Below are 815,677 nucleotides of genomic sequence, written 5' to 3' on the forward strand. Positions count from 1 at the left end.
TGCATCAGAGGAAGGATGTACATCGTATGTATCTGCTGCATATCAAGGTGACATGCAGGCAAAAGCGAAAAGATACTTACATGTACATAATGTATGCAGGTTGCAAGTCCAGAAAGCCAACCGCGCAAACGTTGCGCCATTACCCACTTGAACTCCACATGGCGTTCTCTAGCGCCTTCTATGGAGTATCGGCGGGAAGTACATATGTACATGTGGATGACTGGAAAAAGAGAACTTATAAAGAATATCTAGGAGCAAATGGGACGGTAGTATAAGATGCTCTATTACATGTTGATCCTGACGAAGCTACTTCGTCAGTTCTGTTGCCAAACGATGAAGGTACATTCGAGTGCAACGAATGGTGTTGTGTTCCATTGCCTTCTTGTGTTTGGAATCCTACCTCCGAGTTGGGTATATGAACAATACCCGTATATTGCGTGTTGTTAGTCGATGAAACGGAGAACACCAAAGCTGGCGGTCTTAGATAGGCACAGATGTGTCCGGAGTACATTCAACTCAGTCAAAAGCCCAGCCACAGCGCAGATGACAACGGATCGCATCCATCTGAGGCGACAGATCATAGATGGCGCCGATGAGAGAGGCTCCCTGGGATTCGAGACCATTCTAAGTCGGGACCATACCCTTTGCATATCCAATTCCCGAGGCCCGTTGGAACTGCTGGTAATGAGGGTGTTCCTCGTCACACTTGACTCGACGGCCTTGACAAGCCCAACTTCGAGTGAAAGTCTTGGTACAAAAGTTCAGATCTGGTTACTGACTGAAGATATATTGCAAATTGCCAAGGGTCTAAAGGAAGATGAAAGATCTGATGCGGGCGACCAAATTTCTTCCCCGTATTTTGTCGGGAACGGCCGGTCCCTGATGACGCCACATGAGCGCGGAACTTGGCTGTGAAGTCTATGAATGTTAAACAGGGTAGGCCTATCAAATCGGGTCAGTAAATGCGGGTCAATGACCGCGGTTGAATAATAGGAGCATGTAGAGAGGCGGACAAGGCTTGACATAAAATTGTTATTCTTATTGTCTATGTATCTCAGGTCATCTCAAACCCTTTCGCTCTCTTTTCTTTCGCGGAAAATGTGATCCTCTGCATCATTCATCTTCAGATACTGAAATACTGCAGCGTTCAAGAACGACGAGTGAGCATTGCTGTCTACCTACATTGTTTCGGAAATAGCGTACCGGTCTATGTAGTCTGTGATATGGTAATTAAAGAGTGATTACCCTGCCTAGAAGGGCAGCTAGTATGAGATAACCGAAACAAACCCCCAGGTATAGGAGACCATGGAGACTTTCTTAGGTAGGTAGCTTGCCAGGTAATACATCACACTTATCGAGCCACCTGGGCATCCCGTTCACCTTACCACAGTCTGGCTCTAGATATAGCGCCACTCTACCTGTTAGACAAGTCTGCTGCCAGCATGATTGGCATGCTTGGACTCGGTGGCAGTCATATTTCTTTGAGGACTGTTATATGAATTAGTGCAACATAGCTCCATATCGGAACCCACATACATACGCATGTTGTTGAGGCTAGGAGTCGACGGAGGATGTGATTGGACAACAGAGAAAGGCTGCATCCATCCGTGGATGTTTATGGTGCCTGTCTACCCAGGTACATACCTTATGTAGGTATGTATCCTTTAGTCCGGAAATCGCCCAGTTCTTCGCTTCCAAGTTTCGGCATTGACATGGGCCGCTTGAGCTCACCAAACATCGCTTTGAATCGCAGCCAACATATCACATGTAAATCTTAATCATTGAGATGGGCCAAGACATATAAGAACTTGTCTATTGGAGTCACTAGCAGCATTAAAATACGTTTCTGACAAGACACTTGTGGAAGCGCCACAGTCTATCAATCGCAGGTATGCAAGAGACTTTTCTATGTACACGGAAGAAATACAAAGTACAAACCCAGTTGCACATCCCATTCCCAACCCACGCATAAATGCGAAAAATGATGCTTAGAGCGCCGGAGTGAAGAGATCCGCAGGCGGAATAAATAAAAAATAGTTGTAATACATCGCAAGTGAAAAGACAGGGCAAGGCGGCTAATCGTCAACCGCCAATGTCGTTGAAGGATGGCGTAGAGGGTATGGAGAATCGGATAACCGAGGATCGGAGTAGGATGAGACCGGCCATGCTAGCAATCTAGAAGAAGGCCTTTCGCGTAACCTGTAAAATCGGAATTAGCAAATGACACATGGCACATCACCGCGATATACATACAGCCCAGCCGCCGGCAATTGAAGCGACAATGCCACCAGAGATCATCATGGGCTTAATTCCACGTGTGCTCTTGAAGAGCATACCACTCAATGCGCCAGCCACGATACTGTTAGAAGCATCATGTTTGCCGCGCGCATATCCAAGGGCCGAATTGAAACCGTTGTAAACCATAGCCACAACACCAGCCGAGTTTCCGAGGAACGGACCGCGACGGGTCACTGAGTTGAGTACACTGTTCAGACGAATCTTGGGTGCTGCTGTGGGGGGTGTCTTCTTTAATCCTTCTACAAGACCCCATGCGCCTCCAGTAGCGAGTGCAACAAGATAGGTAGTGCCGGCACCATAACAAAGGTCGTCTGACCATCCACGGGATGGCAACACTGATCGGGAGCCCGGGAGTTCGTCAAGGGCGGAGTCTTCGAGGGAGAGGTAGTCGAGAGTATCCTGGTTCAAACCAGCCAAAGGATGAAGACGAGAGGGATCGGGAATAGCGACCTCGGAGAGGAAGGATGTGGCATCTTGCGTGGTTGAAGGGTCGAAGGCATCGGGGCCCTGCTTTTGTTTGCGACCGCTGAGGGAATCCCAGATGGACATTGTGAAAAGTGATATGAAATAGTAGAAGATAAGAAATAAAACTACAAGAACCCAAGGAGAAAGGCAGGGGCGGATGACTGGAGAAGAAGTGATGACCCTGTGTTCGCAGCTCCACTGGCATCGGAACAGCAAAAACTTCGGTCCCGTGACTCTCGGCGATCCGGCGGAAGATGGTTTGGCCGACGACAGCGCACTAAGCCTGATTTGGAATCCCACTTTTTATCTCTTGGCAGCCTGAGGCATCGCGGGGAGCATAAAAATTAATCATCGGGGAGATCTTCCAAGGTTGCGCGCAGACCGTTATCCGAGATATACTGACGTGTGTAATTGGGGCTTTGGCAATTGATGATCTACGCCAGGCGCAACGTGCCCTATCATCCAAAATGGAAGAACTTGCGCAGAGCGTACAATTGCTCTCGGAGAAAACCCTCCGAGATATCGCCAAAGGCCCATTGGTAAAATTCACACTGACATGCCAAGACATTGAGTAAGTGAGGAATATCTTCAAATTCACCATGAATATATGATCTAATATTGTTTTACAAAAGCCAAGTGAGCCGGGTATGGCAGTCGTTAGTTCTGACGCTATCGACAGCATCTATCTCGCCACCCCATTCTGCTGAGGCATGTAATGCCGCTACTGCTTTTATTGATGCTGCCGTCAAGTCACAATGCGATACCACCAAAGAGTTAATTCTTTCTCAAGAGGCGTGGCTGTCAATATTTGACATCTGTTTGAATCGATATGAAGATGCTAAGCCAAAGCCTATCAAGAAACTCCTGGCGTCAATCACTGCCATTCTAGCCAAAAACCACCAGGGCGCAACAAGGACAGCTCTGCAAACCGCGATTCTTGATGCCATACTTCCCAGCATTGTGCTTGGCGAGCCCCAGTCGAGATTAAAGGGTTCTATGGTATTCTTGGAGACTTTGATCAGAAGGGATGCTATATTGCCCAACGAGTTTATCCCATTGACCCGTCAATGGCTGTCGAGGAACACAGCAAGTTGGGTAACCACTATTGCCAATGACCATGAAGCTTTGTCTCTTGGTGGTTCAAGCCCCGCCTTTGATATGGCATCTGGCAATCTATCCGATGACTTAGCAGTTCGGATCTTTGTTCTTGGGATCCTGGTCCAAATTAACAATAGGACCATGGCTGTGGCAGCCGGAAATGTACTATCAATTTTGATTCAGAAGATGAAGCCTGAGACTTCCCCGAGAAAGTCTCGGCGATGTGGGTAACCCCCGTGAGACGCATGGTCTTACAAAATGTGGAAACCTTGGAAGACCTATCCAACACGCTCTTGCAACCTCTGTTCGCCATTGATACGAATGGCTTCAAACTGTTCCTCGACACACTCCCAGTCGAGAGCCTTCTCAGAGGAGATATGACCGATGCGCCAGAAGCAGAGTATATGGTTCTTTTCGCTGCACTACAAATCGGCAAAAAAATCAACCTGGTCCATGAAGATTGTGAGTTGCTTTGACAATCTGATGAGATTGGTAATTTGCTAACAAGCTCAGATATCTTCAATTCCGGCAAAGCGAAGCTGGACGAAAATGTGTTGGTCATGAAAAGCGACGTGATTGGCAAATTCCTTTTGCATCGCGAAGCCAATATCCGTATAGCGGCTTTGTCATTGCTAATCACGGCATTTTCCACAATCAAGCCCTTCACGGTTAGGGCAACAAATGCTATCCTTCGAGGATTGCCCTCCATGCATGCCGAGTCCGATGCCTATACTCGAGGAGAAATCCTGAGTCTGACACGGAAATTCATTGTGCGCCTCAAGGGTGGAGTCGTAAAGGATGAAGATGCTGTTTCAAAATCAGAGCAGACAGCAAACAAGACAGGCGAGGCCAAAAATGAGACCGAGACCAAAGAGTTTTTGAGGGCATACTTACAATTATTGGGTCGTGATTTGCGGCTTGGTGCCTCATACTCACGCCATATCACAGCCCTCAAAGCTCTGAAGCTCCTGCTAGACTCCGGTCTCGATCCACGCATAGAAGCCAATCTTCAAAAATCAGAGATGGAAAATCTTTGGAAGGTTCAGGTTGAAGTATTTGATGCTCAACTCTTGCGTTTATTGATTGATCTTCTGCTGGATCCGTTTGAGGAAGTTCGACAAACCTCTCTTTCGATCCTGAGCCTGTGTCCCCGGGAGATTCTTCTCAGTGGTTTGCAAAATACGACAGACCAACAGTCCTCCGTAGGAATGCGGTTGACAGATGCAATTGCCCGGGCGGAAAACCTGGCAAGCAACACAAGTCGAGCCGATCATGCTGACACCGTTGCTCGTCTCTACCACATTATTTTCTGCGCGGCGTTACCAGCCAACTCGGCTCAACCGACTTCTGGTTGGTGGGCGACTAAGGCTTCTGTAGTTGACACAATTTTGACTAAGCTCGAGGAGCGTCTCTTGGATTCTCAGAGCCTCTTCACCTCGGTCATGCGTGAGGCGCCACTCCATGGGTATACTTCTGGTCTTAGGTATGTTGGTCTTGGTTCTTGATCAAAACAATACATGATATACTGATCCCAAGTGCAGATATATCGTTCTTATGCCCAACTTCTATACCTTGATCTCTGATGGGTCAGGATCCGCCGCTTGGCGATCTGTCCATGACCGCATTGTCGCCATTTGCGATAGGATCTGGCTAGAAGCGAAGACTTTACTGTGTATTGACTCACCCGAAGGTCACTCAGACGAGCCTACCGAAGATCTGAATGTAGGACCCAAGGACGCTCTTTCATATTCCTGGAGATCCCTTCGCGAATCAAGGTATGTTCATGTATTATTATCCATCAGTCATACATCATCGCTGACCAAAGAAGCCTTTTGCTCCATGCCACCCTAGTGAACACCAGCTATGGACCAAGTGGGAGTGACGGACTCAATCGAGCGGACTTTGCAAATATTGGTGGAGCCAGCTTCACACAACTGGCTGAGCTTCGTCATCGAGGTGCATTCTCAAATGTTTCCCAGACATTTGCGACATGTTGCCAGCGATGCAGCTCCGCAAAAGATCCATCGATCCGAGAACTTCCTAAGACTTGGTACCAGGAGGCTAAATCAACTATCTTTGACTCGGCCTCTAAGCTCACTCGTCGCTCTGCTGGCTTGCCCGCATTGGTGACAGGTATTGTTGGCTCGGATCCAGGAACGAAATTTTTCAATGATGCATTGAATGAGCTCCACGAAATCTCATACCTTCCCGTGCAGTACGACAAAGAAAGACAGTACTTGGAACTTCCCCAGGTTCATGCAATGAACTGTCTGAAGGATATCTTCACCAATGCAAAGCTTGGCCCTCATACAGAGCCATTCATCATGAAGGCCCTGACGCTGTCTGCCGAACGCTTGGGGTCGCCGATCTGGGCTCTTCGCAATTCAGGATTGATGCTGTTCCGTGCTCTGCTCACAAAAATGTGTCGAGTCATTCCTGGCGCTGGACCGGGCTTCGGAGGCAACTCGGGGTCAGAGCCAGGAGCCAGAATCACATTCCCCAAATATCCCGGTCTGCTTGAATTGCTTTCTGGTCTTCTCGCAACGACGCAGGGCGAAGCGGCGGAGGGCACTGAGATTATCACCGAGCGGGTATTCCCTGCACTCGAACTTGTTGGTGACAAAGTTCCCAGCCTGGATGATCCTACTGATGAGATGCTACGTGGGTTGGTTCTTGAGCATTTAAGCAGCCCTGTCTGGGGTGTCAGAGAACATGCGGCCCGTGTATATGCGTCTTTGCTCACCCGACACAACATTCCTGAAGCTTTGCGTGCCCTTGTTATCCTTCCCCGAACGATCACCGAGAATTATGTTCATGGTGTTGCGTTATGTGTGCGGTATGCTCTTCGCCGATACTCATGCACTACCGATGAATTTTGGACATGTGAGTGTAAATCCCACTATCTTGAGTTGGAATCGAGCTAATCATTTAGCAGCAAACCTTGACGAACTTTTTATGACTCTGCGGACTGTGTTAGAGGTCCTATTCCGTGTTGGAAAATCGCCAACTGTGGCGACCGAGCTTGTCGAGATTCTAAATGGCACCTTGGAACGGGCTGTTCAAGCACGTATTGAAGGTCAGTGCGCATTTTGTGGGCCAGAGACATGCACTAAAGATTTTATAGGCAGGATTATCACCTTCATCAATGAGATGTTCGAAATTCATGATCTTGATGAGATTTTGGAATTTGTTTTCGACGCTTCTCAAGAGGCATGGAATCTATCAAGCATCAGCCGAGCATCTGCCCTTCTCAGAAGAGCGCTTGCATGGTGCAAGGTGTTGAAAATGCTTGCTTCTCAGCAGTGGGAGCAGCTCGCAACATTCTATCTTGGAGTGTCACAATTCGATGCAGATGTTGCTCGTTGGATCGCCGAGAAACTCCATGAGACGGTTGGCCAAAACGAGAGTTACATGCAACCCTTGGCTAACTTGTATTCATCTGTGATTTTGGGAGATAGTCGACCTGACGTAAGAACAATGGCTGCGTCAAACCTGGCCTCTATTCTAGAGGCACTATTGCCATCACACCTCGATACTATCTCAAGCCTTGGTCTCCCTTGGGACGCTATCGCCAACGGCTTCCGCCCTGAGACAGATATCACTGCCTGGAACCGAGAAGCAACCGATGCTGAGCTCCGACTTCGAGGCTGTTTGCTGGCAATCCGCCTTTCTTCTGACCAAAAAGCTTTATCTTCATTGGAAGACGATGTGCACAGCTGGACTATCAAGCTGCGCTCAGCCTTGAGCGAAGAGACCGTGAGTTCACCAAGACGTGTGATCAATAGTTTGGTCAATGGCTAACAAGGCTTCTGATTTTAGGAATTTACTACTCGTTTTGCTGCCGTCACATCTGTTAACAGCTTCTCACGGGCTCTTCGACTATCCGGTGACCAGACACGCGTAGATGCAGTGCTACTGGATGTATATTTGGTTCTATATGACATGCTTAATGACGATGACGACGAAATCCGTGATATGGCTGCATCTGCGGCCTCTTGGATACTGTCACACTCATCCGTATCACCGGATACCGATGTGACTTTGGCACCTCTAAATGCAAGTGCTCTTCTTGTCGACTTTATCATTGATAATTACTCGAATTCTGCGCTTCTTGGACAGCGAGTTCTCCGATATCTGACCGGCCAAGAGCCAAGGATCAGTGGATATGACGCACGCAGCTGCCTCACTGCTGTGTCTGATCAGATCGCAGAGTATCGCCAGGAGAGCACCGTCCTCTTCGAGGAGGAAAAACAGAATTTGTTTGTCGACGAGGTACGCGAGGTTGAACTCTGGTCCCGGGCCTTGTTGAGGTTAAGTCGCTCGGCGTACGAGGAGCTCTCTGTGAGTCAGATATCCTCTTGGGCCTTCGACGGCTTGACATATATTTGTTCTTTGGTCGGCTCTGGCGCCGAGCCAGATGGACTTCTTGGCTGGGTTTCGAAACCTGAGATCTTTACCCTCGGGTTCCGCGTCATTGTCGTCTCGTCTGCGCTGGGCTCGTCAGACTTCTCGGCACCAGAGAACTTATCCACGGAATCAGGTGCCTTCCAGAAATCACTTGATTCCCTCTTATGTGCAGGCAAAGCGTCGTACGTTCATGAGGATTGGTTGTCAAGAATACAGGCCGCACGGGAAATATGAGCCCAAAGACCCCACGGCAAACAAAACAATCACAAGTCAAAATAAGATATCTAGAGGCATGTCTGTAGATCACAATTGAAGTTTTTATTTGGCAGGTTCGCCATTCTCAACGCTCCTTCCTCCATATTATCCCCGTCGTCCTTTTTTGTCTCCTGCTTCTGTCCTTTCTTTCCTTTACCAAATCGCTCGTTGCTCGTCGCCATTCAGCATATCTCTGAGATCTTTGATTTGATCCCGGCACTCGTCATTTAAGGCCTGTACCGCTCTGTTATTATTCAATGTATGTCACGAAAACCTTCACATCCATTAGTGCTCAATCAGCTCACAGCACAATGAGGATATAGTATCTCGGGCCACTCGCTTCATCATCGTGCACCATGAAGAACAATATTTTAATCGCGGTATTGCTGTTGGTCGGATTACTCACTCCAATCTGCGGCTGGTTCTGCTTCATTTGGTATCGCTCGCGTCTGAGAAGACAACAACAGGAAGGTCAGATCTTTGGCAGAATAAACATGGATCGTGCGCAGGCCAACTATGAGCCTGAGAATGGAGCCCAAGCCCCCCGATATGGACCCTATTTCACCCCTCGTGGATGGGTTCGCCCAAAGATCGCGGACACATCCTACATGCTCCGTAAGTATGTTCACTCTCGGCAGCCCGTGACTAATGAGAACCTGAATATTGACCAAGAGTCCCAAGGCCCGAAACAAGCTTCGTGATCAATCGTAGCCCTCGGGCGCTCAATCAGGGAATGAGATCTCCGGGGAATCAAGTGTTTCCCCGAAACTTCGATGCTCCAAGCCAGACGAACGCGCATAACTCTCACACACCAGACCAGCAGCCGAATCCACTCTCGAAGCGACAGCAAAGGAAACAACGTGCGTTACAGAACAAACAAAGGCAACATGAGCAAAATCAGAACCAGCAAGGGAACAATCAGAATCAGCAGAGCCAACAGAACCAAAAAAGGCAGAAGAATAAAAACAAGAATAAAAATAAAAACAAGCAAGGCCAGGATCATCGGACAACAACCCAACGGGAGCAGGACAGACAAGATCATGAGTTCGGCATTGCAGAAGTACAATATGACCAGCATAGCAACCAAGATGAGAGGAATGGTCATGGAGATACAGAGAACCGAAATGATCAAAGGAGCAGCAGAGATGCAAGAAATAGTTGGGAACAACACGATACCGGATGGGGAAACAACGATGGATATGAGCAGCATCAAAATGAAAGGGTCAACTCGCGCCATGCCTCCCCAGAGCAATATTCACGAAACCCATCGCGTACCCGCACTGGCTGGCATGACGATGCTGACAAGGGGAGTCACCACAACATAAACACAAGAAACGACTATGCCTTCTCAGACACAGGTTCGAGGGGTCGAGTAAGCCCCCGCAGGATCAACTCTTGGGAGCCCGAAGCCGAACACCATGGCGCTGGTAGCAGGACCTCTAGCCAGAAAGGCAATGTGCATCGACACAAGAAGGAAAGAAAGGAGCGCTGGCAGATCGAATTAGAAAACAATGAGAAGCGAGATCGAGACAATTATCAAAGTCCGACACGTAGCTACCATGAACAAAGCTCACGACATGGTCGAAGTCCACCGCGGGAAGGCTCAGGTGCAGATTGGGATAGGAAGAGTGTTAGGTCGGTTTGGGGAGAAGGTCGGAGATGGTGAGGCCAAGGATTTTGCGCAGGTCTTTCTACCTGTTCTTCCGAATTTGCATTCATCCGTGGTAATTTAGTATATCAAATTTATCCCCACCTATGCTTTACTCGCTACAACGTTTATTCGTAGGAAATATGGATTCTCTCAGTATTTACTTGCAATCTTCTGCAGTATACCACCTGCCCGTATGTTGAAGAGTAGAGAAAACAATGTGTTGTGCACCGGGTATACCAGCGGGGATTAGAGCACTTGAATATCCATGGATGTCAATGAGTATGAATTATATTGAATGTAGAAACCCACCACTGAGTTGGCAGCCTGGATTCCTTAGGAGCCTCTAAATTGGCGAACGAAATTATGAATGTGATATAAAAACAGCATTGTAGACGGAAGGTGTGATGTGCTTCATCAAGACCTGAACCTATGGGATAGTTTCGCTCTGAAGCTCCTCCACTTTTTCTCCAAGGGAGTTTGTTCGCTTTGAATGATCTCTTGACCGGATGTTTCACGAATTTCACGACTTTCACACTGCAACGACCGTATTCGAGTAGACAGCTGGGCATATCTTGCACTATTTCGCCCAAAAACAGTCTCAGTGCCAGCTCGCGCTCGCTGATAATACAGTATTGCATTATCAATATCTCCCTGCTTCTCACATAGAATGCCGAGGTTCTCAATTGTGTCCAAGGCAGGGATGTAAGTCAAAATCGAGGTCCCCGACGCCTTCTCGTAGCCTTCCAGGGCTCGTTTATACATCGCCTCTGCATGTTGGAATCGACCTTGATGTACACATAGAAGACCGATGTTGTTGATGGTAGCTAGGGTTGATGTATGCTCCAGCCCCAACGTAACCTCTTTACCTTCGAGTGCTCGCGTGTACATTGCTTCTGCTTCTTGGAGTCGGCCCTGTTCCATGTAAAGGAGACCGAGATTATTGACACTTTCTAACGTCGATGTATGCTCTCGTCCCCAAGCCTTTTCCCTTCCTTCTAGCGCTCGCTCGTGCATCGCCTCTGCCTCTTGAAGCCGACCTTGAGTTGTATACAAATTACCCAAGTTGTTAACGGCGACTAGTGTTGATGTGTGCTCTCGTCCACAGGCCTTCTCGTAGCCTTCCAGGGCTTGTTGGTACATCGCCTCTGCGTCTTGGAATCGACCTTGGCTCGCATAAAGTGTTCCGAGGTTATTAACAGTATCTAATATTGATGTATCGTCTTGTTCCCAGGCCTTGTGATTGCCCTGCAGGGCGCGCTCGTACATTTCCTCGGCTTCCTGAAGCAGGCCTTGGTTTGTGTAAAGCACCCCGAGGTTATTGACAATATCAAGTACGAGTGGAGAGTCTCCTCCCCACACCTTCTCGTAACCTTCCAGGGCGCGTTTGTACATTGATTCTGCCTCTTGGGGCCTTCCCTGATTTTCATAAATGTTGCCGAGGTTGTTCACGAGACTCAACGTCCATATGTCGTCTGGTCCCCACAGGTTCTCGTCACCTGCCAGTGCTCGTTTGCATATCGCTTCTGCCTCCCGGAGGCGGCCTTGGTACAAGTAGAGCAGGCTGAAAGAATACAGAGCTCTCGCGATTTCACCTCCAACTTCGGTCTCGCCGAATGTCTTCAGGCATCTATCTGCATGTGCAATAAGCCGCCGCTGAATGATCCAATATTCGCGTTTGCTTCGCTCCGGCACCCGCGCTGCCACACATTTAATTGCTGTCCAAGCCATACCATTATCCACCCCTTGATTCAGCACATAAAGCATCCATGAATGGACACATGCGTGCACGCTATACCCTCCTGACTCCGTAGTATGCGATCTCATGGGTGGATTTGCTTCCACGAGTCCATGGCTGCACAAAAGCCTCATAGTTGCATGGAATGTGAGCTTGTCCTTCATGAGTTCTCTTAGCCACTCCGGCTTTTGCGGTCCAGCACCCTCAAGTAGCTCATACCATAGATCTTCTTTGGCGAAGTAGGCCCATTGGTGGAGAAGCATAGCTGCGACTGAACTCTGCTGCCGAATATACTGGTACGAGACGTCCCACGTTGAGAATAGCGTCTGATCGTACGTCGGAAGTTGCGGCGTTGCTTCGTGCAATTGCCGCCATGATTCACGGTACAACTGGAGATACTCAGTGTAGCTTATCGACACTTGCTCTAAGTATGCACCGGCAGTAGCAAGAGCTAGGGGAAGCCCATCGAGCTCCTTTGCAAGATCAATGGCAGCTGGGTCTATGTATTCTTGATGTCAGTATTTCGTCGTCAATCATATCGACCAGTAATTACCTTGGTTTAAACCACCGCGACTAGAAACAGACTCCAGAAGTTTAAGACTATCGTTGATATCTTGCAGCTTGCTTAGGCGGACAGTTTGACCTAGCTTCACCATAGATGAACGTGTGGTCACAATGATAGCACCATGGTCAGTTTCAGGTAGAAATGTGCGAAGATCAAAAGCCTTCGCAAGGTCTTCGCTTTCATCGCCACATGAAGTTGCTTCGATATAGGACGCATGGCTAGGGGTTTTCCTCTTAAAGTTGCGCAACAGTGGATTATCATAATTGTCATAGACAACTAACCAGCGGTCATTCATCGGTTCATTCAACCATCGTTTGACTGCTTTCACCGTCTCGTCTAGGTCCTGACTTTCCAAGGCTCCTGCCATGTACGTGATGGACGGACAATGGGATTGAATCCACTCGGCTGTCTGAGCAAAGCTTTGCTTTAACGTAATTTCGTCGCTCGCGTTCATCCATATTGCCGCCGAGTAGCCAGAGCGATGTCGCTTGATATGTGCAAGCACGAGCTGCGTCTTGCCAATACCGCCCAGTCCCTGGACTACAGCAGTACGGCGCCCGACAGGCCCCGTCAGAACTTCTTGCAATTTTGCGAGTTCGTCCTCTCTTGCAACGAATTGATTTACTGCGGACGTTGCAGACAAGTTGAAAGGAAGCTCGAAAGTGATAAGCGCTGGATTAGGATTTCTAAAAAGATGCATCAGCAAGTTATGTACGTAACCCTGTTTCCACTGAACATTATAACATTGAGAAACCCACAATTGTGGCTCTTCGATAGACATGTGAAAGAAGAGCTCTCTTGCATAGGCGGCTGCTACTGCCGCTGCATAGCCATGCCACACATCGTTCTTATGAGAATCGCAATAGTCGGAGATGCCTCGTATAACCATGAACGGGAAATCAGTCAGGACCCCAACTGCCTCCATTTCGAAGCATAGCACCCCATGCTGCTTTGCCAGTTTGTCTCTCTTCCTAGCATCTTTAACCACCATTTCGCCCGAGGCAACTGTACCTCTATGTACAACGACAACGGGATTGTATTCTTCGCTAACCAGCCGTTTAATCCGATAGTTCCCGTTGCATCCACCATCTTCACACGACACCCCTTCTTGCCGATGTTCATAGTCTGCCGTGTAGAGATGGTCATTTGCAGCGCCAGGAAACTTGAAGCGACGATGTATTTGACGATCAACCCGAATCCTTTCTAGATTCTTCCAAACGGGATCGTAATCCATCCGTTGACGTCGAACAGCCACCTCTCGCGCAGCATTGAGAAGGACAGTCGGCGGTGGTGGAAGGAAACCTTTACGCTCGAACTGGCCCATCTTCGCCTTTCCATGGTCGTATTGTATCGCTCCGGAGTGTGTACCTGTAGGTTCGCTGACCACCACATGTCCCAGACGAATCATCCCATGCTCTGTTTCAACCGGTACGCCGCCCCCGATACCTACTAGCAGGCCGTATTTGGTGTTTGGGAATGTCATCTTCATTTGAGTGACAACTGTGGCCGCGGAGCAGTTCCCTACCCGGGGAAGGCCGGCGATGACAACGTTATGGCCGTTGATGCTGCCGAGATTGTAAACGTTTGTGTCCCCACTCGGTTGCGGTAGAGGTTGATGCTCCTCGTCCAACATCTCCATTGCTGCGATTTGTTCAACCTCCAGGGGACAGATCCATCCCACGCGATAGGAATCGCGGCTCAAATTTCTGCAAGCCATGATGGGAGGTCTAGTTGCTCAACCTCATAAAATAGGAATGAGTCCCACGAGGCTAGGTGGGTTGAAGGTATGAAAACTGAAAAGAAGGCCCAGCAAGTTTACAAAATTACGAGTCCAAACAGCTAGCGGTTACCCCTCAGACCGAATAGGGCACATAAGTAAGCGCTAGCTCGCGCATTAGGCAATGAATCGACCTTAATGAATACGAGTTGCCATGGCATGACCAACTCCATCTATCTGCCATAACAGTTCACAACTCCCATTTATTATGACGATGAAGTTCATCTTTATTTCTGATCGATGATATTGTATTAATTCCTAGCCTGGCTGTCCAACTGGCTTCTTAATAGTGTTTCCGGCTGCCTTTCTACCAGTTGATTTGACTACCAGATCACCATATCTTCCCTGCCCTAAGACAATTTTACCTTCAAATTTCCGCTAAAACGCATGACGTTTTTCTCTCGGGGCCAGGTCACTAGTGTACATCGTGGAAGTAACCAATGACAATTGGTTATGATGTTAGCGCTTTTTTTGTGAGTATCTAACGAGTCCTTGGCTGCACGCCGATAGCTATACGACGTGTGGCGTGTTGAAAGCCGGCATAAGGTCCTAGGTAGGTTAGCGGGAGGAGTAGGAGGCGTTAGAGTGATTTTGGGGAAACTGTCAGATGTTTCACTCAGTCTATAGCTCTTAGCTTCCGGATATATCAATTTTCGTCATGCACATTAATGCGTCTCCCCACACACCTTCAAGGCTCCTGTTGTATGAGAAGAAAAACTCTAGCCTGTGGTGAACGGTCGCTGGCTGCTAGATAGCTATGGCTGTATATAAACAGATTACTTGCTAGAGCTACACTACTCTAGAGGAGGTGTGTAGAGTGGCATTTTGAGGAACATCCAGATTTATATAAAACATACTCACAGGGAAGGGACCCTGACCAGGCCTGTGGCATCTATTTTACACGGGCCAATAGTAAAGTGCCACAAAGTGACAGCCAGAGGAGGGAATCAATGAGGAAAAACTATGCTAATCCATAAAGTAGTAAAAATAAAAAAGACACAAGAATAAAACAAGAAAAGAGGGCGGTCGGCTCCTAGCAGTCCTTTCTCGGTAGACTGCGCGAATCGAATCTGGCGCCAGTCCGTTTTAGTGGACAGATCTTTTTGGGAAATGATATTTTAAGGAATTTTAGGATGTTGAAGCTAGGAAAATCACACAGCCACTGGTCAGATTCGTCGACAGGGAGGGAGTTGTCCTTTTACTTAAGGGAACAAGACAAACATACTTCCCAATCGGGAAGTCGGTCCATATCACGTGTTGATGCCTGAGCATGTGATTGCTGCCTGTGGATCAGGAGTACAAACAACACCGACAGGATAAAGCTACTTACGTACAATGAATCCAAAGGAAGATGGGAGACTCTGAATGGTATATTCAATACTTTAATGAGCCATTATACTAACGCCTACCAGATAATTCCTATATCAAGTGCTCTTGTTATAGAGTACAATGCTACGCTATTTGAGTACCTAGATAGTGGACCCCGACTCCCCGAGATTAGGGAGGCTGCCGTTGACAGACTGGGTATATTGGCAGATGAAATCACTATTTACAACAAAATGTCCCAAACGAAGTAGCAAGGTATACTCCCCAAGACCTGTACGCCGCCCAATGCAAAAATTGAACCACACTGGAGAATGCCCGTGAGTGGAATCACAAAACCAGGGTGAAAGGGAATCTATCAGCAAGAAACAGGGGAGCAAGTCGAGTATGTCGGTAGGCGAGAGCGCGTAAATAGGCAGGTTCGAGGGCCATTCTCAAAAGCAAAGGGATGGTTGCAGATCCAAAGGGTAGTGAGATGAGATCAGAGTTGGTTTCAAAGTCCGTGCGAACGGAGACAGTAATGACGTGGGGAGAAATTAATGACGTGGGCGGGTGAGATCAGGCCTGGACGACAGGCCATCCGTCGACATATTTGAGAGGATTAAATCCAAGTAAAGCATCCTATGGGCGTGTGTTAGATCAGATACTGATGACGTTTGTGCAAGGGGCAAGGAGGATCGACAGGATGTGCATAGATCACGATAATCGCGGTCCACAAGCCTGCCGAGGAAGTGGATGCTTACCTGGAACCCAATGCCAATCGTTCTGTTCACTGTGATGAGGTCAGTATTTGTTTTCGCATATGGTTGTTGATGCAGGGAAAACTTACAGTAGTGGTAGTAAAGCACATCGGTATCGCCATCGCGGATCACAGCTTGTCCGCCTGGAGCATAGGTGTCTCCGTTAGAGCCATAGACAAGTTCGCCGCCGCCTTTGACAAGGTCTGTACCAGCTTTGTCGGTGAATGGCCCACGGGGACTTTGCGATCGCCCAACACGGATCGAGTATCTAGGTTGTGTCAGTAGAGACCGACGGATTCGTTAATCATCGGCACTTACTCTTGCCCAGCGGGCGGGAGGTTATCTGCCTTCAGATCGCAGCAGAAACCATGGCTATACCAAAGATAGTACCAACCATCATTGTATGAGATAAAAGCACCTTCAATGGCGTGTGGACCGGTCGGGTCACCACAGATGGTGTTGGCCATGCGGTTCGGCGGGCCGAGCGATTTTGGCTCCCATGCCAGTTGACGGGCATCGGGCTCGGTAGTGCTAGCTGGCGAGAGAAGGTCTTTTCCCAGCGGGACTTGGAAAATCCCATTCCAATAGCTTCCAAAAGTCAAATAAGCGTCTCCTTCAGGGGTGATCAATGTGCTAGGGTCAATGGCATTTGACACGGTGTAAGGATAGATGTCTGATCCATTTCCCGTGCCAGTCTGGATAATAATGCCGTGGTCATGCCAGTTGCCAGGACCGGGCGAGCTCGAGGTAGCCACGCCGATAGCGCTGTCACGGCAGCCAGCTTTACTGACACTATAATAGCAATAGTATATACCATCCACAGCAATGACAGTAGGGGCCCAGGGCGCAGCACGGTCTCCCTTCGGGATCACACTCTTGGCATCCAACACGGTGCCAACACGTTTCCATGGGCCAGCCATACTAGACGCAGTGTGGATCAGGATGTGTTCACCGACATGGTAAAGATAATACTCGTCACCCACACGGATGATAGTGGGATCGTGGGTAAAATGCTGTGTCTGGCGTGAAGGAGGGAAATGGCTGACAGCCTGGTCATTGCCGAGGTCTTGCAGCCTCCGGCCATTCTCAAAGATTTGATCTCTTTGAGTTATACTCACGCCGAGACCGACGGAGAAGAAACACACCAAGCCAAGAAGAGGAAGCATCTTAATCCAGCGTCGGGGGAATTGTTGCCGAAAACCGCCAAAGGACCACCAATGTCGAGAATTATCATGACGACCTAAAGGCGGCGGCGCCTGCTGTGATAAATGGCCGGTCCTGACGATCATCCTTGCGATAATTCTAGGCACTCATCATTTTCAGTCGACGCACGGCGGTGCCACCCTCTGGTAGGGTGGAGTTGATGATGCGGGACACCCGCCGAGGGGTCAGAGTGATGCAGCACCACAGATTGTCACTTCTGAGAGGCTGACGATCGGACATGCCTGCAAGGCACGGAATGTTAGAAACTAGCTTGTCGTCTTGCAGGAATCACAGATGATGTGTTCGTCTTGGCGCGATGCAGAAGGACTCGTGTCAAGTCCTCCGTTCTACCGCAGTCAAGCTTTTGAGCATGTAAGCCCCGAGATAGTCGCACAAATGTACTATGTGAATTGCCAATTGAAACCTTCAGCTTCCTACGAAGGGATAGAAGGGAGATATTGACTGTTGTTCCTTCCAAGGCCGATCTGTTCCAGTGTTCCTGTCGATCGTCGTGCACACGGACCAACTGTGATTGATGGACCTGGCCAACACCCTGGAATGCGCCCTTTGCCCTTTACGTTTTTGAAACAATTCATTCTCTTGTCACTGCTCATGAGAACGGTGCCAATACACCCAGGCACTCTCGACCCCTGTGCAGACATTTGGTCAATATCGCCCCGAAGGAGTGCAAGCGCAAGGGGAAGATGTTGTCCTAGTGACTTGGCAGGACAGACTCGCTCCGAAGCTTCTACTTTTCATGCAACCAAAATGGCCGAGACTGGCGAGGATTTTTTTGAATATGCCAGATTTGTAGGCCCAGCTAGGTAGTGACAATATAAAAGCACAGTAAGAGATATCCGCCGATTAACGCCGGCGCCAACCTCAATTAGGCACAATCCTGTGCAAAGCATGAAGATGAAGTACAATCTAGCGAGCCACGATCTTGTCCACCTCATCCTTGGCTTCCGTCCATGTCTCGAGATTCTTTCGCGCCCAATCCAAATGGCATCGAGCATAGGCGACCTAAACAGTAAAGAAAAAACGTGAGATCAGCAGAACGTACTATGTGGGGATTCGTGCATACCATATAGCGTCGCAAATCTGCTTCTTTGTCTTTCTGGAAACGTTTGAGATCTTGCAACACGCCGGCACTGGCATCCTTGACATCCTTTTCGGATACCTCTAACGCTTGCTCCAACTGAGCATGCCTGTTAGTTCTGCATCAATCCCAAATCGCTCAAGTCCACATACCTGGATCAAACTTTCTTTCGTTTTGCCAATTTGGTCCCGGCGTGTTCGTTCGGGGTCCACATCCGCGAACCCGTGGATAGCATGGCTGATGCGACCGAAAATCTTGTTGGCCACAAAGGTCCCGCTTGCTGACTTCCGGTGGGATGGGGCCGCTGATGCTGATGAATCGGGCCTCTTGTATCCTCCAATTTGAGGTGCAGGCGGAGAGCTGATAGGGCTGTCATGTGTAGGAGGGAAACCCGAGTCAGCTGAAATATTAGGACCACTGCCTTCACTGCTAATAGCGGACGAGGTCGACATAGAACGGGGCTTTGTGCCTGCAGATTGGGGATTGGTGCGATTGAGATAATGCTCAATACGCTTAGCCTCAAGCTCGCTCCGTTCAAGGGAGTCCAGCAGGGTCTTCTTCTTTGCTAATTCATCACGAGTCATTTCTTGCTGCACTCGCTTGAGGACTCTGTATCGTAGAACACCTCGAACCACACTAGCGAATTGGGCACTTTCCCGCATGGGTTCGGCAAAGCTTGCGCTCAGAGCCGACGAAAGCTCTTCGGTTTCAATATAGGAAGTATCCGCGGCTTGGCCAATGCGCTCAATGGCAGCAGCCACCGTGGGCGATTGCTCTGAAAGAGAGAACCCGTTATAACGCGCACCCAATTCCATGAGGTCGGCCGAGAGAGAAGACAGATGCGAGAGAGTTCGTCGATTGACTTTCTCAATGTTCCCCTGCAAAAGTAGCTCTATCTCCCGAGTAGACGCTTCAAAGTTAATAAAGTATGGGTCCAATTCTTGTTCATTGAGTTTACGCGACTCGGGAGGGAACCGCCCAAGGACTTCAGGTCCTGGGAACGAGGGCGGCTCGGATTCACTTGGCGACGTGGGCGACACCGGAGCTCCAGTGGATGCGGCAGCCCCACTGTTGGGCTTGAGCTTTGCAGAGGCAGATGGAACTGGAAGCCAGCCATGGGCTGGTGTCGGGTTTGCAGGATCGAGAGGTGGTGCCTTCAAGTTATTTTTCGGAACAGACGATGCCGGATGGGAGCTCAAAACCTCACTCTAAACAAGCGTCAGTATCTAAACTCGTAACCAGGAACAATCAGATTGAACCCACCCAGCTGACGTTGGGATCGAGGAATCTCCACCACACCCCATCCTCGCGGACTTCCTTCATACGCCTGCATCGGTTAAGGAACACACTAAGCATCCGCTTGCGAAGATCAATGATGGCTGCATCATCTTTGGCCCTGGTAGGCTTGGCTGCATAGTCCGCCATGCTGTGTTTCTCGGGAATAGGCGGAATGATCAGAGTAGGATGCAAATTAACGAGGGTTTGTCGCAATGATGCAAATTCAGAGTATCGACGACGCACTTCCAGGTCCTATCATAACTTAGTACTGTACAGCTCTCCACCCGGGCGACATGCTCATACCGCAGTCCGAATAGTGTAAACAATGAAGCCGCCGCCGCCTTCATGATTCTTCCCGGCATCAGTAATCAAAACTGGCATATCCGGGTTTTCATAGAGGAGCTGCTCGATGCGGCTATCATAGACGCTTTTCCGGGGGTATTGTTGGCTAGAGGCACCATACTCGGACTCATCCTCGGGGTCGCTAAGGTCTTCGGGATGAGTGAGGTAATCCGGAGGTTCACTATTAGAATCGCGGCTGGAGGGAGGGGTTGAATCCTGTTCATAGAGAGCTGGCTGGTGTGAGGTACTGGTCCAAAGGCAGAAGCGTTAGAGTGGAAGTTGAGCGGACAGCTTACGAGGCGAGAGTGCGGCCGAATGTAGGGAGTCGGATAGCCCAGACTGATGTTGGTCAAAGGCCCCGTAGGGGTTATTGTCCTCGTCGTTCCACATGATATAGATGTGAAAACTTGATCAGGCCAACCAGCACCGGAAATTGAGTTGGAGAAGCTGTTCCTGGGGATCTGCGGGGGGAAGTCCTGGTGTGGCTAGTGCCGGGCGGTGTTTCCGATTACGTCATGAGTGAGGCTGTGGATGTCAATTTATAGAACAGAACCTAGATGCTCCAAACAATGGAGATATATCCAGAATCATTCCAGAAATACCGTAATGTCACAAATTGCCTGTTAGTATCATCATATAAGCCAGCGTCTGAGCTTCCTTGTCCATGACTAAACCAGTCACCCAGCGGCAATGCGGATGCAGTGCATATATAGCGAGTCCTATATGGCTACAAATTTGAGATCAGACATATTTTAGTTCATGAATGAAGCTGTTCTACCTAGATATCTAGCATAAGCCCCTTTGATGCTAATCGAGCAAAGCCCCTAGTTGTGTTTCACTATGGCACCTGTGTTTGTATCATGAATTGCACATGCCCAGGAGAGATATACATACATCGTACAAAGCAACTAGCCAGCTACATCATGTAGGTTATGTATTTTTTGTGGAAATGGTGCTCTAATTCCACCAAGAGTCCCCCTTTATACATGTATTTCTCGCTATAGGACAGACCTTGTCTTATCTTACCCCGTAGAATAAGTCATGTTTACAATGCGTGTATCTTTAAAAATAGAATCATCGTTAAGGAACTAATGATCAGATCATACATGCAAAACGTTGCTATGTATCTGAGAATTCCCGTCAGTTTCACTCCTTGCCCCAGTGCCAAATTAGATGCCTCAACCCGTTCCCCAGATCTCAATTCCTCGGATAGTACCCTGCCGTCGCTACCAGCCCATATCAGTACAGTCTGTCTCCCTTGGTTTGAAGGAAATTTGTATTGAGATCCTCAACCTTGTGCACTCTGCATCAGTCCTGATTGGGATACTGATATTCGATAGTGTCACTTGAATCCTCCCCTGGGTCATCCACGGCCGAAGGGTCCGGATCCATTCCTTCTTCCGAGTTCTGGGAGTGATGCACGGAAGGTTGGGATAGCTGGGAGGCTGCGTTAGAAGAATGCGAATTAGAGAGCGAGTCAGTACCGTTGCTGGCCCCATCAGAAGAATGATCAGAAATGGCAGCAGGGCTTTCAACAGGGCTTTCAGTGGAATCTCTAATTCTTAAACTCTGGGTTCTAGTGGCTGTTAATGCGCGGTTTCGCTCAGCACGTCGACCTCCCCGTGCACGGGATGAGACATTTGCCTGGTTTCGCTGAGCACTTCGAGCCGCACGTGAACGGGATGAGACGTTTGCCCGGGTTTGCTGAGCACTTCGTGTACGGGACGAGACGTCTGCCTGGGTTTGCTGGGCACTTCGAGCCCGACGTGTACGGGATGAGACGTTTGCCTGGTTTCGCTGAGCACTTCGAGCCCCACGTGCACGGGATGAGACATTTGCTCGGGTTCGCTGAACACGTCGAGCCCCACGTGCACGGGATGAGACGTTTGCCCGGGTTTGCTGAGCACTTCGACCCCGACGTGTACGGGACGAGACGTTTGCCTGGTTTCGCTGAGCACTTCGAGCCCCACGTGCACGGGATGAGACATTTGCTCGGGTTCGCTGAACACGTCGAGCCCCACGTGCACGGGATGAGACGTCTGCCCGGGTTTGCTGAGCACTTCGACCCCGACGTGTACGGGACGAGACGTTTGCCTGGTTTCGCTGAGCACGTCGAGCCCCACGTGAACGGGATGAGACATTTGCCCGGTTTCGGCGGCGGCGTCCACGTTGACTCGAAGAAGAATTGTCAGTCCCAGAATCTCCGGCTGGAACGGTACCATAGTCATCATCTTCCACCTCGAAGGGATCGTCACTTGGTATGTATGAACTCTCGCTGCCAGATCTTGATGCGTTGCTGGGAGCAGCGGAACGGACAGGTTCATCTCCGGCTGGAACGGTACCATAGTCATCATCTTCCACCTTGAAGGGATCGTCACTTGGTATGTATGAGCTCTCGCTGCCAGATCTTGATGCGTTGCTAGGAGCAGCGGAACGGACAGGTTCATCTCCGTTATTTCCATTTGTGGGAGTAGATTGGCGGGAGCTGGATTGGGAGGAAGTATCAGAAGAATGTAGGCTGGGACCAATATCGAGAACGCTGATATCGCTTTCACTACGGACGGTAGCTCTTGTGCGTACTAGGTTTGGGGCGGGAGGGCTAGGAGGGCCAGAGTCGCGGGAGGAGGTGGTGTCTGAGATGGTGTCATCACCGGAGCTCATGTTTTCCATACGATGTGGCCTATCTGGAGTATCTTGTGCGCGATCGGTGGAGAGCAAGAGTCTGAGACGAGTGGCCTCGAGCCGCACCAGCTGGAGTTGGTCACGGTTGCTTCTGAACACCAGATGTCTGGTCTCTTGGTTCGCTTGGAAATTTGCAAATATCGATTGGGCCATGGAAGAGCTGACATTAATCCTCTGTGGGCATATTTCAGACAGCTCAGGATTGAAACGAGGTGGACCGCTCGATGGAGGAGGAGGGCGATTGCGCCGCATCTTGAAGGAAGTGCGTGGCTTTACGAGCCTTGGGCGAGGAAATTGAAGTGAAAGTGGAAATACGAGATAAACAAAGGTGAGAGGGTCAATTCGCACGCACCCAGCCCTAAGACGGAAGGAGCGACTCTGGTGCTTTCCTCCCAAGGCAGCTTGCATTGGTTCCCTCACTTCAGCTCTACGCCCTCTCCATGGACCTCCATAGATACACCATATCTAGTTTCTACGCAGACTTATATGCAGATTCAATGCAAAGGTTAACTATCCGCTGTCGCTGATTGGGGTGGACTGCTAATCACAGGGTATACTAGCACAGTAATCGAGTCGAGACAGGATGTTCATTTCAACATATTTGAGGTAGGCCAATAAATACCTATAGAGGGAAGAACGCACCAGATTCCTTTGTGCTTTGGTTTTATTTGCTGCCAGGGGAATCCCTCCTATAGGACTCATCTAGCTTGTACAACCTGGATATGCAATTTCCCTTAACACCAAACACAGATTGTTTAGTCTGGCTGCTTCCATTCTCTATCGGGGTCACTGCATTGGGAGCGTCATACTTAAATGTTGGGGTCTATCACACATGTTGCCCCTGTCTTTGCACATCTTTCAGAGACTGCTATATGTTGCCATTTTGTCTTGGTGATACAATTAAGATCGGATGCATCTGTAGAGACTATATCTGTCTAAGTCTCCAATTCTCCCGCAACCAAAGACGTGAACTAGAGATAAAAGTTGAGATGTATGTGAAGTACGGAAACTGTAGCATTCTTGCTAGTAGTTAATGAAAGAATGCATCATCTAGCCACCAAGCCTGCTCTTTTGAATGTTGCTCATGATTTAGATGGAGAATTAGCGCTCACAAGATTGAACCCAAAGGAGATATATCTTGGAATTCAGGCTGACCGCAAAGATTGACGACCCCGGCTCTGACCACGAGGTTCTGATCACCACCATCATGGGGCGAAACCACAAGTCCCTGGACGAGTTATAGATCAGCGCATCGGAGACTGAGCTTCTAGCACTCGCCAAGCTTGTCGAAAATAATCCCAGGTACCTGTTAACTCTCGGGGACTGGGTCACCGCATGGTACCTTGACGAGTAAGCTAAGGTGTTCACCGAAATATTCGATAGCGCCAGCTACATCGTCGACCGGAGAGACCGAGGCGTGGAGAAACCTACAACCCAGCCCCGGTATTCATATTGCACAGGCCATGTATCGAGAAAGGATTTGACCGAATTCGTCCGTGGTCCCGATCCCGGAGTATATACGGAGTAGGTCGCGGGATCGCAGGGATTCCAATCTTGCGGACGATCATTCGAAGGTTCCAACTTTACAGATTATTACATTCAATTAGTGATATATGTATCTACATTGCTTACCCCTTAGGTGCTCAATCAACGTATCTCACGTCTATTTTGCATCTTCCAGTCTGTTCAAGTGCCAGAGCCTGTGTACATCAGCAGTACTCGACTCCGCCCTTTTTTCTTCTGACTTTTTGGTCGTTTTCTTTGCCAACTGTGACCCCTTAGAAGATGGCTGTAGACGCTGGGACCGCGGTGACAACACTCCCAGTTACCAGCATGACAGAGGACCTAGACGAAGGCAAGAGCCATAAGAATGATCTGGCCGCAGATATCTCGACCGCCGATGGGCAGAATCAGACATCTGGTGGCTATGAGACTAAGCCAACCACAACAAAAAGGTCCTTTGGATTCTATGCGATCATCTTGGCCCTCGCCCTGACCAGTTTCATGACCTCGCTATCGTCCCCTGCAGCACGCGGGTCTTGCGCTGATGATTATCGGGTTCGGTCTTCTGACCCTTCTCGACACCGAATCTAACATGGGAGAATGGGTGGGCTACCAGCTTCTTGGTGCGTTGGGAACGGGTCTCGCGCTGCCGGTTCTTCTCCCCGCGGTTCAAGCACTACTTACTGAGGAGGATACGGCGCGGTGCACCGCGATGTGGTCCTTCATACGCACGTATGGATTTATCTGGGGTGCAAGTATTGCCACGGCGGTGTTCAATAATCGGTTCGACGTTCTGGCGCCGCGCATCGCAGACGCTGCCATCGGTAGTCAGCTCACTAATGGGCGGGCGTATGAGTATGCCACTAAGATCTTTATCGACTCCATCGCGGATCCCTTCACGGTTGAGGAGGTCCGGTCCGCTTACGTGGATTCGCTTAATGTGGTTTGGTATGTGAGCTTGGCTTTCGCGGGTCTAGGATTCCTGCTGGTGTTCTTGGAGAAGGAAGTCCCTCCAAGAAAAGAGCTTGACACGAAGTTCGCCATGGAGGAGAGGGAAAAGAAGCATAAGACAAAGGTATGATTAGATAAATCATAGATAGAAGGACTTGATGTAGGACGATCCGCTAGCTACATCAGGGAATACGTTTGCAAAATTTATATCACTATTAATGACTCTGATTGGGTCAATGTTTAGCGGACCATAACTACGGACAATTGGAAAACGTTCTAGTGGTAAATTATCACTAGAAGCCGTTTAGGAGAGAATTCTGTAGACAGAAGAGGATCTACTAGGGAGCAAGCTCCAGAGCTGCCGTGTGTAGGTGAGCTCTGGTATATGCATGCTGGCTTGCATGTTCGCGGATTCCAGGCCTATATAAGATAATTATGAACGTCGATGGAGAATGTAATAATGAAGCGATGGGTTAGGATAGCACTAAGTCTTACTTTACTTTCTTGATTTGTTCAAATTAGCTTAAGGCTGGTTTTACTCTCAGGCTTCATTTACATTTCTATCGGGATGCAAATGACAAGTGAAACAAAAAGAACACCGTTTTATTTTGTTAGGGGCCTCGGCCCATCCCCCAGAGCCCCCTCTCCTCTCCTCCTCTCCTCCGCCCCTCCCTCTTTTTTTTTATTTTTTTATTTTTTGTTTTCTTGACATTATTCATGAGTCCGAGGACATGATGTCCTCGGACCCCACACGCAGCTCAACGACTGGAAGATCATCGGAGGAATCCTCCTCCCCCCCCAGAAGTGAGTCCAAACTGAAACGGCTGGTCAATGTCCATGGGGTCGCCCCATGGAACATGACCGTCCAGGTGGCCATCTTCGGTGGCAGAATTACCACTGGTAATCTGCGAATCGGCGTGAGCGTCGTCGAATGACCAGGAGGGTTCCGTGAGCTTGCTGAGGGATTCGACCTGCGATCCCCCGGTCTCGTGCTCGAAGTCGATTTTCTTACCTGAGCTGCCGCCGTCCTCCGAATCCGAAGTGCTTTCCTCTGCGGAAGAGTAGATATCGTTGCCGAGGGAGTCTTGTCCTTTGCACACTCGGGGTGCCACCTTTGCTCTGGCCAAGGGGGCTGGCCCGCCAAGCCGGCGACCACCGTCGTCTGGTGACTGGGAACCGTGAGCACTGCGGGAGGCAGAGGAACCTGCGGAGTCACTTGATGAGTTGTCCCGGTAAGATTCAACCAGCTCCTGCAGCTCTTGGTTGCCCAGTGCACGATCAGAGCGACGGCGGTAGAACAGAAGGTAAGCACCCGCTGAAATGATGGAGTCAAGGTCCGTGACTGTGCGGGCAGAGGTATCTGAGAGTGGGGTTAGTAAATTGGTTATCAGGCCAGATGGCAAAATGGAATCGAACCGTTGCAATAAACCCAAGCACCCGAGACAAAGTCCTTGATGTAGGCGGTGTAGTGGCCACCACCCAGTCCACCCATGTGGTTGTCGACGGCAATCAGATCGTACACAGCACTCTTTCCATCGGTGGGTCCTTGCACTCGGCTGCTCAAATCAAGACCCTCGAGAGGGAAGTCGATGACAGTGTTGATTTTGTTTCCATAGAGTCTTCCGCGGAATTGGCTGAATCGCTTGAGCTGAACAACCAGAATATCCGGGGTTCTCCACAGCTCAAACTTCTTCGTGGCTGAGACGTGGGTTTTGCACTGAGGGCAGTACCAGCTATCTGCCTGGGAAAGAATCTCCTCCTTGCTGAACTCATCCAGACATTCGTCAAGAGAATAAACCGATTTTTTCAGCTTTTTCGGAGTTGGTGCAAGATTGAAATCAAAGACACTCTTGATGTTCAAGTAAGAAGGCCGACCACGAAGCTCATTGGGGTCACGTGGCTTGCCACCGAAAAGGGCATCAGCGGCATCGGCAGTCCAGTCGATCAGAATAGCGTCACCTTGGCGAAGCAGTGGAAGCGGAGAAGTTGATTCTGTGTCTGATCCATCTGTATCGAAATAATCATCACTGTTGTCATCTGCGGAGGTCTTGGATGCAGCATCAAGTGTCTAGGAAATGTTAGCAGATTGTACCTGAATAGATCAAACACAACACACGTACCTTGGTGGAAACTGTGGGTGATGCAATGCGAGAGGAAAGGAGGGGATAATTTTTAGTGGAAGAAATATTGCGTCCATCGGGCACATGAGTGTTGGTGCTCATGACCTTCGCATCGAAAAGACTCAACAAATTGGCAGTAATTTTGCCTGCCAAAGGATGCTGAGGAGACCTGGTTGATCCAGAGTCAGAATCCGACTCCTCGGCGTCCTCTGCAGGTGTGGAATCATCGGTAGTTTGCATGGAAATGTCAACAATGCTGTCTTCTCCGTCAACAGAAGATGTCTTGATTCGGGAATCTGCTGATCGTGCATCATCCTCGTTTGTGACCACAGTGTCAGAGTCATCTGTTCGTTGCTCGTCGGCGCTGTTTTCCTCGGTACTCAAGATGTCGCGTGTAGTCATGTTATTGGCCTGCGCCAGAAGCTTGCGGTAAATGGCCTCAAGATCCTGAGCTTCTTCACTAGAAAGCCGGATGAAGGAGGGCATCCCGAAAAGGTCACGAGAGTCTTCCCGTTTCTTCTGCGGGGCAAGCTTGCGATGGAAAACCGGCACAATAATTCCATCATCGTTTGCAGAGATCGGCTGTGAAGATTTTGTAGATGTTGGAAGAGGACCCATGTCAACAAATACAATGGTATCATCTGGACGCGTGCGCAGACTGCCGAAACTATCATCGTCGGCCTCAAAGGTTTGCCAGAAAGAATGGTGTAGAGTTTCCGCAGCGAAGATACGTTCTCCTTCAATACCCATCTTCTGGGCGACGAAATTCTTCCAGAACTTCAAGGTTTCGTTTTCATCAAGTCGAACCCTCAAAGACACGGGTGGACCATCAAGGGGCAAGAAGATAATCGTTCGATTAACGAGGTTCGGACCCGATGGGATGGGCACAGTGACCATGGTGAAAGGATCCATGATAATGCTGGTCTTTTCACAAGTGGGACAAATCAATGTCGACTTGTACATTCCGGCAAACAGGTCAGTGATAACGGAGGCGTTGCGAGACTCGTAGAGATCCCAACATGTCTTTCCGAAAGCTTCAAGCGCCTTGCGATCGTTAATCATTTCATCAGTTGAGTCGGGGATGGTAGTGGCTGGCTTGCTGCCAACGATGCGGCTAAGATCTTCTGACAGCGCATCAAGGAGGAACATCACAAATTCTTGACTGTCATGTTGCTCAAAGCCAGCAAATTCTTCACGTTGCCGACCAGCGGCAGAGCGAAACCTTGAAGGGTTAACAGATCTCGGCTGGGGGTCTGATTTGTAGAGTTCCTGAAGCAAATTGGCCCATTGCTTAGCAATGACACCGCCGCATCCAAGCACATTAGTAGGATTCAGCTCTCGTTTGTACATTTCACCTGTAGATTGAGATTAGCATCGAGAGACCTCATTTTCCGTACTCACGATAAGTGGTACTCACTGAGGAAGTAGTAGGACAATTCTTCAATGCTGCGCACACATTGCAATGCTGAGTTCATGTAACAAGTGTTGCCGAGATTTTGCAAACCCACAACAAGCTGGCGACCTTTTCGGCCTCTAGTAATGAGGCCCCTGATCGGATCATTTGGCAGGGCAGGAGTGAGCTTTCCGCTGGACTGTGCGCTTTTGATCGCGGCTTTGGGGGCAGTGACTTTGGTGAGAGCATCCTTTTTCATCGTATCCACGGGGATCCCCAGGCTCTTGAGAGTTTTGGCCGAGACCTCGGATATCCATTCTCCACCCTTGGAGCCACCGACCTGTTCCTCGAGAATGACGCAGTTCGCTGTACCAAGACCAGCCATGTTCAAAGTCATACGACCGTTGTAGTTTGCATTTTGAGTTTGATCCTTGACATTTGCAAGCAGTACCCGGTGACTACCCTCCGAAAGTTCGAGGAAAGCGTTCAAATCGAAAAGGAGCTTATCGTTGGGGTTGGAGATGAGAGCCAGAGGGGGAGCCGGCGATTGGGTGCGGGAGGCAGCTGGAGTTGCCGAAGCCGATGCGTTGGTGCTGCGAGGTAGCTGAAGAATGTTCCAAACTCGAACCTTGGTCGCCATATCAATTCCAGCCTGCTCTTTTGCATCCCTGAGCCATTTCTGGTAGCTTGTGTAGCGGCTAGCCAGTACCTTCACCGACGGCTTGTTGGTCTCTCTCAAGGTGGCCGGTGTGGTACCCGCGGCCGGGTTGGCCAACTTGAAAACGGTGAAGATTGGAGGATAGTTCTCATATTCGATATTTTCAGTTTCGCCAGGTTGGTTGATGTTGTGAGCGTAGCGAATGATGACCGGCGACTGGTCAGCAAGACCATACCACTTCTGGATCAGTTGCCATCCGTGCTGTGGGATGACTGTGAAATCAAGGGCTTCGTGCAAGCCAGGGCGCATAGGCACAAACAATTCACCAGTTTCATCTTTGACGCTGGGCAAGGCCTGGTCGGTATCGAGCATGATGTTCAAATTGTTGACCGGACCAACGTCGGCTTCCAATGATTCTTTGTCGTTGTGGTCTGCATGGGCCGTAGTGCGTGCAAGCACTTTCTTCAGCCAGTTCATTGAAACCACATAACCCTTTTGTCCATCCTTCAATGGGGTTTGCATCAGCGCGTTAACCTCGGCCACTTGCTCGTCGACTGTAGGGATGCCCTTTGGGTCGGGCGAGCCCGGCGTGGACTTCTCGTCATCTGAGAGTGATGATCCGGCATTGCCGTTGCTCGAAGGGGTAGGATATATGTCGCTGGCGGCATCAGATGTGCGGGGAATATTCTCGTTGCGCGCGTTGCTAGCAAAGGCAGTCGTGCTCACACCTCCCTCGGGGTCGGAGTCTGTGATCTCGGAAGCGGGGCGCTTCTCGCCGGGAGAAGGGGAACGACCATTAGTGGGAGGTGTACCCTCTCGAGTATCGGAGGGCATATCGGAAATGTCGCTGTGGAGGGTGAGTCCGGCGGTCGCGGTCGCGGGGGTAAGCGAGCGGCCAGGCGGACTTCCGGTCTGGAACTGCAGATGCGCAGGCACGTATCGAGGCGGAGACAACGACGGACTCTGGCCGCGGCGAGAGGACGAAGATGTGTGGCGAGAGTGTGGAGGTTCGGAGCGGCCGTGACGTCGAGCCCGAAGGCCTGGACTGGTGCGAGGCTCTGGGGAAACTTTGCGGCGCTTTGGTGAAGACGTCGTGGCGATGAGCTGCGCACCTCGTGTCGCAGCTCGGGGCAACCAGGGAAAAAAAGAAGATAGGATCAAAGCAGCGCCCTTCCTTCCTTTTGGTGGAAGTAGAAGGGGATCCGGTTGTGAAGCGAATTTGGCTGGCAGAAAATGAGGTTTAGTAATTTTTTTTTCTCAGAGCGGAAACGAAACCCTATCCACATACAGGACGACCAGCGTTAGGCGATGAGAAGTCAAGACAATTGGCAGCAATTCAGAAGAAAGAACAAGAATTCAGATCAAGCACTATGAAGTGAAGATAGCAAGGGGCATGGAAACACAAGGAGAAGAAGAAGAAGAAGTTAGGAAAGTTAGTGTTGTGAAGGAAGCTCTTATGCTGGATGTTGATCTCTATTAGGATAGTTCGCATAATAGCAGAGACTCGTGAATGGGAGTGAATACTCGTCAATAGTTATTGTGCTTCCAACAATACTGTGAATAATAACCAGAGTTGTTTGTAGGATCCTATTGTCGCCCAAATTCATACCATCCCAATCATGGTTCTGGTCTGATTGTGATCCTATTGTGAAGACCATGTTAGTACTAGAGCGCATTAGACCATAAAAACCTCATTATCATGCGCGACATGTCAAACAATTAGATCACCTTAAAGAATGATAGGATTAATAGACGTCCATTGAAAAATTTCATTGAAAATTAATAAGAATAGAATATTTGGAATTTTCTCGATAGAACTAAGCGAGGTACTTTCGACGGCGAAGGCCTCCGTGAACTAGATACAGCAAACAAAGAATCATGAGTGTAAATTAATCCTCCATGTAGAAGTTGTAGATGGTGTTGTGTTCGGCTTTGGGGAGGAGGTAATCAACATCGGCTCGGAGGGGTGCAAGACGATCGCGACGGAATGCAACAACAGCATGGAGATTTCCCTTGAAATGGTTGGTAAGGTCATGGCAGTTTTTGCAAAGCATAAAACCGCATCCATAGGTTTCTTCGTCACAATCCACAATCGCGGCGTAGACATCGACTGGTTGAAGGGTTTGGCAAGAGAAGGATGCAGGCTCTTGACACAGGCTGCACCACTTGTGACTTGAGAGTGGGAAAGAAGAACCAGTTTTCCCAGTCAGTGGGTCAAGTAACACGTCTGCAGCCTGCTTCAGATTCGCAAAGGCAGCATCCCGCTGTGCTGCGTCGTGTGTAGACAGAGATGCAGGCAGTGGGACGAGACTGTTATGAGAGCATTGTAAGATCTTGACCCTATCGTAGGTGCATTCGAGGCACATCCTGCTTTGCTCTTTCTGCTCGTCAATATGGCCATCCCCAAGCTCAATCATGGTGCCATCGCCATATTCTAAGATCTCCGTGCAACGACCACCGAGCCCAACGATACCATATGCAAAGTTATGGCACCAATGGCAAGGGCGAGATCCGTCGAGAGGAACATTTGCGAGAAACTCCACTGGATGAGCAAGAAGAGTCCACAAGCGATATATTTTCTCGGTCTGTGGATTCTCGGTGGTTGGCAAAGAAGTTGAATCGGCAGGAGGAGAGTCGGATATGTAAATCGGTGTATTCTGGCCATTCGGAACGTCGTCGTCCGAATCTATTATGATCACATCAATTGGAGGAGGTTGTTTGACAACGGAGGGATCTTTGATGCCATTCTGTGTCCCAGGGTCTTGCAGAGCATTGGTTGGTGTCGTGTTGAGCGGTTGAGCTCCTTGACCATTTAAGAACTCTGTGATAGCATGAGATGGGGTGGAGATCTTTGGGAAATTGCTTGGTTTATTTGGATCAGATTTCTCGGCTGTGGAGAACGCTGCAGGGCCATGTGTTGATGTACATGCTGCTGGAGTACCACTCTTCTGGGGACTGCTTGCGTGTGATTGTTTTTGATCCTCAATGCTGGGGGATCTAAAAGCCTCATATGGGGATGCGGGATTGAGAAGAAAGTTGATGTCCAAAGGACTGCTTGTGTGAGGTTTCTTTTGGTCCTCAATGCTAGGGGATCTAAAAACGTCGTATGGAGATGCGGGATTGAGAAGAGAGTTGATGTCCAAAGGACTGCTTCGGTGAGATGACTTTTGATCCTGAGCAACGGTGGCCTCTGGGGTACTGTGTGATAGACCAGAGGTTGGTGGAGAGTCGACTTTGGTAGGACTTGATTCGCCGAGTTTGAAAGGTGCGGTTCTGGCTGGTCCGGCAACACAATCAAATCCGTGATTGATGCACACCTGGCAAGGCAGGGTATGGTCGTAATCTGCGTAACGATAAGAACAAATCCCTATCCGTTGATCCTTGCAACTCTCGCATGTTTGCTTCCATTTCGGTGCTGGACTGACAACGCAAGAAAGCTCATCCTGTCCACAGGCTGCGCAAGGATAGGCGAACTGATCAGGATCTGACAAAAGCGAGCATTCCAAGCCGAGGTCTTGACATGCAGAGCACTCTCTCAATGAGAATCCCTTGTCGGCAGGGAGAGCATCTCCAGGAAGCGCTGTTGCCAACGGCTCGACACTGGTGGCATCGTTTCCTTGCGGTAGGCCTGGAACTGTGTCGTTGTTGCGGCGTCGCAGGCTGTAACCTGAGTTTTGGTTGATTGTCTCAGGATTGACAGCCCAGTATCGATCCCAGCTGTCCGGCTCGCTGTGTTGGGAGGGCGATGAAGGAATCTCAGGAGCATACCCCTCTGTGTCTGAGTCCAACCGTGAACCAGATGGACGGGCTGGAGAAAGACTTCGAGATCTTTTGGTGGGTCGGGGGTCTTGATCAGCCTCATGGAAAATAGATGCCTTGCGCTTGCTCAGTGTTCGCTTTCCGGGAGGCTCATAGTCTTCATCTTCGTCGTTGTCATACCATGACCCAAGAACAACGGCACGTTTGGATGCACGCTCTCGCAGGTGATAAGGGCCAGCCAAATGCGGGCGCATGGAGAACTGATTCCTGCTGCGGTCAAAAAGCCGCTTGGCTTGCAGGAGTCTTTCCTCAGTGTATGCCATGGTGAACGGCTTTGGGCTGTAGAGGCTTTTATATGATTAACAAAGGTTGAACTTCTAACCTACTTGAGCAGTGAGTACTTACACTTTGCTTGGATTAAATCAAGTGACAATGATATGGCAAGCCTTCCCAATGCTTGGGTATGTAAAACGACCAGATGATCAAGAAGTGAGGACGAGATGAAGAGAGTATGAGCTGTAGTAGGACGTAATATATGAGGAACAGAAGAAGTGGGATACAAACTATTGACAATATGAATGAATTAGCAATAGAAGAGACTTGGACTTGAATGGCATTGACGTTGTTCAATGAAGCAATTGTAATAATACAAGACCATTCCCTACTAGAACAAACAATAGAATCTGGTCAAATCAATAGCGAGTTCAACCCACCAATTGTTCAATAACAGTGCTACAAGACAACTCCAATAGAATCCTTCAAGCTAACTCGTTATCCCTCATATCTATTGATTTGCAATTTTGGTCCCCCCCACTCCTATCTTTCATCTCTGCTATTCCCCTTCCTTATTTGGCTGTATGCGTAGATGGATCACGCAGAAGGTACCCCACAGTCTATGCAATTTGTCAATCAGACCAACTGTTAGTTATGCCTGGTCTGTTGTTTAACATGGGCTTGCAAGACAAGCTCGAGCTTCGAAAATTCTACCTCGGTTGATTTGTTCAAAGTGGCACCCATGTTTCACCTATACCTGGTGCCGTAGGTGTGAGTTGATTGGCATCGCTCGAGGGCATGGCCTCGGTCAAAAAGGTAGTTTTTGCAGTAGCTGTGGGAATGGAAACGGACACTGTAATATTGGGGTACCTCGTTGCGGTAGGTAGAATGCTCTTGGGGGATCCAGTCTCCAAGACCATGATTGCAGCATGTTGACGAGTTGCATCCGTACCATTAAGCATTTCGACTTTGAGCTTTGCCTGTCTCTCTTTTTCACGTCGAGGTTTGCTCGTCAGGTAGATTGCAGACCAAAAGCTCGCAATAGTTCCAAACGCAACGAAACCGCATAAAAGAATCAGACATCTCATGAGTCTAGGGAGAAGCTTCCAGTTAGACCAACAACCCCAGCAGTCTATCCGATGCTTTCGGGGCGATTTCTTTTGTTTAACGGCAGCAGCTGGCTGAACCTGTTCAGGGAGAGACGAATCACTACTGGTATTCGAGCAGTTAGGATTCGAGGAATGTTCAGTAGCTAGCGTTGCTGGTCTTTCTAATTGTTCTACGCCGCTTGGCCCTGCATTGTGTTAGGTTGGTTTCGCTAGCTTTAGCTTTATGCACTAACCACTCATTGAATGAGGCCCCATTGAACTGGACGTAATCCGGGTGTGGAGTTCCTCCATTTTAGTGGTCTTGGTTGTCGTGATTCTCGTGTGATGAATGGTTCGAAGGACGGTCGATGAAATTCTTTTCCCCTTGATGAGATGAGAAATACGAGAAGCAATAAAGTAGACGGCAAGTAGAGGAAAGAATGTTGCTAGAATTGGTTTATACCTCATGGCTGTTCGAAAAGCTTTTAGTCCTTTATAGTAGTTGATGATGCTAAATTAGGGATCGGAGTGTAAGGATTTATCTTCTTTTGCGACGGAGGGTGCGAAACTTTGTATAAGATCTCGGACTTACTGATCCGTGTGTTGTCCAGTTTATTTGATCACTGTGAAAATAACTGTGCACTTATTGAACCAGCCTTTCCTAACATTACCAATTCCAAGGTCCCTCTGCCCGAGGGTGGGGTGAGGAAAATAACTTCTCGATGCAGTAGTGCCACGACAAAAGGGACAAAATTTGAAGACTCGCCAGATCTAAAGATGACTGAGGAAGTAAAATTAAAAGCTAGAAAGCAAAAGAAAGCCTGGCCATCACCTTAACTACTTGAGATCATGCTTGCAAAGGAAGCAAACTTGTGGTCTTGGTACCTGCGTTTCAAGATATGGAGGTTTTCTAGTACCATCACGATGAGCCATGTATTAGGCTCACAGTCGTTTTCAATAGTGTCATTCCAGGATTTTGCCACCTGTTCAAGTCCTCAAGAGGATCCAGAAAAATCATGTCAAACCAGGCTATCTCAGCCATAGATCTTGGACCACGGGTAGTGCTAACCTTAGAATCCACATCCACCTTGCGCTATAAAACCTAATATTTCAAGACTAAGCCTATTGAGGAATAGATATATTGCTGAGGCGATTATCAAGGTGGCTAGATAGCATCTTTATAGAGCGGACGGAACTGTAGACTGTCATATCTTTGATTCAAGCAGGAATAGGCCACAACTCGCAAAGGTATTCCTATGGAGTCTTTCGCCGGTAGGTCGCGATGTCAAGACAAAGTTTAGGAGGGCCGCATGAAACGACAATATCTGAAACAGCCGAGCATGAAGTGCCTCCGGTGTCACATCAACGAACAAAGTGAATCAATTTGTCGTCGCGAATTAAGAATGACCTTCACTTACGGTAACCATTTAGAAATTAGATTTGGGGTGTGCGTTGTTCACTCGGTTTGCAAGCCTCAATGTTTTGAGTACTACATAGGCAGTCTTCCCAGAGTTTTGGGTAGCATTTCTTTTTTTTTACATTGACAAGCTTGCTCTTCGAGTTGCGTTGGTTTAGATTAAGTAGGAAAAGTGGTTGAAATGTTCATCAAAGGTTCATTAAAAGTCCTATGGAAACAGGGGAGGCACTTTATCAATATAAAAACAAATCCCTAGGTGGAGAAAAGAAAACGACAAAATAAAACCCAATAACGCCTGTGATGCAAATAGTGGCAAGCTGTTAGGTCAAGCCACTTTGTTGGAGATACAGCCACTGTTCTCGAATGCGCCAGGGTATCCATCCATCGACCGGATATGCAAAATATGAAAGGGAAAGGGAAAGGGAAAACGGAGGCATCGTACTCGATTGCCTCACTCCAAGACAAGGGAAAGCAAAGATCCTAACCAAAAAATGCGCTTTTGACGAGCACAGTAAAAACAACAACAATTGCCCAGTTTTCTAGGCCCGGAAATCATACATACGGACCTGGTAGTCGTCACCGCCTGTGATGAAGCGACTATCACTAAGGCCAATGCAGTTGACAGCAGCACTATGACCTTCGTAGGTATCTTGGCACGTGGGAACACGAGGATCCCAGATCTTGACCATGCGATCCATGCCAGCAGAGGCAATCCGTAGGGTATCGGCAGAAAGACCCCAGATCCCTTCCAGGTGTCCAAAGAAGGTACGAAGACATCTTCCAGTGCTCGTGTCCCACAAACGGATAGTAGCGTCCACACCACTGGTGATGATGTATCTTGGAGGTTCCATGCGGCCTTGCTCCTGGTCAAAGGAGGGGCCAAATGATGATGGCTGAAGAGAGAGAGACTTAGTCTCTAGAATAGGGGAAAGTGTGCCCAGAATGCTGTCGCCGTATTGAGAGGCGGTGCTGACATGGTCATTCTCGCAGTCGGCAAGGTGGTTTTCGAGTTCAATTTCTCGCGGCAAAGCCACTACTTGTTGGACGGCACCAATGTGATTATGGAAGACTCTGATGCAAGTCTTGGTATCCAGATCCCAAAGGCGCGCAGCGCCATCGTCGCAGGCGGTCAGAACCGTACGCGAAATAGAATCAATTTTGACAGCATTGACTCCCTGTGGATGGGGAAGGACGAAAGTTGACTTGTCCTTGAAGTTCCAGATTTTGACGGTGCAATCGACGGAAGCGGATGCAAGAAGCGTACAGTCAAAGTGCAAGGCGATGACGGCTTCGGCATGGCCATTGAACTTAGAGATACATTCGCCTGTGCGCCAGTTCCAGACTCTGATGCTGCGATCCAAACTACCTGTGATCAACTTCGTATCATCAAACTGGAGGCATCGTACTCCAGCAGCATGGCCTTTGAGGGTTCGTAATTCTTCGCCGGTATCAGTGTCCCAGATCTTAACGGTAGCATCGTAAGAACCAGTCATCAGGATATTGTCCTCGAACTGCAGACACATGACACTGTCCCTATGTCCTTTGAACACTTTGATAGAGCACCGCTTGTGCTTCCAGTTCATCCCGACAACAAATCGATCACGGTAGACGTCCTTCCAGGGACGGTAGCGAGTTTTGAAGTAGCTTTCATCCTCTTCGGGAGACTGGGGAGGCGATGCACAGTGACGTTTTGCAAGAGCGGATGTTTCATCCTCGGATGGCATCTTGCGTTTGCCGCTTGCTGAGGGCTTGGCAGCCGAGCAAGATTCAACCACAGTGGTTTCAGTAGGCCTAACGGCAGGCTCGGTATTTCCCCAGGTGGTAGCGCGCAACTCGATCTCACGCTTGGCTTCGCGCAGACGCTTGCGGTCCAGAAGAGGAAGACCCCACCCGCACTTGTTACATTTTCGGCGAATATGCTGCTCACACATCCGGTGCCACACCACATCGTCATCGGCGAGAGCTCTCCAGCGAGGAGAAACTTGTGCTGCTCGGCACAATGAGGCCGTATCGAGGTAACGGAGAATTTTGAAGGACAGCTCTGGAGGAAGGGCGGCCAGAAAATCGATTCGGATAAGTTCGCGAACACTGGCAGAGATGTAGGAAAGTTGAGGGAAGCAGCATTGCGCCAGAATTCCCTGGAGCATGAGAGTCCGTTGCTTCGCTGGAGCAGCAGAAAACAACGACCACACATGGGCGATGCCTTGTTGATCACTTTGGGGAAGCAGGTTGAGCTCAGACTGCAGCTGTGTCATCGATTGCTCGTCGGCTTGGCGCCTACCGCATTTTGAATCGGGTTTATGACGATAGCAATAGCTGGCGTTCACGAGGCGTTGCTCAGAGGGCGTGGAGACTTGCGAGCGCAAAGGCGCATATTGCCTTGGCTGGTATTTTGCAAGGAATGGAGCCATATTTTGCCTCGCTAGTTCTTCCAGGGTTTGTGTGGGAACTTCTGTGTCATTGCGCGGCAGAGAGCGGTTGGGGTCGGAGTTTGCACTGGCCCCCGCGTTCGAGACTACCAGGCTCTGATAGACGGTGGTTCTCTCGGGTGTTTCAGACATGGTGACTGATTTGGTGTCGAGCAAATCGAGGGGGAGGGGGGGGCCGCTCGGGCGAGTGACAATCACGCCTGCGATTGCACTGCGATAAGGACCAGTCGGTTTGCAGACGTCGCTATTTTCCTGAGTGGGGTTCTTGGAAGGAAGCAACACAGAAAAAAAAAAAGCTATAGGAAATATCACAACGAGGATTGTGCTAAATATACCGCGGAATGAGGAAATCGAGTTGGCGTCAAGAGGAGTGTTGAGGATTTCAACGTTCAAAGTTATCAATGTGGAGATCTGAGTACCCTTCGGGAAAGGTTGAAAATAGATCAAGCTCAAGAACTCGATCAAACGAGTAGAACGACTCTGAGAGGGAGAAAAAATGGGACAAAACAGAGTCGAGCGAGATTTTTAAGGAAGACAAGTCCAGTCCTGAAAAATTGCACAATCTGTATGTTTCTCGGATATCGCCATCGATAATTCCGGGGGAGATTGCGTGACGGGCAGAGCGGCGAATACGTGATCTGGGCGGTGAGGCCCCACGTGACTGGGATCCGCATGGCGCCATCGCCGCGGTGTCGCACATCACCCGAACACCTCCAGGGCTTCCAACAGGCTGCCGATTCGCCATCGCTGGGGTTGACTGGGTGTCTTATCGTCTGTTTGGCTGAAGTCCAGTTCGGCAGCATCTCACACCGACAATCTCACAGCCCCACCTGTCCCCAGCTTTTTTAAATTACAGTCTACTCCATACGGCTACTAAATCATTCATCTGAACCGTCTTGTCTGGAGAACCAGGTCTCGGCCGATCGCTGCCCCATAATCACTACACTGGTGAGCCTTTTCATGTTACTCTCCCCACTATACTCCGTACAGTCAAACCGAGCTAAAGCTCGTGCTCCGCTCGTGATCTGCCGTGTGGAGCGTAGCTCAAGCTACTTAGCTCCTCACAGCACCCAATTTCCAGCTTCATGGGATGTTCCATTCTGGCGTCCACTTTTGTTCAAGATTTCAATAGTCTGAATTGGTGAAACCAAAGCTCTGTACTGAAGTGTTCTAGTTGTTTTGCAAGGTGGAGGCGGTGCAATCACCCCCTTTTCCCTCGTAGCTGTCTCACTCGCCTCGACCCCCGAACCTGGTCTCTCTCTTCGTCAGCTCCAGGTCCCTCCTATCTTCCTTTGAATGCGTCATTCGCAGGCTTGATTGCATTTGAAAATGGCGTCATCCTATTCCTCATCGTCATCTGTGAGCCCTCAGGCGCTGGACCATGGGGACCAAAAGTCGCTGCCACCAGTCGATACCTTGATCTCATATTTGTTGGCGGCAAAACGCTCACTTTCCTCCATCAGTCATGTCTGGCGGGCCAATGAAATAGTCACGGCGTCACATTCAGCCCTGGAGAAGAGTGTTATCGTCTGCTCCCGAACAGGGTTCCTGCGCCGAGGCCTCAATGGCCAGTTGCGTCTGTTATATGACGTTCGTACCGAGGTCGAACAGATATCATACCGGTGTCGGGATGAATTTTCAGTAGCACTAAAAAATCTAGATGCTGCTGACGCCCGACTCAGAAGCACGTTAGATATTCTTCGAGAGACTATTGTTCACGCCTCCTTCCGACCTGGCGATGAAGAGCAAAAGAGCTTACATGACTTTGTTGACGAGCGCGGTGTTGAAGAGCTCCATGCCTCCTTAAAAGCCTCTATCGACCGCACTAACACAGCGAGAGCTGAATTAGACACGTCCAATCGTGAGTTCGATGACGAACTTCAAGCCACCCGACAGTCACTTCGTCACTACCATACTGCCACGAAATTGGCGTCATCCCGGGTATCGGTCACATCTTCCTCCTCCTCTTCCTCTGCTTCTTCCTCCGGTTCTGGCCTTCTCGCTTTGTCATCTATGCCAGGGCAGATCCAATTATTGGAGGCCCATGCTCAAGAAATGGCTGTCTTACTAGAAGCCTTGGTCCGGCATTTTGATATATGCGTTACTGCTGTGAAGCACACAGATGGTGGAGGGGCGGTGGCGCGATCCATCACCGGCGACATGCCTGCTGGTGTCAACGGCCGCAGTGATGGCGTGCTAAACATTGGGGCAGAAATTAATGCCAATTTGAATGCACCCCTTGATCCAATGACGGATGCCGAATATCAGGAAATGGTGGCCGTCTTGATCAAAGATGCCCCTGAAGCGGATGATGTGGTCATGGAAATCCAAGATCGCATCAATGATATGGAATCTATTTTTGAGCAGGTGCAAGCACAGCATGATGCGCTCCATACCATCTCTAAAGCCACCATAGAAGTTCACATCCACCTATCATCCCTTGCCTCATCACGCTTACCCCGTTATATCTCCCAGGCGCATAATTTCACGCGTGTGTGGCACGAGGAAAACGATCGTATCCAGTCTGGCCTTGCAGAACTCTCTGATCTACACTCTCTCTACGACGGGTTCCTCAATGCATATGATAGCTTAATGCTCGAAGTAGCACGTAGGCGTCATGTTCGCCAGCGTGTGGAAAAGGTACTCCGAGAAACCCGGCACAAACTGGACCAACTTCATGATGAAGATGCTACTGCGCGTGAGACTTTCCGTGTCGAACAAGGTGATTTCCTTCCGTCTGATATATGGCCTGGTGTTGGCCTAGCGCCAATGCAGGTGCAATTCGCCCGCCTCTCGGGCGGTCACCTAGATGGCGATACTGAAGATGCACCCAACGAAGCCAATGCGCATGATTACATGGATGCTGCCAACACGGGTGTATCGGAAGATAATGGCGAGGGAGAACATATTCCGGACCTACCAAAAGACCTTGTTGAGCAAGCTTACGCGAGGGTCAAAGCACGAACCAAGGCCGTGTCCCATTTGTACACTGCTTGATTCCCCCGAAAGGTCTGAGGATCTTGCATCTTTTCTTCCGCCAAATCCTTTTATTCGTCGCCTTTGTTTGAAACTTGCATCATTTTCCTTGGCATTCTTGTTCGGATCTTCGCCCCGAACTTATGCCACTTGTAGATATGATGAAACGAGGAGCTTCTTTCTGCTTTTTAAATGCAGATCCTACGCATCTACTTTACTTTATCGTGACCATGATATTCCAAGGATTGCAACCTAAATGATGAAAACCCAATAGGTCTGACCTTCTGTCATACTCACCTTACAAACCCTTGATCGGTGCTCGGCCTCCAGATGCATACTCTCATGCATTGACGGGATGTAAGCACTGTTGGCTGGCCCTTGTAAGGGATCTTGCTAGGTGAGGACGGATTGGGGTGATTTCCAAAGAGAGCTCTGATAGGTTGCACTTGAAATATCATTTCATCAAACCAATTGCGCATAGGCACATGCTCATGCTTTCCATCTCCTAATGATATATCTCAAAATGAAAATTCTCGGTTCACTTTTGGACGTGCAACTTGTATTGTGAATTTATATATTTTCCCATTTTTTTTTATCAAGACCAAGGTATCAAATGCCCAATGCTCCATCCATATATGCATTTCATCATCAAATCATGTCCAGCGGTAGATTGCCACAAGAGTGCAAGCATTCGCAACCCGTGCACATGCAAACAAAGATAAGGTCAGAAAGCTACGTGCGCCTATTTCTTCTTTCTGGAAGATGAAGAAACAAGTTTCTTCTTCATGTGTTTCGGCATTTTGTTCGCCCGCTGCTCACGCTTCTCCTCTTTCACCTTCGCCTTGTGGTCGCGCTTGATGTCTTTGTCTTCAAAGCGCTTACCACGTGGTGGCTTCGGTGCGAAGGGATCTTTCTCTTCATCATCTTCCAAATCAGACCCTGAAACGGAGACACCACCGCTTGCATCAGACTCGGCATCGTCCTCAACGATATCGTGGGCAGTAGTCTTCTTCTTGCCAGCAGCCAAAAGGTCTCCGTAAACCAGGTCAGCACCTTGGCCATCACGGATGCGTTCAGCGTCACGCTCAACATCATACACCTGCTCGAGTGTCTGAGGAATATATTGTTGACGGAACACAGCGGTGTCGACATCTTCGGCTTCTTGCTGGGCTTCGTCACCTTCCTCGCGGGCAACGAGGAGCTTTTCGATGGCATTGGTCATCTCCTCATTTCCAGCGGTCACATCAGTCGGGCCCTCAGGAGAAATAATGAATTGGTAGACAGTGCGTTCAGGAAGAGTCATGACATTCTTGCGGCGGAAGAAATCGCTGACGTTCTTGATATCCATGCGCAGGAATTCCAGACTGCGGGGATGGTCATGCTCAACACTTTGACTGACATCAATGATATAGAGGCGTTCCTTATGGTATAGAATGTTGTACTCGCTCAGATCAGCGTGCACCAGACGACAAGTCTGGTACATAATGCGCATATATCCCAATAATTCCATGTACAGTGAGCGCCAGCGAGTCTCGGGCTCGGGAATATTGAAGTCAACATCCTTAAGACGTGGTGCACCCAGACCCTTGGAGTTACCAATGAAGCCCATGACAAGGACGTGCAGACGAAGGTAGATTGGCTCAGGGCAGGGAATGCCGGCGGCGTGAATTCTTCGCAAGTTTCGCATCTCCTTCTCGGCCCAGAGTTTGACCATAGCACGGTTGTTGCTCTTGTTGTATCCCTGACGGAACCGGAATTCTCCGGTCACGTACTTATCGCGATCCTTGAAGACCAAGATACTGGTCTTGTAGACCTTGATCGCACGGTGTAGTGGGGCAGCATCTTCGTCTTCCTGCGAGATGGACATGGCATGGTAGACGTTGGCTTCCTTTCCGGTAGACAAACATCCGTGGATCTCCGAGACAAGACCTCGATTAATCATCTGAAGCAGGAGCATCCGTGTACGGGGATCCAGCACTTGTTCAGATGTGGCACGGTCTGCCTTGTCTCCGCCCTTGTCAGTCCGGCCTGAAATACCAGCCTGTTGATCATCCAGCTTGATCTTTGCGGCATGACGAGTAAGAGACTTGACCTGGTCATCGATGAACGCAGATGTATTCACGGTAGGCTTCTGGGTGTTCGTCTTAGGGTATGTCCATCTTGGGACATTGGAGTCGCCAGCGAGATCGTTGATTCTGCGTTGGCGGTTGTAGGCTTTGGTAAGATCGGCGTTATCGGATGACAGAATATCTTCGCGATCCAACTCCTCGTCGAAAATGTCGTCGTAGTACTCGTCCTCGTCTTCCTGCTCATCGGGCAGATCCTGCCCCGCCTCGGCGGAGTCTGCATTGTCGATGTTCACGTAGCCTTCGTTTGGCACATATGTGTGCGACGGCGCGAGGCCGTCGGCAATGCCAGTCACCTGGGCAGTATTCTCGTTTGAAGCCATTCTGGATCTTCAATGTCGAGAAAGTCGAGATGTGAATCTGTCCGCCGTCCCCAAGGTTTTTTTTTTCTGTGGCCCAAATTAGACCCACCGCCCGGCAGAACCCCGCGCCCAGCCAGACGCGCTGATTTCGTTCCTCGCGTACAATCTCCACGGTTTCGCAACACACCCACGATACCCCACGGTCTTTATTTGTGCATTGCCAGAGATATCTGCTGGCTCTAGTATTTGAGCCACATAATACCTTACTTCGAGTCTTGCGCCAGGCGCGTTGTGCCGCGGGTGCTTTAATTGATCCTCGCGTCGCGCGTGTCTTTTCAAGATGTATGTCAAGCAGATCATTATCCAAGGCTTCAAGAGGTAGGCTAGCCCCTTTTTTTCGTCCCTATGCCTGTATAAACATTCAACTGACTTCGCATCCAATTCAGCTACAAGGATCAAACGGTCATTGAGCCATTCTCCCCTAAACACAACGTCATTGTCGGCCGTAATGGTTCGGGCAAGAGTAACTTCTTCGCGGCCATTCGATTCGTCCTCAGCGATGCTTATACTCACCTTGGAAGAGAGGAGCGCCAAGCCCTCTTACATGTATGTATTTTGGCTCTCGTTAGATGACACATTGGCTGACCCCAAGCAGGAAGGTTCCGGCTCTGCTGTGATGTCTGCCTACGTCGAGATCATTTTCGATAACTCTGATGATCGATTCCCCACCGGAAAACCCGAGGTAGTCTTGCGTCGAACCATCGGTATCAAGAAGGACGAATACACCCTAGACCGCAAGAATGCCACCAAGAACGACGTTATGAATCTGCTCGAGTCGGCTGGTTTCTCTCGATCCAACCCTTACTATATTGTTCCCCAAGGCCGTGTAACTGCGTTGACCAACATGAAGGACTCTGAGCGCTTAGTTCTACTCAAGGAGGTTGCTGGCACTCAGGTCTATGAAGCTCGTCGCTCGGAGTCCTTGAAGATTATGAATGAAACCAACAGCAAACGAGCCAAAATCGACGAACTCTTGGATTACATTAACGAACGACTTGCTGAGCTTGAGGAGGAAAAAGACGAGCTTCGGAGCTATCAGGAGAAAGATAAAGAGCGCCGCTGCCTAGAGTACACGATTTACTCCCTCGAACAGCAAGAGATCGGCAGGGTTCTCAATGAAATCGAAGAGCGGAGACAGAATGGCGTCGAGGATGCGGACAACAACCGAGATCAATTTATCGAAGGTGAAAAGGCCATGGCTCAGATTGATGCCGAGATCGCAGAATGCCGACAGCAGATCGAGTTCCTAAAAGTTGATAAGGTCCAACTTGAGGATGAACGTCGTGAAGCTTCCAAATCATTAGCTCAAAATGAATTGCAGGCCAAATCTCTTTCTGATAACCAGGCTGCAGCCCAAGCATTGAAATCACGCTACGACGCCGCCCTTACCTCTGTTCAGACGGCTATTGCCGAACGTGAAGCCGAACACCAGGAGATTCTTCCTCGGTTCAATGCCTTGAAGGATCAGGAAGATACTGTCAAATCGCAATTAACGGACGCTGAGACGTCACGTCAGCGTTTGTACGCGAAGCAGGGCCGAAACTCACGATTTAAGAACAAGTCCGAACGTGACAAGTGGCTTAACATGGAAGTCCGCGAAAGCCAAAACTCTCTCAACGCTGTGCAAAGTGTGATCACGCAGACTCAAGAAGATATCCAAGACCTTGAAAACGAGATCGCTGCTCTGGAGCCGGAGACTGAACGCTTGCGTCAGCAAATCGATGGACGTGGTGACACAATGCATTCTGTAGATCAACAAGTCCAAGATGCCAAGGATGAAAGAGATCGTCTGATGGATCAGAGGAAGTAAGTCTACTTTAATCACTAAACTGGTCGATTTAGATATTAATTGTACCACAGGGAACTTTGGAGAGAGGAGGCGAAGCTTGACTCCGTGCTCTCTAACGCATCTCAGGAGGTGGACCGTGCCGAGCGCAATCTCTCCCACATGATGGATAACAACACCAGTCGCGGAATCGCCGCAGTGCGCCGAATCAAGCGCCAGCATAACCTTGAAGGAGTCTACGGTACTCTTGCCGAGCTTTTCGATGTCAGCGATAGATATCGTACCGCAGTCGAAGTTACCGCCGGGCAGAGTCTATTCCATTACGTTGTCGATACCGATGAAACTGCGACGACTGTTCTCGAGATTCTACAAAAGGAAAAGGCCGGCCGTGTGACGTTTATGCCTCTGAACCGACTTCGTTCTAGACCGATGAATATGCCCCGTGCTAGCGACACGATACCCATGATCGATAAGTTGCAGTATGACCCTGCATACGAACGAGCCTTCCAGCACGTTTTTGGAAAGACCATCATTTGCCCAAATTTGCAGGTTGCGTCGCAATATGCACGCAGCCACGGTGTTAATGCTATCACCCCTGAGGGTGATCGATCAGACAAGCGTGGTGCCTTGACTGGAGGATACCACGACTCCCGTCAGTCTCGACTAGAGGCTGTCAAAGGTCTAGGAAAGTGGCGAGATGAATACGAGACCAAGAAAAACCGCGGCACCGAAATTCGGAAAGAATTGGAGAAACTCGACCAGCTGATCACTAGAGCCGTGGGTGAACTACAGAAGCTCGAGCAACAAAGACATCAGGTCCAAAACAGCAGTGGACCTTTGCGACAAGAGTTGAGGGCCAAGCGTGATCTTCTTCAAAACAAGAACGACAACCTCGATGCTAAGCGACGCGCCCTTCGCAATGTTGAATCTAACCTTGCGGCACTGAATGATCAGGTCAATGCATTCCAGACAGAATTGTCGTCACCTTTCCAAAAGGCCCTCACCAGTGAAGAGGAGGCACGGCTGGAGACTTTGAGCAGCACGGTACAAGATCTGCGTCGTCAGTACCAGGAACTTTCAAGTCAACGCAGTGAGCTCGAGGCGCGAAAGTCGGTGCTGGAAGTTGAGCTTCGAGAGAACCTCAACCCTCGCCTTGACCAATTACTCAACAGAGATGTTGACATTGCCGACGAGGAAGTTCAGGGCAACTTGAAGGAGACACAGCGCGAAGTGAAGCGCATCAGTCAAGCATTGGACAAGCTTAATGCACGACTCCAGGAGGTTGACGCCTTGATTGAGGAAGGTAACACTCGTGTCGTGGACTTGCAACAGCGCAATGCAGAGACCCGACGCGAGATTGAAGAACTTGCCAGATCTATTGAGAAGCATCAACGCCGTATGGAAAAGAGCATGCAAAAGAAAGCAGCACTCACCAAGCAGGGTGCGGAATGTGCAGCTAATATCCGTTCCCTCGGTGTTCTTCCAGATGAAGCCTTCACCAAGTATCAACACACTGACTCCAACACTGTTGTTAAGAAGCTCCACAAGACCAATGAGGCCCTCAAAAAATATTCACACGTCAACAAGAAGGCGTTTGAACAGTATAACAGTTTCACTAAGCAGCGTGAGACTCTGACGAGTCGTCGTTCTGAGCTGGATGCATCGCAAAAGTCCATCGATGATCTCATTTCTGTTCTTGACCAGCGCAAAGACGAGGCCATTGAGCGAACCTTCAAGCAAGTCTCTCGTGAATTCCACAACGTGTTTGAGAAACTTGTTCCTGCCGGTCGCGGTCGTCTTATCATTCAAAGGAAGACCGACCGTGCTGCACAAGCCGACGACGATCTTGATTCTGATGACGAGCAAGTTCGGCAGAGTGTCGAGAACTATGTCGGTGTTGGTATTAGTGTTAGCTTCAATAGCAAGCACGACGACCAACAACGTATCCAACAGCTGAGTGGTGGACAGAAGAGTAAGCATTTTCTATTCCCAATTTTATCGTGTTATGGTCTCTAACTGTCTTGCTATAGGTCTTTGCGCTCTCGCACTGGTGTTCGCCATCCAGGCTTGCGACCCTGCACCATTCTATCTATTTGACGAGATCGATGCCAACCTGGATGCCCAGTATCGCACAGCTGTTGCACAGATGCTCAAATCCATCTCAGATTCGACCAACGGACAATTCATTTGTACTACCTTCCGGCCGGAAATGCTGCATGTGGCAGAGAAATGCTACGGTGTGAGCTTCCGGCAGAAGGCTAGTACGATTGATGTTGTTTCCAGGGAGGAGGCTCTGAAGTTCGTGGAAGAGCAGAAGACGTGATCGTTGCATTGTCCATTTGCTCAGGTATGCTCTTTGTATATTGTAATCAACGTTTGCTTCGATGAACTGGCTGGCTGGCTGGCGTATTTTGATACCGAATTCCATTTTCTTGTTACTCTTCTCTATCAATTCCCACTACGTACATGTAGTTGCTCTTCTTGGGGTACATGATATTTGGGTAAATAACATATGCACCTTTAACTTGTGCTGTATTCAAACTTTGCATGGATTGTTATAGTGTATATAGTCACAAATAGGCTTTAACGACCTGATCACCGAGATCAAGCTAGTTCACACTCGATCAAACTCTCCACGCCTCTCTGAGCAGTCCAAATTTTGACAATTTTCAGTCCAGCAGACTCCAATAGTGCGTGCCACTGGCGCTCAGTACGTTCGCCAGATCCAATCTCCATCATAATCAAGTCCAAACTGGTCGTTTCCCAGTATGCGCCTGTATCCGGAATCACATTCTCATTCACCAACACCTTGCTATATCCAGGTCGCATAGCCGCCACAATATTCGCGAGAATCTTGCGGCAAAGCTCATCGGGCCAATCATGGAGAACAGAGTGCATATAGTAGGCGCGAGCTCCTAGAAAGACGAAATGTTAGTATATTTCTTCTGTCGGCGGTCTCAAAATCGCAAATGCGCAAGAGGTGCTGCAAGTTCCGAAGTTCCCATACCTTTCACCGGTTGCTCCGTAAAGAAATCATGAGCGGTCACATCAATAGAGGCATGTAGATTCTTAGCAGAAACCACCACCTCGGGCAGATCTTGAAGAACCAGACGACCTGGCACATCAGGCCATTTCCGACGGAAGTCTGATAGATCGTGACCAAAGCTGCCTCCCACATCAACCATCAGGACATCGTCCTCGCCAATTGTGACCCCATCAATAAGCTGTTCTTGCACAGGGTAGAAACCAGGATCCATCCAGCGGACCCGGCCTTGCGCGTATACGGACATGTGATTGTTAAATTGCTTCGCGGTGAGCGGTTCCTGTTGCACGTGTCCGAAGAATCCCATGTCTGTTTCATAGCCCATTTGGAAGGCTGTGTCTGTCGGGCTGGTGGGGTTTTGGTATTTGTTTTTCTTAAGGAAGGCTGGTAGGGCCATGATGCCTTTAGTGAAACGACGAGTCCTGGATTTGTCAGTTGGAGTTTGCGGGGGTTGTGATATCAGACTATAGACTTACATGAGAGGGAAGGCGTCGCTATATCTCTCAATAGTGAGGACCTTTGAAAGGCCGGTGGCGCAGTATTCATTGTAACCAGTTTCGGTGATTGTTCCCATCGCGGCGAGATGCTTCATCAATCGCCCTGCAGTAGTTTGTCAGATATTTGCCTACACGACGAGGTGGGAGATGGAAAAAGTACTGACCGAGCAAGATCGGATCCACGCTGGTCGCCTCCGCAAGCTCAGTGACAGTCTTGGGCTTGTCATCTGTGCCCAGCGCAGAAAATAGGTTGATATCAACAGCGGTTTCCAGGGCTGCATAGCTCGTAGACTAGGCCGAGGAAGCAAATGTCAGTTGAAATGCTCCTGAACTTGTATTTGAAACTATCAAACGACAATTATGACGTACCTCAGACCAGCAGTGTCGAATGATTGCCTCGCGGGGGTTTCCAATGCATAGGTCAACGACCGGGTAGCTTCTAGCAACTTGGAGCGCGCTTCGGGGTCTTGCGCAAGTAGATCTTTGCCATGGGTGGCAACCAATTGAAGAAGCTCAGGCACACTATCTGGCAGGTTTGAGGAGAGAGCAAGGCCCTCTATATCTGTCGCATGCCTGCTGGCAGTGTCGTTCGAAGGTCCGTTGCTACTGGGGTTGGTCATGGTGGACTGCACAGTGCGAATGTCAACTGGATGAACCGGTGGGATGAAAAGAAGTCCCCGCGATTATGTAGCTTCGTGCTACGCTACAACATAAATGGTGCTCCATGGTATAAAATCTGCCGGTTAAGCCGGTTGATAAAAGCCCCTGAAAACATAGCATTGTCTCACACTATAGAGTAAGCGGCCCTATGTTGAATATAGTAAATGGTCCCATTGGTGCGGACCCCCGCATCATGACACCAGACACAGGCATTGTCTTGAAACTGGTTCGGTATTTGTGAATCCTGGTCTCTTGGGGGTCCACATGGTGTCGAGCGATCTGGCTGGATGGGGAATGATCCACAGCTGGAATAACATGATCGTTCGCACTGACCAAATCCACCCGTATTTGGCAGAAGGCAATCGGTATTACGTTCTGATTCTTGCTCTCCTAGCTGAAAAAAAAAGCAGATATAGATATGTACTCGGAGGACCTAGAGACTGATATCTCATATGTCAGTGGAGACGAACTAGGGCTACAACAGTGGTGTTGCGAGTTGGGGGCCAAAGTCAAAGGCGCGCTTGTCAGACTACCGTAACACATTTTTGGAATGCTGATAAGCGACTATGCAATTGTGAAGACCCAGTAATCTCGTGTTCTCCGCTATCCTTCTGCTTTGGGGTCTAGTCCGTCTTCACTAGGCAGAGAGAGTAGGATATCTTACCTATGAGTGGGCTCCTATCTCAAACCCCTGGCTAGTGCGTTAAAATTGCAGATGTTGCGTACAGAGTGCTTTTATTCCGTAGAACGATCGTTATTTGCTTCAATTATAATCGATGTCTCCCATTTCCAGGAATTATTTTCGAGTTGGATGATTCAAGAAAGCGATTATAGGGTTGCAATTCACCTACAGACAGACAGCAAATGCGCTCAACATGATGGATCCCACGAGCGCCGAATATGCACAGCAGACTAAGGGCCCTCGGATTCTAGGTGTTTTCTGGGCCTTCTTCAGTGTAAGTGTGGTCATGGTATCAGCGCGACTATATATCCGTGCTAGGATATTAAAGAACGCTGGCCTCGATGACTATATCATCGTGGCGGCCATGGTAAGTTCATCCCTAAGTTTCTTCGACGAATCCCACATGCTGATTCTGTAGGTCATGGTGACCAGTTATACAATCCTGACCACCGTAAATGTCGTTCGAGGCTACGGGAGCCATACCGCTGTATTGAGGGAACGAGGTGGCATGGACTTGGTCGAAAACATCCTGGTCGTGAATTATGCAGATTTCGCCCTAGGAATCATGTCGTTTACAACTCCGAAGCTCGCCATTGCCGCTCTATTGAATCGCATCATGAACCCCAGCCGGTTGCATAAAATAGTGTTGTGGGTGACGACGGCGTCGGTATTCGTGGCATCGACCATCTGCATCATCGTGCTGTTCACCATGTGTGACCCTCCCGAGGCTCTGTGGAAAGTTCATCTTTTGAGTGAAGGAGCGAAATGCCGTCCAACCAAATACTTGGTGGGCTATGCGATCTTTACTGGAGGTAGGTTCAAGCCTCTGTCTTGCGCGCACAACCCACTAAAGGGATTCCAGCTCTGTCCGCGGTTGTCGATCTATATCTTGCCATCTATCCGACCGTGATATTAATGAAACTTCAAATGTCCCTGAAGAAAAAAGTGGCGCTATGTGCAGCTCTGGGGCTAGGTGCTATGTAAGTGAGAAGGGAAATTGAGAGGAAGTAGCTAATGCTCATTCCCACAGCGCCTGCGCAATGGCTATTGTCAAGTGTCTCCAGCTACCAGGTCTATATAACACGGAAGACTCAACATGTAAGTGACTCTGCACAAAATGCGAAATCTATCGCTAACACAGCCTACAAAGACGCAACAGCAGATCTCGTTATCTGGACGAGGTATGTGACTCCCTTTCTGCGCATATTTCCACCCTATATCCTCACATGTCGCTTAATTCTCCTAGTGTCGAGTCAAACATCATCATAATGGCCTCTTGCATCCCAACATTGGGTCCGATATACGAAATGATCCGGGGAAAGCGCTCCTGGAGCTCCCATGAACGATACGACAACGGCAGGCTGCGCTCCTATACCACGGAGAGACCGACCAAGAAATCGACGATTGCCCGCGGGGACGAGGATGATATTCTTAATACCACCAATATTGAAACGACGAGGAGCGGCAGCCAGGAGAGCATTTTGAATTCGGATGAGCTTCAGAGGAATGCCTATGCCCTTGGCAAGATTCATCGTACTGATCAGGTTAAGATTGAGTATGGGACAAGAGAGCAATGGCCATGAGACTTAACTTTAAGGGTGCATATACGTATACATTACTAATTTTCTTTTGTATATATATACTTTTTTCTTGTTCGCAGGTTGTTATGTGATACCCCGGGGTGTCTGATCTATGTAAAACTGGGAGTACAATGCTTTGTTCGGCGCTATGCGTATAAGCCTTGTAAATCAGGCATCAAGTCTATCAGGAATCGCAGGTTTCAACGGGCTTGGGGGCCTGTTCATGAGCAACGTGACACCTTCTAAGCCTTCTCGCCCGACCATTCGAACAAGATATCCTCAGGGACATCGCGGACCAAGATATGGACATGTTCCAATTCCCGGACACTCTGTAGACCAACCCAGTTTTTAAACCACAGCACATGGGAGTCAGGGTCCGAGAAAGCCTGGGGATCTTTAGCCAAGCGATCAACAAAAGTCTTCCGCACGAAGCTGTTGATCAATTCACGCGATTCATCGGTCAAATGACCCTCACCAGATTGCACAGGAATGGGAGTGCGCAACCAGACAACGAGGTGTGAAATACCGGGGCCAAGCCCATAAGGCCAGTCATTGCGGAGAATCTTGTAGTCCTCCGGGTCGGCAAAGGGCTGGGGGTTCTTGAAGGCCCTCAGGGGCCCGCTTTGTTCGATAACTGCGGAGGCAGTGGCAGTTGCTATCGGCAAGTCCCACCGTAACCGCCGCTGGCAAATGTAGTTCATGATCGTACCATATTGGTCTTTGGTCTCCTGTGTCCAGGCCAGGTATCGGCGCAGATCGGAGGGCTTCCGCTTCAGGGCGCCGAGGTCATTTCGTGCTATTCTCCACGATGAGGGGGATTATTGTGGCGGGGGTTTTCGGAGACTCACCGATGATGCTTTTGAGGTCTTCCCAGTCGTGGTATACAAACTCCTCGTCGCTCATAGACAGGAGTTTGCGGTCTAGGTCCGTTAAATTAAAGGCAGGCACCTTGGGTACATCGGTTGCTTCTGGCATTTTGCGAGCAGGAAACAATAGATAGAAATAGGCAATTAATCCCCCAGTCGAAGGGAAAAAAAAGAGTCGGGGAAATCGTCGCCCCAAAAGGTGGAAAATTCCGTTGGGCGGAACATCCCAGCCCGTCCCCTCAATATTTTGTTTTTATCTTCCTTTTCTTCTTCTCTTCTTCTTTAACCTCGACCTTTTTGATTATTTGGCCATAGTTCTGTCATCATGAGGTGAGTCTCTTGTCCTCCCCCGGTGCCCCTGGTGCCCCCGATCTCGGCCAATGGCTAATTCTCCGCAAGTCTCGCCATCGGCACCGCTCTCGTGCCCTCGGCCCTGCTTGTTGCAGGTGTCTACGCCATTAAGCCTGAATTCCTTGCCTATGCGATCGCTCTGGCTGGAATGCTGGCTGGCTACTTGGTCTTCAGCAACAGTGCGTGAATTCGAATGTGTTGGGGAGAAGCTGAGGAACTGAACTGACTCAACGTTGATCGCAGAGCCTCGCAAGGTCCTGAATCCCACTGAATTCCAGAACTTCGTCCTCAAGGAGAAGAACGAGATCTCTCACAATGTCGCCATCTACCGTTTCGCCCTTCCCCGTCCCACCGATATCCTCGGCCTGCCCATCGGTCAGCACATCTCTCTCGCCGCTACCATCGCTGGTCAGCCCAAGGAGGTCGTCCGTTCTTACACCCCCATTTCCTCCGATAACGAGGCCGGTTACTTCGATCTGCTCGTCAAGGCTTACCCCCAGGGTAACATCTCCCAGTATCTTACCACTCTTAAGATCGGCGATAAACTGAAGGTCCGCGGCCCCAAGGGCGCCATGGTGTACACCCCCAACATGTGCCGTCACATCGGTATGATCGCCGGTGGCACTGGTATCACCCCCATGCTCCAGGTCATCAAGGCTATCATTCGCAACCGTCCTCGCAACGGTGGTAACGACACCACCAAGGTCGACTTGATCTTCGCCAACGTCAACCCCGAGGATATCTTGCTCAAGGACCAGCTCGAGCAGCTGGCGAAGGAGGATGACGGATTCCGCATCTACTATGTTCTCAACAACCCCTCCGAGGGTTGGACCGGCGGTGTTGGTTTCGTCACCCCCGATATGATCAAGGTATGTTTGTGTGCTGTATCCAGCTTTGCTACCTCGGTATTAATTACTTTCTGTTGTAGGAGCGTCTCCCTGCCCCCGCTGCCGATGTCAAGATCCTCCTCTGCGGTCCTCCTCCCATGGTCAGCGCCATGAAGAAGTCCACCGAGGCTCTTGGATACACCAAGGCGCGCCCTGTCAGCAAGCTCGAGGACCAGGTCTTCTGCTTCTAAGGGATTTACCGCGAAAGAAAAAGTGTTGCTTTCGGACTAGTTTCCGCTTCTTATTCATGTAAATCTGCTGTGGATAATTGGCTCGGTGTGGTTCGAGGCATTTGTTTGATGTATAACCCGGGGTCGGTTTAGTTAGATGTGTCCATAGACTCCAGCCTGTATTTGAGGATTAAAGTATGTCCTACGGGACTTTAATCCGTGGAAAGCCACCTATATCGTGGCATCAATGACCATATATCTTTTTTCACATACATTCTAGTATGCCACTTTTCTTCGTCATGTGGGTGTCCGCAATCTCCCAGCTAGAACAGCCCTCTCGGTGGAGTCCAAGGAGATGCAGGGACTATTTTCAATATAAATTACACTAGCAACATGGCCCCATCCAATCATGACGAAACGCCACCGAAATGATCTACTCCCTTGCCTGGTGGTATGGATCAGAGTCACAATAGTACGGAGTAGTAGTCGAAGGGTTGGTTTTGGACGTATAATTTGCATATCTGGTGGATGTAGTTCTGGGAATCATATCCGATGTGGGTATTAAGAGTGTAGGAAAAAAATATGACAAAATAAAAGACAAAATAATAAGCTGAATAGCGTTTATGTGCGCTTCTACTCCTTCAATGGACGCATTTCCACCCAGCCTCCTGGGTCCTCACTACATCCGAAAAGCGTATGTGGCATCTCAGGGTCAAGAGAGGCCAACCTGGTGGAATTGGCATGACGAGGACAATCCATTCTTCAAATTCGCCTCAGCGGAACAGAATGCCGACGCCATCTGTGGGGTTAGTGAACTTGGTACTTGGCAATAGAGGAATTGTTGACTCGCTTATAGGAAGGGTCATCGCTCATGATGAATTTGGCTGCCCACGTTCTCACAATTGCAGTGACGCAGGCAAAGACACCACATCCCATGGGAAGGCTTAGCTCCCATTTCTATTGCCGATCCATGCGCCAAGGTATGAACATGGTAATGGGAACCATCGCAATATAGAAATCGGAGAGCGCGGCCAGGGCGCTGATAAAATAGGTGTAGTATACAGATCTTGTGGGATCACACTGGTTTTGAGTCTTGACGGAGACGATCCCATGATCTATTGCCCGAGTGGGACTAAGGAAATTCCACCTCGGGCAATGCCACCACCAGCAGCAGCACTTTGGCCCCGATAGTGAGCACCTCAGAGGCTTCCACGCGGATGGAAACCACTTCTGACTGTAACAAGTACTACACTGTCCAAGGTATAATTCATTCTTCCCCCGACTCTTTCGTTTTTCAGATTTCGTCTATTGGTTGATCACTGCATCATAAGATGGCGACACTTGTGATAAAGCAGCGGCAGAGGAATACTCTCAGTTTCCAGCTGATCTACGAACAAAGCTACATCATGAAAATTGTAATATGATGATTGCAAGATCATATTCGTCTGGCCTCTATATTATCCGGGGGTCCAGTCCGTATCTATAATGCTCGGTCCCAGTATGATTTCTCCCTCCATGTGACGAGTACTTGGTTCCTTCACCTTCCACTGCAGCATAGTGAGCTGGAAAGCACGCCGCTGCTGCAAGCCAGGTGAGGCATCACAGCTCTGGTGCTTAGGAAACGGAGAGAGGCGAGATTTTGTAGTCCCCAATTTGACGTAGCGTTGAGCGTCCAAAAATGGGAGGTATTATTGACAATTAACAATAACTATATATACACTTACACTACGAAATTGTTCGATCTAAGTCATCAGTATCAGAAGCCTCCTCATCCTGGTTCTTATAGAGTTCTGGATACAGCATCCTTTCACAGACATTGCCTGTGCAGCAGTCCTTTCCTACATAGTAGGGCTTATAATCGAACAACAGGTCGAGATTGATAGAAGCGTTTCCCTCCAGAATCTGGGCTCTATACCATTGTACGAGTTGTTGGGCATCTGCAGCAGCCGTGTCTATGCTTTCATGCTCTCTGGAGATTGGGATTGAGATACACCATCTTCTTGTCCGGTCCCAGGGTTCATCGCTGATAACGAATTTTCGCTCACGAATGCGTTGAATCATATAGGTTATCAATGCCCCTTCAGTTCGAATAAGAAAATTTTCCCTGAATTTAAAGCGGATGTTGACCCATTTGCTCTCATGGTTTTCTTGCACGTAGCCACTGTGGACGGTAATATAGTATGACATGTTGGGCAGCTTCCGATGTTTTTTTTTTGATGATGCATGTTAGAGTTATTGCTTTCGATCATGAGCAGTTGATTATAAACCCTCAATCTAGTTGCGTTCCAATGGCTCCTTTCAAGAATGATCGACAGGAGAGTGGGGATTGAAACCCATTAAATACTTAAGAGTTACCATTATCGTGTTCTGTGGGACAGGGGGTTGGAACAAAGGCATTATGCTACAATTTGATTGTCAAGTTATTCATAGCTTTGAGCAAAATTACAAAGAGTCAAAGCAAGCTTCAAAGATCCGACAAGTCTTTCATCCATTCCACAATCTGATATCCCTTGGTAAAATCCCACTAGGCTCGGCAGAGTTGGCGCATGCTAGACAAAGGGAGAAAAGTAGAGAAGTGCAATAGCTACAATTCCCCCCTCTCCCATGCCTCCTTGTCTTGCTTGGCCTTTTCCCATCCTTCATTTGCCAACATCATTTGCTCGGGGTGGGTGAAGACACCAGACCGAGTATAGGGATCAAGCCGAGGACAGTTCAACACACAAAGTCGGAAAACTAGAGTTGGGCGAAAGCGCGGCATAGAATTGACGATTTGTTGGACCCATGGGTGGTCCATGTTAGGGCGCAAAGTCGCCCCAGGCATGCCAATATACTGACCAAGGCCAGTCCAGTGATCACCTATCCAGACAGTATGTGGACTGGGGATGTCTAGGGCCGCCTTTTCTATCTCCCTGCCCCATTTTTCCCAAATCCAGGCCACTACAAGATTCGAGCTCCATTTGTCGATGCTCTTCTTCAGCCCCTCGGTATCGATAGCCATGTCGCTGAACAGACGCACGTCCCTGTCTTGGGGATTGGACAATTCCAAGAACTTCTGCAGTCGCTCCGTGTCGTATGGATCCACGATCTGGATTGGGGAATCACCCAGAAGGCCAAAAAGCTGAGAATCAAGGGCATTCTTGAGATCCGTATGGATTGGCAAGACCTGCAGAGCAACAAGATACTCTGTGCGCTTTGATATGCCCTTGCTTGTGTCTACGGGTAAGAAAAGTCCTTGGGCACACTTATCTGCATCGGGTGACCATCTCAAGAAACGATCCGCCAAGATCAGTCCCTCTTGGCCTTGTCTAGCAAACCAATCATAGTATGCACTAGCATCCACAAAGGTATGCTCAAAACGCTCGAACATATTCACATAATCGAAGTAGGACGCCAGGATATCTGTCTTAGGGTCAAACCATGCCCTCCAACTAATTCCTTTGATAAGCCAGGTTGGAGGGTCCCGGTATTGGGCCAAGGTAACATAAGTCTCCAAAGCAACAGATCGGGACTCACGGCACACTCTCATAAGAACTGGCGGAATGGAGTTTTCTCGGGTGGTCCAGGTGTGCTGGCAATCGATGGCGATTGGGAGGTGGAAGTTGTTCTGAACTTCGACGACTCGGATTGGGAGGCAGGCTTTCCAGATCATCCGGCGTAATTCCGGAGGAAGAAAACTAAACTGATCAAATGATGCCATCTTGATGGATGGTCTTGGATGAAAGGTTCACGATAGAGATGGATCAGAAAGGGACGAGTCCACGAAGGAGGGAAGGAAGGAAAGAAGAAGAAGATTGCCAGGAAGCAAACGCAAAGAAAGCCAACGAAGTCATAGAGCTACCCTCGAGGCCCAGATATTGACACCACACAGAGCTTGACATGCGACAAGTGACCACAACGCCCGAGTAAGGTGCTGCCCTCTGGCATGTGTGCTGCCTCTTTTGGATTGGTAACCTTGCTGTCCTATGCCAGGATAGGGAGTACGTCAAAGTCTTTAAAGGGGTTTGTTCGCGTCTTCTCTATCAGGTATAGCAATTGAGGGTAGCGGTTGAGAATAGCGAATCTAGAGGGTTGTCCGCTTCAAGGAGCGCATATATTTTTGGCACCCGCATTTCGGAGAACCCGAAGTCTCTCAGTCACTATATAGAGCTAAAAAGAAAAAGGCATTGGGTAATTTACCTCTTGTTCCTCCTATCTTTTGTGCTCTTCCTCCGGTGGAAGAAAGACTGGTGCAGAAGATTCAGGATGGATGATGATAGAAGTCGGACGAGATTTCAATGTTAAAAGTAGCTATTGAGGGTTTGCCACTTATGAAACCATCCTTCTTCTCATGGATTTCTCTTTAGATTCACAGACGCAATAGATCTTGATCAAAAACATCTCCTTCCTTAGAAAATAGCCATCAGCATATCCTTAGACCTATCCTCCCTATGGCTACCCATCGTTGTCCTGGTGGTTGACTATCTGGACGTCGGAACCCTAGACAATGGCAGCCTGGAGATCGTACCGTTATCTCAAATGTTGTTGTTGTTGAGACTGGGACGCTCACCATAGGTGAGGCTATATTCGCGACTGGAAAGGGTAAAAGGTCAGCATAGTGTCTGAAAATGTTGGAGAAGAGGAGTGGATCTACTGACTACTTTTGCTGGGAACTGGAAATATGAAAGTCAGTATAGAACAGTACAACGAGCAAAGCTTGTTAAACATACGGACGCGACATCTTAACGGAGATACCCGGATACTTGATGATATCTTTCATCTGAATCAGGTAAGTAAAGCTTTATTAGTACAAACCTGCATTGCTTACCAGATGATATTGGCGTATGTGTCGACGAAGTTCCGAGGGTGCCTGTTGAACCTTTTTCTGCCGCTTGGGTGGTTGGTAGTTGCAATAAGGGCATCGCACTGCGCAATGGGGAATTTCCTAATAGAAGGCATGTTAATTGGATGGAAAAAAAGACTTGGACATCCCAGATCTTACAATAACAGCATATTCCGCCGGCCAATGGGTTGGATGGTGCTCTGGGCAGTCGCAAAGCTTGGCGTTGGGACTCATCTTTTCATTAGCCAGAACATGAGATGGATAAACAAGAGACAAGACTTACGCCCAGGCTGCGGGGGGATAGGACGCGAACTTGTCCAATTCTCCTCATGGGGCCACTCGGCCGCGTTGGGCAAAGCACCTCCGATACTAAACTCGGTTTCTAGGGGCTCTTCGGACGGAGAATCATGATTCAAAGGGCTATTTACAGGAATAGCACCTATCTGAGGATTATCTGGAGGCTGGAGAGTGGTGAGCAGCTGAGGATCAATTGGAATATCTCCTGTCTCCTCCTGTTCCTGGTCCGAGTGATCGGGCGGGAGATGTACCATTTTGGCCTGTGTGTGCTTCCTAGATGTCAATACTCAAGACAGAAAGACAGTGTGAAGCTCACAGGTAGATACTCACATCTGCGAAGGGTGAAGAGTGATGCATGTCAGAAGCGAGAATGCAGGATTGAAGATGAAAAACAGATGCGGTGTCAACATCAACTCTGCCTTGCATCGGTGCATCTCCATCGCTCTTTCCAAGTTGGTCTTTACTTGGTGCCTTCCAAGGTGATCGACTTGGGGGGAGTTGTCTCTTTCCCTTTGAGTGATCCATGCCATTCGGATATCTCTACATGTACATTGTCTACATTCCAAACTTTGGTGTTTCTCAAGACTGTGAGAGTTTATATGTCGATATGTATACATTTTAGGTATCCATATGTATCGGGGTATATCCCACGAGAACATAGGGGTGCATACATACATGTAACATATGTGTAGTCGGAGGTTATTAGCAGAGTCCCCAGCAGAAATAAACATGGCAAGGTAAGCGAGGGAGAAGGAAGCAAAGAGCGAAGACTAACACTAACCAGCAATCAACTTTGAATAGTTGCTGGGATTTCCATCAAATATTGACTTAATGCACTTCGATCATCTCCATAATCATACTCAGAAAGTTCTCCCGATATTCCCTTGCCGTTGTTGTAATAGTCATAGGTCCCTTTCTTCCCACAACATTGAAAGTTTGTACCAGGCCAGAAAGTGCCTGAGATTGGAGTTTGTGCCGAGCCCAGAAGAAGTCGAGTATGGCCGCACGATACTTCCACTTTCCATCAGCAGACGGCAGCCCTAGTCGCCAAGAACTTTGTCTGCCGCAAATAGGAGGTTGTGAAGATGCAGGCATTCGGACAAGGAATAGCGAATAGTCGACCACATTTGCATCCCGTAGAAACTTGGTATCATCCTGGATCATTCGCCAAAACACCTCATAGTCTGCACGCCGGAGATGCAGCTTGTCATTGAACCTATCTGCCAACTTATTGAGAGTCTCCTCACCCACTAATGCCTGGGGAACCAAATCTCTTTCGGGATAAAAGTAATCGATCGGTTTCAAGTCATATATTTCCCATTGTTGAGCGGCCGGATCATCGTCTCGGCCACAAAGTGTGTTCTCCATGACAATGTAATGAGCTGGTGTGAGCCCCAAAAGTGTACCAAGTGTAGGGTAGGGAGCCAGAAGGTAGTCTGTGATCCAAACTAAGAGTGAGTCTGGATGCCGAAACATGTAGTCAAGATATGGCTCCAGAAGATCGCGCTCGAAGAACGAATATTCAAAATGCCGTGGTAAGCTTTTGATCAGTAATCGACCATCGAAAGTTTCAAAAAATGTCTACTGGATATTTAGAAAGGGTTCGTTCGGTACTTTAAACTGCATTCCTCACTGAACCCGAGTAACCCAAGTCTCCCATTGGTTTCAACGGTGGCTGGCCCCTCGTTGTATGAAAACTCCCCTGGTACTCATGCGCGTTGAATTCCCAAACCTCCTCGCGAAGCGTTTTAAAGAGTTCCTTCTCGTGTCGGACGAGCTTCATGCGGCGCACTGAGAAAAAGGCCAGAAACTTCCCAAGGGCAGTCTTCTTGAAACGGTCCGGGTCGCGGATCAATGCAGACAGAATGGACTTGGTGAGAGCTGACTCCCGGCGAGATTTCCCCATGATAGATATGAATGAGAAAGGAAAATCAGGTTTCTGGAAAAACACAGAGGTATTCAAGGACTTTTGTGCTGGACATCAATTCAGGAATTAGAGATGCGATGATGTCAGGTTGACTTTTTGCGCTGCGTGATTGGCCAGATGATCAGTATATCCATGGATGGATCCCCACAACTAGGCCCAAATAAGAAGCACTCTTGTCATTCATAGGGAGTGCCTACATGGGTAGATAGCACTCATTTCTCGATGCTTACAAGTCCGATAGATTAAGAATAGTCCAGTCGTTGATATATTGGATAGAGATCATATTCGAGCACGAAGACAGAGGTATATATAGTATCCCATGCGCTACTCGGCACAGAAAATATAACTGAACTCGATGTTTCTCGTTTAAATGCAGCTACATGTTTTCTTGTGATTATGAGCAACCAGACTCGTTTGTCCATATTTCCAGGCTGCAACACTACCTCATCACTTGGGCTACATAGGATCAACAGTAAACCCCACATTAGCAAGATACAGAAACCCATCTGATATCGCGGCACGTGACTCACCGCCCCATTGAGTCATGCGGTCAAGTCCAAAGAAAAAAACGGAAAAAGAAAAGGCAAAAAAAAAAAAAAGAACCCCGAGAGATTCCCCCTCTTTATGGGTCATTGTCTAAGCGGGGCCCGGCGATTCACAGCCATTTTTTCTCCGTTGCGCTGCCCCTCTAAACCCTTGATATTTCTGCCTTTGATACCTCGCGCAACCTTAGGTACATCGCGGTCTGTATCATCTTCAATCATGGCGTCCGCAGATTCCCTCCCCGCCTCTGTTGAGGCTCTGTCCCTCCAGTCCACGGCGCAGACGTCTCAGTTCACCGGCTGCTTCCCAACACTGAACCCGATGGATATCTACCGCGAGCACATCGCGGAAGAGTTGAGCAAAGCTAGCGGCATCGATGCTCAGAAGATCTACGCGCGCATTGCGTGGACCAATACCTTGGACAAGGGTGATCTTTCATTGCCGGTACGTGGCGGCACATGCTGAGCTGGGCCTTGCATGTTCCTTATAATGACGGGGATCGAGACTAACAATATCTTGCTGGGTATAATCAGGTGGCCTCTCTCCAGATCAAGCAAAACCCCGTGGAGCTCGCCAAGGAGCTTGCATCCAAGTTCCCCGCCTCCGACCTCATCCACCCCCCAACTCAGCTTGGTCCTCATATTCAGTTCTTCTGCAAGCCTAAGCCATTGACCACCACTGTCCTTGGTCGCATTCTGAAAGAGAAGGCCGCCTTCGGAACCAATGGCAACCAGGGTCAGAAGGATCCATCTGACCCCTCCAAGGGCCAGAAGAAGATCATCATCGAGTTCTCGTCGCCCAACATCGCCAAGCCCTTCCACGCTGGTCATCTGCGCAGTACTATCATCGGTGGCTTCCTCGCCAACATCTACACTGTTATGGGATGGAACGTGATCAAAATGAACTACCTGGGTGACTGGGGTAAGCAGTACGGTCTGCTGGCCAACGGCTTCAAGTACTTCGGCAGTGAGGATGCTCTCATCAAGGATCCCATTAACCACTTGTTTGATGTCTACGTCAAGGTCAACCGTCTGGTCAGCGATCAAGATGGTCCGATCAAGGAACTGAAGGAGCAGATCAAGGCGAAGAAGGAGAAGAGCGAGGATGTTACTGAGCTGGAAGCAGAGCTTGCCAAGCTTGTTGATGTGAGCGAGGACGAGAAGGCCCGCCGCTACTTCAAGAGCATGGAGGACAGTGATCCCGAGGCCCTTGCCCTTTGGCGCAAGTTCCGTGATCTCAGCATTGAGAAGTACAAGCAGACCTATGCCCGCCTCAATATCGACTTCGACGTCTACTCCGGTGAATCCCAGATTAAGTCCGAGAGCATGACCAATGCCTACAAGCTCATGGAGAAGGCCGGTGTTTCTGAGGAGTCTGAGGGTGCTGTCATTGTGGACTTCACCAAGCAAGGTGCTAAGAAGTTGGGCAAGGCCATCATTGTTCGCAAGGATGGCACTCCTCTCTACCTGACTCGCGATATCGGTGCCATCACCGAGCGTGACGAGGAGTACCACTTCGACAAGATGATCTACGTTGTTGCTGCCCAGCAGGATCTCCACCTTGCTCAGCTCTTCAAGGTCACTGAACTCATGGGCCACAAGGACCTTGCCTCCCGCTGCCAGCACATTAACTTCGGTATGGTCCGTGGCATGAGCACCCGCAAGGGTACTGTCAAGTTCTTGGATGACATTCTGCGCGACGTTGGTGATAAAATGCACGAAGTCATGAAGAAGAATGAGGTGAAGTATTCGCAGGTCGAGGATCCTGTGAAGACTGCCGATATCCTGGGCATCACTTCCGTTATGGTGCAGGATATGACTGGAAAGCGGTATGTAGAGATTGTTTTCCCCTCGCCTTTTTATTTTACCTAGTTTGCTAATTGTCTGTCTCTTATCAGTGTCAACGGTTACGATTTCAACCTGGATGCTATGACATCCTTCGAGGGTGACACCGGCCCATACCTGCAGTACGCTCACGCCCGTCTGTGCTCGATGACCCGCAAGTCCGAGCTGGATGTCAATGAGTTGGTCAACGCCAACTTTGATCTGTTGACTGAGCAGCATGCTGTCGACCTTGTCCGTCTGTTGGCCCAGTGGCCCGACGTGCTCCTGAACACAGCCAAGACCCTTGAGCCTATCACTGTTCTCAGCTACCTGTTCCGCATGACACACATGTTGAGCTCTAGCTACGACGTGCTCAAGGTCATCGGCAGCGAGCCCGATGTCAAGCAGGCACGTATGGCACTGTATGCCTCAGCCCGCCAGGTTTTGCACAACGGCATGCGTGTTCTTGGTCTTAGCCCTGTTGAGCGGTTAGTATTCCCGGCCGTCGTGAGAAAAAGAAAAACAAAAGCACTTACTAATCTGTTGCGTCTAGTATGTAAATTCGGCTCATTTGCTCGACTTTGATCAACTTTCTGTGTGGTGTTTCAGCTCGGTTCTCTTCAAAGACAACATGTGTAGTGTCTCTGGTATACCTTGGTTTTATTTTAGTTGCATTGGGCGCCGAGAGCGGGGCAAATAAAAATGGCATGTTCATTTATCGGGATTATTCTCAGGTCTTCTTTTTTCTATACGTTCTCCGAAGAATGATGTGTTTCGATGAAAATCCAGAATATGCCCGAGAATGGGCTCGACGCGCCCGTATACAAGCCTCACGGGAACTAGGCGCAAGCGCCATCTGGTTATGCAATCATATTTAAGTAGGTCCAGCTGGGCCCATTGAGTAAGCATAACTTTTCTTGAAGCCCGTTGGCCACTGGAAGACCGGCGTCCCCGGGTTCGGGGACCATTAAATATCTTATGTCAGCCCGGATTCTGGAGCCCTAAGTTCTACAGCCTCATCGGGGACCTCGGGCTACTATCCCATGCTGAGGAATGTGATCCCCGCGAATGTACTCCGTAGTTTGGGTGTGATTAAAATTATAAAAAGCCTGTCAGCCTGGAAGTTGCTCGGCTAGATTCCAATTTCCTCATATCTATCGTCACTCGTTTACATTATCTTGCAGCATGGACATGCCTTCATCTTTGGACGAATCCAGTACCGCAGACCTGGAACGCAATGGCGGCGAAAACTTTTTGATGAACGAGACGGTTCGGAACTTCTCCTGGCATGGTTTAACGGTCACTGTCAAGGATCGTGAAACCAAGAAGGCACGCGATTTGATCAATGATATCAGCGGTGATGTGCAACGCGGTTAGTATCCCAGTCCATACTCTATACCAAGGCCATGTTATTGATATCGGGTGTATACAGGGGAGCTCGTTGCTCTGATGGGCCCTTCGGGTTGTGGCAAGACAACACTCCTCAATGTGCTTGCTCGACGTGCCGCGTCAGCTGGAGCGAAGGTTCTCGGAGACAACTATGTGAATGATTCGCAGATTGACTCGCGGGCCTTTCGGCAGGTGACCACGTATGTGGAACAAGAGGATGTGTTGATCGGTTCCCTGACTGTGCAGGAGACGTTGAAGTTTGCTGCCGATCTCTCATTGCCTAGGTATGTCATGTTGCAATATTTTCTGTCCAACCTACGTGCCCCAATGCTGACTACTTGCTTCGGACAGCTCTGTATCGAAACGCGAGCGCAAAGATCGAATCCGGACATTATTGGAAGCATTTGGAATTCAGAACCAAGCAAACACCCTCGTTGGCACCCCGATCCGGAAGGGCATCAGTGGTGGTCAGAAGCGGCGTGTGAGTGTGGCTAGTCAGCTCATCACTAACCCAAGGATTTTGTTTTTGGATGAGCCAACAAGCGGTCTGGACTCAACTGCCAGTTTTGAGGTGATTTCATATGCAAAGGAGCTCGCACAGGCCAATAATGTACGTTGGTGTTAGGAAGGGGTTATTGCTTCCGCTAATCATTTCCGTGATAGCTCATCATCATTGCAAGTATCCACCAGCCATCGACCACGACATTTCAGCTCTTCGATAAGCTGTTACTACTTTCAGCAGGCAAAACATGCTATTTCGGGCCAATCCCGGCCGTGGAGGGCTATTTCAATGGCATTGGCTATCCAATCCCCGCAAACACCAATCCTGCCGAGTTTCTGTTGGATATAGTCAGTTCTGATTTTGGAAACTCGAAGGATCCGGCGGAAGTGCGAGTCAAGGCCATTCAAAATGCCTGGGCAGAGTCGAACGAGGCCCACGCCATAACAAGACAATTGTCTGAGCGAGTCAGCGCGGCAGAGAAACTCGCCAACAATGACCTTGCGGGGGATACGACTCGAGCGGGTGTGATTTCGATCACAGCTGCTCTGCTGCATCGCTCATTTATCAAGTCTTACCGCGATGTCATTGCTTACGGAATTAGGGTCGCAATGTATCTTGGTACGTCCCAAAACCATCGTTGAGATGGGTATATGAGCTAATAAAATTCAGGTTTGGCTATCATGATGGGCACAGTGTGGCTGCGCCTACATCCTTCGCAAGATTACATCCAGCCATTCATCAACGCCATTGTGAGTCTTACACTACAAGTTTGAAGAGCGCCGGCACTAACAGGGATATAGTTCTTCGGCTCGGCGTTCATGTCGTTCATGGCCGTAGCATATGTCCCCGCGTTCCTTGAAGACCGGGCCACATTCACCAAAGAGCGAGCAAATGGACTCTATGGTGCCACGCCATTCATAGTCTCGAACTTTCTCATCGGGCTTCCCTTCTTGTGTATGTACTAATTGGTTCCTGTCACATGTGCGCTCTTTCCCTAACGAGTCTAGTTTTGATCTCCTTGCTCTTCTCCATCGTCTCATACTGGCTTTCCAATTTCCAACCCACAGCAGAAGCCTTTTTCACTTGGGTGATGTGGTTGTTCCTCGACCTCGTGGCCGCCGAATCCTTGGTCGTCTTGGTGACATCTTTGTTCCCAAACTTTGTAATCGCCTTGGCGCTTGTCGCATTTGCAAATGGGCTCTGGATGAGCGTCGGAGGGTTTCTGGTCACGCCAACTATTCTCAATCCGTTCTGGAAATATGTGTTCCACTACATCGATTACCAGGTATGCTGACCCACTGCTATCAAAGGTCCTTTTTTGTCAGTCCGATAACTAACTCGTTTGATACTTGACAGGCATATGTTTTCCAGGGTATGATGGTCAATGAGTTCGCTAATCGGAACTACTCTTGTGGTGCCGATTGTCGGTGCCTGTATGACACTGACTTGGCAGACCAATGTCTCATTCGAGGCACTGGGGTGTTGGAACTGTACGGGTATGGTAGTGGTCGGACAGGGAAGTGGGTTGGGATTCTTCTCGGAATCATCGCAGTTTATCGACTCTTTGGATGGATTGTCCTCCATCTGCGCAAGACTTAAGTGGTCTAGGGGCAGAAAGCAGCCCCCATGGATACTTCTCCGCAGGAGAGAATGACTGGTTACATATTTAGAGGGAGATTCTCACATACGATTAATTTGTATAGGTACAACATATTTAATAAAACTTCATTTCTTTTGCAAAAGACACCCACAATTGCTTCGGGAAGCTGTACCCTACCTGGGAGCCACCTACGTCCGACAGCCTGAAGACGCGCCACAATCCCAAATCCAGCAGATTACCGGGAGACTTCTAGCAGCTCAGTAGTACACTGGGCTGGAAGTGTAATTTTGGAAGCACCTGACTCACATCGCCATTGTTTGTCGTCCCACATCAAAAGATCCAAATCACCCATTGGGTCACGAAACCCAAATTGGGGCATACAGTGGTCTCTTGCGAAGAGAAAGGCTATCTGGAACTAGCAACGAGTGATTGGTAACTAGTGTAATGGGGCGAGACGATCCGCCATGCAAGTCATCTAAACGTACACCGAAGCACACGAAACTTCCATAATCTTTCTGACGCTTCTTCTCCCGTGTCCAAGTACAAAAGCCCTGAAAGAAGCCTCTAGGGTGGAAGATGTAATAGAGTTAAGCTAGTTTTCCCTTATTTTCTTTGTCCCCGCAGCATCACGCAGCATACACGAAAGAGCGGTGAAGATCTCAACTTCGAGGAGCTGATGCCGTCTTGCAGAACGACGCAAGGGGGGCCACTCCTTGATTTCGTTTCTTGCCGAGGGGAGGCCAATCATTCTATGAATTGACGGCGTCAATCTACAATATCAACAAGGAAGAAATAATTACTCCGTACTCCGGAGTACATAGGTTTGATATGCAAGTGAAGCTTATTAGTTGTTCTGCCATGTGATGTAAAGCCAAATATGTCCGGTACGCATGGCATGTTTCGAGTACTCGGTAACCCCCTCAGTCCCGATGCGAAGGCTATCGTGCCCGTCAAAGATGTGGCAAAGCGGGAAGTGGGAAGAAAATACTGGAGCCGCATGGAGATCCTTCGTTGTACATTGTATATTTTTGGAATGAAGCATTCTTGTTGGTTCGATTCGTGCCTCGTCGCTTACGAATATCCACATTGGCCCATTTCATCATACGGATTGGCTCGGCGTACTCAGGTTTCATAATGATCAGGTTGTTGTCAGCATTGCTGTCTACATAGCAATGATTCTTTATCAGGCCTCAGTTCTAATGATAGTTAATCGCGCACGTGCGGGGGGAGATATCCTCGAACTCTGGATCTCACGACGCAAGGGATGTGAAGGAGTCCACAGCGGTAATGATAGACTGTCCGTGCTGCATGTCATACCGATCTAGCCGGCTCTACTCCGTGAGAAGGAAGGTTCCGGCCATTTGTTTCATTACCGATACAACAGTATATTTGTCGATGTATATATACCTCCAAACTTGTATTGCTACGTCGCCCTCCAAATTGTATATTGTACTCGTGGGCTTCTCACCGATATGAGTCATTCATGAGAGATATGCTGCAGGCGGAGAAGAGATGAGGCCCAACATCAACCTGCCACATGGGCGAGGGGCCACTGACGACGAATGCCATGCAGTGCTCAGTCCCTCTTCTGCTTCTGCTGTTTGACGTCTGCGCTTCTTATGGGAAAAGCAGGCCCGACTCACTCCACAGTGGCAATTCTGTCAGGATTTGTTGCCGCTACATACAGGAATCTGCCTACATACGGTATGTAAATATGTCGGTATCTGCGTTGCTTTGAGTTGCAGTTAGGTTGCAGGATGTCATCCCCACCGACATTTCCCGTGTACCGGAAACATTGTCATTGTACCTGAGGCCCTGCATTGGCCAACGTATGGGGTGCGAAAATAAGGAAATGACCAAGCCGAGAAAAGGATAAAACAAAATTGCCCCCAGCAACCGAGCAATAACCGAGTCTTCCAGAAGAACAGTTCCTTTTTAACTGACAGGGAAGACCCTTCACAGTGGAGGCGATCATTGGGCCGCAAAAATGGTTGGGCGTTAGTCACTTAGGGTATTAGGGAGAAATAGGAATGCAACATAGTATCCAGCACGAAAATCCATCCAGACACGGGAACGAAAAAGGAAACGGTCCCAAAAAAAAGAAAAGGAGTCAAGCACTCCGTACTCCGTAATGGAAGTAAAGAAGAATAAGAGCACCGGGCCAACCATGGATCCCAGTAGCCAAACCAAGGGTTTCCCCTCCAGCGGGTCCCGAGCTTAAAAGATGTACCAAAGGAAATACATCCGTTGTATTATTCCAAGGCATTTTAATAATTATACCCAGAGAGATGAATAGATAAAACACTGATGACGCTGTCCCCCACTTCCTTCTTTTTTTTTCTCCTTTTTGTGTTGGGTACCGAGAGCTTCTTCGTGAAACTTTGACATTTTTCTTTTCGTTTTTTTTTTTTTTTTACCCTGTGCCTTCGGGTGTTTACTCTCTCTCTCTCCCTAGTTCTCTTTTTCTTTTCTCTATAATCCTCTCCTTTTGCTGTATATCTTCTCTCTCTCTCTCTTTCTCGTTAGATATCATATCTAGTAACCCCTCAGTTCTTTTTTTTTTTATCGCTGCCCAGCGACTCCACTCTCCCCACTGGGTTCTAAGACCGTCAGGCAGAGGATCCTAAATTCTCAACCCAACCTCTGCAGCTGCAGTGCGGTCCACCACTCATCGTGTGCCAGAGAGGTCGTTTTTTATTTTTTTCCCTCTTTCTTTGACCCAACGCTTCCGCCCGACTCTTAGCCTAACATTTCCGTCAATTTCGATGGAGACATTGCGATCTGAAAAGTACTATCTCGCTCTCTCCGCTTGACAGAACTGGTTGCCCGTTCGCCTGCCATCGCCCACTGCGATCGGCAGGTCCGCTTGCTTTTCTGAGTGGCCCGCTTGGGTTGGGCACTGGGAAGAAGAAAGGGTTTCGTCAGATCCAAGACGGGGTTGAGAGGGGGAAAACATCTATTCTGACTCATCGTCAAAGAGGAGTAGTGGCTTGCCGTAAGTCGAACATCTCTGGAGCCCTGTGGGAGCCACCCACGTCGCCCCTATCGGAACGGGACCAACCCTTTTTTTTAATTTTTTTTTCATTAGACAAGCGATCGCCTTGCAGCCCACATAATGGCCGGTAAGGGCCCCCGGCCAGCCTGCGTCGAGGATTACGACGAAGAACAACACGCCATCCTACCCGACACTAGACTTTCTGCCAATATTGTTGCCAATTCAGCTGCCAAATTATCCTCCAGGTTGGAAAAATTCCAGGAGCCGCCGATCGACGGCGCCAGTGACTCGGGTTATTCTAGTCGCACCGCCGCGACAGGAAACAGCACCCAATCTGCACCATCAGGCGGAAGAAGTCCCCCGCCCCCTCATAAGCTGGACACCCCCAAACGTTCCGAACTCAACAGAAAAATCTCGATCAGAGAACGTAGAGACAAGGATCGATCTCGGCCTCCGCGCGAAGAGACGATGGTTGGTGCCTATCCGGGCGCTGCCCATCATGCTCACGTGCCCCGGTCGTTGTCGAAGTCTCGTCGACGGGAATCTTCCCATGCGAGACAGTATCATCCAGACAGCTACTACGACTACGGCACTCAGTACCATCAATCGACCCCGGTCGATCATCGGCAGAGCGAATATCCATTTTACGTACAGTCACGGCCTCCTGTCCCGGAATACTCATCGTCGCCGCACACTGCTCGCTATGCTGGTGGTGCTATAGAGAACATCCACGTCAGTCACCCGGCTCGACCCAGCCGCTCCAACTCCTACCACACATACCACCCTCACGGACGTCCCATGAGTCTACACGGGCCACCACATGGAATGAGCTCGGGAATGGCATCTCCGATGTATCCCCAGGCATCTATGCATGGATATGATTCTCATGGCCCCCCACCGGCCAGCTCAGCATACATGCAACAATACTCTTCATCCCCATATGGACCACCTTCTCACTATGCCCCGTCAGCGGCGGACTATGCCCCATCGGATTACCCACGAGCCCGGTCCCCTTCCCGGGAGCCGTCTCGCCGTCGGGCTTCATCCAGCTATGGCCAGCCACCTCCTCCACCAATGGACTCCGGATCGTATTCACCATGGTATGATGACGAGCCACCTCTGGACCCTTATTCCTCGCGGGAGATTCATGACCGTCCTTCCACAAGACACCAGGAACAGGACGAGGATTATTATCGTATGCCACCCCCAAGGTCAAAGCCAAAATCCAGGGCTGCCCCGCAAGTCCACCAGTTACCGCAGGCAGAGCGGCCAGGACCCCCACGGAAGATGCATACCACTGCCGGTGTGGTCCCCTCTTCTCAGCGTCGCCCACCCAGAGGCATGGAGCGAGCCATGGAGCGAGCCATGGACAGGGATAGAGGAATGGACAGAGACCTAGACCGCATGGACATGTCCGAAATGGAAGCAGCCTTGCCGGCGATTCAGGATCGGGCACATCGCCGAATATCGAGGGATGCCTCTCTGCCAGAGAGAGCTCACAGCCTACGAGATCACCGTCGATCAACGTCTTACCAGGACGATCGACGGTCTGCTCATGTGGCCGTAGCGAGCTCTCGGCGGCGGAAGCCTACCGAGTATTACTATGATGAACCATCCAGCGCCAGTGGGGATCTCGAAGATCGCGAGCGCGAAGCTGAAAACTACCAGGCAGCCCGTTCAGGCCGGACATCAGCCGCCGCACTACCTCTCTCCCAGGAGACCTTGCTCTCTGACAAAGTGGCTCACCGCCCCGGGAGCGAGAGCGGCAGCCAAAACAGCCGGTCTAACAGCAGCCGTGGCAGTGTTACAACCTCGCGGAAGGAGGAAGACAAGAACATGACCCTCACATTGAATGGATTCCAAATCGGATTTACATCGGAAGCAGTTGCAGGCAAGTCTATCAACATTCGCGCTGGGGATACCGGGGCTGTTCGATTAAATATCGGCGGCCCACGGCAACCCAAGCAGAATGTGAGTAGTGCTGGCTCTGATTACACGGGCGGCTCCAGCCGCCGGGAAATTGAAGATGTGCGGCGTCCCCGGGACGATCGGCGAACCGAGCGATATGAGCGATCTAGTCGCCGAGCCAGCCAGTCGGTCTATGGAAGCCGCTACCATTGATCATGTTTTCCTACCGTGTTGGATGCGGTCCTTTTTTCGGTCCTTTTTCGTTTTTCATTTTGGTTCGGTATATTTGTTGTGATTCCATCTTGTGTCTGTGTAGCCGTTTCTGGCTGGCCTTATTCGTTTGTCAAAAGTTTCGATTGCTTTGCATATCTTGCGTTTCTTCGGGATTGGGTGCTTATGGCTGGAACAAAACAAAAAAAACCACTGGTAATTTTACCTGCAGCGGAGCCCCGTTGGGCAGCTTTGGAACAGACTAGACTTTGTCATGGAGTCTAGAGTTGCCGGTTGCCCAACGGTCTCGCTAAACTGGGAGGAATTTTGTGTGTGATTTCATTTGCAACTGCTGTCTCTATTTTCTTTCTATTTTTTACGTGCCTGGGCAAATTGGTCGGGCACGAAACCCCCCTTGATGTCTCTGTTATGGCGATATGATTGTACGATTCTGATGACCTGCAATGACAAGTCTGATGTGCTTTACTTTCTGATGTCTCTCCCCTTTTGTCAGCGTTTTATGTATAGCCTTTCTTGTCATTGGGCCTCTGTCTTTCTCCTGGTTACTTTCTTCGCGACTCCAGGTGGCGGAGAGAGATTATACCCATATCTGTTTACTTGCCATTTCTCAACGGGTCATCTTTTTCTTTGGCCATATCTACGATTTTACATGTGTGATGATGCTATTTGGTTGTCCTAATTGGACTGAGGCTCGTAGTCTGTTTTGGGCTTTGTATTGATTCGGTTTATCCTTTGCAATCTGCTTTCGTCCCTTGTCTGTTTTCTCATTCATTGGCCTTGATACTCCTCTGCTTTTGCTGATTAGTTGGTTGGTTTTGATACCCCGCAAGCTGCCTGCGTGTGATCACAGCTTTCGATCGTGGAGGAGCCTTTCTGAGATTTATTTCAAGCGGGAGAAAATTGCTTGACTTCATACCTCGGTATAATAGATACATTATTAAACTCCATTTCTTTACACGCCATGTTTCAGATTTAAATAGAGCCGTCCTAAACTCTTTTTATAGATCGACCCACGGGTGGACTTCAGGACTAAGGTTCGGATCCGTGGTCTGCCCATGTGATGTGGGGGAGTGATGTAAGCAGGTTGTCCATGACAACCCTCATGTAAACACCCATAGTCCCCAGCCTCTCCACCAACCTCCTCAATTCCAGGAAGGACGTTGGGCTAGATCATCATTGCGCCGGTCATTTCTCTCGTTCTTCCTTCTAGATTTTACTGACGTCTATTCAGGCACTGTACCTTCCTGTTATCCCACGTTTGATATCCACATTCTACGCCCACATTCCAGTGTGCCAGTAATCTACATCTAGATCTGGTGCTGATCACTTGCTTCAATGTATGTACATCGCCCTCAATCGCAATATTGCACGGTGTACTAACACTCTACAAGTGAGTCAAGTCTTGAGCCGTGTGCTCTTGACTACTCTAATCTCATTATGCCTCCATTCTGGCGGATCGAAGATTCCTCCGATATTCCGGTAGCAGACGTGGGTGGACTTTACGTTAGGGATGCCAACAATGATAACAGCCTCAATGCCTCACCTTCCATCAACCTTGAGACCCCCTCTATCTTCGGTCGTGATTCAAAAGACACAAAGCCAGCCTATGGAAAAGGCACGGTCGACCCACACAGCATCAAGATGCAGGGCCTGATGGCCTTGTTTGCCATCATCGGTCTGCTTTTTGTCTTGGCAACGATCTGGTTCTTTTTCTGGGCTAAGAACGGCGGGTTCGTCTGGCGCAAGGGCGACTGGGACGACTACAAGTCCACGGTTCTACGACGAAAGGGACCTAACGGAGAGACTCTAAGTAACGCCACTAAGAGTACTCGGCTCGGAGGCGGAAGCATTGTTGATAGGAATTACACCGACGATGGATATTCGTACACAGAAGGATCATACACCGAGACAGCGACGACCGTGACCGAAGAGAAGTCAAACCGCAGGAAGTTCAAGGAGAACGCTAAAGAAAAGCTTCTCCGACGCAACAAGCGCGACCAATGGGAAGGAGCAGAGGATGCTGACGTGCGCGCATACCGGGAAGAGAAACCGGCCCGCATTGGCGGCATGAATCGCGAAGCCGATGGAACCTACCATGGCAGTGATTATGACACCTCCGCCCCGCCAACCTCCTATCAACAGAGTGAGATGAGTCAATCTCGTGACTTTGCCTATGACCGGCCCCAGCCACGCCGCCAGACCCGTGAGCCTTCTGGCTTCTCTTTCACAGAAGGAAGCGAGGACGTGATCAGTCAAGCAACCGAGGAACGCCGTGTTCGTGACCCATCCACTCGCCGTCATAACCGTCGCCGTGATCGTCGCAGCGAGGTTGCGCCATCGGGTCCACCTCCCGCCCCGTCCTCTCGTACTAGCAGCCCTCGTAAGCACCGTGATCGTCGCTCTGCGGTTAAGGGCCACTACACTGAGCCCCTAGATTTCTCGTCCGCCGGGTCCCGTTCTGAATATCAATACTCCAATGTCGACACCGAAGACTCTGGAACTAAGAGTTACAAGCACCCCATCCCGGGCTTAACGAAGGGATATCGCCGGGATGGACGGAGTCGTCGTCGTGACAGCTTGAGTGACAGTGAGGGCGAGACACAATATTCTTGATTTATGACTGCATATTGGGGCACGTTTTGATGTGTCAGATACCCTGGTTGATGGGGTCTGATTTTGAATGTTCAATATTCTTTGGCTATGGGATCAGCGTCTTTTTTTTTTATCTCGGCATCTGCCGATTGACTTATGGATATGGATATGGGAAATTGTATGGGTCATGTACATAATGAACAGCATCACGATACGAATCGATTTGTGATTAGGAAATGCAGTGATTTCATTGCTCAAATAATCTAATAATTCTGGTTTATAATTGAATCATTGGAAGTTAGTTTCATGGAAGAGACAATCTGTTCCTCTCATAAACACACCTGGTTCAGCTCATCCAGAATATTCAGCAGACGATGAGGCATGGCCCTACCAAATCATACCTTGATAAATCCCAGCCCTTACCCTCCGGGACAGCTTTACATATACGGCAAACGATATCTCCGGTTATATCATGGCAATTACACTCTATAGGCTGTTGCATAGGATGAACAGGATTTTTTTTCAAATCAATACTTGGTTAAGATATCAAGGTCTTGGTTCGGTGGGATTTTGCTGCAACGGAGAGAGGAGAAACCAACTGCACTCGCTATGAGCGTTGAAACGATGATGCTATATAAACTACCCACCTGAATGACTTCTAACATGTTCCACAGTTGCCGCACCATCTTGAAACCAAAGCCTCATTGCCATTTTACTAATATTGTCTGATTCCCAGCCCTTGCTCCTCAGGTCCACTAGTTCAGGTGCAGACTTGAACCGCATGATCTCAAAACTTGAATGTCGCAATCGGTGAAGAAGCCATCGATCCACAAAGGAGCCCTTGTTGACAGGTTGGGCGTGTGCAGCAGCGAAAAAGGGCGATGGGTCGTCAAATTCCGAAGAGCGGAGCGGATCCTCGCACCGCTGGTCCTCTGGTTTCTCCGGTAGAAAGTACTGTATCATCTCGTCCTCTTCATCTTCATCTATATCGCCATCAACCTGGGCGAGATGATTTGAATGCTCGGGATGCGATTCGACTTTATGGCGGGCAAGTTCTAACTCGGATTCGATCTTCGCTTTTTCTCCCGTGTATCGAAGTATAAAATTGATCGAATAATTGTCTTGGGGAATCCCGAGTTTTGCGTGTTGTTCGCGTTGTTCACTCAGGATGAGGTATTCTGTCTCCATCTCCGAGAGCCGTTCCACTAGTATACGCGCCTCGCCGACCATGGAAAGGTATTCGGCCATTTGGGGTGACGGTTCATCTCCATAGTCCGAAGTATAGTCCGCTGAAGAAGAAGCGGTATCCGATTCCATAGCGTCACGATTTGCTAGAGAGTGGCCTTGATTCTCGAGGATTGCTTGCAGCCTCTCTAGGCGTTTGTTGTAATCATACTCCAGTTCTGCCAGTTCATTTTCCTGTCTATGATATTCATTTTCAAGGATGAAATATGATGCAGTGGCATCTTGGAGTTCATTGATCGTGTCATTGATAGCAGCAAGATCATCATGCACGTTTTCGGCAGTTATGAGATTCAACTTGCTCCGCAATGTAATCCGTACGTCGCCCTCCTCGTCCCGTTTCTGGCGCAGCATATGTCGCATCTCTCGGATCCGATGGCGCTTGGCTGAAACATCTTCATGTGCACTTAGCACTTCGTCTAGAAGATTCATCACCTTGGCCCGGGTTTCTTGAGCCGATTCAGGGGGCGGCTCAGGCATGTGATACCATTCGCTTGCTTCATTTGGTTCCGGGAGATATTGGAATCGGAAAGTTGGTACTGATGATGAAGATGTAGACTCGTAGTCGTCCCAGTTATGTAGAGTTTGGGGTAACCACCTCCTGCTCTTGATGGGTTCTTGGCTCTTCTCTCGGATTTCTTGTTCTGCTAAGCCGAATATCGGCGTGGTTGGTGTCGTTTTCTGAACTTCCTCGGAATGAAACGCAGACTGTGGCTGTTGAGTCTCCGATCCTGTGGAATTCCATATTCTATCATCCCCTTGTATCTCCTCCAGTTGTGGAATTGGAGGCTGCGGGGCAAATGAACAGTCGTCCAGGCAGGCTTCACTCCTGCTTTTGGCCCCGACATTTGCTATAGAAGACGGCTACGTGATATCATGATAAGTGTCTATTGTAATACAGGTCGACAGGGCCAACTAACCTGTGATGACCGATTCCATAAGGTGCCTGGCCAAGATGCCATTCTCTATGTGTTTGCACGGTAGTTCCCGATTACATCTCGCACATGACGGAAGTCAGACGCCAACACCTTCGAATATCGGCGATGGCCGTTCGAATGTGAAGAGTGAACGTTATTGAGATCCGAGTGACTGGACAAGTGAAAATGTGAGAGCCTCGCGAGTTACCTGCTTCAGGGGGGGTGAAAGAGTCACAGGCGCAGTGGCGCGTTGGTACCCGAACAGAAGACTCCAATGGCCGTTGCTCCGAGGGCTCCTGCACTGCATTAGCGCCCGGTTCTCAGCTGTCTTGCTGACATTCAGTTGGTCGAGAAAAATAAAATACAGGGGCGATTGAGGCCTATCAGCCACTCTTTTCCTCATAATCAACCTTCTGGATTTCTATTGGGGCAGAATGATCATGTGCTGGTTGCAGCGCCCTCTCTTCCGCGAGTGAGCGCTTGACAACAAATCAACTCGATTCATTGCATACGCGACATGCACATTATGTACAAAATGAATTTGCACTATGAAGACGGACCGAGCCGCATGATACGACAATGGGTACTTGAGGTGGAGTGAGATCCAAAACTGTCGCGATACACCCTCAAACGCCTTGATATGTTTACCTGGTCTTTCTCGATTTCGTGTATACCAGATAGGCAAACATCATGGCTGGAGACTGGATATTGAGTCATGAACACAGCCGATGGTATCGGCCCTACTATGATCATTCAGGTGGGCATTACTGCTATGTATATAGCGACTTACGTGGATCTAATCAAGACAGAAGGGAATATTTATTACGAATGGGACCAGCCAGGCGGCAGTCGAACTGCCGCACCCGCAAATCAAGATTCAAGGTTGGTTCATCCTTCGCGTGTGAAGATTCCTAGTCAATAATGTATTTGATAGAAGTGTTACCTCGCGCCAAAGCGCCTCCGGGGCCGCGCTTTCCAGGCCCGACGATGTATACCGACATCAGGTCCCGATTCCCAATTCAGGCCATCATGCGACTCGCCCAGATCCACAGCGGCCGGCTGCGCTCGATTACAGCCAAGGAGATGCCAATGATCGACCGGCCTTTGATCGCCGACCTTCGGACGCTGGATATTCGCGACCTGTCAGTCAGCGTCGGGTGGATAGTGGCGTATATATTGGTACAGGGGCAACCAACCATACCATTCAGTCTACATGGGGCCAGGAAACGCCTCATGGAACACACCGCGGTCCGGCCGGTCGCAAAACAGGGCGCGAGAGCATATCCAACCGGAACGAAGCCGCCTCATCGAAAAGTGATGCGTCCACTCCGCATGGCCTTGTTGAGGATCTACAAGGATTGAGTCTGGGGGATCACCCAACCTCGCATATAGTGCCCACATATGGCGAGAGCAGTCAGAGCCACCGCAATGACCCCATTTTGGGAGATGCCCAACGAAGATACGACAGTGATGTAGTAAGTACTATCATCCCCTATTTATGTTACTTGATTGGCTAATTTTGACCTATAGCAAAAATCATTTTTGGGGCCCTCATACTCAATCACAGGCCGCGATAGTGAGACATTGGATCGTCGTAAGCAATGGACTGGGCTGTTTCTCAATCGATATCTAGGGCCATGAACTGACGAAATATTTGTGTGGACCAGGCTATCAAAGGCAGAGAGAGGCTTGGAAATTTTTTCGAGTGGGCAAGGTATATTCACGCAAGCCAAATGGATCTGTATTTAAAGCCTGCTAATAATTGCCGTTGTATAGGTTTTTTCAATGCTCTATCATGAGAATGCAGGCTCACATGGGACTGTACTCAGTCAACAATTAAGCCCATTCACCACGGGCAAGTACGGAGAGTCTATATACAGTAGCATCCGCCGCATGGTGGTAGTTAGAGAGCGGAAGGGGTGCTGCTGGTGTATGTATGTGGAATTTCCAAGCTTCCAAGAGTTTTCAGCTGTGTGATAACATGCTGATCCACCATTTTAGTCCCATTGCTACCTACGGTGGACAAGGCGTAGCTAAGTCCGGGGTCGACGTGCCCAAGCATGCCGTCATCTATATGCGAGGTGATGAACCTCACTCTTCGCGAGCAGAGCCTCGTATGATTAAGGAGCCTCTAGAGGTCGAACCCGCCAAGGCTGATCAGAAGCTGGATCGTATGTCTCGGGTGAACTTTGGCAAGATCTACACTGTCGAGCACAATGTCAAAGTTCTTCCCGTAGGCAAAATCACGGAAGCATCCCAAGCGAAATTTCTAGAGTATGCAAACTACGAGTTTTTGAGATGATGATTAGGAGCGCCAAACACCCATGCATTTGGCCGATATGCGAGATGCTTCGTCATCAATCACTCTGGCAATTGGAAGGGTTCCTGCCAAAAACTGATCATCCTATGTAGTCAGTTGAGATCTTGCTATTCTGTTATACGACTTTCTGCCCTTTTTTACTCTCTCTCTCTTGGTATTCTTTCCTTTCTTTCTTCTTTCTTCCTATCCTTTATGTTCTGTCTTCTTATCATGTTAAGCACAGTAATACGTGAAGTGCCATACCATGTGGACGCCTATTGAATTTAATATCTAGTGAGCATGAGCATATCTGCTTCCTATTGTTATTTTGGAGTATTCATTTAGATTAGATCTTGAAAACAAAGCTTCGACCTCTATCGCTTGATCTATACATTGGGTATTCAATACTAAGATGGTATGCCTACTTACCGCTAGTATGATTTCTGATAATAGCACAAATTTCTAGTATATTTCTACACATTGTCTTAGATCCAAGATGAGCACTACGGAATAATTGAACTATCCAAGATATTTCAAGTTCGTCCCAACACTGTTCTATAGATATCATTTCTGCCTGAGGCATCACCAATTATGTCAACATGCTCCAGTGCCCAAATCTTCCAACTCACCGCCCGCGACAATCTCACCGCCCGACAAAATTTCCCAAAAAAGTTTCAACTTCCTCAGATTCCATCAAGCAAATGCCTAGCACAATCACAATGAAGCGCAAGCTGGACGCAAACGATGTCCCATCCCCCGAGGCCGCTGCGGCCGAGGACCAAGAACTCGACTTTGAAGCCCTGAACCTCGACCCTCGATTGCGCCAAGCTCTCATTAAGGAAAAGTTCACCAAACCTACACTTGTACAGTCCAAGGCGATTCCTCTTGCATTGGAAGGAAAGGATATCCTTGGTGAGTGGACCATCTCAAATTGACGTGTCAAAAGAGTTCCGCTGACAGAAATAGCCCGTGCGAAAACCGGCTCTGGCAAAACCGCCGCCTATGTCCTCCCGATCTTGCAAGCCATCCTCCAGCAGAAGACTGTTCGTAACCTCTTTTCCTCATCTGATTGTTGCAGAGGAATACAAAAAGTCTAACATTGATCGATCAGGCCGACCCCTCCTCCAAAGCCACAACTGCTCTCATCCTTGTCCCCACTCGCGAGCTTGCAGAACAGGTTCAAAAAGTGATTACATCTTTCGCTATTTTCTGCGGAAAGGATATCCGGTCAATCAACTTGACTCAGAAGGTGTCCGATGAAGTTCAGCGTTCATTGTTGGCCGATTTCCCGGATATCGTTGTTTCCACGCCTACCAGAGTTTACAGCAACGTCAACAACTCCGCTTTGTCGCTCGATAAAATCACGCATTTGGTCATCGATGAGGCAGATCTCGTTCTGTCTTACGGATATGACGAAGAAATCAATGCGCTTTCCAAGGCAATTCCGCGTGGGGCGCAGACATTCTTGATGAGTGCTACACTCACTTCAGAGGTCGATACATTGAAGGACTTGTACTGCCGAAACCCGGTGATTCTTAAGCTGGAGGAGAAGGAAGAGAAGGGTGCTGGTGTCAGCCAGTTTATCGTCCGGTAAGACAATGTGCTACATTTCATTTACAACATTCACTGATCAAATTCCAACAGATGCGCGGAAGATGAGAAGTTCCTTCTCACCTACGTCATTTTCAAACTGCAGCTTATCAAGGGCAAGGTCATCATTTTTGTGGCAGATGTGGACCGATGCTACCGTGTGAAGCTCTTCCTTGAACAGTTCGGCCTCAAGAGCTGTGTCCTCAACTCAGAACTCCCTATCAACTCCCGAATCCACGTTGTGGAAGAGTTCAACAAGGGTGTCTACGATATCATTGTTGCAGCCGATGAGCAAGAAGTAATGGGAGTGGCCAAATCTAAGAAGTCTCGCCAAGCCAAGGAGGCTGAAGAAGAGGAATCTAAAGAAGAGGAAGCCAAAGAAGAGATGGGAAGCAGCGAGGATGAAGAGGCAGTTGATGAGAGCGAAAAGGCCAAGAAGCCGCAAACACAGAAGCGCCGCAAGATGACTAGCAAGGAGAAGGATTACAGCATTGCTCGTGGCATTGATTTCCAAAATGTCGCCTGCGTCCTCAACTTCGACCTCCCTACCACCTCCAAATCTTACACCCACCGCATCGGACGTACCGGCCGCGCTGGCAAGGCAGGAATGGCCCTTTCATTCGTTGTTCCCACCGAGAAGCACGGCAAGCACAGACCCACCTCAATCCCCAGCACAAAGCACGACGAAGCCATGCTCGCCAAGATCATCAAGAGACAAACTAAGCTCGGCCATGAAGTCAAGCCCTACCACTTCGAGATGTCGCAAGTCGACGCCTTCCGATACCGTATGACCGATGCTCTCCGCGCTGTGACTAGACTGGCAGTGCAGGAAGCTCGAGGACGCGAGATCCGACAGGAACTAATCAAGAGTGAGAAGTTGAAGCGCCATTTCGAGGATAACCCCGATGAGCTGCGACAGCTGCGTCACGACGGCGAGCTCCGTGCTGCGCGTGTCCAGGCGCATCTTAAGCATGTCCCCGATTACCTGATGCCTGCTAAGGGCCGCAAGGGTCTTTCAAAGGAGAATGTTGGGTATGTTGGCTTCTCAAAGTCAAAGCAGAACCGCATCCGCAAGGCGAGAGACCGCAACCGTGCTCGTGGAAAGTCCGGTGGAAAGGTTGATCCTTTGAAGACATTTAATCGGTCGAAGAAATAGTTACATAGTTTAAAATCGGTGGGCGTTTGGTCCGGATACCATTGTACAGTCAGATATGAATAAAAAGAATTTCGATTTACACCTATGATACAAATGCGTATTTAGGCATTTCTTTTATTAAAAGCTGTGCGTTGTACATATTTTATGGTCCCCGTAGCAAGTCCTCACAAGTAGACTGAGAACTCATGCCCATTCGGCGGCCTGATTATCTCAGTGTCGATGTCTTCCAGTCCCAGTCCGAGCTCAATTTCAATCCATTTCCTCCCACTTCTCAACTGTCGAATGTGTCTCTGCACATCACGCGCGTTTTGAATGTGATATGCACAAAGGGAATCTGCTGAGAGCGTTTGCGAGGCAGTTTCAGGGAACGACAAATCCAAGGAACTGTTGGATTTCGCCAGATCCAGGAAGCCAGGGCCGATCCCAAGCCACTCGATATCTCTCCATGATCCATTCCACTCCGGACCAACATTATCAGGGCTGTATGGTATGCCGTTGGGATCGTCCCCGACCCAACTCAAGGCTGGCAGCCACTGGGCACAGCCCTCAAGATCCAACCATTTTAGACAGTAGGTTGAGCGCGAGAGCTGGCGAAGGACACTCGCAGCTTCTGCCCAGTGGTCCTCTAAGGCATCTGAAGCCGAAGACTTGATCATCGCTTCGCGAATACGTTCAGGGGCAGCACTTGGGTTGCGATGTGGTATTGGCCAGTGTGCAAGTGAGAGATGAGTTATGGTAGGCAGGTGTGCCATTAAATTGAGAAGAGCGGGCCAGCTTGCAGCACTAGGCTTCGGGTGTGCTAAAGACAATGCGCGAAGTTTGGGGAAGCGAAGAGTTTGGGTAATACTCATGGGGACGGATGGAGCCAGATCATCATCTGGTGTAGCTTTCCCTTTGCCTTCGTCGATTTCTTCGTCCCACGAAGATGGGACGGCCTCTATTGTGTCGCGACTTAGAGCCGGAGCTGGCGAGTGTATCATTTCGTGTGTGAGCTGCTTGAGAGTTATCCATCTTCCCAGAGCATTTCCCAAATCCAACTGCGCAATTTGAAAATCTCCGTTGACGCCCATTGACTCGCTGAAATCTGGATTGTCCTTGCTGAGTTGATCCTGGTCTTCCTGGGTCAAAAAGAGCGGTTTCAGCCCCTTCATATACCCGTCCAGAGACAAGCCTCTTGCATATACAGCAACATAACTCAATAGCAGTTCCTTGATATGATTTGGGAGTTGAGACAGAAATGGACCGTCGAATTCAATGTGCCAAGACCAGTTTAAAGCCATCGATTTTAGTAACAGATGTAGCAGACTTCTCCTATCAGGAAAGAGCGGCCTCTGGAGCCGATTTAGTCGGTGAATGTCCTGCTCCAAGGGCCCTGGGACTCGGCTCAGGAACCCTTGGTCTTTTTCTGCATCATCGTTCCGAGAGAGCCAACTCGCAGGCGGCGGAGGTCCCACAGTTCGCCGAGACGGACGAACACCGAACAGCGTGCGACGACCACCTGGGCGAGGTCGCGGCGGTAAGGTTTCGGGAAGCTCTAGCAGACCTCGAAGAGACGGGTGAACGGATCGCGGAGTGATAAAGGCACGTTGAGCACGTTGGGAGCTTGGAGGATCATCGGGGGATGGACTAGGGATCTGGGTGCGACGAAGGTGACTGATCAAATCGTTAACTGACGCCGTCGTTGACGAGCCCCGGACCCCAGACCCGCCATGCTGACGAGACTCAGATGGCGCGAGACTGGGGTGTGCTGAGCTGGCAGGTTTTGCGTGAAACCACTGGTGCTTTTTCGGCATCTGCGGTCGAATGCGGAGTTGACGGAGGCAATGATGCCCCGCGTCATATCGCTTATCGCCCCCAGTCCTGATCTATACAAGAGTTTACCGCCTTTGGGAAACAAATAGGACTAAAATGACGCTCATAGTTCATAGTTGCTCATAATCAAATCTATACAATACTGTACAGTCTATCTACAAGGGCTTAGATATCCCGAACCCAGGAATCGTCCTTCATGTGGCCCTCACGCTTGTGGCCCTCCGCTAGCCAGGTATCTACCAAGCCTTCCTTCGGATCCTCATCGGGCAATCCGCGTGATCGGCGGACATCCAAGACAAGGTTTCTGATCTTCAAGGTGACCTCTTTGCGCAGCTCCACGGCTTCCTTGTCATTCAGCAGCTCATCACTCAGCACACCAATAGGCAGATCACGAGATTCGGGGTAGCTCTTTTCGACTCTCGCTTTCAGCTTCTGCCAACGGGATCTCATGTCTCCGAACACAACCTCTGAGTCTACCTTTGAGCCAAAGGTGACACTGACCTGTTTGCCCGGCCGAGGAAGGAAACGTGGGAACTCCCGACTCTCATGCATGACATCGTCGAAGCCCTCAATCCACATGGGAACCACATCCGGGCATTCTTTGGGCTCTAGAATAAGCCGAGCAATTCCCCACTTGAAATAGCGCATGGTCTTCCGTGGTGACTGGTGAATCTTGCCTTCCGGGAAAATATGAACCCATGAATTCGAGTTGCAGGAATATGCTGAAGGTGCCAGGTGTGCATCGTGGCCATTGGTTGTGTAGGCGACTTCAAGGTCCGAGAAAGGATCAACGCAGACGCTTTCGCGGCTCCAACGCTGATATTCCGGTAGGGCGCGGTGGTGGTCGACGGGGAAAGGACCCTTCGATAAAAGGCGAACAGCCTCGGTCATAGCGGGTTGAGCTAGGCCACCGAATATGGAATGCGCAGAACGATGTGTTGGCAAGACTTGTCCCATGGTGAAGAATAGTGACAGCGGTCTACAGTCATCTCCAGTAAGCAAAATAATACATGGAAGCATCCGGATGATTCGTGAGATACCTTGTCTGATAGCAAATATCATGGCTTCCAAATGACCATCGCTTATTCCAAAACCGCATAGGCAAAATGCCCCAAATCAATGGGTCATCCATTCTGGTATCCCGGCGCAACGTCAGCCATTTTCACAATTGTGGTATGAGTTGCCTTGATTCAGGTGGTTGGAGACACGTACACGCTAATGTGATTCGATACTATTTCGAGACAAAAAAATTAGCAACTGCATTGATCTGATGCAGTGCGCTGTGACTTGACATACCTGTAATCAATCCTCGCGTTCGCTTGGAAATATCACGACGGGAGTCCAATAATTCCGTGAATTCCTCTTCCCCATAGCATTTTGCGTGACATAAAGCCGAGAGGAAACCACGACATAAGCCCGCAACTCCAAGCATCGCTGTATTGGAGAGTACCCTCCAGGGGAGGGACGGGGATTCCGCCGTTGCGCTCGAGTCCATGGTGGATAGTGTAAGAGTGCTATGCGCAATCCATGAACAGGGAAGATCTTCGGGCAAGCTAAAGAAGCCTGAATAGACCTTTCTCCAAAAGCAGGTGCGACTGAGTCGAGTGAAGTTTCAAAAAAAAAAAATATCGCGTCCCTCGGAGTTCGACATTCTGTCGAAATCACATGATTTTGGTTGGGGTAATCATTCACGGCAAATCACCAGTCCAGCATTACGATTCTATAATGATATGGCAGATGATAATTCAAAATCAGCAGTTAATCTCACTGATCCAATTGAAATATCGCAGATATCCTCGATATCTACTGTATCAATCCGTAAATTAGTGATTAGATCTGTTGCTTTTCTATACATCCTGCGCACGGACCAGCTACACTCCCGACTCCGAGCACGATTTTCTTCCGCCTACACCCTGACAACATCACCAAGCAACAATGTTCAAGTCAACCCAAGCACTATTTGGTGGTCTTCTCTGGTGCGTATTTAGATTCCGAGTCTGATTCACAACCACAAACGAGCCCAATCTAACAGTTCCTCCCGAATCACAGGAAGACCCCGTGGCGTCTCTCCTCTCCTCAGAAGGCACGTCAGCGCAAGCGCCTGCGCTCCGTGGATCGCGTCGTCGACACCGTCAGTGCCGCACTCGAGCGGAATGGTCAGACCTCCAAGGCTGTGACCCGGTGGTTCGCGGAGATGCCGCGCGAGGAGGAAATGCTGCCGAAGGACAAGTACACTCTTTTCGATAAGAAGGAGAAGAGTTACCGCAAGAGCATCCACAGTACGTCCTTGTTCCAATTCCGTTTGACCTGAATACACCAATTGTGGTTCAATGTTACCTTGAAGGGATGAGCTAACCACTTCATTTTCTTATAGAGCTGCCCAAGTGGACTCGTGTCAGCCAGCGTGTCAACCCTCCCGGTTTCTAAACGGATTCTTTTCCCCCCGCACATGTACTATACATCCGAAACTCGCCTCCGGCGGGGGGCTTGTCGGAGCGAAAAACAACATATGGACTACCGGAGTTTTGGCTTTTTGGAATTGCAGCGCGGCCACTCTGAACCGGATGGTGGCTTACGACTTTCCATTATTACCCCAGCGCTTAGATCAGGCTTTCAATTCAAATGCATTTTGAGAATATTTTTCTTTGGGTTCTGTGCCGGGGTCCCCGAGCTATACTAATGATAGCAATGCAGGGACAGAAAGGGTGGTACTGAGCGTATGACACCACAAGTAATAAATATGTCGGTTTTTTCAAATGAGTGTGAACAGATGATTGGATGATAGGTAGAGAACAACGAGTTGACCAAAGGACTGGTGCAAAAAGTGCCCAATTCGAGGACGAGTCATGACACAAGAAAGTTGGAAACCCTCGTTTGCCCCAGATCGTAACTTGGAATCAATTTTCCCGAGGCAGAACGACAGCACTTATGGACTTGAGCTGCCACTTCCTTCAGCCTATCCCGATTGACTCGGCCTTCGTGGATAGCTTTGTGTAAACGATATCCCCGGCGGACCTTTTGCCAGTCCTCAAGTTTCTCTTGCCAGCCAGCGCCTCCTTCATACCAGGCGTTTTTCTGCGCGGTGGACATCTCAAAGCCTTGAGGTGGTTTCGGCAAAACCCAGCAGCCGGGGTCAATATGACCATCTGGCGGTTCCTCGGCTGATTCTTCATACAGTGTGATGGTGCGAATCGTCTCTCGTATGCCATATATTTCCCTTTGCCTGTTCACTGCCGCTCGCCAAGAATTGATGCGAGGTGTCTGCACGCGTTTCCGTGAGGAAACCTGGTATTTTGGTCTCGGGCTCAGAACCGGCTGTGGATAGGGAACATTGAATCGAGGATCTCCCCACTCCCGGCGGGCATCGTTGGGAACCCTGGATATTGGATCATACACAAGCCATGTTTCTCTATTCAACCAGTGATTGGCGAGCAAGGCGAAATGATACGGCTTTTGGCCAGGAGTGAATTCATCAAAGAGCCATACGAGCTTCCGATCTAGCCTTTCCAGCATTCTGACCTCCCAGTCATTCAATGGATCAGCATTGCCCCCAGTTTTAAGCTGGATCTGGTCCGCAGAGCATCGAGCGGCGGGAAGTTTTCGTTGGCGATGGGACAGGACATGATTCTTAGGGTCACATATGGATCGCCATTCATTGTACAACTCTGGTCTCGCTTTTGAGGCTGCTGCTTCACCTTGAAGACGGCTTCTTGCCGGGGCCGAATACCATTGGATAGTCCTGGTGTATGTCTGACGCTCATTTGATGAAATAAGTTGATTTCCCATAAGCACTCTGGAAGCGAATGTTCTATCCTCAGAGATGCGCAATCTTCCTTCTGCGCTGGCTCTCTGCTGCTTGAGATGACCACGAAATGAAGAACTCGGGTCAGAGATATAGCTGGCCAACAATTCGGTTCTTGGTGTGCCAGGAGGACCAGATGAGTCGCCCATATTTTCATCCACAGCTTTTGGTCCCATCTGCATTCTCGCTGACCATCCACGGTGCCTGCGTGAATGACCCTGCGAATGAAGCTTTCGGCCCTCTTTTGTAGGGATCGAAACATTTGGCTCCACTGGGTTGTACTGAAACTCTGCACGTCGGGCGACGGATTGAATTTGGCAACGAATGGGCTGGGACTCCCCAGCACGCGACCATGGCATCGATTCTCCGCGCTGATAGGACCGGTTCTGGCGACATGGTAACGACTGAACATGTCGGAACGGCATTGGCGTGCGGGTATCTGGCCTCGGTGTGTTCTTGCAATAATTGAACAGGGGTTGATGATCAGAACTGCCATCATTTGGCTTCAGTGGGTCTCTGAAAAGCTCTTCTAAAATCGAACGAGTGATGACAGGCGGGTCCTTGATCAAAACAGATTGCTGGGGTAAGGTTGGTGCCGGCGTCTCTTGGGTTCGCGGCCACTGGATGGGTTCTGGTACTGGAGGACGATGAGGTATTGAGGAACTGTCCTTCAATGCCCCGTGACACTCAGGTCGTGCACAAGGATTCCATATCTCATCAGCAGTAGGAAAATCATCATAGCTCTTAAAGCAGTCCGGTAGCCAACGAAGTCCCTTCAGTTGTCGGCGGCGCTTTTGCCTCTTCACGTCGCCAGGATCCCACCATATCCAGCTATAGTCATCTCGGCTCGATTTCCACGCCAAAGAATCCCAAATCCACGCGAAGAAGTCATGGATTAACTTCTTGTTTCTCTCATGAGTCGATCGCGCGACCCAGCCATACCATGTGCGTGCGTAACGGGTGTGAGTGCTTTTGCCTGCTCTCAACACCTTGTCTCGGTTGAATCGTCTGACAAACTGTCCAATCTTCCAAAACAACACTGCAAGTATAAATATCACGACTGTTCCGGCTAAAAGCTCACCGAATACTTTGGGGTCAATTGACTTATCGACTTTGACTGGAGTGTTCGGTGGTCGCTTGGGAGGACGGGGTATACCTGGTCCAAGGGAGTGACTCTGTCGAGTACGCAAAGGCGCCATCTAGTGGAAGCCTGCATATACTCTCCATGTATTGGTAAGAATATACATAAAGTGGCGTCCAGACTGTATTCTTGTGATGGGCCAGAGACAAAAATGGAACTCATGAGGAAGCAACAAGTCGGGAACCGGACTTCCCTGACACGCGCAACTTCAGAGTCTACGTGTATGTAGGTATCCATACATATATATCAGGATTCGTCTCATTTAGAGAAGTCTATCTACCTATTCAGATCATGTTGGGATTTCAGGTGAAAAAGTGAGAACAAGAACTCCACTTGTGATTCCACGACGCTCGAGGTTCCGCGTCCACGGACAGCTAGGGTGTATCGTGGCTGTTTATGTATCACAACACTTGCACGGAAGAGTCACTGGCGAAAGCAAATGGAAAGGAAATTATTGCTTAGAACAGGCGCCAATATTCGGCATTTTTAGTGGCGCTATTAGTCTCCTGAACGAAGGGCTCGGACAGCAAGCTCGCGGATGAACCAGATTGGGAATAGTAGATCTCACCCTCCCCGCTTTCCTAAGGAACAGTCAAAAGCTCGAGGCAGTCATAGGTCAAGGTTAGTATAGGTCAAGGCTAATATATAAAGCCTTTTGTGCGTAAACCAATCTGCTTCCGGATCGCAGATATGCGTTAGCGCACAGTAGTCTTAGATCACTAGGCTAGCAGCAAATGCAGTCAGCTATACGAGTATTCAATGAGACCATAAGCACCTCCGCTTTTCCTCTGATCTGAGAGCCCATGTTGCCTGTTTTATTTTGCCTGCGTATGTTTGCAGCGGTGCTTCCAGTACTCCGTACTAAAAGAGCATTGGCGCCCAGACGTAAGTACGCTCATGTATGCATCACCTTCCAATTTCGTCCTCGGCTCTCTTTTCTCATGTCTCTCATCCGAGTCGCAGTGGTAGGCGCAGGCCCAGTCGGGCTCACACTTTCCCACCTATCGCTTAAGTTACCGAGCATCCAAGTAGTTGTGTTCGAAACAGACAAGCCCCCGCACGCTCGCGAACAAGGCGGAATCCTAGACTTGCATTCTGGTACGGGGACCGCCACGGTAAAGGATGCTAGCCCTTATAATGAATTATTAAGACTAACACGATTTGACAGAGCCTGTGATAATCTGTGATAAGAAGATCATACCATATATCGATGAATCTAGGACGAAGCAAGCTTCCTCCGGCGGATGTCCTGAGACCGATCGTCGCTCCCTCCGGGAAATGCTTCTCGAATCTCATCCCAAGAAACAATTCGATGGAGCCATCACTTGCGGTCAATTGATGAATACCTTAATCTAATTCTCGATGGAAGCACAGAGGGGTTGAGCTTTTTGCTGGCGCTGATGGAGCATGGAGTAAAATTCGAAACCTTTTGTCGGATCAAATGCCCACGTACTCTGGGATCGGTGGTGTCAGCTTCACCATTCCTAACGTAGAGCCCACAGCACCGAAATTCTATAAATTCACAAATCGCAGTCCGGTATTTGCATACTCAGATGGAAAGACAATCATTAGCCAGCAGCTCGGAGATGGGAGTCTGAATGTATTCAGCTGGTGCGTGCAGCTAGAAGTCTGGAGGGAGCAACTTACATACAAGAATGACATAGAAGCTGTGAAAGCGGTAACTCTTCAGCCTTACAAGCGTTGGGACTCGTGGCCGCTTGACCTTGTACGCCGGGAAGAGGATCCTTTCATCCGGCTATTCCCCATGCTTCCTGTGGGGTGGGAATGCACAAATCGCGCAGATGTGGCTTTGATTGGGGATGCAGCCCATGTGATGGCACCCTTTGCCGGTGAAGGTGTCAATCTGGGCCTGCAGGATGCGCTCATGTTGTCTCGTGCTATTGTCAACGCGTCGACTTCGCTGGACACAACCTCTATGCTCCCAGCTGGGGTCAAGTAATTGGAAGAGAATTCGTTTCGGCGTGCAGAGACTACTGCAGGTCTGACGTGGGACATGATGCAGTGACTGCCCTTCACTGAAGGATCTCTTCGTTCAGTCGTGGAGAAAGTTGGCATCCCAATGGCAACGTTTCATAACTCAGGATCTCTTGGCTATTCGATGGTTCCTTTGCTTTTGTCCGCTATCTATTCCTACTACTTCGTGTTCAGATGGTTCCACTGAGTGATAGACAACGATTGCAGTTAATGGCTCAACGTACATGCATGCAGATGTCATTGGGCAGTCAACTGCTCAGCCGTAAAGCATTGCTTTTTTTTACTGAGTTTGTCAGAAGTATAAACAGCTTATACATGCTTGGAGTGGCGAAATGTCTTGATAACAACATTGAGAAAACACCCCGAATTCTGATATCAAATTGACTTGTCAGACTCGCACTGCGTTCCCCATTCATCCACATGCTTACCTCGGGCACTAATCTAAGACTTCTCCCACAAATCGGAAAAATTGATCTTGGATCTATGAAATGATCGGCGATCCGAATGACCCGGGGAACCTTCCGTCCAAACTTGGCAGCCCAATTAGGAAACGACCATATCCACAGTCCCATCAGTCCAGCCTCTCCTTGCAGATCAGGAGCCACAAACTAGCCACGCACGAGCCACCTGCGGCTGGCATCGTGGCTGTGCAAATATTGGATTTCAAAACACACTCCATTTTGTTGGGCTTGGGGTTTTGCATGCTTCGTATTCGTTGAGAGATCCACCTTTGCTTTTGTTGCAACCTCTCATCCATGCTGTTGTCATGATGATCATGTTCTTCCAGCCAGGTTTGGCGCCGAAAACCTGTCTCGCAACCACGTCACTTCCTATCACTTGAAATCAACTTGGTTTTGCATGAGCTTGCATCGCAATAGTCTGCCCAACTTCGCAAGGAGGTTCCCGGGCCCCTCAATCCAAAGACCATTGCATTTCCCGGTTTTCTGGTTCATCGGTCGATGTGGCGGCGCATCGACTGATTCAAATTATTGATGAGATCGGCGAAACGATCGTTTAGCCTTGAGACAGGATGTAACAGGGTTGTAGGGAGTACAGGGATCTTCGTTGAAGCTTCTCCCGTGTGGAGTACAGCTCGAACTCGAACCGCCCGCTGGTCTAAACAAGAACATCCCGCACAAAGCATAGACGGGTCTCGACCCAGTGAGGCTGAAGATACACATCGTCGGAACTGTGACCAGCCCGCGCTCTACTCCACCAGTTTCTTCTATGATGATCTTTAGGTAACAATTTTTGAACATGAGAATATCAATAGATCTTGGAAGAGAAAGAAGAATCCTTGTATCACAAAAAGTGTCATCGGAGTACGCATTGGGACATGCCCGTGCTCCAGTGGTTCACATGGCGTCCAGCCGGCGGTTATGGCGCCACAGTTCACCGTTAGAGTGTGGCTTGCAGCTCCTGCGTGAAGGGACAGAGATCCTGCAAAATGAGATATTGCGGTCTGATGTTGTTTCTCCCTTGACCCGACTCGGAGATCATGTCTCCACTAGGTCTGATCGCAGCGGGAACCTCAGGTAACAACCCTTGGAAGTCATGGATCATGACTGTGATGAAATGATGGCACACTAGTAGGCCACATTCAGACCGAGATTCCCCATTCATGACATCTGCCATCTGGCTAATACCAGCTGCCAAATAGGGAGCCATCCAGAATTCGATAGTGACTGAGCAATATTGACCATGACCCCGCTGATTGATCCGTGCGCGGAACTATTGAAAGGATAACCTCCAAGTTCCCCCCATCCACTTGAGGTCCTATGCCTTAACTTACAAATTCCAATGCACATGAACGTCGCCCGTATATGCAAGGCCTTTTACCTGTCAGATTTGTCAGATATTCCCGGAGAGCCTCGGGGGTTGTTTCGATCGGCGCCAAACAGGATTAGATCAACAGCTGGATGTTGTACGAATTAGAGTGGAACCCCTGTCGTGAGAAACTTTGCGGTCGATCATGACACTAGCTTCAGATCTCTTGCAGTGCATATTCGATCTCACAGATCTCGTACCTGTTCCACCACTGATGTGCCGCCGGGACACGTACCCATCGAGCCGCCCAAACAGCAATGAACTATCCTTTTTTTTGCCCCACTGTTCGATTTCCCGTCGCCGGAACGTGCTGATGCAAGGATCTTGCAGTATGTTTGGAGAACATGCCTCTTACTCCGTATTGAGATCACAATTGTGGCTTTTGTGGTATAATGGCCGCCTTGGCTTTCCCGGCTACCTGGTCATCGACCATCACTAGGTCTAATCGCGCACTTCTAGACGGTGGCGATTTTTCCTCGGCCATCATTCTGGCGTACCACCTAATTGGGGTTATGGGTCAAACTATGGCTGAATTTGATTCTAGCCGCATGCCCTGAGGTATATGAAGCCCGGCCTACGCGCCATCTGGATTCTTGACACAATTCCCATTTCAGTATTCACAGAATCTTGACTTTGGCTCTCTACGTCCCGGTCCATTCCGTCGATCTCTCTCTCCATTGGTTTTGTCTCTCTTCGCCATAAATTATTTGATTGGTATATACTTCACGGTGATACTTCCAAGATCTATTCCGGTTCATTACTTCCCGATTGGATTGAAACAGACCCTCGATCCCTTAACCCCTTGTATCGAAACTTGATCCAAGGCGACTCCTCTATCCCAGAGCGTCAAATCGGCAGGGAATAAACAACATGGCAGGTCGTGAATTCACACTATCCTTCGATATTACACCCCCAGCGGCTGCCCGGCCTGGTCTCCCCTTCACGATGCCAGTAGTTCTTGCTGTGAAGCCCATCGGGACACCTGCTCAAAATGTGCAACATCTGGTTGTGAGCGCCTCGCTCCGGGATGAAGCCGGCACGGGAGCCGCTGTCGGCCTGAGCGGCAGTCTCACAGCAAGTGTGCGCAGTCGGACTGGCAATACCATGAGCGGATATGCAAAGCTCGGTCCGCTCACGATCTCTCAGCCAGGCAAGTTTCGACTGCGAGTGATGCTCAGCGCTGCCTCAGTGAACGGTGTCATAACGAAGGAGTATGTGGATTCGACTGTCATTCATGTGCACGCCGGCGCGGCTGCCCAACGTCCAAGTGGGTCAATCCCCTTTCCTGTTTCCTGTTAATGGCTCGTATTTGCTCATTGTTCCGTGTCTCCTTCGCAATTTGGTCTTCCCTGGTTCCCTTTCCCATTGCCCCTCTTTTCCCACGATGGTACTCCTCTTAGGACCGACGCTTCACCCCGCCGCTCTCCTTTTTAGGACTGCTGCTGACACTTCTAAACTCTAGCTCCCACTCAGGTCGCGCGGCTTCACCAGCTCACTGCTGAAAATTTGGACATCTCTCCCGCTGACATTGCTACTTGGCAGCGTGCATGACCGAGGGGTATCTTGCATTTGTCGCTTTTTTTTTTAATTTGGTCTTTCGCTCTCCTTTGGTTTCCTGGCGTTGAACTTGTTTTAGGCTTGGAATATCCTCGGTCTTTTGTTTATTCGGAGAATCTGGAAGAGCAGATAACGACATGTTTTTGAAATATGCAAATGATTGGGCCCTCTGCTCCGTTCAATATCCACTCTTTTTTTTTGCGCGGAGAATTTATCCATACTCTTTTGCATTTCAACCTTTTTAGCGTCGTTTATGTTCTACTCCGGATGAAACTTCCGCCTCTCTCAATCAATCCAATGACGAATTCGACTGCATGATCTTTTTTTACCTTAGCTGCAGAAATCTTCAAGATCCAAAACAGGCTATGATCATCTTCTCTCAGTCCACCCAAGTCGGGATTTGCCCCATTGTCATTTGCAGGATAGCTTCGTGGATCACGGAGATCCCGAGCCTGGAATCCCGAACTTGCACACATTCTGCTTGATGTCGCATCCCGGAGTCTGACTACGCAAGAATCCAACCCACTCTATGGACCCATCCCGCGGGGCCTGACAGCTCTCACCGTCTTGGATCGTCCGTCTAGAAAGTTCTGATTTCAAGTATATTCACTAGTCCATATCGGAGGATCTCTGGCTTGCATGAGACATCTACTCTATCAGGCACCTCCCCAAGTGGTATAAGTATATATTTCACCACTCTCTGGAAAAATCAGGTCTATCCGCCGTGTGGGAATTCAACAGATGGAGCCTGGTGGCGCAGCTGGCCGGCTGCAGACATTTCGCAGACGAATGTACAAGATACCAAAAGGAGCGGGGCAAATGCACCTTTAGATTAGGTCTCGTGTACTCGGGAATTTGTTCAGGAATTAATTTAAAAAGAACCCATCTCTTGCTGAACCTGAAAGATCGAAGATCAACGGGCAAACGGCACGACGCCCAATCACCTCTCTGCACCGCTCGAGTACTTTCCACACAGTACGCGTTCAGCCCACAGGTGCAGCTTGTTTTATACCCATTGCAACCCTTGGCACATCATCCCAAGCTGATAATGTGAGTGTACATATGAATTAATGCCGATCAGTTCATGCTTCATGTTTACCCTACGCCACCGCCATATCCACGGATGATTCCGTCGTTAAATCCCCGGTGTCAGTCGGCCTTTTGGGGCAGTGGGGTAGACGGGGGATTCGGTTGTTAATTCCTAGTCACCGGATATTGGGAATATATCTTTTCTACAGACGTGAAGATGATTTGTCCTCGGAAATTATCCCCGAGCAACTAATTACCCTAGGGAGTATCCGAATATCCACAATTTCCGGATCCTCCTGATAGGGTGTCTGCGGACCTATATACTATCTGCTCCGTAGTACGTGATTGAGAATCGAATATGGCCTAGTGACTACTGAGGACAGTCTGCACACCCGTTTCCCAGCTCTGAGACCCGTAAGTATCAGATACTTGTGTATAGACATACAACACCCCAAATACCAGGTACACAGTACTTAGCTGAGCCGTGTTTTGGTCGAACCCTACATAGCAGGATTTAGGTTAAAGCTCAAGACTTAGTCAAGCTATTTTAACGCGACTGTGTTTAAATTCCTTTGAGCGTTAATTGCAGATTCAGTGTCAAGTCAGACCGTGAATCATGGGACTGTCCTCTTGACTAGCTCAGGTTAGCTGGTCATTTCCCTCTCGGGATCGCCCGACACTCGACTTCCTAATTTCGTGAATCATTTGCCAAACGCGTCTTTGTAGGCATTTCGGCGTCTTCTTTCGGTCCTTTTTTGATTTCTTTTTTTCCTTGTTGCTCGCCTGAGTTTCCTGGCTGGTCTATCATTTTGAAAAACCTGAATTTGGCCCCTGGCATTCTCATTTATATGCACCTGGGTCATCTTCGCCCCTAGATGTCTTCACCCGGGCAGTCACCCGGGCAGACCTCTGATCAATGAACAGCTCGAAAGGTGTAAATGATGAGTTATGTCAAGACTGCTTTATAACCCTGTTTCCCGCCAGATAAATCTACACCCCTGTCCATTTTCCATAAACCCTCTTCCACAACGAACCACACTATCTCCAACGCCGACTATACATCATGGACAGATGATAAAACCCCCTACTCCATCAATTTTACTCAACTGCTTGATATTTCCTTCTCTACTCCCTAGTTCCCATCAATATGGCACATACCCGCTACCACAGAAGACATCACACGTGGCCCCACTGCGGCTCAGAGCTGTGCATGCGTGAGCCCGGAGGTGTAGAGATACACATCTCGAAGCCCGGCAACGGCCCCGCAAGCTATATCTCAGGATCCTTCCAGCAAGCAGTTCCCGCCTCATTCATGCCCGACGAGTTACTCTGCGATGATATGGGCATGCCAGAACTCACCCGCCAGCCAAGACGACCCCGGCTGTGGTTCCGATCGAACAAAGAACGAAACGAGCAGATATCGCTGTCAGGGTCACCGGGACAAACGAGGAATACTTATCGGAGTGTGTTACGTCGGTTGACACGTCGGCCGCCTCTGAACAAGTCTCGCTCGTTGTTTGTCGTGCCTTCGAATGTGGGAGCTGGTGATGCATACATAAGGCGTGGCTGGATACCACCTGGAGTTTTGGCTCAGCAGGCTGGTGTCTCGGGCTTCGATGGACGGAGGTTGGTTGGGTCTGGGGCTTATGTGGGTAGAGTTGCGGCTGAGAGACGGCATCGGAGGTGTCATTCTGAACAACCGCGCGCGTGGAGGAGACCGAGTGCTACACTGTGGACACTTCAGGAACACGAAGAATGAGTCGACCTTGTGGCACTTTTTGGGATTTATTGGCTTTTGAGACTTTATAGCTTTGCATTGCTGTTTTTGTTTTAAGGGCTTGTCTTGCCGGATGTTGATGACCCCTTGCAGGGGTCGACGGCGCGAAAAGAAGACTATTCCAGTTCGATACGAAGCAAAGGACCAAAAGTTCAATTGACTTCCTAACCGAGCTGTTTCGTCTTTCAGACTCACCGAAGAGCTATGGCATCTTGAATATCTATGTAGGCACATAGTACTGGGTATACAGATTCAAGTTCTTCTGACTTTCTACTTTGCCGACATCTTTCTTGACAAATGGAACCAAACTCGCATAAGGCTCGTCGCCACATTAATTTGTGATCGATGACCATTTCTTCGTCGTCGGTTCTTCATTTTGGTCAGCGCCTTCATAGCGAATGATTCCTTTGGTATCATTCCTGTCAATTGAAACTCCATTGCATGCTGTCTGGTAGATCGCGCGCATCTAATAGTTACCAACATCCTCATTCGCCTCGAATACAACATCATACCGTTGACCCGAAGCAAGAATCACGCCATCAGTCGTATACGGCACAATCAGAACCAAGTCCTCCGCAATGACTGTGCGTTTACGCCCATCAATCGAGATCTTCATCCACCCATCTGTCTGAGCATCGAGCAATCGGAGACGATACTTCTTGCCCTTCTGGATTATGGCCTCTGAGCTTTTCCCGGTCCCCAAGCAGGCTGAGTCATCTGATTCGTCGCAGAGAAATACTTTTGTGCCGTTAATCAACCTGTTCGGTGCATTTGCTCTTGGTCGCACGGGGAAGCCTCCATACATGGCACTTTCTGCCCAGACGATAAACGCACTTTTGTGGAACCAGTCCGTCAGGAAGACAGGTCCCAGGTTGATATCGTAGTCCGCAGTCGCGAGTCCGTGGATTATCAGCGGACCATACATGCCGTCGCTCAGTTGCAAACTCCAGTGGGAATGTTACTACGGCGTGCCATACTGAGCTGCGCGGAGTTTGTAGGTCATTGTGTGTCCTAGGGCAATAGGACATTAGGTCACTCCGGGGACTCCTATTTAATATCAGCCGCGGAGTTCGATAATCCAAGGTGGATATTATACCGTCATATTGATCCGATCCCTGCTATCTGATACCAGGCCAATGGATAGTAGTTCTAGAGGGATTAGACTTAAGGCGTTCAGTCGTTATAGAAGACTTCCTACCCATTGTCTGTGATATTATTGGTGACATATATGACCAACAGATCACTCCAGTTCGCCTCAATTAGAGGATCAGGGAATGTGCATGTCTTGCCTCTCTAGTAACACCGGTATCTGGAATAGCACTGGAGTAATCCGTTGAAGGACCTTGGAACTATACTCGCCCCAGCATTCTCGCGAGGTTGGCGCATTCTCGAAAAATTCAGCATTGACCAGGGCAGCCTAAATAAATAACACCAGTGCCAGCGTTATCATTAGCCCTGGGAATTCTATTTCGAGCCCTAGATATGTTTTTTCTACAAAAAAGGTAGCCATCCCAGATGATATTCAGCGGGGATGGCCAAAATGGTGATTCGTCGCTGTGGCCACCCCGCAGATCAAGCATCGCGGGAAGGAACAACCAGGGATCTCATTCCCTGTGCCTGCCAAGTACATACTAACTAGGTACATATAGAGTAGGGAATGGGGTATTCTTCAGATTCCAAAGCATAGTGGTCGCTTGGAGTTCAAAGTCGACTGTCCATGGAAGGAGGTGCTTTCACATTCGGTATATGTAGTTTGTAGCCCAATCATTCTGATTCTTCTGGCCGATCGGAGGGGCAAGGATATCACAACAAGATGATTTGGGCAATATGGATTGGATTTATCACTCATGCCATCAAGGAAATAGGCTTGAATAAAGGGGTCCACGATTCTAATGCGCATGGATACCAAAACAACGTCTTGTGTAAGCACTAGGAGGAATTAAAATTAGACGAAATCGACGTGGGAGTATAAATGTAGCGGATTGGTCGCTCCTGTAAGCAGCATGCGCCAAAGCCCCTACAACTTGAATGGCAGTGAGACAAGTTCACAGTTGGAGATTGAATCAGCCCATATTATCGGTGTAGAGCGCCTGACGAAAAATACATGATCAATCAATGCCGCAAAAAGGTAGATGAGAGTGCTATGTTGGCTGTTTATGCTGTTTATTAATTTAAAAGCGTTTGGGGGCCGCAGATTACCACTCGATTGTGCCCAGTCGAATGCTCGGTGCACAAAGCCAAGGGCTTCACAAATGACCTTGCGGGATCCCATAATTCTCGAGCCAGTCAAATCGGGACCGGCGTGTCGTGAGTACAATATGCCTTGATTCCAACCGTGTATGCATATCTTGGCTGACGGACTCCTGGGGCAAGTGACTCACTCAAACATTGGCGCCGAGTCCCTCGGTTAGCCCGTAATTCTAGAATGACGCTAGAAGCGGGATATGAACAGATTTGATTGGCGAGGAGTGTGAGCAGAGTGGGCGTACACGTAGGAGGGCTGGCCCCTCGAGGCTCTGTACATTTCGCATTCTTGTTCATCCCGACCCCGCGCGCTCGAGTGACCCACCCGTGCCAACAGAATCACGATCCTGAAAGGTTTTGAATATCGAGGACTGTGAAATGGGATGCCTTCGTATACGCGCATTCCGAAAAGTATATACAGACGCAGACGTGTCAAGTCGACAGTGGAAGTGGGGAGTATGGAGTAAGCACCTCGGAGTCGAGACGGTGAATGTGCGGGGTCCAAAGGGCGGGAAGAGGAGGCTCCAAGGCAAACTCATTTGCTGATTGGCCGATGCACGGGCGATAGGGCGCTGGGTTGCTCCAAACTTGCGAATCTCACCGACAACGCTCGACCATCACACTAAACCTTACCAGTGGACCTTCGGACTTGCCCTATGGTCTCCTGTGGGTTGCGACAGGGATCAGTCATGTGTGATGAACCTGATTGGGTGTGTCTCGCTTGGGGCGTCCCTTGGGCGTTCCTTTGTCCGGGTTTGAGTGCATCATAGCTACCCCCCCGGGCGTGCTGGTTGGCTTGCCCTATGGGACCCGACGATCACAAGGAAATTGCTGAAGCAGAATGTCTTGAACATAAATAAACCCATCTCGCACGCTTCTCTGTTTTCATTACTCACCTTTTACTTCATCTCAATCCTAGTAATGCAAGCTCAATCCAACATCTATCCTAAAAGATCATTGTCTCAAAGATCAACTGCCTCCACCTCCTCCCACACTAGCCAGTGCTCTCAGGAGAAGAAACAATCTAGACTATCGGGCTCTCTCTCTTCCAAGATCTTCCGGTCTAAGACTCCTGCTCCAATCGACATCCCCCAGAGCCACCAAGACTCGATGTCCCAGCCCCGAGATATCCCACGAAGCACAACAGAAACTTGTTACTTCCCAGACCAACAATATACCTCAACTAGCCCGACCCAGATGTCTCCCACTATGTCTTCACCCCAGTCCCCCAAGCCGGACTTCCTGAAGCGTGCTTCCACCCCGATGCGCAAGAACAGCGACGACTACAAGCGCTACAGTGGAACTGTTAACCACTATGGTCGCCATTCGAACGACTGGCTCTTCGGTGGCTTCAGTGTTCGCGGGACTGTCCGTGGAGGCATTGATAAGCTCCGCAAGGAAAGCTGAATGGTTCTTTCGCGATAATGCGTCCAACATTTGGAACTCCTCTCGAATCTCCTCTTGCTTTGTTTACCCTCTGGTTTACAACATTCATCTCATGATGATGCCCACTCCGACCTTCCGGCGAGAATCCCATCCTGATCCGCCGTCAGTTGAAGCTGCTTCACTTCGAGGTCCTGGTCTGCTCTAAACGGGCGTGACTTTGCGCAGTCATCCTTCCTGCTACAGCAATGCAGGCATTGGCCAATTGTCTTGGTGGTTTATTCATTTTCCACTGGACTTCCTATCCTCGATGTCTGCCCGTCGGATTTGGAATTTTACATGTCTCTTTTTGGGTCTCCTGTACCTAAATGTTGTTTACGATTCAATGTGGCCTGAGTTATGTTGAATTGCTCATTTCCGTTGTATGGACAACTTTGGGTTCTTTCCCATCATGGGTGAACGAAACAGACCCGGCCGCTAGCTTTCGTTTGAGTTTTATTGAATCAATTGTATTTCTTATAAAGCATACTCTTCAGTAAACGTAAATGTGTTTTTTGCTACACCTCGAGATATAAGATTGAGTTCATAGAGGTTTCCTCCTCCCTTTTGTATCAATCCATGGAAAGTGGGTTGCAATATGAGTATGAGTTATTGTAAAGCTCTATCATGTAGTGATAATCAGCTGCTTCTTCCATCAACCAGCCAAGTGGCCGAGCAGTAACTCAGCCATCACATCTTCCTTGGTCTAGTGGTGATGATTTCCGCTTGTCATTAACACCGATAAGCGCGGGAGACCGGGGTTCGATTCCCCGAGGGAGAGATTTCTTTTTGCATCTTGGCGATATTCCTGCCTTGTTCTTGAGATAGGTTGGGGCTGTATTCTTTTTCTTTTTTATTCCTTAGTTTGGTTTGTGGTTGCGTTGTTAGGAGGGTAAGGGCTTATACCCATTATGTTTCCAATCTGGTATTCATCCAGCGACAGGGATAACGGGGAACTGGCAAAAGAGACGAATGCACGTGACCTTATTGCTGACTCATGGTTGAGGCTGCTCCCGAGGTTGGCCTGAAACCATTCTGGCACGTACCGATCCTAATGAGGGCGATGCCTTGCGAAATAGGGGTCAAAGGAACAACGCTGGGTACGGAGTATATAATCCGTACATCGGGTGTATATAGTGCAGTATTAAACCCCGACCCAGGCAGAAATGCCCTAATTGGTCTAGTCCGAGACCAATGGCCAGGTACGGTTGGTAGCGTGGTCTGGTTGGCCACTGGAGCCTAGATGGGCTTGATAAAAGGAAGACCATGGGGGATTTAAGACATGGATTCGTCCACTTTGGTTCTTTTTATATACCATCACTCCTTTCCAAAAAAAAAAAATCCTAAAAAAAAACTAAGCACCATGGCCTTCTTATCTTCTCTCCGTGGTGCAATGCCTGGGTTATTCTCGGATGGTGAATTGGAGCCAGAATCGTCCCTTCCGTCGCTGCACTCAGCGATTGATGGGGAAGATGTGGACGAAGTACGCAAGCTGGCTGCGACTGCAGAGCCTGCTGATCTGGCTACAGCTCTATGTCGAGCTTGCCAACGTGGTAAATTAGGAGCTGTTCAGGCTCTCATCGAAACCGGGCAATGTGATGTTAACGCCCCTGTGGATGGAGATACGCCTATTTTCCTGGCTGCTGCACATGTTGAACTGGAAATAGTGAAATTCTTGCTCCAGCATGGGGCCGATGTCTCGATTAGATCCAAGAATAGGCAAATCGAGCCGACGTTGACACCACTCCACGGAGTGGTAGACAGGCTGCGGCACTATCAGGAATTAGAAGATCTGCCACGCTATGAAGAGCTGATGCAGTTACTGCTCGATGCCGGGTGTGACATCAACGCACAAGATGCCCACGGACATACTGCGCTGCTGCTCTCGGCACACCTGGAGGTGCCGCTCATTCCGTTCCTCTTACAACATGGAGCAGACCCAAATATCGCTGAGAATGGGGGGAGCACGTCTTTACATCTCCTCCATCGCCCTCTGGGCCACCCCGGGTGGTTCGAGAGCCTTATTGCACATGGAGCCCGCTTAGACATCGTTCGCCATCATGATGGTCATACCCCCCTACATGCTTTCGCGGCTAACTGGCAGCTGGGCGATCTCTCTCTGTTTCGACCCTTTGTATCAGACTGGTCAATTACCGATGGAAAAGGCAACACACTTCTTCACATCGCCGTCGCAAAGCATCAAGCTGGGAGCAAAACCGTTACTGAACTTCTGAAGCTCGGTCTTGACCCGAACCAGCGCAACAATGAAGGACAACAACCAATTCACATGGTGAAGGAGTGTCACCGGGAGGTGCTGGAGGAGATATTGGACATTCTCTGCGCAGCCGGGGCGGATCTTGAAGCTAGAGACTACCGCGGGTGCACACTTCTCATTCACACTGCACGCAACCTGTATGGGGATTTTCGCGGGATTCTTCCCTCCCTCATCAGCCGGGGAGCCAATGTCAATGCACAGGACTACAAAGGCAACGGACTACTTTCCCATCTGATCGAGCCTTACCATTTCCATTCCGAACACTTGGACTTTCTACTCTCCCTTGGAGGAGATCCGAAGTTGGCCAATTACAACGGGGATACCTTGTTGCATCAACTTGCAGCCAATTTCGCTACCATTGACCAAGACACGGCTCTTTTAGCCATGATAAAACTTATCAAAATGGGCGTTTCCCCAACCGTTCCCAATTTCGAAGGTCGGACGCCTCTGCACCTGCTGTGTAGACAGTCCTCGGATCATTTGTTTGCGGCATCCGGAGAGGGCGGAAAATGTGCGATTGATCTACTTTTAGATGAGGGCCTTCATGCCACCTTGAACACGGGCGATCACCAGGGAATTCGACCCATCCACCTTGCCGCCTCGGTTTCTGAGCTCTTGGTTGGTAAACTAATATCCCGTGGGGCTGATGTCACTGTCTGCACAAAGGATGGACGCAACCTGCTGCATATTGCATCAACCGCGCGCCAAAGCAACACTGTCGGTCTCTTATTAGACCACTGCGACTCCCAGAAGCTGAGCTCGATGGTCAATGCATGCTCCTCTGATGGGAGAACGCCCTTGCATGTGGCTTGTCGCTCTGGAAGGCTGGAGACAGTCAATCTCCTCCTCGCACACGGGGCAGACGTAAAGATTGAAGACAAAGTTAAGCGAACTCCTATAGATGCATGCTCTGAATCTATGGTGGAAGATCAGCTCTGGCAAGGGGCTGACGACCAAGAGAATATGATGAATACATACTCTGCGGGGGGAATTTTGGCAGATGACAACAGCCGGCCCATACAGCCCACATCCCACAACAAAAGGACGCGTGAGAATGCCAGACGTCTAGGGTGGAAAGGAGAAGTCACGTCCGAAAGTGCAACGGTGGGAATTGGACAGATCGTTCGAGCAATGGCATCTCATGGGGCTCTCTCATATGATAGAGGCTTTGCTAGCGGCCCTATGTACCACGCAGTTGCTGAGGACAACGAGGAAATGGCCGTGGAATTGGACAGAGTATCACGAGAAATGGGCATTAAACTCGAGAAGTTCAGCTCACTTTGCACCGAGCGTTGCTTGCTGCGCTCTCAGCATCTCCCAGTCCTACTTCGGGAACGATTGGAAGAGTACGTTTCTGAGACTGATGTGCTTCAGATGGTCCTGCTCGGTCATCACGAGGATCTAAAACAAGTTTTGGCAACGAACGCTGGTATTGTTGAGGGAAAATCTTCCATGTCAGCCATCATGACAACCTTTGCAAGATGGGGTTTCTCGGAGCTTTTTGCCTGGACCGGCAGTGCAATTCCTGGCGACTGGATCAATGAGAGCGATACCAACTTTCAGGGCCAAAAAGTAACTCCGTATCTTCTGACAGCCGGCCAACGTGACCTTCCCAACCTGGATGTCATCAAGGTCATGGTCGAAAGGTTCAACGCCGATGTTAACATCAGGTATGAAGAGGGTATGGTCGATAAACCTCGGGTCTACTACCAATCAAAGATGTCTTTGAGTCGGCATTACAAGGCGGGCGATACAATTCTCCATCGACTTGCGCAAGGCACACATTGGTGGTATGAACCAGCCATTCGGTACCTGTTGCAGCATGGGGCAGACCCCGACGCGCGAAACTGCCAAGGAAAGACGCCTCTGTGCAATGCAGTTTCACGAGGGGAGCTGGGCGGCCACCGCCAGCTCGCAATCACTCGGATTTTGCTAGAGGGCGGCGCCGATCCCAACATCACTGCAACATGCGGTTTTACCCCGCTGGCCATGTCAACGCATGATACGCAATTGTTCCAATTACTGATTGAACATGGAGCATATCCCTCGCAGGATCACCCCATGGAACTATTCAATGCGCTCTCTAGTTGGAATGTCGACGTGGTCTCAGCTCTCCTGGACATGGACCTGGACTGCAACACGACGGTTCTATCCGATGCGCAGGAACATTGGCACACTTCCCGTGTCCAAAAGATTGCGGTAGACCCCACTGCTGTCCTGCGTCCTCTTCATTTCATCTCGATGCTACCATTCAACGAATGCAACAGTCGCGACCACGCCTGTAAAATGATTCGGTTTTTGTTGGAACGTGGGGCCGACCCGTTCTTGCCTTGCCATAAGAACCAAACCATCCTCCACGAAATCTTTGCTAGCGGGGGAATCATTCAGCCCTGGCTGGATATGCCCGACCTGGACCTCGAACGACGCGATCCTAGCGGGAGAACCCTGCTGTTGGCAGCCGCGAGCTGTGCAATCGGAACTAAGTCTTATGCCTGTACGGTCACTTTATACTCAAACCGAGGTGGAAATATCAGACCGGCGTCCTGGAAGGAAGGCGATTGTACACGTGCTATGGCCTTATATGAACGTGGGGCGGATTTGAAGGCAGTTGATCACGAAAAGAACAACGTTTTGCACCACCTGGCAGACCTTAACCGTACCAATGATCCCTTTGCGTCGGCTGAAGTTCGGCGGACACTGTCGCTGTTCGCGGAAAAAGCCCCGGGGTTGGTACACCAGATCAACGTTCATGGACAGACGCCGTGGTCGATAGCGGCAGAGAAAAATTCCGTGGAGTCTATGGAGATCTTGAAGACAGAGAATGTGAGCGCAGAATAAATCAGTTGGCATTCCTTTCTTCATGACCTATCGACCGATTTGTACCTGTGGCTGTTATCGATTTGGAACTAAATGTCGATATTGTCAGCTGTGTAATGTGACTTGATGCAGGAACAGCATCATGCAGATTCTCTTCTGCTGTGGGCTTTTCAGGGCTCTTCTGTCACGGTCCGAGCATAATTTATGGATTTAGCATCCTTCACAAAAATAAATGCCGTAGGAAGTAATGGGGAGACATGGGCCGCACATCTGATACTCCCCCTGAGGCCAAGGCCCCAAAAATAGCCAAGGGATGACGTCAGTCCCCACCTTTCCGGACGGGGTTCGTGCCTGGGCCACGTCTACCAAGCTTCCTAGGCTCTCTCCCCAACACGGTTATACCGAAAATAACCACAGAGCATGAGCAATGGATCAGAATTACCGGGGGAGTTTAGAGATGAGAGCTACGAGATCACCCAGGTTCCTGAGGACATTGGTCATCTTCAGACGCTAAACCCGAAGCCTCCGCCAAACACCCAATGGAAGGCATCTTCGCGAACAGTAGAGGAGACTCTTGCCCAGGGTCTGTCCAATGAAGACCTGTGGATGCTGATCCGACGTTTTGACAAGGTCAGCCCGGTTACCCCATGTCAAGGAATAATCGCTGACATGTGACCAGCAAATCTACCATGTGAAAGCGGTTCAGGATACAGCTTCTCAGAAATTGGATCTCAATCGCACTGAAAATGAGCAGTTTCCGCCCGAGAAACTGCGCATCACGCTTGAGAGATTCTACACCTCGGTGGTTGTTGGAGTGGTTGAATTTATCCGCCATATTACGCGTCTACGATCATGGAAGGAACCAGTTCGGACGACAATCTTCTGCACGGTATGTGGACTTGAGGCTAGTTTCTATCGTTTATCATGTGTATTAAAGGTTTTCAGGGCTATTTTGTCGCCTGGGCTGTGGATCTCTTGGTTCCAGCCATTTTGGGTCTTGTCGTTGCCTTGATAATGGTTCCGCCCGTCCGGCTATTACTATTCCCTGGCCTGGCTAAGACGAAAGACTCACATGGAAGTAGCTCTGGGGGAGGCCAGGTTGAATCCGAGGATAGCCTCACTGGTGCTCCGGAAAGCCACAAGGGTGAAGCCGCTGAACAAGAGGCTAGAAACCTAGTGGATAACTTTGCTAATGTCGCGATGGAGAGCGCGGCAGCAAAGTATGGCCAGACTGTCACTGAAGAGTCGCCCGAAAGGGATGCAATTACTGACGGTTTAGAAGCTGCAGAGGCTGCAGCGGGAACCCCGACCGGTGATTCTCCTGAAGACAAAACTAAGAAGCCTATGAAGAAGAAGGTTGCGCACGCGACCGATAATGTCATGCGCGTTTTGAGCGATATTACTGATATCTATGAGAAATTTGCCAAGTGAGTGCATTCTGGGGGAGAAAGTAAACCATTACTAACGATATATCAGCATTCTTTCTCCTACACCACCGTTCTTTCTGGTTACATCTAGGCTACGCCTTGCAAGCATCTTTACATTGGTGTCTGTTGTTATGCCCTTTACATCTAGTTACTGGATTATCAAGCTCTTTGGATTTACACTTGGACTAGGCTTCTTCGGTGATCCAATCTTCACCTACACCCTGAATCTACTGAACAGCAAAGTACCGAACTGGAAAGATCAACTTGATTTACAGAAGTACGATAGTTCTGATCTATGATACGTTGTGCTTTTTTTTGGCTGACTTAAGGATCCAGGACGCTTTTGAAGGGCGTTCCTACAAATGCCCAGCTTACATTGACTCTACTCCGAATTGGCGAGATCAATTCTTCGCCATTGCCACCAGCCCCTCCCCGGATGATAATGAGCCGGTTTGGCCCATGCGCCGCAAGAAATCTCCAGCAGCGAGCTCCACAGATCTCACTAAACAGAGTTCATCTACAGACCTTACGGCCACGAACTCCACTACCTCCCTCCCTGAAACAAAGCCGCCGAAGAGAAAATTCGTGTTCAAACTCTTCAAGTTCCTCCGTCGTACAATTGCGACAGCAATCAAGGGCCATATCGCGTTTGACCGCGCTATGGCCATTGCAGGATCAGCACACACAAAGAACCTACTTGGAATGCTACAGAATCGCCACTTCGCCACGACACCTTTTGGGCCGCTGAAGTTCGACGCAAAGTTCGAACGCAAGAGAGGCGCAGCGGTTATTGATTCCTCCAAGGAGCCTCCTATCCTATATTTCACCACATATCAGTCCGCCGGATTGGATGATCTCCGGATTGAGAGTCGGAAGAAGGGATCTGTTTTATTCCAGATCCCTGTCACCGAGATCAAGGAGTTGAAGAAGACCGAGGGACTCGGCTGGAAGGGGAAGTTGATTGTTGAACTGACAGCTGGAAGTAAAGAAGCTGCGGGTGGACTGGTCATTAGTGGTGATGAGCTCGGCCAGTCTTACCATCTTACTGGGATGAGGTCGCGGAACCAGCTTTTCAATCGGCTGGTTGCTATTGACGCACAGTTCTGGGAAAGTCGTTGAACAAGGCTATTAACTCAGTGTTGGCAATTCGATTGAGAGAAGCAGCCAAGGATTAAGGGCTGATTAGGAAGGAGGAAAGTTTTGATATAGGGGACTCATATTGCCTCTTCGTTTGTTTGAATATTTCGAGACCAATGTACATACTATGCAGGGCTTTCTGCTCACCTCATGAATTGATTTATGTAAATGTCAAACACGGACTCGGAGTTTACTCTCTTCGGTTCTTTTTGCTCTATTTTGCGTGACGCCATATAGCTTGTCCCCGACATTCTTGACAGTATCTCATCACTTTCATAGTTAATAGCATAAAAACAGCTATGATATCAACAGGGCTGGTTGTATGCATTACGGAAGTGGATTAGCGCCCCGAGGTCAGGTGTCTCACATGTTATCGAGAACGCCTCGAATGCCTCCTCTCTAGAAAAAAAAGTCATCGAGACACCGAATTCCGCTCATCCGAATTCTTCGTCGTTTCCCGTGAAAGGACAATCTAAGACATTACCTATACTCATTGATGTCTGTCTCAGCACTTCCCACAGAGCTCATGCACGAGATCTGCAGCCATCTGGAGCTGTGCGACTGGTGTGGGTTTCGTATCACTTGCAAAGCCGTGTACATCAAGTCACTGGAAAGTTCTGCGGACCGGTATTTCAAGAGTATCGGACTCATGCTCACCCGCGAAAGCCTTTGTCGGTTGGAAGAGCTCGCCGCGCACGATACCTGTCGGACACGTGTTCAAGAGCTATGGATAAGGCCATCCTTATTCGAAGCTCGTTACGAGATGGACCTGGATTCCTTTAAGAACGCAATCGTTTCATTGAACAGCAAAAAATCGGCCCATAGGATCAAGACTGAGTATATTGCGTACCAAAGTCTAGTAGCAGAACATCTCAGTATCATCGAATCTGATACTCTTAGCAACGTTCTCAAGAAATGCGTTGCGCTCTTTGATAACCTAACGATCATCAGATTGCAACACGACACTGATGAATTTTTCTGGGATCGATCAATCAATGATCGATTCCGGTGCATCGGTTGGCGTGCTGCTGGACGCCAGCTTGGATTTGATCCTTTCGGTTTGGCGATTAAAAAGCCCATGCACAACCTTTTGAAGACCAGAGCTAAGGACCAAGCTGTAGCTTTCTCAGCTCTCCTGGACGCAGTGGTAAGCTCCAAGAGGAGAATCAAAAAGCTGGAAACATGCGGCCATGAGCATTGTGCTTTGCCATCTGCAGATGTTATACTCAACCAAACAAGCCAGTCTCTGATCTCGTCCCTGGAAGAATTAGAATCTTTACATCTCTGCACCAGCATCTGGGAGCCACAGCTTGATAATTCTACATTCAAGAGCCTTGTCAATCTCCCTATAATGGTTGCACCAAGTCTCAAGGTGCTAACATTCTCTCAATGGGACCTGAACGGCGCACTGGACCCTCAATATTTTGACAATCTCTCCCAGCGCATCAATTTTACCCGCATAGAAGAAATTAATCTTTGCTCAATTGAAATCACCCTTGAAACCTTGAAAGCCTTCTTACGCACAGCAAAGCCGACATTGAGGGCTCTATCCCTACAATCAGTAAACTTGAGAAGAGCTTTGCCCCCAACGGACAACCACACTGGCCATCACCGGGATGTTTTTCGGGACTATCCCGGGATGATTGAAGAGAGCAGATCTGCTTGGCAACAGGTTCTGAATTTCCTCGGGGACGAGTACTCACTAAGAGCGATTGCTTTGAAGAATGTAGGTTATCGAGGCTATCGTGTACTCATGGAAGATGATTTGAGCAAGCTGAGTGGCTCCCTGGAGCCAACTTTCGAGGCTTGGCGTATTTTCAATGCTGAGGGAGCTGGCGTTTCCTTCGAAGAATGGATTGCTCAGTTACGACCGAGCCTATCGCAGGGCCCGCTGGGTTATATTAATTCCCTGCCAGGGAAAGATTATAGTGAGTGGGTCACGCCGGCTCGTTTTTAGGCGTTCAAGGACATCGCTTTGGGATGTCGGATAGTGATATGTTCTGTATATCAACTGACAGATGATAGAAGAATAAGATAAATCATGATTCTTTGAGAGGTATGACTTTGATAGACCAGTCCATACCAGGCCTAGCGGTTTTCTCTTCTAGAGTCGCAGAGATAATTTCCTACTTCAATTGCGATAGCTAAAAGATCGAAGATAATTAGGTAGTGAAACTGATCGTCTGTCATTTGTTTGAACAACGCAAAACAAAAAGGCTACTATGAGAATTTCGGCAATTGCTGCCCTTGTAATACAGCCAAGAACTCTTCTCGGTCTATAATCCATTCAATTATCGATCAGCACCATACAGAGGATATAGAATCTAGTTTAAAGGTGAGATACTGACCTTGGCTTGTTTGGAAAGAAATCGAAATAGCCCCTTCTTTGCTTTTGGCATTGGGGTTCTTGGGGTTTCGAGCGAGAACATTCATCATGTCGAGTGTCATGCCACGCAAGTATGGAAGACGCGGAAGAGTGACGCGAGTATTCTCTTTCGAGGAATCTGTGAAGTCCGATGGAACACTTATAGTAAGCCACTTATCTGGTATCGAGTCGTCCCACCGTGCAGCCAGCTGGAAAGTCGTTCCCCGACGCCACAGTTGGATGTCGACGCTGCCCCTGCCGGATTTGTGAAACCCGAAGAGGGAATTGCTTTTCATCGATATTGACTGGATACGCCGGAGGTAGAGAAGGTCGTATAGAGGAGAAAGTGCGCTAAGGAACGAACGGGCTACAAGGTCGTCGCCGAACTCGATAGTTGTCTGCGTGGTCTTCTTGTCGCAATGAGAGAACGTAACAGGGGCTTCTGGATGGCAGAGTTGGTCAACGTGAGTTGAGATATAATCTGTGGAGTAGATTCGAGGGAACAGTATGCTCATTGAGGTGTGGTCGCATGTATAATCGGCGTCGCGGTAGATAAAGTATAATTCTGAACATCGCCATGAATCTCGATTTCGGAAGACTAACATGGCCTTGTATTGCTTGTGCTCTATCCCAGAGTCTACCACGTTGTAGACAAGGCCGGAAGTAGTGGGTTGGGACCAAGAAAAGTCCGGGCGGAGGCTCATTTCTAGGATGGCTTTCTCAAAGTCCTCTGCCCCTTGAGGCGTGCGGAATTGCAGACTAGTACCAAGATTTGGTGCACTGTCATCGTATATGTAGGAGTGCAAAGTGTTGTAGTTGCCGTCAGTCTTATCTGATCTCATCTGGCAAGTATCCGACCATTGTAGGAGCAGCTGGCGTGACATCTCCCCTCGGTTGACCTGTACTCTACTGAGAGGCATGAAGAGTTCCATGGTTGTCGGGGCCTTTTCAGCGACAGAGGAAGTAATTACTAGACGTCGAACAGACCGCCAAGCTTCTCCGAAAGATCGTTCTAGGATGCGCACCTCGGCGGATTTGACGAGCACGGGCGGATTCATTGATTTCATGCTCGGCGTGTTCACCTGCTCAAAGATATCCACGGAGCTCTTAAAAATGACACTCTCCGTAAATTCATTTGAATCGACTGGCTCTCTTTGCCATACGGCATCAAAATAATTCTTCGGGATGTGGATGAAATGCCCGAGGTCTCCTTCGAACTGGAATGAGATCAAAACACTCATGTTCTCGAATTTGAACGGAACAGGTTCTGAGATTCGAGCGCCAGGAAAACCAGTCAACAGGCCATTCGATAATTGGGCAAGAGGCGATATGTCGTCCAGTGTGACTATTTTTCATTAATTACATGGAAAGGTACTGGGGGGAAGCGTCACCTACAGTTTCGCTCGAGGCAGAGTGTGCCACTCTGATTGCAGAGAACAATCTTCGGCTCACTTTCCCCTTCTCGTGTTGCAAGAAGAAGCATGTATGGAGCGCTCTTGGTGCGCATGCGGAATTTCTTGCCTCCTATGCTAGCATTGACAAATGTGCGATAGAGAACCTTTTCCTGTTCGCTGCCGGCATCTTCTTGGTCCACGGCAATCCAACGCAAATTATCCAGGCCAAGTTCTAGGTCTGTTCCGTCATCTGAGGTTTCCTCTGGTTGTATTGGCTCCCAGATAGCAAGGTTTTGAGTATGTAGACTTGATGAGTCCGGGATGTCGATGGAAGTATATTGCGAAAGCTCTTCATTGATGCTCTAGATTGGATTAGCCACAGACACTGGCATATAGATGCAGAGCTACTCACTTCAGAAAGTTCGAGAATTGACTTCCGATCTTCATCCACCAGGAAGTCAGTCGAGGCATCGTCTCTCAGAACAATATTGTACAGGATATACGAGGCCTTGAGGAGATCAATATAGGCTTGATTGCTGGTCGATCTCGACTCCATGGACGGACTGAGACTGCCCCGGGCGCTGACATAAATGTGCCTGTTGCAATTTGCCAGGGTCGCGCGTGCCTGAAATAGATCGTCAGTACACATTTCACACAACTATACAGAAGGGCTTTACCTTTAATAACCACCAAGTCGCCACTCGAAGCCAGTCTTTGGTGATCAATCTCGTAATTTGCAACTCGTCGTGCACCGACGCGTCAAATTTTTCCAATGTCTCACCAGATGGTTTGTGCAACTGGTTCTGCGGCTCAAATCGGATGGGCCTTAAGGTATATTCCTGGTGCCGTACATCACGCAGATGTTTCATAGCGGATGATACCGCCTCGATAACGTTATTGTGTCGATAAACAGCATCGGAGTAAGACATATTGCGGTTGATGATCTGTTTCTCCTCTAGCTCTGGGTCATCCGTCCACATTCCATCATGAAGTGTCCGACCGTCAATCGAGCCACCAGAGAGGAGCTGTTCGCTGCGCACTCTGGAATGGCTGACACGACCCGTCGGGGGTAGAAACGGCGAAGTATTCAGGGACAACCAAGAAGTCGGCGAGGACCCATCCAAGAGCGACACATCGGATCCAGTTATTGCTGATTCGGAACATGTGGAAGTATGTCTGACCTTGCTGCTGCTCCCCACGGAGCTCCTGTTATTAGCCAGCTCTGACATTCTGGTACGAACTTCATGTATTATGTCCATTTCACACTCTTCTTCGTTGTTGGCTGGTAGTTCCACCATGCCCGGGCTCATTGGTGAGACAACAGAGTCCGTATCCCGAACAGGCGAAGCCGCAGTGCTGAGAATAATCTGCTCGTCCTCCTTCATTGCCAGAACCATTGTTCTCTCTATACGAGCAAGCGAGGCGCTAAAACGATGAGACCCCGAGCTTAGATCTGGGACAAGCTAAGAACACTCACTTTCCAATTGTGCTTATACATAGGCTCAGATTGCAAGTGTGCACCATAATCTTGGATCTGATATCCTCAATCTGAGTCCGTTGTGTTGCCCATTTGATCTTTTGCCAGAAGCCAATTCCATCGCCAGTTACAGAGCCTTTGAATCGGGTAAGAAGATCCTGCAATCTCTGCAGTGTTGCCAAACAAGCGCCAAGGGATCTTTGGAGCGCCCTTTTTCGGTCTTCGTCCATTTTCTCAAAAAAGGATATGTCGTCTCCAAAGGTTCTCAATGTCCCTTGCAACAAACCCAGTTCGGTCACTAGCTTCTTAAATCCATCCGGAGCATCCTTTGCCATAAGATGGCATTGGTTATGTAGATCCCATGTCAGCTTCGTGAGAACGGGAATATCGACAATGCCGAAATTCGAAGCCATGCTTTGAGATAGAGTGTATTATCGATAGAATCGAGTAGAGGACACCTTCAAAACTGGAGGAATGACAGTCTTCCTCACAGTCATGATCACCAGGGCTAGGTAGACAGAATGCCTTCCTTGCGACGCGGGCTGGGGTAGGCAGTAGAATATAACAAAGCATTGCTTGAAAAACAAAACCGACGATCAGTTGGCTATCATGGTCGAAACCATGAAAGAGATGCCCATTAAGGATCATCTGCCAAGCAATCCCAGCCAATATGAAGGCTAGGATTGATTCGACCATTCGATGGTTGCACCCAACTGCGTTAGGTCATTTTTCGAGTCGGCCATTCACACAGCAGTTGCACCGAGTGGCTGTAGGATTATTGGCCGGGGTATAGCTGCACTGTGAATGGGCACCAGTGGAGAATGCAAATAGCATTTCGAAAGCCCATCTTTCTTTGATAGCACGCCACTAAGCTGTGTTTGCTGCAGGCAAACAAAGAACCTTTGAAAAAACGCTTTTGGGGCTACCGACAAAAATACTGAGTTGGCAGCAAGTGGCGACCTCAGAAAAAGCTAGACTCCAGGAGATTTATGATATGAGGACTTGCCACACGTTGTACGGGGTAGTCTTGTGAGGTTGGACATGGTGAGATGGGACGCGTTGAAGCCATCCACACATTCCCCGTGTTCTGCTGTCAGAGTAACTCAAAATAGCTCAACTTGGAAACCCAAGAAGCATCCAAACGCAATTCATAGGGTTCCAAGGTTGTCTGCTACACTGCTTGTCTCAAGTGGCACAAAGAATAGCTCCTGGAATCAAATATAGCTATCTATGTAGGAGGTAGGTACCATCTTCAGCTCCTCAATATGTGACCCGCTTTCTGCCTCAGGCGCCGAATAATGTTGGTCGTCTCACCCCCCTAATTCCTTCGCTTTGCCAAACACCTCCCCCAGCTTCCAATTGGTGCTACAAGCCATGATACACGTATAAAAAGTGTTGGTTCAATCAGCCAGAGGCATCTCCAAGCTCGCCAGCCCTCATATACACCCCGCGCATCCTCCGAGCTCGACCTTTAACTAAACCAACGCCAACATGTCGTCCGCCGCGTCCTTCACCCTGGATGTCCCCACGGTCCTCTGTCTCGCGATTTCCCTTTCCTTGATGCCAATTGCCTACGTCCTGAGCAAAACCCTTATTCCAGCCAACAAGACCCGCAATCGCATCCTCTTCTTCTGGCACGCCTACGATGCCCTTACCCACATATTCATGGAGGGCTCCTTCCTTTATGAGTGTTTCTTCAGCTATACCACCGTCGCAGCCAGCATCGCCACCGCAGAGCCATATTTCCTCAATGACCCAACCCGCGTTTATGGGGCCGCATACGGAACTAGGCCTACCTCGCGCCTGTGGCAGGAATACGCGAAGGCCGACCACCGTTGGGCTGGCGCCGATCTGACCGTCGTCTCGCTGGAGTTGTTGACTGTCTTTCTCGGTGGTCCGGCAGCGATTTACATTTGTTATCTGCTGTGCCGTTCATCCAACGAGAAGATCAGTGCCAAGTCTCGTGGTGGTGCTAAGGCGACCCTGTGGTTTGTCGCCACTGCGCTCGCTACCGCAGAGTTGTACGGCGGGTTCATGACATTTGCGCCGGAGTGGTTGACGGGAAGCTCGCAGCTGGCTACTGAGGATCCAGTCTATCTTTGGTTATACTTGTTCTTTTTCAACACTCTCTGGGTCTTCGTTCCTCTGTGGGTGTTGTGGGAGGCAGCAAAAGAGCTGCGCGGTGCCTTTGTGGCAGCGGAGACCAGCAATGATCGCAAGAGCCAGTAAGCTTCTGCACAGCTCTTGGAACACGAAGTCATGTTGAATGCATTTTGAGAAATCTTACTTGTCTGATACCCCAAACGTACAATATTGGCTAGTGGGAAAGGTCCACTCGCCATGCAATTTGCATTCATGATTGCGGTAACACATTCATTGCTTCCTTAGCATTGTTCGATGTTGAAGCTAGTGGTAAATATGCACACAGGGGTATAACCTTTGGACGACCTTTGAATACATAGGATCACAAGCTGTACGGAGTAAAGGGTACAATGTATCCGCGTCGGTGTTTCTCATTCAAACTTTTTGCCCCCTAATTACGCGTTTTGGCCTTGGCGGGGACATTATCGATAGTGGGGGACTTGACATATACATGGCTGTATGGAGGCAATTGTTGATAGAAAAGGGCTTCTTGCTGTACTAAGAGAAATCTTGTGGGGCAAGGCCGTGATATCATAGCGGTTGATCATCTTGCATCGTTTATTGGGGGGAAAATCACTACAACGCTCATCGAAGTTGGCGCATTCTGCTTAGACCTTGGCAGCTCAGCACAGCCTCAGAAGGTTCCCCGGTCTCATATATAGGTCATTATGGTACCGCTGCAATCCCCCAGAAAATGGTGGTTCTATTGGTTCAAGAGTTTATAGGCATAGTGGCTCAAACGCTCTTCTTAGAGGCCTCATACGTTTTGATTCGTGGCGGAATCGAAGTCAGGTATCTAGGTAACGCGGTAATACCTGACTGAGCCCATGAATGGTTTAGCCCTACAGAGTATATAATGGTTAATACCTGATAACCTCCTTCCCAGATATTATGTAGAGCGATTCGTAGCGCTTCAAAAATGAGTCAGGATTTAATTTTCTTGGTATTCTCGGCCAGCGTTGGAGCAGGGATACCTAATTAAGATCTCGGTCTTGGAAACGGTGCGCGAATACCTAACAGACTCGACATCACCCCGATACCAAGGGAAAGTGGCAATTTAAAAAGGCTGGGTTTTGGTTAGCGCTTTCAAATAACCCAGTGGCCTCTAAGGATCTCAAAGGACATTAGCGAAATGTGTTGGGGTTCACACTGATAGGGGGGCTCAGAGCCGATGTGACCCTGCACATGTTTGGTTATATTTAGGCGATGCCTACTCCGTACTCCGTACAAACCTAAGTTACCTGATTTTTTTTAGGCATCTACTTCACTTTTTTTCGTTTTGGTTTTTTTTTATTTGTCTGAAGTCGTTTCGACTTCACTTTCCGCTCTTTTGGAGAGGAAATAGACCCACTGTTATTCATCATGTTTCAATATAGCAGCGCCTCGTTGGTCGCCTTGCTTTTGACTTCGCTATGCACAAACCCTGCTGAAGCGCGCGTCAACACGACCATGTCTCCTATTTACATTGACAACGACGAGTATTTTATGAACGGAAGCAACATTGGTTCAGTAGCTTTTTCGGATATCCAAGCGGCTTTCAAGAGTCCCAATCTGACCGACGAAGTGACTTTCAGCGGCTATGACTGGACGAAGCCCTTCCCAGGCTCAGCTATCTCCGGCTTCAAAACGCACTTGCGAGTCGCATACGACGTGCCAATTTCTGGGGATGTGGTTGAAGATGCCACCACAGCCTTGACATCATTGACATACAGCATCCCCGAATCCATGATGCAGAGTGATGGCACCCTTCCTAAGCCCGTAGACCCTTCGTGGTACATCTGCCGGCACATCTTTGTTGGCACGAAGCCAAAAATATCCGATAAAATCGACAGCGCCTGTGATTTCCTGGGCTCAGAGTGCATTACTGATTTGAAATCGAGCTTAACCAAGGACTGGATGAATGTTACCCCTGAAGTCCCTTGCTCTGGCTTGGGATTTGACCCTATCCCTTCGTCTTGCAGGAAGATTTTTGGATTCGCTCGAATGGATGTTCTCGGTCAGTACACTCTTCCTACCACATCTGAAGAGTCTTGTAGCTAATCCGGTAAATCTGAATACAGGCATTGATTCAAATGCCATGTCAGATGATGAGATCGCAAAAGTCGACGCTGTCGATGTGCAGCATCCCTGGAACTGGAGAATGGGAACTGGGTATCACAGTCCAGGCAATACTGCACCACGAGAAGCCGCAGCGGAACGAACTTACCTTCTGGTCGATGTCTGGGGTTACAGCCCATCCGCAGATGAAGACACTAGGCAGACCCCAAATGCCACCCTCACGTGTCTTCGACCTGAACCTGTGAAGCCAGATTCGAGCGACGAGGCTATTGAACCTAGTACTCGTACGACAGCTTCAACTAGCACGACTAGTTCGGCTGGCACTCCAACAGAAAATAGTGGCATCTTGGGCAAACACGCCGAGCCAGTTATAGGACTGGTTTTACTGGTTTCACTTGTGTTTATGGGTGTATAACAATCGAACATGGGTTTTCAGAGGGGAATAGATGAAGAAGCAGCTTGGGTCGAGATGCAACGAGGATTGAGATTGGGTTTAGCCCCGGGAACCAAGTCTACCTCGGTACTATCATACACTTCGGGAAAAGCCGATAATATCTAATGTACAACTACTTCAATTCGTACGAATCAATGGTTTGATAGAGCAACATATCGAGCATAAATTACTTCAATTATGATGTCTATATTGATCCCGTTGGTATCATTCTAGGATCTATAAGCCTGGGCTTTGGTTTGTGTATGGAAAGTATGTGGCCCAAGGTTGGGTGATTCCATCATTGATTTGGATTGATCGCCACAGATTGAATGAGAATCATGTTAATTGGCAATTCTAATAAATGAATTACTCGCCCTGTGTAGCCGTTGCTCTTATGGCGATGCATTTTGTCTGTTCATGGAGCGTTTAATGGTGCTTGCGTTTTTTTGGCGGGCTTTTTTCAACCCTCGTGGGCCTCGGTATATACTTAAATTAGTCTCCCTATGATGTGTTATTTGAGCATCTAACGCGCGCATCTCTTTATTTTCATACAAATATCCATAAGTATGAAGGGTTGGTGGTGGTTCTAGTCCGTCGAAGAACGGATTGTGTTCAGGATATATAGCCGCAATAATGTAATGGAAATTGAAAATACGTCGCATAGGCTGCTTGAATACTCAAATAGACCAACTATCTTTATGATATGATAGGTGTGAAGAAGTCTGGAAAATAGAAAATTGGTCGAAACGTATCAGAGCGTCAATCAGACCAAAGCCATAGTCAATTTGACAATTAACAAGTTCAATGAGGCTGTAAGAATTTCAAAATGGCTATCTGTACTTGTAGCATCAATTTGCTGACCTATCACAACAACAGCCCGGGTGGTCTAGTGGTATGATTCGCGCTTAGGGTATTCAAAACCTGAGCAATATTGCGCGAGGTCCCGCGTTCAATCCGCGGCTCGGGCCTGTTATTCTTTTTGCTTTGTTTTTTATTTTTGTCTCGGGGGAGGTTGATTGGCCAGAGGACTATAGAGGGTGGGGCTCTCCCTATCTGCGACAACAGCCCGGGTGGTCTAGTGGTATGATTCGCGCTTAGGGTATTCAAAACCTGAGCATTATTGCGCGAGGTCCCGCGTTCAATCCGCGGCTCGGGCCTGTTATCTTTTTAGTTTTTTTTGTTTTTGTTTCGAGGGAGGGTGATTGGCCAGAGGACTATCTATAGTGGGTGGGTGGTGGGTCTCTCTATATGTGTGGAAGAGAGAGCGAGATAACCCAAACTACGGAGCAAGTACATCCATGGATGTACGGGGAGTATTCAGACATGTGTGCTGTGCACAGGTAGGCAACCCAGGAAAGTCAAGCAGCTTAGCTCAAAGCTTTTGATCGTGACCTGATAAACAGATTTCTGATATGAAGTAGAGATAAAAAGATTGTATATAGGGAGGGGAAGCTAATTATGGACGTACCTCGTCCACTCTTCATACGCATAGAGATACAAAAAAGCCCAAAACCTTTGTGAAGCCTGACCGAGAACAAAAAGGAATATCCGATGGAATGCCGAGGTAAAGGAGATGAATCCCAAAGAATTATAAAAGAAACTGGCTGCCTTATGGCCTGATACACGGACCAGATACGCACAAGATCGGTATGACGTAATCTATCCTCATGCAGGTGGCAGCACCCTGGACCTCGGTCTTACTTTAAGAGATCACATTCGTAGTTTGTTGCGACATAATCCCACCATCTGTGTTTTTATCCACACCCAAATTTTGAATTTTTTTACTTCTGACCCGTAGGACGGGCGATACTCAGTCCAGGGGCTAAGGCATTTGATCCGGAGGATAACAACAATCAATTCCCAAGAACCAAACATCGAACCGAAGCACTGGATCTCGTTTCCTAACCGAGCGATGACTGACTACAAGCTATCCTATGAGTCCCAACTGGTGTGTTCATATATTCAATTCAATTTGTCTTATCCTCCCATCCTTGCGCATTCCTATACTCTACCTGGCCAGACTAACATGATCATGCAACAAGGACGTCTATCACCCCTCCTACCGCTACGAGACCCATGATCCGCGCGATTGGAAATCTGCCGCTCTGCGTGGCCCAGCACTTCCAGCTCTAGGAAATGCGACTGCCGGTGCTGTTGGTGCAGCCATCTCTAATGTCGTCGTCTACCCTCTCAATGTTATCGTCGCCCGTCTACAGACCCAGAAGCACAAAGCCAGCAAACCGAGTGAGAAAGAAGACAAAAATGAGAGCGAAGACGAGAAAGAAGAAGTATATACCAGTGTGGTAGATGCTGCGCGCAAGATATACGCCCAGCAAGGCATGTCTGGGTTCTACCCTGGTCTGGCGCAAGATACCTGGAAAACCGTCGCGGACTCCTTCCTTTTCTTCCTTGCATATAGTGTTATACGCCAGAGACGGATAGTTGCGCGTTTCGGTGCGGAGCGAGCCCGCAAAAGTAAAAACATTATGCTTCCCATACTTGACGAGCTGGCCGTTGGTATCTTGGCTGGCTCGTTTGCTAAACTGTTTACCACACCGCTGTCGAATATCGTGGCGCGAAAGCAGACATCCGCGACACAGAAGGGTGCAAATTTGACAAACTTGACAACCAGTGACATTGCTGCTCGGATCCGTGCCGAGAAGGGAATTTTGGGATTCTGGTCTGGATACTCGGCCACTTTGATACTTACCCTGAATCCATCTCTCACATTCTTCCTCAACGAAATCCTGAAACGAACCCTTCTCCCACGCTCAAAGCGCGACAAACCTCCGCCATTTTTGACTTTCCTCTTGGCGGCATTAAGCAAAGTTGCAGCATCGTCAATCACCTATCCCTTCTCGCTCGCAAAGACTCGAGCACAAGTAATGAGTTCGGACCCCAAATCTGGAACCCAAGAGAATAAACCCAAAAACTCCCTGCTCGCTTCTCTCACGCCCGAAATCCTCTCCACAGTTGCTACAATAGCCCGTACAGACGGTGTACCTGGGCTCTACGCCGGACTCCAAGGCGAGGTGCTTAAAGGCTTTTTCTCACATGGCTTCACAATGCTTGCAAAGGACGCCGTATACGCATCTATAGTCAAGGGCTACTACCTCATACTAATGCTGGGACACCGGTATCCCTCACCCGAGGAGCTCCTCCAGCGTGCACGCGAACAGGCAGAGGAATACACACAGATGGCACGTGAAGGAGCGCGTGACTTAGCAGAGAGAACAAAAGAGGGCGCCGAGGAGGCTCTCAATGTCGCCTCTGGCGGTGTTTCTGTTGATATGACGTCAAACTCGACCGTTGCTGCAGATACTGCAGGGAGTGCGAGCCATGCAATTGATGCTTCTTCGGGGCTGAAGGTTTCTACTACATCGATTCCCGACGAGTTCAACGAGACAGCGGAGCTGGTCGGTGACTATGTTGAAGACGAGGCGGCTGAATGGAAGTCCTTTTACCATTGGTTCTGGGAGAAGGATCGTGGGCATTATGATTAATTTTCGAGAAGTCTGGTTTATGTGGTGTTTATAAGCATTTTTGATACCGCCGTTTTTCTGGATTATTACTGAAATACATAATAGCATTCGACCTCGGGAGTCTATTTCATATGCGCAACTAATAGATTGCATCTCATTTGCAAGCAGCGGTTGGTACCAGGTCGTTAGGTAACTGTTAAATTCTGGGTCATCAGATCAGAATCCAAAGCATTCTGCAGTTCTCAGAACAGATTTCTTCTTCGACCATTCAGTGCATCTGTTACAGGCGATAACATGTCTTGACACTCGTCGTCCATATCGTATCCGTATGCTCCACGCTCGCAGATGAAGAGTTTCAAAGATTTGTACTGCCCCAGAAGGCCATCAAGAGTCTGTATGTCCAGCTCGCGCTCGCGAAGTTCTAAATGAGCCAAAGAAGGCGCGACTCAAGTTTCATGGCCACCTAGCATCCCACATCCTGCTTGTCCTATTTTCACTCAAAGAATGGGGAGGGGAGTTGAAGTAGAATGATGCACGATGGGCTCGAAACCCAGTCTTATTTTCCATGTGTCAATGTAGTGAATACATGAGTTGACTTGGGCTATAGTATCTCTCGGAAAAGAGCATGGATGTAGCTTTCCAAGCGATAATGTGTCGTTTGAATATCGAAACGTTTGATCCAAGGGAGAGATGCTATGGCATCTGAGTCCATAGACTCGTCAGGTGAAGGTATACTTTGTGCTTATTGGCAGATGATGAACAATCTTGAAGAGCGTTCCAAGATCCTGAGACTGTATCGTATGTTTTTGACTAATCGTGCGGTCGTGCTAGATGGATTCCAAGCACCAAGAGACGCACGTGGGTCGCAAGAAGCGAAACTTTTGAGGAAATCGAAGGCTATAGGCAACAAATATATACCCTTGTTCGTTTCTGTTTCATTTCGGAGGAACATGAATCGAAAGTTCTAACAATAGGCTAAATGAGTCAAGTATAGGCGAAAAAATCACCAAGAAATACATAGGGGCGAAATTAATTGATATACAATGCCAATATAAGCAGGCAGTGAAGCAAGCACACCACGGAGCAACCTAGCTATCTTTTATAGGTACAAGCCTAGAGATATTTCATTGTTTGCCTATTTGGCATATATATTCACCAAATTTACCTAAGTTTTTTCTATTCATCCGCCAAAGTTATCTAAAGATATGGGTATCTAGCTACTGCGTGCCACTATTACGCAGATATCTAGCGCTCAGGGGCCGGTTCAACTGAAATCGAATTTGTTGCCTTGGAATGCGTGATTTCAAGCTGGCAGACAACTGCGATACCTAAATTACTACAACAAGGCCTTAATAAGTACCTAGTCAAACCCATACCTAGGTCTAACCTTAGAAAGCAGGCCATCCAAATGGGGGATCCCAGATAGTCAGCCGCGCTTATGGGCTTGCAGTATTTTTCTCGTGATATTCTTCGTGCTCTTGCTTGTTTTGAATCGTCTTTTAGTGGCCTTGAAAGCCTCGTTAGAAGTCATTAGTATAGATATCTTCCAAGGTTCTTCCTTCACACACTACCTAGGTATTGATGTTTCAACTTTCAACTACATAGCATATTTTGCCTAGCCATATAAAATATTCTCTCCGACCACAAAGGCTGGGGATAGCGATACAAAGTGTAGCGTAGTAACTATGTACACAAATTGCATTGGCGTTTATTTTGGTGAACTGATCACTTACTTGGTGGCCTTTCGATTGAACTTTCTATATTCGGAATCGTCTTCACCCTAAATTATATACATGTTTAATTTCTCTATTTCAAGAACAAGTGTTACTAGATACCTGATAAGCACATCCGATGGTCTCGGTTAACAACCAACAAATATGAGTTTCAATCCTATTTCCCGACGTGCTCACAACACACAAAAAAGGCTTGACACTCGCAAGGTCACAGTGACTCCGGAGTAGAATTTGAAATATTGAGGCTACTATCTCAACTAGGAGCCCGAAATGGCGAAATGTGGGCTTAGTGCTTACACGTCGCCGGCCTACTTGCTCCCGAGGTCAGATGCAACATGGCGGGGAGCTAACTGGGTAATATTGGCCATTTAGTGACTCACCTCTCGTGTTTATAAAGAACCTTGTTATTTCCAAAGCGAGCAGACTTCCAAACTTCCGAATTTACCCTTCAAGATGGCAGGCAACGAAGTCCCCAAAGTGACCTTCAAGTCCAGTCGGCTTCTCTACAGAGCTGTAGAGAACTCCGAAGAGGACATAGCATTTTTTCAAAACAAAATCCATATGGACAGCAATGTCCAAACAATGAGTACCATGCGACTCATTCGTCCTGCAAACAAGGCCGATGCTGAACAGCATATGAAAATGATGCAAAATAACCTCCTTGGAGTCCTGATATGCCTTCCTCCCCAAGAATCCTCGGAAGAAATCGAATCCTCCAACCAATCCACGCAGAATTCTAAATCAGTCCCGATTGGATTCATCGCATTGTTCAATACTGCGCCGGAGAGGGCACATCATCGCAATGCGATGATTGCGATATCACTTGTGGATGGGTACCAGGGCAAAGGGTATGGCGGAGAAGCCATCAACTGGGTATTGGACTGGGGATTCCGACAAGCTGGACTGCACAGGATCGCAATCAGCACGTTTGAATTCAATCACAATGCTTTGAAGCTTTACAGGAAGCTTGGCTTTGTGGAAGAGGGTCGCGAACGAGAGGCCTTGTATCATTACCGCGCTTGGCACGATGTTATCAATTTATCCATGCTGGAGCATGAGTGGGAAGCTTTGAGGGGGGAATCCCCGAGCTAGACAGATTGTGAATTATCTGTTATGGAAAATGATAGCCAATAAGGACACAGGTTGTGTGCAGTTGGTAATGTCCATGTTGCTTTGGAGGGACCGATATATTAAATTGTCAACGCTGCACAAATGTCACCATTTCAATGTTAGCCAATGGCTTGGGAATAAGCTATGGGAATATATATGGGAATATATATGGGAAGCAAAGTGTCTCAGTTCTGAGAAGAAGTAGCGAGTTTTGCAATGTCCGTATATCTATTGAGCTTCAATGCCAAGATAGCATCGGCTCATGCTTGTTTATCCTATTAGACAACCAGGGACTACCAAGAATGCATAAATGAAGTAAATTCTCAAAAGGTATTCTGCATATAAAAACAATTGCTCAAGGAGGTTGAAGTGGAAGGTCTGGCATCCTCACAAAAACAAAACGATCATGATCTGATCCTGTGGAACCAGCCACGATCCGCCACGTAGTATACATAAGAAACATTGCCGTTGAAACGAGGTGCGTGTTATGGTGGCATTGCAACGCCAAGATGAGTGTCAACCAAGTCAAACCAAATACCCTCATATCCCGTTTCCTTCGATGACCTGACCAGTTTCACAAACTCCTGCAGCCGCAACGCACTTGCACTTTGCACCGTGAAATAAGACAGGCGCTCAAGTAAAACTTCTCCAGGTCCTTCAATCTCCAGCATAGCCATTGTCAGGGGAAACACTACAGGAAAAGCGCTTGCGTCATTAGTGACTGACTTGGCAAAAAATGACAATTCGGAAAATATGCCATTTGCCAGTTTATGTGCGGGCTCGTCCTCGACTCCTAGCGGAAAACGTAATCGGTGAAGGACCAATAAAGCCCCAAGACGATACATGTTCGCTTGGGTCACCATTGCTAGAACTGCATTTTGGCCGTAATTGTCAAATAACTGAGCTGGCGTTCGGGGATGCCATCGTCGGATTGTCTCCTCTATCTCGTCCAGTCGATCATGAATAGCCGAATGGGACGCAGATCCCGCAGCAGGCGGATTTCGCTTCAAGGCATTGGTACATTCGCAGATGTCATAGAGATGAGGAAGAAGAGTCGCACAGAGGCCGGCATAGCGATCGACGATGATACGACGCTGATGATCTAGCCGTATAATAGGAATTTCACGGTGCACTAAGCACTCGACTGTATCAATCAAAATCGGTGTCATAGTTATTCCGTCCAGGATAGGTATTTCGACCAGCCTCGGAAGCCATTGTTCAGTCGACATGAGCGCGCTCCGAACAATCGAGTGGGCCGTGTTGGAATATGGCGCCGTCAGTACATTGAACACGTACATAATCTGACCCAAAAAAAGAACACCTGCTGCATCGTAATCGTGTGTGATATTCACACTTCTCAAACGCTGCAGTCCTTTCGCAGCTTGACATATATCCGGCTCATCTCGGCGCATGACAGGGGACTTTTGATAGTTTGTCATCAGCCCCAGGAACGCCAGATACCCCTCGGTCAGGATCGGAGCAGAGAATTTCAAAATAGCATAGACTGTCTTTCGGGAATCAGGAATGAAGCGACTTCCCAGCATAAAAGGTGAATGGATGACCGAGAACTTTTCAAAGTCCATGACGATACGCAGCGCGTCAGATGCTGTCTGGAGGTTTGTTGGGGAGGCCAGTAATCTCTCTGGTGAAATGATCATAAAGTCGGTACTTTCTGGTGTCAAAGCGTCTCCGGCCGCGACCGGAGAGCTAAACTGACTGAGTGCGGATGATGAAGCATCGCTGTCGCTTCCCTCAGAGTCCCTAGGCTGCTGGCACTCAACTTTGGAACTCTCCCTATGTGGGAAGGGTTGGACCGCAGATCGATATTTCATGCGTTTATAACGACGAGACGTGGATTCTGAGATCTTCAGACGACTACATCTGGCACATGGCGGCGCATCACTGATGCCTTTCTCTTTAGTCCAGTTGCAGTGATCACAAGTCTTCGGCACCATGATCTCAAGCAGATGCACGAATAAAACGTGGGAGAGACCACGGCTCCGGAGTAGTCAACCGTCTGAGTAGTCGATCTGAGGGGTTGCCGGGGTTGAGGTATGAAGGCTCAGAGAGATGAGATCGGCCGATTTCCCCGCTTTGCCCCAGGATCCTTCTCATAGCCGAGGGCTGATCGGCGCATATGCTTCCTGCCCTGGATCTGTCACCCCGGTTATTTTTGTTAGGCTCGTTTTAGATGGGCGACCTTTGAGTCATACAGTACGGAGTATACGGAGTAGATGCAAGAAATATGTCTGCATGACAGGTGTTTATACGCCACAACCCAGTCCGTGACCACCGATTGATATTACAGCACCTATCGACGATACTATCATACCCCCAAAGCGAGTTTATTACCCAAGAGAAAGGACTGGCTGGGTCGCACAGTGAATCACTCCTCCAGCCAATGGAAGCCCCGTAACCAGCACTGGCTGAACCACGCGATCGGGGCACAGCCTCTGAAGCAGTTCCAGTGCTTCCCGATCTCGCTGCTGGTCCCCAAACTGGGGAAGGATAAGACCCCCGTTCACAAAATAAAAGTTGACGTAGTTCGTCGCCGGTTCCTCGTAGGACAAGTCCCCGAAAATTTTGGGATCTGGCTCGTCCACTATATGTACCTTGAATCGGCGACCCTTCGCATCGACTGATTGATGCAGGATATCTCTAATTTCCTCATGGACTTTCATCCACAGATGAGGTACGCTTGAATGTGGTCGCGAGAGGACAACAACTCCGGGCCGGACAAAGTTGACTTCAGCATCGACATGCACATCAGTGACATCCAGGTCCTTTCTACCTGGGAACCAGATGATCTTTTCAACGCCGAGCAAGCGGCGTAGTTCTGCCTCAATCGCAGCCTTGGAAAAACCTGGATTGCGATTTTCATTGATGATGCTGCTTTCAGTGGCGAAGAGTGTGCCTTCCCCGTCCACAACTAGCGCGCCGCCTTCCAAGCAAATCTCCGAGTCTACGATTGTGACCTGGGATGGAGAGACGTCAGACTTGATGACCCTTCGCGCAAAGCTCGCATTTTCTCCCAGCTGTTCAGGGGCCATCACCGGCCATTGCAGCCCATCGGAAGCCCGGTCATGGGCGCTGATATCGATCTTCTTGCCCCATTCGCTAAAGCGGAAGTTGATTGCAAAGCGTTGGTGAGTGCTTTCGCCAACTCCCCGTACGTAGACAGGGCCTGTATCGCGCACCCAGAGATGATTTGTGAGAAACGGGATGATGGAGATTTTCGAAGGGTCACTCGGATATCTTGTGATAGCCTCGTCAACCATGAACTTTGCTTTTGGTGCATCTTCGGGTCGCGTATAAAGCCGAACTGGCTCGTGAGCGGAAATGGCAGACGCTAAATTAGCAATGTCGACACATGCCCTTTCGTAGTATGCAGGGGCGAGGGAGACTTTGGATGGAAATCCAAGAATGGTGGCAACATGATGCGCCGTCTCGCGGGGGTAGACAAATCTTGCAGCTTTCTGCAACGCATGTGAAGTCATGTTTGTTATGACTGGGGATGTGACTGGGGGTGGCTTAGCACAGGATTGAAATGAACAATATCAATGGTCACTGTATTTTCCCGGGCGCATGTGCTGATTTCATATGACTTTAACGAGCCTCTTGGGATTGGCTTGTTAGATATAAGGGCAAATGCAAGATTTGATTGTCTTTGGAAATCGGCGCTGGCGGGCTTTTCTCCACGTGGAGAGCGGTGGGCTTGAGGGTTTACAGCAAATCTCCCAAATTGGCCTCCCTGTTTTACATGCGTTAGGGTGTAGATGTACAAACATAGCGCAAAATCAATCTTTCTGGAACACTCTAAAGTACGATCTTCCCTACCAAAATGTTGCACCTTGTGCGGAGCTCTGCTGTGGACTAAACCGGAACACCAGCCCAACAAAGCTTGGAAGCTTCCTGACCTAACCTTCGCATCGTCCATCTACAGCTTGATGTTGAGCCCATTACTGATAGCTCGGGCCCAGTGCCATGTGTATTCAGTGAACACCATAGCAACCTGCGGGTGACTCGAGATCTCTGAGGCCAAGTGTATACGGTATCTCTACTCCTAGTTGGCAGAATGAACGAGTGCCTAGGACCCTCCCTCTACGGACATGTTCGGCCAATGAAGGGCAGACACTAGGCGCCTATGAAGTCATCTGACAGTGAGATTGAGAATGCGCAGTCACCTGGGCATAATCGAGAAGCCTGTCATCTTTCTCTCCCCTAAAAAGGTACCACTGCATGCATCGTTAAGTATGGAAAATACCAAATTTGGCGAGGAAAACTCAGGTACTGAGGTGGTAACTAACAACTATTTACTCTTTATGGAGTATATGGAGATATATGAAGGTCTTCAAATTGACTCGCTAACGCCCCAGTTCGGCTTCAATATGCTACTGATCCTAGATTACGGCTGACATCTGAGAGGGAGGGTGCATTGCGAGTTCTATGTCTCCAAAACTGGTGCTTGACAGGTGAAAACACCCATTTGAGCAATAATCCGACAATCAATAGGCCATGAATGCCATAAATACGGAGTATTTGTATTCTTCTTGATAAGCGCCAACCCCCCAATGTCCGCAAATCGAGACTCAATGATTGGTGAATTGGAAGTACAGTGTGTGATAGGCCAAGAAGCAAATGCAGAAAGATTGACCGCGGGTACTATTATTATACGTCTTTTGATTGGGAAAACTCATAGTGCGCGCGCGTGTGTAGGTAGTTATTGGAGAAAATTAGAGAATATTCCGTCATTCATATCTGTATCCAACCCTAGAAACGCAACAAAAATATTTTCTGCTCAAGGAAATGATCTGGATACCCGCAATCTGACGCCGTATGATAAAGTCTAGTAAAGAGGAAATCTCAACACAAGTATGTACACTGGCAGAATAACCCGTATCGGTTACAAAAGTACGTCGTAATTTATCTCAATCGATCGCAGGGATCTGATGGCCATCTGAGTACGCCATACGGAGTACTTAATAGAAGCCAGCTTTTTAAAAGGGCAAAACTGGGTGATTCTGGATACAGGGAGGCGGAAAGTTTACCAAAATACCTTTGGTTCTCGGCGATGTCCTATAGAGACAGAAGGTCTATTTTGATCCGTCTTCGAATATTGTCGCTTGCTTGCTAGATATACCTCTAGGGCTGGTTGGTGTGTCTCATGTAGGCAAGTAAATATGGACTTGCGAAGCGGAGACCACTAATGCACGCGCTACGCGCTGGCATCGAGCTTCGGTTTCAAAAGTTTGACGTCTATTCCCCTTTTGTCTCTAGAGCGTGAAAGGAGATTCTGGCTTGCATTTCTAAAACATTCAGACTGGCAGTAAGAATGCCACGAAGCCAGGTAGGTCGATTGGACAACAAAGAGGGAGCGTCTAACATCTTGTATGATTGATATTAGGGTTGGCCTCCCCACTACGTCAGGTCCAACTTAGATCGACTTCATACTCCCACTGAACCTAATAACATATGTATGAATTCACATTATGATACGAATGTGCGAGTTGATTCTTTTTTCACTTCTGATTAACCCTTCATATTCCTTGTCCGTTGGTTCTCCGAATCCCGAACACGCGAACTGCGCTGCTATATTTTCGAGGAACGGTACCGAGCTGAAAGAATGTGGCTCACAAGGATGGATTGGTGAGCCCAATGGGAGAGGCACAGCGGCAATTATATGGAGCTGCTGCTTTACTATGTTTCTCTGTTCATGGTCAAGTTTGTGTCTCAACGTGCCAGGACCGGAGGACTCGCCATGGCAAATCTTCAGACGAAGAGTCTACTTGACTGCCCTAGCTCTTCTGGGACCTGAGTTTATTTTCCAAATTGCGCTGTCCCAATGGGAGTCTGCCCGTCAGTCGGTGGTGGATTTTCAAGACTTGGGAATCGAATGGTGGACGATAACGCACGCATTCTATGCAGATATGGGTGGATTTGTCCTGAAAGCCAAGGACTCGGTGCCTTTTCCAATTAATGCAAAACAACTGCATTATCTGGTCGTGAAGGGTTATGTGGAGCTACCAAGAGTCGACGAAAAGGTTATAGACGACAAGAACAAGGTAGACGGGATGCTACGACTCATCACTCTTTGTCAATGTCTTTGGTTTATTTTCAGTATCTGTGGACGTGCATCGCTGGATCTAGCTATTACCACGGGCGAACTCACGACCGCGGCATTTATTGTCTGCAGCGTTGCAACCACGATCTGCTGGTATCATAAGCCAGCCGATATTCGCACCTCGGAAGTCATCGAGACAGATACAACTATCGAGCGGATACTAGCCGACGCAGGAGTGGTGGCTAAAAGGCCGTGTCGCTATACGCCGCTTGACTTTGTCACTCGAAAAGAGTGGCCGTGGTCTTTGTACTGGTCCAACTGGGTTAATATACTTCGCAAGATGCGTATTGTGATCTACCAACAACGTCGGCCGGTTGATCGATTTCAAAACACCCTGATATCCGAGCCTTCGGCGTTTGGATATGGGATGTTCCTACTCTTGACAATCATCTACGCATCCATTTTTGTCTGTGGCTGGAATTATAGCTTCCCGACCATCGCCGAGCAGCGACTATGGAGAATATCATCCACAGCCGTCTTGGTCTGCGCGTTTCTTTTCTGGGCAATTGGGCATTTTGCCTTTTCGGTATATCCTACTCATATCCGGCCGCTGCTCGAAGTCCGAAGGTGCAGCAGAATTTCCGACGAAGAGGCATCGTCGCCAAGTTCTGCGTGGATCAGTTTCAAGCAACGGGCACAGCGCGTGTGCGACCGGGTCAGAAACAACTCGATTGAACGAGATCCAGAACTTACCGTTCCATTGAAGGCAATGTTGCCAATATACGTGATTGGCGTGGTATATTGCCATGCTCGAGCGTACATATTTCTTGAAGACATCCTTGAACTTCGATCACTCCCAGCGAGTGCGTATAGCACAGTTGAATGGGTTGACTTTTGGCCCCACGTATGACAATACATCTTTTGATCTTTAAAGTTGAAACAATTGACATTCTAACTAATATGTATTTCAAACATTTGTGTTGAGACAAAACATCTAGTCCAGGAGTTTGTACATGATCTCATGACAGAACAAAGTAGTATATCACATCACATTGGCAACAAGAAAGAAAGCAGGAAAACGCAAGTAACGTCGTGAAGTCATGTTGATAGACCATAAATATATCGCAAGTGGATATTCGGAAGAAAAGCTCCACCTATTGGACTTTCTTGGGCTCCAAAGGATGGTCATCTGCGGTCATCTGCTTTGTCGCCCGAACGGCCACATAACGGTGGATGTCGTAGTATCGATAGCCAACGATCGCAGCCACAGCATTGACAAAGTACTTTTCAAGGCCGAACAGCCTGATAAAAAGATAAGGAATATAGGCAATGACAAAGAACAAGCGTAGCATCGGTTTCACATTTTCCGACAGGTCGTTCATCTTTATGTCGGTAAAACCAGCTTCCTTCACCAGCGACAGTAGGGTATCTGCTTCGAACTCTGCATTCGCAGGCATAGCGGCATATTCATTTACTTGACCGAAAATCTTCGATACCTCGGGCGCATCCTTCGGGGTGATGTGTGCATATTCGTATAGCATGAGGGTACCGCCAGGCTTCAACACGCGGAAAAATCCGTCGAGAACCGACTTAGTGTCTGTTGCATGCACTAGTGTCTCCATGGTGTAGACTCCGTCTAGAGACGCGGTCGGGAATGCATCCAAATGGTGGTAGTCTCCCCTGCTCACGGTCACGGCCTTTTCCAGCCCAGCTGCGATGACGTTCTTTTGAGCTCTCGCCACGTGTCGTTCGGTCACGTCCACAGCCTTGATGTTGAGCTTGCGACGGGCCAGGTGCATTGCAACAAGGCCGTTACCGCAGCCAGCATCGAGAACAGCGGAACCTGGAGGTAAATTCAAGCTGTCGAAGAGATGATCCTCCATTCTGCGAAGCGCCTTGGTGATTGGGAAAGGCCACCAGCTGCCGGGCTCATAGTATCCGAAGTGTCGAGTGCCGCCTAAAATAATGCGATAGCCAATCCTGGATTCCAGGGAGGCATAGTAGGACTGTAGAGCGGGATTTTTATTTATCAGAGGCTCGGTTTCTGACGTCGCCATTTTGATGGAATTGAGGGGATTTGTATGTACGGCGCAGCAATTGGAGATATACCGGTCACAGAGTGTTGACTGTCAGAGCTCTCGAACGTGAATGTTCGTTGGCGCTAATAGCTACCGCCTTCGCCTTTTGCTTCTAACCAAAAGAAAGAGTAGCAAAGAAAGAAAAAGGGGCGGGGTGTGATGTGATTGTCTTGTGCAGGGAGCTAAGCGCCAAAAGGACCAAATGAGGGGGCTGGCGGCAACAGTTGACGGCCCGTCTAGAACATGTGTTCCGAGCCTCAGGTTGTTGATCGAGGGATTATTTGTATGAGACATGGGATCGTGTTCAAAAATAGAAACTCTTTCTAATGCACGGAGTATGGAGTATAAATCTGGATTTTATGTAGCGGACAATTCTCTACTGAGCCGAGGAAGATATGAATCTACACCTATACTCTACTAATAAACTGATAGCGCTATTCTCTTGCCTACACCCCACAAAATATACATTTCGAGTTCAATTGGATAATGCAGACATGCGGAGTATTTTTCAGTCAATAAGAACGCTAATCCAACCATTTTTAATAGATCGAATGCAATGCAGTTGAAAGTCCGACTATCTCCCGAAGTCCCTTGCATGTCTAGCACAGCACGTAATACATATGGAATACTCCTTACATATTCGAGGTATAGATTGACTGGACTGTCAGCTCTACATATGTACATAGTATGCTAGGAAAGATGCATGTAGTCAGTCTAATACCCCGCAGCTGGCTCCGTACACCCGATCAAGTGTGGAGTTCTATGCTTCGCATACACAGTGTTTATGATATATCTACTCCATACATAGTTGGACATTCTCCCACCTATCTCTATGCACGATATATCACACAAAAGGTAAAGTTTGCCATTGGGCGAGATAATGGTAAATGCATTCGTTGGAATCTAACAACAATAGTAAATGCCCCAAGTGCCTGTAGAGTTAACAATGCTATTATGTACAAATTAGCCTCTAACTTCCAACAAATCAAATCTAAGCAAGGTTATACTCCTTGACCAGCTTCTCCGCACAGGTTGCACCAGTCACATAGGCAACAGCCTGGACGTGGGCATTCACCAAAACTGGGACAACTGCCATATCCGCCACACGCAGGTTCTCAATACCCTTGAGTCTGAAATCCGGGTCGACGACCGCATCCGCATCGTCTGTCTTGCCCATCTTCACAGTTCCAGTCATGTGCCAGCTGGAAGAGATGTTCTGTTGCCAATACTCGAGCAGCTCCTCATCGGAGTCGCCCTTGGGCATGGCCAGCGCAGCCACGTTATCTTTGGTGTAAGAATCGTGCTTGATAATACGGAACGAATCACGCAAGGCTTCAATCGCAAGCTTGCGATCGAATGGGTGAGCCAGGAACTTGGGGTTGAAGGAGAGCGGAGAGTCGGGATCGGATGATTGCAGAGTAACTTCTCCCCGAGTCTGCGCATTGAACAGGAAAACAAGCAGACAGGAGTAGTTCAGCGCCTCGACTGGGAAATCCGGAATGAACCAGTGGATCGGGAAGTGGGTGAGCATCTCGTAGTGCGGGACGGTCTCCTGGAGAAGATACTTCTGTTCGTCGGCAGGGAGGGCCTTGAATTCAGGCGAGGAAGTGAGCTGCTCGGCCAGCTTGAACCAGCCGATGCCCAGCTCGCAGGCGAACTTTGACCAGGGGCCGGTGCCGTCTTCTTGCCATTGCTTCTGCGCGGCGTCCATGGCGGCTTTGTCGCCGTAGAAGGCTTTGCGGTCGGTGCTGGCTTCTGTGCGGGTGTTCACAATTGGCACGAAGCAGTGGTCGCGGAGGCCCTGGCCGATGGCGGGGACGTCTTGGACGACGGGAATATTATATTGCTCGAGTTGGGCGGCGGGCCCGATGCCGGAGTGCATCAGGATGCGGGGATCGTTCAGCGAGCCCGCAGAGAGGATGACTTCCTTTGTGGCGTAGTCTGTTCGTAGCAGTCAGTATCTAGATGGCGCGTAGCAGGGACAGATCGCGTCTTTACATTTGGTTCCATTTGACTCAACACCCACAGCCTTCTTTCCCTCCAGGAGAACGCGCTGCACAGGGGCGCCAGTGACGATGGTCAAGTTCACTTGTTTCTCCTTGACTAGATCCCCCGCTGTTGAGCGCAAACCATTGTGAGCAGAATTAATCAACACCGACATCCCGATCGGGTTTCCTGAATTATGATCTTGGTTCAATGGGAACCCAGCGTCTTCAAAGACATCCAAAAGTCCAGTTAAATCTCTCTCCCACTCCTGCGCGAAGCCGACATGCAACGGACCCGCGCTTCCATGGTCCTCCGACTTGGGATTCGCATATTTCTTATCCATACCCTCAGGAATTTCGCCATGGAAGGTCTCCAGATCCTTGAACCGTTGCTGGATCTTGCTCCAGGCGAAATCATCATCGCCAGCAATGCGCGCCCACTCCTCATAATCGTCGCGGGCACCGACGCTGTACACGCCGAAATTGATGGCGCTTGATCCGCCCATGCAGCGGCCGCGACTGTAGTCAATCTCGCGATTGGCGCAGTCTGGCTGCGGGGTTGTCTTAAAGCCCCAGTTCATGGACTGGTCCTGGAAGGTGATCCATCGCTGACCGTCGACACGCAGGTTGCGATCTTCGTTGTTTTCGCCTGCCTCCAGCAGAAGAACGCTGGGCTTGGCAGCCGAGTTAGCGAGGCCGGCGGCGAGGGTGCTACCGGCCGGGCCACCTATACGATGAGTCAGATCAATATTTAAGAATCGGAGAGTTTTGGTGGCGATGGATGTGGCGGGGAACAGGTCGAATTTTGAAAATCGGACTTCTCCATTTACAGAGATCAGAGCGGATTTGCAGCATCACTCACTTCCGACGATGACGAAGTCAAAGGTGGACATGTCGAATGCTCTATGCCGACAGGATGTCAGAGAAACCACGATAACGTGCAGGTAACGTGCAGTCTCAAAGAAGGAATAAAGAAACAGGGCCTATCGGAGAAAAAGAAAAGGGGCACTAGATCGGTCACTACTGACTTTATCAATGCGCTGTGCAAGGAACTAACTGCAGAATCCGATTTAGTAACCTCCTGAGCAAGACTACCAATGGCATGTTCGGGCTCATCACTGCTCCACCGGAAATGCAACGGCCTGAACGCAGAGCATGACAGGCCTGTCAGTGTCGACCACATGGATCCTCGGCCCCGCTACAGGGGGAATGTCCGTCTTCGCCCCTCTGGGTTGAGTGGGGAGACAAATTTTACGTGTAGATCCCCGGGCTGATCGTCCAGGGGGTTGATTCCGCACTATGATGTACATTGTACTCCGTTCGTAACCCCAATGGAGTATGGAGCTAGTATATTATCCTTTTTTTTCGTCGGAGTGTCTTGTGGGGTCTCAAAACATTCAAATGTTTCTTTTCAATGCCCTTGAATTCCCGTTTTCATCTCCTGTGTGATCGTTCCATTTTATTTTTTTTTCACTATTACACAGGGCTTGCAGGAATGTCCGGGGATAATGTTGAGGCGTGGACCTTGTTGTCCTTGGCTTTGATCACAATCATCCTGCGCTGTGGTGTACGATGGAAGCTCGTGGGACCGGCCAATTTCCAGCTCGATGATTATCTCATGCCATTGGCAGGAGTATGTTTGGTCCTGTCGGAGAAGATTGAAGAATAGAACTAACAGCATGTGCTTTGACAGGTATTCTTCACCCTCGAAACAGTAGCAGCCCACCTGGTCGGTGCCAAATATAAGGGATTGACCAACAGCTATATGACACCGGAGCAGCGCGCAGCTCTCGACCCTAATTCAGTGGAGTGGTCGAATCGTGTTGCTGGATCCAAGGTTCAAATCATTGGATGGTCATTATACGCAGCTATTCTTTGGCTTGTCAAGTTCAGTCTGGCGGTCTTCTACTCTCGTTTAACGTACGCCTCACCTGTGCTGTGTTGGATATAATGAATCGATCTGCTAACTGTATCGCAGAACTGGCCTCCAATCTCTCCCCCACTCGAGTTCGATTCGCATATCTCATTCTGGTTGTGTCATACATCGCAACGGCATTGAACATCCTGTTGTCCTGCCAGCCATTTCACAAGTACTGGCAAATTAACCCGGACCCGGGCAGTGAGTAACGAGCCCCATCGTTAACAACTGCCCAATCTTATTTTTTTTCTTAACAGATATATGCAATCCAAGTAACTCCCGCGTGTGGGTTCTCGTCACCGTCATCCTGAACATCCTTACGGATGTCTACCTGCTCTGCATCCCACTTCCCCTCCTTTGGACGGTCAACATCGACTTGAGGCGAAAGATCCCTCTCATGGCCCTCTTTTCCGGCGCTACATTCGTCATGATCGCCGGTATCATTCGCGCAGTTACGATCATGAGCAACAGTCCCAACGGCGCTTTGGAAGGCTCTAAATGGGCCTGTCGTGAAACCTTCGTCTCAATCATCGTCTCCAATCTACCCATCATCCAACCGATTATCCGAAAGGGTTGCAGAAAGATCGGTCTCTCGCACCTCTTCAGTTCCTCTGGCAAACAATCTCAATCGTACCCGCTCTCTAGTCGAGGTCTGAACACCCTGACCAACCGCGCTGAGCGCGACACCAAGAAGAGTAAAAACAACTCCGCTGCGCCATCACATCTGCAGGCTTCTGCCTGGGGCAGTGACGAGCATATCCTCTCTCACGAAGTGCCCGGCGCGAAGGGCATCACTGTCGTTTCGGAAACGGTCGTGCAGAGCGAGCCATGGGCTATGGAGGAGGGGACTGCATCAGGCCCCGGTCCTTCGACATCACCTCCAAAGGAATGGATGAGTCCAGTGCGTCGATGAGAGCTGCATATCTTATATCAGATTTCTTTTTCACTTTTTACGATATGGTGCCTTGGTGGATATACGGTTACATCGGAGGTATCCTCATGAATCCTCAGCGATCAATTGGGTGGCAATCCTTTTTTTATTTTTGTTCTTTTTTCATTTGTTTGTTTTTGCTTCTGAGGCGTCTGGTGTCCGATACCATAGAATATATCAAGTTTAGAACAGAACTAATATCTACCAACTAATATTAATTGTCGTGGTATAATCAGTTCGTCCATAGCCGTTACGAAAATCAAGGTTCTAACCGAACCCATTAAGCAGTTCTCTAGATTATTGCCAATTAATATACAGCAATTGTCACAAGGAACCTGTGGAGCTTGGATGATCTGCTCCACCGCAAATCGGCCTGGTCACGTTCACTGATCCCACTTTCCCTTTACAACACGGAGCCCATCGTAATTGAGCGATTTCATATAGTCATCGTCCTAGCGCAAAATCCTCTCTCTTAGTACGCTCAGAGACTCGGAGGTTTTGCGCCAATGGTAGCGTGTGTATTCCAAACAACCCGCATTCATGGCAGGGAAGTTCTTAGCGCCTTTATCCTTGTCTGCAACTGAAGATCAGACGAAGATCGCAGGGATCTGTAGCTGCGTTGCCGCTGATTTGTCCCCTAAACGCGCGACGGACAATCATGTACAATCCTTGTCCGGAGTTAAGGGGTTCTATCTTTGCGAAGTTTGCCCGCGGTGGAGTAAGAGTGGATAAGTGTGCTTACGGTCTGAGTGTGTTGTGAGTGGATGTCGTCTCGGGGACCATACTGTCCGGCCCTCACGTGGATCCCGCAACGCCTCTTGTCTCCATCGTTTCTCCTTCCGCCAGTTTCGCCAGTGGCATCAAAGCTTTCGATATAAAGACCGGAAAAGCTTTCGGAATCCATTCTCACATATTTATACCTGTTTCTAGTCTAACGGTTATTACAAGGATCAGAGCCTCTTCAGGCGCGAAATAAGGATCTGCACGCCAAGCTTAAGCGGTAGAGGATGAAACTATCCGGCCCCAACTAGCAGATAGGGCGTTTCTAGCCTGCTTTTTAGCTAGAATTTCGAGCATGTTAATCTTTCCTTTTTGGGTCCCGCGCGGTTCGTGCCCCTGTGTTTGTCCTCGAGAAGAAACTAACGGCTCCTGAGATTCCTGCGCCAAGAACATCGTCCCGAGTCTTAGATCTGCCTCTACGGAGTACTCACTGGCCATTTCCCCTTCTGAACGCCGAATTTTCCTGGGAAATCGCCACAGAGAAGCGAGTTGTTGAGGATTATGGATTCCATCCCACACGATCATAGTCTTCAGAGCGATCCCCTTGTCAAATATCCGTTCAAGCCATTCCGGCCTCTCTTGAAGATGGAGCTTGATCCGCTGATATCATCCCCAGGACTCGTGCCAGAACAGCTCGTGGTAAATTCCAGGGGCCTCCACTGTGCTTCTCCGCGTATCTGACCGACCCATACTCCGCGGTCCACTTGAAGTTTAACCTTACACGTACCTATTGCATCGTCGGGAATCTGGCGTTCAGATAAGGCCCGTGTTGTTCTAGCCCTAGGAACAGCGGCATTGCACGGATAAAAGGTACGAGCACAGTCCATCGAAAATGGATGCGATCTAGGCCAGCTCAAGCTCTTGCACGGTGTGCCCAGGTGTCTGCCATGATTCGGTCACTTCTGCGAACAACGCGTGATCAGGCCATCGCGTTTCACAGAGGAAGGCGTGTTTCAACATAGGCATTCGAGTTTCATCTTCGAGAGAGCAATTACCCAACAAACCTAGAGGCCCACTCTCGGAAAGGCTAAGGCTTTCCCAGGATCGTCTCGTATGACATATTCCAGCCGTTGAAAATCAAGTTTTTCAAGCTGTCAAAGGAAAACCTGCTGAAACTGGGATGCGGAGAACACGGAGGTGACTGGGGTGGATCAGTTTTCATTCAGGTGAGCTTATCGGTAGTCACCTGGTAATCCTCGTAACCTATTGAGTGAACGTTATGGATGCCATTAAGAAGATTGCCCGGGCTCAGATAGTATTGAGCCAGGTAAATACGTTGTGATCAGCTCTATGTCGAGGTTTAAATGACAATGAGTCCCGAGTTTCACATTGCCTAGAATCTCAGCATTCGGCCCAAAATCAAACTTGCCCGATGACACCGGTGTGAATTAGGATCTTGTTAAAATATAGGTCCAACAATATCAAATGCCCTGTCTTGCGTAGTTTCGGAGAAGATGGCACACCCGAGAAGTATTTAGGACGATATCCAAATAGTATATAGCCCGGAAGTCAGAAAACCACTGAAAGATGAAAAGTCCACGTCCAGCATTTCCATGACAGCCTGCCCAGCGAAATCTACACCTACGCCTACACCCCAGCAACAAAGATTTCCTACAAATCTCCAAAAACGAAAGATAACCAAAAAAAAGTTGCATTAAACCCAAAGGTCCAAACGAAGAGCAACTAGCTAAAATCCCATAAACCCCGAATCCCATAACAAATTCCCATAAACCCCATTCCCAGTTACAAAACCCATAACACATTAAATGACTCCCAGCCAACGAAGTGCCCGAACACATTCGCAAGCCTCGCCCGAGTACACCACTCTATCCACCGAAACCGTAGAGAGTACGGCCCTGGCGCTTCAGAGCGTAGACAACGTCAAGGGAAGTGACGGTCTTACGCTTGGCGTGCTCGGTGTAGGTGACAGCGTCACGGATGACAGACTCCAGGAAGGACTTGAGGACACCACGGGTCTCCTCGTAGATCATGGCGGAGATACGCTTGACACCGCCACGGCGTGCGAGACGGCGGATGGCGGGCTTGGTGATACCCTGGATGTTGTCGCGCAAGATCTTGCGGTGGCGCTTGGCGCCGCCTTTGCCGAGGCCTTTTCCACCCTTGCCGCCTGTGCACAGTTGTTAGTATTGGAAGATTGGAAGTGACGGTAAGGTGTGGGTGTCTAGATGTATATAAAGAATACAAAGGGAGTGTGGGGGGGGGGGAGAGGGTGGTTGGACGTTGTCTTAAGGTGGAGAGGGAGACGCCCTTTCCTGATTGGGAAAGGTGGGATGCAATTGGTGCCTGAGGCCTGAGTCACGTGTCGCCAGGGGTATCACCAATATTGATCACCTCACCACATGGACAACGACGCGGAGGTATATAGGGACAACAACACGTGGAATGATGGAAATACTTACGTCCAGACATATTTTCAGGTCCGAGAATGAGAAAATGTGAAGAAAGGTGATGATTCGACGTATGTGGCGTCGAAAATTGATGAGAAATACGCGTTTGATGGGTTGGTGTTGAGGATTAGAGAAAAGGAAAAAGAGGAAAATTAGCCTACGGAGGGGAAAAGGTGCTTTAAATAAGGAATGGGCCGACTACGCGTGATCCCGGTGGAAAGTTAGGTAAGCGAGAGGTTTTTCTTCCATTCTGCAATGCGGCGGTGATTGGCGGGCGGCGGGGAAGGAAAAAGGGCGTTATGAAGGGCCGGTTTCCAGCGCGTCTACCAGACATCGACCAACCCGCAATTTGCTACGGCGGGCGACATTGATACTGGGCACGTGGCGATAAGATAAAAAAGGGGCTAGTCCGATAAGATAAGGCACTAGCCCGATTGGGAACTATACCCCAGGACCCTCCACTCCGACGAATGCGATTTTCGTGTGCTCAATTCCTCATCTTTTCTTCCTTATTCATCTCAAATAGTCGATTCTTTATTAATATACGATAATCATTACAAAGCTACAAGGAAAAAGTAAATACCGTCGGTCGCGTGCATCATGTCTCGTGTCATTTCAAAACTACGTCTCAGTGCCTTATGGGCAGTCATGTATCAGGATCTTTGCATCTTTGCATCCCTGGTCCACGTCCAACCAGAAAGGTAGACCGTATCGTGGAACTGAAATTGAAAAGCAGAATAGAACAGAAAAGAAAAGAGATACCGCCGGAACACCATGCAATCAAAAAAAAACCCCCCATAAACTGCAATGCATCGAAATCGAGAGCAGCGGCGAACGGACTAAAAAACTTTTTGCGATGAAAAGAAGCCGTCCGGAACAGAACAGCGAAGAATCGAAAGTGCCTCGGAAGAAAAATCGTAACGTCATCATGCATGGCTAGGGCAACATGCAGAGGTGAATAGAGCAAAAAAATAACGTGAGAATGACCGCACCATGTACAAGTCGGGACGGTCGGGTCGATAAGTTGGGTCGACAGGTGGTGGTGAGCCGAACGGCGAATGTTGCGTCGAAACGTCTGCGGTTTATTATACATCGCAAAGGCGATCGCTCACACAGACGCTGCTGGCTAGAACCACGTAACGGATAAAGAAGATATTGTTGAGGGGGAGTCGAGATGGAAAAAAAGACAAGAATAGTGCCACCCATCAAAGTGCGCCGATACACGGTGGGAAAAAACAGGTTGAAACCGAGTCAACGGATCTCCCCAGTCCCACGCAAGGAAGACCAAATCCCCTTAACGAAAGTCGTCAACGGAATGTTCTCAAGCCTGATCGAAAGGATCATAGCCATCTTGAAGGCTGTTGTATGACGGTCTATGTTACTCACCCTCTAATGACAGTTGAAGAGTGAGGGTCATTCATAAAACCGCGGTGGAAAGAATAGTGGAAATCCATGGGGGAAGTGGATGGCCGCGGAGAGGTGCGGGGGCTAACAGAAGCACAGGCTGCTTGAGCCTCAGGTGCACTGAGAGGGGCAGGAGAGCGAGGGGACAGCGGAGGCGAAAGACAGACTGGGGCAGAGATGTGCTTTCGGGCCTCGCCCTCACGCCCGTTCGAGATCGATGGATGTGCCTTGAGGTTCGATCCTTGCGGAGACCCAAACTATGCGAAGTTAGTTAGCGACCAACGTGTGGTTTGCTGCATAGAAAACTTACAAAGCAGTATTTATCGACCAACTCCTGATACACGGAGGATTCGAGTTGCGGTTTGCTAGATACCAGAGAGGAAGGTTTCAGATCCCCCACACGGCCTCCAGTGCGGGACTTATCGCTCACTGCAGAACCATGGCCCTGCTCAAAGCCGAGTTTCTTGCTCGGCTTGGTTGTCTCCGGCTCTGCAATTTCCCCGAATCTCGCGCGGGCAGTCAGGGTGGTGCGATCTAGGGGGGCCTTCGAGCGCATAGCAGCTGATAGCGACGCTCCGAAATCGTATCGGTTCCCGAATGCCTGGCGGTTGTTGTTCTCGCGGCGCTTGGGCGGTGCGACCGTATCCATCTCCTCTGAAGGAGTACGAACCAGCGGCGCACCGTTCGCACCGCTAAGCTGTTTTGCTGTAGTACCGAAGTCAGGGAAATCATAAGTGGGCGGCATGGACTGCGGGCGCGGATTGTGAGAGCTGGTGAAGGATCGGCTGCGTGGAATAGCAGGGCGAGACCCTCCATTTGCAGGTTTGCTCGTGGTGGTCTTGGGAACCTTGTGGAAATCGATCTGGTAGTTCACCGAATCGTTGTTATCCCAATATTCCCGTCCATCCACGTTATAGCGGATGCACATGAACATGGTTTTGGTCTCCAGATTGGCCTGATCATTCAACTTGAGATCGAAAGAAAAGCGATCGTACCCGTCCGCAGCTTGTTGGCGCCGAACATCATGGCAATATGCCGCTCCGACTTCGGATGTAGTCCTCCAATAATCCAGAGTGAATCGCGCGGTCACATACTTTTGAAAAGCAAGGTTCGCGACTGCCACGGTGCCAATCAAAGTGCTCTTATCAGCTGATAAGAACAATCGCTCAAGGCGGACCGGGCGAGTTGCACGCGACGAATCATCTTTCGGCCAATTGGAGAGTTTGATGTCCCATTCCCACGAGGGACCCGCAGTACATCCAAACGGAAACTCGTCCTTGGAGGCATGGTCGTCAACTGGAGAAGTTTCCGTGCTGACTGCCAATGGACGGTCGAGCTGGAGGAAGTGACGGATATGCTCCAAATGTGAGTCGAAGTGTACCGCCTTGGAATAGACTGGAGTACCAGGCATGCTGGATGGCCGGCGCCGAGCTGAAGCAGGGCGAAGAGCAGGTCGCACAAGCTCACCCGACTTCTTCCGGACCATCGGAGGCTTGCACGACATCTCCACATCGCTGTCATCGGGTGAGCTAGTCAGTGCCTCTTCCCGAGACAATTCGATGGCACTTTCGGTGGACGACCGAGAATGACTGATCTTGCGCGCTTCTTTGGATAATGGTAGGTGGGGAAGCTTGGGTCGGTTGGGCTTGTTATCAGTGGTCGACGGCGCACTCGATGAGGGCTGAGCCGGTACTGCTGGTTGGTTTAATGGGGCCATCCTTTCCGGTGAACTCTCTCTCCTTAATCTGATTGACCGAACGGCAGCCTCCAGTTCGTCGAATTTCACACCCTCACCACTTTGGTACGGTGATTCCTCATCACTCGAGTTCGGTGCGGATTCAGGAGGCGAGATTACTGCCCCCGGAGGGATGATAGCATTATTCACCGGCGGTGGGGATTGACGGAGACTGGCATGTGGATCGATGGAGGGAGAGGCTCGCGCCGGGAAATCTGGAGTAGAATGCACTGTCGATTTGGTGTTCGAAGGGCTCCTCCGATGACGACGGGTGTAGGAGGTGGAGGAATATGAGCGGGAGTTCTGGGTGCGTCCCGATGCGGAGCGAACCAAACCGGGCCGATCACCGGGCTCTTCGGTTGGTTGGGAATGTTCAATGTGCTGCGCGGCGAGCAACGGCTTCAACGGCGCAGTGTATGGCATCCGGCCGACTTGCGTGTCTCAACACAAGAAGGGGAGGATGAAAAGTGGGAGAAAAGTCAGGTTCTAATTTTTCAATCACAATGAAGTGCCTGAAGTAGCATTCATCGTCAGCAAGGCTCCATTTAATTCCGAACGTTGTGGCAAGGAGAGCATGGGGGTGGCAAGAGGCGACGGACAAGCAGAGACACCATGTCATCGAATTCACGACCAGGGCAGAACGAAAGCAGAGAGATGCAGATGGTGGCACTTGAGGAAAGTGCAGACCGGGGGCAGTAACAATGTCGCAAAGTCTCACAGGTGATACCAGAAGGAGACGGGTTGGGAAGGGAATGGGAAGATCAATTGACCGGGAAAGGTAAGAGGGGGGAAAGGAGCTTATCAATACCGTGAAGTAGGAACATCGAGTGGCGAGATCAGTATCGGGAGGTTTAAAAAGAAAATAGCACCGAGAGGAGATGGTACTTCATACAAATAAAGAAAGAGAAACAGGTCCAGCTCCCAGTGGAGAGGCGATTAAGAGGTACTTGAGAGGTACTAAAAGATGGGGGCGAATCAAGAAGCCATGTCCGCTATGACCGTTGAGAAAAGATAAGCAAAAAGGAAATATCCAGAGACGAATGTGGTATTAAAGGGTTTTTGAAGAGAAATCCCGATCAGAAAATAAAGATTTGTCCATAAAAATTATTGTCCAGGTGCGTCCGCTTTACATCGACTCCGCTTCGATACCAAGGTCAGTGCGTCCCGTATAGGTGGGGATAACTGCCTGGGTTGTTTCTTTCTTTTTTTTTTTGGCTGTTTTTGCTGTTTTTGCTTTTTCTTTTTTGTCTTCTTTGGCTATTTTTGATTTTTATTTCAATTCTGGAATCAGATTAGGGGACTTCGATATCCAATTGTTCTATGATCACCTGAACGGCGGGATTTGACATGGGTACAAGAGCCATGTATGGAGTATGGAGCATCACATCCGTTGTACCCGGGCACATTGATTCTCTATTTCCACTTGCTTTTTCCTTCCAAAATCTCCGACATGTGGTCCATTTGCACGAGCACGTTGATCCTATACCTCACTATACTGCACTGATCTTCCCCCTTAGTGTCAGGGCTAGCGGACTACAGCGCTCCCTCAGCCCACAGGCGCTAACAGGTCCATGTACACTAACTTTGCTTCAACCTGTGTTCCCTGTTTTTCACTCTCTCTATTTCTGCTATTGACGTACATCAACTGTACAACCCGTCATTATCATTCCTCAAAATCACCGGAATGGGTTGAAGCCGAATTCTCCGATCTTTATCTTGGGAACGGCTTCCCCCCATGGGTGCTCGGTGTGTATACTCCTTACACGGATCTCTTATCAACAGCGCCTTTAGTAGAGGCGAGGCCCGTGGTCCAAAGACTCGCCAAGATTTATGGATCGTCCCAGCCAACCGAAAAACCGGTTTATTGAGATTCTCCCTCGATTTCGACTTCTTTTGTCTGGCGCACAGGTAACTAGGGATACATTCGCCATGCAAGTGCTAGAAGGCTAGTATCCACCCCCCCCCCTTCGGTGCGGGTCGATTACTATGTACACCGTGCTCCAGACATTGCGAGATTGACGCTGGGGGCTTCGTCTTGTACTCAGTCGAAGGGGCAGTGAAGCTACCCTGACGTTGTCCTACCAGTCGGAGCCCAAACAGGAAAATGAGAATGAAGAAAATGGGGGGAAGTCCTAATTCACCCCCGGGGTCGGTATACTACACTGTTATCAAGACTCGATTGCAATCATCGGAACCTTGGATCTTGAATCAGAAGGTTCACTACCCGGTGGACAGCCTTGCAGATGAAGCTGTCGTGGGACGCAACACAAATTGGCCGTCTTGCCGCTACACCATGGTTCAACTACGTCGATATCAAATATCAAACACAGACCAAGAAATTTCACCGGGACCCAATCGATGTATGAAATCCCACAGTGACGTGCATGGTGCATTACAATATAGTGGCCATCAAAGGGGGCACTGGTGCTGTACTCCGGAATCTGGTGGATCTACGAGGCATACCTAGGTAGTATGATACTTCCAGGATCCACCCGAGGGTATCGCGGACCTGGAGAATATCGCAGAGAATCAGAACCAGCCTTGGTCCTACCTGGCAAGATAGGGTTTGAAGATTGCTTAATCGGATGATTTTGAACCCGAAAATCACTTATCAAATTCTGATATTGCCGAATGCAGATCCGACATCACGATATCGAGTCGTGGTAATTCCACGCGGGAAAGTCCATGACGTCAAGGCGCAATTGACAGGTTCCTTGGTTTGGGTTCTTTTGGAGGTCTGGACCCCCGGTCGCTCGTGCAGCACTGATTTTCTTTTTTCTTTTCTTTTTTTTCTTTTTTTTCCCCTTTTTTTTTTTTTTTTTTTTGGTTCCTCCAGACCCTGGATGTCGATCGTGCCATTCATCAGACGTATGATGCATAAAAAGGCATCTTGCAATTGATCCATAGGTAATTCCACCGGAGTCTTCAGTCACCAAAGGGATAGTCAATTGAAAAGATTCAAAAGGATCTGTGGCATGTTCTCGAACAGACGGTTTAAGCTGCGTCGATCCCGTGCAGAGTCGTTTAGTTGCTGTGAAACTCTCCGATGTAGTGGCAGGGGCCATTGCTACATTGTACAAGGACCAAGTACGACTGTGTGCACTATTTCGTTATACACTCCCCGAGAGATGTCTGAATCATTTAGTTCTCCACTACGTTTCACGGTACTTTCAGCCCAGGTCTCATTTCTCTGTCTCACCAACGAGGTGGCTGTACTCCGTACAGGCTCAAGAGTAATATAGTTCTTTTTTTTGTTCTCCCCAGTGCAAGCCTTCCTGACCCCTGTACTTCCGTCCACGAAGCTCGTTAAACGCCCGGACCATCAACCCCTGTGTATTAGCGGTGCAGAGTTTTCCATTTTGCCACTGGAATCTCCCAACAAAATAAGTGGCTTCTATGGCGTTTGGCTGTGATTTCTATTCAATCACCTCCTCGGAAATGCTTACTGCTCACATGGAAAACTTCGAATGCGCATGGGGCAATGTAGGTATCAGAAGTCGGCTAGAGTCGAGACTCGCAAGCGCTTCGACAGGTTCAACCCCCTTCCGATCTGCACAAGGCTCCCATGTTGATCTTTGGTTGTTTTCCGGAGTACGGAGTACCCCTCCATATAGACACCGTCCCACAATTGCCAAGGTCTCCATCCAATATGGCTCTCCATAGACTACAGGCGTTGTCAACACACTATGCTCTCTAATACCTCTCGGTGAGCGGCAAGGTCGCGACATGCGCAGCTGCAGGGCGATAGCGCCCCTTCATACTCCGTACCGAGACCCCGGAAACCTGTGGTATTATTTGCTTTTTCGGCCTTTTCTTTTTTCTTTTTTTGTATGGCGTTTCTTTTTCGTTCGAATTTTGCTCCCGAAATCGCAACCAAAAAAAGGCCATCGGCCGGTTAGCCGGCCCACGGGAACCCCGAATCAGCTCACTACATACTTCTCGGCCGGCATGATTGTCAGTGCAACAAGGTACATCGCTATAATGGCATACTGAAAAAAAATTTAATGGGGTCGAAGCGGCGAAGCGGTCAGGTCAGGACCTATCAAAAGTATACATTCAGACCCGTGAACCTTGAGATCGCAGAGTTCAGCCTTGGGACCTGACTTGGTGACGAATTTGGAGCCTTGAAGCCCTATTTTTATTATTTTTGGATGATCGCCCAGATGCCCAGATGCGATCTGAGCTTGCCATATGCATGCGAAGGTGCAATTTGCAAAGTCGATCTAAATTAACTGCGATAACACCATATTCGATAGTCGGAGTGGCGTGCTCCACGAATTCCGCCTGGTTTTGCTGGCGACCATCCCAAACTGCAACTCCCCCCGAGGGCGTCACCGTGGCTGAACTCAGACCGGGTCTTCGACCAAGCCGGCCCCGTGTCCGAGTATCACCTTGCGAAACTCGAACATTGCGAACAATAAGCTCCTATTGCTTCACCCGATAGAACACAAAGGCTCCCCCGCACGCTTTGGGCAGCGGCCTCGCCAACCCGCGGTCGCTGCTTGCCAAGAGTAACTAGGAGGGAAATGAAGCAGAAGCAGCATGCATTGAGGAGAGCATTGAGTTGAGGGGCTGTAGGTTTTCCACAGAGCTCTGAGTATTCTGTCTACCCCGCGTAGACAGCGTTGGCGTCAACTCTTGCATTCATGATGCATGGTATTCGAATTTGGAATCCATGCGGACCCCGTGAATCTGGGGCAATGCTGATAATCGCAGCTTGCTTCCAGTTCGTTACCCCGCGGTCCCATACCCCAGGGTTCGCATTGAGTTGGCAATGATTACGCAGGCTACCTATCTACCAATGGGAGATGGAGGTTGGTCGTGCTGGGGTCGGGAATATGGAAATCACCTCGAATATCTCCCAACTCTCCCAAAATGAACCCAAATCTTCCAATTGAGATGCACGTTCTTTATTTCGAGTCGACATCCTGACCAGATCCAATCTGACCCACGAACCATCCCCTTTAATCATGTGTACCACAGCATGGTTGTTTCAAGCGGTTGCACTCTCGGACAGTTCCCATTTCTGAGACAAGATATGGAACTCCACGATGATTGGTCGTAGCTAGTGATAGCTCCAACATAAGAAAAGAAAATTCGCAAGCAGCGCATATGGGCTGACTATGCGATGTCGCACGTCACGCAAATCGCTGGGCGCCTCTTCTGCACTGCACCGAGCACCGCCTGACCTTCCAACATCCCTGCCCTCCATAGACGTTCTCCCCAAGGGCCATCTGTAGCCCGGACGTTATCACATCAACGTCGAGTGAATGAGTGGCACCACCTTACCCATCTTGGCATCAATCAGTGGCAAGACGGTTAGGCGATCAGGGACAGCCGCTTTAGTCCATGCCGTTATACCTAGATTGCTATACATGCGCACCAAGTAGCCCCAGCACGGCCCCCCGACATCAGTAGTAACTTCCGAGAAAAGTATACTGGGCCAACATATACTTCACCCCAGATAGCACCCCATGTCCCGAGCCCCTGTCGCCTATATCTTTTTGCGGCCCCACGCTTATGCAGAGCATAGCAAGGAAAGGCCAGCGCCAACGCAGCCCCGAGTTCGATCAACGGCTAGAACGGAGGCGCGGTAGTCAGTGCGCGTAATCCCGGGGCCACGACTCGATGGTACACCGGGCTGTGGGGGCGTGGATAGCTTGATTAGTCTGCGCGCCCGTGCATAGGGCATTACATTAGTGCGGCGAACTGACAATTTGGCCATGCATGGCCGGGGTCTGTGCATTTGTTATGAGCTGTTTGCGGGTGGTTTATCTCAGGGGTTTCAGGTTGACAGGTTGATAGAGCTAGTGAACTTTTTTTGTTTTGGCACCTTGGAACCTGGCTATAGTTGCGGACTCCGGGGAAAAAAGACGTGCTACTTGCAGTTACCCCGAGGTTGTGGGGCTTTATCTCCACACATGTACTCCGAGTTGCAGGTACAGGGGGTTCTGGTCAATGGGGGTGTTAAACTGCGAGGTGAAGGTCCTCGCGAAACCTTCAATTGATACTCCCCTCGGCTAAGTTGTCGTTATTTGTCTTATTTGTGGCGTGTTGCTCCACTCATCACTAGCTTTAGATGTACCTAGCGGGTTGTAGGTACGGAATGGAATATAGCCACTCAGAGGGAGTGACTCGGTGTGTAGCAGATAGATTACCTAAAGGCCAAGAGACAATTATAGCAATAGCATCCACTCGGCTGTCTAGAACCGCCATGTATTGCCCACGCTAGACGATGAGCCAATGCGGAGTGCGAGAGTGCTTGTTATCATTCCACTAACGGGAGAGGCGTTTTCCGTGTCAGCGCTATAGACAGACGCCCATTTTTGTATAACACGAGAAGGTTACGCTTACATTCCAAGCCCCCTAGGAGTCGGCACTGATTATCCGTCGACATGGCGACATGGCGACATTGGAAAATGGTCAGTGATAAGGACGCGGGGTAGGGAGATCCTTGTCCTGAGGGGATATCTCAAGGTTGATCTCCAGAGAATGGGCCTCTAGAATGATGAGGGGAAAGCAATACTCCCTTATTCGTGGGGGTTGACGACCAGTTGGAGCTGCAAACGTTGGCATTTTGAGCATCGGAGTAATGATCATCGCTATTAGGTTGATCATTTACCCTTTGCTAGGACACGAGGCTGCAATCCCTAAATTAAACCACCTGTTTCGCATATCGCGGGCTTTCTCCTCCGTATTGTGCACATAGACAACCTGAGGCACAGACCGATCAACTTCACTTCAACACACATTTACGACCGGGGACTGTGAGTGCTTTGGCTTGTAGCCCTGCGCCCCCAAATTGCGGGGTGCATCTGCCACCTCATCCTATCCGAGCGACCCGGGGACATGATCAGCTTACGAACATATGAAAGTCCCGTCGCCTGGGTCTTCCCAGGCTGATAATGCCGTATCACAAGACACGGCCAACAAAGCAAACCCCTCAATTGATCGCACTGCCAAATGGAAACCCCTGACGTTGCCAAACATCTCCGGAGCTATTTGTCTCCTACTCATATGCTCAAGCCACAACGGGAGCCAGTGACCGGGCCCGTGAAGCCGAGCTCTCTTCACAGTTCTTCCTCCACAATTCGACTGTCGTGCTTGCGCAGGTGATCACTGCAACTCGCGCCGAAAGATCCGTGAGGAAAACAGCGTTAGCGCCTATCTTCCACGCGAGGTCGTATGCATATCGACTCAGAAAAACACCTGAACACAGAGAAACACAGGTCCTTTCCCTTCACTCACATGATGCCCATTAACGGCAGGTATTCAGTTCCGACGCTCCGGCTTCACAACGTTGTGCTCAGACTCTACTCCGTACACAAAATGGCACTTTGAAAAAGTCAATTGTTCGCTTTGGGGCAGCCACCCCCTCACCGCTACCCATGAGGAATCATATCAGCCCACAGGATTGATGGAAACTGCCTTCCATCTGTACTGCCATACCCGCCACAACGGAGGCAAGGTCTAGAAAGACTTTGGCGTTTCTCCTTTTGCTTTCGTTGGGATGAGGAAGCCCGCCACCTTGTCCTTTAGGTGGGTCAGGGATGATACTAAAATGAAACTCTTTCTTCTCGGCCGGCCCGGTCTCTTCAGGGAATAGTGCTCGGACTTGTGTCGCATTGTCACTGGGAGGTACCTCCTTATCCGCCAATAGAGTGGGAGTGCTGTATTTTCATGGCGCTGGGGAACGTGTCCTGCATCTTTGCCGCCACCGCTGCATCGGCGAATAGGTGGTTTTTGTCGGGGACGTGATGGAGAATATGACAGATCCCTATAGTCGGGTTTAGAACACACTGGGTGGGTTGGAAGGGACAATCCTCAGGTGGCTTGAAGATGAATATTTTCACAGGTTGTTAATGTTCTGTTTTTATATATAGAACGTCTGGTATAGAGAGTCACCCACGATAGTGATTTGGATAGGAGCTTTGGAAACAATGTGTTTGTCTAACAGACACCCTGTGACCGAGGGCTGTTGTTGTGCGAGATTATGCAATGGAAGCGCTCTCCTTCGGACTTGGTGAGGGCCAAATATTGATGCAACTGTCCCAGCGTAGATGCTGATGTCAAGTAATTGCGTCCATTGTTATGCAAGTTGCTTTGACTCTGTTTGCTAATCTTGCATTCTAGTAAGTTTGAGTCTTTGAATATATTATTCTCTGAAATGGAAACTGGCCATATCCGAGCACAAGTGCATATCGAGCTTTGTAAAGGGCATGAAAGAATCATGTATTCTGAAACTGAGGTCTCAGCTGAGTTCTCAGGTTGGCCGCCTTCAGGCTCCCCACGATGGCCTGATCTGGAAAAACCTCGTTTCTTCCGCTCAACTGCCAGCGTCCAACTTATCCTCATCAAATGCGACATTGTGTTATCGGAACAGTACATGCGCAGACATCCTCTTTGTTTCAAGAAACAATTAAGACTACAACAGTGGGACAGAATTACTAAACTCCCAACGAACACAACGCAGTCCAGATTCAAAGCCCGAAAGAGACGAGGTTGAAGTTGAAAGTCAAGTTGAAGGTGAAGGTGAAGCTGTGAGCCCGGGGAGATCGTCGGGTGGAGTCAACTTCTCCCACACTCGGATCCCTGGTCACCGATTTGGTTCTGTTTACATTGTGGACTCCTCCACCCAAGTCTGCCCATGTCTCAAGTTCAAAGTTCCGGATTAGCAGATCTTGAGAAAGAGCTGGTATGCTCGGTATGTACTTGTCCATTTTGTCCCTTGCATTTCTAACGTTCCCCCAGATTTGTACCGAGCTTCTCTACCAACCCCTCACTCTTCTCGACTGCCTCCACACTTACTGCGGCTCCTGCGTGAAAGAATGGTTCTCCGCACAAGGATCGCGGCGTGCGCCCACCTCACCTCGATTTACCTGTCCATCTTGTCGCGCTGAAGTGCGCGACACGCGCCCGAATGCCACCGTGACCACCCTGCTGGACATGGTCCTAGGCGCGCACCCGGATCGTGCCAGATCGACCGATGAAAAGGTGGAAATCGCTACTCGATACACTCATGGCGAGTCAGTTTTTCCGGCATTACCTGCGGACGGGGAAAGTGTGGAGAGGGATCTTGAGGAGGATAATCGACTTTTGGACGATGTGCGCCAGCTGAGTATGCGTGAAAGTCGAGCTCGAGCACGTCGTGAGGCCCGTCGGACAGCGCATTCTTCGCGGACGCGCGACCGGAGCAATACCGAAAGAGCCGGGGAGGAAAGTCGCTCAAGCCGCCGAAGGGACGATGATACGATACGACAGCAACGTACACTACGGCCTGATGACTCGGACCGAACCCGGCGGGTCGAGCACCAATCTAGCTTACGGTCATTACTGAGTTTATCATCAGATGTGGAAACTATGGAGGAGGAGATCTTGCGACAAATTCTCGAGGACGGATTACTGGACGACATCAACCTCGATAACTTGGGGCCGAGGCAAGAAGAGGAACTCAGTGAACGCATAGCAGATGCTTATCGACGGAGGCATATGCAAAGATCACAACCAAATCAGCGACAAGAACAAAGACGAGAACAACGACAACAGCCTGAGGCAACGGCGCGCGCACATGCGAGATCAGAATCCGCCCCAAGAGCCTCGGAACCGACAACAGCTCCTCGGGAACAGCCTGACAACAGACCACCAATTTCCAGACCCCATTTATTCAATTCAACCCCCACGCGACCGAGCATTTTAGGCCATCGAAGGCGCAACTCGGAGCAAGGAGGTGAACGCCGACGAACCTCGCCTGTCCGCACAAACCAGGCATCTGTGTCAGATGAAGCCATCAGACCTGCTGCTCGATCCTCAAGCGATATGACCTCCGATCGGCGCATTTCCCAGGCCGGGCGGGTACGATCAGAATCCTCCTCAGCTCGGCCGCGACGTGCCACGGAATCAGAACAGAACGTTTCTAGCACGTGGATGGCTGGGGGACGAGAGCGAAGCTCTTCCAGAAATGTTACCAACCAGTCAGCCACCAATTCCTCTGCATCTGTTGCTACGGCCCCAATTTCATCCCGTCGTTCGACTCCCACGGACCAAATTACTTCGTCCTTGTCTTCGCCCCTTGTCCCTGGCCGGTCAGACAGACGAACAAGATCATCTTCGGCCCGATCGAATGTCCCTTCCTCTGCCGCTGTACATTATCCCGAACCGTCAATATCCTGTGATCGCTGCGGAAATAGTAACATCCAGTATGATCTACACAAAAATTGCGCGAGTTGCAAAGACGGAGACTTCCACTTGTGCCTCCGGTGTTACCGCCTGGGACGTGGCTGTCTCCGGTGGAATGGATTTGGCGTATCTGCACACGCGAGCTTCCAACGGATCATATCTTCCTCCAATCGCCGCCCTGCGCAAATCATTGACTCTGGTCATGTCTTGATGTGGCAGAAATACCAACGTCCCTCAGAAACTGCCCATCAAACGATGAGTGGGGAAAGACAAATGACTAGCGATAATCCTGTCCGCCGTTTAGAAAGCGGTCTTTTCTGCGATATGTGCCATTCACCTACAAACGATTGTTTTTGGAAATGCAACATGTGTAATGAGGGAGATTGGGGTTTCTGTAACTCCTGTGTTAACCAAGGACGGTGCTGCACCCACGCCTTATTACCCATTCGGCGCATCGTTCATACTCCACCTGCATCAGCATCATCTACCACACCAGCAATGGCTGAATCGCTTCCCGCACCCTCCGTTATCGAGAGCTTCAAAATCCTCTCATTCTCAACGAACTGCGACATCTGCACCTACCCAATCCCAGCCTCAAATACTCGCTACCACTGCTCCGAATGCAATAGCGGCGACTATGACGTCTGCACGAACTGTTATCTCAAACTCGTGGCAACCGGCAAAATTAGCAAAGAGAACGGTCACAACGGCTGGCGTCGCTGCGTTAATGGCCACCGCATGATAACAGTCGGCTTTGAAGATCACGAAGAAGGCCAGCGTCGCGTCATTGTCCGCGATCTTGTCGGCGGTCGCGCCTTGAAAGATGAGCACGTAGCCCAATCCCAGTACCCTACTTCCTCCCCAGCAACCGGCGGGCCAGTCGCCTCTCCAGAGCTAGGCACCGGCGACTGGAGCTGGAAGGATGGCCCCGAACGCCGGAAGAAAGCATCCCGTCTCCGCGGCGGTCCTATTCCCTTGAATAGTAACGGTGGAAGTATTGTCTGTGCTCCCGACCCTTCAAGTCCAGCTGTTTCCGGGGTCACCGCTAGTCAGATTCAGGGCAATCTGCCCTTCCGTCGCTTCCCGCCTGATGGGGGTGTCGGCCTTATTGTCCGCGCTCTATGGGCCTGGTACCCCGAAGAAGAGGTCGAGGACGAGCTAGTCTTTCCACGCGGCGCGCAGATCAACGAGGCAGAGAATATCAACGATGATTGGTTCTGGGGATGCTATGCTGGCCGGACGGGACTGTTCCCTGGTTCGCATGTCGAACTTGTAAGGGAGGTTGTTCATAGGTAAGGATGAGTTGGGCTCTGGTTTTTCTCCCCCCTTGTTTCTTTTTTTCACGTCCAATGAGACGCATGACAAGCATGATAGACCGACTAGCACACGTCTGGTTTCTTCCACGGCACTTCACCGCTTGTTTATGATAGTTACGACGCTCGGATTTATGAATTTGAATGCTGCATGATGATGTCCCGCTTATTAAATACATCTTTAACGTGCGGGTCGTACCTTTGTATTACCCATGAAATGCTCCAGTGAATATCATGTACCCGCCCTCTCCGGAGGCTCATTTCCCAACATACCGAATACATAGACCTACTATCAACCCAATGATACCGCCAACGAGTATACCTATGAGCATATGTACGACAAGGTATTTGATCACTCTGGCTTTGGAGCCGTATTTCCATTCGTCCACGTAGCTTTGGTTGGCTTTGAGATTCCGCTTCTTGGGCTGCTCGGCCAATTGTTCTACGTCGACATTCGCTCTCTCGGCGGGCGATAGGTGTGCGAGGGGTTGCGACTTTGCGGGTTCCATATTGTTTGATAGTTGCGCGCGACTGGTAGGTAGGATGTACTTGTTATGGAATGTTAACTCGTACTCGTAGAATGTTGAAGATTCCCAGAGTTTGAGCTCACCTAGACTTGGCTGTGTTTTGGTTCTTTATATAGTGTTAAGGAAAGCTTCCTTTAACGCTGCTTTGCGAAAGGAGACGACAAAACGGATGTGAACCAGTGCGTATCTGGAGGTTCTAATGGTTCCAGGCTGAGGAATCCTTATGGCCCTCAGTTCATACAGAGAAGAATGGAGGGTGATAGGGGTGTAATTGGCACAAAAGTATGCTGAACAGCAATTTACGAGAGAAAACTTTTACACGATAGACGTTCCCTATCTTATAAACGCTAAGATCAACAATAGTAGCCCCGTCAATCGCAAAGGGGCAGTGAATTGCCCTAAACCGCGGAAATAAGTGGATTGGGATGCTGGGCTGAGCGAGATTTATATTAACTCGAGAAGAATCCACTTTCACTCAGGTCTCTCAAGAAGAGGCTTTTCCTTAAAAAAGCAAGTAATCCACTTGATGACGATATAAAGTACACTCAGCATACATCTGCAAGTACGCACGACAACAAGGGAATTTGGCTCAGGAACAAGAGGGAAAAAAAAGAAAACAATGACGTACGCAATTTGACTACGCTGTATAGGGCGGACGATCTTTGGGGCCAAAAAGGGCCGGGGGCCGCAACTACACCGCGCCTATGAGTAACTGTAACATGGGAAAGGCGTCAATACTGTTCAATGATGGGACGAGCGGGCTAATATAGCTGTTTGCCTGACAGAGATTATCTGTAGCCCTCCTCTATGGAAGGCGTCTACTCCGTACCTTTTCGGCGGATCTATATCGCCATTGTGATCGGTGGTTTGACTCGTATAGATAGAATCACTGTTCGGGAAAACAAAAGAATCACTATACAATAGAAAATCAAGCGATAGTCACTTGAGTCATTCCAGCTTTGTGGCATTGCCCCCAACTCTGTCTTGCAGCGGAGGTAAATACTTTTTGTCTACGAGGTATATCCTATATCCCTACATATAGATAGACGTATACAAATGTTGGAGGGGCGCAGGAGCGGGGGCCGAGTCCGGGGTTGATTGGCCCTGAGATCCCCGGAGTGCCCAGTTAGGCCCCCCAAAGCTGACAGTGTTATTAGTTTGGAAAACACAGCAAATTACCAGCCCAAAACAAAAGCCAAGGTTCCTGTTTATAGCCTAGGGGGCCTATACTGCGCTGACAAAGGTCCTCCACCTCATCGACTTCCACCTTTCATCTCCTCGTTCAGGGGCTGATTTCTCTTTGTACGGTCTTTGGTTAAATTCGATACACTCAACCGCATATATATCTATATCCTCGAGGATATTGTGGCCGATCTACCCATCTGCATTTGACTCTTCTGGGTGACCTAGCTTCTTAAGATTGTATCTCATCTCTGAACATCTGCCATCCCCATTTTCCCAGTACCTTACCTACTTGTTCTGTGACTGAGAGCTTCATCAAGCCGCTACTGGCGGCTAGAAAATAAGATCCGTTCGAGCAAGCCAGTGCCGAGGTATTTCCTATTGACTGGGCTATATCTGTCGAGGTGAGACTTGTCAACGGTGGGAGTCCGTCCTTAGCATGCATTATCGACCTAACTTGTACTTAAACCTAGTACTTTCTTTTGTGACCTCGACCTGCCATCAAATTACACCTTCGTTACTGCCTAGGCGAGCTGACTATCGGTCGTCCATCGGGAAACTAGTCCAAATACCCAACGCAAACATACTTCCGACATCAATGAACTGGTTCAGAAATCTGTTGAGCAAGGTTTCAAAAACCTTGGAAGCACAGAAGAAACGTAAAGCCGCCAGGCGCCGGAGTAGAGAACGCAGTCGACGCATTCGACAGCGAGAAGATGAATTGAGACGACGACCCGGGCAAAAGGTGCCTTTCTTCTTTGGATCACCTTTCAAAACATATGAAGAGGACTATCGTGGACCTGCGGCGGGCCAATGAAGGACCTGAAAGATACCACTGTTTGGAGTCAGGTGACTCCTCCTTCCTCGCCGTGCTATAAGAAGCTCCTTCTTCTAGATAGTTTCCTTCCCTTCTTCTCTTCCGCAGACGAATACAGGATTTCCAGTCTCTCTCTCTCTTCGTAGCGTAGAGTCTGGTCCTATCTATCAGGTTATGAGCACCTTGCTTCGCACATCTTGTGATCTTACGGTCCGTGTGCACCCCTTCTGCTGGCTTCGTCTACCAGCAATTTTTTCAGTTGACAATAAGCTTTTCGCTAAGTCGGCATCTCTTTTCTACTGATAACAAGCTTTTCGCTAAGTCGGTATCTCTTTCTCGTTAATAACAAGCTCCTACTAAGTCGATATTTTTTACTCTCGACGATAAGCCTTTATACTAAGTCGATAGTCTTTACGTATTAATAGTAAGTTTTTCTACTAGGTTAACGACTTTATCTTCTTTCTATTGATTATATCGCCTTCCCCGTTATATAATCATTCTTTCATTATTAATAATAAGCCTCTTAGCTAAGTCGATAATATAGATCTCCTTAAGGCCACTTCTAATAAGGAAAAGGAGTTCCGCATTTCTAAAGTTATTATTAAGCTTAAGGGTAAGAGTAACTTCTCGGTATAGAAATTTAATATTCTTAAGGCTCTTAGGACTATTAACTCCGGTTATATTTTGTTTCTTAAAGGGTCTATTCCTAAACCTATAGCTCCCGATCTCCTTAACGCTTCTAAAACGGTAATTCGCTAAATACTTACGTTTAGTTCTAAGTTTAAACCGGAGGAGGTTCCTAGTAACTTAGTAAAGGAGAAGATTAGAGTAGTTAAACGTTCGAATACTCTAATACTATAGGAATATAATAAGGAGAAAGATATCTAGGATAGAACGAATTCTAGTATCTATCTATATATTAGATTAACCCTTAAATCTATTCTATTATCTTTAGTTTCGTATATTTTAGATACCTAAGAAATTATAGATATTTTAGATAAAAACTACTCTATTATCTCTTATTAAACTATCTTTATATAGTAGTAGAGGCTTACTTAACTTCGATACTAAGGGAATAATACGTAAGATTTTATACGACGTTTCCGGGAAGCCCTCTATAAACTAAAGGAATTTACGGGTAGTATTTATAAATAGTATAAGTTTTACTTCTTTCTTTCCGTAATCTCGGAGAACCCTTGTTATAGTGCTTTTATCTAGAATATAATTATCTCTAATAGCTCGATAGATCGGATTTATCGAGAGTTTATATAGTCTAAGAACACTATTAGGGCTTATAAGATTAGTATTAAGGCTTCCTACTCGGCTAATTCTACTTTAAAAGATAATAAGTCCTCGTCTAGTAATTCTAATAACGGTAAGAAGTAGGATAATAAGGCTAGTAATAAGGATAAGAATATATAGGGTTCTAGGAATAATAATAAGGGTAAGAAAAAGGACGGAAAATAGTAAGATTAATAATAATATAAGCGTGAGAATATTATTTATTATAAATATTATAATACTATAGGTGATTATTTTACTAGGAGATATCCTTTAAGACCTACCTCGTTAAATACTATATAAATATTGTTAAGGTAAGTGGGCCTGACACTACTATAAAACGTAGGAAGTAATGGTAAGATAGAGCGTTTACTAAAAGAGCTACTATAATGACTAACTGGTCGTTATATCAGGTTACTAACCTAAATACCCGATATATACTATAAGATATACGTACCGTATTCGTACTCTGTACGTTAGGTTATAATAAATATAATAACCTACGTAATTATAGTAAACTTAATAAGTTCCTATACCTATATCTAGTTAGATAATTAGTATAGTTAATAGTTAGGGTTAGATAGTTATAATTCCTCCTTAATAGTAGTAGAGACCTTAGGTAAATGCTATATTTATATAACCTAGACTTTTAGTACTACTTAGACCTTCTATACTATCTAGTAATCCTATTTTTAAGTATAATAACCTTTTTTCTAATACTATTAGTTTAACTATTTCTTAGGAAGGTTAATACGCTTCTAATAGAAATAATCCTACTCGTTAGATACTTAATTCTAGCACTTCTACTTATATAATACCTTATCGGTCTATATTTAATAGCTTTCGCGAATATATACTTCCTATACGAACTACGATTAGTAATATTTTTTACACTAAAGGCTATAGTAATATAATTATATAATTAAGTTCTATAAGTATAAATAAGCGTCTAGGCACTCTTCGTCTTAAAAAAGTGTAGCTTACTCTAGCTCTAAAGTCTAGCTTAATTTCTATCTCGGATCTCGATAAAAATAGTATTACTACTCTATTTAAAAAAGGGGTTATAAAACTACTAAGCTAAAGAATTAAGATTACGTATACTAGTATTAAAGGCGAGTATTATTAGCTAAATTATCTTAGTATAGAAAGGCTTAATACTATACTAGAAGTAAATCTAATTTAATATACTATTCTAGTATCTATATCTATAGCTTCTATTTCTCGTTATACGAAACCTATTACTATCGACTTAGCTTATCGCCGCGCCTATTATACCGGCGAGGCTAAGGTAAGAAAGATAGAAACCTCGGCTAAGGATATACGCCTAATTCTAGATATAGGAGTGATTTACCCTTATATACCGTATATTAAAGGAAAAGGATATACCCTCCCCTTTAGGAAAGAAAGGGCTATTCGTACTAAACCCGGAGATATACTCTATATTAATATTTAGGGTCTAATTTCTATTACTTTATATAGAGGAGAGCGCTATTTTATAACTTTTATAGATAATACGTCCCGCTTTATATAGACTTTCTTACTTAAGTCTCGTTTAGAGATTATAGAATACTATATATAGATCGAGACCTACCTACGGACTTAACTTAACTATATAGTTAAGAGAGTTTATAGTGATAATACGGCTAAGTATAAACTACTCGCCGAATACCTAGTAAACCGGGGGGTTATTTAGGATCCGACTCCTCCTTATACTAAGTAGCTAAATAGTATAGCTAAAATTAAGAATCGCTATCTTATTAAACCTCTTATTATAATTATAGCGGAATATTAGCTACCTAAATACCTATAGGGTCTACTACTAAAAGGTATTAACTATACGATAAACCGTCTATTTTATAGTAGGGTTTAGATAACTCCTTACGAAGCCTTTTTTAGTAGAAAGCCTAATCTTTTAAACCTATAAGCCTTAGGCTACTAATACTAGTTTCTAATTCCGAAAGAAAAACGTAATACTAAGCTCGATCCTTATATAGAGGAAGTAAGACTAGTAAGCTATAATAAGGGAGGATATTACGTTTTATATAATATACGCACTAAGAAGTTAGATAGATCTCGTAACGTTATTTTTAATAAGTCTCTATCTCCGACTATTTTACCTACTCCGGCTTATAAGCTAGATCTTACTTAATAGTATCGTAGTAATTAATATAAGGGATCTTATAATAACCCGTTATCTAAAAGGTTTATTCCTATTAATTTTTTATAGTTAGTATATAGATATAAGTCTATATCTAATCGTACTAATACTAGTTCTCCTTAATTCTATACTAAAGGCGTGCCTTTAGATCTAGCTTATCCTATTCCTATACTAATAGGCTCTATATTACCTCGTCCGGTATCTTATTAGTTCTCGTCCTTTCACTAACCCTCCTCTCCTCTCTCGCTAACTATAGAAGAAGTTATAGATAAAAGCTTTTTTCCGTCTAAAGATCCTCTAACTCGATCAATTCTTAAACCTATTAAAATAGAGGGTAGTTTTAGAAATAGTATAGAGGTATAAAGTAAGGAGGAATATAGTATTTATTTTAACGTAGATAAACTAAGGGTTCTTATAGAACCTTAGGTAGCTTCCCGGTAGCCTAGAGAATTAGATATATAATAATCGGATTAGACTAATTAATCTTAATTATACCGTTTAACTAGGATTAGGAAGCCTTCTCGCGCTTATCTAGAAAGCCTAGATTCTTATACTCTTTACGATATAGGTATTACTACGCTTCTTACTAAGAATATAGATATCCTAGAAACTCTTTACGTATACGCTATATCTAAAAAATAATAGTCTAATAAGTCTCCCTCCGAATCTAGATATATACCTAAAATATAGGAGTAAGCTATAAATTATAAGGATAAAGATAAATAGTTAGTTACTATATACTAGGAGATCTCTTAGTATATTATTAACGGTACCTAGAGAGTTATTAAAAGATCGAAAAAGCGTCGTAAACCTCTTACTCTTCGCTAGGTATAGACTATTAAATATAATAGTCGCTATAAGGCTCGCCTAGTAGTACGTAGTTTTCGATAAGTTAAGGGTTAAGATTTTTATAAGGTTTACGCTATTATTACGAAGCTAATATCTTTTAAAGTCTTTATTACTATTACTATATTAAAAGGCTAGCCGATATACTATCTCGATATTATTACTACCTTCTTTAATATAGAAATTAGAGAACCTATTAAAATAGAACTTCCCGAAATTATATAAGATAAGTATCCGGGAAAGTACGGTTTACTAATAAAAACGCTATATAGACTAAAGTAGAGCTCTTAAGAATAGTATATTTTACTACGAAATACCTTAATAGCTATAGGTTTTTAGAAACTTTAGGCTAATCACTCCGTTTTTATAAAAGATCGCTTATTTATACTAATCTATATAGATAATCTCTTAATTTTAAGCCCTTCCGAGGATCTAATTAGCTAATTTAAAAAGGATATTTCTATACGTTTTAATATTTTAGATAAAGGTCCTATAAATAGATATCTAGGAATTAATATTATATATAATCCTAATAGCTCTATCTCTCTCTCTTAGAAATATTATATTAAAAAGAACCTTATACGCTTCAGTATAATAGACTATAATCTTATTCTAACTCCCTTTTATAAGAAAGAAATTCTTATTCCTCGTACTAAAAATAAGGGTATTACGACTATAATTAAAATACGGTTCTATTAGATAAGGATCGGTACGTTAGTCTAGTTAATAATTTTAATACGTCCTAATATCGCCTTTATAACTATAAAGCTAGCTCGTTATATAAAAAATCTAGGTAGATAGTATAAGACTACTCTTAAGAGAATTTTCCGCTATCTTATAGGTACTAAGGATATAGTTATTATATATACTTTACGTTCTACTAATCCTAATTTTAGTCCTAATCTTAATATTAATCTTAGTTCTATAAAACTACTAGGTTTTTATAATACTAACTAAGCTAGCCTATATTCTAAAAAGGGACTATCTACCTCGGGTTTTATTTTTAAGCTCGCTAGGGGACTAATCTTATAGACCTCGAAAAAGTAAGCCTACGTTACCCTTTCTAATACTAAAAGTAAGTATATCGTAGAAGCTCTTACGGTTTAAGAAGTAATCTAGCTATTATAGCTTTTAACGGAACTAGGTATTAAGGGTCTTATTAAAAAGCCTATTCCTATATACGTAGATAACAATAGTATAATTACACTAGCTAGTAACCCGGAATTCTATACTAATACTAAGTATATCGGGGTAAGATATTATAAGCTCTGTAAGGAAGTTAATACGGGAAGAATTAATTTTAAGAAGATTCCTATAGTAAAGATAGCTATAGATAGTATAACGAAGCCTCTTACAAAGGTTATATTTTAACGCTGGATCAGTCAGCTAGGCTTAGCTAATAGGAAAAAGCTATTTGCATAAGCTAACCTAGGAGGTTCTTCATTACTACGTTTAAAAAGAAAAAGACTGGTTTTGATCCTAAGAGTTTATAGGGGGTTTCTTAGCTTATAGGGGGTTTTTTGGCTTCTTCGCATGGCTCATGGGGGGTGTTTGGAGTCAGGTGACTCCTCCTTCCTCGCCGTGCTATAAGAAGCTCCTTCTTCTAGATAGTTTCCTTCCCTTCTTCTCTTCCGCAGACGAATACAGGATTTCCAGTCTCTCTCTCTCTTCGTAGCGTAGAGTCTGGTCCTGTCTATCAACCACAACTGATAGAGAGGGATCGGCGCTTTACGAGGGTTATCTAATTGACGCCTTCTTCCCTCACTGTATCTCCAGGTCGACAATGGCACGAATGTCTCTGCTTGGAAGCTTCATTCATGGATTTGTACTTTACGTTCTTTTTTAGTATCTTCCTCTGTTTCCCCAAGTGGTCCACCTCGAAACACTGCTAAAATCGTCCATCGCGATCCTTCCATTCTGCTGTGTGGTCTTTGTCTTCACGGGGATTGCCACACTCTGCTTTGCCTCCTTCTCTCCTCTTCACAATATAACCATTGCTTGCTATTACGTTGCCCCTTCATAGCAACGTCCGTGAACCCAAATCTTCGGAAGTCTGGTGCGCTATCAAATGCTTTTCAAAGGCCAATCAGCAAGTTGCGATGACAGGGGCCATCTTGGCACTTGAGGGGTCCAATATAAGCTCTATGGCTCTTTTTGCCGCATGTCTTCACGTCAAATACTCGATGGATTCCAGCAAAGTCTGCAGTCTGCTCAATACTTCCATACCAGACAACTTCCCCGGCCTAAAATCCGACGATGTCCCCGGCATAGAAGGATTGTAATTCCACCCGGCCCCCAACGCTTCTAACCTCATTGAGGTGCATGCCAAGACAACTTGTTAGCGAGCCATGGGCGATTGGTCGCGGCTCCTCTGCCCTTATTTGTCTCTCCCTTCTAGCCGCCGGCATTGAAATCTGTCGAAAGTGATGCTTTACAATGAATCCGAACCAAAGAGCAACAAGAGCAACAGAAGATTCCGAGGAATCACCAGTGTCCCGGGTGCATTCAGATCAAAACGCTGCTCAAGCCACGAGCCAAGAGGCGCCCACGCCGTCCCAGTCCCCCAGGATCCTACCCGTTGAGCCTCATGCCGAACCAGCAAACGAACCTCTGGTATCCGACACGACAGATCGAGAAAAAACGAGTAAAACACAGCCATCGATATGGAAACTGATCTCAGATCTATTCATCTGGGAAGTACTCGCCATGGGACTATCCTCGGCGCTTCTGGTTGCCATCGTGGTGATCTTGGCGCAATATAATCATCAACCGCAGCCGACCTGGAGATTCGTGTCGCTGAACACGATAATCTCTTGGTTAAGCACTATCGCCAAAGGTTGTGTTTTGTTCACTGTCAGCGAGGGAATAGGCCAACTAAAATGGGTGTGGTTCACACGTAAGAGCCGCCCGTTGGGTGATCTAGGCACCTTCGATGGAGCTAGTCGAGGGATATATGGTTGTGCAGGCTTAGTCTGGAGACTTCGAGCGAAGTATGGAAATCCGTGGACTGCGGGCCTTTCTGTGAACAATTGCTGATTAAATTGGGTAGACACTTCGCAAGCCTAGGCAGCCTAGCAGTTATCCTCGCGATTGCGTTTGACCCTTTCGTGCAGAGTTTAATCAACTATTACTCTGGACTTATTGTCGACCCTTCAGGCACTGCGATACTGTCGAGTAACTCTGTATACAATGTTTTGGGCCCTCCGTTGTCTCGTGGTGAGAGGCGGAACTAAATGAATTTCATGTAATCCTCGCTAACAGTAGCGTGTAGGAACATACTATGTCGACCCAGCAATGAAAGCTAACATCTACAACTCTCTGTACAGCACCGACTCGTCAGATCCATGGTCTATTCCACGATACACTTGCAGCTCTGGAAACTGTACTTGGGATCCAATTACTACCCTGGAAATGAGAGCGACTTGCACGAACATAACAGACCGACTTCAAATGAAAACCCAAAATTCCACAGTGAAATACGTGCCTAGTATAACTGAAGAAAGGCTCTCTGTCTATCTCCAAAAAGATAAATGGAGTAATGTCTCCGCAGACGTCACGACCGACTCGCTCCGGGGTACCCCTGTCGTCCTAGGGACATGGTTGACCCCTTTTGTCTACGAAAACAATATCGGAATTCCCGTTGTCCAAATTATCGGCCCAGATGAGCTACCAGCCTCGGGCATGTACGGTGCTAAGTTCAACCACACAGTATGGCAAGCGGTAGAGTGCACCATTATCCCTATCGTGCACAGCTTTCGCGCAAAAGTAGTTGAAGGTGTCTATCACGAAGAAACCTTAGCCACCTGGACCAATGGATCTTTCCCAGACAACGTTATTGAGACTCGGAATTACACCTTGCAACCCCCCTGGGGACCGGAAATGGGCATTGAGCCGGGAAAGAATTACAAAATAGGGAAGAGGCAACTGGATTCGCTTTCAGTCTTCTTTCGTGATTTCTTTTCGGGCAAGGCAGAACTTGATTCCATCGGTTTCAGATTTTCTACCACAGGCAAGGACGTTTTGGAGGTTATTACCCTTTCGAATGTCACCAACTGCTCAGTTCGGACTGTGGAGAAGCTGCCTTGTATTATGGATAATGTGGCGAAAGCGATGTCCAAGGCCATTCGGGATACGGCATCATCTTCTGATCTCGCTACCACTCGCGGCCAAGCAATGGTGAATGCAACATTTGTTTCCATTCATTGGCAGTGGATCGCCCTTCCGGCGTTGGTGTGGTTATTAGGGCTGATTACACTATTGGGTACCATGTGGAAGACTCGAAGGGATATGGTTCCAGCTTGGAAGAACGATCTTATGCCTATTTTGTCGCTGTATGGGGGTGTTCAAAATGAAAAGCTACTGGGTACCCCAGTCGTCCGGGAGACCGAGAGGGTGAAGCTTTTCGAAAACGAAGGCAAAATGGTACTGTCTGGGTAGACTCATAGTTGACTATAATGAATATGCATGTAACTTTGTTGGCACAGGATCATCAGAAGTACGCCTGTATAATCAGCGCACACCCCTTGTTTATTTCATATGGCGAGGCTATTTCCCTTAGCGCGCGCAAGTGATTGCACATATTGGACTAACACCCTTCTCATAGTCCTCCACCCAGAGAAGACGACCCCCCTTACATACTGCGCCAAAGCTTTACGAGAGCCTCCCTATAAACAGTTTCAGATACTCCTTATTGTACGGTCCTTCCAGATGTATACTTTGGTTCCCTATGGAAAGTGCTATTGAAACGACACTACCTCTTTTCACTCCAACTGGCATTCGGAAGTAGTCGCACTTTAAGCCATTCACGCCGCAGCAGTTCTGCAGCCGATTTTCGACGTGTCGGGTTAGTTGTAAGCATACCTCGAAGGAAGTCGATGATAATAGGAATTTCAGCGTCGGGCATATCGTTGGGTTTGAGGAATGGCTTTTCAGCGCCATCTATGAGCCTTTCAACACTGGTTGGTTTGAGATCTGAAATTCGAAAAAGGCCGCCTGAGTAGAATTAGTGAAATTTGATACGAGCCCTGGCTATGATAGGTTTGACCCCCCTAGCTCTTAGCATCTCACTTTGCTTTGAAGATGCTGATGTTCTAGCTCATGAGCTGTATTTATCACAGTTTGCTAGGTGAAGTCTCTTCCGGTTATTGGTTGATGGAGCTAGCTAGCCAGCTATTGATGATAAACATTGTGAAGGCTGATATCAAAGTGAGAAAGCGGCGAGAGGACATATTGTTATACTTAAGGATAAATTGAGAGAATAGGAAGCGATAATTCATGAACAAGAAAACTGAAAATAGTGAGAAAAGTGAGAAAGGAATACCATTCTTAGGAACAAAGTTACGACACGCTTCCTATTATCGCTACAAATCTGTCGTCCATCACACCTCTACTTTACAACCATCCTCTCCATCTGACTTCTCCCTATCTTCCATCTTCCACCACCATCAGCACGGCATTCCCACATGGCTAGCGACACCGACGCCAGAATCGAAGAGTCGCAGGACATATGGGTCGATGGCCTAAGACAGTTGAGCCACACAAGCCAACGCCGAATCATTTCCGAGGCAAATGGAAATCTTCAGGGATATGCAGAAGCGAATCGAGCTATGACTTCGAGCACCAGGCCCAATGACGAGACAGGAACGGGCCAAATTCCTCGAGTGAGGATCGCACCCACGGTGGATTTCTCTAATGATCCCGACATCGTGATCATTACCCCATTCCTGCAACTTATTGGTAAGGTCGCTATCGTATCATCCAATATCTCAAACCTCATAGGAAGGCTCCATCTTCTGTTAAAGCCTCTTTCTAATCAAGCAAAGATTCCCTACAGGAATCTGCCGCTGCCCCAGATTTATACTGGTTTGTGGGAGGCTTACGGGCATACCAAGAAAATTTGGAAAGGCTTTGCCCCAGCAGAACCCAAATCGTCTTACTTGAAGTCTTCCAGGCCTGGCAGTCAATTACCCCATATCTTGAAGACGACGGGGAGCTCGATTCTGGCGAGGGGCTCATGCGTATTATGGCCACATTTCATGGAGAGCCCATGCATGAGGAAAAGCAGGGGATCTTCCAGCTTGGGTGTTGTGAGGATGGTCCTCAGAGGAAACGCCCTCGCATTTGATGGCAACTACCAGTGGATTCCCCTTGCAAGGCATCTTGGAAATGGATTAGCGACAGGGGAATGACAGAGTGGACAGAATGAGACATTCCAAGGGAGGTGCGACCTGGGTAAAGCTTGCCCTTCTTTAATACTGAAGTGCATCCCCGGGCCTGACATCGCGAGTTTTGTTAGCAATAATAATATCATTGCCGTGCATTGTTTCTGTATTGTTTCATTCTACGTCTCTTGCTATTCCCTTCGACCTTTACAGCGATATGGACAGTTTGTACAATTATAACTGTGACTTAATTTGACAATTCGACACATCCATTGACAATATCACGGGGCCACGTAAGCCAATCTCGATATTTCGCATCCAAGACAGATGAAACTTGCGTCATAAGCCGTGAGCTTATACCGTCCACCCACCACGTCCACTCAATCTGACGAATGCATATACACCAATAAGCGAATATAATAAGCGCAATGGGAGTTTCCTGGCGCAGGAGATTCAAATAATCATCGGAGACATTAAGAAGCCAGAGGAAAACATCTGCGCTTTCAAGTCTCCGCATGATGCCAGAGTTTATCGCTACGCCCAAGGTACGAGCTATTTCATTGATCGCCTCTTGATAAATGGCTCGAAGTGACGGATCAGTTGCACACTCCCTCCACATCATTTGCTCTAACTCCCAAACATGCGGCCTGCCCTGCTCAAGGGCCTGTGGTGAGTGGTGAGCAGCGGCAATGTGATTTCCGTTTGTGAAGATTGGCGCCAGCCTCCCAGTACGAAGAATTTCACCTCCGGTATGCATGACAGTGGTATTCCCTCGGAAAAGTCGAACCCATTCCGATAAAGCACCACGCTCAAAGAGGACTAGGAAGTCCCCTTCTTCTGATGGCTTGGCACAGGAGAACATGCAAGTTAAACTGGAGAAAATAAACAGTGCAGCACCATTCTCTTGTGCCAGAGGTGAGACGAGTGGAATAATTTCTCTCACAGCAGTGCTATGGTGCATCTTCGCGTGGGCTAGGCAACTTGCACGCCGGGATTCATCTGAGCGGGCTAGATGTAGCGCTGCAACGGCTAGCAAGTTGTGCAATACTGGGGGCGTAGCGAACCCAATTCGAGGTGCTTCATCACGCCAAACGGCCTGTACCGCTGGACTCCGCGATAGCGTATAACATGTTGACGTGGTCCAATGGTGCAACAGTTCCAGGTCAAACACAGCTAGTGTCGAGGGAAAAGGCCCCAGGGAAGATAGGCTTGGTAAGAGCTGTGGGATAACTGGTGCAGCAGGAGCTCTGCCTGATGCTATGCTTTCTGGCCCAGATAGGGAGACTGGCGACTCTGCAGAATCCGCTTTTTTGGTGGACAACACGGTTGAAAGGCTAGTGAAGGAACAAACAACACCATGTTTCTCACAATTACGGCAACATGGCTGGCTTTCGTCGCACTGTAATCGATATTTGAGTCCGGTTCGTCAGCAAGAATTATGTGGCTCTTACTTTGACCTTTCGTTTTTTGCATTGTAAGCATCCGGTCCGCGACTTTCGGTGTGAGCGTCGGCCCGGTGTAAATGTGGCCATGTCAACGACTCGAAATCAGGAGACCATGAGCTTATAGTGGACCCCAAGAGGCTTTGACATGAAACGAACCACTGAGAAGGAGTCCAGGAACCTATTCTGGAGATTTTGCGGAGGCGCAGTGGTCCAGGCCAAGGGGGTTGCGCTAGCCAGATCCGGTTAGCGCTATCACTCCCATGGCGGGGTGTTGAAGGCGAGATTCAGTCCTTACATGTAGCCCTGTGAGACAGGAATATAGAGAAACAGCTATCAATAACCGTATTTCTTCAATTCCTCTAGTTTCTCCCGCATGAAGACCATCTGTCAACTTCAAACTACAATATTGGGTGGAAAATCAGTATAGGATGCAGGTAACTATCGGGTCACTAATTCCATGGCAAGAATGAAGAGCAATTCACTCCAAACAGACTCCTTATATGAAGATAATAAAGAACATACACATGATGAATCGTAAATTCTGAAAATGCAAGGTTGTTGATAGCAAGTCTCTGGTTCTTAGCAATTTGTTGCAAGTACGGCTATGGGAACTATTCCATTACGTAGCCGTGCATGTTGGGTACATACAGCATAATGCTTCGCACCATGCACCTGTGTCCCGTTCCTTGTTATAAGTGCCTTGGTAAGCGATCTATGGATAAATCACCGTCCACAATCTCGAGGCCAAGCACAGCTCTCCACTCAAGCTGCATGTATGACATCGGACGCACTGGTGACTGCGCAGTATCCCGCCATGAACCCTCCCTGAGCTGACCGCTCTTCTTGATCCATTTCTTTTAAATAGATGAAAGAGCAGATACATTCACAATTCCAATCTTGATACCCGTGAATATCTGGAAGATACCTCGCACAGTGAGTTCCCAGAATGCCTCCTGTCTCTGAAAACCCCCGTCTCTATGAGAATTTCAGAAGCTAGGAGCTTACTTGCAACACGACTAACAGTCTCACGAAACAGATGCCCCAAGGAGCTGGAACCCTCACGAGCGATAAAGGACGTGTCCTCGGTCAATTCGAAGTTGAAGGAGCTCAGTATATTTTCGTGGGCAATCTGACCAGCTTCGGGCAGTCTTTCTCTATCCCTAATGCCGATGTTACCTATGACTCGGCAGATCAGCTTCAGAAACAATCTGAAAACTTTGAGGAGTTGCCTATAGAAAAGGACCAGATTCAACTCAGATTGAAGAATGGCGTGGCGATCACGGGCGGCTTTGATATGCCCTTCAGCGATGGCGAGGTAAAGAAAGGGTCCATCGTTGGCGGAGCAGGGAAATGGTTCAAGCTTTGATCGAGAGATGACAGGGATTTTGGTAATACACTGGATGATGAAGCTGGAAGTTCACAAGGTCCGTTTTGTACCTCTTAGGGTAAATACGAGAAAACCTTGAGATATTATACTTCGTATACAGCTGTGGAGCAAAGCCCCGCGCAAGTAATACGGAGATAGTCATCTTGAATTATAAACAAGTAATGCTGGAGCCTGGAAGACAAAGGAAATGAAAAAAATGGGCGTCAGTTCTCCAAAACCACAGGGCTGTGAGCGCCCCCACTCTACTGCGCCACACTCGAGCCGAGCAACCGATACATATAAACACCCCTCGCCCCCGGAAGTTCTCGAACACTTCCGTAAACGTGTCGCATTCTCGTTGCATACACCATGTCCTATCAACATCCGTCCCGTAAGTCGCATGTTATGCCATGACACATCTCCCGGGCTTAGCTGCATTAGCTAACATGGTTAACAGAGCCTCCATACGGGGGATACGCACCGCAATACGGACAGCAGGCCCCTCCTCCCCAGGGCTACCAGCAGCCCCCTTACCCACCCCAGCCTTACGGTGCCCCTCCACAAGGCCAATACCCTCCTCAGCAGGGCCATTACCCACCACCTCAACAAGGGCATTATCCTCCCCAACAAGGCCACTACGGTACCCCTCCTCCGCAGGGTGGTCATTATGGTGCACCACCCCCGCAACCTCACGGATATCACGCTCCGCCGGCACAGCCTCCATACGGCCAGCAGCAGCATGGCTATGCCCCTCCTCCGAACCAACCTCCCGTTGGATATGGTGCTCCACCATCCGGCGCCTTGCCTCCCCAAGGCCCTCCAGCAATGCCATCTCCCGGTTACGTCCCAGGCCAACTGGCACCAGGTGACTTCCGGCCCCAGGCAGATGCACTTCGCAAAGCGATGAAGGGCTTCGGCACCGATGAAAAGGCGCTGATTGCAGTTCTCGCACCACTCGATCCCCTCCAGATGGCCGCAGTCCGTGATACATACTCCAAGCACCTCGGTCGCGATTTGTACAAGGATGTCAAGTCCGAGACTGGCGGGTATTTCCGCGATGGCCTCCTTGCCGTCTTGGACGGGCCGCTTTTGCATGATGTCGAGTGCGCCCATGACGCAATCGACGGCGCTGGTACAAAGGAGTGGTTGCTTAACGATATCCTGCTCGGTCGGTCCAATGCCGATATGAATGCCATCCGGACAGCCTATGAGATGAAATACAAGCGTTCGCTTTCTAGTGATGTCGAAGGCGACCTCTCTTTCAAGACATCTCAACTCTTCGCCACCGTTATTCGTGCCGCGCGCCATGAAGAGTCTACCCCTGTCAACCCGCAGACCATTGAGACGGATGTTCGCCACCTACAAGGCGAGAAGAACGTCACTGAAGTGTGCGCAATCATCGCCAAGGCCTCCAATGCGGAGCTCCGCGCAATCAGCCAGGCCTTCCAGGCACGTTACCATGTCCCTCTTGAGAAGCATATCAAGGAGGAATTCTCGGGTCACATGGAAGATGCGCTGCTTTTGATGCTCCGCTCCGCTACGGACCCTGCTATGCGCGATGCTATCCTCCTCGAGGACTGTATGAGTGGCATGGGCACCAAGGACGAGCGCCTTGTCATCCGCACGGTTCGAGTCCACTGGGACCGCAACCACAAGGAGATGGTCAAGCGTGCTTACCAGCACATTTTCGGGCAGAGCTTGATTGACCGTGTCCGCGGTGAGACCTCTGGTGATTACGAGCGGTTGATGGTTGCTCTTCTCCAGTAAAGAGGAATCACATTTTCCCTCTTCTGTCCGTGTACAAATTTTGATGTTTTAATGATTTTGTGTTTATGATTGTTTATGTGTACCCTAAGATACCATGATCTGCAATGGGAAATGTGATCTACTCTGACCCAAGAGTGCCAAAGTAAGGGAAATCCAAACGATGATGATTCGCTTGAATATTTCGACAGTATCGTTCTCTGTATAAAGTACCGAGGTGTATTAATGGCGTAGACTATTAATGGACTCACAAGTTTGACGCTAGAGGTCAATCGCCCACTTCGTCCGCAGCTTCTCTCCCCAGATTTGGAACAGGATGGGTATAGGAGCCATTGCTAAAGCAAGGAACGCCAGTAAACTGTTGCCCCACCCAAGACCCATTTTTTCGTACATCTGCAATCCGCACAGAGGAAGAAGGGCACCAAGCAAGCTTCGCAGAACTGTGCATGCAGCCACGGCACTCGCTGCATGCGCAAGGAAAGCGTCTACCAGATATGTTTGAACACACATCAATATGATAATCATGCCAAAACCGATCACTGCATTTCCAATCTCAGGCACAATCCAATGGACTACTTTGTCCGTAGACCATCCATAGACGAAAAGACCCGCTGGGATAGCCAAGGACCCAGGTATGGTAAGATACATGGGAAGGCGGTCCTCGGGGACAGGAGTCTCCTTGCGTTCGAGCTTGAGCCGGATCTTGCGGTCACTCAATGTCCCCACGTAGGCAAGTCCAATCAACATGCCTACACCGCTTCCCAAGAATGATAGACCGCTTGCGCTGGCATTGAAGTTATACTGGCCCTCAAAGACGATCGTGAAAGTGGTGAAGAGAATGTAGAGGAAGCCGTAAAGAACAGCGATATAAGTGGACATCAGAGCCACTATCGGCGATAGGATAAGCATTTTGGACGGTCGAATGAGACTGCGAATGAAAAGCTGCTTTGGTGGGATTCCAGAATCCAGACGAGATTTGTACGCCGTATTTCCTGTTGACTTTCGTAGCCGGGCAGCCTTTCGTTCGAGGAGAACCGGAGCATATGTCTCAGGTACGGCAAAAAAGAACACGACGGTTACGACTCCGCTCTAGAATACGAGTTAGTAAACGAACCGTTTTATGCCCTTGTAACATCTGTCTTACCGCAATGGCCAGAACCCAAAACACCCATCGCCAATCTGTAGCTTCCACAAGGAATCCACCAGTGACAGGGCCAATAATTGGACCGAACAGAGGCCCCAGGGACCAGATGGCCATGGCTTGGCCTCGTTTCTCACTCGGCACAAGATCCGCAATTGTACCACTACCGCATGTGATGGCAGCGACGCCTGCGAACCCATCTAGGAACCGGAAGACAATCAACGACGCCATATTGGGAGCTAGCGCACTTGCGATGTTGAATATTACGAACAACACATTGCAAACATTGTAGACCCATGCGCGGCCACTATACTCGCTAACTGGCGCGACAACAAGAGGACCGAAGGCGAACCCTAGGACGTACACCGAGACGACAAACGTCGAAAGGACCTTAGATGTGGAGCCGAAATCTTCGAGGACCTGTCGGATACCTGGTGCAAACATCGAAGAGGCGAGGGGACTTATGTTGTTAGAGTTTCGGTCTTTGGCATATATTGAAGCACTCACGTCAAGAACGTGACGAACGAAACCATCCCGATGATGGTCCATTTTCGTCCACCACTCCAGTTCATCGGATTCTCGGGATCTTCATTGGCTGGCTTCTCCCAGAAGACATCATATTCGGAATCCTGTGTCGTGGGTTCTTCGCTGACTTTCTCATTTGCCTGTTTGACAGACTGGCCTTCAGGGTCATGCGTTTCCGAGTCCATTTCGAGTGTTATCAAAAGAAAACTTCACAGTCATGATGGGTTGATGAGGGCCGATGGGCTTTTTGAATGATTCGAATTTCTTCAGACGTATAGAATGCATAAATCCTACGGAATGGCTCATCTCCGCGCACCTATCAAAGGCGACAGTGACATGTTATGCATACTCAGACCATCCCTCCCCGTCCTTTTAGTCCGAGAGGTGGCTTCGTATTCGTAATTTGCATGAAGCTCATTGGTGCCCGAGGTTGAACAAATGGACTGACCCCCGATGTTTAGAAGGGGGTGGATCGACATCGTGTTCGGGTTCGGGTTCGGGTGAGAACATGTGCTTTTCTTCGTTCGACTCCATCCCCTGAACCCCTAAACCCCCCTGGGTTGAGATTGGCGCCCAGATAATCTCCAGCCAATTAACGCTTCACTACATGGAGCCAGTGTTTGACGAAGTTGACCCTGCTTCAACGACATCCCTAGAATCCATGTTGATCAACGTGATAATCAACCTCGGTTTGCATCTGAATTTCTGAACCTGCACATATAAGACCCCCTCACGCGGTAGCGGAATTACGTCTTTAAATGGTGTGACACGAGTAGAATCTTGAGACAGGATGGGTATTCTTTTCAACGTGCAGCATGTGCTGCTAACCGGACTCTTTACGGTATATCTTGAGATTCTCGTTGGGATTTCGGCTCTAACGCGTCTAGGCAACATTGTACATCGCCTCTAGGGTTATCTACAATGTTTTCTTTCATCCATTGGCCCGATTTCCAGGACCATTGGTGCACAAAATCTCCCGACTGCCATATGTCTACCGGTCTGCTCGGGGAACCCTTCCCTTCGATATGCTAGATATGCATAAGCGATATGGTGACATTGTCCGCATTGCACCAGATGAGCTGGCTTTCTCACATCCCGATGCCTGGCAAGATATTATGGGTCACCAGAAGGGACAAGGGGAATTCTCCAAGGCTGACTGGTTCTACCGTCCAGTTGAACAGCCGTCACATGTAGTCAATGAGACCAGAGAGCAACATGGGCGTCTCCGCCGACAAATGGCTCATGGCTTCTCTGAAAAAGCGATGAGAGACCAGGAACCACTGATTCGCGGGTATGTTGACATGTTGCTCGACCGACTGCATGAATTTTGCAAGTCCGGTAGTCCGGTGATCCTATCCGACTGGTATAACTATACCACTTTCGATATTATCGGGGATCTGGCATTTGGTGAGCCATTTGGCTGCCTCCAGGGGTCAAATCTTGATGGATGGATCAAAGGGATCTTTGAAGCCGGTCGGCTCGGAATTATCTTGCAGGCTCTTTCGTTCTATCCACTCGTGAAGCAGGCGTTGCTATCAATGGCTCCTGCGTCGATGAAAGAAGCCCACGAGAGACACCAGAAACTTACCGAACAAAAGATGTTCCGTCGGATGGAGAAGGAAGAAGGCCGAGCCGACCTAATTGAAGGACTTTTGCGAAAGAAGGAGGAGTTGGTAGGTTTGAGCTCCTTTTTGTCTATGAGTTAATGACTGATCATTATCAGAACCTGAGTGTTGGAGAATTGATTGCAAATGCCGAAATTCTCATTATTGGAGGCTCGGAGACTACGGCCTCGTTATTGAGCGGAGTCACATACCTTCTCCTCACGAATCCAAGTGCCTATGAGAAGCTGAAAACGGAAGTACGAACTGTCTTCCAGAGCCAGGAGGAGATCAACCTTATCTCTGTTAATAAGCTTTCCTATATGCTTGCATGTCTCGACGAGGCACTGCGTATGTATCCACCCATCGCCAACGGCCTACCTCGAATGAGTCCCGCGGGAGGAGCCAAGGTGCTGGGTGAATATATTCCGGAAAATGTATGTTTTGCTTTGAATTACATACTGCATTTCTGCCTCTGCTAACGGCCTTTTCAAGACATATGTCGCGGTTCATCAATGGGCTCTCTACCGAAGAGAAGACTATTTCAAAGACCCCAATACATATCACCCAGAGAGATTTTTGGGAGATCCAAAATTCGCCGATGATCGCCGAGAAGTGTTGCAGCCATTCCATACTGGACCGCGGAACTGCCTCGGTAGAAAGTAAGTATTGACCCAACGTATCCGAGGTCTCTAGAGATGCTGATGGATGTCTTTCAGTCTTGCATATAGCGAGATGCGTTTGATCCTCGCCTTGATTATTTTCAATTTTGACATCGAGATCGCCGATGAGGCCCGTGACTGGATCAACCAGAGGAATTTTCTGATGTGGGAAAAGGGCCCGTTGAAGGTTCATTTGACTCGAGTATAAGCTTGTTCTATCGATTCAAATGAAGTGTTAAGACCCTCTTTTATGACCTGGAGACTTGCCTGCGCCACGATGGCATTTAAGCGCCTAGCTCATCCCGAGGTTGGCCGGGGTTCTCGTATTCAGCCTCCACAAAATGGGCTTACATTTTCAAAGTTCTAATTCTGAGTTCTGATAAAAAGCGGCTTTGAGCATATTCGTAATTTCTGATATCAAGGTAATTCTCAAAGTCAGGTTGTCATGGCCGGGAATGCGACTCCTGTACAAGAACTATCATGTGCTGACAGCCCCTTGTCAACAACTGGCAACATCATCAGCATCTTGACTCTAGCATACGCGATCCTAGTCACATCGATTTTCCACACAAATCGCTTGTTGCATGCTGAGAGACAACAGCGAGATTTTCAAAATAGATTCCTTGATGAATATGCGGCGTTTGAATCGGTTCGCATTGGCTACAAAGCATGTCCCATTTGATTCCCGATGAGCTACAATCCGAAGCGACCAATAGCCAGGATTATCGTTATCTAGAGCGCTTGGCCTCCAAAACCAGAGACAACTTAACCAGAAATGAATCTCTTGCGTGGTGGCAACTACTTGGTCGTCGGGGCTACTTTCTAGCTCAGAAAGCCGAGGCGGAAAGTAAGCTGGCGCAGATTACACAACTAAGGAAGAAACGACAGATGTTTTGTCTCAGAGTGACTCAAACGTAGGTGATCTATTTTCTCTTTCTTGTGGCTTATCATCTATGTCTAATGGAATTCTAGCATCATAATCAGGATGGTTGAACACCAGAACGAAAGAATCAATCAGCAAAGAGAGATAGTGCGCCTTCAAAATACGTTGATTTCTCAATTACATGGGCAGCGATTATCCCAGGAAGATAGTGAAGACCATGGCCATGCTGGATAGTTGCATTTCTAAAGCCCCTATACCTGATATTCTCTACTTCCCTCAGCGCTATAGATATCGATAGGACGTTACTAGAATATCTCACAGACAAGAACCCAATAAGTGCTTCGCGACAAAACAATTTCATTCACAGCGTATACCGGAAAAGTGGAGATTTATCTCCCATCTGGAGCAGTTGCTCATCGCTGTATTTCTCACGGATCTCTGCCTCGTCCATACTGCCATTCCGCTTATTGGCATAAATGTATGAGAATTCGAGAACGACAGCTGCAATGATACCCGTTGCGCCAAAGGCCAAAGACAAGCCAAAGCCTGTGGGGTAGGATGGGGCTTCTTTGTCAAGGTACATATAGCTGCCGACAATGCCACCTAGGTTACCAATGCAGATGTTGAAAGCACTTCCAATCGCACGGCGATTGGAGGGAGCTAGGTTGTTCAATGTCCATGATGATGTGGCAGGGTGGACAGGGTATATTCCCATGCAGGTCAGGATGATTGCGAAAAATCCGGGTCCTATGTTCGCCTGGAGTTGACCTTTGAGTCCCATTATGATGGCATAACCGATGACAATGAGGAACAATGGGGCTACCACGAATGGCATGCGCCGGTAGAATCTGTCAGACAGTGTCGAAAAGATGACAGCAGATATGGCACCAGCCACATAGGGCGGAACCGTCATGAGCTGCGCATTGGTGCCTTCGAAGCCCATTCCTTTTGTGATTGTAGGAAGAGTGAATTTTGTTCCTGGTAGAGGGTGAATCAGCAATCATATAATTTTCAAACATTGGCGGATTGACAAACCGTAGGAACAGGCACCCTGGCCAATAAGAATATAGGCCAGCAAATGCATTCTCCAGTTGAGCATGACCGCCTTGACATCTTTCAACGAAGATGCTTTCTGTTCGTCCTTGAACCGACCACCTTCTTTGATAAAGTGCTGTATCTCGAGGTACCGAATTTCCTCTTGGTCAAGCCATCTGCCAGACAGCTTGGGGGAATCCACGAGCAAGAAGAAACACGCAACCCCCAAGACAACGGTCAGTAGACCCTCGATTAAAAAGATCCAGCGCCAACCCTCGTAGCCACCGACACCATCCATTTCGGTGAGTCCAGCTGCCAGGAGGCCAGAGAAAGCACCTGATAGTGCACTAGCACAATAAAACCAGGAAAGTCGGGTAGCAAGCTGTCTTGGCATATACCAGAATGAACACAAGTACACAGCTCCTGGAAAGAATCCAGCTCTTTTGGTCTAGTCAGTAAATGAGGAAAGGAGGATTGGACCTTTTGACATACTCAAAGACTCCCAAGAAGATTCGTGCAGCCACTAGTCCTCCGAAGTTTTGGACGACGCCCGTCAAAGTCATGATAATTCCCCAACTGACAATCAAAATCCCCAAGTAAACCGATGGCCGACTGAACTTCTTGAGTATGATATTACTTGGTACCTCTGACTATGAATCAGTCACACGTCGGCATTATGTATCACAATTAGACTCACCGAGGAGCACATATGGAATAAAGAACAGACTGAGCGCAATATTGTACTGAATACCGCTCAAGCCCAAGTCTTCTGTCATCCCTGCAATCTTTGCATTACCGATGTTGGCTCTATCCAGGTGGGAGACCAGATAGAGGACAGCAAGCATGGGGACTAGTCTGATATCGACCTGCAATAGAATACATAGTTAGTTTCTTTCTCGTAAACGGATAATGGAGCCTTACCTTCCGCCTGACTTTGTTCCGTCTTTCCGGGGAAAAGCTGTGATAAAATTGGGCATCATCATGAGAAAGGCCCAGCACTGGAATGTTTTCGATGGTAGTAAAGTTGCTAAAGTTCTCCACGTTCTCGGATGTGCAAGCTTTCTCGTCTTCCAAGTCATCTCGTGACTCAAATCCGGGCTGTGTTCCGGCCATGATAGCGTTGAAATGTGGGGGATCTAGAGAGTTGAGTGGAATATCCAGCCAAGATACGTGGAGAAAGGCTGTCCGGTAGTTAGCTTTATATGTTTGCTGTGATACGTGTGTAGAAGATTTAGACCCCCAAACGCCCCGGGCCGAGGGGTTCGGGATCTAAGCCAGACAACCTCCACTAAACCCATACAACAAGGTCGATCCCTAGTTTGCTCCCAAAAGCCTACTTGGAGTCGGCTATAACCATGGCTTGGCGGACTTGCCAAGTCCATCCATTTGCCAATGAATCCTTCCCCGCAGCGGTGATTCCCCCGCGATTTGCCGTGGGTAGATCTGGGGTAAACTCAGATTGGTCAAGATGAGAGGCAAAGGCCAAGGGCCAGAGCCCACTGGCTGATATAACAAAGCGGGCATGGCGCTAGCTTTCGTTCCCTGTTCGCCGCCACAAGCCATTGGGTGATCATCCCACACAACTCCACGTATCTGCCTCACCTGTCTCGCGTCATTTTTATCCTCTATGGCATGATGAAAGCAAGAGAAGAAAGAGTCCTGAGGTTTTGTTTGGTGGCTGCTGTTGCAACATAACGAGCTCGTTCATAGGTATCGTCGACCCTTTTCGTTGTGAATAAGCTATATTCTTAGTTCTCACTCTGTACGTTAGTACGCATCTTCCTTCGTAATCCTGAGATTGATATCGACCTATCGGGAGATTTCACTGACAGTTGAACAGCGACTCAGAGAACTTTAAATATAGAGTGAGAATCAGGCCATGAAAGGCGTGTTTTGTTGCATTCCGCGGATATCGAGAATATCAATATTCGGCTTCTCAACCCTCATTGCAGAGGATCTGATCTGGCTAGCAACCCCACAGTACTAAGACATGCCTGCTGCAACTTGGCAAGTAACCTCGGGAGTTTTGGGCATACAGCTCGGGTAGGCCCCAAACTTTTATTCCGGAGTTCGAGTCGACCGGAGCGAATTTGGAGTCTATCCGAGCTGGCCGGCTCTGGAGGACTAAGTGGACCCGCAATTTGAAACATTTGAGCGTCTTCTTGATGACTGCGATGTACCAGAAATCCGTGCATACGTTGTCCCCAGTCCTTTCTATCCTTTTCTTTAGTCCTCGCCAGAGTGAGCAGATCAAGCAGAGCCAGTGGAGACCAGAGTCCCCGGATCGCCGTTTGGGGGCCCTCGCTTCCCCAGTTGGCAACAGCAGAGTTGTTTTGGAAGTCGAAAGAGCAACCTGCCTGACCGCGTTTCCTGGCAGAATGATGGCTCTGGGAAAGAACTGACGGATTGCTTCTTTCCTCAGCGAACAGAACAGGGCCACCTGCTGTACACCTGCATTTCCTCATTCCCTTGCAACTGAGAAGTACCCCTAGGTAAAGATCAAGAGACACTCAGCCTCACAGTTGCGATTGTTCATTGCCTCATCCCGCAATCTATCCCTTTGACCTCGAGACCTGCCCAGTTCGCTATTCTGACTGGATGGTGGCCTAGCCGTGCTGTGCGCAACCAGTCCCCACCCGTCGATACCGGTTGAGGCTCTGGCAAGACAAGCTTTCCTATCCCACGCCAAGCCACATGCATCACATATAAGCGAGAGATCATCCTGATGGAAAGATAGACCCTAGACCGGGGCCCAGCGTCAGAGCCGCGGGGATAACGCGAGTCTCATACTTTGTGCTGTTCAGAGACAAGCAGCACAGAAGAATCATGCGTTATTCAAACCAATGGAGTGTCTGGTACAGCCCATTCAGAGAACTCTCTACCAACACAATCATTGCTTTCGGGCGGTCCTTGCTCGGTCTTTTGGACATATTTCCAGCTTCAGGGACATTGTACTCTGACAAATACACAGCTCGATCTCTGGCTTGGTGCCTGAAGGAAGATATTGGGGAAAGTGAACTACCCAAAGCACATGGGAAAATGGATAATTATGCTCTACTGTTACTGTCTTTACCATATGATCGTGAGAATATGATTCCAGCTAGCTGCCCTGAACGACTCGGTAGAACAGAGTCAACGGTCTACGACCTAGTAGGATTTAAACAATAAGACTCTCTCATTATTACTAGACTCCATAAAGCTATTTTGACGAATTTGAAACTGATTAAAATGATTGCTTAAACTTAGAATCCCGTGTCAATACTAAACCCGATATCGCCGAAGTGAATATCATTTGCGCTGTGTGGCTTCAATGATCACCCGATGCATCTCAGCCAGCCACTCAAGTTGCTTCTCAGTGTCCTTCGAACGTTTAAGGAACCCAAGGACGCTTTCCGCAGTGCGCTTTGCCCCGATCTTACCGACAAAGAAGAAATGATTTCCGGGAATCTGAGTGGTCATGGAACTGGGGATGCCGTGAACGATCTCTCGCAAATTGCTGAAGTATCTCCGGCGCGCCGAAAGACTAGCCGCCGTATTGATCTTCGAATCATGGCAGTACGCAGCTGCAATACCATTCTGGTAGCATTGAGCCATCACTTGCTGATTCATGAGGAACGACCAGGTTGTTTTGTCCGAGAGAGCGTGGCGGAAGTCGAGCCCGCTTTTCGGGTAGATGGCACCAATAGTCGGCAAGCTTTGGTAGTCGTGTACCTGTGCGTCTTTCATCAACTTCCACTTGTCGTCTTCCTCGACGATATCCTTGGTGTCACTGTTGTACCGGAAGCCAGATCCCGTGATACCGATTGGCGTAGCACCGATGTACTCCTTCTCGTAGATAACGGGGTCAATCAGGTTACTGGGTGCAAGGTTTTCATCTTTGTCCTGTTCCCCGAGCTGGCTCAAGAAGATGGGCTTCAAGGTTGAATTGATCGCATAGCCAGTAGCTGTCAGCTCGAGGTTCTTTCTCGGGGTGGGATCCAGTAGACCAGGGAGGGCAGGAGTTGCCGCCAGCGAAACGAATAGCACGACTTTGATTCCCAGTCGGGCCAACTGAATGGTGAGAGGTTGGATGATCTTTCCAGCCATGCTCCAACCCAGGACAATAACCTCCATAGAGAGCTTTTCCTGTTTGATGATGGTCCAGATGGTGAGAGCGGTTTGGAGACCCCATTCGGAAAGCGTGAAAGTGGCACTGGTGGCCGGCATCATTGGCGACTCCATCTCGAGTGGGTAGGAAATACCCAGAAATCCATTACCACTGTGGTGAAACCAGTGGGCGAGGAAGTCCTCGCTGCAGGATCCTGCGTGTCCACCATAAGAGATGCGTGCATTGTGCGCCATTCCCGGCACAAATGCCACGAGAGGCTTGTCTTCGTCATTGTCGGCTGGGATGTATTTGTAGACCACTGGGTTGCCGCCGATGGATTTGCGCTCCTCTCCTTCGTAGAGCTGGAACTCAGACTCTTGCGGGCTCAGTTGAGTAGACATGTTGGCGAAGTCGGAGGTTATCGACGGTGTCGAAACAAGAGTGCTTTTGTGTGACAACTTGTGTTAACCGAATGATTAAGTGCGAACTGAAAGTCGAACAAAACTTACTTAGTGGGGGCTAGTTGAAGAAGCTGAGGTGAAGAGTAGGAACTGGATAGGTGCGCGACCCTTCTGGTGAGGTGGGATGCAGAGAAAAGCAGGCGAAGGAGGGAGATGGAGCTTGCAAAAGAAAGAGTTCTGCGTCAGGACAATTTATGGAGTGTTGAGTACTAAAGTGCGTGGTTGCAGACATCAATTAGGTCATTTGAGCTATTCATTCAACCCATTCAAGTCCTTCAAGCTATTCGAGCTATTGGGGTCAATTAAGTCAAGCACGTACTTTGCCTAACCGGGTCATTCAAGTCACCCCAGCTGCTAGCTCATTCTATTCATTCCATTGTAGTCAGTTAAGTCATTCAAATTATTCAAATTATGCTATTCATTATCCAAATCAAGTCCTGCTTGTACAATGGAAACACAATAATCACACCTCTTTCTCTATGGCATATCAAGAATGGGATCATGCACACCACCTGGAACAAAAAGCAAGAATTCGCGCAAATAGAAGGCTTGTAAACTGTCCCACTGAATGGACAGTCTTCCAAACGCTCAAAAACAAAATCGGACTTCATAAGGACATATGGGTATTTTTTTTGAAACGTGCAGAGTATCAATCATGGATCTCATAAAACAAAAAAACAAAAAAACGCATTATGCAAATAAATCATGGTATCGTTCCATTATACACTCGCCGTGCGCCGCGGAACCTGGCTAGGCTTCTGGGCGTAGGCGATGAACATGCTGAATCCGCTGCCATGCTTCTGGCACTCCCGGAGAACTTTGCGGTCATTCCAGATGCTCCGATCAGTGTCTCCAGTCGAGAAAACCGGATCTTCGTAGCATTTCGAATACCACCAGCGTCCGACACGAGCAACAATCTTTGCGATTGACTCGTCGTTTGCCGGGGATGGAGATGGGTCGGAAAGCAGATCGCCGAGTGAGATGTTCGCATCGTTTGAGGGTGACTTTGAGGTAGCTCCCGTGCTCTGGCTACCTGCGGTAGTGACGGATATGGTGGGTATCGAGAATGTGGTGGAAGGGGTGGCTGTCGAGATGGAGCGGGTTGATGAGGTGGAGTCGGAGGAGCGGACGATCATGCCTGCGACTGGGATCCGGACCATGCAGCGGCGGAGACTATCGAAGCCCTGTGCGCCAAGTTCGCGCTGTACGCTGTCACTGGTTGGCTTGAGACTGAGGGTTGAGTCTGAAAGGTACGTCATTTCTTTGAGTTGGCGGACCGCTTTACGCGTATAGGGACCCATGTTAAAGATGTCCCGATCGATAAGGCTCATCTCGAGATACCCTCCAGTGCGGAGAACTCGTTTGCATTCCTGGATGATATTGCTCTGGACGGCCTCGGAGCATACAGTAGGAAAGCGCAGCACGGCGACTGTGAAGTAATCCTTTGGGAATGGGAGGGGATTACCCAAACCCGCATGGTATACAGTGTGATGGTTGGTAGGAGGCTGCAGTGCAGCGGGATGGGGAGGCGCAGTGGATACTGGACGTCCACCAAGGCAGTAGACCTCAGCATCAGGATAGTTTAAGGAACAGTAGAAAGACCAGTCGTCATTTCCTAGTCCGTCGACCACCAGAATTCGCCCTTGACCTCCCGCCTTGACATGATTATGTGCCGGGCTAAAAAGGACTCGACCAAAAGTCAACCAGCGACTAGTCATGAGCGAAGCAGATCGCATGTTGGTTCTTGTTACTATATCCCACTCCCGCTCTGGGGATGCAGATTCTTGCTCGCGACGAAACTTTGGCCGAGGCGAGGGAACGGCAGCAAGCGAGTGAAGAAATGTAGACTGTTGTTCACAGCGCGGATCAACCGCCGAAGGCTGTGCAGTAGAAGTCTGTGGGTCTTTATCCTCAATTGAGATCCTGTGTTTAGCAGTAATGTCGCTGTAGGACGGCTGGGACGAAGGAGCGGTAGATGACTGCAAAGCCGAGACTATTCGCGAGCGTCGAAGATGAACTGAACTGCCACTTGACCGGGCTGAAGTCTCACCAAGCACCGACTGAGGGTGGCTAGCATTATTTAACTCGTCCTGAAGGGCCCTGCTTGCCATTGTCGCAAGCCCAAATCGGTCTTCTTCTTCAGATTCAATTGGATCTTCGGGTTTTGATTCGTCCGGCGAGAGAACGTTATCAATGAGATCATCATACTCATTCCATACCTCGTCCTCAGTCGGTGGAGAGCCTGGAACCGGGGCCACAGCTGTAACTGCGGCCAAAGCCCCGGAGCTATCCGATGATGTTGAGCCTTTCTTTGGCATAAATTGAAGGAACTCGTAGGTTGAGAATGGCCCAGCAAGAAACTCCAAAGCGCTGGTATCCTCAGAAGCACTGAAAGTAGGGTTGAAGCCACGGCCCCATTCAGGGCTGTCGCCAGGTCCAATTCCTAGATCCAACGGCGCACTGATGACTGGTGGGGATTCGGATAGACCTTTTGTCGTCGGAATCGTGAGAGGGGAGGACTCAACAGCGCTAAACGGGCGCGAGAATGACTGCATGGGGGGATGATGTTCTCTGTCGCGTGTTGAAACTACCTGTGGGATTCGACCTATAGAGGCCAATCTTCTCGGGCGTTTTCCTGGGGATATTTCGACTTCCGGGGCCATAAGGTTACGATTGAACATGGCGGTCCTCGGGGATGGGCGATCGTCCTTTTCAAACTCGCTATGCATCTTTGGTGGAGATGGCAACAGAATCGAAGGATGTCTTTTTCTCATATCCAAGCTCCTTGGAACTTCTACTGGCTTGAATAATTTTTCCTCTTCTGTGAGGGGTGAGTCTTCGACTTCGTTGATGATTTCTTCAAGCTCGTCCGAATCGGCATCCACTACTGCGTAATGGGCAACAGACCGATTATTCACCACCGGCGAGATCGCTGCATGAAGTTTGGCGGTTTGACTTGCTTGAGGACTTGATGCATTTTGCTCAATGCTACGGTTCTTCTGGAAGAAGTTCCACATAGAATGTTTTCCTTTCTTCGCGTCTTGTTTGTCGGCATGCTCGGGCTTTGAGGCTTTCTCCGGGGACTTTTGAACATGCTTTGGTCGTTCTGAGGGGAGGGTACCGGATTCATGGATATGGAGAGACGAATTTGTCACAGCTGCCCGAGCATTTGAGAATAGACTGTTTCCCCTCCCTCTTGGAACTGGCATGCGTGACTTTGAGTGATGCGGACGATCAACAGAGTTAAACTTGTTCTCAGGACTCTTGCTTGGTGACGGTTCAATCCCTTTAGAAAGGCTCGGCGTGAGAGTCTCACCAAATGTGCCCGTAGAAGTTGCTAGCGAGTCAGTGGACTGGCCTGTTGAGTATAATAATGGGGGACGACGATCCAAGTTCGAGCTTGACGCAACGCTCACGCTGCTGGTACTCTGTTCACTTTGAGTGCGTGACAAAGATGCACCATCTAATCCGCCACCATTGATGATGACAGGTTCCAGACGGCTCATTAAGAATTCATCAATCTCAAATTCAGGACGACTCGACTGGCTCCCCTTGCTTGTGACACTCCGTGTCGTGCTAGTTGATCTGGTCCTCGTATCGCTACTACTGCTACCGCTGGTTTTGCGGCCGCGTTGTCCATATTTTCCATAGCCCTCATGTCCTGTTCCCGCAGCTGGACCTTTGCGAGTGGCTCGGGCTTGCTCTATCGTGTTCTCCGACATATCCGGCTTTGACTTCTTTGTGAAGAGGCCGAATCGCTTTGGCGGTTGTATCTGTTTGGAATTTGGCTTGTCTTTAGGGGCCCCCTTCACCAATGGTCGAGGCGAATTTCTGGAAAGTACTGGAGATGCGCTATCCCGAGAGGAAACTCGCGATACCGTCCTTGATTGCAGCGAATCGATTGATGCAGTGGCAGACTTGTTAGGAGTTGGGTGTGGCAGCTGGGTCGCTGAGATCTTTTCAATCGACTCGCGTCTTGTGTGGCCAGTCGTTCGGAGATACCGTAGGTTGCTTCGAACAATCGGTGATTGTTCAAGCTCTAGATGATGCGTCCCATCTCTGCTGGGGCGTGGTGGACTCTGCGGTATGTCCGCACTACGTGTGGGGGAACATTCCATCATCCCTTGCGGATCAAACAAGCGTCGCTCAGCTTCCTCCACCTCTCTTCGAGCTTTCTCAACGTCGATGTCCGTAGCCGTTGGAGGGCTGAAATTTACTGAGGACTTTCTCGTCGGTGGGCTGTGTGGGGGACCTTTGGTGAGATCCGAGGCAGATTTGGTTGTTTGCACTGGCTGATCTTTGACGGTTTCTCCTGAGCTTGAGCTAGAATACATTATTGGACGTGGCCGCTTTTGTGTCTGCGGATCCACTCTTTCTCGCTGCGGGCTTGCATTTGCCGTCGTGGGGGAGAGGAATGGCAATCTCGTTTGGGATGGGCTCGGTTGTCTGAGACGACCAATCTTCGAGGAGTGCACAATACCTGGGGAGTACGACGATAATGAAGTTGGAGTGGAGCCCCGGCTCCAGATACTTGGAGACTCCGAGTATCTTGTCGAGGGACTACTTGCTGAAAGAAAAGGCGTGGGCGGAGGTGGCAAATTCTGCGTATCCACTGTCGTTCGAAGACTGGCGAGCTCTTCTGGGGTATGAACGTTAGAGCTCGACACGTTGACTGTCACACTGCTCCTGTTCCTGTTTGGTATATTTGAGGAACCCAAATGCGCTGAGATTGAGGATGTCGAACTCCCGTGACTCGAAACATTGTTCATCCCGGGAGCTTGAGGCTCTTGTGGGATGACAAGGCTAAGCTTGTTAGAATGCAGTTGCTCCACATGTTTTCCTATAGTCGGCGCCCTCCTTCGAAGAACGTTCCGTGCTCGTTTTAATGGGGATAGCTGTTGTCCAGCGGCGAGGAGTGAGTGGTTGTTGATCTCCGGGCTCGAAAGTGATGAGGGGACGGGTTGGTTGGAATACTGTGAGGGGGCAGGGACCGGTGTAGCTGGCAACGTCGTACTACCAAAACTGGGGCGCGGAAGCATGGACAAGCGTTTTCCACGGCTCGTAGATCGCTTGATACCCGAAGATGCTGGTACCGGACCAGTATCTTCGACATCTGAGAATGACGGCGTTCTAGCCCTAGGAGTGTGGTTCACGGGTGTACGATTGACCGGCCTTGCGATTTGGGATCTTTGATGTCGGCCAAAGGCACCGGCATTGACATGCGATGAGTTTGAGGAAGAAGCATCGTATGGCATGTGATGGGCAGAACTGTACGACATGGCGTCCAGAAAAGTGAGGTTCCCGGCTCCAATCCAAAGATAAACGATTAGACGATGGGTACATGTACTTCGTTATAGTAACCATCACGTCGTTGTTGGCTTTACAACTGCCTGGTTGTAATCAGCTTTTCGTAGGTCAATTAGTCAAGCTCATACTGCGACCTACCACATCTGAGTCATGTCAATGAAAATATCAATATTGTCGGCGCCTAGCGCTTGATAGTGGGATATAGAATTAAGTAGACAAAGTAGATCAAATTCGGGGTCTCTCAAAGCCACGTAGCTAAAACCAGGTGTCAATAGACATGACATGAAGTATAAAAAAGGAATCCAAAAGACATTGGGCTTACAACTGTCTGTAGATAAAACGAAAAATGTCCGGTTGATCGGCGAAGCCTTAACCTGCAGCTTCGCCACAGTCTGGAGCAATGTGGCGTTCTCGGGGTTTTCCCTTGGCCACGTCAGAGGTGAAATCCGGCTGAAGAATGAAAGTGCGTAAAAATAAGTCAAAATTATACGTAGTCAGAATGAATGAAAAATGAAAAATGACCGACATCCAGAAATTTTCGAGACCTCAGACATTTATGTGCTGACTGGGATTGCCCCCTCCATGTGGGGAAGAAAGTCCTTGGACCGCAATGACCTTATAGAACGTAGGCCTGTGTACCTCCGTCGTCCCGGTACTGCGTAGGAGAACTCAGGCCATCTATCTCATTGGCAAGAGAGTATTGTGACTACTTTTGGGACTAGACGGGAAGAGTCCAGATTGCTAAGACCTCGAGCCTGTCAAAAGGATCAGAGACCCTATCGCGCAAGTTGCGCAGTACTCCTGAAGCAACGATAGCCCCCGTCGGAAAGTCAAATGATAATTCTACAAGTAAACTGGACGACTCCCCAGTGGCCGGATCAACAGTGCGTGCGCACGGAAGCTCACATGGGGGGCTATAGAGGGGCTATAGACCGAAGGCCCACTCAAGGGTTCCCTCTTAGCAGGGACTGTCGTTGGCTGCTTTGCCTGGACGGTATCGGCTCGCGGCGGCAAACAAGGAGGTATCGGGCTAGACACAACGTGACAGGCTGTGTTACAACCCGTGGCGTACAATGGCATACCATGGCGGGCTATTCGTCGTGCATGGCTTGATTCGATGGAAAAGCCTCCAACTTCTGACTCAATCGCCTGTCCGATCAGCTAGAGACTCAAGCTGAGCATCTGCAGGATTCACGGAATCGTAGAAACCAAACAATCTCGTATTCAAACCAATCTTGTTATCGCGTCTCTCTCGCCTCTTGGGCAGCGCACGCCCCGGAGACGCCGAACAACTAAACCCAAATTCGTGATCCGTACAAAATGTAAGACGATCGACCCAACCTTTTTTTGCTTTCAATTTCTTAGCTTTCTCGACAGCCCTTCGCCGGGTATTCGGAGAATTCCCCAACGTTTCAAGGATAATGCATACATGTATGTATGCAGAGAGACGTAAGAGTGCATCCCACACGCCCCAAGACACTTTCTTTTTTTCCTAAAACAATCGCAAATCCATGCTAATACCTATGATTGATCAATATGTCTCATATTAGGTATCTCCCAGGTGAGTAGGTTAAATTTCCCAACGGTCATCCATAGTTGTCCATAGTTTGGTACTGAGGCCCGTCCCGAATCCTTCGCAGGATTCTTTGAACGTGGGGTAACATGTAACAGGGGGTTCTCTAGGCCCAAGTCTAATTCTAGACTTGTAAGATTTGAAGAACCAGTGAGTGTGCACAGAGACCATTTCGTAGACTGATGTTCGATGGTCCGGTCGTGAGGCCTTGAGAGTCTATTCCGTAGTGGAGTCTGCGAGGCCCTAGGCTGTGATGGCCCACTGGATGATCCAGCAATGAAGAGGCCCTGGACGTTAATCAACTGTTAGCTCGCAGCCACCGTCTAAAAAAAGGGGATGTGAGGACTGCCATTCGCGGGAGGGCATTGATCCAAGTGGGGAGGGCGGTAATCTGGGCAATGGGAAAACTAAGCCATCGAAGCGAGGACCAAGGCCGGATAACGACATTAGCCAGGATAACTGTTGATGTCGGAGATACTCCGTATGTAACATTGGATACAGAATCGAGAGCTCGAAAGACCTGTAAGGCTGTGCTCTCAGACTCTCACCAAGGGATGGTAAACAAGAGTTTTAAGGTCGATCGCTACCACAATCACGATTTGGGCCATCCTCGCCCAGCGACTGGTCGCCCACGCTGCAGGAACAAACGACTAATGCACTCTTCAGCTGACCTCGCACACAGTTTCCGGGAACTCAGGGCTAGGTGCCGCGAGAGAGAAATCAAAATCGTCTACTCCGTACTCCGTAAGATTTGCTGGGGTGAGTCGGTCAGTGCTCAGATATGGAAAATATTGAAGCTGAGATCTCCAGGGCTGTCTGACAAAACAACCCACGGTTACTCCTCAACTATTCCCTGCCACATACGTCTACCTTACGATAAAGATGTGTTGGTATAAACAGATTTTTTTACCCAGATTCACATATATTAAAAACAAATCGAATGGAATGATTGACCCTGAGATGTCCGGTAGCATATCAACACACAAACGCCCATGATAAAAGAACAAACGATGAAAGCAAAGTCCGAGTCAAAGACTAGACAAGGCGAACTGGTAAAGACATTCAAGCTGCTGCTGCAAAGCGCTTCTTGCGAGCTTCCATGGCCGCATGGTCCTTCTCACTCCAAGACTTCTGAGCGTTGTTCGTGTTCGCACCGGCATTGGGCTTCTTCACACCAGCGTTGGTCTTGTTGCCACCATCACCGCGGTTGCGGTTGCCATCACCTCGTTGGCGGTTACGGTTGCGACCGGTGTCACGTCTCTTGCCTCCACGACCAGCCTGGTCGGTGCGGGTATCATTGCGACGCTTGCGGGTCCGCTCATCGGACAGTGCCTGGTCAAGACGGCTGACACCTGCCCCGGCGACAGCATCAGCTTCGGCACCAGTGCCAAACCGCTTAGCGCGCTCCAGCTGCTTTGTAGCCTCCTTCAATGCAGTATCCTCATCCTCAGCAATACCGAACTTTTGCGCGCGAGCCTTGCGCTTCGCCAGCTCGGCCTCCAGATCGGTCTGGGGCAGTCCTCGTGTGTAGTCAACAGCAGGCTTCTGTTCGGTTGCAGCCTCAGGTTGAGCAGTTGCATCAGCGACGGCGCCAGTCGCCTCAACCTTTAAGTCATCGGTCACGGCGGGGTTCTCGCCGAGCTCCTGGTTTGGGACAGCAACGGGGTTGGAAACTGCGCCCTTGCCGCCGGCAGCAATTGAAGCTGCACCAGCTTCTGTAGATGGCGCGATGGTTGTCTCTGCGGGCTCGTCGTCCCAGTCAATGACGTCCTCGGGGGCCTCAGTCTTGGCTGCGACAGGAGCAGCGGCAGAAGCCGAGGGCTTGCTCTCATCGTCTTGCTGGAGGCGCGAGACCATGTCGGCCTTTTTTCCGGTGTGGGGGAGGGAGCGAGTCTTAAGGATCTCGACCAACTCGGCGTTGGTCTTCTTGCTGTAGTCGGTGGCCATTTTGCGATCGGAGGTGGTAGGTTGCGATTGGTGAAGGAGAGGGAGTGTAAAGTCAGGGGTAATATGGTGGTGATAAGACGTCTGTTATTCACTGCAGTCCAAATCTCATACGGTGGGACAAAAGAATGGAAGGTGGATTGCTGAAGAGATCCCTCTGAGACGCGATCTTGCTCAGCGCGGTGGCCAGGCGCCCGGGTCCACCAGTTATAACAATTACGTAAGCGGTATCGACGGATTTCATTGGTCGCCAGGTCACAAAGCCAGATCCACGTCTTCTTGATCGCATCGGTCATTCTTAATTTGTTCTATTTACTCCATACCAAGTGCCAGTCTATATTCTATTAATATCTTACTACGAGATGATGCCTTGTATGCTACGACTTTTCTCTTCCGAACAAAAAGAAGTGCTTGTATCCATTTTCAGCGTTACACCTGATATTGTGACATATATCGTAGGTCCTTTGACTGTAGGAATGGCACAACAAGTTTTCGTACACGAAGCAATCTTGGTGATCTATGATTTACTCATCTTGGGATGAAATAGTCGCGATCAAAGATACCCGGCATTACTACTTGGGATTTTCTGCAATCAAAAGCTGAATGCCCACCACATGGTTTACCATGTAGGTATGGACAAGGTTATTGCACGGCGTACGTCAATGTTCCAACCGGCAACTCCGAGTAGAAGGCTTCTGGCAATAATACTCGGTGTACTCCGTACCTGGGATTCCATCTCAACAGCTATACGAGATACGACAGAGCCCCCATGGTCATTGGCAGTTGTAGTGCTCTGGGCAGCGATCCACACGCCACATATGCAGAGACCACAAGAATCAAGCTGGGACTTCACGCAATGACAAAAACCTGGTCAAAACTTCAACGGGCGCTTTAATCTCCAAATCAGAGGTGGACAGCTGTACCGCGAGAGCTTGTTGGAAGAAACGATGGGCACATGCAGGCACTGCGCCACAATGACAACAGGTTGACGATCTGCGCCGCATTCCTCAGGCATCTTATAGAAGTTAGGTACAGACAAGAAACTGATTTGTTCATTCCATTCAATGAAAGTCGGAAGTTTAATAATGAGACAATGGGGAATTCAAACCAACAGAGCAAAGAAAGAAAAGGGAAATGAAAAAGACCAGCATGGGTCCCACGAAAGCCAAACCACCTGTCAGGTCTGGCATCTTCTCTCAATCCACGACGTCGATCCTGGTGACTTTCAGTTTTCGATGCTCTGCTCCTCCAAGGCTTGCATAAATCGCTCTTTTGCTTTTCTGAGTTGCTTCAAGATACGCTGGCGATTCCGCCACCCTAAGGAAGACGATAGTAGCCTATCACTATCCAGATAGACATGCTGCCAATCCAGAGCATCAGCTGCAGGGAAATCTCCATCTTTCAGACAGTTATCGTTGATGAACCGCCGTCTCCAATAGCTATCTGGTATCATTGAATACCAAGTCGGAAAGATCGAAATCATAGCTCGAATGTGCTCGCGGTGTTCCAAAAAGTCTGCAATGATCAAGACGAGCTCAGCCGGCAGAAAGATGTGACTGAGATTGAAAGAAGACTGGGATCTCCGGGACATTGGATGTGTAGATATCGAGCGCTGTGATGTGTCCTCAATCACTCTATCTACCTGCTTGATGAGCATCACACCTTGGACAAAGGGGTCGTTCAGAGGGTCTGCGCCGCTAAAGTGACGATTCAACCGGCGAGGGTATCCAACACCAAGAGTGTAAAATGATCGAACATTCCGGTGGTATTCCTTTGGTAGGCGATAAATAAACTCCCGCCACTGCCTCGCCTTTTGAGATGGGTGACCTAGATGACAGAACGGCCTTAGGTGCGGACCAAGCCACGGATCACACATCGCGCGAACAAAAATCTCCATGTTTTGTTTAATCAGTCTCACATCGAGAATTCGAGTCATGAGCTGCCAGCATCGTTCATGCATAGTAAATGCCTTTGGGTTTTCCCATGTTGTGAAAAGAGTCGGCCGTGGTGGGCGGAGTTGATCGAAGTCTCGGTGGTTGAACAAAGCCATTATCTGTTCATCATCCGGTAGACTAATCAGCTGAACTTCTTTGAGCTCGCCAACCCCAGAAAGATGGAGTGTGAGCGTCCCTTGCTCCATCCTGCACATTACTGTTACTCGGCCATCAGAACGAAATTCACCTGATCAGAAAGAGAGGTTACTGGGCACTTACTCGCTCGAAACACGCTAGACCATACCCATAGTTCATCAAAGTGTATGTCATCCAGATCTGTTGATCTTCCGTAGATCCACGGGTTTTCTTTGGAGAACACGTCGGGTGATTTGTGATAAACGATCTCCGAGACCTGAGTATATGTAAAGCTGTGGATTATATCTCCACATAAACCGCAGGCCGTAGCCAAAGGTGGAAGACCGGTAAAGTGCTGGTTCACTTGCTGAGACATATTTCACGATTTTCCAAGGTTGCTCCCATGAGAAGTCATATTCTAGTAAATGTGGCTACTGAATCACAGAAATTGGGACAAGGAGTGCAAATGGGATAGGGCGGAAAGAGCGATCTAGGGATCTACCTATTAGAACGTCATTTTTCGCTACTCAAAGCCCACATACTAATAGCCCAGAGCCATGAGAGATCAAAGATACGCTCCCCATTCCCTTTAATCCACGTCAATGCACATATGCGTTGAGAAGCATGAAAGTCGACAGAATGACCTGTGTAGGTAAGCTGAATTGGTCGCACTCAATCTTTGCGGCTCATTGCATCACACGTTCTTTGATGGCATCTAGGGCATTTCCCTAACGAGCTTAGTATATAGGAAAGCTGCTCCCCATTGTTCAACGGTCAACCACTGCGTTTCCTGATCTGCCCCTAATCAACTTCCTCCCTTTCCAGTAGATATATCTGATTTAACATACTCTACGTCTTTTCCACATGATGGCTTCCATTATATCGAGAAAGCAGAGACATTATCCTAAGCTGTCTGCTCACACCCTCTGGGTCTCCGGTGTTCAAGAGATATCCCATATCACCCATGTTGTGACCACGGACTGGATGCGATTCCGGGCTCCTGCCGAAATTGAAGCGACTGGAAGTAAGTGGTTTAATTCGGTAGAATATTTGTGCAAATATGAAGTACGATATAGGGGCGGATTGGGGCCTTCCCGATGACTCTGCCACTCCTGATGAGATCCATTTCCTTCAAATCAACAATGAGTGGTAACGCGAGCAAACGAGATCTTGCGTATAAATTAGGTATGACACAACGTCATGCTAACTTTTGTTACTGGCCTCGACAGACATTTACCTTCCTGGAAGGCTTTGATAAAATCCTTCAAACTCTTGCTTATATTTACAGGCAAGCCTTGATCTTGTCAGCTGCTGTACCCGATCATGCACCGGTCAAAGCTCGCAATTGGATATTCCAGCATCATCATTACCGAGCGACATATGAAAGCCCGGTTAAAGATGAAGAGAACGATGAATACCACAGGAAGATTGATCATTTGTTTCTTCCTCTGGAGAAGTGATGAAACTTATCATCAACTGGCAATCTTGGATGCCACTATTTGTTATCAATATTTGTTGAGGGTACGACAAGATATTTCATTGTACTCGTGCTTCTTGGGCCTACATAGAACGTATATCTCAACAGCCAGTGGGGCATTCCTTTACATTTCTTAGTTGTCACAGCCCGCGGCCTTTGATGGCCCCAAATCATATTGAATACGACTTCCCAAGGTCTTTAATAATGAATATTGCCGTAACTACATGGATATTGTGTATCAGAATCGAGATATTGAAAGGCAGATAATGGCAATATGATATTGACTTTCCCATTGCATCTTCCTTGTCATTTGCATCGACATATTGCCCCATGTCATGACTGTATGTCACTGTCATTATCTCACTTCTACTTAGATAGAGTTATCGAAGAAAGGCCCTCGGCGGAAACAAAGCTGTCCAACCTTTCTGTATGTCCCCATTTCATCGCCGACTCCCATCCTGAATTTTGTCCCGGGCGCCACAAGCTCACCAAAGCATTCCAGGTATGAGTTTGTCCAGTTCAACCAGTGCTCGAAATGTTCTTGAGGCACGTAATCCCACATACTCCGTCTGGCCTTGCTGTCAAGTTGAGTAATCCATTCAAACAACACCAGGTTCGGAATAATCTTGGGCCAAAAAGGGACGTCGGGGGGATTAAGCTCTCCGCTATACCACCGGCCTGGAGAGATGGCAATAAGGTATCGGATACGTTGGAGGTTCGCTTGACTGAATGCTTTCTTCAGAGTTGTCTCACCTCCTTTGTTCAGGTGGACTTCAAAAAGATTGTCCCCATAAAGAATATCTAGGCTTTCCTCGCTCATTTGTTTGCACACATGTAGAATACTAGTCCAGAGAGGCTTGGTATTCGCAAACCTGTCCGCGATGAAGTGGTCTCGCGTTGAGACCACGGGCTCGACTCCCCAAGGGCGATGACTGTCATTTGCCACTTTGATGGCACATCTTCGCGGAATGCAGAAGCCGTAGATTTTAAAACGAATCTCGGCAGGGAGTGTGAATAAGAGTGGTGTCGTAGGACTCGGTGTCTGTCTGGTGGGTCCACTGCCTGCTGGGCTATCCATTGAAGCTGAACTGGCAAAAGAGAAATTCAATCGGGCTTGATGTGGCTCGGTCAGGCATGGACTAGGATCATTAGCTTGCAGACTCGCGTGTCATCCAGACATGGTTCTTGTGAACATACCTTGCTGATACGTTTAGATCCACTGTTTATCCTGGGATGGACTCGCAACTGGCTGCAGTACCAGGAGTTACTCGGGAAGGGCTGTCAAGTTAGCAGGGAATGATTGAATACAGGCCTTGGCTGAGACTGGATGAGCAATCCGAGGCGGTCCCCGAGGCATCATGTCAAGGTCCTCAGCAACTTAGGCTGAAGGGAGGGAGGGCGGTAGATAATAGAGCGAAGCTGAGGGAAACAACGCTAACGCTAGTCATCTGAGCCTCGTTATTGCCAATTCGGGTAATATTGTGAGAAGTAACCATTCTTTGTCGTGTGTTGATTTGCATGGGCCCTTGAATTGATCAATCATTCTACTTAGCCTTCAATAGATCTGCATTGTTATCAATACTGACCTACCATATCTAGCCCCTCCAATGATTCTGCGTTCAGAGATTGACCATATAATCCGGATTTCTATAAGATTTGCAGCTTGTTTCTCTCATTGCGATAATTCTTCCAGGGTGGGCTGTCAGATCACGTTGTTGTAAACACGATTGCCAACTTTAATGTGAATATAAGAAGACAAACGCACACATCGATTTTTGGGAGTATCGTGATCTCTATATAATTAACGAGAAAAAAGGTTCAATGAAGTCCAACTCTGCAGTAACCGCGGAGGCCATGGGAAAATCAGGAGATATGACACCCATGGAGTTCTCCAGAAAGCGAAGCAGCATCCAAGGGCTGACCCTTTACAAAATAACCTTCTGCATCCCTCTGCCTTCCTTAAACTCCCTATATATCCGCTTGTGTTGTTCCAAAAGGAGCAATGTGGCCATAGTTTGTGGGCCCAGGCGAACGAAGCCCGGTGTCCAACCCCGAAAGACCCATCCCAATCCCTGGGCGCTAGTAAGGTCCTTGATCACCTGTAAGAGGCCTTGCTTGTTTGAAGAACCCATCAACTGGGTTTTGATAACATCAATTGGGCTGCACAGTGTTGTGGCAACCAATGCCGCCAGGAACGAGGCGGACAGATGCAAACCGGGATGATCATCACGAACCCCGGTGGTGGCTACTAGTAGATCTCTGAAACTGTCATATGATGCAAGCTGACAGCTAGTCATCATACCGCAACGGAAAGCATTAGGCCACAACCCTTGCCCAAAGGCCTTCCATCCCTCTTGGTGCTTGATTTGGCTCCACGCATCGAAGATGTGTCGGTAGTTGCGACGAAGATGAGGAGGCAATGAGCCGTCATTTTGCATGCGGATATTGCCAATATCCGAGGAGTTGCCGAAGATTGCACCCACAAACCCAGAGATACCTGCTAAGAGACCCAGAACTGGGGGGAGTTGGGGATGTTGTTGGCCTTGGCTTGTTCTTTCAATGTCTCGTAGAGACCAATCCGGACAGAGCCATATGTTACTGTAGAATTGGTAAGTAGGAATCAAAAATTGGGCATTGACAAGCCTAACATTGTCTCATAAACCCTGCTGAAAGCTTTTAAACATGAGCATTCTACACCAGTTCTCATAGCTCTAAGTTGACTTACCCCGTTATATAGCGCGATTATGCCCTCTCCTCGAACAATTCGAATGCAGGTAGTGAGTGTTCCTGTTTTTGCGCCACTAGAATCCATTTGCATTCTGACCTTAACTAGTAACTTATCAGATTAGTGCTTTCTCGGTATATGGGAGTTTACTCACGCAGATCCAAAGGATGAGAAACGAGGACCGCCATACATGATGCAGAACCACCAAACCACTTAGGGTAGGTAATTGATTGAGAAGGATCCATTGATTTGCTCATTTTGAATGATCAAGTCAAGTTTCTTTTGTTTCAGTTGATGATTTAGTCGCATCGGATCCTTTTGTACCTTGTAGAGTGGCATATAGCCGATTTGGATATCAACACAAGCCGGCCCTAGTGCGGGGGTTACCGAACGCCAGAATAACGCCTGCGAGAACTATGTGATAGCAACAAGAAAGTAGGATACTTCGATCTCTATTCGTTTTGCCGAACAGTTTTGGTGAATGGATGTCCTCTTCTCGCCTGTCCAGGTGCGGTTGGCGCCATCACTTGTTACATTGATGTTTCAACACATACAATTCGGCCTCATAAATCGATAGTGACATTAATTGAAGAGTGAATGTGCACGGTAACTCGGTTCATGTTTGCTGAGTCTAGCTATTCTGAATAACTCCCTCAAGTCACGCATGAATATATCTGGTCCATCATGCCGAAGGTTGTACACCCTGAAAGGTACGAAGTACTACCATTTGAGGGATATTTGAGCCCACGTTGTCCAATTCAGAAAACCGTATTCTTACACTGGGAAGAAAACAATTCACGGAAGAAAAATCAAGATGTTCACTATACACAGGGCTTGGTTGAAGCAGTAGAGAGAGGAAAAAACAGACACACAAAGGAGAATGACAAGACATAATAGCACAACGCCATGGGAAGAAAACATGGAGCATTTGGTACACCCTGGCTAGCATCGAAAGCTCCAGGGTTTATAGATCACATCAAGGAAATAAATGGTTCCTCTTTTGGGATTTTTCCCCCAGGACAGGCGAATCTAACCATCTAAGAGGGTGCCATGGGAAGGTTTTCTTCAGTTTTGGTATTTCTTTTTATTATTGCGTTGCCAATACCATTTACCGGTCAACTTCACCGAACACAAGATCCATAGTACCTAGAAGAGATGCAAGATTAGAAATCGAAATTGAAAGACAATCAAATAAAGACTTACCGATAATAGCGACAGCATCAGCGAGCAGGTGACCACGAGACACCTGGTCGAAACCACCCAAGTGGGCGAAACCAGGAGCACGGATCTTGCAGCGGTATGGCCGCTCGCTGCCATCACTGACCAGGAACACAGCCATCTCACCCTTGGGGGCCTCAATGGCGGAGTAGGTCTCACCAGGGGGCACGGAGTAACCCTTGGTGAAGAGCAGGAAGTGGTGAATGAGAGCCTCCATGTTCTCCTTCATGGCGGCACGAGGAGGGGGTGAGATCTTGTAGTCCTCCACACGGACCGGACCGGCAGGCATCTTGTTCAAGCACTGGTGGATGATACGGAGGGACTGGCGGAACTCCTCCATACGGCAGAGGTAACGATCGTAGCAGTCACCGTTGACACCAACGGGAACATCGAACTCAACCTGGTCGTAGGCATCGTACGGCTGAGACTTGCGAATATCGTAGGGGATACCAGAGCCACGAAGCATGACACCGGTGAAACTCATGTTGAGCGCATCAGTGGCGTTGACAACACCGACACCCTGGGTTCTGGCCTTCCAGATACGGTTATCCGTGAGCAGCTCCTCGGTCTCGTCAATGCGGTCACCGAACTGAGTGGCCCACTGGTAGATGTCGTCCAAGAGACCAACGGGGATATCCTGTGACACACCACCGGGGCGAACATAGGCGGCGTGGAGACGGGCACCGGAGACTCGCTCGTAGAATTCCTAAAGCACCCGGAGTGTAAGTAAATAAGACCTGGTCATTGAGGCATGTCGCAACTCTCAATTACTCACCATAAGCTTCTCACGCTCCTCGAAACCCCACAGGAAGGGAGTAAGGGCACCAACGTCCATGGCGTGGGACAGGACGGACATGAGGTGGTTCAGGACTCGGGTCATCTCGCCGAACAAGGTACGAATCCACTTGGCACGTTCAGGGATATCGACGTTCAACAGCTTCTCAACGGCCAGAGAGAAGCACTGCTCGTTCGTCATCATGGAGACGTAGTCCAATCGGTCGAAGTAAGGCAGGGCCTGCATGTAAGTCTTGTACTCGATCAACTTCTCGGTACCGCGGTGAAGCAGACCGACATGAGGATCGGCGCGAACAATCTCTTCACCATTGAGTTCCAGAATCAAGCGGAGCACACCGTGAGCAGCAGGATGCTGAGGACCGAAGTTGACAGTGTAGTGACGGATCTTGCGGTCGATCCCTTCGGCCTCGGATTCAAGACCAGCAGCATCGGGGTTCTCCGGAAGACCCTTGTTGGCAAAGGAGGTGAAGGTCGGGTCGGTCGGCACAAGTCGTGTGGCTTGGTAGCTAGCAGCCTCTGCATGACGACGGGGAACAGAGGTGGTTATCGAGCGGGAACGAGGAATAGATGTGTTGAGCGAGGAGGGGCGGAGGCAGAGCCTTTTGGGCGCATTGCCCGCTAGGCGGGCGAAAGAAGCGGCCATAGAGGATGAATAATTGGAGGTCCAAAAGGAAAGAGAGGGGAGATGATCCTCAATCCAGGCGCATTCAATGGGTGGATATGGCTCGCTACGGAAAGGGAACTCACTGAAGGTCTCAAGTTGGAAGTCGCATTTTGGCTCGTCACGTGCAGAGCTGCTGGGTCATCAGTCGTGCGCTGGTTGGCTTGAAGGGGTCTCTATAAATGGTTAGCGCTAGCGGTGCGCTAGCGTTGCTTTGGGTTAGTCTCATGCTCTCTTCACGTAATCTGGTCACATGTTGCTTACGTCATTCACCTTTTCGTGCACAGAATAGAGGCCGTGCGGGTGCCTTAGGCAAACTAGAAAATTGCTTCGAGAAATCTCTCTTATCGGCGATCGCGGATTTTACCTTCAACCTTCACCAGTCCTTCTACAGTTGCCCACCATGGCGCCTCTTGTTGCCTCGCAAGAGGAGCTGCAGCGCCGCCGTGTATGTCTACGCCAACGATTCCGTGCAGCTCAGAATACTAATTGTCCCAGATCATCGGTATCAATGCGGAAACCGTCACCAATATCCCCTCCACAGATTTTCCTGGTCATTGGCCCGGAGAGTCGCATGGGTGGGCACTCGACCAATTCAAGGATGTATGTAATGAGAATTTGCCAGAAAGCCTTTTCTTGCTGGAATTACTCCATTCTAACCATTTACACCGAACAGAATTTCCAGGTCGAGTTCCACCGCAATGAGCGATTCGAGGCTTCTTTCTCGCTGATCGGACTCGACGCCGCGGTCGCCAACGCTTTCCGCCGTATTCTCATGGCCGAGATCCCTACCATCGCCATTGAAGACTGTTTCATTCACAACAACACCTCCGTCATCCAAGATGAAGTCCTCGCACAACGACTGGGCCTGATCCCGCTCAAGGGTTCCGTGGAAGGAATCAACTGGATGCACTGGTATAAGAAGGCCACCGAAGAAGGAGGGGAGGAAGATGGCCCTTGCGATTTTAACACCATTGTGCTACATCTCGACGTGGAATGCTACAAGAACGAGCACGCACACAAGGATGAGCAGGACCCCCGCAAGCTGTACACCAATGCCCACGTCTACGCCAAGGACCTTATGTACATGCCCGTTGGTCGTCAGGAGCAGTTCTTTGTCGGTGACGGTGCCATCGCACCCGTCAACCCGGACATCCTGATTGCCAAGCTCCGCCCCGGCCAGAAGATCGAGATGGAACTCCACTGCCAAAAGGGCATCGGTGCTGATCACGCTAAGTTCTCGCCCGTGGCTACTGCGTCATACCGTCTTTTGCCCGAGATCAACATCGTGCATCCCATCATTGGTGACGATGCGAAGAAGTTTGCCAAGTGCTTCCCCAAGGGTGTGATTGGCCTTGAGCCCATCACCTCTGCCGAGGCCGCCCAGCGCGGAAGCGGTTACGAGGGTCACGCTGGCGAGCAGAAGGCTGTTGTGAAGGATGCGTTCAACGATACTGTCAGCAGAGAGTGTTTGCGCCACGATGAGTTCCAAGGTAAGGTCAAGCTGGGACGTGTGCGCGATCACTTCATCTTCAATGTGGAAAGCACCGGTCAGTTCGAGAGTGACATGCTCTTCTTGGAGGCTGTCAAGGTTATGAAGCTCAAGTGCAACCGATGGAAGAGAGGTCTGAGCGATCTGATTGGTTAAGCACTGAACCTTCTCTCTGCTACACCTTATTTATGCATATATTGGCGTTGGATATTTTGGCTGCTCTTGCGCTGTACATTTACGAAAAGTGATCAGGGCTTCGCCTCACGAGGCTGGAGTCTGGATATGTTAATTGTCTCGGAAAAGAGGCCAACAGCTATCTTTTGAATTATACACAGTTAACTGAGGTTTCTCATCCCGGTCGTAAGCTAGTTGGTTTTTCGTAAATCTCACGTGAGAACGTGGGAGGGCAATGAACATCTATTTGAAGTTAAGTCGGAAGCGGAAGTCGATGGTGTATGCAGGGTCGCTGACTGCGATCTCCTCGCCATCCTCAACCAACTCTGACAGCTTTAACTGCAGATGAGGTCGGGTCATTTCCTCCAGCTGAGGCGGGAAGCGCTGGTAAAGGGTCTTCTCCTCGGTTCGCATGCTAGGCTTCTTCAATTGAGACTCGGCCCTTTCTCCGAGGCTATCGATAAACTCTCCCAGGGTCATATTGGGATCCACATCCATCTTCCGAGCAAGGTTTCCGCACACGGGGCAGTCGGGCTTCTTCTCTGCTTCGAATGTATAGGTGTACACCCCTTCTTCGCCAGCATACATCATGTAGTTATCTAGATATGGGTTGCAGGCAGTGGCGATCTTGAGCACTTCTGAAGTCGTGGACGCTGCAATAACAGCATTGGTTGATGCGATCGCCGGAATAATATTCTTGACCACACCCTGGGTCATCTGGAAAGTGACACCGTGAATATGGAATTGTTGGGCTCGTTCATAAGCGGCATTGTAAATCCAAGAGATGTGTTCCATGTCGTCGCTGTCAAATGTGTCGTCTTTGCGCTTCTCTTGCCATGCAATCTGGTGGGCCCATTCAATGCAGTGTTGAGGCTGGCGCGGGATAGTGGCAATGGTGCAGAGGGGAACTGCTGGACGAGGGGCGTGCATATCGAGTTGACACTCGATGCAAGATGAAAGAGTTGGTAGAATGACACGGGCTTGGCCCTTGAAACCTGTTTCATAGTTCAGCAACATGTTTTCGGCTGAGTGTAGGAGCGCTCGCACCTTCAGTACCACCATCAACCAACGGTTTCAGGCTCTCGGGGTCATCCATATCGACCATTGAGATCAACGTAGCGTTGATCCAACGTCGGGCTTCGATACTATCCAGGCCACAGACGATGATCTTAAACTGCATATAGTAGTCTTCATCTTTATCTTGGATCTTGCCGACGTAGGGTGTGATCTTGACTCCTTTCACTCGCTTTTGCACAAAAGCGGCGGCAACATCAGCCTTGGCCTTTCCAATATCTGCTTGACGGAAGAGAAACTGCCGGTTCAAATTTGAGATATCAATGGTGTCTGTCGACTGTGAGCTTTGGGTCTTGGCACTCTAAGTCGAAACACATACCCATATCGATGACATGAATATCTTTGAAACCAGACAGTGCAAGATTCTTCAGGATCTCGCACCCAAGGCCACCAGCCCCGCTATGCTTCAGTCAGTCCTTCATCTTATAGTATACTGCAAACGCAGGAGGTTGACGAACATTACCCTATGATTTATGTTAGTAAGGATAATGTCTCCGGGCCAACCCAACTTACAAGATCTTGGCAGACTCCAGAGCATTGATAGTCTCGGGCCCAGGAGTCCAGTCTTCATCTGTATGAGGACCGCGTCTGCTTAAGACGTTGTAGAGATGCTTCCTGTTAGATATTAGAGTGAGGACAGACCGAGGATCTCAAGGGTCATCCACATGCCATCGACCTTGCTGGTCCACATAAATTGGAGCTTCTGGGGCATCTGGGGTTTCCACATCCACGTCCATTTTGATAGATTGGCCTGTTACTGGCAACTGGTGAGAGTAAATAGGCGCTGTATCAAGTCGGATTTTGCGGTTCAATACTCGTCACGGTTCAAAAAATTCAACTTTCCCAGGGTAATCTCAAGGACAAATACAGATCAGCCCTTCGATCGGATCACAAAAGCACTCACGCCACTAGTAACGAAGAGGCTGAGGTGACAACATCACCTGCGCGTGGGCCCCGACTACGAGACACTGGGGTCACCGCCTTCACCACCGCCTGTTTGCCCATTGCATTTTGCGATCCCAAAATGGCCCGGGGGAAGACACACAACCTTTTGCTATGGTTTTGCTTAGGCCTAGGGCTATATCCTGACGGGTTTGAGATATCTAGCCTAACAAGTTAAAGTAGATAAGATACTCAGTGAGAACTCCGTAATTTGAAATTACAATGGTATATCATAATGCATTTTCAAGGCCTTTTTCTTAGATTCCTGGCAAAAAAAACCCCCGTTATGATGGTCCGATTGGAAGAGACCCCCGGCCCTGGAGGTGAGGTCGCGGGCGCCATAGCTGACTAATAAAAAAGGCCCGCCTATCAGGTACTGTGATCTTCTCCCAGGCACAACCTCTCTGTATCCTTGAAGTGACATCCAAATCGAAAATGGAGGGTCTCTTGACGGCAGTTAAAACTGTGAAGCGGGATTCAGATGCCCTCGTTACATCTGCTGTCGAGTCCCAGCGTGGCGATACTCCAGCAAAACAAGACTTGGATCTTGAACATCTATCATCACGTCACATTATAGATCTACTGAAAAGCAGTCCTGATCGTGATCAGTTATCTGCCATCCTAGCAGCCCTTGATCCCTTTAGAAAATCCAACGCTACAAGGGATTTCGACCTCCGGATTGCAAGTCCCATCACAGCACAGATTCTCCAACTGTTAGTCAGCACCACGATTCCAGATCATTGGAGTTCACTGGATGCAAAAGAAAGCAAAGGCAAAGATGCCAAAGCTCGAGCGGCACTATTGAGGTGTCTCAGCAGCGTTGCAGGACTCGGTTCTTTGGTGGCTCAATTGCGATCCCTTATCAACGCTGCCCGTGCTACTCCCCAGCAAGCCCATGGTTCAAGCAGTCAATTCAGTATCCGAGATCTCTTGTCTGTGATCGCTGCTTTATTAGAACCGAAGGACTTCCTCTTGCGTCTGTCCTGTGACATTTCAGTCATATATGACAGCAAAACCCGACAGCAAGTCACATGGAGAGAGCTTGTATCGCTCGTTGCTGCTGGCAAAATTTTATCTGTTGCAGCGGAGGCATTTACTGTTATCGATGAGTCAGAACTAGTATCTTCAATCTCCTGGGTCGGAAATGGTTCCCAATACGCATCATGGCTTGGACGCAATATCTCTCATATGGTGCTGAAACTTACACCAAATGACGAGAGTGATTGGGCCTCGGTTGCTTTGTTGACAGGGCGAGCGTTGAGTCTTGGATATACAGGTTAATAGTCGTCCATCTCTGGTTTAAGCTGGGCCTAAGCTAACATGGCATAGATCAGGTCGTGAAAGAGATCTACTCCAGTGTCCTTCTTGAGCAGCCCTCGCCAGTGCATTTTGGGCTCTTGATAACCCATCTCAGACGAACGGAGCAGCTTGCGGTTGTGGAGGCGATCTTCCGTGATGTACAGCGGAAGCACTTTTCGGATGATCTATCTGGAGCAGTGGGCCAATCAGTCACCCCTTCAGAGACCATCAGAGGAGTGGCAAGTCTGTGTTCCACCCTTATTTCCTCCCAACCGGACCTGGGAACCCATGTCATGGAATGGCTCGCAAAATCGCAGGGTGGCTCGGTTACCACGTTAGGACTGCGTCGTGCGCTCTTGGCTACATTCAGTAACAGGGGTGGTAAGTTCTCAGTGCTAAGAGAAGAAAAGTAAACAGACTAACATATGCAACAGACCTGTTGAAATCGCTGCTTATCCGCGCTCTTGAGCAATTTGGAGATAAGTTCTCCATCAAGCATGTCCCAAACGTTGTTCAGAATGGTTCGTCAATCAATATTCTTTTACAATATACCCTGGTTAACACTAAATAGCGACTGCGCAAATAATTCTTCTTGCCGCGGGGCACCTTTATCGGTTTGACCAAGCACAGATGAAGGAAGTAGGCCGGTCAGGAGCATATCTTAATGCGGTCTCCAACCGACTTGCCGCATCCTCGAACAGAGCACGACTCCTTGGCATGATCGTTGGAACAGGAATATCTGAACTCATTGAGGAACCGGGCAAGGCGTTGAAGTTTGACCTGGAGGAAATGCAGAGTGAAGAAGCTCTCTGGTATTTGAGTTTGACCAAATTCCAAGATGAGGTCGGTTCGCCGGAAACACTTCAAGCACTGAAAGAGAAGCTCCCTACAAAATCACAACCGGTCCGCTCCAAGCCTGCACAAAAGCCGAAAGTACAATTTTCTCGCCAGCAAACAAGTAAGATTGTTGCCATTGAAGAGATCGAGGACAGCGATGAAGATGAGGACGAAGATGAAGACGATGATCTCATCCCATATGAAAAGCCAGATGATGATGCAGAGGACTCCGATGATGATCCCACATTGATCCAACGGAATAAACCAACAGCACCTGTGTAAGTATGAACAACTTGCTCAAGTTGATACCGCTAACACGTATCCAGATACATCCGAGACTTGACCACACATCTCAGGGACACTGAGAATGTTGAGCGCCATCATCTCGCCATCACCACCGCCCCAACCCTAATTCGACGCAAGATCGGATTCGGAACCGAGCTTGCCGAGCAGATTGAAGAGCTCGCTTTGACAATCGTGGGTCTTCAAAATGACAATAAGCACCCATCATTCCATGAATCTCGCCTACAAAGCATGGTTGCATTGATAGTGTCCCAACCACTCAAAATGGGCCGCTGGTTTACTGCCATCTACTTTGATGGAGATCTTTCCCAGGTTCAAAGGTCCGCTGTCCTCACAGCCCTAGGCTTAAGTGCTCGCGAGTTGGCTGGCAATAGAGAAGAAGATACCAAAGCGCTACGTCTCCCAAGCACGGGCGATACCTCATTCCCATCTAAACGTCTCTCGCCTGCACTGGAGGCGATGTATTCAGAAGCAAAGGAATCTCCTATTGCAACCCTCACCCGGGAAATTTCCCGTACATCATTGGAACCGCTCGCAGCCAACGCAGCGGATACAATGACCGGCCCTAACGCTCTCAAAGTACGCACCTTTTCCTCACGCATGGAAGTTGAAAAGAAACGCCAGCAGCGTGAGGCGCAGCGTCAAAACTCTACAGTGAAGGATCTTCATAAGGTGCTTGCCGAGGGATTTTTCTTCCCATTGCAGGGCCGATTCGAGATCATGATGCTGCAATTGTCATCGTATGTCATCTTCCTAGCCCATTGTGAATTGTCCATACTAACGTTTTTCAAGTTCCTCTACTCCGTCCTACAACCCATTCTTCATCCCGCATCTCCTCACACTCTTCATTCAAACCCTCACTCTCATTCTCTCCACAACTGGTCCCCACACACCCTTCCTTGCAGGCCTCACTCACGAAACCTTTTCTTTCCTCTTGGCACTGCACACAGCTCCGGCATCCAGCGAGCCGACCGTCACAGCCGCACTTCTATCCCTGTTCCTAGCTGTGGTGGATCTCAATATAGCGTCCGGTTCCAATGGCGAGGAGCGCCTTGTCACCGAATATGCAACGCAGATGATGGAGTTGCGAGAATGGGCTTCTCAGATCTTTGACCGGACACCACCTTCCGCAGCCCGGGCCGATCCCAGCTCGGCCGTGACTGACCCGCAGGAGCAGATCCGTACTCTTGCTGCCGGCATAATGGTGCGGCTTGGGGAGGTCATGCAGCGTTATCAGGGACGATTGATGGGTGTTCATTCTGGGTTCAACTATTAATTTGGTTCCTGAAATATATCCAGGCGGCATCTCAGATGAAACTAAAATTGAACCACATGACAGAGCTAAGTGAACATCCTTTTAAGAAATCTTACGACCAAAGAGTCATGCATCCATTCACGAGCTTTGGTCTATATATATGAAAAAAAGAAGTGTAGAAAAAGCTGCTTGATTTCGTTCCGAAAATGACAAAAATAGGTATCATGATGATCGCTGAGGCATAGATTGATTCGTTTACTCCGCTTTGGCAAAGCTACCCTTCTCGATAGCCGCCTCCATCATCCGATCACCACTAATGATACTAGTGGTACAGATAATAATCTTCCTCCGCGGAGCCTCCTGCGCAGCAATGAAGCGCAATGCAGCAATCTCCGTAAATGTGATACCACCCAAGAAAAAGACATATACAGTCTTCGTAGCGGAGTTTCCGCTCAGCGTCTGGCGAGCCCGAACAGCCTTATCATCGCCTTTCTGGACAAGACTGAACGTGGCACCGCGGGCACTCTTTACAACATCCTCGAAGCCAAGCCAACCCGGCGATGTCGTGCTAGCGGTGTTCAGCGAGGCGGCAGGCGTACCGCCCTTGATCAGCGAGACCATGTAGGACTTTTGCAGAACGCATTGGACCAGGCGCACGCTGAGGGGTGCGAACCCACTGTACACGTAGGAAATATCGTTTGGATCCTTCTCACTGACCTCCTCGATGACAAGACGGAGGTTTTTGCGGAGGTACCCGTAGTTTGTCTTTGTGCCTGCTTGTGCACCGGATGTAGGGAGGAGCATGGTCGTGGCTGAAGATCGAGGTTGAAGGAGTTCCATTTTCTCTAGTGCCCAGAAGGTGAGAAGGTGCTGGTGGCCGTACGCTTGGACGACCTGTCTCTTGAAGCTTTCTAGATCGCGCGGGCGGAGACCCCCCGACATGCAGGATTCCAAGCATAGGAGCCGGAGCACTGTCTTTAGTGGGACATCTCGGGCTATGAGTTCTTCGATTGTCTCGTGCTGATATGTAGAGTCGGCACCGGCTGCATTATTCTGTTGGACTTCTAGAGTTTTGCGGAAGGTTTCAGAGCGGGTGAGTCGCATTATCTCTTCTGCGAGGTTGGTATGAGTTCGCAGACTCTGGTGCTCCAGCTGGTAGGTTGGTAATCGGTTGACGAACTCCCGAAGCTCGCCTGTTGTTTTAGCTGTGTGACGGCTCTCGTACTCATTCTCTAAGCGACGTGCCACTTTATTCAGGATATCACCCACGATTGCAAAGTTTGCATCTCGCAGTTGGCTGAACAATTGATCTGAGGAATCAAGCTGGATCTTTCTTTTCAACCCCTGCTTGACTTGCTGGGGTGTCTTGGATGACTCTTGAGACTGCGGTGTGGAGGCAGCGCCCACTATGCTCGTGTCGACATCTGCTTGATTGTTCTTGATGCCGACGTATTCATCAATTAAACCTTCATATGTGAGCTGTGTGAGAAGGGCTGTCCCAAAGTCCACATCACGGTCGATGATTATCAGGTTCTCTACACTCGCACTGGGCAATAATCCTCGTGCAGAGGGATCAACCAAGCCGGAGCTCTCTTCTGCATCGAGCTCTTTTCTCATACGCAAGAGAAGATCTGCTAGGCGCCGAGCATTGTCGCCTTTCCCGACAATGCGTGGGAAATAGCCATGCCTTTGTTGAAGGCCCATCAGCGCCTTAGCGGCATGGAAGATACACCCAGGGTCTTTGTGCTGTAGAGCAAGGTTAGAAAGATACCCTCATTCAACCATTGACAAAATATCAACTTACCAAATACAAGTCTCCGAAGGAATCATCCAATTCTAGTGACAAGATATCTTGCTCCAGAGGCATAAAATAGAGGGGGAAACTCGGCGATATTCACATCGCCAATAATTCCTGCCTCTTCCAAGACCGCATTGCTTACAAGGGTCCGCCTTGGAGCGAAGAAAATAGAGAACTCATGTTCAACATTGCCATTATTCTGCAGGCGCTTTATTTGTTCTAAGATCAAAAATGTCAGCTCATCCTGATGGCACTCAATCAGAGATAGTAGGAAAGGGCCCTAATGAAACGAGCGTGTAAAACTGTAATAAAATAGATATCAATCTAGGGGAAGATTCTCCAGATTACATAGAGTGGAAAAGTCATCTGTGTAATCCAATGGTACTCCAGAAGGGGCCCAAGTGAGAGAGCCCAGTCTATATCGGCATGGCAAGCTGAAAGGGGGCAAAACGAAACAAATGTCATACCTGCCACAATTCGAACGTGGCGAGCCTTCTCGCCACAAACGAGGAATACAACATTGCGTTGTGATGAGTCGATGTTTGCATTTTCCAGCAAGAAGACCCGGTCCACACCATATTCTTGGAGGACGGAGAATTTGACGAATAGCCCCACTGGACCAGCCAGTTCCTGGCTTATGACGAGGTTCTTCTTACCCCGGGCCTGGAGAGTAGTTAGCGTAGATCATAAGATCAGGGAGCTATGCTCACGCCTTCCAGCAGTGTCAGGAGATCTCTCCGCGCTTTATCCCTCAAGTGGTCTGCATCAGACCCCGATAAAGGAGCCATTTCATCCAGAGGCAACGTCGTGGCCAAAAATAAACAGAAGACGTGAAGTGCCACTGCGCCCGCTTTGGGTTAGCACTGCCACTGCTGATGTAACTGAGTAAATTTGGTATGTGTATTGTCATCGCTGCGCCACCATTCGTCATCTTGGTGGGTAAACTCGGTATTCTTATCGTACGATAATTACCATCAGGCGGCGATCTCGAACATCTAGCTCCCCTGAAGGCGTCTCACATTAAGTCTTTCTCTTGGTCTAATTTATTCTCCTTTCTCCTTTCTTTCTTGTCTTTCCTACTACCTTCGACCGGTTTAATCTACTACCAAAATCTTTACAAGCCCAACAACACATACCAATCATGGGTCTCTTCAAGAAATCCGATGGCGACGACGATTCTAACCGCCGAGCACTCTTTGGTTCCCGAAAGAAGGACAAGAGCCCCTCCACCCCCTCGAATCCTTACGCCCAGCCGATTCCGATAGACCCATACACAAAGGCCAAGATTGGTGCCGGTGTCGCCCCTTTACCTTCCGACCACCCAGCTGCCAACGGAGGCCCCGCATCGCAGAGCCCCCACGCCATCCCCTCCGACAACAAGTACGCCCCGAACAAATACGGAAACCAAGGCGGCTACGGAAGTGACCGATTCGGCGGATCCGGCGCAGGCGCCGGCTCACCAGCCTCGGGCTCAAACTCGCGATACGGAAATGGTGGCTACGGAGGTCTAGGCGGCGGCGATCCCAATGACCCCGCAGCATCAGACTCTGCTCGCAACGAGCTGTTTGGCGGTGCCAGTAACCGGAATAACTCAGGAGGCCCAGCACCCCCACCATACTCCGAGGGTTCAAACGGCCAGAACAGCCAGAATGGCCAGGATGGTCAGGGACAGACTAACTACGGTGGTGGCAGCAACGAGTACAGCATGGCGACCTTCCAGGACCGACAGCTGACCGCGGAGGAAGAGGAAGAGGAGGAGGTGCAGGCGACCAAGAACGAGATGCGCTTCGTCAAGCAGGGCGATGTGGCGTCGACACGAAACGCACTCCGAGCTGCTGCCCAGGCTGAAGAGACGGGCCGCGCCACCTTGGCCCGACTCGGCGCACAGGGCGAGTCAATCCACGACACTGAGAAGAGCCTCGACATGACCGCCGTTGAAGGCCGTATTGCAGAGGACAAGGCGAAGGAACTCAGGACCCTCAATAAGAGCATGTTCGCCGTGCACGTGGCGAACCCGTTCACGGCCTCACGGCGCCGTCGCGAGCGTGATGAGAAGGTCCTCAATACCCACCGGGACGACCGTGATGTTCGCGAAGGCACACGGTCCGAGGCACACTTGACCAACCAGCGTATGGAGCGGGTGTTCCGTGATATCGATCGTGATGCGGCGAAGCAAGGCAAGGGCAAGAAGGCGAGTGTCACTGAGCGTGCCAAGTACCAGTTTGAGGCGGATAGCGAGGACGAGGCGATGGAGGACGAGATCGAGCAGAACTTGGATCTGCTTAGTGGTGCTACTGGCCGTTTACACGGTCTCGCCAAGGCTACTGGCAAGGAGCTCGACGAGCAGAACAGGCATCTGGAGCGTATCATGGGCAAGGTTAGTGTTTTGCGATTCATTCACTGTGGCATGCGTATGGAGATGAAACTAACTGGCTGCAGAGCGACTACGTCGACGATCAAATCGCCATGAACCGGGCCAAGCTGGACCGGATTCACTAGGTGCTTTGCTCATCTTCAAGGCAAATGGAGCTGCGATATGCCTGGTGCTGTCGAGCTCAGTAATTTTTCAGTTCGCTGTGTCCATTGGACATAGATCGCAAATTGGCGTTGGGGCTGGTTCTGCATTGTCTGCTGTGGTCATATCAGAACCGGCGACTAGAATATGGGGTCAATAGGTATCAACTATCATAATTGCATTGCGATTGATTTTGAATTCATCATGCTTTGTTCTTGTACATCTCCAATTGACGTAGACTCTGGTCCAGGTGTTGCGCCCTGTGGCGCTCATGCCATACGGACGTTTTAGGCCGATATGCAGCATTTCCCAACATCTCGGAGAAGAATGACAGAGAGTTGCAGCTCCGAGCAGCCAAATTAGAATCGCAATGCCTATTTCGTACAGCTCTGGACCAATTCAAGCAATCCCCAACCGGAGATCGACACTCCGTCTGCGGAGAGCGGGGAGATACCCGGAGAGTGAACCCCCGAAGAACCCTAAGTGCAACGGAGTATAAAAACAACCACACGTCCCAGCAAACGAATCCAGATCCCCACAAACCAATTCCCTCTTCAGATCTACTTCACCAAACACACACAATGTCCCTCCCCCAAAAAACCGACATCCTAGTCGTCGGCAGCGGCAACGCCGGCCTCAGCGCCGCCCTCTCCGCCGCGCAAACCAACCCATCCCTCCGCATCACAGTCATCGAAAAGAGTCCCGCCTCATGGGCCGGCGGCAACAGCTACTTCACAGCCGGCGCCTTCCGCACAGCCCACGGCGGCCTCAAAGACCTCCTCCCAATCGTCAACAACACCACCCCAGAACAAGCCTCCCGCATCGACATGCCCAGCTACACAGAACAAGACTTCACCAACGATCTCCAGCGCATGACCGGTAACCGCACCTCCCCCGCCCTCTCCGCCACTCTTGTCCGCGACTCCCGCGACGCAGTAGGCTGGCTCGCCGCCAACGGCGTCCGCTTCCAGCTCTCCTTCAACCGCCAAGCCTACGAAGTCGACGGCCGCATCAAGTTCTGGGGCGGCCTCGCCCTGAAAACCCAAGACGGCGGAAAGGGCCTAGTCGCCGACGAGCTGCGCGCTGTGCGCAATGCCGGCGTCGCCGTCTACTTCGACACCGCCGCCGCAGGCCTCGTCACAGACCCTGCCGGCGCCGTCGTCGGCGTCGAGGTCGTCTCCGCCACGGGCCAGAAGCAGATCATCACTGCTGGCGCGGTCATTCTCGCGGCCGGTGGCTTCGAGGCGAATCCCCAGCTTCGCGCGCAGTGGCTTGGGCCTGGTTGGGATAGTGCGCGTGTGCGCGGTACCCCGTATAACACTGGCGAGATGCTGCGCATTGCGCAGCGTGATGTCGCGGCCAAGACGGCTGGTAACTGGAGTGGATGCCACAGTGTTGCGTGGGATGCGGATGCGCCTGCGGATTCCGGAAACCGGGAGGTTTCGAATGAGTTTACCAAGAGTGGTTACCCGCTTGGAATTATGTTGAATCGGGATGGAGAGCGGTTTGTTGATGAGGGCTTTGATATGCGCAACTACACCTATGCGATGATTGGGCGACGGGTGCTGCAGCAGCCGGGACAGGTTGCGTTCCAGGTTTGGGATGCACGCACTGTTGGCTGGTTGCGACAGGAGGAGTACCGTCCTGAAGTCGTTAACCGCATTGAGGCGGATACTTTGGAGGAGCTTGCAGAGAAGTGTGCCGCTGCTGGATTGTCTGATCCTAAGCGCTTTGTGGAGACTATCAAGGAGTATAATGCTTCTGTTGAGGGAGAGGAGGCGCAGAAGAAGTGGGACCCTGCTGTTAAGGATGGTCTTTCGACCAAGGGACTCGCCGTTGCCAAGTCCAACTGGGCTTTACCTATCAGCAAGGGTCCTTTCCTGTCTGTCAAGGTCACGGCTGGTATCACTTTCACTTTCGGTGGATTGGCTGTGAACCCTGAGACTGCGGCGGTTATCTCTGAGTCGACCAGCAATGAGGTCCCTGGACTGTACTGTGTGGGTGAGATGCTGGGAGGCATCTTCTACGATAACTATCCCGGTGGCAGTGGTTTGACTTCCGGAGCTGTCTTCGGACGTCGTGCTGGTCGCGCGGCGGCAGAGCGAGTTGCCAAGAGTGGCAGTCTCGCGCGTTTGTAATTTTTTGATATCCAATGTTTAAATAGAGCGGATCCTTTAACTAGAAAAGAGCTTTAGAAGATTTCAAATGTTCAAAAATGTCTTGTATTGATTAGACAGTATATTTAGTAGCGACTGTGTGAGACTCGAAAACCAGGCCTCCCAGGGCCGAAAGAAGAGAAAATAGGAGATGTCCTATTGCGGGTATCATCACCAACACCAATCCCAAACTGCACGTTAAGAACTTCCCCTTGAAAATGCAGACTCGATGGTGAGAGTCAAATGGAGTGCAGGAATCAAAAATATAGATGTGATAGGTCTGAACCATGCAAAATGCAGGCTAGAAGATTAAGAAGCGAACTCGCAGGGTATTGCCTGCAAACAAAATCAAGAAACATCGAATCATCACAAGCCCATGGTATCGAGAAAAAGCAGAAAGGTGACGCCCAGGTCTAGCGAAAGAATAAGAAACGAAGAAAAAGCACATCCATCCAGGAACCTCTATGGTCATAACGTGAGTCAAACAAAGAAAATGAACATAGGAAACAAAGGAAAACGGAGAAAAAGGAAAAGAAATAGGGGCTCTCTCTTGCCCGCAGCCCTCGAACCGAATCCATTATACCCAATCACGAGCCTTTTTGGAAGGAATATGTATAAGAGATTTCTCTCTCCCATCGGTAAATGTTTCGGGAGTCAACATAGAGAAAAAAAAGAGTCAAGGGGTGATCCAAGCTGTTGTACAAGGAGACGAAAAGCCAGAGTCATTGGTATCAAACATGCCAACACAGTTGGGTCATGCATTAGCTCGTGGCATGAGGGAAGGTTTGTGTCGGGTAGGAATTCGAATGAGTTGCCGAAAGGGAAGGAGAGCATGCTCAAGGGTATCGCGTCGAGTATAGGAATGCGGTCGTATGGAATGGAAAATCCCCAAATTACTCGTCGTCATCACCAGAGCCGAGGTCCTTCTCGCCCTTGTGGACCTTCTTGTGCCGGCGCAGGTTTGAAACGACGGAGAAGTGCCGCCCGCAGCCTTCAACATCACACGCGAATGCTGGGGAAATGTTAGATCATGCATTGAGAACTAGCTTTCCTGGAAAAAAAGGGAACTTACGCTTCTCGCCAGTGTGGCTGTACATATGCGTCTGCAGAGAAGACGGACGGGTGAAGCGCTTATCGCAGACCTTACACTTGTGCTTCTTCTGGGTGTTGGAGGGCATCTTGGAGCTAAATTGGCTCATCATCGATTGCGGGCCAGGGGGAGCACTACCGGCCAAAAGGCTGGTCGGTCGGGGAAGAGTGCGCGATTCGTATGACTCAGACGTGGTGGAGCTGTAGTCCGTCACGGAGGAGTCGACTGAGCCCACCGAGGCGCTGTAGTATGGGTAATTGCTGCCAGAGGAAATGGACGAGGTGGAAGAGTGGGTCGAAGGGAAACCATAGGAATCAGCTGAGCCTCGCGCGCCGCGAGGGCCAGGAGCGTAGATGTTGCGAGGAGTCAAGTCCTGGCTGAGGGCGACCATTCCGCGGCTAGCGTCGAGCGCATCTCCGAAAGTAGGGGCAGCTGAAGAACCAACGCGAGCGTCTCTGGAGGAATTTGTCAGCCATTTTTTTTTTTTCGATTTTGGTGCAAATAAGCACATGCGGCCTCGGTCAACTTACGTGTGCGAAACGCGACGGGTGTCTTGCGGGGAGGGGTGAATGGGAGCGTAGCTGACGGGCGCATAGGCCGAAGGCGCGAAACTGCTCATCGGGGGAGCAGTCGTGTAGGAGGGTGTCTGGTCAAAGGTGGTGCGCGGCACCTCGTGTTGCATGCCCATTACCTCGGGGCCATAGTTGGCAGTCGCGTAGTTCCCCCCAGCCACCATTGACGGAGCGGACACGGGGATACTAGGGTATGGCATGGACATGCCGGAGCGGTTCACTTCCTCCGATTTGACCTGACCGAGAGGCATGCTGGCGCCATTTCCCATGGAGGTCGCATAGACGGGAGGTGTCGAGTGCGACGAAGTGTGTGCCCACGGGTCTGTGAATTGTGGTGGAGTGTGGTGGTAGACATTGTCGAAATTCATGCCGCCATAGGGGCGGTTCTGATTTTCCATAACCATCGTCATGGTAGATTCGCGACTTTGCAGAGATTGTATAGAAGGATTGAGAGTCCAAAGGGATGGAAGATCGTCTGTGATCCGTGTAGACAACACGATATACCCGATGATCAATTATTTTTTTTATGAAGAAAAGAGAAAATGAGAAACAGTCTGGGGAAGGGGATCGGCGAAGCTTATGAAGGGACAATATAAGGTGTGAGGCATGATCCCATACCTCCCAAGTGCCACTGACGACGTCCCGTCGGGGGTTGCAGATCGCAGCAAAATAGAATACCGGTATTTGGATTTTCTTTTTGATTTTCTTTTTGATTTTTATTTGATTTCTTCGATTTTGGATTATTTTCTTTTTTACATTCGAGCCACAAGTGGCCCTCGACTCCGTAACGGGGACCAGTTCCTCGGATCTCAATTCACTACGCCTTTGACCCGAAAAGGGATACTAATGCAATTTACCGTTTTCGCGATCAGGGTCTAAAATATATTAATTGCTTTAAGCATCGACTAGGCTGAGGAATGGAAGATCTAAAGAATCAATAAGGCTTTCAACGCACAGGAATGTGGAAGCGTTCGACTCCGGCATCGGAAGGGCAAATGGAGGTCAACTGCAAACCTCCAGTCTTCCGTACAGGGGAAATAATAAGGGGAAAGCCAGAAAAGAAAAAAACGAAAAAGGAGGGAAAAAGAATCAGGCCCAAAAAGCAGTCGGTGACCTCAGAATCAAAGGGGTGTCGACTAGGGGAATGTTCAATTGTCGACTAGTTGTGATGGCTGGCGATGAGTGGTCCATCTGTGCCGTGTCTGAGAGGGGACCAACAGGGTAATTTCTGAATTAAATGGATTTTCTCAACAAAAACAGGGAAAATTCAGGGAAAAAAACACAAAACACAAAACTGAAAAGAGAAAAGAGAAAAAAAAAAAAAAAAAAAAAAAAAACAGAAAAAGGGACCGCCAAGAAATCAACTAAGATTCGCCCTGGGCTGTTTCAATGGAGCGGGGCCGATCCCAGTGTCAAAGGGTATACCCGTTCCGTGGGGGTTAATATGAGTGATATAGTGATAGTTCGACTAAATATATATGGATTGTACGGAGTAAAGCGACTCCGGATGGAGTACTCCGTACTCCAGTCCCCCAAGGTCAACTCGAGATGACATGGCTTCAAAATTCGAACACATTGGGGGACCTCTCATTATTGGCAAGGTGCATGGAAGTAAGCAAATAGGAAACATGATGCCTATTCTCAGACACAAAATAAATAATAAATAAAGATGGCTTAAGCCCTGGGCTTTGGACACGGCACAAAGATGGTTTAGCGCGCCAACCCGACCTTACATACAAGAAGAAGGGAGGTTTATCGAATCACTAGCCGGCATTATTGACTGCATTCTAACTCCATTTGATCAGAGAATTCGGCAAAAATGTGATGACGTTGGATATCTCAACCCTCCCGATTCAAATCTAATGGTATGAAGTCCGAAGTACCATCTCATCTAGAGGATGTACAGTGCATACAGTACAGTCCCAGTCCGAGCTCCACACGGCAGGAAATCACCACACGTTCCCTACTTCGGACATCCTCCGACGAGAGCAAACCCTCGATACGAGCAAGTCGCGACCAGCGGAACCCCGAAAAAAAAAAAAAGCCACCTGCAGGAGGAAAGACATAGGTTTGAATTCCGAGGCTGCGATTAGCCGGACCATGCGAGCTGTATCACATAGCGAAAAGAAACCACCCTTAAATCTACCCCCGAAACTGTACAAAGTGACAACCTCGTATTGAGCCCGTGATAATTAACGGCAGATACCTTTGCCACGGGCTGCAAGCCATGTTGTTTTCCCCTCCCGGACACTGGGCCAGCTGGACATCTACGTCAGAGGAACAAATGGCCCGGTAAATTGGCGCGGCTCCTCTAATAGCGCGGTAGGCCCGAGGGCGTGAATCAGACATATCATAAAACGTCAATTCTCCATTCGTCCTTTTTGGGATGGCTTTGGAGATATTTCCCGCCTCGTGCAGTGGAACCAGAACATTTCGAATCAAATTTGCCAATAGTCTAAATAAATGTCCGGGTGTTTATATGGTCCCCGGGGGTCGGGGATTGATGTCACTTCCCCCTGCGAAGCCGCGTTGTGATTGACAGGGTTGATCACAAGGTACTCCGTACAAGATCATCAACCCGAGGAAAAGGCTGAAGAACCGTGAAATTCCAATCACTCTACTCTGGATGGAGTATCCTTATGTAATTCTCCACGATTAGCGCCCCGGGGATGAATTTAATATAGGCGTTAGTCCGAAGTATATTGTATCCAGCCACTTGGGGGCGGATCAACCGCCGCTCTCCCGGGCAAGAGAGGGGACTGGAAACATCCATGGACGCTCTCGATCCCAATTACTGCTTCGACTTTGTAAGCTTGCACAGTTGGGACCATGGATGATCCGGAATCACGACATCTTCGCAATTTCATGGACTTCTCCGCATTCCCAATGGCCACGACGTGAATGTGCGCGGATTTTCCAGAAACACTCAAATTGCCCAACTGGCCCTGGAGGTAATCAATTGATGGACCGTGGGCGAATATCGGGAGCTCCGGTGTTCATTCGCTAATCACCATTCGCTCCGGATGTACGGAGTATGTTGTAAAGAGGTTACCCATGGATGGTCTACTCCGTACCTCAAGAGCATCCGTCTCGGGTTACCGGGTTCCAATTGGAGATTAAGTTTCTCTCGCATCAACCTTTGTCCTCCAAAGACTTTGTCCAATCTATTTCATTATATTGCAAGTTAAACAGCTTGGACCACGGAAACAAACCTTGGAACGTTTATTGTATTACCTAAAGTTACCACTATTTTGCACAAACCGATCTATCAATCTCCCAAGGGACGCCACGGAGCGTGCCCGTGCAAAAGATATATGCAGCACTCCGTAGCATCCCTACTATCAACACCCTAAGACCAACGATTTTCAGTAGTACGGGAGACTCCAAGTCTAGAGTTCCGACCGGGTGTCTAGACGGTCGGGTGGACACCGAGCCCTTGGGCAGTCGGGTACCCATATTCCCAAGCCCACACTGCACAGGGGAAGGGGGGTTCCGCTCCCATATCCAAGTCCAAGTTCGAGCTCACTGCCCCATTTTAAGAAGCCCGTATGGAGCCCGCGAAATTAAGAGGCGCGAACTCGACGTGAACCAGCAATCAAACCCCAAGGGAAAGGGGGAAAAATAGAAACAAGCAATGCAAAGAATGGGTTCCAGTCTGAGCGCAACCCCCCTTTTTTCTTAGCCATGCCGTGTGGCCCACCTGGCATCTCACCGGCAGAACTCGGTTTCAACGAACGCCAACTGTGTTGGCAAAATGTGGCGCTTGGAGACGCTGATTTTTGAGTGCATGGATGAGGGGCAGGAATGTGTGCCAAGGGATTATGGACTGGTGGTTCCCCCTCCGGAGTTGTGCGTACAGCTGTGCTTCGTACTCCGTATACATACATATTGGCATGGCGTTCAGTAGCCCCATGTTCTTTTGGGGAAGGTATGCCTTGGCTACAGTATTGCCACAATATTGAGTCGGAGCGTGCCGGATAGACAGAGATTCGCCAAATGTATGTATCGTAGGATTTTCAGATCCACCACCGCGAAGGCCCTAGACACGGGAGGGGAGTGGAGTGTACCTTCAAGGTGGATGTTGCCAGAGACCTCAAAAAGTCTTTCTCACCGCTTTTCCTAGGAACAGCGTAGTCCGAGAGCTGATATTAATGACGCGTCCTTTAAGATGGTTTTTAGATTATTATATTATCGATTATCGATTATCGATTATCGGTTCTCCTTTCGAATTATCAGTTTCCCGAGAAACCCGCTGGAAAAAAAAAAAAAACAAAACAAAACACAGAAAAGGGCGGTCAAAGTTCTCAATGGACTGCAGAAACCACCGGAGAAATATCAAGGAACCTGGAAGTCAAACCCCAGACTTAGATCTTCATCTACCACTGATCGTCTCCGACTATCACTTGGAAGCAGATGTGTCTCTTTTTTGCTCCCCAAACACGCCGAAATCAGATCCTTATCTGGCACGTTGACGATCCGCCTCAATGCCGAGTGTCAATCAGGTACGCTGGCCCAAAGGCCTGTCATCTGCACGGGGCTCCGATCTTGGCGGTTCCCACACGGCAGATCGTCATGATCCCCAAATCAAGGTTGACATTGTGTGCACATCACCGTTCTTTGATATCCGAATAAGATTTTATTCCGACGAAAAGGCGTTAGTATGGTCCAGACTGGGAGCTAGCCAATGCATGGGATATTATTCCTCGCTCACTGCATGAAGGCAGGATACTCCGAACTGGGTCTATACATAGAACGGCTGAAACGTTCGAACCATTCTTTGCGATGCCCTTTCACACCCACACCCAGTGGACCGGTGGACTCTCAAGCGAAGACCGTGCAAAAGGAGTCCGGGTAAAATGGATAATAGGAGTACCCGATCGAGCAGTCTCTGTGGAAACAAAAAAAAAGAAACACAAACATGAGCCATGGCGTCGATGATTGGCCCAAGTTTCTTTTCCCCGATACCGGATCCCCTTGGGTTTATCTCCATAGTTTGGGACTAGTACGGATAAAGTCGGCTTAATTCGGACTAGCTGGGATTGGTTCCATTGGGTCCACATTCTTACATGTTTCTGTAGGGCGACGACAACCAATCACCAACGGGTAGTTGCAAGCCAGGGTCCACCTGGAAGCGGCAGATAGTCGATAGCCGATCTTGGCAGGCGTTGATCGACCAATTGCACCTCCAGACCCACCAGGAGCTGACGCGTGCTCATCTTTTTCGAGGTCAACGTGGTATCTCTACACTTCTAGGGAAGGTTAACCTTGAATTGTGTCACCTTTCCTCGGACCCTTTTTTTTTTTTTTTTGGCCGCATAGCTGATCTTCCTGATTTTACTGTGAGTTACCAACCCCATCGGTGACACTATACTCGGGACCCCGTTAGGTACAGATACATTCAAAGTCTGCAGACATGAACTCTGGGGCCTCCAAAGTCAAATGACGTCCCCGCAAAGCCCGTTGGCTTGGTCCCCCTAGGATGTGATCCCTGCGTGCGATCCTGGCGACCTCCACATTTCCCGCTAGGAACACTGCCACTCCCAGGGTCGACGCTAAGAACCTGAAACGCCTTGTGGATCGAAATACAGGTAATTTTCCATCTTTTGGTTTCTTTTCTTTTTTCCTTTTTTTTTTTTTGTGCCCTTGTTAGAGTTCCCATGGATCCATGGTCAACCCCAATGTTCTTGATAGTCTAAACCGCAAAACGGAGTCCTCCGTAGTAATCTACCCTCGGCCACTAGTCTTGACCGGTACCTATTCTGCGATTCTGCACCCATTACGTAGCGCACCTCGTGGCGAACAAGGAATCGGGAAACTACCGGGGAACTTCGGACATGGGCCTTGGATACAGAGGTGTGATGGGCGTTATGGACTAAAGACGCCTCGCTTGCCTGAAGAATACATTTTCCTTACCTGGCAATTAAATTGAACGGTTTGATCGGATCCCCCGCCACCATCAGGCAAAAAAAAGAAAGTTCAGTCCCATCTCCGCGGGACGTTGAAGTTCCGAAAACAAGAACTGACTATTGGGCACTAGAGAAAACTACGGTGTGCGCTGTAACAGGCAAGCCCACCCAACTGCTATTCACTCAACTCGGAACATGGTATAGCATCATGGTCACCATATTAAACATCCCAAGCTTCCCCTGGCAACCGTTGTAAAAGACGCACTTGCAGAAAGTGGGGAGATGACTCTCTTGGCCTATGTCACTGGACATCGCGAACAGTGCAGGAGAAGAAGAAAAAAAAGGCAAAAAGCACAAGGGCCTTGAAAGAGGGGCCGTGGTCTTAGCCTACGCCCTAGTGCGCGCGATAATCCGCTGTTGACATCGGGAGAAAAAGAGGAAAAAGGCAACGCGCCAAAGGCGCCCGCTCCACAAAGTGTGTGCCACGCCCCTCGCCGTGTGCCTCAACCGTCAGCATGGGGCATCCTGCAGGGTCTCCGATCCCTTGCAATGCGTAAAATGCCAAACACATCTAGTTCCTCCAGCTGTCTTAGCTATATGTACGGAGTACGGAGTACGGGGGGTGTACGGAGTAAATGGTGCTTAGTTGGAACAGAACCTAGGTATGTTGTAAATCCTACTCCGTAGAGACAGAAGTATAGAGCTGGCCTCCAATCATCCAGTGCGCAAGTCTTCTCCAATCCCCTAATTCCCTAATCCTTGTTCGATGTTACGCAAGTCAATCGCCGCATAGGTGCTGATTGGACCACAGCTCTCTTCATGCTTCCACCTGTAGAGCTCCTTCACATGAATCCCAAAGCAATTGCCCGAGGTCAATATCTCGCATGCTTGACAGCTATCTTGCACCTTGGACGAACCCCACGGCGCTTGGCGATGTATTGTAGATGCGCAACATGCGAGCTGCTCGGCTATCCTCCGTACTCCATACATCCTCGACATCATACTGCATCCTACATATGATATATTAAATGAGACGCAAGTGCCTTGATGCTCGACGCTGCGGGGTCACATCATTTCCTGCATGTGCCCACGATCCGAGCATGTATGTTAGATTGTGAATGGAGTACGCTGTACTCTGTACGGAGGACGTCGTATGAAGCTCAGGCTGGTTCCATGGTCCTTGCAGCCACGGTGACTCTACTGGGTTACGTGCCGTGTCCGGCATTGCGCTAAGAGACGAACTGGTAAGTCGGGACTCGAATGAGAAGTCTCAGGAGAACAGAGATCAGAGATAAGAAATTCGAAATCGAAAAATCGAAAAATCCAGGAAATGTAGACGTCTGAAAGCGGATATTAGACCCTGACAATCCCAAAAGGGAATTTCCCAAACAGGAACCAAGCTGGAACCATGGGAATCCAAAATCCAAAAAAAAGGGGCGTTGCACAACCGCCCCCTTTATCAGGGTCTGTGTGTCGAGGACATTACAGGTGTTGCGCGTACTCACGACGTTGGAAAAGAAAAAGGGAACCCGTCTCCATCTCCATTCTTTCGGTTCATAGTTTCCGGGACGGTGAGTCGGGAGGTTGTAGGCCCTGGATTCAGGGGGAGGCTGTGTAGCTTAAAGCTTTGTACATACTCCAGTTCCATCGGGTTCACGATATGGGCATTGAACGATTTGGAGAGGATACCTTGTACGGACTATGGAGTCTGGAATGCATTCGAGAACCCCAGCCATGTACGAGTATCTACGAGCATGCTGATAGTTTAGAGTACACAGCAACAGATCGGGTATATGCGCATACAAGATAGAATCCCTTATGCCAGTCACAGACCCTGGAAATCTATGTACTCCGTATTGATCAGTCAAAAGAATCTGGAATTGCCATTCCCCACAACCACATCTGCCAGAGCTGACGCGGCCACATCCTGCGCCAAGCCCCTCCCACAGCAAGCTTAGGCATTTGGCGCTCTTGGCAGGGAGTATGGAGAACCATGAGCCCCTCCTTTTTGATTTCCTCTTCGTTGGGACCCTGCGATGACGACTTCGAGGGTCATTTCTATTTTTGCGTGGCGAAATTAGGATGGGAGCGAAAAGGGGTTCATGGGATTCCCCCCTGTAGAGCTGAGCTGTGAGAGATTCTCTACTTCCCTTTTTTTGGGTCTTTCACTTGGGAGCAATATGACTGCGTGGTACACCGGTAGATAGGGATATCTACTCCGAACGCAGGATATTGCATGGATGGACAAACGTGGGATGCGCCCTACCCCAGACTCAGGGTTCTGAGATCCCCGTGATTGACGTGATGGCCGGCCTGAGGAGCGATCCCTGCCTGATTTTCCCCTGTCACTATGCTTGGCCTTGTCGATTATGCTACGATCGACTCTACAGGGTCTGGTTGGATTGGAAAGATGGAGGGATACTGTATAAATGGGTTGCGGCTCGAAATTTTGACCCCGACAGCTTTATATATGTCTGCCAGTAAACAACCCCACATGTCTCTAGGTGGAATGTCGTTCAATAATCGAGGCGGTGGGAACATATATCGACTTCGGTGCATACTCGTACATCGACGTAAGCAGCCACAAAGTATATCGATGCGGTTGTGGACAGATCCGTTTTTACGGGGTACGGAGCACTCCGCACTCCGTACAGGTATTTGCAAAAGACATGGTCATTTGAATTGGAATTGATATTGAGATTGGTATTTTCTGAAGTCTCGCAAATGGGATACAGTTACACATGATACGCCAAACATCCCCCCAGTATGAAGAATTGCAAATATAGACCTGAAGGCAAAAAAAAAGGACAAACACCGGCTAGCAGAGAAGATATCCCAGAGAATCTGTATCTAATAATGCATCAAGAGAAAACGGGCCATCAACCACCTCGTCCTTAGACGATGATGGATAGCTCCGGTCGGTCAACGTCACCCTCCATGTCGGGGTAGTAAGGAATCATTGAATCGGCTGACTGGACGTACGCATCGTTGTAGAGTCGCCAGTAAGGATTGCGCACCTTTCGAGCGGGGTGGAACAAGCCAGCCCAGATGTAGTTCATAACGATACCAGAGCCGACCGCCGTCCGGACGGCTTCGATGGCTTCGATGATTCGATCAATGACGTGGGGACTGGTCTCGAAGATGTTGGGGAAAAGCAAGTTGAGAAGATGGACCATGGCGTCCTCGCAGCCAAGACCAACGACACCGAGTGCAACGTGCTTGACCGCACTGGCGGCGGTCTGTCGGTGGACTTGATCACGGTCGATGAGAGCATCCTCTAGCAGTGGTGTGACCGCGTAGACATAATCCTTGCCCATCTCGCCGATGTATTCGAATAGGAAGGACAAGGCCTTGATCACACCGTTTTGAACATTGAGATCGGGCACGCGGTACTCGTTCATCAGCGCCGGGAGCACAGTGAAGGGAGCACAAGTTTCGGCCACAATACCGATGGCGACAGCCGTACAAACACGAGACTGACGTTCCTGTACTCGCAAGTTACCGAGAAGGGCGGCGAGGACATCCTGAGGACCAATCGCCTTGGCAATGAAGCCGAATGTGTTGTTAGCTGCGCGGCGGATTCCCTTCTTGTGAGCCTTGAGCATGTCCATCAACTCGAAGCAGATACGCATCCATTCACGAGCATTAACGGACTCAGGACCACGGTCGGCAATACGACCGACGAGATCAATGGTGTTCTCCTGCACCTTTTCGTGACGGTTACGCAGGATGGGTGTGAGTCGGGGCAAAAGATCACGAATGGGTGGTTGCATCTGGTTGATACCCACCACGGTGACGATGGCGCGCAAAGCGCCCAAGATGGAGCCTAGAACCTCAGGATATTCTTCACCCAAGTATTCATAAAGCACGATACCAAGCTTGCCCATGAGAGGGTCTTCGTCACACTGCTTCATCACCATAGCAATACGGGAGATAAGATCGGCTGCTTGTTGCCGGACATTGGAGTCCTTGTTGTTCAACCGCCAGAGAATTGTACTGACAATCTGAGGAAGATATGACTTGCAGCGTGTGCCAAGTGCATTAACCACCGTGCCGAATCCATTAAGAATGACAAGGTCTTCAATGCTTTGTTCCTGGAAGGCAAAGAGGACACCGTCAATGAGACGTTCTTCCAGCCTCTCGGAAACGTCCGCGGCTCCGAGGGATGCAATGACTTTTTCGATAGTTTCCACTGTCATCTTGCGATATGGCTCGCTTTCATCTTTCAGGTTGTTGACAATGCGCTCCAGGATCTCGCTGACACCGACCTTCTGGCCCAAGTCTACGGTGGTATCCACTACCTGGCGGTAGTTCCGTTTGTCAAGGGCCATACGTCGCATCCAAAAGCCCTTGAAGAACTCTGCCAAGACGTTCTCCTTCAGGTAGCCAGCAGTCACACCTTGTGTGCTTGCACATTGTGAAACCACCTTCAAGACAACCTTTTTCATTTCCTCATCTGGAGAGGCAAACTCCCGAATGAGGATCTCCATGATTTGAGTAGTGTAGTAATTGGCATATTCTTCGTCCATGAGAGGGATGATGTAACCAACAGCCTTGAGGAAGGCAGTGAGACCCTTGCCACGCTGCTTGCGAGCACCGGTCCAGAGAGGGTTCAGAATCGCATCAAAGCTTTCGATACCGTATGGGTTGGCAGCTTCGGCCAAAGCAGCCACAGCGAGAGCGGTGACAGTCCGAACCTTCGCTTGTTCATCACTGATGTTATCTGAGATGCAGTCTACCAGTCCCTTGAGGTGAGGAAGAATAGCACAGCCCATGAGAATAGGGATGTGTTGGACAATCTTGACACCGGTGTGTCGGGCCTGCCAGGACTTCTTACTGCGGCAGACAGCACGGAGGAAAGGAAGGAGAGCGGGAATACCCAGGGCAGAGGCAACAACAGCGAAAGCTCGTGCAGTCGTGTTTCGTACATACTCGTCGACATGGTCAATATCAGGACGCATAGTACTGATCATTGTAGCAAGACCGGCAGCCTTGGCAAGGTTTGAGATGATCTCCCGGCCTTCAGCACGAGCATAATGGTCTTGATCGATGAGCAATGGCTCGATGACGACCAAGATCTTGTGAACGTACGGGCGAACCAAGTCGTCAAGTTTGTAGAGAATTCTGTCAATGACCTTAACCAACAGATGGCGCTCCTGATCTTCCAGAGATCTTTCCATCAGCAAAGGGAGAATCTGGTTGAACAGAGCCGCCGGACCAAAGTCGCGCGCATTGTCTGTGATTTGTCGGAGAGCAGTCTTTCGCATCGGCGGAGTTCCATTCTTAACCTTGAGCAGCAACCTCATAATCTTTCGCTCCTTCATTTCTTCCACAGTCATGGTGGCTTCATCGCCACCTTCCATGAGCTTACCAAAGTAGGCCATGTCCTCTGGCTTGAAGAATTGAAGATCACCAACACCAGGGATATCAGTTGGAAGGTCCTTACCCACAGACTGAACACTTTCTGGCTCTTGCATCATGAATCCTCCGGCAGCGCCAGGAATGGGAGCTGGTGTGGCTGTGAGCTTGCGGGCATGAGTTCGGACGGGTTCGTACCCGGGAGGAGGGTCAAGGACCTTATAGCCATCGGCCTCGCCAGGAAGCATGATGTCGAGGTCTTCATCGGACCAGCCAACAATTTGAACAGGCAGATCAGTGCCGAAACCGGTCATAGCAGTAGGGGCAGCTGCTTGTGATGGATGCATAGGGGTGGCGAGACCTTGGTTGCCGACGGGAGTAGCAGCCGTGAGTGATGGTGCTAGATCCCATCTCGATGGCTGAGCAGGCGCATCATCACCCCAGCGTGATTTTTTGCCTGTTTCTTCGCCCGTGTCCCATCGCTTGCGCTTCTTCTCGGTAACCACTGCAACTGTTGAGCTCGGTTCGGCGGTTTCTTTCTCCTGTTCCACCTTCTTCAAGGTAGCCTGGTGTTCAGTCACGTCTTCACCCTGCTCGCGCTTCTCAGCGATCAATTTTTGAACACGCTCCTCTTCTCTGTCAAGCTCACGGAGTGCCATGACCTCACGGTAGGTTTGAGTTTCTCCCTCAACATTCGCTCCGGCATTGGCGGCAAAGGGATCGGCGCGCGTCGGAGTCAGTCCACCACGGTCGAATCGACGTTTTTGATAGTCTGTCTCGCGGTCTGCAATTCGCGCAGCCTTCTCGCGGCCAAGGAGAATGTCCTCTTCCTCAACACCGTTTCCTTGCGCCATCTCATCGATCTGGCCTCTGGTAGCAGTGTATTGGCCCACCAAGCTATGTCCTCCATTCGCATCCTCCATTTCTTCATCCTCGTTGTCGACCGCGATTGAAGTATCGTAGCCTGAAAACTTCTCTGCTCCATTGCGTTCGTACAAAAAGGTGTCAAACGATTCGGTCAGGGAGGCTTTCGTCGAGTTATCGGTTCGTTGACTGGATTGGTCAAATGTGCGGGAGCCTTTTTTGCTCGCAGCAGCAGCATTGCGCTCAGCTTGGAGCCGGCGAACGGCCTCGATATCGGCTACAGTGAGGATCAGTATGGGGCCACGCGGGAGGGAGCTTGCGAAAACCTACCGTCAGACATGGTGATGAAAGTCAGAAGTCGCAAGGATATGAGTGAGCTTGTGTTACTGCAGAAGGAATCACCGCAGCTACATCCGGATTGGAAACCGCTGTAACGGTCACAATAATAGTGGTTGAGGATGCTGTGTTAGTAGCCGCCTCGCGATGAAAAGGTCGTGATGATGTGGCACGTGATTGATACGGGTTAGCTGCGACTATGAGATCACGTGAAATTACATAGTCACGTGGAATGTCCACATATTGCCAGTAAGCGGTGAAGAAACATGACAAAGTGATGGCAGTAAGCATAAGGCGGTCGACAGATAGATATTGGTGCGTTGAGATGGACGCAACGTAAACATACTGTATACCGAAGGATTAGGAAGTGAAGGTGCATACCAGGCTACACCAGCCAAAGAAGAGGAGCAACAGATATCTCTGATGGAAGACTTCCCAAGCACCTTTCAGCCTAGAGAATAATGGAACCGTTCAATTTGACATTTGCTTCTTTCGGCCGCACCCAGATAAATCATGATAAACTATTCGAAACATATCCAGTTCACCCTGATGTAAATCCGGAAGAACTACCATCGGAGATATCTTACACTTGCACCCTACATGACTCAATAGATGATGTCCTAGCGGCCCCGCTATCATACTCGCAGCTAGACCTCTGCACCAGCCCACAAAGCCCAAGGCCCATCGATGGGCTATGGGCCTAGGGTAGAAGCCCAATGGGCCTCAAACAATAAAAACATGCTAGTCTTGGCAAATATATAAGTAATGTGGATTTTTCTAGCATTTTAGGTATTCAGATTACCCTCTAAGCCCTAGATTGAACGAGTTCTGCCGCGGTAAGCTTATAGACTCGAACATGCGTAAAAAAACAGGCATTAATCAGTAGCTTTATGAGCGCCAAGACTGTGTTTATACATACAAATGGGCTTTATTGGGGGCCTTATGGGCCCCCAATAATGGGCTGTGGGCTTGGTTGGGCTTCGAAGGTAGGGCCCAACCAAGCCCACTGCGGAGCTATACTCGCAGCAAAGGAGTACGAAAGGCTTCTGAGTGGGTTGATGGGGTTTGGTCCATACAATCAAGTCGATGAAATACATCTTGTTATTGAGGCTGACTTGGACGTGTGGAGACAGGGACCATATGATTACTTCAAGATTTCTCACCTGAGAGGTCAGTATCAAAGATATTGGCTGCAAGGAAACAGCAAAAAAAGAAGCTATCTACAACACTAACTAACATGAAATGATGCCAGGACATTTGAATGGGGATGACTGGCCCACCAACGAAGGGTCTCTTCAAGAGCTGAAACCATGGTTTGTACGTTATAACTTGAGTGAGCCAGTTGATGGTACTCTCACCCCGCTCGTTGAATGACCTCAAGTATGACGGCCCATTGCCCTGTTGCCTTTTGACGGGGTTGATTGTCGCCAAAATAAATGTCGCGTTAAGGAGCTCAGAGGTTGAGAATTAGGGACTATTCTCAACATAGTCGAGGGGGTGGACTCTAGGAGCGATAAGGGCGTATTTTGCAAATTATACTACACAAAGTCAGTAACATATAGACAAAAGACAATGGTTGTCTATAATCTTCGAATAAATGTCTTATCCTACCAGAGAAGGTCATCACCCCAGAAATAGCATTTAATAGAACCTAACGTAGGTCTCCAAGACGCCCAAGAGAAGAGCTATGCATCATCCCTTTGAATATATAAAATTTCCTGAAATTCGTGAATTGTGTTATGAGTATCATTTCAAATACATAAATTAAAAAGCTCATGCGCTCGCAGCCGTATTAATCGCTCGCAAAAAGTCAAAACATCCACCGTATAGTTTCAAGTACAAATCAAGCACGCTTCTGTTACCCGTAGAACCAATATTCTGCGGCATATGCAACTTCGATCGTGGAGTTTTGACCAGCGCACGTAGAGGGTGGGTCACCCTGAGATGTAAAGACTCGATAAATCTCCTATATAGAATAATGGGGTCAGATATGACTGCTTCAAATCTTTTTTGCTGGGGTGGTACTGAGCTCACCTGAATGCCCTTCCCACTCTTGTGCCCCAACTTAAGCCACGCGACATCGTGCGAGGATGCCACCGTCGAATTCGGCGCTGGAGTAGAGGCTATCTTATTAGCGGCTACCCAGGACTTGGAGCCACTGAGCGCCATGTCAAATATCGGATCGCCTTCAGCGTTGAAGTAATGCTCTCCGATGATGATGTTGGTACTTCTCGTGCCCTGGGCCACAAGGGCTGCCATGAAAGCAAGAGATCCAAGAGGAGTATTGCTGATGATTGCGGGGATCTCGTGGAGGAGAGCTTCAGATGATGATGCAATGCAAGAGGCGTCGAAGAGGGTTGCAGCTGCACCTGTGGCTTCGGGCTTGATGGTGGAGTTGGAATTCGAGGAAGAATTTGATGGGCAGGTATAGTTCTGAGTTCCCCGTCCCAGTGTAACGTATTTGAGAGTCAGGTTTTTGGACGGCTCTGGCAGCGGAGAGTTCGTCGCATTCAATGGGAGAGATACATTTGCGAGAGAGCAGTTTCCGAGGTTGATATGATCAAGTTCGTGGTAAATGTGTGAGAATGAAGCAGCAAGAGCCAGGGGACGAGGAAGACCTAAGTTTCCCTCCACCGTTGCTGCTGTGAGAAGCAATGGAAGTGCTAAGAAGAACTTCATGGCGTCTAAATGATGTTGGTTCTATATAGCACAGACAGTTTTGATGACTTGCTCAAGCAAACCAAGGTTTGGGGCCGTGGAGAGGAACTGGGTTAGGAAATCAATTAGTCTCAGAAACAGGGAGAGATATGCTATTAAACAAAAACTAGGACAGAGTCACTTTGATATGTAACAAAGGGCATGCTCTGAGTTTGAGGTACGCCGCACAGATAACCAGGCTCACGGCATAAACCAAATTGAACTAAACGCAATTTATTCTATTTCAATGAACCTTTAAAGGAGCCAATGAGATCGTCCACTATAAGCCCGCATTATCATCCGCATCTGAGTAGCTCGGAAGGTAATAGAGTCTGCTGACTGGGGATATCCTAGGGGCTAAACTTGGCTTCTTTGTTGTCAACCGCCACCTTTTCGAATCTGGCTAAGGAGATGAAAAGGTGAACTGTCAATTCCCGCAGGTCAAGTTGAATGAAAGGATTATCATCAAAAATTAATGTAACCACCGGGCGTTGTATGTTACACTCGCACTTGTCTTGTTCGCCGACAGCAAATTGTCACTTTGATGTTGAACAATCATGGACAGAATTAGCACTTGAATACTCTGTACGGAATACCTCGGTGGGTTGGTTGTCCTTCATCAATTTAAGTTCTATCAGAAAGTCTGCCTTGAGATGCATACTGATCCAGTTCATATATCCGAAACTAGGAATGCTGCAGGCGCTTATTTGAGGCGCCCTAGTCTAGATCTGTCATTGGCTGCCGGGGCGTTTCTTCTTCTCTTAGTTACACTGGATACTGTTTTTCCTAAATTGACGCCTTAGTCTCAAAACACTAATGTTCATATATATAGACCCAATATCCCTGACACAGCCGTCGTGGAACACAAATAGACTATAAGCGCCCTGTCAGCGCCACGGATTTGAGGACCAATGAACCAGCGACCTATGCCACCTAGGCATCCATCAAAGGGCATGTAATACCGAGGTAGCGAATGATAAAGTCAAGGGAAATATTGCGTGTAGATGGAGTCATTATAGAGTCGATGGTTTGTAACCAACAACTGGTAGTTTGTGTTTCGTTCGTCTCAACATCTTAACCCTAAGCCCTATACACTTTCCTACCCGTTCCTCATCCTTTGAGTAATAATACCTTGGTCTATAACATCACAATCTGTCGTCTATTGTCCACTCTACTCACCAGATATTGTTGAAGAGGAGTGGTTCTCTTATTGGTCGTATCCCTAGTTAAAATGAAGCCTCAAACGCCGGCAAGAAAACCCCACCCATTGCATGTTTGAAATCAATGATGGACCAGCGCCATGATCAATGCAAACGAAAAGTATCAAGAAGCACAGCGTCCCCAGCCACCATGTAATTACCACAAGTTTCCATGCCCGGTACTGCATCCATGCAGAAACGCCGAGGTATTCGGCCCCAATGAAACCAGAGCTCTTGGAAAGAAAAAGATCCTAGGCGTGCTTTGGAAAAAGCCCAGGGTTTATACGTTATCATCCTCATAGACAAAATTGATGTCGCGAATGCGACGGCGGTTGGTAGCAATAAACTCTTTGTCACCGGCGGGTCGCTCGTCACGGCTGTTGGCGGTCAGCATACTCTGAAGACTCATGCAGACACTCTCGACTGTCTGGACTGGGGACCAGCCGGCTGAGCCCAGGAGATCAAGGCAGATAATTCCGTTGCTGTAGATGTGGGGGTGCATCGGAATCTTGCGGGGAGTGTCGGTCGACACGGGACATTCGATGAATTGAACCTCCGGGGGTTCTAAAGAAGCCATGTTAAAATTATACGGACTTGACAACCGAAAAGACCCAAGGCATAGAATTGTTGAGGTGGCGAGGGAAACAGTGGCTGCTGGGAACGGAGGACTTACCGATGGGGTATTTGTTGCTGAAAGTGAACTTCAGGCGATAAGTCTGGTCCAAATAGAGCGGATTCTGGTCAAGAATCTTGATGTCCATCTGCCATTCCTCCAAATTGTCACACTTGACAATTGAGATTCCCGGCGGGAGATGATCTTGCATCTGAAAATAGCATAGCGTCAGAGGAACAATCCTATGGAGTGTGTCATATGCAAGAGCGACATGGCATGTGCATGAGCAGAATATGCAATCGGCAGGGCGAAGTTGGTACGCATGAGAAGAAACGGAGGAAGTAGTACCTTGATGAGCTCCTACAAACCATGAACGTATTGTTAGTGAAAAGGCCTAGAATGGTGTTGGGACATAGAAAAGGCTTACCTTGCTCAGGCGCTTTGTAGCAAACATGGTTGTAATGGATCTTGCTTGTGAGAGAAGAGAAGGAAATAATGCAGAGAGCTCCGGTGGAGAAGGAGGGGCGGTGTCTTGTGGAGTAGAACGGATGTATGACGTGTGGACGGAAAGTGAGTCTCGATAAACAGTGAAGAGCGAGAACAATAAAACGACCAAAGAATAGAAAATAACAGATAGCCGTGGATCATCTACTCTGAAAGAGATCAAGGAACAGCCCCAAGTCAACATGAGAAGTGGGGAGGCCATCTGAGATCCATACACGTGATAGCGACACCTGACTCTATAGATGTCATAGGGCGAATGACTGCTTGTGGGGTTAGGATGATGTAGGATGTTAGTTTACTTTACTCTGACTCTTCACTATAGGGCATTGAATGCCGAGGGATGAGCAGAGTTTCGATCTCATCTAGGGTACACTAGCTATGTGACTTGGGTTTCAAAGCACATCTTCGGATACTTCCAGCCATAAATTTATCGCTAGCTCCACAAGGAGATATTTTCAATGTTTATATTATGGATTGGCCCTGGTTCCACGGCCATATACCTAGATATTTTACAATGCCTCTAGGATACTGATTTGCTCGATCTCTGTGTTTAGTGTTAAGCGTGGGGCGCCTATTACGAGCTTGTGATGTTTCAACGCATTAAGACTTTTGGCATGGTTCTGGCTATACTATAGGAACTATCGGTATATGAAATCAATAAGTCCGTAATCGAAACATGGAAGCATAATGATCGCTCAAAATTTGTATGTTCACTCGGGGTTGGACTATGAGAGAGGGGAATCACAGAAGTATATCCAAGAAACCGCGCGATGGGAGAATGACAAGTACAGGGTAGGATATCCATGGGATTGACACATCGACACGAGATAAGATAGAAAAAAGACAGAGAGAAAGATAATGATCAATTTACGCAGAAGCAGCCTTCTCGCGGGCCTCGCGTTCAATCTTCTCTCGCTCTTCGTTATCCTTCTGCTCGCGCACCTTGGCCAGAACAACTTCACGGAAAATGGCACCGCGCGCAGCGCTAGCCAGGCTCTTCTTCTTTGCGTGGCCAGGGGTGGGGGCAGGGGCAGAGGTAGGGGCGGAGCTGGCATCCGCAGGTGACTCTGATGCTGCCGCCGCACCCGGCTCTGCGGAGCCCATGTCCATGGGACTGGGGATATCTTCCCCATCGTCGTCCTCGTGCATCTTGAGGGACTCGATGCGGTTGGCAAGCTTGACGATCTCGATTCCACGGCGGAGACGGGCGCGCGCAATGTAGGTACGGATCTCGGGTAGCAAATCGCGATCGCTCGCGGTTTCTCCAGTCAGCCACTGGTGCTTGAGAGCTTCATCGGAGGAAGGTCGCTTGCTGGGGTCGGCATTGAGGAGAGAGAGAATGAAATCCTTGGCGTCCTGAGACACATCGCGCCAATATCGCTCATGGAAGATAATACGTCCTGTCCGGCATTCTTCAATGAGGTCGGTCAGGTTCTCGGATCGGAAGGGAGAGTATCCACATAGAAGGGTATAGGTAATGACACCGAGAGACCACATATCAACGGCCTTGCCGTGGCCCTGCTTGAGCATGACCTCAGGGGCAGCATAGCCGAATGAGCCGGCCATACTGGTCAGCACTTCAGAGGGGCTGTGCAACATTTTCGCAATACCGAAATCTGCCAAGACCAATTGAGAGTCGGCAGAGCGAGTGAGATAAAGCAAGTTCTCGGGTTTCAAGTCTTCGGCGGGGTTAGCGACGTGTACAGATCTGATATAACAACACAAAGAAACCTACCTCGGTGAACGATGTTGCGCTTGTGCAGATAGTTCACAGCATCGAGCACTTGGCGGATGGTCTGCGAGGCATCCTTCTCAGTGAACTTGCCGTATTCGCAAATCCGGTCGAACAACTCGCCACCTGTGGCCAACTGTGTGACGATGTAGAATTTGTCCTAGATCCATGGTTAGGACGTGCGATGACCTTGCCCGACAGAGACGCCCTTACCTTGGATTCGAACCAGTCGACAAACGAGACGATGTGGGGATGTTGGAGTGATTGGAGCATCTCAAGCTCATCATGAACCATGCTCTCGTTGCCACGGACATTTTTCTTGAGAATGATTTTGACTGCGACCTTCTGTCCGTCGGCGGTATCTGCCTCGCGAACAATCCCGTATGTGCCCGCACCGAGCGTGCGCCCGAATCTGTAGAGAGCCCTATAACCAGCGAAAAAAAAAAAACAATTTAGCGAATGAGCAAGATATATCGAACGGGGGGAGTTGTACTTCTTCTCGTAGCTCTCTGGCTGTCCAGACAGCTTATTGAGCATGTTTGCGACTAAAAGACTGACCGTTAGTAACGGGCGGATTCTCTCAGATGAAACGCTCGAAGCAAGAGAACCAAAGGGCCCCTGGAGGAGCCGACCGAGCGGGGAGGGCATAGGCATTGTGAAGCAGACCATAACACAAAATGACAACCAGTAGTCCCCCCAACCCCCATATATTCCACAGGGGGCCTGCAGGGGGCGTGTAGATCGACATGGCAATCCCAACGCAGCGGAAAGCCAGGGTGTAGCCAAGGCTGCCTTGAAGCCGAGTAATATTCGGCCAAAATCAAGGAACGAATCATAGCAAGACTGAACAGAGAACGAAAGTTCCGCGAAGGTGAAATGTCGACTCACAACTCATGATGTGGGGATAGGGCTGCAGGCCCAAGGTGGCAGGCGCGGTGTGCGAGGGGCTTAGATGGGCACGGAACCCTTTAGGTAGCAACGACGGACTGGACGTCGAGAAAAGAAGGTTTTAAGATTTGGAGGGTTTGTGAGTGAATTCAAGAGATCGCAAATGGAGTTGTCCAATCTAGCAAGAGGAAATAGAGTCAGCAATCTTGAAACGCGAAATCTGAGGGGCGACCAGGCCATGCGCGGGGGTGGCTGCATGGAGATCCAAACAGAACCCTACATACGGAGTTCTGCACAACTGCAAATCAAGGATTTTCCAGAGATCGTGATTCGATTGTCAGCCCGATGAGAAAAAAAGGGAGGGTTTTTTAAAAAAAAACACCAGGGCCTGAGGAGGGGAGAATCAGGAGTTCTAGACGCGATAAGCCTCGCCGTAGGGTTTAGCGCCAGCACAGCCACAACGGGAATGTGACTGCCTGAGGAAGGAGCGCTATATATGGCCCATTTTGCTATATGCCTAGGGGGCCCGATTGCTATATTTATTATTGCCCTATTGCCTGCGATTAATACAACGCCAACCCCACTGGGCTGGACAGCGTCTTGCAACAGTAAGCTACATCTTGCTGCCTGGACCGGCCAAAGCCTGAAGAGCCCAATCTCGCAATCTCGCAATCTCACAGGCTTGTGAGGCTCACTGGCCGATGGTGGAGGTCAACATTCAAGGCGCACAATATAATTCGTTGAATTCTGTCACTAAACAGGAAGTTCACATAAGATCTATATTAAAAGTCCAAAAAGTGACGAGGGACTCCAATCCTTTCACGGTTAGTAGATTTGCGGACCTACGCTCATTATTAGGCTCGGTATACGGAGTACATCATGAGACGGATTTCCGAGTAAGTCACCTCTACTACGTGTCTAACATTCTCCCAACCAGAGAATAGATCTTAAATCGATCCTTGAAAATGGAACAGAGCTAAATAGCCAATCCAAATGTCATTTCCAGCTCTCTGTAGACTGTAGCCCAACATTGCTCCATTCCAACACTATAACGTCGTTCCTCTGGACTGTCCATGAAAACAGCGACAAGAAAAGACGAACTGCGTACCACCTAGGCAGGTATATGTATGATGTATGAATGGAATTAATATACAAGCCATCATTGATTGGCAACAAACACCCCGACCCCACTAGGGTGCCTGTGGCACGGCGTCGTCACCAGACGTCATAGGCTTAGCCAGAGGTATATGAACCACAACAGCCATCGAATTTTCTATCCCCAACCCTGCGGCATTTGAAAGTTCCTCATAATCTCGTGCAGCTGAACACTCAACCATGCTATCCTTCCTTTTCTTTCTCACCCTGCAGGTGATCCTACTGGCCGCTTGGGTCTCTGGCTACCTAGACCCATATCAGAAACAGCTACAAGAGCTCCTGTTAGACTATATGGGTGAAACCAAATTATCCTACGGATTGAAGAGTATGCTGGACCATCACAAGGGAGAAAAGTGAGAGAAGAAGAACAAAACTAATCGAAATTTACCTGTAGAAAGCCTGACCGGCAAGAAACTCACCGAGGACCAGAATCTAAGCAAGATTCAAGATCAACTCGGCGGCCAACTGGGTGGCGTGTTTGGCAAAGGGGGTCTAGGAGAGGGGATTGGTTCTGTGCTGAGCAAAGGTCTCTAAAGGACGGGCGATTTATCAGGAAGAAGCAAGCAGAACAAAGATAGCAAGATTGAATTTGTACTGTTGAGACTAAAACTAAGATTAAGATTAAAGAACAGAGTCAACCGTGGGTAGCTCCGTGCGACCTTCCCTCGTATGATATCATACAGAGGACCATCGAAAAGGTGATCTTTTGTATCAAATCAAGCGAGCGAAGCCGCCACAGTGTTCTCATCCAGTATGTCCGATAGGCATAACTTCCACCGCGCAAACAATCTCGACCAGTAACCGTGAAAATCGGATCAAAGCCATAATGATAATAAGGACTCATCTCGTCCATCTCCTAGGCGGGTTGACGGTTGGGATGCTGTCAAGCACCTCGATTGAAATCGCCTCGAAATGGTTTGCAACCTGCATCGTCACTTGAACGACACCACACGAAAACAAATGTTGGAAAAAGCAGATTAAGAAAACGAAAGAAAGAAGAAAGAAGGTAGAAGGTAGAAGGTAGAAGATAAGAAATCCGAAAGCAGGGTACTTAGCGCTTTTGCCATTCGCGAGATCCCATGCCTGTCGGAGCAAGCTCGGCCAAAGCAGTTTCACATAGCTTATCATAGTACTCGGGGCCTTTCCAGAGGCTATGCTTAGACCGAAAGCCAATCACCCAGCCCTCTTTCCTGAGCCGTTGGATGCGCTGCGCCTTGGTCTCAACACGTAAGACATTTCCATATTCATCGATATTAGACTCCCCTGGTTGGGGGAATCCGGTAGACTCTGTAGAATCGGCGTTAGGCTTGATCGGAGAAAAGGTCCAGAAGGAGGCAGACCGGCTCATTGCTGCATTGCGAGTACGCCGAGCTTGTTGAATATCCGCAACATGTTTGATCTGCTTACGGAGCTCGGCCACATCTTCAGGGATATGCCGAGTGAGCCATCTCACGGTGTTGTTGAGATGGGAAATATCAGTAGCACCCTGATCACTTTCAAGCGCAGGGGAAGTCATAGTAGACCATGACGAGAGTGTGTTGGCCCTACGGTTTACTGGCGATCCTTGAGGGGTGGTAAATGGTGAACCAAGGACTGGAACTCGCTTCTGCACGGTGGGCTGCACGGTGGGCGAAGGGGCAGGTAGAGGCTTGGGCGAGGACGTGCGCTTGGGTGCTGATATCGGCATCGGCATCGACACCGGCGAGAAGAGTAGGGGGCTCACACGCCTTGGTTTCGGTGCTAGAATCGAGGAACTAGGCTTCTCTGTGTCAGTATTCAGATTTGCAGATGGAATGACCTTGAATGGCAGCCGAGGAGGCCGAACTCGGTTGGGTCGCTTCACCTCACGGTCTAGACTTTTGCGCATGGGATCATTACAGATCACCATTGCAGAAGTTCTGCACATAAGCATCTCGCCAGAGTGCTTTCGGATTGCAAGTGGGGCTGGAATGAGCTCGCTTTGCTTGACTGGATCCTTTAGATCGGCCGGGAATTTGATAGGAGACAGGCGCACTGGTGCTTGCATTGGAGGGCGAACCTGCGATGGTGCGCGTGTCATAAAAGGGTCGTCGCTTGCCGTGAGCACAGAGTTGTCGATCATTCGGGCGATGCTTCGAACAATAGATCCTCCACTGGGAAGTCCATTCCTAGCGCTATCGAAAGAGACAAGCTGGTCTATCGCAGCTGGGCCAGAGGAAATGCCATGAGGCGGGGAAGGAGGATCGCGGGTGGGAGATTGGATATGAAAGACTGGGGGAGGAGTACTGTAGTTCACACGAGGGACTGTTCGAGCAACCGGAGACGGCGTGACGCAAAAAGCAGTGGTAATAGAAGAGCTAGGAGAGCCAGAGGGGGAAGGATCAAGCAAGAAAGTAGGAGTGTGCCATAGGCTAGTATTGTGAGCTGACAGATTCTGAGCCGACAAACTATCAGCACTAGGGCTAGGACCAGGATGGGAATCGGCCTCGGGGGCCGGCGAAAGTACAGGACTCCATGTAGCAGTCACTGGAGACCGAGAAGATGGAGTGGGCGAGGGACGAGAAATCGGCGAGTATGTCTGATCTGGGTCCCGGACCGGCAGTAGAACAGGTGGCAAAGAGTCGTAAGCAATCTGAAAACGATTCAGGGCATCGATCAAAAGTGGAATTTTGACTGCTGAATAGATGTGGGCTGCCCGTCCCATGTACTCATATGAAGTGGCGGCATAGTAGTGAAGGTAGGTTGCACGAATCGGATGGAGCTGTGTAGACAGCGGTTGGCGACCAAAGTCTGAGATGAGATCTGTGAAACACATACCGGATGAGACGCAGTGTCGATAAGTTGATTGCACCGCGAAGCACATTGCTTGTATTGCTGGTTGAACAAGAGCCATTTCACATCGTGGAGGGCCCTCTTCCATTGAGCATCATTTTGTGGGGGAGAGAAGATCGCAACGGGTAAAGAGGCCTCTGTTGGCATTTGAACGGTGTTTGAAGGGGTGAAATTCGGAGCCATGCTGCAAACAGGGAGGATGGAGTTGTGATGAAATTGTGAAACAGAAAGCGATGGAATGAAGAAAATCTAGGATGACTCCATGAGTTGGGAAGAGAAAGATGGAGTCGAAGAAGAGATGGATTCGAAGAAGAGATGGAGTCGAAGAAGAGATGGAGTCGAAGAAGAAATGTAGTTGAGGGAAGAAAACACACAGGACAGTCTGGACCCCGACTCCATTGAGACCTGGATAGCTCCGCTGCCTCCAGGCTTCATCTACTGTTTTAGGCAGTACTTTGATTACTCAAGTCTACACTTCTCCAGGGCTGGTGTTCTCGGCCGTGTTGATCGGAGTGCGCATATTTTTCATTAATCACCCACATAGAGGTACTTTCAATGGCTTCTGACTAAAGGTATCTGACAGTAAGAATCTTTCATGATCTCGTTCAAGCATCTAGATCGGTCGAACCATTCCTTCAGGGACATTGTTTGTTTCGTCAGCTTCAGACCACGACAATGCTTCACCAGTCGCCACAAGCGACTCAAGGAAATCACCAAGCAGGCGATCAAGCTCTGCCGTGACCAAACCATCATCCACACCTTCCATCAAACTCGGCCCACTTGGGGGTATGAGAGCTGGGAATGGTATAGCACGTTTGTCTCCCTCTACCTGTGGCATGGGCTCGGGTACATCGTGTCGTACGTTTCGTATAGTTTCGAACACGGGAGAGCCTGGTTCCGAGACTGGACCCGAGGTCACCGAGGAAGCAGTGGGGGTCTCGGGGGTGGGATAGCTGCGGATAAAGCTGCCATACTCTCTTCGAACGATGATCTCTGCTCCTTCAGAGTGGGATGAGATTCCTCGTCTGGACCGGGTCCATCAAGGACCCCAGAAGACTCATAATCAGGGTAACCGGCTGCTGTCAGCATCGCAGGGAGTTCAGTGTCGAAGAAATGACTGTGATGGAGAGGGTTTGCGCCCTGTGGGGTGGTAGGACGATCGAAGCGGAAGGGATCATAGTCGGAATCGGAGGTATTTGAAGCTGAGGTCGAAGGACGCGAGTCACCTGGTTCATCTGTCGACTGTGGTTGCGACGGCAGCGGAGGCTGAACTTCGGGAAGTGGAGCTCGGAGTGTATCATGTCGATCTTCGTAGGTTTGGCTCTCGGGGACAGACCCCATGACTGGGAATGTCCATTGCATGGTAGCTCGTTTCTCAGCCTGAAGTGACTCTTCATCCGCGGGTTTCTGGGCAGGGGCTTCCTTTTCTTCTTCCGCAGGTTCCTCTACATCCTGTGTGAATGACGGGAACTTCCAGTCCATAGTTGGAGGTCGTGGGCCGGATGGCACGAATGTGTCCTCTAGATCGTTGTTATCATCTGAGCCGCTATCAAAGGGCTTTGAAGTATTTTCATTGGAGTTTCTGTGTAACCGAAGACTGGAACGGTTCGCGCGGATAGTATGTGCATCGATCAGTTGGAAAGGCTGTGTAGATGGAGCTCCTGCTGCGTAATGTGAAGCTTCGAATGACCCGATATCAATATCGAGAAAGGTTGACGTGACAGAAGAGCGGTCTGTTTCCGCACGGAGGGGAAGATCCGAAGTGGGCTGGGCGGGTTCAATGGGGACAAAGTCGTTTTTCGTTTCATATCTGTAACTGGGCATGTCTTCGTTAAAAAGTCCTTCCATTGCCTCCGCACCTCGACGCACGCGTTCATCGAAATTGGCCTTGTCCTCATAGTTCAGCTCGCTTTCTGAAAACTCTTCGCCTATGTCCTGTTCAGGCAGCGCATTGGTCGGACTGATTGATTGCTCCATTTGGGCCAAAGAGGCGGCAATTTGATCCAGGTCAATGACGGAGAATCTTCGCTCAAATCCATCTGTCGTACTGAAATTCCAGTCATCCCCTGACTCCTCGAAGCCTGGGAGTTCGGCTGCCGCAGCACCGCCAGGATGGAACAAAGAAATACGCTGACCTCCTCGCTGCGACCATTGGTAATAATTCCTCACTAATTCACTCACAGATGAAGTTGGATATTCCTCTTCTGTACCGGCAATGTAGGGATGAGCGAGAATATCTGTCATTGTGGGGCGAGTGAGAGGATTGGAGTCGAGAGCGTAGGCAATCAGGTCCTTCAAGCCTTGGCTGTATTTGTCGCTGTCTAGCTGAGGAGTCTTGCGATTTAACTGGCGACCGATTTGCATTCTTTCTCGCAGGCCAGCGTTTGGCGGATTTCCGTTTGCGAACTCGAACAGTGTGCACCCATATGCCCACACATCAATTTCACTTCCATAGCGATGAGCCTCTCCACGAGTTGCGAACATCTCTGGTGGCATCCAGTGCGGTGTGCCGATCCACGTGGATCGTTTGTCTCGCTGTGATTGAAGAACACCAGCAACACCGAAGTCACATATCTCTAGACGACCCTCTTCATGAACAAGAATGTTTGCAGCCTTCACGTCGCGATGAATGATACCAGCATCGTGGATGGCACGAAGACCCACAGCCAATTCGCGAGCAATCGGAATGATGTACTTCTCATCGAGTTTGTCGTTTGTTGCACGCATCAAGGTACGAACACTGCCACCGGGACAGTATTCACAAACCAACCACAACTGAGAGTGGATGGAAATGGCTTCAATAAGTTCGTTTATGTTTTTGGCACCGGAGTCCTTCACTTGCTTCATCACCTTTGTTTCATGAATGAAATCTTTGATAGACTCGTCTCTGAAATCTCTAAGCGATTTGTAGTCCAACGAGTCAATATCCAGAACCTTGATGGCAACAAGCCGACCTGATGGTTTTTGGTGACCCTTGTAGACACGACCATAGGCACCTTTGCCTATCAACTCTTCGAACTCGTATGGTGGGACCTCTGTCTTCGCGCGGCGACACATCTCCTGTACAGCCACCCCTTGTTCTCGAGCTAGTTTTATTGCTTCGGCCTTGTGCTTGGTGATGGCGGCCATGGCTGAGGATGGGTCTAGGAACTGAGATGTTCGTGGATCCATATTGGGTGACAATGAGCGTAAAGTGGATCGGATGTGATAATGAGATTGCGGTAGGAATGACCCGGAGGCAAGATTATGGTAGGCGTGAAAATGAGGATAGAGTGAGGATGAGACTCAGGCCTGGATGAGAACGGTTTGAAGAAGTAGTTGTCACTGTGCAAGGTTTGAAGTGACGGGCAGACTCTTTGGTTGCTGTGGCGTGAATTTAACGTTTGGATGAGGACAGACGCAGGCCAAGCCTGAGTTTTCCTACAAAGCGTTTCACAAACGTCTTGTGTTTTGATGCACTCCTTCTTCTTGCCGTTAAAGAGCTCAGAGATACACGAGGGAATTTGCAGAGAGGGTTCTGCCGGTAGAACCGAGGAGGTGTTTTAGGCAAAGGGCCTTCAAGAAGAGTGACGTAGGAGTCCTGGCTTCTGATTATGCAGCTGATTGGCCGGGCTGGCGGGGTTGCGGGGAAAAGATTGTACCGAGTTCGCCGTTCCTGTGTCTGAGGGGAGTCTTGAGTCTTGCCTCGTGGCCCTTCGGGGGGATTGAAAGAGAGAAGATCCCTCGCTGAGGCTCTGGGAAGCTGGGGACGGTGTCGAAGGGAAAAGTCTAGGTTGTAGACGGCTCTCGAGGTGCCGAGCGAGGACTGAGGGGAGCTTCTAGGGGAGCTGAGTGGGGTATTGACTAGCCTACTGATGTCGAGGACCGATGATGTGTCAGGGTTGGCACAAACACTGGAGCAATCCTGCTCTACGACGTGATCACTGTCACTCAAATCTTCGGAGAATCTTGAAGGCCGGTTGAGACTAGTCACTGAATGAATCTGACTGCTGGCGAAAGTCGATGTATTAGCTGGGGCACTGTCCTCGGGTAGCACTTGTTCCGTTTCAGAATGTATGTGGGAAAGGGGAAGGGGTCTGCCTGTTTGATCGCGGCTGGGAGGACTTGGAAAGGATTCAAGTAGTTCCTCAAATGTTCCAGAGCTGTTTAAAGCTCTTGGATCCTGGGAGGCTTCGTTGTCGCCTTGGGTTCGAGGGGATTCGTTGCACTCAGGAGGAGAGTCGGGTGCCTCACCTGATTCGCTGTCATAGACCGATGAACCTGATACCTCCGCAGGCCTGGATAGTGTGAAGTTCTCCGATGTTTTCGGATATTGGGGAAGCTCAGGGGATGCGGAGCGGGAAGTCTCGTCGCCCGAAACAAGCTGTTGAGATAACTCACGGAGCAGGGATTCCGAGTCTACAGCTATGAGAGAGATCCACTCTTCTGCGTAGTGGACTAGGTTCCTGCCTTCTAAGCCTTGGCGAGAGCCACTGGTGTGAGCATGGGGCGATGAGATATCAGGCTGGTTAGTGCGTTCGCTGTGATCGTTGCGGGTCAGTCAGGTACAGTCTCTCTGTGAACGGAGAAATATCTTGCCTAAGTCCGACGGAAGCAACTCGGCGAGAAAGATCCGCTGAATCGACTTGAAAGGATTCAATGTGACTGTGGCTATCCTGAATATCTGCACCGGGAAGCCCAGCAAATGGATCGGACGAGCCAAACAGTCGAAGCAGGTATTGGTGTTCGCTTGGGGAAAACCCAAGTTCTTCAATGATATGACGTGAACTGGGGGTACTGTTAGCCATTGATACTCTCTAAGCCACATCGATTGTAATCAATCGATTCTGGGCATCAATTTGATGACGGAAATAGTGGGATGAAACAGAGGAGATGAGAAGGAATCGAGTCACGCCGAGGATCATCTTTGAAACAAGCTTGTAACATACCTATTGGTTCATTCGTGTCGCGTAACGAGTCATCAACCCGACGATGTAAGCCGACGATGTAATCGAGTAGAGATGCCAACCTCGGGAGACTCTCTATTTGGCCTATCGAATGTGCAAAGCGGGTCCGGGCCGTGAGCAAAAGCACGTGGGGGAATTTCAGAGAGCCATACAGCCTTGAGAAGCCTGTTTCATGTACAGCTTGCCTCCGCTGTACAAGACCCGATATATGGCGATATCCTCGAAGAACAATGTGGTTAACAGGCCGCCAGATGTTGTTGATGATATCCTCGCACGTGATGATTAGATGGTTATCGCAGTATCGCCCTGAATCTTATCGATATCCGATTTCTTATCGTGCGTTGCTTATCATGACGCCTCATCGCCGAGTTCTTTTGATTGCCTCTACGTATTCTCAATGAAGCTACATAGTACTAGTTTACCTGAAGTTAGATGCAAGCATCTCCATAGTTACCTCGTCTTGCATCGTGAATTGAAATTGTTCCAGTAGCTTCGGTTCCACTCACCTATCCGAGGACGAGGAATAATGAATGTCGATGAGCTCATGATGAAATATCCAGACAGGTGGGACCTGGCTGTCACTGATCAAACATTCTAGTATACGTCTCCCATAAGGTATGACTACACATCATCCGACATTGGAACACATATTAGGGCTAGGTGGATGTTCGTGAAACAGAATATCATTATATGCGTTAAGCAGAGATGCAAGGTCATACAACGAACGGGGTAACAAACATAGTGTACATCAAGTATCCCTCCCAATACTTAACAAAAGAAAGACCAGATCACAAATATAGAAAGAGAGAGCTGTAGGCCTGTGCTTTCCCCAATGTGGGATCCGACAGACTTTTTATCCTCGCTATCACCACTGACTTTCGAGTCATCGGTGTTATCTGCATCGTCTCCCTCCAACATAGCCTCGGGGACTGCATGCTTCTCCGTCGTGATTTCATGCTTCTCCGTCACGATCTCGAGGATCTCGTCTTCACTGGAGTCCCAGTTTCTCTGCGCAAGAGAAATTTCATCGTTGCCCATATCATAGACAGTATAGATCTGTTGAAGAAAACTTGCGCCGAGCACGACACTGTTTGCGTCTGTATTATCAGTCTTCGTGCTCACACAAAAGTAGCAAATAGTTTTCTCATTATACATGCTATATGTCTCAATGAATAGACCAATGTCCAGATTGAATTTTGCAGCTCCGAATTCGAATGTGAGTGTGATGCCGCTGGAGGTTAGATTGCATGGAATAGAGGCTGGCCCAAACATTGGAGATTCAATGATACCTAACTCAGAGAAGACACGGTTCGCGATGGGATCGGGCATATAGGTGTAATAGTTCGAAGGATTGAATAAAGCCTGAGTTGGAAATGCCTCAGGAAGCACCGACGTTTCATTGATAGAAAGGCCGGTCATATCAACACGAAATGCCTTTCTATGATCTGTAAGGTTTTCCACAATAGGAAGTGTCTCCAATGTGCCATTGTATTTAGACTTGTTGACACCACCAAAAAGAATAATGCCGTGCTCTCGATCTTCTGGAATTCTTGTGTGTGGGGAATAGACAGGCTTCTCCACATATATGCTGAAGGCTGGTGATTTGATGGTGCCAGCATTAACCAGTGCTTCAGGAAGAGAGATGAAAGACGAGTTTGCTTCACCATAGCCCCATCCAAGAACGTCTACCAGATCCATTGGTGAGCCGTAAAATATACCCACAGAGTTGTGTAGACTTACTCTGTGTACCAGCCACATCCAAAATCCCAATTTTCATAGAATCCACGGTTATATTTCCAGTGATAAGAGTATCGGTTATGAATTCTCCGGCGATATTGAAGAATGGTTCAATGGACTTGCTAACTGTAAAATTGGAATTCAATTCCTTCATGCTGGTATAGAGACTTTGGTTGTAGGTAGCCACCAGAGCCGCGGCAGCCTGTATTGCCGCGAAAGCCATGGGCATTGCAAGCCTGCGAAGTCATTTTTGGCACCCAGCATTCATTTCCGACCGTCCAAAATGAGACATCGATATTCTGTGGCGGAGTTCCTACGGAGATGTTGGCGTAAAGAAGATTTTCCTAGTAGATAGTCACATGGTCAGTACCTTGTGAACATTAGATTTAGGGCCAAGTAGATCATACACTATTGCCAATTGGAGCAGATACTGTGTTGTCCCTCTTGATTTGCTGAGTTGGAGTAAGCAATTTTGTTTGCTTGTGTTTTAATGGCACACTGAACACAGCAGGCGTCTCTTGTTTGTCTAGAGACAAAGCATCGGCCAATGAAGCGCCCAAAAAGGCTAGGATCCACGGCCCACTACGCATGTCGATCGGCAATTAAGCGTGGGGAGAATGCACAATGGGTTCTTTTATCAAGGGGCACATTGAGATTTTATTTCTATCTGTTTAATGGCAAATTTTGATTCAGGCAAATCAACGCTAAACCCTTTAACTTATAGCATACTTGTCACTCAGCAATTTTTATCTTAGGGATTAGGGGGCGCTAGGCTTCCAAGGGTCCGAGGCTACTATATATAGGGCCAAGCACACAAATCATTTGATTTTAGGCATATTTAAACTGCACAAAGCAGGTAATTCCACAGGGTATCGTCTTTCCCTGGTCGCTGTTCGTCAATAACCAATGTACATGCATCCTAACACTTGATGTCTATAACTCAGCCAAACATGGTCTCTCTCGAACCACTATTGCCTCTATCTTCGTAGCCGAGTTTTCTGCACAGAGCGTATATGTTTCGTACAGTGCTGGCAATTGACAAACTTTCTGTATGGGTACATGATGGTCAATCGCAAACCGGTAAATGCTTTCAGGCTTCTTCGTGTCTGATACATAATCCCGACAGGAAAGATCGTGATCTTGATATATATCCTCTCTACCGATACACCTAACCATTTTATAGACAAATTTCCTTTTGCTGCTTCAGTCAAACCCATGGAACTTACCATGTGCTACATCTACCATACCCCGTAGATTATAGCAGTGGTTCAAGTAGCGATCTGTGACTAACTACGTCATTTGTGGTTTGATACCCCAGGAGGTATATACAACATAGAAGTAAACGGGTTCCAACTGGCTGGAACAAGCAAAATGCTTAGCAGTGAGATTGCATTGAGGGCTAATGCGCTAGAAATCCCAGTTGGCAAGGTGACAATTTTATTTGTGGGCTTGGGGACATGGAGGGCTAAAGGACATAATGGTTTAATTCAGGATGAGAGGTTCCCATCCTTTCCATGTTCTCTCGCTGATACTACTCAAGTACTGTGAACCTTAGGATACATATCACTTATTGGCCGTCAGTTTTCAAAATACCTAAGTGTACGTTGTATGGCCGCGGTAGGTGTCGGGACTGGATACCGGATCAGTCTAGGGCTTTGCCGGGATAGAGCCCATTCCCTCGGCTTCCCTGGGACTGTAGCCCCGACAGGTATGATTTGCTATCTGGGCAATATGATAGAGTGGCTGCAACCAACAGATGTCTTCAATTCCATCAGCCCATCGTCTTCCACTGAATTTTTGCGAGGGGCATGCAGGTGGGATGACTTTGATGACTTTGATGCCTTGGCGCCTTAGAATGAGGAGTTACTTTGCCCCCACTAATGCACTGGCATGCAGCTAGTGTGAAAACTCTTATGAGAATTTGTATTCCATCAGCAGCTGGACCAGGTAGGTTACCTTTTTCTTTCAATCCGATGAAGTGGAATTGAGAGGTCACTTTATTCTCCTGCACGAGCTGTAATTTTTGATACCACGCATTGAGCTCTTGAGCTCTTGAACTACCTACGATGCAGGTCAAATTTGAACTGCTTACTAATGTAACGTCTGCCCCACCACCCCTCGGGTTGATAGAGGGGTTTGGGCATGAGTCGAGCAATTGGGAATCCACGGAAGGCGAGAAAGGATAGTGTGAATCATAGTGGAATTGCCTCTTGGATCCGAGCAGAGAGGTCAAGGGATCATCTCGGACCGTAGCTTGAGAAGAACCCCGAGAGTCTCGCTTGTGATATGTTGCCCAACGTCATCGGAGTACCACGGGCGACAGGCCAAAGTCATCGTGAGTCAAGATAGAGTGCCTCACCAAGGATTGGAAATCAACGAGGCTGGGTAAATCCACGGAGCGTATCAAATACAGTAAGCCATTTTTCAAAAATCCCCGAAAAAAAACCAACGATCATACTGTCCATGGGAAATGGGAAATGGGCTAGTCAGCCAAACGCACAAAACCGGGAGGAGAAAAAAAGTCCCCACTTTCGCTTTTCTTTTTTTTTCTCTCCCACTTTCCCTTCCCCTCTTCCTCTTCTTTTCCCCTCTATCTCTCTCCCCAGGAGCAGTTGCACATAGAACTTTTTGATTAAGTGATCGAGAGCTCTCGATCCTGGTCATCTGTGTGCTCTTCTTCTTTTTCTTTTTCCTAAGTTATTTACTAAGGAACAACCGCCAAAATGGTTAAGTAAGTCATATCAGATTTGAAGAGGTTTCCGAGACACCCTCGGAGCGACAAGAAGACACGCAGCTAACAAACATGTCCACAGCTTCACTATCGAAGAGGTTCGTGATTGCCTTGATCAAACATTCAAATAGCACCAGCGGGAGAAGCACCATCTCTTCTTCATTGGAACTACCCATCTTGCATCTTGCATCGTTTATCCTGCATTTTTGCATCTCCAACTTCCGCTGGTGTTACTTGAAGATTGAATCCCCTTCAACCGATCAATATGAGTGTCGTGGCTAACCTACGGTAGATCCGGACCCTGATGGACCGACGGGCTAACATCCGTAACATGTCCGTCATTGCTCACGGTAAGTTTTCACGGCTGTGGTGAAATGGGATGGTAGATACTGATACTACGGTATTTTAGTCGATCACGGAAAGTCCACCCTCTCCGACTCTCTGGTCCAGCGTGCCGGTATTATCTCGGCTGCCAAGGCTGGTGAGGCTCGTTTCATGGACACCCGTCCCGATGAGCAGGATCGTTGCATTACCATCAAGTCCACCGCTATCTCCTTGTACGCCAAGTTCCCCGATCCCGAGGATCTCAAGGAGATTCCCCAGACCGTCGATGGTGATGAGTTCTTGATCAACTTGATCGATTCCCCCGGTCACGTCGATTTCTCCTCTGAGGTCACTGCCGCTCTCCGTGTCACTGACGGTGCCCTTGTCGTCGTCGACTGTGTCTCCGGTGTCTGTGTCCAGACCGAGACCGTCCTGCGTCAGGCCCTGACCGAGCGTATCAAGCCCGTTCTCTGCATCAACAAGGTTGATCGTGCTCTTCTCGAGCTCCAGGTCTCCAAGGAGGATCTCTACCAGTCCTTCTCCCGTACCATCGAGTCCGTTAACGTCATCATCTCCACCTACTTCGACAAGGCTCTCGGTGATGTCCAGGTCTACCCCGACCGCGGTACCATCGCCTTCGGTTCCGGTCTCCACGGCTGGTGCTTCACTGTCCGCCAGTTCGCCGTCCGCTACGCCAAGAAGTTCGGTGTTGACCGCAAGAAGATGCTTGAGCGTCTCTGGGGCGACAACTACTTCAACCCCAAGACCAAGAAGTGGACCACCAAGGGTGAGCACGAGGGCAAGACCCTTGAGCGTGCCTTCAACCAGTTCATCTTGGACCCCATCTTCAAGATCTTCGCCGCTGTCAACCACAACAAGCGTGATGAGATCTTCACTCTTCTCGAGAAGCTTGAGGTTACCCTCACCAGCGATGAGAAGGATCTCGAGGGCAAGGCCCTCCTCAAGCTCATCATGCGCAAGTTCCTGCCTGCCGCTGATGCCCTTCTTGAGATGATCTGTATCCACCTGCCTTCGCCCGTTACTGCCCAGAAGTACCGTGCTGAGACTCTCTACGAGGGTCCCACCGATGACAAGGCCTGCATTGGTATCCGTGACTGTGATCCCACTGCTCCTCTCATGCTTTACGTCTCCAAGATGGTTCCCACCTCCGATAAGGGTCGTTTCTACGCCTTCGGTCGTGTCTACTCCGGTACCGTCAAGTCTGGTGTCAAGGTCCGCATCCAGGGTCCCAACTACATCCCCGGAAAGAAGGAGGATCTCTTCATCAAGGCCATCCAGCGTACCATTCTCATGATGGGTCGCTTCGTTGAGCCCATTGAGGACGTCCCCGCCGGTAACATTGTCGGTCTGGTCGGTGTCGATCAGTTCCTGCTCAAGTCCGGTACCCTCACCACCGATGAGACTGCCCACAACATGAAGGTCATGAAGTTCTCCGTCTCTCCCGTTGTCCAGCGCTCCGTTGAGGTCAAGAACGCCCAGGATCTGCCCAAGCTTGTCGAGGGTCTTAAGCGTCTCTCCAAGTCCGACCCCTGTGTCCTGACCATGATCAACGAGTCCGGTCAGCACATTGTTGCCGGTGCCGGTGAGCTGCACCTCGAGATTTGTCTTAAGGATCTCGAGGAGGACCACGCTGGTGTTCCCCTCCGTATCTCCGACCCCGTCGTTGCTTACCGTGAGACCGTCGCTGGCGAGTCCAGCATGACTGCTCTGTCCAAGTCCCCCAACAAGCACAACCGTCTGTACATGACTGCTCAGCCCATTGAGGAGGATGTCTCCCTCGCCATTGAGTCTGGCAAGATCAGCCCCCGTGACGATTTCAAGGCTCGTGCCCGTGTCCTTGCCGACGAGTACGGCTGGGATGTTACCGATGCCCGTAAGATTTGGTGCTTCGGTCCCGACACCACCGGTGCCAACCTGCTCATCGACCAGACCAAGGCCGTGCAGTACCTGAACGAAATCAAGGATTCCGTTGTCTCCGGCTTCCAGTGGGCTACCCGTGAGGGTCCCGTTGCCGAGGAGCCCATGCGTTCCGTCCGCTTCAACATCCTTGATGTTACCCTCCACGCTGATGCCATTCACCGTGGTGGTGGTCAGATCATCCCCACTGCTCGTCGTGCTCTGTACGCCGCTGCCATGTTGGCTGACCCCGGTCTCCTCGAGCCCATCTTCAACGTCGAGATCCAGGTTCCCGAGCAGGCCATGGGTGGTATCTACGGTGTCCTTACCCGTCGTCGTGGTCACGTCTACACTGAGGAGCAGCGTCCCGGTACTCCTCTGTTCATGGTCAAGGCTTACCTGCCCGTCAACGAGTCTTTCGGTTTCCCTGCCGATCTGCGCTCCGCCACCGGTGGTCAGGCCTTCCCCCAGTCCGTCTTCGATCACTGGAGCATCCTTCCCGGCGGTTCTCCTCTCGACCCTACCAGCAAGCCTGGTCAGGTCGTCCAGGAAATGCGCAAGCGCAAGGGTCTCAAGGAGGTCGTTCCCGGATACGAAAACGTAAGTTTCATTGCTTCCCAGTCTTGGTCTCACTCACTAACGCCGATTCATAGTACTACGACAAGCTGTAAAAATGTTCACGGTCACCCAGAATTGCCCTTCTGTCAGTCATTCGTGGAATCTTTTATGAGATTGATGAATTCAATACAATTTCTTCGGTTCAACAAAATTTTATTCCCTCATTCGTCGGTATTTGCCTCGATCGTTCCGTCTTTAGAAATATGGTCATGCGCCTTGGAGTCTCCAGCTTCATCGACTTGGACGTGATATGACTTAAGTCATGAACACTCTGACCTTTTGTTTCTTCCTACACTTGCTGTTTATCGAGGGGTTTTCCTTTTGCTTTTATTGCTGTGGTCTAGCTACCAGTTTCGATATGAAAATAAACTTGGTATGCTAGGCGCAGTCGTTTTTGTGTAGGATTTGTAGTTGTAGAGACAAAGTAATCAGTAGGAAGTCCACGGCCGTAGCTCTGCTCGACGCACAGCAGCACTTGCACACGTTTTCCCATGTTCTATTCGCACGTGATCTGATGGAACTCGCGTTTTTGCCTCCGGCTTCGCGTTCCCAGTCGTATCTTCACATCCCCTCATATTTGGGGGTAAATGCTTGTCAATTTGATGATAATCTACTCTTAACAGGCATTATTTTTACCAGCTGAAGCTTCAATATCATTCTAAGTACAATTGTCACCGTGCTTGCGGAAAATCTTCACAAGCGACAGACGGCTTTGTTGGAAATCGGATCCCTGCATTCGCTATTCTCACGTGGATCTTTTGTTTGAGACAATCCTGTTTTTCCGGCTTGGGATCATTTAAAAACTATCTTCGCCATGCAGTTCACCGATGCAGAGGCCGTCGATGTGAAGAAGTGGGTGGTCAAGAAGCTTGAGGATATGTAAGTCAATGAGGCCCTCAAATCGATTGGAAATCTTGCCGAAGGGAATAAAACCCCAACTAATCTTGTTTTTACTGCCTCTAGCTCTGATGCCGACTCGGATGTGCTTGCAGACTATGTTTTGGCGCTGGTTAGGTCTGATGCGCCCGCTGAGGAAATCAAGAAGCTTTCGGTGGAAAACCTAGAGGATTTCCTACGTGAACGTACGTCTAATATATCACGATCGCATCAAGTCATTCCATGCGGCTGACAATCTCTAGACACGCAGCCATTTGTCAATGAGCTCTTTACAACCTTCGGCCCTAAACCACCCGCGCCTGCACCTCAATCTCAACCTCAAGCCCAACCACAACCTCAACCTGCTGCCCATATTCCCTCGTCGCAACCTCCGCCGAATGCGCCTAGTGGCCCAAGGGCTGCCACCACTCCTGGTAGTGCCACTCGCAAACGAACATTCAATGAAGGATTCCAAGGAGAAGGGGAGCGTGATGGTGGTGCGTTCCAGAATCGCGCCATGAAGACTCCGCGACGTGGTGGACGTGGAGGTGGTCATGGGGACTTCATGGGGGGGCATCAGATGCAACAGGGCCAACAGTTCCCCCAGCAGCAGAGTCAACAATTCCTTCCACGGCAACAGGGACAGCCGTTTGCCCCACAGCAGCCGGGCGGCTTCCCTATGATGCCTGGGTTCCCGCCATTCGATCCTAACGATCCTATGGCAGCAATGATGGCTATGCAGGGAATGCAAGGGATGGGTTTCCCACAAATGGCAGGCATGCCTATGCCCGGGATGCCCGGTGCGCCCGGCCAGCAAGGCGCCGATCAAATGCCACAAAGCAACCAGCGCTGTCCGTTCTATGACACTCAGGGTATTTGCTACCTAGGGAACACTTGCCCTTATCAGCACGTCGAGAGTAGTGCTGTGAAGGATGATGGTAAGACAAATCCCCGACGCATTGTAGAGTTACTCTTAGCTAATCTACACAGAATATGATCCCAAGACTGCCGGTATGAATGCGCAGCGAGGTGGTGCCTTCATGCGTGGTGACCGAGGCCGTGGTCGTGGTCGCGGTGGATTCAGCGGACGAGGACGCGGCCGGTCCGATTTCTCGTCGGCAGGACCCAATGAGGACCAGTCAGTCACGACAATTGTTGTTGAGCAAATTCCCGATGACAAGTTCAACGAGGATTCTGTGCGCGAATTCTTTTCTCAATTTGGCAATATCACCGAGGTTTCATTGCAAACTTACAAAAAAGTGGCAATGGTGAAATACGAGACCTTCCCGGAAGCCAAGGCCGCATGGTCAAGCCCCAAGGTCATCTTTGACAATCGTTTTGTGAAGGTCTACTGGTACAAACCGAACCGTGATGAAAAGCCTGACAGTGCACACCCCGAGGCTCCGGCTTTCAACCAAGAAGAGTTCGAGAAGCAACAAGAAGAAGCACAAAGGGTACACGAAGAAAAAATGAAAAAGCGCCAGGAAACCGAAGTAGCTAAGCAAGCTCTGGAGCGCCAGCGCGATGAACTTCTTAAGAAACAGCAGGACGAACGGGCGCGTCTCATGCAGCGACTTGGAGCCACGGCTGATACCAGCAACGGTGCCAGCACTGATGATGCCATGGCCACTGAGCCTGCCGCCGACGAGAACATCAGTGATGAGACGAAAAAGCTACGCGCCCAACTTGCCGCCCTCGAGGCCGAAGCAAAGAGCCTCGGTCTTGACCCTTCAGCTGACCCTTCGGCACGAGGTGGATACCGCGGTCGTGGTGGCTACCGTGGCAGAGGCGCATACCGTGGACGCGGAGGCTTTGACCCCAATTTCCGCGGAGGATATCGTGGACGTGGTGGACCCGGAGCTCGGGGTCGAGGAGGCGTGCTTCGTCTCGATAACCGGCCTCGACGAGTTGCGGTGTCAGGCGTTGAACTCAACTCAGACAAGGATGAAGCATTGCGTCAGCATCTGATGGTAAGGTTCACCATCCCTATCACCCAGCAAAACATATACTAATCTATGGAATTACAGGGCGTTGGTGAATATGAATCTATCGAGGCACACCCCGACCAGCCTAACTCCGTTGTGGTGGCCTTTAAAGAACGGTATCAAGCCGAGAAGCTTATGTTCTCTCCCTGGAACATCCCCTCTGTAGGTGAGGTCCAGCTCACCTGGGTTGCCAACCCGCCTATCGTGCTTCCTGCTGCTGGATCATCGACAGACTTCAAGGGTGGTATGGGACAGGACGAGCCAGAAGACACTGTTATGTCATCCACGCCTGTGGTCAACACGGCTCCTGCGCGTGATATGGACTACGATGTTGCTGAGGAAGACAGCTGGGGCGCGTAATTTTGCTGAGATGTATGTCCCGAATGTTGGTTGTATAGGCTGGCTACATTAAGCTATCTTTCCCGGGAACATTCCATCCCCGACCTGTTGTCAACGAAGTGTTCTACAATCGTAGTCTATAACTAGGATCCCACCTGGCATGTAGATATCCTCGCACCCGATCTGTATCACATACTCTGCGGGATCAGTTCCACCGTATACCCATCCTGTCACCATCAGCGCAAACACTATGTCAAGGAAAGGTATCTCAATCTCACCGGATCAGCAATCATAGCAAACTTCTCAAAAAACGCCGCATAATTCCCATGAATCTCTCCACGCCCGATCCCCCTCTCCTCCTCCCACCCCGAAAGCGGCACCGACTCCCTCGAACAAACACCCACGTCCTTCAGAATCGTCACTCCACCATCCCGCAGCCTCTGCACAGCAGCAGCGACATCAGGAACCGTAAACCCCAGATGTGCGAATCCAAGATGCGGGGGCTCATTCCCCGTCGACACACCCGCCCCACCATCCTCCGTTCCATGCATATGATACAACTCCAACAGCCCACTCGTCCTCGTCATGGTGGGGATCTCGCTCGTTTGCCGTGCCCACGCGGTGATATCATCTTCCGTCTTTGCGTCTGCGGGCGGGTGGCCGAGGTAATAGATTGTGAAGGGGCCGGCGTTCATGGTGAAGATGATGCGCATGCCGAGGAGGTCGATGTAGAAGTGGAGAGAGCGGGCTGGGTCTTGGATGCGGATGGCTAGGTGGTTTAGTTTGTAGTCTTTTGTTGCTGGTGTGGGGGGTGGGTTTATGCTTGGGGCTGCGTTGAAGAGGCCTTCTTCTTGCGGTGGGGAGGTTTGGAAGTTATTCTGGACTGGCATCGTAGCTGGAATATAGAGGGATATATATAGGTGTTTTTGATCGATTGAAATGTAGATTCAAAATAAGATCGAGGAGTGATTGAGTGAGGGGTTGGGCATTTGGCGATCTTCTCTTGATATCTTGGCGGGTGAGCGCTATATACTATGTTTGTAGAGACGATAGTCTCTGTACTCTAGGAATGTAGAGTCCTGTCTCTACTGGTAAACAATCATATCCAACCCTCCTTCATATGGCATCGTCACCCGCCGGAACCCACTCCCCTCAGCATCCACATACTCAAACAGCTCCTGATACCTCGCACCCGACTTGATCGTATTATCAACCACAATCACCGCACCAGGCCGGAAATGCGGCTGGACAAGCTTCAACGCTGGGAGTGCTAACGGCGTCCAGACTAGGAGACGTGATTAGCATAGACACAATCAATATCTACACCCAGACCTGGAGGCATATGCCAATGCCAACCGCTAATCAACTTACTATCCAACAACAAAAAATCCACAGTCCCCAAATCCTGGGTAAGAGTCTCGCGCAAATCCCCAACTCGGAGATCAATCACATCCTCAACCTCCTTGCCAGCTTGCGCCCAGTGCGCCCTCGCCAGCTGGGCCTTCGTTTCCTCCTTCTCTGTACCAATCACCCGCGGTTTATAGGTGGCGCTGATCCGCTTTGCGTTCTCTGCAACGGCGAGCGCTAGGTAGATGGTGCTCACACCGAAACTGGTCCCTGCCTCAACGACTGTCTTTGCGTTGATGCTGCGTAGTATGTGGTAGACGAATTCGCATTTGTCCTGGTCAAGTGCGATGAACTTATCGCGCATGATGGTGTCGAATTCGGTGCTACATTGTGCTGGTAGTGTGGGCCAGTTTACGGTGGATTCTTGGAGTAGGGATTTGGCATGGAGGTCTTTGAGGAGCGTGAGGATTTCGGGTGTTGTTGTGAGGGGCGAGGGTGACATTTGGAGGGAGTTCTCAGTTAGCGGGGATTGAATGAGTATTGTTGGCTTGAGGTTGGAATATGAGTTGATCGAACAGAGAAAATTGATTACAAGGTTCACAAGCTGTATGATGTTTCAAGGTGAACACAGTGGCATTGGCTCGTCGGAGTCTAGGGCCAACTCCGTACGCCCTGTAGCGGGGAAATGGTTAAACACGAGAGCTCGGGAAGCAGAAGTCCAAAATTGGAAATTGAGATGGACGAGACTAGTGATTAGCTCCTGGGCAATATGATTGATGTCACTTGAATGTTGTAGAAACCCACCAATCGGGGAGAAACCGCTGAGATGGCTATAGATAATAGCCATTCAACTACCTAGGTAGCCCTAAGCGGAAGACATGATAACTCTTATATACAAGACAACAGTACACTCGATTCTACTGCTCTAACAAGTCCGCGTAACTTTTCAAGGATTTTCCGATCAAAGCAACCATCTCCCAAATGTGATCCGCCGTGAATAGCCGCGCCCACAACCGTGTGATCGCAGCACTGAGTCGCGTATTAGTAGCAAGCAGCCATTCCCTTGATACACCATGCTGCACCTCCATAACCATCTCGAGCACGAAATCTCGCAGCCGAATCTCCTGCTCTGTCAACGGCGGCTCCGGCTCCGGCACTGTCACTGCTTCGAGCCATTTGGCCAACAGCACCGCGCACTCTAGGGAGCACAATGCGTGCTGGTTGGACCACAGAGCGACCTGCGAGTGTGCAACATAGTCAATACCGAGCTTGACAGGTGTGCTGAGCGCATGCGCGCAGTGAAGTGCCGCGCGAGTGAGACGGTCACCGCGGTGAACGGTCAGGTTCTCTCGGAGACTTGTTGCAATTTGAACAGGGTCCCAAGTCTGCAGTTGGCGGGCTGAGCTGCAGTCTGCGTTGAGGCGGATATATGCCAGTCGAAGAAGGGCCGCGGAGGTGAAGGAGAGTGGGCCATTGGGGCTGAGTGGATCAATTGAGGATTCTTGATTGCGCTCCCAGCACTGGCACCAGCGTTCCAATGCTTGTTCGACTTGGACGAGCTCGGGTGTGCATGTGATTGATGAAGACGCAAACCGATCTCGTCGTGATGCGGATAGTCGGCTGGCTTTTGTCATTAGCCAAATGTCTTGCAAGATCGCATGGATTAAGATGTAGCCGCCGAGCGAGGAGAACCGTTCCACGTCGGTAGAAGGTCCAAAGAGGGCGGAGAGGGCATCTTGAAATTTCGGTTCGCCGGAAAACTTGATGCGCTCGGCCTGCCACAGGTCTGCGCGTGCGGCTTGCCATTCTTTCTCCGTGCATGGTAGCTCGAGGGCGAAATCCTCCGTGAGGATCACTGGTGGTACATCGAACACGATAGTTTGAATGCCGAAAAAACAGAAAACAATTAATTTAGTGCGCTTGACGCATTCATACCGTATCCAGCTACTCCATGTCCCGTCGTGCTCGGGTAGCCGGTTGAGTCCTCCTTGTCGGAGAAGCATTTCCATCAGACTGCGATATGAAAGCCCTTCGTGCCATGGGGGGTTTTTGATAAACCATAACGACACCGAGGTTAGATATATCAAAGCTTGCAATGTTTCAAGGGCATCGGTATCATTGGCCACATTGACCTGGGGTAGATCGCCCGACTGGAAAACCCTGCGGACATGCTCTAAAGTCACCGGTTTAGCAAGTTGGTAGAGACGCATACTGGTGTCTGGTTCACGGCAATACCGTGCGCCCAGCGCTGCCATTGATAGAAAGAGCGGCAATGTCATGGTGTCTACATCGAGCGTCGGGATATGCAAGAACGGGTAGTGATCATGGAAGCCGGTTAGATATCCGGTCAAACATCGGGATAGTGCATGTCGAGATGGCAGTGACAGATCTGGGACCACGTTGGCATATTCAGATAACTCGTTCAAGAGTCTTTCCCGACATTGAGCCGTAACAGGTACAAACCCCGTGGGCTGGCGCGCCTTGGGGATAGTGTGATATCCCTCTGGCTGGAGCGATGGCAGGTGGGCTCCATGTCGGGGAAGTACAGAACTCGAAGAAGTTGAGGTGGTGTTCTCAGTCAGGAGCTCTCTATCAGAGGATTGATTATAGTCCTGAGGTGAAAATTGCAGCGGGAACAAAGGGAGTGGCTGATAGGCCGGCGAGAACGGATGATTCGGCAAAGCGACGCTATCCAGAAAAGAGGTGAAATCATGCCCATGATAAGAGCTAGACGCAAATCCGCTCAGGTTGTAACCAAATTCAGAGCCTAGGATTGGAGTGGTGGGTCCTGCAGAGGGAGTATCCGTGCTTGTCAACTGAGCACCCAGTATCGGGCGGTGCAGGGCCGGTGATAATCCCGAAAAATGCTCATTGGGCTCCTGCACAGAGCTATGATTAGATCGTGCGCTACTCTTCGCTACAGACGCCAAGGTATCCAGTCCGTCTAGGATGGGATGCGCAGATGAGGGCGTCTGTGCCTGGTTACTAGCCGGACTCGCGTCGGGGTTGTGAGAAAGACGCTCATGACGGGCCAACAAGTCTCTGAAGCTGTTAGAATCTGAGTCCAAAATGTTGTCTTGAGTCGTACTTTCGAGTAAAGGCCTTGGGGCACTGCGTGCAAACAAAGGGTTTCTCTTTTGTATCTGTGGGGTATTAGATGTGGGGATTCATGCGCCGGCGAGGACATCATACGTGAGCGATCGTGTCTTTGGAGATGTTCTAGACGTGCAAATGCCCTTGAGCATCGCTGGCACTGATAGGGCTTGCTACTCAACATGGCGTGTGGACATGACGTGGAGTGCTGGCGAATCTGTGCTCTCGGGGGGAAGCAGTGTAACTCCGAGATTTGCTGCCATCGTGAGAGACCAGCCCCCTCCGAGTCCAACTCCCCAACTCCATGAATCTATTGGAACGTCACAATGCACACAGTCCTGCATCAGGATGCTCGTGGGCTGTCTATTCCTTTTGGTTATTGTTCTAAATCGCTTCCCACTCATTTTTGCTTTCTATCGAATCTCCCGCGGTCATTCCCAGTTCCTCCGAATTGGAGAAGCGTTTTGCCGTACGAACACGGCCTCCGGTGTCTAAAGTGCGGAGAAATTATATTGCCACATGTAAAGAGATAGATGCCTGACTGAGTCGCATACAACATGATTCTCTTTCATTCATGACTGAAAAGAGTTCTCTAGGTATTTAGTCCCAATGCTCAAGTCGAAGAGAATAAACCTCCGTTGTCTTATGGGGTTTGCTGGGAGAGAGCTGGGAGATATGTCAAGTCCGGATTGGGTAGGCGGTATGCCCGCAATGACCCCAACTCCGCCCCACTGCCGTGCGCATAGACCCCACAGGGCGTGTGGTTACCGGGAAACATATCGGCTACGGTTTGGCATCTTACAAAGCTCGACGTTGAAATGCCGAGAGCATGAATCTGCAAAGGAGTTGGAGAGATACGGACTGAGTCATGGCAAACGCATTCAGGATATCGGTACTCCACTGTGACATGTTTATTCCCCTTTATTCCCCTACCAATTGGAAAGCCCTGCTATCTACCGGTGTTGTATGTATCAACTGAGGAAACCCTGTCTTGCCCTGCCCTTTTCTCCAATTTTGTTCGGTCAGACTCCACGCCCTAAGATGCTTAGCTCCCTATAAACCGTCAATCTCCCTCGTGAAAAAGAAAGCAAGAAAAAAAAAAAGGAAATCGCACTAGTCGTATCAGCCCCAGCTCCCTTTGAATGGCATCTGCAACGCCACAGTCGCTCAAATTGCAGTCAATCGCCATGAAACAGGGCGAAGAAACCCCCGAGTCTCTCTGTGAGTCACAGGATATTGAATACCGCTATCTAGAGCTGGAAACTGCCCTACCCACGCCGTGTATCACTTTACCTCCCGGCCCGGCGCAATCACCACCACCAGAAGCGCCAGGTCTGGAGAAATATACATCGCCGTTCTTGTGGCCCAAATGGCGCAAGTCTATGATGACTTATATTGCCTGCGCGGTTACTGCGCTGGCGGGTTATGCCGCTGGTGAGGTCAGTCCTGCGTCCCAGGAACTGACTGAGATGTGGGGGATCAGTACCGTCGTATACAATCTGAGCATCACGGTTTTCTGCTGTGGGTTTGCTTTGGCGCCGATGGTGCTGGCTCCATTTTCTGAAATTAATGGACGTAGGCCGATCTTCATTGCTAGTGGGATCGTCTTTGTCGGTATGTACTCTGTGCTTCATCATCTACTGTTCCTGGGCTAACTGTTCCATAGCTAGTTTGATCGGCTGTGGAGGCACGCAGTCCTTCGCTGGATTGCTTGTAGCTCGTTTCTTCCAGGGCGTGGGTGGATGTATGTATACCTGCGTACTCTCGAACGGCGCATTGTGTCTCGTTCGACATTCAAAAGAACGATATTGACCTGTCTATCGCAGCAACTTTCTCTACCATGGTCGGCGGTGTAATTAGCGACATCTACCACGCTCAAGACCGGAATACGCCCATGGCGCTCTTCTCGGCATCAGCATTGTTCGGCACCGGTCTGGCACCTTTGATCTCTGGTGCAATCGTTACCCGCACCACATGGCGCTGGATATTCTACTCACACGCAATCGTGTCCGCGGCATTTGTCATTCTGATATACTTCTTCTTCAAAGAGACTCGCGGCACTGTCCTGCTCAGCCGAAAAGCCACAAAGCTTAATCAGTACTACGAGCAACTGGAAGTAGCTGGCCACTACGGCGTTATCCTGACGAGCGAAGAAGCCCCCGAAGAAAAGTGTATCCGACGAATCAGATGGAAGGTCAAGAGCGACGAACAACGTGCCTCGATTGCAACTATGGTCCAGATCTCGCTGTATCGGCCATTCCGTAAGTCAAAGCCGACCCAAAGGACTACCCCAAAGCAAAAACAACAACTAATACCAAGATACAGACATGCTCCTCACCGAACCAGTGGTCTTCTTCTTCTCCCTGTGGGTCTCGTTCAGCTGGGCAGCCCTCTATCTTCAATTCAGCTCGATTCCGCTGGTCTTCCGCACAAACCACAACTTCACGATCGAGCAAACCGGCGCTGTCTTCACGTCGATGTGCGTCGGTGTCATCCTCATCACAATCATCAGTATCTACCAAGAGCGCATCGCCATGCGCTTCGGCAAGTACTCTTCTGATATTGAGGGTCGACTGTATTTCGTTTGTATCGAGTCGATTCTTCTACCCATTGGCTTGTTCTGGTTTGGTTGGTCGTCTTTTCCGTCGGTGCACTGGATCGTGCCTGCTATGGCCGTGGGCTGTGCTACTATGGGCATCTTTTCGATTTATTTGGCCACTTTCAACTATCTCGCCGATACTTATCATCGGTATGCGAGCTCTGCGATTGCGGCGCAGTCTTGCTGTACGTTTTCCCCCCATGAGTTGGATACCTGCCAGATATCATGTTTTGATTTATGGGATTCACTGACTTGTTTTGCAGGCCGAAATCTACTTGGTGGTGTTTTTCCATTGGTTACGAATGCCATGTTTACTAATCTTGGTTACCCAGAGGCATCAAGTCTACTTGGAGGACTTGTAAGTTCCGGCTATTGCGCTCAAGGGAAGTAAATCAACTGACTCAATCGAAACAGGGTGTTGCTCTGACTCTGGTCCCCTGGGTACTGGCCCTGTATGGACCTCAAATTCGAGCCAGGAGCAAGCTCGCAAGTGTAAGTGATTCTTAGCAACGACGCATGCCCGGAGCTAATAGAATATCAGGAGCTCGCACATTAAGATATACACAGCGCATACCGACCACGCACATGAACAAAAGAAGTAATTTAATCATTAAGGACCACCAGGTGCCAATCAAATAGAGGCAATCAATGACATGCATATTATCAAGTATTTCAGGCCGTATTCCTGATCGGGGGGGGTTTTATAGCCAATAGCTTGAAGTCGTATTTTCTCATCATATGGGCATAACTATGCCAAAAGTCCGAATCGATATACATAAATGGATGATACGCTGTGCGTGGTACCCTACCTAGGTACAAAATCTCAAAGCATGAGACAACGCAAAACAAAATGCAATCATCTCGGGAGCTGATGCCCTCGAAACGGATGTGCGCCGTTGATCCGAGGGCGATACGATGCATAGCGACCCTCGTCCTCGCTATCACTGTCCATCTGATCTAGCAAGCGGTCGATATCATCGCCAGCATGAGCTTCTAGCCCCGGCTTTGTTTCAATGCCATGGCCAATGTGAGATTCGGAGGTTTGTGAGCTCTGGCTTCCATTGTGGTTGGCTCCGTTGCTGGAAGCATTGATAGACTCGTTTAGGCTGCTTTGCGTGCTTTCTGTTTGTAGCGGGCGAGGGCTGAAGCGATATCCCGAGTTCTCGGGACTGGACATGAACATCAGGGTTTCGATGGCATCTTGTTCCATCAGTGTGTTTTGGGAATGTGTGCGGGGTCTATAGAACCCATTCGGTGTAGACGTTGGTGCATGTGTGTATGATGAGAGCGAGGGCGCCCCGGACGCTAGGAATGATGAGCTATTGAGTGATCGGCTGAATCCATTATCTTGGTTTGAATGGTGGCGTCGGTGGCGGGAGATGGGGCTGTTGCTTGAAGGTTTGGAGATTGCGTTAGGGTTTGGTCGACGACGTTGGTTATGGCCATTTGATGAAATGATATCCACGGGCGGTGCTAGCTTAGGAATTGGAAGGAATTGATTAGAGGGAAACGCTGATTGGGAGCGGTTATGGCTTGGAGGATGATGAGAGTTTCCGTTGGAAGATGCTTGTGAGTCTTGTGAAAAAGGCGTTGAGTTTCTGGCTGGCAATGATACGATGTCACTTGGCGCGGACGGACTCAATGGCGATATACTGTTGTGTGCTCCAAATGTCGCTTGAGGATTAGCTTCACGCGACTGCCGGGCTTGTTCTTGTACCTTGGCGGCCGCGTATGATAACCGCGTGCGGATATGGACCGACAACTGGTAATATGAATGAGCCATGGACGATTAAAGGAGTGAGGGAACGCTTTACCTGTGCAATCCTACTTCCATAAGCTGACGAGCCCGTGCTCTTCGAACGTCGTCGCCCAGGTCCACTCGCATCGGCACTAGAAATTGCGGGGGAATCCAAGATGGACTTGAAGCCGCCAGCTGCTTTCCGTTTCTGGCCTGAGGCCAACCGAGTATCAAAGTTTGACCTTGTGCGCGAATGCTTCGGGGATGGCGGTGGGGATATTGAAGCATTGCTCGCTTTGATCGGTGACAATGAGGGTTGCCATCGATCTATTGAAGTGTTTCCGTTCATTGGTTCCGTCTGTGGGGCAAGTCGGGATTCCAATAACTCTTGGTCTATCTCTGGTCTCGTTGTATGCCCATTCAATGGATTGGGGTTATTGCCAAGCTCTTTCGCATGGCCAACGTCACTGCTCGAGGAGGAGAGAAGACCGGAAAGAGAATCCGTGAGGGTACTGGCGGAACCGTCTGGTCGTCGGTCACGCTCTGATGATTCGATATAGGCTGGGTTCGGATTACCCTCGCCGTGAGCGATAGCAACAGCGTTCAAGCCATCTATTTGCAGTGACAATAATTGTGCTGATTGGGTGGTTTGGATCTCAGCCGAAGGAATTGATTTGTGAGGCGCAGGAGACAACGCGTTGTTCATGGAGTGGGTGTTCGTACTGGCCTCCGCATCGGGCACCCCGCGACTGGACAAAGCATCACAGCCGTCATTCATGGTCAGGGTCAGGCGGTGGGAAATTAAAGAATATGTTTGGATTGGCGACAATCGACAAATACGCGCGATCCAGCGGGTTTACGCGGCCGAGTCTCAACACGCATGTCCTGTGCTCGCCGAGTCAACGCATTGAGAATGGGAGCCGGGAATATCCGACACCCTGTAATTTAGATGCAACTGACGGTCGGGATCTTAACAAGACGCGTGTGAGTGCTGTGAAAACTAGGAGGATCTGCCCGATCGGTGGCGATCGACCAACACACGCGCGCAAGGGTTGCGACAGCACGAGGCGGCAAATGGGCTTCCCGGCCGTGATTCAGACACCGGATGAATGGCCCAACAGAATTTCGAGGGAAACAATGCGGACAATAAGAGCTATTCTTGACATAAATGCGCCTGAGGATACTAGGACCAAAAATCGCAGTCATTGGCAGAGGAGAGGGTCACTTGTGTCGGAACGCGCGTGCGAGGCGTGGTCACGTGGATGGTACTAAACCAAATTCATCTAATTTAGCAGCGGAGGATTTTGCAAAAAGAAACTCTGCGTCAATCTTCTGAGCTCTGTCGTCATCCGCAGATGGAAGTGGCTGTTTGATGAGCTTGGGGCCTTGTGCCGGATGGGCTATACTTCGAAGTATTACCCACGCCTACATCCACAACATCTACAAGCACGACTACCATCGATATCCATTTTTGTTTGAAAAAACCAAAGACCGAAAAAGAGAATCATATTTGGAGGAGTCACAACAAAGATTAGATCAAATAGAGTCGAGAAATAGACTCCGATATAATGACTCAACTCCAATGACAACAAGAATCATAGATTACAGTAGAAAGAAACCCAAAGTCACAAACAACTCAGCCGAATGTGAGAGCAAGCTGAGAACAAATCAAGAGGGAACCAGCCCCAATCTCAAGAACAGACGAAAGAAAAGAAAAAAAAGAGGAGAGAGAGAAGTAAGGGAAGAGAGAGAGAAACTAGAAGAAAAAGAGAACGACATTGCTCCTCCATGTAAAGTATAGTCATTAGTCCGGCAGGCCTTTGATACCTCTACCTGGACTAAGCCACAAACATTATCAGCCCCTATACAGCGGGGAACATGACCGCAGTCGTCTTCTTCAGGTACTCCGGAGTCATATTAGTGGTGATCCTATCGGCCTCCGATACCTGAGGAGCATCACGATCAACCACGTGGGCTGGTGCCGGCACAGCTGGAAGAACGTTAATATCAAGCGTAAGGCATTCTGGGAATTGACTTACCTGGTTCTTTGGGACCATGCCAGGCACCAAGCTTCTTCTTGCACTCCTCATACTTCTCCTCGTAGTCCTGGAGCCTGCGCTTAAGCTTGGGCTTCCAGATTTCCTTGTACTTGGGCTTTATATCAAGCCACCTGAAGAGAATCATTAGTATATATCTGTGATGAAATGGTGGACGGTGGACTTACAAACAGTACGCAACGATTGTGCCGACCACGACGGCAAAAAACCCAAGTAGAAACTTGGCAATGAACATCTCCTTCTCCATATTGACCTCATACGGTTTGGTTTCCCGAGGAGAGAAGGAGTTGTCAGAGCCTGAAATAGGGGCCATGTCTTCTAATGGTTGCTTGATACTGGGAAAAGAGGTTTGTATTGGTGGAATGAGATCGAGCTTTGATGGAGCTTGATGGAAAATATATGAAGGTAGATAATTGGAGAGGGAGGAGAACAGGGCATCGCGAGGATGATATAGATGAGACTGTGAGAACTACTAATCTTGTTATGGAATTTGCCCAACTTTGTGAAGGAGCGCTGCCCGTTATGGTGTCGGGCGACGGAAAGAGGACTCGGAACTCGAGAACTAAACAATATCGGGAAATATCAACACATTTCGAACCTTGGGTTTGCTCTGAGAACCTTCAGCCTTGGAGTCAGTGAGTCAGACCATCTGTTCTTGGGATCGGAGACCGGAGTATATTGACAATAGAGAGGCAATAGGACAGAACGCAGTACAGGAGAGAAGTGACAGGGGAACTATAATGCGAAGCTAGTCTGGAGAAATAGTAGTGGAGTCATGAAATAGTTTTGGTGGAAATAAACATCCATAATGTAGGTAGGTACAAGTTTTGGGTTCAAACGCCATCTATGCAAAGAAAAGACCCAAGTGGATTAAGACATGTCCAAGAAAGATCACTTGCGCTTCTTGCCGCGTCCGCGGCCACCAGAGTCTTCATCGGGGTTCTTGCGCTTCTTGCCCTCCTTGCGCCAGTAGTCATTGCGCTCTCTCTTCTCACGCTCGGCCTTCTTCTCCAAACTATCAGCCACCTTGGCGCGGTAGACCTTGCGGCGCTCCTCTTGCTTGGCAGATCGCTTAGCCTGCTTCTCGTTACGCATGGTAGTAAGCTTCTGCATGAGGTCACGGGCTTTCTTCTCCTCGCCTCCAAGCACAACGGCACGCTTCTGCATATAGGTCTGCTCCTTGTGAGGCTTCATCTTGGTGATCTGTGACTTGAAGGGGGAGATCGGCAGCAAGCTGTCTGGGCACGCGAAGCGGGTTGAAGTGACGGGCTTGTCGCTCAATGGGCTTGTAAGCCGAGTCTTTGAGTTTGGGTGTGGCAATACCCTGGGCATGACGGACTTCACCGGTCAAGCGCATGCCTTGCCATCCGGCATCACCCTTTTCGCCCTCAACCTGGTCCAGCAAATTGGTCACAGGGTTGTAGTAGCGGTGTGGCTTGATGGGGTACCAGGCGCGCAAGAAGACAATATCACTCATCAAGATCTTGTCTTCGAATGTAGCACGGAAACAGCCCTCGGGTTTCGCCAGCGCACGCTTGATCTGACCACGAATACCGGAAACGGTCTTGATAGATGCACCTTCGAACTTGGCGATTTCCAATGCGGAGTTGAACATATCCTTGATAAAGGCGGTATTTTTGAAGATCTTGTAAGGGTGACCAGTGAGCTTGAGCTTCTTGACGATTTCTGTGTGCTCGTCCACGCTCTGAACAACACCGGTGGCGGCGATGCGGAAACCGGGGTTCTTGTTCGAGAATGAGTTTACACAGCAGAAACCGGTGTTGGGAGCCACAAGAGGGCCGTAGAAGGTAGCAAAGCAGTGCATGTGCTCAGGTGTGTATTTGAGCATGCGGTTTCGTGTCCGACTGTCGGAGGTACTGTAGATAGGCATGGTCTGGAAACGACGCCAACCAAGCGAGAAGATCAACGGGTCGTTGCTCTTAAGAATCTTTTTGTGCCAGCGATGTCTCTTAATGCGGATCTGCACGTAGCCGAAGCGGTCTTCAGTAGGCGACAGACCGCCGACGATGACGGGGAAGCGAGGGTTGAACTTGGAAACAAACTCATATGGCACGTTCTCGAGGACAATGCGTGCATATGTGCCGGCTTTGTAACCCTCAGCACGAGCGCGTGAGGCAGGGTCGAGCGTCTCGAACTCGGCGCGGTTGATATCAGCCTGCTTTTGCAGCTTGGCCTTTTGCAAATCGTACCAATCGTCTTCGCCAAACTCGCCCTCGATACCATCACGCGTCCCATCTTGAGCTTTTCCGAAGCCCTCGCGATCCTCCTCTTCGAAACGGAGCTTCAGCTCCTCCTTCTTTAGCGTTTCGCTCACGCTCGGCTTCCAGATCGGCTGCCTTTCCGGGCTCCTCATCGCCTTCCTCCTCCTCCTCTTCCTCCTCATCATCGTCCTTGATACCGTTAAACACCTCGCCCGATTCCAAGTCTTCGTAATCACCGTCACCCTCGTCCTCGTCGTCATCATCCTCATCCATATCATCATCACCGTCTGAATCGCCTCCAGACAGCTTACCGGTGATAAAGCGAAGTTTGATTAAATCGAGCAGATCCTCGTCCCGCCACTTCCGCTCCAATTCATCATAGTCGTACTCTGGAACGGCGCGGAAGTCGACTTGATCTTCTTTCTCGTTGTTGGACTTCTTGAAGAAATCTTCGCCTTCGTCGTCGGCGGTTCTATCTTCTTCGTCCTCTTCGTCGTCGGACTCTTCACCGCGCCACCTCTTGACAACATCGCCAGGGGTGATTGACTCATCGTACATCATTCTTGACAGGTCGGTGACTCGGAAAGGAGGACGCTTCCCATGAAGAGACTTAGCGTTCGCGAGCATATTCTCCTTCCATTTGACATTGCCCTCCTCATCTTCGTCATCGTCCTCGTCCTCGTCTTCGTCGCCACTCTCAATTTCCTGGTCTGAGACGGAAGACATGGAGCCCAGGTCAGAGTCGCTGTCCGCGAAAGCCATATCTTCTTCCTCTCCCTCAGCATTTCCGTTCTGTTTGGCCTTGAAGCGTGCACCAAAGTCTGCGGGTGCGGACATGTCGAGTTCGCCTTCATCATCGGTTACATCGTCTTCATCAAACTCTTCCTCGGCTTCCTCTTCGCTATCGAATCCTTCGGGAATGTCTTCGTCGTCCTGTTCGGGCACAGCCACGCGAGCGCGGCGTCGATCCTTTCGTCCTGTCTCGTCGTCGTCGGCTTGAGCAATAGCCTCGCCACCACGGAAGAGACGAACACCCTGGTCGGCCTCACCGAGCAACTTGCGCTCACCCTGAAGACCAACAACAAGATGTTCACCAAGGCCCCGGCGCTCCTCGTCATCTGAATCCTCATCTGAGTCCCGGTCGAAGGTGTTGGTTTTGATATCGATGTAGACCGCATCCTTGTCGACCAGGACACCGCCAACATCAGACATGGGAGCGAAGAGTAGCTTCTGATGCTCGCCAAGCTTGCGCCTGTTTGACTTGCCTGTTGCTTTGGCGATTTGCTGGTCCATGTAGGGGGTTGGGCATGGATCGGGTAAGCCCTCAATGTTGGCAACAGTCAAATCACCAACACCAGGAACATGAACTCTAGCTCCATGGGCGGGGAAGTTAGTACCGCGCAAATAACCGTAAAGCGCAACTGTGCGATCGCATTTCGGGTTTTCTTCAATCTGAGTAGGAGGCGTAATGTCCAGGAAGCGATCTGCGAGCGAGTACGGGTGCGAGTTGCGCCACACGAGCGGACGAGGGTTTTTCATGACCGACAAGAACCGTGACAGATTGTGCACCTCACGATCAGGGTAACGGCCGTTGATAACGCCAGATAGGTAGAAGAGCTTTGCGCCGGCGTACAGCTCACTCCAGAAACGGTGCTTCAGGCGCTTCTTGGCATCCTTCAAGGTGCTTTGCTTTTTGAACTGATCCAAATGTGTAAGAATACCGAAGACGTTACCCGGCATACCGGCTGTCGACAAGGCGTTCAAAAACTCCATAGTCTCCATCTCAAATCCAAAATTGCCGTCAATCATGAGAAGCACAATATCTGCGATCTTAGAAACATCGATCGCGGCTGCAAGTGAATCGGACGGGCATTCGAGGAAGGTTAGACGCTTGCGCTTGGTGGTAACAACAGTCAAAGGGCCTTGCGGCGAGCTGAGAGTTTGTTTGGTGTAGCGACGGATCAACGATTTGAGCAGAGTTGTCTTGCCAACTCCTGGCGGTCCCACGATTGCGACAACGACTGGCGGGGCCTCCTCGGGCATACGATCCACGAGGGGAACATGGAGTCTCTTTTCTTTGACCTGGAGGAGAGATCTAGGTCAGCATCGATTGACCAGCAAAAAGTTCCGATATACGTACATCGTGCGCTCGTGCAGCCTGCTTGTTGAGTTTTCCAGGTCTAGAAGAGACGAAAGCTTTGGGATTGGCACCTGTAAAGAATCATTCATCAGCATGGGCTCGAAATCAGACAGTCCGCAGTTTTTGTATCAGAGTGGTCTCGCCTTACCCTCGAATTTCTTCTTCTCTTTCACAGGGCGATGCGCCCTGTTGGACTGTTGCTCCATGCTGTCTGTAAAGAGGTATTATACCTCAACAGATGCACACCTTCTATTATCGAAGAGAAAAAAGGCAAGCGCAATCAAAGTAGGGGACTTCACTGCCGACCAAAAAATCAGTAGCAATTATTTTTTGCCAAAGCGGAGTGAAGAAACCTTAGTCAGGGTCTCCACCTTCCAAGACTGGGAGATGATTTCAGGCCTGAGGCATCAATGGTTCGAGAATTGACTGATGTAAGCACAATCGATATCAGATTTGGCCTGAGGCCACGACGCTTATCGTCTACCGGCCCGGTCATCTCCACCCAGCAAAGGACCCCGCAGCGCTTCTGGGGTCAACGGCACTTTTCCATACGAGAGCTCGCTTTCTCACTCCGCGTTCCATCAGAAATTGCGGGATGTAATTTCCCTCCGTGGCTAGCAAGCGGGGCAGAAATCGTTGATGTCGGCGAATCCCCCGATCATTCATACGACTATAAATCTACCTTCCCCGGCTATGAATAATCCTTTATTTTAGCTTATTGAGTAGGTTGCGCGTCAAATCCTCTAGAATCTCAAAGGATTTCAGGCATAACAATGTCTGCACGACGACCACCCCCAGCATATACAGCACCCCCCGATTCGGGGGTTCATGCGACTTCGCAGTTGTACCGTTCAATTTCCGAGACCGCATCCAGCCCGTCTGCGCGCATCTCAAAGGAATCCTTTACCATCAGACCGTGTTCCGCCCAAGCTTGGGTTGTCCCTGCCGGAAATATCTGCCGCCTGACCACACCAAACGGCCCACAGGTAGGAGACCTGAATATCTGGAACGCGAACAATCCGCGGGAACGGATGTGGGCTGCACGTACCCGACAGATTCATGCCTCCCATGTCTCAGTAGGCGATCGATTATGGTCAAACCTGCCGTACCTGCGACCCCTCGTAACCATCACTGGTGACTCGCTGGGCGGCGGGCAGCTGCATGACGTGCTTGGACCCGATGGCAAGCGAAACCCGGAGGTCGTATTCGGCACTACGCAGTTTGGTGGAAGAGTGCATGACTTGATGGGCACTCGTTGCGATCCTTACGTGAACTTGCTCATGGGCGGAGAGACCTTCGACTTCCACTGTCACTCAAATCTCACTCGCTCCGTTGTCCCCTATGGGCTGACGGAGTTGGATGTCCACGATGTCTTGAACGTGTTTCAAGTGACAGGACTAGATGAGGATGGAAAATACTTCATGGAGACCTCCCCTGCCCGGGCAGGCGAGTACTTTGAGTTCTTTGCCGAAGTGGATGTCCTCTGCGCGCTCTCCGCGTGCCCTGGCGGTATGGCACCTTCTATGGTACACCCATTTCTCATTTCCATGCTAATAGTACTCGCAGGTGATCTTTCCAACTGGGGCTGGGATGACAAGGAAGGTGGTATGGGGGCCACTTGTCGTCCGTTGGGCGTGGAGGTATATCAACTGGCAGATGACAAGGTCCTCGAAGAGTGGAAGGCTCCAGTAAGCCCAAATTACCAGGGAATGCACGGCATGAAGATGCCTTCCCGCGAAAAGGATGGTCACATAGGATTATAGAGAAACAAGATATATCTAAGTAGAATATAGAGTCTATTGAAGCATTTGATCCATCTCGCTATGCACGACATATTGCCCCGCGTTTTCTCGGATATGATGTCATTGTTCGCATTGTTACATCAACGGCGATTTTCCCCTCCTTCGTTGGGCGGGACTGGAATCAGAAAGGAGATACCATAGCCATTTCAGGAATGGGTGCAATTATGGGAAACCGGGCTGTTGGAGGCTGAGTCGAACCTAACACCCACTAATACGACATGCTGACACCATCTCAGACCAGACATCTCCTTTGCAAAACTAGAGTTCAGATCACGGCATTCTCAAGTCACACGTAGGGTATGTAGCAAGTAGGATAGCAAGACCTGTTAGTTTCACCGTGCCCAGGTGACTTATGTGGCTTAGGAGGGTGTGCATCAAAGAAGAACGAGAGGTACCTAGTACATCTGTAGGCTGCCGGTGATCCAAGGTACCTGCTTCAAGGCACCTCCCTCAAAACGCCCCCAAAAAATAAAGTGTAGTGTTAAGCCCCTCTTATCAGTCCCACTATAAATTCTTCTTTCACTCTTTCACTCTTCCGTGAACACTCTTCCTTTCCAACATTTTGCACTTCGGATCTATCAACATGCCTCTTTACAATGTGAGTTACCTGGTCCTTTCTACCGGTATTCTCTAACTCACATTCATATAGATCACTCTGAAGGCCGACGCTCCTGTCGAGGAGCTGGATAAGTATGCCGTCTCACCCCACTCTCTGCAATTACCTCGATATTAACACATATTTTGTCAAGGGCCAAGGCCACAGCCAAGGAGAAGGGCGGTGTGATCCGACATGAATACAGCATCATCAAGGGTTTCACGTAAGTGGCTCACCTTAATTCGACTCGCAACTCTCGGACCATATCTCTTGGTGTTTGCCATGGTGCTAACATGGACCATTCCTAGTGTCGAGTTCCCCGATGATACTGTCCAAACCTTCGAATCTACCGAGCACGTCCATGTCGAACAGGATGGAGCTGTGACTACGCAGTAAAGATCTCTAATCGACATGCCTCGGACGCATTTGAGGGAGTACAATCGCCGTCGATCATTTACCTTATCCACTCGACATGGGCTGAACGAACAACGCTATGGGGGTAATCTGGATACTGGGGTTCTCTTCTTTGATTTATTTTTTTGCTTCAGCGAGATGACTTGATACCAATTACGCGACCTGCTTTCATCCGCCATGCCACTTGCATGTACATCTTATGATTACCCAGCTTTCCGGGACCGATGTGCAAGCATCCATGCAGATGGAGCCAATTTCATGAATACAATCATCAATTTGAGTGATACGCACAGAAATCGAGACGATTTATGAGCCATGTACAACATCAAAATGTAGAAATTCAAGTAAATACGCCATTTATCGGTAAGATAGGAGGTCGAATCCCTGCTGATCTGCAAGAACAACATAAGCGACCGACGATATCCGCACCGCCGATGCAGATCTTCCGTCCCGGGTCTCACTACTATCTCCCTCACACTTCTCTCCCCATTCTATGGCCACAATTCATGATGGCAACCTCAATACCTAGAGCGATGCCATTCCGGCCTGGCTACCGGCCCCTTCCGCTTACGCGATTACACCTTTCCCGTCAATCGTCCACGCAGAGTCAAAATTGGGCTGGTCGCCCATTCGATGTCGCCAAAGACAATGTTGCGCAGCTGGCTGCGAGTCCCCGCCGACCTTTGACACTTGCGGACCTGCTGAAGTTAGTCTCGGATAAATATTCTGATCTAAATAAATAAATTTGCTCACCCCATCCTAAAAACCCAGACACGGCCGCCCGCCATTAAACAAAGACGCTCTTCTAGCTTCCGCCAACTTCACACTCTCTCTCCTGCCCGCCCGTTTGGCTTCTCGGATCCAAGCATTACGCAACCTTCCCTTCATCGTCGTCTCGAACCCTCACGTCTCCAAGATCTACCATAATTACCTCCACTCGCTGTCTACTCTCCTCCCATATCAACAACGCCGCATCACGACACTCGAAGAGGAAAAGCAGTTTGGAGATGTACTGGCAGACCTCGTACAAACCCATACAAACACAATTCCCGTCCTTGCACGTGGGTTTTTGGAGTGCAGCAAGTATGTCAGCCCAGCCGACGTGACGACCTTTTTGGACACGCATCTGCGTGCGCGTATTGGAACGCGCTTAATTGCGGAGCAGCATTTGGCTCTCCGTTATGCATCTCAGCCCATCAGTGACAACCCATCAGATGGCGCTGATGCACCAGTACCCAAGAACTCGGTTCCGTCAAATTACATAGGCGTAATTGACACAGCCTTACAGCCGGCACGCATTATCCGGCTATGCGAGGATTTCGTTGGAGAAATCTGTGAACTCAAATACGGAGTTCGACCATATCTGAAGATTGAAGGTCAACCCGAGGCTTCCTTTGCTCATATTCCCGTGCACCTGGAGTATATCATCACCGAACTCTTGAAGAATGCGTTCCGAGCAACTATTGAAAATGGAAATGAGCGTGAGCCTATCGAGGTGACCATCGCCGCTGCTCCAGATGTCCCCGGGAACGAACCCCCGGTCCGAGGAGATACTGATACTGGTTTTGAGTTTGACTCGGATGGTAAACGTGATGGAGCTAGTGAGAATGAAACTATAGGGTATTCGGCCCCGTCATCTCAGAGTATCACAATCCGCATCCGTGACCGTGGAGGTGGTATCCCCCCCGAGGTCATACCCCATATCTGGTCCTACAGCTTTACTACTTTCTCGGATATGGACTACCAGGGCTCGGAGAATGGCAGTATGGATGCATTGAACACCATCGCTGCTAGCGGTGGCCACATCAGCAGTATCGCAGGCCTTGGCTATGGGTTGCCGCTTAGCCGAGCCTACGCCGAGTACTTTGGTGGTAGCATTGCGGTGCAAAGTCTTTGGGGGTGGGGAACAGATGTCTATCTGACGCTACAGGGTGTTGGCAAAATCGATTGAGCGAAAGAGAGCGACAGCACTAGATACCCTGAACAAGATCAAATTTCTTTGGTTAGAACATCCGACTTGTGATATTGCAGATAGCGTTGCCTTTCTACAATTTTACTTTGGCCGACGGACGGGTGAACAAGTCCATGAAATCCGAGACCGACGTATTTGGATCTTGAACAGCACCCAATATCCGACCAATCTCTGTTGCGGAGAACATAAGCCCCATGTTTTGGAAAAACTTCTTTTGCACCGCTGCTGGTGTCTTTGGATTCCGGGCATGTCCAACGGGGTACTCAATTAGGATCTCAGGGATCGAAGAACCATCTTCGAGATGAACAGTCATTCCCGCACCGATGCTCTTCTTGTCCAAGTCTAGGTAATCCTCGGTGAGCCTAGAGTCGGGCTGCACCACTATTCTTTCTCGCAAAACTCCGAGTTCTTCGCTCGTCGCCCATGGACTCTTATCTAGATAGTCCCTAGCCTCTGGTGGACTGCCCTTCAAGAAAGCCAAGGCAACCACATACTGGATGCAATGGTCACGATCAGCAGCATTGCGCAGCGGTCCATGCTTGTTCACGATTAAGAAGGCAGCAGCAGTGGTCCTCAGATCTATTCGTTTGACCTGTTTGAGAGGATCTGACAACCCCATTTGTCGAAACAGACGAGCTTGCAGTACGGCTGCTTCCACGGCCGATATCGCATGTCCTTCTACGGGCATATTCTTGAACAGCACGTTTTGTACTGTCCACGAACCAAAGGGTCGTGGAAGTACAAATCCCGTCTCACCAAACGTCTGCTCCCAAAAACCCCACGGCTTCGCGCTCAAAGCCTCGGGTGAACCAGGCTGGCCTTCCCGTACCAGCAGTGCCAATTGCACAGCTCTTCTCGTCGCATCTCCTGCTGCCCACCCTTTCCTTGGGATAGTGTTTGTGCCGGATCTGTATAGCCGGTTTGGATGGCCGTCCATCCAAACATGAGAAATGGCTGCCATGGCTTGATTTTCAGTCAGTCCAAGCAACCAACAAACAACAGCTGTGGAAGCCAATTTGACCAATACCACATGGTCGATTCCATAGGAATTGAACGCGTTCCGCATTTGGTAACACCCTTGGATCTCGTACGCCTTGATCAGCGCAATGAGCAGTATCTGCATCGTCAAGGGCGGGCCACTGTGAACCCCTCGTTCAGATAAGTTTGCGCGCGACAGCCAATCCATCACCGAGATTATAGCACCGAGATTATCTGCGATCGGAATCATATATTAGCCTAGTAACACCAATCGCAACTCCATTCCTCGGATCTATCATACCTGATGGATGTCCCCACTCCGCACCGCTTAGTGCATCATTATGATCCTGATACCGAATCAAGACGCCCAGATCAAAAGCCCCCTTCACGGGGTCAACCTGCAACGCCGTTCCCGGAACCCTGAATCCACCCGGCACGACAGTCCCTTTGATCACGGGGCCGAGCAGCTTTTGGCATTCCATGCTCGTCGCCGCTGTCTCTATAGCGCAGCCCATTGCGTCGAGGAGGGCCGTTCGTGCACATCCCCAAATTGCCTCGTCATCTGGGTCGATCAAGTAGTGGTAAACATAGTTTACTATGTCTATTATTGGCTGATCGTATGAGCGGGACATGACGAATGCCTTTTTTTTACAGACTTTCGGTTGCTTTGTTGGCTGGCGGGAGTCAAATCATGAGACAGACGGACTGTCGTCTCATTTCGAAGTTCAGTTCTGAGCTCTCTTGTGCAAGATACACGATGCAGAGGTTTTTGTTTCGGTGTATTTACAGAAATGATCCGGTCGCACATGACGATATCAGGCTCGATCAATGTCAATCTAACACGAATTCTTAACATTTGCTCTACAATCGGAGTGCTAGTGTAGAAGGATAGATTGGAACTGTCGTCAATAAGTTCCATTTACCTAAAGCCATTAGGGCATAGTTCCTCCAGATTTATCTTGTCATATAATAGTATCCAAAAAGGGAGGAATTCTACCTGGACAGATATATGAGCGACCCACCGAGCTCTCAAAACCCACCGACACCTCTCACTCGCTTCACAGCACCAATAGCCCCCTTCGCCCAACTGAAACGACCCGGTACAGGCCCCATTGAGCCCGACGGCATCTGATCAGTGTCAGGATCATGCCAACAACCATCTCTAGTACTTGCAGCACCATATTTAGCAGTGTTTTGATTGCGATTGATCAACTCAGCCCAAGCACGGCAAACTAGCTTGGAGTCAATGAGAACATTGATCTCCTGGCTGTGGAAGAAAGATTGTGTGTCGAGGTTTCCATTGCCTAAGAGAGTTGTCGTGAATCAGCTTTACTCTTCCAGTATCCTTGTTTCACTTACCCTGAATGGCAATCTGCTCATCAACAATCATCAACTTGATATGACAGCTCCGCTTTTTGAAACTATTATGGATCGGACGAGTTTGGTCTTTGCCGACGTAATAGTATACCCGCAATCGAGACTTCTCTTCGTCGGTTTCCAGAGAGTTGTACAGTCTGTTCGCAATCATTTCGTTGGTACCATTTTGGAATGGAAGGAGCTCGCCTGCGTCGTTATACCCGAGGCATAGATAGCAGGATAATACTACGCCGCGGCGAACGGCGTTAATCAGAGGTTGCATGAGAGGCTCGGCGTTCATATTCGGGGTTTGGATGAGAATGGTGTGCTCGGCATGATTGATTGCGGATAACCATGCGGAGTTTTGGGGGGTGTAGACGCTGCTGTGATTTGGGGCTTGAAGATATTGAGAGTTAGGGACAGTCATCTTTGATGTCTTGTTGTTTCTGTTTCAACTTACTTCCAAACGGTTCTCTGTTAACCACTGCCATTGCAACCGGCTCGTGTCGAGGTAAGACCATATAAGGTGTTAATAGATGCTCCTGGTCGGTGTCTGGTGCATCGCCGGTTGTATGGGGTTGAATAGTTGTATCTAGCTAGTTGTTAGGGATTATCCTGAATAAGTGAAGCTGTACATACTGAGATGACGGCTGACGGCCTTAGTGCGTGTTTCATTGCCTTTTGGGTGAATGCGGTTATTAACTCTCCAGGCTTCGTGGTTGAGATCCACATCGTAACTTGGAGACGTGGTAGTATGCTCGGCAAGGACTCCATTTCCATCAGCTAGTGGAATGCCATCGCTCTGTTCCCCATGGCATGGTATCGGAGCATTCGCCGCCGGAGAGTTCAAGAGTGAGAACGGCGGCTTGAGAGGCTTTCCCCACGACAGCAAAGCAGCATCATAGAAAGAATCAACAATTGGGCCCTCAATATGAGCCAGCATCTCGAGGTTATCATTGTCTTGGATATTACTGCTTTGTATGAGAGCTATGCGTCGATCAATAACGGTGAACTTTGCATGAAAGGTTCCGAAGACAGGCCGATGGAAGTTGATAACCTGGAGATCGACATTGGGGATCTCGCTCGCTGCAGGTAGCTTTACTTTTCCGTCGATGTACTGTTCCTCGTGGACTCTTAGTCTGTTGTCCCATGCCTGATGATCTATTAGAACGATGTCCGAGAATGTGTGTTCTACATAGATAGTGCGTAAATCAGGTCACTTACTTGACGGGGATCTCCTCGATCATAGATCATCTTCATGACTACTTTCTGCCCCCTCTGCCCGGCTCGTTTTGAGAGTTCGCGGATGGCATTGGTCACTAATGTCGATGCGTCCGAGTGAATCCAGAAATTGGTCCCTAGGAAGACTTCGCTTTCGGCGCGCGCAATGCAATTTGCTAAATGGCGACAAAGATCGGGTAACGGTGCGACAATTGTCAGTGGGACAACGCCTGTGCTCCCCAACAGCTTGGGTGATACAACCCCCGATTTTGGGTTCTTCTCTAGAGAACACAAGGCATCATGGTATACCTGGCAGGCATATATATGTTAAGTTCCTCTCGAAATTCCTGTATCGATCCAAACTTCACTCACTTTTAAGAAAAGATCACTGGTTTCCGTAGAGCCGAACTGCCCGCAAGCGCGAGCCTTCTGTAACTCATCTAATGTATCCCATTTCGACAATTTGTCATCGTGTAAGTCTTCTACACTGTCTTTCTTACGGGTTTGACCCTCAACAAGCTTGTGAAAGACCTTCTGTGGACATTGTGACGGGTCACACGCTAATTCCGAGGTCACTGTCGGGCCCTGGCATAGATTGTACACCTTGCGCGGTACCATAGTGCACAAAGCTCGATTAGGACTCCGGGGTTGTCGAATAGTCAATATAACACCTACAACGAAAAAGGTCCCGGCAGCTGCAAATAGTTTGACAGCCTCAACAACATTCAAGATCGATCCAGCCAGGTCCCACGGGTGGAATATACCATCCATCGAGATGACGTAGCCGCTTGGCTCGGGTCCTAGGGTTGCAACTTTCTGGGTTTTTTGGGGGATTTCAGAAGAACAACTGGGTCTCAATGGAGATACTGCATCGCAATGGAGTCAATTAATTGTGGTGCCTTCAGGTCTCCCTCCTTTTCTCTGGTCATTCAGGTCTTGGATTTCTTGGAACCCAGCCCTATGACGTCGGGTGCATTCTCCCCACAAACCAGGTGCGTACATCTATCTTTACTGGGCTAAATTAAGGAACTAGGTGAAATACATTGAATTATGCCTTGGGATAATCGAAATACATGTGTTGAACGCCGTTCAAAATATGCAAAAATACATCAACTGTGTACATGGGCGTTGATCAAATGACACCTCTCCCTATTGTTTCTCTTCATTCTGGACCAGCATGACAACTCTCATGGCGTAATCACGGTCTGCTTGTATGAAATTGCCGAGGTGTTCAACTGGAACCCCTTAGCCTCAAAGCACGTAGATTGGAAACCACTCTGTCGAAAGCTCTCTGATCTAAAGCATATTTCTTGCACGCTCTCGTGTTCAGGCTCAGTGGATTCAGATGATTCGATTCCGAGGTCGATATCTGCGACTCCCCAGACAGATCGGCGAGCTGTCTTAATACCGGTCTTCAGGTATAGGTCCAGTTCGTCGATATAGTCATATGCAGCCTTGCTAGTGATAGCCAGCCTCTCATATGAATCTACACCTCCGAGGCGCCACTCGGGTAAAGTCTTGCAGCCCAGGCCATCGCCTACATCATAAACATGAGTAGGATGACCCTTCTCGTCAACTGCCTCCCGGCGATTGAATCTGACACCAGGTCCAATCGGCGTGTAGTCCTTGAGCTGCTTTTGTCTGAACCCGACCACCGGATGAACGTACTCAAAAGACTCCCCGAGTGCGTTTCCATCTTTATCAAAAGAGTCATAGCGCCCGGGAGTGCGCGGCGTCGATCCGTTCAGATAATAGAACGGGGTAAAGCTGTCTTGCATATGGCCTGTTCCCCAGCCATAGGTTCGATGTGTGCCCCTGCGCGTAGCAGAAGTTGTGGGACGTCTGAAGGCCGAGATTATGAATGCAGCCTTGCGCTGAACCCATGATCCCCAGGAATTATCGTTATTTGAAGTTTCGGCGAGCTTGGAAATATAATATTCCCACGCTTCTCTCTCCTGGAGAACATATTCTTCGTTGAGCGACAGGTAGGGTCTGATCTGGTCCAACATCCATGCGAAGGTGATGTTAGACATTTCTTCCATGTCACCTTCATTTCGCAGGGAATCGTCGGACCCTCCACCGATATTAATGTGATAGCCGGGGAACCACACCTGTCTCAGTGTTCGGGGGTGTGCCTGATGCCGGCGATCGTCTTCCAATTTTATTAACTTTCGACTCTCCTCGTTTAACTCTTTAGCGATCTCGTTGAGCTTTCGTGCTGCGTTATTGACGTCTTCATCACTGGCATTGCCACTGTCTTTGAGGCGGATTGCCTTTTGCAACAGATCGTCCCATTCTTGGGCCTTCGCTCTGACCATTTTCTTTTGACGTTCTACCTGATCTGGAGTCACATTTCCAAGCTTCTGGAGGTACCACAGGGTAGGTGAAAAGGCATTCCGGTGTTCATCGAGGGCCAAAGCTTGAAATGCGTGTTTGATATCTGAGGGCCCGTTGGTCAGTCATCAAATCATCATATCCCAACAGCAAAGCACGGAGGAAAGAAAGGGTTCCGGTTGCTTACTTGGTGAGAGTCCAACAATGTCGCGTGCACTCCTATCAGACCACCACAGGCACGACGATAGTTTTACTCCTAGCACCTCGGGCATTCCAATGGCGCCGACGGTATCAAAGACACCCACAACCTCCACGTTCCTTGACCCCTCTTGGGCCCAATCACCCGAAGGGCGCTTCTCAAACACAAAACAGTCGCCTCCAGCACCCTGATTCTCGTCGGCCTTTCCATTCATCCATTCAAACCAGATATCACTGCAATAGAACCGTTCGCCGGGTTTATTCTTCTTATACATCTTCCAGAGATTCGGAAATTGGTTCAGATCCTGTTTTCTGCAGATACCAATGTCCGAGATCAGACCAGCGATGGCACGGGCCGTGAACGCACCCCTCGAGAAACCGAAACACATGATTTGATCGCCGGGGTTGTAGTTTAGGACACAGAAGTTATATGCTTCGATGACATTTCCCTCCAGGCCCTGGCCAATGGCGCCTTCGATTTGCTTGCCCAGAGCACCGGAGGTCGTACCAATTCCCGAATCATACCAGACTATCTGCTGCCACTGGTTCCCTTCATCGTCGGTTCCAACTCCATTTAGAGCGCGGCAAAGGCGCGTCACATTGGAGGCGACGTTCTTCTTGCCTGAGACGGCGGATTGCCAAGTTCCATCGCAGCAAATGATGATACGTTTCCGGCAGGGATGGATTTTTGCATCCTTCGGTCTTCGAAATATGTGTGATAAGTCGTGGTTCTCGTAACATAAGCTCATCTTTATAAAAGTACAATGGATACAAGATCCTATGGGGAGGGCTGTTGGGATTAGAATCGAGTCTTGCCGGTGGATATGACTATCTTTATATAAATGTGATTTACACCCATTTTTGAGCCATTACTATTAATGTCGCATAAGCAGAGTTGGTCTCCGGGGCTGCATCATCTTACTTGTCATCTGCATGCATGCGACTATGGTGTCTAGCGTTGGGATACGAACGCTCACCGCCACGGTCGGGGGAAGCTAAACCTATTCCGCGTCGCCCAGAGCCCTCATCACCCGTGTTCTATTCAGCTGCTGTAGGCCTTGAGGCTCTTGGCGGAATCAGCTCCTCACGACCGTTACCAGACCAATCATCATGCAAGTTTGTCAGGTTACGTGTCCTCGGGCGCATAAGCCCCGCCGGGTCGGCCTCATCGCCACGATGCAGGGGCACGCAACAAAGCGGCCCGACCGTATGCTTTGTCGGTGATGCCGCATGAGAAACGACAAACAGGGCTGAATCCTGGATGTCATTGTGTCAGAATCCGGGGTATCCAGGCTAGCCGGATCGGGGGAACTCAGCCCTGGACGCCATTATGTTCAACCACCTGGACATATGTAGTTTGTGGATATGCTAAAGCTCTAAATCAGTGGATTCATCTTTCTTTTTATCGATATGAAATTCATATATCTCATTGCTGACGCTCCATCACTGTTCGTACAAAGGTCTGTTCTATTTTAACATGATTTGGCGAAGGTCTCGGACTTAGCTCAGGGTTCAAAGCTTCCTGGCTACTGGTCGTCCTGAGCTCTTTTTTCCGAGGCGGAGAAGCTGTAATGACTGTGCTGGTGTTTTCGTTGGGATCAATATCAGGACGCCAGTATTTCGTGGTTCTCGATCCTCCCATGGCCTCACTTTGCAAGCTGTACAATGGGTATGACTTGCGATATTTCCCTTCGCTGCCTGGCGTATTACGTCTGTAATCCGAAACTTCGTCTAGAAGCCAGCGGAACAGGGGCCGAAGGGTAATGAGACTACCTGCCGTGATTCCGAGACCAGTCTCGATCACAGACCAGATGGCGATTTGGTAGGTGGAGTCTAGACGCTGTTAGTACGGCACGGAGGTAGTTGTTTGGTGGCCGACGTACAAAGGAAATCCGCATCAACATAGAAATGTAGGTATGGGAACCGACAGGCTACTGCCACACTTGCACTGGTAAATGAAAGTTAGCAATGTTTTCTTTATCAGACTGGCTTGGTGAATGGGCAAAAGTCACGCACACTGCCCCCAGGCCAAGGATTCCTCCGACTGCAAACTTCGTCCGGGTATTCATTTGCAATTGCCAGACCAGCAAGGCCGGTAGTGTACCAAGTCCTAGATCGCACACTATAGTCACTGCACTGTAAAAATATAGAATTTTCACAACTATGCCCATGGATATACAAGTTCCGGTGCTGGTTCCGTCCACACGTGTCCAGAAATAGGAAACGGGGTTGCAGATCAAGATAACTACAAGCCATAGCATGGCTCCAACAACAATGACAGTCGCGGTAATGCTCCAGAGTATCACTCGGTGATACTTATTCACGGCTAGTCGGAGGAGCGCGAGGGCAATTGATATTTTGGCAATTGTGGATGACCATATGTAGAGTATTTGGGCCAGCCACCACCACTACAGAGAACAGTTAGCAGTGAGCGGGTCACAATCTTGTATGTAGTATAAGTAACGCATACCAGAAGGGCTTTCTGGTAGATCTCCATATTCGGAAATTCATCGAACCTGTGTCCGATCCCATGCATCGATCCTATTATGAGGAAAGCATTCAAACATATAAACAATGCCTAAATTCCAATTAGGGTTATGGTCACAGCGATATCTCATATGTGGAACTATACCAATGCAGCAACCATTAAGATATCATCCCACCCAAAGGCGTGGAGAATATTGACTCGCACAAAACATCGCAATAAAACCGTTAGGGTGGAGATTGACATCATCACAATGCATACAACGAAGATGGCCAAACTGTGGCCCTCGAGGGGCATTGCGGATCCCATTTTGACGACACGGCTTTAGTCTTTGAACGGCCAGTCCTTTGTTGATTATTGTCGTCCAGTTCGCATCTTCCCGGTCCTTCTGAGCAAACGAGAAAAGAAAAGAGCGGCTGATAGGAGACAAGGAAAACAAAAGGACCAAGAAAAGGAACGGACAAAACAGACCAGGAAAATAAATTGTGTTAGACGCCATGTACAGGAATCCCGGCATCATATAGCTTTGAGATTAAACCCAATCCCCGGACACTCGCAAGCGAGCGATCCAGTCAAGTAGCCAGAACAGTGGAGAAATTGTAAAAATCATCTGGAATAGCCAGCGCCTAGATTGATAGAGGCACGGGCGCAAGTAGCGTCGCATGGGGAGGCAGGGCCCCCTTAAGCCCATTCGAAAACCAAACCCGTGCCAAGGACCAGTTCGAGTCTCATCGCGATGGACTGGTTCGTAGTTCCAGAATTGGGGACACAGATGATTTGTGGGCCAATCATGATAGACGTGGCTTTCCTAAATCCCCTAAACTAGCGAAATGAGCACCCGCTGGTTTGGGATCTTTTCGCCGAGATCGTGTTGAGGCAATCTAAAGCGGGTTCCATTCCCAGATCGCCTCTTCTCGAAAGTGGCATTATTGTTTCAGCACCACGCCAGCCCGTACAAAGCTATCTGAATGCCTCATTTTAAGATAGAGTCTGTGTCAGGTACAGTGCCACTTTGACTGTGGAGTATCATAAATTTAGATCTCCTGGGATGGTTCTTTGGGAAAATTTCCAGACTAGTACAATATAATATACACTAACTACCTACATACAGGCAGGACAGCCCAGGCATGAGTCTCCACTGCCCCACTATATACACTAGTAAGCTATTTCACGTCAGTACATATGTTCTTATATGAGCGCACTAGGATAAGATCTGGGCTAGTATTGGTATTACAGGGAAGCTAGCCTCTAAATATTCTCGAGCTGTCCTAGCACTGTACGGAGGAGGCATCCATGGATATGATTCCTGGGCTCGGGACAGGCACGGAGTACATTAATATACATTCTTTTAACTCCGTTAATGCCCCTGCATCGCAGTCCCCATATTTGGATACTAAGAAAATCCACTGCGACATTAACAGATTACATACCTAGGCAGTGACTGGCCATCATAAATTGTGTAGTGGATAAGCAGTGGAGTGAACTGGGCTGACCGACGGAGTACAACCCACTGAGTACTCCATACAACGTACGATGTACTCTGTAGCTGTGTTGGAACTACGAGTTCAAAGTACAACTGTACCATCTACGTATCTAGGGGCCATCTCAGATCTGTATCCCACAACTGGCCGTAGGATTTGAGGTCTATGTATCATGATAATCATTTTGGTGTCAAAATTTCACAGTTCAATACCTAAATATAGGGTGTTGATATAAAACCCCCTTTTGGATAATAAGACCCGTCGTTGGTTTCGAACTTCCACACGAGCTTTGTCTTGATTTATATGTGCCATTCCTGGCCCAGGGGGTTTGCTGCTTCCTTGACGTGCCAGTCGTTAATCTTTTGGTACTTGTCTCCGTCTTTGGGGCAACAGGCTAAGTCGGTCTGATATAGATCGTTTGTAGCTTTTTTCAGCCATGTCCTTGCTCCTTACTTGGCTTGTTTTTTGGGCTCCTCCTAAGAAGCATCCGCTCTCCTTCGCATTGCGAGAGGCATTTTGATGATAGCTTGCTTTTCTATAGCATATATTGAATGTAGCAGATGTAGAAGAAGTAAGAATAAGGCAATAAGATAAGATTGTCTGTATTCTAAGATTTGGCTGGTCTGGACTAGATATCATGTGAAGTAGAAAAAGTGGTAGAGAAGGTTTCTGCCTGAAAGTTCAGGGAATTAGAATAACAATCCTCTTAAGATATCATCCGTGATCGTTCTCTGTGTTGTAATACTGTTCTGGGTATGATTTTCACAATCTATCATAGCCAAGACTTGGATTCTTCAGTAGAGGCAGTCGGTCTTGCTTCGAGGACCCCCACGCCTCCGCATCGGAGTTTACGCCGAGCTTCTACTTCCGAGCTCCTGTATCAACAACTTACAACCCCTCCTTGCATTTATTATCTTCTCTTCTCTTTACATTCTCTGATTGTTCCTCAGACATCCTTCAACTAGTTCATTTCTAGCTGTCTAGCTTGTCATATGTTTATAGAGCCCAACCATGCAAGTATGATCTGTCATACAAACTATGGACATCATTCTTTGCTAACATATAACTAGGGGTTACACGGCCTCCTTTGCATTCTTTGAAGCCCTCTGGGAGGTATGGAACCTTGGCCTCTTTTACCTATTCTCCAGCGTCTCGAACGTGGAAATCTAACCTCGGTCTTTATCTCCATAGGGCGGTGTCAGCCATGTTTTTGTCAATCTGGGATCCGACCACCCCTCCATCCTCGAGGCTATGGTGAAAGGCCAAAAAGAGAAGAGGGATCAATTCCCTACGATAATCACCTGTCCCAATGAGGTACGTCAACAATTGCATCATGCGACCCACTACACAACAATTCGGGTAGAGTCGGTGTGCAACAGCAGCTCATGATTAGATGTATTCTTCAGATGGTGGCAATGTCCATGGCCGATGGGTATGCCCGATTGACCGGGAAGCCACAGGCGGTAATTGTCCACGTCGATGTGGGCACGCAGGGACTCGGAGCAGCAGTCCACAACGCCTCATGTGGGCGTGCCCCAGTTTTGATCTTCGCCGGTCTGTCGCCTTACACAATTGAGGGTGAGATGCGAGGTTCGCGCACCGAATATATTCACTGGATTCAAGATGTACCAGACCAGAAGCAGATTGTCTCCCAGTATTGCCGATACACTGGGGAGATCAAGTCTGGCAAGAATGTCAAGCAGATCGTCAATCGGGCTTTGCAATTTGCAACAAGTGACCCACAGGGACCCGTGTACTTGCTTGGAGCGCGGGAAGTTATGGAAGAGGATATCGAGCCCTACCAGCTGAATCAAACAGTCTGGGGCCCCGTGGCCCCAGCTGCTTTGCCAATCTCTGGTGTTGAAATGATCGCATCGGAGCTTGCGGCCGCCAAGAACCCTCTTATTATTACTGGATATTCTGGTCGAAAGTCCCAGGCTGTGACTGAGCTGGTCGCTTTGGCAAACAGCTTCAAGGGAGTTCGTGTGCTCGACACCGGTGGTAGCGATATGTGCTTTCCTGCTGACCACCCGGGATGGTTGGGATTAAGATATCCAGGGCATGAATTGGTTCGAACGTCCGACTTGATTCTTGTGATTGACTGCGATGTTCCATGGGTACCTACACAGTTTAAGCCATCCGCATCAGCCAAGATCATCCACATCGATGTCGATCCTTTGAAGCAACAGATCCCGGTCTTCTACATCCACTCGATGGCTACATTCCGCGCCGACTCTTCTACCGCCCTCAAGCAGATCAATGATTATGTTGCTTCCCAGGAATCTTTGCAGCAATTCATTGGCTCCAAGGAGAATATTACCATGGGAAAACTCCGGGACGAGGAGTATTCGAAGCGTCGGCGCGAGATCACCGAATTGGCCGTAGTCCCGGAAGGCGGCGATGGCGCAAATCTGAACATCAATTATCTCATGTCTCAGGTCCGCCAGGGGGTTCCGATCGATACCATCTGGGCGATTGAGTCCGTGACAATGACCCACTTCGTGGCGGATCAAGTCTCAGCGACCATACCTAATTCGTGGATCAACTGCGGCGGTGGTGGTCTAGGATGGTCTGGTGGCGGCGCACTTGGTATCAAGCTTGCCAGTGACGAACAACATGGAGGACGTGGAAAGGGGAAATTCGTCTGTCAAGTTGTTGGTGACGGAACATTCCTATTCTCGGTACCTGGATCCGTGTACTGGATCGCCCGCCGCTATGGTATCCCTGTTTTGACTATTGTGCTGAACAATAAGGGCTGGAATGCCCCTCGAAGAAGCATGTTGCTTGTTCATCCTGAGGGTGATGGCGCCCGTGCTACCAATGAAGAACTTAACATCTCCTTTGCGCCTACACCGGACTATGCAGGTATCGCTAAGGCTGCAGCAGGTGGTGAGATGTGGGCTGGACGAGCTTCGACTGTTGCTGAACTCGCTGAAAAACTTCCGGATGCTATTAAGAGTGTTCTAAGTGGAAAGGGAGCGGTGCTCGAAGCACAGCTTGATGGAACCACTGGTAAGTATGTGGAGAGTCCTTGAGAGTGAGAAAGTTAGATAGCATATTAGAGTTGCTAAGAGAAGGTCTTATGCCTAAATATTATTCCTAGACTAGTTCAACTCCAATCACGTAGAAGATAGTAAATCATAGATTGTTTGATAGATCTCATACCGCTGTTTTATTTGAAAGACTATTTTCAATTTCAACTACTGTTTTATATATATGTCTCTCTCTTGATTATTTATCACAAGCGAGCCTCTCCAATGGCAGAGAGACTTTTAGCCTCTTCTATTGAATGTTAGGATTTTCCGTTGATCTGATAGTTGCGGCCCCGTTGGGTTATCAAAATCGATTCTGAATTACTCCGGCTCCGGTCCTAACCTTTTTTTTATTTTATTGTTGGTATTAGGGTACAATCACTACATAGCCTTGTTCTCTTCTTTTTTGTAGCTTCTTTCCGATCAGTGTTTTAAAGAGATGGAGATGATATTACTATCTCCGGGACCGGCACTTAATTACTTCATTATAAATCAAGCTCCCCCTTTGACAGCTCTAGACCAAACCAGAAAATAGAAACCAAGTACGGAGGAGCTGGCTGCGTATAGCTATTGACCTCAGAACGGAGAAAGGATAGTGTATCGCTGGAGGTTGGAGTAGATATTGCGTAACTATCTGCAATGAGTCATGTGGCTCGGAGAAAGCTCTCAGCGGGCTGGAGGGAGCAGTTCCGCTCCGCTTTCGCCGAGTCTCTTCGCCTCTTTGGAATACCTTCTATTTCTCCAATTCCTTGGATTCTGCCCTTTAAATAACTGGCAGATCTGCTTCCACAGAATCCTAATCGCAGGCTAATATCCCTACAAACCCATAACACCAAAAACCACTCCGCATAACCCCGCATCCGTACCCCTCCGATCCCGGCACCTCGCATTAACACCATTGCCGCTTGATCACAATGAGTCCGCCAGCACCCCTGGATGTCAACCTGGTTGGCGTCTCCGATACGTCGGCTGTTCCTATTCCAGAACCCTTGACTGTCAATGGCGTGCCAGCATGGAGACAGAAGGTGGCAAAGATCCCCACTGGTGTAGCTGCGGCATGCAGCAGTGATATGTTTAAGAGCCCGGTATGATATTTCTAAATTAACAAATGTGCAAGCGAGGTGACTCGTTGCAGAATGTAGTATGCTAATGTATTATCGGGCACGCTATTAGATTTGCTATACCAAGCCCAAGGCCAAGCGGTTCGAGCGTGAGTTTGCTATTCACTCTTGGCGGAAATATTCCTGGAATATACCGAAGGACTTCATAACTATTGGATCTACTCCCACTGACACTCTTGACTTCTTTCAGACCGATTTTCACTGGAAGCCAAGTCTCGCAAGGTTTGTCCTCGGTCATCTAGAAGGTGAACCCCATTGTTGCTAATTCAACTGTAGGCTTCTACCTTGAAGAACGCTGCTCGTTACCTGAACACTCCAGGTAATATTACATCTTCTCGTTTTCATTCATAACCTGGCTAATTGCGATCTGAAGGTCTTATCTCGCTCGGTGGTGGATTGCCTTCGCCTGAGTACTTCCCCTTTGAGAGTTTTGATATCAAGGTCCCCACTCCCCCCGGGTTCTCCCCGGAAGCCACCAAGAAGTCAGGCACAGTTCTCCATGCTGGAAAGCATGATATCCAAGAAGGAACCAGTACTTACGGTGAGTTCTCCCTCACCTCCATCTCACAATAAATATGACTGATTCAAGTGTTCAGATCTGGAGATTGCCCTTAACTACGGACAAGCCACTGGAGCTGCGCCATTGCTTCGTTTTGTTACCGAGCACACCGAAGTGGGTTCATAATGCCCGGACTTGCATTTCTCTACAGGAACTGACCAAATCAGATCATCCACAGCCCTCCTTACTCTGACTGGCAATGTACTTTGACCGCCGGCAGCACCTATGCTTGGGACACTGCCCTCCGAGTGCTCTGTGAGCGCGGAGACTACATTCTCATGGAAGAATACACCTTCGCCAGCGCCGCAGAGACTGCTTTCCCCCTAGGATTGAAGGTCGCGGGCATCCCCATGGACGGCCAAGGTCTCCTCCCCGAGGCAATGGACAACATCCTCAGCAACTGGGACGTTGCTGCCCGAGGTGCGCGCAAGCCCCACGTCCTGTACACCATTCCAACAGGACAGAACCCCACCGGCGCCACCCAGTCTGCAGAACGCCGCCGCGCCGTATACAAGGTTGCGCAGAAGCATGATATCATCATCGTCGAGGACGAGCCCTACTACTTCCTGCAGATGCAGCCCTACGCTGGACAGGACGCCTCGCCTGTCCCTCCCCCATCGAACCACGAGGAGTTCATCAAGTCCCTCGTTCCCTCGTTCTTGAGCATGGATGTCGATGGCCGTGTCGTCCGCCTCGAGTCTTTCTCTAAGGTTATTTCCCCCGGTTCCCGGGTCGGTTGGATCGTAGCATCCGAGCAGATTCTCGAACGTTTCATCCGCAACTTCGAGGTTTCTTCACAGAACCCTAGCGGCATTGCCCAGATAGCGCTTTTCAAGCTCCTCGATGAACACTGGGGCCACCCCGGGTACCTGGATTGGCTGATCAACCTGCGCATGTCGTACACCGCTCGTCGCGACTCTCTTGTTCACGCTTGCGAGAAGCACCTGCCCCGCGAAATCGCTCACTGGGAAGCCCCCGCGGCTGGCATGTTCGTAAGTTTTTCTCGCCTTGCTGTTCCACCTTTGATCTCAGAAAAATACTAATCTATTCACTAGCACTGGATCGATGTTGACTGGCGCAAGCACCCTGGCGTCGCCGCTGGCAAGACTCACGCCGCCATCGAAGAGGAAATCTTCCTGTCCGCCGTCAACGCAGGTGTTCTTCTTTCTCGCGGCAGTTGGTTCAAGCCTGACCACGACACTGTCGAGGAGAAGATGTTTTTCCGTGCGACCTTCGCAGCTGCCTCGTCCGAGAAGATCGACGAGGCTATCTCTCGCTTCGCTTCGTCTCTGCGCACTCAGTTTGGTCTGTAAATTGGTCCTACGTATGTCTACGATTTTGACGAATCTCTTTGATCATAGAGAGGATGCAGCAGCTTGTTTAGTCTTGCGGTTTTAGAAGGTAGGTAGTAGATATTGCGGTTCCCAAAAAGGACGTTTTATCGTCCTGTTCCAGATGAATATATTGCATTCTCTGTTTTGATTCTCTCAGATCATCCCTAAAGCCGTCAGGTCATTTGTACATCTTATATCTAGATTCAAGCCAAAAGAAAACATATTTATGATTAATGATGCAATATAATAATGTACAACGACGATGGTGGTATCGGGCAATAGGAGAACAAGCGAAAGATAATGTCAGAAGAAAAAACAAAAAAAGAAAAAGAAAAAGAAAAAGACTCCACCGAAAGAACCCAAGAGAAATAATCTATCCAAAAACAGAAGGGATACAGCGAAAAAGACAGACATCACGATCCTAGAATCTTGCCATAAGCATCCTCCACCTCCTTCGCAATCTCCAGCAACGTGACAATAATAATCTGGTGCGTCACATTCGGCAGCTTATCACGCTGCAATCCAATCCACTCCAACGGCGGCGTAGCCTCACCCATATCCCGCAACTGCGGCGTTTCAATAATAGGCGGTTCAAGCGCAGTATAGGTGTACTTGGACTGGGGCACATTGACAACCGCAGTTATCTTTTCCTGCTGCTCAGAGCTAGCACCGCCACCCTCAACACTGCTACCGGGCCCACCAGTGATGCGCACCGCGGATGGCGGCAAGGGCTTGCCAAGTCGTGAGGCGAGCGCCCGTGAATGCGTCTCCCACATATCGCGGATGAAGCTGATGCGCGAGTAATTCCAGCCGACATCGACCTTGCCCTCGAACGTGCTGCGGAAGATGTAGTCGATCTGGTGAGTGCCTGGTGCCTGCCAGGTCTCCATGCCTGCGACAAGTCGGGGCACTTTGAGGATTGTTCCGCCGCGGGATGCTGCGGCTCGCTCAGCGATTTCGTCCACTGAAAGCTCGTCTAGTTGGGCGGAGGTTGGCCGCGTGATCCCAGATAGAGCCACACGTAACTGGCCAAGTGTCAAGCCTAGAGCGCTGTGGATTTTGTTGCCTTCGAGTGAGACGGAGAACCGGGCATCGGCGTCATGGGCTTCTACTTTGAAGATTTGGTTGTCAAAGAAAGAGCTCGGGAATGCTCCCAGATTGACGTGGCGGATGTTCACGACGACTCCGGTGTGGAGCGAAATGGGCGCTTTCTGGGGGTGATCGTCGTCATCATTTGCCAATTCCTTAGTGCCGACGCTGGGGCGCTCTGCGAGAACTGCAGACTTCCGACGGAGGTACCGCTCTACCTCGCGGAGGGATGTTTTGTAGGCTGTTTGGACATCTTGGATCAAGCGGCCCCAAGCCTGGAATAGTGCCAATGCTTGTGATGCTGTTAAAGATGTGCAGAATACTTGAACTTTGTCGCCTTCCAGGATACTGAAGAGACGCTGGCTCTGCGCGCCGGATGTGTCTCGAACATTGTACATCAGGAAGTTGAACATGGCAATCTGGGCTACCAGGAAGGGTTGATAATCGAATGATATCTTCGCTTGAAGGTGATCGAAAGCAATCGTGGCTTGAATTAATGGCGTGTGTCTCGCCTTGTGGGAGTCTTTGGGCCATTCAATGGATGTGTGAATTTTCAGTTTTCCGAGTTCGACGAGTCCGCTCATGCGGCCCTTACTCTCGATCGCAACTGAACTGAAATTGATGCACATGTTCTGCTCATTATCAGACGTCTTGCTGGTGGAAACCCATAGGTCAACGATGGCAAACTGCGCCTTTCCTAGGGTTGAGCCTAGATCAAGTTGCATCTCGAGCTTCTCAATTGCGATAGTGGTGTTCCAAGGGAATGCTGATGCCGAAGTAACCTGTTGATATCGCTGCACAATGTAGGGTTGCGTTTCAGACGGCTCGGGCTGTACAGTATCACTCGAGCTGGTTTCATTGTCGGACGGAAGCCAGATCTCTTTGAAAAGCATCGAGTCTTGGACTTGCTTGGCATTCACTGCGACCTTCATTGGGCTGACTCGCAAAATAGCTGACATTCCGTTCATCCGGCCGAGATGCTTACTATTCATCAACGAGAGCACCATGGACTTGACCTCGAAGCTTGCGGTTGATTCGTTGGAGTACACATGCTTTACAGAGGCTTCCAAGCCATTGAAAGCCAAGGAAAGAGCGAGGAATCTGCCCTGTTCTTCAGATAGAACCGTGTTAACAGTCACGTATACGCTCTCGAATCGTGCAGTGGCTGCGACCCTTGCGATAGGCTGGCAGCTCAGGCTAAACTCCTGCTTGCAGAACAACAAGCCCACGTTTACCTTGCATCGACCAAGAATACTGGTTGGATCGTCGGCACCAAATGGCTTTTCCTGCATCAATTTCTGAGACTGTAATTTCGCCGCTGTAGATGGTCTCCGAAGTTGGCCCTGCTGATTCCCCATAATCTCCTTGACCGTGGCAGTCATTTGCTTGATGAGAGGTACAAGAGTTGGATACAATGTGTTCGTAGAGGGGTCAACCTTTAACTCTGCATTGAGCGCGGGATCATCGGTACCGTTGTCCTCGAACTGAACTTTGAGCGCCACCCCGGGCGCACGGAGGGTTGCGGTGGTCGCTGCATCTCCTTGCAAATATTGGCCATATTTCGCGTCAGAGAGGCGAGTGCCTTGCCATGTTGCCGCTAACAACGTTTGATGATCATGACCGAGTTTGCCCTGAAGCGTGGCAGTCGCACCTGCAAAGTCCACATCAATGAGAAGAGATCTCAATCGCCTGTTGCCAAAGAGACTACGATCTTTGTTGGCGTTGGCATTTTCAGGGGATTCTGCCCTGGTTGCCCAGAGGGCCTTGCCTTCACGAAGCGCCTCGCTTGCAGTACCAATCGAGTCCCGTATCATGCTAGCCGGAATGATGAACTCAGATGTGGCACGTATATCAAGAGATTTACCAGCTGCTTGGAAAGCAAGCCACACCTCCTTCCCTTTGGAGGAATATGCCACATTGAAGACCAGCTCTGGCATGAGGGCTGAATTGAGCGAGCGCTTTTCTCTGTCCGCCCCGAATGGAACCATCTGAAGTTGCATGTTTTCGATTCGAAGCTTGGCTGCATTCTTCTTTTTATTTGAGAGTTCGACTTGTTGGATTGATAATACCAAATCCTCGGGCTGTCGACCAGACTTGTTATGCATCGTGGCCATGTTCCAAGCAACTTCAATGGCTCGGAATTGCAGTGAATAAAGGGCATTGAGGAATGTCTCTGGAGTAGAATCATCGTTGACGTGGATTTCAGGGCCATCGGCCGCCCCATCATTTGTATTACAGTGGCCACCATGTCTGAGTTCCCTAAGACGTTTGACTTCGTGGGAAAGGTCTAGCGTCTTAATGCGCTCTTGTGTATAGACAGCAATATCAACCACGAGGGCTGCTGTCTCAGGGAACAGTTCAACGTCAAACCTGTCGCTAGTGAAATGGTATGCTCTGGTAATCTCCCCATTTTCGCGGCTTGCAGAGGTTCCCTGAAGCTTTACTCCAGCACTGAAGCCACCATATGAGCGACTCCTAGTCTTCTCTTGTCTTCGAAGCTCAAAGCTAATTTGAGAGGCATCGATGTTGAACTCAGGATACTCCATGGCGTAGCCCTGGTCTAATCCATTGTGAAGTCGCATTCGCATCATCCCAAGGCTGAAGATCATCTCCGCAGAGTAATCCTTGCCGTTGAGGCCAGGTGCAATGGCATGAATTTCGAACCCTGCCATCGTGAAGCGGGCTTTGTAGAGGATCTCCTGGCTATCTGACGTTGGCTTAGGTTTTGGTAAGGCCTTTTCTGGGGGTAACACATTTTCCAAGTGGGACTGAAGAACATCCACGTTCTGCTTGAGATCTGAGATCAAATGGGACACATCAGGTCCTGTCAAAACAGCAAGAAGGCTGCGCACAGCACTGGCTTCTAAACGGATGAGTTCAATCGTGACATCAACTTCCACTTCCTTGCGATCCGATAAGAGGTTCGCGACAATTCGCCCGTTTGCGGGCGGTATTTCCAATATCGATAAAACTTGGAAACTTTCGTCCTCGCCTGATACGAACATATGCGAATTCTTCTTCACATCGAAGTCCACCTCAATCTTGGAAGCCTCTGCGGGCATGACGGACATGCGAGCCACTTCACCTGAGACAACGTAGGTCAAAGATGGCAGAAGGCTGAATGTCAACTGGTAATCTTCCAAGAACATTGCTGCATGGAAAGTGTTGCGGGTTGATTTGATCGGCGCAAGCCTGGAATCAGATTCCTGTTTTGGAATTTTGACACTATCCACAAGATCCCGGATGTATCTGACCTCATCCGCGATAAGTCTGTCTGCTATATGCGCTAAGCTGACAGGGTCTTCTTTGATGTCATAGCGAAGCTTCCTACAGGAAGCAGCGAGTTTCCAGTTGTGTCTGCATTCACTGGCATCTTCTTCCGACACAAGCGACAAGTACATGTATGGGTCAGCAATTCTTGACAACGTCAAGGTTATAGATTGACTTTGAAGCTCGGTTGAGCAGCCTTCAGCATTAAACAATAAAGCGAGGTCTTCGTGATTTGATCGTCTGGCACCAAACGACTTATGGACGATCGATCCTCGGAAGGCTTTCGCTACCAGAGCAAGCTTGATATTGATGCCGTCAAGAGTGATGGACCCAAAATCAGTGCCAAATACTACCTGCAGCTCAGTCGGGGTCTGCTCCAGCGTATTGTCGCTAGGGACATGACCGGGCGAGGATTTGAGTGTAACATTTGACATGACCTTGATCACTCCTTCAACAAGGTCTAAAATTTCCCAACGTAGCCTTAGGGCTGCTGATCCACAATAAGACTGCAATGTAATCAGTTTCTTGCTCTGTTCGCCGTCATCTCCAGGCGAGTCAGGAATGAAGGATGCAACTGTTGACAAGTTTCCTATGATTAAATCACTTTCTCTCGGACCAGGATCCATAGAGAATCGGAATGTTTGAACAGTTGATGATAAAAATATCGAAGGCTGCGGAGTGTCTCGTTCAGCGGTATATGGCCAAACATGGCGCATAACATAGCTTTTCGCTACATGTGCCAGATCCCAAGCTCGCCAACGGTCAAACCCAGACAACACGGCCTTTTTTGCATCCGATGGCAGAGGAAGATCGTCACCGAAGCAGTTCTGCTCCAAATCACGCTTGTGCTGGAGAGGTAAGCTATTATAGATCTTGCGGATGCGTGAGATGATCTTCCACGAGTCATGCTGTCGCAGGTGAGTGGAAGCAATCCTGAGGATATAAGATATACGAGCAAGGAATATTGGATCCGGTATGTTGGCGGCTGATTGAGTGAGAGAGTAGATAAGGTACTGTAGGCGCCTCTCGTTAGAGGCTGAAAGTTGCTGAAAAGATGAGGCGACAGAATCAAACATAGTCGTGGCTCGACGAACGAGAAATGCGAGACGTTCCACAGACTTTGCTGATGTGATTGTACTGAATGTTCGCATCTGGAAATTAGAGCGGACGTTGGGCGACGTAACGAGCCAGAAGTTCATATCTTCCAAGTGAGAGTTGAACATGGCTTTCTCGTGGAAAGCATCCACTCGACTGCCCTCGACGGAAATAGAGACGTGATCTGCCGCGGCATGAACTGTCACATCTTGTTTGAGACCTTCAAGCAGATCGTCTTTTTGACGTTGAACCTTTCTCCGGAACTCAGTCCTTAGACGACGGATTTCGATACTGTATTCATCTCGGAACTCGATTGCTTTGTTGTTGGGGGCCTCGGACAAGTCAACAAGTCGTAATTGAATGGCCGGAATTCGAAGAGCAACAGCTGTTGAAATCTTCGGTTGGCTCATGGCCTTGTCATAACCAACAATGTCTGATATCACATCTTTCTGAAGGGAATCGATGATTTGCGTAGGGTGTTTCGGTCCCAAGCCATCTAACAAGGCAGCTAGACTCAAGAGGAACTTTGGTGTGCAATATCCTCGAATACCAAGGGGAAGATCGCAGGCCAGATTTGTGTAACTTGTTTGATCGTCATCAAATGTGAGAAACACGGACTTTTGATTCATTGCAGGGTCATCATTCATTATGTCGTCTTCGTCCACAAATGGCAACGGAAGCTCGGATGTATCCAGACGAAGCTTATAGTACGAGAACTGTGGCATTATCCACGGATTTGCGTCTCGCATCATAGATGACAAGAATGTGCCTGACCGAGATCCGGGGTCTGTTCCATCTCTCGAACGGTTCGTCTTCGAAACAGACCAGGTTGATTCCCTAGCGGGGGAAAACGGTCGTGATCTGGAAACTGGATTTGAGGCTGCTCTAGTGCTGTTGGCAGTGTGTCTCCGGACACTCTTCAAACTTGATGTTTCTGACTGGACAAGGAAGCTCTTGGCGCTTCCAGTGGGACGGAGCCCTGAAGCTCCCCGATAGGATGGTATGTTAAACGAGCCGATTTTGCCATGAATGGGTTCAGGCATTGAAGGGATAGCCATAGTGGGAGGGAATATATCATCATTCGGAGGTAGCGTTGAAGTCGGGCCAGTCTCGTCCCAATCGAAAAGCAACCATTGTGCCCTGTGAGTTCGCTGATCGTGAGTTTTAATATGTTCTTGTTGAAGTCGTCGACTTTCAGCAATATCAGATTTACGCAGAGCCATCTTGAGCCCAATTGTGAGTTGGAAAAGACCTATGGGTGCTATCAATTCTCCCGCTAACGCCTTATACCGAGAGACAGATTGGCGATCAACAGCGGCAATTGACATGTCCGGAACGAGAAGACTCATGCGCTTCGAGAACTTGGTGTTTGCCCAGTCGTTGAAATTCACATTCAACGGCTGGGTGCTCAGGATCACAGCTGTTTGATCCAAAAGCACGGAAATATGGATTGAGTCAATCTTGGCTCTCAAGAAAGTCACATCAAATAGAATCTCCGGGAAAAGCGTCGGCAATGCATTTTCTTCGTTGTCAAATGAGAAATCGAAGGTCTTCAAAGAAGAAGCCAAACAGGCCAAGAACTCTGTAGAACATTCTCCAACGATTCTACCGACTTCAAAATCCCAGTTACACACGTAGGTTGGTTCAAGGGGTGGTAGCCCAAACAGACGATGACCGTACACAGAAATTCCATCGATGAACAACTGAGGACCAGAGATAGCGGGTGGGCCATCCAGCTGTGTGGTCTCCAAATCAAGTTTCAGCGGAGCAACAGAAAACTGCAGGTCCATATAGTAGTTGGTGAAGCGTAAATCCACTTCGAGTGAGGCAGCACTAAGTCCCATGCTCTTTGAATCATCGTAGATATCCACAGGAAGCAAAGCACGGGGTTTGTCAACTGTGGCACGCACAAGCACATCCATGTCATTTGACTTCCGGTTTGGATTTATACCTGTGGGGTTTGATGGCGGTTCGCCCGCGTACACCAGCTCTTGATACTCTTCAAGAGTCTTAAAGTGCATCTCCTCTCCAAAATAATTCTCTCTGATTGTCATGAAGCTCTTTATCAAGAATCCAAAGAGGTATAGCCGGGGCGATGTTCCATCAATCTGGAGCACCAGAGTGTCAGTCAACTCCGGGGATGTTGACTGAAAATAGTTATAGGAGCCATCAATGAACAAGCTCTCGAGGGTAGCCATGGACTTTCGTGGCAAAAATTCATGTAGGGTATCCCATAAAGGTGTTTCATAGTCCACGCCGCCATCTTCAAGGTTGAGTTTGAACTCAATAGTGTTTTGTTCAGGTTGGTATTTGTTCAATGGTATCATGACATTGGTCTCTAGGCGCTTACCTTTGATGATGATGAAGCGGTTATCCTCTAGGTCCGAAGGATTGTTGATGATGTTTCGGTCATTGACATTGATGTAAAGTTGAAAGTCGGAGAAATTGAGATCAAGGTTGTAGATGAAAGGTACAAAGGCGTAATAGTCCGAAGGTGGACCTGAAGCCCAGTCACTCACAAGGTCAGTGAGAAGAAATATGTGATCACGTAGGAGGTATAGCTGTAACTCTTGGCCTTCAACTGTAAATTTCCAGGAACGGAGACTATTCCAGGTAAGGGGGTTTGACAGATCGCAAATGACCTGTTGTCGAGGGCATTGCCAGAGTAAGTTATGGTTGATGCTGGACGACAGTCTTGAGTCTCGCAAGTCAATGGAAAGCCTATTGCAAAAGCCTGCGCTCGAGCCCACCATGTCCATGGTATAATTGATGGTGGAATCGGGGGCAACAGAAAGGGAAAGCCAACCGAACGGTCGAATTTCAGGGCCAAGGTAGCCCTTTTCACCCTCCTTAGCCCGTGTCTTCTTCTGGTCATTTGGCTTCTTCGCCCTCGATGCCCCTCCGATGGCATCAGCACGGCCTTTCCACTGCCAATCCTTAGAAGGCTCTCGTGTGGGAATGCACAGTGTCAGTTCCTTGTCAATTTCCACGCGCAATTTGAACGCCGTGCTTTGTCGCAGGACGCCAGGTGCCAGTTTCTCTGTTGGCTCGGCACTTCGATAAAAATTTGGAAAAAAGACGTTTTGCAGGCCAACCCTCTCTCTGTCAGCCCACGGTCCGTAATTTATTGTGCCCCCCTCAATCTTGATGTCGATTCCCCATTCGGGAGCTGGGGCGCAATTGATATTGCAATCGCTTGGTTTAGATCGATCAGTTGAGGTTGGTTGAATGATGACTCGGCCAGGAATATCCCAAAAGTAGGCTACGGTCAGGCTAGGGCTATCCAAGATAGTAGAGAACCGGGCATATTCGACTGAGTTCCATTTCTCATGTTCGTCCTCGCAGTCTTCATCCAGATACCGAGACAGACCGGTCCAGCGGACCTCAGGGAAATCTGTCTGGCTTCTTGGCATGCTATCAGCATGTTTGCTGTTGACATGGAATGACTCAACAGATGTCTGGAAATATGGAACTAGGTCTCGAATGCTGTGCCATACTCTGCGCCTTTGGAATTGATAATTGAAGATAGGTTGCGGCTTTTTCTTCGATTCGGGCTCACTATCTTGCATAGCACCTAGGGCTTGGGCGGTCGCTGACTGATTTTGTTTGAAATCGGGGTTAGGTCGCATCTGAACCACTGGGTTATTGAGTTGGAATGAGAATATTTGACGATACAAATCAAGAGGACCTGAGTTGGAAGCGTCAATGGTACCCGTTGCTGTGTCAAATGTCGTTGTCAAGACAGATCGGGTATATTCATTTCCCATGACAATAGCCCCTTTCTTGCAATCTAGCTTCACTGGTAACAGTTGCAGCATGTTGGATATAGGATCTGATAGTTCTGACTCGCGAATAGCAGATTTTTGCGAGGAATCCCCGCCTCTATCACTCATGCTGCGTTCTGACACGGCTTTCATGGTTGGCAGATGGCTAGGTGTCGGCTGAAAGTCAAAGGCATTGTTGGCATCGGCATGTGCTGCCGTCGCACGAGACTCTGGGGGGTTCAAACTGTCATTGTCTAAATCAACACCCTTGGGAGAGTACCCGAAGCCAGCAAGGATACTGTCATAGGTAGGGGTCCGATTGTAAATAAACCATTCAAGGCCATATGTGTTGATCGTAATCCGGCACGGCAATTCGGTCGTCTTTCCCATGCCACCTTGCTCCCCCACCTTGTTCTCTATACCATCATGCGGGGATGGGCTATGTTCACCCGTCGAGGGATTATTAGAAAGCCCTGTCTTCCGTCGAACCCCCGTCAAATCGTTTCGCTCGATTGTGCGCGTCCAATACCGCCATGTAATGAAACCTCCATGGATAAAGATTGTCTCGTTCACGCCATGATATCGAATGCCCTTGAAGAAGATTCTTCCACCAAGTAAAGAGAACTGGAGTGCATTGATGTCGACATATGCGCGGTAATAATGCCATGTGTATGCTCGGATTGCATAAGAAAGGACGTTCGCGAAGAGTCGATTGAAGTAGAGCAGAAAGAACAGAGCTCTATGCCGAGGATCAGCAGGATTCGGCTGCGTTGGATAACGCAAACTTACAGAATGCAAGAAACAATCAGCTCCAAAAGGAAAAACCTAAATCACCGGTAAGCACAGTTATTGTAATCCAAGTAGCGATTACATACCAATTGAAGCTTGGATCCGGCGTCAGGAAGGTCGATGTCAAGCTTGTACTGGCCATCTCGCCCCGCCAGCCAACATGGACAACGTCAGCGCGACAGAACGCGAATGACGAGCCAAAATGAGCCTCTCAACCATCGACACCAAGCTGGCTGGGTCAAATGTTCTGGAAGTTGCAATCTGAAGACGTTGTTTGGTCAGTCCGAGAGCGGTGTCACGAGAAGATCGTCATCGGACAACACGCCTCCTCATTTCGAGCCATCAATTTCCCAGCTTGATCTGCCCCCCATTTTGGCTTTCGCCACCATGTTTTGCCCTTCTACTGACTCTGCGGAATGAGCTGGCGTAATCCGCAGGCAAAAGGCGGTCTTTGAACCGTGATTGTCCCTAATTCTCAGCAACCATGACGAGCGCCGCCGGTGGAGGAACAGGCTCCAGCCTCGCACGCGCGATTATCATCGTCACTGGCGTTTCCGCCTTGGTTTCCTCGCTCTTATCATTTGTGTGAGTCTTTTCTGTACTGTCTATCATTTTTTATGGGCGCGATTGTTGGAGATCACCAGACTGACATGTTATCGCGAACCGCAGGTCTATATGGTTTCAAACGTACGAGCTTCTAATTCCCTATCTACCGAGCCATGCCTAACCATCCCATAGCAAAAATTACCGGAAACCTCTCCTCCAACGCTATGTGGTGCGGATATTGTTGATGTTAGTATTGGCTTGGGTACTCGCCTAGGGGGCTGGGACAAAGAGCGGTGCTGATCGAGCTTAGGGTCCCAATTTACGCAGTATCATCTTGGACAAGCATCGTGTCGCTAAAGGCGGCTCAGTTTCTAGCTCCAGTTCGCGATATCTATGAAGTACGTAAGATTCTGGCTGGTTATCAGAGCACCTCATATTAACGAGTGGCACTGGCAGGCTTTCACCATCTACACGTTCTTCCAGCTCCTCATCAATTTCCTCGGCGGCGAGCGGGCCGTGATTATCATGGCCCATGGCCGTCCTCCCATCTCTCATGCTTGGCCTCTCAATCACTTCCTCCCAAAGATTGACGTTTCCGATCCCCACACATTCCTCGCTGTCAAACGTGGTATTCTGCAGTACGCTTGGCTGAAGCCCATTTTGGCCCTGGTCTCCATTGTGATGAAGGCGACCGACACATACCAAGAAGGCTATATTGGGATAAGCTCTGGATACCTTTGGACCGGTATAATATACAATGTCAGCGTCACAATCAGTCTCTACTCCCTCGCCATGTTCTGGGTGTGTCTGCACGACGATCTTATGCCATTCCGTCCAGTTCCCAAATTTCTCTGCATCAAGCTTATCATCTTTGCCTCGTACTGGCAAGGATTCTTCCTGTCAATTCTTCAATGGCTGGGAGCACTTGGCAGCGTCGCTGGGTACACACCCAACAACCTCGCGGCAGCGATTCAGGACAGTCTCATCTGTTTTGAAATGCCAATCTTTGCTATGGCTCACTGGTATGCATTTTCCTGGCATGACTATGCAGACCCAACCATCTCAGCTGCACGCTTGCCCGTGAAATACGCGCTGCGCGACGCATTTGGTGTCCGGGATTTGGTTGAAGACACCAAACTCACTCTTCGCGGAGAGAATTATGAATACCGACTCTTCGATTCGGGTGACAATATCATCCCACATTTGGAGTCAGGGTCGCGAGTGAAGCGAGTAATGGATGGCATGAGATATGAACGGGGAGGCAAAGCAAAATACTGGATCCCCAAGCCAGGTGAAGCTAACAGCCGTACGCCTCTACTAAGCGGCGAGTTTAGTGAACGTGGCACAAGGAATGAACGGGTCAGCCAAACCTCAAGAGAAAGATTCCGATCTTACAGTGACGTTGATGAAACTGCAATGGACGACGAAGACGAACGGCTCTTTCTGAATGCTCGCGCGCTAGAATTCGGAGACTGGAACGTAAGTTGATGCTAATTTAGTGGGTTCGGTATGATTGAGATGCTGACTGCGCATAGTATCCGGTAGTTACGGCCAACGAGGTGCCAAGCGACCAACGACTACCGCCGTCGCGGAGATATCAAGATTCAAACCGAGGAGCACGTATCAAAAAGGCCCGCAGGCACAAGAAAAGTCGCGCGTCAGATGGCGAAAGTAGGCGGAGCCCCAAACCAAGCTCTGACAAACCTGGCCCCAGCTCGGTGACACCTGGTCCCTTGCAGCGAACCGTCAGCTCCACTAGCTCCAGCGGCACGCGGCGCAGCCAGCTAGTTGATCTTGTGGTGGAGAATACAGAGGCCGAGGAAGAAGATCGAGCTCGGGCACAGAGAGAGTATGGCTCTGCATGGGCGGAGCCTGAAACTCGGCGATTCTCGTAAGTTGCCGAATAATTGGCCGATAGAAGGTGCTATAGCAGAGTTATTAACCTCGAATCCCAATTTTTAGAAGACCTTCCGGACAGCCAATTGAAGAGGAGGCTGAAGCTGATCCTGCGACACCGCCAGAATCTAACAAAGATGATCGGTCCAAGTGGGCCTATGACGGTTTGGAGCAGGATAATGTATGGGGCACATAGCGTCCTATAGCGATTTATGCCTGTTACGAGTCCTGGATTATGATCATTTACCCCATGTTCCTCATTTCCTTTATTACAATCTCGGTTTGATATTCTACCCTATGTTCTGTACATATTGTGTCTTAAATTACACCATGAAGCAATATGCAAAACATTTTGAAACTTCAAATGGAAAAATCTCCTTCAATCTCTGTAAGCGCCCAACTTCTCATCACGCTCTCCAGAAGTACTTGGCAGGGTTGCTCAATAATAAGCAGAGATGTGACAACTCCACTGGGCGCCAACGAATGGCAGTCTCTCATTAGCTCCGTCCCCGGCGATCAAAGGTCCTAATGCGCTGGCACTGAGAAGGGTTTCTTTTCTGGGTATAGTTCTTGGCCATTAGTGGCGCCACGATAATGTGTACCTGGACGAATATGGTAAGATGGTCATGTCCGGCCTGCCGGGCTTATAGGAGGGGATGTTCCCATCCCGTCCAAGGAGGGGTTGATCTGTGCAACTGGTTTGTCCGTTCATTTCCTTTGTTTCTTGCTCTCTTTTGGTTTTCTGTTCTCTTACCTTGAAGGTGATGGATTAAGCTCTTGCGCTGGTCGCCATGACGCTGGCTTTGGAGAAAGCAGGGTCGTCATTCACTGGCTGGATACGATCGTGCTTCCCATGTATAGACTTGGAGGATGGCAGCCAGCCCAATCGACCAGCTGGAAACCGCGGTATGTGTACTACTCTGCACTGAAGACATGATCGCCTTCTGATAGACGATATACATCGCAGGTGTCGAACGGGAAATGAAAGTATGCCATACTCAACCGCATCTTGTCCCACCCATGAAACTGGTGGTATATGATGACCTACCCAGTCCAAGTATCCATCAATCTCGGAATTCGCTGTCATCGTGGTTCAACGATGGCCGACACTTAGCATCGCGAGCCTCTAATCGGGCAAGCTTGTCCTTGAAAAGATCGTCAACAACCCCGTTGAAGATCAGCGCACCCTCGGACTTTCGCAGAGTACAATCGTTCCATGACCATCCAGCACAGTCCTTCCACTATCCTCCAGCTCCGACATATCATCCCCTGGATCTTCGAATCCATCAATCAGGCAGTCGATTGTCCGACCTACCTTCCTTCGAAACATTTCAACTGTACGAGAGCCGCCAGCGCAAGACGCCACCAGTGCCCCCTCGTGCCCTCACCACCTCAACACGCATTCGAGAGCGACATCACTCGAAGGCATCTGTAGTATCTCGCAAGCCAGTTGGGTCCCAGAAACGCCGATCACTGGGAAACCTAGAGCCTGTCCTCGTCGAAGAACCAGTTCGCATTACTAGCTCTCTCGTTCCGCATTTCTCCAAGCTCAACCCCTTCGAGGTATCTGTCGCGGGTACTCGAGCAGCATCTCCCATCCACGGCAGGTCAAAATCAGAAGGCAATCAATTAACACTGAACACGCCATGGCCGACCGACGTAAGCATCAGTCAGCCCTGGGGGAAAGAACCCCGGACTCCTGTCTCGAAGACCCTGCACACAGAATCGCCAGATACATCCCCATCCGAGTATTCGGGGAAGTATAAAGACAGTCCTTCGTCGGCCAGCTCACGCACGACGTCATCACAAATCTCATTACACCGTCCTTCTGTCCCAGTCTCTGAGGACCGAAACGGAATCGACCCCGTTTCCAATTCTGCTTCCAATCGTGTAACCCAATGGATGTTCCCTACATCTACCAAGTCCGTTTCGCCCCCAAAACAAATTTCTGTGCCCCGCGCGAACGGGTTCAACTGGGAGCGCGCCCGCACACTGAGCGGCACTACTGTTGCATCCAATAGCACAACCATCGCCGGTAGCCCCCGAGCACGGAACAACAGTTCAATCTCGAGTGCATATTCCAGCGCCATGACCCCACGCACTTCATTCCAGGTTGCCTCGACTGCCCCAGAAAAAGATCTAGACGTTGGTGTCTGCTACCCGACTATCTTTGAGGGCCAGCAGCACCATAATTTCTCCGCGTATCAGGACAACCGAAATATGCAGTATCACGAGTCTGGAATCGGGGTGGCATTCTGAGTTCTTTGACGTCCTACGGCTTCTTACAAGATGATGTTTTCGGGCGTTCCGAGCTTCTAATGATCCTCGCCTACTCAGCCCTTTCCTTTCCAATGTTTTTGATTGAACCGAGTTTTTGGATTTGCTTGGACGTTCGCTGGTGTTCACTTTAGGGACTATTTTGCTTTTTATCGCGCGTTGGAATACCCCATACTGGTTCCGGTTGGTTGTCTACTTGCCATTCGGGGGGATAATGTGGTAATCTCTCTAGGAAGCAATAATCGATAAATTCGCTCGAAGTACAGGAACAATACATAGGATAGTACAAGCACTCCATCTAGGTACATTGGTCTGCTCTATTCATGAATCATAGGTACCAGATTCCTATGAATTGAAAGTAAATTGCACACAAAGTCTGACGCTAGCTATCTCTGTAGGGTATCTCGAAAAGGACAATATAGCTGCCAGGAAGACAAATAGGGTACACGTGAAAAAGAAAGCGGATGGTATGTACAACCCCATGAAGCATTGGAAAAAAATAGGCTCAAGTCAATTTCCTCGCTTCTATGCAATGCATTGGAGGCTTCAATCCGTGTTTACTATCTCCACATCGTCCAGAGTGGGTGTATTTGTGGAGCCAGTTTTGCGGTTTTTCTGCATCCCCAGAATCTGCCACGCGCGACCCATCATGCCATGACCCAAGCCCTGAGGAAATTCGACCGAAGCTTTATGGGCATGTCTAGAGACTCGATCACGCATTGCGCGTTCCTGTTTAGCGGCAACCAGGCGGTCCTGTTCGCGTTCATGGTTGACGATTTCATCGCGCCATTCGGCCCAGTGCTCGAAGTTTTCGCGCTGTTGTAGCACCTGGTAGCGGAGGCGGGTCTTGGATGGGCGCCAAGCAGTCCGGCCGACACTATCGTTGTCCCCGTTGGCTGAGATAGCCATTGTGGACTTGAGATCGGCTACTCGGGAATCTTTGGTCAATTTGAGGAGATGCGTCATGACGTCGCGACTTTCGAGAGCAGTGCGTTGGATTTTCTCTTGATCGGGCGTTGGCTTAGCCCTCGTGAGTGGCGCATCAAGCCAAGCGTGCATTTCAGTAGATCGCTGTACAGAGTATGGATCGAGAATATTCGAACGACGGTTCTCTTCACGTAGGAAACGCACGGCTGCTTGAAGGCTTTGAACCTCAGCGCGGAGGGATTCGTTCTCGTCCAAGGCAGCCAAAGAAGCCTCACTGGCGATGACAGCACCGTTGCCTGTGGTCGCCAGGCCTGCGCTTCCGGACAAGCGTTTCATTCGCTCAAGACGAGCCATGAACTCGTCTCGCTCAGCTTCGGCTACCTGTAGCTCCTTCTTTTGTTGCTCAACTGTTTTCTCCAGCTCAGTCCCTGCTGCCTGGATCTCCTCAATTTTGGCTTCGAGTTCCTTGACCATGGCAGCCTTTTTGCTTGCCTCTCGCATCCTCGATTCAAGGTGCTCAATCTTCAAACCTTGCTCGTCAAGGGTATTGTCCTTCACTCCAAGCGCGGCTGATGCCTCGTGGATCTCATTTCGCAATTGGCGAATCTCTTCATCCGCATCAGGGGATGTCATTTTGTTTGACTTCAACTCCGCAGCACGGGCAATCCAGGGAAATGCACCTTTTTCAAACTCTGTTGTGCGGGAGAAGTCTGAGGATATGGAGTCAAGCTCCTCAAACTGATCACCAATTTCTCGCAACTTCGTAAAGAGCAGTGAGATAGGGTCGTTGTTCTCATCCAAAGTTTCGCCAGATGAGATGAAAGATGCAGAGACTTGGGACATACAGTTCAGAATCTCTTCTGACTTGAATGGTTTCGTACGACCTTCGTCGCTCGTGAGGACCACTAAGTTCTCTCCGAGTTTTCGAGCAAATTCTGAAAGTTGTTTGGTTTCATTCTCGATCTTTTTGAAAGGCTCGTCAGCATCCTTTGGAAGTGCAAGTGACCTTGAACGTAGATCGTCAAGAGACCGGCTGATTTTACCCATCGCCACCTTATACCCTCGGGCCTGAGGGGCGAAGGCATCTAATTTATTGAGAGCAATCATGTTCTCCTCGTCGCCTTCTTCGGCAGGACCCATTTTGGAGCTAATGATGACCTTAACCCGCGAGATTGCACCAGCTGCATGCTCAATGTAAGATTGGGATAGATGGCCGCGCATACACAGCTCATCAGCAAACATTTCTAGGCTGGAGGGAAGAATGGTCTCGGAAAGGTGCGCAAGGAGAGCGATCGACCGCTGCAATTCCACAGCAAGTTTTGCAAGATTTACTTCGTCTTTTTTCAAAGGCTCGATCCAGAAGTTCAAAGTGCGCTCGACTGGTTCCATTTCGAACATTGCAACCTTGATGTTTCCAAATTGCTCAGGTGAGCAGGCTGTGATGTAGCTCACAAACCGATCACACACATTTGAGATCCACATAAGATATTCCAAAACCGCATGGGCCTGGAAAAGTTCTTCATTGGAGACCACTGAGTGTTCAGATCCCTTTTCTTGAAGAGTGCTGCTCATGACATTGGCTTTGAACCCAACACGTTTGAATCTAAGCAAGGCCTGGACAGAATTCTTTTCGCCTTCAAAATACTCTGGAAGATAGAGTTTGACAATCGAAAGGTGCTGTGCATTTTGCTCGGACTCCATACGATTTAGTTCGAGATCAATGGATTTGGTCAGAGCCTTCGATTGATTGGCCTGTAGTTTCATAGTTAAATCCTGCATTTGGCGATGACGCATTGCAGTTTCTGTGGTCTCGGCCTCCGAGACTTGCTTGTTTGTGCGCATGTCATCCAAGTCACCTTGCAGAGTTGTCACCAAGTCTCGGAAACGAGTCAATGTATATTCCAAGTCTTCGATGACTTCGTCTTGTTGTATAATTTTGCGGCATTGGTCGTTGGAGACACCCTCCCGGTATTCTAGCTCTTCTTGAAGCTGCTTCTCGGTTTCGATATGTGTGTACTCCATCTCGTCGCTGATCTCCTTGAGAGATTCCAAATCCTCAATGGCAGCTTTGAGCTCATTGATCTCGTCCTGGTAGCGCATATTTTTGTCTGCCAGTTCTTCAATCATTTCTTCGGCGCCCAGCGCTGTTTCGAGCTGCTGCTTAAGATCATCCACATTGGTCTCAGCGACCAAGATTCTCTCCTTTGCCGCCTCGTAATCGGATTTGATGGTAGCGTATTCCTCGAGATCGTCTTCCAACTCTTTAATTTGAGCCTTAAGGTCTAACTCTTGCTGCTGTGTCATATCTCGCAAACGAATGAGAGCATCTCGGAGACGTTCGTTGGTCTTTTCCATCTGGAGCCATCCGTGACTGGTTCGGTCTTCGGGTGTGGTTTCATTGTTGTATTCCTCATTCTCCGCTCGGAGAACCTCTACCTCCAGATTGACCTCATCTAATCTCGATCGTAGAGCTGCACACTCATGTTTGAACGCCTCAGCTGTCTCCTCTGCCATTTCACGGTCCAGAGTAGCCATCTCCATGAGTGAGTCATGCTCTGCCTGCATGCGCTCCAAGTCATCCGAACGAATCTCAATTTCTTTGAGCTTTTTGCGCAGCTCGGTGACTTCCATTTGCTGCGGTTGGTACTTGGCTTGAAGTTTCTGAATTATTGTCTCAAACTTGTCACGTTCGGTCTGAATTTGCTCAAGAATCTTGAGCTTCTCCTTGTCATCAGCGCGTTTTTTCTCCATGATTTTGAGCTTGGCATTAAGCTCTTCAAGTTCACGTTGGACTGCTCCGCTTTGAGCTTGGCGCTGGGATGCAGAAAGAGGAGCACCAGGACGCGAGACCACTGGGCGTGTAGCAGTCATCGACTGTCGGGACACCTTCGGCGGAGGGGTTCCATCTTGTACGCCATCTCCTTCAGTGTCAGGCGATTCAGGTTCGGTTGGATCTCCCGACCGCCCGCTGATGCCTGCTTCTCCTCCATCTGATGCTTTTGGACTGCTTCCCTGCCGTAATGAAGAACGCTTTGTCAACCCCGTGGTTGATGAAGTCACAGTGCTTTGGGAGCCTGGTCTTGATGTTCGAGTTGCCGGACCGGAAACCGAGGGTCGTGAGCCTCTAGAGGCTGCTGGTTGTGTTGCAGAAGGACCCAGAGAGCCTCTAGCGTTAGATGCTATTCGAGGTCGGTTAGAGGCCACTGCGGAGGTGCGGGAAGTATGACTGGCAATCGTTGTAAGCTGTTTCGTTGGGGACTTTGTGGGTGACTAGATGATACAGAACTTCCAATCAGCATAACACGAGGCAAGACTAGGATGGCAAATGACATACTCGGATTGACGCGCGAGCGGCCGCACCTCTCGGCCCCGGAGCAGGAGTCGAGCCTGCATTGGTACTCTGTCGTCTTACTGCTGTAGGGGCAAGACCCGTTTGCTTCCGTATACCGGGGGAGATCCCAGGTTTAGCCTGCACTTTGCTGCCTGCAGCACTGGTAGCCGGTTTGGTGGTTTGTTTACTCTGCGGCTCAGCTTGGATAAGCTTACCAACTACTGTTGGGCGGACAAACATGCCATATCCTGGCTCACAATCAAAGTATCGTTCACCTTGAACTGAACCATCGTTTTTGCCGGTGGGCTCATCTAATTCAAGGCCTATCCACTCTCCGTCCGCGAAGTGGGTGATGCCAACGAACCGCACAGTTGCTCGCCTTCCATCGGGCAGCTCAATCACCGAGCCTGGTGATAAAGCTGGGCCAGACATTTTGAAATGGGTTCAAGAGCCACAGGGAGCTCTTGAGCGATAACCGGGAATTTCTGGTTGTTGGCAGAACAGAAACAAGGCAACTCCTGAATCCAGCGGAGCGCGTCAAGTGATCGACTTTTGCCTGAGGCAACAACAACTAGTATGTATGTATCATGCTCTACTATTATCACTACGCTCATCTCTCTGGTGTATCATCGGTGCATGCTCTGAATCTCGTTTCATTTCAAATAATCTAATTTCTCGTTTTTGGGAAGATGGATAGACATTATATCATATACATTCATAGTCATAAACCAAAAAAAGCCTAGGGCGATAAACAAAGGGTATCTTTATCGCCGCCATGGCCAGATTCATGCGCCATTGCTTTTGCTCTTCTCTTTGAAAGCGTGAGGGAAATGAACTCGGAGTTCTTCAAGGCTTGAGATCGTGTACTTTGATGCCTGCGTAGCTGGCATGGGAACACCCGGTTCAACCAGGTGTGCTGTAGTCCAACCCCGAGCATGTGCATGTACACAATTCAAATGCGAGTCATCTGTTCCATGGTTATTAGCATAAAGATCCCAAGGTATTCATTAGTCCGTGGTAGGGTGAATTGACATACCGACAAAATAGCACTGATCTGTGCTGGGAGCACCAGCTTCCTTCTCCGCTTTGGCATACATATCCTGACTTGGTTTGCAAACCAAAGGCACTTTTCCATAGTCACAATATGTAATGCCCTCAAAAAGGTCCTCGATATCCAAAAGCTTCACCACGCGCTTTGCGTGATTAACATAGGCATTGGTGAGCAACCATGGCTTCACCTTGGTTGTGTCCAGGTCCTCCAGTAGTTCACGCAGCTTGGGATCAGGCCGGAGGATGTTGTCAAGCGGTAGAGCATCATCGACTTCGTAGTTGAATTCGAGAGGGTCAATCTTGTGATGGCGGGTGAGTCCTTCAATGGCCAGCCCATACTCCTTGTAGTATTTCAGATGCAGCATATGGGCATCGTCCGAATTGAGGTCGAGGTGTTTGACAAAGAATTTATCTAGTAGGAGTAAGATTGTGTTAGACAGATATTCAAAAAGATCGTATAGGCATCACTTACTGATCAATGCCTGCATCTCATCATGGATGTTGCAGGCTGCGCGGAAGTATCCCGAGTCAGTAGTAGCTCACGGAAGCGCCAACCGCAAAGAACCGACCTTTAGAATAGAGCTACAGGCGCGCATATTAATTAGTGAACTTAGAACCCCAATAATCAACCTTCTGGACTTACGCAATTGTCAATATCAAAAAAGAAGATCGGCCGTGAGTCACCGACTCCGTTGGCGCCGTTAGTTGCCATGAATCTTGAATTGCCAAATCGCAGTGGTAAGTGGGCAGATGAAGGTCTAGACAAGGTCGCAACAGGTCTAATAATGCGACAAGAAGATAACGCAAACAAGCGATGCATAAGTCAACGAACAGGAAATGGGAACGAAACCAGTCCCTCCCTCCTTCACCTGCCCAATGCCCACATCCAATACCCGTGACTTTACCTAATTGGACCTAGCGTCCGCGCCCAGACAGCCAGCATCGTGGACTTTTTGCAACTCTTCGTTCGCTCTACCGTCCAACTCTCAGAGCATTCTCAATTGTAGATCGGACTGAGTGGTCGCTCAACGTGTGTTCTACTCGTTGAAAAACATACTTGTGTTCAGTTCCTTCCGTCTTGTTCTAGCTTCACCGATCCTTTTCCCCTAGGACCATGGCCGCAACCCATGGGACAGCAGCTCACTTTCCAGCAGGACCGATGGCCATTTCAGCACCTACACCAGTTGATGAAGTGCGGGAATATGAAAAGATTCTTACAATCAATGATCAAATCTTCTCGGGCACTCATCCCCGGCTCAGTGTTCCCCAACACCTTGTGCGCAAATCGGGGCGAAATGGCCAAACTGTTCCTCTTCAGACTCATTTATCTAAAAACTCCCCCCCGAGGCCAGTTGTGCAGAATGTGCCTGTGGCTACAACCACAAAACAATCTTTTAATAGCTCGCAGGGTGCATTGGTCAAAAACGCGTTGTCTACAGCACCACAACCCGCTCGTGTGGCATCAAAACCTACTTCCGAGATCGATCCTATCTTCTTGACCAAGTCAGATGACCTGATCAGAGCAGAACTACAGCTACAAAGGCAGAGATTGGAGAGAGCGCTGCGTGATCAAGTGGAACTCAAAAAACAAGAGACCAAACAGAGACCTGCGGTTCAAGACACGAAGCCTGACTTTGATGTCTCAGAAGTCTTCAAGCAGGCACTTGAGGTAGTGAAACCCGTGTCACTGAGTGATGCGTCCGAGGCCACTGGACCAGGCGGCGCTGCTAGTGACTCCTTTGACGACAATTCATTTTACTCCAGTAGAGCTCCTGACTCGCCCCCCCAGACTGGCAAACAACAAAAGCCATCTCCCGTGGTCATGCCCGCGCCACAAGCACCTGCTACGCGGGCTCCGGTTACCCATTACGCAGATGAGTTGCAGCGACTTGAAGCTCTGAACCAACCTGGATCTGATCAGGAAATGCAAGATGCTTACCTTGTTGCTGACCAGCGCCACTCCTATTCTCAGAAGCAGACCAGCTACCAGAAAGCAGAGGCTCCCGTCAGCCGGTTCCGTGATTCGCATCGATTCGAGATTGTTGACGAACCCGAGTATTCTCCACCCGCCCCAGCAGCGCCACCAGCGGATCACCGTGACTCACACCGCGGGGTAGAAAGTGGTATTGGGAGACAACCTAGGCCAGATGCGAGATATGCGGACCGCGCTAGAGACTTACGCAAACCTCCGTCTCCGGAAATCGTGAAGGTAGTTCGAAACCACATCACATCACCGGCAGCTCCTAGGCCATCCCGCGTCTCACCTTTGGCCATTGCCAAGGCTCCCTCCGTCCAGCAAATCCGAGAGGAACGATCTGAACATGAATCTGATCAGGTGTATTCGGACCGTGATTCTGCTCGTGGCAGTCCACATCCACCGGTCTCTAACATCATTTCCCGGAAGCGGAGGAGGCTGCGCGAAGGTGATGAAGGGTCCCGTCAAACCTCATACAGGAGACAAAATGCAGGACCTACTGAGGCATTCATCAAAGAGGAACCCGTTTCGCCCCCACCATTTGCCGACGATCCTACTGTTGTCCGCAGCCGACACCCTCAAGAGCGCCCTATCTACATTGACATCGCTTCCCCTCAATACACCCCAGTATACGAAAGTCGTGGTCCACCAATGCGAGAGCAAGTCTACGAGATTGATCCTTACCACGAGCCTCCACCAGAGGCTGGGCCTCAGCGCACCATTTCTCGACTGGGCACCAGGCGACCAATTCGCGAGGAAGCCGATCTCCGACGAGTCGCAAGTGTACAGTATGCTCGTCAATCAGACTATCCTCGTGAATACATTGAGGCCCCGACACGCCAAGTTCGAGCAGCATCGTACATTGTGGAACGTCCGGCACAAGAGCGACCAAGGTACTACGAAGAATCCCCTTACACACAGCAACGTTATGTTGCCGCGGATGACATGCCAGTCCCAACGTATCGAGATCCTTACTACGAAGAGTTGCTCCCGGCACGGATGATGCCACCACCTCAACGTCGGATTGTCGTTGATGAGCATGGCACTCAATATTATGAGCTGCTACAAGCACCAAGACTGCAGCCGATGGCTCCTCCTCCTCCCCCTCCCCGCCCAGTCTCCCAGATGTCGAAGGAGGTTTACGATGAGCGACTGCCTCACCACGCGGGCGGTGTCCGTGCACCTTCGGTTGTGCAGGACCCCTATGGTGAACGGCGCTATGTGCAGGAAATGCCCCCGCCCCAACCAATCTATAGGCGTGTCACGTCAGATTACGCTCGCTCAATAGCAGCCCATGACAGACAAAGCTACGCTGCTCCGATGGAAGCCCATGAACCTTACCCACGCAGTGGCAGTGTGCAAGTAGCAGAGTACCTACCTCCTCGTCATGCAGTCTATATTGATGAACGTCCAGCGCCCCAGGAGAGAATAATTCGAACAGCCAGTGTTCGTCCTCCACAGCCTCGCTATGAAGACCCGCATGAGGTTGTTCAGCGAGTTGGAAGCGTGCGACCAACAGGTCCGGGCCGTGAGCCCAGTATCTTCATGGATGACAGGCCACTTGGGGAATACGTGGAGAGACCGTACTTCATTCGAGAGCGACGGTACTATGACGGTGAAGGTGAAGAAGGAGATCGCCTTGGCCTAGATGGCGCGAGTGATACCATTCAGCGGGCTCCACAGCGTTACCAGTAGCCTGTCGCAGTTTTCCCCTTCTTCACTTGATTTGCGCAGCATTTCATGACTTTGTATTTACATGGATTTCAGCGACTCATACCTTGTAGGAAATACACACTTTCAAGGTCCTGAAACCCCCATTCTAGTATTATTTTTGAGATACATTAGGTATGCAGTCTTCTATCAGTGTGCAAACCTAGGTATGATACATCCATGCATTATCATCGATCAGAGAGGTTGAGGCCAGTGAAATCCGCGTGACGATCGTCGTTGTACATCAGAGTGTCGTTGAATTCTGACATGGGAGATTCCAAGCTGTCTTGATAATCATCATTTGGGCAACTTGGACGTCAAGCATCATTTCACTGAGCAATTTGCTAATCTCCGTCGATGTTTCTCCCTGTTTCCAAGACTGTTATCAGCATATCTGCCAATGTCTATCGGGCAGGGTACCGAGGTGGGTGGTCGTATTTCCTCGTTTGCAAGAGATCAATACGAGTCCTCGAGATTCAGAGTGGTACGATGCCCTGGTCTAGCTACCTAGGCACAAATTGATCATTAGTTCATTTTGTACAAATAAAGACCCAAGATGCATATAAGATGATCAAGATAGGACATTTTCTCGTTGGATCAACCCTCTAACCTCGGGGACTTTGATTCATTCCACATCAGATGGCCAGATATTTGCAGCATTGTGAGTAGCACATCAGAAAAAGAGAGGCTGTCATCACTTGTGGATTTTGAATCAAGCATTTCCAAAGATTGAGAGGGCTCAAAAGTGGTGAATGGAACCAATCTAGGCAGGGAGTCTCAACTCACAACTCGAGGGTCTCTAGTATGTGCATGTTTCAAGACTAAAAAACGTCAAATAACTATTGGAACTGCTTGCATGTGAAGCTTTTGTTAGCCTACCCTGCGCAATAATAAGTGAAGAAGTGTAGGACCAGCTTCAAGAAAACAGAAAGGAGATCCTGCGCCAGCTGCTTTCACCAGGATCAGAATGAGGTAAACTTTTCACATGGGATTTTCAACACCATAAACTTATTATCATCATGTGGAGGGACAGCAATGACGCAGTATGGATGTCTCTGGGCTGGATGTGTGTGCTCCTTACCAGAAGAACAGATGTCAAGGAAAAATTTTGGAATGTGCCTTGGCTTTGAAGGAGAGGCGAGATACAAGGTGCAGGTTTGCAATCTCTGCCTTCTTTTGTGTCTGCCAGGCATCCGATTGCATACAAATCTCAGTCAGTGCCTGTGAAGATGCCCACGGTCAGCTGGCGCTCTTTATTTCTTATGGGGATCTTCTTTGTGGCAATCATGTAGTTTCGAGAGAGAAATTTGCATCAGAGTAATATGTTCTTAGACATGGTAGATTCAGCTTTCAAGACGATAAACAATGGGTCATCATTTGCAAGTAGGGCATGAAAAGGGAATGGAGAGATCAGCATCACATACCCGCAAAAATAACATGTGTGTTCTCAGCCTTCATGTTTCGCGTCATCTGTGCACTGGACAACAGAGATTGGAGGAACTGGATCCATAGACCATATTGTAGGACTTGATTAAACAAGCATCCGGGGAGGCATGTGGTAGTATTGGGCTAGTCCTCTATGACCAGGTCGTCATAAGCTTTCAATGAGCTTTCAAAGGCACGTATGTGTGTGTCCATCAGATCGGGAACGGGGACTTTAGCAAACACTCCTAGGTCATTTTATAACGCTTAATTTCCACAAAAGATTGTTTGGGGAGCTGGAATATTGACCGTGAAGGGCTGAGATACCCAGGCCCAGGAAAAACAAGGATCGACATCGCTCGTCTCTGTTGTGCTTGATGGCCGTGTGTAGCTTTCTCGCTGGATTTGATAGGAGCTTGGTTCGAGATAGTAAGAAGGGCGTTGTAGGGGAATTTAAATCTGCTAAATCAGAGAAACTATCTCAGTTAGTGATAGGAGTCAACTGAAGCTTATTTAGTCTTGTGACTTGGGAAGCAATTTGATTCTGTCATTCCCATCTCGCATCAGAGTGACAATTTTCACGTCATTGTAGATCAGTTGAATAAAGCTTGGTCATCATATGCGAGAGGTAATCTAGATATAGACAAGGGTCATACCCAAGAGTTGAATGCCTGTGGCTTGGATGAACATATTGTGAGCCACACGTGATTGGTGGATGTGTCGTGGGGTTGGACAGTCCAGCAAGATGGCCAGAAGGGTTGATATTGACCATCATTGGACTGTTGGTAGACTGAGAGAGAGAGAGAGAGAGAGAGAGAGTTGGATAGTTGGTAAGAGGCAAGGAAGAGAGAGAAAGTCAAGGCCAGGGACAATATGAAGTATCGCACGGGCAGTTGAAAGACAGGTCGTTGGTAAACAAAGAAGGTGAAAGCTTGTCCACCGGATTTTATGGGGACTTGGAAGCTCCTGGGGTTTCGCTTTCATGGGAATGTTCCTGTTTGCGCTCCATCAAATTCACTACCTCTGGCTACATATATGTAGTCAAGTAGCCATACTTATTCGACTCATTTCGTCTATAGGGTGAAACCTGGTATATACCCTCTGGTTGATGGTAATCCTGTCTGATACCAAGCTGGATACTGTTGAAGTCAAATTATAATGAGACAAATGGAGGAGGATCTGGTCAACAGTCCTGCTCTATTCGAGGTTGTATCCGAAATGTTCCAATCACAATGATACAACAGCCCCGGTTTACAAAGACGTATCATTCTGCTAGACTATCTATTCTGACTTCGAACTCTAGGGCTGGCTGCCTCAGCTTAGCCATGGTAAGGGCCTAATATACAATTTTCTTGTGAGATTTTGTCTGATCGTCGGAGTAGAGCACTTTACAGGAACTCATAGCGTATGTAGAGCAACCATATAAAAGGGACAAACAATGAGGACGTGGTTGGCAGATTCAAGCCTAGAATGGTACATCTACTCCAGTTGTTCATTAGAAAAGGCAGATCAACTCTGGCTACTGCAGAAGTAACAGCTCCCCGCATTTACCCCTCAGAACAACGCTGTCAAGATGTGTATCTCGCTTTACACCTTTCAAACTCCTTCCTGCTGCAATGGCAAACAAGATCTTATCTATAGCTGATCTCGAAGAGGCGGCTTCGAGATCTTTGTCCGTATCCGCAAGAGGTAATTGTAAATTCCTCTCTTATTTGTGTCATCGATGGATGTTTAACGATATAAGCAACCAGAATTCTTCAATTCCGGGGCAACAAACCAAGTGACACTCCACGACAATTGTGCTGCGTATAGGAAATATCGTCTTTTACCCAGGGTTTTGAGAGATGTCTCTGGTGTCAACACCAAGATTTCCCTGTTTGGTCAAGATATTGCATTCCCGCTCTGTGTCTCACCTGCTGGACTACAGGCCATGGCGCACCCAGAAGGCGAGCTAGCCACAAGTCGAGCATGTGCCAAGATGGGTGTTTCCATGGGTGTCTCCTCCTATGCCAACCACTCGGTTGAAGAAATCACCGACGCGGGCAAGGAAGTGGGGCCTATTCACCATGTTATGCAGCTGTACGCGATGAATGACAAGGCTAAACAAGAACGAATTGTCCGACGGGCGGAAGCTGCAGGTTGCAAGGCTATCTTTCTGACAGCTGACAGCCCCGTCCTTGGTGTACGCTGGAATGAATGGCGCAATGGATTCAAGGCTCCACCTGGTCTGGAAATTCCGATGTATGAAAGAACATCTGCCGAAATCCAAGCACAGTCACACGATGATGGCTTTGCCTCAGCCAATTCAGATTCTCATTCCTGGGCCACGGAAATACCGTGGTTGCGTAGTATCACGAAGATGGAGATCTGGATCAAAGGTATTCTCACACCGGAGGATGTCGAGACTGCTATTGAATATGGATGCGATGGCATCATCACTAGCAATCATGGTGGTCGACAACTGGATGAGACACCGGCCACAATTGATGCGCTCCCTGCATGTGCTAAGACCGCGCGGGGGAGGATCAAAATTCATGTTGATGGTGGAATTCGATCCGGGATAGATATCTTCAAGGCGCTCGCTCTTGGTGCTGAATGCTGCTGGGTTGGTCGTCCTGCACTTTGGGGACTCGCTGTAAGTGCTGCTGATTGCATTCAAAGGTTTGATGAAAGCGCTTTTACTGACTCCTTTGGTAGCATGATGGTCAACAGGGAGTGGAGCTAATGCTTAAAATCCTGTTCGATGATTTCAAGCGATGCATGCAGCTCACTGGTTGTCGGTCTATCTCTGAGATTAGCTTGGCAAGTGTGGGCATTGTGAATGCGAATGGGCCTTTGGCTAGGCTGTGAATGCGAATGGGCCTTTGGCTAGGCTGTGATTGACAGATGGACATTGCTGGCGGATGGTAAATATATTCTTCAACACACCCGACCACTCTTGAGATGGGCTTGGATTGTAAGGGGGTTGTATCATTCTCCCCGAGTAACAGGCTTATGAGTAACAACCCGAGAGAAATGTTTAAGAGCCCTGCTTCTGTAGATGTAGTCATCATTGTAGACCTCTTCCATCTGTCTACATACATGTGAACCCCCTTATCGAGAAATTGACCGCCACCGATAACAGTCGTGATGGTCCACTCTTCAACTGGAAACTACTTTGTACCTACATGGCTGTTCACTGCCACGACTTATGGAGAAATCTGGCCCCGATCGCCCCAATAAATATTGATCAGCTGAAATGCAGGTTGCCAATAGTTCCACAGCTGGCTGCCTCCGGAATGGGACGCTGAGTCATCATCAATTGACTCCGAGTGTGACGCCATTCCAGTCCCAGCTTCTCCTCATTGCCTTGGATGCCCCAAAACCATCAGTCTTGGATGGGCCTTTTCTTTGATAAAATCTAGATCTACAAACAATCAATACCCTTTAAGCAAATTGGCTCTACCATCCTATAGGTTTGTCTTCATGAGCATTGCACTCAACGGCCATGAGGATGGATGTGCTAATAGCTCTCCAGTGACCCATACCGAACGTGAACCGAACTCCATTGCCCAGTATGGAGTTCGAGAAGGGCCCGATTCTGGATGTAACTGAGGTCTACGATTCTGAAGACAATGACTTTGTTTCGCGCCAAACCCGTCACAATAGGGCACAAAGAACTCGCCCCTGCTGGGCGAGGGCCCTGAGAAAGGGACTCTGTGCCCTCGTTATCACCGGGTTGATCACCTACTATCTAGTCCTTCCACATGGTACAAGCGACTCTTCCTTACTAAAGTGCGTCGCTGACACGGTCATCCTTATCTACAGGCTCCCCGTCTAGTGACAACAACGCGTCCCCGCACCCCGAGGCTTCCCCGCTTTGTCAATCGCAGGAATGCATTCACGCTGCATCCGAAATTCTCTACAATCTGGATCCAAATTATAAGGATATAGATCCCTGTACTGATTTCAACCAATACGTCTGCGGTGGATGGAGGGAGCGCCATGACATGCGGCCCGACCAGGGATCCATCTTTGCGGGCACAATAATGGCAGAGAACGCTCAGACTAAATTGCGTCATATCTTGGAGCGCACGGAACCACCGCAACAATCCGATGCTGATAATTTCGAGAAACTCAAAGCTGCATACGATGCTTGCTTAGATGAGGCTACAGTCAGCAAACGGGGCAGCAAGCCCTTGACTGATATGCTTGATGAGCTGAAGAGCATCTATCCCGTGAAGACTGGTCTTGTAAACGGAGCCCCGGACCATCTCACAAGTGCTCTCTTGTATCTGATGAGCGCTGGTGTTGATGCTCTGGCTTCTTCCGGGGTTACTGTGAGTTGATGCTAGCTGTCTGACGTGTCTGAGCGCTGCTAATGTCTTATTGTTTCCTAGCCTGACGATCGCGATCCTGATAATGTTGTCATCATGATCTCGCCACCTCGGCAAATTGGACTTCCCGCAAGAGAGTACTATAATAATACGAAGACCGTAGCCGACTACACAAACACATTAAAACAGGTCATTCGAGGACTTGCTGGCGACGGACTCGATAAAGTCGTTGAAGATGTTGTAGCCTTCGAAAAGAAGCTTGCTGACGTGACCCCGGATACTCAAACCCAGGAAGATGTCACCAAATATTACAACCCGCTTAGTATCAAGGAAACCGAGGCACTTGTTCCTGAGATCTCCTTTGCTGATATTATCTCATCTCTGGCTCCTCACAACTACAAAGGAGACCGTCTAATCATTGGATCACCCTCCTATATGAAAGCACTGTCTGGTCTGCTGAAAGATACACACAGGGATACAGTTTTGCTCTTCTTGCAATGGAAGATCATCCAGGCCTTTGCGGATGTCATTGAAGATGACTCCGTCGAGCCTCTTCGGCGATTCAAGAATGTGCTTGCAGGCAAAGAGCCTCAGGCGAAGCAGGAGCGATGGCGTAAATGCCTGGGACGCCTAGACGACGGACTTCCATGGAGCCTCAGTCGTTTCTATGTGCTCGATGCGTTCTCCGAGGCCTCAAAAAAGCTTGGCGATCAGATCGTATCCGATATCAAGGAGCGATTCATTTTCACCCTAGATCAGACTCACTGGATGTCTCCAGATGTGCGGAAACTGGGAATTGAGAAGGTAGAAAACATTGTCCAGAAAATTGGATTCCCTACAAAAAGCCCCAATGTTCTGGACCCCGAAGATGTGAAGAAATATTATCGGGACCTGGAAGTGTCCAAGGATACTTTCTTTGAAAATGAGGTTGCCGTGACGAGGTTCCAACTCCGGGAAGAATGGTCTAAGCTGGGCAAGCCCACCAACCGGGATGAATGGGACATGAGTGCGCCGACTGTCAATGCTTATTACAACCCCCCAGGCAATGAGATTGTGTTCCCTGCCGGCATCATGCAGCCGCCGGCGTTCTATGGACCTTCTGCGCCATTATATATGGCATATGGCGCATTTGGTTCTGTCAGTGGTCACGAGCTTTCACATGGTATGTTCAGGCTCCTATAGTGCTGTTACCCTTTTCATTGACTGGTGCCATCCAGCTTTCGATTCTACTGGTCGACACTATGATGAGAGCGGAAACTACACTAACTGGTGGGACGATAAAACCGTCGATGCGTTCGAAGAGCGTGCTCAATGCTTTATTGACCAGTATTCCAACTTCACGGTCATTGGGCCCGGTGATAAGGTCCTCCATGTCAACGGCCGATTGACGTTAGGCGAGAATATCGCCGACGCTGGAGGACTGACCGCATCATACCACGCATGGAAGAAGCACGACGAGGTAAAGCCTGATCTTCATCTGCCAGGATTGGAAGCGTTCACCAAAGAGCAGTTGTTCTTTATCGCTTACGGCAATTGGTGGTGCGGAAAGTCTACCAAGGAGGCGGCTGAGCAGGCGATCTATAACGATCCTCATGCCCCGAAATCAGCACGTGTTATCGTAAGTACTACCTGTGCATTTTGGTTTGGGTGTGATGTGACTGACTGCTGCCGTAGGAAACCATGGCCAACTCGAGGGAGTTCAAGGATGCATTTAGTTGCCCGGATAGGAAGCCGACTTGCAAGCTCTGGTAGTTTGGCTGTAGTCTACCGACACTTACTTTCAATCAAACATGTTTCATTCAAGTATGAACAATAAATGTCTGTGCACTATATCTTGGCTAGGTTTTTAACATCTTCGGATTCGTGGAAGAAGGTAACTACATGTACATACCGCGCCGTGAGTGGATGAAACGTCCACGGGTATCTTGACAGTACGTACTTGAGACTCGAATTTACCAACCTTGGAACTGGGGTATTCCCAGTAAAGGGTGAAAACGATACATCAACAATGACGATGAAATAGAACCCAACAGATCTAATATACGCATTATTGAAGCAGTTTTCGATCCGTTCGGGACCGTCAAATGCTCACCACGTGTGAAGGAGCCACTGGCGAAGCTTTCAATAGTTTCTACTTAAAGACATAAAAAGGAAAGAGTGGGACTGAATGGAAACGACGGATTCTTTGCTATCGTACTATAAGATGAGTAGGTTGCTTATTGGGGCCAGGTCATACCCGAAGGAATGCCAACTCTGAAGCCCTGTATCTCCCGTATCCCCGACTGGGATATGAGCGTTACAGACGAAACCAGTTCCGCGTGGCATGTCGGGTCCGAGACTCCAACAGAGAATGCTAGCGTTGCTCGCCTAGAGCGACAAAGCAACATTTGCGATATTCAGCCCCCTGCAGCTGACCTCGGGAATGGCGAAAATGCGGGAAAAAAAAACCCCCAGGGCAAACGACCGAAATCCCCCCTAAATACTCCGTACCTCCGATCTCGTACGGAGCAGGGAGTAGCGATGTGATCCTTGCCCAAAACCGAAGCTTCAGATCACGAAAAGCTTGCCGTTCCCCGGAGACCGTCCAAATTACCAGAGCAAGGTGGAAGCCCCTCACCTTGAGTTTCAGGCCCTTGATTTTGGGTTGGACATGTCACTTCTCCTGGACCTGTCAGTCTGATCGTTTGACATGTGACATCTCATCCGCCAGAAATCGCGGAATCTGATATAAGAGACGAGAGTGTCCGCAGCTATGGATCAGGCCACTCCATTGAGACATTATGGAGCCCACAAAAGTACGTTGAATAATTTTCCGGATCTCCATAATTTCAATGGGGCCTCAGATCTCAAATTCATATGCGAGTTGTACGGAGTACGGAGTACTCCGTATGGAGTACAGAGTACGGAGTACATTGTACATACAGGGCAGCCAATCTTCCTACACCATCATTGCATGATAATCTGGATGATCAGTACTCCGTACAAAACCTTGGAAATCACACATCGTCAAAGACAAGAAGTCAGACCTATAAATTAAGAGACCCCGATCCGGGACACGTCGAACAGCCGGAAGCTCCGTTCACCAATCGATGCTCCGTAGCATTTTCCCAGTTTCGCGTCACTCTGTGCCGGTCAAGTGGAGATGGACATAACGGGGGATTCCAGCCAACCACAAGCCAAATCTGCATTGCCAATCTTTGACAATCCTCCCATTTCACTGGGGCTGTTTTGGCCGGTGGAACCAAGGAGTGACCTATCAACATCCCTTACACGCCGTCGAGTCCCGCCCTCAGCTCGGCATGGTCGAGATATAGAGGGGACAGATAGCTCGAGAGGCGAGACTTGCATCATATAGTGTATGTATATCGTATGAAATCCTCGGGACCAAAGCATAGTTGCAGAGCGTAAGATTAATCTCACAGAAATTCACCCGAACTAGTCGTAAAGGGGCAGCCGTTGCCCAGTTCCCAGCGTCCCAGAGTTCCGTTCGCCTTCCCGCGTTGGGAACTCCACCAAAACAGAGCTGTCTGATTCTCTCTTTTTTAATGTTTCTGACCTCATAGCCCATGAATTTTTGAATGATTCTGCCTTAACTTCCAGTGGTACACACCCTGGCCCCGTCGCGGGTTTCGCGCTGTTTTCCATTTCGCGCCATGGAGCCCTTCCCTCCTATCGATCAGCCGGAGTTCAAAGATGCCTTTTTGGGTTCGCAAGTCCAAATCAATGAATTATCCTCACAGCCGATGCCGGGCGAAGGACCCCAGAATCTGAACTCGAATATTCGACGTGCCAATACCATAGTCCCGGGTGGCAACCTCAAGCGCAACCTAGAGCTGAAGTTCGCACGCGAGCGACCAACAGGGATAAACGCTAGGAAGAGCCATGAGATGTTACGACAGAACAACCTGCAGCGCTCCCAAACACATCGTGGCACGCTAGAGGCGCTTCCATCCGGGAGGAAGGCCGGGCACTTCACCGTGAGAAGTGTCGGCCAAAATGGCAAAATATTCCTCAGGTACACCAATCAATCTAAATATCCCCGTGCTGTGTCACATATGTACAGTCTGCTGATAGTCTGACTATTTGAATGACCTAGACCGATTGCCAATTCACCCCAGAAAGGACCGCAGCCTGCATCCTTTTCTCCAGTTGATACCGCAAAACCCAATTTCCTTCAGCCGCAGCCTCCTGCACCTGTCCGCGACGATCCATCCAGGTGGTCGAGCTCGCAGCTCTCTGAACTAAGTCCGCGCGAACATCCCGAGGATACCGAGTCCGTCTTCTCCGAATGCGCTCCCCACGAACTCTCAACCCAGCACCGCGCCAGACCGATCTCCTTTTCGACAATATCCGAACAGCAATCGATCGTCGGGGCTGGAAAGCGCGGAGAGCTGCGAATTGTGATCGATAGATCGGAAGATCGCCCCAAGTCTGCGCATGAGAATTCAACACCGGACTTGGAGGTCCCCATCCCTCGCTATCGGCTCGGGTCGCCACGTTTCAACACCGATGGTAATGCCATGATACAGAATTCGGTCTACTCGCGAACCTCAATGTCGGACCCTTTCAGGAATTCAACCTTACTCGGAGGGATGGCAGATCCACTTCCGGGACTTCACAGTCCATATCCTCGAGATTCTTTCTCGCGAAACCGGCCGTCTTTTGCGATTTCCATGTTCTCGGGCACGGCGGCGGTGATTGAGATGAACCGAGCTTCGCCGGTTCCAAGGAATTCCATGGTCTATGAATTGAAGGAGCCGGTCGAGCCATCTATATATGAAACGTTGGTTTATGATATGGATGATGGGTCAGTTGTTCGATACATTCCTGGGACGAAAGATATCAGCGCGGCCACACCTGCCCGAATCGTTGCGCAAATCTCTTCTGAGTCGTTCATGGATTATGAGCTTGTGTCAGACTTCTTCCTTACTTTCCGTTCATATCTATCGACAACACATCTTTTGGCTCTTCTTCTTGCGCGGTTGAAGTGGGCAATCAACCGGCCCCAGGACGACGGACGCATCATTAGGATCCGCACATTTGCAGCTCTGCGACACTGGATTCTCAATTACTTTGTTGATGACTTTGTTACGAATAACGAACTTCGAACCCACTTCTGCGACACCATCAACGAATTATATTCCGATGTCAGGTCTCGCGAGAATGGCGGCACGAGTGATCGAAAGATTCTCATTGACCTTAAGCGGTGCTGGGATGGCAAATGTTCAATGTATTGGTCCTCAGCCGACTTGTCTCGCGCATATAACGACCCTGAAATTCCAATTCTACCTGGAAACGCTCAGATGGAGCCATCTCAGGTCACGGAATTGCAGCAACACATCTCTCCCTCTGGCATGACGCCCTATGCAGACACGACCTTTCGCGAAAGTCTTCCTTTCTCTATCCAACATGATCGCAATGATTCTTCTGCAACTGCCCAAAGTATTCCGTTATCCGTCAAAAGCGAACAGAGCATGATGGCACTATCATGTTCATTGCCACCCAAATCCCCCAAGCGGTTTTCCATGTCTGCCTCGAAGGCCAAGGCGCCTCGTCCTGTATTGTTGGCCCCCACAAAGTCCAAGTCCCCGTCCAGGGCTCACGAACCGCCAATTCTACCTGCGTCTCCCATGGCTTCGCGGCATCCCTACCAAAGCCATAGTCATAAAAGAAGTGGAAGTTTCTCGGACTCGGTGCGAGATGACCGAGTGCCCATGTTTGCGACGGAGCCAGAAACGGGATCCGCGCCACAGGAGCTGTTGGATCCGGTCAGTCTGATACGCGGAGAGATGTTTCCTCCTCCAGAATCATACATGACAATGATGGCACCAGAATCTCCTCCCCTTCCCCCTCCAACCAAGAGCACAAACACGGATCGTCGAAGTACGCCAGAAGTACCCAAGTCCTCATCTAGCTCGGGTATGAAAACTATAATCGGCTCGATCAAACGAGCCTTGCACACACGGAACGGTGGACATAGCGTCTCTGCTCGTATTGCGAATGTTAGTGAGGCCATTTCATTGCCTTCTCGTGGGAAGACATCCGCAATGCCAGTTGGAATGGCTTTTGGCTCTGAATTCTACCGTGAGAGGAAGATGGCTGCTGTTCCGAAATACCCAGCTCGGATTGATCTACTCTGTGACGAGGTCCTCAAACAATATCGTCGAGCTATGAATAAGGACGAAACGAAAGACCAAACTCAACCGGGAGCTGCGGCTAACCCTGATCAAGTGGCTCTACATGAGCCTTCACCTCACAATACTAATCTTCTACCGATGCAAACCCCTCATGCTGAATCCAAACTCCGGAGTGGTATCACTATGGGAAGCGAATCAATCATCATCGTTGATGATACCGGGTTTGAAATGCCCTTCATGTCGGGAGCTGCGCCAGAGCCAATGGCAAATGGCGATGATATCACCTACCAAAGGTCGGAATTTGAACTGCCAGATGACTGTGCCTCGATGCAATCGATACATGTGGGAGGCGAACATCTTCGACCACTTTGCTATAATGCCGATGAATCAGAAGTGGCAGCTGACCCAAACATATTCTACCCTCCTCGCCCTTTCACACCACAGAGATCGTCCTCCGTCGAGCGTGAATCAACACCTATAAAGAAGAACAAAACTTCTCTTTCCCTGCGACTACGAAAGTACGCATCCTTCCAAAGCGGGATCTCGAGACAGCGGTCTTCGATGGGCAGCTCGGTAGCTCCATCCACTGCAAGCTGTCATATTTCACAAGATCAGAACGACAAAATGTCGGGGCCGGTTCTTCGCAGGCGCCGAGGCGGAAACCTACGTCAAATGCAAACCGGAGACGCATCCGAGCCTCCCATGCGTCGTGACTCGTTCGCATCCTGGGATGACTCGATTATGGATGAAACGGGCTCCTCTGATGGCGATATCACAAGACCTCCTTCGGTTTTGATTCCTCCGAATCCACGATACTCGCTCATTCAGCCGCGCAATTCCCGGCCACTGAGGCGTTCATTCGAGTCGGTCATTGCCAAATTTGCACAAATTCCTGATGATGATGATGGGGGCATTGAGTCAACGTTATTGAAGCTGGAGGGCAAATGGGATGGGCCTTCAGGTGCTGACCGAGACTCTGTATCTCCACAGATAGGAGAATCTCACATCCACAACGAAAAGCCCTTGGTTTCGAAGGGGCTCGCAACGGCCAAGCCTGGATGGGATGTTCTCTCTCGCAGGCGACAGACAGACAGGTCTGCGTATTCTACTGTGGGTGGTCGACTGGCGCCGCCTAGACCGTATTCTGACTCTGTGGCCGATTCCGAGGAGTCTTATAACTCCATTCCGCTCCTTGAAAGAGGACTAACCGATGAGACCATGAAATGGCAGCCCACGAGCCATACATTCCAATATGACTCGCAAGGTGCTCCGCTCACTCTCAGTTCCACTCGTGGCACTTCTGAACCTGCCTCCTCGCACCCCTCAATCCAGATAGTGCACGAAACCGATAGCATGCGTCGCATTCCTCCCGGCTCATCCATTCCGGCCTCAGATCCTCATGATGTTGGCCAGGTTACCCCAAAGCGTTTCTCGACACTGTCCTCTGAGATGTCAGTTGACATGATTGATCCGCGTGAGGCTATAGCCGCGAGACAGTCGACAGACACTCGCAGCTTTAGTTCTTCAACTGTAGAGATCTCAGCTCCCCCTCTAGCCCAACCTCCCTCCCCGCCGATGACCATTCAACATCCGGGATCTTTCACTTCCTATCCTTCCCCGTTGAATACAGTCTTGTTCCAGGCCCAGCCTCTTACACCCGACACATCCCCCCGCCATAAAGAAGTGGCCAATTTTGCTTCGCGTCCTATCAACATACAGCAAGTCTCGAGCGATGTCTTATTCAATTCGGAAAACAACCATCAAGATCACAACTCCATCACCAGCTTTGTTCCTGACCATGTCCCATTCATCCTGTCTTGTGAATCACAGGTTCTTGCCCACCAACTTACATTGGTCGAAATGGCTGCCCTGAGTGAAGTCGACTGGCGAGATCTAGTCGAAATGAAATGGAGCAGTGCCTGCCCCTTAGTCACGAACTGGGTCCAGTTCCTCACAGACGAGCAACGCAAGGGCATCGACTTGGTCGTCGGCCGCTTCAATCTCATGGTCAAATGGATATTGTCGGAGATTGTCCTGACCCGTGACATCCACGAGCGGGCCCGTACAATCATCAAGTATATCCATACTGCTGCACATGCACGCCGCATCTGCAATTATGCCACGATGCTCCAGATTGCTATTGCTCTATCCTCTTCGGATTGCTCCCGGCTGCAGGGTACGTGGCAATTGATTCCCGCGGAGGATAAGCGACTATTCAAGGATATGGAGTGCTTGATTCAACCGGTGCGCAACTTCAATGACTTGCGTGTCGAAATGGAAACCGCCAACTTGCAGGAAGGCTGCATTCCCTTCATTGGTGAGTTCTGAGATCATCTCCTCAGATAGCATTCGAGGTCTCATATGCTAACATTGTTAATTTCTAGGTCTATACGTTCATGATCTCACTTATAATGCTCAGAAACCTGCGCAGGTCAGCAACAACAATGGTGGTCTGCTCGTCAACTTCGAGCGCTATCGCACAGCAGCACGAATCGTTAAGAGCCTGCTCCGTCTCATCGATGCCAGCACGAAATACAAGTTCGAGCCCGTGCCAGGCATTATTGAACGATGCTTGTGGATTGCCTGTCTTCCCGAAGACGAGCTCCAAGCTCGCAGCAAAGCACTTGAATAATCTCTCATTTGTTTCTTTCCTTGGTCATTTTGGTTGCATCTATATCCACTTTTGTACAATCCTTACGGCGATTGGATACTTTATACCCCCTTTTTCTCCAGAGAGGACTTTGTCCCTCTGCTGTATACGTTGTACCGATACTTTGCATCTGGTTAATATCTTTCTTTATCTTTCTTTTTTTTTTGGATTTTCCTTTTTCGTCTTTTTCGGAGCCGAACAGGGTTGTGTCTGGCAAGGGAGACTTCTGTCTGTCTATGATTGGCCTGGTTGTTTCATGATTCCAGCTATCTTCCTGCACATCCCGGCCATCCCAGGATATGTGTCGCACATGACATTGTCGATATCAATCCCCATCGGAGATGGCCACGGTGGTTTACTGTAGTGGGGACAGCCACTGTCGTTTCCTATCTGTCAAAGTCGCTTAGCGGTTTGCGGTTTGCTCTTAAGCATCGTCTCTTTCCTTGTCTTCTTTCATTCGTTGATGACCACATGCCTATAACACGGTGGGATGGGGCGTCCTTTTTGCATCAGAGCGTGGGGTTGAGACATCATAGTCCTTTTCAAGGCTAGTATTATTCTGTATTTGGAGCGCTTCTACACACTACCTTAGGCATTCGTTAAATACTGGTGTTTTCCTTTCTTGTCAAACTTGCATTTCTCCAATGTACAATATAGGCATCTAGTTCCTCACCCTATTTACCTAATTGGGCACTCATACCTACTTCTTATCAGGCAGCTGATCAATGCCCAGAGATAACAATAGCAAGACATTAAGTATCCTATTGCGTGATGTTTCTAAAAAGTTGCAGTTCCTGAGAAGACGATCTGTGGGCGAATAGGGGGTTCGAACAAACTTATGATCTCCATACTACATGAAGCACCCGCGTAAGAGATGAAAATCCATGACATATATCTTCCCGATCAAATATAGACAAATCATATCGCCTTAGCCCCCACATCCCATAGCAAAGCGTGAAGGTGCGTCATATCTCGGGGCCGCATCGCGCTGGTCCAGGAACGGAACACCAAAATCAGCTCTCACCCATCACCACCACCCCCTCCAACCACCAATTTCTACTGGAGGGTCTCCTCCTTCACATACCCCTAGAGAGGGCTCTGCAGATTCGCAAATCCAGAATTTGATGTCCCGCCACAGGTCTACCGGACAGCCAGCCCGCCACGATGGACACGACCGAACCGCGGCGCGGGGCCTCAGAGGACACCGATGCCAATGACCACAGCGACCACAGTGGCCACAGCCCCGTGTCCTTCCACGACGCTAAACAGGAACTCCCAGATGACTTACCCAAATCCCTGGATGATCGTCGCTCCGTCCCATTCTTCCAGCCGGAGACTGAGATGTATGATGCTTGGCAAGGTGAGTGTTCTCTGGAGGTCCGCGGAACTCACTCCCCGAACCTCAACGGACGGATGTCCCCGACATTCCTACATTAGCACATCTACCAGCTGGCCGTGGTAGCGGTTGAACACTAAGATCTAATCCTCGGAACTATCGCAGGTCAATCACAATTCTTGACCGCGCCGGTCGCCGCAAAGCCATTATCCTTCAGCCTGGCGCTCGACGACCATTCGCACGATAGTGAACATGACCTGCGGGCCTATTATGGGCGCGATCTCGAAGATAGCGATGCCCGGTTGATGGAGATGCTTGCTGCCCAGGCGGCACATAGAGAGGTGGATTCACTCACTGCGGACGAAGAGACAATCGCCGCGGACGAGAAATTGACCGATGCCGAGAAGCGCGATATTCTCCAAAAGAGCTTGAATATGGCAGCCAGCAATGGTGATGTGGAGCGCGTGCGCAAATTAGTACAGGGTCAGGCGAGGACATACGTTGATGTTAATATGCCCGATGAGGAGGGGACTGTGCCGTTGATTTATGCTAGTTGCTTTGTGGGTTGATATTCTACGCATACTGTTGGTGCGATGCTGACGGACTATGATAGGGTCACCAGGAAGTCGTTGCTGCGCTCATTGACGCCGGTGCCTTTGTCGATAGGCAGGATCGTAATCAGTGGAGCGCTTTGATGTGGGCTATGACTAACAGACATAAGACGATAGCGAAGATACTGCTTGATCATGGGGCATCGCCGGATATCAAGTCGTCGTCTGGGGGTACGGCTTTTGATTTCGCGCAGCCGGGCAGTGAAATTTCCGAATATCTCCATGGATATGGCTACACTTTTGGCGCTGTTGCTATCACAGATGACTTCTATGATGCGGGACTGGCGCATGGTCGTTTCGAGGAAGAGCTAGCTGAGACTGAGATGAAGAGGCGGATGATGATGGAAGAGAGCGCAATCAACTTGGAGGTTGATCTGTCTAGCCTAGGGCTCGATGAGAAATTCGATGTGAGTCTTAATAGCGCACTCTTGTTGTGTCTTTGGTCGACCTAATTTATTCATTTCATAGCCATCCGATGAGGATGAACTCGAGGAAGATCAGCAGGAATTTGTTTGGGACAGATGTCTGAACGATCAGATGTTTGTCTTCCAGGATCATGAGCTAGAGCGCATTTTGGATATCATCATCACCAATATGACCCCCCAGCGGTCCCCTTCTCAGAAGCCAGTGCCTGCAAATCTTCTCTTCCTCAGCGCCCGTTATGCACATTACCATGCCAGTCCTGAGCTGCTCACAACTCTGCTCACATCTGCAATGGATAAGATCAACGACGTTGTAGAACGTTATCAATGGGATATGACAATGCAAGCTTTCTGGCTGTCAAATGCCACACTTCTGCTCCATTATCTTAAGAAGGATGGAGGCCTAGTGGAATCTACTGTCGAGTTTCAGCTCCACCTGGCGGAGCTGATCAACGAGGTTTTCGTTCTCGTTATTCGTGACGCCGAGCGTCGAATGAACAAAGTCCTGGATGCGGCAATGCTGGATCATGAGACCATCCCTGGACTGGAGGATGTGGCGTTCCAAAACGAGTGGAAGCTGTTCCGCAAAAATAAAAGCAAAGACCCCGAGCCCGAAGAGAAGCGATTCCGACCTCCATCACCGCGGCGACGAGCACAGATCTCGCCTCGGAACATCACCTCTTTACTTTCATCCACTCTCTTTGTACTCGATCTGTATGATGTTCACTCGGTGATCACGACACAGATCCTCTCTCAACTTTTCTACTGGCTTAGTGCCGAAATCTTCAACCGAATCATGAGCACAAAACGATATCTAGCGCGGACGAAAGCGATGCAAATACGCATGAATGTCTCAACATTAGAGGACTGGGCGCGCACAAACAACCGTGTGCCAGAGCATTACGAAAACGGATCTACAAACAGCACGGGAGAGTCCACAATTGAGGCCGCCCGTCGACATCTGGCTCCGGTCATTCAGCTTCTTCAATGGCTCCAATGCTTCTCATCGCTCGGTGATGACCATGAATCTCTTGTGACGACCCTGCTCCAACTCCAACAACTCACGCCCGCCCAGCTCCTGCATGCTGTCAAGTCATATCGCCCAGAAGTAGGCGAGAAGGGGCTAAATAAGGAAGCAATGAAGTTCCTTCTCGAGATGCACCATGACCCCGAATTGCTATTTCGCCGGCAGCAAGAAATCCAAGAAGAGAAGGCAAGGGCAGAAGCTGGACTAGGGCCTGTAGCAGCAGCAGATGCTCGTCCGAAGACGCCATCAAGGGAGCAGCCCTCCGAAGCACCCACATCTCCTGACCAGACGCTATCTCCCAGCTCAACCGGTATATCATCGCGACCTGCGAGCATGATTGCCGGTAGAAATGACGATCGCCCAGGTGGCGGCAATAGTGTCTTCCTCGATCCCACACTTTTCCTCCCTTTCTCCCTTCCAACAAGCACAGACATGCTTATCAGCTACGGTGCTGGCTTTGGCGGCACCAATCGCGAACGAGCTCGCAAATACATTCCTACGGTCCCGCCGGAGGTGTTGAGTCGATTCGATCGTGGCGATATATGAATCAAGACGGCCATGACATCTTTGTTACTTTCCTCCAGCTTTCAATTCTGGGTGACGCGACCTGCCACCTTCGCTCAGATATTGCTGTTCGTCGGCCCCGAGATGGGACTAAACGGTGAGATGAAGATGGCAGCTTAGAGATGGGATACCCTCTGCGTTCTTTTTGCTTGATGGGGATGCTAAATGTGGGTTCCATATAGGCGTCTATCAACGCGCTGAGTATATATATATATTTAAAATGGTTCTCTTCCGTGCATTGCACCGTGCCCGATGCCCATAGACGCATGTCAATAAGTAGCGCCTCACTCGGCCTCACCGATAGCTTGAGCCCTGGCCACGCTGTTCAAGGGCTGGGGCTGAACAAGGATCTTCCTTGCCTGTATTGGGCTGGTGTATACACTGTAGCACGTCAGCTTATGCGAAGAAATCCACTACAGAGACTCTGCAGATGCGGGTCAAATGTTGAGGAGAGCCAAGTCATATGGAGATGGGTTGTGATATGTTCGTCGGGGAAACAAGATTCTGCTTATAGGCGAGATAGCCGAATGAGACAGGTATCATGGATGATATAGAAGAAACAGGAAATTAAACATGAGAAATCCGAGACAGGTATATAGCGATGCCAAGCCATACCTAACACAAACCCCCCCCTTAGGGGAGAATACGAGAAACACGCTCGCTAAACATGCGAATGATATCATTCGACCTCCGGATTGTTGGGATGACTCCATTGGGCTCTCCTGTTGATGTCGTGTCCATAATCTCCTAATGAAGTATAGCCACATCTTCTCCTGAGCAAGTCGAGCCGAGACACTTCTCTTTCTACTCCATATAGACTCGCTTTCTAAAAGATGCCAAAAATATCCTCCAGAGTGGATCACTTGCGTTCACTGATCTGTTGATCTGTTGATGGAATCCTCTCTCCAGATCGATCCTTGACGTAGGATGATCGAGATCTGGCCTCTTTTCAGCTTCCACTATTTGTTGACACATTCAGAGTGTTGAACCGATTAGTCCATCGGTGACGTTGGCCATTCTAGAAGACATCAACATCAGACACTAAGAAACGGGGCTTCAGGCTTATTTTCCACGACCAGAGCCAGTTCAGATCTGCAAGTTTACCGATTTACCTATATAGGTAAAGGTCGATGCAACTAACAGCTATAGTGCCCCCATCTAGAACTAGGACGTCTCAATGGGGTAGTGCTTGACCCAGAGAGTATGTTGTTTCCTCTTTGGGCTCCTGCTGTTCAACCTTTTCTCGTTGCATCTCTTTGCATGACATTCATGTCATCTATCCAACTCTTGTGCGTTCCTATCAAGTCCTTCGTCTATGCAACCGAAGGCGCTGTTATCCTCTTGCCAAAATGAAGCTCATTTCAAATTCACCCATGCGCCAGAACGGGACCAAAGTCCGCCACCAGCTTGCTGTTTCTCGCAGATCAAGGTCCCTGTCTCCCCCAAAGCTACCGCAGCCACTGCCTCAGCCTTCAACAGGGGCGCCTCTTTGGATTTCCCAAGATACGATGAGCTCGTCCAATGACCTAGTACCACCATCTGGCCTCCATCGTCTACCACACCCACCGACGATGCCGTGTCCTGTTCCTCCGCTACCAGCTGCATGGATAGGTAAAGAGGAGATGAAGGTATGGCTGAATGCCAAAATGGAGGAGGATCGACGCAAGCAGGAAGAAGAGAGATCATACCAGGCGAACGTTCTACTGGAACAACGACGCATCGAACAGGCAGTAATCGCCGATACCCTGCGCGCTGGTGTCCCACCAACTCTGATTCCACTCATATTTCACGGTATCTACACCACTGGTGCCAATTTGAAATTGGCTGCCGAGTTACAGAGGCAGTGGTCTACACCAGCTAGACCTGTCCCGGCGCCTCAACACAGCTGTGCCGTCCCTGCACAGCATGTAAATATTCCACATCCAACTCAACCGTCTCAAAGTACTCCTCTACAACCCCCACAACAGCCCCATCAAGTACTATCTAGTGAGTCATGGCCCATGGCGACATCGTATCTACCGGGAATGTCCCAACACCCGTCGACGGCAGCCAAATCCAAGCTACACCGATCACGATCACGGTCTGACCGACAGAAGCTGGAGCGCGAGCTGAAGCCCCCAATGACACAATCAGCTAACCAGGATTCCCTCAATCCAGGCTTCAACCCGGAGCCTTTTCCTGCCAGAAGCGGTCCTACCCAAACGCCTCCGACTCTAACTGGTGAAGCGACTATCTGGACGTCGGGAATACCCTCGCAGTCTCCTCTTGAATATCATCACTGGTCTCCCCCAGAATTAGATCGGCCACAATCCCGACTACAATCACCACCGCCACTACTGACATTCAACCATGCCGCCTCGAATGCTCCTCAACTTCGCGCAGAGCAAATGAACCCCCCTAGTTCAAAGCGAAAAGATGAAAGGCCACACGAGAAAGTGCCTCCACCCCGATCCCGTCGCAATGAGTCAGTCTCCAGTCGTCGGAATTCATATGGTGAATCGCAACCCGAACCAAATCAACAAAGTGATATCTCCAGCCCCAACGATTCCCGTGCTTATGAGGCTGATTGTTCCGAGCAGCCGTCAGATTCTACCCGGGCTTCGGTAGAGAGGCCCAGTTTGACCCCATCCCAAGGGATCCGAAAGCGAAAAAATCGATTCCAGAGCTCGGCTAATTCTGTCGATGCTCCAGAACCCGCGCAAGATGCGGTTGACAACACCAAGTGATATTAAATTGTATGTCACATGGCCATGGGATTATTCTTCTTTTCCTTTTTTCCCCCTGGACTCTAATTCAGATTATTCTCTCAGGCATTGAGTACTGGCCTTATATCATTCTTCATTGTGCATACAGCGACATCGGACAAAAAAGGCGTTTATGGGTGTTTCGTGTGTTGTTTGAGCTCACTTTTGCTCTAGACTCACATTGGGGGAATTTTGCTCATTGCAAAGATACCAATCATGTATTTTTATTGTGCTGGCATTGGTGTTCTATATTGATTAGGCTGGTTGGATCTTGGTGGCTACCGAGTCCTGTGGGAGAATTAACCAAAAGCCGTCGAGACTATCGTTACCTCATGCTTCAGTGAATCGGTTCGACTGACTTTAGTGTATAATTATGAGCCTATCAACCGTAAACACCCATATACCTAGGTATAATTACCTTGAAGCTATTTCATAAAAATAGATATAAAGTTGTCGAAGCTCTTGGCGCGTGCAGTATGACATCGCAAGACGTCATCACTACCGATGATATAGTTCAGGCGAACCCCCTGCCAATCCATTAAAACCTGATTTATCAAATCGGAACCAGCAAAGGCGTTTATATAAGTCGCCTCAGCAGTGGCTTTTCTAATCCAAACTCCCTACCTTCATATCCACCTTCTCAACCCTCCTCCAAACCAACATCAACCCGCCAACCTCCACACGTCAACCTCCACAATGACAACCTTCATGCGCCTGAAGACCCCATTCCAGGCCCGATCCCCCATCACAGCTCTCTCAGCAGCAAGAACACAGACACCCCTTCTCTCCCAGCGCCGAAGCTACGCAAACAAAACCGCAAACGACCCCGAGCAAACAGACACCACCACGCATCCCCAAGATTTACCCAATGCCCCAATCCCCTCCAATAAAGCACGACCCACTCTACGCGCAGGAACTCAGTCCCCGCTGGCAGATAACGAGGGTCATCTGAGAGAGGATCTACCCGAGGACGTGAAGAAGCATAACAAGGAGATGGAAGAGCGGTATGATCGACCCTACAACCGTACAAGCGACGAGGGGAAAGTCGAGCCAGCCTTTCAAAACAAAGGGTAAATTGATTGGTGCTTTGAGTACTTTCTGTTGCTTTGGTTCTGCTATGCTTGGGTTTTGATGCTGGTTTCATCATTTTGGGGTATTCTGGAATAGACGCTCTTTGTGCGTTTTCGGTCGTGAGATTGTTTCTGGGATTTATATTTCTACGTGGGTTTTGTCTTTCAAGTAGTGTTGTCTATGAGACTGACTTGGAATCAAAGAAAATATTTGGTACTTGCATACTTCCACGTGGGTATATATACATGTAGATCATTTGCAATATATAACGTGGCAGCCATGACGGCCTGGCAGATGGGGTATTTGAAACCTTGCGTATTTACTATCTACATGGAAGCAGTCGAAAGTGGACCGAAACCTACAACTACATTCATTATGTTCATAGCAAGATGATTGATTGTTGTTCAACCTAGCTATCCATATGCTCATTTACAAATCAAGCCTCTTCTCAGGCTCATTCAGAAGCGAATTTTGAAGTCAAAACCATAGAAGCATTGCAGCGAGGTATTATGATGGTATTTCAGGGACATTCAGAGTGCCCCAAAGAACAGCAAATATTGATATCTCTCTTTTTTTCTTTTTTTTTTTTGTAAATTGTTTCTCGGCTGACATGCAATGCAGCCTTGCCATGTCGACTTTTCAGATGAAGAGAATTGTCCAAGCGAAAAAATAGATGATTTCCGAATAAGCTGATCAGCTCACAGGCAGCTTACCCATATCGCCCTTGCCGCCTTTGATCCACTCAGGATCAACCAAGCGCTCACGCTCCGCATACAATTGCTTGTAAGCACCACGAATGGTTCCGTCACTGACGTGCGCAACCTGGGAAATCTCCTTGGCAGACTTTCCGTGACCCATGAGGAATGAGGCCATGTAAATACAGGCTGCAACGATAGACAGGGGAGAACGTCCGGCCAGGTCGCCCATGGCGGTAACCCGGTCCGAAAGGGAGACAGAGACACTGGTGACCTGGTAAGGAAGGTCGAGAAGATTGCAGAAACGGTTGCAGAGGTCGCTGGGCTTGGTTGACGTAGTAGCATTGTAATCGCCGGTAGCGTCGTGAGTCTCGCCATTCTCCAAGGCAGCGTTGTGGCGCTCGACGTTCTGCGTGGTGAAAAACTTCTCCAAAGCCTTGTAAATGCGGCCAATTTCCTTGCGAGTTACCTTAGTCACGGCGAAGATCTCAGTGAAGGTACGTGGGACCTTGCACTGGCGGCATGCAATGAAAATGCACCCGGCAATAATGACCTCCTGAGACTTGCCCTTGAAGGCCTTGGCATCGTCGACCATCTTGAAGAGATACTTGGCAGTATCGGCGACAGTCTTCTGAATGTTGAAACCATCGCACAAAGCACCGATTTCCTTGTAAGCTGCCAGAAGTTGTTTGTTCGCTTTTTCGCCCGACTGCTTGTTTTGCGCACGGTACAGGTCGCGAGCGCGGCCTGAGCCTCCACTTGCGATTGATGTCTCGAGCTGAGCGCCGTTGAGCAGAGGGTTCGAGGCGTCTCCAACACGTGAGGGATCGTCATTGTTCTGATCGTCGTTCGAGAATGTACGCCATTCGGAGTGCAGGTCGATTTCGCGATCGGCGAGCACAAGACCACAGGAACCGCAAACGGTTTCGTGGGAATCGGGGAATTCTAGGTTCGGAGGGTCTTCTTTGCATTCAGGGCAGACAAGGTGGGCGGACAGGTTTTTCTTCCAAGGGGCGGCCTCGGGTTTTGCGAGGGCGGGAGTAGCCATTTTTTCCGCTTTGAAGAAACTTTCGTAGCGGTGATGGCACCTCTTTGCAAGAGTCTTTGGCGCGATCCGCGGCAGATGATATTTGCGATTATAGTAGCGAAGGAGAAGTGGCGAATACAGCTTGGCGGCTGTAGTGAGGAAAAAGAAAGCGGGCCACCTGTGGAGGATCCCTCAACGGAGAAAAGACGAAAAATCAGAAGGCAATCTGCTCAAGGCCACTGTCTTGCGCAGTCATGTTAGCTCAGCCCAAAGCAAATTCATTGTCTCTCACACAGCAACGTTGTCTGATCTTTGATCTCTGACAATGTCACGCCAAGATGAGGTCGAACAAAGACGCTTTCATTACCTTTCACAGGCCAGAGCCCTCAGAGGTCGAAGGAGTCACCCCCAGTCGTAGAAAAACCTTCGCCAGTCTGCGCTTTCTGGGTTGAAAGTGGAACAGAAACCTCGCCTCAGCTTGTCCAGCCGTATGGAACCAGTCAAGGTCTCCGCAAGAAGTCTCTCACGAAAATGGGGACAGGCTGAGGAGGAGAGAAAGAAGAAGCCAGGGACCGGGGGAGAGTGAGGGAGGGAGACAACGGGGGTGAGGTGAGGCAACAATGGGCGGCACCTGGAGAAAGCCGCGTCCAAATCTGGCTTGGTAAGATAATCACGTGGTTGACATGCTGCTTTTTCATTGGTTGATGAACTATAGCAAACTTTTGGTAGCAAAGGACGATTCTTTGTTCTTTGTTCTTTGTTCACCGTTGTGGACCAATTAAATATGGACGTTAAAGAGCTCGAGGGAATGAGATGAATTTTCATATTTAGGAGCTGTGAGGCACACCGTGATATACATATGTAATGCTTGCGATTTCAAGATTTTTAGACGGATGGTCTCGGGAATATATGGCACAACTTACTTACAAGATCTAAGTCCCTAGGGTCCCGAATAAAGAATGTTGCCAGTGCTTCATTATATCTTAATCCGTCACAAATCATATCCTTCTGATTTGAGCACAGTCTACTTGTTTCAACTCACATGAAGGTCGAGCGTTGGAGTCCTGGAGAGATTCGGGAACAACATGGCCCGGCTGAGTCATCCGCCAAGAATCCTTTCCGAACAGAAGTCGTTTGAACCTCCAACTTCACGGAAAGACGGATCAGATCTATCCTGTTGAGAACCACCCCTCCTCCCTCATCTACACCCTCAGCCAAGATGATGTCTCAGTCTCTCCGGGCCTCGGTGAGTAGTGATCGATCTCCATTCATCTATCTTGATCTTCAACTAACGCCAAATGCAGCGCACCCTCTTCTCCCGTGCCTCTCGGGCACAGGTCTCGGTCGCTCGCCGCACCTTCCTGACCTCCGCCGTCCGCCAGGGTATGTATACCACCTGGGCAATCTATTCGAAATGATCTAGATGTTCCTCCTATATCCATCGGCTGCATTCTCGCTAACTCGCAACCCGCTCCAGCCGACCCCGTTCAGGACCTTTACCTCCGCGAGCTCAAGGCCTACAAGCCCACTCCTATCAAGGCCAGTGACGCCGATGAGCACGTCCACAAGTTCAATGCCCCCAAGGCCCCCCAGTCTCCCGAGGAGGCCAACCTCGCCAGCGAACTTTCCGCCTACGAGAGCCAGGAGGTCGAGGTCGAGGGCCAGGCCGCCGCTGGCGAGGCCGCCCCTGTTGAGGAGAGCTGGTTCGAGGAGGATGAGGAGGCTCCTGCCGCCCACTAAATTTTCCTTATCTTTTCGAATCGGCAAGGTCTGGGGAGATATGGGGGATGGCGGGCTTTAACTGCCTGTGGCGCAACTAATGTGGCCGCCTCTCGGGTCCTGAAGCTTGTAAATTAGACCATATTTTTGAACGTTGAGACTTCTTTTTTCATTGGCCTTCCCCTGTTGTCCAATCCAGGGCAGAGCTCAGAGTAAGGGATCTAGGGTTGGAAGGGCTACGCGGGGCAGACATCGAAGACTGCCCTCGGCGGAATGCAATGGATAGTCCATGCCGGGGTCATTTCTAACCTCATCAAGTCCACAGTTGAATGTGAAGAGCGGGGTTTGTAGCATTCGGAGGTAGCATTTAAAAATAATTGCATAGCAAGTACCTGGATTGTTTGGCACACGTGATGCTGTAAACGATGTAGGCACATGTGCAGTCATCTACGTACACCGCACAGGAAAATCACAATATTCATGAGGTGATGATATGGGTGCCCGACACACAGTACTCCGGACCACTGTATTTCAGTTGACTCGGGACTGATACACTATATTAGCTGTACCCAGGTACTCTGTACTCTGTACGGAGTACTCTGTGCACTCGATGGAGATGGCTGGGAAGCGATTGTTGCACATGGGCTACTCCGTAGATGGACCAAACATATGAGAACATGGAACTGCTGAGAATAATTTCTCCCGGTTATGCAATAGGTCATCTGTCGCCTGGTCAGAGCATATATTGTACTCCGTATGTTCCGTACTCCGTAGCATGTATGGAGGACTCTGTACTCTGTACTCCGTACTCCGTATAAGGAACTATTGATTATGATTATTGGGATCCACCGCTGCAACCGAGCGATCACCTTGAGAACAGAACTGAAGATCGGAAACGCTTTGCAACTGATCTGATATATCAGATTTACACATGCCTAGGATTGTACACCTATCAGACCTTATTATGCCCTCAAGAACAGGATATGCGACATCCCTGGAGAGATCAACGGAGAGTGCAAAGTTAAAAGCAAATTAAAAAAGAAAAACGAAAGGAGAAAACAAGACTATTCAAACACTATTATTGTACCATCGTTGCATATCCACTCCGCCAGCCATTGTTCAAGTTGGGTCCTGATTTTTCCAGCAGGGGGCAATGAAAACATTAGCAAGGGCTTGTGCAATGTGATGCATGGTGTGTCGACAGGGCTCTTGCATTTGAGACCTCTTGGATACATACCCTAAAGTATAACACTTAGGGCTATGCCATGAACAACAGACAAGACACGGCACCCCGGGTGGAAGGCTCTAAGGTGATTTAAGCATATTATGGCCCCAACCCCTGCAGGGCAGACCGCGATCGAGAATGGAAATAGATTCCACACGCCCAGGGGAAATATGATTAGACCATCTGTATGCCCAAGTACGGAGCAATGGGGTTTGCGAACCACATGTCCGGAGAGTAGCCATGAATCATAGGAACCACAAGAATGTGTGAATTGGAGGGCGTTAAGGCTGATGATGCCACCGGAGAAAGAGACCACATTCCAACATTCCATGCCCAAGGCTGGGATACGAGAGTTGGATCTGTACCTGAGATGTCCAGCTGTCATAGCCCACTCGGTGAATTCTTCCCTTTATGTTCCGGACAGGATGCGATTGGCCCCATCGCCTGTAAAGACCTTACAATTGGGGCTGAAGGGGTGGTTCTTTACGAATCCGACTTGCTCATGCATGGCAGTGCATGCATAGACCATGAACTCGAGCTGACACCGTGAGACTCTCTTGACCCAGGATTACCGGATCATGATGGCTACTCTATGGAGTCGAGAGAACAGGAGATCCGAGTTGGAAGTGGAGTAAACAAGGGAAAAGCCGTCTCAGGTTGTGTCAGCTAAACAGGAATTGATGGGGGGGGGTTTAATATAAAACCCTTGGAATACCAAGATGATCTTGGGATTAGAATAGCCTGAGAGGGTGTCATGTCTCGAGTGAAGGCCCATAAACTTTGAAACCTCCCCCCCCTTGGCACTTAGTTGGCTTCCTATTTTGTTTTTCTACTCTTGGTGATTTCGTGGACTCTTTTCTTTTTGCTTTTTGCTTTTTGCTGTTTGCTTTTTTTGCTCTTTTTCTCTTTTGGCTCTCCTCACTTCTCTTGAGCCACACCCCACATCTTTGCCGCTTGTGCAGGCCCTTGGGGAGATTCCCGAAGCGCCGATCATTTCAGAGTGGCGCCTTTCCAGCATAGACGATCTATCCACCAACTGCGTGGTTGCTTTTAATTATTATTCTGACGTTTGGTCTCTGTGATTCCCCGTTTCCTCTCAGAGTCTGGCATTTGTGTTTGTTTGCCCTTCCCCCAGATGCCGCGCGCCTGACCACTTCGACCGGAAATCACCTGGTGCACAGAGGAGCTGGTCTCTTCGACGCTCAGAATCGTGAGGTTTAAGGGGAAATGACCAGATAAAAAAAAGATCCCAATATTCGACCTGCCCCTTTCAAGACAATGTCTTCGCCCTCCCCCGAGACAACCAGCTACAACGATGACCAGAAGCCCGAGCTCTCCCGTGCGGCCAGTTACACCGATATCCCCAGTCAAACCGCCCCAGAATCTACTTTGAGGCGTACATTTTCCGACTATGCCGTTCCAACCTTAGCGCAATCTCCAACAAAGGAGAGCGTGGCGGCGGGGAAGGATATTCTCCGCCGAACCTCTCTGCGCTCCAAGAACAGGCCGAAGCCAACCCCCGTCTCACGTTTCACACTGTCGTCATCGGAGGACCTGAAGGATACAGAGACAAATGTGCCAGAAACTAGGGCACCGGAGCCTGCTGTGCGGCCATCGAAGAGCCGGTCAATGTCTGGAAGGATAGTCAGCCTGGCGAGGAAACCATGGGGCTCTTCTTCTCGATCCCCGTCTCCATCAGCAAAAAGATCCAAACAGCAAGATTCTCCGAACGTGGCTCAGCCCAATGGTCGAAAGTCAGAAGATGATCAAACTCAACCCTCCCGCAAGCGAACGATTCTCTACAAACGCCCACGTCGGCCAATGGTGGCTGTTGTGGCCAAAGGCCCTGAAGACAGTCCCATCTCCCCGAGCAGTCCATCGGGTTATTCCCTACGACATCGGACCTCATTCGAAAAGTTCACAGCATCACTTTCCGTCTCGACTCCAATTTTGCCGCCAATGCCCAAGGGAGCCGCCGAAACTGCAGCGTCATATGCGAATACCGGTGTTGATCCGTCGAGGAAAAAGGACGAACTTTGGGGTATCTTTCGGGGTCTCGAAGCGGACTTCCAAAAGTAGGTGCAATCGGCGTGACCTATCTAGATTACGATTGCTGACCAGAGAACAGATTTCAATCCAAATCTAGCTCGCTGAAAGCCAATGTCATCCGCACCTCGCTCCTCCCTTTTCTCAGTCGCCATCACCTCCACGCCTCTTGCAAGAACATCAGACCCGAAGACCTGGACCGTCGAGTCAACATTCTCAATAAATGGTGGATTGGAATGCTGGAAATGCTCAATGGCAAGTATAACCAGTCTATTTCAGGAACCGACAGACCGGTGTTTCTGGAAGCTGTTGTAGGAATTATGGCTCGACCGGAATGGCGCATCCCATTCCCAATGGCCCAGCAAAGCAGTGGACCTACAGATTCTTTAAAATATGCATCGACCTCAGTATCGGAAACATCGGATGGCTCAGGCTCCTCGGGCTCGGATTTCCTGGTTGAATCGATTCACCACAACATTCGGAACATCTTTATTCAAAATCTGCTTTCCCAAATGGCGTTTGTGGTTGAACGAATGTCCATGAGGCATGCACCAGCCAGTCTGGTCGCATTTTGCGGAAAGGTCTGCGCATATGCCTTCTTCTTCTGTCCCGGGGTGCCTGAAATCCTGGTCCGCTTGTGGTGCACGCCCCCTACCATGTTCAGGCGCATCTTATCTGAATCGGCGGGGTCAAGGGCTGGAAATTTTCGTCCATACACCGAAGAACTTGCTCAATGTTTCCCACCGGCCCTCCGCCCTCTCGCTTTCCACTCACAGGCACCTCTGCTACGGTACCTACGTCAGAAACTTGATGCCCCTTTGAACACCGCCTCTATCAATTGGAACCGCCCGTGGATCGCTAGATGGGCTGGGCGTGACACAGATCTGTTCTTCGTGTTCGTGAAATACATTCACATTCTCTATGCTGAGTATTTGCCCCCGGAGACGGAAAAGGCGAAACGGATCTTAGCACCTGGATTGTTGATGGTTCATGCGCAACTCCTGCTCGTCCTAGAGGATACCTTATACAAGCAGTCAGCACCACAAATAGCCGAAAATCCCCACACAGCTGCTGCCATCACTTTCGATGATTTTATAGAGACACCGGATGCTGCTGCTTCCCCCACCATCTCCGGAATGGCAGCAATAGCCATCGATCAATGGTAGAGAATCGTCTTATCATCCTGCTCCGAGATTTCCTCTCCGAATCATCCGTGGAACCGAATCGTGCTCGCTTACTCTTCGCTGAATCATTCTGTTCCATTATCAAATCTGCAGCCCAGAAAACGTCGCTTTTTGATCATAACGCATGCTTTTTGCTATGCGACTTTCTCGAAGAGGTCATTCCAATTATCACACGTTATGCTCAGTCAATTGAAACGGAACTATTTGATTGGGGATTTTGGCTCACTGTTTGTCGCCAGATGATGCAAAGCCACAATTCGATAACCGAGATTCGCGTGTTCGCTTTCCTTTTCTCCGTCTGGGGTACGTGGACGGCCACAGATGAAAGAAAAGCATCTATCTGTTTGGACTTCTTGCTGAATGAGCCGGTTTTCTACTATTACTTCAACCACTGGAGTCCAATGGTCCGAGCCTATTTCCATCGTTTGTTATGTTGGAGGGTTGGGCGTTTCAACACTGAACCCTCATCACTTGATTCCAACATCTATGAGCTTCTTTCGGACCGACTTCTACGAGTCTGGGAGTACTATATTGGGTCCCAATCCAGGGCCGAAGAGGGCTTGACAGCACCTTTATCCTCTGCTCCATGTTCACCTGCCCCAGGACGAAGAATCATCATCATCCGATGCGACAACCACGTATCCCCAGTTAATCTCTTCGTCAGCTTTGACCGAGTCGTTCCGCCCGTCCCTTCGGACCAACTCATGTCGCACCGACGAACTGGCTCTTCCGACTCGACTGACTCAAATAATCCTCCCCCCAAGAAACGATGGGGACTCTTCAAATCTATGTTCGGCAGTTCTTCCACTGCACGTTCCGGCGATGGTGCCAGCAGCAGCTCCGATGAATCTGAGACCGGTGCATCGGATATCACAGTGACTGCTGATAGCAAATGTATGGATGACCACGAAAAGACTCCAACCAACAACATGGATGAAATCATTCGCCCTAAGACTCCACACCAGCCGTTCTTTTTCAAATTCTCGTTGGAATGGTCAGATCGCCCGCCTTATCCTACCAAAAACAAACGTCTTTTCCCCCCTTGTCTCCCAGTTGCATCCCAATTGCACGTTGAGCATCGCCGTTCTCCTGACAAGTCAGAGTATGACACAGCATCAGAGAACCCGGCTCAGTCTTTTGAGAACGATGAACAAGAACAAGACCCAGAACCCCCCACTACCACCGAAGCTACTCCTACTCAACCTATTTCTGATACCTGGCCCCGAACACCTACAACCAAAGACTCCCCCCTACCTCAACTTCCTTCTTTAATTTCCTACGACCATCTTGTGCCTAGCAAATATGCAGGTCGCGCCCTTGCAGAATGGGCACACATCGTTTCCGAATGTGATAGCTTCTTCGCCCGTCGTCGCGACGAGGGCGTTCCCACTGACCGCATGGTGGAGACCCCAACCCTGGGCGCTGAAAACTTCCGCAAATAAACACAACGCAACATGAGAGCAACCCTCTCCACACACCGACAGCTCAAGTATAGACTTCTCGGACATGTTCAAGCAGATGTCTGTTTTAAAATGTTTCGGGCCCTTCTTTTTTTTTTCTTTCCGTTTCTTCTAGTTTCACACCACACTGTGTGCATGGCGGACCTGGAGCATAGGGAATCGGCGTTTACTTAGCCTGACTTTGTTCTTCAATAGGCTTCTCATCCCATGTACTAGGATCGAGACACAATAATCATAGTAAGACATCATTCTTCTTATCAATACTACCATTTTCTCGAAGTCACTCTATGTACCTAAATTCCCTTGCCGGGGCTTTCATATTCCAGATGCCGCTTCAATGCGGCTCACAGTCAAGCTCACTGAGGGACTTTTAGTCTAGACTCAAACTCGGAGTTTGATCGGAGCCATCTATTAGGCGCTCAGCCTACGCTTAGTTGATACCCAAAGGAGCACTGGGTCTTACAATTCTATTCATTCGTGGATTACCTTTTGGTAGCCCCAAACAGCGTCAATTTCTTGATGAGCTCCTTGCACCGTGCGCGGCTCCTTTGGCCTTTTCATGCTTCTTTGCCACCAGCGCTGGCAATGGTCTTGTTTTTTTTGAATACTTGGGTGATAGGGCTGGCTCTTCCTGCGAGACTCATATTGCAGGGATCGAGCTTCTCAAACCCAAATTTCTTCCATCAGTCTCCTCATCTGGACCTGTCGAGTCCGGAAATGTCTTCAAAGAAACCTCGAAACAAGGACCCAATGATTCCGCCGGATGCCTCGGACTAAAGCTCAAGTCGCAGAATGGTTCTACAGCAGTCACATCTGTGACTCATGGTTTCGTCCATAATCCGGGGCTCTGGAAGTCTGGAGTTATGGAAATCGGCTGAGAAGAGTATCGCTTGCATCTTCTAACAGAACAGTACGTTCACCAAGTCAATTTCACTTCACTTGTATTGCACGTCTAACTCCATTAGATCGGAACTATAACCCTCATGTACGATACCCCAAGCAATAATGAACGATAATAAAGCACGACAATAAGCACTGTGTTTTCTCGTCGATTGAGCAGGCTAAACTAGCATCCCTATTCATTGCTTTTTCTGTTACAATCTGCTAGCTTTGACTTCTTTATTTGCTGTGTCTTCGTCTACTTTGCTTTCTGAGAGATGAATATCGAACAGTGCATGGCGTAGCCGATGTTATCCCGAGTCTGGTAGTGCTCGACTTGGTTAGGTGTAAGTGAATATCAAATTTAGGCCCTGAGGTCCAAGTCAGTTGAGCAGTAACCGAGGCGCTGTGCTGGGCGTTGACCGATCACCGCAAGAAGGCAGCTCCAGTAATGGAGTCGTGGGAATGGAATTGGGTTGATCAGACGAACACCATTGCTCATACTACATACTGCTTTTATATTGTAGTTTCTATTGACCAGATCAAACGTACGAGTACTGCCTTGATGCTGGTCAAACTTCATGTTTAAAAAACAGATATATGTGTGTACCTAAGTAGTAACAAATTTCTAAGATGCTTTCTATTCACACACATTATTTTGCCTCCTCCTTCTCCTGTGCAAGCTGCTTGTTCAACAGATATAACAAAGCCCCCTGTACATCCTCCCTGCCCATAGCCACCTCAACAAGTCTGACACCAGACCCATTCTGAATACACTCATTGGCCAGGATCTCCTTCAGCTCTCCGCAAGTTTTCGCCGTGAAGGTGTTCTTTGCCACATGCTCCTCATCGGCGCCGAAATAGCTCAGCGCCTGCGCATGTCTCCAAAACGGCACATCGTTGTACGCCTGCTTGCGGCCATGAATCACCCGCTCGATGGTATACCCCTCATTGTTGATGATGAAGATGATAATGTTCAGCTTCTCTCGGATCATCACGCTGATCTCTTGAGCAGTCATTTGCAGACTGCCGTCGCCGGTGAACAGCACTGTCTGGCTCTTGCTTCCAGTGCCTTTATTGAGTTCGCGCTGCGCAAGCGCTACGCCTAGCGTTGCGGGAAGCATGAATCCAATCGACAGCCAGGTGACGGCGCCGAAGATCCGAGACTTCGCGGGTAGTTTGAAGTTCCGGCCGCCGTGAGCAGCGGTGCCGGTCTCGGTGAGGATTATGTCCCCTTCGCGGAAGAGCGGGTTTACCAGACGATAGAAGTTGTCTTGGGCGATGGGATCAGTGTTTTGGATCCCGGCTAGGGTGATTTCTTGTTTCGGAGGTCCACTGTTCTGGACGAGGCGTTTGGAGTCGAGGGTTTGGAGGATGTTTGCTAGGATTTTGCGGGCAGACAGGTCGCGGTATGTATCATTTTCGATTTGGACAGTGCTGCCCGAGAAAGTGATTGCCACGGCTGGTTTGGGGACTGTGGTATAGAAGAGAGTATTGGTGTCGCTGTTGTGTGGGCCGAAGGACAGGACCAGATCTGCTTCGTTGAAATACTCCTGTGCTGGCTTGTCGCCGAAGGCTGCTGCGTAGAGCCCGTAGACATTTGGCAGTTGCTCGTTGATCAAGCCCTTGCCGTACACAGTTGTCCATGTCGGCCAGTTCGTTGCTTTGATCAGATCGTTAAGCTGGTCCACGATACCGAGACCTGTGCTTTCTCCGTCCACAAGGATCAACGGACGCTTGGCGCTGTACACTCGCTCCAAGATCCGAGCCAGCACCTGGGGTTCTTGGGTAGAGCTTGGTGGTTCAGGAATGCAAATCTTGGTTTGCAAGTTTGCGGCTGACACAAGTACGTCGGGCATATCATCGGGGAGCTCGAGATAGACCGGACGGCTGTGGATCAACGCTTGCCGGAGGATATAGTCGATCCTTTCTGGCGCCGTGACGGCATCTTCCAGTCTAGCCTGGGCTGCAGTGACATGCTTTGACATTTCTGCAAAGCGACGATAGTCGCCGTCTGAGAAGGTATGGTGCATGAAGGCACGCGCGCTCTGGAGCGGGCGTGGAGGAGTTCCGACAATGTGTAACACAGGCGTGTTCTCAGCGTAGGCGCCGGCAATGCCATTGATAGCGGAAAGCTCACCAACTCCGTAGGTAGTAATCATTGCAGACAGGCCCTTGATCCGGCCATATCCGTCTGCTGCGTAGGCTGCATTGAGTTCATTGCAGTTGCCCACCCAGTGGAGACCGGCGGGTTCAACGAAGTCCAGGAGACGAAGGTTGTAGTCGCCAGGGACGCCGAACATGGAGTCGACGCCCAGCTGGCGCAACCGGGTGAACAGGTAGTCTGCAAGCTTTATATCTTGAGTCATGATGTGGGATGTTGTTGGAGTTGGAGAAGAAAGAAGGGCCGCGTATTTATAGATGGGGGGGTCTCCACCCCGCATCTTATCAACACGCCGACTCTCCGATCTCGCCGCTATTAGCCGAAACACCTCATTCCTTTTCTCCACTGGCGGGCCAAAGTCCGCCAGTCAAGTTATGTCGCGTCTGGCTGCCTGTGAAGCCTGTAGAAAGGCTAAATTGGCATGCGACCACAAGCTGCCAGTCTGCTCGCGTTGTGATACTAATAAGGGGATTTGTATCTACAGAACCACACCCTTTAAGCGCAAAAGAGCAGAGAACCAGAGGTCGGTTTTATACTGGTCTGGACTCCATTGAAACAAGCTGATAACTTTGCAGCATTGGTTCACCAGATGAATCACACTCATTTAATCCAAGACGCAATCCATACCCAAACCCTGGGTATTTAGGGTCGTCCAGCCATGCAGCTATATTCAAGCACATCACCCCGGACGGAGACCATGTCTCTGGTAGCTGCCAAGCAGTACCAGAAGCTTTGCACTCAGACTTGTTTGGGGACAACCATTTGGTCCTACAAGGCGCCGATATTCTCAAGCATTTATTGACAACATACAAGTTGTCCGCTATGACAGACCTGATCATGTTCTGGTTAGCTAAAGGGGCCAATCTAGCGCTAGCAGAGCCCTTCGTGAATGAATGTGCCCAAAGTGTGAGCCAACTGTTCACCTATCATGATGTGAACTGGCATCTAGTCTACGCAAGACGCCTCTTGTATAACTCGGCTCAACCACTACAGTTCGATGAAACCTCTGATTTGGCCAGTTTCTCAGCCCAGTTTCTAAATCATAATTCACGCTGGGAGACACTGGGAATATTCTTTGCTGCTGTTAGCCGAGCCTCAATTGATATCTCGTTCTTCCCATCTCTATATACCACCGAGCAAGAACAGTACACCCTCCGACGACTGTGTACAAAACTTTGCGACTTCGCATTAGAGATCTCCCTCTCTCTAGATTGTCTGAACGACCTGCAATTGATCATGCAATATGAAAATTTCATTGTTCATTCCTATGTGGATGGTGATCAGAGTAAGCCACCAGCTCTTCCGTCCACAATACCAGCAATCGCTTTGATCCAATCATATACTAACATCCCACGAAAGGCTACCATTCATGGCGCAAACTAGGTGACGCAATATCCTCTACCTTTGCCCTGGGCTATCATGAGAATATCGCAGCCAAACCAGGCATCCCACTATTTTTAAAAGAGCTGCGCAAAACCGCCTTCGCACGCATCTACTCCGCAGACAAGAACATAGCAATCTTCCTCGGTCGCCCACCGCGAATGAACAAGCGATTCTGTCACTTCCAGATCCCATACTGCCCGAAAGCAGAATCTGCAGACTGGACTCCAGATGTGGAGGCCGGGTACAGGGCTGATACGCGGTGGTCTGCACTATGTGCTTCTCTGAAAGAGGAGATCTGGGAACTTCTCCAAGACAAGCATGACCCCTCGTGCGCACAGCGAGCAAGGTACGTAATATCACCTTATACTAGGAAACAACTTAACCCCACATAGCTCATCTGAGCTAACCTTTGAATAATATACAGCGTGATACAATGTCAAGCAGAGAGACAGTGGCAAAGCCTGCCATCCCACTTCCGACTCGAGAGCAGTCTCAAGAAATGCACGCAAGGCCCCTTGGAGCGGGATTTTGTTGCCGGTGTCCGACTTCACCACTTACATGTACTATTTCTGCTCCGTCTCCTTCTACTGAAATCACCGACTGAGCCGGATTTGCCTATTATTGAGACGGCAGGACAAATGCTCAATCTTGTTGTGGAGGTGATTCTTCTGCGGGATCAACTCATTAATTCTGGAACCGGTCTTATTTGGAAGGTATGCAGTTTCTTTTACATAGATCACCCTGTCTTTGCATTTAAATCCCAACATGAAACAGTCCACTGATGTTCATACCAGGTTGCATACTACGGTCTCCCCGCAGCGGGGATAATGCTTCTGGCCATGTTGAAACAGCGCATGCCACGAGAGCACCGGACGCGGTCATTGCAAGATCTCAGTGTGTTTGCTGCTGAGGTGCAGATCGGGACGATTGTGAAAGCCGGAGAACCGAATTACCCGTTGCTTTCGAAGGCCACGAGGACTATACAGCGGTTTCTAGATTCGACGCATTCAGACCCGGCACAGCCTCTACCTGAACTGGCTGAACAGGAGGGGAATGACGAGTGGGCGGCGATGTTGAGTCAGGATCTGTGGGAATTCGAGTCAGGGTTCTGGCAGAGTTTGGCAGATCATCCGTCTTTGTTAGCTATTGAGCCTTCTTTGCCTCCTGTTTGATATAGTGATGATTTATGATACCCGGCGGTGTGCAAGGACACTCCGATAGGAAGAAAGAAGACAAAATTAAAGAATTTGGAGTGAGCATGTGCATTGCTGAGGGATTGCGCAAACCATGTGGATTGGCAGCTTTGAAAAATTGGAGACCCTCTAGAAAGCTAGACACAAAATGTGATATATCCCCCCGTATAAACGCCGGTCCCGCGGGACAAGGATGAGAAGCTAGATACATTCAAGAAAAGCGAAAAGAATGCGACCAAAAGAATCGACAGAAGAACGGTGTGCCAGTTTCCGTATGAGCTTAAAACATGCATGGTTGGTATATGATGGGGACAAGAAAATCTCCCAAAATGCAAGAATAAAGGTATCCCGACAACCATATCGCAGGCGTCGGGCTGTACAGTGCTCGTTTAGAACGTGACAAAAGAATCAATCCAATAAGCGTGGATAAAGCATGGCTGAGAAGAACGAAAAGTAGGAAAATGGCTGAAAAGCTAGAATACATTAATGGAGCAGCTTATCGCTGGCGTGGTGAATGGTATTGGCGACCCGGTCGATCCAATATTGAGTCAAGGTCCAATTCCCCGTATTGATGCTGTCGCGAATAGCAGGGAAGAGCGAGGCATCGTATCCAGACCACAGCTCTGGGCCAAAGATAACGTGTCGGAATTGCGTACGGTTGGGAATCTGTACTAGTCATTAGTCGAGGCATAGCGACGAATCGAGAATAAAGCCAACTTACACCCCCGCCTTCTTCCAAGTCAAGTAGATTGGTCTCAAAAGCAGCCATCCGAGCGTTGTGGTTTACCCGCTGAACAGCCATGATGTTGCTCTCATATCCACCCATGCCCCACACAGTATCGTGCCAGATTTTGTTCCAGCTCTCAAATTGAACAGTATTGGCTTTCACTTCAGCCGCGGCTTTGAACATGGGTTGCATATCCACCTTAGCATTCTTTGATTTGGCGAATTCATCCAAGTCCTTAACCCATCCACTAATGGCGTCGCCGTAGGCTTCCATGTCAAATGGCAGCATGGAATTCTCCGAAAGATCAAGAAGAAGGAGACCCCAGAACTGAGCCAGAATTTTGTGATATTGGAAATGAGGGTCGACAAAATCGACCATCCATTCGTATGTTTCATAACAACTGTGGTATGGATAGGGCTCACCCTCAAATCCAAAGTCGATGCTCGAGGTGCCAGCAATGTCCTGGAATGCAACATAATCGCTTCCAGCACCGAGTGGAGCAATTTTCGAGCCCTTTTTATCCCAAAGATCTTTCAATGTGGCATTCGCATAGGGGTCTGAGATACGACTCAAAACCTGGAGCACGGTACGCTCAAAAACGGGCGATGCCGAAACACGGAAATCGGGCCCGGCTACACCGACGTCGACATTCAGATAGGCGAACGCATGCGCGCGGAGATCATCTATCTCCTTCTCGACGTGTTCTGTTGAACCGATCAGATTATATTCTTCTCCATCCCAGCTCACAAATTCGATGGTGCGAAGTGGCCGCCACCCGTAGGTCAGTAACTCGCCAAAGGCTCGTACAATCTCGAGGAAAGCAGCCGTGCCACTTCCAGGGTCGACGCTTCCCATGCACCACGAATCTCGGTGGTTGCCAACGATGATCTTTTTATCACGCTCTTCCATTCCGAGGATTCTGCCGTGGATGTTGTAGATAGGTTGTCTCTCTACTTCATCCTGCAGGTTCATCAGATGAACGATCGGGGAATCACCGTCACCGGTCCACCACTCTTTGACTTCGGGGACCCCACCCACCCATTCCTTTGGCACTTTGGAGCCGTGGCCGTTTAGGGCCTGCAAGAGTGGTTGTGCATCGCGCCAAGCGAGTGGAAGACTGGGAATCTTAGGTAAACCTGGACTCTCCTCGGGAGTGAGACGGCGGGCTTCTCCCGGGGTGGATGCCCATCCAGGACTAAGAACATCGCCAACTACTTGGGACATCATACTGACCCCGCCCCTTTGCACGCCATCACTTGGCATGTACCGCCCTTCGGGCCAGGCTGGGCCCTGAACAAGCCCATCCTGCGCGGGGTCGGAATAGATGATACAGCCAGCAGCGCCGGCCAATTCCGCAGCCTTGATTTTCAAAGCACGATCGGTTTCGGTCCCATAGTAACGGACCAAGGCAACTGAGCCATTGAGTGAAATGCCTTTATCTGCAAGCAGCTTGAAGTCTTCCCGAGAACCGAAATTAGCATATACCAGATGGCCAGTAACATTGCCAGACTTCGAGTGTCCATGAAAGATCAAATCTTGTGCGTTGTCTTCTTCGAGTTTCGCCTCCCAAGCTAGACTGGGTGGATCGATGATTGCCACTCTCCTGCCATCCTTGCGTGGATAGTTAAGATAGACCTGGAATTCCTCCCGCGAGACTTCGTCGAATCCTGCGTTCCGGAATTCCTGTTCAATCCATTGTGACAGCGCAAAGCTGCCTTCGGTACCAGCAACATGGGTATAATTGGTGACTCGTCGCAGGTTTTCGGCGATGTTTGTCTCGTTGATATGACCCTGGATGAAGTTCTCGACGGATGCGGAGCTATAGGACTGACCCATAGCCATGCGACTGTTGATGTTGAAGACATCTGCGATAAAGAACACATACACTAGGGTGACCACCAGTAGGAGAGCAAACACTCGCAGAAGCAAGATGCACCCCTGATCTTTGAATTGTGCCCTCGTTTCGCTAAGATTAATCGTAAAGCGGAAGCGGGGCATATATCGCTGGAAGGGCCGTTGTATAGCGGAAAGCGTCCGGCTGAGGCTTGATAATTGCTTGGAAAACCGATGTCGAAGAGGGGTGCGTCTGCTGGTCAAGGTTGCCGAATCGTCCACGTCCATCTGATCTAGTTCGCGTCGCAGTTCCTCTACCGATTCTCGGTCGGAGTGTGATGCGGACGATTCCAAGTCATCGAGACTGGTGCGCGCCGACTCCACGGTTGGTGGGTGGTACCCGCGGCTGTCAGCATGATCGCGACTGAGCAGCCCTTGTCGTTCGACATCGGTTCCGTCGCCCAGGTCGGATCGGGAGGAGGAGGGTTGGCCGGTGGCTTCTGCATAAGAGGGGATGGGGACGGCCTGATAGTCAAACTTCTCGTCGCCCATTGTGAATGGTACGGGGCTCCGGGGAGCAGTAGAAAGGGTGTGGCGCGGATGCGGAGATCCGGAAGATCATGATCTGGATGTAAATGGTAAATGAGCGACGTCCGACATCATATGCCGATGAATGGGTTATGTCCAGAATTCGATGGAGTTGTTTAGGAGAAGGGGTTGTCCAGGCAGACGCCTCCCCGGAGTGACCCACGCTCTCGGCAACTTACGCATCAGCATTGGCATTGGCCCTTCTTCACCCTTCGAGAGATTCCGATGAAAGAGTCGGTTTAGAGTGAATTTGGCTTCTTTTCTTGATATTCTTTCTTTGCAAATGACCTCTCCCAAGGAGATATAATAGGTCAGAGAATGTTCTTATGCTACGTCCCCTGACCACACCAAAGACATCGGTACCCCTGTACCTAGACCCATGTGTACATGGTACATAAGGACTGCCACACTGGAACATCTGGAACATCTGGAACATCTGGAACAATCAAAAACAACTCGAAACACGCGACATCTTCAAGCGCTGGCAGGGTTGAACATTTCAAGATTAGAGAATCAGTGCCAAGGCCGAACTTTGACCAGCAACTCGCCGAAGTGAGGCCACTGACACATTCACGCACCCGAGAGTCCAGTATGGAGTCCGGAGTACGTAGTAACCCTTCGGTCCTTTGGATATGGATTCCCGCGGTGCTCCACTGGATGGCAGTGATTCGAGGAGATGGCAAGCGTATATTAGCCACCTCAAAGAGGACAAGGTGGATACACAGATCGATAAGATGGACTCAGTTCTACACCGTAGCTGCGATGTCGAGCTGTGGCCCCAAAGCCACAGAACCTAGTCATTGGTAAAGGAGTCCTTGCAGGTACTGCGCAGGTACTGCGCAGATCAAAACGGTATATCTCTTAGACATGTAGGTACGGAGTATACTATCAGTTGTTGGGGTGTACGGTGTAACGTTATGTTGTAGTGTTATACCTCTTCACCACGCGCCAGGTACAGCATCCCCAGGAGCCCAGGTACTACACAACACACAACACACAACACAAAGAGCTCTCTCTCAATGATCCGGCCCAAAGGAAGAAGCAGATGGGGAGATCTCCCCACTTCAGGAGAAACAAAAAAGAAGGGAAAAAGAGGGAAAAAAAAAAAAAAGTAGGGTGACAGATCGTACACGGTAGATCCGAGTACACAGACTCCTTTCTCATCCTTATATCAATTGCCCTGCCCGGAGCTTGTTTCCCTTCATTTTCAATCTCCTTAATCTTTCTATCCTCTATTCCTCCCTTCTTCCCTCCTTCACCTTGCGTGTCGTGTTCTTCATCTTTCCAAAAAAAAAAAAGTTGCCCCTCCATACACCCCACCATGGCTGCTCGTCCCCAGAACATCGGTATCAAGGCCATTGAGGTCTACTTCCCCACCCAGGTGAGTATTCCGGTCTGTGAAATTATCCCCAAAGCTCTATGCTGACCGGTCAATCATAGTGTGTCGACCAAGTCGAGCTGGAGAAGTACGATGGCGTCTCCGCCGGAAAATACACCATCGGTCTCGGCCAGACCAAGATGAGCTTCTGCGATGACCGCGAGGGTATGTATACTGACGGATTGCAATGGCAATGAGAATAACCGGCTAATTGAACCATTCTATAGATATCTACTCCATGTCCCTCACCGTCCTCTCCTCCCTCATGAAGAAGTACAACATCGACCCCAACTCCGTGGGAAGACTCGAGGTTGGCACTGAGACCCTTCTGGACAAGTCCAAGTCCGTGAAGTCTGTTCTGATGCAGCTGTTTGCTCCCCACGGAAACACCAACATCGAGGGTGTTGACAACGTCAATGCTTGTTACGGTGGTACCAACGCTGTTTTCAACAGCATCAACTGGCTCGAGTCCTCCGCCTGGGATGGCCGTGATGCCGTTGTCGTCTGCGGTGATATTGCTCTCTATGCCGCTGGTGCTGCCCGCCCCACTGGTGGTGCTGGCTGTGTCGCCATGGTCATCGGACCCGACGCCCCTATCGTCTTCGAGGCCGGTCTCCGTGCCTCCTACATCACCCACGCCTACGACTTCTACAAGCCCGACCTTACCAGCGAGTACCCCGTTGTTGATGGCCACTACTCCCTCCGCTGCTACACCGAGGCTGTTGATGCCTGCTACAAGGCCTACGATGCCCGCGAGAAGACACTGAAGGCCCAGACCAACGGCACCAACGGCACCAACGGTGCTATCGACGAGTCCCTGTCCCCTCTGGACCGTTTCGACTACATCCTGTTCCACGCCCCCACCTGCAAGCTCGTTCAGAAGTCCTACGCCCGTATGCTCTACAACGACTACTTGGCCACCCCTCGCACCCCGCTTTCGCCGAGGTTGCTCCCGAGCTCCGTGATTTGGACTACGAGAAGTCTCTGACCGACAAGGTCGTTGAGAAGACCTTCATGGGTCTCACCAAGAAGCGCTTCGCTGAGCGTGTCAACCCTGGTCTTCAGGTCGCTACCCAGTGTGGTAACATGTACACTGCCACCGTCTACGGCGGTCTCGCCAGTCTGCTCAGCTACGTCGCTTTCGACCCCAAGGAGGTCAAGCGCATCGGTCTGTTCAGCTACGGTTCCGGTCTTGCCAGCTCTCTGTTTAGCGCCAAGATTGTCGGCGATGTCTCCTACATGGTCGAGAAGCTCGACCTTCAGAAGCGTCTCGAGGCCCGCACTATTCTCGAGCCTGCTGCTTACGATGCTATGTGCACCCTCCGTGAGCACGCTCACCTGAAGAAGGATTTCAAGCCTGCTGGCAAGGTCGAGACCATCCAGTCCGGTGTCTACTACCTGACTGAGGTGGACGACATGTTCCGCCGCAAGTACGAGATCAAGGCTTAAGTTTCTTTGATGTTCTGCGATTGACTACCGTTCAACATGTTCTTTAGACGGTTCAGAGAGATTCCCCCGAGCGTTTTGTGTGTTTTGACAAGGTGTATAGACCACATATTGTGACCTTGCTTTTCTTTTTGTTTACTTCTTTTCGGTTGAGTGTTTTCATCATTTCGACCTACTTGAAATGAATGTCATGAGATAATTACAATGGATAATAATGAAATCAATTCAAAATAATTTGTGTCTGAAAAGACTTGGATATTAGTTCCCCTACATCCCTGACCCGCCCAGGGGTCAATGCGCGGTTATGTGCCCAGAGACCATCCTCTTCTATACTCCGTACTGCGTACTCTCTCCACACTTGCATCAACTCATCCACTGCATTAATTTTTGCTAATTATGGGACATTTCTCAGGTTCGAGACAGAAACATCCAATCACTGAACGTGACGCCGATGATCCCCCGGCGCGTACCTCAAACTCATCCCACATCTGTAGCCGCCGACTTGGATATCACATTCGACCCTGGCGCATCTAGAACGGATAACCCTCCTTTCAAACAGTTCATCGGCCTTTTTCACACCCTGGAATCACACGATCCATGATCCTGATGGCTATTTTTATCCATCGTCGTTCCTAGAACGCTTAGCCGCTGACTTGGCGACTGCTGAAGCAGGGAGAGTCACCAACAAGTCCGCTAATTACCTGAAAATGCGACCTAATTGTTGCCGAATTTAGAACATCTTGAGGAACTTGCAGCAGACTAACCCAAAGAAGGGATCTGAAGAACGATAATGAAGAAGATGCAAAATATAGTAACACCTTAACGCGCGACAGTCCGATGAAACCACACTATACCGGACTCGACCCTCCGGAGATGCAGTTTCAAGTGCTTCTGTTGCGCGACATGCCTGTCCTTCAGGCAAAATATCGGCAGTTTCGCGTTTCATCGCGTGGAGGTGCCTCTGATCGGAGACTAGGATCCCAAAAAAAGATTCTGAAGCTCCGTAGGCGTTACAATGGGGCTCTTCTCCATGTTTCATGTTTTCTAGATTGGCTAGGGTTCGTCAGTCAATCTTTTTATATGCATCAAGCTTGGCTGTTTGAGACTTTGTGGATGTCCATTTAATATCCAAAGCTCCTCCTTCTGGATCATGCCTTTCTGAACGACTTGGTCAATCAAATATCAGTTCATTCGTTGGTCACTCTTGTGATAGACTGTTATTGTTGGCATTCGTCAACAACTTCGCTATCATGTCTCCTTCTGAAAACACTCACTATCGGCCGACGACACCGCCGCGACTTTCTCTCCAGGAGTATATTGGCTCTGGACATAGTCGTCATGCCTCCAATTCTTCGATCTACTCAGGCGAGTCATCTCCCTGGTCGACTGTAACGGGAAATACCAGCCCTACCACGTCACCCACCAGACATCACCATGGCCCGAAGTTATTGCCTAAGATCCGACCTCAAGATGTCGTGGTCGAGCCAGTGTCTACCGGCGGACCTCTCCGTCACCGTCGGGTTCTGTCCAACACGCGGAACCCGCCTGGCTTTGTCCCTTACCCACCAGCTCGACCATCAACTAGTCGTCATACACGCGATGTCGTGGACCGCTTAACTCTGGCCTCGCCCATTTCACCAGTGCCAGTGGCTGCACATGGAAGCTTCTCTGCCTTATCGTCACCTGTGACGATCACTCCTTCGTATAAACGCAAAGGAGGCGGCGGCCACTCACGCTCAGTATCAGCATCTGGCATCGATGCCGCTACTCTGAGTCGATTTGGCTATCCCACTTACCGTGATCTGCCCAAATATGTACCGCAGATGCATGCTCAAACGACTCCGACTACTCCAGTCACCCCAGTCACTCCAAATATCATGATCCACCCGTCGTATTCTCAGAGAGTGGGCGCCCAACAAGCTCCTTCATTGACAGTACCAACACCCCAATACAATTATCGCCAAGCATCGGCTGCCCAGAATTCACCTGTCTTGCTCAGTCCCCAAGAGGACCTAGCCCCACGGTCCACGACACTACTATCATACCTGACCCTACCAATCCAACCAATCAATCTAGTCCGCAACGTCAGCGTTGTTCCTACCCGTGGCCTACACGATTACTTCTGGTGGGATATTCGAAACCTCCGCAGCTGGACCTCCTTCTCGCTCGCCACATTCGACTCCCTGGACAGTCGACTGATCCAGCTTCTGAAGACCGAAATCCCAGCAGAGCTCACACCCCCCGTGACAGTAGCCCCAGCGAGCCTAGCACCAGAATCGGAGCCTGCCCTAGTCAGCCTAATCCGAGACCTCTATGCGCCACGAGTAAATGCCGCTCTAGCGGTGTCACAAGGCAAAGATCATCTCCAACTCTATGCAGCCCCAGACGTTCGTAACACAGGCCACAAGAACTATGGCCACCCCCATTTCCTAGCAAACTACCTCTCCGACACCGAACAAACCAGCTCTGGCCTTCCACGCGGACGGCTAGTTGGCATCGTCAAAAGTTTCGACCGCTGGAACACCGGCATGCGCAACGAAGCACCCTACCGACAAGTAGAATACCTCAACGGACTCGCCCACCTGCAGCGATGCATGCGGGAACATTCCTGCCGGTACGGCTTCATAATCACCGAAATCGAACTTGTCTGCGTCCGAGCCGGGTGCGACACCGGCGACGATATACCATACTTCGGGTACCTCGAGATCGCAGCCTCGATCCCGCTCAAGACCGCGACTTCACGCTACGCGCCCTCAGCTGCACTAGCAACGCCCACCAGCGCGCGTTCGTTCTCCTCCTCTTCGTGCTCGTCTTTTGCTTCTCGTCATGACTCCCCAGATCTGGATCAGACAGAAGATGCGTCTCCTGCGCCCATGACGGCGAGCCTAGCTTTATATTTCTTGCTCATGCTTTCCAAGTCTGTACCGCTCCCACACCAGCCCTCTGCCCATCTCAATGTCGGTGGGCCTGGTGCGCTCACCCGCCAGCGGATCCTGCCGGAGCCTAAGGATAAATGGATCCCTGAGCCGCAGATCGGGGAAAAGCGCGATGCCAAGCGTGTTCGGGGTTGGGTCTGGCCTCAGGATCCTTGGCATCGAAGGGAAGGCGGTGGTGTCTCGAGGACGAAGAGTGGGGAGACGAGGACGAAGAAATGGCATAAATAGTTTCTTATTGTTTTTTTTTTGTCTGGCGCAGGCGCAGGGTGGGATAGTTGGGGTGTTTGAGGTGTTTTGGAGGTTCTGTTCCAAATTTCTCTTCTTTTCTCTTTCTCTCAACTTGTTGCTTTTTATTTTCTTGTCTTCTGTTCTGGTTTGGTATCTTTGATGTTGACTGCCCTATTCCCCCTTTCAAATGTTGATAGTAATTTAATTTCCTTGGTTCTCTATTTCTGTCTTCTGTTTTTTCTATTCTACAACTTAGAGTGGTGGTTTTACGACTTTTGTCTATGACTGGGTGCAGATACATATTTAGCTGCCAGAAAGCCCACGAGTGGAATGGAATTCCAACTATTGCAGAGACCAAAATGATCATCTGAGAACGAATAACCACAAGGTCCTCACAGATTGACCACTTCCAATAGACTCCCAGATCAATGATCCCAAATGTGGAGCGTGGAGCTCCCCCCGTTCCAGTATTGTGTCATGCAAGCCCTAAGGACCTTGGGGAAGAGTACCTCGATAGCCAACTCGCAACTGAGGACATTGTAGAAACACATTCCACTAGGTTAATATAAAAGGGAATAGTTCCCCCTGATCATCCATTGGAATATTTCCTGTTCAATTTGGCCCTAAAACGTTACAACATCTGCGGTCCATACTACATCTCTGTATACATATCCCAGCCCACGTTTTTTTACTTCCAATGATGTCCTCACCTCAAACAATACCAGGCCATGAGATCCGCGACGTAATAATCATCGGCGCCGGACCATGCGGACTCGCCGTGGCCGCACGCCTAAGCGAAGAAACACCCTCAGCAGTCTTCACGGACGAGGAACACCAACGCTACCATTGGATCAAGAAGCACAGCGGACGGATGAGTCTCGTGCAAGCACGACACAGCAAGATCAAGGGCGTGCGAGCAACCAAATGGGATAGCGAACATGGATGTCCCTGTCAAACAGAGGATCGACACCGGCGGGCCTCGACAGACTCTGCATCTTCTGTGCCCTCGCTATCGTCCGCTTCATCGACAACTTCGATTTCATCTTCCTCATCTATCTCAACGCTAGTGCTCGATGGTTCGGGTGATAAGTGGATGCAGAGGTGGAACAATGCCTTTCGCACGTTGGAGATCAAACAACTCCGCAGTCCGATGTTCTTCCATGTTGATCCCGGGGACCGGGATGGGATGCTGGCTTACACGCAGGAGACTGGCCGAGATGCAGATTTATGGGAGATTCCGGGGTGTGTGGGGAAGGAGATGAGCAAGCATAAGAAGAAGAAGAGAAGACAGAGGGGCAAGACTCAGTAAGTTGCGCACTTTCCAAGTCTTGTATGGACATATATCTAACGTATACCTCCTTCTCATGCAGAACAATTGGCGCTGAGATCGACGAACGAGATCGCAGAGACTACTTCTCGCCCTCCACCAATCTCTTTGCGGATTATTGTTCTTCGGTTATCCAGCGGTATGGCCTGGATGAGCCGGGCCAGATCTTGCAGCGCGAAGCCACAGATATCTCATATGACTATCTCTATGATAGCTCGGACTCAAAGGTGTTCACCGTTACCACATCCTCTGGGGAGAAGTTCTATAGCCGGGCTGTTGTCCTTGCGATCGGTCCAGGCGGAGCAGGAGTGTCGAAGATTTATCCCTGGAAACCATTGACTGAACAAGAGGGAGCCGCGGGATGTTGCCACAGCATGGAGATCAAAACATTCCCCAGCCTCAATGTACAGAACAAGATCCAACGGCGACAGGAGACAAACGTTGTCGTTGTGGGAGGTGGACTGTCATCCGCACAAATTGTTGATATGGCTGTGCGCAAGGGCGTGACGAAAGTGTGGTTCTTAATGCGTTCTGACATGAAAGGTACGTACAGACATCCTGGCAGTCTGGTCTATGATATATGTATCTCATTCAAAAAACAGTCAAACACTTTGATATCAGTCTGCCTTGGATGGGCAAGTACAAGAATTGGGAGAAAGCAGCGTTTTGGTCGGCAGACACCGACGAAGGTAACAACGAAAACCCTAACTGGTTTTGCAACATACCAAACTGACATCACACAGAACGCCTTGAGATGCTCCAAACCGCCCGCAACGGGGGTAGTATTACACCACGCTATACGAAGATTGTAAAGCAGCACGAGGCCCAAAATCGTGCCTCCATCCACCCTTGCACGGAGATCAAGACCCACGAATACAACCAAGACACAAAGACCTGGACCCTGACAACTGACCCACCAATCCCCGACCTACCACCAATCGATTACATCTACTTTGCAACAGGAGCCCGAGCCGACGTACGTGAGATGCCATTACTTCGCGAGATGAACGAGAAATACCCGATCGAAGTAAAGTCAGGGTTCCCCTGTCTGACCAACGATCTATCATGGAGAGATGATGTGCCGTTGTTTATGACGGGCCGCATGGCATCTCTTCGTCTAGGACCTGGGGCGCCGAATCTCGAGGGTGCGAGAGTCGGCGCAGAACGTGTTGCATGGGGTATGGAGGAGGTACTTCACAAGGGGAGGGAGGTTGGTGGACAGTGTGAGGGATTCTGCGGACTTGGGAATCGGTATGCTTCGCTGCTGGGGGAGTGCGAGGAGTGAAATGTGTCTTGCTTGGCTTGTATATGTGTCTATATTATAATAATAGTGTTCTGAGCGTCATAGTACAAAGTTTATATGTTATTCAAGTTGACGATCCCGTTTTGTGATGTGACACGGTAGATCATAGAGAGGTGAGACTTGCGTGCTGGGTGAACTGCTCGTTTTGGTAATAAGATCTGGCATTCCTCCCTTGCATTCCGTGCCTTTTTGTGACCAGATACCCAAAATCCTGGAATTACCCGAGAATCACCCGTGGCTGGGGATTTGCTTGGTTGGAGGAATGTGAACTATCCCTTGCTCTCCTTTATACTTCTGGGATATAAGCAAGGTGATATAACATGATGGCACTGGAGACTGAAGTCGGTATCTTTCACCAGTTTATCTGGCAAACGTGTGCGGGATCGATATCATGGCGAAAACAGATTCAGCGGCGGAGAAGCAGGAGCCCCCAATGGAGGCCTTCAAGCTCCTCCCGAACAACACGGATCCGAATTGGATCAAAGACCGGGGACTCCGCAAACTCAATCTATGTATCGTGTTCATGTTCTCCACTGCCTGTTCGGCTGGGTATATTGGAAACCTTGTGAATAGCTTGCTTGTGTTGCCGGAGTGTAAGCTCCCCATTCTGATATCGTGAGCATTCCCGTTAATTCTGATATAGTTGACACCATTATTGGAGGACTGGACCCCAATATAGTCGGACTGATCATTGCCGCCACTTCTCTGGGAGCATTGGTCTCCTTTGCACCGGCGTCTTATATTGCCGACAGGTTCGGACGCAAGACGTGTGTCGGGATTGGATCCAGTATTGTTATTATCGGAGCAATCATTCAAACCTCAATTCAGCACCACTGGGCCTTCTTTGGAACGAGAATTTTGTCAGGTATAGGGATGGGTATTACTCAAACTGCCGCTCCTCTCCTCGCCACTGAGATTGCTCACCCGCGGCAACGACAGACAGCCACGGCTCTCTACAATTCATCTTGGTGTCTGGGAGCCATTGGCTCTGCAGTAGTCACCTATTCAACCATGGGCATGAAAAGCAATTGGTCGTGGAGAGTTCCTTGTCTGCTGCAGGTCTCGTATCCGATGCTCCAGATCCTAGGGTTGATTGTGTTTGTGCCCGAGAGCCCGAGATGGTTAGTATCCAAGGGCAGGAAAGAGGAGGCCCTGGCTATCCTGGGGAAGTATCATGCAAATGGAGACGCAGATGATGAACTGGTCCAGTACGAGTACGGTCAGATATGCAGCACGATCACTGCCGAGATCACCAATACCACAACTTGGAGCACCTTCTTCTCATCAAAGGGCAATATGCATCGATTGGCAATCTGTGTATTGGTTGGCCTCATGCAAGAATGGGCAGGAAATGGTACGCTATGCATGAAATTATCCAAGGCAGGGAACAAGGCTGACAGCATCGCAGGCATCTTATCCTACTACCTCGCACCCATTCTTGGATCAGTGGGAATCACCAAGGAATCCGACCAAGCAGCCTTGAACATCAGCCTCAACGCCTGGAACTTCCTTCTGTCAGCAGGCGGCTCACTTGCATCAGAGCGATACGGCCGTCGTACTTTGTGGCTTATCTCCACCCAGGCTATGCTCGTGTTCCTGTCTGCGTCCACGCTGGCAGCCGGTCTATTTTCCGAAAACCATCTGCCCGCCGCGGGAATCGCGGTGGTTCCTCTTATGTTTCTCTTTTTTGGTGCATATGATATGGCTTATGGACCTCTGTTTATCTCGTATCCAGCTGAGATTCTTCCCTTTCAGCTGCGCGCCAAGGGTATTGCTGTCGTTTTGTCCGTGGATGCCGTGGCTTGCTTCTTCAACCAATATGTCAACCCCGTGGCGTTTACGGCGATTGCATGGCGATATTACTGCGTCTTTATTGGCTGTCTGGTTGTATTCTTGGTTTCCATTTACCTGCTCTTCCCTGAGACGAGGGGGCGTTCTTTGGAGGAGGTTGGTCTGATTTTCGACAATGAAGATGAGCCGGATGGCACGGATCATCAAAACAAGGGGACGGAGACAAAATAGACTAAAGAGATCTGCTCGATGAGGCAGAATATTCCAATAGCTAGAGAACAGCAGTGCTTGGTTCTCTCTTCCTCTGCATGACTACATATTACATAGCTCATTGTTGTGACCCGGGCATGTTTATATCTGTCAATGATTCTACTTCCGGCGGTAGGCTTGTGCGTAGAGTGAGCTGTCGGGATTCAAGTCCGATGGGACTCCTGGTACCTGGGAAAAGCCCTTCCAGGAGGGTAATCTAGACTTGAAGTATACAAAAGACCAAAAGCCCCAAAGACCAAAGCCCCCCGTGGCCCCACGTGCGACGTGAGGTTGCGTTCCCCCGCACCTGCGACCTGCCGTTGCAACCTGTCGACTCTCCGACTCCTCGTTGCTAATATATAACTTCCTACTGGCCCACACAGCAGGGCTTCCGGACTCGAATTAACTCAACCTTGGAGCTTTGGTCAAGGAACCCTAACCAATCTTATATCAAATTCAACCATGAAAGAACCAATCCCACCCCCTACTACTGTTGCCAGCTCCGGCTCTGCATCTTACTCATTCCCGAAACAACCACGCTTCCTGGTCATCGGAGGTGGATCTCGTGGAAATGCCTATGCCCGTGCGGTGACCAAAGTAACATCGGGTATCATCCACGCGATCGCCGAGCCCCACGACTTTAAACGGCGCGATTTCGGCCGGAAGTACATATGGGGAGAATCAGGATTCCCAAGCGAAGGCCAAGAATTCGCAGATTGGCGTGAATGGGTGCAATGGGAGCTCGAGCGGCGGAAACAAGCCACCCAGAGCACCAATGACAACAGCCAAGAAAATACTACCCCATCTTCTGTAGGCGTAGATGGGGTCTTTATCTGCACGCTTGACGAGACACATGCCGAGATTATTCAAGCGCTCGCCCCGCTTCAACTCCACATCCTCTGCGAGAAGCCACTAGCCCTTTCACTAGACGATTGTCTCACAGTATATCGTACCCTCCAACCGCCAGAAGGCGCAGACCAAACCCCACGCCCAGCAGCGAAGATCTTCTCCATTGGCCATGTCCTGCGCTACAGCCCGCACAACGTCCTTCTCCGCAAACTGCTACTTGAAGAGCAGGTCGTCGGCGACATAGTTTCACTAGAACACTGCGAACCAGTCGGGTGGTGGCACTTTTCGCACAGCTATGTACGGGGCAACTGGCGGCGCGCCACCCCCGCAGGCGACGGCAGTCTACTAACAAAGTCCTGCCACGACATCGACTTCATTCTCTGGCTGCTTTGCTCTCCTCCAGACGCAGAGACAGCCAAGCACAAGGGACACAGGCCACATCTCCCGCGCTCCATCTCCTCAGCCGGTACGATGACGCAGTTCCGGCGTTCACGCAAGCCACCTGCTGCTGGCGATGCGACGAACTGCCTTTCCTGTCCGATTGAACGGGACTGCAGCTACAGCGCGGTAAAAATCTACAATGACCGTCAGCTGGCCACAGGATCCACGAGGTGGCCTTTGAACATCGTTTGCCCGGACATAGAAGATGTGTACAGTGTCCAGGGTCCCGGTGCTGCGAAGGAGCTGCTCATGGCCAGTCTCCGTGAGGACTATGATCGAGAATCAGTTCCAGACGAGACCATTGCCTCGCGCACCTGGTACGGTCGATGCGTGTGGGAGTCCGATACTAACGTATGCGACGATCAAGTTGTAACCTTTGCTTGGGACGATGAGGAATCGGCGCCGCATCGGCTGGCGAAAACGGCTAGTTTCCATATGATTGCGCCTACGGAGAAACAGTGCGAGCGGCGTGGTCGTGTTTATGGCACTACGGGTGAGCTTTCGTATGATAGTACTACTATTTCTATTTATGACTTTGCGACGAAGACGACTTCTGTTTTTGATGTGCCGAAACCGCAGCCTTCTCATAGCGAGTCTCATGGTGGTGGGGACTTTGGGCTTGCGAAGCAGTTTGTTAAAGCTGTTGAAGCGGTTGAGAATGAGGCGCTGGATGTTCCGACCGCGCAGGCGAGGTTTGTGGGGTGTTCACTGGAGGAGGCGGTGCGCAGCCATGCTGTTGTGTTTGCGACGGAGGAAGCAAGGAGGGAGGAGAGAGTTGTTAAGTGGGACAGCTGGTGGGAGGACAAGCTAAAGGCTTCTGCTGCTGCGTGCAAGGCGTAAATAATGACCAGACTTCTTAATGATTGATGATTCTATGGATCTACGATATTCAGCGGCCACTGACCCCTGGGAAACAATGCATACACTCAATCCAGTTCACAAATCTGAAGTTATAACAAGACAGGCTTGGATTATGCTAAAGACGCAGTTTCTATCTCATGCCAACGTATTGCGAATATTTTGATTTTGATCCTGCTTTTCGATCATCATTCTCCTCGCGTTGAGATCATAGAACTGCAAGACAATTAAAAGGTGATTCCCATCCAGCAGGTTCCACATTAACCCTAACAACGTGACCAAACTTAGGTCTTAACATCGGGCTCCTCACGGCCGACATACTCCTTGAACTTGAGGAGCGAGAGAGCCAGCGAGATGTTATCAGCCAGGTACTCCTGGGCAGTGAGACCAAACTTGGACTTGTCAGCCTCGTAGCGCTCAACATACAGACGGATGGTAGCGCCGCTGCTGCCGGTGCCGGACAGACGAACAACGATGCGGCTGCCATCATCGAACTTGGCGTACAGACCCTGGTTCTTGGAGACGCTGCCGTCGAGATCGGTGTAGGAGAAGTTGCCAGCATCGACGACCTTGCGGCCAGCGATTTCTGAGCCGACGAAGGTGTCGCGGTTGGAGACCAGGTCGGACAGGGTGCCGACGACCTTGTTAGCGCCCTCGCTGTCGACGTTCTCGTAGTCGTAGCGGGTGAAGAAGGTGCGGCCGTAGGTCTGCCAGAACTCGTTCTGGATGGAGGCGATGCTGGGGGTCTCGCTGGGCTTTTGCTTGGCGACACCGGCAATGATGTTCAACCAGGCGACGACGGCCCACAGACCATCCTTCTCACGGATGTGGTTGCTGCCAGTGCCGAAGCTCTCCTCGCCACAGATAGACATCTTCTTCTCGTCAAACAGATTGCAGAAGAACTTCCAGCCAGTGGGGACTTCGTAGCTCTGCAGACCCTGGGCCTCGGCCACGCGATCGACGGCACCGGAGGTGGGCATGGAGCGGGCCAGGCCGTAAACACCCTGCTTCTGGAAGTAGGGAATGAGCTTGGCGTGGTGAGCGATAATAGCCAAGCTGTCACCGGGGGAAACGAAAGTGTTGGCACCGTAGATCATGTTACGGTCACCATCACCGTCGCTGGCAGCACCGAAGTGCACACCGTTCTTGTTGACAGCCTCCACAAGCTCGTGGGCGTACACCAGGTTAGGGTCGGGGTGACCACCGCCAAAGTCCGGCTTAGGCTGGCAGTTCATGGTGCTGCTGGCGGGCAATCCGAGCTCCTTGACGAAGATGTCCACGCCGTAGGGTCCGGTCACACCGTGCATGCCGTCGAACAGCACCTTGAAATCCTTGTGGGAGCTGAGGAACTCCTTGATCATATCGAAATCGAAGATCTCCTTCATCATGGTCACGTAGTCGGCAGTGGAGTGCACGACCTCAACCTCGAGGGGACCATAGCTCTTGGTGCCGACGACGGAAGTGTCAACGTCGGGGACGTCGACGTACTTGTAGGAGGTCAGGGTCTTGGCGGTCTCGTAGATCTTGTTGGTCACGGACTCGGGGGCAGGGGCACCGTTGGTCAAGTTATACTTGATACCAAAGTCGTTCTCGGGACCTGAGGGGTTGTTTCGTCAGCTCCCAATAGCCAATGTTTACTCTCCGGTATTACTTACCACCGGGGTTGTGACTGGCAGTCAAGAGAATACCACCGGTTGCCTTCCTCACACGGATGAGGTTGCTAGCAGCCGGAGTGCTCATGATGCCATGCTGTCCAACCAAGAGCTTCTTCACGCCATAAGCGGCACTGATCTTGGCGATCTTGGAGATGACCTCGGGGTTGTAGTAACGGCCATCGCCACCAATGACGAGGAACGCACCCTCAGCACCTTCGGGGATCGACAGGAGAATGCTAGTAATAAAGGACTCTGAGTAGTTGGCCTGCTGGAAAACCTTGACCTTCTTGCGAAGGCCAGAGCTGGGGGTAGGTTAGCTAGCTGTTCAATTGCGGGGCAACAAGCAACGTACGTTCCAGGCTTCTGGTCGGTGAAGGGCTGAATGGACACCGTCTGGACAGACATTATGAGAATGGGATTTGCAGGTAAAGAGAGAGTAAGGAGAAAAGGGGGGAAAAAAGGAGAGGGGGGAAGTTCACCGACTTGTTGAGCTCCACGGGGAGGGGCCAAAGTTTGGCGTCATGTGTTTATCATCCCACTTAGGCACTGGGGACTAGTGAGTTGGCCTTCAGGTTTGCCACACTTTTCGTTTGAATCCGTATATATTACGGAGTACAAGGCCTCTAATTTGCTCTACTCAGTCCAATCTGGAAGTTATCTAACAATCTTACCCCCAACCGTCCGAACACTTTGGAATTGCCCCGCAGATCATTCCCGTGGGGGAATCAAAATACTGTCTTGTTTGGTGCCACGATGTTCCGAAGTCCATTGTACATCCATACATGTAGATTGTGCAGAGGTCCCTCTCACTGGTGCAATATGATCGTAAAGAGCAAGTCCTACAGGCAGGGTTCTTAATTGGGTACTTCCTGGACCCATGTCTCAGAGTAGAGCGACATACAAGCCATAGCAGCCACGCCATCACCCAAACAGCTTCTCCTTGTAAAACCGGATCTCCTCAATACTTTCAAGAATATCGTCTCTCGCCAGATGGACCATCCGCTTAGCTGGAACCTGCTCAAGGAGCTGATCACTTCCCCACCTGCGCGCCGCCTCTTTCAAGGAACTAACATCCAGAATGCGATAATGCAAATGATCCAGAACTTTCGAGTATGGCGCACAAGCAAGGAATGCCTTATCTGCATGAACACTATTGCCCGCCAGGAGGGCAGTGCGCGGGACCGGGACGTGCTGGCGGATGTAGGCGAGGAGAGCGTCGGCGGCGGTGGAGGGGGAGATGGTCGAGGCGCGCACGGCGGCGGTGAGACCCGTGCGGCCGTGCGTGTCGATGCACCACTGCGACATCGCGTCGAGGGTGGAGTCGGGGACGTGGATGACGGTTTCGAAGCCCGTGGGCTCAAGGAGGTTCAGTTGTGCATCTGTGATGAAGCAGCATATTTGGAGGATCTTGTCGGTCTCCGGGTCTAGGCCCGTCATCTGGGATGGTTAGTGATGAGATTTGCGGAACGCGTTGCGGGAAGTCGGATCGGAGGCCATGCAGACGCACCTCGCAGTCGATCCAGACCAAAGGGTCTGTTGAGCGTTCGAGCGGCATCGTGGATTTGTGGCGGATGGGCACTCTTCGGGGCTATTGAAGCTGTTAATGATCTGAGGTTGAACTGGGCTTGGCAGAATCGCTGACTTGGTGGAGAAAACAGCCGGGCTGAGCCAATACACTGCGTAATGCAGTCGATGCAGGTAGAAGGATATTTCTGAGCATGGATCCGATTCGTAAGATTGGAATTAAGTCCGCAGTAGAGGTCCTGTTTGAATTAACCTCGATGGCTTGGAAGCTTATCGGCTTTAGAGCCGCCTCAGCTAATGCTTGACAAAACCAGAATGTATACATGTGGTCTACAGATACTGGGGTACTCCTTTTTCAACTAAAATTGCATATTGATGGATATAAGATGATTAACAAGCTGCCCTGATCGGTGCAGCAAATGTATTTCTCCTTTAACATGTTCCCTGTAGTGTAAGTTGTGGACATAACGGCGTAATTGTAGAGAAGCAACATAGAAAGCAGAATGACCATCCAGCAGACGCGGTATATGGCAACAAAGAGATCCCTTTCAACTGCAAAACCTTAGTGAATCCATATGAACGCAGCCAAAACGACCAGTGCTTTCCAGAGCAATGAGTAGTGGCCTATTAGGCTTAATGACTCAAATGAGATTTCGAGATCGAACCACCCAGAAAAGAAAGATCCCCCCATGATTTTGGCGAATATTCAAGGCTTACAACTCCTCCTCAGCTGCTGGAGGTCCAGTAGAAAGTTCGGGTGTAAGGCCGAAACCATCTCCGAACATCTGCGAAGAGGTCGGGGCGGGTTGAGTGGGGACGGAAGGGCCTAGGGCGTCACCGATTCTACCAGATGACTCGGCGATCCGGCGTCTCAGGGCGTTCTCATCTGCGGTTGAGACACTTCCGCGCTGTTTCTTCAATGGACTTCCAAAAAGACCGTCTGAAACTTCGATAGCTGGCTGGGTTGGTTCGGAGAGCCCAGATCCAATCGCGGCAGCTTTTGGCGGTGTTGCTGAGCGCTCGTTTACAGGAGGCGTGGATCCAGATCCAGAAGCTGGGGTATCTGCAGAATCACCAACGCTGCCTCCGGGCTCGGCAGAGTGTTGACGCTTGAGCTACAGCACTGTTAATAAAGCCGGACTGGCAAGGTTAGCTAACTGTACTTACTCGAATCTTCCGCATGCTCTCCGCTAGTTCTCCCTGTCGTTGAATATCATCTGGAGATAAGAGCCGATCATCCTCTTTAGCTTCCTCGTCGTCTGCTTTGCCAAGTATGGGATTGTCGGTGTCATCATCGTCGCTATCCATATCATCTTCGCTCTTCTTGCCCTTCCGCGGCTTGGTTTCATTGTCCCGGAAATTAAGGAATCCAACGGATCCGCCGGGTTTGATCGGCCCAAGACTTGCGAGATCAGCTTGTAGTGACTTGCGCTTGGTGGCAGTGGGCGTTTCCTGCACCTTGGAGTCTTTCAAAATGCCCATCTTCTGCAGTTGACCTATGTCCATCTCACATTAGAATCAGTCTTTAAAAGTGATAGTCTAGAAGATACTCACGTTCACCTCGGTACATGAAAGTGAAGATAGCATAAGGCTTATCAGACGGGTCAATCCCAGTAACAGTCTGAGTGCTAATGGTCTTCGGATCGAGTGATTTGGGCTTCGCAAAACTTGTGGTATGGTCAACATCGGCATCTCCGCCGCCGCTGTTATCATGGGCACCCTCTTCATCGTCGTGCGCATCGAACTGTGGAGAGTACTCGCCCCGCTTGATTTCCCCCGAGGCCAACACTCGGAATAAAGCGACCTTGATTTGACCCGCAGTCTCCGGAATGGGATCATCATCGTCAGAGTCGGAAGAGAGGTCGTCATCTGAGACATCTTCAAGGGGTGACTTCGCATCATTTCCATATCGCATAATAGTCTTGGATTTAACAGGATAACTGTCTTCCATTTCCATGGCGGACGGATCCTCGGTGGCACGCTTTGCACGGCGCTTCTCCATCTTTTGCCGCCGGCGTTCAATCTTGGCTGCTGCATCTTTGCCTTCTAGGTCCAATCCGTTGAGCCAACGCTCAAGACCGACCTCGCGGAACAAAAATTCACGCTCGGCAATTCCCCCGCCTTCGGATTCCGGAACGCTGACCCAGCGCGAGTTCACCCACGTTTCCTCTCCACGTCGTAGTAGTGTAGCCACCTCCTCTTTTTGTCTTCCATCAAAGTAGATGTATGCAGCCACCGTCTCATTTTCCGAGTTTGTCAAGCCCTGGTATGGTGCAACTGCCCCGGCAATTTGACCTGGCTCACCAGGCAATTTACCGACGACCTTGGGTTTCGGAGAGGGGCATTCTGGTGTCGGCTTAGGGGCCGAGTACGGGACATCTTGTTCGGGATTGAGGAGGGTGACGGAAATCGCGAAGGTTGATTGTTCCGGTTTGCCGGTCCCAGATTCGGGAATTTTTGGCGGAGGAACAGGAATGAAGCAACCTATACGCGAGGCTCGAGAATGGCGTTGGATAGAATATTCGGGAATTGGGCCGGTGGGCGTGTGGATGCTCACGGCAAGCCCTTTGAAGCAGGGCATGGTGGGAAGGGGTTAAGTGGGATACGGAGGTTGCACTGTGGGGGGAAGAGTCCAATGAAGGCCAGAATTGCCCCGCAACTAAGGCAAGAAATACTTCGATCGGGCAAAAGGAGAGAAAAATGACGCCAAATGGAGTATGGGCGAGGAAGTTATTGCTTTAATTTTCCCTCGTGGGTGAGAGTGGTGGTAAGCTATAGGTGGGAGGCGGTCAAGGTAGTGGGTTTCGACTCGCCCAGCAGCCCGCAGCAGTTCCTTAAGCTCCACTGCAGCTGCTGGTGTATGTATTCTGAAAGGTGCACACGGGAGGGTCACAATGACGAGGGATGTGGCTTTAGTGAGATTCAGGCTATCAAGGCACAAAACGAGGGCCTCTGGAATCGAGTATCAGGCACAAATCAAAATGCGAGTGAAGCGCCAGAATGAAGGACACAAAAGATAGACCCCTATGAGCTCTCAGGGAAAAAGATGAGGGGCGGGAGTGGACCAAAACATGAGCGTTGCCATCATCCTCCCGAACTCCCACGTGATACAACTTATCCTATAGGCTCTAGGGTTACTACATCCCTTTCACTTTTGGGTACATCTGGAGAATACAAAGTGATTGGTACTGTTTGTATGGGTTATGGCAATTCTTGTCTTCAACTGTACCACTCTATACACTTATTCTGCCATCTCTAAGTCCATACAGTACATCGCTATCCTCACCATACTCCCTAACTCCACATCACCTGATCACCGGGCAACCATGGATGGCCAAACCTTGTGGAGACAAACGCGGCTCATTGACTGCGGTTGGTGCCAAAGCGGAAGGCACATACATATAAAGCTCGCTAAAAGCATACGAATACAGAAGGGTGATCATTATATGGGGAGAAACCTTGATACTTAGGTATGTAGGTATGATGATAACTTTCATTCCTCGTGCTTAAGTCCATACCCCAAGATTCATGATTTAAATGTCCAGCCAGAAGCGAAGAACGTAATAAAAAGCCATAGCCCAGCGTATCGCCGGGACAACCCTAAGCAAGAAAATCAAATGTCCAGGATGTCTTGAACAGACCAATCTATGCCTTGACGTGTTCGGAGACGGCACTCTGCTCCCGTGACACGGTAACACCCTCATTGCCACTCGCGAGATCGTCAAACTTGTACAGAGACTCCAACTTCACGTTCCTGCGGAAAACATACCGCTTAAACCAGTACGGAAGGGCCTTTGTGATCTGGTACCTCATATGAACTCGGGTAGGGACTGCAAATATGTAGTCCAGTTCTTCAAGGGTGCGCTGCTTAGTTTCGGGAACCCAGAGGAAAATCATAACTAGGGCACACACGTTCAAACCACTACACCCGATTGTTAGAGAATTCAACAAAAAAGGATGCACGATTTATCATGCTACTTACGCATAGAAGCCAAATGCTCCAGTGGGTGTCATTGCGCTCAACATCTTAGGGAAGGTGATTGAGAGTACAGCAGCCCATCCTAGGCAGGTTGCCACAGCCCAAGACATTCCGACCTCTAAAATCAGAGATTAGTGCTCCAAAACCAAACTAGCATCAAGTGTGGCAAAGGATAGTGAGACATACCACGATGGGAGAGAGGGAATACCTCTGCCGAATACGCAAAAGGAACGGGTCCTTCGCCGGGCGAGTAGAATGCGGCAAAGAGGAAGACGAACAAGGCGATTGAAGCTAGATGACCTGTGCCCTCTGGAGTCCAGAAACAGAATGCTGCGCCAAGCAAAGTCCATGCCATCTGCGGGAAAGTAAACAACAGCAAAGTCCGGCGGCCGTATGTATCGATAGTCCAGATAGCAGGGAAGGCGAACAGAAAATTGACCAAGCCGAAGCCCCAAGAAGCAAATAGAGCCTGCGTGTCATCTGCACCGGCATTTTTGAAGACAGTGGATGAGTAGAACGCAACGATGTTGATGCCGCACATCTGCTGAGCGATCATGACGACGAACGAAGCAAGAGTCGCACGGCGAACCCGAGGAATAGTGAAAAGCTCAATAAAGCGGGTGACATAGTTGCTCTGACCGATCAGACCCATCTCGATCTTGATCTGGGCATGGATGTAGTAAAGATCTCGAGCAGCCTGCAAGGGCGTGTTGCGGAGGCGACAGAGAGATCGGTAAGCTTTGTTCATCTCGCCCCGTCGGATGTACCAACGAGGAGACTCGGGGCAGAAATAGACACCAAAGACGAGAGGAACGGCAGGAATAAAGGCAGATCCCAGCTGTAGACGCCAGGAAATACTACCAGTATCCTTGACGGCAAGGTTGGCGCTGAAGCCGAGGAAAATGCCAAAAGCGGTCCAAAGCTGCCAGGACATAACCAAGCCACCACGGATAACAGCAGGAGTATTCTCCGCACAAAAGATCGGGATGGTGGAGGCCTTCAGCCCCATTCCAATGCCCAGAAGGAGACGGATGATAAACAGCTGTTCCCAATTCTGAGCGACTGCAGATCCAATAGGTGTAAGCACGCAAAAGATAGCAGAGATGAAGATTGTACCGCGACGGCCCAGGAAGCGATTGCAGGGGTCTGAAAGCCAGCAACCAAGGAGCGCACTGGCGATGTAGGGGGCAGCATTGACGACGCCAACAAGCCACAAGTTTCGATCGGCATGGGGGCTCTTCGCGGGGTCTTCTGAAATACCAAAAGCATCGGGGAAAGACAGGTTAGCACCATTAGAGCCGGTCTGGTCCCATCCTCTGTATTAATGTCAGAGGTGTATGCAAAAGGCGTTCGAGGGCACATACTGCACGGCTGCACCGATAGAGCATAGAATGATGGTGAAATACAGGGCCTTGGGCTGGCGCCACTTATGCAGCACCTCGTTGCGCAGTGCAGTGATCTCAGACTCAGTCAAGTCTGCCACTGTCTCAAAGTTCTTTGGGTCCCTGGCAACTAGAGCTCCCTTCTTCAACTCAGGGAGAATATCGGTCACGTTGTATTCCCGAGCGAAGTCTTCCACATCGCGAAGCACCCGAGACTTGGTCAAATCAGCCAACGGATTCTTGATCCTGAGTAGATGTTGGTGAGCTGTTGTTCAACGCTGAGGCGGATGCATAAAACTCGCGGTCATGTTCAAGAAAGGCTTACTTGGCGGATACATTGTTATGCAGGTCAACCTGCTCAAAATTACCCTTCTCGGCGCAGCTGTTATCGTCACTCGAGCTACATCGAAATGAAATTAGTAATGTGAACAGGGCATGGCAGATGCAAAGCTCACCGCTGCTTAGAGCCCACCTGGGTGATGGTCTCCTTCTCCATTGTAAAGACTCAGGATCTGATTGAGATTATCAGCAAAGGTGAAGAAAGGAATAAGGGGTTGTCGACGTGGACAGGTAAGAAGAGTGATAAAGAATGGTTGAAATTAAAATTGGCAAACCAACCAGTAGAAGCTTCAGCCACCGCAATACCTAAAATTTGAGAAATTTCAAAGACAAATAAAGTCGCAAAGAGGTACTTGGATTGTTTTGAAAGTTGGGGGGGGCTGTCGGTCTTTTATGTTCTGCATCCAACCTCCTCGTTTGCTAAGAGAGACACCTGGAATCAATGTATGTCAAGTCCTCACTATTCCCAAAAGGAAGCTAGCCTGACTGACAGGATTCTCCCAATGTGATCTACTTCCTAAAACGGAGGCGAATCTAGTGGGATCGCGTGTTAAACCTGGGGAATCCTGGGGAACCCACTGAAACTACTCCACAAGCAGTTGAGAGTCGGGGGTCAAATGCTACCAGAAGGCTACATTCCCTCTCAGCACCGAGTACCCGAAACAAATCTGAAAAAGAGCTCTTCTTTCTTGTTCTTGTGACCAAGGCGCACATCCCACTGGACGCCTCGTTAGCCACCCCAGCCGAGATGTCAGCTAAAATAGTCTTGGTAAAAACTTGTTTCTACCCGGGCAGGGGCTCATGCTTTGATTGGAGCCCTTGAGACATGTCACCCTAAAAGAAGCCCTAGACTAACGCTTAGTGGCTAACACTTAAATCAGGCTAATCGCCTTGGTGTTAACTTTGGTACTCTGCATTGCCGACTTCAACTTGATTTACGCACATTTACCTTGACCAGATTACTAACTCTGAATACCCGCGAAGTCCGGGGGTCAGATCGAATAGAATACCAACTCTCTTCCGAATCCAGGAAATGAAGTGGAAATCCGGGGTCCGGAATATACCCGAAGCGGGAGTCCAGGTCTCACGCTAGTGCAGTCTACTTCTACAGCGAGTCAGGTAGTAGCACAACCTTGGAAGGATCAACTACTCCCGGACTACGGAGTACCCAACGTGAGCGGGAAATATCCCCAATGGTCAGGCTTCCCCGATTCCATCTTCGCAGAGTCTGTATATGGCTGACTGGTGCCTCTGTCCAACTGCAACTAACAACCGAGAGCCCCGACCCCGGCAATTGTTTCCATGTCTTTGACGCCCCCAATCTCCACAAATAAAGAAGCACATGAATGCCATTGCCGAGGGCGCAGACCAAAGCGGCATGATCGCATCATCCGCAATTCAGCACACAGGCTGTGATTGCCGTCTCCGGCGAGATCCAATGCGCTTGTCGGCGGGGCTCGAGCGTGTGGATTTAGGGGTTACAGCGCTAAAAGACTCGTGGCTGAGGCCATGTGGGGATCGACTATATTCAACCCTAACTCGGTCATCCCTTGGGGAAAATCGTGGGGGATTAATCATCTCTCGAAGATCCCGTGCATGACACTTCCATCAACTGGCTACGATAGACGATCAAACAGTCATTTAGCGCCAAGAACCACACCGAAAGTAAATCAATTGAGTTGCTCACTGCTGTTCCGTTTCCGGTCGGGGCTTCCAGCGCTTCTTCCAGGTAAGTATGTACTCGACATGTCAGACGCGGTGAACCCCTTGTACTCCTAGATTACGATGCGAAGATTTCCCCACAAGGGCTATCGGTGATCAGAGTTGCATGCTACCGATCAATCTTCCGACTTTAGTCTGTAACACGAATCATGCGAAATCCTGGCCCATGCTCTACAAAGTGACACGCCACTACCTTTCCCAGAAGCGGATCTCCCGTGCTGATGTCTGCGAGTGGCTTTCAGTCTGTTGAAAACTCTGTGGGATACGGAGTATGGAGCATATGGTCAATGCCTCTTTGAGAAAAGGGCATTCCATCTCGTATCGGGGGTGCCGTCTGTGTGCCTTGCGGCAAGGGGCAAGGCAAAAATAAAGAAGCTGCGACCCTCCTATAGCATTGCTCACATCTAGCCCTTATTTCAAGAGGCGGAATATACCTAAACCCCTAGCAGGATGCCATGTTTGGCTTGAATTAGATATCCCCGAATATGGGACTGGCTAGTGGCAAGATTGCTTTTTCGTGATACCAGTGTTACCTTGAAGGGCTCAAACAAAGAAAACAATACTCAGTAGCAATACTTCTGGTCTCGGTCCCCTGAACCAGCTAGCGAATCTCAATCTTGCGGCTAATTCAATACAGTTTTCGCTGGAATCTTAATAGCGCAAATCCTAAAACTATATCCCTTTTCTGTTTCACGGTATTGCGGTGCGTGCGTCCTGAAAGGTGACCCGATCAACTCCGAGATATCCAGTACTTTACTATTTGTGCCCTCAATCTTTTCCTCCTGTCCCTTACTATCTGCTAAGGGGTTAGGTAAACGAAGAGCATCGGGATGCCTAACTCAATCACCCTAATTACCTAGAAAAGAAGCACCATCTATCAACTCTCGATCAGTCATGTATAATTCGAATAGATTTACAGTATGTGTTTTAGGTAAATTCCCTTTTTATCTGTCAACAAATACCGAAGAGGCCTGGTAGAGACTGCTTCTACACACACACGTCGCCGTTGACCGTACGGAGTAGTGATAAGAGTCACATATATCAAAGCCCCGATCGAGGCTGGTACCACTATAGGTGACACATCAAATTTCGATTCCGCCCAGGCATGAGATGTAGCATTGTTCTAGACCGGTATGCATGAAGTCCCAGGGATACGGAGCTTACGGTGCCTATATGTGTGTTGTAGAAAGAAGGTTTTGCGGCTCTGTCCAGTGTCGATCATGATATCTAATCATTATATGACTTTTGTGTATCTTGTACCATTGGGACCCCCTACCTAGTAAGATTAGGCTTCTAATTCCGCTTATCTAGTTATGTGAGATGTACAGAGTAGTCTTGTTCGAGAAATCTGATTGGAGTCAGTAGACATATTGATAGGTGTGTTGAATACACCGATGGTATTAATGACCCTAAGTCAATAACAGATATTTAGGCCTTAGGCTCGGGATTCACTGGTTCCTATCCCTAGTGGTTCATTCCTAGTTTCGTAAGATCCTGGATACTGACGTTGGGCCAAGTATACTCCGCTTCAAAAAGATCATGATTCGTCCCCCATCCGTTTTTGGGGCTGCGCGTATCTGCCCCGTCCACGGGGGTTTCACCAGAGCCGTAGAGAAAGCTTATAACCTCGTCTGTAAGCTTGATGACACCCCCCGGCCACTTGCGACGGTCTTCCATAGCGATTGTGACGGCTGGTTATAACAATTGAGCTCTCTTGGCCCAATTCAGTTCCTTCTGCATCCTCTCTAAGAGTCCAGTCACACAGAATTCATCAAAAGGGAACTTGATGGATTCCAATTCAATAGACCGTAATGAGAATGGTGCCGATTTGAGTATCTCCATCAACTCCGACGTATCCACGCTGAGCTGAGAAAGTGCCAAATCCAGACAGAGATTCGGCCATTTCTTGATAGGAACAACCTTTTTTTTTAGGGGAATGGGTGGATCCCTCATTACAACGGCAGCTCAAATAGGAAAAGCCATGCTTATATATGTAGGTATATATAGTTGTACCTAGCTAGATGTAGTGCAAGACGTCAGAAATCTCAAAATCTAGACTCTTTTTGGCGGAGTACTTCTTATACAATGATGCAATATAAAAGTGACCTGGTCACTGAGACTCTGCATTGGTAAGGAGGCTTCGAAGTACCTAGATAGGTAGTCCAGCTTTATTTGCAAGCAGCTGACAAATTCACCATTTGGTGAAACCCAAGGTTAGAATGATTGCTCACGGAGTACTTTAGATACATATACTCTCGCTCTCGTCCTATCAATATAGATACCTTTTCGCTAAATACAGCATCCTGGTTCTGTACCCGCCGACTTTCGCTGCATCATACCTCACTATGTCTTCAGATATCACCCTATACACCTGGGCCACGCCAAATGGCATCAAGGTTTCCATAACTCTAGAAGAACTAGGCCTGCCTTATAAGACCGAGGCTATTGACATCAGCACCAATCGCCAGAAAGAAGAGTAACGCTACTTTCATACTCCTATACCAGACTAAATCATGCTGATAGGACTCCTCGAGTAGATGGTTCCTCAAAATCAACCCCAACGCCCGCATTCCTGCCATTCTTGACGGTTCGCAGCGTGTCTTTGAGAGCGGAGCAATCATGACCTACCTGGTCGACAAGTACGACACCGACCGCAAGATCAGCTATGGGCCTGGCACCCCGGAGCAGGTCGAACAAACTTCCTGGTTAATGTTCCAGATGGCTGGTCTTGGACCTATGCAAGGTGCGTACGAAGAATATCGCATACTTCTGCTGCACGCCTTATTAATATCATATAGGCCAAGCTAACCACTTCCGTCTCTTTGCTAATGCCCGCTCTGACTATGCTATCAAGCGATACATCGATGAGACGAAGCGGCTCTACTCGGTCCTTGAATCGCGGCTCAAGGAGAGTCCCTACCTTGCGGGCTCGAAATATACTATTGCCGATATTGCGACTTTCTCTTGGGTTCGTGGGGCTCCGACTACCCTGGAGATTGATCTGTCCGAGTTCCCCGCATTGAAGGAATGGGTTGAGCAGATTGAAGAGCGTGCTGCTGTGAAGAAGGGTGTGGATGTTCCGCATTCGAATTGGACTCCCGAGAAGAAGAAGGAGCTGTTCCAGAATTTCCGGGCTAAAATTGATGCTATGACAAGTACTGATCAACATTGAGTTGTGAAAATTTCTTGGGTTCTTGGTATCGGAGCCAAATCTGAATTGATTCATGTTAGCGGAAGGATAGTCGTACTTCTGACAAGTTCAATATATGTGGCCTGCGTGAAAGCACTGTCATTCATATGACTCGAGGTGTACGCTTTCGGTGCTCTGGAGTATTTACATCAAGAATAACCATAGTCGATAGGATGGAAGATAAAAAAAGAAGCAACGGCGATGAAACGCTCAAAGTTGGCCAGGTCTGTAGCTCCGCCAGGTCTCAAAGCCCACTTGCTCATACCACCCATCCAGGGCAACCCAGTCCACGAAGACGCCTTCAATACCTCGTTGCTTCATATGCTCGATGGCATGACAGATCAACGCTAACCCAATGCCATACTTGCGGTGGGCCTCATCAATCCCCACAGCACCGATCAACCCTGTTTTGGGGCCACAGGTTTGAGGGAACGCCCAAATCACATTCAGCACATCTGATGGACCCAGCATCAGCGTCCAGCCAACCTGTTGGCCTTCAGAGTCGAACGCTGTCATCACGCTATCTGGATACTGGTCGGGATTTAAGGCAACGTAGGCTTGAACCCAGTCCTTCACAGCGCGTTAGTAAATGTTAGGGTTTAGGGATTGAAACAAAGGGAGAGACCAACCTCATTATGAGAGAAATTTCTTCTTTGACCGACCAGACAGGCCTCGTAATCTTCGGGTTTTAATGGTGCAAATCGGAATCCCCGCTCGTTTGCACGAGTGATATACTTCTCTGGTGACTGGAAGTTCCGGATATCTTGATACAAGTCGACCGATCGGGCATTAGGCGGATTGAGTCGGAAGCCACGGTGTGTGAAGAAATGTTGGACGCTTTCCGGAAGATCTTTAGGAATACCGGGCCAAAATCGGGGAAACGAGCTGCCCAGATTCACTTTGTTGATATTGAAAGTGGTCCGGAAGTGTGCTCTTGTTTCTTGCAGCAGGGCAATTCCAACGCCTTGACGTTGATAATCTGGTGACACTGCGAGAACCGCGATGTGCACAGTCTTTGGTTCACCGTGGGCATTTATATAAGCAAGACAGAACCCCACTAGCTCTGAGCCAATACGAGCAACGAAATGGTGACCATATGGACGCACTATCAGCGACCGCAAACTTTCAGTAGGAAGGGGATAGGTCGGGAGAGCAGCGGCCCAGACTTTGATAATCTCATCCAGATCATTTGTTGCATCAAAAGGTGTCAGGACTGCTGCTGTCTTGGTCAATGCATTAGGTCCTACTGGCAGAGCGCCTGTCGGGACCAGTGCGCCAAACATGATGTCGGCAGCCACAGAAAATGCCTCGATCGTTGGTTCGTATGTAGTGATATAGGTCTTGACGCTAGGATCATCAAGGAAGTCGTAAGGGTTGCATGCAGCAATGTGTACCACTGATTTCACACGTTGAGCAAGTTCAAGGCCCAATTCTCTCTGGTATGGTGACTCTTTTGCATTGAGTGAAGTGAAAATCACAACATCGGCGACCTCAATCATTCTCCATTGCTCCGAGTCCAGGCCCGTCTCTCCGTATATGATCTCAGCGATAGAATTGTTGTGTTGTCGAAGAACGTCCAGATATCTTTTGGACTGATATAATCCCGCCTTCCCTACTCCTTCGCCGTCAACTGCACCACCAACTGGAATCTTGTCTCCGGGAAATAAGAAGATGATTATTGAGGTCTTCGACAGTGGGAGAACGCCATTATTGCCGCGAACAAGTGTGGTTGATCGAGAGTAGATATCCATGGTTTTCTCGGTGATTCTATTGTTGAGCGCGCTCAGCTCTGCAAGATTGGGTTGATGAAGAGCGATATCCCAGTTCAAAAACTTATCTTTCACCGTAGCAACATGCCGACAAGCATCCGCCAGCCGCGATTGATCAATACTGCCGGACCCGATTGCTTCACATACCCTTTTGATTGAGGCCACTTGCACATCAAAGGTGTGACAGATCATAATACTATCGCTACCTGCACGCAATGCGAGTACGGAGCCTTCCTCTGTGCCATATGTGGAACGAATACCATCCATCTCCAGACAGTCAGTAATTATCATGCCATCATAAGCCATATCCTTGCGCAATATCGCCATGGCATCTGGAGATAGCGTTGCGGGGCGCTTAAGGTCGATACACGGCAGCGAGATATGAGCAGTCATAACGACCTCAATACCTTCAGCAACAGCGCGCCTAAATGGAATCAACTCGCACCGCTCCAGTTGATCCCTCGTCTTTGGAATAACCGGCAGTCCATAATGCGAGTCAACGGCAGTGTCTCCATGGCCAGGGAAATGCTTTACGCTTGGAACGATGTTTTGTTCCCGCAGACCCCGTGCTGCCGCACTGGCGAACCGGCCCACAAATTCGGGGTCATCACCAGGACTTCGTACCCCCACAACCGGATTCAAAGGCTCTGAATTGATATCGCAGACTGGTGCATAGTTCATGTTAATCCCGAAAACCTTCAGAGTTTCCCCTGTGGCCTTTCCCGCAGTGTAAGCGCACTCCGGGTCATACGTGGCGCCAAGTGCCATAGGCCCTGGTACCCGCGCAACGATCGGGGGAGGAATCCGAGTTACAATTCCGTTTTCTTGATCAATTCCAATCAAAAGCGGTCGCTCGTGTCCAGCCAGTTTAGCTTCATTTTGTAAAGCCAATGTCAAAGCCTGGGAAGGATCAGTTACAGAGATCGATAATATAACTAAGGATATGTCACCTGGAGCTGCTCGGCATCTTCAAAGTTGCGCGAGAAGAGAACAATGCCTCCGACGTGGTAGTCATGGATCAACGTCTTGATTTCAGGGCTTGGGGTGTAGCCATGGAACCCCACTGCGAAGAGCTGCGATCGTTAGTGTTCGAAAAGCAGGGGTTTCAATGGGCGTCCATTACCTGGCCGACCTGTTTTTGGAGATCTAGAGAAGCCATGTGCGCGTTTATGCGAATACCTGTTTCATGGACTGCAAGCAAGCGGGACAAACTGACGTGCAAACAAACTGACGTTGACGTTGAAAAGGAGTTGATCGGAGTTGATCTCCCCGAGTCCCACTTGGTGACGATGCAACATCGCGCTTACAGTGGATCTTCTCAGAGCAGTCGCAGGAGCTCTCTTTCCCCAAACGTCGAAGGCGGGGTAACCTTGGTTGCTAGGTGAACAAGAATATGACATCTCTTCCTCCGACATACATCTCCATGGAAATTGACGATGACCCAACGAGTAACGATGCGGCGAAGGACAATGCCACGGTGGTGACCGCCCAGCCACACCCCACATTGGCGGAGTATGAGCGGCTCTTTGGCGTCGACGAGGACGCGTATGAGCAGCCAACCACCACCCGGAAAGAACTTTGGTCATACTACCTCTATTACAATGGTGATAATGGGGTTGGTCCAGGCTCATACAGCCAAGCTCTGTAGGCACGGTGAACTGGTCTGGAATTCTCCGACTGACCCTGTATAGCTTCCAGTGGGCCTTGAATGGCGCCGGACATCAACCTGGTTCGAACCCACCAAAAGCTTGCACCGATTCATCGGCATGTGTAGTGCCGTGGGCGCGAGGCACAAGATCCGTTTCTTCGGTGGTTCTTATCGCAAATGGTCTTTGCTTCGCTTTTATGACAGTGATATTCGTCTGGCTAGGAAGCGCTGCGGACTATGGCACATTCGGACGATGGCTTCTTTTAGCGTTGACGGTAGTCTGCTGGGCCCTGCAGTACGGCATGATATCCATCCGACACCCAAGCCAATGGCCGGCCGCGATGGGAATGTACGTCGTGGCATACATTGCCTATGGTGCAACCCTAGTGTTCTATGCCGCTGTGTTTCCCCGCCTTGCGCGGTATACGCCGCATGTCCGTAAAGCGAGGGAAGAGGATCTCAGAGAGGGAACCATCGACCAGGAGGAATATGATGCCATTGAATCTCTGGAAAGAAATCATATCAGGTGGGCTCTGGTCTTTTGGGCTCTGTTTTAGACTCTTGCTGATGATAGTAGCAACATCTCAACTGCACACAGCAACATTGGCTACCTTCTCACCCTCGTGCTCAATCTGAGTGTCTTACTTCCGATGCAAAACAATAATTTTGCGAATAACCTCGCACTTTGTCTCACCAACTCATGTAGGTTTCCTGGGCTATCAATTGAGATGCCAGACTATCTAACTATTTACAGACTGGGTCGTGCTTGGAATTTGGTGGTTTATCTTCCAGCAGAAAAGGCCAGGTCCAAAGATACCTAAAGGGTCAAGCTACACTACCATTGGTTTCAAGCAAATCTGGCTGGCCATTCGAGAAATCAGATCTCTTCCACAGACATTTTTGTACTTTTTCGCCTATTTCCTTCTTGCTGATGGCCTCAACACTACTGGTGAGTTGATATTTTCTTTGGTCGCAAACGCGCTCGATACATTTCCACGCGATAACTTACCAGCAACAGGTACTCTTGTCAGCATCATCCAAAACGATTCTGTTTCGTTTTCCTTCCTGCAGATTACCTATCTCGGCATTACTCAAGCCGCCTGTTCAATCACCTCAACGTTCGGCTTTTGGTATATACAGCGATACTTCAAGTTCAAAACGAAAACCATGTTTTTGTTCACGAATTTCTTCAGTGTTTTCATCCCATTTTGGGGCATGCTGGGACTGTGGACCCATCGCATCGGGTATCACAATATGGTATGTATCACGCCCTAAGAAAAAGATTATAGCTAACTCCCCTGGAGTGGGAATTCTATTTCTACAACGTTAGCTTCGGTCTCTTCCAGGCCCCGTATTATGCGGTAGGTGACACCTTGAATGGTCTTCATTTGGTTTCTCTTCGATAGTTGCTTACACTTTGCCAGTACGCCCAAACGATGATTAGCGAACTAATGCCTCACGGCTATGATAATATGTTCTTCGCGCTATTTGGAATAACCAACCGTGCTGTAGGTCGGCTATCCTCTTTGCTTATCCATTTTCACTGACATATTAGTCTTCAATCATCGGTCCCAATGTCATTCAAGCCATCATTAACAATACTCGAAATAACTGGATGGGCTTCCCATTTTTATTCGCCATCTGCACTGGCGCTATGATCGCTATCTGGTTTGTGGACATCAAGAAGGGTCGTGAGGACTGTCGGAGATTCACCGAGCAGCGCAAAATCGACCGTGTGGCGGCAGAAAGTGGTTTAAATGCCGATGATATTGCAAAGGGGAAACTTTTTGCTGGTGAACATGTCCCTGGAGTAGAAAGTTGGCACGCGAGCGGTTCGGCGAGGGATTAAGGGGGTAGATTTTGAAATGCTCTTGATCAAACCACGGTGCTGTGTTTCTTTCATGCCTCCGTATAGGTCATCAAACATTTTCTCATTAAGTTTTGACTCGATATCCCCATCGAGACATTATTAGATCCACCTAATCGATCAGTTCTCAACTTTGGTCGAGTCCGGTTGTGTTTCTGAAACTGACTCCCCAGCCTGGAGCTGACTTTTCTTTTCAGCTTTGTCGCGCCATTGGTCACCGAAGACAGTCGTCAACCAAACACCAACCCCGGAGAGAATCAAAAACAGCGCACTGATAGTACTAAACCATCCCACGCCCATGGTCTCTACTGCCGGCAGGACAAGTCCAGATCCCAACGCACCGAATATGTATCGGACCAGATAGCTACCGGCAACGACTTCAGCACTCCGTCCGCTCGACTGCATGACATCCAGGCTGTAAGTATTGAGACTGGGGAAGCAGAACAACTGCGCAATTCCTTGGAAGAACATGGCAAGAACAGGTACTGGAATTCCACCAACAGCCTTCTCGACCGTCCATCCATAGATGAGGATACAGCCGGGGATGACACCGCCCAAAAATATCAGGCAAGATTTCAGTCGGTCTTCCGGAACTCGAACACCGCCACGCTTGCGGATCCATTTCTTCACAGTATGATCTGCCCATCGTCCACCCATAAATGTGCCAACCAGATACCCACAGCCAGGAGCGATGTAAAACAGCCCCGTCTGGATAGGACTGGTCAAGTGGAATCGCGGATTAAGCACATATCGAATCGGAGTCAGGAGAGAATACTGATTCCAGACAAGAGCTCCAGCGGCAATGCCTGTACAGAAAAGGTTGGGGTATTTGAAGAGCATAGTACAAACTTGGAGAGGGTGATATGCGATGCCAAAGGTACTTGGCCTTTTGCCATATTGTTATGTCGCTCATGTCATTTGTTTTCAGATTTGGGTAGGTCTCCGGGAAGAAAAAGAAGACGAGGAGCGTACCGCAGCCTCCAAGTGCAGTCTGGAGCCAGAAAATCACCCTCCAGGACCGGAAAGTGACAATCACTCCCTATGTTTGTCTGTCAGCAACTTTTTATGGCACCAATATGGAGCAAACCTACACCAAGGAATGGACCAAAGGCCGGCCCAATCAGCGTCCCTGATAAGAACCATCCTAGCGCTGTCGCTCGTGCTCGAGGCTCATACACATCGCCCAATGCCGAGCTTCCCACGACCAAGAAAGATGTTCCTTGAAACGCAGTTAAGACGCGGAAAATGTAATAGGCTGGTAGGTTTGGTGCTAGAGCCGTGCCGATGCTGAAAACGGAGAACAAGAAGGCGCTAACAAGGAATACCTATGTTTTGTTAGCTCCTCGCTTCTCACAGACTTCAGTGGTGATTGCGCACCGGTCGTCGCCCCCAGACTTGGCTAAAAGGCCCCCAGAAAGGAGCCGCAATACCCATAAACGCCATGTATAGTGCATTGCTCGCGTTGATCACACTTCCTGTAGTGTTGTAGGTCTTCGCGACTTCGGGGATACCGGCTAAAATAGAAGTTGAAGAGATGGGTGCCAGGAAAGAACAGAACGAGAGAATTGCAACGATGGTCATTTTGCGAGCTGGCGAGAAGCGTAGATATTGCTCTGCATCAACCTCATGGAAGTCGTCATTGGCAGGCATGTCGTGGTGAGAAACATGGCTCTGTGTGTGTACAAGGCTATTTGCAGCGCGCTCTCGCTGGGAACGCTGCGATTGAGATCTCTGGATCTGATTTCCGTTGATCAGGGACTCAGATCGTCGGTCCTCACTCGAGGCTTTTGACGCTGTAGGAGACATGGCGGAAAGCAATTAACAGGAATGAGTACCTGCTCGCCGGTAGTGAGTTAGATTCAAGCTCTTGCGGTGTATACGAAAAATATGAAATAAATCTCGGTATTGGTCGTCAAGCTCGGCTTCTTTCCGAGATCATGTTCGTCGGGTATGGACGTGCAATGTTGAGAGATGAAATGGGAGCGAGCAAACTGAGTTGTAATGAATCAATCGCAAAGAGGCACATCGTAAACTTGAAGCGTGAGTCACAGAGAGAAATATGAATGTCTCTTTTACTCATTCATCTTGGGGGGAGGATCGGCGCATTGTTACCGACGTCGCATTTTAAGAGGCCAATACACCGGCGTACTCTCCAAACAGAGGATTTGCCTTGTTTTGGGGTCCATCTTGGTCGGATCTAGAGGCAATGGACCTCTATGATTCGGGGAGACGACCGGTTGAGTAGCCGAGTAGGGCAAAGGGGGCGGAAAAGAATCCGGGCTACCGAGGGTAAGCCTGATCAGTATAGTCCATACGGTGTATAGGTCGTATAAACTGATATTAGAATGGTTACTCCCACCGGGATGTAAGGCTAGAAAGCCATCAGTCCCGTATATAAGCCTATGGACGCTTTAGGGCTATCCTTGGAAGGATACCCAAGCCCAGACTCCCATTTTCACCAGCACAAGGTGACACTAGCGACATGCAGTGATGGTCGACTGCAGATGTTTATACATATGAGAACTACTATGGGCACCCAAAATTACTACGGGCACCCAGGGCGCTAAGCCTTTTACGATTTACTTCCCACTGGCCATAATTTGTTCACAGCCTGTCGTATTTAATATGGTACTCCCTTAGTATTTCGGACAGTCCCCGAATCTTATCTGGGCACGCTATCGCGAACATAGAATCTCGCACGCCATCTACACTACCATACAAAAATGAGGCTATTCGCAGATGCTGATTTGATCAAGTTTTTTTCTACTGAAAAAGGGTTTGGTGCAAAAATGAGGCTATTCGCAGATGCTGATTTGATCGAGTTTTTTTCTACTGAAAAAGGGTTTAGTGCAAAAATGAGGCTATTCGCAGATGCTAATTTGATCGAGTTTTTTTCTACTGAAAAAGGGTTTGGTGCAAAAATGAGGCTATTCGTAGATGCTGATTTGATCGAGTTTTTTTCTACTGAAAAAGGGTTTAGTGCAAAAATAAGGCTATTCGTAGATGCTAATTTGATCGAGTTTTTTTCTACTGAAAAAGGGTTTGGTACAAAAATGAGGCTATTCGCAGATACTGATTTAATCGAGTTTTTTTCTACTAAAAAAGGGTTTAGTGCAAAAATGAGGTTATTCGTAGATGCTGATTTGATCGAGTTTTTTTCTACTAAAAAAGGGTTTAGTACAAAAATGAGGCTATTCGTAGATGCTAATTTAATCGAGTTTTTTTCTACTAAAAAAGGGTTTAGTGTAAAAATAAGGCTATTCGTAGATACTAATTTGATCGAGTTTTTTTCTACTAAAAAAGGGTTTAGTGTAAAAATAAGGCTATTCCTAGATGCTGATTTGATTAAGTTCTAGTGTAAAAATGGAGTTTTTTCCTACTAAAAAAGAGGGTTTGGTAATATAGGGTTTAATCGGTTACGTGATCGTAAAATAGAGGCTGTTTTTCAAAGATAGTGCTAATCGAGTTTTCTTACCCTAGCTTAGCCTACCTCCTAAACTATAAGCCCTAGTACGTATAGCTTCGTAAATTTTTACTTATATCTAATAGATATAGATAGACTAGACACTATAGACCCCTAACCCCCTAACCTTCCCGATACTATACCCTCTTTCTAAATAATTACGAATACTACCTCTATTAGTATCTAAGCCGTAAAAGCTAAAGCGTTAGATATCCTTAACTTATAGTCCCTCCCGCTAGGCTTCCTAATCGTTACCTAGCGTAGCGTACCTAATAAGATACGATTCTAATATAGCCGTAGTCGGGGTTATCGGACTAATCGGGCCCCCCTAAATAGATAGCGAAGGCGAGTTCGTTATATAACTTCCTACCCCTTTAAAGGTAACCTTCGACTTACTACCGGCGGTATCTAGTAGGTTAAAATTATTACTTCCTACTATAATTATAGTATAGTTAACGAGTTAACTATAATTATCCCCCGAAGGCGTAAGCGAAGGCGAGTCCTACCTACTATTATAATCTAGATTACCGATAGTATCTTTACCCGTTATATTATAAGTAGTGTTCGGGGGTAGGCCGAGGCCGAGGGGCGTACTTTATATCTACGCACCCGTAATATTAATAATATTAGGGCTAGTATAACGCGAAAATAGCTCGCTAGACGTACCCTAATATAGGCCCTTCTTATAGATCTCCTAAGGGATAGTACTTAGATTATTAGGTATAAGGTAAATACTATTAATGACTCCCTTACTTCCCTTTTTTTAGTCTATAAAATTAGTCTCTAGCTTCTACGTATCTATCCGTATATTTTATAGATAGACTATACGTATAAGACTAATAAATAGAAGATACCCCTATTAAATATCGTAGGAGTATCTTCTATTAGGAAGACCTTCTATATTACCTATACTTTTTTAAGTAGTAAGAAGGAAGCTGCTTATAATCGGGCACTTAGCTAGCTACGGGATATCTATATAGCTATTAGTAGTAGTGCGAGTATACTAATATTTATCCGCACTACTATAACTAATCCCCTAGAGTTAGAGTCTTTAGTAGCTAGTCCCCTAATACCCTATATTCTATAAAGTATACTCGAAAATAGCTATCTATCTAGCTTTATATTAATATATAATTTTAAGGATACTACTCTAGCTACTACCTCTTACTTTAGCCCGTATACTATCTTAATAGATAAGGAGTAAGCTTTACGAAATATAGTTAAAAATATTAGTATCTTAACTATTATATAGTTTATATACTAACTACTAGCTATTTTACTAGGTTTTTCCTATAACTAATACTATCCTATACCTCTAGTATATTACTTATAACGTCGAGTTATACGCTAGGCCCTTTATCTATCGTTATATCCTTAATAATATCGCCGAAGACGATACCTAAATACACCCTATAGTTAATAATATTATATATATAATCACTATATACTAGGAAATAATAAAAAAGGACTAGTATTTTATTATCTTCGCGTATATAGTTAATAATATAGAGACTCGGTAGGCTACCTTTAAGGATAAGTATTAGTACTATCTAGGTCTACTAGTATATATTAATAAAGAATAGATCCGCGGTTACGGTCCCTATTTTTTATAATACTATACTAGTAGGTTTCTCTATCTTAATAAAAGCTCTATATCCCGCGTAGAATCTACCTATCGTTACCTTAAACTCGATATATAATCGGGTACGAAGGATCTCTTCGCTCTTTATACCTAGTTCGGAAATATAACTAAGCGTCTCGGTATTAAGATCTAATAGGAGCTCGCCTCGTAGAGAGCTAGTCGGGAGATTAACGGTAGCCCTCTATTTATAGGAGTTAAGACGCTAGTTACTTACTATATAATTAAAAAGGTACAATTAGTATTTAATTACTATCTACTATCCTATAACGAGAAACCTCCGATCCTACTACTATACTTAGGTATTATAACACTAATATAGGGGTATCTATATATTTACTATATTAACGAGGCCTAGATAAGGGGTAAGAGCCTTACCTAGGCCGACTTTTACCCTCACTACTAGATCTAGCGAGACCTAGCGTATACTAATATAATTAATCACCCCTAGGTAATAGAACTCCGTATAGTAAACCCTTATATTATATAAGGGTATAGTCGCCTACCGTAGTTATCTTAATAGTTATCTTAATAGTTATCTTAGTAGTTATCTTAGTAGTTATCTTAGTAGTTATCTTAGTAGTTATCCTAGTAGACAATCTTATTATCGTAAGTATCTTAACGCTTTAAGAGCTTAACCCGTCGTAAGCTATCACGATTCGAGATTATACGAAGGGACGAGGAGGTAGCTATTCGTCGGTCGGGTCGGTAGAGGATAGCTAGTGGGAGGTATAATAATAATTAGACTATATAGGGGGAGACAACGGAGTCTAATAATTAGATCGTAGTTAGTAGTGTTATAACTAGGCGGGGAAGGGGACGTAGACGTAGACGTAGACGTAGAAGAGGGGGCCCTTAATAATATTAATATCTAGTTTATATATTAGAAATATAACTAAAATCAGTCGAAATGACTTATTAAAGATAAAAGTTTTGCTATATAGGATAGTAGGAAACTAGCGTTAATAGCTATACTATCTTAACTATAGTGAGAAAACTCGATTAGCACTATCTTTAATAAATAGCCTCTATTTTACGATCACGTAACCGATTAAACCCTATCTCCCCAAACCCCTTTCTCGGTAGGAAAAAACTCGATTAAATTAGCATCTAGGAATAGCCTCATTTTTGCACTAAACCCTTTTTTAGTAGAAAAAAAACTCGATCAAATCAGTATCTAGGAATAGCCTCATTTTTGCACCAAACCCTTTTTTAGTAGAAAAAAAACTCGATTAAATCAGCATCTGCGAATAGCCTTATTTTTGCACCAAACCCTTTTTCAGTAGAAAAAAACTCGATCAAATCAGTATCTGCGAATAGCTTCATTTTTACACTAAACCCTTTTTCAGTAGAAAAAAACTTAATCAAATCAGCATCTGGGAATAGCTTCATTTTTGCACCAAACCCTTTTTTAGTAGAAAAAAACTCGATCAAATCAGCATCTGCGAATAGCTTCATTTTTGTATAGTAGTGTAGATGGCGTGCGAGATTCTACATTACTGATAGGGTGCCCAGATAAGATTCGGGGACTGTCCGAAATACTAAGGGAGTACCATATTAAATACGACAGGCTGTGAACAAATTATGGCCAGTGGGAAGTAAATCGTAAAAGGCTTAGCGCCCTGGGTGCCCGTAGTAATTTTGGGTGCCCATAGTAGTTCTCATACATATTCTCCTCATCGCCCCCATCGACAGAGAAAATGCAACAAATTGCGTTTCAGAATGACCTTGTTTTTGTTTCGAAGGAGCGTCTGGAAAATTACCCGATCTGGTTGTGGCTGTTCACACCAGATCGCTTCCCCCCCTGACAGCCATGACGTTATCAGATTCTGACCGCCAAAGACCCAACTTCCTTCTCTACCCCTCCACCTTTTCTTGTTGGATTTTGGACAGATTTCTGTGATATCAAGTTTCTCATATAAACCCATTCTTATTCAGGGAAAATGTCGCCTCAGAGCCAGGTCCCCCCCAACAGCAAGGGTTCATGGACAAGTTTCCTCAAGGTATGCAGGCTCGTTTGTTTGCCAGGTATACTAGGCTAACAACATTAAAATTTCTAGTCGATCGCCTCTTTCAACGGTGATCTCTCCTCCTTGACTGCTCCTCCCTTCATCCTGTCCACCACCTCCCTTACCGAGTACTCCGCGTACTGGGCCGAGCACCCCGCCGTTTTTGTGGCACCGGCTAAAGAGGCTGATCCCGCCAAGCGTGCTCTGTTGGTCCTCAAGTGGTTCCTCAGCACACTGCGCCAGCAATACTGCAGCCGTAGCGAGAAGCTTGGAAGTGAGAAGAAGCCCTTGAATCCTTTCCTCGGAGAGCTGTTTATCGGCAAATGGGAGGGTGACGCGACAGTCGGCGAGACAACCTTGATCAGTGAGCAAGTCAGGTATGTGAAGATACTTCTCCATGGCATCACATGGACTGATCAAAGCATAGCCACCACCCTCCGGCCACCGCCTATGCGATTCGCAACGAAAAGAACGGCGTGGAGGTGAGTTTAGCAAAGATTGTCGCGTCTCCGAGAGTAGCAATAACTGACAATGCGCACACAGCTGCAAGGATACAACGCGCAAAAGGCCTCTTTCTCGAGCACCATCCTCGTGAAGCAGATTGGCCATGCACTTTACACACTCACCCCACCCGGATCCGACGAGAAGGAACAATACCTCATCACGCTACCCAACCTACATATCGAATCGCTGATCTACGGCACCCCCTTCGTCGAACTTGAAAAATCAACCAAGATTGTCAGCAGCACTGGCTATGTCGCCAAGATCGACTATTCCGGTAAGGGCTGGTTGAGCGGTAAGAAGAACACCTTCTCCGCGAGCTTGTTCAAGGAGAGCGAGGGCGAGAAGAAACCTCTTTACACTGTAGAGGGTCAGTGGTCGGACAAGTTCACTATCAAGGACGCCCACACCAAGGATGTCATCGATACCTGGAACTCCAAGGAGACCCCCGTCACCCCGCTCTCCCTCGCACCCCTCGAGCAACAGGATGTGTACGAGAGCCGACGTGCCTGGAACGACGTGGCCACCAACATCCAGAAGGGTGACATGGATGCCGTTTCGGGATACAAGTCGCGTATCGAGAACGCTCAGCGCGAACTGCGCCGTGTTGAGAAGGAGGAGGGCCGCGAGTGGGAGCGCCGTTTCTTCAACCGCATAGAGGAGAGCGCTGAGAACGCCCAGACCCAGCGTCTTGCCAAATCGGCCGATCTTACTCTCGAGACTGATAAAACCGGTGGTATCTGGCGCTTCGATGCCCAGAAGGCAGCTGGTGCTCAGCCACCTTATCACAAGGCCGGTGGCAAGGGCCTCGGCCTTACCGAATAGATTATCGGCTCTGCTTGGATAGCTTTTTCTTTTTTCGTTTTTGGCTCAGTTGAATTGATCATGGGCCTTGCTTGCCCCACGTAGATTTGGCTTTTGGGATTCCGATTATTCTGTACCGTGTCATGTTGCATTTCGGTTGTATATAGTTCCCGGTCCATGTTGAAGTTGCGCATTTGCTTATATGCTTGGGCCTGACGGCTCAGCCTTTTCATCTAATGATATGGTATCTTCAATCATGATTATGGTCTACATATTTGAGGTTTAAGTGGATTGTACTTGCGAAGTTCCAACCAAAAACGCAATGTGCTTACAAAGTATATATACACTCCAGTGTGCAGCCTTCGAGCTATACAAGTAGAACATGGGACTAAATGCAAGGACCCAAAATTCTACAAATGTAACAATTGGAATCTACTCGTTGACGGCACTAAGAAAATCTCCAAATACCGGTTGCATAATTGATCGTGCAGAACATACATAATTCATGACACTTTTAGCCCAGAACACAACTGAGCATTGGATCTACCTCTACCAGACCCATTGAGCCATCATCCATCATAATCATCGACCGATATTTCACAAGGTGTGGTGAGAGAAACAGAACACAGGGAGAAGTACCTTGGCAGGTAAAAAAAAAAAATTGGAAAAACCGTCCGCGGAAACAAATGGCACACCAGACCCAAATAGACACCCACTAGGTTAAAACGTAAAAAAAGAGTCGAACAGGAAAAAGAAAACAGAGAAACCTAGGGAGGAATTGGTGAATTTAATACAGAGACCGCATCAGTTGGGTGCAGTGGTAGCAAAGAAAAGCAAGACGGCAGAGAGCAAGGAAACAAGGAAAAAAAAAGAAAAAACATCAAGAAGACAATCCCCCGTGAGTGAAGAAAACCAGCCAAGCTCCCTAAAGCAGAGAAGTAAAGATTACACAAATGTGGAGAGAAGGATGAAGCGAAATCTCGGGGTTCTGTCCGTCCCCGTCGACATGACATGTGTTTTCTCTCCCTTGTGCTAAGTGGACAGAAAACATTCCCTTTTCGAATCATCCGCAAATGCAACGCCATATGTGTTTGGTGGGTCGTTATGTCTCCCTTTCGTTTCTTCCTTTAGTGGCCGTAGTTGCCACCCCAGCCGCCACGACCGGAGTTTCCGTAGTAGTTACCGAAGCCGGCACCGTAGTTACCGTAGCCGGAGGCCTGGTGAGTCTGGGTGGCCGCACCCTGGTGACCGAGACCACCGAGACCGCCATACTGAGGGTTCAGTTGAGGGTAGCTTCCGAAAGACTGCTGACCCTGTTGACCCTGGAGAGGAGGAAGACCAGTCTGTGCCTGGGGCTGACCGGGGGCACTGTTGGTAGCAGACCCGGGGCGGTTCTGGGCAAGCGAGGGGCTGGGACCACCGGCCTTGGGGGCTTCAAAGCCCTTGGTCTCGTCGGCGGCAACTGGGGGCTGTCCGGCGATAGGAGGGTTTTGACCAAAGCTGCCCTGGGAGCGGCTGAAAACATCGGACATTCCAGTGCCGAAGGCATTGGTGCCGGTGGCAGACTGGTTGTCAGACTGCTGGGCAGAGCCGGTGCGGCCGTAAACCGAGTCGCGGCTGGGCATGGCTTGGCTGAAGCTACCGGTGTTGGCGGGGGAAGAGGAGTGTTGTTCATAAGAGAAAGCACCGTGGGGCTGGCCGTACATGCCACCCTTGCCGGCGTAGGGACCATATTGGCTGCCGTAACCGTATTGCTGGCTGTGCTGCTGCTGTTGCTGCTGCATGTAGTGATCCTCATACCGGCGAGCATCGTCATACCTCGGGCGGTTTCCGCCACCATACTGCTGCTGGCCCATCTGGTTCATGTAGGTAGCGTAATGCGGGTTGTTGTAGTAGGGGTATTGATAGCCATAGGCGTGCTGTTGCGCAGTTTGACCAGGCATGTGCTGAGCAGTGGGGGTCTGCTGAGTGGCGCCAGGAATGGTGGGGTTAGGGGTGTTGTGTCCACTGTTGGTGGCATCAACAGGTCCGTAACGGTTGGGAGGCTGTGTGGTGGGAATTTGGGCCTGAGCCTCAGCACCAGAAGCACCGAACGCAGCTCCAGCACGGGGACCGGTAGGCGCATCCTGGGACTGGCCGTAAGAACCATAAGAGCCGTAGTAGGGGAAGCGCTGTTGGTCAGCGGCGTAGAAGGGAGAGTACTCGCTGCCAGTGGTAGCGGTAGGTTGAACGGGGGCTTGGTTGGCGAATGGCTCAGGGATTTGCGGCTGCGGCTGGCTCACTTGCTGAGTGAAAGGATCGAATGGCTTCTGCTGGGGCTCAGAGTAACGAGCGAAGTCGGTGAAGGAGTCGGCGGCAGATGCCTGAGGGACCGGAGGCAAACCAGGAGCAGGACGCCCAGCAGCACCAGTCTCCAAAGGAGCCTGAGTCGCGGGAGGAAGAGAGGCACGGGGAGCAACAGGGGAGTGCTGCGGGGGCTGAGCACGGGTCTCGGCCTCCTCGCGGTTCTCGTCAATATCCACAGCGTCACCGTTCAATCCAAGACTGCCGAACTGAACAGCAGCACGGTCCACAGCATGGTTACCAGGCATGACCACAGCCTGCTGCTGTTCCATCACACGACGTTGAAGACCAGGGGTACGGCCCTGCTTGGTAGCACTGGGGGGTAGGCAGAGGAAGGGAAGCGGGACGGAGTAGCAGCTGCAGCCGCAGCTGCGGGGTCGATACCACTGCCAACGGTGCTTGCGGCGGTGGCGGTAGGAGCGGGGGCGGAAACATCGGGGATCTGTTCAAGATTCGTCTCGGTCAAATCGCTCTTGGGAGGATTCACAGTGGTGGTTGGAACGGCGGGGATCACGGGTTGAGTGGGCTTGGCAACGGGAGTCTTTTGAGCGGCAACAGGTGCAGTCACAGGTTCCGGAGTGGGAATGGATGGCTCCACCACGGGCTCCGCGGGCTTCTCGACGACAGGGGCAGGAGGGGCAGCTTGAGGCTTCTTCTGCACTGGAGGAGCAGGTGGTTTGGCGAAAAGGCTCGCCCACCCCTTCTTTGTACCCTCGGGAATTACACTGCTCTTGGAATCGGTTGACTCCAATTCGCCTTCAGCTGCGGGCTCTGCGATAGCTTCCTCCACCTTGGGTGTATTCCACTCCGATGTGGTAGCAGGTGTAGCAATTGGCGCCGAAGTCTCTACAGCAGGGGCCACTGTGCGAGTTCCGTTTGTAGCGGCTCCTGCACGGCCACCGCGACCACCACGGCCCCGGTCTGCGCGAACACGTCCACCACGACCCTCTAATCCGCCACGGCCACGGGTCCCACGAGCATTAACTGCAGTCGTATCGGTCGAAGTACTCTGGGCCTCCTTGGGCTTCGGGCGAGTCCGGTCTGTGGTCTTCTTCTTGACCTCGCCCCACTGGGACACATTACCTGCAAAGCAAGTCAGCCACAGCTTTTGATTTATGGGAATCGATTGGGTTCCAGCGAATCGGGAATATCGGGGATATTGGGGTTGACGGGAACTCCACCTTCACTAATGCGCTCGATTGCTTCCAAGAGCTCGCCGTTCGAATCTTCCAGTGCGAACACCAGATCTTCGTCCTTCCAGTCCGGGAACATTTCCTTAAGAGTTGGCAGAGTGTCGGAGTACTTCTTCTTCATCTGTCCAATTTCACCCTCCTCAAAGGATGAGATGTCTGAGTTGTCATTTGCAGGTCTGTTTCCACCACGACCACCTCTGGAGCTGAAGCCGCCTCGGCCACCACGGGCGGATACTCTACCCCGCGAGGCGGAGGACCGGTTCTGAATGTCGGACATGTTGATTGATGAAGATGTGTGAGATGGAGAAGTATCAGGAAGGAGGACACGATGGAGTCGCAAGAGGAAGGGAGGAAAGGTTATCGAAATGGAGATGCACCCTCGCAAAAGAGGAACAGCACCGAAACCACAGGCACGGGGGCCAGAAGAGGCAGAAAAAGAGGTAAATCAAAGAGATTAATTGGGGGAAGAATATGTAGCAGATGACAAGATTGAAGAAAGGATCAAAAGCTAACGGAATCTGAGTTGCTTCCCTCAGGTCTTGGCGCTGCTCTGGCTTTTAGCGAGTGGCGCTTATTGGTGCTGCATTTACAAGTAACAAAGGGATCTTTAAGAGAAACTGGACGTTGAGAAACGAGATGGTCGAATTTCATTGCACTAGATTTCTAGATGTAAATCAAAGAGAGCCTTTACTACTGTCTATCGAAGAAATTTTACCAATTCGCGTCTTCTTCAGTGTGGTTACTTCTACTCGTCATTCACCTTTCCGCTATTTGCGTGAGACTCATCGTCTCACCGCCCTGGTCGATCCTCCTTGAGTGTCACGTCGTTGTAACGTACCACACCCCTCACCGTTTGGAACTCACCGACATCATGAAAGGCACATCCATTTTCCAGTTCAAGTCCTGGCCTAAGATTCATCAGCCCTTGCCCCGTACACCTCGAGAGTCTCAGCAACTGCTCAATGCTCTTACATCTTCCTTTCGTCGCCAACTAGATGGGGCATATCCCCCATCCGGCAACAACCATGGCCGGCCGCTTGCGAATCCTGAATCATCGGCCCATGCCACCGATCAGCATTTGCAGAACATTCTTGATAACCCTCTCTTCCGCATCATGCCGACTAGACCCATCTCCCAAGAGCCCACCACATTGCAAAGCATCGAGGGCCAGCGACGGCTAGCCGAAGAACCGATGGCAGTATTTGATCAAATGGCTGCAGCTGGCTCCGTCACTGCAAACACAATAAATGATTGCCTGAAGTCTCAACTTCTCCTTTCCAGATCCCCCGCCGATATGAAAGCATCTCGGGCGGGGTCACGGATCGTTGATTGGTATTGGGCATCAGATGGTACATCGAGGCAAATGCTTCTTCGTTTGCGGTCAGTAACCACATCGTTGACCAAGTTTATGGTTGCAGAAGGATTGCACAATACTGTCATCCAGTGGTTACAAATGCTCACGACCCATGACTTGGGCAGTCAGAATGGCCGCCTGACCGAAGGTCTTGCGCGACAAACATTCAGTCATCTCCTAGTTGATTTTGTCGATGCAGAGGCCTGCTTTGGAAATGGCTTTAGCTCGGCCATGGCATATTATCTGCGTGTATGCCATATGCATTTCCAAAGCCCATCTTCCCACAAGTCAAGAAAGCCGATGCTTCTAGCTGCAGGCGCTCACCTGAGCCGTATGGCCATGGAATACAGACCATCCGGTGAGCAAGTCTCGGAGTTGGTATATGATCAATTTAGAGACACGGTTTCTGTGTTGTCTCCTCGGTCCTTGTTGGTCGCATCTGTGGCTGTCTGTCACCCAACTAATCCTGATGCACGCCCATTCCTTCAATTTGTGGGGAACCTTTCACCAAGCAAGTTCCAGGCTTGGAATGAGACTAGACGTGATGCTTTCTTCGAGATAGGTTCGGAGGCACTTCGAGTCCTCGTGGAAAGGAAGAGGTTCCGTGATATCTCCCGGCTGGAGCAGCAAATCTCAGAATTACTACCGGAACCAGAAGCTCCCGTCGCTGAGAAGACGCACGCATCGCCTGATGAAGAACCCCTCGGTCGTTTGAATTTGAGCTTCACGTGATACTCTGTTTCGAATTCCTTGAATAACCTCTCAACTCACATGGATGTTTAAAGAGCATCCACTCTAACCGCAAGCCCATTCTCCAAAACAATCGAGATATACAGCATCTTTCTATTCATATGCCATCTGACACGATGGTAGACAGGCCTTCTGCTATATTGGGAGATCGCAAAGGAAACATCTCCCTGTGCGTTAATTGTTGCACGCTTGCACATATGAAATTTACGCAATCTGTCCGTTTAAACAGCCATTGTTTTTCGAATGACTCGCACGGGCAACATACCGTTGTTGCTACTCCACCCACCCTTACGCGTCCAAATCAAAGTCGCATGCTCTTGGGCTCTATGTACACATTCATTTTCGAACTGTATCGGGAGTTTGAACTCCTAGGAGGACATGGCCGAACAAGCCCTCGGCTTTATTGATGTACGCCAACACTGTCAATTATCCTCATACTTGCCTGCATTGCAGTACTAAGTAGAGGAAAGCCCTATTTTTGGATATACTATATACCCCTATTATCAATAGTGGCTCATCTTCCCTCTAAACAAGGTCTATAGGTCCAATGAAGAGCATACGGTGTACATACTTTAGCATCTATACCCCAATCGATAAGCGTTCGCGATCAAGCACCAACCTGTCTCAACAGTGGTCACATCTATGTTGTATCTCCGGTGGAGTACATTGTGTGGCAATGGGAAAAAACGGAGCTGGTCGAGGCTGTGCAACAGAATGCCGTGGAGAGTTAGAGGAGTGGAGCGGCGAATCAGCCGGTAGCATCTCCAGTGCTCTCAAGTACGTCACCGCGCGACCTCACCTCACGCTTCGCCAAATTGTCCGACTCGTCCCCATTTCTTCATTGCTCATAAACAGCTCCTTTAGCAAGAATTGTAGTCGCTTTGCCTTTGCGACCACCCTCTTGCTCAATCTTTGCCGGTTTATGACGTACAGCCCCGGATTCTGACATCATCGATCCACAATGGCTACTGAAGGAGTCTCCATGCAAGCCAATACAGCTTCTGGTATGTGGTCTCACCCCCTGCGGACCGTTGCGAAACGGCGAGAGTGATTGGCCTGAGTGCCTCAGTCATTTGCTCAAGTTCCCGTTGCAAAATGGCGTTTCTCTACCCTACTGTCAAGTCGTTCATGTATCCGAGAGCGTTGGAGGTCCCGCTAGCCAAATGCTGACTAAGGAACATATCAGACCGGAGCACCGCGCAACTAGTCAATGAACACTCGCAAGCATTCCAGAACAGATTGGATACAACTGTAACGGATAGTGAACCTCCGGTTGAAGCAGAAAAGCCTGCGTTGCCCGATGAACAGCCCACGGTAGAGACAGAGCCCGATGTACCCAAGGGTGCAGGTGAAATGGACACCGAGCCGCCTGTTGCAGAGCCGGCAGAATCTCCCCTCGGCGGTATTCCCATCGCCCGCGAATCACAGATCTCGATAGGCCCCAAGAACGAAACAACCACTGGGGAGAAGCGGGACATTGATTCGACTGTAACGCCCACCCCGGCCTTGGTGGGAGGCGAGGAGCAACAGAAGCCTGAATTACTGGGAGAACCTGGTGCTAAGAAGTTGAAGACAGCCAAAGAGCCTAGCACAGATTTTAATGGCACTGACGCTGGCTTGTCCAATGTGGACGATCAAATTCCGAAGAAGGCTAGTCGAACAAAGAAGGAGAAGATCAAGGATGCCGTGAAGAAAGTGATTCCAGGAGATGGCATTGGCAGCCGCACTCGCAGTCGAACCAAGGGTGCTTGAAACGCCTTTAAACACTTCATGTACGGGAACTTTTGTGGTAGATATTCTATCATGTTTTCTCCAACTTCCAATCGTGTTACCTCATATGGGAAACTTGTCAATCTGTGACTATACACGGACTGCAATAAGAAGAATATCTCACCCTGTCTGAATCAATGACTGGACGTGAAAGATCCTAAATCTAGCAACTAGATAATTACCAGTCTCATTCCAATCTCGTAAGAAATCATCCAAAAAAAAGAGCTGTTCATGCATAATAGATATCTAGATTGTCACAAAGCATCTAGTTGGCATACGGAAATGGCCATACCTGTACGGAGTATGGAGCAGATACATCGCCGACAGCCGAAAATATGGCCTCTTTAGCAAAAGGAAACGCCGGGCTAAAAGCAGCCCAACTCGGCATTTAGAGTTTCGAAGGGCCGATAATCGGGACTGAGTCATTTCTTCGGAGCGGAATAACCCTCTCCACCCCCGCTATTACTAGAGGGGCAAGTGTGTGTCATTATTGGTGATAGAGCAATTAATAACTGTTTAACTTTCTTTTGATTTTCACCATATTTCAATTCCCTACATTCACAATGGCTGGACAGAAGATTTGGCTGCGCGCTGAGACCAAGCCCGCTGAGGCACGGTCTGCCTGTGAGTAGCTTCAACACATCGGCAATGGCGGGGAAGCAATTGGCTGATCCAGGATCATTAACCTAGTGACTCCGACTACCTGCAAGGCATTGATTGATGCTGGATATGACGTGACTGTCGAGCGTTCAACTCAGCGCATCTTTGATGGTAGGTTCCAACTCGATCAATCCCCCCTATCCCAACACTCTTGATCCTCGGACTCAATGGCTAATTGCGTTGTATAGATGAGGAATTCTCCAAGGTATGCATCGATCGGCAATGTGACTCAGATTCGGCAGAAGTAACACCGATTGGTATAGATCGGAGCACCTCTGGTTGAGGAGGGATCGTGGGTGAAGGATGCACCCAAGGACGCCGTCATTTTGGGCCTCAAGGAGCTGCCCGAGGACGACTTCCCTCTGGAGCATGTCCATGTCACATTTGCCCACTGCTTCAAGCAGCAAGGTGGCTGGGAGAAGGTTCTCAGCCGCTGGCCTCGCGGAAAGGGCACATTGCTCGACCTGGAGTTCTTGACTGATGATGTCGGCCGCCGAGTTGCTGGTAAGATCCATGTCTCGTAGCCTCTCCTACCGGAACTCAATTGACTAACTTGTCTTTTCTTACAATAGCCTTCGGATGGTCCGCCGGTTATGCTGGTACGTATACTACAAGCTTAGCAATTGCGCACATTCAATACTAAATCGTGGAACAGGATCTGCCTTGGCTGTCAAGAACTGGGCTTGGCAATTGACACACCCCAACGAGACCTTGCCTGGTGAGGTTCCTTATGCCAACCAGGACCGCCTGGTCGAGTCCGTGAAGGAGTCGCTTGAGGCTGGCATCAAGGTCGCCGGCAAGGCACCAAAGATTCTTGTTATTGGAGCTGTGAGTCTTTCCTAGGCCTATGGAGAACAATGTGGATATTAATAATGCTATAGTTGGGACGCTGCGGCAGCGGTGCCGTACAGTTGGCCAAGGATGTTGGTATTCCCGAATCCAACATCGTCCAGTGGGATATGGCCGAGACTGCCCGAGGTGAGTGAAATTGCTATCTACTTTATCTTATCTAAGCTAATTAACGTTCTCAGGTGGTCCTTTCAAGGAAATTTCACATGAAGCTGATATCTTCGTGAACTGCATCTACCTTTCTGCCAAGATTCCACGTAAATCTTCCCCCAGGTCCTCTCTTGTCAGCTCCATTGACTAACATACTCTTTTCGATCAGACTTCGTGAACTTGGAGTCCCTTTCTACCCCCAACCGAACACTTTCCGTTATTTGCGACGTCAGCGCCGACACGTGAGTTATCAGATATTAACTTTGCTAGCGAGTGTATGGCTAATTCTTAACAGCTCTAACCCCTTGAACCCTATTCCTTTGTACGATATTACGACCACATTCGATAAGCCCACAGTCCCCGTCTCCGGGCTACCGGCTGGGGGTCTGCCCCTGAGCGTGATCAGCATTGATCACCTCCCATCCCTCCTTCCCCGTGAGAGCTCTGAGATGTTCAGTGAGGCGCTTCTGCCCAGCCTTCTCACTCTTAACGACCGGGCCAACTCCCGGGTTTGGAAGCAGGCTGAACAGCTCTTCGATGAGAAGGTTGCTACCCTGCCTCAGTCGCTTCAGGCATAAGCCTCTCGCGCTGGTAGGTGTTTGGGGGTTGATAAATTTATATGATAAGGTGCATTTGATACAATTCGTTCCAGAAAAGGAACGCTGTAAAAGTTGAAAGTTCAGACATACAATTCCCAGTTTTGATATGCTGAATACTTCGTCAGTAATTTTCTTTGGCTTAGTAGGATGTCCAAGATGCTATGTATAGTCTCTTTTCTGGGTTTAGAGCAGTGACAGAGCCCCTGTGGCATATTTACTTATATATTACTCCGTAGTGTGAGGAGCCATTCGTGTGAGGCAGGGCCGTTTCAAACACTTGGACAGGCTGTCAAGCCAATAAATTTGCTCCCGATTTTACATGGAAGATGATTTGTCGAAAGTGCATATTGCTTTTGAAAAGCCCGAGCCTATTTTTCACTCGATACTCCTGCCATTGCCCAGCTTATCCTACATCGAGCAAGACGGTCATTCTACCCCAGACTATATGTGCAACTGCGGTCAACTCCTACATGCGGGGACGGTGTAAGACGGATATCCGGAAACTCCGTGGGGGGTCCAACCCACTACAACGGCGCCTGGGCCACAAGGAATGCCCCTTGGATCACAGAATATCACACGATAAAGGAGACGGGAATGCTCGGGGATACCATCCTGGAGTCCAGCTTGGACTCGGGACGATCATCGTGAACGGAGGTTATCCCGTTTGAGAGAACATGTGTGGCTAACCTGATCTGACTTGACCAAAATGCTCTGAATAATTCCTTCTCCGCATAAGCGCTCCACTCTCGCCCTTCCTCCCCTCTTCCCCAGCCAATTCTGCACTTCCTCACAATTGGTTCTCCAGCTCCCTCCCAGCCCTCCATACGAACACTGCGACCCACAGTCTTCTCCTGTGATCATTTATCTTCGGATTCTTGGTGCCATTCCCACTACCCGGGCCAATCCGAGAATGGGGTAAGGAGATAGAAGAATCCCTGCTCCGACCCCTATACGAACCGACGAACCTCTATATTACCGTGCTTGATGCAAGAAAAGCCGACAACGGTCGCCGCTTATGCGGCCGGGGCCTCCCTCGCTGCCGTTGCTCTATTCTACGTGTTCGGGCCCAATTATACAATTGACGGAGACGAGTCAAATGACAACAATCGCAAGAAGAGCATCGTAGGCCTGTCCAACCTGGCCAATGACTGTTTCATCAACTCGGTGCTGCAGGCTTTGGCTGGGCTGGGGGATCTGCGGGTCTACCTAATTCATGAGATGCACCGACGCCAGCTAGACGGACCGGAAATCTACCATGCATTGCCGAGCGAAGAAGAGCTGACACTTGCGCGATCGGACAAGCTGCGCGAGTTACAACAGGGGATAACCACACAGGCATTGAAAGAAATGCTGGATCGGTTGAACGAGCGGCCGATCTACAAGAAGACAATTTCGGCACGGAATTTTATCCAGGCCCTGGAATACGCATTCCGCACGCGCATCAGTCGCAACCAACAGGATGCCCAGGAATTTCTGCAGATTGTTCTCGAGCGACTTTGCGATGAATACCATGCTGGGGCGCGCGCACGTCAACGAGCGCTGGATGCCATTGACGCAGCTGCTTCCAGCCCGGTAGAAGACGAGACCAACACACAAGAAAGCCCATCCGAGGTGGAGGTTCGGATCGATGATGGATCCGTCAACGGATTGCCGGCCATCATCGATACAAAATTGAAGGAACTTGACCAGGAGTCAGGGTTCCCGTTCGAAGGCAAAATGGAATCGCAGATCGAGTGCCAGTTCTGCCATTATCAATACAAGCCCAATCAGACAGCATTCGTTAACTTGACACTCCAGGTGCCACAGAAGAGCTCGACCACGCTGAACGCATGCTTCGATGGCCTCCTCAAGACAGAATATATTGAAGATTTCCGGTGTGATCGATGCCGCTTGCAGCATACTGTGGATGTTAAGACCAACGAACTAGCCCGTGTTCGCGCACAGGGTGACCGAGATCGGTTAGAACAGGAAATTTCGCGACTTCGTGAGGCTTTGGAAACGGATCCCGAAGCCGAGCTGGAGGGAATTGTATTCCCTCCATCAGAGACAATCCCTAAGCGGAGGATTGCACGGCATATGCGTATCACCGCGTTCCCCAAAGTCATTGCCATCCATCTATCGCGATCGATCTTTGATCAGAGCAGCTCAAGCAAGAATGCGGCCAAGGTGTCGTTCCCCGAGCGGCTTCCTTTGGGAAGCATCCTGAGCCAGAAGTGGTATAAGCTGCTCGCTATTGTGTGCCACAAAGGAAGCCACCACAGCGGACACTATGAGTCCTTCCGCCGCAATCATATCTACCCGCCATTCTCTACGCCCGAGGTTTTCAGCTCCTATGCTCAGAGTCGTACTGCTAGTCGGGACCCCTCTGCGGCACCCAGTCCTCGGATTGTACCACGCAGCAGCCCCGATCCGAATGGCGACGGAAGCATTTCGAGAGCGGGCTCATCGACTTCGCTATCCGGTGCCTCGGCTGAGGCCTCGGCTGAGACATCTACAACCCAACTCTCCCCTCCTCAAGCGCGGCCTCCAACCTCTAGCTCGCGACGCTCTTTCCAGAGCACCATCTCTCAATCCTCCAAACAGACTTTATCCCCTGTCTCTGATAGCAACAGTCCGCCGACAGAACAGGGTCGATGGAGTACCTCGTCTGGCCCGCGCCCCTCCCGCAGCCTACCCCGCCCTTCTCTGGACGCCCCGACGGTCAGTTCGCGGCTTCGGCGCCGTCGCAAGCCGAACGATCGTTGGTGGCGCATCTCCGATGAGAAGATTAAGGAGTGCAAGACCTCGGATGTGTTGGGCATGCAAAAGGAGGTCTACCTCTTGTTCTATGAGCTGGAGAAGCCTGACACGAGCTCTACTGAGGGGCTATAATCGCGCAATGTCTCTTTCCTCATGTAGATGCATCTAGTACATAAATCTATACATTCGCGTACTTCTGCAAAGAGGGGTATAGGTGATGTGATTTCGAGACCATTAGATAATCCCAAGCCATATTACTCCAAGTAAAACGCCAAATCTCTTTTTAATTACCTACTTAGCTAAGTACCTACGTTGTATGCTGTCCGGAGGGGACTGAATCCCAACGAAACGAGGGAAATAGCTACTTCCGAGAAACGGGGGCCTCCCCGCCAAGATGATGTCACCAGACCCTCTGCAGCTTCCCCTCCAACATTGGCATTGTCAGTGGAACCGTGGTCATGGACAGTCGATCCTTGAATGCTACCTGTGTATGAACCGGATTGAATTGAATATGACCGGTTTGGCTTCACGGAGAACGTGGAAAGGGGGAAGTGGAAATTCGGGGAATGGCCTCGAACTCCTCGGGGCCCCCGCCACGAACAAAACACGGACTGTTTTGCTGGACGTGGACGAGGAGAAGAGCCGTTTGAGGACTGGAATGGCTACCCCCGTATCATCAAGTAGTTAGGAGGCATGAACATAGTTCTAGATCACAACATCGAGCCCTGTAACGATTCAGCCTAAAATGGATGGCCATGGTCCTACATAAAAGAATCACAGAGCTCCCGATGCCAACGGCAACATCGGGCCATCACGGAGGAGGTCGGGATACACAGGACCGGGCCATACATAAAGAGGATATTTGATCGCCCTCTTCTCTCTTCTTCTTGAAATCACACTGACCTCATCCTCCAAAGCTCCACAACCCGGTGAGTCTCATCTTCTGGTTTACCGATGACGCTGTGCCCCTCCAATCCGTTGCCCCTCTTTCCTATTTAACTCTACCCGCTTTCAGCTCCCGGTAAAGCGCTTGCTTTGACTACTTCTACCGTTGAATCTGACTCTTTCTCTTCCTTTCTTCTCTCTAGATTTCAATTTATCTTTGTACAAACTTCATAATGGGTGTTCTTGAGCAACTGAACCGCAAGTCCGGCGTCATTGTCGGTGACGACGTCCTCCGTCTCTTTGAGTACGCCAAGGAGCAGGGCTTCGCCATCCCCGCCATCGTGAGTTGTGTCCCTTGAGTGCTTTCTAGCATAATTCTAACCGAACGATGAGAACGTTACTTCTTCTTCCACCGTTGTTGCCTCCCTCGAGGCTGCTCGTGACCAGAACTGCCCTGTCATCCTCCAGGTTTCCCAGGGTGGTGCCGCTTTCTTCGCCGGTAAGGGTGTCAGCAACGAGGGCCAGAAGGCCTCCATTGCTGGCTCCGTCGCCGCTGCCCACTACATCCGTAGCGTGGCTCCCGCCTACGGTATCCCCGTCATCCTCCACACCGATCACTGCGCCAAGAAGCTCCTTCCTTGGCTCGATGGCATGCTCGATGCCGATGAGGCTTACTTCAAGCTGCACAACGAGCCCCTCTTCTCCTCCCACATGATCGATTTGTCCGAGGAGCCCGTCGACTGGAACATCAGCACCACCGCTGCCTACCTCAAGCGCGCTGCCCCCATGAAGCAGTGGCTCGAGATGGTAAGTCGTTCTTCATTCTAAAAAAAACCACATTTGATATAGTGCTAACCTATTTCACAGGAGATCGGTATCACCGGTGGTGAGGAGGACGGTGTCAACAACGAGGATGTGGACAACAACTCCCTCTACACCCAGCCCGAGGACATCCTGGCCATCCAGAACGCCCTCGCCGCCATCAGCCCCTACTTCTCCATTGCCGCTGGCTTCGGCAATGTCCACGGTGTCTACAAGCCCGGCAACGTCAAGCTCCACCCCGAGCTCCTCTCCAAGCACCAGAAGTACGTCAAGGAGCAGACCGGCTCTGCCTCCGACAAGCCCGTCTTCTTCGTCTTCCACGGTGGCTCCGGCTCCTCCAAGGCCGAGTTCAAGGAGGCCATCAGCTACGGTGTCGTCAAGGTCAACGTCGATACCGATATGCAGTACGCTTACCTCTCCGGTGTCCGTGACTTCGTCCTCAACAAGAAGGACTACCTCCTCCAGCAGGTCGGCAACCCCGACGGTGCTGACAAGCCCAACAAGAAGTACTTCGATCCCCGCGTCTGGGTCCGCGAGGGTGAGAAGACCATGAGCAAGCGTGTCCAGGAGGCCCTTGAGGACTTCAACACTGCTGGCCGGCTGTAAATGTGGATGTCCCTGTGATGTCTTTGATTCCCTTTTGCCCTTATTTTTGATTACCCTCATATCCTCTCTTCATGCGGCCGAAAAAGCGATGGGCGCGGAGATGTTAGCGTCCCGGTTGTATGTAGCGTTGTATTCTGACACGCTTTAATGAATGTCCATACACGGTCCTTAGGACCGCTCTTCTGGAATATGAACCATAACGTTTGGTTTGATTATTGTGTTCTAAGACCAAGTTTAGACGTAGTTGGCAGCTTGTCCAAGTATCCTTCTCTTGTATCTGCTACATCAATGCTCTGGAGATACCCACCCAACACTGCCGTCTCAAAGCCACCCGTCGATAACCACATTGGATTTATAACTTCTTCTCTGAACATGTACAGTCAACTCGCAAGCAAACCCAGGTTTCTGAATTTGGGGGGTGCCCGAATGAACTTCAGCTACGTTGATAGCGGTACTTTGGACAACGCCGTTTTATTGGTTGAGCTGCTGTACCAAGTCATCGCCCTCTCTCCCCCGCCTTTACCCCGGATACAGGGCTCCCATGAGTCACCTACTGAGTTATCGAAAATCAACATGCCTCCATTGATTGACCTCCTTCCTTATCGAGATCAGATCATCGGTCTCTCCCAAAAAGGTGCATCGCCTAGCTCTATATGTGAAACCCTTACTCTTGATGTCAATCCTCGTACGATCCAAAGGCGGCTGGAATGGGGTCAAAAGAAACCCAGAGTTACCCCTCCCACAATAGACGATACTCTCCACAAGCGTATAAAAGAGCTTGTGTTGCAGGTTGGGCTCTCAGATAAACAAATCCTCCCAATCCTCCATAAAGAAGGGTTTGCGATCTCTGATCGTACGCTCCGGAAACGACGAAAACAGCTTGGTATCTGTCGTCGTACGGACGATCTAGAAGCACAGAGCGAGCAGTTCCAGCAGATCAAAGAGCTCATCGCTGATGAAATTAATATGGGCGATATTGAAGGTTATGGAAGGACCTACCTCCATCAGCATCTACGTCGTCGTGGCTATTTGTTTCCTGTGTAAGGCCTTATCCGATCTATATCTGTATATCGGAGGTACAGATCTTTGACTAATATAATGAAAAGCCATCGTGTCTTTGCAGCCTATTGTGAACAGCGGCCTGATATCCTCGCAAACCGGTCGTACAATCTTCGTCCGCCAAACAACCGGCGGGAGACTAACTGAGAAACCAATATCGGGAGTGGCGCCAGCGGCAGGAGTTGCCGCTGAGCACATATTTACAATGAGTACACTGTTGCTAACATCATTTATCTGTACACATTGATATGGTTTGGAAGTATGATGCTCATATTGAAGTGTTCTAACCTTGCGGGGTGTGATGATCAAGGGAAAAGAGAGTGGCAGTGATTGGCTAGACCTACACGTGAGGACGTAGGGCTTCAGCATCAGCCATTGTGATGAGGCAGGGAACAAGCTAAGAGGAAGGCTCAAGTAAAAGCTGAGTGAATGAAAACACACAGTATGGGATACAATAGGGTGATGAGGAGAACAAGTTCATTTCCTTAGAAGGGGTGCTTTTATATTGAGGGTTCTTTCCTATTTGGTTGGGAGGGAGGAACAGCCACGCTAATCACCAGTACTGCAAGTCTAGATGATGTGTTCTAAAATACACTCTATACTGGATAACCAAGCAATGCGAGTCGAATGAGACTAAATGGATACTATGTACAATTAAAACGCATGGTTTTATACTGCTCTTGAGATCCTCACAGAAGGCTAACCGAGTCATTTAGAGCCCATTCAACCAGCTTCTCAACCTTCTCCCGCTCTTTCATCCCAAGATAAATAGCCTTCATGCATGTATAATGTTCCATCCTCTCCTCATAATCTCGTTGCTTGTCATCGAACGGACCTTCAACACCGTGCCAATTGCGATGTCTTCCTGCATTTTTGGTACGCTGAAGAAACATGATCCATTTCTTGTAAGAAGCCAGACACATCGCCGTATTCGTCTTGATGGATTCGCGAGGTGGATCCGTGATGTCGTATATCTCAGATCTCCATTTGGGCGGGCAGCTGAATGAATCATCCCGTATCCTTTGGAATAGATCAAATAATCCCGTCGCCACATAACACTTCTGATAATGAAGCAAGTTTTTCAAGCACCCCAGAATGCCTGTTTCAAGGGGCTCGCGTCCATTCTCCCGCGAGAAGCAGTGACTGCAGAGCAACTTGCCAAATATCTCTCCATCCGCCGGGGTCCTGTCCCACTTCCCTAACTCCTCATTGGCTCTTTCGCCCACAAGGATTGCTTCATCGGTCAGATCCGTAGGATGCAGACAAGTACGTGAAGGTCTCCAGTACCAATTTTGCTCAAGGAGCGGGAATGAATGTGCTTCCTTCCATGTCGAGCACCCCGAGCATCTGACCATGTACATTGTCCACCAGTGATTGCCAAAGTCAGTGTCTCCCGGGTAGACTGCGAAATTCGACTGCCCCCTGGCGTTCTTGATGTCTAAGGTGATCGCCAGTCCTGGGAAATAACGGTCGACTTGTGATTCGTACCATACGCGGCGGCTTCGAGTGACCGGGGTTGTGGGGGAACCCCCGATGCCGTCACGGCATGATAGAAGCTCGCCTCGTTGGTACCGACATTCATTGCATTGTCGTTGGTGGCGTTTGAATCCGCAATACGCAAGTTCAATTCTCGACGCTTCTTGGCTTAACAGATCGCTTTCTTCGTCATCGAGTAGTTGGACGAATTCTTCGAGAGTCATGTGTTCAAATGCGGCCATCCCACATTCTTGGAACCTCTCCAGTCGTGGAGTTGAATCCTCATTGAGCCTGCGTCTCGACTGCAGATGTGTGATGGCAACCCTGTATCTCTTTTGGACCGCTTGGATCTCATCCTCAAATCCAGGATTATGCCTTTCGCGCCAGACGTACTCAGTCGCAGAGTCTCTTCCGGCGGTGCCGGGCTGCCAGGTTGTGAATTTAGTGACGGCAGATGAGCCAGGGACTGGTTTTCGATAACCTAGCCCTAGAATACGATGGTTGTCGAATGCCGTGTGAGGCAGCATTCGGAGACAGTCGCTACAGGCCCATAACATTGATTGCCATTCAACTTCAGACCACGCGGGCTGGAGTTCGTTGGACCTTGCGTTATATACCGGTGTAGGACCACCTTCCTGCTGAGACTCGAGGAATAACAGTCGTTCACAGAAATCCAATTTAGTTGGCTGGATGACGGATCGTAAATGGACATTTGTCTGGCTGATCGAGATCAGCCCCGCTGGGTCCAAGTACTGGATGATGGAGCACAGGATTTCAGCCGGCAGCTTGGTGATGGACGCCATATCTTTTGCTTCACTGTCAGGCCACCTTGGGGACTTGTTTCTCGGATTTTTGAAATTTTCATCGCTTTCGAGTGTGCGAGTTTTGGTGTTAGACTATAGAGCTAAGCCTCGTTTGTGAGTCATTTCGCCGCTGGTCAGTCGCGTGCAAGAAAGATAGCCGGCGCCTGAAAATCATGAGGAATATTATTCTGATGCTACATGATTCTGATATCGACTTACATTCCGACCTTTGGGGTTTGACGACCTTCCTTGTCTTTCGGTGGTGAGAGTAATGGGAGTTGGATTCTTGGGGGCCAAAAGGCTTCATTAGAAGCAGTCGAAGCTCATATTAAAAAGACATCCCCCAGGTTATGATGATGCAAACCTCTCAACTACTTCATTATTGGCGATTGGTTAGAGTAAGTGACAGAGATTTAAAGTCTGGCTCGTACCTACGCGAGGATGCGTTGATGCTGTCAGAGAGGATGCTGCACTATACTGCTGCCAAAGGCGCAGTAGAAGGGTATTGATGCTTGTGGGCTCAGTCATTGAAGGCAGGGCAACATCAAGCATAGTCGCGACTTCCTCGGGCCAACCAAATGAATATAAACCCCGATAGATCGATACCTCCAACATTCCTTTTCTTCCCATCGCCCTCCTCGCTTGTATCGAAGATCATACCAGGAACCAGGACCACCATGCCTCCTCATCCCTATGTAGAACTCCCACCAACGGTATGTATACTTAACCTCCGAGTCTATCTCTGCTAACAAACGTGCCACGTAGGTATCAAAGCTCAACAACGACCTCCTCGAGCTGATATATCTGAAGAGTACACTGGGCGTCTACGACAGAACAGTGGAGAGTATCCGCAACTCGAACACCACCCCGGAGCAGCTCAATATCCAGCGTCGGTCCTGGCTCCAGGCCAAGTCGCAAGTGGCATCCTTGCATAGGAGCATCGTTGCTGACTTTAGTCGGCTTCCTCGTCGTATGAAACAAAGCTATCTTTATTACAATCACCAGGAGTTGAAGGACCATGGGTTTCAGCCGTCCATTGAGCGCTTGACGATTGTTCGGCCTGGTAGTCGTGTGACTATTCTCTAAGTGTCTTGGAAGATGGAATTTGAGGCTGGTGAGGGTTTGAAGAGAAGATATCCTTTCATATGACATTGAAAATCAAGTTCTTTGGGCAATATTGTGACTCGGTTCTTTGTGTCTTCCGGAGATGATAGGGGACAATTGAGATCTATTTTGTTCTTAGTGGAAACCCCACCCAAAATCATGGAAGCTGTTAATTCTAGTGAAGCCTCTTACAATCCATGCTAATAGTACATTGATTTTCAACATCAGTATTTTAGGATTAATCCCAAAGCTAACGGAATAGACCAGCAGCAGCTGGGGCAACGCACTCGACTGAGGCACACGAGCTAAGACGGAAGGAACAGAAAAGGGGCAGACGAGCAGCATGCTCTTTGAGGTTGTTAGGGAGGGAAAAAAAAGGCATGGCAGCGTTGAAATCGTAAGCCGTGGCTTGAGGAGAGCATTTAAGTTATTCTATGATCAGTATAATAACCCGACACACAGCCCCCATTTTCCGTGCAGAGTTATGAGGCGACGGTAAAGGATGAAGATGTTCTCTCAAGAGATCAACTGTTCCTCGCTGGTAGGAGCACAGAAAGACTATCTATTCAGAAGCGTACTTGCGAGTCCACTCTCGTGCAACCTCCTCATAACGCTTCCGGTCGTTTTTGTATTGCTCTGCGATCCTCCCCTCCACCGCGTCATCTGGCATCGGCTCGGCCAGTAGTTGCCGAGCAAATTGGAGAACAGCGGCGATCTTGGAGCTGGGTTTCCACTCATCTGCACGTAGCATGCCTAAGCACATGCTCCCTTTGTCATCGTTTGTCACGTTCGGGTGGTAGATTTTTGTTGCGAAGGAGACTGTCGGGGGCTTAAAGGGGTATTCGGTGGGTAGCGAGAGCTTGACTCGGAAGTTTCCATTCTGTATGTATGCGCCAGGAGGTTAGCATGCCGCATATTGGATTGGAACTGTGGGGTCGGGTTTGTGAGACACGCATTTGTTCTTGGAAAGGCGACGAGTGTCACGAAAGATCTATTCAGAGGAAAGAGAGGGAGCGGGTCATGTTTTGACATACGTGATATGGTGATCCTTCGGGTCCTTCCATGGTGATCTTCCACTCGTACACGTTCGACTCATCGGCCAGCTCGACTGTGATCCCCTCCGGAGGGGACTCGGTAAGCTCACTCAGCTCCTTTGATTGAAATAAATGGTTAGCAAGCTAATAAACAAGAATTTACATGTGGGATTGTAAGTATTTACCTTGGATATGCGCTTGATGCTGCCCATTGTGATGTTGAGTCGTGGATTTGGCGGGGTGATAGGAGCGGGCAGGCGAGCGCTTTGATGCAAAATGCGAATGCTCGTTGCGAAATGTCAAATCAGTAGCGCAGATTCAAGCTATTTAGGAGAGAATGAAAAAAAGCGTTCGTGCAAGAAAATATAGGAGAACAAAGGTGGTCTGGCTTAGGTTGGAGCTAGAAGCTCCCCGGGCCTAGTGGGGTGCGCGGCAAAAGACGGCGACGTCAGTGGAGGTTTGATATGCCTGCCACACTCCATAGTGCATTACAATCGCCCTTTTTTCTTTTTTGAAACAAAAGATATTGCATATGGTAAATTGCCTTGCTGGAATTATCAATAATCTATATTTTCGTACATCCATTACTCCCTCTGAAGGATTACCATCAATCCCATGATTCCGAGCATCACTGTCTTGAGCCAAGGGTACTCGCTGAGCATGATTGTAACGTAGCCAACCATAGGTATGTAGCCACGGACACTGCCTACGACATCCTCCGCCCGGTCGAGATGATCCTGATCTAACTTTGTTAGTCACTTGTAAGATTGCTGTTGTTTCGTTGAGCCTCGGTATCACCTACCTTGGGCATAGAGCTCAGTATCATCGGCCACGTTGTTATCGCCCTTGATTCCAAAGTTAGCACACACCCAATCCAAACATCCAGTCGAATCGCTGGGTCGCCTACCTTAGTGAGGAGCAGGCGATTCGGTGTTGTATCCCTAGGTCCACATTAGCAAGCCACGGGTGCGATGATACGTGTGGGATTATCGACGTACACTGTGATCTCTTTCACCTTTTTCGCGCTCGCACGTCCTTCTACCTCCGGGAAACTGCGAACCACCCTGTGGACAATTGGAATCTCTTTTCCACGGACGTTATAGACCACAACTTCTCCGATCTCCACAGGACTCCGATTCCATAAGAATAGCAGATCACCACGCTGGAATGCCGGTTCCATTGATCCTGTGAAAAAAGATACCATGAGCTGGGTTCAACCCTTCGTGGGATGGTATTGTTTACCGGATAAAACCACAACTATTGGCGAGCTTGATGCGGACAAGACTGAGAGACCTTTCCACATCATGAAAGCTGTAGATAAGACAAGCGCAAAGTTTAGCACTTGCGCAATCGACTGTCGAGCATTTGCGATGCTCGAGGAGAGGGAGGATAGCATGGTGGGCGGTTCGCGGTCGACAAAGACAGGACGGTTGGGGTCGGTCGCGTAACGGTGACTGGCGTTGGTCAGATATGCTGCTCGGAATTTTCTTGGTGCAGATAGAGCCAATACCTCTTGTGTTCAGCTTTACAGCTGGGCTAGTTGGAAGGTCGTGTTTTGATCTAGATTTGGGTGCGGAGAGGTGGCCTCGTCGGAGATCGTCTTGGCGCAGATCCACTGGCTTTTCCGCCTTCTGCAGGCTGGGTACTCCAAACAACAGTGCGAGTATATATCCCAGTTATTACCACAGTAACATCTTGCTTGGAGAATTGCGCAAGTGATTTGCGTGCTTATCGGGCCAGTATCCACGAGAGTCCTTATTTTGTTCTTTTTATCTGGTGGCAAATAAACCGCCAGCCAAGGCGTAACTGTGCATCCTATACTCCGTATGCCTTCTACAGTTGCAGCTCAGAATATATTGCACCAATTTGATATGCTTGGATTTAATATGAGACTTGGTTTAGCCAAGACCGACAGTAGTTGTGAGACCGATACCTTGTTTTCGAAGCTCGTTGTGGCGTGATGAACGCTGTAAGCGCCGATAGATCATCTGGAACCTAGAGGGACATCTTGAATGCGAATATCTAGTGATTTTGAGTTGGATGCAATTGTACCTTCAAGGAGGTCATTTTTCGCCATTCCTGAGCTCGTAGAGATGTCACGCAGCAGAACGATCACTGTAGCCGGCTGAGTTGTGGCATTTCACTGTCTTCGTTTGAGTCTCTACGAAAACTTTTGTTGTATATATATATACATGTGTAGACCTAGGTAGCTTCTTCACAACTAACTGGCTGTTCAGGCCTTTGCTAACTGTGTAAGTGTAGGTCATGGCCATCGACCATCTCATCGAACCGTCCTCGGACATCCCTACACGTACGCGGATCGAAACTTGCTTCTGTATTTCAGGCCACTATATCCGTATATCGGGTGTTCCCCATAGGCAAATCATTTCTCTATTCATTTATCTCTGATCTGAAAAAAGTACACATGAAATTTTCACCTTTGAGCTGCGCGGGGCACCGATCCTGAAGAATGCCGAGAACACATACGTTATCCCTAGAGATGAGAGATGAAGTCACTAGACTTCATCTCGTGGCCCAATTTCAGCCATTTCTCGGCTAGATCTTGGCCAACTGAATATAAAGCGGTGTTGAGCTATGGTGTACATTGATATAGAAACCAAAGTTTGATCTAGTAAGGCTCGACTACTACCTATCGGCGGATGAAGAGAGAAGAGACCAGTAGACCGGAGCCAGAATTCCTTGCAGAGCTCTAGCTTGACGCGTGTATTTGACAATCTGAGCTCCAGAACCCCCACAGTGAAGATCGCAAGGGGTTCCATTCCTCGGAGGCTGGGTTCCAATAAAAATGTCCGGGATGATTGGAACATTTACGATGATAAAAAGCTCGAATCCCTTCTCGGGCAGCTTCGCTCAAGAGATGTTTTGTTGATAAATGTGACTTGCTCAATTATTCTCTAGAATCATCTACATGTTCAGCTGTACGGTTGCCCAATATGCAGCCTGTCTCTCCAGAATCAAGTATATCGACCGATGAGCCCAAGGCTTTCATCCTCAACCTTCTACATGAGCATAATCTGGAGCTCACACCGGATGGAAAATATGTGCGATGGTTGCGCAATCACCCCAGGCATCCTCGAAATTGGTCTGGCCTGCGAAAGAGCTACGACATCATTCTTGTCTGTCTTCTGGATCTTTTTATGTATGACCAGTCCGGTTGTTCGCATTGGAAAGATTATAGGCTAACGACATCGGCAGAACTGCATCTAGCACCGCGGGTGTGAGTGAACACAAATCTTCGCAAGCTTCACGTTCATCGAGCTAATGATCATGGTTTCTCCAGTCGGCAGCTGCTGCACAAGCCAGACATGAATACAACATGAGCGCAACCCTTTCTACTTTCATTTTTGTCACATTGTGAGAGCTTCTCTAGTTCGAGCTACCTACATTACATATCTAACCTTGAACAGATTCCTCCTCGGCCAGGTGATAGGCACTATCCTATTTCCCCCATGGTCCGAGGCATTTGGGCGCAAGAATATGTATATTTTTAGCAGTGGCCTCAGTGCCATTTGCTGTGCAATCATCGGTCTCGCACAATCAACACCACTCGTTATCATCATGCGCATCATTGCCGGGCTTCTGTCCGCAATCCCATATACAATCATTGGTGGCAGTATCGAGGACATGTTCAACTGCCAGGCTCGCATCTGGACCATGTACTATTGGACTGTTGCTTCCAACATTGGTTTGATTCTCGGGCCTATTATGAGCAGCTATATAATTGCAAGCTTTGATTGGTACATAACTCTCCGTCCTTTTCTACCTGCGATTCCCACTAACTAGATACTCAGGCGATGGAACTTTTATGTCTTCGCCATCATTATTGCGGCCGTCACAGGAGGTCTCTGTTTCATCCGAGAATCTCGACCTTCCTTATTGCTAGCCAAAGAGGTTAAACTCATCAGCGATATGACTACCATGAAATCAATCCCACCACCTCTCAACCACGACCATATCCCAGATTTCAGAACATTCGCCAAAGAGGCCCTCTTTCGTCCAGCACAGCTCTTTTTCCAAGAGCCCATTATTCTCGTCATCGCAATAATGATCTCCGTGGCTATGTCCCTTATCTACATCTTCACAGAAGCCCTCCAGCCAATTTATGTGTCAATGGGATTTTCAGAGACTAAAGCTTCCCTGATTTTTATCTCGATTGGCCTGGGGACGTGTCTTAGCACATTGATGCGCGTGCTAGATGGCTACATTCTCAACTATCTCCGCAGTCAGGGCCGCCCGATCAAGCCGGAACACAAACTTCTCGGGCTTGGTCTAGGTGGCCCTTTTCTAGCGATTGGGCTGTGGTGGTTTGCCTGGACCATTCCACCGGATGTACAAACCCCATGGATTGTGCCCACAATCTCCCTTGTTCTGGTAGGCTATGCGCTAACGGAAATGGATACCGTGCTGTATGGGTATATCTCCGATGCATATTTGAGTTATTCGGCCAGCGCAACTGCTGCGGTTGCGCTTATGCGGGCACTACTCTCCGGTGCATTCCCGCTTTTTACGATGCAGATGTTTACTGTCTTGGGCAATAATATTGCTATGTCTATACTTGCTGCTGTAGCAACCGCGTTCTGCATAGTGCCACCTGTATTCATATTCTATGGAGAGCGAATTCGTCGAGCAAGCAAGTTCGCTCGGTACAGTTGGGAAATCCAGGAGGAATTGGGCAAAGAGGAAGAAGATTGGTGAATTGTGAAATTGTTATGATACATGTATACCCTGGATTCTCGGAAAAAGTTAATATTCTATAGCGCATCCTACTTGCAAGCTAAATTAATTAAAAGAACGAAATACAAAGCAAGCTCCTGAGCTATCCTTGAACAGCAAGGAAAAAATGTAAAACAAGAGAAGATATCTCACACACCCTCATTGTCACGCACAATAGCACCCTCTCCCCGAGACGGATTTGCCTCCCAATACTTCTCTTTTTTGCCTTTGTTAACAATGAGACCATAAATATCGAACGGATCAAAGACGGTCTGCAGCCAATGGCGGGGGTCATCATAACCAGGGCCCTCGATTTCCGTGACACCATCCTGAGCAAGATAGATCTTGTTTGATCTCGGAAGCGACTGCATCGGATGGAAGACGTTGAGTAAAGTAGTATTGCTATACATGAACACAACTTCGAAGAACCAGAAGAACCACTCCTGCTTCAAGACAGGACTGATATCTGCAATACCACTGACGGCATTTAGACTGGCAGCAGAAAAGTATTCCACTGTGCGAAAGATGGTACGAATCGTAATGAGTGTGCAGCTGCAGTACAAGACCAGCAGCGCACGTTTAATCTTGTGATTCAGTACACCTCCTCGGAAGCAGTTGAAATGAAAACGGCCAGCCAAAGACCCAAAGCCTACCATGAGAGCAATCTGCATGATAAGCGCTGCCTTCAATAGCGCCTTTCCGACATTTTGTGATGCTTCAGAGGAATCCGAGCTTGCAACTCGGACTGCTCCGTTCGCGGTAATACTTTCAATGACCACACCTAGGGCGACGAAGGTCGTGAATACCCGGCCTGGGTGGATGGGTGAGTGGTATGGAATGTAGTAGAGCATGCGACCAAGTATGAAAAAATTAGCGCCTTCGTATACTGGCCTAACATTTTCAAAAGAAATGGGTGTCAGTGTGTGATCGGGTAATGTAATAGGGAATGACTTCTTACGGTCCAGCAAGAAGGAGTACAGTGCTTGCAATATAGACGTCTTTATTTCCCCATTGCCCGAACGCTCCAACAGTTCGAGTTATAAAACCAGCCGTGAATAGGAGGGCAGACCATGGAAGAAGCCCGGTGACTTTCCAGGATTTATATTTGCTAAAGAAGATTAGATATCTTGAACTGCGTGCTAGGGAGATCACATACAAGCATTGGTATCCATGGATGGCCCCAGAGACAGTGAAAAGGATCGCAAAGGCAATTGCAGCGCCTTTGTTTGGCGCATAGAACCATAGGCTTCCCTCCTCTCCATATTGTTAGATATACATCTCGGTTTGTTCAACTTGTGGTCGACTTACGGTATGATGACCTTGCCTCGAGCATATTTGAGCATCTGCCAGCTATATATTGCTCCGTGGTAGAACAAAAATCTTTATGAGGGAATCTGTATAATAGTTTAGGTGTGTTATGCAGTGAAAGACAAGGATATCTTATTTAAACTATTTGGTTGTCCTGATGGGACCTTGACCAATATATATGTCAAGGTACTCCGTATATAACTTTGTAAGTTTGTCGCATGTGCCCGATGTACAGACAAGCGAAAACGAGCTACTTAATTTGGTTAAGCGTGAAAAGAGTCTCGTCGAATTAGAAGTCAAAGATCGCTGACAGGGAAGAAAATAGAAGCTTCGTATAGAGAGCGGCTTGGCATGGCTCACAGACAGATACGAGGTCAATTTAGGCCTAAGCGTCGATTTGTTGCTTGTTATGATGAACTGGCTGTCGTTGAAAATATTACCAAGAGGCGTAATCCTGACATCGAAGGAATACGAGATCCCCCAGAATCCATGCGCTTTCACATGTAGTAGATCAGGTGCGCGTGATATTAGCCAAGCCGCCCAGCCCTGGAGGTGAGTTGAAAGTTGAGTAAGCCTGCAGCTATCCTAAAGTTAAACAAGAGCACTGAAATTAAAGAAATAAGTTGATTATGTCCCAAAGGAAGGGGAAGGCTAACATTCAGAGACCTAGAGGGATGAAGCATCGGGATATAGATGCACGTGACCTGGACGTTGTCAGGGGAACCACGTGCCCAAAGAGGTAAGCACGATGTTGATCTGTGGATATTCTGGACTTTCTTTGACTTCCCCAGGTAGCCTTTGATTGCATCGGAGCTTCAACGTCGCCACTTCCCGAGTCATCGTACAGATACTCACGAGCTGCCTAACATGCCGCCCAAACAACCCCAGGCATCGCTGTTCCAAGTTTATCTCCGTCTACGCCCGCCGTTTTCCCAGAACCCCAATGAATCCGACCGGTTCCTGAACGTTGAGCCTCCAGAGGCCTCGCAAGATGAAACAGAAATTGTCTCGCCAGGATCCACGCATATTACTGTCCAATCTCCAAATGACACGAGAAAGCGCGCCATTGAGAGGTTTGGGTTTACAAAGGTCTTCGAGCAGGCTGCCTCGCAATTGGACGTCTTTCACGATACTGGGATGGAACCCATCATCCGCGGTGTGCTGAAAGAAAATCGAGATGGACTCGTTGCTACCCTTGGAGTCACAGGGAGTGGAAAGGTCTGATCTTGAAAGTCCGTGTGTTGCGACAACCAAATTAACCAGATGATTATACAGAGCCATACCATTCTAGGATCCAAGACACAACGAGGAATGACCCAAATGGCACTTGACGTGATCTTCCGCTCCCTGGAGCCGACCATCAAAACAGAAGATCACAGCATTACTCCCGTAATGCTGGCCTCACTGGCCGCTGCGGATACTTCTGAAGCTCAGTTGTTCTCCGCCCAGACGTTTTTAGAGGCAGTATATGGCGAGCCAAATGGACGGACTTCGAGAGCTCAAACTCCCATGAGCCCATCCCGTGCCAACACACCTTTGATGGTACGAACCCCCCTACCCTTAATCCCTCGCAAGGATCGCCTACCCCACGAGCACGCACACTTGGATCTTCTCTCCCGAGGCCAAGGTCTAAATCTGGAAGTCCCCGCAAGGTTCACTTGCCTCCTATCACCGCTCCCAATAGCACTGATCGGACCGGGATTGGCCAGGTCTCGACTGAGTACCCTGGATGGATTACCCCCGGATTTTCTAATCCTATTCCTTACACCCACTCCAATATCTTTGAGTCCCAGTTAGCTAAATCTCGACTTTACGTTTTGCAGGAACCGACCCCTGCATTGAATTTCCCCCGCCGTCACATACGTGAACGACCATGCGCCCTTCCGAGATTGCCTGACATGAGCCACCTTACGGTTGAGATGGATTCTAACGCCGATTATGTCGTTTTGGTATCCATGTATGAGGTATATAACGACAGAATCTTTGATCTTCTTTCTCCCGCTATAGTCACAGGACAGGGTACCATGTCCCGTGGAAATAACCAAAAAGATCGTCGACGGCCCTTACTCTTCAAACCCACCGAGGGCTCACCAGATCGCAAATTAGTTGCTGGGCTACGCAAGATTGCCTGTAGCAATTATGATGAAGCACTTGCTATATTGGACGTTGGTTTGACCGAACGCAAGGTAACTGGCACTGGAATGAACAGCGTTAGCTCTCGCAGCCATGGCTTCTTTTCCCTGGAAGTCAAGAAGCGAACATACTCAAAGCGAACCCGTGAATACAGTTGGGCTGGAAACGCACTCACCGTTGTGGATCTTGCTGGTAAGTGATATCAGCACATTATGTAGGACAGCGACTAACTTATCTAGGCTCTGAGCGTGCGAGAACAGCCAAGACGGCCGGTGCCACACTTGCCGAGGCTGGGAAAATCAACGAAAGCTTGATGTATCTCGGTCAATGCCTGCAAATGCAAAGTAACATTCAGGATGGAATGAAGGTATGTTCTCAACTTTTTGACAGCCGTTGTATTGCCAGTTGCTGACCCAGACAGACTGCTCTCGTTCCATACCGGCAGTGCAAATTGACTGAGCTATTGTTTTCGAATTCATTCCCATCATCTCAACAGATGTCCCGGGGCCAATACCCCCAAAAGGCAATTATGATCGTCACGGCTGATCCCCTGGGCGATTTCAACGCCACCTCTCAAATTTTGCGTTACTCCGCGTTGGCTCGTGAAGTCACTGTTCCTCGCGTCCCATCGGTTTCTGTATCCGTTGTGTCTTCGGCATCAAGTAGTCACCGTTCGGCTAGTGGCTGTGTTTCCCCAGTTTTCGATTCAACCGAAGAGCTCGAAAGAGCTGTCGCAGACATCACACGCCTAACTCACGATTGCCAAACCCTCGCTGTCAAGTTGGCCGAAGAAGAATTCGCAAGATCTGATCTTGAGATTAGACTGAAGGCTGCTGAAGAAAGATGTCTCATGATTGAACAGGATGTAAGAGAGGAATGCTGGGCCGAAATGGATGAGAAAACGGAAGAAGAAAGGCGACGTTGGCAAAAGGCGTGGGATGACCAGGTTTGTCGCTCTATCCCTCTTCCGAACCTGGCAATTGCTGATATATTCCAGATCGGCCGCAATTACGAGCATCTTGACAAGAAGGTTGAGCTTGTGTCCCGTGGCTTCCAAAGTAAGTCAACTAACAAGGACCAAGATAGAGGACTCGTGAACTGACAACCTTAGTCTTCGAAGACTCAGGATCGAATCAAAGAGATCAAAGAGTTGAAGAGCTTGAGCAAGAAAACGACGAGCTTCGCCGCAAACTTGCCGCTTTTGAGCGTGAGATGCACAGTCAATCTCCGTCAAAAAAGCATAGGCCCAAAAATCCTGCACCCTCTCGGTCCAACCATCTAGGCCGTGAGAGTGATATTGAGAATGCGTTGCAACGTATGGATCAACTGAAGCTCGCAGACACCATGTTTACTCCTCCATCGCCAGCAGGGACTTCGCCCACCAAGAAGACGCGGAAAATGGGAACTCGGAAATGGGACCTCGCCCCAGAGGACCAGATCTAAGCTGTCTCTTTTGCTTTCTTTTCCCCCTTTCATGACGGTTACGATCTATTCATCTTTTGCTGTTTACCATACTAGAACTTTTAATCATTGGAGTTGTTTTGTTTGATTACTTTCGGATGATATCCCCTGACTAAGGCGTTTCGGCTCGATCAATTCTCTGTTTGTTAATGATTGTTGATATTCCATTTCCTGATTCACAATCCCATTTCAGAATTTTGTTGTTATTGTACATCCCAGCTTGTAAGCTTCCTTGAAAACCCCCGCCTCTCAACGCCAGTCTGCTGCTCTAAACAAATACCGTCTTGAGAAAAACCACCCATGCGCTCCATAGATAGAAAGCAAATGAATTAAAAACCAACACCCTTTGAATATGCACCCGATGCCTTATGACTGAGAGGGAGTGATGTCCATGGCATCTTGTTCCCTAGACTCCTGCTTTCCAGTGCCAAGCTCAGTCTCAGTATCATTGGCACCATGATCCGCAGTGGGAGTGTCTTTGTCCTCTTCATCCGCCTTGGTTTCCTCATCCTGCATCTCTTCATCTTCGTCCCCTTCACCCTCAGTGACACCATGTTCACCATCACCCTCCACATCTTCACCATCATCTTCCCCATCACCTTCATCCCCTTCCTCATCACCAGTCGCCCCCTCTTCGGCATCCGTAACAGGAGGGAAAAGTGCTGACATGCCCTCATCACCCAGCTTCGTGTCATCAGCCTCACTCAACTCGGTATCATCGGCAGTTTCATGCTCATCTCGCTGCTCACCCGAGCCATCCATAGCAGTAGAAGCCTCCTGGGCACGAGGCGCAGAAGTCGGCCCTGCAGCATTTGACCCAGGGCCGTGGGGAGTCGCAGGGAGGTCTGTCTCGCCCGGAGCTGTTGTTTTGCTCGTTATCGCTCGAGGGGCTAACTTAGTGTTCACGATTGTGTCGGCGCGTTTCTGGATATCGCGACGGGCAATGCCCTTAGTGCGGCCACGGGGCGCGGGGGTATCGGCTGCTGGGACGGATGCCAGAGTTGGGGTCTCGGTGAGGCCTTCGCCGACCATAAGCATGTGGTCGACTTTCATCTTCTCTTTGGTTTCGTCGGTTGCTTGTTCAACGAGATGGGGCATGTTGATCTCGTAAAGTCGGGCATAGAGGTCGGCGATCAGGTCTTCAAACATGGTGATTTTCATGAGATTGTTGTTGAGCTTTTTGAGCTCCAGGGCGTCTCTTAGAAGTTCTAGAATTGCCTGGCTGTCTGGGACTAGCTCGGATAGACCTTCTAGGCGAGCTGTCTTGGTAGAGAACTCCTCCCAACCGATTGGCTTGAATACACTTTCTTCATGGCCTTCGTTGATCTTGGCTGCGCGGCGAATGATCTGGGGAATAGTGAGTTTTGAGGGCATATTCATGTGGGGTTGGAACTGTCTTACCTTTGCATAAGTGAGGCAAATGTCTTCCCACAGCTTGGTGTGATTGAGGAAATCGCCTTGCTTCTTCCTCACGCGACGCAAGAGTTGATCTAAACTTGCGCGATCATCGAGTTGGTCGAGCAGGCCAACAAAGAAGTATACATAGCGGGTGGTGTAAACAAAATGTCTGCCAGGGCGTTCGAATTCTGGCCGCCAGACTTGGATCGTAAGTGTTTTGGTGAAAATCTGGGAAAGTTCTTGCTTGGCGGCAAGAGCAGCGGTTGCGTTTTCTTGGCCGTCATAAAGGACATGAGCAGCCTAGCGGTTGTAAGCATGCTGAATAACAACAGTTGAATTGAGGTGAATACACATACCTTTACACCCATGCGATGATGCCAATTTGACTTGTCGGCGCTTTTGAATTTCCGAAGGACTTCAAGCATATATGGGTTCCATCCTTCCATGTTCTCAGGAGCCTCAATTTTACGGGCCCATGGAGTCGCAAGGAGGGTCTTACTACCTTCAGCAGGCTGATATCGCTGTCAGATAGAATGCAACAAAGCAGATGAAACTTAACTTACTGTCATGTGCCCTCGGAGTACAAGCTTGTGGACAATAGAAAAGAGTTTGAAATGGGGTTCAAAGATTGGATCGGAGCGTGAATCCTTCCGTTGGGGAAGGGCAGTAATCGCATCAAGAAGAGCATTTATCACCTCGTGCATCTCAACCTTCTTAGAACTCGTCCTTAAGGAGTCGTCACTGGTGAACATCTTCCAGAGACACTTGCCGAGTGTGTAATGGGTCCTGTTCATGTGTTAACACAATGCTCTATCTAATGTCTGTTAAGGTATCTCAATCTCATTGAAACCACTTACATCCATCGCTTGGACTTGTCGACAGCTGCCCGTTTGAGAAGGTTGCTAGCAAAGTTCCACGTTGAATACACCGACATCTCCTTGAAGGGTGTTCCCTTGTACATTTGCTGGCTCTCCTCACTGCTGAAATGGCGAGGGAAGTCTGCAACACTGAAAGCTCCCATGGAAAGCGGTTCGCGAGAGGATGAGTATAAGCGAATACCAAAGTCAGAGTAGAGATCTGACATTACTGCGCTGGTCTCTGCTGTTGGTTCTGCAGTTCTGATTGCCGTCGAAACAGCCATTGCATAACAATGGATTGCATTTCGCTGCAGTGCTGCCAATTCCGAGCGGTTGTTATTGATTTTATCAGCTGTCCATGTGATATCTTCGTCCAACTTCGAATCGTAGGTCTGGGCTAGCCTATACCAAGTTTCCCATCTGCCTGTACCGTGATCCAAATCTTGTCTGAAGAACCCAATAGCGTCATCAAGCTCACCCGTTGAACCGGGACTAAGGCGCTTTTGAGATCGGAATTTGGTGAGTGCAGCATGGCCGAGGAGGAAGAACCAGCCTTTCGCTGCTATCTTCGCATTCTCGGTGGGAACTACTGTCGTCGAAAGCTCTGTGATGCCCTGAACGGCACGGAGAAGATTGGATGGGTTAAGCGCAGCCTTAAGATACGCATTCACGAGGCGACGATTGAAGGTCAGCTGAGGTGTTTGCGATGAAGCCTTAGCGGGACCAATTGCTTGCTGCATCTTCTCAATAGTAGTCTTCAATTCTGACTTGGAAAGATCCTTCATATTCATCTTGTTTGCCTGTTGGAGCACAAAGTCAATCATCATAATGGCCGTAGGACGATCTAGCTTCTCAGAAGGACATCCATGATCCACAGTCCCGTCAAATGGAGAGAATTTGATGCCATGGAGATCGAGAAGTATCTGACACACATCAAATTCATAATCTCCCTTAGTTTCGAGGCCAAATAGCTCCGCTTTCAGAAGCTTTAGGAACTTCTTTTGCGAGTATCTGCACATTGATCGAACGCCTAGTGCATTGTGAACGGAACGAAGAAAATGGATACGATCTTCAAGTGGGTCATCAAATAGCTCCTTGTTCTGGGCAATTGCTTCCATGAAAAGATAGTATTGCATAATCCAGCAGCGGACATAAAGCTCTCGCATTCTATCTTTCAAGTTTTCCAGCGATTTTGCCAATGAACCTCGGAAATCGCGACCGGAAATTTGGCCTACCCGCACCGAGTCTTCGTAAAGGATAAAGCTGTGCAAAAGCCTGGTGAGGCGGGCTATAGCAGACATTGAGGTTTGCAAATGCTCCATATCCAAGCACTCAAATGCTTGGTCTGACTCTTCAAGAATCAGTGGTATAGCTTTGGCCATTATGCCGTCAAGGGCCTTGAGCGAGGCCAATAGAGCGAGTTGACGATGCTGACTTGTTTCTTCGGCGTGTTTCAGTGCCTCGAGTTCTGCCATCACCACTTCGATGCTGCGCAAATAGCAAGAAACAACCTTGGGGGGTAGTCAATGGCTTGGTATGCCTCTTGTAGTCTGCGCCACAGAAATAGTCGCAATGTAGCATCTCCCCGGTCGAGGAAGGCAGCCATTTCACTGAGATGCGATGCAGGGTGGTTCATGTCATTCTCCGTTGGCATTTCAGCGTACTCGATTGACAAGGGTTCAAGGATTGGCTCAATGGCTTCAATCAGAGTGACAGGATCCTCGGAGTCCGAGTTGAATACTTTAGCGAAGAAGTCCATGCATTTAAGCTTCAGAACTTCTTGGTCTATCACAGCAGCAGATAATTCTGACATGATACTGTTGTTGACGAGATTGACACTTGGATCGCCAAACGACTGAAGAATTTGCTTCAGGTCTTGAAGACAGAGCAGGACATGTTCTCGCTGTGCGTCCCCAGCAAGATTGATATGAAATGCTGAAACCCACAAATGGCGAAGAGTGAGGCTGGATTGGCATTCACCGGATGGACCGTGGTCGACAAAATGATCTATGGATGACCGGGCCAGCATGCCCCAGCGGGCTAAACGATCACGCTGTGCAAGTCTTGTCTCTTGGGCCGTCTCACTGCCAAGACCCTCAACGGAAGCAAATATATCCAAATGAAGCTCGTAGATGGTTTGTATCATCTCAAGTTCAAAGAAGTCTGTTGCTTTATATTCAAAGGGCGTTTCATTGGTCGAGCCAAGAATGCGTTCTTCAAGATCTGCAATCAATGAATTGCATGACCGATAGATGAACTCATCTTCCCGAAGCAAGAGTCCTACAACTGTGTCCTTGAGGTCTTTTGGCCACAGGTAACAAGAGTAAGTAGACTTTGCGGTAGACCAATTTGGACACTCTTCACCAAAGTTTGGCATGAGAAGACATTTGATCCATTCAAACGAAGTCTCATGGGGATGTAGCCAGCCAGAGTTGATGGAATTAGAAAAGTTATAGAGTTGCTCTCCAGAAGGCAGTTCTTCTGCGACAACTGGCTTCCGGGTCCCTTTCCTAGAGTGCTCAAGGAAAACGGCCAATCCTGACTTGCTTGTGCCACGAATGTCTTTGAGCGGAGATATTTCATCTTTTTGTTGCATCAATCGAGACTTTTCGTCATCCCATGTCTTGATAAGACCTCTGAAGTCTTGAACCAATCGCGTTTCAAGATCTTGGGATATGCTATCAGAATCGTTGGGAGGGCACTTTCCTCTCAGACTTTCTATGCTACCGAGTGCATCGATGCCAACCTTTGAAAACAAAGAGTCAATGGTGCTGAACATCCAATCGTCGGCATTGACAAAAACCTCGAGACGGTCTTCGTAGTACTTTTCTTGATCAAATGCAATCTCTTCAAGCGGTGCCAAAGCATCAGCATTTGACTCCCGAGCTCGGGTCCGTCTACTTTTCATGCGCCCCCCTTCCGGCTCTTCGTTCGCAGCCGACGCAGACGATCTCTTTCGAACGTCCACTGCAGAGTTTGGATCAGCTTCCTCTGCATGTAAATCATCTTGTTCGGCCGATTGGTCCTGTGGCTGGGTCGATTGACGTTCGAGTGACTCCATCAATTGCTTTTCGGCACTTTGATCGATGGATGAGTGTTGCTCGACTGAATCAGACGGCTCTTTCGTTGGTTCCACTGCATCTTGATCTGGTTGAGCATCAGTCTCCGCTGTATCAAGCATTTCCGCATCATCGCCCTCGTCATTGCCCTTGTTTTCCCCTTCCTCTGTATCTACGCCAGTTATAGTGTCCTCCTCCTCCTGGGGGGTCGGCGTGGTTGGAGCTTGGGAACCCCTTGCTGGTAGAATAATACCAATAGCCTGAGTGGGAACATCAGTAAGAGAGGCATCATCTTCATTGTCAAGTGCCTGAAGAAGCGCCTTGCCGAGTGACTGCCAGGTTGGATCGGCCGGGGTTATCTCTCGACGGGAGGTACATATGGCAAGAGGACCCTTGGATAGGTCCAGGTGGCGCAAATCAGTTGGGAGGGCGCGCAGGTTGGGATATGGGTCTTCATGCTGTTTTAGGTATTTCAAAAGAGCTTTTTTGGGTCTCTTGGTAGGAATTTGGGACGTGGATAATTTGTCAAAGAGAGACTGTAGCGTGCTGCGTAGACGCTGCTCCGCAAATATTTCCTCTAAACCGAGTTGCTCTGACCGTAGTTCCAAGCGATTATCATCATCCGCTAGCACACTCTCCAAGCAATACCGAGACAAACGATAGCTGTTCAAGGCACTGCTGAGTCTGGCGCTTTGCCTCCAGAGGTTGAGATCCGAGTCATCTCGTTCCAACGCATCCCCAAAAGATTTTAGAGCTGTCCTGGATGCCTCCATCAATCTCTTTTGTTTCTCTTGCTCGGACTCGGGGGTCTGTGGTGTTGTTCGGATGGAGTCTTGTACTGAGTCAAGGACGAATTTGCCGTGGTTTTTGTAGGACAGATAGAGCACCTGGAATAGACTGGAGGTTGAGTCATTCACGTTGTATTCGGCGATAGATTCTGTAGCAACTTCATCAGAGATCCCTTGGGCCTGCACATCATCGAATGCACTCCTTTGGAAATCGGAGATAGACTCTGGGTATTTGAAGATTTCCGAATTGAGAAGGGCTTCATAGGCATCTGCAGCTTGCGCATAGTGCTCTGGTCCTTGTGAATGTAACTTCAAAGCACTGTGGTACAACTTCAGAGCTTCCTCGATTTGAAGCTCCTTGGTGTCGTCAACCTCCTCTTCGACAGCCTCATCAGGCTCCACGTTCAATGCGACCCAGCTCGACATTGTGTGAGCTCCACGCGGGTCCCTCAGATATCAAATAAAAGGGTGGAATCAGGCGACAGCATCTAGATGCCAAACCCTAGATGCGGGCAACAATGGGCAAATCAGTAGAATCAATTGGTTATCGCGGACACGTTATCACGCGTTGCACCGATCGGGGAAAGTGTGTGGGGCCTGGGTGCCTGGGCGCCTTGTGGCCTGAAGCCCTTTCCTTGGGGAGTACAGTTGGAGTATTCTAAGATTACTCTTCGCTTTCCCCTCGTCGCAACCCCTGAACGTCTTGCGATTGACGTAGAATTCTTTTATTCAAATTATTCCCATCTTTGCTTGCCCCGCGCTTCTGCAGGTGTCATGGTCGCGCCCGCTGTTCCTGAGTATGTCGTTCCTGTTCCCCGTTTACGTGTTCCCCGGGTTGCGTATGCATGGCCATTGTTCGAGATCACCGACAGTTGCCATTGCGAAAATTCCGGGCTTTGTGACTAACGTCGCGACCATCATCTAGGATCCACGAGGAGGAGGATATTTATGTTGCGGTTGATGCGCGCACAGAATCCCTGCAGAACTTGCGAGAACTAGGCCCTCCAGACCTGGTCTATTTGGTTAAGCAACCAAAGGCCAATTCGACTCGCCAGGTACGTATACAGTTTTTGAGCGACTCGCTCGTATGTGGACAATCGATTGACCACATCTATCGCAGACCGGTGTTTATCACCATGTCACCGGAATCGATGCCTCCTCATCCGCCAGCTTAGCCGCCTACGTCAACACCCTCACATTCTCTCCCCTCGACAAGACACATAAAGTGGTATCGGGCATCTACTGGTCAGAACCCTTTCTTTTTGGTATAGTGGTTATTCATGTGCTGATACCTATGCAGTTGCTACAATGCTTTCTCTCATCTCGATATGCGCGTTGAAGTCAAAATCCCCGGAAGCTTGGAGAGCTATTGCATTGATGAGCGGGGTGATAAGCGAGTGGCCACTGAAGCTCTCTGGCTTGAGACGTTCCTTTGCGCCGTATTGAGGGCTTATCTTTATGCGGACGATGGAAGCGGAGATTCCGTCAAAAGGATCGTTGGGGTTAGACGATTCAATCCTGTGACAAATACAGAAATGGAGCACAAGTTTTTGGATGCTGCCGAGAAGCTATTCTTTTTAGGCATGGCTCCCAACTTATCTGTCTCGTTTATCTGGCTAACAAATTTACAGGACGTCAACTCAGCTCCGATCCCGAAACTCAAGTCCCCAACACTGTGAGCAACCACCTCACATCGGGCATCCTAAAATATATCCACACCACCGGGCGCTACACATCTGGAATCAATCTGTTCGAGAAGCTCCGTACAAGGGATGTGGAAGTCTCGTCCCTTCTGGCTCGTGTACAAATTATGGCAGATGAGGAGGTGCAAGCAGTACGCCTCATGTATGACGCTTTACAAGATGTTCCGATGGACTATGCTCTACTCGATTGTCAGGCTAGCTTTTGTCAGAGCAAGGGCGAAAGCGAGATGGCACTTGAGTGCGCTAAGCGAGCAGTTACTGCTGCTCCTAGCGAATTCAGTACATGGGCCCGCCTGGCAGAGGTATATGTCGGTATGGAACGCTGGGACTTGGCGCTCCTGACTCTCAACTCTTGCCCTATGTTCACCTATCAAGATAAAGATACCCCTCGCATGCCACAACCATCACGCATTATGCTCCCCATCCTTTCTGAAAGCATTCTTGATGAGATCGACGAAGGCCAGCCAAAGCAGGGAGATCCTCACGATTATGTTCACCCTTCGCTTCGAAAAATTCATGCTGCTAGTTACCAAGGCACCTTTTTGAAGGCCTATAATCTTCTGACAAAAATTGCTGCTGCCATTGGATGGGATCAACTCCTCAAGGCTCGCAGCGAAGTTTTTGTGATGGAAGAAGAATACCGTGTTGAGCGGCAGCATGTTCCTAAGCCCGCACATTCTATGAGAGCGGAAACCAACGGAGCAAGCCCCGACAGCGAGGAAGACTCTGAGTCTGTGGCTGGCCCTGAATCCACCGAGCCGTCTTCAGAAGAAACCCCCAATGGCGATATCGGAGACAGCCATGCCCAGAGCCCCCTCGAGCGACCAGAGCAAACGGTTGCCTCTGAGGTTGTCAAGTCTGGCAATGAAGTTGTATGTCGCATGCCCACTGAAAATGTAATCGATGGAGATACTAACCGTTTGCCCCATAGCCTGATCCCTCTCACGCATCTTACACGCAGTTCCGTAACAAGCGACTTTGTGAAAGATGGCTAGATAACTTGTTTATGGTGTTGTATGAGGACCTTCGCATTTACACCATCTGGCGGACCGAGATGGCTCAGTTCCGCCAACAAGCTATGGAATACAAAAAGTCCGCCACCGAGTGGGAGATTCTTGGTGAACTCGCGGAGCGTTTGCACCATTTCGATGAGAGCATTGAGGCCTATCAGAGCTGTCTAGCCACTCGCTTCTCGCCCAAGGCTATGCGTGGGGTCTTGAAGTTATACGAACAGCGAAACGATACCAGAGGCATGCTCGGCGCGTTGATCCGTCTGATCGCCTGGCAATATCGCTGGTATTCCGAGGTATGCTTTATTTCCTACTCTATGTGTGGACTATGCAACTAACCAAATCCAAGTTCTCCCCGGAGCTCTTGTTCTTAGTTCGTAAATTGATCGAGGATGAAGGTGCTGTCAAGGTTCGCAGCATTGTTCAAGCTACAAACTTGCCCCAGCCCGTTCTCGATCTCACGCACCAATACTGCCAACTATGTGCCACTTTCCGCAGCAGCGGCAGCGATACTTGAATGTGTTGAAGATCAAGCATAAGCTAAGCTGGAAGGCAGGGCCGCCTTTGTGATGCCATCGTATTTTATGTCTTCCCTGGATACCAAGATAGAAAGCGGGGGCGCAGGCAGGGGCTAATGACCATCCTGGATTGATGACAGCCTTTTTTAATTTCTCTCTTCTTTTTTCTCTTGTCACTCGATTGTTATTAGGTATTTCACTTACACGCATATACATATCACATCAACGATCTGTCTGTCAATTGTATCGTTGCCTGTCAGGCCTTGTACGGACCGAGTCCTTTTAGGGGGGTCTATCGAGGAGCGATGGTAGGCAAAGCGCCGGGTAGTTCTACAGTCGAATTCGAACGCAGTCTACTCCTCAGGCACACATACTTTGTTTCTCGGCTCGTACCCAAAACGAGTATAGACTATACTCAATTTAGAAAAGCGGTAAATTAACATCCACTGACATGCTACTATTAGTTACAGCTAGGCCCCATTAGGATAAGCCCCGAACAAAGAATTAAACCGTGCCTATACCTCTACTTATCTCTGAGTGCTTATAGATGAGTGCATGTAGTTAGCGGAACTGTAGAATGATCCTATTCTGTTACTGTGGGCCCTTAGACTGAACCACCCATATCAATATTTTCCTTCGGCATCTTCTTCGAACCGATTCTTCTTTTCCTGCACCCAAATCCAATCAACCTCGGCTTCCTATTCCGGCTCGACCGCACTGAAGTAATACACAGGGTCATTTTCCAGCTTTTCCACGTCCCATTTCCGCGTCCCATCGGCCTGAGTTTTCCAGCTACTGTTGAACCTCCTTTTCTCTCAATCTGGAGGTAGGTCAAGGCTTCGCTTTCCCCTCCTTGACTGGGCCAGATCTTTTCTCGAACTTACTCCACCTCCCAGTCGTTTCTATACCCAACGTTCGACTGGGGTAAGAATGTCCTCCGCGCATCCCTGGGCACATCGTCCTCATTATCTCCTTCGTCCTGCACACCCGGGGGTGAGATTCGCTGATAATCAGGCCTCCCGCTTGTAGATTGCGTGCTCATCCAACTCGTTTGACGGCTGGAAAGCTGAAAGAAAGCGATCTGTGCAAAATTGCAGGATATCAGCCACGGCACCATACACTCCAGTGTGGAAAAACTCACCTTGGCCACAAAAACCAAAATAGCCGCCGCAAAAACCATCCAAGACGTATTCTGCTGGTGCTCCCTCCAAGGAGCGAAACAACTCCTCTGATATCCCAGCTGCAACTCACACGCGTTGTCTCCGTGGTTCCGGTCCTTGAAAGGCCATGCCCTGTCGTGAAGACTTCTCAGACCACAGCATCGGAACTCATCTTGGATTGAGCGGATAGCGTGGGAATTCTTCGACTGGAAGAACGCCTGCCATTGTTGATCTAGGTTGCATGAGAGAATCCTATCGGGGAAGAGATATGCAAGTGCTACTGTGGCCACGATGGTCGATATGATGGTTTGGATGTGATTCAGTATACCGGATATTGTGGTCCATCGACGGTTGCGAGATGTCTCATTGCTTGACCGTGGGAAAAGGACTCGCGTGGCTATCAGTGTGAGTATTGTGATTGGGGATATGAGTGTAGCGATGGCTGGAACCCATATCGGTAAAGGAAGAAGCTGTGCGGCAGTGCGAGCCCAAGACATCCTGTTCCGTGAGAGGGCTGTTAGCCACTGTTTCTTTGAATATAGACTAGTTAGAGATGTGATGAAAAACACGAAAACTCACGCTCCTAGGATCAAGGAGATGGCCCCTCCCTAGATGGCGAAGGTTGTTAGCGGAGTTCATCGGCTGGATTCTCAATGTCTTACCACCACAACCACGATGTAGAGGAGGGTAGTAGTGTTGATCTTGAAGGGCATCGTTTTAGCAGGTGGTCAGATCTTTCCAGGTCTTAGTTGAAGAAGAAGTACCAGCTCATGAGGAAGAAGAATGAACCAGGTGGACATGTGCGGGGTTTGCATTTGGACCTTTCCGACAAATCAGCACCAATTTACTGTCGGACATTACGACTCCTGAGTATGAATCGCGTCAACTTGTTCCATTATAGGGCAATATTGTAGAGCTGTCAAGTAAATTGCCCCCTGACCATCGCCCAGCCTGAGGTTCAAAGCCTGATAGGGCAGTCTACTGGGAGTAAATCTGGAGGCGAGAGCGACAGACCTAGAGCGAACGGTCGTATTGACGACGCTAATCTTTTTTTTTGCTGGTGCAGCAAAGATGATTAGAGAAAAGCCCACAAGTGATGTAACTCGCGCGTTGGATTTTATTGATATAGCTTACTCGGTCGCTCATACGCCCAGCTCATGCTCAGTGAGCCGACCAGGGTGCTCAGGTATAGGAGGTATCCGATTTGGACTCAATGGTTAGTCCAATCACTGCCCAGCACCAATCCAATTTAGGACCTGCATTGGAGCCCACTGGAGTGGAGAGAAGCAGAAGACCCAGCCAGTCAGGTATGATACACGACAATTTATATGCACGTCATCTCCCAAGTCCTCAGAGCATGGCGTGGATTGGTTACTTCTACATCGACAAGCGCTTACTTATTATCAAGTAAAAACCCAGCACATCTAAGGCTGCAACACTTGTATTGAAGACATCGTACATTTTCCGAGAGGCTATAATAGCGAATCAATCCAGCCATTTAGCCAAAGGCGATTCTCATTTTACTTCAGAGACAAGATGTCTGTCGAAGTATACGCTCAATCGCACACTCACTCCCCCTTCTCAGCCTCCTCAACCTCAGGCAAGTCCGACTCTTTGGGAATAACACCGGCCTTTTCCTCAGCGGCAGCTGCAGCAGGACCACTCTTCTCAGCAGTGTCACCAACATCCTCTTCCTCGGCCTCCTCTACAACAGGCTCCTCCTCTTCCTCCTCCTTCTTTTCACCATTTGCACCATTCTCCACGACCTCGACACCCTCATCATCATCGACAACAACGGGTTCGGTCTTTTGTTTCTTGGCTGGAGGACCTAGAGATGGGGGGTGTTGTGTCAGAATACGGACGAATTCGGAAATGGGCAGAACGTAGCATCAACGGGGAAAACATACCTTTATCTTTAGTTTCTTTTTCTTTTTCTTCTTCGTCCTCCTCGTCTTCATCCGACTCCGACTCTCCCTCGACTTCTTCCTGTTCACCCTCGTCGCTCCCTTCCTCTACTTCGGGTTCGGAGTCTTCATACCTAATCCATCGCGCGACTAGGTTAGCAAGGGACCAATGAGTATTAAAGATTTGCGCGCGGCATAGTTCCGTCCGGGGTGGGTATTGCGATGGCGTTGCGACAATTGCGCGACCAATAGAAATGAGTAGAAACGTGATGCAACGATGCGCAGGGTGTTGGCGCAAGGATAGGAAGAAAGGGTGAGATTGGCAGATAGAACGACTCACTCCTCCTCCTCTTCGCTTTCATCGCTAGGAAGAGCCTGGAGCTCCTCCTCAGTCTCTTGCTTTCTCTTGCGAGTCGTCATACTTAAAAAAAAAGGAGGCGGAATATGGATTGAGACTAAGTATAAAGAGTAGGAAGAGATGGAATTATGGGTAAGAGAGAAATATTGGAATTGGCAAAAGTCCTGTGGGGGGAAGGACGAGAGTTATATAGGGGAGAGAGTAGACTGCGTAGCTGTAAGAGAAGAAGGGGGGAACCCAAGGGAGAGCATAAGCAGAGGTGACGGTGACGACATGCGAGTGACCAGACTTTTAGGGTCAACGTCGAGGTCCACGGGAGCTGACACTCCGGTGCGTGGTAGGAGAGAGCAGGGTGCGTGTACCACGGTGGGAAACCCTTGCTATTTACATTCCATGATTTCATGTCCATCGGATGTGGTACTTGTGTCTCGGTGTTTTTGATCCCCTGAATATTTTGGTGGTTTTGGTTCAAGTCCCGTTCAGGGCCTTGAGTATCACTGCGACAGGAAGTCAAAATCAGCCATACTTGGATCTAGCAGGTTTTCATCAAGACCAAATCCATATGTGCCGACCATGCCATAAATCAGATCTGGCGGAGGGAATCCCTGTGCCATGGCATTGGCTCCCCCAGGGACCTCACGGCCTTCAACTGTGTTTTCGGTGCTCCCTCGGAATTGCCAAGCAGCCTCCCATGAGTCAAAGCGCTCAAGCATCTTGCCTAATCCACGTGCGATGTGTCTAGTGAGATGTCGATCGCCTGCAGAGACACAGTTCATCAATTCGATTACACGTTCGACTAGCCGTCGTACTTGGCGTGCGTTGATGCTCAGATAGGCCGTGTTCCAGTTGATGGCCACCTTGAGGAGGAAGACAGCGGAGAATGTAACCATAGTGTGGGTGAAGATAGGAACTCCGACGATCGCATCCCGAACATCGGGCTCCTCAAGGACCATGTTAAGACATGCCATCGCTGAGGAAATTGCGATGTTGGCCGATTCTTTGCGGTCCATGGAGAAAACGGGCGCGTTAGTTGGAGAAAGCGCACGAAGGGAAAGCGAGTTCAGCTGGAACTTTGCAAAGTGATAGTGCAGAACCACTCCTTTAGATGGGTACGTTCGCACATAGGCACTATCGGCTGTGATACATTCCAAGGTACGTCAGGCCCGGGAGTTGCTGCAAATAGGATTCAAACATCACTCACCAGACCGAGGTTGCCAGAGAAGTCGCCATTGGTCTATTGCGACATTAAACACGCGTAATTGTCCGAAGTCCTCTTCGGTCAATGCCTGTTCAGTGTCGCTACTGAACATGCGGTATGCCTCGGTCAAAATCATAAATAGGGCGACTTGGGCTAAAAGTCGAATGTCGCCCGGAACGACCATTGACAACGCGAGAAATGTCTCATAGTTGCGGATTGCCACATCCTCGTGGATGACAGGTGGCCGTCCATAAGCAATACTGAAGTGATGGTCGCACACATAGAGCAAATACCAGAGTTGGGCCCGTTTATACTGATCGGTGTGTCCACGAATCAAGCGCTGGTAGCTTTGATGGAGGCCCATCTCGGTCGCGATTCGCACGGCATGTCCGGACAATTTCCAGCTCAACTCTGAGAGCCAGAATGCTCCGACACAGAGGCCCCGGATGTCGTCAAGAGTGTGAGCCCGCGTGAGGGCCATGTTAGACACGAGAGATACATACTCGTTGTAGCACCGGTTCAATGTTTCGGTGCGATTGGGGATATGGAGCGCTGCGACAGTCAGAACGGCAGCAGAGAGTATCGTCGATGCGCGACGGACAGATGTTAGATCGCGGTGTACAAGAATTATTCCACCCCACAGTAGCTGGTTCATGGTACGACTGAAGTATGCGAATAATTCCTCCGCTTCTTGGAGCGGGATCAAACCTCGCGAGATAAAATCTTCTTCTAGCAATGTCTGTTTGGGAGCCTCGGTATGGTTGTTCCTGAGGTTCCGTAATTTAGTGACCTCATATAGACTGCGCATAGGGGCAGGGACCAGTTCTGGATCTTGGAGATCCTGGTCGGGCGACGGCTCCCGGGTGACATCCATCACAACTCCTGGGCCCTCTTGATGAGTGCTTTGTGTCTGCGCCCGATCGATTGAGGCTCGGTGGTCATGATATGACGCGACAAGACTAGGGCCATTCAAAGTGTTCCCGGGAGCATATGTTGAGAGCTCAGGAAGCCCTGCTTGTCGTAATAGATGTGACACAGCCGCCTGCAGCTGGGTTATCGTCGCATTCGCTTGAGATTTCCATCTATATCAATGCGATTGGATTAGTACAGCCTTGACGGCCCCCAAAGCTCACCAATGACCAGGGGCGGGACGAAGAACACACGTACATCCCATCATCATCGACGAATTTCTGCGAAAAGTCGTTCACGACGCATTTGATGCCACTGCGAATACATTTTGTACACGTTGACTCCCCTGGTCGAAACTCGCAGCGAATCTTGTGGCGCTTGCATTCGGCGCCTACTCCACGTTAACGGGGTATTGGGGATGATGTGGGGAACCCGGAGAAGACTCACAGGCACGAGCTTTGGAGATTTTAGGAGCAGATCGTGTCTTGTTTTGTCGGGGCGACTCCAGACCAGCGGCATCCGGAGACCGCTTCAGGGGAGCAGTGGTATCCATGATGTGATATGAGTCTGGTGGGAGGGGTCGGTGATGCTCCGGCATGCGCGTTAGGGGGGAAATGTTGGGGGTGGGGGTTCAGATCGGAGCACAGCGATGACCTGAGATGGCCCAAATACGCCAAGGGAACAATGAAATTTAAGGAGATTAGAACGGCCAATGGGGGATAGCAGGAGAAGCAAAGAGTGAATGCGACTAAACAGTACGGAGTAAACAGCGTGAGTCTGACCCCCGCGGACTCGACTTTTCCGACACCCCCATATGCCACCGGAGCCTCGTATGAAATCTTTGCTATTAGTGCATTTTACTGCATTTTTTTCCATCGATTCTGGTTTTCAATATCTGTAGCTTTCCTCTCCTGCGTCCCTGGATTGATTTGATATCAGATATCAACACACAATATACAATATACTCGAGGAATACTTACGGAGTACGGAGTACATTTGACTACAGTCGCACTGACGGGCTATCCAGCCAATCAATGCAGATATAACGATCCAATTGGACTGAAACGAAAAAGGTCCTTGAAAGAGATCCCTCCGAGGTGATTTGACAGATCCACTTGTGCTCTGCCGGCCCAAGTCCGGTGCGGAGGACCTGGCAGAGATCGCCTCGGACTTGATGCGAATGCGGAGAGAAATGCGTAAACTTGACGTTGAAATACAACCTACTCCCTACTCTGCTGTTATTCTGTTAACGCTTCTCTCAGCTAGAAAAATGCATATCCTCATTACTGGCGCTGCCGGGTTCATCGGCCAATTGCTTGCGAGGGAGCTATTGAATGATCCCGCCTACCGCGTCACATTGACCGACATTAATGAGCCCCCGATTCCCGCGGGGGTCGGCTATCCGCAAAATGCAACCGCAATCAAGGCCGATTTGCTGACAGGGGCAAAGGATGTGGTTGATTCTTCCTTGGACGCCGTCTATGCCTTCCACGGCATCATGTCCTCCGGCTCCGAAGCCAACTTCGACCTAGGCATGAGCGTCAACATCGATGCAACTCGCAATCTTCTCGATGCGCTCCGACATATCTGCCCGGGGGTCCGAGTCATCTACTCCTCCAGTCAAGCAGTATATGGCCAACCGTTGCCAGAAATTGTAACCGACAGCGTTATCCCGACTCCAGAGTCATCCTACGGTGCCGAGAAGATCGTGTGCGAGACACTGGTGAATGAATATACTCGCCGCAATTTTATCACTGGATTTACTTTACGCTTCCCTACCATATCCGTTCGCCCAGGTGCGCCCACTGCCGCGGCTTCGTCCTTCCTCTCGGGTATGATCCGGGAGCCACTCGATGGCAAGGAATGTGTGATTCCAATTGAAGACCGACAGTTCAAGTCATGGCTCTGCTCACCTAAGACTCTTGTGGAGAATCTTCTTCTCACTCTCCGTCTGCCGGCCGACTCTGTGCCGCCACATATTCGCCAGATTAATGTTCCTGGCATCTGCGTCACAGTTCAGGGTATGGTGGATGCATTGGAAGCAGTGGGAGGGAAGGATAAATTGGCTCTTCTGACAGAGAAAGAGGACTCTGCGCTGGTTCCCATTTTGAAATCATGGCCGACGCAATTTGATAACACGCAGGCCATCTCCCTAGGCTTCAAACGCGACGAGTCTTTCGAGCAGACCGTGCGGGATTATAAGCAGTCGTTGACCCAATAAACAGGTTTATACGTAATTCCACCGCGATCAGAAAGAAAGCCATGAATCAAATTCAATCTACTTTTCGGAGCTGATGTGCCATTTTGTAGACCTTTTGTCGGCACAGATTTGCTGTTAACTTCTTTTGCTTGATATCCACGAAATCAGTAAATTTCGTCCAGGTAGTTTAAAATCGACAGAGAGATAAAAACGTATATATGGGCATCTCTATATAAACCGGGTACCAGACAAGCGACACTAAGTTGTCAGGACAAACCACCCCACCAAACCTCTTGGCCATCTCCATCAACGCGAACAACCACTTCCAATCTCCAGCTCCTAGATTCCACATCTACAACTCCATCGTCTATTCGAATAAATATCCCAGAAATGCCAATACAAATTTCCCTTCTTGTGTACAAAGGCGTGCCAGTAGATTTCTCCGAATACCGACACACAGCGTTGCACGCCCTCTACTCCGAAGACGAATACGACTGGCTTCATGTGGTGGGCGCACATCCGTTCTTTGAATTCCAAAAAGACTCCAAAGACCCCATATCAGAGCCTCCAATAGCTTGGATCCCTGTTTCTACGGCGCCAGATTCTGTCACGAAGGCAATGATCGTTGGTGCATGTGCTAGAACACCAGTTCGCAACAGCAACCGCGACCGAGACTGGAATTGCCAGAATTGGGTAGGAGAAGCGCTGACTGAGCTAGTCAATGCTGGCTGTTTATCCCATGAAGAGCTCAAAGTGGCAATTGGGAAAATGGTGGAGGTTATCTTGGAGGCAGAGCAGGAAGATGTAAGTATCAGTCGGGATGCCTACGTGAGAGATCGAGCTACTAATGGGAACTTGCTTCTTGTGCATAGGATGGAGTGTTTTAGCTTGATTGGCTTGTTCCGGTGTCCTGTCACTGGTGATCTTTACTCTATCGCAGTACAGAAGAGCTTCTTCTTCGAGATTTCAGTGGTGATAATTACTATTCTCATAGATCATGACGCATCAAAGGAACTTATCTGCCTCAGGTCGACTGTACATATTCCATTTGATTCCCGAGCCGAAGATCGAAACAAGGATTTCATTTCCAAACCTGGGATTTTCTTAGCACGCACCCTGGAACTCGTTTTAACAGTTTTCCCAAACCTGTCCGTCGATCGCAATAAGCCGATTGAATAGTTCGTTCCTCGTGCCCATGGCAGTAAGATGGTATGACTGCCCAGGCTTCGTGCCAGTGATAAGCAAGCCATCAACCACCTCCTTATCACCAAGAGCCCAACCAACAACCAACTTCCCCTTCCATCCCATACCGCCTAGCTTTCTCATCTCCTGGATCTCAGTCACCGGCATGGTGAACAGAACCGATCCATCCTTGCGATTCTCCACCTCCATTTCTCCATTCTGTGGTATATCTGTTGTGAAGAACAGCAATGGAGGTTCCTTTGTTGAGTCAATGATCACAGTACCACGTTTGCCTTTGTAACGAGCGTCAAATGCCACGGGGCCGATGGGCGTTATCATCTGTCCCTTGTCGCGGAGCACACCGACACGGTTCTTAGCTTGGTGTGAACCAATTGCTGCTCGTAAGCGGTCGATGCCTCTTTTGCTCTCAACGCCACTTGCGGTGGTTCCTCGAAAGAAGCCCACCACGCTGGAAGCGAATGTCCTTTTGTGGGGCTTCTCTGGTGGAGATTGAATGTCCTGCTCATGGTCAACAGGTTTAACCAGTGCGGCGTGTTTAATTTCCTCGTCGGTAGCACCTAGAGTCAGCTCCTCCTGGTTCAAAGAGGCTGGCTTCGAAGGCGCTTTATCTTGTGAGGTTGGAGGGGGCGGGAGTGGAGACGCATTAGCCTCGCCGATGCGAAGAAGTGTAACGGCAAGCTGCGCGTTTGTTGGGATACCTTTGAGAATGGAACTATCTTATGGTCAATATTGTGGGTGCATGCATGGATTGGAAGGTATACTTTTGCAACTCGATAAGCTTCTGCCACTTCGGGAACCGGCGGTTGAGATATACAATTCCTCGTCTAATGACAGGATCTCCGAAGAAAGCGAAGCCGATAAAGAGTGTACTGAGCTTCATAAAGACATAGCTAGATGTCATGGTTGAGAACAGACATGCTGGAGCTAAGACGGCAGCCAGGCGCAAACGGGGATTCAGTCGAGGAAACGGGGGCGTTGCAGATAGAGCACTAAATCAGATCAATTTGAGTCCAGGCCATGGGGGAGTACACAAGCTATCTACTTACTTGCATATCTTCTCATATGTATCTGTTATATCACCCACCACCTGCATTGAAAAATTTGCAGCGTCCATGACGCTCTGCCTCATTGGCTGCCGGGTTTTGTCATGAGAATCTGTCGGAACTCCTCCATGGGCTGCGCTTTGTGCATCGGCGGTATTGGCAACAAGATCCATCGCATCCGGTACATCCTTTTCGAAGGGTGCATGATCAGGCACCCCTGGATCATGCTTCCCAACAGCGCTACCCACGGCAACGCTAGCAACACTCGTAACCAGATTACTGGCCTCTTTTTCAGCTGCCTCACCCTTGAATTTTTCAGGGGCCCCAGTTATGCTGTCATGGGATCCGAGGACGCCTGCTTTTGGCTTTTGTACACCACCTGTATCTTTGTTGACAAGAGCAATTGGGGCTGGAGGAAACATGCGTGATCGACATGGTGGGTAGACCACTAGGGCAATCAGAGTGGCCAACATAGTTGGAACGAGTAGATCAAGGAGCCACGACAAAAAGTACACCTGTACTCAAATCAGTAATCATCCATATTATCCCCCTCCAGAATAAAGACATGCTGTGCAGAATGAAGTGGTTCGTCGCGGCTCTTTCCAAGACCGCAACCGAGCAATATGTTTGATGAAGTTGGTCAAGCCCACAATAACATTGATGTAGAAGCGTTCAAGTGTTGCTCGGAGTTTATCCGGCGAGAATTCATCATCATCTGTTCTCGTGAGATCAAGTCTTTGTAGCGGAGCGTTAGGTACTGCTTTGACTCGATAGACTTGCTGAAATGCAATTTTTCATGATCAGTCCAAATCACTCGTATAGCTTTGATATGCCGAATGCAAACCTTGTCAAATCGCCTAATGAGCATCCACAAATCTTCGTTTGATAGCCCGGCCACGAGAGACTCCTCAATGGAGTCCGGAGGTTCACCCCATCCGAGGTTGGTAATTTCTGTGGTCTTGCCTGCTTTTTGTGAGAGACCCTTTTCATCTTGCTCGACTTGAGATAGGATATGGCTATCGGTTGGTCCCTCTGGGAGTTCGGAGTTCGCGGTGGGATTGTTGTCGGCTTTGCTTGAGCCATCATCGGCTGAAGCAGATGGGACTACCATCATGTCTGGTGAAATTGACAGGGAAGTCAATTTGAGAGATTTAGCTTGCAATTGCAAGTTCAACACCATAATTTTCCAGAGAACAACGCCATCCAGGGGTGAAAGCTTTATTGTCTTTGGGAGCGGATTGTCGACGTCATCACCTTCAAATCAGGGCAACGGTGGCAATCACTAAGAAATCGCCCCAGGACACCCAATGAGATAGAAGTTGCATGGACTACGTTACATTTCAACAGGAACCGTGAAGCTTATGAAGGTCTCAGAGGGAAAAATGAGGAAAATAGCAAGATACAGGTACGGAGTACTCAGATCCTAGGTATTATGTTGATCAACTATGTAAGCGCCCCGGATTCCGTCGCTTTAGTTACATATTCTAACACTACTACAGATTATTAACAGAGAGCTTCTCCAGTAAATGAAATAGACCATGCTTTTTGTACAATCCACGAACATAACGTTGCAGTCTTCCAGGTTAAACAGACCATCTCTGCTTATCGGCAATCAAGCCTCTTATCGTGCTTATCGGCACGTGCTAGTCGCGTTCCCAAACAGGTAACATCACTTCGCGTCCGGCCGGACTCGGAGATAATTTGCTCAAAAGACGCGCCACTTTGCCACTAGGCAGTCAGTTTGTGATGAGCGAGGAGTGTGCAAATCCCCTTCTCTTGGGGTGGATCAAGGAATGGCTGGACCAAGCCCGAGACCGAAACAGTAAAGGCGTGACCGTGTAGGTATTGCTTGGCGCCCTTGTGAAGCTACTATATCTGACTTCTTTCAGGTACAAGAAGGCGTATGAGTCCATGAAAGCCTGTCCATTGGAATTTCAGCACCCATCGCAAGCACAACAACTGAACGGACTAGGTCCTAAACTATGTGACCGCTTGACTGATAAACTCAAGGCTCACTGTCAAGAAAATGGACTCCCAATGCCGGAACCGCCTGACAAAGGTTTGTGATCTCGATTGATCTACATCAAAAAAGCAGTTGCTCATTTAAGCTAAACAGGTGGCAAAAGAACATCTGAAGGTGGGACTGATCAACCGGCGGCGAAGAAGCCTCGGAAAGTCAAACCATATGTACCAACCCTACGATCCGGTCCATATGCATTGATATTAGGGTTGAGCACTCAAAATGAGAATGCATCGCAGGGGATGACGAAGGCGCAGTTGATTGAAGTGGCCCAGCCATACTGCGACAGTTCGTTCACAGCACCCCCAGACCCCACGAAGTTTTACACCGCTTGGAATTCAATGAAAACTCTCATCCAGAAAGATCTGGTCTATGAGCATGGACGCCCACTCAGAAAATATCATCTGTCTGAGGAAGGCTGGGAAGTAGCGAAACGTCTTCAAAAGACGTTGCCTGGGGCTTCTCAAAATGCTACGTCTGGGCCCCAAGCCACTGCAGCAACTGATTCACAACAAGAAGCAACACCAGCCGACTCTGCATATCTCCAAGATAACGATCCATCTGCTGAACCGCAAGATAATTTAACCGAACAAGACATAGCCAACATCGAACCGATCTTTTTCCCACCAAAAAGCTTTACGATTCAGCTTGTGTTGGACACACGCGAAGTGCGCACCTCAACCGATCGCGATTACATCTCCGGGGAACTGATGAAACAAGGAATTACACCACAAGTACGCGCTCTGGAAGTCGGCGATGCGATGTGGGTAGCTAAATGCCATGATCCCAATTTCCTCACAAGCCGCGGCGAAGAAGGGGACGAAGTGATGCTAGATTGGATCGTCGAGCGAAAGCGTCTCGATGATCTCATTGGATCTATCAAAGATGGCCGTTTCCACGAACAGAAGTTCCGGCTCCGTCGTTCCGGTATCAAGAACGTGATCTACCTCATCGAGGAGTTCGCAGTCACACACGCTGACTCGACTAGCGGAAATGCCTCACAATATCAGGAGATGGTTGCGTCCGCCATTGCCTCGACACAAGTCCTTAATGAATACTTTGTTAAAAAGACGAAACATCTGGACGAGTCAATCCGGTATCTGGCGCGCATGACTCTGCTCCTGCGGAAGATGTACGGGGTCGAGGATTCACCCTCGCCTGGAGATACTGATAGCAACCCCAACCGTAGCACTGTCCCTGCATCTCCAGTATCCAAAATTGGTCTCATTCCGGGCCGCCGTCTTTCCGCTGATACCTATCTCACCATCCTCGACAACCTCCGTTCTCAAGACCCGACCATCACGTACGGTGTCTCATTCGTAACTTTCGGCGCACTCACATCGAAGTCTGATGTTCTGACTCTTCGTGATGTCTTTTTGAAAATGCTCATGTGTACCCGGGGGGTGACGGGCGAAAAAGCACTAGAGATACAACAGATATGGCCCACGCCACGACATTTGGTGGAGGCGTACATGGCTCTGGAGCCAAAAGACCGGGAGGCGATGGTAGCGACTCAAATGTCAGATGCTGTGGGGCGAAAAAAAGTTGCCAAAGATCTGAGCAAGCGAATTGCAGAGATTTGGGGGGAGGCGAGTTGATCTCACAGAGGTCTACTGTCAAAAGACTCATTATTATGGAAAAAGACTTGATACAAAGTTCATATGAATGTATTGAATATTGAAATAACGCCAAAAAATCAAATGAAACAAAAACATGGTGGCTATCTATTCCTCCTGAAAATTCCCATAATGCTTTCTCGGTCAATTCTCAAGGCCAGGCTACTCATCACAACAGAGATACTGCTCAATGCCATAGCCAACGCAGCCCACACCGGACTGAGTCGCCAGTGCTCATTGATCAGGACCATTTGTCCATCGACAGATTTGTGATGATGACCACTGACAATAGGAAACAAGATACCAGCGGCGACCGGAACTAGACAGAGGTTATAGACAACTGCCCAGCCGAAATTCATACGCACACGATTGAACACGCGGCGACTAAGCAGTACTAGCTGAAGAACCGTGCTGAGGTCTGAGTTTAGGAGGATGAAGCTAGCAGAATTGATAGCGACGTCGGAGCCTGATGCCATGGCGATACTAACGTCTGCCGCCGCCAGAGCAGGAGAATCGTTCACTCCGTCGCCGACGAAGGCAACGATGGGACGTGATGAGCGTGAACTCGATGTGTTCCCATCATGAGCCAGTGTCTTATTCGAAGAATGTCCTTGTATCTGACGAACAAAGTTGGCCTTCTCTGCTGGCAGGACGTTGGCCATTACCTTGGAACGGGGGATGCCCACCATGTCAGCGACGGCATGAGCAGTGGTCTTGTTATCACCAGTGCACATGAAGACATCGACATGACGCTTTTGAAGCTGTGAGATTATATTGACAGCTTCTGGGCGGATCGTGTCTGAGGTGGCGAAGACAATGGCTGGTAAGAATTTCGATGATTCGAGAGACTGAGGGTGTATTTGACGAAGCGAGAGAACTGCAGTTGACTTGCCTGCTGATTGGTATTTCGAAAGCAAATTGGAAACGAAGTAGGTGTCTGTTTCAGGAGACAAAAGGCCGTTCAGAAGGCGCTCGTTGCCAATCGCAGCTTCCCATTGCTCATCGTGTTCAGAGCCGGACACAGTAAAGGTTCCTCTCATGCCCTGTCCGGAGATCTCATGAATATCCGAGGTCTTGACAGAGGAAGACAATTGAGATTTGCAGAATTCGGTAATTGCCTGGGCAATTGGGTGGTTGCTACTTTCTTCCATTTTTCGAGCCAGAGCCCATGCGACTTTCGCAACGTCGGGGTCACTGAGCAAAACTTCATGCTCAGAGACCTTGAGGCTTCCACCTTCAGTCAAAGTGCCCGTCTTGTCAAAGACAATCGCATTCAAGCGACTGGCTTCTTGAAAGGCTTCACCGCCGCCTTTGACTAGGATACCATGTTTCGCTGCGAGACCGCCTCCAACAAACAGCGCGGTAGGGGCTGCAAGGGCCAGACCACAGGGACAAGCCACTACAAATACTGAGATTGCAAACTCTAAAGCCCAGAACGTCCAGCCACCATGTGCGACATCGAGATACTCTGCTGGGAGCACACCCGAATGACCAAGAGCCAACCAGACGATGAAGGTGGAAATAGCGATCAGAGTGATGATGGGAACAAAATGGGAAGTGAGAAGATCGGCAAATCTTTCGAGAGGTGCGCGTTTGCTTTGTCCCTCACGGACCACGGCAATGATTTGATCAAGCATAGATGAGCCACCAAGCTCGGTGATACGGATCCTTACCGGTTGGCCGACGTTCACTGAGCCGGTATAGACTATGTCTTCGATGGTCTTCTTCACTGGTCGTGATTCTCCCGTCAGAGAGCTTTCATCAAACTGGTATGAGGCGCTGTCGACGATGACTCCATCTGCAGGAGGCGAGGCTCCGTGGGGAATGCTGACGACATCCCCAATTTCTAGGAGGTCAACGCTTGTACGCACAACTCCATCCTCGGCAGAGTCGTCGTCTAATAATGCCTCGGAAGGTCGAAGCTTGCCCAAAGATGTGACCGCATCACCAGTTCTAGCTTTGCTGTATGCCTCCAAAAATCGACCCGCAAGAATAAAAAGAGTCAAGAAAACGACCGAGTCGAAATAAGTCGTGCTGTGGGGGCTTGATTTGGTACCGACAGTTGCATCAACGATAAGTACCGCCAGAGATGAGATGTAGGCAACTGATGTGCCGGCAGAGATCAAGAGGTTCATGCTACCAAAACGGTAGAATCTTCGAAGGATCGGCACCCGACTTCCAGGCCGCCATAGAGCATATATTTCCTTCACGGCGCGGATATGAAACACATCGGTACCGTAGAACATAACAGGAGTTGTCATTATGAAAAGAGCCCATTCAATGCGGGTTACACTGCCAGACCACATCGGTTCCTCCAGATACATTCGCACCGAGTTTTCAGACGAAACAAGAGACATGAACACAATGCCAATGAAAAAGGTTGGAATGGCGCTGATAAAGACAAATAGCAGTCTTGCCAACAGCCGGCGGCGTTCATGATGCTGAATTGCACGAGACCGGTCTTCAAGACTCGGCGGATGGTGAACAGTGGCACGGAAGTTGTCGTTTACCGAATGTATCACCGAGATAATTGAGCGAACTGTGATTGAAGGTGGCTGTGGTGTGTAACTGACTTTTAGGACAGGGTCCTTCTCGGACAGTTCTTCCTCGATGGAAATACCAGGAAGCGATTTCACTGCATCCAAAACATTTCGTGGGCAATGATGACAAAACATTCCATCCACTCGTATAGAGATCGTTCTGGCGCAGGCAGTACGGAGCTTTTCTGAGCTTTCTTTCACCGGAGAGACGCTGTTGACAGTAGCCTCGAATCCCAGGTCCTCAATCCTCTCTATGATTCTGTTGAGATTGTCTCTGCCTTCAAACTCCACCCTCCCACTATGAGAGAGCAGATTCACAGATACATCGTGTACGAAGGGAAGCTCGTCTAGCCCTCGGGTCACACCTCCGACACAAGAACCACAGGTCATGCCGGTGATTGCAATCTCACTCACGTATTTTGCTGCTGGCTCTATGGATACTGGGGGCTTGAAGACTGCACTGACCTCATCAAGAGATGCTTCAAATCCAATATCATTGATTTGCTCAACAATGTTGTCCACATTCTTGCGAGGCCCAGTATATATCACTGTTGCACTGTGGGTGAGAAGGTTCACGGTAATGTCCTTCACGAACTCAAGCTGCTGGATGTGTGCGGTGATGCTGTTGACGCATGACGCGCAACTCATTCCTCCAATACTGACTTGTGCATTGAACTCATCGGCCGGTTCAGTGGACGAAATGGGGGTCCTGCTATGGCGGTGGGTATTTTTGGATCAGACACATTGGATTGGACTTTCGTTTCGCAGGTATTGAATGAGCGTAAACTGTCCTGCGCAGCAGTCTCCAGTGTCGTTCCAAGCTTCTCGACGCTGAATGCATGTTCATAATTCTTGCTTACTGGTTGAAAGGCAACGTGCGAAGACTTCTCGGGCAATGAGCTCAGCTCCGTCCAAGAGGTAGAAGGGCGAGAAAAGCTTTCTAATTCTTCCTTTCTACACGCATCACAATTGGCGATGTGCCTTTTTTGTCTGCTAGTCTGGAGTCGATCTTTGATGTTGGATGAGATACTAGAGACAGAGGTTCGTGGCGAGGAGAACACCGTGGAGCCGCGGTGGTTCCAAGTAGAAGTATCGAGTTCCGAGACGATGCTTCCTTGTTTATCAAAGGTCGTGACGTATTGAACCTCGAATGCTGCATGAATCAGCGCGCTGACGAGGTCGCCCGGCCGAATGGTGGCGGCATGGCTGACACGTACTTCATGCGTCAAGATTGTGACTTCGATATCTTTGACGGTGGGAGTCTCGGAGAGCACTTCGTTGATATATGCCACACATGACGCGCAATGCACATTTGATACAAAGAAGAGACTGGTTTGGAGATCAATCTTTGTCCGGGCTGCCTCCAGATCAGGGATCTGGTTTTTGGGTGAGGACATTGCTTCGGAAATATCTGTGGCGCGGGGAATTTCGGTATTGCTCTTTCCACAGGAACGAGACAAGTAGATACGAAGAAGATCCGGGGCAAATAGTGTCCCAAACAGACAGTTGTTGGGATCCAATGTTTACGGAGTGGTCTGGTATCAAAATGAAAGTAAGAGCGACCAGCACTGGTTTATCTCTTAAAACGAAAGCCGGAAGCTGTATTTGATTCGATATGTCATAACATGATGCATTAAGAAAGAGGCAAAAGGAAAATCCTAGAAGTGGATGGACAAGTTGAAACATGGCGAAGATGCGCCATTTGTGCGCGATTCCTCCAAACGACGCACAAATGTCGCATTCCAGACGTTTCAGCCATGGCCCCTGTGATCCAGTATGCAGTACGCAGCTGGTGTTGGCGTCAACTATCAAGAATGAAGTCGAATACCCGTGTTAGACATTATAAAGACAACCACTCCACGTGTTCTCGAGTCTGATGATGCTGTGCTCATGGATGATCCAGGAACCTCAGGCACTGAGGCGCGACAAAGAAAGGTACTAGTCCTAATTGGGACAGGGAATGGGTACTATGCCTGTTTGGGCTAGCGTGTCGTGAGTCAATTAAGGTCACGTGGCATCCGAATGGGATCTATACAATCGCACAGGTCAGTTCCATAGACCAGGACCAATAGACCAAGAGTTACGGAGTAAATCCAATTGTTTCAACAAGGCATTGACCTCTCATTTGAATCTCTCTCATCAACCAATCATTTCTCAGGCTCTTTGTTGTGAGCTTTCTATTCCCGAGGTCCGCAAAGCAGCCTTACGTAAGCAGGTTAAATACTTTTTTTTTCCCACTTCGAGTTCCTTATCGCGCGACTTTCGTGACGCTTGATAACCTCCACCAAAAAAAAAGAAAAGCCGTGCGCGACCCTCATACAAGAAACGCTGAGGCTGTGAGGACCTCGGTTCTTCAACCGAGTGCTCCCATCTACCTACGACATCCCTGAAACCTCGTGCTTCTCGCTTCAATCAAAATGTCGGTTCCCAGATCCGGCGCGCGCCCGATTCCTCCCCGCGGGCCCCGGCCTCCTATGGGACGACTGGCCAGTCTCAAGCCTCCCAGCTCAACTCCTATCAATCGTCCAACACCCATTGGACGTCCCCAAGCACCCCGTCCGACAACACACCCGAAAACCTCTAACTGCCCTAACCCAGGATGCCCTGCCCCGCATATTGTCGATGATGGCGGCGTGAAAGTCTGCTCGGGCTGTGGTACAGTCATCAGCGAAAACAACATTGTGTCTGAAGTTACTTTTGGTGAATCCTCGTCCGGTGCAGCTGTTGTACAGGGATCTTTTGTCGGAGAAGATCAGACTCACGTACGCAGCTATGGTCCAGGTTTCCAGCGCGGCGGCGCCATGGAGAGCCGGGAAATGACCGAACAAACTGGAAACCGCTACATGCTTCAACTTTCTCGAGCATTGACTATCCCGGAAAGTGCAACCAAGGCTGCTGGTCAGGTCTTCAAGCTTGCCGTTGGATTGAACTTCATCCAAGGTCGTCGCACGAAAACGGTAGCTGCTGTTTGCTTGTACATAGCATGCCGCCGTCAAAATGGCAATACAGTCATGCTGATTGATTTCGCTGATGTGTTGATGATCAACGTATTCAAACTCGGTCGCACTTACAAGGCTCTTCTCGACGAGCTTCGCCTCGGTGGCAATGTCTTTCTCATGAACCCTATCGACCCGGAAAGTCTTATTTATCGTTTCGCCAAGCAGTTAGAATTCGGGCCATCTCTCATGGCCGTGGCCGGCGAGGCAGTTCGAATCGTGCAGCGAATGAATCGCGACTGGATGACCACCGGTCGACGCCCAGCTGGTCTCTGCGGTGCAGCATTGATCCTTGCCGCGCGCATGAACAACTTCCGTCGAACCGTGCGTGAGGTCGTCTACATTGTGAAAGTCACTGAAACCACTATCAGCCAGCGTCTGAACGAGTTCGGTTCAACCGAGAGTGGTGAATTAACCGTCGATCAATTCCGTTCCGTTCAATTAGAAAACACTCATGATCCCCCATCCTTTACTCGCGCTCGAGAAGAACGGAAAAAACGTATCAAAAGGCTGCCTGAGACCGCGGCGGAACTTGAAGACGGCGAATCCCCAAGCGAAAGCGAAACAGAATCGCTTCAACCGCATCGTGTGGATGCCGACGGCTTCGCTATTCCCAATCTCCCCATCGACCCGGCCTTGACTGCAACTGGCAATGGTCGACGTGCATCAGTGATTGCGAAGACAGTGGATCAAGTCGTTCAAGATGTCCAAAATGAGCCAGTTCATTCCAAGGGCAAAGGCAAACGACAACCCACACCAGAGCCCTCTGCCGAGCAGGTTGCTTCTGAAGCAGCGCTGGAGGATGAAATGCGATCTATGCTAGCTCAAGGCTCAAACATGATCGAGAGTGTCGGTTCCGACCAACCGCCCCGTCCTGTTGTGTCCGACAGTACTGAAATCGATGCTGCGGAATTTGAAGATGATCCCGAAGTCGCCAATTGTCTGCTCTTACCTGCCGAAGTTGAGATTAAGGAATCAATTTGGGTCACCGAGAACAAAGAGTACCTCCGTACCCAACAAGCGAAGGCCTTGAAGCGAGCTCTGGAGGAGTCCACTGATGGGGGTGCACCTCGCAAACCGCGTAAGCGCCGCCGTGGTCGCCTTGGCGATGTCACATATCTGGAGGGCGAGGGCGAGGGAGGCGGCAAGTCCCGTGCCTCAACACCTGCTGAAGCGACGCGTCGCATGCTGGAACGACGAGGATACAGTAAGAAAATCAACTATGGTCTGTTGGACACGCTGTATGGCGGCGAAGCAGGAGACGCAAAGTCACAAAGCATGAGCCGCAGCCAAAGTCGCAGCCAAAGCGTTGTTTCGCGCCGCAGCGCCAGTATCGAGCCAGAAGTAGCGTCACGATCCCGGCGCGCAACTCCTTCAGATGCCAAATTCGCACGTCCTACTTCTACTGCACCACTTCCTACTCCACCTTCCACTATGCCAAATTCCACTCAGGATGCAAAGCCAGCTGTGGTCGAGGATGGTCCCGTGGGCAAAGCAGAGCAATATCCAGAGGAAGATGATGACGAGGGTGATTACTCCGACGACTATGAGAAGGATGATGGCGTCGACGACGCATTTGCGGGCAACTACGAAAGTGACTACGATTATGGCGACGATGATGACTGATAGAGTTGGCCTGTCAAGCATCACTCAGCATCTGCCCTGCGTTTGAGGTGAATTTCGGAGTTATTGGGATGCGGTTCGTCATCCACTTGCTTTTTTGAATTTTTGTTTTTACGACCTTCGAGATGATACCACATATTGAACCCTCGCGAGCATTGGGGTTTCTGAATTGAATTATCTATTAATCACGATTTTGCGTCCATGTACTCTTAACGAAGCTCATGTTGTCCAAGTTCAACATCGAGTCTTGAGATCACTAACTAGATCGGCTAGCCGTGCCACCAGTATACCCTACATCATTATAACTGAAACAAATGAGTGCTAATCCCTAGAGCAAATCGCTCAGCATTACCATCGCATCTTCGAATATCAGGCATCAAAGGCGAGGTTCCACAAAGTAGCTATCACGCAAAGTTGAGCCCCAAGACAATGATACAGAGCATGAAATCAGGCATAATACAGCTTGCAGAGCTTGCAAAATGCCTCGTGGGAGATGCAGGTCGTGTTATCACGCCTCCAACAACCAATCCAGTGATCACAGACATCGAGGATTCCCAGGTGTTGTCCATTCCCCCAGGCATAGAGAACACGAGCTCTGATATTAAACACCCGGATCATCTCCAGAGAGACAGAGCTCAGGTCATTGTGTCCTCCGCAATCAACCCCCCAGGTAAGAGAATATCGATCCAAGAGCACCCATTTCCATCGGTCGGCGGTTTCCTTGTCTGTCTTCTCCTTCGCTAGGATGACTCGGATATCAGCGCAGATATCTCCTTCGCGGATGGTGCTGACGTTTTCAAGTCCCTCTGGAGGGAAAGGGCATTTGGACCACATGTTCAGAACTGCCTCACGGTCGTTGGAAGAATCCTCTGGCTGGGCACATTCCCGTCGTATTAGGATATTGACAACTTGCTCGAGGCATTCGATTCTCGCGATGGCATAGGAATATTCAGGCTCGTTTGTTTTGTGTTGCATGAAACCGTTAACTTTTTTCTCGAGGTCTTCAAGTCTTTCGAGGACGTCACTGTCGTCAAATTCATCGATCACTTCCATCGCTTGTGTATTGTCACTTCCGTCAAAATCGACGCAGGAATAATTCTTGTTCGCCATTTTTGTGCCGTGTGTGGCTCACTCTGGATATTGCTCAGGCAGATGGATGGGGATCAGATATCGGGCCCTTGTGGCCAGATAAATATAACATGGGGACAGATTCATGCAAACGACTTGAAGCGGACGGCTTACTGCATAGTGATGACTCAATTCCTTGCAGTGTTGTTTCTGTTTGAATGATCAAGACATTCGCGGTCGATCAAGGCAAACGAAGACACGACGGCGCACTTTTGTTTGCACGAGCAACATCATCAGGTAAGTAGGAGTGTTGAATTTGAAGAAATGAAGGAAAATGGGTTCCCGCAACGCCAAAGGAATTCGATTCATCTATGTGATTACTGCCATGAGTCCCTCCGGTGCCGAAACTGAATTGAAGGCCCTTCACGCCCAGAAGCTATTCAGGCTTTCAGCTGATACTCCGGACTCTTTCCTGCCTCATTTTCAACTGGACTACAGCAGTTTGGCTCTGTTATGGCATGATCTGCTGGGAGCTGCATATCATATTTGAATAAGGTCCGGGCGATGATCAAAGACAGCTCCACCCAGGCCATATCCTTAGCGACACATTTCCTGGGCCCAATACTGAACGGACAAAATGCTGCCTGTGCGACATTGATGCTAGCTTGTTTCGTGGCTGCGTCCTCGCCGTCCTCAGTCTCAAGCCATCGGCCAGGATCGAATTTGAATGGCCGAGGGTAATACCTTGCATCATGGTGGATTGTGTAGATGAGAGTACCAATTATGACTCCCTCGGGAAATTGATGGCCATCAACATCAACATCGCCAGCCAAAACCGGACGCGTTGGGACATCTGCAAACGATGGTTACAAACGGAGAGATTCGTTGATGCATGCGCGTAGGAAGGTGCATGAATTGAGTTGTGTGCCCATGCATATCTCTGTTTCGTCGTCGAAGGAAGAGCGAATCTCTTCGGTGAGCTTGTTTAGCACCTCAGGGCTGTGAACAAGGTGGAAAATGGTAGCACTCATGGCCACTGCAATGGTATCGGATCCTAGTAAGCGATAATTAAGACGATTGCAAAGCATTAAATGTGCAAAAGGAGCAACATGCTACGATCAACTGAGAGATTCTGTCCACAATTCTCTCCCTGTGAAAGGCTGACCGGTATTGGGATCTTGAGCATGAAGCATATAATGAAAACGATCATTTTGAGAAACATCATTCCCTAGCTTGGTGCCAGCCTTGGCCTGCTGTCTGATCCAAACACCAGCACAAACCTAGCTATTCAAGCGAACATATGCGGATGCGTTGAGAATGGTTTGGCCAGTATTGTCTGCTTGTTCCGGAGTTGCCCTGTTGGCAAGTTTCTTCGTGAAGATATATAATCTGGGAACAAGTAAGTCCGAAGATTCTATCAAATATAGACTCAATTGCCTCTCTAACCTATAGACGATAGCCCGTGGAGAGTCTAGATCTCAGAATGATGTCGATTCTACGGAATCCGAGCACATAACGGTGCTGATAATCAATGTCTCTGCCAACTGCACCAAATGCCCATGAATCTAGGTATGTCATTTCTCTCCTCTGTATTGACTGAGGGGAACTTTAGTCTCCAGGCCACTCTGCAAGCGGCAACTCCTAGTCTATCATCTCAGACTCGAGCTCCAAACTCTCCTGCTTGTGCAGTTTTTCATTAAATCATACATTAAGGCGAAGAAAACCTAATACCAACTATTTAGTTGCAGTCATTCAATGTGATGGAATTTTCCAGTTTTCTATGCATCGAGTCTATGGCCCGGTAATGAAAGGTTTATGGTAAAGCAATAGATACATGGATGTAATGTACTTGGGTACATCAAGGGATTCCCCTGCTCATATATCCCGCATTCGCTGACCTAGCTGGTTCCATTCTCATCGCCAATGGCTTCAAGTGACCGTTTTTAATACAGCAAACTCCGTCACATGAGCCGTAATGGCTTTGACGCCTTCTGTTGCGAGGGCGTCCTGTGGCTCGATAGTCGGAATCAATAGAAACAACACCGTTGAAATCACATCTGCCATCCGTATGAATCGCTTCGTTGCGACCCAATTGTATCCCGGCATTGCCCAGCCAAGCTTGACCATTGCCCTTTCTGTCGGGGGAACATCAACTTGGGTCCTATGGGCCGAGTGAAGTGATATCTGGATATGCGTAAGTGGCATGACTATCCACCATCGCTGTCCAAGATCACCTCACCAGTATGAGACAGTGGCCTCACATGGTAGTTATTTATCTCTCTAGGTACTCTGTAGATAGTCCGGTCTGATAATAAAGTGGCGAAAGATTGCCATTAAGAAAAAGGGATCTATTAAGAGTAATATAGGAAGTCTTTGATCGACATACCCCTGACCCATAGTGAATGATCGGCACTGATCTGACCCACTGATCGACAAAACATGCTGTACATATCCCTCAAAGCTGATCCCGATGAGATTGCTGTTCAAACTCCACTGTAACGTCCACGGTCCTTAGTACGGCTCCCTTCCCTTGGATATCCTGCGTCAAATGCCGCGTACTCTCAGCCCCCTCACTCGAACCAGACTCTCTACGATCCTCATTCTGATTCAACTTCCGACCTGATGTCACCTGAGTCACAACCCCGGTATCACCTCCCCATCCATCAAACATTGGCCGGTCATTCTTCTTCGGAGGTCCATGTGACCGCGACCGCGAATGCGACTGGCTTGCTTCCGAGGAGGATTGGTTGATATAACTGCTGATCTTGGTCTGTGGGAGCTCGAGCCCGATCCTGTCGGGGATTTGGGTTGTGGTCAGGCCGGAGTGTAGGCCGGCAAAGATGTGGTAGAGGGTTGGAACGCAGGCGATTATGATGGTTGTGAGCATCATTGTCTGGCCAATTATTTCCCAATTGACAATATCCCCTATATACGTGTTAGATCAATCCAATACGGTTTTTGGTGGGAGCTAGAGGGGAATTGGGGTATCACAGACAAGAGAGATCGGTTGAGTGGACAAATGAAGGTATGAGGGCGAGGTGGGCGATTCCGAGGCCGACAATACTGGGAGGGGTTAGTTAGTGATTGCTTGAGCCTTGTAATTGGAAGGAAAAGCCCTGGAGATAGTTCTACGATACCTTATGCGCACAAAAAACGAGCACAGGATCTTCACTCGCTTGTTCTGGGCCATTTGGACATTTCGCATCATAATAAACGGCTGGATAACAATGATAATCTCGGTGAGGATGTTGACGACTGCGATCGGGTAGAAGAGGGCTCCCTGTTGGGAATTAGATGTGCTCAATCATCGTCCGGTCTCCTGGGTGGTATACTGACTTCTCCAACACATCGCTCGGGGGAGTATAGCCACCGGTTGGGCGGTTCACACTGGAAAGCTATACTAAACACTGCGAATATTGACCACGCGATAACTATCCCAGCCGTGATAACACAGCTGCGACGGAGGGTTCTACTCGGCGTCAACTTCCAAACCAGCAGGATGGTCGATATTTTTGAAAGCGACAACACAACGATGAGCACAATATGAGCGACAAAGGCGAGCTTGCTCACGGCTTGAATCTCGCTTTCGCTCAGCCGGTCCTGGTGCTTTCCCAACCCATGGTCAACAGCCTTCTGTAAGACCACGACTTGAATGATTGCAAAAACCAAAGCGACCCAGATGGGAGTGTTGACTGCCGTCCGTCGCTGCTTGAAGTAAAGCACCGACCCGAGCTTGGCAAGCACGAAGATTGTGGTCGCAATCAGAAGGGATACCGAGGTTAAGGTGATTATAGCACCACGATTATCGCTGGACAGTGCCTGGAAGGCGTACGTTTGGTCGGCCATCGCACCATGACATCGATTTCGAAGTTATCGGAACTGGAGATGGGCAGCAGCAGATAATAAGCATCTTTTTTTATCACATTGCTGATGCTAAGTTCTTTTCTCTTGCAAATGCCAAACCTTGTTGTTTCTTCAAATCCGACCCCTACACACTGGCGCAGGAGGTGCTTTGGCGTGGTACCATTGCATCCCAAGTGTCGCAGGGATGTGAATCCTGGAAGAACTCGATCAGCCACTAAAACCGACGGGATCTTGGACTAGACACCGTTAGCAGCAAGCGATGAAGTGCACAGACCGCGCTTTACCAATTGAATATGCAGCAAAGTGGTCCGATAATCTCCGCAGAATCCTCATTCAGCACTAAACACAATGTTCTTGTTAGCACCATGCACACGACAAGGGTTTATGCCGCGGCAGACACAACCCTGGCAACTCGGCGAAACAATTTGCATTTCGGGCGTCGACTACTGGTTTCGCATTCATTGTGCAATCAATATCCCTGTCTAGTCTCGGATGACGGAAATGAAGGCGAAAAAAGCCCCCAAGTACTTCTTGCCGTCTGCAGGCCAAGTGATCTATTTTCTGTTTATTCTCTCCTGACTTGTCTGTCGTTAATCGCCTTTCAAGATGCATGAAGAGATGGAAATGAAGAGCGGGAGCGCTGTGCAATCAATGCCAGTGGGCTATGAGAGCTCTACATTGCGCGAGAAACAACAGCTGGAAGTAACTACTACCCAGCGTCCAATTGACCTGCGCAGACTCTAATCGTTCAATAGCGATATCTCAACTTCTTCTCGTCACTCGCATTTTCCGCTTGTCTGCTGGCCACATGGGAGGGTGCCGGTGGTAGTTTGCTCGCGGGACTATACAATGGCGGTCCTGCAGTGATTGTTTATGGAATTATCCTAAGCACCGTGGGTAATCTGGCTATTGCATGCTCTTTGGCCGAGCTTGCCTCTCTGTATGTACCCAATTGACTGCGACGTGACACAGCGCTGACCTCGAGACCGACAGACACCCAACTGCAGGTGCTCAATATCACTGGAGCTATTTCCTCGCGCCTCGTGGTCGTCGATTCCTCAGCTTCTTCCAGGGTAGGCGCATGCATTGCTAGTTTCCTCCGTTTGTAGTCGCATACTGAACATCTCAGGTTGGATCACCGTCTTTTCCTGGTCCGCTCTCGTCTGCATCGCACCATACTTCATCGGAACCCAAATCCAGGGCTTGGTTGTCCTGGCAAACCCTGAGTATGAACTTGTGAGGTGGCGCGGCACCCTGCTCATGTGGGCAGTTGCAATCATCCCGATTATCATCAATATCTTTGCGCGCCGCGTTATGGGAGGCATTGAAGTTGCTGCGGGTATTATGCATGTCGTCTTCCTACCCGTCACCATCGCAGTCCTTGTTATCCTCGCCCCCCGAAACCCTGATTCATTTGTCTGGGACACTTTTGTCAGCGGCCTGAGTGGCTGGAAAGATTCCGGAGTTACATTTTCCATCGGTCTTCTTGGTGTCATTACTCCCCTAGCTGGTACGTCCCACACCACTATCAGAATCTTGAACAATCTAATCCACCCCTACAGGCGTCGACGGCGTAATCCACATGGCCGAAGAAGTCAAAAACGCCAAAATCGTCGTCCCCCGCTCCATGATCTACGGCACCATCATCAACGGAACCCTCACCTTCGGCTACCTAATCGCCATCATGTACTGCATGGGCGACTACACCGAAGCCGTCATGAGCCCAACGGGCTACCCCATCATCACAATCGCCTACCAAGCAACCGGATCCAAGGCAGCCACCTTCGTCCTCATGGCCATGGGCATGCTCCCCGGCTGGATCGCGCTCTTCAACGGCCTCGCCTCCGTCACCCGTCTCACCTGGGCCTTCGCTCGCGACAACGGACTCCCCTTCTCCGACTTCTTCGCCGTCGTCGACCCAACCTACAAGGTTCCCCTCCGTGCTCTATTCCTAGTTGCATCATGCATCTTCGCGCTCTCATTCATCCAGATCGGCTCCACGGCTGCCTTCAACGCCATTCTCTCACTCAGCACCCTCGGCCTCTACATTTCCTATCTTATCCCTCTCTCGCTCCTTATATACAAGCGCTTCGCAGCCCCTCAGGATATCCCACGCGGAACATTCAGCCTTGGCAAATTCGGCCTCCCCTTGAATATTCTTGCCATTCTCTTCGCCACCTATTTCGTTATCTTCCTTCCCTTCCCCGCAACATTGCCAGTGACCGCAGAGAACATGAACTACGCCGGGCCAGTGCTTGGATTTGTGATGCTCTTCGCCTGTGGAGACTGGATTGTTCGCGGACGGCATAAGTGGCAAGGCCCCACAATGCGGTCTTTCACTCGCGACGACTGAAGGTTGGAAAGTTCGAATTGAACATGGAAGAAAGGGAGGGAAATTGTTAAACTGCTTACACACATTCGCTAACGGCTTTTTTTTTGTCAAACTGTGACTAGACTGTATATATCTTTCTTAATTAGGTGCATAGTACTCCGTATTCAGACGGGAAAATATGAGTTTCCTCGGGCGTCGTTGACCCCCAAAATCAAAGACCCTTTCTAACAGCAAGACCCTTTTTTTAGATTTGGAATTTTTTTTTCACATGCCCTTCTAGACCTCGCTTTGGAAAAATTAATTAATAGTCCACCAAAAAGTCCCCAGAATTGCCAAGGGTCAAAGCGCCGCAATATAGTCCGGAATGAACAAGTGAGATCCGGAAACCCTAAGCCTAACCAAGAGGACAGACATTAGTACGGGGTTTTCCGTCCTAGGGCAATAGCATCTGGACCCCAAAGGGACGTTGGATTTGAAACCATAAAAGAGAAATCTTTTCCGTTTATTATTTCTCAACTGTCCTCTCCATTGCATGAACGTGCTAGAAGACTAAATTTCGGCATTTACAGAGACGGTACAGGGCAGTCAAGTACGGAGTACATAGTAGAAGCAATCCAAAGTCAGGAAGGAGCATAGCCCTTGAAGTCTTCTACGCAAAAAAAGAATTATTTGTCTGGCTAAGGTACATCCCTAGCAACGGTCTAAATCAGCTGTCGGGGGTATTCCCTCGGAAATCCGCCGGAGGACTTGTCGTCCAAGCAACCAGCCCTGGAGACTGCACATGTTCAAAGTTATCCCTATCCAGGTACGAAGTAGCCGTTTTTCGAGTCCCTTCTAGAGGAGGGATGGGTCTGTTCCCCGGGTCCCGAGGTCTAATGTAGGTGCTGAGTACGGAGTAACTAGGCCACTCTTGTACTGCATCGCCATACAAAAGGTACCTCGATTGAGGATGGTCTACTCCGTATGTACGTGAGATGTCAAGGTTTCTAGTCCCCCGAACTCGTTAGCAGAGAAATGGACCTTGGAAAGTATCAACATAAAGCCCAAGCACTCTTTAATCTATATAGATCTTGTTAAATATCTCTTACCTTCATTTCAATATACCTATCTTCTAGGTCTCTCGAAATGAGTGCTTATAACAATCAGTGCAACCTTGGAACCTTACATGGCCTGATTACTCAGCATCTACATTCGACCTCCCGAGGTCGGCGGGGAATCAAGTGGATGTTGGGGACCCCCGAAGGGGCTCCAAGACAGCTGCCTCCCATAACAAAAGATAACCCTAGCTACGATCCGAAAACCCATATTGATTTTAGATGTTTTGATTGGAGGTGATAAATAGTCGTGAATAAATAACGTTCGTCAGAAGTGAAAATTGCAGCCAAATACGAGATGAACTCCCAGATTTACGACGCCGGTCCCCCCAAAACCCATCAACCTTTTGATGGGCGAGAACCGAATTGGCCGGACTGGTTCGGTCAGGTGCGTGAGTCTTATAACTAGATAAGGCAATGGTAAAAATAAAAATGATAAAAAAGAAGATAAAACTGGACGAAGTCGAGAGTCGATCGTGCGAATTAGGCGTCGAGTCTGGACGGCGAGTCGGCTCGATGTTATCGAACGGGCGAGAGAAAGGGTTGAATGCGCTTTGAGGGAATCACGAATCGATCTCCATTCCCATCCCCATTTCCACGCCTCCACTCAGTCCGTTGAGATCCGCTGCTTGAGGGTGACTGGACAGCGCTTGTTGGAGAAGAGGCACGCCAGTGTCCATGACACCGAAGGCGGTAGGTTGCGCGTCGGGTCGGTCAGTGGCTGTGAGAGGAATGGCACCCTCGAAGATGATGGGAGAGTTGCGTAGGTTTTGAATACATGTGTCCCAAGAAGAGGCCACGAGCTGGCATTGGGTGAGGTCTTCGCTGAAGAGGTAGAAGGCAGGTGACGCTGCAAGATTTGGAGTGGCAGCCACAAGATATGCGTTCAGAGCGCGGCTTTTGATGAGGATCTGCGAGTCATGCAGATGGGACGAATACTGGTTGTCAATATACTTGGTCCAGCCACGGATGGCAGGAGCCATATCACCAGCGGTGTTGACGCGCTGCCAACCGATGCCTAGGAGACGCGTGGCGTCATCGACCAGAGGCTCGGTGGGTGGAGCAGACCCAGCGTTAAGTGTGCGGTGTTGATCGTTGGAGCTGGGGTCGTTCAGACGTTGACGAATTGAGGAGAGAGCAATATCGTCCAGGCCAGGTGCGGATTGATCAAGGCGCTGAGACTTGCGGCTTATTTCGATGGAATCAGAAAGCACTGCGTTTGATCGCGAGGAAACAGGCGCGGCGATGGCCTGTTGTGCCTCAGACTCTTGTTCGTACCATGTGCCGGTTTGGCTCTCGGCAGACAGCGCAAGGCCAGTCTGTGGGTTTAGCAGGACCATTCCTTCTCCATAGACGGGTTCCACCTTGGGTTGAGGTGCTAGACGAAGGCTTGAGGGCGCGCTAGGAGCGACGACCTCGTCAACAGTGCTCTCATCACGCGACCTCTTGCGAGAGGGCTTGGGAGCCGCAGGAGCAGGTGGGAATTTGAAGCTTGTCGAAGCAGCATGCGCGGAGCCACCGTTGGCAAATACGGTGCTGGGACTAGCAGAGTAGCCGTTGAAGCCTCCTGGGGAGCTGATGAAGGAGGACTGAGAAGGGTACTGGGCGAAGGCGTGTTCCTGGGTAGGAGAGAGGACTGTGGCAGGGCCATCCGAGAGGCGATTAAGAAGCATTGGACACATTTTGATCTCAGATGTGTCTTAGATTCGAGGCAAGTGAAACTGTTCTGTTAGAGTAAGTGAGCAAGACACAAGAAGCTTCAACCACCTGGAGAAAGATAGCGGAAGTAAGACGAAGAGATAGAAAAGTAGAGGATGTCTCGGCAATAAAAAGAAGTAAAAAGGATAGATAGAGGGAGGAAGCTTAGTATACGAAGAAGAAAAAGGAAGGAAGGATTGGGAGGAGAGAAAAGTGAAAGAAAAAAAAAGGAAGGAACCAGGTCGAGCGAAGTAAGAGGGTGAGAGAGTGAGACAGGAAAGAGCGATCTGAAGAAGTGGATGAATCGATGCGCGAAATGCGGAGGTACCAAGTCAAACGGTAATACACCCGCCAAAAGCGGCTATCCGATCGCCCATAACGGTATTAATACAGGCGGTATTAGCGGGCGCTATTGGCTCATGCAGCCAAGACGCCGCTGGTGGAGTCCAACTGGACGGGTCCAGCCCAGTGACCATTGGCCTATGGCCCATTCCTGGTCACGTCACGTGAAGGAGAATAGATCACGTGAATAAGAGAACGAGAAGAGATCACGTGTCCATGAAGTCATTGGACGAAGTTTTGATGAAGTCTATTATTGAGGGGACTTGGTACAGATAGGTATACAGACACGAATGGTAACAAAAAAAAGCCCGCTGAGAAAGACAGGTCCAAATCAAACAGACACCAAAGCTCGTGCAAGTTTAACATCAAATCAATGTTCGTAGAAAAAAAAAAGTACAGCGCCAGCAACACCATTTTCATGTCACTGTATACATCACAGAAATGGGTCTGAAAAAGAAAAAAGTAATGAAACCAGAAGCGAGTTCCCCATCGCACCAATGGGACACCAATGGGGACCCGGAAAATCAAAGCACGAAGTGGTAATCTCTTTTGTCTCTGGGTGTTCTGTACCGAGAGACGGAAGAGACGGATACCGCTACGAGCGCCTCCCTTATCCATTTGCGTCCTCATGCCGACCCACTTGAACCGAGAATAAATATTATAGCTCCGACCAGTGGGTCTAATTTGCTGCATCTCCGAGTTACAGGAGACGCGAAAACTCAAGGATATGGTAAACGTATTTAGGCATTACCAGCAGTGGCACCACCGAGGTAGCCCTTGACACGGTCAACGGAGCCATTGGCGTAATCGGGGGCCATGGAGCCAACAAAAAGGAAGAAGGTGAGAGCAACAGCACCGAAGATGACAAACTTGCGCTGCGCAGGGCGGTTGTTGCCATATTCAGCCCAGGCACGGCCAGCAGAAGAAGTATACTCGCGCATCTTGTCGCCGCCAAGCTTGTACCAGACAAGACCCATCAGAGCGATAGAGTAACCAAAGAACTGAAGACCGGTGACGGGGGTCTGCCATAGCATCATGGAGGCCGCAACCAACAGGATATCCTTGAGGACACCGCAAAGTGTCATAACCAAGGATGAGGTCTTGCCAATCTGTTGAGAGTGTTAGTCATGCCTTCATGGTATTGAAGCTCGGGACTCAATAGTACTACTTACCAGGAAAACAACGGAGACGTTGAGAAGGAAAGCCACGAGGGCATTGAGAACGAGGACCCAGACACCAACGGAGTAGACGTGGTCCATGGTGACATGGGGGAATTCCAGGAACAGAGCAACGACTCCGTTCATGACAGCACAAATGGGTGCAAAGTAGTACAGAGAAACCATGGGATCCATCTTGAAATCGGCGGAGCTGAGCAAGCCCTGCACCATGACCAGACGGGTGGCCTCAAAGATAATACCACCAATCTGGAACAAGAAACCGACCATGTTGAACTTGATCTCACCGAAGGAAGCAATGACCACACCGAAGACGATGACGGAGACATTGGCCAGCACCTTCATATTGGCGGGAGCCATACCCATACCCCAGGTGGCAAGGAGAACGGCCACCGGAGTGGTAGCCTTCAACATTTGGATGAAGGCAACACTTAAGTAGAGGTAGGTCATGTTGCCGCAGATCAAGCTCAGACTGAACATCACACCGATAGGAACGATTGCGCGGAGGTAAACACGACCAGTCATCTTGACCTTCTTGCGGCCGTCCAGGACAGTAGTGGTGCGAGCGAGGATCTGGGTCATAATGGTAGCGAAGCCCAAGTGCCATGTTGTGAGGATGATAGGGAAGCCTATTCACAGTTTGTTAGTGCCCGGTTTCCTCATGCATCTCCACTGTCACTTACGGAAGTTGGCATAGTCGAGAAGGTACTTGTTGAAAAGAATCACGGTGGAACTCAAAGAGATCCAAGCCCTGTCACGATATTAGCGACTCCATTGGATCTATGGCTTGTGGCTACTCACGTCACGTAGACCGCGGGGTGAAATGTATTGCTGGGCTGCTCTGTTTTCTCCGCAGCGGGGTTGACAGTAGGCAGAGACTGTTCCCGGGGAGTCTCGCCCGAAGCGCGGATCTTCTCGCCGTCACTCATTGTGAAGGGTTGGGATTGATCGGATAAAAAGCGCTTGAAATCGAAAGGTCGGGGCCGGGACAGGCTTCCTTGACTAAAGGCGGAGGAAGCCACGGAGAAAGACGAGATAAGAGAGACTAGATAATAGTGATCACTAAGCTCCGGAGGTTAACGAATGCGACAGGAGTTGGACCAAAAAAGCAAAAGAAAAAAAAAGAAAAAAAAGGCGATCAACGAGCGTGAATGAAGAAATGATGATGAAGTTGAAGGGATGGAATGGGGGTACGTACTTCGGAAGTAATGGTTATGTCGGCACCAAAGGTTCGCTTCAGCTGGGATTTACTCCGTACAAGGGAAATTAAGAAGGGAAGATAGTCGTGGTAAAGAAAACAGACCCAGGCACCACAGGCACCGATCCACTGGCCGCAAACAGAAACGGGAGTTCAAGGTGAGTGTCCGGAGGATCTCTCACCTCTGGAGTACTCCGTATGGAGTATGGAAATTCGAATTACCGTTACCTTTGAGGCCACCTGTACTCAACGATGTATGTTGTACTGTGGAGAGTCAACGGTTCTCAGCTCGAATGGGTCTGTAATTGGTCTGTTTCAGTTTGCTCCGTATCCTATATTTGTACTTTACTAGCTCCTCTTTTTTTAACTCCAAGTGCCCATGGGTTGCTCGTGGCGAGTCTCTCTGCACCAATAACAGGTCCCAATGGATCCACCGGCACACTCTTATTCTAAATCCCGATCATTCCTCTGATGAACGAGAGATACACAACCCCTCTCGCAGGTGATAAAGACCCCGAAATATCGGCACTCTCGGAATGCCCTACATCATTTTGGAATAGAAAACCAAAACCCGCGCAGATCCAAATTAATAGGCATTACGCAAGCAGCTGTGAGCCAAGGCCCACCAAGACCCGCGCTCGGTAGCCCTCTGGTCCATCTGGTCCCTTACGGGTGGAGAATGCGACGATCCGCTGGAGGCTGTGTCTGGCGCCATCAGGGGACTTCCATCCCCACAAGCACATTGTGCTTGGGCCAGTGGGGGAAAGCACTCCCTAAGCTTTTGACGAGTGTGTTTCAACAACACTTCCCTGGTCAAGGGTGTCCTCTGGGAGTTGATCAGTACTCCGTAACCAGATCAGTTGACGCGAAGAGATCTTCGCTGTGTTACTCCCTTGAGAGTGCAAATCAGTGGGACCAAACGCTTGTGAAGTTTCGCAAATCCTGTTCTCTCCTCGAGACCGCCAGAGAGGATGATCAACGCTGCGGATGTTCCTCCGGCAGGGTACAGGATGGGGTTTTTTGGGCTCTTTTATTTGAGATTGTCCAATGGGATGTCGCATTGCGTGTGACATACATGGACATTCTATACGCTACACACTGTACTCCGTACGATGTTCACATGGAATTGATGCAGATGAAACTTCCAGCGTTGGGATATCGTTGCCGTAGCGTCTCTTGCAATCTGTAGAACGATAGCCTCAGTTGTTCCAGAATCGCCTTCGATTCGTCCACCAAGGTAGTAATTTAACCATAACCAACAACGTGTCAACGTCTACATCGGTGGCGTTTTTAGTTCGGCCACATTGGATCGAGATTCAATATTAATGGTTGCCCCTATCCGTATTGCCCCTTTTCCTTCCGCTCTTTTTTTTTTTTTTTTTTTGGTTTGGGCCTTTCAGCAATAATACTCCGTCAGAGTACGGAGTACTCCATACATAATGGAGTACAGAGTACGGAGTACCCCGAGATGGGATTGATATGATAACAGCATTCCAGTCCTGAAGGGTGTCCGATGCCAAGGGAATTCCAATATCAACTCACCCGCATGCAACAGATTAGATGCACTCCAAGTCCCTGCTTTGAGAGGTGTCATGATAAGCTCCAGACCAATAACGGCTTTCCGCCCAATGTGATCTGTTGGATTTTGAACGGAGTCCTGCGGTGTGATGAAATTGCGTACTTGCGCGTTCTTGTTTACTTCAGGGCTGAGCACTGCCTCCCCCTGACCATAGGAATTGAGCGTGAATATCGGTGTGATACGAGAGTGAAGGAATGTGTTTGAGGACGAGGGCAAGAAAAGAAAAAAAAAAAAGGAAATTAGACCGTAGAGCCAATTTCAAATCAAAACGAACAACAGAGAGTCCCAATGCGAATGGGTAAAGCTGAAACAGGCACGTCGTTCTCCACCGGATCCGTTAACCCACAGAGCAGTCTAGATACCTTGGCTTGTCACGTTGTCCTCCCACTTCCCCTTCTTTTTTGGTTCCTCCGCTTCTTTACTCTTTATTATCCCTCCATTCCCTCTACTTCTTCTGCAGATTCCTGCAGCCTGCTTCTATGCTGAACGTCGCCAGAAGAACATTCAAACGAGTTCCCAGCTTCCAGGATCTCCTACAAGGCAGAATGACCCACCCCGACATGTAAGGCCTCCGGATTCTCGCCGTCAACACAATTCCTAACAGCTTGTAGTTCTGTTGACGTTCTCGTCATTGGTGCTGGCCCAACTGGTTTGGGTGCCGCGAAGCGTTTGAACCAGATTGTGAGTTTTCCCCAGCCGACAATGTTGTTCTGTGCGAGAGGGGCACAGCGACAGAAAAAAAAAAAGGGGGAGGGGTATCCAAGAAGGGCCAAAAAGACTAATTGAGTATGCAGGATGGTCCCTCATGGTTGATTATCGACTCAAACGAGACCCCCGGTGGTCTGGCCTCCACTGATATTACCCCCGAAGGTTTCGTAAGTTGCGCTTGGTCTCAGCGCCTGTCCGCACCGCTGACCCAGTTCATAGCTCTACGATGTCGGCGGTCACGTTATCTTCTCCCACTACAAGTACTTCGACGACTGCATCAACGAGGCTCTTCCCAAGGATGACGACTGGTACACCCACGAGCGTATCTCCTACGTCCGCTGCCAGGAGCAATGGGTTCCCTACCCCTTCCAGAACAACATTTCCATGCTTCCCAAGGAGGAGCAGGTGAAGTGCATTGACGGCATGATCGATGCTGCCCTCGAGGCCCGTGTTTCCAACTCTAAGCCCAAGAACTTCGATGAGTGGATTGTTCGCATGATGGGTGTTGGTATTGCCGATCTCTTCATGAGACCCTACAACTACAAGGTCTGGGCCGTTCCCACCACCAAGGTAAATATCCCTTTCTTTTCCCCGGAGAGACTAGAGGGAGAAAAAAAGGAAATGCTGATTATGTGTAGATGCAATGCGCTTGGCTCGGTGAGCGTGTCGCTGCCCCCAACGTCAAGGCCGTGACCACCAACGTCATCCTCAACAAGACCGCCGGTAACTGGGGTCCTAACGCTACCTTCCGCTTCCCCGCCCGCGACGGTACCGGTGGTATCTGGATTGCCGTTGCCAACACTCTCCCCAAGGAGAACACTCGCTACGGCCCCAACAGCAAGGTCGAGAAGGTCAACGCCTACAACAAGACTGTCACCCTTGCCGACGGCACCACCATTGGTTACAAGAAGCTGGTCTCTACCATGGCCGTCGACTACCTCGCCGAGGCGATGAACGACACCGAGCTCATGCCCCTCACCAAGCAGCTCTTCTACTCTTCCACCCACGTCATCGGTGTTGGTATCCGTGGTGCCCGTCCCGACCGCATTGGTGACAAGTGCTGGCTGTACTTCCCCGAGGATGACTGCCCCTTCTACCGTGCCACCATCTTCTCCAACTACTCTCCCCACAACCAGCCTGAGGCCTCCAAGAAGCTTCCCACTCTTCAGCTCGCCGACGGCTCCAAGCCCCAGAGCACCGAGCCCCAGGATGGTCCCTACTGGTCCGTCATGCTGGAGGTTTCCGAGTCTTCTATGAAGCCCGTAAACCACGAGACTCTCCTTGCCGAGTCCATCCAGGGTCTCGTCAACACCGAGATGCTCCAGCCCGGTGATGAGATCGTCTCCACCTACCACCGCCGCTTCGACCACGGTTACCCCACCCCCAGCCTGGAGCGTGAGGGTGCCCTCACCCAGATCCTCCCCAAGCTCCAGGAGAAGGGTATCTGGTCCCGTGGCCGCTTCGGCAGCTGGCGCTACGAGGTCGGCAACCAGGATCACTCCTTCATGCTCGGTGTGGAGGCCGTTGATAACATTGTTAACGGCGCCGTTGAGTTGACCCTCAACTACCCCGACTTCGTTAACGGTCGCCAGAACACCGAGCGCCGGTTGGTCGACGGTGCTCAGGTTTTCGCTAAGAAGCAGTAGATAATTCCCCCTTATTCCCTTTAACTTGTTCCATCACTCCGTTCTGTGGAGTGAAGGATACGTCTTTTTCTCTTTTCCTTTTTTTTTTTGATACAATTGAAACGAGCTCATACCGTCATGGAAAAAATATACACGAGGGGAGCATTTGAAGCGGCATCCGGGAGATGGTCAATCTTTATTGGCGTTTCATCTTGTTACTTAACACCATCTAACCCTCACCTTTTTATCTACCTTTTATCCCTTGTTCCATTGGCCTAGAGCCGGATTTGCTTTTGATACACTTTATTAGACTGCCTTGATTTGTGTGCGATTGCTTTTTAATTGATTGTCGGACGAAGGTCTTTCCAAATAAAACTCCACACAAACGGCAGTAATATCCCTGTACTCCATACAGCAAGCGAGAGTGGAACTTGATACCCCCACAATCATATTTAAACCGCTGGGAACCCATGTAAACAATCGTGGAAGCCATTAGCTCATTCAGTCGATCTCCGTGCCAATATACCGCCATAGAGGCAAACTGTTACCCGTTTTCCGACTTTGATATTCAACTCCTTCGAGTCGCACTCGTCACAATGCCGATCCCCAAGAAAACCTCACTCTCCATTCGACGCCCATCCATGAACGAATGAGCGTTCCTGGATCGCGCGTCTCCGGAATCCGCGCCCCAGCTACGAACCACGGAAATATCCCGGCGCAAGCAGTTCAAGATCATCTTGGGTGGTGGCGTAGTGGACCCGCCACAGAACGCCGGTGAACCGGGGACCAGTCGTATCGAGGCAAGAGTAGAATGTAAAACGGGTTATGTCCTGCAGACCACAAAAGACAGGGAACAATCGAATCAGCCATGTAAGCCATGCAGAGTGACGTAGACGGGTGTATATCAAGTATGGCCAGTCAGATGTGTCAGTGGTTAGTAGGGCAGTGCCGGGACGCGTCAGATCTGGAAGGCTGCCAGATGTGTGGTTCTGCTCCACTGAACTATTGATAGATTTGGCTTGATATTCGTTTCAGATGAGCATTGGCTACGGGCATTCGAGATTGCTTCTTTTTGCATTTTAACGTGAGACATTGTAGACTGGGCTGGGGGTCGTCGGGGTTATTTTTATGATATGCCGTGGCCTGGAACTGCTTATGGTAGTGAATAGCTCGGATGCAAGTTGGAATATTTGTATACTTCTCCCGGATGATCATGTGTTTTCCTGTGGCGAGAAACATCATGCTATCTATACGCGAATTGGGGGTCAATCGAATCAGAACCAAGCCCCAGTTTCCATGGACTCTCTGGGCAACGGTTCACACCGAACTCGGGTGCCAGGCAGCGACGAATCCCAAGCCTCACTCCACATACCTCCACAACACTCCTAGGTGACGAATTTGGCACGGGAACCGCAGTCCTCGCTAGGATTGATGTTCTTCGCGCTAGCTGGCGAGGCCGTCTCCTCGGCCAAGGCTGCCTCGTAAGACATTGTGCACGCTAAGGCTAGGTCCCGGAGTGGGACACTTGTGGCCGGGCTCGAGGACACACCACACGACAGAAATGAAACCTGCGGCGTCGAAGATGGAGAGTCAATGGCCATAGGTGTATATATAGTATCTTTGTGGCTTATCGGCTCGTTTTCCCCACGATGGTCTCGGTCTGCTCGGGAACAAGACTGTGAGTCGGAGCCGAGGTTCAAACTCGCGGGTTTGACATATGTACCTGCTCCTTCTTCAGGCGGAAGATGGACCTTGCCGTTGTGGAGTTCGAGTCCCGGCGGTGGCATGGTAAATTTCACCTTGAGACGTGGTGGGTCAACAAAAAGGTTTGCTCGATACGAGTGTCCTTCAGAAGAAATTTTCTTTTGTAGCGAGGACCGCTGCTTGCTTGAAATTGGTGATTTGAGACATGACTTTGTCACGGATCTAGACTGTGGAGTGGCATCCACCAAAGCATGGCTCCGGTCTTCTGGCGAGGAAGTATATCCAGAATACAATGCAGAACACAATGGACCTTCGTGGCCGGGATCTGTGGTATCAATGTCCACATCGGATAGATCTGAAGAAACATAGGAGCTCATGGGGGACTGGCCCAGCTGTAGGTCATCGAAGCTCTCATCTTCGTCCAGGCGTAGCTGCTCGAAGTCGATTGGAAGACTGTGACGGAGATAGATGCGCTGGAGATGAGATTCGACATCCTGCTCCTCCAGGGCAATGATAGTAGGGGGTCTTCTGATCATGTTTCCGAGTTGGGCGCCAAAGTGATATCAACGGAAGAGTTGTATACATAGGGAGGCCGGGGAGAGAACTGTATATAGTAACATCCTGCCTGTACAAGGCAAGCGCGCTCAAAAATCAAGATCCCATTTAGAGCAAGCTCGACCCGCCAGATGCAGAGACGCGAGAAGACACGAGATGGATGATCCTTGAGATCTTGTATGGAGGCAAAGTGGTTGTTAAAGCTGTCAACTTGACACAGGGCAAATCAGATATCAGACGCGATTTCCAAACGACGCACATCTCGAATAATACGGAGTACCTCTACTCCGTATCTGTGAAACTCTTCCAGGTCTGCTCTTCCTTCTCGCGTGGGAAGTATTAATAGTTTAAGTCAGGCTCAGCCCCTCGACACTAGACCCAATTTCTACGGAGCCTCCTGTTGATCCTTCTCCCCCTCTCTTCAACGTCGACTCTCCCAACTCTCACTCTTTTCACCTTCCTTCAGACCATGCATCCGCCGTGTTTCCGATCGTCATAATTCCGTCTTTCGTGGTCCTCTCGACTCTACCCACCATTTCCCCTGAACCTGAATCAATACACGTCTCCGGTCGCCAAGTATCAGCTTCGTCATGAACGGAGATCTCAGCCTGTCCCAAACTTTGGGAGGGCTTCGGATAGCCAATCCAGATCATTCGCCTCTCCCAGCAGATGATGCGACCGCTGAGTCAACAGCCTCCAACCCGTTCGGACTGCCGGACGGTTCGGTATCAACACAGAATCCCACGCATGACGAACAGTCTGTCTTCCCTCCTGCGCCCTTTGAATATCCGACAGACGACCGCCAGACCTCATCCCACCAAACCTCCCCAGATATCCAACCTGTGCTATCGGGGTCTTACCAGTCATACTCCGCTCCGCTCCTCTCAACCCCTCCGAATCCCAACCGACCCCTTTCCTCCGTCTACGTAAATGGTTCGGGAAATCCGGTGCTCTCTCGTGACAATACATATCGCATTCGAACCGATTCCGGTGCTTCGTCTGCATCAGGGAACCAGGCGCGATTAGATACACGAGGGGGTTCATCGGCATTACATGCCGGTGTTCTAGCGCGCGACAATTCTCACAGCGACCGGTCATACCGGACGGCGCAAATTCCAGGCAACGGCCCGGCGGTTATGCGTCAGCCGTCTCGAGCACAAGCAAGGAGCGGCGGTGTCTCCCAGATGCCGCGAACATCCTACATGGCAGAAAACGGGCCCATGGCGAGCAGCGAGGAATGGCAGGAACGTGGTGCCGCGGTCTCCGTGCGACAAGAGGTGGATGCCAATGGTCAGACTGTGTCTCGTTATATCAAGAAGGGAGTCCGCGACTTCTCATTTGGAAATACGCTTGGTGAAGGCTCCTACAGTACGGTCGTCTTTGCAACGGACCGGCAGACTTTGAAGGAATACGCGATCAAGATTCTCGATAAACGACATATCATCAAGGAGAGAAAGGTTAAATACGTGAACATCGAGAAGGACACACTCAACCGCCTGACCGATCACCCGGGAATTGTCAGATTATATTATACCTTCCAGGATGAGCAGTCGCTATATTTTGTACTAGACTTGTGCAAAGGAGGAGAGCTGCTTGGTGTTCTGAAACGGATGACCACATTTGACGAAGAGTGTACACGGTTCTATGGCGCGCAGATCCTGGACACGATAGACTATATGCACAAGCGCGGTGTGATCCACCGAGATCTGAAGCCCGAAAATGTGTTACTTGACAGCGGGATGCATGTCAAAATCACCGACTTCGGTACAGCCAAGATTCTCAAGACTCCACGAATTGATCCCAGTTCAACTGGCATTCTTCCTCTTGACTCGGCCGAACTTACTCAGGAAGAGCGAGCGAGCTCTTTCGTCGGCACGGCGGAATATGTCAGCCCGGAGCTGCTGACAGACAAAAATGCATGCAAAGCCAGTGACCTCTGGGCCTTTGGTTGCATCATCTACCAGCTTTTGACCGGTCGTCCACCGTTCAAAGCTGGAAACGAGTATCAGACCTTCCAGAAAATTGTGGCACTGGACTATGAGTTCCCAGTTGGGTTCCCTGCTGTCGCGCGTGATCTCGTTGAACGTCTCCTCGTTCTAGAACCTACTCGGCGTCTTCAGATTGAGCACATCAAAAACCATGAGTTCTTTGATGGCACCACGTGGGGTCCAGATCTATGGAAGCAGAAGGCACCTCGCTTGAAGGCCTATGTACCTCCTGCACGAGACCCCATCAAGCTCAACGACAATAAAAACGGGGACAGTATGCCGCCAGTCGTTTCGACTGCTCCTTCCAATGCTCCAAATTCCAGTTCGCGCCATCTTCCGCGGGTGGTGACTGAGCTACCTCCACCAAGTCAATTGGATATTGAATGGTCGCCAGTTCTGAGCAAATCCAACGAGCGGATCTTGAAGTTAGGAAATCTTGTTGTTTTGTCATCTGCTGCTTCGCACAGTCCGACGTCGAAGAACAGCAGTGGCGAGTTTGATGCTCCTAGAAAATTCTCTCGATTCTTTTCGGGAAGCGCTACGAAGAAACGACAACGACTGGTGATGGTCACATCATCCGCGCGGATCATTTTGGCTGCATCGGGGGTGATGAGAAGAAGATCAAGCTTGAGATTCCTCTGCTCGCTCAAGGGACAAGTTACCGGAGCACAACTGATTCCAAAGGAATCTCGTCTTGGGTTGTGGATACGGTATGTACCTCTTTCTTATGTATCCAAAAAGTCCCAATCTAACATAACCCACAGCGAGACAAGCATTACGTTTTTGAGGATCCCAAACCATCGTCGAGCAATATCGCTGCTACAGCAGTTCAGGTCCAGGAATGGCTGGACGCTTTGGACAGATCCCGGCAGATGGCAGCGCAACAACAAACTGCAGGCTTCTCTGACGATGCTTTCCGCGACCTCTCGTCGGGCTTCCCTAGCCCCGCCAATACGCTAGACCGCACATCTGAAATGCAGAAAGATGATCGTGGCCCACCATCATCGGGTCGAAATCATTTAATAAAACAGCAGGCCCCCGACACCGAGTCGACGAAAGGAAGGAAACGCTTCAGCAGGCGACATTCGAAAAATGGCCTCGCTGCGGTGTTCTAGTGACATCGAAGATATAAGCGTCTTGCATGACATCTGCACGCCAGCGTGAAATTGCGTTTTGAATTCTTGTCGGTATCAATCCGACTTTTTTGTGTACTACTCGCTGCCTTACTTCCCTCCTCGCCATCTTATCATATATGAACCTGCCGCCTCCAGCTGCCCCCAGCTCTTCATCCTCCTCTCTCCCAGCCTGGGAATCCGCACAAAGATGGGATCTCATCCCAGCATACCGGTTATCCTACCTTTTGCATATTGCAGTGACGAGCGTATTCTTCTATTTGTTCATGTTCTTTGTTGGTGAAACATGTCTCTTGCATTTAGAATCGGAAGGGAGCATGCGCATACTTTGTTCTTTCATTGCTTATATCAGAATTCCTGTTCTTTTCCATGTCAGCTGTTATATATCCCTGATTTGGCCAGAAGCATTACAACATCAAGACTTTTTTCCTGCCTGGCTCCTCTCATTTCTTTGTTCCTGATCATCCTCCATCTTTTGTTCTTCTTTTGTTCTTCTTTTCTTTCTTTCTTTCTTTCTTACTACTTTTTTTTAAGATTGATTGTTGACTACCTCTCTTGAATCCCGAAGTCACGGCTGTCTGAGGCCTGCGTCCTTATACTCATCTCCTTTCCTTATATCTTCTGGTGTTGGGTAAAATCCGGACAAAAATTGCTTTTCCTTGGATAGCACCATCCTTGTTATTGGGTCTATTACTTCCATCGACTTTCTTGTTTCACTTTCATAGCATCTTGGCTTGACCTTCACTTCCACTGCGACTTTTTACTTGCCTATTTGTTTTCTCATCTGATTTAATCCCTTTTGCTATACACCCTGCCGTGCGCTCACTTTTTCTCTTATCTCTGATTTTTTTTCTTTTTTCCACTTACGCTCTTTTCTGAGCCGAGAAATGATATACCCGATTTTCCCATTCGAGCTTCACTCTCGAGAACTCGGAAGTCTTCCTATTATCCTTTAGATATGTTGGAAATCAATCAATGGGATTATACGTATCAAGCGAAATTATGTTCAAAAAATATACTAAACGACAGGTCTATATATATACGGGAATATTAGTCGTAAAAAAGAGATATCTATATATCGGATCTCTATTACATCCCCACCGATTAAATAAACAGCCAGTCGAGGCGCGAATGATCCAGTTCTTCAACCCAGTCGAACTCGAGGTCATCATCATTATCATAACCAGGCTTAGCGCCGCCATTGTCGCCAGAGAGATTTTGCGCATCGGAAGCATTCTGACGCTCTCGACGCTTGAGATCCTGTTTCTGCCACATAAGACGCAGGACCCACGCCGCATTACGGACATTAACACTTGTCAGAGTCTCATATATTGAACCGAGTTTTTCGAGGATGAGACCTCGTTGCGAAGGGCGGCACTCCGCGCCGGCGATGAAGGTGGGCCAGATGAGGCATTTGAAGTGCGGGTCTGTAGCTGGGACGAGGCAGATTTGGGTGATGAGGTTTGTGGCGATGAGTCTGTGGTCAAGGGGGAGGCCGACGTCTGTCCATGGTGGGGAGAAGCCTGGTCTTTGTCGTGAGAGGACACGGCTTGTGTACAGATACACGGCGTCTTGGTAGGAAGTTGCGAGCGCGAGGCGGTAGGCGAGGTTTGGGATGAAGAAGACTTTTTGCATTTCTTGGCTCCAGCCTATCGGGTCGAAGTTGCGGATTCCTTGGAGGAGGCTTGCGAACGAGTCTAGTGTGAGGGGTCGGCTTGGTAGGATTGATTCTGGGGACGCTGTTGGTTGAGGGATGGTGTCGGTAACTTCGGGATCTAGGTACCAAAGGGCGTGGATGTAGAAGATCACTTCTAGCAGGTAGGCAGGACATCCGACCCAGGAGTTTTCTTCGAGTCGTTTGAGAATCGATGGACCCATGGATGAGGAGTAGAAGGGTTTTGAGAGCGCGCCTGGGCGTGCTAGCGTTGATCCCATGATTTCCATTCTATACGGTCAGTGGTAGGCCTTTTTGATAGGCAGAGATCAAAGACTTACATTAGAAATCCATCCAGGGCAAAACCGTCCAGATCGTCAAGAATTCCTTGTCCCATGCTATTTTCAGGTCGATTCTTCAGGAGCTTCTTCGCGCCTTCGATATGATAACTCCAGGCCCCACTGCCAGACTCAATTAGGTCCAGAAACGCGAGCAATACGACGGCAGCTAAAGTCCTGCCGTCTTTCTGCATTGCGGGGGTTTGGAGATCTATAGACAATTGGCGAAGGGCGCGCTGCTTGAACTCCAGGAAATGTTGATATGCCTGCGAGGTTGGTTTCTGAGAACTTGCTGGGGCGACAATATCTTCAATTTCCTCTGCGGACAGGGTTGAGTCTGCCATCGCTAGGTTGCCGGATGACCATGGTAGGAGGGACGAGTCTGACTCTGACACAAGGGAAGAATGAAGAGCTCCAAGGGCCGTGATACTGCTAGCGAGAACAGGAGCATGATTGACTAGCGCAGTAAGATCTCTAAAGGGGTTCTTGTGTTGAGAGTAAAGCGCAAAGTCGTTGACCATATACTGATTGTCTTCACCAGCTATTTGTCAGCGAAGCCCTCGATACCTATAGATGCGGGAAATCTCACAGTGATGTATGTAGTATCTTGACAATTGGCTAAAATCTTTCAAAAGTGGATCTACCAGTCCCCATGGGGTTGGAGTATAGTCGGCAACAGGAGGAAGAAAAGCGCTCCGAGGAACATGAACAAGTGCGGTGTCTTGTTCCTCGGTTGGGTTTAACCCGAACTGCATGAGCTCTCCTCCAATCGCTGTATTCTCTGCCTCAAATGTCCAGTTGTCAGTTTCTGGACTAGGTTGGTTTCCAGAGCTGTGCGATTCGGTATCGGACGATGATTCGGCGACAGAGAAGATGTTGAACCCGTTGTTCGCGGTGGTCAGATCGTGTGTTTCAGTAGGTGGCTGGCGCTTTGGCTTGTTGGAGGATTTTTGTACATCATCAAAGCTGCGTCCCATCATCTTTCCTCGACTAGCCACACCACCCTTGACCCAAACAAGCGGTTTCTGGTACCCCAGACATTCCTTCCCCGCATCTCGACATTTCCGGCAAGTGGGCAGGCCATTGTCGCAGATGATGCGACGTCGTCGGCAGGTATAACAACCTTTGGTCATTCTCTGGATGTCGAGAGAAAAACGTAGTCTCTGAAGTGAATAGCGAAGTACCGAGCCACTAGTGAAGTTCGTTCGGTGCCACTCGCCATCATCGGCTATTGTCAGGACTCGGGGGCGGGATGTTGACAAAGCCACACAACCATCGCTGGTCTTTGAGAAGTGACGCAAAATATGACCCAAAATATCGTAAAACGAGTTGTAACCTTGAAACTTAGGAGAGAATGAGCTCCGCGGTGATTCAGAAATTCGCGATGGAAAGCTTCGCGGGGGAGAGCTGACTAAGGAAAGCTTCTGTCCATCGCGATCGAGACCCTCCCAGACTGTCCAGGTTTCTCCATCTCCAACTGCGACTTGACACTGCCAGCTGAAATTGAGATTTATGGTCGGATACTAGCACAACATAAAGATGGTCTTGAATCTCTTGCTCCGGAGCATGGAGGTATGCGCTTTCGCTTCTGCCATTCCGTCCTTCACTAACATTTTCCCATAGGTCTGGCTCACTCTTCGTGTATGTTGCTCCGACACTGCCAGGGTCTCTTTGATTTACTTTCTAACTTTATCCGAACAGCTCCTTCGAAGCCCAATATTCCATCGTATGGTGGGCCGAGTTCACCAGAAGGTTCAACATATCAGGCACGGGGTGCCTCCGGAAGAGCAGGGAGGCACCAAACTTGAGGGACAAGGTATGCTCGGCGTGAATACTTCGTGGATAGCATGGCTAATCTGTCCTGGTTAGATTTTGAGTATAAAAAGTTCCTTAGCCATTTCAAGGAAGAGCTGAAGGACCAGATGAAGGGAAACCCGCGGAACAAATTATAATACCCTGGCGCTTATTTGATACGGACACCCATGATACCCACATTGAATATGATATTTGCTCTTCTTCATGAATCTTGGTTTTTGGTTGCTGCTTGGCACATACGTTGACGTTGGGTATACAGCGGGATGTACTTGCGCGCTCCATGGAGTGCATCTCTTGTTTCACCCGAAAAGTGAACTTTTATGTTAATTTGTTGACTTGCCCCTTCTACTACTCCCAGCTTTCTATCGTTCTTTTCGCAGGCTGGGATTCTATCACTGGGGCAAACATTTTGAGTTCCGAGATTGTAAGATATTTACTCATCGGAGTATGAAATAGACAATGAATATGAATGGCGAATAAAGCCCATATACTTTTTTTACCCGTGTCTTGTGTGATGTCCTGTTAGATAGTCAGGGTTTTTATATACTTGATAATAATGGGACCAGATACATGAGTGCATTGCATTCTTATTGTGCTTTGTAGTGTCCGAACGATCATAATAATATCCAATATCAACTACAAGAAAACATGATATCTTTTTGATAATATTCGGAAATATCTCACAGAAGAAGACCCATTATAGTTCTTAATTATTGTCTGAATGAAGTAATCTACCTAGGTATGGATATCCCTGGCCTGTTTGGGTTTGACCAGTTATTAGGGCTATATCGCTCTCAATGCCTTCCAATGACCAAACATGATTTCTGAACATCAACGCCAATGATGACAAGGAGAATATCTTCCTCAGTTCTTGATCGTCTTAGGAGGCGCTGCATCAAATCTGCCCACCACTCTAATCCGAACCATTTCGACTGCATTCTTTGCTTTCACCGCGACCTTTTGACAGATAACCTCGCGGGCAGGCCTCCAAAAGACTTTCTGCTTCTCCTGAGAATTGGGCCTTACGAACATAGCCTCAATCACCTGAAACTTGTCAATTCCGAGGCCCTGCCCTTCCACACGCTTTCCCTTCTTTGGGGTGTTGGTGAATGCAACAAAATGGCGTCTACCATGGCACTCAGCCCCTAGCCATTCCAGCTGATTTTCATTGCCAAAAATTGTCTGAGACAGCATCTTTCCAATAAAATCCAGAGCATCTTCTTCGGGGTAGGGATCACAGGGGCCTCCGGTGGTAGACTTCATGATGTTACAGGCTCTAATATTAGACAAGCTAGTTCACGTTAGTACTCATTGCAGGCTAGGGGAAGGAAGTAACAAGAGGGGAAATAACAGAGCCAACGCATGGGGAGGGTACTCACTGGGCAACAACATGTGTAATTTCTGAAAGATCGCAATTCTTGTACTTAATCTCGCATTGAAGCTCAATATTGGGAAATGAGGCTGTGATAACCTCAGGATGGGCGCGCATATCAGCCATATTTTCTCTTGTCTCGGTCTCTGGTGGTAGAAAATAATGGTCACAGAGTCGATCGAGATAGCGGAGCGTAAGTTATATTGAGCGTTAGATATGCCAAGTATGTTGTATGCTGTATAGTTACTGGAAATGTTGGACACTACATATGATGAGTGATGAATACCGAAAGACCTGGATGTGGGATAATATGAGAAGACTCGGTAGCAACGTCTTTATTTATGTAGCTGATCAGGTTGAAGAGAACGGAGTAGCAAGATGAAAGAAACCCCTGAAACGATAGGAGGCACAAAGAACAAGAATACGTTTATATCCATAGCAACCGACAAAGAGCCCAAAAAAAGCGAATGGCAAAGGAATACAGAGTCGCTATATCTCATAACGAGCGGGGCCAAGTAGGAGATGGCAAACAGAGACTCTAATCCGAGGCAAATCCAGAACGAGATCTAGAGTCATGAAAGAGACAAATATGTCCTTCTGGTTCATGTCGGTCTTTGGCTATTGTGATATCTGCCCCTTTGTCTTTTTCTGCGAGAGCCTATCCAACGTAACAACTAGCTTTGTCCAACAAGCAAAATGCTAATGCGAGATGTCTCTAAAGCATCATATTTGTGCATCGCGCAAGAGAGATCTGAAATCAGAGCTTTGCCTCTATTGTATTGCTAGGTCTCTTTGTTCTAGCTTGTCTCAAAACAGATACAAGAGCTTCTCGATCAGCGCACCACCACTGAATACGAGATTAGACGTCAAAACTAGCGCCTTTGGTGACCTGCTTTTTCTCTGCGGGGTTCTATATTCCACGCAGTGAAAGGACGGTGGCCCATGGTCTTCCGAGAAGGCAATGTTCGATATCGAACGCCTGAGATTTCCAATGTCTTTTATTAGAAGCGGAGAATGGGCTAATTATCTCACTAAGCGCCATGGAAACCCATGTACACAACCAAACAGTATAGGGCCTAGTCCGGAGTAGTTGCGCGAATAAAATATGGGCGGATGCTACGGACATTAGCAAAGTGGACACGCAGGCGGGACACGGCACCATACGGAACAATTGCACCTAATGTTGTAGAATGAGAAAAAAAAAATTTGCAGACGAATATGGTCGCATAGCATTGTTTTGTAGAAAATCATATACCAATTGAACTGATCTTACCAGTGGAAATCTGCCTTGAGTTGTTCCGCGCCCAGATTGACTGCCACATTGACAAGAGAGGACAAGACTGCGGCTATAATCCAGCCTCTCGTTCCCCGGGATGCCATGTCACTCCAAAAAGCAGCGAGGGGCAAGTCCAAAAGGAGAAAGGTATCAACAGCGCAGACTGCAATTGGCGGACCAATACGCAATGGCTTACTCGTAGATCGCGGTGTGCATTGTGGTTGGATCAATGATACTGTGACCACAGTGGTCGGAGATCCATAAAATTTCTTCCATGCTCTCCATACTTCGTACTCCATACCCAGTATCCGTAGGGGTCTGGAATCGGTCTGCGTATTGGACCGTGTCGGAACCGGGCAACGAGCAGAGAAACAGACCCTGGGACGTTCCAGAACAGGCGGGAGCCCCGAAATGGAGGCTGTCAGCGATACGCCACCTGAGCTGATTAGGACTAGGGCTGAAATGACCAATCCAATATTTTTTAGGTCGATTCCGGCGCTATATCGGTCGAAGGGGGGGGGGGGTCAGGTACCCGAATCAGTGTGACATGGCACAGGAACATCCGGACCACGTCGTATGGTGGGAAGATGTCAGCCAGTGGATTCCAGGGAGGTTCCAGGTGTTGCTGAGTAGCGGTTACTCTGTAGATACTCGGTACGACGGAGTACTGACCGTGTGCCTGCATGTCAGGCAGGAGTGCCAATAACATGGGAGATCAGAGGCAGATCATGGGTGACGTGTTGCTAAATATGGCTCTCCAGCGGGAAGCGAGGAGGCCTCGTCACACATGTCCAGCCCACAGACCGAGGGGGTTTTTTTTTCTTTTTTCTGTCTTTTGTGATGGCTCACTGTGATTTTATCTGATCTCTTTGATCAATAATGAGTATCCCGCTCTCCAGTTAATATACATTAACATAGATTCCTAATCTAAAGGGCAACACTAAAAGGACACTGTAACGGCGAGTAAAATGTACGACCCACTCCAACGTGGCCCTGGTGAAGGGCCAGCCAATCAGAGAGCCGGACTCGTCGACACTTGACTTTTGGTCCGAGACTAGTGCCGCCCAATTGGGCCTAGTGCATTCTGGGAACAATCGGGTTTCGCTTTGACTCCTTTTTTATGCTGCCTATTCGTCCATCACTTCTTGACTTCAGGTCAAATCCCTTCGTTTTCTACATTCGTTATCACAACTATCCCGCTATGCGTCTTTCTAGCCTCTCGTTCCTCATCCAGGCTCTGCTGTTGACTTCGGTCGCAGCCCAGAGTGCTGCGGTCTCCAACATCGCATCCGACCTCACAACCGAAATTACTTCATCCTCCACTTCCGAGCCGCCTGAAACCACACCGTCATCATCGTCGTCGTCGTCTTCGTCTTCGTCTTCGACTTCATCGACCTCTTCAACAACTTCGGAATCCTCTGAACCCCCGATCGTCACTACCACGGATCCTATCACTACTACCGATAGCACGTCTTCCACCCCTTCGGCTCCCGCCGACCCTACTACCTCGTTACCTGAACCCTCTTCCACTCCGGAGCCTACCGTCCCTAAAACCACCGCTCAGAATGAGCCCACCTCCGCCTCGAAGCCCGAGGAGACCACTTTCTCCAAGACCACCTCTTCAACCACTCAAACCCCAGTCGTGAAGATCATTACCTCCTATGCGACCGGCAGCGATGGAGCCACCTCCGCCAACGTGGTGACCACCACCTCCACCCCGACTGCCAACCCCTCTCTGAACGGCGATAAGGGCAACAGCTCTAGTGGTGTTTCTTCTTCCGACAAGAAGATCATCATCGGTGTCGTCGTTGGTGTCGGTGGTGCCATCATTATCGGTGCCGTGGGCCTGGTCTTCTGGAGAATCCACAAGAAGCGCAGTGAGCAGTATGGTGATGAAGATGATTTGATGGGTGGCACCGCTGTGGGCTCTGGCCCTCGCGAGAAGGCCCCTAGCCCCTCCGGCAACACACCCTTCAAGAATACACTGGACCAGTATCACAACCCTGGTCCCGTCAACGCGGCGTCCAACTTCTAGGTGCCTCGCGCTGACTCGACACTCGTCGAAGTGTAAACCTTGTACGATCATCATGCTTTTTTCCGGCGCTATGGACAGGCCATGTTACGTTGCGTTCTATTTGGTTGCGAATCTGCTATTATTTTTTTGTCCCGGGTGTTTTCACACCCTGCCTCTCATTTCACCATAGATTGGACATGATGGCATTTATTACTTTGAGCGTTCTTTCGGCAACCACCACACTCCTTTGATCGTTTTCGCGATCGCAACACTCGGTCCCTGCTCTGCTGATAAAATACGGCACCACTGTTTTGTTCTGCCTGTTATCTACTTTTTGATTCCCCGTATCCAGGCGCTTGTTATTACTCTGTTTCAAAGTCCATTCTTCCTCGATCGATTTCTTCTTCGTTTACCTTTTGCAGCAGTAGTTGGACTGTATAGTGTGGATAGATCCATGCTGCAAAGGTCCCTTCTATGATCTCTTTTGATCTGTATGTATGTAATTCGAGGCAAATGGATTCCACCGGTGAAACAGTCCCAATCATATATTCTCCTGCGTAATAACGTACATTGATATCCACCTGGGCATCGATATCCCATTTCGGTCACGACGAATCGGTTCACGTGACGCATCCCAGCACGCGTCCGACACGCGAGATCGATAGGCATCCTGCATGTCTCCCAGCCTCGACCTATGTTCTAGTCCAAACTACTTTATATACCTTAATTATCTATCCCACTTCCACCTCAAACCACTTCCATTTCAACACTAAACCCATCAACCAAGAAAAAAAAAATCTAATCACTGACGCAACGAATTTCCGCATCCGACCCACGGATACGCCAAACCCCATCCTCTATCTCCTATATCCACACAGCCCTTCACAATGTTCGCAACCCAATCCCCCCAAACCCCCTTCCGCCAAACCCACTACACCCCAGCACGACCCTCTCCGCTAGGCCAACGCACAAACACCACACCCCCATGGACAATGTCCCCCACGCGCAGTTTCCACAAGGGCCCTGAGTCCGGAACCCTATTCTCCAACTCCCCAGTCACCTTCCCCCAACTCAACATCCAGACCGAGCCAATCGCACGACACACCCAGAACCACCACTCCCCAGTCCCCATGCACTTCAACGCGTCAGCATCCACCACGCCAACCTTCTCCCCGAATACCTTCTTCGCCGGTCAACCCCCGTCTTCGCCGACTTCGCCGTCCCGCGCAAAGCCTAAATACGAAGCGCGGTTTGCAAACACGATTGCCAATCCGATGAGGAACGCGGCAGGGCTGGCGCGCTCGAAGACGCGCAGGATGTTCCTTAATCGCGTGCGCGATGAGCGGGATTCGGGGCGCTTTGAGGCGCGCGGGGAGCAGATGATGCATATGGAGCATCTTGCTGATCGGCGGCGGTGGGAGGAGAGTATGGCGCGGGATGGGGAGGGTGTTGTTGGGGGGATGGAGATTGGGGAGGAGGATGATATGCTTCCTGGTATGTTTCCCTTACCTTTTTTTTATATATTCCTTTTGGTCTGGTTATTCTGCATACGTGGGGAAATTTATGCTATATATAAAAGCCAATTGCTGACTTGGGTTTGCAGATGATGCGGATGCGCTTGATGAGTTCATTACGCAGGAAGAGGCTATGGAGATGGCTCTGAGGGAGACGCAGACTGGGATTCCTGGGCGTGTGGAGCAATTGCGCAATGCGCCGAATGTCCCCTTCAGTGATGATGATTATGATGATATCTTTATGGAATTGTCGGAGCCTCAGGGCCATCAGTCTCAGGATATGGATATGTCGTGAGCGTGTGTTAGGGCTATGGGGGGTTTCGGGTAATTCTTTTTCTTTCGCGAGGCATTGCATTGGGCGGCGTTTTCTTGACATGGGGCTGGATAAAATGGGGACCCGCAATATGTAAGTAAGTAAGGGTATCGACATGGCTTGCGCATATGTACAGTGCGGAAAGGATGTATGTGTAAAGGGAACAACAGGCCTTGATGGCAAGGCGATATCTTTCAAAATTCAATCCATACATTTTTCAACTTCACATTACTGCTGCGGGCAATCAGGCACACCGGCAGCCCCAGCCGCAGCACCGCCCAAGTCTTCCATGAGGGGATTCGAGACAAGTTCCTCGGGTGGACTTCCGGCACTTTGCATCTGGAGAGATAGTCAGTAAACGAAACAACAATCTCCATGTAGATAGAGAAACTCACCTCTTGCATCCTCTCCCAAATGTACTCGCGACACTTGGGATCATCATCAGAGAAGCCCTTCTCCTCGAACTTAACAACAATCTGCCTAACGACCCGCGCCTGCGTCTCAAAGCGTTCCATATCCTCAATGGAGACCTTTCCACTGGCCTTATTCTTCTCAATCCACGGCCCGAACTTCCCATCCAACTCCTTCATCGGCTCATACAACATCTCCTTGTTCGAGAGCTGCTCCATCATGCCCATGAACATTTTCGACAAATCTCCATCCTCGCCTGCACCAGCCGCACCCGCCTCGACAGCCTTCAACAACTGCGCCAGCATATCATCCGAGATATCATCCTCATTACTCGCCGCAGCGGTAGCCTTATCACCGCTCTCTTTCATACGTCCCATCGTGCGCTTGATAGCATCATTGAACGAGTCGGCAGGCTGCTCGGGATCTGCACTTGCACCTGCGTTTGCACTCGCACTGGCACTTGCACTATTAGCAGAGACCCCTGCAGCGGCAGCGACCTTCTCCGCAGAAGCGCCAGGGCCAGCACCGTTTTCTTCCGCCATGACATCGGCAAGAAGCTGTTTCAGGAAATCGCCAGGCGCGATCCCACTCTCCTCGAGCTGCTTGGCGAAGACATCTGCGCCTTGGTCGACGGTTGCTTGGAAATTGGGGTCGGAGCTGCTTCCTGCGCCGTCTGGGGCCATCATCTTGGCCATGTCTTGTTCGAGTTGCTTGAGGAAGGCATCTTCGTCGAAGTCGGCGGGTGTGATGCCCGTTGAGGGGTCCGGGTTGCTGGAGGGCGCAGGGGGGTTTGCGGGAGGTGCGGGTTTGGGTTTGTTGAAGTCGTCGAGGACGTCTGTGTAATTTGTGTGAGTATATGGGGATGTCGTGCCATTGGAGGGGTTGTGTGGGGGAGGGGTAAGAGAGGTGAGTGTGTGTGTACCATCTAGCTCATCGAAGTCTGAATCGTCATCGTCATCTGCGGTTGCTTTCTGAGGTTGCTGTGCTTGCGTTGGCGCGGTAGTGGGCTCTGGGGTTTCTTGTGCGATTGTTGGCGCGATCACGGTGGGTTCGGGGCCCTTTTCAGGACTGTCGGCGGGTAACGTTGAGGCCATCTTAATTGCGCAAAAAGATCAATTAGGGAAGAACTGAAGTCGTTCCGCAGTGTATCCTGGTCGGAGTCAAGCTCTGATGCCGCGAGGTTTGTCGAAAGAGAAAGTCTGGAGAAGTTCGCATGTGACGACTTTGGCGGGGGACCGAGTGCCGATCGCCGAGGATAGGCACAAATCTATGTATTGTAACCGAAGATAGAGACCATTTCAACTCTATCCGTACGGAGTACTGACTTCAGGGAGGAAATCCTGGATTCTATTTCTCCACGGGCCGAGTCTATAGATCAAGGCCAAATTGGCCGATGTTCAACAACCCTGTATGAGATCCAAAGCAGTCCAATCACAGATAGCCGGTGCTGCACATTCCAGGTACAGAGTGTCATTAGAAATGGCCCTAGTGGATAGTTCTCATGGGGATAATCCAATAAGGGCCTACCTTTCTACAAAGTAAACATATAGGTACCTGATGTAGTATCATTTGGCGTTGGAGAACACAGTTGCCAAATCGGGATGCGGGGTGGCTCCGGATATCTGCCCTCACTTCGTATCTCGCTATGTACGGAGTGCACTACTCTGTACGGAGTTCTCCGCACATATAGACACATGGTTGTCCTATCCGGCTTCTCGCTCTTGCAAGGGTTATGCATGCAGATGGTGGTCATCTCACCTCTCCCATTCAGCTCCCCTTTACGCAGTATATCCACTCATCTCACTGTCTTACCACCCCTCAAGATCCAGCTGGCTCTGTCCTAGAGGAGGCCCGGATTACATCCTCCTAATAGCGACTACGCGTAGATCTCTACGGAGTACTCCGTACTGTGTACCGTATCTGCCTTCATCAAGAGGCTAGGGCTCTGTCTCCTCCAGAGACTACGTGATGACCCGAGGGCTATCTCTTGAAGACCAATCATTATAGAGCCTGTCTTGATTTTAGCGCTCACTGGCTCGGTCCATATCTTACCTAGGTACGGAGTATCCCCTCAGAATCAACACAGTCATCAGACCTGTGAACTACCTTCTTAGGTAGGTCGTGCTTCGAGATGATCGCCACAATCGTAGGCTAGATCCATCGAGGAAGGTCGGTGAGGGCCAGGCTCCCGCAATGAGGTCATGGGCCCGGATATATCTGCGCAGTGCATCCCCTGGAAGCCTTGGCAGATTTCCCCCGCATAACTGGGGGCCATCCGACCAGGGTGTTCTATGCGAGAAAAATCTGCAATTCCCAGTTCGAAGTCCGGGGAAGGGGATTACTGCGTCCTCGACTCCTCATTGGTCTCCAAAGGGAAAATGGGCGAGTGGCGTCGCGTGATTCGCTTCCAGGCGCCCCGATGGGTCACGACCATAGCGTTTGGAAGGTCATGTGGTTGAAACGAAACCCGTGGCCTTTAAAGGCGGAGGACGCCGATGGAATGTCTAAGGGTGATTCCATTCCCGGTATCGGCTAGGCTTGTCAACGCATGATATCTAGATACTTTTCCCGCGGGGAAGTCACGACCTCCCAGGATTGCCAGTTCATTGCATGAGGACATCAGGTCACACAGTCTACCACATGTCCATGGATACGCATTGAACAAAACAGGCAACCCCCCCCCACAGCCCAGTGGACCCGAAACCATAAGTGGAGCGCCCAAAGGAGTTACAGTGAAGAGCAAAAAAAGGAAAAAAAGGGAGAAAAAGGGAGGGAAAAAAAGGAAAAAAAAAAAAAAAAAAGTCAAAAGAGAGCCAGGTACGCGAGAGTGAGCCCCTCCTGACCGGACAGACTTTTTTAGTCAATTGTTTTACACAGCTTTTTCTTCGTTCCCCATCATTTCGTTTATCTTGTATTTTCTCTGACTCTTCCTTTCTCATAATTCGGTTTCCTTTATGTCACAGACTCTCCTCGATCTCGCACGTCCCTTCTAACCGCCTAGCCGCGCGTGTGTTTCCCTTTATTCTTTTTTATCCTTTTTTTTTTGCCGGCCAGTCCGGCAACGCGGGAAAAAACTGGCAGTCGGTCCGTGTGCGGAGGGCCGCTTGCAGGCTTGAGTTTCCAATCCCAATTAGATTATATAAGATCCAATGGTCTCTATGGTCGACCACAATGACATGGTCATGGACCCGATCGTGCCTAAACATGAACCCGGTCCTGATGGCTCCATCAGCTCGGCCGTCTCAACACCTGACCCTGAGGCCGAACCCTTGACGCAGGACGCCGCGCAAACTCAGAAGAGGAAGGGTGGCAGGAAACCTGTACGTAACTTAATTACGGGGCCCCGCATTCCTCGTCCATCTCGGATACTGTGATACTGGTGTCACGGCATCGTTACATCTGTTTATTGTCATTGGCTGACCCTGTCGCAGATCTATGCCACCTCTGAAGAGCGCAAGCAGCGCAACAGACAGGCCCAGGCGGCCTTCCGTGAACGCAGGACAGAATACATACGCCAACTAGAGACGACCATCAAGCGCAATGAAGAGTCCCTGCAGAGTCTGCAACAGAGTCATCGCACCGCCGCCGACGAATGTCTAATGCTGCGATATAAGAACTCCCTGTTGGAGCGCATCCTCCTGGAAAAGGGTACGACATGCCCTATCCGTGGGTCCCAACTTCACTAACTCAATCTCCAACAGGCATTGATGTACAGGCTGAGCTACGCCTGAAGACCGGGGCGCCGGGAGCCCCTCCCAAGGCAAACCCCATGCCCCCCAAGGTAGCGCCAAACGCGGCAGGGCCCCGCGTGAATCAACGACACCCTGCAGGCATCGCCTCCAAGCCCGATGCCTTCGGCATGTCGCAGCGGGAAAGTGCATACGGGATCCCGTCGCCGCAATTCCAAGCAACGCCCACCTCCCACGTCTCCTCGCCCTCGCACACCAAGTCTCCCGGCTATGGCTTCCAGGGTGCCATGTCCCCCGTCGGCGTCGACTCCCAGGTCAGCGGACGACCCCAGCTCCTCCCCCAACCTCGGACCTTCAGCCAGACTTCGCCGCCGGCAATCAGCATGCCGCAGACGGAGCCGTCAGATCCAAAACCCCAGTCCCGCGGCGCGGGAGCCATGGGCCCTCGTGGTGCGCGGGTCGCAGCTGCTGCTTACTATCCTTCTCCGTTCCAGAAACACTATGATCAGCTCGGTAAGCCTACATCTTCCTTTGGACGTGTATAGCATCACTTGCTGACCTCTCAAGCAGAACAAGAGTACGACGCACAGGCCGACCTGGTCGACGATGACCACGATGGCTCGGCATCGTACGTCCCAGGATTCACCCCGCAATCCGTCGCCTCGGGTTCTCACGCCATGTCCGCTTTCAGCCAACCCAGCGAGAGCACGCCCAGCGACTTCGGCAATGCAAATCAATTACTCGGCCAGTATGAGCCGATGCTGGATACCGATCCGTTCGGGTTAAGTGCTAGCATGCATTTCCCCACGCCGTTCAACTACGAGCACAACAACTCGCGGCAATGAACGGTCTAAACTCCGTACTCTATTATTATATCTTCCTCCTATTTCCCTGTTTTATATTCATATTTGTCCCATCTTATGTGGTAAATGATCATCTCTCCCTAAAAGTTTGATTTGAGCATTGCCTGGCGTTGTTGCAAGGGTATTGATACCAATTATCCCATCTGATTTCTCCGAGGTATATTTATATCATTTTGTGTATATGAATCGAATCTTCGCCATTTGCAGGTCCACTTGCATCTACATACATCTTCTCGTTGAACCCTCTTTAATCTTACAGTCGAGATTTACTCTATCTCATATTCATCAAGACCTTCAGTGTGCTTACTTTTTCATAGCAGGATTTCTGTGTGCCTTGTACTTCCCAAACTTTCAAGTATATTAACTAAACTATCTAAAGCCTAAGAATCATACTAGTCAGTGTCTAGCTAGGATCACACATCGGATGCAGCGGTAGTGCAGTGGCCAGGATTGCTTGGTCAAAACGAATGCACAGGTCCAAAACCCCCTTATCGGAGACGCGTCTTCGAGGAACTGGTGGGGTCAAACGCACGGGAACCAGCATTCACGTCGACTGCAGGCCTTCGCACCGGAACAGGACACTGCAATCTGATATAACAGACAGTAGTTTACGTGTCATGAAGCAAAGTCCTGCGGGTCGCAGAACTGGTAGGGCGGGGATGGTCTACATTCTCTGCACCAAACGACCCCTCAGTTGAGAGGTTTGCCTTCCACATGGGATTGAGACTTGTACTATCTTTTTGTCTAAAGGGCAGTTATCTAGAGACCAAGAATCGACGAGCGCAATAATATTCCAGACAATGTCATGTTCGGTTCTCCGGCTGTAGACATTGAGACGGGAAGAGCTATGGCCTTCTCTGGCGGTCGCTATTCATTTCGTGATCTCAATGAGTGATATCTGGCGTGTCCTAATAGGAGGTTACTTGATTGCTATGAGTCCTGTGGTTGCAGGTCTAGACCTTGGGTTGTTGTAAGGCTATACTGCATAGCACCTATGTATGTAGTACTACTCCGTGCCTAGGTAGCTATACGTACCATTTGTCCTCTACCGGGTGAGGCTTTCCTATCTTAGCCGCTTTTACGAGGGCGCTCAGAGTCAGGCTCACTGAGTCAATTTCAGTCCACGCTCAGGCTGATCAGAGCCATCTATTAAGCACTCAGTCCACGCTCAGTCCATACCCAAAGGAGCACTTTGCCCCACAATATTGTTTATTTTGCGATCTGTTACAACCCAACGTACGGAGTACGAATACGGTGCGCATATCTCGTAGCATATATCGGGTATTTGGGTTGGTAACCTGACATGACGACTAGTTAGTCGTCATAGTGGCTCTTTTGGTAAACGCTCTACCTTACCATTACTTCCTAGTTTTGCAACGTGGTGTCAGGCCCACTTGCCTTAACAATGAACTTATATATCTTGAATAATGATGGGTTTAGATTTTCCCAAGCAAAGTTGCAAATAAAAAATAAACTAGAACACAGCTGATGGAATGATAGGGGAATATCCGTCTGTAGAGCAGCTAGTAAGGAGCAAGGTGGCTTGACTAGTGAGATGGGCAGACAGACATCGCAAACAACGGAAATTTAGGGGGTAGCCATGCAAAAGTTGCAAATTTTCACCGTAGAGGGTGATATTTTTCGAGATAGAAACATGTCAACCGATAAATAAAGAACGACCCGAAAAACGGCTGCAATCAAAGCGGAAAGTGGGCCCTAGACCGATGTCATGAGAAACGAACTGCGGCTTCGAAAATGATGAAATGCATCTTCCCTCGAATGTGTTCTGCTAACCGATCAATCACATCGCGTTGAACGAATACCCACTGAGTGGCCTTTCTCCCAGACTGCAATCGCATCACGTTGTCCTCAGTGATATGACTTTGGATGTTTTCTCTGCGGATGCGGACTAGCTGTGTGCTGAGGGTAGAACAGATGGGGCCCCTGACAATATCAGCTTGCCCAGGTCGCCAGAGGTGGTCGAATTTCGGGTGAGGGGTAGCCTGTCTCCTGCAGGTCCAGATGTACTCTTTCCAGTTGGGAGAATACCATAGATTCTCCATTCGGAGGCTGTTGATGAATGGTCGCGGAACCTGAATGTGAATAATGCAGGTATCGACTGTAGGGCTTCTCCTTTCTGCAAATTTGCGGTACTCTTCAGCCGTTTCAATTTCGGGGGTCCAGGATTGCGCATTAAAATCGAAATTGAAGTCTCCGCCGGGGTATATACTAAGTGGTCTTAGGTTAACTGTTCCATCACTCTTAATGATATCACCCGCTAGCCGTAATTCATCATATGCCTTGCCCTTATATAAAGAAATGTGATCGGCGAGGATATTAGCATTAGGCTGAACCATCACATATGTGTCTGGGAACTGGAAATCTTGGGGTGTCATATTGATCGTTGCGGTCACGGGTTGCTGCTTAGATGGGTCTTGGTCTTCTCGGCTCGGCTTATGCCTGGGCCGCTTATGTTTCTTTTTATGAGCTATGCGCTTGTTTGCATAACTTTGTAGCAGTTGCTGTTGACGAAGAAGAGCGGCATAGTTGGTTTCAACAGTCTCTTGTGCCCAGTAAGTGAGGGTCTGGGTACCGAAGATGTGTGAGAATCTCGGGTCCGTGATTGCTCCTTGAATTTGGCGAGTAAGACCAACATCAGCGAGCGCCTCCTGATGGCTCATGTTATCGTATTGTCGTCGGCTAAGAGAGGCGAGATGTGCAGTGACATATGCCATTAGGTCATCAGGATTTTGGCTTGGACTTGGGCGGCCGCAATATCGGTCATAGATCAGTCTGGCAACATCCGGTACGAACCCAATATACTCAAGCACCTCGACACTTTCTTCTGCCATTGGGATGTCGAAGGTTCGGATGACATTGGGCTGGAAACCATGGGTGGCAACAGACGCAGAAGACGACGAGGTGGATGAGCTTGACACAGATCTTGGTGCACTGAATGCAGCGGAAACTTTTCTTTTACCACTGGCGTTTGTGGATGCATTCAGCTGAGGCTCGGGAAGGAGGATTGCAGCCTCTTCAAGGCATCGTATCTGCTCTAGTGTGAAAACACCAGGACCGGATGGGGGATCTGGATGATGTTCGGGAATGGCTTGGAGGGACATGGGGGTAAGTTTGAAGAAGATAAATCGAATATAATGAGATTCCAAGAAGTGAGACTGAAACTAAGAATGAATTAAGAAGAACAAAGTAGTGAGACTGAAACTTGGAATGAATGGAGAAGAAGAATAGGATGCAAGGTTCAATGTTATCCTTTAAATATAGAAATAAAGTTGCAGAAAATTCCTGATTAGGCTTAGTAGGTATAAAAACACTTTGAGAAGACCAACTGCAAAAATTACTGAAAATACTGCCGGCCGACTAGTATTCTTGTTTTTTTGCGACATCTACAGGGTATAAATACCCTACTATTTCATAGATTATTCATCTCTCTCTCTCCTTCTAAGTTAGTGCATAATTAATTTCGACGATGCAACTTGGGTCCTCATTTGCACGAACCTCAAATCAAAACAGTGTAATCCAACAGCATCGACCTGGCAAACATAGGAAATATAACAAGATAACTAGCGGGTGTCTTGTCAGTTCTAGAGACTTTTATCTAGGTCTGCAATATGAAGCCGGAACACTGAGGGGCAGCGAATAGAAAACGGCCTTTTGGTTGTCTCGTTAAGTCTGAATAGGTCAACAAACCGGGATGCCACGTCTTCGCTTCAATAGATAAGCTCTTCTGATTTTCTCGATTACCATGACTCGATTGAAGGCTTTTAAGTCCTACGACAGGAAGAAGCATGGTCGGATAAGCTAGGGCCAGGGGGCAAAATGATGCCTATAAGTCAGAGTGGAATGACACAGACTGAAAACTGGTACGCGAGGCTCTCGATTATCGTGGCATGACGGATAATATAGTCACATTAGCCACAGGCCCCCTGCAAATTCTCGGGCTCCCACTGGTAAAATTGCGAGAGTCACTTACATCTTTCTATTTAGGCCTCGGCCATATATAACAAACTCAGAGCTTAGGATTATGCAGGAAACGGTCCTGCAACTCTCATCGAATAGGAGATCTTGAATATCGACCAGGTTATCGGTTTTCTTTATGGCATCAGACAATCTGTATAATAGTTAGGCTTTTGCTCTTACTGAGGGGCTGAGAAGAGACAGACCTAGGATACTGAAGGCTACTGAACTTATAAGCAGACTTCATAAGACCTTGAGTAGAAATGCTTGAAACTTGGATATGTTCACTCTAGGAGGGAATGAGGTATTTTCTAATTGCTAGTTAGAATATGTTGGACAAATAAGGGGCCGCAAATTCCGTTATAGGCGGCTAGATCATACAGTAGGCATAATCGATAGGTCTAGAATATTTTTACGGATGTCTATCGCTAGAGCTGAAGTCGTATTCCTAGGAGTAAGCGGTAGGGAGCAAGAGCGATAGTCCGTCAAAAAATCAACTAAAAAAAATCAGAATAAAACACTAAACTAGATTTCTAAACCATCTAACTAGGGTTTTCTAAGATTTTCCTAGATATTGTAGAACCAAAAATGGAGGGTTAGGTATTTTCCGCAACTATATAGAGCCCGGCGAGGTTGAATAGTGGTATAGGCGCAGAATAGTAAAGCCAATAATGTGGCCCCACTGTGCATTTGCCTTCTAGGTGGAGGCGTAACAACCAGGATCGACCGCCAAATTGATGACACCAGCCTTTCGTTGAGGGGACAACGGTCAAGAGTGCCGGGTGAACGACTGCATTTGGATGGGGCTAGCGTGGTGCATTTTATTGAGGTGAGCTGCTGACTTAGCTGCTCCCTGTGCTTTGCGCCGGTGAGCAAGTCTTGAGCGTATGTAATAATCAGGTGCTCAGTGAGCTAGTCAGAGCGCTCAGTTCTACTCAGTGAGCAAAAGCGGCAAAGCCTGAGCACGAAAACGGAAAGAGATAGCCAAGAAGTGGCAGAGGAAATCAAGTACGTAGGTAGGTATTAGGGCTATGAGCCATTTGTTTCAATTAAATTCCCGATGGTGTAGGTTCGCCTTGGGCCTATTTTATATTTGTGACAGCTATATAATCCGACCCTGATTCCAATTGGTATGTGCTTTGTTCGTCGGGAATAGCAAGGTTGTTTTGTCGTATTCTCGGGAAGAACAGACCACATGTGTTGGCTACTCTGCGCTGGGTATCGCCAAATCTGGAATGCCGATGCCTTGAGCTTGTTTCTTGGTGCTCGTATTGGTGAGATTGAAATGGAAGATTGGAATTAGGCCTGGAATTAAGCCAAAATGGAGTTAAGAAGATGGTTATGTCCGGTGTATACAGGCTCTATGTCAGACCTATAAAGGGTCGAAGCATATATCCCATTTACCCTGCAATACACCCGTTCTACTTGATAGAAGACCGAAAGGCAAATAACACATCTTCTCAGAAGCAATCCAACCCCACGCTTCCATTTTACACTTCGTCAACTTTCATCATGCACGTCTTTGTCACTGGAGCTACCGGCTTTGTCGGTAGAGCTGTCATTGACGAGCTCATTGCCGCCGGCCACACAATCACAGCACTCGCGCGCTCTGAAGGATCCGCCGCTGCGCTAAAAGCGAAAGGCGTCGATGTCCTCCGCGGATCCCTGCAAGATCTAGAGATCCTCAAACAAGGAGCAACCGAGGCCGATGGCGTGATCAACCTTGCCATGGATCACGACTTCAGTAAATATGCAGAGAACTGCACTGCCGAGAAAAGCGCCATCGAGGCTATGGGCTCGGCTTTGATTGGAACTAACAAGCCTTTGATCACCACATCCGGCACCCTGGTGCTCACCCCCGGCGAAGTCGGCACCGAAGACTCAGTCATTGATACCGAGGATCTGATGAAGATTCGCGCTAAGAATGAGATTGTCGTTACCGACCTTGCTTAGCAACAAGTACGTGCTTGTGTTATCAGATTGCCGCCTACTGTCCACGGCGATGAGGACCATGGGTTCATCGATAAGATGACTGCGCTGGCCCGCTCGCAGGGTAATGCTATCTACATCGGCGAGGGTGTGAACTGCTGGCCGGCTGTGCATCGCCATGATGCTGCTCAGCTCTATCGACTTGTGCTGGAGAATGGAGTCGCCGGAAATATGTACCATGCTGTAGCTGAAGGGGGCGTTGCCATGAAGGATATTGCCGACGCCATTGGTCACAATCTAGGTGTACCTACTGCATCAAAGACATTTGCTGAAGCCCAGAGTCTTGACAGCTTCCTGGGTTTTGTTATGAGTGTTGATAACCCAACTTCAAGCAAGAAGACTCGAGAATTCCTTGGCTGGGAACCAATTGGTCGGAAGCTTTTGGAGGATATTAGGGCTGGGATTTATTCCCAAGAGTAAGAAGAGAAGTCATGGAGATAGTTGTTTATTTGAGGGGTTCGTTCTTTCCCGGCATCGTGTACCTAGGTAGGTAGTCCGGGGGATGGGCGAAACGTTGGAAACGATTGGAAAGACATCACGGAATGCATGCCGAGAACAGAGAATACAGGACAACCAATACGCTTGACGAGCCAAGTAGATCCCCATTCACATATTGAAGTCAAATTTATGCATCATGTTTGTTCCATGGATAGCCCCATGATTACATAGCTTCTGCAAGGCCGCAATAGAGTGGCTAGCAGCTGTAGTCCACGTCCAGATCGACATACTCCACCTAGGGCATGTCAGGTCGGGATGAGCTGGGGCATATGTCCAGTGCAGATAGACCACCAAATGTGATACCGAATACGTCGAACCCGTCGAACAACGAAGAACCCCAGCAAGCGCAGAGAGAAGTATACTCCAATACCAGTCCTTGACGCAATCATTATGTAAGGTACCCTAAGCCCTAGGATGCGGGCAGCCAATCAGCGGGTGCGAACAGATTCGCTTAGGAGCAGAAGCCGCCTTTCCTGATTAGTCACCTGGCACCCAGCAACCACAAACCGTGGACCTCTCTTCACCCTGCTCATTCATCATCATCAATCCTGACAGGCCGGATTCCCTTGGGTTCTGCCTTGTGCCCCGTTAACTACTCTAGACCGATTGTCTAAAGTTGAGCGCCTCCCTCCGGAAGGTCTCCGAACACAACAGGCGTCATGACGGACGTCCGGTCCAAGGTACGCTGAAATAGAGCTTTCTTGCGCGCTGTCGGCGACGCAATGCCGACTAAACCCGCGATTTGGCGAGCGATTCCGGAATTTCGTGATTTCTTTAATGTTCAATAACTAATTGCAATTCTTTTATTTTTATAGAACCTCTACGAGCTTCTGGGTAAATTTCCCCTCCCTTGAATCAACTCTCCGGCTCTCTTTTCCGACGACACTGAGCTCTTATCTGCCCTACGAACTCAGCTTGGTTCGCATTCGCTTTTCGACTCATTGATCGCTAACGTTGCCTTGCATCAGGTAACGACCCAGAGCTCGACCCCAGCAGACCCGCTCCTCCCCCCGCCAAGGCTGTCGACCGCCCCGTCGACCGCTCCGGAAAGCGTGATACCCCCAAGGAGCAACCTGCTCGTCACAATGAGTCCAACGCTCGCCGCGGTGGCCGTGTGACCGCTGGCAACGAGGCCGGTATGTGGCCAAAATCACCAGATCCGGCGGAATGACTCGGACTAACAAGAGGGTAGCTTACCGTGACCGCAACGCCGGCCGCAACAACAACCGCGAGAAGCCTACTGATGAGGCTGCTCAGCCCGCCCGCCGTGGTGGCCGTGGCCCCCGCGGTGACCGTCAGTCCCGCACTGGCCAGACGTAAGCGATCCTCCGATTCTCAACAAACCGTGAAATCCCGAAGAATCATGAAATGATATTTTGTGGAAAACACAACGCAATCAACGAGAAACTAACCTGAGATTCGATCCTACAGCGACACCCGCAAGCAGGTCCAGCAGGGCTGGGGTGCCGAGAGCGGCGAGAAGACCTGGGATGATGAGCGCCAGGGTGAGAAGATTGCCAAGAAGGATGAGTCCGAGGCCCAGACCCCCGCCGAGGCCGAGGAGCAGGAGGAGCCCGATAACTCCAAGTCCTTCGCCGACTACCTTGCCGAGAAGGCCCAGCGCGAGAACCTCGCCGCCAAGCCCGAGCGCACCGCCAACGAGGGCAGCAAGCTCGACAAGAAGTGGGCTGCCGCTAAGGAGCTCGCCAAGCAGGAGGAGGCCTCTTACATCCCCGCCTCCGGCGAGAAGGCCAAGCGCGAGAAGCAGCGCAAGGAGAAGAACTTCCTTGACGTTGACCTGCGCTACGTCGAGCCTCCCCGCAGCGGCCCCGCCCCCCGCGGCCGTGGCGACCGTGCCCCCCGTGGTGACCGCCCCGCCCGTGGTGGTGAGCGCAGCGAGCGCGGCCGCGGTGCCCCCCGTGGCGACCGTGCTCCCCGTGGTGACCGCCCTGCCCGTGGCGGTGCTCCCCGCGCCAACGCCCGCGGCCCTGCCGGCCCCACCGTCGACGAGAAGAACTTCCCCAGCCTCGGCGGCAACTAAATTTCCTGACACCAGGAACCCATGCTCCCAGGCCGGGTATCTTTTTCGTTCCGACTCTTTCATCCCTTTCTCCATCTGCTAGGTGTGCAAGTTCACCCGGAGGTGGTATTTATTATGTCGCTTCTCATCGATGGTTTTTATTTTCTCTTTTTTCAAGGGGATAGGGTTTGAGGAGTTCGTGGATGTTGGATGATTCTCCGTGCTGCGGATGCAAAAACTACCCAGTTTGAAGTTTTTTTTCCCTTTTTTTTCTTTGGGGAAAAGATATATTTCCGGGTTGGTCTTATATGTGTGTGTGTGTGCTTACATTTGCCTTCGGTGAGCAAACGCGAATTGGATGAATTCGACGGGCCCATGTAATTTGAATCGATCCAGAAGTCAACAAAAAAATAGTAACGCAAAGAAATCTTCAATTGAATTACGGGACATGTCTGCTACTTATTCCTTTACGTACATGTAGTTTCCAAATTCTAGTGTATCTCTATGCGCGGTTTGATATGTTTTGGATTAGAATTGGGTATGTATGTGACCTTGCTCTAATCCAAGGTGCTGGGAGATATTCACTAAACCCTATGTACTAATGATAGAGTACCCCAATCCACCAGAGTCGGGGCTGGAGTATGGACGTAAAGAGAATGAATGATAACCTTGGGGTAAACCCAGGGTATCAGCAGCCCGTCCATCTCTACGTAAACTTCCCCCCAAATACGCCAAACGAAAGCTTTCACAGCTCTCTCTCGCCATAGGCGAACCGTCCTGACACGGTGAATTCTTTCGCGGCAGACTCAGCACTCGCAGTCCAAGCCGCCATGGTCTCTTCGTCGACGTCGTCAAGGAAGGAGAGACCAGGCATAGCTTTCCCGCCACAGGCCCGCTCCAACGCCAGGAAAGCAAAGTGGCCACCAATGACAGGTCGAGCAAAGAAGTTCGGGCCAGGGAAGCCTCCGTCACCTTCCGTGTTGTGCAGGTCTGTCAACGGACGGTCGGTGCTAGTCTCATTCACCCAGCGCGCAACAGACTCAAGGATCTCTGTACGCACAGGCTTGGAGGCCACGGCCATGGAGAAGAACTCCCAATCGGTCTTGGTGTACAGGTGACGGCTGTCTAGCGGAAGGCCGTACTTCTGACGCACATAGTGATACCAGACAGACTGCTTCTGGTAGATGTGGCGTGGAACAAAGCCGGGCGAATCGGTGTCGGTCCCTTCTAGGTGGAAGCAGAGCTGGGCATCGGCGTAGAGATTGTAGAGCGTTGTCCAAGATCCATACCAGTCATAGGCGAGCTTGGCATGGGAGCCATCTCGGGACATGCCAAACTTCTCCCACTTGGCGATGTAGTCCGCGGCAATTTCCTGTGGTCTATTAGCCAAGCTGTCGGGGTAGGTAGATAGATGTTCGTTCATACCTTGTAATAAGCGGCGTCAGTATCGTGACCGGCTACCTCGGCGATCTTGCTCATGGCATTAATGCCCACGATTCCCTTGAGAGCCAGGTTTGTCTGAAGAGCCAACCAGCCCGCAAAGTCATCGGTAGAGACTATTATCAGGATTAGCTTGAATGCAAACACCCAATAGAACACAAAACAGAGTTGGTCTTACGTTGGTTAGCAGGCTCGAGAGAGAATTCTACCAGATAGCCAGTCCATTGCTTCCAGAGACTGTAGCTTCGCTTCACCCATTTCTCAGCCAAGTGTTTGCCTTTATTACTCCCACCCCATTTACTATCCTGGTAGCCAATGCCGGATAGTATCTGCAGGTCATTCAAGGGGAAAAGTCCAGAGGTCTCATTCGCAACAGTTGATGAAAGGCCCTGTGCTGACCAGATGGACGATGCCTCGGTAGAATCTTCATAGCGAAGCGAGTTCACGATAGCCAAGCCCATGATGAGAATGTTGCCACACTCCTCGACCGGCATGTATTCATCCTTCCCGTCGGGATGGCCCGTAGCATTAGGGAAGTGCGTACCTAAGTCATGCATCGCATACTTATTGGGGTATTGTCCGCTCAGCATGTGCTCGATCAGTGGCTCTAGAAGGTACGCCAACCACCTAGGATTGGTGTACAGGAAGAATGGGAACGCGGGGAAGATGACATCAATGGTTTGGAAGTTACCATTTGAAGAGATCTCCTTCAAAAACAAGATTGGATCATCTGGGGTTCCTGAGAAGGTAGTAGCACCCATGACCTGCCGCGCGGTGAGGGCAACGATGTCAACATAGTCATCAGCTCCTGATAGATACGCATCGTCTGCCACCTGCTGCGAGTAATTGGCTGCCAGAGAGCTGGCTGCATCATAATCTCTGTAGTGGAAACTCAGAAGCTCCTCGGTTGTTGGCCACCAAGCTTCCCACAAGGGTCGCATCATAGTAAGCCCGCGAGATGCCGCATACTGAACAACAGGAACTTGGATGAAAGCGAGAGTAAACGTGACACTGTCGGCATATACCTTAGATGAATGGCCGAGATGGAAAGAGTTGGAGAAGGCAAAGGTTGGAGACCGATCATGAATAGCACGGAATCTATGGTCATTGGTGTTTTGCAGGGTTCCAGAGTTAGCAAAGGCTCGACGCACACCAGTCGCATCCCCAGACTGGTATTTAGCATCCTGTATGGTAATCAGCTATCAATTTCGATCAATTCATTAATACATTCTGACGAAGTAGGACTTACCGAGGGTCCAGTGAAATGAAGAGTGCCCCATTCCGCACGGTCGCGAGTTTCTGTTAGTAGAAGCTCAGTCTCTCTCTGTACTTGCCAACGATTGAGGACAGGCTCGTCGTGCGCGGTCTTCAGGCTGTCCCATTCCCACTTGATCTTGCTGCCACTATCTCCACTGACCCAGCGGCCGTCAACATCCATATAGACGTTGACATCGACATCGCCTTTGACATCGATTGTGACGTAGGAGGCCGGAATTGACTGACGCAGAGTTGAAGTTGGGGTAATGGGTGAAAGGAAAGAAACGGTGATGTCGAGAGGGTCTGTGGACCCCGTGTCGAGGTGGTAGGTCAGATTGGTCGTTGAGGCATCGTAGTTTAGACCAAGGTATTTGGGAAACTTGATCTTGTAGCTGTGGCTTGTTTTAGCGTGAGTTCTCGAGACAAAATCAATAAATAAGAGGTTGTTCCCCTTGAGATCCATACTCTGCGTCCTTCTCCAAAGAATCATGCGGTTTGCCAAGAAGAGGGTATACAGCACCCTGGCTTGGGAGATGAGCCATCAAGGAAAGTCCCACCTCCTCTCCAGTGTAAAACATAGGCCATTTCGACCAAGGTGTGTCTCGAGCATTTGCAAGCCAAGTGCTCAGGTATGGATTCCGTACGATCAAGGGAATGACAGGCGGGGTGAGCGAAGATGCAGTGGTAACCGCTGCCTGGACGACAGCGGCCAGGACCACGAGCGACAGCTGCATGGTCACGCTTGGCGAAGGTGACACCAGGGGTTTGGTCCACGATAGAATGTTTGTAGTGATATGAGCTTGCAAGGTGTAACGAAAGGGTAACCATGAAAGTTGTAGAAGAGAGAGAAGGAGTGAAGGTGAAGGGAATGTTGGAATTCGAGATGCGGGGGAAGGATCACCTGAATTCAATTCTTGGCTCTGAATTGAGGATAGATCTCGATGACTTCAATTCTATCTGAACTCGGGACTTGTTTATATCATTTTCCTCTCCATCGCCGTGGCCTGCAAGAGTCCTGTTCCCCTTTCTCGATGATGTCATGCGGAGAAAGCCCTGACTATCTAATCGCCGACAAGTATGCAGCCACACAGCCTGAGAGATCCACGGGATATCAAGGTAAATCCGACATATTTGATGTGTATATGGGGGATGGGGATTGAATAAATTACTCAATATCTAGTTCGGAATAGGAACAATGGCAGACCCAAGACAAGTGCTGCTATCTGCGATAGGCAATCTATATAGAACCTTGGAAAGCAAGATTGACCGCGTCTGGATCGATATACCTTTTCACAGTGATGCAAGAGAGAATGGGCTCAAGAAAATACCCGGTCTGTATTGCAATCTACCTACTCCGTCCATGTAGGTATCTTATCTCCCTAGGCCTACCTATGTGGCTATACCATATGAGCTGTTATATATCGAATGATGGAACCACAGATGAGCAGTTGGTATATCCACCATACAAATCAATAGAACAAGTCTAAGATGTGTGTATGGAGAAAAGCAAAACCATTACGTTAAAGATATGGCTCCAGGACCCGAGAACTCCGTAGAGAAATCAGACCCCAGAAGCAACCGCAACAGAATGAAGGCTTGGGACCGCTATAAGGGAAAGGAGACTAGTGATGCACCTCAATGCACGTATCCTATTCCCTAACTACTATAAAGGCATTGTTCCCAATAATATACCAGTCAACCTGAGGGTTCGTCAGATGCCCCATTGCTAGTTCCTGAAGCCTTGACGTTAAGCGAAATTGAAAGCCGTAAAATAGATGGGCTCCTAATTAATGCCAATTAATGCTGGGGTCTAAGCCCTGGTGGATCCAGGACACGAAAAGCACTAGACGCGCCCAAGGCCGGGGTTGAGTGTATGACAGTATTGTGAAATGTAAGAGTCTGCTCTCTGTAGGTGCCCAAATGCAGGTATATTGGAAACCCAATGGGCATCCTCCGCTCGAGAAAAGACCATCTAGGAGACGTTGAATCGCCAATATGCATCAGTCCGACTCCGAGGGACCCAAAATCGCTTATTTCAAGACGCGTCGATCTACGCAAAACTGCATATAACAGCCACGTTAGTTAAGTAAAGCAAGCAAGGTAAAGAAGTGAAGGACGAATGTAACCAGAGTGCCTTCAAGTCGACAGCAACGCGTTCTCAACACGACTGTGTGGAGCCCAGTCCGTGCTCTATACAAAGCTAGTAAGGTATCGACTACACGCGATCGACGCGCAAGACCTTTTTTTCTTTTGAGATCCTCTTCCTTTTTCTTACTACCTTCAACCTTCGACTTCTCACTCTTCCGACTTAGAACACTTGCCCAGGCAATTGTCCGAGCTCGCGTCTGCACCATCACGACACTCTCCCCGCAGCACTCCGCAGCACTTCCGCATCTTGCAGTCTCCCATCTTCTGCTCCAATCTTCTAGTCTCCTCCGATTCCCCTTCAACCCCCGATTCCATCTTTCCTCTCCATAATGAACTCGACTTCAGTACAATTCAGCCCCGTCAAAGACGGACGACGAATTCTCGGCGAGAAGGACTCCAACGCGTGTCTCTCCCCCGCCACACATGCCAAATCTTTCCTAGGCACTCCAGTAAAGCGAGCATCAATTGCTATCTCGCCGAAAAAGCTCCTCCCCTCCCCTATATTTGCTGGCCAAAAACGGACACGGGATCAAGTGGATGAGACCGAAGAAAACCTCGGACACGTGCAGGCACGCGAATCGTCTCTGCAGCCTGCCGTCCAATGCACAGTCAATGATGATATGCAAAGCCAGGTAAGCTCATGCAAAGCAGACAAAGAAAAACCCCGAGAATGGTCCATCCCAAAGCTAACCATTTGACGCGCTAGCTCACCCAAACCCCCACACCACAAAATTCTCAACCCGAACGCGACCAGACACCAGATCAGATGGAAACCGATCAATCTTTCAATATGTCCAAGAACTCCGAGCAAGAAACGTGTATCATTCCCCTAGACTCCGACGCGCGCAAAATGTTCATCCAACAAGTATGTGAACCATGGCATCCAGTCTGAAATACCCGCGGTTCTAACAATTGAGCAGAAAGCCAGCCTTCTTCGATCAAGACTCCAGAGTGCCATGCGCAATGTGACAGACCACCAGTTTGATCGTCGGGTCTCCGAGCTAGAAGCACACAGTCGCAAATGCCCTAGACTCTCACTATCCGTCCTCTCCACACCACCTCTCTCATCCCGCAAACACTTCACATCCTTCCCTTCCTCACAAATGAAGACCCCTCGAATTGGCTACTCCGGCTTCTCCTCGACCCCCATTCACAGCACACCCGATCTCCCAGGCCGACCTTCCCCATTGTCATCCAGCGTGGTCCAGCAACGCACAGCGTCACATGCGCAACGAACACCACCCCGCGCTCTCGGTTCCCCAATGCAGCTGAGCAGTCCTCCAGCCACGGTAATCCGCCGTGAGCCTGAGAGGAGAACAAGCATGGGCCCAGGGGCCGAGCTGGGTATGGATGATATGAACGGCATGTCACCGTCACAACGAGGCGATGCCGTCGACGGATTGCTCAAACTCATGAGTACGGCTGGGAATCCGAGTTCAGACTCATGGACTGGATGATTTGGGAGCATTGTACTTTTGTCTTCTTGATTATGTGTTGATATTGAGGGTTCAGATCAATGCTCGTTGAGCATGCCTGAGGGAACCCGGATGGTATTGCACATGAATGGCTGGCATCCGGTTCCGAAACATGTGTGTAGTATGATGATGTGATGCCGAAACAAGGATATCGAATCTTAATATGCTTTAGGTATTGATCCTGGTTGGACAGTCAGTTTATCTCATTTTGGGAGCAATGGAGTATTATTAGAATAATTAGTTACCCTGCGATCAATGATACCATTTGTGCATTTGAACAGCTGCTCTCCAGTCATCACGCTTAGAAACCCAACCATTTATCATCACTTGAAACCAGTCACCTTAGAACACGGCTGAGCCTACTCCATACTCCGTACATATGGGTAGATATGCAATATTCCATCCAGGAATGCGACTAGAACAAGGCCACGTGCCACATTGCTTATAGTACAACGGGATACATCAAACGCCAAGAATCCGAGAGAAGACCGCTAAATGTATCAATTGATTCAGGAAATGATAAATGGTATACAACATCTATTCAGTAACACACCCCTCACCGGACCTTCTTCAGCTTATTGCGCTTGCGTCCGAGGATATCACGGCCCTCCTCAATCTCACCTGCAGCCTCACGCTTCGCAGAACCAACCTCCTTGAGCAGACCTGTTCTGACAACACGGCTCTCGATATTGACACCTTCCTGTTCGAACTCCTCCATCTCCCTACCAACACGCTGCTCAATGGCAAGCACGAGCTCAACATCACGCTGTCCGACAAGTGTAGTAGCTTCACCCTTCCGGCCGGCACGGGCAGTACGACCAACACGGTGCACATAGTCATCCGGGTTGCGCGGCACATCGAAGTTAATGACCAGCTCCACGGAAGGAATATCGAGACCACGCGACGCAACATCTGTAGCGACCAAGATACGGGCAGCGGTGGCTCGGAAACGGGCCAGGTTGGCTGTGCGCTCGGATTGCGGGAGGATACTGTGAAGGGAGGTGATGCGGTGGCCGAGGCGGCGGAGGGTGCGTTCGAGCAGATCGCAGGTTTTGGTGTGGTTGCAGAAGACGATGACGGGCTTGGTGATGTTTTCTTCGGTGGAGAGCAGAGCGTGCAAGAAGGCCTCGCGGTGCGTCATGGGAACCTTGAGGTATGTCTGCTTGAGGGTTGGCGGGATCTTGCCTTGGTTTTCGGTGCCGATCTCGGTCATGAAAATGGGTGGCTTGTTGCCTGCTGTCGGCATGGACTTCAGGGCCCGTACTTCGGCTGTCATTGTAGCTGTGAAGAGCAATGTTTGACGCTCGGAGGATGGGGGAAGTGCGCCGAGACAGGTTTCCACGTCTGGCAGCATGCTTCCGGGCCCGCTGGCTAGCAGGCGATCGGCTTCATCGAGAACAACCATTTTGACGCGGCGAAGACCAGCTACGGTATCTTCTCCGGACGTCTTGATGTGATCTGCCAGTCGGCCGGGTGTTGCGATGACAACGTGCGGCCGGCTTGCAAGCTCGATAGCCTGCTTCCGCATGTCCATACCTCCAACAACGAGGATGGGCTTCATATTTTGCGGTGCGGAGACCGCTCTGAATTGTTCGTGGATCTGGAGGGCAAGCTCACTAGATAGAGACAAACAAGGTCAGTTACGGAACAATAATGGCACATCATCTTACATCCACCATGGACATCCAAACGTACCGGGTTGGGGTCAAAACCAAAGCGTAGATTCCAAATGGATTCCGGGCCCATTGTTGCATGATCGGAACTGCAAAGGCCATGGTCTTTCCGGAACCAGTGCGACTTCCACCAATACAGTCCTTTCCTTTCAAGATCTCAGGAATACAAGCCTTCTGAATAGCAGTCGGGCGTTTAATGGCCATTGTCGCCAACGAGGACACAAGCCAAGGCGCCACATCCAAGGTGGAAAATGTGGACAGACCACTCTGTTTACCAAGCTCAATTGCCTGACTGATGAGAACCGGGTCCTCCTCCTTAGCTTCGGGCTCCTCCTCTACCTCGCCCTTCTTCCTGATACGGGAAAGGGTGGGGAGCGGCGCAGGTGCGACATAAGAGTCGGTCGAGGACTCTGAGAGGCGGCGACGCTTGGGGGCGCGGTCATCGACATCGGGCTGTTCAATATCTGAATTATCAGACACATCAGAGTCCTCAAACTCCCGATCCATATTTGGGGGCATCTTGTTTGCGACTTGTCTATCAAGACGAAATAATTTTGTGGCAGAAAAAGTTATCCCCACCGAGCGGTAGGGTGTTGGTGGCCTGATCCATAAGGCATATATAAGTATATACTACCCGTAACTTGGTTAAAATAATTGAATCTAGTCGGTCAATTGCATAGTAAAGTACATGTATCAACTAATTTCTTATGCAAGAATTCATGGATTAACTGGTTTTGAGTCCTGGAACAGCAATGAGTTCATGTAGGTGGATGGCTTTCCCAGGTGGGCGTATACATGTAGACATGAGTGCCCATCGATTATGGTGATGATAAAATAAGATGATATGGAGAAGACGCTTTTGTTTGCAACACGTTGCCCTCGCACCTTTCAATCAATCCTGCTAGCTGTGCTTCTTCTGCGCGAAACCCGAGAGGGGAGTTCATATGCCTCACCTCGCTCCAGATCATTATCCTCCACTGCAGATTCCGGAGAAGTCGAGGTCCTGTTTCTCAATACTCCGTTTCCTCCAGTTGAGGGTTCCTCCTGGATGCCACTGGCTACCGCCTGTTCATAATCCTCTAGCCCATGAGTGCCGCCGACACTTTCCATGGTGAATGGACTTGCGGTCGGTCCATCCAGAGCTGCAAGCTCCTCGCGAGTGAACCATCTGGGGAGCAAAAACGATCGCACGGGGATGAGAAGGAGAATGATGACAGGAAAGCCGATAGCAGCGATGGTTTGAGTGATGGCGAAAGTCGCACCAAAACCGACTAACTCAAGAATGACAAACGCCCAGATGGCCGCACGACGTTCAATCCTCTTGAGAGGATTCGATGCGGGGGTGAAGTTTTTATCTTGGGCGAGGAAGATCAGTTTCTGCGTGATGCCGTTGCCCTGTAGAGCCTGGACGCCCATAATGAAGAAAAGACCAGCCATGACGCCCTGTGGAATCAGGTGCAGCACGATGAGGAGAGGTCCGGTCATTGTTCCCAAGGTCAAAAGGCCTTGCGCAAAGTTACTCACTCGCTGCTCTACTACATGGTCAGTTATCCGAATGGCTTTTCCCTTGTTTGTATCATCTTCATCTGCAACTTGACGGGTGACGCAGAGGGCAGCAGTGTGGAAGGGAGCTTGGGGAATGAGGCCATTAGGGAATGGTATTCCCAGAATCCCGGCGACAAAGGTTGTGAGACCAAGCAGCCAAATATCCCAATGGAAGCCAGCTGGCTTCCGCAGAGGAAATTCAGTTCCTTGGGCAATGAGGGATGACACTTGGAAGATAATGTTAATTACACAGAGTACTTCGCACTCTTGAAAGGTCTGTCAGAGTACTTACCATTGTGATCAAACCAGAAGAGAATCGTGAGAAGAAGTGCAAACGGAATGGCGAGGAAGACATCCCCAACGCTGATATCCCAGAAGTGAACGAGCCAAGATCGGTCACTTGTAGGAAAGAAAGACTTGCTAGTAGGCAACGTAGCAACGTCGACATCCCTCATATGGCCGATATGGATGAAACCGGTAAAGAAGACGATGGTCAATGGCGTGCCATAGTCCTCGAGGAATTTCCGAATGGGCCGTTTGAAAAGATTGCTGTTGCCCAACTCGCCACAGATCCATGCACACATCAGGACCAAAAGTGCAACCATGATACTCAAGTAAGCGGAAGTCTCTCCCACAGAACCCCATTGTCTGGTAAGAACTTGAATGCCCTTTTGAAGATAAATACATGCGACATAGAACCCAAAGATGTCGCATGAGAACCGAGTGACATAGGTCAAAGCATTGCAGGAATTAGTGATGGCCAATATCCAATGCATGATCAAAGACCAACTAATGCCTATGTCAGTTATATCAACAAACGATATTGATAGCAACTCACATTCCAATCCAACACATGAATGCAAGATATGGTGTTCCCCGAGGAGAAACGATGTCGTAGACCGTGTAGTTGAACACAGTAATAGGACCTATAGCCTTCAGTTTGAGTCTTTCACAACATATCCCAGTGCTAGAAATCTCTTACCAGTTACACCAACAATGACCAATGGCTGGGCCGCAAAAAGCGAAAATACGATTGCCCCAAGAACAGACGCCAGTAGAACTTCATTGACGCCAAAGCTCTGATCTGTCTTCTCGAACATATCTAGCGAGAAAGCCAGAGCAGGCAAGATACTATATTGGTTGTAAGCAAATGATACAGTGCACCAAAAAAGGAAATATTGATTAATATCCAAACAGAGTCAACATACTTAGCAAAATACATGTAGATCGTAGCAGGTACGACACGATAATCCCATGCGTCAGTCCAATCGCTCCAGTAATACGGTGCTCTGCGCTTGACATCATTGATCATTCCACGGAAAAAATAAATGTGCCACCATTTTGATTGGGTCGAGTGCGCTGACGCTGTCCTCGATGCACGACTCGTATTTTCTTGAGCATCATCTTCTTGGCCCTCAGATCGCTCAGATTGGTGCCTTCCAGCATGGGCAGATCTATTCGAGAGCACTGGTGATAGTTGTTGCGACTGCCAAGAAGGGTTCCGCTGGGCGGATGGCGAAGAGTGCATGTTGAGTCCCGTAGGGAAGGAGTCGCCGTGCGACGTTCCTTGCATATGCAATAGTAGGGTGGACACAATGCGCTAGTTCAATTGACCGGTCATGGAATTTTAAGAGTCAAAAGCTTAGATCGACTCAAGAAAGGTGAGAGCACGAGTGTCAAGATGCAATTAATAGTAGATACTTGATTTTGCGGAGAAATGTTGGAGCTGATGATGCCAAGACCCAAAGTGGGGCCTGAGGCATCATTGCATTTCCATCAGGCTGCTACGAGGTTCGGAAAGTCTCAGACATGTACAATGATAAGAATCAAGTCGAGTTAAAGATTAGAAATATTACTCAAGATGGCCTAGAAAAGCAACACTAATGATGTTTTTTGAAACAACTGTTAGCGAGGAATGGGCTGTTCAAGTTAATCCTGTTGTCGATTGGGTTCGCTTAGAACCCCATGCCATTTTCTTCACGCATAATCAAATAATTTCACCTTGTCGAATCCTGTATTCACTGGGGAGGTGGGGGTGGGGGAGGCAGATCGCTGGGAGGAGGTGGTGGTGGTGCATCACCAGGAGGCGGCGGGGGGGGAGGGCTGCCAGCACCTCCAGGGTACATCGGAGCCATGCCAGGAGGGGGAGGAGGGGCACCCATGCCAGGAGGGGCAGCACCAGGAGCACCCATGCCAGGGGGTAAGCCGCATATCCGCCGTAACCGCCGTAACCTCCATAGGCGGGCTGTCCACCGGGAGGAGCTTGTTGCTGCCAGGGAGCAGCACCCGTGGCAGTACCAGGAGGAGCATATCCACCTTGGGATCCGTAACCGTAATCGCGGCCTTGACCTTGACCTTGACCTTGACTTTGGCCTTGGCTTTGGACGGCCCAGGGAGCAGGACCACCCTGGTTGCGAGAACCATAGTCGTCACGAGATCCATAGTTGTCGCGGGATCCGTAATCACCACGGGATCCATAGTCATCGCGAGGACGAGTGTCACGGCGCTGTTGCCAAGGAGCCACATCGCTCTGGGGAGGCGGTCCACGTTGCTGCCAGGGCTTCGCATCACGATCCTCGGGGTAGTTGTTACCACCAGCGGGGCCGGCTTCAATACGACGGGGTTCATATTCGCCAGGAGCACCACCAGACAACTCGTTCATCAATTGCTAAGTGAGATGTAAGCATCAGATCAAATGAGGCAGTAATGCACAAAGAGAAACTTACCTCCATCTCGCGATCGACAGCATCGCCAGTACCAGCACGAGGACCACGCTTGTCCGCGCCGCCGTTGCGCCAGTCACTGCCTCTCTGGCGGTCAGGACAATCGCGAGCCATGTGGCCAGCATTGCCACAGACGCGACAGATGATGTTCGCTGTGAAATTACGCTGTTCAGGGCAGTCATACTTGCGGTGTCCGATTTGACCACCTGGAAAGAATCGAGATTAGAACGAATTATGCAAGCAAAAATGACAGGAAGATTGCCACTTACAGTTCTGGCAGGCCTGGTTCTCGTCGTCACGGAGGGTACCGTTGAGAGCAGCCAGCTCACGCAGTTGATTGCGCTTGAGCTCGTTTTGGCCTTCGGGAATGGATGCGGCCTGATAATTTTGTCAGTATTAAGTTTTGGCCCACAGAATGGGAATGAAGAACTTACTGTTTCAATGACATTGTGAACAAGCTTTTTGGCTTTGTTAACCTTTTCTTCGGTGTCTGCCATAATAAGGCAGTGAAGATCTTCTTCCTGGTTGCTACCGTGAGCGGCATCAGAGCGACCCTTTCCTTCCTTGACGGAGCCTTTACCACGAATTGCAATCTTGGCGCCAGACTCGGTCTCCATCTTTTTCAAGGTGTTTCCACGAGGTCCTATAAGTAAGCCAACTGTAAAAAGTAGCAAGAGCTTAGTGTTAGTGATCCTGTAATTTTTGAAAGCACGGGCAGCATCAAGCGCCAAGGTTTAGCAAGAAACGAGCTGAGGACACCCAAGAAGGTATGACTTGTCAACTCGCGTCGAGCAGGGACTCATGACAGATATAATGGAAGAATGGTTAGGAGTTAGAGGGTTAGTTATCATACTGAAGTTAATCTCTGGATAATCATTCACTGGAACGTAGACCTTCTCTTGGGTCTTGGTCGGACGTCTGTAGTCAGAAGGCGGGTGGTAGTTAGGAATGGTCTTCATGGCCTTCTCAACAAGTTTGTGACGCTCATCCTCGAGCCGTTTGCGATAACGATATTCGCGAGTGTTGACACGTCTACCGAAGTTGTCGTACTGAGGTGGCGGCGAGGGAGATCTGTGGCAAAAGTCAGTACCTGAAAAATGATGCAAACAAGAGGAATCCGTACCTGTCACCGTCGGCTGGGACTACATCGTTGATCCGAAGCTTCTGGCTGATTTCCTCGATACGAAGGTGAAGTGTGTAAGCTTCGAGCTGCTCGCTGGTGAAGTTCGCCATGATCATGGTAGGCAAGCCCATAAGGCCGGCGGCCTTGTTCTCCTGCTGGTCGCCCCAGCGGTTGCGCTTCTTGCGCCTCTTAGAGCCATCGGCCTCCAGTACTGGTTCAGCTTTGGAGGAAACAGTCAGTTTGTTATTTTCGGTGGTTGCGCTTTGAAAAAAAAAAAGAACTTACCTCGAACAGGGCTGCGGCCACGTTTGGGGCCATCGGGTCCCATAGACGGGGGCATGGATGAAGGGGTCGCAGTGAGACTCTCCTCCTCTCCTTCCTCGCCGGCCATGCGTCGCCGACCCAACGGGATGTTGTTGGAGCCAGTAATTCCTTGACTGCGCCAAGCCATAACTGCTGCCTTGGATGAAATAAAGGTAAGTCTGGTTAGTGATACAAAGATGGATGTAAAAGAAGTAAAAAGCAACCTCCACCTTTGCCAAGATGTGGCCACCCTGCACGTGATTTTGGCAAATATTGAAGGCGGTGGGGCTGATCTACAATGTCCTGAATGTACGGAGTGGATGGTCTGCTTCCCTTATTTGATCCTTGACTTTCATTTTGATTTCGAGTTAGATACCCTCCGTAAACTTCCACTATTTGATTGTCATGCCTTTTCTCATACATCTCCATCAACATTTGATTCAAGCTTTGCTTTTGGCATCGGTGCGCATCCCCTGCTGGACCCAAGACCTAGTTTGAGCAGCCTCTTTCTCCATGGCCTCTTTATCCTTGATCAGATCTTTGATGGTATGGGTGGAAGGAACATGTCGACCCTTCTCAGTGCCCGGTCTCTGTGCCATGAGTTCTTCCCACGCTTTGACATTTGGGAACTCCTCAATATCGACACCGGCCCATCCTGCAGCAGCCACCCAGCCCCAGTGTGAGATATCGGCGATGGAGACGTGGTCCCCGACAATGTATCCAGACTTGGACTCAGCAAGGTGCTTATCTAAAACGCCATACAATCGACGCGACTCGTTGACATATCGGTTCACGCCGTACTCGATGCGCTCGGGCGCATACCGCGAGAAGTGGTTGGCTTGACCCTGCATGGGGCCGAGACCTGCATTCTGGAAGAATAGCCAGTTTTTCATCTCGTAGTACTCCCGTGTGCCCTTGGGGAATGAGATCTTGTAGTCTGTATCGTACCGTTCTGCCAGGTACTCCAGGATGCTACCAGACTCAAATAGTCGGATCTCCTGGCCATCGCTGAAGGTATCTGTCAAAGCAGGAATGCGACCATTGGGGTTGATCTTTAGGAACCAGCTGCACAACAATTAGATATGTTTCTGCGGAATCATTCGTACAGGTGCAAGCACATACTCTTCCTTTTGAGTGTTCTTCGAGATGTCGATCTTTTCAACCTTATATGGCAGACTGCAACCTGTCAGTGCCGATCATCATGCGGTCAAAGACACTACGATACCCAAGCTCCTCCAGCGCGATGGAGATCTTGATCCCATTGGGGGTCTGGGCTGTGTAGAGGGTAATGTTTGGCTGAGTCATGTTGGCAAGATAACTAGGTAACAGCTTTGGAGCAGAAAGTCGAGAGAGGATTGGAGGGAAGATTCTTGATGAAAAATGAGAAAACATCTGATTCACGGATGCATTCTGGGGGCTTAAGTATACGATGGGTGATGTCACGTCCGTCTTTCCCCACTTCGTGGATTTCTAAGCTTCGTTTCTCCCCGGGGCCCCCGATCTGTTGCAAGGTTGATTAACAATTGTATCGGTTTGGCCCGGGGCAACTTTCAACCGTTTGGATAGACGCTTTGTAAGTTATACTATGTCATTTTAGTGGCTCATACCCGACTCCCGAGGACTATGGCAGACTTTGAGGGCTACTCTTCCCTATCTAACGTCAAGTCTACATATCTTGTGTGTACCCCAGCAGGGAAAGGTATAGAGACTGGGCTGAGACAAAAGTTATCGTCCCCCCATACAAAGTAGTTTACACAAGGATATAGTGGAAAGAAGATGTTGCCCTCTTGATAGACGAGGCAATGAAAGGCCATGTAGATAGAAGCCGCGAAGAGAAGATGCTTGACAACATGTAAGGACCAACATTCTGGACAGAGAGGAACTTAGATCGTCCAAATACGCACATAGAGCTGGCTGACATCCATGGAACGAGTTAAAGTTGAGCCTGTCGCAACCTTGGAAGCTTCTACCAGAATCGTGAATAACCATTTATCATATCTATTTAGCGGAAAAGATATGTACAACTATCTATAAACAAACCCCCAATAACAGGACGGCCGATGCCCGAGAAAAGTAAAATCAAGATATACAAGAAACGCCAGCCGCCAAACAGACCGACAGGCAAGAGAAACGTCAACCCCAAGTATCACCTCCCAGTATGAATGTGACCGACTATCACAAGAAACACGCTCATGCGCCAAAGAGACAAACGCTCGTATCGAAAACTTCATATGGATCTACCAAGAAAAGCTCTCTTCCACGTAATCAAGACTAGACTGAGCCTGTCTCTTGCGACAAACACGGCGCACATCATCACTCAGACCACCGTTGCCGCAGACGAGCACGCCCATGGCGCCGATTTGGTTCTCGACTTCCATGCCGATCAAGGTATCGATCTGTGGACGACCAGGGAACATCTGGACAGTAGCAGAAGGGCTTTGGATCTCTTTTGTGTTGCGCGGCCGTGTAACGAAGAGCATGATGCGCAGGACTTCCCGGCGACGGTCCATGGCCAGGATACTGGTCATCCAGGGCCGGATCCACTCCAGGTGTTCGGGAGACTGAATGATCCAGACGAGGGTGACGCGGCGGGCGGCAACTGTGCCATTCGCGAACCCGGCAACCAGGTGGCGAACAAATGGTACGTGGTGGGTAATACCGACACCGCCAGCAAAGAGCATGACCGTGCCGTATGAGTCCAAGGTGTGGATATTGCCATATGGACCCTCGGCGAACGCGCGGAGGGTGATTTTCGATCCCATGGCATTTGATGCACGTTGGAAGAGCTTGTCTGTCATACCCGTGCGACGGCGGACTAGAAGGGAGATGGTTTCCTTCTGCGGCGTGTTGAGGAGGTCTTGCCTTGTGGATGGGAGAGATTTTTCATCGGTATTGCTGTCTTCTGTTTCACTCCAGCCGACAGAGAAGGGGTGCGAGGTCAACCATCCTACGGCTGGGATGTAGAGGTAGATGTGTTGACCGGGACGGAAGGTCCAGGGACGAGCCATGCGGAGGGTAATGCGCATTGCGTCACCAGGCATAGCCTCGACCGTTGCGGTGGTCGATTGACGTCCGCAGTTGCGGTACACAATGATGAGGAAACGGGTTCCTCGCTCAAGGGCCCAGAGGATGATAGCTGCAAGCAGGTAGGTCTGTGCAACGAACCCGTTGAGGTGGACCCAGAGAAAGCCCATGGAAACGGCGGCGATGGCGATGTGCAAGTGAAGGAATGTCTCATAGAATGCATGGCGAATGGGTGAGGGGGAGTGCAACAAAAGCGCAGTAAATGCGCAAGCAGCCACCAAGCCTGTCATCAAGAAACTGCTGCTACTCAAAGCTATCCCGACAACTTTCCAGCCTGCTTCTTGACCTTTCGGAATGGCCCATGCAAATACATGCGCAAGACTTTCTAACACCACGATGCGGCCAAGCCATCTGTGGAGCAGGTTCCATGTATCGAAAGGCACATGGAGCATAGCAATAAGAGGGTTGTTACGACCCGCCATGATAACCAGAGGGATCAGATTCACGGTTGCCATAGTACCTGTACGGTTACGCACGACACCAGCAAGCGTGTCTTCCTTAGACCCATAAGGATTGGTCACACAGCAGAGCGTGACGTTCATGGCGACGACACCGGTGATAAGGAACGCATGGAAGCGGCTGGGTAAGGTACCCATGTTGACAGCTGATGAGAGCTGCATTTCACGGTTGTGGCGGGTGCCAAACAATGAGGCATAGATGATATGCTCCTTGATCCAAGCGAAGGCCCCATGTGTAGGGACAAAGTACTGCTGTCGATCATTGCTGAAACTCGACAGGCGACGAAGATGGCGGGAAAAACGGAGGACTAGCTGCCAAATACCATAGAGGGCGGCGGCACAACCAAGTGCGAGGATTGTATAGCGTGCTAAGTCATCGTTGACAGCTTCGTAGAACAGGTCTTCAGCAGTAGGTGCACCATGGCGTTTTTCGATGTGTTTGATATTGGTTGCGCTAGTCAGTCCGGCGAGGGACATGGCCAGAGGGAAGGGGTGCATGATGCTCCACCAAATTTGGTACACTTTAATTGTTCAGATCTGGAGTTGGTTGTTGATCGACGGGGCCAGCGTGATAGAAAACCGTGCGTTGAGAGCGGGAATGTTGGTATCAGGACCAATGTCACAAAAAGCTTGCAAGATCGGGTCGGGATATGAGACAGCAAATGAAAGGGGACCGGGTTGCTTAATCAAGCGGCATACACAAGGGTTGCCGAGCTCCAGCCGGTTAGAGAATGTCGTTTGGTGGCTGGTGTCGAATATAGGACCTGCCTAGATCTAATGTGGGAGGATCAGAGGGGAAGCTGATGATCGATAGTTCGGTCCGATTGTCCTCGGCGAGAAGCGAAAATGTTCACAGAACAGCGGGGATGTGCGTTAAAGAAGCCTGGAAGGTTCTTGTCGACGGGCAACGAAAGGAATGCTAGTGATCCGGTCACTGCAAAAATGGGCTAAAGATGGAAGATTGTCCACCGGGGAACAATGTAGATTGTCTCAGAAAGAAAGGCACAAGAAATGAGACTATGTCTATTTCTGAGGGATTAACAATGAACAATGCACACTGAACACTGAATCATCGAAGATCGAAAAAAATAGAAGAAAGGACTGTTTCCCCTTGTATCCAGTCCAGTGGGGAGAGCATGAGACAGGGTCAGGGACAGGCTAATATGTAGAATCCAGGAAAGCCCATGGGCACGGCCTCATGTCATCAGGTACTCCGTCACTAGTTTGGATTTAGTCATTTTGATTTTTTCTGATTTCCCTCAGGAGAAGAGGGTCCCTCGGCTGGGAGCATAGATCGGTTCAAGGGATGTTCATCTGCAGAGAGGCCGGTCCCGCAAATCGCTTTCGTCAAATCAAGTCGCCATATTACAGAGAGCTCTCACGAAAATTTTCAGAAGATGCACATAGAGCATGCGACAGGTCGAGCCCGACTTGTGGCAAGGCCGCGGAATCGCGGATCAAAAGCTCTGACTGGCCAACAGTGAAACAGGCGGAGTTTGACACGAACATCGACAGCCGCCACAGCGTCCGACATTGATCCGCGTCAAGGCTTGGCTCACGACGGACTGTTTGAGAACCGACCCCTGCTTCACCTGCCAGCCAATGTGCAGCGGGCATAGTGGAGACGAAGCGGAGTAGTTGTTGGCACTCGACATTTGCTGTGTTCGTTGGCGCCGACGTCAATCAATCACAAAGGCTGGAACCCACGGAGACCATGCCCAATAAGATGAAACTGTCCGCCCAAAGGCTGTGGTCAAGCCACACTGTAAAGCATATCGAGGATTTGTGAGGTCAGGGGGTGTTTGCTTGGCGGATTTCATTTATACCAGACCGTCACCTCGCAGGGAAATTCCTTCCGACCCGCCGGCTTTTGGCCGAATCCCCTCATCCCGTGGCTTTGGCACTGAAACGATGGAAAAATTGTTTCCATGCTTCACAATTGTGTGCTGGGGTAGACCGATGGTTATCTTGGCCACTCTAGCGCAGTAGTGTCTCTACAAATCATCTAGCCCGGTGTATCAAGTAAATCTGAAATCACCTCAGTACCAGCCCAGGTGTATCACATGTGTATTGCACCATGTTGGAAGTCCAAGGTGTAGGTGGTAGTTCAACGCCTAGAAACTACAGCTAAACTAAACCAAAAACGAGACGGAGAAAGGACCAAAAAGGAGGAAAAAACACTAATTCAAGGCCGGGGGTATCAAATCAAAAGTACTCCCTACAAAACACCGAGTTCCTAAAAAGCGGACCACGCATCCATATCCACCCTCTCCTCCAAAATGAAATAAACGAAGATCTTGCAGTTTGACCGAGCTCGGCCATGTGGATACCCAAGAGGTCCAATCGGTAGAATATGATAGACACTAGAACCAGGGTAAACCAAAAGACATCGGGGTAATATTTGACGTCGCTCTCTGGATTGGGAAATCGTTACATGTTCCAACTGGGAACAGATAACGAAAAATCCAGGCGACCCCGCTCAGAAAAAGCTGAGCTCGTCGTCACTGTCGCCATCCTGCGAACAGGGAATAACTGCCCGAGGGACCGATGACTCAGTGCGCTGGCGCATGCTTGACACGGAAATGCGCGTAGATCTTCGTCTCTCCATTGTTCGGTGAGCCTGCTTCGTCACACGCTCCAGAACAGGCCGAACGGTACGCTGGCATGGAGCGGTTTCTTTGTTATTGATTATGACGACTTCGACCTTGTTCGCCTGCCTGGAAGGAGCAGCCGTGCGCCTGGCCAGATTGGTGCTGCGCTCTCGCAAGATGTCACGGCGCGTGACTGGCTCCACAGTGGAGTTGAACCTAGTCGGTGTTGGAGAATGCCTTTGCGGGCTGTTTTGATCCCTGCCAACTATAACCACAGGGGTAGGCCGTTGTCGTTTTCTGGGCCGTATCGATGATGCATCGATGTCCTCAAAGGTGCGCTTGGCTGCCATCTGGGGAGGTGATGAGGTCAGACTTGAGGTAGAATCTTGAAAACGATCAGACCAAGGTGAACTGCTCGCGCTGTCCGTCGAACAAGGAACACAGGGTGCCGGGCTTGATAGCATTCGAGCGGGTCTTTGTGCCTTTTGCGCTATGATAGGTTTTCCCTTGGAGACTGGTGTACATGCCACCCACTCGCCTATGCTATCTTCCCAACGGAAAAGCCCCTTCTTCTGGCTAACCCCCTCGGGCCCTTCTTCCAAAGATCCTTGGTCCGTTTCTTGCTGACTCTGTCGAGTGACGACCGTCTCTTGGACGTCGGCAGCCCACATGTGGTCGTCTGGGTCTGCCGTAGCTTCTGCAAATATCATGGCCGCCTCTGCGGCACTTCGCCCAAGGAAGGCAGATAAGCCTGGCGTATCGGCTAGGCGGACAAGTTGCGAAACCATGTCACGTATCTCTCCGGTAGTGCGGTCCGGCTCACCTTCTGCGCCTCCTTTGAGGCAGCGAAACGCTTGCTGCATAAACAATGCTAACTCTTTAATCATGTCTGGACGAGAAGCTATAGCATCCGCGCATTCATCGACGCCATCTGTTGATGCCATCAGATATTGAGTATTCTCAGATAAAAGTGCATCATTGCACTGCACAAGGCTGGTGGCCAGCAAGATGCAGCCACGCCGCAACAATTCATGAGGGGTAGTATGAGGCCGCTGCGCAATGGAACTTGGGTCCATGTGTCGCTGCAAAGCAATATAGAGATAGCGAATAAGATGACCTGCCTTCGTTCCATCCGCACGATCAAATTCATCAGAGGCACGAGACCGTGAGATGTGCATACCACAGAGTGCTGCCATGAGACTTATAACATGATTGCTGAGTGCGTCTTCCACTTGCAGTGGACAAGGCCGATGTACACTTGAGTCTTCCCATGTCGTGGTGGGGGCAGCCCGCGTTGCACGAGCAGGAGCAATCTTCCTTTTGACTGGTAGTTTGGTAGTAACTTGAACAGTAGATATAGAGCAGATACCACTAGCTGAAAGCAGCACGGCTTCAATCAATCGTGACGCGGCGGGATAGTCGTCATCCTCCCTCGAAAAGGATATGGTTGCTCGTGTCACCCAACTAGTCCATAATTTAGTGCCCATCCACTCGGGGGGCAACACGCCCCGTAAGAGAATATTTGCAAGTTCGTCAAAGATGTAAGCTCGGCTTGCAGCGCCATGATGAGCATATTTGCGCAATAATCGAATCGGATCAGAAATATCACGGTCGGTTGCTGGCCTCAAAGCCTGTGGGTAGGGATAAGTTTTGCGTGTAGAGAGTACTACGGAGAGTAATGAGTCACTTTCTTCTGGTGCAAAGGAACGACATTTTTCAATAAGAGCGCAGGCAATCGCGTCTGTTATCCAACGATTCTGTATCAGGGAAGAAACCAAATAGATACCCTGTGCGCGAGCAGCCTCACGGAGTGGCTTCCAGCCTGCCCCGTAAGGCGAATAATATGATTCCAATTCTGTAAAGTATGCATCGCACATATCTTCATCCCCATCCTCGTCCAATTCGTCCTGTTGCTCTTGCTCTTTCGCAATAAACTCAGGCAGACTTCGCGCGACCATGGACAGCAAAGATCGTGCGCCTCTCCGTATATTTCCAGACAAGGGATTTACATCGCGCCTTGGCACAACAGTGTTGCAAAGGAAGTTCTGGAACACGCGATCAAGATTGTGGGCTATGTCCGCGAAACCAGGATCGCCAGACTGGTCGAGAAGTTCTTGCCAAGGACTCTTGTGCAGTGCATATCGATCGCGGAAGACTTGCGGCTGCGATTGATGAGTTTTGGGGTTCGCATGAGCATGGCACTGTGACTGTGCACTCGAGGGCATCTCCCATCTTCTCCCGGTGATGAGCGGTGTCGCAACTTCAATAGCACCGGGTAGAGTGCGCGAGGCTTCTGGGCTGTGTATGGATAGTCTGTTGCGCTTTTTCCCGCCGGTTTCCTCTGCTTTGGTCGAGTACTTGTGTCTGGCTCGTCGTCGGTTGGACCTTTTCCCAGGGATCCACGCTGGATCGTTCTCATCCGGATCCGCATCTGAGCCTGGGCAATTGTGTTGAGTTTTTTGGTCGAGTTCCAGAGGGGAACACTTTCTGTCCTCTTTCGTTTCTTGTGGCTTAAACTCGATAGCGATTACCGAGAGTGTTTCTTGGTGTTTCGCGATCCGACGGCAGATAGAGGTCAAGGGGCGCAGGACACGGTTTGCCCATTTCGCGGTTGCCTGGGTGTCCTCCATATGGGGTAAAGAGGATAAGGATATTTGCTAAAAGCATGCAACTGTCAAACAAATCAGTATTGTCACAAATCTTGCCTTGGACATAAAGCTCACACTGCACCAAAGTCACCACATTAACCACCGCTCAACGATACATTTTAGGAACAATGATGGTACTCAAGCAGCAAATGCTGCCAACGATGCAGCAATAGTCCAATGCGGATAAAATATGTCGAAAAGGTAGAGCGCGTTAAGTGGAAAAACAATGACAACATTGGAAGTACGGCAAACAAAGAAAACAAACACTGACTAATGCAGCGTAACGGCCCCACCTAAGGGCTTCTGACGAATACACACCGCCATCTATATTCTAGCGCAGTACTACGTGTAAGTGTGTACCTAAGTCTCTTTAATGTATAGTTACCCATTAAGCTAGACATGCATGGGAGTTCGAGGTTTTTGCATCAGAACATAATGGATTCTACCCAGAAATAGAAAATGACCCAAGTCGCAGATGCAAAATCCAGATGCAGAGTACCACCGTATAATGCACCAGATATGATCCCATGTAAAACAACCCGAGTCCTTTCCATGCGATGCCCGAGAGACAACCCAACCTGACAGATAAAACCAAAAAAAGGGAGAGAGGAGATAGATCTAAAATACAACAGTTCTTTTCGCTCATCAAGCCTGCCCACCGATCCCCAAAATGACAATTGATATAGATATATAGTATTTAGCTGTTAACACATGTAATAACCAAGAAAATAGAAACGGGAACCAATTGACACAGTCTAAATTGGCTGGCTAGGAAGTCATTTATGCCTTGTTAGACTGCTTGGAGCCGCGAAGCTTGGGGTTGCTGGTGGCGGCGCGCTTCTTTTGCTTGGAACGCGAAGAGGTGGCATCGGTGCCCTCGATGAACTTCAGAAGTTCATCAATGCTGCGGGAGTCAAGACCGGAGGCATCAACAGGTGCGCTGATTTCAGGCGCAGTCTGGCCAACCTGGGGTTGAACACGGGTACCCATGGAAGACACACGGGGGTTCAGAGGGTTGCGGCGGAGACGGCGAGCCTGGATATCCTTGGCGTGCTTCGCAATAGAGACAGCGTTTTGGGTGAGCTGCTCGAGCCAGTTCTCGGCCTCCTTGGTGTTGCGATCTTCAGGTCCAAGCTGGGCGAGGAAGATGTTGTAAGCCTCGCGCATCTTGCCGACAGCAGCCTTGGAGTCCTGGTCCAAAGCAAGGGCCTGGGCCAGCTGGAAGAGGATAGTGGCGGTGTTGATAGAGTCCTTGCCAAAGAGCTCCTCGCAGATGGAGAGAGAGGCCTCGAACCACTTGCGAGAATCGGTGTATTGCTTGAGGTGCTGCAGCATCACGGCGGCGTTGTTCATCGTGGTGATGGAGTCAGGGTGGTTGGGACCGTAGATGATCTTCCAGATATCCATGGCGTGCTTAATGTACACAAGAGCGGTCTTGGTGTTGCCAGAGGCATGCTCGAACAAACTCAGGTTGAGGTAGCTGAGGATAGTATCGGCCGAATCGACACCCATGGTGCGCTCAGTGACGATGACAGCCTTGCGGGCCAATTCCACGGCAGCCTCCTTCTCATCAGTCTGATAGTACAGCATAGAAAGCTGGTGGTAGAGCTTGGCGACCTCGGGGTGCAGGATACCGTAAATCTGTTCGTGCAGAGACAGAGACTCCAGGATGAGCTCCTGGCCCAACTGCTTCTGGTTCTGCATAAGAGAAATACGACCGGCCTCCAGGGCCTCCTCTGCCAATGCACTGCGAGGAGAGGCATCACGAACCAAGGGGACGACATTCAGGATATCATCAGCGGTGAAAGTGACAGCAGGCTTAGCAGGCGCCGGAGCGGCACGAGTAGGAGACTTGTTATCGCCACCCTTCTTCTTGCCCTTTCGCTTAGGCTCCTCGGGGGTAGGGGCAACCACAGGAACAATAACCTGCTCCTTGGCTTGGGCCTGGGTGAAGGCGAAATCACGGGCGCCAAGCTGGAGACCCAACTTGATCGAGATATCACGCAGAAGCTGCAGGTGTCTCAGAGAGTTGGCCCAGTCCTTCTCAAGGGAGAAGCGGAAACGGATGGTCACCTGCTTCTCAATATCGGCGCGAAGGGACTCGGGAGTGACCTTCTCGAAAGAGAAGTCACCCTCGGGGAAGATGGCTCGCAGTGATTCGTCAATCTCCGCCTTGGGAGTAGCATTGACATCGGCGCCGAGGAGACAGTTCAGCAGATGAGCAAGGCAAGGGGCGACAAATGGAGCGGGGACGTTGTTGAGGTAGCGGTTAGTCACATGCTTGAAGGCACGGGTAACCATCTCCTGGACCAGAAGAGTGGACAGGGCCTGCAGGCGAGGTCCCTTTTCGGTAGACTGCTGAGCCAACTTTCCGAGGTAACGAATGTTGATACCACGCTTGTGCAACAGCTGGGTCAGCGATTGACCGTCCATGGGGAAACCGACGTCGCCATCGTGCAGATCCTTGAGCAGGTCGGGGATGACCTTGGAGCGCAGGTGATCGCAAGCATCCCGAACTTCTTGCTCATCCTGTGCCCATTGCTCCTTCTCCTCCTTGGTCTGGGGAACTTGACCGCTGAAGACATCGGGGTTGAGAGCCAGCTGGAATCCGGAGATGTCAACCCGCTCCTGATCAGCATTCTCCTCCTCGGTCTTGCCCTCCTTCGCGGCCTCGGCGCTAGCAGCCTTACGACGCTCCACCTCAGCCTTCACGTACTGGCTCATCTTGTGGCGCCAGTAGGACTCGATCAACTCGAGTCTGAGGACAGACATGCGGTGGGGGTAAACATCATTGCCATCCTCCTCCTGCCACTCAGCATCCAAAGGAGCAATGCGGTAGAGATCCAGGACGTACTTCCTGCCGTCGGTACCCAACAGTCCCTTAGTCTCAACGCTACCTTCCAATTCATGACGCTGGTTCTCCTTGTCCCAGACGGGGTGCTGCTTGACACGCAGCGCCTTCGAGAGCTTCTCGAAGACCGGAACAAAGTCGGGGTGAGTGGCTACAACCTCCTTACCCTCAACACCGCCATAGTCAATCTGGTGCTCGCCGGGCTCGCGCTGTTTGAAGATACCAGGAACAATACTCTGGCCAACGATACGCTTGCCCAAGTAATCCACCACCACGGTTCCAGGGGTGAACAGACCATCAATATCGAGCTGGTTCACAGCCTTGATACCAAGAACATCCTTGCCCACGGCCACACGTGCGGCTTCGTCGCCACCTTCGGAAGTGAAAGTGCCAACGCCATCAGCGCCAAAGGAGTAGAAGATGTTGTTGTAAACGAAGATCTGGGCGTCCCGCGCCTCAGTAGGGTTCAGGGGAGCAACTTCACCCCGAGCAACCAGGACTGCACCACGAGCGGCAGCCTCGTTATAATCAGCAAACAGTTTAGAGGTCAATCGCTCCCGGAACACACGATCCTGAACGGTCTCGCGGGGCAGCTCGCGGGTGGTTTGGAACTCCTCGTTCCAGTCACGCAGAGTCTCGGCGTTGTCAACGCCAGAGATCAGGTAGTTTTCCTGCGAGCGGGTGATATCCGACTGGTGGGCGCTCAAGCTCGACGTGCTGGGGCTAATGAGCCATGGGCTGTTGGGGATGGCGTTCTGGAAGGGGAAGGTGGTCAAAAGATCCTTCTCGTTGTTGTACTCCTGCAGAGCCTCGAAAGAGGTGTTGAACGAGGGGGAGAGTTGGGAGATCAGGGTGAGCAGGGAGTGGGCGTTGCCCTTCTTCGGGTGTGTTGGCTTGGGGAATGGGTCGAATTTGCCGTTCGAGGACTTGTTCACGAAGAAACCAGACACATGAGCAGTGATCTGGAAGATTTCACCTTCGTTGGTGGCAACCACAAGGTAAAGCAAGTGGCCTTTCTGGCGGAGACTGTAAGGAACAGGGTTCCATGAAGACAGAGAAATGGACTTCACGGTCTTGGGAAGAGGAGCCTGTGCGGTGGGCAGAATAGTCTTCAGCGAGGAAACTCCGGTCAGGTCATACTTGGAGAGCGAGTGTTCCTTCTCAGACTCGCTGGCCTTGATGGCGTCTGCGGAGATAGCATCATGCAGGGACAGGCCAGCGGAGATACCATGAAGGTTGTCAACACGGTCGCCCGAAGCACCAATCAGTTCCCTGATTCGCACAACGTGCATACGAGCCTCCTTCTCGGTATAAGGATCCTCGACCAGGACAATCTCGGAATCAGCCTCAAGACCGGGCACCTCGGACAGCTCGACGAAATCGTTGATACGGGTGCCGTTGAACTCGAGGTGGAAGCAAGTGTATTGGAAAGTTCCGGGAAGCTCGACAATAGATTGGCGGACATCCTGGACCTGTTCTTGGCTAGAAACCTGGAGAAAGGAACGTGTCAGATGGATTTTTCCTCTTCGTGGCCTTTCCTAATATCAAACCTACCATCACTTGAATCTTGTGTGGCGCATGAGGGAGCTTCACGGAAATCTGGAAAAGACCTAGAATCAAGTCAGGACCTTAACCACACAGTTCAGCATCCGATCCCCCAACATACCTCCAGCGTTATCCTCCTCTGTGCCCTCGGGGGCATCGCCATTGGCAATCTCTTGGGTAGGCTGGGGAGCCTCTGTTCCTCCGTTAGCATGTGTGCCCTGCATCTTTTTTTACCTGGAACGGATGCTGTATTCCAATGGACATTGGCCAGGATCGAGGTTCCAAGGCGAACACACACCTTTCGAGTGCTCCAACTCCCCATTGGTTTGTGTCATTATGTCGAGCCGGTTATGAAGAAAGCTTCAACAAACTAATAACAGCCAAATTCTACCTCGCAACCGTGACACGGATGAGAGACAAAACTTCGGGAAAATGGGATGGAAAAAAAGGTTGTGGGCCTGCGGGGACTCGGCAGGTAAAGCGAATTTTAGTATAGTGTACAAGGGTAATAAGGTCAATTGAGTAAGAAACGCAAAAACCCCGTACCCCAGGTAAATTGAAGGCAAGGATGAATGAATAGGACGGTGAAACTGGGAAACCGGAGAGAAAATTTCGCGGATGCGGCATACCCTCGGAAGTGCTCGGGCGGTGGGTTCGGGGAAGGGCGCGGAGGTCATTTTTCTCCACAAAGTGTCTCTCTAAGCTGGAAGGATCGGGATTATGGTGGAATGGGGGTTTATGGGATACAGATTAAAAATAAATATAGTGCTCACAGCTAGATCAAAGATTCAATCGATATCGGTCCCAATCTCATGGACCTACATGTCCAAAATTAAGGCTTGGTGGCCTCAGGTATCAATGTTTTTTTTTGAAAGTGCGTCAATCTGCATTAGCGATGGTGTACACTGTGGCATTTCATTTCATTGGTGCTAAGCTATGTGCATTTGCACCGGCGAATTCTATGGATCATTTGTGCCTTCTGATGATAGGGAGCGAGACAAATCCATGGGGCACAGATGGTTGAAACCCTATGGGAGTGGCGGCACTAGCTCTAGAATGTTCATACACTTAGCTATCACGCCCTCACTTGGATGGAGGAAATTCAGATGGAGCAAGTGCCCACCATACAAGCAGACAAAGCACTTACTGTTTCATGCTTCTTTATCTATGAATAGCTTCAAAAGGATGATGATCAGGAACACATGTTGACAGTGATATATATGATCAGGATGTAGGTCAAGGGAACCATACCACTAGCAAAGCCACCATAAACCATAGGGATTTCAAGGCCTTTGAGTTGGTTCCAGTATGTTTCCAATATAGACTCCTATACTCAAACAATTAACAAACCCACAGTACACATATCTACTAGGTGCATAATGGTTCGTCGCTATCATACAGTTCCTATCGGAGCCAAGGATTGATGGCTATTTATCACGACAAAGCAAAGCCAAGGGGAAACCAAGTATGGAGTACTCCGTACCAGGACATGCATTGAGAAAAGAAAATATACCTACATATCAAGGTCATATCTAAATTGCCCATGGAATATGTGAGAGACGTGATTTCTCACAATATTTTGTCTTTTCCTCGCAGGTTAGCCCGCCTCCTTCGCACTCGGTGGTAGGAGCAGAAATCGACCGGACCCATGTTTTCACAACTCTCAATGTCGGTCTGAATCAGAGTCCAGATGCCCTAAGCACTGTACAAAGAAGCCAATGATACCTGTGCACTTGAAATTGGGTGTTGGTTTGTCATGAGAGATGTTCAAAGTCGAAGTAGGTATCTGGCACATATAGACAGAATATAAGGAGACGTACTGTGTATATGTACTACATATACACAATAAGTATAGAGAGGGGTTATAACTTATCCTATAGATCGATTCTTTGTTTACGGAGTACTCCGTACTCTGTACTCCGTAGACCTAGGTATGTACATAGTATACATACCTAAAATACATAACCACTTGTGCAGACATGGATCCACCATCTTCCACACAGAGCCTACGAAAACTCTTTCGCATAACAATCACCTCCAGTCCCAGAAAATGGATTATACTTGCCCAGAGTGGAGTAGGTATTGAACTATCAATTAACTAGGACTCTAGTTGCCCCATAGGAATCGCACCTGATTGTACTTCGTACACCGTACATTGTAGACTCTGGATGTAGACAATATACCCGATCCGATCGCCAAGCCTTGTGTTTGGGTCATCGGGGCTGAGACCAACTCGACTGAGCCACAAACTCTTCTTTTGTATTCCGACTTTCCTTGCTTTTTCCAGTCTTTCATTAATTCATCTTTTGCTTAATTTCTTTATCTGTCTTTAGTTTGGTCCATTGGATCCGACCGACTTCTCCGAATCCCTCTTTTCACCGACGCGTCATCCCCTGGAGGTGTGGCTTCGCTGACAACTACAAGTCTAGAGTTCTAGCAGTACACTCCTTCAGTCATTGTATTTTGCATTGAAACAGGTTCCAGCACAGGTTGTTTGAGATCTGGATCATATTTGACCAAGATACATACATATTCACACTCTTCCTTGGACCTTTTGGCTGAAGAACTTGGCACATCCAAGCGCCAAGACGCCCAATCAGAATGCTATGGACCCGACTTGCACAGCCTGTGAGGTCCTATGCCCGACAGGGTCTACCCAGGTCTTTCAAGCTAAAAAATCGCATTGTGATCCTCACACCTAAGCGGTTCAACTCAAACCCCAAAAACACTGGCCATATTGATCCCACGGAACATAATGATTCGGATGAGGGCAAAGGCCAGAATCGCAATGGCGATTCAGATCCTAATTTCAAATCTACTATTCTCAAGATGCTTGAAACAGCTGCAACCACGGCAGCATCCATTGGTATCTTAGGGTAAGATTCCCCCATAGTGCCTGAAGTAGGCTTGGCTGTGGCTAATCCTTCTCCCAAGCGCCGCTGGATATTGGTACCATCAGTACTACAAATACCTGATTTTGGATAAGATGGACAATGCGTTCAATCCAGGTGACCCTGCCCTCGAGGTCGCGGGAGTTGTATCTGGGAAGCACCAGTACAATCACGAGGAACATTGGGTTATTCGCGACGAGCAAGCCAAAGTTGACGAGATTGTAGCTGGGCAACAAACTGGCCACTACTATTTGATGATTGGCGAGAAGGGTACGGGTAAGACATCAATGCTACTGGAAGCTATGCGGAAGATCAATGGCAACAGCTGTGCCATGTTTGAAGCACATGCCGACCTCGAGATTTTCCGAATCCGACTGGGCAAAGCCTTGGACTATGAATTCCACGAGGAGTAAGTCTCTATGGTAATTGCCGCACATGCGTCATACTGACAAGGACATCCAGCTATATTGGCAGTCTTTTCAGCATTCGTGGACCGAGGGACACCACGGCTCTTTTGGACATTGAACGTGCCTTCAATAAGCTGGAGAAAGTGGCACTTGCTAGAAGGCACTCTGGCTCGACTCCTTTGATCTTGATCATCAACAGTACTCATTTAGTGAGAGATGACCACGATGGACAGGATTTGCTTGAAATGATCCAGCAGCGTGCGGAGCAATGGGCTGCCAGTGGTCTTGTCACAACGAGTAAGATGCCCGATAAACATATATGCACTTTGTTCACAGCTAACACCTGTTGCTTTAAGTCCTTAACAGTGATGACTATTGGGTATACGAACGATTGAAGCGTTATGCAACCCGGATGGAGATCATTCCTGTAACGGATCTGCCTAAGGACAAGGCGATGTCTGCTCTAAAGAAATATCGCCAGCAGTTTCACCACGAGGTACTTCCATATGCAGTCCTCGAACGGGTCTATGACAGGGTTGGTGGTCGCCTATCCTTCTTGAACCGGGTGGCCAAGTCCCAGGATATGTTGAAGACTTGCGACGAGATCTGTCGGGCCGAGAAAACATGGTTCTTGAACAAGTGTTGGATCCTTGGAAAGGAGATGGACGATGATGTGATGGACCAACAGAAGTACGCAGTAAGTATATAGTATAGCTCCTCCTGGCCTTCCTTTCTGCAACTCAAGCTAAACAAAATCATCACACAGTCTGCTGCTATGGTTCTGGCGAAAGCACTTGTCGATCTCGAGGAAGAGATGGAGTCAAACTACCACCAAGAACGAGGGCACATTCTACCACAAATTGCCCTTCACGAGGCACGCGAGATTATGACCCGTGCTGACTTTGTCCAATCTTACGACCACGAGAACATCTTCACCATTGATTCCCGAGCTATGGTTCGTGCTGATTCCGTGCCTATGCAACGTGCTTTCCAAGAAATCTGCCAGATAGAGAACTTCGACAACCACTTGGAGGGTACCCTGGAGCGCATTGGAGACATTGAGAGTCTCGGCCGTACCCGTGAGTTGACAATCAAAGATCTTTGGAACAATGGCAAGTATCAATTCGTTATGCGAGACCACCGCGGTCGGGAGAGTGGGACAGTGGAATTTGCTGTGGCAGAACGCGAGGGCGAGGATGAAGATTAGTGTTTTACGTTGTATACTATGTCATATATCAGAGATTCATATTCACGATGCAAGTGCCCACTGTAATTTGCAAATTCATCGTCGAAGTGCCGAATCCTTGGAATTTCCAAAAGAGAGATACTATTTGCACACCCCCAAAATCCACCTTTTCGCTATTTGCACACCTGTTTAAACCCTTTTAGGTAAGGTGCCTCTTGGCAACTGATTTCCCTCTGATTTTGTATTTTACGCTGTATCCGCGTAGTACTCTCTGCGCCCCATATACAATATCGACGCCCCCTAGCCACATCATATTTCATACCATATCATGATATCGCTGTTGTAAAAAATGAAGCTATTCCCAGTTGCTGATCCCGTACAAAAAGGGCTGATTTAATGGAGTTTTCAGGGTAGAAATAGGGGTTTTCAGTGCAGAAATAAGGCTATTCCCAGTTACTGATCCTATACAAAAAGGGCAGAAATAGGGGTTTTCAGTGTAGAAATAAAGCTATTCCCAGTTGCTAATCCTATACAAAAAGGGCAGAAATAGGGGTTTTCAGTGCAGAAATGAAGCTATTCCTAGTTACTGATCCCGTACAAAAAGGGCTAATTTAATAGAGTTTTTAGGGTAGAAATAGGGGTTTTTAGTGTAGAAATGAAGCTATTCCTAGTTACTGATCCTATATAAAAAGGGTAGAAATAGGGGTTTTCAGTGCAGAAATAAAGCTATTCCTAGTTACTGATCCCGTATAAAAAGGGCTGATTTAATAGAGTTTTTAGGGTAGAAATAGGGGTTTTTAGTACAGAAATAAGGCTATTCCTAGTTACTAATCCTATATAAAAAGGGCAGAAATAGGGGTTTTTAGTGTAGAAATAAAGCTATTCCTAGTTACTAATCCCGTACAAAAAGGGCTAATTTAATAGAGTTTTTAGGGTAGAAATAGGGATATATAGAGTTTTTATAGGGTAGTCATATAACTCTAAAATAGGTATTAATTTTTAAAAATAGTGCTAATCGACGATTTAGCCGCTAGTTTAACACGGAGTTTTACACTAAAAATATTATATTTTTACTAGAGAGTTACTATAGGCACCCGAAATTACTATAGGCACCTAGCGCTAAGCCTATTTAAATATTTCTTCCCGCTAGCCGCTCACTTTAATCCTCTAATAGTATAAAATATAGTATAATCTCTGTTTTTAATACTAAGATCGTATATATATACGACGAAATTACTACTACTAGAAATATTAGCTAATCCTACTATTATTTAATATTATAAAGCTATTCCTAGTTCACGACCCTATATAAAAAAGGGGAGTTTTTAATATAGAAATAGAGTTTTCTATATAGAAATAAGGCTATTCCTAGATATTAATTTAGTGTAAAAAGGGTAGTTTTTAATATAGAAATAGAGTTTTCTATATAGAAATAAGGCTATTCCTAGATATTAATTTAGTGTAAAAAGGGCAGTTTTTAATATAGAAATAGAGTTTTCTATATAAAAAGGGGAGTTTTTAATATAGAAATAGAGTTTTCTATATAGAAATAAGGCTATTCCTAGATATTAATTCAATATAAAAAGGAGGGTTTAGTAGTGTAGAGTTTTTATAGGGCCCCTTAGATTATATAACCTTAAAATAGATACTAATTTCTAAAATAGTGCTAATCGAGTTTTCTTACGTAGCTAGTATAATTATCACCCTTATCGATATAGGTAGGTATAACACCTAGCTTAACTATACTATTACCTAGCTAACTTTAACTAATAATCTATATAATATAGATCCCCCTACGCCTAGCCTTCCTAATACTATACCCCCTTTCTAAACTATCGAAACTAATATAAATACTACTACGCTATCTAAAAAAGAGGCACTAAGAACGTTAAATACGTAGTCTCTTCTACTCGGCTTCCTTATTATAATAGTACGTAGTACGGATACGAAGATTTAATTCTAATATAGCCGTAGCCGGGACTATCGGATAGATCGTACCCCGATTATACGGATACGTAGGCGGAAGCGGTCGGTAATAAGCTATAGTTTCGTAGGTACTCTCCGATACGTTACTAGTGGTATATAGAGAGTTAAAAGTATTATTACTAAGTATAATTATTATTACGTTAATCCGTTAACTATAATTATTACCTATAGAATCGAGCTTAAGCGTCTACTATTAGCTATTATTAGCTAGATCACTAATAGTATCCTAACTCGTTATATTATAGGTACTATTCGGGGTAAGGCTAAGGCTAATAGTTAGACTTTATACCTCCGTACTCGCGATATTACTAATCTATAGGCTTATATAGCCCGCTAGTAGCTCGTAAGGCGTACCCTAATTTAGGCTCTACTAATAGATCTCCCTAAGGATAGTACTTAGATCATTCGGTATAAGGTAGATATAGCCGATAACTCCCTTAGCACCCTTTTTATAATATATAAGATTAGTCTCTAGCTTCTACGTACCTATCTATATATCTTATAGATAGACTATACGTATAAGACTAATAAATAGAAGATACCCCTACTTAATATCGTAGGTATATCACTTATTAGTAAGACTTTTTATATAGTATATACTTTTTTAAGTAGTAAGAAGTAGGCCTTATACTATTAAGTACTTACCTAGCTTAGGGAGATTTATATAGCTATTAGTATAGATGCGAGTATACTTACGCTTACTCGCACTACTATTATAGAGTCTCTCGTTACTAAGCCCTTAGTAGCTAATACCTTACTAGCTAAGTCCCTACTAGCTAAGTCTCTACTAGCTAAGTCCCTACTAGCTAAGTCTCTACTAGCTAAGTCCCTACTAGCTAAGTCCCTACTAGCTAAGTCCCTACTAGCTAAGTCCCTACTAGCTAAGTCCCTACTAGCTAAGTCCCTACTAGCTAAGTCCCTACTAGCTAAGTCCCTACTAGCTAAGTCCCTACTAGCTAAGTCCCTAATTCCCTAAAGTTAGCTAGAGCGTATATATCTAACGAGCTTTATCTCGTTAAATAAGATCACGAGTACCCCCCCTATCCCTATCTCCTATTTTAGTCTATAGACTATCTTAATAGATAAAGAATAAGTAGTATAAAATATAATTAATAAGGTTAGTATTATCTCTATCCTATATCTCTATATACCTCCTAATATATCGATCTTTACTAGGTTTTCCCGGCTATAAATACGATACTTTATATCTAGTATATTACCTATAATATCGAGTGCTACGCTAGACCCTTTCTCTACCGCTAAATCCTCTAAACTATTACTAACTCTAATACGCGGTATACTATTAAAGAGACTACCTAGGAGATTATATTATAGTAGAATACTATAAAAGGGAGCTAGTAGAATATTATCTTCGCGTAGGAGGTTAACGATATAGAGGCTTAGTAGGGAGCTTTTAGAGAGAAATACTATCACTACCTAGGGTTACTAGTATATATCGATAGGGAATAGATTCGTGGCTATAGCCCCTATTTCCTATAATACTATACTAGTAGGTTTTTATACCTTAATAAGACCTCGACTTCGCGCGTTAAAGTAGCCTATCGCTATCTTAAGCTTAACCTTTAGACTAGTACTAAGGACCTCTTTACTCTTAGTATTTAGTTTAAAAGTACGACTAAGCGACTAGCTATTAAGATTAGCTAGGAGCTTACCTCCTAGCGAATAGAGAGAGAGATTAATAGTAGTCTATTATTTAGGAAGGTTAAGATATTAGTTATAGATTAGGTAATTAATAAGGTACGATTAGTATTTAATTACTATCTACCGCCTACTAATAATAGGCCGACTATCCTATAATTATACTTAGGTAGATCGACGTAGACGAAGGGGTATCTATATATCTACCGTATTAATAAAGCCTAAGTAATAGGTATAAGCCTTACCTAGGCCGACTTCTATCGCTATTATTAGATCTAGTAAGATTAGATTATACTATCCCTTAAGAGTGTATTAGAACTCTAAGTATAAAATCCTTATATAGTATAGGCGCGTAGTTAGCTATTAGCGTCTTAGTAATTATCTTAATAATTATCTTAGTAGGCCTTTATACTATTATCGCGGGTATTATAGCGATTCGAGAACTTAACCCGCCGCGAGCTATCTTAATTTAAAATTATACGCGAGGATAAGGATATAGTTATACGGCGATCGGTACGATAGTAGCCCGTAAATATAAGGTATAATAATAAGTAGACTACCTAGGGCGAGATAACCGAGTCTAATAATTAGATAGCGGTTAGTAGGATTACTACGGGAAGGGGAAGAGGAAGGGGAAGGGGAAGGGGAAGGGGAAGGGGAAGTGCTTAATAAGACTTATATCTAGTTTATATAGTAAAGTTTAGTATAGAATATATTAAAATAACACTATAAAATAATAAGATTTAGTAGAAATTAAGGTAGTAGATAGGGAGGGTAATAACTATACTAGCTACGTAAGAAAACTCGATTAGCACTATTTTAGAAATTAGTATCTATTTTAAGGTTATATAATCTAGGGGGCCCTATAAAAACTCTACACTACTAAACCCTCCTTTTTATATTAAATTAATATCTAGGAATAGCCTTATTTCTATATAGAAAACTCTATTTCTATATTAAAAACTCCCCTTTTTATATAGAAAACTCTATTTCTATATTAAAAACTACCCTTTTTACACTAAATTAATATCTAGGAATAGCCTTATTTCTATATAGAAAACTCTATTTCTATATTAAAAACTACCCTTTTTACACTAAATTAATATCTAGGAATAGCCTTATTTCTATATAGAAAACTCTATTTCTATATTAAAAACTCCCCTTTTTTATATAGGGTCGTAAACTAGGAATAGCTTTATAATATTAAATAATAGTAGGATTAGCTAATATTTCTAGTAGTAGTAATTTCGTTATATATATATACGATCTCGGTATTAAAAATAGAGATTATACTATATTTTATACTATTAGAGGATTAAAGTAAGCGGCTAGCGGGAAGAAATATTTAAAGAGGCTTAGCGCTAGGTACCTATAGTAATTTCGGGTGCCTATAGTAACTCTCTTTTACTATACGGTATAGAAATAAGATACTATTTAATATAATACGTATAAGACTAAGATCTAATCACCCCCTCCTAGATATTACCTAGCTAATAGCGATCTTATTATCTAATAACTCTATAGTCTCCCCTTATATAGTCTAATCCTCGTGCCTCCGTACTAGCTACCTCGCCCTTCCTAACCGCCGGATTATCGTAGTTTCCTTAGTACGTATAGACTTAAATCGTGACGGCTCTCGGCGAGTTAACCGCTTAAAGGCTTAAGATACCCGGGATAATAGAAGCTAGGGCTAGGAGCTCGTAGATAGTCGACCACGGGGGCGTATAATATAAGGGTTTTATACTATCCGCTCTAAGGAGTACGCGTATACCCCCTAGGTCCCGGCTAGTAAAGCCCCTACTAGTTAAATCTACCACTAAGGGTAGAAATTAGCCTAGGAGAGGCTCTTACCACTCTCCTAGGCCTAGTTAATACGGTAAATATATAGTATTCCTCTTATTAATATTAACTACTAAGAGTATATTAATAGAATAGGCTTTTTACTAGTACTATATAGTAGATAGTAATTAAAAATACACTATACCCTTATAATAGCGTCTTTCGAGACTACTATTTTAATAAGTATAAAGAGAAAGAGGCTACTAATAAGCCTTTAACCTTACTACTTAGTAAGTTCCTAGGAGATCTCTATAGCCTATCGCTTAATCGTAGACTTAAACGTTTTAGTAAGAGCTAGTAGATCCTTAGTCGAGGCGTTAAGATCGATCTTTAGATAGCGATATATAGACTTAACACGAGATATAGAGGTCTAATTAAAGTGTAGGAAATACTTAGTATAGTACCGTAGGAAGGCCCTACCGCACCCTCGAATCCACTTAGTATCTATATACTATAGTAGTTCGGGAAAGTAAGTATATTTATCCTAGAACCGGAGCTACTAACCCTCTATTCTAGTTTCACTATTAGTATCCTAGGTATAGATAATACTATACTAGTTATCCTTTATCTCTATCTACTATATATTAATCTTAATACGTACTATATCGTTAGTAAGACGGGTTTCGGAAGGCTAATAGAGGATATAACGACGGATATAGGGCCTAGTATAACTCTCTATATTATAGATAATATATTAGATATAAAGTATAGTATCTATATTTAGGAAAGCCTATTAATTATTAGCCTTTTTTCTAGGAAATAGGGTATATAGGAACTATATATAGTTAATTATATTTCGTAAAGCTTATTCTTTATCCGTAAGGATAGTCTATAGACTAATAAGTTTAGTGCTAGTAAGCTAGATACTAGTAAGCTAGGTACTAATAAGCTAGGTACTAGTAAGCTAGGTACTAGTAAGCTAGGTACTAGTAAGCTTAGTAGTACTTACTATACTACCTTAAGAGCGACTAATCTAATTAGTAGTAGTTAGGTCCTATAAGACCGGTAGTCTATTAGTACTAGTACGAATTAGTCTTAGGAGCTTAGTGCTAGTTCGAAAGGATAAATAAATATCCCTTAGCTAACTAAGCACTAAGCGGTATAAAACCTTTTTTTCGCTACTAAGGAATACCTATATAGCGTAAAAAGTCCTACTAATAGCGGATATACCGACGATATTTAGGAGGGGTATCTTCTACTTATTAGTCTTATATATATAATCTATCTATATATTCTATAGATAGGTATATAGAAGGGTAACGCTAGTTTTATAGATAATAAAAAAGGTACTTAGCGAGTTATTAACTATATATACTTAGTAGCGGATATACTAATTTCTATTATAGGGGAGATCCTTAAGGAGAGCTTAGATAGGCGTACGACCCTTAAGATATCGTAGCTATATTTCTACTCGTAGGTTCTTAATATCCCTACTCCGTACGTATAATATAGTATCACTATCCTCCGCTATTTAACGTAAAGCGCCGACGATATACCGAGTTAGTACCCCTTACCGGACTTAGCTAGTAATAGAAGGGAGTATCCGCTAGATTTCCGTACGTTAGTATATCCCTAGCGTAGATAGGTCGGTAGGGGGATATTAATACTAAGAGTCCTTAATCACGAGCTCCTATAAACCTCCGAGAAGTGGTCGATAGCGGAGAGTACTATAGAATATATACCTAAGTGCTTTAGTATATCGCTTCCGCTACCGATTAGTAGGGGTAAGATTATCTCTATATTTACGACTAATACTATAGTAGAAATACACTACTTTTATATTAGATCTTAACCTCATAACTTCGAATCTATTTAGTTTAGCCTACTCATTAAGTGTACTTATTCCTTAGAGAGGGCACTCGAAAGACTAGAAAGGGGGTATAGTTTAGTAGCGAGGGTATAAAGATATATCGGTATACTCTATACTAGTAATAGTATATAAAGATATAAAGATATAAAGATATAAGGATATCGAGATAAGATACGGAGTATAGAGTACGAAGTAGGGCTAAATCGTCGATTAGCACCATTTTTAAAAATCAACACCTATTTTAGAGTCACATAACCACCCTATAAAAACTCTATATATCCCCATTTCTACCCTAAAAACTCGATCAAATCAGCCCTTTTTATATAGGATCAGCAACTAGGAATAGCCTCATTTCTATACTAAAAACCCCTATTTCTACCCTAAAAACTCCATTAAATCAGCCCTTTTTATATAGGATTAGTAACTAGGAATAGCTTTATTTCTACACTAAAAACCCCCATTTCTACCCTAAAAACTCGATTAAATTAGCCCTTTTTATATAGGATTAGCAACTAGGAATAGCTTCATTTCTACACTAAAAACCCCCATTTCTACCCTTTTTATATAGGATCAGTAACTAGGAATAGCCTTATTTCTGTACTAAAAACCCCCATTTCTACCCTAAAAACTCGATCAAATCAGCCCTTTTTATATAGGATCAGTAACTAGGAATAGCTTCATTTCTACCCTAAAAACTCCATTAAATTAGCCCTTTTTGTATAGGATTAGTAACTAGGAATAGCCTTATTTCTACACTAAAAACCCCCATTTCTACCCTAAAAACTCGATCAAATCAGCCCTTTTTGTATAGGATCAGCAACTAGGAATAGCTTCATTTCTGCACTGAAAACCCCTATTTCTGCCCTTTTTATATGGGATCAGCAACTGGGAATAGCCTCATTTCTGCACTGAAAACCCCCATTTCTACCCTGAAAACTCCATTAAATCAGCCCTTTTTGTACGGGATCAGCAACTGGGAATAGCTTCATTTTTTACAACAGCGATATCATGATATGGTATGAAATATGATGTGGCTAGGGGGCGTCGATATCGTATATGGGGCGCAGAGAGTACTACGCGGATACAGTGTAAAATACAAAATCAGAGGGAAATCAGTTGCCAAGAGGCACCTTACCTAAAAGGGTTTAAACAGGTGTGCAAATAGCGAAAAGGTGGATTTTGGGGGTGTGCAAATAGTATCTCTCTTCCAAAAAAGCAATAGTGACGTCATCGTATGTTCACCGCTCACCAAACATTCCACCCGCCTTCTCTTTTTCTCCTCCAAGCTCCAACCAAGTCGAAGGTAAAAAGCAGGCAACTGTTGCTCAAAACTCTGCATTGCAGTATTCTTGCTCTGCTCACCTGAAGCTCCAAAATGCCGAATCAGACACCCAAGAAGCGAACTGTGTCGTGGGGGAGAACACGCGACCCGCGCGCGATCCCCAGACGGCGACAGCGGCCATTGAGCAAACCTCTCAATCGGCGTGCATTCCATCGGTAGCCCGCTTCATCCTTGTCGTTCTAAGCAGTCTTGTTGTGAGCTCCATTTTGTTCACATTTACATCCAACTTGACGGTCGGTGATCTCGGGCCTATCAGCAAACACTTAGAGGAATGGTGGGAAGTGGGGGGTTTGATAGGTTGGAGAGCTGTGGAGGTCGGATTGGCCTGGGCTCTAGGATTTGATGGTAAGTATCAATTAAGCATACATATCTTCTAGCACCTCTTCCATCCAGATACAAAGTTCCTGCAGATGATATATAGAGCACAGAGACTAACGTTATGCGATTGTGCGAAATAGGTCGCGATGTGGCTTCTTTCTTATTTATCACCCATCTGCCAACTTATTCTCTATTGTCCTTCTTTTACGGCATCCGCCCAACTTCGGCATTGATCGCATATGGAGTCACAATTGTCTCGGTGACACTTCCATTTGCCCTTTTGCGCCGGCCCTCGTCCGTACACAATCTTTCGCACACGCCTACTGATGCAGTCGCCAATCGTAACATTCTGCAAGACAAGACTACCACCTTCTTCACCACACTGATGGGGGCTTCAGTCTTCACCGTTGTGCTCTATGCCAGCTATGCCACTTGGCTTCCTGCGCAGCTGGTCATTCACTTCGAGAGTCTTCCGGATATCAGCGCGGCGCATGCCGGTCCCGCAGGCTTGCCTGTGCTTTTCCTGACGCTGATTCCTGCTGGTTGGGCTGCACGCGACTTCTTGTTTGTCAGCTCAGCAGGGTATTCGACCAGTGCTGCTCAATCTGCCAGCTGTGAGGGTGAATACTTGATTGCGACAATTTGTCGCAACACCTGGGGACGTTTGTCTACCAAAACGAGGATTTTGGCTTCGCGATCGATCATTCTTGCGCTTAGTGTCCTGCTCAATACGATCGTTCAGGTGGGTGGCACAATTAGCGATGTCTCTCTCGAAGGCGCCGCCACTTGGGGAGCAGTCTGGGCATTTGCAACGCTCACCGCAGGAGCAACATTCGGCTGGATTGAAGCTGTTGATGGGGTATGAGTATGTCATCATACATGATGAGAACAGCGTGGGGGGATCAGTACTCTATGATCTCGTTTCATCTGCACCAGTGGTAAGACCTAGTTATACCCTCATATCCAGTGTTCTCCCTCTTAATGGGACAATTGATCATAAGACCCATGTCGATCTTATGACAATACCCCTGATGATCTGTTGTGGGTCATTACTGTCAATTTCTTTCTCTGTTATCTAAAACCTCCGAGTTTCATCCGTTTTCAGCTGTCAAGCGTTGCTCTTTTTTTGCTTGAGCTGCTTGTCTATTACCCCTCTGTTAATGATTTAATGTGATATCATCAAGGTACTTGAAATTGATATGTATATGTATGAAACCAAGTTAACGACAATCGTAGATAAAAAAATCCAACGCTCGATGAGGTATCTATATTCCGGGGCTCAAAAAATGAGATTAATAACGTGAGGTATAAATCAAGCAAAATGCCAAACACAATCACCAATGAGTTGGTGGGCCCCCGTATCTATCAGCCGGAGACGAAGGGGACTCCGATTTATAAGAAGCCGACTTCTTGGGCAACAACCATCCAGGATGAATCACGTTGAAGATAGCCACAGAAACAATCATCATAGCCCCATCAAGTCCAATAAAGTATGACTCATGGGTGATGAGATACCCATCCCAACCCTCGGACAGCTCGATTGTACGATAGATACTCCGAACATAGATGCAAACGATGGAAAGTACCATCGCGCCAAACAGGGGGATGATGGGGCCGCTCAACAAACGGCGGCGCATAGTACGGCGGACGAAATCGATTGCGCAGACGACGAAGACGGTAATCGAGAATAGCTGGAAGACGATGCCGGCAACCATGATGTGTGTGCCTGGGTCGGTGTTGCCGCCGATCTTGTCGGCTTCTCCGGAGGCTATGCCGCCGCCGATGGCTTGGATGACGAGTGAGAGGACGTCGCAGGTGCAGAAGATCCAGAGGTATAGGTTTGGCTTTAGGAAGGAGGAATCGCGGCCGAGGATTTGGATGAAGCGGCCCAGGAGGACGTAGATGCCTGCGGTGAAGAAGGTTGGGGCTGGAGAGTGTTAGGTTTGATAGAGAGGGTCGATGGCATAGATGTGGCTTACCGATGATGAGCGTGGAGATTTGCATTAGGAAAGCGGTTGAGTTATATGGACATTTGGCTGACCAGGTACGACCGGCCCAGCCGATTACTTCGACTGTTTGGATGTTGTTAGTTTTTTTGTTGCGGAGAGTTAGGGCTTCGTGTGTCACAAGCCGGGTGGTCGTTACTTACCCAAACATCCAACAGTAAAGACGCTTGCCCACCATTGTCGTTTCCAGATAAATTGGACTGTGTGGACGATGCCCGAAAGACCGAAGAGTGTGCAGAAGGCAATGCCAGCGCCTAGTGAGGGGGTGTATCCATATGAGGGAGTAACGCCGTCGATATAGGCCGAGCAGCCTTTTCCGAGCTCTATCCTGTCGACCATGGCGAAGAGGGTGATATGCACTCAAGCAGAGGTCATCAGAGAGCTTGAAGAAAAAATTAAAGTCGAAAGGAGATACTAGTCAAATCCGTGATGATAGACTGGACTGGAAGATAGACAGGGACGTGCCAGACGTGTATAAAAGAGATTTAAAGACAGCCACGGCGTCTGTCTAAAAGCAACAAGGCACCAGAAAAAGGACCGAGAACTAGGCCTACTAATATTTAGGCGGACAAGTTGAGTATAAGTAAGAGTACGGAGTAAGCATGGCTGAGTCCCCACTGGCGCCCCCACCACCATCGGGCAAGACCTCGCAAGGCCAAAGCTATGGTTGATGGCAGACTAGTTGTACCATGTTCAATCATGTTCAATCCACCAGGGAACATAAGACCCGCATCTGATTGACCAATCCGGATGCCTGCGCAAGGCCCCCAAGTTGACGCTGCACCCAGAGCGGATTGATAAATGGCCCGACTCCGGCTGGTATAGCAAGAAAGGGAATATGCAGATATGGTAAGAAGCCCCGAACCACGCAATTCACCTCGTCACAAGAGGTGAACGGTCTTGGCTTATCAGGCAGCATGGACATTGGATTCTTTGAATCTATGGATTGTATGGATTGTATGAAACATGACATCAAAGCTCCGTGGGAGATGAAAATTCGACAGAACTTGATAGAGATTCGGGCCGAACTATAACGTACGGTACAAGGCGCTCGCAACATCCTCCCTTTTCGGCTTAGCGTGAGTATTGCCAAGTCATCCCAGCCCTGGTTCTTTTATTTCCGATCACACTGACAAACGGGGAGCAGATGTAGTGTATGCTGTAGGTGGTCAAGGGTAAGCACTGTGGCGTCAAAGAACGGTCTCTGATATCACATTGGATGTGAGGGAGAGGGTTGAGGGATATCTTTTGATATAGCCGCGATACCAAGGTAGGATGTGCGGCTCAAGTGGAAATGCTACAGTGAGATAGTAGGGGATAGTTGCCACATGGCTGACAATGCATAATTCAATTCCACAAGCCGAACATTGCATGTACTCATAGGAACTATATAAGTACTCTGTACGGAGTACTCCGTACAGAGTGGTGCAATCTCAAGTCGGAAGATCGGAAACAAATCAGAACTCCAGTCTCGGATGGCGGCGGAAGAGGAAATCTTGGATGCGAGAAAAAAAGAGAAAAGAGAAAACGAGAAGGATCCACCTAATCCTGGCTCTGGTACCTCTTCCTTTGAGTCTGATTTGTTGGACAATCCTTGCAAAGCCTCCAGGGCTGCTATTATACCTCACGGAGTACTCCGTAGGTACTGTGTTTGAGTCTGCCACACATATCATAATATTAACAAATGCATTTGCCACGGGGTTCACATACTTCTGATGCAAAAATAAAATGAATAAAAACATATATGATTTGGAAACATCTGAACATGCCCAACCGACAGGATCCATACCCAGAAAGCTGACGTTGACAAGACAGGGAGACTCGTACATCGTATACTTCCAGCTCCAGGTCCGTGAGTCAACGGGATCGCCGATCTTTGAGATCAAACAGTGGAGATCCAACAGCCCCCATCTACTTCAATCACCAAAAATACCCCATTCACAGTTGAATTGCCAGAATAAGAGTTCCACCGAGTCCAATTCTCAGGGCTCCAGTCAAATCATCCAATGGAGAACGACATGTCCCAGTTATCTTTGTTCTTTGTTCAAAGCAGATTGAGCCTCACATTGGCGGGATTCCAACACAGCGGGGGTATTCCGGTCGGATACCCTCCGCGAGGCTATCCTTTGCATGTGTACTCCGTATCGTGGCATAGCACGTCATCAATCAGATCCGATCCGATCCTTCGGCCAAAAATAAGTAGCGGGATGCGGACCTGGGCCCCGCGACTCCAGGCAGTATCATAAAGAGTGGGGGCGACGTCTGCCTTGATGGGGAGGAAACCAAATCGTTTCTGGTGGGGATGTGAGGGTCGATGGATCCTTCGTCTTACATACAAATGCTGTCTAAACAAAACCCCCGTATATGCAGTCAGATTACATTCGCTCCAGGCATCTTCTCATATTCACCACGCCGCCAATTCACGGCACCCAGATCATACCACCACAATATTGAGGTTATGAAAGACAGCCAAGTCAACGTTGGGTTTGATGATGCTGCTTACGGCTTGAGCTATACGCTGTATTATATCCTGTGGTGACGCTGGAGCCGGGCAGTGCGTCGATGCGTGAGCTGGAACAGAAAGGGCTGGGTTCTTGCTTATGGTGCATACCAGCCCCATGGGGACATTTCTGGTTGCGCAACAAGCGCCACGACGGATGATCCGGCCCATTAGGTGCTGATTCCAAGTATCTCAGGCCCCCCGCTGGGTATAAGACATTCAAAGCGGCAGTGTCTAGACCAGGTCGAACGCTTGCTCAGGTCGGAGTATTTGTCTGCTGATACGAGATAGATAGGCAGATATGCATAAATGATGAATTTATTAACTAACAACAACTCTTTAGTTAAACTGTGGCATGTCATAGACACCGTCAGGATCTAGAAACGAAAGTCAGTATTGCACGGACAGATCTTAAATATGGAATTCTCACCATTATGGTTTTCCACAATATACTTTCTCGTGTCCACAATCTTTTGCTCAAGCTGAGCGATCAGCTCCTGCTCATAGACCCGAACCTTCTCATTTATCTTCGAGCCACCACGGATAGCATGCTGAGCAACGTGGTAACGCGACACGCGATTCACAAGCATCATATCGAAAGGCGTGGTCGTGCTGCCCTCTTCAATATAGCCCGCGACAGAGACGCGATCAAGACTTGGACGTCCAAAGAGCAATCCCTGCAGTTCCGTCGGGTAACCGTGATAATTAAAATGTACAGGCTTATCAGGAGTGAAGAGGGTATTGAATGCCTCGGTAGACAGAGCATGTGGATGTATACCCTCATTCTCAAGAATCATCAAATCCGTCACGTTAATGACGCAGATACGCAGCTCTGGTATGAGCTTACGCAGAAGTTCCGCTGCCGCAATGACTTCAAACATCAACTCGACACCAATTCCAACGAGCACGACGTCTGGATGGGTCCCATCTTCCGTGCTGCAGAACTTCCAAATTGATGCTCCTGCGCGGCAATGGCTCTCGGCCTCTTCAGGAGTCAGGTACACTGGAGTCGGTTGTTTTGAGCCCACCATCAGATTCATGTAGTTCTTTGATCCAAGGCAGTGGTGCAGAGTAGTCAGGAAGGTGTTCGCATCTGGTGGTAAATACACGCGAGCTGCACTAGGCTTCAACTTCAGGACAGAGCCAATGAAGGATGGGTTCTGATGGGAGAATCCATTGTGTTCCTGTCGGGTCCAGGTGCTAGACTCGATGTAATTCATACTGCTGACGCTAGAGTGCCAATTTGTCTCTAATGCCTACACGGGGTATCTGGTAAGTATGAAATCGATCTAGGGGAGAGCTGTCAGACTGACCATCTTGAGAAACTTGGAATATTGCACCATCATTGTATGAATGATGCCAAGGAAGCTTTCATAGGATGGGAAAATCCCAGTGCGGCCGGTCAAGGTATAACCCTGCATGAAACCTTGGCACATGTGTTCACTAAGAACTTCAATAACACGGCCGCCGCGGGCATTGGCAAACTCGTCCCATTGGAAATTGCGGTTCGTGCCCTCGAACACCGCATCGATTTTGTTGCTTTCCAGTTCGTCTGGCGAGAATAGCCGCACCGTGCTGGGATTATCCTTGAATGTCTGATTGATAAGACTGCCAGTCAATTTCATAGCGCTTGCATTAGAGCCTTTCTCTGCACAGAAGGCTTTCCAATCCGGCAAGTTCGGCGGCACATAACTATTATAGCCTTCAATGCGCTGACCAAGCTTCTTTTTGTCTTCAGTCGGGATCACGGATTTGATCTCATCGATGATATCACCGTCTGACGTGAAGAGCTCTTCTGGCTTATAGCTTGAGAGCCACTTGTATAGTAAAGCTAGTTCTTCCTTGTCTTTCTTTGCTTTCGGCAAAGGTACCTGATGTGAGTGGTATGAGCCCTCAATGAACTGGCCATGAAGCTCCTTTGGACCAGACCACCCCTTAGGAGTCCGCAGAATCAGCATTGGCCACCGCGGCTTGAGAATTGGTTTTCCCGAACGAGCAGCCTTCTGGATCTTATGGATCTCCTTCACAGCCCAGACCATGGAGAAGTGCAAATCCGTGTCAATATCGTTGAGATCCTCTACAAAGCGCACCTGGTATCCGTACCCAGTGAAGAGAGCCACAAGCTCCTTGTGATCCATGCAACCAAAGATCGTGCGTTCACTGATCTTGAATCCATTTATATGCAGGATGGGCAAAACTGCGCCAGATTCTTTAGGGTCAAGATATTTGATCGCATGCCAGGACCTATCGACTGTCAGCGCTGTGCAGTTCAAAGGGGAAGTAATCGACGAACGCAGCGGTAGGACCAGATTCAGCCTCTCCATCGCCCACAATACACGGGACGATCAGATCTGGGTTATCCATGACAGCCCCGAAAGACACTGCTAATGCGTAACCTAGTTCTCCGCCTTCGTGGATGGCGCCAGGGGTCTCGGCGTTAATGTGACTGAGAATAGCTGTTAGTCAGGCAACCAAAGGGCAGGTCAAGGAGAACTGACCTTGGAAAACCAGCTGTTGTGCTGAATGTTGAGATAAGATTGTGTAGACCTTGGCTGTTCCGCGAATACTCGGGGTAGAACCTCTCCAACGAGCCTTCTAGCCACAGTGCAGCCAGAATTGCCGGTGCGCCATGTCCCGGGCCAACGACATATAACATGTCCAGGTCCATTGTCCGGATCAGGTAATTCAAATGAGAATAGACCAATATCAAGCCTGGGCATGTTCCCCAGTGACCTAGAGGCAGGATGTGTGTCAGTCATAGATGTTGCACTGAGTACTCTGGAGATCCTCCTCACCAAGTAATCGAGGCTTGACATGATCGAATGTGAGTTCCGACTTTAGAAGAGTATTTTTTTGTAAGAAAATCATGGCTAGGATTGAATTAGTCTCGCCGACGACCAATTATATATGGTGGCTCTTACCTGCCGCAATGTAACAAGCCGCTCGGCGGAACTTGAACAAGGCATCACAGGCCTTCGGATTCAAGGTTTGACGATCCAATTCGACACATAGCTGCTCAAGGTAGTCTGGCAAATGCGACGGCAACGGCTGCGGATTTGGTTCGGTGATGACCTCTCCAGGCATGATGGTAGCTTGTATGTAGTTTCAACGGGAGCTTGGCACGGATGATCGACGCGGGAGCCAAAGACAATAAGAAGAGGTGGAGGATGGTACAATATAGACGAGAGATGAATTGTAAAGAGACAGTGAAAGAAATTCTAAATGAAGACCATCAAACAAGATCTAAGCCATGCCCATGTGAGTCCTGGATATTTAACCCGCCTTCCAAGCTGTTCCCCGTGTTGGCGACGTCACTCCACACCCTGACATCACAGCGACAAAACAAACCTGAAAGCCCAGTTTATCTGGACAGGGTTTCAAGTCAATGATGATTAAAACCGAACCACCTACCTAGGTACTCCACCAGTCAAAGCAGTTTCAAAATGCCCAAATCTATTCTCGCCGTTAACGCGGGGTCATCCTCCGTCAAAATCACTTTCTATACATTCGAGCAACCACCAAGGACAATCGCAGATGCATCGATTTCTGGGATTACCGCGCCCCCACCCATGTTCAAGTATCAACAGGGTGACAAAAAACACAAGGAAGAACTGAAAGAAAAACTCAGCACACCTCAAGATGCATTCAAATACCTCTTGAGGCGCTGTTTTAGCGACCCCGAGCTCTCCGAAGTCGCTAGTGCCGATGACCTGAAGTATATCTGTCACCGAGTAGTTCACGGAGGCGACTACCACGACGCAGTCGAAATCAATGATGAGACACTGGATCGCTTGAAAGGACTAGAAGACCTGGCACCACTGTAAGTGCCACTGTCCCAGCTATACATGTCTGGGATGATGTTCCTCGTCGCTAACAGCGTCTTATCGAAAAGACATAATTTCTCCGCGCTGGAGATAGTTCGCCTGTGCAGGAAAGAACTACCCAAGGTGACAAGCATCACCTTCTTCGACTCCGCATTCCACAAAACTATTCCCGAAGCCGTGCGCACGTATCCCATCAACCAAGATATTGCCAAGGCGAACGGCCTACGGAAGTATGGCTTCCATGGGATCAGCTACTCGTTTATCCTGCGATCTGTAGCACAGTTTTTGGAGAAACCGATAGAGAAGACGAATCTCATTGTTATGCATATCGGGAGTGGGGCTTCGATATGTGCGATTAAAAACGGGGAATCGGTGGATACTTCGTGAGTGACGCGATGTAGTTTATACTGCAACACGCTGTGGTTCAAGTGAGAGTCATGCTAATGTATCGGCTAGAATGGGCCTGACTCCCTTGGCAGGATTGCCTGGTGCAACGCGGAGTGGAAGTATCGATCCTTCGTGAGTTGATATTGAATTGCTTTCTGTACTACATCCATGGAGAACTGATGATATGCTCTAGATTGGTATTCCACTACACCAATGAAGCGGGCAAACTAAGCCCAGCCAGCACAACAGGAATGCACATCAGCACGGTATGAATGTCCAACTGAATAGAGTCACACAAAGATTAAGAATGTAAACGTTAGGCGGAAGACATCCTCAACAAACAATCGGGGTGGAAAGCCCTCACAGGAACGACCGACTTCGCCAAGATCGCCGTACCCGATCCACCAAGCAAAGAACACAAACTCGCCTTCGACATCTTCATTGACCGCATCCAGGGCTACATCGGCAGCTACTACGTCAAACTCAACGGTGAATTAGACGGTCTGGTCTTTGCGGGCGGGATCGGTGAGAAGAGTTCCATGTTGAGAGGAACGCTAGTCGAGAAATGCCAGTGTCTAGGTTTGGCAATCGATGATGCGGCTAATGACAAGGGGCCTGGGGATGAAGAGACGGTCAAAGACCTTTCCAAAGGTACCAGCAAGGGGCCCCGAGTTCTGGTGTGCCAGACCAATGAACAAGTAAGTTGTTCGAGGGATAGAGACCGTGGAACCAACTTCTCGTGGTGTAGATTATAGTTGGTAGGTGTGTTATTATTGTATACTTCAGATTACTGACTGAAGATTTGACTTGCAGTTTGAGATGGCATACCACTGCGCAAACTCGCGGTGTTGAATTCTAAAGAGCGATGTCGATTGCGGGGGATTATTTTGGTCGGCAATGAGGACTGTAGTCAGTACTCCGGACTCTGTACGATTAGTGGCTATGGAGGAGGTTAGAGGAGCCGAAGAACTTGAATTACGAATAATATTGATGAAAGCACACCCAAGTTCTCTACATCGTACGGATAATCGAGCTATTCCAAATGATCCATATCCAAATTCAAATTCAAATCCGAGTCAGGTTGTCACATATTTCGCGTCCTTTTGACACTTGCCACTGGGGGTGAGGGGTGGCTGGGGTGACAGGTAGTCTCCGACGCATCGAATCCAAGAAAGCACCAACAGAACCCGGTTATAGGGAATTGGGGAGGATTCCCAGGGGTTTGGTCATATTTTGCGCCTCATTTCTCTGCAATGCATTCTATGCAATGCATCAGTGATCATGTCATTCCTGGTACGTATGTTGCAACATATACTCCAAGTAGGGGCCTGAGGACAAACAGTCCCTGCATACCAGCACTCGCTGGGGTTACTTTGTTTGTGGATCGAGGGCCGACGTACCCCGTACGGAGTACTCCGTACTCCGTACAATATAGAATGGCCTAAAAATACCAAAGAAATCAACAGGCGAAATGCAGGAATGTGACACATCCAGGTGGTCGGATTTGATAGCTTCGGGGGGAAGACTGTTCCCCGGTTCCAGCTTTGATATGCACAACACGAAAAGGGTCATCGCGATCGCAGATCTCGGGAGGACTCGACCGTGGCTCTGGCTCTGGCTCTGGTTCTGGTTCTGACGATCTGCAGGCTAGCGGTTTTGGGTACAGTACGGGTTAAGTCAGTACTAGTGAATGAGGAGACGCTATTGTCAGAATTGACTATCTTAGAATCATTATCTGGGGGATCAGACATCGGATCAAGAGATGGCGCATTTCGAACTCTGTACTCCGTACTCCGTACTCCGGAAAGGCCGCGGCGATCGACAGTGCAGAATGAGATTGGATTTTTTGATTTTAATTTATTTTTGGTCGATTTTCGAATTATTCTTCAGCGTGTCATACAGCCAGCATGCATAGTGTAGAACTTACATATCCTCCCGCAGCGAAGCGCAGTGTGACGCAGGAAGTACGGAGTACTTCGCCCAGGGGCCTTGATTCCCCGTGGAGCATCTCGGGGAACATTAGGCGTTGACGCGCCAAGTGGCCGCGGATCACTCGAGGAGAAGCCGACCCCTCTCGACGTGGGTCATACGCGATGGATTTGTATGGCTCGATCAGTCATACTTCCTGCGTCATGCCGTGATCAAAATAGGTACCTAGGTACCCGAAGTCAGGGGGTGACCCAGAAAGCAAGAGAAAGGAGACGATCGAACCCGCCAGACTGGCGTTGGAGCCGTGGAGCTGTCGGCGATCCTTATTTTTGCCTTCGCCTGCAAGTTAATCAAGTAGCCGGGTCGCGATGTGGATTTGGGCCTGTCACTTGGAATTTGAAGGTCCAGAGAGGTCTAAAAAGGTCAGTCCACCCTGTTCGCTTTGATGAGCTCGGCTAAGAGCAGCCGTCAATCTCGGAATCGTAGTTTAATAAAGAGTCTGGACTTTGTGTGTTGTAAATTGTTGGTGGCTTGTACCAGAGTGAGATAGTTCCGATTCCCAAAGAAAAGGAGAAGCTAAGAATTGAAGCGGCTGAAAAGGCGCATCTTTTTTGGTTCGGGAAAAGGTGCAGTTTCTGGTTCTATTTTTTGATTTTAATTTCGATTTTTCTCCATTTATGCTACTCCGTACGGAGTCGATGACCTTCACTTGCGGAGTACGGAGTACGGAGTACAGGCGGAATACCTCGAGCTACTGTGGACACTTCGCTGGGAATCCGCTATCGTATGCTATGGACCACATAGCGCTTCCAGAACTTTCCATATATGGAGCCTGCTCTTGAGGCAGAAATGAACTAAGATCGCCCGGGTTTGCATCCGCGGAGTCTTAGTGCGCCTTCCCCTATGCCTAGCGATATTTAGATTGCAGAGAAGCGAATCACCTCCAGTCCACCTCCGTCACAAGATACACAGAGAACCCCCCCCAAAAAAGCAAAATGCACACAAAGACACCGATACCCACTCAATTTCAAGAGCGTTGACATATCCACATTGCCTGTCAGATGAACAAAGAGCCAGCTGGGGTTCGATGTATCCAGACTAGGAACCCCCCTGCTTCGCGACGCGCTGCAAGGCAAATCACAATGTCAATGCGGGCGGATATTGATCCGCGACCGTTTATTTTCTTTTTTGTTTCGATCCTTCGACGCCACCAGGTGTATGCGGGTAGGTGCAACTGTGAGATCCCGATTTCCAACAAAGGGAGATATCGAAGAGGAATGGTCGACATCGTATTGGGGCACCGATGAACGAACGATGAACGACCAAATCTCGGGAAGACTAAGACGTTCCGGAAGCGATGGAAGGCGGTTCATGCAATCAGGTAACCTTGTTTTGGCCACTAATGCATCCAGCCGAACGCTGGAAATCTGGAAATCTGGAACCCTGGAGAGGCTGTCTCGACTCCGTAGAATCCAGTCTCGGATCATGAACCGCCACTCTGGGTCTCGGGCCACCGTTGTACGATGTACATCAGAAGATCCCGAATCTGTTGGGCTCAGATGGTGTTCCCAACCCGGAAAAAAGGGGCTACCAAAGGCCAATGGGGGCCATTAAGGTTGACAATGTGAGAGAATGGATACTCAGATGGGCGAATAATGGAGACTGGAGTCTCTTGTTTTTCTCCCGTTTCTAGCGCCGTTCTAGCTGTAATCGAAACGGCTTCTCATACACTCCGGTTCCACTATGGAAGAATAGGAAGCTGCTTTCCTTCGATAATTCTTCCATAATGGAGCTTGCTTTCCGTCATTGCGGTAACATCATACGTAAACCTGAGGATGCCGTGCCTATGACTTCCTTTCCCATATGGAGCCTCGATCCGCAGGGGAAGATCGTCAACTCTACTCTGTACCGACGTAAAACCGGTCTTCCCCTTTTCCGAGCCTCGGTTGTACGTGAACGTAAGAATCATCTTCAAGAAGCGTCAGGAACTTGGGGAGGTTGGGAATGTCTCCGTCTATTTTTCCCCCTCTCTCTTTCTGGTTTCTTTCGACGGAGTAATGGTGTAACAAAGCAAGTCCCGGCACTAGGATATTAGGGCGACCTAGTATCTAGCTGCGTTCGAAACGGGTCTTGAATCTCTTGCCAACGTTAGGCTGTAATCTACAGTCGATCTTCTAGCCCCCGATTTCCACGAGGGAGAGGCCCGGATTCCCAGCGCCGATGGAGGAATTTCCTCCTTTTGGCATAGGGTGGACACTGGCTGAAACACGACGACAATCTATGGACCCTCGTTGGACAAGCTGGAGCACAAGCTCGTAATGCGTAGAGACCTTGGTCCCAGATGGGAGTCGCCATGCCGCCGAGGGTATAAATTGTGGCTTTGATGGAGCAGGTACTGTGTCTCCAGTGTGGCAAACATGAGGAAAGCTGACGCAGGAGGTATCCTTAATTACCGGATTATGGGGGTGGAGTATCTATCTTTTGATTTATGTATTTATCTTCGAAAATGTACTCCGTACGACGTCTGGTATCATAGTTGGTACCTGGACCCAAGCCCCCGGGAGAGCAAGGAAAGGCTAGAAGACCAAAAGAATGTTCACACGTAACCGAGGCGGGATTTCGCTTTTTTGGGGGGCTCCGTAATGTCTTTTTTTGTCTAGCGTATCTCCACCCCCTATGATGGAGCCCAAAATCGTAACAGAGGATCCTCTTTCTCGTTTTCTTTTTTTCTTTTTTTGGCCCTGATCGATCGGCAAGTACGGAGTACAGAGCAGAGACAAAGACGGGAATGGAGAGATGCGACAAAATTGCGATATGTTGATCGATTGGCTTCTGATGTGTCCGGTACTTTGGAGAACGGGGAGTGTATCAAGACTTCCGAGACCCGATTTGAGAGTTGCGACTGGTCTTAACGAATTACTCGGGAAACTGCGTGCAAGCCCGGATGTCTAGGCTTGATTACTCAGTGCTTAGCATGGAATACCGTTCCGTTCCAGGTTGTTTGGGTGGTTGGCTAGGGGATTCCAGAGTTCTCCGTCCTCCGTCCTCCGTACCTAGGCATCATATGTCACTCTTTTTTAGGGTTATGGGATTTTTGCTTGGGGCTTAATAGGATTGTACTCCATACGGAGGAGAACACTATTATACCCGATGGAGCCCGACCACGCGAGAAATAGAAATAGAAAAAGAAAAGAAAAAGAAAAAGAGATGTCGTTCGGAGGGATCCATTTTTTTTTGTTCCTGCGGCTGCTTTTTCTTCTTTTGCTCCACTTCTGCATACAGGCTGCCCGGAGATTTGGTTCCTAGCTTTATAGTGGGGGAGCTGTTTACGCCTAGTTGATACATAACAGGTACGGGGAGTTGGCACTTTTGGACCTGACAGTCGACAAAGCCCGCTAGATGTATCTCCGAGGATATTGTGATGGATCAGAGGGTACTCCGTACTTCGGTCACCTAGAGTGTCAGCACCCACTTCACGTAAGACTGGAGGATCGCAACGTTGGAGAAGAAAGGGGGGACCATTTCCTGTTCCCCGGGACCAGGGGCGGGAGAGCCGCTGGGTGCTAAACAAAGAAAAATGGGCGGATATTCCAAGTTTGGGATTTTGGGCAAATGATTTTCTGCTTTTTTTTGGGTTTTTTGGTTTTCTGATTTTCCGACTTTCTGATTTTGGGTACTCCGTAAATGATTTTGGGTAAATGATTTGGGGCATTTCCCAAATGATTTCCCAAATGGTTTTCCAAATGATTTTTGAAATGATTTTAATTTGATTTTCAACGGATATTTCTTTCGGGTTTATTGATTTTCGATTTTTGTTGTAGACACCAAAGGGAAGAAATTATTTAAATAAATCGTTCGTAAGGGAAAAAAAAGCCGTCTATATCAACGCAAGTCCCCCCTTCTTGTTTCCCTTCGACATACCAGATAACCATCTTCTACATCACCCCCCTACTGCTCTCCTTTCCTCTCCCTTCTCCCTTGCGATACGTCGATTTACTCTTTGTCCGGATCGACCGGAGCCACTTCCGGAGCACTTTCTCCTTTGCTCCCTTGCCGTCGACGGAGTAAACCTCATATCCCTTCTCGCCCGTTTTCTTGGTTCAGATCACGATTTGCTGGACTACTGCAGCCACCCTCGCGCTTATCATCTGGATTGGATTTATTCCTTGATTTTTCCTCTACAAATCAAATAAAAAGCAACCTCGATCTGTCCGCCATCTTGCTTCCTCCAGACTCCACCAATTCCCATTCATTGGGCCCAATCCATCACATTCCTGCCCTACAATTCTGCTGGATCCCGCTCCCAGTGGTTATCCTTCAAAAGGACCGCCTTTCCCGATCCCGACTGCATCTGCATCTATCGCCTGCACCGCCGATTTTTGTCTAGACCTTTTATTTTATTTGAATTTTCACGGGGGGTGGATTGGGATTTCGTGTGCCGGTTGCTTCCCCGAGGAAATATCTATATAAGATCCTGGCTTCGACGTCGTGTTTAGTTGGTGAGTTCTGACTATCTCAATCCTCGCCTTTGCATTCGCAGCCCACTCTATCCAACGTCTTGATTTATCTTTATCACCCTCAACATCTAACCATGACCGCCTCCGCAGACCTTAATATGATCCTGCGAGACCTATCTGCCTTCAACATGGGACGCGGAGCTTACGACACAACTGGGGTGAAGAAGCCTGGTGTACCTCCACCACCACCGAAATAAACCATTTCGGAACCTTGTCACACTCAACATTGCTTTTGACACCACTCGGTCTTGTTTCCGATGGTCTGGCGCCCAACAGTGGCTGGAGTTTTGAACGCAGATGCGTTTTGGAGTTTTACCTGATTTTGGTGAGTCCTGCCAACTCCGCACCCACCATTGGGCATCAAAACTAACCAAGCTACTAGATATCTGTAACACTATTTATTTTTTTTGCTTTGTCCGGCTTCGGCCATTCAACTTCCTTGCCTATTCGGCACAGGCTTTGCGCGACATTATACCCTTTTTAATTTGGCTCGACTTCTGCCCTTTGCATTTTCTTTTCGGATACCAAGCGTGGACACCTCTTTTTTATCGACCTTTGATCTTTCGTCTTCGCACATGCGCCTTGTCCTTCTGTTTTCGGGCCCTCAAACCTTGTTCCGCCTCACCTCACGCTCTACCTCTTCTCTGACACGACTCGATACCACGGTCCAATCTCTCAAAAAGTGCCTTTGTTTTTATTCTCTTTTTTATGTTGTGCTTTTTTTTTGTTTCTCGTTTTCCACCGGCGTTATGGTATAGACGGGACGGATATTGAATGGGATACACGGGCTGATACCAGAACCTAGAGCTTCGACCTCACGGTCAATAGCACTTTGAATGCTTTTCTTGTTTTACTATTGGATGGGTATTGTTCCCGGGTTTATTTTTTTTTGTATGAGTATCTATATCTTCTATTTGACGTTGATGCCGTTGTATTATACTGTGCGCGAAGGTATAATTGCCAACGCTAATCGAATTATCACCTATATTGTCCCTCCAAGTCTAGACCACCGCCGGCTTCACGTTCATTTCTAGATGCATTTTATGTAACCCCAAGTTTGTAAACTAACCCCAATCTCAAGTCGTACTCCACTTGTACCTGACCGACGGCGGTTGCGCTAGGATCGGGCAGATTTGCTTGCCGACTAGAGCCGAGACAGGAACGACAGCCCGATTCTTGATGCGGACCTAGCGGTTGCATCGGCAGATATGCCCCGAGCCTGACCAGGGTCTTTCCTAACTGGTGCCCGAGTTCATCTTGCGGACGAGTTGGGCACTAGCCCGTTCTACGATGACAGCTGTCAAAGTGTCAGGAACATGTTTGTCTGATTGTGGATTACCTTCCATCATGTCAGAGTACGTATACTTGGCTTCACAATTCCAAAACCTTCATACCCCGACAACCATGTCCATGTTGCCTGCATGCCATCACCGGTGCAGCATATCTAATGACGTGAGATATCAATAACGTCAGGAATGAACCCTTGAACATTAAATTTAGTTCTCAGATAACCCTCTCTCTGTAAATAGATACGAGAGTCAAACTAAGCGTTAATAACACACGTATGAGTAAAGCAAAAGGAATATCTATGCCAATCTGGGAATATGGGCATTTGTATACTTCAACTTTGGGCAGGTACCTAGGACTCCCGTGACTGACCACCACGCTAGGCCCAATTGAGGCAGCCATCATCATCATCGACCTCCGCTTCTCTCCAACTCCAGCATCAATCGCTCTTATCTCGGTAACGTCTATACCAAGGTTTACATTTCTTAATTCTGGACCAGGATTGGAATACCCTGTCAATACCATCGCAAGAGCACGGATCGTTGTTCCAACTCCTGTCTTACTCCCAGGCAGCCCCCATTCCCGAATTGCGGTTACCAGCTGAACTAGCCTGCCACCTCATCCGGTCGCCTGATCGCCGATCGACCATAGGTAACTAACCTACAGAAGGACTGATCGTGGTTACTTTCATCCCACTTTTGCTTCGTTGTTTCAGCCATGTCCGAGTCAGCAAGTGCAAATGCCCCGAAGCCTAGCAGCAGCGTCAAACTTGTGCTGCTAGGAGAGGCCGCAGTGGGCAAGGTATTACTCATCCCATCTGCAATGTTACACGCTGATTCACAACTAATTGCATCTTATTCTTCAATCATAGTCATCGCTTGTCCTTCGCTTTGTCAACAATGATTTTCAGGAGAATAAGGAACCGACCATTGGCGGTAAGAATCCCCTCATGGACTTTGCCCCCATAGCACACGAAGTACTGTCTCTGGCAGACACTCTCTAAGGAACCCAGGGGCAGTGCATAGTGTCTAATACGGAGCTGTTCCCCGCAATCGCCCCAGGAGCCCCAACCACTTCTATAAATAAGGATGACCAACTAACGTCATTGTTTTCAGCCGCATTTTTGACGCAAAAATGCTCTCTTCCGACACGAACGATCAAGTTTGAGATCTGGGATACCGCTGGCCAGGAGCGATTCGCCTCGCTCGCCCCGATGTACTACCGTAATGCGCAAGCGGCCCTCGTCGTCTACGATGTCACAAAACCCTCATCGCTGACAAAGGCCAAGCACTGGGTTGCTGAACTCCAACGCCAAGCGAGCCCTGGAATCGTTATTGCCCTTGTCGGTAACAAGCTGGACTTGACCAATGACGGCGGTGGTGCTTCCGATGTTGCTATCGCTGGACATGGCGAGTCTGAATCAGCACAGGAAGACGAAGAAGGCGCAGTCGAGGAAGATGAGGCACAGGATGCCGTGTCTGGTGATGCCCGCAAGGTATCAACACGGGAGGCCACCGGCTATGCCGAGGATGAGGGTCTTCTGTTCTTCGAAACTAGCGCCAAGACCGGAACCAACGTCGTGGATGTCTTCACCGCAATTGCTAATGCCATCCCAGAAAGCAGCTTGAAGACTGGCCGTGGAACTGGTGCAGGGACCGGCCAGACTGCACTGGGTAGTCGGTCGGTAGAGGATTCGCGGGTCAACTTGGGCGATCGAAACGCTGCGACGGCTAAGGAGGGCTGCGCTTGCTGATTTGGGTCTTTTTGTCACAGAAGTTTCTTTGCAATTATTTCCATGGATACAGGCGTCCCTCATGCTTTTTGATTTCTTTTTTGCTTGTTCCGCAATGGAGACCTCCCATGTGCTCTTATAGTCTACAGTGTGTTATTCCCCGAGAGGATCTTTGCCTCGACAATGTGATTAGAGTGTAAATTCTTGGATATTGTGATTAGCAGTCGGATTAGCATGGTGCAGAAAAGTTCATGGTAGAATAATAGGAGTATAACAATCAAAGTCGTTGCCATCAAAAGTCAGGTTGTATAGTGGATCCCCCCTCAGCGGCAATCAACCAATCAGCATAGAGCCCTAAGACGGCCACCCTAAACTCAAATAGGAAATAGTGCACCCTAAGCGAAAGCGCCGATCCCACAGCAAATTCCCATTCGATTCAATCTGCGAACCTCCCCTCCGTCGACATCACCACCAGCACTTCCCGCAGCACCCCGTCGCTCGCAATAATGGCTGCCATCAACAAGATCGCCCCCAACTCGCCATCCCGGCAAAACCCCTCCGAGCTGGAGACCGCGATCGCCGGCGCTCTCTTCGATCTCGAGAGCAACACACAGGACCTGAAGGCCTCCCTTCGTCCCCTGCAGTTCGTCTCTGCCCGTGAGGTAAGAACCGGTGCCCGAGCCTTCCGACATGCGAATTGAATCATTCTGGAATGGCGTCTGCGAATTTTTTGAGGGTTTTTCGATGTTCCGGGGTATATTGCATGGATTTGTGGATTGGTATCAATTCATGTCCACCAACGTCAAAAAACATCAACATTGAAAGGGAACATGAGCGATGGAAGCAACGCAACTGGATATCAAAATTCGCAGAGCAAGACGCCATTCCAGGAGGGATTTTTCGTTATGTGTGCACGACAACTTTCAAGCGGACAACGCTCTGACATTTTATTTCTCGCTATCTAGGTTGAGGTCGGCCACGGCAAGAAGGCCATCATTGTCTTCGTCCCCGTCCCCCTCCTGACCAACTTCCACAAGATCCAGCAGCGGTAAGCAACCCACCAAACCCTTCGACGCGGTCCCCCCGAAAAATCAAAAAAGTCAACCGGAGAAAACAACCGGAAAACTAACACCCCTTCCCTCAGTCTCACCCGCGAGCTTGAGAAGAAGTTCTCCGACCGCCACGTCCTCTTCGTTGCTCAGCGCCGCATCCTGCCCCGCCCCAAGCGCTCCGTCAACTCGCGCTCCACCCAGACCCAGAAGCGCCCCCGTTCCCGCACTCTGACTGCTGTCCACGACGCCATCCTCGCTGATCTCGTCTACCCCGTCGAGATTGTCGGCAAGCGCACCCGCACCAAGGAGGACGGCTCCAAGACCCTCAAGGTCATCCTTGACGAGAAGGAGCGTGGTGGTGTCGACCACCGCCTTGATGCCTACGGCGAGGTCTACCGTCGCCTCACCGGCCGCGCCGTTGCCTTCGAGTTCCCCCAGAGCGGCGCTGAGTTCTAAATGCACAATTTAGAGTTCTTTGTTCACTTTGACTTTTTTGGGGCTAGGGGCTGGAATGTGCTCGGTTGATGTGTGGGAGAATGGCATTGTTTCTAGTTTTGAATTGTTGCTAGATTCAACGCCATTGATGGGTTCCAAAGAGATGATCTCCATAAAAATGCATTGACGGTTTTTTCTCTTTTCTTTTTTTGCCCCCAGCCACTGGTTGCATCTGCCCTTTTTATGTGTCCGGTTGGTGGTCTGGGTGAGGCGATGGAGTGGAGTTTCTCTCTCTCTCCCGATAATGAGGATGGGATGGAATATCTGATAGTATTCCAATGAACAATTCCGACTTTTCATTGCTCCTTGTTGTAGAATGGGGTTGTCGAGTTGGGAATTGTGATCTAGGCCCGCTTGTAGACTTTGTGATGTGATGATATACCTACCTACCTAGGTAGGTCTAGGTACTCATTAGAGCCCCATGCTGTATTAATATCCACTACGTATCAGGATGAAACCGGCAGTCACTGAACAACTCATTGTGTACAGCATGTCTAAATGAACGGGCAAAACGTGTATCTCGGGGTATGAAAAGGTAACAAAAAAAAAACGCAGTCAGAATAAGAACAAGACACAACCCCATCTATCTACAGCGAGGCCTGGATCCTCCCCACACCAAGCACCATCCAATAGGCCAACTCCCTCGTAACCTTATCATCAGGCTTAGAGTCCTTCTCAACATTCTGGTGATCAAGCTGCGTATCCGCATCCCAATCCATATGCACAAACACCGGGATCTCCAGAACATCCTCGTCCTGCTTGGAAGCTGCAACCGCCAGGACATCCTCATCGTTGGTCTTGATATTGGGATTGCCACTGCCACCTTCGGCACTGCTCCCGGGTAATGTACCAGGAACAACCTCCAGCACGACAGTAGTCCAGTTCCGACCTTTATCCCATACCTTGCCTGCCTCGGGGACTCCGCGGAGAACGGCAGATCGCGAGTCGCTTGTCAATGGCGCGGTTGCACCTTGCAAGGCCTCGTCCCAGACATCGCTGTTCGCGCCGATCTCGAACTGTGGGGAGAGGACTGTGACTTTCGTAGCAACTTGGCCTGGGGTTACGGAAGGCGTGGCGAGGGTGATGCGAACGGGATCAAACATATGGTTTTTCAAGGTGAGGAGGATATGGATAGGACGTAGGGGTGTGAGTGAATTAAGGTCAGAAGTTGGGGCCAGTGCTGGGAGGGCTGACGAGGAAGACAGGGTTAAGGGGCGGAGAGTTGGGAGAGGGATGTAGCTGAGAGCAATAAGACGAATCCGGAAGCGAGTAGATTGCGGCTTAGTCTCAGGCTTCACGAGGATGTGTTTGCAGCTCTTGCAACGCTTGGACCGCTTAGTACGAAGGAGAACAGGGAGAGGGAGGAGGTCGTCGACGAAGCGGGCATCTGGTGATTGGGTTGTGCGCTGGCTTATCGAGGCCATCCCATCCCAGCCACATTCTGAAGAGTGAGCACGAGCAATGATGTCTGCCTCGCTGTTTTCCGGAGCAACCTGGAAGCCCTCGCTGGCAGTGAGCGCCTCACGCATAACGGGTGGCTTAGATTTGGCCTTTTTATTGCCGCCATACAGCCCGCTTAGACGCGACGAGGAATTGTAGAGAGACATTAGCCGGTTTAGGGCACCGGGCGAGGAGAACCCGAATTCTGAACTGAGATGATCGTTGGGCGAGTTCGATGTCTCCGAAATCTGTGTACGGTAGAAATTCTTCAAAGCTGCGAACCGAGCATCTGGGCCCATTGGAGGTGCAACCGGGTCTTCTTTTGGTGTAGCTTCCTCTTCCGCACGTTGGCGGGCATTGGACTGCTCGTCAATTGATGCATAGCTAGACAACGGATGTTTCAGATCCCCAAAAGTGCGGGAGGCTTGTCTCGACCTGTCGAGAGCAGCTGGCGAAGTGGAATCTGTCATCTTTTGCAGTTGGTTGCGAATATTAGTCGGCTTGTCGAACTTGATACCGATGTCCAAGGTGGTCCAGAGACAGTAACCACATGATAATACCCACGGACCCTGCTGAGGCCCATTCCCTGTGACATTCTCAATGGTGCTAACGGCCAGTGGGGCCGTGCAGACTGGACAATTGAAGCAGTTTCGACCACATCTTAAGGAAATACACATGTAAGCCAGTACTCAAACACAGCCTTAGGACTCCCCCCACCCTTTATACATACCGATTTCCATCACTCCGGACCATACTGCTCGGCGTTTCAAACAAGCAGCTGGGACAATACCAGCTCACAATCTCCTCCGTGATACATCGGGGGCATTTGATTTGGTGGCACTCCTCGCAGTAAAGAAGTTGTTCCGGGGGATATAGTGAGAAGTTGGATCGCGGCGAACGAGGATCAAAGGTTTGCTCTTCATCCTCATCGTCTGATTGGTGTTCCGTGTCTACTGGCGATTTATTGTCCTCTCCTATGTTCCCCCGCTCGGGGGGTGGTTTCGACGGCGATTTCTGCGGTGTATCTCTTGACCTTCGCTTCCTGGCTGGATCCGGGACCGGGGTGTCGGCACACGGGCATGATATGTAGGTGTATGGAAAAGGGCGCGACATGTTATCGATGGCGAGAATCGAGCGGGAATGTATGTATGTGAGGGCTTTCTAGCTGTGTAGCCGGATCAAATCATGCTTCGTCTCTGCGGGGCAAACAGCTTAATGGTATGAATTGATGTGGAATATTGACCAGGAGAAAGTCGTAGTTATCCCAATGATGATGTTCTGTTTCGCGGTTCCAATGTTGCGCCAAACACGAGACCCTGAAGAGCAGTGTATTGGCGAGGACTTCCTCAAGCAGCGGTTGCAATGGCTATGCCTCAATTTCCCATGCACGATATGTACAATGCAAAAGAAAAAGACAATCCAAGGCCAAGTAACTCCAAAAGACCAATTGCCAAAAGTCCGCTGCGGAGTAGCAGTTCCGCATCAACAATCGACGTCAGATCCCGCCATTTTCTGCCCGCCATCGCCGCAACCCCATTCTCAAGCTCAACGGCGTAGAGTCCTTCATATCCATTCTACAGCCACAATGCTACCTCTACAGGCATTCCGTGCCAACTTCCAAAGGCGATGTATCACCTCAAGTCTTACGATCCGGACATATGCCAGCCAGACCCCCGGCAACCCGATGCTTGAGGTCTTCAACCGCAAAACCAAACACCTCCAAAAAGATCGGGCAGCCCGGAATGTCGAAGAGAGTCGCAAAGTCGATTACCTCAAAGATGAAGTGGCAATGCGGTTATGTGAGCGATTGCTGGTAAGCTACTTTACGAAAGGCAGATAAAAGAGCAGAAACACTAACAGAAGCCTCTTTGGCTACGACTAGGACATTAAACGCGATTTCCCCAGTGTTCTCGATCTCGGCGCAAACAGCTGCAACATTGCCCGAGCTCTTACATCCCCCAATCTCGATGCGGGTGCGCCGGAGGGAGTCATCACGCCACCACTATCAAAGAAGATCTCGAAGTTGACATGTGTGGAGACATCGCATGCACTGCTCCACCGCGATGAGAATGACCCGTTTAACAAAGAGATCGAAATCCAGCGCGATATCATTCCGGATTTAGAGACGCTTCCGTACGCACCGAACAGCTTCGATGCCGTGCTTTCGTCACTCTCGATCCACTGGATCAACGACTTGCCAGCGCTCTTGGAGCAGGTAAACACAATACTCAAGCCTGATGCGCCATTTATTGCGGCCATGTTTGGTGGTGATACGTTGTACGAACTGCGCGGATCGCTACAGCTGGCCGATATGGAGCGTCGCGGTGGTGTGAGTCCGCATGTGTCGCCTCTGGCAGATGTCAAGGACGTCGGCAGCTTGTTGAACCGTGCTGGGTTTAAGATGCTTACTGTCGACGTTGAGGATATTGTTGTCGAGTTCCCGGATACTTTTGCTCTCATGCAAGATTTGCAGGCTATGGGAGAGAGCAATGCGATCATGAACCGTGACTCGGCCCCACTGTCGCGGGACGTCTTGCTGGCCAATGAGGCTATTTATCGTTCTCTGCACATGGAGGATGGCGCACCTGGTATCCCCGCGACCTTCCGGTTGATCTATATGATCGGATGGAAAGAAGGCGAGGGCCAGGCGCAGCCATTGAAGCGTGGCAGTGGCGACATCAACCTCAAGGATATCCTTGGTGGAGGAGAATTGGATAGGCCATGAAGAATGGAAACAAAAAAGGGCAAAGGGAAAGAGCCCAACACATTGTCACAGTATACTAATGTAAAAATACGCTTGAAGCGACACTGGAGAGATATCATCCACAGAGATGTATGAAATGCAAATCAAGCCTCTACCAAGACGAGAACAAAAAAACGGCAGTCAAATGTAAATCATAAGAAACAAACCTCCATTCAATACTGTTTTCTCCGCTTAAACCGTCCGACGATCAGTCATGACCCGCACGATCGACCCAGTACCAGCAATCTCGACCAGTCTCTCGTGCCAGCTCAGCAAAACGCTCATCTGCTGACCACCGCCGCCCTCACCCAAGTTGCGGGCCTGGATCTGCGAGAAGCCACTATCCTGAGGAGAAACCGCCTTCTTTGGCGTCTGGGCCCCGCTACCAGGAGCTGTCCCGGACATTCCCTTGTACCTGTGATCGATAAGTTAGCAACCAAATCCACGCCTCACGCAAGGGGTATCGGCCCCCATATAAATCCTCTGGCAATCGCAAAGTAGTCCACGTACAGGTATTTCATCAAGCAATCCGCCCGCTCAGCTCCGCCATCCCCGCTGCACACACCCTCCAAGATACGGGTCATCTCGCCCTGACGGATACCCTGCAGCACATCGATAACAGTGGCAAGGTGCACCTCCTTGGCACGGTCATCACCACCCAGTGGTGCGGTCTCAAGGACAGTCCGAAGAGCACCCTCGGGGTCACCGCCGCGCAGCATCTGGCGCACCTGTGTCGCGGCGCTGGCAGCATCGCTGGCGCTTGCGGCGGAGGGGAGTGTAGCGGGGAGGAGAGATTCCATGGGGAAATTGGCCGGGGACTCGGGGTCCAAGGCGTCAATGTTGATGGTACGGTAGTTGATTTGCGACATGGTGGCGGTTGGGATTTGAGGGTCCAAAAAGAGCTGGGATTGATTTCAATGGACTGGTTGTAGGCTAGGCCGGTGGAGTGTGTTTGACGTAGAGGAAGCTTTGTGCGGAGCTGTCTGTTGAGGGTCTGTTTGGTATATCGGTACGGTGGGCGGAAGCGGGGAGATTATGTAGTGACGTGGGAACGTCTCCGAGCTGTATGAAGTCGGATGGGGTAGGGATAAATTAACAAAGTGTGGTTGAGAGACAAAGACCAGTTTTACTGATCACAGGTAAATGACAAGGTGAATCGACAGGGCAACGCGGAGTCAATTGGGGAGTCCACAGGAGACGGAGCTGGACACTTCGAGTCGGGGGGTATTTTGGCCTGAGGCAGAAACACGATTCTCGAACCCTCGTTGCCTGAAAGCTCCCTTTCTAGTACATTCAAGTTGTATTCTGGTGAGATCGGGCAGCTAAACGGTTGGACTTCTACGTGGAAGAAAATTGTATGTTCAATGCAAAAATTGTATTTTTGTAGTTCCTCTGGGGGTATATATACATCCTTTATAGGACCCAATGCTCTATATACAAATAACGTACAACATATCAGACAGCCAACCAAAAAAAAAAAACAACGCCAACGCTAAAATGACAATTAAGGGGAGGTCGTAATTGTAATAGGGGGTACCACAACAAGTGGAGGTGTGGTTGGACGTTCGGGAGATTTTTGCTTGTTCAGTTCAAATCTTTCAGGAGCTTGTTCGGGATCCACAGACTGTTCGGATTGTGTGCTTGGCTCTTCGTCGACAGATTTCCGTCTCAAGACGACACGGCGAGTGAAACGCTTCGCAGGCCTGAAGAAGGTCGCGATTCCACGACCAATTGCCTTGCACGCGCGAGAAAGAGGGCGCAGAACAAAACTCATAGCGCCGACAACGGCGTTGAAAACGACTCCAAAATGGCGGTCTGGAATGGTCCGAAGGACAATAGCCCAGGGCAAACAGACAATAGAGCAGACAATACAGACACCCCAGAGGGTGCCACTCAAGCGAGTCACGCTGAATGCCTGGCCGCCGACGTAAACGATCATGACTTGACCACCGACCATGATGGCATTGATTCCTAAAAACCAGTAATTCCGGAACATGCCTTCGAAGATATTGAACTTGTTGTCGAGGCGGCGGTTGTTGAACTCGTTGAAAATCTGCATCCACACGAACGTGTTGAACACAACGGTTCCGAGCTCCTTCCCCCGCTGGATAGGGTCTGAGCTGAGATGGGCGCCGAGGAGCTTGTCACCAGCGAAATAAAGCATGAATGTGACGGCTAGCTGATATACAGCTTGGCCAAGGATCATTTTCCACATGGTCAATGTGAAAAGAGAGGCGTGTTTGGGCACAGGTTTCCGGTCGAGGATCTCTTCAGTTGGTGCATCTGTGGCTCTGTTTTCGCCAAAATGTTAGCAAACGGTTCATTCGAGATAAGATTGAGCAAGCGACGGAACTTACAAGGCAAGGGCGGCGAAGGTATCCATAATTAAGTTCACCCAAAGCAGTTGCACGGCAGTGAGAACACTGGCGTTCTCACTGCTATACACAGACGACACGAAAGTGAGCACCACTGCGGTGATATTGACTGTGACTTGGAACTGCAAAAACTTGGCAACGGCGTCATTGACAGCTCGTCCCCAAGAGATCGCTGTGACGATGGACTTGAAGTTATCGTCGAGAAGAATGATCGAACTGGCCTCCTTAGCGACCTCGGTACCAGCAATGCCCATGGAGAAGCCGACATCTGCAGTACGCAAAGCCGGTCCATCATTGGTACCGTCACCTGTCACAGCAACAGTTTCACCAAGAGCCTTGAGCCGCTCGACCAAGATTCGCTTGTCTTCGGGGGAGGATCGGGCTAGCACTTGTAGACGCGGAAGCACTTCATCCATTTCCTCGTTGGTCAGCTGTCGGAATTTGGGTCCCTCCATAACCAGTCCACCTTCTGTCTTGATTCCACAAGAAGATGCAATCGCAGTGGCAGTGGCAACATTGTCGCCTGTAACCATCTTGACTTGGACGCCTGCCGAGTGACACTTGCGGATGGCTTCCGGTACTTCAGGGCGAAGAGGATCTTGAATACCCACGACTCCGACCCAGGTCATACCATGGAAAAAATCATCGAAGTTTGCCGAGGAAGGATCTTCAGAGTGTTTCAGTCCTGTTGGTGGCCAGACTGCGAAGTCCTTGTAGACCATGCCGATTGTGCGAAGAGACTTGTGCGCATAGTTGTTGATGAGCTCGAGGATGTTTTCCTTTCCTGCCTTAGAGAGTTCCTCCATATCAACCCTCTCCTTGGACGTATTAATATTAGTGATTTGTGCGGTGCATACACCGACCATCAACTCGGATGCTCCCTTAACGAGCAATCGATAGCCAGTGCCAGGAAGACGGTAGACAACACCCATGCACTTCCTGGCGGAGTCGAATGGAATAAGTTGAACAATATCAGCAGATCCACGCTCCGAGGCAACATCCATGCCCATGTAATCCCGGGCTAACTGAAGCAGCGCGACCTCGGTCTTACTGCCGACAAAATCTCTGGAGCCTTCTTTCTCCTGTTCGAACGCAGTGGAGTTCAAAGCGATGCTTTTGACAATCAAATCTTTGACGGGAGCGGAGAGTTGCTGGGAGACTGCTGAAGTAGTCATGGAACCGTCCCCAGCTTCATTATCGATTCCTTGGCTGAAGCTCTCATTTGAACCCCAGGTTCCGGCGACAACTGTCATTTTGTTCTGTGTCAATGTACCTGTTTTATCAGAACAGATGACCGTGGCATTGCCCATAGTCTCGCAGGCCCGGAGGACGCGGACGAGGTTGTTTTCCTTGACCATTCGGGTGGTAGCAAAGGCCAGGGCCAGTGTTACAGCCAGTGGAAGGCCCTCTAATAAGAAACATTGACGTTAGTGGAGCTCATATAGACTTTTCGTGTAAATATGAGTTCTTACCTGGGATAGCGACAACAATTACCGTGACAGCAACAATCAGGATATCGACGAACTCTTTGCCTTTCATAGCGCCATTCATCTCCGGGTGATTAGGAAGATTGGCAATGAATCGGAAGAGCAGAACGAAGAACAGAATTCCAGCAGCGCTGTCAATCATCATTAGTTGAGTTATACGGACGAAAAAAGAAGTTCGTTCACTCACCCAGTACCCAAATAGCCAATCCAATCTGCCAGCCGACCCAGCTTCACCTGAAGCGGAGTCGGGTCATTAGGCGTCTGCAGCGACAGCAAGATCCGGCCATAGGTAGAATACGGCCCGACACTGGTGACGAGGTAAGTTCCAACACCCTCAAGAACCTTGCTGCCAGAGATCAGGAAAGGGTCAAGTTTCTTCGTTGCCTTGCCGTTGACAATTTGCTGCCAGACATCATGGCCCGGGGTTTTCTTCATCTGGTCTGATTCGCCGGTGGCGGAAGACTCATCGCATTTCACACCGTATCCTGTGACCAAAATTCCATCTGCGGGGATGGAATCGCCAGCCTCAAGATGGAGGATGTCGCCGACCATGATATCATAGACTGAAACCATAGATGTTTTGCCTGAACGGCTGACTGTGACTTCACGGTCATCATTCTGCCAAGCTGTTAGCTATAGTCAATTTCTCTGGTCATTGTAAGATACTTGCCCGTTTGTTGAGCTTTGCGAATTGTCTCTCTTTTTGCCAATCGTTAACAGCCGTGACAACTGTGACAATCAGAATTGCCACACAGATGGCAACTCCTTCCACCCAGTCGACGCCTGAGCCTTCAGACACTGTCTCGTATATTCCGAGTGATAATGAAACCACAGCGGCAATGGTCAATAATATAATAATCTTGTCGTTATATGCAGCCCAGAACAATTTCAAGAGCCCGGTCGTTTTCCGAGCAGGTAGTCTATTTTGACTGAAGACGCGAATACGATCCTCAAAAGGTGAGCCACTGCCAGATGACACCGGCGCCGGCGCCGGTGTTTCGGGCTGTGATAATACTTTCCCTGTAGATGTGTGTGGTGCCGAAGGTGCAACTTCATTGAAGTTGACAGCGCCCTCCAGACGCCCTTCATCTATTGACAAGCCAGCATTGAGATCTGTCCGCAAGCCCCGCTCCAAGCCCTGCAAGCCACCAAGAGCATGGAATGCAGCCAAGGACTTCGGGTTCTGCATCTTATTCAGCTGGCCCGGGGAGAAGGCAAACCGATTATCCTCAACTTGGAAATCAGCCTCATTCCGATGATCGGGATTCAAAGCATCGGCAAAATCCACATCGTCGTAGACAGCCTTAGCAGCATGTGCCGGGTCTACATCGGAGTTTGTTCGTGAGCGAACCATAGTATCTGCAGAGGAAGCGAATGAGCCCGCCCGCGGGCGTAACGTATCACCGTCAATAGACTGTGACGGCCGATGTGAAGATGGGTGAACCATCAGCCGGGCCGGATCTAGATTCCCCGGCATATCTGGGGAAATGGGAGAAACGGGGCTGTGATTTAGATCCGTAGGACCTGACCAAGCGGAAGAGGCTGTAGATGTAGAACGCTGAAAGAAGAAAACAGGGAGAATCAGCGCAAGAGTTCCGAAACTAGAAATAGAGAGGGCTTGACCAACCTCTCTGCCCGAAAAGTCTGTGACTATGACCGGATTCAATAATGGGCCCTGACGGGACGAATCGTTTGGTGAAGACATGGAGCGCAACCTTGCACCGAGTTCTTCCGGAGGTGAGATATGTGTGAATCAAATGTAACAGCGAAAGATTTAGGTAATTTAATAATCTTTCTTCCAAGGCCGACGGAGTCGCGAAAGGCCTGGTCACCTTTTTCCCCTCTCAAAACGGGGCTGTGTATGAATGCCCAGAATCGCCGAGAAATGCACAGTTCAACCTCTTCTGGCAACTCGCAACGAAGCTTCGGTGAATTAAGTCTGCCAAGTAGAGCTATGACAATCACCCAGAGAACCAAAGTGCGAGAGAGTAAGAGATAATATATACTCTTCCAGTTTTGCTGGTACCAAGACCTCGATGCGAGCCACTGACGCTCGGGACAACACAGCCCCCCTGGGCGGCAACCTCTGTAACAGGGGCGTATGAACAATAATGACTGGTTTGAGATGTACCAATTATTTCTCCGCCTCGCAATTCCCTATATGAAGGAGGAATTTAAGCATAGCATAAGCAGGGGGATGAGGCAGCCAGAGCTGTACTTCTAAAGGACAAGGCGTTGGATTGTGCAGGAGAGGAAGATCAACAACATTGACACTATTTTGTTTTTTAAAAACATGCTTTACAACTTAATCTAGACTCGAAGACTCTTTGACTAAGCGGTATTAAGCCCAACCATCAAGAGATGAGAGCAAGGAGGTCTAATTTCCTGCGACAACGGCCAAGACAAAGACACCTATGGCGGGCATGCATTGCGATACATGGAGTAGCGCGTATGTATACAGGAGTATAGAAGGCCAAGTCCATACGCCATGGTAAATCTCTCAACAGAAGGTAGAGGAATGTAAGCGCTGAGCCTTGACTCCGCTGTTGCGTGGATGACACCCATGTTCATAGCTAGATCCTGGGATCGAATGCTCTCAATCTGGATGGCGTTACGCCGAGTGCAGAGGTCCAATGCGAGGGTGTGTAGGGGTAAATTGGGTTTATCTGTGGAGAGAGCCTAGTTGCTGCGCCCCAACCAGGAGGAATCGTCCAATAATCAGGTAGAACGTCGAACGGTTCTCATCTCCGCGACTAGGATTTTGGCATTCCTCCGAGTTCGTCCATGGTAAATCAGATGGTGTACGGAGTAGGCCTCTTTGCGTCATGAGACTTGGTCTCTGTCATGGGCAAGCGTATCCGCATCATGAGGGATCTCGGGAACCTATCAAGAGCTGATGCGAGACTCTACAGGAAACAATGAAAAGATCGGTAGTTTCGCCATCAGCCACAAAAACGTGCTCTTGCGCCCGGGCGAAGGGACACATGAAGATCGCGTGTGGCGTACTGTGGCACGCGCTGTGGCGGGTGGTTTAGTCTTGTGGCGGTGCAATGTGGCGGTGCAGATCATCAACCCGCTCACGAGTCCTAGTGTCTGACTGTCTGTCCACTGCCACCCCGGGGGCCAACCTTGATACCTACGTACAACAGCCCAGCAATATTCGGGCAGTGTCAGAGGTGGCAAGCGTATAAGGCCATAATGTGATCAACAAAGTCCACTTATAGCCGGCTAGGCAGAGTCTTTAGGTGCGGATGAGGCTCATTATCTGACTCAACGCGCGTATGTCCAGGCGGAGTTGAAAAAGGAAGATATTGAAATCTTGAGGCTGTCAAAGTCATCTTGAAATATCCCAGTTGTTGGTTTTTATGGTAGCCTTCTCCGACTGATATTCCACATGGTGCTTTGATCATTCGAGGCATACCAGAAACAACAAGTATACACCCAGCATCGAGGATAAGAATATCTATTCTTGCCTCAAATCATATGCACTCATGCATTGGACTATTGTGATCTGCTTCAAGTGCTTGACCCTTGCAACATCATTTCCTGGCATACAGTGGCGTGATGAACCCCACTAACATATGCATTCAATCCGCCAGATAATGTTGAAAAGTAGGTTCAAGCGCAACAGCAGAATCTAGCCTGGAATGGCAATCTAATGCACAGCATAGAGAGCAATATCCACCTGAAAGAGGTCTCATGACCCAAGGACAACTCGTCGAAAAGAGCGGTAAACAACCGACCCAACAAGTCCAAACATTGGGGAAGTCCAAGCCTTGGTGACCTCATATGTACTTTGTACATGATTCCAAAGATACCCGAGGTGCGATTTCATCAATACTGGTCTCGAAAAACGAAAAACTGGAAGATGAACTGAGTGGATATGACCTATGCCACCAGACCAGTGGAAAACTCCCCAGGAAATGCTCATCCCACACACAGATTGCGGACTAATCTAACAATGCAAGCCACGCATATCGTTCACAGCAGCCGTATTTACAGCGTGCTGATACCTTCGTCATACGATGAACAGTCACCTTCCTTTTCATCTTTACAAAGTGGCAGATAAGGACATGCCGAAACACGAAACACCTCATCCCATGAGGCTGAGCACCAGCAGACCAATAGCACAAAGGCCTCGCTCAAAGATGTGGAGAAGTGAGTCCCACGGGACGTCGAAAACAGGAAGGTCCGCTACTCACATCGCAAGCGTGTCGCTAATAGAAGTAGCGGCCATTCTCGTGCTCACAGCCACAATCTATGTACTCCGTAGACGAAGAATGAACATCGGCGATATTGTGGTTCGCTTAAAGCAGACGAATAAAAAGAAAAGCACCGAGAAGTAACTCTGGAAACTGTACTATGAAATTATAAGCTTAAACTCCAGTTTACCTATTTGTGTGAACGGTGATGCGTGGCCTCGTCTAAGCGAGGCTGCCCATGGGCGCCTGACCTACAACATACGTACATGTTGACACGCACGGGTTGAAGCTGACTAGATTCAGGTGGATGAATTCTGGGAATAACTCTAGGTATCCCAGTGCTTCGCTTGATCGAAGGCATCTGATTACATGTGTATGGAAGTAAAAACTGACTGCGCGTGACTTGGATGAACCTGAACACTACCTAGGTATGCAAAGAGTAAAATATATAGGTGATTAGTTTCCAGCACACATGCTGCGTAGCAATAGATTGTTTTGATCTATGCTGATACTGTTCAAGCCGAAATTCATACACCCGTAGAATGAGAGTCCACAACCCACTGTGCAACAAATATCGAGACCAAATGTTAACATAGGTAGAAAGAGAAATTTATTTGAACAAGAGAAAAAGGAAGCAGAGAGGTAGAAAGAGGGGGTATCAATAGTGAAAAAAGAGAACCAAAAATTGACAATCAAAAAGACAGGGAAGGCGCTTGAGAAGCGACAATCAAAGGGTCAAGTTGAACAAAACTAATAACAATAAAAGCGCGCGACCCGGGCAAGCCCCGGAATTCCGATGTCGCAGACGGTCTGCGCTCACCCATCACTTCATTTCCATCATTTCACATGTCCCGTATCACGGCATCCATTACAGATCAATGCCCTCGGTAAAGCGGCTACTTCGACTCCCGTCGAAACTAGGCAGACTGCGGCCGAGCCCATCTGGTCGCGGGGGTACGAAGGGGATTGCGCTTTGAGGTTGCGCAATTGGCTGTGCCGGTGTGACTGTGATCGGCGTGCCCACGTTGACAGAACTGGAGATAGGGAGGTGCACGGGGTTGGCGTGCCTTGGCATCGGGTGCTCCTCAACCTCGCGCGTGTAGTTTGAATCCAGGGGCATTCCATATGCAGAGCTCGTGGGTGGGGCAAAGAAGGAAAGTGATCCAATTGGGCCCACCGCTGGGGAGGTAGGAGGATAGCCTGGTATGGTAGGAGAATCACCATCGAGTCCACCACCATACCCGTCACCACCGTGAGTCAGGACGGGAGGAATCTTTCGACCAGAAATTTTCTGGAACCCGCGTTCGCTGGGCACAGAGTCGATGGTACTTCCTGAACGTGTGGTCATACTTGACTGGCGCCAGCGCTTCATAAATGCGGGGGCAAAGTACGAGGCTGTGAAAAGGGGATCGTTGCTCTCACGTCGCTCTGTGATTTCCCTAGCCACAGCCACAGCCCCAGCCCCAGCGGCTGCGTCACCTAATAGAGCGGGACGAACATTGTTCCCCATGAAGAGTCCTCGGCGACGGAGGTAGTAGAGCAGAAGAACCAAAATTAGGGCGAGTCCAGCGATCGACCCTACTACACTGCCCACAATTTTGGATGTGTCCGGATTGCTTGTCGAATCCGGCCCAGGGGCCTGTGTCTCGGTCGCAGTTGGCGCGAATCCGATACTAGCTACGGTCCCGGTTGGCTCGGAGCCGTAGAATACACTTGATGAAGATGTCGTATCGATTGTGGTGTCAGTTGTGCTGGAGGTCGAGCTCGGAGAGAAGCCGGAGTTTGAGCCGGAGTTTGAGCCAGAGCCGGAGGCGGAGTTTAAGCCAGAGTTTGAGCTAGAGTTTGAGGCAGAGTTTGAGGCAGAGATTGAGGGAGAGTTTGAGCCAGAGATTGAGCTAGAGTTCGAACTAGAGCTAGTGCTAGAACCAGAATGTGACCAGTGATTGTGTGCCTGGGATAATGATGTGGTGGCTGCAGTTGTAGTGCTTGAGGGGGCAACGAGGGGGGTTGAGGTCGATGCAGGCGAATTGATGGCTGTAGCCGAGGTAGCTTTTGATGATGTTGGGACTTGGGTTGTGGAAGTGACAGATTGGGTGGAGATTGCGGAAGATTGGGTGGAAGTTTGAAGGCTGGAGGTTGCAGAAGATCGGGCGGAAGTTGCAGAGCTGGAGGTTGCAGAGCTGCTTGATGATGACGTCGCCGGTAGTAGTGATGTGGTCGGCTGAGTGGCAGGAGCTAGCGTCGGCGACGTCGATACCTCGATGTCTGCAGAGGCAGTCGCAGTTACAGCCAGACTTTCCGAATTCGGTAGAGTGTAAGTATCATAGGCTGAATCCGATATCGTCATCGGAAGATCGGTAGCAGTAGACTGCGAGAGGATATGTGAACTCGAATCAACTATCTCTAGCACAGTCTCGATAACAGTTGCTTCAGGAGAGGTTGTCTCGTCTCGTTTCCCAAGCGGTGGATTGGATTCAGTCATGCCATGCTCAAGGCACATTGCATTGTTGGTTGAGTCGCAGATTTCATCCGGAAGAGTTCCAGAATTGGGAATGATAGGTTTTTGTAATAGATTAACCTCTTGTAGCAAATTAGATGCAGCATTTTCATCATTTGACTCGGCTTCCAGGCGACGCTTTGCGCTAATTCGGTTGCCGATGCGTGAATGGCGATAATGACCGTGAGCCATATTGACGTTTGTTTACAAACGTGTATAACGATTGCTAACCAGATGGGATGAATAATCCAAAAAAAAGAAAGAAAAAAAATGCCACCCCAACAAAGGATGTAGTTTGGATCTTCGCAGAGGTTGAGCTTCACAGAATTGTGAAGAATGAGAATAACGATGTCAAAATTGCTGGAACGAAAGAAAAACACAGCCTGGCGTGCACGGTATTGGAGTGAAAAGATTGATATGTCGTCGTTAGACCGAGAAAGGAATGGCTTGGTCGAAGGTACGAATGAATGGACGTGGACTAAAAGGTAGCCAACGATAAGATCAATAGGGAAACGGTAGCATAAACAGCAGCCTTTCAAAGAACGCGGTCTGGTGTACAGGTATCGAAGGAGTGGCAATCGCAAAGACGACTAAGCAAAGTCAGTATAGATCCATTGAAGTAAATCGATGTAAGCACGTTTATTGAGCTCAATCAGACTAGAGATATCCGTCACGTACCTGGAGTAAACGAGTGACGAAAGAAGGGGAACCAAAAGAAAGAGAGCCCAGCCTCACGTCCTAATCCATTGTTGGGTTTGAATATCCCGTGGAACCAAAGAGATCTTATAGAGTGTTTTAATATCAACGTTGGCCGGAAAGGTGAGCGGGTCAAACGTGATGGACAGTCCTGAGAACACGCAATCTGCGAGATCACACTTACTCTGGCACGACACTCTGCAAAGACCCCAAAAAAGATCAAGAGAGATGGATGAATGTCCAGAGTCCAAGCTACCAAAATGCCCAAGAAAATGGAGCTCAAAAGCGGCACACGAAGGAAGAGAAGAAGCGAAACGGAAGACGGTGGAAATGAGGACCCAGACCGGACCAAACAATCCCCTATCGAAGCCAAGTCTAGGCGACCCGCGTTAGTGACAAACTAGGCTCGGGGGCCGACAGATCCTAGTCGGGGTCACGATGACTGTGAGAATCTCAAAATTGAGGAATTGATTCCGTGCGGTAGGGAAGAATCCAGGAGTACGGAGTACGGCGTACAGCAGAGAAGAGCAAAGAGAAAGCAAAAACAAACCCGTCTCGCAACGCAGGTACCAAGTCGGGTTCAGCGAATAGAAAGTGACAGGCGGGGGGGTCTCGATGAGGTTCTAGCCAAGGCAATTAGTCTGCTTTGGGATTAGCGGGCCCTGCAGGTTTAATTATGGGCTGTTTACGGAATAGCATGGTGATGACAGTATAGGCGCAAGGTCAGCAGAACTACCGATTACATGCATATATCAACAGTTCCTTAGGTAACTGCATATGCAGGTTTCGAATACGGAGTACATCTTCCGTACGGAGTGCCCAATATTAGTTTCAGGAATGTGTCAGCGTGTGCGACAGCTCCACCCCCGATTCCTGACAGACGCTACGTTGTACTGACTACTTGCCGATCGGCTCCAAAAAAAAAACCTATTTTAAGCCTAAGTGTCAGACCACCGGGATGGAAATGGTGTACTCCGTATGCCTTCACGCCATATCTACGTGCTGAACTCGTCTTATTTGACACAATGGAAGGAACACCGGATAAGAATAGGAGACGCGGGGGTATTTAGTAACGGGTTAATTCCTCCTCTCGGCCCAAAACTCGCTTCATTTAGAAAGTCTCGAGCTCGTCAGCCCCAACCTCTTCTCCTTCAGCGGGGATCTCGAATCCATCCTAGGGGGCGCATAAGCGTCAGCGTGGGGAATCCTCAGGGAATAATTCAAGGGAACGGACCTCGGTCGAGTACAGAATGCCTTGGATGTGCTTGACAAGCGTGTCTTCCTCCTTCTCGAGCTCGGGGTCGGCTTCGATGGCGCTCTGCAGCAGCAGCTCGATGTCACGCAGCTTGGCAAAGTAAAAGTCGCGCTCCTTCTCCAGTCCGGCGATCGCTTCCTTTTGTGTCGAGATTTCCTGCTGGAGGGCAGCGGTGGCCGCTCCACTGGCAGCTGTGGCAACCCGGGGACGGGCGCCACCAGTTGTGGGGGTCACTCCGCGGCGTGCGCTGCCGGCAGAGGGGGCGCGCGAAGAGGCACCAGCGCCAGCAGGGGCACCGGAGGCTTTGCGCCGGCTGAGGGCGTCATATTCGCCGCCAGGGTAGTGTTGATCCCAGTATTTCTTGACCCATTGGAGGAACTCAAGGTTGTCCTGCATGCGACATTTTGTGAGGGACTGAACGGGGATGGGCTTGTTGACTTGGTGGCGGGCGAAGACATCTGCACGGTCGAATACGTTAAAAGGGGATCGTGGGTGGCCGCTTTGGAACCTGCCTTCACATACTCTGGAGAACCTTGAAGTTCTGAAGGTAGGCATATTCCGTGTTCACATTGAACTTGACCCGAGACATGGGAACATCCACTAGACAAAGCGAGCCTAGTTAATATATGTTCCCCAACACAGTGCCAGACCACTCCTGTTTCCGGATGCTTATCGTGGTGATGATTACATACTGAAGATCGAATCGAAGATCTGGCAGAGGGCAGCACTATAGAGAAGCAACGGAAGAGGTTAGCCTATCTGATATATGAAGTCCAAAGTCGGCCACCCCCGCGGGCCTCGTCAAGTCGGAGAGAAGATTGATCAACCATACCCGGTTCCACACTGCTCAATTTTCGTGAGGTTCAGCTGAAGCAGGTTGTTAAGCCATGCCAGCAATTCCTGTCTGATCACATAGATTTAACTGCGTCAGCAAGGGTGTACTGAACGTGGGATGGCGGGGAATAGGAGAAAAGCCAAACCTGGATTCACTCATGATGGTGGGGTAGGTAGTATGTCAATCGAAACGCTAAAGTTGGAAATGAGGTTGAGACGAGCGCTAAGCGGAAAAATGGCTGATGAAGATAGAACACCACAAGGCTAGGACTTCGCGTCAGTCTCTGCTTGCGTAGTCGACGGGAAACAGCAAAGGGATTGTTTTGATGCTAAATCCCACGGATCACACTGGCGCTAGCCCACTTTTCCCAACGAATCAGCGGCAGATTAGTTAATCAGTCATATCTGCCTGAGGTGTCAAGCTTCAATTGAGCTGTCGTTTTACCTCGGCGCATGAAGTTCTGCCAAAATTGATATCACCAGGAAAGTATTTAATGCAACAGGTCAAATCTCATACGTCAGATTTGCCCCTATGTCTTTTCTTTCCTACGGGGTACTAAGGTACTTCATGCATTGCGTTTTATAGAGTGACCGCATCTGTCACCGCCTTTCCCACCGCCATATCCGCCCAATGAAACAGGTCGATCTATTGATCATGTAGCTGCCTCACAGCCTTAGGCGAGGACTCCTTTGTATATTCGAAAGGCAAATTTGGAAATGGAGGTTCTTACTGTTCAAAAGCTATCCAATATATATTGGGTGTGCCTGGCAGGTAGATATATACTTTTACCATGACAGGTGTGTAAAATATGAAAAGACAGAGACAGCGAATATCTATTCCGCCGACATTCCAGAGCCCGATCCAATTTGCACCCAAGACGAGCAACCTATGTATATGTAACCCCATCCATAAATGACCCCAGAGATGTATAAGAATGACAAGAAATCCAACAAAAAGCGGCAACGCTGTAAAGAAGAGCAGATAAAATAGAAAAGAATGCACTTGGATCACTCCTCCAACAGGTCGATCCCTTCTAGACCATATCCAAAGTCTATGATGACAGCCCGGGAGTCCTGGCTTGTCGCAACAATGCGTCTGTAATCGGACTGTACGCTCAACATCCAGCTTGTGGTCCAGCCAGGGAAGTTGATTGATAGATTACCAGTGTCACGGTCGAACACCTTGACGCTCATATCATAACTGCCGCTGACGATGCGTCTGTTGGCACTGTCCAGGTGCAGAGAGCGGATCAAACCCGTGTGTCCACGGAGCTCGTTGACTAGCTCGCCCGTGTTGGCATCGAATTGGTAGATTATACGGTCATTGCCGCCAGTGAGGATGGTCCGGCCATCGTCGCTGAATTCGACACATGCAAGGCCACGGTCTTTGCTGGTGAATTCCTTGACACAGCGACCTGAAACCACATTCCACATTTTAGCAACACCGTCACCACTGGCTGACACAATGAGATCACCGCGTAGTTGCACAGCATTCACGGGGCCTTCGTGGCCATTGAGCTGCCTCAACAGCTTACCGGTGTTACGATCCCATACACAGATGGTGGTGTCCTTGGAGCATGAGACGATGTATCGATCATCGAAGCACACATCAAGCACACCGGCATTGTGACCCTCAAGACGGCGAAGCGGCCGGTATTCATCCTTGATGTCATATACGATGCAGGTGAAGTCGGAGGACCCTGTGACCATGATCTCTTCGTCAAACTGCAGACACAGGATCGAGGCGCTGTGGTAAATCGATTCTTCTTCCAGGGGCGCCGAGATTTCATCCGTCTCATCCGGTGTGGGCCATGGTGGGGTGATGGTCATGAAGGGAGCACTTCCCGTGGCCTGTGAGGTCGGACTGTTCACAGGACCACGGCGGAAAGTCCGGGCCGCGGGCGGTCCAATGATCTTCTGGCATGCCCACGGATAGTGGGCGTCCCACACACGAATCGTCCGATCACGAGAGCCGGTGATAATTTTATTCCTACAGAGTTGTTAGTAGTGCAACGCGCTCATAAAGCAGGGTCAACGTACTCATCAAACTGAGAACAATAGACGCTGTCCTCATGGCCCTGTAAATAGATGGCTGCAGCCTTGCCATTCTTCCAACGCTGATCGAGAGCATGCCGGACAAGGTATTTCTTCTTCCAATCTTGGTTAGGGATTGACCTTCCCAAGCCAGATGACTGCTTCACCTTGGAGGCTGTCTCACTTGCCGGTCGTCGGCCATATGCGTTGCGGAAGACCTGCCTCCAAACATGGGAAGAGGAGGCTTGGGACCAAGTCCGGGAGACGAGCTCGGCGTTCATGAGAGAGTCAGGATCCAAGTAAGAAAGAATGTGTGCTGAGATCTCAGCCGGAAGCAGAGTTATGGGATCTGCAGAATATAGAAGTTAGCACAATACGCACTTCTCGACAGCATTGCATGCGTACCAAGTCGCGTAACGCCTACGATGTTGGCAGTCGATACGTCTGGTTGATCGCGCATGTCGATACAGATGCCGCTTTCCGAATCCCTTGGCACCAGCGAATCGAATCGCTTGTTCTCAAATTCCGCCTTGGCCATTCTTGCGACTTCGATTTCTTCATTCTGGGCAGCGGCCGCGGCGCGCGCTGCCGCACCCGCAAGCTTGTCATTCGGCAAAACCGGAGGTGCCTGTCCATGACCAGGAATGGGAGTGGCAACCGAAGCGGTGGGGGCATAGAAGCCATGCAGAGCAGACACGCTGTTCAAAGAGGGGCGTCGATTGACACTATAACCTCGAGACCATTCTGTTTTCATTGATCGGGCATCCCAGCTACCGGAGGCCATGCGCTTGTGGTTTGCAAGGTTCGGAACGTGATAGAGTGTGTCTTCATCGCTGTCAAACCCCTGGATGTTCTCGGTAACAGGGATGGTTTGCTTTGAAGGCTTGTGGCGAAGACTAACAGACAAACGGCGGCCAAGAGCTACCAAGCCATCCACCGGATGCTTCAGACTCGAGAAGCTCTTAGCACCCCGGCGTCGCGGCGCCGCGTTCGGGAACGGATCCATCTCTTCCACGACTGGTGCATGGTCATCCTGGCATGCCTCCGTCATATATGGCTCGTCCCAAGTATCCAAAGCGAGCTCCTTTGTCATCGGAGCGGAATGACCTGCGGTGCGTGGGCGTGAAAGAAATGACAACGAGGGCCGTCGCCGCGCAGAGGTGGCGTTGCTCTCTCGTGGCGACATGATTTCAGTTGCGAATTGGTATGTCAAGGGCGAACTAGCCAATAAATTGGTTGGATCTGATCGCAATCAAGGATCGGAAATTGTGAGGATAATGAAAGATAGTGTTTTTTGAGAATCTGGTCTATGTATCGTTCGAACCAGGTGATAATTGATCTCCGGGAGTTCAGTGAGATAAGTCTAACAAAGTGTATAAATCAACGATCGTTCGCGAACTCCAAGAACCCAAGGGAAATAAAAAGAGAGGAAGATGAGAGAGAAGTAATGAATGCAATAGACCAGAGAGAAATGACCAAAGAAAAAAAGAAACAGAAAACGAATGGCGCAAGGAGCAGATAAAAAGGGCGGAAGAATTCCAGAAAGCAGAACAACCGGGTCTGAGGGTCGGGCGGTGAATTAATGATGAGTGATTGGTTCGCCAGGCAAGTACCAGAGAGTTCACTGGTACTGACCTCACTGTATTGTTCTGTTTCCAGGGAAAAGTACCGACTACTTTTCGGGTACTGCTCCCTGCAACGGATCAGAGTTTTTGAGGGTTGGGGGCAAATCATGGGGAACTGGCGGAAGTGCGGAGTACCGTTACCTGGATTGCCATCACAATCAACCGCGGATCAAAGTACCGAGTACTTCCCGGGTGGCGATCGGGCTCTTTCAGGCTTTGTTTTGAGACAATGATGACCGGGGGTACAGAGAAAAAAAACAGTGGCTTTTAAGGCTGATGCTAATATTGGCATCACTGATTTGGGTATTAGTCCGCTTTGTATACTTGCATGTTTCTACCCAATCTGCTGCATTGTGGCACAAACAAGGGCGTAACAAGGTTAAGTCAACGTGACTTGGGGGGGGAAAAAGAAAAAAACAAAGAAATCACATGTTTCAGAACGAGTTCATTGTAAATCTCTAGAACACCTCTACCCATTCTCCGTGTTTTGGTCGGACTATGGAAACCCTCAATACTGAACTCTGTCTATCTCCTTCAACTGAAGACCTTGTCATATCCAGTCAGAGTGAATCGATAGTGTACATCGCCCTTCTTCATACGCAAGATTGCGTCTTTGAGTCCCTCCTCTCCAATAGGAATCTCCTCCACCCAACCCTTGAGTCCCCGATCAGCAGCCAGCTGCAACATCTCAAGCATCTCCCGACGGCTACCCAAGTGGCTGGCACCAATGAGAACACCATTGGAAAGTAGGTTCTGAGCCTTAATTACCTGGCCTTCCTCCTCAGGAAGACCAACGCTGACCCAGCGCCCATGAACATCCATCATGGAAAGATAACGCGCAAGATCGAATCCCTCAGAAGAGTTGGCGCAGTTGATGATCAGATCAAACGAGTACAGATGGGGCTTCTCCCATCCCTCCTCAGCAGTAGCAATATAGCCATCAGCACCGAGCTTAAGAGCATCTGCCTCCTTCGCGCGAGACCGCGAGATAGCCCACGTCTCCGCACCCAACGCTTTGGCAAACATGATTCCAAAGTGTCCAATACCACCTAGTCCAACGATTCCGACCTTCTTGCCAGGGCCAGCGCCATTGCGCACCAGGGGCGAGTATGCAGTCAGTCCGGCGCATAACATCGGAGCCACCGAGTTGGTCTCCAACGCGTCCGGAATCGGGAAGACCCAGTGCTCGTGTGTTCGGACGTGCGATGAGTATCCACCTTGACTGACGACGCCAGAGTCAGCCCACTGCGAGCCGTAGGTGTCCATCGGTTCCACTTGGCAGTATGTCTCATTGTCGTTAAGGCACTGCTTGCACTTGCCGCAGGAGTATGACTGCGCGCCAACGCCAACGCGCTCGCCTTCCTTGATCAACGTGACCTTGGGTCCGACACGGATTGCGCGACCAACGATCTCTAAATCGATCCATTAGCAAGTGACGATAGTCCCTTGTTTTCTTCTCCTTATACGTACCGTGACCCACGCACAGAGGGAATTTCTGATCACCCCATCCTCCTACCAGAGACCATTAGCTTCTGTTCTTGCGCGATGAACTACAAGGATAGTCATACCGCTAATGGTGTGCACATCACTGCCACAGATGCCACAGGCCTCAATCTTGACATCGACGTCTATATGCAGTCAGAATCGGGACGCGCAGATACACCAAGAAGCGAACTCACCATAGTCACCGAAAGGCTTGAGTTTGAACTATCTCATACAAATGCTCTCGGTCAGCGGATTTCAGCCGAAACGCAAGAAAGACAAGAACACCTACGTGGCGCTTGTGGAACTCGGTGAAGGTATCAGCTCCGTCGATCTGGAAGCCCTCAGCTTCTTCGGGGTATGGCATTATGATAGAATTGGTCGAGTGATTCGAGTAGTCTTTGAAGTCCTTTTGGAGAACACCTCGGAGATATAGAAAAACAGCTGTTACCAAGGGAATCAGAAGAGAAGAAAAGAAAAATAGAATCCAGGAACGACAAGCGGGGTGGAGGGGGGTGTATATCAACGCTACGGACTTTTAGGCCCGGCGAGCGGGGATCATAAAATATTCCTTGTTTGCGCTTCGCGGCATATAGTCTCAGTCCATCGTGGCACTACGTACGAAGTACTACTACCCCACGGTCGGACATATCGCGTGTAGACTAGTTCCAGGTTCGCTCCACCGGCTAGAGTCCAGGTACCAATTAACGGTATAGAATCGGACGGTAGGGTCAGTCTACGACATCGCCCGAGAGGCGAATTAACTGAAAAGAGTAAAGTGGTCTGGGCAACGTGGGATGGTTGTCTTAATCTGGCGGTACAGGGTACACAGGGATTCTCTCCACATGCTACATGACGATAACGCCCAGTTGTTCTCGTATCAACTCCGACTCGGGGAGTCTGTTTTTTCCACCAATGAGCTCGCGAGGACAATGATATCCCGGCTTGGCCTTATCGACGATAAGAAGATGCAATAGGGCTCGACTTTAGGGCTTGGACTTGACAGGGATTAAGGTCCAAGAGTACATGTGTGTGGGGTACAGTTAGCCTGTATTGATATTATGATGAGTGGATGACAGTGCCTTCAATTGCTAGGCGCTTTTTTTTCCACCAATCGAATGGTAAACGGTAAACGGCTCCGCGCTTGAGATTGAAAGCCAGCTTCAATCTAGCTGCCATACGCAAAGAAGCCACATATGAAAGGGGGGACGGGCGGAGTGGAGAAAATAAGCGCCTCAAGACAAGCTTGCCTGGTTGCCGAGCTTACATAGGATGGCGGAGATACCTGGTACAGGGATGTTCCAAAATGTTGGTCCACTAGATACATATATCCAATCGCGGTAATAGAAAGTGGCCTAAATTTGAGCTATTAACTTTGTGATTTATTTCCCTAGCTAAATCTATATTCACGTATGCCGAATCTCCCTATAAATCAAGTTGAGGACTTTTGAGGCCCCTCAAGAGCAGCTGAACCATATAAGCTAGCCGTTGGAAGCTATATTGTTGCCGAGCTAAATGTATGCTTGTATATAGCCAGGCTGTGCCGTTATTCTTCTGCGGTGTGATGATGGGGCAGAGGCCATGCCCAACGAAGCAGGGAATGCATCATATCATAGTAGTTCCTCTTGTCTATTCGAGACAAGTAATCATCCAGGTCTTCCGATATGACCATGGTAAACTCATTAAAGTCCAGGATCGGCGTAAACTGAACTTGGAATCTACCATCGAAGTAACCGTACAGCACGCGGGCGCAACACTGCTTGTCGAATGTTACAATGATAGTCTAAATAAGTATGCTCGATCAGTAAACCAGCACTTGCAGGAGGAGAAAAACATACCGGAAAAACGTAATTGAGAACTGGGGCATTCTCTGGTTCAATCTCGCCCACAAGCGTTTCTCTTTGGCTGTACATGCCTCTTAAATTCCAGCTCACCAGGGCTAGGAGCTCGGAAGTCGAGGGATGATTGTCGCCGCATAGGTTCACATCTATCAGAGCCCATGTATGGCACTGATGGATAAGGTTCAGCTCCATTGATCTGATAACACCGAATCTATGTAGTTTGTCTGGGATATCAAGACCAAAGAGGCTTTGGAATCTAGATCGACATGATCAGCATAAAACATGTTTTACATGCCTCTCGAATTCATTTTATTCGAGAACGGAAGTATGTTACTCACCGGTATATCAACCAGTCAGGTGTCCTATAATTACGGATGTTCTCGTCCAACCTATCTATAACCACCATCTCATGGTGGTCTTTGTCTTTCTCATCACTTTCTTTGCTTCCCTCGTGACTCTCGTCGGATTCTCCACAACCCTCGTCGCAGCTCTCATCCCTGCTTTCATCACTGGAATCATATTCTCCAGAACTGATAGGTTCCCCGTCTTTTGCCTTATCCCCACTCTTTTCTTTCGTCTCAGCTTTTTCTTCATCATCTGAGGTGTCCTCACTCTTGCTCTCATTATCATCGTCAGTATTGTCAAGGTCATCCAACTCCTGAACAACGGGATCTGTATCACTCTCCTCTCCGCTTATCGCTCCGTCGAGCTGGTAATGAGAAACATTCGGAATACTCCAGTCCTGATAGTCCATAAAGACGCGCCGCAGTAAGTAGCTTGCAAGCTGAGTCTCGTTACAGAAATTCCCTTTTTGTGATAAAAACCAATCCCAGCTTGCATCGGAGCATATTTGCGAGATCGCGGGAGTATCTGTTCGTGGCATGAAGTAGCGTGTAACGGAAGGCGAGGTTATACCCGAATAGATATCCAGGTCATTGAGATCGATCCCGAGAAGCTGTAGACGTCTTTGTGGGATGAAGGAAGTTGTTATTATCTTTATGGAGGCAAGTATCCGCTCCAGCTTTTTGCAGTTTCGTATGAAGCGCCGGGCTGTATGGCCTGAAGGTATGCAGGGGCCATCCATTTTGGACGCGCAATGCAGGGAAAAGATCGCACATGGAGAACTGAATTATCTCGTGGGTAGTCTTGATATAAACTACATATAGAGTGTCCGCATATGCGGGTTGATGTGGCAAGTCATGTGGGCTTAAAGAGTAGCAATACTAAGTCCTAAAGTAGGCATCGGGAGGTTCCAAAGTAGGTAGTCCGTCGGAAGAGGAACGGGAGGGAGAGACATGTTCTGCAACTATGCCTAATCGGGATGTCTATTCAGCCTCAAAGGGTCATGCCTAAAGAAAGAAAATGACGCAAGCGAGTTCGTCAACCTCGGAAACTTTGGAAGATGACTTACTCGATGAAGGCAACTAGAACCTTGAGGTCTCGAGGCACTGTGAGGGATCTGGAAGGCAGCTTACCCGGGATCTATTTGTTACCACTTCTGTACAATACTCACTTACCATCATCAACTATCCAATCCATCATTATCATTGGTTCAGAAGCCATTCTTGTCATTATTCATTACAGCACTAGTCTTTGAAAGGATCCGACACCATGGAGTATATGTAAGGATTGTGTCATTCCTGCTAGCTTTCCGCACCCTAAACCGTTGCTTATAAGACAATGAACACTGAAGCCCAGCGACATAGGATTCGTAGATGTAATTTTAGGATTATATAAATGGAGTTTAAATGCAGCTGTTTGTCATGGTCTCAAGCCATTACGCCACATCGGGCAAGCTCAACTCTACATCCATCGCGGACTTAATCTTATCAGCAACAGCCTGATATTGGGCATCAGTAAGACGGCTGAGTGGGCGGCGAGGGTAACCGCCGTAGCCGTAGTACGACTGAATAGCACCCTTAGTACCAGGAATAGAAGACTTTGTGAGGACCCAGTCGGCAGCACTGAGTTGTTGTTGGGCCTCAATGGCCTCTGTGAAGCGGCCCTCAGACCAAAGAGTGAAGATGCGGACACACAAGCGAGGAAGGACATTTGCGCCACCGGCGAGGATGGCAGAGCCACCAGAGACGAGGGTCTGCAAAGCAAAGTCGGCAATACCACCGAAAGCAACATATGGGTGCTTGGCATTGGGCTTCGAGACTGTTGCAGCACGTTGGGCCGGGGCCAAGGGAGAGGAAGGGGTGATGGCGCCTAGGGCGGTAGCGACGCGGGTCAGCTTGCCGGTATTGGCACAAGTGAACTTGGTGCCGATGATATTAGGGTGCTCGGAAATGCGGATGATGAGATCGGAATCCATATCAATGCCAGCAACGGCACCGGGGTAGTTGTACAGAATAAGAGGGATAGGCGAGCCGTCAGCAACGGCTGTGAAGTAATCGTAAAGCGTCTCATCATTGCCGACGGCGGCGCGATAATAGGAGGGAGGCACGATCAGAGCGTACTCGCCGCCAGACGCTGCGACTTCTTTGCAGAGATCGATAGTTCCACGGATGCTGTTCTCGCTGGCCCCAGCAATGACGGGCACATTGGAGAAGCCGGCTTCATCAAGAGCAGATCGGGTCTCCCGAGTGACGGTCATGCGCTCTTCACGGCTGAGATGCACAGCCTCGCCGTTCGAGCCCATGGTGACCAGACCGACAAGTCCGGCCTTGGCTAGGCGCACCGCATGGCGGCGAATGGCGGCGACATCGAGCTCTTCCGTCTCAGCATCGAAAAAGGTCATTGTTGGCGCATAAACGCCGGGACGTAGCGCAGTGAGAGGCATGATTCTGGATTTTCTGTGTGAGCTGTTGGAAGTTGACCGAATAATGACCGTGAGATTTGCGGGGTATATAGTAATTGGCACATTGTTGACATTTGGCGTCCTTATGAACTCGGGGCATCCATTCCCCCATCATTCCCCCACGTCGGCGAATGCTCCGAGGCACTTTGTATGGCGGAGAATTGCATTCCACCAATCAGCCAATGTGCAGAGAATGTGGGGGCTACGAGGGGTAAACTGGACGGGTCAAGGCGGCCGCAGTTCATCCGATGATAGCGTGGAGGAGGCCATTAACGAGTCTGCCAGACAAGAAATTAACAGAAGAGCGCACGAGGAATAAGTGCAAGAGTATGCACATGTCCACCTCTAGTCGGATTGAAACAAGATGAGGTTGGTGAAGAGTGAAGTAGACGACATCAAAAACACCCGATAAGATATGACGGCTATTGAGTGGGCAGGTCAAACGCCGGAAGAATTATATCCAGCAATTCAAAGCCCCGATTTTCTGTCAATCGCTCTTAAATTTCCTTGACTGCCCAGAAATCACTCCGGATACCTAGGTATAATCCATCTCTTGAACTTCACAGGCATCATGGCTCCTAGCGTTTTGATGGTATGGACAGCGAATCCCCGCAGTATATCCACCGATTAACTGTTTGACAGGTCGGTACTGGCGAATACACCACCGGTTTCGTCGGCGGTGGTGCATCAGGCTCAGACAAAAAGGTCGGTGTGGTAGGCCTCACTCTGTTTGACCTGCGCCGGCGAGGCAAAGTGGGCGACCTAAGCATGGTTGGCGTGTCGGGCAACAAGTTCCCCGGTATTCGTAAGTTGAGCGAGAGAAAAAGCAAGTATACCGCTAATTGAACGAACAGGAGATCATTTGCACCGCAATATCTCTCAAGTATATAACAATCTCGATACCTCGTTTACTTCGTTCCCAGCGGACGATCAGACCGACCCCGACGCATACAAGACCGCCATTGATGCCCTCCCCAAGGGATCCGCCATTACCATCTTCACTCCCGACTCCACACATTACCCCATTGCTCTCTATGCCATTGAGCGCGGCCACCATGTGCTCATCACTAAGCCAGCAACTCAGCGGCTAGCCGACCACCTGTCCCTGGTGGAGGCTGCGCGCAAGAATGGCGTTTTTGTCTTCATCGAGCACCACAAGCGCTTTGACCCTGCATACTCTGATGCGCGGGCTAAGGCAAAGACCCTCGGTGATTTCAATTACTTCTATAGCTACATGAGCCAGCCTAAGAGCCAGCTTGAAACTTTCAAGGCCTGGGCTGGTCGTGATTCTGATATTTCTTACTATCTGAACTCTCACCATGTTGATATCTGCGAGAGCATGGTCCCAGATTACAAGCCTGTGCGAGTCACAGCCACTGCATCCCAAGGCACCGCCGCTGCACTTGGGTGTGTTCCCCAGACCGAGGATACCATCACTCTCCTAGTGGAGTGGCGCCGTCGTGATGATCCTGCGAAGATTGCCACTGGTGTGTACACCGCTAGCTGGACAGCCCCTCAGAATGCAGGTGTTCACTCCAACCAGTACTTCCATTGTAAGTTCCCCAATTTCCCAGCTCACGGACTTTTGCTAACCCATAGGTACAGATATGGCTGCCAACGGCGAGATCCGCGTTAACCAGGCCAAGCGTGGCTATGAAGTGACTGGTGATGACCAGGGTCTGATTCATTTCAACCCGTAAGGATCTTTTTCCGCGCTTTTAATTTTCTAAAGATTTCATGCTGATTCCAATATCCTAGATTCTACATGCGCTACGCGCCCGATGAAGAAGGAAACTTCAGTGGACAGACCGGATACGGCTACATCAGCTTCGAGAAGTTCATCGATGCCGTCACTGCTGTGAACGAGGGGCGCGTGACCCTCGACCAACTGGATGCGCGCCCACTCCCTACTCTGCGCAATACGATCGCCACAACTGCGATTCTGGATGCAGGCCGCAAGTCGCTGGATGAGAGGCGGCCCGTGGAGATTGCTTCCGAGGGCGACAAGTGGGAGCTGAAGTAAATGCGACAGACCGTGTAAACGAAATTTATGTTATACCAATCAGAATTATATTGTTTTCTTGGATTGCGCGATGATGGTGTATATAATTTATGCTGCAACAACTCAGCCCAAAGCCAAGATATCATCTGCATACGCTGCCTAATAGCAAATGGGCATGAGCGCGAGCTTAAAATAGTAAGCAGCAGAAGGCTCCAGAGCGACGATTACAATTCAGCCTTGACCCCTTGGACGTTCCTTCCCCTCTCTCTAGAAAGTAATCAAATTACTGAATTATTCAAAATGATGCGGAGAAAAGAAGTGTATACTATCATTACGCCGATCCCCTCGAGCGTTTCCCGCCAACTAGCGCTCGACATCCTCCACAGTCATAGTGAGATCATCACACTGAACCCGCTCGTCCTCTCCCACCATGCGATCCCAGCCCCGCGAGACGCTATTGCCGACGAGTACTACTCGACATGGTACGAAATTATCGAACGAGTCCAATATGTACCGGGGCTAGGTAAAATGGGGTCCGGGAAGATCAGCTTCAAGGGCTGTTTTCACAACGTCGAATGGGGGCTACAGACACACATGTACGCTCCGATGGGAATCGATCTCCAAAGCAAGTGGCGCATCGCAGGCAACCAGCCCGACGAACAACCCGAACCGCGAAATCGACGCTCAGACGGCGCCCCGCAGAGCGGTCTCTATCTGCGCGAAGATATCGAGATCGAATGCAACCGCACCCTAATCACCTTTGTCAAGAGCCAGTTGAAGGCCGCTTCCAAGATATTGGTAGATCGGCTGATCAAGAAAGCTGAGCTACTGGACTCGGGCGTTTTGCAAGCTATGGTGGAGGATGGCAAGTTGACGACATATAATCCGGCCGATCTGTCGGATAGGACGGCTTTTCGACGAGCACATTCGGTCCGAAGCCAGTCGGATTCAATGTCAGTGACTTCCTCGCAGGGGCCGAGATCGCCGGTTGATACTGCGCAATTCAGGATATCTCCTGGGTACCCTGCCCCGTTACAGGTCGTGAAAGAACATAGGAATATCATGCCGGTAGAACTACCGGCTGACTTCTACCACCCACAACCTAGTTCTGGGCATGATCAAGAGTTGCCAGACGCCAGCCCACCTTCGAGACCATCGCGACTGGAGAAGAGGTATGGTGGACTGGGGGTCATGGAAGAGAATCCAGAAGAGCATGGTGAGGAGGGAATGGGATATACACCTTACAGACCACGTCCTCAGGGTTGATCTTCTGATATGAGGGCCTGACACTAAATTGTCATATATATTGAGTCTTTTCCAATTTCTATTCGGCGCTTGCACATTCCAGCTCTTAATTCTTTGCCCAGACAGTGCATATGGAAGAAGACGCAGATCGAGGAACACATTGTCGAGTGCGATACAGGTCGGAGCCAACACTAGGACCCAACAAGAGCAAGATCCCTTCCAGCTTGTGCAAAGGCGATAACTACCTTCCTGATTTGGCGCATAGCAAACCTGCATTCCTGGTTCATGTGTGAGAAAGGTCAACAATGGACTTCGGGATTCAAAGAAGCTGACGAGTGGCGAGATCGTTGGGTACGTGTGTATCAAGTAGATATCATTACTCTGTCAGATAAAAATTTGATTATTTAGTGAAACCAAGTAAGAAATTCAAGTCAGCAGATGACAGTGGTACTCCATACACGACATAAACTCCTCTGACGACAAAATAAAACGTGCAAACGCATCTCGTGGTATCATGCAAGAAACATCATTCAATCCCAAAATTAACGCCGCGATCCACCCTTGATAATTCCATCTACACCCATGTGCAGCTTGACTCGGCACTGGGGACAGTACCATTTGGCCGTGCGAGAGGGGACTTCAGTTAGACCCACGCAGCTGAGATGGAACCATTCACGATCACACTGTAGTATGTTAGTATATCAATCTGAGACTGGACCATGTCATGATCGGGAGTGATAGCCTACATCTTGATTCTCACAACAAATCATTGTGCCGAAACTAACATCCCCACAAAGACAGTATCGAGGTTCATTGGCATCGATCTGCTCCAGAACGCCATCTTCATCGACACGCACGTCCTGGGAGTCCCGGATGCTGAGTCGCTTTTTGCCTGGCTTGGCTTTGCGACGTCCGTAGCTGACTGCCGCGCCGCCATCCTGGCCATTGGAGATGGGACCTGGTGCCGGACGCTTGCGTCGGCGGGCCGGGCCGGGGACGCTTGGCGCGTGAGATGACTCTCGGGCGGGGGGTTTGTGGGCAGGTGTTGCGCTTTTGATACGACGATCACGTCCACTTGCTGCAATTGCAGTTGGAATGCTGCTCAAAGTCCCAGCTCCTCCTTCAATTGATGCAGTAGCTGCAGAGCGTCGCGACGAAGGCCGAGTGACCGGAGGTGTGGGTGAAGTAACAGCTTGAATAACGGACCGATTAGATCGCCGGGAGCCTGTCGGGCTGGGGATAGGAGGGGAGAGTTTGACTTCGGCCGCGGGAGACACGCGGGTCTTGATCGTCGAGATGATATCGTTGGTGGTTTCTGCGACCGGCGCAGCTCCTCGGCTGGATCTACGCCGAGAGGCCCCGGCCCTGGCAGAGGGCGCAGGAACAGGGTCGGGAATAGGGGCGGGAGGTGCGACCGGGGCAGCGACGGGCATGGGCTTTGGAGGCTCCGGAGGAACGGTGACTGTTTCCTCAGCTGGAACCTCTTCCCGTTTCCTCTTCCGTGATGATCGGTTTGCAGCTGGAGTTGGTTGAGCCGGAGTTGGCAAAGGCTTGAGCGCACCACCTTCACCTTCCAACAATGCTTGTTCCCGAGCCAGTTGTTCGCGCTTCAACTTCTTCGCTTCGTTTAATTTCATTCCCCGATTGCTCAGTTTCGTCTCCTCCAAATCTTTGGCAGCCTCCCCGCGTCGGGTCTCCTCAATATTATCACAGTCGGTGAACTCCCCGCCTGTCTCGTCTGCCAGGGCCTTCGCTGCACGGTATGCCTCCCAGCCACGGTTTGCCAGGGCCAGCTCTCGGTGAATCATAACTTCACTCGGTTGCCACACAGCATTCTTTTTCATCTTCTTCCGCAGCCTGGTCATTTCCCATTCTGTCAATCGCAGCCATGGTAGGTCCTCGCTGCCCAACTTTGCATCAGGTGGCGGCGGCTTCAGTTGTGCAAGAGCCTGAGCCGTTGACTGCCCGATACCCGAGCTCAGGCGCCGTGCCTTCTCCTTTTTCGGGGGTCGAGGCGGCTTGGGGACAGATCTGACCACTTCGCCCTCAATATCCGATTGCTCAGTGCTGGCAAGTGGAGAGTCTGGGTCAAAAGCCCCATCCACGCCTGAAATGCGCCTCCTATTGTCTCTCCGATTGCGATTGTCTAATCGAAGGGTGATACGCGTCGTGGTATCCTTGTGGGTCTTCTTGCCTCCGCGCGCACGCTTCGGGGTAGGTACAGGCGGAGGTGATGGTTCCTCTGAGGCAGGTTTTGGCAGTGCTTCGAGCTTCTGGCGGATGCAGCCTAGTCGATCGAAGTGGCGATCTACAACATCGTAGAGCCGACAGGCTTCGGCGTATGCCGATTCACGCGCATTTATGGCGCGGTCCACCTGAGAGGATATGTCTTTGCGCAATGCGATCGCACCCGGTCGGCTATCTGAGGGGAGGCCTGGGAGTTGGCCGTATATTTGGGTCAGTTGGTGCACCGCTTGCGCCGAGTCGAGGTATCGATCATCGAGGCCGCGGATGAGGGTCAAGGAGCGGATAAGGTCTGCGGGAAGATATTCAGTGTAGTCGATAAAGTCCGTTACTGTGGCCTGGGCATCGGGATCAAAGGGACCATCCAAGATGACCCCTCCGCTGTCGTCTGTCTCGTCCGTCATGGGCATGTTATCGCACGATGTTTGCTGTATGTAGGCCGTGAACACCGTTTGTGTGCCTTGAAACTGTAATCAAAGTGATAAGAGCTTGTAGTACTGCGATCCTACAGCGAGAAATGCAAACACCGAGGGGTCAGAGCATCAGATAACATAAGATGCTGGATGTCTTGCTGCACGAGGTCCTAAACAGCGGAATATTATTCTTCCGTTACCGTCTGGGGAGCTTCCAGTCACGTGAAAGTATACATATTTGTGGGTCCCTGTCAGTCGGTGTTTGTATATTTCGCCTTGATTTTATTCCCGGTGTGAGCGTTTAAGTTGGGTTCTTGAAGCCAAAGGAGAACTGGGAAGTTTGAGACTCAGTCCTCCATCAAATAAGGTTTACCAGAATGCTAGTTGAGGGAGCAAGTTGCTTATATGGTTGTATTACCTCCACATGTGCATCTATCTACCTACCTACGTTAGGTATATCATGGCTCCACTGTGTGACAGTCGTTGAAAAGAGATAAAAGAGACACTTCTGCTGCTACCGCCAAATTTGCTGGATTATAAAGTACCTACCTGGGTATATATGAGATAGGTATACATTTATCTAAACATACCATCCCCATGTTGCCGCCGCTAGATACTCTCCATCGGACATCTCACGTCAATCACCGCTACGGATCAGTTGTGAAGAAGACCACGAGACCACCCTGGGTCGTTCTTTCCCACCCGGGGAGTTGTATACATAAAGCCTCGAGATTCGCGTCTTCGAGGCTTCGCGTCCTGTCATCGTATTTTGTTTCTATCCTCTTCCCTCTTCCCTCTTCATCCGACCTTCATATCATTCTTCAATCATTTCCGGCTTATCTCAAGCTCAGATTCGAAATGACGCCTCATGAACGTCTGATGATGCTCCTCGAGGGTGATATGGGCCTTATGGATTTGGATACCGGCCTGAACAGACCCAGCACCGCCCCTCCTGCACAGGCTGAGGATGAAGCCGTTCGTGGTTCCAAGTCCGACGAAGCCAAGCAAGGTGTAAGTGGAAATTTTTCTGAATTTTATCGTGATCCGAACAACCCAATGGTGATGACTGAGCGTCAAAACCTTCCTGTTTCTTATGTCCGTTCTTTTGTAATTGGACAGTCTGCTGAGCCAGAAAACAATCGTTTGACCGGATTTAATCAGGGTGACGATGATTCCAGCGACTCTCTGGACCTCCACCTTGATGAACTGGAGCACCAGGGGAAGGACAATGGTGGTGTCGGTCCTAGTATGGTCGGGAAGCAGGTCACTACGATCTCGACTCTGACACGCTTCACTCCCGCCGTCGCTATGGCCCGGTTTCCGTTCAAGTATGTTCACGGGGAGAACTCCAAGAGAATCGATGCGAGATTCTATCAGGGCAATAAGTTTTGGAATCGGACCTGGGATCTGTTCGTGCAATATACCTAGTAAACATTAGCAACGGATATCGATACTAATACTCACCCAGGTATTATTTGCCGGTTCCAAAGGCGATTTATGAGCGCGTGTTTCTCTTGATTCCCACCGTCCAGGCTCAAGGATTCATAAATGAAATTAACTCCACCCTGAGACTGAATTTGACTCTCATGGGTCCGGGCAAACAAGGTCTTGTGGTTGCGTTCAACGATGACTCGCCGGTGCGCCCAATCTTGCTCGGCCAAAGCAGCTCCCTAGCTCAGAAGATACAACTCGAAGAATCTGTTCCTGTCCCTTTCAAGAACTGGGGGATGCGTCCGCTCATGTCTCGTGTGTCCAAGGACTTCGAAGAAAGAATCAAGGAATCTGTTGCGACGATCAAGAAGAAGTGGGGAAAGGATGCCCAGAAGCAGGCAGATCAAGATGCTCGAATCAAGATGTGGACGGAATGCCTATGCCGTGTGCAAGCGTACTTCGGACTGCGTCCTCCCCTGCAGCCGGGCCGTGAACAGCCATCGTTTGCCAACCGACAGATCCGACGTATTGATGTTCTCAGTCCTGTCAAATGGTATTTCCATGATGCGCCGATCTTTCTCAGCATTGATATCGAGTGGAATGAGCGTTATCCATCTCAGCTCACTGAGGTCGGAATTTCGACTCTGGATACAATGGACTTGCGTGGCCTTATCCCTGGCGATTATGGAGAACTGTGGATGAAAGAAATTCGAACCCGTCACTTGCGTGTGGCTGAGTACAAAAACTGGGTCAACCATGAGTTCGTGTCTGGATGTCCCACCAAGTTCGGATTCGGCAAGAGCGAGATTATTCCAAACGCTGAGATTCCAGAGGTTGTGGATGCTGCGTTCCAGCCGCCGTATATGGTGGCCGCGGAGGACGATAGAATCCCCCGATACAAGACTCATAAGCGAAACTTGATCCTCGTTGGCATCAATCTCCGCAATGATCTCAAACTTCTCCGGGAAAAACAATGCCAAGTCTTCCTCGATTTGAAGGGTTCTTCTTCCATCATTCGTGAGGTTGTTGACGTGGCAGAGCTGTACCGAGTGGAGCACGGGGAGCTCCAGTTGCGAGGCCTTCAATCACTGCTTGGTGTTCTGAATATCTTGTCTTGCGACTTGCACAATGCGGGAAATGATGCACACTACACCATGCAGGCTCTCGTACGATTGATGCTTTGGGTAGCCGGAGAGCAACCCGCAGGCCACGAGCGTGCTGACAGTGACAGCCGTGAAGACCGTGACAAGAAACCCAAGGTTGAGCCCAAGGATGAAATGTCTGGTGGCATTAACGAGGATCGTTTCACCTAAGTCTGATGTCCCACTGCAAGAATGTCAAGTTGCTCAAGTAGGACTGACTGGAGGAAGGAAGCTGGTCCATGGTTTTTGAGAATGATTCGAACATACCTCTTCGGATGCCCTTGAAAGGATGAATGGGCCAGTGGGAGGTCTTAACTGAACAGACCGCGTGAGATCAAAAATGTGAAAACCAAAAAAAAAGGGGATGTATGGCTATTTCTAGCATTTTATGGTAGTTGAATGAAATCTCCGCCGATCTGATATGACACAAACAAGCTGTTTGCTACACGTAGATTATAGATCCATGTCTACATACTCCGTACATTAGGTACAAGTGGCCATGTCCCACTGACGACATAATCTGTTCATCCCACTATTGCCCCTCCCACCAAACTTTATCTCCGACGTTCTCTTTTCCCCCCTCCTGCTCACTTACCTCTCGTCACAAACACCCACAAACACCCACAAATATGGCAGGCCAAGGCCCTCTAACAGCCTATCTGCTCGCGAGCACCCCCAATGCGCTAACCCGCGCAACAACCCACCCCTTCCTCGCCTCCGCCGGCCGAGGCACCCTCCCAAAATCCCAACTCAGCCAATGGCTCTCCCAAGACCGACTCTACGCCCAATCCTACATCCGCTTCATCGGCCTGCTGCTCTCCAAAATCCGCCTTCCAACGCAGAGCCGAACATCCACCACCCCGGGCCTCACAACCCCCGAACAAAACGCCATAACAGTCCTCATCGACGCCCTCGTCAACATCCGCACCGAACTCGCCTTCTTCGAACAAACCGCCCACGCCTACTCCCTCGATCTAACAGCCATCTCCGCCGAAGAAGGCGGCTGCTCCCTGACCTCCTGCGGCTCCGGCTCAGACATCACCACCTCCGCCGGCATCTCCAGCTCCGGCTCGGGAAGCTGTCCCGGGTTCACGGGTGGCGACGGCAAAGCGCCGTTTGAGAAAGGCTGTGTCGCACCAGCGTCGGGGGACGTCACCGCCCCCGGCCACGGGCTTTGTCTTGCGCAGGGGGAGTGCCAGATGCCGTCTGGCGGGGGAGTTTGTGCGCCGGGCCCGCAATTCAATGAGTCTGGGCGGGGCGTGGAGGCGGGGCCGGCGGGGGCAGTTAATGGGGATGGTCGGGCTGAGATGGAGCGGTGTGGAACGATCTTTTTCTGTGCGAATCGGACGACTAGGGCTTATATTGATATGTTTATGTCGGCGGGTAGTGCGGGGGTTTCGGTTTTGGAGGGATTGGCGGTGCTGTGGGCTACGGAGGTTTGTTATTTGAGGTCTTGGAGGTTTGCGGCGAGGTGTATGGAGGAGGATGGGGAGAGGGTTTATAAGAATGATGCTGACGGGGGAGCTTTGAGGGAGAAGTTTATTGGGAATTGGTCGAGTGATGAGTTTGAGGCGTTTGTTAATCGCATTGGGGAGGTTGTTGATGAGATGTCTGGGCAGATTAAGGGTGCTGAGGAGTCGGAGATTATGCGTGGACGGTGTTTAGAGTGGTGGAGGCAGATTGTTTGGTTGGAGGAGAACTTTTGGCCGACTGTGGCTGAATGAGGGCTTTGCGTTACGGAATACGGGGTACTTTTGAGAGGACTAGATAGACAAAAGAAAATAGACATATCTGATTAGATTTAGACGCTATTGTTTTGCTGGTAAAACAATATTGCATGTGAGATATCATACATCGGGCTTTGAAGCCATCCATACAACGTCATCTAGAACGAATGACGAGTTAAAAAAAAGAAACAAAACGAGAGAAATCAAGGAACAAGAACGCCGAGTATCCCGTTCCCCAAATAAAGCAGATTGATCTCAAACTCCGTCTCTGCTCCCAAGGTAATGACAAAGTCATCAAACAAACCTTCAGAACACAAGTATAAAAATGACCAAAGCCACCAACACCATTCGTAATGCGGAAGCATGAAACATGAGACAAACAATAAAACACATAGACACAATCCGGGAAAGTGGGATGTTGTACATCACAAGATAAAACAAGTCTGCATCGGACTCGAAATCAAGTAGCAGTCGCGCGGGCAGCGTTGCTCAGTTGCCGATGGTAAGAGCCAATAGGTTCGAAGCCCCTGCGAAAATATATATTAGTTTCCTGCATAAAAGCGGCCGTAGATGGTATAACCACATACCTAGCAAGATCAAAACCAGATCCATTGTCTTCGTCGTCCTCTTCCTGCTCTACTTTTCTCAGGGCGGGATGGCCATTGACCCCCAGATCACCTGAATCCGACTGAAGTGGGGGTAGAGTCCGGCTCGAGCCTAGCCCATTCGACGTGCCCGGTTTACTGGGACTGACGAGGTTTGGGGGCGGGGGAGAGCTACTCGGAAAACAGCCGATAATGCGGTCCTCGACCTCACTCTCGCGCTTCAAGGGACTCATGTCTGGCGGTGGGCGTGCGGGAGTGCTCCCAATATCAGCGAACTTCCAAAACTGCGCGGGTGAGCTCATTGGCATAAACTTCGATGGAATCTGCGCTGTGCTTGGGGGTGGAAGACGGGGTTGTTGGCGTTGTGGGGCGGGGGTAATCATTGAAGAGGGTTCTTCGTTGTAGTAAGACGAGGAAAGGACTGGCGGGGATCCGGTGATATTATCAGACATCCCGTACGCGCGAGGCAGGTGGTTACTGCCGTGTTGTGCGTGTGTTGAAATGCTGGAGCTATGATGGTGCGAGCGCGCTGGGAGTGGGGACGGTTCATCATAGTCGCGTGGGTTCATGTGTCGCAGTGGGTGGTCGGATCCAAGTCCTCGACCAAGCCGGGAGCCACGCTCGGGTGTGTATGCTTCTACGGGTGCCACTGGAAAGGAACTGAAGCCGGGTGACGAAACGGGTGGGGACTTTCTGGCCGTTGCTGAGAACGAGGTGTCGGGTTTGGTAACGCGGCTTGTGCGCGCTGAAGATGGGGGCTCCCTTGTCGCTGGAGAGGATGGTGCAGATGATTGTGGGCCGCCCTTTCGGGTTTGCTTCTTTCGGTATTCCTCCCGATATTCAATCGCAATCTGCCACTTCATACCTTTGCCCGGTTCGTCTGTCCGGCGGGGAACCTTTTGGAACGCCTTGTTCAGCGAGAGATTGTGGCGGATCGAATTTTGCCAGCCGCTTTGGGAATGTCGATAGAAAGCATATTTATCCATGATCCAATTGTAGATGCTGTTCAATGTGAGCTTCTCCTCCTCGCTTGAGAAAATAGCCTGCGCAATCAGTGTCGCATAGCTGTACGGCGGCTTCAAATCCTTTGCAGAATCCTTGCTGTAATCGATCTCTTCGGTGCTTTCCATCATCATGCCACGGTTGTAAAGCGGGGACTGCTTCGCCGTGCGCTGACCAGCAGTATCAGGCGACCGCGGCGGCGGCGTCACCTGGCGCTTGAGGAATTGCGGAGCGGGTGCCAACGAAGGCCCACCAGATGAAGATGGTGGCACAACCTCGCTGTTCTGAGATGGCTGGGGATGAGAGTGGTGCGAAGCATCCCAGGGAGCTGACGGATCGACTTCTTGACCACTAGCAATTCGCTGGGCGCGCTCGATAAAGCAGGGTTGGATATTAGCTTCATCGCCAGGCGTAACAAACATCATCTGTGCATTGGCCACCTCGATAATATCGCCACATGAGAGAATCGCATCGGTGCCGCGCTTGACAATAGCATTGTTCAGTCGTACGCCGTTCCGGCCGTTGACGCGGATGTGCCAGGCGGGCGTCTCCTCGCCATCATAGAAGATCTCGGCATGTAATCTCGACACGAATTTGCTGGGGCCCAAGTCGACATGAACCTGTGGGAGCGCACGAGCGGCGATTGTAACGGGGCTGGACTGTTCGACGGCCCGTTGTTCGCGGTCCGGTTCACGGCCGATGTTGACATGCAGCGTTTTGACGTAATAGGTCCAATTGCGGCCGGCGATTTTAGCATAGGCCTGAATGCTTTGCGTATTCTCGGTCTTGACGTTGGAGTGGTCGCGCGAGACGCGCAGTTCGTCCCGTGGTGTGTTCAAGTAGGAAATAACTAGGTCGACTAGGTCTTGGTTGGAAGCGGGTTCGTGATCACCCGTTGAGTCCTCGGCCTCGTCGCCGGACTCTGGTTTGACGTTTCGCGAAGGGGAGGGGCGCCGGTCAACCTGCAGATCAGAAGAAACCGGGTCTTAGCTCCTGTTTGCGCTGGGGGGATATTTTGTCTCAGACTAGACTGTTGTTTTGACTCACCTTGCGCTTCTTTGCGGACGGCCGGCTAGGTGATGAGTCCGGTGCCTCTGCATCGGACGTTTCCTGCAGTTGAAGTTCCTTGCGCCGCGCGCGGCGGCGATTTGTGAGCGGCATATCGTATGAAAGTCGCTGTTCCTTCACCGGTTATATTTGCAATCGGAGTCGCCAGAGCCGCCAAAGTATGTTTTTTCCCTTCCGGTTGCGTAGGCAATCAAGTCCGAGATGTAGTACTCCACCAACAAGCGCGGGGCACTGGGAGGAAATATGAGGCAAGTTGAAGGCGAAAAGCAAGTCCCAGAAAAAAAACAAAGGCAATTTTGGATCCGGATTTCAGCAGTCGCCCCAGAATCGGAAGAGCGTTCAGAGGTAGAACCAGAGAACAAGAGTGCTAGAGCCAACCGGTTGGGTTTGCCACCACGGGATAAAGGAAGGGTTAAAAAAAAATTAAAACACAAGGGCCGAAAGTCAGACAATAAACAAGGACCAATTTGGAAGGCTGGATGCCAATACACAAACCTCCAAGGTTTGATATTGTGGTTTGATATTGTGTGGCTGGATGTTATTATCGATAATCCCTAGGCCGATCAACACGCGCAATGGCGTCTGTTTGGGGGTGACCGCCTTGTCGCGTGGGGAGCGTGTGATATAGCTTCACACCACCCAAAGAACCAGAAATGAAAGAGAAAAGTGAATGGTGAAGACCAGGAGAGAGAAAACAAAGTGTACAAGTACAATGAAGAAAAAAGAAATCAAGTGTGATGGGATGACCGTAAACAGTGGTGGAGTTTGGTCATAACGGCGTATGCATACAGGGAAAGCCCACCGATAGGCGGAGATCGGCCCGAAATACCAATACGTGCATTACGTGCTTAACGTGGGATCGAGGATGCTTCCGAGTGCAGAGCGAGTGGGACTACCAGATGCAGAAGAGATGCCACGCTTATGCCCCTGGGGCTTAGTGAGGGATCCAGATCCCTGTCCACAGAACTATAGCTATCGACGGACTGTACACCGGGGTCCGGAATGCAGAGTATCTCCCTTCGCTCTTCACATCTAGGGCTTCACCGTCTCTGGGTCAACCTAAACCAAGTCCCTATTGAATGCCGACATGCTCCCCCGGATTGATCTCGATGGAGAACGCAAGATCGGACCGTTTGCGTCACTGCCCGGATGTAGTTTAGCCTCAGCCGTTGGAATGTTCCTTTGCCCGTTCGGGTTTGACATGTCGATCTACAAGACGGCAGTGGATCTGAGGTCGCATTTGTGATGATGTGGTTTCGATTTATGAATACGGAAGAACGACGCAAACAATTTCCGCACGTAAACACTGACCGTTCATTGCTGCGAGGAATCTGGGAAAGCTCTAATCATACAAATAGAAAACAAAAGACACGAGATGCAAGCGCCTATGAAATATTTCGGAAATTAGAGAAACGGAGAAAATATACTCCAATGGAACAAGCGTTCAATCCCAACCTGAGAGAACAACCTTGGAAAGAGCTTAGGAAAAGAGAAATGTAAAAATAAAGAAAATAAACAGATGTCGTCACGGCGTGAATCCGGCTAGAGCCAGAGAACAGAGAGAAATGATTTACGCAGCCCCAGGCATTTTAGAATCTCCATCCTCATCCTCATCTACCACACGTAATGTGGGATAGAAGACTGCCTCGCTCTCGGCCTTAGTGGGTTCCTCCTTGGGCTGTTCCGAAGCGGCACGTGCAGTCTCGACCCCCTCCATGGCATCGAGCCCGGATGTGGGGGAGACAGAGGTGGTCTGTGCTCCATATTCGACATTGAGGCTTCCGGCCTCCAGCAAATCGGAGACCAGCCGACGCAGGTTCTCGAGCAAGCGGACCTTCTCCACCCAAGCAACGTTAACATCCCGCTCAGCAACTTCGGTGGCGGCCTGCGCAGTGCGCTTGACTGCGTCCTGATCGGGATCGGAGGTACCGGACAGGGCAGGGTCAATCAAGCTTTCTGAGATGTGAACGGCGGGGTGCTCCTTGGTGGGAGTGCGCTCGCCATCATGCTTGATATCCTGGGACATGTCCATACGGTCCTCGGTAGCAGCACGCTCGGCCGGCCGGGCGCGTTGCAAAGTACCGCCGGTGTAGCGACGACGATCATCATGGTCATATGCGCCGCTCAGGGTAGAAGGCGCTGCAGCACCCGAAGTGGTCGGGTAGCCGGCAGTCATACTGTCGGCGACGGTAGCCGAGGGCAGGCGGGGATACATGCCTGGGCCACTCTCGTGAGGGGGCGACACGCGGTGGGCTTGGTGCATGGAGATAGGGGAGCGGTTGGAGGTGTATGACTGTGCGCTGGAAGGTGGGGTCAAAGCCGGGGTGCCGACGGACGGGGAATGAGCGGAAGCAGCCATCATAGGAGCGGAGGTGGTTGCAGTAACGTGGCTTGGCGGGAGCTGGGTCGGCGGGGAGTGAGTAGCGCGGTAGTTCATGCCGCCATGCACATAGTGCGCGCCAGGTTGAGCAACGCCGGCAGCTGCCACATTCTCATCGCTTTCGTAAATGGTGTTCTGCATTTGCTCGAGGAATTGATCGATGTTGATCAAATCATTCTTCGTCCGAACATTGGACATGGGGGGAAGGTGGTAGCCAGGAGCTTGGCCGCCACCGGGGCTATAGCCACCACCTCCACCGACCGCGACTGATGCAGGGATTTGCTGATATTCAGGCACAGGGCCGTTGAGAATAGGGAGCTGAAGGGCCTGCAGACTCAGCAGACGCTGGCCGACCGCAGCATAGGAGTTAGGATCAAACTGACGGCGCTTCAAGTCGCCAAAAAACTCATTCAGCGCATCATATCCACGCTTGCGGTCATAAGGGTGGGTCCCATCCTGTCCCTGGCTCAGAGCATAGTAAACATTGCCGTAAGAATGAGGATTAGGGGCCTGAGGCGGGGGGTGTGGCTGATAGTACTGGGGAGGTGGTGCATGGGAATATTGACCATTGATACCATTGATGGGGCTTTCGAAGTAGTGGGTGGCAGCAGTATAACCCTTCGGGTTTTGGGGGAACATCATATCAGGATGTTTCATTCCAGGTTCGGGAGAGCGAATCTCGGAGTCATCGGCATGTGTCTTGACATGCTTCTTCAAATCCTGGGGACGCTTGAAGGCCTTGCCACAGAAATCACACTTGTGAGGCTTCAGCGGCACATGAACTCGGATATGAGAGGTGATGTGATCGCGCTTGACTGTGGTGGTGTTGCAGGTACCCCACTGGCAGGTCAGGTTGAGGTTATTAGTACTCTTGCGACCAACATGGCGCTCGCAAACATGCTCCTATGCGGGAAATGTTAGTATTTTTTTCCTCAAATATTGGTACTATATTTTTTTAAAAAAAACACTTACATAGAGAGACTCGGCAGTAGGGGACTTCTCGGTGCATCCAACCCACTGGCAAGGTAGCTGCTCTCCGCCATTCAAAGAGGGGCTGTTAACCGCAGCGGTGGCGGCGGCAGTTGCGGCGACAGAAGCGGATGGGGTCGCAGTTGCCTGAATTGGAGCTTCAGCAACGGGCGTAGGCAACGTTGCCTGGGTCGTAGCAGGGGGATGATTCTCCGTCATGATGCCAAGAAATTGATCTTGTGTTGGCGGAAAGCCTGAGATTGGACGAGAACGGAAGGAATAACGTGAGAGAAAGTCGTATAAAGACTAGACTAGGCAGGATCACACTATATGTATAAAAGGCCGCCTAGAAAGAAGGAGTAGACGGGAAAAAGGGGGGGGGGTTAAAGAGTTGTCAAGAGAAAATGGGGTTTCTCCGCAGAAGAGGAAAAGGAGCCGAGCCTTTGCCCAGAAAAAGACCTTTGCTAAGCCTAGCGGAAGACAAGGGGAGAAGCGAAAAGACCAAGACCGGGCCAAGAGTCGGTGCGGGCCCCAAGACCCGAGAGGCGTTGGGCGCCGTGGCTTGTGACTGGTGGACCACGGGGAACGAGGGGCTGTGCGTGGGCATTCCAGGGCTAACACGTAGCACAGTAGTGTACAGTCCGTATTTAATAGATTAATACACCACTCAGTGTGTACGGAGCTGGTATCGACACAAACACGGGCAAACTGGCCTGCCTCATTTGGTATAAAGTACATGCGGTATACCCTAAACCAGATTAGTGTGCGCACATAACGGTAAATGGGAGGTAAGATCAGAAGTCAGGGAGGTAATCTACATATCACGGCTTCTCCCCGGAACCTCTGAATCGATACCGTTCAATGGAGCAGAGCGGCAGGTTCTAAAGCATGGGCGTGGTGTGTTCCTTGTGCCAAGCCAATATCCAAGAAACATCCCAAGAGCAATATTTTCTTGGCAGCCAAGTGATTCCTCTTGCCAATAATTCCCGCTCCGAAGACCAAGACTTGAGTCTTGGGTCTTGGTATTCACGTCACTGCCCATCCCATTCGTATGAAGCCGGGGGTCTGACAAGTCATCTGATTAATGCGGTTGCCTGATGTCCATGTTTAGCCCGGTATGCATGAGTCTCGGATTCCAGGGTTCTTTGAGACCGGCGTCTAGCCACCTGTACTCCGTACGCAGTATGGAGTATGGAGTATGGGGCCCCTCGTCCTCCGAACACGGTCTATATGTCACCTTTGTATGAGCTATTACTCATTTCCATGTTGTATTCTATTTCTATTTGTAACTTCTCCTCTCGGTCTGACATGTGACAATATACTGGCCAGACTGGTCATCTCGACCAGCGCTGAGCCTAAGCATTCCAGATGCTCCCTGAGACATGGCTTGGCCAGCCAAACCCCAACTCGCGCTCTTCTCTCCTGAACCCATTTCTCACATCCCCGATCGGTTCCTCTGCTTTCCTGGCTGGTACCAACTCCAAATATTCAAGCCAACCTTAGTCCCCTTTGTAACAGGGAATGCGGCGTGCCAAGTCTCCAGGTACCCAGTCCCATCCGCTCGCAGATTCTCCCAAAAGACCGCATTGCCCTTGATCGGCTTGAATGTGATACCCATCTCCTGCTTCTGCCCATTCTCTCCCCGCTGATCGCACTCCAAAAACCGACACCAATCCTCTCCAGCCGGCATCTTCAATCGCGGGAAATTGGTTCCCCCGCCCTCGCAATCTGCATCGAGATAGACCATAAATGTGCTGAAGCGGTCCCCGCCCCGTGCCAGCGATCCGGCCCAGTCATAGTGGTGACGGTAGTGGCCGGAAGCGTTGTAGCGCTGCGCCCACATGCGCTCGATGTACAGGTTCGGGCGCCAGCCCTGGAAGGCACGGGCGCGGTCCTCCAGGCAGCGGACTGTATTGTCGCGATCGAGGAGGGCACGGTCGGAGAGACGTTTCGTTGGGTCCACTCGTTCGATTTGGCCGTCGTAAACGATCGACGGGGAGTATTTGTTCACACTGGGATTGGGGGATCCGGTTAGCGCTAGTCTTGTGGGTACGGTGTATCACCCATGCGTATAAGTCGCGGAAGGGTTGTGGTTTACCTGATGTCCAGGATATGGTTTGCTTCGGCTTCCGATACGAAGTTTTCGATGTACATGACCAACGGTTCGCGCAAGAGTAGGTGCACGCGGTATTGCTCTGCGCCGGGGCAGTTGAAGGGTACACCATCTTCCGGACTGATGAAGCTATCATCGGTGAGGTTGATCCCTGGTCCTGGCGCACCGAAGTCGTCGAGCCTGTTGCTCTCGGGGGATCTCCCACCAGGCTCGGGAAGTAACCGCGCACTAGCGGGTCCAGAATGAAGATATACACTGGGATCAGGTATAGAGCCCAAGTGATTATGGTGGAAAGCTTTGGAAATGACGCCATTGGCGCGACTATAAATAGTGCCGGAAATATGCAGGGAAAATAACAGGGTACAGATCCAGAGGGATTCGACCTATTAACTCTTCAAGCAACTTGCCCAGGTGGGCGGATGTTTGCGGATGCTACAATGGGATCTATCAAGTCCCAATGAAGGAAGGATATGTGCAAGAAAGGGTGGTGTCGTGGAGCACTGCCATCCCGCTGCGAAAGGGACAGCGAGGTTCGGGATGTGAGTCTATGTGGGTCTACTGATCCATACCTTCCGGGTTATGGGCTCGAAACTCAACGAGTATGACTTCATTGGCAAAATATAGAGGGTTCTATCGATCGAAGATCAGGGAGGATAGTAGAATCAGATATAAAGCGACAGGAATAGAAACAGAAACAGCCAAATATTGAAGCATTAAGCTAGATCTGCACACTTTCGATGCTATGCCAAAAAGGGAAATACTCTCCGGAGAATCCCCGAAGCCCCTAAATGCAGATCTATAAGACTTGGGAGTATGAGATCTACGAGTCTATAGATCGCACAATATAAGAGTCTTGAACATTCCCACCAGAATACCTAAATTACACCTATCAATATGCTGTACAATCCTGGAATTCCGATCAATCCAGATTGGACTACTGGAAGTACCACAGGAAATAATATCCCCAACCTTCCGACACGCTAAGAACATTTCCACCACGTCCGATACGATTAACGCTTTGGTAACCCATTCTCTACGCGGAACTGCCCAGCTGGTGGTTCATGCAGGAAGTAATTGGCCAACACATGGCGAACGCCAGCAGGAACGCGATATCTAAAGAACATAGATCTAAAGAGTAACACGATGTTTTCCAGATATAACGTAAATCAACAGGGAAGAACAGATGAGAAATAGAAAACAGAGTAACAATGCCAACTATCCTGGTCCTGGTAAAGAAGGTGAAAGGCCTCAAGCAGTGCATCGCCAGCGAATATATAAGGCTTGGATATTTCCAGCAAATCGAGGCTATCAAGCAATTCCAATCTCAGTAATCACTATCAAGCAATCTTCAATCTTCATCATGCAGTTCTATCAGAGTATTCTAGCCATCCTAGCCCTCGGCGCTACCATGGTCATGGCCGACCTCCGTGGCGGCGTAAGTGACACTATACCCGATGCCATGCTCAATCTGTATTAACATCAAGCTTGATACTAGGTATGCGAAGCGAGCACCCAGACTTGCAAGCTGACCAGTCCTGGAAAACCAGGCAACGCCCCGAATATCGTGGTATTGACTTGCCCCGAGTATGAACCTGTAAGTGAAAACTGTCCATCAACACACGGGGTTTATGATTGACGACTATTGCGCAGTGCACTTCCGATGGAAGCGGCTGTACCGGTTCCTCCTACAATACCGTTGCAAACCAATGTACCTAGTTCTGACTAGGTGGCTACTTCCAGAGCAATGGTGGGTGTTGAGTATCATGGGAGTAGCCTCGTCCCTAAGCTTTTACGGGGATTTATTGTATTGGCTATGTAGCCTCTGAGGAAATGCATCAAGTTAGGCTAGACTTGTGTTCGATACATCACTCGTAGATCTGTAGAATATGATAACCCCATCCTGACAAAAGCAATCGCCTGCATTGTCATGTATGCGCTTCGACAGAGCTGTCAGAGAGAAGGCCCGGGAATAGGTCCCATGATACATTTCCCTCGAAAGCACGAGTATTTGAGATACTTGAGGCAATATTGGAGCAAATATTAAGATTTGTGACATATAAGTCCAAAGGTCTGTCGTGCATATATTGAATCAACCGCATCCACTCTCCCCTCAATCCCCTCCGGGATTTCCCCCCTCCAGAAATTTGAAAAATGTCAAGAGATTCCCATCAATATCCTTGATTGTGAACTGTCTATACCCCCAGGGCGTATCCTCGATTTCCCCCTCAATCTCAACATCCGTGAGACATTTCAAATAGTCGTAATGCTTATCCAACTGCGAAGTACCCAGTGCAATCATTGCCTGAGACGGAGTAAAAGTCGCAGTGGATGCCTTTGAGAAGTAGAAATTGGCATCTGCCTTTTTGCCGATGAATAAGGAGCAAAATGTTGGCTCGGATGAGCCGGGTTCAGGCTTCAGGCTGGCTAGTCCGAATCCGAGCTTCTCGGTGTAGAATTGAACTGTGAGAGGAATCGAACGGGATTGAAAGGTGGGAATTACTTTCCATGCGGACTTTAGCACTTCGGAAGACATATCGAGACGAGAGCGCCGGATCACAGTGGATGAAGGAGGATCTTCAAGCCTTGGATGATAAGGGCGGGGGCAGATACACCAATCTAACTGGTGATAGGTCTTCGGATTTGGAAAAGGGGTAATCTGATGCCCGACTCAATCATTCTTGGGTATACACTCAAAAATCAGGGGTCTGAGGTAGATGCAAGTTGAATTTCCCACCAAAACAGTGGATTGGGAAATGACGTCACTGACACCATTTCATTGGCGAAGGGAGTATTTTTTTAGAAGACTGAGCAGTACTCGGTACCTGCATATGCCCTGGCATCAAATAGAAATGATCGTCAAAAGCATAGAGAAGAAAAAAAATCGATATAGAGTTATGTATAAAGCTAATTGCAAAAAGGCGAATCACCTAACCCCAGACGCCAACCACCAGGTATCAACAGTTCTTCACAAAGATTTTGGCTTTCATAATAGCATATCCTCATAGAAAGCAGGGAGAAAAAAAATAGGGCAATTCAAGCTAAAAGTTAAGGGTTGTTTGCATTCATCCACTGGGACCAATCCTCGGCGGATGCCCCATTACCGGGTCGATAAGTGGCATTGTTGCCAAACAAATCATCAAAAGAGATCCCGAGGTCCACGTTCATGTTTATGTTCTCATCCATGCCCATACTGAAATCAGACAAGCCATTTTGACCAGACGTCTCTGGTTGTTGTGGTACGGATTCAGTAGCTATCATACTCGGATTGCTGGGCTGGAAATTATACCCCTGCCAGACGAAGTTCTGATTCGGGATTGAGACCAGGTCTGGACTGCTGATCACCTCGGTTGGGGTCTGGCTTTGAGAGATTGGGGAGTGGACACGGGACGAAGTTCGGGAATGAGAGGCGCGGAGGTGGCTTGGCACTGAAGACTTGATTCCAGGGGTGTTGGCGACGGGGAAATTCGGGAGATTTGTAAAATCAAAGGATGGAGTGGATACTCCCGCGCTGGAGGGGTCGCCCGGCGTAGCCGGTCCCATGCCTGGTGTTGAGTCGAAAGGATACTGCGATGATAGTCCTGTGCGGTCGTGTCGGAAGTGGTCATCCTCCAAGGTGGACATAGGCTGTGTTGGGTACGCAAACGGATCGTCAGAAGGGAACATCATCGGCATGAGGTCTGGGAGATTGGACGGGTTGGTGAATTGTTGGGCCCATGCTAGGCTTGGTGGCTCTTGATTGGGCATAGAGGGTGTCATGCCGCTGGAGGATATGTGTTCCGGGGTTGTCATAGTTTCCGTCAGCAGCTCGGGTGTGCTTGAGACCCATGTCGATTGGTGAGTGGTATCGGCATGAAGATTGCTGGCGGGCTGGACATTGTCCAGACTTTGCTGTCGGCGGTTCCGACCGTCCTTTGCAGATGGCTGGGTACTTGGTTGCACTGGGAAAGTGCCAGACCGCTGTGGCATGGACTTCTCGAACGAAGGCTTCAGCTCAGGCTCAGCAGTGTTAGAAGGTGCAGGTCGCTTGAGGCTGACTTGAGCCTTAGAGCTCTGTCGATTTTTCAACATCTCAGGTAGCGTCTTGAAGAGGCACTGCAGTGTAATTAGTCAAGGAAATTCCAGATTGGGAGCACGGAAACTTACGAATAAGCTCTGAGAACAACGATCAGCAGCAAGACTCTTCTTGGCTAAGCCGGCCAACGTATTCTTGCCCTCCATAGCATCTTTCAAAACACCATCTTTCGCTGTTGGTGAATCGGGATTCTCAAGGACGAAGAAGATCAAGGAGAGAATAGCGAAATAGGTCGTGTACATAGTGAACCAGAAGGATCCATTGAGTAGTCCTCTTTTTTGCATCCCGGTCGTGATGTGGACGATGTTTCGCGAAACACTAACGCAGGCAGCTGCGCAGGCATACGAGCGCTTGTCTACACCATGTGCCTGGGAACCGCCGGAGACATAGTGGAGGAACGGGCGGTACATGACCATCTGCACGTGGGCGTAGCTTATGCGTAGCAATTGTCGGATACTAGATATATGTTAGTCCAATTGTTGACTGGATCAACATTATAAGATCAAAACTTGCCGTTCTAATTGTGGCGATACTTCTGTGCCCGGTCGCAAGGCCGGGGGTAGTTCCTCCATCCAATTCTGCAGATCTCGCTCAATCTCGCGGATTTTAGAGTGGCTGACCATGTATCGCTGGTCTGATTTGGAGCGATAACGAGCATTCTTGACCGGGTAGATATATTTCACGACCTTCAAAATGATATTGGAAAGACGGGTGTGTGCATTGCATCCAGCCATCAGCGGTGTATAGTTGGATGGTGGCTGAGTGATTCCTTCCGATGTAATGAAATCACCATCAACCTCCATTGGATACTCTTGATCGATATCATCGTCACTCAGAATCTGAGGGAGACCTAGAAGCGTGCTCACATAGACATCCATCTTGCGGACCACCCAGAAGATGCGCTTTCGAAGTTCTCGCTCAATAGGATTGAAATCTGCGGCGACAGAGCGATGCAGACCTAATCTCAGAGCTGAACGAAGCGCAATTCCCACATATGAATAGCATGTGCTCAATTTTGCCGAAGACTGGAGGAATAAGACCATGAAACAGATTGCTTGGAGAGAGGTCAAATCACGACAGTCAGTAATCTCCAGAAGCTGCCGTCCGGCCTTAAAGAATTGGAACCTGTTGAATACGTTAATCATTGCTTTCGATCGGGATCATGCTCACTCGGACTTACCCTTGACCTATTGCTCCTTCGTAGCCAGCCAGATCCAGGGTACCCTGCCCCGACCCGTCATCTGAGAACAAGCAGCCAACAGCGATGACAATATATAAGAGCGGCAAAAAAGAGTTTTCTTCGTTGGTGAATTGTTCCGGGGGCGTGTCATAAATCCGCTCCAGATCTGCGAAAAACGAGGGCTCATGGACAAATCGCATCAAAGAGCACGCATGATCGATCGCATTATGACACAACCGGCGAGCGACTACTCGGGGAGGCAGATCATGGGTAGGAGGCAAAGTTGTGTCCTGAGGTGACTCGGACATGGACTTTGGGCTATCGAGCATATGAGCGGTGATAGAGGAGCGCGATCGTGCCATCGGGATTGTGATATCTGCAGTGCCCAGGTGTTTGCGTAATCGGCGGACAAAGAGAACGCCGGATGTATGTCCATGATAATCCCAATGGCCCTGGTCATCCCGATCCAAGCAGCCTGAATTATCGACCATGGTTTCGAGCAATCCTTCATCTGCCGCTTCTGGCGCCATGTCAACTTGTTCGGTGGACAGTTTGGCATCCTCGGTCGCCTTGTTCTCCCTCTGGGCGGCAAATCGCTTTCCTGTCGCAAGCACATCTAGTTGCGGGTCATCGAGGTTAACATTTGGGAGAACGGTGCGAAGTAGGGCCTCGGCCTTTTGGAGGCGATTCTCAAGGGCTTCGACGTATTGTGGGGCAGGATTCCGGCGGCGATTAGAAGGTTGGTCGTACGAGCACTCTACAGAATGACTGTTAGACCTCGGGTACTTTCCCGATTAAATGGGCTCTAAGACTGTGCGTACCATAACTATAGACTGTGCAATGGGTGCACGGCTGCTTGCCATCGCACTTGATCTTTTTTCTGCGACATTCATCACATGCGCGACCGACGCGCCGCCTCTTTTGCATGGGCAGTGCTTTGTCTGCGGAGGGATCTTGCGTGGGATTCTCATGGTGATTCTCATGATGATCGTCATCCTGGGAATATTTAAATTCATTCAGGGATGCAGGATCCTCCTCATTCTCACCAGAATGAGGACTCGTTGTAGTCGCCATGACTGGATATCCGATGTCCGTAAGGGCCGCGGATTCATGTAAGAAGAGATGGTGGTCTTGGCGGGCGATCCGAAGTGATTATCACTATCTCGCAGAAATCATGGATCGCCCTTGCGGCGATAGTTGGCAGATAAGCAGAGTCGCGCAGATCCAAGACTTCAAGAGAGGATTCAAACCAAACAGGAATGTTGCAGGATCTCCAGGGTCTTAGGGGGTGGCGGTGATTTTTTTTCCCTTGAGTGGGGAGGAGGGATACTCGACGATGATGAAATGATTATTCCCGAAAGCGGTGGAGAGTATCAAAGGCCAGAGAGCTAAGTATACTCCGTACACTCCAAAGAGAAAGAAAGGGCAAGTTCGCAGTTCCCCACCAGAATCAAACGAGCTTAGTCCGTTTAGTCATTCTAGAGATCAAAGTGAACATGAAGAGTGTCTGTGCGTGTTTTTTTCCAGAATTTTCCCTTTTAATTGAGGCATTTTTCACGGAGACTTGCCCGGACTTCCCACCTCCAATAGCTGCGACTGCTTTTGTCCGGTCTCCACCGAAGTGTCTAGGCTCGGCTGGTTCGTCATTAGGCCGAGTGCTGGGTCTTTGAATTACTTCCACTTCCAAGGTCGTGGGTAACCCGGAAGGGACAGGGTATATTGTCTCCCCAGCCGCAGATGGTGTACGGGATACTCCGTATGTGCATGACCATTTGGTCTCGGGGTTTGAAACCGACCTGCGCACAGAAATAATGGGATTTGGAAGGATCCGGGAACTCCCTTCGATTACGTTGCTGAATGTGGGAAAGGACCAGTTGGACTGGGGATTTTTCACCGGAGTATTGGGTTGATCCTAATCATTCCTGGAGTTGGGATATATATACCGCGATACTATTCCCGTTGCACACTGAGCGACACCTCCCAAATACGGATATGTATACAAAGAAACATCAAATTCGGGATATGACGTCTCCAAATTGGGCTAAACCGCGATCCTCCTCAATTGCGACCCAAATCACTAGCGCCCCCACTTATTTTCTTCGTCAAGGACTCGGCCCTACAAGGGTCCCTACAGATGTAGGTACGGAGCACGGAGCACGGAGTACAACATAGGGCATATGCTGTATGTCATATACGGAGTACACCCTTTGACACCCTTTGTACTCCGTACACCATACCATGCATCTATTGTATCATCCTGCAGCCGTGAACTCCCTTGCGACACGGATTAGCCACACAGAAGGGTTGAAACAAGGTAATATGCGTCAGAATGCTTCAAGTGACAGCCCTGTGACGCGGGACATGGGGAATGCAAACATTGAAGCCACGAGTAGAGGCTCTGAAACAACTGTTCATCATTGAACAATACATACATGGAGCTAATAATACCGCCACAGGCTCTGCGACTTCGGGTCCACGATGAGCCTCATTAATATCTCACATCCCCTAACTGGCAAAATCATGCGCTTAAGCCTGTGGGTTATAAACTATTGACTATAATTCGCACTACCCCGTATAGGGAATTATCCTATGTATAGCCGCGAAACAATCTCTCGGCCAATCCCTCGCATCCCGCATGGCATTCCATTCGCGATCAACCACCCTCCCTGTGGCACGTCCCACTTTTCGCAAGGTGGATCGACATTCTTCAACGTATTCCGTGCATGAACGCGACTTTCTGCACAATGAGGTGGCTTGCTGTGCTTTATATGGGTCGCCTCATCTGCTGCTTCTCAATCCCAGGCCATGTAGCCGCGCTACACACACGATGAGTTCCTGTCGTGTCACTTTTTACTGCGCGTTTGCCGCATTGGGTTCATTTTTACTCGGCTATGACTCGGGCGTGATCATTTCCAGTATTGAGCAGGAGGCGTTTCTCCACCGGTTCGGGTCTCCATACCTGTCTGGTGCCGCGGCGGGAGGCATTATCTCCTCCTATATCGGTAAGACCCTATGATATCTGGTGGATCTTGCGACGATCGGGATCTAATTTTGGTACCCAGGCGGCGCAATCGTGGGATCATTCCTCGCTCCGTATGTATCGGACCCCTATGGTCGCCGAATGGCCATTTTTGTTGGTGGCATTTTGGCAACTTTGGGTGCTGCTCTACAGGGAGGCGCGGTCACTCTCGCGATGCTGATCGCCGGTCGATCCATCGCGGGTTTTGCAATTGGGCACATGTCTGCCATAATCCCCGTCTATTGCGTATGTTGATCCACGGTGTATTTGCTAAACCTGTATCTGACGTGAGCCTAGAGCGAGCTTGCCCCGTCGCACATTCGTGGGATGCTGGCAGGCATGCACCAATGGATGATTGGCTTAGGGGTCATAATTGCTGTAAGTAATCACCACTGGGTTAGATATTGCTAGGATGCAGCTGACAGGCTTCAGCAATGGGTGGGATATGGGTGTTCTCTTCGGGGCGGAATCTTCTCCTGGCGCTTTCCCCTCTCTTTCCAGGTCGCCCCGGCTATAATTCTCACTTGTGGTATCTGGTTCCTTCCAGAGTCGCCAAGATGGCTCATCGAACAGGGCAGAGAGGAAGAAGGCCGTTCCGTTCTCACCCGGTTACATCTCAACCGAACCGCAACTGATCGCCACCTCCTGGATTATGAGCTCTCACAAATCTACCAGACTCTCGCATCCGAAAAGCTCTCCATTGTGCGATCGTGGAGTCAGCTCCTCCTATCCTCGCGCTGGCGCCACAGGATACTTCTAGCCTGTGGCTTGCAAATATTCACACAGTGTACAGGTGCGAGCGTGATCCAGAACTACGGCCCGCAACTCTACAAAACCCTCGGTCTTTCAACATCAACTTCTCTCATGATCCTTGGAGTCTGGGGTGCGCTGGCGCAGTTTTGGTACACGCTCTTCATGTTCCTCGTCGACAAAGTTGGCCGTCGGAAATTACTTATCCCATCACTATTCGGTATGGGAACAGCCTTGTGTATCGAAGCCACGCTCGCACGGTACGTCGATTTCAGCGACCCCAACGCCAACCCGAATTCCCTGCGCGCCGCCATCGCCATGTTCTTCGTGTTCTCGTTGTGCTTCACCGCTGTGGGTATGATTTCCTGGATCTACCAGACTGAACTCTTCCCTACCCCTATTCGATCGCGCGGCTCATCCATCGCGACGGCTACAAACTGGAGCATGAGTCTTATATTGGCGCAGTGTTCGCCTATTGCACTTACGGATATCGGGTCCAAGTATCTCTATTGCTTTGTTGCATTCAACTGGACTGCGATGGGCCTTGTTTGGGCGTTTTATCCTGAGACCGCTGGTTGTTCCCTTGAGGAGGTTGAAGAGACTGTCGCGCTCCAGTTCGGGGGTGAGAAGCGTGGCAGCTTCACAGTTCCAGAGGTCACTCCGACTGCCGTACCGCGCTCGCAGATCCGGCATAAGGGCTTGCATCCGCTTTCCATGAATCCCACATGTTTTTACGACATGGCTAGTCTTGACAGCATTGCTAGCGGTGATAGTCGATCTAAGAAGGGGACCGCGGCGAAGGGGGTTTAGATATATTGTAACGTATGTAGATTATGAACTGATGAATAGAAGTCCGACAAGAATTTACGAACAAGAGGGGGGTTTATCTCAATTGAATCATTTTGGAAATGCATGGGCTTTCCCAAAAACAGTCGCACGTCACATGTTGACGTAAATCACGAGTCACCTCATCGTTCGCATGACAGGGCACGTGTCAATAAGCTTGAATGGACATCACTTCGACCGACTCCATTTCATCATTGGGTTATGCGCAAACGGAGACATCATTCCAAGATGAATTACCCGTGGACAATGTGTGACCGTGCCACTTGCACCATCGAATGAATGTCCCTCGAGGCCACATACCTTGAGTTGCGCTGCGTCAACGACTGCGAATCCCACATCACTATGCAGGTACCTACATGGTACTTATCTACTTCCCTGCTACCTACATACATGTATGTAGTATGGATCGATACATGCAGGGTTAGGGTCGGTTCGGACCGAGAATCGAGCTGACACGTTACTCACTGGACAGATTCCGTCTGTTCTCCTAAGCAAGCTGGAATCAAGTCGTGGTATTTCAACTAGAGTATATCACAGTTCTCGCATCTTTTGAACTCTGTTTACATCTCAGGTCTTGGATTTTCGATAGGAAAATGCGTGATTGGTTGTACAAACCTGAAGAGCCGGTGTACAGAATAAATTCCGCATTCGTGCAAATCGGATAATACTGAATCCTTTTTATATATAGTCTATGTCTGCGTAGCCTTTAGATTTCAATATTCAAGTGCTTCTTGGAGTTTCTTGGGAAAGGTCATTAGGATAATATTTTTAATTCCTCCGGATTTCCATCGCCCCCGTCCAACGGAAGCTTCATAGCCTGCAAAGAAGAGGATCTTTAGTCCGGTCCAATTTACCAAAATCCGAGTACAAGAACAACAGTATTAGCTTTGCCGCTTCGCTCTTGCGGGAAAACTGATCCATGACATAGCGAATTCCTTCAACCCGTGACGGCAGACTTGTAGACATATCAATTTTCGTGAACAGTTGCAAATCAGATACCTCTTTCTGTAGGTCTAAGGGCTCTTTCGAAGCGATGTTCTGTAACATTCCAGTAGTCCGATCCTCTGAGAAGTCGAAGGAAGTTGCGAGGATTGCGTAGAATCGAATGATCGGATGCTGATTGCGTGACTTCCAGTCACCTTTGATTGGATGGGGGTGTAAGCCCCAGGGAATACGTCGCAGCTTCATTAGCGACTCCCTCCATTCATCGAAGACAATGCGCGATTTTATCCCGCTAACTGCGTGAATGCACCCAGATGTCCCCATGGCGAGATGACAAAGCATGCGATCAACAACAACATCAACAGGGACTTCGTCTGAGGTCCAGTGTGAATTATCCTTCATCGTTGCAATCTTCACCTTTCGTGATGGAGACAAGGCCAAGGCTGCCGCCAGCATTGTGCTCGGTGACGACATAGGCATCATGTACCCTGGAAATGGTAGGCACTGAGCTGGACCGATTATCGAAGGACGCACAATGAGTAGCTTGCTGTTCCAAGTATGCTCCATGAATCGATGATGTACCAGTCTTTCTGTCAGGTGTTTGGCATAAGCATATGCCCAAGGGAAGTTTTCTGCTTCATATGCTCGACTTGTGCCACGCTTTCGCACTTCATTTACTTCGTCAAGAACATTGGATGGAGTCGAAAGCTCGTATATCTCTTCATCAATCTTCAAATCTGGCTCGTCGCTCTTAGGGTAGAGATGAGTGTTCACATAGGCAGTGGAGACGTAGACAAAGCACTCGAGCCTTTTGCATGTAAGAGCCAAGTCAACCATCTTATCACTGGCATCGACGATGCTACCAAATAGCTTGGATAAGGGCGACCTTAAGTTGATGGATGAGGCGGCATGAATAATGGTGCTAGCGTTATCCCTTATGATGTCTAAAATCTCCTCTGAGAGCCCTAAGTCAGGTAGGAGTATATCGCCATCGAACACAATCAGGCGATTTGAGCTGCAAAAACTCTCCACTGAGCTTGCCGGCAGCCATTCCATCCATCGAGCTCGCAGTTTGCTTTGAGTACGGTTAAAATTAGCATTGCTGACACAGAATCTCCGATTGGAGACAGACTTACTCTATGCCGCCCCGACATAACAGATAGATACGCAGCGTGGATGTGCTAGTGAGCAGGCGATGGACAATAGCTGTACCTAAGAAGCCAGATCCACCTGTCACGAAGAGTGATTTTCCTTCATAGTAGTCCCACATGTTGACCAGGGCTCCTTGTGATCTCACGAATAGGAAACAAATGGATAATCCGACAAATACTTGATGCGAGGGGATGTACGAAGTGGCATAGCAAGTATAGCAATAGTTGCGTATCCTATTTGTACAGTCGAGCGTGCAGTCGTCCAAAAGCTATTCCTCCGAGTGTTGAGCACCATGAAACTATTCTTATAACCCTTACTCCGGACTTCGCCTAGAATAGTTCTTCGGAGCTTCATGCAAATGGGGAATTTCAAAATGTGATCTCAGCCCAGCCAGAGCTTACCGCTCTTTCTGTTACCACGTTGAATGTATTTTCCGCCAGCCCCTGCCTAATGCATAATGCAGCATGCACGCCGATCCCGACCCCTGAAGTCTGCAAGATCGACTGAGATGCAAAGAATGCGGGAGCAGATACGGAGTACGTCACCCAAGAATTCTAATGCGCTGAATGGGGCAAGATCCCATGAGTTTTTGATCTCTTGTGAATGCACGTTTTGATGCCCCAAATTGGTATCATCGGCAAAGCAGCATAAATCGCGCAGCCAATGGATAGGTGTCCCAAATGGGACGTATCAGAGTATTTAACCACATTAATATATCAAAAAGGTAAGATGCTATATGGATCATACGTCCGGCATCTATGTATGAGATATGAGATACCAGTATGTACGGAGTAGAGGTAGAGGTATGCAGATATGCGGAGGTGTACGAAGTACTCCGTGTAGCGCTCAGGGGTCGGTTTCAATTAAAACAGAGTTTGCAGCCTGGATATGTCTGATTTTGGAGCGCTCTCGACACCGTCTACTCCGTACTCCGTATCGACTACGAGATTGACATCGCAAGGCTATAAACGCGGCCGATTATCCGAAATGCTTCATTTGGCCTGCCTACTTTCCAAGGTTGGACCTAGGTATCTTGACTAGGCACTTATGAAGGTCTCTGTCATAGTAATGCAGGTATTTTAGTTTCTTGCCAGCTTGAAACCAGGCAGTCCCAGGCAGCAAATTCGATTTCAATCCAAACCGACCCCTGAGCACTATATACCTTCGCAAGAGTCTAATTGGTCCACTAGCCAAGACACATCATCTTTGTATTTTCACAGCCATGTTGTTGAGCGGTCATGGTAACAGTGTGGCACAGGGGCAGAGGTCCACCTCGCTATTGCATCATTATCAAGTCGCGCAACAGGCTTCATAATTTTGTGGCGCTCCCAGTAACCCCCCGAAAAAGGTTGTCATAAATCTGGAGTCTTCATCCAGATAGCCAGGGAGAGCCTTATTTCATCCGTCCACAGCCGAGATCAAAACGACTTGAGACATACTGATCCGGAATAGTGTCGGGGAAAGCAAGTCGCTTGGCAGTCCCTTGGGCGACATCGAGCGGGTACAATCCAGTTCCATTTTCCAGGGAGAAAGCATCCGCGGCAGGGAAGTATCTAGATAGGACAGAGAGAGCCTGCTTTATCTGACAAGGAAGCTATAATGTGGAAACTGTAGGAAAAGGTGATTTTATTTTGTCCGTCTAATCCCTATGATATATAGATATTCGGCCTCTCGTTACAGAGGATATGCCTCAATCCGATTCTGATTTCTTCCTCTATAAATTAAGCACTCGATTCCATTCCATTCTTTTCCAATATATGTAAGCTGCAAGCTTAGCAACTAGGAGGGCCGACGGGATCCGCATACTGCCCTATCTGTATAGGTAGAAGTAATAGGTACCAGCGTCACCATAGAGGCTCGTGTCCATGGCACCGGCAACGAGTTTATCGTTAACATAGCGGAAGTGGTCAATGATAGGGTTCTTGTCGTAAATCATAGCGGTTGACACAATATCACGGAAACGAATCTCACGAAGCTGCACTATGTGAGAACAGACATCCGCGAAATAAATAGGGGTCACTTACGACAGCGTGGCCCCAGCTCTCATCGCATACACGCTTCCCATCCTTCGAGACAACAATAGGGTCCACATTCTCATTGGAGTGGAAGGTCTTTCCAAGCCAGTTCATATCCAAGAGCTGGGCATGGCCAGGGTGGCCGGTGTCAAAACTTCCACCCTTCCATTCTCCGTGGAGGAAGTCGATGGGAAGAGCTGGAAGATTGTTATAAACGGCTTCGATGTCCGCTTCAGCCAACTTGCCGCCTTTGGCAACTAGGGCAGCGAACTGATCCTGGGAGGCACTAGAATATGAATGTAAATACAATGGTTAAGAGCGAATCAGGATAACGATGCTAATATATACCTTGAGGACATCGTGTGTGAATATATTATATGAGAAGTCTTAAAGATATATTGAAGAAATAATGATATACCTGCTGGAAACAGGGATTGGGCCTGTAATTTGTAGCCAGGAAGTCCCACCTAGCCCCATACAGATTAAAATATCATACTAATAGGCTCATGGTGCGGGTATTATTTCCATGGGCCATGGGCCTGTGAAGGTGCGTGCATAGCGGCCTAACTATAAATTTGTGCCGAGCTTAGCACCAGAGGCGGTCACATGATGTCGGAATCGATGACGACATAAGGGCTATCATGAATCATGTGAAGCTCATAGAAGTAACTATACAACTCTTCATTGCGTGCCAATCGTTATTTTATTTTTTAGTAAGCGGCTGGGTTCGGGAATGATCGTCAGCGTGGAAAGAAAGATGACTGAATAGTTCATTCCCAGTGGAGCTAGCTCCCTGATACCGCAAGAGGACAAGTTGGTGGACATGAAAGGGGGAGGAGTTGAATTTGGCATAAAAATGACGATCACTGGGGTTAAGGCCGTTGTCCCTAAGTCGAAGAACCAGACTGGTCTCTCATTGAGAGATGTCTTACGGTGTAGGCTTTGATCTAACAGCCCCAGAGATTAAGACCGTTTTGACATTAGATAGGGATCTGCGGTTTATTAACCCAGGGTCTTACTTTCCTAACCGTTCTGTATATTTGCCGGAGTGGGATGCCTATATAATGAAAGATGATATTTGAGTAATCAAACTTGTTGATTTCACCTAGTTTTTACGGTCTTTGGCGGACTGATCTGTGAAATAGGAGCATATGGGTTTGAGTTGCATGGGCAGAGCGCGTTTGGAAATCCGGTATTCATTGAATACTTTATACAATTGTCCCTTCTACCTCTATATATTCTATGTGGCCGTCTATTTTTGCGTGAATCGAATCAAAACCCCCTACAAGTCAGAATTAACGAGTAACAGATACTTGACAGTAAATGGTGGCAAGTCGAAAAAAACTCCAACGAAATACCCGGTCTATAGTAGCGATCCCTTAAATGGGCTCATCACGGGGCTCAACCAGGATCTCATTGACGGATACATGCTCGGGTTGAGTCAGGGCGTAAACAATGGAATTGGCAACATCTGAGGGATCGAGGATCTTCGCTCCGGTTGGCTCTCCGTATTTCTTCACGGCTTCGGCATCCGTCGACATGCCCAGCAGATCTGTGGAAGTGTTGCCAGGCTGGATGCTTGTTACGCGCAAGCCAGCGCCTGCAGTCTCGAGACGGAGGGCTTGAAGAGTGGCTTCGACGAAGAACTTGCTGGCTGAGTACACACCCAAACCAGGGAAGACCTTACGTCCGGCATCTGAGGAGATGGCAACGACATGGCCGCGACCGCGCGAGAGCATGCCGGGAACTGTGGAAGAAAGGGAGTGCAAGAGACCCTTGCAGTTGACGTCGACTGTGCGCTCCCACTCATCCGTCTGTGTGTTTGCCATCATTGTGAAGTACATGACACCGGCGCACGCAACCAAAATATCAACTGGACCGAGCTCCTCACTTGCTGCCTGGACGAGAGCCTCAACCTGAGTCTTGCAGGTAACATCGGTTGATCGAAGGATACATTTGACGCCATGGGCCTCAACCTTGCGCTTGGTGCTCTCAAGAGCATCCAGTCGCCGAGCACCCAGGGCTACAGCGCATCCCTGTTTGGCTAGAGCAGCTGCTACCGCCGCGCCAATTCCAGAAGATGCACCAGTCACCACAGCGACTTGACCACTGAGTGGTCCCTTAACGGAAACCTCGGTCGACTGCTTGAGGGCATGCTGACGGGATGGAGGCCGGGGAAGCCATCCTCGAGCAAACCAATGGCGAGTGTATGTCTCCAATAACAGGCTGTCCACCTTAGGGCGCTCAATAACGTCACGGAAAGGTCTGGTCAAGGCGTTATCGAGCACCACGATGTCTCGAAGGAACTCAACGGTCGGCATGCCACTGCGAAGAATGTCAACGGTAAATGAACCGTCACCACCCTTGGCTGTGCCTCTCTTCTCGAACCACAAAGCTACCCATTCGTCCCAGGGGAGGGGCTGTGTCTCGTAACCAAGCTCTTTGAGATCATCAAAGACCGAGCGTGTATCGACTGGCTTGGGATCACCAAGATGGAACAAAGTTTGGTCTGTCTGAGTCTGTGTGGCAAGGTGAACAATGGCTTTGCTGACGAAGTTCACAGGGGTCATCTCGGCTCGCCATCCCTCCACGTCTGGTGCGTATCCAATTTGAATGGATTCGACAATCAATGCAGTGAGCAGATCCCATGCATTCGCGGAGCCAGTAACACTGTGACCACTGATGGTACCACATCGATGAATCTTGACGGGCAATCCACGTTCACCGGCCTTGAGAACGAGCTGCTCTGCCACCCATTTTGTCTGTCCATAGCCGTCGAGCAGCTTCTTGGGAACATCTTCCACATCAAGCACGGTAGTCTCGGACCAGCCGTTCTCCCCCGATGGGGGCAAGACACCATTGGTAGATACATACTGCACGGTAGCACCACCCTTGGCAGCCAACCGAAGAATTTCTCTGGTTCCACCAACGTTGGCGCCCCGAAGTGCAGCATAGGGATAAACAAGGTTGACAGTGGCTGCAGCATGAACGATGACTTGGACACGAGCTGCAATATTGTCAAATTCCTCTGGAGCCAGACCCAGTCGAGGCCGAGAAAGGTTTCCTGGCAGGACTTCCAGGCGCTCGAGAATCGAATCGCGCCACAGTCCCATATCGAGAAGGTTTCTGCGGATTCGGGCTACACCCCCGGCTTGGTCATCCTGTTCGGGGTCGCTGAAACGCACAAGACAAATAATTTTGGCTGAGGTATTCTCAATCAAATCATTCAACAAGAAAGCGCCCAAGAAGCCGGTCACACCAGTCAAAAGCACCGTATCGGCCGAGGTGAGGGAAGTGATCGCGGTATTTGTGGGCTTAATGTCCTCATCGAGTGTGGCGTCAGAAAGCAAAACTGCCGGGAGATTTGCCTGTACCTCTTCAGTGTGACCATCTCTGACGGCACGGACAGTGTCCAAGTGGCCGGAAAGAGTGGTGTTCTCCGCGAGACGGGGAATAGGAATGCGGAAGCCGAAACGTCTGGAAAGCTTAGATGCCAGATCTGCCAGGGACAAAGAATGACCGCCCAAATCGAAGAAGCTATCTTCAGGCTTGATCAAGTTCTTTGAAACCTTGAGTACTGCCTCCCAGATTGCTGCGATGTCATTAAGACCGATTGGGTCTTTTCCTGCGCTTGACTCGCTGCCATTGGGGCTGGAAGTGCGAGGGGGAGGAAGATTTTTGGTATCAATCTTGCCGGAAACCTCATTAGTAGGCAATTGGTCCAGTGAAACCCAGAGAGCCGGAATCATGTATTGTGCGAGGTGGTTTTCGAGGGCACGACGCGCGGAAGGGCTGTGGCCAGACTCATTTATCGTGACCGGAGGGCGATCGGACGAAGCCTCCTTATCCGCGACAACGTACGCAACCAATTGGCGTTCCAGACCATCCCCATACGCAGTGACGACGCACTGAGTGACAGCCAAGTACTGGCAGATGTCACTTTCAACCTTTGCTGGAACAACAGAGTAACCACGTAGCTTGATCATGGCACCGACACGGCCAGTAATTTCCAGGAATCCAGAAGGCAATTTGCGAGCCAAATCGCCAGTCCTGTACATGCGAGCGCCGGGTGTAGTATCGAATGCGTCAGGAGCAAAGGCCTTGGCAGTGGCCTCGGGAAGATTGATATATTCCCGTGCTAGGAGGGGACCTCCAATGAACAGTTCTCCCGATGTTCCCTCCTCTACCTCCTGACCATCCTCGTTTAGAACGTAGGTATGGGCAGGATCAATCGGCGGGCCGACTGGGCAGTAGATAGAGTCGTCATCAACTATATCACGGATATCTCCGCATGCAATCTCGTGCGTTTCACACGCACTGTAGCAGTTGAGCAGGCGGGTATTGGGAAGAATTTTGATGGCCTTGCGAGCAAGATCGGTAGTAACAACCTCACCATTCAGCCAGACAATGCGCAAATCCGGCACACGGGCACCAAATCGGGGATAGCGGGAAAGAACAGTGGCCAAAAGAGTGGGTGTCATCAACGTTTCAGTAACCTTTTTGGCTGCGAGCAAGTCAACGAGAGCCGCGGGGTCGTAGCTCGATTCGTCAGGCACGATCACGACTGTGGCTCCGCGCAGGAGTGGCCGCAACATCTCCCAAATAAAGAAGACGTTGCAGGCCACCCGATCTCCTGGTTGCACATCTTGAACTGCAAATCTCAGATCGTATGACAAGACAGGGGCACGGTGTGGATTGGCGATTCCCTTGGGCTTTCCAGTCGTTCCTGACGAATAGGACACAAACGCCAAACGGTCCAGATCGTCATCTGCTGGCAATGGCGCAGGTTCCTTGGCGTATCCATTGGTTTCGGCAACGGGTGCATCGAGGGCGATCAACGGAACGGGCGCTTTGATCTTCTCGGTTTCAGACTTGTGGGTGATTATAACGGCGGGGTTAGCATCCTCAATCACATCTGCCAAGAGATCGGCGGGGTAGGCCAATTCAAGAACAAGGAAAGCACCACCCGCGCGGAGGGCTGCTAAACAGGCAATCACATAGTGAGCGCTGCGAGGCAGGAGCACACCCACGAGTGTGTCCCGGCTCACTCCATAAGTCCGTAAACGATTGGCGAGAGTTTCAACTTCCTGATCTAATTGGGTGTATGTGTAGGTTGTGGCATCGTCCTCCAGCGCAATGGCATCTGGGGTTGCCTGTACTTGTTGCTTAAAGAGTGTGGGCAGGTCTTTTGTGATGTCAAGGATAGCCATTGTGGCCTGGGAAAAAGAAATGAGACAAAAGCAGAAAAGCAGAAAAGCACGTTCCACAGGTCGCTGTTAAAGTTTCACGAGAAATAGAATTGAGAGTCAGGTTGTGTCTTTCAGATCACAACACTTGGAGCAGTGATGGAGGGAAGAGAAAGGAGAGGGAAGAAGGAGAGGCCAAAAACAAGAACTGGGCAACATTTTGTTGAGCTTCCGAGAGCTTCGAGTCTTTTTTTCTCCAATGGAACTCAAACTAAACTTCACGTTACCTAGCTTCCAGTAGGACACCGTGTCGCGTGGGGTTCATGTTGATCTCCGGGAGCGGTCTTCTTATCGGGTCCCCTCTCCAGGTTTTCCCCAGCACGATCATTCCGTTCGCTTTTACAGAGTACATTCTACAATGTAACCATTGATCGATACAGATGCAATTGCTTGATCTCTAGTCTCATGGAGACTCAACGAATCTTCACAATGGATCACATGTAATTCGACTTGGCCCCCACTCTCGTGATTTGCATGTGAAAGTCCCTTTCCCAACACTTTGGGGTTGGTGCCTGGGGCAGCTATACGGTGGCCATTCACAGCCAGGTATCTTGACCGCCTCGACCCGCTCGCCTGTTTGGCCCGCCGATATAGGCGTCTGGTCCTGAAAGTTCAGGCAGCCAGATCGCGCACAGACCAACTCTATTCCAAGGTGAACTGTACGTATAAGTGTGACAAAATCCCATCATCTATGGAACACTGAATGCTCAAATTGAGACCTTCTAGCTATAATTGATGTATATATGAAGGGATCATTTATGAAGACTCTTCAGCAGGGTAACCTAAAAATCACCGAAGGAGCACAAAAGCTATCACTTGCTAAACTTGGTAACTACCCAACACCCGTGGACATTCCTCAGAATTTATAAATAAGATCGAGCTGAGTGCTACTCGCAAATCTTCGCTCTATAGTTAAGCACTTTGGTGGCCATTTTCACTGGTACAGTCATCATAAGTGCTTCCTCTACCATGGTGCCAAGCTATCTATCCTACAATCTCTAGGACAACATCCGTGGGCCGTGGGCCGTGGCGGTCGTATCATTCTTCACAGAGACCTTTCGACGGGGCTATACCGTCGTCGGGTCCCATTGCAAGGAAAAGATAGACTAAGCCACGCCCCTCCCAAGGGGATCATCTCATTTAGACCAGACGCCACTAGATAGACTGAACCAGGAAGAGCAGCGTGCCAAAATCGGCTGAAGATCAGGCATAATCCTGTCGAGATCACCTTGTGGTGAAATAAAGTTAATCTGCTTACTAGGATTCTTCAAATCGCCCTTCGATAGTACCGTGTGCATAGTTGCATTGAACTAAATCTTCTCAGCCTACGTGTTGATCCGTTCGTGATGCCCAACAACGCAAAGTTGACCATTGTCCACCCGTCGAATCTCACCCCGAAGAACACCATATGTCTCGTGGCTTCACCAATCTCAAATGTGATTGAAAGTTCAACACCAGCTGGGACAGGATGCAAGTTAAAAATATGAATTCTCCGTCTAGCACCAGACGTTTCCCAATGCCCTCCAGCAAAAGCTGCTCTGCTATCCGTATATGAAGGATAAAACCTCCCTTCGAAGCTCACATGTTACACTGGAATCCTAGAAGGACGTGTAACTAGTCTTGCTTAAAATATTTCGGTGCATATTGAGATTATATTGCATGTTGAATAGCGTACACGGGATGCTCTAGAGCACTATATATAAAGATGCGCTTCCACAGTCCGAAGGGCTTTGACCAATCGTCATTCTATAGAACAGGGAATGTGTTGAAAAGCGACCAAGTGAAAAATTCAATACCAATCATAAATAAAGAGGAGTGTCTTAATTACAGGTGTGGTCCCAGGAACCTGCCAGTTAGCTAGGTTAACACCCATCAATATATACCACTCCAGTTGAACTGATTCCTATGAATCAGTTTGGCTATGCCCTTTTGGCTTAATGGGTAAATGCCTGGAGTAATAGCTAGCTGGATCTCACAGGTATAGGATAGCTAGCCCCGACGGCCTACTACCCCAGCTTGATAAAGTTGATGATAGGTTGATAGCCAAGGAGATAGAAAGGGTCTTATGACCTCTTGGGGCTCCCTAAAAAGAGAGAGACAAGCAGAAAGGCTGATTCTTCTATCTCTGAGAAAACTAGGGGGCTTCATAGCCTCCAAACTAGCAAACAACTATCAAAGGGCGCAGTCTGCACAAAAGAACCTGGACAAACAGGCAATGAGAGATGTTTCAACACAACTAAACCAATTCAAATACAAACGGCATACTGTGACCAGCCTCGAGCGCAAATCCCTACGCGAGCCTGCGGCGGCGTTGATTGAGAGAGAATTGACGTGAAAATTTCAGCGTTTGACTTTCCTTTCGCATCGTGCGATACTTCAGAATACCGTACGCGGTCAAAGCTTTGCAGCTGCGTGGCTCGAGGCGTGCCAAGAGCTGCTTGACTGTTCCTCTTCGCCCTTGCACGATCTTACAAGTTTCGAGGATTCACTCTGGGGTCGGACAGCCTAATGGCCCTGGGCAACAACCGCCGTAGCGATAGTGACAGTATGGTGGTCCATTGTCACTGCCTGATGCGAGATCAGGCGGCGGCGGATGCCTTTGGCGCAAGCCAAATCAATACCGGTAAGTCATTTCCGGCCAATTGTCCGCTTACCAGCTGACAGGGTTTTGATAGGCAATGGACTTGATGCAAATGGCTTCCCTTTTCTTGGTAGACTATCGAGAAGTCGAGTCGATCTCACTTGGAGCCGTATAATGCCGTATAGCACTGTTATTGATTGGAGGCCTACCTGGGATCCCCGTGCGAACAATGCTGTTAACGTTCGTGCGATAATTGGTCAAATGATTGGCCACCAAGCCCCTATGGGCGAAGCTTGTGATTCTTGCAAGGAGATGAATGGACCCTTCGACTCCTGTCGGATTGCCTTCCTCCCCGGGGTGGGATTCCAGTCGTCTCTCGGGTGTACTTCTTGCCAGTACTCAGGGTTGGCCCGCAGATGCTCCCTTCGTCAGTGCCTCATCGGGTCTGTGTGGTCCTGGCCGTGTTGCTAATATGTGCGCAGGCCCTGACGTTTCTGTGGGTGATACCCCAAAGTGGGTTTATGATCTCGTGAAGCGGTACCAACCTGACAGCGTGCTCCTGAGGTACCCGCTGATGAGCCGACATGCGGAGACCAGTGCGAGGCGAATTTCTAAATCCATGAAAGAAGCGCCAGTAAATTCGTCCAGCAAGCAGGATGAGCCGATTCTGACGAAGCCAACTCGTGCAGCTGCTGTCAAAAACGGTGACAGGGAAAACGGGAAAGGTTGTACCCATGCAAAAATACCCAGGGCCTAAGATTCTGACTTTTCTTTCAGATAACAATAACTCGGAGATGCCAAAACAGACTATGAGGAAACGTTCAGCCTCCGACACTCACCAGACAAGCGGGAAATCCAAGAAAAAGAAGAAGCCCGTCCCTGAACCCCCCTCTGCTGTTGTTGCCGAGCCCCGTAGCGGCCCCAAGTATGATGCTATATTATACCAGACGCCCCTAGATTGGTCTATGATCGATGGCATGACCGATCGGAATTGGTGTGTTAATGTGTTCGAGCGACTTGTGGAGGTCCGTAAACGGGTTGAGTATGATTATCGGTTGCTAAGCCAGGCGATGTTGAGCAAGGGCTGGCTGACAGAGAAGGATCTTGAGAGCGGCGAAGATGAAGATGAGGAGGAGGAGGAGGAGGAGGAGGAGGAGGAGGAGGAGGAGGAGGACGAGTCCGTGGATGGTTTACTGGCTAGGATTCAGGTGTAAGAGAAGAGGCGTGCATGGGGTTCCAGTGCTGTTTGTCAGTCCATGATCATATGCCCATTTCAATTTCCATAGAACTGATAGGCATGGGAACCCCTCTTATGAATAACTCTCGACCTTATTACCATTGAATTATATATTAATTGGCACCTATGTAATAGTTGGGGGTATATAAAGGGAAACATCAACAAATATCAAGAAACGCGAACAACATAATGAATGCCAAAGCAAAGAGTACAACCCAACCCGAAGATAACAGACAACAAAGCCTTTTCCAATAGATGAAAATAAAAATATATACAAGAAAAAAGAAGAGAAACCCAAAGGGGATGTTACATATCATTTAATCAATGAGTGCATATCATGGCCAGTCAACGGAGCATCAAAAACCTCCTTTCGAAGATCCGCTTCCCAAAGAGCCGTTGATGAATCCTGGACTTGGAGAGTCAGACAGGAAAATAGAAGCTCACTGATGCGGTGCCACGAGAAGTCACTCAACCGTATCGCAACTTTCAGCATGCGGCCAACAAACCACGGGCGTGCAAAAGGCGAAGTAGCCGTCGGATAGTACTGGGAGAAGTCTGGGAGGTACTCCCCTAGAGCAGGGGGTGTGACACTGTTTGAATAGATAGGCCCGCTCTCGATAGAGCCGTCGTTGCATTCGAGTAAGATCTGAAGAATGGTTTCGACCGAGCCACTCATCTCGACTTCCGTGTCAGCCATGGCCTTTTCGAGCGTGCTGAGAAATATGGCTGTGCGGGCCGGGGTGTAACGGTAATCCCACAGCGCTGCATTGAGTACCATCAAAGTTGTAAGGCGGGCAATTGTTCGTTTCGGGTCTTCCGATGTGGTAGATCGGCCGTCTGGGGTCGAGACGAGGATCTGGCGGAGGTTGGACGTTTCTTGAACTGCCGTATGCCGGATAATATACGATGATTGGGGATGCTCGCGCTGGTACAGGGCGAGGTGTTCACAGCGACGAAGGAAGTCGAGAAATTCTTCACATTGAAGTTTAATCTCATCTAATGATGATGATATTAAGGGAGATGGTAGCATGGTTCGAGGCTCGGGACTGGTGGAGACTTCTGAGAACGCCGAGGATATGGAATATGGTGAAGATGACATTGTACGGAGGTTTTGGATGGGCTGGGGTGCTGGTAGTGGCCAAGCCTCGGATGAAATGGGAGTCGGTTGTTCGTATTCATGGAAAATGCTCGGTCTTTGTGGCTCATATCCCGAGGGGATGTAGTCTTGCCAGTTGATAAAAGTACCGATAGGTGTGTTCGCAAATGCAGAGGGACCACCTCGGGCTCGAATCATCTCGCGTGCAGCCCGCATATGCACCCGACCAATTTCCTTATGTCCTGGTCGTGAATCAATGTACTCCAAGGATGCAGCAGTCAGACAGGAAATGATTGCTACATCGGAGGTATCATGGGGATTGTTGGAGAGATGGTCTCGGAGCACTGTTCCAACATGATCTCGATTTGAAAGAGGGTTTGGGGTCTTGCCTGATTTGCAGATCCATGAGCGAGTATTAGCTGTATATATGAGAATAATGTGTTTGGAAAGCGACGGCACCTTTCATTTCCTCCGGAACAAACGCGGCAGTATACCAGTGAGGAGCTAGAGCCGAACGAGAGGAGGGTCCGTAGGAGCAACCTGGCATATCATTGAAGCAGAGATCAAACAACCCTTGACCATCTCGATCCAAATCCATAGGAATAGTGTTGAATGTGTCTGGTCGCGCAGCATCCACGATATTATTTGGTGAATGTATGGACTGATATGATGTCGTGGATGTTGGTGACCACGAGAGATTGTTAAAATCTGGATCGTGACGCTGAGAACTGGGTGAAGGTATATTGCCAAAGTTGTCAATTGGCAAGGAGGAGCCAGATTGGGTATGAGATGTTTGGAAAGATAAAATCGAGGACATATCGTCACTTTCATTCAATAGGGCATTCGATATGGTGGAAGTTTGCACCAGATCGCTCCTACGCTCCTGGTTGATGAAATCATCGGTACACGCGACGGGCTGCTTCCTGATTGATCGTCTCTCTCGAGGCTGTTTGCTATTGCTGTCGCTTTTAGATCTCGCTTGCTTCTCAGACCTCCGTTTTGCAACCCGAGTCTTTCTGGGTCGCCCGGGCTTTGTTGGTGAGTGTTCCCCCTCGCCCTCACTTTGACGAGTGCCGCTCTTCTTCTGGCGCATATACTCTTGCATGACATGGCGCTTCACTTGCGTCAAGTTGGCTCGACTGTTATCTGAAGAATCGATGAATTGCCAGCGCACGTTGTATAAATTCGGGGCATAGTTGGTATCAACATCATTAGGAGAAGTTGGCATCTTTCAAGTCGCTTGTGGAAAGGCAGGTTTGCCAAAAGGATGTTAATCAAGTGGAGAGGAAACGAAATAGTATGAAGGAAGTATGTACATCGACAATGGATAATGGACGGGTAGTTCTAACGTCGGTACCCCGTACTTTAAAGGTACTATGTGCTTAGTATAGAGGAGAGGCCTAAGCATCGAACGCCGAATGACGGCCGGGCCCTCTCTTCAACTCATGACAGGGCGCAAAACAGGTGTAACCGAATCGCGCTGAAGATAAGCAGGGGTAGACCGTAAAAGACCTAGCAACAATTTATCGCAGCACCCGCTCATCGTCTTTTGACGAACTAGGCTAGAGAGGAATGGTAGCTTTCCAGCATTCCGGTTCATACGTGTGGACCGCCTCTACAACGAGTCAGAGACCAGATAGGCGCGTAATTGAGATGCAGGTCTCATAGGATTGGGGGCCAAACACGCCGGGGATAAATAATTAACACAAGCTTGAGCTCCAGGGTTGATAAGATCACCCCTGAGTCCAGGGGCCGTGACGAAACCAACTTCCCACAGCTGCGATGTATAGTGGGCTAAGCTCGATCGATCAAGTCCACATTTTAGAGCAACTCAGGTCCCACCTCCTCGAATCATTGACGGCGTGTGTCCGGCTATGGAGCCGGTAATCCGCCCGGTGTTCAGTCCGCCATCACCGGGCGTTACAGATTGAGAGGGATCGGCGCATATTCTCTTCGATGACTATGTATAGACTTTGCCTGTTCTTCCCAATTAAGCTCTCCAAGGCTCAGGTTTCCTACAACATAGGGTCTCGGTCAAGTTCCGCTAGTGCCCGTATCTTGGCATTGCGGTAGCATAGCTTCCCTAATAGGCTTAAACAGCATTCTACGGCTTATGAGTTATTTTCTGAAGGATTTCTTTAAAATTATCATTTTGTGACCCTGTGGAGTCTGAAACAGAGATCCCTGGGGCAAAGTCTGTCAAGTCTACAACATGGGCGTTACGAAGGATTCCGTCCAAAGTTCAACGCTCCAACCTATTCATCCAGAGTGCTACTTTGTTGATCCTCTTACTTATTCTGTCTGAATAAATCGCGCTTATATCTCTAATGATGTACGGAGTAAAAGCATAAGGGACGCCAAAAAGACTATTAATCCGTTTCCGATTGTGCTTCGCACTTCACTCCATACTCCATACAAACTAGGTACCTAGTACCATGGCAACCCATGAGGTGCACGAGAAGCGATTCCTATTATTTACCAATCTGGGATCCAGTTCATGAATCTCATTTCCCATTCATGAGACTAACCCCAGTTCTCCGCCCCCACTCCACTTTTCCTTCATGACATGCCATATTAGGATTGTTCTTGGCCGATCCACGGCATTTATTTCCCATCATCCGGAATATCCGTTCCTTCAAACGCATTTCGCCCCACTAATCGTACCATACAGAATACATCTGCCGATCCCGTGGGTTCATGAAAGGCAATCGGCAGACCATTGACCGTGAGGTACGTTTTCTAGGCTCTGTGTATGCCCACAAGAGCGCTTAGTGGCTTCGAAAACACTATACTGGTCAATGCAGGCTTTGCCTAGGCGAATCTGTTGAAGCCACCAATCTGTGAGATTTTCTGCGTAATTGAGAATTGCACCCACCTTTTTTCGAGGGATATCCTTAACGGGTAATGAAAGACAATTCAGCCCTAAGCTATGCATCGAACTATCGCCAATAACAACATTGCCAGTCTGGATTTTGCAAAGCACAAGGTTCATTATCTCTTCGTCGCTTTGGCCCTCACACAACATATCTTCGGGCAAAAGCACAGTCACCCAGCAATAGTCTGGCATGTCGTCGTGGGGATCTGCAATATTTCCCCTCCCATTCATGAACATACTTGCTTGGAGTTTCAATTTAGATGGCATGGTGCTAGTGGATCGAACGGTTTGAACACGGGACTTAGATTCATCCATAAGGAGGTGCAGTCCTGGGGAGCGAGTTCTCATTGGTTTCTTTTATTTTGGTCTGGCTCAGGTTGTAAAGATGCTTTCTGTGAACGCTAGGGAAAAGCAAAGATACTTATTACCCTTAGCACTGACAAAGCGCACATTCTAGAGACTGGCTACAATGGTTTTCTCTACACTCCAACAAAGTAAATTGAGTCACTTTGTAGATGCTTAAAGTGTTTGATTCCTTGACAAAGGTTTTGTTCTTTGTTGCCTTTGTCCAGGTAGAATGGCCAACGACCAGTAAGTATCCACAGGGCCTTAGGGCTGGGACTTCCAAGGCTTGATCTCTCCTTTTCTTTGAGATTTCGTCATATACACAAAGAACAGTATTTTTATCCAATTCCCACACTAATACCTCTCATTGATTCATCTCGCATCCTTGCAAGCGTTGCTACCAAAGCCATTGTGGCTGATAAACACAATCTCACGATTCCCCTGAGGTTTCAAGTCCTACCTTCTGGCAAACAGGAAACCTTAAATATATTTTGAAACAAGATAACCCGGGATACAACTAAATTCCGTATCCCATCAGCAGGATATTCCCCGCTGATCTCCCCTAATGAATGAAATCTTAATGTGATGGAGTTGATGTGGCTGCAGATCAGGAGCACCCGGCCCGGTGGCGCTGAAACCAACACACTCTGGCGCTTTCCAAGGAAAACAAAGAGAGCCAAAAGGATGTTACAATGGGATATGGTGTCTGCATGTGCCCTTTCTCCTTCTGGGCACGATCATCATTGTGGGCGTGCAGGGTATAGTGTGCTGCATGTGGTAGTGGAGCTTCAGGAACGCCCAGAAAAGCACAGAAGCAGCCCATGATCTACGGCTCGGCTATCTTGACCTATCTGTACCCCGCCATACGGAGTACATTGGATCGAATTCCCCGTGTATGCGGCCTAGGAACAACGTGTTCTGGACTAAACTAGCTTCAAATTTCTGTGTGAGAGACAGAGGTTGACGATGAGAGGAGACATCCGCCACAAAGGCTTCATTCCACAACATTGCAAATTGTTCGAGATGTGGCACAGCTAGGTACCCTGTAAGCATGTCATAGAACAGAGACGTGAAAGGAGGTTGTTTGAAGCCAAATTGCGTCGAAGCATTGGCCAAGACCATCTCTTTGGCGTAAAGACTCCGTATAGGCACACAATTGGGAGAGCTTGGGTTTGGCGGCTAACCTGATTAGGGCTGTCTCATACAGGTCCACATTGGAAGGTCATTCTTCTAGTGTCCTGATATCCCTCATATGACTCTTGATCAGATTTATAATATCGACCTGTAATCTTACATTAGCTCGTAGAGACATGTTGTATGGATGGAGAACGTGTGAAGTAGGCGATGTTTTAAATAGGTATTTGAAGCCTGCAGGACTAGTCGGCCCCTGGAAATCACCTCCCCACATGTTTTGACCATGTTCTCAGATCTCTTTGTGAAGGATTTCCATCATTGGGAGGCATGCCCTTCTTTATGGACATACCTCACCCAATCAAGAGTCCCGGGAAAGTGATTGCAGTCGTACTCTTTGGGTCAAATTGCTGCAGAACGTTGTACAGTTGGATGTCAGCATCAGTGTCCGTGGACTGCTTTTCAATTGAGAGCTTTTGGTCCGCTCTTTTTATAACTCGGAAGCAAATTCCCAAAGATGCACACCTACAGAGTATAAGATCTGAAACACACTCTCATTTGATAAACCCTATCGTGCACCATCATCCGTTCAAGTCTGCCGCATTGGCCGTCGTAACCTGACAACAATCCGTGTCTTTTCTCCAGCAATGTCAGCGAAAACTGAGATTGACTGGGCCTGCATTTTCAAGCACTCTAGTTAGTGGGCGAGGTTCTCTTTGACATTGATGCACCTTCCAAGGACATGTTAATCATGCATTCCTAATGTAGTAAGAGTGAGGGAGTCGCTGTCGCGTGCACCGAGATTCTCACCGCCTTCGGGGTCAGTCCGCAACTCCGATAATGTTCAGTCCCAGACAGGCACCTGGACACCGAATCACGCTGAAAGCAGAGGATCTGCATGTTCAAGAGGAGATTTGACATTGTTTTCTCCTCATATCCATCAACTGAGAATCATCAGCGAGAACCTCGAAGAAGACCCCCAACTCTTTGATCGAGCGGTGGGATCGCGCCAGTCCGCAACCCTGTGAGAATTCAACAGTCAACACAAGACCACCCAGAGCACCTTCCCAATCGTGGACTTGAGACTGCGCATTTTGAAAATCTCTGGTATCCCCACCTGAAGAACCCCACACCCTCGATGCAATCCACATGATGTCTCCCGCAGTCTCGGTGGAACTCGTATCGATTTAGTTTTGCCCGCGCGATCTTCGCTCGTATATTTCAACGTCGCAGGTGCCAACGCAAGCTTTCTCCCTCGCAAATACAGACGGGCAACTAGGGCGAAATCTATTGATTTGAACTGCGCACTTAATACCTTCCCCTCCACTTGCGACAGCCATGGCGGAGATGGAGGCAGCCGGCGCAAATGATGTGAATGGCTCCGCGGCCACGAAATCCACAACCAATCCCTACGAAACCAACCCTGATCACATCCCCAGCGATGACCCGTTTGTTTCTCAGAGCGCGCAGTATGGCCGGTACACACCGCGCGCTGACGACTTCACCCCTCGTTTCATGCACTGGTATCAACCTGACCCGGCCGTGCACAATTACTGGGAGAAGGTCGCGCAACAATATTGTACCCCGGAATACTCCCTCAACATCTCTGGGCCGAGGGAGGCATTCGCAGTTGGAAGCATAATCATTCGGGTTGACCGCGAATTGGCTGACGGGACTATGGCGGAAAGATACTCTTCTACAAATGCGAATGAACTTTTAGCCGCGCAGAAGGCTGAGAATCCGCTGAGAGAGATTGGAGTCACAGTGCCGGTGATATACTTTTGTGGGACAATTGAAGGGAGAAATGTCACAATCGAGTCTCGCATTGCGGGCGTCTCGCTGGAAGTTGCCTGGAGGTATCTCGATGCGGATCAAATTGAGGTTTTAAAGAATCAATGTCGCCAGGTCCTACAACGTATTGGAACAACCGATTCCCCCGCGCAAGAACCCTCCTACGTCCACCGTGAACTCAACTCCCATACTCCGCCCTTTGTCGAGCCCCGCGAACGAGATATCCTATTCACAGACAAAGCAAAGGAGGAACATCTATTCTTGACACACAACGATTTGATCCCGACCAATATTATACTTCACGATAATCGGGTGGTGGGAATTGGTGGGTGGCGACAATGCGGATACTTTGGCCCCATCAGAGCCAAGAAGGTGCATCGACTCTTCAGGAATCTTGGACCTACGCCTCAGAATGGCCTGACTAGTTCCGAGAAGAGTCTGTCGTGGGCGGACCTCTACGATGGTGTTTATGACCCCAATAAAGGCCCACCGTTGACTCCCAATCGAGATACGCCCCTGCCATCTGTGAAAATCGAACCGAGCTCTTGCCTTGAAAAATTCGCGATCAGTGATGATCTGGAGACGAGTTCAGTCGGCCTTGATGGTACGGGTGATTATGCGACATCGAAGACACTTGTCAACCTCAAGCACGGGTTGACATCAAGAGCATCATCGTCGGACCGATCATCCCCAGCAAATTCCGTCAAGCTCCCAAGCAAAAAGCCTACAGCCAGTTCTGCCAAAAAGGGTACTGCGAAGAAGCCTGCCGCCAAAAAGCGCAAGGGGAACGACCCAGATGTAGACAGCGTTGGTGGGGGCCGTTCGAACACGCCTGTCTCCCGGGCCAGCAAAACGCCCGGCAAGAAGCAAAGTTCTGTCTCGATAGCAGGATCCCCAGCGCCCGAAGAGAAGAAAAAACCACAGAAGAAAAAGAAGAGAGGGCCAAGAGCACCTGCCGCTCAAGAAGGCGATGACTCTGACAGCTTTGATGAAAACGCAATCTTCTGTATCTGCCGACGGCCTGATAACCATACTTGGATGATCGGATGTGACGCCGACTGTGATGACTGGTACCATGGGAAATGCGTCAATATCGATTCTCGGGATGCAGATCTGATCGATCGGTATATTTGTGAGTGTTAACGAGATATGGTTCTATTCTATCCAAATCTAACCTTGAGATACCAGGCCCGAACTGCGCAAGTGAAGGCAAAGGATGCACAACATGGAAACCTATGTGCCGGCTTCTCGAATGCCGTAAACCGGCACGCGTTAAGACGAAACCCCAAAGCAAATATTGCTGCGATGACCATGGCCGTGAATTCATGCGTCAACAGACCCAGCAACTTAAAAAGCGCGCTGGTCAGGCGAATGGTCTTTTCGAAGACCTAGGTAGCATGGGTGGCATCCTGACGGCTGGAGACCTGAAAGCTGCCATTATGGGTGTGGCATCAACACAGGAATTCCGAAAGCTTGGAGATCGCATTATTTCCCCGCCACCGCAAGCAGATGAGAAAGAAACCGCGACAGAAACCCAAGCCGAATCCAAACCGCAGAGTGGCAGGTGGTTAGGAGTCGATGTTCATGACAAGAGCATGGAATATTCACCTGATGAGATAGCGAAGATCGAAAAGCTGCGCGGTCAGCGAGACGAACTCCTCCACCGCAAAGAGATGCTTGCCGCACGCACGACATTCGTCTCACTTCTCAAGCCACGCGCCAAAGGCATAGTGGAGAAATTAAAGCAGCACGAGCCCAAGGGTGGATGGAAAGATATCTGTGGCTTCGACTCGCGGCTCTCGTGGTCTGACGAGGAATTCGACGAATGGCGACTTTCCGAGGCTGGAAAGAAAGCCCTCGCGGAGGGAACAGCCGAAGCGTTAGCTATGGGCTCTTCACCCTCTACCGATGCAGACGGAGACACAGCTATGAACGGCGATAGCGATGACGATATTGCGTTCTGGACGCGTGGCGTGTGCACTAAAAAGCGATGCGAGCGACACAAACAATGGGTCAAAGTGCAGCAGCAAGATATTCTCTTTGAGGAGGAAACCGCGGAGCAGGACCTCTCCAAGTGTGAGGAGGAGGCTCGCTCGGTGGTGGAGCGGGGTGTGATGAGGCGATGGGCTGAGAAGGATAGCCAGGCCTAAAATGCCAAATGGTAAGAAATCCTTCCATGACCAGCTGGATTCCACAAATGAAAAGCTTGATACCCCCTTTTGTTGCAGAAAGGCAAAAAAAAAGTCTCATGAACTGGAGTTGGTATTTGCAAATTTTAAGGATGGTAGTGGCCCAGTCATCTGGGCCAATTGCATACAAACCGGCGCTTTGCGAGAGGTGGTCTGTCATGTTTGAGAACCTCTGTAATAGTATGGATAATTGCATCAAGATCGATCAGGGTCATCTTTATCAACGATATCATGGCACATGGTATCATTCATTGCTCATTCCAAATTCCCCATTTTCCTAAACCAGTACCGACTCGGTCTTTGATAACTTCGACTATCTCAGCCCCTCTTAAATCAGAAAGCAGCAGATGAGTATCGATGCCTTGGTCCAACGCCTTCATCAGCAAGGTAGGGAACAAAGAGGGAATATCCGGATGGAAGATGGAGTGAATCCCATCTTCCAGAGGTTGTCTCGCAGCACTATCTCCTGGAGTAGTGTTTCTGCCATACTTTTGATTATTGCTCCATTCCGAATTCACGGTACCAACTCCATTGGTATTGACCAGGATGACGGAGAGATGAGAGGCATACAGACGAGATAACCGAGTCAAGGTACGCAGTGTAGATGTCAAAACAGCTGCACCTCTAGCCGGATTGGACGCCCGAATTACCTGTTCGGTCAGGTTATCCAGGCCCACAACGATGAGGACAATGGGATGATCGGTGGGACTTGACTCGGTTGAATCTCTCTGTCCTCGCTTTTCTTGGATCTCGTGCAGCACATCTGAGACCTTCCCAATGGCATGTGCGGCATTTGGAAAATTCTGCACGGGAAGTAATTGTACAGAATCCAGTTTTCGGATTGCATCTTCCCTGGAGAGGCCGGGTTTGTCTTCAGAGGAAAACTCCAGGTCATTCAGTAAAGTCCTTGGTGCAAAGGCTTCGAAACTTGCTGGGTGGATGATGAATGTGCTCGGTTCAGAGGATGGCTGGATTCTCCGAAGGTGGTCAGTGAGAATGTATCGAGGAATCTATGGATGTATTAGTCTCGTTGAGAGTGTAGAAGGATAGTCATTAACACCTGTCCGATATACTCATTGCTTTCCTTGCTTCTCGATCGCAGTCTAGAGAATCCGAGCACAGTTCCACACCGGAAGATTCCCTTGTTTGAGGATCGGATGCCTTTCTTCCAATCATGTTCGAGGCTCCAGTCGGTTCTCGAGGTTGTCTCGTTTAGAGGCGCTGCTTTTCCTGTTGGTTCTGATTGTGGGAGGAGGGAATCAGCAAGGACGGGAAATGCAGGTTCTGCGGAGTAAATATTTGAATTTCTAGCCATTGCTGTCGAGAAATCCCCGTCACGTCCGCATGAGTCCGATATCAAGACAAGAAGCAGCGTTGTAAAAGTAACTGGGCATCCCGAAAGTGGATAAGCCCGATTAGGCCTAGCCCCTACCCCACAGAGGTTCTCCAGTTGCTTGGCTTCATCTTTACTACATGTGCTTCGTATTCAATGTTCATTCACTAAATCGGTAGAATCAATTTAAAATACCATCACTGCAATTTATCTAATGTGTAAACAAACTATGTGCGTCGTGAAATCATAATATGGGCGAACCATCTCTAACTGCGCTTCCACGCTCCGCGTCCATCATGTACCCAGCCTACATTGTCAATGACATCGCCCAAGATTGACAACAGGTCTTGTCGCATAGCTTCGACATGCATATCGCCGCACCTGAATTCCTTCAATGACGACATGTTGTTCACGGTATACCCAATCAAAGAGTATGAGGTCGTAAGCTCCATCCACGGGTCGTTAGGGTCCATAGACCCTCGTTGCTCGAGTTCGGTAACATGATTATCCTGCATTGGTGCCAGCTGTACATCAAGACGACGCAACTGGCCCATTTTTAAGATGGCATCAAGCACAACTTGCGCGTGATTGAAAAAGGGAAACACGGCCGTGTAAGAAAAATATGTAAGGCCGTGTAAGGTAAGCGGTAGGTTGAATGGATGGTGAAATGTTTTGGTGGGTCTACGAGTCGCAAATATACCCCATTCCGCAAGGACAGACGGAACATGCGTGAGGAAGTACTCGTAGTGGTTGTATGCTTTCAGAGAAGACGATTCGTTGAACTTCATCGTTGTCCATGGGCGTGATGTGAGAAGATTTGTGCAAGTGTCCAGGTCAGGTAGCTGGGACGGTTCCTGAGGCGCGGGCTCTCGTTCCAAAACCAAAATTTGAAGGGGTATGTTGAATGCCCAGCTATGAGCATCATTGATTGGGGTGGCGAGGGTGTCGCCGATGAAGAGTGGCGGCGCGATGACCATCACATGGCGAGGATTGAGATAGCGGAGCACTTGACGCCACCAGGATGGGTCAGCCTTGTGACCTGAGCTTTCATCCGCAGTTGCTACGATAGAAGTAACATATTGACAGAGATCCGACTTGATCATGAAGGAATGGAAGTCGGATTCATCATGGAGATCCAAACGGACATGAGCGAACAGTTGGGGTCGCACGAAATGAAGTAGACGCCATGAGCATTGTGCGAGATGCTTGAGATCTTTCGTTGAAGACTGGGTTGGTTGTAAACTAGGCACATGATGTATCTGTCCGAACGATGGTGGATCCGTGAGTAAGTGGGAGATGATGTCGTCTAGAAGCTCGTTGGGGAGCAGCTCCAAGGGCGAAGCAGATACTGAGGACATGGTAGACATGGCACACTGGTCATGCCGAGGGCACATCCCCCATAGCTTTGATATTCGGATGCCTGAGACTGCCAATATGACAGCATAAAATGTATAGTACAGACCAATAGGTAGTGGTAGACCGTCGGCTGAGGGGATGGTGGTGAAGTGCCGGGCTTCCCCACTCGCATCGCAGGGGCAGGTCCCGTCCCCTCCACTGACGTCTTTGTCATCTGTGACTCAGCGAGTGCTTCAACCTTGGAACCCAGAAGATACAGTGTAAACGTATACTCGTTCCTTACGATTTGATTAGACGAAAAGAACAAAAAGAACCAGAACACTTTGTAAGCTATGTATACGTTGTATGTATAGAGGGTAGGAAATTGCATGAGCTGTATACTCGAAGGATGGGACTGTCATATGGCCCGTGCACTATACATCAAATCGGAGGCCCTTTGAGATTCCACATTCGATCAAGTTTTGACCTCGAATCCATGTGTGAAGCTGTTCTTTGGGAAGTGTATCCTCCAATGGCTCACATGGGCTCGATTGGCAGCCTAAAACGCCAAAGGAATGGGCAGATCGGCATCTAAGCTACAACTGGGATCAATCTCATAGGGGAAGTGGTCCGCCAGATTGTGGAGGGCCTCACCTCCTTACTGTGGGCCAATGCCTGTCGCAGCTTGGAAAGATCGCCTCGAATAACATGGTAATGATAATGCTATTAGTGCCCCTCTTTTAACTTGTCCGGTCTCCCCAGGTTTCTCTCTCCTCGTCCTCCTTCAGACACACCTTCTTCTTGTCTACCCTTGGAGATCTATACAATAAAATTGCGCCTTCGAAGAGACAACGCTCCCAAATTCCGAGGATCAACCATATACCTTGCATTCATAATGGCTCCTCAGCTCCATCAGCGTCCACCTTTCCGCGCGGAGCACTTGGGATCCCTTCTACGCTCAGATCAGCTTCTAGAGACCAAGATAGCCTTTGAAGCCGGGAATATCCCCGCATCTGAACTGACCGAGGCTGAAGACAAGGAGATCAAGGCTATCGTCGAGACTCAGCGGAAGCTAGGCTACGCAGCATTGTCTGACGGCGAGTACCGTCGACACAGTAAGTAATACGACGATCCATCAAGCAAGCCGCGTTAACATAACTAGTGTTTTGGGGTACTTTTTCCCCAGGTTTGGATGGCTTCGAAGGGGTCAACGATATCGACGTTGATGACTTCCGTCCCTATGCCCCTGATATTGCCGCATTCCTGGAGGCTGGCCACAAGCCTGGCGAGAGTGTTATCTGTACTGGCAAGATCAAGCACGTCGGCAGTACCTATGTCGACCAGTTCAAATACCTCGCCAGTCAAGTACCTACCCTCGAAGTCAGAAATCTCAAAATCACACTCGCTGCACCTAACTGGTATCATCTGCGCTATCGCGAGGGCAAGGCGTATCCCAAATCCGTGTATACCAATGATGATGATTACTTCGGTGACATCGCCAAGGCTTACCAGGTCGAGCTGCAAATTCTATATGATGCCGGTTGTCGTAACGTCCAATTCGATGACCCCAATCTGGCTTGTAAGAAAATTCTCATCCAACTGAGCTCCCCCGAATTGGCTAACTTCTGACTCAGATTTCTGTTCCAAGAAGTTCCTTATTGGTTTTAAGGAAGATCCTCTGAACGTGTACTCCGCCGATAGCATGTTCGAGAAGTATATCAAGCAGTACAACGACTGCTTCGCCAACCTACCAGCGGATATGCACGTAGGTGTCCACCTATGTCGCGGGAATTTTGTTGGCAGCCGCCACTTCTCCGAGGGCGGCTACGACCGTATTGCCATCAAGCTTTTCCAAGAGCTCAATTTCCATACTTACTACCTCGAGTACGACACTCCGCGGGCTGGTGGCTTTGAGCCCCTCAAGTTCCTGCCCACTCATAAGAACGTCATCCTGGGTGTTGTCACGAGCAAGTTCGCTAGGCTAGAGGACAAAGAGGAGATGAAGAAGCGTATCGTTGATGCTGCTAAGTTCATTGCCGAGGGTAGTAACATCTCCCTAGACGCCGCGCTTAACCGGGTCGGCGTTAGCCCGCAGTGTGGGTTCGCTTCTCACCGTGAGGGTAACGCTATTGATTGGGACGGTATGATCAATAAGCTGAAGTTGGTTCGTGAGATTGCCAATGATATCTGGCCCAACCAGTCTTAAATCGATGGTTCAGCAATTTTGATTAATGTTTATGTTATGATGTCCTATTTTCTTGCTTTTCTGTCCAATGACATATCTTGAGACTTCAGGCTTTCAAGACTCGATTGGACGGAAAATCCTACACTACTCTTCAGACCTCCCCTCTTAGGCTCTTGATCCAGGCAGTCATTAAACTATGGGTGATAGAGTCTACTTCTACCAGATTAGCCAAGTAGAAGTCGACCAACGAATCAATAACCTATAATGCTCTCTGGTGTCTTACATACAGCAGGTCTAGCATGGTTTCCGGTGTTTTCAGCGCCTCCTCTAAACTTCCTCCAACAAAGACCTGACCAGTTCAAGCTTTTGGGGCATAACAACCTTCTTCTTAACCAGTCTAGCAATCACACGCACTGCCCACCCTTGACAATTCTCCTTGACAGCCGCCCTATTCTCAGCTCGAGGAGGCGGTTCTTCCTCCGCAGCCTGTCTCACTAGTTCCGCCACCCTGGCTTGTCCATCGGTCACAACTGCCAAAGTATACACACTAGCAGTAACGCCAATCTCGGCAACATTAACCTTTTCAGCCGAAGGCTGATATCTCATATGTGTTGCATCTCCCACGACTTTGTAGACATAACCGAAGTCAGGCTCGTTTTCGTCGGCGAGGAAAATTGCCCAGTGGTTAGGCTCTGCGGGTCTTGCTTCCCACTGGACGAGATAGAGATACAGATGTGGGTTTTCGACAGGGGGCTTCAAGTCGTCGGGATTGGATTTGTCCTCGATCCATTCTTGTGAACCTTTCTTTCTGAAGAATGTACGGCCGTCGACCTCGCAGACTTCTCTGAATCCCCGTGTTATGACCTTAGTCCCCGCGGGTGGAAATTCACTCATCCTCTGCAAAGTGGAGAATGAGTACAGTGAGCGTGGACGGCATAGAATCAGCTGAGAGAACTTTGGACGCACTTGATTTTCATTTGCTGCAGAACACAGATCTTTGGAATACTATTTATTCCCAATGACGAAGGAATATACCAACCAAATACGTCAGAACATGCTAGGGCGGTTACAAGCCTATATATTGTTTCGTCCAAAATAGCTGTTTATCGCATTTTTACGTCATTCAAGAGCACCGCCACAAATACCAAAATGACCGAATCGCTAAGATCCTTTTGAAGGCAAGAATTCAAAGGCATTATATTCCAACCTCGTGCAGGGGGCCAGTATACTGCCGGAACACTGGTGGCCAGCTATATATCTTCTCATTTACGCTACTCAACCCATATAGACCAAGCAATTCAAGTTAATTTATGTATGCTAAGTCAATATACATGTCCCACATATCGAAAGACCACGCATTACTCCGCCGGTCCCTCAATATTGCTCTCCTTGATGTTGGAGCTCTTGTGGGTGTGCATGTTCTCGATTTTATACCGCGGCTCATTATCTGCCGCGCTGCGGCCCGGCAAAGTATCACGGACGACACCAACACTAGTATTGGTTTTCGAGGTTGGACCTGCCATAGTCTGTCAGATGATTCATATCTTGAGATATATAGACATTATTGGAAAAAGGCATATCTTACCTCCAACTGGTTTGTAGTTGACCTTGTCTCCTTCTTTGTAGTGAGGCATAGTTGCTGTGAGGAGCAATGGAGAAGGTGATGGTAGATATGAGACTTTTGTAGTGGTGAGGCCTGAGAGATCTCTTGCAATATATAGACTAGTGTAGACAAGAAATGTAGGATAATGTTTTGTCTCTTTTGTACAGGAAGAGTCCTTTTCTGAAAAAACCAGAAGTCTTGAACATATCAATCTTATGCTATGATTCTATTTATATATGTCTGTGATAAGCCCTTGGCCAAGGAAGCGAGTTCCGCTATCGTCATTTTGAGGTCGCAAAGGCAAAGAGCCGACTGGGTTGGAATCGATCCACAGCTTTCGAAACATCTGGGCCCTGCGTGGAGACACGGATGTCGGCTCCGTGGATACGTTCGAGATTCAAATCTGAGATCACGGATAGTTTAATCAGAAGTATGTCATTTGGTTCTATTTTCTAGGTATCTATACGGAGTACCGATGCCAGGATATGTCAACCCTGTCGACGCCATAGCCAAACATGTGCACAGTGAAACACGCTCACAATCAAATGGGGGATGAACAACGATAACATTGGGCAAAGAACATAATGAGATTAAAGTATTAAATTGGACCCAACAAGCCCATATAAGAACAGAGGGGGATATCATAGAAGTGAAGATAAACAACGAATAAAGCAATGACATACAAAGGCCACAAACAATAGAAAAGACCAAGAAAACAAAAGCCCAAATGCTGCGTCGTCTTGTCATCAAAACACGGACATGAAGAGAAAAGAGAAAACACTGGTCAGATAATGCGAGATGTTGTACAACGAGGCGACCCGAGGAGCGCCTCTCGAAATCACACCAGTGTATCTTATTTCTGGGCGGGGGTCTTGACATTGTTTGAGAGCCAGGCCTAGCAAGAGAGGACATGGTTAGATTGAGATATCAAAAAGCATAAGGCCAGGGACACAACTTACCAGGCCCTCGAAGATACCTGTGCCGTCGGTAGCAACACTAGGTGCCACGTACCACAGCTTATCCTTGAGCTTAGTCAATTGTAGTTGCTGAGTAACTTCCTCCGGGCTCAGATCTAGAAGTGGAGTCAGTAAACAGATCATCAAATTGAGGAACAGGAGAGACGCACGGCCAGGGATATCTTGCTTGTTGGCGAACACGAGGAGCAGAGCATCCTTCATTTCACGATCGTTGATAATCTTATGCAGTTCCGAGCGAGCTTCCTCCACACGAGCTGTGTCGCTGGAGTCGACCACGAAGATCAATCCCTGTGTACCAGAGTAATAGTGTCTCCAAAGAGGTCGGATCTTGTCCTGACCACCGACATCCCAGACATTGAACTTGACGTTCTTGTAGGTCACACTTTCGACGTTGAATCCGACGGTGGGGATGGTAGTCACGTCCTGGTTGCTAAGTTTAAGTTTGTAGAGAATAGCTGGAAGAAGCGTTAGGCCACCTTGATCGAGATCTCATTTAAAGCGAACATAGGTGTCATACTTGTTTTTCCAGCAGCATCTAAACCCAACATAAGGATGCGCATTTCCTTGGTACCGAAAATCTTCCCCATCATCTTGGATACTTGTGCACCCATCTTTGCGGGATTTGACGCGGTGTCGCGGTCAGGAGCTCTCTGGCGGAGTATCAACAATTGCAACCCACGTTTAAATTGCGGGTAAATGAGAACAGAAGACCAAAGCTTCCGGTAGTTGGGGTCAAGGACAGTGACAGTCCTTCCAAGAAAGAGAAAGAGGAGAAAGAGAAAGGTGTGCGTGAAGACCTATCTAATTTCCCTGAGGCGGGGGAACCTGGAAAAGGGGCTTGGGCTGGGCTTACTCATCAGTCTCCACGAGGTACAGGCACTCTCTTCCTCGTGTTAGGGGGGTGATCCACCGTTTCCCGTTTCCCTTACCATCATGTTTGAGGTTGATTATGATTGTTTGATGGAGGCTGGCTGAGAGATTCATTCGGTGTCTATACAACAATCCCCCCATAACCGTGGTTGGGTGCCTTGCTACGTCATTCCCAAGATGAAGTCACACATGCGATACTATACAACCTCTAGCCATAGCAATGTTGAATCTCCCTTTGGTACTCTTGCTGGATCGGATTACATTTTCATGAATATTCTCGAGCATCATGGGAGGCGAAGATCAAAAGTTTGAACGTCATGCCTCAGTCACGCAACAACGTCGACTAGCGCCACAGTTCGAGCGCAACGCTTGGTTTGGGCCTCCGTCAGACGTATGGACATCTCCCACGGAGCGATGGCCAATTCTTTAAACTACTAATGATACTAGACCATCTATGCCGGTGTCTCGAGCAATTTTGAAAATCATCAGACGTCCACGATAGCAATCGCAATCCGTGATACCACGTACCTACTAGACTTCATTGAGAAGCAGTTTACGGATCGAGCAGGCGCAGAACAAGCCACTGAATTCATCCTATCTGAGTTACAGGCCTATTCTCAGCGGCATATGGAGAAAATTGTAGGAATATCAATGCCAAAACATGTTGCAGATCACTGCCCGCGTCTATGCTCTCGTCTTTGGGCGGAGCTCGATATTGTCCCCTTAGTCATGTCGAACGCAGCACTGGTGGACAGAATAAGCGTTGGCCAATCTAGCGAAGCTCGAGACCCAGCGGCTGATGGATGGGATGTGAAAACCATTGATGAGCAGGCTGAGTCCATGGCACGCAAGGGTGTTAGGTCTGTTGATCCCGTTCAATATCAGAAAGCATTTATTGAGTCTGAGTGAATATAGACTATTTGGACCGGACATCACTCCTCTCTTACAAGTGGGCTTCCTCGGTCTCGTGGAGGTGGACACAGCTTACCATGTGCGGATTGCGGACCTGAGTGATTTCAAGACAACAGTCACGGACAGAACATGGTCCGCCGTTCAGCACTATGCGAGTGACCTGAAGAAGCGCAAAGTCAAAGTTGCATTCTTCAGTTCCACCCCTCAAGGTGGGGGAGTGGCTTTGATGCGGCATGCTCTCCTACGATTCTCACATGCTCTAGGCACTGACATCAAATGGTGTGTCCATGCCTGTATCTGTGTCTTTGCAGCTCATGGATCTGGACAAACACTAAAAAACTGATTTGATCTTTACAGGTACGTTCCGAAGCCACGACCGGGCGTTTTTCGGGCAACAAAGACAATGCACAATATTCTGCAAGGTGTCGCTTATGAACACGAGCGCTTAGCACCAGAGAACAAAAAGCTATTACAGGAATGGATTGAGGAAAATTCCAGGCGATACTGGACGCGAACGGGCGGTCCTTTGCTTCCATCATCAGAGGGCGGTGCGGATGTGGTGATTATCGACGATCCCCAGATGCCAGGTATCATTCCCATTGCGAAACGATTAGTCCCAGATCGACCGGTCGTTTTTCGAAGCCATATCCATATCCGCTGTGATTTAGTCGCAGTGCCTGGTTCCGCACAGGCGGAGGCATGGGCCTTTCTATGGGATAACATCAAATATGCCGATTTGTTTATTAGCCACCCCGTGAGCGCATTTGTGCCACCAGACGTACCTCCACAGATGGTGGGCTATATGCCTGCATCAACTGACTGGTAAGAAGAGGGATGAACATCTGAAGCACACTTCGCTGATGGGATTATAGGCTGGATGGGCTAAACAAGACCATGCGAGACTGGGACATTGCGCACTATGGTCGTATATTCAACGCAGCTTGTCGTAATGCGGACATGCCAACCATTCAATACCCCGAGGGTTAGTAACCGAATCACCATCCACAATGATCGTACCACTGGAACCTAACCTATATTCCAGACTCATATATCATCCAGATTGCTCGATTCGACCCATCAAAGGGCATTGTTGATGTGTTGGTTTCATACGAAAAGTTCTACAACAAATTAGTAGCTGAAGCGCCTCACATGATCCCTCCCAAACTCATAATTTGTGGGCATGGGTCGGTGGATGATCCTGATGGCACCCGCATCTACGATGAAACAATCGAATACCTGGACGAAAAAGTCCCGGATATCCGCCACTTGATCTGCGTGCTGCGGGTGCGGCCAGTAGATCAAGTTCTAAACGCCCTTCTTTCCAAGGCGACCATCTCACTACAACTATCCACATTCGAAGGCTTCGAAGTGAAAGTTTCCGAGGCAATACATAAAGGCAAACCCGTCATCGCCACGCGTGCCGGCGGCATTCCGCTGCAGATCGAGAATGGCAAAAATGGATTCTTGGTGGACGTTGGCGATACCGATGCCGTAGCACAGCATTTGTTCGAGCTTTGGACAGACAACGAGATGTACAACCACATGTCGAAGTACGGAATCACTCATATCAGTGACGAGGTGAGCACTGTGGGTAATTCCCTCGACTGGCTCTATCTCGCCGCCAAATTGTCGCGTGGCGAACTCGTTCGGCCCAATGGACAATGGATCGATGATATGGCGTTTGAGGAGATCGGTGTCCCCTTAGTAGGGGATGAATTGCGACTGACACGCGCAGTCAAGGTGGAACATATGGGCTAGTTGTGGTGTTCGACTCTTTTGCATCTATCTTTGCTTTCCTCGTTAAGCGTCGCACATTGGCATTATGCATCCATCTGCCACAGGAGATACCAAATTGAGAAGTAAATTGATATCCACAGACAGAACACAGCAATAAACAGTAGCAGGGGGGTATCATAAAATCAGAAAACCATGGGACACATTTCACCTAAACCCTCAAGGTCGTCCAACGACCCGGTACCTTTCTCTTGCCATACCTCCCTCCGCACCTTCAACACCGTACCCTTCCCCGACCTCACCCACAATCCGCGCCGGCCTCCCACCAACAACACACCAACTCGGCACAACCATGCCAGGCGGCACAACCGCACCATCAAGCACATAAGCGTAATCCTTGATAATAGCCATACTGCCTACGGCAGCACCCTTCCCAACATGAACATGATTCCCTAGCGACGCGGCCTCAATAACAGCGCCCTCGCCGACAAACACATGGTCGCCAATCTTCAGCGGATAGAACGAGTGCACGCCACGGTGTAACCGGCTCGGCGGCCGCAGGATCGCGCTCTTGGAAATGTAGCTGTATCGCCCGACTGTTATCGCAACACTGGGAGTGTTGGGGTTCGGTGCAGCCGCGGGGTTGTTTGGGTCGGCGTTGGCTGGGTGTGTGACGGTTCGGAAAAGGTCACCGCGGATTACGGCTTCCGCTTGGATTACGGTTTTGCCCCCGAGGATGATGTGCTGCGTCCCATGAATTTGGGATCGGCGAGAGATTTTGTTTCCTGTGTCCTGTTTCGCTATTTAGGGTCGCGGTTCTTTTGTTTTGGGAAGTGGGTAGGAATTATGGACAGAAAGATGGATTTGGGGGTTTTTGGCTTACTGTCTCAATGTATTCGCCCTTGACTGCCTTTGATGGAGGCATTTTGAGGGAGGTCGAGCAGGCTTTCTATGGTGGGATGCAACAATTGAGGAATCAAAGTTGCCAACCAACAGCTTGACCCCGGGATTATAGACCCGGCAGTATAGCTCCAGGCGGTGTAGACTTTACCCGCCTGAGCCCTCATACATCCTGACAGAGAGGTGCTGGTTTTGCTTTGGTTAAATTTACTGATGTGGTTTCTGGTATATTTTCAATTTCAAGCCGCATGTGGAAAATTGTGTCACTGAGGATATATAGCTAGCTACACAAAGGAGAAAAGGATATGGATTGGATCAGCCAAATGAAAGCCAAGATATGTATCCTTAGTCGCCCCGAGGAAGATGTACTATGGACTATACTTTCGATCCTTTTCCTTGTTTTATCTCAATTACTGCATCCAGACAAAAGCAGAGAATAAATAGTTCATCAAATATACACTAAGCTATTATAAACAACGATTCAACACTTTCTGGATATCGTGGCGACCAAACAAGTCCCCGAAAACAAAACGGTCAACGAAAGGCATAGAATCATAGCAAACAATACGTAAATTGCCACCATCTAGCATGGCAAGTTTCATCAGAAGCTTCAGATCAATCTCAATACAGATCCACATGGAGACACGCTTTTACGAAGAAGCGGTGGGCTTCTTCTGCAAGAAGGGGCCGTCCCAGTGCAGCTTAAGCGACATAGGGAAGGGGCAGTAAGCGCTTCCGTCACCGCGGAGGTAAACGTAGTAGCCACCCTCCTGAGCGACCTTCTGAAGCTGGCCTTGAGGACCAGGAGCACGACGGAGACCCTGGAGACGTCCGACGACGCGCAGCATAGCGATGAGGGCAATCTTGGTAACCTCCTCGCCGAAGGTGGTGGTGGGGCCCTGGCCGTAGTTGATATAGGAATCAAGAGGACGGTCGAGGCGGACTTCGTTTGGCGAGGGGAAGACGATAGGGTCGTGGTTAGCCTGATCGAAGGAGGCGAAGACTTGCTGGCCAGGCTGGATGGTGTAGGTCTTGCCGTTGTCCTCGATGATGACGGGCTGTGTGGCCTCGCGGAAGGCACCGAAGGTGCCATTCAGACGAATAGCCTCCAGACAGTAGCGGTACAGCTTGTCGTCGGCGTCCGCGGAGTCACGCTTGGCGAGACGGCTGATCTCTGCCAGGTGGTGGGCGTTTCCGGGCACGGTGTAGTACTCGATAATCTGTGTGAAGACCTGGGCCTGATTGGGAACCAAGCCGACGATGGTTGGGATAATGGCGGACCAAGTGATGTCGGAGGCGCTGGAACCGGCCTCTTTCATGCGGCGAACGGCATCGTGGCCGAACTCACGGAGAGCATTGTCGTGAGGGCGGAAGCTGTCCATGAGGCCAGAGAAGAGACTGGTATTGGTGTCAGATTTAACGCTGGCCTCGACGACCTGGCCAAGCTGAGTGGAGACAGCGGAGGCAGCGCTGTTCAGAGAGTAGGAGCGAGGAGCATCGACGTCGAAGAAGAGCGCGGCGAAGATGGTCGAAAGGATCATGTACATCTCCTGGTCGGTGAACAGCCCCTGTGGGTTCTGTTCAGTCTTCAAGGGAAGACCGAAGATGGTAGAAGCAAAGTGGACGTGGGCGAGGTTGCCGACATCGCGAGTGATATCGATCTGGTTGATCTTGCCCAATCGACCACCTTTCTCAGCGATCAAGCGCTCAGTAATATCCTCGTAGAAGGTCTTGACGAGCTTGGGGAACTCATCAGTGTGAAGGGCCTTGCCAATAGCTTCACGCTGCTTGGTATCAAATTCGCCCTTTCCGAAGAGCTCGGTCATGGAGCGGGCCCAGCTAGGACGGAAATCCTGCTGGTTCTGGAGAAGCATCTTGGCATTCCGGTGAGAGGCAAGGTTGACACGAGGCTCAATGAAGGCGGGCTTGTCATAGGAGTAGTCTTGCTCACGGCCCAGATCTTTCATGATCTTGCGGTTTTCGCTGGGGATGGTCATGGGATAGTGGGCATAGATGGAGTCTGGCTTGTAGTGATTGGGGAAGGCGCGCGTAGCCAGCTTGTAGAAGATACAGCCCTGGTTGATGTTAAGGTCGTAGCGACACTCGTTGTAACCCCAGTTGGTCAGGTTGCGAGGGTTGTAGTCAATGGTGTAGTGACGATCACCACGAACAAGGGCGACGGCATCCGAAAGCACAGCACGCGAGATGGTATAAGTCGGGGCGATACCGACACCAGGGATCATAGGCTCCTTCGCCTCCTCAGTGACGATACCGGGGTACAACTCAATGAAATCAGGGTGCTCGTAGAGGTGACGAAGAGTATCGGCGATCTCAGGGTTGGAGTTGACTTCCTCGAAAGTTTCATAGGTCTTCAGGCCGAAGTGCTTACGGAACTCGTTGAGGGAACCCACATTCCACCGACGGGAGGCTTCGATACCGAGGATTTCGATAGAACGCATGGCCTTGGGCACGTTGCGGGGACCGAAAGAGCTGGCCACGTCCTCGGTAGCGTGAGTCAGAATATTGACAAGCTCTCCATCATCGAAGTAACCGTCCTGATTACGCTTGAGGCGGGCGAAGGTACGCTTGGAAGGATCAGCGTCGAGCGTGCCCTCCACCTTCTTCATGCCCTGGAGCAGCTCGTGCAAGGTGACCTCCTCGGCGGGCTTGCCCATGAGATCAAAGTAGACCTGTTCAATCCACTTCTCATCACCCTGACTGATAGCCGAGTGCCAGCGGTAGGCCAAATTGAACTCGACGGAGCACTGGTTACCGAGGCCAGAGGGAGTAGCACCAGCCTTCTCCATCTGGGCTCGGGGATCCAAACACCAGGTGGAGTTTGTGCGATTCAAGTTGACAATGGTGCGCAAGTAATCGTACAGAGTGATGTTGATGTAAAGGCCGCAAGTGATAAGGCGACCAGTCTGGAACAGGTCCTCATCCCGCTTGACCCAGGCTTTTCTGGTATCCTCCTCGGACATACCGGGGCGCGGCTTGCTGAAGCGGCCATTCTCGTTGATCTCGGCCAGTTGGGTAACAATGTGGTTGTGGAAACGGTTCAGCATGACCAGCAGGACACCGCAGGCAGCGGGAAGGGCCTGCAGACGACCCTCTGAGAAGCAATCGGGCTTGAGTCTTCCATCCTGGTGGGAACGGATCAGATCCTGTTGCTCTTGAATATCACCGTACAGGATAGAGAGATCCAGGTATGCGGAGGTCTTGTTCTTGTTCTGTTCGCGGTAGTCGGTCTGGAAAATGTCTATGCACCAAACCAGTACATTAGCGCCTGGTCTGCAATTTTGGATGCGATTGGCTTACCATGAATAATCAGGGAGGCCCAGTCGAAGAAAACACTGGAGACCTTGTTGGGATGCGGAGTGAACTCCTGACGAGCAAAGAGGGTATCGAAAATTAGACCGGCATCAGGCAATCCGCTGGGCTGAATGGTCAGGGGAGGAATAGTGCGGCAGTATGCGGTATTGGCAGCTCCCAGCCAGGGGAGAGTAGGGTTGTTATTTGAGCCATCGGCGGAGCGGTATTTGAATTCATCTCCCATGTAGCTATTTCTAGCGTTAGCTCACATGATTGGAACAAATCGGTATCTAGCGGGGAATTCTCACGAGAGTGGAGGGTGAGGAAGTGAGGTCCATAGCTCATCCAAGAATACATTGGTGAGCTCAGTGCGGTTCTTTGAGTGACCAGGCAGGTCGGCAACCAATTGAATCACACGTTCCATGAGATAGGTCTTATCATCAACGAGCTGACCGGAGGTCTTGCTAGCGATGAGGTCTTTGACAGTACTGACATCACGGAAACCAAGGGACTTGATGTCACCGATGAGACCGGACGACTTGTCGTGCTTCATGAACGAGCCGTCGCCAGTCTGATTGGGCAGAGGCTCTTGCGAAGCGTGAATTGCTTGCGCATACTTCTCGAATGTAGCAACAACCTCGGCACGCTTCACAGCGTGGTTATCTTCTTGATTGGAAGTGGACTTACGAGCTGGAGAGACCTTGGAGAAGCGCTTGCTGCTCTTCTCTGGGGTCTTCTCGGCAGTCTTAGGCTCGACATCCCCATTAGAGTCCTTGGGGTCCTTGGACCTCTTGAATTGAGTAGAGAATCTCCTCAACATTGTGAATGATTATAATGACAATTCCCGTACAAAAAGAAAGGCCAAGTTAAAAAAACAGAAACACAATCAGAGTGGCGACGAAAGGCCAGATTAGGTGAGAAATAAACTTGAAGCTCGCGCGACGGTGCTCTTTAAAACGAGCTGTGCGAGCTGTGCGAGCAACGCAAGTCAGCTGCGAGACTGTGGAGCATCCAGAAAGTGGCGGATTTGTTATCACCAATAGTTGATTGACCGCAGGGACCAGTCTGATTCGACGGAGAGTACTAGCTCAATCTCAGGCCTGAGCCTGGTCTCTGTACTCTATACGGAGTATTCCGTAGCAAATATCCCAGCCCCGCGTGGTACAAGCTCAGTTTCCAGGGTGGAGTCTATAGTGGGCTCTCGCTGAGGATCTGTCCCAACATAGTAACTGATCACCATTTAGGACGGTCAGTGGACAAATCTTGGATGGTTCCTGAGAAAGGGGGCGGGACGTGTTGGCACTGTCTTCCATACACCGGACATTCTCTGGGAGTCATATGAGACAATATGATATGGTTTGGCCATGGGGCGTGGCATGCACGGCATATCCGGACTGTTGCGGTGCAATGAGCATCAATACGTCGTAAGCCGGTAAGAAAAGGGATGCAGTGTGGTATGGGGTAGACCAATCAATCGAAAGTTGTACTTGTAACATTCCTATCCATAATCGGCGGTGTACACGGTACTCTCGAGTACGGAGTACTCCGTACAGAATACCGTAAGACCGATTCTTGCAGGAAGTCATAGCTCCACCTCGAGGATCTCAAGAATCAAGATAGAGCTAAATTGACCGAGTGGGGGGATGTTTGCTGGTCTCTGCATCCGATCGGAATGGGAATTTCCAGTTTCGTACGGTGGCTGGCTGGAAATGAACAGCCAGTTGGAGGAAAGCGCTTTGAGATCACCTGGGCAGCTTGCTGCATGTTGTAGGGTGATGTTACCATGGAGGTCCTCCATAGTCCATACACAGGACTTGGACCACCCGACGCAAGGAAGGCAATATGAGAAGTAAATTGGACGGAGTGACTGGGATGTGTTTTGATCGTCGCAGGCCCACCCGTTCGCCCACTCGCTATGGATTTTAAGTGGCGAACGGGCCGCCGTCCACCACGAACCACAATGTGTCGCCTGTCATTGGCAGTTGGAGCTGCCAGTCATCATCATGAATTATTCAGAATCTGATCCATCGCGCATCCACAGGGGTCTTATTTTTGTGTACGGACTACTCCGTACCTATTCCACTTTCCTCGTGTCGCTTTCCTTTCCACGCGAAAACCTTACATTGCCAAGTCCCCCTTGGGTCGTGGATTGTTTTCCCCCGAACATCTGGAGATGTTCCTACTCCGTACATACCCAGGGAGTAGGCATCTAGCTGGTCTCCAATGGCCATCGTTCAGGCGTAGTTCAGGTATACCGAGCCAAGAGTCCGCGACCTTAAAGGGGCGGCCGCTCCCGGGACATCTAGACATGATCTTCCACCACTTTCATCTGAATCGCGTTCAGATCCCGATTGACAGCAAACCCACAAATCCCTTCAGCCGTGAAAATCAACCTCCTTTTTTCGGCTGAAGGGCTGGCCCACTCTTCCCAGCGTTTTGGGTCATAGCTTTCTTGGCTTGGAACAGTCCCACGCGCTCCAACTCCTAGATTCCCGGAGTCTTTCAAAGCTGGATGTTTTGCATATGTTGGATGTTGTCATTGCCTGATTTCAGTGATAGTCTCGGGAAAGATCGTAATTACACATCATGGTGGCACTGGCCTCAGGAGTAGGAAACTCTCGCGAGTCTGAAGAAAACGGCACAGACAGGCCCACTGGTGGGTCGCGGTCCAGAGCCGTGAAGGAAAATTGGCACATTTTGTACGGAGTACAACATAAGACCGCTTTATTAGCAAATGCAGCCACACTAGCGCCAGCTTTGGACTCGATCGCTCTTTGAGGGCGAAGGCAACGGAGCACTCTTGACATGAATACCCGTCCCCTCTGGCCCCCTCTGGCCCCCTTACGACACCGCCGAACCTATTGGTACTGGAAGCTCTCAGAGGCTCTGTGGAGCATGATCGACAGTAATATCCCGAACACCATCCAGATCGGCATGCGTCGATACTATGTACAATAGTTCCGTCGCGTAGCAACACCGGTTTGTTAAATCTGCACGTCTCACTGTCGGCGCACATGTATCTTTTCGCCCCGTATCACAGGACTCCAAAATCCACAACCTCAGGTCCGGGCCGCGCATGCCTCGTGCAGAGTGGTTCGTGTGTCAGGTTCAGCCCGGTTGTCAACAACCTCGCATATCCAGCAATGATACCCGGCGCGTCTCCATTGGATGGAATGCTGTCCCCGTTAGAACCTTCGGCTGTTTGTTGTGTCACCGTGCAAGACAAATAAAGAGAGCCCAATTGACATGTATGATCCACGGAGCAAATCTCAGAAAAACAAAAGAGCTCATGATTGGAATATGCCAAGTATGGGGGTCCGCCCGTCAGCCCGCTCCGATTTGACGTATTCTTTTCACAATGCTGCAGCGATCGGCTACTTCGTAGTGGGTTGGATAATATTATCCTACCAACCCCCCTTCTTCTCTGCTGGGTCCAAGGTAGGGCGCTGATTCGTGTAAAACGAACTGTAACCAGCTGCATCGAATCATCCTCACAGGGCTTGACTTTTCTCCCCCCTTTGCGTATATAGCCCCCCATCAGGTCTTCTTAGATGTGCCTGAACTTTCGCCAACTGTTTGTCTAACCGACTAATCTCACCACTTGGTGGCATCATGGCTCACGCGTATGGACACCAAGGCCCACCGGGCATGCCGAAGCAATTTGTACTTTGCTTCGATGGTACGGGAAATAAGTTTGCAGGTGACGAGTCGGATAGCAATGTGCTCAAGATATTTCGCGTAAGTGGGACTGCGAGCCAAGCGTTTGAGCCAGTGCTCACATATTGCAGATGCTCGACCGCAGCAAGAGCCACCAGTACCATTACTATCAGCCGGGTATTGGCACATATGTGACTTCCAAGTCACTAACCAGCCATGGCCGAATTGCACGCATCAGGTCTGCCTATCAAAAGGCCAAGGACTCGGCGGTCGGCTCCTCCTTTGACGAGCATGTCATGGGTGGGTACAAGTTCTTGATGCGATACTATTCGCCTGGTGATGATATCTTCTTTATCGGGTTCAGTCGCGGATCATACATCGCGCGATTCCTGGCGGAGATGCTGGACTATATTGGTCTGCTTGAAGCTGGAAACGAAGAGTTGGTTCGTTTCGCATGGAAGACATTCGCAAAGTGGCAGCAGCGGTGCGACGACACGGACGAGAACCGCGAAGAAAAGAAGAGACTATTCGCATATATGAAGGCCTTCCGCGAGACCTTCAGTCGTCCCATCTCGCGTATCCGCTTCATGGGTCTCTTCGACACTGTTAATAGTGTGCCACGTTTCGAGTCCGCATGGATGCAGCGCACCAAGTTCCCTTACACAGCACGCAGTTCGGCCAAGATAATCCGCCACGCCGTGGGTATTGACGAACGCCGCGCCAAGTTCCGTCAGGATCTGATCTCGGGACAGCGTCCAAAGGAGAAAAAGCAGCATCGTCGTAGCCGCCGCCATTTGCCTAAGCATCTCTTCCATCAGGACCACAAAGAACCGAAACCTCAACAGGAACACCCGGATAACGTCCCCGCTATTCGCGTCAATGACCACTCCGAGGAGGAACAAGAGGAAGCAGAAAATCAGGAGCCTTCATTCCAAGTTCCAGGATGGGGACCCAGTGCTGGGGAAACATACTACCACACTGGGCGTCATGGTGTACACCCCACCTCGCGCCCAGGCTCACAGCAAACTTCTCGCGCCCCAAGCCCAAACGGAACAACGCAGCCCCAACCATACCGTGCGCCCTCTCCCCGACGCAGACTCGCAGTACCGAAACCGTCGATAGATGATCTCCATCTCCACACGGTGCCGAGCAAAGATTCATTCCACAGCATCCACTCCAACACGCTCTCGGTTCAGGCTCCGGCCACTATAGACGCCGACGTCAGCGAAGACGAAGATGATCAAGACATCCACGAGGTCTGGTTCCCGGGCTGTCATGCAGACATCGGCGGAGGATGGAAACTATCTGACACTGAGTCGTGGGCGCTCAGCCACGCGCCACTCGTGTGGATGACACAGGAAGCCCACAAGGCCGGACTCGAGCTGGATGAGCGCAAGATGAAAGAGTTCCAGTGCCTGGAGGAGTTTGATGGCGACTACGCTCCCATCCAGGAAGAGATCAACGCCCGTCGGCCGAGCCGGTGCGTTGAACTTCATGCTACTGACGGTGACGCTTTCCGCTCTGCGCCTAACGAAAAGGAGCGTTCTGCGGCGAGTCGTGATTTCTGGCATGCGCTACATACCTCCAGTACCAAAGGTCTGGTGCATGACTGCCTGATGTTTAACCAGGGTATTCCGGGCATGTCTGTTATTACATGGCGCATCATGGAGTGGCTGCCCTTCCGTCGTATGGATTTGCAACCTGATGGGTCGTGGAAGCCGATTAGCTGGCCGTTGCCTCGTGGTGAGGTGCGAGATGTTCCGCATGATGCTGAGATCCACGTTTCTGCTATCCGGCGTATGCAAGCGGATCCCACGTATCGTCCTGGTAATGTGATTGTCGGCGGAGGCGGCCGGGGTATCCGTGTGGCACCAGAAAAGTATGGTATGGGTGAGTGGGTGGTGTTCAGGAATGAAGGTGATGGGGTGCGGGAGACTTATATCCGGAAAGATGTCTCTAAGTGCAAGGAGGGCAAAGAAATCAACTATTAAGATATCCCTTTTGTTCTGTGTTTGATTTTCTTCTCTGTCTGCCGCTGAATTACCTATCTATATTTTCTATAGTGTCTAATAATTTTTCTTGTGAAATTGTACAGGATTTGTGGTTACTTGGAATATAGAATTACCTAATATTATAAAGCTACTGACAATCCTGAGCGTAAAACCGCCTTTGCCGTCTCGTTAGCAACCCATTCGCCCGACATGTCCGTATAGCAGAGGAAAAACAGACCGCAGAGCCGGACGCAGTCGAGTCAAGCCCCCTGCAGCAAGCAACGTGCTTTCTAAAGTTATCCAAGTGGGGATCAGATCTCAGAGATATTTGGAATTATACTTGCCCGGTATAAACCTTTACCCACATGTACTCCGTACCTACGTAGGCACCCAAATGCAACATGCATCTGCTCTGAGATACAGCATAGAAAGCCCAGATACATTGTGGATGCAGTCCAGAATGTCTCAGTCTTGAGTGATGCCTTCCAACGTTGGCATATAGAATGGCCCATCTGTATCTACAGAGGTAGCTTGGACAACCGTTAGAATATGCTCAATTGAGATGCTCCGCGGCAAACTTAAAACAGAGCCACATCATGGACACATGGAGAGATCAAGACCGTAATACCTAGGTATGTCTACACGGTTGGTTATCCCTGATGCGACAAGGGCTTTGTTATATATGAGGTCATTCATGAAGTCACCAGTGCAGCGGATCTTTTATCCTCGGAGAGATGGAGGGTAGGAACCTCTCTTGCACAGTATACAGCAAAAGCTAAATGATCGCGATTTTGTGTGGAGCAACTGGACTATGAGTGTGAATGACATAGGTCTGAACAACGTCAATACAACATAGATCTAAGAATAACGGCTATGACCTATAGGCCAGGTTGCATATATACATGTTGCAAAGGCCGTTGATAGGAGAACCAGCAAATCAGAATGCCAAGTGATGGATCCCTTCTAACAAAAAAAAGAAGTAAAGACAAAAAAGAGCAGATGGCATGAAGAATAAAGAAGAAAACCTAAAACCCCCCAAAAAGAGGCTCTAAGATCGACGATCATCACGTTGAAGTTGTGAGGATCTGGGCCTTGGCCTGGCGGATGTTTGCCTTCAACCTTTTTTCCTTCTCCATATCTTTGACCTCACCATTTTCCTCTCCCGACACTTCCGTGTTCTTCCCACTTGGCAGGTCCAAGAGTCTTCCTGTGAACCCTGTATGCCATGATGCGAGGTTAAATCTCGCTTACCCCTTTTCCTTTTTCTTCTTTGCTGGAGATGGAGTCACGACCTGAAGGCATGCGCTCTGCGCATAACGGAACCAACTCCGGGGCCGTCCCAAACGAAAAGGAGGACGTCATGATCACATTTTCCCTTTCTGAACCGCCGGCACCACCTCGGACCCGATCCCCTTTTGCCCGATCGCATCTCCGCTCTCGATCACTGGCGGGCATCCCGGGCATGCCGTCTATGACGCGCGCCTACTCCTCCCCAGGGCTGGACTCCCAGGGTCGATATATCTTCGTCAATGGCCGCGGATCTTCAGTCGACGGTTTGAAAAGATACGGCCCTCTGCAGACGCGCCCTGACGATCACATCGAATCCCGCATGGGCTCTCTCAACATTTCAGAGACCATCTCAGAGCACGCCGAACTCGAAACTTTCCCCAAGTCGCCCTCCCAAACGGGCTCTTCGCCAGTTCTCATGGCCCAGACTTTCCCCCGCATTGGTCGCCTGCGCCCGATTTCACCCCTTTCTTTCCAATCCCCCGCTAGCCCCTCCTCCTTGCATTCCTCGCCCGTGCTTGGCTCCAAATACAACGAAGCCTACCCCGGCCACTCGGGCTCCGTCTCATCCGTCTCTGTTCCTTCCACCCCGACTAGCCTTCGTTCTCGAAGTCCCAGTATTTCGTCCCTGGAAACTATTCCCGATATTCCAGATGCCGAGAATGAGGCCCTCGAAGAAGAGCGGATCGCTGACTTGAAAGCCGCGGCCGATGCAGCCGACGCGGCAAGCAATGCCAATCGACGGCGCGGGGCATCGGATGCACCCAACTCACTCAGTACAATGCGCGGGGGCGCGGGCGGATATACAGCCCGCAGCGACAAGCGCAAACGTTGGAGTGTCTGTGGTGCCGAGCGACGACAGGACCTTGACCTGGAGACCATCTGGGAAGATTGAGGTTTTCTCGTTCCCCTGCGGATCTAGCTTCATTCTCGTCCACTACAACCCGGCACTCTTTGTGCTTCCGCACTATTGTCTTTTGGTGGAGTTGAACTCCACTACTCGCTCCCAGGCATTTTCCTTTTTCCGTTTTCCGTTTTCTTTTTTTTTACTCTGTGATGCTCTGCTCCGTTCTCTGAACTTCCTTGATACCCTTCTTTTACCTCCGACCCGTGCATATCATCCAGAGATCTCTATCATTTCAAAAGGCGCTTTCATCATAGGAGTTTTGTGGCAGTGACAGTTGTCCTCGCCGTGTCCCCGCTTCCAGTGGGCTAACAGGCTTGACCAGGCGTATGGGTTTGTTTTCCGCTATGCTGGTCATAACTAAGTTCCGTCCTTTTTCTGATTTTGCCGTGCATCTATCGGCATTTGCCTTTGCGATCTTAGAATCGCTTTACCAATGGAATTGGGCATTGAGCCCCCGAATAACCCCCTTCTTTGTAGCTTGAGTGCAGATCCATTGTAATTCCACCGTTGAAACTGTTCTCCCTTGATAAGGTGATAAAGCGGGAGCCAATCACCTGAGTACCGGGGCCCGCATATCCAATGACAACCAGAATCTTCGTTCTTCTTTCAATTCGCCAAGCTCGTCGAATACATCAACCGCTTATCCCCCATTAATTTTTGGCACCATCGCACTATGGCGTCGACCCCGCATATCGGCATTGTTGGCGCAGGCATTTCCGGCCTGCGCTGCGCCGACATTCTCATCCAAAATGGCGCGCGAGTAACAATTCTAGAAGCAAGAGATCGCATTGGAGGGAGAGTATGTCTTGCATCCGTTGGCAAAACCGCGTGGCTGAAGTGATCGTTTAACCTTTTTTTTCGTTCATTAGGTGCACCAATCAACGGTAGGAGACCATGTGGTAGATCTGTATGTACCCCTGCAGCTTCATCTACTATGACGACCATGACTATAATTGAGATTTGGGAGAAATATTACACTAGCTAACACGCTATCCAGCGGCCCTAATTGGATCCATGGTGCGGGGGACAACCCCATCATGACTATTGCGGAAGCAACGGGTGCCACCTTGTATGATCCCGAGGATGGAAGTCATATGGCCTTTTCAACAGAGGGCCATCGGATCGCCCCTGAAGTGAACGCCAAGGTCCAAGATTTTGTATGGACTACTATAGCGGAAGCCTTTGAATACAGCAATCGCCATGGGGACAATATCCCCGCTGAGCGGAGTCTGTTTGATTTCTTCTCTGAGCGAATCCAGCAAAAGGACTTCTCAGATGAAGAGAAGCACCTTTGTCTGGATGCTTGTAAGTTCTGGGGCGCATATGTGGGGGAGCAAGTCGACAAACAGAGCTTGAGGTTCTTCCGTCTGGAAGAATGTGTCGATGGAAGTAGGTATTCTCTTTCTACAAAGGTATACAGCCTAAATCTAACCTCTTCTACCAAGGCAACTTCGTCTTGGCATCTACATACAAGCCCATTCTAGAGCAAGTCGCAAAAACCGCCACTTCAAAAGCCAATATCCGGCTCAACGAGCCAGTCACAAACATCAAAGCGCCTGCCCGCGACATCCAATCCCAGACAAAACACCAAGTAACCGTGACCACAGCAAATGGGAGTTATGGCTTCGACGAAGTAGTAGTAACCTGCCCACTCGGCTGGCTGAAGCAAAACACTTCATCATTCTCTCCAGCCCTTCCACCCCGTCTCCAACAAGCAATCAACAACATCTCATACGGAAGACTGGAAAAGGTCTACGTGACATTTCCCCGTGCCTTCTGGCAAGATGCCACCACATCAGGAACAAAAGCCACTTCTAGTCCAGTCATGGCACAGTTCCTCGAACCGTCCTATGCGCCGCACCCAGCGGGCATAGAATGGACCCAGGAATGTCTCTCCTTTGCTGCCCTCCCGACACCATACGCGCACCCAACCCTACTTTTCTACACATACGGCGAGAGTGGTGCGGAAATCATCAATACCATCTCGCATCTATCTCCTTCGTCGTCGGAATATAAGGAGACCCTAGTCAATACTTTCAAGCCCTTTTACTCCCGGCTTCCGGGGTATAATCCAGATCACCCGGATTGTACGCCGACGGCGTTGCTCGCGACGCAGTGGCAGAAGGATATCTATGCTGGAAATGGGTCATACTGCAATTTCCAGGTTGGAGTCACCGAGGCAGATAAAGATATTGAGGTGATGAGATCTGGGGATGGGATTGGACCAAAGAGGGGATTATGGTTTGCTGGAGAGCATACGGCACCTTTTGTCGCGCTTGGTACCAGTACTGGTGCGTTTTGGAGTGGAGAGAGAGTTGCGAATTTGATCTGTCAGGGACTTGGGTTGGGGTCTGTTGGGGGTATGGGGGTGAAGGATGATTCTTTGCCTTCTGCTGGGGGGCTGTAAGGGGGTTGGGGAGCGGTCTGTATAATTCAAGTGAGGAGTACTCCGTACGGAGTAGATAAAATCAATATAGCATATGTGTGTGCTGTGTTACAGCGTGAGGGGTCGTGTTTAAGAACTATAGCTTGAAACACAGTAGAATAGAGTTGTCTATCCCGTTCTTGTCTACGCAAGGCAAGTTATCTCAATCTTACAATGGAGCAATCAAGTCGAACATTGTCATTCATACTTAAATAAGGTATTTCAAGTCGTCGGAATCATTCCAGGATTGGTATCTTTCTTTTCTTGGGAGCTTTCGCTCTCGCCTTGTTTCAGTGGCAGAGAAGTTAGACAAATCCACCAGCTAAAGCATCATTGACAAACAAAGAGGTATAAAGACCTCGATGCACATGAAATGCAGATAAAAAAATAGAACAGGGTTGAATAGAAAATAGATCATGGACAGGGTTCACGTGATAGTGGCGAAGACCGCTGGGAAACACGCATCATGGAGACAGATATAACAATAATAAAAAATACATCAAGGTTCCGAACAGAGGGAAATCAGAATCACAAAGGAAATGAAGAATGGAAAGATGCAAAGATGATAGGCGTCGATCATAGACAATAGCAGTTAGATATGGCTATGTCTCGATCCTGCATTCCGTCATCGCCAGGCCCCCTGGCTCAAGGACAGGAGACCTTGGACACAGTCCAAATCATCTTCTTGGGTATCCCCCGAGCCACCGGCCATGAAAGCCGAGACCTCTGCGCTTAACTCTGGTGGAGCTTTGCCCTGTGAGCCAGCTTGGAGTGGTCGATTGCGCTTGCCGTTCGTCGAGATGCCGAGACCTCGATTGCGGTTGGCATCGCGCAGAACCGGTCGAGGGATGTGAGATGTATTACGCCGACGGATATTTGTTGATCGTGTGCCTGGAACCCAGTTCTCCTTGTCGGAGTCGCCGAGATCCTGCTCCAGATCTGGCTTGCCGGATTTGGTAAATATAGGTTTGGACAATTTTGATGGGATTGTGTTAGCCCTGTTGCGACCAGTCTCTAGTCGCCCCAGAGACGAAACGGTGCGAGCAAGCTTCCGCCTCTTTTCTCCCATGGACTGGGAGATGGGCGTATTCATCAGGTCGGCATGGGCATTGAAGCTGTGCCGCCCTGAGGCACTTCGTGGTAACGGCCGCTGGCTGCGGGATTGGAAGAGAGCTGGGGAACTATTCGAGACACTTGTTGGTGTTGACAACGCACTCCTTGCGTCCGTGTCACAGAATGATTCCCAATTACGCGAATCACGCGACCGACCGAAAGCTCTGTCTTTCTCGGCCACGCCTGCCCGCGCAGGCGTGGTCGGGAAGATAGCACTGCTGCTCCGGTGCAGACTTGACATTTTTGTTCGGCGGACTGAAAACATCGCCACGCGGTTTTTGGACGGCGAGGGTTCGTTCTCTCCGCGAATTACTGCCTTCCCATCCGACGACATCGCGATACGCAGAGAATTGCGGCCCTTGGGTGGAGATGGCGTGAGTTCGCCTTCTTTACGTACCAAAGCCTCTCCATCAAAAGACATGGACAATCGCAGCGATGGTGGTGATTTGGTGGGTGTGGTGTGTATATTGGCTGTCTGTTGTCCATTCTCTCCTTCGCCTCGAATGTCCGTCAACGAACGTTTCCTCTTTGGTACTTGTTGCAGCAAGTCTTCCGAGTGCTCGTTCGCATTTTGGGAAAATTCCTCCTGTGTGGTGGGCGGAGTTTCCCCTACCTCTGTCGCAACGCTCGTTTGAGTACTGTGAGGCAGTTCATGTTCATCTTTGTCTCCAGTTATTGGGTCAGAATCATCTGAAAACTGCAACAGGCCCCCATGCCATGATTTCGATGCCATATCCTCACGGTGGTCGTTGATGTCAAATTGCTCTGCCCCACTCGAAGACCCCGGCTCCGCCGACGCGTTATCATCACTCAAAGGCTGGCCCGATGAATCGACCAAGCCCGACCGTGGGGCAAGTAATTCGTGAGGCTGGAGGGGTTTAGATTTCCGACGATCGTTCTGGCGGCGGTTTTGGAACCAAATCTGTGCGGAGCCAGTCAGAAGCGTTTTTCATGTGTGAATTCTTGGCATCACATACTTGGACCTCTTTCTCCCCGAGGGAGACACGGTTTACGATACTCGTGCGGGCTGCCTTGTCTGGTTTGGGATTCTGCTGGTACTCTGCCTCGAGAATTGCGTGATCCTCTGGGCTGCAAAAAAGTTCAAATCGGGTTAATTGACGCGTTCATAGAAGGCTGGAGCACAACCACAATAGCATACCTAGTCCGACGCCGCTTCTGGCGGGCTAGCAGTTTATTGTCGACGCGAGGAGGAAGGTTCTGGGTGAGGGTCTTTTGGGAATGAACGAGGAAGGCGTAGTTTAGAGGATTGGAGTCGGTGGCCGGGAGAGAGGGCGAGGATGAGATCGCCACCGAGGGCTCCGGATCAGACATGATGGGATTAATAGAGCATGGAGGGGTTGGGAGGGTATAGAGAGACAAAAGACACCACCAGACCACCAGAACAAGAAAATAGAGTGAAAATGGGAACGCCGTGAGGCTGGTGCAGAAAGTATGCAGAATCCGGTGCCGAGTGTATCAAATCGCGTCGCGGTGTAGACGCGGAGTAGAATGAACGTGGCCCGCGCTAGTAACAAAGTGCAACCCCGAGGTATCTGATACTTGACCACACGACTCTCCTCAGCTAAATTAATTCGATTATATTTCCAAACCCTTGAAATGCCTTTTACTCGGTTGCTTTCGGTGCGAGGTTTACCTTCGTCCTGACGCGTTAGGAGTCTTGAGACGATTTAAGGGCCCACTTTTATGAGGTTGCAGTAGTCTATACGGAGTACGGAGTACACAGTTACGTGCGTGAAAGCGTGAAGCGTGTTCTCGCGTCCAGTACAGGCCGTGCTTGGAATCTAGCAACTCTTTCCCAAGGTACATCCCAGCAATTTATCCACGACACTCGCCCCATTTGCGATATTGGCCTAATCTGCCTACCAGCGCCTAACGCGTGGTGACGCGCCTTCACGTGACCCCACGAGGAAGACCTGCACGTGGTGGAATGTGATCGGTCGGACGATTTCTGCAAGGAATCTGACGCTTGTCAAGAATGATACCCTCTCACTGCTTCTCGCGTCTTGAATATTTGACAAGAAGGCAACTTTGCCTTGATGCCCAACTATGATGCCTGTACAGGGTAATGCAAAGTGGGTCACAGGAGCAGTACCAGAGACCCATTTGAGAGAATCAATGAGCCTCACAAGCAGCCAACAGCCAATGAGCTCTGGGATTATTTGAGATGTGACTGCAAATCGGAAGGATCGGATTTAAACCGTTCTGAGCATTTAGCTCTTGCAACGTGGGAATGAACCAAGATGACTTGGTTCAGTGCCAGCATTTGAATCGACCGCATCCGTGGGTGGCCAACGCCCGGTTCTTTGGGTTACGTCGTGTGGCCCAAAAAGGCAGTTTGTTGATCTTGCCGAATTCCCTTGCATCCTGTTCGATCTCACGCGGAAGGAACTACTGAGGAGGGTCAAAGATACATAACCTTTTTAAGGTACATCCATGGATCCATGGATGTAAGTTCCAATGCTTACTGCATGTGGTGATGATTCAAACCATTGATGTCCACTTTGATGTGACAAAACCCTTGGGTCTACTGACGAAGGGAATGAGTTCAAGGGTCCGACAAACGATCCCAATCTGGAGTCTCACTCTCGTGGGGATCTCATCTATCCCGGCCCTGCTACAACGCAATGGTGCTCATGTACAAAATGAGAATGGGGCATCACAAATTCGAACTCGCTCGGGGACGTATCGCCCAGTCAAATTTTCGGCACAGCTGCCTCCTCACATGACCCCCATCGACACTGCCTCATACGGACATTTATAGCTTAGGTACCTTCATTACCGGCACGGCCACATCCTGACCGCATCAGATGACCGGTTCCGCAGATCTCGGGTTCGGAATCGGGCGCGTTCTAGCCTGTGAGGTTGTGACAGGCCGTGTCAGGAATAAACACTGCTCTTCAGCAACCGGCTCATGAGCGACTAGCAACCTGTATCTTGTCCCGGTCCGGTGCTCCTCGTGTGCTGCTCCTGCCGATCGGCTTGTTTTTGTATGGCCGGTCAGCCGAGAATCAGCCGATGGGTGTCGGAACATGGCCATGATATTATCGGTGTCGTGTTCTTTGAATTTGGATTTGCGAGTTTCACCTTCATTTCTTCCTTTCCTGCCCTTTGTTCTGTTTGGTTTATGTCTGGTCTGCACTCGTTGTAGTTGTAATCGTTATTCGAAGGCTTGTAGACTGTGTATGCTCTTTCACACGGTAGTAATTGCGAATAATGTTGTTGTGGTTACTATATCGCACCTTTTGCTTCACTGGGATGGTTCTTTACTGGGCGTTCTTGCCCTAGCAATCTGTTTGCAAGTACGTCGGGTTTATTAAGCTGGCATGTGGCAAACCTTCAGGCTCATTCATGATCCCTGATTCCAGTAGAATCGAGAGCAAGTAGACCCTGGTCTAGGCCTCTGGTTATACAGAGTGACAGTCGAAAATACCAGAGTCAGAGAGTATATACTACCTAGCCATCAGCTAGAACCTTCGAAGTATGTACCCACAAGTCAAGTATATTGCAATACAACCCTTGCAATCTTAAGGCAGGGGAGTGGAGCAGTGAAGCACATTATAGTCTTGGCCAAGTTTAAACCGGTGTCTGGCGCAATCTCAGGGCAGTTTCTGGGTGATTGATCCCAATAAGTCTCACTCCCGAGGTATCATACTTCGCAAACCATCAACAACAATCGTGTATAATGCCGAACCCCAAACATGATCGTACCACAACAGGACAATCCAGCCGATCAACATTCCACCAAAGCCACCCTTTCGCCTATCCCTTTGCTTATCCCCCGCTGATTGGTCTGACATGTACGGAGTAGAGGGGAATCGTCTTGGAAGTCTGATTGAATACGATTAAAGACAAAGTACCCTGTAGCTACCGCTGTCTCTTCCCCGCTTTGACGGGTCGATCATCCCCAGACGGTTGATATGCTCGCCCCTGCACTTTGGTTTTTTTCTTTCTCGCATCTTTAATTTACTTGGGAATTCCGGGGTTCTGCTTTGGGTTCTCGCTTACTGAGGTTGCCTTCTACACAGGTAGATATATCTCTTTGTTTTGGCTTCGCAGTCTGACTTTCTAATCCCAGCCACTGTGCCACCCCATTTTGTTGGCTCGTGACTACGCTGCGGGAAAGCGATTTGCATTCGGTCGTTTATTTTTTTCGCTTTCGATCTTGGCTTGCTATCACACTCATCTCATATCTACGCTCTATTCGTGCAAGAGACTCTAGGTCCGCGGAGATGGCAGAAGGAGAGAAGCTGAAGAAGAACCATATGGCGATCGTCCTCGGCATCGGCCTAGGGGTGGTGCTACTGATCGTGATTAGTTTGATGTGAGTGAGATGACATTGTTCTTTTTCCCGGTTCTACTTGTGTCTCCTCCATTCTCTCCATTCTCTTTACATTCTCTCCGTTTGGTGTTACATAAAGCATGCCAATCCCCTCCTAACTGTATTGCTGCCAGTCTGACAATACTCATCAACCGCCGAGACCGGCAGTCGTTGCTGCGATCGAGGAAGAATCCCAGTGAACGCCTGCGTAAGTTAGACAAGGTCTCGCCGACTTCCACGCTCGAGAAGTGGTGGGCGACCACGAAAGGGAACCTCGGCTTATCGGAGGCCGTCGATGGGCAATTTGTTTGGTACGTTTTGCCTTGATTGGTTGGTAACGTGGCGACTGACATTTCGCTTTAGCGCGGTTTGTTTGGAGCAAGTAGCCCGCACGGAGGAAATCCGCGAATTGCGGTGTTTGCATGTCTTCCATCGGGAATGTTTGGAGAAGTGGTTCTTGGGGGATCACTTCAATTGCCCGCTGTGTCATCGAGCCTATTTTGTAGCCGATACACCTCCCCGCAACGACTATGTGTGGATGGTATGACCAGATACCAGCCGTCAGTCGGAGACAGGGCGTGGTAGGATAACGATATTATGAATGATTTTTCTGCCTTTTGTTGTAGGCACAAGATATAATGACCGATGTTCAAGGTGCGAATCCGTCGGCTAATGGCATATAATCCGTGTTGAAATCCCAGATGGAATTGTAATTGGACCAATTGAGGAAATTGTCAAGGCCTGTTGTGACATCATCCACCTCATGCTGCTGTACAGGCTGGGGATCCAGGAGCTGATCGAGAATGCGAGATAGCTTTTTTTCGGCTTGTTTGCACGTATGATAGTTGCCGTGGCCGGGAACTGCGACCCACGAGAGGACAGAAATAAACACGCTGACGTTGCGGATCAGCTCAGCACGAGGGAGAGAAACAGCATGTGGGCCGGGCTGATGCGATTGGTGCAGAAGCTCAAGGAGAAGAACGCTGGCGGAAGGAACACCATACGTAAGGACCTGCAGATGTTAGCACATACTCCTTGTCCGGAAGGGCAAGACACACTATCCAAGAGAAGTGCCGACCTAAATCAACCATGGGAGAGCGGAAAGAATTGATTTGAAGGACAATGGATAGTAACTGACGAGACTCGTCACAAAGATCTGCTTGTCCGGTTTCCGTGTGCTTGACAACTGCTCGGTAGAGCAAAAAAGAAGTATAAAGATAATCCAAATAGATATAGACCGTCGTAAGCCATAGCTCATGAGGATAATTGCTCAACTGCCGGTCATATCGAAGATAATCTGGAGCTGCTTCCCAAATGGCACGCGATTTTGCTTGGATCTCCCTATCAGACAACAATGTTAGCATCCGGTCAAAATATGAGATAGATAGGGGTATATACTTAGACTTCTGGATCAGATTGTGTTGCTCGCGAGTCCCAAGCACAACCTCAAGTGTTTCCTCTCGAATGACAGCCAGCTGATAGCGTAGACGAGCTCGACTTACTGGGTGTAGCAGCCCTTGCCTATTCCACCCAGCGCTGTCTAGTTCTGAGATAGCCTTGCTGAGGGCCTCATCACCTGCAACAAGTGTCTCGTCGGCCAGATCCAATGGAGCAGCGAGAGTGCAAAATCGGCCGTTCAGCAGTGGCGGCCGTCCAACAAAAGTGGCAATCATTTTATCCATGTAGAATGCACCGGTAAAGCAACGTCTCCGCCATTCGCGAAGGAAAAATGGGCAATCCTCGGTACCATCATTTTGCAAGTGTAGACCAGCTGCGTAAATGGTAGAAATGAGATCACCTAATCGACGCCATGCTTGATAGCCTGAGAGATGGTCAGTAAACCTAAGCAGCCTCATACAGAACAGGAAGTACGTACTGGAATCACCGTATTGTTGTGTACGAAGCATAGCATCATTAAATTGTAAAATAGCCAGTAGCTCGTTTGCCGACGATGCCTGGTCACAAAGACCAAGGCATACTGTACTTATCACAGTTATCTGCTCCAACATCCGGTCTTTTGCCTTGGGGTCATCCGATCCCTGAGTAATGTCAGGATCATTGTCTGGTGTAATAATCAGCTGCATCCCGCAGAGTGTCAGAATAAACCCGATGGGTTCCCAGCGAAGATTGCGACCGGTAAAAGAGGAACAGTACTCTTCGACCGACATGGTCTTGTGTGTACGCATTGGTCGGGAAGTATTTTGGGAAATTTGGTTCGCCAGCTCCAGTAGCTGTGCTGTCGGGTCTTCGGAGAAACTATTGAAGATGTGGTGCACCGAAAGCAAGATTCTGTCCATTACCATTTTTGGCACGACTGTATTGCATGCTCGAGCATAGCATTTGGCAATCAGTGTATCGCGCGCGGTGAGGTCGTACAGAAACCGCAGTACATCAACCCCGGATCGAAGTCGATCGGGTTCCACTACCAACCCCGCGGAAGACTCTGTGCTCTCTTCTGGCTCGAAGGGAATCTCATTGCGATGCTCAGTTAAGACCGCAGAGTAGCTTGTCGAGCCCAAATAGCCAGGAAGAGCAGAAGCTGGCTCCAGCGGCATGAAGACACGCCCATTCCCCAGTGAGCCCGGGCTGGAAGCACTGTTTCTCCACATTAACATGGGACTATCACTACTTTGGGGGAATGCTTACTTCGAGTTTGTTTGACTTGTCAGTCGACTAGAGATAATTGCAGGTCCAGGTGGATCAGAACGTCTCCGTCTAGTCATCGGAGCAGGGTGATAAAAGCATTTATCACTAATTCGTTTTGCAGTGCATCGACGACAGATTGGCCGTTCATGATCACATCGCTGTTTGGATCTCCGACAGGGCTCACATGACTGCAAGGTGCCATTTCTGCGCGTTGCCGGCGATTGAGAACGCCGATCGTCGTTTCTCATGGCTCAACGACCACTGCATTGGGGTAAATAGAGGATCAAATCTAGAAACGACGAAAACCTAGGTACCCGCGCTGGTTTCGCCTCGACCAAATTAGGCCTAGCGTGCCACATCAAGATACGAAGTATGAGAACGAGACAGTTGATATTGTTTTTATATACTTGACGATTACGGCATAGAGATATTTACCTATACGTGGATTTATTTCGATCAAGGGGGGACCCTGGAAGTTCTCGTGTGAGGAAAGCATAGATCACTGCACATCCTCCGACGGAATACCTTCATCGCCTGCAAGATCCTTCCTCATAAAGACTGTCCGCATATCCCACATCTTGCCATTTCTGTCTGAAACACGATAAAAATTCTGCAAAGTCTTGATTAGTCGGTAGCCTCGTCGATTATACCATTCTTGGTTGGTCGTCTATAGATGGTAAGTCAATTGAACGAAGATGTCAAATTGGAACGAGGTAGTGTATACCTTTGGAACGCCACCAAAGGTTGCAATCGCAAAGTCCTCGCGTTTCTGATCATCTGAATGAACCGTGTCTAGCATCAACGTCTTGGCTAGCAGTGGCTCGCGGCCCGCCATGGCCTCGACCTCGTCCATTGCAGCTCGCCCAATTCCTTGGCCCTGGATGGACTGCCTGACATAAAACGACTTGATCCAGAAGATGTTCTGGGACGGCAAGTCTAGATCAAGGTTATCTGCCTCGGGATTCTTAGAATCCAACGATATGTGACCAATAGGGACGAAGCTTTCCTGCGTTGGCTGGCATGGAACAGCGTTCAGTGTCGTAGCTGTGTCTTGAAGCATCTCCTCCCCCTTATGAAAATGCGTTAGTTGTGCTTTTGTGAGTGTTATAGTTGGCTTCTTTACCTTTGATCTTGCTTGTTGCTCATCTGATACCAGGACCTTCAGGACAACGTGTTAGCATCGTTTACTCCTGAAGATAATGAACATCGCGTCATGACAAGAATCGATAAACCTCACAATCCAATAAATGCATTTCTCGCCTTTGATTTGTTGCGTCCTCCATTTTGTCTCGACCTCATCTTGGTGCCAGCTACACTCGATGCGCTGTTCCACGAGCCGTTTCCGGTGGACAACAGAGTTGGCATCCCAGGGAAACAAAGTCACTTTTGTACTTGAGACCATTCTTATTGAGAGATATAATTGAGTCCAGATGCAAGTACAAGAGTAAAAGTATCGAGTGAAGGATGGGGGCTTGGGGGCTCTTTATTCCAGGACAGCCCCCAATTATTGATGAATCTTTGTTCTAGCTGGTTCCCTAGGCACCGTCCAATTTGGGCGCGCGGGCCTCGGGAACAGGGGTATAAGTCCCCTTTCAAATCTAGAAGGTTCTAAGGCTTATATGGGCAATGAGTCATGACATCTCCCCAATTAACACGAGAGTCGATGCTCGTCGACATTTCACGGGGTAAACTGTATCACCCGCTAATCTGTTTATGCCGCTTTTTGCTGCTCTTCAACTTGATCTGGCGATGACGGCGTGGTGTCTTTCTCCTTCTCTAAGCTCACAGACGTTTGAACAATCGCACCTGTCGTTATCTGGTGATCAAGACGAGCTTTTTCTTCGTCTGTGGCATCTGTGAGGTGAACAGCAACCTCCTCACCAAAGTTCTTGGCGATTTCCTCGAGGGTGAGGCCAGCAGTCTCGGGGAAAAAGAAGTAAATGACTGTATCTTGTTAGCTGAATGTCGCTTGATGCGTCTGTATAGTCGAAAGCGAAACCAATGCATACCTGGAATGAAGAATACAGACCAGCAAATGATGACAAGATAGTATTTCCAGCCGACATTGCCAAAGCCCATAGGGGCGGTTTGCAGTAGGATGAGGGTAGCTGATTATGTTAGTTGACTTATGTAGACAAATAGTTCAAGTTTCAACTCACCAGCGAATTGACCGAAGAGAGAAAAGCCCATGCCAATCGGGCGAATTTCGGTTGGGAAGATCTCCGAGACGTAAAGATACATGGTTGTATCGCAGAAGGTACTGCAACAATGTCAGGTTAATTATCTCAAAGGGAAAATTGATACGTCGAGGTTTATCTCACCCTTGGAACGCCAGGTACAGGTACATGAAGAAGATACCGAATCCATTCCCGACTTTGTTGGTTGTTCCAGCATACTGGGCAGTCATAGCAGCCAGACAAGATGTAGACACGATAATACCAACAAATCCGGTAATATACATACCACGCCGTGAATTGACTTTGTCATGGAGCCATGCACCCAGAGGATTGTATATTATTCCTAAGCTAGGTCAGCTAAGGAGGTTGACAAGACATCATGGATGGTTATTCTCACCGGCCGTTGTGAGCCACACAGCACTCAAGAGCAGAGGCATACCACCCTCCATGCCCAGGTTAGTATATAGCAAAACTGCATAGTTGTTCTGATCGTTGTCAGTAGAGCTGACTTTCTGAACTTGAATGTTTCTAAACTCACGATGATCAAAGGTCCGCCAAATTCCGCGCCCCATTGGGTAAGGAAACCGATGGCCATACGCTTCCGGTATGACTTCTTGGTAAAGACAGCTTTCCATATACTGCCATGAGTAGCCAATCTCTCGGCCTCGAGTCGAATTTGCTCTTTGGTCTGGAAGAACTCCTCCTTGGCTGCCAAGTTGTCCGGATCTTCTGGTGATTCGCGAAGCCGTTCGAGAACATGCTGTGCCTCGTCGAGTTTGCCTTTCGAAATCAACCAACGAGGTGAGCGCGGGAGCCAAGGCGATCCCAGAAGTAGTACCAGAGCGGGAAGACATTGCAAGGCGAGAGGAAATCTCCAGCCAAACCCAGATAGGGAACCTGTTGCATAGTAGCAAGCATAGCCAACCCACCCTGCAAGCATATATCCAAACACCAGGAAAATGGCGTGGTGACCAACGAGCCAGCCGCGGCGCAAAGCACTTGACATCTCGGAAAGGTACATGGGGCAGACAGTCACAAGGATACCAATCCCAAGGCCGCAGATAAAGCGACCGGCTTGGAACATGCTGAAAGATTGTCAGCGCCAGCCTGGGAGGAATGGGTTAGGGAAAGCGACATACGGCAGTGAATTAGAGCCGGCCTGAAGTGCTCCTCCGAATAATGAAAAGAAGGCACCGAACTGAATATTTGCTTTTCGACCAAAGAAATCGCAGGACCACATTATGAAGAGTGTGCCTACAGCACCACCAGCACTGAAGACACCGTTCGCTGTCGAGATTGTGGGGGTGGTAATGCTGGCGTATCCCGGCTCGCCCTCAGCTGGAAGGTCGAAGTAGGTGTACCATCCTGGCTGTCCGATTGTGCTGGAGATGATTGAAGAGCAATATCCATAGGTCTATTTTTGTAATGCTCATAAGTAGGTATCTGCCACGAGCTTGCGGATTCTTGCGCGCTCACCATTGACCCTACGGCCACAAAGACAATGACCAGCCTGTTATAGGTACTGGTTTGAGACCCGAACTTACCCATGGTGGTAATCCGATCTTGGTTGTCGTTCTCGTCACCTATTCCAACAAAGTGAGTGTATGCGAAAGAGAGTACTCCGTACCATCCACAACTTCACACCAAACGCGTCGGAATGTGTGCGAATTGTCGAATTCTTTGTAGCTGAAAAGAGTAGGGGGGTTGCTACTGTTCTTGACGCGCAGTGGAGCTAGCCCAGCTGCATGGAGCTCATGAAAATACGACTGGCCGATCACAGTATAGACTAGCACTGCAGGCTGCAGCCAATGCTGGTCCAGACTGTATCTTACGTCGTACACGTTGTGTCAAGAAAATGGTCAAAAGTTACTCTATACGGAATGCTGATCTGCCGATCGGTCGAATTCGATGAAAAGGATGCAGAAACCACCGCGGAATTGGTCCCGGGGCTAGTGTGAGCCCATAAATTGACTCTCCACTACGGCGTCAACAACAGTCGGTTAAGTTCATACTCTCTGCACGGACATTCGATTTGACAAGGTAGCAGGATATCCCGAACCTTTCTATACATTGATCTCGCAGTTGTTGTTCACATCTCCGACCAACAGAAACGACGGAAACGACAACAAAGCAGCGAAATAATGGCCCAGTCCCCCTTTGACACCCCATTTGATCAACTTCCCAATCCTAGACAGGTCTGGCTGGGAAAGCCTGGTAGTCATGAGGAGGGTCTGGGGAAGCTAGCTATTCTGACCCCTGAGGTCGTCGCCGCTGCTTCCGCTAGCGAGATAAGATGTGGTCGCCGCGTGACAATGGGATGGGAGATGACAAAATTGGACTATCCTAATCTCAACCGTCAGCCTTGTCATCATCAGATTGTGCCTCTCCTGGGAGGGGTAGCATTTGATGATATATATACTATGAATCCCCGTGAGTTGATCTCCCCCCAATGGCTTCCCACATATTATTGAGTATCAAACAGAGCAAAGCAGTCAGTGGGATGGCCTCCGTCATTTCTCTCAGACGGTTCCTGGTCAATCTGAACGAGTGTTCTATGGTGGAACAACCAGTAAAGAGATAAATGATCGCCAGAATAATCGAATCGGTCTCCAGCATTGGGCCCGAGAGGGTATTGCAGGTACGTATCCCATTCACATGAATTCCCTGGCATTATCTCTCACACCTTCGATAGGACGTGGGGTCTTGATCGATTATGCATCATGGGCAGAGAAGAAGGGTATCAAATATACCACGTTCTCGACCCACCAAGTCCGGCTTGCCGATATCCTCGAAATTGCCCAAGGTAACAATATCACTTTTAAAAAGGGTGATATTCTGTTCGTCCGTGTAGGAGTGACCAAAGAATGGGACACGTCGATGACAGATGCCCAAAAGCAAGCTTATTCGGATAATCCCAGCCCAGAGCATGCTGGGGTTGAAGCGACCACAGAAGTCCTTCGCTGGCTGTGGGACACAGGATTCGCCGCCATTGCCGGTGACGCTATCAGTTGGGAGGTGAGCGACAGAGAGAAGATCCCAAGTCCTCGTCACGTAGCAAGTCGATCAGAAAAGGCTGACAGACCCACAGGTCTATCCGCCTCAATCTCCCGATATATTCCTCCACGAGTATGTGCTTGCTGGATGGGGCATGCCTATCGGTAAGTTTCCGAGGCTTAGTCTCCAAGCTTTGTATACTTATTAACTGACGAAATCTAGGGGAACTGTTTGACCTCGAGGCGCTGGCACGCACCTGCCAGGAACTCCAACGGTGGAGCTTTTTCGTGGCATCTGTACCTTTGAACATGCCCGGTGGAGTCTCTTCGCCTCCAAATGTGATGGCTATTTTCTAGATTAACAATTTCCGCTCCATATTCTGTTCGATGTACTTCGTTATCTACCGTACAATACAGACTTTAATATATGGCAGATAGATAAGCAAACCTGCAATAATCCCTGCTGGGAGGATGCCGCAGTGAACCCTGTTGGAAGTCTATTGACACGAGTAGCGTCACCTCTCGTGTATTCCATGCTAGCCTACTAGACTGTCAACAAGAAGCAGAGAAGGCAAGTTGGGAGCGATCAAATGTCATGATTAAATTGAATTGTGGGCCAAAGGATGGGGGCGAAGGTGCACGGGAACTGAACTGCACGGAACGGCAATAGAGTCTGTATCATTGCGCGCCTGAACTCCACTGTGAGTAATGATAGGCGGTACAATTTCCTCCTAGGGACAAGATACTCAAATGCCTAGGTGTGGATATTGCCTCGTACATTTTTGAGTTTGGTCTACATTCAATGCCTGTCGGGAGTCACTCGATTCCTCACCACCAAGCTGAAGATAAATCCCGCGATCCACAACCTATTCAAGTCCCACTTTAGTTGACGAACCTGCACCGACTTAGAGCCTATGCCGTCGTGGGTCAAAGATTATGCTCTAGTCACCCATGGTTGACGGGGCCGTTAGGGCCCACTTCCCGTGTGCACCAACTCAATTTTATGTCCCGAGTATTTGGTGAGCAAGTTGGATGCCATCGATATCGTCAGAGAACAAAGTACTTACATATTTTGTATTCTTTATATATGTATTATGTATGTTTGAAATGAGCTAATAATTCCGGCTACCATGTTTGAGTCTTTTCTTAGGAGCAAATGAACTGCCCTAGGTATCGTTGCACATCAACGTAGGCAAATGCTCTCTATATGTAAATTCTAGAGTCAAAGATTGACTGCCGTTCGATCTTTGTTGCGTGCTAATAGATTCCTAATGTGTCAGTAGCTATTTCCAGTGCATGGACAGTAGGAACCCAACGACAAACACCTGATATATATCCACGAACCATACCATATCGAAGGCTCCATAAACGTATCTCCCGCCGGATATTCCATCATAAATATAACCTGTACTTTCATATGCTCTGTCCATTTATTTCTGCATACAAACAAACGACAGAGTTCGACAGAGCTAGACCCCGGGAGCCGATCCTAGGTGATCTATAACCCGATTCCAACAATTCTGTACGCCGCTCGGTGAAGCATGTCAAACCATATGAAACAAGGAATATTGAACCCAATTGTTGGGCTCTTCTGTTGTTTAGTTCGTTGGCCGAGGAAATAATTATATTACTTCTAAAGTCGCAGTTTTGAAATGAAACAGACCCCTCGTGCTAGTTTCAGCGCTACTCCGTACATGCATCCGTGATGAATTCCATGCCGCCTTTGTGAGGACATGTACGATTGCTTGGATATGGCTACTACACTAAAGAACCACGACATATGCTAACAAAGTATCTCGCATAGTCTCTCGGCGGTCAGTTTGGATTAAAATCAAATTTGCTACCTGGGAATGCCTAGTCCTAAGCTGGTAGAAAACCACCATACCTGGATCACTATGATAGAGACCTTAATAAGTGTCTAGTCAAGGGAACTTGGTCCAACCGTAGAAAACAAGCAGGTCAAATGAAGCTTTTCAGATGGTCGGCTACTTCCATGGCCTTGCGATGTCTGTTTGGTGGTCCTTTTAACTGTGTTCTGAAATGTGTTTTCAGAACTCTTTGGTACAGATATCTTCCAGGGTTATTCTTCCTCGGGATTTATATGGTAAGAATAGCTTCGATTATGCGAGATGGAGTTTATCAGTGCACGGAGAAGGATCCTTGTCAAACTGGGCGTAGCGTTGACTAGCCCCAAAGGGGAGAATTAGGCTCAATTCTCAACACATATTCCCGACGTCATTTCATCTTTATCGCCCTCCATGCCCCTCTCAGATCTTCCAGCTGAGCTCATTGACTTAGTCACCGAATATATCCAGGAGGAGCGCTATCTCAACTCTTTGGCCCGAACATGTCAACGGTTACATCTGCTGCTGAACCCAATCCTCTATGAGAGAGCCGTCCGCCTATCACACGCCTTCCCCCTTGTCTGGGCGGCACAGCATGACCTTGAAGAAACGGCACGCCAAGCATCTGATGCTGGAGCCTCGAAATACTTTTGTCAATACAACCTTCGACGATCGCTCATAGCGATTGCGAGGGGAGGCCATGAAAACATTGCACGTCTGATACTGCAGCAAAGCAACCCTAGAATAATCAGACAAACGCGGGGTTGCAGGGAATGTATAGAAGCGAATCCTAGGGATGACTCAAACCATTTCACCCCACTCAGTTTGGCGGCAGCCCGGGGGGTGGTTGCCATTTTAAACATCTTTTTCGCCTATGGCATCCCTGACTACCAGGGCGACCCGGGATCCTTAGTGCTGGCTTGTGTTGCAGCACAAAATGGCCATCTGGCTGCTCTGAAGGCTATAATCGATGCAGGCTACTCTTTCAACTACCGGGGAGGGATACAGACTGAGACACCACTACATGCTGCGTGCCGCCAAGGGCATACAGACGTGGTCCGATATTTGCTCGATATAGGTGCCGAGATCGCCTCGCCAAAGGGAGCTTCCGCACCTCTCGTGTCTGCAGCTGAACATGGGCACTTTGGAATAGTCAAATTACTCCTGGAAAGAGGCGCAGACCCTGATAAAGATATTTGGGGTTCAACAGCCCTCTCCTATGCGGCCAAGAATGGCCATGTAGAGATTGTGGAACTACTGTTAAACCATGGAGCCGATCTCGATTCTGAGATGGACAGAAACAGAAACGTCCTTTACCATATCGCCCAAAATGGTCAACTCCAAGTCCTCAATTTACTTCTAGCTCGCGGAGCGGACATTTATCCAAAGGAGGTCGCGAGAAAGTTGCCTTCGCTCGCATTGCTAATGACTAGTGGGAGTAGATTGCTCGGAAGACATAAGCAGAAAGCTTTTGGTGATGTTTTCCGAACTTTCATCGATCTGGAGGATGAGATAATCGACGAGGATAAAACATCAAAAGCTTCGTTTCTATACCTAGCTGCCAACTATGGCTGGGAAGACCTTGTGCGGCGCATTCTAGCGCGAGGCTTTCTGGCAGGAGTCTGCGATGATTCTGATAGAAAGTGTTACAATAGAGCAATGACCCTAGCCATTGAAAGTGGGCATATTGGAGTGGTCAAGCTGCTTCTTCAACATGGTGCACATCTACAGAAAGACATAACAGAGAATGCGGAGGAGAATGTGTTGTGTGTGGCAATCAAAATGGACAATATACCGATCGCCGAGCTCTTGATCGACTACGGGGCCGATATAAATTGCAACAGTTCCCGCGGGGAAACTGCTTTGGCTGAGGCGGCGTTGACGTCCACAGAAATGTTTCAATTTCTTCTCGACCGAGGAGCTGATCCGACGCAAGCCTCATCTTTATCCCATGAAAGTGCTATCACCAGAGCATTGAGCTCTGGTAAAGTCGGTATGATAGAAATGCTGATGGACAGAGGTATCGAATTGAAAATGCCGAGGCCTCATGTTATTCCAACAACGCCGAAACCAGAAGCGACCCCATACCAAAAGAAGCAATTGATAGAAGAGGCGTTCTTGGGAGGCGACAGAATGGCAGAACTGGTCTTGGATCGAGGAGTGTTAAAGATTGACCCCGAAAGCATTCAGGCACAAGAAGGATTATCTCACGCTGTCTTACGGAAAATGCCAGGGGTGGTGAAGCGGTTACTTGAACGAGGAGTTGATCCCAAAACTCCTTTGCTCAAGTCTGAGCCCCCTCTTTTGGCCACTGCAGTATTTCCCAGCACCGATGGTCACACCGAGGCTGCTACCGTCATTCTTGACTTGCTTTTAGCCCACGGTGCTGATATCGAGGACCGGGGTTATTTTGCCGCGACTCCCTTGTATTGGGCTCTCGCACATAGAGACACAAGTAACAAGTTCGATTGCCGACCGGCAGAGATACGGCTTTTGCTGGAGAGGGGTGCGGATCCTCTCGCGATGCGTGGTGATTATCCGTCTGTCCAGGGGCTGAGAGATGGCGGTGAATCCTCTACTCTCGCATTCCCCAATGGCGTTCATGACCACTCGATATTCATGGGTAGGCGGTCGACTTCTGTTCTCTCTTCAGCCTTGCATGATGATCGCCGTCCTCATTGTGATCATGATCCTGATCTTCACGACCATATCATGGATATGTGCATGGATTCACCCCATAAACTAGTCCTCGCTGATGACCCATTCGCTGTCTGTATACAACGCGGTGACAAATCTGTACTCAAACTTATTCTTGAGGCAATTGATCAGAGAGGAACCCCCTTTGCAGATCTGAAAGATAGACTTGATCAAGCCCAGGCTGCAGCGACACAGAATGGTCATCGGCATCTAATACCCATTTTGCAGGATTATTACTGGGTAAAAAGATATCCATGCTAGGAAAATGATATGAATTTGCAATATGAAGACATTATCTGGAATTACTTCGCTGGAATGATGCCAAAAGATCAGCTACAAAGAGAGCTTTTCATGAATAAGAAAGCAAACACGTGTAGAATCAAGAGATCTTCCCAATTCTCTTTCTTCCAATATCAATCTTGGATTTCAATCTAGACGTCTCGTTAGCAGCGCACAAAAGTGTTGAAAGGGCATAAACGAACATATCGGTTTCTTCATCTGCCAACCTCAACAGATCATTCTGCACCTCGAGCTCCTCGTTAATCTGAGTACCGAGCTCCCTTTGCCTAAGAATGATCTTCCTCAGTTCATCCACATTAGCATCCTGGCTGTCAATCATCTGCTTCTGCAAATGCAGGACGCCTTCGTTGTCAAGTTCTCGTGTGCGCTCTGTCTCTTTACCAAGTACCCTGCCCGCCCGCGCCGGCGTCCTGCGCCCACAGCCCCCATCACTAGTGACATTGCCAGTATTCAGCAAAGCTTCTTTATCCTGGATAGATGCGACAGTATGATCAAGTCGGCTTTTGGTAGCCATAGCATGCAAAAGATCCTCCAGACCATCTTTTTCCTTGCGCGCGTTAATGAGTAAATCTTTTCGTCGGCGGATCTCGCCTCCACCAAGACCTGAAGATGTATGTGACTCGGAGCCCTTCTCTCCTCGTCCCAAGTTTTTCAATCCATCGTCCAGAGTGGTAATCATTGTCCCCGCACGGACAAGACTGCCTTTTGCCTGCGCAGAGCTCTCATGCTGCTTCTGAGGGGTTGTTTCCTGATCTCTGCGAGAAAGTTGTAGCCGTGCATCATGCAAATGGTTCTTCATGTCGCGGTAATAGTCGAGCCATAACGTTGGGTCGGTGATTGGTGCGTTTGTAGAGGCCGGGTCTGTGATGGCGGCATGGAGTCGCGTGGAGGTGTTGGTTGATCCGTTGCCAGTTGATGCAACTGCGGTGGGGAGATTGAGGAATGCTCGCCACGCGGGCGAGGTGCGCCAACGACTATCATCGGACTCGTTGATCGCGCAAAGGTACTGCTCTAGGCCGCAGCGGCGCTCTTCGCGTAACCGATCATTTGAGATAGTTTTCGAGAACCAAGTTTTTGAAGGCAGAGGAGCTGGTGGAGGAGCATTCGTTTGGGAGATGAGTGTGCTGTGGAACGTTGAGAAGTCCGAGTAACGTTTGGGGACTGTGAAGGAGCGGAGCGGGAGGCGGAGGGTGATGTGGTAGACGGTGTAAGGCGGGGAAGTGCTGGAGAGACTGGTATTCGGGATCGCTATCTCAACAGTTGGCGCCATACTGTTGAGAGTTGGAATGGGATTGTCTTTACTCGAAACTTGGGGGAAACAAAGAGGTGAAGAAGTCAAGTTGCTCCGCATGACGCAAAAAGCTTAGACCAGCACAGCCGATCTTGATGGCCTTTGAGATCACCAGGCCCTACATAAAAGCCACAAGACATTGGCACGTTATAACTCGGAATTAACAATATGTAACAATGGGTATCTCATACAAATGTCTATGCACATCAAATCCACCTAAATCCAGACATCTCGTGCCTCCAATAGATCCCGTTGGCCAAAGAACTCGCCCACCACAGTGATGATCATATCAAGCAGGGCATGAGTCTGTTTGGTCAATTCTTCATAATCATTATAACCCTCATAGTCTTCATAGTCGGAGTTCGCAGACGTCTGGATAGAGTCGGGATTGTTCTGCAGCTGAGCTTGCAAGCGCGCCTTGGCTGCCTCCAACTCGGACGGTTCGACCGATGCATCAGGCATACTCGAGTCTGGTGCTTCCACAGATTCCGACACAGCTTCTTGAGTGGTATCCTTCTCCCCTCGAGCTGTAGGTTCCGGTGGGACTTCCTGCTTAGTCTCTTCTGAATACTGGGCTGTAGATTCGGGCTGAGCGTCTCCCTCGGTCTCTGCCTCCTTCTCGACGGGAGTTCGTTGCTGATGATCCTCTAGTGAATCTGACTCCGACCAATCGGCCTCTTCTTCAAACTGCTTCTCTAGCTCTTGCACCTTGTGCAAGATAGTCGTGGCCCGTTTGCCCAGATTTCGAATGATCCCCACTTCCTGGCTAGAAAGTTGCCCAACCTCCCAGCACTTCCCCAAAAGGCCCCAGGCCCAAACTCCAATGCGCCGTACACGTTGGGCGTCTTCACTCCGCACAACATCAGACACCATCCGCGCTAGTATCTCCAGTACTGCTAACACGCTTTCCATGTCCATGCATGCCAGTTGAACCATCTGTGGATCGACTGTGACCAAGAGCCGACGCCATGCTTTATGCGCAGATCCGGCATTTCGGGGCAGGCTGATAGGATGATCATTGTCAAGGGCGTTGATAGCATCAGCAGGTGGGCTGCATCGCAGAGTCGATCGCAAGAGGAGAAATCGGTGTCGAAGCAGGCCGTAATATGATGTTTGCATCTCCGGGTAGATTTCATCAAGCTTTAGAGAGGAATGTGCAAGCTTGTTCTTGTTCAAATCCTCCACGGGAGCGATGTAGGCGTCGTCCACAAGGAAGACTTCTGGGAGTGGGGTATCAGGCGCTTTAGGTGGTTTTGCGTCGACTTGCACATTCGATGGTGATTCTGGGAGGTTTGTCGCTTTAACGGGCCCGGAGAATAGGCCTGGCAGTGAGTTCGCTTCAGATCTATCGAGCAAAAATTAGTCTAGACTCGGAATCACGATTCGGGGAAATCAAAAAAGACTCGGCAAGTCCTAGAAGAGGAATTACGATCCCCATAGAACAAAAAGCATACATACCGGACCATGCGCAGATATTCGAGTCCATCTTCCGGGGGCCGTATAGCAATTCATCGCCTCCATCGTCCAGACCTGGGAATGCGCCCTTCTGGCCGTAGAAGGGATTGTTACTGGGACGCTCCAGGGGCGCTACCGAGGGTTCACCGTCATCTTCATCTTCACCGTAAGATATCCGAGGACGTTTAGAGGATGGAGTTGGCATGGTGGCCTTTCTCTTATCGGGCATGGTGACTGGAGGTTGCAGGCTTGAAGGAGCTTGGGCCTTTTACTCCGTACAGACAGCAGTTTAAGGGTCAAAGTTTGTAAGAGTATAGTCTTAGTCACCCATTGTATTCTGACCTTGCCCGAGGTGCTCCACGAATATCAGGATAGCTTCACCTTCCCGTTTAAAGCTTTGCCTTCAATCTTAGAACACTATCATGATTGTATACAATACATTGTACGGAGTAAAATGTTAAACAATCCCAAGGCGGTAGATATTGATTGAAGGCGGGGAACTTGGATCTGCCAGCAGAAAAACGATAAGAATCGTCATCGGCCGATCTTCACATCGCCATTGTTGATTCTTATCCCACCCCTCATGTCTTTTTCGTCTACTCCCCCTCACACTCCTTTGACTGGCCTCAGTCCTCAGGGAATGTGAAAGATCTTATTTGCAGAAATTTATCTTCTTATGATGTTCATTTGAAAACTTGTCAATTGGCTTGGAAAATGCCAAGATTCACCACTGAAGGCATGGCTTCTCGCCGACATGTTCACCTCCCTACAGAGGTCTTAGTCCACATCGCCAACTTCATTTATGTTGAGTGGTCTGAGGATGTCTCGCCTAATTTTCAAGCCACCCTTTACCGCTTTTGTTTGGTCTCTCGCCAGTGGTATTCCGCTGGCATTGAGTTTCTCTACTCCCGACCTCAACTCGACCAAGGGAATAGCTTCAGCCTCTTTACCAATACTGTGTGTCCGTCAGTCCGGTCCCGAGAACGGAAAGTGGATTTAGGATCATTTGTTCAAATCTTGAACCTCGGGTTATTGGTACACCACAGCTCCAATAGTCTAACGGCACGACTATTAGGTCGAGTGAAGAAAAATCTGAAAACATTTGTTGCTCCAAGGGTCTCTTTTGCGTAAGCTGTGACTTGTAAAACAAATCCATGCAAACTTGATCTGACCTCTCTCTTCAGAATCAACAGCCTTGCACCGTTATCTAAATGCAAGGAGATCTCCTATCTCTGCCTTAACCTAGTAGTTGAGCCTATTGCGCTTTCCGCTCTTAAAAAAGCCATCAGCGGTCTCAATAAACTTGAATCACTTGAGCTTCCATCCTCGATGTTCATCACGGATGACGGTTCCGGTGAAGATTGGCCACCCAATCTGAAATACCTCCAGGTTGGTGGGAGGTTTGATGCCGAGGCGATGCCTTCTTTCAGATGGCCCCCAAACCTGGCCAGCCTGACGTTATGTGGCAGTGAGAACCTGAATGCCTTTGTATTGGAGAATATTCTTATCAACGAGCAGCTCTGCACTACGCTGACATCATTGACCATCCACCGTTCGAATCGCGAGATGTTCGCGGAACGGTCATCTGGCATTCTAGGGGCACTTTTCGCCTTGAAGTCTCTTCGAATACCTATTGATTTGCTCTACGGGTTGCTCATTCTTCCCGCGTTTGATCCCAGGGGATCCCCGACACCGATTCGTGAGCTGGAGCTCACAGCACCCTATGACAAGGATTTCACTACAGTGATCCTTGCTGATGATCTTTGCAAGGCCCTAAAAATGAACCTTTCTCGAGTGTGCGGTCTTGGTATCAGCCCTGGGTGCCTGGAGATAATACCCGAATCATCGCATGCCAAAATCGACAAGTGGGTGTGGAAGAATATCGATCAATGCCCTGAGGATGAACTCGATTCCGTGTTTGACCTGGGTCTCTATGTGATTGACTCAGAGCCATCTTGTTGAACGTGAATGTTGTTGCTATGCAGCGTATCATGATTTATACGAAACCCAACCATTCATATCCTTGTATTGAGTTGTCTTACCTTGCCAACAGAGAGTAAATAATTTCAAGCTATAACCCACTTGGACAAAGCTAGCCTAATAACCTAGGGATGGCATTTTCGAATCCCTACATAGAACAAAGCTTTTCATAGGGCTGTTCGGTATTCATGCTGGCAATTAACGATCGGCATACTTTCTCTCTGAGTACGTATTTATAGGGTGTCTATTGATTTTTAGCTTGGTTTGATATGCATGGGACTCCGCTTGCAAGGAGCTGCAGTTGTAGATCGGACCAGGGGATATGCGGGGGGTTCAACGGGCAAGATTTGGCCGATCCGGCACTCCGCACCCACGGGAACGCAATGACGTACCTTTCCTTCTGTACACATCTCCAAAACCACACCCACGATGAGACCGCAAACTGTTTGGCGGTCAATTGGCCTACTGCAACGCCAGTCTCTTTCTCGCCCATTAATCACTCGTCGAGCTATTCAAACAGCTAGTCCTCGTCCGGTTCCCAACTTCGCTTTTGCATTCGAGTGAGTCTTATCCAAGAGCGAGCGCAAACCGCCTACATTTCCTCTAACCATGTGTAGCATCGATGGCGTCCTTCTCCGCGCGTCGAAACCTATTCCCGGTGCCGCTGATTCACTGGCCCTCCTGAAGGAGCAAGGCATCCCTTTCATTCTGCTCACCAATGGTGGGGGTAAACATGAGACAGAGCGTGTCGCGGATATTAGCAAAAAGCTAGGCATCCATTTAGATGCCACGGACATTGTCCAGAGCCACTCGCCCTTTGCTGAGCTGGTCAAAGGATCGGATGAGTCAAGCCCCCTGGAGCACAAATGTGTGTTAGTGGCCGGTGGTGATGGGGATAACTGTCGGCGCGTCGCAGAACAGTACGTCAAGATCCCCTTTCTATCATTTAGAGACTGATTCTCACAAAATGGTAATAGGTACGGGTTCAAAAACGTTGTCACCCCGGCGGATATTCTCATGGCCAATCCAGCTATTTGGCCGTTCTCAAACAATTTCGTCGATTATTACAAGACATTTGCCCGTCCGCTTCCGAGTCCCATTGACTTGAATGACCCATCAAAGAGCTTGAAGGTCGACGCCATCTTTGTATTCAACGATCCTAGGGACTGGGCATTGGATACTCAGGTGATTATGGACCTCCTGCTTTCGGAGCAGGGCCGTATGGGTACTCTATCCGAGAAGAACGGCCGGATCGATCTTCCCAACCACGGTTACCAGCAGGACGGCCAACCTCACCTGTACTTCTCTAACCCAGACCTGTGGTGGGCAGCCGCCTATCCCTTGCCGCGTCTTGGTCAGGGTGGATTCCGAGAAGCACTCGAGGGTGTTTGGGCTGCGACTACTGGTGGTGCCAGCAAGGGCATTGAGTTGAAGAAAACCGTCATTGGGAAGCCTTACCACCCCACTTACGAGTTTGCAGAGCGTCAATTACTTCGGAATCGCCTGAGGAATTTCGGTACCTCTACAGAGCTTCCTCCCCTGGAGAGAGTCTACATGGTTGGCGATAACCCAGAATCGGATATTCGAGGAGCCAACTCCTACCGCAGTAAATTCGGCAGCAGCTGGCAATCGATCCTTGTTCGCACTGGCGTGTACAGTGGTGGAGAGCCTGCCTGGGTTCCCCAGACAATTGCTGACAATGTACACAAGGGTGTTCAATGGGCACTGAAGAGCTCGAGCTGGCCTGTTGCGTGATTATCGAGGAACCTTAGACGTTTTATACATTACACCGATGCGAGATTTAGCATAAACATGGCATCAGGGTACATTTATGTATATTGATGCTGGATATCTACAAGCACCCAGGCACAAAAACAATTGAAAATACACTCAATGAGTATCCATTCTTATGATCATGCTTTCAACCTATGGAGGAATCGTAGTTGTTGCTGATAGGTCAGGCCTCAATACCAACATCCCTGTGGACAGAACATGGTATAATCGAATAATGGGCCATTAACCCCTCCACCTTTGTTGTAAACCGAGTAACATGTCGCGCAGATGTGGACTAAAGGGGCCTCTGGTAATGCTATACTCCGTCCAATCTGCTTAAATGTTGAAGTCTCCACACCGCCTACCCCTCTTAGGGCTTGGTATCCGGCGGGGTGAGTCAACCTTGGAACACTTTTCTCTGCAGCTCTATTTACAATCAGCTTACTGGATTAAGCCCTGCAAGTCTCTTGGAATAGAGTATTATTGAGGTAAGCGCTATACTCCTCCGCCCTACCACATTCCTTCTCTAATTGCTGTCACAGCACCATGGCCGACTCCGAATTGCCCCACCGTCCCAAGCCTGAGGAAACTCAGGCCGCCGCCGCTCCCCCCGCGGAAGGTGAGACCAAGAGCGCCAGCAAGAATGCCCTGAAGAAGGCCGCAAAGGATAAGATCAAGGCCGAGAAGGCCGCTGCACGCGCAGCACAAGAGAAGGCCCAGGCCGCCGCCCAGGAGGCCAACGACACAGCCAAGGATCTATACGGTCGTCTCCCAGAGACCGAGGATGTCGCCCCGGCCACCCGATTCAGCGAGTTCTCAGAGGAATACTACGAGAAGGAAGTCACTGTTGTCGCACGTGTGGACAATGCGCGTGTCCAGAGTGCTAAGCTTGCATTCTTGATGCTGCGCCAGCAGGGACAAAAAGTGCAGGCCGTCATTGCTGCCGCCGAACCCATTTCCCGACAGATGATTAAGTACACTGGTGGATTGAACGTCAACTCTATCGTCCAGGTCACCGGTACTGTGAAGAAGCCCGACACTCCTATCTCCTCCGCCTCGATCAGCTACCTCGAGATCCACATCAGCAAGGTTTACATGATCTCCGAGGCTGCGCAGATGCTTCCCATGCAGGTCAAGGATGCTGAGCGTCCTCCTCCTGAGAACACTGAGGAGGGTGCCCAGGTTGATGCCGAGGGTGCTCCCATTGTCACCCTCAAGACCCGTCTCGATAACCGTGTTCTCGATCTCCAGACCGAGACCAGCCAGGCTATCACCTGGATTTCCAGCGGTGTTTCCGAGCTTTTCGCTGAGTACATGATTAAGTCTGGCTCTCGCTGGATCTTCACACCCAAGCTGGTCGGTGCCGCTACCGAAGGTGGCAGCGGTGTCTTCGAGGTCAAGTACTTCAAGCGCAACGCCTACCTGGCCCAGAGCCCCCAGCTTTACAAGCAGATGTGTATCGCCGGTGATATGGAGAACGTTTTCGAGATTGCCCCCGTGTTCCGTGCCGAGGACAGCAACACCCACCGTCACTTGACCGAGGTAAGATTAAACAACATGTTCGGACGGGAGAGATGATTTCTAACATAGACTGCAGTTCTCCGGTCTCGATTTCGAGAAGACCTTCCGCAACCACTACCACGAGGTCTTGGAGTTCGCCGAGGACCTTCTCGTCTTCATCCTCACTCAGCTCAAGGAGCGCTACGCATCCCAGATCGCCACCATCCAAAAGTCCTACCCCAAGGCTGGCGACTTCAAGCTGCCCAAGGACGGCAAGGCCCTGCGCATGAACTACATGGACGGTGTTGCCCTGCTCAAGGAAGCCGGCGTCGACGTCTCCGAGCAGGAGCGCTTCGAGAACGACTTCACCACCGCCATGGAGAAGCAGCTCGGTCAGATCATCCGCGACAAGTACGACACTGACTTCTACGTCCTCGACAAGTTCCCCATGGCCGTCCGTCCCTTCTACACCAAGGCGGATCCCAACGACAAGCGCTTCTCCAACTCTTACGACTTCTTCATGCGTGGCGAGGAGATCATGTCCGGTGCCCAGCGTATCAACGATATCAAGGAGCTGGAGGAGTCTATGCGCGCTAAGGGTCTTGAGCCCAACCAGGAGGGCTTCGAGGATTACCTCAATGCTTTCCGCCAGGGCTGCCCCCCTCACGCCGGTGGTGGTCTCGGTCTCAACCGTATTGTTATGTTCTTCCTTGGCTTGCCTAACGTTCGTCTGGCTTCGCTGTTCCCCCGTGACCCCCAGCGTCTGCGTCCTTGATTGACTATTGTATGGGATGATTTCATAGCATGACAGGAATATAAAAACAAAATAAGTCACTTTTCTTCCAAAAATATGTGCTTCTTTGGCAATATACATCATGTGTTTCTGAGCGGCAAACACTCGATATTATCTCTATTCAGTCCTTGACAGCAAACATGGTATATATTTGCAGGTTAAGTATGCCTGCTGCTATATTGCGAGAAAAAGAAAAGAAAAAAAATCAGAAACACCAATAAGGGGCATGAATATGATATGATATTTGGAAGAAAAAGTTGCATTGACAAGTTTTGAGGGGTGGACAACGCAATCTAACAAACCAAGACACATGAAAAACACACACGCTCTTGTCCCCCCAACCAGGATTAAGCACGTAACAACAAAAAGGAGAGAAATTAAGACACAGAAGCAATCACAGCCGCGGCAACACCCTCCTCTTCTGCACGGACGGTAATCTTGGTGGTGACACCGGCCTTGCTGGAGTAAGCCATCTTGATAAGAGAGGCGACACGGCCGCCGGTAACGGTCTTGCCGAAGAGCTTGAGGGTGTGTGTGCTGCTGTTGAGGGCGACGTCGGTGCCTTCGAGGGGTTGCAGAGATAGGGCTGAGATCAGTTGTTCCGTAGCATCTAGTAAGATTGTTAATGATTGTTGGGAATGGAGATAGCAAGGAGAGATACATACCATTGATACCCTTCATGTTGCTGAGCTGCAGGGTCTCGCTCTCCTCCTCGCCATTAGCACCAGTCTGTTCCCAGACGTGGTCGAAGCTGCCGGCGAATGTCGGGATGACATAGTCGCTTCCGGTCAGTTCGAGATCCTCCACCTGGTACTCGTCATCGTAGCCACTGTCCTCTGGTTCGCCAGTTGTGGGGTCGATTTCTTTGCTAGTGAACTTGAGAATATTTGTGAAGGAGGTGATGGGAACACTGTTCTCGCCGGTGAGCTTCTTGAAAGCAACGTAGACGACACCGGGCTCGTCTGTGGGTAACTTGGGGGCAGGAATGATGAAGTCGTCCTCCAATACGTCCTCTTCTTCTGCTGTGGCAATCACGGTGACATTCTCGAGAACGGTATCGGGAAGTGTGTTCTTAATATCATATTGCAACACAATGTGTTCCTTGAAAATATGCTTGACGGCCGTAACAACGTATTCGGTCTCGCTCTCGGAGAGCTCGACGGGTGAGGAGGACTTGAGCAAAGTACCGTACGCCTTGAGATCGGGGTACTGCAAGAGTTGCTCGGCGTATTTCTGAGTGGCAGAGGCGCTGGCAGCCTCGGCCATACCGCCTGCCGCTTTGCCCTTCGGGGGTCCGGCCGAGGGAGCCTTGAGGGTGGGGGTGGCCGAGGTGAGCTTCTTGGTCCTCTCTTCGGCGAGAGCCTGCTCGTGTGATACAACGGGAATGGTGGCAACGTCGAAAGCAGTAGCAAAGGTCTCCTTGTCCCCCGAGGTCACGTACATGACAAGCTGGTGTTCAAAGGTGGAGAGAGAGTACATCGAGTCTAGAAAAATTAGTAAATTTCCTATTGCCAGTCACTAACGAGCACATACCATTCTTAATGAAAGCGCTCGCCGCCTCATCCTCCTCGCCCATCAGGCGGAGGTTAAGGGCAGCACGATCTCGCACCTCATCGTCGGTGTCATCAAGACAACGGGTGAGAAGAACATGAACACTAGACTTGACTTCGGGGTCCTTCTGGCCAACACCAAACTTGGCTAATGCGGTGACAGCAGCAGCGCGAACGATAGCGTTCTCCAGCACGACACGGTTGTAGATGTAGCGGATATACTTGGTCGGATGAGTAGTCTTAGGGCCCTCAGTACCGAGCAGGTGAAGGATTCTGACCGAGAGCTTAGTGAATTCGCAGTCCTCAATAAACTCGCAGAGGTGGGCGAGCGCATCTTCCTTGCTTTCCGGAACAAACTTGATCAGATCGAACATGCTCTCAACAACAGTGCGCTTGAACTCGTAACCACCCTCGTCGCGCAGGATTCCACTGAGGAAAACGAGCATACCGGCCTGCTTGCTGGGGAACTTCAAACACAAAGTACGAATCGCCTCGACAATAGTGACCTTGAACTCGTCGGTGATATCAGCCATGAAGCCTGAGATCTGCTTCATCAGACGGTCGACGCTAGCTTCGTTGCCGGTCTTGAGGAGTGTGGTAATGGCAAACGTGGCAATGGAGCGGTTCGAGTTGGAGATAAGGGACTCGATATCGGGATTGCAGACGTTAACGACGTGCGGCTTGAAGGAAGCGAAGTTGTGAAGAATACGGATAGCAGCGAACTTGGTGATCGACCGAGGGGAGGACAGGAAGAGCTGGAGGACGTGAACTGCCTGTGTTGCTTCGGCATCGGTGACATCGCGCATATCGCAAATAGCCTTGGCCGCCTCGAAGTTGACCATCTCATGCTTGTGGCGGAGCCAGCCATCCAACATCTGCATCATAGGTTTCCGAAGGCCTTGGTCCTCTTCGGCCAATCTAGCGGCCAGACGCACCAACAAGACAAGAGCAGCCGGGCTCTTTACCACACCTGCAGCACCGTACTGCTGTACCATCTTAACCAAAGACATGCGATCGTGCGAGCGCATCTGGTACAGGAGACCGATGGCATGGTACTGGGTCATGAAATTTGAGCTAGAGATGCCGTGGCTCTGTGAGCTCGAGGCGAAGCCGAGGAAACCAGTTGACGATTTCGATGAGGAGGCCGCTTCTTGTGTTTCGCTCTGCCATCTCCGGACGACATCGCGCGCAATGGGGAGGAGGTGGTATGAAGAAACTAAGGCCGCGGAGGCCACCGAGGGGGTCTTATCAACAATGGCGGTCTTGATCAGTCGCTCGATACCCTGTACTGTGGAGCCCTTTTTAAATTGTCAGCGAATTCCAACGATCTATTATCCAATTGAGCTCCTGGAAACCGGCGACATACATCGATAATGCGGCAGAGCGCTCTGATAGCATTGGCCCGGTACAAAACATCGCTTCCTACCGCAGTATCCTTCATGATGATACTTGTCGACATAATCACATCTTCGGCAGTGCCAGCCAGCTCCTTCAAGATCAGATACACCATCTGTCGCAATGATGGGTCCTTATTCTGGAAGAGCTTGGAGATACCGAAGAATAGAGTGGTGGCTTCATTTGTAGGGAACTGCTCCCCGGTGAACATGAGGACAGCGATCTTGGTGAGTAATGTTCGGCATGTTCGCGGCGAGATAGGAGAGGAATTGAACAAGCGTGCTAGGAGAATTGTCTGGTCAGCATTGAATATGTGAAGCGCATGGCGGCGCCAGGGGGTATTGTTGATTGCACACACCATCTTGGAATACGGAGGTCCGATCAAGCTTGATCATGACCTGATCCGCATCTTCGTCTTTCTTCATATAGCTCATATTGCCCAGCAGCTGGGATCGCACCAGCAATGAGTGGTTGCTGTATTAGAAAGGTGGAGTGGATGCAATTGGGACACGGGTCGAGTACACAGAAGCAAGTTAGGGCGGTGTGAACGACTACAACATTCGCATAGCCCCCAGGAATTGAAGACGTAACGAAGGTAAAGCAGAGGAGAAGAAAAAAATGAGAACAATGAGAAAAATGAAGTTTGCAATGTATCTCGAACCCTCTCAAGCTCAGAACTGGCTATTGGGGACAAGTTGAAGGTGGCCTTCCGTGTGTTTGGCCCGAACCAAACACTGCAAACAGGTGGCATCATGATTGATGGCAGCGCATTTGTCCCTCTAGATCCCCTCATTTTCTCCATATTTCGTTTGGGATTGAAGTGGATTTACACAGCTTTGATCAACTCAATCCACTATGCAGGTTGAAGTCAACCCCAACGAGGATACCGAGTGGTAAGCTGATTTACTGCATACACCCCCGCTGCCGGCAAGGTATAGACTGTATCAGTGTGCTAACCAGATGTTGAATGTACAGGAACGATATCCTCCGCCAACATGGCATTATTCCCGAAAAGCCCAAAGACCCGGAACCTCTTATTCAAGAGGCGTTGATCGCCGCGCAGCACAGAGCGCACGAGAATCGACTCGAGGACAAGGACCTCGACGAGCTTGCCGCACTGGAAGATGATGAGGATGAAGAGTTCCTTGAAAGCTATCGGTAAGCTTGTGAAATAATTATCGAAATACTTAGTAGGGGTATCCTGTTACTTACGGTATTATTCAACAGGCAAAAACGCTTCGCCGAGCTCTCCACTCTCCAACAAACCAGCATCTTCAACCAGGTCTACCCTCTCCAGAAGGTTGACTATGCCCGTGAAGTGACAGAGGCATCGAACAATGCTTTCGTTCTCGTCAATCTTACATCCATGGGCGGAAATGTCGAATCGCGCCTGTTGACAGAGCTCTGGCGACAGCTTGCTGCCAAGTTCGGTGACATTAAGTTCTGTGAGATCCGTGCCGATATGTGCATCGAAGGATACCCGGAGAAGAATACGCCCACGATTTTGGTATATAAGGATACCGAGATCAAGAGACAGCTTATCACGCTGCAGCAGTTGAAGGGCCCGCGCACCAAGATTGAAGGTAGGTTATTTTTTGACGCAGGAATATATCGAAAATGGATATACTAACCATACATCTAGATATTGAGCGTCTGCTCGTCGACCTTGGCGCTTTGAAGGAAAGTGATGTTCGTCTGAAGAAGCGTGACGACGAGGACAAGAAAGACGATGACCTGAACATCGAAGATTATGATGACGACTGGGATTGATTCCCCTGCGATTGTTGAAAAGTAATGCAAATATTATGATGTCTGTATATTATAAAAACAACCAAAATAAATTCCACCCTTTTTGTTATCGACAAGATTCAGATGAGTGGTTGAGGGTATCTGGTTCAAGTTGGACACTACGTGCTTGTCAGCTTTAATGAAACTTGATTGCTTTCCAATTCCAGTAGGTCTCACTCAGCTGGGTGGTCGAAGATGCATAATAAATCACTATGTGAACGTTGAAAGATCAAGAAATGTTTTGAACTTCTAGCCAATCTGGAGTTCACATTGGTGTCTATCTAGTCAATACCTACATGTAGGTACCGAGTTGTAGAAATTTGATCCAAGACCGACCAAAACCATTCCATGTGCATGAAATAAAGAGGCCAAGATACAAAAACAACCTAAACGCCCCCATATAATCCGATCTAGTTTATACTGGATCGACTACGAAATGAGACAATCGCCATCCATCCTGCTGATACTATCAGAGCCAACGCTAAAGAACATCAACGTGTAACCGCATCAGCGGCACTCGAAAGCAAAAAGATACCCGGGAGAAATCAGATCAACTCATCGCGACCCATAGCCGCACTCTCCTCAATAGCCAGACGCACCTGGCCTACCCTGAAAGCAGGACCTTGCCCATCACACTGGGCCATCCCCTGCAGGCGCTTAATCACGTCAACGATATCAACCTGGCCGAGCTTGAACAGCTCATGTTGCTGAACAAACTCCCACGTAGCACCGGAATCCAAAAGCTTCTCACCGGTAACTGGGCAGACAATAAGGCGGTGAGGTGGGCTGCTGTGAGACCCTGCGTGTCCATTTGGCATGAGAGCAGAATAGAAGTCTGTGGGGGAGAATCTCATAGGCCCAGTAACAGTTAGCTCCTGATCCTCGGAGACGTTGACAGGGGTGTGGTTTGTGTGGTGCGATGTCGCGCGCAGGATTTCATTCTCGGTTGTGTATTTAGCCAACTCGCGCTTTAGGCGTTCGTTGTCGGCTTCTAGTGTTTGAGATGTCTGTTCCAGGTCGTTCACTTTGTCTTCCAAATCACGGACATGGCGTTCCTTGCGCTCCCGAAACGCCCGTTGGCTGTGTAGCGGTTGGAAAACGTTAGTGGTTGGGGTATTTGAGGGCTTGTCAAGCCACGTGGGTTGATATATAACATACGCCGCTCGGTTTTGTGCCTTGCGTTTGCTTTGCGCAGAATCCGGTTCCTTCTCCTCGCTGCTACTCCTCAGTGAGGAAGGATCGGCGAATTGGATTTCATCGCCGTCACATGGGGCGTCGCCCAGTCGCTGATTGCTGGGAACATCGCTGCCTGTAGCAGAGTGTTTAATGAACAATTCGGGCGATGAATGCGGTGGTGAGACAAAGGACGATGAGGGGTTGAGGCGTAACGAGGGGTCCAAGCCATGCAGGTTCTCGTCGTAATTAGTCTAACAGTCGAATCAGCAACAAATCTGGATTGTCGGGAAACAAAGAACTCACCAGAGGGGCGAACGTGTCAGATTGGGCATTCGTTGACTGGTTTGGGGTAGGCAATCCGTAGACTTCGAAAGGCTGCGACTGGGAACCGGGGTAGTAAGGATAATTCATTATGAAATTTTGGACTCAGCAAAGTCGAAAAGTGAGGATGTCAAGTGGATCAAAGGAAGACTTGAGGGACCGTAGAATGATTTGAATGAACCAAACCGGACATGCAGGTTTGACCGTTCCGCCTTGTCCAGAGTACCTAGGATACAGCGCCATGCCATCCCAACCTGGATATCCTCGTCTAGGTAGAGTTGTACGCTTTTCGACAGAGCTCTCCGAATCTCTTTCACCACATGTTAAAGCATCGATTTCAAGGTGGAGCGTTGGGTCCGTGCATGGAACGGCCAGACTATCTAAAATTGTCGATGATCTCACCGTTTTCCTACATGTACGTGGTGGAGCTCGAATACAAATGTGGTACATGTTGGATGTACCAAAGTGAATTGGCCCAAGAACGTGAACTTGAGAGCAAATTGAAAGTGCAGTGTGGAGAGCTAAGAAAATAATAACTTGACATCGACGCATACCACCCCGGAAGCGACCCTAACCAATGTCCGTCGCCAACCACACGAGAAAATGCTTCCAAGCGGGATCGCATAAAAGACCATCTGTAACAGACAGAAGTTCATACAATGAAGCTTAGCAGAAGTGAGCCTGCAAGCAATAATCCCGAAGAAAGCCGTCTCCTTCCCGTTTCACTACTTGGCCAAACTTCTGGCCACCCCTCGTCCCCATTGAGCGTCGATGTACACAAATTAATATTCACCAAACAAAAAAAAGGAAAAAAAAGACAAGACAAGATAAAGGGTAAGAAATAAACGTCACGAGTAAGGAAAAAGGGTAGGATGGGCAGCGCATCTGAGGATGCATTCGAGGATCTCCGGTACCGGCGATGAAACAATTTGACAAAGAAATTGCAGGCTGACGCCGTCATTTGCATCTCCCTCCGTCTTGCCCTTCGGTCGATCTGACCAAAGATGCCAGTTTGTAAAGAGAAACCAAAGGGCAAAGACGTAAGAATAGGCCACAATATCAAACAGCGTTTCGAGACATGTGATCGGTAGTCCCGCAGAACGGGTACAGGAATCCGAAAAGACATAAAACAGTCGACTAAGTTTTCGCAAGCTCAGTGAAATATTGACCACCCAATGGGTACATGGTTGATGGCGTCGAAAATGAGCAAGCGATGAACAAAGGCGGGTCGTCGAAACAGCTGAGATCGAAATATGATCGAAAACGGGATAGGAGGGCTGTCAGGGAGTGTAGAATGAATAGAGATCCAAGAGGGAAAATCAAAGAAAGATCCGAGAAGGTCGAGTGCGACATGATCCGCTCCAAGACGATATGAAAGGGTCCCGGGTTTCTTAGTAGGTAAACAAGAATGTGTACAGACAGGAGGAACATGCGAACCATAGCCTCACTGTCGTGTCAACATGATTAATACCACTGGGCCCCCGCTCCATCATCCCGCTTCGAACGGCCACCGGAAGGTCCATAACCTAAAGCAGCACCTTTCGAGGCAGAACGCAGCCTAACGCCGAAGACTATGCGATTAGTCAGATTCAGAACATAAGGGTCCTCCACGCCGGCGTCACGAAAAGCAAATCACTCAACGTAGGAGTTAAGAAAGAAGGGGTTCCCTACTCGGAACCAGGTTTCATGTACTCACATCCTGTCACTTCCTCCCACGGCACGGTTGGTGTCCGGAGTGTCGAGGGCGCCGCGTTCAACGACCTTACGACGTTGGCTGGAAATGGCACCTGGCTTGGCAGCACCGGCGCCTCCCATGGGGCCAGCAGCAGGCAAAGCCTGGCGACGTTGCTGGTCCTCGGCATCCTTGTCCTTCTTGGACGCATCCACGATCATCGCGGCGTTCTTCTGGTACTTGTAGACGGTCCAGTCGAAAACGTAATCGTATTGGAAGGACTCGCGAACAAAGAGGTCACGGAAGATCTTTCGGAGGTAGGAGTAATCGGGCTTGTCGTCAAAGCGCAGGGAACGGGTATAGTTCAGGTAAATGGCGAATTCGTTGGGGAAGCCACGGCACAGAACCTCAGTGGGAGTGGTCATCTTCTTCTCCATAATGCGGTCGTACTTCTGCTTCTTGGTAGCAGCCTTCAGACCCTGCCAGGGGAGAGAACCACGGCAGAAGTAGAGCATGACATAGCCCAGGGACTCCATATCATCACGGCGAGATTGCTCAACGCCGAGGTGAGTGTTGATACTAGCGTAACGGGCAGTTCCAGTGAGGTTCTTGTTCTCACGGTAAGGAATGTGGAAGTGGGTCTTGGGGTCGCGGTATTTCTTCGCGAGACCGAAATCGATCACGTTGACTTGGTTGCCACGCTTGCCAATACCCATCAGGAAGTTATCGGGCTTAATATCACGGTGGATGAACGACTTGGCGTGGATGTATTCGATGCGGGAGATGAGCTGGTCGGCGAGGAGGAGGACGGTCTTGAGCGAGAACTTGCGGTTGCAGAAGTTGAAAAGATCCTCCAAACTGGGGCCTAGCAGATCGATGACCATGGCGTTGTAATCACATTCGGTACCGAACCAACGCACGAAGGGAATACCGACACCACCGGCGAGAGACTTGTAGACACGGGCTTCATATTCCAGTTGGGGGTGCTTGGCCTTAACGCTCTCAAGCTTGATGGCGATTTCCTCACCAGAAATGATGTTGGTGCCTGAAGTTCATGAGTTTGGGTGCGAGGTAAGGGAAGGAAGAGGGCATACCGAGGTAAATGTCACCGAAACTGCCACTACCGATCTTGCGGCCAATACGGTACTTGTTACCGACTCGCAAATCCTGGAAAGAATGTCAGTAAAACGCGCGGTGGGAATCTTGTATTGTCAGTTCGTCAAGCAATAACGGTGTGCTAAAAGCTTCATGCACAAGTCGTCGGCGACATGGACCTGGGCGACGAAGGAAGAGGAGTGGGTGGCTGACACTGACCATGGTCGTCATCTTGAAGTGATGGGGGCGCAGCGCTTAGCTGTCGGAAAGGACTTGAAACTGAGAAACCGAGATTGTTAATTTCCAACGTATTTGACCCCTGTTGCAAAGCGAGAATAATATGCAAAGCGAAGATTGAGGGAGAATAAGGGAGTGAAGAAAAGACGGGAGGAGGTGTGGGAAAGAAACTGGAAATCAGTGAGAGAGAGAGAGGGGGTCACAATTGAGCCTCAGGCAACTTGGAAGGCTGGGGCCAGACCAAGGATAATGCAGGAAGCAGAAACCAAACACACTTGACGCGAATGATACAATTCAGAGGTCGACAACGAAAGACAAATGTCCTAACTGAAAGAAGATGGCTAAAAGAAGATGAGGCTAGACATACCTGGAGATAACGGATCAAAGAGGTGCCCGACCGTACCAAACCGGAAGAGACACGTAAAAGAGATGGACCGGACAAATCCGGTTTAAAAGCAACGAGATCAAGGGCAAAGCCTTGACGAGGAAGGGAGATGGTATCTGGAGACGAAGGGGGGAGAGAGGAAGAGAGCAAGAGGGGGCAAGTAGTCGGTGAGAAGGGTATTTTTTTCCCTTTAGGCGAAGGACAGTGACATGCGGCAGTCACGCCCGACCTCGGGAGGTTCTGTTTTCTCATTGGGCGTGGTATGGTAATATTGGTATTGGGCTGCCAATACAGCCCCAGGTCCTGACTCTGTACTCCGTACACGGGGACATCTTATGATCCATAAGTGCCTAGACATGTCCATTCCCTTGACATGGATGGGAGAGTCTCTACATCATGACCTAATCGAAGGGACTGCCCAGGTGGTCGGTGGCGATTTCAAGCCTCCACCTGACCGGTATTAGAGCAGAGTTGGACTACCTACAACAGAGGGGCGCCCATCATCTAGATCCAAAAGACAATAATTGGAGTAATACCCAAGTCTGAGCCAGCGAGGATTCATAGATCCCAACTCGCATCAAACAATCATACCCCTTGCAAGACATCGTATTCACGTCCTTGCTTGTACTCCGTAGATCGTCCTGAATCCCCAATACACAATACTCTCTATGCGCGATTTTTGTCAACACAAAATTGTCTCAGTTTAATTGGGCCACATGTGCCATATTGTGCTAGCAAGCGAAATTGAATACTACCGGACTATGTTAGCTCTACGCTAGGTTGTGGGATGGCTTCGGTGCGGAGTAAGTCGATATGTATCGAATCGGGCTGGTGACAGGTCATCGGTGTCCAGCGAGGGCCTCTCAAAATTACAGAAGTTTAGGTTTCTCGCTGTCATAATAATTTTGATAAATCGGGAGATAGGACACTCCGGGGGGGAACCAGGTCGATTTCCGACTATAGATGAACAAAGAATCCGCAAGGAATATGCTAGTGGTACAGCCAGAGTCCAATGAGCATCGGAAAACCGGGGTATAAAGTGCAGCAGAAGGAGGGGGAAACATAATCGAAGCGGGGGAGAAATAGAAGAACAAACGAGGGAATGGCCAGACAGAGTCAAGAGGAAACAAGCCCGTCAGTTGGTGATGGAAAAAGAAAAACAGGGTAAAAGCCCTCCAACATAGGAAATAAAATAGACGAAACAAGGGAAAAGAAGTGCTAGAAGTAGGGATACAGAACGCTCAGACGGTGCAAATCGACATATCTCAGGGCACATGGTCATAGAACAAGAATGGAACGGGGAACAAAGTGTTTAGATAACATTGGAAGAGCGCCCAGGATGTCCAGCGCCAGTGTTCAGTGGCTTGGTTTGGACATCAAATCCAACGCGTTCATCATCATCCAGTCTCCGCCTCCACTCTGCCAAGCTGTCACTCATCAATGCAGGCCCCTCACTGGCGTCCTTAGTGGGAGTCCGGTCCAGATCCAGCTGGCTGCTCAGACGGTAGTTGCGGTTGGTGCTTTCCCAGTGAGTGCGCAGCGCATCGAGCTCGTTGGCAAGTGAGTCGAGGGCCATAGAGCCCCGGTTGTCGGGGAAGGTGGAATCCTGGGACAGATTGCTGTCGGCTCGTGCTCGACCATTTGCCCCACCGACTGTATTACTAGAGGCGTTGCTATGTGTGCGCGAGATGCCATTGGTACCTTGGCCATGCTGAGATTGACGACGGTAATGACCAACCGATGTTTGAACCTGCTCCAAAAGCATGTTAACCTTGTGCTCTGCATCAGAAGCACGCGTTTCAAGGTGAGTGTTTTCTTGTTTGAGCTGTTCCAGCTCAATACGGCTGTGCTCAGCAGCAGCGAGGAGATCTTGCTTAAGACGCTCCTGCTCAGTTCGGGACAGCTGTTTCTCGGCTGCAGCCTGGTCAAGCTCTTCCTTGAGCTGCTTAACCTGGGCTTCAAGAGTAACGATCGAGGATGTATTTCGCTCTTCTAGTTCCGAGATTGATTGTTGGAGGCGGGACCGCTCAGCATCCCATTCAGCCGAAGATCCAGATGCCTGGCTGCCTGAAGCCTCGAGATTCCTCTGAGCTATATCAAGCTCAGATTGCATTTTGATATTTTGAGCCTTGTATCGACTGAGCTCATCCTTCATACGCTTCAGCATCTTCTCAGTGCCCTTCACGTAATGAACCGCTGACTGGTAGTCATTTTCAAGCTGCTCAAGTTTCTCTCGGAAGGTTCGATCGGCCTCTTGCTCACGAGTTTCGAAGCTGTTTTTCAGATCTTCATGAGCCTTGATGCTAGCGGAGAGCTGATGCTCAAGCTCGCGGAGGCGGCTCTGCTCCGGGGTGCCGAATCGTGATCCCGGAGAGTCGAGCCGCGGAGAACGCCTAGTGTCACTATTCATGCCACGCTCGCCAAGAAGATCCTTCAAGGCCGCGTGTTGGGTAGCCAGAGCTCCAGCTTCACGTTGCTGAGTTTCAAGTTGTGCCTTCAAGTCCCGGTTATCTGTGGCGGCGGCTTGGCTTTCTTTCATGGCGGTCTGAAGTTGTCTGCGCAGCTGCAGGCCTTCACGGCTAGCTTGCTCTTGATATGCCTCCAGACCAGCAATCCGTTCCTCGGCACGCCGCAACTTATCTGCCGCTAAATTGGCGGCTGCCTGGTTTGCCTTAACTAGAGTGGAAGATCGTTCGATTTGTGCCTCCAGGGCAGCGACACGCTTGTCCGCACGAGACCTGAATGAATCGTCCAAGTCTGTAGAAGAAGCACGCTCTAATCCAGACACGAAGGCAAACTTGTGAGTTTCGGCTTCTTTGGCATGTATTTCTGCCATCTCCTCTGCATCCCGAAGTCGACGAGTGATGTTTTCCACCTCCGCGGTGCGTTCTTCATGTTCTGCACGAAGCTGCAAGAGCTTTCTTTCAAGGCCCTCCCGGCGCTCTCGCTCTTCATGCAATTGCTTCTCAACAAGAGCTGTCTTCGCTCCGGACGCAGCAACAGCTTCGCGGAGGCCAGCAAAGCTAGTACCGAAGTCCTTCAGTCGAGCTGAAGAATCCTCGATCTGCGCCAGCAATTCTTCTTTATCCAGTGTGACTTGCTTGAGCGAGGCTTCAGCTTCAGCTCGTAAAAAGGCCTCTTCTCTAGCCAGTGCCTCGGCTTGGTGGAGTTCAGCGCGCAAGTTCTCAGCTTCCAGAGTATTGTTTTGCATCTCAAGTTCCGCCAGGTGTTTCCGAGTTGCCTCATTTGTGTCTTCAGCGAGCTCTCTAGCTTGACGCTCCTGTGAGAGCTCAGTCGTCTGCACCTCCAACTTGGCCCTCAGCTCAGCTTGGGAGGCTAAAGCTAAAGCAAGACGGCGTCCCATATCTGTAGGTCGCTCATCTTCTCCGTCTCGCGGTGTATCAGGTTGAGGGGTTCCTCGCTGACTACCACCGTGTGCAGCGAGCTTGGCGCGGGAATATGCAGCTTCGTTGATAGCCATGTCGCGTTGATGTTCCACCTCAGCTACCCGTTTTGATGCGATAGCCGCTTGTCGGTCTACTGTCGCCTGCATCTTGGTCAAATCAGCCCTCATAGCCAAGAAGGCTTCGATCAGGGGGCGATCCTCATCGTTTAGAGCCTCATTGGCCCTGTCGTCAAAAATAGGACTACTGGTCGCATTGGGCACATAACCACATTTCTTTGCGAGCGCAAGTTCAGAGGAGTACCAGGCGTTCCGCGCCTTGCTCACTTCCAGCTCCTTAATCAATGCCTCTTGATGGGGGGTCAATCGAGGAGACCGAGGCTCATCACCGAGCGTCTTTGAGTTGCGGAAACCGCGATTCTCCATCGAGCCTTCGATGCTGGGGTGTCGACCGAGTATTGATTCTTCGCCACTATCCATAGATCCACGCTGTCGTTGAGAACGCAGCGAGCGTTGACGGCCGGGGGTGCTGATCAACGGGGCGGCTTCGCCCGCTTCCATCGCCTTGGCCGAGGGCTTCTGATGTTGCGTAGGAGTTCTGCGGCCACCTGACGGAGGTCCTGGAGAATCGTGTGGGCCTTCTTTCGCGCTTGGTGAACCCGGGCCGCGCTCACCGCTTGCTGTACGTACATCAATGGTTGGTGTGTACCCACGTTCATTCTTGGTCGGAGTTTTGCTGCGGGGGTTCGCACCGGCTGCAGGTCCATTGCCGCGAGGTCCAGGAGAGGGTGCTTGGCCGGGAGGTGGCGGGCCAGCGGGAGCTTGGGCGATCGATGCTCGTGGTAGTCTAGATCCCGGCCCCAAGTTCGTGGTAGGGACCCAATCCCCCTGTTTTCCAGCGGCCGCGGCCTGCATCAGGCTTTCACGCGATGGGGCAGGTCCCCGTCGCATTTGTTCAGGACCGGGGTTTTGCGCCTCCCGGGACGTCCGACCAGATGTGATGCCTGCTTTCTCGACACTTACTTTCCTAGCAGCTCCATCGGGAACCCGTCCCCCGGGTTGCGAATCATTGGGGTATCGGATCTTGCTAGTATCGAGAATATAGGACATGCTTAGCTCCGCCGGATCTCGAGGAGCTGAACTTGGCTCGCCTGCCATGACGATGATCTGTTTGCCAAAAGCGGTCATGCTGTGGCCAGATCGAGGGGATGGCGCGGGGCCCATGTTTTGGAAGGAATACCATCGTCGGGTTGAGATTCGAAAGGCGGATAAGTCTCCCAGGTCCACACCTTCATCGGTGCGGCCACCGAACACATACATCACGTCGTTGACTAAAGCAGAGGCATGACCCTCTCTGGGAGCCGGAATAAAACCAACGCAATCGATTTCGGTCCAGTCGTTCGTGATATGATCATAACACCAGACGTCATTGAACCACTGCACTCCGTTCGTACCTCCAAACAGGAAAAGCTTCTCACTGAAGCTGACAATGGTGTGGTTCGTTCTCGCTGGTGGAATCTGCCCTGCTGGAGGTCCACCTTCGTGACTGTTTGGGATAAGCACCTCCCACTTGTTCGCTGGATTTTGAAGCTGGTTCAAATCAAATGCGATCAAATCGTTGAAAAAGAATCCCTCCACTTGTCCTCCGAAAACATAGAGTTTGGAACCTAGGATGTTCAAAGTGTGGCCGTAACGCCCAGAAGGGCGGGAGCCGGGAGGTATAGCGCGTGACCATTGTCGGGAAGCTGGAAGAACCGTGAAGTCAGAATTGATTCGCCATAAACAAATCGATCTCGCGCTTACATGTGTTCAGGAGATATAAGGTGTCATCCAAAGAATCATTTTCTTCGATTTTGGTGTCGCCGCCAAACACAATGAATGCATTTCCGACAAGTAAACTGGCGTGACCAACTCGAGGACCAGGGCCTTCGGAGACTGTCGCAACTGGCAGACAGTTCAAGCCGCCACCACTGCTCTCAATCATCCATAGGTCACCCTTGACAGTTGATCCATCGATTAGACCGCCCATCATATAGATGTCTCCCTCCTTGGAGGCCACTGAATTGATTGCTGCTCCATAGCGAGGAAACGGATTCGATTGAGGAGAAGAGAAGTTCAAGCGTCGTTGCGACCATGGATAAAGGGACGAATTGGGGCTTGGAGGGGGATTCCGTTGACTGGTGGTTGTGCTCGTTGTATCTAGCACTGATATTAGAGGGAGCGTCCTCTCGGAGAAGCGACCAGTATAGCATGACCAAGACTCACCTGCGATTCTGATTCTGCCCGTTGTCGCGGCCGTACTGCTTCCGGACTCGTCGGGCTTGCGGCAGAATGGAGCGAGTTGCTGACGCTGCCACTCGGAGTTGGTGTCTGTGAAGCTGGGCCATCCCCCTTGGCCCCATTTGCCATGGTGGGCGAGCCCGAGGGCGGAGCGCCCTCGGAAGTATGGACATTTCTAGTCGCCGGGGGAATTGCATGGGCCTGGCTGTGGGCCTTCTTTGATTTAAACAAAAAGGCCATCGTAAATATGCTGTCGTAGTCGGTCGTATCAGAGGGTCTGGCGCAGGGTCAAGCTGCGCCGGAGTGCGGTGTCCGACACTCGAAAATCGAACGAAGCACGTCCGAAGAGGGGATTAAGGGGAATTGGCTTTTTCAGATGTGAAGTGGGAACCAGGAACCACTAGGAACCATAAAACGTTCCATGCACAAGCCGCTTGTCAGAAAATCAAATCAAAAAAAAAATAAACAATCACAAAAATAAAGAGGCCAGGGGGAGAATCGTAAACAGCCCCGGCATTTGCACTGGCAGAAAATCAAATCAAAGCCCAAGGTCAAAGCCAAGAAAGGGGGAGGAGAAGAGACAGGAAACGTGAGAATCAGAGGGAAAATGAAGATGCCGTTTCAATTTCCCTGAGATGCTCCAAATCAAACTAGTCTTAATTCATCATGCTCAGGGGGACTACTCCAAAGGATACTATTGCCCTAAATTCAATGTCTGTTCTCGCGTTCCTTTTTTTTCCCAGCCTCCAACCACCCCGGGTAGCCACATTCCACTATCACCTCCACATATAAGATCTCGTATCTCAAGCTTCACCAACAATGCCCCAGGAACCGTTTGATTTTTCCGCATGAAATGCCACCGAGTGAACCCTAACGCTCCCAATAGAGTCCAACATTATGCCGTGGGGCCGAGGACTCGGCCACGGTGTGAACATTCGCTGCAGGTCCAATGATAATTTACCCTGACACTGCATTCCCCAATTCCACATGACGATCCATACCCCACAACGTGCACGACTTCGGATACTGTACTCCGTATGTTGCATGTTGCACTTGGTACGGAGTATAGTGCTTTCTCACGGTGACCAGTAGTCGTGAATGTCGTATTGGAGGATCATCAGAACCTCCAAAGAAAGTAGAAGCTTGAGATTGATCGATCTCACCTGAGGAGAAAAAAGGGGGCCTATGTCCCTGCCTATCAGAAGAATCCGGACGATCTCTCGTTTTCCGACGCTCGGTGGCTGTCTATATGGACATGTGCTCGGTACTCGGTACGGAGTAGTATGGAGATAAAGTCGATCCATGTGCTACATACATGTACAATATCTAGATATGATATCAAATATCCATCGCATTTGCAATTTGTATCCATAGAGCTCAGTATCTAGGTACAGGTATCTTATGTATGTATGATGGTACCAGACCCATGTACGGAGTACCTAGGTACGTTGTGCTCCGTACGGCCGTCTACTCTGGTATATGTATTCTTATCTCATTGGTTAATGCCTTTGGCTTGGTTGGACAGTTTCCTTGCAAACGATATGGGGATCAACGTGTCAGATCTTTTCTGATCCATCCATTTGGGCTGGTTCATCTGCTGTTCAGTGAGACCTTGTATGTCCCCTGTAGATCCGGATTTTGGCTTGCGATCACTGTCTTAGACATCAATTTCCCGCTATGCAGTGTCTCTCCTAGAGACCTTCCCAGTACAATTTAGCTTTTGAGATGTATTGCCATCGATTGTTCAATACAGAGTTGGATTGATCTTAGCGGGTCATGCCCATGTGCACATGTGGGCTTGGTTCGATGTTGCACTCCGTCCATGATGTAACCGATTTAGATGCCCCAGGAGCCAGATGGTGTAATACCACAAGACCCTGCTCCTTATACGGGCTAAATGTATATACTATATGTAACACATCTATGTTGCAGATGATTTTGGCAGTTCCGATCAAGCATTTGACACGAACTGTTGGCTTGATGCAGGAATGATTGCCCAGGTGAGGTTGCATCACAGTTTTCACGTTGTATACTTCCACTTGGGCAGACGCCAAGATATCTGAGTAATCCCCGGAATATCTGTGTTTCCGCATGCTCCTCGCCTTTCCGAACCACATCCGCTCTAGACCCCCAAGATTAGCTCTTTGGATCAGAATCAATAGGCTGCGTGCTGCGCTCTCTCTGCGCCCCTGGAATATCTCCAGGACAGTCGCAATTTGAGACGAGCTTGATTCATTGCAAATCAGACTCAAACCAACACCCTTTCATCCTCGGCTTCTTCCCCAGCTTCAGCCGCCAATAGGCACCGATCAAACCGAAGGGAGAAACTCGAAGCCTGTCACCGATAACCGACGGGGGATACTCGCAGATCGCCTTGACACTCGTTTCAACTCCTTTATCACCTCCATCCTCGTGTAACACGATGAACGATCTTACAACATGAGGGATCCCACTACCGATATGGAACAAAACTCACAGCAAATGACCAACGGGTCAACGGCCTCGCGCCGCAATCCGAATAAATCGGTCCGCGTTGCGTTTGGTCCTGAGCTAGAAACCATGATTCCCGCCCGTGAAAGATCTCCAGCTGCGGTGAGCGGCCATCATCGTTCGCTCACATCGGTTGAACAGAAGCAGCCCAACCTGGCGCTCTCCGGACGCCCAACCAGCTCGTCGGGAGAGAATAGCGCCATCGGAGATATTCCCCCTCGCCGCCCGTCGCCTCGGAGATCAGAGAGTAGTCGACCGGCGATGCTGAAGAGAGCTAAAAGTGACTATGGGCCAAGTCGTATAACCTTCGATAAGGTAGCAGGCGATGACGATGAGGATTTTGCTATGCGACATGGATGGCAAGAGGAATATACCTCCAGTGAATATCTCAAAATCTTACACTCGGTGAGCATAATCACATCAGTCGTCGGGGTTTAAAAGCTAATTGAAACACTTGCCTAACATAGAATTTCTACATGTATTTCACCGAGAAACGCCATGAAACTAACGGTATTCCCCGGGATCCGGTTGGAAGTTGGCCAAGTCAGGACTGGCGCATGAAAGATCGCCTGAAGACTGTGTCTGCGGCATTGGCCATCTGTCTGAACATCGGAGTCGACCCTCCCGATGTTGTCAAGACGAACCCAACATCGAAGCTTGAATGTTGGGTAGACCCTACTTCGACCACTGGCGGTGGTCAAAACAAGATCATGGAGCAGATTGGTAAGAAGTTACAGGAGCAATATGAGACCTTGAGTCTGCGAACAAGATACAAGCAATATCTGGATCCATCAGTCGACGAGACGAAGAAGTTCTGTATCTCCCTTCGCCGAAATGCCAAGGACGAGCGGGTGCTCCTACATTATAACGGACATGGAGTCCCGTTGCCAACCCAGTCAGGTGAAATTTGGGTATTCAACAAGAATTATACTCAGTATATTCCAGTCCCACTGTATGATCTGCAATCCTGGTTAGCCGGGCCTAGTCTTTTCGTCTTCGATGTTTCACATGCGGGCAACATTGTCCAAAATTTCCACACGTTTGTGGAGAAACATGAGAAAGAGAACATGGAAGCTAAAAAGCGGGACCCGAATGCCATCGTTCAAAATTATGGGGACTGCATTCTCCTCGCCGCGTGTCAGAAGACAGAGTCTCTGCCCACCAACCCAGACCTACCCGCGGACCTATTCACATGTTGCCTAACAACACCAATCGAGATCGCACTACGCTTTTTCATCTTGCAGAACCCTCTACGAACAAACATCTCCATTGACGACTTCCGTGTTCCTGGACGACTACAAGATCGACGAAGCCCTCTTGGAGAATTGAACTGGATCTTCACCGCCATTACTGATACTATTGCATGGAACACTTTACCCCGGGCTTTGTTCAAAAAGCTTTTCCGACAGGATCTCATGGTCGCTGCTCTCTTCCGCAACTTTTTGCTCAGCGAACGCATTATGCGCACATACAAGTGTCATCCAATCTCATCACCCGAATTACCAAATACGCACCATCATCCTCTATGGAAAAGCTGGGATCTTGCAGTCGAGATGGTGTTATCCCAACTACCTGCACTCATTGACCAGGAAGAAGGGCGCCGGCAGTATGAGTACCAGCACTCTACCTTCTTTGCCGAGCAACTCACTGCTTTTGAAGTCTACCTTTCTTCTGGCCCCACGGAGAAGAATCCCCCCGATCAGCTGCCTATCGTCCTGCAAGTGCTCCTGAGTCAGGCACATCGCTTGCGGGCTTTGATCCTCCTGAGCAAGTTCCTAGATCTGGGCCCATGGGCTGTTCACCTTGCACTTAGTATAGGCATCTTCCCCTACGTCGTCAAACTGCTGCAATCAGCCGCCCAGGAATTGAAACCTGTTATGGTTTTCATCTGGGCGAGAATCATGGCAGTCGACCACACTGTACAGAACGACCTGCTCAAAGACAACGGCATCCACTACTTCATTTCGATACTGAACCCTTCATCACCTATTCCCGTTGGAAATGCCAGTGAGCACCGTGCGATGTGTGCTTTCATTGTGTCCATCTTCTGCAAAAACTATCCCCAGGGCCAGAATGTCTGCCTTTCTGGCGAGTTGTTTGACTCGTGTCTCAGACATCTTGGCGACGTGGAAAACCCTTTGCTGCGGCAGTGGTCATGTCTGTGTCTCAGTATGCTCTGGTGCGATTTCCCGGAAGCAAAGTGGATGGGCATTCGTTGTTCAGCCCCCGCTAGGCTCTGTGAATTGAATTTCGATCCCGTTCCCGAGGTTCGCGCTGCCATGCTGCACGCTGTGACCACGTTTTTGGGAATTCCAGATCTGACAGACCAAGTGGCGCAAATCGAGGAGACATTAGCCCTAGCCGTCTTGCCAATGTCTGCCGACGGTAGTGTAGTTGTTAGGAAAGAGCTCATAGTCTTCTTCTCGACATTTGTCAGACGCCACCAAAACAAATTCTTGGTCGCAGCATTTGAGGAGCTTGAGGAAGAAAAGCGGTCCCTCCGTCAGCGCTTCGAGAGTGAAACTCCACAGACTAGCCGCTCTGAGGGGCAGACTAAGGCACTTGTTCCACATACAAAACAAACCCACTTATCTCGCAACACCACTTTCGGGACAATCTGGAAGCAGCTTCTGGCACTTTCAGTTGACCCTCATCCTGACATCGCCCAAGATGCCGCAGTTATCGTTGACTACGTCCACCTAGCTTTGTTGGAGTCCCCAATGGCTCCACTCACCAACAAGCTTCAGAACGAGATTTTAGATATCACAGGACTGTTGAAAATCCAACCTCGCGAGCGGACCGAAGCAAAGAAAACTGCGCCACCCTCAACGCCTCCGACATCTGGAATTGTAGCTTCTAAGCAAGAAGGCTATCTTTCATTGGGTTTCAGGCGAACCGCCAGCGTGGCCGCTTCCTTGAAGAACCTTGCTTTTGGCAATTTAACAACGGGAGATGCTTCCTCAGACAGCTCGAACCCTTCCTCGCCTTCCACTAGCCGTATGCCAATCACTCCACGCGGCAGGGCCCCTCCCGAATGGACCCGACCTCCAGAAGTGAATGATCACGTTGCTCCTGCAACTGCATATCACCAGGCTCCTATTCCCACGTCCCGAGGATTTGAGCCCAAGGGTCTTGATGCTGTGCCGATTATTCCGCTGAAGAGCAGATTCCTGGACTGGTCTACTGAGGTATGCCCGGATTTCGAATTCATCAAATCACAAACCCATTATTATCTACATTTACTCACTATTCCTAAGTATTTCCGTGAACCTCAGATGAAACCCAACGAGCCCGATGAGCCCGGTAGCTCGGACTATAACCAGCGTCTATGGAGACGCGGTCGCAACGAAAAGATTATCGCCGAGACACAACCTCTCAAAGGTAAAGCTGGAGCGAGCCGATGGGATAATTCGGTTGCTTTGCTATCGAACGGTAGTCAACCCCACAAGATGTGCTTTCACCAGTTCGAGGACCATATTGCAGTTGCAGATGACCGGGATACAATCTCGTGAGTACTAATCAACAAGTCGCATAGTCTTCAAGGTTTTACTGATCATTCTCTCAAACAGGATCTGGGATTGGCAGAGCCATAAACGCCTCAACCAATTTTCAAATGGGAATCCGGCTGGGTCAAAAATCAACGAAGTTCGATACATCAATGAGGACGACCAGGCACTTCTTATGACTGGATCCTCCGATGGTGTGATCAAGCTTTTCCGCCACTACGAGACTAATAAGAGTATTGAGGTGGTCACGGCTTTCAGAGCCCTTCCCGAACTAATTCCGAGCAATCGCAACGCAGGGCTTGTGCTTGATTGGCAGCAAGGTCAGGGCAAGGCTCTAGTTGCCGGTGATGTAAAGGTTATTCGTGTCTGGAACGCTGCCACTGAAGTGTGCACCAACGTAAGTTCTGAATGTAGGCCTCAGATGCATCATTTCACTCACAGCCCTCGATTAACAGGATATCCCGGCACGATCTGGCTCTTGCATCACATCTTTGACATCTGACCAAGTCGCGGGCAACATCTTCGTTGCCGGCTTTGGCGACGGTGCGGTCCGAGTTTTCGACCAGCGGTTGAAGCCCACCACATCCATGGTCAAAGTGTGGCGTGAACACAAGCAATGGATTACCAATGTCCACATGCAGCGTGGCGGTCTGCGAGAATTGATCTCGGGGGGCCGAAATGGCGAGGTTCGACTTTGGGATCTTCGCATGGACAACCCGATATCCACCATCTATGCCACCAAAGATACGCTCAGGACTCTGAGTGTTCACGAACACGCTCCTGTTTTCAGCATGTACGTATTTTCAACGGATTTTGCAAGGTGTTTAGAGCTAACATGACGCAGGGGCACCAACCGCCACGAAGTCAAGACTTTCAATGTCGATGGCACCTATCTCTCCACCTTCGAGCCATACTCGAGCTTCCTTCATCACAACCGATCCTCCCCCATTGCCAGCACGGCTTTCCACCCCCACCGGACTGTGCTAGCCTGTGCGGCCCTGAACGACCATCATGTAAACCTGGTCTCCTGTTAATTCTAATTCCGCCTCGAAATTCATGATACCTTCGCGGTGGCCTTTGATGGCATTGATCCAATTTTTTCCAAAAAAAATCCCCCTCTAATAGTATCCCTTCGCATGTATATTCCCATGACGGACGTTATAGGCTATCGAACACCAAAGATTGACAATCGTAAACTCATCTCATTTATTCTAGGGGTATCATTACAAAGTCTATATAAGATATTCAGTCCCACCCCGCGATCCCAATCAATCCCGCGGTGGGCTTATCCAAAAAGAAAAAAGGTGCGCATGAGATCCGGAAACCCCGAGACCCTCGACAAAGAAAAGAAATTGGGGTTCACTCGCAGGTGACCTGGTATGAACCGTAGCGACGTCTTGCCTCAGACTTGCGACAAGTGTGCACGGCCGTGATTTGATCCGCGACATCGGACAGCTCGTTCCCGTCGCACATGGTGTTGTCGAAGAATTCAATTTGACAGCCCTGGGCGACGGAGTTCAGGGTGTAGGCCGAGGCGACGCTGTGGAGATCGGCCCGACAGCCTGTACTGCCGGATCCGGCATGGGAGTCACCGAGGGTTCCGTTGCAGGACGGCGACGGGAAGAGAGTAAAGGACCACTGCACGTCGCGGCTCATGAGAGGGAACGCGGAGGAGAGATTGAAGAAGAGAGTCGCGGCCAAGAGACAGGCGTGAAGAGGGGTAGAGAACATGGTGTGGTGTTTGATGTCTTGGTCTGTTGGTCTCTTGGGCACAGATATAGATGTGTAGGTGTGGTTGCCGGTCTATGTAGACAATCCCCGGTAAAGTGAAGAGCACAGAAAGAAAGGACAGTCCGGGCCCGGGTCTCTGGGGGTTCTTAAAAAGAAGAAAAGAAGAAAAGAAAAAAAAACGCCAACAGGGGTCCAATTTAATGTCCAGACCCACTGCAATAGATTCGTTTTCAGGAGATGCGATTGCCAAGCATATTATTGCTGCACATACGGCGTGCACTACGTAGGCTTCTTGGCGCTGCTCTCTTAGGCCTCCAGGGCTGCGCATGTCTTATGAGTTCGCGCTGATGGTGTGCCAGTCTCAAGGCTCGACGGGCTTCCATTCCTGATGATATCATCCCGCGACGATCAGTTAGACTTGTTCGGGGAAGTGGGGGGTGCTGGCGTCTCATGCACACGCGTACTCCGTACTCCGTGCATGTCTACGAGGCAATTCGCCAGTTCGTCGCTATTTTCGGTGACCGTGGCGAACCTCGTGGGCCGGATGTATGAAAATCAGGTGGTTGGTCAGAAAATATCCCCGTACCCATGCGCTCGCAGCTGGAGAATAAGGCAAGCAGAACGCGAATATCTTTTTTTAGGATCGGCGGCGTCATCGCTCTTCGATGTGGTCTGTTCGGCATCGTTTGATGGAGGTTTCATGCCCCGATGTTTCATATACAACGTATACCATGAGATATATGGCAATTTCGAATATATCACGAGCACTTGCGACTGAGCCATCCATCGCACCACTGGAGTTCACGGTATCTTTTTCTACGGTAACCGGGTTTGAATTCCGATCTGCATGGCTGCTCTAGTTCTCCGTCCTAGTCCAGCCACCAATTTTGACCGGCCGCACCAGGTGAAAGGTTGCGTCTTCATTGGATCGGCCCTTATCTTTTATATTGGCTGCTGTCATATATACATTCCAAGGTTATGCACATTGGAGTGATACCTGGAACTTGGTTCCTCGGTGAGAGATCGTTAGACCCCATGTCTCCCCTACACCATAACGTTCATTCCTAATTGCTGCATGTTCGCTATACTCCGTAGATCATCCCCAACCAAATTATACCCTTTCCCGGCTTTCTGTATTATCTCCGACTTGACAATGTAGCCTTTAGACCCTTTGGCCGGCGTAGAAGCACCCGATTGTGGCGTTGAAGGCTTACCCTTTGGTGGCGTTGCACCAATGAGGAGTCTGGAAACGAGTGTCTTATCAGATCTCACTCCTCCAAACATCCGCAAATGGAGAACCGAGTCGCAGAGAATGTTCTCGGTACCCTAGGTGCAGTGAGTCTACGTAGTCATCGCTCTTATTCGTTTCAGAACTAACCGTCTCTAGGTGTGCTGGTCTATCCAAGTACGCGGTCGCGTTAGACCCTTTCTCCCCCCCAAAGCTAACCCATTCTCTAGTTACTTCCTCAAATAATCATCAATTACAGAAGACATGATACCGAAGGACTACAAGGCTCGATGATGCTCTTATGGGCCGTCGCAGGGGTTCCTCTCGGCGTTTACAACATCGTAGAAGAATTCAACATTGCTCTGAGGATCCAGCCCCAAATCCTGACTACGCTCAGCCTCCTCACTTGGGCGCAATGTCTATACTATGGGAAGGTATACATTCATCTATTCTCGTACATACGGTTTCCCCATACTCACCCAGACATAGAAATACCGAATCACGAAATGCTGTATTGCAGTCACGTCACTTCTTCTGCTATTGGGGGGCATCGAAGCTGGTCTGATATTTGCCTTGCGCGCTGCCAAAAACCGTGGGCTGGAATGGCCTCTCATCCTGATGGCAGTCTTGAGCGCTTGTCTGCTTGCAGCGGGTGTGCTCAGACATTACTGGGATATCTATGTTCACCGAACTGTCCGTGGAATCAGTTTCATTTTTGTCGGGATTGATGCTGCGGGGGACTTGTTTTCTCTGGTTTCGGTTTGTAAGTCGATTGGTTCGATTCGAATGAGAATTGATCCAAGTCTAACATACGAGCAGTGTTTGGGTCAACTATCGATGTCCTGGGGATAGTCATCTATGGGACTGAATTGACCCTTTGGGTGGGCATATTCATTTGCGGCGGGGTCTTTAACCTTCGGCCTTGGATAAAGGAGCGATCTAAGCAGCAGGAGGTTAATCCATCGGAACCCTTGTCTTTGCATCCAATGCCATCGTCGACTTCGGTCTTTAGGACCGCATCTGGATCTCAGGTCGTGCAGAGGAGGCCATGGGATAGTCCATCATGAATGAGTAACATATTGTTTGCCACAAATATTAGATTAGATTAGAACTGCACATTTAGATCATTAGCAAACATTCTCAACCGCTGGGAATACATGATCACTCCTGATGAATATATATTTATCGAATTATGGACCTCCTTCTAGCATCGTCGTTATGGTATATTTGTCTTCGTCTCAATTGCCCTCATTACAGCTAGTCTAGGGCTAGAGCTCTCAGGCCAAGCTAATATTGCAATACATCAGACTCGGAACTTGCTGGTTGAGCCATTTTGGTTGGTAAGCCCTCATACAGCATCTACAGAAAGGAGGAGTATATCACAGATCCGAGTAATTGATAGAATGAATCTGGCTATACCTACATGCAATACTTACATCAAGTGAATTGGAATACAAAGATCGTTCATAATTGTCCGTTTAGTTATACTTTATATGTCCGCGATCAAGCATCTTGAACCAATCTACACTTATTCACAATTTCGCCTTGCTCGCCTTCGGGCGTCTCCCAATATCAACATCAGACCACCATGGGAAGCTCGGCGGTGCATCCCCCTCAAGCGTAGCCTTGAAGTTAGGCTTCCGTTTCTCGAAGAAGGCTGTAATGCCTTCCATTGAGTCCCTAGAACACTGTTAGCATTGTTCTCTGACACCAATAATTTGCCATAGACCGTTGATAAAACAGCGAGAGGGGAAAAACATACTTTCCACTGAACATATGATACAGCACCGCCGAATCAACAAGATGAGTCTCCTCCGCACTCCCCGGGTTTCTCCACATGAGCTCCCGCGAAAGATACGACGCCATAGGGCTAACATTCTCCGCGATTTCCGTCGCAAGCTCGAGCGCACGCGCGACCACCTGACTAGATTCGGGATATGTTTCCTGGAACAAGTTCCCAAAATGCGGCGAGGTAGGCGAGAAGGTACCGCCCGTTGTGAGTAAGTAAAGAGCATTGGAATAGCCGATCAACCGCGGGAGGAAGAACGAAGAGCTAGACTCCATCGTCAGACCCCGTCGGGGAAAGACAAATCCGTACTTGGCTTTCTGGCAGCCAATGCGTATGGCGGCCGGCAAACTCATTGTCATGCCCAGGCCAACGGCGGAACCCTGCATCGCCGCTATAGTAGGCTTGCGACAGCGGTGGATGGCTAAGGCGAGACGGCCACCGCTATGCGGTTATATCGGTGTTAGCGGAATGTGTACCATGGCCACAGGATGGACGTTGTTCATCTTACCTATCACGGTGATCCTTGTTTCTCTCTTTCTCTATTCCGCTGAATCCTCGCTCTAGATCTGCGCCGGCGCAGAACATCTTGCCGGCACCGGTGAGCACGATGACTTTGACTCGCTCGTCGACATCGAACATGGGGTAGATCTTCTCGAAGACATGCATCATCTCCAGAGTGAATGAGTTGTGCTTTTGTGGCCGGTTCAGAGTTACCACAACGACTGGGGTAGCGTCGGGAGCCCCGGCGGGGTGATGAGATACATTGACATCGGTCAATGAAAGAGTCTCGTAAGACTTGGGGATATCGATGGTATCGGGGTCAAAAATCATGATAACTGTAGTACGACTAGATGTAAGTTGGATTCAATTTCCTTGGGATACACTCGCAACTTATATACGTACATATCAGTCCATACTTCGGCTGTCACAGAGATGCGATCACTAATCGTGAGCCAGATATAATTTCGGCCGCGGTTTGTATATTAATTGCGTGGAGTGATGATTATATTATCTCGGGGCATATCGAGAAGTAGAAACGACATGTGCTTTGCACAGTCTAGATTTCACTCACCTCCTCGATATACAGCCGAGGGTGTGCTACCACATTCGGTGGTGTTACCAGTGCTTCACGATAAATTGATTTCTCTTCTAGGCCATAAAAAGCATCTAGGCGAACTCGAGGTGCATTGAAATCTTGCATACAGGCTAGGGTCCGGAGTCTTTTAACGGTATTCAATCTAGCGTTGTTTCGTACTATACATATCTCTTCCCTATCTTCTGGTCGGAGAGATAAAAAATGATGATGAACTAAAAGTAAGGAGCTCATGATTCAATCGCCTCTATCAAGCCGTTCGCCTAATGCACATCTACTTCATCGTGACATATGTCGAGCAAAGGCTACAGCCATATACTCCGTCGCATGATCCGGCGGAAAGATCGCCGACAAATAAGCAGTCCAACCAGGAACATCGTTGCAGAAGGTATACGCCCTCACAGTTTCCCACCACTCCGGATGCCAGCCTGCAAACTCCCAGTCTAAAATGGCTGTGACATGACCATGGTCGTCAACCAGAATATTTCTCGGTGCCAAATCACCATGCGTGAAAACCATACGGCCCCCTAACCGTTTAGCGGGTATATAATCTCGCTCCGAACCAGGAACTGATGTCGCCATTCGGGAAAGCAGATATTCATCAAAGGAAGCTGGATGTCGCATATATATCTTCCCGTCGCCCGAAGATCCCAGATATTCGGGACTCAGTGCTCGGAGTTGAGATATATACCCATGCAGCTCCTGCGCGACCAACATCTTCTGCGATGGGATCATACTAGGCCAAGCATCTTGCAGCGTTTGACCTTCGATATAGTCCATCGAAATAGACTTGATGTTGTCATCGTGGGTCTGGATCTCATGAATGCGGGGAATCGGAATGGTTGTGCTTTCGGCGATATAACGCATATTCTCAGCCTCAAGCTCTATGTCTTCCGAGGGTCCATATTTAAGCAGCTTGTCTTTGGCGATCCGTATAATCCTACGTGTACTGAATTCTCGCTGATCTAGGTCGTCCCATTAGTCATTGAGATAAAACCACCCGGGACTCTACACATACTGACCTTCGCTGGAAAGACTCATTTTGCTGATGAGGGCTCCTTTCGAGACCCTTCACGCGAAATATAAGCTCAGCAGCATATACGAGTTACGAGGCAACGAGGCGCTGTTCGGTCCACGACCAATCACGTGGTTGGAGGTGTCAGATATGCAGTTGGCTGAATACAGTAAGTCTATGTGCTTACCTACATGTAGGTATGTAGGTAGTCTTGGAGCCTCGAAGAACATGGCCCTTTCGGATGAATGGGACAGGACAGGAAGTACGAATATGTGACAGTACGCTGCGTTGAAGTAAGAGCACCATGCATTTTTCTACTCTATGTGGCGTAAATAGTCATGATTGGGGAAAACCTAGGCTGTCATCCATCTATCTCGTAAACAAGAAGATTTAGGCGAAGACCTTAGCCTCACCGGCCTTAAGCTTGCCAGCATCGACAAGGCGCTGAGCCTCACCAGTCCAGGCAGTCTTAACGGCAGCACCGTCGGTGCCGGCGAGGGTGAGCTTCTCAGCCAGAGCGGCGAGCTCATCAACGTCGATCTTGCTCATGATGAGGTCGACGTCAGTGAGGACACCGTCGATCTCAGCAGCGGTGGGCTCGGCGGCGGCGAAGTAGTTAACCTCCTTGACGGATCCCTTGAGGATACGCTTGTTCTTCTTGGAAGCGTTCTTGGCAGCCTCCTTAGCCTTCTTGCTCTTCTCACGGTCAGCCTTGGCAGCCTCCTCAGCGTCCTTCTTAGCCTGCTCAGCAGCGGCCTTGGCCTGCTCCTTCTCCTCCTTCAGGCGGCGCATCTCCTCTTCCTTGGCAAGACGCTTAGCGTCCTTGCCGGCGCGAGCCTGCTGGCGGAACTTCTTGATACGCTCATCGGAAGCGAGACACTCGTCAACGAGCTCACGGAGACGGACGGTATCCTCAGTCTTGCGCTTGCGGCGAGCGTTGGCGTTCTTCTTCTCGACGTGACGCTTCTGGTCACGGCTCTCACCATCATCGGGGACATCCTCATCGAGGTACTCGAAGGTCCTCCAGCTGTCAACGTTGTACCAGAAGTTGTAGAAGGCCTCAACGTGCTCCTGGGTGCTGTTCTCGTCTCCGAGTGTGGGGACAGGCTGCTTGTTGGAGAAGCGACCCTCGGCAACGAAGACGGGGCCCCAGGCCTTGTAGAATTTGCTGCCAGAGAGCTTCTTGGTGGGGGACTCAACCTCGGCGTGCTCATCAACGGAATCGAACTGGCGACGGCGGGTGGGATCCAAAAGCAGATCGGTGGCCTTCTGGATACACTTGAAGAAGCTGTCGTTCTCATCGCTCTTGCCCTGGGCGGCCTTCTTATCGGGGTGGTGACGCAGAACCTTCTTGCGGTGAGCCCGCTTGATCTGCTCGGGGGTTGCGCGCCAGCGGTACTTGCTCAGACCCAGAACGGCGTAGTGATCTTGGCCCTACTGAGAGTTAGAAAAGAATCAATCGAGAGAAATTCAAGAGCACTGACTTTCCAGTCCTTAGCCTCACGGGCGAGCATCATAGGATCCTCATCCTCGGAGATATCATCGTCTTCCTCGACCTCGGTCTTCTTGACGCTGTTCTGAGCCTGCAGGCGCTCATCCTCAGAGAAAGTACGGTTGTGACGGGACTAAATGTTTGTTAATTCTGAGGAAACAACAAAGTCAAGATGAAATTGTAGAACTTACTCGGCGAGCGTGAGCCAGGAAGTGCGGGCCAACGGGCTCCACGTTGCGCTTGGTGGCACCGGACAAAGCACCGACGATCTTGAAATCCTTCTCACCAGCCCATCCCTGAGGCAGGGCGGGGAGGGAAATGTTAACAACCTGAGCAGCAGCCATTGTATAATGGTATTGGTGATGGTACCAAGTTGTGTGTGGGGAGCGTCGGGTCCCGCGATGGATTTTTTTGCATACCTTTTTTTCTGCCTCGAATACCCGCCCCTTCAGCCAATCACCGGTTAGATGTTCTGGAGATTCTGGCCGGGTAATGGCGCCAGGTCTCGTTCCTTCGATTCACCTTCTTGTACATCAATTTCTTTTTGGTTTGATTGCTTCATATCGTTGCTCGAACGATTGAATCCCAAGAACTTGCTACTGGTCTTCTACAATATCACTCAGAAAATTATCGCGCCTCCCCATCCGTGCCGATTATCCTCAACGACAATTTGCAACCCGTGCTATTCAATCTGTCCATAAATACCTTCGTCCATAATCTTCTCAGTGAGATCTTGTTTCAATATGGCCAGCTCCACTGCTCCTGCCGCTCTTAGCGCCTACCGCCAACTTCTCCGGGCTACTCGCCTTGTTTTCCACAGTTAGTTTGACAAAGATCCAATAAGGCGTGTGCTTCCCTCATACTGATATCTCCCATAGATGATCTCCCAGTCCTCATTGCTGCTCGTCAAGAAGCTCGTCAGAATTTTGAGAAGAACCGTCGCACTGCCATTGATACCGGCATGCAAATTAACCATGCGGTTGAGGTTGCACATATCCTGCGCCACAACATCGTCCAGGGCTCAAGGGCTCAAGGAGATGAGGCTGCCAAGTGGGGTATGTATTCTACATCAACATTGCAATGTTGTCATATGGCTTGATGCCGATATGGACCATTTATTGACGAGAGTTTGTCTCTATAGAGCTCAATATTCACGACCAGATCGAACGCGGTGATAATGACTCCATCAAAGTCGGCAATGAGAATGTGAAGATCCACAAGGCTTGCTCCTCATGAGGTGCTTTGCCTATCGTGATGCTCAGTTGAACCTGGGCGAACCCTCCGAGTCCATTCAAAGTCTAACAACAACCAATGAAAACGACGTCAAAGCCAGACTGCGAGAGTCCTCATGTCAAACCGACGGCATACGGGACAGTACATAAGCTACGACAGTGACCGGACATGTATTATAAGATACCCGACTCTTTTATTCAGTGGCGTCTCTGGGGTATGTTCGATTGAAGTACATAGATCTGCGAAGAATAAAACCCAATCCGTGATAACGCCCGCTCCGAACCCTAAGTTACATGCAACCTTGAATTGATTTAATGATATCGCGCAATTTTTGGCAAGTTTTGTTCAATCGCCATTCATGCTGGCGTACTGAACCTCACCCGATCCGGGCGGTGGTGCAACAACATGAGATTGAGCCTTTTCCTGGGGAGCGCCCTCGGTGGAAGTGATAGCTCGGCGATCCGCTTGCTTTCCTTTGCCAACTGATCCCACAGCCTGGCGACCTTCGCGGGCATTCTTCATTCTCTCCTCGCGATCCAGGTTGTCTAAGGGCTTAGGCTTTCCCCAGCGGACACGCAGGGGGCAACCCTGGAGGATGGCCTTGCCTTGGCAATGGTGAGCGGCAGTCTCAGCGTCCGCGCGGTTGACGTAGTTGATAAAAGCACAGTGAGAGCGGTGAGAGCAAATCAGCGACCGGAGCTGACCGAATTCGCTGAAGAATGTGCGGAGGGCATGTTCAGGGAGATCGTCTTCGACACCTGTAACGAACAACGAAGTGACGTTGGGATCCGCTGGGGGAAGAATATCTGCAGCCGAGGGCGGCAACTGGGTAGTGCTGGGGAATGGGCGACCACCACGACCACCACCGCGTCCACCACGGCCGGGAAGAGCCTTTCCGGCACGGCTTTCACCTGTGCGAATCGGACCGGGTCCATTTCCATAGCGGCTGCTTGTGCGCGGTTGGTCGTTCGCTGTAGATTGCTCTGCTTCATCCCCCTCAGCAGGAGCTTCAATTCGTCGGGGCTTGCGGTAATATGGTTCGCTGTTCGCAAGACGGCGCAACAGCTCGCGAGCCTTGTCATCTGTCTTTTCGTATTCCTCGATTGCGCCACGGCCTTCCTCGATCTCCTTCTCGTTATTCTGTGCGTAGTACTCGCGGTTGATCGAGCTTTCCGGTCCTGGGGCGACCATCTTAAGAGCAGCATCACGGACGACGATGGGCAGACCGAACGATAGATCCAACATGCAGCATTGGCAGCAGTTCTTCAGGCGCGCGCATGTGAGACAGATGATGGATCGCTTTTGGCGGGAGGTTCGATCGGCCTTCCAACGGAATATGGTGAAGGGGCGCGTGCACTAAGTAGTTAGTATTCGATTGAACACAAAGGCTCGAGGGAGCAAAAAAGACTCACAATCTTGCATTCTGCGCCATGGTCTTCTTTGATCATCTGCACGTATGGATTCTCGGGAAGACAGTTCTCACAGACAGATGGGAAGTCTGTCGACTCCCAGCCGGAGCGGTTCAGATCATGCTTAATTTGAGGAGGCATGACGGCAAAGTATGGGGTTGATCCAAGAAGTCAGACCTGGGAGCTCGGATTATCAAGATCGATAGAAGTGGCGTGTGGCTGTGGCTGGTGCATATCACGTGCCCTGGGATCAGGTCACCACCGGGGCGTCCATCGTCCGACTCAGCCACAACCCGGAAGTTGGGTGTCCCGCCGAAAAAAAGAGTGTGGCCACTCTCCAGTCCGCCCCCCCAGAGGCCACCAAGGCTCGGTCTAGTCGCTCGCGGAACCCCCTGATTGGCTCTCCACGTCGCATTGTCAAAAAGTTGCTTGGGAGTCGACTCTTATTTATTTCCCCTTTCTTCTACTTCTCCAGTCGCAATCCATTCTCTTAACGTGTGCTCCTCTTGCTTCACTTCTTTTGTGGTATTTCCCGTTCAATTGGTATACCTGGTCGTTTCTTTCTCAAATAATTGGAAATTGACGCTTTTTCGCCCCCTTCTACAATCTACCCCTTTTTAATCTTTACGACTCATCCTTCAACATGGCCCCCTCTGCATTGGAACGTGAGGACAAGGAGCGTGATGCTGCCTTCAACAAGGCTTTGCACGGCAAGTCAGCCAAGGCCCAGGGTGGTCTGTCTGCTATGCGCGGCAAGGACGCCGCCGCTCAGAAGGCTGCCATCGACGAGTACTTCAAGCACTGGGACAACCAGGCTGCTGCCGATGAGACCCCCGAGATCCGTGAGGTATGGTAGTGTACACTCAGCTTAATTGGATCTTATTGCTAACAGTCCCATGATAGGCTCGCAAGGCTGAATACGCTACCTTGACCCGACAGTACGTCCTAAAACAAACCTCGTTGATTCACGCTCCTTGTACTAACAATCTATTTGCAGCTACTACAACCTGGCAACCGATTTCTACGAGTACGGATGGGGATCCTCTTTCCACTTCTGCCGCTTCGCCTACGGTGAGCCTTTCCACCAGGCCATTGCCCGCCACGAGCACTACCTTGCCCTCCAGGCTGGTATCACAGAGAACATGAAGGTTCTGGATGTCGGCTGTGGTGTCGGTGGCCCTGCTCGTGAGATGGTCAAGTTCACTGGCGCTCACGTCACCGGTCTGAACAACAACGATTACCAGATCGACCGTGCCACCCACTACGCCCACAAGCAGGGTCTCTCCGACAAGATGGCCTTCGTCAAGGGCGATTTCATGCAGATGAACTTCCCCGATAACAGCTTCGATGCTGTCTACGCCATTGAGGCCACCGTCCACGCCCCCGAGCTTGTCGGTGTCTACAGCGAGATTTTCCGTGTCCTGAAGCCCGGCGGTACCTTCGCTGTGTACGAGTGGCTCATGACTGATGACTACAACAACGACGACCCCGAGCACCGTCGCATTCGCCTTGGTATCGAACAGGGTGACGGTATCTCCAACATGGTGCGCATCTCCGAAGGTATCAAAGCCATGAAGGATGCTGGCTTCGATCTCAAGCACCACGAGGATCTGGCTGCTCGTCCCGACCCCATTCCCTGGTACTACCCGCTGGCGGGCTCCTTCAAGCACATGGGTTCGGCTTGGGATTTCTTCACCATCGCTCGCATGACCTGGTGGGGACGTGGTATTGCCCACCGCTTTGTCGGTGCTGGTGAGTCCATCGGTCTCTTCCCCAAGGGTTCCCAGAAGACCGCCGACAGCCTGGCCTTGGCTGGTGACTGTCTGGTTGAGGGTGCTCAGAAGAACCTCTTCACTCCCATGTACCTCATGGTTGGCAAGAAGCCTGAGTAAATGTTGAACGGTGTTTCTGGTCTTTCTGTGTAAAAAATATTACCCCTGGCGTGCACTTCCATCTCTGCTGCCCCTCATCTTTGCCTTTTTTTCGCCCTCTTAACGTTACCCTCCGCATGTCACCAGGGAATACCCTTGGCTCAAACCCGACCCACCATCGGATGTAGAGAACGAGCCGCGTGCCGCTTTCTCCTGATTCATGGCGTCCATTAATTTTTTTTTTCTCTTCTCTTGTTTCTTTTACCTGTCAAGATAACTATGTAATAGTCATTGAGTCAAGAATAACGAGCAAAGGATTGGTATTGTTATATGTTGGTCTTTGTGTCCAAGTATTTACAGCGTGCATCGTGTTAGAGCTCAAAATGGTACTTGACTCTTGTGTTTGCCCAATCCAATCGGGCACTAGGAGGTGGAAGAACCCTCTATGGGTCATCGGAAAAGAGACTTGAGGAATATTCCACCCCGTCATACTGTGAGTCTTTCGAGATCGGAGAGAAGTCTCCAGGAGTATCAGCATCAGGTAGCTGCCTGGCGCCATGTGCACAAAGCAATTCTACTACAGCCGTGAGATTCTGATGAGAAGCCCACCAAAGAAGTGAACGTGATGACTGTCGTGAAGTGCCCCCAACTGTGATATTGGGATCTGCTCCACGTCGAAGCAGTAATTCCGCCACTTCAACATTCCCCTTCCAGACAGCCACATGTAGAGGTTTCTGGGCCCCGACAGATTCATTCACATCAAAGCCCTTATCAATCATCTTCTCTATGAACGAACATCTCATAGACTTGGTCGCTTTAACCAATGACGTCTCCGTCTTCCAATATGGGGCATGAGGATCCGCACCATGGTCAAGCAAGAGCTCAGCCGTTTCATAACGTCTCGCCTTCATAGCCTTGGCCAGAGGCGAGAGTGGTTTCCCACGGTGGTGAGTTTTCGAGCCATCAAAATTTCGTCCATAGTCATTAGGATCGGCACCATGCTCAAGCAGAATCTTGGTCGTATTGTAGTCGTGCGCCGGTATGGACCAGAACAGAACTGATTGATTCCTCGTTGCTAGCTTCGGGTCTGCCCCGTGCTCAAGAAGCAGTTGCACAAGACTGTACCTCTTCTCAAGCCTATACGTTGCCCGAACCGCGAGCCATAGTGGAGTGATCCCATGCGTTGGGTCAACATAGTTGGGGTCAGCACCATGCTCCAGCAACAATGACAGGACCTCATTGCCGGGAGAGTGCAAAGTACGTCTTGCACGTTCTGCGCTGGGGGCAAAGAAATTGAAATCGTCAACAGCGCGGAGCAGGGGTGTTTGCATGATGCCTGATCGAGGGCCGGTTTCATTGACATTGGCACCTTCATCCAAAAGCAACATCATGATATCCGTAGACCGAAACATAGTTGCGAGATAGAGTGGATTTCGCTTTTGGGAGTTTTTCACGTTGATGTCAGCGCCCAGTGCTAAGATGCTTTGTATAGATACAGAGTTCCCCCGCTCTATTATTGCAAGACACAGTGGTGTGTTCCCTCCACGGAATCGTGTATCGATATTAATACCTCGTTGAACCACTTCCCTAAGCAAGGATGAGCAGCCAGTAGCGGCTGCCAGATAAAGAAGCATATGGCCGTACTTCTCCATGATGGAAGGATCTTCCAGTGCCATAGTCAGCCTGGGAAGATCGGAAACTAGAGCTCTGGCAGGTTTGGAGGCACATCGGCAGAAACCACTCTGTTTCAGGATGTCACTGCGACTTAGCAAGAACATGGCACACTCCATGTGACCGTTGGCCACTGTCGCTGGCACAATCAATGCTATCCTGTGCATGTATTGCTTGCAAGAGAGATCCTGATAATCTCCTACAGAAAGTGTGTAATCAACGCAGTCAAGATGTCCATTCTCGGCAGCTAAGCGGAGAGTGGCTTTATATCTTGTATCGTCATTATCGACCAACTCGTCTCTAGGTCTTGTAAAGTGATTTTCCCACTTGATCGTTGGACGGAGACCCCTTCTTACAAGGTCTTTCATCAAATCTAAATGACCAAACCTTGCGGCTTGACTGAGCAGCTGGGCGTCACATCTAGTGTCGACACAGTTCTTGTGAATATCGGCACCAGATTGAATAAGTGAATCCACCATAGAGATCTGTCCTCCCTGAACCGCCCAGCAGAGTGGGACATGGGAAATTCCACAGTCACGAGTAGAAAAGGCAACACTTGGTATTGTGTCTGGCGCGCTTGTTGCCAGAGACTTCTGGACGACTGTCTCGTGGCCATGAAAGGCGCCGAACGCCAATGATGTCTGGCCACCATGTTGTAAATTGAAATTGTACAGACGAATTTCCAGCTGAGCATAGAACCATTTGTTTGTCTGTGAAAGTGTGTTCAAGTCTTTCTGAGTTGCCAGAAAAATGTCCTTATTGCCGGGTTCCGTTTCGAAATGGGAGAAAAGGCCGTCGATTATAAGCATCACAATCTCCAGAGGCAGATCGAGGAGAGAAGTCATATTGCGAAGTGAGCCCTCTGTAGAGGTATGGATATAGAGCTGTGGATCTGCTTCCAAATAGAGATCGCTCAAGATTGACTTCAAGATTGACTGAAGAATCTCGAGCGAGCACAGGCTGTACCAGTGAGGCTGAAACTTGGGCTGACAGACATGGGGCCAATGGGGCCAGTGCCCCCAGCGATGCTGATCCTCGCCTGGTATCCACTGAGACCACAGCGTTAGTGCATTCGGCATTACTAGGCTGTGTATTGTATATAGAATGCATTGAAAGGGTGACTTTGTTGGACGAGCAGGCGAAATGGTCGATGCTTTGTGAGAGCTGCCATAAGACAGCCTGAAGGCGCACGTAAATGGCGACTGTAGCCGGTTATCTCCTTCCCTTTTCCCTTTTCCTCCTCTAGGCTCATTGCCGGTTATTTGTATATTGTGGGGTCTAAATATGCCTGATATATAACTCGTCTTGCAGCTCAGAGCTCTAGTATAAAGAATATGTCTTCAGTTATCTTTGTAGTCTGATCGATTCCTCATCATTCTAGATCCTAGAGGTGTAGCATCTCAATTATATCACTCAGAGGATAGATGGCTGGTTATGAATATCAACGGCAATGTCCTCTTTTAGTTATCACGTTGTAGCATTTCTTTAATGAATTCTCCCTCCTAGTCTGTAAGTGATGTTTGACTCTGACGATAAAGAAACCAATCTCAAATTCTCGACCATTCTATATAGTAAGTATGCCTAGTCTATTAGTCTTCAGGCCACCCTTTCTCAAACGCTCAAACATCTTCTATGAAGAGGCGTCATTCTATCATGACCCAACGAAGCACCCAAGAAAGCATATCATCCTGACTCTATTGCATACTAATTTCACTTCTCTCCATGGTCTTTCTAGGCAATTCCTTTATACTCGTAGTAGCCCTCCTGGTGCTCGTGGCCCTCAACTCTGGAGAGATCAGGAAACTGTACGCCCCCAATTCCATGCACTATTCTGATCATCAGGTAACAGATTGAACATGACTACCAAAATGTTAGTGAGAAAAGACAACGGCTGGACCCAATCTCAGCTCTACTCACGCTCACCAAAGGCACCAAACGTGTCGTCGAGTTGCTCAAATATATTGGCAGAGGGGTATCCAGATGATTCAATGCGTGCTTGGGCTGAGTGGCCGCTTACACTATTCTGCTGATATATTGACTCGGATATGGTTGGCAGCTGCTGATACGTTGTTCCTCCAGAGCTATCGTGAAAGATCTCTCGGGAGGACGATGAGTATGCTGAGCCAGGGTCTTTCTGGGCTGGTTGTGGACTCGGAACGGTACTATTCTCAGACATCCTAGGACATCCTGGCTCTAGTCCCCCTCTCAAGGCACTAGACATTTCTCGCTCGATAGTCACTTTCAGTAACTCTGTCAAAAGCTGCGCTGTTTGCGTTGCGATACGATTGTGAGGTCCCAAAGCTACACTGGCGTGAATGATCCGCATGATTCCAGCCTTAGATTCATGCGCGACTGCAGTGAAAGGCTGACTCGTTGGTGGAATGCAAAGAATGACGCCCGCAGTAAATTGATGTAGGGAAGCAAATGATTCCGCGAAATGATGCTTGAAGCGGAGGACTGGAATGCGAGATATCCGTAGTGCGGCTGCAGTAGCCACTTTCAATGACTGATGGATTGCGTGGACGACTGAGCGCGAGCAGGAACTGGTAATCTTTTGTTCGAGCAAAGGCCTATGGGCTTGTATCAAAGCTCCATCATATGTCAACTGGAGAGACGCCGCCTGTAAGATGATCGTTTCTGCTTGGTCTTTTGTACGTTGAGGCAATCCTTCGAGCTGCTGTTGAAATCTCTCTAGACGATCATCACTGCTCCAAAACTCGAAATCAAAGAGCCGAGGAACTCTTCTGCGCCATGATATCAATTTTTCCTCTGAATCTTGAGCGGCCTCTACAATAGCCAGAAGATCCTCTTCTATTGTTTCTTTCCTCAGGCGTAGACGTCGAAATCGGGAGAGAATATGTCGAATGATGTCGTAAATATCATATTTCATAGCAAAGAATCCGGCTGTTGTTGTTGGATTTCCGTCGCCCGATATCCATTCATTTTCCAGAAGAAGGGGATCAATTGTTATATCATCCATATCTCTGAGTGCATGCAACGCCACGAGACCAGTGTCAATCGAGGGAGGGCGTCCATAGATACCAGATCCAAACGTATCGCTAACAATAGCATGATTCCAACAGCGAGAGCGAATCTCATTGACAACCGGACTTGCATATTGAGCCGATTTCGTATAAAGATCAAGAGCATAGGCTGACCTCACAGCCATACCAGAAATAGTCCAGGCAAGGCTTGGTGAGTTATGATAAAGATAATAAGAGGCCATCAAGAAGCAGACCTGGACAGCCTCGATCCGACAATCGATGGAGATATCGAGCAGATTCCTCCTAACCTCGTTAATCAAGCCTTGCTTTAATTTCTTCCCGTCGATAGCGTGTTCCCGCAGCAGTTCATGTCCGGGCCATTCTTCATCTGGTAACGCAGAATGCAACCCGATCATAGCTACTGCCAGGACAGCCATGGTAGGACTGAGATCCTGGCGTCTCCATGACTTCTGAGAGATTATCCTGCGCGCAGTCTGGCGAAATGTAGGTTCGTGGAATATGATGATAAACCATTGCATTCGGTCGAAGTAGGCGTCGATCAAGGCTGACATCACGGCCTCAGGAGGAAGCTCTACCTCCATCAAATGCCATAATGAGTTGTCCAACATGGGATCCCCTGTATCGCCAGGAACGGAAGCACCTGTCAAAGTCCGACCAGCCTCTTCCTCGTTGAAGACTCGTCTAGCGAAATCAATCGCGGAAACATCTGCACCAAATTGCAGCTCGTTTGGAGGCCGTTCTGGGTAGAACGACGGATTCTCCGTCGCATCGGATAGTTCGGCCCCCCCAATATCATGACAAAAGTTGAAATGCCTCTGTACTGCTGGCGCAATGGCTTTGTGTATCCCAAGAGGCTTGGAAATGTCTTTAGCCTGTGGATTTCGCCTACGTGTCCCCCTCGCTGTGCGCTGAGACGTCTCACATTCATGGCCAGCACGGGTGCAAAGTACACAAGGCCGAGAGCTGTCGCACTTTACACATTTCTATCAGTCCTATGATTTGAATCCCGACTGAAGGTGATTCACCTACCTTCAGTTTCTGGCGTCGACATCTGTCACATGCCCGCAACGTGCGGGGTGGCTTTTGAGTGATCCCAGGGGGCGCTTGATCCATTGCTACCCTTAGTCACTAGTACTCGGGCCCGGGCGTCACCTTTGAGACGGAAATCCGAGATTTTCCAAAATCTTTGCGGGATTTGCGTTAAAGCTGGGGACCCCGCAAACTGGTCGGGACGATGACCGAGCCGCGGCCCAAGGAATCCACCCGGCCTGGGTCTATTTTATAGGGGGTTCAGCTTGTGATTGTGACGGCCTTTCCTCTTAAATTTAAAGCGAGACGCTGGAAACAGTTTGAACATTGCTTCTTGATTTTCTTCCATTCTGTCTGTACGCTCAAATGACTAAATTCTATCCATTATATATCTAGGTTGCGACCAAACCCAGAAGATGCCCACGAGCACTCTGTGCCTGTGAAAGGACAATTTCAGCCGCAGGATATGTTTGCAATAAATGACCAGCGGCTTCCTCACAGGCATACAAGTTTAACATGGCCTGCATTCTCACAATGTCATCCGCAACCATAAGATCTGGAAGACTTGCTTGAAGAATGATAATCAGAATCGTGATTGTGGATCCTGGAAGAAAATGGAGCATGCTACAATCATGCAACTCGTTGAGAGTCTCGTTGACTCGAGAAGTCAAGCCTCTCATTTCTGGCATAATGGTCGTCCGAAGATTATCCCCACCATGTGATGCGGCTTGGTAGAGGATGGACATTGCAGTTAAATGGAGAAGGTACAAAAAGGCCTGATGAACGAGAAGAACTGTCTCCGGAGAGTCGGAGTGGCAACCATGCAAAAGCGACGGAGAAAAGTAATGCGCTGGGGCAGGAAGGTTCTGAATCCACGTTTTCAGAAGCTGCTCGCATCCAGTTATGGTGACCTGGGATATGTCTGATTTGGGAACGACGGAATATTGACAGTCTCCTGATGGTGATGGTGACCATGCTTCTTGATACAGATGCTCTAGGATGACGCCCAGACAGTGGGCAAGCTTGATGTGTTGGATGAACAGGAGCATCATTCGCTCTTGATTTTCCCAGTTGAGCATCGCGGAGGTTTCTCCTAGCATTGCCAGCACGAGGTCATGGAATAACTCAGAGGAATAGTAGCTCGTGGATTCTAATAGAGACATTGTGGTATCGCTGTTCGGGATTCGAAGTGGCCGACGGAAGCCGAGGGAGAGAATGCGGTCGCGCACATAGAGACACCACCACAGCCTGTGCTTGTGAGAGAAGCTCCCAGTCTCTAAACTCTGGAGAAGACCGACTCGCTCTGCTGTTGAGTAGGCGATATCGAACCAATATGTTGGGCCTTTGTGACCAACTCCACTTCCATGCCACTGCATCATGAGCAGCAATGCTTGGATTTGAATATAAGCGTCAGGCTCAGTTTCAAATTCATAGAGAAGCTAAATGGAATGAATTTAGTTCGAATTCTTCCATGGGTCGACTCTCGACTATGTTCCTTCAGAGCATCTCTCACCTTAGCTCGCCCAAATAGCGTGCTTCGCAGCGCTTTCCGTGATGAGAATCCAGCTCTTTTGGCACTTTCCTGCTCAATAAATGCACTGCCAGCCAACATCACCGCTTGATAAAGAAGCGGGCTGGCGAATCGAGATTCATCCTCAACCATAACACTCGTCAAAAACCATTGCAGATCAATCACGGGTAGAAGAGGGTGAACATATTTGATATAGGCCCCGATTAACTCATCCCGAAGGTCCATAGGCACAAGCTGAAGAGCCCCCTTCAATTGTAGATACTCCTCAGTTTCTTGTGAGACATTGTTAAAACCAGTCTGAAAAGTTCTGTTTAGTTGCAAAGGGTGATTTTGCTCTCCTAGATATATGTCCGGATTTCGGGGCGAGAACAGCTCATTTATCGTCGCCAGATAACTGTCTAATGGGTATGTCTGGGGTACATTATGCGTGCGAGTCATATGCGGTTGGTCGGATATCGGCTTACTCCCTGACGCGATGAACTGCGCAAAAGGATCTACCAATGTCAGCAACTAACTATGCAGAGATCGGGGAAATATGCTTAGCGTATAGTTCATGTCGTACCTAGATCTTGCACACCCCTGTCTAACCGATCTACATCCTCGGCATTAGAGAAGGCCTCCAGAAGACCACTAACAGAGGATGCTAGATCCATCGGCACGGACTCCGATTGCTTCCTTGATTTGCTACTAGATAGATTAGCGTTGGATCGATCTTTGCCGGTAGTTCTCCTCACGTAATTGAATGGCAAAGGGAATTAACTCTTTGGCACCTTGATAAGCAAGAAACTCGGTTTGGCACCTGCGACCAGTAAGATGGTTTCACTGGGCTTAATCGTCTGTCACTCGACGCAGGCTTGTGATGCGCAAAGAGTCAGTCGTTCTCTGAGATGTCACAACGTGTCTTTCTTTACAGATGACTGCTCCACCCCTGTGTTGGAGAAACACCCTCAATATGAACGAAGAGAAGAGACACGAGGGATCCCCGTAAACTCCGCCATGGAGGAATCCGGCATCCACATGCTTCCCCGCATGTAGGAGGCGTTCAAAGGAACATATCCAGTGCTCATTGGCTGTTGGGGCTGCTCCTGTTCGAGTGCAGACTCTGAGCCACGGAGAGAATTGCGGTGAGTGGACGACTATCTTCCACCGGACAAAAGGACAACTTCCACCGGAGATTAGGAGGCCAATCATATCGTCCACACAATTTGATATTCAGTTACCTCAGAACTGCCGTCTTATACGGTGTATAATTGTTTCATTCTAAGCACAGAATAACATCCCTTGAATCCATATACCCGAGGCTGCCAACTCCCCTTTCTCAAATAGTTCATCCCATCTACCAAGGATATACACCATCCTTGTGAATAAACCCACCAACCTCCCCATCCCTCTCCCCAAGCACAATGCCCAAAATCCCCTTCCCAGACTCCAATGGATCCCCAGCCAATCCCTCTGCACTAACCGCAGCCTCATCCGTGCCTCTCAGATTCGATCTCACAAGCCCAGGACAAAACGCAAATACCCGCACACCGCGACTCTGCAACTGCTTATGTAGCTGGATAGTCAACATATTCAATGCAGCCTTACTCATGCGGTACTCAACCCAGTCAACCCCATAAGCGGTATGACTCGGGTCACTCGCCAAATCCGTCGACCCTACATAACTAGAAATCTGGATGAGATAAGGTTTCTCTGATTTGAGAAGCAGCGGGACAAAAGCCTCCGAGACGAGCATTGCGCCGGTGACGTTCGTCGAGAAAATTTGAGTCAAGCGGCTGCGTCCGTTGAGAGCGGGTGCGGTTACGGCCGCGTTGCTGATTAGCACGTCGAGGCGGTTGAATTCCTGGTTTACGCTGTCTACCGCTCGGGCTATCGAGGTGTCGTCCTCGACGTCGAGTTGAAGGAGGGAAAGGGTGCCTTTGGGATTGTGGCTTTGGAGCTCGGAGAGGGCCTTTTGGCCCTTTTCCAGGTCGCGACAGCCCATTATGACATGGTGGTTTGGGTGTTCGGCCAGGACTTGGGTGGTCGCATAGCCGACACCTGAATTGGCGCCTTGATGGAGTGAGTTAGTTTCTCGGTTGATCGATTATAATTTTGGCTGGTGGAGTACCTGTGATCAGAATGATAGTCTGTTGAGACATCTTGTCTTGTTGCAGTTGAAGAATATTGTAGATGGAATTGAGTTATAGTGGACGAAGTCGAGGTCTTATATAGGCCTCACGGCGTTAAGTAGATATACGCGATTCGCAATACGCATCCCATAAGCTTGACATGATTCTTCACCTTTACTACCCTTGGAGGTATTCTTCGCTCATGGACTTAGTGAGATCCGGTATAGATCGGATATAAGAGCCCAATCACCGTGAGAGCGCGGCGTTAAAGCCGAAGACCGGAGACCGATAATTGGTTACAAGCCCAGTCGAATGGGATCGTGCATTGAGCCAATCCCGGACGACCTAAGATGAATTTGTCACCTACCTATTTAGATCAGGTGGCGGGACTTTAGAACGATGCACACTGTCAGCCCCGGAGGTCTCACGACGAAAGGTACTAAATGCATGTGGGTTGTCGGGATCGGCATCCACACCACGTAATACCATACACAAACGTAATGAAGCTGAATAACGTAGGTCAGACCCTACCGAGAAATCTTGTATTTCCGAAAATAGATAAGGAATGCGCACGTCAAGGTCACAACGCCCCGTTACTTGCATCTGGTATATTTGGCAGATGATGTCATGTCGATCGCCCTGCATAGTCGACCCAACCGCCCATGCGTCATGTTCCAGGTCAATCAGGGATCAGCCAATCACTAGCAAGGATTCGAACAAAGTTACATTGCAGGCTAAGCTTTTTGGGACGTCGGATCCGTTCCAAGGGTGTCTGGAGTTGTACCTGGTACAAAGTCCGAACGGTTACAGCGGTGGAGCCGCAAACTACCTAGGTACTAGCATCTAGGTGTTCATGTAGCCGTAAGGATCAGGATTGAAAATTTTCATATTGGGCTTTCATATTCCACTTCATATCAGGTTGTAAGACTAGAAAATGATAACTCAATACATCGCCAATGGAGGTATCACCGCTGTGCAATTCATACACATAAAAAAAGGAGCGAAAAATAGACAGAGACAGAGAGTGGGTGTGAAGGATAGGATATGGTAATATAAGGAAGGTAAGGTGTAAAGAAATATAGACATGACGAGCATCACTTTTGCGGAACCTTTTGATGAAACCAGGAAGAAATGCAGATCGATAGTTATACATACCCAGCCTAAAGGAAGAGGCAATCGTTGGATTGACCACGTCACCAAAGGAGTATAGACCACCTGCTAGCGGCCATGCCAGTGACCGCCTTTTCCCCAGTAGCAAGAAAACAAAGAGAGAGGGAATTAAGAGTGTAAGGAACAAAGGATAGGAAATAACAAGAGAGAACATAATAACCGTTTGCCGTTTTAGCGGGAAACATACGTATTTCAAGAATGTGACCAAGATCCTTGGAGTGGAGGCAATGGGCCCCCAGATAGTGACGACGATTCAGTAGGTGGACCAGCAACCGTTCGCCCGGTGGATGCGATGGGGGTTGAGGAATATGGAGGGCTTGCCGGCCAACCGGGTTGAGATTGTACTGAATCGAGCATCCTTCCCTGAGTAGGGCCCGCTGCGGTCGGTTGTGTGCCTGAAGCGGATCGGGCAGCATCGGCGCCCGACCACGTCGCCGAGGTGGTCGTTGTCTCAGATGTGGGGAGAAGGGCTGACTGAACGGGGCGTGGAGAAGACGGTCGTGGGGCTAGGGCGCTCAGAGACATTGTGCGGCCGAGATGATCGCGGTAGAAATCTCGCTCGGAACGGTAATGGTCTCTTTGCTGGACGAGGGAGCGAAGCTCTTCACTCTGGCGGCGAACGGTCTCTAGACTGCGCTGAATCTCATCCTGTTGGGCAGTGAGTCGCTGCTCAAGTTGCATTTCATTGCGCTTGCGATTGCGGAACCGTCGTGATGCGTCGCTGTTGGCTTTGCGCTTCTCCGCTTGGCTAGAGGAGCCTGACCGCATGTCTAGTACGCATGGTATCATCCCCAGTGGAAGGGGAGTGCCTTGAGGTGTTCCAGCTCGCATGGTGGCTTGTTCAGATTGGCCTCTTGGGGCCTTCGTTGCAGGAATGCTTCGGCTTAGAGGATCCATTGTTATGTATGGAGGGGCAGTAGGATATGATGTGGCGGTTTGTGATAGTGAAACATTAGTCACTGCCGGAGAGACACCATATGGACTGAAAGTCGAATGAGGCGTGCGAGGACTCGTTTCTTGAGAGCTGGGATTGGTGAGCGGCCCTGGGCCAGCGCTGGTGCGCCGCGAATGAAGGCTAGGCGTAGAATGCAGCGAAGTCAGCGAGGAAGGCTGAGTTCCGGTCAGAGATGTGATTGGGCGTAAGCCGGTCTCCAGGGGCAGAGGCGAACTTGTGGCGGGTAGACGTGGGCCCATCAAAGGTTCCTGAGGAACTAGTGGCGACTGTGCGACACTTGACTGACCAGAAGTCCTGCCGCCCCCACCAACAAACCGTGCCGAGGGAGATGCTGGATTCATCGAAGGGCGAGAATGGGACCTTGGAGACAACGGCTGTGACACCAATGGATAGCCTGAGCGGATTATGGGTGAAGAACCTTGGGGCCGCGGTGAGGATGATGGACCCGGTAGACTCAATGGCTCACGGCCGCTGAGTACGCCAAGTTCACCCGTTGTCTGTGGGTGATTCAAGATGGAATGAACACCAATGGGCCGAGATGACATCGATTCCAGCGGTGGCTCCACGGGGCCATATGGATGCCATGACTGAGGTCGAGGCCGTTGAGGCGGCCGGCGGGCAGGATTTCGATTGCCAGCTAGCCCACGGTCATTGTCAATCGCGCGGTCCTCTGTTTGAGACGCATCTCTAGACAATGAACCTGCACGTCGAGAATGCTGCGACATAGAAACCAAATCTCCCAGAATGGGACGGGAGTTAGGGCATGACCGGGACCCCCTCTCTCCTCGTCGCTAGGTTCTCGAGGGTGAGAGAGGGAGGGTGAGGGAGATGGGTACCGATCTGAATAAAGTGACAGGTTGGGGGAATGTAGTGGAGCGGAGTAGGGCGCGTTCAACACGCTGATTCCTAAGGCAGCCACGATGAATAGATAATATAAGGTATACTAGAATAGAAAGTCGACTCTCAATTGAGGGTCGGAGGATCAAGATAGTTAATATAAGACACGGGAACGGAAAAGATCCGAGGCCCTAGACAAAGTAGCTAAGAGGAGAAAAGAGGCAAAGTTAAGGAAATGGGAAAATGGGGCAAGCTTAAGAAGCACCGTTGAGCAGCGGTGAGAGAATGATCCATCACCTGGTCTGGATCCAGCAGTAGGTTCTCTCTCGTCCGACCCGTTCTGGCGGAACATCGTTGGGCAGGATCTCCTATGGAGACACCCTAGTCCAACCCCCGGAGTGTGCCAGTTGGGCTTCTTTTTTTGGTTTTTTGGTTTTTTGGGTTTTTTTTTTTTTTCGGTTTTTGTTTTTTGGATTTTCTTTTTGGGATTTCCTCTTTGGTGATATTTCTTCTATTTGGCATTGGCTTTAGGATCTTATTTATTTGATTATACATACTCCGTACTATATTGTAAGATGAATCCTCGAAGGCCTAAATAGAACAGAAAAAAAAAATAAACAAACGAAAAAACAAACAGAAAAGAGAGACAAAATCAAAGAAAAAGAAATTCCAACCCCGAATCGACACAGAATCGACCCAGAATGCTCATGTCAGACTGATATCCCCTATTCTGCGCCCAATCTGGATATAGAGGCATCCCATCACCTAAGTACCCGGGGAAAGCGATCGTCATGCACAGCACGAATCACCGGGAGCTGCAAGTGCGCGCCGTCACCATGGATATGGACGCAGGTGGAGACCTTGCTCTGGTCCCTTTTTGTCTGCTATTTTTTTTTTACGGATTTTCTTTTCTTTTCTTTTCTTTTTTTCTTCTCTATGATTTCCCTTTTTATTTCTGCGGTGGAGAGTCTAATTCGGAAGGTTTGGCTCTATAGAAGGACTATGGCAATGTCCAGAAAATCCGATTTCTGATCTTTCACAGGATGACGCAGAGCACAAATGAACGCCAAACTACTCCGTACGGAGTACCTAGGTACTCAATTTCACATCCGATCCATACCGTCTTGGGTATAGCCAGTGAGGCAATCCCCCTATAGTTGCCTGGTCAGCCTGATCCTGTCAATTTCCCCGAGTTCGGTTGGAGAGGCTAGACTGGAAGTATACCCTGAGTCTTGGGATCCCTGAAGGCAACTACCTCAAAGGTGGTGTGTCGCAGAATAAATGAAAAAGGCCGAAAGGGCCAAGCAATAATTATAAAACAAAAAACAAAAAAACAAAAACAAAAGTCATGAAAACAAAAGGCTGAAAGTCAACTTTAGCTAAACCCACTTCAAGTATGAATTCGTAAATGTTGTGCATCACCAATAGGTTCCCCGTGCCCCCGGCAAAAGGGGCCGTTGCCGTCAACCGTTAGGGGGCAACTGGAACCTCGGGACAACCATTGGGAGATTCCCGGCCAAGATTGTCACTAGTTGGAGCTTTCCCAACATTCACGCGCGCAATCGAAGAACCCGAGGGCTTCCAAATGTTCGATTGTCGAACTTAGATTGCAGTGTCCTACGTCATCGACCAGGGTAACGCCGAAGTCAATGAACACACCCGACGCCGGAGAACCCCAGAATCAACTTTAAAGACTTCACCCCCAATTCCTCGTGCGACATGGACGAGAGAGGAGTGACGTCATTCGGGTCCGGTGAAAAGGAAAATAAACAACGGGAAACCAAATGTCCCTCGATTCTCTATCACAATCCTGGAACCCCCACGATCGGACCAAACGGAAAGGAACCCGGCCCCTAGCCTCACGATGTGAGATGCATGAACGAGAGTGTGTGGATAGCTCTAAAAGCCTCGGGGGCTTGTCTCTGAATAGGAGAAAGGTTCCGCATGACCGTCAAATAAGCTGCGGAGATCGATTTAGTCTCCAGCCTGTCCACCAAAGTGGAGGCATGCAATTGCGGCAAATGAAATCGAGTACATGCGATCTGGAGGCGAACTGGCGCAGCTGAAGCGCCTTGTTCACAGTATGTTTTATTTATTGGCAGTTCTTTTCGCCGAAAATACCCCTTTGGGTGGATTTGCGATAGGTCTCGCTGGATTGTGGCAACTCCCGAGGTCTCTCCCGACAAAGTTTGAAAGGAGCTGTCAGTCGTTTGATGCAGCATACTCCGTACCCGCTATTCTGTCCTTCTTTTTCTTTTCCTGGTTTGGGCGAATCATCGGGAGGGGCAAGACAATTGCGGTCTGATAGATCCAGGGGTTTTGACTGGTCCAATCGAACATGGGGGCTGGAATATTAGTCTGGAGAATAAGAATTCTCTCCTGGGCATTCCTCTACTGTCAAGTGGCGTGCAATTGGTAACCATTTCTAGATCATTCGAGGCTCTTTGTTTCTCTTATTCCTGCCTAAAGAGGCGTGCAACTGCTCCGAACCCCGAGGTCTAGCTCGGATGCGTGTCATCGGACTATTCGAATGATGCAGAAATGGGGCCCTTTTTTTTTTTTCAAACTTAACTTCCCAGTGGATTCCAATGGTACTTTTCTCGTCCCAGTAATATATCCACTCGAGACATAGTGTTGACCTTCGTACGAACTTTCTCGACTTCGAGAAATCGCTAGTGGAGACCTTTCCCCCTTTTTCCTTCATGATCTGCTTTGGGTTCTGCTCACCGCATGGATCTCCGATTATCGCGTGTCCGCTATAACCGCACTTCCCTTTCAAAAAGAGCAAACCCAGAATAGCTTTGTCCGGAGATCTGGATGGGAGACCGCATGGCCCATTCGGGCTGTTTTGGTAGATCATTCCCATTTTGCACCTATCTATCCACATCCCTACAGATAGTATGCCAGCGCCAAAGGCTGCACAATATCACACCGAACCCTCCTCGCACACCTATCACCCCCCGTGCCTGCATCGCCCTGCAGGGCGGGCCCGCCAAAGCACAAATAATAAACAGGTGGCTGTGCTAGTCTTGCCCACGCGTTGCCTAGTCTTGATCTAGATCCCGAGTTTAGAATCCGACTGAGGGTAGGGGGCAAAGTACGGAGTATACAGTATGGTTTACATGATGTGAGATCGATATGCGGAAGCTGATTCGATCTATAATCTCAACTTACGTCCCTTGCGTGGGCTGCAGTGGAAAACTCCCATAACCCAGGTTGCCGGACAGTGACAGCGCGGACCGTCGTGCTCGCCCGTTTGCTGATCATCGATCCACAGGCTACTGCATATCCGGATCTGTCGACTGCGTGTGTGGATACTGTGCGGATCGGGCGACAACCATTACCGCCTGGTCTAAACTTTTGGGGGAGAAGTACTCCGTATGATACGCTGTACAAGGTAGTGATGCATCATTCCTGCAAGCGGTATGCAAACAAAGTACGGAGTACAATGTGTATGTGTATACTCCGTATGCCTAGAACAATAGATCAAAAATAGAACCAGGCACATGTACTCCGTACTGGGAATGATACTCTGTAGGTATCTGCTCTTTGCACTCCGTACTTCCATCTGTATTCCTATGTATGTCCGGTGTACGATCTCAAAAAAAAGAAGCCCAGTCAGAGACTAGTCCTGAAACCTGAACTCGTTCTTAGGCATGCCGCGGACCCCAACATCAACTCTGTAAACTCGTCCCCCATACCTGACCGACTGCGGCAGCTGGTCATCATCACGATCATCCTTGGCAGTGGTGATGAACAACTCAGTACCGACAAAGGCTGGACAGGTCACGTTTCGTGTCGGGAGGTCGATCTGACCGATAACCTTTCCGGCCGGGGAGATGCGCAGCACCTTTCCGCCACCGTAGACAGCGCTCCAGATGCAGCCCTCAACATCAATAGCGAAGCCATCAGGCTCCAGTGCCTCACCGATATCGAAGTGTACGCGCCGGTTGCTAATAGCGCCACTGGACGCATCGAAATCGAAGGCAAAGATCTTGCCCGTCGGCGAATCCGTCAGGTACATCACGTCATCTGTCAAATTCCATCCGATCCCGTTGGGGATCGTCACCGGTGCGAGCATACGATGCACACTCTGATCAGGGTCCAGTCTGAACAGGACACCCTCTGCTTGGGGTTTTTGGACCTTGGGGTCGTTCATCGCCCCGGCCCAGAACCGGCCGTGACTGTCGATTGCGCCGTCGTTGAAACGCATCCTTCATTTTGTAACATTAGTCTTCTCATCCCTTTTGTTGGGATTTCTTTTTTACTCCTTTTTTTTGGGGACTTACCTTGCCGCTTTGCCTTCATCTTCCTCAGTCCACACCTGCGAGATATAGGACAGTTTCCCGGTAGTCTGGTTCAGCCGGGCGAATCCTAATTTGGCCCCAACAATCAGCTGATCCTTGTCAGACCCGGCCACATTGGCGGTCACGCTAGTTCACCACGTGGAATCGTCAGCAACGAAATTGGCTCATTTCCCCAGGCAACTCACCCAACCGACGCTTCGGTATCAATGACCGTCAACGACTCGGGTCCTTTGCTCAGATCGAGACGATAGAGTTTCTGGTCCCAGATGTCGACGAAACGGAATTCATTCTTGGCGACATCGTGAAAGGGACCTTCGAGCAATGTGCCCGGGATGTCAAGGTACGGCTGATTGGACGAGTTAGTTTACTGTGATTTTTGTGATTGGCGGTGCATATTTCGATTTTGGCCTTTTTTTCCCTCCCTTTTTTCCTGTTCTGTGAAAGGCTCGGGAGAATAAATCATCACATCTGACCGACACGAGAACCCGTTCACCAAGAGCGAAAAAAAAAACAGAAAAAAAAGAAAAGGAAAATCCAGCAAATCACAAAATCACGGCCAATTGCATGCGCGGAATACGACTGACCTCATTGACCGTCCACCTCTGAATTTCAGACATGCCGATCGGCCAGAAAGCACTGGACACCGCTACTTGAGAAACTGAGGGGGATTTTAGCCTGACACGAAACCGGGATACTGGTTTTCGTTTTTTTCCTTTCTCTCTGAAACCGAAGACCCCTGTTCCGAGGAGACCCTTCGAGTCAAATGGCTTAATCACAAGGCGGATGGTCGGATTGTTCTCGTCGAAACGAGGAGTAGAAGTAGTTTCTGGGGAGAAATGACACTCAGATGCCAAGACACTGCCCCCACAGTCTGAGGGGGTCGTTGTGCTTACCTTCTACTTTGACCACGGACCTGGAGTCTACCCTGTCCTAGTGCCCATTGCGAACTCCTAGCACAAGACGGCAAGGAGGCCCGCCCGTTTGGCAATGTAATCTTCATATGAAAATACCAGTCTCGGGCCAATCTGCACTATCGAATCTCTCCTGCAGGATTCCCGTGGCTGCAATGCGAATCATCTCGAATCTGGACAAAGTACTACTCCGGAGTACGGAGTTCAGAGTACCGTGAAACATCCCATGCACCACTATCTCCATTGCGTTTCCCGAGTTGTGCAGCTAGCCAAACTACTGCCCATTTGAGATATCCCCCAACAAACCACGCCTTGGAGGTACATCGAGGAGAAAAACAGGAATGTACCCCGGTCCCCAACACAAAGAACCCCGTTCAATCCCCTTCCCGACCAAGACCAGGTGGCTTTTCACATGACTGGCTCTGCATGCAAATGCAAGAGATTGCTGCGTGTGTGTGCTGGTGTAAGCGCTTAGACCCAGAACGGAGGAACGCCTACAACGTAGAGGGACTCATCTACCCATCCCTGAAATTGTAAGCAGTGCAGTGAATTTTTGGTTCCCTGCCTGACACAAAATTGAGGCCCAATATCGAGAGAAACTCTACGTTGCAATTGCAATGTCATGCATCTCCGTGGGAAAGACGTGCCTGCAGCTAGCTGTATCACCTATGGCCATGAAGATCACTCCATGAACGGCAAAGATCCATGTATATCATACGGGACAGCATATTTCAGAACTGTAATCTACGGTCCATGAGCATGTACCGGTAGCCACGGTAATCAGATCCAAGTAAAAAGTAAAATAGATCAAAAGTTCGCTTGGATAAAAGGACACCATCACTGTGAAACTACCTAATGTATGAACGGTGGTTTCCCCGTGCACGAAATACCACCAATCAACATCAACAGCACAACTCAATCCCCAAATGCATCGTGCCCCATATGGTTCAGGTAAGGCTTGCATGCAGATTAGCCCTGCAGTCATCGCAGCTGTGCGAAGAAGAAGTTGGGCATCAATTGTGTTCGGGGCCAGTCGTGGAACACGATGTGCACGTAGCCTGTGAGTGGTGTTTGGGCAGGTTATTTCCTACGGCACAATTTGCAATTGGAGCATACGGGGGCAATATTCGTGGCCGGCATTGCACTGCAGGGTGCAGGTTTGTGTGCTTGATGGGGCCCGATCTACATGAAGTCGTTGGAAGTGACTTTGGCTAGTGCGCCGAGAGTTTGGAGGTTGCGTTTTTCCCTTTACCCTGCACTTTTTTCCATTTTACCTTTTTTGCGATGGTTTCGTGTTTGTGGATCAGTTGTGGGGTTATTGAAATGCGAGAGCGAGACTGGGAAAAGCTATTGATAATTAAGATTGGTGGAGTGGCGAGATGGGAAAATAGCTGGGTTGATCTTGGGGATCTGAGATATATACCTACACGTAGGTAAGGATGGGATCGGGCGAGAAGATGCACCACCAGGTGGGTTCATGTATACAGTGTGTGCAGATGGATGCAAAGATGACATGAATAAGAGAGGTTCATTAAATATAACAGCTCAATTGGCTAGGTACGTGGAAAAAGATCACCTATTTGTGCATAAATTTTAGGCAGCTTACAGTTTGGTGCCCATGTTGACGTGGACGGCCTTGACCTGCGAGTACGCGTCCAAACCAGCCTCGCCGAGCTCGCGACCGATACCGCTCTGCTTGACGCCACCAAATGGCACACGGAAGTCACTGTCATTGCTGCTGTTGATCCAGACCATACCGGCCTCGATATCGGAGGCAACACGGTGGGCGCGCTCAATGTCACGGGTAAAGACTGCAGCGCCCAGACCGTAGGTGGTGTCATTGGCACGAGTGACAGCCTCGTCTTCGGTGCTGAAGCTGGCAATGGCGACGAAGGGACCGAACACTTCCTCGCGGTAGATGCGCATCGAGTCCTTGACGTTGGTGAAGATTGTGGGTTCAATAAAGAAACCACGACCATCGCCGACGTTCTTGTGTGGGACACCGCCGGAAACGAGGGTTGCGCCCTCGGACTTGCCAGCCTCGATGTACGAAAGCACGCGCTCGTACTGAGCCTTGGTGACCTGCGGGCCCTGGAAGGTGTCGTCGGAGAAGGGGTCGCCAACTTTGCTGGTGGTGCGGACGACCTCTTTGAAGAGCTCGACGAACTTATCATACACGGAATCGTGGACGAGGATTCGTGATGTCGCAGTGCAGACCTGACCCTGGTTGTACATGATACCAATGTGTGCCCACTTAGCGGCCTGTTCGAGGTCCGCATCCTCGAAGACAACTAGCGGGGACTTACCGCCAGTCTCAAGAGTAACGTTCTTCAGGGAACCGGCGGCCATCTTCATGATCTCGCGACCAGTGGCGGTAGAACCAGTGAAAGCGACCTTGTCCACACCGGGGTGGTTCACCAATGCACCACCGGCAACACGGCCGTGGCCGTTCACAATGTTGATAACACCTGGGGGAAGCCAGCTTCCTTAATAAGTCCAGCCAGGTACAAAATGCTGAGCGGGGTCTGCTCGGCGGGCTTCAGAACGATAGTGTTACCGCACGCAAGCGCAGGACCGAGCTTCCATGCTGCCATAGCCAAGGGGAAGTTCCAAGGGATAATCTGGCCAACAACACCAATAGGTTGGCGGAGAGTATAAGCGAACTTGGCCGGGGTGGTGCTAATGGTCTGGCCAAACACCTTGTCGGCCCAGCCGGCATAGTAGCGAAGAGTGTTGGTGACCTCACCAAGATCATCCATCAAAGAGACCTGATAGGGCTTGCCTAGGATGTGCGTTAGTGCTCTATATTTCTTGATAAATCTTGATCTCCCAAGCTACTCACCGTTATCCCAGGTCTCGATGGTGGCCAGGGTCTCCTTGTGCTCCTCAATCAAGTCGGCCAACTTGAGCAACAAAACACCACGATCAGTGGCTGGGAGCAGCTTCCAGGAGGGATCCTTGAGAGCCTTGCGAGCGGCCTTCACGGCGATATCAATATCCTCCTCACCGGCCGCATACACAGATGTGATCTCGGTTTCATTGCTGAGGATCCAGTCAGTTTCGTCCACACCCTGCAAGACACGTCCGGAGATACATACGAAGGGTTCACAGTGGCGAACTTCTCGCCAGACTTGGCAGCCACAAACTCATTGTTGATAAACAGACCAATGGGTTGGGTGTAGCTGCGGCCATTAGGGGCAGTCAACTGAACGGAAATATCGGACATGACGAAGGGAGAGCTGTGGAAGAGACGACGCGGGGTTATAGACAGAGCCACGGGTGAAGCTTTATACAAACAGCGCAAGGGCCGAGAAGAGGAACGAGCACAAAACATGGAGGGGGAAAAGATGACATAGGCAGAGAAGCAAGTGAGCTCCCCGCCCTGATAGCGAACGATAAAGGTGCTCCACTGCCCGGATAGACCTGCTCTTCCGGGTCGGGCGTGTCGGACTTGCAGTTCCACTTGCCCTCGAGTCTTTGCTTGTTTGTTCCGTTTGCATCTTTGGGGCGCTCTGATTGGTCTTGCCATCCGTATTCGGTGTTGGAGCTCGCGACTTTCCCCTCATTCTCCACTCCATCCCAGGGCTTTTCACATCGTGCTTCTGAATAGCCGAGTTTATTATCTCTCATATTGGATTACACACCAGGCCTGCAGGGCCGGCACTAATAAATTTCTATCCTAGCAACTACCGACTGTTTCTTCCCAATACCCCTGTCATATCGATATCGAACACATCGAGCATGCACTCCGTACGGAGTACTTTGATCCGTCCTGGCTCCCGGATGTCAAATCCACGTCCCGCGGCTCCTTACATACGCCATGTATCAACCTGCAGATATCAACGAGCTTTTGAGACATGACAGCTCGTCCCAGCGATGCGACTAACGGCCGCATATATTGGAAATATGGTGATAGCGGACGACTTGGCGCACATATGCGAGAGCGAGCCGATGCAGGTAGCGCAGTGACAAGGCCGACGTGACACCATTCCGGGAACACCACGTATCAAGAGATCCGTAGCACTGCAGTGGAGCCAGACCCAAAGCGTGATGGTTCACCCGGTTTCGGTCAAGCTAGGAAGCTATAATCCGTACGATCGGCCTAAACAGCCAGGATAGTCATTGCAGTTGCGATGCACCAGAATGAGCGAGACCGCTCCGATCTTATGGGTTTATACGTTGCACATATTTTTGCAGAGGATCGACCCAGATCAATTCAAATATGTTTCAATTCGCTTGTGATGATAACCCATGTTCAACCTGCAACGCCAGTGATAGAATACCCGGGAGCTCTGACTCGATGAATCTCTCTGTGCATCATTTGCATGTAGTGGTTCGTCCTTTCATGCCTCTTCCTTTGCGTCACTGGACTCCTTCTTGGTGAACTCTTCTTGCGGTTCCTCGCCTGCCAGCTCCAGGATGTACTTCCATTGCGCCGGGGTCACAGATGACACGCTGAGTCGGGATTGCTTGATCATTTGAAGATTTTCGAGCGGCTTTCCGGTCTCGCCATTGGTCTTCAGATCTTGGAGAGTGACCTGCTTCCCAAGTTTGCGGCGATATTCGACATGGACGACAACCCACTTGGGATCGTCTCGTTTGGACTTCGGGTCATAGTACGGGTGATCGGGATCGAAGGCAGATTCTATCACAGATTGTGCATTAGCAACATAATCAACATCGAAAGCGGGAAAAGATCTGGGATAACAAACCGTCGGTGGAGTGTTCCTGGACAATCTCCATAACTCCAACCACTCCGGGAACTTTGCAGTTTGAGTGATAGAAGAATGCGTAGTCTCCCTGTTTCATATCGCGCATGAGGTTTTTCGCTGTTTGATTGTAAGTATATAAGGATAATTCCAATAGTCAAAGCTACTATAGCTTCGAACGAGACAACTTACCAACATGGTTGCGCACACCTATTCAATGATTAGCAATTGATTTCTGAGTCAATGCAAGAGAAACCAGACGTACCATCCCAAGGTTCGGGGACATCTGCAGCGGCCAGGTCGTCAATAGAGAATTTCACGTCCTTGCCCTTCTCCATGCGAGATTCGGGCTCCGCCTTCATCAACCAGAAAGATCGGCCAGTTTCAGGGATGTTGCTAACCACCGGTGTTACCTTGGACTCGGTGGTTTCGGCATCTCCATTGGGCAGGGGATTCTTGCGAGGTCTTCCACGACCATCCTTCTTCTTGATCTTTGGGGTGGCAGGTGTCGCAGAAGCTGTGGGCAAAATGCGCTAGTCAGCATACGTACATCAGACACTGTATCATATATTTTCCATACCTGGATCCTTACGGGGACGGCCACGGCCTCTCTTGGGCCCCGATGGGGTTGCGCTCTCAACTTCTAGCTCTGAAACAATCTTCCGTGGGCGACCACGACCCCGCTTAGGGCCATCTGACGCAGGCTTGGGGGTAGAACCCTCGGGGTATTTACGTGGGCGACCGCGACCCCTCTTTTCACTTGTCTGGGGTGTAGCCTCAGCCTGTCCCCAGAATGTCAGCCTCGTACCAACGGTTGAAGTGGAGCAGCCAATGGACGCGACGATCAGCCCCTGCATAATGCACTTACCACTGGAGGGGATGCAGCAGAAGCTGGAGTCGCATCTACGCTGTTTCTGATCCTTTTGGAGGGCGTCGCGACAGCATCATTTGCGCTCACGGCGCGTTCAGACTTCCGCTTAGGAGGCATAATTGTTCAATTGCTGTAGACTGATTGAGCCACAGTCCACAGTAGCAAGTATGTGCAGGAAACTCGGAAGATCCAGGTGAGAAATATACAGTCAATGGCCCTACAACACCATGGGCTCTTGGTAAAAGGTAGTAAATCAAGTTGACAGCAGCTTTGTTTGGCACTGAGACTTGAGCTTGACGCGGATGTGGGTCTGGGGCAGCACGTGATGGGTCGATCATGATTGATCGACACTACGATGTACCTGCCCGCCTCTCTCACACTCTTCTTTGGACAGTCCCTTGGGCAGTCCCTGTTTAGATTCAGATCACTTAAGTATGGATGTAGTATTGAGCCCTTTCTCTGATATCACCGAAATCCAGAGCAGGCTTTGTTGCGCTGACAATACCGAGCTACTTAGTCAATGTTCTCCTGAAGGCCCCGAGCGAATTGATTTGAGATGTGTCATATTATTTTTGTTTAGGCAAGTTTGCCTCTTTATCTCAAGCTCCAGAGCCTTAATATTTTAGCTCCATACGTGTAGTTAAAGACTTGGCTATGTCCAGATGAGACGATATAGTATCCGGTTATTTTCCCAAGAGTCTTGCTATACTCCGTACACATCTGCACCATGACCTCGCACCTTGACTCTGGTAGCCCCTTATGATGCACCTCGCTCACTACAGTTTTACTCAAATCTGCAATATGCATTTGCAAACCACCGTAGGTTCATTCTTGTAAATGAGCCCGGGACCTATACCAATGATTTGGCTACCGGTAAGGATACTGAAATCCAAAATAAAACCAATCAAGTCCTTGGAAACAAGATATCATTGTAAGCATGATAGGCACGAGCAGACGTAGAAACGATCCGTAAGGTGTCACAGAGCAGAGCATGACGTGTGAAGTCTATACAAAAGGAGATAGAGCAGATATTCTTCGTGCTATTCATACATGCGCATTAGGTTTACCGTTGTGGAAATGAAAGCATATCTAATCTCGGATTCAGGATATTATCCAGTCAACCCTCAGAATATATATCATAGAATCTACTATAAAATGAAGTTTAATTATTTTAATTCAAGTAGGACCTTTGAACTATGATGAGGATCATGATTTCATTAACTCATATTGCTTTACGCATATGATGCTATGTAGGATTAGGGCTACCCTAGCCTTTTTAGATAGTAGTGAAGCGCAGGTAAGGCTTGACTTCACGGACTTCACCGAACTTCTTCTTGGCATCCTCGGTGCTGACAGTAGGAGGCACAATGACATCCTCACCGACCTGCCAGTCAATGGGGGTGGTGACACCGTTCTTATCGCCGGTCTGCAGGGAATCAATAACACGCAGAACCTCAGCGGAGTTACGGCCGGTAGAGGCGGGATAGAGCATGATAAGACGAATCTTCTTCTTGGGGTCGATAATGAAGACGGAGCGGATAGTAAAAGCGATACCCTTCTCATCGATGTTCTGAGACATGTTAGTAAATATCCTCTTGCTTATATGGCACCTAAGGAACCAACCGTGAGATCCTGCTCATCGACCATCTGGTACAAGAAGGCGACCTTGCGGTCGGCATCGGCAATGATGGGGAACTTGACTTGAGTGTTGCCGACCTCGTTGATGTCCTTGATCCACTCGCCGTGAGAGCCGAGATCGTTGGCACTCTATACCGAAAATCACATATTAGCTAGGGTATAAACGTGTTGAGCACAGTAGTTCAGACTTACCAATCCGATCATCTTAACATCGCGGCGGTCGAACTCATGCTGGAGGCGAGCGAAAGCGCCCAATTCCGTGGTGCACACCTAATCCATGTTAGTGGGGCACATTGCGTAGAGTCGAGGGCGTACGTACGGGTGTGAAATCCGCAGGGTGGGAGAAGAGGATAGTCCACTTATCACCGATGAACTCGTGGAAGTCAATCTCGCCCTGGGTAGTGAGGGCCTTGAAGTTGGGGGCAACAGAGCCCAGACGGAGGCTATTTAGCCATGTCAGTACAAGAGCTTTTGAGAGCTATGGATTCACCTACGGAGCAGCAGAGTTAGACATTGTGAATTGGGTAGAGAGATGAAGGAGGAATCAAGAGAAGAAAAGAAGGAGGAGTAGAGGGTTCAAATACGAGCCCCTCATGATGATGATAGTCCCAGCTTCCACCACAATCAAGTGGGCCCTCTGCCCTGGACGGCTCTCCATATGGCGTGATCCCCTCGCCGCCCGGGCAGAACCCCTGGGATTGGCCAATGCTTGCCAAGTGGGATGTTTAGCGTCTCTGATGCAATATCAACAGTCAATGAGATCTTTGCAACTCCAACCTTCCGACCTGCATTTCAGGTACTTTGTGCCTTGCGGGTGGAGTAATGCTCGGCCCCTGTTGGCGGGGCTTTATTGGTGCTTTCATACTCCATATCTTCGGAGTATATGGACCACGGAGAAGTGCAATGATTGCAGCTCGACCAGGTGGGAGTACGTCGGTTACCTATTGTTGACCATATTGCGATCAGAGAACCCCGAACGCTGCTTCACCAACAGAGCTTCGATCGACAGGCAGGTTCCATCATAATACGGATAATACAAGCTTATCACTCGGGTCGATCGTTAACAGGGAGCGAATAGTGAATATGATGTCCTTCCGGCCCAGGTTGCGTACATATCGTTTAGGAATGTGCGGATCTTGATCGGGTGTGCTTCGAGTTTCTTTTCCTGACAGCAATGCAGCTGCATGGGGTCTTTCCAACCCTGCCCAGGACGTTTCGACCGTACTTCCCTACCTAGACACCAGCCAGGTAATGCCCCGCGGCTCGAGGTTGCCCTTCTTAAGACGTAGCTATCATCCTCTAGCGAGCCTCATGCGAGAGTTGCCATTTATGGACCTAGAGGCCCCGAGAAGACCAGTGCCACAGACACCTAACACATTATGGCAAAAGCCATACGGAGTTAAAAAACCACTGATATTAGGACTCGAAGACTGTTCGAGAAAGACCCAGCCACAAGGTCAAGATGTGTGTTCAACAAAGTGTGACCAGTCAATCCATCAAATACCGAGCATGCAGTGTTAGTTCGGCAGGGAATTAGATTAATTTGCATTAGGCAAGTATGAGAGACGTCAAAAAAAAATAGTGTGCACGGCAATAGATGTAAGCCTATCACTCGAGCAAAGTGGAGAGAGAATGTAGGGCCAGGGAACAAAAGCGTTGGGCCCTGATGACCCCGCATTCCACAACCACACGAGGCATGCATTCGAGCGAAAGGGAATGCAATGGGACATGCATGTCCATGCAAGCAGATATATTGGGAACTGACAGATATGTACGGAGTACGGAGTAGAAGTTCAACGTCACTCTGGAGGGATATGAGACCAAACCGCATACCCTGACGTGGAATCCTATCTCATGGGGAGTCGCTTATATGGAATGGGCAGTCTTTTGAATGCTACATATGTATATTGATAGCGAGAAAGTTTCTCAAAGAAAGAAAAACACAAAAGAACAAAAAGCAAAAAGCAAAAATGTCTGATTTATCGACAGTTGTATGTTGTGTCAATGCATCATACAACAGACAAGTACATTGATTGGAGGGATGTTAAAGGAGAAAAGCGGTAAACATTTTTTTGTGCCGATCCCCGACCTCGACGGCTGACACTTGTGTCAATAGTGTGCGCTCATCCGATATATCCAAACGGCAGTAATTCTGCATTGCCTCGAGTCGATTTTGTTCATCGTTCTGCAAGTTTGGCACCAAAGTTGCGGCGTCGCGGGGAAGCACCCCCTTTTCCGGCACCCCACACACAACCCTCTCGAGCCTCAACGAGCACATCTGCGATCAGCGCCAGGAACATTATCCGAGAATCGACAACATCTGACAAATTCATCGCATGCGACCGATATTTGGTGGACTGAATTAGGGGGTTACCGGCTGCCCATACATTGATTATCCGTTGACAATTGGCCCATCATGATGTCGCGAAGTCAGTCGAGTTTGGGGTACTTGGAGGCAGCTCGCGAAGATTCGGCACCAGGAGTCTCTCCATCGCCGAATCAGCAGTCTGCCTCTGGGCCTATCAATCTATCTGGCCTGGTGTGCAACGTGCGGCGAACGACTGGCAAGGAGCCCCATCCTCTTGTCGGTGCCACTACGACCATACTGGGGGATAAGCTTTACGTGTTCGGAGGCCGGATCCTCTCGCGTAGTCGCCCTCAGTTGACCTCAGACCTCTATGAACTGGACTTGATTCGACGACATTGGACGAAGATCGAGCCCGCTGGAGATGTTCCACCACCGCGGTACTTCCACAGCATGTGTGCCCTAGGGGACAACAAGTTGGTCTGTTATGGAGGCATGTCGCCGGCACCGAGTACGCCAAACGACCCCGAGAACCCTGCGGAATCGCAATCACCGTCGCAGTCGGAAGTTGTGGTCATGTCAGATATTCACATATTCGATGTCCCATCGCGGGCATGGACTCGTGTGGCCGCTCATGAATCTCCTCAGGGGCGATATGCACACTGTGCTACGATACTGCCATCTAGCGCGTGCTTTACATCAGCCAGTGCACCTCTATCCGCCATCCATCACAACCCGGAGTCTTCCACCCATCAAGGTACCCTCGGTGTGGACATTGACGGCTTCGGAGGTGCAGAGATGGTAGTGGTTGGAGGTCAAGATAGTTCCAATCACTATATCGAACAGATTAGTGTATTCAATCTCAGAAGTCTGAAGTGGACCAACACCAGCCCCTTGGGAAGGAGCTGCGGCGCTTATCGCAGCGTCGTGGCTCCTCTCGTGGGGATGGATGTGTCTGAAATTGGATCCTCAGCTCCAGATCGCGACTTACACGAGCCACTTCAAGACAGCACTGAATCTCCGGGTTGCCCTATGCTGATTTACTCCAATTACAATTTCCTTGATGTCAAACTGGAGTTGCAGGTGCGCCTGCCGGACGGGCGCCTTGTTGAACGACCGATGCAGAGCCAAGCATCGCCCCCGGGCCTGCGCTTCCCGAATGGTGGCATCATCAACGGTCACTTCGTCGTCAGCGGTACCTATCTGACTTCCTCGAAGCAAGAATATGCACTTTGGGCTCTTGATCTGAAGACGTTGACTTGGGGCCGTATTGACGCCGGAGGATCCGTCTTTGGGCAAGGCAGTTGGAACCGGGGTGTGCTTTGGCCTCGTCGTAATTCATTCGTGATCCTCGGACATCGGAAGCGAAGCCTGGTTGATGATTACAATCACCGGCGAATCAACTTCTCGCACATTTGTCTGGTCGAGCTGGAGGCATTTGGACTCTACAACAATCCTTGCCGCACTTCTCCAACTTCAGGGTATAAGTCTTATAGCTCCTCTTCTGTTCCCGCGTCTCTTCAGAAGAAGCTAGTCCAGTTGACTTCCGGTGGGCGTCCATTGTCTGCTGCATCCGATGAGCTTGGCAAACTTGCGCAGGCCTTGCCAGAGATGGCCGATATGGAACTGCAGGCTGTGGGAGGAGAACGAATTTCTGTCAACTCCCGTGTATTGACCCGGCGATGGGGCCCATACTTCATCCAGCTCCTTCGTGAGTCCTCGGACGAGGGGATTTCAGATACTGCAACCCTCCATTCAACACAGATGCATCCGAGCCGTAACTCAAGTGTTACCATCACTGCGTCGGTGGGCCCCCACAGTACCTATTCCGATGCAACCACCCTTGTCAATCAATCTGTACCTTCCAAGTCTCTGCTTGAGAACCTTGAACTCCCGTCTGCCCATAGCCTCGCCCCCACCTCGCGACCGCGTGTGCTGTATCTTCCTCATACGATTTTGACTCTTCAAGTGCTTGTGCAATACCTCTATACTTCGGCGCTTCCATCTGTAGGCACCTCACTGTGCACACCGCAGATCCTCTGCTCGCTGCTACAACTCGCACGTCCGTACCAGATCGACGGACTACTGGAAGCTACTGTTGAAAGACTCCATCAAATTCTTGACGGACGCAACGCCGCAGCTGTATTCAACGCAGCTGCTATGGCTGCGGGCGGTGGTCGTGGTACTGGATTCAATGGTGGACCAGGAGGTACACTCGAGGCTTTGAATGGAGCTTATACCGGCAACAACGGTACTTCACAGTCCATCGGCGAGAAGAGCCATTCTCAACATGATGCGCTCACATCAAATTCATCCGATACGGAGCATGGCGCAATCTCTGCGTCAGCCGCCAGCAGCACCGGCGACCTTACAAACTTGGGTCGAGGCCTGCCATCTCTTCGCATCGACACCAATGTCTCTCAGCATTCGCACCAACGGAGCAGTCGCCGCGATCGTGAAGATTCCGCCAGCAATGCAAGCACGGCGACATCGGCTTCCAGCGCTAGTTTCAGCCAGTCCGACTCTGAATGGCCCAGCGGCGACGAGAGCCGCTCACAGTCGCGCTCCACTCACCACCGCCGTGGCACGGATGCTGAGTTGCGCCGTTCCCAGCGTGAGCTCTGGACTGGTGATCTGAGCAGTGTGATCGGTCTTCAGAAGCGCGGTCTGCGTGGTCTCATGGAGGGTCGCCGTATGCGCGAGCGGAGCTCAAAACCTGCCAGTACTGGTAGTGGCTCGATATCCGTGCCACCATCTGCTGCCTCGACCGAGCACCTCGTTCCTTTCCAGGGCGTAGCGAGCTGATCGATGTTGTAAACCCTAATGCGTTTTCTCACTTTTGTCTTTTTTGCCACTTTGTTCTCAAATGATTTCTTCTTCCGTGCATTTGGATTGTGTACATTTCTTTTCTTCTTGCTTTTCACCCCAGCAGGCTGGCAAGGTGGGGAGGATCTAGGAGAGGGCTTCCAAAATTGGGAATCGATGCATCTGGGTATTCTACCTTTGTTATGTCTGGCGGGCTGTTCTCGCCTATATATAGTCATGAGTTTATACCGAGACCTGAGGCGTTGGAGTTTTGTTAATCAATGCATTGCAATGTGTTACATGAACTACAATTCCCCCTTGAATGACAGGTTTGGATGAAAAGAGATGAAACATATTCTTTTGGGACTTCTTATTTACACTTGTAGACATTTCTTAAACACTCTCCAGATGAGATTTGGCATGTACCTCCGCTTCCAGAACAACAAGAACAAAGGAGAGAAGTAAATTAGTCCTTCGTTACTGGTTCCCCGAGCCGCTTCGCACTCTTGCCACCATAAACTAACGCAAATCAAGTCAGTGGCCTGCATGATCCAACGAAGGACAACACCACGATTATCAGGGGTGGATCACTTACGCCGCTCATAAAGAATCCACGAGGTGTACATCGCAATGGGTAATCCAACAATGGTCGCCGTCCATCTAGAGAATCGAAGATTAGATTTCTCCCATACCATCCACCACCAACATCAAGGCAAACAAGTCAGTGGATCCATAAACAAATATCGAAACCTACCTGCGCGCTGCAGCCTTGTACTCCTTTGTCTGCCGGATATCCTCAACCCCCTTGGGAACCTGCGGAGCAGCGGGTTGCCGGACCGGACGGGCAGGCCGGGTTCGGGGGTCCACGGAGCGGTATTTTTGCTGCTCTGAGAGTTTCGACATTCTGGTTCTTTGTTAGAAGCAAGAATTGATATTCACGCGGCTTGCTTACTTGGTTTGGGCTGGTGGATTGGGGGATGGGAATTCTGTGAGGGAAGATTCCGGAGGTGTGGGTGCCTGAGGCATTACATGATTTTACTCTTTCTCGAGTAATTGAGGCTTTGTTGCAACTGTTACAACTCATAAGCTGGATGATGTTGAGGATTTAAATTGGAAGGTTGAATTCGGTCTGCATAACGGTGAGAGAAAAGGTAATATGGCGAGCTAGGGTGGTTTTCAGTCTTTTCCTCGGCGTGTATACTGAGTCCACAGGCTTTGTATGCATGCCTACATCACTTCAGTACTTGGGTATATCCCGTTCTGTTTCCTGCCAAGATGGTGTCATTGCATCTCATTATATTGTCTGTTCGAGTCTGCCAGAAGACAATCCTACGTATAAAGTGACATTGCCAAGATCTGCTACTTAGGCTTGAAGCATACCACTTGGTACATATCTGATGTTAGAAAGGACGAATCTAGAATTTCGATCAGGATTTCATTCTTGGTTCCAGATTCTCCAATGTCCATACGCCTCTGTGGACGTCTTTCTATGTATCCTTTTCACAAACTTGATTTCATATCAGGGTTCTGGTAACAATTTTACCAAAGCAACCTTCCAAGGTTGGAACTTAGGTAGGTCTTAATAACGCTTAAAGTTCGACTAAATCCAGACCATCAGCTGGTGAAAATAGTAGTATACCTCAATTCGAAATTCAGGTCACCTCATGACCAGTTACAATAGTACACAGGTTATCTATGAGACTTGTAACAATAGGAACCCTTAAAACGTGCGACTAGAACGAAGCCAACTTCATGGAGACGGAGTTGCAAGCCAACAGTGAGTCTGAAATTGACCGAGAGGTGAGCGCAACGTGGGCGACATATCAAATATGTTTGCTCTGACTATCGGGTTCAATATAAACATAACTAGTGAGTGAAGCAAAGCTACATCGAGAAAAGTGATAACTGAAAAATCCGACATTCCACTATGGTGAACTCCATAGTATGCTCCCGCGGTGCTAATCATACATGCTTGGGACGCCCGCTGGTAATCATACAAAAAAAAAAAAAAGCAAAAAAAGCAAAGGCGCCAGGTAGGCACCGGATATTTATCATCAACTCCCGGCATCCACCGGGAGGAAACCATTCTCATTCTACCCTCGAAAGGGCCTCACTTTGCCCTCATTGGGGCCTTACGCGCCCCGACGGCGGCGGCGTTTGTTGGTCGGTGCGGAGGACGGCGCACGTGAGAGGTCGGGAGAGGGAGGGGACTGCACGGCGGGGGCCTCTTTGGCGATAGAGGTTTCACCCCCGGAGGTCTCAGTCTTGGATTCCGGCTTCAAGGTCAACCGGAGCCGCTGTACCTTGGGCTTTTTCTTGCCTTTGGTGGTAGCAGCGGTGGTGACGGCGGCAGCCGGACCCGAAGACTGGACCGGGGTCGCAGTGGTCGGAGGAGAGGTGGGAGAGGTGGGAGGGAGGAGAGTGGGGGCAGGGGCAGTTAGGCGACGGCGGCGTTCTGACTTGCGTCCACCCTTCTCAGTGGTCTCGGGAACAGCGGTGACAGCGCTAGGCTCGGCGGCGGCATCTGCAGCTGCGGTCTGACGGCGCTTTCGGACGCGGGGCTTCTTGGTTTCCGGGGCTGGCGCAGGAGTCCGAACCTGAACCCTGGCCTTTTCCTCCTCAACGTTCTCAGTGACGAATGGAGCCAACCCATCGGATGGGATATTGCGTTGGCCCATGAGCGGGGCAAATCCGTGAATGGAGTCGGCCTCGGCCTGCTGGCCACTTCTGGCGCACACGGGTGGGAAAGGAAGAGTCTCATCGCCGTACGTATGAGCTGAATAGTAAGGGTGATATTGCTCGGGAATCAGGACGATCTCTTCGCCGTTGGTGTTGACATGGCCAGACTGGATCCAGCCATCGCTGTTGGTCTTTGGATCAGATTGCTTTTCATAGTTCAGGATGCTTGGACCCTTTGGGATTACGGCCGGAGTAGTGGGAGGAGATGGGGAAATCGCTGGCGTTGAGAGGTCTTGGTCTACCATGTCGACATCGACATCGGTGGGTGAGGTTGTTTTTGTGACAACTGGGTCGACTCCATATTTTTCTTCATCCTGCCGACGGAAGTATTCATCACGCTGTTCCTCCCAGGATGCGGGGAAATTGACAGGAATGGTGAAGTGTGGACCCAGGGCTTCAATGGTCAGATCATACAGCCTTGCGCCAGCCATGTTCACATCAATATCAAAACCAATCAAAATGGCATTCTTGCGCAGGTTCAAGTTGGAAACTCTCTTTGATTTTCTGGTTTTCTTGGTGAGCGTCTTCACAACCTTGTTCGTCGCAACCTTGGTGGTTAGAGGATCAGGCGTTTCCACAGTCGGGGAGGATACAGTTGTGTTCTTGCGGCGAACTTGTTTCTTGGTCGATTCGAAAGATTCAATGGCCCTCATGGTGGGCTTGCGAATGCGGGATGAGTTCCGCATGTCGGAGGTACTGGTAGGACTTGATTGGCCGTCGACTGTTCCTTCAGATTCAAAGCTGCCCATATACTGGTCAATGGTCCAACCAGTACTGTCAGCGCTTTCTGGGAAGTCGATATCGGAAATATCCTTTTTGGGTGTTTCAAGTGCAGCTGTTCTTCTCGTGCGTCGACTACTCTGGGTGGTGACCGGAGGGTCTACGGTTGGAGTGAAAACAGTTGAAAGACGTGATGGACGAGACTGAAAGACCCGCCGACGTGATGAAGGTGTTTCTGGAGAACTGGCACGTAACCGAGGATTTGGAGCAGGTGGATTGGGAGTGTAAAACCGAATATTAATCGAGTTGTCTTGAGGGGAGGCGGGTGTAAGGTTCAACGGCTTTGGGGGCTGTATGCTCTCATTTGTACTTTTTGACGGCGGCGGTACTCGGGGCGAGCGCCGAGAAGGTGTCAATGTAGGCGCCTTATTGATGCGCGCAGGCATCGACTTACGCGGACCCTTCTTGGGAGGCATCGTGAATTAAGCTAAATGGCCCGAATCTCGTTAGTCAACCCATTCATGAGAATACAATATGCGGTCAATAGAATGATTGAATAGTACAAATAAAGGACTAAATATAATCTTCAATAGCAGGCACCTAGGGTGTGGGAAGATGAATATATGGGGGTCATCAGGTGAAGGGCAGGTCGACGTCAGAAGACCGCAGTGCGCGGAAGGAGGGAAGTTGAGGATTAGGGCCCGGTGCATAGGTGCAGAACTCACGGAACCAGAGGTACACCCATCCGCAGTTGTAAAGGGCTCACAGAGAGGTTCCCAAGGACCGAGCCGAAGTTGTATTGGTGGCGGAAGAGGCGAAACAAAGTGATGGAAGATGCCCAGGTGCTGCGATCGAGCAGAAAAGAAATTAGGGCTACGGTGATCGGCGCTTATCGGCATCACCTTGTCCGCCTTATTCTGCTACTCCTCCAACCTCCATCTCCCCCAGAGCTCAAGAGCTATCTATTAATTGTTAATTCTTTTGCTTCTTTTTCTCATAATGCATCTGTGGCAGGCCACCGTTCCATTCTGCTTATTGGCTGCAGCTGCCTTGCCCGGCGCTGCTGCCACAGCTTGGGGCTTTACTGATGCCACCGTGGCCGTTCAAACCAAAGGTGCTGGTGTTAATGGAGGGTTTAAAGAACAGTATGCATTGTAACCTGAACTGAGGTACATGGAGCTAATCATTGGATTTGGATAGGTTTGCTGCATCCAAGCCACTTTCGAAGCCCGTCTCTCTAGCCGGCGCCGACACCATACGCGTCACCTTGACAACTCAGGAAGGAAGCTCCCCAAAGCGACCAGACCAGGCTTTCCTCCTGCTGAAGGATGCTCAGACTGGATTAGATATTTCCTACCCATTTAATGTCAAAGAGAATGGCAAGTCAAGGGTCGAACTGGTATGCAACCACTAAAAACTACTCTCAGCGGCGCAACTAACAGATATCCCCCAGACACAGAAAGACCTGCCGGTTCAATTCCTTTCCCTGTCTACTCCAGTTGATGCGCGCGTTGTCATTGGTGGCTTTGGTAGCTCCAAAGCATACGATAGCACCGCCTTCAAGTTGTCTATCGATCGCAACCCCGGAGAGGCCGTACCAACCGTCGAGGCTGAGCGCTACGGCAAGAAGCCCGAGATCCACCACATCTTCAAGGAGTCTGCATCTAGCCCGCCAATTGTCATCACCTTGGCCTTTGTTGCCATGGTTGGCGCTGCTATCCCCGCTCTTGCTGGCTTGGTAAGTCGATCTTATTTCCTCCAAGAATGTTGCTGATTGATTGTTTCTAGTGGTTCTTCCTCGGCGCCAATGTCAGTCACCTCCCTTCCGCATTCAAGTCCGCACCTCTCCCACACGCCGTTTTCCTCGGATCATTGATCGCAATCGAAGGGATCTTCTTCCTCTACTACACCTCTTGGAACTTGTTCCAGGTCCTCCCCGCGGTGACCGTCGTCGGTGCGGTCGCATTCGTCAGTGGCAGCCGTGCGCTAGGTGAAGTGCAGGGCCGGCGCCTTGCTGGCCTCCGTTAAGCTTCCAGAACATTGATAGAATGTGTCTGTCGCCGTCCTATATGTCCTTTCGCAGTGCTTTCAGACTGCTGTGACGTCTTAGGCCCGGTGGTGTTGTATTTTAGCTTCGGTGGTATCCAGCATGTTCTTTTCTTTGCAAAAATACAGATTTTACATGAAACACTCACTATATTCTCTCTATATTCAATTGAATTACCTATGAAATGTCTATCATATATATACGTCGTCGTGGTTAAGCGCTACAGATACTCAGTTGTGGATTTTGCGCCGACAATTAGGTTTACATATCGGCTTGACATATTTGTGTAGCCAAATTTAGCTGCCAGTATTCTTTTGTCCTCGGTAAGTATCATAATAGCCCACTTATTCAAGATTCTCCGTGGAGCTGTTTGTTGACTATAATGTAGTGTGTGTAGTTTGACGTCACAATGCGACGGATGTTTTGGCCGATGCCAAGGCGACCTGGGACCTCCGCGACTTTTCCCCGAGCTCCGCCGCAAAAAGCTTCACCTCTTACCAACGCTCTTACCTTCACAACACACTATTTCCAATGGGTTCCGCTGCTTCAAAACCCGCCAAGTCAGCTGCCGGTGCAGCTGCACGTCGTCAGTATCCTAAACAGACGGTTCCTCCACCGCGGGGGCCCCGCAAAGCTGCGAAGGAAGCGAAAACATCGCCTACACCCGCGCCTACTTCGGCACCCACACCCCAAGCCAATCCCTCGCCTCATCCCAAGCCTCATCAAGCACGTGCACCTCCACCCCAAGGTCCAACATACCATTCCAAGGAGAAGGCATCCAGTGTGAAATCTGATGGTGCGTACATGCCACCGGCAATTTTCCCCGCCTCCACCACGCAATAAACGCAAAATTGTCAAGCAATCACTAACAAATAATCCTATAGCCATTGATATGGATGGCCGTGACCCCGACTTCGCTGCCTCCCTCCGCTCAATCGGCCCTGTGAACCCATCCCCCACATTCTCAAATTCCAGCACTGTCAATCGCGCCGGCCCAATGCAGACTGTTTTCCCACAAGCCTCCAATCCGGCACTTCTTACCGTCACTTCTCGGCAACGTCTTACGGAGGCAGCGGACAAAGAAGCTGAGGACTTTGGTCGCGCAGGTCACCCGGGCCGATCCTTCCTGGACGCCTTGACCATTCAGCAGGTGCTGACCATGCGGGATAAGCAAGGCATGCGCCGGGGAGATATCGAACGGTTCCTTGGATTGAAGAAGGGTGTCTTGGAACGCCTAGGCAAGGACGAGATTGTGTCGCGCATTACATGATTTCCGCTCTAAGCCCTATCTCGGTAGGTTTGTGGTTTAGCGCGTTTTCTGAATATCATTCGGTGTCTTTGGAGTGTGTCGGATCATTAGTTGGAGTCATCCTTGGTTTTTTCTACACTTTGTATAGTATCTTGTCTCAGTCATCCTTACTCATGATAATATGACTACCAACCTACTCAGCCCAATTCCGAGGAGAAACACCATTGCGCCTTATGAAGATCCACAACAAGATCCTGACTCATTGACAGATAGAAAGTTTGGGGATTGACACAGTAGCAAACAAAAGTAACAAAGTGGTGCTATTTCGGCGCCGACTGCCAATCAAACAACCGAGATAGGGGATGACAAGAACTAAGTGGGATGCGATCTGAACTGCCCCATATGACAGACGGCGACCCCCGCATACTTATAGCTTGCTTTGATACTGCGTACAATCTACACTGATAACAATTGAGCATACAACATACTCACTTGTCAATCCTCGCTCTGCGATCATAACTACAATGTATCTCCGCGCCGTCCACGCCGAGGGACAAATCCCCATCCTCCAACAATTCCTCCGCGACAACCCACTAGGCATCCTGACCACAGCAATCAAGTCCCCGACCTACCCTTTCATCCAATCCAGCCACATTCCATTTGTCCTTGACGTCCCCTCGACCGATGACACATACCCAAATGGCATCCTGCGCGGCCACATCGCAAAGCAAAACCCACAAGCGAAGGCGCTGATGGAAGCGCTAGCCGAGCAAAACGCCGGAAATAACAAGCTCGAGCTCACGGACGAAATCCTAGTCCTCTTCAACGGCCCGCACCACCACTACGTTACGCCCAAGTTCTACACAGAAACAAAGCCCGTCTCTGGCAAGGTCGTTCCGACGTGGAACTACTCCGCCGTGCAGGCGTACGGCAAGATCAGCGTGTACTGCAACTCCAAGGCTGAGGAGACGGGCGCGTTCTTGCAGAAGCAGGTTGAGGATCTGTCGCGGCAGTCTGAAACGGGTATCATGGGGTACACGGGGGGCGATAAGAAGACTGCGTGGAATGTGTCTGAGGCGCCGGTAAATTATGTGGAGCTTTTGAAGAAGAATATTATCGGTATTGAGATTCGGATTGAGCGGTTGCAGGGCAAGTTTAAGATGAGCCAGGAGATGAGTGAGGGGGATAGGGGGGGGTTGTCAAGGGATTCGAGGAGTTGGGGTCGGAGGTTGGGAAGGGGATTGCTGATACTGTGAGGGAGCGTGGTGCATTGAAAGATCAGCAGAAGTGATTCCGTTGCATCCTGTGATTTTTGCCTCGTGGGTTATTAGGATCTCGGGACGATTTGTATATAATCATATACCCAAGGATGTATATAGGCTTGACGTGATCAGAGCAGCATTGAACGACATCGCATATTGTATGGGAATTTCGATTCGGGTTCATGGTCATTCCAGACGGACACATGTGCAATGAGTGAGATGTAGACTGGAGCACCAGGTCCGATGCGTTGTACGGGCAATGACCTGGCAGACGCACGGTCCGGTTCGGTGTGCAGATCGTATCCCATACGATGAAGGCTGTCAGAACCCAAGGTCATCGCGATACTTCATACTCTGTACATACTGAGTACGAAGTACAAGCATGGGTTAGAGTTAGCTTTTCACTAGTTTCTCTCCTCAGAACTCTGATCACAACGGTGTGTGATCATTGTACTCCGTAATGCTGCCTGGGTAACCCTAGAAATGGCGAGGCTGACAGGGAACCTTGAGGACTGTACTCCGTACGGAGTACGGAGTCCGGAGTATCGAGTACCCCGTAACCAATGCCCTGCTAATCTCCTCCATGCAGCCTTGGAACGCTCGGTTTCAATTTCCACATGGTCAGTATACGAATAGGGACAAAGACCAACTATTGGGGCCGGAGGCGGGGTGTTCACAGTGCCGAGTACTCCGTGCGCTCGGGTTCTGCGGGCAGACGGAGGGAATAAAAGACTCACACATGTTGACCTCAATACAAACGATGACACACAAGATACGGAGTACAAGTCTGACATACATGTCCCTCAGGAGAAGTCTCCTGCAGGGTCTGCTGCCAAGAGAGTTTAGAAGCTTGCCTTCACCCCTATTTCTGTCCACCAGTTCAAGGGTGCAAACCCATCCTGGACATCCTCGCACAGAGGGGGCCAACGGTGAAACGAGTGGGAATGTCTTACGCACATCTGAGCCGGTATGAGATCAACACGTTGAGATCCACAAGGCTTAGATCTCAACCGCCTCACAGCCAGCCTGGAGCGGCTCAGGGCGGACACGGGAGCATCGACGATCCGAGTTGAATACGACCCTTTCGCATGGCCGAGGATCATCATTGTGCCATGATCTGGAAAGAGGACATTGAAGTGTGGATTTTGCGAGTCCATATACCACGTAACAATAAAGGGGCAAGACCCCGAATAGACTGGAGTGTGGCACTGCAAGTGGGGGGGCGAAAATAGCCCGATCCTTCAGGGTCACGTCGGGTCACGGAGTCTCGCGTTTCCCCGGATTTCTTTTGGTTTTGTCAAAGTTCGAACACGAGGCTTGCGTATGTTCTTTCGGAGTTGAGGACGGTTCTGTAGGGCAGTTTCCACCAACGAGGCCATCGGGCCCAATTTTGTCTCAGCTAGAGCCAGGTGAACGAATCATCGCAGGTTGAATTTCGAAAAGGCCTCTCCAGTCTCATCATCAGACGAATAGTGTGATGCAGGGTCCACCTAGTCCCTCTTGGCTGCACAAACATGGGCATAATAACCTGTACGGAGTACACAAGGTATTGGTGTGTGTGTATTTGGGCTGTACGGAGGACAGAAGTCAAGTCTCTCGGCACTCCAGCCTCACAGTGTCCCATTCAGCGATTCCCAAGACCCGGTGGGAGGGTCCACTCGGAGAAGATCGAAGTTGTACTCGTATTGGATGCATTAATATAGCCATAAACTGGAGAACAGGGAAAGAAAAGTGGTTCGCCCACTGACCCACGTAATGTCAGAAAGAAAAACCGCAAAAAAAGCAACAGAAACAAGCATTGGACTCAGTTGGAGCCTCCTGGTCGCGTGCGCAATTTCCCAGTCGCCTAATTGGACTTGTTCTGTCCCCTTCGGTATTTCTGAAATACACATATCTAAGAATAGTCTTTCCCTCTTCCTCCTTTGTGCTTCCTTCTTCCTCTCTGCTCTTTGCTCTCTCGTGTTTTGGTTGAGTTCCTGGTCTCTCGTTTGCCATACTCGATCTCTCGCATTCTTCCATTCCAGCTCCTCTCCCCCCCCTTGGTTCACATCTTTGCCAACTGCGGTGTGCCATGAAATGATTCAAATATGTCTATCCTTGCCTACTTACCACCGCTGCCGCCTTTCCTGTTCTCTGCGCTCGTCGTGAGTGGCCTCGCCTCCAAGGCCTTACACATCGCCCTACACTTTCAGTCATTACCATTCCTGTACTTCGTCCTCTACTCGCCGACCCTAATTCTCCCGGATGTGCTGGTCATTATAGCTGTTCGCCTGTTGCTCTGCTTCCAGGCACCGGAGGGCCGATGGCAATGGCTTTCAACCGTGTTGGGTGGGGCCCTATCGTACGTGTACCCCGTCCAGACGTGGAGGAACGACCAAGGAAATCCAGCGCAATGTCTTCTAACAATCGAATTAGCCTGATCACTTGGGGTGCTTCCTCCATCCAATTCGGTTTCTTCCTGCAGACCGGCGGTGAGGTATCTTGGGCAGCTGGCGGTAGCTTCCTCAGCGACCCAGCAGCGATGAAGATCCTCCTCAGCGGTATATCGACTGTGTCTGCTGCGACCACCGTTCTCGGCCTGGTGGCGTGGGCGATTCATTCATATTTGTACAACATCACCGGCCTTGGGTTGCAGGCAATCCGAGACATGTGCACCGGAGGTTACAGAGCGCGTTATACACTGCTCGCCGCTCCCAAAAAGTCATTCATGGCCTATATGGATATCCGGTCGCTCTGTCGCATTATTCCCGCCGTCTTGATTTCGGTCTCGCTCATTTTCCTGGAGCTCGCTCGACCCGAGATCCCCTATGATCATTTATCTGGAGCCCTGCCACTGACACTGCTCGAGGCTTTTCAGAAAAAGTCAGCGACGGTGGAGGGGTGTCGCGAACCTGCAGTACCATTCCCGTTGATGGTCACAGACAGTGACGGGGTCTCTCGTCCTCAATTCGAACCCGACTTGGCGTTTGTGGAACAATGGTCACGCGCTTCATGGCTCCCCGAAAACCCACCGCCAGGATTCAGCCGCTGGGAACTCAGCCCCCACGATCGCGCAAAGAAGGACAACAGTTACTCTTTTGTTTGCAGTGGTGATGAAGGCGCATTTTACAGCCCAACGAACGACCCGCTTATGATCTCGAACCTAGGCGGTGAAATTTACAAGCCTCTGAAAAAGGCCTTCGAGGAGCACTCTGTGGAGGTCAACCATGTGGTGCTCTTGACGCTCGAAAGTGGTCGCAAAGAGCTTTTCCCCATGCAACAGGGCACTCCTTTGTTCGAAGGTCTCCTCGCCTCTCACAAGAAAGAGAATGTGCAAAAGGCAATCGATCGTTTGGTCACCATGACACCGGTCGCTCAGCAGCTGACCGGCGAATTCGCAACCGATAGCAACGGAACCAAGGTCGACTTGAGCCACTCGCCGTGGCAATCCCCACCAGAGGAAGGAATGGGTGGACTTAATGTCCGAGGCGCCATGACGGGTAGCTCCTTGACTTTCAAGAGTGTCTTGGGGAGCCATTGTGGTGTCAATCCTTTGCCAGTCGATCTTCTGGAGGAGTCTGCCCTGGAAATCTATCAGCCATGCCTGCCGCAGATTTTTGAATTGTTCAACCAGGGCAAATCGCAGCCTGCGCAGCATGCGCAGCAGCGTCGTCAAAACTCTTCTGCGACCCAGTCCGCCGCTCTCGATTATCCTTGGAAGTCGGTCTTCATGCAGTCAATCACCGACGACTATGACCGTCAGAACATCCTCAACGAAAATATGGGCTTCAAGCACAAGGTTGTCAAGAGTGACTTGGAATCGCCCCACTCGAAACACAAGGCTCAGGGCAAAGAGATCAACTACTTCGGATTTGCGGAGACTGAGCTCCATCCCTATGTCATGGATCTCTTTGAAGAGGCTGCAAACAACAAGACTCGTATGTTCCTTTCACACGTCACCAGCACAACGCACCATCCCTGGGGCACACCAGGCGACTTCCACAAAGAGCCCTACATGAGCGACCAGGGAAACATCAATCACGACCTGATGAACAACTACCTCAACGCCGCAAGGTTCGTCGATATCTGGCTCGGGGACATCATGAACATGCTGGACCAAACAGGCATTGCCAACGAGACTCTAGTCGTTGTTGTTGGCGACCATGGCCAAGCCTTCGGCGAAGACAACAAGGAAATGACTGGCACTTACCACAACGGCCATATCAGTAACTTCCGCGTGCCTCTAGTCTTCCACCACCCCAAGATGCCTAGAGTGGACATCACTGCCAACGCAACAGCCCTTGCAATTGTACCCACCATCTTGGATCTCCTTGTGCAGTCCAACTCCCTGAATGAGCATGACTCTAAGATTGCCTCTGCCCTCCTCCCAGAGTATCAAGGCCAATCTCTGATTCGGCCGTTCCTTTCATCCATGGAAGAACCACCCCACCGCCGTGACTCTGAGGATCAACCTCCACCTGAAGCCGATAAGGCCGACGTTTCCAAGCCCGAAGCTCGATCCCAACCAGATGGTCCAGCCAAGCGTCTAGCCTGGAATATGGGTCTCATCAACGCCGGTGGCTCGATGATCTCTGTCACAGCAGCCGATGTCCCCTACCGCCTCATTCTTCCTCTGAAGGAGGGCTTCGAGTTCATCTTCACCCACTTGGGCGAAGATCCCGGCGAAAGAAATTTCACCAAGGCCTGGACTCATGCTGAACTTATTGACGAAGTTTTGCCCAAATATGGCAAAGAAGCCACTTCTTGGCTCGAAGATGCGGATCAAGTTGGCCACTGGTGGGTGTCTGAACAAAAGCGCATTTGGGGCTACCGCGAAGCCTAGTCGCATACTACCTCTATGAAATCCCCCAAAATGCACAGCAGAAAAAAAGAAGCAACTATACACCGTACATCAGTCTTCCATTTGGTTAACTTTGCATCATATTTCCCCCTACTTTGTTCGCCCTTTTGGCCCCCCTCTTTACATTTCATGATAGCTATCACATTCCCCTCGGTACTGGCGTTTACTCGGTTCATCTGTTCATCTGTTCAATTATTTACGCCGGGATGTTTGAGCCTCCATTTTACCTTCCACGCATTCATGCCATTATGGCTGGACAGTCGTTTTTATTAACTCACGCTTTTCCCGCTAGTCTGCACGGAGCGGTATGACATTATCACGTTTCTCTCTTCTGTTTGTCCCCCACTTGATCTTCTTCGGACCTCAATTCCGGCTACTGTACTTGTATGGAATACGGGAAGAACACATTGTACATAGCACCAATCCTTCGGTCTTTGGGGGCGGTATTTTTGTTTCTGTGCATCAAGGTGCATTTTGATGGTTGAGGATAGGTCGGGTATTCTACCTAATATAATCTAACTCTTTCGACTTGATTCAATTTCCTGAGAGTGCGATTGCTACGCTAGTATAAGCTGTGTCGGGTATCAATCTTGTATTGTGATCTACGTCGATTGAAAGCTCGGATGCGTTCTGCCACGCGGATATGATCAACGCGATCTACAGAGTTGCTTATCCTTTTATATCGATCATGTAGGGTTCGGCCAGGTCCGTTCGATCCACTGGCCTTCGTTTCAAAGTTGCGGACTCAGGTTTTTCAGATCATGTAAAGCAACGATCGGCCATTAGGATACTGTAGACAGCGAAATCAACGGGCCACTCGGGGGTGATGCAGCTAGTAAACGCCAATATCTGTGGCAAATAGATCCGAGTCACTCAATTAGGTTATTCTGAGAGAGGCATCATCCAAGAATCACATGAATATGACGGCCTACCAGCCACCATCAACAAACACAAGGACGGTCAAATCAGTACGCAAGAGCAAAGTCCTTGGACCTAGCTATGTAGCTTGTTCAAATCAGGCTCTATCCACATCCTCCAAACTGTCTTCCGGCCCCATCGTAATCTGATAGTCTCCCCGAACGGGATCTGGATGAGCCGAATCCAATCCAACTCTCTCGACTCCATAGAAATCACATTTCGAAATGTCAGCTTTCCGAGGCCTGAATTCATAGCCCCATTATGAACGTCAAGCAGGAAATGAGGCTCAATATTCGAAAGACAAACGTTGGCCTCTTCGGTTCTACCACAGCTTTTGAGGGTCCGAATGAGCATACATCTTGCCCAGAGATAATTCGGGTGAGATGCGCCCAGTGTCCGTATATAGTTCTCCTCTGCTGCTTTGAAATGCGCCACAGCCGCTGTGAAAGAATCCGGACTTCCCTCAGCAGCTGACAATATGCCAAGGAAGAACTCCACGACACCAAGCCTGGGATGGTCGACCTCGACCTTCTGCATATAAGCCTCCCTAATTTTGAGCATATGAGCGGATGCAGTTTCGAATTCTCCAGCGGCGAGGTGTGTACGAGCCAAATTGAGTTGGACGGTCAACGTGCAAAAGTGCGTCTCCCCGAGCAGGACTTTGAGCCCTTCCCATGCCTGAGAAAAGAATGGCAATGCGTCTCTGTCTGCCATCGCCCATGATAATCTTCCAAGATTGTTCAAAACCATGAAACAATGCGGATGCTTATCCCCCAAGAGCTCCTCGAACCCTTGAAGGCAATCGTGGTAGAGATGTGATGCTTCCGCGTACTGCCCTTCAGCGTGAAGAAGCTCAGCATAGTTGTTTGCTGCCACTAGAGTATAAGGGTCGAGCCAGCCCAGGAGCTTCAAGTTGTCTTTGTAGGCCCTCTCTGCCCAGCTGCGAGATTTTTTAAGCTCCCCTCGCTCACGTTCCAGAATACCAGCTGCGTCCATGACACGGAATTGCAAGGGGTGACCAGGTGCTTCAAACTCCCACATATCAATGCAAGCTTCGTATATATTCCTTGCATCGTATAGACTTCCTTGATCGTGAAGAACCTCTGCGATGTCATACATCGCCTCTGCGACGTGGCAATGACTCTTGCCCAGTGTTTTTAAGGATACCGCGAGTACCTCCCTGATCACGCTTTCCGCTTCCCTGAAGCGACCTTGCTGCCTGTAGAGCCCGGATATGTTGCTCCGGACTCGCAGAGACAGTAGGTGATCATAACCAAAGAGTCGAGTGTACGTCTCAAGAGCACGTTTGTAAAGAGGCTCAGCTTCCCGTAGCTTGCCGAAGTGATCCAGAGTGACCGCAAGATTGCCAACGGTTTTGATAGTCTCCTCATTGTCTTTGCCAAGAGCCCCCTCGGAGACACTCAAAGTCTCTCGATATAGCACCTCCGCTTCCAACATCCGCCCCTGGTTGGCATAGCATAGACCGAGATTGTGCGCCCCGGCGATTGTAATAGGATGATCGGCTCCAAATGTGGCGATCTGCCGGTTATGTAGTTCGACGAACAAGTTTTCGGCCTCCTTCAATCGACCCGAGCGCTCTATAAGGGCAGCCAAATCACTCAAAGACTCCAGAGCCTCCGGCGAGTCTCGGCCCTGATGATCCGACCGCAGTTGCCATGTCTGGCGGAACATATCTTCGGCCCGTTTGTGGGCTCCGGATTCACGATAGCACCATGCTAAATCGTGCAAAAGAGTGATACTTCTGGGATGAGAAGCACCAAAAACACTATTGTAGTGCACTTGGGCCTTTTCATACCACTCGATTGCTTTTCGATACTCTGCTCGATGGTGGTAGCATTGAGCACAAAGAACAAGTAGGCCGGCGTATTTACCGCAATCAAGGTCGTGAGTTTGGGCTTGGGCAATCAGTGCCGTCGCTTGAGGTAGATAAATGTCAACCAGCTCACGGTCCTCTGCCGTATGGTCCCTTTCAGGAAATGTATGATAGAGGATACTTATGGCGGACTCCAACCACTTGTTATAATCTTCCGGATTGATCGAGTCACTTGCCATTTGACGAGTGATATCGTGCATCCATAGGATGCCCCTTTTGCGGGTCTTTCGGACGTGATTGAAATTCCAAAGCTCGCCAATTGCTTCTTCCAAACGGGCATGATTTCTGCAAACTTCAACGATTGTAGAGTAGGACTCTCCAGCATCAGAATTGCTGTTCTTAATTCCCTGAGTCATCGAGGGCTTTGCTCTGAGACAGCATAGGCTTCGAAGGGTTCGAAGAAAGCTGGATTTCTCTCCAGCGGTTTTCTTCGTCTGACTATGGGTGTCAATATAATCCGAATTCCGGTACCATCCTTCGAATCTTGGTATAGACTCTGGCTCGAAAAAGGAAAACAGACACAGAACATTCATTGCATCTGGATGAGAGCGACGAAGATCGTGAAATGCCATCTCAAAATGTTTCACGGGGGCCGACCGGTGTTTATCCTCCCATCGTAAAATCTGCTTTGTTGTGAGTGTTGGACCTATAAGACATAGCTTCCGGCGCTTTTACCTTGCTGGGTGTCTCTCGATATCTCTTCAGATATTGCTTGAGGTCAATATCATGCTTTCTCACGTACCAGGCGGCCTGGTCAATCACATGAGGTAAATATCCAGCCTCTTTGACAATATCGGCGGCCAAAATCTTGTTATCGCTATTTTCCTCGGTGTTGCTAGTCGTGAGGAACAGAGTCGTGGCATCCTCCTTGCTAAGTTCTCGAATCTCACGACACATCTCCTCGTTGCCGACTATTTGGTCCACAACAGCAAAGTTCTGTGAGCTTACAAGCACATGACCCTTCTTTGTCGACTCGAGCAGATTTTGAATATCAGGTAACTCGCTGCTGCTGACATTGTCGATTATCAGAAGCCAGTCGTCTGTTTCATTGAGCCACTTTCTGAGGCCATGAATTTTCATATCAGGCTCCGGTCTTTCGCGCTCGGGCAGTTCAAGGACATCAAGAAGATTCTGACAGGACTGTACGAATTTATCTCGTGAACCACCGACAAGGAAGAGCGAAGCGGCTTGATATGTCTCACCAAACTTCTGCTCGTACCTCAGCATCTGCGCCCGAAAGCACTCGTCAGCTTTGGCTGGGTAATACTATCATAGTTGAAATACTTACCAGCTGCGTTTTACCAATCCCAGTCATTCCCCAAAGCGCGACTCGCCTGTCGGAACTATGAGGACTGCCAGGTTCCAGCACGCTTTCTAGCCAAGCAAGCTCTTCATCTCGGCCAAAGAACCGCTGGCTCAGCCACCCAGGAACGAATCGGATGGGACGCAAGTCTGTTTTCTCTGAAAATGTCATGGTGGCGGTGCCTCTGTGTTTGAGAAGACAGTCGATTCCACTCAGAATCTCTGTTTATATATCAATTAGGATGAGCTTCAAGGAAGTCTGCAACGAGATTTCAAGGGATGGTGTCATACGGCCAGTTTTCCTATAGGTGCTCGCCCCAAACCAGTAATGGATGGAGTTGCGTTGCTCTCGAATCACTGCAATGCACTCCCGAAGCTGAGTCTCGAGTGATTTTGTGGCGGCTAGCACGATCTCCTCTATATTCAAAATTAGCGCAAGCTCGAGGGCCACCAAGGTGGCAAAAGTACTGCACGCACTCCAGATATTTGATTTGAGAACCCTGGTAACTAATATGCAAAATGTAAGGTATTCGATGCACACTCTGATGGCAGGACCACGTATGCAACACTGCGGGTCTTCACGAATGATGTCTTGATATTCATCCCACAACGGCAGCGCCGCCTCCAGATCTTCGAGGCAACTGTTAACAAATATAGGAATCTCGGTGAGATCTTTAGTAGCCTATATGAGGCTCATATTGCAGTCAGCATGAGACTTGCATAAGCCTTACCTTTGTCTTCTCGGGGAGAATGCCGCCTACCTGGATCACGATTCTGATCGAACCCCATATAAGCAGACCCGTGGATCCAGCAGCTTGACTGAGAATATCCAATGCAGCACTGAAACGATCAATCGGGTCGAGAATGCGACGGAGGAAAATCCGAAACCCGTGCCAGCTTGGGTGTGCTGCAAGTGTCGCTTCGTGCGCGAGACTAGCCTCATCGAGAACGGTTACGAGGAAACCCTGTTTGCTGTTACACGTCGAGAGGGAGTCGGTGCACAGCGCCTCGATAGTATCATATTCGTGTTGTTTTATATCCCCAGGAACGCGCTTTTCAAGGCCCTGTAGTATCTCATCAAGGAAATGCTGGTTGCGTGTGTCCCGAGAGGCCAGGTTCTCCACGTCTTTCTCGAGGGTACTTCCGGTCAAACTCTCGAGCCCTAGACGATTCATCGCAAAGCTCTGTTGTCGCAGTTGTCACCTATCATCGCAGGATCAAGGCCTCACATGCGCTCATACTACTTCTATGAGACCGCAGCAATGTCCTCCTCATGTATATATATATAATCTCCATACGAGGTACCGAAGTACCTGCCTCATCGTAATTTCAGCCGTATAAGCCGCCTCACGCAAAGCCCACGTCCGAGGCCCTGTGACAGTGACATTCTGAGGCTAGTCGTTCCTGTTTGCTACTTAGCGCCGCAGTTTGCCAGCACAACGGGTGAACAAATGATTTCGAGCCTCTTGATGGGTTTGACACCCATCCTCCGGTTTCTGCATGACATCATGTGTATGCAGGGATATAAGCCCGGGTTTATGGCTTGATTTACTCGCACCCTTCACTTTCGAATAGTCAGGTGTGGTGCCTCGTTGTATTGGAAAGCGCCAAGTCTGTCCTCCGTATGGACAAACGTATTAGATACGAGATTGCGTGTACTTTACAAGAAATACAACGTCGCTAATCTTCTGCCCCAGTTCATACGACATGTTTAATAGCTTGTTTGAAAGATTCGTTGATTATCATTTACAATAGCCAGAAACTAATTGCATCGAACCTCTCAGCCTACGCAGCGTTCACTCCCAGCCCGATACCATGGCACCCGAAACGGCCTTCATTGTCTTCGAAGTCAACACCAGTCAACTGGGATGCCACCCAGAAGCTTGTTCTCAAGTGCAAGGTTGTCACGTCCACATAGTATGACTCCTCAGGTTTTTCTAGCATAGTGTCTTGATCAGCATTTTTAACACCCCAAAGATAAGTCTCAACGTACCAAATGGAATTGCCAGATTTTCGTTCTCCTGCACAAGCTCCGCGTTACGTTCAGCGGTACTAGAAGAAAACCCATCCGCTAGGACTTGGTATGGAACGAGCATGCCTTCAAGATGTTCGTCGACAGCATTGCCGTGAGCAAGCTCATCATGTAAGCCTCGGATACACACGCGAGTGATATACCTAAAGATCTCCTCGCTACTGTTCTCCAGTCCACAGGAAAGCCCTCCCTTCTGCGGACAAATCTGTTCATAGCCAAGATATGCTCGTGGGGACTCAGTCTCCGCTACCAGTAGCAGGTGATACTGACCGGGGGCCACCGATGCAAACGCTTCACTAAGCACTTCGACCGATGAAAACCAGCCGGGTTTGAGAGCGCTTTTGATTTCTCTTCTTACCGTCTCGTGGAAAACATCCAGAGTCTCCCCAGGCCCGTGAATGGTAGCCCTAATCCGTACGACAGTGCCACGTCGCTCCAGCTGGAACGCCGGTAAAGGCTTGTTAAATGGCTTTGCCCATACTCTCATGCGACCCGGGGTATGCCCAAATTCAGTATGCCATCCTTGCTCGTGGTCTTTGTACACCTTCAAATTTTCTTCTCCAATATTGATGGATTGAAAGGTGGGGATGAGTACTTGTTGCACGTACGCGTAGGAAGGCGCCTTTACGCATACGGTCCCCGCGCGGATATCGAGATCAATGCCATCTCCAATTCTCTCTTTGGCAAAGGAAGAAGAGCTGGCGGGTCCGAGAGTGGAGAAGAAGATATAAGGCAGAACGGCTATCATGAAAATCGCGGCTGCGCCTTCTATCTGAAACTCCAGCCTGTGCAATGGGTCTCGACCAGAAGAAGAATCTTTGAGTGCAGCGTGAGGGTAGAACGTGATCTCACGGCTGTGAGGGGTGTTCCCCTCTACTATGCTCGCGCTTAGCCGTGCCATGGCGTTCATTGAGTCTGTGTGTTCGAGGCGGAGTCCACCTTTGCCTGGCCGATTTGCGCGGATTGATTCAATTCTAACGGGCTTGTTGAGGATGGTTGCATAAGACAGGGTGTCTCGAATCAATCCCCCACCTCCCTCGTAGCGGGTGCCTTCGATAAGGATTAAATCTTCCTCGCTAATGGATCCCATTTTGAATATAATTTAGGCGTTGTTGAGGAATCAAGTGGAGATGGGGAAAAGACCGAGCAAAAGTAATCCTCGCCTGCACCTTTTCGAAGTAATCATCCCCACTTCTCCAGCCTCATCCAAGAGGGGCAAGTTCATATATCAAGGTACTCCGTACAGAGACTGTATATATACCTAGGTGGGTCCCAAGTGAAAGGATAGCCATCGTATCGGTATAACCCTCCAGGACTAGGTACATATATACACAGTCTTATATATAGGTATCGGCATCTTTCTATATTATTACAGACGCAAGGAGAGATAACAGTCTGCATATGGCAATCTTATGTATGAAAATGGAAAGACTCACATTGAATGGAAAGTGAAAATGCCCTGCGAAGTCACCTGGAGAGTTCAGTTCCAATAGGAGCGTCGAGGAAACCCTCTGTCCTGACTGCTTGAGAGATTGTATGACACGGAGTGCCTCGGGGCCATGCCTTGAGAACAACCCACTTCTGAAAGTTACACATACATACCTATACAATACCTGTCTGTATTCGCAGGTCACAGGGGTGATACACCCTGTATCATGTCCCGAGGTACTCCGTATGTGTCAGTCCAAACAAAGACAAGCCGCCGTGAAGGCCACGTCAGCCCTTGTGAACGCAGGTAAACAAACATCGAATGAGATTTGAAGAACTTCACGTGAACCTCGGAGTACTCCGTATATATTCGATGAAAAATATGAAGCAATGATATCCTATAGTATGCATGTAGGGTGGCGGAGACCTGTATATAAGTAAGGCAAATCTACGTTTTGTGTTGCGTTTTGGCCGACCATTGGACTGTAGTACGGAATAAGAATCTCCATGTCTACTTTGTGACCTCGGTGTACATCTCTGCTGATCCTATGTAAAATCAGATGAATCAATGCTCCGTACTCCTCCATACCAAGTTCGAACTCCGTTCACATTGTTTGTTTATCACCCGGGTTAGCTGCATGATGAATACGAGCTATGCGTCTCCTGTTCTCCCGTTCTCCCGTTCGCGTGCCTCATTTCAATATCGCCCGGGTGCTCTCGGATCAGACTACTCCGTAGTACCCAACCAGATACATTCTCTCAAGGACTGATCACACTTGCGGCTCAACACCTCCTCTCTTGATACGACCGGACACATATTTGTCACCATGCATCGATCAACAGATGAATAGGGCTTGGTGAATATGCCAGTATAGCATGGCCCACTTAAAGTCCACCGAGATAACCCCGTTAACAACAAAAACGTGGCAAACTATGCGGAGTCCGCACTATCAGGATGACTTCGCAGGATACCATTGTCAAAAGTCTGGACATGGGAGACCGTTGGTGGCTGCCAATGCCACCTCCCAGCCGACGGTTGATATCAATAGAGGCCGTTGAGCTGTCAACTCGCACCGACGAACTCATAGACCAACCACAAGTCCCAGTCCGTCAGGTTGATCTCTGGTCGACGCATAATCGTATAACACCAACATTGCGGCCGTACTTTGAGAAGCAATGCACAGATACTGGCAGCAGTCGCACACTATCCCCAAAACAAAAACTTCAATCAATACCGGACGCAGGATCTACAATCCACCCCAATCCTGGGGAGAGACTTTATCTCTTCCACTGCTGCGCCAACAAAGCAACCCCTGCACTCCTACAATCATTTGTCCGCCGAGGCCCATCAATTCGCTTCGCAAGGCCAAAAGGGTACTTTTCGCGTACCCCGGCCGTATATTGGACAAACTCACTTGATTTCGCATTTGCATGGGGTGTCTTCACAGCGACGGGGAAGTGGACGACCCCACGCCGGGATGAGCATTTCGAATGTATCATCTATGTATCCAAAGTTAATCTTTCAGAGATTTCGACCCCGAATGGGATGTATCTGATAGCCGTGCCTGAGTGTACGGAGAGAGAGGATCTATTGATTAATGTACGAGAACCTAAGGTGATCAACCTTCTCCCTGCAACAAACCTACTACCAAGTTGTTCATTTTACCCAAGTGCATTTTACCCAAGTGACGCTTTTGCATTCAACCAAATCAAGCGCTAACGGTCAGCTACGCTTGATTTCGCATGTATCCAGTGGTGCCACAAGAATACGACAAGCTATAAAGATCTAGAGACCAGTCGAGCTCGTATCCCCCCACCGGAGTCAACCAAGGCTGACTGGAGCATCATCGGTTCGCGGATCCCTAGGGTAAGTTCAGCCCTGCCTTACTCCCATGCATACACAATTCTCAGTGTCCCATATAATCCCCCTATGTATTCTGATATCTATTTTCTTGCCATGTACGCAACGGTGTAGCTGGGAATAATTGACTGACTCCGATGACAATGGACCAAAAACAGCATACGATGGATGGCATGAAGGATCAAGATGCCGAGCCCCAGGATCTACCGGCCTTGGGGCATATGGATCTAGAATCGACGTGGATGTATGCAGCTTGCGACGAGGCGAGCAGTGTCGCCTTGGCAAAAGGAGGACTTGAGGTTTGTGGCCCTCATTGCCCGATATCCTTTCGCTTGGTTCTCTTCCCTCTTTCCCCTTTTATCAATCCCTTCCTGATGGGCTTACAAACCGTAATTGGTTTCCGCAAGGCTGATGATTTTGTGAATTTATTGTACCTTTCAGATCTTGCACGTTATCTCCGGTACCGCTGAGCCCCATGCTGGATCTGCAAAGCCCTAAAAGATCGGGGCCAAGAAGAGTAAGATGTCAGAAATTTCTCGGCTTGGTTACTTAACGGGGAATTTACATATCCAAGCTCAATTTGGCGTGATTGGCAGTATTATATTCCAGTTCAAGAGTGCCGAGCTACCTACATAGAGGTAGTACATATTTGGAACCACCGCTCCAAGGCCGTTTCCTGCTATCTTGGAAGAATTTGAGATTTATATGATTCCAATGTTTTCCTACTTGATTATCCTTTTTCACCGAGCATCTAAATTTAGACCATGTCCCACTCTTCCAATGTCCAACCCCAATAAGCTAAATCTTAAGAGTCCCTCTGCATAGCTCTGCATTCCTCATAGGGAACATCCGGGAATTGAAACCGCGGCTCTCGGGCTCGACCACCTCCACAATCCCAATCATGTCGGCTCAAGCATTTGGGTGTCCAGAACTCCACTGTCTCCTCTTCAGTCAAGATGCTACCAGCGTATATTCCGCCCTGCCTTTTGCCTGGGGCATAGATGACGGGCCACATTGGGATGTAGCACAATTCCTGAGAAAGATGAGATGAGATTGAGCAATCGGAAATGGATGGGTCTGAAAGGCAAAGCAGCAAACAGGGCAACTTACATCTGGTCCACACTTGTTCTCACAGCTCTGCAAAACATTCCAGCCTGTCCATTGCAGCAGAGATTGAGTCAAGTTTGTATATTGTGCTATCTCTTGCTGGATAGTACGTGTGTCCTCCCGTGAAGATATTGTCGATGCTTCTGCAGTTTGTTGGAGACGGTTGTGCATTCGGCCGTCTGTCCACTCGAAGAGATCCCAGGCCCACTGGCAAAGTTCTTTAACTACTATTTGCGTCGACTCTTTGATAAGGACTTCGAACTCGGACAGTGAGTCTAGCGCGATGTGCCCTGTATAAGCAGCAGAACAGCGAGCAAGAGTATTTGCTTTGGCTTCGGGCTTGGTCACACCACCGACGGTGGGGTACTCGAGATATGGATGAAGAACTGCATGTGTGAGCGTGTAGACGTTATTGATGATCTGATGCACGGCTTTTTCATCTGAAGAATTCTTCTCGAGATTAAAGAGTATCTCCCGGGTCCGACCACGGTACTTGTCAACAATAGTCTCAACCAGAGCTTGCCAGTCAGTGTGAGAGCACTTCGAGTTCTTCTTTCCTGATGTAGCGGCAGACAGCCACCCTCGAAAAGTGGCTATGTCGTTGGCTGTAGCCTCAAGGAGCCTATGCCCTCGCCGGAGACCCCAGCCATTTTCGTATGTGTCGTTGCTGCGAATACCCGCGTGATGGGATTCGTTCAGGCTCTGGAGAGATGGATCATACCATGAGACGATATTGCAGACATCGAGCCGAACCCTGTTTTCACGCCTTCCCCCGGCAGCCTCATTGCCATAATGCCAACTGCTACTCCGAACCCATTCCCACCCGTTTTGTTCGGAAAAGTCATTCCCATATCCGAGCGGAGGCTGGCGGTGGGGATCTCGAGGGAGAGAAGGATCTACCCTTCGACCGTCGTTTCCAGGGACAGTGATGTTCGTGACGAACAGCTCGCGGACGCCTGACTTGTGATAGTCACAAACAAGGATCTCAAATCCAGCATTCATTCTCACAACGCCGTCGATCTTGAGCTCGCTGGCGAGCTGACAGAGCTCTACTGCCCGCTGGGATTCGTTGTAGATGAGTTCTTCGCTGGGGTTTGCGGGAATATGGTTTCTTAAAATTGCTATCTGTGAGTCGAGAGTCCCTGTTGTCGTGAGGGTCGCAGAGTGGCCATCTAAGTATATGACACGTAGTTCTTTGGTCGTCGTCATTGTGCGCAACTCTGGGCCCCCCGTGGATCCGTAGATACCCAGGGACATCTCTCTTTTGATATTTCCTTATCAGTCATAACTCGCTGAAAATGCAATCGACAATAACGTTCAAAAAAATAATATCCACCTACGCGTCAAAAGCAAAGAACACGGGATCCTTCGGTGCTTCGTGAGTCATCTGGGCGTGGTAGAGTAATGTGTTTGAGGCTACTGTCGCAGGGACGACCGAATGCCCATTTGGTGCGTAGTTGCTCGGCCATTGTTTGAGTAGAGAATAAACCGAGTCAAAAACAAAGGGTGCCGTTTTTTGGCACTCCTCGGGGTATGTAGAACACACTAACCGATGGCTCACCTCATCGGAAGGGCTTTCGTGTTCAGGTTTCCAAAATATGCTCCACTGAAAATGTATGTCGAGAAGTGCGACCACTGCTATCAGAGCGATGGAAATAGCGATCGGTTTTCCCGGTAGAGGACCTATTCGAGCACAAGAGCGCCTTCGAACTGGCGGAACTGTGCTGGGTAAAGTCTTTACTGGGTCATAGTTACGGTCCTCGAGTAATTGCTCACTAGAGGATCGTGGTTCAAATACATCCGACATGAAGAGATAGGTCGCTGAAGATGGCCTGATGAGAGTTGAGGGGCGGGATTTCACTTCCAATTCTTTGGAGGGGCAGGGTTCTTAGAAGAAAAAAGATGCCCAGCAATGATAAAGGGTCGTTGATGAGGAATGGACCATCCTTTTTCTCAATATCTGGGTGAGATATCAGAGAATCTTTGATGTGCTACGGATTTTACTCTGAGCGGACATGAGGCTCTCCCAGGGGGTGAGCACGGCTCACATTTCAGAGAAGAGTCAGGGGGCCATCGGAAGGTCTGAGGCACGGGGGGCTTGCCAGCCTCAGAGAATACGAAGCTGGAATGATTCAGTGCCCAATTGAGCTGTACATCTTTGTTCTTTTTTCTTTGTTTGCGGTCCAGTGGAAGACCTGGGTACTTCCAGGGAACCCACCTCCTCCCGCAGGTATGTATGCATCTACCTGCATGTACTCCGTACGGGGAGGTACATGAGGTATCTTTACCACACAGTCCACTAACATGCCAGTACGGACCATTACATACCCATACATCCAGTGTATCGGAAAAGGCTCCAGTGCCAAGAAGTCACCGACATTATTGCTCTCTTCTCACTGGCCCAGATAAAACGCCACAGTCCACTAGTTGTACATGGGGGTATTTCTCATGATGTACAAAGCTTGTACGGAGTAATTTTAAAATGACAAGAACCCCGATAAATTCCATTTCCCTTGGCCGTCAAGCTGCCCAAGGCTGAACTAATGAGGCTCTGCCCATGTTGACCTTGAGATGTTACCGATGACACTGGTGACCTACTCCGTACTCCGTAGAGAATGAAACATTCATGTGGGTAGATCACGCTAGGCCCCACGGCTACCTCGTTTGCGCATTTTATCCCCGCGCGTGATATCGCAAACACCCGGGGTCTACCAGACTAGCCAGGGAGTCGTCCCTACGGAGGACATGTAGCTAGAATAGATCCGACTAGCTCTCTGACCCAAGATTACATCGACTCGACTCCCACCGCATCCATCTTCAAACATTTACGATAATCCTAATCATGGCCTCTACAACCGATACTGACACGGACTTCGACCCAATATATTATCCTGACCTGCAGCGATTCATGCGGGGTCGATCGGAGAGACTGGCTGCCCTGGGAGCCGCCCCAGTTCTACCAGAAATTCTCCGGCCCGGTAGCAATACAGAAATGAGCTGGGAAGGCACCGGTCTCGATCCAAACTCATATACATGGGAAATATCAGGCTCTGAACTGGAGGACATAGATAGATGCTGCGCTGAGTATACTTGTAAGTTCAGTTCACCTGTAGCCAACCCGTTTGTTCAAGTCGATGCTTGAACGCTTACACGTGCACTCGTTGTTTTCCCCGAGTAGCCTCTGGGAGGACTCTACATGAGATCGAGAAAGGAACATTCCGTCTGCCCTCCACGCTTGCAGACCAACTTGCCGCGCGACGGCACGATCTACACCACGGGGCTGGGATCTCGCTCTTACGAGGGTTGCAACCCAAAACTCGCACCCAGAGAGAAAATTTCATTCTCTTTGCCGGATTGGCCAGCCACCTCTCGGAACAGAGGGGGAGGCAATTTGGCAACAAGTATCTTGGTGAGTGTGCCTCGATGAATCCTGGAATAGAAAAAAGAGAAAAAAAAGACTGACCGACAATCGTTTCACAAGTGCACGTCACAGATCTCACTGCAGGGGATGATTCGAAGAAATATGCGGCTCCATATTGTAATCAGGAGCTGGTAGGTCGTCAACATAAGCTCTGCTGTTTGATTTGCAGTAAGCATGGTTCGATGAATCTCACTGACCATTTATAGCCGTTTCATACTGATGTCGGCGATGTGGTTGCCATGTTCGTGTTCTGTTCTGCTGCAAACGGTGGCGATGGCACATTCGCCCCAGTGTCGACGATATACAACAAGCTGATGCAATCGAGCCCGGATCTCATTCCTGTATTATTGGAGTCAGATTGGCCATTTGACCGGTATGTTTTTCTAGTATTCATTCTCCTCTCGCCCCTCCTCCAACTCGGACTCAATCCTGGTCGCGGACTACTAAATGAGATTGAATAAGACCTCCAGATAGATCCTCGGGAGAAATATTTTACAAGCGCCCAGTCATGTTCTTGAATGACGATCAACAGCCAGAAATGGTGTTCAGTCGTGGCGCGCTGATACGATCAGCCAGAGGTCAGCGGCCCCTTAGCATACCCAAGCTAACGAGGGTTCAATGCGAGGCGCTGGATGCGGTACATTTTGCAGCGGTGGAGGCAACCCATACAATTCAGTATCAGGAGGGTGATTTACTGATATTCAACAATCGGAGGATTCTACATGGCAGAAATGCGTTTGCGGACACCGGAGATACGGGTCAGAGGCATATGGTTAGGTTATGGTTGAAGGATGAGGAGCTGGCGGGGAAGCCGACCAACTTGGCTTTACAAAAGCTTTGGGATAAAACATTTGCTAGAGGCAATGAGGGTGGGTACCATGAGAGACATTGGCCGAGTGTGCCTGATCCGTATTGATAATTTGGATGTTTACACGTATCTAATCGATGGTTTCATGTATCACCGACTACTGGAAGCTTGAGACATCACCCTCATATCAGGGGCCTGGTGACCTAGAGTTTCTTTGAACATTACGATATACACTTACCAAGGAAATACTCAAATACAAATCATTTGCTACTAATGGACAAGGATTTCTGTGAAAATGCAAGTCGCTCACTGGGGTTACTCCAGAGCGTGAAATGGCGCAGGCCTATTTATGAGAGTTCAATATTTATGTCAAATAGGGAAAAGGCTGAGCGTATTTCCCTGGGAATCTCAGCCGAAAGCTCGATGTCTCGTTAATAGGATCACGGAGTACCTGTCTACGTGCTGGTAACAGCTACACTCTTCGGTTGCTTTACATTGACGAATGTTTCAGTCTACCCAGCTAAGGTATTGGGGTACACAATCATTACGACCACTATAGCTGGCTTTCTCAGTTATATATCGCTCTTAGTCCCTTGTATCTGGTGTTCTTACGCTCAGCAAGCACAAGGCGTGAATGACGAGCCTCTGCAATATACCGCTTCAACTTTAGTTAGCTTGGGTGAAGTGCCTTATGTATGGGGCCCCGTATGATGGGTAAAATTTGACACTATGCTCAACTAGGGATAGTGGAAAGCATAGACACACGCGTGGAAACGTGACCCAAAGACCACGCACAATCGTGTCCTTTTTATCGTCACCCAGACTTACTCCATTGCCTCGGATAAACAGCAAAGAAACGAGTATCACCCCATAGACCATACATTGGCCGATTTTTGTTCGTTTGCGCCGGTGCCGAGACGGAGGCTGGAGCATGGGGGTGTTCGTCAACAAGATCCCTGGCACAGATGAGGCCCGATGGAAAGAGCTAAAGAGCTACCGAATACTCCGTACCAGGGGGTAAGGTGAAGTCAATTGCAGAGAAAAGCTTTTTAGGAGGTGTTTATTGCTCACAAGGACAAAATAAAAAGTGGGCACAGAGCTCGGAATCACCCCATTGAGTAAGGAGCTTAGGAAGAATCTGATGGTCACACGGCGTGTACCTTAATAATGAATATTAGTGCAGGGTTATACCCAGATAAGCTATGTGGAGTTAGTCCTATTCGAGGTTCGGCATTAGAGGCCATGCGAGTCTAAAGGTCTGGACTTTGGAAGCGATAACCGATTTTAGTTTCCCCGCATGGAGAAACCGGAGTACCCAATGTAGGGTTTCCAGTACTCCACAGGGTACTCTATACTTTTTACGGACTACATATTTATGTATGTACCTTAGTTACACCTGGAGTACACATTTGGACTTTGTTTTTCGATGGCCATACCGCACACAAGGTCTACGGAGGGAAGATTCCAGAGATTAGGATATTGAACATTTCCCAAGGAATTGGCCAATGAATGTGTCTTCGCTGGGGCGATCGGACAGGAACGAGACAGGGACAGACACCACGGGCCATCTGGAGAGGTTTTATTGGTGGAATTCAGACGTTCATCTGCACAGAGCCAGCTGACCCCGGATATTGGAAATTTTCTAGAAGACCCCCGGGGCTCGACAGTGTATGGAGCACGGAGTACACGTAGTCTAAGGGGATTTTGGGGGGTCACCTGAGTAACTTGGCCAAGAGGAAGAAAGGGGACATGAAAAATAATTAGAAGCAGAAAGTAGAGTGGCGTTGTGGTTCCCCGGTGCCCACACCCCAGACGGCTTTCCTAATTTAGAAATCCGGGCCTTAAGTTCCGAACATCGTGAACTATGAGAATTTGGTCACGTCTGCTGACCGGTATTTCTGTTTGATGAATCATTCCTTCGACGCAGTTCCAGAGTGTCCAGGTGGGTTCTTGGACATAGTCACTGTTATGATGCAAAAACAAGGGTCTGAACAAGGATTACTTCTGGAGAAATCAAGTGTGCTAAATCCTCTTTCCTTGCTCAAAATCAATTGAAAGAAGATTCTGGGACGTACTAAGTACATATGTAGACATTGTGTATGCAAAACCTGATGATAGAGATGCGCGAGTACGGAGTTATCCCTCGCCACGCCCGTTTAGTCGGCATTCCAGGAGGTCTGGCCCCAAATCTGCATTGTAGTATCCTTGCCCCAGTCTGGATTTCCTCTTTGAGCTGTTATCTAGTTTCTGTCTGCTCACGGGACACCTCTGGTGCGCTTTGGGTCTTGGTTCGGTCTGACTTGCCGACTGTCAAAAAGATATTTAAAGAGAGTTGATTCTCTAGTCCCAAGCTCCTCATCAACTGAATCATCATCGTCTGTCTTCGTTTTTCTCAACTTGTGATCAAAACAATCCGGCTTATATCCCATCTTTGACATACTTATTAGTGTCATTTCTATCGTCACTACCAACACCCACACTACTCTAATATCTCACAATGTCTGTCTCAATCGAAACCACCGAGATTCCCACCGCTCCTATGTCCGCTCAGCCTGTTGCCATGGGCTCGAAGTCCAGAATGCCCGAGTTTAGCCTTGCTGGCAAGGTGGTGCTGGTTTCAGGTGCTGCCCGCGGTCTAGGATTGACCCAGGCCGAGGCACTTCTGGAAGCCGGAGCGAAGGTTTATGCTCTTGATCGTCTGGAGGAACCTGTAAGTTGATAAATCGCTCCGATCTCTACCATATATACATCCCATTTATCTCTCGATATCAGGACGAAACTAACAAATAATCTGATCAATAGGCCCCCGAGTTCGCACAAATTCAAAAGCGCGCAAAGGACCTTGGCACCGAGTTGCACTACCGTCGCATTGACGTGCGTGACACAGAACTTCTCAACAGTGTCGTCGAGGCCATCGCCAATGATGAGGGCCGCATGGATGGTCTCGTTGCCGCGGCGGGTATCCAGCAGGAGACCCCAGCGCTCGAGTACTCGGCCAAGGACAGCAACACCATGTTCGAGGTCAATGTCACTGGAGTGTTCATGACCTCCCAGGCCGTTGCTAAACAGATGATTCGCTTTGGAAATGGGGGTAGCATTGCTATGATCGCCTCTATGAGTGGCACCGTTGCCAACCGGGTATGTTCCCATTCCCCTCCTTTGTCTTACCGTTTACCCTTTTTGAACCCAAGTCTTTTATTCCCCTCTTTCCTGTTAAACACCGTGTCGTGCAACCCTACCCATCAGTTACCCCAGAGATTTGAGTTATCGGGACGGAGTACAGGCCTATTGTCTTCCTGCTCAGACTTGATCTCGGTTCTGGGATAGTTTCCCCGCTTTTATACCACATTCGCTGTTCTCGTTGGCCTTCAATGAGCTAACCTATTTTTCTTGCAGGGTCTCATTTGCCCCGCTTACAACGCTAGCAAGGCTGCTGTCCTCCAGCTCGCCCGCAATCTCGCCATGGAATGGGGCACCTATAACATCCGCGTCAACACCATCTCCCCTGGTTATATTGTCACCGCGATGGTTGAGAAGCTGTTCGTTGAGTTCCCCGAACGACGGGACCAGTGGCCCAAGGAGAACATGCTTGGCCGCCTCTCCCGGCCAGAGGAGTATCGTGGCGCCGCCGTCTTCTTGCTCAGCGATGCTAGCAGCTTCATGACTGGTAGCGACCTGCGCATGGATGGTGGCCACGCCGCGTGGTAAATTGATTATGGCTTATATCCAAATTGGCTCTCTCATTTACTGCGCGTGACCATCTCATTTCGGTTTCTCATTGCATGGCGTTCTGCGTCCTTGTCTTTCTGGGTTGCGACAGGGATTGGCGAAGCGTGGACTTTTTTCCCCCTCTATGGATTTCAACCCTTGCTTATTTGGACGGCGATAATTGGCTGTCGGTCGATATTATGACGTTAGACTACAAATCTATGAAACTAATAACTTCATGATATTTACCACTGTTCGATCTCGTATAATATTTACCTGCTGCATGTCAATCCTGACCCACTCCAACTTTGACAGATCGGCTCCACTCGAATCTCATTGTTCTAATTCTCGACATGCAAGTATAGCCTTCCATGGTTGTATTAGATGACATGCTTGATCACCCTTTCGTAGCCGGCACTAAGTACCCCAATCTCACAGTCCCCCCTCACCGGACAAATCAACCGCGTACAGCCATCCAGTCGGAGCGTTCCACACACTCAACCCACCGAGGACCACCACCTGACCTCCGACCAAAGCAGATCGACAGATTTGAGTTTCATTCCTAAGATCAAAGATCAGTGGGGATACACATACCAATTGAAAATAAGAAAGAACATTCATTGCTAAACAAAGTAACCCGAAAACCATGTACTACCGCATGATATAAAACCGGCCGTTGTACTCATCATCAGTGCAGTCCAGAATAGCCTGAATGCCATTCTCTTCCTTAGCGAACCCGCTGACACCGAATCTGGGGAAGACGCGGAGAACCGGGACCAATCAGGGTAGACTTAGACTAAAAATGGCTATTTGGATTGATGGGGAAAAAGGGTGTAGCCAATCACGCTTTGTGCGGCTGTGAACGGGATGTTGGGCTTCTGTAAGGAGCATGTATGCCTAAGGGTTCGGGGGTAAGTGACTCTGTAGACAGTCATATGTACGTTACTTCTTGGCGGGAATCTGCTCGCCGTGGGCATACTTGCTCGACAGAATAACCTATTTCCTTTTTTTTTCTTTTTTCTTCTCTTTTGAATATAGGTCTAGGGTGTTGGATCATTTATTAGAAGATACCCTAAATGTTAGTATTGCCTACAAGAACATCTACTATATGATAGAAGGCGATTATAGTATTGGCGACGTATCCCAGCCCATTTGTCCTCCGGTTGCTCTTTGCAGGAATATGGCAATCTTATTGGCTGGCAATGGACATAGCTCGTAGCTCAGCCTCGAGTTGCCACTTTGAGGCCGTCCTCGCCATCATGAACCTGGATACAGTACAGGGAAACCGTCCTGATTGACTCGACCACTTGTTCTTCCTAAGAGGATTTGTACAAGGAGGATTCTTTTCTAAGTCCAGATGCAAGGATCGCTTCTTGTAGGCTTAATCAGTGGCTTTGTACTCCGTAGTTCGAGCAAAGGTCCGTCTAAATGCAGCCCGAATGGATATTTTTCACCGAGTATTGATTCAGTGGGATAGTTTGAGGTATAAGGCATCATCATGGTTAACACAAAGGTGCTTATGTTGTCGAAGGAGGCAAGAGCAAAGAGACATCAGCCTTGGCCTTTTTAAAAGGGTGGTGCCTCAGACCAGCACCTTCTCAATACAACCTTGGAAGTACAGTTTGCTTGTCTCCCTAACAGCCTTACCTTGAGATGCTTGGAAGGATTGCGAGATATACTTACTCTCCGAGCTCTATCGGATTTTCGAACCAACCAAAAAGAACTAGAGGCACTATTGCCTGGCCAAGCCATATGGCATGATGTATAATGCATCCACCGAAGCCCGAGTTTGCTACCTAGTATCTTGGTCTGTTCGATGTTGATTCCCCCACTGTGCATGCGCATGAGTACATTTACAACCCTTCGCCCTGTACCAAGTTAACAACTGCTACCTCGAATGGGAACGACAACTCCTAATACGTTTTCTTCCCCTTTGAGTTCATATTTTTAGCGCGATCATCTCCCTTTGATAGACCTATCCTAAGACAACCTCACAATCTGCATTACCTCTTTCAGGGGGTCAATATAATTACCATCTTAAATCCTCTGTTGGTCTGGAATTACACTAGCAGTCTTTGTTGTTTTCGCTTTTATCGCTAGAACCATAAACAAGAGGCATCGAATGTGGATGGAGAAGAGGTTGAGCTAACAACATGCCCGAAGATCTTAATGTGCATAATAACGAGAGAATGAACGCCTCATCTCGGGTTGAGATTGCCCAGATCGGTTTTCAAGGCGACTGAGAGGGTATGGCGATGCTCAGTGGATCTGGCTTAGGACCGAGTGGCTGGTTGGTGCATTGTCCCTTGGAAAGAGACATGTTTGAATCTCCGGCACTCCATACGGAGCATACGGAGGACAAAGATCTTCCGACTGAATGCATTCTAATTATAGGCGTGTCTTCCACAAACTTCCCCACAGTTCGGCAGCGGCGATCTCGGGTTGCCGACGAGACGCCATGAGCTATCACTCCATTGATCCAGTATACATAAGGTACCGAGCAGAGACGAGATACGATCGAAGTATCTCAGCTCGAAGGGAAAGTACGGATCGACCGGATAGTGAAATGCGCTGAATTGGGTGATTTCTCTGCTCCCAGCGATGGGTCCCACCTCGGCACCAAAGAGCGTCCTTGGAAAATATCTGCTCCACTTCTTTACAACGTTGAAGCCACAAGGTAAATTCAGAAGAGTCTGATTGGAGCGATCTAGAATCCATCCCACTTTAAGGCATTAATGGACCCTACGCACAATTTGTGCATTGGCAAAATATATCCAATGGGGACGGCTGAAACGTAGATGCCTATGTATCGGTGTGCCAGTTAGTGCCAGCTGAAGCCAAGACGCACCTGTAATCTTATTCTCAATGGCAATTTAGCAACATTGACAGCCCATAAGCAGGAGGTTGTAAGACCCGAACCTCATGCCGTCTTACGGAGTACATCCTGGGCCCCCTGCCCAGCCCCTGGCTGACCTCAGCCCTGCGCCCAGAATGCCAGCCCAATAGAACTGTGACGCTGTATCCATTCTTTCTGATCCCTCTGAACCAACGCGGAATCCTCGGCGTCCGACTTTGACATCACCACTCAATAGGTGATTCGAGAACCTCGGGAGCTAACCCGCACGCTGGACCGGAAACTTAGGTATCCGACGGGGCCCGGTGCATAAGTAATCCCCTTACCACCGATTGACAGGGGAATTTCGTCTTTTCTTGCTATTTTTTTATTCAGTACGCAAGGAGATGAAGTCCTCTGTGCTTCTTTCAATTGCGCTGGGCTTGCCTGGTGAGTGGTTTCCTTCGGTCGCGTTGGTGATTTTCACGTGGGGTTTCCAGATGCCATTCTTAGCCCCGACTGTCCCACTGCCTCATCGTGCATGTTTAGAATCCACGAATAATATTTACGGGAAGCTCATCATCTCTATCTGCAGGCGCAATCGCTACCCCTGACGGGTTCAGTTCCGATATCTCATTTGCCAACGTGCCACGAGCCCTCCCTGATGCGCCCGATGGCTACGTACCAACATCTGTCACTTGCCCAGCAAGCCGACCGATAATTCGCAGTGCGGCGAAACTGTCCCCGAATGAGACAGAATGGCTAAAGGGTCGCCGGGAGAAGACCCTGTCGGCGATGAAGGACTTCTTCGGCCATGTGAAAGTCGGTGATTTAGACGTGGTAGGGTACCTCGACAAATACTCCGGGAACTCGTCCAATCTGCCCAATGTCGGCATTGCTGTCTCGGGCGGTGGATACCGTGCGCTCATGAACGGCGCCGGTGCGGTTAAGGCGTTTGATAGTCGAACATTCAATGCCTCGACTAGTGGCCATTTGGGTGGACTGTTGCAGTCGGCTACCTATATTTCGGGCCTGAGTGGAGGCAGCTGGTTGCTGGGTTCGATCTATATCAACAACTTCACCACAATTGATGACCTGCAGACGCACAAGGATGGCGCCGTTTGGCAGTTCGGAAACTCGATCATCGAGGGTCCTGATACTGGTGGTCTCCAGCTTCTCGATTCCGTTGGTTATTACCGTGATCTTGCTGAGGCCACCGAGGGCAAGAAGAAGGCGGGCTTTGACACTTCTCTCACTGATATTTGGTATGTCATGCCTGTGCATAAACATTCGGAGGCACGTTCACTGACTTGGTTACAGGGGTCGCGCGCTCGCCTATCAGATGTTTAATGCTACCGGTGGTGGTATCAGTTATACCTGGTCCTCCATTGCTGACACCTCTGATTTCAAGGATGGAAACTATCCCATGCCGTTGGTTGTTGCAGATGGCCGCAACCCCGATGAACTGGTGGTTGGCAGCAACTCAACCGTCTACGAGTTCAACCCGTGGGAGTTTGGTACCTTTGACCCTACAATCTTTGGCTTCGCTCCCCTGAAGTACCTTGGCTCTAGGTTCGAGGGTGGCATGCTTCCTAAGAACGAGAGCTGTATTAGCGGCTTCGACAGTGCTGGTTTCGTGATTGGCACTTCGTCCACTCTCTTCAATCAGTTCCTTCTTCGGATCAACACGACCTCACTCCCCGACTTTGTCAAGGATGTCTTCGGCAGCATTTTTACCAAGCTCGACGAATCACAAAATGATATTGCATCATACGATCCCAACCCCTTCTATCAATATAACAAGCAGTCATCACCGTATGCTTCCCAGAAAATGCTCGATGTCGTCGATGGTGGCGAGGATGGACAGAACGTTCCCTTGCATCCTCTTATCCAGCCTGAGCGCCATGTCGATGTCATCTTCGCCGTCGACTCATCCGCCGACACTGACAACAACTGGCCCAACGGCACATCACTAGTTGCCACCTACGAGCGCAGTCTGAACAGCACTGGTATTGGCAATGGCACCGCCTTCCCTGCGGTTCCAGACTCAAACACCTTCATCAATTTGGGCCTGAACACCCGCCCGACGTTCTTTGGTTGTAACAGCTCCAACATGACCGGGCCCTCGCCTCTGGTTGTGTACATCCCCAATGCTCCTTACTCGTACCAATCCAACGTCTCAACCTTCCAACTCTCCACCGATGACAAGCAGCGTGACAACATCATTCTCAACGGCTACGAGGTCGCTACGATGGCTAACAGCACCCGCGACAAGGATTGGACGGCTTGTGTTGGCTGTGCTATCCTCAGTCGGTCATTCGAACGCACGGGCACCACTCTCCCGGAGATCTGCAACCAGTGCTTCAATCGTTACTGCTGGAACGGCGCTGTGAACTCCACCAACCCGATACCCTATAACCCAACTTACCTCCTGGCTGTCAGTTCTGCCGCTTCTAACCTGCCCTCCGTGCTGTCCATGATCGTCGCAGCCAGCATGGCAATCTTCACACTAGTCTAAGAGGCTATTTTTACTTCTTTTCTTTCTTCTCACCGCCATGTCTCGGCATTCCGTGCCCCGAGCATGGACTTTTCTTCTATCCACATACTTTCTTTGAGTTCGATTGATGCCTCATCGAGCCATCGTCATCTCTTTTTTTCACTTGCCTAGATTCTTTCCAAATCACATGATATTCAATCCACCCATGATGCATAATGTCCATATTAAAATCTAAATTGTGATTTTCGTGCCAATGTCAACGTCTACTTCTCTTGATCTAATTCCGGCACAAAAACAGGAATCTTCCTTATCGGGATAACTAGATCCAGGACGTTCTGGATCAACCAGTTCCAGCTTAAATTTGAAAGTTCCCCTAGGAACTTGGTTAGACCTGGTGTCTGAAGGAAAGTTTTCCGTGTAGCTTCGTGACAACTAATTTGTAGGAGCATCGTTCATCAAATTACACCTGTACTTCATCTTAAAGAAGCTGTTACTCATCGTTTACATGAACCAATGTGAGGTGATCGAAGTTCGACTTTATGCCTATAGTAGGCTGAATGCATGGCATAAGACTGAGAGGGAAAGTATGGATGCCACTCACCTACGGGTATGACTACCTATGAAGCTGCCGTGGAGCTAGGTAGCTTGTCTACTAGGCTTGGACTATGGGATGCCACAACTGCCATACCTGGGTGGTATGAGAATATATTTGTAAATTTTAGGTATAATGGCTTTCCGATCATAATCACAGAAGGTCGAAGTTTTAGGCTAGTAAGCTCTTTACACCTACGTGATGGTGCTTGCGATCAAAGTTGTATGATAGGATGGCCGATGACCCCGATATACACAATATATTACAGCCAAAGTTGTACATACCGATGCCAATACTGTTTATAGTGCGACTTCTATATTCAATAGGGGGGAGAAATTCTCTGAGAAGAAAAAATCAAGCACTGGTGACTTGTTAAGGCTTCCACTTCCATTCGTAAGTATCATCACTTTGAGAATCCTCGAGCAAATTCTTTAATGTTACTGCTAGAAAGTTACAAGCCATAGCTCTATGCGCAAGTACATACGATTGCTCCAGCGCGGTAAACTGAGCTATTTTTATGTATATTGCATATCAAGCAATGGGGACGTCTAGCCGCATACTAGCGAAGTATATATATGGAGTAGTGAGAATATATTTCAAATTGGAGCAAGGCCATAATGGTTTCAGTGGGGAGCTTGCTGATCAATTGGTAGCATTAGAAAGTGGAATTTGCTTCTTCCAAGCATATTTGCTTGTTGTTGAACATTCAACCAGCCTTCGGTAATGTTCTTGTTGACATGTTTACCTTTGACGTCGATCATATCACGTGTGTTGCTATGGAGACCCAACAACAACCTTCCAACCTCGGATCCAGCCTCCACCTCCACAGTGGATTATTTGCTTTTCCTTGCTTCCTCTTGAATGCAACTAATTAACACCATCGATAACCTGTGACCATACGAATTCCAGGCCGATTCATATCTGAACACCCTAACCCGCCATGACCGTCGCCTACTAAAGATATCTGCGACCACCTACAACAGACAACGCGCCACAACACTATCATCAACATGGCGCGAGCTGCAGTGATCCCCCAATCACCCACGAAGCGGGCGGGTCGAACCTCGACCAAATCCACAGCTGCCGCCGACGCGAAGAAAAAGGCCCCTCGAAAGGCAACACCAGCACCACGGACCGTCACCCCCGCCCTCGATGCCGACTCGGATGATGAGCTAGGATTTGTCACAAGCAAACCTGCAAAAATCAGCGCACGCCCCGTTAGCCGACCAGCAACAAAGCCAAAAGTGACCACGACAGCCCGAGCAAGGAAAGCTCCTTCAGCTCCCCTTGCTGACGAGTCAAAGAGCCAAAAGAATGACCGCAAACATGAGCTAGAACAACAAACAGAAGCACCAAAGAAGCGCGTTGGAAGGCCAAGAAAAACTCCACCCCCAGCCACAGCCACCGTCCCCAAGACAGAGGCAGCACCCAAACCCAGGGGACGCCCAAGAGTAGCAACAACAGCCAAGGCCCCCGTGGGCCGTGAAACGGCGGCCACAAGCAGACGGACTAGAAAGGCAGCTGATGTAACGAATGAGACGAAACCGACCACAATAAGGATCGCGACTAATTCGACCACGATGCGCTCAAATCTCCTGCGTGGACCCGCCAAGAAGAAGACCGTCACATTCCAGGATCCCTCTGATTCCGAAGCCGAGCAATCCGAGCCCGAGGTTCCTGCTGCTGGCCGTAGGAGGGTAGCGCCCAAGGCTGCAGGTGCCGGTAACGCTGGACTCCGAGCGACCGCAGTCCGCAAGTCTGCCACAACTGGTACTCGCGGAAGGAAGCCAGCTACAGCAAAGAAAACTGCAACTCAACCGTTATCCCCTAAGAAGGCCAAGCAGGTGGCTAAATCTCTATCATCATATGCAAGCTCTGATGGAGAAGACGATGAATTAAACATCACCAAGGACGATATCAATGATACGGTCAAACTCACTGTCCACTCACCGGTCAGACATGGCTTGGAGAATACCGGACTGAGTTCTCCCGTACGGAGAATTAACTTCACACCGAAGAAAGCTTCCAGCTTCGTGGACGAGAATGGCGAACCGAAAATATCAACCCCCAAACACGGATCAGAAGGGACCGGTCTTAGCTCCCCAGTCAGGAAAATCAACTTTACCCCAAACCGAAGCCAGAACGCGATGGCAAATAGTGGTCATCTCGCTCTTCCACCCGGCAATACAATTGATTTTAGCGAATCTTTGTTCATGTGTAGCCCGGCAAGACGGGCACCGCAATCGTCCCCATTCCGATTTTCCTTGAGAGAGACCCCCAATCGGGGAGGTTCTCTCTTCCGAGACAGTGTGAACCCGATTGCAGCACCCGATTTTACACCTGGACATAATTCTCCACTCAAGATGTCACCGAAGAAGGGTTTGTTGGGTGCTTCATTCTCGCAATCAGCATTCAAGCCTGATGCCCCAACAGTCCTCGCCAGGACTCCCCTGTTTCAAAGCCCCGCGAAGAGAATAGCTTCTCCATTCAAAAGTTCGATATTCTCTACTCACGTCTCACTGGAACAGCCTGAGACCACAGACAACGAGGGAACCCCATCCAACGCAGTGGATCCCGAACAAAGCACTACTCCCAAATCTTCGCCACGAGATAGCGAAGCGGACGAACTGGCTTTGGAAAAAGACATGGAAATGGTTGAGGACGTCGCTCGAAATATCTTTGGCATTGAGTTGTCATCTGATAGCAAGACATCAACAACGTCTCCTGCCCCTGAATACCAGACAGCCACCGAAGAAGTCAAAACGTCAGACAGTGATGGAAACACTGACTCTCTTTATGCGGAGGCTGAGCTCGAACCCGACCTCGAGGAAGATTCAGAGATTGACGACAACGCAAATGACAATCTCCAAGACAAGGAAGAAGAAATTGAAACAATTTGCTTCGATGTTATGGAAGAGGTCAATTTGCCCACACAGGACATCGATGACCAAAAGACCTTATCCTCTGAAGCCGGTGAAGCACTTGAAGAAGAGGATCAATTTGAATATGAAGAGGCGGACACCATTTGCTTTGACGCCATGGAGGAGGCTCAAATGCAAATGGAGGATATTCATGACCAAGAAGTCCAAGAAGCCTCGGGTTCTGAGGACGGCGACGCCTTCCAAGATGAGGACCGGTTTGAGTATGAAGAGATCGACACAATTTGCTTCGATACTATGGAAGATGCTCACATGGCAACTCATGAACAAGAAGTCGAAGAAGCTTCGGGCTCCGAAGAGGATGAATCTCTTCAAAATGAAGACCAGTTGGAGTACGAGGAGATCGACACAATTTGCTTCGATACTATGGAAGATGCTCATATGGCAATTCATGAACAAGAAGTCGAAGAAGCTTCGGGCCTCGAAGACGATGAATCCCTTCAAAATGAAGACCAGTTCGAATACGAGGAGATCGACACGATTTGCTTTGATGCTATGGAAGACGCGCACCACGCTGAACATGAATTGCATGAGCAAGAACTCCAGGTGGCAGAGCCAGCCATGGAGGGCAGCAATCACACCGACAAAGAGCTAGCAGTGCTGGAAACTGAGATTGAGGAGGAAGAGCTACAAAACACCAACACTGGATTCCAGCCCGAAGAACCAAACCCGGAATACTTGGAACAAAACGATATGCAGGAATCAGACACAGAGGACCAACCAAGAGACCTTCCTTCGCCCTCTGACTCGGAATTCAGATTCTCCTATCTCGACCATGCTCCGCCAGCCGCTATCTTGGGAGATTCCATGGAAAATGGAAAAGAAGAACATGAAGAGGCCCTTTGCCAGTCCGATAGAGAGGATGAAATCATGAGCGATGAGCATGAAGTGGAAGATCCCGAGCCCACGCCAACCGAACCCGAGTTCTCTATAGTCTCATCTCAGCTTCCTTCCCCACATGAGGGCAACCATGTGGAGAAGGCTACAAGCCCGCTTCAAGTGAACCAAGAAACCCCTTCTCCATTGTCGAGTCCCACAGTTGGTGGATCTGCTTCGTTGTCCTTGAGATCCCCAGACCACACCGAGAATGAACATGGCCCCACTATTGATACCAAGAATGCCAATAGTGCGACCATTGACATACCCCTGCATGAAGGAAATAGCCGGTCGCCAAGCACTGGGGTTGATAGCTCTGCGTTGATGGCACCCAGTCTCTTCAACACACCAAGCATCTCCAGTGCACACCAATCTCCCGCTGAGACTAAATTGGGCTTCACACCATTGGCACAGAAGTTTAGTCGTTGGGAGCAAAATACCCCTTCTCAAGCTAGATCACTCCGACCGCGCCGACGTGGTGTTTTCTCGCTGGTAGGCCCTCTGGACCGTACCAACACAGAAACACCGACAACTTCTGGTGGTGTATCATATCCGGATTTGTCCAAAAGCCCTCTGTTGCACACTCCGTCTTTGCTTGCCGAACCGCCACTCCAGCCTGAAGGCGATGATGCTTGCTTGAGCCCTGAGCATGAACAAACCCTACAGCGATCTTCACTCTATGAGGACCATCAGATAATTAATTCAGCAGCCAAAGCCACGGATATCTTCGAGGATCCTGACTCGGGCTCCAATGAACTAGATCATAGTTTTGCCACCGAATTCCCGCAAGAGCATGAACCAGAGTCTCATCCGACCGATGACAAAGAGAACTGTGGCCCATCCGCAATCGCCCCGTCAACCCCAATGAAACCCCGAGTTCAATCTGACGGACTTCGCACCATTCACACAGTGTCGAAAGTGCCTTTGAAAGCCGAAGGCGAGGAATCTCCTCTCAAGCTGCCTCGCAAGAGGGGTCTTTCCCTTCTGAGCACATCTCCTACGCGCTCTTCTCCCCGCGTTCGCAAACCAACCTTGATGGCACTGAACGACAGTGTACCAATTCTGTCTCCTTCCCGGAAGTCACCGCGGGCGAGCAGAAGTCCGACCCCAAAACGTCGGTCTGTCGCAGCCAGACGAAGCAGTGGCATAGCACCAGTGATTGCTGCACCCGGTGGTGCTGTCGCGACCGCCAGTCCTATTAAAAAGGTTCGTCGTAGTCTCACCACCGAACAAAAGGCGCTGCACGGCGCAGTGGTGCATGTGGATGTTCATACCACTGAGGGTGAGGATGCCTCCGGTATTTTTGTGGAACTTCTCCAGCAAATGGGCGCCCGATGCGTGAGGTCTTGGGCTTGGAACCCTCGTTCCAGTCTTTCCCCCGCTGATGCTCCAGAACCTAAGGATATGCGAGTTGGCATCACCCATGTTGTGTACAAGGATGGTGGTTTGCGGACCTTGGAGAAAGTCAAGAAGGCGGCTGGTCTTGTCAAGTGCGTTGGAGTTGGCTGGGTCCTTGAGTAAGTTGTTATTCCACGTACCTTCCCGTGCATTTTCTAACTGTCATTTCTAGTTGTGAACGAGAGAACCAGTGGCTCGATGAGACCCCATATGCTGTCGACAGTTCTATTATTCCGCGAGGGGGCGCCAAGCGCCGCAAGAGTATGGAACCGCGTGCGCTCAGCAATGTAAACGGCACGCTCGTGCGCATCTCGCAGTCCCCTGCGCCATGTCCCGGCGGACGCCGCAGCGGTGTCAACCCCGGTGCTGTCGAGACCTTCCGCAAGATCACACCGCCAACCCATCAGCCGATGCCCTCCACACCCCCACAACAAGCATCTGCTGATAGCTACCAATTCCCTGCTACCCCTGGTTACAACTTTGCCAACCTTGATGCAATTGGCATGTCGCCCGCCACACCAGGATTCCTTGGAAATCATTCCAAGCTTATCCAGCAGTCTTGCCCACCGAAGCAGACTAACCGAGGCTTGTTCCCTGGTGCTAAGCCTACCAGCCGTCTATCTAACGAAGGGGAGGACGAGGAATCCAGGCGTAAACGTCGTTTCCGTATGGAGGCTGCTCGACGCAAGAGCCTTGTTTACAAGCCTGCTGTTCGTAGCTCGCTTGTTCCTTGATTTTATTCATTGCATTTGTCTGCGTTTGTTGTAACCTCATACCCGGTCATTGTAAATATGGGGGCTGTCGCTGTTTGGTTGTTTTGGCTTTTCATAATGGCGAATTTGATAGGTTGGATTGTCTTTATGCATGGTTGAGGGTCATTACCGTTTTTACTCAAATCAAATCAAAACCATATTACTGATTTCTCGTTATATTTTCACTTAACATGGATAGCTTTTTGATTCAAATACTATATGATAGACGATAAACCCGAAAATTTCTGTTTCTCGCTCCAACATACCAATATGTTGTGTCTAAATGATCCGAAATTTTTGCTCAACTCATCACTTTGATCATCCCAATTTAGTCCTCGTGTTCTTCACGGTAGAATCCAGCGACCAAGAAAGCCAGCTCCAAGGCCTGCTTTTCATTCAGGCGGGGGTCGCAGAATGTTGTGTATCGCTCTCCAAGCCCCTCTTCAGTCAACCCAGCCGCACCACCCACACACTCAGTGACAGCCTCACCAGTCAGCTCAAGATGCATACCACCGAGGAACGAGCCTGCAGCGCGGTGAATCTCCAATGCCTGCTTTAACTCAGACAAGATATCCGTGAAGTGGCGCGTCTTCACACCAGAAGGCGTGCTCTGCCCATTACCATGCATAGGATCGCACTGCCAAACAGGAATATGGCCAGAGGCCTGTACAGCCGCAATATGGCCAGGCAAGAAATCAGCGATCTTCGCGGCGCCGTACCGCGAGATCAGAGTCACCTTTCCAATCTCACGATCCGGGTTGACGACATCCAGCAATTGCACCAGCTCTTCCGGCGCCATGCTGGGTCCGATCTTGATTCCGATGGGGTTGGCGATCCCGCGGAAGAACTCGACGTGTGCGCCGCCGAGTTGGCGTGTTCGGTCGCCGATCCAGAGGAAGTGGCTGGAGGTGGCGTAGTAGCCTGATTCCGGGGCTGCGGTGCTTCCGGGCTGCGCTGGGTGGCGGAGGAGTCGGGCTAGACTCTGCTCGTATTCCAGGGAGAGACCTTCGTGACTGGTGAAGATGTCTGCTGTTTCGACGCCGCGGTCGTTGTCGATTCCTACGGTTTGCATGAATCGTAGAGCGTCTTTCACTGCACGCACGGTTTTGCTGTACTGCTCTTTGATTGAGGGCGTGATTACGTGGCCCAGACCCCAGTCCAGGGGGAGTGAAGGTCGGCTAGGCCTGAGGAGAGAGAGGCGCGGAGATAGTTGAGGGTTGCGGCGGAGTGGAAGTAGGCTGAAACTAGACGGGATGGGTCTGGTTGGCGGGATGCAGCAGTTGCATCGAAGCCGTTGATGTTGTCGCCACGGAAAGAGGGCATTTCCACTCCATTGACAATTTCTGTGGGACTTGAGCGTGGCCTGGTTTCATGTTAATATTTGTACTTGGGGTTGATGGTTGGAACACATACTTGGCAAATTGGCCTGCAATCCGAGCAATACGGATGACGGGCTTATTGGCACCTATCAATATGTCAGCTGGCAGTTTTTTTCCTGCTTTTGGCGGGGTACTGGCATACCCCAGATGAGAACCAAGCTCATTTGCAGCAAGAGCTTGACCTTGGCTTCGATCATTTCTTGGTTGCAGTAATCGAAGAGTTCCGCGCAGTCACCTAACGATCATAATTAGTCCTCTACATTTCTTCCGTGACAATTTCCTGTGCAACATACCACCTTGCAGGACGAAAGCTTTGCCCAATGCGACATTGCGTAGGTTTTTCTTGAGATTGTTGATCTGTAATCCAGATTAGGATAAGACCAAACCTCAAATTCGAAGAATTGAAGAAAACACATACTTCTTGCGTGGTCACAAGGGGAGGAAGCTTCTGGAGCTTCTGCAGCGAGTCTTTCAAGCCATCAAGGTCTTCATAGATGACATCTTGCTTGATAGGCTTTTGTGTCCAAGCTATAGATCGTTAACGACGAGTCAATTATGCAAAGCGTTTTACAAAATTCCGTTCTTACAACTAGGGCTCCATTCAGCCATGACGAAGGCAATTGATCCCTTAAGGTGGGGGGAAAATTATGGCGTAACCTTAAGAATTAGTGCTTGAGTCGGGAGTAGGACGGACTCAGGAAGCAACAGTCCGAGTAGATGGTAGATAGACAAGGATTGTGAAGAATTGCCCCGAAGAGTTTTAGCAGAAAAGATATCAAAGAAAAGAGCTAAATTGTAGTCGACGTGACTTTGAAGGACTCGAAGCGGGCGCTTATTCGAGGAAAAGGATGACTCATTCTGGTAGCCTGAGAAGTTAGGCGTCCAGCCGGACATCCATGGATCCACAACATATGATGCGTCCGTAAACATCAATCTCGAGAGCTCTCGGGCCATATGCTGGAAATCCTCGAGTATATATATGATTCGGAATGTCGATCCTTTGGGTGATGGGCATGGCTCTTCATTTCCGGCTCGAACCTGAGAAGCTGTGGGGTTGGAAACCGACTCAGATATGTGCACGGTCAATCTTGCCTCTGATACTCGAGTTCTTGAGCACGACATAGGCATCATGCAGATGAAAAGACTCGATTTGTTTGAACTGGCATACCATTTGATTTGAAGTGGCGGAGCACATGGAGTTTGCCCATGTAATCTATTGACATGTTAACAGCAATCATAGGCCACAAGTCTAGGATTAGAGAGGCAATTCCAATATCTGCGGTGTTAATCTTCGACTAACAAGGAGTAATTAAGCTCTATAGGAGTGTTTAGTATGTGCTAGCCTTGAATATAAGCATTGTGAACTCAAGCTCCCTTGAATTAGAACGCATTTGCTCCCACTCGGGACTTCAGATACGAAGTCGCAGTTCAGCACTGAACTCGGAAAGGCAACAGCAGAAGCAAGGGGAGGATAATCCCAGACCATTAGAACCCATTACTTACAGTCATAAGGCATCAATATACGCCATGGCGCCCTCTTTGCCCAAGAGGGCGGATAGCGTACATGCAACTTCTCATCGAAATACCTAGCATCAAGGGAATCAATATGGTCGACTAAATGGGACCTGTCAGCTGTAGTTGGTCATGTCGAATTTGCCTTATTGGGTTGAGTCCTGCTTGTTTGGTCTGAGGAAGGTAGAACTGGCCATCGGCTGTGAGTGTTGACAGCCTTCAGATCAGTCGGTTGGCTTGATCAGCTTTCCCCTTTCTGTCAAACTACGACAAACCTCTGCTCATCCTACACATTTTACCTTCTTTGCTAATTGCCATGCGGTTCAAAATCCTATCCAGCTTTTTCCTTGCCGCCGCCGCGGCCCTGGCTGCCTCTGGTCCGGTTATCACCGCGCCATCAATCATCGAGACCGGTGACAGCGTTAAAACTGGCGAGATCGAGGATCTAGTGCCAGCTTCAATTCTGACTGCTTTGGCGACAGCAGCCCCAGCCTCATGGTACAACGATCGGATGGACCTGGCCTCCCGCTCGTCGACTCCCACTACCGATGCAGCTGACACCTACCCAGACTGGTACAACACGTTGCCTACCCGTGTCAAGGCTTGGGCTATGGACTTCAACGATAAGCTTGCCAATGCCTTGACCTTTCTCAAGCCTTCTCAGACTGAGATTGCTGACGTTAGTGTTGTTGACACCGACACCAGCATCGCTATCAGACAGACCTCTTTCGATGCCGTTGCTTCCAAAACCCCGATTGCCTTTGTTATGGATACCAACCCGTCTCTGAGTATCCAAACTGCGGCCAGTAATGAGACTTTCGATATTGGGGGTGTGCCCGACTCAATTCTGACTGTTCTGGCAACTGGCGTCCCAGCCTCATGGTACAATAATCTAATGGATCCCGCTTCCCTCTCCTCGATCATGAGCGAGGCTTCAGCTAGTGTTTATCCCGATTGGTACAATGCGCTGCCTAGCAGCGTCAAGGCCTGGGTCACTGCCCATCGCATTGGTCAGCTCGGCGGCGACTCGGTAATTACTCATGGAAGTGCTAAGCAGAGTGAGACTGTTGGCGAGAGCGCCGTCAACACTGGCACTGGCACTGGCACTGGCACTAGCCTTAGCCAGGCCTCCTTCAATGGCGTCCAGGTCACTGCAACCTCCCTCACTACATCCACACCCGCTTCTGAAACCAGCTCCAGTTCCAGCTCCCAGTCTGCCTCCATCTCTGCGTTGTATACCCATTTTTCCTCGGAGTTCACTGATGGGGCCACTGCCGCTACCAGATATGTTGTTATGGGCGTTGCTTGTGCAGCCGGTATGCTCGCTATTGCTCTTGCCCTGTAACGCATTGCAAATCCGTAGGCGACTGTTCATGGGCGATCTAATCTACTGGAACTAGGTCTCTACGAACTTCGAAGAATGAAACTTTCCTTATTCACCTATTTACTTGCAATTAAGTTGCAGTGGAAAGGACTCTAAGTTATCTTTATCTTGACTTAAAGGCTATTATCATGATTATGAACTTATTTGCCCGGTGTAGCTCGCTTTACACATCTGTTGCCATACGAAATAGCGCTCCAAAGCCAGCTTTGACAACAACCAATGGATCAGTCATTGCGGCGTAGTTCATACATGAAGCTTCCATGCACCCTTGGGTACAGGCAATGCAGACAAGAAAAAAGAATCCAAACAAAGTCAACCCATGAAGGGTCCAGATCCCGCAACCCCTCCGCGGGCGCAGAGTAGTCCCCCTTTCTCCCTCTCGGATCATGATGACGACCCCAAGGCCACCATAATCCCGGTCTCAAAAACGCCCTACTGATTAACTTCCGCGTTAGCATATCCAAAGACAATCTCGACAGTAATATAGCCCAGCAAACCGGATATCACAAGGTAGAGACTCCAATCCTAACTTGGTTCAGTAATCCCACAAGGTGCCTGTAAACCATATGATCACTTTGAGGGTGATTAACGAGTTTCCACATTAACATGTTTAATCTAAAATGGATATGGAGACAGTCGATGAAGAAGACATGGGCGAAATAGGCGACAGCCTCTTGGCGAACAGTATGGCAGCCCGTATCATGTTCGAACATGGCCTGCCCTGCACTTTGAATCCTCTCCACATGGATTGTAAGTCGACCGAACTTTTCAATAGTTGTTTGACGGTACTCTATTGATGGATGGTCCCATTGGAGCCTGTCAATAACCTCCATGATGGCGCTCTGGAATTGACGCCACGCGTCATGATAGGCGTGTTCCCAATTTGAAATGGCTGGGTTAGGAGAGGGCTCGCTCGCTCTTGAAGGCATCATGCGGAACAAGGGTCATTGGTAGACTTCTCAGGCGTTGTCACCCCGGGCTAAGCAATTTTTCAAAACAAAGTGAGAGATACCGAGGACGTTGATGAGACCAAGATAGGAGATCCTCGAAGAGTGTCCGCTGGTGAGCTATTATCTGAGGAATGAGTAACAGGAGAGATAAACATAAGATCGAGATGTATATCAATAAGCTCACCTTTGAGCCGATACAGACGTGGTCACAATTGTCTAGACTTAGCACCGAAGCTTTATGAATGAAAATGCGCGCCTGTCTGTCTGTTTTATGTAAATGGTAGAATAAGTATCAAAGACATGAAGGGATTGATCGTCTCGAATAAGAACACCGCAATTTTGGGACCAACAAACAATCAAAGAACAAGGCCATTGTTTGCATTATTGGTCTCCTTGTCTATCCATCTCGACCAGCAAGAGTCTGAGACAGACAAAGGGAATGGGTTTCTGTATTAACAAAGTGATTCAGGAACTCTGAGCCATGAGAGGTATCTTCTTAGCCCGTCTCCAATCTTTTGAGACATGAGCTTGGTGCCATTGCGTCGTTATAACTGTTATTGGATATCACCGACACACTCACAACCTGGGCAAGTCGTTGACTTTAAACAACACTCTGCTGTCACATGATAGATGTTCTCTCTCGTCCTGGGCTCTGTAGGATATGTGTTTTCCATCCTTCACCTTTCACAATTCTTCACTCAAGCAACCATCCTCAACCAATCAAGATCTTTGAGGTCTTCAGTCATCATTCAGTCTTGAAACCCTTTTCTGTTCTCTTCTTCCTATCCCCCAGATATGGATCCTATTATTGTTTTTGTTGCTCGGGCTAGCGGCCGAGACGCATTTGACCAAGCTCTTGCGCACGACAGACTACGTGAAGCTCTGAATCTAGCCTTCCGAAGCTACGAGACCACTTTCAACCAAACCTGTCAAACCCCACGCTTCTACACCTCTATTCACGACGCTGACCAGCCACTACTCTCTGGGGGGTCTGTTTTTCAGTATTTCGCTGGCCTACTGCATGAAGGCCAAGACACAGGACGCGATGTGATCTTGGTTCTCAATGGCTGGGACGCCCTGACCATTGATAAGATGACAATCATCCGCTTGTTTGGCCGCGTTTGGGTCCTTGACATCAAAATCAACATCAAGGTCTTCGCGAATCAAGCTACGTCGACCAGTGATTCTCAATTCTTCGATGTCAATCCCACTAAAGCTTGCGCTATTCTCACTGGCGACTATGATCCAACAAACGACGCTTCTCCCGATGATGACACACAGCTGTTTGTTGATACCATTGATAAAATGGGCACTGAGATACAGCTACAGAATCGCTCGTATGAGGAGGTCCTACGGATGGTAAGTTGATGCTCTATCAGTCTTTATCTCAAGGGTCGTAGCGCTGACATAGTTTTTAGTTGGTCGATGACGACGCACGTAATGGCTATCACAACTGATCATCATGGCTGAGTCGTGGTCTACACTTAAGCTGATTGGGAACGTGCTCCAAATTCGCATACCTTGCTCGAAGAATTTGAAATAGCTCAGATGGTCAATCATGAATTTTTACCTCAAAGCAGCCTGTGACCCTCCGTCAATGTGGCCATCATTATTAACAGCACCACGGTGGTTTCCATAGACGGAGGTAAATATACCAGACATGGATCTTAGTGTATTCGTAGTCAGCCTCCAGGATAGAGCAATCTTGGCGACGATACCTAGACATAGACTCCCAAGCCACAACGTATGTGGTTATGCTCACCGGCATAGAAACAGCACTACAATTCCTAGATCAAAGTCTCCCTGTATGCTCAAGCGGCAGTCGGGGTTCAAAGTCCGACCGGCGTATCATATACCTTTGTATATTGGTAAACTGATGATAGAATACAATTGAAAACTGACCTTAGGAGACCGTATATAGATGTGTCTGTATTCGTGTTTGAGAATCATCTGTTGCCCCTTGCAGGTGAAGCGGTTGCGGTTAACTCGGCAACCTCTCCACATGCTACGCCATGTGGGGGGAAATGGTGTCATAGCGAGTTTTCACCCCAACATTTCTTTTCTCCAAGCATTCCAGCCTGTTCATAATATATAGAACGTTGTCCAAACCCAAAAAACCAGTTATCGGCTGTGTTGCACATCCCGGTCGGCATCCCCCATATCTCACCACTCGCGTGACAGCGTCCCGAACCGGGATCCTCCGTTGATGGGGTCTTCTCCGCAAACTCAGACCCCGGGCCAAGACCGCCACGCAACCCGACAAGATGTGCATATCACTTCCCAGGACGCTTCTGATTTGAGCGGCTACGATACAGATTCGTCGAGCACCGCAAGTGACGATCTGGATAGTGATGATACGGCAATTTTCGAGCGCAGCTCCCCGCCGAGGAGATTGGGGGCCGCGCCCTTGATAGTTGATAATCGGTGGCGGCCCTCCGCTGATGAATATGATAGTGATAATGACGGTGTCCTTGCCTCTGCAGATGGCGTTCAGGAGAAGCCGGTGACATGGAGCTCGCTGCCGAAGAAGGGCCAGTTGGCGATTCTAACATTAGCGCGACTGTCAGAGCCCTTAACTCAGACCTCTCTGCAGGCTTATCTGTTCTATCAGCTTAAATCGTTTAATCCATCTTTGCCAGACTCGCAGATTTCAACGCAGGCTGGTATTCTCCAGGGCAGCTTTACGGCTGCGCAATTCCTCACGGCTATTTGGTGGGGTCGTCTTGCTGATGCTGACTGGATGGGACGAAAGAGAGTGCTTTTAATCGGATTGATGGGTACTTGTCTGTCCTGTATAGGCTTCGGCTTCTCTCGCTCTTTTGCGACGGCTATGGTCTTTCGGACTCTGGGTGGTGTGTTGAACAGCAATGTTGGTGTGATGAGAACGCTGGTCGCAGAGATAATTGCTGAGAAGAAGTGAGTTTATGTGTTCTCAGTCTGCTCCATTATTGTTCTAACTTTCCATTTAGATATCAATCTCGAGCATTTTTACTTCTACCCATGTGTTTCAATATCGGTGTGATCATTGGCCCGATTTTGGGAGGCTCTTTAGCCGATCCCGTCAACAGTTTCCCGGGAATCTTTGGCCCGGGATCCTTACTTGGCGGAAAAGAAGGTGTCTGGTGGATGCAGCATTGGCCATATGCATTGCCAAATGTATTGAGTGCATTTTTCATAATGATCTCATTTCTCGCGGTCTTCCTTGGGCTGGATGAGGTGAGCTCTTCCTTCCTATCCGAAAGTAGACTGCCACTAATATTATTATTCTTCAGACACACGAGGTAGCACGTTATAAGAAGGACTGGGGTCGCAAATTGGGGAAGCGGCTCACAAGAGCTCTGACTAGGAAACCTCAACATTATCGTCCATTGACTCGCTCTAGAGACGATGACTCTCTCTATCTGGACGGTAGTGTGGGTACCTGGTCTACACCATCAAGCCCAGCTCGTTCTCGTGTGCAACCCCGGCCACAGAAAAAACAAGGAGTCCGCCAGGTCTGGACACGCAATATTCTCCTCACTTTATTCGTTCACTTCTTGCTAGCCTTCCACACAAGTGCGTTCAACTCCATGGCTTTTGTATTCTTGCCCATGCCTCGTGCTCCAGAAAACTCTCGGCAAGGATTCTTCCATTTCAGCGGTGGACTTGGCCTTCCATCATCGCGAGTCGGCTTCGCTACTGCTATCATTGGTTTCATTGGCTTGCCCCTCCAGATCTTCGTTTATCCGGCGATACAGACAAAACTTGGCACCCTCACATCTTTTCGCACATTCCTTCCCTTTTCGCCAATCGCTTACTGCCTGGTACCGTTCCTTGTGATTCTGCCACGCATACCGTGGATCGTTTGGCCCTCCTTCACTTTTGTGGTTACCTTGCAGGTCATCTCGCGAACATTCATCCTGCCTGCTGCTATTATTTTGGTGAACAACTGCGTCACTGATCCATCCATTCTTGGTACAGTCCACGGAGTCGCACAGAGCATTGCTAGCGCAGCGCGGACACTCGGCCCCTTCCTCGGTGGCTGGGGACTTGGCTTCGGCCACGAGCACAATATGATCGGTGCCGTCTGGTGGGCGCTGGCTGTTGAATCTGTGATTGGATGGTTCATGCTGTGGAGTATTCACGAGGGCAAGGGCATTGAACGTAAGAAGGATGAGTTGGAAGAGGAGTGATCTCTGATTTGATGTCTCACTCCATGTACATGAACGCGATACCCCAGACACATCTAGCATAAACAGCAAATCTTGGTTTGCAGAGAAAAGGCTACATTACTTTCTCATTTGTTACCAATCTAACTCATAAAATCATTATAGGCTAGAAACGCTAGCCATATATATGAGCCAAGTTTCTTAAGCCCGAATAGATGGGGCAATGAAAGCTCTCATCGCCTTGGTAGCATCCCCATCATGAGCTTTGAGCAACTCCGTAGCCTTGATCTTATTTAGATCTAGCTGATCCACCTATGAGCATGTTAACATACCATATCATAGTCTAGCACAGATACCCCAGATTCGGCAAACATACCAACAGAGTAACATCAGCTGGGGCGACCTTAACTGCCGTCTTATTGACCACATCCGCCTTCGAACCCCCAGCCGCCGATTTCTTGCCCGAGTTCTGTCCAGATGCTATTTCCAGTCTGCTCATCGCTCTTCCGAGAGCTTCCTGGTTTGCAGTAAGCGGGGCCCCGGCGGAGCCACCATCCGAAGCAATTTCATTCGTGTGGAGGGATGAGAGGGCGGCAGCGGCTTTGCGATCTTCGGCATTTGAGGGGAGAGGTTTCTCGGTGGAGTCTGGGTCAGCGGTTGCCGATGGAATGGGATCAGACATATTTGCTTTGTTCAGCGAGTCCTTGGGGATCGATCTGGTGTTGGTTGGGTTGTGTTTGGAGAACACGACGTCACTGATAAGCCCCGGATTTCGCCGATAACTGCTGACCTAATTGTTTGTCTGGGCCCGGTGCCTTCCCAACATACTTACTTGCCTTATGGCTCATAGATCGATTTTTGAAATTGATGCTTTGCTTTTCTCTATCAACGGAATTGAAGCTTTTCTACAGAATCACCAGCGAATAACCCAGACTCTACAGTATCACTTCATCGCATCTTGCTGTGAGCCGATCCGCCCTAACAACAACTGGTCAATTCATACAAACACCCCCCGCAGATCATTTTGATCTCGATGACGAACATTATGACTCTGCGAAGGATAACCTTTTCACCCCAGATAGGAGGTCTGTCTTGTGTTTGCCAGCTGACAAGCCGAGTCAATTGATGATTATGGAGTACGAACGACCCTTCTCTCTCTTATTATGCTGCTTGCATTGTGCATGTCTAATGCATTACCAAAACATCTGCAGGTATACAGACACAGATTCCTGATATAAGTCATTGCTGACTGTTAACAGCTATAGCCAATCTCTTTCCAATCATGCACGGCCCCGAAATCACCCACCCTGAAAAGCTCGCAATATGGCGGCCCTGAAGGTCCTCCGGGAGTCTGGGCCTACAGAGCCCAAGGCTGTAGTTGGTTCACAGCACGGAATCGCTCAAAAAGATGTGGACGCTTGCTGTGACGATTGGTCAGGATGGAGCTCCTGAGAGACCTAATCACCCAAAGAAAAACAACAAAAGGGTAGCGTCCAGAGCATTCGGTTCGACTGCTAAGTGGGGAATTTGCTCTCTAAGATTGGAGCCTTGCTATCCTATGCGGTTGGGGAATTTATAGAGAGAGAGGGAGCATGCGATCACTGCCTGGTGGAAGATGACAAGTTCGTCTCATGTGTCCTTGTTCCCAGGAAGGACTATTTTGATATCTGCCTATGGGACGATCGCGAAGATCGCTGCAAGTTGGGACATGACGATACAGAAACCATCGAACCCCAACAGGACAAGAGGAAGGCCAGCGAGCCTTGCAATGAGTCTGACGATGAGCAACTAACCGGCGCATCCAAGAAGCGTGTAATCAAGAAAACAATCCATTATCATGAGTTGCAGAAAACGTCAAGGTTGCGCATGAGGGTCTGCTATATCTCAAGCAACCGATCGGATTGGCAGACTCGACTTGAACCCCCAACAGTGAATGAGGATATAAATTTCCAGGATATATCGAGCCAACAGCGCGGTTTTGTCATCATCTGTGGTATTCACCGTGGTCATCCGTGTGGCGATAATGGTCGAATTATCGTAGAGGTAATTGCGCTTGCGAGAAGTGCTGCTAGCGTCCTGCCATACTAATTTCAACAGTCAAGATCGGGGGGATCCTGTGGGTGCCAAAGACCAATATCCTAGCAGATATCCTCGTGCTCGCAGCTCATATAGCAGCGAGTGTATGAATACAATTCATTCCTCGGATGATAGATGAATGTAAAGAGGTAAATGACAACAGAACCCTAGCATACGTTGTTTCATATAAAAAACAAGTACATCATATGAACTTCCGTCGTTGAATCTGAAGTTATTGCCACAGTCCCTTTCTGAAACATTGCGTAAATCTGATCACCTACCTCTCACTGTACAGACAAGTGAGCACATACCAAACCAACCCCGGCACATCGATCCGATACACTCCTGTACGTTTTGCGCTCTGAGAGCATATCAAGAAGGTTTAGATTAGCGTCCCTTCATTCCTGATTACTGGCAGTTCTTTCCAGTGCTGTAGAGTTCCAAATCATGTAGGGCCCCGAGATCCTAAAAAAAAAGAGAAAAAGAATTAATGCGCCGACCGGGGTTCGAACCCGGGCTGCCGCTTGAGGATACAGAGACACTCTGATCTGGGAAAGCGGAGTCTTGACCACTAGACTATCGGCGCTTCAATATTATGGGTAATTGTTGAAATGAATTTCACTACACTCAGATGTACCATGTACATCTTGATAGACTCCAACCGTGGTTGAGTTGTGGATCCGGGGTAAAAATGTGGGGGGAGGAAGTAGAAAATGATGATACACACTTCTTCAGACCTCGCATGTTAGCAGACAGTGCCTCTGGTTGGAAAGACCCTTTAAAATATTGTTCGATGGCTACCTACAGGGTGGTCGAAAAGACGGTTTAAGAGAGCATTCAAAATATTATTCAAAAGATGTTTACGCTTATAGAATACCAGAATTGCACGCACCACCGGGTATAACAGACAAAATGCAACCAAAGATAGCTGCAAACCACAAGTCCAAACAAAGCATCCGTCTAGAATGTACAAACAACAAAGGGTAGCTTTCAGCAAACACAGACATTACATTATCAACAAGGTGAGTGCGTATGATGTTTGCCTCCCATGTGAGCATGATATTCGATTTCCGAATCCAGGAAGTCTTGATGGTAATCATGCATCCTCGAACCTGGTTTTTCCATCGAGTTGAACGAATCCTGGGTTGTTGAAGTATCGGTTCCAAGATCTCCGCCATGAGTCCAATCATCAAGTCGAACACTTTCGACACGTTGCATGTCGTGCATGGACTCTGTATTCGTATTCATCCTGTTGATGGGCTCGTTGCTTGAGCGCTTGATGCGAGCGTGCTTCCCAGGTGTACCTCTCCCTCTGCGACAAAGCGGCTTCCATGAGCGGGGGAATGGGACTGAAGGACGTGATTGAGAATTGTTGGAGTAGTAGTCGCTCCTATCTTTGTTCTGGTTGTTGGGGTTTCCAGGCCGCCCGCCTCGGTTGCTCTTGTACTGGAATGCCTTGAGGCCGAACAGCTTGCGCAGAAGAGGCCACCAGCACATGAGATTGGCGACATAGATCGAGGTGCTGGCTTCTCGGATGTACCAGATTTGGTAAGTGGTTGTGAGTGGGGAAGCGAAATTAAAGTATTTGTTTAGGATGGCAGCGATGACTGTGAACAGGCCCAGACTCATGACGCCGATGAGAACGACCTTTCTGCGCCGCTTGAGTTGAGCTTGGATCAGGAGGGGAATCGGTATGATGAACATGACGACATCGGAGGAGATATTGAAGACGGCTTGGGTGATCGAGTAGTGTTGGTATGTCGCGCATTGAAGGTCTTTGACCGGCATGGCCCAGTATTGGGAGAATGGTCGGCAGTATACTCCATAATATGTGACCATGATGACGACAAATCCAACGGCGACATAGACGGAAAGGATCTTGATGTAGAGGTTTGATTTCAGGTTCTGGGTGATTCGCCAATAGAGCATCAACATGCATGTTTTCACTCCCCAAGTCGAGATCAACATGCATTGCTCCAGCCCAATGACGATTTTGCTTCCATATATCCGATCGCTGACTTGTTTTGGATCTGCCAAAACTTGATCGTACTCTTTCGGGTCCATCAGGTTGGTTGCGTAGCGTGCAGAGATCTGAATCAACACTAACAGTGTGGTATAAACTGCCTTGGCGCGGTCAGCCAACAGCAATGCGCTGAATCTAGTTGATGATACTTACAAAGGTCGCGGTCATCACATAGTCGTCCACTAGATAGTTGCTCGTTAGCGGAATAGACACGAAAGGGGCAATACCATAATCATACCGAATAAACGTTTGAATGATCCATTGGCAATTATTCGAGCCACACTTGGTTAGAGTTAGCATTTGCTCTGGTTCTGTACTGGAATACCAGACCTACATTCGCCCGACATAGACAATCAGTCCGATAGACCAAAAGACTATAGCTTCTGTAAAAAGCTGCTTTGGAGTAGGCGACACACTCCCCATCTTCATAGATAGAGCTGACCCTCGGGCTAAGCCGAAGACCAAATTCTCAGCACTTTGTGGTATGACTCTTCCATGTATGAGTGCTGACAGAATGATCTACCGGAGTTTCCTGGCGAAAGGCATCAGTGGCAGGGTTGACCGGACGCCATGGCGTATTTACCGGTCCCCGGAGCAGATCTATGGATAATGGGGTTAAAATGAGCCAGTGGGCCGGTAATGGCGACCATTTCATCTAGTCGGTGAAAGGGGCCTCCTAGCCCTGGGGATGGATGATAATGCTGCTAACCGAGAACAGGGTTCAACGTCATGCATCGTGGCCTGTGAAATGCCGGCGCTGGGATTCACTTCGCTAAAAGCAAGGAAGAATGGGGACACCAACGCAAGGGATTTGCTCGACGCGCCAACCCCATCAGTGACAGTTGAGTTTGGAATGTAGATCCTCATGGCACCAGAGGTTTAACGCATCACATTCCTTTTTTTTTTTCGTCTTGCAAACCTTCTATTTCCCATGCCAAAAGGCTGGTCGAACCTGCGGCACCGAGTTTTCAAATCCATGCCCAATGTTGTGCAAATTGCGATGCACCGTACTATGCGCGATATCTGCAACAGGTTGATTTAAGCGAGATTGGTGTCACCCAGGACATGGGTTCCTCTATGGCATTTAATTCAGGACTATTGTTTTGGGCAAGAAAGTTTTCTGTATGCACAATACCGATAACTTCGTGATAGTGATAAGGGCAGAAGCAAACTAGTTGACAAGTCACATTCCATAGTGGATGCGTAGGAGCCCATCTACACGATGCAATTGGAGGTTTCGGGGCCCTGATTTGCAAGGTGGTCCAGCCCAATGTTGATATGGGCCCGGCGATGGAGATGGAAATAAACTCATTACGGAGCACCCGGGCTGAAAGGTCTCACGCGGATCCATGGCTTTTAACCTGCGCCTCATCTCGAGATTATTTTTACCACTTCTACTTCGGACGTTTATACTTAAGGTGGGTCTGACTATGATGTCTTAGACTGACTCGGATTTCTGTCGCCTTTTCATGTCCCTGGAGAATCCTGTGCAAACAGTGAACGGGAGCTGAAATGCAGATTATATCTGACCTGTATGTCCTTCGCAATCGAACCTGAACTAACACGACAGGTAGTCGTCTATTTATCCTTGACAGAGAGAAAACTGCACGTTCGTAGAAGGCTATGCTAGGCACTCATTCGGCCCAAAATTCCAACTGTGCACCCAGCTTGTGCATCGGCCTCGGAAAGCTTTTGCGCCAAATGAGATACATCCCAAAGGAGCCCCCCATTCCAAGCATCACCACATATATTTACACCAATATGAATGATGGACTCCGTACGCAGAATTAAAGTAAGCGTCCAATCGGTGTTAATCGTACGTAGTATGATGCGCTCAGATTTAACATCATCTTAAATTTAGCGTGGAGTACTGGCTCCATGTCTACTGGATCATTCAGAATAAGAT

General features: G+C 49.4%; 296 protein-coding genes across 296 annotated transcripts; 136 read left to right on the plus strand and 160 right to left on the minus strand.

Annotated features, from left to right (window-relative positions):
- Positions 1 to 2,175: 2,175 nt before the first annotated feature.
- Positions 2,176 to 2,847, minus strand: N7457_008697 (protein transporter TIM23; the record flags this gene model as incomplete). The annotated part of the gene is made up of 2 exons (XM_057179740.1): positions 2,176 to 2,199; positions 2,254 to 2,847. 2 exons carry the CDS (start codon positions 2,845 to 2,847, stop codon positions 2,176 to 2,178), a joined length of 618 nt encoding a protein of 205 aa, XP_057028126.1.
- A 383-nt stretch (positions 2,848 to 3,230) lies between these two features.
- On the plus strand, positions 3,231 to 8,502 carry N7457_008698 (Armadillo-like helical; the record flags this gene model as incomplete). The annotated part of the gene is made up of 9 exons (XM_057179741.1): positions 3,231 to 3,334; positions 3,396 to 4,084; positions 4,138 to 4,323; positions 4,375 to 5,344; positions 5,403 to 5,636; positions 5,690 to 6,744; positions 6,797 to 6,937; positions 6,986 to 7,617; positions 7,681 to 8,502. 9 exons carry the CDS (start codon positions 3,231 to 3,233, stop codon positions 8,500 to 8,502), a joined length of 4,833 nt encoding a protein of 1,610 aa, XP_057028127.1.
- Positions 8,503 to 10,588: 2,086 nt separating this feature from the next.
- On the minus strand, positions 10,589 to 14,191 carry N7457_008699 (uncharacterized protein; the record flags this gene model as incomplete). The annotated part of the gene is made up of 2 exons (XM_057179742.1): positions 10,589 to 12,408; positions 12,463 to 14,191. The coding sequence occupies 2 exons, from the start codon at positions 14,189 to 14,191 to the stop codon at positions 10,589 to 10,591; spliced, it is 3,549 nt and encodes a 1,182-aa protein (XP_057028128.1).
- Positions 14,192 to 16,132: 1,941 nt separating this feature from the next.
- N7457_008700 (putative endo-arabinanase) lies at positions 16,133 to 17,603 on the minus strand (the record flags this gene model as incomplete). The annotated part of the gene is made up of 4 exons (XM_057179743.1): positions 16,133 to 16,195; positions 16,318 to 16,346; positions 16,404 to 16,582; positions 16,633 to 17,603. The coding sequence occupies 4 exons, from the start codon at positions 17,601 to 17,603 to the stop codon at positions 16,133 to 16,135; spliced, it is 1,242 nt and encodes a 413-aa protein (XP_057028129.1).
- Positions 17,604 to 18,444: 841 nt separating this feature from the next.
- On the minus strand, positions 18,445 to 20,626 carry N7457_008701 (PX and BAR domain-containing protein; the record flags this gene model as incomplete). Its single annotated transcript, XM_057179744.1, has 6 exons — positions 18,445 to 18,540; positions 18,602 to 18,715; positions 18,769 to 19,824; positions 19,880 to 20,146; positions 20,198 to 20,466; positions 20,533 to 20,626. The coding sequence occupies 6 exons, from the start codon at positions 20,624 to 20,626 to the stop codon at positions 18,445 to 18,447; spliced, it is 1,896 nt and encodes a 631-aa protein (XP_057028130.1).
- A 918-nt stretch (positions 20,627 to 21,544) lies between these two features.
- Positions 21,545 to 23,170, minus strand: N7457_008702 (uncharacterized protein; the record flags this gene model as incomplete). The annotated part of the gene is made up of 1 exon (XM_057179745.1): positions 21,545 to 23,170. One exon carries the CDS (start codon positions 23,168 to 23,170, stop codon positions 21,545 to 21,547), a length of 1,626 nt encoding a protein of 541 aa, XP_057028131.1.
- Positions 23,171 to 24,965: 1,795 nt separating this feature from the next.
- On the plus strand, positions 24,966 to 25,502 carry N7457_008703 (uncharacterized protein; the record flags this gene model as incomplete). The annotated part of the gene is made up of 1 exon (XM_057179746.1): positions 24,966 to 25,502. The coding sequence occupies one exon, from the start codon at positions 24,966 to 24,968 to the stop codon at positions 25,500 to 25,502; it is 537 nt and encodes a 178-aa protein (XP_057028132.1).
- A 643-nt stretch (positions 25,503 to 26,145) lies between these two features.
- On the minus strand, positions 26,146 to 31,201 carry N7457_008704 (putative ubiquitin-specific protease UBP12; the record flags this gene model as incomplete). Its single annotated transcript, XM_057179747.1, has 5 exons — positions 26,146 to 26,732; positions 26,789 to 27,440; positions 27,493 to 28,847; positions 28,910 to 30,766; positions 31,153 to 31,201. The coding sequence occupies 5 exons, from the start codon at positions 31,199 to 31,201 to the stop codon at positions 26,146 to 26,148; spliced, it is 4,500 nt and encodes a 1,499-aa protein (XP_057028133.1).
- A 231-nt stretch (positions 31,202 to 31,432) lies between these two features.
- N7457_008705 (putative C6 finger domain protein) lies at positions 31,433 to 33,625 on the minus strand (the record flags this gene model as incomplete). The annotated part of the gene is made up of 1 exon (XM_057179748.1): positions 31,433 to 33,625. One exon carries the CDS (start codon positions 33,623 to 33,625, stop codon positions 31,433 to 31,435), a length of 2,193 nt encoding a protein of 730 aa, XP_057028134.1.
- Positions 33,626 to 36,619: 2,994 nt separating this feature from the next.
- On the minus strand, positions 36,620 to 38,641 carry N7457_008706 (F-box/WD repeat-containing protein; the record flags this gene model as incomplete). The annotated part of the gene is made up of 1 exon (XM_057179749.1): positions 36,620 to 38,641. The coding sequence occupies one exon, from the start codon at positions 38,639 to 38,641 to the stop codon at positions 36,620 to 36,622; it is 2,022 nt and encodes a 673-aa protein (XP_057028135.1).
- A 1,197-nt stretch (positions 38,642 to 39,838) lies between these two features.
- N7457_008707 (autophagy-related protein 17) lies at positions 39,839 to 41,506 on the plus strand (the record flags this gene model as incomplete). The annotated part of the gene is made up of 1 exon (XM_057179750.1): positions 39,839 to 41,506. One exon carries the CDS (start codon positions 39,839 to 39,841, stop codon positions 41,504 to 41,506), a length of 1,668 nt encoding a protein of 555 aa, XP_057028136.1.
- Positions 41,507 to 42,227: 721 nt separating this feature from the next.
- On the minus strand, positions 42,228 to 43,934 carry N7457_008708 (serine/threonine-protein kinase RIO1; the record flags this gene model as incomplete). Its single annotated transcript, XM_057179751.1, has 1 exon — positions 42,228 to 43,934. The coding sequence occupies one exon, from the start codon at positions 43,932 to 43,934 to the stop codon at positions 42,228 to 42,230; it is 1,707 nt and encodes a 568-aa protein (XP_057028137.1).
- Positions 43,935 to 44,253: 319 nt separating this feature from the next.
- On the plus strand, positions 44,254 to 48,082 carry N7457_008709 (chromosome segregation protein SMC; the record flags this gene model as incomplete). Its single annotated transcript, XM_057179752.1, has 5 exons — positions 44,254 to 44,291; positions 44,360 to 44,519; positions 44,569 to 45,779; positions 45,834 to 47,731; positions 47,790 to 48,082. The coding sequence occupies 5 exons, from the start codon at positions 44,254 to 44,256 to the stop codon at positions 48,080 to 48,082; spliced, it is 3,600 nt and encodes a 1,199-aa protein (XP_057028138.1).
- Positions 48,083 to 48,363: 281 nt separating this feature from the next.
- N7457_008710 (uncharacterized protein) lies at positions 48,364 to 49,919 on the minus strand (the record flags this gene model as incomplete). Its single annotated transcript, XM_057179753.1, has 5 exons — positions 48,364 to 48,674; positions 48,767 to 49,224; positions 49,279 to 49,402; positions 49,464 to 49,590; positions 49,653 to 49,919. 5 exons carry the CDS (start codon positions 49,917 to 49,919, stop codon positions 48,364 to 48,366), a joined length of 1,287 nt encoding a protein of 428 aa, XP_057028139.1.
- Positions 49,920 to 50,834: 915 nt separating this feature from the next.
- N7457_008711 (uncharacterized protein) lies at positions 50,835 to 52,224 on the plus strand (the record flags this gene model as incomplete). Its single annotated transcript, XM_057179754.1, has 7 exons — positions 50,835 to 50,915; positions 50,970 to 51,008; positions 51,060 to 51,453; positions 51,504 to 51,621; positions 51,672 to 51,739; positions 51,792 to 51,822; positions 51,888 to 52,224. The coding sequence occupies 7 exons, from the start codon at positions 50,835 to 50,837 to the stop codon at positions 52,222 to 52,224; spliced, it is 1,068 nt and encodes a 355-aa protein (XP_057028140.1).
- A 239-nt stretch (positions 52,225 to 52,463) lies between these two features.
- N7457_008712 (GIG1 family protein) lies at positions 52,464 to 53,196 on the minus strand (the record flags this gene model as incomplete). The annotated part of the gene is made up of 2 exons (XM_057179755.1): positions 52,464 to 53,017; positions 53,070 to 53,196. The coding sequence occupies 2 exons, from the start codon at positions 53,194 to 53,196 to the stop codon at positions 52,464 to 52,466; spliced, it is 681 nt and encodes a 226-aa protein (XP_057028141.1).
- Positions 53,197 to 53,412: 216 nt separating this feature from the next.
- N7457_008713 (cytochrome b5 reductase family protein) lies at positions 53,413 to 54,516 on the plus strand (the record flags this gene model as incomplete). Its single annotated transcript, XM_057179756.1, has 4 exons — positions 53,413 to 53,417; positions 53,487 to 53,617; positions 53,682 to 54,307; positions 54,367 to 54,516. The coding sequence occupies 4 exons, from the start codon at positions 53,413 to 53,415 to the stop codon at positions 54,514 to 54,516; spliced, it is 912 nt and encodes a 303-aa protein (XP_057028142.1).
- Positions 54,517 to 56,220: 1,704 nt separating this feature from the next.
- N7457_008714 (uncharacterized protein) lies at positions 56,221 to 56,682 on the minus strand (the record flags this gene model as incomplete). Its single annotated transcript, XM_057179757.1, has 1 exon — positions 56,221 to 56,682. The coding sequence occupies one exon, from the start codon at positions 56,680 to 56,682 to the stop codon at positions 56,221 to 56,223; it is 462 nt and encodes a 153-aa protein (XP_057028143.1).
- A 397-nt stretch (positions 56,683 to 57,079) lies between these two features.
- On the minus strand, positions 57,080 to 58,192 carry N7457_008715 (2EXR domain-containing protein; the record flags this gene model as incomplete). Its single annotated transcript, XM_057179758.1, has 1 exon — positions 57,080 to 58,192. One exon carries the CDS (start codon positions 58,190 to 58,192, stop codon positions 57,080 to 57,082), a length of 1,113 nt encoding a protein of 370 aa, XP_057028144.1.
- An 814-nt stretch (positions 58,193 to 59,006) lies between these two features.
- On the minus strand, positions 59,007 to 59,865 carry N7457_008716 (uncharacterized protein; the record flags this gene model as incomplete). The annotated part of the gene is made up of 4 exons (XM_057179759.1): positions 59,007 to 59,064; positions 59,202 to 59,251; positions 59,300 to 59,397; positions 59,598 to 59,865. The coding sequence occupies 4 exons, from the start codon at positions 59,863 to 59,865 to the stop codon at positions 59,007 to 59,009; spliced, it is 474 nt and encodes a 157-aa protein (XP_057028145.1).
- Positions 59,866 to 60,439: 574 nt separating this feature from the next.
- N7457_008717 (phosphatidylinositol phosphate kinase family protein) lies at positions 60,440 to 61,517 on the minus strand (the record flags this gene model as incomplete). Its single annotated transcript, XM_057179760.1, has 2 exons — positions 60,440 to 61,192; positions 61,245 to 61,517. 2 exons carry the CDS (start codon positions 61,515 to 61,517, stop codon positions 60,440 to 60,442), a joined length of 1,026 nt encoding a protein of 341 aa, XP_057028146.1.
- Positions 61,518 to 62,162: 645 nt separating this feature from the next.
- Positions 62,163 to 64,464, plus strand: N7457_008718 (arginine--tRNA ligase; the record flags this gene model as incomplete). The annotated part of the gene is made up of 4 exons (XM_057179761.1): positions 62,163 to 62,525; positions 62,615 to 63,909; positions 63,979 to 64,392; positions 64,458 to 64,464. 4 exons carry the CDS (start codon positions 62,163 to 62,165, stop codon positions 64,462 to 64,464), a joined length of 2,079 nt encoding a protein of 692 aa, XP_057028147.1.
- A 625-nt stretch (positions 64,465 to 65,089) lies between these two features.
- N7457_008719 (putative ABC transporter) lies at positions 65,090 to 67,394 on the plus strand (the record flags this gene model as incomplete). The annotated part of the gene is made up of 8 exons (XM_057179762.1): positions 65,090 to 65,276; positions 65,337 to 65,577; positions 65,645 to 65,903; positions 65,957 to 66,413; positions 66,465 to 66,544; positions 66,596 to 66,749; positions 66,803 to 67,080; positions 67,152 to 67,394. 8 exons carry the CDS (start codon positions 65,090 to 65,092, stop codon positions 67,392 to 67,394), a joined length of 1,899 nt encoding a protein of 632 aa, XP_057028148.1.
- A 3,116-nt stretch (positions 67,395 to 70,510) lies between these two features.
- On the plus strand, positions 70,511 to 72,511 carry N7457_008720 (uncharacterized protein; the record flags this gene model as incomplete). Its single annotated transcript, XM_057179763.1, has 1 exon — positions 70,511 to 72,511. One exon carries the CDS (start codon positions 70,511 to 70,513, stop codon positions 72,509 to 72,511), a length of 2,001 nt encoding a protein of 666 aa, XP_057028149.1.
- Positions 72,512 to 73,966: 1,455 nt separating this feature from the next.
- On the plus strand, positions 73,967 to 75,142 carry N7457_008721 (uncharacterized protein; the record flags this gene model as incomplete). The annotated part of the gene is made up of 1 exon (XM_057179764.1): positions 73,967 to 75,142. The coding sequence occupies one exon, from the start codon at positions 73,967 to 73,969 to the stop codon at positions 75,140 to 75,142; it is 1,176 nt and encodes a 391-aa protein (XP_057028150.1).
- A 618-nt stretch (positions 75,143 to 75,760) lies between these two features.
- On the minus strand, positions 75,761 to 77,325 carry N7457_008722 (uncharacterized protein; the record flags this gene model as incomplete). The annotated part of the gene is made up of 2 exons (XM_057179765.1): positions 75,761 to 77,227; positions 77,284 to 77,325. 2 exons carry the CDS (start codon positions 77,323 to 77,325, stop codon positions 75,761 to 75,763), a joined length of 1,509 nt encoding a protein of 502 aa, XP_057028151.1.
- Positions 77,326 to 77,995: 670 nt separating this feature from the next.
- N7457_008723 (uncharacterized protein) lies at positions 77,996 to 79,582 on the plus strand (the record flags this gene model as incomplete). Its single annotated transcript, XM_057179766.1, has 5 exons — positions 77,996 to 78,162; positions 78,215 to 78,755; positions 78,914 to 78,994; positions 79,057 to 79,214; positions 79,282 to 79,582. The coding sequence occupies 5 exons, from the start codon at positions 77,996 to 77,998 to the stop codon at positions 79,580 to 79,582; spliced, it is 1,248 nt and encodes a 415-aa protein (XP_057028152.1).
- Positions 79,583 to 80,280: 698 nt separating this feature from the next.
- On the plus strand, positions 80,281 to 82,325 carry dbp9 (ATP-dependent DNA/RNA helicase; the record flags this gene model as incomplete). Its single annotated transcript, XM_057179767.1, has 4 exons — positions 80,281 to 80,491; positions 80,546 to 80,622; positions 80,691 to 81,169; positions 81,224 to 82,325. The coding sequence occupies 4 exons, from the start codon at positions 80,281 to 80,283 to the stop codon at positions 82,323 to 82,325; spliced, it is 1,869 nt and encodes a 622-aa protein (XP_057028153.1).
- A 164-nt stretch (positions 82,326 to 82,489) lies between these two features.
- Positions 82,490 to 84,118, minus strand: N7457_008725 (uncharacterized protein; the record flags this gene model as incomplete). Its single annotated transcript, XM_057179768.1, has 1 exon — positions 82,490 to 84,118. The coding sequence occupies one exon, from the start codon at positions 84,116 to 84,118 to the stop codon at positions 82,490 to 82,492; it is 1,629 nt and encodes a 542-aa protein (XP_057028154.1).
- A 184-nt stretch (positions 84,119 to 84,302) lies between these two features.
- On the minus strand, positions 84,303 to 85,632 carry N7457_008726 (tafazzin; the record flags this gene model as incomplete). Its single annotated transcript, XM_057179769.1, has 3 exons — positions 84,303 to 85,182; positions 85,350 to 85,368; positions 85,434 to 85,632. The coding sequence occupies 3 exons, from the start codon at positions 85,630 to 85,632 to the stop codon at positions 84,303 to 84,305; spliced, it is 1,098 nt and encodes a 365-aa protein (XP_057028155.1).
- Positions 85,633 to 86,072: 440 nt separating this feature from the next.
- On the plus strand, positions 86,073 to 86,564 carry N7457_008727 (mitochondrial 54S ribosomal protein mL60; the record flags this gene model as incomplete). Its single annotated transcript, XM_057179770.1, has 3 exons — positions 86,073 to 86,113; positions 86,187 to 86,416; positions 86,512 to 86,564. 3 exons carry the CDS (start codon positions 86,073 to 86,075, stop codon positions 86,562 to 86,564), a joined length of 324 nt encoding a protein of 107 aa, XP_057028156.1.
- A 417-nt stretch (positions 86,565 to 86,981) lies between these two features.
- On the minus strand, positions 86,982 to 89,138 carry N7457_008728 (uncharacterized protein; the record flags this gene model as incomplete). Its single annotated transcript, XM_057179771.1, has 1 exon — positions 86,982 to 89,138. One exon carries the CDS (start codon positions 89,136 to 89,138, stop codon positions 86,982 to 86,984), a length of 2,157 nt encoding a protein of 718 aa, XP_057028157.1.
- Positions 89,139 to 90,021: 883 nt separating this feature from the next.
- On the plus strand, positions 90,022 to 90,436 carry N7457_008729 (uncharacterized protein; the record flags this gene model as incomplete). The annotated part of the gene is made up of 2 exons (XM_057179772.1): positions 90,022 to 90,178; positions 90,249 to 90,436. 2 exons carry the CDS (start codon positions 90,022 to 90,024, stop codon positions 90,434 to 90,436), a joined length of 345 nt encoding a protein of 114 aa, XP_057028158.1.
- Positions 90,437 to 90,521: 85 nt separating this feature from the next.
- Positions 90,522 to 91,040, plus strand: N7457_008730 (FAD-dependent oxidoreductase; the record flags this gene model as incomplete). Its single annotated transcript, XM_057179773.1, has 1 exon — positions 90,522 to 91,040. One exon carries the CDS (start codon positions 90,522 to 90,524, stop codon positions 91,038 to 91,040), a length of 519 nt encoding a protein of 172 aa, XP_057028159.1.
- A 2,254-nt stretch (positions 91,041 to 93,294) lies between these two features.
- N7457_008731 (uncharacterized protein) lies at positions 93,295 to 93,767 on the plus strand (the record flags this gene model as incomplete). The annotated part of the gene is given in 3 exon segments (XM_057179774.1): positions 93,295 to 93,411; positions 93,517 to 93,630; positions 93,645 to 93,767. The coding sequence occupies 3 exon segments, from the start codon at positions 93,295 to 93,297 to the stop codon at positions 93,765 to 93,767; spliced, it is 354 nt and encodes a 117-aa protein (XP_057028160.1).
- A 5-nt stretch (positions 93,768 to 93,772) lies between these two features.
- Positions 93,773 to 94,453, plus strand: N7457_008732 (uncharacterized protein; the record flags this gene model as incomplete). The annotated part of the gene is made up of 2 exons (XM_057179775.1): positions 93,773 to 94,169; positions 94,365 to 94,453. The coding sequence occupies 2 exons, from the start codon at positions 93,773 to 93,775 to the stop codon at positions 94,451 to 94,453; spliced, it is 486 nt and encodes a 161-aa protein (XP_057028161.1).
- Positions 94,454 to 96,635: 2,182 nt separating this feature from the next.
- N7457_008733 (uncharacterized protein) lies at positions 96,636 to 97,247 on the plus strand (the record flags this gene model as incomplete). Its single annotated transcript, XM_057179776.1, has 1 exon — positions 96,636 to 97,247. One exon carries the CDS (start codon positions 96,636 to 96,638, stop codon positions 97,245 to 97,247), a length of 612 nt encoding a protein of 203 aa, XP_057028162.1.
- Positions 97,248 to 97,731: 484 nt separating this feature from the next.
- N7457_008734 (multicopper oxidase-domain-containing protein) lies at positions 97,732 to 98,268 on the minus strand (the record flags this gene model as incomplete). Its single annotated transcript, XM_057179777.1, is given in 2 exon segments — positions 97,732 to 98,209; positions 98,228 to 98,268. The coding sequence occupies 2 exon segments, from the start codon at positions 98,266 to 98,268 to the stop codon at positions 97,732 to 97,734; spliced, it is 519 nt and encodes a 172-aa protein (XP_057028163.1).
- Positions 98,269 to 100,430: 2,162 nt separating this feature from the next.
- On the plus strand, positions 100,431 to 100,916 carry N7457_008735 (uncharacterized protein; the record flags this gene model as incomplete). Its single annotated transcript, XM_057179778.1, has 1 exon — positions 100,431 to 100,916. One exon carries the CDS (start codon positions 100,431 to 100,433, stop codon positions 100,914 to 100,916), a length of 486 nt encoding a protein of 161 aa, XP_057028164.1.
- A 1,408-nt stretch (positions 100,917 to 102,324) lies between these two features.
- N7457_008736 (uncharacterized protein) lies at positions 102,325 to 106,044 on the plus strand (the record flags this gene model as incomplete). The annotated part of the gene is made up of 1 exon (XM_057179779.1): positions 102,325 to 106,044. One exon carries the CDS (start codon positions 102,325 to 102,327, stop codon positions 106,042 to 106,044), a length of 3,720 nt encoding a protein of 1,239 aa, XP_057028165.1.
- Positions 106,045 to 106,443: 399 nt separating this feature from the next.
- Positions 106,444 to 108,569, plus strand: N7457_008737 (uncharacterized protein; the record flags this gene model as incomplete). The annotated part of the gene is made up of 5 exons (XM_057179780.1): positions 106,444 to 106,653; positions 106,703 to 106,912; positions 106,969 to 107,450; positions 107,500 to 107,727; positions 107,780 to 108,569. The coding sequence occupies 5 exons, from the start codon at positions 106,444 to 106,446 to the stop codon at positions 108,567 to 108,569; spliced, it is 1,920 nt and encodes a 639-aa protein (XP_057028166.1).
- A 514-nt stretch (positions 108,570 to 109,083) lies between these two features.
- N7457_008738 (uncharacterized protein) lies at positions 109,084 to 110,544 on the plus strand (the record flags this gene model as incomplete). The annotated part of the gene is made up of 1 exon (XM_057179781.1): positions 109,084 to 110,544. One exon carries the CDS (start codon positions 109,084 to 109,086, stop codon positions 110,542 to 110,544), a length of 1,461 nt encoding a protein of 486 aa, XP_057028167.1.
- A 263-nt stretch (positions 110,545 to 110,807) lies between these two features.
- N7457_008739 (uncharacterized protein) lies at positions 110,808 to 114,236 on the minus strand (the record flags this gene model as incomplete). The annotated part of the gene is made up of 6 exons (XM_057179782.1): positions 110,808 to 110,863; positions 110,936 to 112,297; positions 112,348 to 112,708; positions 112,759 to 112,971; positions 113,024 to 113,771; positions 113,824 to 114,236. 6 exons carry the CDS (start codon positions 114,234 to 114,236, stop codon positions 110,808 to 110,810), a joined length of 3,153 nt encoding a protein of 1,050 aa, XP_057028168.1.
- A 1,078-nt stretch (positions 114,237 to 115,314) lies between these two features.
- On the plus strand, positions 115,315 to 116,052 carry N7457_008740 (EXPERA domain-containing protein; the record flags this gene model as incomplete). The annotated part of the gene is made up of 1 exon (XM_057179783.1): positions 115,315 to 116,052. The coding sequence occupies one exon, from the start codon at positions 115,315 to 115,317 to the stop codon at positions 116,050 to 116,052; it is 738 nt and encodes a 245-aa protein (XP_057028169.1).
- Positions 116,053 to 117,327: 1,275 nt separating this feature from the next.
- On the plus strand, positions 117,328 to 118,005 carry N7457_008741 (uncharacterized protein; the record flags this gene model as incomplete). Its single annotated transcript, XM_057179784.1, has 1 exon — positions 117,328 to 118,005. One exon carries the CDS (start codon positions 117,328 to 117,330, stop codon positions 118,003 to 118,005), a length of 678 nt encoding a protein of 225 aa, XP_057028170.1.
- Positions 118,006 to 118,042: 37 nt separating this feature from the next.
- On the plus strand, positions 118,043 to 118,438 carry N7457_008742 (uncharacterized protein; the record flags this gene model as incomplete). Its single annotated transcript, XM_057179785.1, has 1 exon — positions 118,043 to 118,438. One exon carries the CDS (start codon positions 118,043 to 118,045, stop codon positions 118,436 to 118,438), a length of 396 nt encoding a protein of 131 aa, XP_057028171.1.
- A 1,930-nt stretch (positions 118,439 to 120,368) lies between these two features.
- Positions 120,369 to 121,959, plus strand: N7457_008743 (putative mitochondrial carrier protein; the record flags this gene model as incomplete). The annotated part of the gene is made up of 2 exons (XM_057179786.1): positions 120,369 to 120,404; positions 120,499 to 121,959. 2 exons carry the CDS (start codon positions 120,369 to 120,371, stop codon positions 121,957 to 121,959), a joined length of 1,497 nt encoding a protein of 498 aa, XP_057028172.1.
- A 2,165-nt stretch (positions 121,960 to 124,124) lies between these two features.
- N7457_008744 (GNAT family N-acetyltransferase) lies at positions 124,125 to 124,763 on the plus strand (the record flags this gene model as incomplete). The annotated part of the gene is made up of 1 exon (XM_057179787.1): positions 124,125 to 124,763. One exon carries the CDS (start codon positions 124,125 to 124,127, stop codon positions 124,761 to 124,763), a length of 639 nt encoding a protein of 212 aa, XP_057028173.1.
- A 503-nt stretch (positions 124,764 to 125,266) lies between these two features.
- On the minus strand, positions 125,267 to 126,736 carry N7457_008745 (uncharacterized protein; the record flags this gene model as incomplete). The annotated part of the gene is made up of 1 exon (XM_057179788.1): positions 125,267 to 126,736. The coding sequence occupies one exon, from the start codon at positions 126,734 to 126,736 to the stop codon at positions 125,267 to 125,269; it is 1,470 nt and encodes a 489-aa protein (XP_057028174.1).
- A 393-nt stretch (positions 126,737 to 127,129) lies between these two features.
- Positions 127,130 to 128,278, minus strand: N7457_008746 (agmatine deiminase family protein; the record flags this gene model as incomplete). The annotated part of the gene is made up of 1 exon (XM_057179789.1): positions 127,130 to 128,278. The coding sequence occupies one exon, from the start codon at positions 128,276 to 128,278 to the stop codon at positions 127,130 to 127,132; it is 1,149 nt and encodes a 382-aa protein (XP_057028175.1).
- Positions 128,279 to 130,480: 2,202 nt separating this feature from the next.
- On the plus strand, positions 130,481 to 131,752 carry N7457_008747 (uncharacterized protein; the record flags this gene model as incomplete). The annotated part of the gene is made up of 1 exon (XM_057179790.1): positions 130,481 to 131,752. The coding sequence occupies one exon, from the start codon at positions 130,481 to 130,483 to the stop codon at positions 131,750 to 131,752; it is 1,272 nt and encodes a 423-aa protein (XP_057028176.1).
- Positions 131,753 to 131,996: 244 nt separating this feature from the next.
- On the minus strand, positions 131,997 to 132,899 carry N7457_008748 (class I SAM-dependent methyltransferase; the record flags this gene model as incomplete). Its single annotated transcript, XM_057179791.1, has 1 exon — positions 131,997 to 132,899. The coding sequence occupies one exon, from the start codon at positions 132,897 to 132,899 to the stop codon at positions 131,997 to 131,999; it is 903 nt and encodes a 300-aa protein (XP_057028177.1).
- Positions 132,900 to 133,911: 1,012 nt separating this feature from the next.
- On the minus strand, positions 133,912 to 135,798 carry N7457_008749 (GMC family oxidoreductase; the record flags this gene model as incomplete). Its single annotated transcript, XM_057179792.1, has 3 exons — positions 133,912 to 134,861; positions 134,919 to 135,632; positions 135,768 to 135,798. The coding sequence occupies 3 exons, from the start codon at positions 135,796 to 135,798 to the stop codon at positions 133,912 to 133,914; spliced, it is 1,695 nt and encodes a 564-aa protein (XP_057028178.1).
- Positions 135,799 to 136,400: 602 nt separating this feature from the next.
- Positions 136,401 to 137,736, plus strand: N7457_008750 (uncharacterized protein; the record flags this gene model as incomplete). Its single annotated transcript, XM_057179793.1, has 4 exons — positions 136,401 to 136,538; positions 136,599 to 136,818; positions 136,884 to 137,024; positions 137,081 to 137,736. 4 exons carry the CDS (start codon positions 136,401 to 136,403, stop codon positions 137,734 to 137,736), a joined length of 1,155 nt encoding a protein of 384 aa, XP_057028179.1.
- A 2,624-nt stretch (positions 137,737 to 140,360) lies between these two features.
- Positions 140,361 to 140,964, minus strand: N7457_008751 (histone H4; the record flags this gene model as incomplete). The annotated part of the gene is made up of 2 exons (XM_057179794.1): positions 140,361 to 140,662; positions 140,955 to 140,964. 2 exons carry the CDS (start codon positions 140,962 to 140,964, stop codon positions 140,361 to 140,363), a joined length of 312 nt encoding a protein of 103 aa, XP_057028180.1.
- A 1,360-nt stretch (positions 140,965 to 142,324) lies between these two features.
- N7457_008752 (protein phosphatase regulator GAC1) lies at positions 142,325 to 144,504 on the minus strand (the record flags this gene model as incomplete). Its single annotated transcript, XM_057179795.1, has 2 exons — positions 142,325 to 142,603; positions 142,657 to 144,504. 2 exons carry the CDS (start codon positions 144,502 to 144,504, stop codon positions 142,325 to 142,327), a joined length of 2,127 nt encoding a protein of 708 aa, XP_057028181.1.
- An 8,224-nt stretch (positions 144,505 to 152,728) lies between these two features.
- On the plus strand, positions 152,729 to 155,553 carry N7457_008753 (SH3 domain protein; the record flags this gene model as incomplete). Its single annotated transcript, XM_057179796.1, has 2 exons — positions 152,729 to 152,776; positions 152,833 to 155,553. 2 exons carry the CDS (start codon positions 152,729 to 152,731, stop codon positions 155,551 to 155,553), a joined length of 2,769 nt encoding a protein of 922 aa, XP_057028182.1.
- A 9,534-nt stretch (positions 155,554 to 165,087) lies between these two features.
- N7457_008754 (DUF3176 domain-containing protein) lies at positions 165,088 to 166,818 on the plus strand (the record flags this gene model as incomplete). Its single annotated transcript, XM_057179797.1, has 3 exons — positions 165,088 to 165,371; positions 165,431 to 165,597; positions 165,653 to 166,818. The coding sequence occupies 3 exons, from the start codon at positions 165,088 to 165,090 to the stop codon at positions 166,816 to 166,818; spliced, it is 1,617 nt and encodes a 538-aa protein (XP_057028183.1).
- Positions 166,819 to 167,843: 1,025 nt separating this feature from the next.
- N7457_008755 (uncharacterized protein) lies at positions 167,844 to 168,505 on the plus strand (the record flags this gene model as incomplete). The annotated part of the gene is made up of 2 exons (XM_057179798.1): positions 167,844 to 168,117; positions 168,204 to 168,505. 2 exons carry the CDS (start codon positions 167,844 to 167,846, stop codon positions 168,503 to 168,505), a joined length of 576 nt encoding a protein of 191 aa, XP_057028184.1.
- Positions 168,506 to 168,789: 284 nt separating this feature from the next.
- Positions 168,790 to 170,074, minus strand: N7457_008756 (Zn(II)2Cys6 transcription factor domain-containing protein; the record flags this gene model as incomplete). The annotated part of the gene is made up of 2 exons (XM_057179799.1): positions 168,790 to 169,941; positions 169,994 to 170,074. 2 exons carry the CDS (start codon positions 170,072 to 170,074, stop codon positions 168,790 to 168,792), a joined length of 1,233 nt encoding a protein of 410 aa, XP_057028185.1.
- A 949-nt stretch (positions 170,075 to 171,023) lies between these two features.
- Positions 171,024 to 171,353, plus strand: N7457_008757 (uncharacterized protein; the record flags this gene model as incomplete). The annotated part of the gene is made up of 1 exon (XM_057179800.1): positions 171,024 to 171,353. One exon carries the CDS (start codon positions 171,024 to 171,026, stop codon positions 171,351 to 171,353), a length of 330 nt encoding a protein of 109 aa, XP_057028186.1.
- A 369-nt stretch (positions 171,354 to 171,722) lies between these two features.
- On the plus strand, positions 171,723 to 173,120 carry N7457_008758 (uncharacterized protein; the record flags this gene model as incomplete). The annotated part of the gene is made up of 2 exons (XM_057179801.1): positions 171,723 to 171,744; positions 171,811 to 173,120. The coding sequence occupies 2 exons, from the start codon at positions 171,723 to 171,725 to the stop codon at positions 173,118 to 173,120; spliced, it is 1,332 nt and encodes a 443-aa protein (XP_057028187.1).
- A 258-nt stretch (positions 173,121 to 173,378) lies between these two features.
- On the minus strand, positions 173,379 to 174,968 carry N7457_008759 (MFS transporter; the record flags this gene model as incomplete). Its single annotated transcript, XM_057179802.1, has 3 exons — positions 173,379 to 174,206; positions 174,262 to 174,718; positions 174,766 to 174,968. The coding sequence occupies 3 exons, from the start codon at positions 174,966 to 174,968 to the stop codon at positions 173,379 to 173,381; spliced, it is 1,488 nt and encodes a 495-aa protein (XP_057028188.1).
- A 702-nt stretch (positions 174,969 to 175,670) lies between these two features.
- N7457_008760 (cytochrome P450) lies at positions 175,671 to 177,254 on the plus strand (the record flags this gene model as incomplete). The annotated part of the gene is made up of 4 exons (XM_057179803.1): positions 175,671 to 176,456; positions 176,507 to 176,821; positions 176,880 to 177,046; positions 177,104 to 177,254. Coding segments are annotated over 4 exons (1,419 nt in total), but the record flags the coding sequence as incomplete, so codon positions are not given.
- A 1,036-nt stretch (positions 177,255 to 178,290) lies between these two features.
- Positions 178,291 to 180,077, minus strand: N7457_008761 (uncharacterized protein; the record flags this gene model as incomplete). The annotated part of the gene is made up of 5 exons (XM_057179804.1): positions 178,291 to 178,907; positions 178,965 to 179,404; positions 179,457 to 179,610; positions 179,662 to 179,830; positions 179,886 to 180,077. The coding sequence occupies 5 exons, from the start codon at positions 180,075 to 180,077 to the stop codon at positions 178,291 to 178,293; spliced, it is 1,572 nt and encodes a 523-aa protein (XP_057028190.1).
- A 2,208-nt stretch (positions 180,078 to 182,285) lies between these two features.
- N7457_008762 (uncharacterized protein) lies at positions 182,286 to 182,888 on the plus strand (the record flags this gene model as incomplete). Its single annotated transcript, XM_057179805.1, has 1 exon — positions 182,286 to 182,888. The coding sequence occupies one exon, from the start codon at positions 182,286 to 182,288 to the stop codon at positions 182,886 to 182,888; it is 603 nt and encodes a 200-aa protein (XP_057028191.1).
- A 1,343-nt stretch (positions 182,889 to 184,231) lies between these two features.
- On the minus strand, positions 184,232 to 188,791 carry N7457_008763 (uncharacterized protein; the record flags this gene model as incomplete). Its single annotated transcript, XM_057179806.1, has 1 exon — positions 184,232 to 188,791. The coding sequence occupies one exon, from the start codon at positions 188,789 to 188,791 to the stop codon at positions 184,232 to 184,234; it is 4,560 nt and encodes a 1,519-aa protein (XP_057028192.1).
- Positions 188,792 to 191,454: 2,663 nt separating this feature from the next.
- N7457_008764 (SAP domain-containing protein) lies at positions 191,455 to 192,339 on the minus strand (the record flags this gene model as incomplete). Its single annotated transcript, XM_057179807.1, has 1 exon — positions 191,455 to 192,339. The coding sequence occupies one exon, from the start codon at positions 192,337 to 192,339 to the stop codon at positions 191,455 to 191,457; it is 885 nt and encodes a 294-aa protein (XP_057028193.1).
- A 1,222-nt stretch (positions 192,340 to 193,561) lies between these two features.
- Positions 193,562 to 194,781, minus strand: N7457_008765 (uncharacterized protein; the record flags this gene model as incomplete). The annotated part of the gene is made up of 2 exons (XM_057179808.1): positions 193,562 to 194,487; positions 194,550 to 194,781. The coding sequence occupies 2 exons, from the start codon at positions 194,779 to 194,781 to the stop codon at positions 193,562 to 193,564; spliced, it is 1,158 nt and encodes a 385-aa protein (XP_057028194.1).
- Positions 194,782 to 195,269: 488 nt separating this feature from the next.
- N7457_008766 (uncharacterized protein) lies at positions 195,270 to 195,558 on the plus strand (the record flags this gene model as incomplete). The annotated part of the gene is made up of 2 exons (XM_057179809.1): positions 195,270 to 195,429; positions 195,482 to 195,558. 2 exons carry the CDS (start codon positions 195,270 to 195,272, stop codon positions 195,556 to 195,558), a joined length of 237 nt encoding a protein of 78 aa, XP_057028195.1.
- Positions 195,559 to 196,252: 694 nt separating this feature from the next.
- On the minus strand, positions 196,253 to 196,960 carry N7457_008767 (uncharacterized protein; the record flags this gene model as incomplete). Its single annotated transcript, XM_057179810.1, has 1 exon — positions 196,253 to 196,960. The coding sequence occupies one exon, from the start codon at positions 196,958 to 196,960 to the stop codon at positions 196,253 to 196,255; it is 708 nt and encodes a 235-aa protein (XP_057028196.1).
- An 847-nt stretch (positions 196,961 to 197,807) lies between these two features.
- N7457_008768 (uncharacterized protein) lies at positions 197,808 to 198,864 on the minus strand (the record flags this gene model as incomplete). Its single annotated transcript, XM_057179811.1, is given in 4 exon segments — positions 197,808 to 198,525; positions 198,545 to 198,555; positions 198,608 to 198,711; positions 198,762 to 198,864. 4 exon segments carry the CDS (start codon positions 198,862 to 198,864, stop codon positions 197,808 to 197,810), a joined length of 936 nt encoding a protein of 311 aa, XP_057028197.1.
- An 851-nt stretch (positions 198,865 to 199,715) lies between these two features.
- On the minus strand, positions 199,716 to 201,263 carry N7457_008769 (NADH-quinone oxidoreductase subunit D; the record flags this gene model as incomplete). The annotated part of the gene is made up of 3 exons (XM_057179812.1): positions 199,716 to 199,753; positions 199,811 to 200,531; positions 200,601 to 201,263. The coding sequence occupies 3 exons, from the start codon at positions 201,261 to 201,263 to the stop codon at positions 199,716 to 199,718; spliced, it is 1,422 nt and encodes a 473-aa protein (XP_057028198.1).
- A 421-nt stretch (positions 201,264 to 201,684) lies between these two features.
- On the plus strand, positions 201,685 to 202,929 carry N7457_008770 (DNA-directed RNA polymerase core subunit RPC40; the record flags this gene model as incomplete). The annotated part of the gene is made up of 3 exons (XM_057179813.1): positions 201,685 to 201,729; positions 201,780 to 201,884; positions 201,958 to 202,929. The coding sequence occupies 3 exons, from the start codon at positions 201,685 to 201,687 to the stop codon at positions 202,927 to 202,929; spliced, it is 1,122 nt and encodes a 373-aa protein (XP_057028199.1).
- Positions 202,930 to 203,190: 261 nt separating this feature from the next.
- N7457_008771 (NEDD8-activating protein UBA3) lies at positions 203,191 to 205,026 on the minus strand (the record flags this gene model as incomplete). Its single annotated transcript, XM_057179814.1, has 6 exons — positions 203,191 to 203,942; positions 203,995 to 204,291; positions 204,341 to 204,420; positions 204,480 to 204,485; positions 204,535 to 204,636; positions 204,926 to 205,026. The coding sequence occupies 6 exons, from the start codon at positions 205,024 to 205,026 to the stop codon at positions 203,191 to 203,193; spliced, it is 1,338 nt and encodes a 445-aa protein (XP_057028200.1).
- A 372-nt stretch (positions 205,027 to 205,398) lies between these two features.
- N7457_008772 (telomere length regulation TEL2 family protein) lies at positions 205,399 to 208,678 on the plus strand (the record flags this gene model as incomplete). Its single annotated transcript, XM_057179815.1, has 6 exons — positions 205,399 to 206,239; positions 206,293 to 206,643; positions 206,697 to 206,783; positions 206,834 to 207,377; positions 207,426 to 208,142; positions 208,195 to 208,678. 6 exons carry the CDS (start codon positions 205,399 to 205,401, stop codon positions 208,676 to 208,678), a joined length of 3,024 nt encoding a protein of 1,007 aa, XP_057028201.1.
- A 234-nt stretch (positions 208,679 to 208,912) lies between these two features.
- Positions 208,913 to 211,386, minus strand: N7457_008773 (Sec1 family protein; the record flags this gene model as incomplete). The annotated part of the gene is given in 5 exon segments (XM_057179816.1): positions 208,913 to 210,403; positions 210,502 to 210,674; positions 210,923 to 211,118; positions 211,166 to 211,305; positions 211,320 to 211,386. The coding sequence occupies 5 exon segments, from the start codon at positions 211,384 to 211,386 to the stop codon at positions 208,913 to 208,915; spliced, it is 2,067 nt and encodes a 688-aa protein (XP_057028202.1).
- Positions 211,387 to 211,596: 210 nt separating this feature from the next.
- On the plus strand, positions 211,597 to 212,954 carry N7457_008774 (putative plasma membrane SNARE protein (Sec9); the record flags this gene model as incomplete). The annotated part of the gene is made up of 2 exons (XM_057179817.1): positions 211,597 to 212,832; positions 212,895 to 212,954. The coding sequence occupies 2 exons, from the start codon at positions 211,597 to 211,599 to the stop codon at positions 212,952 to 212,954; spliced, it is 1,296 nt and encodes a 431-aa protein (XP_057028203.1).
- Positions 212,955 to 213,551: 597 nt separating this feature from the next.
- N7457_008775 (uncharacterized protein) lies at positions 213,552 to 215,108 on the plus strand (the record flags this gene model as incomplete). Its single annotated transcript, XM_057179818.1, has 1 exon — positions 213,552 to 215,108. The coding sequence occupies one exon, from the start codon at positions 213,552 to 213,554 to the stop codon at positions 215,106 to 215,108; it is 1,557 nt and encodes a 518-aa protein (XP_057028204.1).
- A 911-nt stretch (positions 215,109 to 216,019) lies between these two features.
- On the minus strand, positions 216,020 to 217,198 carry N7457_008776 (C2H2-type zinc finger protein; the record flags this gene model as incomplete). The annotated part of the gene is made up of 3 exons (XM_057179819.1): positions 216,020 to 216,138; positions 216,199 to 216,671; positions 216,747 to 217,198. 3 exons carry the CDS (start codon positions 217,196 to 217,198, stop codon positions 216,020 to 216,022), a joined length of 1,044 nt encoding a protein of 347 aa, XP_057028205.1.
- An 8,390-nt stretch (positions 217,199 to 225,588) lies between these two features.
- On the minus strand, positions 225,589 to 229,631 carry N7457_008777 (U2 snRNP complex subunit HSH155; the record flags this gene model as incomplete). Its single annotated transcript, XM_057179820.1, has 2 exons — positions 225,589 to 229,242; positions 229,599 to 229,631. The coding sequence occupies 2 exons, from the start codon at positions 229,629 to 229,631 to the stop codon at positions 225,589 to 225,591; spliced, it is 3,687 nt and encodes a 1,228-aa protein (XP_057028206.1).
- A 1,479-nt stretch (positions 229,632 to 231,110) lies between these two features.
- N7457_008778 (DUF3455 domain-containing protein) lies at positions 231,111 to 231,931 on the minus strand (the record flags this gene model as incomplete). Its single annotated transcript, XM_057179821.1, has 2 exons — positions 231,111 to 231,218; positions 231,287 to 231,931. 2 exons carry the CDS (start codon positions 231,929 to 231,931, stop codon positions 231,111 to 231,113), a joined length of 753 nt encoding a protein of 250 aa, XP_057028207.1.
- Positions 231,932 to 233,428: 1,497 nt separating this feature from the next.
- On the minus strand, positions 233,429 to 234,215 carry N7457_008779 (ubiquitin-conjugating enzyme E2; the record flags this gene model as incomplete). The annotated part of the gene is made up of 4 exons (XM_057179822.1): positions 233,429 to 233,712; positions 233,822 to 233,972; positions 234,110 to 234,121; positions 234,189 to 234,215. 4 exons carry the CDS (start codon positions 234,213 to 234,215, stop codon positions 233,429 to 233,431), a joined length of 474 nt encoding a protein of 157 aa, XP_057028208.1.
- A 917-nt stretch (positions 234,216 to 235,132) lies between these two features.
- On the minus strand, positions 235,133 to 236,651 carry N7457_008780 (serine/threonine-protein kinase; the record flags this gene model as incomplete). Its single annotated transcript, XM_057179823.1, has 4 exons — positions 235,133 to 235,944; positions 236,001 to 236,157; positions 236,211 to 236,421; positions 236,491 to 236,651. 4 exons carry the CDS (start codon positions 236,649 to 236,651, stop codon positions 235,133 to 235,135), a joined length of 1,341 nt encoding a protein of 446 aa, XP_057028209.1.
- A 1,569-nt stretch (positions 236,652 to 238,220) lies between these two features.
- N7457_008781 (uncharacterized protein) lies at positions 238,221 to 238,574 on the plus strand (the record flags this gene model as incomplete). The annotated part of the gene is made up of 2 exons (XM_057179824.1): positions 238,221 to 238,365; positions 238,435 to 238,574. The coding sequence occupies 2 exons, from the start codon at positions 238,221 to 238,223 to the stop codon at positions 238,572 to 238,574; spliced, it is 285 nt and encodes a 94-aa protein (XP_057028210.1).
- A 517-nt stretch (positions 238,575 to 239,091) lies between these two features.
- On the minus strand, positions 239,092 to 240,998 carry N7457_008782 (uncharacterized protein; the record flags this gene model as incomplete). The annotated part of the gene is made up of 2 exons (XM_057179825.1): positions 239,092 to 240,780; positions 240,837 to 240,998. 2 exons carry the CDS (start codon positions 240,996 to 240,998, stop codon positions 239,092 to 239,094), a joined length of 1,851 nt encoding a protein of 616 aa, XP_057028211.1.
- Positions 240,999 to 241,464: 466 nt separating this feature from the next.
- Positions 241,465 to 244,022, minus strand: N7457_008783 (putative serine/threonine protein kinase; the record flags this gene model as incomplete). The annotated part of the gene is made up of 2 exons (XM_057179826.1): positions 241,465 to 241,754; positions 241,826 to 244,022. 2 exons carry the CDS (start codon positions 244,020 to 244,022, stop codon positions 241,465 to 241,467), a joined length of 2,487 nt encoding a protein of 828 aa, XP_057028212.1.
- Positions 244,023 to 244,227: 205 nt separating this feature from the next.
- Positions 244,228 to 245,638, minus strand: N7457_008784 (uncharacterized protein; the record flags this gene model as incomplete). Its single annotated transcript, XM_057179827.1, has 2 exons — positions 244,228 to 245,371; positions 245,415 to 245,638. The coding sequence occupies 2 exons, from the start codon at positions 245,636 to 245,638 to the stop codon at positions 244,228 to 244,230; spliced, it is 1,368 nt and encodes a 455-aa protein (XP_057028213.1).
- A 927-nt stretch (positions 245,639 to 246,565) lies between these two features.
- N7457_008785 (Peptidase A1) lies at positions 246,566 to 247,763 on the minus strand (the record flags this gene model as incomplete). Its single annotated transcript, XM_057179828.1, has 2 exons — positions 246,566 to 247,482; positions 247,538 to 247,763. 2 exons carry the CDS (start codon positions 247,761 to 247,763, stop codon positions 246,566 to 246,568), a joined length of 1,143 nt encoding a protein of 380 aa, XP_057028214.1.
- Positions 247,764 to 250,347: 2,584 nt separating this feature from the next.
- Positions 250,348 to 253,340, plus strand: N7457_008786 (elongation factor 2). Its single transcript, XM_057179829.1, has 4 exons — positions 250,348 to 250,363; positions 250,558 to 250,615; positions 250,675 to 253,106; positions 253,160 to 253,340. The coding sequence occupies exons 2-4, from the start codon at positions 250,570 to 250,572 to the stop codon at positions 253,175 to 253,177; spliced, it is 2,496 nt and encodes an 831-aa protein (XP_057028215.1). The 5' UTR covers positions 250,348 to 250,363; positions 250,558 to 250,569; the 3' UTR covers positions 253,178 to 253,340.
- A 598-nt stretch (positions 253,341 to 253,938) lies between these two features.
- On the plus strand, positions 253,939 to 256,345 carry N7457_008787 (CCCH zinc finger and RRM domain protein; the record flags this gene model as incomplete). The annotated part of the gene is made up of 5 exons (XM_057179830.1): positions 253,939 to 254,003; positions 254,088 to 254,206; positions 254,264 to 254,938; positions 254,991 to 255,970; positions 256,028 to 256,345. The coding sequence occupies 5 exons, from the start codon at positions 253,939 to 253,941 to the stop codon at positions 256,343 to 256,345; spliced, it is 2,157 nt and encodes a 718-aa protein (XP_057028216.1).
- A 227-nt stretch (positions 256,346 to 256,572) lies between these two features.
- On the minus strand, positions 256,573 to 257,214 carry N7457_008788 (putative lactoylglutathione lyase (Glo1); the record flags this gene model as incomplete). Its single annotated transcript, XM_057179831.1, has 1 exon — positions 256,573 to 257,214. The coding sequence occupies one exon, from the start codon at positions 257,212 to 257,214 to the stop codon at positions 256,573 to 256,575; it is 642 nt and encodes a 213-aa protein (XP_057028217.1).
- Positions 257,215 to 257,409: 195 nt separating this feature from the next.
- On the minus strand, positions 257,410 to 258,173 carry N7457_008789 (O-methyltransferase; the record flags this gene model as incomplete). Its single annotated transcript, XM_057179832.1, has 2 exons — positions 257,410 to 257,609; positions 257,696 to 258,173. 2 exons carry the CDS (start codon positions 258,171 to 258,173, stop codon positions 257,410 to 257,412), a joined length of 678 nt encoding a protein of 225 aa, XP_057028218.1.
- A 415-nt stretch (positions 258,174 to 258,588) lies between these two features.
- On the minus strand, positions 258,589 to 260,948 carry N7457_008790 (transcription factor domain-containing protein; the record flags this gene model as incomplete). Its single annotated transcript, XM_057179833.1, has 3 exons — positions 258,589 to 260,713; positions 260,760 to 260,814; positions 260,864 to 260,948. 3 exons carry the CDS (start codon positions 260,946 to 260,948, stop codon positions 258,589 to 258,591), a joined length of 2,265 nt encoding a protein of 754 aa, XP_057028219.1.
- Positions 260,949 to 261,906: 958 nt separating this feature from the next.
- On the plus strand, positions 261,907 to 263,919 carry N7457_008791 (Major facilitator superfamily domain general substrate transporter; the record flags this gene model as incomplete). Its single annotated transcript, XM_057179834.1, has 7 exons — positions 261,907 to 262,378; positions 262,431 to 262,508; positions 262,591 to 263,025; positions 263,090 to 263,548; positions 263,627 to 263,721; positions 263,778 to 263,855; positions 263,905 to 263,919. The coding sequence occupies 7 exons, from the start codon at positions 261,907 to 261,909 to the stop codon at positions 263,917 to 263,919; spliced, it is 1,632 nt and encodes a 543-aa protein (XP_057028220.1).
- A 300-nt stretch (positions 263,920 to 264,219) lies between these two features.
- On the minus strand, positions 264,220 to 265,879 carry N7457_008792 (uncharacterized protein; the record flags this gene model as incomplete). Its single annotated transcript, XM_057179835.1, has 2 exons — positions 264,220 to 265,125; positions 265,178 to 265,879. 2 exons carry the CDS (start codon positions 265,877 to 265,879, stop codon positions 264,220 to 264,222), a joined length of 1,608 nt encoding a protein of 535 aa, XP_057028221.1.
- Positions 265,880 to 266,963: 1,084 nt separating this feature from the next.
- Positions 266,964 to 267,471, minus strand: N7457_008793 (uncharacterized protein; the record flags this gene model as incomplete). Its single annotated transcript, XM_057179836.1, has 3 exons — positions 266,964 to 267,091; positions 267,141 to 267,271; positions 267,326 to 267,471. 3 exons carry the CDS (start codon positions 267,469 to 267,471, stop codon positions 266,964 to 266,966), a joined length of 405 nt encoding a protein of 134 aa, XP_057028222.1.
- A 578-nt stretch (positions 267,472 to 268,049) lies between these two features.
- Positions 268,050 to 271,726, minus strand: N7457_008794 (GTPase BMS1; the record flags this gene model as incomplete). The annotated part of the gene is made up of 5 exons (XM_057179837.1): positions 268,050 to 268,396; positions 268,482 to 269,447; positions 269,494 to 271,462; positions 271,521 to 271,591; positions 271,669 to 271,726. The coding sequence occupies 5 exons, from the start codon at positions 271,724 to 271,726 to the stop codon at positions 268,050 to 268,052; spliced, it is 3,411 nt and encodes a 1,136-aa protein (XP_057028223.1).
- A 567-nt stretch (positions 271,727 to 272,293) lies between these two features.
- N7457_008795 (urea carboxylase-associated family protein) lies at positions 272,294 to 273,283 on the plus strand (the record flags this gene model as incomplete). Its single annotated transcript, XM_057179838.1, has 1 exon — positions 272,294 to 273,283. One exon carries the CDS (start codon positions 272,294 to 272,296, stop codon positions 273,281 to 273,283), a length of 990 nt encoding a protein of 329 aa, XP_057028224.1.
- Positions 273,284 to 273,905: 622 nt separating this feature from the next.
- On the plus strand, positions 273,906 to 274,313 carry N7457_008796 (uncharacterized protein; the record flags this gene model as incomplete). Its single annotated transcript, XM_057179839.1, has 4 exons — positions 273,906 to 273,920; positions 273,972 to 274,012; positions 274,072 to 274,140; positions 274,226 to 274,313. 4 exons carry the CDS (start codon positions 273,906 to 273,908, stop codon positions 274,311 to 274,313), a joined length of 213 nt encoding a protein of 70 aa, XP_057028225.1.
- A 452-nt stretch (positions 274,314 to 274,765) lies between these two features.
- Positions 274,766 to 276,282, plus strand: N7457_008797 (alpha-ketoacid dehydrogenase kinase family protein; the record flags this gene model as incomplete). Its single annotated transcript, XM_057179840.1, has 2 exons — positions 274,766 to 275,037; positions 275,103 to 276,282. The coding sequence occupies 2 exons, from the start codon at positions 274,766 to 274,768 to the stop codon at positions 276,280 to 276,282; spliced, it is 1,452 nt and encodes a 483-aa protein (XP_057028226.1).
- Positions 276,283 to 276,376: 94 nt separating this feature from the next.
- On the minus strand, positions 276,377 to 277,913 carry N7457_008798 (putative 2-methylcitrate dehydratase (PrpD); the record flags this gene model as incomplete). The annotated part of the gene is made up of 2 exons (XM_057179841.1): positions 276,377 to 277,515; positions 277,583 to 277,913. The coding sequence occupies 2 exons, from the start codon at positions 277,911 to 277,913 to the stop codon at positions 276,377 to 276,379; spliced, it is 1,470 nt and encodes a 489-aa protein (XP_057028227.1).
- Positions 277,914 to 278,310: 397 nt separating this feature from the next.
- N7457_008799 (IQ calmodulin-binding motif protein) lies at positions 278,311 to 279,064 on the minus strand (the record flags this gene model as incomplete). Its single annotated transcript, XM_057179842.1, has 2 exons — positions 278,311 to 278,585; positions 278,641 to 279,064. The coding sequence occupies 2 exons, from the start codon at positions 279,062 to 279,064 to the stop codon at positions 278,311 to 278,313; spliced, it is 699 nt and encodes a 232-aa protein (XP_057028228.1).
- Positions 279,065 to 279,247: 183 nt separating this feature from the next.
- N7457_008800 (uncharacterized protein) lies at positions 279,248 to 280,629 on the minus strand (the record flags this gene model as incomplete). Its single annotated transcript, XM_057179843.1, has 3 exons — positions 279,248 to 279,754; positions 279,862 to 280,167; positions 280,231 to 280,629. The coding sequence occupies 3 exons, from the start codon at positions 280,627 to 280,629 to the stop codon at positions 279,248 to 279,250; spliced, it is 1,212 nt and encodes a 403-aa protein (XP_057028229.1).
- Positions 280,630 to 281,045: 416 nt separating this feature from the next.
- N7457_008801 (T6SS phospholipase effector Tle1-like catalytic domain-containing protein) lies at positions 281,046 to 283,139 on the minus strand (the record flags this gene model as incomplete). The annotated part of the gene is made up of 2 exons (XM_057179844.1): positions 281,046 to 282,298; positions 282,380 to 283,139. The coding sequence occupies 2 exons, from the start codon at positions 283,137 to 283,139 to the stop codon at positions 281,046 to 281,048; spliced, it is 2,013 nt and encodes a 670-aa protein (XP_057028230.1).
- A 677-nt stretch (positions 283,140 to 283,816) lies between these two features.
- N7457_008802 (uncharacterized protein) lies at positions 283,817 to 285,184 on the minus strand (the record flags this gene model as incomplete). Its single annotated transcript, XM_057179845.1, has 5 exons — positions 283,817 to 284,223; positions 284,293 to 284,338; positions 284,409 to 284,798; positions 284,861 to 284,968; positions 285,023 to 285,184. 5 exons carry the CDS (start codon positions 285,182 to 285,184, stop codon positions 283,817 to 283,819), a joined length of 1,113 nt encoding a protein of 370 aa, XP_057028231.1.
- A 2,243-nt stretch (positions 285,185 to 287,427) lies between these two features.
- N7457_008803 (uncharacterized protein) lies at positions 287,428 to 289,391 on the plus strand (the record flags this gene model as incomplete). Its single annotated transcript, XM_057179846.1, has 3 exons — positions 287,428 to 287,469; positions 287,548 to 287,670; positions 287,763 to 289,391. Coding segments are annotated over 3 exons (1,794 nt in total), but the record flags the coding sequence as incomplete, so codon positions are not given.
- A 911-nt stretch (positions 289,392 to 290,302) lies between these two features.
- Positions 290,303 to 292,381, plus strand: N7457_008804 (aminotransferase-like domain-containing protein; the record flags this gene model as incomplete). The annotated part of the gene is made up of 8 exons (XM_057179847.1): positions 290,303 to 290,473; positions 290,562 to 290,598; positions 290,700 to 290,731; positions 290,786 to 290,828; positions 290,883 to 291,050; positions 291,106 to 291,182; positions 291,236 to 292,060; positions 292,124 to 292,381. 8 exons carry the CDS (start codon positions 290,303 to 290,305, stop codon positions 292,379 to 292,381), a joined length of 1,611 nt encoding a protein of 536 aa, XP_057028233.1.
- Positions 292,382 to 292,815: 434 nt separating this feature from the next.
- Positions 292,816 to 302,551, minus strand: N7457_008805 (uncharacterized protein; the record flags this gene model as incomplete). The annotated part of the gene is made up of 3 exons (XM_057179848.1): positions 292,816 to 301,314; positions 301,354 to 302,404; positions 302,496 to 302,551. 3 exons carry the CDS (start codon positions 302,549 to 302,551, stop codon positions 292,816 to 292,818), a joined length of 9,606 nt encoding a protein of 3,201 aa, XP_057028234.1.
- A 342-nt stretch (positions 302,552 to 302,893) lies between these two features.
- On the plus strand, positions 302,894 to 305,047 carry N7457_008806 (OSTA/TMEM184 family protein; the record flags this gene model as incomplete). The annotated part of the gene is made up of 7 exons (XM_057179849.1): positions 302,894 to 302,994; positions 303,079 to 303,096; positions 303,148 to 303,201; positions 303,266 to 303,353; positions 303,412 to 304,434; positions 304,491 to 304,846; positions 304,918 to 305,047. The coding sequence occupies 7 exons, from the start codon at positions 302,894 to 302,896 to the stop codon at positions 305,045 to 305,047; spliced, it is 1,770 nt and encodes a 589-aa protein (XP_057028235.1).
- A 595-nt stretch (positions 305,048 to 305,642) lies between these two features.
- N7457_008807 (uncharacterized protein) lies at positions 305,643 to 307,110 on the plus strand (the record flags this gene model as incomplete). Its single annotated transcript, XM_057179850.1, has 2 exons — positions 305,643 to 305,757; positions 305,819 to 307,110. The coding sequence occupies 2 exons, from the start codon at positions 305,643 to 305,645 to the stop codon at positions 307,108 to 307,110; spliced, it is 1,407 nt and encodes a 468-aa protein (XP_057028236.1).
- A 564-nt stretch (positions 307,111 to 307,674) lies between these two features.
- On the minus strand, positions 307,675 to 311,818 carry N7457_008808 (uncharacterized protein; the record flags this gene model as incomplete). The annotated part of the gene is made up of 2 exons (XM_057179851.1): positions 307,675 to 311,325; positions 311,390 to 311,818. 2 exons carry the CDS (start codon positions 311,816 to 311,818, stop codon positions 307,675 to 307,677), a joined length of 4,080 nt encoding a protein of 1,359 aa, XP_057028237.1.
- A 353-nt stretch (positions 311,819 to 312,171) lies between these two features.
- N7457_008809 (putative pyrimidine 5'-nucleotidase) lies at positions 312,172 to 313,148 on the minus strand (the record flags this gene model as incomplete). The annotated part of the gene is made up of 5 exons (XM_057179852.1): positions 312,172 to 312,353; positions 312,423 to 312,848; positions 312,909 to 312,944; positions 313,006 to 313,018; positions 313,080 to 313,148. The coding sequence occupies 5 exons, from the start codon at positions 313,146 to 313,148 to the stop codon at positions 312,172 to 312,174; spliced, it is 726 nt and encodes a 241-aa protein (XP_057028238.1).
- A 402-nt stretch (positions 313,149 to 313,550) lies between these two features.
- Positions 313,551 to 316,106, plus strand: N7457_008810 (uncharacterized protein; the record flags this gene model as incomplete). Its single annotated transcript, XM_057179853.1, has 1 exon — positions 313,551 to 316,106. One exon carries the CDS (start codon positions 313,551 to 313,553, stop codon positions 316,104 to 316,106), a length of 2,556 nt encoding a protein of 851 aa, XP_057028239.1.
- A 3,053-nt stretch (positions 316,107 to 319,159) lies between these two features.
- On the plus strand, positions 319,160 to 323,611 carry N7457_008811 (uncharacterized protein; the record flags this gene model as incomplete). The annotated part of the gene is made up of 8 exons (XM_057179854.1): positions 319,160 to 319,232; positions 319,295 to 320,178; positions 320,241 to 320,360; positions 321,106 to 321,292; positions 321,351 to 321,862; positions 321,923 to 323,021; positions 323,077 to 323,477; positions 323,534 to 323,611. 8 exons carry the CDS (start codon positions 319,160 to 319,162, stop codon positions 323,609 to 323,611), a joined length of 3,354 nt encoding a protein of 1,117 aa, XP_057028240.1.
- A 1,901-nt stretch (positions 323,612 to 325,512) lies between these two features.
- Positions 325,513 to 330,628, plus strand: N7457_008812 (mitotic regulator LTE1; the record flags this gene model as incomplete). Its single annotated transcript, XM_057179855.1, has 3 exons — positions 325,513 to 325,874; positions 325,956 to 330,313; positions 330,381 to 330,628. 3 exons carry the CDS (start codon positions 325,513 to 325,515, stop codon positions 330,626 to 330,628), a joined length of 4,968 nt encoding a protein of 1,655 aa, XP_057028241.1.
- Positions 330,629 to 331,810: 1,182 nt separating this feature from the next.
- N7457_008813 (uncharacterized protein) lies at positions 331,811 to 334,588 on the plus strand (the record flags this gene model as incomplete). The annotated part of the gene is made up of 4 exons (XM_057179856.1): positions 331,811 to 332,006; positions 332,148 to 332,542; positions 332,596 to 333,000; positions 333,062 to 334,588. The coding sequence occupies 4 exons, from the start codon at positions 331,811 to 331,813 to the stop codon at positions 334,586 to 334,588; spliced, it is 2,523 nt and encodes an 840-aa protein (XP_057028242.1).
- Positions 334,589 to 335,955: 1,367 nt separating this feature from the next.
- On the plus strand, positions 335,956 to 337,332 carry N7457_008814 (uncharacterized protein; the record flags this gene model as incomplete). Its single annotated transcript, XM_057179857.1, has 1 exon — positions 335,956 to 337,332. One exon carries the CDS (start codon positions 335,956 to 335,958, stop codon positions 337,330 to 337,332), a length of 1,377 nt encoding a protein of 458 aa, XP_057028243.1.
- A 714-nt stretch (positions 337,333 to 338,046) lies between these two features.
- Positions 338,047 to 338,424, plus strand: N7457_008815 (uncharacterized protein; the record flags this gene model as incomplete). The annotated part of the gene is made up of 1 exon (XM_057179858.1): positions 338,047 to 338,424. The coding sequence occupies one exon, from the start codon at positions 338,047 to 338,049 to the stop codon at positions 338,422 to 338,424; it is 378 nt and encodes a 125-aa protein (XP_057028244.1).
- Positions 338,425 to 339,114: 690 nt separating this feature from the next.
- N7457_008816 (transcription factor SUA7) lies at positions 339,115 to 340,164 on the minus strand (the record flags this gene model as incomplete). The annotated part of the gene is made up of 1 exon (XM_057179859.1): positions 339,115 to 340,164. One exon carries the CDS (start codon positions 340,162 to 340,164, stop codon positions 339,115 to 339,117), a length of 1,050 nt encoding a protein of 349 aa, XP_057028245.1.
- A 1,198-nt stretch (positions 340,165 to 341,362) lies between these two features.
- N7457_008817 (ATP synthase subunit H) lies at positions 341,363 to 341,883 on the plus strand (the record flags this gene model as incomplete). Its single annotated transcript, XM_057179860.1, has 3 exons — positions 341,363 to 341,389; positions 341,448 to 341,526; positions 341,621 to 341,883. The coding sequence occupies 3 exons, from the start codon at positions 341,363 to 341,365 to the stop codon at positions 341,881 to 341,883; spliced, it is 369 nt and encodes a 122-aa protein (XP_057028246.1).
- Positions 341,884 to 344,365: 2,482 nt separating this feature from the next.
- Positions 344,366 to 347,759, plus strand: N7457_008818 (DUF1765 domain-containing protein; the record flags this gene model as incomplete). The annotated part of the gene is made up of 3 exons (XM_057179861.1): positions 344,366 to 345,162; positions 345,234 to 346,166; positions 346,232 to 347,759. 3 exons carry the CDS (start codon positions 344,366 to 344,368, stop codon positions 347,757 to 347,759), a joined length of 3,258 nt encoding a protein of 1,085 aa, XP_057028247.1.
- A 1,550-nt stretch (positions 347,760 to 349,309) lies between these two features.
- On the minus strand, positions 349,310 to 351,025 carry N7457_008819 (alpha-keto acid decarboxylase family protein; the record flags this gene model as incomplete). Its single annotated transcript, XM_057179862.1, has 1 exon — positions 349,310 to 351,025. The coding sequence occupies one exon, from the start codon at positions 351,023 to 351,025 to the stop codon at positions 349,310 to 349,312; it is 1,716 nt and encodes a 571-aa protein (XP_057028248.1).
- Positions 351,026 to 351,194: 169 nt separating this feature from the next.
- On the plus strand, positions 351,195 to 353,375 carry N7457_008820 (uncharacterized protein; the record flags this gene model as incomplete). The annotated part of the gene is made up of 5 exons (XM_057179863.1): positions 351,195 to 351,343; positions 351,396 to 352,105; positions 352,180 to 352,549; positions 352,628 to 352,916; positions 352,998 to 353,375. 5 exons carry the CDS (start codon positions 351,195 to 351,197, stop codon positions 353,373 to 353,375), a joined length of 1,896 nt encoding a protein of 631 aa, XP_057028249.1.
- Positions 353,376 to 353,879: 504 nt separating this feature from the next.
- Positions 353,880 to 356,508, minus strand: N7457_008821 (M28 family metallopeptidase; the record flags this gene model as incomplete). Its single annotated transcript, XM_057179864.1, has 2 exons — positions 353,880 to 354,062; positions 354,118 to 356,508. 2 exons carry the CDS (start codon positions 356,506 to 356,508, stop codon positions 353,880 to 353,882), a joined length of 2,574 nt encoding a protein of 857 aa, XP_057028250.1.
- Positions 356,509 to 357,865: 1,357 nt separating this feature from the next.
- Positions 357,866 to 359,371, plus strand: erg13 (hydroxymethylglutaryl-CoA synthase; the record flags this gene model as incomplete). The annotated part of the gene is made up of 4 exons (XM_057179865.1): positions 357,866 to 357,925; positions 357,985 to 358,087; positions 358,150 to 358,883; positions 358,904 to 359,371. 4 exons carry the CDS (start codon positions 357,866 to 357,868, stop codon positions 359,369 to 359,371), a joined length of 1,365 nt encoding a protein of 454 aa, XP_057028251.1.
- Positions 359,372 to 360,618: 1,247 nt separating this feature from the next.
- N7457_008823 (uncharacterized protein) lies at positions 360,619 to 362,532 on the plus strand (the record flags this gene model as incomplete). The annotated part of the gene is made up of 1 exon (XM_057179866.1): positions 360,619 to 362,532. One exon carries the CDS (start codon positions 360,619 to 360,621, stop codon positions 362,530 to 362,532), a length of 1,914 nt encoding a protein of 637 aa, XP_057028252.1.
- A 697-nt stretch (positions 362,533 to 363,229) lies between these two features.
- N7457_008824 (FAD binding domain protein) lies at positions 363,230 to 365,144 on the plus strand (the record flags this gene model as incomplete). Its single annotated transcript, XM_057179867.1, has 4 exons — positions 363,230 to 363,837; positions 363,903 to 364,402; positions 364,462 to 364,548; positions 364,603 to 365,144. 4 exons carry the CDS (start codon positions 363,230 to 363,232, stop codon positions 365,142 to 365,144), a joined length of 1,737 nt encoding a protein of 578 aa, XP_057028253.1.
- Positions 365,145 to 365,553: 409 nt separating this feature from the next.
- On the plus strand, positions 365,554 to 367,184 carry N7457_008825 (uncharacterized protein; the record flags this gene model as incomplete). The annotated part of the gene is made up of 2 exons (XM_057179868.1): positions 365,554 to 365,755; positions 365,806 to 367,184. 2 exons carry the CDS (start codon positions 365,554 to 365,556, stop codon positions 367,182 to 367,184), a joined length of 1,581 nt encoding a protein of 526 aa, XP_057028254.1.
- A 480-nt stretch (positions 367,185 to 367,664) lies between these two features.
- N7457_008826 (Gfo/Idh/MocA family protein) lies at positions 367,665 to 369,332 on the plus strand (the record flags this gene model as incomplete). Its single annotated transcript, XM_057179869.1, has 1 exon — positions 367,665 to 369,332. One exon carries the CDS (start codon positions 367,665 to 367,667, stop codon positions 369,330 to 369,332), a length of 1,668 nt encoding a protein of 555 aa, XP_057028255.1.
- Positions 369,333 to 369,634: 302 nt separating this feature from the next.
- Positions 369,635 to 371,410, minus strand: pgmA (phosphoglucomutase PGM2; the record flags this gene model as incomplete). The annotated part of the gene is made up of 3 exons (XM_057179870.1): positions 369,635 to 370,947; positions 371,006 to 371,307; positions 371,358 to 371,410. The coding sequence occupies 3 exons, from the start codon at positions 371,408 to 371,410 to the stop codon at positions 369,635 to 369,637; spliced, it is 1,668 nt and encodes a 555-aa protein (XP_057028256.1).
- Positions 371,411 to 371,926: 516 nt separating this feature from the next.
- On the minus strand, positions 371,927 to 372,560 carry N7457_008828 (oligoribonuclease; the record flags this gene model as incomplete). Its single annotated transcript, XM_057179871.1, has 2 exons — positions 371,927 to 372,442; positions 372,513 to 372,560. The coding sequence occupies 2 exons, from the start codon at positions 372,558 to 372,560 to the stop codon at positions 371,927 to 371,929; spliced, it is 564 nt and encodes a 187-aa protein (XP_057028257.1).
- A 682-nt stretch (positions 372,561 to 373,242) lies between these two features.
- On the minus strand, positions 373,243 to 375,110 carry N7457_008829 (uncharacterized protein; the record flags this gene model as incomplete). Its single annotated transcript, XM_057179872.1, has 3 exons — positions 373,243 to 373,644; positions 373,697 to 374,025; positions 374,084 to 375,110. The coding sequence occupies 3 exons, from the start codon at positions 375,108 to 375,110 to the stop codon at positions 373,243 to 373,245; spliced, it is 1,758 nt and encodes a 585-aa protein (XP_057028258.1).
- Positions 375,111 to 376,174: 1,064 nt separating this feature from the next.
- N7457_008830 (sugar porter family MFS transporter) lies at positions 376,175 to 378,386 on the minus strand (the record flags this gene model as incomplete). Its single annotated transcript, XM_057179873.1, has 6 exons — positions 376,175 to 376,451; positions 376,512 to 376,626; positions 376,695 to 377,824; positions 377,873 to 378,136; positions 378,216 to 378,290; positions 378,346 to 378,386. The coding sequence occupies 6 exons, from the start codon at positions 378,384 to 378,386 to the stop codon at positions 376,175 to 376,177; spliced, it is 1,902 nt and encodes a 633-aa protein (XP_057028259.1).
- A 3,029-nt stretch (positions 378,387 to 381,415) lies between these two features.
- Positions 381,416 to 381,628, minus strand: N7457_008831 (uncharacterized protein; the record flags this gene model as incomplete). The annotated part of the gene is made up of 1 exon (XM_057179874.1): positions 381,416 to 381,628. One exon carries the CDS (start codon positions 381,626 to 381,628, stop codon positions 381,416 to 381,418), a length of 213 nt encoding a protein of 70 aa, XP_057028260.1.
- Positions 381,629 to 382,296: 668 nt separating this feature from the next.
- Positions 382,297 to 383,123, plus strand: N7457_008832 (glutathione S-transferase family protein; the record flags this gene model as incomplete). Its single annotated transcript, XM_057179875.1, has 3 exons — positions 382,297 to 382,427; positions 382,489 to 382,694; positions 382,750 to 383,123. 3 exons carry the CDS (start codon positions 382,297 to 382,299, stop codon positions 383,121 to 383,123), a joined length of 711 nt encoding a protein of 236 aa, XP_057028261.1.
- A 228-nt stretch (positions 383,124 to 383,351) lies between these two features.
- N7457_008833 (uncharacterized protein) lies at positions 383,352 to 386,069 on the minus strand (the record flags this gene model as incomplete). Its single annotated transcript, XM_057179876.1, has 4 exons — positions 383,352 to 383,711; positions 383,771 to 385,810; positions 385,861 to 385,983; positions 386,034 to 386,069. 4 exons carry the CDS (start codon positions 386,067 to 386,069, stop codon positions 383,352 to 383,354), a joined length of 2,559 nt encoding a protein of 852 aa, XP_057028262.1.
- A 234-nt stretch (positions 386,070 to 386,303) lies between these two features.
- N7457_008834 (uncharacterized protein) lies at positions 386,304 to 388,407 on the plus strand (the record flags this gene model as incomplete). Its single annotated transcript, XM_057179877.1, has 7 exons — positions 386,304 to 386,554; positions 386,602 to 387,084; positions 387,136 to 387,260; positions 387,313 to 387,815; positions 387,863 to 387,919; positions 387,983 to 388,066; positions 388,114 to 388,407. The coding sequence occupies 7 exons, from the start codon at positions 386,304 to 386,306 to the stop codon at positions 388,405 to 388,407; spliced, it is 1,797 nt and encodes a 598-aa protein (XP_057028263.1).
- A 138-nt stretch (positions 388,408 to 388,545) lies between these two features.
- Positions 388,546 to 390,231, minus strand: N7457_008835 (putative MFS transporter; the record flags this gene model as incomplete). Its single annotated transcript, XM_057179878.1, has 4 exons — positions 388,546 to 389,231; positions 389,275 to 389,464; positions 389,517 to 389,750; positions 389,803 to 390,231. The coding sequence occupies 4 exons, from the start codon at positions 390,229 to 390,231 to the stop codon at positions 388,546 to 388,548; spliced, it is 1,539 nt and encodes a 512-aa protein (XP_057028264.1).
- A 5,239-nt stretch (positions 390,232 to 395,470) lies between these two features.
- On the plus strand, positions 395,471 to 396,862 carry N7457_008836 (OSBP family protein; the record flags this gene model as incomplete). The annotated part of the gene is made up of 4 exons (XM_057179879.1): positions 395,471 to 395,530; positions 395,588 to 395,913; positions 395,964 to 396,018; positions 396,080 to 396,862. The coding sequence occupies 4 exons, from the start codon at positions 395,471 to 395,473 to the stop codon at positions 396,860 to 396,862; spliced, it is 1,224 nt and encodes a 407-aa protein (XP_057028265.1).
- Positions 396,863 to 397,968: 1,106 nt separating this feature from the next.
- On the minus strand, positions 397,969 to 400,654 carry N7457_008837 (putative RNAPII degradation factor Def1; the record flags this gene model as incomplete). Its single annotated transcript, XM_057179880.1, has 3 exons — positions 397,969 to 399,499; positions 399,532 to 400,267; positions 400,366 to 400,654. The coding sequence occupies 3 exons, from the start codon at positions 400,652 to 400,654 to the stop codon at positions 397,969 to 397,971; spliced, it is 2,556 nt and encodes an 851-aa protein (XP_057028266.1).
- Positions 400,655 to 401,248: 594 nt separating this feature from the next.
- On the plus strand, positions 401,249 to 402,463 carry N7457_008838 (uncharacterized protein; the record flags this gene model as incomplete). Its single annotated transcript, XM_057179881.1, has 1 exon — positions 401,249 to 402,463. One exon carries the CDS (start codon positions 401,249 to 401,251, stop codon positions 402,461 to 402,463), a length of 1,215 nt encoding a protein of 404 aa, XP_057028267.1.
- Positions 402,464 to 403,442: 979 nt separating this feature from the next.
- On the plus strand, positions 403,443 to 404,233 carry N7457_008839 (uncharacterized protein; the record flags this gene model as incomplete). Its single annotated transcript, XM_057179882.1, has 2 exons — positions 403,443 to 403,485; positions 403,668 to 404,233. The coding sequence occupies 2 exons, from the start codon at positions 403,443 to 403,445 to the stop codon at positions 404,231 to 404,233; spliced, it is 609 nt and encodes a 202-aa protein (XP_057028268.1).
- Positions 404,234 to 404,814: 581 nt separating this feature from the next.
- lys1 (saccharopine dehydrogenase (NAD+, L-lysine-forming)) lies at positions 404,815 to 406,488 on the plus strand (the record flags this gene model as incomplete). Its single annotated transcript, XM_057179883.1, has 10 exons — positions 404,815 to 404,875; positions 404,942 to 405,022; positions 405,100 to 405,116; positions 405,175 to 405,415; positions 405,484 to 405,510; positions 405,567 to 405,739; positions 405,793 to 405,889; positions 405,943 to 406,017; positions 406,080 to 406,152; positions 406,206 to 406,488. 10 exons carry the CDS (start codon positions 404,815 to 404,817, stop codon positions 406,486 to 406,488), a joined length of 1,128 nt encoding a protein of 375 aa, XP_057028269.1.
- A 1,005-nt stretch (positions 406,489 to 407,493) lies between these two features.
- N7457_008841 (putative ubiquitin C-terminal hydrolase) lies at positions 407,494 to 409,380 on the plus strand (the record flags this gene model as incomplete). The annotated part of the gene is made up of 1 exon (XM_057179884.1): positions 407,494 to 409,380. The coding sequence occupies one exon, from the start codon at positions 407,494 to 407,496 to the stop codon at positions 409,378 to 409,380; it is 1,887 nt and encodes a 628-aa protein (XP_057028270.1).
- Positions 409,381 to 410,366: 986 nt separating this feature from the next.
- N7457_008842 (fructose-bisphosphate aldolase FBA1) lies at positions 410,367 to 411,561 on the plus strand (the record flags this gene model as incomplete). The annotated part of the gene is made up of 3 exons (XM_057179885.1): positions 410,367 to 410,474; positions 410,527 to 410,940; positions 411,001 to 411,561. The coding sequence occupies 3 exons, from the start codon at positions 410,367 to 410,369 to the stop codon at positions 411,559 to 411,561; spliced, it is 1,083 nt and encodes a 360-aa protein (XP_057028271.1).
- Positions 411,562 to 411,987: 426 nt separating this feature from the next.
- N7457_008843 (uncharacterized protein) lies at positions 411,988 to 412,605 on the plus strand (the record flags this gene model as incomplete). The annotated part of the gene is made up of 1 exon (XM_057179886.1): positions 411,988 to 412,605. The coding sequence occupies one exon, from the start codon at positions 411,988 to 411,990 to the stop codon at positions 412,603 to 412,605; it is 618 nt and encodes a 205-aa protein (XP_057028272.1).
- Positions 412,606 to 413,309: 704 nt separating this feature from the next.
- N7457_008844 (F-box protein) lies at positions 413,310 to 414,899 on the minus strand (the record flags this gene model as incomplete). Its single annotated transcript, XM_057179887.1, has 1 exon — positions 413,310 to 414,899. One exon carries the CDS (start codon positions 414,897 to 414,899, stop codon positions 413,310 to 413,312), a length of 1,590 nt encoding a protein of 529 aa, XP_057028273.1.
- Positions 414,900 to 415,576: 677 nt separating this feature from the next.
- On the plus strand, positions 415,577 to 415,985 carry N7457_008845 (uncharacterized protein; the record flags this gene model as incomplete). The annotated part of the gene is made up of 2 exons (XM_057179888.1): positions 415,577 to 415,612; positions 415,665 to 415,985. The coding sequence occupies 2 exons, from the start codon at positions 415,577 to 415,579 to the stop codon at positions 415,983 to 415,985; spliced, it is 357 nt and encodes a 118-aa protein (XP_057028274.1).
- Positions 415,986 to 416,565: 580 nt separating this feature from the next.
- N7457_008846 (putative ubiquitin conjugating enzyme (UbcB)) lies at positions 416,566 to 417,249 on the minus strand (the record flags this gene model as incomplete). Its single annotated transcript, XM_057179889.1, has 3 exons — positions 416,566 to 416,883; positions 417,038 to 417,154; positions 417,223 to 417,249. The coding sequence occupies 3 exons, from the start codon at positions 417,247 to 417,249 to the stop codon at positions 416,566 to 416,568; spliced, it is 462 nt and encodes a 153-aa protein (XP_057028275.1).
- A 372-nt stretch (positions 417,250 to 417,621) lies between these two features.
- sec11 (signal peptidase complex catalytic subunit SEC11) lies at positions 417,622 to 418,433 on the minus strand (the record flags this gene model as incomplete). The annotated part of the gene is made up of 5 exons (XM_057179890.1): positions 417,622 to 417,779; positions 417,840 to 417,882; positions 417,945 to 417,978; positions 418,036 to 418,222; positions 418,280 to 418,433. 5 exons carry the CDS (start codon positions 418,431 to 418,433, stop codon positions 417,622 to 417,624), a joined length of 576 nt encoding a protein of 191 aa, XP_057028276.1.
- Positions 418,434 to 419,991: 1,558 nt separating this feature from the next.
- N7457_008848 (uncharacterized protein) lies at positions 419,992 to 421,753 on the plus strand (the record flags this gene model as incomplete). Its single annotated transcript, XM_057179891.1, has 5 exons — positions 419,992 to 420,197; positions 420,254 to 420,275; positions 420,339 to 420,412; positions 420,466 to 420,795; positions 420,850 to 421,753. The coding sequence occupies 5 exons, from the start codon at positions 419,992 to 419,994 to the stop codon at positions 421,751 to 421,753; spliced, it is 1,536 nt and encodes a 511-aa protein (XP_057028277.1).
- Positions 421,754 to 421,920: 167 nt separating this feature from the next.
- Positions 421,921 to 423,164, minus strand: N7457_008849 (putative RTA1 domain protein; the record flags this gene model as incomplete). The annotated part of the gene is made up of 4 exons (XM_057179892.1): positions 421,921 to 422,662; positions 422,730 to 422,879; positions 422,928 to 423,027; positions 423,080 to 423,164. Coding segments are annotated over 4 exons (1,077 nt in total), but the record flags the coding sequence as incomplete, so codon positions are not given.
- A 782-nt stretch (positions 423,165 to 423,946) lies between these two features.
- Positions 423,947 to 426,655, plus strand: N7457_008850 (uncharacterized protein; the record flags this gene model as incomplete). Its single annotated transcript, XM_057179893.1, has 7 exons — positions 423,947 to 424,297; positions 424,355 to 424,621; positions 424,789 to 425,404; positions 425,452 to 425,579; positions 425,634 to 426,158; positions 426,210 to 426,270; positions 426,324 to 426,655. 7 exons carry the CDS (start codon positions 423,947 to 423,949, stop codon positions 426,653 to 426,655), a joined length of 2,280 nt encoding a protein of 759 aa, XP_057028279.1.
- A 384-nt stretch (positions 426,656 to 427,039) lies between these two features.
- Positions 427,040 to 433,201, minus strand: hir3 (putative transcriptional corepressor of histone genes (Hir3); the record flags this gene model as incomplete). Its single annotated transcript, XM_057179894.1, has 6 exons — positions 427,040 to 428,020; positions 428,075 to 428,371; positions 428,428 to 428,583; positions 428,635 to 428,857; positions 428,929 to 430,416; positions 430,440 to 433,201. The coding sequence occupies 6 exons, from the start codon at positions 433,199 to 433,201 to the stop codon at positions 427,040 to 427,042; spliced, it is 5,907 nt and encodes a 1,968-aa protein (XP_057028280.1).
- Positions 433,202 to 433,549: 348 nt separating this feature from the next.
- Positions 433,550 to 436,005, plus strand: N7457_008852 (ChAPs family protein; the record flags this gene model as incomplete). Its single annotated transcript, XM_057179895.1, has 7 exons — positions 433,550 to 433,614; positions 433,701 to 433,830; positions 433,896 to 434,020; positions 434,076 to 434,356; positions 434,407 to 435,350; positions 435,410 to 435,784; positions 435,838 to 436,005. 7 exons carry the CDS (start codon positions 433,550 to 433,552, stop codon positions 436,003 to 436,005), a joined length of 2,088 nt encoding a protein of 695 aa, XP_057028281.1.
- An 881-nt stretch (positions 436,006 to 436,886) lies between these two features.
- On the minus strand, positions 436,887 to 437,879 carry N7457_008853 (uncharacterized protein; the record flags this gene model as incomplete). Its single annotated transcript, XM_057179896.1, has 4 exons — positions 436,887 to 437,087; positions 437,148 to 437,664; positions 437,746 to 437,774; positions 437,829 to 437,879. 4 exons carry the CDS (start codon positions 437,877 to 437,879, stop codon positions 436,887 to 436,889), a joined length of 798 nt encoding a protein of 265 aa, XP_057028282.1.
- Positions 437,880 to 438,734: 855 nt separating this feature from the next.
- Positions 438,735 to 439,490, minus strand: N7457_008854 (uncharacterized protein; the record flags this gene model as incomplete). Its single annotated transcript, XM_057179897.1, has 3 exons — positions 438,735 to 438,994; positions 439,074 to 439,204; positions 439,411 to 439,490. The coding sequence occupies 3 exons, from the start codon at positions 439,488 to 439,490 to the stop codon at positions 438,735 to 438,737; spliced, it is 471 nt and encodes a 156-aa protein (XP_057028283.1).
- A 432-nt stretch (positions 439,491 to 439,922) lies between these two features.
- N7457_008855 (putative C6 transcription factor) lies at positions 439,923 to 442,088 on the minus strand (the record flags this gene model as incomplete). The annotated part of the gene is made up of 4 exons (XM_057179898.1): positions 439,923 to 440,563; positions 440,630 to 441,708; positions 441,794 to 441,926; positions 441,983 to 442,088. 4 exons carry the CDS (start codon positions 442,086 to 442,088, stop codon positions 439,923 to 439,925), a joined length of 1,959 nt encoding a protein of 652 aa, XP_057028284.1.
- A 717-nt stretch (positions 442,089 to 442,805) lies between these two features.
- On the plus strand, positions 442,806 to 443,756 carry N7457_008856 (SDR family oxidoreductase; the record flags this gene model as incomplete). The annotated part of the gene is made up of 1 exon (XM_057179899.1): positions 442,806 to 443,756. One exon carries the CDS (start codon positions 442,806 to 442,808, stop codon positions 443,754 to 443,756), a length of 951 nt encoding a protein of 316 aa, XP_057028285.1.
- A 369-nt stretch (positions 443,757 to 444,125) lies between these two features.
- On the plus strand, positions 444,126 to 444,622 carry N7457_008857 (uncharacterized protein; the record flags this gene model as incomplete). The annotated part of the gene is made up of 2 exons (XM_057179900.1): positions 444,126 to 444,539; positions 444,608 to 444,622. The coding sequence occupies 2 exons, from the start codon at positions 444,126 to 444,128 to the stop codon at positions 444,620 to 444,622; spliced, it is 429 nt and encodes a 142-aa protein (XP_057028286.1).
- A 241-nt stretch (positions 444,623 to 444,863) lies between these two features.
- N7457_008858 (DUF3292 domain-containing protein) lies at positions 444,864 to 447,161 on the minus strand (the record flags this gene model as incomplete). The annotated part of the gene is made up of 5 exons (XM_057179901.1): positions 444,864 to 445,650; positions 445,700 to 445,927; positions 445,985 to 446,501; positions 446,547 to 446,760; positions 446,826 to 447,161. The coding sequence occupies 5 exons, from the start codon at positions 447,159 to 447,161 to the stop codon at positions 444,864 to 444,866; spliced, it is 2,082 nt and encodes a 693-aa protein (XP_057028287.1).
- A 566-nt stretch (positions 447,162 to 447,727) lies between these two features.
- Positions 447,728 to 449,599, plus strand: N7457_008859 (crossover junction endonuclease MUS81; the record flags this gene model as incomplete). Its single annotated transcript, XM_057179902.1, has 3 exons — positions 447,728 to 447,819; positions 447,871 to 448,040; positions 448,098 to 449,599. The coding sequence occupies 3 exons, from the start codon at positions 447,728 to 447,730 to the stop codon at positions 449,597 to 449,599; spliced, it is 1,764 nt and encodes a 587-aa protein (XP_057028288.1).
- A 122-nt stretch (positions 449,600 to 449,721) lies between these two features.
- On the minus strand, positions 449,722 to 453,554 carry N7457_008860 (putative copper resistance-associated P-type ATPase; the record flags this gene model as incomplete). The annotated part of the gene is made up of 2 exons (XM_057179903.1): positions 449,722 to 452,866; positions 452,899 to 453,554. 2 exons carry the CDS (start codon positions 453,552 to 453,554, stop codon positions 449,722 to 449,724), a joined length of 3,801 nt encoding a protein of 1,266 aa, XP_057028289.1.
- Positions 453,555 to 454,574: 1,020 nt separating this feature from the next.
- Positions 454,575 to 456,779, plus strand: N7457_008861 (transcription factor TFIIIB subunit BRF1; the record flags this gene model as incomplete). Its single annotated transcript, XM_057179904.1, has 1 exon — positions 454,575 to 456,779. The coding sequence occupies one exon, from the start codon at positions 454,575 to 454,577 to the stop codon at positions 456,777 to 456,779; it is 2,205 nt and encodes a 734-aa protein (XP_057028290.1).
- A 444-nt stretch (positions 456,780 to 457,223) lies between these two features.
- On the minus strand, positions 457,224 to 457,886 carry N7457_008862 (uncharacterized protein; the record flags this gene model as incomplete). Its single annotated transcript, XM_057179905.1, has 1 exon — positions 457,224 to 457,886. The coding sequence occupies one exon, from the start codon at positions 457,884 to 457,886 to the stop codon at positions 457,224 to 457,226; it is 663 nt and encodes a 220-aa protein (XP_057028291.1).
- Positions 457,887 to 458,284: 398 nt separating this feature from the next.
- Positions 458,285 to 458,875, minus strand: N7457_008863 (uncharacterized protein; the record flags this gene model as incomplete). Its single annotated transcript, XM_057179906.1, has 2 exons — positions 458,285 to 458,697; positions 458,719 to 458,875. 2 exons carry the CDS (start codon positions 458,873 to 458,875, stop codon positions 458,285 to 458,287), a joined length of 570 nt encoding a protein of 189 aa, XP_057028292.1.
- A 1,424-nt stretch (positions 458,876 to 460,299) lies between these two features.
- On the minus strand, positions 460,300 to 461,690 carry N7457_008864 (uncharacterized protein; the record flags this gene model as incomplete). The annotated part of the gene is made up of 4 exons (XM_057179907.1): positions 460,300 to 460,769; positions 460,840 to 460,907; positions 460,982 to 461,124; positions 461,181 to 461,690. The coding sequence occupies 4 exons, from the start codon at positions 461,688 to 461,690 to the stop codon at positions 460,300 to 460,302; spliced, it is 1,191 nt and encodes a 396-aa protein (XP_057028293.1).
- A 624-nt stretch (positions 461,691 to 462,314) lies between these two features.
- Positions 462,315 to 464,061, plus strand: N7457_008865 (putative GABA permease; the record flags this gene model as incomplete). The annotated part of the gene is made up of 5 exons (XM_057179908.1): positions 462,315 to 462,410; positions 462,464 to 462,648; positions 462,702 to 462,781; positions 462,838 to 463,218; positions 463,271 to 464,061. The coding sequence occupies 5 exons, from the start codon at positions 462,315 to 462,317 to the stop codon at positions 464,059 to 464,061; spliced, it is 1,533 nt and encodes a 510-aa protein (XP_057028294.1).
- A 1,636-nt stretch (positions 464,062 to 465,697) lies between these two features.
- Positions 465,698 to 466,816, minus strand: N7457_008866 (uncharacterized protein; the record flags this gene model as incomplete). Its single annotated transcript, XM_057179909.1, has 1 exon — positions 465,698 to 466,816. The coding sequence occupies one exon, from the start codon at positions 466,814 to 466,816 to the stop codon at positions 465,698 to 465,700; it is 1,119 nt and encodes a 372-aa protein (XP_057028295.1).
- A 1,098-nt stretch (positions 466,817 to 467,914) lies between these two features.
- Positions 467,915 to 469,278, minus strand: glfB (uncharacterized protein; the record flags this gene model as incomplete). The annotated part of the gene is made up of 4 exons (XM_057179910.1): positions 467,915 to 468,283; positions 468,347 to 468,978; positions 469,033 to 469,100; positions 469,151 to 469,278. The coding sequence occupies 4 exons, from the start codon at positions 469,276 to 469,278 to the stop codon at positions 467,915 to 467,917; spliced, it is 1,197 nt and encodes a 398-aa protein (XP_057028296.1).
- Positions 469,279 to 471,605: 2,327 nt separating this feature from the next.
- Positions 471,606 to 473,480, plus strand: N7457_008868 (protoporphyrinogen/coproporphyrinogen oxidase; the record flags this gene model as incomplete). Its single annotated transcript, XM_057179911.1, has 5 exons — positions 471,606 to 471,688; positions 471,738 to 471,807; positions 471,921 to 472,001; positions 472,054 to 472,404; positions 472,473 to 473,480. 5 exons carry the CDS (start codon positions 471,606 to 471,608, stop codon positions 473,478 to 473,480), a joined length of 1,593 nt encoding a protein of 530 aa, XP_057028297.1.
- A 1,364-nt stretch (positions 473,481 to 474,844) lies between these two features.
- N7457_008869 (uncharacterized protein) lies at positions 474,845 to 475,699 on the minus strand (the record flags this gene model as incomplete). The annotated part of the gene is made up of 1 exon (XM_057179912.1): positions 474,845 to 475,699. One exon carries the CDS (start codon positions 475,697 to 475,699, stop codon positions 474,845 to 474,847), a length of 855 nt encoding a protein of 284 aa, XP_057028298.1.
- A 609-nt stretch (positions 475,700 to 476,308) lies between these two features.
- Positions 476,309 to 478,821, plus strand: N7457_008870 (PDPK1 family serine/threonine-protein kinase; the record flags this gene model as incomplete). The annotated part of the gene is made up of 3 exons (XM_057179913.1): positions 476,309 to 478,144; positions 478,216 to 478,416; positions 478,471 to 478,821. 3 exons carry the CDS (start codon positions 476,309 to 476,311, stop codon positions 478,819 to 478,821), a joined length of 2,388 nt encoding a protein of 795 aa, XP_057028299.1.
- A 1,122-nt stretch (positions 478,822 to 479,943) lies between these two features.
- N7457_008871 (Zn(II)2Cys6 transcription factor) lies at positions 479,944 to 481,964 on the minus strand (the record flags this gene model as incomplete). Its single annotated transcript, XM_057179914.1, has 3 exons — positions 479,944 to 480,784; positions 480,835 to 481,372; positions 481,421 to 481,964. The coding sequence occupies 3 exons, from the start codon at positions 481,962 to 481,964 to the stop codon at positions 479,944 to 479,946; spliced, it is 1,923 nt and encodes a 640-aa protein (XP_057028300.1).
- Positions 481,965 to 482,358: 394 nt separating this feature from the next.
- Positions 482,359 to 482,783, plus strand: N7457_008872 (uncharacterized protein; the record flags this gene model as incomplete). The annotated part of the gene is made up of 4 exons (XM_057179915.1): positions 482,359 to 482,403; positions 482,455 to 482,472; positions 482,533 to 482,647; positions 482,701 to 482,783. Coding segments are annotated over 4 exons (261 nt in total), but the record flags the coding sequence as incomplete, so codon positions are not given.
- Positions 482,784 to 483,510: 727 nt separating this feature from the next.
- On the minus strand, positions 483,511 to 484,144 carry N7457_008873 (uncharacterized protein; the record flags this gene model as incomplete). Its single annotated transcript, XM_057179916.1, has 2 exons — positions 483,511 to 483,937; positions 484,026 to 484,144. The coding sequence occupies 2 exons, from the start codon at positions 484,142 to 484,144 to the stop codon at positions 483,511 to 483,513; spliced, it is 546 nt and encodes a 181-aa protein (XP_057028302.1).
- Positions 484,145 to 486,495: 2,351 nt separating this feature from the next.
- midA (putative cell wall protein) lies at positions 486,496 to 487,329 on the plus strand (the record flags this gene model as incomplete). The annotated part of the gene is made up of 1 exon (XM_057179917.1): positions 486,496 to 487,329. The coding sequence occupies one exon, from the start codon at positions 486,496 to 486,498 to the stop codon at positions 487,327 to 487,329; it is 834 nt and encodes a 277-aa protein (XP_057028303.1).
- An 866-nt stretch (positions 487,330 to 488,195) lies between these two features.
- N7457_008875 (uncharacterized protein) lies at positions 488,196 to 489,117 on the plus strand (the record flags this gene model as incomplete). Its single annotated transcript, XM_057179918.1, has 2 exons — positions 488,196 to 488,802; positions 488,912 to 489,117. The coding sequence occupies 2 exons, from the start codon at positions 488,196 to 488,198 to the stop codon at positions 489,115 to 489,117; spliced, it is 813 nt and encodes a 270-aa protein (XP_057028304.1).
- A 246-nt stretch (positions 489,118 to 489,363) lies between these two features.
- pex19 (putative peroxisomal membrane protein receptor Pex19) lies at positions 489,364 to 490,640 on the minus strand (the record flags this gene model as incomplete). The annotated part of the gene is made up of 2 exons (XM_057179919.1): positions 489,364 to 489,474; positions 489,531 to 490,640. 2 exons carry the CDS (start codon positions 490,638 to 490,640, stop codon positions 489,364 to 489,366), a joined length of 1,221 nt encoding a protein of 406 aa, XP_057028305.1.
- A 2,055-nt stretch (positions 490,641 to 492,695) lies between these two features.
- On the plus strand, positions 492,696 to 494,080 carry N7457_008877 (bZIP transcription factor; the record flags this gene model as incomplete). The annotated part of the gene is made up of 4 exons (XM_057179920.1): positions 492,696 to 492,866; positions 492,978 to 493,194; positions 493,248 to 493,748; positions 493,806 to 494,080. 4 exons carry the CDS (start codon positions 492,696 to 492,698, stop codon positions 494,078 to 494,080), a joined length of 1,164 nt encoding a protein of 387 aa, XP_057028306.1.
- Positions 494,081 to 495,825: 1,745 nt separating this feature from the next.
- N7457_008878 (uncharacterized protein) lies at positions 495,826 to 497,220 on the minus strand (the record flags this gene model as incomplete). Its single annotated transcript, XM_057179921.1, has 1 exon — positions 495,826 to 497,220. One exon carries the CDS (start codon positions 497,218 to 497,220, stop codon positions 495,826 to 495,828), a length of 1,395 nt encoding a protein of 464 aa, XP_057028307.1.
- A 2,365-nt stretch (positions 497,221 to 499,585) lies between these two features.
- On the plus strand, positions 499,586 to 500,482 carry N7457_008879 (SDR family oxidoreductase; the record flags this gene model as incomplete). Its single annotated transcript, XM_057179922.1, has 2 exons — positions 499,586 to 499,957; positions 500,027 to 500,482. The coding sequence occupies 2 exons, from the start codon at positions 499,586 to 499,588 to the stop codon at positions 500,480 to 500,482; spliced, it is 828 nt and encodes a 275-aa protein (XP_057028308.1).
- Positions 500,483 to 501,219: 737 nt separating this feature from the next.
- stm1 (uncharacterized protein) lies at positions 501,220 to 502,601 on the plus strand (the record flags this gene model as incomplete). Its single annotated transcript, XM_057179923.1, has 5 exons — positions 501,220 to 501,240; positions 501,376 to 501,394; positions 501,529 to 501,696; positions 501,753 to 501,876; positions 501,992 to 502,601. 5 exons carry the CDS (start codon positions 501,220 to 501,222, stop codon positions 502,599 to 502,601), a joined length of 942 nt encoding a protein of 313 aa, XP_057028309.1.
- A 724-nt stretch (positions 502,602 to 503,325) lies between these two features.
- N7457_008881 (putative glutaminase) lies at positions 503,326 to 506,011 on the minus strand (the record flags this gene model as incomplete). Its single annotated transcript, XM_057179924.1, has 5 exons — positions 503,326 to 503,952; positions 504,006 to 504,136; positions 504,199 to 505,204; positions 505,270 to 505,669; positions 505,743 to 506,011. 5 exons carry the CDS (start codon positions 506,009 to 506,011, stop codon positions 503,326 to 503,328), a joined length of 2,433 nt encoding a protein of 810 aa, XP_057028310.1.
- Positions 506,012 to 507,754: 1,743 nt separating this feature from the next.
- Positions 507,755 to 508,882, plus strand: N7457_008882 (uncharacterized protein; the record flags this gene model as incomplete). The annotated part of the gene is made up of 3 exons (XM_057179925.1): positions 507,755 to 508,057; positions 508,132 to 508,290; positions 508,346 to 508,882. 3 exons carry the CDS (start codon positions 507,755 to 507,757, stop codon positions 508,880 to 508,882), a joined length of 999 nt encoding a protein of 332 aa, XP_057028311.1.
- Positions 508,883 to 509,456: 574 nt separating this feature from the next.
- On the minus strand, positions 509,457 to 511,092 carry dbp8 (ATP-dependent RNA helicase DBP8; the record flags this gene model as incomplete). The annotated part of the gene is made up of 2 exons (XM_057179926.1): positions 509,457 to 510,516; positions 510,596 to 511,092. The coding sequence occupies 2 exons, from the start codon at positions 511,090 to 511,092 to the stop codon at positions 509,457 to 509,459; spliced, it is 1,557 nt and encodes a 518-aa protein (XP_057028312.1).
- Positions 511,093 to 511,461: 369 nt separating this feature from the next.
- On the minus strand, positions 511,462 to 513,691 carry N7457_008884 (anion exchange family protein; the record flags this gene model as incomplete). The annotated part of the gene is made up of 5 exons (XM_057179927.1): positions 511,462 to 512,345; positions 512,411 to 512,907; positions 512,957 to 513,044; positions 513,101 to 513,249; positions 513,327 to 513,691. The coding sequence occupies 5 exons, from the start codon at positions 513,689 to 513,691 to the stop codon at positions 511,462 to 511,464; spliced, it is 1,983 nt and encodes a 660-aa protein (XP_057028313.1).
- Positions 513,692 to 514,105: 414 nt separating this feature from the next.
- On the minus strand, positions 514,106 to 516,415 carry bbp (putative zinc knuckle transcription factor/splicing factor MSL5/ZFM1; the record flags this gene model as incomplete). The annotated part of the gene is made up of 7 exons (XM_057179928.1): positions 514,106 to 514,786; positions 514,845 to 515,047; positions 515,111 to 515,219; positions 515,276 to 515,499; positions 515,695 to 515,912; positions 515,965 to 516,184; positions 516,250 to 516,415. 7 exons carry the CDS (start codon positions 516,413 to 516,415, stop codon positions 514,106 to 514,108), a joined length of 1,821 nt encoding a protein of 606 aa, XP_057028314.1.
- A 292-nt stretch (positions 516,416 to 516,707) lies between these two features.
- N7457_008886 (glutathione S-transferase family protein) lies at positions 516,708 to 517,572 on the minus strand (the record flags this gene model as incomplete). The annotated part of the gene is made up of 3 exons (XM_057179929.1): positions 516,708 to 517,332; positions 517,390 to 517,443; positions 517,493 to 517,572. 3 exons carry the CDS (start codon positions 517,570 to 517,572, stop codon positions 516,708 to 516,710), a joined length of 759 nt encoding a protein of 252 aa, XP_057028315.1.
- A 932-nt stretch (positions 517,573 to 518,504) lies between these two features.
- On the minus strand, positions 518,505 to 520,307 carry N7457_008887 (ferric reductase family protein; the record flags this gene model as incomplete). Its single annotated transcript, XM_057179930.1, has 1 exon — positions 518,505 to 520,307. The coding sequence occupies one exon, from the start codon at positions 520,305 to 520,307 to the stop codon at positions 518,505 to 518,507; it is 1,803 nt and encodes a 600-aa protein (XP_057028316.1).
- Positions 520,308 to 521,174: 867 nt separating this feature from the next.
- N7457_008888 (uncharacterized protein) lies at positions 521,175 to 521,426 on the minus strand (the record flags this gene model as incomplete). The annotated part of the gene is made up of 1 exon (XM_057179931.1): positions 521,175 to 521,426. One exon carries the CDS (start codon positions 521,424 to 521,426, stop codon positions 521,175 to 521,177), a length of 252 nt encoding a protein of 83 aa, XP_057028317.1.
- An 862-nt stretch (positions 521,427 to 522,288) lies between these two features.
- N7457_008889 (uncharacterized protein) lies at positions 522,289 to 525,030 on the minus strand (the record flags this gene model as incomplete). The annotated part of the gene is made up of 1 exon (XM_057179932.1): positions 522,289 to 525,030. The coding sequence occupies one exon, from the start codon at positions 525,028 to 525,030 to the stop codon at positions 522,289 to 522,291; it is 2,742 nt and encodes a 913-aa protein (XP_057028318.1).
- A 798-nt stretch (positions 525,031 to 525,828) lies between these two features.
- N7457_008890 (translation initiation factor 3 subunit CLU1) lies at positions 525,829 to 529,779 on the minus strand (the record flags this gene model as incomplete). Its single annotated transcript, XM_057179933.1, has 4 exons — positions 525,829 to 529,389; positions 529,454 to 529,509; positions 529,566 to 529,637; positions 529,743 to 529,779. 4 exons carry the CDS (start codon positions 529,777 to 529,779, stop codon positions 525,829 to 525,831), a joined length of 3,726 nt encoding a protein of 1,241 aa, XP_057028319.1.
- A 2,266-nt stretch (positions 529,780 to 532,045) lies between these two features.
- N7457_008891 (ATP-binding protein) lies at positions 532,046 to 533,949 on the plus strand (the record flags this gene model as incomplete). Its single annotated transcript, XM_057179934.1, has 5 exons — positions 532,046 to 532,320; positions 532,379 to 532,744; positions 532,798 to 533,039; positions 533,099 to 533,439; positions 533,509 to 533,949. 5 exons carry the CDS (start codon positions 532,046 to 532,048, stop codon positions 533,947 to 533,949), a joined length of 1,665 nt encoding a protein of 554 aa, XP_057028320.1.
- Positions 533,950 to 542,597: 8,648 nt separating this feature from the next.
- On the plus strand, positions 542,598 to 543,747 carry N7457_008892 (uncharacterized protein; the record flags this gene model as incomplete). The annotated part of the gene is given in 3 exon segments (XM_057179935.1): positions 542,598 to 542,706; positions 542,724 to 542,909; positions 543,023 to 543,747. The coding sequence occupies 3 exon segments, from the start codon at positions 542,598 to 542,600 to the stop codon at positions 543,745 to 543,747; spliced, it is 1,020 nt and encodes a 339-aa protein (XP_057028321.1).
- Positions 543,748 to 544,216: 469 nt separating this feature from the next.
- N7457_008893 (RTA1 domain-containing protein) lies at positions 544,217 to 545,227 on the minus strand (the record flags this gene model as incomplete). Its single annotated transcript, XM_057179936.1, has 3 exons — positions 544,217 to 544,809; positions 544,862 to 544,954; positions 545,032 to 545,227. 3 exons carry the CDS (start codon positions 545,225 to 545,227, stop codon positions 544,217 to 544,219), a joined length of 882 nt encoding a protein of 293 aa, XP_057028322.1.
- A 2,500-nt stretch (positions 545,228 to 547,727) lies between these two features.
- On the minus strand, positions 547,728 to 550,472 carry N7457_008894 (putative phosphoketolase; the record flags this gene model as incomplete). Its single annotated transcript, XM_057179937.1, has 7 exons — positions 547,728 to 547,765; positions 547,819 to 548,644; positions 548,702 to 549,632; positions 549,682 to 549,834; positions 549,887 to 550,121; positions 550,184 to 550,258; positions 550,310 to 550,472. 7 exons carry the CDS (start codon positions 550,470 to 550,472, stop codon positions 547,728 to 547,730), a joined length of 2,421 nt encoding a protein of 806 aa, XP_057028323.1.
- A 359-nt stretch (positions 550,473 to 550,831) lies between these two features.
- Positions 550,832 to 552,451, plus strand: N7457_008895 (uncharacterized protein; the record flags this gene model as incomplete). Its single annotated transcript, XM_057179938.1, has 6 exons — positions 550,832 to 551,208; positions 551,281 to 551,595; positions 551,669 to 551,731; positions 551,793 to 551,865; positions 551,920 to 552,297; positions 552,413 to 552,451. The coding sequence occupies 6 exons, from the start codon at positions 550,832 to 550,834 to the stop codon at positions 552,449 to 552,451; spliced, it is 1,245 nt and encodes a 414-aa protein (XP_057028324.1).
- Positions 552,452 to 560,049: 7,598 nt separating this feature from the next.
- Positions 560,050 to 561,085, plus strand: N7457_008896 (Rab family GTPase; the record flags this gene model as incomplete). The annotated part of the gene is made up of 3 exons (XM_057179939.1): positions 560,050 to 560,133; positions 560,204 to 560,267; positions 560,448 to 561,085. 3 exons carry the CDS (start codon positions 560,050 to 560,052, stop codon positions 561,083 to 561,085), a joined length of 786 nt encoding a protein of 261 aa, XP_057028325.1.
- Positions 561,086 to 561,179: 94 nt separating this feature from the next.
- On the plus strand, positions 561,180 to 562,572 carry N7457_008897 (40S ribosomal eS7 domain-containing protein; the record flags this gene model as incomplete). The annotated part of the gene is made up of 4 exons (XM_057179940.1): positions 561,180 to 561,194; positions 561,454 to 561,726; positions 562,030 to 562,112; positions 562,209 to 562,572. The coding sequence occupies 4 exons, from the start codon at positions 561,180 to 561,182 to the stop codon at positions 562,570 to 562,572; spliced, it is 735 nt and encodes a 244-aa protein (XP_057028326.1).
- A 626-nt stretch (positions 562,573 to 563,198) lies between these two features.
- N7457_008898 (putative dynactin Arp1 p62 subunit RO2) lies at positions 563,199 to 565,164 on the minus strand (the record flags this gene model as incomplete). Its single annotated transcript, XM_057179941.1, has 2 exons — positions 563,199 to 564,711; positions 564,782 to 565,164. 2 exons carry the CDS (start codon positions 565,162 to 565,164, stop codon positions 563,199 to 563,201), a joined length of 1,896 nt encoding a protein of 631 aa, XP_057028327.1.
- A 472-nt stretch (positions 565,165 to 565,636) lies between these two features.
- Positions 565,637 to 566,776, plus strand: N7457_008899 (uncharacterized protein; the record flags this gene model as incomplete). The annotated part of the gene is made up of 2 exons (XM_057179942.1): positions 565,637 to 565,864; positions 565,934 to 566,776. 2 exons carry the CDS (start codon positions 565,637 to 565,639, stop codon positions 566,774 to 566,776), a joined length of 1,071 nt encoding a protein of 356 aa, XP_057028328.1.
- A 210-nt stretch (positions 566,777 to 566,986) lies between these two features.
- N7457_008900 (actin-related protein 2/3 complex subunit 5 family protein) lies at positions 566,987 to 567,663 on the minus strand (the record flags this gene model as incomplete). Its single annotated transcript, XM_057179943.1, has 2 exons — positions 566,987 to 567,209; positions 567,305 to 567,663. The coding sequence occupies 2 exons, from the start codon at positions 567,661 to 567,663 to the stop codon at positions 566,987 to 566,989; spliced, it is 582 nt and encodes a 193-aa protein (XP_057028329.1).
- A 635-nt stretch (positions 567,664 to 568,298) lies between these two features.
- On the minus strand, positions 568,299 to 572,133 carry pmcB (putative calcium-translocating P-type ATPase(PMCA-type); the record flags this gene model as incomplete). Its single annotated transcript, XM_057179944.1, has 5 exons — positions 568,299 to 569,085; positions 569,152 to 570,577; positions 570,642 to 570,787; positions 570,844 to 571,289; positions 571,375 to 572,133. The coding sequence occupies 5 exons, from the start codon at positions 572,131 to 572,133 to the stop codon at positions 568,299 to 568,301; spliced, it is 3,564 nt and encodes a 1,187-aa protein (XP_057028330.1).
- A 3,593-nt stretch (positions 572,134 to 575,726) lies between these two features.
- N7457_008902 (uncharacterized protein) lies at positions 575,727 to 577,547 on the minus strand (the record flags this gene model as incomplete). The annotated part of the gene is made up of 1 exon (XM_057179945.1): positions 575,727 to 577,547. The coding sequence occupies one exon, from the start codon at positions 577,545 to 577,547 to the stop codon at positions 575,727 to 575,729; it is 1,821 nt and encodes a 606-aa protein (XP_057028331.1).
- Positions 577,548 to 579,162: 1,615 nt separating this feature from the next.
- Positions 579,163 to 580,300, minus strand: eb1 (microtubule-binding protein BIM1; the record flags this gene model as incomplete). The annotated part of the gene is made up of 6 exons (XM_057179946.1): positions 579,163 to 579,225; positions 579,286 to 579,764; positions 579,829 to 579,906; positions 579,999 to 580,033; positions 580,139 to 580,210; positions 580,287 to 580,300. The coding sequence occupies 6 exons, from the start codon at positions 580,298 to 580,300 to the stop codon at positions 579,163 to 579,165; spliced, it is 741 nt and encodes a 246-aa protein (XP_057028332.1).
- Positions 580,301 to 581,148: 848 nt separating this feature from the next.
- N7457_008904 (F-box/WD repeat-containing protein) lies at positions 581,149 to 583,360 on the minus strand (the record flags this gene model as incomplete). The annotated part of the gene is made up of 3 exons (XM_057179947.1): positions 581,149 to 582,130; positions 582,181 to 582,523; positions 582,580 to 583,360. 3 exons carry the CDS (start codon positions 583,358 to 583,360, stop codon positions 581,149 to 581,151), a joined length of 2,106 nt encoding a protein of 701 aa, XP_057028333.1.
- A 973-nt stretch (positions 583,361 to 584,333) lies between these two features.
- N7457_008905 (NAD(P)-dependent alcohol dehydrogenase) lies at positions 584,334 to 585,648 on the minus strand (the record flags this gene model as incomplete). Its single annotated transcript, XM_057179948.1, has 5 exons — positions 584,334 to 585,211; positions 585,270 to 585,311; positions 585,368 to 585,427; positions 585,479 to 585,506; positions 585,574 to 585,648. 5 exons carry the CDS (start codon positions 585,646 to 585,648, stop codon positions 584,334 to 584,336), a joined length of 1,083 nt encoding a protein of 360 aa, XP_057028334.1.
- A 1,179-nt stretch (positions 585,649 to 586,827) lies between these two features.
- Positions 586,828 to 588,206, minus strand: N7457_008906 (uncharacterized protein; the record flags this gene model as incomplete). Its single annotated transcript, XM_057179949.1, has 3 exons — positions 586,828 to 587,064; positions 587,120 to 587,378; positions 587,461 to 588,206. The coding sequence occupies 3 exons, from the start codon at positions 588,204 to 588,206 to the stop codon at positions 586,828 to 586,830; spliced, it is 1,242 nt and encodes a 413-aa protein (XP_057028335.1).
- A 693-nt stretch (positions 588,207 to 588,899) lies between these two features.
- On the minus strand, positions 588,900 to 589,907 carry N7457_008907 (dihydrodipicolinate synthase family protein; the record flags this gene model as incomplete). Its single annotated transcript, XM_057179950.1, has 1 exon — positions 588,900 to 589,907. One exon carries the CDS (start codon positions 589,905 to 589,907, stop codon positions 588,900 to 588,902), a length of 1,008 nt encoding a protein of 335 aa, XP_057028336.1.
- Positions 589,908 to 590,496: 589 nt separating this feature from the next.
- N7457_008908 (Gfo/Idh/MocA family protein) lies at positions 590,497 to 591,948 on the plus strand (the record flags this gene model as incomplete). Its single annotated transcript, XM_057179951.1, has 5 exons — positions 590,497 to 590,517; positions 590,568 to 590,730; positions 590,780 to 591,478; positions 591,531 to 591,621; positions 591,684 to 591,948. The coding sequence occupies 5 exons, from the start codon at positions 590,497 to 590,499 to the stop codon at positions 591,946 to 591,948; spliced, it is 1,239 nt and encodes a 412-aa protein (XP_057028337.1).
- Positions 591,949 to 592,227: 279 nt separating this feature from the next.
- Positions 592,228 to 593,193, plus strand: N7457_008909 (uncharacterized protein; the record flags this gene model as incomplete). Its single annotated transcript, XM_057179952.1, has 1 exon — positions 592,228 to 593,193. One exon carries the CDS (start codon positions 592,228 to 592,230, stop codon positions 593,191 to 593,193), a length of 966 nt encoding a protein of 321 aa, XP_057028338.1.
- A 521-nt stretch (positions 593,194 to 593,714) lies between these two features.
- On the minus strand, positions 593,715 to 595,826 carry N7457_008910 (putative PHD finger domain protein; the record flags this gene model as incomplete). Its single annotated transcript, XM_057179953.1, has 2 exons — positions 593,715 to 593,855; positions 593,919 to 595,826. 2 exons carry the CDS (start codon positions 595,824 to 595,826, stop codon positions 593,715 to 593,717), a joined length of 2,049 nt encoding a protein of 682 aa, XP_057028339.1.
- An 861-nt stretch (positions 595,827 to 596,687) lies between these two features.
- Positions 596,688 to 598,573, plus strand: N7457_008911 (uncharacterized protein; the record flags this gene model as incomplete). Its single annotated transcript, XM_057179954.1, has 2 exons — positions 596,688 to 597,238; positions 597,298 to 598,573. The coding sequence occupies 2 exons, from the start codon at positions 596,688 to 596,690 to the stop codon at positions 598,571 to 598,573; spliced, it is 1,827 nt and encodes a 608-aa protein (XP_057028340.1).
- Positions 598,574 to 599,031: 458 nt separating this feature from the next.
- N7457_008912 (putative transcription regulator PAB1642) lies at positions 599,032 to 600,126 on the plus strand (the record flags this gene model as incomplete). Its single annotated transcript, XM_057179955.1, has 1 exon — positions 599,032 to 600,126. One exon carries the CDS (start codon positions 599,032 to 599,034, stop codon positions 600,124 to 600,126), a length of 1,095 nt encoding a protein of 364 aa, XP_057028341.1.
- Positions 600,127 to 600,589: 463 nt separating this feature from the next.
- On the minus strand, positions 600,590 to 602,897 carry N7457_008913 (putative forkhead transcription factor Fkh1/2; the record flags this gene model as incomplete). Its single annotated transcript, XM_057179956.1, has 3 exons — positions 600,590 to 600,656; positions 600,717 to 602,698; positions 602,784 to 602,897. The coding sequence occupies 3 exons, from the start codon at positions 602,895 to 602,897 to the stop codon at positions 600,590 to 600,592; spliced, it is 2,163 nt and encodes a 720-aa protein (XP_057028342.1).
- A 1,477-nt stretch (positions 602,898 to 604,374) lies between these two features.
- pacC (putative C2H2 transcription factor PacC) lies at positions 604,375 to 606,372 on the minus strand (the record flags this gene model as incomplete). Its single annotated transcript, XM_057179957.1, has 2 exons — positions 604,375 to 606,087; positions 606,157 to 606,372. 2 exons carry the CDS (start codon positions 606,370 to 606,372, stop codon positions 604,375 to 604,377), a joined length of 1,929 nt encoding a protein of 642 aa, XP_057028343.1.
- A 1,216-nt stretch (positions 606,373 to 607,588) lies between these two features.
- Positions 607,589 to 608,579, minus strand: N7457_008915 (oxidoreductase, 2OG-Fe(II) oxygenase family; the record flags this gene model as incomplete). The annotated part of the gene is made up of 3 exons (XM_057179958.1): positions 607,589 to 608,165; positions 608,252 to 608,521; positions 608,575 to 608,579. The coding sequence occupies 3 exons, from the start codon at positions 608,577 to 608,579 to the stop codon at positions 607,589 to 607,591; spliced, it is 852 nt and encodes a 283-aa protein (XP_057028344.1).
- Positions 608,580 to 609,626: 1,047 nt separating this feature from the next.
- Positions 609,627 to 609,982, plus strand: N7457_008916 (uncharacterized protein; the record flags this gene model as incomplete). Its single annotated transcript, XM_057179959.1, has 3 exons — positions 609,627 to 609,701; positions 609,762 to 609,860; positions 609,917 to 609,982. 3 exons carry the CDS (start codon positions 609,627 to 609,629, stop codon positions 609,980 to 609,982), a joined length of 240 nt encoding a protein of 79 aa, XP_057028345.1.
- A 394-nt stretch (positions 609,983 to 610,376) lies between these two features.
- Positions 610,377 to 610,799, minus strand: N7457_008917 (uncharacterized protein; the record flags this gene model as incomplete). The annotated part of the gene is made up of 1 exon (XM_057179960.1): positions 610,377 to 610,799. The coding sequence occupies one exon, from the start codon at positions 610,797 to 610,799 to the stop codon at positions 610,377 to 610,379; it is 423 nt and encodes a 140-aa protein (XP_057028346.1).
- Positions 610,800 to 611,311: 512 nt separating this feature from the next.
- N7457_008918 (putative C6 transcription factor (Mut3)) lies at positions 611,312 to 614,592 on the minus strand (the record flags this gene model as incomplete). The annotated part of the gene is made up of 5 exons (XM_057179961.1): positions 611,312 to 612,358; positions 612,410 to 612,794; positions 612,852 to 613,463; positions 613,519 to 614,275; positions 614,340 to 614,592. The coding sequence occupies 5 exons, from the start codon at positions 614,590 to 614,592 to the stop codon at positions 611,312 to 611,314; spliced, it is 3,054 nt and encodes a 1,017-aa protein (XP_057028347.1).
- A 1,753-nt stretch (positions 614,593 to 616,345) lies between these two features.
- On the plus strand, positions 616,346 to 618,097 carry N7457_008919 (sugar porter family MFS transporter; the record flags this gene model as incomplete). Its single annotated transcript, XM_057179962.1, has 4 exons — positions 616,346 to 616,520; positions 616,581 to 616,783; positions 616,835 to 616,915; positions 616,970 to 618,097. 4 exons carry the CDS (start codon positions 616,346 to 616,348, stop codon positions 618,095 to 618,097), a joined length of 1,587 nt encoding a protein of 528 aa, XP_057028348.1.
- Positions 618,098 to 618,988: 891 nt separating this feature from the next.
- On the minus strand, positions 618,989 to 620,345 carry N7457_008920 (uncharacterized protein; the record flags this gene model as incomplete). Its single annotated transcript, XM_057179963.1, has 2 exons — positions 618,989 to 620,150; positions 620,212 to 620,345. Coding segments are annotated over 2 exons (1,296 nt in total), but the record flags the coding sequence as incomplete, so codon positions are not given.
- Positions 620,346 to 622,037: 1,692 nt separating this feature from the next.
- Positions 622,038 to 622,601, minus strand: N7457_008921 (DUF4334 domain-containing protein; the record flags this gene model as incomplete). Its single annotated transcript, XM_057179964.1, has 3 exons — positions 622,038 to 622,202; positions 622,252 to 622,528; positions 622,591 to 622,601. 3 exons carry the CDS (start codon positions 622,599 to 622,601, stop codon positions 622,038 to 622,040), a joined length of 453 nt encoding a protein of 150 aa, XP_057028350.1.
- Positions 622,602 to 623,621: 1,020 nt separating this feature from the next.
- On the minus strand, positions 623,622 to 627,452 carry N7457_008922 (Male sterility NAD-binding; the record flags this gene model as incomplete). The annotated part of the gene is made up of 1 exon (XM_057179965.1): positions 623,622 to 627,452. One exon carries the CDS (start codon positions 627,450 to 627,452, stop codon positions 623,622 to 623,624), a length of 3,831 nt encoding a protein of 1,276 aa, XP_057028351.1.
- A 2,544-nt stretch (positions 627,453 to 629,996) lies between these two features.
- N7457_008923 (DUF3716 domain-containing protein) lies at positions 629,997 to 631,283 on the plus strand (the record flags this gene model as incomplete). The annotated part of the gene is made up of 4 exons (XM_057179966.1): positions 629,997 to 630,111; positions 630,164 to 630,496; positions 630,552 to 630,773; positions 630,847 to 631,283. 4 exons carry the CDS (start codon positions 629,997 to 629,999, stop codon positions 631,281 to 631,283), a joined length of 1,107 nt encoding a protein of 368 aa, XP_057028352.1.
- Positions 631,284 to 631,619: 336 nt separating this feature from the next.
- On the minus strand, positions 631,620 to 633,630 carry N7457_008924 (sigma-70 region 2 family protein; the record flags this gene model as incomplete). The annotated part of the gene is made up of 2 exons (XM_057179967.1): positions 631,620 to 632,791; positions 632,862 to 633,630. 2 exons carry the CDS (start codon positions 633,628 to 633,630, stop codon positions 631,620 to 631,622), a joined length of 1,941 nt encoding a protein of 646 aa, XP_057028353.1.
- A 4,461-nt stretch (positions 633,631 to 638,091) lies between these two features.
- N7457_008925 (putative PHD transcription factor) lies at positions 638,092 to 640,694 on the plus strand (the record flags this gene model as incomplete). The annotated part of the gene is made up of 2 exons (XM_057179968.1): positions 638,092 to 639,676; positions 639,733 to 640,694. 2 exons carry the CDS (start codon positions 638,092 to 638,094, stop codon positions 640,692 to 640,694), a joined length of 2,547 nt encoding a protein of 848 aa, XP_057028354.1.
- Positions 640,695 to 640,981: 287 nt separating this feature from the next.
- N7457_008926 (F-box domain protein) lies at positions 640,982 to 643,424 on the minus strand (the record flags this gene model as incomplete). The annotated part of the gene is made up of 3 exons (XM_057179969.1): positions 640,982 to 641,743; positions 641,794 to 642,017; positions 642,338 to 643,424. The coding sequence occupies 3 exons, from the start codon at positions 643,422 to 643,424 to the stop codon at positions 640,982 to 640,984; spliced, it is 2,073 nt and encodes a 690-aa protein (XP_057028355.1).
- An 872-nt stretch (positions 643,425 to 644,296) lies between these two features.
- On the plus strand, positions 644,297 to 645,607 carry N7457_008927 (cobalamin-independent methionine synthase II family protein; the record flags this gene model as incomplete). The annotated part of the gene is made up of 3 exons (XM_057179970.1): positions 644,297 to 644,516; positions 644,564 to 644,980; positions 645,036 to 645,607. 3 exons carry the CDS (start codon positions 644,297 to 644,299, stop codon positions 645,605 to 645,607), a joined length of 1,209 nt encoding a protein of 402 aa, XP_057028356.1.
- Positions 645,608 to 645,913: 306 nt separating this feature from the next.
- On the minus strand, positions 645,914 to 646,480 carry N7457_008928 (uncharacterized protein; the record flags this gene model as incomplete). Its single annotated transcript, XM_057179971.1, has 1 exon — positions 645,914 to 646,480. The coding sequence occupies one exon, from the start codon at positions 646,478 to 646,480 to the stop codon at positions 645,914 to 645,916; it is 567 nt and encodes a 188-aa protein (XP_057028357.1).
- Positions 646,481 to 646,944: 464 nt separating this feature from the next.
- N7457_008929 (uncharacterized protein) lies at positions 646,945 to 647,220 on the minus strand (the record flags this gene model as incomplete). The annotated part of the gene is made up of 2 exons (XM_057179972.1): positions 646,945 to 647,102; positions 647,172 to 647,220. The coding sequence occupies 2 exons, from the start codon at positions 647,218 to 647,220 to the stop codon at positions 646,945 to 646,947; spliced, it is 207 nt and encodes a 68-aa protein (XP_057028358.1).
- Positions 647,221 to 648,042: 822 nt separating this feature from the next.
- On the minus strand, positions 648,043 to 648,777 carry N7457_008930 (ADP-ribosylation factor family protein; the record flags this gene model as incomplete). Its single annotated transcript, XM_057179973.1, has 4 exons — positions 648,043 to 648,084; positions 648,149 to 648,261; positions 648,316 to 648,621; positions 648,684 to 648,777. The coding sequence occupies 4 exons, from the start codon at positions 648,775 to 648,777 to the stop codon at positions 648,043 to 648,045; spliced, it is 555 nt and encodes a 184-aa protein (XP_057028359.1).
- A 545-nt stretch (positions 648,778 to 649,322) lies between these two features.
- Positions 649,323 to 651,706, plus strand: ccg9 (putative trehalose synthase (Ccg-9); the record flags this gene model as incomplete). Its single annotated transcript, XM_057179974.1, has 6 exons — positions 649,323 to 649,427; positions 649,484 to 649,896; positions 649,952 to 650,227; positions 650,306 to 650,770; positions 650,821 to 650,930; positions 650,991 to 651,706. 6 exons carry the CDS (start codon positions 649,323 to 649,325, stop codon positions 651,704 to 651,706), a joined length of 2,085 nt encoding a protein of 694 aa, XP_057028360.1.
- A 195-nt stretch (positions 651,707 to 651,901) lies between these two features.
- Positions 651,902 to 652,607, minus strand: N7457_008932 (dynactin subunit 5; the record flags this gene model as incomplete). The annotated part of the gene is made up of 2 exons (XM_057179975.1): positions 651,902 to 652,474; positions 652,566 to 652,607. 2 exons carry the CDS (start codon positions 652,605 to 652,607, stop codon positions 651,902 to 651,904), a joined length of 615 nt encoding a protein of 204 aa, XP_057028361.1.
- Positions 652,608 to 653,232: 625 nt separating this feature from the next.
- On the minus strand, positions 653,233 to 656,714 carry N7457_008933 (peroxidase/cytochrome P450 family protein; the record flags this gene model as incomplete). Its single annotated transcript, XM_057179976.1, has 3 exons — positions 653,233 to 655,841; positions 655,901 to 656,142; positions 656,203 to 656,714. 3 exons carry the CDS (start codon positions 656,712 to 656,714, stop codon positions 653,233 to 653,235), a joined length of 3,363 nt encoding a protein of 1,120 aa, XP_057028362.1.
- A 2,792-nt stretch (positions 656,715 to 659,506) lies between these two features.
- Positions 659,507 to 661,542, plus strand: N7457_008934 (T6SS phospholipase effector Tle1-like catalytic domain-containing protein; the record flags this gene model as incomplete). The annotated part of the gene is made up of 2 exons (XM_057179977.1): positions 659,507 to 659,632; positions 659,683 to 661,542. The coding sequence occupies 2 exons, from the start codon at positions 659,507 to 659,509 to the stop codon at positions 661,540 to 661,542; spliced, it is 1,986 nt and encodes a 661-aa protein (XP_057028363.1).
- Positions 661,543 to 662,821: 1,279 nt separating this feature from the next.
- On the plus strand, positions 662,822 to 663,724 carry N7457_008935 (uncharacterized protein; the record flags this gene model as incomplete). The annotated part of the gene is made up of 1 exon (XM_057179978.1): positions 662,822 to 663,724. One exon carries the CDS (start codon positions 662,822 to 662,824, stop codon positions 663,722 to 663,724), a length of 903 nt encoding a protein of 300 aa, XP_057028364.1.
- Positions 663,725 to 664,409: 685 nt separating this feature from the next.
- On the plus strand, positions 664,410 to 666,143 carry N7457_008936 (flavin monoamine oxidase family protein; the record flags this gene model as incomplete). Its single annotated transcript, XM_057179979.1, has 4 exons — positions 664,410 to 664,535; positions 664,606 to 664,643; positions 664,734 to 665,125; positions 665,182 to 666,143. 4 exons carry the CDS (start codon positions 664,410 to 664,412, stop codon positions 666,141 to 666,143), a joined length of 1,518 nt encoding a protein of 505 aa, XP_057028365.1.
- Positions 666,144 to 666,786: 643 nt separating this feature from the next.
- On the minus strand, positions 666,787 to 668,606 carry N7457_008937 (homeobox domain-containing protein; the record flags this gene model as incomplete). Its single annotated transcript, XM_057179980.1, has 3 exons — positions 666,787 to 668,196; positions 668,252 to 668,363; positions 668,434 to 668,606. 3 exons carry the CDS (start codon positions 668,604 to 668,606, stop codon positions 666,787 to 666,789), a joined length of 1,695 nt encoding a protein of 564 aa, XP_057028366.1.
- A 2,918-nt stretch (positions 668,607 to 671,524) lies between these two features.
- N7457_008938 (putative RING finger domain protein) lies at positions 671,525 to 672,160 on the plus strand (the record flags this gene model as incomplete). Its single annotated transcript, XM_057179981.1, has 3 exons — positions 671,525 to 671,616; positions 671,748 to 671,924; positions 671,977 to 672,160. 3 exons carry the CDS (start codon positions 671,525 to 671,527, stop codon positions 672,158 to 672,160), a joined length of 453 nt encoding a protein of 150 aa, XP_057028367.1.
- Positions 672,161 to 672,262: 102 nt separating this feature from the next.
- Positions 672,263 to 674,222, minus strand: N7457_008939 (putative C6 transcription factor; the record flags this gene model as incomplete). The annotated part of the gene is made up of 4 exons (XM_057179982.1): positions 672,263 to 672,625; positions 672,672 to 672,954; positions 673,012 to 673,435; positions 673,490 to 674,222. 4 exons carry the CDS (start codon positions 674,220 to 674,222, stop codon positions 672,263 to 672,265), a joined length of 1,803 nt encoding a protein of 600 aa, XP_057028368.1.
- A 536-nt stretch (positions 674,223 to 674,758) lies between these two features.
- N7457_008940 (uncharacterized protein) lies at positions 674,759 to 675,661 on the minus strand (the record flags this gene model as incomplete). The annotated part of the gene is made up of 3 exons (XM_057179983.1): positions 674,759 to 674,926; positions 674,984 to 675,418; positions 675,497 to 675,661. 3 exons carry the CDS (start codon positions 675,659 to 675,661, stop codon positions 674,759 to 674,761), a joined length of 768 nt encoding a protein of 255 aa, XP_057028369.1.
- Positions 675,662 to 675,970: 309 nt separating this feature from the next.
- On the minus strand, positions 675,971 to 677,984 carry N7457_008941 (putative MFS sugar transporter; the record flags this gene model as incomplete). Its single annotated transcript, XM_057179984.1, has 8 exons — positions 675,971 to 676,203; positions 676,269 to 676,367; positions 676,419 to 676,519; positions 676,581 to 676,779; positions 676,834 to 676,921; positions 676,975 to 677,521; positions 677,576 to 677,850; positions 677,913 to 677,984. The coding sequence occupies 8 exons, from the start codon at positions 677,982 to 677,984 to the stop codon at positions 675,971 to 675,973; spliced, it is 1,614 nt and encodes a 537-aa protein (XP_057028370.1).
- Positions 677,985 to 678,577: 593 nt separating this feature from the next.
- On the plus strand, positions 678,578 to 679,786 carry N7457_008942 (uncharacterized protein; the record flags this gene model as incomplete). The annotated part of the gene is made up of 5 exons (XM_057179985.1): positions 678,578 to 678,866; positions 678,919 to 679,074; positions 679,129 to 679,451; positions 679,525 to 679,594; positions 679,653 to 679,786. The coding sequence occupies 5 exons, from the start codon at positions 678,578 to 678,580 to the stop codon at positions 679,784 to 679,786; spliced, it is 972 nt and encodes a 323-aa protein (XP_057028371.1).
- A 1,901-nt stretch (positions 679,787 to 681,687) lies between these two features.
- Positions 681,688 to 684,231, plus strand: N7457_008943 (uncharacterized protein; the record flags this gene model as incomplete). Its single annotated transcript, XM_057179986.1, has 1 exon — positions 681,688 to 684,231. One exon carries the CDS (start codon positions 681,688 to 681,690, stop codon positions 684,229 to 684,231), a length of 2,544 nt encoding a protein of 847 aa, XP_057028372.1.
- Positions 684,232 to 684,349: 118 nt separating this feature from the next.
- On the minus strand, positions 684,350 to 685,540 carry N7457_008944 (Qc-SNARE protein; the record flags this gene model as incomplete). Its single annotated transcript, XM_057179987.1, has 1 exon — positions 684,350 to 685,540. The coding sequence occupies one exon, from the start codon at positions 685,538 to 685,540 to the stop codon at positions 684,350 to 684,352; it is 1,191 nt and encodes a 396-aa protein (XP_057028373.1).
- A 237-nt stretch (positions 685,541 to 685,777) lies between these two features.
- N7457_008945 (uncharacterized protein) lies at positions 685,778 to 687,245 on the minus strand (the record flags this gene model as incomplete). The annotated part of the gene is made up of 2 exons (XM_057179988.1): positions 685,778 to 686,906; positions 687,016 to 687,245. The coding sequence occupies 2 exons, from the start codon at positions 687,243 to 687,245 to the stop codon at positions 685,778 to 685,780; spliced, it is 1,359 nt and encodes a 452-aa protein (XP_057028374.1).
- A 485-nt stretch (positions 687,246 to 687,730) lies between these two features.
- On the plus strand, positions 687,731 to 688,978 carry N7457_008946 (F-box domain protein; the record flags this gene model as incomplete). Its single annotated transcript, XM_057179989.1, has 2 exons — positions 687,731 to 688,143; positions 688,201 to 688,978. The coding sequence occupies 2 exons, from the start codon at positions 687,731 to 687,733 to the stop codon at positions 688,976 to 688,978; spliced, it is 1,191 nt and encodes a 396-aa protein (XP_057028375.1).
- A 447-nt stretch (positions 688,979 to 689,425) lies between these two features.
- N7457_008947 (putative HAD superfamily hydrolase) lies at positions 689,426 to 690,751 on the plus strand (the record flags this gene model as incomplete). Its single annotated transcript, XM_057179990.1, has 3 exons — positions 689,426 to 689,556; positions 689,614 to 689,916; positions 689,974 to 690,751. 3 exons carry the CDS (start codon positions 689,426 to 689,428, stop codon positions 690,749 to 690,751), a joined length of 1,212 nt encoding a protein of 403 aa, XP_057028376.1.
- A 564-nt stretch (positions 690,752 to 691,315) lies between these two features.
- On the plus strand, positions 691,316 to 693,044 carry dps1 (putative aspartyl-tRNA synthetase Dps1; the record flags this gene model as incomplete). The annotated part of the gene is made up of 2 exons (XM_057179991.1): positions 691,316 to 692,311; positions 692,367 to 693,044. 2 exons carry the CDS (start codon positions 691,316 to 691,318, stop codon positions 693,042 to 693,044), a joined length of 1,674 nt encoding a protein of 557 aa, XP_057028377.1.
- A 395-nt stretch (positions 693,045 to 693,439) lies between these two features.
- Positions 693,440 to 696,441, minus strand: N7457_008949 (coatomer subunit gamma; the record flags this gene model as incomplete). The annotated part of the gene is made up of 5 exons (XM_057179992.1): positions 693,440 to 693,672; positions 693,728 to 694,546; positions 694,596 to 695,910; positions 695,979 to 696,289; positions 696,366 to 696,441. 5 exons carry the CDS (start codon positions 696,439 to 696,441, stop codon positions 693,440 to 693,442), a joined length of 2,754 nt encoding a protein of 917 aa, XP_057028378.1.
- Positions 696,442 to 696,862: 421 nt separating this feature from the next.
- N7457_008950 (uncharacterized protein) lies at positions 696,863 to 697,777 on the plus strand (the record flags this gene model as incomplete). The annotated part of the gene is made up of 4 exons (XM_057179993.1): positions 696,863 to 696,900; positions 696,983 to 697,165; positions 697,235 to 697,590; positions 697,650 to 697,777. The coding sequence occupies 4 exons, from the start codon at positions 696,863 to 696,865 to the stop codon at positions 697,775 to 697,777; spliced, it is 705 nt and encodes a 234-aa protein (XP_057028379.1).
- A 563-nt stretch (positions 697,778 to 698,340) lies between these two features.
- On the minus strand, positions 698,341 to 699,382 carry rsmA (putative bZIP transcription factor (Fcr3); the record flags this gene model as incomplete). The annotated part of the gene is made up of 2 exons (XM_057179994.1): positions 698,341 to 699,222; positions 699,275 to 699,382. The coding sequence occupies 2 exons, from the start codon at positions 699,380 to 699,382 to the stop codon at positions 698,341 to 698,343; spliced, it is 990 nt and encodes a 329-aa protein (XP_057028380.1).
- A 1,468-nt stretch (positions 699,383 to 700,850) lies between these two features.
- On the minus strand, positions 700,851 to 702,290 carry N7457_008952 (casein kinase 1 family protein; the record flags this gene model as incomplete). The annotated part of the gene is made up of 4 exons (XM_057179995.1): positions 700,851 to 700,863; positions 700,989 to 702,009; positions 702,059 to 702,131; positions 702,279 to 702,290. 4 exons carry the CDS (start codon positions 702,288 to 702,290, stop codon positions 700,851 to 700,853), a joined length of 1,119 nt encoding a protein of 372 aa, XP_057028381.1.
- Positions 702,291 to 703,993: 1,703 nt separating this feature from the next.
- N7457_008953 (putative cell polarity protein (Tea1)) lies at positions 703,994 to 708,604 on the minus strand (the record flags this gene model as incomplete). Its single annotated transcript, XM_057179996.1, has 3 exons — positions 703,994 to 707,829; positions 707,888 to 708,283; positions 708,346 to 708,604. 3 exons carry the CDS (start codon positions 708,602 to 708,604, stop codon positions 703,994 to 703,996), a joined length of 4,491 nt encoding a protein of 1,496 aa, XP_057028382.1.
- A 2,199-nt stretch (positions 708,605 to 710,803) lies between these two features.
- Positions 710,804 to 715,394, plus strand: N7457_008954 (ubiquitin-binding TORC1 subunit KOG1; the record flags this gene model as incomplete). The annotated part of the gene is made up of 5 exons (XM_057179997.1): positions 710,804 to 711,259; positions 711,322 to 714,362; positions 714,424 to 714,757; positions 714,816 to 715,153; positions 715,205 to 715,394. The coding sequence occupies 5 exons, from the start codon at positions 710,804 to 710,806 to the stop codon at positions 715,392 to 715,394; spliced, it is 4,359 nt and encodes a 1,452-aa protein (XP_057028383.1).
- Positions 715,395 to 715,719: 325 nt separating this feature from the next.
- Positions 715,720 to 716,091, minus strand: N7457_008955 (uncharacterized protein; the record flags this gene model as incomplete). The annotated part of the gene is made up of 1 exon (XM_057179998.1): positions 715,720 to 716,091. One exon carries the CDS (start codon positions 716,089 to 716,091, stop codon positions 715,720 to 715,722), a length of 372 nt encoding a protein of 123 aa, XP_057028384.1.
- A 1,290-nt stretch (positions 716,092 to 717,381) lies between these two features.
- Positions 717,382 to 718,386, plus strand: N7457_008956 (PQ-loop repeat-containing protein; the record flags this gene model as incomplete). The annotated part of the gene is made up of 5 exons (XM_057179999.1): positions 717,382 to 717,426; positions 717,479 to 717,496; positions 717,550 to 717,753; positions 717,809 to 718,082; positions 718,139 to 718,386. 5 exons carry the CDS (start codon positions 717,382 to 717,384, stop codon positions 718,384 to 718,386), a joined length of 789 nt encoding a protein of 262 aa, XP_057028385.1.
- Positions 718,387 to 718,851: 465 nt separating this feature from the next.
- On the minus strand, positions 718,852 to 719,939 carry N7457_008957 (uncharacterized protein; the record flags this gene model as incomplete). The annotated part of the gene is made up of 3 exons (XM_057180000.1): positions 718,852 to 718,999; positions 719,082 to 719,549; positions 719,617 to 719,939. 3 exons carry the CDS (start codon positions 719,937 to 719,939, stop codon positions 718,852 to 718,854), a joined length of 939 nt encoding a protein of 312 aa, XP_057028386.1.
- A 541-nt stretch (positions 719,940 to 720,480) lies between these two features.
- N7457_008958 (aminoglycoside phosphotransferase family protein) lies at positions 720,481 to 721,242 on the minus strand (the record flags this gene model as incomplete). The annotated part of the gene is made up of 2 exons (XM_057180001.1): positions 720,481 to 721,166; positions 721,224 to 721,242. 2 exons carry the CDS (start codon positions 721,240 to 721,242, stop codon positions 720,481 to 720,483), a joined length of 705 nt encoding a protein of 234 aa, XP_057028387.1.
- A 364-nt stretch (positions 721,243 to 721,606) lies between these two features.
- N7457_008959 (putative ribosome associated DnaJ chaperone Zuotin) lies at positions 721,607 to 723,052 on the minus strand (the record flags this gene model as incomplete). The annotated part of the gene is made up of 3 exons (XM_057180002.1): positions 721,607 to 722,650; positions 722,701 to 722,841; positions 722,900 to 723,052. 3 exons carry the CDS (start codon positions 723,050 to 723,052, stop codon positions 721,607 to 721,609), a joined length of 1,338 nt encoding a protein of 445 aa, XP_057028388.1.
- Positions 723,053 to 723,451: 399 nt separating this feature from the next.
- On the plus strand, positions 723,452 to 723,944 carry N7457_008960 (LYR motif-containing protein; the record flags this gene model as incomplete). The annotated part of the gene is made up of 3 exons (XM_057180003.1): positions 723,452 to 723,527; positions 723,587 to 723,763; positions 723,850 to 723,944. 3 exons carry the CDS (start codon positions 723,452 to 723,454, stop codon positions 723,942 to 723,944), a joined length of 348 nt encoding a protein of 115 aa, XP_057028389.1.
- Positions 723,945 to 724,286: 342 nt separating this feature from the next.
- slt11 (Pre-mRNA-splicing factor ECM2) lies at positions 724,287 to 725,491 on the minus strand (the record flags this gene model as incomplete). Its single annotated transcript, XM_057180004.1, has 2 exons — positions 724,287 to 725,297; positions 725,354 to 725,491. 2 exons carry the CDS (start codon positions 725,489 to 725,491, stop codon positions 724,287 to 724,289), a joined length of 1,149 nt encoding a protein of 382 aa, XP_057028390.1.
- A 502-nt stretch (positions 725,492 to 725,993) lies between these two features.
- On the plus strand, positions 725,994 to 727,242 carry erg6 (sterol 24-C-methyltransferase; the record flags this gene model as incomplete). The annotated part of the gene is made up of 3 exons (XM_057180005.1): positions 725,994 to 726,197; positions 726,254 to 726,288; positions 726,348 to 727,242. 3 exons carry the CDS (start codon positions 725,994 to 725,996, stop codon positions 727,240 to 727,242), a joined length of 1,134 nt encoding a protein of 377 aa, XP_057028391.1.
- A 422-nt stretch (positions 727,243 to 727,664) lies between these two features.
- On the minus strand, positions 727,665 to 729,737 carry N7457_008963 (ankyrin repeat domain-containing protein; the record flags this gene model as incomplete). The annotated part of the gene is made up of 1 exon (XM_057180006.1): positions 727,665 to 729,737. The coding sequence occupies one exon, from the start codon at positions 729,735 to 729,737 to the stop codon at positions 727,665 to 727,667; it is 2,073 nt and encodes a 690-aa protein (XP_057028392.1).
- A 950-nt stretch (positions 729,738 to 730,687) lies between these two features.
- N7457_008964 (Zn(II)2Cys6 transcription factor) lies at positions 730,688 to 733,010 on the minus strand (the record flags this gene model as incomplete). The annotated part of the gene is made up of 3 exons (XM_057180007.1): positions 730,688 to 730,752; positions 730,810 to 732,868; positions 732,927 to 733,010. The coding sequence occupies 3 exons, from the start codon at positions 733,008 to 733,010 to the stop codon at positions 730,688 to 730,690; spliced, it is 2,208 nt and encodes a 735-aa protein (XP_057028393.1).
- A 308-nt stretch (positions 733,011 to 733,318) lies between these two features.
- N7457_008965 (fungal specific transcription factor domain-containing protein) lies at positions 733,319 to 735,110 on the minus strand (the record flags this gene model as incomplete). Its single annotated transcript, XM_057180008.1, has 3 exons — positions 733,319 to 734,365; positions 734,440 to 734,951; positions 735,020 to 735,110. The coding sequence occupies 3 exons, from the start codon at positions 735,108 to 735,110 to the stop codon at positions 733,319 to 733,321; spliced, it is 1,650 nt and encodes a 549-aa protein (XP_057028394.1).
- Positions 735,111 to 735,793: 683 nt separating this feature from the next.
- N7457_008966 (putative short chain dehydrogenase/reductase) lies at positions 735,794 to 736,598 on the minus strand (the record flags this gene model as incomplete). The annotated part of the gene is made up of 2 exons (XM_057180009.1): positions 735,794 to 736,509; positions 736,568 to 736,598. 2 exons carry the CDS (start codon positions 736,596 to 736,598, stop codon positions 735,794 to 735,796), a joined length of 747 nt encoding a protein of 248 aa, XP_057028395.1.
- Positions 736,599 to 737,930: 1,332 nt separating this feature from the next.
- Positions 737,931 to 739,418, minus strand: N7457_008967 (uncharacterized protein; the record flags this gene model as incomplete). The annotated part of the gene is made up of 1 exon (XM_057180010.1): positions 737,931 to 739,418. One exon carries the CDS (start codon positions 739,416 to 739,418, stop codon positions 737,931 to 737,933), a length of 1,488 nt encoding a protein of 495 aa, XP_057028396.1.
- Positions 739,419 to 743,155: 3,737 nt separating this feature from the next.
- Positions 743,156 to 744,454, minus strand: N7457_008968 (SMP-30/gluconolactonase/LRE family protein; the record flags this gene model as incomplete). Its single annotated transcript, XM_057180011.1, has 4 exons — positions 743,156 to 743,744; positions 743,820 to 743,963; positions 744,023 to 744,183; positions 744,422 to 744,454. The coding sequence occupies 4 exons, from the start codon at positions 744,452 to 744,454 to the stop codon at positions 743,156 to 743,158; spliced, it is 927 nt and encodes a 308-aa protein (XP_057028397.1).
- Positions 744,455 to 746,350: 1,896 nt separating this feature from the next.
- Positions 746,351 to 747,974, minus strand: N7457_008969 (aldehyde dehydrogenase family protein; the record flags this gene model as incomplete). Its single annotated transcript, XM_057180012.1, has 4 exons — positions 746,351 to 747,230; positions 747,257 to 747,530; positions 747,591 to 747,819; positions 747,843 to 747,974. 4 exons carry the CDS (start codon positions 747,972 to 747,974, stop codon positions 746,351 to 746,353), a joined length of 1,515 nt encoding a protein of 504 aa, XP_057028398.1.
- Positions 747,975 to 749,091: 1,117 nt separating this feature from the next.
- N7457_008970 (EVE domain-containing protein) lies at positions 749,092 to 750,445 on the minus strand (the record flags this gene model as incomplete). Its single annotated transcript, XM_057180013.1, has 6 exons — positions 749,092 to 749,393; positions 749,461 to 749,577; positions 749,650 to 749,667; positions 749,723 to 749,974; positions 750,038 to 750,239; positions 750,326 to 750,445. 6 exons carry the CDS (start codon positions 750,443 to 750,445, stop codon positions 749,092 to 749,094), a joined length of 1,011 nt encoding a protein of 336 aa, XP_057028399.1.
- A 1,159-nt stretch (positions 750,446 to 751,604) lies between these two features.
- On the minus strand, positions 751,605 to 752,480 carry N7457_008971 (peroxiredoxin; the record flags this gene model as incomplete). Its single annotated transcript, XM_057180014.1, has 5 exons — positions 751,605 to 751,898; positions 751,952 to 752,095; positions 752,159 to 752,236; positions 752,286 to 752,409; positions 752,461 to 752,480. 5 exons carry the CDS (start codon positions 752,478 to 752,480, stop codon positions 751,605 to 751,607), a joined length of 660 nt encoding a protein of 219 aa, XP_057028400.1.
- Positions 752,481 to 754,382: 1,902 nt separating this feature from the next.
- N7457_008972 (putative regulatory protein Ral2) lies at positions 754,383 to 757,076 on the plus strand (the record flags this gene model as incomplete). Its single annotated transcript, XM_057180015.1, has 1 exon — positions 754,383 to 757,076. One exon carries the CDS (start codon positions 754,383 to 754,385, stop codon positions 757,074 to 757,076), a length of 2,694 nt encoding a protein of 897 aa, XP_057028401.1.
- Positions 757,077 to 757,542: 466 nt separating this feature from the next.
- N7457_008973 (uncharacterized protein) lies at positions 757,543 to 757,979 on the minus strand (the record flags this gene model as incomplete). Its single annotated transcript, XM_057180016.1, has 3 exons — positions 757,543 to 757,595; positions 757,672 to 757,736; positions 757,831 to 757,979. 3 exons carry the CDS (start codon positions 757,977 to 757,979, stop codon positions 757,543 to 757,545), a joined length of 267 nt encoding a protein of 88 aa, XP_057028402.1.
- A 1,229-nt stretch (positions 757,980 to 759,208) lies between these two features.
- N7457_008974 (putative GPI-anchored cell surface glycoprotein) lies at positions 759,209 to 761,011 on the minus strand (the record flags this gene model as incomplete). The annotated part of the gene is made up of 1 exon (XM_057180017.1): positions 759,209 to 761,011. One exon carries the CDS (start codon positions 761,009 to 761,011, stop codon positions 759,209 to 759,211), a length of 1,803 nt encoding a protein of 600 aa, XP_057028403.1.
- A 523-nt stretch (positions 761,012 to 761,534) lies between these two features.
- N7457_008975 (putative oligosaccharyltransferase subunit ribophorin II) lies at positions 761,535 to 762,563 on the plus strand (the record flags this gene model as incomplete). The annotated part of the gene is made up of 4 exons (XM_057180018.1): positions 761,535 to 761,680; positions 761,736 to 761,934; positions 761,989 to 762,273; positions 762,324 to 762,563. The coding sequence occupies 4 exons, from the start codon at positions 761,535 to 761,537 to the stop codon at positions 762,561 to 762,563; spliced, it is 870 nt and encodes a 289-aa protein (XP_057028404.1).
- Positions 762,564 to 763,113: 550 nt separating this feature from the next.
- N7457_008976 (uncharacterized protein) lies at positions 763,114 to 763,852 on the plus strand (the record flags this gene model as incomplete). The annotated part of the gene is made up of 2 exons (XM_057180019.1): positions 763,114 to 763,378; positions 763,467 to 763,852. The coding sequence occupies 2 exons, from the start codon at positions 763,114 to 763,116 to the stop codon at positions 763,850 to 763,852; spliced, it is 651 nt and encodes a 216-aa protein (XP_057028405.1).
- Positions 763,853 to 764,355: 503 nt separating this feature from the next.
- Positions 764,356 to 765,087, plus strand: N7457_008977 (FMN-binding negative transcriptional regulator; the record flags this gene model as incomplete). The annotated part of the gene is made up of 1 exon (XM_057180020.1): positions 764,356 to 765,087. The coding sequence occupies one exon, from the start codon at positions 764,356 to 764,358 to the stop codon at positions 765,085 to 765,087; it is 732 nt and encodes a 243-aa protein (XP_057028406.1).
- A 2,093-nt stretch (positions 765,088 to 767,180) lies between these two features.
- Positions 767,181 to 769,915, plus strand: N7457_008978 (Alkaline phosphatase-like alpha/beta/alpha; the record flags this gene model as incomplete). The annotated part of the gene is made up of 2 exons (XM_057180021.1): positions 767,181 to 767,434; positions 767,509 to 769,915. The coding sequence occupies 2 exons, from the start codon at positions 767,181 to 767,183 to the stop codon at positions 769,913 to 769,915; spliced, it is 2,661 nt and encodes an 886-aa protein (XP_057028407.1).
- A 1,011-nt stretch (positions 769,916 to 770,926) lies between these two features.
- N7457_008979 (uncharacterized protein) lies at positions 770,927 to 774,219 on the minus strand (the record flags this gene model as incomplete). Its single annotated transcript, XM_057180022.1, has 3 exons — positions 770,927 to 773,183; positions 773,488 to 773,972; positions 774,034 to 774,219. 3 exons carry the CDS (start codon positions 774,217 to 774,219, stop codon positions 770,927 to 770,929), a joined length of 2,928 nt encoding a protein of 975 aa, XP_057028408.1.
- A 1,613-nt stretch (positions 774,220 to 775,832) lies between these two features.
- On the minus strand, positions 775,833 to 777,169 carry N7457_008980 (uncharacterized protein; the record flags this gene model as incomplete). Its single annotated transcript, XM_057180023.1, has 2 exons — positions 775,833 to 775,984; positions 776,041 to 777,169. 2 exons carry the CDS (start codon positions 777,167 to 777,169, stop codon positions 775,833 to 775,835), a joined length of 1,281 nt encoding a protein of 426 aa, XP_057028409.1.
- A 2,342-nt stretch (positions 777,170 to 779,511) lies between these two features.
- On the plus strand, positions 779,512 to 779,866 carry N7457_008981 (uncharacterized protein; the record flags this gene model as incomplete). Its single annotated transcript, XM_057180024.1, has 2 exons — positions 779,512 to 779,667; positions 779,810 to 779,866. 2 exons carry the CDS (start codon positions 779,512 to 779,514, stop codon positions 779,864 to 779,866), a joined length of 213 nt encoding a protein of 70 aa, XP_057028410.1.
- A 307-nt stretch (positions 779,867 to 780,173) lies between these two features.
- On the minus strand, positions 780,174 to 781,862 carry N7457_008982 (uncharacterized protein; the record flags this gene model as incomplete). Its single annotated transcript, XM_057180025.1, has 3 exons — positions 780,174 to 780,401; positions 780,479 to 781,736; positions 781,816 to 781,862. 3 exons carry the CDS (start codon positions 781,860 to 781,862, stop codon positions 780,174 to 780,176), a joined length of 1,533 nt encoding a protein of 510 aa, XP_057028411.1.
- Positions 781,863 to 783,317: 1,455 nt separating this feature from the next.
- Positions 783,318 to 784,812, plus strand: N7457_008983 (TauD/TfdA family dioxygenase; the record flags this gene model as incomplete). Its single annotated transcript, XM_057180026.1, has 5 exons — positions 783,318 to 783,567; positions 783,654 to 783,884; positions 783,957 to 784,027; positions 784,103 to 784,269; positions 784,371 to 784,812. 5 exons carry the CDS (start codon positions 783,318 to 783,320, stop codon positions 784,810 to 784,812), a joined length of 1,161 nt encoding a protein of 386 aa, XP_057028412.1.
- A 2,389-nt stretch (positions 784,813 to 787,201) lies between these two features.
- On the plus strand, positions 787,202 to 788,412 carry N7457_008984 (putative short chain dehydrogenase; the record flags this gene model as incomplete). Its single annotated transcript, XM_057180027.1, has 3 exons — positions 787,202 to 787,414; positions 787,507 to 787,842; positions 788,101 to 788,412. The coding sequence occupies 3 exons, from the start codon at positions 787,202 to 787,204 to the stop codon at positions 788,410 to 788,412; spliced, it is 861 nt and encodes a 286-aa protein (XP_057028413.1).
- A 3,240-nt stretch (positions 788,413 to 791,652) lies between these two features.
- Positions 791,653 to 793,763, plus strand: N7457_008985 (lysophospholipase family protein; the record flags this gene model as incomplete). Its single annotated transcript, XM_057180028.1, has 3 exons — positions 791,653 to 791,695; positions 791,841 to 792,510; positions 792,566 to 793,763. 3 exons carry the CDS (start codon positions 791,653 to 791,655, stop codon positions 793,761 to 793,763), a joined length of 1,911 nt encoding a protein of 636 aa, XP_057028414.1.
- A 1,581-nt stretch (positions 793,764 to 795,344) lies between these two features.
- Positions 795,345 to 800,281, plus strand: N7457_008986 (uncharacterized protein; the record flags this gene model as incomplete). The annotated part of the gene is made up of 2 exons (XM_057180029.1): positions 795,345 to 799,666; positions 799,720 to 800,281. 2 exons carry the CDS (start codon positions 795,345 to 795,347, stop codon positions 800,279 to 800,281), a joined length of 4,884 nt encoding a protein of 1,627 aa, XP_057028415.1.
- Positions 800,282 to 800,627: 346 nt separating this feature from the next.
- On the minus strand, positions 800,628 to 802,287 carry N7457_008987 (3-deoxy-7-phosphoheptulonate synthase class II; the record flags this gene model as incomplete). The annotated part of the gene is made up of 7 exons (XM_057180030.1): positions 800,628 to 801,413; positions 801,452 to 801,662; positions 801,713 to 801,764; positions 801,821 to 801,913; positions 801,972 to 802,035; positions 802,097 to 802,206; positions 802,266 to 802,287. The coding sequence occupies 7 exons, from the start codon at positions 802,285 to 802,287 to the stop codon at positions 800,628 to 800,630; spliced, it is 1,338 nt and encodes a 445-aa protein (XP_057028416.1).
- A 1,219-nt stretch (positions 802,288 to 803,506) lies between these two features.
- N7457_008988 (uncharacterized protein) lies at positions 803,507 to 804,535 on the plus strand (the record flags this gene model as incomplete). Its single annotated transcript, XM_057180031.1, has 1 exon — positions 803,507 to 804,535. One exon carries the CDS (start codon positions 803,507 to 803,509, stop codon positions 804,533 to 804,535), a length of 1,029 nt encoding a protein of 342 aa, XP_057028417.1.
- A 1,784-nt stretch (positions 804,536 to 806,319) lies between these two features.
- N7457_008989 (uncharacterized protein) lies at positions 806,320 to 806,981 on the plus strand (the record flags this gene model as incomplete). Its single annotated transcript, XM_057180032.1, has 2 exons — positions 806,320 to 806,883; positions 806,943 to 806,981. 2 exons carry the CDS (start codon positions 806,320 to 806,322, stop codon positions 806,979 to 806,981), a joined length of 603 nt encoding a protein of 200 aa, XP_057028418.1.
- Positions 806,982 to 807,730: 749 nt separating this feature from the next.
- On the plus strand, positions 807,731 to 809,696 carry N7457_008990 (putative MFS multidrug transporter; the record flags this gene model as incomplete). Its single annotated transcript, XM_057180033.1, has 3 exons — positions 807,731 to 808,440; positions 808,494 to 808,740; positions 808,797 to 809,696. The coding sequence occupies 3 exons, from the start codon at positions 807,731 to 807,733 to the stop codon at positions 809,694 to 809,696; spliced, it is 1,857 nt and encodes a 618-aa protein (XP_057028419.1).
- A 177-nt stretch (positions 809,697 to 809,873) lies between these two features.
- Positions 809,874 to 810,354, minus strand: N7457_008991 (huntingtin-interacting protein K; the record flags this gene model as incomplete). The annotated part of the gene is made up of 2 exons (XM_057180034.1): positions 809,874 to 809,984; positions 810,049 to 810,354. The coding sequence occupies 2 exons, from the start codon at positions 810,352 to 810,354 to the stop codon at positions 809,874 to 809,876; spliced, it is 417 nt and encodes a 138-aa protein (XP_057028420.1).
- Positions 810,355 to 812,762: 2,408 nt separating this feature from the next.
- N7457_008992 (uncharacterized protein) lies at positions 812,763 to 814,194 on the minus strand (the record flags this gene model as incomplete). Its single annotated transcript, XM_057180035.1, has 4 exons — positions 812,763 to 813,872; positions 813,925 to 813,953; positions 814,010 to 814,053; positions 814,106 to 814,194. 4 exons carry the CDS (start codon positions 814,192 to 814,194, stop codon positions 812,763 to 812,765), a joined length of 1,272 nt encoding a protein of 423 aa, XP_057028421.1.
- Positions 814,195 to 815,677: the final 1,483 nt, after the last annotated feature.

The sequence above is a fragment of the Penicillium paradoxum genome, assembly GCF_028828445.1.
Source record: "Penicillium paradoxum strain IBT 22861 chromosome Unknown utg000007l_segment0_segment0, whole genome shotgun sequence".
Classification (NCBI taxonomy): domain Eukaryota; kingdom Fungi; phylum Ascomycota; class Eurotiomycetes; order Eurotiales; family Aspergillaceae; genus Penicillium; species Penicillium paradoxum.

Bases quoted from the DNA above. Each gene is read 5' to 3' on its own strand.
- N7457_008786 (XM_057179829.1), top strand. From the start codon at position 250,570: ATGGACCGACGGGCTAACATCCGTAACATGTCCGTCATTGCTCACG. The intron at 250,616-250,674 runs GTAAGTTTTCAC...ACGGTATTTTAG, and splicing joins CATGTCCGTCATTGCTCACG to TCGATCACGGAAAGTCCACC.